The sequence below is a fragment of the Microcaecilia unicolor genome, chromosome 1 (assembly GCF_901765095.1).
Source record: "Microcaecilia unicolor chromosome 1, aMicUni1.1, whole genome shotgun sequence".
Taxonomy (NCBI): Eukaryota; Metazoa; Chordata; class Amphibia; order Gymnophiona; family Siphonopidae; genus Microcaecilia; species Microcaecilia unicolor.
This window is the reverse complement of record NC_044031.1, coordinates 401,493,019-402,646,451: the sequence shown is the minus strand read 5'-3', so window position 1 is coordinate 402,646,451 and position 1,153,433 is coordinate 401,493,019. Positions and strand designations below refer to the sequence as shown.

The 1,153,433-nt window shown below is 44.8% G+C and overlaps 3 protein-coding genes across 4 annotated transcripts; 1 reads left to right on the top strand and 2 right to left on the bottom strand.

Annotated features, from left to right (window-relative positions):
* Nucleotides 1-30,159: 30,159 nt before the first annotated feature.
* On the bottom strand, nt 30,160-70,388 carry MYLIP (myosin regulatory light chain interacting protein). The gene is made up of 7 exons (XM_030211268.1): nt 70,015-70,388; nt 62,249-62,439; nt 39,240-39,425; nt 37,563-37,760; nt 36,538-36,702; nt 34,552-34,972; nt 30,160-31,553 (listed from the first exon to the last, which is right to left on the bottom strand). The coding sequence occupies exons 1-7, from the start codon at nt 70,318-70,320 to the stop codon at nt 31,464-31,466; spliced, it is 1,557 nt and encodes a 518-aa protein (XP_030067128.1). The 5' UTR covers nt 70,321-70,388; the 3' UTR covers nt 30,160-31,463.
* Nucleotides 70,389-271,683: 201,295 nt separating this feature from the next.
* On the top strand, nt 271,684-484,660 carry DTNBP1 (dystrobrevin binding protein 1). 2 transcript variants are annotated; one of them, XM_030211246.1, is made up of 9 exons: nt 271,684-271,819; nt 273,541-273,591; nt 280,695-280,755; nt 296,201-296,333; nt 343,427-343,559; nt 359,215-359,237; nt 436,712-436,867; nt 448,548-448,691; nt 483,942-484,660. In XM_030211246.1, exons 1-9 carry the CDS (start codon nt 271,806-271,808, stop codon nt 484,196-484,198), a joined length of 972 nt encoding a protein of 323 aa, XP_030067106.1. In that variant the 5' UTR covers nt 271,684-271,805; the 3' UTR covers nt 484,199-484,660. The 2 variants fall into 2 exon arrangements, with proteins under 2 accessions (XP_030067106.1, XP_030067114.1); XM_030211254.1 differs by lacking the exons at nt 271,684-271,819; nt 273,541-273,591 and adding an exon at nt 275,634-275,686.
* Nucleotides 484,661-516,274: 31,614 nt separating this feature from the next.
* Nucleotides 516,275-1,054,471, bottom strand: JARID2 (jumonji and AT-rich interaction domain containing 2). The gene is given in 22 exon segments (XM_030211245.1): nt 516,275-519,951; nt 545,969-546,076; nt 557,295-557,469; nt 566,910-567,040; nt 586,285-586,467; nt 588,203-588,211; nt 599,852-599,948; nt 604,267-604,273; nt 619,509-619,535; nt 619,538-619,615; nt 627,494-627,564; nt 627,657-627,775; nt 649,895-649,987; nt 676,948-677,447; nt 713,685-714,681; nt 744,279-744,517; nt 787,264-787,366; nt 787,369-787,454; nt 843,003-843,172; nt 905,865-905,997; nt 934,622-934,754; nt 1,053,452-1,054,471. Coding segments are annotated over 22 exon segments (3,681 nt in total). The 5' UTR covers nt 1,053,497-1,054,471; the 3' UTR covers nt 516,275-519,774.
* Between the last annotated feature and the right edge of the window lie 98,962 nt (nt 1,054,472-1,153,433).

The following is a 1,153,433-nucleotide window of genomic DNA, read 5'->3' as shown; positions in this document are numbered from 1 at the left end:
CCTGAAGCAAGTAGGCCGATTTTGCCACCATATTGAGTCATCCAAAACATAGCAAACACTTATTAGAAATAGGGGCCACCTATGCGTCACTTGGCCTGGACCAATAGTTTGCTTTGGTTTCAGTGTATCAAGATGGCGGCTCTGGCTTCAGCCTTGTCACATGATGCTGCTATCTCCTGTCAATGAAACTTCCTTAGGTGGGGCAGTGTGAACCCATATAGCAGCAGCTGGTCAATCAGTGAGGTGGAGTGGATCACAGATAGCAGGGGAAAAAGAGAATGGTGCTTCTTCTGTAGGACACACTCTCCAATTCTATTGGACTTTTCCAAAATAAAATAAAAAGGAAAAGAGGGCAAACTACGTAGTATTCATATGTAGGTTTATTTTACTTCCCCCCAAGTTCTTAGCAAGATTCAGCTATTTCCATGTGGTAGCAATTACTACCATTGTATTCAAATGAAGGCTGCTTCCATTACTTGTAGAAGAATGTGATTCCCCTGAGAAAGGTAAGTTCAGGGGTTCAATCAACACATCTGTAACTCAACAACTGCAATACCAATGAAAATATCCAGGAGCTTCTTGAACATTTGGCTCAGCCTGCTGTCATCTCTTAACAGTTTCTTTCAAGCTTAAGGCTTTCTCAGTTCATAGAGGCATTTCCTGCTTCTGAATTGTAAGTTTTAGTTTGCCTTGCTACTCACAACAGATGTATCCTATTCTCCATGATGATCATGCTCTCCTCATCTCTGCTCTCTCTTACACACCCTAGATCTTTCTCTCAGAACCCGTCAAAGCCTGGAACTAATCATATAGGGATCTCACTTCAGGCGTGTTCCAAGGGCATTGTTTAGCTAGAGGGCTACATCTAAGGATTGTAAGGTCCATCTCTGCCAGTCCTGACACAGCCACCACACAACCTGCTTTCCCCTTACATCCAAGGACACTCTGTGTTTATCTTATAATTCTTAATTTTAATTTTTGTTTTGCCTCCTAACAAATACATGCTCTATAGCTTACATACACCTTTAGATTTAAAAACTACAATCTAAAAACTCTCTTTTAGACTTCCGGTGGAGTAGCTGGCCAAGATGGCCGCTATAAATTGAGCTGCACAATTTCCCTGCCACAGTCCGATTTTCATGGCTTGATTAACACAGTCACAGCTTACTCACTGAAGCTCATTTTGGTCACTGATGCAGGTGCAGCAGTCGGTCCCCCGAATATAGAAACCGGAGCGCACTGGTGGCGGGTGAGTCCAGCCTCCAATCTAAGTGGCGGTGTGGCAGTTGGAGCAGAGGGGGAACACGTGGCCGGGAATGGAGATTGGGCCGCAGGAGCGCCCAGGAGAAAGTGGAGCAGGAGTGGTGGTTTTTTCCCTCAGAACTGTGGCGCAGTGGTTGGAGCAGAGGGGGAACACGTGGCTGGGAGCGGAGATTGGGCCATGGGAGCACCCAGGCGAAAGTGGAGCAGGAGTGGTGGTTTCTCCCTCAGAATTGGGGCGCAGGCATACCGGAGCGGTGGAGAGGACGGCGGCTTTCAGCGCAGCTGACCGGGAGAGGAGTAATGGTGGAGGAGAGAGGGAATCCAGTGTTCTAACCCCAGCTCTAACTCATTAATGATGACAACGGGCAGTGTGCAGAAGAGCAAGTGGTTGGCAGTGGCATCATTTAAAACTTTCAATGAACTGCTCCTGGATAGCCTGCCTGCACTACACATGAAGGTGCTAACCCGCTTGTGACTGGCCACTGATTTGTCTTTGGGCAGGTCAGCAGTTCAGAAGGAGACAGGAAGGAATAGAGGTGAGGAATAATCATTACAGTAAATAAGGGGGGACATAAAGGCACAGGGAGAAGGAAGCGGTTTTTTTTTTTTTAAACAATTGAGATATTTGATAATTGGAGTACTTTTAATACGCTTTTAGAGATTGGAATCACATAATCCCTGGGGGACTTTTACTTCAATTTTGGAGATGCAGTATGGCAGCAAAAGTATCTAAAAAAGATGTGGAGAGGCAACGTGGAGTTGGAGGATTAAAAATAACATAGAAAAGTGCCCTCCCCCCATCACCAATGGCAGGTTCTGCTTGGGCTTCCGAGATTGTTGTGGAGGTCCGCCAAGCTGTGGAACAGGCCTTGGGTGCACAACTGCAACAAATACTTGATAATTTAGATGGAATGGAGCACCGGTTTACTACTTTCACCAAGGATCTGCAAGAGGCTCAACAGAGAATAGGAGACATTGAGACGTCAGCACAAGAATCATCATTGGAATTCAAATGCCTTCAGGAGACCATAACATTTTTGGATGAAAAGGTTGATGATTTGGAAAATCGTTCCCATAGGAACAATTTGAGAGTGGTCGGGCTACAGGAGTCGGTGCAGGATGCTGAATTGCGAGGATTCCTGGAGGCTTGGCTTCCTAAGTTTTTACAACAAATTTTATGATACAGCGGCAGCAGCCCAAGCTTATGTCGATTGCATGGAGTGAGAGAGGTCCAGTCCAGTTAAATGACTTATGAAGCTTTTACGGTATTACTCGGACTGTCCGAGAAGTACTAGTGTGGTATACTTCTGCATTTCTATTTCTTAAGTTAACAGAACTTTGAGTGAGAAGGATTTTTAGATAGTTTGTCATATGTGTAAAATGTATAACAGGTGTTTTTTTTTTCTTCTCTCTTCCATCTAATACAGAGCAATGCTGTTTGAAAGGTTATATTAGGCTGTGAGGGATAGGGAGTTAGCTGGCTCCTTTTGTTTTATATGCTGGGAACGGGGGCTGTGGTCAGGGTATGGAAGTCTGACACCTTTGGTGCTGTTAAGTAGAGGTTTTGGGGTTGGGAAGAGGGGAGGGAAGGGGGGAGGGTAAAGATGATAACATGGTTTACAGAGAGGTGTAAGTGGGGAACATTCGGTGGAGAACTCGGTACCACACCTTGGAAATGTTTATGTGAGTTGACAAGTGCATTAGGGTGGGAGGGGGTTTATGGTTGGGATACCCTTGGGTAGATTTTAAGGTTTGGTTAACTCTGGTGAAAGGGAGATGATGTAATGGGGGATGTTGGAGGCTGGGACAATGCCCTTGGGAATTATGGAGTATTAAGCAGTTCTATCTGATGTGTGTAGACGCTATCACATGAATGATTGAAGGTATACTCTTGGCATGTAGGGGGTATTACTTCTCCAATTAAGAGGAAAAAGAGTTTGCATAGCTTACATCATAAGGGAGCGACAATAACCTTATTACAGGAGACACATCTTTCTACATCTGAACATCAGAAATTACATACATGGTGGGTTGGGGACTATGTGGAGGCTCCCACACAGGGGTAAAAGGCTGGGGTCCTGATATTATTTCATAAAAAACTACAAGTTGAGAAAAAATTGGTGATAACAGATCCAGAAGGCCGATATATTATAGCTCATTTGGTGATAGACGGTTCATCTTATGTATTGTGTAATATCTATGCTCTCAATGTTTATGATAAGAAATTCTTTAGAAAAATTATTCATATTCTTCAACCTTTTGTGGAAGTTCCGCTTTTAATGGATGGAGACTTTAATATGGTAGCCAATACTGAGTTGAATAAATCTCATTCGATGGGCAGGATGCAGTATGATGCCACCAGGGGGATCCCATTACTCTGTGCTACACTGGGGTTGGTAGATGTTTGGCGTGTGCTTCATCCAGGTGATGTAGAAATATGCTAGCCCTTGCTCTCATTAAAATACAGGCAAATGGCTCAGGCTAAAGAGCTAGGCCTCTTGAAATCCAAAAATCATCTCTGATACAAAATATATTTCACTGCAGCTCAAGCTGAAATGAGTTCCCAGAGAGCTAGGCTTTTAAAAATCAGAGATCACCTTTGACACAGTTACATTTCACTGTTGCAAGTGCTGAAATGAGTTAATTGAGAGCTGGCAAGGGAGGGGGCATTTGCTCTTGTCCACAATCCTGAGACTGGCACCTGCAAAAAGTCATGAGCCAAGATGTTTTGATTAAAATGAAAGATAGTAGAGGGTTAGATGCAAGTAGAAGGGAGGGGGGAGCTGAAGAGAGCAAAATGACCGGTGAAGTCATCTCCCAAGATGCGCTCTGAACTTATCTTGTTTATACTTAGAGCTTGAGAATATGTGAAGTCATTTCTTATCAACTGATACGGGCCAATAACCATGGTGACAAAGCTAGGGTCCATTGGAATCAATGGGGTTGAAATAGTATATAAGGAGCAGTCTGAGGGGTATTAGAATCAGAAGGCTCCGGAAGGCTGGGGAGAGAGATCAGACTGTACCTGCTGTGTGAAATGTTGTCCCATCATGATCCAGAGATGAATGCCTAATTTGCCTGTACTACTGTTGGTGAGATTGAAATAAACTATCTTCTTATATCCCAGTGAGTCCTTCTGATTATGGAGTTTGTTAATTCCTAGACTGTGTAAAGAGCAGTCTGGGGAGGATGAGGTCAGAGTAATTGGTGGGAACACGCAAATTATTTACAGTGAACGAGACTACACCCATTTATCTAGAGCACATCATACACAATCTAGGATAGATTATATTTTGATAGGGGCTGAACCTTTTTCAAAGATTCGCTCGGCTACAATCGATCCCACTGCGATTTCAGATCATGCCCCCATTTGGGTGGAGTTAGGGGGAGGACATCCTAGGCATTCCTTCAGGCTCTGGGCTTTTCCCTTGGATCTATATCACGATAAAGAATTTCAAGATTATTTTCAACATAATGGCAAGAGTACAAAACATTTAATGGCCAACATGATACCGATATAGTGTTATTTTGGGAGACGGCCAAAGTGGTTTTGCGGGGTGCTATTATAGCCTTTAGTAGTATGAAGAAGAAGCATAGGGATGCCACCATATTGCGTTTGGAGAAACAAGTTGTCTTGTTCTGCCAACAATATGGAAACACACTATCGGTTGAAAATAGAGATCATTTGCTAGCCATTAAATGAGTTAATTCATCAAAGAGCCAAAAAGTCAGCAATATATTATATCAACTCCACAAACATGGGAACAAGGCAGGGAGGCTACTAGCACGATTGGTGGGGCAGACTAGGGGAATGCAGAAAGTGTTGGCTTTACATCGCTCTTCGGGTAGCCTGGTGCATAAGGATGATGAGATTGTGGAGGTATTTTGGGATTATTATAAAACATTATACACCCCTGATCTGGCACAGGAGATGGACCCAGAAGTATATCTCAATAGTCTGGACTTACCTAAATTATTGACGGCTCAGTCGCAAGGGCTTAACACATCAATTGGTGTGGATGAGGTGGTGTGGGCAGTGGGGAAAGGTGCTCTATATAAGGCGCCAGGACCTGATGGGTACAGAGCAGAATTTTATAAATTGCTGTTACCAGATCTGCAACATATACTGGCAACATTGTTTAATAAAGTTATAGAGGATGGGATCTTACCTACCTCCCTACGCAAGGTGGAACTTATTGTATTCCCGAAGCCAGGAAAGGACCCCAATTATGCTGAATCCTATAGACCTATTTCCTTGATAGGATATGAAAGAAAACTATTAGCATCCATCCTAGCTAACCGTTTAGCGCATATTTTACCAACGGTGATAGCGGACTCTCAGGTTGGCTTCATCTGTGGAAGACAGGTTGTTAAGAATATCCGTACTATTTTGGCCACCTTAGAGCAAGTCCAGGAAACTCGATGCCAATGCTACTAATTAGTTTTGATGCTTAAAAGGCCTTTGATAGGATCAACTGGGGTTTCATGTTTGCGGTGTTAAAGGCTTATGGTATGGGGGGGGGGGTTGAACGGGCAATTCAGATATTGTATAAAGATCCAGAAGCTAGAGTTATGGTTAATGGGCAGATCTCAGAGGCGTTACCAATCCGCAGAGGTACCCGTCAAGGATGCCCGTTATCTCCATTATTATTTGCATTCACCTTGGCTCCTTTGATCAGGGAAATTCTGGGTAATACCAAGATTACGGGGTTCAAAGTGGGCTCCTTTGAGTTCAAGATTGCCTCAATTAGAATCCACAACAAAACCGTACACAATAATTTGACTTGTGTCTTGTTTTACAGACCTCCAGGTAATTGGAACGAAGGCCAGACTAACTTCATAGACTTCATTTCAAACACATGTGTAACCAATTCCAATGTACTAGTACTAGGAGACATCAACCTTCACTGAGAAGACCCAAACTCAACCAACGCACGAGAGTGTAAGGCATTCCTCCATCTATGGGATCTCAAATGGCCACAAATGCAAGCAACCCACGTCAAAGGGCATACACTTGATCTCATCTCACACAAACTTTCAACAGACCAGAACTTAATAATAACAGATATTAAATGGACAGAAACATCCTGGACGGACCACTACAAACTAAACCTATCCCTACACTGGCGGAAGAAGGGAGTACACCAAATCCAAGAACACACATCATACAGAACAAGAGGTCATTTAGACACAAAAACATTCTGGCAATTGATATACAACAATGAATGGACAGTACAAACAGACTCCAAATACTATCTCTTGGAATGGGATAAAAGATGTAAATGCATACTAGATGAAATAACACCCTAACGAACAAGAACCTCACGCAAGCATAGCTCGATACCATGGTTCAACGAAGAACTGAAAAAGCTAAAAACACAATCCAGTAAACTCAAACGAGCATGGAAAAAAACAAAAGATGAACACTCACTCAACACATGGAAACAATCACAAAGGAAATACAAATACGCAATAAGACAAACCAAAAGATCATACTATAAAACCAAAATAGGGACAGATTACAAAGACACGAAGAAACTATATCAACTCGTGAACAAATTCCTAGATACCAACCTGGTTACTGCATCGAATACAGGCATCCCATCTGCAGATAAACTTGCTAAGTATTTCAGCGAAAAAAATCATAAACCCACGTAACACACTACCCCAGGACAACACTGACACCGAAAACTTTCTTAACGAGTTGGACCCAACGAATGGAGAATACCCGGCTGACCGCACCTGGCTAAACTTTGACCTCCTTACCACCGATACAGTTGCACAGGCGATCAGCAGGTTCTCCATCACCCACTGTAAACTAGATACCTGCCCCAACTACCTAATGAAATCTGCCCCTGACCGCTTCATAGCAGACCTCACATCCCACCTAAACTACATGCTTCAGCAAGGTCTCTTCCCTAAGGAAAATGGCAATATCTTACTCACCCCAATACCAAAGGACACCATGAAAAAAACAAATGAAATCACTAACTACTGTCCAGTAGCATCCATCCCGTTGTCAGTCAAACTGATGGAAAGCAGGGTAACCAAACAACTTACAGACTATATAAACAAATTCTCAATATTACATGAATCACAGTCAGGTTTTCGCCCCCTACACAGCACAGAAACAGTACTACTAACTCTCCTTGCCAAATTCAAGCAGGAAATAGCAATAGGCAAAACATCCTCCAATTCGACATGTCTAGTGCATTCGACATGGTAAACCATAATATATTAATAAGATTACTAAATAAGTTCGGGATTAGTGGAAACATACTTACCACAAGAACATATCAAGTAAAATCAAACTCAAACATTTCACTACCGTGGAAAGCAGACTGCAGAGTACCACAAGGATCACCACTATCACCGATCCTCTTCAACCTAATGATGACCCCACTAGCCAAGACCTTATCAAGCCAAGGTCTTAACCCTTTCATCTATGCAGACGATGTCACTATATACATTCCTTACAAATCTACAATGACAGAAATCACTAACGAAATCAAGATCAGCTTGAACATCATGGACTCTTGGGCAAATGCATTTCAACTAAAACTCAACAAAGAAAAAACACACTGTCTCATCCTCACATCCCAACACAGCACGGACAACCCCCCCAATTATCAACACCCCAGACTACACCCTCCCTATCGCAGACAGTCTGAAAATCCTCGGCGTTACAATAGATCGCAACTTAACACTAGAGAGCCAAGCGACATCTACAACAAAGAAAATGTTCCACTCAATGTGGAAACTCAAACGCATGAAACAATTCTTCCCGAGGGAAACATTTCGCAACCTGATACAATCAATAGTACTAAGCCATGTAGAATACTGCAATGGAATTTATGCGGGATGCAAAGAACAAACCTTAAAGAAACTTCAGACTGCTCAAAACACGGCAGCAAGGCTCATCTTTGGAAAAACGTGATTTGAAAGTGCAAAACCCCTCCGTGAAAAACTACACTGCCTCCCAATCAAAGAATGCATTACCTTCAAAATCTGCATTGTAGTTCACAAAATTATCTACGGTGAAGCACCGGGATACATGACAGACTTGATCGACCTACCAACTAGAAACACAACCGAATCATCATGAACGTACCTAAATCTGCACTACCCAAGCTGCAAAGGACTCAAATACAAATCAACTTATGCATCCTGTTTTTCCTACATCAGCACCCAACTATGGAACGCACTACCAAAAGCCTTGAAAACTACATACAACCACCTACACTTCAGGAAAACTCTAAAAACTCACCTGTTCAAAAAAGCATACCCTACCGATCCAACATAAATGCCTGATCACTGCAACACAACAACACTAAAGTACGTAATGGACATTACACAACTCTCCTGTTGTACGATTCCTTTATGTGGTCCTACCACATGAACCCCATCCTACCACAACATCACTTTGTATTTGTTTACCCCGGAGTCTGCAAACACCTCTCCGGTACTATGTAAGCCACATTGAGCCTACAAATAGGTGGAAAAATGTGGGATACAAATGTAATAAATAAATAAATAAATAAGATATCTGCTTTTGCTGATGATCTGTTAGTGCACTTGTAGTCCCCTGCTCGGTCACTGCTGGTGTTATTGGAGAGTTTTACTGAATATGGGTCCTTTTCGGGATTTCGCCTTAATATGCATAAATCTGAGGGACTGCCGACTTCTCCAGAAGTCCGCTCCCATTGGATAGGAGAGTTTCTGCTTAAATGGGCATCAGGAAGTTTTCAATACTTAGGTATTATACAGCCTGCTAATCCTAGTGCTCTTTATAGAGTCAATATGGAACATTTACTTAGAATGACTAAACAACAATTAGCTATTTGGCATACTATTCCATTGTCTCTTAGCGGCAGAATTATCCTATACCATACGCTTTTATTTCCTCGCTGGTTATATGTATTGCAACAGCTACCTCTTTATATATTGCGAAAGGATCATAGAATTCTTCGATAGACCCTTGCTTATACAATTAGAGAGGTTATATGGTAATTGGACTCAGGGGGGATTGGGAATTATCTAATATGCGTCTCTACAACTTAGTATGTTTATTGCGACATTTAGCAGATTGGATTCTTGGTACTGAATATTATACTTGGTTGATGCTGGAAAGAGAACTATTCCTACCACTTCATCCTCATTATCTACCCCACACCCCACAGCGAATTTTGTCTAGTTGATTGAAAAGTCATGTCCTTTTGCACTCTATGAGACATGCTTGGAATCTTTTGTTTAGATATCTATGACAGGACCCGAATTGCAGAGACTTTCTACCTCTCGTGGGCAATACGGACTTTGAACCGGGCCAAGCTAGGGGAATATTTCATAAATGGGCATCACAAGGGATATTTTATGTGGCTGATCTTCTACAGGAGAATGGCACACTGAAAATGTTTGCCTTATTACAACGTACTGTAACAGCTCACTCATTAAATTATTTTGCTTACATTCAGGTTACACATTATATCAATTCTATTCTACCGAAGTGCTCTCGGAATATATTTCGGTTGTTTGAGACATTCTTCAGGCTGGTGCAACACACTCATATCTCAATCTCGAATATTCATAAAAGCTTAACCTTAGTAACTCCCAGTAAAGATTTCACATTACTGCTACAACGATGGCATAAGGATTTAGGATTATCTATTGAGGCAGGGAGATTACATGTTTGTTATAGGTGATTCTGCGATACATATATAGCGCATTGAATAGAGAATGTCAATTTTGGATTATTACTAGATCTTATTTCTTCCCTCGACAAGCGTATTATGCTGGGTGTATTACAGATATAAAATGTGGTAAGTGTGGTAGCCCTGCAGCTACATTGGCGCATGCTTTGTGGTTCTACCCTGCTATCCAACGGTATTGGGCCCATTTGATTAAATATTGGGAGCAGTTGTTATGCAAGTGCATCAGGGCCTCACCTGCAGCACTCATCCTTGGCCAGGTGGAACTTTGTGGTCCACTTAAATTAAACAAACGTATATTTATTTATAAAGCAGGGGTAGAGGGGAAGAAATGTATCCTACAGTGTTGGACTCAGAATACCCCTCCCAATTTTTGGCTGTGGAAGAATGCATTCCATAATTTGGTCCTTATGGAGGCATGGAATGCGCGTTTGACCCTGACATGTAGGAAACCTTTTTGGTCTGTTTGGGAGCCCTACATATTAACACTTTCACCAAGAGTTCGTAGCCTCCTCCTGAATCAATTTTCATTATAAATTGGAGATACTTCCAGAGGGGGTATATATGAAATGGGGAGAGAAATGAGGATAAAGGGTTGGAGGGTTGGAAGGATTACATTGACTGTTTAGAGACGTTGCTGGTTAATGGGAGGCTTTCAGAACACGCATTCATCATATATTATATATGTTAGTAATACACTTAGTAATACCCTGTCCAAAGACCCCTTTCTGAGGTTAATATCATCTGGTGTAATAAGGTATTCCCATACATTTTTGGTAAAGGGGAGACCAAGGGGTAAGCTGGAAGAAATAGGGTCGGGGAAGGGGGGGTTACAGATGGGAAGATAGGGAAGGGCAAGGGGATGACAAAATGGTGGTGGGGTTACAATAGGGTATTTGGTTTACCTTAAAAAGCTGTTTGTTGTTTATGATTCGAGTGGTCATAAGGTAACTGTTTTTTAAAAAACAAACAAACATTTGATGACTGTTAGATAATTGACTAACGTTTTTGCACTGCTGGTTTGTTATAGAAGTGTGTATCTGATTCTGAAAACAGTGTACTACTGGTATTTGTCATCAATAAAAAATGTTTTATGATAAAAATTCTCTTTTAGAGGTAATTTTCAAAACATTTTCTAGCAGTTGATTCAAAAAGGAAAGTTTCAGATTATTCTAATTGGTCAGTGGCAAGTTGGAGCCTTGTAATCAAACACAGAGCAGAAATCCACAAAGCAAAACATTGGAACCAAACTATTTTAACAACTGAATGAAATATGTAGGTGCACAGCGGATGGCATCAAAGGGCCTGATATTCAATACCAGGGCACGTGTGGTTCCCGGAACTGAATATCTGGGAACGTGTGGCAACTCAGAAGTTAACCAGGCACCAGCCACTATTCAAATCAGTGCCCAGTTAACTCAGCAAATAAAGTTAGGCCAGCTGTTTTGTTGTCCTAACCTTATCTACATACTAGGTGACTGAATATCTCCGCTAACTGGCTAAGTTGTGGCTCTGACCAAACTCCGCCACCGGATCACCTTTAATCTAACCGGTTAGGGAATGACCAGTTTCAGCTGATGTTCAGTGGCACTACCTGGTTAAGTGCCACTGAATATCAGCGGTCAGACAGCTCAGTGGGTTTTAACTGGGCAGGAACTTCTCCTGCCCAGTTAAACCCCTTTGAATACTGACCCCATAGATTTTGTTTCCATATTTATTATAACTGTTCCCCATGCTCTGTGTCACCTGTACTAAACTAGGACCACTGGGCATCAACCCTTCTACAGGGTGGGGTATAGAGGGACATCACCTCTCTTTGGAATGAGTGGGGATGACCATGTAAAGGTTGCCTGGAGGTGGAGGAGAGCACTGGCAGTGGAAACGAAAAAAAAAAAAAAAATAAGAAATACAATGTTTTCCCTCAGGGGATGGGGACAAGTAGACAATAACCAGATAAATGTAGTACTTAAACAGATTTTATTGGGTTTAATTACCTAAAGCAAAAGCTGAATTAAAAACAAACTAGTTAGAGCAAGGCAGCAAAACAGAGTATGAATACATTTCAAAATCTTAGCAATATCATCAAACTTATGTACTACTTTCCCAGTTCCAACAGAGACAACTTAATACTCTATACGTTCTTCCTACTGGATGAGGCCTCCTTTCAGCAGCTCAAGAGAATCATTTCTTTCCTATATGAACTCTTACCGCAAATGGAACATCAACTGGAACATTAGATAAGTACTATTACTACTATTAACACTTCTTGTACAAGTCACTTCAAGTTTTGTAGTTTATGTAATTCAATGCCCATGTCCAAAGTTGTACGTAGAGCAGACCTTCCATCCATTGAATGTCAGACTGGGATAACTTTGCAGTTGCTTAAAGCATTTTAGGCAACAACAGCCTCTGTTTTAACATTGAATGCTGAGTCATACTTTTGATGATCTCTGGTGCGGTGCAGTGCAGTGGATCATGTTCCAGCAACAACGAGTAGTGACTGGAAAGGGCTCCTGCTTTGTTGGGAACAGCAGTGGATTTTTATTTAAATTCTGAACAACCTTTGGGTTTAAACATGAAGATTAGATGCACATTTTTTTCAAACGAAGTAGTACTGGAGACATTGAATGAAGCTTCCCTCTCTTTTCATTAAGTTTTCCTTACTGGGTTTTTTTTGTGTGATGGAGATCTCCAAGTTACATGATAACTGCTTGGTAGGTAGTGATGTCACAAGCACTTTTTTTTCCCAGCGGTTAGCATCCTGAATTCACAGTGCCATTAATGAGCATACTGCAAGGACAAAGTCCAGCATCTAAAAGTGAGTTTTGATTGAAAATTTATGAAACATATTTTGTTGGGAGCAACAATTACTGTGGAGAAGTATTTTGGAACATAAGAAGGTTCTTTGCAATTTTAAATTATATTTTTTGTTTTAGCACTTGAGGTCCTAACACCTTGAAGCAACTTATTGCAAAACTGCTGGCCACTGTTGGTTGTGGAACCATCTGGGAACCTTTAAAGATAAGTTTCCTTTATACTTGTGTGCTCTTTTTTTTGTTGAAATTGGTGAATCATGTATGTTTTTGTGGAGGTTTGTTTTGCCAATAAAGTAAATATATGTCAATTCAGTTTGCCCGATGAGCACTTGAAAGTGAGATTCTGAGGCTTTTTCCTCCACATAGCAAAAACAGTGAACAGTAATAATAAAAGTAATGAAAAATTAAAAACACATTATTAAAATTTCATTGAATAGTATGATGTCATATCCCCAACTGTGTGGAGATTTGACTGGTTGAGCTGCTTTGGTATCTTTAAACCCCTATGCCAAAACTTAAGGGGGAAAACCCCCCTGCAGCACCACTATTGTTACTGCTTTTCCCCATCCCTGTGCTTTGTGATCCTCATGCCACTTGTACCCTTTGTCCCTTGTAGGTGGCCCCAGCCATCATTTTTCTGTGTTGTTCTATGCCTCTGCTTTTTCTTTCTTTCTTTTTTTTTTTTGCCAGTCTTCTTCCTCTTGCTAGGCATCTTTCTGAGACCTCTGGGGTCTTCATTCTACTACTATCACCCTCTTTCTATCCCTTAATTGGGGAGTTGTTGCCACTCTTCTTTCTGCATTGCTCTATGTTGTCATCTTAGCAAGTTGATGCAGTTTTCCCTCCCTTTCTTAGTACCCAGTCTTAAGAACATAAGAACAGCATTACTGGGTCAGACCAATGGTCCATCTAGCCTAGCATCCTATTTCCAACAGTGGCCAATCCAGGTCACAAGTACCTGGCAGAAATCCAAATGGTATCAACATTCTATGCTACCAATCCCAGGGCAAGCAGTGGCTTCCCTGTGTCTGTCTCAATAGCAGACTATGGATGTTTCCTCCAGAAACTTGTCCAAACCTTTTTTTAAACTCAGATACGCTAACTGTTGTTACTACAATTTCTGGCAAAGAGTTCCGGAGCAACTATTTGTTGACATTTTTTAACCCTTTTGCAATTGTTTCTCCCTTCATTGGTGCAGGTTGCCCCCTCTCCTAGAACATTGATTTTCCTCATTTGGGGGGGGGGGGGGCAGTTTTTTTTTGTGCTGCTGTATTAGCATACTACAGGTGTTTTTAGGGCCTGATAGTTGATTGAGGTGGCTGTGCTTGGCCATTTGGAGAGTTCTACCACACACTTGATACTGCAGTTCCAAACTCAAAAAAACCAAAACTGAACCTGGTGCAGCAGTGGGTAAACTCCCAACCTAATACCTTCCACAAGTCTTAAAATGCTATTATTATTCTCATTGACTTTGCCAAGCTCTGAGAACCTTGAAAAGTTTATTCCAGCTATATGGCACAGCAAAGGTGGAACAAATGGAGTCAATAGCCCAAGCAAGAATGACTTGCACAAGTAAGTTCCTGAAATGGGAAGGAGAGATAAGAGATACAGAATGAGTGCAGTTGATTTGAACTGTATTCGTATCCTGTTCAAACTTCTTCTATTAACCTATAAATGTACTCACTCTGCTGCTCCCCAGTATCTCTCCACACTCGTCCTTCCCTACACCCCTTCCCGTGCACTCCGCTCCATCGATAAATCCTTCTTATCTGTTCCCTTCTCCACTACTGCCAACTTCAGACTTCGCGCCTTCTGTCTCGCTGCACCCTACGCCTGGAATAAACTTCCTGAGTCCCTACGTCTTGCCCCATCCTTGGCCACCTTTAAATCCAGACTGAAAGCCCACCTCTTTAACATTGCTTTTGACTCGTAACCACTTGTAACCACTCGCCTCCACCTACCCTCCTCTCCTCCTTCCTGTACACATTAATTGATTTGATTACTTTATTTTTTGTCTATTAGATTGTAAGCTCTTTGAGCAGGGACTGTCTTTCTTCTATGTTTGTGCAGCGCTACGTACACCTTGTAGCGCTATAGAAATGCTAAATAGTAGTAGTAGTAACTGTATTGAAACATTTATATTTTTATACACCACCTGCAAGCATGAAAGCTATAAGTGTACATTCAGTATTGTAGGAATATTTCTGTCAATGTAGGGTTCACAATCTGAGTTTGTACCTAAGGTTACAGAGGGTTAAGCGACTTTCCCAAGATCAAAAGGAGCTACAGTGGGATTTGAACCAGTCCTCCCTGGTTCTCAACTTGCTGCTCTAACCTTGAGCCAGTGCAGTGATTTGGGACATTACCAATACTGGCAGCAGATAAATTATGTAAAAGAATTTTGAACAAATTGAACAGGACAAAAATTATTCAATAAGAGACTTGTAAGCAGCTTGCAGTATTCTAAGTGGAAGGGGAGAAGAGTATGGATTAAAGTTTTGGTCGCATTCAGAAAGAAAGATATTTTGGTCATATTAAAGAATTGACAGATTTTTGCAGTCTGTTGGATGGGTATGGAGAGAGATAATAAAGATGACCCTAATGTTATAGGCTGAGGGGACCTGTAGGGTTAAGTGCCCCTGCCACAAGATAACCAGCATACCACAGAGATTGACCATATTACACCTGTGGGACACCTGATATAAATTACTGAATCTGCAGTGCACAAGGCCAGAGCAGAACAACTACTGCTCAGACTTGTAGTGTCTTTTGCATTGAGTGTCAAATGTATGATTATCTAACAGTTGGTGAGATGTCATATGTGTCTGCCCGATGCAAAGTGCTCCTAACTCTCAGGGAACGTGTCCGTTCTCTTGAGGATAGAGTAGCAGACTTGGTGGAGCTGAGGGAGACAGAGGTACATAGAGGAGACCTACAGGGATGTTGTAGAGAAGTCCCACCTCCAGTCTGGTAGCCCCTGTGCTACCTTGGAGGAGGAAGGTCTCCTAGAAGGAGAGCATCACCCTGGTGAAGTAGGAAGTACTCCTGTAGCCAGGACCTGCCCACCAGGGGATGTACTATCCTCTCGCACCGAGGATATGTCTCCAAGTGCTGCCCGGGAGGGAAAGGTTAGGACAGCTGTTGTAGTTGGTGATTTGATCATTAGGCATATAGATAGCTAGGTGGCTGGTGGACATGATGATCGCCTGGTGACTTGCCTGTCTGGTGCGAAGATGGCGGACCTCACGCGTCACCTAGATAGGATTTTAGATAGTGCTGGGGAGCAGTCGGCTGTCTTGGTACATGTGGGTACCAATGACATAGGAAAATGTGGGAGAGAGGTTCTAGAAGCCAAATTTAGGCTTTTAGGTAGAAAGCACAAATCCAGATCCTCTAGGGTAGCATTTTCTGAAATGCTACCTGTTCCACGCATAGGGCCCAAGAGACAGGCAGAGCTCCAGAGTCTCAATGCGTGGATGAGACAATGGTGCAGGGAGGAGGATTTTAGATTTGTTAGGAACTGGGCAACATTCTGGGGAAGGGGGAGCCTATTCTGAAAGGATGGGCTCCACCTTAACCAGGGTGGGACCAGGCTGCTGGCATCGGCATTTAAAAAGGAGATAGAGCAGCTTTTAAACTAGAAATGGGGGAAGGCCGACAGTCGTTCAAAAGTGCATGGTTCGGGATAAGGTATCTTTCAAAGATATCACCAAAACAGGGAAGATAGGGTATCCTGTTAGTGAGGTTGCAAGAGACCGTAGTAGATCAGGTGTCCCTAAATAAAAATCAGACAAAAGATTGCAAATTAGTACTGTCAAGTACTAAGAATGATGTAAATAGGAGCAACAAACACAGTTTGAAATGTCTATATGCGAATGCCAGGAGCCTAATAAGATGGGAGAGTTAGAATATATTGCACTAAATGAAAAATTAGATATAATAGGCATCTCTGAGACCTGGTGGAAGGAGGCTAACCAGTGGGACACTGTCATACCGGGGTACAAATTATATCGTAGTGATAGGGTGGATCGAATTGGTGGAGGAGTAGCATTGTATATTAACGAGGACCTTGAATCAAATAGATTGAAAATTCTGCAGGAAACAAAACATTCTTGGAATTACTGTGGATTGAAATTCCATGTGTAAAGGGGAAAAGGATAATGAAAGGAGTGTACTACCGTCCGCCTGGCCAGGATGAACAGACGGATGCAGAAATGTTAAAGGAAATTAGGGACGCAAACAAACTGGGCACCACAATAATAATGGGTGATTTCAATTACCCTGATATTGACTGGGTAAATGTAAAATCGGGACACGCTAGGGAGGTAAAATTCCTTGATGAAATCAAGGACAGCTTTATGGAGCAGCTGGTAAAGGAACTGACGAGAGAAGGAAAAATTCTAGACCTAGTCCTTAGTGGAGCGCATGATCTGGTGCGGGAGGTAAAGGTGCTGGGGCCACTTGATAACAGATTTGATATTAGCTTTAAAGTAAGTATACATAGGAAATCAAATACGTTAGCGTTTAACTTTAAAAAAGGAGACTATGATAAAATGAGAAGAACGGTGAAAAGAAAACATGGAGGAGCGACTGCGAGGGTCAAAAATTTACATCAGGCGTGGATGCTGTTCAAAAACGAAGGCAAAAAAGGAGGTAAAAAATCCTCACGACACCGTGAAGATGAAACAAAAAAGTGAGGAGAATGGATGAGGATACCAACTGTTTTATATTTATTCACTTAAAAAATTCACTTAAAAATTACATGTGCATAACAGCGACCCGACACGGCCGTGTTTCGGCACAATGGCCTGCTTCAGGGGTCTTTATAACCTTGAATGATGTAGTTTAGAATGTTTGTTCCAAGGGAAATAACAGGAAACAAATCTCTCTGGTCTCCTCTCTTCAAAAATAATATATATGAGATATATATATTTTTTTAAAAACGAGCAAATTGTGAAAAAGCTTTTTCACAATTTGCCGATAACTCTTAGGAGAGGAGTATTTAGATGCTCGTTTTTAAAAAAATATATATATCTCATATATATTATTTTTGAAGAGAGGAGACCAGAGAGATTTGTTTCCTGTTATTTCCCTTGGAACAAACATTCTAAACTACATCATTCAAGGTTATAAAGACCCCTGAAGCAGGCCATTGTGCCGAAACACGGCCGTGTCGGGGTCGCTGTTTATGCACATGTAATTTTTTAAGTGAATTTTTTAAGTGAATAAATATAAAACAGTTGGTATCCTCATCCATTCTCCTCACTTTTTTGTTTCATCTGCTGTTCAAAAACACCATCCTGGAAGCCCAGGCCAAATATATTCCGCGTATTAAAAAAGGAGGACGGAAGACCAAACGACAGCCAGCGTGGTTAAATAGTGAGGTGAAGGAAGCTATTAGAGCTAAAAGAAAATTCTTCAGAAAATGGAAGAAGGACCCGAATGAAGATAATAAGAAACAGCATAAGGAATGTCAAGTCAAATGTAAAGCGCTGATAAGGAAAGCTAAGAGGGACTTCGAGAAAAAGATTGCACTGGAGGCAAAAACACATAGTAAAAATTTTTTTTTAGGTATATTAAAAGAAGGAAGCCGGCAAAAGAATCAGTTGGACCGCTAGATGACCAAGGAGTAAAAGGGGCGATAGCCGTAGCGGAGAGATTAAACAAATTCTTTGCTTCGGTCTTCACCGAGAAAGATTTGGGTGGGATACTGGTGCCGGAAATGGTATTCAAAGCTGACGAGTCAGAGAAACTTAATGAATTCTCTGTAAAACTGGAGGATGTAATGGGGCAGTTCTACAAACTGAAGAGTAGCAAATCTCCTGGACCGGATGATATTCATCCCAGAGTACTGATAGAACTGAAAAATGAGCTTGCGGAGCTATTGTTAGAAATATGTAATTTATCCTTAAAATCGAGCCTGGTACCGGGAGATTGGAGGGTGGCCAATGTAACGTTGATTTTTAAAAATGGTTCCAGAGGAGGTCCGGGAAATTATAGACTGGTGAGTCTGACGTCGGTGCCAGGCAAAATGGTAGAGACTATTATTAAGAACAAAATTACAGAGCATATTCAAAAGCATGGATTAATGAGACAAAGTCAATATGGATTTAGTGAAGGGAAATCTTACCTCACCAATCTACTACATTTCTTTGAAGGGGTGAACAAACATGTGGATAAAGGGGAGCCGGTTGATATTGTGTATCTGGATTTTCAGAAGGCATTTGACAAAGTACCTCATGAAAGACTCCAGAAGAAATTGGAGTCATGGGATAGGAGGTAGTGTTCTATTGTGGATTAAAAACTGGTTAAAAGATAGAAAACAGAGAGTAGGTTTAAATGGTCAGTATTCTCAATGTAGAAGCGTAGTTAGTGGGGTTCCCCAGGGCTCTGTGCTGGGACCACTGCTTTTTAACATATTTATAAATGACCTAGAGATGGGAGTAACTAGTGAGGTAATTAAATTTGCTGATAACACAAAGTTATTCAAAGTCGTTAAATCGCAGGAGGATTGTGAAAAATTACAAGCGGACCTTACGAGACTGGGAGACTGGGCATCTAAATGGCAGATGACGTTTAATGTGCTTTCCCATGTTTGATGCACGTAGGAAAGAGGAACCCAAATTATAGCTATGTCATGCAAGGTTCCACGTTAGGAGTCACGGACCAAGAAAGGGATCTAGGTGTCGTCGTTGATGTTATGTTGAAACCTTCTGCTCAGTGTGCTGCTGTGGCTAAGAAAGCAAATAGAGTGTTAGGTATTATTAGGAAAGGAATGGAAAACAAAAATGAGGATGTTATAATGCCTTTGTATCGCTCCATGGTGCAACCGCACCTCGAATGTTCAATTCTGGTCGCCGCACCTCAAAAACGATATAGTGGAATTAGAAAAGGTGCAGAAAAGGGCGACGAAAATGATAAAGGGGATGGGACGACTTCCCTATGAGGAAAGGCTAAAGCGGCTAGGGCTCTTCAGCTTGGAGAAAGGTAGGCTGAGGGGAGATATGATAGAGGTCTATAAAATAATGAGTGGAGTTGAACGGGTAGATGTGAAGCGTCTGTTCACGCTTTCAAAAAATACTAGGACTAGGGAGTATGCAATGAAGCTACAATGTAGTAATTTTAAAACGAATCGGAGAAAATCTTTCTTCACTCAACGTGTAATTAAACTCTGGAATTCATTGCCAGAGAATGTGGTAAAGGCGGTTAGCTTAGCAGAGTTTAAAAAAAGGTTTGGACGGCTTCCTAAAGGAAAAGTCCATAGACCGTTATTAAATGGAATTGGGGAAAATCCACTATTTCTGGGATACGCAGTATAAAATGTTTTGTACATTTTTGGGGTCTTGCCGGGTATTTGTGACCTGGATTGGCCACTGTTAGAAACAGGATGCTGGGCTCGATGGACATTTGGTCTTTCCCAGTATGGCAATACTTATGTACTTATATGATTGGAAACTTGTCCAAATATGCCTGTCTGAAAGGAACCTGTGACCCTGTTATCTAGCTGATGCAAGACAAAAGAGTATGGGTAATTGTGACAAGCTAAGCTAGGTCAACCTCTAGACTAAATTCAGGGAAAATCCTCCAGAAATAGTCATAAGACATTCCTGTGGTCACTTTAGTCACAACAAAGTGCACCAGCCAATCACCTGTCATGATCTTATTAGACCATTCGAGACGTTGCTGATTTCAAAATATTGCAAATCTATTAACATTACTACTACTACTACTACTATTTAGCATTTCTATAGCGCTACAAGGCATACGCAGCGCTGCACAAACATAGAAGAAAGACAGTCCCTGCTCAAAGAGCTTACAATCTAATAGACAAAAAATAAATAAAGTAAGCAAATCAAATCAATTAATGTGAACGGGAAGGAAGAGAGGAGGGTAGGTGGAGGCGAGTGGTTACAAGTGGTTACGAGTCAAAAGCAATGTTAAAGAGGTGGGCTTTCAGTCTAGATTTAAAGGTGGCCAAGGATGGGGCAAGACGTAGGGGCTCAGGAAGCTTATTCCAGGCGTAGGGTGCAGCGAGACAGAAGGCGCGAAGTCTGGAGTTGGCAGTAGTGGAGAAGGGAACAGATAAGAAGGATTTATCCATGGAGCGGAGTGCACGGGAAAGGGAAGGGGTGTAGGGAAGGACGAGTGTGGAGAGATACTGGGGAGCAGCAGAGTGAATACATTTATATGTTAGTAGAAGAAGTTTGAACAGGATGCGAAAACGGATAGGGAGCCAGTGAAGGGTCTTGAGGAGAGGGGTAGTATGAGTAAAGCGACCCTGGCGGAAGATGAGACGGGCAGCAGAGTTTTGAACCGACTGGAGAGGGGAGAGGTGACTAAGTGGGAGGCCAGCAAGAAACAGATTGCAGTAGTCTAAACGAGAGGTGACAAGGGTGTGGATGAGGGTTTTGGTAGAGTGCTCGGAAAGAAAGGGGCGGATTTTACGGATGTTGTAAAGAAAGAAACGACAGGTCTTGGCGGTCTGCTGGATATGAGCAGAGAAGGAGAGAGAAGAGTCAAAGATGACCCCAAGGTTTCGAGCTGAACTATTGTAGTTTATTTGCTAATCTGTTACTCTCAGCCACTTCATTATACTACTTCACTATTGTTGAAAATCAAACTCTTTATTTTTAATCTAAACTGTAAGCCACCTTGAACTCAAGCTTTTGGGATGTGAGATATGTCATAAATAAATAAATATTAAGGGGGCAAGATGGCACCCTAGAGGCAAGACACTGAAGTCATTCCTCTACTTACCGCAAGTATGCCTAAGAAACACTGTGGGAAGGTTGTTCCAGCAGCTTCAATGGCAGTTTCCTCAATACCTAAGTTGATTCAAACAAAACTGGAGGATTTTGTGATTATGACATCATCCAGGGAATCCATTACAGACATGAGCAGAAGCATATGTTTCGCTGCCTCTGGATAGCAGCGTTTTGCTGTCCCTTGAGATGCGGGAAATGCCGAAGGATCCAGCTGCGCAGAGAGGTATCTGTGCCAATTTTGGAGGCATCAAGCTCAGCAGTTTCTCTCTGGCTGATAAGGCTCCTGATGAAGCTGCGACTTGTGTTCCTAGCAACTTGGGTGAAGCAGGAAGCAATACTGATAGTGGTATGAGCTTTCCATAAACTGATACAGCAAGGGAGGAGGGAGTTTCTGCAAATGCTGTGATGGTTCCAATACCTGGTAGGACTACCTTTGCTCCAGTAAGACCTGAAGTATTTACATTGGAAGAAATTTAGACAACTATTGTATTGTTGGGACAATCTCTGTCTGCCCAGATGAACGTAGAAGCTGCTAGACTTGGTGCTATGGAATAGCGTTTGGACTCTCAAGAGTCACAATTAGCAGTAGTGCAACTCTATTCCTGGAATGGATACAGAATTAAAATCTGCAAGCTCATCAGTAACGTCTTTGGTGAAGAGAGCTACTAACACGGAACTTAAAGTTAAAAATTTTGAAAACTCCATTCATAGGAGGAATCTTTGTCTCATTAATTTTCCAAGAATACCTGGTTATCTCCTCTGAAGAAATGTTTAAACGGTATATGTTGGAAGTTTTAAAAGTGCCTTCACAATCATTGCCACCAATTTCTAGGGTTTTCTACCTTCCCTTCTTAAAAAAAAAAAAAAAAAGGAAGGTGGAGGTGGAATTGACCAGCTGCCCCCTATATCAAAGGATAGTTTGGATTTAACTGCCTTTTTGGAGTCAAAGGAGGGAGTAGCTATTCCTTCTACACTTTTGGTTACAATGACTCTGGACTGTGATAGAGACCTCCCGAAATTATACTTTAAATATAGTCTTTCTACTTTTTGTTCTTTAAAAGTACAGGTATTTCCTGATGTTGATGAAGTAACTCAAAAATGTAGGATTTTTTTTTTTTTTTGATGCTTCCAAGAGTTTTGGCTTTGGGCGATTTGTTTTTCTTGAAGTTTCCTTGCAAATGTGTTGTGAAGTATCAGTCTCATTCATACATTTTCTTTGATCAGTCTCAATTAACTGTCCTTCTGAGTAATAAGGTCATTGCTGCTGGTCAGGGTCCACACTTAGCTTAACAGAATGTCCATCCTTCATTTGCATCAGCTTTCTTCTCACTAAAGTAATATTTAAGTCTTATCTCTACGGATTTTTTTCCCCTTAGATACTTTAAGCATAATTTTCCTCACTCGATTCTCTTGCTCTCCCTTATATTGAGGACTTCCTCAATCCTTGTCACAAGCCAAGCTCTGTGATCACTTGCGGGTAACAGGTGATACCTATTTGTGTGTGTTCCAACTAAGATGTGTAATAAGTAAACTGCTTTCATTGTAACCACAGAAAGCCCATCTCATTCCCTATATATGCTTAATGTGCATTCTAGCATTTAAAAATACACTACTTTTATATTAATTTGCTTACCCTTTATTCTTGTGAAGTTTTTATACTGCATATTTAATTCCTATTCTTCATGTACATGAAGCCTTGCCTTTGTTATTTCTATCAGTTACATGTTTTTGGTCTATCAGTATAAACGAGTGCTCTGTGTTCTAACTCAAGTAAGGAGGCATGCTTTTATTATTATTCCAGAGTACATAAATTTAGTATCTGCATGTCTCTACCTACACTACACAGTAGGGGGCCAGTGTGAATTCCTGGTTTAGTTCTACAGACCGGTATGGTGACATCTACAGAAAGGGGAAAGTGGGCTTGGGACAAGATAAAAAACAAACAAACTGGTCTTAGCCATGTTAAGTTTCAGATGGTAGTTATCAGACATCCAAGTAGCAATGTCAGATAAGCAGGCTGATATCTGGGATGGAATTTCTGGTGTAGAGGGTAGATTTGGCAGTTATTCACATAAAGCAAAGTTACCTGTAGTAGGTTTTCTCCAAGGACAGGAAACATTCTCACTGTGGGCAACATCATCCAACAGAACCCCAGCATGGTGGTACTCCCTAGTGTTCACTTCGCATTGGAGTTTATGGCAGTGTCCACCATGCGCCCTTCCCTCCTGCTGTCACTACATGGGACCAAGGCAGTCTAATACAATAGCTAATAGAATACAACTCCTAGGGGAGGTAGACAAGTATGTGAGAATGTATATCCTGCTGTCCTTGGAGAACACCTGCTACAGATGAGTAACTGCTTTCGCCAAGGACAAGGAGCCTATTATATGTAGGAAGCACCAGCTATCAGGGTGTTTCAAATTATTAAAAAAAAAAAAGAGGGGGGTGTAATAACATAACCTGCAACAGGTAAGGGCCATGATTTTTTTATTATTATTTTTTTTGTTTACTGTTCATTATTTTTCAAACAATCTGAAACAGGGGAAAAAAAGTGTGTGTGTGGGGGGGTGGGGGGGAGGGAGCAGTTGGATTCTAGACCCAAATGTTGAAGGACTGTCTGACCAAGCCAGCTGGGAATCTTTTTCTATAGAATAGTGGAATATGATTGTATGGATGGATGACAACATTGCAGCTTTGAAAATCTCCTCCATGGAGGCAATGCAGCCATAGCTCCAACATTGTGAGCTGTGATCTGACCATGCAGAGGAAGGAGATGCAATCTGCTGGTCAATTGGAAGTGTGCATTTAAAGATTGCAGCCCAGATCCTGTTGTGTGTCTAGGCTTTATTCTGCTCCAGATAGAAAGCAAAGCACTCTTACAGTCCAAAGTGTGTAGAACGCTTTCACCAGGATGGGCACAAGATTTTTGGAAAGAATGTTGGCAGAACTGACTGGTTAAGGTGAACTCCACCACCACTTTAAGAAAGAATTTAGAATATGTGTGAAGAACTATTGTTATGATGAAATCTTATGTAAGGTGGATGAGCTATTAGAGACTGAAGCTTGCAGACCCTGCAGGTTAAAGTGACTGCTGCCAAAAGCAAAGCCTTCCAGGTCAGGTACTTCAGATAGCAAGAACTGAGCAGCTCAAAAAGAACCTTCATTAGCCGAGTGAGGACCACAATGAGATCCCATGACACTGTAGGAGGCTTGACTGGAGGCTTTAGCAGTAGCAAACCCCTCAAGAAGGAAAACTAGAGGCTGAACAGAGATAGGCTTACACTCTACACAGTGATGGTAAGTGCCAATTGCACTGACATAAACCCTGCCAGAGTTCGTTTTTAGGGAGGCATTCAAGCAGTTTTGGTGTACAGGATAAAGTATCTAGGGCCTTGCCCTAACAGCATACCTTCATTTAAATCATAGGATCTCTTTGTGGCATCTTTCCTCGAAGCATTAGGACATGGAAGACACTCTCAAGCATTTGGAAAGTCAACTTCTAAGCTCTCAACATCCAAGCTGTGAGAGTTAAGGACACTAAAAGGGCCCCGTCATTCTAACTGATGAGTCGGAAAACACTCCAGCCTTCATGGGTTTCAGGTGGCTAAATTCAGAAAGTAAAGGGAACCAAATCTCTCTGCACCAATCACGGTTCCCAATCTTGCTCAAGATTTAGGAGAGTTAACGCTATGAGAGGCACTAGAAAATATAGAACATGCACATACATTAGACCCTTCCCCCGGTCAAGGAGCAAAACGTCCAAGGTTAGTCTTAGTGATCCCAGTGTGGAGCAGTACTGAGGGACTTTGTTGTTCACATGAGTGGCAAAGAGATTTAAAGGGAGTGCCCCACCCTCAAGAGATCTCTCAGGCTATACCCATGCTGAGACCACTTGTGCATTATTTGACTCAATTTGTCAGCCAGACAGTTGATCCTCCACATGGGCAGTAGTTCCAGGATGCTGATATGATGCCAAGGACCACTGACCTTGGGTGTGCAGCCCATCTACATGAGCTCTCCAGCCCAGGTTGTTAATGTCTTGTGGAAAAGTTTGGAATGGTGGTCCCATGGTCAAATTGTTTGATTGCCCACCAAGACTTTGAGAGAAGGAGTGACAGCAATGGCATATGCTAGGTTCCCTGTGGCCCGAGACCATTGGGAAACTAGGGTCCACTGAAGGAGTACCATGGGTGTGACATGCACATTTGATATGGCCTAGCAATCTCAACATCTGCTGAGCTGATATCTGCTGGCTCAGATGAACTTGCAGCTTTTATGGAGATCAATGCCTCTGCTCACTGATTCAGAAGAAAAGCTTGGGCCTAGCCATGTCTAGCAGGACTCCTATAACTCCAATTGTTGGGTAGGAAGGAGATGGGACACAAGGTAGTTTATGATGAAGCCTAGTAGTTCTAATAGCTCTAACAGTAGAATAGTTCTTTGCATTGATTCTTGAGCTCCTTCCTTTGTTGTACATTTTACCAGTCAGATAAGGAAACATACTCCCAATTTGTACAGTGATTCTGCAATTACAGCATGACATTTTTTTTTTAATACTCTGGGAATTGACACGAGGCCAAACGGCAGAACACAATACTGGCAGTGGTGTTGCCTAACTCTGAATCTTAGATACTTCTGCAACTCGGATGTTTCTGAATTTGAGTGTAGGTATTCCTCAAGTCCAGAGAACACAGCCAATTGTTTTTCTGAATGATTGGAATTAAAGTGAACAGGGAAACATCCTGAACTCCTGCTTTGATAGATATTTGTTCAGGGCCCTTGTCTAGGATGGGATGAAATCTCTCCGTGTTTTTGGAAACCAGGAAGTATTTGGAATAAAATTCCCTTTCCTTTTTCCCCTGGTGGTACAGGCTCAACCACTTTGGCCTTTGAAAGGATGAGTTCCTGTATAAGCAATTCGACAGCTTAACTTTGATGCATTAACTGAAGTTATAAGAAGCCACCCTTCTTGGGAAAAAGAAGTCAGCCTCTCCCTTACCAGTAGGCCATCTGGAACAGCTGCATTTATTGCAGCTATGCTCTCTTACAGCCAGCCATTAGCTGGGTCCTTGCTTTGACTGGGGAGCTGGCTGGGGCTTTTGAGCTCTCTGCTGCTGCCAAAGGAGGCAGGAGCTCTAGGCTATCTGGACTGGACAAAAAGGAAGGAAGGAGCCTACACCTTTGACAGTAATAGGTCCTCATTGCCCTCTGGCCGAGTACCTCTTGGAAGAGGAAGCCGCACTAGGAGTGAGCCGGGACAGTGACTTGATGGTATCAGTTTGCTTCTTGATGAGGTCTGTGACCTTCTCTACCTTGCTTCTTGATGATGTCTGTGGCCTTCTCTACCTTGAAGTACCTCTTGGAAGAGGAAGCTGCACTAGGAGTGAGCCGGGACAGTGACTTGATGGTATCAGTTTGCTTCTTGATGAGGTCTGTGACCTTCTCTACCTTACTTCTTGATGAGGTCTGTGACCTTCTCTACCTTGTCACCAAAAAAAAAAGACATCTACCAGTTCCTGCTGAACTGCAGGTTCCATGTCTGAGGCTTGTAGCCCGGTTAGTCTGTGCATCTCAACAACCATGGTGGCAGCCCTGGATGCCGCATCAAAAGCATATGTTGCTTGGGTCATGTGCTTGCTGCACCCCTGCTGTTTGTCTACTATCTGGCTGAGCTTTGCAGCCTTCTCAGGGGGTAAAGTATCTTCAAACTCTGATACCAGCTCTTCATGAGTAAGAACTTGCAGAACTTAATGTGCAGTGTAGCAATGTATATGGGAGAAAACTACAGCATTCTGAAAACCCTTCCTCTCAAACGACCCCAAAGTCTGAGCCTCACGCCCCAGGGACACAGAGGCAGGCTTGGAGCTTTTGGCTCTTTGAGAGCAGATTCAACCACCATAGAATGGTGAAGAAGCTGAGTCTTCTCAAACCCAGGAGCTTTTTGTTATCTTTCTTATGAATGGGCTGTAGAGAGAGGGGAAGGCTCACTCTGCTTCATCTTTCTGTGCACACTGCCTCAGCTTCCTATGGAGGGAGCGTCAAAGTCAAGGATGTACAACATCTCAGCTCTGGACTTATCCTTGACATACAATTGAAAAGAATGGATCTTGCATACAAACTCAGTGAAGGCGAGCTCCTCAGGGGAAGACTCTTCTCTTGTAGGGAAGGGAGGGGTCTGAAGGAATACCAAGGGACCCAATCTCTGAAAGGATCTCTGGTTCCTGATCAGACACCCAGGAGAAGCAGTCCAAATTAGCTTCAAATATCCCTGTAGGGAGGCCCGAGTCTATGCCTGCCTTAGTCTATTGAGCTGCTGGCCAGGCTCCAGGCAGGAGTGCTGCGAGATGGACATCCTTCTATGTCCCAAGGAAGCTTCCTCCCCCAAGGGACTGGATGATGACACCATCTTTTGATTCTGATGCCATTTGATGCATTGGCATCAACACATACTGAATAGGTAGTGCATGGGCTTGGCAAGATGGGTTAGGGCTCCATCAGGATTGACACCGATGTCCTCAATGGCTCAGCATCAGGTCAGGCGAATAGGCATCCCAGTTCTTTTTTTTTTTTTTTTTATTACATTTGTACCCCGCGCTTTCCCACTCATGGCAGGCTCAATGCGGCAGGCAATGGAGGGTTAAGTGACTTGCCCAGAGTCACAAGGAGCTGCCTGTGCCGGGAATCGAACTCAGTTCCTCAGGACCAAAGTCCACCACCCTAACCACTAGGCCACTCCTCCACTTTCTGGAGCATAGCCCAGATCCACTCCTAGAGATCAGGCATCGGTAGAGACTAGGACACAGTCAACATTATGTCTCTGGCAGATATCAGGGCCAAATTGGTGGCCATGTTTGCTCTGGGGTAATGGAGGGGGAGCTACCCTCTCAACGCTGATGCTTCTCAGGTACTGATGACAATGTCCCCAGTGCTCCTGTCATGATTCGAAGGGGACCGATGCTAGTGCTTCTAGGCCTCCACCCAACATCTATGTTCCTCCATATCAAATCCTTGTGTCCTCTGGGCGGGGATCAGATGATGCCCAATGCCAAAAGGCACTACCGACACTTGAGATATCCTTGATGCTGATGTGTCCCCAGTGTTCTATGTAGCTCCGGGAGCCATAGGGACCATCGATGCCTCTGATGCAGACATTGATCTTGTCTGCACCAAAAATATATTTTGCACTGCTTTTCTTAACTCCTATGCCAATTTTTTTCCTTTACCTTACTATGACTTTTCCTCATGTTTTTGTCCATATGGAACCAGGTATCCACTTTCCCTTAGTTTCTCTGGCACTTTAAGTTCCAATCTTTTTCTGCAGTCCTTAGGACTCTAGCAACCAGGTCAATAAATCCCCCCTTTTTAGTCATCATAGAAAAAAATAGCCAAAATGATCTCAAATAGAAACATGACAGCAGATAAAGGCCATATGACCCATCCAGTCTACAACCCCAAATGGTGCTAACATGTCCCAGAAAACTCAGTGTCTTTAAAAAGTGTTCCAGGAGTGACAGGATCATATCCCTCATGGCCACTCATTCATAATGTCTGTCATGTATTAAATGCTACTCCCCTGCCAAAGCTTAAGTGACGATGGTTTAAAGTGCTGCTATTTTGCTGAATGTTCTGTCATTTTGTAATAAAGGTTATTCTCCTAATTTTTACTGTGTTACTCACAGTCAGGACCACTGAGGAAGGCTTACAGCCGAAATACGGCTCATGTGTTAGAATTAACACATCCTGCATCATAATTTTGGAGAATAAGAAATTGGACTTCTGGTTTCTTGGAACTTTTTCTTTGGAATCTTCCACTCCTTGTTGGTTTGTAGGGTCCTGCAAGGACCAAGCCAAAAGCATCACTGAAAGTTGATGCCTGTGGACAATGGACTTGGGGCTGCAGAGCCAAAAACTCTGTACTTTAAAATGCAGGTCCTTAAACCAAAGCTCTAGGAGCAAGGCCATTAGGCTCTACCAAGCAATACAGCCATGGCCTGCATTGTTGGGAGCTAGGCCTAGGACCAGCCCACACAACCTACCATCTGCTGGAGGAAAATACTGGAGTTTTCAAGAAAGCAATAACCCTGATAATGGTGATGTCAATCAAAGAAATAAGTTTATCTCCATTGATAATAGGAAGGGGATACAACCCAATCCTGTAGACTGGTGCAACTGGATGCCAAGGAAAACAAACTCAAAGAAAGCAAAACAGACATTACAAAGAGAAACTGACATTTAAAAGGCATTCCATTGTCACAATTAAAAGAATCACTAAAAACTAAATGCATGTTCTACCATACCAGTCTTTTGTTTCGTTCCATTTAAAGAGATTTGTTTAAATAAGGAACCTTTCAACACCAATGAGCCACCCAATTCCAACATGCAGAGTAAACTATAGCCTCTGACCTAGATAACCCTCTGCCTTTATCTATTGCAGATAATGATTTTGTGCTGGATAGTAGTATTTGCAGTTGACGGAACGAATTATTTACTTTCAATTCAATTTACAGCTATTTCACAGAAGACCCACATTTGTCAGTTTCAGACACCTTCTACCACAGGTAGAGAGGCTGATTAATGAAGGTACACATTCCATAGAAAGAGAGACCACTCTAATCTATTTTAAAGACTTTTATTAAACTGAATATCAAAAGGACAGAAGTTGTCTACCACACAAAACATGTTTCGTGCTTCATGTGGAAACAAAATCCATTTTTACACAGTGAAAAAATAAATACCTCAGAGAAAGAGGTTATATGCCATATAAAAAAGTAGATAATTTCTTTTAATTATACTTTTGACAAAACGTCTGTGCAAAGAAACAAATGCATAAACACATTACAGCTACATTAAGGCAAATATGAAAAGTATGTTCTGAAAAATCTCAGTAAAGTGACAGTGTACTTTTTCCAGCTTACGAAATCAGCTAGTATTGCACCCAAAATGGTCTCCCAGTTTTTCCTATATCTTGGAGAACATACCAGTTGACCAATGTCTAAGTCCAAGTGAGCAGAGAGAAATGGGTAAAAGACAATCAGCTAAATTATAAAATAGTGATTACTCAAAATTCTGAAGAGGCTCTTCTACAGCTTATACCACTGGAGAGTAAAGCTGTACAATCAGATTGTTCTAAAGTCACTGCTAGCCTAGACCCACCATCTCTTCCCTTCAAGATAAAAGATCTGCAGACACAGGTTCAGGCCAGTACCTTCAGATTATATCTATGCTACATAAAGCAGTAACGAGCTTTTATATCAAGCAGCTCAGTTATGCCAGAAAACTAGAAGCATAACTTCTGATTTAAAGTAGGTAGCCAACTTTAAAAAAATCACTTGCTAAAAGCCTTTATAAACTAGGCTTTTCAATTGTGGGTTTTTTTTTTGTTTTTTTTTAAATACTGATTTTCCTTGCCTGCTCATTCTAATAAAACAAACAACACCCCCCCCCCCCCCATTAAAATAGAAACCTTAACACTATATTAAAAATCTACAGTGATTTGTTTAAAACTTTTCCTCTTAAAACAGTCATTAAAATGATAAAATATATTTTAAAAATGCTCATAAAAACCAAATAAAAAGCAAACACCACCAACTGCTATCATTAGGCCTCTTACACTGCATATGGGTTGTTCAGGCAAATGCTTTCACTTGAATAATACCCAGTAGTTTAAAATGAAATAAAGTGCCTTCACCCCACACACTTCCATAAAATATGAAGATTGCTTTGTCATATGATTCCCAGGTCTACTTCTACAAATAGTTTCTTGTAACAGACAGCTATGAATATACATCAAATTTGTTTTCTTTGCTATGGTTACATGTTTTTGGCTTCCTGCTGCAAACAAATGCTGGTAGTGGTTATCTTCTTTCTTCAGTCGACTGTGCCATTCAAGAGAGAAATGCATCCCTGTCCAATGGTCATACCAATGTCAAGTTAAGCAAACTTGTATGGGTAGGAAAGTACACATGCTGGACATGCTCCACAGAGGATCTGCAGACTGGACAAGACTAGAGAAAAGAAAAGAGATAGCAGGAAGTTTATAAAAGTTTTAAACTATGTCAGACTATCAGAAAGGTTCAGTTTCTCTCTGGTTAGTGAATTATGTGCAGCAGCAAAGAGTGGTCTGTGTAGAAACAGTTTAACTAGGGTTTCTACCGTAGCTCTGTGGTTATCCTACATGTCCTTAAGTTTGTTCAACAGGACTAGGAAGTATGGTCAAGCTCTATGGCTTCTATATATACGAGGGCTTGGCAAATGGCCATCCAGCTCATTAAAATTACATGCAGAGGCTGCTATGGGAGGAGAATGCTGCTGTTTACCTACCTTACAAAAGATTAAAGTATTGAGCTACTAATTCAAACTTTTAGAAACAAAGAACATTTTAACTGATGCAACAATATGGCTAGCCTGAACTTATCTGCAGTAGTATGATAAAATATAGTTGTGGTTGGTGGGGCAAGGCAGACTGCTCAAACTGAGTAAGGTATGCACAAAAAAAATCCAAGATTTCTCCTGGTTGCTTAGGGCATGTGAAAGTAGAAATAAAAACCAAACTGAAGGATGCCTTTCCCCCCCTTAACTGGGAGAGACTCACCCACAAGTCAAAATGGGAAGAAAGCTGGTTTACTAATTTTAGAAGCCTGATGTATACGTTAAGATTTTTTTCTTCAGTACTTACAACATGCCTTTCACAGTGCACATACCATGTCACTGGAGTGCAATATAATGGTTATTAGGTCACAAACTGTATTGCACTTCTGAGTATTCTTGTGATCTGAACAAATTTCATGCATTTTCCAGGTTTGCTTTTCTCTTCTATATAAACTTCTCTTTCTTAAGTATATATTGCACCTATATTTATTAGGAACTGCAACTTTGGCACTTAATACCCTTAACATTCTTGTGAGTATATAAACATACTAGTTTTTAGATGATAGTATTGAATCAAACAGCAGCACAGGCATTCACTGAAGCTACATAGCCCAGGGCTTCCTAAAAGAGCAGGGGTTAGCAACCACGGTCCTAAAGGGACACAATCCAGTCATGTTTTCAAGATTTACACAATAAGCACAAGATCTATTTATATACAATGGAAGCAGTATGCAAATCATCTCATGCATATTCATTGTGGAAATCTTGAAAACAATTTGGGTTGTGTCCCTCAAGGACTGTGGTTGTCCATTCCTGTTCTAGAGGAACCCCCATAGCAAGTGGGGGGTTTTCAGAATACCCAAAATGAATATGCATGAGACAAATTAGCACACACTGTTTCCAATGCATACAAATTTGTCTCTGAATATTCACTGTGGATATCCTGAAACCTCACTAGTTGTGCTCCCCAGGAAATGTTCTGGAAACCATGACTTATCTTACATTCTGCCTTTGTCACTTATTTACCAACAAGAACCTCTCCTTCATCTGAGCTTGAATATAGTTACTACAAAGGTTTTAAATCCCAGCTATGATTTGCTTACCACAGCTCCACAGTGCCTTAAACCAATGTATTAGATAAATTTTAAACATGCTTTACAATTGGACATAAAATTATGTCCCAACTGGACTGGGTGGCAGTATGTTTTTCCTAGCACCCATAATGAAAACTTTGCAGTTCCACTAAAAAAAGGTCAAAGGGAGACCATCCTCAGCTCAGACCTTGCACTTGACACTGGCTAAATCAAAGCTGAATCGAGATCCTCAAAAACAAATCACTGATCACAGCTCCTTGGATTATAGAATGAATGTGGCACTCAGCAGTAATTTAATAAAACAGTACCAGCAGATGTTACCTGTTCTATTATTTAAGGATTTTCAAACAGTAGAAAAAGATCAAACATTTTCAGTGGACAGTAGGATGATCAGGGAACAGTCAGTTGGATAATCACAGATCGAAGCAGTACGTTAATAATCATTTTACTGAAGACAAAAATCATTAGCCAGATAGAAGCATCACCCGCTGTTTTGGCTTACACCTACCTCAGCGGTACCAAAGAAAACATTCAACAGCATATTCAAAGGATTAGAACAGATGACTCAACAATACCTTGAAAGCATAAGCAATTTGAAATCTGAACATAGCAACTTTGGCTGCAGACTGATGCGAGCGTTAAGCCAAAACGTGGCTGCGTCGTGTGATGCTTCTATCCAGCTTATGATTTTGTCTTCAATAAAAGAATTATAATCTGTGATTGTTTATCCAACTTTAGGACTGTTCCTTGTTGGTTTTGCTGGATTCTTCCCTCTGTTTTTGGGCTATTTGCTAACAGTAGTATGATCAACCACATAAGTGGTTCATAAGACAGCCACTACTGGAGGCTGAATTACTGACAGATTCCCAAATTAATGACTACCAAAGTGCTGTATTTATCAACAAGAAAATCTAGATATCTGTACACAGACATCTAAGTTACCCCAGGCTTTGAATCAACTCACATAAAGGATGCATAAATACAAACTAAAAAAAGGTGATAAAAGCATAGATAATACAAAGATCTCCACTTGAAAAATTCAGTCCAACTCAGTAAACCAAAAATACCCGAGGGTTTAAATGTATCTAACAAAAGTAAATGCTCAACCAAATCAAAGATGTAAGCTAATAGTGAACAAGTCCTTCAGACTCACAAATCAGCCCACTGCCACCTTTCTGTACCGATACTAGTGCTTCTTTGGAGGACTGACAGTACGCTTGCGTTAAAACCATGGGCCGACACTTAACACATGGCTCCTAATGCAAGCCTAAACCAAAATTTCCTTAGCATCCTGTAGATTAGATTGTGGGTAGTGTAAATGAAGGCTCAAGGCACCAGATCCCAGTCTGATTCTAAGCTGGACAGAAAACTAGCAGGAAAGAACTGCTAGGTCAAAGGACTCCTGGCAACACCTACAAAATGTAAGTCAACGGTTATTCCACTAATTGTTTTAGAAAAAGGCAAAAAATATGTACGTATCCCAGTGCAGTACAACCATGCTAGACATACTGTATGTAAAAGGCACAGCTAAGAACATTACCTGTAACTGGATAGCACAGGCCTCACAACACACCATATGGCCACATGGGCAGAAAGCAGAATTTATTTCCTCTTCACAGCACAGCATACATAGCATGGCATCTTTCAGTTTCTGAAGTTTCTCCTGGAGAGCTTTTGTTTGCTGGCAGCTTAGGCCCTCACAGCTGCTACAGTTCATGCTTGCATCTGAGGACTTGAGGGGAGAGCTTGGTGCGCTTTGGTCATTCCTTTGCACCAAGTCCACAATGCCAGCATTGTACAAAGCCCTTCTTGCATAGTCATAAACTTCCTTGGATGTTCGTCTAATGTCAAACACATATTTTTTACCCAAGTTAATGTTTTCATTCAGGAACAAGGATGCTAGGTGGCCCTTCAGGTCTCGACTATACTGCATCATCACAGCATTAGTAACTGTATCACACCTAAGAAATATAAAGGAACACATGCTCATCACCTCATTTATGTAACAAAACAAAGTATATTTGTAGAAATATTGTTTACACTGGTTGCATATACAAGGTTAAAAATCACTGAAAGGAAAGTCTGAATACACAGATGGCTAGGTTTTTCTGTCTGCTGCTTTCATAAAGTTGCGCTTTGCTTAAGAACAGGAAAGCCCTGACAGCAAGCACAAATTTGGGGAATGCATGAATATAAAAAGAAGATTATGATGAAACTTCAAAGCAATTGTCAGCCTCTTCCACTTCAGAGCTGGAATCAAATTAGTGTCCCAAATTTAATATGTCCAGAAATTGAGTGGGGGGAGGGGGTTTCTTTAACTCGGGACAATTAAATCTTGTTTTTCTACAAATTGTAAATGTTACACAGGTTGAAGCCACTCTTGCACAATTCAGATTTTTGTACAGTGCTCTAGTCATAAGTACATAAGTATTGCCATACTGGGACAGATCAAAGGTCCATCAAGCCCAGCATCCTGTTTCCAACAGTGACCAATCCAGGTCACAAATACCTGGTAAGATCCCAAAAAAGTACAAAACATTTTGTACTGCTTTTCCCAGAAATAGTGGATTTTCCCCAAGTCCATTTAATAATGGTCTATGGACTTTTCCTTTAGGAAGCTGGCCAAACCTTTTTTTAAACTCCGCTAAGCTAACCGCCTTTTACCACATTTTCTGGCAACTACTGTGATATTTTATGTGCTGGTTTGCTTTTATCTTGTATACAGGAATTAGAATTTGCCCAGAATGCAGCAGCTCATTTGCTTATAGGTACCTTTTAGTGGGACCATATTACTCCAAGCCTGATTGCTTTACATTGGTTCCGGGTTAAGCTCTGGTATTTAAAGTATTAAATAACTTGGCATCTCAGGCTTTAATGAATTTGATTTCACACTGTACCAGTATCCTGTGATTATATGATCAATTGTGTGTTCCTACATATATTTGGTTCCTAGAGTTGAAAAGACAACCAGATATTTTCAGCATCGGGTCTGGTATTTTGAATGGGTTGCTGTTGACCATTGGGAGAAGAAACGGATACTTTCTGAATGTCTATGTGTTTGCTAAGGCCTACTCTCTGAAGGAAACTTTTGGAGCCAAGAAGAAACCTGAGGGTGGAGTCCTGGGGGCTGTGTTATAATGAACTTTAGCTGTAAGTAATGTTGCATCTCTGGATGTAACAGCGGATGCATACAGTGTAAGTTTGTGTTTTTAATTTGTTTCATGCATTTTTATTTCAAATTTTGAATTATAATGTGCTCAAAATATTAGATGTGATGGAATATAAAAATGTTAGAGATTTACAACAAGAAATCCAAAATGACATATTACAAAATATTTACCGTAAACGTTCCTCAGTAAGTTACTTTAGACATAGAGCTATGAACTATTCAGAAGGGATACATGAGGATAGTTCAATAGGAGCAGCACAAAACAAGTGAATCTCTAGGATTCTACTGTTGAAATGTGATATGATCTTTTAAATATTAAAACAGCACAGCAATGATTATTGTGCAGTCTGTACATACCGATAGAATGCATGGGTTTCTGTTATAGCTCTGTATAAACCACTTGCTGCCCTGGTACTGATCATCTTGAATAGGAGGATGATGCTATTCCCAGACTCCTTGGTAACAGTCAGGTAGACATTCTTACCAGACTGTGTTGCCATTTGAACAACAGGATAAGTAATCCTAAGAAGTGAAGGAAAAAGTAATTACATAATAGTAATTAGGAGAGTACAAATTTACAGCATGGGAGACAGAATGAACCTCCCCCCACTTCAAAATTCTGCTTCTCTATATGCATCATTCAAAACTCATCTTCTACTAGTCTCTACTAAAGGACAACAAGCAATGAAATTCCCAACTACTCCTCACAAATGTTAAGTGAATTAAAACCGACTTTCAAGGTCATTTCACCACCTATATTTCTAGTTGTATACACCCAAAGTTTAATATAAGCTAGAACAGAGTACCTTAAACCCTGTAAAGAGGCTGCATAAAGATAAACATTTCAAATTTTATCAGGTTTTACTCTCAAGATATTCTCTTCCCTTATGGCCCATACCAATGAGAGTACATAAATATTTATATTTCTTCTCTGTTCAATGCACATCCTCTGACCCCACCATACTGCCGCACATCATACACCAAGGTCCCCCAAACCTGGCCCTGAAGGGTTGCAATCATTTCAGGTTTTCCACAATGAATATACATGAGATCTATTTACATACAACGGAGGCAGTGAATGCACATAGATCTTAAATATGTATTGGTCCATGTTGTTTGGTGTTTGGCTCTGGCTGTTTCCTTTTATTGTTGGCTTTTGTGTTGTATGGGCCTATTATCCTATTACTTTGTTTTATGTGACCTTAAAAGAATTAAAACAAAAATTACCTTATATAGATCCTTCCTGAATATCTAGGCTCGAGTTCTATAAAACCTGTTGGGTTGCCAGTGCATATTGATGCCTCTGTTCTACGATTCCCCCCTCATGGGTATTCTTGTTTTGTCACCAAGATTTGATACAGTTTTATTTTGTTTTGGAATACCTGTTAATCAAGCTGAAGTCTTCTCTGCAGACAGATATGCCTTCGGGTCCAATGCCAACCATGAGTTTCTGTCCTTCGCTGTCCCTCACAGAATGCCACTCCACTCCATAGCTCTCCAGCGAAGAAACAATCTGCAGAAGTTGGTATTCAGCTGAAGCTGGACTCATTCCTTCCAGGTCCTTATGCTTTGTAATAATACTATGAATAGAGGAAGATTGAAAAACCTAATCACTAATGTACCAATTAAAAAATAACATTTTAAATTTAAAACATTCCTAGGCAAGTTACAATAAGGACAACAAAAAACTGCTATCTACAATTTCTCATATAAAAGTACATCAAGAGCAGAATACCTCAACAAATAAAGTAGTTTTTAAATCATTTCTTAAAGATAGATAAATCTGCAGGCAACTTATTCCATAAAACTGCTGAATTAAAAAAAAAAAAAAAGACAATATGCCTATCTGTAGTCTGTCCAGTTGTCTGGACTTATGCACCATTATTTAATTACAAGATCATATGCGAAACGGAACAACATATGCCGGGAAAACAGCATTGCTTCATTCATCAGCTCTGTGTTTAGACTACAACAGATAAATCACAAACAGAAAAAAAACAAAAGCAAAACTCAGATGGTATATTACCCAAATGTAAGAATACATTATACGGCTGTCTAAACTGAAAGTTCTTGTGATTTTATATGATTTAACTTTATATATTGCTCAATACAATTATAACATTAAAGCTGTTTATGCTAAAGACAGTTCTGAGCCAAACATCTAATTTTAAGACCTGATGAAAGCATTTCTTTGTTAGCAAAATTGTTGGAGGCTAGTGTAGCAGAATTAATGGATTTTTGGGTCACTATCAAGCTCATTTTCAAAGCACTTAGCCTCCCAAAGTTCCATAGAAACCTATGGAACTTAGCCTCCCAAAGTGCTTTGAAAATATGCCTCTATGACTACTTGAGTCCTTTACAATTTTGATTCAGACCCTTTCATAGCACAGAGTTTCTGTTATTTGTACTTCTTAGATATCAAGAAACTAATAGCAAAAGGAAAGGCCATGATATTGTTGCAATTTGATTTAACAGCAACATTCAATACAGTTGATCATATTTTTACTGTATGAATTAACTTAGGAATTCAGGACAGGTCTTAAAGTGGTTTAAGTGAGTTTCTGCTTAACATATGTGGTTAAAATGAAAGATATGTTTTCAAAGAGCTGGATTTCACCATGTGGAGTCCCTCAGGGTTCTCCACGTTCCTGAAAATTTCTAAAATATATATAAGCTCATTCGGACTGGAATGTTTTAAGATTCATATGCTCAGCTCTCAAAATAATTACCCCTCCCCCCCGGCCAATTAACCTCAACTTTTCTCCAGTATGTTCCAGCATGGGTGTAGCTATCATACAGAAGTGTCTGGAACCAGAACTTACACAATTAATCTTGTTGAAGAAAGCTCAACAACCCTGCATGAAATTGTCAAAATCTTAAATGCCATGACAAACAAAAAGATTTTAAAACAATTGCATATTAAACTGCATATGATAAACAGCTAAACTTTAAGAGGCAAACTATAAACTATCATTTCTAGTATCACAAATATTGAGTGCAACTGGTGTACTCTAGCTACGCACAGAAAAAGCTAAAAGGGTTATCCTTCCCTTCCTTACCTATTCAAAGTGGCAGTTTCCAGCTCCTTGGCACACATTTCCTGATAGCTGTACTTAGCAGTGTTTTGATTATAATCCCCATATTCCACGTGGGCCAGCAATGCACTGAGCTCTATGGCTTGCTCCGGAGAACACTGCAGATGGCCTGCCAACAAGTCTTCTTTTATATGCAAGAAAAACATATGCCTACCATAGGAAACAAAAAAACGTAGGACGTGTTAAGAGATCAGTGTGCATGCCGAGCCATCAGCAAACAAGACAATGCTGCACAACACTTATGTGCTATGGAGAAATGATGTCTTAACTGATAAATTTTCTTTCCTTTAGTCAGCTATGCTGTTCTGGACAAGTGATATCAAAACTGAAAAACGGTAATGTGCTGTGTGTCCCACTGCATAATATAAAATAATCATCTGCTGAATTATTAACCTTTTCAATGTTCCTGAAACATTGGTACTTTTACCAATACATAAAGAATAACCTATTTACTTTATCTAAATTTCAGAACATCTCCTCTTACCCCACTCTACTTCAAACTCTCTATACTAACTGCTTGCCACAAAGCCTGGCTATTCAATGACTGCTGTCATTCAAAAATAAATAAATTATAGAATGACCCAGCAAAATGAAAGCAACATTTACTGCTCTCATGGAAGACTAAAATGTTGAATGCCTTGGCTTTAAGATAGTTCTGTGAAGCTAGCATTTTTATATTTATATCTAAAGAAATAAGGGGTTTTTTTTTGTGCCAGTGAAGATAAAAACAGCCCACTGATTTTCCTCAACCCTCGTTTTTACTAACGATCTTCTGGGTTGGTGGTTGAGCTCGAGGCTTTTCCCCCCTTCTTAATTTCAAAAACTGAATGCACTTCACAGACCTATAGTCTTATGAAAGTACTCATTGACACCATATGAGAGAATTTGTCGTGTTATATAGTACTAATACTCTCTAACCTTTGTTGTGACATATATATATATATATATATTGGCTTTAATATACTACAGAATTTATGCCAAGGATGACTTGGGTGTAGCTTTAATCAGGGGAGTCCTATTAACACATGTACTTCAAATTATTTATTTTTTAAGTTGCAAATTTTTTATTATATACATTGCATAATACAAGCAGAACACTTACCAAATAGAAATACCTAAAATAAAAATAATAAACCAGTCTACTAGCCCACATCATAGAAAGAACAAAACAAATAAAAAACCTGGTTCAGTATCCCACCCCCCCAATCCTTAATCCAGAGTACTTATTGATCAGAGTGATCCACAACAAATTTCTCCAATTGAATAGCTTCATGAAACACCCACTGATTCCTATGCCAAGTGAAGAATTTGCATGGGAATTCTTAAAGACAGCATTTATTGCCAGGAATCTAGATTTCAATAGAAGAAAAGCCTTCCTTCGAGCCTGTGTTGCCCGAGATACATCAGGAAATAACTATTTTAGCACAACAAAAAATAATCTCTCTCTTTTTAAATTAAGATCTGAAAACCATACTTTTATCTTTATCTGTAGAGAATGTCACCAAAAGGGTAGCTCTAATTGAAATACGAGTCAAAGCAAAGATAGCCTAGCCTGAGTCAGGACAAAAAGCATATCATTAGCAAAGGCCATACAGGATACTTGGAATGCCCTCCCGTGGGAGGTGGTGGAGATGAAAACGGTAACAGAATTCAAACATGCGTGGGATAAACATAAAGGAATCCTGTTCAGAAGGAATGTATCCTTGGGAGCTTAGCCGAGTTTAGGTGGCAGAGCCGGTGGTGGGAGGCGGGGATAGTGCTGGGCAGACTTATACGGTCTGTGCCACAGCTGGTGGTGGGAGGCAGGGCTGGTAGTTGGGAGGTGGGGATAGTGCTGGGCAGACTTATACAGTCTGTGCCAGAGCTGGTGGTGGGAGGCGGGGCTGGTAGTTGGGAGGCGGGGATAGTGCTGGGCAGACTTATACAGTCTGTGCCAGAGCTGGTGGTTGGGAGGCGGGGATAGTGCTGGCCAGACTTATACGGTCTGTGCCCTGAAGAGGACAGGTACAAATAAAAAGTAGCACATATGAATTTATCTTGTTGGGCAGACTGGATGGACTGCAGGTCTTTTTCTACTGTCATCTACTATGTTACTATGTCAGTACAGTCTTCAAGAAAGTCAGTTAAATCTAGGCTAGGCTGAACTGGAAGGTCAGCAGCCTGTAGATTAGTGTTACCACAAAAAGATTTAACAGGAACATAAAAGTTAGAAAGAATCATAGAATCAGCTGCTATCAGGAGAACCACCTCCTTAAAATATTTTCTAAGAAGAATCTCTGCAGATAAATGAGAACAAGGACAATTTAGAAAACGCAAGTTCCTATACCTGCTAGCATTCTCCAACATTTCAAGTTCTAAATGAATTATATGAGAATCTTTCATAGCTGTAGAAGAAACAGCCTGCAGGTAGCAACTCGAGGTTAGATTCTAGCAATTTGATTCTGTAAGTCTTTTAAATTTGTTTCAACATTTAGATATGTCTTGAGAAAAGGTACACACTTGAGCAATAGTACCCAGAACGAAACCCTTCAAAACATACATAGCCTTCCATAAGTCCCGTAAGGAAATATTCTGCTTCCCCGAGTGTGGTGGCGTACCTCAGAGTCCGCTGAGACAAGGTCAAGGCAGGGTTATTCATGCCCTGAGTAGTGGATAGGGAAGCTTCAGGAGCAGGTTTGGAGTGCTCGACACCCCGTGGCCCTCGCACATGGGACTATATGCAGTTGCTGGGCTCCATGACAGTGACTCAAAGTGGTTCCCTGGGCGAAGGCGCACATAAGAACCACTATAGAAATCGCTGTTGAGCTGATGGTCACCTATGACACAAGATTACCGACTGCGACTTCGATGGATGCCGCAGGTGAGTTGCAGCATGAGTTTTGGCAGCAGGATGCCAATCTTGGAGAGAGATGCAATTGCTGTCCCCACAGTGTCTGCTGGTAGTGACAGATGCTAGCCTGGTGGACTGGGAAGCTCATTGTATGCACTGCAATGCTTAGGGCCGCTGGACTGAGAAGGCTGTGGCCCATCAATCGGCTGGAGCTCATGGACGTGGCCAAGGCTCTGGAGGATTCTGGACTCTGGTGAAGGGTAAGCTAATCCGGGTGCTGTCAAGCAACACGATGCAGTGGCGGCCTATCGGATCATCGGGGGGATTGTGCAGTGCTATGTTGGCAGCAGATGCGCACTGCCTCTGTGTGTTTGCTGAGCACCATCTGCAGCTCCTCTCCACAGCTCACATTGCCAGGTGCCTCGATGTCCAACCGGATTTCCTAAGCAGGACAGCACTGGACCCAGTGGAATGGGAGTTGTCTCTGGACTTCTTCAGCGCTATTGTCAAGCGGTGGGGCATGCCAGCAACGGATCTGATGGCAACGGAAGCCAATGCCAAGGTGGCAAGTTTCTTCAGAGGCTTGGACTTCGGCTCAGAAAACCTAGATGTCCTTCTCCAACCCTGACTGGCAACAGACCTTCCATCCTGGCTGTTGATAGGGTCCTGCACCAGATTCTACAATATGCGGGGCTGGTGACTTTGGTAGCTCGTGATTGGCCCAGATGTCTGTGGATCTGGTCCGCCTACTCGCAGACTATTCATTTCACCTTCCTCTTGTTCTGGACCTATTCTGTCAGCGTCTCATTCGCATGGAGGAACCTCCCGCTATGATCTTACAACTTGGCTCTTGAAGTTGAGACAAAGGATATTCAAAGACGGTCATCGCCACCCTGCTCCAGGTGCAGAAGTGCTCAACCACTTTAGGGTATGTGCAAGTCATGGTGTTCAGGATGGGGCTTGTCTCCCTTGTTGGTGCTCTTGCAGCACATCTTGTCGTTTCTGCATGAGGCCCTTTTAATTTGATTTGGGTCCATGTTGCGGTCTTAGCCTGTTATAGAGGGTGCGTTGCGAACTCTTTGTTGGCAATGCATCTGGATGTGGTCTGTTTTTGTGTGTGTGTGGGGGGGGGGGGGGGGAAGGGGGGGTTCAACTGAAACCTCCCTTGCATGCTCCCTAACCATACTGGAGTCTATATTTGGCTCTTAAGGTCATGCGTCGGGCTCCTTTTGAGCCCTTATGCAAAGCATCTTTGAAAGATTTGACCCTTAAGGCTGTTTTCTTGAAGGCTATGGCATCAGCGCAATGTGTATTGGCATTGCAGGCCCTGTTCTGTCGGGATCCATTTCTCCGTTTTTTGGAGTCTGGGTTACGATCCAAACGGTTCCTTCCTTCCTTGCCTATGATGTTGTCTACGTTCCATCTGAGTCAGCTGCTTTTTCTTCCTTATTTCACGATGGAGGATTATCGCCCGAATCCACCAGTCGGACCATCTGTTTATTCTGGTGTCGGGCCCCTGAAGAGGTCAACAACTTCCAAGGCTACTTTGTCTATGCGTATCTTCTGGTAGGCAGTTAATCCCTGGTGGCTTTGCATGCTCATTCCATGAGAGCATTAGCGACTTCTGGGCAGTTGAGAGGTTTTTCTTTTTTTTTTTTTCTCTGGAGATCTGTAGGATGGCCATGTGGGCATCCCTGCATACCTTTTCTAAGAGTTACCGCTTAGATGTGGCAGCGTGAGGGATTCGCGGTTTGGCAATGCAGTACTTGCTGCAGGATTGGCGATTCCTCCCCCCAGAGACTGCTTTGCTACATCTCACAAGTCTCTGGATTCATCTGCTGCTGATGCTAAGGAAGGTAAAATTATCTTACCTGATGATTTTCTTTCCTTGAATCGCAGCAGATTAATCCAGCATACCACCTTCTCTACAGTGTTACGGTTCCTTGTTCACTTTTCACAGTGCTAGGGTTGAATGCAGTGTACTGTAATTATTATAGAATGTTGCTTTTTCTTTTTCTATCTCTCAACACAAACATAAAAAATATTACAAAAAAAAAAAAGGGGAAACACTACTCCAAAGAAGAGTATGAACGTAAACCGTGTGGGCAACGCCAGCAGGGCAAACGCTGAACAGCACATTGGTGTGATCTAGGGCCTTGTTTTTTCACCTGCTATGATATGCGCTATACTGAGTATTGGGGGAGCTATGCATCCAGTATCATACAGATCACTGACTTGAATTCAGTCTCCACCTGCTGGTAGATGGACACAACCCACAAGTCTCTAGCTTCATCTGCTGCTATTAAAGAAAATATCAGGTAAGATATAATTTTACCATACCTGCATCTCTGTGTGTGCACCAGAGGAGTGCTCTTAGAAGATCAAACAGGAACTAGGCACATATGTCCCAGCCCAATCTGAGGTACCACCTTGTCCCTTGGCCTACAACAAGGTCAGCACTGTATAGTCCATTTTCTGGTACTTGTCTCCCCCCCCCCCCCCCCTTCACGGATCAGGAAGGTCTGCTGGTCCTGCATCCATGTTGACAGTCGCAGGGCCAAGGCACAGTCTGACTGCCTTAACCTTAGTGAAGCAAATTGGGTACTTACACTGCATATATATAGTGCTCAAAGTATGTTCAGTAGATTCCTTGCACAAGTCTTGTTGCAGGAGATTATCAACTATGTCTATGTATATTACTCCTGCTGGAATTCTGTGCAACTGCGCAGTGCAGAATCTGGCTGGCTGTCCCGCCTGAGCCTCAGTGGGTCTTTCCCGGGCCTACCGTATCACTCCCTGGTGGTCTAGTGGCCTCTTCGGGGGCAGGAAAGGAGACCCATTCTTTCCTGCCCACTGTTGCTGCTCTCCGGCTGGTGCTCCACTTCAAGTAGTAATCTTATGAGGCTGCCGCAGGAAGTCTTGGTGGCCATTTGCAAGAAGCGGTGATACCAGCAAAGAGTCAGGTTCTTTCCTGCCCTGAAGAGGTATTCCTGATGCAGCTCCTCTCCTCATCAAAGCGCCCTGTTGAGTATGTGTGTTTGGGGGGGGGGGGGGGGGGGGGTTGGAAACAGCTATGGATGGTCTGTGGATGTGGCTGAGGTCTGGGAAAAATATGAATGGTGTGAGAGGGAGGGGACGTAAAAAAAAAAAGTGCTATAGGTGTTAGGAAAAATATGGTTGGTATCTGTGTACAGGTAGGGTCTTTAATATTTAAGTTATGACAGATTTAGAAATTTTTGTAACTTTGGTGCAGAATTTCTTTTTTTGTGTGTGTGCACAGACTTCTGTCAGGAGGAGTATATACAGTACAACATTATCTGATCCTGCAGATTAGTTGATACTGCTGTAGTCAGCAGTTTGGTAGTACTTGTTTCCTAAATTTAAGGGTGGAAGTCTTATAAATGACTCACTTGTTTTTGGAAACATGACTTCTCTTGTCCTTTGGTCAGTCCTCTTTACATAAGTGATGATTGTAGTATGATATGTACAGCTTCTACCTAGGCAGGTCCCAAGTATAGTTCTTTATTTCTTCTCACTGGGGTGTTTAGATGCATTAATTGACCTTGCTGAATTGATTACATATCTTATCACAAACACCCTCTTTGATCCAACTATGGATCAGGGCATAATAGCCATTTCAAACAACATTATCGGGCTCTTATGCTACGTTGGTCTGATAAGCGTTATGGATGACCAGACTTGGCAAGGATAACGTGCTGTTGAACTGGCTCATAATCTATCACTGTTGGATTCCTACATATGCAGAAAGAAGCCTGAAACTGTGTTACACAGGCAACCATTGTGAACTGCTACAAGCGGGGCAAGCTTTGTTAGGGATGTGCAGAGGGACGAAACAGATGCAGCTGTTGCAAACGCATCAGATGATAAGGCTAGTGACATCCAGCCGATGTTACTGAAGAGGAGTTCATCACTACGTATCTGTTGATTACGGTCTACAAACATTTGACGATAGCACTGATGTCAAGATATGCGCCTACATGCAGGCAACGGCTGATGATGAACAGATGATGAAATGAGCAGCAAGGCACATGCTGATGAAATTCAACAACCTCCTGTCACTTTTGCAAGAGCGCTGGAGTCAACACCGTGTGGGCCTATCTGGAGGCCACTGGATGTCAGTGCTATGACAGTTTTTACATCTGGCAGATGTAGTCTATGGAACTCACAGACACAAGAGTGTACCGAGGACTATGACTGATTACTTCAAGTAAGCCTAATGTCAGTTAACAGAGACTGAATAACCATCAGTTAACGGAGACTGTATATTGTACATATAGAAACAGTACTGTACATATGTTTATCGGATGTCAAACTTCTTGGGTCACAATGGTTAAGTGCACACAACGGTTAAGTGCACACCTCCGGTTAACTGCATGTATTTTCTTTGGTCTCAGACCCTTGCACTTAAGCGGATTGCTCTGTATATATATTTTTTGAGACCACTAGTATCACAGATATCATCTTATGTGGGAGATCCAGTCATTATCAATATTCTTGAACATGTACAGGTAATGTTAATACTATTCTTGCAACCTTGTGGAGTCTCTCTAAACGAATATCTCTCAGATGGAAGCCCTGCATAATTTAAGAGATGCTTTAAGAAATAGGATTTTCATTTACATACACCTACAGAATTCATTGTAGAACTTGCAGGTTTAGCTTTAAGGAAACTTTTTTTTAAACAAATCTTAAGGGTACCGTAATGGGATCCACAATGGCACACTCATTAGTAAATCTTTATATGGCTGAATTTAAAGAAAAAGTTTCTTACAGATAATCCTTACAAGGCATATATAAAATTATGGAAGAGGAGGAGAGATGGAAAAATTGACCAAGGGTCATGTTTACTAAGCTGCACTAGAGGCACGTTAGTGTATTTAGTACTTGTTAACCGCTGTAGGCCAATGTGAAGGCCTTAGCAGATATCAAATGCACTAAATAATGATCTGCTGGCAATTGTACTTCATTTTGTGCTGGATTTTGAGAATTCAGTCAATTGACAGTGGCCTAAAGAACCAGCTCCTGTGAGGCCATTTTGCTCTGCGTAACCTCACTGGGTAGCTCTGGGCCCCCTATCTGCACTGAAGGGTCCCCAAATCCCCTGGCCTCACTTGCACAGTCCTCAACCACCGGAGAGCCTCTTGTGGCCGAGCTCAAGCAGCTGGAGAGGCCAAGCCTCTTCTATGTCCTTAACCAAGTGTATCAAACGCTTGCCAAGAACACATGACTTCAAAAGGACAAAGGGTTGAGAAGATTCTTAGAGGTCATATGCACAGCCCAGAGGCAAAGCCAGAGCCACCTCTGGCCCACTATTCATAGTGCAGGAGGAAGTTGCACACAAGGTCATACAGGGAACCAAACAGCTGCCCCTGACTCCAGGGGAGAAACATCAAGAGATTCGGGCAGCTGCTTAAACCTATGCAAGAAGGCTCACGCCATGTAACCAGCATTATAGCAGACTGCACACTGACAACGGCAAAAAGGCTGAACTGCTGCTCCACCTCCTTTCCGTGAAACTCTGAGCTGGGCTACTGTAACCAGGGTTTCTACCTGGGGTAGTCCCAGTACCTGCCAACTCCCTGGGGCAAAGGGATCCACAATCAGTCCAAAACTCTGGACCCCAAGCAGAGGACTCCTGTTCCATGCAAGAAAGAGCTTAACGAAGCAAAAAAAGGCTTCAAGGGACCCTGCCAGACCCTCTAACTATGGGTCAAGCACTGCAGGACTGCTGAGAGACTCCAACATGGAATCCATCAGGCAGGAAGCTCTTCCTGACAAAAAAGGTAAAAGATAGGGAAGCATTGCTCCCCCCTCTTGTTGAGATGGGGAAATCAGGCACAGAATCAGACGCGGAGGATCCAAAAGGTCCACTGTATCTGCAAAAGTGAAGTTCACCTCCACAGGTACCCAGTCCCTCTGGCACTGATTGGCCCCTCCATGGACCCGAAGACCCTGCAAGCAAAGGGGTACTAGCGGCTAGCATGTCCAATACAGTTACCTGGAAACATGGTCGGTAGCCTTCAAGGACAGAATATGCATTCTACAGTCCACATACCTCTTAAAGCTAATTACATTGTATTATATTTACCTTTGCCATTTCTGGTAGGCTATATTAACTTCTTCTCTGGTTCTGTATAGAAGCCAAATACTTTTGTAGATATAGTTAACATTATCCTCTTCCCCCACTTTTGAGCACATTCCTGCAACATACTTCAAAAAGACTGAGCCACACATTTTCCAAGATAACAGATCTTTAGATGGAACAAGCCTGAACAAATTCAACAGCAAAGTTAGTTTTGACCTGCCAGCCAGCTGTTCCTTTATGGCTTTTTAGGTGGCAGCCATCTCTAGTGCAGGCTACAACTTGTTCTCAATTGTTCCTCAAGCTGGTTGAGAATAGTCCTGGACAAGCAGCTGCTCTAATTAGGAGTTAAACAAAGTTAAGTGAAAAATGCACACCACCTGCTCAGCATTGAAGAAAAATGGTTCTCCAAAATAAGTTAGAAATCAGATGGTGTGGTGGGGTAGACTGCAGTGAAGAGATGATTACTTGATTATGCTCTAGAGTTTGATTCAGGGTCTGTTTGTGAAATTTCCCGCTTCTGTACCAGAATATACCTAGCTTAAGCAAAACCACTGCCCTCACCTCCTTGGAAGTGAACAAGAATATGGTCACAGCCATGGCCGTGCTCCTGTTCCCCGACTCACTCAGGGTGTCTTCGGGGCGCCTGCTGTTTCCTCCACAGGGGGCCACGCATGTAGTCATCCCCACTGGCTTCGGACAGCCCACACCCCACCGAGACGCTGGCGGAGCTGGCTCGTCTAGGTGCGCACCAAAATGGGGGCAGGCCCCGCGCTCACTGATGACATCACCCAGGTGGGCGTATTTAAGTCTCCGGAGCCTGCTGCCTGTGCTGTTGCAACACTGCCTGCTGTCTCTGTCTCCACCAGGCGTGCTCCTGAGGGTGCCTTTTCAGGGCCAGTTCAGGTCCTGGCTCCTCCACCAGGCCTGCCCCCCCCCCCCCCCCCAGAAGGGTCCTTTGGAGTAGCCTCATTAGTGCAGTGGACTTTGATCCTGGGGAATTGAGTTCAATTCCCACTGCAGCTCCTTGTGACTCTGGGCAAGTCACTTAACCCTTCATTGCCCCTGGTACAAAATAAGTACCTGAATATATGTAAGCCGCTTTGAATGTAGTTGCAAAAACCTCAGAAAGGCGGTATATGAAGTCCCATTTCCCTTCTCCTTTTCAGGGCCAGCTCAGGTCTCTGCTCTGCCGGGCCTGTCCCCCAGGGTCCTTTTCAGGGCCATCTGTTGGGCCCCTCCATTCAAGAGCGACTCATCTGCCATTAGTCAGGACGATCCTGACCTCCGGGTTGGGAGCTTGGCAACGGCCCAAGGGTTCAACTTCCAGAGCAGTAACACATAGCTCATTTTAAAGAACTCGTCACTTTAAAAATTTTCCACATTCTGTTAAGTCAAATGCATTGAAGTCTTTCACTGATACATACAACATGAAAGAACTGTTATGAAAGCGAAGATACATACCTGTAGCAGGTATTCTCCGAGGACAGCAGGCTGATTGTTCTCACATGTGGGGTCGACGTCTGTGTCGGTCCGGGAACCGGCATTTTGCAAGCAAAATATTTAAAAATCTTGCCAGAGTCTTCTGGCACGCGTGCAGAGCACACCTCGCATGCACGGACCGATTTCCCACCCGTCGCGTAAACGTGTTCCTCAGTTAAATCAAAAGCATAAAAAGAAACAACTCCTCCAAAGGGGAGGTGGGCGGGTTTGTGAGAACAATCAGCCTGCTGTCCTCGGAGAATACCTGCTATAGGTATGTATCTTCACTTTCTCAGAGGACAAGCAGGCTGCTTGTTCTCACATGTGGGGTATCCCTAGCAACCAGGCTCACTCAAAACAATGAACACTGGTCAATTGGGCCTCGCAAAGGCGAGGACATAACAGAGATTGACCTGAAACCATAAACAACTAACAGAGTGCAGCCTGTAACAGGATAAAAATGGGTCTAGGGGGGCGAGTTGGATTCTAAACCCCGAACAGATTCTGCAGCACCGACTGCCCAAACAGATTGTCGCGTTGGGTATCCTGCAGTAGTGAGATGTGAGTGTGTGGACTGATGACCACATTGCAGCCTTACAAATCTTCTCAATGGAGGCTGACTTTAAGTGAGCCACTGACGCAGCCATGGCTCTAACATTATGAGCAGTGACATGGCCCTCTAAAGACAGCCCAGCTTGGGCATAAGTGAAGGAAATGCAATCTGCTAGCCAATTGGAGATTGTGCGTTTTCCGATGGCGACTTCCCTCCTGTTGGGATCAAAAGAAACAAACAACTGGGCGGACTGTCTAAAGGGTTTTGTCCGCTCCAAGTAAAAGGCCAATGCTCTCTTGCAGTCCAAGGTGTGCAAACTGCTTTCGCCAGGGCAGGTATGAGGATGGGGAAAGAAAGTTGGCAAGACAATTGACAGGTTCAGATGGAACTCCAACACCACCTTTGGCAGGAACTTGGGGTGTGTGCGGGGGACTACTCTGTTGTGATGGAACTTGATGATATAATGTGCATGCACTACCAAGGCCTGAAGCTGACTCTACGAACTGAAGTAACAGCCACCAAGAAAATAACCTTCCAGGTAAAGTACTTCAGATGGCAGGAATTCAGTGGCTCAAAAGGAGCTTTCATCAGCTGGGTGAGAACAACGTTGAGATCCCATGACACTGGTGGAGGTTTGACAGGGGGCTTTGACAAAAGCAAACCTCTCATGAAGCGAACAACTAAAGGCTGTCCAGAGATAGGCTTACCCTCTACATGGCGGTGATAAGCACTAATCGCACTAAGGTGAACTCTTACGGAGTTGCTCTTGAGACCAGACTCTGACAAGTGTAAAAGGTATTCAAGCAGGGTCTGTGTAGGGCAAGAAAGAGGATCTATGGCCTTGCTGTCACACCAGATGGCAAACCTCCTCCATTTGAAAGAGTAACACCTCTTCGTGGAATCTTTCCTGAAAGATTTGCAAGACTCAGGAGACATCCCCTGAAAGACCCAAGGAGGCGAATTCTAAGCTCTCAACATCTAGGCCATGAAAGCCAGAGACTGGAGGTTGGGATGTAGAAGCGACCCCTTGTTCTGAGTGAAGAGGGATTGGAAAACAGTCCAATCTCCACGGTTCTTCAGAGGACAACTCCAGAAGAAGAGGGAACCACATCTGACGTGCCCAGAAGGGTTCAATCAGGATCATGGTTCAGCAGTCTTGCTTGAGTTTCAGCAAAGCCTTCCCTACTAGAGGTATAGGAGGATACGCATACAGAAGGCCTGTCCCCCAATGTAAGAGAAAGGCATCTGATGCTAGTCTGTCGTAGGCCTGAAGTCTGGAACAGAACTGAGGGACCTTGTGATTGATCTGAGTGGCAAAGATGCACTGAGGGAGTGCCCCATGCTTGGAAGATTTTGCGGACTACGCCCATGGTCACTGACCACTTGTGAGGTTGCATTATCCTGCTCAACCTGTCAGCCAGACTGTTTACGCCTGCCAGATAAGTGGCTTGGAGAAACTGTTACCAATTTCTAAGGCCCAACTTAATTTACGTTTATCTCTTATGGAAGTATCAGTTATATAAAATGTCCCTATTTCCAAAATAGCTATATGTTTTACAATTACTCCCTTTATATATCTTTTTAGAAAAAGATATCAAGCTTCTGTCGTGACTACTTTCTCGCTTTTTCTGGCAAGGAAAGAAGCCCAGCTACTTTATGACCAGTGATCTCAGGGGAGGCTTGGACTCCCAGATTTGGGGTAATATAATAAAGCATGCTTGCTACATTTATTTAATTTATAACATTTGTATCCCACATTTTCCCACCCATTAGCAGGCTCAATGTGGCTTACAATACCATCAAGGCGATCGCCAAGTCCAGTAGATATTAAACAAATACAGTTTAAAATAAGGGTCAGGTAAGGTTAGGGTATACAAGTACAACAAGGGTCAAGGAACTAAGGAATATACAATGTCCATTACGATGTGAGGTTTTGATGCATTATGGAGTTAAGGCATTTAAGTTGGATCAGAAGAGTAGGCCTTGCAAAACAGATAGGTTTTTAATGATCGCCTGAGGTTTAGATGGTCATGGATCGTTTTCACACTCTTTGGTAGTGCATTCCACATCTGTGTAAAGTAGGAGAAATTGGATGCATAGGTTGATTTTCCAATGCAGCTTGGATAGTGGAGGTTCAGATAGGAACGTGACGCTCTGGTTCTGTTTCTGGTCGGAAGATCTATCAAGTCAATCATGTATCCCGGGGTTTCACCGTAGATAATCTTGTGGATCAAAGAGCAAATTTTGAAGGTAATACATTCCTCGATTGGGAGCCATTGCAGTTTTGATCAGAGAGGTTTAACGCTATCGAAACGTGTTTTACCGAATATTAGACTGGCTGCTGTGTTTTGGGCTGTCTGGAGCTTCTTCAAAAGCTGTAATTTACATCCCGCAAATAATCCATTGCAGTAATCTGCGTGGCTCAGAACCATTGATTGTATCAAGTTACGGAATATTATACATACATCACTTAAGGGATTGAGTCTGGCACGCATGATATACTCAAATTGTTTATGAACGAGATTAATTGCCCCCCTGGTCTCCTCTTTCTTTATTGCATACTCCCACTAAGTCTCTTCCCAAACATTTAAAGGGGGAGTTGATTTTGACGTCCTTATGTGCCTGTTTTAAGGGACATTGTGGGATTATGGATTCAGGAACAATACAGCTCAGATTTACTCTCTAAATGAGGCAATACTGATTTTCCCCCGGTCTGGATTCTGCAGTTTCTTCACTGGGAACGGGGGGGAGCAATATGCCTAGATCAGGTGCTAGCAGAGGGGGACACTTTCCAGAGCTGCTCAAGACTATCTTTGTCAGATCCACAGATAGCTTTGCCTATCACCAATTGCTACACTATATAAAATTCTCTCTCCAGAGCAGGACTTTCTACATAGCCTGGCAGAACTTTATACACGTGGTTGGAATCTCCTACAGGTGACTGCATGGCCGGCTACTTCAGAGAGGTGGGCAGGCAGATTATAGGTCTATACTTTGCAAATTGGCAGAGGATTTCAGAACAATAACTGTACTCTCTGTCAGTTTAAATATAAATTTCTTCTTTAATCACCCCCAAACACAGTCCCTACTCACATTCCAACACAGATTAACCTGAAACCCTGGAACTCACTCATTCATGCCATTCATTTCGTCATTCAGCCATACATATGATTTATATACATGGCATATTTCCGCAGCATATATCTTGCCACTGATTTTATATGTCCAATCTTTTATATAGTCCATATATCGAACTGTACACTTTTCTTCGCTCCTGATATCATATTCTTGGCTATGGAGCGAGTCAGCGGAGCGAGTATGCTGCGGAAATATGCCATGTATATAAATCATATGTATGGCTGAATGGCGAAATGAATGGCATGAATGAGTGAGTTCCGGGGTTTCAGGTTAATCTGTGTTGGGATGTGAGTAGGGATTGTGTTTGGGGGTGATTATTGTTATTGTTCACAAAGATGGTACTCTATCTGTAATTATATATCCCCTTTTGGTAGTTATTATCATCAGAGGATTTCAGAACCAAGAAAACAGCGGACCTTCGACAAACGATTCCCACTATTCCATACACAACCTTTTTGGCTGTTCTGAGAGAACGTCAATTCAGGATATTTCTTTGAGGCTATGTTACTCAACACCAAGCCAAGCCCGCCACATGGGTATCCTATCTTCTTCTGTTTGCTCTAAACGCCAAGGTTCACCGATTACATTTCTCCATGCCTTATGGAGTTCTCTTATATTTGTATTCTGGAAGAGACTTTTTAATTACCTTATGAGGGTGGTTTATCCAACAACTATATGGTTCACCTTTGGGTGCTATTTTGGACCTGAGTGAGGAATTCTGCCTTGTGGGGGCGTGTAGAAGACTCTGTGCGAAAAGAATGCCTTCTTGGTTAAAAAAAAAAATGTATTCTCCAACAGTGGGTTGGGCAGAATCCCCTCTTGTTTTGGCAGTGGACAATCCAGCTCCATGATTTAATGCTATTGGAATTGTGTAGCACAAATCATACTTTAAAACAGAGAAAAATGTTCTTGACTGTCTGGATTGATTATATTCAATCATTACATCCTAGAGCATGGAGTTTTGTTTTAAATAAATTGCATTTGTTGTGAACATCGAAACATATTTTCTTTTACTTTTTATTACTGAGAGATATACGAACAGTCTCTCCTGATAATATCCTTTAGATGAAAGGGGGGTAGGTATACGGGAGGCAGGGGGGTAGGGGCTGTTCCTATATTCTTTTCAAATACTTCTCTATTTCTTGCTTTACGGCTGGGCTATCAATTTCATTTGGAGTTACATACCTTTTACTTCTAGGACAATACTTGCCAGAGGATGTGGTAGCGGTTAGTGTATCTGGGTTTAAAAAAAAAAAAAAGAAAAGGTTTGGACAAGTTCCTGGATGAAAAGGAACTTGCTAGTGAGCTGGACATTGGGGAAGCCACTGCTTTCCATGGATTGTTAGTGTGGAATGCTGTGTTTCTGCCAGATACATGTGACCTGGATTGGCCACTGTTGGAAGGCAGGATACTGGGCTGGATGAACCATTGGTGTTACCCAGTATTGCTGTTCTTACATACTTTCCTGTGTAAAGTGTTTGGGATTTAGGGAAAGACAGTTATATGCATTCATAACAACACTTAGAAGTCGTCTTACTAGCATAGTTTCTTGATGTTTTGAAAAGGTATCTTCGATTCTGTTTTTGCTGTGGCTCTGTTTGCTATAATTTACCTTTATTCTGAATATATTGAACATAAATTGACATCACAGAAATTTATACTAGACACACTGCTTTAAAGTTAGTCTTTCAAAACCAGCAAAAGAGAGACAACCCCACATCCACCAGCTATTTTCACGTAGCCCAAAATGTTTAGGCTGTCTAGCAAGTTTGAGGTTCTTCAAGTGGCACCACTACCATGAAGTGAAGCTCTGGCACAGATGTTGTTTTTCTCATACAAAAGTCATCTTGAAGATTTACATTGTTGCAGGTGTTAAAACAATACCAAAACAAAAGCTTGCATAGTTTCTACATAATCTAAAAGCACATTTTTGCAATAATCTCTGCCAGATTCTAAAGTATTGCAAATCTGCCATTTGCTAAACATAGCCACAAGCTATTTAGTCAGAGGTTACTTTCAGTCAATGGCCTGCAGTTACACCACATCCTCACTTACTCCCAGAAAACATCCACGAGTGGCTCAATCTTTGACCACACCTAGTCAGTCATCTCAGCCACAAACAAAATCAAATCTTATTGCAGACAATCCAACATTAGAATTGTGGAACTGCAGTCGACAGCTGGAAAAAAAAAACTTTCAAGTGTTTTACCCTCAAATGACTAGAAAGAACCTGTCACAGCAAGTATACAGAGCCTACTGTGATGTGAAAAAGCACCCCCCCCCCCAATTTCCCCTATTATTACATATATGTTACACTGAAAGGTTTCCAATTTTAAACAAAATGTTACTACTACATTACAGTGCTTCCCAAACCTGGTCCAGGGGGCATCCCAGCCAGTTAGGTTCTCAGGATATCCTGAATATTCATGGAGAGAATTACATGCACTACCTCCACTGCATACAAATCTCTTGTATGAATTTGGGAACCACTGCTATATTAAAAGGTACATAAGTATTGCCATACTGGGACAGACCAAAGGTCCATCAAGCCCAGCATCCTGTTTCCAACAGTGGCCAATCCAGGTCACACATACCTGGCAACATCCCAAAGAAGTACAAAACATTTTACACTGCTTATCCAGAAATAATGGATTTTCCTCAAGTCCATTTAATAATGGTCTATGGATTTTTCCTTTAGGAAGCTGTCCAAACATTTTTAAACTCCGCTAAGCTAACCGCCTTTACCATATTCTCTGGCAACGAATTCCAGAGTTTAATTACACGTTGAGTGAAGAAAGTTTTTCTCTGATTTGTTTTAAATTTACTACTTTGTTGCTTCATCACATATCCCCTAATCCTAGTATTTTTGGAAAGCATAAACAGACGCTTCACATCTACCCGTTCAACTCCACTCATTATTTTATAGACCTCTATCATATCTCCTCTCAGCCGTCTTTTCTCCAAGGTAAACTGAGTAAACAACACGGTTTTAAAATTATTTCATTTAAGGAAGTTTATCTATTCATCTAAGTCTCCATATAAAACTGTGTGTGTATACATACATACACATACACCAGTTTCATGATGAGACGTCTTCACTATTCCAAATCCCACATAAGTTTTGCCTATAATCACATCAGCAAGTTTAACATGAGGGTTTGCTTATAGTTTCTACCTAGCTAATTGCAGTTGAAAAGTACCTTGGAAGTTGCCTTGACTCAATTCCCAATACTCTTACTTAAATGGTCTACACATTGGTGAAGGTAAGGGCTTCTTTTACAAAGCCGGGCTAGCGATTCCCGCACCGCAAATGAAAGTCCATAGGAATTGAATGGGCTTTCTCTCATTTGCCGCACCGAGAAATTGGTAGCACGGCTTTGTAAAAGAAGCCCTAAATCTCTGCTTATATGTGTAACAGTGGTTAGCGTAACAGTGGTTTGCGTACCTGGGTTTAAAAAAAGGTTTGGACAAAATCCTGGAGGAAAGTCCAGTGTCTGCTATTGAGATAGATATGGGGGAAGCCACCGCTTGTCCTGGGATTGGTAGCGTAGAATATTGCTACTATTTGGGTTTCTGCCAGGTACATGTGACCTGGATTGGCCATTGTTGGAAGCAGAATACTGGGTTAGATCGACCATTGGTCTGACCCAGTATGGCTAGTCTTACGTTCTTTTAAAAATTAGCTCTTGGTTGGAATCTACAAACTTCAAATGGTAGAAGAGATAATATGAAAAAAATATAGACTAGCCTTTCTCCAGCTGATTTTCCACCGGATTACCATTTTTCCTCTGTACTGTACCAGGGACCCTAGTCATTTATAGCCTAACCAAATCCAGTTTGCTGCCCATCACATTTGTCAGGATTACAACACAACTGGCATTCTTGCATAACCCTGTGATGTTCTCAACGCTAAATTACAGGGAAAAAAAAAAAAAAAAAAAAAAAAACTAACAGTATCATTGCCAACTGAAAGCTAGTCAAACGCTGGCAAGAATTAGCGCTATTAAGTTCAAGCAAGTTGCATGTGTATCACTACACAAAGGTTAAGGCTAATTTGGCATGATAAAAAGTACAATGCCTGGTTACATTCAAGTCACACACAAAATAAACATAGCATGTTCCATGACATCTGAAGAATGCTTTAAAAGTATTTCACTTTTAAATAATGTATATACGTACAGTTACAATATTAGCTTGCTTTCTTAGGGGTCTTTTTACTAAGCTGCAGTCAAAGGTGGCCTTAGCATGCCCTTACACAGGTTTCTCACACACTAAGGCCATTTTTACCACAACAGAAAAATGGATGATTTTCCATTTCTTTAATTAATAACCATGTGCTAATTTTGCTATTAATGTGTAGCCATTAAAAATTACTGCATAAGCATTAGGTACACCTATTTTGCAGACAGTTAAGGGCTCATGTGCTAATCAGCGCGCAGTAAGGTAGGTGCGCTCATTAGTAGACAAAATGCCCCAGATATGCACATCTGCAATAAAATGTAAAAAATTTTTAGTGCAATTTCCACGCACAGATCAGGAAATTACCAGATGCCCGAGCACATCTCATGGTATGACATCGTTATTGCTTAACTGATTTTAAGAAATTGGTAGGCCAAATTGGACCCACTGGATAGTTGAAAAGGGCCTGCATTACTACACTTCAACTGTTAATCTAGAGGTGGGCAAACACAGTACAAGTTACCTTTACTGCTTTCCTCCTTGAATGATGAGCAAAGATCTTTAAGCACAGTAGAATAAAAAGAGTACCGCACTTCGATGACCATGACTTAGTAGCTGGTTAACTACTGAAATCACTAATGGCACTCAAGTTTTTCCTGCATCTTCTCCCCATTGCTAGACGCTGGCATAGTATTTATGGCAAATCTGTGCAACCATCTGAAGCATTACCATCTGTTGCAGGAAGACAGCCTTTAGCTGTGATTGCTAGTGCTGTGGAAGGTAAGTTTTCATGCACAGTATGCTCAACTGTATTTTCAAGCTAAATGATTTTATAAAAAAGTATTACAGAATCTTGACATAAAATGGTGTCATTCATATACCTTTCTGCTGTCATTTTAAGATAAGTGAAAACAGTATATCAGTTTCAATCTGAAATATAACCTCATTAAATGATTTTTTAAACTCCTGTGTATGTTATAAGGATACACCAGAAGCAATATAATGTATACTGTTTTTTATATACCACATGATTTATCAAAATATGAACTTTTTTCATAGTTCTGTCGCTTCCTTTTATATCATGCCCTTGATGTTAACTTCCATATTTTACTGAAGGGCACACTATTCTAGCTATACCTTTCCTCAATTAATTTTCAAATGCACTATTCAGTTACTTCACAGGCAAACCTATATTGGACTACACTGGAAAAACACATTAAGTGGGCTCTCTAATATGGTCAGAGTATAGGGGCACATAATGTATAAATCTGCATATTATGTACCATATTTTTAAAAAAAATGAAAAGGGAGAAATCAAGATGATGTCCCTATAGAGACATACTGTGCGAGAGCGCTCCGGTCAAGTTGCATTTTGCCTGTGATTTTTACTTTGCAATGGCAAAACATAAGGGAAATAGGAGGATTTTCCCCTCTGAACCCCAACCATTGACATCCTCTACTATAGACCGGTTTGTGGCCCATTCAACAGGATCTGGTATACTGCAGATGCTCAAGGTTTCCTCGAGTATACATAATTTAAACAATGTCTGAACCTGAATGGCAATGGAATTCCTTGGAACTGCATAGTACACTAATACTGTGCTATTCTAAGCATAACACACTAGGCCCGATAGCAAAAAAACAGCCCCATGTACTGTACTACGGCTGTCATCCAAACAAATAGGTTCTGCTGGCAGAAAAAGGGGAATGAGGAGAGAAGGCACACATCACGCTTGAACTTGCTGCCTGGCAGGAGGATATGGCCCAAGGCCTGCTGTCCTCATCTTAAAATCAGTGGTTGCATGGGGTAAGGAGACCTACTACTGCTTCTACCAATGCTGCTCCTCCAGCCTGCATTCCTGGGCTCCAAATGGATTGGCTGCCTACAGCATTGATTAGCCCTTCATTCAGCCTATGAGATTTGTCATGCTTGAGTTATTTTATATCTATCCTTGCTTCAAAGCCCTGAACATCAATTTTTGCCTACAAATGTTTAAGAGGAGATTGTACTGATTTTTTTAAACTGAATTATCTGACACAAAGTCACCACATTACAACTTTTGACATCTATGCCCCTTAACCACTTTAGAGAAATAACTAGAGAAATATGGAAGTCTTACAGTTCAAACCTAGAATAATCTTCTAGGCAGGCCTAGTTTAAACATTAATTCTGCTCCTGATTTGCTGTTAATTCAATTCACTTCACTGGTAAGGGTCCAGAATCTGTTTTTAAACTACTAATAAGTCTATGATGTGGTGCCATCTAAGCAGGAAATTACATTTTCAAAATGTTGTATATGCTGTACTTGTTCTATGAAAGTTGCTTAGGACAGCATTTACTTCACTTATAGAAAACTCACTATTAAGAATTATTTTGGAGACGAAGAAGATATAATCCAAATATCAGAAGAAAATAAGATGTTGTATGGGTGAACCTGGCTGGGGACCCTCAAATACCAATAAAGTTTCAGTTCTGAAACTTTGACAGTATTCACTACATATTTTCCTCTGTTCAAAAGAAAACAAAAGGAGGCAGACACTTAAAACCATATAGTTAAAAGTGTGCAAAATGCCCTCCAGACACTTAAAACCATATAGTTAAAAGTGTGCAAAATGCCCTCAGAAGTTGCTAACTGAACTAAATCCAATCTAACTGGCATTTCTCATCTCCAGACACCCTTGTCTGTATCATCCTGTTTAAAGAGCACCAAGCCGTTAAGACATTGATCATCCTTGAACAGCAAATCCTCCTTCAAGTTAAGTACGAGGTTTAAGTTTAAATGGTGGAAAGTCAAAAGTAAACAGCTCTTCAATTCAAACCACAAACCATATCACATCAACTTGATTTGAAAGTTAATACAAAACACTAGCTTTGAAGAATTAAAAAGATTTAACTTTAGAGCTAGTAATTAAAAACATACGCATACAACCAAGGGCAAAGATTTCCTGTGTTGGGAGGAGGCAGTAAGTGAAACCCTAAATAAAATGGAAACATGAATACAAGAATTAACAGTGCACTTGATTATTCATCTGCACCCAAGAACTTAAGTACATTATATGCTTCCTTAAAAAGCCTCCTTCACTTACTTAAAATCTTGTGTCCGTACTACACATGTGCGTTTTAGGTGCCCAAATTGAATGCAAGCTAATGAAAAATACTTTGTACACAGATAACATCTTTTTTTTTTTTTCCAAAAATACCGTTTGCAACAAGGTTTTGTGCTCTGTACATTTATTTTGTCTGGCCATGAAACGTAGAAAATCAAGCCACCAGGATATAGGAGAGGCCAGCATTTTAGACTGTTCCACCAGACATCCCAAGAGAGCAATGGGGCACTGCTGTGGACTTCATATAAATGTGCCCTTGTCTACTAAGCCCTCCAAAACTCACTACCTCCAACTGCACACCACTACAATAGCCTTTAAGGGTGAAGGGGGCACCTATATGTGGATACAATGGGTTTCTGGCGAGTTTTGGAGGGTTCACAGTTTCCACCTGGGTCCACCTGTCTACAGTGCACTGCACCCACCACTACACTAGGGACCTATATGCTGCTCTAATGGACCTGGCTAACGAGTACTATTTTTATTCACATTTTTGGGGGGGTAGGATGTCATCTCCGATTCTCTCCAGTGGTCATCTGGTCATTAGGGCACCTTTTTGTGCCTTGTTTGTTATAAAAACAGGTCTAGACCAAAACATTGAAGTTTTCGCCGTAGACACTTTCATTTTGTTCCATTATGGCTGTAAAAAGTTAGGCACACCCTAAGCCCTTCTATTCCCGCTTTCAAGACGCCCCAACACACCCTCTTGTGATTTGGATGAATTACAGATGAAATGCATAGGTAAAACTTCTGCAAACTAGGTTCTGAAAATACCAATTTGGACACTTTGAGAAGAAATCCATCGAAATGGTGCTTTATGACACTTTTTGGATGTTTTTCTCTTTCAAAATTGAGCCCTACATAACCTATGGAACTTTATAAGTGTAAGTGCCTTGAAAATGAGCCCTTAAGACTCTTTCCCATAGACAGATAGGAGAAACGCCTTAGCAAATTAGGACAAACTAAGGAAAGCCATTCTTTCATTCAAAGTATGAACACATGTTTTAGTTTATGCAGAGATCCAACAGGTCATTTTCATTTCAAACAGTTTTTGCTCCCGAATGAGGTTGCACTTGCTAATTCAACTACAGGCAAGATGAAAAACATTTCACCCTCAAGCTTAGACATACTGTATGAGAAATACTGTAAGCTAGCACCAGCTGAAAAGCTCTCAGCAAAATTAAGTGGGAGGGAACAGTTTCCTGCCTTTCTGCAAAGGCAGTTTTGAAATGACCTCTAATAACACTGCCTAGGATAGGGTTACTATCGAGCATACACTGACTCAGAGAAAAAAAAAAACAAGACAACTTCCTTATTACCAACATATGATTCACTTCTTGCCTATTATATCAAAACATAAGGGAACCTAATACCAAATTAAGGGGGGGGGGGGGGGTAGGTTGTCTTAAATATCCTCTGAACCAGTCACATTGTGCTTTGATCTTCATCTACAAAAAGAACAATGCTGACAGATTCTTCTTAGAACCCAGAAAACATGATATTAGAAGCCAGCCTGAAGATTTAAAAAAAAAAAAAAAAAAATCCCACCCACACCCCAGATGAGGGTACAATTAACTTCTTACCTTGTCTGCTCTTGTAAAATAAGATGTGGTTCCACAAAGTATTTGACTCGCAGTTTCAGTCTGTAAGGGGCGAGGCCATCCATCTGCTGGGAGATTCTATTGCGCAAATTCAACCATAAACTCTCTCCTTTGTTACCAGTGAACTGCAGTCCAAAGTAATCTACTTCTATGATCCCCAGTCGCCTACAGACCTATAACAAACGGATAAGTCATTATCAGTTATTTATGTGAAAAGCTAGCTCTCAAACTGACATTAAAAATCATGCCTTTTACTAACCTTACACTGGAGCCAATGTTTGTTAGCACCATAGCAGTTCCAGTAAAGGCCCTAAAGAATCTTAAGTCTATACTCAGTTTGCATATAACTAAAACCAAAGTTGCTCATCTATAGCAGGTGTTCTCAGAGGACAGCAGGCAAAGAATTCTCACAGCTGGGCGACATCATCCGACAGACCCTGGTAGGACACTGACCAGCAAGATTAACGTAGAATTTTCTAGCAGCGTCCCACCGCACATGCGCTGATGCCTTACTGCCTGAAACGCGAGCACAAGTCCTTCAGTCATGTAAAATAGCTAAAGAATTCAGCTCCAAGGGGAGGTGGGAGGGTATGTGAGAATATTTGGTCTGATGTCCTTGGAGAACACCTGCTATGTGTGACTGTTTTCTCCAAGGACAAACAAGCCAGTTGTAGTCTCACAGCTGGGAATCCCTGGCTACCAGGCTCACCAAAAACAATATGCTAGGACAATAGGGACTCAAAACATGGAAGCCTCAAAGTCAATTAACCTGAAACTATTTACATAGTTGTTGTGAAGGTGCAGCCTGTAACCAAAGAAAACTGGGCCTAGGGAGGTGGAGTTGGATTCTAGACACCAAACAAATTCTTCAGAACTACCAGTCTGAACCGGCAGTCATGTCAGGTATCCTGCTCAAGACAATAAAGTGATGTGAATGTATGGACAGATTTGCATACCCCTTGAGACGTTGCAGGTTTGCAAGTCTCTCCTCTACAGAGGCTGACCTCAAGTGGGCTACCGACAAAGCCATGGCTCTGACATTATGAGCCCTTGACATGACCCTCTAGAGACAGCCCAGCCTTGGCACCAGTGAGGGAGATGCAATCTGCTAGGTAATTAGAAATGGTGCGTTTGCCAATGGCTACCCCATCCTGTTTGGGTCAAAAACAAAAAGCAGGGTGGACTGTCTATGGGCTTTAGTTCACTCTAGATGGATTATAAGTGAGCATTAGCCTTCTAAGGCATGCAATACACTCTTGCCAGGATGGGCATGTGGTTTTAGGAAAAATGTTGGCAGAACGACTGATTAAGATGGAACTCAGACACTACCTTTGGAAGGAACTTAGGGTCTGTGCAGAGAACTACTCTATTGTGATGAATGTAAGGTGGATCAGCTACGGAAGCTCAGACTCTGTGAGCTGAAGTGACCGCCACCAAAAACACAAATACTTCAGATGACAGGAATCAAGCAGCTCAAAAAAGAGCTTTCATTAGCTGGGTGAGGATAGAGTTGAGATGCCATGACAGTTTGAGGTTTGACAGGGGGCTCTGTCAACAAACCTCTCATGAAGCAAACTAGAGGTTGTACAGAGATAGGCTTGCCTCACACCAAATGGCAAACCTCCTCGACTTAAATGAGCAACAGTGAAGTCTTTCCTGGAAGCCAGTAAGATATGGGAGACTCCCTCCAGAAAAACTGAGGATTCAAATTCTATGCTCTCAACATCCAAGCTGTGAGGGCCAGGTTTTGGAGGTTGGGATGCAGAAGGGATCCCTTGATCTACATGATTAGGGTCGGAAAATATTTCAATCTCCATAGGACAACTCTACAAGAGGAAACCAGATCTGCCTCAGCCAGTAAGGGGCAATTAGGATCATAGTCCCCTGGTCTTGAGTTTCAGCAGCCTTCTCTATGAGACATACTGGAGGATATGCATATAGAAGACCCTCCCCCCAATGTAGGAGAAAGGCATCCGATGCTAGTATGATCTGAGACTGAACAGAACTGGGGGTTTTGTTGTTGAGATGAGTGGAAGAGAGATTCAATGAGGGACTGCCCCACTCTCAGATCTCGCAGGCTATGCCCATATTGAGAGACCACTCATGTGGTTGCAGAACCCTGCTCAGTCTGTCCACCAGGCAGTTGTCCTTTCCTGCTAGGTATGTGGCTCAGAGGACCATTCAATGAAGCAGGGTCCACTGTTTCCTGACACAAGGGGTAGGATCCCATACGCCTGCTTGTTCACACAGAATATTGCAAACTGGTTGTCCATCTGAATGAGAATAATTTGGCTCTGTAGCCAACCTCCGAAAGCCTTTAGAGCATTCCAAATGGCCCTCAGCTCAAGGAGGTTGATATGGAGATCTATTTCCTGAGCAGACCAGGTCCCTTGGGTGTGAGGCCCACCCACATGAGCTCCTCATCCCAGGTTGGATGCATCTGTTCACACTGAGGCAGCAGAAATTAGAATAACAGTCACACAAATTTGTCCGAATTGTCTACCAGAGAAGGCATGAATCAACTCTGGAGAAAATCTGGATTACATCCATTAGATTCCCGTCTGCCTGAAACCACTGGGATGTTAAGAGTCCACAGGACCTCTCTCAAATGAAGACATGCCAAGGCCACGTGCTGCTTTGGACCTGCATGGCAAGTGTTGTCAAGGTCTCTGCTCTTACTTGTGGAAGAAAAGCTTGAGCCTATGTACCCCAATCACTGAACCAGGAGAAGGTGGTCCTGGGGGTAGTTACAACGAACCCTAGTAACTCCAAACACCCGAATAGTTAGGCGCACTGACTCTGCTGCTCCCTCTTGAATTGTGCTCTTGACCAGCCAATGATACAGGTAGGGAAACATATATACTCCCAAGTCTGCACAAATACACTGCAACTACTACTAGACATCTGGCAAATACAATGGGAGCAGACACGAGGCCAAATGGTAGAACGCAATACTGATAGTGGTGTTCTCCTATTCGGAATCTGAGATACTTCCTGTGACTGGGAAGTTTTGAAATGTAGGTATAGGCATCCCTTAAGTCCAGAGAGCACAGCCAATCTTTGTCCTGAATCATGGGGAGAAGGCAAATTTTTAACTTTTCTTTGACCAGGAGTTTGTTCAGGGATTAGGATGGGACAAAATCCTCCCGTTTTCTTGGGCACAAGGAAGCACATGGAATAAAATCCCTTTCCTTCTTCCCCTGGTGGAATGGGTTCAACCACATTGGCTTGTAGAAGGGTGAAGATTAACCCTACAAGTACCTACTTGTGCCAAGAGCTGATGAACGAAGCTCTCGGTGGGCAATTTGGTGGTATGACGCCAATGAAAGTGGGAAATAAACCAGGCTAACCGCAAAAACACAGTGCAGTGTTGAGTCTGCACCAATAAGTGTTTTACCATCCTTAGAAGTCTCCTCGTTTGTTCCTGGTCAGCCTGGTCTATTTCCCACTTTCTATAATTGCCTGTTTTTTTACCATGAGAGCTCAGCGTTCCTCTGCCTAGGCAGATTTTCCCTGACGCCAATGCAAGGCATAACCGAGGCGGACTATTTGAAGAATCCACCAGTTGAAGGTTACAAGGGGCCCACTTGTGTTGGAAAAAGATTCAGCTCTCCCCCCCCCCCCACCAGTAGGTCTTCTGGGATGTACTCTGAGTGCAGCTATACTGTCCTGGAGCTAGCTGGAACTTCTAAGGTCAGGACTGGTGAGGCTGAGAACACTGGGCCTGGGGGCTGCGGGCAAAGTGAAAAGGTGGCAGAAACTTATGCCTTTGAGAGTAGGGTCACCATAGGCCCACTTGATATCTCAGATGAAGAGACTGCAGCTGGAGGTTGCCGAAAACAGGGTCTAGATGGTTATCAGTATGTTTCTTTATGAGGTCAGTGACCTGCTCCACCTTGTTGCCAAATTGTCTCCTCAGCAAAGTACATCTCCAAATCTCTCCTGAACCGCTGGTTCTAGATCAGAGATACAAAGCAATGAGAGTCTGCACATGCCCACAATCATGGCAGAGAGTCTGGATGCATTATTAAAAGAATTGCATGTGCCCCTGGCCAGATCCTTCCTATGCTCCAGCTGCTTACTGACCAACTGGCAAAGCTCTGTGGCCTGTTCCTGTGGGAGAGAATCTGCAAGACTAAGTGTACTGTATAGCAAAGATTGCAAGTAAAGGTTCGTGTTGAGCAGGAAGGACTGGATTTGAGCAATAAGCATCAAGGCCTGAAAAGATTTCCTCCCAAACAAGTCTAGTGTCCAAGCCTCTCTACCTGGGGGAGCCAAGGCACAAGTGCCCTCTTGAATCGGGGAGTCTTCTGCATACAATACTGCATATTCACCATCTAAGGTGCAACCTGCACTGAGAGGGCAGATTCGCGGTTCTTCGTCAGTGCATCTAAGGGATAGGGTGGAATGGTACTGTGACCTGCTTCTTTAGGGGGCAACTCAGTCCACAACAGATAACATCTCTGCCCTGGGCTCCTTCTTCGTCTCCATCTCCTTCACGAAACTGGTGAAAGAGAGGTGGAGCTTTATGTCTCTCGAGGTGGGGAGGGATCAGAAGGTACCCTACAAGGTTCCTCCTCCGAGACGTCTTGAGTCTCATAAGTGATCATTCTCCTCATTGTACTCAGACTAGACTGAGTAAGTCTGTGCCAGCCTCAGCTCAGTGGAACCATGTCCACGTTCCACAGAGTGCTGAAGTACAGCCCTACCCTTAGACTCTGTGGAAGCTTCATCCCCCATTGTCAACACCCTTAGAGGTGCTGGTGCTTAGGATCTCTCCACAGGCATGGATGGAGCCTCAGCAACAATCTGCAACTGATCCACAGGAAGGCATCAGCAAAGGCGGAGGAGTCGGGAGAGATGCAGCCTGAGAAAGCGTTGGTGCCGAACCGGAAGCAGGAACCTGGCTGCTCGGAGACTTGTGCACCGACACCTCTGCCAAAGAGGGGGAGTGCTCCCCCCTGGTTCTGGTGCTGCTCAGGTACCAGCAATGCCATGGAGATCCTGGCACCGTGTGAAAAGAACGCTTATGCTTCTTGCCCCAATGCTCAGCATTGTGGTCCTTCGGTGCAGACATCAAACCCGTACACAACCCTCTGTGTCAGGTCAGATGCTGACCAGTCCAAGAGCCTACTTTCTGCGTCCAAATGTCGAGAGGTGGAGACCTCCTAGATGTCAGTGCACTCCCAGTGGTAGATACTTCCGGTGCCAATGGATTGTCCTTTGAGGAGTCAAAAAGTCTCTTCTGGTGGACCTGCCACGCCCTCTGTGTCCTTAACTGCATTTGCAAACAGAACAAGATTTAGGCTCATGGTCAGGCACAAGGCACCGATGCACGAAGAGTACGGGTCCATCGCAGAAACCACACAATTACACTGGGCGTACCTTTTGAAGCCATTGGATGTCTTCTTGGACATTGAGAAAAAAATCATGGCCAAATTACACTCGATTGTAAACTGTAAAAAAAAAAAAAAGGGGCAGCGTTCAAACTGAGGTCAGTGCTCCAGCCTAAATGGGCCTAGCAACTCACACACACAAAAAAAGGAAACAAACAACAAACACTACAAAAATGTAGTGTAACAGAATAAAATAAAGAGGAAGGAAAAATAATTATGAAAGGCAAAAATACCCACACGGGAAGGCACTGAGAATCAGAGAAAAATACACACAGAGGCGAAAATGATGGTGTGTCCTCCCTGCTCCGCGGAAAAATGAAGACTGAGGGACCAGCGCATGCAGGGTGGGACACTGCTAGAAAATTCTACGTTAATCTCGCTGGTCAGCTCCGCACTGGGCTCCATCGGATGACATCACCTAGCTGTGAGAATACAACTGGCTTGCTTGTCCTCAGAGAATTCTACTTCCAAGCTGAAGACCATAGACAGAATATAGAACATAACACCATAAACTTTTTAAGCTTTATTGGGGGGGGGGGGGGGGAAACAAATAAAACTCTCCATACCTTTATACATACACACATATTTAGGCAAAGAAATATTTTAGCTCAGCTGCCAAACTGACAGATCCCTTTTAACTGTTCTTGCTTTGTCTGCAAAAGCATTGAGACAAAATTATAATCATTAACTTCATACCTGCCCCAGGTTCTTTTTCTAGAAGACAAAATTCATCACCACAACTTAGTTATGAATTTACTACAGAATCTTTAAACAGTATAAATTCACAGGTACACAACATACAGGAGTAGAAGTGGGTCACAGATTCTTTGAGTACTGCTAGCGTTCCTCATGTTCAATTGGGAAGATGCAAGTTAGCCTCTACTTGCCTGGGGCAGCAGCAAAGCGCAACAATAAGTCCTGACAACCACACAAATAACCTGCATTTTTATAGAATGTTTGTGTGATAGTCATGATTCTTCCGTTTAACTATCAAAATCTGGGGGGAGGGGAACCATGAAAGACTGAAAGTTTACCCACCACTTCTGTATATACTAAAACACATTCAGCAACACCCATAGCAAGATGTAATCTGCAGCTCTGTTTTGACTTACTGTCTGGCTTTCTGGTCAGTTGAGCATGTGGGAAATTGAAGAGATATTAATTTGCAAGTGAAACCACTCGTTTTCAGGGATTAGATCCCAGATATATGTGCATGTTTAATACTATTGTACCTTTCCAAACGTTAAAAAAAATTGATAAAAAAAAGTACATTATGTTTTATCCTACTTTCTAAAAAAAGGTAATGTGAGGTGTCTGTCTCCTATTCACAACAAATTTGCTGATGGTCCAAGGGGGATTCTGAGTGGGGGTTTTTTTTTTGTTTACACATAGCCACATAAGCCTAGCAGTTACTGTCTCTGAACCATTACTGCTAACCCTTAGCACAGGTAGGAGAGTGGCCAAAGTGAGGGTCAGGGCTCCTTCCTTTCACCTCAGCACATCTGATAGGCTGGTTTGACAGTATATGTAGGTTCCCTAATTAGGTTTCTTTTTTTTTGGGGGGGGGGGGGGGTCATGTTACTGATAACTAAGGAGCCAATTCAGCCCAAACTACCAAAAGAATTAGAGGGAGGAGGGCACCGTCCACCATGGCAGAAGGCATGCAGCCAGTCTACCTCAAATGCGGGGAAGGGAGGGAGAGAGAAATTAGCACCGTCTAAAGCATGTGCGTAACTTAACTTTTAGAAGTGAGTGAACAAAGCTAATTTTATTACAACTGCATCATTCAGGTCTAGCTCCGACCAGGGTAGCTCCATGGAGTACAACAGAAATAGCAGGATGCGAGAAAGCCAGCTCCAAGGGACATGAAAGGAAGGTGGGGAAGATAGCCCCACAACCGCTCCTGCCTCTCTTATCAGCCTAGGGCTCTCCATACAGATGAAATTTAGGAGCTGTTTTCCATATTCTTCATTGATGCCATCATTGCGAACAGCAAGAACAAAACATTAACGGTGACCGAGTGTCTGCAGCCAGCGCTCGGTTCCCTCGTTAGCCCCACACCACTCCTGCAATGCAGCCCCGCCATATGATACATCGCACACAAAGGAAGTTTGCAATTAAATAAATAAAACAAGCACGAAATAGTAAAACGACAGACATGATGCTAAACTACGAGGCGATAATGAATGACAGGCGAGGTACTCCACCGCAATCTCCTTGCACAGTAACCCCCGCACGCGGCGGGTACAGGAAACGGCAGCTGCTCCAGCAAAAAAGCGTTGGGGGAGGGGGGAAGAGAGAGACAGTGGCTTTCTTAATTTTGACGTGGAGTAATAAGCCTAAAAGTTGCACCTGGTTCAGGCAGTCCTCGCCGTTGGCCTTAGCATCCACCTCCACTTCCATAAGAACAGAATCCGATCTGCTCACGAAGCACAGCATCCCGCCGCCGGTGTCGTAGTCGCACAGCGCGTACTCACACTGACACCGCCGACACAAACCAAAAATTAAAAAAAAAAAAAAAAAAAGACAAATAACCGCCTCTCTCATCCAGGGCCTGTGGTCTCGCGCATATAATCCTACTTGCTCCTCCGCCCGTGGCACACTTCCACCAACCACCACGCGGCTTCTGTCGGTCCCCGCAGAGTCGCAGCCAATCATAGAGGAAAGGGGGGAGGGGGACTGGAACGAAGAGAAGGATGGAAAAAGAGAGTGTGCGCGCGCGTGCGTTTGTTGCTACTACCTAGCGCCACCTAATGGCACGCAGTAGTAGAATGGACAGAGTAGAATTCTTAGAAGGATGGGGCTGGGGGCGCTGCTGCGGTGGTGTTTCGGTTTCTCTTATCTAGAGTAGCATTGCATAGAGAGCACTGAGCAGCGTAAATTCCCGTAACAGGAAGGGAGAGTACAGTCCTTGCGTTGCAGCCTCGCCTGGACCTTTTGAGAATACTCCACCCACACACACACAAAAAAAGAAAAAGTAAAAAAAGAATGCCCCACCCTCTGGCTCTGTGAACCTTTAATATGAACTCGTGCTTGCCTTGAGTCCCGTGGTTATGCTGGTATCAACTTAAGTTTAACAGCGCTTAAAGATTGCTACAGTGGCTGTTTTTAGTGGGTAATTCAGCATGAAATTGAGTTTACACGTGACCTGACTGTACCAGAGCTGCCAAATTACCCAGTTCCAGGAGGGAGACTTTCTGATCAGCCTTGGTTTTGAACTTTCCTCTTAAATCTGGGTGAAATTTATAGTCTCTGATTCTACTAATTTCTATAGTAATACTAGTACACAGCACTGTACACTAAACATGTAAGACACAGTCCCTGCTCCACAGAGTTTACAATCTTCAGAGCACACACAGCAAGGTTAGTTCTTGTTTTGTTTACAATCTAATCAAGACAAAAGGTCTGCGCATCAGCCTGGAAGCAGAGAGGATTAATAGTAATAGTAAATGACAGCAGATAAAAACCGGATCGGTCCATCCAGTCTGTCCAATAGTCACAATCATTATCAATTCATGATTAAATCAACAATGAATGTGATATTATATACTTGATTACCGTCTTTCTGTGGTGTTTCTGGGACATAGACCATAGAAGTCTGCCTAGCCCTATCCTTATGTTCCAACTGCTGGAGTGGCCCTCAAAGCCCACTCCAGCCAATTCATCTTCTCATTTGCGGGACACAGACCATAAAAGTCTGTCCAGAACTGTCCTCATGTTCCAGCCACTAAAGTTGCTGTCTAAAACCCTTTCCAGCCCATCCAAAACCAGATTGCCATTTATGAGACACAGACCGTACAGGTCTCCCAGTATTGGCCCTAGTTCATCAGAGTCACCATGTAAGTGTTATGCGACACATCCACACACATGCAGCTATTTAAGTTTAGGTTTTTTATAACTTCCATTTTCTAAATAGAGATCCTCTGTGTTCATCCCATGCCTTTTTGAATTTCGCCACCATTTGTATCTCTACCACCTCCTTAATGGAGGCTTTCCACATCTGTGCTGTTAAAGCAAGAAGGAGGAGGAGGAGACAGCACTCAAAGAACTTGGTACTTGGTAGGTGAGAGGCTGGTGCAAGTGCAGCATACACTTCCACGGGAACCCCACAGGAACTTCTTCCGTCCCCACGGGATCCCTGCAGAACTGCTTCCGTCCCTGTGGGCAGTGGTGTGCTGGAGCCGGCTCGCAGCGGCTCACAAGAGCCGCTTGTTAAATTTTGACAGCTCTTGTGAGCCGGTTGTTGTTCGGGGCGAGCCAGCTCCATTGTACGAGGTAACCATGGCAGGAGGGCACATTGCTTACCTCCCCTCCCGCTCCCATCCATGTCTAGCGATGTCCTTCGCCCCCACCCTCCCCTCCCGCTCCCATCCGTCAGTTTCAATTACCTCCCTCGAAGCGCTGCATTATTTAAGGCCCTGCTGTCCATCTCCAGCTGCCTTCCCTGCTTGCTTCAGAGGAGTTCGCGCCCTTAGTCCTGCCTTCGCGGAAAAAAGAAATGACATCAGAATGACGTCAGAAGGCGGGACTAAGGGTGCAAACTCCTCAGAAGCAAGTAGGGAAGGCAGCTGGAGACGGGCAGCAGGGCCTTAAATAATGCGGCGCTTCGAGGGAGGTAATTGAAACTGATGGATGGGAGTGGGAAGGGAGGGTGGGGGCGAAGGACATCGCTAGACATGGATGGGAGCGGGAGGGCAGGGGAGGGAGGAGAATTGCTGGGCATGGATGGGCAGGGGGAGGCAGGGGAGAGAACTGCTGGGCATAGATGGGCAGAGGGGGGCAGGGGAGAGAATTGCTGGGCATGGATAGGTAGAGGGGGCAGGGAGAAAAGAGAATTGCTGGGCATGGATGGGTAGAGGAGGGCAGGGGAGAGAAGAGAGTTTCAGGACATGGATGGAGGGGAGGGCAAGAGAAATTCTGGACATGGATGGAGGGGAGGGAAGGGAGAGAGAAGAAATGCTAGACATGGAGGGAAGATAGAGGAAGGAGATTAGATGAGGGGAAAGGAAGTGAGGAGAGAAACTCCACATGGATGGAGAAAATAGGCAGAAGCTGGATCCACTGTACAGTCAAGTCTGCGGAGGACCAGAAATGAAGAAGAAAGGAGGAAAGAAAAGAAATAAATGGAAAGGAAGCTCTGGAAACGGAGTCAAGGGAACAGATAGAGAGCAGCAGAATCAGATACTGGGCCAGCATGATCAGAGAAACAAAGTCACCAGACAACAAAGGTAGAAAAAAATAATTTTATTTATAGTGTTTGGAATATGTCCACTTTGAGAATCAGGTGCTGAACATTAAAAGTTTATATTTATTTACTTATTTATGGCATTTTATCCCATATTAAACATGAATTAGATTGGAACCTGGGATCATTTAATTTTTTTTCCTGGAGAGAGTAATGCATTGCCCCCCCCCCCCCCCGGCTATAGCCAGCTCTGCAATTTGGGGGGGGGGGCGCAGAAGTGGGGGGGCGCAGAGGTGGATGGGGGGGCACCGAGGTGAACCAGGGAGAGAACCTGTTGTTAAAAATTTACGAGCACACCACTGCCCACGGGAATCCCACAAACTCCGTTCCCGTGCAAGTCTCTAGTACAGATAAAGGAGATTTACCCAATGAACGGAGTTCCCGGGGAGGAGTGTAGGGAGAGATAAGAGTGGAGAGGTACTGAGGAGCTGCAAAGTGAATGCACTTGTAAGTCAATAAGAGGAGTTTGAACTGTATGTGGAAACAGAAAGGGAGCCATAAGTACATAAGAACATAAGCACCGCCATACTGGGAAAAGACCAAGGGTCCATCAAGCCCAGCATCCTGTCTCCGACAGCGGCCAATCCAGGCTTCAAGAACCTGGCAAACCCCCCCCCCCCCCCCCAATTTTTTTTTTTTATAATGTTCAATTGACTTTTCCCTCAGGAATCTGTCCAAACCCCCTTTAAATTCCGTAAAGCCAGCTGCCGTCACTACGTTCTCCGGCAACAAGTTCCAGAGTCTAACTACACGCTGAGTAAAGAAAAACTTTTTCCTATTTGTTTTAAATCTACCATATTCTAGCTTCATTTTGTGTCCCCTGGTTTTGTTGTTGTTTGAAAGTGTAAACAAACGCTTCACATCTGTCCGCTCTACTCCGCTCATTATCTTGTAGACTTCTATCTTATCACCCCTCTGCCGACTTTCCTCCAAGCTGAAGAGCCCTAACCTTCTCAGCCTTTCCTCATAGGGAAGTCGTTCCATTCCCTTTATCATTTTTGGCGCCTTTCTCTGCACCTTCTCTAATTCCTTTATATCTTTTTTGAGATGCGGCGACCAGAATTGGACACAATACTCGAGGTGCGGTCGCACCATGGAGTGATACAACGGCATTATAACATCCTCGTGTTTGTTTTCCATCCCTTTCCTAATAATACTCAACATTCTGTGCGTTTTCTTAGCCACCGCAGCACACTGAGTAGAAGTTTTTAACGTTTTATCAACGATGAGTCCCAGATCCCTTTCTAGGTCCGTGACTCCTAACGCGGAACCTTGCATGACATAGCTGTAATTCGGGTTCCTCCTACCCACATGCATCACTTTGCACTTGTCAACATTGAACTTCATCTGCCACTTGCATGCCCAATCCCCCAGTCTTGCGAGGTCCTCCTGTAATCTTTCACATTCCTCCTGCAACTTGACGACCCTGAATAACTTTGTGCCAATCAAGTGACTTGAGGAGAGGGCTAAAACGGATTGAGAAACAATTAAATTGTGCTGCAGGTCTCATAATGTATTAGGACAGGGTTGTCAGAAATCTAGAATTTACTCAAGTCTACAACATTATTCCAAGCAAATGTGCTTTACTTCTTTTCCAACAAAAGAGATTGCAGCAAGGTGGCAATTACATCCCAATCCAAACTATTCTTGAAGACATAGGAGTCAATTCAATAAAGTGCACTAGGTTTCATGCACAGGTTTACTCAGTTTTCGCACACAATTTTGAGTGTTTCTTAAGTAAAAATGGGTGTTGTGCACAAGCTAACTGCACAAAGCCTCAGGTAAATAGCTCATAGCATATTTAAATCCATAATACTGAAGCTATTAGCTATTTTGCACTGATGCAGAGACGTGCACAGAAAACAATGTAGGTGGAGCTAGCTACAGTATAGTGCTTTCAGTATGCTCTATGAGAGTGAGTCGGGCAAATTGTGTAATGGTAGCTGTTATCAGGATTTTCTAAAACCCTGTCCCACAAGTTATACGAATCCAAATTCTATCGCTCCAGGAACTGACAAGCAAATGACACTAGGCCAATTATTATAAAAATAAAGGCTTTTTATTTGCAAGCATGCAAAAAAAAAAAAAAACAAACAAGTGCAAACATGAATAACTAGTGTCTATGAATGCAAGGCAACTCAGGGAGAAGTAATAAGAGAATAGCGGCATTACTGGGGGGGGGGGGGGGCTGCAAGTTTTGGCACAGTATAAGTCATCACAAGGACAAAATATATGGAAACCAATGGACTGCATTAGGGGCTTAAAGCCCATTTAGTTATGTTAAAACAAATGAGAGATCTGCATGAAAGAAAATATATTTTTTTATTGTTTTGACTTATGAAAACCACTTGTCCCTGAAACATGCTCAAAACAGAATAATCCATTTGTACAAAAGAAATGAGATGAAGATGTGATTCCATGTGCCCCAATGAGAGAAGAATTTAATTTTACTTCCAATCTTTATAACACCAAGCTTCCCAAGGCAGATTACAACAACAGTTAAGATGAACCCATCAGTAAACAGGATATCCTCACTGAAATTTGGCCATATATTACTGTATTGTATAGAACAGTGTAGAAAAAGGAGCACAAAATATAGCCTTTATTAGTGCTGTTTCCACCAACTACAATAATTTTTTAAAGCAGTTTTAGTGATATTCAATTTTATTTAATGATATTTATATCTAAACTAGTAAAAAAGGCCCGTTTCGTTATGAAATGAAATGGGCGCTAGCAAGGCAATCCCCCACCCTCCCTCGCTGTCTCGCTCTGTCCCCTCCGAGTTCCAGACCCCCCTCCCACCCAGTTCAAGGCCACCCTCCCTCCCTGCCTTCCTCCCTCCCTCCCAGTTCAAGACCTCCCTCCCAGTTCAAGGCCTGCCTCCCTCCCTCCCTCCCTCCCAGTTCAAGGCCCGCCTCCCTCCCACCCACCCACACAGGCCTCCCAGCCTCCCACCCACCCATTTCAAGGCCCCCTCACGCCCCTCCCACCAAGTTCCAGACTCCCCCCTCCCTCCAATTTCAACACCCCCCGCGACTCCCTGGACCCCCCCTTCCCGACGAAAACACTCCCCCGCCGCCGTCGCGTACCTATGCTGACGGGGGACCCCAACCCCTGACAGCCGAAGTTCTGTTTTGTCTGTGCCGGCGTGTTGCTTGCTGAATGATCATCTGTTGAAGTTTTTGTGCGTGCGTCTGATGTCAGACGCATGCACAGAAACTTGAACAGCTGATCATTCATGAAGCAACGCCCCGGCACAGCCGAGAAGAGACCTTCAGCTGTTGGGGGTTGGGGTCCCCCATCAGCACAGTTATGCGATGGCGGCGGGGGAGGGTTTTCATCTGGAAGGGGGAAGGCCTTCCAGAGTGGGCAAATCATAAGTGGATGGCTAGTAGGTGAGGAGCATCCTACAACCCCTACACCCTTCTACTGACTGATGATCAACCCCCAGAGGCCAAAGGAGGTTCAATAAAATAGGGCACAAAGTGCTACCAGGGCAGTCATTGAGCGACCATTTGGCCTCCTCAAATCAAGATTCCTCTATCTCAAACGCTCAGGCGGTGAGCTATTACCCAATCCCACCAAGGTATGTGACATTGTTATAGCCTGCTTCATGCTGCACAATTGGGAAATTAGAAGGCAGATCCAGAGTCAGAGCCAGAGTCAACAACCTGGGCAACAAATCAGGAAAGAGGAGAGTGAAAGTGAAGAGGAGGAATCCCACCTGGGGGGCCTGCCTGAGAGGCCAGCAAGGAAGAGAGAACCTCATCCAGACATTTTTGGTTCAAAAGGTGGGAATATTTATTATATACTAGTGACAAATGGGTGACTAAATGTGACCCCAGCATTCACTAGGCCACGTCATAAACCTCACATAGATTTACCCCACAGCTGCAGCCAGAAGAGGGATCCTATTGTCTGGGGTAACTGGAAAATACACTTTCAATGAGACTGTTATATGGTACAGGGTACTAAGATGTGACAAAAGTCTCTCTGTCCCTGGTATACACTATCCTTGTCTAGCTAACACTCAAGCTGTACAGGGTTCAGTAAGTGAGTGAGCAGTGGAAAAGGTGGGAATCCAAACCACTAGCCCTGGGCCCTGGGCCACAGCCCTAACCACTAGGCCACGAGGCCATTTCATAAGCACAATATTTCACATTTTTTACCACTGTGGAGTTTATATTCTCACCACCAAACTTTTCACATTATGCACCCCAGCTCCATGGTCCATTGCATCAGCAGCAGGGGATGCCAACATTCCACTGCTGGAGACAGATAAGGACACTACTGGAGACACAGGCATGAAGCTAAGTGAGCAGCAGGATGATCTGGAGCAGGAGCCACCACCAAGGAGAGGGGGGGAGGGAAACTGCACAAGGATGATACCCCCACACGTCCAGATCAAGGTCTTGGTCACGGTGAGAAGGAACTGGATGGAGAAGAGGGAGAGAATGTTAGAGCACTGGGAAGATAGATCATTGAACAGCAGATCTTGCTCAGGGAAGAGGTCACTGGCATGCGGTAGGAACTTGGGGGCGTCCATCAAGAGCAGGCTGGGGTGTGGCAAGAAATAGCAGCAGTAAAGGAGGACATGAGGGGAGAGGGGAAGAGGGAAACATGGGGTCAGTATGTTACTGTGTATCACTTATTTGACTGTACTGCACAATGGGGGTGGGATGGAAGAGGCTAGGTGTGGGGCGTATGGTGGCTGGAGTTTCTATGGGTTTATTTGTGGATATAACTGCCCTATCTGATATCAGGATGCTAAGACACAGGTTTCCCGAGCACTGTGAAGAGAATGGGCCCAGATCCTCCTCTAGCACACACAGAATGATAGGCCTCATAACCTCTTCCTCATTCTTTCTTGGCCTTCCACAATCACATTAAACGGAACTGGCACTGATGCAAGACAACAGAGACAGTGCAGCTCAGCAAATGTTATGAGGCAGATAACAATAGAAGCCAGTTGGGAAAGTGACACAGAAGCCTGCTTGAATATACAACCATGATGTACCCAGGCCGCTGACCTGTGCGCTCATTTGATTACTGCAACAGAGCCTCTGGTCCCATACCTACACACCCTCTCCCCCCACAATTATAACCCTGTTTCCAAACTAGGAACCTCTGGGTCACAAAACATGAGAACATGTGGTAAAGATAACTAAGTCCAGTACTCACTCCCTGCTGCCACTGAGACACAGTCAGAAGAAAGCGGTTGAAAGGAGACAGCAGGAGGACTTTTTAATTCTAAAAACTTCCACCTGCAATTAGGATTCCCCCAAACAATTGTCTGCTCTAACAAGACATACCTTTCCAATGCATCCAATGCAGAAAACTTACCACATAGATGTTCAGCGCTGAGGCAGAGGAGGAGAAAAAAGAAGAGGGGCATCTAGAACATGAGGCACACAATGCTGCTGGATGATCCCTGCTGCAGTTCCTAGTGGAGTCTGGAAAGTTCCAGTAGCCAGAAAGGCCAGGGCAGTGGTTGTTCTATCCTCTGACAGCCTTACACTAGTTTATAATGTGACCCTAAAATGTGTTTAATGCTTTTACTGTTATTCTCACTTCTAAGGATTTTCATTGCTGCAGTTCTCACTGCAGAGATACATGAGCAATGCATTGTGTGTAATGTAGTTCACAGGCAATGCAGCCACACTTGCCTGTCTGTATAAGAACTGTTACTATTGGTTTGTGCTGCTGCCTAGACCTCTTCTCTTTCTCAGCCAAGCTTGGCTCCTTTGTCCACCTGCTATCATTTCCTGGTCATTCTTATTATCTCTGTCCTGAGAGGTCAGTCAGGTATGACCTTTGCCTCCAATCGAGGGCTGTCCTCTAGGACCACCCTTGCTACCTGATGGCAGGCTCTGTCCCCATTGGTCTCTTTACCCCCTCCTCCCTGGGCCTGTGTGAGCCTTCTTGGCCTCTCTGTCTCTTCCTTCATGAGGCATTCTCCATCTTGCTTCAGACAGCACTTGTCCTGCTAAACTCCTTGGAAGGAACTTGGTTTTTTACCTTGAATATATCTTCCTAATGAGATATTGCATTTTCCAGTCACCCAGCTCTGAGCTACTTCTACCTGTTCAACTATTTTCCCATCTCTGCAATAAAGCTGCCTTTTTTCAGATTTCTACCTCCAACCACTGATACAGCTCTCAGAATTATGGAGTCTCTGTGCCCTGGGGCAACACTTCTGAACTGTGAGTAAATTATCTGTATTTATTCAATAAAGGAAACTTCAGAAAATAAAGAGACTTCAGGTCAGTGGCGTAGCTAGGTGGGGTGCAAGGGGAGCAGTCGCTCCCCCAAATGGATTTTAGGGTAAACAGTGCCTATGCACTACATGGCCAGGAACCCGCCTCTCTTCCCTTCCACCGCTGCTGCTTCAGTGCAGTGGTAGCAGCAAAACAAAGTATAGCTATTGTCACGGATCCGCACTACGTAGACTTGCAGCTGCCCTGGAACAGGAAATGATGTCAGAGGGGCAGGGACTAGCAGCCATGAATTTGCACAGTGTGGCTCCACGATTGCTCTACTTTGTTTTGCCGCTGCTGGTCTGGGCTGGAGTAGTCCAAGAATGGAGTATTAGCAGCAGTGGGGTGTCGGGGGGAAGGGAAAGAGGTCAGATGCTGGAAGGAAAGGGGAAGACGGCATCCTATTATTTCATAGATTGTTTTTTTTTGCTAACTCTCACCCCTTTTCCAGCACCTTCTCTTTCCTCCCTACTGTACAGCACCCTCTTTCTATTTTCACTTCTCTGCCCAGGGAGAGAGTGAGATGAATGGGATGGCAGGGCTCAGGGAAAGAGGGGAATTGCTGAATATGGGTGAATGGAGGGGGCAGGGGAGAGAGGAGCATGGATGGGATGGCAGGGCTCAGGGAAAGAGGGGAATTGCTGAATATGGGTGAATGGAGGGGGGCAGGGGAGAGAGGAGCATGGATGGACATGGATGGGAGGACTGGGCCCAGGGAGAGAGGAAAATTGCTGGACATAGAGGGGAGGGGAGGGAAGAGAGAGGAAGGAGATAAGATGAGGGAAAAGGAAAAGAGGAGAAAAACTGCACATGGATGGAAAAAATAGGCAGAAGCTGGATCCACTGGACAGTCAAGTCTGCGGAGGACCCAGCTTTTACTTACAGATGTAGGACAAGAAACGAAGAAGAAAGGCGAAAAGTAAAGAAATAAATGGAAACGAAGCCCTGGAAATGGAGTTAAGAGGACAGATAGCAGCAGAATCGGATACTGGGCCAGCATGATCAGAAAAACAAAGTCACCAGACAACAAAGGTAGAAAAGATAATTTTATTTTCATTATAGTGTTTGGAATATGTCCACTTTGAGAATCAGGTGCTCAACATTAAAAGTTTATACAGTGGTGGAAATAAGTATTTGATCCCTTGCTGATTTTGTAAGTTTGCCCACTGACAAAGACATGAGCAGCCCATAATTGAAGGGTAGGTTATTGGTAACAGTGAGAGATAGCACATCACAAATTAAATCCGGAAAATCACATTGTGGAAAGTATATGAATTTATTTGCATTCTGCAGAGGGAAATAAGTATTTGATCCCCCACCAACCAGTAAGAGATCTGGCCCCTACAGACCAGGTAGATGCTCCAAATCAACTCGTTACCTGCATGACAGACAGCTGTCGGCAATGGTCACCTGTATGAAAGACACCTGTCCACAGACTCAGTGAATCAGTCAGACTCTAACCTCTACAAAATGGCCAACAGCAAGGAGCTGTCTAAGGATGTCAGGGACAAGATCATACACCTGCACACGGCTGGAATGGGCTACAAAACCATCAGTAAGATGCTGGGCGAGAAGGAGACAACTGTTGGTGCCATAGTAAGAAAATGGAAGAAGTACAAAATGACTGTCAATCGACAAAGATCTGGGGCTCCACGCAAAATCTCACCTCGTGGGGTATCCTTGATCATGAGGAAGGTTAGAAATCAGCCTACAACTACAAGGGGGGAACTTGTCAATGATCTCAAGGCAGCTGGGACCACTGTCACCACGAAAACCATTGGTAACACATTACGACATAACGGATTGCAATCCTGCAGTGCCCGCAAGGTCCCCCTGCTCCGGAAGGCACATGTGACGGCCCATCTGAAGTTTGCCAGTGAACACCTGGATGATGCCGAGAGTGATTGGGAGAAGGTGCTGTGGTCAGATGAGACAAAAATTGAGCTCTTTGGCATGAACTCAACTCGCCGTGTTTGGAGGAAGAGAAATGCTGCCTATGACCCAAAGAACACCGTCCCCACTGTCAAGCATGGAGGTGGAAATGTTATGTTTTGGGGGTGTTTCTCTGCTAAGGGCACAGGACTACTTCACCGCATCAATGGGAGAATGGATGGGGCCATGTACCGTACAATTCTGAGTGACAACCTCCTTCCCTCCGCCAGGGCCTTAAAAATGGGTCGTGGCTGGGTCTTCCAGCACGACAATGACCCAAAACATACAGCCAAGGCAACAAAGGAGTGGCTCAGGAAGAAGCACATTAGGGTCATGGAGTGGCCTAGCCAGTCACCAGACCTTAATCCCATTGAAAACTTATGGAGGGAGCTGAAGCTGCGAGTTGCCAAGCGACAGCCCAGAACTCTTAATGATTTAGAGATGATCTGCAAAGAGGAGTGGACCAAAATTCCTCCTGACATGTGTGCAAACCTCATCATCAACTACAGAAGACGTCTGACCGCTGTGCTTGCCAACAAGGGTTTTGCCACCAAGTATTAGGTCTTGTTTGCCAGAGGGATTAAATACTTATTTCCCTCTGCAGAATGCAAATAAATTCATATACTTTCCACAATGTGATTTTTCGGATTTAATTTGTGATGTGCTATCTCTCACTGTTACCAATAACCTACCCTTCAATTATGGGCTGCTCATGTCTTTGTCAGTGGGCAAACTTACAAAATCAGCAAGGGATCAAATACTTATTTCCACCACTGTATTTATTTACTTATTTATGACATTTTATCCCACATTAAACATGAATTGGGGTGTTTTGTGGCTGTACATGAGAATTGTGATATTATGATCCCTTGTTTCATATTGTTGATGGTCTGCATTTTCCGTATGGGTGGTATATTGGTGTATTAAGTTCTGCCCAGTGTAATATTTATGGTACAGTAAGGTTCTGAGTGTGTTTTTGCACAAAGTTATGCATAGTGTTTTGCAGTTGAGCGATTGTGGTTAGTATACAGTGGTGGAAATAAGTATTTGATCCCTTGCTGATTTTGTAAGTTTGCCCACTGACAAAGACATGAGCAGCCCATAATTGAAGGGTAGGTTATTGGTAACAGTGAGAGATAGCACATCACAAATTAAATCCGGAAAATCACATTGTGGAAAGTATATGAATTTATTTGCATTCTGCAGAGGGAAATAAGTATTTAATCCCTCTGGCAAACAAGACCTAATACTTGGTGGCAAAACCCTTGTTGGCAAGCACAGCGGTCAGACGTCTTCTGTAGTTGATGATGAGGTTTGCACACATGTCAGGAGGAATTTTGGTCCACTCCTCTTTGCAGATCATCTCTAAATCATTAAGAGTTCTGGGCTGTCGCTTGGCAACTCGCAGCTTCAGCTCCCTCCATAAGTTTTCAATGGGATTAAGGTCTGGTGACTGGCTAGGCCACTCCATGACCCTAATGTGCTTCTTCCTGAGCCACTCCTTTGTTGCCTTGGCTGTATGTTTTGGGTCATTGTCGTGCTGGAAGACCCAGCCACGACCCATTTTTAAGGCCCTGGCGGAGGGAAGGAGGTTGTCACTCAGAATTGTACGGTACATGGCCCCATCCATTCTCCCATTGATGCGGTGAAGTAGTCCTGTGCCCTTAGCAGAGAAACACCCCCAAAACATAACATTTCCACCTCCATGCTTGACAGTGGGGACGGTGTTCTTTGGGTCATAGGCAGCATTTCTCTTCCTCCAAACACGGCGAGTTGAGTTCATGCCAAAGAGCTCAATTTTTGTCTCATCTGACCACAGCACCTTCTCCCAATCACTCTCGGCATCATCCAGGTGTTCACTGGCAAACTTCAGACGGGCCGTCACATGTGCCTTCCGGAGCAGGGGGACCTTGCGGGCACTGCAGGATTGCAATCCGTTATGTCGTAATGTGTTACCAATGGTTTTCGTGGTGACAGTGGTCCCAGCTGCCTTGAGATCATTGACAAGTTCCCCCCTTGTAGTTGTAGGCTGATTTCTAACCTTCCTCATGATCAAGGATACCCCACGAGGTGAGATTTTGCGTGGAGCCCCAGATCTTTGTCGATTGACAGTCATTTTGTACTTCTTCCATTTTCTTACTATGGCACCAACAGTTGTCTCCTTCTCGCCCAGCGTCTTACTGATGGTTTTGTAGCCCATTCCAGCCTTGTGCAGGTGTATGATCTTGTCCCTGACATCCTTAGACAGCTCCTTGCTCTTGGCCATTTTGTAGAGGTTAGAGTCTGACTGATTCACTGAGTCTGTGGACAGGTGTCTTTCATACAGGTGACCATTGCCGACAGCTGTCTGTCATGCAGGTAACGAGTTGATTTGGAGCATCTACCTGGTCTGTAGGGGCCAGATCTCTTACTGGTTGGTGGGGGATCAAATACTTATTTCCCTCTGCAGAATGCAAATAAATTCATATACTTTCCACAATGTGATTTTCCGGATTTAATTTGTGATGTGCTATCTCTCACTGTTACCAATAACCTACCCTTCAATTATGGGCTGCTCATGTCTTTGTCAGTGGGCAAACTTACAAAATCAGCAAGGGATCAAATACTTATTTCCACCACTGTATGCTTTGAGCAACCACTTTATTCTTTGACATATGATACATATCTAATATCTAAATTTAATAAAAGGTATTAATTGTGACTTTTATTTTTATTTTTTTTTCTGTGTTATCAGACAATTATGGATTTAAGCTCCACCCCTGGCCCCACCCCTAACCCCACCCCCTTTAGCCTCCCCAAACAGTTGGGCCACCGACCGCCTATGAGGACATATGGTTGAGAGAGCAAAGTCTAGTACTCACCCCCTTGCTGCAGCTGAAACCAAGTCTTCAGTTAGCCACTGAAAGGAGACAGCAATAAAAAGGGAGACAGGCTCTGTTGTGGACCCCTCTTATAAGTGTGTGATGCTCCATCCTATAGCTTTGGGGAAGCTTCCCCAATTATAGAAACTTCCACCTGCTGGGCTGACCAGATGCGGAGCCAGGTTGACGGCACAGGGGGAGTGAAAGCAGCGCAAGAGCAGATTTCCTCCGGCGCACATTTTCAATGCAACACGTTGAGAAAAAAAATAGGCGCTGGCAGAACTCCGTTTGGGGGAGCGTCCGCTCACCTGGTGCCCCCCCCCCCCCAGCTACTCCACTGAATTCAAATGCAAAGCTCTGATAAGGAAGGCAAAGAGGGATTTTGAAAAAAAAGATTGCATTGAAGCCAAAAACACATAGTAAATTTTTTTTTTTAGGTATATTAAAGCAAGAAGCCGGCGAAACAATCAGTTGGAGCACTAGATGACTGAGGGGTAAAAGGGGCAATCAGGGAAAACAAAGCCATAGCAGAGAGATTAAATGAATTCTTTGCTTCTGCCTTCACCAAGGAAGATTTGGGAGAAATACCTGTGCCAGAAATGGTATTCAAAGTTGACGAGTCAGAGAAACTGAATGAAATCTCTATAAGCCTGAAAGATATAATGGCGCAATTTGACAAATTGAAGAGTAGCAAATCTCCTGGACCAGATGGTATTCATCCCAGAGTACTGATAGAATTGAAAAATGAACTTGCGGAACTATTGTTAGTAATATGTAATTTATCTTTAAAATCAAGCATGGTACCGGAAGATTGGAGGGTGGCCAATGTAACGCCGGTTTTAAAAAATGGTTCCAGAGAAGATCTAGGAAATTATAGACCGATGAGCCTGAAGTTGGTGCTGGGCAAAATGGTAGTGACTATTATAAATAACAAATTTACAGAGCATATTCAAAAGCATGGATTAATGAGACAAAGCCAACATGGATTTAGTGAAGGGAAATCTTGCCACACCAAACTATTACATTTCTTTGAAAGGGTGAACAAACATGAGGATAAAGGTAGGCAGGTCGATATTGTGTATCTGGATTTCAAAAGGCATTTGACAAAGTACATCATGAAAGACTCCAGAAGAAATTGGAGAGTCATGGGATAGGAGGCAGTGCCCTACTGTGGATTAAAAACTGGTTAAAAGAAAACAGAGAGTAATGCTAAATGGTCAGTATTCTCAACCGAGAAGGGTGGTTGTGGGGTTCCCCAGGGGTCTGTGCTGGGACCGCTGCTTTTTAACATATTTATAAATGATCTAGAGATGGGAGTAACTAGTGAGGTTATTAAATTTGCTGATGACACAAAGTTATTTAAAGTTGTTAAATCGCAAGAGGATTGTGAAAAATTACAAGAGCACTTTTCAAGACTGGGATACTGGGCATCCAAATGGCAGATAATGTTTAATGTGAGCAAGTGCAAAGTGATGCATGTGGGGAAAGAGGAACCAGAACTATAGCTATGTAATGCAAGGTTCCACATTAGGAGTCACCAACCAGGAAAGGGATCTAGGCGTCATCGTTGATGATATGTTGAAACCCTCTGCTCAGTGTGCGGCGGTAGCTAAGAAAGTAAATAGAATGTTAACGATTATTAGGAAAGGAATGGAAAACAAAAATGAGGACATTATAATGCCTTTGTATTGCTCCATAGTGTGTGACCACATTAGTAACCAGGTCTATAAATAGAAACAGCAGCCCCCAAAATTACAATACCCAGAACCCCTTGGGAGACAAAAGGAGAAAGACAGGTCAGAAAACCTGGAATGGGCCATTAGCAAGGACAGGTGGGGAAGTAGCCCCGGAAAAGGTGAGCCCTTTACCCCATTCACCATTAGAGGGAACAAGAGGGAAGAAGCCCAATTCTCTTGGCTGTGAAAGCAATGTATAATTCTACCCAGCTAGGAAGAGAGGAGGGAGGATTTCTTGAAAGCTCTCAGAAGTGCTGAGACAGAGAAAGCCAGCCCAGAGGGGAGAGAAGCTATGGAATATGTGGAGGAGGGAAAGGACCTACCCACAGAACTTCCAGAGGCACATACAATGGACTGGGAAAATACAAACCCAGAGAATTCCAGCACTTAAAGACAGAGTGGGAGGCCACAGAAGGATTTTTGCTGTGGAATGGGAAGTGATCTGCCTGCCCTGTTGGCTGCAGGGCAATCAAAGTGAACTGGAGAAAGAAAGGTGATTTATTTTCTTTTGGTGTTGCTATTTGAGTGCACCGATGAACTTTCTGAGTTAAACTGGCTGAACTGTTGATGAAAAAGCCTATTGTAGAAAACTGTTAACAAGACCCCTAAGAGGCCCCTTTGGGGCGGGGGAATCCTTAAGGGAAAAATCTTATGAACTGGGGAAAAGTACTCCTGAGAAGATTGTTTGGAAGTGTGTTTGTCATTTGCATACATGTGGAGGGGGAAACTCCATACAGAACTTTTGAGAACTCATTGGAGCTGAAGGAAGTCTTGTGAGGGGACCAGGCTTTCAGAGAGAGACCAAGTGCTGCCCCTGGAAACCCTCTTACAAGTGCTACCACACCTCAAATGTTGTATGCAATTCTGGTATTTTAGTTTAGATGTTCTCATTACAGGGTTGGTATCAAAAGTGAGGAATATACCTGTCCAATGTCTTTTACAGCACTTGCCATTCTGCAATGTGCTGTAGATTGGTGTTTTAAATGTTGTACACATGATTCATGGCAGCTATAGACCAAAGGCCATAAATGTGGCCACTGAAAATCACCAGGGGGAAATAGCTTAGCCCCCCCCCCCCAAAGGCAGTGTAAAATGGGCAACTGAACCTAGAAAAAAGTGAGAGGAAATGAAAAATTAGTGTGTTTGTAGATCTCTACAATTTGTTCTACACAAGTTACATAACTGCATACTAGATAGGAAAGTATGAAACACCTGTAAACCTAAATGTTGTATGTTATTTATTGTAGGTTCTTGCTCAACAATAAGAGACAACATGGCCACTTATACAAACAAGTATATCATGTATACTGTACAACAAGCATTGGAAATCCTTTGAATGCCTGATCCATCAAGGACAATAGACAGACCTCCTAGGGACCCAAAGCCCAGAGAGAGATATCTGCATACATATGCTGGTTCAGCAGAAAGGAAAGACGATTGGCGTGCCAATGGGTACCAATGGCTACATGGTAGTGTTCACTGCTGGCCCCAAAACAACCCCCAACTACAGAAAACATATCACAAAATCAAGTATGACAGTGACTTCAACAGATATGTCTACTAAGTTTTGGAAGAAAAAAATATGCCATGTACTTGTCCATTACATGGGTGAAGCTCCAGATACAGAAGCAGAATGTCACAGAAACCACAAATACAATAGACAGAGGGTTCATAGCAGAACTGCTCCATCCATCCTGGAATGGCTGAGGAAGGAGATCAGTAAACCAAGCAAGATATACTGGAAGATGTATTTGGAAGACAGTAACCAGGACATGGCAATAATGCTATCTAAAAATGAACAAGTGAGAAACATTAAGAAAGCAAAGATGAGGAAATATGGAATGTCACATGATGACTTGTATGACATTTACGAATACAGTGCCCTGCTCAATAAATTTGTATGGTTCTACTCATTGGTTCCCAATGTTTTGGTGATCATGGGAGTGCCAGAAATGTGCACTCATTTTAGAGTTGACATCCAGAGTGAAACAAACCAATTTTTCTATCGTATGAAATGACATTCAATCTTGGCGACTTCTACACGTCATCGGTGGTATTCAAGCATTAATTTTGTTAGAAGAGTCCCGTCATCCCACTTTGCTTCTTTTTCCACTCCAGCAGAAGATATTTTGATTACTGGCTATTCCTCCTCGTACTGGAGGAACACTGCCCACACGACAAAACAAAACATTGTCCTGGCATCCGAAGTAGCTCTCGATACAAAAGGCAATAGTGCTTCCGTTCTTGAAAAGGATTTTATGTTGGAACCACTTGAGGTGGGATGTGAAAATATGGCTGAGAAAATAGAGAATTATCATATGTCCTCCATCTATACAGAGATAACATGATAGAACTTCTAAAGTCCCAGTCCAGGAAAGATCTCAAGTTAAAATGTCAAGTTTTAAAGAGGAACTGGGGCAAAGCATTTATCGACTACATTCAAAGAAAATTGTACAGAACCATCGCCATTCATATTGGTGCATAGGTTTTGAGGAATTATATATTGTCAGAGCACGATGAAGGTATAAAGACCATCATTTCCAAAAGTTTTAATGCAGTCTTGAAAAACTTGTTAGAATGGTAAGAAGTGCCTATAGACGCCATGGTAGTGACCTTATACCATCTTCATGACTTAACGTCCATGAGGTTCTACGCGGGCTATGCCACCTTGGGAACTTCAGTCTGAAAGTGGAGTTCCAAAGCACAGCCAAAAAGGAGGAAGTCATGTTCCCTGAATCCTACTGCAAGCCCAGGGATGTTCTGGAGTTTGCTAGAGGGCAAATGCTGTTACTGTCAGGCAAAAGAAGGAAACAACCCACACCTTCAACACTTCTTCTAGCAGAGGAAGACAGGATCATAAGCAGGGGATGGATCCAGAATGTATCATCCCACAGTGTTTATGTTGTAAAGGGACACACTAGTGCTTACTATGTATGCAGCAAGGAAGGCAGCTAGTTTTCCTGGCCCTCCTGAGAAATAGAAGACCATTTGCTTACATATGTTGTATATAAGTAAATACAGGAAGGCACATTCAGGAAGGAAGTTTCCACTTACCAAGGCCAAATCCACAGTGATCCCTGCACTAGATTCTATAGCCACATCAAAGGAGGGAGATCAGTCAGCATGGGCAACATGGAAACGCAAAATTCCAGTAACATTATTGACCTCATGGAATAAGATAGTGACAAGAGTGGGTCTGGGTTGCTGGATCTTCCAGATTCCCTGTTCTGGTGCGACAACTGTGGAGTGGTAGAGGTGATAAATAGACAGGCAGACCACTGTTTAAAGGTCAAGTTCCTTCTGAGGGTACTTTATACTAAAATGTTTAACCTAACATTTCTTTCAGGGTCTGGCATGTTCCTGGTGTTCAGAATGTAATCACCAACTCCTTGTCTCATTTATAGTGACATTATTTCAGGTCCCGGGGGCAGACCTGAAAGGGATCCCAAATGCTGATGCATCTGTGGTGCTTGGAGTGGGGAGGGGCAGCGCTATCTGTTTGATGTAGAAAAAAAAAGTTGCTTCTACCTGGAAATTTTTTGTTGGGTTTACAAAGGATTCATTCCTTTTTACAGCATCAGGGGCCAGGTCAATATGGGTCCATGGATGTTCACTTAGTTCAATTTGTTTATAAGCAAAATCCTTCAGGTTTTCAAAAGGGGCCATTGACCAGCGTATTGACGGATTTGCCTTTTTAAGGCTGCTGGCTGCAAAAATCTGGCTGGTATTTGTTTGGTACAATGGATGTTCAAAGACTGATACAGGGTGGTACTGCCGCTCCCAGACTCCTGTTGCCCAATTACTCATTACATTGTGGTCTGTTCCACAGTTCCAGTGGTTGCCTTCTTTTCAATTGGTCATGCTGTTCCATGTGTCCTGCCTAGCCTTTTCGCAGCCCTTTGGTTTTGCTAATCAGTCCCCCGGCCAAATCATTTGGGGGACTTGTGTTTGAGGGGTCAAGTCATGGTGCTTCATCTCATTGAAGGATTGGTGACTTGTCCTCAATCCTATATTTCTGAGCACTAATGGCTTAGGCTTGTATCTTCTTCCTCTTTTTTTACTTCATATGGACATACAGCCTCTACCGAGGTGCTAGTTTGCCTCCGCCCAACTTTGGGCAGGAGATGGAACCTAAGACACTATTTCCGGGCAGAATATGCAGTCAGGGGGATTTCTGCTGCCACAAGAGCCTTCCCGCTGATTGTAATAGGTACTCCCAATGTTCTACCAGCTTCTTGAGCTTTCTATCCCTTTCTGGAAGGTACTAGTTCCCTTCTGGTAGGTGTCAGGAAACAGAGTTCAACCAGAGGACACCAGACCTCCTGCCTGTAGGGAATGTCAGTGAGGATGTGCTGCTCTCTTAATACACTAGTGACAGCATTGAAGATTCAGTAGCACCCCTTAGTGCTGAATTCCTCAGTCTGTTATAAATAGACAGGAAAACGCCACAATGGTTACAAAAGGGCAACTGACAATTCAGTGCACATGTTGATCTGTTTTAATATGCTTAAGGAAATGGGGAGGGCACAAGAGGAAGGGGTAGAATTAGAAGACTGAGCTCACAAACCACAACATAAAGGCTGGCACAGGCAGCACCACTAACAAGGCTGAAGACGCTAGGGCTCTTCAGCTTGGAGAAAAGATGGCTGAGGGGAAATATGATAAGAGGTCTGTAAAATAATGAGTGGAGTGGAACGGGTAGATGTGAATTGTTTGTTTACTCTTTCCAAAAATACTAGGACTAGGTGGCATGTGATGAAGCTACAAAGTGGTAAATTTAAAACAAATGAGAGAAAATGTTTCTTCACACAACATGTAATTAAACTCTGGAATTCGTTGCCAGAGAATATGGTAAAGGCGGTTAGCTTAGTGTGGTTTAAAAAATGTCTGGACAGCTACCTAAAGGAAAAGTCCATAGACCATTATTAAATTTACTTGGGGAAAATCAACTGCTTACTTCTGGAATAAGCAGCATAAAATGTATTGAACTTTTTTGGGATCTTGCCAGGTATTTCTGACCTGGATTGGCCACTGTTGGAAACAGGATGCCGGCCCAGTGTAGCAATACTTATGTACTTAAGCTGATTGACCCAAAGCTCTCCCAGAAAGAAACACCTGAGTATAAAAGTAAGTTTATTTTATGCACTTAAATTTAGATAGAGACTCCTCACTCACATTGGATATAAAGTGGTAATCCATTCCATAAAACTAGGGCTACAGCCTGAAAACATGAATGTCAAGTACAATCCAAGCAAATCTGCTTATGAGAAAGGACAATAAGCAGATGCTGTTGCAAAGAACGAAAAGCTTGAGGGATTATATCACACAAGAACACTGTGCAGGTATGAGGGAGCACCAGCATAAGAACCTTAAAGGAAGTGTGAAAACTGACCGGCAGCGGATGTTCTTGGAAAGCAGTAGGGTCACTCTATCATACTTTTTAGCTCCCCAGAGCAACTTCACGGCAGCATTTTATTTGGATCACAAAGAGGCTATACATAAACACTCTGAGCTCCTTCAGGGATCCTGCTAGGGAGTTTAAATATCAGTAGGAACCAAGGGCACAGAGTGTGATTTCTGATTCACAGATTTGTTGGTGGTCATCGACTGTATTGAAATATTGGTTGAAAGCACCACCACAGGAGACATTTTCATTTAGCTCAGAAAGGTTCCAGTACATCAAACATTCCAGCCAATTGCTTGTTGCATATTCATTCAAGCTTCAGCAGTTCAGTCATGGTGGCTGGAGATTTGGTGCTCAGCAGAATATCCATTCACTTTGTTGAACTGGGTTTAAAAGTAGATGGCAAATATTACCGAGACAGGCTCTGATGCAAGACCTGCTTCCAGATATCGGTAAGCTATCAAAGTAATTTATCTTACAGCAAAACAGTGCAGTTACTGCCACAAATGCTGGACCTTCATCCTGCTGACATTCTAGCCACCCAACAGCTTTGACTTAAATCCAATGGGCAACCATACAGGAAAACATGCAGATCAGAAATGCTGATTAACTCTGACTGCTTGGAAAGAAGTTGATTAGCACATGATTACTTCACTGTCTTATTGATTTTGATTTTATTGATTTGATATACTGCTTTTTTTACTTCAAGTTTTATAGTGGTTTGCAGCAAAAGTAACATAATTAAGAAGTACATTACACTTATTTAAAAAATCTATACACAACTTGAAAAATAAAATATTAAAACTTTGCTAACACAAGTCATCAAATTATTACAACTTCTGAATTGCTGAAAGCCTTTTCAAAAATCCAAGTTTTCAAGATTTTTTGACATCCAAAATATTTAGAAAAATCACTGTATTTGGCATACAGTTCCATAATGAAGATCCAATGCAACTAAAAGCTCTATTCCTTCTGGAGGTTAATCTCGCCAATTTCAATGTAGTAAACAATGTTGAGAAGACAGTAAGGAATGTTGTTCTTGTTTAATCAACTTTTCCACAAGGTATTCAGATACTCTCAACCTAAAAGCTTTAAAAAGCAGACAAAGCAGTTTAAATGTGATCCTGGCAGAGGCTGGTAGCCAGTGTAGATCTCTTAAGATTAGAGTAATGATCTGATTTTTTTTTCCATTAACAACTGAACGTTCTGCCTTATTTTGGACTGGTTATAGGAAGACCTTGAAATAAGGAGTTACAGTAGTGGAGTCTACTCGATACAAATGCATGAGATTTTAGTTGATAAATCAATCTAGGTTGAAAGTAAGATGATTTAAGCATAGAACCAATATGTTTTTCGAATTTCAAAGAACTGTCACAAATAAATCCTGAAGTAACCACATCATCCATTAATGGAACTGGCTTGCCCAGCAAACTGGCTACACAGTCAACAAATTTGATTTACAGGATAACCATATCACAGAAGGTTTTTCAACATTTAGAATCAAATCATGATCATTTAATCATTTACAGTACACAATAAATCCAATTTACAATTCAAATCAGTTATTAACTGAGATTGATTATTTTGCCTAAAAGCAAGTATTAGACTATCAACTGTGAAAAAATGAAAGGTATAACCCAAGCTTTCAAGGAGCTTGGTCAATGGAGCAAGGTAGAGATTAAAAAGCATGGGTTAGAAGAGTGAGCCCTGTGGTATTCCTCTCACCAATTTCTTCAAAGGAGACAACTCTTGATTCCAACATATAATCTGGACCCGATGTAAAAAATAAGACTGAAACCATTACAAAACTTTAAATCAAATTTACTTTTTGTATAGCAAATTAAGGGGTCCTTTTACCAAGCTGCGCTAAGAAGTGGCTGACGTTGGTGTCAGCGTGTGGGTTTTACGCACGCTGAGGCCACTTTTAGCAAGGCAGTAAAATGGCCGCGTGCCACATTTTTTGTAATGGCCATGCACTGATTTGCCTATTAGCACATGGCCGTTACCGCCTCCTATTTAAGAGGTGGTAAGGGCTCCCATGCAACTCCCACGCTAATTGGATAGCTTGAAGAATGTGCTTCGTTACCCGATTAGCGCAGGCATGCCTACTGTCCACCCATGGGCATGCCTCCCATGCTGGAAAAAATTTACTAGCATGAGTTTTGCATGCGCTGTGCGGGAAAGTACTGTGGGATGCCTCAGTGTGTCCTACAGTGCACTGTAGGCCTGCATTAGGCCTACCACGCCTTAGTAGAAGGGACCCTAAGTAATTTGGAATGAGAAACAGTTTCAAAGACTGCACTGAAGTCCAACTGGATCCAAAGAGCACCATCAGCTGGTTCCCCCATAACCAGAATACCATTCACTACAGAAAAAAATAAAGAGAGATCCCGTGCTATGATGATGTCTATGTCCGGATTGTTTTTTGTACTAGATCTTGTTTTTTCTCCACAAAATCATTCAACTGTTCTAGAAACACCTTTTCTAGCACTTTGGCCAGCAAAGATAAATTCAAAATAAGGCAAAAACTGGAATATCCTCCTCAACTTTTTTCCCAAATGGGAATGGTAACAGTTTCTTTTAATTTATCTGGAACACCAGTCTTAAGAAAATAATTAACCAAATATGCCATCAGTGGTAGTAACACTTCTTCACACTGTGGCAACACAGAAAAGGGGACAGAATCTTAAAACAACTGCAGAGGAATGTAAACTCCAGAAATATTTAGCCTCCACTTTATCGGTAACTGGTTGAAATTGTGACCAAACCTCATCTGATATTTCTGAATCAGACTTTTGAATTAATTCAACATAAAGACTTATATTGTTAAGTAAGGACATGTTTACAGCTAAATTTGCCACCTTCCTGCAAAAAAACAAAAACAAAAAAACAAACAAAAACTCTGAGAAACCAGAAGGAGTCAAATGCTCACCCTGAACTGGTAAACAACATGTCAAATTCTTCACTATTTTAAAAAGATGGTATGGATTATTGTCAACTTCTAATATTTTTATTGATGCAAGCTTTTTTTTACAGCTTATCACCTCTGAGTAATAAAATCTACTCATTGATTTTCATCTATTTTTTTAGTCTACGTGATTGCGTGTCTGCTTGGAAGAACATTTTTTTAACAAATTCTGTGACAAAGTAACCTTACAGTGGTGGAAATAAGTATTTGATCCCTTGCTGATTTTGTAAGTTTGCCCACTGACAAAGACATGAGCAGCCCATAATTGAAGGGTAGGTTATTGGTAACAGTGAGAGATAGCACATCACAAATTAAATCCGGAAAATCACATTGTGGAAAGTATATGAATTTATTTGCATTCTGCAGAGGGAAATAAGTATTTAATCCCTCTGGCAAACAAGACCTAATACTTGGTGGCAAAACCCTTGTTGGCAAGCACAGCGGTCAGACGTCTTCTGTAGTTGATGATGAGGTTTGCACACATGTCAGGAGGAATTTTGGTCCACTCCTCTTTGCAGATCATCTCTAAATCATTAAGAGTTCTGGGCTGTCGCTTGGCAACTCGCAGCTTCAGCTCCCTCCATAAGTTTTCAATGGGATTAAGGTCTGGTGACTGGCTAGGCCACTCCATGACCCTAATGTGCTTCTTCCTGAGCCACTCCTTTGTTGCCTTGGCTGTATGTTTTGGGTCATTGTCGTGCTGGAAGACCCAGCCACGACCCATTTTTAAGGCCCTGGCGGAGGGAAGGAGGTTGTCACTCAGAATTGTACGGTACATGGCCCCATCCATTCTCCCATTGATGCGGTGAAGTCGTCCTGTGCCCTTAGCAGAGAAACACCCCCAAAACATAACATTTCCACCTCCATGCTTGACAGTGGGGACGGTGTTCTTTGGGTCATAGGCAGCATTTCTCTTCCTCCAAACACGGCGAGTTGAGTTCATGCCAAAGAGCTCAATTTTTGTCTCATCTGACCACAGCACCTTCTCCCAATCACTCTCGGCATCATCCAGGTGTTCACTGGCAAACTTCAGACGGGCCGTCACATGTGCCTTCCGGAGCAGGGGGACCTTGCGGGCACTGCAGGATTGCAATCCGTTATGTCGTAATGTGTTACCAATGGTTTTCGTGGTGACAGTGGTCCCAGCTGCCTTGAGATCATTGACAAGTTCCCCCCTTGTAGTTGTAGGCTGATTTCTAACCTTCCTCATGATCAAGGATACCCCACGAGGTGAGATTTTGCGTGGAGCCCCAGATCTTTGTCGATTGACAGTCATTTTGTACTTCTTCCATTTTCTTACTATGGCACCAACAGTTGTCTCCTTCTCGCCCAGCGTCTTACTGATGGTTTTGTAGCCCATTCCAGCCTTGTGCAGGTGTATGATCTTGTCCCTGACATCCTTAGACAGCTCCTTGCTCTTGGCCATTTTGTAGAGGTTAGAGTCTGACTGATTCACTGAGTCTGTGGACAGGTGTCTTTCATACAGGTGACCATTGCCGACAGCTGTCTGTCATGCAGGTAACGAGTTGATTTGGAGCATCTACCTGGTCTGTAGGGGCCAGATCTCTTACTGGTTGGTGGGGGATCAAATACTTATTTCCCTCTGCAGAATGCAAATAAATTCATATACTTTCCACAATGTGATTTTCCGGATTTAATTTGTGATGTGCTATCTCTCACTGTTACCAATAACCTACCCTTCAATTATGGGCTGCTCATGTCTTTGTCAGTGGGCAAACTTACAAAATCAGCAAGGGATCAAATACTTATTTCCACCACTGTATTTACTTTGTAGGAGTAGCTCTGTGTTTTGAATCTAAAATGGTCACAAGTTTTTGCTGAATGTACTCTGGTCAACTTATGTTTCACGCCAGTCTTTGAGTATTTCACAAGGAGTGTGACCATGTGTTAGGGTGTATTGCTTTGTTTTCAATATATTTCTGCATCTTTACTGAAAATGAGACTTATATAGGTGCATCATAACTCATGTTATAAAGTAAAATGCATAGGTTCCCTTTTGTTTTTTGTTCACTGTGTGTATGTAGTATATACATAATGACAATTTCTAAAAGCTATTTACCCAGGTAAGTGGTCTATTTGAAATTTGCCCACACCTTCTGAAAGTCAAACTATGTGCTGATGGCTCTTTGAGTTAGTGTGGCATTAGGACCAATTTTGCTTTGATTGCAACTGCCCTTTGCCACGCTCTAAAAACTGCCTGCCTAGGTGACTGCTTGGCTTGCCTATGGATTGAGCTGACCCTGATCAAAATAGTGTGAAGTCTTCTGATTTAGAGCTCTAAAACTAAGAGGCATTTCTTTACATTGCAAAGAAAAAAGTCCCTGCTACATAGTTTTCTTATAGGGCTCCAGAAAATTGGGTTTGTTACCTAGCCAGTCTCAAAGACAAAAGGGAAAATATTTTAAGTTATTTTGCTTTATATAAAAAAAACCTACCTTAATAGACTGTTTAAGCTGAAAATGACATTTTATTGATTGTGGGCATTTTTTTTAATGTTTAAACAATTTTTATTGATGATCAAACATTTGGAACAGAGTTATAAAAGACAAACATTCTATGATCATAGTAATACAGCTTATGCATTTATATACAACTTCACTGTTTCATCAATTTTATTCCGTTAACTCTCCCTCAACCACCCCCCTCCCATAGCCTCTACTCTAAACTTCTTACTTCATGGTTCGTTCCTTCAAAATCTAACTCCAGACTTTACCTAATTAACACAAGGAGCATATGTCGACTGGGTTCTCCTCAATCTTACACAGCCCTGAAAGGTGTGTGTTTCACTTTCAGATTCCCCTACTATAATTTACACTGGGTAAATCTCTCTTATCTGCACCCTTCTCATCCACCGCTAACTCCAGACTCCGTTCCTTTTATCTTGCTGCACCATATGCCTGGAATAGACTTCCTGAGCCCGTACGTCAAGCTCCATCTCTGGCCGTCTTCAAATCTAAGCTAAAAGCCCACCCCCGTTTTGATGCTGCTTTTAACTCCTAACCCTTATTCACTTGTTCAGAACCCTTATTTTATCATCCTCGCTTCAATATTCCCTTATCTCTTATTTGTCCTGTTTGTCTGTCCTAATTAGATTGTAAGCTCTGTCGAGCAGGGACTGTCTCTTCATGTTCAAGTGTACAGCTGCGTACGTCTAGTAGCGCTATAGAAATGATAAGTAGTAGTAAGAATCGAGCCTGATGAAACCATCCAGAAAGGCATTCACTTTTCTGCAGGACTGGCTATGCTCATAAAATGCACAGCTTTTTTTTTCAACGTCTGACTGGGAAAATTAAGAGCTATAATAGTTCCATTGTTCATTTTCATACTGTGTTGCTCTTTCAAAAGCACAAAGCATGCTTGCCAAGACTGCAGGCATCTGACGATGTAGTCCTGGACATCTTGCTCCAGCTCTTCTTGCCAGCTGGTGAAATTAAAAAGGGCGGCAGGCCCAAATATACACTGTTGTTCAAAGTACATAAGTAAAAGTACGAATAAATGCATGTTGTAATGATTAAAGTACAGAGAAGAACAAATAAATTTACTTACATGAAAGTAAAAAAGTTCTTGCCTGATATAATAATGTTTGAGTAAAAGTACTACACCTACAATGAAAAAAACTATAGCACAATTTTGATTATCCGACCTTCGCTAATCTAGCATATCCAACAGACCCTCTCCTCCCCCCAGTGACATCATCGTCAGCTCTATGCTGTTTCAGTCTAAAGAAAACCTTTTTGGTAAGTGAATTTTTGAAAATTGGGAACTCCGTGCCTTTGTTTAATGCATTGTTTGAGGGGTTACCATTGTTTTCCATGTTATCTGACTTTTCACTTATCCAACAACGGGTCGGTTCCGTTTAGGTCGGATAATCGAGACTGTACTATTAACATGTTTATCCCAACAACTTTATTGCTCTACAATTTAATCCGCTTTGCTTTTAGTGCATTAAGCACTTCAAGGATACCGCATGCCTGCATTAATGGGATTTGCAGTAGTTTGCCTGTTACTGAATTTCAAACGTTTTCTCTCAGGGGATGTGGCATGAGTGTAGAGTGGGTGTGAAACATTAATCAACTTGTATGTTACACTTACCACATGCTAACCGGATAATACAGAGCCTGAATGGTCCCAAGTTAACTCTCAGCAGGTATTGTGTGCTAATGGGAACCTTAATGCATGACTTGCAATTAAAAAGATACTGGGAATGACCCTTCTTGATACAGCATTTGTTTTGGGTTTGCTGTATATTAAAATCCTGTGTTAACATGCATTAAGTCCAAAAGTTGATGCATTTTAGTAAAACAGCCCCTAAATTTTGAAAATAAGTGTCAATTATGTGGATGCGCTTGTGAGTCATTATGAAACCAGCACAGCTAAAAAGGCATTCAACGACTGCACTGACAGATAGCAGAGTGTTCAGTCTGATAAAAAAATTCCTTTGAATCAGACCAGACTGCAGCACTACTGATGTCTTCTGACTGGGTCTGCAGGTATTGATCAAGCAAATCTCTGTTTAAAACATTGTCATTATCTGTATTAGACGTAGTAATGCCTAATTCAACATTTGTTTCTTCATTTTGGTTATCGTTAAAAAAAATCACAAACAACCCCACCAAAATATTAACATAGGGTTTATTATGTGCAATACTAACCAATAGAGGGGGAGGGGGAAGCCTCAGCATTTTTATTTGAGTACACTCTTGTACTTCATATATTCCAGCATCGGCATAACCCCCACCACCCCCCCCCCCCCCCCGTCCATGGTCAGTACTACATATGCAGTTGCATATCTCAATGTTTCAAATGTCAAAAAAAAGCTCCAAACTTATCTGTTTAGCACAGTTCATAGTATTATTATTATTATTAGCATTTGTATAGCGCTACCAGACGCACGCAGCGCTGAACATAGTACCAGGAACTCCATATTATTCAACTGCAGGAACCTCATGGAAATAGGATAGTCCTCCAAGAAACCATGGTCCCATTTTCATTCGTTTTGATTGTGTTCTTGATTATCATTGTCATGATGTCCAATTATGGAGAAGGCGCTGCGTATGCCTTGTAGCGCTATAGAAATGTTAAATAGTAGTAGTAGTAGTCAATGCTGTTGTTGTTCTAACAATTCTTCATCTGATGGCAGATTTTGTATGAATGTTTTTGAGAACTGACGCAAAAATATCAAATGTGTGTGAACTCTTCAGTGTCCTTGATGCCAGAGAAGGAGTCTTCCTCTTTAAAGACTATCAATCCAGTGGACAGTAATCCTAATGTAAAATATTTCATGGAATGGCCACCAGTCTGTTGTGGTAGAGATATATGTCTGTTCACCAAGAACTGCAACCAATTTCAGCTTCATCTCTGCTTCAAAGTGACCCAATTCATCACTGTTCAGTTTGGCTGAAGACCAGTAACCAGTTCAATAAACACAGGCAACTCCACTATTCTTGTAGGCTCTATTACGATGAGATGGACCACTGTTTGTACTAGTAAAATCCTATTCCAGTTTTTGCCGATTCATTTGGTTTACAGAGAAACTGTCATTTACATCTCTCTTCCATTTTAACTTTTAACTGCAAACATTAGATGTAAGTGGAGGAGCGGCCTAGTGGTTAGAGCACCAGTCTTGACATCCAGAGGCAGCAGGGTTCAAACCTCACTGCTGCTTCTTGTCATTTTGGGCAAATCACTTAACCCTCCATTGCCTTAGATAGAAAATTAGATTGCGAGCCCTCCAGGTACAGAGAAATACTTAGTGTACCTGAATGTAACTCATCTTGAGCTACTACTGAAAAAGGTGTGAGCAAAATCTAAATAAAATAAAATAAATAAACTAAGTAAAAAGTAGTACAACCTGGTGAAATTATTACTTTGGTAAGAGTAACTATGTTTCTTGTACATCTTTACAAGTTAAATTGACAAAACGTTTACTTAGTTGCTGCACAACATTGCAAATATGATACACACATACTTTCAAATACTGAGAATGAAAGTGTGACTTTTTCAAAATGCTTCCAAAGAATAGACACCTAAATTTATCTATGTTTCAATCTTCAGGAAATTCAAGTGCTGTTGCTTTCCTCCTGTTTTCAGCATGTTCAGCACCCAATGAGTAACTGTCATCTGGAGACAGTCTATATTTGAAGTACCTGTTCTTCAGGACCTTCAATGTGTTTTTTTCAAGCCAGTTCAATTTTAGAACTAAGCAGTGTACAACAGATCGGATGCGGGGAGTTATCTTTACAATATTCTATTCATAGGTGGTCGGTGGCCCAACTGTTTGGGGAGGCTAAAGGGGGTGGGGTTAGGGGTGGAGCTTAAATCCATAATTGTCTGATAACACACAGAAAAAATAAATAAATAAAAATAAAAGTCACAATTAATACCTTTTATTGAGTTTAGATATTAGATATGTATCATATGTGAAAGAATAAAGTGGTTGCTCAAAGCATATTCTAACCACAATCGCTCAACTGCAAAACACTATGCACAACTTTGTCCAAAAATACACTCAGAACCTTACTGTACCATAAATATTACACTGGGCAGACCTAATACACCAATATACCACCCATACGGAAAATGCAGACCGTCAACAATATGAAACAAGGGATCATATCATCACAATTCTCATGTAGAGCCACAAAACACCCTAATTCATGTTTAATGTGGGATAAAATGCCATAAATAAGTAAATAAATATAAACTTTTAATGTTGAGCACCTGATTCTCAAAGCGGACATATTCCAAACACTATAGTGAAAATAAAATGATCTTTTCTACCTTTGTTGTCTGGTGACTTTTTCTGATCATGCTGGCCAGTATCCGATTCTGCTGCTATCTGTCCTCAGTGCAGGTCAGGAAGTCATCCTCCTTAAATATCTCCCTGGCAACCCAGGACACCTCCAGCCAACCCCCACTGCTTTCCAAGCAGTAAGGTAAACAAACCATAAACCAATTTCTACAACTGCTAGAGGGCTTTTACTGCAGCTCCTGCTGTGAGGATGGAGGTAAATCAACAATTTAATCCCCTCAGAGCAGCTGGACTCCACAGCTGATCCATTCTGCTGCAGCAGGGGGGAGGCTTAGCCTCTCCAAGCCTCTTATACCGGGCGCCTATGATTTCTATTCTATTCCATAATAGAGTATCATTTCTGTGCTCAAGCTTTATTTACATATGTAACTGTCAGTGGTGTAACTCATTGTTTCCTAAGTCCGATCCTGGAGTATCCCTTGCCAGTCAGGTTTTCAGGATATTCCCAATGAATATGCATGAAAGAAATTTGCATATAATGGAGGCAGTGTATGCAAATCAAGTTCATGCATATTCATTGTGGATATCCTAAAAACCTGACTGGCAAGATGTACTCTAGGACTGGACTGAGGAAACACTGGTGTACCTAACAGCAATTCTGTATTTATGTGCTCAAATGGCTTAGAGTATAAATGTAAAGGGATGTTCACAGGGGGGGGGGGGGGGGGCAAGGATAATGGATTTGATATACTGCCTTTCTAAGGTACAATGAGGGTAGTTTACATTTTATTCTTTGCAGGTACTGTCTCTGTCCCTAGTGGGTTCACAATCTAAGGGCCCCTTTTAACAAGTCGATCTAGTGGTTCCCACAGGGGTGTAGCTATGGGGGGCCATGGGGGCCTGGGCCCCTGCAAATTTTGTCTGGGCCCCTGGTTTGGCTGGCAGGGGTCCCCAACCCCTGCCAATCGAAGCCTTCTTCAGCATGGTCTCGGCGCAGCCGCGTTCGCTGCCTGCCCCCTGCTCTTCTTTCTTCTTGCTCCTCATGTGCACGCTGACGCTCAGCGGTCTCCGGCGCAGCCACGTTCGCTTGTGTGTTCTGTACATTTTTCAATAGTTCATATTTTTTGTGTGTGTGTTTATCTCTTCTGGGCGCACGTATATGCTACAGTATTCCACTTTGGCTGTTTTTATGATGTGTTTGTACTTGCTTAGTGCTTTCCTCTATGTTATTTTGTTCATGTCTGATTTGTTTTTGGACTATTTTTTTTTCCAGTTTCCTGCACATTTTTTTCATCTCTAATAGTTCCTTGTTGAACCAGGGGCGCAGTTGTCATTTCCTCTTAGGTTTCATTTTGAGTGGTGCTATTTCGTATACTGTGTTTCCACTTAGTTCGTCCCAGTTTCTCATGAAGTGAATGTTGGTGGCTATTATATTTGCTTGGTCATTCATCACCATTGACCAGAAGCTATGGTTGTCCACTTTTCCTCTGGTTAGGACAGTGTGTAATGTCCTTGATTCTCTGTTTTTGCTGTGAAGGTGAGTTTGTAATGGTCTGAGCATGGCACCTCTGCCCAGTTATGATTCTCTATTATAACTACTACTACAAATCATTTCTACAGCGCTACCAGTCGTACGCAGTGCTTCACAATTGAACATGAAGAAAAGACAGTCCCTGCTCAAAAGCGCTTACAATCTAAGGTTATTATTGGCTAAGAGTCTGTAAGCTAGTATGTCTAATTAGTGACCTTTTACATGAGATGAGGTGACTGGTGCCATTTTGAAGTTCCATTGGTTCAGGAAGTTGCCAGCTGGTGACATTAAAAAGGGTGGCAGGTCCAAATAAGCACTGTTGTTCAAAGTACTTAAGTAAAAATAAATGCATTAGCAACTAAAATGATAGCGGGGATGGGACGACTTCCCTATGAAGAAAGACTAAGGAGGCTAGGGCTTTTAGCTTGGAGAAGAGATGGTTGAGGGGAGACATGATAGAGGCTTATAAAATAATGAGTGGAGTGGAACAGGTGGATGTGAAGCGTCTGTTCACCCTTTCCAAAAATACTAGGACTAGGGGGCATGCGATGAAACTACAGTGCAGTAAATTTAAAACAAATTGGAGAAAAGTTTTCTTCACTCAATGCATAATTAAACTCTGGAATTCATTGCCGGAGAACGTGGTGAAGGCGGTTAGCTTGGCAGAGTTTAAAAAGGGGTTAGACGGTTTCCTAAAGGACAAGTCCATAAACCACTACTAAATGGACAATTCCAGGAATAACATGTATAGAATGTTTGTACATTTGGGAAGCTTGCCAGGTGCCCTTGGCCTTGGCCTGGATTGGCTGCTGTCGGGGACAGGATGCTGGGCTCGATGGACCTTTGGTCTTTTCCCAGTGTGGCATTACTTATGTACTTATGTACTTATACATGTTGTGATAATTAAAGTACAGTCAAGAAAACATTAATTTACTTAAGTGAAAGAAAGGGTTTGCCTGATATGAGGCACATTAAAAGTACTGTGCCTACAATGAATGCAACTACAGTATAGTCTTGATTATCCGACCTTCGCTAATCCAGCATATCTGACAGACCCCTCCCCCGGTGATGTAATTGTTAATCTAAAGAAAACCTTTTTGGCAACAGAATTTTTTAAAATCAGGAACTCCACGCCTTTGTTTTATGCATTGTTTGAGGAATATTCTGTAAGTTGTATGTATAAGTGAGAGCCTCGTCTATCCCACCCATGAGCTGTCCATTTGTATGCCCCCTTGCAAATACTGCATATACTATGTAAGATATTTACAAAATAGCACTTAGTGGAATGCTGGCATTTATATGTGCACATATGTGCTAGTATTCTAAGCATTATGGGCTAGATTCTATAAGTGGTGCTTAAAGAGCAGCACCAAAGATTTTGCACACTGAGCACTATTATAAAAAGGGTAGGCATCCTCTGCATCCTTATCTTAAACTCCTCCTAGGGTGATAAAATTGTATTCTCTGTACATCTTAAACTTGTCCTTTACAGACCACTGCTTAAGATACAAACTGCGCCTAACTTTAGATGCTGGCAATTATGTCTGCTTAAACCTGGTGTAAATACCAGCACCTAAATTAGGCGCAGTTCTGCCAAATTCTGGATTTACACAGGTAAAATTCTGGAATGCCCCCAGGACACCCCCAAAACACACCCCAAAAATGTTCGCGCATTAGGATTTACATGTGGATCGTTATAAATACGATCTGCATGTAAATCCTAATTAAGCCCAATTAATGTTAGTAATTGGTTGTTAGGAGCCAATTGTCGATGCTGGTTGGCTTATTAAGCAATTGAGTTGTGCGTGCAAATTGGCTATGCGTGCTGATTTGTGTGCACAACTTTAGTCACAGTTTATAGAATCCGGGGGTATGTGCATAATGTATACGTAAACGTTAGCACCTAGGTTATAGAATTGCCATTTAAATACATAACCCAGCATTCTTTGTGCATTATATTTAGGTCTTTTAGTCACTCGACCATGTCACTTTGGTTTATGGGAATTTTATCCAGTAGTGGAATTTGCATATGCATCTTGTGAAGACACCACAACGTATTTCAAGATGAGTAAAACTCTCTTTATTTAATTTGACTTCAACTAAGGACATCACATTGTGTCAGATTGTTGACAGATACTGCAATCAGTTGTGAAATCACTTGGAAAGACTCTTTTTTTCTGTCAAAAGTTTAAATAGTTTTGCTGGATGAATCATGCAGGAGATGCAATGATTGGAGGGTGAAAGCTTGTCCACTACTGGTTATGCTTCATTGCTCAAAACACCAAAATATCACTATCATATGCATATTTCTTTGTATGTATTATTGTGCATTATATTTATAATGCTACTTTTTTAAAAACTCAACCTGTCAGTTTTTTTTTTTGTTACATTTGTACCCCGCACTTTCCCACTCATGGCAGGCTCAATGCAGCTTACATGGGGCAATGGAGGGTTAAGTGACTTGCCCAGAGTCACAAGGAGCTGCCTGTGCCTGAAGTGGGAATCAAACTCAGTTCCTCAGTTCCCCAGGACCAAAGTCCACCACCCTAACCACTAGGCCACTCCTCCACAGTTTCAGATCTTGCTGTCATCTATAGGAAAAAAACATTGCATACCTTTGGTTACTACTTTGGCAATATTGCTTATCAGAACTAAATTTGAAATAGCCCTAAAATATATTCCCACTACTGGTTACCACCTTGCTTCAGAGTGACCTCTCAAGTGCCCTCATCTTCTGTTACATGTGGCAGTGCCACTTTAACCCCATCTCCCTTCTCAGTCACCAAAATTCACAATTAGGTCACCCAGTTTGTTTATGAATTTCCTGTGAGGAACTGTATTAAAAGCTTTACTGAAATTTATTTGGACTGCTGTCACAGGGAAGGACGTCCTCAACTGCCGTTGCAGGGAAGGACGTCCTCAACTGCCGTCGCTTCCCCTCCTTAGGAAGGAAATCGTGTGCAAATGAGCTAACAGCGAGCAGCTCATTTGCATGCAATTTCCTTCATGCATGCCTGTTCCTTTCCGGATCGGTAAGGGAAGGCCTTTTTACATTCAGTTAGTGGGACCAGTGCACTACGAATGCTGTCTCCTCCCACGACCAAATGGCTTGGATTTGGTTGTTTCTGAGATGGGCGTCCTTGGTTTCCATTATTGCCGAAAACTGGGGACGACCATCTCTAATGTCAACCTAAATTTCATGATTTGGGCATCCCCGACCGTATTATCAAAACAAAAGATGGACGTCCATCTTGTTTCGATAATACAGGTTGCCCTGCCCCTTTACGGGGCCGTCCTTAGAGATGGGCGCCCCCATTCGATTATCCCCCTCTATGTTACTGTCAGGCTTATTTTCGAAAGTGATCGCCGGTCATCTTCCGACATAAATCGGGAGATAGCCGGCGATCTCTCAAAAGCGGCGAAATTGGTATAATCGAAAGCGGCTTTTTGACATCATCGCTGCTTTCCCGTTGCTGTGCCGGCGAAAGTTCAAGGGGGCGTGTCGGCGGCGTAGCGAAGGCGGGACATGGGCAGGAATGGGTGTGGCTACCAGATGGCTGGCTTTCGCGGGTAATGGAAAAAAAAGCGACGTTTAGCAGCATTTCGTCGGGTTTTCTTGGTCCTTTTTTTTTCATCACCAAGCCTCAAAATGGTGCCCCAACTCACCAGATGACCACAGGAGGGAATGGGGGATGACCTCCCCGTAGTCCCCCAATGGTCACCAACCCCCTCCCACACTAAAAAAAAAAAATAAAACCTTTTTTTACCACCCTGTATGCCAGCCTCAAATGTCATACCCATCTTCCTGACAGCAGTATGCAAGTCCCTGGAGCAGTTGTTAATGGGTGCAGTGCACTTCAGGCAGGCAGACCCAGGTCCATCCCCCCCTACCTGTTACACTTGTGGTGCTAAGTGTTGAGCCCTCCAAACCCCCCCCCCAAAACCCACTGTACCCACATGTAGGTGCCCCCCTTTGCCCATAAGGGCTATGGTAATGGTGTAGAGTTGTGGGGAGTGGGTTTGGGGGGGGATTTGGGGGGCTCAGAACCCAAGGTAAGGGAGCTATGCACCTGGGAGCTATTTGTGTATTTTTTAAACATTTTTAGAAGTGCCCCCTAGGGTGCCCGATTGGTGTCCTGGCATGTCAGGGGGACCAGTGCAGTACAAATGCTGGCTCCTCCCATGACCAAATGCCTAGGATTTCGCTGGGTTTGAGATGGCCGGCATTTTTTTCCATTATCGCTGAAAAACAAAACCGGCGATCTCAAACCCGGCGAACTCTGGCATTTGGCCGGGCTAAACAGTATTATTGAAAAAAAAGATGGACGGCCATCTTTTTTGAAAATACAATTCTGGCCAGCTGTTGCGCTGCCGCCAAAATAGATCGCCGGCAACCTATTGCGCCAGCGACCTTCGATTATGTCCCTCCACGTAATAGGATACCAAAACCAACCCCATTGGCACACTAATGCCACCCAAAAATTTTTTACCTGTTCTGAAAGATGTGTAAATTTGTATTTATAACCTATTGTGTACCTGTATCTTATAAAATATGCATATATATCACAACTTCCCCTCTGCTCCATCCAGACTTCTTCTGCTGGAATATTTATGTACAGACATCTTTGTTTGTTAAGTGCTTGCTATACCACATTTACTACAAATGTAGGTCACAGTGGTTTACACTCTAAAAATAAAAGATAGAAAAGAAGGCCAATTAGTCACTGATAGGAATTATAAATCATTTATCCTATTAAGGAGCAGTAAAAGCAGTCAGAAAGGGCAGAGGCTGATCTCTGTGAACAACATGTTCATCCATCAGAGCCAGGCAGTGGGCGGCCACATACAAAAGTATGGGTACACCTTCCATGAACATGGTTGTTAGGGATGGGTGGCCAGAAAATGGGTGTGTTTTTCCCCCCAGGTTTTGTTTTTGTTTTTGTTCCCATCTTAAAGGGTCCGCACTTCGTACGAAGAGTGAGCACTCTTTCTAGATAGTGCACGCAGGCCTCCACACATGCATACAATCAGAAAAGATGTGCCCTCTTTGCATACAGGACTAGATTCAGTAGATAGTGCTGACAAAAATCGGCAGAGAGCGCTAATCTACAAATGGTGTTCTGAGTTGGGTACTGTTTATAGAATAGCGCTTAGAGGCAATTTTCACACCAAACTTTGGGCACGAAGATTTACACCAGCTGAAACCTGGTGTAAATCCTGGCACATATGTCAAGCATAAATCCCCAATATTCAGTATTAATGCACAGGTCTTTAGTGAATGCCCTGACCCACCCATGCCCCTCCCATGGCCACACCCCCTTAAGTTGCACATTATAAGATTTGCAGGTGGATCTTTATAGAATAACATACAGCGAGATGCATGTGCAAATCCAAATTGCTGCCTGTTAACCAATTTAGCTGTGTGCGCATCTTAGGATAATATACAATTTTGAATGCATAAATTTGCGCACCATTTACAGAAGGCAGGGGTAAATGTGCACTCTTAAGAAGAGTGGGCACTTTATCAGCAAATGGCAGCCCATCCTGAACAGTTCTGCAGTTTTTTTAAATAAAAGCCCTCTTTTGTTTGTAAACAAGCTTTATGCATGGAAATGGCTTTAAAAAATAATCCATATTTACATGTAACCTCTTTTTGTTTAATAGGGATTACTCCTGGTAGAAATGAAGGCAGTGGCATACCTATAAGTGGTCCCAGAAAGCAGGAAGGCAGACGGTCATCCGCAAGATCCAAACCAGCAAACAGACAACAAACCAAAATGCAGACCAAAATGATCCAAGATAAATTTATTGGTAAAGCAACAGAACTGGAGGAGTGTACAGTTGCCCGAGTCGGGCTACCTCAGGGGCTAATAATACTATTTAAAAAAAAACAATAAAAAAACATAAACCAGTGGTTCCCAAATCTGGTTCTGGAGGCACCCAGGCCAGTCAGGTTTTCAGGATATCCACAATGAATATTCATGAGAGAGATTTGCATGCACAGTCTCCACTGCTTGCAGATCTCTCTCATGAATATTCATTGTGGATATACTGAAAACCCAACTGGTTGGGGTGCCTCCAGGACCAGGTTTGGGAACCACTGACATAAACACATCTATCAAATAAATAACACCCAAGCACATAAATAATACAACACATAAAAAACACATCTCTAAAAAGGTATTTAGAAAACCAGTTCTGTAGAGCAAGTCCTAACAAAAACAACAAATCCTAAAATAACTAAAGGAAACTAAATTTTCACATAAAAGGGCATTAGCAAATAACAACTGAACAAAGAATATTACAGATCGTACTTTCATTAATAGTGAACTACACAGCATTCATTCAAAAATCATTAAAAGCTCATAACACATAAAGAGGCACTAGCAAATAGCAACAGAACATAGACAACCAATTTGTAAATCATACTTTCAATAAAAGTCATAATGAATCACACATTTAAAATAGCATTCATCCAGAAGTCTTTTATGAACAGAGAGGCACCAAAAGACATGAGCTACATACCCAAACTGGTGTGAAACAACTGCAAACACCAAGCTTGAAAAAAAATCTAAAAAGCAAACAAAATAACTATACTGTTCAAACGTTTTCAGCCTATTACAAAAAATGCTTATAAAGAATAATTATCAATGAAAGTGAATGTAAAACGCAAGTGTAAAAATGTAAAAAGCCTACCACCTCTTTTCCTCACAGAAACAGGTCCTGCTGCTTCACTTCAGCTTGATCATTTTCGCTATTTTGCGCCATTTTATTAAGCCGTGGTAGGCTCTATGCATGTGTAGTCCATGCCCAAATGAGACTACGGCCAGGCCACCATGCCGTCCTGGCAATAATTTCAGATTTGGCACGCGCCCATAACGCATAGATGAATTATTTATTTATTTCCTCCTACATGCGTCAGTTCCGGCGGTAACCGGCACTTGATATGTGCCGACCGGTCACTACACATGTAGTGCGTGAGCCTTTACTGCTAGATCAATGGGTGGCGTTAAGGGCTCAGGCTGCTTTTGGGCGCGTGCTGGTTTCATTTTTACCACAGGTCCTTTTCCCGTCCCATTAAAAAAAGTCCTTTTTTGTAGATGTCATAAAAACTGGCCTGGCATGCACCCAATACACGTGCCTACACTACCGCAGGCCACTTTTTACTGCGGCTTAGTAAAAGGACCCCTTTGAATGATTTTAGATGCATTTCTTGGCTAATAGCTCCTAACTCAGAACCCCACATTTTGTATCTGCAGTTGGGATTTTTAACTATCATATATGTGCATCACGTTTTTACTTTCCCACATTACATCTGCCATTTAGATACGTGGAGGGGCATTTTCGAAAGGGACGCCCAAGTTGTGATTTGGATGTCTTTGCAAAACGGTGAAGTCCAGGGGCAGGGAAACCCATATTTTAGAAACAAGATGGACGTCCATCTTTCGTTTCGAAAATACCGTCAGAGACGTCCAAATCCTTAAATTTGGATGTCCCTAGACATGGATGTTTCTGACTTTCGGCGATTTTCAAAACCAAAGTCGTCCATGTCAAAAATGTCCTAATGCAAGCCATTTGGGCGTGGGAGGAGCCAGCATTTGTAGTGCACTGGTCCCCCTAACATGCCAGGACACCAACTGGGCACCCTAGGGGGCACTGCAGTGGACTTCATAAAATGCTCCCAGGAACATAGCTCCCTTACCTTGTGTGCTGAGCCCCCCAAACCCCACTACCCATAACTGTACACCACTACCATAGCCCTTACGGATGAAGGGGGGCACCTATGTATGGGTACAGTGGGTTTGTGGTGGGTTTTGGAGAGCTCGCCGTTTCCTCCACAAATGTAACAGGTAGGGGGCTATGGGCCTGGGTCCACCTGTCTGAAGTGCAGTGCAGTACCCACTAAAACTGTTCCTGGGACCTGCATGCGCTGTTATGGACCTGAGTATGACATCAGAGGCTGGTACGACATATTTTTAAAGATGTTTTTTGAGGGTGGGAGGGGGTTAGTGACCACTGGGGGAGTAACAGGAGGTCATCCCCAATTCTCTCCAGTGGTCATGTGGTCATTTCGGGCACCTTTTTGTGCCTTATTTGTCAGAAAAACACGTCCGGGTGAAAACGTCCAACTGTTCGTCAGGGATATTCTTGTTTTTTTCGATTATGGGTCAGACGACCAACTGTTAGGCACTCCCAAGTCCCGCCTTCACCACACCTCCGACACACCCCCTTGATCTTTGGACGTCCTGGCAACGGACTGCAGTTGGAGACGTCCAAAATCGGGTTTCGATTATACTGATTTGGACGTCCCTGGGAGAAGGACGTCCGTCTTCCAATTTATGTCAAAAGATGGACGTCCTTCTCTTTCGAAAATGAGCCCACTAATCTCACAAATCCTTGCAGTTCTCTGCTGTTTTAACAACTTTGGATAACTGTGTTATTCACAAATTTGATCACCTCACTCATTCCTATAAACTCCCTAACATTCCTATGTGGTAAACAAAACAGTATATACTGTTATCCCTGGTGGTGGTAGGTAAGCTCTGGGATCCTGTTGGGATGGTTCAGCAACAAAAGAGTGGACCTGGATGACTAGGAAGTGAGCAGGTCAGACAACTTTCATGCTGCTACTTAAATGCAAGTCTCTATTTAGAAGGAGCAATACAGCAATAGTTCATGGAAAAGTCAAGAACAGGAACAGTAGCTTATGGAACCCAATTCAGATACCTGAGCTCCTAGGAACGTCCTAGTATCCCATTCCTCAGTGCTGTCATGACATTCATTCCTTTTTACCAGGCCCTTGAGGCTGACGGTAACATACCTAGTTAAAACAATTATCCAACATCAAACAGTTCAAGTAGACATATTTTCTGTCCCTATCCACTTTAAATCCTGTTACTTTCAAGGCTAATAATTCACAGGTATGACTACAGGGCTTTAGGGCCTCTTTTACAAAGCTGTGCTACTGATTCTCGGTGTGGCAAATGAGAGGAAGCCCAATCAATTCCTATGGGCTTCCTCTCATTTGCCACACGGGAATCACTAGCACAGCCTTGTAAAAGAAGCCCTTAATCCCCTAAACTGCAAAAGTCTCTTATCCAACAAAACCTTAATGGTTATTCTGTAGCTTTTCTTGCTAAAGAAGTCAACTGATGTACTCAGTTAATTAATTAGTTCGGGACTGCAGCCTCCACACCCAAAAACTAGGCTGCAGGTTTTAGAACAATTTCCTTTACTATTTTTCCTTCTGTAGTCCATAATATTGCACATCAAAATAAACCCCACCAATGGGATAGCTGATACTTGTATTAACAAATGTAGAAAGAAGAGCAAATGACAGCCAGCATGGTTAAAAGATGAAGTGAAAGAGGCTATTAGAGCCAAAAGAATATCTTTCAAAAATGGAAAAAGGATCCGAATGAAAAAAAATAACAACCAGCATAAGTACTGTCAAGCTAGATGCAAAGCATTGATACAGAAAGCTAAAAGAGAATAAGAAGAAAAAATTGCCGCAGAGACAAAAACTCATAGTAACACCTTTTTCAGGTACATCAGAAGCAGAAAGCCTGTGAAGTAATCCATGGGACCGTTAGATCATGAAGGAGCAAAAGAGGCACTCAGGGAGGACAAGACTATAGCAGAGAGATTGAATGAATTCTTTGCTTCGGTCTTTATGGAAGAAGATGTAAGAGAGCCTGGAAGATGTACTGAGCCAAATCAACAAGTTAAAGAGTGATAAATCATCTGGACCAGATGGCATACACCCTAGAGTACTGAAAAAACTCAAACATGAAATTGCTGATCTTCTGTTAGTGATCTGTAACCTGTTGTTAAAATTGTCCATATCACCTAAGGATTGGAGGGTGGCCAATGTAATGCCGATTTTTAAAAAGGGTTCCAGGGGTGATTCAGGAAATTACAGACCGGTAAGCCTGACTTCAGTTCTGGGCAAAATAGTGGAAACTATTATCTATCTATATAATTCACAACCCCAACGTTCTAAATGAAGCCACCACCGGAAGTTGAAGCGTCGAGATCAGCTTTCCCCACCGGAAGTTGAGGCATCAAGATAGCCACTTTCCCCATCAGTGTGTGCCCCGCCCTCGCGTCACTACGTGATGACGACGAGGGCGGAGCACTGACACTGGACGAAATGGAGCGCCAGCACCAATGAATACATAACCGCTCACTTACACTGCAGCACCGACAACACGAACAGCGCTGACAGAGGAAATCCATTTTGATGGCCATGCTCCTGCTCTGCGTATGTGAGTCATCCCCCCCCCCCCCAAAACAAGCTAGCGCCCGTTTCATTGCTCTGAGAAACGGGCCTTCTTTACTAGTAAAGAATAAAATTACGGAACACATAGACAAACATGGCTTAATGGGACAGAGCCCCTTATTGGTCCTGTCTGTCTGTCCTGATTTAGATTGTAAGCTCTTTTGAGCAGGGACTGTCTTTTCTTCATGTTCATTTGTGAAGCGCTGTGTACGACTAGTAGTGCTATAGAAATGATTTATAGTAATAGTAGTAGAGCCAGCCAAGGGAAGTCTTGCCTCACCAATTTGCTTTATTTCTTTGAAGGCGTGAATAAACATGTGGCTAAAAGTGAGCTGGTTGATGTAGTGTACCTAGATTTTCAAAAGCTTTTGACAATAGTTCCTCATGAGAGACTCCTGAGAAAATTAAAAAGTTATGGAATAGAAGGCAATGTTCTTCTGTGGATTAGGAATTGGTTATTGGACAGAAAACAGAGAGTAGGGTTAAATGGACATTTTGCTCAATGGAGGAGAATGAATAGTGGAGTGCCACAAGGATTTGTACTGGAACTGGTGCTACTGGAAATCAGAATGATGAGTGAGGTGATTAAATTTGCAGATGACACAAAACTAATCAAAGTTGTCAAAACAGATGCAGATTGTGAAAAATTGCAGGAAGACCTTAGGAAACTGGAAGACTGAACATCCAAATGGCAGATGAAATTTAATGTGGACAAATGCAAAATGATGTACATTTGGAAGAATAATCCAAATCATAGCTGCCTGATGCTAGGGTCTACCTTAGGAGTCAGCACTCAAGAAAAAGAGCTAGAAGAGCTGAACCAATCAAGGAATGCCAGTAGTGGGTCACAAGTACCTGGCAGAAACCCAGTTAGTAGTAACATTCCATGATACCAATCCTGGGGTAAGCAGTGAATTCCTCCATGTTCATCTCCATAACAGACTATGGACTTTTCCTCCAGGAACTTGTCCAAACAGTTTTAAAACACAGATATGCTAACCGCTGTTACCACATCCTCCATCTTAGTCTTTGAGTAAAAAAATATCTCCTCCTATTTTTTTTAAAGTTTTTCCATTTAATTTCATTGAGTGTCCCCTGGTCTTTGTTCTTTTTGAATGAATGAAAAATCAATTCACTTCCACCTGCTCCACACCACTCAGGATTTTATAGACCTCAATCATATCTCCTCTCAGCCATCTCTTTTCCAAGCTGAAAAGCCCTAACCTCTTTAGCCTTTCCTCATATGGGAGCAGTTCCATCCCCTTTATCATTTTGGTTGTTCTTTGAACCTTTTCTAATTACGCTATCATATCATTTTTGAGATACGGTGACCAGAACTGAACACAATACTCAAGATGAGGTCACACCATGGAGTGATACAGAGGCATTATATTTTTGGTCTTATTTTGAATCCCTCTCCTAATAATTCCTAGTATCCTGTTTGCTTTTTTGGCTGCTGCCGCCACACACTGGGCAGATTTCAGAGTATTGTCTACAGTGACACCTAGGGAAGCCTATGGGGCCAGCACAGGTAGCAAAAATGAATTGTTGCGGCCTCCAGGGTCACTTGTAAGGAACAGCACTGAGGGACAACAGGGGGTTCAGAAAGAGAGAGGGGGATTTGCCGGTCCGTGGGGAGAGGATTAGGGAGAGAGGGAGAGATGTTGGATGCGCAGAGAGGGGCTGAGGGGAAGGTTAAGAAACCTGTGTTTTATATATCTATGGGCAGGGGTCCCACCCAAGTTAACTAATATACTAGGCACGGTAAATAGAATTCACTTCGTTGATATCCCATTGCCTAAATCTATGTGCCTCCATTTACAACAATGAAAACATGACATAAGTCCATTTGTGTAGATTACGCGCACCGGGCCATAACTACGTGTGTAAATTTTGGAACACCCACAAAATACCCATTTCCTTGCCCATAGCCATGCCCAGTTTGAACTGCACACATTAGAATTTAGGAGACTGTTCTACAAAGATTTGCTTTTCTCCATTAAATTCCAAAGATTCCAGCCAGCTAGCAGAAGGAACTGAAGGACAAATCTTTTTGTTGTCTGAACATTTTGCCAGCCTGGACTTTAGGCTGTTAAAGGAATGTAATCTGAAGGATCAGACAAAGGGAAAGTGCTGAGCTATGCATACCTTCTGGGCTAGTCTGATTTAAGAAGGAGGATAAAGCAAGACTTCATTTTTTTATCTTAATAAAAGCTGTGGTTGTAGCATTTTGGGAGACTATCTGTGTTCTGGTTAAAGCAAAGAGTATCCCATTTTCTGAAAGGAGGATCTGACCCTTTCCGACTGACTTGGGTATATCAACAAGGTATGCACATTTATTTCCCCAGCAGGGGAGGGGGGAGTGAAAATGCTTAAGAATACATTTTTGCTTACATTTTAATTTGTAATCTCCACTCACTCTACAATAGCAAGGGAAAACTATCCCATAAAAGTGGAGCTTACATTTGAAAAAAAGCCCTTGCTCATCAGCAGCCTTTCTATCTCCTTTGGGGGTAAGAAGTGGGTGGGGGTGAAACACAACATACTATAGAGCCTTGGGATAATCTTAAAATTCTTTGGGGGAAATGTGCACTTTAGCCTCCAATTTCCTGCCAGTTTTGAAAGTCTACCATGAGGGGAAGTCGATCAATTGTAGTACCGTGTCAGAAGCCAAGGCATTCTTGGTGCAGTTCAGAGTGGAGCCAATAGTGGTAATATAAGGTTCATCCTCCAACAAGCTGGATCCCAAACCTCATTGGATTTCTTTCTGGAAAGTGCCATCACCAGTTTATGTAACACTTTCACATGTTGCTTTATTACCATGAAATCTTTGGATGAGTATCGTGCTTCCAACTCCCGAGGCATCAGTAGACATCCCACCTTGTCTGTACATGAAATTAACAGCTTTTGAATTGAGTACCCCTTCAAGTTGCTTCCTTCTTGATGCAGCTTCAATGCTTTTGAGCCTATCTGCAAAAGAGACCAGGGAGTGCAGACCCCTTTAGTGGTCATAATGAACCATGAAAATAGTTCTGTAATTTTCTTGCATGGGGGCTTAGAAACAGTTTCTGACTTTCAACCATGCAAGCAGCTCAGTCACACTGAGGCTGCACTGTGACTATGTGATAGTATCTTTTTACTTGTTATCAGTTTCAACTGTTTGACTTTTCATAATTCTGTGAAAGGCTAGTGAATGCTGGATGAATGTAAAGAACTTAAGGGTAACAAGGGAGATGGGCAGGGTTGCCTTAGTTGGAGGCTGATTGTGAATGAGGAATGAATGCTGGGTAGTAGCCCTCTACACTGCATGTGTGCTTGTGGATATGGTTGTTAGGAGAGTGAGTGTGTTAGGGATAGGAAAAGCAGGGAGGTACAGGTAGTGAGAGGAGATGGGAAAGGTAATGCAACAATAAAAAATTTATTGTTGGAAGAAAGGGTGACAGGTTTCCAAAGCAGAGGTACCGGGATGTGGGCTAGGGTCCTGGTTGCCTCAGTTTTAATTGCTGAATTGTATATCTTGTTTATATTCTAATTTCTATCCTGTTTTTGCGTCTAAGGCAGCAGTTCCCAAACCTGATCCTGGAGGCATGCCAGCCTGTCAGGTTTTCAGAATATCTACAATGAATATTCATGAGAGAGATTAGCATGCAGTGGAGGCGGTACATGAAAATCTGTGTCATGAATATTTATTGTGGGTATCTTGAAAACCTGACTGGTTGGGGTGCCTCCAGGACCAGGTTTGGGAACGACTGGTCTAAGGCTTAACCGGTTGAGGTGCTTATCCTGGAACATTTGTGGGATAGGGTCCCTAATAAAAAGACACAAGATTTATCAGATACTTAAGGAGGCATGGTGCACATACTAGCTTGCTGCAAGAGTGCAAGAGACATTCTTTATTCATTTATTTCAATTTTTCAATTACTTTAACAACAGGCACTCAGTGTAATTATAAAGTTCCCCCTTTATTGCTATCCTATATAATAATTTGCACCATGAACATTCCATGAAGCTGCCTGGGTCCATGTCTCCATTCGGATTGGCTGTGCCTGGGACTGAAGCCTTAGATGAGGTCATCTAGAGAGCCCAAACAACAGCAGCATTCTGACAGAAAAAAAAAGTAACACCCTGCCAGAAAACCTCCCCTGTCTCACACATACTACTCTCTGTGACACACAACACACACAGTTCACCCCCCCCCCCACACACACAACACACACAGTTCCCCACCCCCCACACACACAATTACTGACTCACACACACTCATGCAACATCTAAAACCTCCCCCCTGTCATTCTGACAGAGAAAAAAAAATGTAATACCCTGTCAGAAAACCTTCCCTGTCTCACACATACACACACGATCTCTCTCTGTGACACACAACACACACAGTTCACCTCCCACACACACACATACACAATTACTCACACACACACACACACACTCATGCAACATCTAAAACCTCCCCCCCTCTGCCATTCTGACAGAGAAAAAAAATGTAACCCTCACCTCTGGCACTGTCAGACACACACACACGCACACACACACACACACACACACACTAACTCTCTCACATACACAATCACTATCTGTCCCATAGACACACACACTCACCCCGCTCTGGAGAATACAACACAGATGATGAACACTTCGGAACCCCAATACAAGCCCAACACCGACACAGACCACTTCACCACACCCATCACCCCACCCCCTCTCTCATTCTGACAGAGAAAAAAAAACTGTACCACCCTCTCAAAAACCCTCCCCTATCTCACTTACACATAAACACACGATCTCTCTCTGTGACACACAACACACACAGTTTCCCAACCCACCCCCCCACCCCCCCACAAGGTAACTGTCACACACACACAATTACTGACTCACACACACACACACTCATGCACCATCGCAGTTCATCAAACCCACCCCCACCACTGTCACTGTCAGAAACACACGCACACAATCTAACTATCACATACACAGTTACTGTCTGAATCATATACACACACACTGAAAAAGAACTACACAAACAACTACCCCTCCTCTGTCAATAGAACAATGATGTACAACACTTAGGAACTCCACTCAAACACAAACTATCAATAAAAAAAACATATATTAAAACAGTTCAGGTCAAAACAAACACAAATAGATAAAACCCTTGCTAGCGCCTGTTTCATTTGATTGAGAAACAGGCCTTTCTTACTAGTTGTTTTATATATTGAGCAAGTAGAACAACTTTTTTGTGCATGTAGGTGATTATTGAAAGGGGTCCCCATGGAGCGATATAGAGGCATTATATATATACAGTGCAATCCGCTTAAGTGCAAGGGTCTGGGACCAAAGAAATGCATGCAGTTAATCGGAGCGTGCAGTTAACCGTTGTGACCCAAATAAGCTTGACATCTGATAAACATATGTACAGTACTGTTTATTATTATACATGCAGTATACAGTCTCCGTTAACTGACGTTAGGCTTACTTGAAGTAATCAGTTATAGTCTTCTGTACAATCTTGGGTCTGTGAGTTCCATAGGCTATGTCTGCCAGATGGTAAAAACTGTCATAGCACTGACATCCAGTGGCCTCCAGATAGGCCCGTACGGTGTTAAGACTCTCCAGCGCTCTTGCAAAAGTGACAGGAGGAGGTTGTTGAATTTCATCAGCATGTGCCTCGCTGCTCATTTCATCCTCTGTTTCATCATCAGCCGTTGTTGCCTGCTTGTAGGCACATATCTTGATATCAGTGCTGTCATCAGCTGTTTGTAGATCGTAATCAACAGCTACGTAGCGATGAAACTCCTCTTCAGTAACACCGGCTGGGATGTCAATAACCTGTTCATCTGACGCATTTGCAACAGCAGCATCAGTTTCGTCCCTCTCCACATTTAACAACGCTTGCCCACTTGTAGCAGTTCACAATGGTTGCCTGTGTAACATGATGCCAGGCTTCTTCTGCATATGTAGGGAATCCAACAGTGATAGATTACGAGCCAGTTCAACAGCACGTTTATCCTTGCCAGTCTGGTCATCCATAACGCTCATCAGACAACGTAGTACAAGAGCCCGATAATGTTGTTTGAAATTGGCTATTATGCCCTGATCCATAGGTTGGATCAGAGAGGTAGTGTTTGGTGGCAGGAAGACCACCTTGACGTTAGACAGCCTGACATCATCCCTGTGTGCCACACAATTATCACAAAGCAGCAAAATCTGATGCTTTTGTGCCCGCATTCTAGTGTCTAACTTCTTTAGCCACTGCTTCCAAATTTCTCCAGTCATCCATGAATTTGCGTTAGCCTTGTATGACACAGGAAGTCGCTTAACTTTCTTGAAGCTACGGGGCTGTTTGCTCTTTCCAATGATGAGGGGTTCCAACTTCTCACTCCCATCCATATTGCAAGAAAGGAGGATTGTCAGTCGGTCCTTCGACGCTTTACCTCCAGTAGTTTCGACATGTTTGAATGCAAGTGTTGCATCAGGAATCGCTCGCCAGTAGAGACCATTTTCGTCAGCACTGAAAATGTCACGACGTACAAACTTGTTCAAGATGGTAGGAAGAACTGAAACAACCCAATTTTCAGCACCAAAGTCATCAGCGTTTTGTTTCTCACCATGCTGTTTCTTGAATTTTATGCTGTTCCTCGCCTTCTATCTTTCCAACCATCCAACAGTGGCTTTGAATTCAGTTAGTCCAAGACTTTCAGCTAGCTGATTAGCTTTCTCCATAAGCAGTGGACCACTGACAGGAAACTGTCTGCTCCTGACTTGAGAAAACCACCGAAGAAGAGCATCTTCTACCTCCTCAGCTTTTCCCGCCCGTTTTCGTTTCCTGTGTGGATTTGTATTGTTTTGCCAGTCTTCCAGAAGCTGGTCTTTCTGCTTCAAGACACGTGAAATATGACTGGGATTGACACCATATTCTTTAGCAATAGATGCTTGACTGTTTGTTTTCTAATTTTTTTAAGAACTTCTATTCGTTCACCCAGTGTTAAAGTCTTATAGTTATGCCGTGACGACGACCCCAGTGTACGCTCTAACAACATTCTTTCGCTTATTCTGCCTGTGGCAGTTAAAGGGGTGGTAAACTTGAAATCTCGTTGGTTGTCACACGCCAATCAGCTTCCATATTCCGTGTGCGCGCTTATGCGGACTCTTTCTTGCAGAGGAGCGATCTTGAACCATGCATATAAGCGAATCTTGCACTTATCAGTGGTGCACTAAACTGAAATTTGTCCCCATAGAAATTGATGGTGCCAAAAACGGGACCGAAGTACGGCATGCAGTTAAACAGAGCATGCGCTTATCCGATGTGCACTTAAATGGAGTGCACTGTATATATTTTTTGAAAATATCTTTATTAAGTCAGAAGCAAAAAACACTGATGTACACAAGGGGTATATCAAAATATTACATCACAGGCATTGCAGAAGAGTTTCGCTTACAAATAGGTGCTTAGCCTATGTATAAAGCACACTATACATATAAACTAGAACAGAACAGATTCGCTCCTGACTCAGTTTTGAGTTGAAACAACCCCCCCCTCCCCACCCTACCCTCCCCCCCCCCCCCCCCCGTCTGCCTACAACAACTTTAGGAGGCAGCCCCTGCCACTGAGTATCTGCCGAGATCACGATCATCCCCCCTTCAACTCCCACCAATTCTCTGGGATGACTATTAGGGAGCAGCAGCTTCAGTCTGTTGCTCTGTCATAAGCGCGGAAGAAACTCTGCTCCACGGGTCTCGGTACTGACGTTGCCCTAAAGAAGTAGAAAACCTAGGGGAGGCAAGTAACCAGCTAGCCATTTCTCTTATAAGGCCATACCAAGCAGCTATTAATGGGGGTGTGCTGTCCGCCCAGGCCTGCAAAATACATTTTTTGACAAGCGAGGTGGCTACCAAAATGAACTTGCATTGTGCTTCTCCCAGTCCCTGCTTTCTGAGTGGAGCCACACAGCCCAACAGCACTGCCGAATATGACCGCTCAAATGTGCATTGCAAGGTTTTCTCAATGGTCCCCAAAGCACCCGACCAAAGCGGCAACAAAGTGCGGCATTCCATGAAAGAATGTAAGAAAGTGCCTACGTATACCTTACATTTAACACAAGTATCATTTGCCCTTAACCCCATGGCTCTCCCTTTTTGTCTAGTGATGTGTACTCTATGCAAAATGCGGAATTGAATGTCCTGTAGTGCCACATTAGGAGTCACAGAGTGAAGGCTCCCAAATGCAGCTCCTAGTATTTCTATTGATACAAGATCTGCTGTGTCCTTGCTCCAAGCTTCAGCCAACTGCGCCAAGTAAGGAGCTTTCCTGGTGGCTCAAATCAGCTGGTGCCATTGTGACAGTTTATTTAAACCCGGGGGAATTTGTAAAAATAGAGAATCCAGTTGCGTAAACATCGCTTGCCCTCGTTGCTGGTGCTCAGCGACCAAAATATAGTCTCTCGCCTGAAGGAATGCAAAAAATTGTGAGTTGGGGATTTTCCATGCATGCTTGGCTTGCTCAAATGAGGGAAAATTCTTGCCTCCCAGTTGTCTAAAGTGCCCCAGGTATCTACACTCACTTCCCCTCCACTGTCTGAACACAGATGCCTCCATACCAGCAGGGAAGTCAATATTGCCCATCAAAGTTAAGAAGGGTCCCAACTCTCTGATTGCTCCGCCATGTTCTCTCCACCACTTCCAAGCGCGTCTCAGCGCGACTAAGAAAGGGTTCCCCCCAAGCTCCCCCAACCTCCAGAGATACTTAGATTCTAATACTGAAAATGGATCGTAGGGCATGCACCAACTTGCCCAAAAATCAGCAGGGGAAAAGAAACTGGCCCCCGTATGCACCTCATGGATCCAGCGCAGGAGCGCAGCGACATTGTAAGCCCGTACATCAGGTAATCGAAGCCCCTCCTGAGCCCTAACGTTAATTTAGCAAAGGAGATTCTAGGACGTTTAGATGCCAAATAAAAGAACTGATTATACTTCGAAACAAATTATCCTCCTGCTTGCGCACCCAGAGAGGAAGCATCTGCAGAGGATACAATAATTTTGGAAGTAGTACCATTTTCACTAGCGTGATTCTCCCCATAAAACTTACTGGGAGATCTGTCCACCGATGGCAAAGCCGCGTCACCTCCTCCAGTCTATCCAATACATTTTTCCTGTAAACCAATACGTGATCCACACTAAAGTACACCCCTGATACCAGTCCTAGCCCAGGTCAGAGGAAAGTTGGGCATCGAAGTGCTAACACAAGGTTTGCTTATAGGTAAGGCTTCCGATTTCCCGAAATGTATACAAAGGCCTGAGAAAATGCCAAAGTCTCGGATAATATTCATCACCAACGGTATATTTGAAGACGCATTATCAAGCAGTAACAACATGTTATCCGCAAATAAGTTTATACGATACTCCTTCCCCCCGGCAAAGATTCCCTTCAGGGTCAACTCTTGCCGTATTCTGGCTGCCAAAGGTTCCAGGGTAAGAAAGAATAAAAAGAGGGGACAGGGGACACCCCTGCCTAGTGCCTACCCCCAGGGACAGCACATCCGTTAAAGAGTCATTGATGATAATCTGGGCCGTGGGGTTATTATAGAGCACCCAGATCCACTCTAGAACTCCACCTCAATATCAAAGCAGATAGTCCCATACTACTTTATTGAAGGCCTTCTCCGCATCCAAACTGGCCAAGATCTTATCTCCTGCCTGCCGGCTCCCCTCAAGCAGGATGCAGCTCACCTACCTGATCACGGTGAACGAGATGGGGAACAAGCACACTCAGTCTAGCTGCCAATACTGCTGCCATAATCTTTACGTCTTGATTCAAGAGGGAAATTGGGTTATATGAACCCACCAGCCCCATGTCTTTACCTGGTTTGGGGAGGACCGTGATGTAAACGTGGTTCAGTGAGGACCCCATAGCTTGCAAGTCCCATAAGTCATCAAACATAGAGACAAATGAAGGGATCAGTTGATCCTGTAATATCTTGTAAAACTCTGTGCCCAGGCCGTCCGAGCCCAGGGCCTTGGCCAACTTCAGCTGCTTGATGATCCGCTGTACTTCTTTCCCCTGCAGAGATGCATTGAGACACGCCAGCTGCTCTGCTGTCAGGGAGGGGGGATTCAATTTAGCAAAAATGTTGGCACAACTGTCGACAGAGAATGAGCCTGTTTTATAAAGCGAAGAATAAAATTGAACAAACTCTTACTTGATAGCATCTATCCCCATGTGTGAGACCCCTTTTATTTATTTATTTATTTGGATTTTGCTCACACCTTTTTCATTAGTAGCTCAAGGTGAGTTACATTCAGGTACACTGGATATTTGCGTCCCTTATCCTACTAATGTAATTTTTTGCGGACCTCTGCCGTACCAAAGAAGCAAGCAGCTTGCCTGTCTTGTTACCCCACTGGTGTAAGTGGGTACTTACAGAGGTTAACATCATAAAGTGCCCTGGCATCCAATACAGCCTGCAACTGCTTCTTAATCTCAAAGTACGCTCTGCGTGCGGCCTCAGAAGGGGAGAGGACAAAGAGTCTCTGGGCTTCCTTCAGCTTAACCATAAGGTCCCTGATTTCCTGATCTCGGCATTTACTTAAAGCTGTTTACTTAAAGCCTCCCAATAGGTCCTGGCACGTACAGATTGGGTTTCATTCTCCGCTATATAGTCAAGCCAGCCCTGCCTCAAATACATGCGGAAAGCACGGTCCTGATACAGAGCAGGGTTCATGCGCCAGTGAAAGGTGCCAGCCCTCTCCCTCCACCTCAGCGTGGCCCACACCGGTGCATGGTCCGAGATGGCAGGCTCCCCAATCCCCGTACGGTCGGTCACTTGAGCCAGGGAATGGGACAAAAGAATATAGTCTAAGCGCGCATAGACCCCATGGGGGTGGGAGAAAAAGGTATAGTCACGTTCATCTATGTGCTGGAGCCTTCAGATGTCTATCACATCCAATTCCTTTGATATGAAATTCACCCCTGAAGAAATTATGAGCACAAGTTATGCATTATGGAATGGGTTGAAAGGTTAGAGATTGATAAAGTCTGTACAACTCTGGAATTTATCAAATGGACAGAGCTTGCATGACTGAGATTTATGGTCCCTGGAATTTATGGTACCCCTACAAACAGGCCTGGGAAAGGAGTTTAGTGTAAACAGTAGAATAATGTTGCTTTAACAGCTTAAAAGAACCAGATCCCTGGAAATCAGATAAACTCTGAGAAAGACAGTCTTGCAGAGAAAGAATCATTGTTTGAAACAATATTATATAAACTGCCCTGTCAGAAGAATATTTTGGAAGATGCAAACAGAACAACATCCAGTTATGTTACTGTATAATTCTCTCCTGAGAAATGTATTTGTAATTGGTAAGCCAGAATAATAAAGAATATACTTTCTCATATCCTGTTTAATTAGCATTAGTTTCTGTTACCCCTCCCAGTTGAGAATGGCTGGTTCATGCTAATTGGGAAGGGATGGAGCAACCTTTTAATTAAAAACAACCCCCGCCCTTCATGATATTTGCCTGGCTGCTTTGGAGGTCGGCAATCTATCAGTGGATCACTAGTGATGTTAAAATCGCCCCCTAATATGAGTGGGCATTCGTCAAAAGGCACCAGTTTAGCTGCAAGGAGAGTGAAAAACTTGTGTGAGTAAATGTTAGGCGCATGTATGCTGCACAGAGCCACTTTGACCCCTTGCAGGAGTCCCGCAGCAATCACATAGTGGCCCTCTGGGTCTTGGTAAAGCCTATGCATATCAAACGCTATTGTTTCCTTTATTAATATGGCCACTCTCCTCTGCCTGTTATTGAAAGTAGCGAAATATAGATCTCCCACCCAATCCAGCTTTAATTTGAGATGCTCTGATTTCCCTAGGTGGGTTTCCTGAAGCAGTGCTATATCAGCACACTGCCTTTTGAGTGCCTGCAACATCCTGGACCTCTTTATGGGAGGAATGGATATCATCAACATTGAGGGAGACAATTTTAGGGCTAGCCATCTGGTAACATTGATGATGAAATGCTGAACAAGGTATTTGAAAGCTTTAAAGTGCCCAGGGGATCTCCCAGCTGAACCCTCCAGACAGGCTTATAACCATCAGGGTGTAGCAATTGTCAGACCGAGCCTCTTCTCACGGCAGTGTTTATTGAGATATAATCTGTAGCCAGACTCACTAACATAGTTGCGAACGCTCCCCCCCCCCCCCCCCCCATGACCTCACCCTTGCATGGCTCGGCCTTCTTTCCAGTTTTCTCCTTTCCGGCCTTCGCTTTTCATATTTTGCTCCATGTGGACGATTTCAAATGTTTGCAACTAATTAAATGTAGTTCTCCCTGACCTGTTTGTGTTTGTGGTGCCTCATACGGCGGAGTGCAGGCTTGTATTGGCCTGCCCCCCCCCCCCCCCCCATCGCTGTTTGTGTTGCCCACGTGATCGTCCCGGCTCCATCGCCAGTAATTAGATACCAGAAGTAGCCGAAGGAACAAATCCTTTGTAAGGACGGATTGCAACCTAAATGGCGTTCGAGAAATATTAAAGGAGGAGATCACACTTATTAATTAATTATTTATTTCAGCGAAGGTGGCTTAGTTGTCGCCTTGGATTATTCGATGTCGTTTCCTGCTGCTCAAAATATAAATGTCTCTGTGCTACTGAGCCCAGTCTTTGTGTTTGTTTTGCCAAAGAATACAGGAGGCATTTCAGTGACGTGCTTCAAATTTGCTTCTAGTGCATATATGAATGCAGTTCGCCAAACACCTTCCTGTAGCCAGCTCCCATAAAAACAAACAAAGGGAAAAAAAAAAACAAAGTTCAATCCAATTCCTTATGTGTCTTTAAGCAGCTGAATTAAGCAATTCCATTCACTGCTCCGCTTTAATCCAGCTCTAACACAGCTCACTTTAGCCAGGCTTTCAAACACAGTTCACTTTAGCCAGGCTTGAAAACACAGCTCCCTTTAGCTTGGCTTCCAAAAAAACAGTTGGCTTCAAAAACACAGTTCACTTTAGCCAGGCCTCAAAACACAGTTCAGTTTAGCCAGGCTTTCAAACATAGTTCAGTTTAGCCAGGCTTTCAAACACAGTTCAGTTTAGCCAGGCTTCAAAATACAGTTCACTTTAGCCAGCCGGGCTTCAAAGATCCACCACCCTCATTTGTCTGCATTTACCTCCTGACATCCACCCACTGGATCTCTGTTGGCAATTGTTGTTTTCCCTTGGGCATTTCCAGCAGTCACTCTTCTCCCCCAGCAACTCCTGCGCCTACCTCCATCTCCTCCTCCAATTCTTCTCCCTCTACTTGTTCTAACTCCTCCCATTCCATTCCCTCATTCTCCACCCCCTCGCTCGGGTGTTCCACACACTCCTCAGCTGATTCCATTTCCCAATCAAGCCCCTCTCCTCCCTCCTCCTGAATCTGAAGATTTTCCCTGTCCTGATGCCGCCTATCTTGCAATGCACTCTGGGACCTGTAGTTTCCCTGTTTCTCCTTCCTCCTATCTTGCAATGCACTCTGGGACCCCCCACACATCCTGAGACAGACGAGTGCCGAGCGGCTGACCACCTGCCGGAACTGTACGGAACGGCGGAAAAGAGAAGCGCCGTGTGTCCCGACAGCGATCCCATGGCCAACTGCTGCGAGTCCACACTGAGCGTGGCGGCTGCGGAGTGAAAGGCCCGCACCCACCCTGCAAAAAGTCGGTGCCCTTGCGTCTGCCTGCATGCTCAACCCCCCATCGCACTGAGGCCGACTCGTTGAGATCCCTACCTCCGACCAAAGTCACAGTTATCAGACTCAAGGAATCTCAGTGTCCTGGAGCAATGCCACTGAGCACTGACCTGTCCTGAACCAAGCTGCAGAAAAGAAAACATCATACAAAAGGAGCAAAAATGACTAGCAGCGTTGGAACCAATCAACTATACTAACTGACTTGCTGAATCCAATTGGTACAGCTACCTCTTTAAAGCCACCTTCCTCACCTCCAGTCACTGAAACACCTCCACCCGCAGTTTCACAGGAAATACACCTGAACATCTAATAGTGAGTATACGAAGATTCACAGGAAAACACCTGCACATATAACTGTGAGCAAGCGAAATACTTTGAACTAAATAAACCATTCAACAATATAATAGAACCGCACGATCACTACAGAATATTACAGACATTATCCCAGGACAAAGACCTACAATATAACCACCAAAGCGGACACCTAGTAACTCAAGGAGAACCAACATCATAATGTACACCATCAAAATACTCCTAATAACTTACTCTCTATCCCTGATCCACTATACACTCACCACCCCTCTCACAGAAACCAACATCATACCCACAATACATAACTTCAATAGATGGTCCATACACAAGTCATCCCTTCAAACCAACAATAACCAAAATAGCAGAAAATCCCCAATTCGAGGACAAAACCAAAACAAAGGACAGAAAAATTATGACAAATCCACACCACAAGAGAACAGACAAATAATAAAAATCAACACAACAGCAAACACAGCAGACCCCTACCAAAAAATCAGTGGGATACACAAACGGCTGGTCAGCAGTCAACAAAACAACAATAATAGCAGACTGGATCACATCAGACAATCTTGACCTACTACTTATAGCCGAAACCTGGATCCACGATCAAAAGGACCCCATAATCCTAGATCTATGTCCCCAAGGATACAAAATCACTCACTGGACAAGAAATGGAAAAAGAGGCGGAGGCATAGCACTAATCCATAGATCCCACCTCACCATAGAAATCGTAGCCGAGTCCATAACGCCCCAACTTGAGATTGCCTCAGTTAGAATCTTGCTCAATCATCTAAACTGTGTATTGCTTTATAGACCACCAGGAAACTGGTACGATTGTCAATCACACTTCATGGACTTTATATCAAACAACTGTGTATCTAATTCCAACCTACTTATATTAGGTGACATAAACCTACACCTAGAAGACCCCAAATCTACCAATGCACGTGAATGCATGGAATTCCTCCAATTATTGGGCCTACACTGGCCGCAGATGCAAGCAACACATATCAAAGGACACACATTCGACCTCATTGCATATAAACTGACGTCTGACAGGAACTTCGCATTATTAGATACAAAATGGACCAAAATACCATGGTCAGACCACCACAAATTAAACCTATCCCTACACTGGCGAAATAAAAGCCTCACACCATACACAAGAATGCACAACTCACACCACGAGAGGCCAAATAGACTGTAAAATTTTGGCAACAGATATACAACAGCGAATGGACAGCACAAACAGACATGATACAATGAGGCGTATTTTCAAAGCACTTAGCCTTCCAAAGTTCCATAGGTTTGTATGGAACTTTGGAAGGCTAAGTGCTTTGAAAATATGCCTCTATATCTCCTAAACTGGGATAACAGATGTAGAAGCATATTAGACGAAATAGCACCACTACAAACAAGAACCTCCCGCAGACATAACTCAATACCATGGTACAACGAAGAACTGAAAAAACTAAAAACACTAACCAGGAGGCTGGAACGTCATGGACAAAAACAAAAGATGCGCACACACTCAACGATTGGAAACAAATGCAACGAAAATACAAATATGCAATAAGACAAACTAAAAGATCCTATTACAAAACCAAGATAGGATTAGACTATAAGGACACACATAAATTATACCAACTTGTGAATAAACTACTAGACACCACATCGGTCACCAAAACTAATACAGACACACCATCTGCAGACAACCTCGCCAAATACTTCGGAGAAAAAAATTACAAACCTACGATCTACACTAAATTCATGGACTGCATGGACCCAATCCCACATGAATACCCAGGAGATCGAATATGGCTAAACTTCGCTCTCCTCACTAACGAAATCGTAGCCCAAGCGGTCAATAAGTTCGCTAAATCCCACTGTAAACTGGACGCATGCCCCAGCTACCTAATAAAATCAGCCCCTCAACGCTTCATAGCAGACCTCACATCACACCTAAATTACATGCTACAACATGGACTCTTCCCCAAGGACAATGGCAACATACTACTAACTCCATTACCTAAAGACCCAAAGAAAAAACCAAGTGAAATCACTAACTACCGCCCAGTAGCATCCATCCCCCCTGGCAGTCAAACTGTTGGAAAGCATGGTAAACAAGTAACTTACCGAATACCTAAACAAACTCTCAATACTACATGAATCTCAATCAGGATTTCGCTCCAACCACAGCACTGAAACAGTAATAATCACTCTCCTAACCAAATTCAAAGAAGAAATTGCAACAGGTAAAAGTGTACTCCTACTACAATTCGATATGTCAAGTGTGTTTGATATGGTAAACCACAAAATACTACTAAATTTCCTAGATTATTTTGGGATCGGTGGAAAGGTACTCAGTTGGATTAAGGGCTTCCTAACCACAAGAACATACCAAGTGATATCCAATTCGAACATCTCACCATCATGGAAATCAGAATGTGGAGTACCCCAAGGCTCACCATTATCGCCAACCCTCTTTAATCTAATGATGACCCCACTAGCCAACTCCCTATCCAACCAAGGCCTCAACCCATACATCTACGCAGACGATGTCACGATTTACATCCCGTATAAACACGATCTAACAGAAATCACAAACAAAATCAAACTCAGCCTTCAAATCATGAATTCATGGGCGGATGCATTTCAACTAAAACTCAATGCAGAAAAAACACACTGTCTCATCCTCTCATCACAATACAATACGAACAAACCAACTAGTATAAAAACCCTAGACTATACTCTACCTGTCTCAGACAGCCAGAAAATATTCGGAGTCACCATCGACCGAAACTTAACGATAGAAAACCAGGCGAAAAATACAACAAAAAAAATGTTACACTCAATGTGGAAACTTAAACGAGTAAAACCTTTCTTCCTGAGGGAAATATTCCAATGGTGCTAACCTGCTTATTTTCGTAGGAGAAGGGTGGCCATCTTCCAACACAAATCGGGAGATGGCCGGCCTTCTCCTAAGGCCAGCCAAATCGGTATAATCGAAAGCCGATTTTGGCCGGCTTCAACTGCTTTCCGTCCCAGGGACAGCCAAAGTTCAAGGGGGCGTGTCGGCAGTGTACCGAAGGTGGGTTGGGGGTGTGGTTAAGAGATCGCCGTCCTCGGCCGATAATGGAAAAAAGAAGGCTGGCCCTGATGAGCATTGGGCCGGCTTTACTTGGTCTCTTTTTGTTCACGATCAAGCCTTGAAAAGGTGCCCAAACTGACCAGATGACCACCGGAGGGAATCAGGGATCATCTCTCCTTACTCCCCCAGTGGTCACCAACCCCCTCCCACCCAAAAAAAATTTAAAAATGTTTTTTTTTGCCTGCCTCAAATGTCATGCCCAGCTCCATCACAGCACTATGCAGGTCCCTGGAGCAGTTTTTAGTGGGTACTGCAGTTCACTTCAGGCAGGCGGACCCAGGGCCATACCCATCCCCCCCTACCTGTTACACTTGTGGTGGTAAATGGGAGCCCTCCAAAAGCCACCAGAAACCCACTGTACCTACATGTAGGTGCCCCCCTTCACCCATAAGGACTATGGCAGTGGTGTACAGTAGTGGGGAGTGGGTTTTGGGGGGCTCAGCACCCAAGGGAAGGGAGCTATGGACTTGGGAGCCATTTTTGAAGTCCACTGCAGTGCCCCCTAGGGTGCCCGGTTGATGTACTGGTTTGAGAGGGGGACCAGTGCACTACAAATGCTGGCTCCTCCCACGACCAAATGGCTTGGATTTGGCCGGGTTTGAGATGGCCGCCATTAGTTTCCATAATCGACAAAAAACAATGCCGGCCATCTCTAAGGGTGGCTCAAATGTTGAGATTTGGCCGGCCCCGACCGTATTATCGAAACGAAAGATGGCCGCCCATCTTTTTTGATAATATGGTTGGGTACGCCGCTTTACGGGACCGTCATTAGAGATGGCTGCCCTTAAAGATGGCCGGCCCCATTCGATTATGCCCCTCCATGTCACCTAGACTACTGTAACGCAGTGGTGTACCAAGGGGGGGGGCGGTCCGCCCCGGGTGTCAGCGGGTGGGGGGTGCTCCGCGAGAGCCGGCAGCTTTTTTTTTTTAATCCATGCAGCAATCGCTGATGCAGGCAGCGCCTCGCGCCTGCCCTGCATGAACTGAAAAGAGGAAATCGCTTTGCTGGCGTCGGGCCTTCCCTCACTTGTTGTCCTGCCCTCGAGGAAATAGGAAGTTACCTCAAAAGAGGGCAGGACAACAAGCGAGGGAAGGCCCGACGTCAGCAAAGTGATTTCCTCTTTTCAGTTCATGCAGGGCAGACGTGAGGCGCTGCCTGCATCGCTGCACGGATTTAAAAAAAAAAAAAAGCAGGGTGGTGGCTTTAGGGTGAAGAGGGCTCAGGCCTCTCGACGGAGGGGGAGCTCAGATGGGAGAGGGGGTCTCAGAGGGGAGAAGGGGATTGGTGAGGGTGCTCAGAGGGAAGAAGGGGATTGGGGAGGGTGGGGGTGCTCATAGGGGAGAAGGGGATTGGGGAGGGTGGGGGAACTCATAGGGGAGAAGGGGATTGGGGAGGGTGGTCATAGGGGAGAAGGGGATTGGGGAGGGTGGGGGTGCTTAGAGGGGAGAAGGGGATTGGGGAGGGTGAGGGTGCTCAGAGGGAAGAAGGGGATTGGGGAGGGTGGGGGTGGTCATAGGGGAGAAGGGGATTGGGGAGGGGAGTGCTCAGATGGGAGAATGGGTCCATGCCTGGGGCAGGTGGGAGAATGGGTCTGGGGCTGAAAAGGGGGGATGCAAGGCATGTGGTGGATGAAGGGGGCTGGAACTGGGGGCTGAAAAGGAGGGTATTTGGGATAAGGGGGCTAGTACTGGAACTGGGGGCTGAAACGGGGCAGGGGCTGAAACTGGGGGCTTTAAAGGGGACAGGGAGAACTGGCTGGGGCTGAAGCTCGGGACTGATGGGAGAAAAGGGCTGGGGACTGGTGGGATAGTGGGGCTGAAAAGGGGGGCAGGTGGGAGATGTGGGCTGGGGCTGGAACTAGGGGCAGGTGGAATAAGGGGGCTGAAAGAGGGGGCAGAGAGAGAGGGGACAGACCTTGGATGGAAGTGGGGAGCATGAGGGAGGGCAGACCTTGGATGGATGGGAGAGGGAGGGCAGACGGATTGAAGGGGCAGAGAGAAAGGACAGATGGTGGGTGGAAAGGGGAGAGAGAAAGAGGGCAGACTGGGGTAAATGGTGGATGGAAGGGGCAGAGATAGAGGGCAGATGTGGATGGAAGGGAGAGAGAGAGATGGCAGACTGGGGCAGATGGTGGATGGAAGGGGCAGAAATAGAGGGCAGATGTGGATGGAAGGGAGAGAGAGGGCAGACAGTGGATGGAAGGGGCAGAGAGAGAGAGGGCAGACACTGGATGGAAGGGACATTAGAGAGGGCAGACACTGGATGGCAGAGAGTGAGCGAAGACATGCTGGATGGAAGGAAGACAGTGAAAAGAAGATGAGGAAAGCAGAAACCAGAGACAACAAACTGTAAATATATATTTTAATTATTTTGCTTTAGGATATAGTATTGTAGCTGTGTTAATAAACGTTTATAAATAGAACATGTAAATAAGGTCATCTTTTTATTGGACTAATTTTAATACATTTTGACTTAACTTTCAGAGAACAAAACCCCCTTCCTCAGGTCAGGATAGGATAATGTAACAGCACTATACTGTATTGACCTGAGGAAGGAGATTTTGGCCTCTGAAAGCTAAATGTATTAGTCCAATAAAATGATATTATTTGTTTTATTTCTATTTGTTAATTTGTAAAGTGGTGATTGGTATTTGTTAGTTTTTTCAAATTTACATCTGCTGTCTTTATATTTTGCACAGTACTAGGGGACGTTTTCTGTTTCTGTGGTGTTGCATTGTATGCAGAGTCTGGCATCTTGGGGGTTCAGTTTAATTTTTGTCTAAATAGAAAGTTTAAATATTACTACTTATTCTATAGTGGATTAGGGTGTATCTGTGTTTGTGAAAAAGACATGGCTTTCAGTTGGCATTGACTGTGCAGGATCGACGATCTGTATTATTCTGTCTGGTTTCATTGATGTTCTAGTGCTCACTGTAGTGTTTAAGATGCTTTCCTTTTCCTTGTGTGACTCATAGAAATTACTGCTTATGGTATGGTAGAATCGCTCTATAGGTCCTGATGTTTTGTATTCTCGGTATGCCTAGTACTGGATTTGGGGGGGGTGTTAAAAAATGACCGGCCCCGGATGTCAACTACCCTAGGTACGCCACTGCTGTAACGCAATCTACGCCGGATGCAAAGAACAAATTAAGAGGAAACTTCAAACAGCCCAAAACACCGTAGCCAGACTCATATTTGGAAAAACGAAATATGAAAGTGCTAAACCCCTATGTGAAAAACTACACTGGCTCCCATCAAAGAATGGATTGCATTCAAAATCTGCACCCTGGTCCACAAAATTATCCACGGCAAGACTCCGACATACCTGGCAGACCTAGTAGATCTACCAACCAGAAACACAAAAACTTCAGCACACACATACCTAAACCTCCACTACCTCCACTACCCAAGCTGCAAAGGACTAAAATATAAATCAACATACGTTAGCCTTTAACTTTAAAAAAGGAGACCATGATAAAGTGAGAAGAACAGTGAAAAGAAAACTTAGAGGAGCGACTGCGAGGGTCAAAAATTTACATCAGGCGTGGATGCTGTTCAAAAACACCATCCTGGAAGCCCAGGCCAAATATATTCCGCGCATTAAAAAAGGAGGATGGAAGACCAAATGACAGCCGGCGTGGTTAAAAGTGAGGTGAAGGAAGCTATTAGAGCTAAAAGAAAATCCTTCAGAAAATGGAAGAAGGAACCGAATGAAAATAATAAGAAACGGCATAAGGAATGTCAAGTCAATTGCAAAGCGCTGATAAGGAAAGCTAAGAGGGACTTCGAAAAAAAGATTGTGTTGGAGGCAAAAACACATAGTAAAATTTTTTTTTAGGTATATTAAAAGCAGGAAGCCAGCAAAAGAATCAGTTGGACCACTAGATGACCGAGGAGTAAAAGGGGCAATCAGGGAAGACAAAGCAGTAGCGGAGAAATTAAATGAATTCTTTGCTTCGGTCTTCACTGAGGAAGATTTGGGTGGAATACCGGTGCCGGAAATGGTATTCGAAGCTGACGAGTCGGAGAAACTTAATGAATTCTCTGTAAACCTGGAGGATGTAATGGGGCAGTTCTACAAACTGAAGAGTAGGAAATCTCCTGGACCGGATGGTATTCATCCCAGAGTACTGATAGAACTGAAAAATGAGCTTGCGGAGCTATTGTTAGAAATATGTAATTTATCCTTAAAATTGAGCGTGGTACCGGAAGATTGGAGGGTGGCCAATGTAACGCCGATTTTTAAAAAATGTTCCAGAGGAGATCCGGGAAATTATAGACTGGTGAGTCTGACGTTGGTGCCGGGCAAAATGGTAGAGACTATTATTAAGAACAAAATTACAGAGCATATTCAAAAGCATGGATTAATAAGACAAAGTCAACATGGATTTAGTGAAGGGAAATCTTGCCTCACCAATCTACTACATTTCTTTGAAGGGGTGAACAAACGTGGATAAAGGTGAGCCGGTTGATATTGTGTATCTGGATTTTCAGAAGGTGTTTGACAAAGTACCTCATGAAAGACTCCAGAGAAAATTGGAGAGTCATGGGATAGGAGGTAGTGTTCTATTGTGGATTAAAAACTGGTTAAAAGATAGAAAACAGAGAGTAGGGTTAAATGGTCAGTATTCTCAATGGAGAAGGGTAGTTAGTGGGGTTCCCCAGGGGTCTGTGCTGGGACCGCTGCTTTTTAACATATTTATAAATGACCTAGAGATGGGAGTAACTAGTGAGGTAATTAAATTTGCTAATAACACAAAGTTATTCAAAGTCGTTAAATCGCGGGAGAATTGTGAAAAATTACAAGCGGACCTTACGAGACTGGGAGACAGGGCGTCTAAATGGCAGATGAGGTTTAATGTGAGCAACTGCAAAGTGATGCATGTGGGAAAGAGGAACCCGAATTATAGCTATGTCATGCAAGGTTCCACATTAGGAGTCACGGACCAAGAAAGGGATCTAGGTGTCGTTGTTGATGATACGTTGAAACCTTCTGCTCAGTGTGCTGCTGCGGCTAAGAAAGAAAATGGAATGTTAGGTATTATTAGGAAAGGAATGGAAAACAAAAATGAGGATGTTATAATGCCTTTGTATCGCTCCATGGTGTGACCGCACCTCGAATATTGTGTTCAATTCTGGTCACCGCATCTCAAAAAAGATATAGTGGAATTAGAAAAGGTGCAGAGAAGGGCGACGAAAATGATAAAGGGGATGGAATGACTTCCCTATGAGGAAAGGCTAAAGCAGCTAGGGCTCTTCAGCTTGGAGAAAAGGCAGCTGAGGGGAGATAGAGGTCTATAAAATAATGAGTGGAGTTGAACGGGTAGATGTGAAGCGTCTGTTCACGCTTTCCAAAAATACTAGGGGGCATGCGATGAAGCTACAATGTAGTAAATTTAAAATGAATCGGAAAAAATGTTTTCTTCATTCAATGTGTAATTAAACTCTGGAATTCATTGCCAGAGAATGTGGTAAAGGCGGTTAGCTTAGCGGAGTTTTAAAAAGGTTTGGACCGTTTCCTAAAGGAAAAGTCCATAGACCGTTATTAAATGGACTTGGGGAAAATCCACTATTTCTGGGATAAGCAGTATAAAATGTTTTGTACATTTTTAGGATCTTGCCGGGTATTTGTGACCTAGATTAGCCACTGTTGGAAACAGGATGCTGGGCTTGATGGACCTTTGGTCTTTCCCAGTATGGCAATACTTATGTACTTATGTTATGTACTTATGTACTTATGTTACTCCAGGTGGTTCTCCTTTAGAATTGGGAGTCCCCTCTGTCAGGCCCTGTCCATCCCAAGATCGGCACTATGAACTGGATCCACAGCACACCTGAATTTGATAAGTCCTAGTTGCCTCATCATTCCATGGTGGTGGAATCTACTCTCAAAAGAGCCAGGAGTTCTAGAGACTATGCTTCGGCACCCCCAGGTAGAGAAGATAGAATCTTGGACTCTTTTGGGAGGAAGATGTTCCAGGCCTCTATTCTCGTGTCATTCATTCAGTCATATCTGCTCTTCATGAACTTGTATTTGGCCACTGTTGGCAACAGGATGCTGGGCTTGATGGACCTTTGGTCTGTCCCAGTATGGTTATACTTATGTATGCAACCAGCTTCTCCTATATAAGCACACAACTATGGAATGCATTACCAAACGGCCTGAAAACAATACATGACATAACAATCTTTCGGAAATCACTAAAGACCAATTTATTCAAGAAGGCATACCATAACGATCCAACCTAAACACCCGAATCATGCAACACAATGAAACTTGCTACCAAACCAGGACATGTAAATTTTCCTCTTAACCACTTAATTCACTCTATAACTCATGTACTTTCAATCAATTACCACTCTGTATTTCTCATACCGGAAGTGGCGTCTGCCACCAAGGTACTATGTAAGCCACATTGAGCCTGCTAATAGGTGGGAAAATGTGGGATACAAATGCAACAAATAAATAAAATCTGTCCCCCCTTTCTCTCTCTACCCCCTCTTTTCGGTCCTCAGTTCCAGCCCCATTATCCCATCTTCCCCTAATTCCAGCCCCAGCCCACATCTCCCACCTGCCCCCCTTTTCAGCCCCCAGTTTCAGCCCCACTATCCCACCAGTCTCCAGTTTCAGCCCCAGCCCTTTTCTCCCACCAGTCCCGAGCTTCAGCCTCAGCCACCTCTCCCTGTCCCCTTTTCAGCCCCCAGTCCCCACAGTTTCAGCTCCTGCCCCTTTTCAGCCCCCAGTTCCAGTACTAGCCCCCTTATCCCACCTACCCTCCTTTTCAGCCCCCAGTTCCAGTCCCCTTCATTCACATGCCTTGCATTAGGGCCCCCCTTTTCAGCACCAGGCCCATTCTCCCACCTGCCCCAGACATGGCCCCATTCTCAGACCCCAGTTCCAGCTCCAGGCTCCTTCTCCCATCTGAACCCCCCCTCCCAGACCCAGTCCCCTTCTCCCATCTGAGCCCCACAGACCCAGTCCCAGTCCCCTTCTCCCATCTAAGCCTCCCCAGACCGTCCCCTTCTCCCATCTGAGCCCCCCAGCCAGTCTCAGTCCCTTTCTCCCATCTGAGCCCTCCACCCAGTCCCAGTCTCCCATCTGAGCCCCCCCCAGATCCAGTCCCCTTCATCCATCTGAGCCCCCCCAGACCCAGTCCCCCTTCTCCCATCTGAGCCTCCCCCCTCCCTGACCCAGTCCCCACCTGCCTACCAGCTCCGTCGACAGATGACCCTCTTCTCCTGCCACCCGGCTGGCACCCAGCCTTAAAAACAATCTGTGAAGCGCCTCGCGTCTGCTCTGCTGTAAATGAAGCAAATCGCCTCGTCGTGTCGGCCCTTCCCTCACTGTGTCCTGCCCTCGTGGAAATAGGAAGTTACATTAGAGGGCGGGACACAGTGAGGGAAGGGCCGACGCGATGAGGCAATTTGCTTCATTTACAGCAGAGCAGACGCAAGGAGCTTCACAGATTTTTTTAAAGGCTGGGTGCCAGCTGGGTGGCAGGAGAAGAGGGTCATCTATTGACGGAGCTGGTGGTAGGCAGGTGGGGACTGCGGCGCCAGCGGAGCACCCCCCACCTGCTGATACCCAGGGCAGATTGCCCCCACTGCCCCGCCCTTGGTACGCCACTGGCCTGAAGAAAGTGACTTTTCTATTGCTGCTGCAGGACCTGGGGGAATCTTGTCCTCCCTTCAGCAGCCCTGTATGTGTTCATAAGGAATGGAGGAGTAGCCTAATGGTTAGTGCAGCAGCTCAAGAACCAGGGGAACTGGGCTCAATTTCCACTACTGCTCCTTGTGAATCTGGGTAAGTCAATTAACCCTCCATTGCCCCAGGTACAAAATTAGTGCCTATGTATAATATGTAAACCACTTTGTTACCACAGAAAGAAGGTATATCAAATCCCATCCCCTTTCCCTTTCATCTATGCTTGTAAATGACTAGAATAGCAGCATTTACTCACATTCTTGCTAAAATGAGGCAGCTCCTTACAGAACTACCTCCATTCTGCTTCCAGCATATATCAGTAGGAATAAGGGGATAAAGGGAGCTTGTCCTCCCTAAACTCTATGTTGACTGCATACAAAGCATTAACTAAACCATAGCCATAAAAATAAAGGGCTAGATATTCAAACTATTTAAATGGCCAGGAGAGGCTCGGCTATCTAAGAATATACAGAGGCACTTAACCAAACACTGAATATCCCCTCTAACTGCCCATTCCGAAACCAGCTAGTTTGTAGGCGGTCTAGGGGCCAAATTAAAGTGTTGCAGAATCCTAGTCATGTAGCAGAGGTTTTTAGTCTGCTAACTGGCTGAGCAACAGCATAAAGTTAGGACAGAAAAAAGACTGTTTTAACTTTATATGGCAACGTCAACCAGGCACCGATTTGAATATTAGTTAACTCCCAGGTTCTGACCATTATGTTCCTGTCCCTTTCCCACCCTCTAGAAGCACAGAATAAGTCCCCCTTCTGATCCCTCCCTCCCAACTCCCTTGGAAGAAACTTCCCTTTCAATCCCTTCTCATTCTCAACTCATTCAGATGAAACTCCCCAGAGGGTTAGGCAGACTAGGCTCACCCCCACCCCTTCCACCCCTGTAGGCTTCCCTGAGCCTACCTGGATATGTCCTGGTGGTCCAGTGGGGTCAGAGAACAGGAACGATGATCACTCATATACCTGCCTGTGGTAGCCTGCTCTTTAAAATGGCTGCATGACCTCTCGTGGGGGATCAGAAAGGGGACATCCTCTGAGGAGGAAGGGATCAGAAGGAGGCGTATTCTATGCTTCTGAGGGCGGGGAGTGTGAGGGGAATCAGAAGAGCAGAGGATACTTGTATTCTTTATGCAGGCCCCAGGCTCATATTCAGCCAGGGTCCATATATGCCTTTTGTGGGTCCCGACCAAATATTGTTCAGGACCCATATAAGCTCTGGCAGCTAGCACCTGAGAAATTAGCCCCGGATATTCAATGCTGGTGTCTGGACATGGCCTGGCTGGCACTGAATAGCAGAACTAATTCCACTTGCTGCATTTAGCATTTTAAAAAATGCTGACCGCCATGGGTTAAATATTGACCCGAAAATTTGCAACAGATAAATCAAAAGCCTATTTTGAGCTTTGTTGACGTATTCAGACTCACTAAACATCTGGCCTTTCTACTTAATCAACTATGTATCTTGTTCTGAAAAGATTTTGTTCTATCATTCTGTCTGTGCAAAAGATGATCAGCCAGATGGCCCTATGGATTGTTGTTTCTGTAGTCACTGTGTAGAGAGGTGTGGTAGCCGTATTAGTCCACTTTTAGAGGTAATCAATAGAAATCAAACAAAATAAAACATGGAAAAGAAAATAAGATGATATCTTTTTTTATTGGACATAACTTAATACATTTCTAGATTAGCTTTCGAAGGTTGCCCTTCTTCGTCAGATCGGAAATAAGCAAATGTGGAAGATGACAGAATATATACGTGAAACATCCAAGCATTTCATTGACAGTCTAACAGGGTGGGGGTGGGTAGGAGGTATGCATGGGAACATCAAAGCATTTCATTGATAGTCTAACAGGATGGGTATGGGTAGGTGAGGGAAGAGGGAGATAAACAGAGAAATACAACTTTATGGTTTATAATGGGCTAGAAAACCCAGATCTTTGTAAGTCCTGTCTGTTGGGTGTAGTCACTGTGAAAAGGCATCCATTAATGAGTGGGATACAGGTGCTTAAATGTTTCACTGACTGTTCTTTAGTGCATGAGTTCTTCTGTCAACAGTTCTAAAAATGCAGATAGAGATTTGAACAGTTTCTGTTGAATGGGAAGGCAATATGCAAAAGATATAATTAACTAATAAGACACAAGAGGGTGTCGTGTTTCTCTAAATTACCACCACACCTGGGCTGGTATGTGTACAGACCCAAGGTGAAGTCTTGTGTCATAATTACCTCTGGGGTGGTACGATGTGACTCCTGTATCACACTACAAAAGTAAAACATTGGTATATTATCATCAATAATACAGTAAGTGTGATTTTTACAAAACAAAATTCTAGGTTCTTGTTCTTTATTTTCTTTTAAGGCAATTCCTTGCCTAAGGCAAGTTTTTTACCCACCTTCTTTAAAAATAAAATATTTTATTAGCATACACAAGAATGGTCACACTGAATAGCTGCGAGACCCATCAGGTTTCTCTAATTTATAAAGTATATAATTAGGGATGAGTGTGGAGAATATTTTCATTTCAGTTTATTTTCAGGACTAAGTAAATGCTGAGACAAGAGGAAGCCTTTTTGAGTAAGTGAACATTACTTTGCAGGGAGATTTGATTACTTCAAGCTTGGGATTGAAGATAGTTTGTCATGGGTTTATTAATAAAATATGCTTTAATTTCATTAAAAAGGCAGCATAAATTTTTTTCTTTTTTATTTATTCAGCACTGTATATTTATTTATTTATTTATTTAGTGCATTTGATGTACTGCTGAGGCCTTCATACAGACATACAGCGGTTAACAAATACAATTTTCTATACAGGTACTATAATACATTGAACACATATATACCGTACATTATCAACAGCAGATGCGATATCAACAAACCACAAATGAACAATCATTTGAGGATAAAGAAAACACTATCCAGTTGTATCTGCATCTGACACTCTCATAATAAATTACAAAAAATCAGGAAGAACAAATCCAACAAACCAAGTTAAACCATAAACTCACTATAATAAACTTGGGTTCAAAATAATTTATCTTTTTTTATATATGCACTTTAAAATGCTATAAATATTATAAAGTGTTTTAAATGTGCTCAGACCATACCGTTTACACCCATTATATCCCCAAGAGGAATATGTGGTGGTGTCACAATGGAACCATCATTGCACATACGATGTTCTGCCTCCTAATATTTGTGTATGTACATACAGCTGAGCCCAAGTAGATCTTTATCACCAGTGCATGCATATATCTATAATAAATATGTATAGGCCATAAACTACTCACATTAAATACTGTTAGGCTTGAGCTCAAACCTCCGCCCATACATTATGGTGCATTCAATATTACCATCCGATACATAGATAATAGAACATACAATACAACATTTGTTTGAACCTAAAGGAGGTATATGTTAATTCACGACACACTGATCTCACTTCCCCCACATGTCTTACATAAACCAACCCGCAATGCGATATACACATATATTCACACAGTTATTTCACTTCCCTTGGGGTATATTGTGCTCTTGCTTGTGCTTCATTAAAATCACATATCATTCATCCATTCCAATCTTGCCATCACAATAACTGCTCCCTTTAACTCTGGCCGAGTTTCAAAAGTCTTCATCAGAAAGGGAAAAATGCTAATCCTTTAAACCATTTTACAGGCATCATAAATCCCCCGGGTGGGATCACCTCTGGAACCCTTCCTCACTCCACGGAGAGCCTCTCATAATAAAGACAGGAAAAAAAAGAAAAAGAAACAACAATATGTAAATCTTTCCTTTCCAGTTGGCTGTTATCCATAATGGAAGCTATCACATTTCAAACAGCACATACAGTACAGTGCTTTAACCCCCCCCCCCCCCATAAGGCAACAATTACTTAATAGCTTGTTCAAAATCAAATATTCTTTTGTCTTAGGGTAACTGAAGTTGTTACAGCCCTAGAACATTAAAAGGAAGCTATTTGATTATAGGGTCTTAAACTCTTTTGCCTCCATTTAGTCTCACCTATCCTCCCCAAATTCTACCCATCTCAAGCACATCTCTTATTTAGTAGCCAATAATTGCAATTAAGAGGGGAAGAGGGAGATTTGTCACCACAAGGTATTTTCATCAGCAACAACAAATTATTTGCAGTACAGTAAGACGCAAACATAAAATAAATGCATAAAGTACATAAAATAATCTTAAAGCCTTTTATATTATTTCAGCAATTTTAAATAACTATACTATACTAAGATGCAGAGAGCAGTCCAGCAGAGAGATGGGTGGCATCTAGCCTTTTGCACTGAGCACCACATGTATGATTTCTCTCCCAGCTGGTGAGAGGTTACCAGCTGTGTGCATTTGGTGTAAAGAGTTTCTGGCTCTGAGAGAGTGAGGCCACTCTCTGGAGGTTAAAATAGCAGACTTAGAAGATATGAGGTAGAGTGAAAGGTATATAGATGTAATCCCCTGGTAAACTGAGTTTGGAAATTTCCTCAGGGGATTACTAGGACTGGTGTAGAACTCTCCAGATTCACTGGGGTAGGGAGAACAGCATGAGTAGGAGGGTGAAGAGCCTAGTCCAGAGGGAGGATAAGCAGAGAGTAACTGACAATAGGTGCCATAGTTGGGGTGGAGATGGGGTATCCTGGTTAGGCCTAATAACCTAAGGCTGAATAAAGAAGAGGTTTTTGCCAACAAAAGCATTAATTGTATTGTGAGGGAACGGAACAGGAAAGAGCCAGAGGCAGCAGTTCATAGAAGTGCACCTCTGGAGAAGAGGGCAGACAGGGAGGTCTGGTTCTGGGGAGGTCTGGTGGCTGGGTAAAAGCCCTGTGGGACAGCTTACTGCAGAATGCACGGGAAGTACAGCTTTGGATTGTTTTGCCAGAAAGGATGGATTTTGGAGGACTGGATGGAAGTGTAAATATATGTAATACCCCATGATATAGGTATTACTAAGATACAGTATTGAAGCTTTCCAGAGCCCTGGGGGAAGGGAGATCCTTGCCAGTGGGCTAGAGAGTTGGGATGTCCTTGGGTGGGAAGAAGCCCAGCCCAAGGGAGTGGTGTTGAAATAAGTTGCAGAGATAAAGTGTTTCCCTGTAGAAATTGACAGCAGGGGTGGAGTTTGAGTTTAATAAAAGAGATTTCAAGGAGGTACATGAGGTCTTTGGGTGCCTGTACCCCCGCCAGGACCCTTGGGAGTATTGGGGAGATCCTGAAGTGTGAGAAATAAATACAGGCTGATTATAAGAGATGTTGCTGCCCTATAAGTGGCAATTAAGGAGAGGGAGCTTCAAGTGGACAAAAGGAGTCCAGCTTGGAAGTGGGACAAGGACAGGACAAGCCTGTCCCAGGCCGGAGTCTAGCCCTGAGTGGTGCACTGCTGAAAGAAGGACAGCCTAAAGTGTCTGTGTCTGCAAGAATTGGATTTGAAATCAGGTGTAGTGGAAACAGCTTTGAATTTATTCCTGTCACAACAGGATGGGCAAAGGACAGGAATCTATGTAAATGTATACAGCTGTGAACTACCTTAAGAGGGAAGGGGTCATGATTACCAGGAATGGTCTTGAACAGAACTGTGTATATAAAGAGTTTGAAGTGTTGACTGCTGGTTGCAGAAGTTCCAGTAAAGTTGATTTGCATTCTAAAAGAACACTGGAGTGCAGCGTTGTTTTTGGTAAGAGAGTGAGAGCGCTTGCTTCTGGACTAGGAGAAGTATCACTATAAAGGTCTTTGAAAACTCCCAACAACCTGGATTGCTATTCCAGACCACTGACCCACTCCCAAGCTCGCTGTTGGATGGTAGAGACTGTGATGAGCTGAGTGGGACCAGAATAGAGTACGAGAGAGAGAAATATGTTTTCCCTGTGACCAGTGTCTGGGTTGTTGTGGACCTGAGTTAGTCAAGGGGCGAGATCCGAGTTACATATGTAAATACCCTAGGATTTATAAAGGAGACTATTAATTCATTAGTGGAAACTGTTACCAAAAGCCTTGGCACAAAAAGAACTTTCTTCCAGCAAAGTGAACTGTTTGATATTAAGACAAGCATGAAATTTAGATATCTGCCTGTCGCAGCATTCCAGTAAAGTTCTGTTCTGCATAAAATACAAATCCTGGAGTGGAGAGTTTCTTTGGAGTGCAAGTGAAGTTATTTTGCTCCCAGACTCATAAAGAACAGATAGTACAGTGTGGCTTAAAACTCTACGGCCAGGGCTGGCTCAAGGAACAGTGGTGCCCTGAGCCAACTTTTGGTTTGGCGTCCTCCCATTGGTGTGCCCCCCTATTTGCATGTCCCTCTCAGGCCATCCTCCCCTCCCCCAACCTATCTTTAAATGCAGTTTCCTCTTCCTGAATACCGACAGCGTTTCAACCTAACACTCCACACCACATCAGCCCCATGCATCTTTCCTCTGCCATGTCCCTGTGGAAACAGGAAGTTATTTCAAAGGAGAAGCCACGACATGACAGAAGAAAGATGCCAGGTTGTTGATGCAGGTAACGTTAGGTGAAATGATGTCTGTGTTTGGGAGTGAAAAACTGCCTGTAAAGGTAGACAGAAGACTGGCCCGTTGAGAGACTATCTTAAGGCCAGTGGCATCTCTAGACAGAAATATCTGGGGTGCCAACAGGGGGCAAGCAGAGGCGTAGCCAGGTTTTGATCTCAGGGGGAGCACACTTTTATAAAATAGGCGCCGGTTGGTGTCAGTTAGACAGCAGTGTCTGTGTTGTTGCTCAGGGGCTGTGGCAGCCAATGATTAATGCAGGCTATCTCTGCTGCGTCCTGCCTACAAGGAAACAGTAAGTTACATCAGTAGGCAGGACACAGAAGAGGTCCCTGGACTGGCCAGAGCAGGCAACCTGTCTTCTTAACTTCAAATAAAAATATTCAAATCGTGACCATCACCTCAGGAATAGCACACCCAGTCCTTCCACTGCTAGACACCTTGTTTAAATCAAATGGGCTTTTGTTTGTGTGGCAACTCTACAGGATGTGAAGAACACAAGTCTTGAGCATTTTTATCTTGGGTGACCTTTGGTGGCCCTTGCCCCAGAGCCTACTTTCAAATAGGGCTGGACACTTTGTGAAATAACAAACCCCTGCAAAACGACACCCACAACCTATATTGAAAACTTACCACACCAAAACAGCCCTAACCCACCTATGAAAAGACAATGCTATAAATATTACAGTGGGACCTAGAGAAGTGTTTCCCTAGGTGGTCCTGGAGTACCCCCTTGCCATTCAGGTTTTCAGGCTATCCACAATGAATCTGCATGAAAAAGATTTGCATGTAATGGAGGCAGTATATGCAAATCAATGTCATGCATATTTATTGTGGATATCCTGAAAACCTGACTGGCAAGGGGGTACTTCAGGACTGCCCTAGAACACAAAACTTACCACACCATAACAGCCCTAACCCACCTATCAGAAGACAGTGCTATATATATTACACTGGGCTCTGGAGAACCAATATACCTACTATTGGGAAACTGGAACAAGCTGCACTGTTACACATTCCTACACAGATACTACATGCTAGCAGAATCCTTCACCTCAGTCACACATGCAGAACATGGACAGACCCTCATCTATCTATATAACATAAGAGTAGCCATACTGGGTCAGACCAATGGTCCATCTAGCCCAGTATCCTGTTTCCAATGTGGCCAACCCAGGTCACAAGCACCTGTCAGAAACCCAAATTGTGACAACATTCCATGCTACCAATCTAATGCAGAATAGGGTGCCACAAAAAAAATCCCCAAAAAACAACAACAAAAAATTGAAATAGAGACCCACTGCCCAAAGCCAGACTCTAAACAGTGCAATACCGGTAAAAAAAAAGAGACAGAAATGCATTTTCTCCTGTACTTTGCAAAATAAAAATAGAAAAAAATGTACATTTTACAAAGCAGGTACATCTCAGTGCTTACAAAGTAGTAAATAAAAATAATTTTTTTTCTACCTTTGTTGTCTGGGAATAGTCTTTTTTTCCATGTTCTATGAGTCAGCCTTACAAATTCTTTTCCAGGTTGACCTTTCCATTTCTTCTCTCACCTCTTGTCTTCTTCCTTTCATTCTCTACATCTGTTTGGCACTGATCTTTCGTTTTATGTCCCCACTATGAAATAGCTGTGTATAGAGTTGCCAAGTGATCCAGTTCCAGAAGGGAGATTTTTCAACCAGTCCTAGTGTGAACTCACATCCCAAATTCATGTGGGATTTGCAGTCCCTGATTCTACCCATCAAAATCTGTGCTGCAGTACATCCAAAATGACTTAAGAAAATGCACTCGGACCCCTCTGCTGTTTTCTCATTTGCTTTGGTCCCACTGCCTCTTTTCTGTTTTTCTCTGTTTCTTCTGCCTTTACAGGGTCTCTTGCCCATCTGACATTTCTTCTGTCTCCAAGTGCACCATCCTTTTTTCCTCTGCACCACTATTTGTCCTGTCCAGCATCTCCCTTCTGTGTTCCTTATCCCTATCCTACCCCCAAGTTCAGCATCTGCCCTTTCTGTGTCCCCATCTTCCCCCGTTTTCAGCACAAGCCTACCTGGTTTCCTCATCTCCCACTTTCTAGCATCTGCCATCCTGGTGTCCCCCACCTCTCCCTTTTTCTAACATTGTCCTGTGTCCCCATCTTCCTGCTTTTTCCAAGGATGAGGCAAGACGTAGGGGCTCAGGAAGGCTTACCTGGGCTCCGGGGTGGTCACGGTGGCCAGTGGCTATCCGGGGCTTGCTCCAGAGTCCAATGGGCTCATGGGGCTCTTTTTGATGTGCCCCGTGTTTTTAGGACCCTTTTTGGGGTCTGCACGGTTTTCGGGCCGTTTTTGGCCCATCCGGGGGCTTTCTCATTGGTGGCCAGTGTTTTCTGGGCTGCCCCAGGCTTGCTCCGGCGGTTTGGGGTCCTGTTTCAGGACCGGAGCAAGTCCTGGGGCTGAAGAGGGGCTGGAGAAAGCAGCAGCACCTGAAAACGCAGCTGGTGCGAGTGGTGCGCCGCCGCAAATGCGAGGGAGCAGGGGAGAAAAGAAACTGGCCGGCTCCGGGCCAGTTTCTCACGTGCGCACTGGATCCGGCAGATCTGGCGCATGCGCAATTAGGTTCGGAGCTCTGATAGGCTGCAAAACTAAGCCTGGGCCTCAATTTTTGAGATGCCCATCTGGAGTTCCAGGCCTTTCGCGTCTTTTTTGGGCTAAAAACGGAAGGAGCGTCGGAGGGCTACCGGGACCCCAAAGAAGTTAAAGGACCCCAGGATAGATGTCAGTGGGTCAAGGTAAGAGGCCGTAGGCCTTACTTTAATTTAATTTTTGAGCTTTTTGTGATGTTATTTGTCGTGCCTTCCCTAAATATTTTAAAATTTTTATTTTTATGGCCGGGGGTCTGGGGGGTCTCTTTAGGTGGACTGAGTCCATAGGCGGTCGGTGGCCCAACTGTTTGGGGAGGCTAAATGGGGCGGGGTTAGGGGTGGGGCCAGGGGCGGAGCTTATCTCCATAATTGTCTGACAACACACAGAAAAAAATAAGTAAAAATAAAAGTCACAGTTAATATCTTTTATTAAATGTAGATATTAGATATGTATCATATGTCAAAGAATAAAGTGGTTGCTCAAAGCATATACAAACCACAATCGCTCAACTGCAAAACACTATGCACAAATTTGTGCAAAAACACTCTTAGAACCTTACTGTACCATAAATATTACACTGGGCAGACCCTAATACACCAATATACCACCCATATGGAAAATGCAGACCGTCAACTGAATGCATGGAAATCACTTCGGAGGAAATACAAATACACCATAAAACAGACTAAAAGAATACACTATAAAACTATGATTGGACCAAACTACAAAGACACGCACAAACTCTTCCACCTTGTAAATAAGCTGCTAGACACTACACCTGTTACAAACAATAACAAAGAATTACCAGGGGTCGACGACCTCGCGAACTACTTCAAAGAGAAAATCACACAACTACGACTTAGAATACCTACCAGCCCAACCGAATACACCACATTCCTGAACGGTCTAGACCCTGAAGACGGAATATACCCAGCAGACAGGATCTGGACCGAATTCGAAGTACTGTCAGAAGACCTTATCTTTAAAACGCTTAAAAGATTTGCCAAATCCCAATGCAAACTAGACATCTGCCCAAGCAACCTCATGAAATCAGCTCCTCATCAATTCATATTAGACTTAACGAACCACCTGAATTTCATGCTACAAAACGGACTTTTCCCAAAGGAAAAAGGAAAAATCTTACTCACCCCAATACCCAAAGACACAAAGAAAAACGCTAGTGAAATAACTAACTACAGACCAGTTGCATCCATACCACTAATAACCAAAATAACAGAAGGAGTGGTAACGAAACAACTCACAAGTTATCTCGACAAGTTCTCAATACTGCATGACGCCCAATCAGGATTCCGTTCGAATCACAGCACAGAGACAGTATTAACTACCCTATTGATCAAATTTAAGCAACGGATCGCAACAGGCTCCAATATACTCCTCCTACAATTTGACATGTCAAGTGCCTTTGACATGGTTGACCACGGAATCCTATTACACATTCTTGAATATTTCGGCATCGGAGGCAATGTCCTAAATTGGTTCAAGGGGTTCTTAACCTCACGCTCATACCAAGTCACATCAAATTCAACCACATCTGCTGCATGGACTCCTGAGTGCGGAGTACCGCAGGGATCTCCCCTCTCACCAACAATTTTCAACCTACTGATGACCCCACTAGCAAAACTTCTATCAAACCATAACCTCAACCCTTATATATATGCCGATGATGTAACGATATATATTCCTTTTAAACAAAACATCAACGAAATCTCCAACGAAATCAACCAAAGTCTACACATCATGAACACCTGGGCAGACGCATTCCGACTGAAATTGAACGCAGAAAAAACTCAATGCCTCATATTAACCTCCCAATACAACACAACAAAATTCACTGCTATCAACACACCTAAACTAAACTTGCCAATTTCAGAAAATTTAAAAATCCTTGGAGTAACAATCGACCGCTACCTTACACTTGAGACTCACGCGAACAACACAACAAAAAAGATGTTCTTCTCCATGTGGAAGCTGAAAAGAATAAAACCATTCTTTCCAAGATCTGTCTTCCGCAACCTGGTACAATCACTCGTATTAAGCCATCTAGATTACTGCAACTCATTATACGCAGGCTGCAAAGAACAAATAATGAGAAAACTTCAGACAGCCCAGAATACAGCAGCCAGACTGATCTTCGGAAAACCAAAATACGAAAGCGCAGCACCATTACGCGAGAAACTACACTGGCTCCCACTCAGGGAACGTGTCACCTTTAAAATATGCACGTTAGTGCACAAAATCATTCACGGTGAAGCCCCTGCATACATGTCTGACTTGGTAGACCTGCCACCTAGAAACGCCAAAAAATCATCCAGAACTTTCCTCAACCTCCACTTCCCTAAGTGCAAAGGCATAAAGTATAAAGTACTACATGCATCAACCTTCTCCTACAAGAGCACGCAACTCTGGAACGCACTGCCACGCGGCCTAAGAGCGATCTATGAGTTGACAGACTTCCGCAAACGATTGAAGACCTATCTCTTTGACAAAACATACCGCAAGGATCAAAACATATAAATCCCATATACACCATAACAACGCCTCAAGATAATACCCCATGTACTCCACCTCCCCGTACTCTCTCCCATTCAACAATCTACCCACAGATAAAAACTGTCTACCCCATCGCTCTATTGCTATTATTCGATCAGCGTAGTAATTCCCCAACGTCATATCCTTTAGTTTCTACGCCCCAAAGGTGATTGATCTGACTCTGTCTTCCTTAACTATTCACAATGTAACCCATAATCGTAATGTAACAAACTGTATTTCCATCATTTACAATGTATTGTAAGCCACACTGAGCCCGCAAATAGGTGGGAAAATGTGGGATACAAATGCAATTAAATAAAATAAAATAAATAAAATGAAACAAGGGATCATAATATCACAATTCTCATGTAGAGCCACAAAACACCCTTTTAGGGTGGAAAGTGTTCACAATGAGCTCCTTTTATGAACGACTATATGTAGATCCTTCAAGAGGTAGTGTGTCGTGATTTAGGCTCTAAAACCCTTTCTGATGTTTTGGTGCCACCTCAGTAAGGTCAATACACAATCTCTCCACTGCAAAACACTATACACAAACAGTATCTCAATGTGCTCTTCAGGAATATTTTCTCCAGCTTCTGAGAGCAGGGAGCTGGCAATACTCACAGTTCAAGTACTCTGGGATCTCTGGGAGTCCTCTTATTCTGATATTGCAGCGCCTGGACCTATTTTCTAGGTCTTCAATTTTCAGGGACAGATCAGTATTTATAGTCATCAAGTCTTCAATGCGTTTATCCAGAGTACTGAGAGTCTCCGAATGCTCCTCCAGGATGTGCTCTGACTCTTCAATTCTTTTACCTAGCTCATCAATGTCTCTCTGCAAGTCAGACCCCAGAGTCACCAAATCTTCATGTACCGCCTTGATATCAGCTTTAATCTCCAGCAGCCATTCTCTGCGCTCTCCTGTCAGTGAGGCCTCTCCCAGTATTGGCCTTCCCACATTTCCAGTCCTCCCTATTCCTCGCCAAACAGGACTATTACACCCAATTGACTAATTCCCTCAGCTCTAACCCTCGTCGTCTCTTCGCCACCCTTAACTCCCTCCTCAAAGTGCCCTCCGCTCCCCCCCCCCCCCCCCCCCCCCCCACTCTCTCCTCAATCACTGGCTGACTACTTCCGCGACAAGGTACAGAAAATCAACCTCGAATTCACCACCAAACCTTCTCCTCCTCTTCACCCTATAACCCACTCCCTCAACCAACCAACCCAGGCCTTTTTCTCCTCGTTTCCTGATATCACCGAAGAGGAAACCGCCCATCTTCTTTCCTCCTCGAAATGCACCACTTGTTCCTCTGACCTCATCCCCACCAACTTACTTAACACCATCTCTCCTACTCTCAGCCCCCCATCTGTCATATCCTCAACCTCTCTCTCTCCACTGCAACTGTCCCTGACACCTTCAAGCATGCTGTAGTCACACCACTCCTCAAAAAACCATCACTTGACCCTACCTGTCCCTCCAACTACCACCCCATTTCCCTCCTACCCTTCCTCTCCAAGTTACTTGAATGCGCCATTCACAGCCGTTGCCTTGATTTTCTCTCCTCTCATGCCATCCTCGATCCACTTCAATCCGGCTTTCGCCCCTTACACTCTACAGAAACGGCGCTATCTAAAGTCTGCAATGATCTCTTCCTTGCCAAATCCAAAGGCCACTATTCCAACCTCATCCTCCTCGACCTATCCGCCGCTTTTGACACTGTCAATCATGATTTACTTCTTGCCACATTGTCCTCATTTGGGTTCCAGGGCTCTGTCCTCTCCTGGTTCTCCTCTTATCTCTCCCACCATACCTTCAGAGTACATTCTCATGGTTCTTCCTCCACCCCCATCCCGCTCTCTGTTGGAGTTCCTCAGGGATCTGTCCTTGGACCCCTTCTTTTTTCAATCTACACCTCTTCCCTGGGCTTCCTGATCTCATCCCATGGCTTCCAATATTATCTTTATGCTGACGACACCCAGCTTTATCTCTCCACACCAGACATCACTGCGGAAACCCAGGACAAAGTATTGGTCTGCCTATCCGATATTGCTGCCTGGATGTCCAACCGCCACCTGAAACTGAACATGGCCAAGACCGAGCTCATTGTCATCCCACCCAAACCCACTTCTCCTCTCCCGCCACTCTCTATCTCAGTTGACAACACCCGTATCCTCCCCGTCTCATCTGCCCGCAACATCTGCACATATCCAGCAGATAGCCAAGACCTGACGTTTCTTCCTCTATAACATCAGCAAAATTCGCCCTTTCCTCTCTGAGCACACCACCCGAACTCTCATCCACTCTCTCATTACCTCTTGCCTTGACTACTGCAACCTACTCCTCACTGGCCTCCCACTTTTTGCTTTGGACACTGTTGGGATAGAGGCTGCAAAAACTGAACGACCCTTCACCACACTAGAGTGGATTTTTAAGGCTAAATGACCGTGGTTTTCCTCGAGTCACCAGCCTTCCCTCGCATGGTTCCGCCCTCGCGGAAACAGAAAATACGTCAGAAGAGGGCGGAGCCATGCGAGGGAAGTCTGGAGCCGAGATGAGCCTGCTGCTGCTTTCAATGCCGGCGCCGCCTGCGATGCGAGGAAAATACAATATTTAAAGGTAGGGTGGGGGCAGGAACAAAACGAGGGCTATCGGGGAGCTAAAGCAGACTGGAGAGATGATGGACGACCTAGCTGGGGAGCGGGGAAGCCTACAGTTTGCGGGGTGGAGGCAGCAGGGGAAAAACATCACGGTTGGGCTGGGGAGGCTTAGCCTCCCCAAGCCTCTTATACGGGGCGCCTATGACTGAGTCCTTAAAAAATTTTAATGTTAATTTTTAATAGCTTTTTGGGGTATTTTAGGTAAGGAGCATCCTGCGCTGCTTTGGTTGCGTATTTTGAAATTCTGACAATGGTGTTTGTGAATGTACATGTTACTTATCATATGTGGAAATTTTGGTTAAATTCTGTTAAATTTTAGTGGTGTTTTCAGGTGAAAATAGTGTAAAATAGTGCCTATAAAGGGTTTTAAAAAAAATAAAACATGGTCTGGATTCAGAATAATGTGACCTGGATGTTGGCACAATTTTTATTTAAATATGATGTAATTTACATTGTATTTTGTGTTGAAATCCATTTTCCCCATTGACATTAATAGGAAAAATGGATTTCAAGATGGAGCATGGCCATAAATTCCAAACTGTAAAAGTTAGCTAACATTCTGAAAGCTAGTGCTTGATTGGTGGTGACAGGCAGGGTTGCCAGGTGGAAAATATTTTTCCAGCCTAAAGGAGCCCAAAATCCAGCCCAAAACCCGCCCAAACTCAAACCCCGCCCCTGACACCCCCGCCCCCGCGTCATCACCCCCGCCCCCGCCGTCATCAACCCCGCCCCCGCCGTCACTAACCCCGCCTTCCCCGTCACTAACCCCGCCTCCCATGTCACTAACCCCGCCTCCCACGTCACTAACCCCGCCTCCCACGTCACTAACCCCGCCCAAAAACGTCACTAACCCCGCCCACCGCGGCCGAAAAAGCCACCTAAAAAAACCGCCCGAAGCACAAAAACCAGCCCAAAAAACCGCAACCCGCCGCGGGCAAAAATTTCCCGCGGCGGGTCGCGGAAAACCGCCCAATTGGGCGGTAAAACCGCCCACCTGGCAACACTGGTGACAGGTTAGATGACCAAGCTGAAGTTTCGTTGCCAGGGGAACGAAGATGGTAACAGTGGGTGGAGGAACTGAAGGCACAGAAGAGGGCAGATGTGTGTGGTAGGTGCTCTGCTTGTGTGAGAAAAACTGAGTTGAGAATAAGTGAGAGAGCTTGAAAAAAAATAATTTGGCTGAATCAGAGAGCCTAGAGACATAAAGAGTTTAGTCCGGCAAGGCAGAGGTTCTCTGAGTGTGTGCATGAGTGTTGGTGTGAACTTAAAGGGAAGGGGAAATGGGACTTGATATACCGCCTTTCTGAGGTTTTAGCAACTACATTCAAAGTGGTTTACATATATTCAGGTACTTATTTTGTACCAGGGGCAATGGAGGGTTAAGTGACTTTCCCAGAGTCACATGGAGCTGTAGTGGGAATTGAACTCAGTTTCCCAGGATCAATGTCCACTACACTAACCACTAGGCTACTCATGAGCTGGAATTAAAAATCCTTTGATAAAGGCTCTGAAAGAGTGGAAGCTGTGAGGACAGAAAGACCTGTCTGAGTTTTAAGTAAGCGAGCCTGCCTGAGTTTTAAAATAAGTCACAAGCTATATAAAAGCCTGTTGGTGGCTAGTGACTGTGACTGCTAACAGTGACTGTGCAAGAAAGCTGGTGTGCTTTTCACTGGTCTGCTATGGAACAAGGTTGTTACCCTTAGTATACCTGATTGCAGTGAAAGTCTACTCTAATTTGGGCTTAAATAAAGCTGTTGTCCTTTGCTGAGTTGCTGCTTATAAAGGTATTAGTGACAGTGGTGTATGGTGAGAGCCTGACAGCAATGAGTGTTAAAATCTGAATTTAAGCAAGGTCTCTTGCTAAACTGTTAAAGTTAGTGATATATATTGAATGGCAGATTATAAGGTGTGATAAAGTCATATAAAAATGTTCCTCATTAACTAGGGAAAAAGTAATAAGAAAGGTCTCACTAAAGGGAAATTTAATTATTTATTTGATTTAGCTATTTTTGTGACCACGGTATTAAAATTAAAATTCTCTATAGAATTCTCACTGGATAGGGAAATAGGGTTTTAATTTCCCTTAAGTTAATTAAAGTACAGGTTACGGGAGCTGTTAAATGAGCAATGCTGGAACAACAAGTTCACCATCGTTCAAGAAAGACCAAAGGTTCCCTCATTTAAGAAAGGCCTGTTAGATAATACATATTCTATTCTCCACCAATTACATATAAGGTAATATGATAAGAATAAGAATATGTAAGAAAAGGGGGAATTAAATACTATATTTGTTGAATTACATTAACCTGCACTGCAAGGTTTAAGGACATGTGCTCAGAACATAAAGACCATATATTTAACTTCAAAAGGATTACAATAGAGGTAATGTAATAATGCTACAAGACAGAGGCAGTTTTTCAGAATCTTTCACAAGGGAAATGTGCTTTTCAAGATATCAAGTCTGAATTATAAATTGCTAGTAAAAAAGGCCCGTTTCTGCCACAAATAAAACGGGCGCTAGCAAGGTTTTCGTCAGAGCGCCGCCGCTCACCCCTCCACCCCCCCCCAGGGTGCCAGCGCTCCTCCCCTCAACCCCCCCCCCGAGTTCGCCATAGCCACTACTCCCCCCTCCACATTCCCCCCCCAAGGTCGCCGCCACTCCCCCTCGCCCTGGATCCCCTTCCCCCCCCTTTATGGTCTCAGGACCCCCTTCCACCCCCACCTCACTGGTCTCAGGACCCCCCTCTCTGGTCTCCGGACCCCCTCCCCCATCTCTCGTCCCTGGACCCCCTCCCCCCTCTCATCTCTGGACCCCCTTCCCCCCCTCTCTCTAGTCCCATGCACCCACTGTTGGTCTCTGTGGCCTCGCACTGCAAGCAGGACATGTGCTGCAGCCCATGCTCCCCTTCACTGTTGCGCTAAAGCTGCTGCTCTGTACGTGCAGAGCCCGAGCTGTAATATTTCCCAGTTGACTCCTAAGTGGCTAGATGTAGAACCTGTCAGCTGCTCCCGCTGCAAAGACTGGGAGAAACGAAAGTTTCACTCTTTCCTGCTCCTCTCTGAAGGGGGACGTGTGCTGCAGCCTCTCCCCTTCATTAGTGCTGGCTGTTTTTAAAAATAGTAGAGGGGAGCACGGACGGACGCAGCTTCAGGCTGCCTTAACTTTATTTTGGCTTTTGTTTCAGCTGTTCCTCTGGTCCCGCCCTCATTTCCTGTTTGCGGAACAGCTGAAACAAAAGCCAAAGCAAAGGTTAAGGCAGCCTGAAGCTGCGTCCGTCCGTGCTCACCTTCACTGTTTTTAACAACAGCCAGCATTAATGAAGGGGAGGAGCTGCAGCACACATCCCCCTTTAGAGAGGAGCAGGAAAGAGTGAAACTTTCGTTGTAGGTGACGTTGATTCGTGCTGCTTTGCTGTTATTGAGCACAGTTGTTTGTGACGCAACCGGGGGTGCGAGACGTCATCATGTCAGGAGATGGATACAGGAGCACGAATGCTTCAGAGTTTTTGTCCACGCTGCCAGCTTCAGAACCTTGGAGGTGCGTTTTATTATATAGGATGCTGAATAATGGTAACTCACTTTGATAGAGGCTGCTGGGTGGAGTGATGGAGATCCTTGCTGAAACAGGAGTCTTTTGTTGCAGAATTGTAGTTGTTGGAGCTTGGAGAAAGTCTTATCAGGGTGTGTGTGAAGTCCAGCAGAGAGGCAGGAGGCAGAGTGAAGAGAACCAGATCCCCAAGAGCCAGAGCTGGGCATTTTCCAGGCTTTTTTATATTTTCTTGCTGGACCCTAGGCTGAAGTCAGGTGGGGTGTCTGAGAACTGGCTTCATCTGGTTTTTGAGATGGGGCATGGTAACTGGTCACATGTTTAATGACATCATAAGACTTTCTGTCTGGACATCTGCTGTGATATACAAATCCATTGTCAGAGTAAGTGGGCTTCTTTTGTCTGATTAGATAGGTAGATGGGCTTTTCAGTCTAAGTCATTGTCTGAGAATAGGTGGAGTTTCATTGTCTTTGGTTAACTGTAGTCTCTGTGATTGCTGTCCATTTCCAGAGTTTTGTTCTTTGGAGATGTGTTGATGGGCTTAGGTATCCACCCAGCTAGTTTTTGTTATCAGTAGTTTCCAGGGGGGAAGGGGGAGATGAAAGCCAGACCAGTTTATCTGATTCTGTCCCAATAAGTCTTTGCAGCTGTATTTTTTTATATATACATTTGTATCTGATCCAGCAAAATCAATAACTCTGACAATTAAACTCATATCATGCTACAGGCCAACGTGGAGGGCCACAATCGAACGGGGCCGGCCATCTATAAGGGTGGCCATTTCTAACGCTGGCCCCCGTCAAGCAGCATACCTGACTGTATTATCGAAACAAGATGGCCGGCCATCTTTTGTTTCAATAATATGGTCGGGGGCTGCAAAATCTCAACATTTGGCCTGCCCTTAGATATCGCTGGCGTTAGCGATGGCAGCCATTGGTTTTCGCTGATAATGGAAACTAATGGCAGCCATCTCAAACCCGGCCAAATCCAAGGCATTTGGTCATGGGAGGAACCAGCATTTGTAGTGCACTGGTCCCCCTCACATGCCAGGACACCAACCGGGCACCCTAGGGGGCACTGCAGTGGACTTCACAAATTGATCCTAGGTACATAGCTCCCTTACCTTGTGTGCTGAGCCACCCAAATCCCCCCCAAAACCCACTACCCACAACTGTACACCACTACCATAGCCCTTAGGGATGAAGGGGGCACCTACATGTGGGTACAGTGGGTTTGGGGGGGGGGGTTGGAGGGCTCCCATTTACCACCACAAGTGTAACAGGTGGGGGGGATGGGCCTGGGTCCGCCTGCCTGAAGTGCACTGCACCCAGTAAAACTGCTCCAGGGACCTGCATACTGCTGTCATGGAGCTGGGTATGACATTTGAGGCTGGCATAGAGGCTAGAAAAAACATGTTTTTTAATATATTTTTTTGGGGTGGGAGGGGGTTGGTGACCACTGGGGGCCCTGATTCTCTCCGGTGGTCATCTGGTCAGTTGGGGCACCTTTTTGAGGCTTGGTCGTGAACAAAAAGGGACCAAGTAAAGTCGGCCAAATGCTCATCAGGGCCGGCTTTCTTTTTTCCAATATCATCCGAAGCCGGCCGTCTCTTAACCACGCCCCCGTCCCGCCTTCGGTACACTGCCGACACGCCCCCTTGAACTTTCGCTGTCTCTGCGATAGAAAGCAGTTGAAGGCGGCCAAAATCGGCTTTCAATTATACCGATTTGGCCGGCTTTAGGAGAAGGCCGGCTATCTCACGTTTTGTGTTGGAAGATGGCCAGCCTTCTCGTTCGAAAATAAGCAGGATAGTCAGCTAAGTGCACGCATCACTTCATACAGCATTTAAGGGACTCTATATTCAATTAGATACTTACCTGGAAGCTGCGCGTTTAGGATCACTCCTATTAGAAGGAAGGTTTGATTTCTGCAAGACAAAACATTGACTCAAAGAATCAATTTCTTCATTAAAATTTCATAGTTAAAGCAAAGTTTGAGTAAAAGAGAAATTAACAAATATTAATACTTATCTGATTATTTTTGCTGTGTGGAGTTATCGCATAGATAAAACTTGTTAATTGAAAGTATACACAATGTCTGAAATTTAAGAAAGTAAAATTGGTTCAAGTTATATTTACATATTCTTGTAGTGCAATATAAAAACTGACTGGACTTTATAATTTGTATTTTAAATGCAATTTAGCATCAAAATATGACATTTTTAATACAGCTGTTTTTTAAACATATTTATTGAAAATATTTATTGAACATTTTAAAACACCTTGTGCAATAAATTACTTTAATTTAACATTTTAGTGTGCAATATTGACATCATTCTTTAAAACTTGAAACATCAGAGGAAATTCCTTGACCATCTTAAACTGCACATTATATAACATACATAATACAGAATTTCCTTAATTTTCCTGTAAATTTCCTTAGCGGTGAGTGTTTAGCGTGGGAACCCTGACACCGTGATTAGTTCATTTTACCACCCTCTTTAAAACCTCCCCCATAGGAGATCTACAATGCATCTTTACAGCAGCCCACATTGATAACTGTGCCCTTTAATCTGAAGTTGTTAAATTTTCCGGTGGTTTTGATATGATCTCTGAAGGATTTATTTTTCAAGTTTTTGAAGAAGACTTTTCACTGCCCTAAGATTGTGACAGCTTGGAATTGACTCTAATATTATAGAAGATTGAGGAGGAGGTTACTAAAAGATCCACTCTTAGACCCAGATGCACAAAGGTCCTGGTAAAGAATCGCTCTATATCTCCACCTCGATAAAAATTACTGCTTTGGAAATACAGATTAATTTCCAAAGCGAATCGCATGCAAATGATCTGGTCTCTGCTTTTGTGAACCAGCTCATTTGCAGGAAGCCTGTCAGCCAGCTGAGCATATGCAGAACAGCCAATCGCTAAGCGTGGCTGCTCTACACATGCTACAAATGGCTTTCATACATGCAAACAAGTTGCGTGTATGAAAGCAGTAGAGGGAGCCTTTAAAAAGAAATTTTGCAAGCACAAGCCTCGTCTTGCTCCCACAGCCTGGCAGATGACAGAGCCACCATAAGGAGAGAACAGGGCTAGCTAAACTACCTACTGTTTGGATTCCCTTCAATCGAGTTGTTCATCTCCATGCAGAAGTAGCAGCGGATGCTGGTGGTTTGGCTCATCTCCGCCCAAAAGCTGTGATCGGATCGTCTGCTGTAGTGAGGACTTTGCAAGAGATGGCGGAAAAGATGATAGGGGAAGGGGAATCACAGCTCAAAGGGAGCCCGTGTCCAGTAGAGATCACGAAGACCGAAGGAGAATGGGCTCCGAGGCACAAACCTATGCAAAAGCCCCCTTAAATGCCTCTCCTCCCCCTTACTGTGACATCAACAATGTTTGGGTAGAATTCACTGCATGCAGCTACATCTTCTGTGGTTCTTGGGGACAAGAAATCCGAGGAAGAGATAGCATCCTGTTTGTAACGCACAGCATTCCAGTCCATAGTGTGGCAGGAGCAGGGGCAGCAGTGGGAGATCAGGGAGATCAAGGAGAATGTTTCCCCGGCAGGACGTCTGTAGCTCTGACAGCTCTCAGCCAGCCAGCAGGCAGTACTGGCAGCTCCTGACCACCTGTTAAATTTTCAACGGTAAAGGTAGGGGCTGCTTCTGTTCATTGCTCGGAAAACGGCTGTGCATCACTTTGCATGTACATTTGTACAGTAATTAGCTCATTATAATAACTTTGCATTCCATTTTTGTTGGCTGCTACCATGACAGGAAAAGAGCTTGGTGAACCGTTTGTGCATGTCTCGCTGTACTCCTTGCTTGCTAAACTGGCTAGTGCAAAAACCATATTGCTGGTTCGTTAGGTTTTGTGTATCTGGGCCTTAGTTTCTTTTGTCTTTCCTATTCCTCACTTGTGTTTTAGAGGTAAAGAAACTGCCTTTATGGTGGGGTGGGGGGTGGGGGCAGGTATAGACCTAGGAGAAGAAACATGCCAAAAAGTGGCCTCATGTACTGGAAAATTTGCTTTGAGATGTCCTTGTAAATGTATGATTTGGCTGGAGAGTAGGCCTTATACATATTGTTTGAACCCTCCAAATAAGGTTTATTGTCTGGATGCCCGAGGGACAATAATATTGTCTATTAATTAGTGCTTATTCTAGGTTATATTATAATGGGTAAGGGTCTACTCATATTGCCTTTTTCTTTTTCTGTGTTTGATCATCTTCCTGTGGTTGTGTCTCTTGCTTTCTGTATTATAGGATCTTAATCATAACTGTGAAGTATTTATTATTTTATTTGTATAGGTTGCTTATCTTAGTGTGGTTTGTGAATTTCCTTTCTAAAAATCATCTTTGATGTACGTGTAAGAAATGTAATTTTAAACAAAGTACAATAAAAAAAACCCTATTGCTCACCTCTTGGGAATTCATATCTTGACTAGCTTCTGGGAACTCACATTTCCTAACTTGGATCAGAGCAGAATGAGCATAGATGACATTAGTGGGAAAATAAGTGAATTATAAAATGCATTCTGGAGGTAAGGGAGCACATTATGGGACTGGACCACTGTAATAAGGACCTTATAATCAGGATAAAATCAAGAATGTAAGCCTTTTGAAGCTAATGATCAAATACTTTCCCATTCATTCTATAACTGGGCACCTTCAACATAAAATACTTGCAGTTTTGCGCGTCAGATGCCAATAATTGGCATTTACATACATAAGTGCTAGGCTGTTCTATAAAGTACATGCCGAAGTCTCTCAGCATGTAACTTCAATGGGAGCACACATGGGCGGAGCATGGGCATATCACCAAGTGACACATGCAACTAGATTTTTAGAAAGCTTTTGACAAAATTCCTCATGAGAGACCCCTGAGAAAATTAGAGTCATGGGATATGAGGCAATGGTCTGTTGTGGATTAGGAATTTGTTATTGGACAGAAAACAGAGGGTAGGGTTAAATGGCCATTTTTCTCAATGAAAGCGGGTGAATAGTGGAGTGCCACAGGGATCTGTACTAGGACCAGTGTTTAACATATTTATAATTGATCTGGAAATCAGAACGATGAGTAAGGTGATTACATTTGCAGATGACACAAAATTATTCAAAGTTGTTAAAACACATGTTGCCTGTGAAAAATTGGAGGAAGACCTTAGGAAATTGGAAGACCGGGCATCCAAATAGCAGATGTGTGTGTGTTACCCAAGTGTTAAAAAAAGAAAATTTATTTGTTCGCACTGGGGGCGTGTTTGGGGATAGAGAGTAGGTGTGGCTATGCAAATGGTATGTGGGCATTGCTGCATGCTAACTGATTAGCGCAGAATTAGCGCATGAGCCCTTACCGCGTACAAAATAGGTGTAGTAAGTGCTCACATGATAATGGCTACGTGCTAATGGGAAAATTAGCACATGGCCATTATTTCTGAAATAGGAAATTTGGCAATTTACCGGCAGTGCTAAAAGTGGGCTTAGTGCATGGGAAAGACCCAAACTGGGGATAGCGCAGGACAATTTTTAGCTCTGCTTAGTAAAAGGGCCCTAAAAGAAGAAGAAATTTTATGCAATTAACAAATCAGAAGACTGAAAACAAATTGTAGAAAGTATATTTTTATGCAGTGCACAATGAAGCTTGAGGAATCTGTTAGCAGAGGACATAGTCAAGGTAAATAACATAGCAAGATTCAAAAGAGACTTGGACAAGCTACCAGAAGAAAAGTCCATAAACAAAATATTAGCCAACTAGACTTAGGAGAGCCATTTCTTATCCCTGGAAATGAGTTATAAGAAGCAGATCTAGTTTTGGGGATTTGCCAGGCACTTGTGACTCAGACTGGCCACAGTTGGAGACAGAATGATGGGCCTGAAGGACTTTGGTCTGACTCAGCAGGTTCATAGATGTAGGTGGGAAGCCTGTCAGAATAACTACTTAGGCGGCTTTTAATACGATGACAGTTTTATGATAAGCTGTACCCTTCACCTGACTGCAAAGTCAAGTGCAATGCAGTCTTCTGAGCACAGAATAATGAAGGAAAGAGTAAAACATTCATGCTGCATTTTATGGTTTCTCGCTGGAGGAGGCAGTTTAAAAAATTTACAGGTCAACATGTAAACTCCATGGCCAGCTGTAGCATTTAAAACTATTCAGCACCAACTGCTATTCCGATAGTAGCACCAAATATCTGGATAGCTGCTGACCACTGCAGTTATCCAGATAACTTAGGACAGCAATTTTTCTAGCCTACATTTTCTGGATAGGGATGATCTGGACAACTTCCCGCTCTGCCCATACACCGGCCTGCCACTGTCCAGATAACAGAGATGGACTGTAATGATTTTCAGCAGTACTCTTTCAATTGTGCTTCTGAAAATCAATGGATAGCCCTGGTCGGCAGTACTTATCCGGAAGCAGAGGCTGCTATTCCGATAAGTGTTTTTGAATATTGATCTATTAATAAATAAGACCTGCAGTATTTGCAGTGCCGTGCTTGAAGATGCAGGCAAACTGTTCATATCTTCAAAAGTCTTTGTGCTTTAACAGAGAGGTGTGGTAGCCGTGTTAGTCAAAGACAAACAGCAGCTTTACACCATCTGGCTCATTACAGCACTGCTTTAAAAATAAACTGCTACTTTTAATGATTTCCTCTGTTAAAAGAACGCATTACAGCAATGACTCATTTTCTTTGTGACCCATTCGATTAGTTATGTGTTCTGTGCATTTCCAAGGCTTTTTTTTTTTTTTTTGCGGGAAGAGCCAATAGAGAACATAGTAACATAGTAGATGACGGCAGAAAAAGACCTGCACGGTCCATCCAGTCTGCCCAACAAGATAAACTCATATGTGCCACTTTTTGTGTATACCTTACTTTGATTTGTACCTGTCTTTTTCAGGGCACAGACCGTATAAGTCTGCCCAGCACTATCCCCACCTCCCAACCGCTATCCCCGCCTCCCACCACCGGCTCATTTGGGGCAGCACCAAGACAATGCCACAAACCCCAGATGGTTATCTTTAAACTACTGAATTATATTCACAAAATGGACATTTTGCAGGCTTTGCATGGTGGACAAAAACTGGAATATAAGGGGACTGCAATATTGTGCTTTCAGAATTACTCTGAGGCCATGTCGGCCATGTGGAAGGCCTTTTCACCTATTTGCATTAAACTGGTTCAGAAGCAGATCCGCTTTACCTTGGCTTACCTGGCGAAGTTTCACCTCTTTCATAATGGTACTACCCAAGTCTTCGATTTCACTGCTGCAGCAGCTACCAGATCCATTGTGTACTCCATTCCTAACTTCTCAGACTTATACTTCTACTGTGGGTTAAGCTGAAGAGGAGACTGAGGTGAATATTCATGAAGGCTGGCAAATACAAAGAACCTACCATTTAAAGCTTGAGCATATGCTGCCGCATAGGCTGAAGTGGTAAACTGTGCAATAATGAGCATATAATGAGGCAGGATCAGCCCAATAATTAGGCAAGCCTAGGCAGTCACCTAGGGTGGCAGCAATAGACAGCTGCAATCAAAGCAAAACAATGTCCTTACAGCCTCACAGATGGGGAAGAACCATCAGCACATACTTCAACACACAGATTCTATAAAAATGCATGCTGACCATTACTGTTGAATTTAGCAAAACCTGGGGGGAGGGGGGAGCCGCAGGCGAGCAGCCTAAAAGTTAATTGAGGGGGAATGTAAGGCTGAAGGTTCACTTGAGGCACTTACTATCCTTGTGTTATGATTCTGTTTAACTCTGCTAGTCAGAAAGGGGAATGCCTGGAACCGTTCCTGATTGGCCCATCTGGGCTGAGCTGATGTCAGTCTGATCTACTTAAGCTTACCCTTCCCTACAACCCTTGCTTTGGCATTGTCCTTTGTTTTTTGCTGAAGCTTCACCTTGCGCTGTTTGAGCTTTTGCTCTGTGTGTTGTGGAGTTTGTTTTCTCCTTCCTTGCTGTAGCCCTCTGTTGCTCTGTCTCAGTGTGCTTGCTGCTTCCAGCTGTGTCTGATTACCCCTCTTCCCTCACCTGTGATTTCCTCTGTTTGACTCTGGTGCTTTGTGGTAAGCTTGTTTATCATTCTGTTGCAGGTTGTTTGTTTTGTTTCCCTTGGACTTACCCTTGTGCTGTGTTTGTATTTTGTTGTGTCTTTGTGGCAGACTCAGGACCTTTGTTTCTTTCCTTAGGGGTTGTTTGTTTGTTCTTTCCTGTGTTTACTGTTAACCTTTATCAGCAGCGTTCCTGCCTCTGGAAGCTGTGTGTTTCAGAGCCTGGTTGACCCTTTGACTGCAGTATTTTGCCTGTCTCTAGCAGCTGAGTGTTTGGAGCAGTCTTTCCCTTGTGACTGTTTTAATTCTTTTTTTCTTTCACTACCCTCGCTATTACTGTGTACTGCTTTTTCTGAGTGGGGTGCGTCTCAGGCCCGGCTCTCTATTTTTTGCTGGCTTTTCCCTCTCCTGTCTGCTGGGTCTCTCTGCTCTCTGTATCCATATTTCTCAGTCCCTCATTTCCTTTGTGTGCTGTGGGGTACAGCCTGACGTGTTTCCTATAGTTACCTCTCTTAGTTCATTTTTCCCTTGTGTCCTTAGCGAGCACTTAGTGTGTTGGTGCTCTAGTCCCCATGGGGACCCCTCATTTTTTCTTTCTCCCTGAGTCGGTTCTGGTTAGGCTGTGAGGCCCGTATGACTGTATTCTGAGCAAGTGGGTTCCCGTTAGGCTGTGAGGCTCGCCTGAATGCCCTATCTTCCCCTTTCTGGTAGTACAAGTTGGTTGCGTGTGTGTGTGCAGGGCTTGGTAGCTGGGGTGGCATATAGTACCTGTTCGGTCCAAAGCTATACTAGGCCTCGGCCTAGGCTCAAGGGCTCAAGACCAGCCTGACACCTTGAACCAGCTCTGTAATGAGACACTTAATGAGGAATTTATTATCAGCCTCATTCCAATAAGCACAGCACTTATTCCTCTTCGGACAGTCATTGAAAGTTACAAAAGTGAAGCAACCTGTTGAAAAGGTGGAGATGGTTTTTGTTGGCATCACTCAGTGGATGACTGGCTAAGGAAAAAGCTTTTTTCCATGCCAGATTCTTCCACAGCAAAATAAAAAGGCTTGAAAATCATTACTGATAAATGTAATCAATAAAGATATGGTTGCATTTGTAGGGCCCTGGAGAATTCAAGGGCTACTTGCTTGAATTTCCAGTGCTTCTGTTTTAAAGCAATAGAATACTACTTCTGCTGTGACCTTTATAGCCAGCAGGCAGATGGGTATTAGACAGATGTATCTTCTGCCCTTTTCTAGAAAGAGACAGAAGGTGATAGAACCGAAAGAACATAGGAATGTATAGTATAATCAGTGGGAGTATATAAGTACATAAGTAATGCCATACTGGGAAAAGACCAAAGGTCCATTGAGCCCAGCATCCTGTCCACGACAGCGGTCAATCCAGGCCAAGGGAACCTGGCAAGCTTCCCAAACGTACAAACATTCTATACATGCTATTCCTGGAATTGTGGATTTTTCCCAAGTCCATTTAGTAGCGGTTTATGGACTTGTCCTTTAGGAAACCGTCCAACCCCTTTTTAAACTCTGCTAAGCTAACTGCCTTCACCACTTTCTCCGGCAACGAATTCCAGAGTTTAATTATACGTTGGGTGAAGAAAAGTTTTCTCCGATTTGTTTTAAATTTACTACACTGTAGTTTCATCGCATGCCCCCTAGTCCTAGTATTTTTAGAAGGCGTGAACAGACGCTTCACATCCACCTGTTCCACTCCACTCATTATTTTATATACCTCTATCATGTCTCCCCTCAGCCATCTCTTCTCCAAGCTGAATAGCCCTAGCCTCCTTAATCTTTCTTCATAGGGAAGTCGTCCCATCCCCGCTATCATTTTAGTCGCCCTTCGCTGCACCTTTTCCAATTCTACTATATCTTTCTTGAGATGCGGCGACCAGAATTGAACACAATACTCAAGATACGGTCGCACCATGGAGTGATACAACGGCATTATAACATCCTCACACCTGTTTTCCATACCTTTCCTAATAATACCCAACAATCTATTCGCTTTCCTAGCCACAGCAGCACACTGAGCAGAAGGTTTCAGTATATTATCGACGACGACACCCAGATCCCTTTCTTGGTCCGTAACTCCTAAGGTGGAACCTTGCATGACATAGCTATAATTCAGGTTCTTTTTTCCCCACATGCATCACCTTGCACTTGCTCACATTAAACGTCATCTGCCATTTAGCCGCCCAGTCTCCCAGTCTCGTAAGGTCCTCTTGTAATTTTTCACAATCCTGTCGCGATTTAACAACTTTGAATAAATTTGTGTCATCAGCAAATTTAATTACCTGGCTAGTTACTCCCATCTCTAAATCATTTATAAATATATTAAAAAGCAGCGGTCCTAGCACAGACCCCTGAGGAACCCCACTAACTACCCTTCTCCATTGTGAATACTGCCCATTTAACCCCACTCTCTGTTTCCTATCCTTCAACCAGTTTTTAATCCACAATAGGACATTTCCTCCTATCCCATGACCCTGGTGACAGCAAAAAACCTCCTCTGTGTATGAAATAGTGACCCCCATACTGAAACAACGTTTTTGGCTTCAGAAACCTTGCCATTAGGAGACAGTCTTCAAGTGTACTGTATAGCCAATTTTTAAGACTCAGATTTTGTGTTCAGATGAGTTGGACTTTAGACAAAAGGCAGATAACATGAAGAGAAGGTTTTCTGAGGAGGGTTAATCCTAAACAATGTACTGAGGAAGCTCTCCATAAAGTCCAATTGAGTGATAGAAAGAAACTTTCGAAGAAAAGTGTTTAAAAAAATGAAGATTGAATTGTCTGTAACACTGAGTTTAACCAATTCTCAAGTGACATTGTAAAGATTTTAAAAAACAAACAAACATTGGCCCTTATTCACTAGTATTGACCTCTTTCACATAAAAATCTCCTAGTATCTTATACTAGAAGTAAAAATTTTAAAGATGTTTTGGTACCATCAGTACACATGTACGATCTGTAACTGGACATTACCCCTGCGGCCAGTGTTCTGTCTGCACTGTTAATGTCACAATTAAAACCATTGTTCAGAATAGAAAGTTATTTATGCAGGATTTTGCCCTTGTGGCTTGATGTACATTGGGGAAATTAAAAGAATGCTTAGTACATGGCTCATCGAACATTGTAGTGCAATAAAGGATAAAAACTTGAGAGAAGCCTTTGGTAGAACATTCAGTCCAATTTAACCATGCATTCAAGGATTGCAGATTTTTTTTTTGTGCTGAACAGACTAAAAATCCCATAGAGAGGGGGAGATATAGATAGCATTCTATTAAGAACTGAACAACGATTCATCTTTCAATTTAGAACTGTTATTCCAGGAGAACTTAATCAAGAACTGGATCTAAATGTTTCTGTAAATATGGATGTGGTCCATCTACCACCTGGCTGGTAAATGAATCCCCCGTTTCTGTCTTAAGCAGTTACAACATAATTGGAACCAAAGACCTTTAATTTTTATTTATTATATTGATTCAGATACTTTTTACATAACATCCTACATGCACCTTCTTTTGAAATAATCCTTTTCTGTTGGAATTTACCATATTTTGGGCTCCTTTTATGAAGGTGCGCTAATGATTAGAGTAATGGTTCCCAAACCTGGTCCTGGAGGCACCCCAGTCAGTCAGGTTGTCAGGATATCTACAATGAATATTCATGAGAGAGATTTGCATGTACTGCCTTCACTTCATGCATATATATTCATTGTGGATGTACAATGGATGTATTGTTTGAAAGTTCAGCGCTCCTGATCAGGGGTACTCTGTAACTTTGGAAGTTTTTGGAATGAACAAAAGACTTGGAACTTCTTAATGAGTACATAACAGTCTTCCTGACATCAAACAACAACTATTGGAGAAGGACATTTGGGTATTGTGTATGTTTAAATCAGAAGCGTAGCTAGGTGGGGCACGGTCACTCCCCCAAACAGCTGTTTTCAAAAAATGGCGCCTATGCGCCTCATGGGTCTGCTCCCTCCCTCCCAAGTCAATGTTTTCCAATCTCTTCTGCCCATCTCTCCCGTCCGCGTGGTCACTTTGTACTTCCCTAAAGCCATCTCCCTCCTGTGCAGCACCGGCGATTCAATCAGCCTTCTGCCAGCGTCGGGGCCTCTCCTCAGGCGCGTCCCACCTCTGTGGAAAGCAGGAAGTTGCAATAGAGTAGGCGGGACGCACCTGAGGAGAGGCCCCAACGCTGGCAGAAGGCTGATTGAATCGCCGGTGCTGCGCAGGAGGGAGAAGGCTTCAGGGAAGTACTAAGTGACCACACAGATGGGAGAGACGGGCAGAAGAGAAGGTGGAAGATGCAACGCTCGGGGGGGGGGGGGGGGGGCTGGAGAAGGGAGAAAGCTGCCCGGGTGGGTGGGGAGGTTTAATTGACCGGAGTGGAAGTTGGAGGAGTAAAGAAATAACAGTTGAGTATCACTAAAACAGCGTCAAAAATTATTGTTGCTGGTAAAATATGGTAATACTAGGGCCCAGCTAAGGAACAAGTTATTTTGAGTTAGTCTTCACTGGACCAAACTTGCTTTCCTTGTGCCATCACTATCCAGCAGGATAGGCAGTGTGTTGAAATGTGGAGGATAAAGGATTTATTTTTTTATATTTATATCACACATTATCCCAAGCAAAGTCAGATTCAGTGTGGCTTACATTTGAAAATACAGTGAGACAGAATAATAGAATTTAATTACATCATAGGAATAAATAGATGGATGTGTCTGAAACATTTAAAAAAGTTGAGATTAGCATATATACCCAACTGGGCATTTAAAAGTTTGTCCTTTATTGATACCACATGTTCAGAAATCATAGCTCTCAGGGTATAACAGCCTCCTCCCCTGGATAGGACCTTCTTTATTCACATTAACCTTACAGTCCTATCCTCCACCCCATGGCTGTTTGTTCTTTTTAAACCCTTCACAGTTCCAACATCAGTATTTTGGGGACTGCTAACCCCAGGCCTTGCAGCCTGCTTTACCTTGCCCGTACTTGGGACACACAGTCCTTTGAACACACAGTTCAGGCTTCCGGTCTCCAGGCTCCCATCCCCTCTCCCTCGGGCAAAACTCCCTCCTCTACTGAGAGGAAGCTATTTATGAGGTGTCCAATAAACCTCCCCACCTCTTGAGACCTTGTCCCTCTGGTTCCAGAAAGATCTGGCCTAGAAGACTCTTCTCACTCTCCCAGCTATCTCTCTGGAGCTCCCTCTACTGGCCAGAATGGGCATTTTCCCGGAGAGCGCCCTCTGGCGGCCTCCTCATGTAAGGGCAGACACTGTGGTTTATCACAATATCCTGAAAACACAACTGGCTGTGGGGTCCCTTGAACAAGTTTGGGAGGCTCTGTGTTAGTAGCTCATTTTTCAGTACACCCAACACTGTCACATACAGATGTTAAATTGTTCAGTCTTCCTGTGAAGTGAAAATACATTCACAGTCACAAACTGCAGTGGCAAGTCTTTTGAGAGATGAGTTGGCTGTAGTGAATTTATGTATATTTAAAATGCATGAATAATGCTCTACTAAATTAATTTTCTTCGGAAACTTTAAAAACAGCATTTTGAATTATACAGTACTGACTTGAGTAATTCTAAATGAGGCTAGTGGCTGTCTGCCACTTCCATAGCCAAGGATGTATGAAGGAGATAGTTATCAGTAAATAAGTATTATGGAATGAGATAATATGAGCAGGTAGAAACCATAGGATGAAAAGATAAAAGTAAAGTGTGTTGTCTAGGCAGATGGCAGGTAATTTAATGAAAGCTGAAAACTTAGCCAGCAACAGTACACTACGTTCCGCCAGCAACAGTACACTACGTTCCCCCAGAGTGTCATCGTCATCGTACAGTTAATGGAGATCGGCTAGCAGTGTCTCAGTATCTTAGAGTACAAATAGCCTGGTTTATACATCACATATAAAGTTCTTCCTTACACAGAACTAATTTTGCCATCAATCTTATAGGCATGAGTCAGAATATATAATGTAGGCTCAAGGTTTATTTGATAGCTCGCTTATTAAGGTGAGACCATCAAAGCGACATATAATTATAATAATGAAAATACATTGATAACAAAACAGAAAAGGAAATACAAAACTGATAAGAAAGCAAGAGATCAAAATCCTTTATCTGCTGTGTTCTCTATACTGCTGCAACCAACAGCTGTCTGACAGTGCCAGCCTGCAAGATGGCTCTATACAGAAAACGCCTTTTGAAACAAATGCATTTTCAATAAGCCCTTAAACTGTGAAAGCAAAGGCTCCACCCATAAAGTGGGCCCTACAACACTAAACATAGAGTTATGCATAGAGCTTAATAGTCCAGGTTTAAAGAAAGGAACAATCAGAAAATGTTGGTGAGCTGAATACAAGGCTCGAGCAGGGGTATATGACACTAAGGGAGTCTTTTACTAAGGTGCTCTAGCATAAGAACATAAGAATAGCCATATTGGGTTAGACCAATGGTCCATCTAGTCCAGTATCCTGCCTCCAACAGTGGCCAATCCAGGTCACAAGTACCTGGAAAATCCAATTATTAGCAAGATTCCATGTATAACTCCAAAGAATACCATTCAGAATCTCAAATAGTAGCAACATTCCATGCTACCAATCCCAGGCCAATCCCATGTCTGTCTCAATAGCAGACTATGGACTTTTCCTCCAAGAACTTGTTCAAACTTTTTTTTAACCCAGATACGCTAACCACTGTTACTATATCCTCTGGCAAAGAGTTCCAGACCTTTGAGTGAAAACAAATATATCATCCTACAGATAACAAACACTAACCCAGTCAAACCCATACCACTACTACTACTACTATTTAACATTTCTATAGCGCTACAAGGCATACGCAGCGCTGTACACCATACACAAAAGGAGACAGTCCCTGCTCAAAGAGCTTATAATCTAGATAAGACAGGTAAACAGACAGAACAATTAAAGGTAAGGGAAAATAGGGGAGGATAAAGGACAGGGCAAGTGAGTAGAGGTTAGGAGTCAAAAGCAGTGGTAAAAAGGTGGACTTTAAGTTTGGACTTGAAAACGGCCAAAGACGGGGCTAGACGCACAGGCTCTGAAAGTCTATTCCAGGTGTGAGGTGCAGCAAGACAAAAGGAACAGAGTCTAGAATTAGCAATCCCCCCAAAACCTTTCTTCTCACCCTGTCTCCTGTCGTCTCTACTTTCCATTTCCCCTTCCTTCCCATTGAAATTCAACTCACTACCACCACTATCTAACATTATAAGCCACATCAAACCAAACATGTTTGGAGAATGTGGGGTATAAATACTGCTATAAATAAATAAATAAATAAAATGTTTGGAATGTTAAAAAGGGTTGAACTGGAACCCAACTTTCTAAGGTGATTGGAGCCCTGTAGGCAGTCTCAAAGACCGTTATCCTGATTAATGGAACATACATAGAGCAGTTCCACCTGGAATGCAATATGCAGCAAGGTTGCCCTTCGTTGCCACTATTATTTACACTAGTCATATAAATTTTGGCAGCCAACTTTAGATCTGTGCAAATCCAGATGTGAAGGGATTATAGTAGGAATTTAAAATGGCACTTATCTTTGGACACACTTCTGGTATTACTCAAAGAAATCAAATCTTACAGTACGTTTTCTGGATATAAGTTGGAGGTTCTTAAGCTCCACTTAGGCTCATTATTGGAAAGCTCCTCTAGGAGGACCTTCCAGTTTAAATTGGTAAAAGAGTCCTTAAAATACCTGGCGGTATGCCTGGCCAAAGATCACAGACTGAATTATGAACCCCTCTTGGGTCAAATGCAGAAAGATTTGGAACATGAGGATTCAAAAAAACTTCTGGTTAGGTTGCTTTTGTCATCATTAAGATGAATGTCATCCATAGACTGCTATTTTTGTTCATGGTTTTGCCTATAGAAGTACCAATTAGCATACCGGAACTGGTGCTGAACAAATGTTTTGATTTTCATTTGGAGTGGGAGACCTCCCAGAGTATCCAGACATGTGATGTACTTACTGAAGTCCTCAGTGGATCTAGGAGTTCCAAATGTGAAAGATTATTATGAAACAGCTCAGTGAAGGGCTTTAGTAGAATGGAAAAAAGGGGAATACTACTACTCATTTCTATTTCGCATAGAGCTTGCGATGAGTGGGAATTGTGCGGGATACAAATGTAATAAATAAATAAATATAGCGCTACTAGACGTACGCAGCACTATACACTGGGACACAGGGTAAACAATGGGTAGGGATCAAGCAGGGAGAAAAGTGGCTAGACTTGAGAGAAAAGGGGAATAATGGGAACTAGTTCTAACATTTCCAACCCTGAAGAGGTAGGAAACTACAGCCCGGTTAGTCTTACCTTGGTGGTTGGAAATGTAATGGAGACACTGCTTAAGGAAAGAACAGTCAATTTTCTCAATCCAAGGAATTACAAGATTGGAGGTAACGTGGCTTTTACCAAAGGCAAATCATGTCAAACAAATCTGATTGAGCTTTTTCACTGGGTGATGAAAGAACTAGATTGAGGACATATACTGGATTTGGTCTACTTAGATTTCAGCAAAGCCTTTAATACTGTTCCTCATAGGAGGTTCATGAATAAACGGAGCAGCTTGAGGATGGGAACAAAAGTGGTAAACTGTAGCAGAAATCTGTTAACTGATAGAGACAGAGGGTTGTGGTAAAATTTGCTCAAAAGAAAGAAAAGTGAGTAGTGGAGTAACTTGGGGATCCATTCTGGGGTCCATAAGAACATAAGCGTTGCCATACTGGCACAAACCAAAGGTCCGCCGAGCCCTATATCCTATTTCCAACAGTGGCCAATCTAGATCACAAGTACCTGGCAAGAGCCCCAAAGAGTAAAACAGATTTTATGCTGCTTATCCTAGAAATAAGCAGTGGATTTTTTCAAGTCCATTTTAATAATGGCTTATGGACTTAAAACTTATTAAGCTAACTGCTTTTATCACATTCTCTGGCAATGAATTCCAGAGTTTAATTACACATTAAGTGAAGAAATATTTTCTCCAATTTGAACTATTTATTACTTAGTACACTGCATGTCCCCTAGTTTCAGTTCATATATTTGTGGACAATATTGCAGAAGGGTTAGAACAGTGCTTCTCAACCCTCAGGGCACATCCAGACAGTTCAATTTTGAGGATGTCCACAATGAATATGCATGACAGAGATTTGCACACTGATGAGACAGTGCATAGAAATCTATCTCATACATATTCATTGTAGATATCCTGAAAAAACGAGTGGCTTGGTGTGCACCGAAGACTGAGTTGAGAAGTACTGGACTGAAAGGAAAAGTATGCCTTTTTGTGAATGATACAAAGATTGGCAACAGAGTGAACATCTCAGAAGGACTGAAAAGTATGAGAAGTGATCTACAGAAATGAGATGCTTGGATTAATGCTTGCCAGTTAAGCTCTAATGTGAACAAATGTAGGATGATGCATTTGAGGTCTAGAAATCCAAAGGGGCTCTATGTAATAGGCAGTGAGAGGCTGATGTGCATGGACCAGGAACAAAACCGTAGGGTGATAGTATCTGAGCATCTCAAGGTGCCAAACAAATATGACAGGGCAGTAGGCAAGGATAGGATGCTTAACTGCATAGAGGACGAATAACCAGCAGAAAAAAAGTGATAATGCCCTTGTGCAAGTCATTGATGAGACTACTTTTGAAGTGCAGCGTTCAGTTGTGGAGGCTGTGTTACCACCCCTCTCGGCTGGACTGTAGTGATGTGCTCCCAGATACCTGATTGTTGTAGTCGTGGCGAATATCCAGGGAACACACACTCACAGCCGAGGGAGTGGAACAAATAAACTAACCTCGTCCTTTACTCTCAAAGAATAAAGGAGGAAAAGAAGCTAAATTTAGGATTTGTTCTTGAACTGGAAGAACCACACCTTCAGATTTGCAAATTATCTTTTTCTTTATTGAATACAAATGCAAACAAATTTTCATTCAAATAAACTCAAATTCACAATTAGTGTGTGGCTTAATAGAACTGCAATAACATATTCAACATTCAAATGTAGTTTTACATGTATACCCTTAACTTTTTCTGTTTCTTTCAACAAAATCACCTAAAAAGGCAGAAAAGAACCTTTTCAGATAAATATTTAAATTGTCTTTATATCAAAATCAGATAGTTGTTTTAATACTCTTTCCTTGCTATTGATGTCAGAATTTTAGTCTTTATGGGTATTATGGATGTTTGTGCATGGATCTCACTTGAACCCAGAACACTTAGGCAAGTCAGGAAAACATGGATTTTTTTTATATTTGATGTTGTTCTGTTCTTTAGTTTTCCCTTAAGATGTTGGGAAAAAATAATATATTCCTTTCAACACCCTTGGCAATGTCACTTAGCTGTAGTTGAATTTATTTAGGTGATGTCTTTCTTGCGTTGGAGCTCATCTGGAACCCTTCAGAGGATGACTCCCCCAGATTTCTTCTTCCTAAACCTCACTTATAAAGAAAATAACCAGGGAAGCAAAACCTTAAACTCCCTGCTTGTCCAGGAACTGACTCCACTCTGGTGACAATTAATCATTTCTCAATACTGTGGCCACACTCTCTAATTGAAATAAAATAAGTTAAAGGAGTACTCACTTCACAGCCTGTTTCTCACTGTTGTTTTCCTATTCTAAAATGATCCAGCAGGCTTCAGCACTGCATTCAGAACCATCACACAGTAACTCATTCCATATTCAAATGGTGATTCAACATTCCATCTCACAGACTTCACATAAAAACATAACTTTTCCCTTTACAGCTATCAGATCAATCTGGAGAATACAGCACACTCATACAAAAGCAGTGCTTAATCTGCCACCTGACAAACCTTGCACTGAACTCAGAGCACTCACAAACAACACACCTTTTCCACAGACACAGCCTAATAGTTTCTTTCTCCAAATAACAGATTTACCTTCAATTTCCCCTTAATCCCCCTTTAAATTCTAGCACATTTCTTTCCCTGACGCCCTTATAGTTTCTCTCACTTAGTATAACTACCAACAGAAATCACAGTCTCCCACACTCCTGTGTCTCAACTGTTTTTCCCTATTCTAAAAAGAGTAGGCAGCCATGTGTCCACTTAATACCTTAGCATACAGACTCTCATTCCACAAAATTGTAACTCACTTTTTATCTCTTGGAACCCAGTTCTATCTCTGAAACACCCTTCACATTCACCTCAGCTCACTTTCAATATCAAAGTACCCTTTTTCAATGTCACATTTCACTTTAAACTCATAAAATATACTGTTTTCTCTTACATTACACAGACACATACCATACGTTTTTCTTTCCCAGTCGTTCCCTGCTCTCTCTGCTCAGCAGTCTCCCTAGCAACTCACCAGGGCCATGCCAACACGGTAAGCGAGGTAAGCACGGTAGGAGGGCGCCGTCCTCTGGGGGGCGCCCCGCCGCACCATGCTTACCTCGCCCTCCCGCTCCCATGTCCCAACTGCCCGCCCTCTTCTCCCCCCCAACAAGATCCCTTTTAAATTTACCTCCGTCCGGCAGCGAAGGCGCAGCGTCAGTGAAGGAGGCGACGCTCCCGATGTCTCTACTAGTCTTCCCTTCGCTCAGTGTTCCGCCTTCTTCTGACGTCAAGGAAATGAGGGCAGGGAGGGCAGGGGAGAGAGGAGCATGGATGGGAGGGCAGCGATCATTTTCACGGAGGGGGAAGGGGCACGTGCGCCAACTGTTCGTCTGTGGGGGGCGCTGGGGGCGCTAACTGATCTTCTGCAGGGGGGCGCCACAGACCCTTGGCACGACCCTGCAACTCACCCCCCCTAGAGGAACCTCTGACATCACTCAACCAATCAGCTTGTCAGAGAAAGACAGGTTTTTTTTCTTATCTGTTTGGTTTAGAATCTTGGCTGTCCCTTCCCCCCCATAGAAGTAAATGCAAAACTTCCTATACAGAGAATTTCAAAGTCAATTTTAACCTGATTTGTACCCAAAACAGCAAGAAACATTTTATAGTACAATCCCCACATAAGGAGAAATTAGATCTTACCTGCTAATTTGCTTTCCTTTAGTCCCTCCGGACCGGACCAGGATTGGACTGATGGGTTGTGCTCGCCTACCAGCAGGTGGAGACTGAGAAAAAACTCTGACTCTAGAGAGCCAATAGGAGCCCTGGCCATGTGACCTTAGCCTCAGTATTTGAATAACAAAGCAGGAAAGAAAGAAAGACCTTCTGTGCCGTATGGAATCCTAGCAGCCACAAAGCACTCGGCAATGCCAAGTATCAGAGCTCACCAGCAACTCTCACCAGAGAAGTGGTATGGCCCGATATGTATTACAGCCCACCAGCAACTCTCACTAGAGAAGTGGTATGGCTCACTTGTACTATAGCTCACCAGCAACTCTCACCAGAGAAGCGATATGGCTCACATGTAATATAGCTCACCAGCAACTCTCCCCAGAGAAGTGGTATGGCTCACGCATAATATAGCTCACCCGCAACTCTCCCCAGAGAAGTGGTATGGCTCACGCATAATATAGCTCACCCGCAACTCTCACCAGAGAAGTGGTATGGCTCACTTGTCTTATAGCTCACCAGCAACTCTCACCAGAGAAGTGGTATGGCCCACTTAAGATTTTATATATATTCCATCAACTGAGCTTACCAGCAACTCTCACCAGAAAAGTGGTAAATCATATTTAAGGTTTTATAGATATTCCAGCAACTGAGCTCAGCCACAACTCTCACCAGAGAAGTGGTATGGCGTATTTAAGGTTTTATAGATAGATTCCAGCAATTGAGCTCACCAGCAACCACCAGAGAAGTGGTATAGACCACGTAAAGTTCTGTATATATATAGTATTGTTCCACGAATCGTAAAGGAATGAATACACTTCCTACTGAATACACTTCCTACTTAATAAAAGAAGCTAAAGAGTAGAGAGAACATGGGAGGGGCCTGGTCCGGTCCGGAGGGACTAAAGGAAAGCAAATTAGCAGGTAAGATCTAATTTCTCCTTCCTTAGCGTCCCTCCGGACCGGACCAGGATTGGACTGATGGGAAGTACCAAAGCAGTAATCTGAAGGGAGGGACCCTATGAAAACTGCAGAGAAATGTTCATGCTGCATAGGCCACCTGGCGACAACTAACATGTAGTGTGTCCCAATGAGCAAAATAAAATGAAACTAGGACTAAGTTGCCAACTTACCAATGTGCACCGAGAGCACCAAAAAATCGCCATAGTAAGAATAGAGCCCGCTTCTGAAGTTGTGGAATATGTTGTAATACGCTGTGGAACTGCCCTCTCAGCGAGAAGAGAAATAGACATTCTCATTTCCTTGATCCTTCGCGATATAGCGGGTTAGAAACAATGAAAAACTTTTACGCCTACTGGCTAGAAGGACAAAACCAATAAGAAAAAACCGATTGGGAAAGGTGAAAACTTTAAACTACAGCAGACCGAAAAGAAGTTACCAACCGTAGAAGTATTCCACACATAGATCTACTTGCTGCAATGGCTACTGGGAAACACTGCTTGAAGAGGAAAACTTTATAGAAAAAGTTATGGCTACTAGAAAACAGAACTTTAAGAGTCTGTTCACCTAGTTCACCTAGCTGGTGGACGAAGCGGGAGGTACAGGTGCAGGACTCCTTTAAGAAACCGCTTTGACAGTGGATGCTGCATAAGCGTGCGGTTGTCAACAGTATCATGCATCACTGATAGAGCTGCCAAATGAACTCTAATGGATGAGTAAGACAGACAAGATTTCGCAAGATGCAGAAGATATTCCAAAACATGCAAAATGGATACTGTTTGTGGAATGAAGTGGCGAGAGGAGTACCACAGAGTGAACCGTCGCCACTTTGATTCATAGGACTTTAATGTAGATTTCTGTCTGGAAGCAATTAAAACTTGAAGTACTTCCTACGAAAATATCAAAGATGTTGCAGACCCAGTAACCACGCCATAAGTTTGAGTGACTGGGGGTCCGGATGTAGAAGGGTGCCTTGGTTCTGCGTAAACACCTAGTGAGATGATGGAAGAAACGCATAAAGAAGGCTGAAAAACCCCTGCTGGACGTTGGCATCTGTCCCTGTCTCCGTCAAGACTGTTGCTGAACGGAAGAAGCAAGAAATGTTCGTGAGCCTGAAGGCAAAAAGAGATAGCCCTGAAGTGTCGCAGTGAGGAAGTAAGGGCAAGGACCAACATAGCTCTCTCCGCCTTGTTTGTCAGTAGGGAAAACAAAATTCACCCGAAGGTAAAACGAATTGCTGAGGTCCCCCAGAAAAAAAAATATATACAAACAAGCTTCTGCCAAAAAGTGTACTGCACGAAGCATCCCAATGACAGAACTAAGGTTCTTGAGATAACTAGATGACACTTAAATAGTGCGATTGATGACCATGAGATTCGCAATAGGATGAAGGAAAATTCCTTCTTGGGCATTAGAAAGTAAAATTGCATTCTGCAGAATAGAGCGAGGAAATGGCCGAAGGCCCAAGGTCACCAAGAAAAATATAAACTGGGATGTTTGCAGAGGAGACAAAAGACTGTGCGCCAACCTGACTAAACAAAGAGAAAATCAGAGATATCTGATGAGAGATCAAATGAGAGATCAAATGAGAGGCCTGGCTACAATCACCACCCAACCTAGAGACTGTAAGAAATGCAACACCCGGTGCGTGACCTGAGAACTCTGCTGATAAGACTTTCTCCAATTAGGCAGTCGTCTAGGTAAGAATGAAATGACCCTAAGAGCGCAATGAACATCCTCTTAGATCTATAAAAGAACGGAAGAGAGAGTACTGCTGAAAATGACCGGTTAATGCATAAGCAAAAAACTAGCCATTCTCTGGATCCTGAGGAGAAGAGGAAGGGTGACCAAGGACACCAGTTAAATAGGGCTACAAACTCCAACCCTATCTCTATGGCGTTCCATAGTTGGGTAAGTTCTGAATATAGAAAGTTCTGAATATAGGAGTCCACCAGCTATGGTAGTACGCTCCGGACAGAAAAAAATTGTCCCAGTATGAACGTCTGATTCACCGGCCTGTAATTTCTTGGATCTCCCTAATCCACATACCACTAATCCACGTACCACGGTCATGCGTCCTCCCTCACTGAGATGTAGATTGTAAGCTCCTTTGAGCAGGGAACGTCCTTCTTTGTTAATTTGTACAGCGCTGCGTAACCCTAGTAGCGCTCTAGAAATGTTAAGTAGTAGTAGTAGTACCAGACTCACACCCAATAGATATGAATGTTGAGCTTGTTTCAGGTTAAAACACCGAACCTAGGCCCAGGGTCCCCGGTGTTCCTAGTGGTGAACAGCCATGGCAAATATTGTATGCGTTAGTTTGCAGAATTACTGCAAAGCCTTGCTTTTGGAGCAGAGATTTCTGTTCGATACTCTCGTGAGAGATTTTTTTTTTTTTTTTTTTTCTTTAATGCTGTTCTGGCTGTAGAAAGGTGGACATTTGAGCTTCCCCAGAATGGCAAAACTTATGTACCTATGCCCATTAGATATGAATGCTGGACTTGATGGACTTTAGGCCTTACCCAGCATAACCATACTTATGTACCTATGGTATAAATACACAGGAAGTGAGTGAATCCCCTTCCAATTGAAAGAACACTCTGGAGTGAAGGCGCATAGAATGAAAATGAAAAAGGACAAACTTGGAAATTACCTGTAACGAAAAAAGTGAAGTTGTGCCACAGCCACTTGGTGAAGGCAGTGTAGACAAGACTGTATCTGAATTCAAGAAAGCTTGATATAACATCAGGTCTCTAAGGAAGAGGAAGAGATAGCAGATGGTATGTATAGGCATACTGGACCAAACCAGGATGTTTATAATCTGCCAATGCTGCACTGATAGAGTAGAGACAAACACGAGTAGATGGTTTGAGGACCGTCCACTATCTTTAAGTGAAAGGATGACTTTATTCTCTAAGTGACCATATGTCCTGTAAAAACCAGAAGAAAGCTAAAATGAAAAATGAGAGGCTTCAAGGCAGTTGGAAAAGAAGGGAAGACATGAATAAAGCATGCCTGCTAAGGCAGCTGAGTGATTGGGAGCTTGGTAGACAGGACTGTCCCTCAGAGAATATGAAAGAGCTGATATATCCCCATGGCATCTGAACAATATAGTGTATGCCTCTAGAGAAGGCTTCTTAAAGTCGGAAAAAGAAAACACTGTATAACACTACAGCCATTGAGAGTGTCTGTTAAGTTCTTAAAACACTATATAACATCATAGGCATGGAGTAAAATGCTTGAAAGGAACTAATATATTATGGTCAGAATTGCAAAGTACCAATCAATTGACTCTTAGACAATGTAGTCCTATTCACCAGGGAATGAGAAAGACAGAAATTTACTCTATGCCTATAGAGAAAGTTTCTAAAGTTCTTAAAACACTGTATAATACTACAGCTATTGAGGAAAATGCTTGAAATGAATTATGATATTATGATAAGATGTAGATTTTCCACCAGGCAATGAAAAATGACTGAGCACCAGAAAAAACTAGTGTTAACAGCCCCGTGATACATAGAAATTTAAAAGAAGAAAAGCTTGTTATATATTCATATATGAAAGGAGCCCCCTTTCAACCAAATATTGCCTGCTGATGTGAAGAGCATTTTAGAATACGCCGTTCAGCACATACAAAAGTGTACACATCTTGGAGCCGAACTGCTCTATGAACTGCAGCCTTACCTTCAGCAGAGAGATCCCCGACTGATAAGATGGAGGGAGAAACAAAATGGCCGCCGTTCGCTCCACTGGCCCTGTGGCGATCGTCGACAGCGCCCCCAACACCTCCGAACAAGCGGAGCCCAGTGGAACGGCGAAGAAACAACAGCCGGCGAAAAAGGCCCCGAAAAAACTGGAGGCAGCACCGGACCCGAAGAAACCTTGAAGGGAGAGCAAAATTTACACGTTCCGGCTGCGTGAACTGCGCGACGCTGACCGACAGCAGCTGTTTGAACTTTTAAGCCATATCGGAAAAAACAGGTGGCTGCGCTTACGCGGTTCGCACATTTCTTTTTTTTTTTTCTTTTTTCTTCATTTGTTTAAACTGCCGCCGCCAAAACGCAAGAAAATGGAGGAAATTAAATCTGATGAGAAAAATCGCTGTTTAAAGTCACAGATACTGAATTATTTTCTTCTGTTTGTTTTTTTTTTTTTATAACCCCTCAATCATAATAAAACAATGGAGCTGCCTGCTCGTTAGAAGTCTGGGGAAAGAAAGGCTGCTTCTTTGAATTTCCTTTTATTTGATTTAATTCTTTTAAAGCAGCTACCTGTTAAAAGTGGCTGCCTCTCCCAAAGACGGTACACCTTTCCAGAGAAAGGGACGGCCCTTCCCTGCTAAGCCAGGGAGATGGGGAGGAAGGGGGGTGGACTCGAGACACCCGAGTTTAACACCCCCGAGGCTGTCAAAGAAAGAAGAGAAAGGAAACCCTGTCAAGCCTCTAAATAAGATTCCAGGCACAGAAGAATTATCACAAATATCTGTAATATCTAAAGAGAAAAGGAGAGAGACTAATGGGCTCACTTCCTACCTGCTGGGAGACTGAGAAAATACTGAGGCTAAGGTCACATGGCCAGGGCTCCTATTGGCTCTCTAGAGTCAGAGTTTTTTCTCAGTCTCCACCTGCTGGTAGGCGAGCACAACCCATCAGTCCAATCCTGGTCCGGTCCGGAGGGACGCTAAGGAATCATGGTTTATTTCTTGAAAAATAAAACCATATTTAAGAAACATCTCACACTTCACCTAACTCCATTAATAATTTCCAAACTAACTTTAAATCTTTTCCAGCCAGCAGAATCCATCAAAACCCTGGAACAGCCCCCCCAGAGCCCCAGAAAAAAAACATTTAATATATGTTACCATATATTACAGCTGTATCTTGCCAAGAGCATAAAAAGACTTGAAGCCATTCAGAGCAAAGTGACTGAAATGGTATAAAGTCTGCACCATATGATATATAAAAAGAAAACTTGAATATGTATACCCTGGAGGAGAGGAGGGATGCAGGGGGGGGGGGGGGGGGGGGATATGATACAAACATTTACATTTCTGAACAAGATTAAAGAATAAAACAACCTCTTTCAAAAGCAGAGGGGCTATAGAAATAGAGAACATGAAATGAAGTTGCAAAGAGTAAAACTTAAAGCAACATCAGGAAATACTTTTCCATGGAGAGGATGGTGGATGCCTGGAATACTTTTCCATGGGAAGTGAAGGAATTCAAAAAGGTATGGGATAAACACAGAGGTTCCCTATTTGGCATGTAGATGTAATAAAATTATAGAGCCTTTCATTTCACACATTGAAGGAAAAAAAACATAGAAGTGGGTAGACTGCTCCGGGTGTCAGTTATAAGACAAAAGGGGGTCAACCCTGGCCACCTTTCTGGGCACAGTGGATGGGCCATGCTAGTCTTTAGCTGCCATTATTTACTATGTTACAGCTGAAAAACTAGCTACCGTGACTACTGGGGAAATAGAAAGAAATGTAATTGAAAGAATCCATCTGAGCAGCAAAAAAATTCAGAAAACAGACTGAAAGGCCAAAAGAGCTACAGGAGCAGTCAGGCAGAAAAAGCGATTCCAACAAAGAAAAAAACCCAGCAACTGCAGATCCGCTAATGAAATGAAAAGCACTGTGCATGCCTGACTAGCTTCTAAGAAAGGTCTGGAATAATCTTCCATATTGATAGGAAATCATCACATGACCTACACGTGTGACCTAGTGATTAGGTAATAAAATAGGAACCCAGAAACCTGAACCAAAAAAGCAAACAGGATAGGAATTATTAGGAAAGGGATGGTAAATTAGACAAAGAATATTATAATGCCTCTGGTCACCATATCTAAAAAAAGATATAGCGAATTAGAAAAGATTCAAAGAAGAACAACCAAAATGATAAAGGGGATGGAACTCCTCTCATATAAGGAAAGGCTAAAGAGGTAGTAGCCTAGTGGTTAGTGCAGTGGACTTTGATCCTGGGGAACTGAGTTCAGTTTCCACTGCAGCTCCTTGTGACTCTGGGCAAGTCACTTAACCCTCCATTGCCCCTGGTACAAAATAAGTACCTGAATATATATGTAAACTGCTTTGAATGTAGTTGCAAAAACCTCAGAAAGGCAGTATATCAAGTCCCATTTCCATTTCCCTCTTCATCGTGGAAAAGAGATGGATGAGGGGAGATATGATTGAGGTCTATAAAATTCTGAGAGGTGTAGAACAGATAAAAGTGAATCGATTTTTCACTCTTTCAGAACAGGGACACTCAATGAAATCACATGGAAATACTTTTAAAACAAATATAAGGAAATATGTTTTCACTCAAAGAATAGTTAAACTCTGAAACTCATTTCCAGAGGATGCGATAACAGTGGTCAGTGTATCTGGGTTTAAAAAAGGTTTGGGCAAGATTCTGGAAGAAAAGTCCATACTCTGCTATTGAGACAGACCTGGGGAAGCCACTGCTTGCTCTGGTATTGGTTGCATGGAACATTCCTACTTTCTGGGTTTGCTAGGACATTCATGTAAGTCTCTTTGGAGGTCATTTTAAAAGTATCTACACATGTAAATAGCACAATTTACATGGGTAAAGGTAGTAATTTCAGAACATTACTATTTATACATATAAATGCCTAGGGTACAGAAATCTGAAAGGGGCGTGTCAAGGGCATGGTTTGGATGGGCTGAAAATTTATAGGTGTATTTCCACATATAAACAAAACGATTTCCCATTTGCTTTTGCACCTTTTCCAAAGCTAGCACAACTGTCATAAAAGTGCTTGTTTTGGCCAGGGCTTAAAATGAGGAGTTCAGGGAGTATATGGCTTTAATTTTCAGTGTTTATTTTTGCCTTCAAAGAAGGAAAAGAAAACTTTTACAGCTCTGTGCCTTAAGCTCTGGACTAGTAAAAGGAAATTCTATTAATTAGGTGTCTGCATTGATGCTTGTGCACAGTCGGTGGCTGGCAACAATTGAAGCAGATTGTTCCCAGCCCACCACCGGGCCTTCCCTCTGCCTCATCCCTCTTATGTGGAAACAGAAAGTTGCATCAGAGGAGGCAGAACAGGAACAATGAGGGAAGGCCCCCTGGTCAGCTGGAGGACAGCCTGTCTTAATTGCTGCTAGGGACCTGGTCACTGAAGTGAGTGCAAGTTTACTGAACTGTGTGGAGGGTGGAGGAAGGGGGGAGGAAGAAAGAGGGTGAAATGCTAGATCTGTGGAGAAGGAGAGGGGCCTGACCATGACCGACAATGGCATGGGGCTAGGCTGCTAGGCTGGGCCACGGGAGTCAGTGACAAAAATTATTTGTCTTTTATAGTGCCAGTTGTAAGGGGTCCACTGGTAGCCAGCCTGGCCCTTGAAAAACTAGCCAATTGGCAACCCTATACATACCCTTGTGCACATCAGTGTATAGATTACTAGTACTTACACACAAGTATACACTTACAATAGTGCTAGCAGGGCACCTAAGCACTGTTCTGAAAGGGCAGGTATAAGTGGCACATCCCTGAATTCTATATTTTGATGCCCAAAATTGGGCACCAATATTTGGGCATAGATCCAAGATGTGTGCCCAAACTGGCTAATTGGCACCAATTTGGATTTGTGCTCACATCTTGCTATGCACTATTCTATAACACTAGCAGGCTCATTTTCGAAAGAGAAGGATGCCCATCTTCCGACACAAATCGTCCTTCTCACAGGGTCGCCCAAATCGGCACATTCGAAAGCCGATTTGGGCGTCCCCAACTGCTTTCTGTCGCGGGGACGTCCAAAGTTCACAGGAGCATGTCAGAGGCATAGCAAAGGCGGGACTTGGGCATGCCTAACACATCAGCATCCTCGACCCATAATGGAAAAAAAAGAGCGTCCCTGACGAGCACTTGGACGACTTTACCTGGTCCTGTTTTTCTTAAAACCAAGGCATAAAAAGGTGCCCGAACTGACCAGATGACCACCGGAGGGAATCAGGGATGACCGCCCCTTACTCCCCCAGTGGTCACTAACCCCCTCCCACCCTCAAAAAACAGCTTTAAAAATATTACTTGCCAGCCTCAAATGTCATACTCAGGTCCATGCAGCAGTATGCAGGTCCCTGGAGCAGTTTTAGTGGGTGCAATGCACTTCAGGCAGGCGGACCCAAGCCCATCCCCTCTACCTGTTACACTTGTGGTGGTAAATGTGAGCCCTTCAAAACCCACCACAAACCCACTGTGCCCACATCTAGGTGCCCCCCTTCACCCCTAAGGGCTATGGTAGTGGTGTACAGTTGTGGGTTTTGGGGGGCTCAGCACACAAGTAAGGGAGCTATGTACCAGGGAGCAATTTCTTAAGTCCACTGCAGTGCCTCCCTAGGGTGCCCGGTTGATGTCCTGGCATGTCAGGGGGACCAGTGCACTATGAATGCTGGCTCCTCCCACAACCAAAGGGCTTGATTTGGTCATTTCTGAGATGGACATCCTTAGTTTCCATTATCACCGAAAATCAAAAACGACCAAGTCTAGGGATGACCATCTCTAAGGACGAGCTAAATGTCAAGATTTGGGCGTTCCTGACGATATTATCAAAACGAAAGATGGACACCCATCTTGTTTCAATAATACAGGTTTTCCTGCCCCTTCATGGGGACGTTTTGCGAGGACGTCCTCAGCAAAACTTGGGTGTCCCTTTCAATTATGCCCCTCTATGCGTACAAATCCAATAGCGTGCAACCCAGAAGGGGCATGGTTGCGAGAGGTGCATGGGCGGGTCATGGATGTTCTTACAATTTGTGCACAATACTGGAGATGTGTGCCCAAATTGGGCTTCATGAATTACATTTGTTTCTTCAGCAGGTATAAATCCTGGCACCCATCTTTGAGTGCCCATTATAGAATAATACTGAGCACTGATTTTTTTCGGCACCGATTTTTGAGTACCATTTAGACATAAGCATGGATGGTACATGGACAGAATATGGATGGGACCAGGGCCGTGCCTAGGGTCTCTGGCGCCCCCCTGCAGACTATCAGTTGGCGCCCCCCCCCCCCCCCCCCGTGGAAATTATCACGCCCCCCCCCCCATGAAAATGATCGCTCACCACTTGCCACACTGAAAGGAATTGTCAGCAATATTCTTAGAAACAAATTGCTATACATTGCAAAATAAGATAGCAGATGTAAATTCTCAAAGTGGACATATTCCAAACGCTAAAATGAAAATAAAATAATTTTTTTGTACCTTTGTTGTCTGGTGACTTTCTTTTTTCAATCATGCTGGTCCAGTATCTGATTCTGCTGCTATCTGTCCTCTTAACTCCATTTCCAGGGCTTCCTTTCCATTTATTTCTTTACTTTTCTCCTTTCTTCTTCATTTCTTGCTCTATATCCATTTCCAGCAATTTCTCCTCTCTCCCTGGGTCCTGCCCTCCCATCCATGTCCATTCTTGTCCCTCTCTGCCCTTCCCTCCTCCATCCATAGCCAGCAATCCTCCTCTCTCCCCTCCCCTCCATTTCCAGCAATTTGTCCTCTCCCTGGGCCCCCATGTCCATCCTTGTCCCTCTCTGCCCTTCCCTCCTCCATCCATAGCCAGCAATCCTCCTCTCTCCCCTCCCCTCCATTTCCAGCAATTTGTCCTCTCCCTGGGCCCCCATGTCCATCCTTGTCCCTCTCTGCCCTTCCCTCCTCCATCCATAGCCAGCAATCCTCTCTCCCCTCCCCTTCCAGCAATTTGTCCTCTCCCTGGGCCCTGCCCTCCCATCGATGCCTGTCTGCCCTCCCATCCATGCCTCTCTGCCCTTCCCTCCGCACCCTGGGGCCTTTAAATCTTTTACTTCCGGTCGCAGCAGCGTCAGTGAAAGCGGAGCGCTGCCGACGTCTCCCTTCCCTTTGCGCTCTTGGTTCCCTCAGTGTCCGCCTTCTTCTGACGTCAGAAGAAGGCAGGACACTGAGGGAACCAACGAGTGCAAGGGAAGGGAGACGTCGGCAGCAGTGGCGTACCTAGGTTAGTTGACACCCGGGGCCGGTCATTTTTTAACACCCCCCCCAAATCCAGTACTAGGCATACCGAGAATACAAAACACTCACGACCTATAGAGCAATTTTACCATACCATAAGCAGTCATTTCTACGAGTCACACAAGGAAAAGGAAAGCATCATAAGCACTACAGTGAGCACTAGAACATCAATTCACCTATTGTAAAACGAAACCAGACAGAATAGTACAGATCGTCGATCCTGCACAGTCAATGCCAACTGAAAGCCATGTCTTTTTCACAAACACAGATACACCCTAATCCACTATAGAATAAGTAATCATAAACTTTCTATTTAGACAAAAATTAAACTGAACCCCCGATGCCAGACTCTGCATACAATGCAACACCACAGAAACAGAAAATGTCTCCTAGTACTGTGCAAAATATAAAGACAGCAGATATAAATTTGAAAAAAACTAACAAATACCAATCACCACTTTACAAATTAACAAATAGAAATAAAACAAATACAGAAAATAAAATAATACCATTTTATTGGACTAATACATTTAGCTTCCAGAGGCCAAAATCTCCTTCCTCAGGTCAATGCAGTATAGTGCTGTTACAGTATCCTATCCTGATCTGAGGAAGGGGGCTTTGTTCTCTGAAAGTTAAGTCAAAATGTATTAAAATTAGTCCAATAAAAAGATTACCTTATTTACATGTTCTATTTATAAACATTTATTAGCACAGCTAAAATACTATATCCTAAAGCAAAATAATAAAAATATATATTTACAGTTTGTTGTCTTTGGTTTCTGCTTTCCTCATCTTCTTTTCACCGTCTTCCTTCCATCCAGCATCTGTCTTCGCTCTCTCTCTCTGCCATCCAGTGTCTGCCCTCTCTAATGTCCCTTCCATCCACATCTGCACTCTATTTCTGCCCCTTCCATCCACCATCTGCCCCAGTCTGCCATCTCTCTCTCCCCCTTCCATCCACCATCTGCCCTCTCTCTCTCCTTTCCCTCTAGCATTTGCCCTCTATCTCTGCCCCCTTCCATCCACTGTCTGCTCTTTCACTCCCTTCTATCCACTGTCTGCCCTTTCTCTCTGCTCCTTCGATTCACCACTTGCCCTCTCCCATCCATTCAGGGTCTGCCCTCCCTCTCACTCCCCATTCCATCCAGGATCTATCCCCCCTCTCTCACTGCCCCCTCTTTTCGGCTTCCAGTTCCCACCTGCGGCTGCCCCTAGTTCCAGATCCATTGATTCTCCCATCCACCCCTGCCCCAGGCATGACCCCATTCTCCCTCCTGCTCACTTTTCAGACCCCAGTTCCAGCTCCATGCCCCTTCTCCCATATGTCTCCCACCCAGTCCCTTCTGCCCATCCGAGTCCCCCTCACCCCATCTGTCTCCCACCCAGTCCCTTCTGCTATCCAAGTGCCCCCCACCCTCACCCCATCTGTCTCCCACCTAGTCCCTTCTGCCCATCCGAGTCCCCCTCACCCCATCTGGCTCCCACCCAGTCCCTTCTCCTATCCAAGTGCCCCCCACCCTCACCCCATCTGTCTCCCACCCAGTCCCTTCTGCTATCCAAGTGCCCCCCACCCTCACCCCATCTGTCTCCCACCCAGTCCCTTCTGCCCATCCGAGTCCCCCTCACCCCATCTGTCCCCCACCCTCACCCTGCCTCGTCTTCTCCCTGCCACCCGGTCTTTAAAAATAAATTGCCAACGCGATAGCGAGCACAGCACCTCTTGTGCAAGTAAAAGAAGCTGATCCGATCATCTCATTGGGCCTTCCTTCACTGTCCCGCCCTAGAGGAAATAGGAAGTTGCGTCAGAGGAGGGCGGGACAGTGAGGGAAGGCCCAATGAGATGATCGGATCCGCTTCTTTTACTTGCACATGAGGTGCTGCGCTCGCTATCGCGTCGGCAATTTATTTTTAAAGGGCTGGTGTGGGGGGGGGGGGGTGCCAGGATGAAGAGCAGTGGGAGCGGCGGCACCCCAGGCGGACCGCCCCCACCGCCCCGCCCTTGCTACGGTCGGCAGCGCTTTCACTGACGCTGCTGCGACCAAAAGATTTAAAGGCCTCGGCGGCGCGGGGCGAGGGTAAGCACCGCGGCGGCGCCCTCCAGAGGTGGGCGCCCTCCTGCGGCGCTTACCTTGCTTACCGCATCGGCACGGCCCTGGATGGGACTCCCACTTATATACCCAAAGTTTTGCCAAATCTATGACTGGTGTAACTGTGGGCACATTAATCTTTGGTGCTCAGATGCCAGGTTACACTAGCATTCTATAATCAAACCTAGGCACCCAGATACCAATATAGAATAGATTATTACCACATGACCTTGGGGGCACCAAATGGAGGAACCCAGTTGAAGACCTGCCCCCTGTGTGTATAATAGGTAGCACTTATACATGGAAGTTGTTAAATTGCCACTTCCACGTACCAATGGCAGCATTTATATGTGGAGGCTGCCGCGTGATGCTGCTCTTTTTTATGTTTATTGAATCAAGAGATACAACCACTTTGTCCAAATATCATATCAACCATCAAAACTGTACAGTCATTACCACTGTTTCACCACTTGATCCGAAGTAGATATACGTATATTTTGAAAATTTCTTACCCTATAAATCCCACCCTTCCTCCCCTCTAGTTCCAGCTCCCACCTATATCTGTTTGTGGTGCATGTGTTTTTTGCCCATCATGCCAATAGGTACCCCTTTCCCAATCCAATCCATCCACCTTCTCTTCCCTCTTACCTATCCTCTTCCTGTTCCCTAGCTCCCCACCCCTCTACCCTCTGGGGAAAAAGGCCTTGCCACTAAAAGGTATTAAGCTCCATGTTTTTGGCCCGGTCTGGTAAATTTTGGATGTATTCCCCTCCCCCCCCTCAAATCTGCAAAAAACAGTGTTTCCATATGGGCAAAGACCTGACGTCTTGCTGCTCCAGGAGCATTAAGCTGTGCACCTCATTCCTTCACAGCCAGTAGACAGGTGCCTCTTCAGAGCCCCAAAATTTCAGTGTTTTATTTTTAGCCACCAGGCTCACTTTCACAAGAAACCATTTAGCATATCATGCCATACCACTGGGAGTTGGGGCAGGCCTCCTCGAGATAGCTTGATTGTTTGTCCTAACACTTCTTCCAGGTCTTTAGTTACCTGCAACAATATGAAAAAAATACAGCAATTGCTAATGCAAAAATAAGATAATCTAATACTAAACAGGGACCAGCGTTAGCCTGTAACGTTCAAAATTGCTGAAAAGAAACTTTTATAGGAGAAAAGCCCTAAGAAACTAAAGGACTGTAGCCTTTAGTGTGATATTGTTAAACATTTCAAACCAATACCTTGTTTCTATCATCGGGCAAAAAACTCAATTTTTTTACTTTTTGTCTTTTTATATGCATTTATACAAACATTATTTACTCTTCCAAATAGTAAGAAAAGCCAGCACTTAACTTTCACAAAGTCCTACGGGGCCACCATTTCACCCCTGTTGAGGCTTCATCAGGAACTAGTGCTTAAGGATCAAGACACCAAGTGACATCTAGGAAGAGAAAAGACTCCTTGATATTTGAACACAAATGATTCAAAACCACTTAACTTTTTGATTTCAGCTCAAACAATCTGCTGGAACACCCACATGTTTTCGCAACTCTTTCACTTGAAAATGGCGCTGACACGTCAGACGCCAACTCTGAATGTTTAAATACACAGACATAATTGGCTGATTTGCATGACCACGCCCTCCGTAGAGCTAAACAAAATGGAAAATGCACTTTCAAAAAATGATAATTCAACATCTGATGTATTAATAAAACACATGCCAGTCCATAGTGCTGTTTAAACCAAAGGGTTCTAAACTGTTCAGATGAAAAATCCACGTAGCTTCACAGCGTTGTAACTTTAACTTCTGGTCCCCTCCTCTACTAAGAGGTTCAGTCCTATCAACTACACAACAAAGCTCTTCACGTTGTAAGAGAAACGCTGGATTTAAGAATAAGACCTCATTTCATACCCACCAATTTCATCATGTCATTAACCAAAATAGCACTAACGGAGAACTATTTTTTATTCAATGGGACATTATATCGTCAAACAAGCGGTGTGGCAATTGCCACCTGCTTTGCTCCTTCCATTGTCAATCTTTATATGACCAAGTTCGAGGAAGAATGGATAGACCATTCGACATTTAAAGAACATATATTACAATGGTGGAGATATATCAACGATGTGTTTATGTTGTGGAGTGGCACATCCGATCAATTGTCCCAATTTATGAGCTGCCTGAACACCTGTAATTTCAACATTCAGTTCACAGAACAACATTCTTTTGAAGTGATTAATTATTTAGAGGTTGAGGTTTCATTAAGCTGTCATGGTTTTCAGATTAGGATTTTTGATTTGTGAAAGTTAAGTGCTGGCTTTTCTTACTATTTGGAAGAGTTAATAATGTTTGTATAAATGCATATAAAAAGACAAAAAGTTTTAAAAAATGGAGTATTTTGCCTGATGATAGAAACAAAGTATTGGTTTGAAATGTTTAACCATATCACACTAAAGGCTACAGTCCTTTAGTTTCTGAGGACTTTTCTCCTATAAATGTTCCTTACTTACCTGCCCCTGATGTTGCTGAATGACACTCCTAAAACTGATGGCTTAAGGTACCCACTCCAGTGTCACATTCAAGGCATAGGTTTGATTTGGCTCGTTGAAATTTAAAGGCCAATGCCCTTGATATATAAACCCTATGCAAAATTTTAAAACTGCATTTCTCTAGAGTACGCTGCCACCACCACCACCAGTGGAATCATCCCAAAGTACCTACTTATATCTAGTACTTCCCACTCCAAATTCAACTCATTGTCCCACTTCCTTGAAAGAGTTTCCTGCCTTTCCTTGCTGTAATCCGTTGGGTTGGTCGTGAGCCCTTGGGCCCTGGCCGAGGCCAGCAGGGCACCGACCCAGGCCAAGGGGAGACCGACCCACCACCGCACACCCCAGCTACACAATACCCCCTAAGCTACCCCTCCCCCCAGTCCCTCAGGAAGAAGGGAAATAGGCATACAGGCGGGCCTCGCGGCCGAACCGGAACCCACGCAGACAGAGCCACTCGTGCGAGCCTCACGGCTGAACTGGAACCCAATCACACACAGGGAGGGGTGAAAGAACCCAGAGGGCCCCAAGATGCCAGACACGCGCTGAACACCAGCAATAGGGCGGAGGGGGAAACAAAGGACCAGAGCGGGCCACGCCCACGCAGGGGACTAGCGCAGGACAGGGGAACTAACACAGCAACCCCCTCCCCACCAGGGTAGGAGCCCCAGGCAGAAGCCAGAGGAACCAAACACAAAGGAAGGCAGAAAGCCTTTGCCTCAAACCCACTGTAGACAGAGGCACACAGAACATAAAGGGTTAAGCTTGTAGAGCCAGCAGAGAGAGAGTGCCATAAATCAACAAACAATCAGAGAGAATGCTTCCCCTCCCGAGAGGGAGTGGGGCCCATCCAAACAAACACACTGGCAGAGGCAGGAATACAATACACACAGTACACAAAGGGTTAAACTCACTGAGCCAGCAGGCCAGGACACTGGGAAGAGAAATCCTTAAAACAAACAAACAAAGGAGAACGCTCTCACTCAGCCCAGAGCCCCGGAGGCTGAGCAATGCCCAGCCCCCACTAAACAAATGAGCAGCTGACCCTGATTACAGAGCTACGCACACACACACACACACAGCAGCAGCTAACCCAGAGGGAAGGAAAAGAATACTCTAAATCAACACAGATCCCTGTCAGAACCTAGAGCACGTTCTGAGAGAAACCTATCAGGCTTTCCTGTTACCACCAGATAAGTAACGCAAAAGCAGAGAAACTCTTCAGCTGCAGGCTAAAGTACTATCCCCTGACGTCAGCACAACCCCTGGCAGCCAATCAGAAGAGACGTCCCCCCTCCCCCTCAGCCAAACCGGCAGAATCATAACATCACCCCCCCTTCAAGGGCCCCCCCTACCCCATCCACGAGGTTTAGGTTTGTGAGGGAAAAGGCGATGGAACCGTCTGACTAGGATTGGCGCGTGGACATGAGTAGCGTCCTCCCAGGAATTGTCTGCCGGTCCATATCCCATCCACGCAATGAGATACTGGAGATGTCCCCGGAAGCGCCTTGCATCCAAGACATCCCGGACTTCGTATTCCCCCTGGGAGGCTGAGATGGCTGGACTAGCAGGCAACGCGGGCAAAGCCCCTTTTCTCAGAATCACAGGCTTCAGCAAGGACACATGAAAGGTGTTACAGTGGTGGAAATAAGTATTTGATCCCTTGCTGATTTTGTAAGTTTGCCCACTGACAAAGACATGAGCAGCCCATAATTGAAGGGTAGGTTATTGGTAACAGTGAGAGATAGCACATCACAAATTAAATCCGGAAAATCACATTGTGGAAAGTATATGAATTTATTTGCATTCTGCAGAGGGAAATAAGTATTTGATCCCCCACCAACCAGTAAGAGATCTGGCCCCTACAGACCAGGTAGATGCTCCAAATCAACTCGTTACCTGCATGTCAGACAGCTGTCGGCAATGGTCACCTGTATGAAAGACACCTGTCCACAGACTCAGTGAATCAGTCAGACTCTAACCTCTACAAAATGGCCAAGAGCAAGGAGCTGTCTAAGGATGTCAGGGACAAGATCATACACCTGCACAAGGCTGGAATGGGCTACAAAACCATCAGTAAGACGCTGGGCGAGAAGGAGACAACTGTTGGTGCCATAGTAAGAAAATGGAAGAAGTACAAAATGACTGTCAATCGACAAAGATCTGGGGCTCCACGCAAAATCTCACCTCGTGGGGTATCCTTGATCATGAGGAAGGTTAGAAATCAGCCTACAACTACAAGGGGGGAACTTGTCAATGATCTCAAGGCAGCTGGGACCACTGTCACCACGAAAACCATTGGTAACACATTACGACATAACGGATTGCAATCCTGCAGTGCCCGCAAGGTCCCCCTGCTCCGGAAGGCACATGTGACGGCCCGTCTGAAGTTTGCCAGTGAACACCTGGATGATGCCGAGAGTGATTGGGAGAAGGTGCTGTGGTCAGATGAGACAAAAATTGAGCTCTTTGGCATGAACTCAACTCGCCGTGTTTGGAGGAAGAGAAATGCTGCCTATGACCCAAAGAACACCGTCCCCACTGTCAAGCATGGAGGTGGAAATGTTATGTTTTGGGGGTGTTTCTCTGCTAAGGGCACAGGACTACTTCACCACATCAATGGGAGAATGGATGGGGCCATGTACCATACAATTCTGAGTGACAACCTCCTTCCCTCCACCAGGGCCTTAAAAATGGGTCGTGGCTGGGTCTTCCAGCACGACAATGACCCAAAACATACAGCCAAGGCAACAAAGGAGTGGCTCAGGAAGAAGCACATTAGGGTCATGGAGTGGCCTAGCCAGTCACCAGACCTTAATCCCATTGAAAACTTATGGAGGGAGCTGAAGCTGCGAGTTGCCAAGCGACAGCCCAGAACTCTTAATGATTTAGAGATGATCTGCAAAGAGGAGTGGACCAAAATTCCTCCTGACATGTGTGCAAACCTCATCATCAACTACAGAAGACGTCTGACCGCTGTGCTTGCCAACAAGGGTTTTGCCACCAAGTATTAGGTCTTGTTTGCCAGAGGGATTAAATACTTATTTCCCTCTGCAGAATGCAAATAAATTCATATACTTTCCACAATGTGATTTTCCGGATTTAATTTGTGATGTGCTATCTCTCACTGTTACCAATAACCTACCCTTCAATTATGGGCTGCTCATGTCTTTGTCAGTGGGCAAACTTACAAAATCAGCAAGGGATCAAATACTTATTTCCACCACTGTATGTACCCGTAATGTAGGTGGTAACTTTAGCTGATAACAGACCCGATTCACTTGCCTCACAATGGGATACGGGCCCACAAATCGAGGTGCAAAGCGGGAGGAGGGAATCTTCAGACGAAGATTACGCGTGGACAACCACACCAAGTCGCCAGGCTGGAAGTGCGGTTCCACTCTGCGAGACCGATCCGCTTGGCGTTTCATACGAGTGGAGGTCACTCGCAGCGCTTTCTGAACTGATGACCAAATTGCTTGGAGCGAGGTCACCGCATCAACCGCTGCCGGGACATCCAAGTTGGTTTTCAAGGGGGCTGGTATCCGCGGGTGTCGTCCATATACGATGTAAAAGGGCGACGCGCCCGTGGCCGAGCTCACTCGGTTGTTATGAGCGAATTCTGCCCAAGGCAGCAGCTGACTCCAGTTGTTGTGGTGCTCATTGACATACATCCGTAGGAACTGCTTCAAGCATTGGTTCACTCGTTCTGTTTGGCCATTGGATTGTGGGTGATATCCCGACGAAAAGTTCAGCTTTACTTCAAGGGCCCGATTCAGGGCTCTCCAGAACTTTGAGACAAACTGTACTCCTCGATCAGAGGTAATAGATTCTGGCAGACCATGGAGACGAAAAATAGAGCTGATGAAATACTGTGCCAGCTTCACCGCCGAAGGAAGGGTAGGCATGGGTATGAAGTGGGCCATTTTAGAAAACCGGTCCACCACTACCAAGACAACTGTGTGCCCTTCAGAGTTAGGCAGATCCGTAACAAAGTCCATGGCAATGTGGGTCCACGGTCTCTCAGGTACCGGTAAAGGCATCAGCAACCCCTGGGGTCTCCGACGGTCAGCCTTATGCTGGGCGCACTCAGGACACGCAGCCACAAACTCCTGCACATCCCGATCAAGTGAAGGCCACCAATACTGCTGGGAGATGAACCGCTTGGTTCCCAGGATCCCGGGATGTCCTGCCATTCGAGAGGCATGCCCCCATTGGAGTGTCTTTTCTCTCAGCCGGGGTGGCACAAAGGTCATACCTGCAGGTACTACTAGTGTCATCGCGGGCACAATGACATCAGGTTTAATTACATACTGCAGGGGTTCTTCCTCCAGGTCAGCCTCCATGGACCTGGAGAGGGCATCTGCCTTGATGTTCTTCTCCGCTGGACGATAGGTCAGAATGAAATCAAAGCGGGAGAAGAATAGTGCCCACCGGGCCTGGCGAGGATTCAGCCTTCTCGCTTCTCGTAAATAAGTCAGGTTTTTATGGTCCGTGAACACCGTGAAGGGCTCCTGCGCCCCTTCCAGCAGATGACGCCATTCTTCCAGGGCCAATTTAATGGCTAATAGCTCCTGATCCCCGATGGCATAATTCTTCTCGGCAGGGGTATACTTTTTAGAGAAGAATGCACATGGGAGAAGTTTCCCACTGGGGTGGGCCTGGGACAGCACTGCTCCTACGCCAACCGATGATGCATCCACTTCCACGAAAAATTTATTTGTCGGGTTGGGATGGCGCAACACTGGAGCTCCAACAAATGCCTGTTTCAGATTCTCAAAGGCCTGACACGCCTCAGGCGACCAGTTGCGAGCGTCAGCGTTCTTCTTAGTCAAGGCAGTAAGAGGGGCAGTCAGGGACGAGTAATTCCAAATAAACTGCCTATAGTAGTTGTCAAAACCTAAGAAGCGCTGTAGAGCCTTACGCCCCGTAGGTTGCTGCCAGTGCAGGATGGCTGTCAGCTTACTGGGGTCCATACGCAGCCCGTGGTTAGAAATGATGTACCCCAGGAAGAGCAGTTCGGAGCGATGGAATTCACATTTTTCCAATTTCACATAGAGGTGGTTCTCCCTCAACCGCTGCAATACGGTCTTCAGGTGCTCCTGGTGCTCTTTCTCAGCCCTTGAAAAAATCAAAATATCGTCCAAGTAGACCATCACAAACTTATACAGGAGATCCCTGAAGATGTCATTCATGAAGGCTTGGAAGACGGCTGGAGCATTAGCAAGTCCAAAGGGCATTACCAGATATTCGTAATGCCCGTCGCGGGTGTTAAACGCCGTCTTCCACTCATCCCCCTCCTTGATCCGCACAAGGTTGTAGGCCCCCCTGAGATCGAGCTTGGAGAAGATCTGGGCCCCTTGGAGGCGGTCAAACATCTCAGAAATCAAGGGAAGGGGGTATTTGTCCTTCCGCGTGATGGCATTGAGTCCCCTGTAGTCAATACAGGGGCGCAACCCCCCATCCTTCTTCTCCACGAAGAAGAATCCAGCCCCCGCGGGTGATTTAGAGGGCCGGATGAAGCCTCGAGCTAGGTTCTCTCGAATATACTGGGACATGGCTTCCGTCTCTGGCCGGGATAGGGGGTATACGCGGCCACGGGGAGGTTCAGTGCCAGGTAGTAGCTCTATTGCACAGTCATAGGAGCGATGAGGAGGCAGAATCTCTGCTTGCTGTTTGGAAAAAACATCTCCAAAGGATCTGTAGGGCCCCGGTAACATAACATTGGCTCGATCCAAAGGAAGCGTCACTGGGGCTGGCGAGACCTTATCCAAACAGACCTTCTGGCAGCCCGGGCCCCACGCCGTCAATTCACCCCGGGCCCAATCAATGCAAGGGTTATGCAGGCGAAGCCAGGGTAATCCCAGGATTATGGCCTCAGTGGCCGACGGAAGGACGTAGAAGGAGATAACTTCTTTGTGTAAGACTCCTACCCGTATGGTCATAGGCACGGTTCTGGAGCGGAGAACTCCCCGAACCAGTCCCCAAGCCGCTGAGACGGTGATGGGCTGAGGTAACTCCATCGTAGGAATTTGATGAACCCGCACCAGGTCCGCGCTGATAAAGTTGCCTCCCGCCCCCGAGTCAACTAGCGCCTCAAAACAAGGGGTATCCTTAATCGCCAGTAGAACTGGCACCAAAACCTGCATCCAAGGGGAGAAGGACTTTGGCCCTGACCCGGTCTCCCTAGCCGGTATCAGGGCTGCTGGTTTCCCGACTTCTTTCTCTTCGGGCACTCACGGACAAAGTGCCCTTTCACTCCACAATGCAGGCACAGCCCCTTAGAGCGTCTCCGCTGTCTCTCCTGGGCCGCCCGGTCAACCTGCATAGGTTCAGACCCATCGGGCACACCCAGCGACGGGGAAGCAGGGCTCTTGTGCGAGCTCCTCGAGTTAGCCCCTGCAACCTGCTGACCAGCGCGACGTTCACAGGCCCGCTCCCTGAACCGGATGTCCACCTGGGTACAGAGACGGATGAGGTCATTCAGATCTGAGGGCAGCTCCCGGCCTGTGAGTTCGTCCTTAATGTTGGCCGAGACACCATGCCAAAATACCGCAGTCAGGCTTGGGTTATCCCAACCTAGCTCTGCGGCCAAAGTCCGAAACTGGATGGCGTACTCACCCAGAGAGAGTCGCCCCTGATGTAGGTTCAACAGCTGAGTCGCCGCCGAGGAGGGCTTCCCGGGTTCCTCAAAGATGAGCCAAAATTGTTTCAAAAACTCTGCCAAATTATCCAGGAGGGGATCCTTCTTCTCCCATAAGGGCGAGGCCCAGGCCAGAGCGGGGCCTGCCAGTAGAGAGATAATATAAGCCACCTTCGCCCGATCCGAAGGAAAATCCCGGGCCTGCAACTCGAAGACAATTTGGCATTGATTGAGGAACCCCCGGCAGGTCTTACTGTCGCCCTCGTACCTCGGGGGCGTAGCCACCCGAATCCCTCGGCCACATGCGTGGGAACTAGGCGGAGTAGCTGCTGGCGGGACCTCCGCAGCCCCCGTGACAGTCAGCGAGTCTACCCGTTGAGACAGTGCGTTCACGACTCCCGATACCTGTTGTAGCTGAGCATGCAATTGCTGGAGCAGCTGCATGGGGGATGGATCGGTCGAGCTCATGGCTTTTGCGTTCTGTAATCCGTTGGGTTGGTCGTGAGCCCTTGGGCCGTGGCCGAGGCCAGCAGGGCGCTGACCCAGGCCAAGGGGAGACCGACCCACCACCGCACACCCCAGCTACACAATACCCCCTAAGCTACCCCTCCCCCCAGTCCCTCAGGAAGAAGGGAAATAGGCATACAGGCGGGCCTCACGGCCGAACCAGAACCCACGCAGACAGAGCCACTCGTGCGAGCCTCACGGCTGAACTGGAACCCAATCACACACAGGGAGGGGTGAAAGAACCCAGAGGGCCCCAAGATGCCAGACACGCGCTGAACACCAGCAATAGGGCGGAGGGGGAAACAAAGGACCAGAGCGGGCCACGCCCACGCAGGGGACTAGCGCAGGACAGGGGAACTAACACAGCAACCCCCTCCCCACCAGGGTAGGAGCCCCAGGCAGAAGCCAGAGGAACCAAACACAAAGGAAGGCAGAAAGCCTTTGCCTCAAACCCACTGTAGACAGAGGCACACAGAACATAAAGGGTTAAGCTTGTAGAGCCAGCAGAGAGAGAGTGCCATAAATCAACAAACAATCAGAGAGAATGCTTCCCCTCCCGAGAGGGAGTGGGGCCCATCCAAACAAACACACTGGCAGAGGCAGGAATACAATACACACAGTACACAAAGGGTTAAACTCACTGAGCCAGCAGGCCAGGACACTGGGAAGAGAAATCCTTAAAACAAACAAACAAAGGAGAACGCTCTCACTCAGCCCAGAGCCCCGGAGGCTGAGCAATGCCCAGCCCCCACTAAACAAATGAGCAGCTGACCCTGATTACAGAGCTACGCACACACACACACACACAGCAGCAGCTAACCCAGAGGGAAGGAAAGAATACTCTAAATCAACACAGATCCCTGTCAGAACCTAGAGCACGTTCTGAGAGAAACCTATCAGGCTTTCCTGTTACCACCAGATAAGTAACGCAAAAGCAGAGAAACTCTTCAGCTGCAGGCTAAAGTACTATCCCCTGACGTCAGCACAACCCCTGGCAGCCAATCAGAAGAGACGTCCCCCCTCCCCCTCAGCCAAACCGGCAGAATCATAACACTTGCCTTCTAACTCCCAGAGGGCCTTATATATCCTACAGAACTGCACCCGCTTGACCTTTTCCAACTGAAATACAATCCTCTAGCTCTCCCACTATCTTCCTGCATCAGATTTTGATCCAGCAAGGTGACCGTGCTAGATTTGAAGGTACAGTTCTCTTTTCATTCATGTGCCTTTTCAAAATCACTGCTCCCATGTTGTCCCGTCCCGGGCCCTTACCTGGGCTCCCGCAGCGGGGGGCGAAGACCGACGGAGGCCGCGGGATCCAGGGCGGCGAAGACGAGCCGCCGACGGGGCCGGCGCTGCCGCGGGCCACTCCGAGGCCGGCGATCCGCTGGAGCGAGCGCCGACCTCGGGGAAGGGGATACGCCGGCCAAGATGGCGGCGCCGGCGTCGTCGTCTCCCTGCGCTGGAGCGGACCAGCGAGCCAGCCCCGCCTACTTGCGCCGGATTGGCGCATTGACGAGGAGACCCCGCCTGCCTGGCAGGCTGGCCAATCCAAGACTCCCTTGCCTGCCTAGGCCGGGGGGATTGGCTCCAGCTGATTGAAGGGGATGGACGGGCGGGGGATTTAAACAACGAAACGGGAAGACTCCAGTGCTTCCGTTTCGTTCGTCAGAAGCCCACACAGTGGATCGGAAGTGTAGCCACCTTCGGAGTCTGTGTCCTCTTCAAGCTAGCAGTCCTTGCTAGCCACCTTCAGAGACTGTGTCCTCTTCAGCTAGCCGTCCTTGCTAGCCAACATCAGAGACTGTGTCCTCTTCAGCTAGCCGTCCTTGCTAGCCACCTTCAGAGACTGTGTCCTCTTCAGCTAGCCGTCCTTGCTAGCCACCTTCAGAGACTGTGTCTTCTCCAGCTAGCCGCCCTTGCTAGCCACCTTCAGAGACTGTGTTCCTCTTCCAGCTAGCCGTCCTTGCTAGCCACCTTCGGAGTCTGTGTCCTCTTCAAGCTAGCAGTCCTTGCTAGCCACCTCCAGAGACTGTGTTCCTCTTCCAGCTAGCCGTCCTTGCTAGCCCCCTTCAGAGACTGTGTTCCTTCCCTGCGCTAGCCGTCCTTGCTAGCTGCCCTTTAGAGACTGAGTTGCTGACTACCAGCCAGGCCGACCGTCACCCCGCGGTTCCAGCAGTCCTGCTGGCCGCCTGCAGCTGGGGGCTCAACCCTCGGTGAACGGCGGTCGCCACGGGTGAAGATTCGGGGTGCGCGGCGGTCCTCGGAGGTCTTACCAGGCCTCAGGGAACCTAAGGGCTCACCAACAACCACAACAGGACACATGTAGGTCCTGGCAAATAGACATCTTTCCTGATATCCTTATATGTACTTTACAGAAGGCTCTGTTTGGCAGAGCCTTTTGTAAAATACTTAGAATATGTGAATGCCCTGACTTGGATGTCCCATTTCCCACATGGAGCCCCTAAGCAACATGGGATTTCAGCTCTTCTATGTTATATTCAGGACTGGAGTATGTTAATCTGCAGTACTGTACTATGAAAAGCAAGCTTTAAGAAAACAACTGAGATCAAGCCTAGAAACCTAGAAAATTAACAAATTTTAAATAAACCGTTAGAGGCAAAAAAACCAAAACAAAAACAACATACAAATACTTGGTCTTTAATAAAGACACTAATAAAAACACTCTGGGGTAAATATAACGTTCTGATTTCAGTTAAATGTGTCACCATATGTTACAAGAAATGATTTACTTGGGGGAAAGAGCTCTAGAGCACTTGCTACTGTTTATAATTTAAGAGCAGGCGCTGTATTTATAAGTTTTAGGATATTAATTTCTCCACCAATCACCAAAGGTGATAATTGCAATAAATTAAATAAATTAAGTATATATAAAAGATACCATATACTCAGAACACAAAGAGACCGTATTTTTAGCTTCAAAAAGGTTGATTTAATATACAAATCATGTAAACCAAACGAGAGGTAGGTCTTTTAAGAGATCTTTACAGATAATCTGTGCTTAAGTAAAGTAAAGTAGCAGGTCTAGATCAAAAGTTATGTTACTTACAAGTCCTTGTTACATAGTATGAACAGCATGAGGTAAGCACATGTTTGCAGAAGAGGTCCTCATAGCAGGCAGGTGGGCTACAGGTCCCAGGAAGAGAAGAATCTGTGTTGCAGTTGAAGGGAAGCCTCCGCTTCTCTGGAACAGCTTCTATCTTTTATATTCTTGCAAGCTGCAGGAAGACATGCCATGTGTATCTCTGTCCTGGTTTCCTGGTTTGCACACGACCCTTGGGCATTTGCAAAGCATTGTGGTATCTTGGTCTCATGTCTTATGACATCACAAGACTTGCTGTCTGGAGTTTGCTGACAAATGGTTTATTGTAGTGCAGGGTTTTCCCTGCTTGAATTTCTGTGATAAGATTTGTCTGGGGCAGCCAGCAGGTGTCCTTTGTCTTTAGTAGCTGTATTTCATACCTTTCCCACCTGCTTGTCTCCTTGCCTCTACTGGTTACCTTTGATGTTTGTTGTGTTGATCAGAGGAAGAGAGGCAATTTAACCTTGAGGCAGTCTCTTACTTGAGAAGTCTTTTGTTAAAAGGGGGAGGTAAAAGGGGGAGGTGAGGTCCTTGCAGCAGTGCCTTTGTCTTTTAAATGTTTTTTTTAATGTTCCCCAAAGGGAGAGGGAAGAGGGCTTTTGGAATGAAAGCCAGTTCTGCTGCAGTGTCAAATATATATTTTTAAAAGCTGCACAAATATATTGGTGTATATATATGTATCTGATCCAACACAACATCATGCTACACATTTAATTCTGATGATTGGCTTATACCATAACACATATATACAAGAGAAACCGTTGTACTCACAGTCTAATATTCTCTCTTTTGTTTGTTTTATATTTGCAGTGAATCACACATTGAAAAATATATTGAAAAGAGTGATAGCATGTGACTAATGTTTGTAAAGAGTGCTCAGTACCACATGCTGCTACGGCTGGGCTACTAAGATGCAAGCATGAGTTAATCTCAACATCATTGCACTCTTGCCCCACCACCCTCTGTAACAAGAAATGATTTATACTTGGGGGAATTGCTTGAGCACTAGCTAATCTTTATAAGTTGTAAGATATATATTGGATAATTCTCCACCAGTTGCCCTTTTTGGCAACAAGATTCACGATTACACTGAATGAAAGGAATTAAGTATATTTATTGGATTACATTAACCTGCATTACCAGGTTTAAGAAAGAACAGACCATATATTTAGCTTCAAAAGGAGGTTATCTATACAATTGCAGCGAGAGGTATGAGTCTTACAGAGAATCTGTGCTTAAGTAAGGTAGCAGGTTTTTAAATCAGAAGTTATAACTTACAGAAAAGTCTTTGTCATAGAAGCTGAGTGATGAACCGCATGGTTACAGGAGCCCAGGAATTTCAGCAGTCAGTGATGGACAGAAGCACAGCAGGAGAGCAGAGAAATCTTGCAGAGAATTCCTTGATTGCAGAGGAGAGAGAGAGAGTCTGTAGCAGGGCTTCTGACAAAGATGGATCTGGGCTGCAGCTTCTGTCTTTTATATCTTGCAAGCTGCAGGAAGACATGCCACGTGAATCTGGGCATTTGCTTCCTGGTTTGCACTCGACCCTGGGCATTTGCAAAGCATTGTGGTATCTTGGTCTCATGTCTTATGACATCACAAGACTTCCTGTCTGGATTTTGCTGACAAATGGTCTTTTGAAGCACAAGGCTTCCTGTCTCAGGCCCAGATGCACTAAACGTTTTTCATCGTTAAATGAGCCCTTAAGGAAGAATTTCCGATCCTTTCCATGCACTAAAGCCTATTTTTCGACGGTAGTAGCAGCTAACGAAAACGGAATGGAGATGAGCAATTAGTGTGAAAACCCCATTGAAACGACATGCACTAACCTTTTCCGATTGCCTTTACGCAGGAAAAAAGCAGGAAAACTAACGAGAGGTCTGGACCTCTCGTTAGGACAGCTCTGTGCCAGGAAAAAGTGTTAAGTGAAAAAATAAACAAACTTTGAGCCAATCCCAGCGCATTAGCAGAGCTAAAAGCGCTGTGATTGGTCCAAAGGACCTCAGAAAACACATAAAAAATAAAAATAAAAAAAGGATCGGGAGGGGGCAAGGGCGCTCATCAGGAGCGTCCTGTACGGACGGCCTTGCCCCCCCCCCCGCTGCTCCCCACTTTCCGCCGCTCCCCCCACCCCGAAAAAGCAAACTTCTAGAAGCCCCTGCCCCCCTCCCTTCCTCACTACTCTCTCACCTCAGCTCCGCCTCCCGACATCCTCCGTCCGTGCCCCGCCCCCTTTTGGGGTCGTCGCCGCCATTCCCCTCCTCCATCGGGCCCCCCTTCCTCTTACCGGGCCCGTGCAGCGCCTCTCTCCTCTGTCCGAAGGCGCTGCACGGGCAAGAAGAAAGCTGAATCAGCTGATGCCTGCCTTCGCGATGGCGCGTCTTTCTCCTGCTGCGCCCGCCCCTGTCTGACGTCAGTAACCTACGTAGGTTACTGACGTCAGACAGGGGCGGGCCCAGGAGGAGAAAGACGCTCTATCGAAGCTAGGCGAAGGCAGGCATCAGCTGATTCAGCTTTCTTCTTGCCCGTGCAGCGCCTTCGGACAGAGGAGAGAGGCGCTGCACGGGCCCGGTAAGAGGAAGGGGGGCCCGATGGAGGAGGGGAATGGCGGCGACGACCCCAAAAGGGGGCGGGGCACGGACGGAGGATGTCGGGAGGCGGAGCTGAGGTGAGAGAGTAGTGAGGAAGGGAGGGGGGCAGGGGCTTCTAGAAGTTTGCTTTTTCGGGGTGGGGGGAGCGGCGGAAAGTGGGGAGCAGCGGGGGGGGGGGCAAGGGGGCAAGGCCGTCCGTACAGGACGCTCCTGATGAGCGCCCTTGCCCCCTCCCGATCCTTTTTTTATTTTTATTTTGATTTGGGAGCCATGTGCTTGCGATTTGACTGTGTTTTGAACGTTTCTGGCATGCGCAGAGCAGCCAGCATAACGCTTGGCTGCTTTGCGCATGCTTTACGAGCCGATTAGCGACGGGGATTGGTGCATCGTTCTTTCCAATACCGCACCAAACTTTTTGGGGCTGTGTTTTTGGAGCATGCTTCGTTATTTGAAATTCGGTAAAGGTTTTAACGTTTCTGATTTTTTTACGTTTGCTTGATGCATCTACCCCTCAATCTCTATAGCAGATACACATTATACTTTCCTTTTGTCAATAGGTGTGTGGATTCCCACCTTCACAGGTTTTCTGTCTCCTTGTGTTTACTGGTTACCTTTGATCCTTTGTTCTGTTGACCAGCCAGGTTTTTGATCAGAGGAAGAAAGTTAAACCTTTGAAGCAGCCTCTTACTTGTTTGTCCTTTTGTTAAGTAGTAGAGGTGTTAATGGTTTTAGGTGAACGCCTAGCCAAGCTTTTGCTTATCAAAGGTTTCCCAAGGAAAAGGGAGGGGGAATAGGGACTTGAAATGAAATCCAGTTTCTCTGTTGTAGTTCCAATACATCTTTTAAAAGCTGCATTTTTATATCTGATTCAGCATAATCAATATTATGCTACTCATTAGTCAATGTATCTGATTTTCATATAGATAAACTCCACTTATCTTTAAACTGGAGAAGGAGTTCAAATAAATCTTGTGCTCCTCAGTAGTACCGCTGCTGTTACAGATGTGTTTTCGTGCTTGTGTTAGTGCTCATGGGCAGATAAAAACTTATCTAATCATCAGTTCATTTTCTGAAACTTGTTCATGTTCATTCTGTTGTTGTTTGTTCTCTTTAAATCGTTCTCGACACAACGTGTGTTTCGCTCTATGAGCGTCCTCAGGAGAACTCATAAGATGATCCAGAACACATTCATATAGACCTAAAACATCACAATATGTATCAAGCATTAGCCTGCTAAAACTCAACATCAGGTATACACTTCAATTTCCATAGCAGACTCATACAATTTAAATCCTTTTCACTAAGTAGTTTATTATAAAACTCTAGACCTACCGAAAGGTTCGCCGCTCCACTCACTCACGGCCACCAGAAAAACGCTGACGCCTGCGCACTACTTAAATAGATACGTCATGAATGATGGCATCACCCTTCATCCATACTGCCATTCAATCTCCCGATTAAAACCACTAGGGGCTACAGTGTTCCAATGGAAAATAAATCTTTGTTCCCTCCGCTTTAATATTTTCACAACATCACCCCCTCGGGTCAGAGAGACTTGTTTCAATATGATGTATCTTAATTCAGAAATCTCATGATGAGATGCAATCCAGTGGTCCACTAGGGGGGGCTTCCTGTTTCTGGATTCGCAGGTTGCTAACATGTTCCGCGATCCACTGCTTAATCTTTCGGGTGGTGAAACCAATATACCATTTATTGCACAGGCAAATTATGCCATACACCACCTGACTTGATTCACAGTTAGTGGTCGAGGAAAAGTAAAAAGGTTGACCTGTTTTGGGGTGGGGCACATGATCAGTTTTCCAAACATACTGACAGTACACACATCGCATGCAGGGGTTATGATATCCTGTCCCTGCTGTCACAGTTTCCCTTACAGGAGTACTACAACGTAATAGCTCCTCTATATTCCTCGATCTAGTGCTGGCAAAAAGGTGTGAGTCAGTGAATCGTAACAAAGATAACATCGGCCAATGATTTTGGATAATCTTACGGACACACGCTGTCCTAGTGGAATGTGGTAAGATACATGTAAATCTATCTTGCTTTCTCTTGTGATGATTGTTTTGAGGGTGCAGTAGCCATTCCTGGTGAGCATTCTGGGCATGTTTCCACGATCTTTTCAACAATTTAGCAGGATATCCCCGGTCTCTAAACCTATTATACATGCTTCTGGCTTCCAAACTGAAATTTTCTGTGGTGCCACACAATTTCCTAATACGGAGAAATTGGCCCGTTGGAATCCCATTCTTCACTGCTGTGGGATGAAAACTATTGTAATGCAATATCGCATTAGTATCAGTGGGCTTCCTGTAAGCCTTGGTGTTAAACCCTTGATCCTTCACTGATATATTAATATCAAGATAGTTAATAGAAGCACCCCATACAGTGGATTCAAACCAGATATTATCATCACACCTGTTCACATAGGCTATAAAATCTTGAAGAGTCACAAGATCCCCCGTCCACACAAGGAAAATATCATCAATAATCTTTTCCATGTTTTAATGAAATTGCTGAACCTGGAACCATGGATGTAAAGTTGCTCGAAATTTGCCATGTAGAGAAAGGCTATTGTGGGGGCAACAGTGGCTCCCATTGCAATGCCATGCTTTTGGATGTAATTAATGCCTTCAAACTGAAAAGAATTCCTCTCAAGAACTATTTTCGCCATTTCCACCAGAAGCTCAATTTTGTTGTGAGACAGCTCAAGTTGATTAAGATATTCACTCACCAACATTAAGGCTTCATGGTGTGGGATCTTGGTATACAAGGATACCACATCCATAGAGACCAATATTGTTTGCTCCCCCGTGACAGTTAATTCTTGTAACATAGAAATCAAATGAGCTGAGTCTTGTACATAGGAAGGTATGCCTAGGAGAAGAGGCTGAAGATAATAGTCCAGGTATTGAGACAGGGGTTCATTCAAGGAATCCCTGCTTGCAATAATTGGGCAACCAGGCAGGTTGTGCAAAGTCTTATGGATTTTAGGTAGAAAATAAATTTGAGGAATACAAGGATGTTTATTGTACAAATAATGAAATTCTTTTATGGTAATGGTTCCATTGTCAATAGCCCTCAACAACAACTGATATATCCTTTTCTGATTTTCGAGTGTGGGGTCACTGTCCAATTTGGAATAAAACTGCAAGTCCATCAACTGTCTGAGAGCTGGGTCACTTTCATCATTTATTAATTCAAAATTAGTGGCATAACCCAGGACCAGTTAGAACGGATGAGAGTAAAAGCATGTTGCGAGAGAGCACACGAGTTCCATGGACCCTGAAGCAGGAAGTTGGATGAATACCGAAACCTGGACCAGAGTCGGCCATGGCAAGAAAGACTGAGCGTCGCAAGAGCAACAGTCAAAGCTAAGATAAGTACAGATTTTGACTTTGCCTTTCAAATAAAGAATTGGAAGCACGGAGAGGAGGTTTTTTAAAGCCGGTGATGACAGATAGAACTTCGGTGAAATTGTTACGCCTAGAGCTGAGGTTCAGGAGTCTGTTGAGGCTTTTTCCTCCTTCTCAGCTAACACACTATACAGTACTGCCTAGGAGATACGATATGTATACACTTTCATCATTGGCATAAAAAACCCTTACCTCGTTTCTATTTTTGCTAAAAATTTCACAGGAAGGTCATATTCTCACATGGATCCCAAAAATAGAATTGAAAAAAAGTACTTAAGACTTCTAATTTGGTGATAAATATAGACATGTAAGAAGAATGAATCACACCGACCAAGGTCAAATGTTTGCCATAAAAAGCTGTCTCAAGGCATGTCTAATTCATCAAAAAAAAACACACTCCCCATATCAGACTCACCATAAATACATGATTTGCCCCTGATGCAGGTGCTATGGTTGCCAAAACATGTCGGGCTAACTAATAACTTTTTGTGGAAGTCTGGATTTTTTTTTCTCCTGGTACCACATTTTACATTGATGAATTTGAATAAAGCACATTTTGAGCCTTTCTAAGCTGCAGCACAACTTCTTTTTTAACAGCTTCTTTTCAGAGCCATGTTTATTTTTGTTCCATTCTTTATTAGATGCTTTCTCCATGTCTAGTGAATCATTGTCTCTTTCCTCTGTGTGCTGCCATGTGTCCAGTATCTGCTGTGTGCTTTTCTGTGACTCATTGTCAAATACCACAGGCTTTGTGTAAACAATGCCAGTTTTATAATTGGACAATGGAGCTCTCTGTGTTGGTGCCAGCCTCTTTTTTTTTGCTGATTGCTACTTGCATGTGCCAGTCCTAAGCCAGCAAGAGAGTCTTTTTAATAGGTTCAGATCACACTGCTGGGACCAATTTCAAAACACTTCTGGAGGAGCAATAAAGGGCAAATAAAGAAACAACTTTATTCGGGGAATTTCAAACTACAGCCTGCATGAGAGCAATTCCTTTCTCTGTCTTAAAAAATAAATAAGCTAAATAGAAGTAACACTCACAAAAGCTATTGCTAATAGTATCAATATGTAGTATGAACTTTTTCTCTGCATGTATTTTAGTAATGTTTATGCTGTTCTAGGCAAGGTGATGGTCACAAAGCTTCAACAGCCAGCATAAACCATTCCCAAGAAAAAACTGCACCAGCAGAATCTCAATTCTTAATCCAACTCTTCTTTAATGTAGCAATCATAGCAAATCAGGAGCATAGCCATTCCTGCCATTTCAGGTGGGCCCTTCCCACCACACCCCTCCCCTGTACATACATAAAGTTTTTTAAAACCTTTTCCTCCACCCCTGCCCCATCTCTCCCTCTTTAATCCCATCCATCCCCTATGACCCTATTCATATATCATCTTTCTCTCCCTCTGCCCACAACCCGGCATCCACCCCTTCCCTATGCCCAACATCTGCTCCTCACTCCCCACCTGGCATCTGCCCATCTTTCTGAAAACCCTCCCCTCCCTAGTCTACGTCCAAGCCTTTGCCAGCAGCAATTCCTATAGGCAATCTGAACCGGCTGTGCAGGCTTCTCTCTAGCGCATCCCTGCCAGTGAAGAAACAGGAAATGGCATCATCAAGGCAGGGAGGGACGCGGTAGAGGGAAGCATGCAGGTATGGCACAGGTTGACTACACGAATTGCTGCCAGCAACGGCTCAAAGGTAAAGGAGTGATTCAGAGACAGATGGGCAGATGCTGTGCATAGGCGGAGAAGAGAGAGAGAGAGAAAGGAGTGATTAACAGCCAATGAGGTGTTTTGGGGACCACTAGACTGGGTGGGCCTGAGGCAAGAATGGGTGGGCCTGTGCCCACCCAGGCCCACCCATATCTATTCCACTGTAGCAAATAAAGAAAATCACTTACAGTTCAGTTCCTTGAAAAGAATTATTGCTTTCTGCAAACAGAGTCCATATCTAGCCACCTCAGAGGCAAGAGGATGGCCAGAACTTCAGCCCAGCTGACAGAAAAAGCTGTAATCAATAGAGGAAAGTGTGGATAACTTGTGAAAATGACCTGGGAAAATCGTAAAGAATTTTGATGAAATCACAGTAGATTAAGAAGGAATCAGCCCCTAGAAACAATTGCTGATCATAAAGGTATGTTAGGAAGACTGGGACTCTGTCATAGCCCCCAGGGGGAGCGAGGGAGGAGCTCTGGCTCAGTCTAAGAATCATTAGGGAAAGCTCACAAGGAGTCAGTCACAGGAAACTGCAAACTACAGGGATAGCAGCCCTTATACACAGTGTTATCTATGCACAGATAATACAATTGAGTACAAATAATACTCATACTAAATATACATAACATTGCACCCTACTTCCATGAATATGGGGAGAGAATACTCCCCACCTGGTATTGGTAGATACCACTATTTAACTTCTTAAACTATAAACATTATAAGCATGCAAAAGTCCATTTATATTTGGATCTTAAAACCTGGCAACTTCTTGCTTGTCTTTAGTTCACTGTTGCTCTGGTGATTTCTCTTTTGCAGTCTCTCACGAGCTGAAACGACAGCACAAAATAGCAAACACAAAAGAGAGAGAAAAGTATTTGAATCTCTGGAGTGGAAAATAAACCACGGAGTCCTCATCTATACGTGGAGTGGATCACTGGCTCAGTGATGGCTCTGCTGAAGAAGTTCTTTGTCTTCCAGGGAAGTCTTGTGTCGAAGTTCCCAGATGGTGCCTAGTTGTCATTGATGATCTGTAGTTCTGTATCTCTAATAGTACTTCGATAATAGGTATTCATTCTTTCATCAGAAGCTGAGACTGGAGACTAGATGACAAGCATGTGCTGAAGGCTGGAGGGGGCTGGAATGGGAGGCCTGCTGCAGGTGACAGCTGGAAGAGCTGGAACTGAAGAGAGACTGAAGCTGGAAGCTGGAGAGAGCTGGAACTGGGGACGTACTGAAGCTAGATGCTGGAGAGAGCTTGAACTGGAGACGTACTGAAGTTGGAAGCTGGAGAAGGCTGCATGGGCATAGTTTGGGGGGGGGGGGCGAGGGACGCAATGCCCCCCAAACAGCTTGCCACCTTCTTCATTGAGATCGCAATTCCGTCTACCCCCTCTCTTCCTCCCTCCCTCCGGCACTGCAGTATTCAATCTTTCTGTGCTCCGCCTCCCGGTAGCGTTAGTAACGTATCCACACTGCATTCACACTGCCCCAGAAGCCTTTTCTCTGCAGCATCCCTTGGTCACACCTATGCGGGAACAGGAAGTTGAAGAGAAAGCTTCCAGGGCAGACCAAAGGCAGCATGTATACATCGCTAATGCTGCCTGGAGAACAGAAAGATTGAAGACTGCTGCCAGAGGTGATCCTGGACCTCGCAGGTGGGTGGGCGGGGCACAACCTGGACTGGGAGAGGTGGGGCACAGCAGACAGAGGGTTGGTGAGCAGAGTGAAGGAGCAGGAGATGGATGGGACTGGGAGGGGTGGTGAGCAGAGGGAAGGAGCAGGAGATAGATGGGACTGGGAGAGGGAGCACAGCAGAGGGAAGGAGCAGGAGATGGATGGGACTGGGAGGGGTGGTGAGCAGAGGGAAGGAGCAGGAGATGGATGGGACTGGGAGAGGGAGCACAGCAGAGGGAAGGAGCAGGAGATGGATGGGACTGGGATAGATGGAGCACAGCAGAGGGAAGGAGCAGGAGATGGATGGGACTGGGAGGGGTGGTGAGCAGGGGGAAGGAGCAGGAGATGGATTGGACTGGAGAGATGGAGCACAGCAGAGGGAAGGAGCAGGTGATGGATGGGTACTGGTAGGGGTGGTGAGCAGATGGGAAGGAGCAGGAGATGGATTGGACTGGGAGAGATGGAGCACAGCAGAGGGAAGGAGCAGGAGATGGATGGGGACTGGTAGGGGTGGTGAGCAGAGGGAAGGAGCAGGAGAGTGGATGGACTGGGAGGGGTGGTGAGCAGAGGGAGGAAGAAGCAGGAGATGGATGGGACTGGGAGGGGTGTGTGAGCAGGAGATGGATGGAACTGGGTAGGGGTAGTGGAGCAGAGGGAAGGAGCAGGAGATGGGATGGGACTAGAAGAGATGGAGCACAGCAGAGGGAAGGAGCAGGAGATGGATGGGACCTGGAAAGGGGTGGGGCACAGCAGAGAGAAGGAGCAGGAGATGGATGGGACTGGGGGTTGGGAGAGGGGAAGAAGCAGGGGGTGAAAATGAAGGATATGAGAAAAAGGGCAAGAAAAAGGGATGATGTGGGAAAAGGTTGAGACATAATTGAATTACCTGGAAGACTGGAGAGAGGATAAGAGACATTGAAAAGGGATTGGGGTACTGGTGAGGGGTATAGGAGAAGGGGATAAGTCTCTGAAGGGGGTTGAGTTATGGTAGAAAGGGATTAAAAAGATGGTGAAAGATAAGTTATTGGGCATGGGGTAAAAGGGTAACAGGCAGAAGAGTGGCCTTGGAGGCAAGGGAAGGAAGGAGAGACTTGGATGGAGCTGGGACTGATAGGGTGATGAGATGCAGTGGAGGGTAGATGAGGGCAAAGGGGATGAGTACAGAGTAAGGGAATGGTGGACTAATGAAGTGGGTGAAAGATGGGGGATGTATTTAGGAGACTGGGTAAGGGAGAGACAGAGGGGGAATGGGAGTGCGGGAGAGGGAATGAGAGGGAGATGGTCAAAGCCAGTAGGTAGATGGATACTAAGGACTAAAGAGTGAAAGAAAAGTGTGTGGTGGGGGGGGGGGGGGGCCGTAAAATGAAAGATCAGTGCCACACAAATGCAGAGAAGGACAGGAAGACAAGAGAAGAGCGAAGAAATGGAAAGTCAACCTTCAAAAGGAATTTAGGAGAAGACTGATACATGGAAAGTGGAGACTGGGATCAGACCAACTAGAAAATAGAATGCTCAGACAACAAGGTAGAAAAGAAAATATTATTTTTATTTAATGTGTTTTAAGGACTAAGATGTGCCTGCTTTATGAAATGTACATTTTTTTCTATTGTTGTATTTTGCAGAGTACAGGAGAAAATACATTTCTGTTTCTCTTTTACCAGTATTTGCACTGCTTACAGAGTTTGGCTTTCTTGAAGAGATCTATATTTCAGTTTTTGTGGGCATGTTTTTTGTGGTTCCTATTTTGTATCACATGAGGGTCTGTCCATGTTCTGCATATGTGACTGACGTGACGGATTCTGCTAGCATGTAGTGTTTGTGTAGGAATGTGTAACAGTCTAGCTTGTTACAGTTTTTCCAGTAGCAGGTATATTGGTGCTCTAGGGTCCAGTGTAAAATTTATAGCACTGTCTTTTCATAGGTGGGTTAAGACTGTTGTGTGTTAAGTTTTCTGTATAGGTTTTGAGTGTCTCTTTGTAGGGTTTTGTATTATTTCATAAAGTGTCTGGCCCTATTGTTTTTGATATACTGGCTTCATATTCGGCATTTTAGTCTGGTGCGTGTATGTTTTTGTTGATTTTATTAATAGCCATAATGAATATGTATGAGATGTATATATGCAAATAAATATGCAAATGTGCCAAGTCACACCCTTTCCCCCCCCCCCCCCCCCAAATGAAACAGTCAAACCTCGCCCATGGAAGGCTGGAACTGGAGACATACTGAAGCTGGGAGATAGAGAAGGCTGGAACTGGAGAAGAACTGAAGCAGGGAGCTGGAGAGAGCTAGAACTGAAGATATACCAAGCCTAGAAGCTGGAGAACTGGAGAACACTGCAACTATTTTATTTATTTATTTAGTTAATTAGTTATTAGGATTTATTTACCTCCTTTTTGAAAGAATCCACTCAAGGCGGTGTACAATAAGAATAAATCAAACATAAGCAATAGACAACTATAGCAGTAAAAATATTCAAATAACAATACAAAGTATGGCATAGTATATTACTTACAATTTCAACACAATACGTAATAGAACAATTTAACAGACAGCGTAGGGTATAAGTAAGATGGAAAATATAGATAAGTAAGAGAGTAAGAGGAGCTAGAAAATAAAGTGACTAATTTACAGAAAGTTGCACATGAGGTCAGAGAGATGATTAAAATGTTATCTCAGCTAGGGTAGGAGGGAAAGGGAAATGTGACTTGATATACCACCTTTCTGAGGTTTTTTGCAACTACATTCAAGTGGTTTACATATATTCAGGTACTTATTTTGTACCAGGGGCAATGGAAGGGTAAGTGACTTGCCCAGAGTCACAAGGAACTGCAGTGGGAATTGAACTCAGTCCCCCAGGATCAAAGTCCACTGCACTAGCCACTAGGCTACGCTTGCTGCAGCCTGTGTCATTAGCTGCTAAAGACCTTTTTAGAAGAATGAAGTGTATTGAAGTGACAGTTTTGCTTTATCTCACTGTTTGGAAATGTGTAGATGTATTAATTGCTGTATGATTACTGTTTGTTGTGTCCTATTGGTTTTATTAATTCTATGTATGTTCTTTTTGTTACCTGCTTTGGGTAAAGGCGGGATACAAATGAAAAAATAAATAAAATAAACGACTGGCTGCAAAGGCAAACGAGGAAGTGTCCCTACAGCTCCCTATAAGGTCCTCAGAACCCTCAATGTTATCAAGGGCGCTCCCAGAAGTACTGCTCTTGACCCCTTAAAGGATCTTCCCCATGCATATGCGACACATGCGTACCTAGGGACACTGGCATCGGCACGGGAGATGGCATTTGAGCCATGGCAGGCCTCAGAGCACAGAAGGCGACCATGCAACTGGGTCTTAGCACTGGAAGAGCAACAGGAGACCTCACGGCCACCCGACCCCAACACCAAGGAGAGCCAAGATACAGGTAAGCACAGCTAGATTCATGACAGAAGATGGTTGTTCAAATTTCTGTAGTGAAGAGCAAGTCTGCTTTAAATGCAAAAACTGGCCTACTGAAATATTCTCTCAACTTACAGGAGTGACAACTATCAAAGCAAAGTATTCCTATGCGTTGGTTTCCAATAAACAGAAAAACCACCTTTTTTGAGTAGAAAGTGTACCTTGTTATCATATTCATATGTTAATTGTAAGTTTGTATCACAAGAATTCAACCATCTGTAAAATAAATTTCAGATCTTTTACAGAACCTAACTAAATCAGGAAGACATTGTCAATGAATGTTTCCAGCAACCAATAAGATGTTGAAATGCCAACGTTATTCCAAAAATTACCCAATATACACACTTGCTAGATCCAGGGCCACAGTGGTCCCCAATGCTGTTCTTTTAACCTGCAAAAAATTCTGTTGAAAAACATTAGAATTTTGTCTCAAAAACAATTCTAACAAACAATACAGAAAATCTACAGGAGGCTGTGATATTTCACATTCAGCTATCCAATTTATCATGAACTACCTAATGTGCTACCTGCTGAGGAACGTTGGTATATAAAGCTGTAATATCAGCAGTAACAAAGGGTTGAGAAGGAATCAACATGAGTTCTGATAATATGAGAGTCCTTAACAAATGAGGGTAACGTTGAGGGGCATAATTGAACGAAAACATCTATCTCCATGGGCGTTTATCTCCGAGAACGGGTCCATGAAGGGGCGGACCGAACCGTATTTTCGCAAAAAATAGACGTCCATGTTTTATTCGACAATTTGTGAGCTGGGCGTTTTTGCTTTTCAGCGATAATGGAAATGAAAGCGCCCAGCTCAAAAACGAATAAATCCAAGGCATTTGTTCGTGGGAGGGGCCAGGGTTCGTAGGGCACTGGTCCCCCTCACATGCCAGGACACCAACCGGGCACCCTAGGGGGCACTTTTAACAAAAACAAAAAAAAAAGGTAAAAGAGCTCCCAGGTGCATAGCACCCTTCCCTTGTGTGTTGAGCCCCCCAAATCCCCCTCAAAAACCCACTGCCCACAAGTCTACACCATTACTATAGCCCTAAGGGGTGAAGGGGGGCACCTACATGTAGGTACAGTGGGTTTGGGGGGTTGGACGACTAATAAGCATTAAGCAGCACAATTGTAACAGGTAGGGGGGGATGGGCCTGGGTCCACCTGCCTGAAGTCCACTGCACCCCCTAACAACTGCTCCAGGGACCTGCATACTGCTGCCAGGGAGGTGGGTATGACATTTGAGGGTGAAAAATAAAAAGTTGTGAAACATCATTTTTTTGTGGTGGGAGGGGGTTAGTGACCACTGGGGGAGTCAGGGGAGGTCATCCCCGATTCCCTCTGGTGGTAATTTGGTCATTTAGGGCACTTTTTGGGGCCCTTATTCGTGAAAAAACAGGGTCCAGGAAAAGTGCCCTAAATTCTCGCTACAAACGCATACTTTTTTTCCATTATCGGCGAAAGGCGCCCATCTCTGATCGCCCGATAACCACGCCCCAGTTCCGCCTTCACCATGCCTCCGACATGCCCCCGTCAACTTTGTACGCTTCCGCGATGGAGTGCAGTTGAAAACGTCCAAGTTCGGCTTTTGATTATACCAAGTTATTCGTTTTTGGGAGATAACGCCTATCTCCCGATTTAGGTCGCAATATAGGCGTTTTTGTCTTTCGATTATAAGCTGGAAAGTAACCCAAGATCATAAAGAGGACTACAAAAATAGAAAAAGGTTCCAAAAGGGACCCCTTTGCTCAAATAATAGAATGCCCAGGTGGACAACACAAATACTTATGAACCTTTGGCAGGATATACATTACTGGAGTCACCAGATGGGCAGTAATTAAAAACTGTTTAACATAAGAATATAAATGTAGCCATACTGGGACAGACCGAAGGTCCAAGCCCAGTATCCTGTTCCCAACAGTGGCCAATCCAGGTCACAAGTATCTGGCAAGATCCCAAAACAGTAAAATAGATTTTATGCTGCTTATAAGCAGTGGATTTTCCCCATCTTAATAATGGCTAATGGACTTTTCTTTTAGGAAATTATCCAAACCCTTTTTAAACTCTGCTGATCTAACTGCTTTTACCACATTGTCTGGCAACAAATTCAAATTTAATTACACGTTGAGTGAAGAAATATTTTCTCCAATTTGTTTTAAATTTACTACTTCATAGCTTCATTGTGTGCCTCCTAGTCCTAGTATTTTTGGAAAGAGTAAACAAGCAATTGAAATCCACCCATTCCATTCCACACATTATTTAACAGATGTCTATCATATCTCCCCTCAGACATCTCTTTTTCAAACTGAAGAGCCCTAGCCACTTCAGCCTTTCCTCATAGGGAAGTAATCTCATCCCCTTTATTATTTTCGTCACCCTTCTCTGAACCTTTTCGAATTCCACTATATCTTTTTTGAGATGCGATGACCAGAATTGCAGACATTATTTGAGCTGTGGTCACACCATGGAGCAATACAAAGTTCCAGAGGTGATCCTGGAAATTATAGTCCGGTGAGCCTGATGTCGGTAGCAGGCAAAATGGTAGAGACTATTATAAAGAACAAAATTACAAAGCATATGCATAAGCATGGATTAATGAGACAAAGCCAACATAGATTTAGTGAAAGGAAATCTTGTCTCACCAATCTACTACATTTCTTTGAAGAGGTGAACAAACGTGGATAAAGGTGAACCAGTTGATATTGTGTATCTGGATTTTCAAAAGGCATTTGACAAAGTACCTCATGAAAGACTTCTGAGGAAATCAGAGATTCATGGGATAGGAGGTAATATCCTATTGTGGACTAAAATCAGGTTAAAAGATAGAAAACAGAGAGTAGGGTTAAATGGTCAGTATTCTCAATGGAGAAGGGTAGATAGTGGGGTTTCCCAGGGGTCTGTGCTGGGGCAACTGCTTTTTAACATATTTATAAATGATTCATAGATGGAAATAACTAGTGAGGTAATTACATTTGCTGATAAAGTTATTCAAAGTTGTTAAATTGCTAGATGATTGTGAAAAATTGCAAGAGGACCTTACGAGACTGGGAGACTGGGCATCCAAATGGCAGATGACGTTTAATGTGAGCAAGTGCAAAGTGATGCATGTGGAGAAGAGGAACCCAAACTAGAGCTACGTAACGCAAGATTCCATGTTAGGAGTCACTAACCAGGAAAAAAATCTAGGTGTCATCGTTGATGATACTTTGAAACCCTCTGCTCAGTGTGCAGCAGCAGCAGCTAAGAAAGCAAATAGAATGCTAGATATTATTAGGAAAAGAATGAAAAGCATTCTCATTTTTGTTTTCCATTCCTTTCCTAATAATAGTTAGGTATTATTAGGAAAGGAATGGAAAGCATTCCCCTCTACTATTTAATATAGCTCTAGAACTATTACTGATTGCCATCCGCTCCTCCCCATTCATAACTGGAGTAAATATAAAAACAGTCAAAGTCAAAATTTCAGCGTATGCTGATAACATCATGTTATTCTTATCCGACCCAGAACAGTCATTAAAACACTTCCTCAATTTAGTAGACAATTATGCCTCCTTTTCGGGTTATAAAATAAATATACAGAAAACAGAAGTATTACCTCTAAATATTCATGCTACCCCAGATATTGTTTCTCCATATGGACTCGTACGGTCCTCCAAAAATCTAAAATATTTAGGCATTGAACTTTCATCTACCCTGGAAAACACAATAGAAGCTAATACTAAAAAAAATCCTGGATACAATAAATTCCTTACTCAAATCATGATCTCCATTACATCTATCCTGGTGGGGTCGTTTAGACACCATAAAAATGATGGTTTCACCTAAAATCACATACATTCTAAGCATTCTACAAGCAACTCTGCAGACTGCTGAGCACTTTCCTATAGTCTGAGAAAACACCTAAAACAGACCTCTCAACTCTCAAACTCCTTAAAGAAAAAGCAAGAGTCTCTTTTCCTGATTTTCTCACATATCACAAAGCCTTTATATTACAAGAAGCCTCTAAATGGTTGACAACAGAGATGGATTACATTCCAATATGGTTACAAATAGAAAACAAAATATGGAAACCTTTTACCCTTAGTTCTTATTTGCCTCTTTCTCTTCATGATAACTAAAAAAGGATTATTTTTTTTATTTCTGCTGCATTTTCATGTTTAATTATGTTAGATAAATTGATGGACATTCCCTCGCGTGCATCACTAAAGTCAACGATATGGAGCAATCCCAACATACAAATAAATAAATAAATAAACAACCTATACAATGGAAAGACTGGTATGATAATAATATATTGTCTCTTGAGAATATCTTACTGAACAACAAGCTGAAACCATTTTCAACTTCTCAAGAGCAATTCAATTTAAATGCCAAACAACACTTCTGCTGGATTCAATTAAACCATTGTCTAAACTCAGCTCAAGAATATTTATCAAACATCAAACTTGATGCTCCCTCCATCTTTGAATTCATGGCAACAATCAACAAAAAAGGTCACATCGCCTCTCAATTATACAAGTTTCTAATTTCTCATAACCTCGGTGGAAAGTCTAGCCTTCATTCAATATGGGAAAATGACCTACAACATTCTCTAATGAATCCTCAGTGGACACTTTTTTTTTTGGACTAAAATAAGTAGACCAATAGCATCTGCAAATTATATTCAATTTATTTTTTTCATGTATCACATAACTCTATGGACTCCACAAACAACGCATGTGGCCAGTCTTCTCGACAACAAACAATGTTGGTCCTGCAAATCTGACAAAGACACCTATGAACATATGTTAATTGAATGCAAGTGCACTCTCCAATTTTGGAATGACATTTTGCAAATAATATCAGACATCTTGCATTTTTCAGAAAATCTTTCCACAAGCAAAATTATATTTGGATCCCTAGCTTTGGAAAACCCAACAGACATATACTTCCAAATTATATGATACTTTAATTGCAATAGCTCTTAAAATGGTATTATCCACTTGAAAATATAATACTAAACTCAATTCTTTCTTCTGGTGACATTCCGTAATACAAATTCACAAGTTTGAAACTTCTCTTGCCATCAAATTAAAAACATTTCAGCAAACTGACATACAGTCTCATTTTCGAAAGATGGACGTCCATATTTTGACATAAATCAGAACATGGACGTCCATCTCCCAGAGACGTCCAAATCGGTATAATCGAAACCCGATTTTGGACGTCTCCAACTGCAGTCCGTCGCAAGGACGTCCAAATTTCAAGGGGGCATGTCAGAGGTGTGGTGAAGGCGGGACTTGGGCGTGCCTAAGACTTGGATGTCTTTGAGCCATAATTGAAAAAAGCAGGGATGTCCTAAAGTAAAACTTGGACTTTTTCACCCGGAAGTGTTTTTTTTTCACGAATAAGGCACAAAAAGCTGCCCAAAATGACCAGATGACCACCAGACGGAATCGGGGATGACCTCCCGTTACTCCCCCAGTGGTCACTAACCCCCTCCCACCCTCAAAAAACATCTTTAACAATATTTTGTGCTAGCCTCTATGCCAGCCTCAGATGTCATACTCAGGTCCATGATAGCACATGCAGGTCCCTGGAGCAGTTTTAGTGGGTGCAGTGCACTTCAGGCAGGCAGACCCAGGCCCATACCCTCCCCTAACTGTTATGTTTGTGGAGGAAACAGTGAGCCCTCCAAAACCCACCTCAAATCCACTGTACCCACATCTAGGTGCCTCCCTTCACCTGTAAGGGTTATGGTAGTGATGTACAGTTGGGGGTAGTGGGTTTTAGGGGGGTTTGGGGGCTCAGCACACAAGGTAAGGGAGCTATGCACCTGGGAGCAATTTATGAAGTCCACTGCACTGCCCCCTAGGGTGCCCGGTTGGTGTCCTGGCAGGTCAGGAGGACCAGTACACTACTAATGTTGGCTCCTCCCATGTCCAAATGGCTTGCATTTGAACGTTTTAGACATGGACATCTTTGGTTTCGAAAATCACCGAAAGTCAAGGATATCCATGTCTAAGGATGCCCAAATCCAAGGACGTCCTTGGTATTTTTGAAACAAAAGATGGACGTCCATCTTTTTTCGAAAATACGCTTTTCCCCACCGCCAGATTTGGACATTTTACAAAGACGTCCAAATCCCAACTTGGACATTTCTTTCGAAAATGCCCCTCATAGTCTGGTTACCTGTTAAACATTACTTGGCACAAGAAAGGACTCACTCAGTTATACGATCATTATATCCAAATATACTTTGTACTTCATAGTCTGAATCTCATCTTACATATATGTGAACGCTTCTTTCTAGCCTTATATTTGATAACAGAATATCATTTGCCAATGTTTGCTATTTTGCAGGACTAGCCCTTTGCACCTACCTCCAGGGTTACCATTTTGTGCCCAATCACTTGGGAGGTCAGGAACCCTGGCTCAGTACTGTTGATGCAAGGGGAGCATGGATGACTGACCTTGCCTGTGCTGACACATGGGTTATATTAGAACTTTGTTTCCTGTTTTTATAACTTAGGAATCTAAGGGGGTCTTTTACTTAGGCACACTGGCGTTTTTAGCGCTCGCTAAAAACAGGCACGTGTTAAACGCTAGAGACGCCAATGTATTCCTATGGATGTGTTTAGCGTGTGCCTATTTTTAGCACGTGTTAAAAACGCCAGCGCGCCTAACTAAAAGACCCCTTAAATCTAGGTAAACAGTTGCAGTCCTAAATTTAGGCACAAAAAAGCATATACAAAAAATCCACTGTTAAATTATTTAGACTTGATTTTTCTCAATATGACAACAATATTATGCATGAAGAGGAATGACCTCAGAACCATGAGCACAGTGCAGTAGCCTGAGAACCTGGAAAACTGGGTTTGATTCCCACTGCAGCAACTTGTGACTCTGGGTAAGTCACTTAACCCTCCACTGCTCCAAGTACAAAATAAGTATCTGCATATAATATGTAAACTGCTTTGATTGTAACCACAGAAAGGCAGTATATCAAGTCCCATCCCCTTTCTCATACATTTTGAAATGGTTGATTCTCATGTGTGGTTGACACCAATACAGTAGAGTCAACAGAGACAGAAATTTTTCCCATCCCCACCCGTACCAGCTAAGATCCATTCCATCTCCACCTGTACCTGCCATACTTTCAGCACTAAGGAGGCAAAGGATATATTTTTAGAACAGACTCAATTCTTAAAGGCTCAAACAATTTCAGATTAATCTTTGGCACTGACATTTTTGACAAGATAGTTTAAAGCAAATGTGGTATATGGAGGGGCATAATTGAAAGGGACGCCCAAGTTTTGCTAAGGACGTCCTGGCAAAATGTCCCGGTAGAGGGGCGGGGAAACCCATATTATCAAAACATGATGGATGTTCATCTTTCATTTCGATAATACGGTCGGGACGCCCAAATTGCGAAATTTAGGTTGTCCTTAGAGATGGTCGTCCCTAGACTTGGTCATTTCTGATTTTCGGCGATAATGAAAACCAAGGACGCCTATCTCTGAAAAGACCAAATGCAAGCCCTTTGGTCATGGGAGGAGTCAGCATTCATAGTGCACTGGTCCTCCTGACATGCCAGGACACCAACTGGGCACCGTAAGGGGCACTGCATGGACTTCATAAATTTCTCCCTGGTACATAGCTCCCTTACCTTGTGTGCTGAGCCCCCAAACCCCCCTAAAACCCACTACCCCCAACTGTACACCACTACCCATAGCCCTTACGGGTGAAAGGGGGCACCTAGATGTGGGCACAGTGGGTTTGTGGTGGGTTTTGGAGGGCTCACATTTTCCACCACAAGTGTAACAGGTAGGAGAGGGATGGGCCTGGGTCCGCCTGCCTGAAGTGCACTGCACCCACTAAAACTGCTCCAGGGACCTGCATACTGCTGTGATGGACCTAAGTATGACATTTGAGGCTGGCATAGAGGCCAGCACAAATATTTTTAAAGTGTTTTTGAGGGTGGGAGGGAGTTAGTGACCACTGGGGGAGTAAGGGGAGGTCATCCCCGATCTCTCCGGTGGTCATCTGGTCAGTTCGGGCACCTTTTTGTGGCTTGGTCGTAAGAAAAACAGGACCAGGTAAAGTCATTATGGGTCGAGGACGCTGATGTGTTAGGCACGCCCAAGTCCCGCCTTCGCTACGCCTCTGACACGCCCCGGAGCAAGTGGCAGGGAGCGGCGCATCAAAAAACTACAAGTGCGGCACCACAGAACCCGCCCTCTCAGTGCATCATCCCAAGCCACATCACCCCCCCACATCAAACCCCACCCCCCCCCGCGGCACATCAAACACCCCTCCCCCTGCACATCAAGCCCCCCCCTCCCTCCACCCAAAGCACATCAACACCCCCCCCCCCACACACACACACACATGTCATGGTCTCCCTCCCTCCCAGATCCCCGAGTTTCATGGTCTCCCTAACACTTCCAGGATCCCCCTCCCTCCTTCCCTCCCTCCCAGTTCCAGGATCCCACCTCGCTCACAGTTCCAGGGTCATCGTGCCTCCCTTCCTCCCTCCCTCCCGTCCACTGCCAGCCCCCCTCCTTACGAATTTTTGAAGGCTCAGTGACCCAGTCGGGGTTACGGCGGACGGTGGCACCGCAGCAGCAGCATTGGTAAACATCGTACAGGCTCAGCCCGTCTGTCTCTCAGCTCTGGTCCCCCCTTGCGGAAACAGGCTGAGAGACAGAGACGGCCCGAGCCTGTACGCAATTTACGATGATGCTGCTGCTGCCGCCGCCATCGCCATCCTCAGCAGCCGTAACCCGACTGGGTAACTGAGACTTCAAAAAATCGTAAGCAGGGGAGCTGGCAGTGGACGGGATGGAGGGAGGAAGGGGCACGATGACCCTTGACACCTATATTTTAAAAACCCTTCAGCCACTAAGGAAGATACAGCTAATTATAGACCAGTGGCATCTATCCCTTACTTTAAAGTAATGGAGGCAGTAGTAACATGACAATTAGTGGCCTACTTAGATCAATTTAATTTGTTACATTCATCACAATCAGGATTCCGTGCTGACCATAGCACAGAAACCTTATTGATCTCATTGTTGGATACTTCAGGTCTCTTAAATATCGGTCAGAGAGCTCTCATTAAGCAATCGGATTTATCAAGTGCATTTGATTTGGCTGATTATAAGGTTTTACTGGAAATTCTAGGTAAATTTTGGTGTCACAGATAATGTTATGTCCTGGTTTAAGTTTCTTGACTACAAGATCGTATTGTGTTAAACTTCAAGATCAAATATCCGAGGCTGTGTCTCTCTGTGTGTGACACACACACACACACACACACACACACACACACATCAATCGACATTCTGTCTTTCTCCAACACACACACACTCTGTCACAGTCTATCGCTCTCTCACTCACACACACACATACACACTCATACATTCACTCTCTCTCTCTCACACACAGTCACTATCAAACACACTCTGTCAAACATACACACTCAAAGGAAAACCTTGCTAGCGCCCATTTCATTTCTTACAGAAACGGGCCTTTTTTACTAGTGTATATATAATTCTTAAAAAAACAAGCCATATGTGAACATTTGTAAAAAATATATATATAATTTATTTAGAAAATACTATATCATGATGGCAAACCTATGGCACGTGTGCCGTCGCCAGGGGCGGGCCTGGACGGGCCCAGGCCCAGCCACTTTCCCTCCAGGCCTGCCCACCCAACATCCCCTCGCATGTCCTCCCCGCCAGCGTGGATTACCTCCGTCGCAGCGGCTGCGTCTTTGAAAGCCCTGCCTGTCTCTAGCCTTCCCTTCATGAGTTTGTTCCCTCAGAGTCAGTCCCGCCTTCTGACATCATTTCTGCAAGGGCGGGACTGACTCTGAGGGAGCAAACTCACGAAGGGAAGGCTAGAGACGGGCAGGGATTTCAAAGACGCAGCTGCTGGGTATGGATGGATGGAGTGGAGGGCAGGGGAGAGGAGGGAGGGTTGCTGGACATGGGGGGAGGGCAGGGGAGAGAGGAGGGTTGCTGGACATGGGTGGATGGAAGGGAGGGCAATTGTTGGACGGATGGAGGGGAGGGGAGGGAAGGGAAGACAGGAAGGAGATACACATGGATGGAGGGGAAGGAAGTTATCAGCATGCATGCAACAGCAAAAATCACATTAATTATTCAAAAGCATGCCAAATGCTTTTAAAGTTCTGTTATTCTGGTTAAATTGCCCTGTTGGCACTTTGCGATAAATAATTAGATTTTGGGTTGCTGTTTGGGCACTCGGTCTCTGAAAGGTTCGCCATCACTGTACTATATAATAGCACAAACGAAAAATTTGAACGTGAATAAGACAATCAAATGTTTGAAACATATAATTGAAAAAAAACATATAATTAAAATTAAAAAGATATATATGATAAGAAGTGTAAAAATATAATTAATCATAGGAACATTTCATGTGAACCAGTGGAGACACAATAAATGAGAATTTATATACTTTGTGCATCGCAGCAAAGAACATTTCTCACGACATTTTGATTAGTCTTTGAATAGAATGTACTAAAATTGAATAGGCTGATATAAATCACAGAGTTTCCTTGATCTTCATATAAATTTTATATATATAGGCACTATAAAATTGGATAGATTTGGAACTGGACTCTCATGAATTATGTATACTATTATACAATTATGTGCCAAATACAAATATACAAATATATTTGGCGAAATCTACATAAATCATAATGAAGTAAATGTAACATAATTGCTAACATGATAAGGCACATGATTGTTATATTATGACGTAAAATCAAGCATATTATATGCAACATCAAAGTAAAAAAATCCAGAAAATAAAAATGAAAACTGAAAAATAAAAAATGACAAATGATGAATGCAAAATGCACAGAAATATTAAAAATGCAAAAAACTGATGTGTGTCATAATCTGTATTATAATGAGTTAAAGTAAATTGATCATGTGAGAGACAGGATATATAGTCTAAATACCAGAAAAATTGACAAACCTTGAGTGATGTGAAAAAATGATCTCAATAAAGGTTGGTCTAGAAATAAAAATGAACGGTATATAAATATATGTTCTTAATGAATATACAAGGGTGTTCTATTTTTCAGATGATGCATGTAAAATATAGATTCTTGTAGGAATGATACTGATAAGGAAGTCTTATTTAATGACCCAAGGTTTCGAAACCTATTACATTGTTCAAACTAAAACGACATAAAATTAATAAAGAATATAATCTCGAGAACATTACGCTGTCCAAGAATAATGAACAAAGTAAGCTTAAATATATCTAGCACCCATTATTATGTGTATCCGGACCAATATTTACTAAGAATTATATATATTGTAACCAGGTACCTCTAGGTGCAGCCAAGGATAGAACAATCTCCTCCAGCCACAGGCTCCCGGTACAGTCAAGAAATAAATGTCCACCATCACTTCACTCATAAGGACTTTATTCCATGCAGGTTTCTAGTAGACCTGATACACAGTTCCAACAGCAGCATTCACCTTCAATCTTAAGCACATGTAAGCCACCTGAAAGTGTGTGGCAAATAGTCTCCTTTAAGCAGTAGGCTATCAGCACATATCAGGATTCAATACAGGCTCAGTCAGCTCCAGTCTGGGTTCTTTATCCAGGGCACAGTAACAGTAGTTCAATTCCAAATAAAAGCAGTTCATTCAGTTCATCATCACAGTTAAATCACAAAGCAGAGGTTTCTACCTTCTACTCTCTTTATCTTCATAATGGGTTCCATACTTTAGGGACTTCTCATACCCAAGGGATTCCACCCTGCATCTGCTTCACTGGTAGATTCAATACTTTAGGGACCTCTATTACCCAAGGGTTGTCAGCCTGCACAACTTTAGGGACTTCTCTTACCCAAGGATTTTCAGCCTGCATCTGCTTCACTCTACCCTCTTCTCTCCTCTGCTCTCTCTCTTCTGCTTCTCTCTTCCCTGGGACTCCTTCCCACCTGCCTAATCAATCCCTGGCTTCTCCTCTCACAACCAATCATTCTCCTTCCATTATTCCCCACACCCATACCAGCTGAGTTGAGCATTAGACTAATGATGAGCTCCTGCACACAGGGTTTCCTATCTCTCTTTTCCCCTAGTGGCAGCCAATCTACACATCCTGCCAGCTTACACCCATGTCTTCCCCTATTGCAGCTAGGAGTCCAGTCCGGGTTCTTCATCTCACCCCCTGGCTCCTTGCCTGCAATGCCTTCTGGGACTTGTATTTCAGACTGAAACTGCCTTAACCCAACTATCCTGGATGTGACTCTATCACAATATACAAACACAACATATTAAGACTATCATTCTAGTAGCTTGCTTATAACTATTTTCTACTTCACTCGATTAACATCGCAGCTAAAATGATAGATGTGTCGAACGTGATATATATCTCGAAAAAAGGATTTATTTGAAGAAAGTGTGATAAAGAAAGAATTTTTACCTTGACAAAGACCTTCACAATTCAAAAGCTGAAGTATAGCGAAGCGTATCTCTACTCGTAACTTCAGAAGGAAAAACCTGTCGGCTCGACAGATCGACCGTTAAACTATAATTTTGCGCCAAGGACGAGCGGAAATGAGATCAGGAAATGTAAATGAAATGATGTAACGGAATCAAATTTAGGATGGACGTCTATCTCATTGAATAGGTAGTATGCACTTGTCAAATGGGGATGCTCGTATCATCGTGACTTAAAAAAAGCCATCCACTTACCGAACACGAAATATAGTGTCACTAAGTAAAAGAAATATAGAAATAAAATATAAACTAAATTTGATTATGGCTTCTTCTTGGACAAGGATAGAGTCACCGGATATCGCTAAAATGATATCACTAAGTCAAAGATAAGATGGACGTCCATCGTATCCAATGAGTGTATCTATGTCTTTATTTCCAGTTAAGAATAAACGAACATTGACTGATTGGCCATGCCAACTTCCGGCGTCTGACGTAGGAAGGTATTTAAATCGAGGGGCCATTTTTTCATTCAGCTTGTCCGTAGAAGTGTGGTTTTCGAGCCTAGGTAATTCTGAAAGAAGTAATGTATACCTTTACAATGTTAAAGCCAAACTTTTACTAATATATTTTTCTGTTGCAGTTTAGATAGACGCAGACCTAATGACCCTGAGGCAGGTAACGAAACGCTGGCCATCGTAGGTCATGGTCGTGTTTGGCGTCATATCAAGAAACAGAAAATCTATACCTCCAGACTACTTTGAAAAAGCTAAGTAAAAAGCTAAGTAGCTTAATAGCTCTCTATGGTCTAAATACAAAGAATTACTTAATACTCTCGGGGTGTTTGCCAGTGATGAAACAGCCCAGCCCCGTGAGCTTGTTTGATGCAAAGCCGGGGGTTTTTGAGGCAACACCTTTAGGTCAAAAAAACGCTAGTTGTGTTTTCATATCTTTTCCATGTTTTCATGTTTGTTATATAAACAGTTTCAACAGGAGGAGATTACCTTCTAAATATATTAGAATTGTTTATTGACAATGTGAAGTCCACATCTGACAAAATGTAGTACACGTCTCAAACTACAAATGAAAAAACATATCCTCATAAAAATGCCGCGGTGCCGAATTTAGAATGATTTACATTCCCTTAAGAATATATTACTAAAAGTTCTAAAAGTTCAAACATGTTCATTTCAAAAAATGGTAAATAGAAAAATAAAAGCCTACTGTTTTGAAAATGTTTAGGTACTTAAAAATTTATAAATGCATCCACGTTATAATGGGTGTATAGCTTGTCCTAGATAACGAAGAGTATATATAAAAGGTTAATATATACTACTATTAGAAAATAAGAAACAAGATAAAAATATTGAGGGTCCTCAATAATGACAATAAACATAGTGAATGATATATTTTTAAAAAAACTTTATATATATATATATATTATATAATATATATATATATAATATATATTATATATAATATAATTCATAAAAGTATTCCGCTTCTATATGACCAGGAATAGTGAAAGATGGAATCGTGAAAAATAGCTGAAAAAACATGTTAAAATGTTGTGACACAACTATATTGGAGAATAGAATAAAGAATAAAAAATAGAAAAATAATAAAGATATATGTGTATAGTCATTTAAAATCGTATTGACAATAGACCTATAGTATGGCCAATATATAGAAAATTTGTTACTGTCAATACAAATTATTAAAACATTTTCTCTAGTGAAAAAATGAATTATAAATATGAGTCCCCTAAAAAAACTTCAGTCTTTCATAAAATACATTAAAATCTATGTCATTATTGAGCCCCTTAGGTGCTAAAGTGTCCATTTCGAAAATAAGTCTCTGTTCTTCTCTCAAAAGTTGGCTGTCTGTATTACCTCTTCTTTTTTTGTCTTGAATACCTTGAAAACCAAAAATTTAAGATCTGAAATGCTATGGTTAGCTGTCATCCAATGGCTGACAAGAGGAGAATATGTGCAGACTAGGAGAGGGAGGAGTCGAAGATGACCCCAAGGTTACGAGCTGATGAGACAGGAAGGATGAGAGTGATATCCACAGAAATGAGAATGGGGGAGGAGGAGAGGTTGGTTTAGGGGGAAAGATGAGAAGCTCAGTCTTGGTCATGTTTACTTTCAGATGGCGCTGAGACATCCAGGCAGCAATGTCAGACAGGCAGGCTGATACTTTGGCCTGGATTTCGGCTGAGATTTCTGGTGTGGAGAGGTAGATATGGGAGTCATCAGCGTAAATGTCATGGTTGTGCCCATGTTTTGTGCTCTCCTTCCTCTCGCCACCTGGTGGCCAGACCTGCATCGCCTAAGACCGCAAACAAATCTTTTCTGGAGATGGGAAGGCGGTAGAACGAGAGGACATGAAATGAGATTGAAGGGGGGCAGACTCAAAAAGATGTCAGGAAGTATTTTTTCACGGAGAGGGTGGTGGATGCTTGGAATGCCCTCCCGCGGGAGGTGGTGGAGATGAAAACGGTAACGGAATTCAAACATGCGTGGGATATGCATAAAGGAATCCTATGCAGTAGGAAGGGATCCTCAGAAGCTTAGCCGAAATTGGGTGGCGGAGCAGGTGGGGGAAGAGAGGTTGGTGGTTGGGAGGCGAGGATAGTGGAGGGCAGACTTACGGTCTGTGCCAGAGCCGGTGATGGGAGGCGGGACTGGTGGTTGGGAGGTGGGAAATACTGCTGGGCAGACTTGTACGGTCTGTGCCCTGAAAAAGGCAGGTACAAATCAAGGTAAGGTATACACATATGAGTTTATCTTGTTGGGCAGACTGGATGGACCATGCAGGTCTTTTTCTGCCGTCATCTACTATACTATGTTACTATGTTGGTGGCTGCAATGGACTGTCTGGTTATTGTCACCTGTTCCAGATTTCAGCCGAGTTTGGTCCGGATCTTCTGAGCTGCCAGACTTGCTTGCTTTGGTTGAACCTACACAGCACCTGTAGTTGCCTGGTGATTGCTGCAGCTGAGCCTCAGCTGCTGCTGGGCTTATTAGCCATTTTGAAACCTTTCTGCTTTGCCTTTGCATCGCCTAAGGCCCTGGTATGTGGGTGTACGCTGTGCACTTCTGCCTAGTCCAGTTCTAGTCTGAATTCCTTGTCTGTTTCTAGTTTGTTTGTGTGTTGTTAGCTTTGATTTAATTGTTTAGGTCCTAGTCTTGTTTCTGGTCTGCCTTTCCTTGTCTTGTGTGTGTGTTTCTTGCTTAATGGCTGCCTGCAGCTTTCAGTCCTGACTCTCTCCTGTCTGTGGTTCTCTTAGTGGCTGCCTGGCAGCTTTTAGTCCCTGTTCAGCCTAGTTGGGATCCTGTTCCTGCCCTGTCCTATAAGTCCTGCTGGCCACCTGCAGCCAGGGGCTCAACTCCTGGTGAAAGGTGGCCATGTGCAGGTGAAGCCTAACAGTTTGTCAGAGTTCTGCCTTGCCTCTGGTGTAAGGTGGTTTTGCCTGCCACTGCCGCTCCTCGGCAGTGGCCCAAGGACTCACACACCTAGTTCCAGCTTAGAAAACGTGACAGTAAAGATGATACTGAAAACCATGGGATGAAATCAGAGTACCAAGGGAAAAAGTATAGATGGAGAAAGAAGGGGTCCCAGGACAGATCCCTGAGGTACACCAACTGACAGTGGGATAGAAGTAGAGGAGGATCCACTAGAGTATACGCTAAAGGTACGCTGGGAGAGATAAGAAGAAAACCAGGAAAGAACAGAGCCCTGAAATCCAAGTGAGGACAGCTTATCAAGGAGTAGGCTGTGATCATGTTACGCTCTGCTACACTCCTCCAGAGGTGCAGCCTGCTTGCGCAGGGTATCGGCATCGAGGATGCGGCAGCCATCTTGGATGTGGGTATCTCCAGGTTAGGGTGGCCATCTTGGGATGGGCCTCTCAGGTGGTGGCAGCCATCTTGGAGTTGGGCAGTTTCAGGAAGGAAGCCCATATTTGGGCATAGAGCATCTCCTCTGATGGGGGCAGCCATCTTGGATCTGCTGCATATGTTTGAGCCTAATTCCTAAACTATTTAAAGCCCTGCCTCCAGTCTTTCCATGCTTCAGCTTCTATTTGCGTAGAGGTCGTGGTCTACCTCTGTGTTCCACAGCCGGCTATCAGCGTTCCAATGTTTTCCTGTGTACCTGACCTCAGACTGCTCCTCGACCACGCGCTGTGTTGCTGCCTGCCCAGACCTTCAGACTGCTTCTTGACTACACGCTGTGTTGCTGCCTGCCCAGACCTCGGACTGTTTCCTGTTTTCGCTGCACCGCTGACTCCTTGCTCCGGGACTGTGTCTGTTTGCCCGCCTGTCGGGTCAGTGGCTGTGCAACTCTGCCGGTTCTGGAAGTCCTGGTGGCCGCCTGCACCTGGGGGCTCAACTCTCATGGAACGGCGGTCGCTTCCCAGGTGAAGCTAGGGGTTGTCTGGCTGCCTGACTGAGTGCGGTGTCCCTCCATCTTCGCCGTGCTCAGTCGGGGCACAAGGGTTCACATCCCCAACCATAACAGATCAACAGTGTCAAAAGCAGCAGATAGATTGAGAAGGATGAGGATAGAATAGAGACCTTTGGATCTGGCCAGGAACAGATCATTTGAGACTTTAGCAAGCACTGTTTTAGTTGAATGAAGGGGGTGAAAGCAAGATTGAAGTGGATCAAGAATAGCTTGAGATGAAAGAAAGTCAAGGCAATGGCGGTGAACACCACGTTCAAGTATCTTGGATAGGAAAGGGAGGAGGGAGATGGGGCAATAGTTGGAAGGACAGGTAGGGTCCAATGAAGGTTTTTTTTAAGGAGTGGTGTGACTACGGCATGTTTGAAGGCATCAGGAACAGTCACAGTGGACAGTGAAAGATTGAGGATATAACAGATAAAAGGGATGACAGTAGGAGAGATAGTGTTAAGTAGATGGGTGGGAATAGGATCAGAGAAACAGGTAGTTAGTTTCGAGGAGGAAATAAGATGTCTAGTTTCCTCTTCAGTGATTTCAGAAAAGGAAGAAAAGGAGGCAGGGGTTGGAGGGTTGAGAGAATGGACTAAGGGAAGAGAGGTGGAGGTGACCTGACTGAGAATTCAAGTTTAATCTTGTGAACCTTATCATGAAAGAACTCAGCCAGAGTCTGGGGGGAAAGTGAAGGGGGGGGGGGGGGAGGTGAAGGCATTTTGAGGAGATAGTTCAGTGTGGCAAAGAGACGTCGAGGGTTTGAGCCAAGAGAATTTGTTAACTGGATGTAATAGTCCTGTTTGGCAAGTAAAATAATAATAAAATAATAAAATAAAATAATAATAAAAATACAAGACAACCCATACATCCAACTTCTCTTACATAGGCACGCACGCGCCTGTGGAATGCATTGCCACAAGTGGTGAAAACAACTTATGATTACCTAAAATTCAGAAAGTCATTAAAGACTCACCTATTCCGAAGGGCATATCCGAATGACCCAACTTAAATGACTCAACCCTGCAACACTCACTATTAAAGATCGTATTGGACATTAAAGAACTCTTTTACCTCAACCCAACTTGATTGAATCTTATCTTCCCTATCCCAATACAACATTTTGTACCTATCCCATACCGGATTTGGCGAATGCCTTCACGGTATTATGTAAGTCACATTGAGCCTGCAAATATGTGGGAAAATTTGGGATACAAATGTATCATAATAATAAAAGAGCAGACTGGAAGGAGGTCAGCAAGAATTTGAAATGTATGAAGTCAGCATGGGCACGGGATTTCAGCCAAAGGCATTTGACAGAGCGGACACAGGAATGTAGGTAGCGGATTCTAGAGGTCAGCCAAGGCTGGGGTTTGATACGTTTTACAGAACGAGGAATGGGAGGAGCGAGAGTATCCAGAGCAGAGGAGAGAATAGTATTATAGGAAGAGACAGCCTCATTGACAAACTTGGATAACATAGTGGTAGAGTGAGATTTCAAACACTGGCCTATATATAAAATTTATATGAAGATCAAGGAAACTCTGTGATTTATATCAGCCTTTCAATTTTAGTACATTCTATTCAAAGACTAATCAAAATGTCATGAGAAATGTTCTTTGCTGCGATGCACAAAGTATATAAATTCTCATTTATTGTGTCTCCACTGGTTCACATGAAATGTTCCTATGATTAATTATATGTTTACACTTCTTATCATATATATATCTTTTAAATTTTAATTATATGTTTTTTTTTTTCAATTAAATGTTTCAAACATTTGATTGTCTTTTAAATCAGTGCAGTGTTGAAGTTGCTAATCAGAAACAGCAGGGTAGGCCTTACAAAACAGATAGGTCTTCAAAGTTCGCCTGAATTGTAGATGGCCATGTATCGTTTTCACTGCTTTTGGTAATGCATTCCACATTTGCGTACTTAAATAGGTGAAATTGGATGCCTAGGTCGTCTTATATTTAAGGCCAATGCAATTAGGATAGTGAAGATTCACATAGGTACGAGATGCGCTGATGCTATTCCTGGCTGGTGATATATATCTCAGATTTCTTCGGATTTCTTTCTGCTATATCTATGTAACGTTTTAAAGATAGTACTTAGCTTTTGTAAAGCTCTTAAATGCTGGAGACCAGATGTCACCGACATAGATACATGTTTCGCACGCTGGTTCAAGGTAGTCTCCAAAGGTATCTCTGATGGATGGCGTCTAAAAATCCACCCATGACATGTCCTATATAAAAAATACTTTTAGAAAATAGTTAACACCTGCTTAGCACAAACAAGCGTAATACTGCAAAACACTAATGCATTTTGCTAAGCATGTGTTAGGGCTTACCACCCTTTAGTAAATGAGCCCCTTAGCATTCTTCTTGCTGCTCCTGCTGCCTTGAATAAAGGGCCTAATTGAAACCTTTCAAAAGAGGTGCATTTTTGTATCCTATTTTACAAATGCTGCCAGGGTCAGTGTTAGATAGGCAGGGGCTGAGGGCAGAAACTGAAAGGGGGCCCCAAAGCTTTCCTTCAAGCTATGCTGCTTCCTTCTGTTTCAAGCAGGCTTCTGGATACCTAAGTCATGGGGGCCCTGGGCATGGTTGCCACCCTGTAACACCAGCCTTGAATGCTGCCTAAGAGTTGAAAGGTAATATGGCTTCACAGTCAATATACAGGTAAAAGAAGTGGGAAGTGGACCAATATGGCTTCACAGTCAATATACAGGTAAAAGAAGTGGGAAGTGGACCAATGACTCCAGGAAGCTGAGACTAAGTGTCCCGTCTGTGGCCGTGCCAACCCTCAGACTTACCCTGTTTCTGGGAGTCAGTGTCTGTGCTGGCTTCTGCTTGTCTCTGTGTCTGTGTCTGTCTTAGGTTCTCTCTGGCTCTGTGTGCTGATTGCCTTACTGAACCTCACCTGTGTGGGCTTTGCCTCTTCCAAGATGGGCTTTATTAGTCACTTGGAGACTACAGTCCTGGCCTTTGCATCTCATCTAAAGGTCCTGGTGTATAGAGTGCTCTGTACACAGTTTCAGTGTTTGCTCTGTGTGAGTTTCTATGTTTGTTTAGACTAGCTAGCTTAGGCACCGTGTGGCTTGTAGCCTGTGTATAGCTTTGCTAGTGCTCTGTGTTTGTGTAGACTAGCTAGCTTGGGCACCGTGTGGCTTGTAGCCTGTGCATAGCTCTGCTAGTTCTCTGTGTTTGTTTCCAGTGCATGACTAGCTAGCTTAGGCACCGTGTGGCTTGTAGCCTGTATATAGCTTTGCTAGTGCTCTGTGTTTGTGTAGACTAGCTAGCTTAGGCACCGTGTGGCTTGTAGCCTGTGCATAGCTCTGCTAGTTCTCTGTGTTTGTTTCCAGAGCATGACTAGCCAGCTTAGGCACCGTCTGGCTTGTAGCCTGTGCATAGCTCTGCTAGTTCTCTGCGTTTGTTCCTAGTGTTAGACTAGCCGCCCTTGCTAGCCACTATCCCAAGACTGTGTTTGTTCCTAGTGTTAGACTAGCCGCCCTTGCTAGCCACTATCCCAAGACTGTGATTGTTCCTAGTGTAGACTAGCCAGCTTAGGCACCATCTGGCTTGTAGCCTGTGCATAGCTCTGCTAGTTCTCTGTGTCTGTTCCTAGTGTTAGACTAGCCGCCCTTGCTAGCCACTATCCCAAGACTGTGATTGTTCCTAGTGTAGACTAGCCAGCTTAGGCACCGTCTGGCTTGTAGCCTGTGCATAGCTCTGCTAGTTCTCTGTGTTTGTTCCTAGTGCAGACTAGCCAGCTTAGGCACCGTCTGGCTTGTAGCCTGTGTAAAGCTTTGCTAGTGTTCTGCGTTTGTTTCCAGGGCATGACTTGTTAGCTTGGGCACAGCTTAGTTGTTAGCTGGTGTATAGCCTTCCAAGTCTCCTGAGTTTGCTCTGTGTATGTTCCTGTGTATGACTGGTTTGCCTAGGTATAGCATTCCTATTAGCCTGGGTACAGTTTACTAGTCATTGTGTTGATTCCTGCCAACTGCCAGAACCCGGACAGTCCCTGCTTGTCTGCCTGGCCTTCGCCTAGGTGCCAGGGGGCACTCCTGGATCTTCATTCCTGCTGTTCCTGGAAGTCCTACCGGCTGCCAGAACCTTAGGGCTCAACCCTCGGGGAAAGGCAGTCAAGTGTAGGTGAAGCCTAGGTCCAGGGTGTTCCAGTTCCGCGGGTTCCGCTCCAGTGTTCCAGTCCAGCGGGTTTCACTCCTGTATGTTCCAGTCCAGTGGGGCCACTCCAGTGTGTCCAGTCCAGCGGGCCCCACTCCAGTGCGCACCCGTCCGGTGCGTTCCAGTTCCGAGTATTCCGGTGTAGAACTCCAGTCCGGAGTTCCGGTCCAGTCTTGTTTCCTCTCTACCTGGAAGGTGATTTTGCCTGCCACTGCCGCTCCACGGTAGTGGCCTATGGACTCACAAACCCGCGCTCCCGGGGAAGAAGCCTGAAGGTATGCCAAGGTCCTCGAGAGCGCGGCAAGCGCGAGAGACGCGACAGGATGCAAAGGCCATGAGTTCGGCGAGATCATCGGTCCAGGTGGGCTTCATGCCCATAAGTTCGTGCCCTACGGACAATCCGAGGGGAACTGCTGATTTTTTTTTTTGATTCCAAGGACAGCCTAGTTTCTTTTTTGGATCCCTATTTAAGGCTGTGGGAGTACCGAGAGGAACTTCTGTCGAATCCAGCCTTTAAGGCTACTCCTGAAGCAGCAGCGGAAAGAAAGCGTGTCTACTGGAGTCTGGTCCACTATAACCCAGTTTCTGACATGGATTCGGCTATCACGCTCTGCGAGTACCGCCTCAGACTTCTGGAAAACCCAGCTTTGCGGGATACTCCGGAGGCTGAGATCGAAAGAAGATGCCGGGGACTTCCTCCACTCGAGCCACCTCAGCCGAGCAGTCGGTCGTCCTATGGTGGGTTAGCTCTTCTTTACGACCCCAGTCCACCTGTGTCGAGTCCAGTTTGAGGAGGGAGTCCAGTGGAACCTCCAGCTAAGCCGCTGAGTTCGGGCCGAGGGACGGTCCTGACCATGTCTGTGAAGACGGGCCGAGTGAGGCGTCGGACCAAGCCCCTGACCCCAGTTCAAGTAGCGCTGCCTCCTAAGCGCCTGAGTCCAGTCCAGGGGATGCTTCATACTGAACCTCCAATTCCAGTCCAAGTAACGAGGAAGCTTAAGCCTCCGAGGCCAGTCCGAGGAAGGCGTTCGATGGAGCCTCGGATTCCTATGCAGGTGGCGCTCCAGGTCGAGCCGCCAGTCCTCGTTCAAGTGGCACGCCCTTTGAAGTCTCCGAGGCCAGTCCGAGGGAAGCTATCGATGGAGCCTCGGATTCCTATGCAAGTGGCGCTCCAGGTCGAGCCTCCAGTCCTCGTCCAGGTGGCACGCCCTTTGAAGTCTCCGAGTCCAGTCCGAGGGAAGCTTTCGATGGAGCCTCAGATTCCTGTGCAAGTGGCGCTTTCGGGTCGAGCCTCCAGTCCTCGTCCAGGTGGCACGCCCTTTGAAGTCTCCGAGTCCAGTCCGAGGGAAGCTTTCGATGGAGCCTCAGATTCCTGTGCAAGTGGCGCTTCGGGTCGAGCCTCCTGTCCTCCTTCAAATGGCACGCCCCTTGAAGTCTCCGAGGCCAGTCCGAGGGAAGCTTTCGATGGAGCCTCAGATTCCTGTGCAAGTGGCGCTTCGGGTCGAGCCTCCTGTCCTCCTTCAAATGGCACGCCCCTTGAAGTCTCCGAGGCCAGTCCGAGGGAAGCTTTCGATAAAGCCTCAGTTAAAGTTCCGTCCCTGCCAGGAGGCAGAGGGCGTCCCGAGTTGCAAGTCCAGTCAAGATGCTGAGTCTGGACCGAGTTGCAAGTCCAGTCAAGAGGCTGAGTCTGGATCGAGTTGCAAGTCCAGTCAAGATGCTGAGTCTGGACCTAAAATTCAGAAAGTCATTAAAGACTCACCTATTCCGAAGGGCATATCCGAATGACCCAACTTAAATGACTCAACCCTGCAACACTCACTATTAAAGATCGTATTGGACATTAAAGAACTCTTTTACCTCAACCCAACTTGATTGAATCTTATCTTCCCTATCCCAATACAACATTTTGTACCTATCCCATACCGGATTTGGCGAATGCCTTCACGGTATTATGTAAGTCACATTGAGCCTGCAAATATGTGGGAAAATTTGGGATACAAATGTATCAAATAATAATAAAAGAGCAGACTGGAAGGAGGTCAGCAAGAATTTGAAATGTATGAAGTCAGCATGGGCACGGGATTTCAGCCAAAGGCATTTGACAGAGCGGACACAGGAATGTAGGTAGCGGATTCTAGAGGTCAGCCAAGGCTGGGGTTTGATACGTTTTACAGAACGAGGAATGGGAGGAGCGAGAGTATCCAGAGAGGAGATAGTATTATAAGAGAGAGATAGAAGAGACAGCCTCATTGACAAACTTGGATAACATAGTGGTAGAGTAGAGATTTCAAACACTGGCCTATATATATAAAATTTATATGAAGATCAAGGAAACTCTGTGATTTATATCAGCCTTTCAATTTTAGTACATTCTATTCAAAGACTAATCAAAATGTCATGAGAAATGTTCTTTGCTGCGATGCACAAAGTATATAAATTCTCATTTATTGTGTCTCCACTGGTTCACATGAAATGTTCCTATGATTAATTATATGTTTACACTTCTTATCATATATATATATCTTTTAAATTTTAATTATATGTTTTTTTTTTTCAATTAAATGTTTCAAACATTTGATTGTCTTATTCACGTTCCAATTTTTTGTCTGTGCTATTATATAGTATATTTCTAAATATATATATTTTTTTACAAATGTTCACATATGGCTTGTTTTTTTTAAGAATTATAAATATATATATAATTTTACGTTTATATCTGATGTATGTTTTTTACATGCAACTACATATGATTCATGTGCTTTGTAATTACATGTATATAGGCCCACACAATTTTAATATTGTCAATGACTGTTATTTTATATTCTAATTTAAGTTTTTTTATAATATAAATGTTTTTCAGACTCCTGAGGCAGGCCTGTGGCTGAAACACAGTGCTGTGTCGAGTCTACAATAAAGTTTGCTCCTTTATTTACCATCTTAGTGTCGCGTCTCTCGCGCTTGCCGCGCTCTCGAGGACCTTGGCATACCTTCAGGCTTCTTCCCCGGGAGCGCGGGGTTTGTGAGTCCATAGGCCACTACCGTGGAGCGGCAGTGGCAGGCAAAATCACCTTCCAGGTAGAGAGGAAACAAGACTGGACCGGAACTCCGGACTGGAGTTCTACACCGGAACACTCGGAACTGGAACGCACCGGACGGGTGCGCACTGGAGTGGGGCCCGCTGGACTGGACACTGGAGTGGCCCCACTGGACTGGAACATACAGGAGTGAAACCCGCTGGACTGGAACACACTGGAGCGGAACCCGCGGAACTGGAACACCCTGGACCTAGGCTTCACCTACACTTGACTGCCTTTCCCCGAGGGTTGAGCCCTAAGGTTCTGGCAGCCGTTAGGACTTCCAGGAACAGCAGGAATGAAGATCCAGGAGTGCCCCCTGGCACCTAGGCGAAGGCCAGGCAGACAAGCAGGACTGTCCGGGTTCTGGCAGTCGGCAGGAATCAACACAATGACTAGTAAACTGTACCCAGGCTAATAGGAATGCTATACCTAGGCAAACCAGTCATACACAGGAACATACACAGAGCAAACTCAGGAGACTTGGAAGGCAATACACCAGCTAACAACTAAGCTGTGCCCAAGCTAACAAGTCATGCCCTGGAAACAACGCAGAACACTAGCAAAGCTTTACACAGGCTACAAGCCAGACGGTGCCTAAGCTGGCTAGTCTGCACTAGGAACAAACACAGAGAACTAGCAGAGCTATGCACAGGCTACAAGCCAGATGGTGCCTAAGCTGGCTAGTCTACACTAGGAACAATCACAGTCCTTGGGATGTGGCTAGCAAGGCGGCTAGTCTAACACTAGGAACAGACACAGAGAACTAGCAGAGCTATGCATAGGCTACAAGCCAGACGGTGCCTAAGCTGGCTAGTCTACACTAGGAACAATCACAGTCTTGGGATAGTGGCTAGCAGGGCGGCTAGTCTAACACTAGGAACAAACACAGTCTTGGGATAGTGGCTAGCAAGGGCGGCTAGTCTAACACTAGGAACAAACACAGTCTTGGGATAGTGGCTAGCAAGGGCAGCTAGTCTAACACTAGGAACAAACGCAGAGAACTAGCAGAGCTATGCACAGCTACAAGCCAGACGGTGCCTAAGCTAACTAGTCATGTACTGGAAACAACACAGACTTGGGATAGAGGCTAGCAAGGGCGGCTAGTCTACCACTAGGAACAAACACAGTATTGGGATAGGGCTAGCAAGGGCGGCTAGTCTCACCCTAGGAGCAACCGCAGAGAACTAGCAGAGCTACGCACAGGCTACAAGCCAGACGGTGCCTAAGCTGGCTAGTCATGCCTGGAAACAACCACAGAGAACTAGCAGAGCTATGCACAGGCTACAAGCCACACGGTGCATAAGCTAGCTAGTCTACACAAACACAGAGCACTAGCAAAGTCTATACACAGGCTACAAGCCACACGGTGCCTAAGCTAAGCTAGTCATGCACTGGAAACAAACACAGAGAACTAGCAGAGCTATGCACAGGCTACAAGCCACACGGTGCCCAAGCTAGCTAGTCTACACAAACACAGGAGCACTAGCAAAGCTATACACAGGCTACAAGCCACACGGTGCCTAAGCTAGCTAGTCTAAACAAACATAAGAAACTCACACAGAGCAAACACTGAAACTGTGTACAGAGCACTCTATACACCAGGACCTTTAGATGAGATGCAAAGGCAGGACTGTAGTCTCCAAGTGACTAATAAAGCCCATCAACACCAGAGCCACAGCTGCAGCAATCACCTTGTGACCAACAGAGGCTTGACACTCAGAGCAGTCAGCCCATAGGAAGGAACAGCGGGAGCCATCTTGGATACTGGCAAAGAGGAGGAGGCGGCAGCCATCTTGGAAGAGGCAAAGCCCACACAGGTGAGGTTCAGTAAGGCAATCAGCACACAGAGCCAGAGAGAACCTAAGACAGACACAGACACAGAGACAAGCAGAAGCCAGCACAGACACTGACTCCCAGAAACAGGGTAAGTCTGAGGGTTGGCACGGCCACAGACGGGACAGTATCCCCTCCTCAAGACCCCCCTCTCGGTCTCCCGGAGACGGTCCGGTATCCAGGGGTAACTATGGTGAAACTTCCTGATAGGTCTCAAAAGCCAGACATAAATCCACTGGGCTGGAAGTCACAAAGAAGTTCAAAACTGGCAGACAAAAGTAGAACTTGTGACAGGAAGCTCCTTCGAGTCACCACGGGGCAACCTCAGGAACATGGATGCATCAAGAGGAACACAATTCAAAAGTAACCCTCCCCTGAGGGAAACCCACAATGTCCTGAACCTCTTGGCAAATCCATGAAATGACAGGAACAGAGCTGGAGTCCACTACCCCAGCTGACATCAGAAGCTGGGCTGAGGCTTGAAGTGGCATTCTCATCTTGACAGGAGCTAGAAGTCTGAACAGAAATGGATCTGGAACTAGCCCCCGGGTTGGCATCCCACACGGGAGCCGGATAGGGACTCGGACTGGGCCTCAACCCCTTGACTGGAACTGGATTCAGGAGCCTGACTGGCACGGGCACTCAGCAGGAAGTCAGCCTCCTGACGAACACTGGAACTTAGGACGACCTCAACATCTTGGTCGGACCTGGAACTGGGAAGAGATTCAGCTGCAAGGCTGGACGCACCCTCTGACCGGACTGGGACGTCTCTCTAGCCTTAGCTTCAGGAATATTCCCCAGGTCAGGATCAGAACAAGTTTATCACGATGCCCTTGGAACGTCATCTCATCCTCAAAAACACTCTCAATATCTTGGCTGGCCTCTGCACTCTGTGCCAGACTCAGCATCCTGACTGGAACTACAACTCGATCCAGACTCCAGCATCTTGACTGGACTTGCAACTCGATCCAGACTCAGCATCTTGACTGGACTTGCAACTCGATCCAGACTCAGCATCTTGACTGGACTTGCAACTCGATCCAGACTCAGCCTCTTGACTGGACTTGCAACTCGGTCCAGACTCAGCATCTTGACTGGACTTGCAACTCGGGACGCCCTCTGCCTCCTGGCAGGGACGGAACTTTAACTGAGGCTTTATCGAAAGCTTCCCTCGGACTGGCCTCGGAGACTTCAAGGGCGTGCCATTTGAAGGAGGACAGGAGGCTCGACCCGAAGCGCCACTTGCACAGGAATCTGAGGCTCCATCGAAAGCTTCCCTCGGACTGGCCTCGGAGGACTTCAGGGACGTGCCATTTGAAGGAGGACAGGAGGCTCGACCCGAAGCGCCACTTGCACAGGAATCTGAGGCTCCATCGAAAGCTTTCCTCGGACTGGACTCGGAGACTTCAAAGGGCGTGCCACCTGGACGAGGACTGGAGGCTCGACCCGAAAGCGCCACTTGCACAGGAATCTGAGGCTCCATCGAAAGCTTCCCTCGGACTGGACTCGGAGACTTCAAAGGGCGTGCCACCTGGACGAGGACTGGAGGCTCGACCTGGAGCGCCACTTGCATAGGAATCGAGGCTCCATCGAAAGCTTCCCTCGGACTGGCCTCGGAGACTTCAAAGGGCGTGCCACTTGAACGAGGACTGGCGGCTCGACCCTGGAGCACCACCTGCATAGGAATCCGAGGCTCCATCGAACGCCTTCCTCGGACTGGCCTCGGAGGCTTAAGCTTCCTCGTTACTTGGACTGGAATTGGAGGTTCAGTATGAAGCATCCCCTGGACTGGACTCAGGCGCTTAGGAGGCAGCGCTACTTGAACTGGGGTCAGGGGCTTGGTCCGACGCCTCACTCGGCCCGTCTTCACAGACATGGTCAGGACCGTCCCTCGGCCCGAACTCAGCGGCTTAGCTGGAGGTTCCACTGGACTCCCTCCTCAAACTGGACTCGACACAGGTGGACTGGGGTCGTAAAGAAGAGCTAACCCACCATAGGACGACCGACCTGCTCGGCTGAGGTGGCTCGAGTGGAGGAAGTCCCCGGCATCTTCTTTCGATCTCAGCCTCCGGAGTATCCCGCAAAGCTGGGTTTTCCAGAAGTCTGAGGCGGTACTCGCAGAGCGTGATAGCCGAATCCATGTCAGAAACTGGGTTATAGTGGACCAGACTCCAGTAGACACGCTTTCTTTCCGCTGCTGCTTCAGGAGTAGCCTTAAAGGCTGGATTCGACAGAAGTTCCTCTCGGTACTCCCACAGCCTTAAATAGGATCCAAAAAAGAAACTAGGCTGTCCTTGGAATCAAAAAAAAAAATCAGCAGTTCCCCTCGGATTGTCCGTAGGGGCACGAACTTATGGGCATGAAGCCCACCTGGGACCGATGATCTCGCCGAAACTCATGGCCTTTGCATCCTGTCGCGTCTCTCGCGCTTGCCGCGCTCTCGAGACCTTGGCATACCTTCAGGCTTCTTCCCCGGAGCGCGGGGTTTGTGAGTCCATAGGCCACTACCGTGGAGCGGCAGTGGCAGGCAAATCACCTTCCAGGTAGAGAGGAAACAAGACTGGACCGGAACTCCGGACTGGAGTTCAACACCGGAATACTCGGAACTGGAACGCACCGGACGGGTGCGCACTGGAGTGGGGCCCGCTGGACTGGACACACTGGAGTGGCCCCACTGGACTGGAACATACAGGAGTGAAACCCGCTGGACTGGAACACACTGGAGCGGAACCCGCGGAACTGGAACACCCTGGACCTAGGCTTCACCTACACTTGACTGCCTTTCCCCGAGGGTTGAGCCCTAAGGTTCTGGCAGCCGGTAGGACTTCCAGGAACAGCAGGAATGAAGATCCAGGAGTGCCCCTGGCACCTAGGCGAAGGCCAGGCAGACAAGCAGGGACTGTCCGGGTTCTGGCAGTCGGCAGGAATCAACACAATGACTAGTAAACTGTACCCAGGCTAATAGGAATGCTATACCTAGGCAAACAGTCATACACAGGAACATACACAGAGCAAACTCAGGAGACTTGGAAGGCTATACACCAGCTAACAACTAAGCTGTGCCCAAGCTAACAAGTCATGCCCTGGAAACAAACGCAGAACACTAGCAAAGCTTTACACAGGCTACAAGCCAGACGGTGCCTAAGCTGGCTAGTCTGCACTAGGAACAAACACAGAGAACTAGCAGAGCTATGCACAGGCTACAAGCCAGACGGTGCCTAAGCTGGCTAGTCTACACTAGGAACAATCACAGTCTTGGGATAGTGGCTAGCAAGGGCGGCTAGTCTAACACTAGAACAGACACAGAGAACTAGCAGAGCTATGCAACAGGCTACAAGCCAGATGGTGCCTAAGCTGGCTAGTCTACACTAGGAACAATCACAGTCTTGGGATAGTGGATAGCAAGGGGCGGCTAGTCTAACACTAGGAACAAACACAGTCTTGGGATAGTGGCTAGCAAGGGCGGCTAGTCTAACACTAGGAAACAAACACAGAGAACTAGCAGAGCTATGCACAGGCTACAAGCCAGACGGTGCCTAAGCTGGCTAGTCATGCTCTGGAAACAAACACAGAGAACTAGCAGAGCTATGCACAGGCTACAAGCACACACGGTGCCTAAGCTAGCTAGTCTACACAAACACAGAGCACTAGCAAGCTATACACAGGCTACAAGCCACACGGTGCCTAAGCTAGCTAGTCCATGCACTGGAAACAAAAACACAGAGAACTAGCAGAGCTATGCACAGGCTACAGCAACACGGTGCCCAAGCTAGCTAGTCTACACAAACACAGAGCACTAGGCAAAGCTATACACAGGCTACAAGCCACACGGTGCCTAAGCTAGCTAGTCTAAACAAACATAGAAACTCACACAGAGCAAACACTGAAACTGTGTACAGAGCACTCTATACACCAGGACCTTTAGATGAGATGCCAAGGCCAGGACTGTAGTCTCCAAGTGGACTAATAAAGCCCATCTTGGAAGAGGCAAAGCCCACACAGGTGAGGTTCAGTAAGGCAATCAGCACACAGAGCCAGAGAGAACCTAAGACCAGACACAGACACAGAGACAAGCAGAAGCCAGCACAGACCACTGACTCCCAGAAACAGGGTAAGTCTGAGGGTTGGCACGGCCACAGACGAGCACTTAGTCTCAGCTTCCTGGAGTCCATTGGTCCACTTCCCACTCTTTTACTGTATATGACTGTGAAGCCATATTGGTCCACTTCCCACTTCTTTTACCTGTATATTGACTGTGAAGGCCATATTACCTGTCAACTCTTAGGCAGCATTCAAGGCTGGTGTTACAGGGTGGCAACAATGCCCAGGGCCCCCAGGACTAGGTATCCAGAAGCCTGCTTGAAACAGAAGGAAAGCAGGCATAGCTTGAAGGAAAGCTTTGGGGCCCCCTTTCAGTTCTGCCCTCAGCCCCTGCCTATCTAACACTGACCCTGGCAGCATTTGTAAAATAGGATACAAAAATGCACCTCTTTTGAAAGGTTTCAATTAGGCCCTGTTTATTCAAGGCAGCAGGAGCAGCAAGAAGAATGCTAAGGGGCTCATTTACTAAAGGTGGTAAGCCCTAACACATGCTTAGCAAAATGCATTAGTGTTTGCAGTATTACGCTTGTTTGTGCTAAGCAGGTGTTAACTATTTTCTAAAAGTATTTTTATTAGGACATGTCAGGGAGTTGAATTTTTAGACGCCATCCATCAGAGATACCTTTGGAGACTACCTTGAACCAGCGTGCGAAACATGTATCTAGTCGGTGACAGCTGGTCTCCAGCATTTAAGAGCTTTACAAAAGCTAAGTATTATCTTTACAACGGTACATAGATATAGCAGAAAGAAATCCGAAGAAATCTGAGATATATATCACCAGCCAGGAATAGCATCAGCGCATCTCGTACTATGTGAATCTTCACTATCCTAATTGCAGTGGCCTTAAATATAAGACGACCTAGGCATCCCATTTCACCCTATTTAAGTTACGCAAATGTGGAATGCATTACCAAAAGCAGTGAAAACGATACATGGCCATCTAAATTCAGGCGAACTTGAAGACCTATCTGTTTTGTAAGGCCTACCCTGCTGTTTCTGATTAGCAACTTCAACACTGCACTGATTTAAAAGACACTGTTATTTCTTATATCTTTGTCATTTATTGTTCCCATTTACCCCTACCTTCCCTTACCCTGATTCTATTTGTATTTGTTTAACATCGACCGTATTGGAGCTCCCAAATACGGTGACTTGTAAGCTACATTGAGACTGCTAATGTGGGGGAAAATGGGGGCTACAAATGCTGCAAATAATAAATAAATATAAGTTTAATGGCTTCGGCTAGATGATATACTGCATAAATGGCTTTTGATTAAAAGAAAAAAAACCTGAAAGTAAATACTAATGCAAAAAATTAATTAAAAAAATAATGATTGATGAGGATTGCGATACCACCCCTGAAAAGTATGCTTGGCTCATTGAGTAATTCAGCCAAATAGGGGCAGGTACGCTTATCTGATAGATCCTACTATGACTTCCTGATCCATTTGATCTTATTGATCTTTAGAGAAAATAGATTGATATAAAGAAGTCGAGCGTGGCGGAGTAGATGGCGACCTGAGTCGGAGTGCAGGCGAGAGCGTCTGTGAGGACTGGAGCCTTCATTTTGCAACCTTACTGTTTACCTCAAGAAATAATGCCGCATTCTAAAAGAAAGGCCGTGTGAAGGCCGTGCTGCCGCCGGCAAGAACCTCGTCGCCAATCCAACAGACGATTCTCCGCTATGCTTCCGACCTCCGGACTAATATTGGAGCGTTGAGTCCTGCTGTTCAGGCTGCCGGAGGAGCGACAGCCTTGCTTGGGAATGGAAGAATTTCACTCTCCTCCGCCCGAATCCGCTATACCTCCCTGCCCTGCGTCTTCTCGAGATGAGATACAACTGCTAACAGCACCGGAAGTCGGTAGCGGTTTAGCCTTGATCGGCAGCTCCTCACCTCAGAAACACAGGCGATACAATCATGGAAGCAGATATGGAAGCTCCCAGGGAGGTAACTTTGCAGTCTATTTGGACTATATTAAAAAATTTAACGGCTACAGTCACAAAAGTATCGCAGGAAACTACTATACTGGTAATAAAGTAGACTCTCTTACCTTAGCCCTTGAAGATGTAAGCAAGACATGTTGACTCAAGTAACAAAATTCAAGTTGAACATCAAACTTTAAAATCTACTACGAGATGTTGATTAAAGACAAAATTATGATTGCTCGCAAAATAGAACAATTTGAAAACTTTAATAGGAGACTGAATTTAAGAATGCTAACTTTCCGTGGCCAGAGGAATATCGGCTTTGACCTTTTCAAAAAATACCTGGTTGAAATTCTTAAATATCCACAAGCTGCAATCCCACCGGTCAATAAACTGTATTATCTACCTGTTTCAAAAATACTGATAATAGAGTTTCTCAAGAAATTGATACTTGAATATTTCAGAGCTTCTAGAAGATTCATTATCGGAGGTTAAGGATCGACGGACCTTGCTCATCTCTTTTGTCTTCGAACAAGATTTAAATTCTTTGATGAAAGTATACTTTAAAAATTCTTCAAAAACTTTCTGTGGACAAAAGATTTGGGTATTCCCAGATGTTGTAAAGACTACTCAAGAACGACGTAAAGCCTTTTTGGCTTTTAGAGAAGAGGTTAGGGCGATGGGAGCCTCATTTCTATTGGCATATCCCTGCAAATGTTGTGTGAAATACCAGGGTAACAAATATGTTTTTCTTGACCCGAGCCATTTGAAATCATTTATAGAAGCTAAGAAAATTAATAAATAGACTGCATATTAAAGACGGAGTTTAAAATAGTCAGTTTAAGGTCAGGCCATTTGCTAAGTTTTGGTATATGTTTTCTAAATATACTCCTATTAAGTGTTCTTTGCCCCCTGTAACGTATTGTGGTCTGAGAAGGCTTAAGTAAGCTTAGTGCTTTTTTCTTTTTCTTGTAAAACTAATATGTAAATGTAATACCTGCCGCTTTCAGTTTTATAAGTGTAACTTGTAAATGATAAAATTTAAATAAAAAAAAAATAAAAAAGAAGTCGAGCGTATTTTGACTTATATGATTGTGAGCTCCCTTCAGTTTATAATTATATTCGGTGCATCTGATTATATGGGCAGAGAGTGGGCATTCCCGCATGATCCAGCTAGCATGTTCACATTAGTGCATACTAACTGGATTATGCAGGGTTGACACAGCAACACTTAGGACCTCCTAAATAGAAGGCGGTAGGGGCTTCTTCATTTTTATGTAGGTGCCACATGTTAATGCAAACATTAGTGCACAACCTGCAAAAAAAAAAAAGCCTGACTTTAATGCCACAGTAAATCTGGATATGGAAAGTCCCGTGTTAGAACATGCTAAGCCCAGATTTCACCACACCTTAGTAAAAGGGCCCCCAAGTAAACCAGACAGCAGACTGCAAAACATTTTAGAGCTACTGCTTGTTTTTCAGAGGTGCAAATCTGATGTAGCCGCGCTGAAACAGATCAGAAGCAAGGCACCTCAAAGTAACTCCGGTATCCCTTCAGGTGTAACTTGCCAGCCCAGCAAAATGCTCACAGTGCAAGAGAGGAGTGGGGGGTTTTAAACACTCACCAACTTAACTCTTATCTCTTATTTGAATTTCAGTGCTGTTAAATGTGTATTTTTGATACAGTTTCATGGTAATCCTATTAGGTTTAATTTGCTGTTCTCAAGTTTACCTCATATTATATTAGATTTATATTTAGTCATTTTTACTATTGTTATGCTGTTAAAATTGTAAGTTTTATGTTAAACTGTACCTGCTGTACACCACCTTGTGTGAATCTCTTCATAAAGGCGGTTAATAAATCTCAATAAATAATAAATGCTCTCCCGTTTCATGGGCCTTTGCAATTACACTGACAGATTTTATTCTTATCCTATTCAGCATTGCTCTATTGAAAGCACATTGAGTGCTATATGGAGGCGGGGGTGACTCCATCTTCAAAATTCAAAGCAACTGAAAGTAACTCTGACCAAACATTAAGTTAAAATCCATGAGGACCGATTTTGGTTTACTTTTATCCTACAAACAGTCCCAGCTGTGCCCTGTGCTCTGAACTAGATGAACCATCACTCACATCCCTTTGTCCTTCCAATACTCAAATGTACTCTGAGCCTCAAAGCAAATCCGGGAGTCAGTGGCAGTTCTCCCGCTTCTGCTAGTCAGAGCCAACATAAACATGCTGCCAGAAAGTTCAAACATTCACAGTTTATACAACCTTCATTTTAAATGAATAGTGCTTGAAATATTTGCTACTTATTCCAGACCAGCATCGCCCTCTTCTTGCTTATTAAACTTTCACTCGTAAGGACAGAGATACTGGTTTCAGTTTTTTTTCTGCTCCAATATTGCCATGACAACATTGTATTCATTCTTCTTTCAGCCTATTTCCCTGCACCTTATACACCTCCCTTCTCTTCCTCCTCAGGGCCGTGCCGATGCGGTAAGCGAGGTAAGCGCCGCAGGGGGGCGCCCACCTCTGGAGGGCGCCGCTGCGATGCTTACCCTCGCCCCGCCGAGGCCTTTAAATCTTTTGGTCGCCCCGGGTGTCACCAGAAAGGGGGGTGCCGCCGCTCCCACTGCTCTTCATCCTGGCATCCCCCCCCCCCGCACCAGCCCTTTAAATTTATTTGCCGACGCGATAGCGAGCGCAGCACCTCGTGTGGAAAGTAAAGGAAGCGGATCCGATCATCTCATTGGGCCTTCCCTCACTGTCCCGCCCTCCTCTGACGCAACTTCCTATTTCCTCTAGGGCGGGGACAGTGAAGGAAGGCCCAATGAGATGATCGGATTCGCTTCTTTTACTTGCACACGAGGTGCTGTGCTCGCTATCGCGTCGGCAATTTCTTTTTAAAGATGGGTGGCAGGGAGAAGACGAGGCAGGGTGAGGGTGGGGGACAGATGGGGTGACCGTGAAGGTGGGGGAGGACTCGGATAGCAGAAGGGACTGGGTGGGAGACAGATGGGGTGAGGGTGGGGGGCACTTGGATAGCAGAAGGGACTGGGTGGGAGCCAGATGGTGTGAGGGGGACTCGGATGGGCAGAAGGGACTGGGTGGGAGACAGATGGGGTGAGGGGGGACTCGGATGGGCAGAAGGGGACTGGGTGGGAGACAGATGGGGTGAGGGTGGGGGGCACTTGGATAGCAGAAGGGACTGGGTGGGAGACAGATGGGGTGAGGGGGACTCGGATGGGCAGAAGGGACTGGGTGGGAGACAGATGGGGTGAGAGTGAGGGGCACTTGGATAGCAGAAGGGACTGGGTGGGAGCCAGACTGGGGTGAGAGTGGGGGGCACTTGGATAGCAGAAGGGACTAGGTGGGAGACAGATGGGTTGAGGGGGACTCGGATGGGCAGAAGGGGCTGGGGGGGAGACATATGATGGGGTGAGGGTGCGGGGCACTTGGATAGCAGAAGGGACTGGGTGGGAGACAGATGGGGTGAGGGGGACTCGGATGGGCAGAAGGGACTGGGTGGGAGACAGGATGATGGGGTGAGGGTGGGGGCAGTTGGATAGCAGAAGGGACTGGGTGGGAGACAGATGGGTGAGGGGGACTCGGATGGGCAGAAGGGACTGGGTGGGAGACAGATGAGAGAAGGGGCATGGAGCTGGAACTGGGGTCTGAAAGTGAGCAGGAGGGAGAATGGGGTCATGCCTGGGCAGGGGTGGATGGGAGAATCAATGGATCTGAACTAGGGGAAGCCGCAGTGGAACTGGGAGCCGAAAAGAGGGGGGCAGTGAGAGAGGGGGGATAGATCCTGGATGGAATGGGGAGTGAGAGGGAGGGCAGACCCTGAATGGATGGGAGGGGGAAAGAGAGAGGGCACATGGTGAATCGAAGGAGCAGAGAGAAAGGGCAGACAGTGGATAGAAGGGAGTGAAAGAGCAGACAGTGGATGGAAGGGGGCAGAGATAGAGGGCAAATGCTAGAGGGAAAGGAGAGAGAGAGGGCAGATGGTGGATGGAAGGGGGAGAGAGAGATGGCAGACTGGGCAGATGGTGGATGGAAGGAGCAGAAATAGAGGGCAGATGTGATGGAAGGGACATTAGAGAGGGCAGACACTGGAGAGCAGAGAGAGAGCGAAGACAGATGCTGGATGGAAGGAAGACGGTGAAAGAAGATAAGGAAGCAGAAACCAAAGACAACAAACTGTAAATATATATTTTTATTATTTTGCTTTAGGATATAGTATTTTAGCTGTGTTAATAAATGTTTATAAATAGAACATGTAAATAAGGTAATCTTTTTATTGGACTAATTTTAATACATTTGACTTAACTTTCAGAGAACAAAACCCCCTTCCTCAGATCAGGATAGGATACTGTAACAGCACTATACTGTATTGACCTGAGGAAGGAGATTTTGGCCTCTGGAAGCTAAATGTATTAGTCCAATAAATGGTATTATTTTATTTTCTGTATTTGTTTATTTCTATTTGTTAATTTGTAAAGTGGTGATTGGTATTTGTTAGTTTTTTCAAATTTACATCTGCTGTCTTTATATTTTGCACAGTACTAGGGGACATTTTCTGTTTCTGTGGTGTTGCATTGTATGCAGAGTCTGGCATCGGGGGTTCAGTTTAATTTTTGTCTAAATAGAAAGTTTATGATTACTTATCCTATAGTGGATTAGGGGTGTATCTGTGTTTGAAAAAGACATGGCTTTCAGTTGGCATTGACTGTGCAGGATCTACGATCTGTACCATTCTGTCTGGTTTCGTTTTACAATAGGTGAATTGATGTTCTAGTGCTCACTGTAGTGTTTAAGATGCTTTCCTTTTCCTTGTGTGACTCGTAGAAACGACTGCTTATGGTATGGTAAAATTGCTCTATAGGTCGTGAGTGTTTTGTATTCTCGGTATGCCTAGTACTGGATTTGGGGGGGGGGGTGTTAAACAATGACCGGCCCCGGGTGTCAACTACCCTAGCTACGCCACTGCTGCCGACGTCTCCCTTCCCTTGCACTCGTTGGTTCCCTCAGTGTCCCGCCTTCTTCTGACGTCAGAAGAAGGCGGACACTGAGGGAACCAAGAGCGCAAAGGGAAGGGAGACGTCAGCAGCGCTCCGCTTTCACTGACGCTGCTGCGACCGGAAGTAAAAGATTTAAAGGCCCCAGGGTGCAGAGGGAAGGGCAGAGAGGCATGGATGGGAGGGCAGGGCCCAGGGAGAGGACAATTGCTGGAAGGGAAGGGGAGGGGAGGAGGATTGCTGGCTATGGATGGAGGAGGGAAGGGCAGAGGGGGACAAGGATGGACATGGGGGCCCAGGGAGAGGACAAATTGCTGGAAATGGAGGGGAGGGGATAGAGGAGGCAAGGATTGCTGGCTATGGATGGAGGAGGGAAGGGCAAGAGAGAGACAAGGATGGACATGGGGGCCCAGGGAGAGGACAAATTGCTGGAAATGGAGGGGAGGGGAGAGGAGGATTGCTGGCTATGGATGGAGGAGGGAAGGGCAGAGAGGGACAAGATTGGACATGGATGGAGGGCAGGACCCAGGGAGAGAGGAGAAATTGCTGGAAATGGATATAGAGCAAGAAATGAAGAAGAAGGAGAAAAGTAAAGAAATAAATGGAAAGGAAGCCCTGGAAATGGAGTTAAGAGGACATATAGCAGCAGAATCAGATACTGGACCAGCATGATTGAAAAAAGAAAGTCACCAGACAACAAAGGTAGAAAAAAATTATTTTATTTTCATTTTAGCGTTTAGAATATGTCCACTTTGAGAATTTACATCTGCTATCTTATTTTGCAATGTATAGCAATTTGTTTCTAAGAATATTGCTGACAATTCCTTTCAGTGTGGCAAGTGGTGAGCGATCATTTTCATGGGGGGGGGGCGTGATCATTTTCATGGGGGGGGGGGGGCGCCAACTGATAGTCTGCAGGGGGGCGCCAGAGACCCTAGGCACGGCCCTGTTCCTCCTTCACTTACTTGAAAGCAGAAATTAAAAAAAAAACAAGCCTTGATTGAAGGGGGGATTTTTGCAGATGGCCTAGGGTAGTTAAGTGCTCGGTTTCATACAGGACAGCCCTGTGTGCGTGTCGACGGGACCCCGCGCAGCCCGAGGATGCCGCTTGCATTGAGGCAGGGGACATGACATTAGGGTATTTCAGTGTCTCACTAAATATTTACCACCAGGGCAGGGGTTAACCTTCAGACTGTAATGGTCCTATGGTAAATAGTGAGTCAACGAGAACATACCACTGTACACCTACTAAAGCCTCATTTGCATACTACATTCTTTCATTACATGTGGGTACAAGCTAACTTTAATGCATGCCCACTAAGATCATGGTTAAGGGCCCTGTTTACTAAGCCGCATTATAGGCGTGTTAGCGTTTTTAACGCGCGTTAACCTTGTACACGCATTAACCGTGTACACACCTACAAAATCCCTATCAGCACCTACATGGTTAGTGCACATGCTAATTATAGGCGCGTTAAAAATGCTAATGCTAATTCTGTCATTTTAGTCTGTAAGTGTAAATCATTGTTTTGAATGGATTTGATAATATTGAAGCAATAAATCTCAGAGTATTATGGGAACATGACTGCTTAATTTCAAGGTGATTGTCACCATTGCCCTTTTCTATGCAAATCATCAGTCTTTCAGCACTGGCATATTTTGTCTGCTGTTATCTTTCTGTCATACTAATATAAGGCATTCAAGGAATAGGGATTGGAAACATAGGCAGCTGCTTCCCTACCTATTAAAGCCAGCTTCTGGTAATTCCGTGTGTAAAAATGAAATGTTGTGCTGCTTCTTGTGTGAAGCTCTCCTGTGACTTCCAGATTATGGTTAAGACAACGGGCCCCATGAATTAGTGTTGTCACAGGTAGGGTTCCTCCTCCACCAATTCAGGTTCACGTGGCCCAAGTGTTGTATCTTGCTGACTGCTTCCAGGGCCCTGATTTTGGGCCACCTTCCCACTCAGGGTGATCAAACAAATTCAGCATTCAATGGTTAGCAAGATTTGTAAAGTCCACAAGATAAGTTCCAACCCCTGGATTCCTTCCCTAGCAATTTATAATCCAGGGGTTTTAACTGTCCATGAGACATTTGCAAATCAGGTCTGGAAAAATCCAGTACCACCTACTGTATAGTCTCTCCTCTTGTTTGGGCTGTCCCAGCTTTATGAGCTCTGGGGGACCCCTGACAGCTCCTCCCCTTGGGATAGTTTTCTTACATAACATAGGCATTGAGTTTTGTCTTTGTTCAATTTCATTTTGAAAGCATTGGCCCAAGAAGTTAAGATATTCAGACCACTGGTTATTTTGTCGGAAATTTCTGCCAGGTTAGATTTGAAGGGAATGTATATGGTGACATTTGATCCTCCCCTTGTATGTCAGACCCCTCTACTTCTATAGGAGTAGGTTATTCCAGCCTTTCGGGTCTCGTTAGAAACCCTACCTCTTGAACCTGCTTGGAGCCATTACATACTGCCTGCAGATCCAGGGAGGCTCATCTTCCTCAGGGCTTCTCTCTTCACTAACCCTACCCCTGCAAAGTTGTATGGGCATCTGTGACCTCTCCTACTTTCCCCTCCAGCCTGGGAATTCCTTGTCTACGGGTGTACTCAGTGTTTCAAGAACCCTTGCTCTTTGTGGGAAAGCAATCTTGGGGACATTAATGGGCTGGGGCATGGGCATCTCCCTGAATATGACAGTGTGGAGGAACAGAATGTCTTAGGCCTGACATAGGCCGTGCTTCAGCAATATGCTTCCATCAGAGGTCATATGGTTAAAATGTTCCGACACTAGTCAATGGTTTTACTCAATCAGTAAAAGGTAGATTGGTCCAACATAATATGGTTTACAGTGTAATGAAAAGAAACATTTTAGTTTGGCATGTCAATTGAACAATGAGAATGCTTGGTTCTGCGAATAAAATCGGCTTGTTTACAGATTACACACTAGAAGAAAATGAAAACATTGCCAATGTTGGTTATACTCAACAAAAATTGTTTTAAGTTAAATTATTTAGCTTGAAAACCTAATATAAAAATATACAGACCTTTGGTCCTGCACCATCAGTGATATATGCAAACATATATTCTGCATCAACAGAAACCTTCCATATCCAACAATGGGTGCAAAGCAAAATAGGACACTTCCCATAGAATTCACCATACAATAGTTTCATCTCAGTTACAGCAACATAACCTCTCTCCAGTAGTAGGCATATTATGAATTAATACAAAACTCTGTAAAAGTCACTGATGACCTTACAACAACTCTACTATTCCATAACAGCATCATCGAGGACCTTGCTAGGAAGATGCAGCATTGAAAATATTGCAGCGAGCCCTAGATCAACAATACGTCTGTGGTAATATTGAAAAAGCTGGATTGCTACAGATTGCTATAGACACTAATCCACAGATTCTATAAAGGGTGACTACATTTGCATATTGATCCTGAGATGTCCACTCAACATAACTGGTTAATAAGCCAATTAACGTCAATAATTGGGCACTAACAATTATTGATATTACTTGGCACCAATTAGGATTTGCACACGTAACCACCTGTGCACTATTCTATAACACTGGGCACCAAAATCCCATAGCGCACAACCCAAAAGGAGGCTTAGCCATGGGAGGGGCATGGGCAGGTCAAATTTGCATGCAATGTTATAGAATACTGGGGACGCGCACCCAAACTGGGCACCAGGAATTACACCTGGTTCAGCAGGCATTAGTCCTGGCACCCAAATTTGGGCACAAGAATCAGCACTATATGTTATTCTATAAAGGTCATTCAGCCTGGATTCATCTTTCTAGAATAGAGCTGAGCACTGATTTTTTTTTTTTCCGGCAATGATTTGAGTGCCATTTACTGAATCCAGCCCTAAATGCATACAGAATACCTGGCCTTGGTCACACATGCAGAACCAAGATAGACCATTTCCAAATACAGAATAAGTGACCACAAACTAGAAGTAGAAGTATGTAGACAAATCTTTGCCTGAAACTCCAAAAAACTAGACCTTGTATGCAGCGTAGAACCAGACGAATGGAAAGAGATGTATTTCCTCACGTAAGACACAAAATATAAAGATAGCAAATGCCAACTTCCGATATATTCTAATCATTAAATGCAAAATAACATAATTTTTTTCTACCTTTGTGTGGTGATTTTATTTTTCTAATCCTATTGGTTCCAGTTTCTGGTTCTTTTTCCTCTATCCTCTTTGCTTGCTATCCAGGGCCTCCTGTCAGTTTGCCATTTCTTTTCTCTCCTGTCCTCTTCATTTCCTCCTCTAAGTGATCATTCATACTCACCTTTCTTCCATTCATTTTTCTGCCTTTCAATCCACTCAGAGTTCATCTCTCCTCACCATGCACTCTTCAAATCCCCCTTTTTTTTACTGCTTCTATCTATACTGTAGCTTTCCATCTCCCCCCTTTCTTCCCTACTCCTCCATCCTTGTCGAGCATCTCTTCCCTGTGTCCATCATCTCCCCAGATCTCCCATTCCACACCACCATTACTGTCCTGACACCTAAGGCAAAAAGAAAATAGCAGCAAGGGACCTCAGAGCCCATGTATGTGCTCTGCATCTTTCATTCCCAATTTCACCTCCTGTAACACAACATCTTAGGTGGAAGGGGGTGGGACCAGCAGACACCAGGCACATAGGCTCTGAGACCCCACACTGCTATTTTCTCTCTGACTCATTTCTTTCTGGTGACCTGGGGGGGGGGGTCTTTTGCTTGCCATTTGGGGTGGAAGACACAGCCCCCTACCATTGTGTCCCCCAGCTTTAGTTGGCTACAGTCAATGGTAGCTATGCCCCTGACTCCATACAGGTAATGTGAACTGAATAAGGACTGGCTCAGGCTGTTCCTTGCAGCAGCAAGAAACTTGTTGAAATTCCAAGGCAGGTCCAACAACAAAGAGGAAACAATGAAAGAAAAAGCTCTGGACAAAGATAATTTATAATATTGCCTATAACAGCAACTTTTTCTGTAACTTTTTTCTTTCCAAAGTAAATGTGATTTTCAATGTGGTTTACAATTTTGTGTCCAGCTGCTCCAAACTAGCAACCTGAGACCTAGATCTTAATTAAGGTAATCTATCATTTTCATGACAAAATGTCTGGTTTTTACTATCAACAACAGAGAAGTTAAGGAAGCATACCATAATGTGGAGTATAGGATTCAGTGGTTCAGCATGTGTAATTTTCAGTTAAAGGTTTTGTTAATAGAGCTGAAATGCAGGCAGCCATATGCTTCCTCTCTTCCCTTGTTATTAACCACACATACACAGCCTTGGATTAAAAGGTTACAGCTTTATTGGATATGTACAGTGATATCATATCCCAAGTTTCTTATCACTTCATATTCCAGCCCTCAGCCTGCCTTCCCATTGAATCTCCACCCAGCCTCCATGGGTGGCACTTGCCTTCCCAGTTTCCAGTTACCATGCCACTCATAATACCACCCCTCTGGGGCTAAACTTACTGGCTTAGTGATTCCCCCCTCTCCTGAGCTGCAACATCCCTGTGTCTACCAATTCTGTCGTTTGCCTGGGAAGAGTGGGTGGGCAGGAGCAGAAAAGGGAAGAGGCCAAACTACCCAACTTGCCCTTTTTCAACCCCTGCTTGCTGGTCATGCCCTGGTTAGCCCTCCCTGCCCAGGGCCTTCCATTTGTCCTCAGTGACCCCTATCCCCTATGATGGGAAGGGGACAGGTAAAAGTCCCATCCCTTTCCCCCCCCCCCCCCCTCCCAGGAGGGGCAACAACAGCTGGTTAGCTTCGTTGCTCCACAGAAAGAACTAACTTGTATATTACAAGGTAAATCAGAAAAAGCCAGTGAGAATGGAGAAGAATGGGGTCAGCTGCAACCAGTGTAGCTCCTGTATCTGGATCCCTGATTCTCCTCATGAAGCCAGTTCATCAGGCACAGATAGGATGGGAAAAAATCCTGCCATTAGCTCAGGCCTCCACCCAGCAACAGCCACCACTTGTACCCTACCCACCCCCAACTCAGCAAGCTAATGTGGGTAAAGGTCATAGAAACCAGCTGGTGCCAAATTGGGTCTTTTGGACTTGCCACCAGCCAGGTGCCTGAGCGCTGCACCAGTTGCTGTCTTCCCTTCCCACATAGGAGTCAACAGCTCCTGTAGGATTCATCAGCCTTAAATTGAGATTTACTCAATATGCTAAAAGAGGTAGTTTTAGCTTTCCTCTATTTTTTATTTGTAGTAGGGGAGCAAGTGATTTTCCATGGGAGAAGTTATAGTACAATATTGAGATCTGGTTCTTCATGAAACTTTCTCTCCCAAGAATTGGAATTCACATGTTGCCTACCTCACAAGTGATGCAGAGTGGGGAGGTAATAGAAATCAAAATGGCTGACAAGTCCTCTTCAGTGAACTGGATATATCTCCAATACTAATGGATGTAGAGTAGCCATTTATATCTCAAATTAAAGGTACATTTATGTTTTTAATGTTTATAGAGTAATTTTATAACAAACCACCTAACCTGTATGACAGGTATGTGCATGTTATCCCACATTTAAAAGGGAAAAAGCATGCATATACTTTGCTTTTTAAAATTACCTCATAAATAACACTGTTTGCAAGTCATTCACAGTTCAGCTGCCCAGGATCATCAGGCCTCAAAGCCCAGGTTACAGCATAAAGGGGCCACTGGAGTTCCCTAAAATCAAGACTCCCACCTCTCTGATCAAGACTTTCAACCTCCTTATTACCATCACAACCGATCAAGACCTCCCCCACCCATGATCACCATCTCCCCATTCAAGAATCCTACCCTACAGATCCACCATCTTCACCCTCTGCTAATGACCACAGAGTTGAGGGGCTACTCAAGGGGAGTTGGGGGTGGGTGGGGGATTATTCAGGTCACAGCCTGGGGGGGGGGGAATGGGAGAAGGGGCCTCTTTCTTCGGGCCAGAGGGGGCTCAGGGGCTTCACAAAGGCTTTTCAGTTATGTGGGTCCCCAATACTCAGCCGAAGCCTGCCTAATTGTCTTATGTGGAGGAGCCTAGTGGTTAGTGAAGTGGGCTCTGATCCTGGTGAACTGGGTTTGATTCCCAATTTAGCTCCTTGGATTCTGGGCAAGTGACTTAACCCTCCATTGCCTCAGGTACAAAATAAATACCTGTATATAATATGTAAACCGCTTTGATTGTAACCATAGAAAGGTGGTATCAATTCCAATTCCCTCCTATTGACTGGGATAGTTTAAATTAGCTCTGGATATTCAGTGCCACAGCCCAGCACTGAATATTTGGGACATAATTTAGCCAGCCACAGTCAGAGTTTTAAAAAACGGTGAGCGCCACCAGCTATTTATTCCAATGTTCCACATTTGGCTGAAAATAGGGCGCAAATTTAGGAGCCTAACAGAAGCTTAAATTTAGGAGTTCAGTATTTTTGAATATCAGGCCCTTGGATTTTTAGCCCAATCTATTCAAAGCAAGGCAGCTTACAGCTTTATTAATAATTCAGGTACAATAAGTCCCTCCTCAAAAAAGTGTATAGTCTTAACAGGTACCTGAGACTGTTAACAGTAAAGTGGCTTGCCTAAGACGACTAGGAACATCATTGGGGAAAGTAGGGATTGAACCCTGGTTCTCAGCCCTCTGCTCTAAGTGCCTTTGTTTTCAACTGCTACTTCCATGTGATTACTTTCCTCACTTATGTTCCAAAAACATAAGGCTGAAGAGGTAGAGCTGGTGCTTGCAGCATGCCTGTTTCTAACAGGCCAGAAATTGTACTCAAGCAGTAATAGATAAGCACAAAAAAGGCTAGTTTTCTATTTGTTAGCTTCATCTGTAAGAGGATTTGTGTTCTGTTAACAACACACCTAAAGGAAACTTGTACTTGCAAGATTTTTGAAGATAAATGATCTCAATTTAGATTTTGTTAGATGTAATTGCATGATCCTTAAAGAACTCATTGAATCTTGTAATAGCTTGTTCAGACTGAGTGAGGTAATTTTTTTTCCTACTATCCTCAGGGGATCAGCATTACTTAGAAGCACTAATAGAAGAAGAAGACCGTGATGTTTTGGCTAAAAATAGTCATTAACTTATTAGTGAATCAGTGATGTGCTGCCAGCTTCTTACCTCGGAGCTCTTAACATCTCTGCTAGACGTGGAGGGGCATAATCGAACGGAGCGCTCAAGTTTTCATGAGGGCGTCCTTGCAGGACGGCCCCGCGAAGGGGCAGGGAAACCTGTATTATTAAAACAAGATGGGCGTCCATCTTTTGTTTCGAAAATACGGTCGGGGACTCCCAAATCTCAACATTTAGGTCAACCTTAGAGATGGTCGTCCCCGGTTTTCAGCCAAAATGGAAACCGAGGATGCCCATCTCAAAAACAACCAAATCCAAGCCCTTTGGTCGTGGGAGGAGCCAAAATTCATAGTGCACTGGTCCCCCTCACATGCCAGGACACCAACCGGGCACCTTAGGGGGCACTGCAGTGGACTTCACAAATTGCTCCCAGGTGCATAGCTCCCTTACCTTGGATGCTGAGCCCCCCAAAACCCACTCCCCACAACTGTACATCACTACCATAGTCCTAAGGGGTGAAGGGGGTCACCTACATGTGGGTACAGTGGGTTTCGGGTGGGTTTTGAAGCTCACATTTACCACAAGTGTAATGGGGGGGGGGGATGGGCCTGGAGTGCACTGCACCCACTAAAGCTGCTCCAGGGGACCTGCATACTGCTGTCATGGAGCTGGGTATGACATTTGAGGCTGGCATAGAGGCTGGCAGAAAATATTTTTAAAGTTTTTTTTTTAGGGTGGGAGGGGGTTGGTGACCACTGGTGGAGTAAGGGGAGGTCATCTCTGATTCCCTCTGGTGGTCATCTGGTCAGTTCGGGCACCTTTTCACAGCTTGGTAGCAAGAAAAAATGGACCAAGTAAAGTCGGCCAAGTGCTCGTCAGGGACGCCCTTCTTTTTTCCATTATCGGCCGAGGATGCCCATGTGTTAATCACGCCCCAGTCCCGCCTTAGCTACATGCCGACATACCCCCGTGACCTTTGGTCATCCCTGCGACGGAAAGCAGTTGAGGACACCCAAAATCGGCTTTCGATTATGCCGATTTGGGCGACCCTGAGAGAAGGACGCCCTCTCCCGATTTGTCGGAAGATGGGCGCCCTTCTCTTTCGAAAATAAGCCTGATAGTGAGGCACCCCATGGTTTTTCTAGAACAGTTTAATAAGAGGTGTATAGAGCAGAGCTTCCCAAACTGTGGCTGATAACTCCAGATGAGGTTGCAAAACCCATGTTTGGAGTTACAACTTGAGCTGATGCCTCATGGAATTGTTTATTGTTTTTATCATTTATTCAGGCTTAATATACCACCTTGTATGCAAGGCAAGTCAAGGCGGTTTACAATTGCTCTGGAATTTTCTGGCCTTTTCTTTTAGGTCTGCTTATTTCTGTTTGTGTTTCTGTGAGTTTCCACTGATAGTGGCAAGACAGGAATGTCTGGCTGACCACAAACTGACAAGACCATTGCCATGACATCCCAACCAACTGTCTTGTTACAAACTGACCAGACCCCCCAGTTGTCATGACATCCCAACTGTTTGTTACTGAGCAGAGGTGTGGCAAGGACACTAAGGCCGTATCACAGGTCTCCTACGTACTTGCAGGATTGCTGATTGGGTGATCAATATGAGGTGGCCCTTTGTGATGGGAATGGTATATAAGTAACTGCTCATCTAAAGAGACTCTGAAATAGCCAAGATGGCAGGAGAGTTTCATTTCATGTCCTTGTCACAGTCTATTTCCAGGGAGGAGTCTCCCCCCCCCCCCCTTCGTAGAAACTAATTCTCTATAACTATGAATCTTTCTTTCATTCATTCATTCTTTCTTTCTCTGCTTTCTCTCTCCTTTCTCTCTGTTCTGTGACCTTTGTATGAGGAACAAACTTTTCTTCCTTCTTTCTTCATATAATTAGTCTAATTACTTATAATTACCAGAGGGACTGATGTTAGATTGTTGTAAGTTTGTTATAACTTGAAACTGATGTCTGATGCTATGCTGGTGGGTGAGTAATTACAAAGACTTTTAATTCTCTCCAATTCCTGTACAATTTTTTCTATAATATTTTATAAGATTTCATAAGTTGTTTTAGTGAATAGCAAACCAAAATAAATTTAAAAGATTGAAAGGAACTCCATCAATGAATAGGAAAGGTCACAATACACATGAGTTCAGCAATCAGTTTATGCTCTGGGACACAGATCCTGGACTCAGCCAGTCAACAGCACATCAAACCACTTTAACTGTTCCTCTGTTTTAATTGAGAAATGCTAGTTGAAAAAAGTGGCTTTTTAAAGCTGATCTAAATCGTGTATAGGAAAACTTAAAATGTGTGAAAAGTGGTAGGGAATTCCATAATGAACACCGTGCCTAGTAGATTCCCAGAGAGCTTGGGAGGGGCCGGGTAATACTAGTCTGAAGTCATTTATAGAGCAGAAAAATCGGGTAGGAACATAGGGGCTGTTGAGGGATGATAGGTGAGGATACCAGTATATAAAGCTTTGTATGTGAGTAATGATGATTTAAACTTAATTCTGAATTAACAGGTAACCAATGAAGTTGTATTGTATTGTATTTTCTTCTATTCCACCTTTAACATAAATTGCAAAGCAGATTACAATAACAGACTTCTGTATGCAAAAGGAGCTTACACGCAACTTGAAACAATACAATAAGAGAATGACACCATAAAAAATTATAAATTTTGACTGGAGAACAAAAAGGTTTTAAAAGATTTTCTAAATAATAAGTATGAATCAGTTTGCCGTAAATCAACATGTAGGCTGTTCCTGAACCTTATACTTTGAAAGTCGATTGATTTTTTTTCTCATAGATTTATGATTGACTCCTTTCAGAGACAGAAAATCTAATATCAATTGTTGCTTGTTTCGTGAATATAATCTCCTACTTGGAATGAGCAATAACTGACTTAAACTATCTGAATTTAGCCTGGATATGCTTTTAAAAATTAAGCGAGTTTAAAATAAATCCAACTTTCAACTTTGAGCTAGTGCAGATCATTCAGTAATGGAGTAGTCTCAGTATATTTTCCCTTCCTGTAGATTAGTTGAGCTGCAGTATTCTAGAACAACTGAAGTCTTTTTTGTTAACCCAGACAGTGGAATCGGCAGCTGAGCATTACACAGCTCTTTTGAATGAAAAGCTATTTTCTTTTTTTGAATTAATGTCATTTAAAGGGGTATCCATAAAGACTGGAAACACATGGAGGTTTAATGATTGTTTTGGGGAAGTTTTATATGACTGTGAGGTAAACTACCCTAGGGTGGAGGTAAGGTTCTGAAGCTTTTTCCTCCCTATATAAATCGTACAAAAGTGTGATATGATGGTTGGTTAAAGTACACAAGCTGGACATTTCAAAGCGTTATTACTGACTATCCCCCAAATTCTGTACATGGCACCTTAAGCTGTGTGTGCTAATTTGGCCACATGGCCAAATTGTGCGTACAACTTAATCAGAAAGCCAATCAGTGCCGATAATTGGTACTTAACCAATTAGCAAGCATTAATTGATTTTAATTAGAATTTACATGCACAACTTTCTAGGCATATTCTATAACGTGGTGCACATAAATTCTAATGCGCACAGCTAAAAAGGGGGCATAACCATAGGAGTGGAATGGGAATGGACGGATCATGGGTGTTTCAAAAAACTGTGCACACTATTATGGAATACACCTGATCTGCTCCTAAGTTTGGTGCAGGTATTTAGGCCTGGTTTTAGGTGGCCTAAATGGGTGTGCCTATATTTTAGTCGCAAGAATAGTCGCCAAGCATATTCTATAAACTACGCCTAACTTTAGGAGTAGTTTATAGAATCACATTAAGCACGTGGTCTTTCTGTGCCAATTTTTAAGGCACCATTTATAGAGTTTGGCCCTATGTGAATATAGTGCCCAACTGTTCTATAAGAATATGCAGCAGCACTATCTGAATGAAATAACCACAGATGGGCCTTACTATACCATTTATCCAGGTAATGACTGCCATTATCTAGATAAATGACGTTGAACATTGACTGGCAAGTTTACAAATGAAGCTCTCACTTGCTATGCAAACTTGAGGTACTTTTGGAAAGGCTATTTTATAAAGTCACGTAAGTTCATATGCTACCTTTACAAAATAGCAAAATGTGGCAGCAATTCTATAAATTTGCACCTCATTTTAGGTGCCACAAAGGGACACACAGCACTAATTCTATAATGGCTTAAGGACGCTGTGTACAGACTATATGGATTCATAATCATGTGACACAATCGAGCATTGACAACCTGTTACAATCTGCAGACTCAGACATTTCATTTATGAAATCTCTAGGGCAATATGGAGATAGCAAGACTAAAAGAAGCACAACAACTTTTGTTTACTGTACTTGGAACAGAGGTTGCAGATAAGGTTTACAATGTTCCTGGACAACAAGGTTGTTATCAGAATTGACGTCATTGCTAGAACAGCCAAGGACTCTTGGAGACACTGTGGCTAGCCAAGCTGTACATTAGGTAACCACAAGAACAGAAAGTATGTCAGCTGTATAGCTGCAGCTTGGAATTTCTCTATAAAAAGAAGCCCTGATAAGAGATAGGGGCTGCTGTGTCAACATCCCATCTGAGGGGCGAGATCTGCATTGGATCAGACGGACATCTGAGGGACATCTGAAGGACTACATCAGGTTATGTGCCATGTATCTTTATATTAGTGGTCTGGGGTCAGAGTGACTCTTTGTACATTGGAGTCTAGTTAGGGATTTATGTGTATTTACTCTAAATTATTTCTGTAATGGAATTTGCTTTGTGTCTGTCTTTCTTATACCATGTTTGTTGCTATTATAAATAAAATAATTGCCCTATTTTTGTAATACTTGAGTGTGGAATTAGTTTCTTCTATTATTTTGGCAAAGTGGGCTTGGATCTAAGGATAAGGGGAATACATTTGCACCTGACACTGCACTCACTAATGTTGGTCTTGTCTGGGGCCCATTTCTTTCAGAATTTATACTGTCAGGTACTCCAATAACACACCCAAAAGAGTGCAATCTGTATGTGCCTACAATGCACCCAAACCATTACAGAATATTAGTGCAAAGCCTAATCAGTGCACACAGGTCAGTGGCTGGAGTAAGTGGGCATGCCTAAGTGCTGCACACAATGCACATAACTGATAGTACTCTGTAAGTTGCTTGGGTTGCTTATGTCACTTTTTGGACGTCCTTCTCTTTCTAAAATGAGCCCATTAGTGACACGCTCATGCTCCGTCCACATATACACCCCACTGACAGTTTCCCGCTAAGTGATTTAGGTGCACTGTTTACAGAATAGCACGTACACAAGTAACTGCCAGTTTACTGGCGCCAATCACACATGTAAGCTCTACTAGTCTATAAATTACTATTGGAGCCTAAATTAATGTCATAAATACTCAACCAGCAGTATACAAAACTAGATCCCCCAAACCTCAAATATACAACTTAAAAATATATGCCTGGTTGGGGTCAAGTTGAATTAAATCACCTCCATATTTAAAATAATATATGTCCAAACACAAGACAATAAAACAACTCAGTACTTATCTAAAAAAAAAAGGGTTAATGTAATTTTGTGCAAGATATCTATCAGAGAATGGAGTTCCATACATTGCTGTGCAGTCCTTCATGTGAATCATACAATCATCCTTTCATAGCCCCTACACAGATCCATGTTTCACCATTATTCTTCAGGGGGTATAATCAAAATATAATCTTCTTAACAAAATTTCTGGCAAAGATCATATTGAGAGTTTCATGCCTTGCCACTGTATGATTATAAAATTGGAATTCAAGAGTAAGATGCCAAATTCAGTAATAATCTTGTTTGCACTTGTTGTAATGTATGGTGGTCCATACTGGCGAACTACTATGACAGATTCCACAAAACTGATGCATTAACTTAATGGAGTGTGTTGCAGCTTATTTCCCTTCTCAGCTTTTGGTGCACCAAACAAATTAATATACAAAGGAAAACTTTGGCTCTTTATGAGTTCTGATTTACTGTACTATATCCCTTTTTCTGGGAACAAGATGATTACGGCTAATCCATCCCTATGTACAACTTCTCTCTTTCCTAGCCATGGGAGTCTAGGGTCCCCATGTGACTCTCTGGGCTGTTCCCATGAAGTAGCGTCCTCCGCAGCTCTGATCCACCTTTTTATCAGACAGTTCCTTGTTTTACTAAGCCAGTCACACTTACGGCCCTATTCACTAAGCCAAGCTATAGGCATGTTAGCATTTTTAGTGCGCCCTAATGCTAGAGACACCCATATATTCCTATGGGTGTCTCTAGCATTTGCAAGGGCTAAAAATGCTAGCGCACCTTAGTAAACAGGGTCCTTAGTCTCTATGGCCTCCTCTCCCCCTATGGTATTCTTTTCAGGACCTGGAAGAGTGGCTGGCTTGGGTTAGGTCTAACCCTGCTTTTCCAGGGCCAAAAGAACATTTGACAATACCTTGATTGTAATGGAATATTTGGACTTTTGTTTTTTTTATAATTTTGTACACCTAGGGGTCCATTTACTAAGCTGCAGAGGGCTTACCCTGGGGCGCACTGAGGCATCCCACAGTAAGTTTCAAATGTACGTGCGCTACCCACACACTAAAACAATATTTTTTATTTTGTGGCTGAGGGGTTATGTCTGGAGGGCAAAGAGTGGGCATTTCTGCAGTAATATATTAGCATGTTGGCATTGCCACCCGCCGATTAGTGTAGGATTAGCAGGTGAGCCCTTACCGCCTACAAAATAGGTGAAAGTAAGGACTCGTGCGCTAACTTTTGTTAATGGCCATATTAGCACATGCCTATTAATATGGAAAATGGAAATCAGCCATTTTTTGGCTGCGGTAGAAATGGCCTTAGCACATGGGAAAGACCTACCTAAGGGCATGCTAAAGACCACATTCTACTGCAACTTTGTAAAAAGGACCCCTTATAGTGCTCTTTAGGTAAGTAATAATGACGGTCAAAGGGGCTCACAGGGAAGGACAAGGACATAAGCAGTATACCTCACTAGTATTTATCAGCCATTAATTGTTTTTGATAGGTAGCCAAGCCCACTTCTGGTCACGCCAGCCAATCAGAGTCGAGGATCCAATCAGGCCATGTCCACTCTGCCCAAGCTCCACCCCTCCTGCTCCACCCCACCCCCTTTGATGATGTCACAGCTCTGCCACCCCACCCATTTTGTATAATCCTGTCCCTAGCACTACCTTATTTGCATAACCCCACTAAAACCCTGCCCCTTCTGGTCACGCCAGCCAATCAGAGTCGAGGATCCAATCAGGCCATGTCCACTCTGCCCAAGCTCCACCCCTCCTGCTCCACCCCACCCCCTTTGATGATGTCACAGCTCTGCCACCCCACCCATTTTGTATAATCCTGTCCCTAGCACTACCTTATTTGCATAACCCCACTAAAACCCTGCCCCTTTTTTTAGACATCACAAGAAGTGGCATCATAACACCACCCCTCTTCCAAGATGGCGGTGACTACTGGACCCATCACATCACTTCATGTTTCACACTACTCGCCACTATCTTGGATGGGGTCACATGCCTAAGAGGACTGTGCACAGCTTAGATTTGTTTTTTCTCAATCAGGAAAGAAAAAAAGGCATTTTTTTAGCCTTCATACCACTTTAAACTCCTCTTTCTGAACAGAGCAGTAAAAAGGCTTGACCCCAGACCTCCCTCCTCCGCCCGTCCCAGTATCAGAGATGTTTTTTTCTCTCAGGGAAGAATAAAAGGCATTTTTAGCTTGTGCAGGAAAAAAACAAAATTAGATTTTAGGCTTTAAAGGGCCCATATGCAAAAGAACAATCAGATAATTTATTCAGTAAAATAACATGATCCAACATATCACAAGCTGCGCTCGATTCTAAAAGTACTAAAAGAACAACTGTGCTGTTATTTAAATATTTCTAACAATCATCTATAATATCCAATAATACAGTTTTCTGAATTCAGATCGATATATAGAAAGAGCATCACATTCTTCAACAAAATTTTGTAACTGAGTTAACACTATCATCTCTATTATTTCTGACAAAAAGGGCAAATTAGAAAGTGGCCTAAAATTTTCAGGCTTACTAGGGTCATGTGCAGTCTTTTTTAGAACTGGATGAATAGCTACCATTTCCCATGCCTGTGGAACCATCCAATTTTCCAAAGAACCATTAATCAGGTTCTAAGTGCTTTGAAAATGAGCCTCATTATGTAACTTTGTAAGTCTATGTGCTTTGAAAATGAGCATGTTTTTCACCTGACATTTCATTGCTGAGACACTTCAACACTGTGGACATTTCATCATGTGACAGTTCAACATATATTCAAATTATATGCACAGAAATCAGCAAAGGAAGGGGTGCGGGTGCCAGCACACATCCATGCCTGTTCTTTCGCACCTAAATATGAGCTTTACTAAAAATTCTTACACAAAATGTTCACGAGGCTCATATTTAAGCATGGAAGAACAGTGATTTCATCACCTGACACTTCATCATGCAAAGAAAGCTAAATTTACTGAAATGATATGTGCAGAAAACTTGCATGGCAAATTAAGCAAAGACAGTTACATTTATTTATTATTTATTTTTGTGCATTTTTACCCCACATTTTCCCACAAGAGCAGGCACAATGTGGCTTACAGTAATACAAGAGAAAATTATACAATGCATGGAGGACATAGTTACAGAGTGAGACAGCCTGGGATTGAAATAGAGGACTACACAGGATGAGAGAAAGGGGCAAAGCAACCGGCAGATAATCATATATAGGCAGCAAAGGTGAGGGGTTAAACAGAGGAGCTACCTGGGGAATATGCTTTGGCGAATAAGAATATTTTTAATGACTTTTTGAACAGTTGATGGTCAGTCAGTTCTTTCAGTTGTCTTGGCAGAACGTTCCAGAATTTTGAGCAGATGTAGGGGAATGACGAAGCAAATAGGGTCTTGTATCTAACATTCCTGCTGCTGGGAAAATGGAGATTGAGGTAGGTCCTTGCAGTCAGGAGCGTGTTGCGAGAAGGTAGATCTATGAATTGGAGCATATATTCCTGGGCTTCCCCATGAATAATCTTGTGCGTTAGCGAGCAGATTTTAAATTGAATACGATCTTTAACAGGGAACCAATGTAATTTGAAACGCAGTGACTGTGCATGCTCAAAACCCAATTTGCCCAAGATGAGTATTGCTGCCGTGTTTTGCGCAGTCTGAAGCCACTTCAGAATGTAGTCCCTACAACCAGCATAAATCCAGCTACAGTAGTCAATATGGGATAGGACCAACCAGTGAACAAGGGTGCAGAATAGATCTCTTGAAATGGAATGCCTGATGCGCTTCAGCCTCCACATTGCATGGAACATTCTTTTAGTGATTAGTTTCTCCTGATTGACCAATTGTGACTGTCCAACTCTATTCCCAGGATTCTCAGACTGGATGAAATTGAAAGTTTGCAGCCCTTAACATCAAATGTGCTTTGGACTACTGTGTTGTGCTGGGTCGAAAGTATGAGACACTGCGTTTTGTCCTGATTAAGCTTAAACAGAAACGCCTAGGAATCCATGATGGAAAAACTGGCGTATATTTTTTCGCAGATTTCAGCTAGGGTAGACTTGAAAGGGATGTAGATGGTCACATCGTCTGCATAAATGAATGGGTTTAGACCAAGCTGAGATAAAGCTGTTGCTAGTGGAAGCAGCATAATATTAAAAAGGGTCGGAGAAAGAGGTGAGACCTGTGGCACCCCACAGCAGGCCCTCCATTGCGAAGAAACGCTGGAATTAGCCCTTACCTGGTATGTATGTGAGGATAGGAAACCCTTAATCCAGTGCAGTACGGCTCCTCCGATGCCGAAGGTGTCTAGTTGGTAGGTTAAAATCTCATGATCCACCATATCGAATGCACTGGATATGTCAAATTGTAGAAGTAATATTTTTTTCCCAGTGGACATTTCTTTTTTAAAATTTGATAGCAAGGTAACCAATACTGTCTCAGTACTGTACTGCGGTCTGAACCCAGATTGAGAGTAATGTAGAATGTCGAAATGATTCAAGTAGTCAGCTAGCTGAGCATGGAGCAAACTTTCCATAGTTTTAATGAATAACGGGATAGATGCAACTGGCCGGTAATTAGAAATGACATCTGCTTTCATTTTTGGGTTCTTTGGAATTGGGGTGAGAAGAATACTATCTTATGATGAAAAAAACAGTATGGGCTGTTGATCCTAATCAGGTAATCTAATACTCCAGAGAACTGAAAAACAGCCAAACACAATCCAAAGATGATGCATGGGAGCAAAGGTTCTCCCATCCTTCACCCCAACCCCCAAAACATCTCTGGTGGCAGGTGGACCCCCCCTGGACCCCTGAGCTCAAAAACTCTCCTGGTGCTCCAAGTGGGCTGCCTGACCTCTGATCTTCAAAATGTCCCTGGTGTCTCAAGTACCCCCATCTCTGACTTCAAAGATGTACCTGGTAGTCCAAGTGGACCCCCATGAATCTCCCACCCCCTGATCCCACAAATGACCATGGTGGTCCGAGTGGGCCCCCAGACCCCCCCCTCACTCCTGACTCCACACAATCTTGAAAAATGATGGCAGCTGACCCTGTACAATTGGACATCACTCCTGCCTCCCAACTTAAAGGTGCATAGAGAGGTGGGGGGGGGGGGGGGGGGAGGGTTCCAGGGGACCTAAATAGGTCACTTAAGAGTACAGGTACTGGGATTCTGGGGGGAGGGCACTGTGGAGTCAGGTCTGCCCTAATGTGAACTGGAGGTTTTGCTCAAGCCCTCCAGTTGACACTTGTGCAGATCTGTGCATGCAGGTTTTTCTGGTGTGCTTTCCCATGTTAGTGTGCATTTGTTGTGCCAGGTCTATTTCCATACTATCTGGTTACTGGAATGGGGAACTAAATTTCTGAATTAGGAAGCTGTGTTCTGAGTGTTAGTACACAGCTCTAACAGAAGCTTACTACATCGATCCCCTGGCACTGAAGTTGATTACTAATGCCATTCTTGTGCTTTTCTTCTTTACGTCATGGTTGTGATTCTAATGTTCTGACACTGAAATGATATAGTGTTTACAGTGTTAATGCTATCTTTCTTCTGATTTAAAGTTTGACACTATAGTGTGGCTTAATTGTAGTTGCTAGAAATACAGGGAACTAATGAGAAGCTGGTAAAATAAACATAAACTTGTAACATTTCTTTTTTTTTTCTTTAAAACTTAGATGTTGACTTGTGCAGAAATTGACACATGCTCCTAAGGTGCATATCCATCCTAAAAGGCATAATTTGGGGTGGGCAAGGGGTACAACACCTCCTCAAATGCTGTCAGTAGTAATGGTAGAGAGGTGTGGTAGCGGTGTTAGTCCACTCTTACAGGTTATCAATAGAAATCAAACAAAATAAAACATGGAAAAGAAAATAAGATGATACCTTTTTTATTGGACATAACTTAATACATTTCTTAATTAGCTTTCGAAGGTTGTCCTTCTTCGTCAGATCGGAAATAAGCAAATGTGGTAGCAGATAGTATATATATATGAGAAACATCAAAGCATTACTTTGACAGGCTGACAGAGTGGGAGGGTGGGGGTATGCATGGGGACATCAAAACATTTCATTGATAGTAGTAATGGTGAATCAGTTCGCCTATGACAACTACCAAATTAATATATCTTCCTTACCCTTTGCCTCTGCTCCCCCCAACCCCGAAATAAACAAGCAAGCTACTCCACCACTTTCCACAGAATCAGACCATTATTCGCTCGGACCCAACTCGTTGGATCCCAGGTCTCAGACGTCAAAGCTTTTACTCGGGTAATAACATAAACGTAGCACCACACACACCCACAACACCCTTACTACACTCATCACCTTCAACTATACGAGGGGCGGGAAGATAGATCTCTGTTGTTGGCGTTCTCTTCCGGGTTCTGCAGAACGAGGTAACGAATAAGCGAGTGACGTCACAGTGAGACGAAATTTAGTTCAGCTTTTTTGGATTGTTGTGATGCTGTTGGTGAGGTAGGGGTGATGGGGCTCTAACGTGACTGCTACTACAGCAGCAACATATCTCACCAGCACGAGCAATGAAGAACCAACCAAACCTTCTTGGCAAAGACTAACTTGTCTCACGTGACGTCATCAGCGTGCCGGCGGCGACGTGTTGAGTGCGTCTTTACGTTAAAGTTCTCGTCACTTGGGCAGTACGGAAGAAGAAGTTGCTGCTGGGCAGCATATGGATCTAGTTGCTGTTACTGGCAGCTCAGAGGAGGAGGAGGAAGCTGCGAGTATCTTGGTGAAAAATGCTTGCCTCAAGGTAGTGGCAGTCACTTTTTTTTTGGGGGGGGGGGGGCGGCACGGTTTCGTTTCTCCCGCGCCCCCTCTATAGCAAGCCTTTGGGTTATTTATTTAGTCACTGGCTAGTTTAAGAGACAATTCAACTGTCTATTTCTTATGGGAAGTTAGTGGGGTCGTGTTCTCCTTTGAACTTTCGCTCTCTTTATAGTAGCCCATATTTCCATCTCCACACCAGGGAATCCATGGTGATTCTTGCGTTTTCTGAAAACGTTTTACATGGAAGATGCTAAATGCATGATTTAATTTCCTCTATACAGAGTCTGGATATGTATGTAAGGTTTTATAATATGAGAGTTTTGTCTAGTATGCAGAGCTGCCAAGTTATCCAGATCCAGGCTGAAGATATATATATATATATATTTTTTTTTTTTTTTACTGAGTATTGGGCTTCTGACAGCCCATCCTGTACATGATGGGACTTGTAGTACTAATTTCATTGGGTAGAATTATGGACTACAAGTACCACACTGGTTTGGGGTGTAAGTTTAAAACTAGGACTGGGCAAAAATCCTTTCTTCTGGAAATGGGTAGGTTAGCAACTGTGGATTCTCTGGCTGTCTTCCCAAATAATCAAATATCCTGCAAATGTAGCTGTCATTTACTAATGTACTATGTTTTTATAATGGTGTACTGTGGACCATCCGTACCAGAAGACCAATGTTTACATTGGTCCTCCTCTCCTTCCACTCACCCCCAACACACACCACATCACAAAGACAGAGATGCCAAGTTACCTAATTCTAGGCTGGAGATGTAGGGACAGTTCTGGATTTCTAACTACCTCATTCTGGTATATTGTGGGACTTGCAGTATTGATTTCAGTGGGTACAAATTTGAACTACAAATCCCCACACCACATTTTGCCATGTACAAAACCAGGGCTGGCCAAAATGTCTCCAGCCTGGAACTGAGTAACTTGGCATTTCTGCAAAGGCCCTGTGTTTTTTGTTTTTCTTCCAGTGTCTCCATCTCCTTCCTCAGGTTGGCACTCCATGGTCAGTATGCCACTTTTTTTTTTAATCAAAGAAAAATTACCTTATCTGCTGTGGTTTCCCCCCCCCCCCCCCCCCCCCCCCCCCGTCTCAGTTAGACAAGGTTGTTTTTCTTTATTTATGAAAAGGTAGTGTATCTTTTCTGTTGGCTGTCTAAAACATTAGCTCCTGAGTTTTCTTCTCTGCTTCCTTATTTTGTTTTAATGAGTGTGTGTATATATACACACACCCCCTGCCACAGACAAGATGCTAAAACATGGTCATATCTGGCCTTGCAATGCTGATTTTTGTGTGGTTTTTACTCTTTGTATTTTTTTGGGCAACTTTTATTATTAAATTGGTCTCTTTATTTATCTAGCTGTGAGTTGAGTCCAAATTCCTCCCCCTCACACACACACTGTCTAATTATTTATTTCTGACCCTGTGTTAAGATTAAATTGTGTTTTGCCATCTTAAGTTTGCTGCACACCTCCTTCCACCTCTGGTTGGCCTTGTATATTTGTAGAAGCTAACCTCTTTCTAATATATCTTTTTGCATTTGAAAAAATGTAGGAATTTATAGTACTATAGATTTGTCAGATTGAACATTATATTTGCTGTGTATTACGTATATTTGAAAAAAGCAGCTGAAGTAAATTCAAAGTGAAAGCTTTGTTTTCATGTGATTATGACTTTTTGGTTTTGACAGGTCTGTTGAAAATTTGCACAAATTCCCTGCAGGTGTGGAATTGCTCAGCAGGTAGGTTATTTTGGTTTCCAAAACACTGCAGTGAAGGGGGAATGTTGCCAGTGCGAGATGTTAATCTGCTAGATGCTGATTGAAGCATCCCTGCTACAGAAACAGGATAGAGTTGGATTCTGTCCAAGTGAGATTCCTCAGGCAATTGCTATGGGAACACAGAAGGGAGGGGCAAAACTATATGGATTTGAAAATGTGGGTTGCAAATGCAGAAATAAATAAAATATATCTCTGGCATTTATAATGAGCTAATACAGTGCCTTATGAAATTCATGTCATTATGCATTTTCACATTCTACTTCTAATAATACAATTCAAAGTGCATTAAAATTGGAATTTGTCTCATTAATTTAAACAATATATTCTGTGCTTTCAGTGTTCTCAAAACATTTTTGTTTCATGAATGTCTGGGATAATCAAGTGCTTTTATGACTTGTTTCTCATAATTGTGATTGTCTGTTTTAACTATAATAGATGTACTTCCTGAGGTTTGTCTCGGTGTTCTTGGTTTGTGATCTGCAATGACCTGAACATTGGTATTTGCGGACAATAAGCCCTACATAACATAGCATAACATAACATAGATATTTTCAAAAATAATATAATTCAAATAAAAAATCTAACGCTGGGGTTTACTAAGCCGCTAGCGTCGCTAGCTGTGTACTACTGCCAACACAGCTCGTTCACTTTGAATGGGCTGTGTCGGCAATGCTGTACAGAAGCTACTAGCACGACTTAGTAAACAGACCCCTAAATGTCTTGATTGCTCAAGTTTACATATTCTGTCATAGCAAACCCAGATTAACTCTTTCCAAAAATTGCATTGTTGAGGTCCATAAGTTTTTAGAGCCCAGTCACAGTAGTTGAGCTTGTTCAAATATCCCTAGTTGAAGACTTGAGCTGTTTTTGTTGCGTCTGTGAATTTGCAGCAAAGATCTAAACGTGCTGAACACAAAGCTACCGAAGCAACTCTGGAATAAAATTATTCAAAGATGTAGAGAAGGCAAGGAAAATTGTGTTAATATTCCTTGGTGTGCTGTCGGGTCCAGACACTATCTCAATTAGGTCATCCTTCCAAAGTCAGTAGCCGTAGTTTGAGGAAACGAAGACAGGTCAGTGTGAGGTCTAAGATTACCTTTGAAACAACTACAAACCAACAATTTCAAATTTAGTCCAAAAACAAGGCCTTTATGGGAGGATGGCAAAAAGGAAGCCACTGCTGAAGAAAAGGCATTTGAAAAGAAACACCTAGGAGGCACTGCACATAAATTTTGTGGTCTGGTGAGAACAAACTGGAACTTTTTGATCTCTGTGCTAAGTAGTGTAGTGGTTTTTTTTTCTATTTTATGCATATTACCCTGTTAACACTGTCCTTACAGTAAAGCGAGATGGTGACTCCATTATCGGAGACCCCAAGGGTGGCCCATCCCAGGCACTGAGACTTAATGCCCCAGATGAGTAAGATTGGAGGCCAGTGAGTAAGTTTTATTTCTCACGGTGTATTTGGGATTTAAATTTGGTGTGGTGGTAGAGGGACTTCATCCTGAGGAAGGGCTACTGGCTACTCTTATTCACAAGACATGCACCTAAAAATGAATTTCTGCATCATGGGTGACAATTTATATATTTCAAGCACTTACCAATGCTAAACAACATACACATCTATGGAAAAAATTCAGCTATATTTAAAGATCTCTCAAGAAGCAGGGTCTGCTAACTAAACCTGATCAGACACAAGTACATCAGATATTGCAAAATGTTTTACAACCATGTCTGATATTATGAAAAAACAGGGGCAGACTGACCATATGGCCAATCGGGGGGGGGGGGGGGGGGGAGGCAATACTTCCCTCCCACATGCCCAATATCCCTCTCTCCTCTGGTCCGGGATGCACCCTCTCTCTCCTCCCTCCTGCTCTCCTGTGTCCGAATCCTCCCCTTCCTCCCTGCAGACAGCTACATTGGCCGTCTGCTGCTGATGCTTTGAACTTTTCTCTTCCACTGCCCAACTCCTTTTGACATATGTTCCTTCTTTCTCGAGGGTGGACCGCAGCAGAGGGAAGTTCCGGCATCAGCAGCTGGCCTAAAGGAAAAGGTCAGTGGCACTGAAGGCAGGGGGAGAGGGAGACAGCAGGACCTTGGGGGGGGAGGGGGGCAGATCACGATCATCTGCTCCTCTTGAAAAACTAAAATTATATTAAACTTTTGATGTTATCTACGTAAGACCAACATACAGTTCCTCTATTACCAAATAGTGTGCACAAACTTGTGCAAAAACACTCACAGAATCTTATTCCATAACAACACCAACTTCCAGGACTCAGAGATACAACGTTTTCTCCAAGGACATCATCCAGTGGAGCCTTCATAGGAAACGCTTCTCTGGCACCTTTCCAGAACTTTGGAGAGAATCTTACTGTGTATCCATTCCTGTTCTCACCTGCCACTGTTGCAAAGCCCAATGGACGCCTTTTGCATGCTGTCCATGGAGTAACTGCTGTGGTTTTCCTCAAGTTCCTTTTTTATGGTCTGTTAAGTCCTGTCACTGTCATGTGGTCTTTTTTTTCCCCGGTAGATTTCTTAAGTAGGTTTTGCTGGCCCATTTTTTTTTTTTTAAGTTTTTTGTTTCTTTTTCATTGTCAGCTTGGTATGGACCATTTATAGGCTTTGAGCTCCCCTTCTAGGTACATTTTTCATAATCAAGTTGTTTGATTTTGCTGCTGCTATTTTTCTGGACCCCCTGTAGCTTCAAGAGATATTCCCAGTACGACAGGACCATATTTATTGTTGGTGCCCGCAATGCCTGGGACCAAACCATGATCCTTTCATTGTATTCTGTGTTCCAAATGTGAGAGAGGGCTTTGTGGTAGACTTTTCAATGTAGATAAGTTTGGGCCAAGGATGTCGGCATTTGAAGCATCGTCCTTGTTGGGTCTCAGAGCTGCAGCGAGTGCTAAGGATGTAGAGATAGAAGCCATTGGGAATGGTCAGCCCCATTTCCTGCTACAATAAGTTGCCTGATGAACGTGGGGGGGGGGGGGGGGTGAGGAAGTGTATAGGACTTCCTCTTAAGAACACTTCCTCACAGTGTCGGAGCCACCTTAAAACCCTAGTCCAGCCCAAGGGGGAAGTGATGGGAGGGGTGGAGCCAGGAGGGCATAGTTCAGGAAGTATGAAAGGCCAGGCCCAAGGAGGCTAGATTAAGAACAGGAGACGGTATGAGGGTATCTAGCCCATTATATGGGTTGAAGCCAGTAGGTGGAGCTTGCCACCACATTGGTTCACCCAAAACAATAGCAAACGCTATTGAAAACAATAATAAAACATTATTAGAAATAACAGACTGCCTATGTGTGGTCCGTCTGTAAAAAGGCAAAAGTTGTTCCAGTTGGACAGGCAGTGCCTTAAAAGGTGGAGGACAAAATATTTTTTTTATTTTTACTTAGTTGATAGTTTTTTAATTTATTTGAAATCTTCCCATATGTAGATATAAATATCATGAAATAAAAACTGAATATCACTAAAACAGCTGTAGCTGGCGGAAACAGTACTAATAAAGGCTATTTTTTGTGGGAAAGAGGAACCCAAAATATAGTTACGTGATGCAAGGTTCCACATTAGGAGTCACCAACCAGGAAAGGGATCTAGGTGTCATCACTGATGATACGTTGAAATCCTCTGCTTAGTGTGCGGTGGCAGCTAAGAAAGCAGATAGAATGTCAGGTATTATTAGGAATGGAAAACAAAAATACGGACGTTATATCGCTCCATGGTGTGACCACACCTCAAATACTGTGTGCAATTCTAGTCACCGCATCTCATAAAAGATATAGTGGAATTAGAAAGGTACAGAGAAGGGCAATGAAAGTGATAAAGGGAATGGGATGCCTTCCCTATGAGGAAAAGTTAAAGTGGCTAGGGCTCTTCAGCTTGGAAAAAAGATGGCTAAAGGGAGAGATGATAGAGGTCTATAAAATAATGAATGGAGTGGAACGGGTAGACGTGAATTGCTTGTTTACTCTTTCCAAAAATACTAGGACTAGGGGCCACTCAATGAAGCTATAAAGTTGTAAATTTAAAATGAATTGGAGAAAATATTTCTTCACGCAACGTGTAAATAAACTCTGGAATTCGTTGCCAGAGAATGTAGTAAAAGCAGTTATCTTAGTGGGGTTTAAAAAAAGGTTTGGATAGCTTTCTAAAAGAAAAGTCCATAAGCGATTATTAAAATGGAATTAGGGAAAATCCACTGCTTATATCTAGGATAAGCTGCATAAAATGTATTGTACTGTTTTGGGATCTTTCAAGGTACTTGTGACCTGGATTGGCCACTGTTGGAAACAGGATGCTGGGCTTGATGGACCTTTGGTCTGTCCCAGTATAGCAATACTTATGTACCGTCACACTTCTGCTCACCCCCCCCCCCCCTTTGCTGAAAGTTTTCCACGCATATAATTTGAATGTATTTAGATTGAATGTGTCACGTGATAAAATGTTTGCGATGGTGCCTGATGGAAGTGGCAGATTAAGGTGATGAAACTATAGACCGGTGAGCCTGTAATCGGTGACGGGCAAAATGGTAGAGACTTTTTATAAAGAACAAAATTACAAAGCATATTCAAAAGCATGGATTAATGAGACAAAGCCAACATGGATTTAGTGAAGGGAAATCTTCCCTTACCAATCAATTACATTTCTTTGATGGGATGAACAAACATGAGGATAAAGGCGAGCCGGCTGATATTGTGTATCTGAATTTTCAAAAGGCATTTGACAAAGTACCTCATGAAAGACTTCAGAGGAAATTGGAGAACAGACAGCTGAGGGGAGATATGATAGAGGTCTATAAAATAATGAGTGAAATGGAACAGGTAGACGTGAATCACTTGTTTACTCTGTCCAAAAATCCTAGGACTAGGGGGTACGCAATGAAGCTACAAAGTAGTAAATTTAAATCAAATCGGAGAAAATATTTCTTCACTCAACGTGTAATTAAACTCTTTGTTGCCAGAGAATGTGGTCAAAGCAGTTAGCTTAGTGAGGTTTAAAAAAGGTTTGGATAGCTTTCTAAAATAAAAATCTATAAGCCATTATTAAGATGGACTTGGGGAAAATTTACTGCTTATTTCTAAGCAGCATAAAATGTACTGTTTTTGGATCTTGCCAGGTACTTGAAACCTGGATTAGCCACTGTTGGAAACAGGATGCTGGGCTTGATGGACTTTCGGTCTGTCCCAGTATGGCAACACTTATGTACTTATGTACACTGTTCTATACAATACAGATGGCCAATTTCAGTGAGGATATCCTGTTTCCTGATGGGTTCATCTTAACTGTTGTTGTATCTGCCTTGGGAAGCCTGGTGTTATAAAGATTGGAAGTAAAATTAAACTGTCCTTTCATTGGGGCATATAGAATCACATCTTCACCTTGTCTCTTTCGTACAAATGGATGGCAGGGGGTTGGGGACCCCTGCCAGCAAACAAGGTACCTGGCGGTGGGGGGGATGCGGTGGGGGGAGGCAGCTAAGCAGTGCCCCCCCACCTCGGGCTTTGGCCCCCCTCCCGCCGAGGTCTGGCTACGCCCCTGGTTGTAAGACCATAGTGAATCATTTCTCAGCTTCTTGTTTAAAATTAACCAAGGAGGAACAAATCTGGTGGAATGGAAATAAGTCAGCATGAGTTCAGCAAACAAAAAATTTAGCCTTAAAACTATTAGCTTCTACTGATCTGTACATCTGCTGTCTAGAATTTTGGAAGATGGAAATGAGAAAATAAAAATTAAGTTTTGGATGTACTCTGTATAAGTTGTTTACTTTTTCAGTGTGTGTATGGATTCTGTTAAAGGCAATATTGAGGACTGATGTCTGTCTACCAGGCTATACTTTCTTCATCTTCCATCAGGCTTGGGGCTCTCTCTAGTCAGGGGCCAAAGGCAGTTGCCCTAGTCACACTCCCGTAACGCCATCCCTGGCATGTGCCATCTTTATATTTTGCACAGTACAGGAGTAAATGCATCTCTTTCTATATCTCTGGCATTATACTAAATTAACTGTTTGAGACTTGTGCAGGTGGAGAACAGCGCTTGTGGGGACAGGGAAAGAGGTTTAGGAGCGGAGATGGGGACAGAGCTCGCGGGGATGGGATGGTGACAAACTTTGTCCCTGTGTCATTGTCTAGTACCTGGGACTTTTTATATGAAGTCCACTGCAGTGCCTCCTAGGGTGCCTGTCCCACTGCTCTGCTGGGATGTCTGTGTGGCTAGTCTACTAAGAATGCTGCCCCCCCCCCCCCCCAATACATTCCAGTGGGGTTTTTTGTGCATTTTTCCCTTGGATGTTTTTTTTCCAATAATGGTCACAAGAAAAACTTGCAGAGCACAAAATGTCTAAGAAATGGCCATTTTTGAAACAAAAAGTAGGATTTTCTGGTTCAAAAAAACCCCCCACTGTTTTCAGCAAAACGTCCAAAATCGGATTTAGACGTCATAAAAAGGGCCCCTCGTGATGTGATAAAATAACTAATGGCATCAACCAGCAGATGGAGATAGAGAGAACTCAGAGGTTTGCTATATGTGGTCATGTGCAGCCCTCTAAACCTTCTCTCCCTCCATCTGCTGGTTGAGGGACATAACCCACAAGTCTCTGGATTGATCTGTGGGACGAAATGGAAGGTAAAATTAGTTCTTACCTGATAATGTTCTTTCCATTAGTCCCAACAGATCAATCCAGAGATACACTTGGCTTGTAGTGCACAAATTTTGAACTTGGCTTATAAAAATATGTACAAAAGAGCATTTTTGGGCAAACAGGCCATCAAGTTTTAGAGGGAACGTTGGGGACAGTGTGTGAGTAGATTCAGTTCCCTGGAGAGCATGTGTACTGAGTGGGTATAACAGATGATGTTCCGTATTGATGCAATAAGAAATCATGATTGTGTGCTTACTTATTTAGAACCCTGTCCCCATCAAATAGGATTTTTTTTAGAACTGGAGTTAGTAGTAGTAATGAATTAGCATAAATAATTACTATACACTTGCTTGAAATAATGCTTTAGGGATTTATTATGAATAATTAGTTGCATATTTTGTGCTTTTCTTACTAGATATGAAGATACCTGGGCAGCCATTCACAGAGGAACCAAGGAATGTGCAAAAGCTGGAGAGGTATTATGTGAACTTATAAAATGTTTGGGGGCCCCTCCATCTTCTACCACTTATAGAATGGTTTATTGTTATCTATGAGTAGATTTAAATCTGTATGCTACTATATATACTTCTCTTCAAATTCTTTTTACAGAAAGTTGTTTATATAGCAGCATAAACCTTTTTTTTGGTCTGTGAAATATAAGTTAAACATATGAGAACTACAAAAAGAAATAAGGTAATGTACTTTTATGATTTGTTAATGTGGAAATAAGGATCAACAAAGAAATTGTAGGTGGTACCTTTTACATTGGGACTAATTTATGGGTTCTTTTACAGAGCCACGGTAAAATGTGGCCTGGGGTAGTGTTGGTGCATGGGATTGCCATGCCCTGAGGCCACTTTTTACCATGGTCGTAAAAAAAACCTATTTTTCTATTAGTGTTCTTAATGGCCATGCACTGATTTCACAGTTAGCATGCGACCATTACTGCCTGAGCTCTTACCACCACTATTTACTTGGCAGTAAGGGTTCACGTGCTAATCGGGCAGCGTGCAGTGGTGAATGTGTGCTGCCCGATTACTGCCAGACATACCTACTCTCTGCCCACAGCGCTAGAAAATAAATAATTTCTATTTTCTAATGTGGGAAACGGCGCACACTGAAGCCAGAACTACCACAGTGTCTGGCCACATCCTGCGGTAGTGCTCTTTTTCCACGTGCTACCCATGCAGTAGCCCTACCACCCTTTAGTAGAAGGTCACCTTAATGTATCTGACAATCCTTTGAGAGTTATCATCTCTTCATCAGGTCATTGAAGAAACAGTGCTGTTTGTCTGCCAATGTTGTTACAAGTCAGTAAGAGAGTAGACAGTGGTATTAGCTTCAAAGTGTTTGATCATTCTAATTTCAAATGTTTTCTGTTCTTGTGTACCTGAAGAGTATAGTCAACTGTCAGACAATAGATATTAAAAGAAACTTAACAAGGATCCAATATAGTAATATTGGAAAACAGCTAAAAAATGTTATCAGCACATCCCCCAAAGTGGCTGCAGTCTCGACTAGAAAATATGATACCAAGCCACTCCTCTATTGCCACATTCTACATACTACCTACAGTCCACAAAGCTGGGAGTCCTGGCAGACCAATTATGACACTGGTATTCTCATAGAGAAGGTATCTGGACTAATGGATCCTCCAAAAAAAAAAAAAAAAAGACCACATAACTTCTTAGAAGATGGCTTTCCTAGACCAGGAAAATACCACAATAACTGTTGCAAAACAAACTAAGTTTATTCTGATCCATAATGATGAAATCCCATAGTATGCCAGCCTTTTTATATCAGATTTGGAGGAGACATTCCTGAATGGCTACCACAATGAGTCTTTTCAGATATTAGTTGTACATAAATGATATCAGAATTTGGATTGAAGGAGACGAGAATTTTAACAATTTCTACAATTCTTAGACACACACACCATTATATGCAGCTAAGCTACCTGATATCACCACATTTGCTTTGATCCACCATGAAAGAATAAATACCTTAAAGGTTGAGCAGAATCTTTTAAACACACGGGCTACCATCCCAAAATTGTTTCCAGGAAAATTGCATCCTCACTGAAAATATCTTGGGAAAACCTACTACAATATGAGGAAAGGGAGATGAAAACCAAGGAGCATGGACCATTTGTAGTAACAGATAATCTGGTGTTAGAAAACCTAAGGAAAACTATAAAAGATCATTATCCTCTTTTGGAGGATGCTGAATGAAAGACTTCCTAGTTCTATCCTTCATTTCATTTTCTAATTCTATACTTGCTCCTAGCTATCTGCCCAGTGCGGATTACAGCATTAATAAAAAAATCATTTAACATCTTAAATTTAAAAAAATCCCTCCACCTTTTAAATATTTACCCAAATACCAAGTCAATATTCTATCTGAATTGTTGATGTTTAAAGTGTCCCGGCTTCCATTTTCACTAACAGGTTTACCATCTTCAACAAATTATTTGTAAACATTAGGAAATTTTTGATGTTACATCATGGATTTGAGCGATATCCATATTTTGCCTATACCAGGGGCAAGAATTTAGGAAAGTGAGTGAAAATCTCACAGGAGTTGGGACACTTTAAATGTCAACAATTTGTCTATTGTAATTATGCTTTAACTGGCAGCTCTATACCGATACCCAGTTCAGATAAAGTGTATGTTCTCAAGCAGTATACTGATTGTAACACACAACAGGTGATTTATGGAGTTGTCTGCCCCTGCCAGAAGTGGTATATTAGACAGACGAAGAGAGAGCAGTTAAACACAGACTAGCACAACATCTAAGTAATCTTAGGGTCAACAGAGAGGAAGCACCTTTAGTAAGTCATTGGCTTCACACTAGTCATTCTTATGATGATTTCTGATTTATAGTGCTACAACAGATTAAACTTTATCAGGGTGGAGATATAACTAAAGCATTATTTAGGAGGGAGCAGTGGTTCATATTCACTTGGGATACAGTAGACCTGAAAGGGTTACATAAAGAGGTTAAGTGGGCGCGCATATAAATTTACGTCATTTCGACTGCCAGAAACCAGGAGATCAGCCCATAGGGTTGAGGCACCTCGCTGGGTGAATATCCTACTCGGTGTGAGACAAATATGTGGTTTTAATGACACAGAGGGGTAAGAAATTTTGTAGTCTTATATACATATTTTGTTTGAGAATCTTAATGTGTATGTAGGAATGGAATTGGTTTTATGTTTATTTTCATTTATAGTAAGGTACCCTGAAGATGCTGTGGTTTGGCAAAACATGATATTATGTTGGAACTAAAAGTGTTGCTGTTGGACTGACTGCAGCTGGAAATTTCATTCTGATGTGAAGAAAAGTTCACAGACATTTAACCATTCATTGTATGGGTATTGCTACAATGTAGTTTAAGTTTATTTAAAATTTACTATACCGCTAATGCTAACTAGCAGGTCTTAGCAGTTTGCAATAATTAAAATCAATATTAAAAAGGAAAAGAACTACTATTTCAATAGGAAAGGTACATATCCAGCAGATAAGCAACCTAAAAATAAAACAAACTAAGGAAAGAGGAAGGTAAGGACTTTTAATTAGGACCTAAAAGCAACAGCAGCAGTGCCCAATCCCATGGTAACAATCTAGGTAATAACAAAGGCTTGAGTAAAAAGCCAAGCCGCTTTAAAGGCATTGAGAGGCTATCATCTTGAATCTGCTTTTGAGAAAAACTTTCATTGAAATTATAAGATTTTGGATTCATCTTTCAAAGAATGTTAAATTTGCTGTGGTTTTTGTGAACTCGATATAATAAGAAGAACATTAGAGATTTTTGAGTGAGCATTCATTTGTTGTTTTATCACTAATGTTTTTTCATTGCATCAGATGCAATAATTCAGAGGGTTGGTAATCAGATTAACAAGAACTGAAGTGTTTTTTTATATGGATTACTGTTTAAAATATGTTTAATTATGTATAATGGAAACCCAATGGTTTAATTAAGTATTATCTGACAGGATTAAATCATTGTTATAGAGTGAAAGCCTGTTTATTATATTCAAATCTCTATACTTGGGTATTGTCAGGAGATAGAGCCAGTGGCTAAGAAATGACTTCATAATCTTTTTCTCTTCTCCAGACATCCCTGATAAGACAGGCGTAGCTCCCTTCTAAGATGTAGCAGATACCCCCAAACTGAGAGGAAAACATTGATTTCCTTGTCACTTGCAGCAGATGAATCCAGGAACTAGTGGGTTAAGTCCGCCTACCAGCAGGTGGCGATAGAGATAAACAAACTAAAGGCAGTGATGCCAGACGGCCAGCTCCTTCCTCAGTTAGTATGTCTCTATCACAGCAGGTGGTGGACGGCTTTTTCTCCAGCTCCTGGGCCCAAGGCGCCTGAGGGTACTCCTGGGCCGGTGGCCAGTTTGAGCCTGGGGTGGCGGACTGGTGGTGTTCCCTTTGGCAGCATACGCAATTGCTGGGTCCCTGCTGCACCTCAAATTCCCTCTGAACAGGCTTTTGCTGTTCCTTTCCTTCCCTGTTTGTTTCTGTCTCCTCACTAAAAAAAAAAAAAAATCAAAACATAGAATTTGGTTAAAAGAGAAACAGAGAAGCACAGGGAAGTGTGCTTTTGCTGAGAGCAGGTTTCTGTTACTGCTGTCCGAGTCCTGTTTTCTGTTGCCTGCTTGTCTGAGCCTGCCTTGAAGTGGAGTCGCAGAGTTTGTTTTTCTTCGGCTCAGCTGTCAGTTCCTGCTCTTTCCCGGTCCGGGAAACGGCGTTTGGCGGTGGGCCTTTGCAGCGTGGGGTGCGCTGATTTGGTGGGACTCGATGGAGCGGTGCCCCCCCCCCGAGAGCGTGCTTTCCCGCCCTGTTTACTAAGGTATGCTAGTGTTTATAGCATGTGCTAAAAATTAGTGTGCGCTAACCGTGTAGATGCTTATACTGTATCAGTGCTAATTGGCTTGTCCAATTAAATTGCATGTGTAATTTGGGCACGTGTGCAATTTTGAGCACCATATATAGAATTCGGCCAAAAATACTACTTCCTTTTGGCCACAACATCTTGATCTTACTGTAAGAACACCAGGATGGAGTTATTTGTTATTTCTACATGATGCCTATGTCTAGTGTTCTGTGAATGAAGTCACTTATGGAAGAGGGCAGTTGTGAGTGAAAGTTGTAAAATAAATGCTGTTTAGATGAAATTTTGTATTTTAATCATTTGGACATATGCTGTCCTTGTGTGATAGTAGTAGTAGTTCCTCATGCCCTGCAGCTTGCTAAGGTATTAGTGATTTGCTTTCTGACAGTAATAAGCATGAACTTCTATCTACACGAGCGCTGGGATTTTCTCAATTGTTTCTATGGTAATTGGACAAATAAGCTTTTTAGAGCATGCAAATGAAGTGCTGTAGAGAGAAATTGTGAGGAGGTGTTTTAACTTCCTCTGCTGATACCATGGCTAGAGCAAGCTCTGTGTGCTTTTTCTGCTTGTTTGTTTTTATAGGCATCATTATCACCAAAGTGACTTAAAGGCATGTTTTCAAAGTGCTTAGACTTACAAAGTTACATGGTAACCTATGGAACTTGTAAGCCTAAGTGCTTTGAAAATGAGCCCCTTAGTGTATCCAGAAATTGAGAATGAGACTTAGGTATGGGGAAATGAGGCAACCTATGCCTTATACTACTGCGAATAATTTGGGGCTGAATAGAACGACTTAGTGGTTCAGTTGTAGTAGACAGGTTTTCAGGATTTCCCCAATAAATATGCATGTGATCTATTTGTATATAATGGAGGCAGTGCATGCAAATAGATCTCATGTGTATTCATTGAGGAAATCCTGCATTTGTGACTGAGCTCCTGAGACTAGCTGGGGCTGGAGAAGCTAGAGAGGAAGCATTTGCAGTCCCAGAGGCTAATACAGAAAGCTATGCATTAGAACTGGGTACTAAAGCTCCATTGCAGGGTTTTTAAATGTACATATAATAATAATTTTGCACCCAATGCAGTAACCAGATAATATGCAAATACGCTGTGCACAAAACATGTTATTTTATACCAAGACTTCTATTCTGCCACTACCTTTCTGGTTCAGGGCAGATTCCATTAAACAGGAGATTGACTAATATGTACAACAGAGAACAATCAATTGTACCTGGAGAAATTACTGTGAAAACAATGTTCACTAATATGGGAGAGCACGCCTGACATGTTCTCATGGGTCTGTGCTAGCAGCAGTCATATTTTGCTCAAAAACATTTATATGAGCACTCAGTTACATATGTATTTATCTGCACATGTACTGGAATGCTGGTCATGCATACCATTTTTGCAATAAAAACAATATGCACAGAATAGCATTCTAGCGCATGCCCATAATTTATGTGCATACAACTCTTTAGTGCTGATACAAATTTTGCAATACCAAAATTGTTGGTGGATGTAAGTACATACATTTAAGGGCATATGCTGGAATGATATTCCACACTTAAACATTGTTAGCATTTGTGCATTAATATTGTGTTCCACCTGTCAACAGTCCAGCTCCTCATCTGTCTGTCTCTCGACCCATCCCTTCAATGAAACCAGAAAAAAAGTTGCATGCTGTTTATATTCATAGTAAACAGAATAAATATTCATGAAATCTTCTCTGATGCTGACATTTTACTCTTTAGATCTTGCATTAAATTCCCAGCATTAGAAATCCCTGTACTCAGCCTTCAAGTCTTCCATGCATTTCTCTGCATATGCTATTAATAGCTAATGCCGTCGTTTACCATGGGATTTAAAAAAGCTGTGTGCTGCTGTCAGCATGAATTAACTTATGCACAAAACTAATTTTCCATAGTGTCCCACAGATCAATCTGGAGACTTGTGGGTTATGTCCCTTTACCAGCAGGTGGAGATAGAGAGAACTTCAGAGGTTTGCTATATGTGGTCATGTGCAGCCATCGCAACCTCAGTATTCTCTCTACCTAGCAGGTGGAAGGTCATAACTGTGCAGCTCTGAATTGATCCGGCTCCTGGAGTTTCCCTTGGGCCCAGTTGAACCTGGATAGGGGTTGAGGTTCCCAGTGTGGAACATTGGTGTACACCTGGTGTGCTAGGTTCCTCCCTTCCTCCCCACAACAACCCCTCCATTTACTGTGGGCTGGGTCCCCTGGTGTGCATTTGAGCCAGCAGTTTCTCTCCTGTCTCTTTAAAAAAAAAAAAAAAAGGTGGCTCAAGGTAAGACTATTTAAATAAAATATACCGAGGATCGCCAGGCAGGAGGTGCAGTTTGGCATGGGGGGGGGGGGGGGCGGCAGAGCGCGATGGAGAAGCAACATGCGCCGGGCACCCCTCAGTCGGGCAACAGTACTGTAGCACTGGGTAGCATTTTGGTGGGAGTTTCGGGTCCTGTGCCGGCGGGCACATGGCACTGGTACAACCTACCACAGAGCTGTCTTCTGCATGACATCCAAACTGGGGGAGAATTTGTGCTTTTAATTTTCAAAGCCTTTCTGTTAAAACACTCTAGGGGAGTCTCATGTATCGGCTTCTTTTTCTTTTCAGCTGGGACCTTCTTCATCCTTGCCTTCTCAGTCCCTTATGCCTAAACGTCCCAGGGTGGATATTTTGGACCTGGAGGATGCTTCAGGTGCAGAAGAGCCCCCTTTTTCTGAGGGATCTCCCTCAGGGTTTGCAGAGTTTACGGAGGCGACTGAGCTGCCACCTAAGGAAGGGGATGACCCCACCATGTCACAACTGTTCCGCAGGGAGGAACTTCCTGCCCTTATTATGGGGGGCGCCAGAGATTTTGGAGATTTTTTTCACCGGAAGCCTCTTCTGGTCCTACGCCTTCCCCCTCTATCATGTCTGGTACTAAGTGCCCTTCCAGATCCTTTCATGTTCTTGAGGCTATGAAAGTCCTCATTTTAGCCCAATGGGACACACCAGACAGTGGACTTAAGGTGACATGACCTATGAAACGCCTTTATTCCCTTCTGGTGGCAGACTTGGAATTCCTCAGACTCCCCACAGTTGATTCATTGATTACGGCAGTCACAAAAAGACCACTCTACTGGTAGAGGGAGGCACGGCACTTTTGGACCCTCAGGACTGTAAGTTGGAGTCGTTCCTTAAACTTTCCTTTGAAGTGGCGGCACTTAGCCTTCAGGCTTCAGTGTGCGGCCTGTGTGGCATGAGCATGCCTTTCGTGGGTTCAGAAAGCATCCTCAAACCTGTGGATCAATCACAGATGGTGTAATAATGTCCAGCCAGCTTCATGGTCAAGAAGAGAGGCCTTTGTTATAGCAAAGAACCTGTTATCAGATGGCATGCAAACCTTCCTGTCGGATCCCATACACCTGGAGCCATCTGTGTCTCTCTCCTCCATTCTTCCCAGGAGATAACTGGGCTAGTTTGCAACAAATAATATGGCCTTGGATGAAGTCATCATGGTATGCTGAGCAGTAATTTTCATTTTGTAGAAAAGCTGGTTTCTGATGAATACAGATGTATGCAGGCCACAGGCAGAAGTATCCATATTGTTATAACTGAATGGTTCAGGCGTATATAAGCCCCAGACCAGCAAAGGTGAGATCGCAGGTAAATACTCCTACACTACCTACTTTTGGAAAAGGAGAGAAAAGTTTACAAAATACCAAGAATTGCAATAGGTGGCTCAAAGCCTGGTGTCATCAAGAAAGTTTTAGGTACATAGGAGACTGGGGCAATATATGGAAAAACAAAAGACTATATTGTAATGATGGGCTGCATCTCACTGTGGCAGGAAAAAAATCCTTGGTGAGAAATTCAGACAATGTGTTTCTAGGTGTTTAAACTAGAAGGCGGGGGTGGCATATGGAGGTAGATCACTTCCAATGGTCACCCCCAGTTAAAGATAAATTGTGACAGTAATAAAGAAAGCATTGAAAACAATGACAGTCTTAGTAAATCACTTCCAACTAACCCAGCAGAAAGTGAGACCAGATAAAAAACTAAACAGAGGATGAGACTTCCACTGAAATGTAGTTGGAAAGCACAAATGCTCACAGTCTAAGCATCAAAATTCATGATCTGCAAGCCCTGATGTTAAAGGCAGACTTAGACATTGTTGCTCTCACAGAGACCTGGTTCAATGATTCCCATGAATGGGATGCAAACATACCAGGCTACAATCTATTTAGGAAGGATAGAGCTGGTCGTAAAGGTGGAGAAGTAGCTCTGCAAGTAAGAAACGATAATCACAGCGACAGAAATTCCAGGGGCCTGGGGAAAGGAAGAAGCTATATGGATCATCTTGAAAAGAGATGATGGGACCTCTGTCCACATTGGTGTTGTCTACAGACCCTTTGAAACAATCGGAGGAATTGGATAAAGATCTGGTTACAGATATCTAAAAGTTGGGGAACAAAAAGAGAGGTGCTGGGAGATTTCAACCTGCCGGATGCGGATTGGAAAGTTCCATCTTCAGAATCAGAAAGAAGTAGAGAGATCGTGGATGCCTTTCAAAATGCTCTGCTCAGACAAATGGTGATGGAACACACGAGGGAGGGAGTGACGCTGGATCTGGTGCTCACAAATGTGTCCAATGTCAGAGTGGGTGCCCACCTGGGCAGCAGTGATGATCAGTTTGGTTTGATATAACAGCTAAAGGGGAGGGTAGCCACTCAAATCTCAAAGTCCTGGATTTCAAACATGCTGACTTTAGTAAAATGGGGGAATTCCTGAAGAAAGAGCTTATGGGCTGGGAGGATATGCGAGAAGTGGAAAGGCAGTGGTCCATGCTGAAAGAAGCTATAAATATGGCTACTAACCTTTATGTAAAGAGAGTAAATTAAAGCAAGAGAAAAAGGAAACTAATATGGTTCTTCAAGCATGTGGCTGAGAAAATAAAGGCTAAAGAGTTGGCATTCATGGAATACAGAAAAACTCAAGAAGAAGAACACAGAGGAATACCGGATGAAACTGAAAGAAACCAAGAGAGAGATGTGTTCGGTGAAAGCGGAAGAACAAAAGGCTAGTAGTGCAAGAAGGGGCAACAAGAATTGCTTCAGGTATATTAGTGAAAGGAGGAAGACTAAAAATGGAATTGTGAGACTAAAAGATGCTGTGAATCGCTATGTGGATAATGATGAGAAAAAAAGCAAATGTGCTAAACAAATACTTCTGTTCTGTGTTCACGGAAGAAAATCCTGAAGAAGGACCACGATTGACTGGCAAAGGTATATATGAGAATGGAGTGGATATAGCACTGTTCACGGAAGAAAGTGTTTGTGAACAACTTGGAAATTTTAGGTGGACAAAGCCATGGGACTGGATGGGATGCATCCCAGGATATTGAGGGAAATCAGAGAGGTTCTGGCGGGTCCTCTTAAAGATTTGTTTAAATCCTTGGAGATGGGGAGGTTCCGTGGAATTAGAGAAGAGCGGATGCGGTCCCTCTTCACAAAGGTGACAGAGAAGAAGCTCGGAGCTACTTTGGTTATTGGAAAAGTAATGGAAGCAATGCAGAAAGAAAGGATAGTGAATTTCCTGGAATCCAATAGACTACCAGATCCGAGACAACATGGTTTTCCCAAAGGTAAATCATGCCAAATCTGATTGAATTTTTTTGACTGGGTGACCAGAGAAGTGAATCAAGGATGTGCACTAGATGTAATCTGCTTAGATTTCAGCAAAGCCTTTGACACAGTTCCTCATAGGAGGCTCTTGAATAAACTAGAGGCTGAACTTAAGACCCAAAGTTGTGAACTGGGTTAGGAACTGGTTGACAGACAGACACCAGAGGGTGGTGGTTAATGGAATTCACTCAGAGGAAGGAAAGGTGAGTAGTGGAGTGCCTCAAGGATCGGTGCCGAAGGGTTAGAAGGTAAGGTTTGCATTTTTGCAGACGATACCAAGATTTGTAACAGAGTGGACACCCCAGAGGTAATGGAAAACATGAAAAAGGATCTGCATAAGTTAGAAGAATGGTCTAATGTTTGACAGATTTCAATGCAAAGTACTTAGGGAGTAGAGATCCAAGGGAAATATTATTTCTTTATTCATATATTTCAATATATCATCACAATACGTGAATATGCAATCGGCATTTATACAAGAGGCAAAAATAAAAAATAAAAGGAAATATCATTAACAGCCTTTCTGTCCACAAGTTTAGGAAATTTGGAATCCAAGAATTTAAAGTAAAACATATAGCAATAATTATGGACTAGTGGTTGCAACCTCTGGTTCAGACCCCAGCCTGCATTTAGGGAGGGCACACAACATTCAATTCCACTCTAGTATCTAGAAATTGTTTTAACTGTTTTGGGTCTACAAATTGAAACTGTTTACCCTCAAGCATTACATTACAATAACAAGGAAAACGTAATATAAAAGTTGCTCCCAGTGCCACCACCCTAGGGGCGGGGTTCCAAAAAGGCCCTCCGTCTCATCTGTGTAGGCCTTGAGAGATCAGGAAAAATACGAATTTTTGAGCCCAAAAACAGATTTTCTAAGTATCTCAAGGAAAGCCTTAATACGGCATTCCTATCAGGCTCCAGCACAAAAGTAACAAGCAGAGTCAACCTCTGAGTAATTATCTCCAATGAACTTTCAAGGAAAGAAGTAAGATCCATTCCTTCCGCTGCTATCGGGGGATTTTCTTCCACCACTCCACCACTCCTGATGTAATAAGCCCGAGTAAGGGGAGGCAATGAGTCCTTATCCATTCCAAGAATATCAATCATATATTTTTTAACCATGTCCAAAGGGGAAATTAAAGGCGATTTGGGAAAATTAAGAAACCTGAGGTTAAGTCTTCTAGCCTGGTTTTCCAGGTACTCCAATCTTTTATGTAGGAAATTATTATCCTTAACCAAAGCCGTTTCTACAGATCCCATTTCTTGAATTTTAATATTCACAGTCTCCAAATCTAAGGTTTGCTGTGCATTCTTTTGCGCCTGAAGCAGGGCAGCCTCAGAAAGAGTCTTTATATCAGAAGTATTCATTTTTAAAGTAGTTTGCATAGAAGTGTAAATGCTGTAAACCATATCCCATAGTGACTCTAATGTCACAGTTGCTGGTCTATTCACACCACTAATGGCTGGAGAAGGGTGAGGTTGATCTTCAACACGTGCAAGTTTAGAAACTATATCCTGGGGCAATACCTTTGAAGCTGATTGTAGCAATAGTTCTCGGCGTTGAGATTCAGCCTCCGTTACTGCAGACACTCCCTCAAACAGGTCGGGCTGAGCCCCTTCGGCTTCCTTCCCTGTCAGAGCTGCCAGCAACTCCCCTCCAGGCTGGGGTGGAGCAACTCGTTCCACGGGGCTCAGGGAAGCCCCGTTTCCATTCTCAATTGACGCCGAAGCGCTGAGAGTTGCAGAGGGGGTTGAAAAGCCCTGAGGACCTGGTTGCTGTCTGAAAAATTGCAAAGTTGTCTGCCTCGTCGCTGAAGAAGTCACAGGAGCTGAGGGATGTTCCTTCACTTTTCCCCTCCGTTTCCCCATGCTTGATGAGGCGACAGAGGCACCGAAGAGGACCAACAAACAGAGCAACTTCCAGGAGTTAACACAGGTGCGTCCATTCACAACGCCATCTTGGATCAGGGCAATCCAAGGGAAATATATGTGTTTGTTGGTGAGAGGCTGATATTCACTGACAGGGAGACGGACCTTGGGGTGATAGTATCTCAAGATCTGAAGGTGATACTTCTGTTTGACAAAACGGTGGCTGTAGCCAGAAGGATGATAGGCTGTATAGAGAGAGGTGTAACCAGAAGAAGGAAGGCGGTGTTGATACCCCTGTACAAGTTGTTGGTGAGGCCCCACCTGGAGTATTATGTTCAATTTCGGAGGCCATATCTTGCTAAAGATGTAAAAAGACTTGAAGCGGTTCAGAGGAAGGTGACAAAAATGATATGGGGATTGCGCCAAAAGACATATGAGAAGAGACTGGAAGGTCCTGAATATGTATACCCTAGAGGAGAGGAGGGACAGGGGAGATATGATACAGATGTTTAAGTACTTGAAAGGTATTAATATAGAAACAAATATTTTCCAGAGAAGGAAAAATGGTATAACTAGAGGACATGATTTGAGGTTGTGGGGTGGTAGACTTAGGAGTAATGTCAGAAAATTCTTTTTCACGGAGAGGGTGGTTGATGCCTGGCTTGCCCTCCCGAGAGAGGTGGTGCAGAAGAGAACTGTGGCAGAATTCAAAGTGGTGTGGGATGAACAGGGGATCTCTAATTAGAAAATGAATGTTATAAAAAGTAAAGTTTAAAGGTTTGCATGTGTGTTTGCATGTCAAGTGGTGCTTAGATGGCAACTCCGGCTATTCAGCTAAGGCTTGTACGGTCTGAGTCCCACATATAGTAATCTGACATAGCATGGGCTGGGGAGAGCTTCGACAAACTCCAGTAATTTGGAATGTGAGGATAGTGCTGGGCAGTTTTTTACGGTTTGTGTCCTGCAAATGACAAGATGGATTCGAATCGGCTTTGATGGCAACTCCTGTAGTTGGAAGATAAGGATAGAGCTGGGCAGACATCTACAGTCTGTCCCTGAAACAACAAAGAAAGACCATGATCAAGTATACACAGTAATATCACTTTCATTGTTGATTCATTCTAGAATTAAGAATGAATGAGACTGTTGGGCAGACTGGATGGACTGTTCAGTGTTTATCTGCCATCACTTATGTTACTATGTACCCTTTAAGGGTCCATATGGTTCCAGATGTGTCTCTCAAAGATTTTGATGCATTTATTCTCTGGCGTGCACTCCCTGAAAGGCTTTGTTTAACACAAGAGTGTCTCTACTTCAGGAAGCAGGTGAAAGCTTGGCTCTTCACCATTGTTCCCTCTAAGCTAAGCAAGAATCCTCCAATTGCACTGCTGACAGTGGAGGTTAGTGCTTTATTGTGTTTCCATTTGCTAGGGATAGGCAGGTTACCTGGAGTCCTATAGAACTTGTCTGCTCTCACTATTGAAAATTTGCTAGTGAAACAGCATCCCTCACTGACAGGACTGTAGGTGAAGCACTCCCACTTAGCATAGGTGGAACAGTACTCTTCATCCAGGCCTTTATTGTAAGAAGTAACTAACTTGCCAGTCACACAAACACAAGGAATAACACTGGCTGCACATACTGTAATAGGACATGCTATTCCACTCCTACCCTAGTAGAGAGTATATTCATGCACCTTTTTGACTTCATGTGCAACTTTATTTAAATTAGTCCCCTTAATTTCTTACTTCTGTTACTCTATCTTATCTATATGTCTTTGCTTACACCCTATGCTGTCTATTAAAATATTTTATTGAGTATTGTGTTGACACTGTAATGTAGTATTGTAAGGGTCTATTCCTGCTGTATCACCTTTGCTGGTCCAAGGCCTGGTTAGGCCAGAACCATCTTTGCTGAACCAATATGGATTCTGCAGCCTGAGGTCTCAATACAACATGAACCAGCTTTCTACAAAGGAAAGCTACTTCTTGGCACAACTAGGCTGGTGACTTCAAGGACATGTTGTTTATCTGCACTAGCCTTCCATTTATCTCCTGGGAAGATATGTAGGAGCGTGCCTTTCAGAGAGAGAATCTCTGGGAACATCTGGGAACCATGGAGGGGGAGTTTGGTACTGACTGATAAGCTATTCTTGCTGTATGCCCACAAGGCCCCTCAATATCATGAACATATGTGACCTAGACAGATGGATAGCCAGCGTGTGACTGGTCCATGTTGGTTACCTGGACCCTGGGCACAGCATGAATGCTGCTGGGCAAGAGAGAGAGAGAAAGAAAGACAAAAGAGAAGATTTCATGGTGTCTGCAATTCTCTCAGGAGCTAGAGGCTAATTTGCCTGAACACCTGTACATGGTCAAGTTCAGAAACAGCTGTAGCTTCCCGAAAGACTGTAACCGGCTGCTCACCATGGAAGACATTGGACTAATACCTGACAGAGGAGGCTCACAGGAGAATTCTGCTAGAGCCTGGAATAGGGAGGAGCTGATTCATCTCTCCATTTGGACTCTGAACCTACGGACCGCAAGGGTGAGAGAGGGCTTTTTTTGAGGGGGTACTTGGGGGTACTGAGTACTGGCACCTTTTCCATTCTCTGTTAAAATTGACCCATGGACCCCAAGTTTTAATGAAAGAGCTCAGGCTCTACACACCAATTCTGCCTTGTCATAGATTCTGTGACTGGTTGCATGGGGCCTGGCTATTGTGAGGTGGGTCCTGAAGGGTGGCCAAGCATTTGGGTACCGGCACCTTTTTTGCTAGAAAAAATGCACTGGATAAGCAGGACTTTTCCTGTTATGCTCAGGTTTGGTTAGTTTTGGCTTTTTGCCTGTGAAGTACTGGTTGTCTCAGGACCTGTGGTCAGTAGCCTAACTTTGCTGCTAAGTTGATAATCTTTTCTCAGGATATATTATAGTTGTGTAGCCAAATATATACTGGTCATTCTTAGTCCAGGGTAATCACTGTCTGAGTGATTTTCTGATATATATATCCCAACGCTCTTTTCCTTCTGAACCCAATTCCTCCAATGTTTAACTTTCCATTAACCCCATTAGTTTTGCGTTTACCACAAACTGTATATTCTTTTTACGACTTTGTAATTATTTATATTGTTACTATGTAAGCCGCATTGAGCCTGCCATGTGTGGGAAAGCACGGGGCACAAATGTAATAAATAAATAAATATATATCAGTGCCTATGGCATACTGTGCCATACCTTGTATGAATATTTTTACTGCTGGGATTATTTATTGCCTTTGTTTGACGTATTCTTGCTGTACATGGCCTTGAGTGAATTTCTTCAAAAAGACAGTAAGTAAATCCTAATAAATAAAATAAATTTAGAAATAGAGTATTGGATAAAGTCTAACTGAAAGAACAAATTTGGCATTGTTTAACTGTCTGCAGTCCCCTTTAATTTTCTCTGTTTTTCTCTCTTGCAGCTTGTTGATAGTGAAGTGGTGATGCTCTTTGCACACTGGGAAAAAAAGAGAAGCAGTCTAAAAGAGCTACAGGATCAACTCCAGCAAATTCCAGCGTTTCTAGCAGATTTGGAATCCATGACAGCCAAGCTGTGTAAGCCTCAGTATTCTATAACCTACTCATTCTTTATCATATGTTTTACATTTATGATGGCATTTCTATATTGAGTTTTACTTGCCCATAAATGTTTTCAAGACAAAATTAAGCTGTTGATCTTTCTGTGCTGCTGTCAGTTATGTTACTGTGGCTAGTGGGGTTATCATTAGGTTGAAGAGGATCGGCAATAGTGGTGATCCTTGTGGTACTCCGCAGTCTGCTTTCCACGGTGATATACAGCTATCTTAAGCACTCCCTTCTTTCTTCCCTCTTCCCTTCTTCCCTCTTCCCTTCCTTGATCGCTACACATTACTAACTGTATCAGATATCCTGATATGACAATGTCAACAAATTTATGTAAGCCACATTGAGCCTGCAAATAGGTAGGGGAATGTGGTTAGGAAGCCCTTGATCCAACTGACTATGTTGCCAGCAATCCCGAATTTGTCGAGTAATCTTATTAATATGTTATGGTTTACCATGTTGAATGCACGAGACATGTTGAATTGGAGGAGGTGGATGTTGTTGCCTATTGCTATTTCCTGCTTGAATTTGGCTAGGAGGGTGAGTAGTACTGTTTCTGTGCTGTGTAACGGGCAAAAATCAGATTGTGATTCATGTAGTACTGAGAATTTGTTTATATATTCTGTTAGTTGTTTGGCTACCATGCTTTCCATCAGGTTGACTGACAACGGGATGGATACAACTGGACGGTAGTTGGTGATTTCATTTGCTTTTTTCGTGGTGTCTTTTGGTATCAGGGTGAGTAGAATATTGCCCTTTTCCTTCAGGAAGAGACCTTGCTGAAGCATGTAGTTTAGGTGGGATGTGAGATCTGCTGTGAAGCGGTCAGGGGCAGATTTCAGTAGGTTGTTGGGGCAGGTGTCTAGTTTACAGTGAGTGTTGGTGAACCTCCTGAGCGCCAGTGCTACAGTATTGACGGTAAGGAGAGAGAAGTTTAGCCAGGTGCGGTCAGCTGGGTGTTCTCCAATGGTTGGGTCCAGCTCATTTAGGAAGTTTTCAATGTCAGTGTTGCCTTGTGGTAGCTTGTTGCGTAGGTTTACAATTTTTTCGTTGAAATACTTAGCAAGTTTGTCTGCAGATGGGGTGTCTGTGTTCAATGCAGTGACCAGGTTGGTATCTAGGCGCTTGTTCACGAGTTGATATAGTTTCTTTGTGTCTTTGTAATCTGTTCCTATTTTAGTTTTGTAATATGATCTTTTTGCGTATTTGTATTTTCTTTGTGATTGTTTCCATGTGTTGAGTCCCCTGTCCCCTCTGACATCAACTTCCTGTTCCGGGGCAGGGGGCCGGCAGAGCCAATGGTCGCACGCTTGCTGCCGTCCTCACTGTCTTGCTTTAGATACGCTGGAGCTTGGTTGCTTAAGTGCTAATATTGAACCCTTAAGCAGACAGGTTTAGCGCATAAATGGGACAAAATAAAAATCGTTCTATTTTTATGTGCTAACCTATGGCTGCTTAAGAACTATATTAGCCGGCTTAAAAATAACCAGATGCTCAAAACTGAAGCCTGCATAGGTCCTGGCTTTGAATATCTGGGAAAGTAAAGTTATTCACCTGTAGCCAGTTGTTCTTTGAGGACAGCAGGCCAAATATTCTCACATGCGGGTAACGTCATTCGACGGAACCGGGTGCCAGCGGCTGACTAGCAAATTGAAGAAAATTCTATCAGTGTCCCACTGCGTATGCGCTTGTGCCTTCCTGCCTGATGCACGAGCTCTGGTCCCTCATTCACTGTAAAAAAAAACCCCCCAAAAAAACCTAAAGAATGCAATTCCAAGGTGAGGTGGGAGGGTATGTGAGGATACTTGACCTGCTGTTCTCAGAGAATACCTGCTATAGGTGAGTAACTTTGCTTTCTCCAAGGACAAGAAAGCCATTGTATACTCACAAGTGGCAATCCCTAGCTATCAGGCTCATCGAAAACTACAATGCTAGGACAATTTTAAGAACGACGTCGCCGGAGGCAGGAGCAAGTGTGCACCGCTCCTGCCTCATCAGGAGTTAATCGGGGTACCTATAGGGACATTTTTTTAAAATGCTGGTGCAGGAAACTAACTGCTGTACCTGGCAGTAATTTGCTTTCTTTGTGCCTTCATATCAGATTTGGAAAAGTGAGTAATTTAAATCTGGACAATTTTGATTTTACATTTTTAATTAAGGGAAAAAAAAGATAACCTGTGAGAAAACAGAAACACATGTAGAAATTGGGAAATAGTTAAGTTAGCAGTATAGGAACCAATTGAACCTCCTAGCTGGGTAAGGGAGATCATAATCTGGGTGTTTCTTCAGTCCTGTAAGTATCAGCTGCTGAAGGCCATGCATAGTGACACGACAGAATCTTCTTCTTCCCTGTATCTGTTCATTTGGATAAGGGGTGGGTGAGTGGTGGTGGCCAGTGATATGGCAGCATTCTCCCACTGCCACTCAAAGTAACAAATTTAGAGGCAGCTGAGGGTGGACAGAGTGAGGGGTTAGCACTTATACTGCCTTGCATTGGCAAAAGGAAGTGAGTCCATTCTGGCTGATTTGTGAGAAAATGGAGAAAAAATATGTTTTGCTTGGTATTTCTGCAGTGAACTGATTTTTGCCTCTAAAATATTGGGGATCCTCAGCGGGCTATGCAGAAGTCCAATATGCATTATGATGGGACATGCTTCCTAGATTACAGATAGGCCCAAATTATTTTTGAGCATAAGTGAACTTCTTTCTGCCATTGTAGGACAGTGTAGCTGTTCAAATGTAGCTAGCTCCCTTTCTCTGCTGTGTTCCCAGAGCTGCTTTTCTGACCCAGTTTTATGGACTAACAGGGTGGCCTGAACTTGTAGGATGAGGGGAGGCAGAGTGGATGGCCATAGTTGCAGCATAGTTAAACCTAGGGTTATCACACTGAGGAGCACATAGCAAGTAATACCTGAATTAGGGGGTCTTCTTTACAAGGACATTGTGATGACTGTGCTCTTGTCTTGTCCTATCCAAAATAAAAAATATGTTTTTGTGCTCTCCACTGGTTAAATTAAATTTGTATTGATTATTGTAAACCACCTTGAAAGGCTTCTCTAGGGCAGTATATCAAATACGTAAGAAACTTGAAACTCATTGGGTGAGACAACAAAGAAACTATTTTGTTTGCTCCTGCGTTGCAAAGAAGTGGTAAGAACTCTGGTGAGAAGAAGCTCAGAATTCACCCTTTATAGCATGGATGAGCCTGCTAACCAGTGCATGTTTGTTCTGCATGTGAAATGGAATTGACTCAGGTCTTTTATTGGACCAAGTGGTAATGTGCAGAAGAGACTCTGTACAGCAGCCAAGGCTTGAGTTGAGGCTTTGATGGCCAGATATAATTTTGCTATCATGCAAAAATTGGCAGTGAGAGCTGTGTCCAGACCTGAGTGTACCCATCCCAAGATAAGCAGTTTGTTCTGTTAATGTATACTATTGATTTATGTGATTTAATATATGCTGTGGCCTTGCATGTGCTTTATTGAATAACTAGTAAAAAAGGCCCGTTTCTGACACAAATGAAACGGGCGCTAGCAAGGTTTTCCTTGGAGTGTGTATGTTTGGGAGAGTGTATGTGAGAGTGAGTGTTTGAGAGTCAGAGTGAAAGTGTGAGTATGTGAGAGAGAGAGTGAGTCTGGGTGTGAGTGTGTTTGTGAGAGAGTGTGTGTGAGAATGAGAGTGTGTGCAAGTGTGTATGTGAGACACAGTGTGAGAGAGAGTGTGTGTGTGTGTGGGCAAGAGACAGAGTGTGTGTGAGACACAGATTCTCTGTGAGAGTGAGTGTATGACACCAAGCGAGTGTGTGAGTGACTGTGTGGCACATAGAGAGTGAATGTGATACTGTGTGAGACAGAGTGTGTGAGAGTGAGAGTCAGAAAGACATTGTATATGAGAGAGACAGTGTGAGCCGTGCCCTCCCAATCCATGGCCATCTGTCCCCTGCCCCCTCCATTCATCCTTTTCCAGCAATTCCCCTCTGTCCCTGAGCCCTGCCCTCCCAATCCATGGCCATCCATGTTTGTCTGTCACCTGCCCCCTCCATTCATCCCTATCCAGCATTTCCCCTCTCTGCCTGAGGCCTGCCCTGCAATCCATATCCATCCATGCCCATCTGTCCCCGCCATTCATCCCTATGCAGCAATTCCCCTCTCCCTGAGTCCTGCCCTTCCAATCCATGCCCATCCATGCTCCTCTGTCACCTGGCCCCTCCATTTTTCCCTATCCAGCATTTCCCCTCTCTGCCTGAGGCCTGCTCTGCAATCCATATCCATCCATGCCCATCTGTCCCCTCCATTCATCCCTATCCAGCAATTCCCCTCTCCCTGAGTCCTGCCCTTCCAATCCATGCCCATCCATGCTCCTCTGTCACCTGGCCCCTCCATTTTTCCCTATCCAGCATTTTCCCTCTCTGCCTGAGGCCTGCTCTACAATCCATATCCATCCATGCCCATCTGTCCCCTCCATTCATCCCTATCCAGCAATTCCCCTCTCCCTGAGTCCTGCCCTTCCAATCCATGCCCATCCATGCTCCTCTGTCACCTGGCCCCTCCATTTTTCCCTATCCAGCATTTCCCCTCTCTGCCTGAGGCCTGCTCTGCAATCCATATCCATCCATGCCCATCTGTCCCCTCCATTCATCCCTATCCAGCAATTCCCCTCTCCCTGAGTCCTGCCCTTCCAATTAGGGTTACCATACGTCCGGATTTCCCCGGACATGTCCTCTTTTTGAGGGTATGTCCGGGGCGTCCGGCGGATTTTGCCCCCGCCCACGTTTGTCCGGATTTCTGGACAAACGTGGGCGCGGGTGCGGGCAGGCGCGTGCGTGCGGTGGGCGTGTGGGCGGGCGATCGGCGCGTGGTCTCCCGTCCCCTCCCCTTCCTTACCATGTTCCCTGGTGGTCTAGTGACGTCTTCGGGGCAGGAAAGAGCCCCCTCTTTCCTGCCCGGAGCGCTGCCTCCCCTGTCTATCATCCTTCTCGGTCTGGCTGGGGATTCAAAATGGCCGCCGAGAGTTGAACTCTCGCGAGGCCGCTTCAACTCTCGGTGGCCATTTTGAATCCCCAGCCATACCGAGGAGGATGCAGCAGGCAAGGGCAGGCAGCGCTCCGGGCAGGAAAGAGGGGGCTCTTTCCTGCCCCGAAGAGAAGACGCTACTAGACCACCAGGGCTAGACAGTAAGTGAGGGGGGGGTATGTGATGGGGGGGAGGGGACTATGTGACGGGGGGGGGGGAATAGGGGCGGAACCCGGACCTGAAGGGGGCGTGGCAGGGGCGGGGCATGAGGCGGGGCGGGGTAGGGGGGCGTGACATGTGTCCTCTTTTTCAGAGGACACAAAATGGTAACCCTACTTCCAATCCATGCCCATCCATGCTCATCTGTCACCTGGCCCCTCCATTTTTCCCTATCCAGCATTTCCCCTCTCTGCCTGAGGCCTGCTCTGCAATCCATATCCATCCATGCCCATCTGTCCCCTCCATTCATCCCTATACAGCAATTCCCCTCTCCCTGAGTCCTGCCCTTCCAATCCATGCCCATCCATGCTCCTCTGTCACCTGGCCCCTCCATTTTTCCCTATCCAGCATTTCCCCTCTCTGCCCGAGGCCTGCTCTGCAATCCATATCCATCCATGCCCATCTGTCCCCTCCATTCATCCCTATCCAGCAATTCCCCTCTCCCTGAGTCCTGCCCTTCCAATCCATGCCCATCCATGCTCATCTGTCACCTGGCCCCTCCATTTTTCCCTATCCAGCAATTTCCCTCTCTCCCTGAGTCCTGCCCTCCCAATCCATGTCCATCCATGCTCCTCTGTCCCCTGCCCCCTCCATTCATCCATTTCCAGTTATTCCCCTCTCTCCCTGTGCCCTGCCCTCCTAATCCATACCCATCCATGCTCCTCTGTCCCCTGCCGCCTCCATTCATCCTTTTCCAGCAAGTCCCCTCTCGCCCTTCCATGACCCCCCCCTCGCATCCATGCTACTCTCCCATGTCCCAGCCTGGCCCGCCCTCTTCTCCCCCCCCCTTCGCATCCATGCCCCCCCCCTTCGCATCCATGCCCCCCCCTTCGCATCCATGCCCCCCCACCCCTTCGCATCCATGCATCCCTTTTTTTTTTTTTTATTCTTTTTAACTTTACCTCCGTGGCGGTTCGTGCAGCGAAGCGTCAGGGAAGGAGGCGGCGCTCCCAGTCCTGACGTCTAGCTTTCCCTTCGCTGTGTTCCGCCTTGTTTTGAAGGCGGAACACAGCGAAGGGAAGGCTAGACGTCGGGAGCGCCGCCTCCTTCCCTGATGCTTCGCTTCCGGATTTGTTTGTTTAGACGCGAGGGCGGGGCAGAGACGGCTGGATGGCTTCACACCACGAACGCCACGAACTCCACGAACCCTAGGGAGTGACGTCAGATGGCTTCAGAACGTTGTCCTCATTAGAACGTTCACGGTGCGTTTTATTATATTAGATTAGTGTGACTGAATTGTTATGAGAGGTTGGTGTGGGCATGAGTTCCAGCTTGCAATCTCTATGGGTTGGGTGTACAGTGTATATGTATGTTAAATATTTTTGCTTGAATAATTAGAAAACAATTTGTTGCACAAAATTTATTTATATCAAAAGCAGTTTTATGAATAACAGATATTCAGTGTCTTACAAAAGTCCTTCACAGCCATGTACATGTCTTACATTCTGCTGTCTAAAAATACAATTCACAGTGCATTAAATGTAGAAGTTTTCACAGATGTATATAACATATACTGTACACTTTCAATGTGATAGAACAGTTATGGAAATATTGAAAAGATAATTAAGAATATGAAACCAAAAAGTATTGATTGGAAAAGTCTTTGCATCCCTCCACATGGTAGAATCCACTTTTGCAGCAATAACCATCATGAGTCATTTAAAATAATTGTCTACCATCATTGACAGAGGGGTTCTGGTTTTTGCCCACTCTTCTTACTCTTTCAAGTTGGCTGGGTATCATCTGTAGACTGAAAATCTAGAAAAAAATGGGAGATCTTAATATTTATGTATTCTATCATTTGTAGACTGCAATCATCAATTCTTAGCACAAATGTGCTTCTGGATTCAGGTCTGAACTTTTGACTGTGCTACTCAAGGACTTTTGCTTTCTTTCTGATCTGCTCTGTTTTTGCTTTTGCTTGGAGTAAGTCTGGGTTTCCTTAACTGCATTCCCTTACCAGCCCACATTAAGGGAGCAGAACTAGTTGGCTTAGCCAGGAGGGCAGGGTCCAGTCAGAAAAAGTTAAATCCTTAGAGTGGGAACAGAACAGAGAGGCTCCGAGTAAGGAATAAGGGATCTCCAAGGGTGTTCAAAGTTGGTGTTGCAATGTCCAAAGATGGGCCCAGGGAAGGCAGACACCACCTTCTGCCTATGTCTCCACAATCTATGGGTAAAGACTACCAAGGTAAGAAGTTATTTCCTTGAATCATTCTGAAGATCCTGATATTCTGTGTCCATGCTAGGGTCAGCCAGGCCTGGATTTGTCTGTGACTGTTTGGAACTGCTGCACACTAATAATACTGTTTCCTTTTGATTTGCTAGAGACTTTATTGGCACAGTATTAAGCCTGTGAAGCAATATGCTTCTTTATGTATGCAAACAGTAATAAAGAATTTCTCTGTTTACTTTTACACCTTGTCTGGCTGTTTCTATGAGGCCCTGCAGCCACCCCTTGTTCACGCTACTACACTTTGATCTGATCTAATCTAATTTAATATTGATATGTCTATACTGCCTTTTCCCAACAAAGTTGAGCCCAAAGCAGGTTTAAACAAAAAAGTGAAACATTTTCAAAAATACTTAGGAACTTTTGGAACAATAAAGTTTTCAGGTGCTTATGAAATAATGGGCATGAAGAAATTTTCTTTAGTGTGATAGGAAGATCATTCCATACCTAGATCGCTTTATAAGAGAAGAACTTTTCCAACATTCTTTTGATGTGGACAGATTTGAAGGAAGGGTCTGTTCTGTCACCCATTCTTTTAAACATATTTCTCAGCTTGTTACTGCCTTTAATCCAGTCTTTTTCTGTGTTTAAATTTTATGTTTATGCAGATGATATTTTGTTGATCTCAACACAAAAGCCATATAACCCTGATCTTTCTTCCTTGCAAGTGTGTTTAGATGTAGATGCTATGGATAGTTAAACTTCATATCGCTTTTGTTGAATTCTTCTAAAATGGTAGCTTTATAGGTGGCAGGGAGGCCTTCTTTCCCTTCAGTAGCTCCTTTGATTCAAAACTCTCCCATGGTTTTAGTAGACTCATTTAAGTATTTTGTACTCCGAGTTTTTTTTTTGGTTCTCATCTCTCCTCTATTGTCTTTTTTTCCCCATTCTATTTGACTTGTTCATTTATTCTGTCATCTCTTGATGAAAACTACTGTGCTTCCAATCTTTGCTCTTTAGTATCTTCTCAGCTTGACTACTGTAACATCCTACTATCTGGTCTTCCTAACATTTATCAGGCATTTACAAACGGTTCAAAACACTTCTTTCGTCTTTCTCAGGCTCACAGACCAGATCACATTACTCCTCTTGTAGCCCATCATCACTGGTTTACCTGTTCCTTACCACATTTTCTTCAAGATACTTTTGCTCATAAGGTTCTCTACACTGTCATTCCTTCATATTTGTCTTCAGTTATCAGTCCTCATACTCTGTCCCATACGTTGCATTCAGCCTTTGTCCACCACTTCTCCCTTCCGTCAGCCTATTGCTCTCGCCTAGAATCCACCTGTCATTCCTGTGCTCATTTGTTTTCTGTGGCTTTCCTTGGGGAATAGGGCGGGACTTAGGACTAGCAGTATTGTGCAGTCCTTTGCAGGTTTTTCTTTCTCTTGATTACCAGTTTTTAACAGTTTCCGCTTTCTCAGTCCTATTTATTTTAATGGGTTTCTTTTCCTTTTTTTTTTTTTTTTTTTTAAATTGTGAACCACTTTGATTGTGTGGAAAGGTGGTATATCAAGTTTTAAATAAACTAAAGAGTAATGATCTCTTAACCTAGCAGTCTTACCGCCACAGGGAAAGGACAATAGTAAAAGAAAATCTTCAGAAACTATACCGTTTTTAGAATTTTGCACCAAAAAAAACCAAGCCAATTTAAAATTTATTTGCGTCTGAAAGGGAAGCCAGTGAAGTGCAGTCAAGAGTGGTGATACATGGTTAAGCGTTTTCTTTTTAAAGATGAAGCTTGTTGCTGTGTTTTGTAGAAGTTGTAATTTATTTATTTTTAAGTAAGAGAACAGTAATTCCACCATCCAAAGAATTACAATAGTCGAGTTGTGCTAAGATGGTGGCTTGCACCATCAAGGTGAAATGTTTTTCATAAAAGAATGGATGGATAGATCTATGTTCTTATGTTCTTATAATTCATCTTTATAAAGCATTTCTTGACAAAATTATTTGCAATTTGAAAATTAAAGAGTCTAATATGATTCCTAATACCTTTGAGGTAGTATCAATAATCAATACAGTATATTGTTTTTATTTAAACAGATTGTTAGCGCAATAATTGAATGTTGATTAAGTTTCAAGTTTATTTAGTTTTTACTATCCCGTCCTTTGGGAGTACCTTCTGGACAGCTTACAATCTAAAATAGTAGAAAATAAATATTGTAACCAAAACATAGACTTGAGTATTTAGGGTGGGGGAGGAGAACTACAATAAATGATAGGACAGAGGGGTGATGGAAAGAACAAGAGGAGAATGCCGGTATCTTCCATGGTATCTCTCATGTGGCTGCAGGGAGCGGCTGAGCATCTTTAAAAAGATAAGTTTTGAGGTCAGTTTTACACAGTGCATTTTTTCTAGCAAAAAAGGTGCCGGTACTCAAATGCTAGGCCATCCTTCAGGGGTGGGGTGAACACTGAGGGACCCACCCTACAATAGCCAGGCCCCCTGCAACCAGTCACATAATCTATGACAAGGCAGAATTTGTGTGAAGAGCCTGAGGTTTTTTATTAACATTTGGGGTCCATGGGTCAAATTTAGCAGACAATGGAAAAGGTGCCGGTACTCAGTACCCCTCAAAAAAAGCCCTGGTTTTACAATTATCAAGTGAAGTCTGAAGACGGAGAGAGGCAGGAAGTGAGTTCCAAACCATAAAATTTGTGTTTTTACAGGATTTAATTTAAGCAAATTATAGCTAGCCCTATTTTTAATTTTTTTTCAATACAATTTAATATTTTCCGTTATGACTCTGCAGCATCAAAATATAATTAATTAAAATGAAAATATCATCTGTGTAAAAATAAAGAGATCATTATCCTTCTGAAAGGTGAATATTCTCACCATTCATTGAGCCACACAGATTATTGCAGTGGAATATATGCGGGGTGTAAAGTACAGTTTATGAAAAAACTCCAGACAGCCCAAAACATAGCTGTCAGACTGATATTCAACAAAAAAAGATTTGATAGCACTAAACCTCTTCGATTGAAACTACACTGGCTCCCTGTCAAGGACCGCATTACTTTCAAAATTTGCTCTCTGGTCCACAAGATAATATACGGTGATGCCCCAGATATATGATTGGTTTAATAGATCTTCCAGCCAGAAACAGAATCAGTTCATCACGTACTTATTTGAACCTTCACTATCCAAGCTGCATTGGACTCAGATACAAATCAACCTATGCATCCAATTTTTCTTAAGTACGCAAATGTGGAATGCATTACCAAAGAGTGTGAAAACGATGAACGACCACCAAAACTTCAGTCGAACTTTAAAGACATATCTGTTTTGCAAGGCGTACCCTATTCTACGTAAATGCCTCAACTCTACAATGCATATATACATACATTGCAATGGACGTTTTATTGCTTATTACCTTATCCCTTATTGTACCCATTTACCCCTACCTTACCTGACCCTTTTTCTAATTGTATTTGTTTAATACCTACCATACTTGGCGTTCACCATTACGGTATTTTGTAAGCCACATTGAGCCTGCTTAATATGTGGGAAAATGCGGGATACAAATGTTACAAATAAATAAATTCCTAGGTCTGTGGCAGCCTGGGACAGGTTGCATTCCAGGGTCTGCCTATACTTTCTTTCAATTTTTACAGGTGTCTCTGTCCCTGGTGCTGCAAATCATCCCCACAAAATAATGCTGCCACGACTATGATTTAGTGTAAGAAAGGTGTTAGTAGAGTGATGCACTGTGTTGAATGCCACATATCATTTAGCATTGAAACCAAAATGTTCCATTTGGGTCTCATCGGAACTTCAAACTTTCTCCTACATGTGTACAGTGTCCCCTAGGAGTGTTTCTTAAACAGAGCTTTGGGGCACATCTTATGACGTTTTTCTTCAACAGTGTCTTCCCTCTAGCCACTCTACTTATTCAGGTCATATTTATAGAGTGATCTTTAAATGTTTTAGCTATCAGTATGTTCCTCAATTTTAGCCTGTGACCTTTGTGGTTCTTTTAATATAGGTCATTGTGAGGCAGGGGCAGACTGATAGTGATCGGGGCCCCTGAGCAATAAGGGTCATGGTCCCCCCTAACCACCTATCAAAAGTGATTAAACTAGATGGAGGCTAGAGGAGATTAGGGCCCCTACTGTTGTGGGCCCTCGGGTACTGCCCTATTGTCCCAGTGGTCAGCCCTCCCCTGTTGTAAGGTTTAATATTTTCTCAGTACATAAGTATTGCCATACTGGGACAGACCAAAGGTCTATCAAGCCCAGCATCCTGTTTCCAACAGTGGCCAATCTAGGTCATAAGTACCTGGCAAGATCCCCAAAAAAGTACAAAACATTTTATGCTGCTTAGCCCAGAAATATTTTCCCCAAGTTCAATTTAATAATGGTCTATGGACTTTCCCTTTAGGAAGCCGTCCAAACCTTTTTTTAAACTCTGCTAAGCTAACTGCCTTTACCACACTTTCTGGCAACGAATTTCAGAGTTGAATTACATGTTGAGTGAAGAAATATTTTCTCCAGTTCGTTTTAAATTTACTACTTTGTAGCTTCATCACATCCCCCTAGTTCTAGTATTTTTGGAAAGCGTAAACAGACGCTTCACGTCTACCCGTTCCATCCCTTTTATCATTTTCGTTGCCATTTTCTGCATCTTTTCTAATTCCACTATCAGGCTTATTTTCGAAAGGGAAGGACTCCCATCTTCCGACACAAATCGGGAGATGGACGTCCTTCTCTTGAGGTCGCCCAAATCGGCATAATCGAAAGCCGATTTTTTGCTTCCTCAACTGCTTTCCGTCACAGGGACGACCAAAGTTCACGGGGGAGTGTCGGCAGTGTACCGAAGGCGGGACGGGGGTGTGGTTAAAAGATGGGCGTCCTCGGCTGATAATGAAAAAAAGAAGGGCGTCCCTCACGAGCATTTGGTCCCTTTTTTTTCACGACCAAGCCTCGAAAAGGTGCACGAACTGACCAGATGACCACCGGAGGGAATCGGGGATCCCCTCCCACCCAAAAAAAAAATATTAAAAAACATTTTTTTCCAGCCTCTTTGCCAGCCTCAAATGTCATATACAGCTCCATCACAGCAGTATGCAGGTCCCTGGAGCAGTTTTTAGTGGATGCAGTGCATTTCAGGCAGGCGGACCCAGGCCCTTCAACCCCCCCCCCACCTGTTACATTTGTGGTGGTAAATGGGAGCCCTCCAAAACCCACCCGAAACCCACTGTACCCACATGTAGGTGCTCCCTTCATCCCTGAGGCCTATAGTAGTGGTGTACAGTTGTGGGGAGTGGATTTTACGTGGGGTTTGGGGGGCTCAGCACCCAAGGTAAGGGAGCTAGGCACCTGGGAGCAATTTGTGAAGTCCACTGCAGTGCCCCCTAGGGTGCCCGGTTATTGTCCTGGCATGTGAGGAGGACCAGTGCACTACGAATGCTGGCTCCTCCCACGACCAAAGGGCTTGGATTTGGTCGTTTTTGATATGGGCGTCCTTGTTTTCCATTATGGCCGAAATCCGGGGATGACCATCTCAACATTTAGGTCGACCATCTCTAAGGTCAACCTAAATGTTGAGATTTGGGCATCCCCGACTGTATTATCGAAACGAAAGATGAGTGCCCATCTTGTTTCGATAATATGGGTTTCCCCGCCCCTTCGCTGGAACGTCCTTAGAGATGGACGTTCCTGTTCGATTATGCCCCTCCACATCTTTTTTGAGATTTGGCGACCAGAATTGAACACAATACTTGAGGTGCAGTCGCACCGTGGAGCGATACAAAGGCATTATATTGACCTCATTTTTGTTTTCCATTCCTTTCCTAATAATACCTAACATGCTATTTGCTTTCTTAGCCTCCGCAGCACACTGAGCAGAAGGTTTCAACATCAACGATTACATCTAGATCCCTTTCTTGGTCGGTGACTCCTAATGTGGACCAAACAATAGAACGTAGCAGTAACATTGGAGTGAGACAGTAACCTAATACACAGTTGAAATTCCAGTGACAGTTAACGTGCTTGTTAGTAAATGAAGAAAAAGCCCTCAGAAACCGTGGGTAAAATACCCAAGGTTTAGTGTGCGGTCATGTAAACTTTTATGATCCGCACCACGGTTCGATCATTGGGCTAAAAAACTTCATTCTATAGTGAGCTTACAATTTTATGGCTTTTTACTCAATTATTAATATTTTTAGATTTTTTTCTAATGCATTCTTATTCTTTCCCACATTGAAATAGTCATTTCAAATATTCAATCACTGAGGCATAGAATATTATGCTACTTAGCTTTTTTAGTTTTAAATTCGGGCACTCTCATTTGTCCGTTCACGCCGCTTAGCTTTAGAATCAGGCACTCTTCATTATCCGTTCTACGGGAACCCGTTTCACCTAGAAACGTGGCTTCTTCAGGAACGGAGTGCTTTGGAGATACTGAAACACAAAACATTGAATAAAATTATTATCGTGGAAAAAGAATCTAAAGTACCATAGCACATGATGTGTCTGCCCAAGGTCAAACATACTTCAAGGAAGCACAGACATAATTCAAAAAATGGCGCCTTGGATCATGTGGAAGCCCATCGTAGAGGAGGAAATCGTAAACTCAATTTATTGAGAAGAGAAACCAAATGGATTTTTGAGTTTGATACTCTAGAGCCGAATGGACTTAATAGCTCCATTGATTGGCACAATTTCTACTGACGTCATCACGTAACGTAAACATCAGTATTTTAAACAACAGGATCTACGTGAACGCCAAGGCGCCATTTTTTGAATTATGTCTGTGCTTCCTTGAAGTATGTTTGACCTTGGGCAGACACATCATGTGCTATGGTACTTTAGATTCTTTTTCCACGATAATAATTTTATTCAATGTTTTGTGTTTCAGTATCTCCAAAGCACTCCGTTCCTGAAGAAGCCACGTTTCTAGGCGAAACGGGTTCCCGTAGAACGGATAATGAAGAGTGCCTGATTCTAAAGCTAAGCGGCGTGAACGGACAAATGAGAGTGCCCGAATTTAAAACTAAAAAAGCTAAGTAGCATAATATTCTATGCCTCAGTGATTGAATATTTGAAATGACTATTTCAATGTGGGAAAGAATAAGAATGCATTAGAAAAAAATCTAAAAATATTAATAATTGAGTAAAAAGCCATAAAATTGTAAGCTCACTATAGAATGAAGTTTTTTAGCCCAATGATCGAACCGTGGTGCGGATCATAAAAGTTTACATGACCGCACACTAAACCTTGGGTATTTTACCCACGGTTTCTGAGGGCTTTTTCTTCATTTACTAACAAGCACGTTAACTGTCACTGGAACTCCTAATGTGGAACCTTGTATGACGTAGCTATAATTCGGGTTCCTCTTTCCCACATGCATCACTTTGCACTTGCTCACATTAAACGTCATCTGCCATTTAGACGCCCAGTCTCGTAAGGTCCTCTTGTAATTTTTCACAATCCTCCCGCGATTTAACGACTTGGAATAACTTTGTGTCATCAGCAAATTTAATTACCTCACTAGTTACCCCCATCTCTAGGTCATTTATAAATATGTTAAAAGGCAGCGGTCCCAGCACAGACCCCTGGGGAACCCCACTAACTACTCTTCTCCATTGAAAATACTGACCATTTAACCCTACTCTCTGTTTTCTATCTTCTAGCCAGTTTTTAATCCACAAAAGGACACTACTTCCTATCCCATGACTCTCCAATTTCCTCTGGAGTCTTTCATGAGGTACTTTGTCAAACGTCTTCTGAAAATCCAGATACACAATATCAACCGGCTCACCTATATCCACATGTTTGTTCACCCCTTCAAAAAAATGTAATAGATTTGTGAGGCAAGATTTCCCTTCACTAAATCCATGTTGGTTTTGTCTCATTAATCCATGCTTTTGAATATGCTCTGTAATTTTGTTCTTTATAATAGTCTCTACCATTTTGCTTGGCACCGACATCAGACTCACCGGTCTGTAATTTCCCGGATCTCCTCTGGAACCTTTTTTAAAAATTGGTGTTGCATTAGTCACCCTCCAATCTTTCAGTACCACGCTCGATTTTAAGGGTAAATTACATATTACTTACAATAGTTCCGCTAGTTCATTTTTCAGTTCTATCAGTACTCTGGGATGAATACCATCCAGTCCAGGAGATTTGCTACTCTTCAATTTGTCAAATTTCCCCATTACATCCTCTAGGTCTATAGAGATTTCATTCAGTTTCTCCGACTCGTCAGCTTTGAATACCATTTCTGGCACCAGTATCTCTCCCAAATGCTCCTCAGTGAAGACCGAAGCAAAGAATTGATCTAATATCTCTCCTATGGCTTTGTCCTCTCTGATCGCCTCTTTTACCACTCGGTCATCTAGCAGTCCAACCGATTCTTGTGCCAGCTTTCTGCTTTTAATATACCTAAAAAAATTTTTACTATGTGTTTTAGCCTCCAACGCAATCTTTTTTTCAAAGTCTCTCTTTGCCTTCCTTATCAGCGCTTTGCATTTGGCTTGACATTCCTTATGCTGATTCTTATTATTTTCAGTCGGTTCCTTCTTCTATTTTCAGAAGGATTTTCTTTTAGCTCTAATAGCTTCCTTCACCTCACTTTTTAACCATGCCGGCTGTCGTTTGTGTCACATCTGTGGTCGTGACCCCGCTCAGGCTTACCTTATTTCTGGCGGTCAGCTTCTAAGCTGGCTTTTGTCTGTTCTTCCTGAGTTAGCTTTGTCTCTGTCCCTGCGTGCTGGATGCTTCCAGCATGGCTCTGATTTCTCCACTGTGCTGCACCTTTGTGTGTTGAGTCACTCTGTGCTTCAGTATGCTTTCTGCCTGCATCTTGGTTTGTGCTCCCCTCGCCCTCTGGTGGCCAGAACCGGTGGCTGCCATAGACTGTCTTGCTGTCCCTACCCGTTCCAGGCTTCAGCCCAGTCCTGTCCGGATCTTCCAGGCTGCCAGACTTGTCTTTCATGTTTGTGCCTGAACAGCACCTGAAGTTGCCTTGAGATTGCTGCAGCTGAGCCTCAGGTGCTGATGGGCTTTATTAATCACCTAGAAACTTCTGTGTTTGCCTTTGCATCGTCTAAGGTCCCTGGTATGTGGGTGTGCTCTGTGCAATTCTGCCTAGTCCAGTTTTATTCTGAGTTCTTGCCTGGTTCTTGTTTGTTTGTGTGTAGTTAGCTTTGGTTTTATTGTTTAGTTCCTAGTCTTGTTTCTGGTCTGCATTTCCTTGTCTTATGTCTGTTCTTTATTAGTGGCTGCTTGGCAGCTTTTAGTCCTGACTCCCTCCTGTCTGTGTTTCTGTCTTAGTGGCTGCCTGGCAGCTTGCAGTCTTGACTCCGTTGTGTGTTTCCTGCTGGTAGCCAGTTCCTGCCCAGTCCGGTAAGCCCTGCCGGCCGCCTGCACCCAGGGGCTCAGCTCCTGGGGAAGGGTGGTCAAGTGCAGGTGAAGCCTTGCTCCAGTCCTGTGTTCCAGTCCAAGTGTTCTTGTCTAGTGTGTTCCTGCTTTGCTTATCCCTGTCTGCAGTCCCTGCTTTGTGTATGTGTTAGGCCAGTTCTGGTTGGGGTGGTTTTGCCTACCACTGCCGCTCCTTGGCAGCGTCCCAAGGGCTCACAAACCTAGTTGCTGCTTTGAGACGTGACAGTTTGGTCTTCCATCCTCCTTTTTTAATACGCAGAATATATTTGGCCTGGGCTTTCAGGATGGTGTTTTTGAACAGCATCCATGCCTGATGTAAATTTTTGACCCTTGCAGTCGCTCCTCTAAGTTTTTTTTTTTTTTCACTGTTCTTCTCATTTTATCATAGTCTCCTAATGTGTTGGATTTCCTGTGTATACTTCAAAGCTAATATCAAATTTGATCGTATTATGATCACTGTTATCAAGCAGCCCCAGCACCATTACCTCCTCACCAGATCATGTGCTCCACTAAGGACTAAGTCTAGAATTTTTCCGTCTCTCGTCGTCTTGTGTACCAGTTGCTCCATAAAGCAGTCCTTGATTTCGTCAATTAATTTTATCTCCCCAGCATGCCCCGATGTTACATTTACCCAGTCAATATCGGGGTAATTGAAATCACCCATTATTATTTTGTTGTCCAGTTTGTTTGCTTCCCTAATTTCCTTTAACATTTCTACATCCGTCTGTTCATCCTGGCCAGGCAGATGGTAGTACACTCCTATTACTATCCTTTTCCCCTTTACACATGGAATTTCAATCCATAGGAATTCCAAGATGTGTTTTGTTTCCTGCAGAATTTTCAATCTATTTGATTCAAGGCTCTCCTTAACATACAATGCTACCCCTCCACCAATTCGATCCACCCTATCACTACGATATAATTTGTACCCCATTATGGTGGTGTCCCACTGGTTATCCTCCTTCCACCATTTTTCAGAGATGCCTATTGTATCTAGTTTTTCATTTAGTGCAATATATTCTAACTCTCCCATCTTATTTCTTAGGCTTCTGGTATTTGCATATAGACATTTCAAACTGTTTGTTGTTCCTATTTATTTATTTACAGCATTTATATCCCACAATTTCCCACCCATGGGTAGGCCCAATGTGGCTTACAACAGTCTACATAAACACACAGCAAGTCAGGGGTCATAAGTACATAAGTAGTGCCATACTGGGAAAGACCAAAGGTCCATCTAGCCCAGCATCCTGTCACCGACAGTGGCCAATCCAGGTCAAGGGCACCTGGCACGCTCCCCAAACGTAAAAACATTCCAGACAAGTTATACCTAAAAATGCGGAATTTTTCCAAGTCCATTTAATAGCGGTCTATGGACTTGTCCTTTAGGAATCTATCTAACCCCTTTTTAAACTCCGTCAAGCTAACCGCCCGTACCACGTTCTCCGGCAACGAATTCCAGAGTCTAATTACACGGGTGAAGAAAAATTTTCTCCGATTCGTTTTAAATTTACCACACTGTAGCTTCAACTCATGCCCTCTAGTCCTAGTATTTTTGGATAGCGTGAACAGTCGCTTCACATCCACCCGATCCATTCCACTCATTATTTTATACACTTCTATCATATCTCCCCTCAGCCGTCTCTTCTCCAAGCTGAAAAGCCCTAGCCTTCTCAGCCTCTCTTCATAGGAAAGTCGTCCCATCCCCACTATCATTTTCGTCGCCCTTCGCTGTACCTTTTCCAATTCTACTATATCTTTTTTGAGATACGGAGACCAGTACTGAACACAATACTCCAGGTGCGGTCGCACCATGGAGCGATACAACGGCATTATAACATCCGCACACCTGGACTCCATACCCTTCCTAATAACACCCAACATTCTATTCGCTTTCCTAGCCGCAGCAGCACACTGAGCAGAAGGTTTCAGCGTATCATCGACGACGACACCCAGATCCCTTCCTTGATCCGTAACTCCTAACGCGGAACCTTGCAAGACGTAGCTATAATTCGGGTTCCTCTTACCCACATGCATCACTTTGCACTTGTCAACATTGAACTTCATCTGCCACTTGCACGCCCATTCTCCCAGTCTCGCAAGGTCCTCCTGTAATCGTTCACATTCCTCCTGCGACTTGACGACCCTGAATAATTTTGTGTCATCGGCGAATTTAATTACCTCACTAGTTATTCCCATCTCTAGGTCATTTATAAATACATTAAAAAGCAACGGACCCAGCACAGACCCCTGCGGGACCCCACTAACTACCCTCCTCCACTGAGAATACTGGCCACGCAATCCTACTCTCTGCTTCCTATCTTTCAACCAGTTCTTAATCCATAATAATACCCTACCTCCGATTCCATGACTCTGCAATTTCTTCAGGAGTCTTTCGTGCGGCACTTTGTCAAACGCCTTCTGAAAATCCAGATATACAATATCAACCGGCTCCCCATTGTCCACATGTTTGCTTACCCCCTCAAAAAAATGCATTAGATTGGTGAGGCAAGACTTCCCTTCACTAAATCCGTGCTGACTTTGTCTCATCAGTCCATGTTTTTGTATATGCTCTGCAATTTTATTCTTAATAATAGCCTCCACCATCTTGCCCGGCACCGACGTCAGACTCACCGGTCTATAATTTCCCGGATCTCCACTGGAACCCTTCTTAAAATGTCCTAGAAGTATAATGGGGAAAAGGCAAAAGTGAGGTAAAGAGAAAGAGCAGCGGTGATTAATATAACACCGGGGTAAAGACAGATCAGAAGGTAGAAATGCCAGGCGGGAGTGGTGCGTACGCTTTGCCAAATAGAAAGGTCTTGAGGTGCTTTTTGAAGGTAGGGTGATCAGTAGTAAGTTTCACCATTTTAGGCAGATCATTCCAGAAATGAGTTCTAGTGTAGGAGAAAGTTGATGCATAGGTGCTTTTGTATTTAAGTCCATTATATACTGGGTAATGGAGGTTCAAGTACGATCGAGCGGATCTGTGGGAGTTCCTTGGTGGCAAGTTGATTAGAGTGTCCATGTATGCTGGGGCTTCACCATAGATGATTTTATGCACCAGAGCGCAAATTTTAAAAGTGATATGGTCCTTGACAGGAAGCCAGTGCAGTTTCTCTCGCAGAGGTCTTGTACTTTCAAATCTAGATGCACTGTAAATTAGCCTGGCAGCCGTATTCTGAGCTGTCTGTAGTTTTTTCAGGAGCGCATCTCTGCACCCTGAGTAGATGCCATTGCAATAATCCAGACGGCTAATGACCAGTGATTGTACTAAAGTGCGAAAGACGTCTCTAGGAAAATATGGTTTTATACGTTTAAGTTTCCAAAGAGTGAAGAACACGCCTCTGACGGTAGAAGTCGTATGTTGCTCTAGCGTTAAGTTTCGATCGACTATTACTCCTAGGATTTTCAGGGATTCAGAGATTGGGAGGGCAAGCTCAGGAGTAATGAATGCTTGCGGTGCATATTTTTTATAAGGGGAGGAAAGAATGAGGCAATGGGTTTTCTCAGTATTGAGCTTGAACTGAAAGGAGTTGGCCCAATCGAGCATGGTGTGTAATCCAAGTCTTATTTCCTCATGGATCTCGCTAAGGTCTGTTTTAAAAGGAATAGAGATAGTGATGTCATCAGCATAAATAAACGGGTTAAGACCAAGTTTGGATAGGGCAGTGGCCAGAGGGACCAGCGTGATGTTGAAGAGAGTCGAAGAAAGTGGGGAGCCCTGTGGCACACCGCTGGCTGCCTTCCAGATAGGAGATAAGCTTGAGCTAGAGTTTACTTGATAGGTTCTTGATGTTAAAAAAACCTTTCAACCATGCTAATACATTTCCACTGTCGCCAAAGTAATCGAGTAACTGTAGTAAGATGCGATGGTTCACCATGTCAAAAGCGCTGGACATGTCAAATTGCAATAGCAGAATGCTCTTCCCGACTGCTATTTCCCGCTTAAAGTTGGTCAGGAGCGTGACGAGCACGGACTCAGTGCTATGAAGTGGATGGAATTCCGAATGTGAATCATGCAAAATATTGAACTTGTCCAAGTACTCATTGAGCTCATTTACATCATGCTCAGTACTTGACAGTATTAATTTGCAATCTTTTGTTTTTTTATTTTTATTTAAGACACCTGATCTATTACGGTCTCTTTTGCAACCTCACTATCGGGATACCTTATCTTCCCTGTTTTGGTGATGTCTTTGAAAGATACCTTATCCCGAACCATTAGTTTTTGAGCGACTGTCGGTGTTCCCCAGTTTCTTTAACTGCTACTGATGCTGAAAGGATGGCCTGATTGAGGCAGTGTATTATTTTTAGTTCCTTAATCTGTACCTCTGGAAATTTTTACTCTAGATTTTTTTTTTTTTGCAGCTCTGTGTTCAGCATCTTTAGATCTCTGCTTTAGATTCACTGCATAGAGCAGACATGAGCATTCAGTTTTGCTCAACTACTGTGAACTCAGGATCCATTTAACTTGCTATGGGCCTTATTAAGAAAGTTTTTGGAAACTGAGTTTATTTTGGTTTTGCCATGACAAAGGATATGAAGACTTCAACAATAAAGTCACTTTGATTTCTTATCCTTAATTATTTTTTAAATCTTTCCACAATTGTTATTTCACAGTGGAAGTATAGTGAAGTTGTGTAGAACAGTGACGCAAACTGCTACTTTAACACATTTGGAATTGTATTTTTTTGGAATTTATTTTTGGCAGCAGACTGTATTAAAAATGTGCAAAGATTTGAAGATTTTGCAAGGCACTTGAAAATAGACTGTTTAATTTATTTCATTTATATCCCACATTATTCCAATAGATCAGGTTCAATGTGGCTTACAACTTATTGTGAGTACAAAAAGTGATGCGGGATAGTATACATTAAGTAGAAATAAATAATAACAAAATAAGTGAGGATTGAGTAATTACAATCCTATATAATAATTCTCACCTCCAATGTTCTAATGTACCTGGTACCTTGGCTCCCTCGGAGGTGGTCTGCTAGGCAGTTTAGAATGCACTGACGTCAGTGATGTCACTGACGGATGATTCCAAGGCAAGGGGAGGAGTAGGGAAACATGCGGAGCGTGTTTCCCTACTCCTCCCCCTGCCTACCAATCAGCTCTCAGTGCCCCCCCCCTCGGCGCAACACCCAAGCCCCTCCGCCCTGGTGCAGCACCCAAGCCCCTACCCCCCCCTCTCGGCCACATCAACTCCCTCGCCACCCGCAGCTGTCAATACTAACGCTGTCCGGCCGCTGCTGCTTCTCCTGTGGAGCAGCAGCGGCCGGTACAAAAAGAAAAAAGCCAAAAAAAGATTTTTAACCTGAAACGCAGCTCCATAACAGCCATCTGGCATTGGCTGTCGTCACTGCAGCCGCTCCTCCTCTCCTCCTCTCCCCTCCACTGCCCCTGCAGGAAGACCCAGGAGGAGCGCAGCGACGTCAGAGGGAAGAGGAGGAGCGGCTGCAGAGATGACAGCCAATGCCAGATGGCTGTCTACGGAGCCATGTTTCAGGTTTAAAATCTTTTTTTGGCTTTTTTCTTTTTGTACCGGCCGCTGCTGCTCAACAGGAGATGCAGCAGCGGCCGGACAGCGTTAGTATTGACGGCTGCGGGTGGCGAGGGGGTTGATGTGCCCGAGGTGGGGGTAGGGGCTTGGGTGATGCGCCGAGGGAGGAGGGAGGGTCGCTGGACATGAGTGGCTGGAGGGGGGCAGGGGGAGGGGAGGGTCACTGGACATGGGTGGCTGCAGGGGGAGAGGAGGGTCGCTGGACATGGATGGCTGCGGGGGGGCAGGGAAGAGGGAGGTGGGGAGGGGGTCCTGAGACCAGATGGGTGGCTGCAGGGGAGGGCAGGGGAGACAGAAGGGACGCTGCAGGGGGAGAGGAGGGTCTCTGGACATGGGTGGCTGCAGCGGGGGCAAGGGGAAAGGAGAGGAGGGTCGTTGGACATGGGTGGCTGCAGGGTGGCAGGGGAGAGGAGGGTCGCTGGACATGGGTGGCTGCAGGGGGGGCAGGGGAGAGGAGGGTCGCTGGACATGGGTGGCTGCAGGGGGGGGGCAAGGGAGAGAGGATTGCCGCTGCACATGCATGGCTGCAGGGGCAGAGGAGGGTTGGTGGGGAGGGGGTCCTGAGACCAGATGGGTGGCTGCAGGAGGGGCAGGGAAGCTAGGAAGGACGCTGCAGGGGGGGGATTACCTTGCTAGCGCCCGTTTCATTGCCTACCGAAACGGGCCTTTTATACTAGTATGTAATATGGAAACAAATGCTAGACACAAAAGGTAACAATTTATAGTCATCCATATATAATAACAATTAGAATGAAACTGAGCAATTGAACAATTATACAATTAGGGGTTTAAATTACTTATGGTCATCCGTGAGAAATTGCTTAAACAGAGAGACTTTTTAAGGTATTTCTGGAATAGCCTAGTGGTTAGTGCAGTGGGAACTGAGTTCGATTCCCACTGCAGCTCCTTGTGACTCTGGGCAAGTCACTTAACCCTCCATTGCCCCTGGTACAAAATAAGTACCTGAATATATGTAAACAGTTTTGAATGTAGTTGCAAATACCTCAGAAAGGCGGTATATCAAGTCCCATTTCCCTTTCCCTAATGATTTTCGGGAGGGAATTCCACCATTTGGTACAGAGGTAAAAGAATCCTGACATGTAGATTAACTTGTAGATCACATTTTTGCAAGTGGGAATAGTGGAGGGTTAGATAATCTATTGAACCAGGGAGAATGTTGCGGAGGAGATCAATTAAAGGTTGCATATAATCCGGGGTTAAGCCATATAGAGTTCTGAAAACAATTGTACATATGTAGTTTGAATGTTATTCTGGCTTTGATTGGGAGCCAGTGTAACTTTATAAGCAAAGGAGCTGCACTTTCAAATTTCATAGCCTTGTGGACTAATCTGGCTGCTGTATTTTGAGCTGTCTGCAGTTTTTTCAAGAAGATTCCTTACAGCCAGCATAAATGGCATTACAGTAATCGAAGCATGATAATACTAATATTTGTACTAAGGTTCTAAACATATCATTAGGGAAGAGATGCCCGATCTCTTTTTAGTTTCCACATTGCTTTAAAGGTTTTTGTGATGACTGCTTGGACTTGGATGGCGAATAACATGTAGGAATCAATTATTATACCAAGAGGGGCATTTTCGAAAAACGTCTAAGTTTGGATTTGGATGTCTTTGTAAAACGTCCAAATCCAAAGCCGGGGAAAACCATATTTTCGAAAAAGGTGGACATCCATCTTTTGTTTTGAAAATACCATCAAGGACGTCCTTAAATTTGGATGTCCCTAGATTTGGACGTGTTTGACTTACGGCCATTTTCGAACACAAAGATGTTCAAATGCAAGACATCCAAAACAAAGGAGGAGTGGCTTAATGGTTAGTGCAGCGGTCTTTGATCCTGGCAACATGGGTTCAATTCCCACTGCTGTTCCTTGTGACGTTGGGCAAGTCAAATGTGCAAGGGGCATTTTCGGATATGACATCTAAGTCTGAATTTGGACGTTTTTTGTAAAGTGTCCAAAATCAAAACAGGAAAGGTCATTTTCTACAAAAAAAAACTCTTTTCCTTTTGAAAGTGCTGTTTGGAAAAATGTTTTGTGATTTGGGGGAGGAAGGGGAGGTGATCCCTGAGTCCCTCCAGTGGTCAGATGGTCATTTGGGGCACCTCTTGTGTGGAGTAGAGGAGTAGCCTAGTGGTTAGTGCAGCAGACGTGGATCCTGGGGAGGTGGGTTCAATTCCCACTGCAGCTATTCATTATAAAAACAGGTCTAGCTCAAAACGTCCAAGTTTTAGTCTTGGACGTCTTTGTTTTGTTCCATTATCGCTGAAAGACGTCCATGTCTTAGGAACGCCCAAGTTCCTCGAACACACCCCTGGCACGCCCCCTTGAGATTTGGACGTCCTTTGATGGACTGCAGTTGGAAACATCCAAAATCGGGTTTCGATTAAACCGATTTGGACGTCCCTGGGAGATGGACGTCCATGTTCCAGTTTGTGTTGAAAGATGGATGTCTATCTCTTTCAAAAATGAGCTTGCAAGTATCTTTAATCAGGACCCCAGTGGATAAGTTACATTGTCAGTTGTGAAGTTGTGACAGTTTATGACACGGTGAGGGTTAGATAATAACAGAAATTTGTTTTCTCTCTATTCAATTTTAGTTTAAAGGTGGAGGCCCAATTCTTCATCAGGTCTAGACCAGATTTGATGATAGATAGCACTTCTTCAATAGAATCTTTGAAAGAGATGAAGATGGTTACATATTCGCATAAATAAAATTATTATAACTATGAGCATCGAGCACCTTTCCTAAGTGGGACATCATAATATTGAATAAGATGGGTAAAAGGGGGCATCCCTGTGGGACTTCACAGTCTGGAGCCCTTTGGGGGGAGATGCAATTAGGAGATTTGATGATACGATCTAAATTTTAAAAATCAATCCTTGGAACCAATTTAGGACCCTCCTATATCTAAGTTGTGCAAGTAGCAAATTATGGTCTACCACATCAAATGCACATGACATATCAGATTGCATAAGGATGATCTTCCTGCCTAGGCTAATTTTTTCCTGAAGTTAGCAATTAATGTGGTTAGGACTGTTTCTGTGCTGAAATTGGGTCTGAAGCCAGATATGTATGGTGAAGAAGGGAAAAGCAGGACAGAAGTTGGTGAGCGACTATGCCTCTCAATCACCTTTACTAGTAAAGGGATAGAGGCAACTGGACTTTAATTTGTTACATCGATTTTTAGGGATGGGGGTTAACATTATGGACCTTTTTTCTGCAGGGAAATGACCTAAGGATAGCAAAAGAGAGATATATGATCTTAGGGATTCTATAAACCGGGCAAGTGCAGCTTTTAATAGAAAACTAGGGCAGGAATCCAGTACATAGTTAACGGATAATGAAGGGGGAGAGAATGATGACCAATACCTATCAGTTTTGATACCTGCAAGGTTGTGTTTCAATTCAGTCTTGAATACTGTCAGATCTGATACCAGTGAGGTTGTGTGTCAGTTCAGTCATGAATATCATAGGGTCTCCTTTAAACATTATGACGTTATATCTAATTTTTATGATTTTCTGCTCAAAATATGTATCTAATTGAGTAGTAGATGGAGCAGATTTGTCGGAGGTAGTAATAGCCTGGGTACCTAAGAGGGTGTTGACTATATTGAAAATGTTTGGTATCGAAAGGATTATTTGATATTAGATTTCCATAGTAGTTTCTTTTAGTCTTTTTTTAATTGTATAGTTAGAGATGATTTCCAATGTAATTTACTTCAGTTTTGGATTTTTGCCATTTTCTTTCAAGCTGCCTACATTTTCATTTGATGTATAGGATGTCTTTATTGAACCAAATGGATTAGCTCTTTTCTTTATTTAGATTTCATTTTTTACTGGTGCCATGGAGTCTAGTATTGATTTACTTAATATATCCCAATCTTTTATGAATGTTAATGAATTAGACATGGACATAAGTTCACTATCTTGTATGTTTGACCAGAAGTCATCAATTTCAATCCTTCCTCTAGACTTAAAAGAGGAAGGGTGGACTTGGGGTGAATTTCTTTCCATGATTCTAGCCATTTTAAAGTGAATACAAATTTGTAATGAGCTGACCATAGGGTTGGTTCCCATGAAGTATCAGATATGGATAAGGCTAATGAGTTGGTAAATCTATAAGCAAAAAGATCAAGAAGGTGACCTTTCAATGGGAGACAGGGACGTGTGAGTGTAAGAAATTCCAGGAGGGTAAGAAATTCAAAAATGCGTTTGTGTTGGGGTTTGCTAGGTTATCTATGTACAGGTTAATATCTCCTAGAAGAAGGATATTAGGATAGTTGACCCAGATATTTGATATAAAATCAAAGAGGTCATCCTCTTCCAGATACCAGCTTCCAAGTGGACAATAAAATAGGCAAATACAAAGTTGCTAGTAGCATTGCAAGCAAGTATTTCAAGGTTTGAGGAGGTGATACTCTGGGTGCCTTTTACTAAAGGTTAATTCAAGTTATATGCAGCAGAGCCCATAGGAATAAAATGGGCCCTGCTGTGGGTAACTCGAGTTAATCTTTAGTAAAAGACCCCCTCTATGTTGAAGAAGGATTTGTATATTATTGATAATCCACCTTCTCTTTTATTGGGTCTGCAGAGATTGAGGATCTTATACCTGGTGGACATATTCCTTTCATGATAGGATCATTATTTGAGCATAGCCAAGTTTCAGTAATCATGACTAAACCAAATTGGTCATCTTCAATCCATCCCCTTATGAGCTCAGATTTGTTCACAGTGGATCTAGAATTTACATAACCTATAGGTATTGGAATGAATGAGTGGGCTTGTTGCGGTCTGCAGCATTGTATTTTAATTAGATGACATTTAGGATATGGATCTTTAAGTCTGTGTTGAGAGGATTGATATGCATGAGTGGGATAAGTAAAGTGTATATGAAGGTAGTCATTGCTATTAGATTGATGATTTACATTTCTTGTCTTTAAAGCATTAAGTTTTAACAATTGCTAGTAAGGTATGATTAACGATATGTTATAATTCTCTTCTAGAGACAGTTTGGTAGGCGAGGAATTTGAAGCAGTATAGACAGCTAGATTAGACATTAGAAACATTATGTAAGATTAACAATACTTGAGGCTTAAGATAAGGCTTAAATTAAGTATAGAGTTCTTGCTCGATACCACGCCCAATGACGCACACAAAGAGACGCACAAAAAGGTGTGCCCTTTTGACACTCCCCTTCGGCACAATGCCTGAGATGCAATGCCCCAGCAGTGGTCTCGCTATTGAAGCAGCTGCCAGTGATGTTATCCAATCACCGCAGGCTTAGTTCAAATTTAACAGATGTTTTTTTTTTTTTATTTGCAACACTTATACCCTGCGCTTTCCCACTTATTAGCAGGTTCAATGCGGCTTACATAATATAACAGGTTTACAAGATAACATAGAATGGATGACAGCTGTAATATAGTATATACTAGTATAAAAGGCCCGTTTTGGTAGGCAATGAAACGGGCGCTAGCAAGGTAATCCCCCCCCCCCCCCCCGCAGCGTCCTTCCTGTCTCCCCTGCCCCCCCTGCAGCCACCCGTCTGGTCTCAGGACCCCCTCCCCACCAACCCTCCTTTGCCCCTGCAGCCACGCATGTGCAGCGGCCCTCCTCTCCCCCTGCCCCCCCCTGCAGCCACCCATGTCCAGCGACCCTCCTCTCCTCTGTCCCCCTGCAGCCACCCATGTCCAGCAACCCACCTCTCTCCCCTGCCCCCCCTGCAGCCACCCATGACCAGTGATCCTCCTCTCCTCCTGCCCCCCCCCCCCCCCGCAGCGTCCCTTCTGTCTCCCCTGCCCTCCCCTGCAGCCACCCATCTGGTCTCAGGACCACATAACCACCTCCCTCTTCCCTGCCCCCCCTGCAGCCATCCATGTCTAGCGACCCTCCTCTCCCCCTGCAGCCACCCATGTCCAGCGACCCTCCCCTCCCCCCTCGGCGCATCACCCAAGCCCCTACCCCCCCTCGGGCACATCAACCCCCTCGCCACCCGCAGCCGCCAATACTAACGCTGTCCGGCCGCTGCTGCGTCTCCTGTTGAACAGTTGTGGCCGGTACAAAAAGAAAAAAAGCCAAAAAAAAGATTTTAAACCTGAAACACGGCTCCGTAGACAGCCATCTGGCATTGGCTGTCATCTCTGCAGCCGCTCCTCCTCTCCCCTCTGACGTCACTGCGCTCCTTTGGGGTCTTCCTGCAGGGACAGTGACGTGGAGGGGAGTGGAGGAGCGGTTGCAGTGACGACAGCCAATGCCAGATGGCTGTCTACGGAGCCGCGTTTCAGGTTAAAGATCTTTTTTTCTTTTTGTACCGGCCGCTGCTGCTCCACAGGAGAAGCAGCAGCGGCCGGACAGCGTTAGTATTGGTGGCTGCGGGTGGCGAGGGAGTTGATGTGCCCGAGAGGGGGGGGGTAGGGACTTTGGTGATGCACCGGGGGGGAGGGGCTTGGGTGATGCGTTGAGGGGGGGGCTTGGGTGCTGCGCCGAGGGGGGGGGGCAACTGAGAGCTGATTGGTAGGCAGGGGGAGGAGTAGGGAAACACACTCCGCATGTTTCCCTACTCCTCCCCCGGCCTGGCTCGCGGTTTTGCAGGGCAGGGGCTTGGGTGTTGCGCCCGGGGGGGGGCACTGACAGCTGTTTCCCAGGCAGGGGGAGGAGTAGGGAAACTTGCTCCGCGTGTTTGCCTACTCCTCCCCTTGCCTTGGAATCAGCTGTCAGTGACATCACTGACGTCAGTGCATTCTAAACTGCCTAGCAGACCACCTCCGAGGGAGCCACGGTGCCAGGCACATTAGAACGTTGGAGGTGAGAATTATTATATAGGATATGTTAGCAGTAATGGCAGCAGGATCATTGAAGCTCAGGGAGGCTTATCACAGGAATAAAGTCTGAGTGACTGACAGTGCTCCAGGGTTGTCCTCACAAATCAGTGTCTGGTTTGAAAGGCCACTTTGTCCCTCTTCTGCCTGTTCGCTGGAAACTGCTCTCCTGATGTAGACAGAGGAGTTGGAGCAGGTGGAGAACTCTGGAGGCAGCACACATTTAAATAATACATTTAATAATGCAGTTCAAACTGTTAAATATGTGATGAGCCATATATTTATGGATCCTATTTAAATATGTTTTTGTGTAAACAAATCATACAGTGTAGAAAAGTACACCATATCGTTTGATACTTAGTGGGTCTTTTACTAAGGTGCGCTACGTTTTTAGGAATATAATGGTCACCTCAGCATTTAGTGACAGCTTAAAAACGCTAGCGCACCTTACTAAAAGACACCCTTAGTGTTGATTTTTTTTTTTTTTTTTTTTACTTCACCTTCAGAACTGAAGTTTTCAAAGTGTGGTTTTTGTTACAGTGGTAGTCTGGGCAGAGGATTACATGGGTGCCAAGTGAACTGGATAAAGGCCTGAGAGACTTGGACCTGGGACAAAGGATCATGGAAGTTTTTAACAAGTATTTTTAGGACACTTCTTGTTAATGTACATTTTTAGCTCACCTGTGCTGACATAACATTAACTTTACTACCTTAGTTATAAAGCAGATTTTTTGTGTGGTAATTAAAAAAAAAAAAAAGCACTGGCTTTCAGAATCTTCTAGTAACACTACTACTTTTATGAGGGTGAACAAAAAGGTAATGCCTACACCTCCATAACTTTTTTGTTTAAATGAAGATATTTTAATGAATAAAAAATGAAAATTATGTAGAAAAGTAAATACATGTAATAAGAGAGCAAGTTTCAAGCATTGTCACCTCCATTCACCGCACATTTCTGTTAGGTATTGGAAGAATTTTCCTGTGGAAGATTTGGATTCTGAGTTGTGTTTCTCAGTGCATATTATTTTGGATACATCACTCATTTCACTTTTAACCATACCATCGGACTCCTGAGGCAGGTGCCCTGGCGCCGAAACACGGCTGCTGTGTTGAGTCTTTTGATGTTTTCCAATAAAATTTTATACATAGAATTGGCGTTTTCCTTGCTGTCTTTGCAAGAGCCAGCCTACCCTACTCTCAGATTTGTGTGGTCTACGTTCGTTCAATCAATATCAAAAGGTTGATTGTAACTTGATCCAGCGAGGGCACCTGTGATCCAGCACAGTGGAGGAGCCGTGACACAGCCGGCAGCCTTTCCCATGCAGCACTGCGAGGAACAACAAGGCAGAGAACTTACCAAACTGGACAGGAGTTAGGCAGCCAGAAGCCTTTCCCATGCAGCACTGCGGGGAGCAACAAGGCAGAGCAGCTTACAAAATGGAAGTTAGCGAGGCGAGGGAGTAGCAGCACTAACATACAGCACTTAATGGTGTACTGAGACTTCTGCATTCAGGACCCGACCCGCACTGCACTAAAAATAAGAACATTTTAGACAGGTAGGAGGAAGAGGACCGCCTGGGATAGCTGCCGGCTGCCTAAAAGCAGATGGGAGGTGGCTGAGCTGCTGAAGAAAGACTGTGCACTTCGGTGCCTAAACTGGGTGGGCCTGAGTGGAGATTGGGTGGGCCTGGGCCCACCCATAACTACGCCCCTGTCATATTTCAGATAGTAAATGTTAATGGAAAAAATGAAAATAGTGGCATCTAAAATGATATGCCACCTCATTTTCTCTTTTAATAAACCTGAGATAACATTTTAAAATATATTAATTTAAGTATTGTTATTTAAAATGTGTTATTTATCTCATATGTTTTGTAATAGTATTTAGTGATTTGTTCCGTTCATTGAGAATTCATTTTATAGTTAAGAGGCGCCCTCTAGCACCCACAGAAAATATAGCAAGCAAGTTAAAATCTTGTAATAAAAAATATTTTACACTTTATGCATTTACATTTATTACAAATTAAAAACGTTTTACAATCTAATCATATGGCACTAAGACAAAGTAGACTGTAAAAGTTTGGAAAAAACTATAAAAAGTCTGAGCCTGTGTGCCCTTGGGCATACACCCGAGTTGGTCCACAGCTTTAACATCTACTTTTAAGGAGGTGGGAAGGATTGTTTGTGTCAGACTTATTTGTCTATTGAGAGCTCCCATTACAAGTAATCAACTTTGCTTTCTCTGTCTACAAGCAGGATGAACCAGCCACAGATATGGATTCACCCCAGCTGATGCTTGCTTTATTACATGTACACACTTGGATTTTTGGCAAGAGAGTTGATGTCACATAAGCATAAAGATTATTTAAAAATTCTTGTCCCACTGCACTGTCTGTTCTACAAACATAACCTAGACAAAGGAACCTTCCCACTCCTCTAAGAGGAGGGATGTCCACAACCTAGAAAATAGTTGAGCAATCACCCAACACCAGCTATTCATGCTACCCTCAACCCACATTTTCTTGTCAAGTGGAAGAGAAAAGTGGTTGGTGGCTTTATGGAGCAGGTGGTACAGGAGCCGACGAGAGAAGGAAAAATTGTAGACCTAGTCCTTAGTGGCGCACATGATCTGGTGCGGGAGGTAATGGTGCTGGGGCCGCTTGTTCAGGCACAGGCAGCTCCTTGTGACTCTGGGCAAGTCACTTAACCCTCCATTGCCCCATGTAAGCCACATTGAGCCTGCCATGAGTGGGAAAGTGCGGGGTACAAATGTAACAAAAAAAAAAAAGTCAAATGCAAAGCGCTGATAAGGAAGGCTAAGAGGAACTTCGAAAAAAAGATTGGAGGCAAAAACACATAGTAAAATTTGTTTTCGGTATGTTAAAAGCAGGAAGCCGTCAAAAGAATCGGTTGGACCGCTAGATGACCGAGGATTAAAAGGGGCGATCAGAGAAGACAAAGCTGTAGCGGAGAGATTAAATGAATTCTTTGCTTCAGACTTCACTGAGGAAGATTTGGGTGGGATACAGGTGCTGGAAATGGTATTCGAAGCTGACGAGTCGGAGAAACTTAATGAATTCTCTGTAAACCTGTAGGATGTAATAGGGCAGTTCTACAAACTGAAGAGTAGCAAATCTCCTGAACCTGATGGTATTCATCCCAGAGTACTGATAGAACTGAAAAATGAGCTTGCGAAGCTATTGTTAGTAATATGTAATTTATCCTTAAAATCGAGTGTGGTACTGGAAGATTGGAGGATGGCAAATGTAACGCCGATTTTTAAAAAAAGGTTCCAGAGGAGATCCGGAAAATTATAGACCAGTGAGTCTGATGTCGGTGCCGGGCAAAATGGCAGAGACTATTAAGAACAAAATTACAGAACATATTCAAAAGCACGTATTAATGAGACGTGGAGGGGCATTATCGAACGGGGGCGCCCATCTCTAAGGACGGCGCCGTGAAAGGGCGGGGAAACCTGCATTATTGGAACAAGATGGGCGTTCATCTTTCATTTTGATAATACGTTTGGGAACGGCCAAATCTCAACATTTCGGTCGACCTTACAGATGGTCAACCTAAGTGTTGAGATTGCCGACCTTAGAGATGGGCAACCTCGGTTTTCAGTGATAATGGAAACTAAAGACGTCTATCTTAAAAATGGCCAAATCCAAGCCCTTTGGTCGTGGGAGGAGCCAGCATTTCTAGTGCTCTGGTCCCCCTCACATGCCAGGACACCAACCGGGCACCCTAGGGGGCACTGCAGTGGACTTCACAAATTGCTCCCAGGTGCCTAGTTCCCTTACCTTGGGTGCTGAGCCCCCCACCCCCCCCCCCAAAACCCACTACCCACAACTGTACACCAGTACCATAGCCCTTACGGGTGAAGGGGGGCACCTAGATGTGGGTATAGTGGGTTTCTGGTGGGTTTGGGAGGACTCACATTTACCACCACAAGTGTAACAGGTAGGGGGGGGGGTGGGCCTGGTTCCGCCTGCCTGAAATGCACTGCACGCACTAAAACTGCTCCAGGGACCTGAATACTGCTGCGATGGACCTGAGTATGGCATTTGAGGCTGGCAAAAAAGTATTTTTAAACTTGTTTTTTATGGTGGGAGGGGGGTTAGTGACCACTGGGGAAGTAAGGGGAGGTCATCCTCGAATCCTTCTGGTGGTCTTCTGGTCAGTTCAGGCACCTTTTTTGAGTCTTGGTTGCTAGAAAAAATGGACCAAGTAAAGTTGGCCAAGTGCTCGTCAGGGACGCCCTTCTTTTTTCCATTATCGGCTGAGGACGGTCATCTCTTAATCACGCCCCAGTCCCGCCTTCGCTACCCTGCCGACATGCCCCCATGAACTTTGGCCATCCCTTCGATGGAAAGCAGTTGCGGACGGCCAAAATCGACTTTCAATTATGCCGATTTAGGCGGCCTTGTCAGAAGGACGCCCATCTCCCGATTTGTGTTGAAAGATGGGCGTCCTTCTCTTTCGAAAAGCGTGAAAGTCAACATGGATTTAGTGAAGGGAATCTTGCCTCACCACTACTACATTTTTTTGAAGGGGTGAACAAACATGTGGATAAAGGTGAGCCGGTTGATATTGTGTGTCTGGATTTTCAGAAGGTGTTTGACAGACAAAGTACCTCATGAAAGACTTCAGAGGAAATTGGAGAGTCATGGGATAGGAGGTAGTGGTCTATTGTGGATTAAAAACTGGTTAAAAGATAGAAAATAGAGTAGGGTTAAATGGTCAGTATTCTCAATGGAGAAGGGTAGTTAGTGGGGGTTCCCCAGGGGTCTGTGCTGGGACCGCTGCTTTTTAACATATTTATAAATGACCTAGAGATGGGAGTAACTAGTGAGGTCATTAAATTTGCTGATGACACAAAGTTATTCAAAGTCGTTAAATCGTAGGAGGATTATGAAAAATTACAAGAGGACCTTATGAGACTGGGCGTCTAAATGGCAGATGACGTTTAATGTGAGAAAATGCAAAGTGATGCATGTGGAAAGAGGAACCCGAATTATAGCTATGTCATGCAAGGTTCCATGTTAGGAGTCGCAGACCAAGAAAGGGATCTAGGTGTAGTCGTTTATGATACGTTGAAACCTTCTGCTCAGTGTGCTGCTGCGGCTAAGAAAGCAAATAGAATGTTAGGTATTATTAGGAAAGGAATGGAAAACAAAAATGAGGATGGTATAATGCCTTTGTATCGCTCCATGGTGCGACCGCACCTCGAATATTGTGTTCAATTCTTGTCGCTGTATCTCAAAAAAGATATAGTGGAATTAGAAAAGGTGCAGAGAAGGGCGACGAAAATGATAAAGGGGATGGGACGACTTCCCTATGAGGAAAGGCTAAAGCAGCTAGGGCTCTTCAGCTTGGAGAAAAGGCGGCTGAGGGGAGATACGATAGAGGTCTATAAAATAATGAGTGGAGTTGAACGGGTAGATGTGAAGCATCTGTTTACGCTTTCCAAAAATACTAGGACTAGGGGGCATGCGATGAAGCTACAAAGTAGTAAATTTAAAACGAATCAGAGAAAATCTTTCTTCACTCAACATGTAATTTAACTCTGGAATTTGTTGCCAGAGAATGTGGTAAAGGCGGTTAGCTTAGCGGACTTTAAAGAAGGTTTGGACGGCTTCCTAAAGGAAAAGTCCATAGGCCATTATTAAATGGACTTGGTGAAAATCCACTATTTCTGGGATAAACAGCATAAAATGTTTTGTACTTTTTTGGGATCTTGCCAGGTATTTGTGACCTGGATTGACCACTGTTGGAAACAGGATGCTGGACCTGATGGACCTTTGGTCTTTCCCAGTATGGCAATACTTATGCATTGTCTAATAGTACCAATCGCATACATTAATGGCAGATCAGTGGTGAACAAAAAAGAAACCATCAAGGACTGGATACAGAATGAAAGTTTAGGATTCCTATTCATCACAGAAACTTGAATTCAATTCAAGGACGACCCAATTGTAAACAAAATTTGCCCCCCCCCCCCCCCCCCCCCCAAGGCTACAATCTACTACATACAACAAGAAACAAAAAAAAGGGGCGCAATGACTGTAATCTCTAAATCGTTCCTCAAAACAGAACTGATCTCCAAATTCAGTTCTTCACAACTAGAAATCCTATCCTGTACAATACAAGACGACACACTTGAAGACTGGCTGTGCTGTATCCTCTTTTGCCATCCACCGGGAAAATGGTCAGAAACCCACCTCCAGTTCACTGATTTCATCTCCAGCCTTGCGTATCCCACTCAAACATTCTGCTACTCATAGACCTAAACATTCGCCTAGAAAACACAAACGATGCAAGCACCAAAGTATGTCTCAATTTCTTACAACAATGGAACTTCCAATGCCCTACCCCCCACCCAACCAACCCACAACAAAGGTCACACTCTTAATAGCCTACAAATTCATGGAAGCACACCACATATCACCTAACGATATAAAATGGGAGCAAACACTGTGGTCAGATCACTTTAAACTACTCACAACCCTCAGCTGAAGAGAAGCCTCCCCTCAAACCACAAACATCCAGTCAACTTATGAATCCTGAGGCAAAATAGACAATAAAACCTTCTGGACCAACATCTATTCCAACTCGTGGCCACCACCCAATAATATCACACAATTCCTAACCACCTGGATGCCAGACCGTCTTCAATAAAATTGCACCACTAAAAATGAAAAGAACAACCAGAAGCAAAATAAACCCATGGTACAACAACAAGTTAATGAAACACAAGAGGGAATGCAGGAAACTGGTACGACTATGGCAGAAACAGAAAACAGAGGACAACAAAACAAAATGGAAATCTGAAATCAGAGGATACAGATCAGCACTGTGGAAAATCAAATTCAACAACTACAAACAACTAATCAACTCCGACTACAAAAATATAAATAAACTATACAGCATAATCAACTCACTCCTATCCACTGATCAACCAACACATGAAACACAAAACCCACCAGGAGGACAAGAACTAGCCAACTACTTCGAAGAAAAAATATCATCAATGAGAACCAGCTTCTGACTAGACAACCCAGACCTAGACCTGTTCTTGGATGAGCTTACCAGAATCGATGAACCATATGACACCGACAGATCATGGGCATCATTCTCACCCCCAAACATGGCCCTAATTCGACAACTGCTACTAAAAACTACTAAATCCCACTGCTCACTGGACACATGCCCCAGCTACCTACTAAAGGAACCACCCTAGGAAGCATCACCACCTACTTAACTGACCTAATGACCTAAGGTACATTCCCTAAGGAAAAAGGTAACATCATTCTAACACCCATTCCCAAAAACCCTAAATCAAACAAAAGCGATATAAAAAACTACAGACCAGTAGCCTCCATACCCCTTATTGCCAAGCTTACAGAAACCATAGTCAACTTACAACTTATCGAATACTTAAACAACTTCTCAGTATTCCATAAATCCCAATCAGGTTTCAGATCGTGCCACAGTACAGAATCGACGTTAAGAGCCCTAATTGCCAACTTTAGAAGAGAAATCAGTCGGAAGGAACATATTACTACTTAAATTCGACATGTCATCAGCGTTTGACATGGTCGACCACTGCATATTACTCCAAATACCCAACAAGATCAGTATAAGTAAGGTAGTACTCATGGTTCTAAAAGTTTCAGACCAAAAGATCATATCAAATCAAAATGAATAACAAACTATCTTCCCCCTGGAAAACACAATCGGGAGTACCTGAGTCCTCCATCTCCCCAATCCTATTCAACATCATGATGACCCCACTAGCCAGAAAACTAGCTAAAGAAGGCCTCAACCCATTCATGTACACCGATGTGACCATCTTTATCCCATTCGAAAACAATGAAAATGGCATCGAAGACACCACAGAGATAATCAAAAAGAGCCTACACACACTAGAAAACTGGGCCACCGCATTGAAGCTCAAACTTAACAGAGACAAGACCCAATTCTTGGTAGTAACAGCACTCCACAAACAAACCACCATACCTAACATAACTATTGATGGTACCACATACCCCCTTGCTAACAACCTAAAACTACTAGGAGTGATCATTGATCAAATCTGACCTTTGAACCCCAGGTCACAAAGGTAGTAACAAACACTTTCCACACAGTGTGGAAACTAAGGAGAATCAGAAACAACTTCCCCACAAAAATAGTCCATCTTATTGTACAATCCACAGTTCTCTCACACCTAGATTACTGCAATTCAATTTACTCTGGCTGCAAAGAGCAAGTCATAAAGAGTCTCCAACCACCCAAAACAGCAGCCAAACAAGGAAGCCACGATATGAAAGAGCCAGCCCTCTACTAACTGCACTGCACTGGCTCCCAATCAAAGCCCCCCCCTCCCTGCCCATCTTCAAGTCTCGGCTTAAAGCCCACCTCTTCAATGCTGCCTTCGGCACCTAACTCTTACCTTCAGGATATCCAGACTGCCCCAATTTGACTGCCCCTATCGAATTGACTATTCACTTGTCCTTTAGATTGTAAGCTCTTTGAGCAGGGCCTGTCCTTTTATGTTAAATTGTACAGCGCTGCGTAACCCTAGTAGCGCTTTAGAAATGTTAAGTAGAAGTAGTAGTAGTAGTAACTCGCATAACCTTCAAACTCTGAACCATGGTCGGGCTCACAGTCCATGGAGAAGCGCCCACCTACCTCTCAGACATGATCATCCTACCTCTCAAGAACACACTGAAGGAAACGAGAAATTATCTGACCCTTCACTACCCCAAATGCCACAAGCTCATCTATAAATCCGTCCACTCAGTGAACTTCCCATACCAAAGCACCAAACTATGGAACGCCCTCCCCAAGTCTCTAAGATCCATAACTCCCTACACAAACTTTCAGACATAACTCAAGTTCCTACCCACAAACAACAAAAATGAACCATCCACACCTACATAACATACGACCTAATCCCCCCTCACCCAACAACAACTACCCACCCCACTATTCCCCACAATCCTCCTTCCTATCCTTCGCTCCCCCATCTACGCTCTTAAAATGTAACTCCCTACTCCCCCACATATTCTCCTACAACGTAATGCCTACCTTCTCTACCTCCACAAACTAACTTTGTAAGCCAGATCGAACCAAACGTTTGGAAGATGTGGGATAAAAATGCTGCTATAAATAAATTAAATAAATAAAGCAGGACTGGTCATGCCAAGGAAACAGCTGATTTTACAACTTTTCATCTGTTAAATACCCATTTTATTTTAATCGTTCCCATAATAAATGTAATGCCCTGATCCTTTATTTGTCTTCTTTAACTGCCTTGACTAGACTGCAAGCTCTGTCAAGCAGGGACTGTATCTTAAGTGTTTTTCTGTTCTTCCATCTCACGCCTTCCCCAGCTTCCTATTGCCTTCTGTCTTTCACCCACTCCAGTTACCACCTTTCTGCCTTTTGTACTTATCATCCTCCATTCACTCGTCTTCTTGACAACCACCTATAACCTCTCCCATATGGTTCTACCATGCCCAATATCTCCCCCCCCCCCCCCCCCACACATTTATCCCAACTTATCTCTGTCCCTCCTTTCTCCCACACTAGTAGCACAACATGTCCTCGCCCCCCCTTCTCCCACACTTGTATAGCCCAACATATTCCTGTCCTGCCTTCTCCACCATCTAGCCCAACATATCCCTGTCCCTCCCTTTCTCCCATCTAGCCGAACATATCCCTGTCCCCTCTTCTTCCACTGTCTAGCCAAACATTTCCCTGTCCCCTCCCTTCTCTTTCACTTCTAGCCCAACATATCCCTGTCCCCCTACTCCCACACTTGTAGCATAGCATATCCCTGTCCCCCGTTCTCTCACACTTTTGTAGCTCAGCAAATCCCTATTCCCCCTTCTCCGACAGTTGTAGACCAACATATCCTTTTCCCCCTTCTCCTTCACTTCTAGCCCAGCATAGCCCTATCCTCCCTTCTCCCACACTTTTAGCCCATCATATCCCTATCCCCCTCTACTCCCACACTTCTAGTCCAACAGATCCCTGCCCCCTTCTTCTCCATCTTGCCCAACAGATCCCTGTTCTTCCTTCTCCCACACTTCTTCTCCAACATATCCCTGTCCCACCTTCTCCCTCATCTAGCCCGAATATCCTTGTCCCCCTTCTTCCCCTTCTAGCCCAACATATCCCTGTCCCCCCTTCTCCCACACTTCTACTCTAACATATCCCTATCCCAACATATCCCTGTCCCTCCTCCCCCCGTCTAGCCCAACGTATCCCTATCCCCCCTTCTGTCACACTTGTAGCCCAACATACCCTGTCCTCCCTTCTATCATACTTGTAGCCCAACATACCCTTCTCCCACACTTCTAGCCCAATATATCCCTGTCTCCCCCTATCTAGCCCAACATATCTCTGTCCCCCTCTCCCATACATCAAGCCCAACATATTCCTGCCCTCCTTTTACCCCCAGTCTAGCCCAACATATCCCTGTCTCCTTCCCCCCCTTCACTCAACATATCCCTGCCCTCCCTTTCCCACACTTGTAGCCCAGCATATCCCTGTCCCCTCTTTGCCCACACTTCTAGCCCAACATATCCCTGACCCCTCCCTTTTTCCACACTTGTAGCCCAACATTTCCCTGTCCCCCCTTGTCCTACACTTGTAGCCCATTTCCCTGTTCCCCCCTTCTCTCACCCTTCTAGCCCAGCATTTCCCTTTCACCACCTTCTCCCACATTTGTAGCCCAGCGTAGCCTTGTCCCCCCTTCTCTGACACTCCTAGCCCAGCATATCCCTGTTCTCTCTCTCCCTCTCTCTCCTCCCACCCTTGTAGCCCAACATATGCCTGTTCCCTCTCTCTGTCCCCTTTCCTTCCAACAGTGTAGCATCTTCCCATGCAATGTGACAGCACTGCTGCTGTTGACAGTGGCAGCAGGAGATGCAGTCACACAAACCCCAGCATTAATCTTTATTTTGTTATGAGCCATGCTCCTTCCATGGGTTGTTGACAGCAAGGTGAGCTTATTCTGCTTTCAGTTCTGGTTCACCGAGCCACCAGAACTGAACCCAAAATAAGCACTCCATGCGCAACTGAAGAAGTTATGCAGCTGACAGCAAATTAAGGAAGAATGTTTGGACTTGTGTGGCCCGCATCTCCTGCTGCTGTGCTGTACTTCCTGCTGTTGCCCTCTACTCAGAGCTGTTGCCTGCTTGTGCTGGCCCCTGGGACACACCTCCCTTATCACCCCACTTAAGAAACATTGATTTAGACTCTTCTAAATATTTAGGGAGCTAAATAGATCAATTCTTGGTTCAGTTTCTTATTGAATACTAAATGGTATTTCCATTCCTAACTTTAGAAGAAGCTTTTTATTTTTTAGGATTTTCAAAGGTATTTAAAAACAAAAAAAAGGAAAAGGTTATATATAGCAATTCATATCCTGAAGCAAAAATAAAAGAACCATAATATCAACACTGGCCCACATTACTGGGGAGGGAAAAGAAGTACAAATGCAAAAAGATACAAATAAATAGGAAAAGATAATTTTATTTCAGCCATTATGCATTCTGTGTAGACCCTACATATCCCAATTCACTTTATAAAATAGAAATTGATCCAACTATGGTGATTCAAGAAAACTATACTGATTACCCTTAAACATGAGACCTCTGCGCATCAGATTTAATAAAACAAACAAAAAAACAAAAACAAAGCAAGTACCTGTAGTTTTAGGGCCAGAAAAGCTTTCCTTCTTAAGTGTGTTCCAAGAGTCATATCCAGAAACACCTGTAGCTTCATACCAGAAAATATTTCTTCGCTCAACGTGTAATTAAACTCTGGAATTCGTTAGCAGAGAATGTCGTAAAAGCAGTTAGCTTAGTGGGATTTTAAAAAGGTGTGGCTGGCTTCCTAAAGGAAAAGTCCAACCATTATTAAAATGGACTTGGGGAAAACCCACTGCTTATTTCTAGGATAAGCAGCATAGGATGTATTGTACTTTATTTGGGATCTTGCCAGGTACTTGTGAGCCACTGTTGGAAACAGGATGCTGGGCTTGATGGACTTTCGGTCTGTCCCAGTAAGGCATTACTTAGGTAAATGTTTTGTCTTTAACTCCGATGATAGGCCTCCACATGAGAAACTCCCACCCCACTCCAGTCACTTCCTCCCCCATCCTGATCCATCATTTCCCTTCTGTCACATTATTTCCCCCCTATCAACTATCCCACTCTGCCACCCCAAACAAGTATATTACCTTTCTTCCCTCCTTCCCCAGTCCAGCACTCTACTTTCCTCTCCTGGCTGGCTGGCCTCAATGCAGCTTCACACCTCTCAGCCCCACTCGGTTCTATCAGCACTAGCCCTCAGCCCCACTCTCACATCACCCGCTGCTGTTACTGCTAACTCGAATGTAGTACAGAAGAGAGAAGCCGTGGCGCCTTCCATCTTGTGTATGAGACTAAAGGCTCTGCCGGTCCTGCCTCTGCCCTCAAAAATAGGAAGTGACCAGAGGAAGGTAGGAGCAGGACCAGCAGAGCCTTTAGTCGCATCCATCTGAGTTATCAGTAGCGGTGGCAGGTGATGTGAGAGTGAGGCTGCCAATGCAGGGCATGTTGGGGTGCTTCCCACACATTTGCTCTGTGGTGGGTGGCCTGCCGCAACCAAGATTACAATCTGCTGCGGCTTTGGACCAACTTATGTTTGAGTATATATTTTGGAACTGGGGACCAGGTCCACCCAAGTTCCATCCGCTAGCACTTACCAATGTTAACACCATTACAACTAGAAGAATGCCTCTTGTTGCCTTGAGCCTCTTTCTCCTGGGCTCTTTCCTCACTGCGCAGGTGTGGAGCATTAAAAAAAAGTCTTACAGCGACGTTTGCAAGTGAGAGCCCCGCCCCTTCCAGTTCAGGACACACAGGGCGATGACTAGAGCTTCCAAGTGATGTCAGATGCTGGCTTGCATCTGATTGGGCCCGAACTTCGGTTCCATCTCAGCTGTTTTCGGGACCAGAAGTTCAGGCCCTGTCAGATGCAAGCCGTTGCATGAAAAGCCTGTAGAAGAGGAGCAGCAGAGGGATGGAAAATACTTTTTTTTTTTTTTTTAACTACTGTCCAAATTTGTACTTCATTACTAAGTACAAAAGTACAGCTTACTTGTAATTAGTTGCAAGTAAAAAGTATGGTAAAAAAAATCTAACTTGTTACAAATAAATGTACTACAACAAAGTAACTGTACTTTGTTACTACCCATCTCTGGATCAGTGCTTATCACCATGTGGGAGGTAAGGTCATCTCTGTACAGCCTCTAGATGTTTGATTCATGAGAGGTTTGTTGTTGCTGATAAAACCTCCAACTGTGTCTTGGGAACTCAATGACGTCCTTACCCAGCTGATGAAAGATCCTTTTGAGCCACTTGCCTCTTGTCATCTGAAGTACCTGACCTGGAAGGTCTTGTGTTTGGTGGTGGTTACTTCAGCTCACAGAGTGAGCAAGCTTTAGGCCCAAGTAGCGGATTCACCTTACACAAGGTTTCATCTTAACAGAGTAGTTCTCCGCAGATACCCTAAGTTTCTTTCTAAAGTGGTGTCAGTTCCACCTTAATCAGTCAGTCGTCCTGCCAGCATTCTTCCTGAAACCTCTTGTCCGTCCTGGCAAAAGTGCACTGTGCACACGTTGGACTGCAAGCGAGCTTGGACCTTCTATCTGCAGCAGACTAAAGCCCATAGACAGTCCACCCAGCTGTTCCTTTCTTTGGCACAAAAAGAGTGGGGGCAGCCATTGGGAAACGTACTTTGTCCAATTGGCTAGTAACTGCATCCCTTTCACGTATGCCCAAGCTGGGTGGGGTGAGGAATGGACAAGGGTTGGGTGGATCCTTAATTTTGATTGGTTGAGAACCCTGACATGGGAGCGGCAGCTGGCAAAACCAATTAGTTTGTATGTAAATTATACTAGCATATTTTCATTCAGCATTTTTTTGCGGGCTTCGTGTGTAGTGAATAAGCGTTAAAAGTTTACCTTCACTTTGGATTCTTTTCTCTTGGCTTCTGTCATGACTTCACTAAGGGATGAGAAGGTCAGCATGTATGACTTGTGTGGTGAATCTGTGACCTTTACTTTTATATAATTATCATCAGAGGCATCAAGTTTCTTTCACCAAAATTGCCTAGTTGTATTTGGCCCAACTCCTCAGCCTTCAGGAGAGAGTTTTAAATATTCTTAACAGTAGTCTTCTGAAGAACATCAAATGAAATTTCGTGCACAAACACGTTGAATGTCTATAGAAACAACACAGTTTTGCTTTCATCTTAAATATTCATTTGTCTAACTGGAGTGTCTATCCTTGTTCTCTTGGTTGATAGGCAGTTCCTAAGGTTTAATGACATGGTCCCTATGGACTTGGTTTATAGCATCTCCCTTTTTGCCTGCTAATAGCTGCATTTTCTTACCCACAGTAATTTGGCCTACATACAAGCAAATTCGTATGCTACTGAAGTTCTACTTGAAATTATCAGTATTGTTGTATGGGTATATTCATGGTACATTTAAGAGGAGCAAATATAAAGGAAAATTACTGCTGAGTGCATGTAATTGAAGTATTTCTAATTTGGGATGCTAAGAGTATAATTCAGTTGACATATTTTTGTAAGAGTATTAAAGTGAAAATACATTCAATTACTGTATGTCCTGTTCTTGCCATTGTGTTGTCATTGTATATGCTTTATAGTATGTAGGCTGAAAAATATTTGTTCTAATTTTTTTAAATAAAACATAGCATTTATTTTCCTATAAATTGCTTAAATTCTTAACAATAAACAAATACTATAATGTAGTAAATGAAAGTTTGTTTTATCACTTATATACATAGGCGGATGACTCAACTCAGGATACATGGAAAACAATTTACAAATACCGGGGTTTGAATTTTTGTTGTAGGAAGATTTTGTTTCTTTTCCTTAAAAATGTTGCTTCAAATAGCCTTCTGCATATGTAAACAAGTAGGGGAAGTCTATAGAAGCATGACTTTATGATTACTTTCCACTATAGATTTATAGATGGGATGGATACTGAATGTTGATGAATTTAGATTTGCGGGAGTGAATATTTATGGGTGAATATTATATATGTGGTTGTGCAAATAGTGTGTATAGGAATGGAGGAATACTCCTCTTTGTTAAAGCGTATAAAAGAAATTATAGTATAGAGTAAATGTCAGACACTGGCACTGTTTTGAAATGCCAGGGTCTAGTCCAAAGGGAATTTGAATGCACTCGCTCTCTCTCACAGATTAAAGGCATCAATCTGTGGAGTCTTCTCTGAGATTGGATTTACTGCTGGCAGTAAAGTTGGCATTTGCTCATTCTTGGAAGACTGCTTCAGGTCCAACTGTGGATCTTTGGTACAGGATATGGGTAGAAATGAGAAAATATGAGAAAATAACAACTGCGTTAAAAGGCACGAAGAAACTGTGGACACAGAAATGTGCTAAAGTACCATTCTGTTGACTTGCTTCTCCATAGCATTCAGATTATTTGCCAGAAACAAATGAGAAATGGTCAAAAATTATTCTTTAAGTATGTTTGTTAGTCTTTTCCAAGTTGTAGGGGTGGGGGAAGGGTAGAGTGGGCAAAATACATTGGTAAAGATGGTTGATTGATTATAGGTTTTTGTACTGTTCTTACATAGAAAACCTGAACTTTTATTTTTCGCATGTGCATATCTTTCTTTTTGGTAATTGATGTGGTAGACTGTACAGTGTTCAATATGATGTAACTTTCAACTCACTAAATACTGAATGATTAAAAAAAAGTACAAATATTAGAGGACACTCGATGAAGTTATGTGGAAATACTTTTAAAACAAATTGGAGGAAAGGTTTTCACTCAACAAATAATTAAGCTCTGGAACTCATTGCTGGAGGATGTAGTAACAGCAGATTGCGTATCTGGGTTTAAAAAAGGTTTGGACAAATTCCTGTAGGAAAAGTCCCTAGTCTGAAATTGAGACAGACATAGGGAAGCAACTGCTTGCCCTGGAATTAGTAACATAGAATATTGCTACTATTTGGGTTTCTGCCGGGCTCTTGCGACCTCGATTGGCCACTGTTGGAAACAAGATACTGGGCTAGAATGGACTATTGGTCTGACCCAGTATGGCTATTCTTATGTTCCACAGATTGTGAAAAAGAGATATGCCAGAACACAAGGTGAGAGGGAGGGAGAGAGGGAAGCAGAGATGCTAGACCTGGGAGTGGGGTTGTGGAAGGAAGGGAAGAGAGACACAGGAGGGATAGGGCACAGACAAGAGATGCATAGAGACAGGGACACAGAGGGACAATGCTATTAAAGGGATAGGTTAGGAACACACAGGCAATGCTGCTACGTGAGGAAAGACAGATGATGCTGAATATAAGGGGAGGATAGGGGCATTAAGAAGGCAGGTGCTGAACATGGAAGAAGAAAAGGAACAGGAACACAGAGAGAAGATGGATGGTGGACATGGGGAGAGAAGAAATGTCAAGTGGACAGGAGACCCTAGAAAGACAGGGAAAACAGAAAAGCAGAAAAGACACTTGGAGCAAATCGAAAAGAAAAATAAAATGCTTAGGTTACAAAGGTAGAAAAAAAGTGTTTTATTTTGAATTTATCAATTGGAAAATGCCAACTTCAGGAAATGTGCAGCTCTGATTCTCAAGTTTTGCTATTATATGACTTCTTGAGATTTCCCGTTCAGTTTTTTGCCTTTTTCATTTGTATTATTGGCCTGTGGTTCCTTGTTTCATATTTGTTGAGGGCCTGTCTGTTTTGTGCTTGTGATCAAGGTGTGATATTGTTCTAGCAAGTAGTTTCTGTGTAGAGATCTAACAGCAGTCCCTTTCGTTCTGTTTTCTCAGTAGGTGGTGTGGTTTAGGGCCCAGTATAATATTTACAGTGCTGCCTTTTCACTGATAAGGTTGTTGTTGTTTGAGTCCTGGGATTTAGTACTGTTATGGTACAGTAAAGTTCTGAGTGTGTTTTTGCACAAGTTTATAGATAGTGTTTTCCAGTGGAGGGATTGTGTGTTGGCCTTACTGAGATGACATCAAAAGTTTAATTTAATTTTAGTTTGTCATAACATCAGACAGTGTTTGTGAAATAATCATAGAAAATACGTACATTTGTAATTGTTTTCTTCTGAGATGGGAACCCTAGTGAAGAAAGTTGGTTGTAGGTGGTAAGGCGAGAGAAAGGTGCAGCAGTAAGTGTGGCAAGGGACTTGGGGTAAGCCATAGGGCACAATAAGGGAGGGGCATGGAGCATAGTTGCTGGATTTTTCTGTGTCAAAAAGTTGTCAACCCTATTCTAGATGCAGTGGGGCTGACTGCCAGAAGGGGGTGGGGGAAGAAGACCTGCAACATTGCTAACTTGGGTCAATTGCAACAGAACTTAAGTGGATACTGAAGCTACTGTTAGGGATTTGCTGAAGACTGAATCAATTGTGTGTATGGGCGAAAGCAGGATATGACCTCAGGTTACCTGGTTCCTAGTCATATGTGTGGTTTAGAAGGGTACATGGGAAGCAGTGCCCACACAGAATTCTCCAGCTGCTGATGCTGACTTGATTCCCTTCCCCCACTCCCCCCCCCCCCCCCCCCCCCCCAAACTAAGGAAAGCTATACCAATGTTTCTAGTCCATTATTGTAATCATTCTGCTGTTCCCTTTCCCTGTCATGTTGGCTGTAATATAGCATTATGAAAAGATAATACTTTAATTTTACCGTGAATACCATAATATATGATTGCTTTTTCTTTATTTCACACAGCCCAGTTGGAACAGAACTTTGAGAATATGGAGAGCCGCTTGCTGGAGCTGGAGGATCTGTGTGGACAATGTGAATTTGAAAAATTTAAGCGAGCACAAGTCATACAGCTAGAAAACTACAAAAAAAAGAAAAGGTGAATATAGTTACTTATTTCATAAACCAAACTTAATGATTGCATAAGACATCTTATTCTCATTTGTCATGAGTGATATGAGGCTTTTTGTTTAATTACATTTTATGCTGTTTAGAAATAAGCAGTGGATTTTCCCAAACTCCATTTTAATAATGACTTATGGATTTATGCTAAGCTAACTGCTTTTACTACATTCTCTGGCAATGAATTTCAGAGTTTAATTACACATTGAGTGAAGAAATATTTTCTCCAATTTGTTTTAAATTTAGTAGTTAATAGCTTCATTGCATGCCCACTAGTGCTAGTATTTTTGGAAAGAGCAAACAATTGATTCACGTCTACCCATTCCATTCCACTTATTATTTTGTAGATCTCAATCATATTTCCCCTCAGCCATCTGTTCTCCAAGCTGAAAAGCCCTAGACACTTTAGCCTTTCCTCATAGGGAAGTTGTCCCATCCCCTTTATCATTTTCATCATCCTTCTTTGTACGTTTTCTAATTCCACCATATCTTTTTTGAGATGCGGTGACCAGAACTGCACACTATATTCAGTGTGCAGTCACACCATGGAGCAATACAAAGGCATTATAACATCCTCATTTTTGTTTTCCATTCCTTTCCTAATAATACCTAACATTCTATTTGCTTTCTTAGCTGCCGATACACACTGAGCAGAGGGTTTCAACGAATCATCAACGATGACACCTAGATCCCTTTTCTAGTTGGTGACTCTTAATGTACATAAGTGCATAAGTATTGCCATACTGGGAAAGACCAAAGGTCCATCAAGCCTAGCATCCTGTTTCCAACAGTGGCCAATCCAGGTCACAAACACCTGGCAAGATCCCAAAAAGTACAAAACATTTTATACTGCTTATCCCAGAAATAGTGGATTTTCTCCAAGTCCATTTAATAATGGTCTATGGGCTTTTCCTTTAGGAAGCCGTCCAAACCTTTTTTAAACTCCGCTAAGCTAACCGCATTTACCACATTCTCTGGCAATGAATTCCAGAGCTTAATTACACGTTTAGTGAAGAAACATTTTCTCCGATTCGTTTTAAATTTACTACATTGTAGCTTCATCGCATGTCCCCTAGTATTTTTGGAAAGCATAAACAGATGCTTCACATCTACCCGTTCAACTCCACTCATTATTTTATAGACCTCTATCATATCTCCCCTCAGCCGCCTTTTCTCCAAGCTGAAGAGCCGTAGCCGCTTTAGCCTTTCCTTATGGGGAAGTCGTCCCATCCCCTTTATCATTTTCATCGCCCTTCTCTGCATCTTTTCTAATTCCACTATATCTTTTTTGAGATGCGGCGACCAGAATTGAACACAATTTTCGAGGTGCGGTCGCACCATGGAGCGATACAAAGGCATTATTTATTTATTGCATTTATATCCCACAGTATCCCACCTCTTTGCAGGCTCAGTGTGGCTTACAATACATCATGGGTACTGGAAATAAGAGTGCATATACATTAGGTTTACAGAAGATTTGTGTTACATGGTGGTGAATTATATAATGGTGTTAAAGCAAAAGACATTATAAGACAGTGCTAGAAAGCAAAAGACATTATAAGACAGTGTTAGAAGTTCAGAAGATTATACATTATAACATCCTCATTTTTGTTTTCCATTCCTTTCCTAATAATACCTAACATTCTATTTGCTTTCTTAGCCGCAGCAGCACACTGAGCAGAAGGTTTCAACGTATCATCAACGACGACACCTAGATCCCTTTCTTGGTCCATGACTCCTAACGTGGAACCTTGCATGACGTAGCTATAATTCGGGTTCCTCTTTCCCACATGCATCACTTTACACTTGCTAACATTAAACATCATCTGCCATTTAGACGCCCAGTCTCCCAGTCTTGAAAGGTCCTCTTGTAATTTTTCACAATCCTTCCGCGATTTAACGACTTTGAATAACTTTGTGTCATCAGCAAATTTAATTACCTCACTAGTTACTCCCATCCCTAGGTCATTTATAAATAAATGAAAAAGCAACGGTCCCAGCACAGACCCCTGGGGAACCCCACTAACTACCCTTCTCCATTGAGAATACTGACCATTTAACCCTACTCTCTGTTTTCTATCTTTTAACCAGTTTTTAATCCACAATAGAACACTACCAAAACAGGGAGGATAGGGTATCCTGATAGTGAGGTTGCAAAAGAGACCATAGTAGATCAGGTGTCCTTAAATAAAAATAAAAATCAGACAAAAGATTGCAAATTAATACTGTCAAATACTGAGCATGATGTAAATAGGAACAACAAACATAGTTTGAAATGTCTATATGCGAATGCCAGGAGCCTAAGAAATAAGATGGGAGAGTTAGAATATATTGCACTAAATGAAAAATTAGATATAATAGGCATCTTTGAGACCTGGTGAAAGGAGGGAGGATAACCAGTGGGACACTGTCATACCGGGGTACAAATTATATCGTAGTGATAGGGTGGATCGAATTGGTAGAGGGGTAGCATTGTATATTAACGAGAGCCTTGAATCAAATAGATTGAAAATTCTGCAGGAAACAAAACACTTCTTGGAATCACTGTGGATTGAAATTCCATGTGTAAAGGGGAAAAGGATAGTGATAGGAGTGTACTACCGTCCACCTGGCCAGGATAAACAGATGGATGCAGAAATGTTAAAGGAAATTAGGGATGCAAACAAACTGGGCAACACAATAATAATGGGTGATTTCAGTTACCCCGATATTGACTGGGTAAATGTAACATCAGGACACCCTAGGGAGGTAAAATTCCTTGATGAAATCAAGGACAGCTTTATGGAGCAGCTGGTACAGGAGCCGACGAGAGAAGGCCTAGTGGTTAGGGTGGTGGACTCTGGTCCTGTGAAACTTGGGAACTGAGTTCGATTCCCACTTCAGGCACAGGCAGCTCTTTGTGACTCTGGGCAAGTCACTTAACCCTCCATTGCCTCAGGTACAAATAAGTACCTGTACATGTAAGCCGCATTGAGCCTGCCATGAGTGGGAAAGCGCAGGGTACAAATGTAACAAAAAAAAAAAAAGGAAAAATTCTAGACCTAGTTCTTAGTGGAACGCATGATCTGGTGTGGGAGGTAATGGTGCTAGGGCCGCTTTAACAGTGATCATAATATGATCGGATTTCATATTAGCTTTGAAGTAAGTATACATAGGAAATCAAATACGTTAGCGTTTAACTTTAAAAAAGGAGACTATAATAAAATGAGAAGAACGGTGAAAAGAAAACTTAGAGGAGCGACTGCAAGGGTCAAAAATTTACATCAGGCGTGGATGCTGTTCAAAAACATCATCCTGGAAGCCCAGGCCATATATATTCCACGTGTTAAAAAAGGAGGACAGAAGACCAAACGACAGCCGGTGTGGTTAAAAAGTGAGGTGAAGGAAGCTATTAGAGCTAAAAGAAAATCCTTCGGAAAATGGAAGAAGGAACCGACTGAAAATAATAAGAAACAGCATAAGGAATGTCATGTCAAATGCAAAGCGCTGATAAGGAAAGCTAAGAGGGACTTCGAAAAAAAGATTGCGTTGGAGGCAAAAACACATAGTAAAATTTTTTTTAGGTATATTAAAAGAGGGAAGCTGGCAAAAGAATCGGTTGGACTGCTAGATGTCGGAAGAGTAAAAGGGGCGATCAGGGAAGACAAAGCCGTAGCGGAGAGATTAAATGAATTCTTTGCTTCGGTCTTCACTGAGGAAGATTTGGGAGTGATACAGGTGCCGGAAATGGTATTCGAAGCTGACGGGTCGGAGAAACTTAATGAATTCTTTGTAAACCTGGACGATGTAATAGGGCAACTGGCTCACCTTTTTCCACATGTCTGTTCACCCCTTCAAAGAAATGTAGTAGATTGGTGAGGCAAGATTTCCCTTCACTAAATCCATGTTGACTTTGTCTCATTAATCCATGCTTTTGAATATGCTCTGTAATTTTGTTCTTAATAATAGTCTCTACTATTTTGCCCAGCACCGACGTCAGACTCACCGGCCTATAATTTCCCGGATCTCCTCTGGAACCTTTTTAAAAAATCGGTGTTACATTGGCCACCCTCCAGTCTTCCGGTACCACACTCGATTTTAAGGATAAATTACATATTACTAACAATAGCTCCGCAAGCTCATTTTTCAGTTCTATCAGTACTCTGGGATGAATACCATCCGGTCCAGGAGATTTGCTACTCTTCAGTTTGTAGAACTGCCCTATTACATCCTCCAGGTTTACAAAGAATTCATTAAGTTTCTCCGACCCGTCAACTTCGAATACCATTTCTGGCACTGTTATCCCACCCAAATCTTCCTCGGTGAAGACTGAAGCAAAGAATTCATTTACTCTCTCCGCTACAGCTTTGTCTTCCCTGATCGCCCCTTTTACTCTTCCGTCATCTAGCAGTCCAACTGATTCTTTTACCGGCTTCCTGCTTTTAATATACCTAAAAAAAATTTTACTATGTGTTTTTGCCTCCAACGCAATCTTTTTTTCGAAGTCCCTCTTAGCCTTTCTTATCAGCTCTTTACACTTGACTTGACATTCCTTATGTTGTTTCTTATTATTTTCAGTCGGTTCCTTCTTCCATTTTCTGAAGGATTTTCTTTTAGCTCTAATAGCTTCCTTCACCTCACTTTTTAACTACGCCGGCTGTCGTTTGATCTTCTGTCCTCCTTTTTTAATATGCGGAGGCAAAAAAAACGGGGGCTTATGGAAAGAACCAGGCACACCCATTAAAGGGGGGCCGACCACAACCAGGCTGAAGGCCAGCGAAGACAAGTGTGGGGGAGGGTACAGGGAGGGCCTAGCTAGAGAGCAGAGGTAGTAGTGGGAGGGAAACAAGGGGGTAGCAAGGGGAGGAGCAAGGGAGGAGGAGAGAGGAATTTGAACTGCACAGGAAGTCCTTTTGAATTTGGAAGCAGGAGAAGAGCAACGGGAGGCCTAGAACGTCATTTTGTAAATGTGGTAGGTGCCTCCTTCAACGGGAAACAACGTGTATACAGCTTGTCTGCTGGCTTGGGCGGCCGGGAGGCCTAGAATGTCATTTTGTAAATGTGGTAGGTGCCTCCTTCAACGGGAGACACCAAGTGACGTCGGGTGCTTGGAAAACAGCACAGGGGGCCACAGGGGCTTGGTATGGCTTGGCCTGTGGCCCAGAATATGCAACTACGTGTAGAAGCTGTGTACCCGGGTAGAAATGCATGCTGGCATAATGATTAGTAGAAGATGTAATTTGTTTAAGTTGTAACAATTTTGATGTTCCTGGCTGTGGCCAAAATAAATTCAATTCTATCGAAGATACGGCTTGTAGTGTGGTATTGAAGGGGGCGGGGGTTGATACATCTGAGTGTGTGCCAAATGCCCGAGTTGTGAGATGCACAATGCTAATTCAGTAAAATTCTCCACTCGTTCTGTTCTTTAGTTTACTGGATACCGTTTTGTTACAGTATGCTCAGGAGAAAAGCTTCTATTTCTCGTTATTGCTTAAAGCTATTCCATATGCCTCCTTTTTTTTGATACAGCACCTTTCAGTTTCTTTTGTTGTTTTTTCAGTACCATTAGGCAATATTGATTTTTTTTTTATTTTTTACTTAAATATGAATATATACATGTGTAGTTATACAACCTTTGGGACAATGTTGGCTGGATAACACTTTACACCTGTTAAACATGTTTTTTAATGACATTCCCTATGTTACATTTTTTTTCTCTCTTCTCTGCTTGTTTGTGAACCTTGGTCTATAAAGGTTTTTTTTTATCTTGGTTTATATGACATAATGGTAACTTACATAACAGCTGGAGTTCATACATTCTATGTCTCATCAATACATAACGACATGCATCCTGTTTGTTTATTATTAGGTTTATTTCATAATTGCTCATTTTTTGTTTCACTATTGTTAATTTCATACATATGCAATATGATTCTTGTATGATGTATCTTTCTATGTATCAATATATATATATATATATGCAATTTTTATGTCCACATAGATATACCTACTATATAGGAGTTTGGCCACAATCCAACCGCTCTAGAAAAGTATACTGCTTTACAAATCCCTAGGTATGGTTTTTACAGTTATATGGTTTTTAATTATTTATTCCTTTATGTTTTTTGTATATTTATGATTTGTTTTTTATTTATTTATTTTTATTTATGTATTTGTTTGTAGACCTGTGATGCAGGCCGGTAGGGCCAAAACACGACTCATGTTGGGTCGCTTTTTTGCTTACTGTTTTTGAATAAAGAGCTTGTTGAGGACACCATCTGTGAGAGGTTACTTTTCTCCATTTGTTCACTTGGGAATAAGATGTTGGCAGACTGGACAAGGAGGGCAGAAATGAGATGCTGGCAGGCTGTTTGGTGGAAATGAGTGCTTATTTTCATTGCCAGGAAAAACATGCAGCTCTTTTGCTGGGTAACATTGATAAACTTGTGTACCTCAGTGGTTTGCTAAAACATAAATACAACCATTTTAATAAGCTGCGCTAAAAAGTGGCCTGCACTGTTACTAGTGCGTGAGTTTCCCGCATACTGAGGCCACTTTAGTGTGGCAGTAAAATGGCCACAATTTCTATTTCCCCCCCTTAATAGCCGCATGCTAATTTCCCAATTAGTGTGTGGCCATTAGCTTGTGAGCCCTTACTTCCACCTGTTTACTTCCTATTGGGCTTCCGTGCTAACCACGTGCTAATTGGTTAGCGTGCGGCAATGCAGCTGCGCTGATTAGTGCTGGGCATATCTACTATCCACCTCCCCCCCCCAACACTCAAAAATATGTTCTACTTTTTAGTGTGTTAGTAAGCATGCTAAATACAAAACTACCGCAGGACGCCTGAGTGCACTCCCGGTAGTGGATTTTAACTAGCAGTAAACACGCATTAGTGCTTACCTCTGCTTAGTAGAAGGACTCCCCTGTATGTTTACTTTCCATGTGCTTGAATGTATTTCTTTGCTGCTGTTTTTATGGTTTCTAAAGAGAATGTGGCTCGCTTCCTATATTGGTTCCTTAATGTGATAAAAATATATTGGAAATGTTCATTCCATATCATCATGCTGATCAATCCATAGACTGGTGGGTTGTGTCCATCTACCAGCAGGTGGAGATAGAGAGCAATCCTTTTGCCTCCCTATATGTGGTCATGTGCTGCCGGAAACTCCTCAGTATGTTCTCTATCTCAGCAGGTGGTGGTCACACACAGCAGCAGCTCTGGCTAGGTCTCCAAGCCTAATTTTTAGGTTTTGTTGAGTACCTGGGGTTGAGGGCTCTTCTTGAGCAAGTGCAAACCTGGTGGCACCAGGTCCCTCCTTTTCTCCCCCCTCCCGCTGGCTCCGTTAAAAAAAAAAAAAAAAAAGAAAAGAAAAAAATTTTGGACGTCCTTAAGGGCGTTTATTTCGACGTTTATTTAAACGTTTATTGCAGCTACTCACTGGGACACCAGTTTGTTACAGCTCGGAGCGAGAAGCAGGTAATTTTTACCTTTTTATAGCGGGCAGGGGGTTCCCCGATCGATCTCCACGTGGCCTATGGCGTCAGAGGGCGAGGGCGCGAAGAATCGCTCCCCGGACCGCGTGTGCGCTTCTAGCGGGGATGCGGGGGTCTTAAAGTCTGATTCGCCCTTGTTGGGTGTCAGTTCGGAGGCCGGTCAGTGTCCCGGGTCTTCCTCCGGTGCGGCAGTTTTTCCCGCCATAAACGCCCATCCCCCGCTGCTCGCCTCCGCCATCGTGGCCGGCCACTCTGCTCGGACGGCTTCTTCTTGGGCAGCCCTTGAGCTGGGAGACGTTAATGCCATGGCCGCCCTTGATTTGGGCGACGGCAAAAAAGCGGCTAAAGTTAAGCGCCGTTCTTCCCGCGCGGCTCCTTCACGGAGTGTCGCGCCGGATGCCATCTTGGATGCGGAGCATGGTTCTCCCCCGCTCTTGCGAGCACCGGTTGAGGGTGCGTCTAGGGCTGTGGCCCAGGCTGCTGAAGTGCACAGTCTGGGGGGTTTCTCCCCCGAGTTTATTTTGCTGCTGCATCAGGCCTTCCTTATGCAAAACGCTGCCCCTTCTCCCTTGTCCGATAAAGGGGTTGAGGCCCCCGGAAGTAAACGCCCTCGGGTGGATTCCCGGGCCTTAGAGGACTCTGTTTCCTCTGATGTAGATGAGGGCAGCGTATCTGAGTTCTCCCAACGGTCCTTTGGGGATTCCTTGGAGGAGACGGATTCCCGCTCGGATGGAGCGGATGACCCCTCTGCAGCGCGGATCTTTCGCTCAGAGGATTTGCCCAACCTGTTAGTGCAGGCCATGAGCATTTTGAAGATTTCCTCTCCAGAGGACGTCTCTCCCTCAGCCCCTGTTGGCTCCACCATTATGCTGGGGACGAAGCGCCCGCCTAGAAACTTCCACGTGCATGATGCCATGCACACCTTAATTTCGGCTCAATGGGATGTCCCGGAAGTGAGCCTCAAAGTGGCTAGGGCTATGTCCCGCCTCTATCCTTTGCCTGAAAGTGAACGGGAGGCCTTTCTTTGGCCTACCGTGGATTCTTTAATCACTGCGGTGACTAAGAAAACGGCGTTGCCGGTGGAAGGTGGCACAGCCCTAAAGGACGCCCAAGACAGAAGATTGGAGGCGGCCTTAAGGTCGTCCTTCGAGGCGGCTGCCTTAAGTTTGCAGGCCTCTGTTTGCGGCTCCTACGTGGCCAGGGCGTGCCTGACGATTGTGCAGCGGGCTTCCCCCTCGGATCCTTCCTTGAGGGCTGATTGGCCGGCCCTGGAATCGGGCTTGGCTTATTTGGCAGACTTGCTGTATGATGTCTTGAGAGCCTCGGCTAAAGGTATGGCTCAGACAGTCTCTGCGCGGCGGTGGCTTTGGCTGAAACATTGGTCTGCGGACCACGCCTCTAAGTCCCGCCTGGCTAAGTTGCCTTTTAAAGGCAAGCTGCTCTTTGGGGTCGAGCTGGACAAAATTGTGACCGATCTCGGCACGTCTAAGGGCAAGAGGTTACCAGAGGTCAGGGCTCGGGCCAGTGCTCGCCCCAGTATCTCCAGAGGACGGTTTCAGGAAGCCCGTCGGTACCGCCCGGGCAAGTCGGGCTCCTCTGCCCCCTCTTCCTTCAAGAGGAACTTCTCCCCCAAGCAGCATTCCTTTCGCAGAGACCGCCGTCCCGGAGGTGCGCCCTCCGGTCCTCCCCCAGGGTCTCGTACCCAATGACGGGGTCCTGGTCCATGGCCCAGTGCAGATTGGAGGGCGCCTGTCCTTGTTTCTGGGCGAGTGGACCAGGGTAACTTCAGACGCTTGGGTGCTGGAAGTCATCAGAGACGGCTACAAGCTAGAGTTCTGCCGACCCTTAAGAGACGGGTTTGTACTCTCTCCCTGCAAGTCTCCGGTCAAAGCTATGGCAGTGCAGCAGACATTGGACAATCTGATCCGCCTGGGTGCGGTCGTTCCGGTGCCAGAAAATCAGCTTGGCAAGGGACGTTACTCCATTTACTTTGTGGTACCAAAGAAAGGAGGTTCTGTACGGCCTATCCTCGACCTCAAAGGGGTCAATCGGGCCTTGAAAGTTCGGCACTTTCGCATGGAGACTCTCCGCTCTGTTATAGCGGCAGTGAAGGCAGGGGAGTTCCTGGCATCCTTGGACATCAAGGAAGCGTACTTGCATATTCCCATCTGGCCTCCTCATCAACGCTTTCTGCGTTTTGCAGTCCTGGGCCGACACTTCCAGTTCAGAGCCCTCCCGTTCGGGTTGGCTACTGCTCCGCGGACCTTCTCCAAAGTAATGGTGGTCATCGCGGCCTTCCTGCGAAAGGAAGGAGTACAAGTCCATCCTTATCTGGACGACTGGTTGATCCGAGCCCCCTCTTATGCAGAGTGTGGCAAAGCTGTGGACCGGGTGATTGCTCTTTTGAGCTCCCTGGGGTGGATCATCAACTGGGAGAAAAGCCAGCTGCGCCCGACTCAGTCCCTGGAGTATCTGGGAGTTCGATTCGACACCCAAGTGGGCAGAGTGTTCCTGCCGGACAATCGGATTGTCAAACTTCAGGCTCAGGTGGACCAGTTCCTAGTAGCCTCTCCGCTTCGGGCTTGGGACTATGTGCAGCTGTTGGGCTCTATGACGGCCACGATGGAAGTAGTGCCCTGGGCCAGGGCTCATATGAGAGCACTACAACACTCTCTGCTGCAGCGCTGGACTCCGGTGTCGGAGGATTATGCTGTGCGCCTTCCCTTGGACCCAGCAGTGCGCAAGGAGCTGAGCTGGTGGCTGAAGACAGACAAGTTGTCTGCAGGGATGCCTCTTGTGACCCCGGAGTGGATTGTCGTCACGACGGACGCCTCTTTGACGGGCTGGGGAGCCCACTGCTTGGGAAGGACAGCGCAGGGGCTCTGGTCTCCTGCAGAGGCAAAGTGGTCTATCAACCTCCTGGAACTCAGAGCCATTCGGTTGGCGCTTTTGGAGTTCCTCCCGGTACTGGCGTTGAAGCCAGTACGGGTCCTGTCGGACAATGCCACGGCTGTGACCTATGTCAACCGCCAGGGAGGTACCAAGAGCGCCCCTCTAGCCAAGGAAGCCATGAATCTATGCCAGTGGGCGGAAGCGAACCTGGAACAGCTGTCAGCGGCCCACATTGCCGGAGTCATGAATGTCAAGGCGGACTTTCTCAGTCGCCATACCTTGGATCCCGGAGAGTGGCAGTTATCGGCTCAGGCGTTCTTGGACATCACGAAGCGCTGGGGCCAGCCGAGCCTAGATCTGATGGCGTCATCGGCCAATTGCCAAGTGCCGCGCTTTTTCAGCAGAGGACGGGACCCTCGATCTCTGGGAGTAGATGCTCTTCTCCAACAGTGGCCGACACAGGAGCTTCTCTATGTGTTCCTGCCCTGGCCCATGTTGGGCAGGGTACTAGACCGGGTGGCAAAGCATCCGGGCCGGATAATCCTGGTGGGTCCGGACTGGCCCAGACGTCCCTGGTATGCGGACTTGATCAGGCTCTCAGTGGACGACCCTCTGCGGCTGCCAGTGGAGCAGGGCCTGTTGCATCAGGGTCCCGTGGTGATGGAGGATCCCTCCCCCTTTGGTCTTACGGCCTGGCTATTGAGCGGCAGCGTCTGAGGAAGAAGGGCTTCTCAGACAAGGTCATCGCCACTATGCTGAGAGCGAGGAAGCGCTCTACTTCTACTGCTTACGCCAGGGTTTGGCGTACCTTTGCAGCGTGGTGTGAAGCAGGCTCACTTTCTCCCTTCACTGCTCCAATTTCTTCAGTGCTGGCGTTCCTGCAAGAAGGTCTGGAGAAAGGCCTGTCGCTCAGTTCCCTTAAAGTCCAGGTAGCGGCTCTGGCTTGCTTCAGGGGCCGCCTGAAGGGTGCTTCCCTGGCTTCGCAGCCAGATGTGGTACGTTTTCTCAAGGGAGTTAATCACCTGCGCCCTCCTCTGCACTCAGTGGTGCCTGCGTGGAATCTCAACCTGGTGCTAAGAGCCTTGCAGAAGCCGCCTTTTGAACCCTTGTCGAGGGCATCTCTGAAAGACCTGACGTTGAAAGCAGTCTTTTTGGTGGCTATCACTTCAGCCAGAAGAGTTTCCGAGCTCCAGGGACTCTCATGTCGAGAGCCTTTTCTGCAGTTCACTGAGGCAGGAGTGACTATTCGTACAGTGCCTTCCTTCCTGCCCAAGATTGTTTCTCGCTTCCATGTGAATCAGCAGCTTTGTCTCCCTTCCTTTCGTAGGGAGGACTACCCAGAGGAATACTCTGCTCTTAAATTTCTGGATGTGAGACGAGTCATCATCAGATACTTGAAAGTGACCAATGATTTCCGGAAATCGGATCATCTGTTTGTCCTGTTTGTAGGTCCTCGTAAGGGTCTGCAGGCTGCTAAGCCTACAGTGGCACGATGGGTCAAGGAAGCCATTGCAGCGGCTTATGTGGCCGCGGGGAAGGTGCCGCCTATTCAGCTGAAGGCTCACTCCACTAGAGCTCAGGTGGCCTCGATGGCAGAGGCCGGGTCCGTCTCCTTGGAAGAGATATGCAAGGCAGCAACTTGGGCATCGGCCCATACCTTCTCCAGGCATTACCGCTTGACTGTGACTGCTCGGGCGGAGGCCCGGTTTGGAGCTTCAGTGTTGCGGTCAGGGATTTCAATGTCCCGCCCTGGATGAGTACTGCTTCGGTACATCCCACCAGTCTATGGATTGATCAGCATGATGATATGGAAGGTAAAATTATGTATCATACCTGATAATTTTCTTTCCATTAATCATAGCTGATCAATCCATAGCCCCTCCCAGATATCTGTACTGTTTATATTCTGGTTGCATTTCAGGTTCAAGTTTAGTCTTCAGTTCCTGTTCAGGAGGACTTCGTGTTCAAGGTTTTTCAATTGGATTCTTCAAGAGTTGAGACGAGTTTGTGTTACAGTGAGCTGCTGCATTCCTCTCCCCTCCGTTTTCGGGGCTGGATTGAGACATAAATTCTGCCGGCGCTTCCTCCCGCTTCGTGCGGCTGTAGGGCAGCTTTGTACCCCTCCTGCTTCGGCGGTGTTAGGGTCAGTCAGCTCCTCCCGCGGTTGCAGGATAAGCCAGATCCCCCCCGCATCGGCGGGGTGGTGTCCCTCCCCCGCTCCGCGGGGATGAGCTGGACGGATTCCCCTCCCCCACTTGTGTGGGGATGAGCTGGGTTAATTCCCCTCCCCCGTTTCGGCGGTGGTGAGCTGGGCAGAGTGTCCCTTTGTGGGTATAATTCTCTAAGTGCTGAGTCCTGCGGATGGAGCTTGGATATCGACATACTGAGGAGTTTCCGGCAGCACATGACCACATATAGGGAGGCAAAAGGATTGCTCTCTATCTCCACCTGCTGGTAGATGGACACAACCCACCAGTCTATGGATTGATCAGCTATGATTAATGGAAAGAAATTTATCAGGTATGATACATAATTTTACCTTCCCTTCTGCTTCTGATATTGGTTCTTTAATTATGTGATTAGTTGCAGTTAAAAGTTAAAGTTTAATCAAAATACAGCCCTAGATTTGGTGAATAATGACATTGATATATATAGCACTTAACAAAAACACCAGATCATGACATTAAATGACAAATTGTGTGTATGTATGTATACGTATGTGTATATATATATATAGCTTGCCTCAGTGGTGCTACTCATTGAACTTGACTGTAATCAACGAGATTTACAGCACCCAACTCATCATTGACAACCCAATATCCTATTTGCTTAACTATAATTATATATTTCTTCTCATAACTTGGCTGTCATAGCATTCTTAACAATTATTGTATCTTTTACAAAACTTTCTTAAAGAAAGTGAATACTAGTCAGGGGCTGGATTGTCCGGCATGCATGTTTCACTGCATTCAGCTGTATCAAGGACTAATCCCCTAAAAAACCAAGCAGAGAGGAACAAAATTTTATTACATCTCTGCATGAATTCAGCTGCCTGTCACCCTTAGTATAAAACTGTATCATATACCTGTAGCATAATGCTGCAAATTTTACCAGACCAAAAGTTCAAATGCAGTAAAAATGGCGGCAGCGTCTATCCAATTTAAATCTTTACGTTCTGATCTAATATGCACATTAAATGCTACCCACAGGAAACCGCTTCAAAGTAAAGATAGCCACTCAATCTCCAAATTTAGCCCCCTTGGAGCTACTGAATTAAGTTGGAAAATCCAACGTTGCTACTTATAATTCAGCTGCCTGCCCGAAAAACCTCCCTCCTGCCCTGCTTCTACTTGATCTATTATACGCCATCGGATGTCAGATATTGAATGTTCTGCTGACAGCCAATGTTGCACCAGAGGTGCCTGTTCATTACGAGTGGAAATTCTAGATTTATGCTCTGTTAAACAAGTGCGTACTGGATGACTGTTGCAGCTCACGTATACATTCTCACACGGGCAAACTATGATGTAAACCACATTACTGCAATTACAAGTTATATGAGTGCATGATGTAATTTGAATTTGAGTAAATGTATCAATCCAACTTGGTCCTGACAGTGCAGGAACACCATTGACAATGTCACATGATTCATGTGCATTCATACCTATGGCATATTAAATATTCACCTATATTCTTGCCCCTAGAGTAAGCAATAGTAGGAAAATGTGTGAATATTGAATGTAATTGAACTATATGCCAATGAATTTTCATAATGTTCACCAACTGCTTGGCAGTCCTAGAAAATGGTAACACACAAGTGAAAAGTTCTTGTTCCTTCTGTTCTGTTTCTCGAAGAAGTAAGTCTCTATGATCAAATCTAGCTCGAAGGTAAGCCTTCCTAATAGCCATACTGGGATAACCCCTCATTAAAAATTCTCTTCTTTAAACAGCATTCTTCTTATATTCTTCAACTGTAGAGCATACTCTCCTCAGGTGCAGGAACTGGCTTACAGGCAGATTATACTTCAAGGAATAAGGATGAAAACTTCCAAAGTGTAGTAGAGTATTGCGTTCCACAGGTTTACATTACAAAGTAGTCAACAAAGGACCTTGTTTATAAATCCACAATCCCAAATTTCTAACTGATGCAAATTTGCAGTCATAGTGAAATGAGTATTCGGATCCAACCCATTCAACCAGCTGACAAAATTATCTGGGTTTTGCCTAGTATCATCCTACAGGAAGAACACATCATCCAAACAGCATTTCTATAATAGTACTTGTTTAAATTGGTCAGCTGGATAAATATTTCTCCAAGCTACCTATATTCAGGGTGGCTACTGATGGAGCCAGCGTAGCTCTCATCGCTACCCCCTGTGTCTGTAAGTAGAATTTAGAATGATATTCAAATAAATTTTCTTTAATCGCCAAAGTAGCCAATGTCATTAAGAAATCAGCCAAAATTCTTTTGGGCTGAAGCGCAAGATTGTAAAATTTCTGATATAACATCCAAAGCTCCTTCTTGAGGTATTTTAATATAGAGAGAAGTAAAATCCAAGGAAACCAACCACACTGTAAGAGAAATATCAGAAAGGTTATCCAAAAAATGAATAGGGTGAGCCGAATCTTTTAGATCAGATGATATTTTAACCGTCTCCTTTCGCAAAAACAAGATTTTCAGTAGTATGTAGTGAATTATGATGAGTTGTAACTGATGGCACTGTTTTGTATAATAGAAAATCAATAAAAATGACTTGGAAAAAGAAACGTGTCCACGAATTGTGACAATGGTTCCAATACTGAATGTTTTGTAGAAACAATAGGTTGTCCTGGTGGATGCATCATATCCTTGTGAACATTTGGTACAAAATAAATCTTGGGTGTTACTGGATGTTGTTCCATCAAAAACTTGACTTCCTTAGAAGTCAACATGCCTTGTGTCTCATCTGAAAGACTTCTTGCTTTGTCATCGCCATCAGCCTAGGAGTAGGATCCTACTGTATCTGCCAGTTGTCACATAGCTTCCTGTTGGTAATGTGTTTTGTGTTGAACCACTGTGGCCCCTCTTTTATCAGCTCTCATGATGATCAGTGTCTGTGAATTCTGCAATTGCTTCAAAGCCTTAAACTCAATCTGAGATAAATTCTGAAATCATCTGCAGATCATCTGCATAAAAGTATGCAGTATGGATCAGCATACTATGTTTAGTGGTAAAATATATATAAGAACTTATATTTGATTTTTCCCTCTTTTTCTATTCACAGGAAGGAGCTTGAAGCCTACAAAGGTAATTTTCTAAACTCTTTCTAATGATGTTTTGAATTAACATGTTATTTAGGGGCCATTTGCTAATAGGGGTGTAACTGGGAGCATCCATTTAAATGACCTGAGACCATTCTATAATATAGCTTTCATAAGATTACCCCAGGACCAGCTCCTAAATTTTGTTATAGAATAAGTAGTGTGGCCCGGTATCATCACACCTAACATTGAGCTGGCATAGGTGCAAGCACCTGTTGTAGCAGGGAAGCACATAACTTAAATTATTCTGTAAATTACATGCCTAAGTGGGAGCCTCAACTATGTCCCACTCCTACTCTATGCTGTGAATGCTCCCTTTGCAAATACCTGCAATGTAAATTGAGCAGGATTTTGCAGAATAGTGCGTAGGCGGAATATTGTTATTTACGTGCGTATGTGCAAACACATGCACATATATTTCATTCTTAATATTTTTGCATGTAACACATGCATAAACGTGAATGCCTGGTTTATAGAATTGTCCTTTTAATGCATTAACACCATTAAGTGTAGTAAATTGCTCCCTGAGTAAGAAAAAATGGCAAAGTTCATACTTACCATTTTCTTTAAGTATTGACTAAAAACTCACTATTCTTCCTTACAAAACTCTTTTAATGTTCTTTGATGCTCACAAAACATTAGTTTGTGGTGCTTGATATCTTCTTTGTTGAGCTAGATTTTTCAGTGTATCAATCGGAGCTGTTGCAGCTTCAGTTGAGTGTTCTAGAGTGCTTTGCTACATACTAGGAAATGTCATTCAACTAAGTACTCGAATAATTTTCATCTACATCTACAACCAGTGGATTGTGAATTTAATTGTAGCAAATGGCCTTAGGCTATACTAGAGAGTTGATTATGCCTGTTAGAAAATAGTAGGCTAGCTGAGATACGTATGCCTTTTGTTATTTGCATTGAGAATAGTCTATGTCCATGCTGCTGTAAGTATTGCAGCACACTATATCTGTCTCGTTGGCATTTGTATTATTGAAAATACCGCTTTACATGCATTTGGACATTGTGTACATGAGATTGTGTACCCTGATATCCATTTTCCTTTGGATAGACTTGTTGACTCCTGAGGCAGGCACTTGTTTACCAAAACACAGATCTGCTTCGAGTCTGATTAATAAGTCTACCCTTTTACCTTGAGTTGGTATTTGATCGGTCCTCCTCTTTTCCTCTCTCTGTCTCGTGAATATAAGTTCACCCTAGTAATCATTTTTGTCTTATCTTTTGGAAAGAGGATCACCAGTTACACATTATAAAGGTAATTTTTTAAGAGAGCATTTTCTGGAAGGCGCCTGTTTTATAAATTCACTTAGGTGTCTGTGTCCTTATAAAATACTAGGACAAATTCTGCAGAAATTGTGCCTACATTGAAGGTGCAGACATTATATTTTACTGCATACTTTTACACAAACATTTTCTAAAGCACATGCCTAAATCAAGACTCTGCCCATGTTCCACCCAAAGCATCCCCAAGTTATGTGCATGGCCTAATATTATAAGATCTCGTTTACATGCATAAATCAGTGTTTTATGAGTGAAAATGGTTCATAAAATTATCTTCCATTTGTGAACAGGTGACTTTCTATCCCGTATCTCATTGTTATGGCTCTCAGTGTTTGAAGATACATGTTGAGCAACAGGGGAATGACACTAACTGTTTTGACACCCCGACTTCCATTTCTTTCACTGCAATCAACGCAACACTAACCATCGTCTGGCACTGTCTGTTTGCTAAGAATGATGCAGTATATTGGATCACAGTTCCTCCCAAGACTAAAAGCCTGTATCTAATCAATAACTGCTTATGGCAAACAAAATGAAATGAAGGATCATACATTTCATAAAACAAGAGCCCACGTGATGCTGTATATCCATATTAGTTTAGCACAGTTGCTTTCCTATCTTGTATCTAATTTGTTTCTGGACAAATATATTACTAAGCCGAGTGAGCTGATGGCTTCTAAGATGAAGAGAAAGGCAAGACTAGTGATGACAAAATTGTGGAGGGGTGCAGCCTGTGCTACTATAGCAGATGAGCACACCTTAGCCATGGTTGATGCCTTGGATCAGAGGCTTGAGAAGCTATCAGGGTAAATCTCTTACTTGGAGCAGATGCTTGCTGACACAATGTGGTGCACTGGTGAATTAGAGCAAAGAGCCTCACAAATCGAGGACACTTCTCACTCCATGTTTGAGACCGTTTCAGTGCGCCAGACCCAGCTGCAAGTCTGCTCTGAAAAAATGGAAAACCTAGAAAATAGATTGCATGGGAACAACCTTCAATTTGTGGGCTTTCTGGAAACTTTACCTGAAAAAGTTTTGTTTGGTATTTTGGAAAAATGGATCAAATCTGAGCTGCCTTTGAAAACAGCAAATCTTTACCTGGAGAGAGCGCACCGGATAGGGCTTAAGCAAGAGGGGGGTGGGGGGCCCTTTGACCATGAGTCATTATTGCCAAGGTACATAACTACAACCAGAAAATGGAGATTCTGAGATCTTATAGGGAACGGAAAGATTTGTTCTGCTACCAGGGCTGACCCTTAAAAATCTTTCAAGATTATTCCGTGGTGTTGCTAGACCATAGGAGAAAATTCATTGCAGTGTGTGCCACCCTTTATGAGCGAAAATGGCGTTTTATGCTCTTGTATCACTGAAAATATTTGTTAATGGAGATAATTTGATTCAGCCACGGAAGCACAGGATTTGGTAAACAGCTTACCTTTTTCAGATGCCACGGTGAAATGAATGACACTGTTTCTGGTAGTATTGTGCCTAAATTGGATTGGATGGCTGATGCAGTGGTGTAGCTAGGTGGGGCCACGGAGGCCTGGGCCCCTCCCCCCCAAATTTGCTCTGGGCTCCTGGTTGGCTGGCGGTGGTCCCCAACCCCCACCATCTGAAGACTCGTCCATCACGGGTCTGTGGCAGCACTGCTGCATTGCCTGCCCTGCTTTCTTTTCCCCTCACATCAGGGACGCTTGTTTTAGTGAAATTGAGCTTGCCGAGAGAGCAGGGCAGGCAATGCGGTGGCACAGGAGACCAGCGCTGGACGAAGTCTTCAGCTGGTGGGGGTTGGGGACCCCCACCAGCCAAGATGTTTACAGCGGCAGGGGCGGTGGTGACAGGGCAGCAACCAAAATGTGCCCCCCACCTTGGGCTATGGCCCCTCCCTCCTCGAGGTCTGGCTATGCCCCGGCTTTGATGGTTATCAACATAAGTTGTATATATCACTTCTGTGTATGCTTATACTACTCCCACAAGAATTCAAGGGATATCTGCTTAAAATTGCATGTCGGGGCACACCTGACTTTTTTCTTTTTTATCTCTTGTAGCCGGTGTGGCAAAGTGTTTCGTGGTATACTGCGTAGTCATTCCCATACTCCACATTTTTGGTGTGGGAGTATGGGCAGTACCCCTTAGGGAGATAGATCGGGGTGGTCTTTGTGGGGAGGGGGGCTGGGAAGGGAAAAGGACAGGAGAGCTATATGAGACTGTGTATCTCGGGGGTGGTTTTCAACATCTTGTTATGTTTCTACTTCACTGTGGTGGTTTGCTTCTTTGGTTTCTTCTGCTGCAGTTGGAGTTGCAAAAGACAATTGTTACTTTGTAAGTGGAAAAATCAGTACCTATCCCTGGTACTCTGTCAGTGGGTAGGGGTTGTGTCCTTCCATGTAGTGTGTGGGTCTGGTTGGTTTGAGAGGCCTTGGGTGGAGGCTGGCTGCCCGAGGTATCTCCTAGTGACTATTATTATGCCTCCCACCTGCTCTTTTTGAACCTGTCTATGTCTGAGTGAACATTTTGACTACTAACATGGAATGTGGTGGGAATAACATCACCTATTAAAAGGAAGAAAATATTAACTGTCTTGCAGCATCATAGGGCCAACGTAACCTGTTTATAAGAAACCAGATTGTTGGACACAGAACATCAGGAACTTAATTCACTGTGGGTGGGTGAGGTCTTTTATGCATCCTCAGGACATCGAAGAGGTGGAGTGACTGTCTTGTATAGGAAAACACTACGGTATAAGGCAGATCTACTCTTTAGGGACCCAGATGGTTCAAGTGCAGGGCTCTATTTATTTATTAGTAGTGTATGGATCTGATGTAGGAGGCTCAGCTTTTTACAGGACTTGACAAAATCGCTAATCATTCTTGGAGGTTTCAACTTAATGATGGTTCCTTTGGTTGATACCTCCCTCGTACAAACCATCTGGGGACTTCACCACATCTCCTGTTATTTTTGTAAGTCCCTGAACCTGGTGGATGCATGGCACCTTCTCCATCCGGGAGAGAGGAACTACACACGTTTATCAAGGGCACATGACATTTATGTCTAGACTACCTTTTGTGTTCTTAATAGTAGCTTTGACTGTGTCAAGTCAGTGACTATTGGGCTGGAGGAAATCTCAGACCATACGCCTGTGTGGGCAGATTTGCTCTCGGATCCTTACTATTCTCAACCTAGACTGTGGAGATTTCCCTCTTAGCTTCATACCCAGACAGATTTTCATGTTTTGGGATACTGCTAAAGCCATCCTCAGGGGCAACATTATAGCATATAGCATGTGGAATAAGAGGATATACCAACAGACTAATCCACAGTATGAAAACGACTGTGCAAAAATGTTTGATAGGGAAGGAAAAGCCTCAAAGAGCTCGAAACCTTGCACATTTAAAGAGCTGAGTTGATCATAGCGATCGGCACTTCATCATTGGCAAAAACCTTCCCCACAATAGCATTTATGCTTTTTGTGAAAAATCCTTGTAGAAAATATTCACTATCCTATAACGTTCATAGTCTAACTAGTTACTGGTAGTGCAAAAATAACATCACTTATCTCAGTAGAAGTCAGGTAGAATACAGAGTGAACATCGGAGCCGTTTCTTTAAACTCTCTGCGCCCCTGGGCCAACGATGGCCAGCGTTTCACATAGCTGCTTCAGGGTCCCATACGGCGGGGTATTTTTGCATAGACAATGCTCAGGTTCCTCAGAGCCTATTGTGTTCAATAGGCTCTGAGGATATCCCAGAGAATCATAGCCTTGGAATGCTCTTTGAGAGCGGACTGAAAAGCCTATATTCAATGTCCCTCCACATCTAACTTGGAAGCGGTTCAGACCACACAGGTGACTTTGAACACCTTATTGCATAAGCGTACTGTAAAAATGTTGAGGTACAGGAATTATACATTTCACAGATTTGGTAATAGGACAGGCAAGCTGATTGCCCACGTGGTAAAAAAATTTGAATGGTCATAGGATGATCCTGTCTATGAAAAATGCATGGGGGCAGCATAAAGTGCAAGCACCTGACATAGCCCAAATTTTTTATACTTATTTTAAGCAGACATACTCGGCAGGAAATTCCTTATCATCCGAGGAAATCCTAGATTATTTTAGGAACTCTCATATGTCTCAGTTGCCTCAAGAAGCGGTAGTACAGATGAATAGGCCACTACAAGCTAAGAGAATGTGGTAAAGGTGGTTAGCTTAGCTGAAGACCAGGCTAGGGGAGACAGTGAGACACATTAGGAAAGATGACTGACTCGTCACTTGTCTTTTAGATTGTAAGCTCCTTGAGCAGGGACTGTCCCTCTATGTTAAATTGTACAGCGCTGCGTAACCCTAGTAGCGCTTTAGAAATGTTAAGTAGTAGTAAGATGTTTTTAGCCGTACACCACTTTCAGTGTTACGAAGTGCCTTATCTGCGTGCTAGTTTGGACTGGAGAAGGCCTTCAATATGGCTACCTGGCCCTTCCTTTTTCACACTTTAGAGTACTTTGGAATTCAGGAATGGCTGTTAGGTGCTATTTGCATATCAAACATATAAATGGCAAGAGGCGTACTCACTCGCAAATGCACAGTAGAGACCCTCTTTGTCCCGCCCCCGCATCAATACGTGATGACGGGGGCGTGACAGAGAGGGAACCTGCGCACCTGCGAGTGAGGGAACCGCCGTCGCCACCGCTCCCCCCCCCCCAGGGTTGCCGCTACCGCTCCCCCCCACCCACCCGGAGTCGCTGCCGCCACCCACCCTCCACCCAGCCCGGGTACCTGGCTTCACTATTCAAACCGCTGGAACGCAGCACACAGCTCATCTGAGCTGCCGTTGGCCTTCCTTACCTGCCTGTGTCCCGCCCTCGCCGACGTTACGTCACATGAGGGCGGAACACACGCAGAGAAGAAGGAAGGCCGACTGCAGCTCAGATGAGCTGTGTGCTGCGTTCTGGCAGTTTGAATAGTGAAGCCAGGTACCCGGCCCGGGTGGAGGGGTGGCGGAGGGGACTCCGGGGGGGGGGGGGCTTTCAACCCCCCCCCCCTTTCCTTTACTAGCCCGTTTTTACGGGCTCAACGGCTAGTTGTATATGAATACAAAGGCCTCTCATAGTAAATGGTATCAAGACAGAGGCATTTCCGGTGGAGGTCGGCACTAGATAGGGTTTCCCCTTGTCCCCACTACCTTTCTTGATATCCCTTGAACCATTATTGTGTAACCTTCGACAAATAAGGGAGGTGGAGGGAGTTCACTTGGGCACGGTAGAAATTGAAGTATTGGCATTTTCAAATGATTTCTTATTAGTATTGACAAACCCACAGCCCCCATTGCCCAATACGTTATCATGTTGCCCATTAGCTTAATTGCAATATCTTCTTTCTTACTTCTTCTAAATGTAAATCCATTCTCATTTCCCCCTGTGGCAGCAGCCCCCCCTCCCAATCCATTGACAGTCAAACCCTCTTGTATAGAGACTCTGTCAAAAGTTTAGGTGTCATGTTTGATTCACAGCTCACCTTCAAACTACAAATAGATTTGGTTTTTCATTCTTCATTCTTTGCCCTTCATCACCTACATGCTGTTCACCTACTTATCTCCTCTTCTGACCTGTATCTCCTTATTCTTGCCCTTGTTATGTCCCGCCTAGATTACTGTAACTCACTTTACTCGGGTTTCCCTCTTTACCTCTTCAAACATCTATTCAGTCCACTGTTGTTAGACTTTTAAACTGTGTCAGCTATTTTGATCATGTCACCCCTCTCCTCTGCTACAAACACTGGCTTCCTGTAACTGTGTGTGTCGAATACAAACTTCTCTTGCTTGTTACAAATCTCATCTTCCAGCTTCCCCCTCCTACCTCAGTTCCCTCATTATTCCCTACACTCCCCTCTGCTGTTTCTGCTCTGCTGACCCTCCCCCTGCTCTCAGTTCTGCATTTGAAAAACTCAAGGAACTCCACTTTCAGATATATTGGTCCTAAACTCTGGAACGATCTGCGGCTCCATATCAGAAACCAACCAACTCTCACCTCATTCAAGAAAATGCTTGAGACTTACCTTTTATCAGAAGTTTTTATTTTTCCCTCTAGTCTTACTTAGCAATATACCTCTTACTCTCTCTTTTCTATTATCTTTCTCTTATTCTTTCTTCCCTCTGACTTTCATTTTAAATTGTAAACCACTATGTTGCCTCTGCCATGGCTATTATGCAATATATCAAGTGCTATAAATAAATAAATTTAAGATACCCTGGTTGAGATACATCTAGTTTGTGATAATTCTCCAAAAATGGTGAGACTTGTGCCTGAACGATTCAATCCAGCTATTTAGCCATTCATTAAAGGCTAAATAGTTCTTCACTCAATGTGTAATTAAACTCTGGAATTCGTTGCCAGAGAATGCAGTAAAAGCAGTTAGCTTAGCGGGGTTTAAAAAAGATTTAGATAGCTTCCTAAAAGAAAAGTCCATATGCCATTATTAAAATAGACTTGGGGAAAATCCTTCTTATTTCTAAAATAAGCATCATGAAATGTATTGTGCTGTTTTGGGATCTTGCCAGGGACTTGTGATCTGGTTTGGCCACTGTTGGAAACAGGATGTTGGGCTTGATGGACCTTCGGTCTTTCGCAGTATGGCGATACTTATGTACTTATGGACGTTAGCTTTCATAATTGGAGACATCTTATGGACTGTTTTACAAAGTTGACTGAATTGACTTTTCAGGTCTCCAAGTATATACCCGATTTGTAAGGATTTATTTATTTCACCCTTCAAAAAATAAATCAACTGTTTGAAGGCTTTCACCAGAATACAATCATAGGTCTGATTTTTCCTTTAATGGTATTGGATCTCACTTGCTATTACTAGTACAAAAGCCTCCAACTCTTCCCCATCATTGTAGTTTCTTATCTCTGTCATAGACTTATTTTTCCTTTTGTCCCAGAGACTCCTGAAGCTTCAGAACTTTTTCTACAAAAAGTGTTTGAGCAAAATTTGAATGTTGTGACAAAAATGTATTTTCATAATTCAGAAGATCACAGTTGAAAGAGGTTAAAATAAGATCTAGAGAATTACCAGCATTGTGGATAGGTTCATGGATATGCTGGAACCGTCTAGCATTGAGTGCAAAAGAGGATGAAGCAGCATCAGAGGGGGGGGGGGGGGTAGATTGAAATCACCCAGGAGAAGAAGGGGGTGATAAAGAGCAGTGCATTCCGATGTGAAGGTAAGTAATTCTTCAAGGGAGAGAACTGATGAGGAGGTGGTAGATAACAGCAGAGAAAAATGGGAAGGGGAAAGTGATGCAAATGAATAGAGCCTCAGAGATAAACAGTTTGAATGAGCAAGTGTGATATTAAGTTTGGCAGAAAAGAAACAGGGAATGTCGCCACCATGACAGGCAGGGCAATGGATATAGCAAAAGAGGAAACTAGAAGGGCACGTGTCAAGTAGAATTGCTGTATTGCCTGGCCGAAGCCAGGTCTTGGTGGCACAAAAAATAGCTAGATAAGTTCAAAGAGCAGGTGGGTCTTATACCTAAGCAAGCGGACGTTAATAAGAATGATTCTAGGAGGGTGCGGTAGAAGGGTGAGGACAGAAGAGGGAGAGGCAGATGGGGAGGAGAGGGTTGAGGTAGGTATGTGAATGAATATTAGTTGATTCAACAATCGTATTTAGCTGTTGAGACACCAAAAATGTGTTGACAGTCACAGAACACTGTGTGAGGTTGTTTGGGTCAGTAAATTGGTACAGTATTTATTTATTTATTTAATTTTATTTTATTTACACAGGTTTGATATACTGCATGGGCCATTGCTGGGTAAGACAAAAATCTACCCATGTTCCACACATTGATTTGCCTTGTCTGATATTAACAAGAGAAAGGCAAGTGGAAATGTCTTTAGAGTGTGCATTATTTATTGAAAAAGCAGAAGTACAACAAAAAATCAAAAATGGATTACGTTGGATGTAAAATTAAGTTTTAAGTTGCTAGTAGTCTGGTCCAAAACTCATCAAAAGCATTAGAACTTGCAATATTCACAGTGGGAACGCTGTGTAAGAAAAAAAATAAGACAAAATAATGGAAAGTTCACAAGCAGCAATGCCTTTAAATGCTAAGCAGTCTCATCACATAAGTGATGGCAAGGAAAACAAGGAAAGAAGTGTACAATTCTGAAAATTTAAGGGGCTTCAAAAGCTACAGGAGGGGCAACATTTAGCAGTGATGTGAAGATCAAACTGGAAGCTTTATATGCTTGAACATTTTTCAGCAGCAGTTCACAATTCTCCAATCAAATTCTAATATAGCAGGAGCAGAGAGGGAAGTGGCAAGATAACGGCAAGGCTTCTGGCAGTGTGAGTTCATGCTCTGACTGTGCCATGGTTCCATAGCTTTTACATTTTTTGCTGCTGTACTTTGTGATGCCCCATACGAAGAGGAAAGGACAGGTCCAGGCAGTTTCCTCTTAAGCCCTGACCTCCTCGCCGGTACAGCAGCGTATAGAGCAGTACACCTTCGGTACCCCTATGAGTACATCAGGAGGCCCCGCTGTATTGGAAGGCATGGGAGAGTCTTCCGTTCTGGAGCTGGAGGTTTCTCTCTCCCCTCCTGATGCCAACCCTTCCCTGTTTCAGCAACTACTCCTGCCGAGTCTTCAGGGTCTCAGGAGACGGAAGGTGCTTCTTTGAGCCTCAACAGAGGAAGGTGGTTTGGAGAGAAAGTCGACTCTGAGGTCCATTGAAGGGCTTGGTGCCCTCCACCTGGGTCACTATGGGGCACATCTGGAAAGGCTTTCAATCTTTAAACATCTATGTGGCTGAATCTACCAAAGAGGTAAAATCATTGTATTTTCATTGTCTTCTAAAATACAAGATTTGATGTCTGCTGTGGATATTTTTAATCTTGATAGTGTAAATCAGTTTCAGTGAATAAAAGAAGATGTAAAAGACTTACAAAGCTTTAAAACAGTTACTGCTAAGGATAAATTATTTCTTCATAGGAAGATGGAGCAGCTTGAAAACTATAATAGGAGGTTAAATCTTCATCTTCTAAATTTTCCTAAGAGAGGAATCGATATCAGATGTAGCAGAGAGAGCTACTTTGATTATATCTTTTGTATTTGAACAACACCTTAATATTGTGATGAGGAAAGGCTAAAGTGGCTAGGGCACTTCAGCTTGGAGAAAAGATGGCTGAGGGGAGATATGATAGAGGTCTATAAAATAATGAGTGGAGTGGGTAGACGTGAATCGCTTGTTTACTCTTTCCAAAAATACTAGGACTAGGGGGCACACAATGAAGCTACAAAGTAGTACATTTAAAATGATTTGGAGAAAATATTTCTTCATTCAACATATAATTAAACTTTGGAATTCGTTGTCAGAGAATGTAGTAAAAGCAGTTAGCATAGCTGGGTTTAAAAAAATGTTTGGATAGCTTTCTAAATGAAAAGTCCATAAGCCATTATTAAAATGGACTTGGGGAAAATCCACTGCTTATTTCTAGGATTAGCAGCATAAAATGTATTGTACTGTTTTGTGACGTTACCAGGTACTTGTAACCTGGATTGGCCACTGTTGGAAACAGGATGCTGGGCTTGATGGACCTTCGGTCTGTCCCAGTATGGCAATACTAATGTACTTTACTTTCGGAATACTAAGATTCAGTTTCATGGTCAAAAAGCTTGGATGTATCTTGATGTCACCAAATCTACTCAAGAAAGAAGGAAAGCTTTTCTCGCCATGAGACAAGAGTATAAAAAGATATAGGAGCATCTTCTTTTATTATCTTACCCATGCAAGTGTTTAATTAAATATGGTGGGATTCATTATGTCTTTGTTTGCCCAGAACAATTGCAGTCCTTTTTAAATGGGAAGCGAGCTCCAGGTCAGAAGATCTAGGTTCAAGTTGGACAATGAAGAAGATACAAGGTTTATTAGTCCTTGTTAAACCTTTACCTTTCTTTTTTCCTGTGGTCTAAGGAGGCTCCCCCCCCCCCTTTTGTTACACTTTGTTGACTCTCTTTATACAATTTTCTTTAAGTTATAGCTGTTTATTTCCTTAGAGAGTCTTTAAATGTTAAATATTATGAGTATGCCGTTTTCAGAACAAGTGGATACTTGTTTACTGTAATTTGAAAGTTTTAAATAAAAGTTTTTAAAAAATATAACGCCATCAAGTTATTGCTTTTCATAGATAATAACCCATACCACTCAACTTAGGGGATCTCTCTGATAGTGTTTTTGGAGAGGTACATAATCTTATACTATCAGGCTTATTTTCGAAAGAGAAAGGTGCCCATCTTTTGACACAAATCGGGAGACAGGCATCCTTCTCCCAGGGTCGACCAAATTGACATAATCGAAAGACGATTTTGGGTGTCCTCAACTGCATTCTGTCGCGGGGACAACCAAAGTTCATGGGGGTGTGTCGGAAGCGTAGAGAAGGCGGGACTGGGGCGTGCCTAACACATGGGCATCCTCGACCCATAATGGAAAAAAGGGCATCCCTGACGAGCACTTGGGCGACTTTACTTGGTCCATTTTTTGTTATGATCAAGCCTCAAAAAGGTGGCCGAACTGACCAGATGACCACCGGAGGGAATCAGGGATGACCTCCCTTTACTCCCCCAGTGGTCACCAACCCCCTCTCACCCTAAAAAAAAATTTTTTTAAATATTTTTTGCCAGCCTCAAATGTCATACCCAGCTCCATGACAGCAGTATGCAGGTCCCTGGAGCAGTTTTAGTGGGTGCAGTGCATTTCAGCCAGGCGGACCCAGGCCCATCCCCCCTCTACCTGTTACACTTGTGGTGGTAAATGTGAGCCCTTCAAAACCCACCCAAAACCCACTGTACCCACATGTAGGTGCTCCCCTTCACCCCTTATGGCTATGGTAATGGTGTACACTTGTGGGGAGTGGGTTTTGGGGGGCTCAGCTCACAAGGTAAGGGAGCTATGCACCTGGGAGCAATTTGTGAAGTCCACTGCAGTGCCTTCTAGGGTGCCCGGTTGGTGATCGTGGCATGTGAAGGGGACCAATGCACTACGAATGTTGGTTCCTCCCATGACCAAAGGGCTTGGATTTGGTTGTTTCTGAGATGGGCATCCTCGGTTTCCATTATCGCCAAAAATCGGAGACTACCATCTCTAAGGTCGACTTAAATGTTGAGATTTGGGCGTTCCCAACCGTATTATCGAAACGAAAGATGGTCGACCATCTTTTTTCGATAATACGGGTTTCCCCGCCACTTTGCGGGGAAATCTTGCGAGGACATCCTCGGGAAAACTTGGGTGCCCTGTTCGATTATGCCCCTCCACGTGCATCCAGGAGCAACAGTCATATTCATGGCATATTGTATGCAGCAAACAATTCGAGGAACAACAATGAGGTTGATGAAGTTAAAACATAATGAATCCCATTGGAAATGTTAGTAGGTCCTGGAAGGGACTTGGACCATCAACTTTGAAAGAAGATGCAGCATGTATAGGTTCATACCATCTAGGGTTCATTCCAAATGGAAATTAGTCTGCATATTCAACTGAGCATAATGACGTAAGAAATAATGTCAAACTTGAAGATGATATAGAATTAGATGTGAACAAATTGCTACAATAATAGATAGAAGACATGCCCAACTGGAATTGGAGTTGAGGAGGAACAGAATATAGACGTTCCACCCACATCAGTTAAACACAAAACAACTATTAGAATCCTTTGTGCACTTTGAAACAGGTTTGCAGATTTTTCAGAGATAATCTTCCCAATATGAAACTTAAACCTAGATTTCAGAGGAGTAAATATAGAAAAATGTAAACAGATAAAGACCATTCCCCCCCCATATTCAAAAGCATTTAACCAGCCAAAATTGGCACCTGGCCAGTTAAATGCCCCATAGCCGGCTATCTGAGAATTTTCAACGGGACATGGACAGCCATGACCCACTGAAAATTTGTGGTTAACAGCTAGCTATCCGCCATTTTTCAGCATGAGTTTGGCGGCCATGTTTGGCCACATGAATACCTGGAATATCTTTGGATGGTTGAAACTTAACCAGCCAGTGCTGAGTATCGGCCGGTTAAGTTTCCTCAGGGGTCATGGAGTCAGCAATTTTTAGCAAATAAACTTTTTGATGCTTTTACTGCTTTTTTGCCTTGGTTGTTTGAAATTTTCCTTGCTCTCACCCCTGTTGGTGCTGTTTGACTTTTTGTGAGACTTGTCATGACCACTGTTATCAATTGGCCCCAGGACCATTACCTCCTGCACCAGATGATGTCTAGAATCGTTACTCCACCTTGTTAGTTGCTGAACCAGCTGCTCCCTAATGCAGTCCTTGATTTCATCAAAGAATTGTACCTCCCTACCATGCCCTGACGTTACATTTACACAGTCAAAATCACCCATTATTATTGTGTTCCCCAGTTTGTTAGCCTCCCTAATGTCTGATAACATATCTGCATCTGTGTGTTCATTATGGTGGACGGTAGTACAGTCCTATCACTATCCTTTTCCCCTTCACACATGGAATATCAATAGGGATTCCAAGACGTGTTTTGTGTCCTGCAGAATTTTTAGTCTGTTCGATTCTGGGTCCTTCTTAACATATAATGCTATCTCTCCACCAATTCGATCCACCCTAACACTGCAATATAATTTATACCCTATCACAGTGTCCCACTGGTTATCTTCCTTTCACCAGGGCTCAGAGATACCTATTATATTTATCCTTTCATTTAGTGCAGTAAATTCTAACTCTGCCATTGTATTTCTTAGGCTTCTGGCATTTGCATATAGACATTTCAAACAATGTTTGTTCCTATTTACAACTTACTGAGCAGTTGACTGTGATAATTTGCAATCTTGAAAATCTGTCTGCTGTTTATTTAAAAACACCTGGTCTACTATGGTTTCTATTGCAATCTCACTATTTAGATGCCCTGTCTTCCCTGTTTTGGTGATATCTTTTAAAGATACCTTTTTCCGAACCATGTGCTTTTGAGCGACTGTCAGCCTTTACCCAGTTTCTAGTTTAAAAGCTGCGCCTGACTCTTGGGCCCTGTGTGTGCAACAGGGAGCACATCTGAAAACGCTACTCTGGAGGTTCTGGATTTGAGCGTTCTACCTAAGAGCCTAAATTAGGCTTCCAGTACCTTCCTCTCAATTTCCCTATGTCATTCGTACCCACATGTACCAAGACAGTAGGCTCCTCCTCAACACTGTCTAAAATCTTTTCTAGGTACTGCATGAGATCTGCCACCTTCGCACCAGGCAGGCAAGTGATCAAGCAATCGTCATATCCCTGAGCCACCCAGCTATCTACATACCTAATGATCGAATACCCAGCTACAACAGCCGTCCTAACCCTTCCCTTCTGGGCAGAAGCCTCTGGAGACACATCCTCGGTGTGAAAAGATATTACATCCCCTGGCTAAAGGGTCATTTCCTGCCTCGCCACATTGATACTTCCCTGCAGGAGACCATTCTCCTCCATGGCAGCACAGCAGTTTCCAGACTGTAGGTGAGACTTCTCTACTATATCCCTGTAGGCCTCCTTTATAAACCTCTCTGTCTAGCTCTGCTCTTCCAAGTCTATTTTAGCCTCCAAAGATTGGACTCGTTCCCTTAATGCTAGGATCTCTTTGTACTGAGTACTCACATACTCTCCCCATCACTCCCTTAGAGATCCTGTGTACTTGCCAAAAGCTCTCTTGAATTCAGATATTGTTTTCATCTCGACCACTTCCACCGGGAGGCCGTTCCACAAACTCACCACCCTTTCTGTGAAATAGTATTTCCTCAGGTTACTTCTGAGCCTCTCCTTTCACCTTCATCCTATGCCACCTCGTTCCAGAGCTTCCTTTCAATTCACAGGAGGAGAGTTACATTCAGGTACACTGGATATTTCTCTGTCCCAGGAGCGCTCACAATCTAAGCTTGTACCTGAGGCAATGGAGGGTTAAGTGACTTGCCCAAGATCACAAGGAGCAGCAGTGGAATTTGAACTGGCCACCTCTGGATGTCAAGACCACTAGGCCACTCCTCCACTCTTTCTTTTTGGTCAAATTATTTTCATTCTTAGGATTTATTTACATTTTTGAAGGAATTGAAGAAAAATTAGTTACAAGTGGATGCTTTAAAGTTCTTCCTCCCCCCCCCCCCCCCCCCCAAAGAAGCACAAAGCTATCACATAAAAAGTGCTTTGATATTATATTGATAGAACATTGATGAAATGATTGAAATAAATTAGTTTTTCAAGAGCCACATGCTAGTCATGCTCAACACTACTGGATTATACATGTGGCATCAGTTACACCACAATGAGAGTCATCAAGGGGCCAAACAATTCAATAAGATTTATCCACTTTTAAAATGAGCCCACTTCATACCATGCAGATTTAGAATACAATTTAAACTGTTTATTCTCCGAGGACAAGCAAGCTGCTTGTTCTCACTGATGGGTGACGTCCACGGCAGCCCCTCCAATCGGAATCTTCACTAGCAAAGGCCTTTGCTAGCCCTCGCGCGCCCATGCGCACCGCGCATGCGCGACCGTCTTCCTGCCCGAACCAGCTCGTGTTTGTCAGTCTTCTTTTGTCCGCGCTCGGGAAGGTCGTGTTTTGCCGCCGTTTCGTGCCCCTCAAGTTGACCTCACGCATCTTCGCGATTTTCGCTAAAAAAAAAAAAAAAAAAAAGAGACCGATCCGGTCTTTACCCCTTTCCCGTGTTTCCAGCTTTTCCCCCGCGTAAGTTTCCTTTCGCTTTCGGGACCGGCCTATTTGGCCTCGGTACGGGTTTTTTCTCCCTTCTTTTTGGTGCTTTTCGTCATCATCGCGAATTTTGATTTTGCCGGCGTGATTTTTCCGCCCATGTCATGGAAGTCTTCCAGCGGCTTCAAGAAGTGCACCCAGTGCACCCGGGTAATCTCGCTCACTGATAGGCACGCTTCGTGTCTTCAGTGTCTGGGGGCTGGGCACCGCCCGCAGGCCTGCAGTCTTTGTGATCTTTTGAAAAAGAGGACTCAGGTAGCGAGATTGGCCCAGTGGAACACGTTGTTCTCGGGCTCTTCGACGACAACTGCACGGGACTCATCGAGTGCATCGATGTCGACAGCATCGAAGTCTTCGGCATCGACTGCATCGAGGCTTCTACCTCCTGCATCATTGGTACCGAGACATCGAAAGGCTGCGTCAACGTCTGTGGTACCGGGACCTCCGCTATTGCTGATGTCGTCGGACGGTGGTGCTTCGTCTGGAGTGCAGGTGAGGGCTGTCCATTCCCCTGCTGGTGGCGGTGAGCCTTCAGGTGGGTCTCCTCCTGCCTTGAGGGCTCCTGCGGTACAGCCCCCCCGAGACCGACCTTCTTCGGCCTCGGCCCCGAGGAAGCGACGGTTGGATTCTACGTCCTCCTCGTCGGTACCGGGAAGCTCCGGTGACATGCTTCGATTGAAGAAGTCGAAGAAGCATCGACACCGGTCTCCTTCCTGTCTCGGTACCAAGAGCTCTGGGTCGCCAAGGGAGTCGGCACCCAGTAGGCATCGGCACCGGGAGGACCGCTCACCCTCTGTTCAGGAGGTATCGATGCGCTCCCCCTTGGACAGCCCGGAACCGCCTCCACGCCCGAAACAGACTCTGACCTCGACGCCTGCATCAGCTTCCCAGTCTTTCTCCACAGCAGCTCTGCACGAGAGTCTCCGGGCCGTTCTTCCAGAGATTCTGGGAGAGCTGTTGCGCCCTTCTCCGGTACCGGGGGTGCTTGCGCCACCGGTACCGTCGAGCGAGGCGACGGCTGGCCCCTTGCCCGAGGTGAGGTCTCTGATATCGGTACTGCTTGCGGTACCGGCTACGGCTGCCTCCCAGGCAGACTCCCCAACGACGTCGATGGAGGGAGCTTCGCCGGTGCTGGCGAGGGAGTCCACCTCTCGACGCTCCCACCGTGGCCGTGTTTCCACGGAGTCGAGTCGGGCACGGCTTCAGACACCGGTTCGTGAACTTGTGTCTGATACCGATGGTGAGGCCTCGTGGGAGGAGGAGGAGGACATCAGATATTTCTCTGACGAGGAGTCTGATGGCCTTCCTTCTGACCCCACTCCCTCCCCTGAAAGGCAGCTTTCTCCACCCGGTGGTCGTGGAGGATGACCCAGGGCTGAGATGTTTGAGCTCTTGGACTATCCTTCTCCACCTAAGGAAGCGTCCACAGTACCCATGCATCATGTCCTTAAAAAGACATTGCTGGCGAACTGGACCAAGCCATTAACTAATCCCCACATTCCCAAGAAGATCGAATCCCAGTATTGGATCCATGGGGACCCAGAGCTGATGCGCAATCAGTTGCCTCACGACTCTGGTGTGGTGGATCTGGCCCTAAAGAAGGCTAAGAGTTCTAGGGAGCATGCTTCGGCGCCCCCGGGCAAAGACTCTAGAACCTTAGATTCCTTTGGGAGGAAGGCCTACCATTCTTCCATGCTCGTGGCCAAGATTCAATCTTACCAGCTCTACACGAGCATCCACATGCGGAACAATGTGCGACAGTTGGCGGGCTTGGTGGACAAGCTCCCTTCTGAGCAAGCCATGCCGTTTCAGGAGGTGGTCAGGCAGCTGAAGGCATGCAGAAAATTCCTGGCCAGAGGGGTATATGATACCTTTGATGTTGCGTCCAGGGCCGCTGCTCAAGGTGTGGTGATGCGCAGACTCTCATGGCTGCGTGCCTCCGACCTGGAGAATAGGATCCAGCAGCGGATTGCGGACTCCCCTTGCCAAGCGGACAACATTTTTGGAGAAAAGGTCGAACAGGTGGTAGAACAGCTCCACCAGCGGGATAACGCTTTCGACAAATTCTCCCGCCAGCAGCCTTCAGCATCTACCTCTTCAGGTAGGCGTTTTTATGGGGGACGGAGGGCTGTTCCCTACTCTTCTGGTAAGCGTAGGTACAATCCTCCCTCTCGCCAGCCTGCGGCCCAGGCTAAGCCCCAGCGCGCTCACTCTTGTCAGCAGCGTGCGCCTCAGCAAGGCCCCACGGCTCCCCAGCAAAAGCAGGGGGCGAGCTTTTGACTGGCTCCAGCAGAGCATAGCCGACATCAATGTGTCCATTCCGGGCGATCTGCCGGTCGGGGGGAGGTTGAAAGTTTTTCACCAAAGGTGGCCTCTTATAACCTCCGACTGTTGGGTTCTTCAAATAGTCCGACAAGGGTACACCCTCAATTTGGCCTCAAAGCCTCCAAATTGCCCACCGGGAGCTCAGTCTTACAGCTTCCAGCACAAGCAGGTACTTGCAGAGGAACTCTCCACCCTTCTCAGCGCCAATGCGGTCGAGCCCGTGCCATCCGGGCAAGAAGGGCTGGGATTCTATTCCAGGTACTTCCTTGTGGAAAAGAAAACAGTGGGGATGCGTCCCATCCTAGACCTAAGGGCCCTGAACAAATATCTGGTCAAGGAAAAGTTCAGGATGCTTTCCCTGGGCACCCTTCTTCCCATGATTCAGGAAAACGATTGGCTATGCTCTCTGGACTTGAAGGACGCCTACACGCACATCCCGATATTGCCAGCTCACAGGCAGTATCTGCGATTTCGTCTGGGCACACGTCACTTCCAGTACTGTGTGCTACCCTTTGGGCTCGCCTCTGCGCCCAGAGTGTTCACGAAGTGCCTGGCTGTAGTAGCAGCAGCGCTTCGCAGGCTGGGAGTGCACGTGTTCCCTTATCTCGACGATTGGCTGGTGAAGAACAATTCCGAGGCAGGAGCTCTGCAGTCCATGCAGATGACTATTCGACTCCTGGAGCTACTGGGGTTTGTGATAAATTACCCAAAGTACCATCTTCTCCCAGTACAGAGACTCGAATTCATAGGAGCTCTGCTGGATTCTCGGATGGCTCGTGCCTATCTTCCAGAGACAAGGGCCAACAATCTGCTGTCCCTTGTCTCCCGGGTACGAGCGTCCCAGCAGATCACAGCTCGGCAGATGTTGAGATTGCTTGGCCACATGCCTCCACAGTTCATGTGACTCCCATGGCTCGTCTTCACATGCGATCTGCTCAATGGACCCTAGCTTCCCAGTGGTTTCAGGCTGCTGGGGATCTAGAGGACGTGATCCACCTGTCCACGAGTTTTCTCAAATCCCTGTACTGGTGGACGATTTGGTCCAATTTGAGTCTGGGACGCCCTTTCCAAATTCCTCGGCCACAAAAGGTGCTGACTACGGATGCATCTCTCCTGGGGTGGGGAGCTCATGTCGAAGGGCTTCACACCCAGGGAAGCTGGTCCCCCCAGGAACGCGATCTGCAGATCAATCTCCTGGAGTTACGAGCGGTCTGGAACGCTCTGAAGGCTTTCAGAGATCGGCTGTCCCACCAAATTATCCAAATTCAGACAGACAACCAGGTTGCCATGTATTACATCAACAAGCAGGGGGGCACCGGATCTCGCCCCCTGTGTCATGAATCCGTCAGCATGTGGCTGTGGGCTCGCCGTTACGGCATGTTGCTCCAAGCCACATATCTGGCAGGCGTAAACAACAGTCTGGCCGACAGGTTGAAACAGGATTCTGCAACCTCACGAGTGGTCGCTCAATTCCAGAGTAGTGCGCCGGATTTTCCAAGTGTGGGACACCCCCTTGGTAGATCTCTTTGCATCTCGAGCCAACCACAAGGTCCCTCAGTTCTGTTCCAGACTTCAGGCCCACGGCCGACTAGCATCGGATGCCTTCCTCCTGGATTGGGGGGAAGGCCTGCTGTATGCTTATCCTCCCATACCTCTGGTGGGGAAGACTTTGTTGAAACTCAAGCAAGACCGAGGCACCATGATTCTGATTGCTCCTTTTTGGCCGCGTCAGATCTGGTTCCCTCTCCTTCTGGAGTTGTCCTCCGAAGAACCGTGGAGATTGGAGTGTTTTCCGACCCTCATCACACAGGACGAAGGGGCGCTTCTGCATCCCAACCTCCAGTCTCTGGCTCTCACGGCCTGGATGTTGAGAGCGTAGACTTTGCTTCTTTGGGTCTGTCGGAGGGTGTCTCCCGTGTCTGTCTTGCTTCCAGAAAAGATTCCACTAAGAGGAGTTACTTCTTTTTATGGAGAAGGTTTGCTGTCTGGTGTGACAGCAAGGCCTTAGATCCTCGTTCCTGTCCTACACAGACCCTGCTTGAATACCTTCTGCACCTGTCTGAGTCTGGTCTCAAGACCAACTCTGTAAGGGTTCACCTTAGTGCAATCAGTGCTTACCATTACCGTGTGGAAGGTAAGCCGATCTCAGGACAGCCTTTAGTTGTTCGCTTCATGAGAGGTTTGCTTTTGTCAAAGCCCCCCGTCAAACCTCCTACAGTGTCATGGGATCTGAATGTCGTTCTCACCCAGCTGATGAAACCTCCTTTTGAGCCACTGAACTCCTGCCATCTGAAGTACTTGACCTGGAAGGTCATTTTCTTGGTGGCAGTTACTTCAGCTCGTAGAGTCAGTGGTAGCCCAGGCCCCTTACACCAGATTTCATCATAATAGAGTAGTCCTCCGCACTCACCCTAAGTTCTTGCCGAAGGTAGTGTTGGAGTTCCATCTGAACCAGTCAATTGTCTTGCCAACATTTTTTCCCCGTCCTCATTCCTGCCCTGCTGAACGTCAGCTGCACACATTGGACTTCAAAAGAACATTGGCCTTCTATCTGGAGCGGACACAGCCCAACAGACAGTCCGCCCAAATGTTTGTTTCTTTTGATCCCAATAGGAGGGGAGTGGCTGTGGGGAAACGCACCATATCCAATTGGCTAGCAGATTGCATTTCCTTCACTTACGCCCAGGCTGGGCTGGCTCTTGAGGGTCATGTCACGGCTCACAATGTTAGAGCCATGGCAGCGTCAGTGGCCCACTTGAAGTCAGCCACTATTGAAGAAGTCTGCAAAGCTGTGACGTGGTCATCTGTCCACACATTCACATCTCATTACTGCCTGCAGCAGGATACCCGACGCGACAGTCGGTTCGGGCAGTCCGTACTTCAGAATCTGTTCGGGGTTTAGAATCCAACTCCACCCCCCTAGGCCCATGTTTTATTCTGTTCCAGGCTACACTCTCAGTTAGTTGGATAAGTTGTTAGGTCAATCTCAGTTATGTCCTCGCCGTTGCGAGGCCCAATTGACCATGTTTGTTGTTTTGAGTGAGCCTGGGGGCTAGGGATACCCCATCAGTGAGAACAAGCAGCCTGCTTGTCCTCGGAGAAAGCGAATGCTACATACCTGTAGAAGGTATTCTCCGAGGACAGCAGGCTGATTGTTCTCACAAACCCGCCCGCCTCCCCTTTGGAGTTGTGTCTTCCCTTGTCTTTGTCTTGCTACATACGGGACTGACGAACACGAGCCGGTTCGGCCGGGAAGATGATCGCGCATGCGCGGTGCGCTTGGGCACGCGAGGGCTAGCAAAGGCCTTTGCTAGTGAAGATTCCGATTAGAGGGGGCTGCCGTGGACGTCACCCATCAGTGAGAACAATCAGCCTGCTGTCCTCGGAGAATACCTTCTACAGGTATGTAGCATTCGCTTTATTGACTCATAAAGCCTTTTATTCTAGGCAGCCAAAATATCCGGCAAATCTACTCATTCCATATTGCCCCTGCTGCTCACAGTCTTTAAAATTTCGATCAAAACCTCTTGGTTATACCTTCACTATCTAAAGCTAGATTAGATTCTACATGCGAGTCCACATTTTTTTTATTTGGCCCAGCTGTATTGAATTTTCTTTTCCTACCGAGCTTCGGCTAGAGACAAAGCTTCAAAAATGTAAGAAGAACTTATTTTGCATTGTCTCTTTAGATCATCAGGTCAATAGACTTAGTCTCTGTACCCTTTTCTTTTGGAAGGATAAGTCTCTCTTATTTTTATTTTATTTTTATTTAGGTTATATTTAAATTTTGGGGCTGGACCTGGAATTATAAGCCATTTTGATGGACGTGTTCCGAGAGACAGTATATCAAATGCAATAAATAAATAAATAAACCTATCTTCTCTATGCCGTAGGTCCATTTGGAGGAAGAGGATTGAGAGAGTGGAATTTATTTCTTACATTCTACTCTTTTAAGGGTTGTTACCCTGTTAATGTGGATTACAGTATAATCAGTACATGAATGAGAGGAGAAGGGGCAAGAGAGCAGAGTGAGTAGAGAGGAGGAAAGGTGAAAGACAGGATGAGGGGAGAAGGGAGAGGAGCTTGAAAGAAGAGTGTGAATAGGAACAAATGTGCCACACACACCCCATGGCACATCTTTGCCCACTCTTAGGGAGCAGATACTACTACTGCTATTACTACTAATTATTTCTATAGCGCTACTAGATGTACACAGCGCTCATAGAGGACTCATAATCTAAGTTTTTTATACCTGGAGCAACGTCGGGTTAAGTGACTTGCCCAAGGTCACAAGGAGCTGCAGTGGGAAGGGAATCAAACCCAGGTTGCCAGGATCAAAACCCACTACACTAACCATTTGGCGACTCCAGATGCTGGGAAAAGAAATGTAAACATTTCCTGATGGTAATAGAAGTATGTCCAAAATGTAATCAACAAGATAAAAGCAGATTACATAAAAACCTCAGAAATGAGTGAATAAAAAATAAGTGGTTTATTAAACCACTTCTCCTTTTTTTATTCACTCATTTTTTATTGATTTCTCAGTGGGCAGATTAGTGCCTCTTGTTTTTGTCCAAAATGTAATGCACACCTTCTAAGAGTTATCACAAAAAATTAGATAGGGGTCATGATGTATTAGCTTCTCCTGATAGCTTAGATCGGTTTGCTTTAGAAATGTTCAGATAATTTTCTTCACCAGGCTACCCTTTTCGTCATGTTCCTTTATGGAAGTGATAAGATAAAATCTTGAAGGCAATCTCTCTTTGTGGTCAGAAGATCTTCCGGTTTTCTAACGTTTGCAATGTGACCCAGACTCCTAGAAAATAATTTCTTCAACTGAAATCTTGGGTTTTGACTATTGGGGCAACTTGAAAAAGAAAGTTTCTTTGCAAATGTTTGCTTTCCTTTCAAGGGATCATCATTTTTTTTCTGTTATTCAGTTGGAAGATTTCCTTAAAGGCAAAACTGCTTAATTTTCTTTTCTTTATGGTGATAGTATGAATTGGGTTCAATATACAGGTGATTTGTTTTGTACTCTTTCCTCCAGATTCTATATAGTGCATCTTGAGTTGCGCGTACAATTCTGGATTGCTCACACAACTTAAAAATCTTAACCAATCAGTGTCAATAATTGCCACTTAGCAAGCAGTTATTGATACTAATTTTTTATTTTTTTTATTTTTGCTATATTTGTACCCCGTGCTTTCCCACTCATGGCAGGCTCAATGCGGCTTACATGGGGCAATGGAGGGTTAAGTGACTTGCCCAGAGTCACAAGGAGCTGCCTGTGCCTGAAGTGGGAATCGAACTCAGTTCCTCAGTTCCCTAGGACCAAAGTCCACCACCCTAACCACTAGGCCACTCCTCCACTCTAATTGGCTTACAATTTATGTGCACAACTTGCTAAGCGTATTCTGTGAAGTGATGCGCGTAAATTCTAATGCATGCTGCTAAAAAGGGGACATGGATTGGGTAGTTCATGGGCATTTCTAAAAATTAGGCGTACTGTTTTAGAATACACTGCTCCATGCCTAAGTTGGTCATCAGCATTTACACCAAGTTTTACTTGACATAAATTCCCGTGACTAGATTTAGTCGCACTGACGGGCCCTAGGCATATTCTATAAACTGTGCCCTTCATTTTTATTTCTTGATTATGATTTGTATTTGTCTCTCTTCATAATGAAGACTAGGTTATTTTTGTGTTAATTCTTTTTTTCTTATTTCTTTAGATGATGTCTTAAACTGTGCGATCTTTTACTAAACTGAGGTAAAAGGGGGCCTGCGCTAGCATCAGAGAGTGTTTCTGACAAGTGCTAAGGCCCCCTTTTAGCACAGCGGGTAAAAGGCTTGTCTTTTTTCACAAAAAGAAATGGTCATGCAGTAAGTGAACCACTTGCCGTGTGGCCATTTTTGGAGGGAGCACTTACTGCCACCCGTTCAGGTGGCGGTAAGGGCTCCCACACTAACCCGGCACTGCCTGATTACTGCTAGGTAAGCACCAGCGCTACAAATAGAAAATATTTTTGTAGCGCCGGAAATGGTGCATTCTGTGTGTGGGGGGTGGGGGCTACCTCTGGACTCTTGTGGTAGTTCCGAATTGGCACGGCAAGCCTGTTGCCACACACAAACCCCTTTTCAAAAGAGCCCCTATATTTCTTAGTTTCTTGATTATATTTAAGTACAGTAAAATATATCGAATATAAAAAAAATCTATAACATAGTATTACCCATTCTTCTGTCTTTATTCCTTATTATGATTGTGTGGCAATATATACACATATTTTGGATTTTCTGTGATCACCGCTACATATATTGTTACTATTTTGGAATTTATTTTATTTTATTTATTTTTGTTACATTTGTACCCCGCACTTTCCCACTCATGGCAGGCTCAATGCGGCTTACATATTGTATACAGGTACTTATTTGTACCTGGGGCAATGGAGGGTTAAGTGACTTGCCCAGAGTCACAAGGGGCTGCCTGTGCCTGAAGTGGGAATCGAGCTCAGTTCCTCAGTTCCCCAGGACCAAAGTCCACCACCCTAACCACTACCCTAACCACTAGGCCACTCCTCCTTTTAAGATTTTTGCTTTATTGATATTTATTGTTTTTTTTAAGTTTGTACTTCCTAAATTAACTTTATTCTTCATTAAAAAAAAAAAAAAGAAAATACATAACATACAAATAATTCAGTATCAAATAGCAGTTTTTATGTTCCCATTTATGCACTAAGAATTTAGGCGAGTAGCAGAAAGGGAGAAAGTCCATACTGAAAGAACAGCAGAAGTACAATGCAATATATGTTCACTGGGCCTTTAAATAGAGCTATGTTATAAGAATGGGTGGATCCACATAAATGTGCTCATTTCAATACACTTTATACAATCTCTGTTGTGGTGTAGCTTTCCACAGGATATGTTACTGCCTAGCATGAATATTGTTGTTGTAATCTGTGTAATTTTATATGATTAAGACTGCTGAAATCTTCAAATTTATAACACGTTGAGCACCCCCTTTGTTACAGTATGTGGTATTTTCCCAGATGCTTGTAGGCATCCTGATCCCTCCAGAGCTCCTGACAGCTCACACTCAGCTTTAGGAAAGGCAGAGCCAGAGGAAGGGTATCTGTGTTTATCTGTAAATATAGATATATGTGTGTGGGTGACCAGTTGAAAACAGGCGGCACTGTACTATCTCCATCTGGAAAAACAGGCTGTCTCCAGCTGCAGTCTTGCTCCTTTTGTTCTACATGGTAGAAGATGCACATCTGTGAAGCTGTTTGGTAACTGGAGACTTCACTTGATCAGCACAGTGCTTCTGTTTGCTTGTTCATTCCTCACAGCCATGTCAACTCGAGGATCCAAGGAGAGCAGTCAGAGGAATTCCTGTAGGTAGAGCTCTGATTTTCCTTTCTGTTTATATTCTCTGTTCTTCTTTTATGCAAAAACAATTGCAGTAGTAAACTAAGAACCAATTGCACAGCTGCAATGCAGTGCTTGTGTGATTCGACTTATAAATAATGCTGTGAAAGAGTAAGAGTTAGCTTTCAACTTGATTTCTATTTAGCTGAAAACGAAAGGTTATACATTACAACAGGATTGCCACTGTTGTTCGCATCATTTGTATTAACAAAGTCAGATTCACAGAGGTAAAAGAAATGAAACAGAATCAGAAATAGAGAGAATATAACAAGCAAAAATTAAAGTTCATTGCGATAGCCAGGTAGCAATCTGTGTTGTCACCTATTTGGAAGATTTTTTTTACCATGTTTTGAGGGATGGCAGTGCTTGAGGATTGTGTGGGGAATCATAACAAAGTGAGCTGTAAATGCAGTTTGGTAATCTCATGAAGGTAAACTTCATTTTACATTGACATGTTTTCCTTCTGTTGTGTATCTTGCAGGGACTGTCTTTTCTTCATGTTCAATTGTGAAGCGCTGCGTACGACTAGTAGCGCTATAGAAATGATTTACAGTAGTAGTAGTATTAGTAGTAGTACCAGGTGGGTGAGTTATCTAGTCCTGTCAAAGCTGCTTATGCCATAGAGTGTGGTATAATGTAAGCATTATTTTGATTGTATTTCAATAATTCTCAAAGGAAACTAAATTCCTAAATTCATTTTCTCTGTTTCCTCATTACATAAGAAACTTTTTTAGAATTTGTTTTCCAAAATATGTATGATCTTTACAGGGTTATTTTCTTAATGGTGTTTGGTTTTAAACACTAAGGGGGAAAAAGATGCCATATCTTTAACAAATTGACACTGGCCAGCTCATTTTTGAAAGAGAAGGGCGCCCATCTTTCGGGAGATGGGCGCCCTTCTCTCAGGGGCGCCAGAATCGGCATAATCGAAAGTCGATTTTGGGCATCCGCAACTGATTTCTGTCGCCGGGACACCCGAAGTTCCCGGGGGCGTGTTGGAACGGTAGCGAAGGCGGGACAGGGGCGTGCCGGGGCGTGGTTAAGAGATGGCCGGCTTCGGCCAATAATGGGAAAAAAATGGGCGTCCCTGGCTAGAATTTGGTCTGCTTTTTTTGGTCTTTTTTTTTTTTTTTAAGGTCCAAGTCACAAAAAAGTGCCCGAACTGCCCAGATGACCACCGGAGGGAATCTGGGATGACCTCCCCTGACTCCCCCAGTGGTCACTAACCCCCTCTCACCCTAAAAAAAATAACTTTTAGAACTTTTTTTTGCCAGACTCTATGCTAGCCTCAAATGTCATATCCAGCTTCATGACATCAGTATGCAGGTCTCTGGTGCAGTGCACTTCAGGCAGGCGGACCCAGGCCCTCCCCCCCCTACCTGTTACACTTATGGTGGAAAATGTGAGCCCTTCAAAACCCACCAGAAACCCACTGTACCCACATGTAGGTGCCCCCCTTCACCCCTTAGGGCTATGGTAGTGGTGTGTAGTTGTGGTCAGTGGGTTTCTGGGGGGGTTTGGGGGGCTCAGCACCCAAGGTAAGGGACCTATGCACCTGGGAGGAATTTTTTTTTTAATTTGTAGAAGTGCCCCCTAGGGTGCCTAGTTGGTGTCCTGGCATGTGAGGGGGACCAGTGCACTACGAATCCTGGCCCCTCCCACGACCAAATGCCTTGGTGGTGTTCGTTTTCTGAGATGGGCGCCATCGGTTTCCATTATGGCTGAAAACCGAGGGCGCCCATCTCTACAGCCGGCGATCTCAGCATTTGAACCAGATGTTGAGATTTGGGCGCCCCCAACTGTATTTTTGAAATGAAAGATGGATGCCCATCTCGTTTCGAAAATATGGTTGGCCCCGCCCACTTGCGGAGCCAGCCCCGTTCGAAAATGCCCCTCTATGTAAAACATCTGTATGCAGTAAATTTCTGTATTGCATAAGGGAGCTCTTTAGTTGAATATCTTTGTAAGAACAAATTTAGAGCTCACCTGTTGGCTCAGTATGAGTTCCGTACCATTTGGAGAACAGGAGTTCAGTTTCCAGGTAAGGTCCTCTGTCTATGTGTCAGCTAGGGCTCAGGATGTTGCAAAGATAGTTTTCAGAACCCCTGGGGGAGTTCGGCTCAGCTATTTCACCACCAGGTGGGGGGATTTACCCGCGGTCCACTGGGCCACCAGGGACATCGGTGGGATGCTGGGTCAGGGGAACTGGAGGTCCGCCGGACCTGCAGACCCCTGTTGCTGGGGGGATGGGGGGTCGGGATTCCTGCCAGGGCTGCTGCATTTGATGGAAAGGGGGCCAGCTAGCATGCAAGTGCATGATGGACAGGGCTCACCATTCCTCCCCAATGGTCTGCAAACCCTAATACCAGCTGGTGCTCTGGTCACTGATCATTCGGGATGAATAGGTTTAGCATGCATTTGCATGCTACTTGTGCTAAGAGCCCTGTTTTGCATGCATTTGCACGCTAGTTGTATTCAGAGCTCGCGATTGCGTTGTTTCACGCACTTGGGGTCTCTGATCATAGGGCAGTAGCAAACATAGGCGCTAATATGGCGCTAACAGCCTCTAGCACCTGCGTTTGCGTCTGATCATCGGCCCATTAATGTTCAGTTAGATAGGCCACCACTGAAATACATTAAAGTATTTTGAGATATTTTGCCTGTTACATGCAGTAAATCCGCATGTTAGTGTGATACGTGTACACTGTTCTGCTTTTCTACAGTTCTGTTTAAATAAAAAGGAAAATATACTTTAGGAGGGAGTGTCTTATGTCAGAGAGTGGACATTCCTGCGTTATCTAGCTAGCACTCTTAACTGGTAAACACAGTTAGAGTTCCTTTTTCTAAGCTGCAATAAGCACTAACACATGCTTGCCACAGGGCATGCTGAGGCGTCACATAGTAAGTTTCAAATGTGCAGCCACTACCCATGCACTAAAAAATGTAACAGGTGGGGGGGGATGGGCCTGGGTCCGCCTGCCTGAAGTGCACTGCACCCACTAAAACTGCTCCAGGGACCTGCATACTGCTGTCATGGACCTGAGTATGACATTTGAGGCTGGTACAAAATATTTTGAAAGGTTTTTTTGAGGGTGGGAAGGGGTTAGTGACCACTGGGGGAGTAAGGGGAGGTCATCCCCGATTCTCTCCGGTGGTCATCTGGTCATTTCGGCCACCTTTTTGTGCCTTGGTCGTAAGAAAAACAGGACCAGGTAAAGTCGTCCTTTTTCCATTATGGGTCGAGGACATCCATGTGTTAAGCATGCCCAAGTCCTGCCTTCGCTACACCTCCGATACACCCCCTTGAACTTTGGCTGTCCCTGTGACGGAAAACAGTTGGGGGTGTCCAAAATCGGCTTTTGATTATACCGATTTGGACGACCCTGTGAGGGCGCCCATCTTCCGATTTGTGTCGAAAGATGGGCGTCCTTCTCTTTTGAAAATGAGCCTGTAAGCCATCTCCAATCCATAGGCATTACTGGTACTGTCTTGAATTGGTTTACCTCTTATTTGTCCGATCAGTTCTATACTGTCACTTCTCATGATACCAAGTCAGCACTTTTGCACCAAATGTTGGTGTACCAAAAGGATCTATTCTATCACCAACTATTTTTAATATCTTTATAGCCCCTCTTCTGATACTGGCTCAGACACTTGCACTTACGATGTATGTCTATGTGGATGACATCCAGATACTTTACACTAGTAAGTAATTCAAATGCAAATTATGAACTTTTCCTTTTTAATCAAAAACTTACAGCAATAACAGACTGGCTTACAGATCATAAGCTGGTCTTAAACCCCTCAAAATCTAAGGTTCTCTTTTTTTCCTAATACAAAAATTACTTCTTTACCAATACCAGTGATTCTTTCAGGAATCCAAATTCCTAAAGTGGATTCTTTATGTATTTTAGGAGTTTTGTTTGATTTAGAATTCTCGTTCCATTCACAAATTTCTAAAGTTGTCCGCAACTGCTTTTATAAACTCCGGCTTATTTGCTCTGTACAATCATTGATTTCACCTTCCGCACACAACACATTGATCCACTCATTAGTCATTTCACAATTAGATTACTGTAACTCACTATATCAAGAACTAAGTGTTAAAGACTTATGTCATTTACAAACTATCCAAAATACTGCTATTAGACTCATAGCTAATACTAGAAAATATAACCATGTCACATCATATTTAAAAGACACACACTGGCTACCTATCACTTACTGTATCATTTATACAATACTATTGATTGTTTTTAAGACCATAGCCCTTATGTGTGAAGGTGGGCACCTATATATGGGTACAGTGGGTTTGTGGTGGGTTTTGGAGAGCTCGCTGTTCCCTCCACAAATGTAACAGATAGGGGGGTATGGGCCTGGGTCCGCCTGTCTGAAGTGCACTGCAGTACCCACTAAAACTGCTCCAGGGACCTGCATGCGCTGTCATGGAGCTGAATATGACATTTGAGGCTGGCACGACATATTTTTGAAGATGTTTTTTGAGGGTAGGAGAGGGTTAGTGACCACTGGGGGAGTAATGGGAGGTCGTCCCCGATTCTCTCCGGTGGTCATCTGGTCATTTCAGACACCTTTTTGTGCTTTAGTCATAAGAAAAACATGTCCGGGTAAAAACGTCCAAGTGTTCGTCAGGGACGTCCTTGTTTTTTTTCGATTATGGGTCAAGGACGTCCAAGTGTTGGGCATGCCCAAGTCCCACCTTCGCTACGCTTCCGATACGCCCCATTGAACTTTGGCTGTCCTTGCAACGGAGTGCAGTTGAAGACGTCCTAAATCGGGTTTCGATTATACCGATTTGGACGTCCATGGGAGAAGGATGTCCATCTTCCGATTTATGTCGAAAGATAGACGTCCTTCTCTTTCGAAAATGAGCCCAATAGTCTCTCTACTAAAGATCTTCAACATTCATCTTAGCTTATAAGCCATATTGAACTTAAAGTCTCTTGTTATGGTGGGAACTCCCAATGCAGGATTGGTCAGTGCTTCAAACAGTCCAAAGTGGTTTGCATTAGTCTCTACACGTTTTTTGGTGACCCCAGCGGCTGAATTTCCAAATTGGGATGGTTCAGGTTGAAGTTACAAGGACAGTTGTTTAGTCTCTCGATGACACATATTTGCGAAACATTCAGTCGTGTAGAGACTAATGCAAACCACTTTGGACTGTTTGAAGCACTGATTACAACCCTGCATTGGGAGTTTTCTGCCATATTAACAGTGGCCAAGCCAGGTCACAAGTACCTGGCAGAAACCCAAATCGTGGCAACACTGTATACTACAAATCCCAGGACAAACAGTTGCTTCCCATGTCAGTCTCAATAGCAGACTCCAGGGTCCAAACCTTTTTTTAAACCCAGATACACTAACCGCTGTTACCACATCCTCCAGCAAAGAGTTCCAGAGCTTAACTATTCACACTTTGAATCAAGCCTAATTTCCCACGGGTGGGGTTGGGGGATTGTGAAGGGCAAGACTAAAGGGATGGATGGGGGGGGGCGGGGGTTAGGGCTCATGCTGGACTAGAGGGAGGGATGGGGGAATAGGGAAGGGCAGGACTGATGCTGGGCTAGAGGGGAGAGGTGGAAGGAAGTACACTCTAAGGCTCTTTACTCTTTAAGTACTATTCCAAGAAACACTACTCATACCTATATACATAGTGCCCATCCATATTAGCTCTGGGCACACCCAAAATGCCAGGTCTGGCTACCCCACTGATTGGATTTAGGCAATGAATATTCATGTGAGAGATTTGAATGCAGTGAAGGCAGTGCATGCAAATCTCTCATGAATATTCATTGTGGATATCTTGAAAACCTGACTTGACTGGTGTGCCTCCAGGACCAGGTTTGGGATCCACTGATATAATGTTTTATACACAAATATACCCCAAGGTGTATCTTTAGAAGTGATCACACAATGTTTCGAATTTAGACATTGTCCTTATAGAATGCCTATGAGTTTCATGGTCAAGCTGGCAGGAGTTGCTCTCACTAATAAGGAGGTGTTGATGCCCCTGTACAAGTCATTGGTGAGGCCCCACCTGGAGTATTGTGTTCAGTTTTGGAAGCCGTATCTTGCGAAGGATGTAAAAAGAATTGAAGCGGTGCAAAGAAAAGCTACGAGAATGGTATGGGATTTGCGTTACAAGACGTATGAGGGGAGACTTGTGGACCTGAACATGTATACTCTGGAGGAAAGGAGAAACAGGGGTGATATGATACAGACGTTCAAATATTTGAAAGGTATTAATCCGCAAACTAATCTTTTCTGGAGATGCGAAGGCGGTAGAACGAGAGGACATGAAATGAGATTGAAGGGGGGCAGACTCAAGAAAAATGTCAGGAAGTACTTTTTCATGGAGAAAGTGGTGGATGCTTGGAATGCCCTCCCGCGGGAGGTGGTGGAGATGAAAACGGTAACAGAATTCAAACGTGTGGGATAAACATAAAGAATCCTGTTCAGAAGGAATGTATCCTTGGGAGCTTAGCCAAGTTTAGGTGGCAGAGCCGGTGGTGGGAGGCGGGGATAATGCTGGGCAGACTTATACGGTCTGTGCCAGAGCTGGTGGTGGGAGGTGGGGTTGGTTGGGAGGCGGGATAGTGCTGGGCAGACTTATATGGTCTGTGCCAGAGCTGGTGGTGGGAGGCGGGACTGGTAGTTGGGAGGTGGGGATAGTGCTGGGAAGACTTATACGGTCTGTGCCAGAGCTGGTGGTGGGACTGGTAGTTGGGAGGCGGGGATAGTGCTGGGCAGACTTATATGGTCTGTGCCAGAGCTGGTGGTGGGAGGCGGGGCTGGTGGTTGGGAGGCGGGGATAGTGCTGGCCAGACTTATACGGTCTGTGCCCTGAAGAGGACAGGTACAAATAAAAAGTAGCACATATGAATTTATTTTGTTGGGCAGACTGGATGGACTGTGCAGGTCTTTTTCTGCCGTCATCTACTATGTTACTATGTTACTATGTAATACATGTTTTCACTTTGGACAGCTGTACAAACAGATTGGAAGAAAAATGAGCAAAAAATGGAGAGGCAAGATTTTACAACAAATGTAACAGGAGAGTAAAAAAAAACTAAATCAAATTTATTGTCAATTAATTTCCAGTATTAATACAAATATATATATAATCTATATTATTTGAATGTTCTAATTCGTGCTTATTAGATGTTTAATTAGTATTATGCTGACGTATTGTATCGCTTTTATTTGAATTTCAGTGCTGTTAAATATGTATATTTTTGGTACAGTTTCATGGTAGTCCTACCATGAAACTGTTTCAGTTTCAGTTTATTGTTTTCAAGTTTACCTCATTTATTGTATTTATGTTTATTCTTGGTTATTTTACTATTGTTATGCTGTTAAGAAAATTATAATTTTAAGTTAAACTGTACCTGCTGTACACCTCCTTGGGTGAATGTCTTCATAAATGCGGTTAATAAATCCCAGTAAATAAATAAATATCATAAAAGTAAATAACAAATACAAATAATTTATAAAACCCGTTATTTCAGCTTCCCCCTGCAACAGGGATGTAGTCAATAGTCTGAAAAACAATATAAAATCTTCTTAATAAAAAAAGAATGTAAATTTTTGTTCAAACCTCATGTAGAAAATGCAGTCACATACAAAAGGCCATGTATGCAACTGATTTCCAGTCATTTTTGTACCATTACACATACACTAACCTTTTAATTCTGTTTAAAAAAATTCATAAATAGATTTACAAAACAAATTGTCAAAATCGCTCTTGTCTTTTACAATAGGAAGGACTCATATGATCTACCAACATAGCACCAGAATGAATGTGAATTCCTAAACAGATTGAAAGGGATTCCGGAAAGATGTACAACCAGCTGGAAAATGCCAATTATATTAAAATTCAATTTAATGTATATTGAGGTCCTTTTACTAAGCTGCAGTAAAAGTGACCTTACGCAGATCTTTCCACATGCTAAGGACATTTTTACTGCTGCCCTAAAATAGCCAATTTCTATATATTGTGTTAATGGCCATGCACTAATGTTGCGAGTAGTATGCAGCCATTTTTAAAAATTACCACATGAGCACTTACTACCAACAAAATGAGTAGCGGTAAAGGCCCACGCAGTATTACTGCAGTAACCAGTAAGCGTGCGCTAATGTAGATGCACTGTTTAGCACAGGAACACTTACTTTCTGCTCTGTGACATGCCCCCTCAAAAATATATATTTTTTAGCATGTGCACATTGGGCAGTTACCGCAGGACACCTGAACGCATCCTGCAGTACACCAATTTAAGCTATGTTAAGTGAGCATTAGCGCCTAACACAGTTTAGTAAGAGGGCCAGATTATTTCTTCTTTTTAAAAAATCTCCCAACTATATTGAAAAAAGGAGAAAATGTCTAGAGAAATACAATTTCAGAGATACAACACTCTTTTAAAGAACAAATTAAATCCTGGCGTAGATATTTTTGGTATAATATTTTTATTCTGTGGCAGGAAGATGAAAGTAGCCTGAAGCAGTTGCATGAGTGGCTTAATAGCAGTCATGAGAAAATACAATTTACAATGCAATTTTCTGAGAATGATATTGCTATTTAATGTATGAAACACTCATCTGACAGATTGAAATATAATGGTACATTTTGACAACTTCCATACCCATTCGGTTAAAGAAAGCTTGATATACTTCAAGGGTTATTTTCTTTTTAGATACAGGTGTAATTGTTCAACTAGGAAGGAGAATAAATGAGATTCCAAAGAATTAGTTTAGGGGTCCTTTTACTAAGCTACGGTAAAACGTGGCCTTAGTGCGCCCTTATGCAGGTTTTTCCCATGCTCTAAGACCATTTATACTACAGCTGTAAAAATAGCTTTTTGTATTTTTTGTGTTAATGACCATATGCTAATGATGCCCCACAACCCATTTTGTAGGCATTAAGGTCACATGCACTATCCATGCGCTGATTAGTGCAAGAATGCCCACTCTCCACCCCCTGAAAAAAAAAATGTTAAATGCACGGTTAGCGTGCACACATTTGGCAGGTCCCACAGGATGCCTGAGCATGTCCCGTGGTATGCCATTTTAAGTTGCGTTAGGTGCACATTTGCATCGATCACAGAGGGCCTCTTAAAGAACTGTTCAGTAGATGTTATCCTTCAGTGTATGGGATGGATATACATAGGTGCACACTACTAATAATGAGGTCTTAGTATTGAAGACAGGGTCAAGACAATCACAGGATAAAGATAGTGGTGTACATCCTCAAAACTTTCTCTTGTCCTCAAAGATTAGAGGCACTTTTAGGAAAGATTTAAGGCTACTTTCAGTTCATGAAAGCCCAAGAAATTCTGAATTGACTTTTGCACATATACAGCGCTGCAATTTGAAAGAATACGTGAGTCCAGCATCTTTGCCTAGTTTGAAGAATCCAGGTAGAGAACTGCACTGGAACTGGGGTAGCGGGGATTCCCTCCAGGTCCATGGGGATGGACCCAGAACCATACAGCGAACAGAGCTTTGCTTTCCCTTCTCAGCCTCAAGGTGCCCTCTCCGCACATACCCTAAGACACCCTGATGGTCAAGTGGCTTATTCAGGGCAGAAAAGATCCCCACTCTTTCCTGCCTGCTCTTGCAAAGTGAAGTGGATGCAGTCATTCATGTGTACATGGGTGGGAGAGAGGGGGCTGTAAAAAGGGTGGGAGTATGGGTGCAGGGAGGAGAGAAAAAAGATTGGTAAGGGGCAAGGAGGTTAGATTGAGAACAGGAGACGGTACGAGGCTATTTAGCCTATTAAATGGATTAAAGCCAGTAGGTGGAGATTGCCGCCACACTGGTTCACCCAAAACAATAGCAAAAGATTACTAGAAATAAGGGACTGCCATGCATGGTCTATTTGTAAAACGTCAAAAGCTGTTCCAGTTGGATAGGCAATGCTTAAAAGGTGAAGGACAAAATATATATTTGACAGCTTTTTAATTTATTTGAAAGCTTCCCATATGTAGATATAAATATCATGAAATCAAAACTGAATATCACTAAAACAGCTTCAAAAATTATTGTAGCTGGTAGAAACATCTCTTTATATAAAACGCACCTCCAACGTCCTGTGAAGCCTCCACAAGTCCCAACGTTCTAAACGCATGGTGGTGAAACCCGAAATTCGCCCATGAGTGTTTACCCCGCCCCCGCATCAAACGTCATTACGTAGAGGGCGGACCAATAACACTCAAACAAAGAAAACTAGCAGCACACAGTTGCTAAGCGACATCAAAGCAACGCAAAAAAGACCAATCACGAAACAAAAAAAGGCCACGAAGGTCACTGCCAGCATCTTCAGCGCAATGCCGCACTAACTCTCATCTCACCCCACCCCGAGCCAACGCTGCACCCCCCCTCCAAGACGTAAGCTCGCGGCGACTTGAAGCGGACCACGCAAAGCCACCTCCACCAGAGTCGCAACACCCACTGCTCCACCATCCACCCTCCCCCAAAGAGGTCGCCGCCGCTCACCAACACCCCCCCCCCCCAAACGAAGCAATAACAGGTCCCCGCTACCACTTTCACCCATGGGAGCAACAGAACGATTGCTACTGCGGCGCGCGCACGCGCTCCTCCCCCTCAGCTCCCAGACCACCCTCCACACACTCAGAAGCAGCGCCTCCGGTACGTCCAGTCAATTTCGGAGGCGAACCTTTCGTACCCTCCCTCGGGCGCTTCCTGAGAGTCGGCGGTGGTTGCTGCCGCTGCCACAGGCGGAGGGAAGGAGGAATACACCTACCGCTTACTTCAGGGAAGGAACGAAGGAGGCGGACCGAGAAGAGAGGTTTTTAGAACAACGTGGTCCTATAACACAAAGCTTTAAATGTGCCTTCGTCAAAAGTTATTAATTGGATGAAAATCGAATGTGAACTTTCAAGGTTTGGGGGCCGAAACTATGGAATACTTTGACAGTAAATATAAAAAAAAAAGCCGGAACATCATTTTCAAGACACATTAGGAGATAAAGTTTCTCATCAATGGTTGTACAATCGATTTAGATTTTGGAGAAGTATGGTGATGAATACTTTTCATCAAAGAAATAGGATGGTCAATGTTTAACTGCAGTTGTTGAAATGCTTTTAATTTACGTTTATTTTGTGAAAACATTTTAATATGTATATTTATTTGTAAGTCGCCTTGAACATTGTGGATTGTGTGAGTTATGAACCTTTTAAATCAATAGATCTGGAACGGCTTATGCATTCCTTACACTGAAACTTATTTATTTAAATTTTCTGGCATAAGAGGGTCGAGGGACGGAAAGGGGGGGCCATGACCCTGACAGGCAGAGCCAGGGGGGCCAAGACCCTGAAGCTGCGAGGAGGGACGGAAAGAAAAATGGGGAGGGAAGACAGGAGGGAGGGGGACGGAGGCCGGTAGACGGATGGGGGGGGGGGGGGTGCCCTGCCACACACTCTCACACTTTCTCCCACACACACACACACTCATTCTCACGCAGACAACCTCACTCTGTCACACATACACACTCGCAGATTCACTATGTTTCTCTCTCTCACACACTCACTCTCACACACACTCTCTCAAACATACACACTCCGAAGCACACCTTGAATTGGACTCACAGAGAGTCTGTGTAATGCACACATACTCCCTCAATCTCTCTCACACACAGCATATCTGTGTGAAACACACTCTCTCTAATGGTCACTGTGTCTCACATACGCACTCACACACACTCTCTACCTCACATACACACTCTCTGTCTCACACACACACTCTCACATTCACTCTCTCTCTCTCTCTCTCTAAAACAGTCACTCTCACACACACTCTCTCAAACAAACACACTCCCAGGGAAACCTTGCTAGCGCCCGTTTCATTTGTGTGAGAAACGGGCCTTTTTAACTAGGCTCTAATAAAAGCTGCATTTTGTGTTCATTTTTCTGATCTGTACAATTCAATAATACATGGCCAAATTTCAGTGAGGATATCCTGCTTACTGATGGGTTCATCTTAACTGTTGTTGTAATCTGCCTGGAGTAATAAAGATTGGAAGTAAAATTACATCTCCTTTCATTGGGGCATATGGAATCACATCTTCACATCATCTCTTTTGTACAAATGGATTGTTCTGTTTTGAGCATATTTCAGGGACAAGTGGTTTTCATAAGACAAAATAATAAAAATAAATATTTCATGCAGATCTCTTTCTTGTGGGGGGGGGGGGGGGGGAGCAAGGTGAATTAGGTGCAACAGGGGCTGGGCAGGCTGGGGGCCGGGATGGAGGAGATTACTTGTGGTGGGGACGGGTTAGATTTCTGTCCCTGTGCAACTCTCTAGGGGATGGGGACACTGGCTGGTTTGTCGTTAACGAGATATTTTTGGTGTGGTCACAGTAGTTGTTAGAATATGACTATTCAGCAGAAAAGGTTCAAAAATCCCATGGACAACAGGGAATTTGCACTTAAATTCTTTTCAGCTTGTTACACCAGTTTTATTATTTATGTGATTGTGTCCGTGTAACAAATAGTATATAGGACAAAATAATGACAAGATACAAATGGGCGTTGATGAACACCAAAGTTTAAAGTGTAGAAAAATGCATCTTTGGTCTTTCACTGTATTTAATTTAGTACAAATCTGTTGATTGTTTCATAGTTCAACAAAACTGTATACACACATTTTTCAGCCGTAAGCACAAACATTGAATGGTGCATAAACGAACAAACTATCAGGCTTATTTTCAAAAGAGAAGGGCGCCCATCTTTCGACACAAATTGGGAGATGGGCGTCCTTCTCTCAGGGTTGTCCAAATCGGCATAATCGAAAGCTGGTTTTGGGCGTCCCCAACTGCTTCCCGTCGCGGGGACGACCAAAGTTTCCGGGGGCGTTTTGGAGGCGTTTTGAAGGCGGGACTGGGACGTGCCTAACAGATGGGCGTCCTCGAGCGATAATGGAAAAAAGAAGGGTATCCCTGACAAGCACTTGGGCGACTTTACTTGGTCCATTTTTTCTTACGACCAAGCCTGAAAAAGGTGAGCGAACTGACCAGATGACCACCGGAGGGAATAGGGGATAACCACCCCTGTCTCCCCCAGTGGTGACTAAACCCCTCCCACCCTGAAAAAAACAACTTTAAAAACTTTTTTTTGCCAGCCTGAAATGTCATACTCAGGTCCATCGCAGCAGTATGCTGGTCCCTGGAAGGGGAGGTATGTGTGTGTCAGCGGAGGTATAGCGAAGGCGTGGACGTCCTTCTTTCAAACATTTTGGACATCCTGAACTGCCCCCCCCCCCCCCCCCCCCAGGGACAGCCAAATTTCAAGGGAGTGGAGTGGATGAGTGGCCTAGTGGTTAGAGCACTGGTCTTGCAATCCAGAGGTGGCTGGTTCAAATCCCACTGCTGCTATTTGTGTTCCAAAATCCAAAGAAATAAAGGGGATATGGGAGGCATAGCAGGCATGGACGTCCTTCTCACAGAAACATCCACATTTTGGATGTCCTCAACTGCCATCGCAGGGACGGAGGCATAGCGAAGGACGTCCTTCACCCATACTCTTTAAAAAAAAAAAAAAAAAAAAAAGACGTCCCTGACGAGCACTTGGACGTTTTCACCTGGACTTGTATTTTTCTAAGGTTGTAGATGGCAATTTATTTAAGGTTGTAGACGGCTATTCTCCGAGGACAAGCAGGCTGCTTGTTTTCACATGTGGGTCGTCATCCGCACGGCCCAGGAATCGGCAAGCAAATTTTGCAAGCAAAATAAAAATCAAATTCTTTTGGGAAAGTTCCGTCGTGCAGGCAGCGCGAACGACTTCCCGCCCCCGCGCAAGCGTGCCTCTTTAGTGCTTTTTTCTCTGCATTTATTTATTTAGTTAGTTAGTTGGATTTTGCGCACACCTTTTTCAGTAGTAGCTCAAGGTGAGTTACATTCAGGTACACTGGATATTTTTTTTTAATATTTTTATTTATTAATTTTTCATTTTGCATTCATGTCATAACTAAACATATAGTAATTCTGGAATATTATTCTCTTATAATATTAAATGAATAAAACTATTTCAATATTTAGTCCACAAAGAGGCATATTTTCAAAGCACTTTGGGAGGCTAAGTTCCATAGGTTTCTACGGAACTTTGGGAGGCTAAGTGCTTTGAAAATATGCCTCATAATGATCCAAGAACAAGGACAGATTTACATAGTATTAATCAACAATTGAAAATAGAAGGCTCCCTCAATAAGCACAACCGATGCATAGTATTACAATCAGGGATTTCTATTCTACTCTTGTAATAAATTCTAATAATTTTCCAGGTTCAAAAAAGATATAATTTGAAGAATTAAAAGAGATAACACATCTAGAAGGGATACTTAAGCAAAAAAGTTCCACCTAAGCTAAGCATTCTTGATTTTAATTGCAGAAATTCTTTTCCTTCTTTTTTGGGTATCCCTCGATAGGTCCGGAAACATTTGAATTCTTGATCCTAGGAAATTATCATTTATATGGTGGAAATACAATTTAAATATATTATTACGATCAAGTTCAAGAGCAAATGTTACCAGCATAGTGGTCCTTTCAGTTACTACTTCCAATGAGTTTTCAAGAAATTCAGTTAGATTCAGATCAGGTTGGAAAGAATTCCTCACATTTCTTATACCAGTAATATATTGAATCCTTGTTATAGGTGGAAAATTATCAGAAGAAATATGTAAAACTTCCAAAAGATATTTCTTAAACATTCCTACTGCAGAAACTAGAGGTGATTTAGGAAAATTCAATAGTCTTAGGTTATTTCTCCTAATTTGATTTTCTAAATACTCGATTTTTCGAGTTTGGAAATTTTTATCTTTTGAAACTATCGATGCAAAATTCTTAAAAGAGTGAACTTCATTTTCAAGTACCTGTATTTTGGTATTGTGAGTCTTGAGCCTCCCAGAAAGCTGATCTTGAATTTGTCTAATTTCCGCCATTTCTCATCGAGTGGAAACAGAGATCTGCTGCAAAGTAGAATTCAATCCCTGTATCATCCCATAGACTCTCTAATGTAACTACAGCAGGTCTCACACATTCTCCGTTACCTCTGGAAGGAATATCCTGTGAAGGCGATAGCGAGGGCAGGGAATGTAAACCCTGTCTTCGCAAATCAGTTCCCACAGGAGAGGAAGTAGCTATGGGGCCTCCTCCTGCAGCAACTGGGGCTTGTCCACCTTAGGGTGCACCAGATTGCTGCTCCTCCAACGCCACTATTACACCTCCGGGTCTCAGGGGGGGGGGGGGCTGTAAACGAGGGAGGACTCAATGTAACTCCCTTTATACTATGTTCCCGATCTTCATTTGGTTTCATCAAGGTGCTCATCGGGGGTCCCGGTGCTCGCGTTACCATCTCATCCAGGGTTGCCTGTCGCATGGTGGAAGACTCTACCTGGCTTGTGGAGGTGAGCATGTTAGTTTTCCCCTTCCTTTTCCCCATTGCTGGTTCTAAGGAAAGCCCAGGTTCTAGGATACCAACTGGTAGTCAGGAGCTGCTGCAGCACACGTCCGTTTCAGAACGCCATCTTGGATCCCGGTACACTGGATATTTCTCTGTCCCAGGAGGGCTCACAATCTAAACTTGTACCTGAGGCAATGGAGGGTTAAGTGACTTGCCCAAGATCACAAGGAGCAGCAGTGGGATTTGAACCGCCACCTCTGGATTGCAAGACCGGTTCTCTAACCACTAGGCCACTCCACACTGCGGCAGTGTTTTTGCTCCGCTCCGTCAGGCCCAGGAAGAAGACTTCTCTTTGCAACTGATTTTCGCTTTTATTTTCTTTTTCTTAAAGATTAAAAAAAAAAGAGTAGTTTTCCCCATAGTGTTTTTATCTTTTTGTCCACTTTTAAAGTTTCCTTTCTTTTTCGACGCAGCCGGCCTTTGGGCTGTGTGGTCGGGTTTTTCCCCTTTTTTGTGCTTTTTCTTTTTTGGCACAATCGCGTCGTTTGATTTCGCCGAAGCCATTTTTTTCTTCCATGTCATCGAAGACACCCAGCGGCTTCAAACGTTGTACTCGGTGCAACCAGACCATCTCAGGTACAGATACCCACACTTGGTGTATCCAGTGCCTTGGGCCCGATCATAGCCCAGCCGCTTGTAGTCTGTGTTTTCATATGAAGAAACAGACCCAAGCGTCTCGAGAGGGCCAACGAGAGAAGCTTTTTGGGGCTCAGTCTGGTCCTTCGACATTGGTACTGAGGTTGGCAGCGTCGACATCGACAGGAGCATCGATGTCGAGGAGAGCGGTAATGGCTGCTGAGAGACCAACTCCATAAGAGTTCACCTTAGTGAGATTAGTGCTTATCATCGCTGTGTAGAAGGTAAGCCTATCTCTGGACAGCCTTTAGTTGTTCGCTTCATGAGAGGTTTGCTTTTGTCAAAGCCCCCGGTCAAACCTCCACCAGTGTCATGGGATCTCAACGTCGTTCTCACCCAGCTGATGAGAGCTCCTTTTGAGCCACTGAATTCCTGCCATCTGAAGTACTTGACCTGGAAGGTCATTTTCTTGGTGGCTGTTACTTCAGCTCGTAGGGTCAGTGAACTTCAAGCCTTGGTGGTGCATGCACCGTATATCAAGTTCCATCATAGTAGAGTAGTCCTCTGCACGCACCCTAAGTTCCTGCCTAAGGTGGTGTCGAAGTTCCATCTGAACCAGTCAGTTGTCTTGCCAACATTCTTTCCCCGTCCTCATGCCCGCCCTGGCAAAAGCAGTTTACATACCTTGGACTGCAAGAGAGCATTGGCCTTTTACGTGGAGCGGACACAGCCCTTCAGACAGTCCGCCCAGTTGTTTGTTTCTTTCGATCCCAACAGGAGGGGAGTCGCCATCAGAAAACGCACAATCTCCTCCAATTGGCTAGCAGATTGCATTTCCTTCATTTATGCCCAAGCTGGGCTGACTCTTGAGGGCCATGTCAAGGTTCATAATGTTAGAGCCATGGCTACATCAGTGGCCCACTTAAAGTCGGCCTCCATTGAAGAGATTTGCAAGGCTGCAATGTTGTCATCAGTCCACACATTCACATCTCACTACTGCCTTCAGCAGGATACCCAACGCGACAGTTGGTTTGGGCAGGCAGTGCTGCAGAATCTATTTGGGGTTTAGAATCCAAAGCCCCCTAGACCCATTTTTGTTCAGTTCCAGGCTGCACTCTCAGTTCGTTGATTTTGTTTTCAGGTCAATCATTGTTCTGTCCTCGCCGCTGCGAGGCCCAATTGACCAATGTTCATTGTTTTGAGTGAGCCTGGTTGCTAGGGATACCCCACATGTGAGAACAAGCAGCCTGCTTGTCCTTGGAGAAAGCGAAGATACTTACCTGTAGCAGGTATTCTCCGAGGACAGCAGGCTGATTGTTCTCACAAACCCGCCCTCCTCCCCTTTGGAGCTGTTGTTTGTTTATATGCTTTTTGATTAAACTAAAGAGGCACGCTCTCGCGGCGGGCGAGAAGTCGTTCGCGCTGCCCGTATGACGGAACTTTCCCGAAAGACTTTGATTTTTATTTTGCTTGCAAAATTTGTTTGCCGATTCCTGGGCCACCGTGGATGACGACCCACATGTGAGAACAATCAGCTTGCTGTCCTCAAAGAATACTTGCTACAGGTAAGTAGCTTTATACAGTGGGGGAAATAAGTATTTGATCCCTTGCTGATTTTGTAAGTTTGCCCACTGACAAAGACATGAGCAGCCCATAATTGAAGGGTAGGTTATTGGTAACAGTGAGAGATAGCACATCACAAATTAAATCCGGAAAATCACATTGTGGAAAGTATATGAATTTATTTGCATTCTGCAGAGGGAAATAAGTATTTAATCCCTCTGGCAAACAAGAACTAATACTTGGTGGCAAAACCCTTGTTGGCAAGCACAGCGGTCAGACGTCTTCTGTAGTTGATGATGAGGTTTGCACACATGTCAGGAGGAATTTTGGTCCACTCCTCTTTGCAGATCATCTCTAAATCATTAAGAGTTCTGGGCTGTCGCTTGGCAACTCACAGCTTCAGCTCCCTCCATAAGTTTTCAATGGGATTAAGGTCTGGTGACTGGCTAGGCCACTCCATGACCCTAATGTGCTTCTTCCTGAGCCACTCCTTTGTTGCCTTGGCTGTATGTTTTGGGTCATTGTCGTGCTGGAAGACCCAGCCACGACCCATTTTTAAGGCCCTGGCGGAGGGAAGGAGGTTGTCACTCAGAATTGTACGGTACATGGCCCCATCCATTCTCCCATTGATGCGGTGAAATAGTCCTGTGCCCTTAGCAGAGAAACACCCCCAAAACATAACATTTCCACCTCCATGCTTGACAGTGGGGACGGTGTTCTTTGGGTCATAGGCAGCATTTCTCTTCCTCCAAACACGGCGAGTTGAGTTCATGCCAAAGAGCTCAATTTTTGTCTCATCTGACCACAGCACCTTCTCCCAATCACTCTCGGCATCATCCAGGTGTTCACTGGCAAACTTCAGACGGGCCGTCACATGTGCCTTCCGGAGCAGGGGGACCTTGCGGGCACTGCAGGATTGCAATCCGTTATGTCATAATGTGTTACCAATGGTTTTCGTGGTGACAGTGGTCCCAGCTGCCTTGAGATCATTGACAAGTTCCCCCCTTGTAGTTGTAGGCTGATTTCTAACCTTCCTCATGATCAAGGATACCCCACGAGGTGAGATTTGCGTGGAGCCCCAGATCTTTGTCGATTGACAGTCATTTTGTACTTCTTCCATTTTCTTACTATGGCACCAACAGTTGTCTCCTTCTCGCCCAGCGTCTTACTGATGGTTTTGTAGCCCATTCCAGCCTTGTGCAGGTGTATGATCTTGTCCCTGACATCCTTAGACAGCTCCTTGCTCTTGGCCATTTTGTAGAGGTTAGAGTCTGACTGATTCACTGAGTCTGTGGACAGGTGTCTTTCATACAGGTGACCATTGCCGACAGCTGTCTGTCATGCAGGTAACGAGTTGATTTGGAGCATCTACCTGGTCTGTAGGGGCCAGATCTCTTACTGGTTGGTGGGGGATCAAATACTTATTTCCCTCTGCAGAATGCAAATAAATTCATATACTTTCCACAATGTGATTTTCCGGATTTAATTTGTGATGTGCTATCTCTCACTGTTACCAATAACCTACCCTTCAATTATGGGCTGCTCATGTCTTTGTCAGTGGGCAAACTTACAAAATCAGCAAGGGATCAAATACTTATTTCCCCCACTGTATATATAGCTTGTCTGCATGTATGAAGCCGTCTTTGGCATGCGCAGAGCAGCCATGCATAATGCTTGGCTGCTCTGCACTGGCTTCCCCTCCTTAGGAAGGAAATCGTGTGCAGGTGAGCAGCTCATTTGCATGCGATTTCCTTCATGCATGCCGTTCCTTTCAGAATTGCTAAGGGATCGGTAAGGGAAGGGCTTTTTCCGTTCAGTTAGTGCATCAGTTAGTCCACTGCAGTGCCCCCTAGGGTGCCTGGTTGGTGTCCTGGCATGTCAGGGGGACCAGTGCACTACGAATGCTGACTCCTCCCACGACCAAATGAGTTGGATTTGGTCATTTTTCAGATGGGAGTCCTCGGTTTCCATTATCGCCAAAAACCGGGGATGACCGTCTCTAAGATCGACCATCTCAACATTTATGTTGACCATCTCTAAGGTCGACCTAAATGTTGAGATTTGGGCGTCCCCAACCGTATTATCGAAACAAAAGATGGATGCCCATCATTCGATAATACGGGTTTCCCCGCCCCTTCGCAGGGACGTCCTGCGAGGACATCCTCAGGAAAACTTGGGCGCCCCGTTCGATTATGCCCCTCCACATGACCCAACTTTTCCAAGTTTTTCCCTTGTCCCATACCACATACCCTTCCCTCATATAAGACTTTATTCAAACTGTACTTAATATGGCCTTACAATCTAATACTCAGACACAGCATTATGCATTATCCCACCCCTAAATTATTTAGCAAGACAGAACGCATTCACATTAAGGTCCCTATAAAAAGGGTCCAAGCTTCTTCATGAAAGCCTCTTAGTGTCACGTATGTGAATGATTCCTTGTCTGTGCTCACCTCGCCCGCTGGTAGCCAGAACCGGTGGCTGCTATGGACCGTCACCCATTCCAAACTTCAGCCAAGTCTGGTCCAGATCTTCCGGGATGCCAGACTTGCTTCTCTTTTTTGTGCCTGAACAGCATCCGTAGCTGCCTTGTGATTCCTGAAGCTGACGGGCTTTATTAATCACCTGGAAACTTCTGTGTTTGCCTTTGCATCGTCTAAGGTCCCTGGTTTGTGGGTGCTTTGTTGTACTTCTGCCTAGTCTGGTTTCTTGTTTGAGTTCCTTGTCCGGTTCTAGTTAGTCTGTGTGTAGTTTAGCTTAGGTTTATTGCTTTTTTCCTAGTCTTGTTTCTGGTCTGTATCCCTGGTCTAGTTTCTGTTGGTCTGTGTCTCTTTCTTAGTGGCTTCTCTGCAGCTTTCAGTCCTGTCTCTTTTCTGTCTGTGTTCTGGCTTAGTGGCTGCTCTGCAGCTTTCAGTCCTGTCTCTTGTCTGTCAGTATTCGTACCCTGTTTCAGTGACTGCTTGGCAGCTTTCAGTTCCTGTCCTTTAGCTTGTCCATTTCCTGCTTTGTGTAGTACTGTCTGTCTGTGAGTCCTAGCCCAGTTTCCTGCCTTGCTGTCCATGTATTTTCCTTTCCCCTCTGACCCTCAGTCCCTGTTCAGCCTAGTTGGTATCCAGTTCCTGCCCTGTCCGGTAAGTCCTGCCGGCCGCCTGCACCCAGGGGCTCAATTCCTGAGGAACGGCGGTCAAGTGCAGGTGAAGTCTAGCTGTTCCTGTCAGAGTTCTGCCTTGTCTCTGGTGTGGGGTGGTTTTGCCTGCCATTGCCGCTCCACGGCAGTGGTCCAAGGGCTCACGAACCTAGTTTCTGCCTTGAAAACCTGACACTTAGCAAGTAGTCCAGCAGTTTATGATTTATTAGACTTGATATACCGCTCTTCATAAGATCCCAGCAGAGTGCTTCATATTTTTAAACCAGGGAGAAATAAACTCCAGTTAATGAAAGGAGAAACTCCAATTAGTGAAAGGAAAGGAGTGGAGGAGTGGCCTAGTGGTTAGGGTGGTGGACTTTGGTCCTGAGGAACTGAGTTTGATTCCCACTTCAGGCACAGGCAGTTCCTTGTGACTCTGGGCAAGTCACTTAACCCTCCATTGCCCCAGGTACAAATAAGTACCTGTATACAATATGTAAGCCTCATTGAGCCTGCCATGAGTGGGAAAGCGCAGTGTACAAATGTAACAAAAAAAAAAAAAAAGTAGAGAGCAGAGCTAGGGGATAGGGATGGTGGCTAGTCCTACCCAGGTCACCAAATCCAGTCATTCAGTAATCTTACTTATGGATTGCATGTTTCTGTGGACATGCAATCATGTGTAAGACTTCATGCATTTGGTTCCACCATAATAACATAGGAAGGTAATCAGAAATCCATTGCAATAAGATACAACACTTCACAACCAACAGTGGTGTGCAGATAAACAGCACATAATTCCAAATTCAGCACATTCATCCTATTCACCAAACTCATGTGAGGAACTACATTCATCCTTTCTGTGAGCATACCATGCTATATTCAGTTTAATCATAGCTTTGAATCATTTCCATGGTTCTTGTCTCTATAAATTATAGAGGTGGTGATAGATCCCTGCAGCTGTTATGGCAGGAACAGTGGTGAATCTTCCTTTTAAAGACTAATTTGACTATAGGTTGGATTACTTTCTTTTAAAATCTTTGAAAGTTATAGATTTGTTAGAGATACAAGTATAAAATGGTTTGAATTAGAATGTTGTAAATTGATTGAATTAAAAGTAAAGGTCTTCTCAAGTGTGTATTGAATAAATTCAAAAATAAAGTTTTGCTGAATGCTGGGTTTTACCATAGTGATGTGCAGAGTCAGATTTCAAGATTACAGGATGAAAAATTGATAGTTCAAGGGATAAAATATGTAAGACTGGTTCAGTACTGTGAAAGGGCATTATCTGCAATAGCACCTATATAGTGGAATAATCTATCAAACTGTGGTGTAAGAAGGATTTTGGGAAATTTAAGAAGGGCTTAAATCTTTGCTGTTTAAGCTGTGCTGAAATTCTTGTGCCAATCTCTAACCCATGTTTAAAAAGCCAATGTGGCAAAATACAACACTAACTTCTTAAAGTGCTGAGTGGGCATGACAGGGGTGGAGCAGGGGCATGACTGTCAATTACAGCTAGCGCATGTCACGGTTGTGGCCGTGCCCCGCGTCCAGATTCATTTTTTTCCCAGTGTCTGGCTCTGTGCTGTCTTTGGATTGCCTTTTTCCTGCATTGCTGCTTCTGCTGCAAGTTTCCCTGGCATCCAAGCCTCACTGTAGTGTTCCTGCAGCCAAGCCTCATTCCTAGTTGCAACATCATCAGTAAAGCCCTTTATAAAGCACCTTGGAACTTTGATTCTTTTCCTTTGCAACAGGTCTTTTAACCTTGTCTTTGTGTTCCCTGTCTGGATCTATTTCCTGCTTGGTTTTATTCCTGCATGTCTTGATTCCTTTATAGCTTTGTTCCTGTGTGGCTTGCCTCTGAAGCTATGTACCTGTAAGCCTTGCTTCTAAACCTTGTTCCTGTGCCCACTTTGGTGTGAAGGTTTGCCTTTACCTTTTGAATCTGCTGTTTGAGTCTGTGAGAACTTGCTCCTCCATTTAGCCTACGTGTAGGGTCTTTTGACCTTTTGTTTGTAGCTGTGTTTTGCGCCGCGTTCACTGCTTGGTTAGTATTTTCTTAGGGGATCTCGTCCTGTTCCTTTCCCCTTTCTTTCTGTTTGTTTGGGTTCCAGTTCAGCCTTGCAGCCCATATGAGTGTTCTATCTTTCGTTCCTGCTGCAGCCAAGCTTCATTCATGGTTCCTGCTACAGCCAAGCTCCATTTGTGCCTTATATTTTTAATTTGCACTGCTTTGTTTGCTGTGTTTTGTGCCTTGTCTTTCTGTTTCTGAACCCAGTTGGTCTTGTCCTGTGTCCTGAAGGGTTCCTTGTCTGGGTTCAGTTATTGCCCTTTGCTTCGCTTCCTTGTTTTGTCTGCATCCAGCTTATGTCCTGCCTCTGCTTTGTCCAGTGTGCTTTAGGCCATTCCAGAGGACTTGTCTGCTGCAGTCCAAGGACTTACCATCCCAGAATCCATGACAGCACACGGGTCAGTACTGTGTGCTAGCTGTAATGACTGCCAACTAACATGGCTGCACTTACCACTACTCCAAGAGGAGTCAGTAAGTGCAGTCGCTGTACTGACTTTCCAGTAGTATGGCCATGGCCCTTTCCAAAACATCTCCCAACTTCCCCCCCCCCATATGTGTCCAAATCTGTACCCAACAGTACCCCAATTTGTCATTGAACGCCCCTTCTGATCCCTACAACCCCCTGAGCCTCGACCACATATGACTATCGGGTGGGAACGGTCCCCATCTGCTTCAGCCTGTCTGGCTCCAGCTCTCAAAATGGCCACCATGACCCCTAGCAGTACTGTAGTACTACTGCTAGAGGTCAGCTTTCTATATAAGGAGGCAATCTTATATGTAAGGCTGACCCCTAGTACTGTGGGAATACAGCTAGGGGTCATGGTGGCCATTTTGAGAGCTTGAGTTGAGCAGGAGAGGAATAGGAGGGGGACGTCTCCCGCCCCAGTTCACTGTACCACCTATGATCACCTCCAGGTAAGGCCTGGAGGTGATAGACAAGGGAAGGTGAGAGGAAGGTTCAAGTGGCCAAATGGGTATGGCTGTGGGTAGAACAAGGGGCCAAAACTTTTGCTGCTCAGGGTGACTTTTGGGGATCCGAGGGAGGATGCCATCTGAGGGTTGAGGGATATGATTGGGAGAATGACAAAGGTGCATATTTAGATGTCAGGAGGATTGGATGGGGGGGGTATATATGTATGGGAAGCGTCCCATGCGTTTATCGTACAGGCTTTGCAAGATATCATGAGAGCAGAGCAGTAGAGGATTTTGAAGGCTAGTATATAAATGTGCTAAATCTGATGTTGACAGCCTTATGAAATCAAACGGAAAAAAGAAACTTTAGTAAAATGGGGGAATACCTAAGGAGGGAGCTGATGGGCTGGGAGGACGTACGAGAAGTGGATGGACAGTGGTCCAGGCTGAAAGAAGTTATAAATAGGGCCACAAACCTTTATGTAAGGAAAGTAAATAAAAGCAAGAGAAAAAGGAAACCGCTATGGTTCTCCAAGCAAGTGGCTGAGAAAATAAAGGCTAAAGAGTTCGCATTCCAGAAATACAAAAAAACTCAAGACGAGGAACACGGGGAGGAATACCGGAGGAAACTGAAAGAAGCCAAGAGAGAGGTACGTCTGGCGAAAGCGCAAGCGGAAGAACAAATGGCTAGAAAGGTAAGGAGGAGTGACAAAAATTTCTTCAGGTATATTAGTGAAAGGAGAATGACTAAAAAGGGAATTGTGAGACTAAAAGATACTGCAAACCGCTATGTAGATAATGATGAAGAAAAGGCAAATTTGCTAAATAGATACTTTTGTTCTGTTTTTACTGAAGAAAATCCGGGAGAAGGACCATGATGGACTGGGAAAAGTTCATTTGAGAATGGAGTGGATATAGCACCGTTCACGGAAGAGTGTGTGTATCAACAACTAGAAAAACTAAAGGTGGACAAAGCCATGGGACCGGATGGGATCCACCCCAGGATATTGAGGGAGCTCAGAGAGGTTCTGGCGGGTCCTCTTAAAGATTTGTTTAATAAATCCTTAGAAATGGGAGAGGTTCCAAGGGATTGGAGAACGGCGGAGGTGGTCTCTCTTCACAAAAGTGGTGATAGGGAAGAAGCTGGAAACTATAGGCCGGTAAGCCTCACTTCGATTATTGGAAAAGTAATGGAAGCGATGCTGAAGGAAGGATAGTGAATTTCCTGGAAGAAAATGAGTTGCAAGATCCGAGACAACATGGTTTTACCAAAGGGAAATCGTGCCAAACGAATCTCATTGAATTCTTTGATTGGGTGACCGGAGAATTGAACCGTGGGCGTGCTATAGACGTAATCTACTTAGATTTCAGCAAGGCTTTTGACACGGTTCCCCACAGGAGGCTCTTAAATAAACTGGATGGGCTGAAGATAGGACCCAAAGTGGTGAACTGGATTAGGAACTGGTTGACGGACAGGCGCCAGAGGGTGGTGGTGAATGGAGTTCGCTCGGAGGAGGGAAAGGTGAGTAGTGGAGTGCCTCAGGGATCGGTGCTGGGGCCGATTCTGTTCAATATATTTGTGAGTGACATTGCCGAAGGGTTAGAAGGTAAAGTTTGCCTATTTGCGGATGATACTAAGATTTGTAACACAGTGGACACCCCGGAGGGAGTGGAAAACATGAAAAAGGATCTGAAAAAGCTAGAAGAATGGTCTAAGGTTTGGCAATTAAAATTCAATGCGAAGAAATGCAAAGTGATGCACTTAGGGAGTAGAAATCCAAGAGAGGCGTATGTGTTAGGCGGTGAGAGTCTGCTAGGTACGGATGGGGAGAGGGATCTTGGGGTGATAGTATCTGAGGATCTGAAGGCGATGAAACAGTGTGACAAGGCGGTGGCCGTAGCTAGAAGGTTACTAGGCTGTATAGAGAGAGGTGTGACCAGCAGAAGAAAAGAGGTGTTGATGCCCCTGTACAAGTCGTTGGTGAGGCCCCACCTGGAGTATTGTGTTCAGTTTTGGAGGCCGTATCTTGCTAAGGATGTAAAAAGAATTGAAGCGGTGCAAAGAAAAGCTACGAGGATGGTATGGGATTTGGGTTACAAGACGTACAGTGGGGGAAATAAGTATTTGATCCCTTGCTGATTTTGTAAGTTTGCCCACTGACAAAGACATGAGCAGCCCATAATTGAAGGGTAGGTTATTGGTAACAGTGAGAGATAGCACATCACAAATTAAATCCGGAAAATCACATTGTGGAAAGTATATGAATTTATTTGCATTCTGCAGAGGGAAATAAGTATTTAATCCCTCTGGCAAACAAGACCTAATACTTGGTGGCAAAACCCTTGTTGGCAAGCACAGCGGTCAGACGTCTTCTGTAGTTGATGATGAGGTTTGCACACATGTCAGGAGGAATTTTGGTCCACTCCTCTTTGCAGATCATCTCTAAATCATTAAGAGTTCTGGGCTGTCGCTTGGCAACTCGCAGCTTCAGCTCCCTCCATAAGTTTTCAATGGGATTAAGGTCTGGTGACTGGCTAGGCCACTCCATGACCCTAATGTGCTTCTTCCTGAGCCACTCCTTTGTTGCCTTGGCTGTATGTTTTGGGTCATTGTCGTGCTGGAAGACCCAGCCACGACCCATTTTTAAGGCCCTGGCGGAGGGAAGGAGGTTGTCACTCAGAATTGTACGGTACATGGCCCCATCCATTCTCCCATTGATGCGGTGAAGTAGTCCTGTGCCCTTAGCAGAGAAACACCCCCAAAACATAACATTTCCACCTCTATGCTTGACAGTGGGGACGGTGTTCTTTGGGTCATAGGCAGCATTTCTCTTCCTCCAAACACGGCGAGTTGAGTTCATGCCAAAGAGCTCAATTTTTGTCTCATCTGACCACAGCACCTTCTCCCAATCACTCTCGGCATCATCCAGGTGTTCACTGGCAAACTTCAGACGGGCCGTCACATGTGCCTTCCGGAGCAGGGGGACCTTGCGGGCACTGCAGGATTGCAATCCGTTATGTCATAATGTGTTACCAATGGTTTTCGTGGTGACAGTGGTCCCAGCTGCCTTGAGATCATTGACAAGTTCCCCCCTTGTAGTTGTAGGCTGATTTCTAACCTTCCTCATGATCAAGGATACCCACGAGGTGAGATTTTGCGTGGAGCCCCAGATCTTTGTCGATTGACAGTCATTTTGTACTTCTTCCATTTTCTTACTATGGCACCAACAGTTGTCTCCTTCTCGCCCAGCGTCTTACTGATGGTTTTGTAGCCCATTCCAGCCTTGTGCAGGTGTATGATCTTGTCCCTGACATCCTTAGACAGCTCCTTGCTCTTGGCCATTTTGTAGAGGTTAGAGTCTGACTGATTCACTGAGTCTGTGGACAGGTGTCTTTCATACAGGTGACCATTGCCGACAGCTGTCTGTCATGCAGGTAACGAGTTGATTTGGAGCATCTACCTGGTCTGTAGGGGCCAGATCTCTTACTGGTTGGTGGGGGATCAAATACTTATTTCCCTCTGCAGAATGCAAATAAATTCATATACTTTCCACAATGTGATTTTCCGGATTTAATTTGTGATGTGCTATCTCTCACTGTTACCAATAACCTACCCTTCAATTATGGGCTGCTCATGTCTTTGTCAGTGGGCAAACTTACAAAATCAGCAAGGGATCAAATACTTATTTCCCCCACTGTATGAGGAGAGACTTGCTGACCTGAACATGTATACCCTGGAGGAAAGGAGGAACAGGGGTGATATCATACAGATGTTCAAATATTTGAAAGGTATTAATCCGCAAACGAACCTTTTCCGGAGATGGGAAGGCGGTAGAACGAGAGGGCATGAAATGAGATTGAAGGGGGGCAGACTCAAGAAGAATGTCAGGAAGTATTTTTTCACGGAGAGGGTGGTGGATGCTTGGAATGCCCTCCCGCGGGAGGTGGTGGAGATGAAAACGGTAACGGAATTCAAACATGCGTGGGATAAACATAAAGGAATCCTGTGCAGAAGAAAGGGATCTTCAGGAGCTTAGCCTAGAATGGGTGGCAGAGCTGGTGGTTGGGAGGCGGGGCTAGTGTAGGCAGACATATACGGTCTGTGCTGGGGCTGGTGGTTGGGAGGCGGGACTAGTGCTGGGCAGACTTATACGGTCTGTGCCGGGGCTGGTGGTTGGGCGGCGGGGATAGTGCTGGGCAGACTTATACGGTCTGTGCCAGAGCCGGTGGTGGGTGGCAGGGATAGTGCTGGGCAGACTTATACGGTCTGTGCCAGAGCTGGTGGTTGGGAGGCGGTGTTGGTGGTTGGGAGGCAGGGATAGTGCTGGGCAGACTTATACGGTCTGTGCCAGAGCCGGTGGTGGGTGGCAGGGATAGGGCTGGGCAGACATATACGGTCTGTGCCAGAGCTGGTGGTTGGGAGGTGGGGATAGGGCTGGCTAGACTTATACGGTCTGTGCACTGAAGAGGACAGTACAAATAAAAAAAGTAGCACATATGAATTTATCTTCTTGGGCAGACTGGATGGACCGTGCAGGTCTTTTTCTGCCGTCATCTACTATGTTACTATAACAATAACTCAACTATCTTCTGGATAGCAGAGGTAACAGTGAGGCCTTGATTGAAATCTGGCTAATGTTTTTAATATTGTTTTAACCTGGGTGACTTGTATTTAAATGCCTAGGATGTGACATTTTATTAATGTTTCCTTCTAGACCAGTGATGGCGAACCTATGGCACGCGTGCCGCCGGTCGCCTCACCCGAAACTTAGCCCTCCTACCCACCCGGTGTCAAGCATTCCTCCCTCCCACCCAGCACCAGCCCGCCCGGCCTCCATCCCTCCCTCCGAACCCGAAGAAATTTAAAAGTCTTCCCTTGTTCGAGTAGGCGGCGTCAGCATCAGCAGTAGCAGCGAAAAGCGTGCTGCTGGTTCGTCGCGTCTTCAGCCTTCCGTCTCTCAAGCTCTCTGGTCCCGCCCTCATTTCCTGTTAGGGCGGGACCAGAGAGCTTGAGAGACGGAAGGCTGAAGACGCGCCAAACCAGCAGCACGCTTTTCGCTGCTACTGCTGATGCTGACGCCGCCTACTTGAACAAGGGAAGACTTTTAAATTTCTTCGGGTTCGGAGGACAGGAGGGATGGCGGGCTGGTGCCGGGTGGGAGGGAGGGAGGAATGCTTGACGCTGGGTGGGAGGGAGGGAGCGAGGCCTGGTGCTTGGGTGGGAGGGTGGGAGGCTTGCCTGGTGGTCGTTGGGTGGGAGGCCTGCCTGCTTGCTTGCTTGCTGCTGCTGCTGCTTGGGTGGGTGGGAGGCCTGGTGCTTGGGTGGGAGGGAGGGAGGGAGGCTTGGGTGCTTGGGTGGCCTGGTGCTTGGGTGGGAGTGCTGGGTGAGTGCATGGCCTGGTGCTTGGGTGAGAGGGAGGCAGGCCTGGTGCTGGGTTGGTGGCCTGGTGCTGGGTGGGAGGGAGGGAGGGAGGCTTGGGTGGGAGGCCTGGTGCTTGGGTGGGAGTGCTGGGTGGGTGCATGGCCTGGTGCTTGGGTGGGTGGGAGAGAGGCCTGCCTGGTGCTTGGGTGGGTGTCCTGGTGCTTGGGTGGGAGGAAGGGAGGCCTGGGTGCTTGGGTGGGAGGCCTGGTGCTTGGGTGGGAGTGCTGGGTGGGTGCGTGGCCTGGTGCTGGGTGGGAGGGAGGGAGGCTTGATGCTGGGTGGCCTGGTGCTGGGTGGGAGGGAGGCCTGCCGCTGGGAGGGCAGGGGGGAGAGGAGGGTGGCTGGAGGGGAGGGCAGGGGGAGAGGAGGGTGGCTGGAGGGGAGGGTGGCTGGACATGGGCGGCTGGAGGGGAGAGGAGGGTGGCTGGAGGGGAGGGCAGGGGGAGAGGAGGGTGGCTGGAGGGGGAGGGTGGCTGGACATGGGCGGCTGGAGGGGAGGGGAGGGTGGCTGGAGGGCAGGGGAGGGTGGCTGGACATGGGCGGCTGGAGGGGAGAGGAGGGTGGCTGGAGGGGAGGGCAGGGGGAGAGGAGGGTGGCTGGAGGGGAGGGCAGGGGGAGAGGAGGGTGGCTGGAGGGGAGGGTGGCTGGACATGGGCGGCTGGAGGGGAGAGGAGTGTGGCTGGAGGGGAGGGCAGGGGGAGAGGAGGGTGGCTGGAGGGGGAGGGTGGCTGGACATGGGCGGCTGGAGGGGAGAGGAGGGTGGCTGGAGGGGAGGGCAGGGGGAGAGGAGGGTGGCTGGAGGGGAGGGTGGCTGGACATGGGCGGCTAGAGGGGAGAGGAGGGTGGCTGGAGGGGAGGGCAGGGGGAGAGGAGGGTGGCTGGAGGGGGAGGGTGGCTGGACATGGGCGGCTGGAGGGGAGAGGAGGGTGGCTGGACATGGGCGGCTGGAGGGGAGAGGAGGGTGGCTGGACATTTGTGGCTGGAGGGGAGAGGAGGGTTGCTGGACATGGATGGAGGGCAAGAAATGAAGAAGAAAGGAGGAAAGTAAAGAAATAAATGGAAAGGAAGCCCTGGAAACAGAGTTAAGAGAACAGATAGCAGCAGAATCAGCGACTAGGACCAATATGGATAGAAAAACAAAATCACCAGACAACAAAGGTAGAAAAAAATCATTTTATTTTCATTTTAGTGTTTGGAATATATCCAATTTGAGAATTTACATCTGCTGTCTTATTTTGCACTGGGTATACTGGAGCTGTAATAACTTACAGAAATGATTTATAATGAAAGAAAATCATGTTATTTTTTTCTCCTATACTAGTATAATATTTTCAATGATGTTTGTTTATATGCGCCAAGGCTGGTGTAAGGGGGTGTGGCTATCATGGGGTGGAGTCATATGTGGTGACCCCGCCCATAATGAGTACAGGCACTTCGCGATGAGTAATTAGATTTTGGGTTGCTGTTTGGGCACTCGGTCTCTGAAAGGTTCGCCACCACGGTTCTAGACTATGATAGTTTTCAGGGATCACCATATGGATTGTAATAGTATATGTGCTATTTCTTGTCAAATGTTCTTTTTTTGTGCCCGTGCTATAGACAGTAACCCCACATTTAGAATGAATTACTGCGTGAAGAAAGCATGTCATAAATAAGAGTGCATGGAAACATTTTTCAGGATATGGTGTTGGCAAAACATCGTCTCGAACCCTGTGGTTTTATAAAAATTGCTGCTTACAATTAGATTGTTATAATGGAACTTACCTTGAGCTGCTACTAAAAGAAATGAGCTAAATCCAAATAAAAAATTGATGCTGTTTGGTCTAATTCATTTTTCTTTGCTCTTTAGTTTTCAATTTGTTTTGTAAGGTCACGGTTTGTAGATCAATAAATATGATATATAAGATTGCAGATCAATACAAGCCATAATTTTTTTTTTACTCCTTGTATGTAATGTCAGCATGCCATTAGAGTGAGAAAGCAAGTTCATTGAGAAGGAAAAAATATTGTTGGGTAGAAAAGAAGTGCAAAATATATCTAGTGGATTTTTAAAATTGTGTAAGTATTGTCTTTTAATCCCTGTGTAAATGCAGGGATCCTTTGCTGACATGCACCTGCTTGTGGCTAGATTTGTACTACAAGGGGAAGGTGTGTTTTAAAACTCCTGTAGTTTTACCTCTGATGCAGCCTTTTTAAGGTGACACTTGGCCACATCGCGTGCTTGTGGCGTAACGCATTTCGTACTCCTACACCTACTGGTCTGTTCCGTGTGTATACTGATTACTGTTTTCAGATTGCTGCTTCTTTGTGTTTCTGTTTTGCCATTTCCAGGAGACAGATCATAGAAGTCTGTCCGGCATTGGCCTAGTTCCCACTTCTCTTGCCAACACAACCCTTCAACGGCCATGTTGTATTTCCATCCTCTTTATATTTAGACATTCTCTATGTTTATCCTTTGCATTTTTTAAGTCCCTGACTGTTTTTGACTCAAGGGTGTTCCAGGCACTTTGGAAGAGGTTTGTATGCATGTGTATCATGTCTCCTCTTTCTCTCTCCTTTCCTCTAACATATACATATTCAGGTCTTCCAGTCTCCTCTCATATGTCTCTTAGCACAAACCCTGTACTATATTTGTTGCCTTCCTCTGGACCAGTTCTCCAGGTGGGGCCTCACCAATAACTTGTACAGGGGCATCAAAACTGCCTTTCTTTTGCTGGTTATGCCTCTTTCTATGCAGCCTAATATTCTGGCAACATCCACCACCTTGTCACATTGTTTCACCACCTTCAGATCCTCAGACACCATCACCCAAGTTTTCTCTCCTGATACATGCGTGTCGGTCTCTCATCCCCTAGTGCATACTACTCTTTTGGATGTTTACACCCCAAATGAATCTCTTTGCATTTCTTCACCTTAAATTTTAACTGTGAAACATTGGACCATTCTTCAAATTTTTTAGATCCTTTTAAATGTTGTCCACTCCCTCCGGGATGTCCACTTTGCCTTTTTGCAGATTACACCAAGATTTACAACAAACTTTTCCTTCTATCCCTTCAGCATGGAGGAGTGGCCTAGTGGTTAGGGTGGTGGACTTTGGTCCTGAGGAACTGAGTTCGATTCCCAGCACAGGCAGCTCCTTGTGACTCTGGGCAAGTCACTTAACCCTCCATTGCCTGCCGCATAGAGCCTGCCATGAGTGGGAAAGCGCGGGGTACAAATGTAACAAAAATAAATAAAAAAATAAAGCAGTGTTGCTCATGAATATGCTGAATAGAATGGGCCCCACAGGGACTGGTTTGGGTGGGGCCCATTCTAGTCAACATGATCTTGGGTGACATTGCTGAAAGGTTAGAAGGAAACGTTTGCCTTTTTGCGGCTGATACCAAGATTTGCAACAGAGTGGACACCCAGAGGGCATGGACAACATGAGAAGATTTTTTTTTTTAATAGAAGAATATTCTTTTTTGGCAGTTAATTTTTTTTTCAGTTTTGAAGTATACATATTTCACTCAAACACAGGAAACAAAAGTAGAAACCTAACATTATAGCTCTAGAGACAAGAAGAAGAAAAGTCTTTAACAGCCCACATCATGGGACAGAGAGAGAAAAAAAAATGAACAAAGAAAACAATATAACCAGGAACTAGTGACCTTGTATCTTGAGACTTTAACATAATATATTGGATCCCCATTTCACCCTATGCTTCTGTAAAAATGACTCCAGTTGTGAAGGGTCATAAAACATAAATTGATTCCCTTGAAAGCTAATACTACACCTACAGGGGAACCAAAGAAAAAAAAAAGTAGCTCCTAATGCCAAGGCCCGACTCTTCAAAGCTAAAAAAGCTTTCCTTAATACCTGAGTGTTGTGAGATACATCTGGAAAAATCTGGATGGTTTTCCCACAGAATGACATACATACACTTATTTTTAAAATAAGCTCTTAATATAGCAGATTTATCTCCCTCGTATAGGATGATAACCAAGGCAGTTAAAATTTAATGAGAAGAAGTGCAAAGTGATGCACTTGGGTTGTAGAAATCCTATTGTAAATCTAAATAAGTCTGTGCACTGTTGTGTTGGTCCTTACTGAACCCCGTGTTGTCATAATACTAATAGTGTTCAAGGAATGAATACATAGGGAATGAGATTTTTTAATAGAGGCCATTGTTGCAATAAATGTATGTAGCATACATGAAATCTTATCAGAAGAAAAAAGGAACCCTGAAATAAGACCATAAGGAGAAGCAATGAAAGCTGTGAAATGAGTGAGAGAGATTATTGTGAAGAATCTACTCAATGCTTTCAATACAGTTTTTTAAAATGGAGTATGCTATTAGCAGTTCTGTCCCCAAAATTTTTGCCAGCCAGGTGGCATTAAGGAGTGGCTAAGTGGGGGCTGGAGAGTACTGTGCAGTATTGTAACGTTTTCTGCTAAGTTAGACATATGGTCAGTAAAATCAGCTGGGTGGTGCACCCTTTCAAAAGGTCCTGGGAAGAACACTGTATTAATACCACACAGTTCTATAATTATAAATGACCCCGTTTAATTATTCTGCTCAAGGCCTCCGAGATGAATTATATGTTCCGTGTGCATTTGTAACATCTAATTCGAAACTCTGTACTGCTGTAGAAACAGGCACGAGAAAAAGTGTCATCTTAGGTTATTGTAATGTTCCAACCAGATGTATTTCTGAATTGCTTTGTTTGAATGGGTATAATTTTTATGTCCTACAGTATGAATTTTACAAAACCACCAGTTTTCTTAAGCTGCATGAAAAAATGAAGCAGTGTAAACCTGATTTTCTTATATTCAGATATGAGCTGCTTTGTATATGCTGTGTAGATTTATTATATTTTTGTTAATTATTTTGTTGGAGTCTTGTAGTTTATTATAGGGTCATTTTACTAAGGTGCGCTGAAAAATGGCATGTGGGTAGTGTAGGAGCAGGTTTTTGGCTCACGCCGATCCATTTTTTAGCGCGCCTGTAAAAAAAGCCTTTTTTTTTTTTTTTTTGCCAAAAGTGGACGTGCGCCAAAATCAAAATTGCCGCCTGTCCATTTTGGGTCTGAGACCTTACCGCCAGCCATTGACCTAGCGGTAAAGAATCCGGGTGGTAATGACCTATGCACATCAAATATCACTTGGCATGCGTCCGTTACGCGCAACCGAAAATAAAAAAATATTTTTCAGACGCGTGTATCGGGCACGCACCAAAAATGAAATTACCGCAAGAGCCACGTGGTAGTTGGGTGGTAACTCCATTTTGGCGTGCGTTGGGCATTCATAGACGCTTATGCAGCTTAGTAAGGGCCCCTATATTTGTTAATAATGCGCAGATAAATCAGTGCTCTGTTAATATAGTTACATGCAGTGATTATAAATGTACATTCTGGAGTCCTTGAAGGGTTTGTTCTCCTTGTATTGCCTTCTATGATTCACTGAGGCTTTTCTCCCATTCTGTGTCCATGAGAAAAATAAAGCTTTGTAAATTAGCTCCTTAATGTTGCATGTTTTTTTAAATTCCTGTTTTTAAATCTTAGAAACCAATGTGCATTTGAGCTATTAAAAAAAAATGTAAAAAAAAAACCCTACAATGCAAACCTGGAAATTGTTGTATCTCAAAAATTACAGGACAATTTTGAAGTAAAGTTCTCTGACACTACTTACTAGGGTCCCTGTTTACTAAACCGCGTTATAGACGCATTAGCATTTTTAACGTACGTTAACCATATACGCGCCTACAATATCCCTATAGGTGCCTACACAATTAGCGCGTGCACTAATTGTAGGTGTGTTAAAAATGCTAATGCGCTTTAGTAAACAGGGCCCCTGGTTAGAAAGGCTATTGCTTAAAATTGGTCATAGACTATCAAAAGTGCAAGGAAGCAAACAAATAGCTTAAGTCCATGGATTTGAAACAACAGTAAAGAAAGCAAACCTTTTTTCTGCAAGGGCAAACATACCATTGTATTCCCACAGAAGGGTGACATCATCTGACAGAGTCCGGTGCAGACGCTGACTAGTGATATTAACTTATAACTTTCTAGCAGCATCCCATTGTGCATGTGCTGGTGCCTTTCCACCAGACATGAGAAGCGGGTTCCTCAGTCTTCATTTTTCCATGGACCAGGGAGGATGCGTTGTTATGTTCTCTTATTGTATATTTTTTCTCATTTGCAGTGTCTTCCCGTGCAAATATTTTTGTCCTTTGAGTATTTTTCATTTTTTCTTATATTTTATTTTGTTTCCCTTTAATTTTACTAGGGTTTTGTTTTGGTTTTTTTGGGTGGGCTCTTAAGGTTTCCTTTTTTTTTTTCATGAGTTGCTAGGCCCATTTAGGACAGAACACGGACCTCCGTTTGAGCGCTGCCCCTTTTTACTGTTCACAATTGAGGAGTTTAATTTGGTTGTGATACTTTTCTCGATGTTCCAGAATACCCTCAGTGGCTTGTGTGCCCAATGTAATTGGGTGATTTCTGTGATTGACCTACACTCTTGGTGCATCGGGTGCCTTGGGTCTAACCGTGAGCCTAACTCTTGCTCTCTCTGTTTGAAAAAGTAGTTGAGGACACAGAGAGCATGGAAGGTTCAACAGGAGAGACTTTTTGGGTCCTCGAAGACTGGTGCATCGAATTTGGCACTGGAAGCATTGACCTCGATGGCTGCCAAGACTTCAACATTCACTGGGAGTGCACCGGCATCGAGAAGATCTCCACCTGTCTCGACATCATGCACTGAGAGTAGACCCCGGTGCACAAGTATCTGGGCAGCCAGGACCCTGCTACTGGTCTGGCATTGATGTCTTCTTACGTTGCCTCTGTCCCAGCTCCCCCACATTTGCCGATGCCTACCTTCGATGAGCCGTTCCAAGCCAAACCACTCAGGCATCGAAGGTGCTTTGTTCCAGCTGTAGATCAGCCCCAGATTCTTCCTGAGGCTCTATCTATGCCGGTGCAGAGATCCTCTGCATTGGCACCTCAAAAGGTGTCGACATTGACACATACAATACCACTCTCGGCATCGGGGGAGGAAGTGTCCCCGTAGTCTGAGGGTAGGGCTGTATCTCTGTGCTGTTTGTTGTATGGGCATAGTTCCACTGAGCTGAGGCAGGCACAGACTCTCTCAGCCAGGTCTGAATGGGACCATTCATGCGACTCAGAAGGGGATCCTCATTACTTCTCGGAGGGGGAGTTTTGTGGGATACTTTCTAATCCCTCCTCACCTCAAGAGAGATGTAAGTCGCCACCTGAGGGTCTCTCACCAGTTTGGTCAGGGAGATGGCTTCTGCCATCCCATTTAAGTTGGAGACAGAGGATGAGCCCAGTGCAGAAATGTTAACTGTCCTGGACTATGAGTCTCATCCAGTACCATTGCACCTTAACCTTAAGGATGCACTGATGAAGAACTGTGAATCTCCCCTAGGGCCTCTGAGAGTGGGGCAAGATTCCCCGGGCCTGGTGCCACCACATTGGCAAGGCTTCCAATGGCAGGCCAGGCAGAAGAAGGCTCAGGCTGCATTGGTTTCCTCTCCTGCTCATGTGTGCCAGCTGGGACTCAGGTTAGCGTGCTAATGTGTTAAGTCTTCTCTGCCACCACAGGTCCTTCGTACCTCATCCCACCTCCTCCTGATGTTCTTCCTGTTTCCACTGTGGCACACAGCAAGAAGAATCTGTGGCAACAGAGGGGTTAATGCATTAAACTGGTCATCACACACACGAGCACAAAAGAGAACTGGAAGACAGATGACCGTCGACCATCAACTGAGGGAGCATTACAGAGTACAGATGCGAGACGCTGAAGATTAAGCATTGAAGCAGCCAGGAATTGAGGTGTTGGGGCCCTTAAGATTGTTTTTGGGGAGCAGCAGTGGGCCCTTAAGATTCTTTGCAAGGGATTGGGGAGGGCCCAGGGGGCCCTTAAGTTTGTTTGCCCCAGGCCTGGCTTTGTCTCGCGGTGACCCGGCTCTCCACTTTTGATTGCAAGGCGCACCTAAGAAGGTGGACATGCTGTATTGTATCCCAAAGGCTCCCGGATTTGAGAGGGCTCAACTGCCACACCAGTCTCTGGTAATTGAATCTGCTCTCAAATGAGCTATGAGCTCCAGAACTCATGCCTCAACACCCCCAAGTAGATGCTCGGACACTGAACTCATTTGGGAGGAAAGCTTTTCAGGCCTCGATGCTCACTGCCCATATCCAGTCCTACCAGCTTTGTATGAGCCTTTACTTGCAGTGTTTGGTCCACAGTATACTAAGTCTGGTGGATTCTGTCCCACAGGAGCAGGCTGCAGAGCTTTGCCAGTAAGCAGCTGGAGTGTAGGAAGTATCTAGCCAGGGGCGCATACAGTTCTTTTGACATTGCATCCAGACTGTTATGGCTGCACATCTCTGACCTAGAACCAATGGTTCACGAGAGATTGGCACACATTCCTTGCTGGGATGACAGTGTGTTTGGAGATAATGTAGAAGAGGTCACTGACCTTATAAAGAAACATACTGATGCCATCCAAACCCTGTCTTGGCACCCTCCAGCTGCAATCTCTTCCTCACAGAGATTTTCGAGTGGACCTATGCAGCAACCCTGCTACTCTCAAAGGCATAGATTTCTGCCGCCTTCTCACTCTGCCCAGAACTCAGCGTTCTTGGCCTCACCAGTCCCACCCTCAGAAGCCCCAACTGGCTCCCCTGTCGAAGCAAGGGACAAGTTTTTGACTGGCTCCAGGAGAGTATAGCCACACTCAAAGTAACCATCCCAGACAGCTTATTGGTAGGGGGGAGGCAGAATTTTTACCAACACAAGTGTAACCTCTGACTGGTGTGTTCTTCAAATGGTCAGTCTTGGTTACGCCCTGCATTGGCGTAAAAGACTACCAAATTGCCCCCCCTCCCCCGAAAGCATCATACATCAGCTCTTGGCATAAGCAGGTACCTGCAAAGGAAATCTCCACCCTTCAACAAGCCAATGTGGTCTAATCTATACCACCAGGGAAAGAAGGGAAGGGATTCTATTCTAGGTACTTCCTTGTGCCCAAAAAAGATGGAGGACTTCGTCCCGTCCTAGACCTAAGGGCCCTGAACAAATTCCTGGTCAAAAAAAAGTTCAGGATGATTTCCCTGGGCACCATCCTTCCCATGATTCAGGAACACAATTGGCTATACTCTCTGGACTTAAAGGATGCCTATAACCACATTTCAATACTTCCCAGTCACAGGAATTATCTCAGATTCTGGATAGGGAAACACCACTATCATTACCACATTCTGCCATTTGGCCTTGCATCAGCTTCCAGGGCATGTTGGACTTTGAGAGCATATAATTTGAATCCTTAGATTTGCCAGAGGGAGTCTCTTGTATCCTGCTAGCTTCCAGGAAAGACTCCACTAAGAAGTGTTACTCATTTAAGTGGAGGAGGTTTACTGTCTGGTGTGAGGGCAAGGCCTTAGATCCCCCTCACCTGCCCTACACAAAAGCTGCTTAAGCAGAAATGATAAGTAGTATCTCCTGCACCTCTCTGAATTTGGGTTGAAAACCAACTCTGTATGGGTTCATCTAAGTGCAATTAGTGCTTATCACTGTGTAGGAGGTAAGCCCATCTCTGTACAGCTTCTAGTTCACTTCATGTGAGGTTTGTTATTAACAAAGCCCCTTGTCAAACTTCCAACTGTGTCATGGGATCTCAATGTTGTCCTCACCCAGCTAATGAAAGCTCATTTTGAACCACTTGATTCCTGTCATCTGAAGTATTTGACCTGGAAAGTTGTGTTTTTGGTGGTAGTCATTTCAGCATGTAGAGTCAGTGAGCTTTAGGCCACCTTAATTAACTCCTAAGTCAGGTCAGTAACACTGCTACCTGTCTTCCAGGCAAAGAACAGAAAGTAACTTTCTTCTAAGACAAAGTGTATGCCTTGCTACTATCATTTTAAATGCGCTTGGCTGTTACAGTTACGTTTCTGCCTCTAGAAGAACGTTTCAGTTTAAAACTATGGGAAAAAGGGTTGTACACTATGGAAACTAGTTAATAAATCTTGCTTGTTTCTTTAAATGAAGACTGAACAGGCCCTGCTGAACAGGCCCTGCTGTGCCTTCTAGAGAGTATCACTGGTTGTTGGAGTTCTTGGAATATGGTCAAGCAGATGGTGTAGTGAACCAACTTTTCAGATGAATTTCCTTTCACTGGACAGGGATTCTTCCTCTGTAATAGAACAGACTTTTCTCCCTTCTAAATAAATGACTCTCTTTAGATGTGAACAGCATGGCTGTCAATGTCCACCTCATTTGAACCCAATCCCTGTATACTGGGTTCAATCTCAAAATGGTCTGGTGGTTCCAGTAATGTCAATGTTATTTCAACACAAACTTAGGGTGTCTTAAACAAGTTCAAATGCTACAGGCTTCCAAAGCAAAAGGTAAGATAGAAGCTGCACTTAAATCTTTCTGCATTGTACCAGTTCCCAAAAAATAATTCATCATAAATGATCTACTTAATGTTGGTAGTGAGATAAAGAATAACACTTTGGCATAGACATTCATAAAAAACATAAGAATAGCCATACTTAGTGAGACCAATGGTCCATCTAGCCCAGTATGCTGTTTTCAACAGTGACCAATCAGGTCACAGGTGCCTGATAGAAACCCAAATAGTTGCAAGGTCTATTGTGGAAGCTGAGGCCCACACGGGGTCTGTGGCGATAAAGAGTGAAACTGATATATGTAACTACTTTCGCTAGTCCCGGATGCAGATCTCTGACTGAAACGCCATTAGTTTGACAGTGTGGGCATCAGGTGATCTTTTTATCAGATTGCTAGCAGGAAGTACATGGGGCACAATTTAAGATAAGTGGTCGCTTTCTTTGTTTTTCCATATATTGTGTATTTAATCAAATTTAGTTAAGGAAAAGGGACACTTTTGACAAATGATACTGCATTGTAAGCTTTGATGTGAAATAGCTGTGTGCTATAAGAGATCAAAGAGGGTTTGGACAGATTCCTGAGGGAAAAGTCTATTGAACATTATTAAAAATTAATTTTTTTTTTGTTTTGCTGGGTTCTTGAAGCCTGGATTGGCCACTGTCGGAGACAGGATGCTGGGTTTGATGGACCATTGGTCTTTTCCCAGTATGGCGGTGCTTATGTTCTTATTAACATCTGATGCCACTGTGTCTTCAACTGTACTTTATTTAGTGAAAATTTGTATGCATTAGGTTCTGCCATATTTCACATTTCTCCCTATATTTTGGTTTGAGAAACCCAAAGAGTAGCAATATTCCATGCTACCAATCCCAGGGCAAGCAGTGCCTTCCCCATGTCTGTGTCAATAGCAGACTATGGACTTTTCCTTCATGAACTTGTCCAAACCTTTTTTTAAACCCAGATACACTAACTGCTGTTACCACATCCTCTGGCAACGAGTTCCAGAGCTTAACTATTAGTTGAGTGAAAAAATATTTCCTCTTATTCGTTTTAAAAGTATTACCATGTAACTTCTTGGAATGTCCCCTAGTATTTTTACATTTTAAAATCAATTCACTTTCACCCATTCTACACCACCCAGGATTTTGTAGACATCTATCATATCACCCCTCGGCTATCTCGTTTCCAAGCTAAAGAGCCCTAACCTTTTTAGTCTTTACTTATATGAGAGGAGTTCCATCCCCTTTATCATTTTGGTCGCCTTTGCCTGAACCTTTTTCTAACTCCGCTATATCTTTTTTGAGATACAGTGACCAGAATGCACGCAGTACTCAAGGTGAGGTCGCACCATAGAATGATACAACGCCACACACTGAGCAACCATTTCAGCATATTATCTATAATGACACCTCTTTTTCTTGGGTGCCGTAGCATCAAGTAACTATGATTTGAATTATACTTTCCAATGTGCATCACTTTGCATTTGTGTACGTTAACTTTCATCTGCCGTTTGGATGCCCAGTCTTCCAATTTCCTAAGGTCTTCCTGCAATTTTTCACAGTCCGCATGTGTTTTAACAACTTTGAATAGTCATCTGCAAATTTAATCACTTCACTTGTTCTGATTTCCAGATCTTTTATGAATATGTTAAATAGCACCAGTCCCAGTACAGATCTCTGTGGCACTCCATTATTCACCCTCCTCCACTGAGAAAAATGGCCATTTAACCCTAACCTCTGTTTTCTATCTATTACCTGTTCCTAATCTACAACAGAACATTGCTTCCTATCCCATGTTTTTTTTTCCTCAGGAGTCTCTCATGAGGAACTTTAATAAAAGCTTTCTGAAAATCTAGATACAATATATCAACCGGCTTATGTTTATCAACATGTTTATTCACGCCTTCAAAGATGTGAAGCAGATTGCTGAGGCAAGATTTCCCTTGGCTGAATCCATGCTGACTCTGTCCCATTACACCATGTTTGTCACTATTCCTTAAAAGCACACATCCCCTTATATCAACTCTATTGACTGAACAAATAGAAGGTATTGCTTAGTCTATGTAGAGGTTAAGACCACATACACATAAACCTAAAAGTCACACTTTTGGGACCAGGGTCACATTAGTAAGAACGCAGATAGGAAATAAGACTAATGTAAGTACTGGGAGGGGACTGCTATAATAATGTTAATACTAGATAGGAAATGAGAGTGACAATATAGATATTGGACAGAAAGGCTACAAAGAATTCAGTGATAGGAAGTAACTGCACCATGATTTTGATTAGAATCTCACAAACGTATTGTAGGGATTAACCTATTGGCTATTTAGAAAATGTATTAGAACTATAGCCAAGTAGTCTGGAATTTTTGCAGGCTTAAAATGTTCATATTTTATATAAGTATCAACATGATTTAGAGAGGGGCAGCTGGATATTGTAATTGTCCTAGAATGTGAACAATTACATTGCTTATGCTGCACAGCTGGGACCATTGGACAGCAAGTTTCTTGGTTGATGTATTTTTTCAGTACTATTAAAGGAGCAGGTCATTGGGTGCATAGGGTATTCCCCTGCCCCACAATCTACAATGTTAACACATAATCCTTCAGGAAGCAGAATAAACTCCTTGGATGCCCACATTAAAAACATGAATGAATAGCCATTGTTTGTTTTTGTCAGATGTTTTATGTCTGTAAAATATATGGAAGCAAATAACAGGAAAAAAACAATGCAAAATCAAATAGAAAGCTTGAGGGCTTGGTAAACAAACATACTGTCACTTGTGAAGTATTCTTGGATGGAAGGTGTCAAATGCATAAGAACCCTGCTTAAGCCTTTTGGCACATTTGTTTAAACAATAGCATGGATTTCTTTTGTTGCGTACCCATGGTTTCCATCTCAAAGTCCTACAACACACTTCTATGGCTACCGGGGGCTAAAGTTTGGAATAGGCTTCCACTCCGGTTAAGGCAAACAAGCTCTTATTACTTGTTTTGAAAGTCCCTGACAACTTATCTATTTGAAGATGTAAATTAATTGCATTTTATTTGGTATTAATGTTATTTTAATTGTATTTTTCCTGATTTGAGGGCTTTTGCTTTGTAATCTGTATTGAATCTATGAAGAAATTTGCAGAATAGTGTAAAGAGGCATTTTCAATATGATGTCCAAAAGCAGAGAAAAATGTTTATCAGAAAATGTAAGTCCATAATAGAATAAATAAATAAATGTTTTCTAATATTCAAAATAGACCAAAAATATTTAGAAAGAGGATGCACTGCAAACGTCAGACATTTTTATTCATCACCAATCGGAAATACACTAGGCAAAACGTGCAATGGAAGTACTGGTCCCCACATTGAGAAAATGTCCACAGCAACAGCAGCTTGTTTCTTCCATGTGCAAACTTTTTCATGTGGAGGAATGTTCCTCAGCGAGCCTAGTCATGTCTCTGGGCAGAGAGACTAACTTTTCTGTGCCAGAGACAGAGCTCGTGGTCCTCCTGTGCCTCAGGCACTGGAGAGAGATTTTCACGCACCACCACCACCTACCACCCCACAATGTCTCCATGAGGGCATGGAGATCCATTAGAAGCAGCCTGGAAAGGTGAGTGTGAAGCAGTGCCTCCCAGGATCACAGCACCACTAGTGCCAGCACGATATATTTGCAGGGTCACATAAACATTGAGTTCCCTTTGTAGTTAATTAACACTTGATATACTACTACTACAAATCATTTCCACCCAAGCTGATTCACAGCTTGATTTACAAATTAAAAATCCAAAATATTAGGAAAGGAACTACATAATTTGAGACAGGAAAGAGAGTAAAGCAATCAAACCAGAGCACTCACAGCAGGATAGAGAGTGGGGGAAGGGGGAGGTTGGGAGAGCAGGGAAAAAAGTCAAAACAGAACCTGGTACTTCTTAATGATCATTCCAAAGAAAAAGTCTACTTGAAAAGGTCCATTTTCAAAGCTACCTTCAACAGTTTAATAGATGATTTGACCCGAAGAGGAAGAGCATTCCAATAAAAGGGAGCAGTGAAAAAGAAAGCACAGTGATGTGTACGTTCAAACTGAGTGGCCTTTGGGTCAGGAAGGACTAGACAATAGTCATTGATAGAGCAGAGAAGACAAATAGGAGAATAGGGAATGATCAGTGTTGCGAGATACTCTGGAAGACCAACCCGAAAGGCTTTAAAAATGAGAATAAGCAGTTTAAAAATGATACACTGTTATATTGGCAACCAGTAGAATGTTTGAAATAGAGGAGAAACATGATCAAATTTGCAAGCATGACAGATGAGTCACTGTGTTGTACCGACTGAAGCCTTTTCAGATCCGAACGAAAGCTGCCAAGATAGATTGTATTACAATAATCAAGACGAGTAATGAGTAACAACAGGACAAGGGTATGAAAAGGTTGGTCAAAGAATCTACAAATAGAGAGCAATTGGCAAAGAACTAGCAATTTGTGGGGAAAAAGTGAGATAGGAGTCCAGGATAAATCTAACATAACAGAATGAATTTACTGGGTATGTCTGGATACCACAAAGATCAAGAGGAGAGTCAGGAATGGTTGGGCCTGCACTAAACCAGCAGGCTACAGTCTTCCTTGTTTAAAACTAATTTATGATCGCTTAACCAATTTGCGACCATAGACAAACAATCTTGGCGTGGACAAAGAACTATGTCAAATGAATTGACAGGCAAAAGCAGTAGAATGCTATCAGCATAGAAATGGCAAGATATACCTGAAGCTTGGATCATAGAAGCAAGGGTACTTAAAAATAAATTTTAAAAAAGAGGTGCTAGAACAGACCCCTAGGGAACACCACAGAGCAAAAGATAGGGCAAGGCAGTTGATGCAAATGAAACCTGAAAAGAGTGGTTAGTAAGAAAGGAAGTAAACCAAGACACCACTGTTCTGGAGATGTCTAAAGAGGACAGCTGAGACAGTAACACATTGTGGTCAACCAAATCAAACACTGCAGATAGATCAAGAGAAACAGCAAGAACAATGTTGCTGCAATACATGTTATTGAATTTAAGAATGAATAACAAAGCATAGGTGACATCAGAATGTCCAGAATATCCAGTGGCAAGAAATTATGGGGTCCCTCCACTACCCCTTCAATTCTGAAATGAGGAGTACATATCTGGACACCACCTCCCCCCCCCCCCCCCCCCAGCACCAGCATGCTGTCCCATGCCTACATACTTCAGGGAATGTTGGTAGCAGCTCAGTAAAGTACATTGAACCACACCAAGGCACATCTGGCTTACCCCACTGCCCATCCTCACCTCCCAGCAACAGTGCATATGCTCCACAGAAAGGCCACTATGCCACCCTTTCTCCCCATGGCCATCTCAGCTCACACAGCACCTGTGCCTGCATACCCTCTCAGACGGCCCCCCCCCCCCCCCCCCCCACACACACACAAAAAACCTGGCTGTAGCTATCTTTCACAGGCTATACGAGGAGCATTGCACAACATGTCATTAAAAAAAAAAAAACAACGTATGTGCCGCCAAGAAGTCCCATCACCTGAACCCTGTCTCCACTAACTTTTGTAGAAGATTTGGCATACACAGTGACCTTGAAATGCTCAGGTGCTGTTATCGTAAAATTCAGTGGGAAAATCTTGGCCTCATCTAGCACATGAGAGAGCACCTCAGGGCTCAATGTAAGTACCACTGACATTGCATTCCTATAACGGAACTGTCTTGGATCAAGGCCTGAGTATGCAGCTACGTACAGTGTGCCCACAACCCCCATATCCACTAGAATGTGTTGCAGCCAAACCCAAACCTATGAGATGACATGGAAAGGAAGGGATGTTGGACAGCACCTTCTTGTGATCAGAGGAAACGTGACCAGTACACCACACACTGCTACCTAACACATTGCAGCAGCTATGACAGGATATATAAGACAATAATCAGAAATTCCCACAGTGAGAAACAAACCCATGTCTCCTAGATTAAGGGGCCACAAACCGAACCCCTATACTACACACATACCTGCAGAGCAGTGTGCAAGAGGTCAATACACTGACCACAGAAGGCTGGGAGAGCACAAGTTGCTACCTAAATGATGACCTTTCATGAGCCAGACCCCACAATGATTGTATATATCATTGTACGGTATAAAGTTAGATATGCTGCCCTGTGAAACATCCCTCAAGGCTCAAGCTGGGGGCCCCTCAAACCTCTACATGATAGTGGCACACAAACTCCTCCTTAGGGAAACCATCACCTAAGTGTACCCATCAACTCCCCTCCTACTCACCCCAAGAGCATGCCCATGACTCACAAAGTAATGAACAGCCCCTGCCATCTGTGAGCCCCCACACTTAGGTTTCCCACCTTGTAGTATGTAAACTGGCTTTCTCAGGGTGGTGGCCAGAAGTATGGGAGCATCAAACAGGGACCCCTGCCATCTCCCAGCCAGCTGTAGACCACATAGGCATGGGGATGCACCCCCCCCCCCCCCCACCTACATCCCTGACAAAAGCTGTAACAATGACCTCCATCCATGCAGCAGCACAGTGGCACACTACTACTCAGCTACTACTAGTCACTCATAGCCCTCCATCAGGGCCAGGACCCATCTTGTATGTCCATAGGGAGACAACCCTCTCAGTGGACAAACAAGTATCATAAGAGTGGCTCCAAGGTTCCCGGCTATCTCATCACATTGGTGCCATAGGTCAGAGATGTCTCCTGGGTAACAACTAGCAGCTTCCAGCTATCCCTGTCCCTGCCTATCGAGAGCATGCTGCACCACTGTGCAAGCCATATGGAATGTGTTGATCTCAATTGCAACCTTTTAAACACACAGGTCATATTCCAGCTGCCACAAAGCCTGCCCCAGATCAGCCTGCAGCGGAGAGGGCCTGGGAGGAGGTTGCTTTGGACCCTGGCCCCAGGGAGGCGCCTCTGACCTCACGACAGGGCCACACCCAGCAGGGGAATGATGAGGAGGAAGAAGATCCTTGGAGGGACATGCCCCTACTGGAGGGGAGAAAAAGGGTGGAGAAAGAGCCTACCTAAGCAGTATCGCAGCAGGTGACTACAGCTGAGCTCCCCCCCCCCCCCCCCCACACACACAAACAGCTGTTAGCAAGCTCTTCCTTACAGCCACCCTAGGCCAGCTTCTGCTGCAAATCACAGGCCTGTGCAGAGATGTGCAGCTGGAGCTCAGAGCCCTATGCAGTGTATAGGAGCAAAGCCTTACAGAGCTGAGGATGTTCCTGAGGAGCAGCAGTAACCACAATGAAGGCTATGGACCTTACAATTTGTACAGTTTGCAGTTTTTTTTTTACAAATACAGTGTTTATATTTATTTGCATACAAAGGTTTAGATATCCTAATATGCAAGACTGACAACTCCTGTGGTTTAAACACTAATAGGCAAGCCCTGGGAAAGGGAGACTGTAGAACGGAGGGAGGGGGGAGATTTGTCCAGTGTTCACAATCGGAGCAGCTTCTCCTTAATGTCAAAGGCTCAACCAGAGGGTTGTCCAATCAAAAGGGATATAAGTTGCCCTGCATCACAGGAAGCCTCAGGATTCCAGACCATACCCCAAACCATTATACCATGCCTCCAGTAGCTAGAAAAGAGGTGACTGGGAATGTCTTTTGGCCTGACATAGTCTGCAATAGCCTTTGAACTTAGGTTTCCCACTCCAGCACCTGACACAGTTGTAAGGTATATGGAAAGTGTGAAGATAAGGAGTATTCTTGTAGGGCTATATTACCATCCACCAGAACAGAACGAACAGACAGATGAAGAATTGTTTACAGAAATTAGGAAAGCTGGTAAATTTGGCAACAGTATAATAATGGGTAATTTCAATTACCACACTTACAAGGAATCTGTAGAATCCCAATCACACAACTCAAATGAAAAATTCTTCATAAATGATCTGTATCAGGAGAATTGCATCAATCATTAAAAGTGGAGAAAAAAGATCTCAGTAGAAAAGGAGACACACCTATCTGTAAGGCAGGCCTTCAACGTATATAGGTGGCTAACAATAATTATCAGTCATAAAAAAGCACTATAATTTTGGATCAAAAAACATCTTTATAAAGCAATTACTCTTACTGATGCAGCATCAAAATTAAGATATAATACATAATCATGCGTTGCAAATGTTCAGATTCTGTCTCTACGACACTTATCTTAGCACATACTTCCTTCAAAATTGTCTTCAGTCCCTACAGGGGGTCCCTGTTGTGCCATTTTGCAAGTGCATGTGTTGCATTTATTTCTAGTCTTGTTTTCCCCTGAAGCAGCTTGGACTGCAAAACAAGAACCCCTTTTCCCTCTCCGCACAGCCGTCATCCCTGTTCATTCAAAACAAAGCAAGCAAATCTATTAGCTGCTCTGTCCATATTGTCGTTCTTTATTGTTGGTAGCATTTTTATTTGATCTCACTTATATTTTTAAACATGCTGGCTTGTGCAGCATACAGATGTACACAGAGGAAGTATTGGTTTCAATTGGTTCTGTTTTTAAATATTGTGTCATTTGGGGGTGCTGGTTATAGGGACTCCCTGTATTCGTGCAGAGATGTTTTCACTTAGTAAATGCCACCAAACAGACATCATGTTATGAGAATCAGGTGCTTAACAATCAAACTTACTATGTATATAAATGGGAGCATTTAACATCTTTTTGTCCTGTGTCTACATCAAAAGAAAAAATGGCATATAGGAACTTGCTTCTTTTGTTTTGTGGAATGCAGTGGTATTTTATAAAAATGCACTTACCATTTTTATTACTACTGTTTCACAGGAGGGTATTGAATAATGAGGTAGAGGCTTCCTTCATGCAGACATTCTATCGAGTCAGTCTAAATGTGCCAACATTGTCCAGTTCAGCACACTGTTAGCCACCAAGTTCATACAAAGTTAATTATATTCAATGGAAAATAAATCTGTTGTCTTAGGCTGCTTGCTATGTGAATATTCCATCATTGTTTCATTATTGCTTCCAAGTATTACATATTAAGGGCATTTGATTTAAACTTTGTTTTAATTCATTTATCCATTCCTTTCATGCACATGGTTTTGCTTGTTAAACCCAAAGGTGAATCCTAAGGGTGGCTGAACAATTAGGTATAAACTGTGTAGTTTCTGACTTGTTTTGGACTGCTTTGGGTCCTGCTGAACTCTACATCTGCTGTTTGGAATTTTGGAAGATGGAAATGAGAGTATAAAATTTTGGATGTACTCTGTGGAAGTTATTGTTTTTCATTGTGTGTATGGATATCTGTTCTGGTGTATACATGTGATAATGTTTGAATAACTGTCTATACTTATGGCTATGATTTGAGAACATGTGGCATCATTAAAGGACAGACTTTTAAATGCCTAGTTGGGTATATATTGTAATCTCAACTTTGTTAAATGTTTCAGACATACCCATCTACTTCCTCCCATGATATAACTGAATTCTATTATTCTGTCTCACTGTATTTTCAAAACTAATCCACATTGAACCCAAGTTTGCTTGTGATAATGTGTGATATAAATGTTAAAAGGTGGAGGATAAAGGATTTTTTAAAGACACTGCCTATCCAGCTGGTTGGTGATGGCTCAAGGAAAGCAAATTTGGTCCAGTGAAGACTAACTCAAAATAACCCATTCCTTATCTGGGCTTTAGTATTATCATATTAAAAATGCGACCATACCGTGCCTCTGTGGTTATGTTCCACTAGTAAGTTAAACAACTAACTGGCTTTCTTGAAAGATTATATAACCTTTGCATGTATGACTAGGAACAAAAACATTTACTTATTTATTTAATATCACAAATCCGTTATTTATTAATTACATTTGTACCCCTCGCTTTCCCACACATGGCAGGCTCAATGCGGCTTACAAAGTAACAATAAGAAGAATTATAAGTCGTAAGAAGAACATACAATTTGTAGTAAACATGATATTAGTGGGGTTAACGGATAAGTAAATTGAACATAGGAGGAATGAGGGGTAGAAGGAAATGGGCGTTAGGAGGTGGGCGTAGGAAGATGGAGAGGAAAAGATTAGGGATAGCAATAAGGATAATGGGCAACATGGTCAATATATAATAGTCGTAGGTAAGAATCATTTGGGCATGCTTTAGTTAGTAGAATCATTAGGGTAGGCTTCCTTGAATAGATGGGTCTTTAATGCTTTTCTGAAGGGCAAAAGGCCATTGATTGATCGGATTGGTCTTGGTACAGCGTTCCAAAGCTGGCTACCCAGAAAGGAAATATTGATTGCATAAAAGGATTTGTACTTAATACCTTTACAGTTGGGGAGATGTAAATTAAGGTAAGTACGGGAAGACGTCAAACTGTTTCTGGTTGGGAGGTCGATAAGGTTATTCATGTAGGTAGGGGCTTCTCTGTGCAGTATCTTGTAAATCATTGTGTGAACTTTAAAATTAATTCTCTCTCTGATGGGGAGCCAGTGAAGCTTCTCTCGAAGAGGTGTTACACTATCGAATCTTGACCTGCCGAAAATAAGTCTGGCTGCCGTGTTTTGGGTAGTCTGGAGCTTTTTCAATATTAGGGACTTACATCCTAAAGAAACACTGTTGCAGTAATCTGCTTGCGTGATGGTGCACTTCACAATGATAACAAATTATGTACAGCCACAAAACAACCTTTTAGGGTGGATAGTGTTCACAATGAGCTCCTTTTATTATCGACCAGATAGAGATAAGAGTTTTCAGTTTTGGCACAGTATAAGTCATCACAAGAACAAAATATAAGAAAACCAGTGGACTGCATTAGGGGCTTATATCCCATTTAGTTATGTTTAAACAAAAGAGATCTACCTATTTATTTTTATCTTGACTTATAAAACCACTTGTCCCTGAAACGTGTTCAAAACAGAATAATCCATTTGTATATCTAAAATGTAAACTTCTACAAACCAGGTGAAGATGTGATTCCATGTGCCCCAATGAAAGGAGAGTTTAATGTTACTTTCATTTAATTTCAGTATATTCCATCTTTTTAACACAAGGCTTCCCAAGGCAGATTACAACAACAGTTAAGATGAAAACATCAGGAAACAGGATATCTTCACTGAAGTCTGGCCATCTGTATTGTATAGAACAGTGTAGAAAAATTAGCACAAAATACAGCCTTTATTATTGCTGTTTCCGCCAGCTACAACAATTTTTTAAGCTGTTTTAGTCATGAGCGTAGTTTGACTTTCATTTGGGGGGGGGGCAAAGGATGGGGTGGGACATATTAGCATATTCATTTGTGTGTGTGTATATATATATATATATATATATACACACACACAAATTAATATGCTAATATGGAGGAAGGAAGGGAGAAAGAGCTGGCTTTTTTGGGAATAACCATAATGAATATTATTATTATTATTATTGTTAACATTTGTATAGCGCTACCAGAAGCACGCAGCGCTGAACACATGACACAGAGAGACAGTCCCTGTTCGATAGAGCTTACAATCTAAAAATATGTAGTTGAGAGGTATGCATGAGTGTGGGTGTATGTTTGAATTTTAAAACAATTTGATTTGTTGATATATATTTAAATGAATTAATAAAGGTATTTATAAATATGTAAAACGGTTGTTCATATTTTGAATGATTTGAATAATGAATATGTATGAGATCTCATTTGTTTATCGCAAAACTCCTAGCGGCTTATTTATAGCATTAACCCCCCTTATGGATATACTTTAAATACTGTACCATATGTGTCTTCGAAGAATGAGAAACCCTCCAGTTTCCTGTGCTTTGTGCTTTTCCTGTTAAAATAAATCTGCAGGCTTGTAGTTGAATTTTGAACTGTTGATTGAACATGGATTTTTTCACCTTCCAGAACAATAACCTCTCTTACAGTTGGATAAGAGTACACCAAGTCTAGAGGATTATCATTTAGGGATATGGGTGGGAAGTTGGGAGAATGTTGTTCAAATTGAAACTGATTTTTTTTTTTATTGTGCTTACTATTTCTGCTTTTTCTTAATAGAAATAGATGATTAAAAAAAATTAATCTGCAGTTATTGTAAAGGTACATTTTATTCTTTATTGCATTAGCTGTACTAGATGCGGAGCATAACCAGAAGGTATTAGCTATGGAGCATGCCCAGCAGATGAAACTAAAAGAGCGCCAGAAATTTTTTGAAGAAGCCTTTCAACAGGATATGGAACAGTACCTTTCTACTGGATATTTGCAAATAACTGAGAAACGTGGTAAGTTTTGAAATAATTTGTTTCAGCATTTATGACAAATGAACTTACAAATAGATCTGTTATTGCAGCAGTGGCATAGCCAAGGGTGGGCTTGGGTGGGCCCAGGCCCACCCACTTTGGGCTCAGGCCCACCCAGTACCAGCATAGCTATAATGTGGCTGGCAGGGATCCCCATGCCCCACCAGTCGAAAACTCCCAACAACTGTCCCTCCTGCATACCTTGTAAATAGCAGATTTTCACCTGCAGTGAACAGTGACAGATCCATACTGCTTACACTGGGCCCATAGCCTTCGCATTGATGTTTTCTTGCCTAGATGGAAACAGGAAGTTGCATCAGAGGGAAGAGTATGGAGCTAACATCAGCAGTGTGTATTAGTTGCTGCCCGTTGCTGGTGAAAATCTGCTATTTGAAAGGTGTGCAGGAGAGGGAGGATATTTGAGAGACCATATGGCATGCAGGTGAGAGGAGAGACCACATCATCTGTGGGATGAGGCGGGGTTCTTCTGCCCACCCATTTTGGGCCCAGGCCCACCCAAAATTGGGTGTCTGGCTATGCCCCTGTATTGCAGCCTGTTGAATTGAGCTCTCCTCATCTTATAATAGTTCTGTGATCTGTTCTACATTGTAGGATGTCCAAATTCATTAACAGACATCTTTTTGATTGAAAGAATTGATCAGTTTAACCATTTGGAAAATGAATTAATAAGATAAAAGGTTCCAAGAAAGTAATGAAAAAATGTAGACTTCTAATAGTCATACTGTATATGTCCTGCAGAAAGCTGAATTTGCCATGAATTTCAACTGCTTTTATGTTTTTTATATACAGTTCTACTGCACCTTTTTGGCCAGATTTATTCTTCCTAAAGAGATTATAGCCCAGTATGTTTGCATCCCATTCATGGGAGTCATTAAACCTTGTCTCGCCAATTCTATAGAAATGACAAAAGAATATAAGAATAGCCATACAGGGTCAGACCAATGGTCCATCTTGCCCAGTATCCTGCTTCCAGCAGTGACCAATCCAGGTCACAAGTACCTGGCAGAAACCCAAATAGTAGCAACATTCCATGCGACCAATCCCGGGGCAAGAAGTGGCTTCCCCCATGGTCTATCTCAATAGCAGACTATGAACTTTTCTCCAGGAACTTATCCAAACCTTTTTTTAAAGGCAGGTACGTTAACAGCTGTTACCAAATCCTCCAGCAACGAGTTCCAGAGCTTAATTATTCTTTGACTGAAAAAAATATTTCTTCCTGTTTTTTAAAAAAAGTATTTCCGTGTAAATTCACTGAGTGTCCCCTGGTCTTTGTACTTTCTGAAAGAGTGAAAAATCAATTCACTTTCACCTGTTCTGTACCACTCAGGGTTTTGTAGACCTCAATCATATCCCCCCTCAGCCGTCTGGTTGCCAAGCTGATGAGCTCTAACCTCTTTAGCCTTTCCTCATATGGGAAGAGTTCCATCTCCTTTATCATTTTGGTTGCTCTTCTTTGAATCTTTTTCTAATTACGCTATATCTTTTTTTGAGATACGGCAACCAGAATTGAACGCAGTATTCAAGGTGAGGTCACACTATGGACCGATACAGAGGCATTATAATATTCTTGGTCTTATTTACCATCCCTTTCCTAATAATTCCTAGCATCCGCTGGGCAGAAAATTTCAGCACATTGTCTACAATGACACCTAAATCTTTTTCTTGGGTCCTGACTCCTAAAGTGGACCCTAGCATTAGGTAACTACAATTAAGATTATTCTTCCCAATGTGTATCACTTTGCATTTGTCCACATAAAATTTCATCTGCCATTTGGATGTCCAGTCTTCTGGTTTCCTAAGGTCTTCCTGCAATTTTTCACAGTCCACATGTGTTTGACAGCTTTGAATAGTTTTGTGTCATCTGCAAATTTAATCACCTCACTTGTTCTGATTTCCAGATCATTTAAAAATATGCTAAATACAGATCCCTGCAGCACTCCACTATTCACCCTCCTCCATTGAGAAAAATGGCCATTTAACCCTACTCTCTGTTTTCTGTCCATTAACTAATTCCTAATCCACAAAAGGACATTGCCTCCTATCTAATGATTTTTCATCTCAGGAGTCTGTCATGAGGAACTTTGTCAAAAGCTTTCCGAAAATCTAGTTACACTTCATCAACTAGCTCACCTTTATCCACATGTTTTTTCATGCCTTCAAAGAAAAGGTTGCAAAACCTCTTGCAGATCAGTATCTTTGGGTTATACTTATTTTGGTCTAATAAAAACTGCAAAGAATCCAGTGGATAATGGGAGGGTATGTTTTCTATGTTTTGCACCAAGGAGATTTCTCTGCAACATATGTAGGATGTTTGTAGACTGTTGCCAAAAAAATACCTGTTTTGCTGACACTTCATTTTTTAAATTATGTTGTGCTTTATGGCTATTACTATTAATCTTTAAACTCAAATATGAAGAGTTTGCACCATATTTGATTATTTTAAAAAATGCATATACTCCCTCCCTTGTCTAGAAGGATTTGCCCAAAGCACTATACAGAAATTTGCATTCATATGCAGTAAGTAAAAACAATAACACATAAATTACAACAAAGTACAAAAACCATAAAAATTGACACTAACACGCATTACCTAAAGAAAATGGCTAAATGTCCATAAGGATTAAACTTTCACAAAGCATTATTTGTCTTACAGTGTTAAAGGTTGCCTCTATCATGATTTCTTCAGTTTACTTACGTTATCCTAAACATAACAGGGTCGATAGTTCGCCTACAGCAGTCAACATTTTATAAAGCTGGCTACCACAAGCTGAATTAGACTCAGACACTCAATGGTGGGCCTTATCTTGCTACCAGCGCCGAATATCCAGGTCTGTGTGGGCCATCATAAGTTAACCGGGTTCCAGGATTGACCCAAGGGTATTAAACACAATAGGTAAACCTTCACCCATGTGCCCCCTACCACTCCAGGAGCAGCTCAAGGTCTTATACCACCCCCTCATAGTCCAGCATCTCCTTTTGCCTTCTCTACCCTCCTTAGTCCAGCATCTCCCATTTATCCTTCCCCTGCCTCTCCTTACCCTCCTTGCGACCTTGGGCATTTAACCCTCCATTGCCCCAGGTACCAAAAATAATCCTTGGCTTGTGAGCCTACTAGGGTGTAGAAAAAAGCACCTGTATATAATATGTAAACCACTTCAGTTGTACCACAGAAAAGCGGTATATAAACGCCCTTCCTTCCCACTTCTTCTCCAGCACAAGACTTCCTCTTAGAGTGGGGAATCCTCTGGTCTGTTCTGCTTTACAAGAGGGAGGGCAGTGGCAGATGCTGCACTCCTGGGACACCCTAGGCATGTGCCTAGTGGTAGGGCCAACTGTGTGGAGTCTGGACGATATTTAGTGCTAGTATCCTGATAGCTAACCAAGCATAGTTAGGACTGCATTTTATGCTGTCCTACTTGCCCAGTTAGTTGTCTGCATACTGGCATCGAATATCATCAGTGCCTATATAACTACAGGTCTGCCCCAACACAGCCCTGGCTCTAAGCTTACAGAATGCTGCAGCAGTCGGAGATAATATTCAGTGGCACTCTCCTGTTAAGTGCTGCTAAGTTTTAGCTTTTGGCAGGAGCCTCTGAATATTGACCAGAACACCTTTAAATCTTATACTTAAAAATACTATAAAATACTGAGTGGAGTGGAACCAGTAGATGTGAATCACTTGTTTACTCTTTCCAAAAATACTCGGACTAGGGGGCATGCAATGAATCTATTAAGTAGTAAATTTAAAACAAATTGGAGAAAATATTTCTTCACTCATGTAATTAAGCTGTGGAATTCATTGCCAGAGAATGTGGTAAAACCATTTAGCTTAACAGGGTTTAAAAAAGGTTTGGATAATTTCCTAAAAGAAAAGTACATAAGCCATTATTAAGTTGGGAAAATCCACTGCTTATTCCTAGGATAAGCAACATAAAATCTGTTTTACTCTTTTAGGATCTTGCCAGGTACTTGTGACCTGGATTCGACTTCTGGAAACAGGATACTGGGCTTGATGGACCTTTCGGTCTGTCCCAATATTTTATTTATTTTTGTTACATTTGTACCCCGCGCTTTCCCACTCATGGCAGGCTCAATGCGGCTTACATGGGGCAATGGGAACGCTTATATTTTTATCTTATGTTCTTATGTTAATGAATAATTTCTCAATAAAGAAATGAATGAGCAAAAATGTAAGAACAGAAGTGTATACAGTGTAAAGGAATCTGATGTTGGGTGGGTACAACTGACCTCTACATAAGGACCTAGTCTGGCACTTTGTAAGTTAGTTCCAGACAAGTCAAATAAAATTGCAGTCATGGGCATAAAATAATCTTAATCTAAAAATGCACATTAGATGAAAACTACTTGTAGATATATATTTTCCCCTAAAGTAGATGCATACATCACAGCTTTGCCCTTGGAATGCCTATGCATAGATGTCTCAATTGTCAACATGTGTACTTCATTGTGCATCCATGAGCCATTTCACGCATGTAAACAATGCTGTCCATGCAGAAAATCTTTATAAAATAACTCCCTTTATTTCTGTAACCATGTGCTTAATATAGACGCGTGTATATATATTTTTAATTACAGAATTAAGCATAATTGCTCTGAAGACATACCGTTCTGCCAGTCAAACACTACTTACATTTGGGAGTTATATAAAGAAGCAGCAGCAGCTGCCTTCAGTTTCTTTTTATCCTTACGTTAAATCTCTTCTTTGGCTCTGCATCAGTTTTTTTTTTGGGGGGGGTTCTCAACATTAAGGTGACCTTTACTTTTTGGCATCCGTTATCTCCCTCAACTTCCAATAATAGCTTTAAGTAAAACTCTTAAGGCTCCAGGTAACCACGGGTTAATGCTGTTAAGGGAAATATACTTTTTATTTTTTTTTAATTGAAATGTATTTAGCTCATAACAAGCAATGAAAACTAGGATATGGATTACTCAATTGTCCAAAATAATAAAGAAAGAAACAAATTCCAACGTTAACTGAAGTGCTTATTATGAAGAGTGAAAAGCTAAAAAGAAAGAAAAGATATTAAAACCAAAGAAGTTCAGAACTCCCCAGTTTTGTACCTGATAACTATAAATCCCACTTTCCCCTATTAGCCTATAGCACACATAAGGTAAATGCTGAAACTTTAGCCCATGCTACCTTAAAACTTCCTTGAACTTTGATTTATGCAAAAGTTATTGCCCTGTCTCCAATTTACCATTTTTAGCCACACTGGTGGACTGAGTGGCTTATGTGCAATTTGAAATCTTCAGACATCTCAGATAAATGCATCTGTCTTTTGCCCTAGTGACAACACTGAGACAATTGTGTTTCTTGCAGATCAGTTGCACTTTAATTTAGATCAGGGAAGGTCTGAATTGTTAATACTTTTAGTCCTTTCAGCAGCTTTTGATATCTTAGGTTACAAGCTTAGAGGACCTAGGAATTATATAAACAGAGAAAATGATGGCAGATAAAGACCATATGGCCTATAAAGTCTGCCTATCCATACTAAGTATTAAGCTTTATCTATCTTTTCCTCTCTCTTAGACATCACATGTGCTTGTCCCTTGCATTCTTAAATTCAGATAAAATCTGCACTGGAGGGTAATTCCACACATCCACCACCCTTTCTGTAAAAAAAAAAAAAAAAAGTCTTCAGATTTCTCCCAAAACTGCTGTCCCCTTTCACCTTCATCCTGTCTTCTCATTTCAGAGCTTCCTCTCAATTAAGAGGCCCACCTCTGTATTTTTGCCACAGAGGTATTTAAATATTATATCTCCCCTCTCCTGCCTTTCTTCCAAATTATACATTTTAGATCTTTAAATCTTCCGCATATGCCTTTTGACAAAGACGTAGCCACCTTCTGAACTGACTCTATTTTGTTTCTATCTTTCTGAATTGTACACAATACTTAAAATGAGGTCTGAACAGAGTCTTATACAAAGGCACTATCACCTCCCTCTTCCTGCTGACCATTCCTCTCCCCATGCATCCAAGAATCCTACTAGCCTTTGCAATTGTGTTTTCTACCTTTTTGGTCACATTAAGATGATCAGATGCAATAAGCCCCTGGTCCTGTTTTTTTTTTTTTCTTGTAGACCTCCTATACTGTTCCTCTGGGTTTTTGCAGCTCAAATGCATGACCCTGAATTTTAAATCTTAACTTCCAAATTTTAGACCGTTCATCTAGATCTTTTTCATGTTATTCACACTATTTTATTTTATTTATTTTATTTTTTTATTTATTGCATTTGTATCCCACATTTTCCCACCTATTTGCAGGCTCAATGTGGCTTACAGAGTTTGGTTATGAAATAATCATTACATGATATCAGATACAATTAGTAATGTACAAAAATTAGGTGAGGGTGTCTACCCTATTACAGATTATGGTATCATTTGCAAAGAGGCAAACCTAACCAAACAGCTCTTCCGCAGTGTGCCTTAAAAAATGCTAAAAAGAACTGGAACAATGGAAGTGTTATTACCTGGCAAAATGGATACACAAGTTCTGTGCTCCATGCCTCAAGTTAAGTGCAGCCATTTGCCTTTATTGCAATGTGTTTGCTCCCCTTAACACTTGTTTCTTGCAACAGAAAAGCAGTGTGGCTTATCTAGATGGCTGCACATAGAAAATGTTCTGATTTGAAGGAGTACAGTTTCACTTCCAGTAGGCTGGAGCTGAGTGGGGACTGCAAAATGGTGGCAAGCATGACTGTGAGCCCTGAAAATAACGCGGATAGGATTTAGGCATCCAGGCAGTGGATGCAGAGGAGATCCTGATTAGTCGAGTGAAGTTTTGGAGCAGATTTAAATTGCTTAAGCAGGGTCTAGCAGAGGTAAAAGGAGAAATCTTTGTTATGGCAGTGGAACTGAGGCTGCTTTGGGAAGCAGAGTAGAGGAGGTTGATGAAAGAATGGAGGAACAAGGGAAGACAGTGGAAGAGGTACAAAAATAGATCAAAGGACTGAAGGAGGTTAAAGGGCCACTAATGTCTAAGGTTGAGGACTTGGAGAAGCGGCTTAGGAGAAATAACCTGAGAATTAGCAGGGTACCTGAGCTCCCATACTATGCAGACTGCATGGATGTTGCAGCAAAGATTTGTAAGGCAGTTCTAAGTGTGGATGAAGGGCCAGTGATGGAGATAGAAATGAACTTGAAAGGGTGCATAGGGCCCTTGGGAAACAGAAAAATAATGTGCCTTGTGACATTGTAATCTGTGTCCACTATGTTCAAGAAGCAGATAATGCACAAAGCTTTCTGTTGGAGGGCTACTCCATGGACATTTTGCTGACCTTTCCTCTTGGACGCTACAGAAGTGGAGAGACTTTAAGGTTGTTGCTGCTAAGCCTCAGGAGGAAAAAAGTATAGTACTACTGGATTTATCCCTTTGGTCTGTCATTTATTTGGAATGGAATTTTAAAAAGTGCACATTCATTGGAGGAGTCCATTAGAGAATTGAGAGAACTCAGGGTGAACAGTCTGAAAATTCTTATGGTGGAAGTTCTTATACAGGAGGTGCAACATGAACCTTGGCAGCAATTCAGCTAGCCAGCTCACAGAGGAAGAGGTAAACATAAAGGCATAAAAACATGACAGCAGATAAGGGCCAAATAGCCCATCCATTCTGCCCATCCTCAGTAACCACTAACTCCTCCTTTTCCTAAGACATCCCACATGCCTGTCCCACGCTTTCTTAAATTCTGACACAGCCTTTGTCTCCACGACCTCCAATGGGAAGCCATTCCAAGCATCCACCACCATTTCCATGAAAGAGTATTTTCTTAGATTTCTCCTAAGCCTATTTCCTCTTAACTTCGCCTAATGCCCTCTTATTCCAGAGTTTTCCTTCATTTGAAAAAGGCTCACCTCCTGTACATTAATACCACTGAGGTATGTAAATGTCTGTATCATATCCCGTCTCTCCCACCTCTCTTCCACTATGTACATGTTGAGGTTCATAAGCCTGTCCCTATATGTTTTATGACAGAGACTGCTGACCAATTTTGTAGCTGCCCTCTGGACTGACTCCATTCTGTTTATATCTTTCTGTAGGTGCGGTCTCCAGAACCGCACACAGAACTCTAAAGGGCACTATCACCTCTTTTTTTCCAGCTGGTCATCCCTCTCCTTGTGCACCTGACTATCCTTCTGGCTTTGACCGTCGCCTTTTCTTCCTGTTTGGCCACCTTAAGATCATCAGACACAATCACCCCCCAAGTCCCGCTCTTCTTTCGTACACAGAAGCACTTTACCCCCCCCCCCCCCTATATTGTGCCATTCCCTTGGAGTTTTGTAACCCAAGCACATGACCCCTCATTTCTTAGCTTTAAATCTTAGTTGCCAATTATTGGACCATTCATCAAACTTCTCTAGATCCTTCCTCATGCCATCCACACCCTCCAAGGTGTCCACCCTATTACAGACTTTGGCATCATCCACAAAGAGACAAACCTTACCCAGATAGTCCTTGTGCAATATCACTCACGAAGATGTTAAAAAGAGCCAACCCGAGGACCAATCCCTGCAGTATACCACTGATAACAACCCTTTCCTTGGAGCAAGCTCTATTTACCTCTACCCTCTGTCTTCTTTCATTTAACCATTTTTTAACACAGTCAGTCACTTTAGGGGGTTTAGTCGCCTGGTTGCTTTTCTTGAGAAGCGTGACCTTTGACCTAAGCCACATTGCATTTAAACTTGCACATAGCAAGGAAGGTTGCTTTTCTGTGAGAGGAGTAGGTTACTGAAGAGCTTCAGCATTTGCTTCTTTTGGTAAGGAAATTATTATGATGTGTCTAATTTGAGCGCTTGGGACTTTTTTGTGGAATTTGAGTATCCAGACCTACTAAGTCTCTCACATTCAGCAGGAGACTCCTGCTTTTGCGGGTCATCTCCTGCACTCACGCCAAAGTGGAAAAGTCTCTGCTGAGACACTTCCTGCCACCATCACCCTGCTGCTTTTCCCGATGAGGAGCAGCGGCTGTGGCAAAACAACAAAAAATGGAAGTATGGGGCTGCAGCAGCAGCCTGCGCTGTTGGCTGTGCCGATCCGCTGTCCCCACCAGAACGGGAAGTTGACGTCAGCAGGGTCAGAGGACCAGCAGAGTCGACAGCACAACACATGCCTGAAGGCTGATGCCGTGGCCCCGCACTTGCATTTTTTGTGTTTTGCCACAGCCGCTGCTGCTCATGGGAAGAAGCAGCAGTGACCAGGAAACAGATACTGAGGGAAAGGGGAAAGGATGGAGGCAGGAGGTGCTAAAAGAGAGCAGAGGGGAGAAAATGATAGAACATTAGGGAGCTGGATGGAAGAGAGGTACAGAGAGAGATGATTGCAAAGATGGGGAGAGAAAGAGGGGACGTGGAGCCAGGAAGGCAGGAGAGAGAGAAGCTGCTGGGGAGTAAGGGAGAGACCCTGGCTAGATGGATAAAGAGAGAAAGAGAGAAGATGCTGGATGGAAGCGTAGGGGGAGAAAGAGAAGATACACTGGAAGAAGGGAGAGAGGGGGATATGGTGAATGGAGAAAAATAGGGTGAGAGAGGAGACATGTTGAATGGAAAAGGATAGAGAGAGAGACTGGATGAAAGGATTGGGCAAGAGGGTAGATGTTGGATGGAAGGATGGGGAGAGAAAGAGGGAAGGCACTGGATGAAAGGGTAGGGAGGCGAGGGGAGACGCTGGATTAAAGGACAGAAAGGGGGAGACACTGGAAGGATGGGAAGAGGAAGAGGGAAGATGGATGGAAGGGTAGAGAGAGAAAGAGGGGAGCTGCTAGATGGAAAGGGGGAGAGGATAGAGTTAGTGAAAGACTGAAGAATAAGAGGAAGGGGCGTGGGGAGTAAGGGGTGAGAAAAAGATGGAAAGCCATACATAGATAAAGTAGAAAGAGGGAAATTAAAGACTGGAAAAGCCATAGGTAGATGATGTAAAAAGAGAAATTAAAGACTGGATAGTAAGAATGAATTAAACCCGGAGGAAGAAAAATAAGTTGAAGAAAACAAAGAAAAAGGAGAGAGAAAAATGTAAAATGGACAGGAAACGCTGGCAAGAGAGTTAACAGAAGATAAAGGAAAGCAGAATCAAGAGACTGGGACCAACACAATTAGAAAAAGTAAATGGACAGACAACAAAGGTACAGAAAATAATTTTTATTTTGAATTTAGGAAAAAATAATGTGGTAGCTGTGTTAATAAAGGTTAATAAATGCAAATAAAATAGAAAATAAGGTGACACCTTTATATTTGACTGGCTGTAATACATTTTTGATTAGCCTTCAAAGACCAACACTTCCTTCATCAGTTCAGGAGAGGATACCATAACAGCAGTATACTGTCCTGACCTGATCTGAGGCAGGAGGTTTTGGCCTCTGAAAGATAATTGAAAAAGGTGTTAGGCTAGTACAATAAAAAGGTATCATCTTATGTTCTATTTTCAAGTGCCTGAACTGAGCATGTGCAGGAGGGCTGGCATTGGCGGTTGAAGCACGCTGCCGAGTGCTGCACTGCTCGAACAGCATGGTATGAGGATCATATAGTGAACCTCTTCAAGTAGTGAGGCTTGGGCAGCTCCACCAGCGATTCAACCAGTGCTACAATTTTGGAGTGGGCTTAAGCTTAAAGTGGGGGGCCGAGGCCCCCTCACAGTTATGTCCCTAGGAGAAACAGATGTTGGATAGGGGGTTTAATAGAGTGAACAGAAAACACTCCATCTTACCCATCCCTGCTGTCACTGGTGTAAATAAAATATTTTCTGGAGTGGCCATGGGATAGAGGTATGCTAAGGGGTGGAGCCATGAGGTAGAGTGGATGGAGCTGAGGCAGAGTGGGCTGGTCTCGGGGCGTTTAGTAAAATCTCCCTCTCAAATATTGGGACCCCTTGGCAGTTCTGAGTATCATTCTGTCTTGAGCTGACTTGGCTTTTAGAGCTTATGTGTGTTTTCTTTTTTTGTTTTGAGTGGAGGAGTGGCCTAGTGGTTAGGGTGGTGGACTTTGGTCCTGGGGAACTGAGGAACTGAGTTTGATTCCCACTTCAGGCACAGGCAGCTCCTTGTGACTCTGGGCAAGTCACGTAACCTTCCATTGCCCCATGTAAGCCGCATTGAGCCTGCCATGAGTGGGAAAGTGCGGGGTACAAATGTAACAAACAAAAAGAAATACAATTTACTGCTGTAGTGTTTGTTTCAGCTGCTATCAGGTGTGCCTTTAAGGACCCTGATAAGTACATGTCTCTTTTAAGTTGTTTTTTAAAGCATGTATGACTATATGTTTTGTATGTATGTTTTTTTGAAGATTAATAATTGAATGTGTTTTATTATGCTGACTGAATAATATTTTTATGCTTATGTTGTTAATTAATATATGTCTGTACTTGTTTTGGGGCTAGTTTTTATTGTGATTAATAATTTATGATACGATTTCATTAATATGGTTTTTATTATTTATTTTTATGTGTATTTTTTCTAGTGGAATGATAAGCCCCTGACTCAGCCTCTAGGAACTGAAACGTGGCCTCGTCATGCAATTGATTTTAATAGAGTGTATTTATACTTTCACTCTGGTCTGCATTGTTCTCCTGTGTATTAAAGAATTTTCAGTTATTTGTAACACTTAACAATATTATTCTCTTGTTTAAGAGCCCATAGGGAGCATGTCTTCAATGGAGGTGAATGTAGACATGTTAGAGCAGATGGACCTAATGGACATGACAGATCAAGAAGCGCTTGATGTCTTCTTAAATTCAGGAGGAGAGGAAAATAATGTGCTGTCTCCTGTCATAGGTATGATATCATGGAAATAGTATTGCCTTGTAATGCTTGCTATACCTCAGGCTTCCGATACTGCTGTGTAAGTGTGTACAGTGGTTTCTGCAGTGTTTACGCAGGTACTGGTTAGTGGCATAGCCAGAAGACAATTTCTGGATGCGCCCAGGGGTGGCATATGGAGACACATGCATTTCCTCAACACCCCAGCTCTCCAGCCACATATGCTCAGTTCTCGTGCATGGGCTGGGAGCATGGCCGCCAACTGCCACAGCATTCAGAAGGCCCAGAGGTTCCGTGGAGAATGCCTTCAGCTGGCAGGACTTAAGGATCCCTACCAACTACAAAGATGATGTGCGCTGCATGGGTGGACCTGAGCCCAAAGTGAGTGGGTTCTTGCCCACCAAGGCCCAGCCATAGGTACAAGTAGGGCAGGAAGTTAGCATGGCCTGGAGCTCCCGTCAGGCTCTGCACTTTACCAAATTAAAATTGCTGAAAACCAGAAGCCTTAGTTATGCTAGACTCTGAACAATGTTGTTTCAAAATGTAAAATTTGTTTAAAAATGAAAATACAGAAATGTAAAAATCCTCTCAGACCTACACATACAGCTTCTGTCTTACATAGATTTAAGGTTACCAGATGATAACATGTCATAAGGGATAGGCTGAGTCAAGTTTTTCCCTGCCCCAAATTTGTTTCTGATTTAGAATTGTCCAATAATTCTTCATAGTTCTCACAACTTACAATTTCAATCCATTACATAGGCTCACAATCTTTCTTTTTTTTTTAATTTTTTTATTTATCATTTCACTTAATTACATTCACATTTATCACGTAAATGTAAGGAAAAACAGAAATTAATATAAGCAAAAAAAAAAACATTTTCTCACAACAATATATATAATTGTCCACAATTGGGGGATCCAAGATCAGGAAAACAATCTCAAAGAAAATAAGAAAAACACCAAATGGTTAATCTTACAAATTCATATTTTCTGAGGGAGGAAGGTTAATCGGTAATTGCAGCCGGTACAGTGGTAACTAAAGGAAGTTGCTGCAGAGGGTTCTTCATCTGTTCTTTTAACTCCACAAACTCTTGTAATTTCTTGGGTTCAACAAATAAGTAATAAGGAAATAAAATACTTACAAAGGAATCGCTCTAGGAAGGTCCCACCTAGGGCAATGATTCTTGGCTTAAAAGCCAAAAGTTCACACCTCCTAGTCTGCGATTCCCTTGACATATCAGGAAATATATTTATCTTTGAACCCAAAAAACTATCAGCCATGTATCGGAAATACAATTTCAAAACATTGTTCCTATCTAAATCAAAGGCAAAAGTCACTAGTAATATAACTCTCTATATAGGATATTTTAGGAAGATTTATCATTCTCAAGTTATTTTTCCTTAATTGGTTCTCCAGAAGTTCCACTTTTTTACAAGAAACATGACTGTCCTTCATTACCAGATTAACTGATTTTCGTAGAGAAACCATTTACGTAATCAAAGTCTCTATTTTTATATCTTGGACTTCCACTTTGTTAGATAAGTATTGATATAATCACATATTTATTCCTGAAAATTTTTGACATCTGAAGAAGAGAATTATTCACACTCTGCAGCACTTCCCATAGTGCGTCCATTATGACATTTTTTGGCTTCACCAGGTCGAATTTCTCCACAGAAACCGCTCCAGATATCTTCGGGGGGAAGAGCTCACTGTCCAATCCCCCAGTTGGTTTATTATCTGGAGTCAATGTTGCACCAGGACCTCCTTGGATCGTGTGAGAATCCTAACCCACTTCGGGTGTTTCCACTGTCGACCTCCATAGCGAAGCATTACTGTTTCCGGGTCTTGGAGAGGTCATGCCAACAGGGGGACTCAAAGTCACTCCCTCTCTACTGAGATTCGGCAATAAAGCCTTGCTGTTCCCTGAAGCAGGAACCGATATCCCCGACATTATGACCCCGAATCTCTCCAAAGTAGACTGAGAAGTGGTGAGAACCCCAGCCGTGTTCGAGGAGGACAACACCACGGCTTTGCCTTTTTTCTTCCTCATTCTCTGGGGAGCGCGCCTACTTCTTCAGGTATTCTGGTGTAAAACGGGAACTCAACTAACGTTCCTCCTCCCTCGACGCCATCTTGGATCCTCCAGTTTGGGACACTTTGTCTGGTTTCTCCTCAGAGGCCTGTCTGATATGGGTAACCCTTCAGCATAGCCCTTTAAGTCATTGAAACACGGAAGCCCCTCCACCACTTACAAGGTGGTGTCCCTTCGGAGGGATCACAATCTTTCTTATATATACTCAGTTAACTTGCATCTGAAACACATGCACACTTGCAGAGCAGGTTTCATATAGAGAAAACTGGTTGAAATAGCACACACTTTTAATAGCCTCAGTCTCACAATGCTGTAGTGCAACCTACTTTTATCCTCAGTTTTCCTCATATTTCTGTCTTACATTGTCTCTCTCTGATTCGTTTGCCATATAAAACCCAAATATAAACAATGAAAAAAAGCACTACACACTACCAAAGTAATAGATAAGAAGGTAGGTATCCCAGTAGACAACTTGGAAAAGATAATTTTCAGTTTATACTTAGGGAAAGAAAGGGGGAAGAGGTTTTGGGTTTAGCTCAATGCCTTTTACAGGTGCAGCTCAAGGTGAGTTACATTCAAGTACAATAGGTATTTTTTCTGTTCCCAGGGGGCTTACAGTCTGTTTGTACTTGGATGGTTATGTGACTTGCCCAAAATCACAAGGAGTGGCAGTGGGATTTGAGCCAGGCTTCCCAAGTTCCACTGCTCTAAACCTTAGGCTACTGTTCCACTCAGGACAGGAGTAGGAGGTGGCTTAGACATCAGAAAGCACGAAGAGGGCACTTGTTTAGTATGTGGAATACAGAGCAGAGTTTGTGAGCAAAGAAATCAAAAGGGACTGTATTAGAAGATGAGTCAAACAATCATTGACAGCAGTTTCAAAGATATAGATGTATCTGAGAATCTGGACTTGAATCATGGCACAATATTCAATGGTAATCCAATGCAGAGAGTCCAGCAAAGAAATAACCTGAGAACATCATGAAAGACAGTGGAATAGCATGCAGTTTATCTTTGGATGTTATGAAATAAATTGCTTAATCAGGGGAAACTGATAAGAAAACAGTTATTTCATCCCTCTCCTTTCTTCCTCTTCATCACTGTTGCTTGCTTCTTGTCACTGGATTATACTTCCTGCTTCTGATCCTACTTCTCTTCTCTTCCCTTCTCCCACCCCCAACCATTTTTGTCATTCCTCCTTGGCAACAATTGGACTTTTTCAGTGGAACCAGGCTTAAGTGATCTTGTATTCCTTCTAAATTGTATTGAGGATGGGCTTTTAGCAGAAGGAGCTCCAGTGACAGCAGTTTAGAGCAGTGTCGTAGCCAGACCTGACATTTTGGGTGGGCCCAGAGCTAATATGGGTGGGCACTAGGTGTGAGTAGTGTTTCTTGGGATACTCCTTAATAATGCCTTAGACTGCACTTGATGATGGATTTCTAAGTAAACTGTCTGTGCAACAGCTCTCCTGCATTAACACAAACCGCATACCTGGTTCATGGACCACCAACATTTTTAAATATAGTGATTTTATCCCATATCTTAAACTTGACCAAATATGACTGCTATAAGGCAAACATGTCAGTGGCACACATCCTTCAAACTTTGCTTGGTAACAAATGCAAATGCCTGATTAAGCTGTATTCATAAAACAGGTAAATTCTGAAACTGACATTCCCATTTAAAAAGCCAGAGAAGTCAGACTCATATAGATCCCCACACGAACTACATGCACACAGAATCTTTTACATCGGTCACATGCAGAACACAGACCACCCCTTACCAACTGCAGAATAAAACACAAAAAATTAGAAATCACAGAGATGGCAAATTACCCAGTTCCAGGCTTTTGTGCAGTCCTGATTTAGACTAATAATATAACCCAAATCAGTGCGGGATTTGCAGTGCTTGATTCTGCCCATGGAAATCAGTGCTGCAAGTATGGGGTGGTCAGAAATGCAGGACTGTCCCAAAATCTCCAGCCTGGAACTGTAGCCCAAGGAAAAGGAAAGCATCTTAAACACTACAATTTAAATACACATTCCATATCATCAAGCTGATCAATCCATAGACTGGTGGGTTGTGTCCATCTACCAGCAGGTGGAGATAGAGAGCAAACTTTTGCCTCCCTATATGTGGTCATGTGCTGCCGGAAACTCCCCAGTATGTTCTCTATCTCAGCAGGTGGTGGTCACACACAGCAGCAGCTCTGGCTAGGCCTCCAAGCCTAATCCTTAGGTTTTGTTGAGGCCTGGGGTTGAGGGCTCTTTTGAGCAAGTGCAAACCTGGTGGTGCCAGGTCCCTCCTTTTCTCCCCCCTCCCGCTGGCTCCGTTTAAAAAAAAAAAAATTTAAACGTCTTTAAAGGCGTTTAATTCGACGTTTCTTTAAACGTTCATTGCAGCTACTCACTGGGACACCAGTTCGTTACAGCTCGGAGCGGCAAGCAGGTAATTTTACCTTTTTATAGCGGGCAGGGGGTTCCCCGATTCTTCTCCTCGTGGCATATGGCGTCGGAGGGCGAGGGCGCAAAGGGTCGCTCCCCGGATCGCTGGAGCGCTTCTAGAGGGGATGCGGGGGTTTTACAACCTGATTCGCCCTTGATGGGTGACAGTTTAGTGACCGATGAATGTCCCGGTCGTTTCCTCCGGCGTGGCGTTTTTTCCCGCCATAAACGCCCATCCCCCGCTCCTCGCCTCCGCCATCTTGGCCGGCCACGCGGCTCGGACGGCTTCTTCGTGGGCCGCCCTTGAGGTTGGAGACATTAATGCCATGAACGCCCTTAATTTGGGCGACGGCACAAGCGGCTAAAGTTAAGCGCCGTTCTTCCCGCGCGGCTCCTTCGCGGAGTTTCGCGCCGGATGCCATTTTGGATGCGCAGCATGTCTCTCCCCCGCTATTGCGAGCGCCGGTTGAGAGTGCGTCTAGGGCTGTTGCCCAGGCTGCGGAAGTGCACAGTCTGGGGGGTTTCTCCCCCGAGTTTGTTTTGCTGCTGCATCAGGCTTTCCTCATGCAAAACGCTGCCCCTGCTCCCTCTTCTGATAAAGAGGTTGAGGTTCCCAGAGGTAAACGCCCTCGGGTTGATTTCCAGGCCTTGGAGGACTTTGTCTCCTCCGATGTAGATGAGGGCAGCGTGTCTGAGGTCTCCCAACGGTCCTTTGCGGATTCCTTGGAGGAGATAGATCCCCGCTCGGATGGAGCGGATGACCCCTCTGCAGCGCGGCTTTTTAGCCCAGAGGATTTGCCCAACCTGTTTTTACAGGCCATGGACACTTTGAAGATTTCCTCTCCGGAGGACGTCTCTCCCTCAGCCCCTGTTGGCTCTGCCATTATGCTGGGGACGAAGCGCCCGCCTAGATCCTTCCACGTGCATGATGCCATGCACACCTTAATTGCGGCTCAATGGGATGTCCCGGAAACGAGCCTTAAGGTGGCTAGGGCTATGTCCCGCCTCTATCCTTTGGCTGTGAGTGAACGTGAGGCCTATCTGTGGCCTACCGTGGATTCTTTAATCACTGCGGTGACTAAGAAAACGGCGTTGCCGGTGGAAGGTGGCACGGCCCTAAAGGACGCCCAAGACAGAAGATTGGAGGCGGCCTTAAGGTCGTCCTTTGAGGCAGCTGCTTTAAGTTTGCAGGCCTCAGTTTGCGGCTCCTATGTGGCCAGGGCGTGCCTGACTATGGTGCAGCGGGCTTCCCCCTCGGATCTTTCCTTGAGGGCTGATTGGCCGGCCCTGGAATCGGGCTTAGCCTATTTGGCAGACTTGCTGTATGATGTCTTGAGAGCCTCAGCTAAAGGCATGGCTCAGACAGTCTCTGCGCGGCGGTGGCTTTGGCTGAAACATTGGTCTGCTGACCACGCCTCTAAATCCCGCCTGGCTAGATTGCCTTTTAAAGGCAAGCTGCTCTTTGGGGTCGAGCTGGACAAAATCGTGACCGATCTCGGCACGTCTAAGGGCAAGAAATTACCAGAGGTCAGGGCTCGGGCTAGTACTCGTCCCGGTACCTCCAGAGGACGGTTGCTGGAAGCCCGTCGGTACCGCCCGGGCAAGTCGGGTTCCTCTGCCCCCTCTTCCTTCAAGAGGAATTTCTCCCCCAAGCAGCATTCCTTTCGCAGAGACCGCCGTCCCGGAGGTGCTCCCTCCGGTCCTCCCCCAGGGTCTCGTACCCAATGACGGGGCCTTGGTCCACGCCCCAGTGCAGATTGGAGGACGGCTGTCCTCGTTTCTGGGCGAGTGGACCACTATAACTTCAGACGCGTGGGTGCTGGAAGTCATCAGAGACGGCTACAAGCTAGAGTTCTGCCAACCCTTAAGAGACGGGTTTGTACTCTCTCCCTGCAAGTCTCCGGTCAAGCTGTGGCAGTGCAGCAGACCTTGGACAACCTGATCTGCCTGGGTGCGGTCGTTCCGGTGCCCAAAAATCAGATTGGCAAGGGACGTTACTCCATTTACTTTGTGGTTCCAAAGAAAGGAGGTTCTGTCCGGCCTATCCTCGACCTCAAAGGGGTCAATCGGGCCTGGAAAGTGAGGCACTTTCGCATGGAGACTCTCCGCTCTGTTATAGCGGCAGTGAAGGCAGGAGAGTTCTTGGCTTCCTTGGACATCAAGGAAGCGTACCTGCATATTCCCATCTGGCCTCCTCTCCAACGCTTTCTGCGTTTTACAGTCCTGAGACGACACTTCCAGTTCAGAGCCCTCCCTTTCGGGTTGGCTACTGCTCCGCGGACCTTTTCCAAAGTAATGGGGGTCATAGCGGCCTTCCTGCTAAAGGAAGGAGTACAAGTTCATCCTTATCTGGACGACTGGTTGATCCGAGCCCCCTCTTATGCAGAGTGCGGCAAAGCTATGGACCGGGTAGTTGCTCTTGTGAGCTCCCTGGGATGGATCATCAACTGGAAGAAGAGCCAGCTGCGCCCGACTCAGTCCCTGGAGTATCTGGGAGTTCGATTCGACACCCAAGTGGGCAGAGTGTTCCTGCCAGACAATCGGATTGTCAAGCTTCAGGCTCAGGTGGACTAGTTCCTAGTAGCCTCTCCTATTCGGGCTTGGGACTACGTGCAGCTGTTGGGCTCTATGACGGCCACGATGGAAGTAGTGCCCTGGGCCAGGGCTCATATGAGACCACTACAGCTATCTCTGCTGCTGCGCTGGACTCCGATGGCGGAGGATTATGCTGTGCGCCTTCCCGTGGACCCAGCAGTGCGCAAGGCGCTGAGCTGGTGGACGCAGACAGACAAGTTGTCTGCAGGATTGCCTCTGGTGACCCCGGAGTGGATTGTCGTCACGACAGACGCCTCTTTGATGGGCTGGGGAGCCCACTGCTTGGGAAGGACAGCGCAGGGGCTCTAGTCTCCTGCAGAGGCAAGTGGTCTATCAACCTCCTGGAACTCAGAGCCATTCGGTTGGTGTTATTGGAGTTCATCCCGGTACTGGTGTTGTAGCCTGTACGGGTCCTGTCGGACAATGCCACGGCTGTGGCCTATATCAACCGCCAGGGAGGTACCGAGAGCGCCCCTCTAGCCAAGGAGGCTATGAGTCTTTGCCAGTGGGCGGAAGCGAACCTGGAGCAGCTTTCAGCGGCCCACATTGCCGGAGTCATGAATGTCAAGGCGGACTTTCTCAGTCGCCATACCTTGGAGCCCGGAGAGTGGCAACTATCTGCTCAGGCGTTCTTGGACATCATGAAGCGCTGGGGCCAGCCGAGCCTAGATCTGATGGCGTCATCGGCCAATTGCGAAGTGCCGCGCTTTTTCAGCAGAGGACGGGACCCTCGATCCCTGGGAGTAGATGCTCTTCTCCAACAGTGGCCGACACAAGAGCTCCTCTATGTGTTCCCGCCCTGGCCCATGTTGGGCAGGGTGCTAGACCGGGTGGCAAAGCATCCCGGCAGGGTAATCCTGGTGGGTCCGGATTGGCCCAGACGTCCCTGGTATGCGGACTTGATCAGGCTCTCAGTCGACGATCCTCTGCGGCTGTCAGTGGAGCAGGGCCTGTTACATCAGGGTCCCGTGGTGATGGAGGATCCCTCTCTCTTTGGTCTTACGGCCTGGCTATTGAGCGGCAGCGTCTGAGGAAGAAGGGCTTCTCAGACAAGGTCATCGCCACTATGCTGAGAGCGAGGAAGCGCTCTACTTCTACTGCTTACGCCAGGGTTGGCGTATCTTTGCAGCATGGTGTGAAGCAGGCTCACTTTCTCCCTTCACTGCTCCAATTTCTTCAGTGTTGGCGTTCCTGCAAGAAGGTCTGGAGAAAGGCCTGTCGCTCAGTTCCCTTAAAGTCCAGGTAGCGGCTCTGGCTTGCTTCAGGGGCCGCCTGAAGGGTGCTTCCCTGGCTTCGCAGCCAGATGTGGTGCGCTTTCTCAAGGGAGTTAATCACCTGCGCCCTCCTCTGCACTCAGTGGTGCCTGCGTGGAATCTCAACCTGGTGCTAAGAGCATTGCAGAAGCCGCCTTTTGAACCCTTGTCGAGGGCATCTCTGAAAGACCTGACGTTGAAAGCAGTCTTTTTGGTGGCTATCACTTCAGCCAGAAGAGTTTCCGAGCTCCAGGCGCTCTCATGTCGAGAGCCTTTTCTGCAGTTCACTGAGGCAGGAGTGACTATTCGCACAGTGCCTTCCTTCCTGCCCAAGATTGTTTCTCGCTTCCATGTGAATCAGCAGCTCTGTCTCCCTTCCTTTCGTAGGGAGGACTACCCAGAGGAGTACTCTGCTCTTAAATATCTGGATGTGAGACGAGTCATCTTCAGATACTTGGAAGTGACCAATGATTTCCGGAAATCGGATCATCTGTTTGTCCTGTTTGCAGGTCCTCTTAAGGGTCTGCAGGCTGCTAAGCCTACAGTGGCAAGATGGGTCAAGGAAGCCATTGCAGCGGCTTATGTGGCCGCGGGGAAGGTGCCGCCTATCCAGCTGAAGGCTCACTCCACGAGAGCTCAGGCGGCCTCGATGGCAGAGGCCGGATCCGTCTCCTTGGAAGAGATATGCAAGGCGGCAACGGGGCTTCGGCTCATACATTCTCCAAGCATTACCGTTTGACTGTGGCTGCACGGGCGGAGGCCCGGTTTGGAGCTTCAGTGTTGAGGTCAGGGATTTCAATGTCCCGCCCTGGGTGAGTACTGCTTCGGTACATCCCACCAGTCTATGGATTGATCAGCTTGATGATATGGAAGGTAAAATTATGTATAATCATACCTGATAATTTCTTTCCATTAATCATAGCTGATCAATCCATAGCCCCTCCCAGATATCTGTTCTGTTTTATTCTGGTTGCATTTCAGGTTCAAGTTTAGTCTTCAGTTATTTCAGAAAGACTTCGTGTTCAAGTTCTTTCACTTGGATTCTTCAAGAGTTGAGACGAGTTTGTGTTACAGTGAGCTGCTGCATTCCTCTCCCCTCCGTTTTACGGGGCTGGATTGAGACATAAATTCTGCCGGCACTCCCTCCCGCTTCGTGCGGCTGTAGGGCAGCTTTGTACCCCTCCCGCTTCGGCGGTGTTAGGGTCAGTCAGCTCCTCCCGCGGTTGCGGTTGCAGGATAAGCCAGATCCCCCCGCATCGGCGGGTGTGGTGTCCCTCCCCCGCTCCGCGGGGATGAGCTGGACGGATTCCCCTCCCCCACTTGTGTGGGGATGAGCTGGGTTAATTCCCCTCCCCCGTTTCGGCGGTGGTGAGCTGGGCAGAGTGTCCCTTCGTGGGTGTAATTCTCTAAGTGCTGAGTCCTGCAGATGGAGCTTTGATATCGACATACTGAGGAGTTTCCGGCAGCACATGACCACATATAGGGAGGCAAAAGTTTGCTCTCTATCTCCACCTGCTGGTAGATGGACACAACCCACCAGTCTATGGATTGATCAGCTATGATTAATGGAAAGAAAATTATCAGGTATGATTATACATAATTTTACCTTAAATGATACAGACATTCAAATATTTGACAGGTATTAATCCGCAAATGAACCTTTTCTGGAGACAGGAAGGTGGTAGAACTAGAGGACATGAATTGAGGTTGGAGGGGGCCAGACTCAGGAGTAACGTCAGGAAGTATTTTTTCACGAAAAGGGTGGTAGATGCATGGAGAACTCTTTTATTAAAAGAAACGCAAAACAATACTTCAACAAAAGTATGTACAAGCAATAAAAAACTCCCACATATCTCCTAGACCCTAAACACCTATACAAAGCCAACTAACCCCCCCCCCCCCACCTTAAAAACCTCCACCCTATACCAAACCTCCCCTATGGAGGTTTCAAATGAACATGTTTCCACCACACATTTGCCTTCTGTAACCCTTCCGTCACCCGTTCCCATTTAGCCACCTCCTGAACTCCCCTAATTATGTCCCAACTAACCTGTTCAGCTGACCTGTAGTCCTGGTGCAGGGACACCCCACACCGAGCCATCCAAAGGTAAAACCTGAGTATTACCGAAATGATAAACGCCGTCACCGGATCCAAACCCCCACTTCGCTGCTGCCGCCCATAGACCCAATCAGCATATGAGTACGACCGGAAGCTAGAAATGTGCAAAAGCGATGCCACTCTATCCCCCACGGTCCTTGAAAAGGGGCAATCCCGCAAAAAATGGTCCATTGTTTCTTCCGTACCCACACATTCCCCCCTTGGACAATCCCGATCCTGCATAGTCCTATAGTTGAGATTTCCTCTCACATACAATTTCCCATGAAAGGACAGCCAAGCAATGTCCCTGTACTTAGGCGGAATCCGCCTCGATGTAACCAATAGCAAGCCCTGCTGCAGCACCGACCCAGGTGCATCTCGGAGTGTCTGGGGTGCTGAAAAGGCCTGGGCCCGCACCCTTTCCACCCATACCTCCCTGCTCCCTGCCTTAATTTCCTCCACCGTGATCCCCCAAACTCTTACCAACCGAACCAACATCCAATAGTACCCTACCTGCATGGGTGCCCCCTTCTTTAAAGCCGCCACCCTTCCCCCCATCCGCCATGGAATCCAAAATCTTTCCCACCATAACAAGACACTTTGTGCCCACCCTGGCGGGTCCCTACCCACTGCCCGTCCCAAATTAAACTGGAGGAACAGGGAGCTGAAAAATAACACTGGGTTCACCATTCCCACCCCGCCATCCTTCCGGGGTAAGTATGTAATGTTCCGTTTAACCGGGTTCAGCCGATTCCCCCACAGTAGTTGGAAAAACACACTATACAGGGTAGTATAACAGTGTGCTGGCACCAAACAAATATAACTGAGAAACAGGAACATGGGCACCAGGTGCCTCTTAATCAGCTGAACCCGGTCAGACATTGTCATCCTCCAGCCTTTCCATCTGTCAACCTTGACTGTAGCTGCCTGGATGCACCGCTGCCAGTTAAAAGATGCATAATCTCCTTGATCAAAATAAACCCCTAACACTCTCATTCTGGCAATTGCGGCCGGAAACCCCCCTCCCAAAGCAAATGCCAGCCCTGGTGGACCCACCCATAAACTCTGACTTTTCTGGAAATTAATCAGTGACCCCGAGGCCCGTGAGTAACTGGAAATCAACTCCTGCAACTTCTCCCCCTCCCTTGGATCCGCCACCCACACTGTGATGTCATCTGCGTAAGCTACCACCCTCAAATGACACCCTGTACTCACCTCCACCCCCCGAAATCCCTCTCTCCCTCCCTGCGCTAAACGCCTAACAAAGGGATCTATTGCGAAGGTGTATAACAGAGGACTTAGGGGACATCCTTGCCGAACCCCTGCTGTGACCCCAAAACTCTTCCCTTTCCAACCATTTACCAGAGGAAAACAACTGGCCCCGGTGTAAAGTAACTGTAACTGTGCCACCCAATCCCTTGGAAATCCATAATGCTCTAACAACCTCCAAAGAAAAAACCACTGTACCCTATCAAAAGCTTTATCTTGGTCTAAAGCCACCACCAACCTCCCGTTCCCCTCCCCCCGGCTGTGCTCTAGACCCTCCCTAACCCATGCAGCCGCCTCCAAGACCCCCCTCCCCTTAACCCCACACTGCTGTGAAACTGCCACCACTTCCTGGACCACTGACTTCATCCTTTTTAAGAGCATGTGTGCAAAAATTTTCCTGTCCCCATTCAACAAGGCGATAGGACGCCAGTTCAACAGGGACCCAGGATCTTTCCCTTTACTAAGCAAAACTAATGCTGCCTCTGTCAGAGATTGGGGCAGAATCCCCTGCTGTCGTGCGGCTTCCCAGACCTGCAACAGAATTGGAGCCAGATGGACCTTAAAAGTTTGGTAATATTCAGCTGTCAGGCCATCTGGCCCTGGAGCCGTTCTTTTCCGTAAGGCCCCGATGGCCTCCTCCACTTCCCCCAGTGTCCAGGGACGTGACAAGGCCTGGAGATGGGGCCCTCCCTTTCCCACCCCTGGTGTCCCGTCGATATAGTGTCCCATCACCTCCTTATCCAAGTGTCCTCCTGAAAAAAAACGTGCAAAATGTTCTCCTACTACCTTCAAAATCCCCTCCTTCGAAACCTGCACTACCCCCCCTTGTGTCCCTTAACCCTCCCACTACCCTACGCTCCCTCCGCTCCTTACAGCAGACAAACGGATCAGGACTAATCAATTTCCCGAAATCACGTTCATAAAGCAAGGAGGCATATCTATCGTATTGGACCTTCTCTAACTGCGCTTGCAGTTCCAGGATATCCTCCCGCCTACCCCCTGTGGAGAGTAAATAATCCCTGCGTTTCTTAAGTGCCGTTCCTAACCTCGTCCTTTCCCGTCCTTCCCTTCTTGCCTGTTGGGTAAAAAATCTCCTCGTGCGCTTTTTGACTACCTCCCACCATTCTCCAATAGAGGGAAAAATACCCTGGATGGAGAGCTGATCCTCCAGGAAGGCCCGATACTCCTCCTGCATTCTCATATCTGCTACCCATTTAAGGTTGAGCCGCCATAAACCCCTTCCTGGCCTATGCCCCGCCCAACCTCCTACCTCAATTAACACCAGCTTATGGTCCGAGAAGTCTACGTCCACTAATCTGGGGCCCTGCCCGCATGCCCCTTCCCGAACCAAAAAATCTATCTATCCTACTCTTACACTGACCCCGTGAAAATGTGAAACCCTGTACCTCAGGGGAATGTTCTATGTGCACATCAACCAGCCCTGCCCCTTTCATTATCCCTGCCAAACGTACCCCATCATACCTCACCTGTGCTGTCCTCCCCCCACTATCCTGCCTCCTTAAAATAGTATTAAAATCCCCCCCCCAAACCACCTGACGTGCTGTATAGAGATAAGGTTTAACTTTTCCAAACAACGAGGAACGTTCCTTCTTACTTTGAGGCCCGTAAATATTAATAATCCGCAACGCCACCCCGTGCCACAACACATCTAACACCAAACACCTCCCTATACAACTCTATCACTTTTTGAATATCTACATTATGTGTTTTGAATAAGATCCCTACCCCCCCATACCTTTCTCCTGCCAAACCCCAAACCGAAGGTCCCCATCTCCAGGCCCGTTGTGCCCGCCTAATCGCTTCTAGCGTTTGTAGCCGTGTTTCCTGAAGCAGAATACAGTCTGCCTGTATCTTAGAGAGGCCATCAAAGGCCAAACATTGCGCCCTCTGGGAAGCCACACTCGCCACATTCAATGTGGCAAACAAAAAAACAATTCCTGCCATTACCATCATTGAGTAGAAGGTATCCTCTGCTCACCTCCTTCCTGCATATCTGCCCTCTGCAGCACCCCACTACCAACGCCCTGCACCCCTTCTGCAGAATCCCTTCCTTCCTCCGCCCAATCCCGAACACCAAGTTTAAAACCCTTATCCTTCCCTTCCCCCTCCCCCCTCCTTTCTTCCTCCCCTTCTTCTTCTTAGAGTCATCCAGACCACCATCTCCCCTCTCACAAAAGAAGGCCCCCACCCCCCCTCCCCTACTTGCTCTCTAACTCTGAGCTGCTCCCCTGCCCCCCCCCACCCCCCTTACCTCATTCCCATCACCCCTTTTACCCTGTTCCTGTCTAGATCTGATCCTATCAGACCGCCTCTTAATCCCTTCTCCTCCTGTCCCCTTCTTCTCCTCTCCCTCTACTTCCAACCCCCCCCCCCCTCCTCCTTCGTTCCCAACCCCTACCATCCGGACCTTCCCCCCCTTCTTCTTATACCTACCACCCTCTCCCTGTTCCACCTCAAATTTCCTCTTCCCTTCATCCCCCCCCAGGACTCCCTCTCCCTCCCCTCCCCCACCTTCCTCGATCTCCTCCTCCCTACCTTCCTCTTCCAGAATCTGAAAACGGTTCTCCACCCTACACTCCTGTGATCCAAACCCCGAGCCACCCAACTCCTCCCTACCTTTCCCCTCAGCCCCCCTTTGTTTCTTACAAACTTGAACCCAACCCCCTTCTCCCTCCCCCCGTTCCCTCACCTGTTCCTCCCCCCGTACCCCTGAAACCTCTTCCTCCCTCCTCCCTTTCTGCAGCTTCCCTACTCCCTGTACCTCCGGGCCCTGACCCTGAAACCGCCCTCCCCCCACCCCCCTCTCCTGGACCAAACTCCCCCGTCCCCCACCCTCTTCCCCCTCATTATGAAAAGCCCTCGGGCAATTCCGAAAGGCATGCCCCAGATCCCCACAAAGATTGCACCGGATAGAGGAACATTCTTCCGAAAGGTGATCCTTAGACCCACACTTTGCACACTGCTGTACCGGGCAGGACATGCTAAAGTGGCGGAAAGACCCACATCTAAAACATTGTCTTGGCTGTCCTTTATAGAAGCACAGGATCCTATCTCTCCCGATAAAAGCTGCCGAGGGAATATGCTGGACCACCTGACCCACCTGTTTAAGCCTAACTAAAGCCCCCACCCCCCTGCCCATACTCTACTTGGATCCGGGAGCTTGGTTAGTGGAGTTCTCAATTCAGCATACCGCTGAACCCAGAAGGCCAGGTCCGCCGCTGAGATGGATTCATTCCGGACTAAAAGGGTCACCTGCACCAGATCAGGTCTGCTTATCGGAATCACCCTATAATTTCTCCATTCCCCCCTCCCTCGAACTTCTTCATACTTTTCCCAAAACACCTCCATCCCCCTTTGAGTCAAAAAACTAACATCATATTCCGGAATGTTAGCCGGGTGGATGCAAGCATATAAATCTTCTGGAATAAGCCCTAGTACCAACTGCAAAACCTTATCCCGGGATGGCATACCCCCCTCCCCCACCCATTTAAGCTGAATGACATTTCGGCGTTTGGGGATCTGCCCCTGCCCCCTCCCTCCTCCTCCAAACCCGTCTCCCCCCCTACCCGCAAAACCTAACCTCCCCCTCCCCTGCTCTCCTTCCCCCCCTCACCACAGCCGCAAAAGATACCGACATCTTCCCCTCCCCACCCCCGCTCTTCCCTGACCTGGAACCGTCCCGACCATCCAAACCCATGCCCTTCTTCAACTGCCCCTTCTGAGCTGTCCCCATGCCCCCACCCCCTCTACCTTCTGCAGCCTGCCCTGGCACCACCCCCCTCCCTTCCTCCCCCCTCCTCTGATCACAGACTGCCACCTCCATAGCTTCAAAAGTACACTCATTCTGTCCCTCTTCTCTTACCAATCCCCCACCCTGCTCATCCACCCCATCCAAAGCAGCCTTCCCCCCCAAGTCCAAACTGAAACCATTTACTAGACTGTCACTGTTCTCCAGATTTTGTCCACAGGGGAGATCCCTGCTTATCTGTTCAGAAGAAACCTTGCACTGCTGCTCCCTCTGAATATCCTGCTGCTCAGGCTCCTCTGCTCCCAGCTGGCTGGCTGTTGCATTCTGCTCAGAAGGGTCCCGCGCGAGACCAGTCTCTGTGTTATGAGAGGAATTTCCCCTTGCTTCCTCCTGATTGGCAGAAACCTCCTTTCTTTCCAGCTCTGGAAGGCAGGATTCGCCAGAGCCTGCTTGCCCAGCTGCAGCTACTCCTTGTAATTTAGCAACCGTTCCTGCACTCAGGGAGCCTGTAGAGTGCAGCTGTGTTTGCAAGCAGAGCTCTTCTGCTGGCAACAGTTCTTCCACAAATGCACCTTCAACCAGAGTAAAACTGTCCTTTGTACCTTCTCCTGTCCTGCCTTCTTCAGGAAACCTTCTTTCTGTAAGACTAGGAACACTTGTCTGGAGCTCTTGTATGAAAAAGTCTCTATCTCTGGTTTCCATAGCCTGCAAATGTGTAGGAGCCTTTTGAAGCTCTTTCTCTGTCCTTGTAGGCTCCAGAGATACTAGGGACTCCCTGCTGCCTCCTCCCCTCTCATTACCAGAAGCAGCCATCACAGTAAGTGCACCAGAATCTGTTTGACTTGCTAAGCCCTTCATAAATTGCAGTGTATGTCCAGTGTTTGTAGCTGGCAAGTCCTCACTCACACACTGTTGTTGTTGAAAAAGTTCTGCTGTATATACTGGGGAAACCTGACTTTGAGATTTTGCTGTGCCTTGTGCCATTCTCTCCTGGTTTATGTAAAGTTCCCTTAAGGGATTATCAGTATTCTTCTTTAATGAAACCAAAGTCTTTTCTTTGTGTTGAAGCTGCTTTAACAAACGAGCTTCTTCTTTCTTGTAAATGTCCTGTTTATCTCCCGGGGCCAGCCTAGTCATGGCTTTTGCCATCTTCAGCCGTTTCCCCTGCTCCTCTATGTCTTTCTCCAGGGCTTTAATCATTCGCACCCTTTGTACCACTTCTTCAGCCAAGTGCCCCGGTCCTTCACTCACCGACCGTGCACCATCCTCCCTGTCTTCATCCTCATCCTCCTCCTCCTCCGACCAATCACTATCATAGTCCTGTACGCCCGGACCCGGCTGAAGCTCCTGGTGTACCACAATCGGCTCCTCTCCTTCCACCGTCTGGAGGCCCGAGGCCCTCCCTATCCACTTCCCCCCTCCATGTTCTTCAGGCTCCCTTTCCGGAAACCGCTGGGTCATGGAGGAGGTACCTGTTACCTCTTCATCTCGGAGACGCTGAGCCCTGCGGTCCACAGGGCTCCTTTCTCTGCTGCCCAGAGGCCCCATGTCCTGGGCCTTTCCTGGGAAACTCTTCCCCGGGCCTCTCTGCCCACCTGGGGAAGGAGCCAGCCCAGCACCCTTCCTGCTCTCTAGAGACCGAGCCTTCAAGCACACGTCCTTCTCTCACCAAGTCTAGGCTGGAATGCCCTCCCGCGGGAGGTGGTGGAGATGAAAACGGTAATGGAATTCAAACGTGTGGGATAAACACAAAGGAATCCTATTTAGAAGGAATGGATCTACGGAATCTTAGCGGAGATTGGTAATTGGAGAGTAAAACCAAATGCTGGGCAGACTTCTACGGTCTGCACCCTGATTGTGGCTGAATAGATACGGATGGGCTGGGGTGTAAATTTTAAGGGGCTTTGACGTTAGCTTCACAGCTTTTAATACAGGAACAGTGCTGGGCAGATTTCTACGGTCTGTGCCCTGAGAAAGGCAAGGACAAATCAAATTCGGGTATACATATAAAGTATCACATACCATGTAAAATGAGTTTATCTTGTTGGGCAGACTGGATGGACCATACAGGTCTTTATCTGCCGTCATTTACTATGTTACTACAGTGAGCACTAGAACATCAATTCACCTATTGTAAAACGAAACCAGACAGAATAGTACAGATCGATCCTGCACAGTCAATGCCAACTGAAAGCGAAGTCTTTTTCAGAAACAAAGATACACCCTAATCCACTATAGAATAAGTAATCATAAACTTTCTATTTAGACAAAAATTAAACTGAACCCCCAAGATGCCAGACTCTGCAAATAATGCATCACCACAGAAACCGAAAATGCCCCCTAGTACTTGTCAAAATATAAAGACAGCAGATGTAAATTTGAAAAAACTAACAAATACCAGTCACCACTTTACAAATTAACAAATAGAAATAAAACAAATATAGAAAATAAAATACCATTTTATTGGACTAATACATTTAGCTTTCAGAGGCCAAAACCTCCGTCCTTGTCAATACAGTATTGCTGTTAAAGTATCCTAGTCCTGACCTGAGGAAGGGGTTTTGTTCTCCGAAAATTAGTCAAAATGTATTAAAATCAGTCCAATAAAAGATTACCTTATTTACATGTTCTATTTATAAACATTTATTAACACATCTACAATACTACTTTATCCTAAAGCAAAAAAATAAAAACATATATTTTATTTACAGTTTGTTGTCTCTGGTTTCTGCTTTCCTCATCTTCTTTTCACCGTCTGTCTTCCTTCCATCCAGCATCTGTCTTCACTCTCTCTCTCTCTGCCATCCAGTGTCCACCCTCTCTGCCGTCCCTTCCATCCACTGTCTGCCCTTTCTTTCTGCCCCTTCAATCCACCATTTGCCCTCTCTCTCCCATCCATCCAGGGTCTGCCCTCCCTCTCGCTGCCCTTTTTCGGCCCCCAGTTCCAGCCCCGTTATCCCACCTGCCCCTAGTTCCAGCCCCAGCACACATCTCCCACCTGCCGCTCCTTTTCAGCCCCCAGTTTCAGCCCCACTATCCCACCAGTCCCCAGTTTCAGCCCCACTATCCCACCAGTCCCCAGTTTCAGCCCCAGCACTTTTCTCCCACCATTCCGTTGCTTCTGCCCCTGCCCCCAGCCACTTCTCCCTGTCCCCTTTTCAGCCCCTAGTTCCAGTACTAGCCCCCTTATCCCACCTACCCTCCTTTTCAGCCCCCAGTTCCCTTCATCCACGCCTTGCATTAGGGCCCCCCTTTTCAGCCCCAGACCCATTCTCTCACCTGCCCCAGGCATGGCCTCATTCTCCCACCTGCCCCCTTCTCAGACCCAAGACCCAGTCCCCTTCTCCCATCTGAGTCCCTCCCCTCCCCACCCAGACCCCATCCCCTTCTCCCATCTGAATCCATCCCCTCCCAGACCCAGTTCCTGTCCCCTTCAACCATCTGAGCTCACCCCACCCCGACTCTGTCACCCATCTGAGCCCACCTCCCTGACCCAGTCCCCACCTGCCTACCAGCTCCGTTGACGGAGAGATGATCCTCTTCTGCCACCCGGCACCCAGTCTTAAAAAAGAAAAGCGAAGAAGCGCCTCGTGTCTGCTCTGCGCTGCTGTAAGGCAAGAAAATCGCTGTTATGACTGGAGATGTGTGAGCCCTTGTGCCCCGACTGAGCACGGCGAAGATGGAGAGACACCGCACTCGGTCAGGCAGCCAGACAACCCCTAGCTTCATCTGCACTTAGCCACTGCCCCCCAGGAGTTGAGCCCCTGGGTTCGAGTGGCCGGCAGGACTTCCGGAACCAGCGGGGTTGCACGACCACTGACTAGACAGGAGGGCAAACAAACATAGTCCAGAGCCCGTAAATGGCAGAGCAAAGAATAGTCAGTAAACAGTCCAAGGTCAAGGCAGGCAGCAACACAACGCGTGGTCAGTAAGCAATCCAAGGTCAGGAACACAGGAAAACACTGGAACAGGTGAAGACCACAACCTCTACACGAATAGAAGCTGAAGCATGGAAGGACTGGAAACAGGGCTTTAAATAGTGCAGGAATTAGGCTCAACCATGTGCAGCTGTTCCAAGATGGCTGCCCCCATCAGCAGAGTAGCACAACACCCAAATATGGGCTTCCTTCCTGTTCTTGTATACAAGATGGCTGCCCCCTCCTGAGCTAGCCAAGATGGCTGCTGTCCTTGCTCCAAGCCAGATGATGGCTGCCGGGTTAGGAAACAGAAACCGACCCATCCTGGAGAAGTGTAGCAGAGCGTAACAATCGCCTCATTGCGTCGGCCCTTCAATCACTGTGTCCCGCCCTCGCGGAAATAGGAAGTTACATCAGAGGGCGGGACACAGTGATTGAAGGGCCGACACGATGAGGCGATTTGCTTGCCTTACAGCAGAGCAGACGCGAGGCGCTTCTTCGCTTTTCTTTTTTAAGGCTGGGTGCCGGGTGGCAGAAGAGGATCATCTCTCCGTCCGTCGACGGAGCTGGTAGGCAGGTGGGGGAGGGGCAGAGGGGGAGGGACAGACGTTGGTTGGGCGGGCCTGGAGGGAAAGTGGCTGGGCCTGGACCCATCCAGGCCCGCCCGTGGCTACACCTCCAGTTTAGAGAAATGAGGAGAAGGTCTAGCTGAAGCATTTGAATAGGTCTTCATAGGGTGTTGGTTGCAGATTCATGCTGTTCTTAGAAGTTGTTCTGTAATAGTAGTGGTTTTGGTAACTGTAGAAGCTAGTTTCAACATAAGGTAGATTTGTTATGAGATTATGATGCTGTGGGAATCTAGTTTTTAAAAAGGTAGGTGCTTGGGAAAATGTAATCATTTCTGATTTCATATGTTTTCATTGTATTGTCTTCTTACTGTTACAGACCTAACAAGTCTCCTGTGTTCAGTGGGAGACTCCCGCTTTGGCGAGCCATCTCCCACCAAAGCGGGAAAGTCTCCCACTGAGACACCGGGTCAGGTAATCGCCACACTGCCACCACTACTACTGCTGCTGCTGTTTCTCCCAATGAGCAGCTTCGGCGGCAAAACAACTCCTGCCTCCCGTTCCCTGTTCTACTCTGTATCCGTTTCCTGGCCACTGCTGCTTCTCCTGTTGGGAAGCAGTGGTTGTGACAAAAAAAAACAAACAAACTAAACTAACAAACAAACAAAAAAAGCAAGCACGGGACAGCAGCAGCCTTCAAGCATGCATGTCAGCTCTGCCGGTCCTCTGCCTCCGGAGGAGGAAGTTGACGTCAGCAGGGGGCAGAGGACCGGCAGCGCTGACATGCATGCTTGAAGGCTGCTGCTATCTCGTGCTTGCTTTTTTTGTTTGTTTGTTTGTTAGTTTAGTTTGTTTGGTTATTTTTGTCACAACCACTGCTTCCCAACAGGAAAAGCAGCAGTGGCCAGGAAATGGATACGGGGTGGAAGGGGGAGCGGGAAGCAGGAGGTCCTGAATGGAGAGAGTGGGGAGGAAATGATAGAGTGAAGACACTGGATGGAAGAGGAGTACAGAGAGAGAGATGAGTAGAAAGATGGGGAGAGAAAGAGGGAACATGGAAAAGGGCTGGAGTGAGAGAAGCTGATGGAGAGAAGGATGGGGAGAAAGGGGTGATCCTGCCTGGACAGATGGCGAGAGAAAGAGGGGAGATGCTGGATGAAAGGAGGGAGAGAAAGGGGGTTAGACGCTGGAAGGATGGGAGTAGAAAGAGGGAAGACACTGGAAGGAAGGGTAGGGAGAGAAACAGGAGAGACACTGGAAGGATAGGGAGAGAGAGAGGGGATATGATGAATGGAAAAGGATAGAGAGAGAAACTGGATGGAAAGAAGGGGATAGATAGAGACACTGGATGGAAGGATGGGAGAGAGAGAGAGACATTGGATGGAAGGATCGGAAGAGGAGATAGACGTTTGCTGGAAGGATGAGGAGAGAAAGAGGGAAGACAATCGATGGAAGAATGGGAAGAGAAAGAGGGAAGACGGATAGAAGGATAGCGAGAGAAAGAAGAGATGGATGAAAGGATGCAGAGAGAAAGAGGGAGACACTGGAGAGAGAGAGGGGACATACTGAACAGAAAAGGATAGAGAGACACTGGATAGAAGGAAGGGGGAGAGAGAGGGAGACACTGGATGGAAGGATCAGGAGAGAGGGTAGATGGAAAGATGGGGAGAGAAAGAGGGAAGACGCAGGATGGAAGGGTAGGGAGAGAAAGAGAAGACTTTGGATGGAAGGATACAGAAAGAAAGAGGGGAGACACTGGAAGGGTGAGGAGAGACAGAGGAAAGACGCTGGATGGAAGGGTAGAGAAAGAAAGAAAGAGAGGAGACACTGAATAGAAGGCTGCAGAAAGAAAGAGGGGAGACGCTGGATAGAAGGATAGCAAGAGAAAGGAGATATGGATGAAAGGATGCAGAGAGAAAGAGGGAGACACTGGAAGGATGTGGAGAGAGAGGGGACATAACTGAACAGAAAAGAATAGAGAGAGACTGGCTAGAAGGAAGGGGGAGAGAGAGGGAGACACTGGATGGAAGGATTGGGAGAGAAAGAGGGAAGACGCAGGATGGAAGGGTAGGTGGAGAAAGAGAGGAGACACTGGAAGAAGGGAGAGAGGGATGCAGAAAGAAAGAGGAGAGACTGGAAGGATGGGGAGAGAAAGAGGAGAGCTGCTGGATGGGAAGGGGGACAGGATAGAGTAGTGAAAGACTGGAGAATAAGAGGAAGGGGCATGGGGAGAGAACAAGGTGAAGAAAAGCCGAAAAGCCATAGGTAGATGAAGTAAAAATAGGGAACTTAAAGACTGGGTAGTAAGAATGAATTACATCAGGAAAGAGAGGCAGAAAATAAATTGAAGAAACAAAAAAAAAGGAAAGAAAAGTGACAAATGGACAGGAGACCCTGGCAAGAGAGTTAAGAGAAGACAAAGGAATGCAGAGTCAAGAGACTGGGACCAAAACAATTAGAAAAAGTAAATGGCCAGGCAACAAAGGTACAGAAAATAATTTTATTTTTAATTTAGGATAAAGTAATGTGGTAGCTGTGATAATAAAGGTTAATAAATGCAAATAAAATAGAAAATAAGGTGATACCTTTATATTTGACTGGCTGTAATACATTTTTGATTAGCCTTCAAAGACCAACACTTCCTTTCTCAGTTCAGGAGAGGATACCATAACAGCAGTATACTGTCCTGAAGCAGGGGTTTTTGGCCTCTGAAAGCTACTTCAAAAAGGTATTAGGCTAGTCCAATAAAAAGGTATCATCTTATTTTCCATTTTCAAGTGCCTGAACTTCGGTAGGTCTGGCATAGGTGGCTGAAGCACACTGCCAACTGCTGCACTGCTCAGATAGCATGGTATGGGGCTCATGCAGTGGACCTCTTTAGCTAGTGGGGCTCGGGCGGCTCCGCCAGCAATTTCAACCAGTGCCACAATTTTGGGGTAGGTTTGCACTCAAGGTTATGTCCCTGGGGGAAATAGATGCTAGATAGGGGTTTTAAGAGAGTGAACTGAAACACTCCCTCTTACCATCCCTGCTGTCACTGGTATAAATAAAATATTTTCCGGAATGGCCATAGAATTGAGTTATGTGAAGGGGGAGGAGCCATGATGCAGTGGGCGGATCCAAGGCAGAGTGGGGTGGGACTAGGGGCATGAACTAAAATCTCCCTTTCAATAATTGAGACCCCTTGGTAGCTCTGTTATTGTACCATGTCTTTATTGGAACCAAGATGGCCGCCATAGCATGACACATGTTTCCCAGCTCTCTGCATTATTACCATGTTACATGTGGGTTTATCTGATGCCGAAGTGGAAAGGAAAGGTTTCTGCACCCACCCACTGGGCCGATGTCCCTAAACTGAAGCAAGCCGAGATTACTGCCTTTGCTTGAATGCAGACAATGGTCATACTGGCTGTCTCGGGCAAGAAGAAGAGCCAGAGCCTCAGGAACAAGGTTTCACTTAGCCTAGCTGGCTCTTCCCTCCTGCCCCAGCTTTTCTCTGATGGCGCCCCAGCAATGACAAAGTAAGTGCCATTGCAGGTGGCTTTGGGTGGGACGTCACTGGATTTCTCCGAGGACAAGCAGGCTGCTTGTTCTCACTGATGGGTGACGTCCACGGCAGCCCCTCCAATCGGAATCTTCACTAGCAAAAGCCTTTGCTAGCCCTCGCGCGCCGATGCGCACCGCGCATGCGCGGCCGTCTTCCCGCCCGAAACCGGCTCGTGCCGGCCAGTCTTCTTTTGTCCGCGCTCGGTACGGTCGTGTTTCGCCGTTCGTGCCCCGGAAAGTTGACCTCGCGCGTCGTTTTCGACTCGTTCTTTGAGAGAAAAAAATTAAGAGAAGTGTTTCGGGAGGAGACCTTTTGTTTTTTTTTCTTTCCCGTATTTCGAGCTTTTCGCCCCGGTAAGTTTTCTTTCGTCGTCGGGGTAGGCCCTAGTTAGGCCTCAGTCGAAGTTTTCTTCTCCCTATTTTTGTGGTGCCATTTTCGTCATTTCGACTTTTGATCTCGCCGGCGTGATTTTTCCGCCCATGACATCGAAGTCTCCCAGCAGCTTCAAGAAGTGCACCCAGTGCGCCCGGGTAATCTCGCTCACTGACAGGCACGCGTCGTGTCTTCAGTGTCTGGGGGCTGGGCACCGCCCTCAGGCCTGTAGTCTGTGTTCCCTTTTACAAAAGCGGACTCAGGTAGCGAGGTTAGCCCAGTGGAACATCTTGTTCTCGGGCTCTTTGTCGGCATCGGCACCGGGGGTATCGAGTGCATCGACGTCGTCAGCGCCCGGTCCTTCATCCTCGCCCCTGATTGCATCGAGGCATCGGCCCTCTGCATCGGGGCGACATCGGAAGGCTGCGTCGGCGTCGGTGGTGTCGAGACCTCCTCGTCTGCTGATATCGTCGGACGGTGGTGCTTCGTCTGGAGTGCAGGTGAGGGCTGTCCATTCCCCTGCTGGTGGCGGTGAGCCTTCGGGTGGGTCTCCCCCTACCCTGAGGGCTCCTGCGGTACAGCCCCCCCGAGACCGGCCCTCTTTGGTCTCGGCCCCGAGGAAGAGACGGCTGGATTCTACGTCCTCCTCGTCGGTGCCGGGAAGCGCCGGTGACGTGCTTCGCTCCAAAAAATCGAAGAAGCATCGACACCGGTCCCCTTCCCGCGTCGGCACCGAGAGCTCTGGGTCGCCGAGGGAGTCGGCACCCAGCAGGCATCGGCACCGAGAGGACCGCTCACCCTCTGTCCAAGAGGTGTCGATGCGCTCCACTCTGGACAGCCCGGAAGAGCCTCCACGCCCGGAACAGACTCTGACATTGACGCCTGCATCGACTTCCATGCCTTTTTCTGCAGCCACTCTGAATGAGAGTCTCCGGGCCGTTCTCCCAGAGATTCTGGGAGAGCTGTTGCGCCCTACCCCTCCGGTACCGGGGGTGCTTGCGCCACCGGTACTATTGAGTGAGGCGCCGGCTGGCCCATTGCCCGGGGTGAGGTCTCCGGCACGCGGTACCGACTGCGGCCACCTCCCAGGAAGGCTCCCCGACTACGTCGGCGGAGGGAGCTTCGCCGGTGCGGGCGAGGGAGTCTACCTCTCGACGCTTCCACCGTGGCCGTGGTTCCACGGAGTCGAGCTGGACACGGTTGCAGACACAGGTTCGTGAACTTGTGTCTGACACCGATGGTGAGGCCTCGTGGGAAGAAGAGGAAGACATCAGATATTTCTCTGACGAGGAGTCTGAGGGTCTTCCTTCTGATCCCACTCCCTCTCCTGAAAGACAGCTTTCTCCTCCCGAGAGTTTGTCTTTCGCTTCCTTTGTCCGGGAGATGTCTACGGCCATCCCCTTCCCGGTGGTTGTGGAGGACGAGCCCAGGGCTGAAATGTTTGAGCTCCTGGACTATCCTTCTCCACCTAAGGAAGCGTCCACAGTACCTATTCATCATGTCCTCAAAAAGACATTGCTGGCGAACTGGACCAAACCATTAACTAATCCCCACATTCCCAAGAAGATCGAGTCCCAGTACCGGATCCATGGGGACCCAGAGCTGATGCGCACTCAGTTGCCTCACGACTCTGGAGTTGTGGATTTGGCCCTAAAGAAGGCCAAGAGTTCTAGGGAGCATGCTTCGGCGCCCCCGGGCAAGGACTCTAGAACCTTGGACTCCTTTGGGAGGAAGGCCTACCATTCTTCTATGCTCGTGGCCAAAATTCAGTCCTACCAGCTCTACACGAGCATCCACATGCGGAACAATGTGCGGCAGTTGGCGGGCTTGGTGGATAAGCTCCCCCTGAGCAAGCCAAGCCTTTTCAGGAGGTGGTCAGGCAGCTGAAGGTGTGCAGAAAATTCCTGGCCAGAGGGGTGTATGACACCTTTGATGTTGCGTCCAGGGCCGCTGCTCAAGGTGTGGTGATGCGCAGACTCTCATGGCTGCGTGCCTCCGACCTGGAGAATAGAATCCAGCAGCGGATTGCGGACTCGCCTTGCCGTGCGGACAATATTTTTGGAGAGAAGGTCGAGCAGGTGGTAGAGCATCTCCACCAGCGGGATACCGCATTCGACAAGTTCTCCCGCCGGCAGCCTTCAGCCTCTACCTCTACAGGTAGAAGATTTTTTTGGGGAAGGAAGACTGTTCCCTACTCTTCTGGCAAGCGTAGGTACAATCCTCCTTCTCGACAGCCTGCGGCCCAGGCTAAGCCCCAGCGCGCTCGCTCGCTCTCGTCAGCAGCGTGCGCCTCAGCAAGGCCCCTCGGCTCCCCAGCAAAAGCAAGAGACGAGCTTTTGACTGGCTCCAGCAGAGCATAGCCGCCATCCAAGTGTCAGTGCCGGGCGACATGCCAGTCGGAGGGAGGTTGAAAGCTTTTCACCAAAGGTGGCCTCTCATAACCTCCGATCAGTGGGTTCTCCAAATAGTCCGGCAAGGATACACCCTCAATTTGGCCTCAAAACCTCCAAATTGCCCACCGGGAGCTCAGTCCTACAGCTTTCAGCACAAGCAGGTACTTGCAGAGGAACTCTCCGCCCTTCTCAGCGCCAATGCGGTCGAGCCCGTGCCATCCGGGCAAGAAGGGCTGGGATTCTATTCCAGGTACTTCCTAGACCTAAGGGCCCTGAACAAATATCTGGTCAAAGAAAAGTTCAGGATGCTTTCCCTGGGCACCCTTCTCCCCATGATTCAGGAAAACGATTGGCTATGCTCTCTGGACTTGAAGGACGCCTACACGCACATCCCGATACTGCCAGCTCACAGACAGTATCTGCGATTTCAGCTGGGCACACGTCACTTCCAGTACTATGTGCTACCCTTTGGGCTCGCCTCTGCACCCAGAGTGTTCACCAAGTGCTTGGCTGTAGTGGCAGCGGCACTTCGCAGACTGGGGGTACACGTGTTCCCATATCTCGACGATTGGCTGGTGAAGAACACATCCGAGGCAGGAGCCCTGCAGTCCATGCAGATGACTATTCGCCTCCTGGAGCTACTGGGGTTTGTGATAAATTACCCAAAGTCCCATCTTCTCCCAGTGCAGAAACTCGAATTCATAGGAGCTCTGCTGGAATCTCGGACGGCTTGCGCCTATCTCCCAGAGACGAGAGCCAACAACTTGTTGACCCTCGTCTCGCGGGTGCGAGCGTCCCAGCAGATCACAGCTCGGCAGATGTTGAGATTGCTGGGCCACATGGCCTCCACAGTTCATGTGACTCCCATGGCCCGCCTTCACATGAGATCTGCTCAATGGACCCTAGCTTCCCAGTGGTTTCAGGCTGCTGGGGATCTAGAAGATGTGATCCACCTGTCCACGAGTTTTCTCGAATCCCTGTATTGGTGGACAATTTGGTCCAATTTGACTCTGGGACGTCCTTTCCAAATTCCTCAGCCACAAAAAGTGCTGACCACGGATGTGTCTCTCCTGGGATGGGGAGCTCATGTCGATGGGCTTCACACCCAAGGAAGCTGGTCCCTCCAGGAACGCGATCTGCAGATCAATCTTCTGGAGTTGCGAGCGATCTGGAACGCTCTGAAGGCTTTCAGAGATCGGCTGTCCCACCAAATTATCCAAATTCAGACAGACAACCAGGTTGCCATGTACTACGTCAACAAGCAGGGGGGCACTGGATCTCGCCCCCTGTGTCAGGAAGCCGTCAGCATGTGGCTCTGGGCTCGCCGTCACGGCATGGTGCTCCAAGCCACATATCTGGCAGGCGTAAACAACAGTCTGGCCGACAGGTTGAGCAGGATTATGCAACCTCACGAGTGGTCGCTCAATTCCCGTGTAGTGCGACAGATCTTCCAGGTGTGGGGCACCCCCTTGGTAGATCTCTTCGCATCTCGAGCCAACCACAAAGTCCCTCAGTTCTGTTCCAGGCTTCAGGCCCACGGCAGACTGGCATCGGATGCCTTCCTCCTGGACTGGGGGGAGGGTCTGCTGTATGCTTATCCTCCCATTCCTCTGGTGGGGAAGACTTTGTTGAAACTCAAGCAAGACCGAGGCACCATGATTCTGATTGCTCCTTTTTGGCCGCGTCAGATCTGGTTCCCTCTTCTTCTGGAGTTGTCCTCCGAAGAACCATGGAGATTGGAGTGTTTTCCGACCCTCATCACGCAGGACGAAGGGGCGCTTCTGCATCCCAACCTCCGGTCCCTGGCTCTCACGGCCTGGATGTTGAGAGCGTAGACTTTGCCTCTTTGGGTCTGTCAGAGGGTGTCTCCCGCATCTTGCTTGCTTCCAGGAAAGATTCCACTAAGAGGAGTTACTTCTTTCTATGGAGGAGGTTTGCCGTCTGGTGTGACAGCAAGGCCCTAGATCCTCGCTCTTGTCCTACACAGACCCTGCTTGAATACTTTCTGCACTTGTCTGAGTCTGGTCTCAAGACCAACTCTGTAAGGGTTCACCTTAGTGCAATCAGTGCATACCATTACCGTGTGGAAGGTAAGCCGATCTCAGGACAGCCTTTAGTTGTTCGCTTCATGAGAGGTTTGCTTTTGTCAAAGCCCCCTGTCAAGCCTCCTACAGTGTCATGGGATCTCAATGTCGTTCTCACCCAGCTGATGAAACCTCCTTTTGAGCCACTGAATTCCTGCCATCTGAAGTACTTGACCTGGAAGGTCATTTTCTTGGTGGCAGTTACTTCAGCTCGTAGAGTCAGTGAGCTTCAGGCCCTGGTAGCTCAGGCCCCTTACACCAAATTTCATCATAACAGAGTAGTCCTCCGCACTCACCCTAAGTTCTTGCCAAAGGTTGTGTCGGAGTTCCATCTGAACCAGTCAATTGTCTTGCCAACATTCTTTCCCCGTCCTCATTCCTGCCCTGCTGAACGTCAGCTGCACACATTGGACTGCAAGAGAGCATTGGCCTTCTATCTGGAGCGGACACAGCCCAACAGACAGTCCGCCCAATTGTTTCTTTTGATCCCAACAGGAGGGGAGTGGCTGTGGGAAAACGCACCATATCCAATTGGCTAGCAGATTGCATTTCCTTCACTTACGCCCAAGCTGGGCTGGCTCTTGAGGGTCATGTCACGGCTCATAATGTTAGAGCCATGGCAGCGTCGGTAGCCCACTTGAAGTCAGCCACTATTGAAGAGATTTGCAAAGCTGCAACGTGGTCATCTGTCCACACATTCACATCTCATTACTGCCTGCAGCAGGATACCCGACGCGACAGTCGGTTCGGGCAGTCAGTGCTTCAGAATCTGTTCGGGGTTTAGAATCCAACTCCACCCCCCTAGGCCCATGTTTGTTCTGTTCCAGGCTGCACTTTCAGTTAGTTGGTAAATTTTTTTAGGTCAATCTCAGTTATGTCCTCGCCGTTGCGAGGCCCAATTGACCATGGTTGTTGTTTTGAGTGAGCCTGGGGGCTAGGGATACCCCATCAGTGAGAACAAGCAGCCTGCTTGTCCTCGGAGAAAGCGAATGCTACATACCTGTAGAAGGTATTCTCCGAGGACAGCAGGCTGATTGTTCTCACAAACCCGCCCGCCTCCCCTTTGGAGTTGTGTCTTCCCTTCTCTTTGTCTTGCTACATATGAGACTGGCCGGCACGAGCCGGTTTCGGGCGGGAAGACGGCCGCGCATGCGCGGTGCGAGGGCTAGCAAAGGCTTTTGCTAGTGAAGATTCCGATTGGAGGGGCTGCCGTGGACGTCACCCATCAGTGAGAACAATCAGCCTGCTGTCCTCGGAGAATACCTTCTACAGGTATGTAGCATTCGCTTTATCTGCGGCAGTGAGGAGAATAAGATGCTGCTTCCCTTTTCTGGGATACAAAGTTGGGCCAAGAAGGAAAGGTTGGTTTCATGTTACCACTTCGTGGAAGTCTTCTGAAGTCAACTTAAACTCCATTTGGCAAGCTCTGAAATCCTGCCTGCAGTTCTTCCGAATTCTGATTAGCTACAAAAGCTGGAGACAAACTTTGCTGCATTATCTTCAAGAATGGAAGAACTTGGTAACCAACTTCAACAGGTGAAAACTACTCATAGTACTTTTATGCATGATAAGGTGATATTGAATCATGAAATGGAGAATTTTAAAATTTTACCAGATCTTTGAATTTGAAACTGTTGAATTTTCATAAAACTATGAAATCTACTCCAAAGGAATAGTTTAATAGATTTCTTTTTTTTTTTTTAAACTTTAAATATGAGGATTCTGTCCTTTCACCATTGCAGAAAATATTCCATCTTCCTCTGCCATCCAGGAAGCAAAGTAATTCTCCAGGCAAGAAAGATCCTATCGCAATATCTTCTGATAGATTGAATTTGACTAACGTTCTTGAAAGTTCTACAGAGGAGAGTATCTCTAGGTTTACCATGTTAGTGTTCTTTGTCTTTTTGCAGGATAAGGACACATTACTATGTATGTTCTTTAAACTTTGAGTATAACTTCTTAGGTGGCAAGGTATCCATTTTTCCAGATATCTCTCAATGGACACAGTCTAGAAGAAAACATTTTTGTCTTATCAGCTGCAGGTTGAGGCTGTGGCAGTCATTTTCAAAAGAGAGAAATGTCTCAAAAGTGGCAGATGGACATTTTTCTCACAAAAACATATAATTCATGATTTTCAAAACTCAGAATTGAGACGTTTCACTCCCCAGCTCATCTAAATCACAAGGGGGTGTGTTGGAGGCATGCTTTCAGCGGGCTTAAAATCTGGACTTTTTCAGTGATGTTGAAACAGAGAAAAGGGTCCTGGGCAAAAAAAGAAGTATGTTTTTATCCAGACCTGTATCAGTCATTACTAAGTCAGAAAAAGGTGCCCTAACTGACCAGCTGGAGGGATTAAGGCGTGAGCCTCTTCCACCCCCCAAGGATGTGACAGTAGTAGTAGATACCAGGCTGTATGACAGCTCCAAATATCAACATCATCGTGGGTGTTCTGAAGACCAAGCTTTTTGATGGCCCATGAAGACCAGAGTTCAGATCCTGTAGCCCAGTGTTTCCCAAGTCCGGTCCTGGAGTACCCCTTGCCAGTCAAGTTTTCAGGATATCCACAATGAATATGCATGAATTTGATTTGCATACACAGCTTCCATTATATGCAGATCCTTTTCATGCATATGCATTGTGGATATCCTGAAAACCTGGCTGGCAAGGAGAACTTAAGGACCGGACTTGGGAAACACTGTTCTAGCCTAGGTTACTTGTGCCTATCACTAATGCTGATAGCATGCTATTTTTTAACCATTATCAATAGGACCGTACCAAGCTATAGTTGTGCTCTGTGCAACTTGCTCACTGGCAACCTGTATGCTGCCGACTTTGCCACTATCAATAAGAGCAAATAGCAGGGTGGAAACAATTTTTGCACTGCCATATCTGTACCCTGTGTGGCCGCATCGCTCATACAGCCCTTCATCTAGCTGCACAATCATTAAGTATATTTTGTCCAGATGACAGCACCTGTTGGAGAGACTCCATCCATCCATCTATCTGTCTGTCTGTCCGTCTCAACACATAGGCACAAAGATGCACCCATACGCATGCACACACACACTCACTCCCTCACAAAGACAGATACAGACACACACACTTGTGCACACCTCAGAAAGATGTGTGTATATATATATATGCATATATATATATATATATATATATATGCACTCCATTTAAGTGCACGTCGGATAAGCACATGGTCTGTTTAACTGCATGCTGTACTTCGGTCCCATTTTTGGCGCCATCAATTTCCATGGGGACAAACTTCGGTGTAGCACACCACTGATAAGTGCAAGATTCACTTATATGCATGGTTTAAGACCGCTCCTCTGCAGGAAAGACTGCGCACGGAATATGGAAGCCGATTGGCGCTTGACAAAAGGGCGGTAAATTTGAAATCTCGTTGGCTAACTGCCACAGGCAGAATAAGCGAAAGAATGTTCTTAGTGTACACTGGAGTCGTCGTCGTCGCGCAACTGTCAGACTTTAACACTGGCTGAACGAATAGAAGTTCATAAAAAATTAGAAAACCAACAAAGTCAAGCATCTATTGCTAAAGAATATGGTGTCAATCCCAGTCAAATTTTGCGTATCTTGAAGCAGAAAGACCAGCTTCTGGAAGACTGGCAAAAACAATACAAATCCACACCGGGAACAAAAATGGGTGGGAAAAGCTGAGGATGTAGAAGATGCTCTTCTTCGTTGGTTTTCTCAAGTCAGGAGCAGACAGTTTCCTGTCAGTGGTCCACTGCTTATGGAGAAAGCTAATCAGCTAGCTGAAAGTCTTCGACTTCCTGAATTCAAAGCCACTGTTGGGTGGTTGGAAAGATGGAAGGAGAGGAACAATATAAAATTCAAGAAACAGCATGATGAAAAACAAAACGCTGATGACTTTGGTGCTGAAAATTGGGTTGTTTCAGTTCTTCCTACCATCTTGAACGAGTTTGCACCTCGTGACATTTTGAATGCTGACGAAAACGGTCTCTACTGGCGAGCGATTCCTGATGGAACACTTGCATTCAAACAAGCCAAAACTACAGGAAGTAAAACGTCGAAGGACTGACTGACGATCCTCCTTTGCTGCAATATGGATGGGAGTGAGAAGTTGGAACCACTCGTCATTGGAAAGAGCAAACAGCCCCATTGCTTCAAGAATGTTAAGCGACTTCCTGTGTCATACGAGGCTAATGCAAATTCATGGATGACTGGGGAAATTTGGAAGCAGTGGCTAAAGATGTTAGACACTAGAATGCGGGCACAAAAGCATCAGATTTTGTTGCTTTGTGATAATTGTGCTGCACACAGTGATGATGTCAGGCTGTCTAACGTCAAGGTGGTCTTCCTGCCACCAAACACTACCTCTCTGATCCAATCTATGGATCAGGGCATAATAGCCAATTTCAAACAACATTATCAGGCTCTTATGCTATGTCGTCTGATTGGCGTTATGGATGACCAGACTGGCAAGGATAAGCGTGCTGTTGAACTGGCTCGTAATCTATCACTGTCGGATTCCCTGCATATGCAGAAACAAGCCTGGAATCATGTTACACAGGCAACCATTGTGAACTGCTACAAGCGGGCAAGCTTTGTTAAGGATGTGGAGAGGGACGAAACAGATGCAGCTGTTGCAAACGCGTCAGATGTGAACAGGCTGTTGACATCCCAGCCGGTGTTACTGAAGAGGAGTTTCATCACTAGGTAGCTGTTGATTACGATCTACAAACAGCTGATGACAGCACTGATATCGAGATATGCGCCTACACGCAGGCAACGGCTGATGATGAAATGAGCAGCGAGGCACATGCTGACAAAATTCAACAACCTCCTATCACTTTTGCAAGAGCGCTGGAGAGTCTCAACACTGTGCAGGCCTATCTGGAGGCCACTGGATGTCAGTGCTATAACAGTTTTTACCATCTGACAGGCGTAGTCTATGGAACTCACAGACACAAGAGTGTACAGAGGACTAAGTGGAGGAGTAGCCTAGTGGTTAGTGCAGTGGACTTTGATCCTGGGGAATTGAGTTCGATTCCCACTGCAGCTCCTTGTGACTCTGGGCAAGTCACTTAACCCTCCATTGCCCCTGGTACAACATAAGTACCTGAATATACTATGTAAACCGCTTTGAATGTAGTTGCAAAAACCACAGAAAGGCGGTATATCAAGTCCCATTTCTCTATGACTGATTACTTCAAGTAATCCTAACGTCAGTTAACGGAGACTGTATGACGTCAGTTAACGGAGACTGTATACTGTACATATAATAAACAGTACTGTACATATGTTTATCAGATGTCAAGCTTCTTTGGGTCACAACGGTTAAGTGCAAGCTCCGATTAACTGCATGTATTTCTTTGGTCCCAGACCCTTGCACTTAAGCGGATTGCACTGTGTATGTGTGTGTATTTATATATATATATACACACACACACACGTGTTCAAATTCACAAAGATGAACACACACACATAGACAAACAGATACATTTGTATACAAACTCACAAAGATAGACACACAGATACTCATGCAAGCACACATCTCATACCACCCCTTTGACCCTAATGCAGTGTTCTTCAAATCAAGGCCTGTGAACCAGTGGCAGCCCCTATCCTCTTTCTGGGTTTTTTTTTCTTTCCTCTGCCTGTCTATCTAAGTTCACAAACAGAAAAGGGGAAGTGAATGGGAAGAAGAGTATGCTTGAAGGACAAATCAGTTCTCAGTAGATAAAGAGCTGCCATTTGGAAATTCTCACCACCTTGAGGATACCCCAGTGAAAAGTTTGGAGGCAGACTGGTGGGTACGAATGCTACGTCATGGCCCTGCATGGGAAAATATTTGGCAGCTCTCCTTTAGCTCATTTGATCCAAAATGGCCGCAGCTTAAATGTTAATGAAGACCACTGCCTTAACAAGACACACTTTACCATGTCTCTTTGTGCTCAACCGACAAACAAACCTGCATGAGTTTGCCAGTGGAAGAAGGGGAAACTTGTCATTTTGTCACACTAGAAGTGTCCACCTTTCAGCTTGTATTTCAGAGCCCCTTTCATGGAAATGAGTATACCTATGAAATATTCTCTGTATAGCCATGTTTACCTTCTGCTTTTCGTGTAGTTCATTTTGAAATGTTGCTACAGTAACCCAAGGCTGTGATTTTCCTTTAAAAATAAAATGATTGCTTGAAGCAATGATGTTTATGGTCCATTTCCAAATACATGCTTCAGATTGTAGAAGTGGAGAACTTGATACTAAAAATTATATACAAAGATTTGTGATTTTATTCATCTGCTAGAGCCTTTAAAAATCTACACGACTGGATTAACACAGGTATAGCATTATTACCCATAATGCTACTCTCACTAGCAAATAACCATCCTGTCAATTATGTGTCAAAAAGGCATGTTCCCTCTGCATGTATCGGAGAGACATGCTGTCAGATCTCTTGCTTCAGTACTGCTACTGTGGAAACTATCCCTAAATGCAATCCTATAAATTCATCAAACTAGTAAGGAAAGAGAAACTTTGGTTACTCAGTTGTAAGGTTGATGTGCCAACAGTTAAAAGTTGTTATTTTTTTTAAAGCAGCATGTATGTTAAAGCCCCACCACCCTTAGCTGAGTTGCAATACATTGGATTAACTGAATGTCCTGGAGAAGCACCATGCTAGAAATAAACAATTAGCACTTGAAATTTTGTTTTAGAAAATTACATTTGTAAAAATTAGCAGTGGATAGTGCTGAAATGAATGTGACTCCAAGCCTATATACTGAATATTTGAATGCTCAGTGCTGGTAGTCAGAAATGATAGGTTCTTAATGCTGGCTTTGTCTTGTTTCTTCTTCCTGCCCTAAAGGATCAGGCTTTGAAACCTGCCAGAATGAAATAAGTCTTCAAGTCCCAAGCCAGTCAGAGTTGCATCAGAAACTTTCATCTCTATCATCTAACCGCTCTGACTCTGCCTGTCAAGAGGCCACTGAGGAAGGAGATAACACCCCCATTATACAGTCTGATGAAGAAGATATTCAAGTGGACACAGTGCTTGCTGCTGTTACTACAGATACAAAGGCAAATTCTGACATCAGTGATGAAAGTGACTCTCAAACTGTGTGATTGCTGATTGCTAATAGGGTGCCCTTGTGCACGGACCCAACTCCTTTGATAGCTGGAATTTTGCGTGAATGGTGGGCTTGTCTTTGAATTCATCAGCTAGTGTACTAAGAAAATCAGATACTTTTTGATCCCAGTATGGACTTTTTTTTTAAAACAAAATTCCCAGATGTCAGTGAAATTGATTTAAAAATGCTTACAGTATTCTTTAGATTTCTCTGATTTGCCATAAAGGGTTTTTTTTTTTTTGCTTTTTGAAAAGCAAAGGTTTTTTTTTTTTTTAAATAATATATTGTTTTCCTTAATGGGTAATTATTTCTAACATGTAACTTGCAAGGTCAACTATGCATGCATAAAGAGGTCATTATTCAGTGGCATGTCTATCATAACTTTAAGGGCACCTTTTACTAAGGCACACTTACATTTTTGGCGCATGCTAAAATTGTGGGCATGCTAAACGTTAGAGACGCCCATGGGAATGCATTGGCGTCTCTAACGTTTAGCGCGCCTACAATTTTAGCATGCGCCAAAAATGTGAATGTGCCTTAGTAAAAGGTGCCCTAAATAAATAAGTTTTATGTTTAAAAATACACATGCTTCAATGGCACTCAGTGCTGGTGCCAGAAATTCACATATAGCTTATAATAGTTATCTATTTAGGTGTCAGCACTTATCTGGATAACAGCTGAATTTTACTGCTGAACATACAACTTTCTTTCCACCCTTGCTATACACAAAACTACTCCCTTTATTCTAGATGTGTAACTGTGGCCGTTTTTCTAATCTAATGGCCCAAGTTATATGTCAAAGTATTAGACATTTATAACAAAAGAGAAAAATGTGACCAGTGCTGCCACTAAACTGCCTAAGTGTTTTTGAATATCAGCCTGTGACTATCTTTTAAATGCAGTATGATGCCTTAAGTTGTGTCTAGAGGCATGCCTAAAAAAGTCACTAGCATGCTTTGGACAAAACTTTAAAATTTTGTACTATTGCTATATAAAAAAATAAGTTTTATCTTTTAGACTTTTTCATTTTCAAACAATTTCCCTTATTGCCTTGAAACAACCAGTTGCAAATACACAAATGCACAGATGTTTGCAGGGTCCATGAACCACAATAAAATGTTTTGACCACAGAACTATAAGGTTTGTCTAGATACATATGAAGAAAATAATATTCTTGTTTTTCCAGTGTAATAAGGTCTTCTCTTCATGCAAAAATATAGACCTGCCCCAAGTTCAAGCAGGATTATAGATTACACAACATTACAGGAGGGTATATTGTCATCCATCTCTAATGCCTTAATCTTGACAAGTTTTAGAAAGCATAATTTGTGGCATGATGCTATAGTGCTTAGACATTCATTTCTTATTAAAGAAAAAGTAGGCAGCAGGTACCAGCCTTAAATCAATCTATTACCCACTTTCTCTTTCCTCTTTGAACTCAGTGCTTGTATAATAAGTCAACCAAGCATAACCTGTTTCCTTCTCCAGTAAGGTGACTATGCCAAGCGGACACACATTTGTTCCACGCCTCCTCTACTATATATCCTCAGAGACATGTCATTTTTGACACTTCAAGCTCACTGGTGAATGCCTGCATCTTTGTTTGGTTGGGTGACTGTGTCTCTATCCTCATCCTGTGAATATTGAAACCCAAAATAACATCTTCCATTAAGGCCATGAAGCCTGGAAATGGTAGAGGAATAGGAGCCAACTTGAAAGTTCCATCAGTGGCCTTCACATTGGCAAGTGTGGTGGAAGACCTGAGCAAAGAAAGCGTGCTGTTGCTTGTTCTACAGGAGGTCAGAGCCGCAAAATTGAAATCATGGACAATGTGGTGACTAGACTGGAAGCCAAATATGAGTTACTACAGGAGCACTTAGATGAGGTGGAGGAGAGAATTTGTATTATCAAGGAGGATCAAGATAAAGGAGTAACTGATTGCAAAAGCAGATAGAAATGCTAGCTGAGAAACTAGAAGACCAAAAAGCTCTATAACAGACAATCCAGTCTACATAGTTATTTAAGAATTTCTAGTCCACCTACAACTAGGTGGATCACAAATCAACATACACAACAAAAGAAATAGTAAAACAATAACAGGCACTGAATTATACAATTCAAAATAAAACACAGTATCAGCCCTATGCATGTTCAAACGGATACGTCTTCAGTAACTTACTGAATTGAACCCTGCTACTACACAGATAAGGGAGAGAAGACTAAAATTCCCCAACACTAACAAATTTAAGTATTGAACCACCAAGTCAGCAAAAGTTTGGGTCACAAGCTCCCCAGTTTTTTATAGACAACTAGGAAAAAATGCCCGTTTCTGAGCGCAATGAAACGGGTGCTAGCAAGGGGCCCCCTCCCTCCGTGCCTCCGAACTACTTGCCTTGTTCGCTGTGGCGTTTCCGTTTCGGCCCTCGTCGAGTGTCATAGCTCCGCCCTCGATGTCAAGACGTTTTGACGCGAGGGCGGTGCAGACACTCCAGTGCACACCAGATATCTTGGGCGCCTCAACTTCCGTGGAGGCTTCAGAACGTTGGGGTTGCCTTTTATATAGAGAGATAAGAGGGCAATAAAATACAGCTAAATAGAATCGTACTGGCCTAAGAACACGAAGCAATAATACCTCAGGATAAATCAGCAATGGGCTCAATATTTTAGCACAACCCAGTTCCTTGGAACAAACTATACCTAACCTGCTTCCCTTCCCTGTTAACCTTGCCTATCTTAATGCTATAAACCCTGCAGGCAAACAAGAGACAAGATCTCCTCCTCCCCTTCCCTCAACCAGGTCTCCATGAGTAAACACATTTTGAGGCAATGCTCTTCCATCAATTCCTCAAATAAAGGCACCTTACCACAGAAGGAGCAACAATTCAATAATGCAGCGGATACCACCTCCTGTTGAGCCACATCAATACCAGAAGAAAAACGGCTACAGTCCACCAAACATTGCAGCCTAATCGACTTTTAACCCTTTTGGAGACCAAATCTATGGCCCCAAACTACCGAAACTCTCTCACTCATTATACTAGGCCCCACTATACACCAAGAAAAAAAACAACCCACAGTAATAAACCCCAAATCATCATACCTCTAAAGCCAAGTAGAGAGATCTTCACGTTCATTGGCTTGCCCCAAGGAGCAAGCCCAAGGAGCATGGCACGCGGACACCGCTACTAGTAGTGAATAAATTATGGCAGGACAGGAAGTCAGTTTACATCGGCTGGTCACGTGACTACTCCTCCCCAATATCAGCCTAGGTATGAGAAGCTTTCCAAAAGGCAACTCTCTCAAAGTCACCTGAAAAAGATACAAAGCATAAAAGTAAGTACAGATTGAAATGAATGCTGCTACTAGTAGTGAATAAATTATGGCAGGACAGGAAGTCAGCTTACATTTGACGGTTACGTGACCGCTCCTCTCTAATATCTGTGACATTTGTGAGCACTTGGCCCAGAGACGGCTTTGTGAGGATCACTCAACCACCTCGGGGTAGACTGGACTGGATTGCAAGTGGAGGTGAACTAAGGTAGCTTTAAGGGCAGCAAAAGATCACAAGTCAAAAAGGCAAACAAACGGCAAGAGAAGAGAGGACAATAAACAGCCTAGCTGCACATCCTAACACTAGCTAAAGCAAAACAAAACCTTAAGCATACAATATTGACAAATAGTAAGACAGCCTTGCTGTACAAGAGAAGCGAGCATAAGAGACTAGTCAAAGGCCTACCCTGGCAGGCAACAGAAAGCAGTAGCACTTAGCTGGAAGCGGTGAGGCCGCTGGCAGTTAGATAAAGGTTCATTCTGTCAGGACTCTCATGTAAGCTGCAGGACCTCCGGAGTAAGCTCTCTCAGAAGCAGGAGATGAGCCGCAGCAAAGCAAAGGAACTCAAAATAGTCTCTTGTAGAAGAAAACAAACAGTTGCAGAGGCGCCCGAGCTGAATACTCCCAGGGCAACCAGGTTTAAGCAAACCAATGCCCGAGCCAAAGCTCCCAGGGCAAACGACACACAGGCATAGCACAGGAACAGCCCATGCGGATCCCTCCGCGCTCCAAGCACAGCCACCTTCGTCCAGGTACACTTCTCGTCCCAGCACACACAGTCCAAAGCACAGCACAGGGCCTACTCACTGCAACCAGTGACCTGTGGATGACTAGGGACTCAGCTGAAGGGCAAGAAGTTCTCAGAACTCCAAGGCTTGGAAGCAGGCTTCACTGGAACACAGCAAGGAGAAAGCTGCAGCAATGCTTCAGGCCATGGCCTGACAAGAAAACAGCAGATGGAACCAGCAGAGCCTCAGGCAGGCCTGAGCTCAATCAAGGATTATTGCCAGAACATGAGTGCACACAGAAGCCAGCTTAAGAAGGGCTTAGCACTGATGACATCACCAGCTTGGCTTTCACCACTTTACAGTGACCCCACAGGGCACTGGCTAGAACTGTAGGTAAACCTAATGGGTCTAGAAGGAGTAGAGCACTGATGAGCAAGGCACGGACATCGACAACCGTGACAACCCAGGTATGAGAAGCTTTCCCAAAGTCAACTCTCTCAAAGTGACATTGGGCGGTCACGTGACTGCACCTCCCCAATATCAGCCCAATATCAATTTAGTAAGTTCTCTCCTTCCCTGCAGTTCACTCTAATTAGAAGTTTGAATATTTTTAAATTTTAATTTCTGTGGTCATGGTTCAATTTTAGCATCAAGACATTTGCCTTTAGAGGGGGCTATTTTTTCTTTGATGTCCTAGAGAAAAGGAGCCCTCTGCATCTTCAAAACATGTAGATGGTAGGGCAGGACCATATTAGTAACCAATATTCATAATTGGTGCCTGACATGCCTCAGTCCTGAACACAATCTCTTGAAGTTTCAGCTTAGGTCAGCAAAAGATCTTCACGGCCTGAAGTACATTAAAAAAAAGTTGTTACATCTGATCCAAGTGCATTGACAGTGGAGGCGTCAACCCACATGAATCTAAGAGCTGAACCAGATAGAATCGATGCCTTGGCACCGAGAGATAAAACCAGGAGGCAGACTTTGTGAAGAACACAGTCTTTATTATTAAATTAAAAGCTTCCAGGAGTTCAACATTCAGAGACCGACATGGCCATGTTTCGCCAGAGATACAGGCTGTGTCAGGTGCAATAGTTACTGGAAGTACAAATAAAAAAAATATTCAGAGGTTTACCAAAAGGATAAAATTCCAACATAAAACCAACTGATAAAAGAAGGAACTCCATAAAACAAGAACATCTTAAGACAAGGTACACAGTCCAAAAACTCAATATCTACTTTAAAAAAAAAATGAAATCACTAGTGATCATCCAGACTTAGAAATGTGAACTGTAGAAATCATCATAAAAAACAATTTGAAAAAACAGAGGCTTACCCAGTGTAAAACTTCAAACGTCACCTTGGCTGGTCCAACTGATAAAGCGTGGCAAGCACTAGAATTATAGAGCTACAAATGTCTACCATAGTTTAAAAACAAATATGGGCTAAAAGAAAATTTAAAAACAAGATATCAACCATTAAAAATAGGGATTTACTCACATGCTTCTCTTCCTGGAAACGTTAGGAACTCAGTAAAACAAACATGATGAAAAAGTCCAACTGACAAAAAAATGTCCAGCAGTAAACAAACCAAAAAAAAAAAAAACCAAGCAAAACCTATACAAATATATCTTCACATATTGCAAAACTTATCTTTAGAGGATTGCTAGTCAGTCGAATTTCATCTGGTGCTGTGCTCCAAACCCAGCAAAAGGACACCTTGTTTCACTTACATTAGGGGTAATGGGAAACCAGCAAACAAAGAAGACTTCCACAGGAAATCCTTTTATAGCGCCAGCCTTTGAATCCACCAATCAGACAGAAAGGAGGTGTTCTGAATTTTAAAACAATCCCAATGTAGTTGGGTGGTTAGGTTTCCAGTGATTGTAACTGCTATAGCCCTTGAGGAATTACCTTTCACCTTTGCAGTTATTTGTGAGTATTGTGGTTACTTGTTATCTAGTGTTAGTTAGCAGGTGTTTTATTGAGTTATTGTATAGCTACCTGCTTACCTCTACTGTTTTGATATTTGCCATGAGGACCATTCATCTTTGAAGAGTCCAAGTAGCCTCCCCCATAGATGACTTACAGATAAACTGAGCACGCTTGGTGTGGACCCTAAATTAACTGACAGGTTTCAAACAAGTTGAGTGGGAGGTAACAAAGGTTAGTCATAAATGGCATTCATTTTTAGGAGAAAAGTGTTAATAGTAGTGTGCCACAGGGTTCAGTCTTTGGGCAGGTTTCTTTTTTTTTTTTTTTTAACATTCTTGCAAGTGATATTGTGAAAGGGTTTTTAAACAAAGTTTGACTTTTTGTGGATGATATCAATATGTACATTAGGGCAGACACCCTGGAAGGCCTGGATATCTTGAGGAAGGATCCAGTGAAACCTAAAGAATGGTGTAGAATTTGAGAAGATTAAGTGTAAAAAAAAATGCAGGGTCATGTACTTGGGCTCCAAAAACCCAAGCGAGTAGTACAAAGAATGTAAGAATAGACATACTAGGTCAGACCAATGGTCAATCTAGCCCAGTATCCTGTTTCAAGCAGTGGTCAATCCAGATCACAAGTATCTGGTAGAAACCCAAATAGTAGCAACATTCCATGCTACCATTCTCAGTGCAAGCAGTGGCTTCCCCCTGTCTATCTCAATAGCAGACTATGGACTTTTCCTCCAGGAACTTAACCTTTTTTTAACCCAGATACACTAGCCACTGTTATACCACATCCTCTGGCAATGAGTTCCAGACTTTAACTATTCGTTGAGTGAAAAAATGTTTCTTCCTATTTGTTTTAAATGTATTTCCATGTAACTTCATTGAGTGCCCCCTAGTCACTGTACGTTTTGAAAGAGCAAAAAAATCAATTCACTCTACCATTCTACACCACACACGATTTTGTAGACCTCAATCATATCTCCGCAGCCATCTTTTCCAAGCTGAAGAGCTCTCTTTAGCCTTTCCATCTCCTTTATTATTTTGGTTGCTTTTCTTTGAACCTTTTCTAATTCCGCTATATCAAGGTGAGGTTGCACCACGAAACGATACAGAGGCATTACAATATTCTTGGTCTTATTTACCTTCCCTTTCCTAATAATTCCTAGCATCCTGTTTGCTTTTACGACTGCTGCCACACACTGGGCAGCAGATTTCAGCATATTGTCTACAATGACTCTTAGATCTTTTTATTGGGTACTGACTCCCAAGGTGGACCCTAGCATCAGGTAACTGTGATTTGGATTATTCTTCCCAATGTGCATCACTTTGCATTTGTCCACATTAAATTTCATCTGCCATTTGGATGCACAGACTTCCAATTTCCTAAGGTCCTCCTGCAAGTTTTCACATCAATTCCAACCCAGGTCCCCCACACCTGTCCTTGTCCTTGTGTCATCCATGCAAATGTTTCCGCGATGTCTCCAATCTCATCTCTATTCCCCTCCTCCCTCCCCTTGTGCGCCCTGTGGAATGCCCGCTCGGTCTGCAACAAACTTTCCTTCACCCATGATCTCTTCATCTCCCGTTCCCTTCAAATGCTTACCCTAACTGAAACCTGGCTCACCCCTGACGACTCTGCCTCAGTCGCAGCCCTATGCCATGGAGGTTATCTTTTCTCCCATTCTCCACGCCCAGTTGGCTGCGGTGGCGGCGTCGGTTTACTACTTTCGCCCTCCTGCAGTTTTCAACCTCTCCTCCTACCGCAGTCTCACTGCTTCTCATCCTTTGAAGTTCACTCCATCCATCTATTCTACCCGCTGCCACTCAGAGTTGCAGTCATTTACCGCCCCCCTGATAAGTCCCTCTCTTCCTTCCTCACCGACTTCGATGCCTGGCTCTCCATTTTTCTTGAGCCCTCATCCCCATCCCTCATTCTCGGAGATTTTGACATGCACACTGATAACCCATCTGACTCATACGCTTCTCAGTTCCTCACTCTAACCTCCTCCTTCAACCTCCAACTGAGCTCCACCACCCCTACTCACCAATCTGGCCACTGTCTTGACCTCTTCCTCTCCTCTACCTGCTCACCCTTCAATTTCTGCGCCTCAGCTCTTCCTCTCACTGACCATCACTTGATCACCTTCACACTTCATCACCCTCCCCCTCAGTCCCGCCCAACATTAACCACTACTTCTAGGAATCTCCAGGCTGTCGACCCTCCCACCTTATCCTCTAGTATCTCTGATCTCCTCCCTTCCATCATGTCCTCCGAGTCTGTTGACAAGGCTGTCTCCACTTACAATCCCACTCTCTCCTCTGGACGCCCTTGCACCATCCATCTCCCGTCCCACAAGGCGTACTAATCCCCAGCCTTGGCTGACCCCTTGCACCCGACACCTTCACTCCTGCGCCCGATCGGCTGAATGCCTCTGGAGGAAATCCCGCAACCATACTGATTTCATTCACTACAAATTCATGCTATCCTCCTTCCAGTCCTCCCTATTCCTCGCCAAACAGGACTATTACACCCAATTGACTAATTCCCTCAGTTCAAACCCTCGGTCGTCTCTTCGCCACCCTTAACTCCCTCCTCAAAGTGCCCTCCGCTCCCACCCCACCCCTCACTCTCTCCTCAATCACTGGCTTACTACTTCCGCGACAAGGTGCAGATCAATCTCGAATTCACCACCAAACTATCTCCTCCTCTTCACCCTATAACCCACTCCCTCAACCAACCAACCCAGGCCTCCCTCTCCTCTTTTCCTGATATCACCGAAGAGGAAACCACCCATCTTCTTTCCTCCTTGAAATGTACTACCTGTTCCTCAGACCCCATCCCCACCAACTTAACACCATCTCTCCTACTGTCACCCCCCCATCTGTCATATCCTCAACCTCTCTCTCTCCACTGCAACTGTCCCTGACACCTTCAAGCATGCTGTAGTCACACCTCTCCTCAAAAAACCATCACTTGACCCTACCTGTCCCTCCAACTACCGCCCCATTTCCCTCCTACCATTCCTCTCCAAGATACTTGAACGTGCCGTTCACAGCCGTTGCCTTGATTTTCTCTCCTCTCATGCCATCTTCGATCCTCTTCAATCCGGCTTTCGCCCCCTACACTCAACAGAAACGGCACTATCTAAAGTCTGCAATGACCTGTTCCTTGCCAAATCCAAAGGTCACTACTCCATCCTCATCCTCCTCGACCTATCCGCCGCTTTTGACACTGTCAATCACAATTTACTTCTTGCCACACTGTCCTCATTTGGGTTCCAGGGCTCTGTCCTCTCCTGGTTCTCCTCTTATCTCTCCCACTGTACCTTCAGAGTATATTCTCATGGCTCTTCCTCCACCCCCACCCCGCTCTCTGTTGGAGTTCCTCAAGGATCTGTCCTTGGACCCCTTCTTTTTTCAATCTACACCTCTTCCTTAGGCTCTTTGATCTCATCTCATGGTTTCCAATATCATCTTTATGCAAATGACACCCAGCTTTATCTCTCCACACCAGACATCACTGCAGAAACCCAGGCCAAAGTATCAGCCTGCTTATCCGACATTGCTGCCTGGATGTCCAACCGCCACCTGAAACTGAACATGGCCAAGACCGAGCTTATTGTCTTCCCACCCAAACCCACTTCTCCTCTCCCTCCACTCAATATCTCAGTTGATAACACCCTCATTGTCCCGTTCTCATCTGCCCGCAACCTCGGAGTCATCTTCGACTCCTCCCTCTCCTTCTCTGCGCATATCCAGCAGATAGCCAAGACCTGTCTCTTCTTCCTCTACAACATTAGCAAAATTCGCCCTTTCCTCTCTGACCACACCACCCGAATTCTCATCCATTCTCTCATTACCTCTCGCCTTGACTACTGCAACCTACTCCTCACTGGCCTCCCACTTTGCCATCTATCCCCCCTTCAGTCCATTCAGAACTCTGCTGCACGTCTTATCTTCCGCCTGGACCGATATACTCACATCACCCCTCTGCTCAAGTCACTTCACTGGCGATCAAGTGCCGCATACAGTTCAAGCTTCTCCTACTAACCTACAAATGCACTCGATCTGCAGCCCCTCCTTACCTCTCTACCCTCATCTCCCCTTACGTTCCTACCCGTAACCTCCGCTATCAAGACAAATCCCTCCTTTCAGTACCCTTCACCACCACTGCCAACTCCAGGCTCCGCCCTTTCTGCCTCACCTCACCCCATGCTTGGAATAAACTCCCTGAGCCCATACGCCAGGCCCCCTCCCTGCCCATCTTCAAACCTTGCTTAAAGCCCACCTCTTCAATGTCGCCTTTGGCACCTAACCACTATACCTCTATTCATGAAATCTAGACTGCCCAAACTTGACATTTCGTCCTTTAGATTGTAAGCTCCTTTGAGCAGGGACTGTCCTTTTTTGTTAAACTGTACAGCGCTGCATAACACTAGTAGCACTCTAGAAATGTTAAGTAGTAGTAGTTCTAACAACTTTGAATAGTTTTGTGTCATTTGCAAATTAATCACCTCACTCGTCATTCCAATTTCCAGATCATTTATAAATATGTTAAATAGCACCGGTCCCAGTACAGATTGCTGCAGCACTCCACAGTTCACCCTCCTCAATTGAGAGAAATAGCTATTTAACTCTACCCTCTTTTTTCTATCCAATAACCTATTCCTCATCCACAACTGAACATTGCCTCCTATCCCAATACGTTTTAATTTTCTCATGAGTCTCTCATGAGGAACTTTGTCAAAAGCTTTCTGAAAATCTAGATACACTACATCAACCAGCTCACCTTTATCCACATGTTTATTCAGTTTAGGGCAGTGGTTTTCAAACATTTTTCAGTTGGGACACACCTGATGGACGATGCTCACATATGTGACACACTGCATACATGATCCTCGAAGTCCTTTGGTCTTAACACAGTATGCCAGCTCTTATGAATTAAATGTAAACATGCTCTGTATTCACAAAAATCTGTTTCCTCCCAACAATAGATGCAGATCAGAACTAGCACATTTTTTCCACGGAATTTACCATACCAAAAAAATAAAAATTATGACTCCCATGTCATCTGGATAATAGCAAAATAAATCTATTCACTACCAGGCACATTGTGAAATACAAAACCTGAAAAAAAAATCCTAACACCACATACATGCTGCAAACCTACCATATAACAGTCACACTAATTCCTATGTTTCAAACATAATAGGCAGCACTACAAATATTACACGAGGCTCCTGAAAACCAATACACCTATTACTGGTAAAACAGAACAAGGAGTGCTACAAGTTTTCTACCCAGGAACTACATGCAAACAATGCATGCCACATCTCAGTCACATGCAACACACAGACACACCCTCATTAAATACAGAACAAGGGATCACAATTTAGAAATAGAAATAAGGAGACAAAAATTGAACTTCGGAACCCCAAGTCATCAAACTTAGCATGTACCACAACATGGAAGAAAAAAAGAAAAATACATTTGCTCTTGTACTGAAAAAGATACAAAGACATGTATAGACATTTCCCAAAGCTAACATATTCCATTTAAATTCAAAATAAAATACCTTTTTGATTCTTCCATTTCCACACTACATCTGTCTCTGACATATTTCCTCTTTCTCAACATCCTCCTTTCACTCTTCTCCTTCACAACCCATGCCTAGCATCTCCCCTCTTCTCCCTTCCTACATCATTGTATCTCACCTTCTCCTCTCTCTCTCCACCCACACTTGTAGCCCAGCATTTTCTTGTTCCCCAATCTCTACCCCTGTGAACATAAGAGTAGTCACACTGCATCAGACCAATGGTCCATCTAGCCCAGTATCATGTTTTTAACAGTGGCCAAGCCAGGTCACAAGTACCTGGCAGAAACCCAAATCGTGGAAATACTTCATGCTACCACTTCCAGGGCAAGAGGTTGCTTCCCCGTGTCTGTCTCAATAGCAGACTATGGACTTTTCCTCCAAGAACTTGTCCAAACCTTTTTTAAATACAGATACGCTAACCGCTGTTACTACATCTTCCAGAAAAGAGCTCCAGAGCTTAACTATTCATTCAGTGGAAAAATATTTCCTCCTTTAAAAAAGTATTTCCATGTAACTTTAAGAGTCCCATAGTCTCTGTACTTTTGGAATGAATAAAAAATCAATTCCCATAGTAGTCTATGTACTTTTGGAACGAGTAAAAATCAATTTACTTCCACACCACTCAGGACTTGTAGGCCTCAATCATATCTCCCCTCAGCCGTCTCTTCTAAGCTGAAAAGCCCCAACCTCTTTAGCCTTTTCTTATATGAGAGGAGTTCCATTCCCTTTATCATTTTGGTTGCTCTTCTTTGAACGTTTTTTAATTCCGCTATATCTTTTTTGAGATATGGCAACCAGAACTGAATGCAATATGCAAAGTGAGGTTGCACCATAGAGCAATACAGAGGCATTATAATATTTTTGGTCTTATTCACCATCCCTTGCCTAATAATTCCTAGCATCCCGTTTGGTTTTTTGGCTGCTGCTGCACATTGAGCAAAAGATTTCAGCGTATTACCTACGACGACACCTAGATCTTTTTCTTGGTTGCTGACCCCCCACGGTGGACCCTAGCATTGGATAACTATGATTCAGATTATTCTTTCCAATGTGCATCACCTGGCATTTGTCCACATTAAATTTCATCTGTCATTTGGATGCCCAGTTTTCCAATTTCTTAAGGTCTTCCTGCAATATTTCACAGTCCCTACAAGTTTTAACAACCTTGAATAGTTTTGTGTCATCTGCAAATTTAATCACTTCACTTGTCATTGCGATGACCTTACAAGACTGGGCATCTAAATGGCAGATGACATGTGAGAAAGTGCAAAGTGATGCATGTAGGAAAGATGAACCCGAATTATAGCTACGTTATGCAAGGTTCCACCTTAGGAGTCACAGACCAAGAAAGGGATCTAGGTGTCGTCGTTAATGATACGTTTAAACTTTCTGCTCAGTGTGCTGTTGTGGCTAAGAAAGCAAATATAATGTTAGGTATTAGTAGGAAAGGAGTGGAAAACAAAAATGATGACATTATAATGCCTTTGTATGGCTCCATGGTGCGACCGCACCTCGAATATTGTGTTCAATTCTAGTCACTGCATCTCAAGAAAGATATAGTGGAATTAGAAAAGGTACAGAGAAGGTCAACAAAAATGATAAAGGGGATGGGACAACTTCCTATGAGGAAAGGCTGAAGGGGTTAGGGCTCTTCAGCTTGGAGAAAAGACGGCTTAGGGGAGATATGATAGAGGTCTATAAAATAATGAGTGGAGTGGAAAGGGTAGACGTGAAGTGTCTGTTTACGCTTTCCAAGAATACTAGGACTAGGGGGCATGCGATAAAGCTACAAAGTAGTACATTTAAAACAAATCAGAGAAAATGTTTCTTCACTCAACGTGTAATTAAACTCTGGAATGTTTTGTTAGAGAAACCAAAAGGCAGTTAACTTAGCAGAATTTTAAAAAGGGGTTTGGGTGGCTTCCTAAAGGAAAAGTCCATAGACCATTATTAAATTGGACTTGGAGAAAATGTAGGCTCAATGTGGCTTACATAGTACCGGAGAGGCCTTTGCAGGCTCCGGTGTGAACAAATACAGGGTGATGTTGTGGTAAGATCAAGTTCATGTGGCACAGCCACATTAGGGAATCGAAGAACGTAAGAGTTGTGTTATGTCCATTACGTGCTTTAGTTTGCTTGTGTTGCAGAGATTAGGCATTTAAGTTGGATCAGTAGGGTATGCCTTTTTAAACAGGTTGGTTTTTAGTGATTTCTGGAAGTTTAGGTGGTCGTACGTCCTTGATTCTTTAATTTTTTTAGGAGTCTCTCATGAGGAACTTTATCAAAAGTTTTCTGAAAGTCTAGATACACTACATCAACCAGCTCACCTTTATCCACATATTTATTTATTCAATCCTTCAAAGAAATGAAGCAAATTGGTGAGGCAAGACTTCCCTTGGCTGAACCCATGCTGACTCTGTCCCATTAAACCATGTTTGTCTATGTGTTCTGTAATTTTATTCTTTATAATTGTTTCAACTATTTTTCCCAGCATTGACATCAGGCTTACCGGTTTGTAATTTCCTGGATCAGCCCTGGAATCCTTTTAAAAAAAACAGCCACCCTCCAATTTTCAGGTACTATGGATGATTTTAATGACAGGTTGCATATTACTAACAGCATATCAGCAATTTCATGCTCGAGTTGTTTGAGTATCCTTGGATGTATTCCATCAGGCCCAAGTGATTTACTACTCTTTAATTTGTCGATTTGGCTCAGTACATCTTCCATGTTCACCAAGATTTCTTTCAGTTCCTCCATATCATCACCCTTGAAAAACATTTCCAGTACAGGCAGATCTCTTACAACTTCTTCCGTAAAGACTGAAGCCCCTGAGTGCCCCTTTTGCTCCTTTGTGATCTAACGGTCCCAAGGATTCCCTAACAGGCTTTCTGTTTCTGAAGTACCTGAAAAAGTTGTTACTGTGAGTTTTAGCCTGTGCGGCAAGTTTCTCTTCATATTCTCTTTTAGCCTTCTTTATCAATGCTTTGCATCTGACTTGCCAGTGCTTATGTTGCTTCTTATTTTCTTCATTTGGGTCATTTTTCCATTCTTTGAAGGACATTCATTTGGCTGTAATAGGTTCTTTCACTTCACCTTTTAACTTTGCTGGCTGTCGTTTTCTCTTCTTTCCACCTTTGCAAATATATGGAATGCATCTGCTCTGGGCTTCCAAGATGGTATTTTTCAATAACGTCCACACCTGATTTAGTGTCCTAAGCTTTGCAGCCAGTCCTTTAGCTTCTTTTTAACCATTTTCCTCATTTTATTATAGTTGCCCTTTTGAAACTTAAATGCCACTACAGTAGATTTCCTTTGTGGGTTCATCCCAGATAGTAGCTCAAGCTTGATCATGTTATGATCTCTGTTTCCCAGGGGACCCAACACTGCCACCTATCACACTATGCCCTGCACACCACCAAGGACCAGATCCAAAATGGCTCCCCCGCTTGTCGGTTCCTGGACCAGTTGCTCCAAGAAGCAGTTGTTATTACATCTAGAAATTTTATCTCCCTGGCATTCCCTGATGTAACATTTATCCAGTCAATATTGGGGTAATTGAAATCACCCATTATTATAGTGTTGCCCAATTTGCCAGCTTTCCTAATTTCTGTAAACATTTCTTCATCTGTCAGTTTATTCTGTCCCTGCAGAATTTTGCCTGTCTCCTCTCCCTTCTGCACCCCTGTGGTCCAGCATTTCTCCATCCCCTCTTCCCTTCCCATCCACCCTTATGGTCCTGCAGCTCCCTGTTCCCTATCACCTATCCCCTCCTCTATGATCTAGCAACTCCCTGCCCCCTCTCCATTCCCTTCCCCACTTTCACCTCTATCATCTAGCAACTCCCTGTCCCCTTTCTCTTCCCCTCCACTCTTGTGGTCCAAAACTTCCCTATGCTCTCTCTGTCTCTTTCTCCTCCCCTGTGCTCCAGCAATTCCCTGCCCCCTCTCCTTTCTCCATTCTTATTAGGCACCAACTTCCTTGTCTCCTCTACCCCCCCTTGTAGTTCAGCAGCTCCTTGTCCCCTCCTTCCTTGAGGATCCAGCAGCTTTTCCCCTTCACTCTTGTGGTCCAGCAGCTCCTTTCTCCCCTCTCCTCCCCCTTTTGTGGTTCAGCAGCACCCTGTCCTCTCTCCCCTCCTCTATGGTCTAGCAACTCAGTTTCTTACTCATAAGTACATAGGTACATAAGTATTGCCACACTGGAACAGACCAAAGGTCCATCGAGCCCAGTATCCTGTTTCCAACAGTGGCAAATTCAGGTCACAAATATTTGGCAAGATCCCAGAAAAGTTCAATACATTTTATGATGCTTATCCCCAGAAATAAGCATTGGATTTTCCCAAGTCAATTTAATAATAGTCTATGGACTTTTCCTTTAGGAAGTCGTCCAGATCCTTTTTAAACCCCGCTAAGCTAACCGCCTTTACCACATTCTCTGGCAAAGAATTCCAGAGTTTAAATGCACATTGAGTAAAGAAAACTTTCTCAGATTCGTATTAAATTTACTACTTTGTAGCTTCATCGCATGCCCTCTAGTCGTAGTATTTTTGGAAAGAGTAAACAAATGATTTACGTCTACCTTTTCCACTCCACTCATTATTTTATAGACCTCTATCATATCTCGCCTCAGCCGTCTCTTCTCCAAGCTGAAGAACCCTAGATGCTTCAGCCTTTCCTCATAGGGAAGTTGTCCCATCCCCTTTATCATTTTTGTCACCCTTCTCTGTACCTTTTCTAATTTCACTATATCTTTTTTGAGATGCGGTGACCAGAATTGAACACAATATTAGAGGTGCGGTCACATCATAGACCGATATAAAAGCATTATAACGTCTTCACTTTTGTTTTCCAATCCTTTCCTAATAATACCTAACATTCTATTTGCTTTCTTAGCCGCCGCAGCACACTGAGCAGAGGGCTTCAACGTATCATCAACAACAACGCCGAGATCCCTTTCTTGGCTGGTGACTCCTAAAGTGGAATCTTGCATTACATAGCTATAGTTCGTGTTCCTCTTTCCCACATGCATCACTTTGCACTTGCTCACATTAAACGTCATCTACTATTTAGATGCCCAGTCTCCCAATCTCGTAAGGTCCTGTTGTGATTTTTCACAATCTTTTCGCGATCTAACAACTTTGAATAACTTTGTGTCGTCAGCAAATTTAATTACCTCACTAGTTACTCCCAGCTCTAAATCATTTATAAATATGTTAAAAAACAGCGGTCCCATCACAGACCCCTGAGGAATCCCACTATCTACCCTTCTCCATTGAGAATACTGACCATTTAAACCTACTCTCTGTTTCTATCCTTTAATCAGTTTTTAATCCACAAAAGGACACTACCTCCTTTCCCATGACTCTCCAATTTCTTCTGGAGCCTTTCATGAGGTACTTTGTCAAATGCCTTTTGAAAATCCAGATAAACAATATCAACCGGCTTGCCTTTATCCACAAGTTTGTTCACCCCTTCAAAGAAATGTAATAGATTGGTCAGGCAAGATAGCGAATGCTACATACCTGTAGAAGGTATTCTCCGAGGACAGCAGGCTGATTGTTCTCACTGATGGGTGACGTCCACGGCAGCCCCTCCAATCGGAAACTTCTCTAGCAAAGTCCTTTGCTAGTCCTCGCGCACCCGCGCGCACCGCACATGCGCGGCCGTCTTCCCGCCCGAAACCGGCACGAGCCGGCCAGTCCAGTATGTAGCAAGACAATACACTTCAAGGGAAGACACAACTCCAAAGGGGAGGCGGGCGGGTTTGTGAGAACAATCAGCCTGCTGTCCTCGGAGAATACCTTCTACAGGTATGTAGCATTCGCTTTCTCCGAGGACAAGCAGGCTGCTTGTTCTCACTGATGGGGTATCCCTAGCCCCCAGGCTCACTCAAAACAACAACCATGGTCAATTGGGCCTCGCAACGGCGAGGACATAACTGAGATTGACCTAAAAAAATTTACCAACTAACTGAGAGTGCAGCCTGGAACAGAACAAACAGGGCCCTCGGGGGGTGGAGTTGGATCCTAAAGCCCAAACAGGTTCTGAAGAACTGACTGCCTGAACCGACTGTCGCGTCGGGTATCCTGCTGCAGGCAGTAATGAGATGTGAATGTGTGGACAGATGACCACGTCGCAGCTTTGCAAATTTCTTCAATAGAGGCTGACTTCAAGTGGGCTACCGACGCAGCCATGGCTCTAACATTATGAGCCGTGACATGACCCTCAAGAGCCAGCCCAGCTTGGGCGTAAGTGAAGGAAATGCAATCTGCTAGCCAATTGGATATGGTGCGTTTTCCCACAGCCACTCCCCTCCTGTTGGGATCAAAAGAAACAATTGGGCGGACTGTCTGTTGGGCTGTGTCCGCTCCAGATAGAAGGCCAATGCTCTCTTGCAGTCCAATGTGTGCAGCTGACGTTCAGCAGGGCAGGAATGAGGACAGGGGAAAGAATGTTGGCAAGACAATTGACTGGTTCAGATGGAACTCCGACACAACCTTTGGCAGGAACTTAGGGTGAGTGCGGAGGACTACTCTGTTATGATGAAATTTGGTGTAAGGGGCCTGGGCTACCAGGGCCTGAAGCTCACTGACTCTACGAGCTGAAGTAACTGCCACCAAGAAAATGACCTTCCAAGTCAAGTACTTCAGATGGCAGGAATTCAGTGGCTCAAAAGGAGGTTTCATCAGCTGGGTGAGAACGACATTGAGATCCCATGACACTGTAGGAGGCTTGACAGGGGGCTTTGACAAAAGCAAACCTCTCATGAAGCGAACAACTAAAGGCTATCCCGAGATCGGCTTACCTTCCACACGGTAATGGTATGCACTGATCGCACTAAGGTGAACCCTTACCGAGTTGGTCTTGAGACCAGACTCAGACAAGTGCAGAAGGTATTCAAGCAGGGTCTGTGTAGGACAAGAGCGAGGATCTAGGGCCTTGCTGTCACACCAGACGGCAAACCTCCTCCATTGGAAGAAGTAACTCCTCTTAGTGGAATCTTTCCTGGAAGCAAGCAAGACGCGGGAGACACCCTCTGACAGACCCAAAGAGGCAAAGTCTACGCCCTCAACATCCAGGCCGTGAGAGCCAGAGACTGGAGGTTGGGATGCAGAAGTGCCCCTTCGTCCTGAGTGATGAGGGTCGGAAAACACTCCAATCTCCATGGTTCTTCGGAGGACAACTCCAGAAGAAGAGGGAACCAGATCTGACGCGGCCAAAAGGGAGCAATCAGAATCATGGTGCCTCGGTTTTGCTTGAGTTTCAACAAAGTCTTCCCCACCAGAGGTATGGGAGGATAAGCATACAGCAGACCCTCCCCCCAGTGCAGGAGGAAGGCATCCGATGCCAGTCTGCCGTGGGCCTGAAGCCTGGAACAGAACTGAGGGACTTTGTGGTTCACTCGAGATGCGAAGAGATCCACCAAGGGGGTGCCCCACACCTGGAAGATCCGTCGCACCACGTGAGAATTGAGCGACCACTCGTGAGGTTGCATAATCCTGCTCAACCTGTCGGCCAGACTGTTGTTTACGCCTGCCAGGTATGTGGCTTGGAGCACCATGCCGTGACGGCGAGCCCAGAGCCACATGCTGACGGCTTCCTGACACAGGGGGCGAGATCCGGTGCCCCCCTGCTTGTTGACGTAATACATGGCAACCTGGTTGTCTGTCTGAATTTGGATAATTTGGTGGGACAGCCGATCTCTGAAAGCCTTCAGAGCGTTCCAGATCGCTCGCAACTCCAGAAGATTGATCTGCAGATCGCGTTCCTGAAGGGACCAGCTTCCTTGGGTGTGAAGCCCATCGACATGAGCTCCCCACCCCAGGAGAGACGCATCCGTTGTCAGCACTTTTTGTGGCTGAGGGATTTGGAAAGGACGTCCCAGAGTCAAATTGGACCAGATTGTCCACCAATACAGGGATTCGAGAAAACTCGTGGACAGGTGGATCACGTCTTCTAGACCCCCAGCAGCCTGATACCACTGGGAGGCTAGGGTCCATTGAGCAGATCTCATGTGAAGGCGGGCCATGGGAGTCACATGAACTGTGGAGGCCATGTGGCCCAGCAATCTCAACATCTGCCGAGCTGTGATCTGCTGAGACGCTCGCACCCGCGAGACGAGGGACAACAAGTTGTTGGCTCTCGTCTCTGGGAGGTAGGTGCGAGCCGTCCGAGAATCCAGCAGAGCTCCTATGAATTCGAGTTTCTGCACTGGGAGAAGATGGGACTTTGGAAAATTTATCACAAACCCCAGTAGCTCCAGGAGGCGAATAGTCATCTGCATGGACTGCAGGGCTCCTGCCTCGGATGTGTTCTTGACCAGCCAATCGTCGAGATATGGGAACACGTGCACCCCCAGCCTGCGAAGTGCCGCTGCTACCACAGCTAGGCACTTTGTGAACACCCTGGGCGCAGAGGCGAGCCCAAAGGGTAGCACACAGTACTGGAAGTGGCGTGTGCCCAACTGAAATCGCAGATACTGTCTGTGAGCTGGCAGTATCGGGATGTGTGTATAGGCATCCTTCAAGTCCAGAGAGCATAGCCAATCGTTTTGCTGAATCATGGGGAGAAGGGTGCCCAGGGAAAGCATCCTGAACTTTTCTTTTACGAGATACTTGTTCAGGGCCCTTAGGTCTAGGATGGGACGCATTCCCCCTGTTTTCTTTTCCACAAGGAAGTACCTGGAATAGAATCCCAGCCCTTCTTGCCCGGATGGCATGGGCTCGACCGCATTGGCGCTGAGAAGGGCGGAGAGTTCCTCTGCAAGTACCTGCTTGTGCTGGAAGCTGTAAGACTGAGCCCCCGGTGGACAATTTGGAGGTTTTGAGGCCAAATTGAGGGTGTATCCTTGCCGGAAAAGCTTTCAACCTCCCCCCGACTGGCAGGTCGCCCGGCACTGACACTTGGATGTCGGCTATGCTCTGCTGGAGCCAGTCAAAAGCTCGCCCCTTGCTTTTGCTGGGGAGCCGCGGGGCCTTGCTGAGGCGCACGCTGCTGACGAGAGCGAGCGCGCTGGGGCTTAGCCTGGGCCGCAGGCTGTCGAGAAGGAGGATTGTACCTACGCTTACCAGAAGCATAGGGAACAGTCTTCCTTCCCCCAAAAAATCTTCTACCTGTAGAGGTAGATGCTGAAGGCTGCCGGCGGGAGAACTTGTCGAATGCGGTGTCCCGCTGGTGGAGATGCTCTACCACCTGTTCGACCTTCTCTCCAAAAATGTTATCCGCACGGCAAGGCGAGTCCGCAATCCGCTGCTGGAGTCTATTCTCCAGGTCGGCGGCATGCAGCCATGAGAGCCTGCGCATCACCACACCTTGAGCAGCGGCCCTGGACGCAACATCAAAGGTGTCATACACCCCTCTGGCCAGGAATTTTCTGCATGCCTTCAGCTGCCTGACCACCTCCTGAAAAGGCTTGGCCTGCTCAGGGGGAAGAGCATCAACCAAGCCTGCCAACTGCCGCACATTGTTCCGCATATGTATACTCGTGTAGAGCTGGTACGACTGAATTTTGGCCACGAGCATAGAAGAATGGTAGGCCTTCCTCCCAAAGGAGTCTAAGGTTCTAGGGTCTTTGCCCGGGGGCGCCGAAGCATGCTCCCTAGAACTCTTAGCCTTCTTTAGGGCCAAATCCACAACTCCAGAGTCATGAGGCAACTGGGTGCGCATCAGCTCTGGGTCCCCATGGATCCGGTACTGGGACTCGATCTTCTTGGGAATGTGGGGATTACTTAGTGGCTTGGTCCAGTTCGCAAGCAATGTCTTTTTTAGGACATGGTGCAAGGGAACAGTGGACGCTTCCTTAGGTGGAGAAGGATAGTCCAGGAGCTCAAACATTTCAGCCCTGGGCTCGTCCTCCACAACCACCGGGAAGGGGATGGCCGTAGACATCTCCCGGACAAAGGAAGCGAAAGACAGACTCTCAGGAGGAGAAAGCTGCCTTTCAGGAGAGGGAGTAGGATCAGAAGGAAGACCCTCAGACTCCTCGTCCGAGAAATATCTGGGGTCTTCCTCTTCCTCCCACGAGGCCTCACCCTCGGTGTCAGACACAAGTTCACGAACCTGTGTCTGCAACCTCGCCCGGCTCGACTCCATGGAGCCACGTCCACGATGGGGGCGTCGAGAGGTAGACTCCCTCGCCCGCATCGGCGAAGCTCCCTCTGCCGACGTAGTCGGGGAGCCCTCCTGGGAGGTGGCCGCAGTCGGCACCGCACGCGGTACCGACGTCGGGGACCTCACCCCGGGCGATGGGCCGGCCGGCGCCACGCTCGACGGTACCGGAGGCGCAAGCACCGCCAGTACCGGAGGGGTAGGGCGCAACAGCTCTCCCAGAATCTCTGGGAGAACAGCCCGGAGGCTCTCGTTCAGAGTGGCTGCAGAGAAAGGCAAAGAGGTCGATGCAGGCGTCGACGTCAGAACCTGTTCCGGGCGAGGAGGCTGTTCCGGGCTGTCCAGAGTGGAGCGCATCAACACCTCCTGAACAGAGGGTGAGCGGTCCTCTCGGTGCCGATGCCTGCTGGGTGCCGACTCCCTCGGCGACCCAGAGCTCTCGGTGCCGACGCGGGGAGGCGACCGGTGTCGATGCTTCTTCGACTTCTTCCGAAGCATGTCACCGGAGCTCCCCGGCACCGACGAGGAGGACGTGGAATCCAGCCGTCGCTTCCTCGGGGCCGAGGTCGAAGGAGGTCGGTCTTGGGGGGGCTGTACCGCAGGAGCCCTCAGGGTAGGAGGAGACCCACCCGAAGGCTCACCGCCACCAGCAGGGGAATGGACAGCCCTCACCTGCACTCCTGACGATGCACCACCGTCCGACGACATCAGCAGACGAGGTCCCGGTACCACCGACGTCGATGCGTCGCCCGATACCTTGGCGCCGATGCAGAGGCCCGATGCCTCGATGCACTCGATGCAAGTGGCGGCCGAGGAAGATGGTCTGGACGCTGACGACGTCGATGCACTCGAAGATCCCGGTGCCGATGCCGACGAAGAGCCCGAGAACAACACGTTCCACTGGGCTAATCTCGCTACCTGAGTCCGCCTTTGAAGCAGGGAACACAGACTACAGTTCTGAGGGCGGTGCTCGGCCCCCAGACACTGAAGACACGACGAGTGTCTATCAGTGAGCGAGATTATCCGGGCACACTGGGTGCACTTCTTGAAGCCGCTGGAAGGCTTCGATGTCATGGGCGGAAAAATCACGCCGGCGAAATCAAAATCCGAAATGACGGAAAAAGGGCACCAAAAATTTTTAAGGGAGAAAATCTCGACCGAGGCCAAAAAGAGGCCTACCCCGACGACGAAAGAAAACTTATCGGGGCAAAAAGCTGGAAGTACGGGAAGGGGTTGGCCCGAAACCCGGGGGGGGGGGTTTCCGGAGCACTTCCCGACACTTTTAAAGACTTTTCCGAAGAAAAAAACACGTCAAAATAAATTTGGACGCGCGAGGTCGACTTTCCGGGGCTCGACACGGCGAAACACGACCGTACCGAGTGCGGACAAAAGAAGACTGGCCGGCTCGTGCCGGTTTCGGGCGGGAAGATGGCCGCGCATGCGCGGTGCGCGCGGGCGCGCGAGGACTAGCAAAGGACTTTGCTAGAGAAGTTTCCGATTGGAGGGGCTGCCGTGGACGTCACCCATCAGTGAGAACAAGCAGCCTGCTTGTCCTCGGAGAATTCTCTTCACTAAATACATGTTGGCTTTGTTTCATTAATCCATGCTCTGTCATTTTGTTCTTCATAATAGTTTCTACCATTTTGCCCGGCACCGATGTCAGGCTCACCAGTCTATAATTTCTCGGATCCCCTCTGGAACCTTTTTTAAATATCGGCGTTACAAGACCTACCCTCCAATCTTCCGGTACCATGCTCGATTTAAAAAATAAATTACATATCACTAACAATAGTTCCACCAGTTCATTTTTCAATTCTAGCAGTACTCTTGGATAAATACCATCCAGTCCAGGAGCTTTGCTACTCTTCAATTTGTCAAATTGCCCCATTACATCCTCTAGGTTTATAGAGATTTCATTCAGTTTCTCTGACTCGTCAGCTTCGAATACCATTTCTGGCACCAGTATCACTCCCAAATCTTCCTCGGTGAAGACCAAAGCAAAGAATTAATTTAATCTCTCCACTATGGCTTTGTCTTCCCTGTCCCTTCTCCCTTCCCCTCCATCCTTATGGTTCAGGAGCTCCATGGCCCCTCCACCCCAAAGTGCAGATTCACTATTCAATGGATCAGATGGGAAAGCAGCAGCAGAAAACCTAACCTGGCTGCAGGAGAGGTGGCTACACGAACCCCAAGGTCATGCTCCTTCCTGGATTTTGTAGGCAGGAAATCATGCTTATCAGGTTTTACTTCTGGTGGGGCTGCACACAGGAATGAAAACCTGGTCAGCACAGTTTGCTGCTGGCAACTCATGGAAAGAGCGTAGTGTCAGGGTTAGTATAGTCATGTCTCCTGAAGCCGAGTTGTGTTTCCTTCTGCCACTCTCCCCTCCGAGCTGCTGCTGTTCGTACCAGCTTTGTGTGACACACCTCCTGGGTGCTTGTGACTAGTGTGTCGCTGGTATGGATTGGGGGTGAAGTACTTCTGTGTACACAAGAAGAGTAGAATCTGAGGGTGATCATATCCAATGAAATTAAGGTGCCTAAATAGAAGACAATGGTGAAAGCCCAAAATGTTTGGCTGCATAGGGATAGGATTGTCAACCAGCAAAAAAGGAGGTGATAATGCCTCTGTATAAGTCTCTGCTCAAATCACATGTGTACAATGCTAGAGACCACACCTTCAGAAGGATACAAACTGGATGGAGTCAGTCCAGAAGATGGCTATTAAAATGGTCTTTGTTATGAAGTAAATGAGGACAGACTTAAAGATCTCAGTATATGTACTTTGAAAGAAAAGCAGCAGAGGGGTGATATGACAGAAAATTTAAATACCTCTGTGGCATGAATGCACAGGAAGCAGCCCCTTTTAATTGACAGGAAGCTCTGTAACGAGGGAGCATAAGCTAAAGGTGAGAGGGGCTAGACTGAATAATCTAAGCAAATATTTCTTTACAGAAAGGGTGGCAGATGCATGAAAATCTCCCAGCAGAAGTGATGGACAAGGATTGTATCTGAATTCAATAAAGTATGGGACAAGCATAGAGGATCTCAAAGAGAAAGAAAAGAATTGTACAGCTTAATAGCTGAGATGGTTGAGCAGTTTGCATAGGCTGTATGGTATTTTTCTTCTCTGTTTCTATTATTTAATCTACTTTCAGAAAATATAATTTACAGCGTAATGCTCATCAGTTATTGTGTTCATAGTAAAAAGTAGGCGTGGGGCCAGAATTTTTTCTGTAAACGTCCAGTGCCCAATCTCAGTTATATCTATGTGAACATTTGGTTAAATAAGGCATTCAGTTGCAAATTAGATGTATATTCAAATGTATGGCACACAATAAGCAGAGTGCCATCCTGGAATGCAATAAAATAATGCACGTGGTATCAGTACTTGTAAGAAAAAATACTTTAAAGGGCTCTATGGTTACCATTTCTCCTCAGAAAGTTTGATCATCTGTTTCTGAACACTCTATTTTGTTTGATTTGAACTAGTATTACCTTGAAGTCTAGTACTTTGCTATGATCCCAGAGTGTTAGCATGTGTGGTGTGGGAGGGAGTAAAGGTCTATCACAGGTCAGCTCTCTGTTGTACCTGACCACTTCTTCCCCATTGCATGCAGATCTGGGACAAAAAATTTTAACAATTTAAAAAAGATAGATTGATAAAATCTGATACCCTGCTTCATGTTACTGAAATCATAGGATAAGCACAGTTTTTTTTAACAGCTGCTGATTAGTATAGTTTATGTTGGTTTTATTCTATGCTATCAATAATGAATCCCAACGGAGAGACACTCAGTCTATAACAATTACACAATAGTCAATCCCAATGTGGTTGTATAGGAAATTCAGTAAAAGATTCCACACTCCAAAATGTGGTTTTAGACCTCAATGATTTAAAGAAGGGAAACACAAGGAGAGCAGTAGAGGCTGATCCTTCAGCCGAGTCTGTTTATCAGTGAGTCTAGCTGTAACAACGGCTATCATGCTCTGTACATCATCAGATCTCCTTATTTCTGGAACCCTTCCAATTTTATTATAAAGAGGTTTAACAAAAGGTATATTTATTAATATTGACAAGCTCAAAAACGAGTGTGGAAAACTTTAAGAAGTCCCTACAGCCCCTGTTGAGGAACTCTGTGATCAGTTCAATCAAAAACTACAAAATGTAATGCCAACAAATATTTCAAAATGTCAAGCACCAGTTAAATTGAAAAACAACAGACCAAGGTAATGACTTATCTTAAATTTTTATTTCTTCACTGGAACCCTGTCTGTCGTGTTAATGTTTTATTCTACAGCATTACAAATATACTTACCCTGTGTGTCTGGATCCTTGTCTCGTTTCACTTTTCCGCCCTCATCTTATCCAAGGCTACTACCTTTCTCCTTGCAGTTACATTTTTCTCTCTCATTTTTCCCTATCATTCCTTTCCTCATCATTGCTTCCCTCCACCCCCACCTCACTAAAGCTCTCTCGGGCTTCCTTCTGCTTCTCTTTCTCCTCATGCCTCTCAAAGAACCCATGCTGCTGGCCCTACACTTCTGTCCTCCTAGCCCACAATTTATGCGCAGAAAAGGCATTGCCTGTGTCAATTTTTTAAATGAAACAAAATAAAAATAAAGGAAAAACTAAATGAATTCTTTGTCTTGGTCTTTACTGAAGAGGATGTTGGAGTACTAAACTTGGGGGGGGGGGGGGGCCTTCAGGGAGGAAGGCAATTCAAACCACCCTGCTAATAGTCTGCCAAGAAACTGTTACACAAGCGGTGACCCCATAAATCGGTTGCAATTTGATACTTGCATACATGGGACTACCCTTACTTTTTTTTTTTCTTTTGGGGTTATACCCACACTGGAACCTTCTTAGAGGGCATAATTTACAACCTGTTGGAAAAATACCTTTATTCATCATCTTTTGAAAAAGAGCAACCTTGATTTGATTGAAGGCAATCTCTCCAAATTAGTTAATTTTGTGCATACCACAATGAACCTCACACCAAAGCTAGGGGATGTGGAGTATGATCTCAGACTCTTAAGTTTATTGCTGATGCTCACCATAGTATTTGCATCATGTCAGAGAGCGTTTCTTTCTGGAGATCATAACCTGCATAGGCATTAGGCAATCTATTAAGGTGTGCTTGAAATTCCTTTTATCAAGTCTATGGTACTCAAAACATTGAGAAATATTTCTGTACCTTTCCTGCCACTGCTATATAAATTGAAACACAGATTTTTGTTGATTTAATTATTTTATTGTTGCTTGATATTTTATTATTGATTTAATGATTGTTCATACTGACATTATGTAATGTTATTGTGCACTTGTCTTTGGTCGCTGTCTGATAGAGCAGAGCAGCATCCTAGCCTCCAAGACCCTGATGCAGCAAAAACGAAACGCTGACCACCGTTGGCTGGGGGCGAGAAGATTTAACTGCCGCTACAACAGACAGTGTAACTATTGCACACGGATTCGTTCAGCAGACGCAGGCATAAGACAAGCCTGTTGGCACTAGCCAGAAAGATAAGTGCCTCTTTTGTACTCTAAAACAAGATTGCTTAGCCTGAAGTTAAAACTCAGCTATTATTATTTGAAGTCAATACCTAGCCATAGATGGAGATTATATACAGTTGAACTATCCATGTACTATTGGCCACGTTCTCAGTTCCGTGACCCACACTCCATCTCAGAAGGTTTTTTTCATGTGCCTATAATGTAGAGAGGATCTTTTAGATCCAGTTCAGCTCTGTAGATACTGCATATCCGGAGCTCTTTGAGGCCGTTTTTTCCTTCTGATATAATCAGTTCAGGCAGCTTTTTGATTTATTTCATTATTTGGGGATATTTCATACATATTCTAGTGTTTTTATTGTAAACCACTTAGAATAGTAAGATAGTGTGGTTTATACATGCTGGAAGGCATGCACAACCCATCACTTTCTGGGCTGGTCCGGAGGGACACTAAGGAGCTGTAGAGAGAGCGGTCACTGTGGCATGGATGCTTCCTGTGCATTGATGACATGGATGCAGGGGAGGTATGGGCCGAATGCCTAGAGGGAGAGTGATGGCGATGCTTCTTATGCTTTTTGCATTGCAGGTTCCCTCGGATGCTTGAAGTACAGATGAGGACGATGTAGAGTCCTGGCGCAAACATGGTATTAAATACGATGCAGCATCATCTAGATGCTGCATGAGTGCACTCAACATCAATACCAATGCTGATGCAGATTCTGCGTCTTTGACCGAATCTACTGCCATGCTCGATGTTGATGCTGAAGTCAATGCAGAACCAAAAGTTTTGAAAACTGGATTCTGCGGGTTTTAATGGACTTCTTCTGTATACGCTGACAGAGGTTACAGTGAATGTCTCGGTGGTCCGGACCTAGGCACTGAACACACCAATTATGGGGGGCTTTGCCTGAAATAGTCCTAGTACACTCACACTTTTTAAAGCCACTCGGCACCCTTGATGAAATGGAGGGAAAAACGGCTGATGCAAGGTCAATAGGCTCAATGGCCTGGGGAGCTTGAGTAATTGTGTACCCGAGAAACAGCAAAGGTTCCCAAGTAGACGGAAGGCCTCAGGAGGCCTCTCAGGCCAAAAAACATAAAATAAAAAAATTCAATTAAAAAATATTATAACCAGTTAAACTATGACAAATCAAATAGTTATGAGGAAAATTTAACCCGAAAAGGGAAGGCACTGAAAGTAAAAAGCGTACACGCTAAGAAGAGATTAAAAAATACATCTCTGCTCTGTGGAAAATGAAAGCCTGCCAGTCCCGCATTCACACGTTGGGAGAGAAAGCACCATCAGATGCACAATGGGGGCACTGCCTTAAAGATTTAAAGTGGCAGTGCACTTTGGCAGTGTCCGCACTGGGCTCAGTTGGATGATGTCTGCTTGTCCTCGGAGAATGTCTGCTCTTACTTTATCTTCCACTAATGAATCTCCTGTATTACGAGTGTCTGTCAATTTGGTCTAGGTATCCTCACATAATCCAGACTCATGCAACCAAGCTAAGAGCCTAGCAACAATAGTAAAAGTGGAAACTCTGAACAAGATTTTTAAAAATGTCATGCCATTCAAGTAACTGCTACACGTACCTGTTTCTGCCAACATGGCAGCTATCTGAGACTGAGCTTGTGGTGAAAGCCTTGGCAAGGTGGCTTGGACTTTCAGGACTATATTGCATCATTGGCATAAAAGCATGGCTCTGTAAAACAATTTCTTGCCAAAGTCATTTAATAGTTGTAGATCCTTGCCAGGAAGAGTATTGGAAAACTCCCTACACTTCTTGGTCTCTCTCATAGCCATTTCAACCACAACGGAAGAGTGAAAAAGCTATACCTTTACTGAAATCTGATGCTGGTTGAACCTCACACTTCATGTTCATCTTTTTGAAAACAGGTTGCACACTAAAGTACATTCTGCTGCGTGTGGACCTGCTATTCTTTATGAACAGGGATTGTAATGGTAGTCTTTTGTTCACCTACTTACTTTAAAAGGACTTGATGTACTTGAAAAGGTACTTATTTTGACACCCTCTGAATGAATCAAGAACTATTCTCATAGGGATATTTGGGCACCCCAACATAATAGTCCTGACAAAATAGTCCAGACAAAACAGCCTTGTAACAAAATAGTCCTTGACAAATCAGTCTCTGACAACATAGTCCCTCCCACAAAATAACCCTTGACAAAATAGCCCCCTAGAAAAAAAATGCAGTGCCATATTCTGGCCAGCCTGATCGGGCCCTTTTGTCAGGGGGCTAATTTGTCAAGGGCTATATTGTGGGCAGGCCATTTTGACAGTGACTATTATGGCAGGAGCTTTTTTTGTCAGGGTCATTTTGTTGGGGCTATTTTGACTGGGTACCAGAGCTTTATTTCCCGGGGGAGGGGGAGAAGGGTCAGAGGGATTCCAGTAAACTGTGCTTTTCCCTCCTCTAGAAAGACTAGATGAGGATCCAAGAACTATTTGGGAACCTCTGAAGTTCAACACACCAGTTTTAATGGTATTTGGTAGTGCTCTTGAGCGACTAGACTATCTAAAGTTGAAACCACTGGGAAATTGATTGCTCCATGGAAGATTCTGAACTCATATGTATAGAGCTCACAAACCTTTGCAAGAGAAGATACTCTTTTCATTCTTCTGCACCTGAATCTTCTTTTTTTTTCAGCTTCATAGTAATTGTATAGACAATCCTTATGGGCTCTAAAATACATAGCGTACAATGTGTGCAATTACTCTGGTTACGGATCCACACCCAAGTGGGCAAACTAAGAAATAAAATGTGACCTACATAGCAAAGACTGGTCAGCAGAGTTTTGTTTAGTGTCCACTTGGATCAACCAAAAGGTTGCAGATGCTCAAAACCTTATACTAAGTTTTGAGCTCTTGAAGAGCTGTTCCACCCTGATGATGTGCAATGACATCACCCACTTGTGTGCCTGACTCAACCCAGCTTCTCAACAGAAAATGCAAGCATTTTATGATGAAATATGTGTAATGATCAGACAAGGCTGATAGAAGCATCTGATATATCAAGTTTGCTTTAGACTTAACTCTACAAGAAATATTAGAACCACCAGCAATATTAAAGCAATGTATCCTCTTGGTTGCCATATATTCTCCCATGTATGAGGAGGCTGAAAAATGGCCTCCCCCCATGCCCAATTAAGACACAAACCTTTTTTTTCCCTTACCCTCATAGAACACAGTAGCGATGTACATGGAAACACTGTTTTGCATCATTATTTCAGGTTTAAAATACTGTTTTCCAATGTATATCATTTCATATGTTTAAGCATATGCTACGTTTTTTGCAATACACATCTGAGTACACACGACACAAAATAACCACTAGCACTGAATTCTTGTTCTTTTAAAATGACAGCACATCAACAGAATACTAAGATCTTGTTTCCTGTTTCATCAGGCACAGTAGATGCCACCTTGAATGCATCAATGTCTTTAAGACAAGATATATCACTTAGGAGCAGGTTTACTAAAGTGCAGTAAGAGTTTGCATTAACCAAACCTTCACTGCAAGTTAAGGTGTGGTAAGTGCAAAGTCTTTGCGATGCAGGGGACATGCCTTGCATATACCACACAGGAATAAATGCCAGATAGTATGGGAGTACAATTATGCACTGCATGTTAACACAGTGCCAGCAAGTAGAAACTCCCTGCAGTGGCGGTACAAATAGCTGATCACACCAATGACAGTTGTTCCCCATCCCTGATCCCCTTCAAAAAATAAGACCCCCTCCTGATCATCTCCCTAACAACACTCACCGTGATCCCCTTTAAAAATGAAGAAACCCTTCCTGATCAGCCCCTTCCCAATCAAGACCCATCCCCTGAACTTACCTGTGGGCCATCCATGATGGGCTAGTGGGCCTAAGAAGGGAGCGGCCTCGGCTCTACTCCTAGCCAGTCTGACTCAGGGTTCAAAATAGCAGCTGTGGCCTCTGTGTTAGCCTTGCAGTATAATGACTAGGAAACCCTTAGCAGTAGTACTGTGAGACTTGCACTAGATCTCAGCAGCTGCTACTTTGAATGCTGAGCCAGAATTGGTGGCAGTGGAGGGAGACAGTTCTTGCTTGCCATATATTCTCCCATCATGGATAACTTATAGGTAAATCCTAAGGGTATCTGAAGGGGGAGGGGGCAAGGGCTAAGGGGAGAGAATCTAGTAAGGATTGGGGGGGGGGGGACTGAGAGGGAGGTTCTTCATTTTTGAAGGGGATTGGAGGTGGGTGATCAGGAGGGAGCTTGATATTTAAAGGGGATAGATAGGGTGAGGGGATCTTAATAGTGGTACAGACCATGGGGAGAGGAGGGCGACAATAGCTCTGTTGTACCTACTGCCTCCTTGAGGTGGTGATATTTGCAGTAGCGGTACCAGCAGTCATGACCACGCCTCCATTCTGCCCCTACCAGCATTAAATCAACTAGCCTGGGACTGTTATTGCGCTGGTTGTTTCAACATGCGTTAGCTATTAGCATGGACTTGTAATGTTTTAACATGCAGTAAAACCCAAGCTAGCTGCTTAACACAGCTTAGTAAACATACCCCCTTAGATTCAAACTCAAACAACCTAAAATACATAAAAATATGGGCAAATCAGTAGCCAGAATATTAAAGCCAAATCCTGGTTCTGGCTGTCAGATTCAACATGGTTATAAATCCCAAATTAACTATGTAGAAATGAAAGAAAGAATACACCACAGATATTTTAAAGTGATGCCATTACAATTTATCCCCAAACTACTGCAAATGATGTATGCAAACATTACTTCTTCCAATGAAAGTAAGTCAGTAATAGCTTAAAATACATTTTATTCTTTTAACAGGATAATCTGAAATTACAAAACAAAGAATGATTTGAATGAGATGTTTGCAAAGAAACCTCAATGATACTTTTCAGAAAATTAAAAATTTAAGGTGTAGTCTGCTCTAAAAAGTCATTAATTTTCACTGGTTTTTGAACAGATTGATTTGAAAGAGAATGATCAGAAGTTCATGAGTTCACTGTGTTGCAAAATCTTCATGCTAAATTCATAACACTTTTGGTAATAGGTTGGTGACTGAAATGCATTTAATTATGAATATAGACCTTTCAAACTGTCCAAAAGCTAAGAGAACTAAACCAGAGATCTATTTTTTGACAAAACAGCTGGCAAACAATAATGAATTACAGAAATCAGATGACTATACTGAAATCAAGGATAACGCATACAATATACTGATCGGCTGAATACACAGTTACAGAAGTCTATGAATATGGAATCTTCATATTCCAAGAGATGTTTACATTTGTACTATAAATGCATCTCAACCTCCTACCTGCAACTGTTGCTTTTAAAATAGCTAATATTGCTATCTACCAGTGATCCAACTTAAATACAACTTACTGAAGAACCCTGTATATGTGCAATTTCTATGTATCACTTTTGCGATCAGAATACACCACCATGCAGTAACATCATATTAGAACAATTTTTAGCAAAGTTCTTGTTCAATAGCTTATTAGCTTTATATCCTACACCAGTAGTATTTATTCCCAGTTCTCAAGGGCGGCCAATGGGTCAGGTTCTTAGGATATCCCTAATGAATATGCCTAAGATTGATTTGCATACAAAGGCAGCAGGAGTCATGCAATCTCTGATATATTGTATTGTCATTAGGGTTATCCTGAAATCTGACCCAAGGACTGGGAGTAAATACCACCATTGTAATATAGTTATGTTTTCTGATTTCTCTAATTTTGACAAGAAGTCTGTTCTTGAAGCAACATGTTACCTTTGACATGGAGCAATGGACTGGAGAGAGCTGGCATGGAGAATACAGAAAAATATGTTGGTAGCATTACAATGCATAGAGAAGAAAGAGATCTGATGGCATAAGGAACACAGAATGAAGTGCTGGTAGAGAAGTGCATGCAAGAAAAAAAATGTGATGTGATGATGAAAAAATAAGAGTCAACTAAAGTTTCACATACAGAACCAAAGAAAAAGACAAACATACTCTACTAAGGAATCATGCTTTGAAAGTCAAGCTTTTAAAGTACAGAACCAAGACAGATCGAATTCAGGAAAAATAGAATATGAAAATATGAAAGTCTATATAAATATATATACACACACACAAAGATTTTTTTTAAATACTCAACTGTAAATTGCTTTGATGGGCTTCAAGCTCAAGGGGCAATTTAAAAAATTGTATCATATGTATTTTTTTGCAGTACAATGTAAGCAAAACAGTTCACTACACGGTACTCTTAAATAAAGTGATATGTTCATACTATAATGCACTGCTTCTCAATGTAATTATGGAGGCACAGCTACCCGGTTTGGTTTTCAGGACATCTGGAATATATATGAAACTGATTTGCATATATTAGTGACCTAAGATATGTAAATTTCCCTGTTTATACATTGTGGCTTGGGAAAACACAGCTGTAAAGACATACTACACCTAGCACAGCTCTGTAAATCTCACCTGGTATTTCAGAAAGACAAAATGTCCAGAAAACTTTATTATTTTTTTTTTATTATTAAACCTTGAAGTACAAACCTGAAAAATAAACAACAACAAAAAAAACTGGCAATAAACAACATGAATTCTTTCCATACAAGGAAAGAGAGCAGAGCAGCGCTAATAAATTAAATGTCAAACTGTAAGCCATAGTCATAGAAGTTTACTGTCAAAAGAGGGAAAGGTACACAGCAAAGCCATAAAAACTTGACAACCACATTTGAAAACACTTTTTGACTGTTCATGTTATTGTTAAATATTCCAACAGTTCAGTCTTCTGCAACAACAACCACCAATTAACTGAATGATAGGACTCCCCCGACAGTCACCACTGGCAAGCTCAGTGCAATAGGTGAGTTATGGTATTGTTCAGTTTTAATTATGAAACAAAGAACAGTTTGAGAAAATAAAAATTCCCTTTTTCTTAAATTCCACCAGAAAAAGGGGCAACAGCTAACTCCATTATTATTTTTTGCTGTTGTTCAGTGGTGTAAGCAGCACTTATATAAATGTTACAAGAAAAAACCCTGTAAGCATCCATCCAACCGATGAAGAAACTGAAATGTAAGGCTATTTCTTCATCTTGTCTTGTCACCAACCCCTTTCCACCCCGGTTCCCCCCAAAAAGGCTCAAGTATTTAAAACAATTTACAGGTATATGTACATCAATGGTGTGTGACTTTTTTTGCACAACACAAAAGAAAAAAAGTGGACAAGATGAGAAAATGCATTTTCACATTCAAAAGAAATACGTAGACCTTCTTTAGTGGCTCTCGATGTGATCATAAAATGGAACAAATGAAAGAAAAAAGAAAACAAAATTAATGCTGTCTGTGTAAGGTGTGAAAATAGCAGTGGAATGAGAATGGAATGTTAGAAAGATTGCACATCTATGATATAGAAGCACTTATGGCTTCAATCACCTTTTTAAAAATATTTTCTTCCTTCCTTTTCTAAAGGATGCTATTGAAGGGTTTTTTTGACAAAGTAGCTAACAGCACCAAAAAATAACTGAATGGATTTCCTAGTGAAATCAGGCACAGTTTTTTTCCCACTTATATGACTCCTCCAAGGCAGACAATCTTTTATTCCTCAAACAGATGCATAGTGATGTGCTGGTAAAAGAGAACATTTTACTTCAAATATCATTGTTCTGCCTCTGGATATAAATCAAGTCCAACTTCAGCTGCCATAACCATAACCTCCCAAAAAGTTTTTTTTTTAAATTTCCTTGTTTAAAACAAAACAAAAAAATAATAAGGTACAAAATCCATCTTGCACATGACAGAATAAAACGCAACCTAGTAAAGCAGGTTCATTCAAGTTTTGTAGTCTCCTTTCTGTCTACAAGACCTCCTCCGATGACTGGAAAAAAATAGACAGACACACATACATACACACAAAAAAAGGATACAAAATACATCAAACTTCAACCTATTCAAAATTGGGTGAAGCGCCTTTTTTTCACAGTTAACAAAAAGGCTTTCTTCCAGCCATTGGGAAAATACAAATGTTTCACTGGCCCCACGGCTGTTTTTTAAAACAGTGAATTACTGCAATTTCAAAACCTTGTCTGCAGTATCTGTGTACAAAAAAACCTTCCAAACTCCCTCCCCCCCAAAAATGACAATTTAATGCTAAAACAAAATTACTTCTCTAAAACCAGAAGAAAAAAATCTTCTTTAGAGCTAGTGCAAAGACAGCTTGTATTCTACAGCAAGTACTCCAAACTAGGATATCATAATTACAAAAAATATATATATATATATTTATATTTATTTTTATATATATAATCAACAAAATGAGAACGTTGGCATCTTCATGATGAAGAACTTTTGGATGATGTGGAGGATGACAATCTAGTTGATGGCACATCTGCTGTTGCTCTCTTTCGAGCTCCTTTTTTTGGTGTTGCCTTGTTGATACAGTCCTCACTGCTGCCATTTCTACCAGTCACTTTCCCACAGATCTGATTAACTAGACTGATTATTTGTTCCTGCACAAGAGGGAGAAAAAGAATTCAGAATATTTATAAAACAAAGTAATCCAGTCTTAGTGTAAAATATTACATGTGTTCTATATATTAGTGGATTTTAAAGGACAAAGGGGTCCTTTTACAAAGGCACACTGAAAAATGGCTTGCGGTAGTGTAGGCGCGGGTTTTGGGCACGCGACGATCCATTTTTTAGCGTGCCTGTAAAAAAGGCCTTTTTAAAAATTTTTTGCTAAAAATGGACATGCGTCATTTTGGGTCTGAAACCCTACCGCTAGCCGTTGACACAGCGGTAAAGACTAATGCGGTAACTGGGCAGTAATGACCGTGCACCAAATGCCACTTGCCGCGCGTCCTTTATGCACGCCCGAAAATAAAAAATATTTTTCAGACGCATGTATTGGATACACACCAAAAATGAAATTACCGCAAGAGCCATGCGGTAGTCAGGCGGTAACTCAATTTTGGCACGCGTTGGGCAGCTTAGTAAAAGGACCCCAAAGGAAGCTTCATCAATCCCACTGGTCACCTAGCTGTTTCCACATAAGAGACGAGTGATAGGTACAGTCAGAGGTGTCCAGCTATACAAAAATATCTTAAATATTATGATCCCTCTCATTAAAATGCAGCAGATGTCTGGTTTGCATAGGCAAAAATACACATATGCAAACTAACTGAATAACTATATTTCATTTGACTAGCAGAAATAACAATTCTTTGCCTAGCATAGAGGATCCTTAAAAGTCCTCATTCGGGATAAGGTATCTTTCAAAGATATCACCATAACAGGGAAGATAGAGTATCCTGATAGTGAGGTTGCAAAAGAGATTGTAGTACATCGGGTATCTTTAAATAACAATAAAAATCAGACAAAAGATTGCCAATTAATACTGTCAAGTACTAAGCATGATGTACTTAGGAACAACAAACATAGTTTGAAATGTCTATATGCGAATGCCAGGAGCCTAAGAAATAAGATGGGGGAGTTGGAATATATTGCACTAAATGAAAAATTAGATATAATAGGCATCTCTGAGACCTGGTGGAAGGAGGATAACCAGTGGGACACTGTCATACCGGGGTACAAATTATATCGTAGTGATAGGGTGAATCGGATTGGTGGAGGGGTAGCATTGTATATTAACGAGAGCCTTGAATCAAATAGATTGAAATTCTGCAGGAAACAAAACACTCCTTGGAATCACTGTGGATTGAAATTCAATGTGCAAAGGGGAAAAGGATAGTGATAGGAGTGTACTACCGTCCGCCTGGCCAGGACGAACAGACGGATGCGGAAATGTTAAAGGAAATCAGGGACGCAAACAAACTGGGCAACACAATATAATGGGGGATTTCAATTACCCGCATATAGACTGGGTTAATGTAACATCTGTACAACGCAAGGGACATAAGATTTCTTGATGAAATCAAGGACAGCTTCATGGGAACAGCTAGTTCAGGAGCCGACAAGAGAAGGAAAAATACTAGACTTAGTCCTTAGTGGTGCTCATGATCTAGTGCAGGGGGTAACGATACAAGGGCCCTTGATAACAGTGATCATAATATGATCGGTTTTGATATTGGCATTGAAGGAAGTGAAACTAGGAAATCAAGTACGCTAGCGTTTAACTATAGAAAAGGTGATTACGACAAAATGAGAAAAATGGTGAAAAAAAGACTGAAAGGAGCAGCTCGCAGAGTAAAAAACTTGCATCAGGCGTGGATGCTGTTTAAAAACACCATCCTGGAGGTTCAGGACAAATATATTCCACGTATTAGAAAAAGGGAAAAAAGACTAAACGTCGCCGACGTGGCTAAACAGTAAGATAAAGGAAATCATTAGAGCCAAAAAACAATCCTTCAGAAAGTGGAGAAGAGAACCAACTGAAAGTAACAGGATAGATCATAAGGAATGCCAAGCCAAATGCAAAGCGGAGATAAGGAGGGCAAAAAAGGACTTTGAGAAGAAATTAGCGTTGGAAGCAAAAATACATAGTAAAAATTTTTTTAGATACATTAAAAGCAGGAAACCGGCCAAAGAGTCGGTTGGGGCCGCTGGACGAAAATGGTGTTAAAGGGGCGATCAAGGAGGACAAAGCCGTAGCGGAGAAATTAAATGAATTCTTTGCTTCGGTCTTCACCGAGGAGGATTTGGGGGGGACACCGGTGCCGGAAAGAATATTTGAAGCGGGGGAGTCGGAGAAACTAAACAAATTCTCTGTAATCTTGGAGGATGTAATGGGTCAGTACAGCAAGCTGAAGAGTAGTAAATCACCGGGACCTGATGGTATTCATCCCAGAGTATTAATAGAACTAAAAAATGAACTTGCGGAGCTACTGTTAGAAATATGCAATCTGTCCCTAAAATCGAGTGTAGTACCGGAAGACTGGAGGGTAGCCAATGTTACTCCGATTTTTAAGAAGGGTTCCAGAGGAGATCCGGGAAATTATAGACCGGTGAGTCTGACGTTGGTGCCGGGCAAGATGGTGGAGGCTATTATTAAGAATAAAATTGCAGAGCATATACAAAAACATGGACTGATGAGACAAAGTCAGCACGGATTTAGTGAAGGGAAGTCTTGCCTCACCAATCTAATGCATTTTTTTGAGGGGGTAAGCAAACATGTGGACAATGGGGAGCCGGTTGATATTGTATATCTGGATTTTCAGAAGGCGTTTGACAAAGTGCCGCACGAAAGACTCCTGAAGAAATTGCAGAGTCATGGAATCGGAGGTAGGGTATTATTATGGATTAAGAACTGGTTGAAAGATAGAAAGCAGAGAGTAGGATTGCGTGGCCAGTATTCTCAGTGGAGGAGGGTAGTTAGTGGGGTCCCGCAGGGGTCTGTGCTGGGTCCGTTGCTTTTTAATGTATTTATAAATGACCTAGAGATGGGAATAACTAGTGAGGTAATTAAATTCGCCGATGACACAAAATTATTCAGGGTCGTCAAGTCGCAGGAGGAATGTGAACGATTACAGGAGGACCTTGCGAGACTGGGAGAATGGGCGTGCAAGTGGCAGATGAAGTTCAATGTTGACAAGTGCAAAGTGATGCATGTGGGTAAGAGGAACCCGAATTATAGCTACGTCTTGCAAGGTTCCGCTTTAGGAGTTACGGATCAAGAAAGGGATCTGGGTGTCGTCGTCGATGATACGCTGAAACCTTCTGCTCAGTGTGCTGCTGCGGCTAGGAAAGCGAATAGAATGTTGGGTGTTATTAGGAAGGGTATGGAGTCCAGGTGTGCGGATGTTATAATGCCGTTGTATCGCTCCATGGTGCGACCGCACCTGGAGTATTGTGTTCAGTACTGGTCTCCGTATCTCAAAAAAGATATAGTAGAATTGGAAAAGGTACAGCGAAGGGCGACGAAAATGATAGTGGGGATGGGACGACTTTCCTATGAAGAGAGGCTGAGAAGGCTAGGGCTTTTCAGCTTGGAGAAGAGACGGCTGAGGGGAGATATGATAGAAGTGTATAAAATAATGAGTGGAATGGATCGGGTGGATGTGAAGCGACTGTTCACGCTATCCAAAAATACTAGGACTAGAGGGCATGAGTTGAAGCTACAGTGTGGTAAATTTAAAACGAATCGGAGAAAATTTTTCTTCACCCAACGTGTAATTAGACTCTGGAATTCGTTGCCGGAGAACGTGGTACGGGCGGTTAGCTTGACGGAGTTTAAAAAGGGGTTAGATAGATTCCTAAAGGACAAGTCCATAGACCGCTATTAAATGGACTTGGAAAAATTCCGCATTTTTAGGTATAACTTGTCTGGAATGTTTTTACGTTTGGGGAGCGTGCCAGGTGCCCTTGACCTGGATTGGCCACTGTCGGTGACAGGATGCTGGGCTAGATGGACCTTTGGTCTTTCCCAGTATGGCACTACTTATGTACTAATTGATTTATGCCTCCTGATATAAAACAGTGGCCATGGGAAGGCTCGGCTGGCCCCAGAAAGTCACAGCAAAGCTTGCTTCAGCAACAAGACACAGAAATAAAGGTATGCTATAAATTAAATTTGAATCATGGTAAACTTTGAAAAAAAAAAATCTAAAACTAATTTAAAAAACAGTTTGCAACAAAGATCCTATGTTAGGGGTGGGTGGGGAGGGGGGAGTTTACTGCCTGAGCAAACCAGTCTTGTATTTTTCAGATTGTCTTCCTAAAGTTCACTATAATATAAAACAGCAGAAAACACAGTTACTTAACTGTACCAGGTATTTACAGAGGACAGCAGGATAAGAATCCTCATGCATGGATGATATCACCTGACAAAGCCTGTGTGGAAAGTTTTCTCTAGCATTTTAAAAACATCTGAGAAAGCCTCATTCTTGCTTGCGCACCTTTTCCCATCTGCCACTGTCATGTAGGATCCCCTTCAGTCCACTGCAAACTTTTAAAATACAACTCCTAGGGAAGGAGGGTGTCCTCGGAGAACATCTGCTACAGGTAACTGTTTTTTTCCCCAAGGATAAGTGAATCCTGACACATGGGACTCCCAAATTACAGGCTGCCTTCAACAGAAAAAAAGGTAAAATAGAACCTAGCAGTGCTGCAAACACTCCAAATTTAAGAGTTCTAAATGTTTATTTTTTTGGAAGGCAACCTGGAACTGAACTGGGTCTAGGAGAGTTGCAGTTGGATTCTAAACCCAAATAAATTCTGAGGACTGTCTGGCCAAATTTACTATTGCATCAGGAGTCCTGCTCTAGGCTAGTGCTTCTCAACCCTCTCCTGGAGGCACACCTAGCCAGTTGGAGTTTCAGAATTACCACTACGAATATGCATGAGATCTCTCTGCATATAATGGTGATCCACTGTATCCAGATCACATGCAAATTCACTGTGGTAATCCTTAGAAAAGAGAAGGCTGAGGGGAGATACGATAGAGGTCTATAAAATACTGAGTGGAGTGGACAGATAGACGTGAATGCTTGTTTACTCTTTCCAAAAATACTAGGACTAGGGGGCCCTCAATGAAGCTACTAAGCAGTAAATTTAAAACAAAACAAGAGAAAATATTTCTTCACTCAATGTGTAATTAAACTCAAATTCACTGACAGAGAATGTGGTAAAAGCAGTTAGCTTAGCAGGATTTAATAAAGGCTTGGATAGTTTCCGAAAAGAAAAATCATCAATGAGCCATTATTAAGAAGGACCTGGGAAAATCCACAGCTTATTTCTAGGATAAGCAGCATAAATCTGTTTTATGTTCTGGGATCTTGCCAGGTACTTGTGACCTTGATTGGCAACTGTTGGAAACAGGATACTGGGCTTGATGGACCTTTGCTCTGTCCCAGTATGGCAATGCTTATGTGCTTATGAAAACTTGTCTAGGTCTGCTTCCAGAAGAGGGATGAAAAGTGCTGCTCTAGAAAATTGTGAGAAGTAAATATATGGACTGAATGTTCTCTTAGGCTTCCACAGATGGCGTCATGATTGCTGCAGTTGTACGGGTCTTGCTGCACCTGAGTATGTGGAAACCACGTTTCAGCCACTGTACCAAGGACTCCTTTTTCCATCCCCTACCAAAGTTTCAGAATATGACCTGTAGAAACTGCTCCCCCCCTTCAGAGGCAGAACTATCCCAATGCATTTCCAGCCTCATTCCCACCAGAATTTAGAATTGTGACCAATGAACTTTCCCTACAAAATTTAAATTTGTGCCCAATGGACTTTTCTGCTTCAACTTCCCACCAAAATCATCTTCCTTCATAAGGAAACTACCCATGTCAAACTCCAGTCAACCAGATTTGAGAACCCAAGGACAGTATAGGAAATGTACAAAATAAATATTCAAGAATTTATAATGCAGCTCCCAAAATAATATAGATATTAGCTTTACCAACGGTTTACAAATTAAACCCTTTAAAAGTTCTGCACAAATATCAATCCCCAAATCTTTAGAGCATCCTTCAGCTACCTGCTCTCAACACCTTATAATAAAAAGGACACCTGTGGTGTTGTATCACTACACAATAAAACACTTCTTCCACCAGCTCAGACATGAGTTGTTAAATTGCAAGAGGATTGTGAAAAATTACAAGAGGACCTTTACAAGACTGGGAGATTGGGCATCCAAATGGCAGATGACGTTTAATGTGAGCAAGTGCAAAATGATGCATATGGGAAAGAGGAACCTGAACTGTAGCTACGTGATGCAAGGTTTCACATTAGGAGTCACCGACCAGGAAAGGGATCTAGGTGTCATCGTTGATAAATTGAAATGCTCTGCTTAATGTGCAGCGGTGGCTAAGAAAGCAAATAGAATGTTAGGTATTATTAGGAAAGAAATGGAAAACAAAAATGAGAATGTTATAATGCCTTTGTATTGCTCCATGGTGTGACTATGTGCAATTCTGGTCACCACATCTCAAAAAAAGATATAATGGAATTAGAAAAGGTACAGAGAAGGGCGATGAAAATGATAAAGGGGGTGAAATGTTTTCTCTGTGAGGAAAGGATAGAAGTCTATAAAATAATGAGTGGAGTGGAATGGGTAGATGTGAATCGCTCGTTTACTTGATCCAAAAATACTAGGACTAGGGGACATGCAAGGAAGCTACACAGTAGTAAATTTAAAACAAATTGGGGATAAGACAACTTCCCTATGAGGAAAGTATAGCGATCTATAAAATAATGAGTAAAGTGGAATGGGTAGATGTGAATCGCTTGTTTACTTGATCCAAAAATACAAGGACTAGGGGGCATGCAAGGAAGCTACAAAGTGGTAAATTTAAAACAAATTGGAAAAAATATTTCTTCACGCAATGTGTAATTAAATTCTGGAATTCATTGCCAGAGAATGTAGTAAAAGCAGTTAGCTTAGCGGGGTTTAAAAAAAAAAAAAAGGTTTAGATAATTTCCTAAAAGAAAAGTCCATAAGGCATTATTAAGATGGACTTGGGGAAAATCCACTGCTAGGATAAGCAGCATAACATGTATTGTACTGTTTGGGGATCTTGCCAGGTACTTGTAACCTGAATTGGCCACTGTTCGAAACAGGATGCAGGGCTTGATGAACCTTTTGTCTGTCCCAGTATGGCACCACTTATGTTCTTATGCCCTCTGTAAGGGCTAAAGTATGCAATGAGGAAATATAGCATCTCACTTGAAAATATAACAATCAGCTTGTGAAAGATTATATAAGTTTCTAAAGTGGTCAAGAGGCTTACCCTCTTCGTCAACACATTTTAAAGTGGAGATACCCCAAGTAACCCAAGTCTGAAAAGATTTACTTGTGAGGCCTATCAGGAAATCTAAATTGCATTGTAGAGGCAACCAGGCCATAATCCTTTTATTAAGTTGCTTATTTTTACAGAGACATGTCCAGACCTGTTGCAGAGAGGCTAGTAAATAGTTAATTTCTATGTGTCTTGGTAAAATACCCAGAGCTACATGTAAAACTGCTAGGTGTTAATGGGGAAATAACGGCTTTCTCATATAATATATGAGTACAGCAATCTGATTCATCTGATCTGTAACATGTTGAAGATGATAGGTTTTACAGTGCAGATCAAAGTCTGGTAAGCCTAAAACCTCCCTGTCGTGGGGTGCAAGTTAACTTTTATATTTAAACCTAACTTTATTCCCTTTCCTTAAGAATCTTTGAACTAAGCACTTAATCAGTAACTTATGTCTATGAAAAAAAATAATGGGTTTGTTTTGAAAACATATAGCCATTTAGCAAAATCACCATTCTAAAAGTGCCAGGAAGCCCATCAGCGACAAAGGTAAGCTGAACAAATTAGTCAAAAGATTTCTAGTAAAATGCAATCAGGGCTTTATAGTTACCTCAAAGATTTTCTAATGATCTGGGCAACTGTATACCTAGACACCTGGTAGCTTCACCCCGCCCCCTCCCCCAAAAAGGAAACTTTGCTCCTGCAAGAGCTGCAAGCGTGGTATTTATTGGTATAGCCACTGTTTTGTGTTAATTACATTTAAAGCCTGCACCAGGCCCAAGCAAATCAAAGAGTTGGAAAGGAATCTAGGGGGTTAGCAAATATTATGAAAATATCATCTGCAAGCGCCACAGTTTTAAGAGTTAAATCCCCTTAAATTTACACCAAATATCCCTGGATGGAAACAAATGCCCTGCGATAAGGGCTCCAAAAATAGTGGAGAGAGGGCACAACCCTGTTGAGTGCCTCTATGTACTGAAAGGGTAGAAGAAAGCACCTCAGTAACCAAGACCAAGCTCTGGGATCATTGTAGTGTTCATATGACTTGTAGGAAATATCCTGTAAAACCAAATTGTTCCAGAACATAAAAAAGAAAATGTCAAGAAGCCAAATCAAAAGCTTTTTCAGCATCACAACTAAGAGTCAATGCTTTTTGTTTATCCAAAAGATAATACTCCTAGGCCTTCGGAATCTTCTGAACATTAAAAATAGGGTACCTACGTCCAACAAAGTCCACATGATCGTTATGAATATCACGTAAAGTAAAATATCATAGACGTAAGGCCATAATTTTTGCCAGAACTTTAAAATCAACATTCAATAAGGATATCGGTCTGTAGTAGGTCACATAGTAGGTCATAAGAGTGAGAACAGACTGATTAAGTTCTGAGGGAAAGGTTCCCCTTACCAGCATCTGCACAAAATAGGACTCCAACATTGGAGCCAGCATGGACTCAAGCAAACAACAAAATTTGCCCAAGTCCCCATCAGGACACGCGGATTTATTCAGTACCTGGGAGCAAAGCATAAGTTTGATTTCTCCTTCTATGATTGGAACATTAAGAGTTTCCAACTCTGCCTCTGTTAAACGAGGGATTGTTAAATTATCTAAATTAAATAGGTGAAAGAATTCCCCTTCATTTTGAGCTGAGTAAAGCTGTTAAAAAATTTTCTGAAAACAGTTAGAAATATCTATAGGATTTATACGTAATTTACCCTTTACTTTCAAGAATAGAATTTATGGTTTTCAGGCCTAGCCAGGATTTATCAGTTTGGACAACAGGGCACTAGTTTTATTGCCATGAAAATATAGCTTATATTTAAAATAAGTATGTGCCTTCTTCACCCTTTCAAGTAGTTTAGCATTTAAAGTAGATTGTACAGATAATGTTTTTTCTATTACACATGAATAATAATAACAGTCTATCCTTATTTGATTGTATGGGATGGAAGATATACCTTCTTCACTTCCTCACCATGTCTGTTTCTAGAGACTATATAGTTTGATTTAGTTCTCTCTGGCAGCAGATAACATAAGTGATGTCACCATAAGTGAAGGAGTAGCCTAGTGGTTAGTGCAGCGGACTTTGATCCTGGGGAACTGGGTTTGATTCCCACTGCAGCTCCTTGTGACTGTGGGCAAATCACTTAACCCTCCATTGCCACAGGTACAAAATAAGTACCTGTATATATGTAAATCGCTTTGAATGTAGTTGCAAAATACCACAGAAAGGCGGTATATCAAGTCCCATTTCCCTTAGCACTCCTCTAGCAGTTTGCCAAAAGAGAACTGGTTTGTCCTTATGAATAGCATTATGAAAACAAAAGGAGTCCCATCTCCCCAAAAGATATTTGTGTATCATACTACAAATAGTTTGGAAAGGTCCAACGAGGTGTGTACATAAAGCCCATTACTCCCTGAATTTCCACCCGAACTAGTGAGCGGTCAGATATTACTGGCCTTCTATTTCAGCCCGTGAGATTCTAGTGAACCAGTTCTTGGGCACAAAAATGTAATCTAACCTGGAGGATGTATTATGTGCTCTTGTAAAGTGTGTGAAACATTTCTCTGTGGGTTGCAATGTCCGCCAGGCATCAAAGACATTCAAACTAGTACATAAATAAGGAAGACTCATCAATTGATTAAGTTTTTCTGTGGTAAAGGTCAACTTATCTATACTTGGGTCCAAGATCATATTGAAATCACCAAAGAGAAATAAAGGCCAATTTCCCAAAGACCAACACTTCTGCATTATTTCTAGCAAAAAAAAGCATGCCCTTGAGTAATTGGAAAATAAACATTAGTTATTGCAGTACCTTGTAGTTTTAACAAACGCTATCACATAATGGCCCTGCTGAGACAATCAATGTTTTTTTTCCATTACACATGAAAGTAAAATAGTTACGCCTGCACAGCGTTCACTGGAAGATGCCAATACTACCTCCCCTGACCCAGTTATGCCATAATTTTGCATATTCTAGCTCAGACAAGCCAGGTTTCCTGAAGGCAGGCCAACTGGATCTTGGTCTATTAATGCTGTTAAAATTTTATAGTGCTTTAGGGGGAAGCCAATGCCAGACACATTCCAAGTTGCCATGTGCACATTAGACAAAGTATCATTCTTACATAACTTGTATTCAAAATCAGGAGTGTTTTAAAGTGAGCATCCAATGGCCAGCCTTCACCAGATGCCACAAAAATCAAGCTCTAGATAAAACCAGAACTCAGATTTGTAGGCCCATCCCATATGTGTAAGATACTGATTTTGATAAAATGGGGGAATACCTGAAGAAGGAGCTGTTGGTGTGGGAAGGCATAGGAGATGTGGAAAAACAATGGTCCAAGCTAAAGGCTGCTATAAATATGGCAACTGATCTTTATGCGAGGAAAGTAAACAAAAACAAGAGAAGCAGGAAGCCTATATGGTTCTCCAAAAAGTAGCTGAAAAAAATAACAGCAAAAGAGGCTTTGTTCAAGAAACACAAAAGCATGCAACAAGAGGATCACAGAAAAGATTATCGTATTAAACTCAAAGAAGCGAAGAGGGAAATACGGCTAGCGAAAGTGCAAGCAGAAGAAAAAATGGCTAAAGATGTAAAGAGAGGTGACAAGACCTTTTTCAGATATATTGGAGAAAGGAGAAAAGATAGGAATGGAATTACGAGACTGAAAGATAATGAGAATGGCTATGTGGAGAGTGATGAAAATAAAGTGAACATGCTAAACAATTATTTCTCTTCAGTGTGCATGGAGGAAATTCCTGGAGAAGGACCACGGTCGGCTGCTGAGGGAACATCTGGGAATGGAGTAGATACTGCGCCATTTAAGGAAGAAAGTTTATAAACAGCTTAAGAATCTGAAGTTGGACAAAGCTATCCCAGGATACTGAGAGAGCTTAGAGAGGTCCTGGTGGAACCTCAAAGATTTATTTTACAGATCTTTAGAGACGGGAGAGGTTCTGCGAGATTGGAGACAGGGAAGAAGTGGGAAACTACAGACCGGTAATTCTCATGTCAGTGGTAGGAAAAATAATGGAGTTGTAGCTGAAAGAAAGGATAGTTAACTTTCTAGATGCCAACAGGTTATAGGACAAGAGGCAACATGGCTTTACCAAAGGAAAATCCTGCCAAACAAATCTTATTGACTTCTTTGACTGGGTGACCAAAGAACTGGATGAACCAGACTTGCTGACCTGAACATGTATACCTTGGAGGAAAGCAGAAACAGGGGTGACATGATAACAGAAGTTCAAATATTTGAAAGGTATTAATCCGCAAACAAACCTTTTCCAGAGATGGGACGGTAGAACTAGAGGACATGAATTGAGGTTGAAGGGGGGCAGACTCAGGAGTAATGTCAGGAAGTATTTTTTCACAGAGAGGGTGGTGGATATGTGGAATGCCCTCCTCGGGAGGTGGTGGAGATGAAAATGGTAATGGAATTCAAACGTGCGTGGAATAAACACAAAGGAATCCTGTTTAGGAGGAATGGATTCACGGAATCTTAGCGGAGATTAGATGGCGACACCGGTAATTGGGAAGCAAAACTGGTGCTGACTTCTACGGTCTACACCCTGATTGTGACTGAATAGATATGGATGGCCTGGAGTGTAAATTTTAAGGGGCTTCGACATTAGCTTCAGAACAGTGCTGGGCAGACTTCTACGGTCTGTACCCTGAGAATGGCAAGGAGAAATCAAACTCGGGTATACATATAAATTATCACATACCATGTAAAGTGAGTTTATTTTCTTGGGCAGACTGGATGGACCATACAGGTCTTTATCTGCCATCATTTACTATGTTACAAACCTAACACCTAAGAAAATAACAACAGAATTCTGCACATATCTCACCTCACCACTCACCCCAACCCCCTCAACATTCCTCTATTAGCTCAAATACCCCCGATTTCATGGATCACTCATGCGCCACTCTCCCCTCCACTCCCCAAAATGTCTATTCAAACTGAATAATGAAGTAAATTTTTGAAGAGAAATGCTATTCAAGCGCCACTCAGCAATAAATGGAGATTGCACATGGAAGAGAAATAAGAGGAAAGATGAGTGCAATCATCCAGTCCCTCCCTGCAGTTGGCACCAAGGTATAATCCACAATCAGAGTGAGAAGTTGCTGATTTGCCTCCGCTGGGGTCACAAATAAATGTGGTACTTCATTATGCAGTACTCTAAGGCGTGCTGGATATTGAAGAGTGACAAGGACATTCTTCTCTGATAGCGTCCTTAGCTGAAACCATATGATAACATATCAAAAGGATAAGCAGTGAGACCTATTAACTCTAAAACAGTTCTATTTGCTCATGGCATCTTTTTCATGGTTCCCCATCCACGACTGAGTATGCTGATGCTAACTTTATAGCATTTTAGCGAGGTGTTGGGCTTCAAAGTAAATTTGATGTGTTGAAGGACCAAGAAGAGACTACCATTGATTTTTTTGCCCTTTAAGTGGGCTAAAAAACCCATCAAGTACCTAGGAATTAGAATCCTGGCTTGGTGGAAAATTAATACAAGGCTAATTACAAAATGGTTTGGTAAAAGCTAAGACTTGACCTGGATAGGCGAGATCATCATAATTTCACTTGACGGGCAGGATAGCAAGTGTCAAAATGAACATACTGCCTACACTCCTATATTTACTTCAGACTCTTCCCATTTGGTTACTTACTAGGTGCTTGAAAAAGATGCAGCAAAATGTCTTCCAATATATTTGGCATAGCTGACCTCCGGGCGTAGCTAGAGCAGGGATTTATCTGAGTAGAGAGACATGAAGGATGACAACACCAAAACTAGCGGCATATTATCAGGCAGTGCAACTTAGAGCACTGCTAGACTGGAAAGTAGGTTACCGACTTAAGGATGGGCCAGAGTGGAACAGGAAATACTGGATGATATTGTTTTATGGCACAGTGTGGCTATCCAAGAGACTTGGTGAGATGGTGGAAAGTAAAAAAAAAAACCCAAAACAACATTTATGGGTTTAACCTTTCAACTGTACACCGTCTTCAGTGAATTCTTTCAAAAAGGCGGTAAATAAATCCTAATAAATAAATAAAATACGGGAAGAAATGCAGAGAAAACGTACATGGGGACAGATATTCTAGGTTAGATATTGATATGGAAGCAGAAGAAAGCAGATTGATACAAGATATCTGTCACCAAAAAGCAGCAGGGAACAGAAGATTGTCCACCACCAAAAACATTTATTCACCATATAAATAAAACACACTGACACGTCCATGTTTTGCCAACTTCTGGGCTCCATCAGGGGCTCAATAATAAGTGTTAATACATAAACACAAGTTAGTAAAATCATACAAATAACAAATAAAACCAATGACAGTTGCACATTAGAGTGCTTTAGGGCTCCCTAAATTGTCAACAGAGGAGGTGGCGAGACTTAATGATCCCATTACCTCTGAAGAGATTCGGAAGGTTTTACATTCTTTAAAACTTAATAAAATGTCAGGACCAGATGGTTCCATGGGAGAATTCTACCAATTACTGGTACTTCAACTTTGGGGGCCCTCGGGTGCCTATTTTAATGCAGCAAAAGAACAAAAAGACCTTCCAAAAGAAGCAAATCAAGCCCTAGTGATCTTAATCTCTAAACCAGGTGAAGACTTCAAATAAGCTTCTTCTTATCACCCTTTATCTTTGCTTAACGTAGATGTAAAAATACTGGCAAAGATTTTAGATAATAGATTGGGGTGATCATACCAAACCTGATACAAAACGACTAAGTTGGTTTTGTGCAAGGATGCCATACTGTTTACAATATGCGCAGGATGCTGGGGGCATGGGGAAATTGTTTTGAAATAAAGCAGACCGCTGTTTTAATAAGTTATGATGCTGAAAGCTTTTGATTTGGTGTGTTTGCCCCACTTGTTTCATACATTACAACATTTTGGTTTCTCTGGTTTGTATCTAACAGCTCTGTGTACATTATACCATAACCCACAGGCATCCCTATTAGTGAATGGTGTCACTTTTAAACCCTTTTTTCAAAGAGGGACATGCCAGGAATGCCTCATCCCACTGTTGTTCCTTGTATTTTTAGAGCCTTTGTTGCAGACTGTGAGATGGAGTGTGGGGTTGACTGGCATTCATGTTGGTAAGGATCATGTGAAATGCCTTGCCTTTGCAGATGACATTTTGCTTCTTTTGTCTCACCCTCATATTTCTGTACCAAATGTGTTCTGACTTACTGAAGAATTTGGTATATCTAAGGTTTTAACCTTAATTATGATAAGGCATTGGCACTTGCTATAAATTTGGACAATATGGAATTGGCACAACTGGCTGTCCCTTTTAAATGGAATGCAGGACCCATACGGCATTTGGATATTTAATTGCCCGTCGACCTTTACTTGCTATCTCTAAGCAACTGTTCAAAAATTGGGGGTCTTTATCGCTGTCTCTCCTGGGACGAATAGCCTTATATAAAATGGCGCTGTTGCTGAAATGGCTGTATATTTTGCAAACAGCCCCCATGAATCTTTCACCTTCAGGTAAAAGGCTTTTGATCAATTATTGAGATATAATAAGAGGGCTTCAGTGCAATGGAAATTATTGTGATACGCCCGGAAAGGCGAGGTGTTGTCTGTTTCTAATCTAGATCCCACTCTGTTCTGGCAGAAAACACCCAAGGAATTTCCTGTTGGAAAATCTGCATTTCCTACCAAAGGCAGCCACCCAGAACAGTGCCAGTTCATATTCTTTGTCCTACAAACCCACCACCAAGTGTGTCTCAGAGGCTTTGCCAAGATACTCTGCTTAGAGAAGAAAGAGAGATTACAGGCTGACTCTTGAAGTATATAACTAAGCTGCAATGGTTGGAATAACCCCCGCTCCACCCCAAATGGTGTACAATAATCTGTATTTTTTAGCCAGTTAAAAATATGCCTCAAATGACAAGCTTTAGAATCTAAAGCTTGTCATTTGTGGCATATTTTTAATTGGTTAATGCCTCCGTAGCACTTTAATAATATCTACACAGTCTTCTTTCTCTATGGTATATAGGATAACCTTGACTTCAGACCCCGGTGTTGTCATTAGTATTTATAGACTACACCGCTCCGCTGTGCTGCTGGACATTCATCTGCCAGCGGCACAGCAGAGCAGTGTAGTCTATAAATACTAATGACAACACCGGGGTCTGAAGTCAAGGTTATCCTATATACCATAGAGAAAGAAGACTGTGTAGATATTATTAAAGTGCTACGGAGGCATTAAGAGATTGAGTTGAAGAAGTAGAGCACAAGTGTAGAAGTATATTTTTAATTGGCTAAAAAATACAGATTATTTTACACCATTGGGGTGGAGTGGGGGTTATTCCAACCACTGAAGCTTAGTTATATACTTCAAGAGTCAGCCTCTAATCTCTCTTTCTTCTCTAAGCAGAGTATCTTGGCAAAGCCTCTGAGACACACTTGGTGGTGGGTTTGTAGGACAAAGAATATGAACTGGCACTGTTCTGGGTGGCTGCCTTTGGTAGGAAATGCAGATTTTCCAGCAGGAAATTCCTTGGGGGTTTTCTGCCAGAACAGAGTGGGATTACATTAATTAAACAAGTGCTAGATGATGCTGGGAAAATAGAATCTTGGGCATCCCTCCAAGAGACATACCGTATGCAAGTTTCAGATACATCTGCATATATTCAATTGGCTCACTGTATTCGTTCTCTTCCCACAGCACCTCTTCAGGAAGCTGCTTTTGAAACTATGGAAGAAAATTTATTTATTTTTTTTTGGAGGGGGGGGGGGGGGGTTGAGAAACCTCCAAAAATTTAATTTTGGTTTAAAATTATTATTATGAATCTCCATGTTTAGGACTTTAGCCACAAGAGCTTGGTCTAGAGATTTGGGGTTTCCTGTTATGCATGATTATGTATATGCTTTGCCCTCAAAGCCACTGGCTAAATTGTTTAGTGCAGCACTGCAAGAGCAGAATTATAAATTTGTCTTTAGAGCCTATATATCCCCTCACCAGGCAGTAAAAATGGTTATTATAGACTCCAGTACTTGCCCTAAGTGCGAGGAGGAGAGATCTCATGTAGGTCATTTGGGTCTTGTGGTAAAATACAGCTTTTTTGGCGTGATATTGCCGCCTATATTAGTTGGGTGCTCCAATTGCAAGTGCCATTGTCTCCCATGTTTTATTTATTTACCAATTTTGATTTTTTTTAGATTAAGCAACTAATAAAAGTGAACAGAAGTTGCTCTATTATATGATTATTTTAGCTCGCACAACATGTATTCTCATACAGTAAAGGCTGCCAGAATCTCCTACAATTACACAATGGTGGAAGCTGTTATCTGAACTCATGATTATGGGAAAATGGAGAGTTGGACGAAGATGCCCGGATAGTTGGTGATGTTTTCGCAAAGTGTGGGAACCTGTTTGGACTGCAATGCCACATAAAGAAAGAAGATTAATCCTTAATTATTGAGTTTTATTTTGTAGTGTATTTGTTATGCCTGTCTCTGTTTGAGGGTATGTCTGGAACTAGACTGTTGCTGTTATTATAGGGGTTGGTTGGGGAGAGGGCGGGGGTTATTAGTGCTGTCATTTGTCTATTTTATGATTGGCTTTGAATGATATTATTGTTTTTTCATTTGTTTAAAAATAAATATATATTTAAAAGATACCTAAAAAAGTGAAATAAAAACAAATAGTGGCTCCAAACTAAAAGGTTCTTATGTAGAAAACATTTAAACACCAGAACTATTAAAAAAAAAAACATCCATTTTGAGGAGTAAAAATACTCATGCTGACTTAAAAACCCGACCAGTTTTATGTTTTAAGGATAAAGTAGAGCTTATTGTCTATGGCTTTGAACTAAGTAGTGGACACCTCTAAAAGACACTGCTTAGGTATGTGAGCTTTCCATTCCACCTCTTGCTCATATTATAATTTTTATGTGGAATCATTTTACTTTGTAATTTAATTGATTTGGAATGATATGTGGAGGGGCATTTTCAATATGATGTTCAAATGGCAAAAAAACAAAAACAAACTAAAAAAAACTCATTTACCAGAAAACAATTAAAAATGTTAAGTCCATATTGGAAGAAATAAATAAGTGCACCGATATTTGAAAATACACACACACAAAAATTTAGAAAGAGGACGCACTGGAAACATCATAGATGTTTTGAGATAAATGTCTCTGCCAATCAGAAATATACTATGCAAAACGTGCAATGGCGGGCACTGGTTCCCGCATCGAGAAAACATCCGCGGCAATGGCAACACGTTCTCTCCATGTGCAAAACATGCATATATACCTCCTGCATGTGGAGGAATGCTCCTCAGTGTGGCCACTCATGTCTCCTCAGAGGGAGCCTAATTTTAGTGTACCAGAGACAGAGCTCCTTGTCTTCAAGCAACACCATCACCATTGATTGTGCATAGCATTGTGAGGTGCAAACTTAGATATGCTCCCCAAAGGCCCAAGCTGGGGGGCCCATCAAACCTCTACATGATAGTGACACACTAACCCCTCCTTAGGGAAACCATCACCTATGTGTATCCTTTCTCCCCCCACTCACTCCAAAAGCATGCTCATGAATCATGGGGGTGATGTGCAGCCCCTGGCATCTGTGAGGGCCTTAAGCCAGCTAGCCTGATTGCATCACAGACAGATGTCCCCAAACCTAGGTTTCCCCTCTTGCAGTATGTTAAATGCCTTTCCTTTGGGGAGGGGGGTCCCAATATAGGTGGCCAGAAGGATGAGCGGGTAAAACAGGGTCCTGTGCCATCTCCCAGGCAGCTGTAGACCACACAGGCATGGGGGAATACACACACCCATATCCCTGACAAGAGCTGTAACAATGGTCCCAGATATGCAACAGCTCTGAGGCATACTACTTCTCAGCCAGTGCCTGGTCACCCAGGGTCCTCCAGCAGGGTCAGGACCCATCTTGCATGCTCACAGGGAGACAACCCTCTCAGTGGACAACAGATATCACATCAGTGGCTCCAGAGCTCCCTGCTATATCATCTCATTGGTGCCATAGATTAGCGATGTCCCACTGGGTAACAACCAGCAGCCTCCAGCTGTCCCTATCCCTGCCTACCGAGAGCCAGCTGCACCAATACGCAAGCTATGTAGGATGAGTTGAACTCACTGCAAACCTTTTGAACACAGGTCACCCTCCAGCTGATGTGCAGCCTGCTTCAGACCAGTCAACCCCAAAGTAGCCAGCTCCAGAGCAGTCTGCAGCTGAGAGGGCTTGGGAGGAGATGGTAATGGACCCTGGCCCCTGGGAGGTGCCCCTCACCCTGACAGGGCAACACCCTGCAGGGGAAGGACACCTGGAGGGATATGCCCCTATAGGAGGGGGAAGAAGGGGCAAAAGAGCAGCCACCCCCAGGCGGCAATGCAGCACATGACTGCAGTTGAGCACCCCCCCCCCCCCCCCAGAGACTACTGCCATGCCTGTCAGTGAGCCCACCCCTTACAGCCACCCTAGGCCAGCTCCTGCTGCAAGTCACAGGCCTGTGCAGAGATGTGCAGTAGGAGCTGGGAGCCCTATGCAATATACAAGGGCAAATCCTCACAGAGCTGAGGATGCTCTGTGAACACCGGTGGTAGCCAGAATGAAGGCTATGGACATAATTTGCTGTTTTACTTTTGTCACAAATACAATGTTCACAGTTATTTGCATACAAAGGATTTTACCTCCTCTCTCTAAAACATGTGTACACTCCCTGATTTGCAAGGCTGACAACTGCTGTGGTTTAAACACTACAAGGCAAGCCCTGGAAAAGGGAGACTGTAGAAAGGGAGGGCAGACAGGGGAGCGAGACATATAAAAGGCTCTCAGCGTACATATTCAAAGCAGCTCCTTAATGTCAAATAATTAACCAGATGGCTGCCCAATCAAGAGAGATCCAATATATCCTGCATCACAAGGGCCAGTGGGACTCAAACCTGCCACCCCCAGGACCCCATACTACATCCCAAACCATTACATCATGCCTCTAGTAGCTAGAAAAGAGGTGAAAGGTAGCCAGAAGAGGGGACACAGCTGGACCGTAAGGATCCTTCTGTCACAAGTGGCAGGTTGTGCAGCTGGCCAACAAACTCCTGGCACAAAATGTTCAGTTGGCTGACTTACCAGCGCCAGAAGCTACAGCTGCTGCGTGAGAGGGTGCATATTCAGCAGCTGAGACTCCATGCCCAAGAGGGCTGCTGCATGCAGGTGCTGTTTACCATACAGCAGAAGAGGCGGAACGCTAGGCATAATATAAGTACATAAGTAATGCCACACTGGGAAAAGACCAAGGGTCCATCGAGCCCAGCATCCTGTCCACGACAGCGGCCAATCCAGGCCAACGGCACCTGGCAAGCAACGTACAAACATTCTGTACATGTTATTCCTGGAATTGTGGATTTTTCCCAAGTCCATTTAGTAGTGGTTTATGGACTTGTTCTTTAGGAAACCGTCTAACCCCTTTTTAAACTCTGCCAAGCTAACCGCCTTCACCAAGTTGTCCGGCAACGAATTCCAGAGTTTAATTATGCGTTGGGTGAAGAAAAATTTTCTCCGATTTGTTTTAAATTTACTATACTGTAGTTTCATCGCATGCCCCCTAGTACTAGTATTTTTGGAAAGCGTGAACAGATGCTTCACATCCACCTGTTCCACTCCACTCATTATTTTATTTACCTCTATCATGTCTCCTCTCAGCCGTCTCTTCTCCAAGCTGAAGAGCCCTAGCCTCCTTAGTCTTTCTTCATAGGGAAGTCGTCCCATCCCCGCTATCATTTTAGTTGCACCTTTTCCAATTCTACTATATCTTTCTTGAGATGCGGCGACCAGAATTGAACACAATACTCAAGGTGCGGTCGCACCATGGAGCGATACAACGGCATTATAACATCTTCACACCTGTTTTCTATACCTTTCCTAATAATACCCAACATTCTATCCGCTTTCCTAGCCGCAGCAGCACACTGAGCAGAAGGTTTCAGTGTATTTATCGACGACAACACCCAGATCCCTTTCTTGGTCCATAACTCCTAACGTGGAACCTTGCATGACGTAGCTATAATTCGGGTTCTTTTTTCCCCACATGCATCACCTTGCACTTGCTCACATTAAACGCCATCTGCCATTTAGCCGCCCAGTCTCGTAAGGTCCTTCTGTAATTTTTCACAATCCTGTTGCGAGTTAACGACTTTGAATAACTTTGTGTCATCAGCAAATTTAATTACCTCGCTAGTTACTCCCATCTCTAAATCATTTATAAATATATTAAAAAGCAGCGGATCTAGCACAGACCCCTGAGGAACCCCACTAACTACCCTTCTCCATTGTGAATACTGCCCATTTAACCCCACTCTCTGTTTTCTATCCTTCAACCAGTTTTTAATCCACACTAGGACATTTCCTCCTATCACATGACCCTCCAATTTCCTCTGTAGCCTTTCATGAGCTACCTTGTCAAACGCCTTTTGAAAATCCAGATACACAATATCAACCGGCTCCCCTTTGTCCACGTTGCGGTAGCAGCTTCTGGGAGTCTGGCGAGATCTCCACGATTACACTCAGGCTTTGTCAGGCTTTGTCCAGCACACTGCCCACCCAGCAGGCACCTGACCCTCCCCGTGGAACTGGGGAGGCCACCATTCCAGCAGCACCAACCTCCATACAGGCAGCAAGTGGTACCAGTATCCACACCAACCAGTCCAGCTTCACAGCAACTGCCTCAGCTGCGGAGAAGGAACCCCCATTCAAGCGGCAGCAGATGAGACTCACTGGACCCCAGGCCAAAGGGTGAACCTTGAGGCCAGGTCCCTCAGGGCCATCAGACACTACTTTGCTGGGTGATGGCTCAACAGCAGCTCAGCCACAGAGCCAACCAGGTGGCCAGATTTTCAAGGGGCAGCAGCAGCTGCATCTACTAGTAACTCTGAGGACAGTGACAGCTCCACAGGGAAGGACTCTGACACTATCTGCGCTACTACAAGGCCTAGATCATACCCAGCAGCTAGAGGGGTGGCCCCCCCAGAGGAGAGGGAGGATGAAGTAGGGCTGTGAGCCAACTAATTACCATGCTGTAGTGGTGTGTGCTGGAGGGGAGGGAAGGGTGGTGGCAGGGGGATAGAAAAAGATACGGTGAGCACAAATAAATACATCACTTACCTTTACTAAAAATTGGTCTGTATGAGACTTTGTCTGGTGTGGAACCCTAGCTGATGTGGTCCCTATGGGCAGGGGGGGAAGGGGTCATCCTCCTTTTATTGTGGCTGCTGCTGCTACTATGTGTCCTGTGGAAGGGGCTGTCTTCTTTGTAGTGTGAAGTTGTACAGCATGCAGCAGGCTATGAATATCTTGGCGACCTTTTCAGGGCTGTAGACAAGCTCTCCCCCCCCCCCCCGCCCCCCCAGAACAGTTGAGATATCAGAATCTATTTTTGACCTGGCCAAAGGTACACTTAAGTGATGGTGGATGGTCATGGAATGATACCATTTTCTACTTCTATAGGTCTCCTTGTGTGCCGAGGGGTGGAGGGTTCTGAGTACAACGTGTGTGCGGTTCATGACGCCAATGACTGTAGAGAACCAGTCTATGGCGCTGAACTGAGCCATGTTGTTCTGGAGGAAGGTACTGGTACTGGGGAAGGTAATATGGTCTGAGGTGTGGGTTAGGAAGGCACTGAGGAACTGAACATAAAAGCAGCCATACTGGGTCAGACCAATGGTACACTAGCCCAGTATCCCTGCTTCCAACAGTGGTCAATCCAGGTCACAAGTACCTGGCAGAAACCCAATTAGTAACAACATTCCCATGCTACCAATCCCGGGGCAAGACAGTTGGTGGGTAGGGTGAGGCTTGCATTGATTGCTTGTGCTGACTGAAAAGTGCTAGTAGCAAGAAAGGCCAAGGAGGAAGTGACCTTAAGGTGGACTTGCGCTGGATTATTCTCGTGTGTTGTGGCCTGGAGGAGGGGTTGTAGCTGCTGACAGAGGTGCTAATGGCAGCCCTAACAAAGCAGCACCTAGTAAGGCATTGCTGGTCAGTTACGTCCATGAAGTGGGTCCTGAGCTTAAATACTCTGGGATAGGGTTATCTCCTCCTGGGCCTTCCCTCCAAACTCTCATCCACATCCAGCAAAGAATCAGCCACAATAGCATTCAGTGCATCCATGATTGATGTGCAAACTCACTGAGCCCAATAAAACCATTGTGCACTTCTCCACCTACTGCACCCAGTAAGACCCAGCATCACCACTCAGGACTCACTCTTCCAGCACCAGCACACTGTCTTCACCCAAACAGCAGTGACATGAGGCACAGTGACAAACTGGGAGTGGACAGACAAATGAACAATGAGACACGGAAGACAAGCAGGTAGGAATTTGAATGGGATGTATGAGGGTTTGGAGACAGTGAGGGTTTGGGGGGAGGGAAAAGTGGCAAGATACAGAGCAAGGGATGGGTGTGGCTTGGGGAGCTAGCAGGTGTGGGCAAAGACTTGAGGTGGTGAGACAGAGAGGAGCAGGCAAGGCAGGAATATGAGGATCAAAAGGTTCAGATTGGGGCAAACAAACAAAGGTAACAGAGCCCACTCAGCACTCTCTTTCACAAGCCAACAATTCCACTTCTCCACTCTCTAACTCAGCAGAATCACAAATGGTTCCAAAGACAAGATTGGTCTTGAGCTAGCCACTTTTAAAGCAGGTCTAAACCATGATGTTTTTCTTTACGGCACAAGGAAATAGTTTTCTTATGTTACTGTAAGAAAATATATAAAACATAACACTGCCCGTCTCTTGCCCATGACATGCCCTTGAAATGCCCACTCTCAAAATGTTTTTCTTTCACCGAATACCGGACTTAAATGGGGTTTTTTTTGATTATATGGTTTAAACGTTTTCATGTGAGAAACACGTTCATCTACAACTTATGCCATTTTTTGCATGTTTTATTTTCTTTTGATAAGCCCCATAATTTTAATATTCCATATATATATATATATATATATATATATATATATATAAATGCAGTTCTGTAAGGTGCTACTGTCATTGGCTTTATTTATTATTTGTATGATTTTAAGATTTTATTAACTTGTGTTTACGTATTTATTAGCAGTTACTGAGCCCCTGACAGCCCAGAAGTGGGCGAAACATGGTGTTTCGGGCTTTTAATGTGTTTTATTTATATGGTGAATAAATATTTTTGGTGATGGACCATCTTCTGTGCCCTGCTGCTTTTATTATTGTATCGCTCTGCTTTCTTCTGCTTTCGGTCTGGATGTTGTACAAAATCCAGAACAAAAGCAAAATCTAAGGTACAAAAACTTAGATTGTGAGCCTAATAGGAACAGAGAAAGTACCAGCATATATAATGTGTAAAGCAATGCATACATCTAGTAGCGCTGTAGAAATGATTACTAGTAGTATTTTGTGGATCATCTGCCTTGCTGTTTCCTGATACTGGTACTGTACAATAGGGAATCTCAATCAGGGACGGAGGAAGCAGGGGCTAAGAAAGGGCTAAGATTTTGGAAAAAAAAAAAAGGGAGGGGGCTAACAAGGTTAGGCCAGTTCATGGTCGAAGGGACAGATGTGAGCTCTGTGCAATTTCAAGGGAAATATCAATTGGGAAACAGAGGCTTAGGCATTATCTCCAAACTAAGACAGACAAGATATGAGGGCAGAAGCCTCCATTTTTAAGGATTTCTGATGAAATTTAAAGGGGGACAAGGCAGCAGTATCGACCTTAAATGGCATCATGTCATCAGAAGGGAAAGCAGCTCATGTTTGTGGATAGGAAAAAGATCTAGGGAAGGAACTGTCAAAAGAGGAATGGCTGGAGATGTACAAACAAGTAAAACAGATAAGACTATCAGAGATGTATTAAGTTCTCTTCAGAATATACGTTATGCTACAAAAATAGCCAACTGGGGATGACAAGTGCTGGAAGAACTATGGCAAAGAGGGTAGCTTTTGAAAATTCACTGAATGTGGAAGGGAATGCCTAATTGGGGGGGGGGGGGGGGGGGGGGGAGAGAGAGAGAGAGAGAGAGGCAGAGGCTAACGGGGGAGGGGAGGTTGGGAAGTATACACTATAAATAAACAGAAAATTATATATATGAGTGGAGGTACTCAGTGCACATGAAAACAAATTAGTGGAGGCTACTCAAAAATGTAAACAATAGGTGGGGGTGAAGTTAAGAGGAAACGTTTTATGCTAATATTTGTAGAAAAGAATTTATGATATTAGAAACTGAATATTAGACACAAATAAGAATACTTGATATCTTTGGGTTGTGTACCACCACAATAAAATTTAAATGATAAAAAAGGCCACTCCATGCTTGTAGTGACATTGAAGCACAATACTTACTGTCCTTTGAATCATGGTCAGGACCAAAGTACAAGAGGCACTTGACATGCATAATCAAAATTCTGGATATTTCTGCTGAATTTCAGGCCAAGTCTAAAATCTGACTTCAGAGGCATCACTAACGGAACCTCTTTTAAATCAAAATCAAGAAAGGAACTGATGAAAACAGCATTGATAAGGAGCTTGCCCGATATCCACTTTAAAACGAAAATCTTGCACATGATTATAGACTAAACACTAAAATACAGAATTAAATAGTTCCTCTTGGAGATGTGTATACAGTGGTGTGCTGGAGCAGGCTCTCACAGGCTCTCGAGAGACGTTTGTTAAGTTTTTAAGAATTTTGGGAGCCGGTTCTCCATGGCTACTTTAACAAATGGATCCCAAAATGTGGGCTTGGGCCCCTCCTGAATTCTCTTTTACTTTGCTGGCGAGAGAGAGCCCCCTGTTAACAATTTACCAGCACACCCCTGTGTGTATATATATATTTTTTGAATTTTTAGGTCCTGCCTTTTTAGTGGTAGCTTATGGTGAGTTACATTCAGGTTCCACAGATATTTCCTTGAGCCCAGAGGGCTTACAATCTAAGGGTCCCCTTTTACAAATCCATAGTGCACGCTAATGGACATCAGCATGTACTAAAAATGCCATGTGGCCCATAAGTATAAAAAAAAGGACACAGCATTTAGTGTGTGCTAATTCTTTTAGTGTGCGCTAACCTTTAGAGTCCCTAAAAGCCCTGTTTACAAAGGTGTGCTAGCGTTTTTAGTGCCCGCTAACCATGTAGATGCCCACAATATTCCTATGGATGGTTAGTGTGTGCTAAAAATGCTAGCACACCTTTAAAAACAAGGTCCTAAGTTTGTACCTGAGATAAAGAAAAGTAAAGTGACTTGCCTAAGGTCACAAGACATGTCAGTGGGAGAAGCAGGATTTGAACCCTAGCTTCAATAGTTTTCAGCCTGCTACTCTGACTCCTAGGTTAGTCCTAGTGTAGGAGACTGAGACTGCAGTAGCAAGACTACCTGTCTAGTGACAGTCTTACTAGGAAGGTATTTTTCTTTCAGTGGTAAGACATCTGAGCAAGCATTTAACATCAATCTTCTTGTGTCAATGCCAATCTATATATGTAAAGTATATGGATAAATAGTGTGTCTCTGCACTTTCATTCTTATTTGTTGCACTTATATAGTATGTTATGATTTTTTTGTGGTTGTTTTTAGTACTTCATAGAGATTTTTTAGGTGCTTATTTATTTCAACAGCATCATAAAAGTGAAAGACAGGCTTTACAACTACTTGCTCCTTTATGACAGATAGCTGTATAAATTAATCTTCAGAAGCCTAATCTGCCACAGTTCATTTAACTATAACTGCCTATAGTCCTTGTTCAGTATTAGACATATCTGGCACTACTAGTAAAGCATATGTGAAGTGAAAGATGTACTGACCTCATCATAGCGATACATCAGCTTTAGCCCACGACAAGACTTGTGTTTCTCTACATGCCTCAATGCACATTCCAGGCAGAACACAACATTCTCATTCTCCTGTACCACCTGAAAATTAAGAGTAGCAAGCTCTTAGTAATGAAGTTCATGGGCTGTAAAAACAAACAGCTTTAATTAAAAAAACAAACAAACAAACAATACAAGAACAAAAAACTTATGTGCATACAACTTTCACACATTGTGGATATCCTGAAAACCAGACTAGCTTGGCAGTAACTCTAGGTGCTTCACACAAAACTTTCCCTTATAAATCATTTCTAGAGGGGAAAAAAATAACGTTTTGCTTTTCACATTCAAACTACATATTTATACTGAATTTTCAGGTCATTTGGTGCTCGGTTCTGATTGCAAAGCACCATACAAAAATAATCCCCTAGGACAAGGGGTTCAGTGTCAGTCCTTGAGGGCCACAATCCAATCAGGTTTTCAAGATTTCCCCAATGAAAATGCATGAGATTTATTTGCATGAACTGCCTCCATTGTATGCAAATAGATCTCACATATTCATTGTGGAAATCCTGAAAACCCAACTGGGTTGCAGTCTTTGATGACTGACTGACATCCGTGCCCTAGAAGTTTTAAGTGAAGGGGAAATAACAGATGGAATTTTGCCTTTTATGCATTTCCCATGAGTGCAAATATTAGTGCAGGTACACCACACTTTGGAACATAGTTCAGCATTTCTAGTGGTAAAAATCCACATGCTGTATCAATGCATGTACTTTTACTTGTTGCACGAAGCACGAGTACTGTGAGGCTGAGAGATGGCAGATTCTCAGCAGTGGGGAAAGGATGGGATGGTGCTTGTCTTCCTTTTTTGCCTGTCAGTTTTGACAGGCCCTTCCTATTAATATGAACAGATCTTGCAGTGGACTACATCAATCTCCTGCCTGCTTTCCTATCAACATTTAAGGCAACTCTCAAAGCATTTATTTTCCCTGGCTGTTCATGAGGGATGGGGGGGGGGGGGGGGGGGGGGGGGGGGGCTATGACAGCTTTCCAACTTTCCTGATTTCTGATGAGTCTTTCAATACGTACTTTCTTTTTCTATCCTATAATATAAATTGAATTCCTTCATCCTTTGTGATAGCTTACTATTAATACAATTTGTAACTGCTTTAACGCTATTGCAAATTACAGTATAGCAAATAAAAATAAAGCTAAAGAGCAGTATCGTGTTCTGCAGCACAGAAGCTACATACAATTGAGGTGTGGTAGAGAGCAGGGAAGGTTTTAAACTTACAATTGGAAAAAAATATTTAGTTAATAACCCTGATTTAAGCTGCTTTATTTGATTCCTTATACTTAATTTATAAAGGGTGCAAAAGCCCCACAGAATATGAGTAAGACATGTTTAGTGACCCTTTTAAAAGGTGATGCCACTAAACCTACAAATTCATATCAGGTCAACAATATAGTAGGGATGGGCATTTTTTTGCAACAATATGGAAAATGTCAATGACATATCTCATGTCATTCATTGCATGTCGCTAGCAAACAAAAATGAGCAGAAAACCCATAACAATTTGTTTTATTGTTTGCCGATAGAAGTTGCACTCTTTTGAGAGTGCATACACTATTTGCACAGGTGGCGCCCATTGCACATGTGCAAATATCTGAGCATGCGAATGTGGAGGGGCATTTTCAATATGACATTTAAGTCCGATTTAGGACATTTAGCTGAAAATGTCCAAAAATCGAGTGGCAAACATAATTTTTGAACCAGAAAAACATCTTTTTGTTTCAAAAACTGCTGCTTTCTAGATGGTTTTGTGCTCAGTGCATCTATCTTTTGGTACTATTTTTCGAAAAAAAAAAAAAAAACTGCCCTAGAGAAATATTACTACTACTACTTATTTCTAAAGCGCTACTAGACGTACACAGCGCTGTACAATTGAACATGAATGCACAAAAATAATCCATTGGGATGTCTAGGGGCCAGGATTCTTAGTAGACTGGTCACACACACATTCTGGCAGAGCAGTGGGGCAGACTAGGGGGCACTTCAGTGGACTTCACACACAAGGTCACAGGTATGCATCTCACCACAACCCCCTTATATTGTATGGAGAGTCTTCCAGGAATAGCACAAAATGTACTGTACCCAACTATACACTACTACAATAGCTCTTAAGCTTGTAGGTGTCACCTCTATATGGGTACACTAGGTATTCTGTGGTTTTTGGAGGGTTGACACTTTCCAACACAAGTGTACCATTTAGAGTGGGATATGGGCCTGGCTCCCCTTCTCTACAGTCCACTCCATCTGCAGCTGTCATACAGCCTGGTATTTACTGTCACTTTCACCTCTTAGGGGAGTAGGAAGGGGTCAGTGATCACTGGGGGTTAAAGAGGGGGGTCATGCCTTTGTCCCTCCAGTGGTCGGTCTGGTCAGTTTGGGCACCTTTTGTGACACTTAGTTGTTACTGAAACAGATCCAGCCTAAAATGTCATTTTTTGACCTGGATGTTTTTACAATGTTCCATTAAGGCAGAACAATGTCTAAATCATAAGTCCACCCTAGTCCCACCCAAAACACACCTCCTTGAGATTCAGATGAACTGCATAGAAAACAGTCTTAACAATGGGTTTTGAAAATAGTGATTTGGACATTTTGGCAAAAAAAACAAAAACCCCTTGATCTGCCACCTTGTGCTGCTTTTTGGACATTTTTCGTGCATTCTTTCAGAAAGAGTGTGCCCTCTTTGCACATAGTGCAGCTTCTTTCAAAAATGTGCACACTCAACAACTTTGCTTCCATGATGAAAACAGTCAAATGAAAATAACTAAAAACAAATATTCCCACCCTTACTACTGAAATGATACAAAACAAAAATTTTCTGGCTGCCCATCCTTACATTATAGGGATAACTAAAAGCTGTTAACTGCCAAAAGGGCTAAGCACCAACTCTGCAGATCCAGACAAAATATAACTGAGCTAGAATTACCTCCAATCTTGTGATTTACTGTCAAGATCATTATTAATGCTGAAAGCTACATTACCATAGCCAACAGCAGAGCATAACGAATGCTGGAAAAGGTAACTACCAAATCAGCTACTGCTCTTGAAGAACGGAATAACTGTATCCAAATAAATTTGACGTTTTTCTGAAACTTTGTATTAGCATGAACATTCAGCAGGCGATTAATGGCTACTAATCGTCTGTTTCTGTGTTTTCTAAAGGGGACCTGCCCATCTGCACTCCATAAATACAGAAAGAGTAAGAGGTACCACTGATAGATGGCTGCAAGTGGCATGACCACATTCACACCCTTCCTGCGAAAGCTACACTGGCTACCAGTAACTTACAGGGCTAAATTTAAAACTATGTTTGATTTTCAAGGCCCTCGGACAAATGGGTCAGAGTACTTAAAGAATAAGTTAGTCCTTTACACACCTTTGAGACCTCTAAGGTCCTCTCAAGGATCATCACTAATCTGTACCCTCGTCAAAAAAAATTGTACGATGTGATACCCGCCAGTGAGCCTTCTCAGGAGTAGCCCCCATGCTCTGGAATTTATTCTCAGAGGGGCTATGTGTAACTCGAGACTACCTCTACTTCAGGAAGCAGGTGAAAGCCTGGTTCTTCTCCCTAGCCTTTAATACATAAGGTGACTGACTATATACCCATTCTGCACCTGGACTAGCTTACTACACACATTGTAACTTAGATAAGTTTATTTTCTTTAACTATACAAAGAACTTGCCTTGAATTTAGCTAACCATCAAATTATCCCAACTGACTCTGTACCATGCATCTTGTTCCCATCATATATCTGCTCTTAGTCCCTCAGCTATAGAGTAAGCCGTACTGTAGAAAATCTTTAGCCTCATATGTTAGAATGTTGTAACGAATGTTTATTAGATGTATCATTAGTATTATGCTAACATTGCATTAATGTTTGGCAGCAACTCATCACCACCATGGACACTGACCTGCAGGGTACCAGAAGGATTGATACTGTCACCTAATCTGTTCAATATGTACCTGAAGCCACTAGCTGAGCTGATTCGGTCAATGGACACTCAGTTCTACAACTATGCGGATGATGTGCAGCTACTCATACCCGCTGAACCTGACTTACCTACAGCCTTGAATAAACTGATTACCTAAGGTAAAATTATGTATCATACCTGATAATTTTCTTTCCCTTAATCATAGCCGATCAATCCATAGACTGGTGGGTTGTGTCCATCTACCAGCAGGTGGAGATAGAGAGCAATCTTTTGCCTCCCTATATGTGGTCATGTGCTGCCGGAAATTCCCCAGTATGTCGATATCAAAGCTCCATCCGCAGGACTCAGCACTTAGAGAATTACACCCACAAAGGGACACTCTGCCCAGCTCACCACCGCCGAAGCGGGGGAGGGGAAATATTCCAGCACACCACCGCCGGGGCGGTGGGCGGGAAACCACACCCGCCGACGCGGGGGGAACTGGCTTATCCTGCTACCGCAACTGCGGGAGGAGCTGGCTTACCCTAACACCACCGAAGCGGGAGGGATACAAAGCTACCCTACAGCCGCACAAAACGGGAGGGAGCGCCGGCATAATTTAGTTATCAATCCAGCCACCGCCGAAACGGGGGGAGAGGAAGCAGCAGCTCACTGTAACACAAAATCGTCTCAACTCGAAGAAACTTCAATTGGAAGAACTTGAACAAGAAGTCCTCGTGAACAGGAAATGAAGACTGAACTTGAACCTGAAATATAACCAGAACACAAACAATACAGATATCTGGGAGGGGCTATGGATTGATCGCTATGATTAAGGGAAAGAAATTATCAGGTATGATGCATAATTTACCTTCCCTATCATCAAGCGATCAATCCCTAGACTGTGGATGTACGAAGCAGTACTCACCCAGGGCAGGACATGGAAATCCCTGAATGAAACACTGAAGCCCCAAACTGGGCCTTGGCCCGAGCAGCCACATCCAAGCGGTAATGTCGTGAGGAAGGTATGAGCCAACGCCCAAGTAGCCGCTCTGCAATCTTTTCCAAGGGGCAGATCGGACTCCGCCATCGAGGCTGCGTGTGCTCTAGTAGAGTGTGCCTTCAGCTGAACAGGGGGAATCTTCCCTGCCGCCACATAAGCTGCGCGATCGTCCCTTGACCCAACGTGCCACTGTAGAGCTTAGATGCCTGCAGACCCTTACGAGGGGCCTGCGAACAGCACGAACAGGTGATCCGACTTCCGGAAATCATGGTCACTTCCAAGTATCTGATGATGACCTGTCTAACATCAGGTATTTGAGCGCAGGGTACTCCTCTGGGTAATCCTCCCTACGAAAGGAGGGTAGGTAAAGCTGCTGATGTCACATGAATCGAGAAACAATCTTGGCAGGAAGGAAGGCACTGGGCGAATCGATACTCCTGCCTCAGTGAATCGCAGGAACGGCTCTCTACACGAGAGTGCCTGAGCTTGGAAACCTCTTCGGCTGATGTGATAGCCACCAGAAGACCGCTTTCAACGTCATGTCCTTCAGCGATGCCTTGACATGGCTTCGAAGGGTGCTTCTGCAAGGTCCGTAGCACCAGATTGAGATTCCACATAGGCACTATCGAGTGCAGAGGGGACGCAGGTGATTAATCCTTGAGAAATTGTACCCATCTGGCTGTGAAGCCAGGGAAGCCCCTTCAGACGACTCCTGAAGCAGGCTAGAGCCACCACTGGACTTTCAGCGAACTGAGCGACAGGCCTTTCTCCAGCCCCTCTTACAGGAACGCCAACACTGAGATATTGGAGCAGTGAAGGGCAATACAGAGCCTGCCTCGCACCACGACGCAAAGGTACGCCAAACCCTGGCGTAAGTGGTTAGAAGTAGAGCGCTTCCTCGCTCTCAGCATAGTGGCAATGACCTTGTCTGAGAAGCCCTTCTTCCTCAGCCGCTTCCCGCTCAAAGAGCCAGGCCGTAAGACCAAAGGGGGGAGGATCCACCATCACCACGGGACCCAGATGTAAGAGGCCCGCTCCACTGGCAGCCGCAGAGGGCCGTCCACCGAGAGTCTAAGTCCGCATACCAGGGACGTCTGGGCCAATCCGGACCCACCAGGATCACCCGGCCCGGATGCTTTGCCACCCGGCCTAGCACCCTGCCCATCATGGGACAGGGCGGAAACACGTAGAGAAGCTCCTGTGCCGGCCACTGCTGGAGAAGAGCATCGACTCCCAGAGATCGAGGGTGTCCCGTCCTCTGCTGAAAAAACGCGGCACTTGGCAATTGGCCGAGGACGCCATCAGATCCAGGCTCGGCCGGCCCCAGCGTTTCGTGATGTCCAAGAACGCCCGAGCAGACAGTTGCCACTCTCCGGGATCCAAGATATGGCGACTGAGAAAGTCCGCCTTGGCATTCATGACTCCCGCAATGTGGGCCGCCGACAGCTGTTCCAGATTCGCTTCCGCCCACAGGCATAGCCTCATGGCCTCCTTGGCTAGAGGGGTGCTCCTGGTACCTCCCTGGCAATTGACATAGGCCACAGCCGTGGCATTGTCCGACAGGACCCGCACAAGCCTCAGCACCAGTACCTGGAGAAACTCTAGAAGTGCCAACCGAATGGCTCGGAGTTCCAGGAGGTTGATGGACCATTTCGTCTCTGCAGGAGACCAGAGCCCCTGCGCTGTCCGTCCCAGGAAGTGGGCTCTCCAGCCCATCAAGCAGGCGTCCGTCGTGACGACAACCCACTCCGGGGTCGTAAGAGGCATTCCTGCGGACAGCTTGCCTGGCCTCAGCCACCAACTCAGCACCTTTCACACCGCTGGATCCAAAGGAAGGCATACGGCGTAATCCTCCGCGACTGGAGTCCACCGTCACAGAAGAGAGTGCTGTAGTGGTCTCATTATGAGCCCTGGCCTAGGGCACTACCTCCATCATTGCCGTCATGGAGCCCAACAACTGCACATAGTCCCAAGCTCGAAGAGTAGAGGAGGCTAGGAACTGGTCCACCTGGGTCCAAAGCTTGACGCTCCGGTTGTCCGGCAGGAACACTCTGCCCACTTGGGTGTCGAATCACACTCCCAGATACTCCAGGACCGAGTCAGGCGCAGCTGGCTTTTCTCCCAGTTGATGACCCATCCCAGGGAGCTCAGAAGAGCAATGACCCTGTCTGTAGCTCTCCCGCACTCCGCATAGGAAGGGGCTCGGATCAGCCAGTTGTCCAGATAGGGATGGACTTGCACTCCTTCCTTGCGGAGGTAGGCCGCGATGACCACCATTACTTTGGAGAAGGTACATGGAGCCGTAGCCAACCCGAACGGGAGGGCTCTGAACTGGAAGTGTCGGCCCAATACTGCAAAGCGCAGAAAGCGCTGATGAGGTGGCCAGATGGGAATATGTAGGTAAGCTTCCTTGATGTCCAGGGATGCCAGGAATTCTCCCTTTTTCACCACAGCTAATATGGAGCGGAGGGTCTCCATCCGGAAGTGCCGAACTTTCAAGGCCCGATTGACTTCCCTTGAGGTCGAGGAATAGGCCGAGCAGAACCTTCTTTCTTTGGCACCACAAAGTAAATGGAGTAGCGCCCTTTGCCAAGCTGATCTACTGGCACCGGGACCACTGCGCCAAGGCGGATCAGGTTGTTCAAAGTCTGCTGCACGGCAGCTGCTTTGACCTGGGACTTGCAAGGAGAGTTTACAAACCCGTCTCTTAGGGGTCGGCAGAACTCTAGCTTGTAAGCCGTCTCTGATGACTTCCAGAACCCAAGCGTCTGAAGTTACCCTGGTCCACTCGCCCAGAAACGAGGGCAACCTTCCTCTATCTGCACTGGGGCCATGACCAGGTCCCCGTCATTGGGTACGCGAACCTGGGGGTGGGCCGGAGGACGAACCTCCAGATGGCAGTCCCTGCGAAAGGAATGCTACTTGGGGGAGAAGTTCCGTTTGAAGGAAGCGGAGGCAGAGGAGGCCGACTTGCCCGGGCGATACCGATGGGCTTCCTGGAATCGGCCCTTAGAGGAACCAGGACGAGCACTGCCGACCTGAGTCCTGACCTCCGGCAACCTCTTGCCCTTGGACGTGCCGAGCTTCCTCATGATCTTGTCCAGCTCGTTCCCAAAGAGCAGCTTGCCTTTAAAAGGCAACTTGGCTAGGCGAGATTTAGAGGCATGGTCAGCAGACCAGTGCTTAAGGCCAGAGCCACCGCCGTGCAGAGACTGTCTGAGCCATACCTTGGCCGAGGCTCTCAAAACATCATACAGCAGGTCTGCCAAGTAGGCCAAACCCGACTCCAGGGTCGGCCCAATTCCGCCCTCAAGGAAGGATCCGAGGGGGAAGCCCGCTGCAAAACAGTCAGGCACGCCCTAGCCACGTAGGAGCCGCAAACCGAGGCTTGCAAACTCAGAGCGGCCGCCTCTATTCTCCTGTCCTGAGCGTCCTTCAGGGCAGCGCCATTTTCTTAGTCACGGCAGTGATTAGAAATCTACCGTGGGGCCAGACAAAGGCTTCCTGTTCCCCCTCAGGCAAGGGGTACATGACGGAACATAGCCCTGGCTACTTCAGGCTCGCTTCAGGGGCATCCCAATTGCGCTGAAATTAAGGTCTGCATGGCTTCATGAACGTGGAAGGTTCTAGGCGGGCGCTTCGTTCCCAGCATAATGGCGGAGCCAGTAGAGGCTGAGAGAGGGCCTTCCTCCGGAGAGGCAATCTTCAAAATGCTCATGGCCTGCACAAGCAGGTTGGGCAAATCCTCTGAGCGAAAAAAGCCGCGCTGCAGATGGGTCATCCGCTCCATCCGAGCGAGGATCAGTCTCTTCCATAGAGGCCGGCCAAGGACTCTGGGAGAACTCAGACAAGCTGCCGTCATCCACATCAGAGGAGACAGAGTCCCCCGGGGAAGATCCACCCGAGGGCGCTTGAGCATAGAGGCCTCATCACCCCTATCAGAGAGGGGAGCAGGGGCCGAGTTCTGCATAAGAAAGGCCTGATGCAGCAGCAAAATGAACTCAGGGGAGAACCCCCCAGTCTGTGCATTTCTGCAGCCTGTGCCGCGGCCCTAGAGGGGCCCTCCATCTGTGTTCCCAGGAGTGGGGGAGAGGCATGTTTCGCGTCCAAAATGGCGTCCGTCGCGAAACTCTGAGAAGGAGCCGCGCGGGAAGAAGGACGCTTTAATTTCGCTCGACTTTTTACCGTCGCCCGAGTCAAGGACGACCAAGCTGGTAACGTCTCCCCCCTCGAGGGCGGCCCACAACCGGGAGGGCGGCCAGCGGGGGATGGGCGCCTAAGGCGGGAAAGGCCGCCGAGCCGTTGGAAAAACCGGGGAACTCTCCCGGCTCCGAGAGGGCGCCCAAAAAAGGCAACTCTATCTTCGAGCCCCCGCTTTCCCGCTAGGCGCGAACACGTTCCGGGAAGCGTCTTTTCGCGCCCTTGCCATCCGAGGCCATAGCCACGTGGAAACCGTTCTGGGAACCCCCTGCCCGCTAGTAAAAGGTAAAAATTACCTGCTTCTTGCTCCGAGCTGCGACAACTTGTTCCAGTGAGTAGCTGCAAATGGACGTCCTTTTTGAACGTTAAAATTTTTTTTTTAACGGAGCCAGCAGAAGGGGGGAGAAAAGGAGGGACCTGGCACCACCAGGTTTGCACTTGCTCACGAAGAGCCTTCAACCCCAGGTACTCAACAAAACCTAAACAATTAGGCTTGGAGACCTAGCCAGAGCTGCTGCTGTGCAACCACACACCTGCTGAGATAGAGAACATACTGGGGAATTTCTGGCAGCACATGACCACATATAGAAAGGCAAAAGATTGCTCTCTATCTCCACCTGCTGGTAGATGGACACAACCCACCAGTCTATGGATTGATCGGCTTGATGATAGGGATCATCAATTCAAGAATGGGCTAAACACAACAAACTTTGACTGAACCCAAGTAAAACTAAACTTCTCTGGGTCACTAACACAAGTGGATACATACCTAACATCAAAATCCCTTTTGGGAAGTATGAACTCTCACTCAAATCACAAGTCAGGAACCTTGGAATACAGTTAGATTCAACACTTACTCTGATTCCCCAAATCCAAGCAACCTTCAAGAGCTGCTTCTACTATTTGTGAAAGCTAAGCTGCCTCTCCTCCTTACATCGAGAAGGTAAATCTTATCCCAGTTGTGCATGCCATAACATCAAGACTGGATTATTGCAATGCACTATAGAATGGTCCTGACTACAAAGGGCTGCACCAGCTCCAGTTGATTCAGAATGCAGCAGCAAGACTCATAGGTTGCAAGCGACGTGACCACATCACACCATTTCTGCAAAAACTTCATTGGCTACCAGTACAATACAGGGCTAAATTTAAAACTCTATGTCTGATCTTCAAGGCCCTGAAAGGAAATGGCCCTGAGTATCTGAAGAATAGGATGATCCTCCACACATCACCAAGGAAACTAAGGTCCTCCCCAAGGACTTTCACTAACTACACCCTCTCCAAAAGACATTACACGTTGTGATACCCGCAAGCAGCCTGCTCCAGAGTAGCCCCCACACTCTGAAATGCATTGCCTGAAAGGCTCCGCTTAACCACAAGACTATCTCTACTTCAGGAAGCAGGTGAAAGCTTGTCTCTTCAACCAGGCCTTTAATGGAAGAAGTAACTAACTTGTTAGTCTCACTCACACGCACACACAAGGATTGACTCGGGCTGCACATACTGCAGTGGGACATGTTTATCCACTCCTACCCTAGGTGAGATAATATTTAACCATCTCTCTGATCTCATGTGCAACTTACTTCAAATCAGCACCTTACTTTCTAATTCTTCTATATGTTACAACGTTGCACTTACCCTTCACTACCAATTATAATGTTCTATTACGTATTGTGTTGACAATGCAAGTAGTACACCTTGCCGTACTTTGTATTGTTAGTTGAATACTTTAGTGCTGTAATTACTATGGTCTCATGTTTGATCTATTCTTACTGTACACCGCCTTGAGTGAAATCCTTCAAAAAGGCGGTAAATAAATCCTAATAGATAAATAGATACATAGCTATTTGAATTCCAGTGCGTCAAAAGTGTACATTTTTGATACGGTTTCACGGTAGTTCTACTATTAGGTTTCAATTTACTGTTTCAAGTTTATCTCATTTATTGTATTTATGTTTATTCTTGGTTATTTTACTATTGTTATGCTGTTTAACCAAAATGTTTTTATGTAAACTGTACCCTGCTGTACACCACCTCCATAAAGGCAGTTAATAAATCCCAATAAATACATTTAAAAAATATATAAGTAGTGGTGGGAGCCATGCCATATTAGGCATCATTCTTACCATGGAGAGGTAGCACAGATGTTGGCAAACCTGACACCTCCTCTCTGACGTTTCCAGCTGCAACCACTTTCGAGGCTTTTTCTTTCCATCCACCGACATGTCATGGCTACCATAGCGGGCTGAAGAATGCAGACCTGCCTTAAAGAGTTCCTGCCGCTGCCTCAGCTCTGTGTCCCTGACCAAAAGAAAATCTAAATCAGAAACTATCCAAATGTCACTTCACCCTTACTACTGAGCTTCTTTCTGATGCCCTATAGTGAGGATGCAGTGACTATCATCATAAGAAATTCACTAGTGCTCTTTTACACCTGTGAACTTTCTTCCACTTTATTGGGTGGTTGGTAGGATAAAACACATGCCCCCTAATTGATTAAACAAGGTACTGCAATTGACAGAATCTTCATTTAAAAAAAAATTCATTCATCATAGCATATTCATGATTGCACGTTCTTATCAAACTCATCATTCCAATACGCCCTCTCTACATGTTCATTTTTTTTTTTAATTTTGGGAATGGGACAATGTTTTTTTTTTTCAGATTAACGTAACAATTTAATTCCACAGACTAAGTGCAGAAAACTTTCTCAGTGGTCATCAAAAAGTTCCAGACATCTGAATACAGCAATCCATATAGCGCTCATCAGTTGTCATACCTTTTGAAAGATAGATATCGAAACTACATAGTAGACAAAAAAAAACACACCATTATATAGGAAACTACGAGAGACAGTGACAGCAAGTTCATCAATGTGGAAAGCCTTGGTGCTAGTTATGGAGTTGCTACAATAGGAAAAGTGAGTAATGTTCTTTTCTGATACTGAGAGCTGGGATTTCTAGCACAGTAAGCCCAACTCTGGCAATTTTTTGTTCGGTGCATAAAGCCTATTTGTTCGGACCTAGCACTACAGGATAGAGATAAATTAGTTTCTTCTTTGCATTCAAAGACTTGTCAGCATGTCAGAGCTCTAAACCAGGTGAGACTGAGCGTGCTCCACAGAGATACTAAGCTGTAAACTGGAGAAACCTTTGACTGACCGTAACTCACTATAAATTTTTATTTCTGCCTCAAGCTTCTTTCACTAAAATTGACTTTTTACAATTTCTGCTCAATATGTAAATAAGTCTTCCTATTTCTTTATCTTGGATATTTGAATTTTTTCCACATCTTGATGTTGTACAACTTACTATTAAAAAAAAAATAATTTTAATTTATTTCACTTGATATACTGCACTAGGCCTGGCAGGGCTTCAGAGTGGTTTACAAAGTTAACACCAAAATAGAGAAAGACTTAAGGAGAGAGGAGGAAGGAGGAGGAAAGGGGCAGGGAAAGAGAGATAAAAATAGGAAAAAAAATGTCTGAAGCTGAGTAAAAGAACTCTAACGGCTAGAGGTTAACAGAATGAGCCGAAGGTTTCATTGAAAGAAAAGTCTAGAGACATCTTTTGAAAAGGGGAAGCGAGTTCCAGAGTTGGGTCCGACAAAACTAAAGCTGTTTCCTGGGATACGTAAGGCAAAAATGTTGAGGGAGATAGCAAATGGAGAACTAGCTGGTTGCTGAAGTGGAGGTTACAGGAAGGGGAAAAAAAGAATTATAAGGTTGTTAATGTACAGTGGGGGCTAAGGAAGTCCTGCCTTTATGACCAGAGGAGAATTTTGTATTTGATGCATGCCATCACAGGAAGCCAGATTTCTAAATGGAGGAGGAGAATGAAATGATTAAAACCGGTGTGCATATGGATAAGCTTAACAGCAGTAGACAAAATTAACTGGAGACATTTAGGAAAATAATGGAAGACCAGCATATAAGAGTTTGCAGTAGTTGTATCTTGACATACAAGGGCCATAATTAAGAGTACGGATGAGAAAGAGTGGGGAGGAAAGAATGAACAGAACAGTATTGTTGCTTTTTAATCCTTTACAATTTACACACTGCTTTGGTCTGTGTGGCCGGAAGGTCTGCCGTGTGGTTCAATCTAGTTTTGGCCCGGTGGCTGGCAGTATCTCTGTCTAAAACCTCTACTTCACCTTGGGGCTACAAATTTTTTACATCAATCTCACCTTATCCCTCATAAACCCACCTGTGCCAGCTTTCCTTAAATAACCATCCAACATCTATGTAAAATATTGTACAAATTTGGGTTAGTGTAAGGGTTTTCAAAAATTCTTTAAAACATCTTTCACAAAGAAACTAATATTACACTTAATAAATGTCATTGTGTTAAACTATGGTGCTTTAGTTCTAATGCAATCATCTGGAGGTTGCCCCATGATGCTATCAGTATTGAAAAAAAATAATTGGCATATGAAATTGCTTCCACATAATATGCCATACTGCCAAGGACCCAAAACCCTGGAATATGAGTGACAGTTGTATCTGGTAGCATAAGAACTGTAAACACAAATCCCCCTTAAACGGTACCTTTACAAAATACCTATAAATGTCTTGGAAACATAGTCCAAAAATGATATCTAAACAGATACAGCTGAAGAAAATAATGAACTGTACTCTTAAACTTCAAAGCATTGTCAAATCATCTAAAAAAAGGAAACTCCTCCTTCTGGGTGCTCATAAGCGTCATTTTGCGTCACATTTGGAGACAAAGAAAGGTTAAATGACTATATGGATCCTCAGCTAGAGGAATTGCAAACTAGAATCTTAACATTACTACAGGTAAAACAAAGGATGCTTAAACTGATGTTACCCATGTGGGGTCAAATGACCTGGCTAAAACGGAGATTAAGGAGTGCAAAGGGAGTTCTAGAATCTAGGATATGGGGTTAAGAACCCTAAGAACCCAGAAAAATGTGTTTTTTCAGAGGTGTTACGTGTTCATGGTAAGGGAAAGGAATTGTTTTATTATATAGTGAACTTTATTTAAGACTCAGAACCTGGGACAAAGAAGGCTGTTTTAGATATATTGGGAGCTGGGGTTTCTGTTGCCGAGGTCTGGTGCAGGCCGGGCTGGAGGAGTATACCTTTGCCTTTGAGAGTAGTAGGGCCTCCTCTGGTTCCCGCCTGAATAACTCTGAGAAGTGGACAGCCATGAGAAGTGGGCTGAGAAAGGAGTTTCATGGTGCCAGCGACCTCTTCCACCTTATCCCCCAAAAGACTGTTTTGCTCAGCAGGGGATGTCCGCCAGCTTTTAGGTCTGACACGTGCAGCCAGGTGAATCTGCACATACTAATACCCAATGCGGAAAGTCTGGATGCCAAATCGAAAGCATCATAGGTTGCCTGGGCCCAGTGCTTTCAGCACATCTTCTCCTGCGCTACTAGCTTGCAGAGTTCTGCAACCTTATTCACCGGGAAAGTATCCACAAACTTCGAACACACTGTGTACCATGTCATGTAAGTAAATGCTCATGTATAGCTGGGAGGCTTCAATGTGGGACAAAAGTATAGAGGCTTGGTAAACCTTTCCCCCAAAAGACTCCAAGGTTCTAGCATCTTGTCCCTGGGGCACCAAAGTTTGGGTTCTAGAACTCTTGGTTCTTTTGAGAGCGGAGTGGTGGGGTACCTGAGACTTCTCAAATCCTGGAGCCTTTTGGACTCTGCACATACAGTCTGCTTTCTTAGGAACTGGCTGCACAGAGAGAGGGTTTCCCAATTCTCAGTGCCTGCCACGGATGTCATACACGGGCACTGTCATGGCTAGGGGATTCTCACAATCAAGGACATCCAAAATAGTAGCCCTGGGCTCCTTCTTGATCTCCAAATGAAACGGAATGGCCCTAGCCATTTCTCTCAAAAACTCTACAAAGGGGAGTGCCTCTGGTGGTAACTAGCTCTTCTCCTAAGGTCAGGAGGGGTCTGAAGGTAGACCAAGGGAGCCTTCTTCTGAGACCTCCTTTGGTTCTATCTCAGACACCCAGTAATAGATTCAGACTCGGGTGACTAGACTGGTGTCTAGACTCAGCACAAGTGCCAAGGGGCAGGTCCTGACCTGGACGCCAAAGGAGGGTGGGAGGAGAACTTCCTTCCCCAATGAGCAGAAGAAGCACTGCTTCTTTAAAGCCTGATGGCCCCCTTCTATAAGCGACAGACAAGGCATAGGCTTTCAGGATTAGTTGTGGGTAGAGCCATGGCCTGCATCGATGCCCTTAAGGCTTCGACATTGTGCTGGGCCAAGATCCTTTCCAACTCCTTCTGCAGCATGGCTCAGAACTGTTCTTTGCAGGCAGGTATCAGTAAAGGCAGGGCCGGTGTCAGTTTGGTGCAGACTGCATAGATGCTGGTGCTGAATTGTAAGGCTAGTCCTGGTAATTAGGACACTGGCACATCAGCACTGATTCTATGGATTGGCCGCTGTCGGAGACAGGATGCTGGGCTTGATGAACCCTTGGTCTTTTCCCAGTATGGCGGTGCTTATGTACTTATGGAGAGGACGTGGCCCTTGCAGCAGATGCTTCTCGAGTATCGGGGTACCAATGACTCAGGGACTCAAAGGGGACCCAATGTCGGTGATTCTTTACCTTTGCAAGACACACGACATTGGGGTCCCTCAGTGTCAACAAGGATGATGTCAAATATGAACTTGGAGAAGTTCTGGCAGCTCTGCAGTCTGTCCTGTTCAATGCTTCCCTAGAATCTGGAGTGGTCCCGGAGGACGGATGTGGTCCCTCTGCACAAGAACGGAAGCAAGGAGGAGGTTGCGAATTACAGACTGGTCAGTCTTACCTCAATGGTGAGTAAACTAATGGAAACACTTCTAAAGCAGAGGATTGTGAGGTTTCTCTAATCGAATGGGCTGCAGGACCCAAGGCAGCATGGTTTCACTAAAGGCAGATCTTGTCAGACAAATCTGATTGACTTCTTTGAATGGGTGACCAAACAGTTGGACGTGGGAGGGGCACTAGATTTGGTGTACTTAAGATTTTAGCAAAGCCTTTGACACGGTCCCACATAGGCAACTGATAAATAAATTGAGTGCCCTTGGTATGGGACCTAAAGTGACTGACTGGGTTAAAAATTGGCTAAATGGAAGGAGACAGAGGGTAGTGGTAAATGGAGTTTGCTCTGAGGAAAAGGAAGTTACAAGTGGTGTACCACAAGGGTCAGTCCTTGGGCCGGCTCTCCAGTGTTAGGTGTCGGTCAATGGTAACTCCTAGAATTTTTAGGTTGTCCGAAATTGGAAGATTCAATTTTGGTGTGTTAATGGTGGTGAATTTGTTCGTGTTATGTTGAGAGGTGAGTAAGAGGCATTGGGTTTTTTCTGCATTGAGTTTCAGCTGGAATGCATCCGCCCACGAATGCATGATGTGTAGACTTTGGTTGATGTCATTGGAAATTTCCTTTAAATCTTGTTTAAATGGGATGTAAATCGTTACGTCGTCTGCATATGTGTATGGGTTGAGGTTTTGGTTTGATAGTAGTTTGGCCAATGGTATCATCATTAAGTTGAATAAAGTCGGTGAAAGGGGGGATCCCTGTGGAACTCCGCATTCGGGTATCCACGTGGCTGATGTAGTCAAGTTCGATGTCACTTGGTATGATCGTGTGGTTAGGAACCCCTTGAACCAATTGAGAACGTTGCCTCCAATTCCGAAGTACTCGAGGATATGTAGTAGTATTCCATGATCAACCATGTCGAAGACGCTGGACATATCAAATTGTAGAAGTAGTATGTTCTTGCCAGTAGCGATCATTTGTTTGAATTTAGACATGAGAGTAACTAGTATTTCCCCAGTAATTTGTCCCTATCCCAGAGTATTCCAGAGTACTACAATACTATCAACATGCTTTATATTTGAGAAAAGAATGGAGAGAATTGTTTAAAACAGGGGATGAACTCCTCTCATTTGAGGAAAGGCTAAAGAGATTAGGGCTCTTTAGCTTGGAAAAGAGATGGCTGAGGGGGGGGGGGGGGGGGGGATAGGATGAGAGGTCTACAAAATCCTGAGTGGTGTAGAACAGGTAAAACTAAATCGATTTTTTACTCTTCCAAAAAGTAAAAAGACTAGGGGACACTCAATGAAGTAACATGGTAATACTTTTAAAATGAATAGGAGGAAATATTTTTTCATTCAATGAACAGTTCAGCTCTGGAACTCATTGCCAGAGGATGTGGTTACAGCAGTTAGCATATCTCTGTTTAAAAAAGATTTGGAGAAGTTCCTGGATAAAAGTCTATAGTCTGCTATTTAGATAAACATGAGGGATGCCACTGTTTGCCCTGGGATCAATAGCATGGAATGTTGCTACTAGTTGGGATTCTGCCAGATTGGCCACTGTTGAAAACAGGATACTGGGCTACATGGACTATTGATCTGACCCAGAATGGCTATTCTTATGATTTCTTGGAGAAGAAAAATATATTGTTTATCTGGAGACTCCAGTATCCACCCACCATTTCATGGATGTGTTCTATACTCTAGCCCTCATATAGCACTGAATGTCAATGCACCTTAGCACATGCAGTACAATCGCTTAAGCTAACAGTCACTGGTTTGTACTCTGTTTAGCACCAGCCTCTCTGTTTTGTTTAAGGGAAATTGGGGGTCCAATACGATGGATTGTGTCTGAGAGTTAATGGAAAGTGCTCAAGCTAGGATCTTCTTGGCCTCCAACATACAAGAAAATTGTATTATGTATCTAACTCTTGCTTGACTTCATCATATATGCCTGGTGACTTTGCCCCTTTGTTGGCGTCACTGTGGTGAGCAGGGAACTACAGGCCTCATTTTGTGGACATGTGGAAAAGGTCAGTGTATTTTGAAGAGCAGCACATAGTCAACTGCAACTGGCTGAACAATACAATTCCTTGGGATCTGGAAATTTATTAAACAGCTCCAGACCTCCCTCAAAGTCAAATAGGCGTTGGCATGCCAGTGTTAATGTGGCTAAGCTAATCGTAGCTTAGTGTTGGAAATCTGCCAATGCTCCACCTGTGGTTAGGTGGCTGAACAAACTGCATTATATAGTTTTGAAGTAGAACGCCTCACGGCTGAGCATAAGAGAAACTTGCATAAATGGGAAAGAATTTGGAGTGTTTTCTTGGCAAAGTGTTCCTGAATCTTTAACCTTCTGATAGTTTGCGGTTACATCATTTAATAATTATATGGTAGAGTCAATGGTGGCATTTGGCAGGTCTAATGTAATTTCCTTTTGGGGAGGGGGGAGAGGGAAGGGTATGGATTTTGGGGATGAAGAGATAATAAAAACAAATGAAAATTCTGAAGGGGTTCATTGCTCTTCTTCAGATTGGTCACTGTTGGAAGCAGGCAACACCATCGGTCTGACTCAGTATGGCTATTTTTATGTTTTTATGTAAATAGGGAAGTTTTAATGTTAAAAGCCATGAGGAAGATAAGTATAAGTATGCTATTTTGCATTTTTGTTCACCTTTGTGTGTATGTATATATATATATATACACACACACACATAGATGTGTGTATATATATATATGTATATGTATATATATATATACACATACACACACACATATATGTATGTATACATACTAGTAAAAAAGGCCCGTTTCTGGAGCAAATGAAAAGGGCGCTAGCAAGGTTTTCCTCCCCACCCCCCACCCCTTCGTCGTTGTGAACCCACTGACGCCATTGCTCCGTACCTCGTCAACGCACCTTCATCACCTTCTTCGTTCTGAAGCCACTGACGCCATTGCTCCGCCCTCGATGTGTGACGCCACTGCTCCGCCCTCAACGTCAATATGTTTGACGCGAGGGCGGGGCCCCGAGACTTGGTGATTTCGGTGGCTTCACCACCAGGAACCCTTCATGAAGGAAGTGACGTCAGTGGCTTGGCTTCAGTGACGTCAGTGTCTTCAGAACGTTGAGGGTGAGTTTTATTATATAGATGTAGATCTATATAGATATATGCGCATAAGCACAATGTTATACAATGTTATTTGCCCACAGCTCAGATGATCAGTTTTTTTCCAAGTTAGCTAACTAAAATGTTGTTTGTGCTCCTTGCCACCAGTGCATTACTGCCTTCTGTACTTCCACACCTATGATCACAACTCCCAGTATCAGAAAAAAAAAAAAAAAAAAAAGAAACAGGGCCCAAACTGCCTATTGTTAGCTGTATGGTGACACAGCAGGACTCCTCACACCAGGAACCACAACTGGCACTCGGAACATATGGATGCCCATGAGGGTCAAACCTCCAGTGCATGACTGTGCTTTGAAATGTTCATAAAAGATTTGCTCAATAAATTTGTTGATGTGGATCGGATCTAGCTAGTTGTTTTCCTTCAGACTTTAAAGTGGAAATGTTTTCTAACTTGAATATTGCTTTGTTACTTAGAGAAAGGTTTACTTCATTGCATATTATTTATTGTATGAAATGTTTTCTTGGTTTAGAGTGTTCTTCGCCAACAGGCAGATGATCGGAAGCCCTGCGCTGTACCAAACAGCGCTCTAAAATTAGCGTCGGAACAGCATGGGGCTATACCGCCTCTATGACCACAGCTAATAGCATGCAAATATAGGCATGCTATTAGCTCATTATAGGGGTACTTCTGCAGTAGGATTGTGCCTGGGCAACAGCTCAAGGCACAATCCTACCACAGAAGTTGTTTGACAGGTCTGGGCTGTCAAAAAAAAGCCTGGACCTGTCAAACATTCCAAGGAGCTGAAGGTCCTGTGGCACCTCCAGACCCCCACCTTGAAAGAGCAGAACCGCACCACCTGGATTGACGACTCCCTGATGGAAAAAGAACCGATGACCCCCCCTGCCCCTCATGACAGAAAATATCTCCCTAGTGGTCTAGCAACCCCCCTTACACAGACCTGACCCCCCACCCCCTCCAACAGAAAAGACCTCCCTGGTGGTCTAGCGCCCTCCCTTACCCCAGGACCCTAACCCCCCCATCCCACCCTGTCCAGTGCATCCTGGCATGCGCTAGGCAGGGCTTCCGTACCATGTAAGGAAGCCCCACCTAGCTAATCCCAGGATACACTGTGAAGGGCAGGATGCCACCATTTTGGAGGCAGTGCTGGAACGAGGAGGGAGTGCTACTCCTTCCTCAGAATCAAAGGTAAAGGGAGGGGGATGAGGTGGCTGCTAAACTACCAGGTTGGACCCCCCAGTCCTTTTCTCTATCGAGGTGGGGGGGGGGGGGGGGTCAGACCACCAGGGAGATCTTTTCTGTCATGGGGGGCGGGGGGTTGTCGGTTCGTCTTCCTGGGGGGGTGGGGGGAGAGAGGGACGTCGGGTCAGGTCTGATGTGTCGGGGTGAGGGGCCAGAATGTGTTTGAAGGTGCAGGCTTTAAGTTTGACTATTCTGGGAGAAAATCCCAGATCTGTCAAACCCTGGATCTCCCCCATTTCTCCAAACCCTAATGCCACCTCCGAGCTGGCGTATGGTTTGCAGCGGAAGCATGAGGGAGGAATGCATAACATCCTCGTTTGCATGCATTTGCATGCAATTAGTGGTCAGGGCCGGTGAAGGCGTTCTTACATGCACTCACCAGCTCTGAACATTGGGCAGGAGCAAACGTGGGCGCTAATATGGCGCTATTGGCCTCTAGCACCCGCGTTTGCTTGTGATCATCTGGACATAGACACCTTTTAAATTAAAACTAAATAGTGAAGAGTTAGCTTAAGACTGATGTAAAAAGAAAATGAAAACAAGGAAAAACTGCATTACCTGAGCTCTCTAAGAAGTGAAGAAACAACACCCAGACTCTGCCCATTTTCCTTCTTTGTTTCTGCTGCTGCAATCTGGTACAGTAATTTTTCCATGGAAAATGGCTTGGCTATGTGGCGACGCTTCATTTCCTAAGAAACAAATACAAAATGAATAATGTTACCAGAGAAATAAACATGGATATCATTATTGCTTACCTGTAAAAGGTGTTATAAACAGCTGGAATGATTAGGCCAGTGATGGCAAACCTTTCAGAGACCGAGTGCCCAAACAGCACCCAAAATCTAACTATTTATCGCAAAGTGCCATTCCCCCTCCCCCTCTCGTCCCCCTCCCTCTTGTCCCCCCTCCACCTCCCCCCGAGTTCCAGGGTCCCCCTTCCCTCCCAGTTCAACAGGATCCCCCCTCCCTCTGAGTTCCGCAGGGTCCCCTCTCCCTCCCAGTTCCAGGGCCAGGGTCCCCTCTCCCTCCCTCCCAGTTCCAGGGTTGTCGTGGGAGGAGCCCGAATGCTGCTCATTCAATGACTCTCTCCTATCAGCATTTTCCTACTACTGTGGTAGCCAATCTTTGTGCCCCACAAATGGAATGGTGTTTTATTTAATCCTGCAGTGCTGTCATAGTGAAAAGACACCAGCAACCCTACATGGAGGCTGGTCTGACAAGGAAAACCAATGGCATCAAAGACAAAAGCTCTTCCAGAGCAGCCCGCATTCCCTCCGTCCAAGCACCAGGGCTCACCTCCGAATAAAAGTCATACCTGGTCGGGGTTAAGGTGGCGGCGGCAGCAGCAGCAGTGAAAAGCGTGCTGACTCGGCGCACCTTCAGCCTTCCCTTCTGTCTCTCAAGCTCTGTGGTCCCGCCCTTGCGGAAACAGGAAATGAGGGCGGGACCACAGCTTGAGAGACAGAAGGGAAAGCTGAAGGCTTTTCACTGCTGCTGCCGAGGCCGGCTTAACCCCGACCAGGTATGACTTTTATTTGGAGGTGAGCCCTGGTGCTCGGAGGGCGGGGCGGCTAGAACTGGCTGAGGCGACGGCGCATGTGCCAACAGACAGGGCTCTGCATGCCCTCTCTGGCACGCGTGCCATAGGTTCGCCATCACTGGATTAGGCGGTGAACGTTAAATGAGCTATGCTGTACATGGATCATGTTGAAAAAAACAGTGAGCTTAAACTTACCTATGCGGTTCAAAGAAAATTATACGCGATATGTCAAGAAAGTCAAGTCCCTTCGTGTCTAGTTCAAAGAGCAAACAGGGATACTATCGACTCATGCAATTTAAATATATTATTCAAGATGACGTATCGGTCAACGTCACAAGTGACAATAGAGAAGATGTGGAACCTGAACAATCCTACCAGAACAAACAGACGATATCTTTATGCAACCCGCCAGTTTCGAGGGAGAGGACGAGGAAGAGGCCAGCTGTGGAGAACCAACAATTTTCAATAGTGGGACGACAGACCAGTGACATCCCGATAATTAACCTATCCAGTTACACACTCACTGAAACACAATTACAAGTGCTCGATAAAGGTTTGAAAATTTGTACCGATCAAAAGATATGACCCACTTCAAACAAGAATTGACTTGCACCGTTTCGAAAGGAACCTCAAAATCATACATTTCTTTTCTGAACAATATCATACACAGACCATAGCATCATCAAAAAGAAATCTTGCTGGAACCCTCCCTGTGCAACGGATCCACTTATCACAGCTTTTCAAGCATTTGTTTTGAATGACTTGATCAAATTAGAGAACAAAAAGAAAAGGTCTTATTACAACATTTCAAAGAAAGAGAAAGATGCACTCATATCACTCGGGAACAACAAGGAAATAATCATCAAACCAGCAGAAAAGGGAGGCGGGATTGTTGCCCAAGATATGAAGGATTATATAGAGGAAGTACAGCGTCAATTATCTGACACCTCCTTTTACCAACGATTAGATGAAGACCCCACTGAAGAACTTAAACACAAAGTAGACCTGGATTAATTTTGGATTTAGTTCAGGCTTCCTGACATACAAAGAGAGAGTTCCTCATGGTAGAACATCCAATAATGCCAACTATATACATGCTTCCTAAAGGACATAAATCCTTAACTAAACCACAAGGACGGCCTATTGTTGCAGCTATTGGTGAACCACTATCCAAATTCGTCGATATATTTATATTTCTAAGACCTTTCATCACTAAAGTCGAATCCTACGTAAGAGGAGTGGAGGAGTGGCCTAGTGGTTAGGGTGGTGGACTCTGGTCCTGGGGAACTGAGGAACTGAGTTCGATTCCCACTTCAGGCACAGGCAGCTCCTTGTGACTCTGGGCAAGTCACTTAACCCTCCATTACCCCACGTAAGCCGCATTGAGCCTGCCATGAGTGGGAAAGCGCGGGGTACAAATGTAACAAAAATAAAAAAATCATCCAATTGTTACAAGATTTCGATGGAGATACACAAAATATCATCCTGGTAACTTTTGATATTGAAGGCCTATACACCAACATCCCTCAGGACAAGGCACTGACTATTATTACTAATATCTTACATGAAAGAACGGAGTCAGTTAGAGTACCAACTTTTTCTTGTCATCCAACTAGCCACTTTGGCTTTGAAGGAGAATTTTTTCTGTTTCCAAGGACAATATTATAAGTAAATGAAGGGGACAGCGATGGGAGCCACCATGGCTCCCGACATTGCCATCTTATATGTCGCCCAGTTTGAGAAAGAATTTTTACAATCACATTCATTCAATGAGGAAATCAGATTATGGAAGCGATACATCGACGACATCCTGATGCTATGGAGAGGAAGTGTGGAAAGACTACATGATTCCCATTCATGGCTTAACCCACTAGATCCCAATTTAAGATTCACCCATGCATTATCATCGTCACACTATTCCTTTTTTAGATATTAATATCAGCAAGAATACCTACGGGTTTGACACTTCAATATACAGAAAACCAACGGATAAAAATCACTTCTTACACTTCAGCAGTTTTCATAGCAGACGCCTGAAAGAAAATCTCCCTCACTCACAATTTTTGCGTTTAAGAAGACTGTGTAACACTTTGAAGATTTTGAGCACCAATCTAAGCCAATGATTGAACGGTTTAAAAATAGAGGATTCCCTATGCACTGCATAAAACAAAGCTTTATGAAAGCAAGGGCAGCAGTACGGGAGGATTTACTTCAACCCCATACAGCTAAGGACACACCAGACATTGTTTGTAGTTTAAGATTTTCTCATCTATCATGTGATATAAAGAAGATCCTGAAGAAAAACTGGCACATTTTGGATGAACCCACACTTAACGCATGGAAACAACTTCAAAGAAAATACAAATATACTATAAGACAAACTAAAAGACAATATTACAAAACTGAAATTGGCCTAAACTACAAGAATACACATAAACTCTTCCAACTCGTGAACAAAATACTAGATACTACATCAGTCACAACCAACAGCAAAGATACACCAGGAGCAGACAATCTTGCAAGATACTTCAATGAGAAAATTGCTCAATTGCGACTTAAAATACCTGTCAGTACCACCGACTACGCCGAACTCCTTGACTGTCTAGACCCAGACCCTGGTGTATACCCAGCAGACAGAATTTGGACCAACTTCGAGATATTATCAGCGGATACTATCTCCCAAACGCTCAAAAGATTTGCCAAATCTCATTGCAAATTAGACATATGCCCAAACAACCTCATGACATCTGCCCCTCAACAATTTATAACAAACCTAATGAATCACTTGAACTATATGTTACAAAATGGACTCTTCCCGAAGGCATAAGGAAACATTCTACTCACCCCCATACCCAAAGACGCAAAGAAAAGTGCTAGTGAATTAACCAACTACAGGCCAGTAGCATCCATTCCCTTAATAACCAAACTAACGGAAGGAATGGTAACCAAACAACTCACAAACTATTTAAACAAATTCTCAATACTACACAACTCCCAGTCAGGATTTCGGTCCAACCACAGTACTGAAACAGTACTAGTTAATCTCATGTCTAAATTCAAACAAATGATCGCTACTGGCAAGAACATACTACTTCTAAAATTTGATATGTCCAGCGCCTTCGACATGGTTGATCACGGAATACTACTACATATCCTCGAGTACTTCGGAATTGGAGGCAACGTTCTCAATTGGTTCAAGGGGTTCCTAACCACATGATCATACCAAGTGACATCGAACTTGACTACATCAGCCACATGGATACCCGAATGCGGAGTTCCACAGGGATCCCCCCTTTCACCGACTTTATTCAACTTAATGATGATACCATTGGCCAAACTACTATCAAACCAAAACCTCAACCCATACACATATGCAGATGATGTAACGATTTACATCCCATTTAAACAAGATTTAAAGGAAATTTCCAATGACATCAACCAAAGTCTACACATCATGCATTCATGGGCGGATGCATTCCAGCTGAAACTCAATGCAGAAAAAACCCAATGCCTCATACTCACCTCTCAACATAACACGAACAAATTCACCACCATTAACACACCAAAATTGAATCTTCCAATTTCGGACACCCTAAAAATTCTAGGAGTTATCATTGACCGACACCTAACACTGGAGAGCCACGCCAAAAACACAACTAAGAAGATGTTCCACTCAATGTGGAAATTAAAAAGAGTAAGACCTTTCTTCCCAAGGACCGTCTTCCGTAACCTGGTACAATCAATGGTACTCAGCCACCTAGACTATTGCAATGCACTATACGCTGGATGCAAAGAGCAAATAATCAAGAAACTTCAGCTAGCCCAGAATACTGCAGCTAGACTCATATTCGGTAAAACAAAATACGAAAGTGCTTAACCCCTACGAGAAAAGCTACACTGGCTCCCACTTAAAGAACGCATCACGTTCAAATTATATTCCCTAGTTCACAAAATCATTCACGGAGATGCCCCAGCCTACATGTCAGACCTGATAGACTTACCACCCAGGAATGCTAAAAAATCATCCCGCACATTCCTTAATCTTCACTTCCCTAACTGCAAAGGTCTAAAATATAAACTAACGCATGCGTCAAACTTCTCCTACCCGAGCACACAAGTATGGAACGCGCTGCCATGCAACTTAAAAACGATTTATGAACTAACTTCCGCAAACTACTGAAGACCCATCTCTTCAACAAGGCATACCACAAAGATCAACAAATGTGAATCCCTCCACATATATCCGGAATTGTCTTACAATATTTGCTTGCTATATTACTACCATGTTTTATCATTATCATGTTCTCCTATATCCTTTTGTAACACAAAATGTCTACTTACTTATTATTTCCACCATTCATGATGTATTGTAAGCCACATTGAGCCTGCAAAGAGGTGGGAAAATGTGGGATACAAATGCAATAAATAAATAAAAAAAATTAATAAAACAAAAAGGTGACTGTAGCATTGACTCGTGACAAAAATATTAAAGAGATGATAGCACCATCAGCATTACCGGATCCCAAGGTACAAATCCATTACAATATGACTGGCTCAGTGAGGGGTCATCACCCATGTGGCCGATGCTCTGTTTGTACATCATCCCTGGATCTTATATAATTCAAACATCCTCGCACTGGTAAAATATATCACCTACACGATAATACAGATTGTAATAAAGAATGAGTGGTTTATATCATTGTCTGCCCATGCTCACTGCTCTATGTGGGCAAAACGACAAGAAAATTAAAAACAAGAATGATAGAACACAAGAGCAACATACACAGACATAATATCACAGCACCAATTGTTCAACATTGCATGGAACTGTCACATACATTCTCAGACCTCAGATTCTTTGTGTATCAAGTGGCTACCACCCCATGGCGAGGAGGCGATTTGGACTCATTATTACTACAGAAAGAACAAAGGTGCATCTTTGAAATGAACACTGTATCTCCAGCAGGACTTAATAACGAGATAGACCTCTCCGTTTTTTGACTGTGACACTGGGTCACGCGAACTTGTTGTGTCTATTACTCCACACTGTTTTGACGCGTATAATTTTCTTTGAACCACATAGGTAAGTTTAAGCTCACTGTTTTTTCAACACGATCCATGCACAGCATAGGTCATTTAACGTTCACCGCTGACTGCTATATTTTCACAAGTAAGGCAACGTTTATCAAATACAAGGAAGTGCAAATATAATATACACACTTGTGGGTTAGTCATGACATTGATCAGGTGAATATCGACATTGTATTTTGTTGTTTTTTAATTTTAGCCCCCACTGCTGCATACTTTCATACTACTTCTGAACCCCGCTGTCCTTGTGGTTTCCTGCGTTTTTTAGATACCGGTAATGCATTGAACTAAAAGACAGATGTACAAATTTAAAGATTATTATTTCTAACCAGCGATTGCACCTACTACCACTTAACATGTTATGTGCAATAATTTTTAAATAAAATTTTTAAAATGTTCATATTACCAAGAACTAGTCGGCAAGCCAAAGAAATGCGCTGCACTTTAATCCACCATTTGCTAATGTCAGCATTTATTATTTATAACTCATGATGTATCATTCTAGATATTTAATTCACATGTTGTTATATCATATACAGCTTCATAATAGTATTTTTAACATTTGTGTCAAATAAGCATCTAACTCATTTACTCTTTTAGATCGTTAACCTACTCTGTAGGAATGAAGCATTAGTCTTCTGACATACGAGGTGAGCTTTTCCATTATATATGGTTCTTATTGCAACAATGTCGATGCTGCCAAACTGTATACGTTTTTTTCTGTAATCATGGTAAAGACGTTTGGTTTGCCACCACTGTTCCTAGAATTATCATTCCTTGTGTATGTACCAATGTACAATTGACTGTATTACATCAACATAATTGCCCATGTATTCATATAAATATATAATTTTTTCATACATACCTTCATAAAAGAACGGTCATTTGTTTTTTAATTGTTTTTTTAACTGTTTTTGATTATAGTTTTTAATTATTGTGCTTTAACCTTAATTTAGATCTATATGTTTTTTATTTCATTTTTTGTATTGATTGCTCTGATTGATATGTTTATGTATATTTAATACAGACCCTTGAGGCAGGCGCTGTGCGCCGAAACACAGCCCGGTCGGTCAATTTTGAAACATTGACAATTATTATTAAAGAACCGTGTCCCATTTCTGAAGGCTCCTGGTGCCTTTTTGGTGTTTTGGACTTTGTTTTGTACTTTGGACCCTTCTCTGCACTGTATTATCTGGAAAAGAGACATTTTGCAAAGCTGCAGATTACTGTTCTGTTTTTAACACTGCAGTAATTTGCATGCTTATTGCATTTAGCTTTTTTTTTGGGGGGGGGGGGGGGTTAATTCTTCGGTAGAACCAGCGTGCTAAGCCTGGTCTACTGTGTGTATTTCTGCATCTGCACTTTATTGAGGTATGGAACTAACTGAGGAGCTGAGAAAAATGCATGAGAAGGGCCACCCACACTCAAAATTTTGGACTAAGTACTGAGCTCTAGAAGAGTGGTTCTGTCCCACTGATGTGTGATGACCCCTGAGGCAGGCGCTGTGCGCCAAAACATGGCCCATGTCACTCAATTTTGAAACATTGACAATTATTAACAAAGAACCGTGTCCCATTTCTGAAGGCTCCTGGTGTCATTTTGGTGTTTTGGACTTTTCCAGATAATGCCAGAGGGGCCGATGCTCAAAAGCTAATGCCGGTGCTAGAGCTGATTAGCGCTGGACTAGCACTGGCATTAGGGTGCACAGAATGTTCAAAGGGAACTAGCACAGGGAACATCATGCACGCCAAAATGATGGCAAATTGTATTTAAATGTAGGCAACGGACACAAAATGAGGTCATGTAGATATCCCTCCCATTGCTCAGAGAAACCGTGATCATAACATGATCAGTTTGAGCTATCATCTGGAATGAAGCCACAATGGAAATCTACTGTAGCAGGCATTTAATGTTTGAAAGGGTGACTATGATAAAATGAGGAAAATGGTTAAAATAAGTCTAAAGGATGGCTGCAAAGGTTAGGACATTAAATCAAGCAAGGACATTATTTAAACATACCATCTTGGAATCCCAGACCAGATGCATTCCACATATTTACAAAGGTGGAAAGTAAGAGAATACAACAGCCAGCATGGTTAAAAGGTGAAGGGAAAGAGACTATTAAGAGTCAAAAGAATGTCCTTCAAAGAATAGAAAAAGGACCCAAGTGAAGAAAATAAGAAGAAAACATAAACATTGCAAAGTTAGATGCAAAGCATTGATAAAGAAAGCTAAAAAAGAATATGAAGAGAAACCTGCTAGAGAGGCAAAAACTCACAGTAACAACTTTTCAGGTACATCAGAAGAAGAAAGCCTGCAAGGGAATTGTGGGACCATCATATCATGAATGAGCAAGCAGGCACTCAGGGAGGACAAGGCCATAGCGGAGAAACTGAATTAATTCTTTGCCTCAGTCTTGGAAGAAGATGCAAGAGATCTATCTGTACCAGAAATGGTCTGCAAAGGTGATGATGAGAAGGAACTGAAAGAAATCTCGGTGAACATGGAAGACGTACTGAGCTAAATCGACAAATTAAAGAATAGTAAATCACCTGGACTGGATGGGATGCATCTGAAAGAACTCAAACATGAAATTGCTGGGAACAAGTCTCTCCATATTCAGGGATCTACTTGAATCTTCAGATCTGGGCTTTCTGTTTATCTCAGAAACATGGCTCACAGACGTCAACAGTTCGATATTGCCTCACTTATGTCCTCCTGGATATGATGTTCTCCACTCCCCTAGACAGGGCAAAAAAGGTGGCAGATTTGTTCTTGTTTTTAAGAGTTTTTTTTTCCATGTCTCCTTAGTCAGCTCTGGGGTTTTTCCTTTACTACAATGCATGCTATGCAAATTCAGTGATGATTCAAAGGAGACAAGTCAAATTGCCATTCTCCTTATTTATCATACTCCGGGTGCTTGCTCCAAGGCAGAACCCTTCTCTTCTAGAGATTATTTCCTCTGCCATGTCCCAATTTTCCAGGATTATCCTCCTAGTAGACTTAAATATACATTTAGAGAATGATGCGAACATCAAAGTCCACAGATGCAAATCATTCCTGAAGGACAGCGCGCTATCTTTACCGAAGGAGTAAGACACGAACATGTCCACATGCTAGACTTCATATCCTCCTATCCTACTGGCTTGATTAGCTCATTTAAATGGAAGCCGATACCATGGTCTGATCACTTTCAACTTGATTTTACAATTGATGTCTGTATGTCAAGCTCAACCAAACACAAGCCTTTCAATCTCATATCCACTGAAGGTAAAATCAATGAGGTCAAATTCTGGTCTGAGCTGAAAGACTCCCCTTACCCCCTTGAACCCTACACAAGACTCAGTTAAATCACTATGGGATACCAAGGTGGAGGCAGGGCTGGACAAAATTGCTCCACTGATTACCAAAAAGGTCAAGACGACCAGAAGCTCCCCGAATCATAGTTACCTGATGCTAGGGTCCACCTTGGGGGTCAGCACCCAAGAAAAAGATCCAGGTGTCATCGTAAACAATATGCTGAAATCTGCTCAGTGGCCAAAAAAGCAAACAGGATGCTAGGAATTATTAGGAAAGGGATGGTAAATAAGACCGAGAATGCTATAATGCATCTGTATCGCTCCATGGGGCAACCTCACCTTGAGTACTGCGTACAGTTCTGGTCACCATATCTCCAAAAAAATACAGCGGAATTAGAAAAGGTCCAAAGAAGAGTGAATAAAATGATAAAGGGAATGGAACTTCTCCGATATGAGGAAAGACTAAAGATTTAAGGGCTCTTCAGCTTAGAAAAGAGATGGCTGAGGTGAGATATGATTGAGGTCTACAAAATTCTGAGTATTATAGAACGAGTAAAAGTGAATAGATTTTTTTTAAGTATAAAGACTAGGGGAAACTCAATGAAATTACATGGAAATATTTTTTCACGTAACAAATAGTTAAGCTCTGGAACTCTTTGCCAGAGGATGTGGTAACAGTGGTTAGCATATCTGGGTTTAAAAAAGGGTTGGACAAGTTCCTGGAGGAAAAGTCCATAGTATGCTATTGAGACAGACATGGGGATGCCACTGCTTGCCCTGGGATTGGTAGCATGGAATGTTGCTACTATTTGTGTTTCTGCCAGGTACTTGTGACCTGGATTGGCCACTGTTGGAAACAGGATACTGGGCTAGACAGACCTTTGGTATGACATGTAACATATATAACAAATATAGGTCACGTCAACTGGCATAAGGACCAAGATACAGTTGGCATGATCAGTTATATTTCACCCTCACAAACTGTTTTGGCCCCTTGCCGGGTGGTATGTTATTATTACAAACTGAGTAAAATGAACAATGAGATTTAGAGGGGCCTATTGATTAAAAAAAAAGGAGAAAAAAAGTGCCAAGTTGTTCACTTTTGTTATTCTTTTTTTTTTTTTTTTTTAATAAATAGGCCCCAATGAACTGAGGCACCTTCTATGCACATACCAAATGAAAATTAAAATAGCATATAGTAGTACTGACAAGTAGACACTGTCTTCAAAACATGCAGGAATACAACACAACCACAACCACTTAAAGTGGAGCTGTCTAAACGTGGTCAATACATTTGCTTTTAAAGTTTATGGAATATCCGGGCTTTTTGGGTGAAATCAGTTACATTGAACCGAGATTCAGAAGCTTATTTCTACAATTGGGTCACTTCCAGACATAAGTGGTTTCTAATTTTACATTTTAGAATTATTAGATGAGAGAAGTTGGTTTCACATAAGTATGTAGAAGCAAATGGAAGTTCTTTAAGAGCCATTTTTGTTAGCTGTGGGTATTCCCTTTTCTGTATCTGCCAACATACTATAACATTTTCCTTTTATTTTAATTAATTAATTTATTTAATTTAACAATTTACAAGAATATACATATTGTATCAGGAAAAACAGAGATAGTAAAATTCAAATAAAGAATTCTCTTCCATAAACCAAGCAGTTATACATCGTAATTTCTACTCTTCCTTAGACCACTACATGTGGGGGGGGTTAGTCTTTTAACCAGGAGAACATAAGATGTATATAATAAAGAAAAATGGCCTGACTCATATTCTACCCTCTTATCCCTTGTTAACAGTATGTTCAAACTATGTTGGATTCACACTGGAGAGCTTTTTCTGTTCCAGAAAAAACTTTAACTGATCTGGTTCAAAAAAAACGTATTTTACATTCAGATATTTGGTTAAACATTTACATGGGTACGCTAACAAAAAAGTGGCTCCTAAAGCCCTGGTTTCTTCCCTCAGTGATAGAAATAATTTTCTCTTATCCTGTGTAATCTTTGTAACATCCGGAAATATCCAAGCCTTGAGCCGCAGAAAATCTTCATAGAATTCTTAAAGTATAATTTAATAATGAATTCTTGTCTTGCTCGAAGACAAAAGAAATTAAAAGTGTTTGACGCTGAGATATCACTGACAAAGATTGTTCAAGAATGCTGTTAAATTTTTGTAAACTATTTCCAGCTTCACTTGAGTTTCTTCCCTCAATTCCCCCTGACTTTTTCTTTTGCAAGGAAATATAAAAAATTTTGTTCAATGGAGGTATAAGTGAGGGGAATATTGCAAATCTCAATTAAATATTTTGAAATAGTTCCATTGGAGCAATACATCTACACTGGGAAAATTCAAAATCCTTAGATTTAACGTTTATTATCATTTCAATTTGCTTATTTTCCTCATCATCCACGTTTTATCTTTATTATAGTTCATATTAACTGCTTTCAGCGTTGTTAAATCTGTTTCAATTGACCTCAACTTTGTTGTATACTCAATTTTTACTTTCTCCACTATTTCTGTCAAGGGTATTTACTTTCTCACTAGAAGTCTGGTCTCCTGGGCCAGTATTCATCACTTATTTTGTCAGGGCTCTGAATAGCCTTCCAAATTGAATCCAACGTTACCACCGGTGGGGTTGTTAACTCCAAAGATAATTCCTCTGCTCGGTCTGGGGGTGACGCCGTCATTTTCGGGCTGTCTCCGTCGCCCTTCCGATGAGATCAGGTCCAACATCCCCCCTCTCTCACGAGCAGGACACGGCGGGGTGTTAAACTCCGGCGGTGAAAGAGATGTTTCAACAGTCTGGAATGGTGTCGCTCCTTCGGCATCATTCACAGCGGCTCTGCCCTGTCTGATGTTATCACAAGCCAAAACTATACTGAAGTTTTGCTATTACCTCAGTAAGAGCAACACACAATCCCTCCACTGCAAAACACTGTGCATAAACTTGTGCAAAAATCAGACTTGGAACCTTACTATACTGTAACAGTGCTAACTCCCTGGACTCAAAGACCACTAACCTTATGTATGAAAAAAATAGCACTGTAAATATTTCACCAGGCCCTAAAAAACTAATACAACACCTAGTAAGAAAACAGAACAAATGGGCCTGCTACAAGATCTCTACATGGAAACATGCCAGCAGAATATCACATCCCAGTTATACACACAAGACACAGACAGACCCTCAACAAATATGAAACAAAGGATCACAAATCAGTAATATAGGTATGAAGGCAAAAAACTGAACTGGAAAGCTCAATAAATCAAACTCAGCATGTACAGCAATACTAGAGAAATAGAAAATGAAATACAAGATATCAACATTTCATTTCCAAAGTGCCATATTGAGTCATCCCTAAATAAATACTTTATATCTACGTTGGCCGCCTTTGGTCTGTTTGTTGAAGAGCCTGATTCTCTTCCCACTCTTCTTCTGCTCCTTCCAGGCTGACATATTCCAATTAATAATTAGAGTAAAATACTTTTTTCTACCTTTGTTGCCTGAGTATTTTTTTTCCATTCGTTTTGGTCCCAGTGTCTCTCTTCAGGTTTTCTCTGTTTTCTTGTCTTTGCAGAGTCTCCTGTCCATTTGACATTTCTTCTCTCTCCATGTCCACCATCCATCTTCCCTCTACATCTCTATCTGTCCTGTCCAGCATCTCCCCTCTGTGACTTTGTCCCTTTCCTCCCCCCATATTCAGTATCTGCACTTTGGGTCCCTATCCCTCCTCCTATGATCAGTATTGCCCCTTTGTTTTCCCCTCCATTTTCCGTCCAGCATCTCTTCTGTGTTCCTGTCCCTATGCTCCATCCATGCCCAGCATCTCTTTTCTTCTGCCCACACCCCCCACCCTGTGGCTAGCATCTCTCCCTCTCTTTCCTGCTTTTCCCCCTGTTGATCAGTGTCTCCCCCATTTCCCTCCACACCTCTCTCTCTCACCTCCCTCCCAGGCCCAGCAGCACCTCTCCTTTTTCACCTTCCTTTGGCAGTGCAGAGATGAAAACAAGCACAGCCTTGGGGCCTTTTGCTAGGTTGTGCCTGCCTCCAAGGCAACAGGAAGTTGCATCAGAGGAGGTGGGGTGGTGGTGTTGATTCAAAAAGGCAAAGGCCCTAAGGCTGCCTGTTTGAATCACTGTGATGCTGCTAACAGCAACTATCCAGGCAAAATCAGGATGAAATTTCTTTTGTTTGGGGGGGGGGGGGGGGTGGTGGTTAAAGAACAGAAAGGGACAGCTGCTGCTAGAACATGGGGGAGGGGGAAGGAAGGAAGAAGGCAGGCAGGGGGACGCCCAAATCCTGAAATTTTAGGTCGTCCTTAGAGATGGTGTCCCTAGACTTGGTCGTTTCTGATTTTTCAGCGATAATGGAAACAAGGACGCCCCATCTCAGAAACGACCAAATGCAAGCCTTTTGGTCGTGGGAGGAGCCCAGCAATTCGTAGTGCACTGGTCCCCCTCACATGCCAGGACACAAACGAGCACCCTAGGGTCACTGCAGTGGACTTCAGAAATTGCTCCCAGGGGCATAGCTCCCTTACTTTGTGTGCTGAGCCCCCCAACTCACCCCCAAAAAAACCCACTACCCATTCCAGCTATTAATTCCTCCACCTCTGGGCCTCTCTCACGTGCTTCTTCTTCTTCAGCTGACTTCTTAGTCAAGATTATTATAATGCCTCTATATCGCTCCATGGTGCAACCTCACCTTGAGTATTGCATTCAATTCTGGTTGCCATATCTTCAAAACGATAAAGCAGAATTAGAAAAGTTCAAAGAGCAACCAAAATGATAAGGGAGATGGAACTCCTCCCATATGAGGCCAAGCTAAAGAGGTTGGAGCTCTTCAGCTTGTAAAAGAGCCGGTTGGGAGGGGATATGATGAGGTCTATAAAATCCTGAATGTTGTAGAATGGGTATAAAGTGAATTGACCAGGGGCACTCAATGAAATTATATGAAAATACTTTTTACAACAGATAGGAGGAAATAGTGTTTCACTCAAAGAATAGTTAAGCTCTGGAACTTGCTACCGGAGGATGTGGTAACAGCGGCTAGCGTATCTGGGTTTTAAAAAAAGGTTTGGACAAATCCCTGGAGGAAAAGTCTATAGTCTGTTATTGAGATGGACATGGTACAGCCACTGCTTGTCCTGGGATTAGTAGCATGGAGTGTTGCTACTATTTGGGTTTCTGCCAGTTACTTGTGACTTGGATTGGCCACTGTTGAAAACGGGATACTGGGCTAGATGGACCACTGGTCTGATCCAGTATGGCTATTCTTATGTACTTCATTCACCTTGTTCTAGTGTTTCTGGATCTCTCTCCCAATTGCTATCTCAGCTTCCCTTCTAGTACTTTGTTATGAGCCTCCTCTTTCTCTAATCAAACCTGTGTTCTGATGATCCTTTCTGAATTACTTTCTGTCTCTGCATGAGACCTTCTTGCATGCTTTTCCTAGATGTTCTCTTTCTTCCTGTGCACCAGCCTGCCTTATGGTGCTTTTTCAGATCCCCTCTCTCTCTTTGCACTAGCTTTTCTTTTTGTTGCAAGTGGGATTGGAGGGGGGAGGATAAATGGAATACTAAACAATAGAATGTTATCTTTGCGTTTTTGTTGCTGGTGAAGAGGTCTATTTGAGAGGTCCCCCAAACCTGAAAAATGCTGTGCAGAGCTCTCTGATCCAGGAATCACTGGCTATCTGATTAACAGGTAGACATGCAGCCTATTGGGCTCATTTTCGAAAGAGAAGGACACCCCATCTTTCAACATAAATCGGAAGATGGAAATCCTTCTCACAGGGGTCGTCCAAATCTGTGTATCGAAAGTCGTTTTCGGACGTCCCTACTGCTTTCGGTTGCAGCGACGGCCAAAGATCAAGGGGGCGTATCGGAGGCGTAGCGAAGGCGGGACTTAGGCGTGCCTAACACTAGGATATCCTCGACATAATCGAAAGAAACCAGGACGCCCCTGACGAACACTTGGATGACTTTACCTGGCCGTGTTTTTCTTACGACCAAGGCACAAAAAAGGTGCCCGAACTGACCAGATGACCACCGGAGAGAATCGGGAATGACCTCCCGTTACTCCCCTCCAGTGGTCACTAACCCCCTCCCACCCTCAAAAAACATCTTTCAAAATATTGATTGCCAGCCTCAGATGTCATACTCAGGTCCAATCACAGCAGTATGCAGGTCCCTGGAGCAGTTTTAGTGGGTGAGTGTACTTCAGACAGGCAGACCCAGGCCCCCCCCCCCCACTTGTTACGTTTGTGGAGGAAACAGCGAGTCCTCCAAAACCTACCACAAACCCACTGTACCCACATCTAAGTGCTCCCTGTGTCCCCCTTTCACCCGTAAGGGCTATGGTAGTGGGTGTACAGTTGTGAGTAGTGGGTTTTGGGGGAGGGGGTTTGGGGACTCAGCACAGATGGTAAGGGAGTTATGTACCTGGGAGCAATTTCTGAAGTCCACTGCAGTGCCCCCTAGGGTGCTCGGTTGGTGTCCTGGCATGTCAGGGGGACCAGTGCACTACAAATGCTGGCTCCTCTCACAACCAAATGGCTTGCATTTGGTCGTTTCTGAGATGGACGTCCTTGGTTCCATTATCGCCGAAAATCAGAAAAGACCAAATCTAGGGACGACCAAATTTAAGGATTTTGGACGTCCCTGACCATATTATCGAAACAAAAGATGGACGTCCATCTTGTTTTGAAAATAATCGAAACGAGGACGTCACATTCAATTATGCCCCTCCACGTTTCAAGGCCTCCTCACAATCCATTGCCACCAGAATTACAGGACCCCAATGCAATGCGACTCCTTACACAACTCCTTACACCATTGGCCAAGAAGGGAAGACAGAGCAGTTTGACATCCGGCAAGGCCTGGATAAGAACACTTGCGACCCAACAAGTCCAGTTCCCTAGAACCTGAGTAATTTGGCATTCATCTCCATTGCCATTAGGTTTGAATGCAGTGGACCCAGAGCATTCCACGATCAGTTGAAATGCCATGCTTGACAATTCCCACTCCCCTGGATTCAATGAGTTCCTGCTCAGAAAGTCCAGCTCCATGTTAGGGAGCCTGCAATGTGAGCAGCTGATAAGCATATGAGATTCCTCTCCATCCAATGCAACAGCATGCTGTCCTCTATCACCAGCTGCATGTTCCCCTTGTTTGTTGATATATGCCACTGCCGTCGCAATACACAGCAACATAGTAAACTAGTAAAAAAGGCCCGTTCTGAAAGAAATGAAACGGGCGCTAGCAAGGTTGCAAGGCCCTCTCCCCCTCCTCATCACCCCCCTCCTACTCCCCCTCCCCCTATACGCCCTCCCCCACTCGTCCTCGCCCCCTCCTCCTCATCCCCCTCTACTCCCTCCCCCATCTCAGGCTACCCCCTCCCCCCTGTGTCATCTCAGGACCCCCCCTCACCCCCTCTCTCTAGTCTCAGGACCCTCCCCTGTGGTGTCGGGACCTTCTCCCCCCCCTTTGTGGTGTCGGGACCCCTTCCTCCCCCCCTCTGTGGTGTCGGGACCCCTTCCTCCCCCCCCATGTGGTGTCGGGACCCCCTCCCTCCCCCTCCCTCTGTGGTGTCGGCACCCCGTTCCCCCCACCATCACTGGTCTCGGGACCCCCTTCGCCCCTCTGGTCTCGGGACCCCCTCCCGTGTGTCTGTGGTATAAGGACCCCCTCCCCCGCTGTGTCATCTCAGGTTGCCCCGCCCTCTCTGGTCTTATGATCCCCCCTCTGTCTCTGGACCCCACCCCCCTTGTCTCTCCTCCCGCCCCCCCTCTGTTCCCTGGTGGCCCCCAAGCGCAAGGAGGACGTGTGCTGCTGCCCGTATCCTTCGTAAATGCCGGCTGTTCAAAACTTTTTACCTCCTGCAGCGCCAGCAACAGTGAAGGGGAGCACGCATGGATGCGCTTCAGAGTGCTGTCGCTTCGGTTGTGTTTCAGCTGTTTCTCTGGTCCCGCCCTTCCGGAAACAGGAAATGAGGGCGGGACCAGAGGAACAGCTGAAACACAGATGAAAGCAAAGGCACTGTGCAGCGCTGTCCGTGCGTGCTGGACTTCACTGCCAGAGCAGGAGGTAAAACGGAGCCCACAGAGAGAGAGGGAGGCAGTGGCGTAGCTACGGTAGTTGATACCCGGGGCCGGTCATTTTTTAACACCCCCCTCCAAAATTTAGTATTAAGCATGCTGAGAATACAAAACACTCAGGACCTATAGAGCAATTCTACCATACCATAAGCAGTAATTTCTACGAGTCATACAAGGAAAAGGAAAGCATCTTAAGCACTACAGTGAGCACTAGAACATCAATTCATCTATTGTAAAATGAAACCAGGCAGAATAATACAGATAGTCGATCCTGCACAGTCAATGCCAACTGAAAGCCATGTCTTTTCACAAACACAGATACACCCTAATCCACTATAGAATAAGTAATAATAAACTTATTTAGACAAAAATTAAACTGAACCCACGATGCCAGACTCTGCATACAATGCAACACCACAGAAACAGAAAATGTCCCCTAGTACTGTGCAAAATATAAAGACAGCAGATGTAAATTTGAAAAAACTAACAAGTACCAATCACCACTTTACAAATTACAAATAGAAATAAAACAAATATAGAAAATAAAATAATACCATTTTATTGGACTAATACATTTAGCTTCAGAGGCCAAAACATCCTTCCTCAGGTCATACAGTATAGTGCTGTTACAGTATCCTATCCTGACCTGAGGAAGGGGGTTGTGTTCTCCGAAAGTTAGCCAAAATGTATTAAAATTAGTCCAATAAAAAGATTACCTTGTTTACATGTTCAAAGAGGGATAAGACTATAGTGGACTTGCAACATGAACATACTGTGTGGCTTCAAAGTGCATCTTGGCCAAGACCAGCCATTCAGCAAAATAGGACCTCTAATGTAGTTTCACGGATCACAGTAACTAAGGCGAGGCTTCAAAATGACAGTTGCCACCTTGCCACAAGTACATAGTTTAAAGATGCTTGGCATATTGGTGTAGCTCATGCTGCAAAGACTGAAAGAGCAGGCTAGGAGCGTAGGTCCTCTGGAGGATATTTATTACAGAATCCAAAGTGTGAGGTGATGGGGCAAAAAAAACAACTGACTCATCAATTTCATCTTTTTTCCCAATTTACAAAGTTATGGATAATTTACTATTTAAGGTTATCCAAAAGAAGATAAAAACATTACTGAACATATGTCAGCTATGATTTATGGTATAAGTTGTTTTTGTAAATATTACCAAACACAGGAGTATGTGGAAAATATTTAGTTAAAACAAATCATAAAAATTTCCACAATCTCATTTAGTACAAACAGCTATTCTCAAAACTACTAATGATTCAAACTTGGCTGTTGGAGAGAAAAAGCCTCAGAGCCCTGGCTGACAGCTAAATGAGCATTTTCTCAAATTTCCAGGGACAATAACTTCATTGGCAAAAAAACCTTCCTATATTGACAAAACCATTCATAGAAACAAAAACACTTATTATGTTAATAACTGCTTATGTGAAAGAAATCTGATTGAGCTGTGGTCAAAACTTTAAACGCCACAATAAATTATCAAAAGTGAAAAGGTCCCACCAAGTTCTTCTTGCCCTTAAATAGGAAACTGGTACAAATTCCTGTATCAGCAGCTATTGTACCAGTGTCTCTCCAAAATCAAACTTCCAACTACATCTCAAGCACTTCCAATTTCCTGAAGTATTTCTTAAGGGTAACATCTAAAATGAATTAATTTTGGGTATACCATGACGAGTCATGAACCACATATGCCTAAGCCAGGAAGCATAGGGTATGATCTCCATATCTCGTTTACGTCTTTGCCTTATTAATATTGTATTGTGCCAAAGAGTGCTTCCTTTTAGAGTTCTTAGGATACAGTGGATGTAAACAAAATCCCTTGTCTAACAATATGTTTCAAAAATGTCAATCTGGGCATTTTAAAATTCCTGGTGAACTCTTACCTTGGCAGTTTTAAATCCCATGCTTGTCCACTGGGTGGTAGCAAAGGTGCACAGTTTCTGAGACACTGTAGCACAACATACTTTAGACACAAAGGATCCTGGAAAGCAGACAATGAACTGGCCGCTCTGCTGTACAGTACGATGCACCTTGATCCCCTCCTTGCACAACTCCTCTGGGGAGATCTAGAATCCAAAACACACATTAAAACTATACTCTCTCTCCATATCCACACTGTCCCTGGCCTATTAGAGAACTTCTGTAGAAGCAGTAAAGAAAGCATATCATTTTTTCATCCACCCACAGAATTTTAGCGCTGAACACAAATTCCAATACGCTGTATCACCCTCCTAAAACATACTCTCAATACCTAATAATTGTACCTCTTGCAGCACTGGTAATTTACCTGGCAAAAGCTTATTGATATCAACAGATCATACATTATGCATCAAAACTGTACATTACATCAGTGGTTCTTCACCTGTATGTCGGGGGGGGGGGGGGGGGGGCAGGGCACAGAATGGCATGGAAGACAGCTACCTATGCTCTGGGATCAGCAAGCATTACAAGAAGCAGCCCACCTCCTTTTCCCCATCTGCTGAAGCAAGTGGAAGCTGGAGCTCAATAGGGCCATCTGTCTGCTACCTTCCTCCTCACCCTGTAAAAGACAGGGGGGAAAAAAGCCTAGAAAAGCCCGAGAAGTGTTCTATATTTATTTACTGCACTTCTTTCAGTGGGTAAGATCAATTAATTAGGGTGGTTGAAATACTTATTGCCTTAGAAAAGCAAAGCATGAGAAGAGCTAATGCATTTGGGGGGGGGGGAGGGGGGTGAGAGGAGGGTTTAATGCAGTAAAGGTTGAGAAACCACTGCGTCCCCACATATGTATAGCACAATTATCAGCGCTATGTTAAAAAAAAAACAACTAATGAGAATGATATAGAAAGAGCTCCAAGCATATATATTAGGAGTTTAAGTTGGGTCACTCAATTTTTCATGTACACACTAGTAAACAAGATAAATGACAGAAATATGTCTTTCTGTAGGCTGTTGTGCATTTTGTTGAGGGAGAAGTAGTACTTATCCAAATACTGTTTTGTCATTTGCACAGTGTGCTGAAGTTGCTGTGAGTGACCAAAGGGAAAGTCATGTGATTTTCTCTTCACTACTATAGAAGAAAAGCTGTAATCTGCACATACTGCATGCCCAGACAAATGAAAAAACACAAGGAAGCATCAAGCGATGCACAGGAAGTTTCCCCAAGGACTGAAGATATATCACATACTTCCATGCATTTCTGCAGACCATATGGAACCTACTAACGGTGTCTTGCTCCCCAACATGTCTTCAAAACTAGCATTATCTCCAAAACTGCTTTTATATACATGCAAAGTACATCCAAATGCCCATCACTCAAAATTTCCCTATAGAATTCAAGGCGTATGCTCTGTTTCACCAATCTACTAACACTGCTGTAAGCTGACATTGCTCAATGCTTCATTCTCACTGAACAAAGAATCCTACCTCAAGATGTATGTCCTAAATGTAGACAAATATACCATACAAAGGAGCATGTCACTCTATGTACAAAGTTACCCAGAAGCTCCCTCAAATACATTAGCATCATGAGATTTACATCTATTTCATCTTTTTCTTTCTTGAAAACTGAATAGAAGATATTCTTGTAAACAGTTTGAGGTTTCCATGGTCACACAGTGCCAAAAAATAATATCAAACAAGACCTCACCCATGTGCATTCTGAAGCCTGTCCTATCATATCTTAGGGATGTGCTCTCTATGGAGTTTGAAAAATAAACAGAGATGCACAGGTCTGGGTTCTCAAATACAGCATATAATCTAGCTACAACCTCAGTCCCCATGTTCCTGCAGCAGCTTGAAATTGGATTTTGCAGTAAGAACTAGAACATTCTGTGTCTATCAAAGGAACATCTACATATTAAGTAATGTTATATAAGCAGTCTCTCATTGGTCAGGCCTGAGAGGAGTACATGACAATTTGTATTGTGTATGGTCAAAATGTACTTTAATAATCCTCACTCTCAATCCTACAGCACACAGGACTGTTAAGGGTCCCCTAGAAAAAAAAAGGAAAACTAGAGACCTTGTTGACTATAAGATAAAAAGTTCCTTTTTTAATGGGCACTCTGGTATTTAACCCTGTATGCACAGTTGAAGAACAATGAAAACTAAAGGCACATTGTCCATAGGATGAAAGCAAATTGGTTGCAACATTGATCATAATACTTGACTAAATAACTTTTTAGGTCTCTTTGGTGAAACTTCACTCACTTCAGCTACAGCATCTTTCATACATTCAGCAGACTGCAAAGATGGTAAAAATGCAACTCCTTGCTCCTTATGATGCTTTATCAAAATCTCTTAGTTATTCTGTAGCTCTTTCCTCCTGATATAGGTGAAATGGTCCTTTGTGATCGCTCTATTTGTTGGGTGGAAACAGTTTCTATGCTTTTATCCCAGTGGTGTTTGTTAACTCTCCTGTAGGTTTTTTACTAGTACTCTCTGGAGCTGTAAGCTTGTCTTGTGAAACAGTTTAAAAAATAAGACCTGAATGGGTGAATTATCCCCGACACTTGATATGGCTGGCTATCACCAGTTCCACTGCTTTCAGCTTTACATCCCTTCCCCGATAAGGGCTTTACAAGTAGACAACAGCTTCAAACGTTGAACTCTCTGACTAAAGTTAGGATCCAGTGTTCTGTGTGACCTTTGTGCATACTGTGCCTTAGAGGGATAGTTGTGGAGCAGACTGACCTCTCTCAATACTTCAGCAAGTGTGAAAAACACTTAGCTTTGTTCCTTCTGGTTCTAAGGGCCAGCTGATTAACAGGCTGGCAGACCTTGTACTTTATTCCTACATATTTTTTAGATCCTTTAGGCTAGAGCCCAAGCTCTGGTGGGCCCCTCTAGGGCATGAAGAAAAGCTCCTCCCTTAATTAGAATTTATATTTCCTTCTAAATGCTTATATTCAAATCCTATTGGATCAGACTCTCTGAACAGATCCCCATATTGTTATACTTTGCCACTTTTGTCTAGAACAGGGGTCAAGAATATTCTGGCAGTTTGCTACTATTTATTTTGCTTCTTAAAAATAGTCATTTTCTTATATATGTGTGTGCAGTTAATTTACTTTGTTCTAATTGTAATTTCTAAAGCTGAATTGGTCTCCCTTCCTGCATTGCCAATCTGATTTCCTTACCCTTTTGCTCCTTTCATTCCCAGAGAAAGGAAACTACATCAATGGGGATTACGAAGGGGTCTAATGGATGGGGAAAGAGTATCTCAAGAAAAGGGTCTCAAACAGAAAGGGCAGAGGATTGGGGTGGGGAGGAAAGAGTGGAGCCAATCCAATCACACCCTACAGTTTCTCTGCAACCCTCACTCATACTCGATACTCATAAGACTCCCTGCATAGGGGCGGTCTAAGTACATAAGTGTTGCCATACTGGGAAAGACCGAAGGTCCATCAAGATCAGCATCCTGTTTCCAATAGTGGCCAATCCAGGTTACAAGTACCTGGCAAGATCCCAAAACAGTATAATACATGTTATGCTGCTTATCCTAGAAATACCAAACCAGTAGACATGATCTCGGAGTATCACTTGACTTATAGATAATTGGTTAATATCCTGTTATATAATTAATATGCTATTAATATTAAGGGAGAGTCTCATAGAGTCACTGGGTGATATTTATCAATATTGCAGGTGAACCCCTATTCCGTGACGCCTTAATCATTGACAACCCCCCTCCTGCCGTTGTTTGTAAACTCTTCTGTAATAGTTGTCTCTTTCTTTAGGAAACCCTTACTTTTAACGGAGCCTATATTTACTCCTGTGCTCACTCCTATACAGATCACATGACAGACTGTGTCCATTTACGGCGTTACTATGCTCTGTTCTAAGCAATAAACAGTGCCGTTTGCACTTATTCTGGTATTCGCACTGCTCTTCATTAGTCAGTCCGTCCAGGTGCTACTCTTGGCCCGGTGCTACTTGTGGCAAGATCCCAAAAAAGTACAATACAATACAATATTCGAGGTGCAGTCGCACCATGGACCAATAAGAAGGCATTATAATGTCCTCATTTTTGTTTTCCATTCCTTTACTAATAATACCCAACATTCTATTTGCTTTCTTAGTCGCAGCAGCACACTGAGCAGAGGGTTTCAACGTATCATCGACGCCGCCGCCTAGATCCCTTTCTTGGTCCGTGACTCCTAAAGTGGAACCTTGCATTATGTAGTTATAATTTGGGTTCCTCTTTCCCACATGCATCACTTCGCACTTGCTCACATTAAACGTCATCTGCCATTTAAACGCCCAGTCTCCCAAGGTCCTCTTGTAATTTTTCACAATCCTCCTGCGATTTAACTACTTTGAATAACTTTGTGTCATCAGCAAATTTAATTACCTCACTAGTTACTCCCATCTCTAGATAATTTATAAATATGTTAAAAAGCAGCGGTCCCAGCACAAACCCCTGGGGAACCCCATTAACTACCCTTTTCCATTGAGAATACTGACCATTTAACCCTACTCTTTGTTTTCCATCTTTTAACCAGTTTTTAATCCACAATAGGACACTACTCCTATCCCATGACTCTCCAATTTCCTCTGGAGTCTTTCATGAGGTAGTTTGTCAAACACCTTTTGAAAACCCAGATACATATCATCAACCGGCTCACCTTTAGCCACATGTTTGTTCACCTTTCCAAAGAAATGTAATAGATTGGTGAGGCAAGATTTCCCTTCACTAAATCCATGTTGGCTTTCTCTCATTAATCCATACTTTTGAATATGCTCTGTTATTTTATTCTTTATAATAGTCTCTACCATTTTGCCCGGCACCATCAGGCTCACCGGTGTATAATTTCCCGGATCTCCTCTGGAACCTTTTTTAAAAATTGGTGTAACATTGGGCACCCTCCAATCTTCCAGTACCATGCTCAATTTTAAAGATATATTCAGTGGTGTGCTGGTAAATGTTTAACAACAGGCTCTCTCCCCGGTCCCCCTCTGTGCCCCCCCCCAAATTGCAGAGCTGGCTATAGCTGGGGAGAGAGCCTGGGGGGGGGGGGGGGGGGGGAGGGAGCAATGCATTCCTCCAGGAAAAAAAAAATTAAATGATCCCAGGTTCCAATCTAATTCATGTTTAATGTGCGATAAAATGCCATAAATAAGTAAGTAAATAAATAAATAAATATAAACTTTTAATGTTGAGCACCTGATTCTCAAAGTGAACATATTCCAAACACTATAATGAAAATAAAATGATTTTTTTCTACCTGTGTTGTCTGGTGACTGTTTTTCTGATCATGCTGGCCCAGTATCCGATTCTGCTGCTATATAAGCACATAAGTAGTGCCATACTGGGAAAGACCAAAGGTCCATCTAGCCCAGCATCCTGTCACCGACAGTGGCCAATCCAGGTCAAGGGCACCTGGCACGCTCCCCAAACGTAAAAACATTCCAGTACAAGTTATACACTAAAATGCGGATTTTTCCAAGTCCATTTAATAGCGGATCTATGGACTTGTCCTTTAGGAATCTATCTAACCCTTTTTAAACTCCGTCAAGCTAACCGCCCGTACCAAGTTCTCCGGCAACGCATTCCAGAGTCTAATTACACGTTGGGTGAAGAAAATTTTTCTCCGATTCGTTTTAAATGTTACCACACGTGTAGCTTCAACTCATGCCCTATAGTCCTAGTATTTTTGGATAGCGTGAACAGTCGATTCACATCCACCCGATCCATTCCACTCATTATTTATACACTTCTATCATATCTCCCCTCAGCCGTCTTCTTATCTGTCCTCTTAACTCCGTTTCTAGGGCTTCCTTCCATTTATTCTTTCCTCCTTTCTTCTTCATTTCTGGTCCTCAGCTTCTGCCTATTTTCTTCATCCATGTGCAGTTTTTCTCCTCTCTTCCTTTCCCCTCACTCATCTCCTTCCATCACTCTTTTCCTTCCCCTTCTCCCCTCCATCCATGTCCAGCATTTCTTCTCGCTCTCCCTCTTCTCCCCTGCCCTCCATCCACCCATGTCCAGCATTGACCCTCCTCTCCCCTACCCGCCATCCACCATGTCCAGCATGCTCTCCTCTCCCCTGCCCTGCATGCCACCCATACCCAGCAGCGACCCTCCTCTCCCCTGCCCTCCATCCACCCATGTCCAGCATGTGACCCTCCTCTCCCCCGCCCTGCCATGCACCCTACCCAGCAGCGACCCTCCTCTCCCTGCCCTCCATCCACCCATGTCCAGCAGATGACCTCTCCTCTCTCCCCTGCATGCACCCATACCCACAAACCCTTCTCTTCCCTCATCCACAAATTGCCCGCGACTCCTTCTCTCCCCTGCCACCCCCCTCCCGAGTTGTCAGCGAATTCTCTTCCCTCCCTCCGGATCCAGTCCCTCACCGACTCCTTGTTCATCTAATTCTTCGTGGCAGGCAGTCTTGCCTGCCCGCTGCCAGCTGACTCTAGTCTCTCCCCCGCTGCCGATTCGCGTTTCAAAATGGCCACCGAGACTTCAGCAGAAGTCTCGCGAGGCCGCCTCTGGAAGTCTCGGCGGCCATTTTTAAAGCGCGAATCAGTAAACAGGGGAGAGTCAGCTGGCAGGCAAGACTGCCTGCCCTGAAGAATTAGAAGAACAAGGAATCGGTGAGCGGGACCGGATCCGGAGGGAGGAAGGAGGGAGGGAGGAGAGCCAGAGCCGGCTCGCGATATTTAACAACCGGCTCGCAAGTCGGTAGAAAGATTAACAGCCAGCTCCAGCACACCACTGGATATATTACTAATAGTTCCGAAAGCTCATTTTTCAATTCTATCAGTACTCTGGGATGAACATCATCCGGTCCAGGAGATTTGCTACTCTTCAATTTGTCAAATTGCCCCATTACGTCCTCCAGGTTTATAGAGATTTCATTCAGTTTCTCCGACTTGTCAGCTTTGAATACCACTTATGGCACCAGTATCTCTCCCAAATCTTCCTCGGTGAAGATCGAAGCAAAGAATTCATTTAATCTCTCCGCTACGGCTTGTCTTCCCTGATTGCCCCTTTTACCCCTCGTCACCTAGCATTCCAACCATTAATAGCGACTTATGACTTTTCTTTTAGGAAGCTATGTAAACCTTTTTTAAACCCGCTAAGCTAACTGCTTTTACCACATTCTCTGGAAATGAATTCCAGAGTTTAATTACATGTTGAGTGAAGGAATATTTTCTCCGATTTATTTCAAATTTACTACTTTGTAGCTTCATTGCGTGCCCCCTAGTCCTAGTATTTTTGACAAGAGTAAACAAGTGATTCACGTTCTACCTGTTCCACTCCACTCATCATTTATAGACCTTTTATCATATCTCCCCATTGCCTTCTTTTCTCCTAGCCACTAGCCTTGCCTCATAGGAAGTCGTGCCATCCCCTTTATCTTTTTCGTCACCTTCTCTGTACCTTTCTAATTCCGCTATATCTTTTTGAGATGCGGTGACCAGAATTGCACACAGTATTTGAGGTGTGTCGCACTATTATAATGTCCTCATTTTTGTTTCCATTCCTTTTCTAACCCTTAAATTCTATTTGCTTCTTAGCCGCCGCTGCCACACTGAGCAGAGGGTTTCAACATATCAACGATGCCACCTCGATCCCTTTCCTGGTCAGTAACTCCCAATGTGGAACTTGTATAAATGAACATAAACAGTTATTTTTGGAAGTGGACAGAAGATACACTGAGCATCAAGAAGAGAGAGTGAGAACAACCAAGTAAATGAGATGAACCTTGGAGGAAGCAATTGTGCTTACAAAACTAAGAGCAGATACTGTAGAAACTGCAGTATCATCATTTTCTGGTGGAGCATAAGTAAAAGCAGATAATCATTAAGGACTAGAGCTCATCAACTTCACGGGATAAAAGTGGGCCACTACTAAAAAGTTCCAACCTGCTAGCTTAGGTACACAAACTCATAAAAGCCCAGAGGCCGAAGGAGGAAGCTTTCATCAGAAAGAAACTTATTATCTGTCATGATACTGTTTTAGGCTTTAGGAGATGTTTCAAGCTCCATGAAAGGTGCAAAGAACTGAATTCCTTCCTATGAGGTGGTGAATCCTGAGTATATTGGTTTTCAAATATAACTCAGGGTTATGAAAGAATCATGTGGTTTGTGTGTGAAGTAAAAGAAAGGCTCTAGAAATTTTACCATGATACAAGATGGTCTACCAGTGCCAAATGAAGCCATATAAATGTTTGGTGAACGCGTTTCTAGAAGTCAAAAGGACCAGAAACCTCTATAGTTCAAGGTTACTAGTTACTACCCCTTCCAACATTCAGTTTTAGGGGCTAGAGACTAGATGCTAAGAAGGAATAAGGAGATTGGGTTGGAGTTATTTAACTTGGAGGACTCCCCTCCCCAGTTTGACATCTGACAGACATTTCTAGCTGGGTACGGAGGCCACATCTGGCTACAAGAATCATGGGTCCTCTGTCTCCCTCAAGTTTTATTAAGGTTTTAGCTAAACAGATGTACTAGAGAATACGAAATTAAAGAAAATGACATCTGTAATTAGCCTGCCTTATGTCCTAGAACAAAAGACTGATACCTTCCTATTTAGAACTAGTCACAAACAAATCCACTCAGGGAAGAATATTCATCATGTCCTGATTTAGGAATCATTTGTGAGGCTCTAGTAGTGATCATTTTGTCTGCCAGTTCATTGTCTCGGGGCAATGTCTCCAAATGGGTAATTCTTGCTCAAATCATAACAGTTAAAAACCTCACTCTTAAAGCAGGGTATAAGGAGTATGATCTCAGTCTCTCAAATGTACTGCTAATGGTTGCTGAAGTACCATATATACTCACCTATGTTGAGATATTTGAGCAAAACATGCCTCGAGAAAAATAGGTTGTCTTATCTACGGATAACATCCATAGCACTAAAAAAAACTAATCATCCCCCAACCCCTTCGGAAGCACAATACTCTCCCCCATTCCTGCCATGTACCTTCAAATGGATCTTTTATAGAGCAGCGGTAGTGAAGCAATATTCCCAGGCTGCCTGTGGCCTGATCAGGAGCACTCTTTCTGATCCTTCCCACCCCTGCAGAAATAGAAGTTGAGCCAGAGAGGGCGGGATGGATCAGAGAGATTGCTCCGGAGCAGGCCACATGCAGCCTAGGAGTATCACTGCACTGCTGCTGCTCTATAGAAGATCCATTTGAATGTACACTGTGAGAGGAGTGGGGATTGAGATGCTGAGTGGACTGGCAGAGGGAGGGACAGTGAGCAATTTTGGACTCTGGAGGTGGAAGGGAGAGGGAGAGAGGTGCTAGCCCAGGTGAGGGAGGAACAGCTGGAGGGGAGCCTCGATATATACGGGGTCACAGCATCGGTGTCCATTTTTAGGTCTAAAACTGCCATCGACTAATGCTTCAGGTTGACGTAGTCAAGTATATACAGTACTTACGTTGTGCCAAAGAGCTTCCTTCTGGAGTTCATATTACATGTATAGGCAATTTCCTCTAGGTGTGCTTGGAAATTCTTTTTAATAAGGTCTGTGGCCCCAAAACAGTGGGGAATGTTTCTGTATTTTTTCTGCCACATTTTCTTGGTCTCAGACTGCATTGCTTGATAAAGATCTTTCCCTCTATATACGATTCATCGAATAATCAATTGGGACTGACCACCTTTATAATCAAGGCCATTGTGGGTGGTTTCACCACTATGTTTAGTTTCTAACACTCAAACTTTGTATCTGTTGGGATGGAAATGTCACAACCTCTTCATTTTCCTTCTAATCAGGTAGGTGGCTTCTAAGGTTTAGCCCATGACAGTCTGTCCAGCTCCAGACTAATGGTTTCCTGACAGAGAAGAGTAGAGTGCCAAGGGTGTGCTGAGCAGACTCACACCGGCTTGCCAAGCTGTAAGTTAATTTTTTAAGAATTTTGGGAGCCAGTTGTTAAAGAAGGCCTCTCATAGTTACTTTAACAACCAGCTGTCAAACTTTGGGCTCTGGCCCCCTCCTGAACCTCCCTTTTACCTTTGGCTGGTGGGGATGCTGAGCCAAATAAATAGACTGCTGTCACTCCCTGCTGCCTTTTTTGGGCTCTGAAAAGCATGCTGGGATGAGCATTGCACGAGAAATTCCAGAATGCCTGCTCAGAGCTGGAAATAAGCAGCAGGGAGTGGTGGCAGTCCATTTATTTGGCTGGTGTGCCTAGTGCGCCCACACAGTGGGGGGGGGGGGGGGGGGATGGAAGAAATGTGTTTGCCCCCCCCAGTCCATCCCTTCCCCCTTCCCCCCAGATTGCAGGGCTGGCTACATCTGGAGAAAGAACCTGCTAAAAATTTACTAGCACACTACTGAGTAGAACAAACAGGATCTTTCTAAGTAAGAACAATCACCTGACTGTTATTTTGAACTAGAATAGTTTTTGGTTGGCTATCCAGTTTCTGAAGCATTTTGTACAGTATTCATTTTGGTGTGGAACATCTCTTCTCTTGGAGGGACCAGGGGCTCTAGGCCTTGAGTTGTACCAGCTCCTCTACATGAGCTCTGAGTAATCATATAAAGAAGTGCATCAAAGACTGAGAAAACAGTTCAGAGACACATTTCTGAAATCTGTTAATCCATGATACACAAGCATGAAGTTGCCATAAGGAACCATAGCAGAAATTCTTGCATCTCACAAAGTTGAGTCAAAAGCTGCTAGCAAGGAATGTATCTTGGAAATCAGAACTACGCACTTCCCCTTTCACCTGAACACTCATTTTTTCAAACCCACCAAAGTCTAGAAAATGTTTTCCTCTATTTACTGGTAAAGAAACATTTAAACTAGAGATATTTAAACACTCAAACATTTATAAATATTTGAATACCTTCAGATCCATAGATTTCCCTTCATTAAAATGAGATATTCAATTTTATGGACTCCACATTTTAATATGGTCAGCAGATTTCCTCTTAGAAAGTGACATCACCAGCTAAGATGGCCCCACTTAGGTGAAGATTCCTGTCTAGCCTTTCTAGTAAAGCAAAAAACTTCTACAATAGATCCCCTCCTTACTAGGTGGTGAAGTAAAGCAAGTATATAAGAGCCCTGTGCCTCCAACAGCAATTTCAGCAGTAATGACAATGTGTAAGAAGCAGATCTGCGTTAGTTTTCTTACATAGGAGGCCATCTCTCTCTCTCTCTCTCTCATTGGTTTGAAGAGGAACACTATATTAAAACTGTTTATGATATTCTTATGTTAGAAGCCTATCATAGATATTTAGTGAGCTTGATTAAAAAGCCCTGAAACTCAGATAATACTGCAGTATGGGGCCCTTTTACTAAGATTTGCTATGAAATGGGCTTAGTACGTCCAAAACCCCACCGCCGCCTGCTCTATCCGGCATCACCGCTTCTTCTTAATGGCTGCCGAGACTTCCTGGCACTGAGCCCCCCAGACCCTTGGGCACTGCCCGTATGGTCAGACTGCCTCTGGCTGCACTGTATGCAAACCTCATTTCTATTAATTGTGGAGATCCTGAAAAGCTGATGCTGTATCCCAAGGACTGGTTTGAGAATCCTTGATCTAAAATAAGACCAGTAGAATGAAGATTTTGCACCAGGTTTATGGAATTCGAGGTTCAAGTGGTGGGAGATGAGGGGTTGGGGGACCTTGGGACAATTTATGGAAGCGAGGACAAAAACAATTAGCTTCAAAGATGTAAAAGGGCAAACTTAAATGGGGCAAGTAAGGATTATTTTAGCTACCACAATTAAGCATATCAAAGCACCACAGAACTGAGTGTATTTAATTAAAAGAGATACCCATTTACCCCCATTTGAACAGGTTTATTGCGCCCAAATAGGCAGTAACTCCCGCAAAGATTTAATGCACAAACAGCAAATCTTCCAATGGAAAGGAGTTCTACAATAAAAGATCATGGATATGAAGTTGAAATGTGGCAGATAAACAACATTAGAAAATACTTCCTAAAAAGCAAAAATGGTAGATACATGGCACCACTTCTCAGCTGGGAAGATGGAGGGGGAAAAACAGTAATAGAATTCCAAAGGGCAAATGACAAGCACAGTAGATCCTTGCTTGTAAAGATGTGAAGGTGCCTGAGATCACTTAGGCATCTGTGTTACTGTATTAGGAACAGGAAATGAACCACAGGGATGGGCTTGTGGTATTTTATTAAAATCTCTATTTGCCAATCACCACCATGACTTAAGACAAAAGGCAAGTACATATTAACTTTTTCAGTCCCATCTGTTTCATAACATTTTTCCCAATTTATTTCAGCATAAGCATTTTTCTACAAACATCAACAAACTTCCCCCCCACCCCCACCATAGGGTGCAAGGTGGTTTCATTATAAACTTACACCACACATCAAACCACTTCCACTCACTTCCCTAGTTAGCTTCACTTAAATTTTAGATATTCAATATATTGCTTCTCGCGTTGAGGTTTAAGGAATTCCCTCTAGTGCCCCAGTTTTGCAGTTAGTGTTATGTTCTTCTACTATGAACCTAAACAGCCAAAATAGATCTTGCTGGTCATCTAGAAAGCCTTAGAGTCTGTCCTTTCCTCTGTGAAAACATGTCCGAAAGGCACCATGCCACAAGCTATATATTTGTGAAACTAGACATTTTCATTAAACTAGAGTTTGATATTTTTAAAGCACTTTCTTTGATTGCATCTAATTTCTTTTATTGATGTTTTGGATGAAAACATTACTAGAATACAATTTTCAGTCCTTATGGAGTCAGTCTACACTTCAGATACAGACATATCCATATGTTTTATTATACACCACCAGATATTGTCCATCAAACACATTGTTCAAATCAGTCAACATGCCCCTCTTGTCTTTGTTATTACACCAACATGGCCTTGCATAGAAGAATGGAAATCGCACCATTTCCTGCACATGATAAAAGGCAAAAAATGCTAACCTGTCCTTTTTCACTCTTAAAAATGACTCCCACAATTCATAAAATACCTACCAGAATCATATCTGTAAGTGCCTTAGAATAAGTTAGTGTACTTTCAGCAAGGAACCTCTTATACCACAAACACTTTCATTTTACCCCAAACTTGAGTAAGGTAATGTTACATCATAAGAGGTACCTCCATGCCCAAAGCTGGTGGCTCATTATATCTCCTTCCCTCTTAAAGAAAAATACCTCAAGTGAAGATGATAAATTACTTAATAAATTTATACTGTTCATGCAACAGCAAGAAAATTACAACATTATATCTCCTTCCCTCAAAGAAAAGTACCTCAAAGGTGAAGATGATGAATTACTTAATAAGTTTGTACTTTTCATGCAACAGCAAGAAAATTACAATATTACTGCAAACCTTAAGACTAACTTGGCAATTATGTTTTTTTTAAATTTTATGTTTATGATGGACAACTCTTCAAGCCCACCATCATTTCCACCTCGTCATCACTCACTTTGAACTTCAGCCCAGATTTCTAAGCTTATACAACATCACAAAGACATCAGAAGCTGAGACTCACCATTACATTACTTTTCGGAGCATCTGCAGCCCTGGAGTGCCATTGGCTTGCAGCAGCGTATGTACCAATTGATCAAGTTTGCTCTCTTCCTCCGCAGGAATGCAATACCTGTTTTGGGGAGAAGCAGAGAATGTAGGGTTCACTCATTTCAGCTAATATTCACCGTTTCCTTAACCTGGGTTTCAACTAGATTAAAAGGATTTCTTGCACTCCACTGTTTTTTTCCTTATTTTTAAACTTCCACAGAGAAGGGAAGAGAAATGCTTTCAGATTTTCTCAACTGCTTTTATCTAAAAAAATGAGTTTGGGCTCTGGCAGCAATAAATCAGTGTACTTGAGAATTTTTATATTCCCATAGTCAAAACTGAAAAAGCACATAAAATAAGCATTTCTTCCTGTTGAAGCACAGCATAGCAACTTCACTGCAACTGGAAAGCTAAATTACTTACCTGTAGCAGGTGTTCTCTGAGGGCAACAAGCATATATTCTCACATGTGGATGATGTCATCCACGGAGCCTGGTGCGGACAGTGCCATAGTGCACTGCCACTTTAAAACTTTGAGGCAGTGCACTCAACTCGCATGTACAGGTGCCTTTTCACCCAACACGAGAGCACAGGACAAGCAGTACAGTATTACAGCTAAGAAGACAACTCCATGGGGAGGCAGGAGGGATGTGAGAATAATATGCCTGCTGTCGGACAAGAAACATAATATTCTCATATGTGGGACTCCGTAGCTCACCAACTAACTAGACAGTGAGTCGTGTGTGTGTGTGAGATTCTGCAGGACTGCTTGTCCAAAACACTATCCCGCCTACAATACTGCTGCAGCCAGTGAAGGTGTGGATAGAAGACCATGTTGCTACCTTGCAAATTTCTTCAATGGAGGCAGAGTGGAAATGGGCTGCTGAAACTACTATGGCTCTTACTGGCCTTGAAGGGTCAGCTCAGCCTGAGCATATGTGTGTAGGACATACAGTCAGCCGGCCAAGTATAGATAGTACATTTGGTGTTGAGAATCTATAATATGTTAGGGTTGAAGGATACAAAAAACCAGGAGGACTTACTATGAGGTTTTGTACACTCCAGATAATATGACAGAGCAGTGATTCCCAAGTCCAGACCTGGAATACCCCTTGCCAGTCAAGTTTTCAGGATATCCACAATGAATATGTATGAAAGAGATTTACATATAATGGAGGCAGTATATGCACATCAAGTTCATGCATATTCCCTGTGGATATCCAGAAAACCTGACTGGAAAAGGGTACTCAAGGACTGGACTTGGGAAACACTGTGCTAGAGCATGCTTGTAGTCTAAGGTATGCAGTGCTGCCTCTCCAGAATAAGTGTGTGGCTTAGGGTGGACTGACTGAGATGGAATTCAGATACCACAGTAGGGAGGAATTTGGGGTGGGTTCAGAGTAAAACCCTGTCGTGGTAGAACCTGGTGTAAGGTGGGTCTGGCCACAAGTGCTTGAAGTTCGCTGATTCTTCTGGCAGAAGTAATTGCTATTAAGAACACTACCTCATATGTGAGGAATTTCAAAGAACTGGAATGAAGTGGTTCAAATGGAGGTTTCATCGAGATCCCATGCTACCGGAGATGGTTTGATAGGAGGTTTGTCATTAAATAAACCTTTCACGAATCTATCAAGAGATGAACGGAAATTGGTTTATCATCAACTGTAAAAATTGCTAATGGCACCCAAGTGTACTCTGAGTTAGTTTTGAGGCCAGAATAGGGTAGAAAGAGAGCACCTAACAGGGTCAAGTGCTCTGGCTGTACACCAGAGGGAAAATCTCTTCCACTTGAAATAGTAATGCAAGTGGTTTCCTAGAGGCTAATAGTATTCTAGAGACTTCTTCGAAAGTTTAAAGAACTTAAGTCTATGTCATCAAAAACCAAGCCGTCCAGGCTAGACAAGCAGGGGTCTGCATGGAAGAGGGATCCCTCGTTCTGTGTTATTAGGGTTGGAAAAGGATATAACCTCAATGGTTTCCTGGACAGTAACTCTAGGAGAAGAGGGAACCAAATCTGATGTGGCCAGTAGGGAGCAATTAGGATCATGATCCCCTGGTCTCGATGTAGTTTGAGTTTTCCCTATGAGCGGCAGTGGGGGAAAGGCGTATAAAAGATCCTTACCCCAGTAGAGCAAAAAGGCATATGAGGGTACATGGTTGGGAGTATAGAGCCTGGAACGAAAGCAAGGTAGCTTGCTGTTCTGAGAAAAAGCGAACAGGTCTATCACTGGGGCTTCCAACTGCTGGAATGTTTGATGAGCTACTGGCATGCTAAGGGGCCATTCGTGAGGCTGAAGGATTCCGCTTAATTTGTCTGCCACTTAGATCACTTATGCATAATCATACCATTGTATTAAACCAGCAAAGGTGGAGGAATCATGGTATTGGATTGCGAAAAGTACATACAGGAGCTAAATCGACAGGTCACCAATCTCGGATTTTATGCCCCTTTGGATGAAGATCCTACACCAGGGTTTAAAAATGGTATTTCATAAGTTGTGGAATCCATTAACAAATCAGGCATTTTAACACTTAAGGAGAAAAATTTTTTGGTTGTAGAAAACCCGGTCATTCCCACCATTTACATGCTCCCAAAAATCCATTAAGCCCAAACTGATCCTTTAGGCCGTCCAATCATTTCAGGTAATGGGTTTATTCTAGAACCCTTGTCTGACTGTTGATTTCTTTTTCCTTAAAACCCTATGTTCCACTGATACCCTCATATGTGCATGATTCTTTACATTTTATTGGCCTTTTTGAAGAACATGATGGTGACCTTGAAGACTCTTCTTGTTACACGAGACAGACTTGCTTTATATGAATATACCTCACGTTGCAGCTCTGACCATAATTGAGATAACCTTATCCAGCAGCTAAACATATTGGAAAATTCCTAATCATCTACAGTGGGGGAAATAAGTATTTGATCCCTTGCTGATTTTGTAAGTTTGCCCACTGACAAAGACATGAGCAGCCCATAATTGAAGGGTAGGTTATTGGTAACAGTGAGAGATAGCACATCACAAATTAAATCCGGAAAATCACATTGTGGAAAGTATATGAATTTATTTGCATTCTGCAGAGGGAAATAAGTATTTGATCCCCCACCAACCAGTAAGAGATCTGGCCCCTACAGACCAGGTAGATGCTCCAAATCAACTCGTTACCTGCATGACAGACAGCTGTCGGCAATGGTCACCTGTATGAAAGACACCTGTCCACAGACTCAGTGAATCAGTCAGACTCTAACCTCTACAAAATGGCCAAGAGCAAGGAGCTGTCTAAGGATGTCAGGGACAAGATCATACACCTGCACAAGGCTGGAATGGGCTACAAAACCATCAGTAAGACGCTGGGCGAGAAGGAGACAACTGTTGGTGCCATAGTAAGAAAATGGAAGAAGTACAAAATGACTGTCAATCGACAAAGATCTGGGGCTCCACGCAAAATCTCACCTCGTGGGTATCCTTGATCATGAGGAAGGTTAGAAATCAGCCTACAACTACAAGGGGGGAACTTGTCAATGATCTCAAGGCAGCTAGGACCACTGTCACCACGAAAACCATTGGTAACACATTACGACATAACGGATTGCAATCCTGCAGTGCCCGCAAGGTCCCCCTGCTCCAGAAGGCACATGTGACGGCCCGTCTGAAGTTTGCCAGTGAACACCTGGATGATGCCGAGAGTGATTGGGAGAAGGTGCTGTGGTCAGATGAGACAAAAATTGAGCTCTTTGGCATGAACTCAACTCGCCGTGTTTGGAGGAAGAGAAATGCTGCCTATGACCCAAAGAACACCGTCCCCACTGTCAAGCATGGAGGTGGAAATGTTATGTTTTGGGGGTGTTTCTCTGCTAAGGGCATAGGACTACTTCACCGCATCAATGGGAGAATGGATGGGGCCATGTACCGTACAATTCTGAGTGACAACCTCCTTCCCTCCGCCAGGGCCTTAAAAATGGGTCGTGGCTGGGTCTTCCAGCACGACAATGACCCAAAACATACAGCCAAGGCAACAAAGGAGTGGCTCAGGAAGAAGCACATTAGGGTCATGGAGTGGCCTAGCCAGTCACCAGACCTTAATCCCATTGAAAACTTATGGAGGGAGCTGAAGCTGCGAGTTGCCAAGCGACAGCCCAGAACTCTTAATGATTTAGAGATGATCTGCAAAGAGGAGTGGACCAAAATTCCTCCTGACATGTGTGCAAACCTCATCATCAACTACAGAAGACGTCTGACCGCTGTGCTTGCCAACAAGGGTTTTGCCACCAAGTATTAGGTCTTGTTTGCCAGAGGGATTAAATACTTATTTCCCTCTGCAGAATGCAAATAAATTCATATACTTTCCACAATGTGATTTTCCGGATTTAATTTGTGATGTGCTATCTCTCACTGTTACCAATAACCTACCCTTCAATTATGGGCTGCTCATGTCTTTGTCAGTGGGCAAACTTACAAAATCAGCAAGGGATCAAATACTTATTTCCCCCACTGTAATTCTGACTTTTGCCACCATTACACTGACCCAAAACTATTTTTGTTTTAAAGATAAATTCTATCAGCAAATCCAGGACACCACAATGGGCGCCTAAATGGCAATGAATATAGCTAATTTGTATGTGGCACATTTCAAATCACATTTTTTGGAAGAACATCTTTTAAAATGAGAGATAAAGATATTTAAAAGGTATACAGACAATATTTTTATCCTTTGGCAGCGCAATACTGATCGGCTTATTGAGCTTTATAATTGGCTAAACACAAGAGATTCTCATTTGAGTTTCAAGATCCAATTCAATCAGAATCAAATATCCGTTTTGGATATTCTTAACAATAAATTTACCACTTCATTGTACAAGCCAACAGACAAAGGCAGCTATTTATTTATTTGTTTATTTATTGCATTTGTATCCCACATTTTCCCACCTATTTGCAGGCTCAATGTGGCTTACATTATTCCGTCCTGGCGATCGCCATTTCTGGAGTGAGAGATACATGTGGTATTACATTAGAACATGATTGACATAGTAGATTAAACAGTCAGTTATAAAGAGTTCATTATCGGAATTAGAGATAAGGTGGTATTGCGTTAAAGTTCATTCGTGGTAGGGTAGTCTATAGTAGTCAAGTATAGTGAGTTGGGTTTTATGTAGTTCAGGCTTGAGTTTCATTGACTGGTAGTTAGGCTGTATCGTTGTGGTATGCCTTTTTGAACAGGCTGGTCTTCAGTAGTCTCCGAAAGTTAGTTAAGTCGTGGATTTTTCTCACGGCTAGTGGTAAGGCATTCCATAGCTGCATGCATGTGTTAATTTATATTTTAGACCTTTGCAGTTAGGATAGTGGAGATTCAGGAATGTGCGTGCTGATCTATTAGTGTTCCTGGGTGGTAAGTCTATGAGGTCTGACGTGTAGACTGGAGCCTCTCCGTAAATGATTTTATGAACCAGGGTGCAGATTTTGAATGTAATACATTCTTTTATTGGGAGCCAGTGTAATTTTTCTCTTAGGAGTTTGGCACTTTTTCATATTTCGTTTTTCCAAATATGAGTCTGGCTGCTGTGTTTTGGGCTGTTTGGAGCTTCTTGATGATTTGTTCTTTACATCCAGAATATAGTGAATTGCAGTAATCTAGGTGACTTAGTACCACTGATTGTACCAGGTTGCGAAATATTTCCCTTGGGAAGAAAGGTTTTACTTTTGAGTTTCCACATTGCTTGGAACATTTTCTTTGTTGTATTTTTCGCGTGGTTTTCTAGTGTGAGATTTCGGTCAATTGTAACTCCGAGTATTTTCAGGCTTTCTGAAACAGGAAGGGTATTGTTTTGGAGTATTTATAGTGGTGGGTTTGCTCGTGTTGTGTTGTGATGAGAGGATGAGGCATTGTGATTTTTTCTGCGTTCAGTTTTAACTGAAATGCATCCACCCATGAGTTCATAATTTGGAGGCTGTGATTAATTTCATTAGTGATTTCTTTTAGATCTTTTTTGAATGGGATGTAGAACGTGACATCATCTGCGTAGATGTATGGATTGAGGCCTTGGCTGGATAATGATTTGGCCAGAGGTATCATCTTTAGGTTGAAAAGGGTCGGTGAGAGTGGTGATCCTTGGGGTACACCGCATTCTGGTTTCCATGCTGCTGATGTGTTCGAATTTGATATCAATTGGTAAGTTCTTGCGGTTAGGAAGCCTTTGAACCAGCTGAGAACGTTTCCTCCAATCCCGAAGTACTCTAGGATGTTTAATAATATTTTATGGCTTACCATGTTGAACGCGCTGGACATGTCGAATTGTAGGAGAGGTACGCTGTTGCCAGTTGCAATTAATTGTTTGAATTTGGTTAGAAGAGTGATTAGTACTGTTTCGGTGCTGTGGTTGGATCGAAATCCTGATTGAGACTCGTGTAGTATAGAGAATTTGTTTAAGTAGTTGGTAAGCTGTTTAGTTACCATACTTTCCGTTAGTTTGGTTATCAGAGGGATAGATGCTACCGGGGCGGTAGTTGGTTATGTCATTTGTTTTTTCTTTGAATTTTTTAGGTATTGGGGTTAGTATAATGTTTCCTTTATCCTTTGGGAAGAGTCCGTGTTGTAACATATAGTTCAGGTGCATTGTGAGGTCTGTTATGAATCGTTGGGGGGCGGATTTTATTAGGTTATTGGGACATTTATCTAGTTTGCAGTGGGATTTGGTGAACCTTTGATCGCTTGGGAGATGGTGTCATCGGTAAGTATGATGAAGTTTGTCCAAATTCGGTCTGCTGGATATCATCGGGGTTTGGGGCCAGACAGTCAAAGAATTGTTCATAATCGGTGGTATTGCATGGCATCGTGAGTCATAACTTTATGATTTTCTCGTTGAAGTATTTAGCAAGGTTGTCTGCTGATGGGGTTTCTGTCTTGGTTGTAGTAACCGGTGTGGTATCTAGTAATTTGTTAACGAGTTGGAAGAGTTATGCGTGTCTTTGTAGTCTGGCCCTATTTTATTTATTTATTTTATTTATTTATTGCATTTGTATCCCACATTATCCCACCTCTTTGCAGGCTCAATGTGGCTTGCAATATATCATGGTTAGTGGAAATGAAAGGAGAATTGACATTTAGTGTTAGAAGTATTTTGGGTTGCATGGTAATGGAAAACATGATAATGATATAATGTAAGGCATTCTTAACATTATTAGATATGTGTGGGGATTTCACATGTTTTGGTCTTTGTGATATGTCTTGTCGAAGAGCAGGGCCATGCCTAGGGTCTCCGGCGCCCCCCTGCAGTTGGCCCCGCCCCCGAAAACGATTGCTACACTACCCGCCCTCTTCTCCCCAGATCCTTTTCCTTTTTTTTTTGTTTAAATTTACCTCTGTCCGGCGGCAGCATAGCGTTAGTGAGAAGGAGGCGGCACTCCCCCGCCCCAACGTGTCAGTCTTCCCTTCGCTCAGTGTCCCGCCTTCTTCTGATGTCATTTCTGATGTCAGAAGAAGGCGGAACTGAGCGAAGGGAAGACTGACACGTCGGGGCGGGGGAGCGCCGCCTCCTCACTAACGCTACGCTGCCGCCGGACAGAGGTAAATTTAAACAAAAAAAAAAAGGAAAAGGATCTGGGGAGAAGAGGGCGAGGTAAGCATGGTGCGGCGGGGCGCCCCCCCAGAGGATGGCGCCCTCCTGCCATGCTTACCTCGCTTACCGTGTTGGCACGGCCCTGTCGAAGAGATGGGTCTTCAGCAGTTTGCAGAAGTTGGTCAGTTCATAGGTCGCTTTTTAGTTTTGTAGTATGATCTTTTGGTTTGTCTAATTGCATATTTGTATTTTCTTTGTATTAGTTTCCATGCGTTGAGTGTAAGATCATCTTTTTTTTAATTCCATGCTCGTTCTAGCCTCCTAACTTGTGTTTTTAGTTTTTTTAGTTCTTCATTGAACCATGGCATTGAGATGTGTCTGCGAGAGGTTCTAGTTTGTAGTGGTGCTATGTTGTCTAGTATACTTCTGAATCTGTTGTCCCATTCTAGGAGATAATGTTTCGATTCTGTATTTGCTGTCCATTCGTTCTTATAGATTTCTTGCCAAAATGTTACAGGTCAATTTGGCCTCTCGTTGTATAGGTTGAATGTTCTTGATTATGGAATGGGGCTTTTTTTTGCCATTGTAGGGATAGGTTTAATTTGTAGTGGTCTCACCATGGTATGTATTTTGTATCTATTAGTACGAGGTTTAAGTCAGAGGACAATTTGTATGTGATGAGGTCAAGTGTGTGTCCTTTGACATGGGTTGCTTGCATATTTGGCCAGTTAAGGTCCCAAAGTTGGAGGAAATCCTTGCATTTGCGTGCGTTGGTTGAGTTAGGGTCTTCTAGGTGTAGGTTTATGTCCCCTATTATTAGTAGATTGGAGTTAGATACACATGTGCTCGATATGAAATCCATGAAGTGTGGTTGGCATTCATGCCAGTTACCTGGTGGTCTGTAAAACAGGACAGCGTTTACGTGATCAAGCAAGTTTGTGTGGTTGATCCTAACTGAGGCAATTTCAAGTTTGGGTGTAATGGATTCGGCTGTTGTTACGGTGAAGTAGGATCTGTGGATTAAAGCTGTACCTCCTCCTCTTTTCTCTTTCCTTGGCCAGTGAATGATTTTGTATCCTGGGGGGCATAGATCTAGAATGATGAGGCCTTGAGATCGTGTATCCAGGTTTCACTAATGAATAGTAGGTCGAGATTGTCTGTCGTAATCCAGTCTGTTATTGTAGTTGTTTTATTGACTACTGATCTGGCGTTAATATATCCCACTTGGATTGTTTGGTAGGGTTCAGTTGGGTTCGTAGTTGTGTTAATTTTTATTAGTTGTCTATTCCCTTGTGGTCTGAGTTTGCTGTGTCCTTTCTTTCCATTGTGTTGGTTTTGTCCGTGTGTGGTGAGTCTTCCATTATTTTGGTTGTTATTCTTTTGGTGAAGTGTCTTGTGTATAGGTGGTCTGCAGGGTATATGTATTGTGGGTGTATTGTTGGTATCTGTGAGGGAGGGTGGTTAATGTGTGGTGAATTAGGGATCGGGAGTAGATTATTAGGAGCAGTTTGGCGGTGTTCATATTGTCGTTTTGGTGTCAGTCTGGAGGTAGGTAAATACTCACAGTTAGAGTTTTGGTTCTCTAGTCCTCGATTTCCAGGTTTGCTGGACCCTATGTCGTGCACTATCGAAGAGGTTTGATAGGCTGGAGTGGAAGTGAGCCTGTCTGGTCCACTGTAAGACTTTTGGTTAGTCTTTGTTTCTGCTCCCCCGCGTAGCTATCATTGCCATACACTCAGATCAATGTCAGGGAGGTTTAGTAGACTGGAGTGTAAGTGAGCCTGTCTGGTGGTTTTTGGTTAGTCTCTTGTTTCCATACCCCCATGCAGTCGTCATTGCCATACACTCAAATCTCTATCGAGGAGGTTTAGTAAACTGGAGTGGAAGTGAGCCTGTGCTAGTCCTGTAAGACTGCAAGACCTGTGTAGTCCATCTAGTCTTTTGGTTATTCTCTGTTATCACTCCCCCGCGCAGCCGTCATTACCATACACTCAAATCAAAGTAGGCAAACCTGCAAGTTGCTTAATCCACATTTTCGTTCGTTACCGTTGGTCCACCTGCAATGATTCTAGGCTGTTTCAGTTGGACAGGTATGCCCCCGTGCCGCATGGATCAGCCTCGCAAACATTAATCGCTCCGGCTCCTCTGGCCTGCCTCTCAGGCTCTGCAGTTGTGCTCTCCGAGTCTGTAGCGAGGCTCCACGCTCTTCTCCTTGACCCAGCGCCTCAGGCGGGAATCCGGTCGATTGGCCGCTGGGGTTGGTCCAGCTCTCGGTAGAGGCCCGTTTGTCTGGGTGATGTCATATGCGGCAGCGCCGGGCAGGGTTGAAGCCTTGGTCGGCTCTCAGGGTGGCGGCCACCCGATCGGCGGCGGCCGTGATCCTGGGCAGGGTGGGAGCCGCGGTCGGTTCTCGTCGGTGGCTACTCCTCGGCGGAGCACTCACGGGAGACTTTGGTCTGCCTGTGCACCCCACTTTGCCCTCAAGGTGAGTCCACTGTGTGCGGGGGTCGATCGATCCCTGTTTTTGGCAGAATTGGGACCCGGGTCACCTGAGCTAGCTGCTCTCCTGACCTTTAAGTCGCGGCCATAGCAATTTACATCCCATCATTGCATAGCTATCTACACTATACCAGTTATCATAATACTCAACTTAAGGATAACCTACCATATTCTCAATTTTTACTGCATAGTCTTGTGAGAAGAACTTCAGGAATAAACTAGTTTCATCAGTACTCCCTTCTTTAAAACAGCAGCATACCGTATACTCTGGATACTCCTCATGTGGATCTTGCTCTGTCTGCACTCACTCAGCCTCTCCACGTTTACCAATCCTATTATCGACAAGGTTTTGAAATTGTATTTCTCAAGTAATTGCAACAAATATTTTTTCATCTACATCACTGTATGCCCCTGTACACTCCTTTACATAGGAAAAGCCAAAAGGATGATCAGGGTCAGACTAATTGAACACAGGAGTTGCAGATGCATCATCTCAGCCCCAATTGTTGAGGCTGACCATGACACTGATGACCTGAAATACTCTGGGGGTCTTTTACTAAGCCACGGTAGCCTCTGTAGCTCATAGAAGAAATCAGCTGGCGATAAATGCCAAGATGCCCATAGGGATATAATGGGCGTGTCGGTATTTACCAGCAGCTGATTTTTTTTTTTAATTTTGAAAATTTTTTATTAAACACAAATTAAAGAATACAATAGATGTCAATGCAGCCTTCAGACTGTTCAAATACACCAAACAATGGAATATCAACTCAATTTACATCCACAGCTTTGCTCACTACATGCAATGATATGGTTAGATCCCCTGTACGGACACAGCACTAGACCATAATCGCTCCAAGTGTGTCCACTCTTTTGCATCGGGCTTAAATCTGCCCATTCTCCTATCAGTCAGTTGCTCCAGGCCCACAATGCTCCTGATTCTCATCTTCCAATCTGTGATAGTGGGGCCAAGTCTCTGTTTCCAGTGTGCCGCAATCTCCAATTTTGCGGCTGCCAACCCCAGTCTTTTAAGCCTCTTTTGCCATTTCTGGCCCCATTTATTTCCCCAACCTAATAAGCACCATTTTGGCTCTGCTGGGAATTGTGTGTCCAGAATGCGTGTTAAATGCATGGCAACATCCACCCAGAAGGACTGTATAGGAGAACATTCCCACCATACATGCAAAAAACGTCCTAACTCGGCTTCACACCGCCAACAGTGATCCGATACCATGGGTACATTCGTTTTAACCTGTCCGGTGTGTAATACCATCTACTTAAAACTTTGTAGGCATTTTCTTTAATTAATACACAGACGGATGCCTTTTTCACCTCCATACACACCCTTTCCCATTCCTTCACACTCATTTCAATATTTAAATCGCGTTCCCACACACTCATATAGGGTAATTTCTTCATTTTGTCTCCCCTAATATACTTATATAGCCTGGATATACCTTTCCTCCCTCCCTCCAAGGTTTCCCATATGTTTTCCAATATCTCCCGTTCCCTTGGAACAGAGTGCAACCACCCTTGCCCCCTCATAAAATGCCTAACCTGTAAATAGGCATAGTGATCAGATTCTGGCAGGCCAAACTTCCTCTGTAGAGTTGCAAACTCTCTTAATACCCCTTCAGACATAAGATCCCTGAATCACCGCAGACCCTTCCGATTCCACTCCCAAAATGCCCTTCCCTCTTGTCCTGCAGGGAACTCAGCTTCTTGGATAATATAAGCCAGGGTAGAGGTTTTTACCCCCTTCCTAAATTTGCTTTTTAATACATCCCATATACGTTGCAAGTGAGCTATAAATGGGCTGATATTCCCCTGGTGGGTGTTATGCATCTTTTACCAGCAGCTGATTTTTACCACAAGCTAAAAATGCTATCGCGGCTTAGTAAAAGACCCCCTTTGTGATTAAACAATCAAACCACGTTGGAGGGACAGTAACACTGACCTCATCCTTCTTTACAAGCTGAACAAAGGTTCGTTTTATAACTAAACAGCGCACCCACATGAGCTTAACCAAGAACTAGATTTGGGTTTTTTTTTCTTGTAATATAATCTGGTGTGTCACTTACATGTACTGTAGTATTACAATGCTGTATATCATCTTGATATCCCTGTAGCTGGCTTATCATGTTTACTGATATGTTCAATATTCTCTTTTACTTTAATGCTTCATGATGATATTGTTTAGTGATATGTTTGATGTTCCATATGCTCAGTTCATATTTTATGTTTACAATTATCTTCTATTGTTTATCATCATTTTCACTTAATTGTTTTTTATGCTCAGAGTACACAATAAAGACTAATTTTATCTCATCTGACTCATTGCAGTGGTCATTATCACTCCTGTGTCCTGCTTATACAACATTCTGTTTGCCAGCTAGGTAAACAGCTCTTATAGAGATGTTTCAAGAAGCCCGCCCAAGTCCACATCTGGCTTGCTTGTCGACAGAAGGTAAGAACCTGTCCTCCTGTTTGTTCAAGTAATCCATCGTAACCTAGCTGTCTGTGCGATTGAGTATTATCTCGTCAATATGCAGTCTTGGAAAGTTTTGAGGGTGTTTCAGACTGCTTGCAATTCCAGGAGATTGATAAGATGTGTTTCTGCTGTGGGGATTAAGAACCCCTATGTGTGGAAACCATCGAGGGTCAGCACACCAACCTACCATGGATGCATTCATGGTGAGGACTTTGTGATGGGAAGGGGCTGAAATGGAAGTCCCCGGGTGAGATTCTGGAAAACTATCCACCACTGTAGAGAGTGTCATCATGTAACGTCCGAGCACTACCCCTACCATCCACCCTGGGGTTAACCCTGGGGCCACCTTGAGGGTCCTACTTAGCACTGCCCATGTCTGCCTACACTGGCATACTCTCCATCTGCCTGCTGGGTCCCTCTTGCCTCTGTACAAGTCTCCCACATACAAGTTACTTTCCCCGTGGTTTCTAGGGACACTGGGAGCCGCAATCCTGGGACACCACAGTTCCTAGAAATAGACTGAGAAACTCTATTGCCAGGATTCTTAGTCCTGGCAGTTAGATTGATTATCATAAAAGTAGAAGACAACAGGAACAGGCAAATAAGATTTAATGTTAAATCTGACTGAACACTTTTTACTATCTAAGTAGTACTTGGGGAGGTCAGTTCCTGTGAGCAGTTTATTTTCCTCAACAGGGTCTCAGTGGCATGAGATCTACTCCCTCCATACTCCCAACTGAGACTGAGGTGTTTCTAGCACATTCTGGGCTAGGTCTTTGGCTTCAGGGTCAATCAAGGCACAGAGCATTAGCACTAAGGATGTTTGACCAATGACACTGCAAGTTACTTTTCCCTTTTGGGAATGTAACTAAAAAGAAAAACAGACCACTGTTACAGCTAAAATGCAGAGGTCAAACACCACCTGTTTGCCAACCGAGGGAAATACCCTGCAGGGAAAAACTGTCATAGGGCAGCAATACAAATTACAAGCATGGAAGCCCTCTGTTCCACCACAGTCATAGCTGTGTAACTCAATACGGGTTGAGAGCTATCCTGTGACTTGGGACCACTGAGAAGAGAGTGTCCACTGAGGAATTCGGAAGTGGAATCGTACCAACGATATTACATAGACTGTTTGACGTTATGTGACCAAGGAGGCTGAGCATTTGACAAGCAGATACTTCAGTGGCTTGGAAATCTGAGCAGAGAGTGCATTGTGTTGTCTGCTCATGTTTGAGAGAGGAAGGCTCAACCCTGCATAATGTCCAGGAGAGCCCCGACGAACTCAGTTCTGAACAGATTGAAGATGTGATTTGGGGAAATTTATCACAAATCTGAGGAGTTCTAGGAGCCATATTGCATACAGACTAGAAATTTGTGCTGCCTTCCAGGAAGCTGCCTTGATTAACCAGTCATCGAGGTAGGGGAAGACGTGTATTCTCCACCTGGTGAATGTTGCTGCCACCACTATCAAGCATTTTGTGAAGACAGGAGCCAAACGGTAAAACCTTGTACTGAATAATGCAGGTTCCACAGCGGAAGCACAGGAATTTTCGGTGAGCAGGGAGGACAGGTACTAAGTGTATGCCTCTGAGAGCTAGAGAACAAAGCCAGTCATTGAGTTGGATCTTGGGAAGAAGTGATCCCAGGGAAACCACGCAAATTTTTCTTTGAGTACAAATTTGTTTAAATTTTGTTGGTTGAGAGTTGGTCATACTCCACCCATCTTTTTTGATATGAGAAAGTACCTGGAGTAAAACCCTCAACTGCTCTCTGGCGGAGGAACTTGTTCTATTGCATTCCGATGGAGGAGAGCAAAGTACTGTCATTTGGACATAGTTGAAATGAGACTCTTGATGGATGGTTGGGAGGTCTTTTCCAAACGTAGAAAGTAACCATGCTGTATGATATATAGCACCCAGTGGTTGGAGGTTATGAGCGGCCACTTCTGTTGAAAGAGGATAAGTCTGCCTCTTACCGGTAGGCTGCTTGGCATGGACAATGGATGGTGGCAATGCTCTTTAGGAAGGAGTCAAAAGCTGAGTCGTTGTTAGATTGAGAAGGAGTCTGTGATTTCTTTCCCTGCTGCTGTCATGAATGTGAGCAATGGGTGTAGTCCTTGAGGAGGAGGAGGATTGGCAACAACACTTAGATGTATAGTAATTTGAGCATCAAAAACCTCTTATAAATTTTCTAGAAGAGGAGGCAGCAGAAGTCTGTGGCCTGGAAATAGTTTTATTAGTATCTGTATGCTTTTTAATAAGGGTGGCGATTCCTCAACTTGTCACCACAACAAGTTATCTTCACAACAAGGGGACATCTGCTACACTCTCTTGGACTGCAGATTCAAGGTTGGAGACCCTGAGCCAGGAAGACACCGCTCTGCAACTCCTAAGGCAGAAATGTGTGAGAAACATCAAAGACATCAAAGGTCTGCTTTGCCAGATATTTATGACAACCTAGAGGTTTCCTGGGAAGCTTGAGGAACTAATCAGCCTTTTTAGGAGGAAGGATGCTTACAAAGGAGAGAATCTAAATAAATTGTGGAATAAAGTTGATAACCAGTATAAGATTTGTTAGCATTGAGGCCTGAAATATTTTTCTGCCAAGAGTCTAATGTTCTAGCTTCTCTGCCTGGAGGAGCAGAAGTATGAGATTCTCGCACTGCGAGTACGTTTTAAAGCAGATTCCACACTAAGGAATGATGAGGTAACTGAGTTTTCTCAAACCCAGTGCATTTTTGTACCCTATACATTGTATCAGTTTTCTCTGGAGCAACTTGAACTGTCAGTGAAGTCTCCCAGTTTTTGATCAAAGTATTCTGCATAATTGTATGAAGTGGAACAGTTGACTCCTTCTTAGGTTCAGCACAGAGAGAGTGGGAAGTGGACCAATGACTCCAGGAGAACGGAAGATAAGATTTCAAAGACCCACTTTATTCAATGACTCGACACAGAACTGTGTTTCGGCCAAAAGGCCTGCCTCAGGAGTCTAAAACAATAAATATTTAAAAGCATAAGTTCAAAAAAACAACAATGATTAAGTAATTATACATCAAAAACTCTAACAGTATATATATAGTTTAGAGATAGACTGGAGTAAAAGCATATATATACAATATATAAAATTATAAATATATATACCGTGTTTCCCCGAAAATAAGACAGTGTCTTATATTAATTTTTGCTCCCAAGATGCACTAGGTCTTATTTTCAGGGGATGTCTTATTTCGGCGAAACACGGTACAAGCCATACCCAAAATGCACCACACTAGAGGACCAAATGATTACACATACAAAAAAAAATCCCAACAATGGCCCGATAGAGGAAGAACGAGGAAAAGAATGCGTGCTTTGTGTTATAGACGTCCGGCTCTCACAAGGACACAAAAAAACAAACAACCTCCCCTATAAACCACAACACAGTACCATATCGCCATCACTACCTCCACACTAATGGGAAACTGGGCCTGGGTGCTAGTTGCCAAATAGTGAGCTTCTGGTGGGAGAGAGTGGGCACCCATCGGGGCCAAACAAAAAGTTTGCTAGGTCTTACTTTCGGGGGAGGCCTTATATTTAGCAATTCAGCAAAACCTCTACTAGGTCTTATTTTCAGGGGATGTCTTATTTTCGGGGAAACAGGGTAGACACAATTTCACAAAAAATGCAAAATGATAAAAGGAATATATACCAGATATGGAAAACATGTTCATATATTATAGGGTGGCAAGATCAGGTCAAATCCTAATTAAAGAGTATATGATTACCAAAAAAACTTTTTGCCAAAAAATTATTGAATTTAGCCATCTCCTCTTCTAACTACAGGACCATTCAATCCAGAGACGCATCTCCTCTTCTAACTACAGGATCATTCTAAGGTTTGTCCAAAACCCTATATTTCCTCTATAATGCATTGTGAACATGGCTAAATTCAATAATTTTTTGGCAAAAATTTTTTTTGGTAATCATATACTCTTTGTATATGATTAACTTTTAATGTTAACTTCAGATACATATGCATATAATAATATGTTTTATTTACTTTCTTTGTCTTATTTAAAGATCTTTTTTCTTTGCAGATCTATATTCGTGTACATTGCTTCTAAAAATTTATTTAGGATTTGACCTGATCTTGCCACCCTATAATATATGAACATGTTTTCCATATCTGATATACCATATAGAGTCCCCACAAATAAACAAGAAAACATATAATTATATATGTATATATGTGTATTTGAATATATATAGAAAACTTTTCTGGATACACATTTTATATATATGTGCCTTTATTTTAATTCCTATTTAGACCATATAAGATTCCTTGGTATATATTCCTTTTATCATCTTGCATTTTTTGTGAAATTGTGTCTATATATATTTATAATTTTATATATTTATATATATGCTTTTACTCCAGTCTATCTCTAAACTATATATATATATACTGTTAGAGTTTTTTGATGTATAATTACTTATCATTGTTGTTTTTTTGAACTTATGCTTTTAAATATTTATTGTTTTTAGATTTCTGAGGCAGGCCTTTTGGCCGAAACACAGTTTCTGTGTCGAGTCATTGAATAAAGTGGTTCTTTGAAATCTTATCTCCCGTTCTCCTGGAGTCATTGGTCCACTTCCCACTCTCTCTGTGCTGTTGGTATTTACGTGGGAGTTAGTGTTCATCCCTTAGGTGGATTACTCTTTCCTCCTTAGGTTCCGCAGTGAGTGCCAAATCCCCTACCATGCTCGATGCAGACGTTAATGTCGATGCAGAACCAAAAAGTTTTTCAAGTTGGACTCTGTGGGCTTTGAGTTCTCGCTTGCATGCACAGGCTACAATATATGTTCCTGTGCTCTGGGGCCTGTGCCTAAAATGGTCCTATTAGATCTAGTACACTTCTTAAAGCCACTAGGTACCCTCATTGACATGGAGGGAAAACGGATGAGCCAAGGTCAAAAGGCTCTATGGCCAGGGAGCTTGAGTAATTGCGCACCCGAAAATAGCTGATGCTTCCCAGGCTCAGAAGCCCAGGCTGAATGAAAAAAAAAAAGAAAAATATTTTTAATAGTGAATAAATTGAACAAAATTAATAAAGAAAAAAGAGGAATATGAAGAAGAAACATCCCAAAAAGGGAAGGCACCAAAAGACAAAGGTTTGATGCACTGAGGAGATATTAGAAAACCAACCTTTCTGGCGCCACAGAAAATGATAGACTGCAGGTCCCATGCTTGAGTGTTAAGACAGGAAGGTACCTGTGCATGCGTGGTGGGGGCATGCATGCACAGGTTTTAAAGCGACAGTGCACTATGGAAGTCCGAACCAGGCTCTGTGGATGACATCACCCACATGTGAGAATATTATGCCTATTTGTCCTCGGAGAAAATACAGCTCCAAATTATGTGTCCGTGCCAGAAAACCTCTCCAGGTCTCTGGCTATTCACCCGTTTCATGACCTTTTATACCCTTACTGAAAAGCTATACGTAACCTTGTAAATTCACTGGCAATTTATAGGTGGATAACTAGACTAATTGTTGTAGAAGTCACTGTATAATTGCTTTCATCATCTATCACGCAACAAAGGAACATCCTCAAAAGCTAAGAGAAAACAGATTTCACCACATTTTGAAGAGTTTCTCTAAGCTAATTTAATGTTGTAACTACTCTGTCGACAATATATTTAATAACTTTATTACTTGGAATAAATAGTAGCGAATTTGATAATGCAGCTAAAGGAAAAATGCAGATCTGAGGCGTGCATGCTTCTATAAACACTAATAATATTCTATATCAATCCATGGTGTGACAGTACTTATTCTGTACAGTTCTGGTTGCTCTAAAAAAAGATAGAACAAAAAAAGTACCAAGATGGGCAACACACATGATAAAGCACATCTCTACGAAAAAAATGAACAGGTTGGGGCTTTTCAGTTTTGACAAAAGATAACAGAAGTGGAGTGGGTGGAACTGAAAATAGGGAACAGTTCCTACCCTTTTAAATAGTAATAGTAAATATTATGTTAAGGGTAGCAGATTTAAAATAAGTCAAACAATGTACTTTTTAATTCAATGCACTATTACGATGTGGAATTTGTTGCCAGAGAACGTGATCAAAAGGCAAACAGAATAGCCAGATTTAAAAGGGATTTAGGCAAGTTCTTGGAGAATAAAAAAATCCATAAACCATTATTATAGCCAAGGAGAAAGCTACCACTTATCCCTGGGAGTGATGGGGAAAAAGGTCGAAGTAGCTGCCAAATGGGTAGATTTGAGCATTTCACTCTTACGATACTCTGTGGATTCCATCCCCTTTGTTGGTCTGAGAAATTCCTGTATCAAGAGTAGAAGTTCCCAAACTTTCATCCAATTTCTATTGCAGGGATCTATCTATATACTTTCTATTGCTAGATAAGAAGTCTGCATGAAACAACTTTTTATATTTCCTCTTGATGCTCCTTTTAAACCTTGTTTTTTCTCTCTTTTGGACACGGAAGTTTCTTCCTGGTCCTTTTTTTGGCTTCCAGCTCAATCAGAATTGGAGTTGGAATCCAATGCTATGAGCCTTCATTTAAAACTACCCAAGGATTCTTCCCTTAGTTTTGTACCCCTTTCCACCTTATTTCAGTCATTACAATAATAGCCCTTGATGGGGGCCATGTAGCAGGGCTATTTTTAAATCGTGTAATCATGGGCCCTAAATCTGGCCAATAGGTATTACTATTGCATAGTAACTGGGGACTCTCTTTCCCAGGGACTGTGAGTGCTACCCTCACTGCATCTGGGGAACAGAAGCCCTGACCTGAGAACTGGACCAGCGTTCTCCATAGGACAGTATGCAATACCGTCACCTAGTCTCTGGACCAGTCCCTGAACCTTTACAGTTTTATATTGGATATGTGAAGGTTGATTAATCCCTTTTAATTCAATTTTCACATTGATAATTTATTCTGTAGCACTTTAAAGTTAAAATTGTTGGGGATCTTTGGAGTTATATTTTATATAAAGCACAAATGAGACCAGTCATAGGAGCTGGAAAGTCACCATTAGACACGAGGCTAAGAATCATATGAGAGAAAGTCTAGAATACATACCAAATTGCAATCAGCACCAGTGTGTAAGTAGTCATATATGGAAGGTGATTTTGGTCTCGAGACCAGCATGAGGTAGAAAAGACCATGCCAATATTTAGCCAAGGAATTGTCACTCCTAAAAGAGAATTGTCCCAAACAAAATTTTCAATGAATTACTAAATTAATGAACATTGAAGAAAATAATTGTATTTTACAAAAAAAAATCCACACAATGCCCTTAAAAGATCAGTTCATATACATTTGCAGATATTACCACGGAGCTAACCAGTCATCTCCCTAACTCTTCATTACTTTAAGATATACAAACAGTGTATCAAACCCTTCTACCCTAACCCAATTTGACTGTATCTTCTCTTCTCTATCCCATTATAACATCTTTTGTACTTGTCCCCTACCGGACTTGGCGAATGCCTTTATGGTATTATGTAAGCCACATTGAGCCTGCAAATATGTGGGAAAATGTGGGATACAAATGTAACAAATAAATAAATAAATTTGAGGCCAACAGGCAAAATATCTACTGCCTAAACTTTAAATATAAAGGATCCAGCTGGCTGTAACTTCCCAATAACTGATCTGGCTATTTGATTTACTAATCAAAGTTTGAAGGGACGGCTCTGGTTCTAGTCTCATCAGACGACTCAGTGTACCAGTTTTGTAAGAAGTGGGACAATCATCCAACAAGTCACCATTATAGAAGAAAGCCTTAGCTTCTTCCCAGAAATCATCACTCCATTGACTGACCCCTGACGCAGGCACTGTGCGCCGAAACACAGCCCGTGTTGGGTCATTTAGGAAGCAATTGATGTTCAAGATGTACAAATAAAAAATTGTGTCCTGATTTTGAAGGCTCCTGGTCCTGGTGCTTTTTTTCGATATAAAGAAAGGAGGGAGACAGATTTAGAAAATATGGAGGAGGATAGAGACAGGAGAAGCACCCAGTGCTAAAACCAGTAAGATGGACATGAACAAGACTCGCTTACTGCAACTTTCAAGAACTATTTTTTTTTTTTACACAATCATAACTATAAAAGTAGCTCTTATTTTCTTTATTTTTCAAACAATACAAAATGTTTTACACATTCACAACTAAGTAGAAGAGCTCTTATTTTCCTGTTAATAGTAAATCATTTTCCTTTTCAAGCCCTGCAATTCACTTTCATGAGCTCCTGAGAATTCAATTACTTCTAGACAGATTTTGAAGGCAGACTGGCATTTGGAACTGCCACTGGATTTACTTAAATACTTAAACATTTATATACCATATATACATGTATACCCTGGAGGAAAGGAGAAACAGGGGTGATATGATAGACGTTCAAAATATTTGAAAGGTATAATCCGCAAGCAAACCTTTTCGTAGATGGGGAAGCGGTGTAGAACTAGAGGACATGAAATGAGATTGAAGGGGGGAGACTCCCAGAACAATGTCAGGAAGTATTTTTCACGGAGAGAGTGGTGGATACTTGGAATGCCCTCCTGCGGAGGTGGTGGAGATAAAAACGGTTAACAGAATTAAAAACTATGTGGGATAAACCATAAGGCTATCCTGTCAAAAGGAATGGCTCCTCAGAAGCTTAGTGGAGATTGAGTGGCAGAGCGGTGGTGGAGGCGGGGGCTAGTGCTGGGCAGACTTCTACGGTTCTGTGCCCTGAAAATGGCAGATACAATCAAGGTCAGGTATACACATAAGTAGCACATATGAGTTTATCTTGTTTGGGCAGACTGGATGGACCGTACAGTCTTTCTCTGCCGTCATCTACTATGTTACTATGTTTGTTTTCTTTGAATAATTCCCATGGTCTTACGGGCCACAAAATTCAGTGGTGGGTCTTAAGTGCCCACTTCTGTTTTAACTTAACTTTGTTCACTGGTAGTCTTGGATACCTTTGAGAAGACCAACAAAAGAAATTATAGTTCAGTCTTAGTCTCCTCTTCAGACTCTTAAGATATGGATGTCACTGAGCAGTACTTTGTTCAGCTGATTGAACTAACCAAGGCATTTTTGTTTTCCATTGCAAATGGTTCTATTGTTTTTCTGTGACACTGTACTGGGATGCTCAGAGCTGTATCAGCATGCTAGATTTGTATATAGCCTTCCAATTCTCTTCTCATTCTTGCCTGTGTACTTGAACTGGCTTCCCATTAAAGCTAGCATACATTTTAAAGCTTATACAAAGCTTTACATGGTCTCGCTCCTGAAAATATGCTGTCATTATTTACTCTTCCTGTCGGGGTAAAATCATAAAACTATGGAATACTTTACTTGTGTATCTCCCGTCTTCAAAATTTGTCAGGTTTAAGTCAGTTTTCCAGTCCTCATTTGTTTTTATAGGAATAAAATTCTGGAATGAGCTCCCAGTCATTCTTAGATCTTTCAAAAGTCTCTTGCTATTTAGAAAAACCCTAAAAACACGGCTATTTGAGTAATTTTTGAAATAAGTTTAGTACTGGATTCTCTTTTATAATTTATTTGATTTTTGTCTTTTTTTTTTTTTTATTATTGTTACTTCCCAGGTATGCCTGGTTCTTTTTGATGTAAACTGTAGAGAACCAGCAAGGCAGTTTTAGTTTAGTTTGTTGTCTATTGTGACAAGGCAAGCCCCAGAGATTCCCCAGTGAAGCAGTTGAGCCCAGAACTACGGGTCCCAGAAGTCCTTGCAAGAATGAGAGAAGACAGTAGTCCTAAAAAAATGGAATGGATTCTCAGCCCCAGCAGGGGCGCAATGGCTCGAGGCAGGGTGAGCCTGTTTACTCCCTTTCCCCATTACAGGGAGAGGGAAGGATGAAGCTCAGTTTCCCTGGCTTCGCCATCAGTATATAATTCCCCCCAGCTGTGAGAAGGGGAGGACAGATTTCCTGGAGGCTCTCAGTCACCAGGAGAGAAAGGAGATGAATGGAGAGAGAGATTCCATGGAGTATGTGGAGGAAGGAAGTAGCTTGCCACTAAAGCTGCCTAAGGGAGAGGAGCCAGCTACCATGGAGTGGGAGAATTCAAAGATTGCCCTGCCCAGCACTTGAAGGCAGTGGAGGAGGCCACACCGGGCGAGGTGCTGAGAGGTGGGAGAAACTGCCACCTTGCTCCTTACAGGGTTCCCTCTGTGCTGTGAAAAGGCAGGTGATTTGTGGTATTGGTTTGATGTGCAAAGACTGTCCATGAAGATTTGTTCTGAACTGTTGTGCTATATTAGAAGTGTGCTGAACTCTTACTAAACCCTTCTGAAGGAGGGGAAAGGGAAAGCTAATGCCCTAATAGAAGACCTGAGGTCTTAAGGAGCTGAGCATTTGTTGAGGGATTTTGGGGCCTGGACTGTACCTTTTTTTTCTTTTGAAGATTATCTTATGAGGACTGTACCTTTTTCTTTTGAAGACTATATTAAGAGGGTTGTACCTTTTGTTATGAAGAATTAATTATGATTTTTGGTATGAAATTGCCTTGAAAATAAAATACTTTGGCCCCGAGTCCCAGTATCAGCAGTATTCTGTCCTGGAACCCTGGGAGCCCCGCAGGCTTGCTGGCTCCACCCAAGAGGAGGAAGCGGACCACCTTTACACTATCTGGTCACTTGCCTAGTCCATCGGTGGTGCCTCAATTCTGGAAGGCCATGCAAGTCTATGAGAGTCATTTCGATACCTGAGGATGATTCTGGGCTCAAGGCTAATATTTGAGCAACTGGTTTCCTGTGTGGTGAGTTTGGGCTTTTTTACCTTGCAATGGTACAAGTGGTTAGGCCATACTTTGATAACGTTACTTTACATGTTTTGGAGTATAGGTTAATAAGATTTTGATTTTGACACATAAGGTATAATATAGGGGGGACTCCGTTGTATGTGATCCCTCTAATATGTTCTTATGTTCTCACAAGAGTTTTGAGGTCTGCCAATGATTTATTGACGACACTTACCGAGATATTGCAGGCTTGCCCTATGGTAACACAAGAATGTGCGTTCTTTTGGTATGCTCCTCCTTTATGGAATCGATCCCCAGTGGAGTTATAGGGGAAGCTTCTTTTAATCAATTTAAAACGAAGTTGTAAACATATTTTCAGCAAGCACTTGGATCTGTCTGCTAATTTGGGTATCTGTCACTGGAGGCCTGCAGGATTTCTGGGAGGGGGGGTGAGGATGATTTGCTGGTATTTGCTAATTCTTGGATGGATGACTTGATAAATAGTTACTATTATTTTTTGGTGTTCTTTTCTGCTCTTTAAATTTGGGTTGTGAATCACTCTGGCTTGTATTAAAAGAGTGATATATCAAGTATTTAAAAAAACTGAGGGACATTCTTGTTCAGAGGAGATGCGAAGACATCTATTGTGGGTAGGCCCAGACTTAGGCATAAGCAACTACCTAGGGTGCCAAATTCTGAAGGCAACAAATACCTGGGCTACAAGGGAGTTTGATTCCACTATCCTCTATGATCTCTGGGGAGAATCTCCTCAATGCACCACTCTTAAGTTTTATTTATGGCCACCAATATCTTAAATCCAGCCTCAAATGTGGATTTGCCCCAGTCATTACATTTTATCTCTGCTCCTCATATCCAGGAACCAGTCATGTGGCTGTAGCACTTAATTCAGTTTGTCCACCAAAATGTTGTCCATATGTGGCTCTGAGCACCACCCCTTGAGAGATGACCCAGTTGCATAGTCTGACAGTCTCCCAAAGCAGAAGGTACAATTCTATTCCTTCCTGCTCATTGATGTAATACATCACTATCTGATTGTCCATCTGCACTAGTATAATTTTGTTGGTCAACCAATCTCTGAAATATCTTAGAAGGTTACAAACTATCCTTAACACAGGGTCCAACACCAAGGCCACAGCAATGGCCCCACCACTTTGAAGTAAGGCTCATTAGTCAGCAGTGAGTAAAATGGGACAATGAGAACAGAACCAAAAGCAGTGTCAACATCTGCATTCCATGTTAACTTCAGTGCCAGGAAAAATAGTGGAATTATGAAGAATAAAATTACTAAACACACAGAAAAACATAGTTTAATGGGACAGAGTCAATGTATCTGCCAAAGGAAATCTTGCCTCACCAATTTGCTTCATTTATTTGAAGGTGTGAATAAACATGTGGATTTAGGTGACCTGTTGAAGTAATGTATCTAGATTTAAAAAAAGGATTTTCTCAAAGTTCCTCATCAGAGACTCCTGAGAAAATGAAAAAAGCCACAGGATACGAGGCAATGATCTGTTATGGACTAGGAACTAATTAATAGATAGAAAACAGAAGGTAGGGTTAAATGGCTATTCTCTCAATGGAAGAAGGTGAATAGAAACGTACCCCAGAGTTCTGTATCAAGACTGGTGCTATTTAACATATTTATGAATGATCTGGAAATGGGAACAAGAAGTGAGGTAATTACATTTGCAGATGACACAAAAGTATTCAAAGTTATTAATATGAATGCAGACTGAAAAACTGCAGGAAGACTGTAGAAATTGGAAGACTGGGCATCCAAAGGGCAGAAGAAATTTAATGTGGACAAGTGCAAAGTGATGCACATTGGGATTAATAATCAAATCATAGCTATTTGATGTTCAGTTCCACTTTATGTGCCATCACCAAAGATAAAGATCTAGACGTCATTCTATTCTAGACAATATGCTGAAATCTTCTGCTCAGTGTGCAGCGGCAGCCAAAAAAGCCTCTATCACTCCGTGGTGTAACCTCACCTCGAGAAGTGTGTGCAATTCTGGTTGATCTCAAAAAAAAAAAAAAAAACCTCTTTGCTAAATCTAGACCTTATCAGAAACCGAAGCGATCTTAGTGTCAAAGCTAAGACATCAGATTACCAATATTAGAATGAATTTCTCACATAAAGAACAGGTCAGGAAAAGAGTACGTAGTGACTCTGGACATTCGTACACGTCTCCATTCAGTAGTCCCACTTCTATACCCTCACCCGTTTCCTCCAACTCTTTTTTAGACCACATTTGGAACATAGGGGAACCCCAGGCAGGGTTACCTCAGAGAGAAGAACATATAACATACTAGGGGAGGGGGGGGGCGAGGGAGCATGGGTAGAGGTAGGGGCTTGAGCAGATTTTTCTAAGGGAGAGGCCGGATACCCTCCCACACAGACAGTTGGATGTAGATATACCTATATTTAATCTATAAAAGATAATGATTACAGAACAAAAGTCCAGGGTTTTACAAAAGGGGTTGTCATTTATACCATCAACTAGATACAATGCATTAAAAATATGAGTTGATCTATTTTGTTTCCTGCATAAATTACTAATTATTCACTCTTTTTGCAAAAGTGGGCCTGGCAGGAGGGCGAGGACTTGCTTAGCCTGATAGGCTCTCTGATAGGCTGTTGACGTCTGGAATTCCACTGATGCTTTCAGAGTCTGCAGGAGGGCAGGCTTCTCCCTCTACTTTGAAGCTACTACCATCGTCCAGCCAGTCTGCAGTGCTGGCTGTGACCAGAGAAACTGAGATGGTTACAGGTGAGAAGACAGTGATCCCTCACCTGATTAAGCTGACAGAGGTAACCCTCGACTCCATTTGGGCTAGTCTGGAGTCCATCTACAAGGTATGTTCTTCAGTTTTCCCTCTGGTTGGTGAAAATACCTTAAAGGCTCAGCAGCTTGAGGAAACTTTCAAAATATATGGAGGAGTGTGGTAGCCGTGTTAGTCCACTCTTAAGGTTATCAATAGAAATCAAACAAAATAAAACATGGAAAAGAAAATAAGATGATACCTTTTTTATTGGACATAACTTAATACATTTCTTGTATTAAGTTATGTCCAATAAAAAAGGTATCATCTTATTTTCTTTTCCATGTTTTAAAATATATGGAGGAAATTTGGAAAACCTAACAGGCCAACTTACTCAGGTTAAAAATTCTCAAACCTCTCTTATTCAAGATTGGTTATTATTTCAGAAGAAAACTGAGAACTATATTAAATTTTTGAACCTTCGCCTGTTAAATTTACCTCAGTTATTGACATTGTCTTCTAAAAAAAGCATTTTTCAAATATCTTCAAGAGGTTTATAAATATTCTACTGTGGCACTCCCTCCATCTGTGGTGGATGTTTCTTCAGACAGCCTGAATCTGATGGATATTTTGGAGATGTGACAGGAAGAGATCGTGCTGAGAACGATGTTGTTGGTGACTCTTATCTTTAATCAAGATAAAGAAGCTTTGTTGCAACTTTATTTTAAGACTAAAGGCTTACATTTTCCTGATGTAGCTAAATCTACCCAAGCCAGCCATCAGCAGTTCTTGAGACTTCATCAAAAACTTTTAGATACCCATATACCCATCTCTCCTCCTAGGGTGCAATAGCAGCTTCTCTCAACCTGCTTCCAGAGCCAACATTCACTCACCTACCTTATCTTCCCATCCAAAGGTATCGCTATTCATCTCACTCCTCATCTATGCAGCTGCCAAGAGTGGGCAGCTGCTCCAGTCAGTTCCTTCCCGTTGCCCACACCAAGGATCCCCCACCATCTTTCCTGTGGACCAGACTGCTTTCTATAGCACTCACACCTGCCAGCATCATGGTTGCTCTTTGGGCTGCTGTAACTGGAGTGGGTGGGCCTGGAGGCTGCCAGACTGGGCCAGAGAAAGCACCAGATGTGGTTAGAAACCTTTGGCAGTGACTGGGGGCACAGTAAGGGCCTGGCCCCAGGGATCAACACTCGTTCAGTCCATAGTGGTGATGTTCTTTGCCCCAGTACAGAAGGGACACAAACTCTACAACAATCATGCCTCTGACTGACCATGGTGCCCATCCTGACCTGCTCCACTCAGACATTGTAGACACACTGAATACTGACTGCACAAGAAATAGCTGATAAGCCTCCCGAAGGTACAAACCTAAGGTATAATTTAGAGCCAAGTGTTGAGTTGGCAAGCTGATCTTTTATATTCACTTTTTTTCTGAATGCAATAATAGGTGAAATGTATAACCTGCAGGAAATACAAAGGTATGGATTACGCAAAAATTTCATACATATGTCTGCTTACCAGGTACAGCACCAAGATGTCGCAGGATGGATCCTGAATTATTAGGAAGGACAGTAAGGTTCCACCCATGCCTGTGAAATTGAGACCACACCCATCATTTGTGACATGCAAGCAGTATGAAACAGCAGCAAACACCATTGAATATGTATACATTTGAATTTACCTTGAAAATGGCTCAGATTTCCCAACTGGAAAGCCACTCCCATGAGTGTTGGTATCTACTTTTCCACAATGCACTGCTACATGGCTATCTTTCTTTTCCACTAACCTCCAATACTCTTGCTGTAACAGGAAAGATGATCATTGCATATGCTTAGTAGAACGTAACAGATCATGCTGTATAACTTCCAAAAGCTCTATCGTACAAGAGATATTAAGAGGAGAACAGTCTGACCATAATCAACAGTACAGTATCAGTGCATTTTATTTGCTATATCTATCTATATATTACCCCCCCACACACACACACACACTTCAAATTTAAAAAAAAAAAAACAGGACAACAAAAACAAGCACAAAGTTCCACAAATCACTCAAGTTCTAATTTAAATTTTATAAAATTATCACTGGAAGTTAGGGATGAGGGTTGAAATTCGAAAGGGGTTATTCTAGCTAATCTTCGGAATTAACCGTATAAAGCCAGAGATCTGAATATTTTCCTTTACCTTGGTTAAATTCTGTACAGTCAACTTGTTGCTCAGACAAAAGGTAGGCAGGTAAACAGAGGTGGCGCAATAGTAATCCTGGGGCACATTTTAACTTGCCTGGGTAGCTCAGGGCAGAAAACTTTATCCTGATACTTAGCAAACCTTAATGGGGTAATTTTATCCAGATAACTCTGTCCTCACCAATTTGCTGAGTATGGACCCCATAACCAAGCAACCCTTTCCCAATATCCCTATCATGATCATTCAAAAAGTGCATTAGTGAACCAGATAATTATGGAAGCAATATTCAAAATTTTAAGATAAAGTTCATGGATACTTTTGATCGTGACCTTTGCCCAAATTTTCAAAGCAAAAGCATGTACATTTACTTTGAAACTTCTCATAGGTACAAAGTATTTGCTAACATTTGAACCTAGCTGTTTTGTTTCCTATGGGCATTTTTGAAATAGAAAAAATATGTGTAAACATCATGGATGCAGTGGAGCTGTAGAACTGTTATTTAAATGAGGTGGTTGATAAGACAATTGTGGGTAAATAACTTGCTTGGTTTCATCTGGGGTTGATGATCAAGAAGAAGGTAAGACAATTAGAAGGTATAAAAAACAAAGATTCATTGACTTTGTTCAAGGAACATCTAATAGGAAAGGATTCAGAAAGCAGGGAATGTATATTACTGACCAACTGAATACAGATCAAGGCATTTCTTTATAGGGTTACCATACGTCCAGTTTTACCCGGACATGTCCTGTTTTTGAGTACATGGCAGGGCAACCGAGCGGGTTTTGCCAGCCTGCCTGTTTGTCCGGATTTGCGGATGAACGGCAGACAAGCAGGTGTCCTACCTCCCCTCCCCTACCTTAGTGTGGTGCCCTGGTGGTCTAGTGACCTCTTCGGGGCAGGAAAAAGCCCCCTCTTTCCTGCCCGGAACGTCTGCAGACTGTCTTTCTCCCGGCACCGATTCAAAATGGTTGCTGACAGTTCAAGTGGCGGCCTTGCAAGACTTCCACAGACATCTTGCAAGGTCACTGCTTGAATTCTCGGCAGCCATTTTGAATCTGTGCCAGGCAGGAAAGAGGGGGCTCTTTCCTGCCCTGAGGAGTGCACTAGACCACCAGGGTACCACACTAAGGTAAAGGAGGGGAGGGGTAGTGAATGGAGTAATGTGGTTGAAAGGAGGCTGGAAATTTGAGGAGGGGATCTACATGGAGGGAGAGAGGAAATCTGGCTTTCTTGGGGGGGGGGGGGGGGGGGAGGTCAAAGTGACAAGGGGCGAGGCGCATGTCCTCTTTTTTCTTAGGGCAAATATGGTAACCCTATTTCTTTAGGATCCTGAAAATATTTACAAATGCATTTGGATCTAGTTTAATGGGTGGGTTTGGGCTTACCACAGATCAATTTATTTTATTTCATTTTTTTAAATATCAGAAACGGGCCCATGTTGCAAAAAAAGCATCTCCCTGCTTAGATACTAAATCCCTAATACCCTTTTTCTCCAAGGAACACATCTGAATCAGAGCCGAACGCCACTGTGGGGATCTCCTCACTTCTCCATAGCAACAAGATTGTTCTTTTCCCCATGAGCACCGCGCACTGGAGGAAAGCTTTCATTTTCGCCAGCATGTGCTCCCTGCTAGAGAAGTGGTCAAATAGTTGTCCAGGGGTAGGTCTCCAATCCGCATGCCAGAATCTAGATACCTGTGAAGCCACATCTTTCCAGAACTGATTCACTCCAGGGCACGACCAGAACATGTGGCTCAGATGGGCCCCTTGGGCCTTGCATTTTAGACAGGAGTCGTCCTCTTTCAAAGTTGCTTTCCATGCTCTATGAGGAGAAATGTAGAGCCTCAGAAGTATCGCCTGCCAAGCCAAATGCACTGTTAGTTTAGAGGTCATTAATAACTGTCTCTTTAATTGCTCTTTCTGCAGCGTGACTCCCAACTCTGTACTCCATTGTAAAGTCAAAATCTGGAGTGGCGTCTCTAAGATGAGCATGAAAGTATCGCAGTGGGACTCGCAAATGTGCGTCCAGTCCCAACAGTGAGTTAAAGCTCTCCCAAACCTCTGCCGTCAAGGAGTGTCTTGGCAGCGAGTTGACGCAATGTTTCAGCTGGTGATATGCAAAAACATCTTTTTTATCCAAGTGAAATTCAGGGCATATGTCATTTAGCAATTTCATCTCTCCCTGGTCCGTTAGCACATGAAATAAGATTTGGATGCCTTGAGATGCCCAATCCTGAAAGGTCACTGACGAACTTCCCACTGAAAAGTCAGGATTGCCCCGAATGGGCAGCAGCGGAGAGGACTCACTGTCCACTGAGAAAAACTTGGTTACCCATTTCCATGTCTGATACAAGGGCCTAACAATATGTCTTCATGGGACCCAACAGTCTACCCCTCCCTCCTTTCCCCTGCAACCAACTCGCAAAGTGTACCGAGCCAAACAACTTTGTTTCCACTGAAATGCAAGAAAAATGAGATGTTGAACGGAACCAGTCAGACAAATGTCTTAAACAGCTGGAAATGGAAAAATAACAGATTTAAAAGTCCCAGCCTCCCTTTTACCCTTAGGAAGTTGTGCCCTTTTTATGCTCATGCGAGCCCTTTTCCCCTGCCACAAAAACCAGTTTATCTTCCTATGTAGCCACCTTTCATCTTTGTAAAGCAGGTATAAGGGCAGCATCTGAAATATATATACCCACATTGGAAATAGTAGCATATTGTATAACGCCACTCACCCCAGAAGAGACAGTGGAAAGCCCTGCCAGCCCCTCAGTGTCTCTATCATCCTAAGTTTCAATGGTTCTATGTTCAAGGAATACAATTTATCTAAATTAATAGGGATCTTGACCCCTAGATAATTGATATAGTCTGTAGCCTATCTCAAGGGAAAATTGCCCTCCCAATGACCCATCATCTCCTGCTGACTGGGCAGCGCCACAGACTTTTGTAGGTTAAGCCTAAATCCAGAGTAAAAACCGAATTAGTCTACCACCGACAGCAGCCTAGGCAACGAGGCCTAAGGTGAAGTAAGTGTCAGCAAGAGGTCGTCTGTGTACGCCAGTATTTTCACCGGTTGCAAAGGGAGTTCCACGCCCGCAATGTCTGCATTTTTCATAATGTTATGTACTAAGGGTTCCAAGTACAAAAGAAACAAGAGCGGCGACAGAGGATACCCTTGTCTAGTCCCTACCTGCACTGCAAAGGGGGGGGGGGGGGGGGGGAATCTGCAAATTGACTAGCAATCTCGCAGATGGGTGTGTGTAAAGGACCTTAATTGCTTGATAAAATCATCCTCCCACCCCCGCAAATTCCAGGACTTTAAACAGGTATTCCCAGCTCACCTTGTCAAACGCTTTTTCAGCGTCTAAGCTGACCAGAAGCAAAGGAGTCTCAGTTATCTGGCATTGCGCTATGGATAGTAATAGTTTACGGACATTTAATGTGGAATGTCTACCTTTTACAAACCCTACTTGAGGTTCTCCCACCAAGTCCGGCAGATAGGGTGCCAGTCATGCTGCCAAAGCCCGGGCCAATATCTTGAGATCTATGTTTAAAAGTGAAATGGGTCTTTAAGATGTTACCTGCTCCCTTGGTTTCCCAGGCTTGGGGATCAAAGTTATTAACGCAGAATTTACACCCGTAGGGAAAGAGCCCCTCTGCACTGTCTCTTCATAATATTCTATTAAATGTCCACAAAACTGTGGAGGTAGAATCTTATAGTATTCATTGGAGAGCCCATTGGGGCCTGGCGCCGACCCCAAAGGAAGATTTTTAATCATCTTTTGAATTTCTTGCCCTGTAAGCGGCTGGGATAGGCGTTCTTGGGCTGAAGGGGGCAATCTGAGCAAACCCGCGTCTTCCAGATAATCCGTAACCGAGGGGCCCTCCCCCTGTTCCTCCCGAGAGAAGATTTTAGTAAAATACTCATGGAAAACTTGAGAAATCCCCTCAGGTGTAACTATCTTCTTCCCATTTTTGTCCAATATCTCCGAGATTAAATGACGTGCAGCGCGATGTCTTGCTATATTTGCTAGCAATTTACCGGATTTATTCCCGAACCTCTGAAAATTCAAGTGCTTTTTCATTTGTTCATGAATTAAAGTGTTCAACGCCGCTAACGAGGTGGACATATTATCCTGGGCTTGCTGGGATGGACAATGTATGTGTAAATGCTTCGCTCTTTTATATTCACTCCCTAAGCACAATACACTCGCCGCCTGCTTTTTCGCCTGCGCATATCTATAGGCAATAATCCCCCCACGCAACACAGCTTTAGATGCCTCCCATAATGTAATGGAAGAGGCACACAAGCTCTGATTATCTTCTATATATTGGTCCCATAATGTAACTAGGTGTTCCTTAAAAATAGCATCTTTATATAAATACGCAGGGAATCTCCAAAGGTGCCCCAACCCGCCCTGTATCACAAACTTGAGGTATTTCTAACAGGCCTATTGCTGCTCCCCGTACTTTAAAGAGCCAAGCCTGAGAAACCATTATATAGTCTAACCTGGACCAAGTTTTATGTGCTTTAGAGAGATGTGTGTAATCACAAGTGGTAGGGTTAAGGAGATGCCAAACATCTATTAAATTTAATATCTTGCTCATATGAGGAAGGCCCCACTGTATCTTTACACCTGTGCTGGGTCTATTACCTGATCTATCCATGCCAAAATCCATTACCTGGTTAAAATCTCCCCCCACACCCAGGGAGCGTCCGTATATCTAAATCCCAGCGTGATCAGTTCCTCAATAATCATTTGGTCCATACACAGAACATAAGTAAAAGGCTTGCCCGTTAAAGGTGACATGTACCAACATGATTCTTCCCTCTTTATCTTTATAGATTACTCTGATTTGACAAGGGAGCCCTCTCTTGATCATTATAGCCACCCCCCTGCATCCATTTCCAGCTGATGAGTAATAACATTCGCCAACCCATTGCCCGCACAGCTTCCTATGCTCCTCATCCGACAGTTTAGTTTCTTGGAGACACACTATGTCGTACTTATGGCACCTCAATTGTGTCAAGATTTTTGTGCGCTTCACTGGCGACGAGATCCCCGAGACATTCCAAGAGGTAATGTGCAGTGTCGCCTTATTCGCCAGGTACCCCCTTATAGATGTTCATTGCTGCTACTTGAACTTCTAGCCTCTCGGAGCCCAGCCCATCTACCAGGGACTTCATTTTCTCCATCGCAACATGTTCTTCTCCGCCCGTGCCACACTTTTCCCTCGAGCTCATATAGATGTACAATTCCTTCAGTCTACTGCCCTTATGTTTGTGTACTCCTCTCCACCTACCCCCCTCGGTTCCCCCTCTCTCCCTTCCCCCTCTTAGTGAACCCCCTTCCCTCTCCCCTCCCAGCCACCCTTTTCCCCCCTGCTCCCCCCTACTCTTCCTTCCTCCCCCTTCTCCAGCCCCCCTTCTCCATAACACATGTCCAACCCCCCCCCCCCCCCCCCAAATTTGTGGGCTAGAATCACATTGATGCACGAGGCCCTTCTGCCCACCACAAAACACTTTAATATCCCAAAGCCTACCCGTTGTCTGAAGACAAGATAACATAAACTTCTGCCCCACACTTTTACAAACTCTCCTCGGTACCTTACAGTTGTCACTCTCCGCTGCCCGCTCTGTCCACATTACTGCTTCCACCACTCTTCTTTATGTCTGTGACTAAGACCATTGCATCAGTCACATTATCAAAAGACTTCCATACTCCTGCATGTTTGATCTTTAAAATCGATGGGTATAGGAGCATGAAATTGGCCTGCACCTCATGCAGTCGACAGCAGAGTGGTGTAAATTGTTTTCTTTGTTCTTGTAGCTGGGCAGAGTAATCTTGGAAAATTTGAATCGTGTCCTTCGAACTTGGTCTCGTTCCGCTTTAAGCGGTATCCCCATAGAATCTCCACCCTGTGCAAATAATTGTGAATTTTTAGGATTACTACTCGAGGTGCAGAACGGCCATTTTGTTTTCTCCCCACGCGGTGCACTCTTTCTAGACACAGAGGCCCCGCGTAGTCTGATGTGGCGAATTCAGCTTTCAACCACCGTTCCACGATGGACCCTAGGACCGAATCGCTCACCGACTCTGGGAAGCCAACGAGTTGCAGATTCGCTCTGTGGGACCTGTTCTTGAGGTCGTCCAGTTTCTCGGTGAGTCCTTCCACCTTTGCCACAAGCTGTGTGATCTGAGCATTTACAGGGGGTGCAGCATCTTCCAGTTCCGACACACACTGTTCCAAACTCTCCAGTTCGCTGCGCTGTTTCCCCCAGAAGCGCCTCAATATTAGAGAATTGGGTAGACAGGCAATCGAGCTTTTCCTCCATCGCCTTTTCCACCGCTGTCGTTATTTGCAAGAGTTGTTCCAGGGAGAATTTCTGTTCCTCCGACACCTTCTGGTTCTCTCTCCGGTGCTCTCCCCCGTCCTCTCCTCCTTTGGGTTTTTCTCTCTCCCGCTTTGCTCCTTTGCCCATCATTTTTTTTCACAGGCGTCGCTATAAATTTGTCCATTGGTACTAGTAGTACTAGAATGGGCAGAAATATCCGAAGACAGCCAGGTTACAAAGGTTTTACTGCGTGGAGGGCTTCGGGGCCTCAGAGAGCAGAGAAGACATGTCTCACTCTCTCTACTGCATCACGTGAACCTCTATTTCATTTTTTAAAAGAAAATTGATATTAGGGCTGCTAGAAAATGGAATAATTTAACTTTAGCTCCTCCTTTAAACAATAAGAGATCTATGGATGCATCCTTGTAGCTAATCAGGATGCCTTCCAGTGATGGAGTAGAACTGTAAATTTAAATAGATTGTATCACTTTAGAATGGTGACAGCAGGGGAAGAAGTTGACATACTGAATGAGATCGAATGAATGTTATGTTGGTCTGACCCAATTCCCACCAGTTTTTTTTAAGGGGTGTAAATCTTAGATAGCTCCTCTGTTAGCATGCCTGATTAATGTTTCCTTGTTTTTGGGTTCTTAACCTAAGACTACGAAACATGCTATTAAAATCTGCTTACACAGGGAGGGGTGGGGAGAATGCTGATAGAGGTTTTTGATTAGCATGTACTTTGTTGTTTTTTTTTTTTGTGGTGTGTTTTTGTATTTTATTTTAAACTGCTTTTATTTAAGGGGTGTATAAATGTGTAAAATAAATAAATAAATAAATCATATCATCTGGTCTTTCAAATGCCATTTGTTAGTAAATTTACTGAAAAACATTTCTATCAAAAAGTACTTGTTTATATGGAGGCCACAGGTGCTTTATGCACAGTTGACAATTAGTTATTTGAAAGAGTCAATGGAACAGAAAGTTTTAGTTTCTTTATTAAATGTTATTTGCTTTAGTAGGGACAAAGAAACTGCTGCTTTCTCTGTCTTGATCAACTTCACTATAGCTTGATACCATAAAAGCATCAATTACTTAAAAAAATAAAAGATTATTTGAATTAGGACTTCAGGGATTCGGGTTAGATTGGATCTCATCTTTATCAGATAGGTCTCAAATGATTGTTTGAAATGACAGAACTCAGAGACTTTCTTCACTATGGTCTCCCACAGGGCTCAGTCTTAGGTCCACTGTTTTTGGATGTATATCTGAGTCCTGTGATTTCTATTACAAAGGGATTTGGATTGTCTTGCTAATGATGACCAACTTTGGGTGGAAGTTGGTAAAGATCAGAATGCGGCCTTTGGATAGATGTTTACAGGAAATCTTGCAATGGTTAAAAAAATTGAATTAACCTAAAATTTAGACAAATTCCATTACATATAGTTTACAAGACAGCAGAAGGCCTTGATTTCAGCACCATCAACTGATGGGATCTCCCTCACTGAGAAGTCAATGGTTAAAAAATTGGAGAGTTTGAGCAGATTACTTCTGTTATTCGTACTTTTTCTAGTTTTCGTTTGCTTCATCTCTATATATAAAAGGCACCACCAACGTTCTAAATGAAGCCTCCAGCCGGAAGTGTGAAGGGGGAGAGATATCCGGTTTCCCCATGAGTGTCTGCCCCGCCCTCGCTCTCTCTGTAACACAAACAGTGAAGGAAAACACAGCAAAGCACGAAATCAAATCGCTCTCTCTGTAACAGTGAAGGACTCAGAGGGGGGAGGGGAGAGAGGGCAGAAGCCCTCACTATCTCTGTAACACAAACACAGCACAGCAAGAAACTTAACATTGAAGGACTCGACTCCCAGGGGGGAGGGGACAGAGAGCAAAGGGGACAGACAGCACAGGGGAAGGGAGAGAGGGCAGAGGGCAGGGACACACACACTCCCACATGCACACAGAAGAAAACCTTGCTAGCCCCCGTTTCATTTGCATCAGAAACGGGTTTTTTTTACTAGTAGGTTATATTCTTTATTAAAACAAAGACCTAGCTGTTTTGTTATATGCTGTTGTTACTTCAAGACTAGACTACTGCAGTGTTCTTTACTGTGGTCTTCCACAGTATCAGCTAAAAAGATTGTATCAGCCAGCTCGTCTTTTACCAAATAAGAAGTCACTGGACCATTTTGCCTCTATTTTGGCAGAATTACACTAGCTACCGATTGAATATTGTTTTTTCTTTTCTTTCTTTTTTTTTTGGCTGTTTATTGTGGCTTAAGAACTGGTTAAAAAACAGAAAATGGAGTAGGGTTAAATGTTCAATATTCTCAATGGAGAAGGATAAATAGTGGTGTTCTCAAGGGAATTTGTCCTGGGACTGCTGCTTTATTAACCTCTAAACAGGAATAATGAGAGGTGATCAAATTTGCTGAAAACACTGTTATTTGAAATTGATAAATCACAAGAGGATTGTGAGAAATTGCAAGAGGACCTTTTAAGATTGGGCATCCAAATGGCAGATGATATTTAATGTGTGCAAAGGCAAAGTGATGCATCTAGGGAGCGGAACCCAAACTACAGCTACATGATGAAAAGTTCCATATTAGGTGTTACCACCCAAATAAATGATCTAGGTGACATTGTTGATATGTTGAAATCCTCTTCTCAGTGTGCAACAGTGGCTAAGAAGGCATTCATATTTTATACTATAACGCAGCAGTGAACAAAATGCTAAAATTTAGAGTGAGTGATGCTTGTGTTTTCTATGTCCCATAATAAATCCCTTTGCTTTTTTCTGACGTATTAATAACATACATAAAAAAAATTGAAAGGCTTACTTCAGAACCAACATGCATACCTATCATTGTCTCAAATTAAAAGCCACGCACTTCCCCGAGCATTGCAGACTGGTTCTATGGAGCCAAGAACACCACTTCAGTCAACTTTCAAGTCTGCAATGTTCACAGTTTTGCTTTATAAGATATAAGACTAGCCAAAGAAAGTTGCTTACTTGTAATAGAGGTTCTCCACAAACAACATAAACCACCCAGACAAGTGGGTGATGTAATCTAATGGCATCTTCTAGTGGCAGGCTGTCTTACTGAAATCAAAGTCTGTTGAATCTCAAGAAGCAAGCTGAGAAACTATCATGCTGTGCTCAACATCTATGCCATGAGAACCAAACTCTATAGACTGGGATGAAGAAGTGCTATGTGGATTTGAGTGACCAGTTCTGGGAATATGTCCAGCCTTATAATCCTCTGTTTGGAAAACTCCAGCACAACTGAAAAACTAATTTGCCATGGCCAACAAGGAGCTATCAGAATTACTGAGTCATACTAGGAGTGAAATTCTGGCTGTTAGAGGTATTGGAGCTAAATCTGATTTGATTATTATTAAATAATCTGTGTATTAATTATAAAGGCAATACATATGCAAGTATAATGTACAGTAAGAGTAAACATTGCCAAACAGCCTCATGCCTTCCCGTACCTATCCTGTCCTCCCTCTTAACTACTCCAACAACATAAATAACCATGAATGGCTCAGGGCCTGGACTCTCATGACCCCGAGTCTACCAATGTCCAACAATCCCTTTACCCCATTGTCTCTTCCCCCTATCGACTATGAAGGTACCCGAGAATTATTCTGAAAGGTTTTTAATACCTGGCTGCTTGCTTTGGAAGATGCAGAATGTTAAGTAAGGTTCCCAAATTGAAAAAAACTGTTTTTGTCTCTTAGGATGATTCTCAACTCCATAAAATTCCCACAATATCAAAGCACCACATAAGGCTTTCCCAAAAAACTGCGCTCCCCTTGACCCTGAGCCCCAAATAGCAAGCTGGAGTTAAATAGAATCCCCTCTACCGATAATTTTGGAAATGTCCTAAAAGGAGAGCCACCCAAAATGCCTGTATGTGTCTACAATGCCATATGCCATAATACAAAGTATTATCCTGAGTTTTACATTTCAAACATTGAGGAGTGATGGCACAACCTGCATGAAAAGCCTGCTTTTACCAGAAATAGGCCATATGGACTACTCTGAATTAGCATTCTTGCAGTTCAGTGCTATGCACTAAAGCCTGTATTGATTTAAATGTATGTTGGTCAATAGATGTCGTAAGTCTATACCTTTACTCCAAGTCTCCAGCAGGGGAGCATAATTTTCTATAGGTTATTACCTTCTTAAACCAAGAAATAGATATTTCACCTGCTGCATCTCCTTCTACGAATTCCCTCAAGAGGCAGCTGAATTGAGGTGACAGACTTGCTGAACCAGCATAATAATGCAAAATTTGTAAATCAGCAAATCCATCAGTTGTAGTGGAAGAAAATCATTGTTGTAAATCCACATAAGACATGAAGGATCCATCTTCTCTCATCAAACATAAAATGCCTTGAGATTTCCATCTCTGAAATACAATATTATCTAGCCCGGGTTGAACATCTAGGTTTCCTACTAAAGGTAGGAGCAAACTACTATTTGGATCCTGTTCCCATATTCTCAACACATCCCTCCATAAATGCCATAAAAGATGTAGCAATACATTTTTTTAAAATGTAGCCAGGATTGCAGAGATCCAAATGTAGAAGATAAAGAGGGTGTAGAAGCCAAAAGAAATCCCACTCAAAGGAGCTGTCCATGTACAGCATGAATCCCATAATCCAGTCCCTAAAATGATGCATTAAACAAGCCTTATTATATTGTTTCAGATCAGGGATACCGAAATCCCCCTATAAGATAAATCCATCGCTTTTCTGGCTTCTTCCCAGCCTAGCAAAATCTGTTAATCATCCTCCTTAACACAGCAAGAAGTGGAAGAACCTGCAGCATGTAAAGCCACCATGAAAAAATGATCCTGTGATATAAATTAATTTTGTCCTGCTCTGAAAGAGGCAAGTGCATCCACTGTTCTATCTGCATCTTAGTATCATGTAACAATTTTTTTTAATACTCAATCTATATAATTAACCAGGGTCTATGAATAGCTGGATGCCTCTGCCCACTTGAATGGAAAAGTTGGCCCCCAGTCCCTATGCAGCATAGTCATCCCTGCCCACGAATGCCGCTATCTTGAACTATCCAGTGGCCAGCTGAAAACCTTTAATCTCCGGACTGCTCTGAATCTCCCATATTAAAGGGTCAAGATTTAACACAAAAAGTAATGGGGGCAAAGGGCAGCCTTGTCACATAGCCCTAGGAATGCCAAATGGGGTAGATAAGCAGTCATTCACCCATACCGTAAGCCTGTGGATTACAATAGTGTGTTGCTATAGCTTTGACAAATAGACTTCAGATCCCATATGCCTCTAGCATTCCATAAGGAAAATCCCATACCACCCAATCAAATGCTTTTTCGGCATCAAAGCTGATGAGCAATGATGGGTTCCCCTCGAACTGGGTTAACTCCAGTGCTGCTATTTTCCTAATGTTTTTGGAGATCAATTGATCCATCACAAAGCCCACCTGGGGTTCTGCAATTAGGAAGGGTAGCACCTGAGTGAGTCTATTAGTCAGTATTTTAGCACAAAGTTTGGCCTCAAAACTTAAAAGTGAAATGGGGAGACAGAATTCTAGTCTATCCAAGTCTCTTCCTGGCTTCAGAAGGACAATTATCTGTGCCATGTTAAGTGTATTTGGAAGAGATCTGTTGGTGATAGCAGTAACAAAATACTCAACTAGGATCGTTACAATATTATCCTTAATTTATAGAATTCACTTCTAAACCCATTAGAGCCAGGAGCTTTGTTTAATGGACTTCAATTGTCCATTCCACTTCTTCTGGCTGAACTGGTGCATTCAATTTCTATAAGTCAGTATGTGAAACCTGTGGAAGGTTTAAACTACCCAGATGTCACTAGTTAGTGGGGTCTGCACTGGGTTGTCATGAAGAGAAGATTAAAAATTTCAAAATACTTTAGCGACTTCCACATCGATATGTGCCAACACCCCTTACTCATTTTGCAAAGTTGTGATCTTAGTGGGTCCCCTAAAACGTTTAACTAATTTTGTCAGGAGACTACCACTTGTATTAGCATATTTATATAAACAATATTTGTAATAAGCAAAAGATCACTGCATAGAGTGGTGTATGAGGAAATTTCAAGCCTGTTGAGCTTCCAGTTAGGTGACTATTTTTAAATCTCAGTATTTCTTGATTGCTAACCTTTTTTTGAAAACTAGACTATAATTTCACCTCTGAGAACAGCCTTAGCCACCTCCCAGTATAAAATAGGGTTGGGTGAGATGTTCCCGATTACATTGTTCACAGTGACGCCATTTATCAAGCAGGAATTCACTGACTGTACATCAGGGAAAAGATCTCGAGTAAGCACAAGATTATCTGGGCCATGGTGATATCTGGGCCATGGTGGAATGTGTCCTGGATAAATGAGTGTAATCCCACTCGAGGAGGTGCAAAGTCCACCACATATCCACCATGTCTAAGGCTGTGCAAATCCTGGAAATCCCTCCTTGAGGAGAAACATGAGGTTTCCCGGGGGGATGCAATCTTTCTGAGGATTGAGCATCATTAAGATCACCACCCAAATTTTGGCAGATTATCCAAATTATGTAAATTCTTCAACAAAATCTTGTAAAAGTTTCTATCAAAGGAATTTGGTGTATAAACATTGCATAATACACATTGAACCCGATTTATGGTTTCAGTTGCTATTACAAAACAAATAGGGTAATACAGCATACACAGAAAGTATACAAACAAAAAAAGCAACACTGGGCCTTCAAGACTGAGACAACAGGAGTCCTTTATTAACAGGTGACCCGACACGGGCTGTGTTTTGGCGTTAAACACCACCTGCCTCAGGGGTCAGGGTTTGATTGTGCATTAGTATATCAGTTCAATGCCTGCACAAAATTATTTCACACAGGTTGAGAGTGCCTTGGGCTGAATGGGTTATCGAGGCTGAAATGATATCAGTGTAATTTCAGTTTGTTTTTCTCCTTCCAGTCACATCAGAGCATTCTGTTTATCCCTTAGATCCTCTTCTATACCCCTATGGACCTCAACTTCTAGTTCTGGCTATTCTGCAATGCTAGAAAAGAATGATCAGACAAGAACGTAAATCACCTAAGGACACTTCCTGCAAGGTCTAGTTCTGCTACATGTAATAGCAAACACTCATGATGAACCAGGTCCAAGGCTGCACTCAAGGCTTTTAGTCTAGCTCAGTTTAGCATACAAATTCCAGGTCCGAAAATTGCTGCCATGCTCTAAAAGTAAGGTCTCGGCTTAAAAGTTTTTCTATGGGTCCCTCGTCATACAAACGGGGTCCCAGGTTCAAAAATTACTGCCATGCTATACTGTTATAAAAGCAAGGTCTCAGCTTAAAAGATTTTCTACTGTTCCTTCGCTGCATAAGTGGGGTCCCAGATCCAAAAATGCATGTGTAGAAGCATGGGCTAAAATCACAAAGAGGAAGAGAAGCCACATGCTTCTTAACTTGTATGCGCATGAAGGAGTATCAATTGTACCGTATGTTTCCCTAGCAGAGAAGCAGATCAAAAATATGGTTTCCTTGTAGCGGGTGAAGCCGGAAAACAAAAAGAGAAGCTGCACGCTTCTTAATAGCAACACGATGATGTCACCAGGGAGTCTGTCGGATATGCCCGATGGTCAGGTTAGTGGAGGTTGGATAATTGACACTGTACTGTACTTGAGAAACAGCGGGTAATAGTCTCTGTATTGAGGACTCAGTGCCAGTGTTGTAGAGTGAGTTCTTTGTTGACTGTTTTTCCACAGCACAACTCCTTTTCTTCCAAGACACACTGAGATGTGGCACAGCGCCAGCCTTTTGGCACTACACCAAAGAATGTCTGTGATAACGCTAAACTTTAGTTTTTCTAATCTGGTCCCGGTTAGGAAAAAGCAATGTGTGTAAGACTGAAATCACACTCCTTAGATCAGAAATGACATGGTTTAAAATTTTACCTGCTTCTTTTTGGAAGATTCTTTAGCTGTGAGCTTTATCCGTTTAAGCCTCCAAATAGAATGCATCCCTTGGTAATCTCCTATGACCGCCCCTATTACAAGTAGGACACCCTTTGAAACCTTGTTTGTCTCTGGACATATAAAACAGCAGATTAGCAAAATTGAACACAATGGCTCCCGCTGATAGGAAAATAAAGGAAAAATTGGGCCTCTTTTTGTAATTTTCTGTGAAATAGTGGATTGAAGAAATATTTACAAACTAGTAAAAAAGCCCCGTTTCTGATGCAAATGAAACGGGGGCCAGCAATGTTTTATTTTGTGTGCATGTGGGAGTGTGTGTGTCCCTGCCCTCTGGCCTCTCTCCCCTCCCCCCTCTGAGTCCTTCACTGTTACAGAGCCAGCGATTTGATTTCGTGCTCTGCTGTTTTCCTTCACTGACTGTGTTACAGAGAGGGCGAGGCAGACACTCATAGGGAAACCGGATATCTCGCCCCCTTCACACTTCCGGCTGGAGGCTTCATAGAACGTTGGTGTTGCTTTTTATATAGAGAGATATACATTTTTAGCCATTAAGCCACATGGATGAAACAGCTATCAAAGCACATCTATGCGAAAGAGAAGCAGAAAGATGACAGGAGCACACTACATGGGAAGGTATGTGCATGCACAGAAACTATTTTTTTAAAGCTTTTAACAAGGCACACATAACCAAGCACATATAAAAGGAACTATATACCAAACGTACTGTCAAATTATAGCATTTATATCATCTCCCATATTCTTCTTCTTCTGTTGAATCATCCTCAGTCAGACTGTATTATTTGCTCCTGAAGCTAGTTCCAAATTTCTTTGTATTTATCCAAGCAAGTTTAAGCATCTAAGTAAGCTGTTCTATCACTGCCACATCAGTTACAGCTACTTTCCAATCAGTTCAAGAGTTCCGAAGTTCTTCTCCAAAAATAGGCAACAGTGATTCTGGACATATGTAGGAGTTGCATCATTAGTTCTTTTTGGTGCTAGTCATTTGTAGCACCAATGGAGGTACAACAGTGGTATGAGAATTCAAAAGAAAACTCCACTATGATCTTAAAGACAGTATGGTCCTCCAAACAAAACCTGTCAAGAATACAATCAGGCTCATTTTCGAAAGAGGAGGACGTCCAAAAAGTGACATAAATCAGCACTTGGACATCCATCTCACAGAGACATCCAAATCGGTATAATTGAAACCTGATTTTGGACGTCTTTGTCAGAAGTCCGTAACAAGGACATCCAAATCTCAAGGGGGTGTATCGGAGGCGTGTTCAAGGTAGGACTTGGGCGTTCCTAAGACTTGGACGTCTTTGAGCCATAATGGAACAAACAAAGTCGTCCAGCACTAAAACTTGGATGTTTTCACCCAGACCTGTTTTTATCATGAATAAGGCACAAAAAGGTGCCCGAAATGACCAGATGACCATTGGAGGGAATCGGGGATGACCTCCTGTTACTCCCCCAGTGGTCACTAACCCCCTCCCACCTCCAAAAACATGATTAAAAATATTACTTGCCCGCCTCTATGCCAGCCTCAGATGTCATACACAGGTCCATGACAGTGCATGCAGGTCCCTGGAGTAGTTTTAGCAGTAGGTGCAGTGCACATCAGACAGAGAAACTGATACATAAGAATAACCATACTGGGTCAGACCAATGGTCCATCTAGCCCAGTATCCTCCTTCCAACAGTGGCTAATCCAGGTCACAATTACCTGGCAGAAACCCAATTAGTAGCAACATTCAATGCTACCAATCCCAGGGAAAGCACTAGCTTCTCCCCCATGTCCATCTCAATAACAGACTAAGGACTTTTCCTCCAGGAACTTGTCCAAACCTTTTTTAAAACCAGATATGTTAACCGTTTACCATATCCTCCAGCAGCGAGTTCCACAGCTTAACTGGGCCTGATGCTACTATGTGGTATGCTATCCTTATCCTATCGTCTTTGGCCTCCAAATACAACAGCTCTGGATGTCATGTTGCCACAAAGTTTACTGAGGTTTCAAGAAGGCCCGTGATATGAATATGATTGCAATGACTCCTATCTTTAAGGTTCTCCTGACACTCCTTCACAAATTTCATCTTCTCCAATGTTTTAAAACATCCACATGCCCTCAATATTACCGATTCTTAGTTCTATGCTCTATACTGTCTCCTCATGCTTGCACACTGAAGAGATGAGCTTGACCACTTTTTCTACCACTATTACATATCTTCAGCCAATGTTCTTCATGATTTTTTGTGAAAATGTTTCAAGATACTATTTAATCATATCTGTTGAATTATTTATCATGTGATAAGTATGAGGCTGTCCTATCCGGGGTAGGCCACTAGAGGGCGCTAGTAGGAGGATAGATTGTAAGCTCTTTGAGCAGGGACTGTCTTTCTTCTATGTTTGTGCAGCGCTGCGTATGCTTTGTAGCGCTATAGAAATGCTAAATAGTAGTAGTAGTAGGATAGGTGGAGGTCACTAGGACCGGGGAGAGCCCTGGGATGTCCACAGGTGTAGGAGGTGTTAATATATGGCCTAGCTTTAAGGCTACCACTGGAATAGTGATGGCCAAAGCTATGCAGCCTAAAAACAACTGAAAAAGTACTGACTAGGCCAAACAACAAGTAAATGATTTAATATTTGAGAATCTGCAAAAAGCAGGTCTGAATAATGACTTCTGACACAAATTGGTACAATTTTTAAATCAAATATAGCACCTGTAATGAAAGATCAGATGAATAAAATGGAGCTTATTAGTTTTGGTATACAATGATACAGAGGTAATACAGAGTTCATGAGAAAGGTATGAAAAGTATTGCAGCCGGAAGATGTGAAACTGTTATCTCAACGCTTCCCAAAACATGTTGATAATTAGCAGTAGCTGAGAACGGAAGGAGTTGGGTACATCAGATAGCAGATCGCATGGGAAAGTATGATCTCAGAAAGTGAGAAAGATTAGGAGCAAGGTATCTCACCATTCACTTCTATGGAGAAGATAGGGTATAAAAGAGGAGAGATTTTGGCTCAGTTTGAGAGTCCTCTCCAAAGCTTCTGTCAGACGGCGAAGCCCTGTGCGGCTGAAACCAGAATCTGATGTCTGTATTTGTATCAACTTGAAGACCTGTGTTTGGGTAAGAAATAAAATGTACCTATCTATCTAAACCTATCTCTGTCTCTATTTTTATTGATTCTATCTTCTCTTTACCTAACATTTAGCCTAAGGTAGATCACATACAAGTGACACTCAGTTTTGGACAGAAAGCAGTAGTTATGGGAATTAGTTTTCAATTACGGCTCCTAATGCCACCCCAGAACAGACCCCCTTATGATTGGGTGACAATGGAGGTTAGAGAAACTATACAGAACCTGATATATGAACTAAGTACCTTTAGTCCCCCATGTGACGGAGTCAGAAAGAGGTCTATAAGAAGAGGTAAATAAAAACAGAGGTTATGGGCTGGGTCCTGTGTAGCTAATTAACCACTTTATACCCCACGGGAGTGTGAAAGGAAGGGGGAGTGAGCTGGCAGCAGAAGAAGAAAGATCCCCCTGGAAGATACTGGCTAACCCTATGGATTTGTGGTGGACTGTGTGTCCAAAGGAGAGAAGCAGGCTGAAAATCCTGGGGTAAGAAGTCCCTAAAGCATTAGTGTTGGACTGGGTGTCCTCAGTACTTATAGAACTGTGTGCTCAAAGGAGGAAGGACTGTGTGTTCCCAGTACTTGTAAAGAACTGTGTGTTCAAAGGAAGGACTGTGTGTCCAGGACTGTGGGTCTAAAGTACTGTCAGAAGCAGGCTGCAAAGCCTGGGGTTGGGAGTCCCCAAAGTATTGAAGCTAGTACTGAGCCCATGTATCTGTGTGGGGGGGGGGGGGGGGGCGGCGCGGTGTGAAGATCTATGAAAGCATAAAGTATTAAGCTAGAAGAAGTGTGCCCAGGGGCTGGAATAAAGAGTTGCCTGAGAAATATGCAGTTGGTGAGACCTGTTTAATTTGCTTAGTGGGAACCAGGTCACCCTGAGCGAGAAGGGGTAGCACACTAATTTGCATATGATCTGCATATTGAGAACCAGGTCACCCTGAGTGAGAAGGGGGTTATCACAAATGCAGTATCTTCCAGGGAGATCTTTCTTCTTCTGCTGCCAGCTAGCTCACTCCCCTACTTTTCACACTCCGGTGGGGTATAAAGTGGTTAATTAGCTACACAGAACCCAGCCCATAACCTCCTACACCTGTGGACATCCCAGGGCTCTCCCCGGTCCTAGCAACCTCCACCTATCCTCCTACTAGCGCCCCATTGTGGCCTACCCCGGATTGGACAGCCTCATACTTATCACAATCACGAGAGGAAAATGTCACCAAGAAAGTGGAGGTACACTAGGATCCTACGCAAGGAAACGCACACAGCAGGGAGTAGGAAGGGAAGGCTCCTCCAAGAAACCGGGGAAGACGTATATTGTAAATCAAACCTTTATTCCAAGTTACACAGTGAAAAACTCAACTCGAAACAGCTGTCCCGTGAGTAAGCAATTATTAAACGTTTATCTTTGAAGTACTCATGCTTTTCCAAAATGTGCCAATGTCTTCTGATAGATTTTTGTATGTCCCTTGCCAAAAATGAAAATTTAAGAGTACATACTAAACCTCTCTTGTGGGTTTGGATCTTAACAAAAAATCACGATCTTCAGACACTGCTCTCTGATAGCCTGCTTCAATATGTTTCTTAGGATACCCTCTGTTCTGGAATCTTCGTGCCATCGTTTTAGACTGATTTGTGAAAACATCAAAATCTCTACAAATGTTTTTCAAACGTAAGAATTGACATAATGGTAAATTCTTCTTCAATGTATGGTGATGGTAACTATTGAAGTGTAAAAAGGCATTACGATCCGTTGATTTTCTAAAACGTGTAGTTGTGAAATGGTAATCATTTTTATGGATTGATAAATCAAGAAAACTGATTACTTTGTCATCATACTGCATTTTAAAATGAAGATTGGGATCCTTGGTATTCAACCAATCAAAAACGTTTTGTAGTGATACAGTGTCGCCTTTCCAAATTAAAAATATATCGTCTGTGTATCGTTTGTAAAACAAAATCTGTTGTTTTTTTTCAAAGTGTGCCACATACATTTTATGAAATAGTTTTTATACCTGTCTAATGGTTTATTTTGTATAAATTTTTTTTAAAAGGTTTGCTTGTGTGTCTAAAGTATATATTATTTACTTATTTATTTTAAAGAGTTTATTTGTATACTTTATATTAAGATACATATGTGATGTTTATTTCTCCTTTTTTATATATGTAATATTTTTTAACTAGTAAAAAAGGCCCGCTTCTGTAAGAAATGAAACGGGCGCTAGCAAGGTTTTCCTTTGAGTGTGTATGTTTGACAGAGTGTGTTGTCAGTGACTGTGTGTGAGAGAGAGAGAGAGAGAGAGTGATTGTGCGAGTGTGTGTGACAGAGTGTATGTCTGATGTAGGGGCAGCAGCAAACAAAAACAATAGCCCGGAGAAATTAAGGGTTTGCAGCTCTACCATTTTGCTGACAGGTTTTAAGGCCGAAGGAGTGCCGCTGCCACCGCCGCTCCTCCTCCTCCTCGCTCCGCACAGCCACTTTGCTCTCCATGAACGTGTTGGCATCCCCGGGCACGGTTCCTTCCCTCCTCCATGCCTCGGTCGCCACTCTACGCCTCACTCGCCTACCAACGCCATGTTCGCCTGTCGGGGGCTGGCGGCAGTGGTGCTGCTGTTGCTGCTCCTCGGGCTGGCGGCTGTGGTGCGAGTTCCCCCCGATGCCCGCTGATTGGCGCGCGCTGATCAGCTGGCACGCAGTGTCTGGGCCTTTAAAGGGACTTAGACATCCCTACTCCCGGTCCCCAAAGCCTACCTAACCCATTCACCGCCGCCACCCGGTCAGTTTACCACAGCAAGCAAAAGGCAGGCTTTCCGCCGCCGCTGCCGAGGAACGCTTCTTGCTTTCATTTGCTTGACCAACCAGTGCCAACCATTAGCGAAAGCCGGTGTAGTAGCTGAGCAAGGTCACGGTTGCTGCGCGCCTCTTCTGCCCCTGTGTGCTGGGGTGGAGCGGGAGCAAGGGACAATTCAGTCTCGGCCCGCTCAGCGTTTTCTGGCCTGGACAGTCCACCAGCGTGAACTGCAGCGTGTGGTTTCCGCTGGTGCCCAGGTGTTGGAGTACGGGCACCGCGAAGGAGGAGAACCCCAGGTCCAGGGTGATGCCCTGCTCACGTCTCTGCGGGTTCTTGTCGAAGGCCGCCGTGGACGCGGTCGTGCTCAGAGGCCGAGCCAGCAACGGCTTCCCGCTGCCGATGTGACCCAGGACCCTCCCATTGAAGTTGAGAATTTCCCTTCCGCAGAGGAGGGGGAGGGGCGACGTGCACAGAGGTGGATCGGCAGGGTCAGGGGTGGGGAGCGTAGCAGCATGGTTGAAGAGGGCAGTTCGGGACGGCGGCAGTCTCATCAGCTGCACAAGGTTTTTGTGGGCGGTTGGTGAGTGCGGCAGGTTCGGGAGGGCGGTAGCCAGTCTCGAGCCTTTTCGCTTTGCTTGTTTGTGCGCATGCCAGTGGCATTCGATCAGCTGTGGTTTTTTTTTTCTCTCCAGGGATGAAGTCATAATGCGGCCACTGATGTCAGCCTGATCTATGGAGCCTAGCAGACCAACTCCGAGGGAGCCACGGTCCCAGGCAAGACAGAACGTTGGAGGTGAGAATTATTATATAGGATAGTAATACTTATTTTGTAGACTCCTGAGGAAGGCGCTTTTTAAAGCCGAAACACAGCTGTGTCGAGTCGAGTTTTTCACTGTGTAACTTGGAATACAACTTGATTTACAATATACGTCTTCCCCGGTTTCTTGGAGGAGCCTTCCCTTCCTACTCCCTGCTGTGTGAATTATTTACCACATCATCTGTGTTCAAAATCTCCTGTTGATGAAGAATCCTCTCTGTGGGTCATCTTTTCCTTTCTCTGAGGCACCCTTTCAAGGCTCTTTCTGAGCTGCCTTGCCTGCCCACATCCTGGAGATAGATCCTTTTCATTTTCCTTCAATATATTTAATCAATGGTCAGCCAACTCTCAACTAAGTATTATAACCCGGGGAGGAACAGGAGCTCATCCAGCTTGGTGCTTCCTCTAGCACATCACACGACTCCCTCCTCCAGTTGTTTATCAGGCACTGTCAGATAACATAACTCACATACATGGCTGATTCATCCTGTTTGTTGCTGGAGAACCAGAAATGCAGGCAACATTTGCAAAAAACTCAAGGGAACTGGGAAAAAAACTAATGTAAGAAATTAATACAGACATTGGATTCAATACAAAAAGTGCTCTACAATACTCCCCTACCCTCATGACAGGAAATTCAAATGTCTGCTGTGTCCCAATCTTACCTCTATTTCAGCTATTGCAGGATCCCTATTGAAGCACATGTTCATAATGTTCCTTGCTGTTCGATAAAATGTTGTTAAAGAAACAGATCTTCCCTGTGGATTAAGTGCATAAAAATAGGTTGACTATCTACATTTTTAAAAAATTTCATATATTTATACAGACTTCAGAATTTAATGCCAAAGCTATTATTACTTTCTTTGTACTTTAACAATTACATAGCATAAATTTTATTTTCGCACTAAGCAACCTTATAAACGTGTAGTAAAAGAAGAACAGAGGCTACTCGATACATTGCTACAAGTGGGAGCATCGATTAAGGAAAGTGCTCTAGAGCAGCGGTCTTCAAACCTGTCCTGAGAGAACCACCAGCAAGTTGGGTTTTCAGGATATCACTAATGAATATGCATAAGAGATCTGCAAATAATGGAGGTGACAGGCATGGAAATCTGTGTCATGCATATTCATTAGGAATATCCTGAAAATGCAACTGGCTAGTGGTCCCCTAGAACAAGTCTGAGACTCATTACTCTAGGGCATAAATCATTACAATTCAAAATACAGTCCACTATCACCCTGTAATAGCACTTACATTTTTCACTATACCTATGAAAACAATTTAAGGTGGAAATTCAAACTATATAAGCAAAATGGGGATGTACCTGTTGCACAGAGCTGCACAATCTAGATCAGTATTTCCCAAATCAATACATTTGAGATAGATTCACATGCACTGCCTCCACTGTATGTAAATCTCTCTGGAATCATCATTGTGGATATTCTGAAAACCATACTGGCTCTGAGATTCCCCAAGGTCTAGTCTGGTTATCTGCTGGTTATCTGTATGGCCACAATGAATATACATGATAAATATCTGCATACAAGATTCAAGTGTATCAGAATCTGTCTTATGTATATTCATTGAGGCAGTGCAGAAAACCACACCTCCAGGTATGCCTCCAGGGCTAAAAAAACACTAGTTTTGATGATCTGGATCCATATCTGTGGTCCTATACTCAGTCCCCAGGGATTCCTTGACACTCTGTATTTCTGGATATGACCCATGAATATGCATGAAATATATCTACACTAGTAAAAAAAAGGCCTGTTTCGTAAACAAATGAAACTGGCGCTAGCAAGGTTTTAGAGAGAGTGAGAGTGTGTATACGTATGTGTGTGTGTGTGGTTGTGTGGTTGTCTGTGTGAAAGAGAGTGTGCAAGGGTAGGGTGAAAATGAAGAGACAGCAGTGGAATTTTACATAGGACAGCTGAACCATTTGAGGTGTGTTTGTGTGTATGTGTGATAGAGTGTGTATATATGTGTGGGTGCATGTGTGTGTGAGATAGAGACAGTGTAAGTGTGTGTGTGTGTGAAAGTGAGTGTGAAAGGGTAGGGTCAAAATGAAGAGACAGCATTATAATTGTACATAGCAAAGCACAAACATTTGAGGCAGTTCTTGCCTTATCTCCCCTGCCGGCCCCTCCATACCCAACGATTCTTTCCTTGTCTTCCATCCCCTCTGTGTCCCGTGTGTGTGTGAGAGAGAGAGAGAGAGAGAGAAAGACGGAAAGAGAGAGAGAGAGAGGGAAAGAGAGAGGTGCTAGCAGTCCCTGTGATAGTGGCAGGTCAGTTGCTCATTATAGCCAGTTAAGAGTGAGAGTGAGTGTGTATGTGCTGGTTTTTTTCCTTCCCTCCTATGCCCTTTGTGTTCGTTGTTTGTGTGGAGAGCAGAGATCTATATGGTGCATAGCTAAGCTAAGGACGTATTCTTGTCTGCAGTGTTTGTTTTTTGCGGGTTTTTGTTGTATGCTCCTTCTTAGCAGTTGGATTTTTGTTGAATAGCGATTTTGTGTTCTGGTAGGGCATTTTGTCAGGGGGAAGTACATACCGTGATCTTAAGTATGGCGTTTTGTCAGGGGAAAGCACAAAATGGAATCGGCTTTGTTGCGAGGTTTGTCGTCTCCTTGTTGTTCTGCAAGTGCCCGGTTTTGTTCTTCCTTCTGTTCCTTTGTTCCGTGGCATTGTTTTGTGATTGGTCCTTTTAGCATTGCTGTTGACGTTGCGTAGCAACTGTGTGCTGCTGGTTTTCATTGGTCCGCGATGTGTTTCACGTCACGTACCGTCGCTTAGTAATGGGATCTTGATGCGATTGGTTGAGTGTCATTGTTCCGCCCTTGACGTCATGATGTTTGATGCGGGGCAAACACTCATGGGCTAATTCTGGGTTTCACCACCATGCAATTAGAACGTTGGGACTTGTGGAGGCTTCAGAACGTTGGAGGTGCGTTTTATATAGAGAGATATAGTGATGGCAGTAGATATTCACAGTGGACATCCAGAAAACCAAACAAGCTGCAAGTCCTCCGGGGCAGGCTGCGAAACCTGATACCACTCAGGATTTTGTAAACCCCATCATATCCTCTTCTCAGTCATCTATTATCTGAGATGAAGCAGAGCCATAACCTGATAAGCATTTTCTGAAAAAGGTGCTATTTCTTCCCTTTCATCATTTTTGTTTTCCCTTCTCTGCATTTTCTAGTGCCACAACATCTGAGATGTGATGACCAGAACTACATTCAGCACTCAAGTGTACTCAATATAGAGGTATAGCTAAGTTACTTATCTGTACGCAGATGTTCTCAGAGGACATCAGGCCAGTCATTCTAACAACTGGGTGATGTCATTCAATGGAGCCCAGTGCAGATAACTGCCCAGCATTCTACATCTAAGAAGTCTTCGGCAGCATCCCACTGCACATGTGCAGCTGCTTTCCTGCCCGATGTGCAAGCGAGGGACCAGAAGTCTAATGGCATAGTTGGAAGAGACAACTACAAGGGGAAGAGGGAGGGTTTGTGAGAATGATTGACCTGCTGTCCTCAGAGAACACCTACAACAGGTAAATAACTTTGCTTTCTCCAAGGACAAGCAGACTGGATAGACTGTACAGATCTTTTTTTGCCATCATCTACTATGTTACTATCTCACAACTGGGGAATCCCTTGCTACCAGGCAGGGCTGGTCCTAGGGTCTCTGGTGCCCCCCTGCAGACTATCAGTTGGTGCCCCGCCCCCCCGTCTAGCATCTTCATTCTGTCTTCTCCCACCCTGTCCCCTTTTTCAGCCCAGTGCCTTAAAAGGTGAAGAACAAGTTGAAGAACAGCAGGCAGAGGGAGCACAAGATGCAAAGGAAATAGGAGGCGCGGAAAGAGATGGAGTGCATCTTTGTGGGATTGCTGAACAAATAAAGGGTTTACAACCACTTAGCTTTATGTTTCAACATTTTTATTGATGAGGAAATAAACATGGTATAACAGATACCATCAAATATAAAACTTCAACAGTACAATGGAACATCACATATAAGTATTGAACAGACCATCATCAAATTTTTATACTCCCCCACCCCCACTCCTTACCCTCTCTTCCACCCTCCCTCCTTCCCTCTGTGTGTGCCAACCAATATTGGGGATAGTGGGTTTAAACTTCAGAACATGTGTACTTCCAAGGCAACTCACAATAGGTTAAGGAGCAAACTTCGCCCCTGTGGACTAAGTCCTTGTATATATCGGCCCCATATTGACATGAACTGTTTTTTTCTTTCGGGGCTCCCTTACAAGTTACAACCACTTAGCTTTTCGTGCTTTCATGTTCACGAAATTAGCAATTAAATCATTGATATCTAACTGGGCACATATATCATTCTCAATAGCAATCAAGGCAAGGCTTACAAGCCTTTCTTGCGAAATACTTAATCGCAAATAATTTTTTATGATTTTTAACCATGAAAATGATCGCTCACCACTTGCCACACTGACAGGAATTGTCAGCAATATTCTTAGAATGATGCTCACATTTGGGAATGGGAGGCTGTTTGCTAGAACAAATTTTAGAGTTTCCAAAGGATTATGAAAATGGTACCATTCGGTCTTGAACAGATCTTTAAAGGCACATAGTTCATCATACAGTTCAGTGCCATTGATGTCCTTATTATCACCATCTGATAAATGAAGTTGCAAATCATTGCAATACTGTTGGAGCTGTTCATGATCAGTGTCGGCAAGTTTATTTATGTTGTACAGCAATTTGAATTGATTGTAGTGTTGTTGTAACTGATCAAATCTTTCATTGAGGGAAGTCATTGCAACATCCAAAATTGTAAAGAAAAAATTTACACGAAATTTATTCTCAGGTGATTGAGGCGATTCATCTTGTTCATACTGGAACTGTGTAGTCCTTTTCCTCCGACGGATTTGAGCAGTGGCTTTTAACTCTGGTTCTCCCTCAACTTCATGACAAATTTGCCGAGCAGTTTGAAGCAATGACTCATATCTGGAATCAGTACAGTAGTTAGAAATAAAGGTTTTTAAGTTGTCAATGGCTGTCAAAGCAGTTGCAATATTTTCACTTGTACTCTGAAGAATCTTACTGACTGGATTAATATGATTCAACAGGTCATGCCACAGGATGAGGGAACACAAGAACTGAAAATCCTTCAACTTGGTGCTCAAAATATGCTCTCCATATTTTGATTCGTTGTCATATTTCTCACTAAGAATCTCAAACAGAGCATCATAGATTTCTCCAATTTGGTGCCTGAGTGGCTGCAGAGCATCAATGCGACTTTCCCAACGGGTTTTTGAAAGAGGTTTCAATGTCAGAGAGGGAACGTGCTTCATGAGAACTGCCCAGCACTTCGTTGATGATGAGAAAAACTTATATAACTCTTGAACTGTTCCAAAGAAGCCAATGGTCTCATGATTCACTTTAGCAGCATCATTTACAACTAAGTTCAGGCTGTGAGCTCCACATGGAATGTAGAAAGCACGAGGGTTCATGTTTAAAATCAGCCTCTGCAGCCCATTTCTTTTCCCTCTCATATTGGCTCCGTTGTCGTAGCCTTGACCTCTTATATCACCAATATTAAGATTCCAGGTGCGCAGTTGATTGTGTCACATAAACTCTCTCCAGTTGAGTCATGAACTTCTAGAAAGCCTAGGAAATGTTCTTCAGTGTCTACATTTCCTTCTTTGCAGTTAACAAAGCGAATAATAACAGTCATCTGCTCAGTGTGACTGACATCTGGTGTACAGTCCAATATTATAGAATAGTACTTTGCTGTCTTGATTTCAGATAAGATCTTCTCAGTGATGGCATTGCCCAAAAGTGTAATAATTTCATTTTGTATGCGCTTGCTCAAATAATGGATTTTGGATTCCTGTTTTATAGCCCTCCTTATATGTGCTGCCATGACAGAATCAAACTTTCCAAACAGTTCAACCAGTTTAAGAAAGTTGCCGTTCTTTCTTTCAAAAAGCTTATCAGATGAGCCTCGTAGAGCCAGACATTGAGATCCAAGAAATTTGATTATTTCGATGAGCCTTTCAATTACATCTGACCAATGTTTTTTTTCTAGCTCATACAGCCTTTGATGCTGTGAATCAAGTGTAGTTTGTTTTTGAGATCCTTCTGAAGTCAATCCACATTTTTGAATGTTTCATATGAGCTAGACTTGTTTCATGTGCATGCAGTGCTTTGGATACACTCCTCAGTTGTTGTAGCCAGTCAATATAAAACTACTGGATGATTCACTTGGATCTGTTGGTGAAAACAGTTTGCAGCAGAAACAGAACAAGTGATCTGTGGAAACTGAGTACAGTAACCATGGTCTTGGCAGTAGTTCACCATTTTCCATTTTTCGGTTGTAGTATACATCGCTGAACTTGCGTCCACTAGAGTTTGTGGGATACAAAATGCCTTTCTTTTGAACAGGTCCTGATTCTGTGAGAATAATTCTTATTTTGTCAGTGAGTTTTGGCCATTTTGCTGGATCAGATAGCTCAAGTGCCAACGAATCTGAAGTTGATGAAGCTAATGATGACTCTGGCCTAAGCTGTTCTTCTCAAAGGTATCTAAAGTGCATGGCGGCCCACTGTGCTTTTCCATGTTCATTGCTGCTCCTTTCGAACAATCATCATCATCGGTGAGAGTAAATGTGGAAACTTCTGATTGTTGGTTGGCAATGACTTTCTTCGATGGGCTTGCTCCAGAGGTACTTGTACCTGGTTGGGGGTCTTCCTCCTCCTCCTCCTGAGAGCGCTCACCAGTCACTTTTAATCGTTTGATAAAACTATGTAGTGCTCCTGCTTGCCTCTGGATGGCTTCCTCTTTTGCTGCTTTTCTTTTCTGTTTTGCCAACCTGACAATTTCTTTTAGTTGCCATCACAACCACCAGTTTGTGTGAACACTCAGAGAAAAGCTGTTGACGACACGTATACTAAAAAAAAAAAACAACAACAAAAAACATTGTCCATCGATTGCCTTCTGTAATCCCCTCCTAACAAATACCAACAATCACCACTTTACAAATTAACAATACACCCAAATCCTGCCATGCCATGACAAGGTAAGAAGAGTATCTGGAGAAAGGGAGAGGATGAGAAGACAGAAGAATTTTTTTTAGGGGGGGGGAGAGAGGAAAGATAGGGCAGGGAATGGGGTTAGAGGCAGTGTAAAGAGACAGGGGAGTATGCAATGTGTGAGAGACACATAAAGGAAGAACCGTCTTCCGTAATCTGATACAATCATTAGTACTTAGTCATCTAGACTACTGCAACTCACTCTAAGCTGGATGCAAAGAACAAATGCTCAAAAAACTCCAAACAGCCCAGAATGCAGCAGCCAGACTCATATTTGAAAAATCAAAATACGAAAGTGCAAACCCTTACGAGAGAAGCTACACTGGCTCCCACTCAAAGAACGTATCACGTTCAAAGTATGTACCCTAGTACATAAAATCATCCATGGCGATGCCCCAAAACTACATGTCAGACCTGATAGACCTACCATCCAAGAACGCCAAAAAATCTTCCCGCACATTACTTAATCTTCATTTCCCCAACTGTAAAGGTCTAAAATACAAATTAATGTACGCATCAACTTTTTCCTACATGAGCACGCAATTTTGGAACGCACTGCCACGTAACCTAAAAGCGACCTATGAACTGACCAGCTTCCATAAACTACTAAAGACCCATCTCTTCGACAAGATATACCACAAAGACCAAAACATGTGAAACTCCCACATATATCTAGTAATGTTAATAATGCCTTCTGTTTCAGCATTATCATCTATTCCTTTACCATTCAACCCAAAATCTTTCTGTAATACTAAACGTTTACCCTCTTCTCATTTCCACTATCCATGATGTATTGTAAGCCACATTGAACCTGCAAAGAGGAGGGAGAATGTGGGATACAAATGCAATAAATAAAATAAGGAAGACGTGGAAATGTGACTAGGAAGGAGGTAAATAGTAGCAAGGGGAAGCAGGGTGGGGGGTAAGACAAGGAAGAAAGGGACAGGTTTTTATATTCAGGGACAAATCCCTCAAATTTGGAATGTTTGGTAATGTCCCCCCCCCCCCCCCCCCCCCCAGTCCTGGCTTAAGAATTGAACCAGATGCTCCCAACGGAAGTACTCCTCTGCCATCAGGTCAGCCAAATGTATTTTTTTTCTATGATAAATGAGGCAATTAATAGCTAAGAAGCCTTGGTAGTTTGACAGGTTTACAGTCAGTTAATGAACCATGTCAAGTGCTGGAAAATTCATTGCAACAAACAGTGAAACAATAAATGTATTAAGTTAGCCCTGTGCATTTATTTATTTGAAAAAAAATGGTTAAACTCCTCAAATGAGGCCATTTTCAGTTCATTCCCCCTAAATGAAAGAAATGGCCACAGGTCTGAAATCCAATTAGTATAGCTGGGGCAAATCTTAAAGAAGGGGTCACAATAATCAGCTCTGGGATATTTGAGAGCTGAAATAGGTCTGAAATGACACAAAAATCCATTTATGTTTGGTGCCATTCAGTCTACTACAGGGCTAGGAAAACAGCACTTAGGGTAGCTTGGCCGGTGTGAGGCTCTCTAGGATCAAGCTAGAGTCGGAAAGGGGCCAATGGGAGACCAACTTCAGCTTTTTGTGCTTTGTGCAGGCTTTAAAGGTGACTGCAAAGCAAACATACAACTTAGAACTACTTAGTTACTTAACTTTTTTGTTATGCTGAGATGCGAGACGCTCTTCAGGGCAGGCTTCAGCTTCGAGCAGGGGAGGCGTGCACCAGGTGCCGCGGGGGGAGAGGCGAGGCAGCACCTTCGTGCGCGCCTTCCAGCGTCGTGACGTCGTCATCGTCGAGAGTCGAAGGAGGAGACAAGGGAAGAGCAGCGCCGCCGTGGGGGAAGCCAGGAACTGACGGGAAGGCGCATGGGCAGGCAGGCGGGCAGGCCAGAGCAGAGAGGACACCACCGGACACCCCCCCCCCATTGGTCGCGTCGTCGAACAGCTGGGCGGGCCACCGGGAGGGAGGCGCCCTTCAAGGCAGGCGCCCCCCTGCGGCGCTTACCCCAGCTTACTGGGTAGGACCGGCCCTGCTACCAGGCTCATTGAAAACAAACACGCTAGGACAACAGGACTTGCAATGACAAGGCCTAAAAAACAATCAACCAGAAAACAAAACAAACTGGCTGTGAAGCCTGGAATAAAAAGTATGGGTTTTAGGAGGGAGAAGTTGGATTCTAGACACCAACAAATTGTGCAGTACTGTCTGACCAAACTGGCTGTTGCGTCCAGTATTCTGCTTGAGGCAATAATGAGATGTGAAAGTATGGACTAAAGACCACATTGCAGCTCTGCAGATCTGTTCGATAGAGGCTGAGCTCAGATGGGCTATCAATGCAGCCATGGCTCTGACATTGTGAATCGTGACATGACCCTCAGAGTCAGCTCAGCTTGTGCATAAGCAAGAGAGATGCAGTCTGCCAGCTAATTGGACAATGTGCATTTACCAATGGCTACCTCCATCTTGTTGGGATCAAAAGAAATAAAAGGCTGGGTGGACTGTCTATGGGTTTTAGTGCTCCAGAAAGGGGGCTAAGGCTTGTTTGCAGTCCAAGGTGCAAAGTGCACTTTTGTCAGGATAAGCATGCAGTTTGAGGAAGAATGTTGGCAAAACAACTGGCTGGTTAAGATGGAACTCTGACACCAACTTAGGAAGGAACTGGGGGTGAGTGTGGAGGACTACTCTGTTTATGAGAAAACGTTATGTAAGGTGGTCCTGCTACTATGGTCTGAAGCTCACTGATCCTGCAGCTGAAGTTGACCTCCATCAAAAAAATAAAGACCTTCCAGGTCAGGTACATCAGATGACAGGAATCAAGTGGCTAAAAAGGAGCTTTCATCAGCTGGGTGAGGATGACATTGAGGTCCCATGACAGAGTAGGAGGTCTGATGGGGGGGGGGGGGGGGGGCTTTGTCAACAGCAAACCTCACATGAAGTGAACTAGAGGCTGTCCAGAGATGGGCTTACCTCCTACAAGGTGAACCATTACAGAATTGGTTCTCAAACTAAACTCCGAGAGGTGCAAGAAGTACTCAAGCACTTTTGTGTAGGGCAAGAGAGCGGATCGAGGCCTTGCTCTCATACCAGATGGTAAACCTCCTCTCACTTAAAGGAGTAATTCCCTCTTAGTGGAATCCTTCCTGGAAGCCAACAAAACCCTGGAGTCACCATCTGACAGGTTCAAGGAGGTAAATTCTAGGCTCTCACATCTAGGACATGACAGTCAGGGCCTGGAAGTTGGGGAATTAAGACAAGACCCCTCATCCTGAGTGATAAGGGTCAGAAAATACTCCAATTTCCAACGGGTCTTCGGAGGATAACTACAGAAGTAGAGGGAAACACACACCTCCCTCAGCAGAATATGACTCCTGAAACTCAAGCAAGCAATGGATTGTCTTCCCTGTCAGAGGAACTGGGAGGGTACACATACAGAACCATTCCCCAATGAAGGAGAATGACATCTGCTGCTAGTCTGTTGTCTGATGTATGTCTGCAGAAGTACTGAGGGACTTTGTTGTTGAGATTAGTGGCAAAAAGATCCAGAGGGGTGTACACTCTCAGATGATCTTGCAGGCAATGTTCATGTTGAGACACACTCGTGCAGTTGCATGACCCTGCTCAGCCTGTCTGCTTCCCTGCCAGACATGTGGCCCACAGCACCATGCCATAATTGGTGGCCCAGGTCCACATTCCGATAGCTTCAAGGGGTAGGATCCCATACCCCCTCTGCTTGCTCATGTAATACACGTAACCTTCAGTCAATCCCTGAAAGCCTTTAGAGCATTCCAAATCACCCAGAGCGAAGGTCGGTCCCGGGCAGCCGCATAACAGGAGGCCTTGAGGCAGGTGGAGACCCACTCGATGCCTCACTGCTCCTAGCGCGAGTTGGTCTTCAGCAGCCATTATCTCAGCTCCCGACGTTGATGCTTCCCTCAATGTTGATGTCGAAGGACCAGACAGAGCCCCAAAAAGCTTTTCTCGTTGGGCTTCTCGAGACGCTTGGGTCCATTCTTCATACGAAGACACAGACTACAAGCGGCTGGGCTATGATCGGGCCGGCACTGGATACACCAGGCGTGGGTATTGGTACCCTGAGATGGTACGGTTTGCACCGACTACAACATTTGAAGCCGCTGGGAGTCTTCTAAACGGCTTCGGTGAAATCAAAAGACGCGATTGTGCCTGTTAAAAGAAAAAGGCACAAAAATAAGGGGAAAACCCCGACCGCGGGTCTTAAAAGAAAGGAACTTAAAAAGGAGGAAAAAACTAAAGATAGCAAAGGTACTCTTTTTTTTTTTTTAAACCGATAATAAAAGAAAAAGAAGAAAAATCGATAAACAGACTCTTTTCTGGGCCTGAGAGGAGCAGAGAAAGAAACACCACAACTCAAAGTGGAGAAAAAACAACTGAGGAAACGCGCTCACGCGACGGGCAGGAAATCAGTCCGCGCATACACGGCGCTGTGCTGCACATGCACCAGCAGGACTCTGGCAAAACTTTTTTTATATTTTGCTTGCAAAATGCCGATTCCTGGGCCGACGTGGACATTGACCCACATGTGAGAACAAGCAGCCTGCTTGTCCTCGGAAAAAGTTAATTATACTTAATATGGTTTAAACTTGTTGGGACATCTTAGTGACAAAGTGCATCGGGATACCTGTCTAACCCAGAATGTCTCCTTTCTCTTATCCCTCCTCCCCCTATAAAAAGGAAGTGAGAAAATTTGAAAGGAAGTGCTTATACAAGTCTCCTGTAACATCTAAAGGCTGCAAAATCAATTACAGGCTGCAGTCAATCATTACATTCAACTGAAATGAAAGTACAAGCACGTACAACAGAATGCAAACATATTTAACATATCATCAAATCACATTCTTCAATACAAATACAATGTGTCCTGTCAATATCTGAAGGAAACTTCAGGAACATAAGCTAGTGATAATGTTTAAAAACTTATCAGGTTACAAGTACTTTACACAAGGTTCCAGTCTTTGTGGTAGATCCCTAGATACTAGCGCAAGGATAAAATAGTTTCTGTTTTTGTTTGTTTTTAAATTAAGACCAGTTGATGTATTTGGAGTTTTCTCAGATATTTATCACATTATGGGCTACACTTTCTTCAATATAACACTTGATGTTGAATTCCCTGAGTTGCTGCCTCACATATGCTGTCAACTGTAAGGAAAAATAAGATATACATAATGCAGAACTTCCTGCTCATGTTCTTAAAAGAAGGTTCTTTGAGCTCAAAATAAGGGTTGGAATTAGAGAGAGGACTAACTTGGTTCTGCACCTCAAAACACAATTACAATAGCACACAAGGGAATACTTGAAAGGATCTTTTTTGCATCTATACTGAGGGATGTTAATACAGTGACTAAAGAAAGACTACACTGCCTTGAATTTCCTTCACATTTTCTTGTATCGTGCATCAGACTTAATGTACATGCAAGACTTTGCTCCATTCATTAAAACACCATACTCCACAACATTCTATGGAAAAAATGTTTGAAGGACAAAGTATATTCTGGAAAAAAATGCAACAATTGGATAAATCTCCACCTGCTGAATCAACATCTGTGGAATCACTTTAGCAGCTATTACAGCTATGATGGGTTGGAATAGGTCCCCCATGAATTCCATACACCTAGATTTGTTAAATAAGACCACTGTTTACAAACTTGTTTAATCTCAAATTCCTTGGGAAGCATTGATGGACATCAATCTTCAAGTTAAACCACAGATTTTTAATTCGATTGCAGATAGAGCTTTGACTGGGCCACTCAAGGATGTTTACCTTTTTCTTCCTTAGCCATTCCACTGTAGCTTTGGCTGCATGCTTTGGGTCGTTGTCATTCTGAAATGTGAACTCTCATCCCAGTTTCAGCTTTGTTGAAAACAACAAAAGGATTTTCTTAAGGAAGTTTCAGTAGTTTTCTTCATTCCTTGACCCTTCTTATCTTGACAAGAGTCCCAGCTCCTGCCAATGAGAAACATGATACTGCCACAAACATGCTTCACAGTAGGGACTGGTGTTCTCTGCATGATGTGCTGTAGTAGGGGTGTGCACTAAACGAAATGCTTTGCATTCAGGCCCAAAATTTCTATTTAATTTCATCAGACCACAGAACATTTTGCAATGTGGCCACAGTTTCCTTTGCATACTTCCAACAAGATTCAAGGTGGCATTCTTGATTGGCTTCTTGGGATATTGTTGTCCATGTTCATTTTGACCACTTTTGGCCAAGGAAGCTGTAGCTCTTTCAAAGCTGGCACTGGCTTCTTTGTTGCCTCCTAGTAGTTTCATTGCTTGGTCTTCCAGAGAACAGCCTGATCTAGAGTGGGACTTGTAATACCATACATCTTCCACTTTTTAATAATTATTCTGATTATGCTCCGAGGATATTCAAAAACTTCAGTTCTTTTCTATCCATCCCTTGATCTAGGCTTTTTCACAGGTTTGTTCTGGAGGGGATTCTTTTGCTACCTTCTTAGTGTTCACAGTAAGGTTTTTGCTTAAAGTGCACTACCTAGCAAATGTAACCAACACAATTGATGAATGTATCCTGTGAATCAGAACAATTTAACATTAGTGGTAACCATTTACTTGATGTGTACTCTAGAAGGTGATTGGCTTTATCAAAGCGTCAAGTATTTAGGACTACTACAGAAGTACAAGAGGGGTAGACACTTAACCATTAACTATTACATTATTTTTTTCCTACTTTATTTTTCAAGGTTTTTTTTCAAATATGTGGAAGTTGTTGGGTAGGATGCATAGATACATGGAACATACATTGTTTTAATGCATTTTATTTTCAGGCTGCAAGACAAAAAACAAAGGTGACACTTTGGAAGGAGGTGTAGGCTTTCTATAGTCACTCTGATTATGATGTTAAATATATATTCTTAGCATTCTACTAACACAGGTCTTACCTTTCTCTTCAATGTGTGAAAGAAAACATGTAAGCTGCTTTCATTCTTTAGATAGTGCTGAAGTTGTTTGCAAGCACCTTCCTTTCAAATCTTCCCACAGCTCTCTCTTTGGCTCTTTGATTTCCTTAACTATAAACTTTTCTCCCTTATTTTCTACTTTATATTTATTATATCCATTTGCATATCAAGTTACAAATCAAAGAAAGCCAAACACCCCCCCAAAATATCACTTAACCCCTTCCCTCCATTACCTTTAGAGGACATCTGCTATTAAGTGTGACATTTTAAGAAAGGATGTACAAATCAGAATTGAGAAATCAAGGACTGGACATTTATGTGCTGGTTATGTGTGGTGGGACCATCTATTTGACAACTATAAACGTTCCAATGTATTAATATGGTATCATGCCAGGATAAACATGTATGTGCCAGCATATACATTTATGTCAACCATCTTAGAATTGTACATGTGTAATTTCCAAAGCTGTCAGACCCCAATATCCCTTGCAAGTATCATTTTTTTTTTTTTTGGGGGGGGGGGAGGGGAGAACTCTGAGGCTTAAGAAGGCTACCACTTCTACTCCTTTCAGTGGGGTGATACACATAAACATCCTTCCCAAGGGTGGGTTATAAATCCCAACACTGATGCTGGCAGACAAAACATGTGTTTCCCTTCTGAAATGGGGAATGCGTGTGTTATCTTTTCACCCCACCCTAGCCCAATACACACTCAAACCACATCCCTTGTCATATGCACATTTTTTAGTTTTAGACGTGTATATCCTGGTTTTCTAAAATCAGGATTTTAAATGTGTATGCAATATACTTGTCTAAATACCAGTTTCTGCATATCTAAAAGATGAATAGCACTTCTAAAAATCTACTTTTACTGTCTTGCAAAATGCTGTATGGAGATCAGGAGCCAGCATCATTACTGCTACCGCAGAATCCTGTTTTATCAACTGTGGCACAGCTAAATTCTGCCTCTTTTTGTTGCTTCTCCTTTTTTGTTACACAGGGCCTGATGACCATTCTATTCAAGAAGGAAGCAATAGTGTTGAAATCTGGCCTTTATGACCTAAAGCAGGAAACAAGTAAGGCAGCACTAGCTGTGCAGGTGATAAAATAAGGAGACTGAGGCATTGGCCTGTGGGTCAAAGGAAGCAAGAAAAGTGATATAGAGGTGAAACCTAAGAGTGAACTACAGCTTTCATGGCCACGGAGGAGTAGCATTATGGTTAGAGCAGCGAGCTCTGAACAGACGCATGGTTCAAATCACACTGCGGCTTGATCTTGGGCAAACCACGTAACTCTCTACTACCTCAGGTAAAAACTTAGGTAGTAAGCCCCACTGTACCTAAATATAATTTGCCTCGAGCTACACCCAAAAAGAAAAGGTGTGAGCTAAATAACGGGTGGGGTGGGGGGAGGGAACTGGTTTGCAGATCAAAGAAAGGAAAAGAAGAAGCAGTGTCCAGATGAAGCCTAAAAGAGAGCCACAGTCTTTCTTGGGACAGAGTTTTAAGATTGGGGAAGAGAAAGCACGGACCTGGAGGTCTTGTTGAGGTATGAGCAGGAAATGAATTAGGAGTACAGGGAGGATGTTCAATCTAGGACAAAGAAATCCACCTGAAAAGTGGGGAGGGCTGAACCTGAGGGAAAAGGGAAAATTAGGTTCTTACCTTGGTAATTTTCTTTCCTTTAGTCATAGCAGTTGAATCCATTATGAGTGGGTTGTGTCCATCAACCAGCAGAGGGAGATAGAGAGCACTGAAAAACCATAGTGCCTCACAGCCAACTAGCTCCATCTGCCTCTTCAGTATTTGAAGCTTCCAAAGCAGTGTGACACCGCCACATATAACAACATGAACTTTCCTCACAGTGGATGAACGCCCCAGTACAGGAGCAACAATTCAAAGGAGGGACGAACTCAACCTCCTGTAACAGAACAGAAATCCTGAAGACTGTTTTTTCCAACTTCTCCCAATGAGGGAAACATATCTACAGGAAAAAACTGAACATAAAACCAAGATCAATCACCTAATGAACCACTGAGGGAGGGCTCATGGATTCATCTGCTATGACAAAGGAAAGAAAAATTACCAAGGTAAGAACCTAATTTTCCCTTCCTTGTCATCAAGCAGATGAATCCCTAGATAGGGTTGGTAACAAGCCACACCACGCGACAGCACTTGTGCTCCCAAAATGCGCGTCTCTCCTGGCAGCCACATCCGCCTGTAATGTCGGGCAAAAGAGAGCTTAGAAGCTCAAGTAGCTGCACTACATATCTCTTGAAGAGAGAGTGCTCCAGTTTCAGCCCAGGAAGAGGAAATCGCTCTCTTGTGAATGTGCCTTAAAGGTTTCAGGCGGAGGCCGGCCAGACAGCAGATAGGATGAAAAAATAGCTTCCTTAAGCCAAGGGGCCTATAGTGGCTTTAGATGCTGGCGACCCTCTGCGCGGACCTGATAACAGAACAAAAAGATGATCAGAGGTCCGAAAGGCATTTGACATGCGCAGATACGCAACAGAGCCCTTTGCAAATAGGAGGTGCAATGCCCAAAGGATTCTGGAAACTCCTCTTTAGAAAAGGAGGGCAGGAAAATAGGCAGGTTTAGGTGAAACGCTGAACCACTTAGGCATGAAGGACGGCAACATATGTACCATAACTCCGGACTCTGAGAATTGCAGAAATGGGTCTCGACAGGACAGCGCCTGGCGCTCAGCACCCGTCTCGCCGATTCAATGGCCACCAAAAAGACCGTCTTTTAGGGTCACATCCTTCTCCGAAGCTCGCCTAAGCGGCCTTCAAAGGGCGAACACTGAAGGGCCGTTAAAACTAACCCCAGGTTCCAGGCTGGGCTCAGAGCTCGCACGGGGGGACAAAGCCGAAGCACCCCTCTGAGAAAACCGTGCCACATCTGGACAAGCAGCCAGAGACCTTCCCCTCGAAAGATGCTAAGGCTGCCACTTGAACACGCAGGGCATTATAGGCCAAGGCCTTTTTGTAAACCATCCTGCAAAAAGTCAAGTGTCGGCGAGACAGAAGCCAGCATGGGTGTGATTGCTTTAGAAGACACCAAGCCTTAATTGGCGCCAAATCCTGGCATAAGCCCCGGAAGTGGAACGCTTGCGGGCCTGTAGGAGAGTGGAAATGACTTTACTGGAATTAACCCTTGTCTCTCAATTGCGCCCTCTCAATTAGCATGCCGTAAGACCGAAGCGGCAGGCCTCCTCCATGGTTACCGGTCCCTGTGACAACAGATTCAGTACAAAGAGGTAACGGCAGGGGAGCCTCCACCAGCATCCGCCGGAGGTCCGCATTACCACGGCTCCTGGGCCAATCCGGGCGATGAGAACCACCTCTCCTTGGTGCAGCTGAATCCGCAGGAGTTACTCGCCCTATCAAGGGCCATGGAGGGAACACATACAAGAGGCCCTGAGGCCAGGGTTGAGCCAAGGCATCCAACCCTGCCGAGCGAGGATCTCTCCGTCTGCTGTAAAAGCACGGGACTTTGGCATTTGAACTTGAGGCCATAAGATCCACCATGGGCGCACCCCATTTGGCACAGATCTGCAGGAATACTTCGTCTGCAAGTTCCCACTCCACTGGGTCAATTTGATTCCTGCTTAGATAATCGGCTTGCACGTTGCTCTGACCTGCAATGTGAGCTGCTGACAGAAACTGCAGATGTAGCTCGGCCCAGTGGCATATCTGAGCAGCCTCTGCGGCCACTGCTTGACACTGAGTGCCGCCTTGTCGATTTATATAGGCCACTGCTGTCGTGTTGTACAGCGCTGCGTAACCCTAGTAGCGCTCTAGAAATGTTAAGTAGTAGTGTTGTCCGACAGAACTCTGACAGCCAATCCTTCCAGGGTCAATTGAAAGGCCAGATGCGCGTGGAATATGCTTTCAACTCCAAGCGATTGATGGACCACTCCGACTCCTCGGGTGTCCAGAGACCCCAGGGCATGACTTCCCCTGGCAATGTGCACCCCCAGCCCTTCAGGCTGCATCTGTTACCACCAGGCACCAAATCGGGGAGCGCTAGCGGCATTCCTCACCGCAGCATTGCTGTCTGAGAGCCACCACTCCCATACTGAGCCGGGCCGCAGGGCAGCCATGTGAGTCTGACATTGATAATCCTGAGATATTGGAGACCATCGTTTTAAAGCAGGGAACACTGCAGAGGTCTCAGGTGCGCTCTCACCCATGGCACCACTTCCAAAGTGGCCGTCATGACCCCACAACCGCTGGACTGTGTCCCAAGCTTGCGGGGAAGCATCCTCAGGAGCATACGGACCTGGTTCTGAAGATTGCACCGCCTTGCTCAGGTAGGAACACATACCCCGAGGCTATGTCGAACCAGACCCCCAAATATTCTAGAGATTGAGAGGGGGTCAGGTGATGTTTTGGCCAAATTGACGACCTAGCCCAGAGATTGAAGTACTGAGACCCACTCTGGCTGTTATCGATGACTCTCCACTGCCGAGTCCGCTCTATGAGCCAGCTCGTCTAGGTTACGGGTGAACCCGGATACCCTCTGCCTGAGGAAAAGCAGCCTACTACCACCCATTACCTTTGAAAAGGTTCGGGAGCTGTGGCGAGGCCAAAAGGCAAGGCCCGAAACTGGAAATGTTTTCCCATCACCGCCAAAACGCAGAAAGAAACCTCTGGTGCGGGGGCCAAATAGGAATGTGCAAGTAAGCTTCTTTCAGGTCCAGAGACGTGAGAAACACTCCTGGCTGTACCACCGCAATGACGGAGCGCAGGGTTCCATGTGAAAATGCCGCACTCTCAGGGACTTGTTGACTTCTTTTTAAGTCTAGGATGGGCCGAAAAGACCCTCCTTTCGCCGGCACCACAAACTAATGGGTAACGGCCAGAGCCCGCATTCGGCGGGAGGCACTGGGAACACCGTCCCTATGTGAATCAAGCCTTGCAAGGTCTCCTCTACCGCCGCCCTTTTGGCGGCAGAACTGCATCGGACCCCACAAACACGTCTCTCACCGGGGCATTGAATTCTATTCTGCAGCCATCTCTGATCAGGTCCAAAACCCATTGATCTGAGGAAATCTTGGCCCACTCCTTGTGAAAGAAAGTAAAGTCGTTCCTCCTATAACAGGGAGCGAGGAGAGGGCCGGCGCACCATCATTGAGAGGGTCGCCCTTGAACTCAGGCCTTGAGCAGCTGCTGTGGAAAGTTGTCTGAGCGAAAGGAGTTCCTCTGCTGAAACGGGCATGTGAAATAAACCCAGCAGAATAACGCCCCCGGGCGGTACCTTCTAGCTTCACAGAAGCGAGATCTGTAAGAGGAGGGAACCGCCTGACCCTTGGAAGAAGGCCGCCGCCTATCCTCGGGTAACATTGGGGTTAGCATCCCCCAGGCCTTTAACAATGTTCTCTAGCTCCTCACCAAATAGGAGAAGGCCTTGAAAGGGCAACTTCATCAACCTTTGCTTCGAGGCCATGTCAGCCGCCCAATGCCGTAGCCACAACAGGCGGGCAAGCCGCCACCGCCACAGCCATCTGCTTAGCCGAAGCTCTGACGAGATCATTAAAGGGCGTCAGCCCAAGAAAGACAAGGCCGACTCCATCCGCGGTGCCACCTCCGCAAGGGGCTTCCGCTCCATCTCTGAGCTGTTCCACTGCCTGTTGTAACCAAGCGAGGCAGGCTCGGGCAGCGTAACAGCTGCATGCAGACGCCCATAAGGATAGGCCTGAAATCTCAAAGGACGCTTTATAGCTGATTCAAGGCGTCGGTCCTTCAAGGCGACTCCTCCTTCAACTGGGAGGGTAGTTCTCTTTGTCACAGCCGTGACTAGGCATTCACTTTAGGCACAGCTAGCGCGCGCCAAATGCTCATCACTTAGAGGGTTATAATTGCCCCATAGCCCTGGCAACTTTCAAAGGCCACTCGGGGTCAGCCCATTGAGCCTGAAATTAAGCTCTTGGATGGGAGCCATGCAAAGGAAAGGCTCGAGCAGGCTTCTTAGTACTTGTCATCCTCGGCTTAGCAGAGGAGACTTCAGCACTCGCAGGATCTTCAATAGAGAGGGCCTGCAATGCATTAGAAATAAGCCCTGGCAGCTCATGCCGGTGGAAAATCCTCACCACGGAAGGATCATCTGGATCCCAGTGGCAATCCTGCACCTTTCTCTGGCTCTCCAGACCATTGAGGGCTTGCCAGACCCTCAGACTCCTCACATCCCGACCACGGGGGGTGGGGGGGGGGGGGGGGTTCAAGCCACTCTCTGAAGGGGGAATCCACCCTTCTGCGCTGTCCTGCGGCCATCTGTCAGGGGGGAAACGCACCTGATGGCAATTCAAGGCCGGGTTCTACTGGAGGGGACACAGGCAGCCGGGTCGATTGAGACCCCCTGCGGGAGAGCTCTTTTTAACATAAATGCTTTATGCAGCAGAGTAAAACAAAACTCAGGGGAGAATGGCTCACCCTGGCCTCCCAGTTCCAGTCCGGGGGGTAACGGCTCTCATATTAGCCTCCATACGAGGCTCCCTCCAGGATCCAACCCCTCCACCTCAGAGGGGGTCGCGCCATGCTGTTCCAAAATGGCGCCCACTGCCAGCTCCAAGGAGCAGGAAGAACTCTCGCTCGCCATGCTCGAGCTGGCTCTGATGTCCAGAAGAGACGAATTTTACAGAGCCCTGCTGCTGATCTGCGCTTGCCACAACAGGAACAGCGCTTAACAACCTCTGCAGCCATCGCCGAAACGGCGGGAAATTCAAAATGGCGGATTCGCGCCTAAATCGTCCCGAACGATTCTTGTCTATTTAGGAGATAAACATTCAATTACTACCTGCAAGAATAATGAGTAGAATCCTTAATGGGTTGGCTATGTAAGCCTATTAATAGTAGCTGGTTGTTAGTCCCATGATGTCATTGTCCATGGGGTAAGGGGGAGGGGAGAAAAGACAGTTTAGGGAGAAGTGATTGTGAGGGGTGGATGCATATTAGAAGGAATGAACATAATACATATGACAATGCTCTTAGCATGGACTGATTGATAGAGTCAGAGTTTTTTCATGGTTTGAACTGTTATTGCACTTCTTTTGTACTGATGGTTCTTTATTCAATAAATAGAATTTTAAATAAAATAAAAATATTTAATACGCATTCACCAGAAAGTAAATTTAGAATGCAAATCTTATAATTAGTTCAGTTCCAGCATCCTTCTATTGCCTAACTACAAAGCTTTGTAATAATAGCTAACAATATTAATGGAACCATTAGTTAATTACCTGATAATTTTCTTTCCTTTAGTCCCACAGGATCAGTCCAGAGATATATGAGTTGTGACCATCTGCCAGCAGGTGGAGATAGAGAACTCTAATGAGTTGTGCCTCATAAGCTCCTGTGCTTAGCAACCAAGCCAGTATTCGATAAAGCAAAGAAAGGGTGACTTCCAGAGAAAAAACTCCAGCCTCTACATAGAAAAAAAAATATGAAATAAAGGGCAAAACTCGTGCCTGAGAAATAACGGAACTCGAATACGAATATCTGAAATTACATAGAACCCAGAAAATTGAAACTATTGGGCTCTGGACTGATCCTTTGGGACTAAGGAAAGAAAATGATCAGGTAATTAACTAATTTTTCCTTCCATTACGTCCCAAGGATCAGTCCAGAAAAATGGGATGTTCAAAAGCAATCCTGAAGAGGGGAGAGACTGTGATATCCCTGCAGCGAGAACTGTGGCCCCGAAGGAAGCATCTGCCAAGCAGACATATCCAGTAGTCGCATGGAAGAATATTCTGCAGAATAGACCTGCCTGGAAAAGAAGGAAGAAACACACTCTAACATGAAAAGGAGATACAATCTCCGGCAAAAAAGATGGAACTTTCCGTATGGAAACTCCCGAGTCAGAAAAGCAGAGAAAGAGATCCCTGCAAGACAGCTTGAAGCTCTGAAACTCTCCGTGCCAACGAAATGGCAACTAGAAATACTGCCTTTAAAGTAAGATCTTTGATAGCTGCCAAATGAAGGGGCTCAAAGGGGGCCGACTGAAGAGCCTTAAGAACCACAAGACTCCACTGAGGACAAATATTATGGAGAGGGGGATGCAGATGTGCAATTCCCTTGAGGAATTGCACTATATCAGGTCAGCAGCCAATGAGGCATTCTGTATCTTGCCTCTATGACGTGCCAAAGCTGCCACCTGAGCAAAGCCTTTTTGAATCTCTGCTAAAGAAAGGATAAAACTTGAGACAAGGAAGCACAAAATGGAGAAACACCATTCTGTGCAGATCAGCTCTCAAAAGTCCTCCACATTATAGCATAAGAAGAAGCACAGATTTCTGGCTTGCAGCAAGGTAGTAATAACATCATACGAATAACACTTCTTCCTCAATTGCGCCCTCTCAAGAGCCAGGCCGTAAGACCAAAGAGGGAGGGGATCCTCCATAAGTACTGGACCTAGGTGCAATAAAAGCCTGTCTGCGAAAAAACAGTCAACCGAGGAGCAATTTGAAGACAGATGATGTCCGCATACCAAGTGTCTCGGCCAGTCCAGAGCTACAAGAACAACCTTCCCGGGATGACACGCAATCCTGTGCAATGTCTTTCCCTCAAGAGGCCACGGAGGAAACACGTATAAGAGGCCGTCCAACGGCCAAGGCTGTACTAGTGCATCCATTCCTAGGGAGTCTTTCTCCCTGAAGTGGCTATAGAATCTGTGTACCCGTGTACTGAATCTGGATGCCTTGAGGTCCAGAACCGAAGGCCACACTGTGTGGAAATGAGACAAAATGCAGTCTGACAGTTGCTATTCTCCCAGGTCCAGAGACTCTCTGCTAAGGAAATCCACTTGTGAGTTTAGTCAATCCGCTGTGCAAGATGCTAAATAATTGGAATGTTCAATTCCGCCCACTGAAAAAGAAGACGTGTCTCCTGAGCTACAGATACACTCTTTGTTCCTCCTTGTCTGCTGATGTATGACATGGCTGCTACATTGTCTGAGAGCATGCGCACCTGCCTTCCACGAAGAAGAGGCGCAAAGGCTAGTAGAGCTTTCTGGACAGCTGAAAGTTCCAATCTGTTGATGGACCAGGAAACCTCCAATTTTGACCAGTTGACCTTTGCAGAGCATTGGTGATAATGGGCTCCCCATCCAAAGAGGCTGGAAACGGAGGCGAGAACACATCAACTGGGAGCTTGAAAGGGCAACCTCGCCTGAGTGTGCACAGGGAGAAGCCACCAAGTCAGATTCCATCTGTTTTGAGGCATCCAAGGCACCAGCTGGTTGTAAGTCCCCAAGACTGGAGACCACCAGTTTATCAAGGACGACTGCAGGGGCCACATGTGGAATTTCGCCCAAGGCAGAACATCCAAAGTTGCCTCCATAGGACTAAGAACCTGAACATAATCCCATGCCCGAGGGTAGAGAAGAGAGAGAAGCCTGAGAATTTGCTGTTTGAGTTTACATAAGTATTGCCACACTGGGACAGACCAAAGGTCCATCAAGCCCAGCATCCTGTTTCCAACAGTGGTCAATTCAAGTTTGAGCTGTTGATACTGAGGCAGGAAAACCTTCCCCGCCTGGGTATTGAAGTACACCCCCAGAAACTTCAGGGTCTAAGTGTGGATGAGAATACTGTTGCTGTAATTCACCACCCAGCCCAGAAAGAGGAGACAGGACTGTCTCTGTACTGCAAAGGCTCTCTCAATAAGAAGGTGCCAAAATTAGCCAATCATCCAGGTAAGGATGTAACTAGATGCCTTGCTGGCAAAGAAAGACTGCCACCACCACCACCATAAGTTCTGAAAATGTGTGAAGTGCAGTGATGAGCCCAAAAAGCATGGCCTTGAATTGAAAATTATCTCCCAGGATCGCAAACTAGAGAAATTTCCTGTAAGAAAGCCAATAAGGTGACAAACTCACCTGGCTGGACCGAGGCTATGACAGAACGAAGAGTCTTCATGTAGAACTGCAGCACTCTAAGAGACTTGTTCATCCCTCTGAGATCCAGAACTAGGTGAACAGAGTCTTCTTTGGGACAACAAACTAGATGGAATATCGACCCATGCCCCTCTCTGCAGGAGGAATGGGCTGAATGGCCACCAGTCATCTTAATGAGGATAAGGTAGTTAGCACTCCCCAACTCTTTGCAGAGATTCCGCAAGGGGACAGCATGAAAAGATCTGCGAGTGGCTTTGAAAATTCTAACTAGTAGACATGGAGAATGATTTCAAGGGCCCATTGGTCTGCAGTAATGGTGGTCCATTCCTTGTGAAAGTGAGAAAGATGCCCACCTATGTCTATGTACAAGGAGTGAACTTCGACTGCGAAGAGGTAGCGGAGGAAGCAGGAAACAGCTTCCTGCCTCTTCGAAAGGAAGACTGAGTCTGAGGAAAGCAAGGTTTTTGAGCAGAAGCACTAGCCTTCTCTGGTCTATATCTCCGCAATTCTAGAAAGAGAGACTTAGCCACCCAGAGATAAGGCTGGTCCTCAAGCAGCTGCTGGACCTTGGAATCTCCCAGGTCTTTAACAATCTTCTCCAAATCCACACCGAAGAGTTGTTTCCCCCAAAAGGGCAATTTAGATTTGGATGTCACATCAGCAGCCCAATGCCTCAACCATAGCCAGTGTTGTTCTGAAACGGCCAAGGCCATACCCTTAGTCGATGCTCAGAGAATATCATAAAGCACGTTTGACAAATAGGACAACCTCACCTCTAGGGTAGGGAGAAAGTTTGAAGGTGAGTGCAATGTGGACAATTATTGAATTCACGATAAATCAGCCTTGGCTACAAAAGAAGAAATTGCTACCTGAGAATTTAACGCAGCTAGTTGAAAAGCAAGCTTCAAGGAAGCCTCAAAGTTTGCAGCCATGCAAACAATCGCTGTACCTGAATGTAACTCACCTTGAGCTACTACTGAAAAAGGTGTGAGCAAAGTCTAATCAAGTAAATAAATATCCTTTAATGCAGTGCCGCCTTCAACAAGGACAGCGGTATGTTTAGTAACCGCTGTAATAAGGGCATCCACCTTAGGCAGCGCAAACTGCTCTAAATCAGACGGCAGAAGGGGATATAATTTGGACATAGTGTGAGCCACCCGGAGGATAGAAACAGGTGTCTCCCACTAAACTGCAATAAGCTCCTGCATAGCCTCATGAATATGTAAAGATACAGGAGGTATCTTAGTACCTGACATAATAGATGAAGCAGGAACAGAGGACTGAGAAGCAGGGGAAGAAATGTTTAAAGCCTTCATAGATTTTGTGATCAGAGGCAACTTTGCTCTTAAAAACAGTCTAGCTACAGTCGGATCATCATCCCCATCTGCCTCTAAAATGTCCAAGTCAGGGTCATCAGAAGAGCTAGGACAATCAGAATACAGAGATAAAACCCGAGAGGCACATTCTCCAAATCCTGCGAAATAAAGTTTTCATTTCTTAGGAAGCTGCTCCTCAAAAGCAACATGAGAGGAAGATGTACAGGCATCTTGAGCTGACTTTAATAAAAAAGGCCTAATGTAATAAAGAACAAATTCAGGTGAAACGACATGGCAGAGACTTCTACCTCTGCAAAATCAACATGCCAGGACACGGTAGTGGGCAAGGAACCATTGACAAAATGGCCACTGAAGCCTTGCGGAGCACAGTAGCCATTGGCGCTGAGCCCGCCAAAACCGCCATTGAACTGGGGCCAGACTGAACTCCCAGAGACGGTGTACTGATGGCCAAAGTAGGCAAAAGCAGCATGTCCAAAAAAGTAAAGCAAAACATGCAGGAACCAGTAGCCAAGAGATTATCCCCGCAGCACACACAACTTAATAGGCTCAGACATAGAGAATAATAAATATACTCACAGAAAACAGCCAGTCTCATGACCTCCAAGGCACTGAAACCTCACAATCTTCTCACAGCACAAGCACTCTCAAAAAGAACTGCAGCGGCTGCTTCTTTCTTTTTGTTTTTAGATAGAGGCAGGAGAAAAAGAGAAGGGAAAGCCTGAGATTCAGAGGTAGAAAGTGGCAACAGGGAGAAGGGAGGGACCTAGACCACTAGGTTTACACATGAGGCACAGGATATTCTCAACCCCAAGCTCAAGAACCTGAAAGCAGGACAGGAGCAACACAGAAGTCACCACAGTGCACAAGAGCTACCTATCTCAACTGCTGGAAATAGAGAATAATGGCTTGGTTGCTAAGTGCAGGAGCTTATGAGGCACACCTCAGAATTCTCTGTTTCCACCTGCTGGCAGATGGTCACAACCCACTATCTGGACGGATCCTTGGGACGTAATGGAAATGGGCTGTTGAAAAAACATCCAGTTTCCTAGGTTTACTACACAGTACCTCACCACTGCTTGCCATTAAAAGTGTGCAGAAACATAACCATACTGAGAGTAACAGGGCCGTGATTAAGCGGCATCTAAGCAGGGTGGGGAAACAGTCCTTAAGAGGCAGGTCTAAAGTGACATAGTAAACAAGTCCCAATAGCACTCCTCAAAACACTGTTAGTCAAATTTCACTGTTAGATTAAAACTGCTAGCTGTGCTGCCAATTCTTGCTCAGTTATGAAAGCTGTTCAAACCAAAATCTCATTAGTCAGTCAACTTTTTGTGTCTTTGGCTACTGGACATGTTTAGCATCTGGAAGATTACGTACTGTTATAACTACTTGTACTTAATGCTGGTTAATGTAAGGAAATACCAGCTGACACTGCTATCAAGAGTTGTGTAATCAGTTCAGTGTCAGGGGAAGAACAGAATCCTATGTTCACAAGTGGCAGAAATTGTAATAGAGCAGATACACATGCATAGATGTCTACATAGTAACCTGCATTTAAAAACAACAAGAGCAACTTGGAATGGTTCCTTCTTGGTTTGATGCTGGTAGTAGACCCTAAGCACAAAACTAATGGAAAAAAAAAAAAAGAAAAATGAAAAAGGATAGCATGTGGTCATGGTAACAATACTGCACTCTGTACAAATGGTTTTCCTGCACTAACTAGACCAAAGTGAAAAGGTCATTTAGCAGAGATCACCTTTTGCCTCTACTGTTTCAAATATGGACATCTGGCTTCCCCCAATCCTGAGAAAAATGCAGCCTCTACGACTCCCATAACTCATCCTCTGCCCACCAATGAAGACAAATCAGACCTTTGGTCCTATGACTCCCCCAACAGAAATGCAGCCACTGTTTCAGAGGAATTCTTCTCTGTCTCCACTATGGTCTTGCTCTTGACTCCACTTATGGCCAGAAAGATCCCTCCAAATCTCTGCGAGGAGGAGAAAGCTTTTTGCTGACCATGGCATCAAATACAAACTGACTCGCTGACCTGCACATTATCAAGCTTCATAGATTGGCATTAGCCAATGTTCACAATTAATGTGTACATTAAAGTTAATACCTACTACTATAAAGGTTCCATAATATAGAGGTTCAGCATCAATGCATATCCCACCTCCCCTCACACTAAAATCCAGCATATTAAAAAACTTTCATTGTCTTCTCTCGCAGTACATGCCTGTAAAGTGTGCACTGACCCCTCTAGAACAGTTAGACCCTTGGCATTAAATAGATATATAGGATAAACAGACTTCTTGCCCAGACCAACCATAAGATTAGCAGGGCCTCTTAAAAACAGAATGATTGTTGACAACTGGCAGGATCTATGAATTAAAACAAAAAGAAAAACCAGCTACGTAGGCTATGTTTGCATTTGCAGTGAGAAAACAAAAACAGGCTTTTACTTACTTTGTATACACACTTATAAAGTTCCCCAAAGCGTCCTTTCTCCTCCTCCTGTTCCTCTACCACACTTTCCTTTTCCTGAGTGAAAAGCCGCCGTCTACCTGTTTTCAATGGGATGTCCATTTCTTTCGGTTTGCTCCGGAAGCCATTTTTGTGAACTACCCCATTAATGAGTCCATTTTTGGGTTCAAACCTGGGTAGTGAATGCAACTTGTAGGCATTATCAGAATGAGCTTCAAGTGGGCCTTTTTTCTTCTCCAGGGTCTCCTTCTCCAGCAGGACTTCCTTCTCCAGTTTCTTGTGCTCCTCAGGGGAGAGGGAGTCATAGGAAAGCAAGTACTGGCAATAGGCCTCTTGTAGCTTTGCCAGTCTGTCCTGTGCAGTTTTGGGTATGCGAAGCATATCTGCCAGTTTGTTCCACTTCTTGAGGTCTGTCACTTGCTGCATGCCTCCCATTTCATTGATCAATTGAAAAAAGCAGGCCAAATCTAGCTCACAGCCTCCTGGAGGCGAGCAAGAGGGAAGGAAGAAAACATAAGAATTAGAAAAAATATAATCCTGGTACATTCAAATTTATCTGAACTACAGGTTACATAGGCTGCATATTTAAGTAAAACTGAAGGAAAAAAATACAAACTAAAGCGCCATACATTTTAAAAATAAACATACATACATACACACATCACAATAGGGTCCTGAAATTGTCAGAACCAATCACAAATCAGAACATTAGACACTGCAATAAAGTAAACCTCAGTGTCCTTATGACAAAAACTCAAATTAACTAAGCAGCAATATTTTACTGGGTCTAACAACTTAGTCAACAGCATTAAAAAAATAGGAGGGGGAAGAGGAGAGGAAGGGTGGACTTCAGAAGGTAGAATCAGATAGGCTGCACCTGTCTCACTTACACCATTGTTCTATTCAACCCAACATTTCATTCTGCGGTAGCATCTGAAGAGAAAATACCTGATTTGGAAGTTTAATGATGATAATCAAGTAGAAACTGTCATTCTATGCTACAAACATTAGTGAAGTATACAGCAGATTTACAAAAGATTCAAACGAAGAGGAAGTGGAAGGCAGAGGAGGATAGTAAATGAGAAGATACTTAAACTGTGCCGAGTGCAGAATGAAATAGTAACGTGGAGGGGCATAATGAACGGGGGCGCCATCTATAAGGGCGCCATCTCTAAGGTTGGACCCGTAAAGCGGCGTCCTCGACACATATTATCGAAACAGATGGACGCGGCCCATCTTTCGTTTCGATAATCCGGTTGGGGACGGCCAAATCTCAACATTTGGGTCGACCTTAGAGATGGCCGCCATTGGTTTTCGCCGATAATGGAAACTGAGGACGGCCATCTCAAAACCGGCCAAATCCAAGCCAGCATTTGTAGTGCACTGGTTCCCCTCACATGTCAGGACACCAACCGGGCACCCTAGGGGGCACTGCAGTGGACTTCACAAATTGCTCCCAGGTGCATAGCTCCCTTACCTTGGGTGCTGAGCCCCCCAAACCTACTACCCACAACTGTACAACACTACCATAGCCCTTAAAGGGTAATGGGGGGTACCTAGATGTGGGTACAGTGGGTTTCGGGTGGGTTTTGGAGGGCTCCCATTTACCACCACAAGTGTAACAGGTAGGGGGGGGATGGGCCCTGGAGGGCACTGAGTACCCACTAAAAACTGCTCCAGGGACCTGCTGTGCTGTGATGGAGCTGGGTATGACATTTGAGAATGGCATAGAGGCTGGCAAAAAAATGTTTAAAATTTTTTTTTTTTGGGTGGGAGGGGGTTGGTGACCACTGGGGGAGTAAGGGGCGGTGATCCCAGATTCCCTCCAGTGGTCATCTGGTCAGTTCGGGCACCTTTTCGAGGCTTGGTCGTGAACAAAAAGGGACCAAGTAAAGTCGGCCAAATGCTCGTCAGGGCCGGCCTTCTTTTTTCCATTATCGGCCGAGGACGCCCATCTGTTAACCACGCCCCCATCCCGCCTTCGGTACACTGCCGACACGCCCCCTTGAACTTTGGCCGTCCCCACGACAGAAAGCAGTTGAGGCTGGCCAAAATCGGCTTTCGATTATGCCGATTTGGCCGGCCCTGAGAGGCCGCCCATCTCCTGATTTGTGTCAGAAGATGGGTGCCCTTCTCTTTCGAAAATGAGCTGAATAGTAACATGGTAGATGACAGCAGAAAAAGACCTGCACGGTCCATCCAGTCTGCCAAACAAGTTAAACTCACATGTGCTAATTTTTGTTTCCAAAAGAAAAAACACAAATATTTAAATTTATCAAAGGTTATATTAGTGTATTACAAGCAAACAATTAAGGGCAACTCTCTTGCAATTATTTTTTTGTCTTTTTTTTTTTTTAAGGCATGGACCTATGGTTCACTAGCAAATGTGTGGAGATGGATGGGGAAAAAAAGTAATTCATCACCGGGTCATAACCCTCCAATCTCTCAAGACTGGATTATTCAATATAACCCATTGGTGTGTTGTAATCATTGACAAAAAAAACCTCCATGCAATATTTTGTTAAATTTTTAAAGCCATTAGTATCTAGTTTTTATATTTTTTTAAAATGAAGTATTAATCATTTTAACTGAGCAACTCTGTGCTGACTGACAATAGACGTGAAAACAATGATGCAAGACAGCACTTATCTCAGACTTGGTGAGTCCCGATGGACACCTGTTTCGCTGCCACTTTCTCAAGGGATTACTTAGTGCCTTCTAGTTGATGCTATTGCCACCAGAAAGTAGCAGCAAACTGGGTGTCCGTCGGGACTCACCGAGCCAGAGATAAGTGCTGCTTTGCATTATCATTGTCAGTCACTCAGCACAAAGTTGCTCAGTTAAAATGATTAATACTTCATTTTTTTAAAAAGTTATAAAAACCTAGAGGGTTGTTTACTAAAGCTTAGCTTGAGTTATGTGCAGCAGGGACCACAGGAATAAAATGGGCCCTGCTGCAGATAACTCAAGCTAAGTTTCAGTAAACAGGGAGGGCTAGATATTAATGGCTATAAAACGTTTTACAAAATATGGATGGAGGGGTTTTTTGTCAATGATTACAACACTCACCAATGGGTTATATTGAATAATCCAGTCTTGAGAGATTGGAGAGTTATGACCCGGTGATGAATGAAATTTGTTTCCCCTATCCATCTCCATACATTTACTAGTGAACCATAGGTCCATTATATGTTGAATTTATCACATTGAGGGAATGGACTTTTTTTGTGAGCCTTTTTGACAGATTAAGTTTTTTTTTTTTTTTTTTTTAAAGAATGAACATCTAGCATACTAAATACTGAATCCCTGATACATACATGTATCTCTCTCTATATCTATTCACACACAATGTAGCTGTATAGAAAAGTGTTTTTTTTGCAGCAGAACTCAGATATGATAGAGAAGACCCTTAATGCCCTGTCCACATGGCAGGAGCACCATTGACTGAACAACTTTAGCTATAATAGTAAATCAGGGGCAAACTGCTATAACTATAATGTTACAATTGTCTCAATTTGTTGGGTATGTCTCTCTATAAAGATACTGAGAGGCAGAGTAAAGATTCAAGATTAAATTAGAGGGAGGTTTTGAGGAGCTACAAGGGCTTGTGGATTACAAATAACAGAGAATTTAGCATATCTGAAGGGGAGATATAGATATGTGATGTCTTTATTCTCCTTGTCTGTTCTTATTGTAACAATGAATCTTTCAAAGCAGTATGGAATGCTTCCCCCTCTCCTTTTATTGATTTATTTATTTTAACAGATTGGAGGGATTTAGTATCAGGCTACAAAGGGAAGAAATGAGGGGCTGGGATATTGGAGGTAAAACACCCATGAGGTGTTATAGAGTTTTTGGGTTTTTTTTTTTTTTTTTTTGGGGGGGGGGGAACAGTGGGGTTGTAGGTTGAGGAAATCCCTCTATTGTTTATGAATTTTACTAGGCATTAGGATTATAATGGCTCAGGTTATTACAAATCTAGAATTCAGTACATATCTTGAAAATGTAGGGGCCATATCCTCTCCAGTAAAATCTTATAGGCTCTCAATCACTAGTGTTTCTCCAAGAGACCCATTTTAATGCCACTGAACATAAACTACAGTGCTGGTGGGATGGGGAATATTTAGAGGCTCCTAATGATACTAAAAAAGCAGAGGTACTGATTTTGGTCTATAAGGGGTTGTTGCTAGAGCTTCCTAAAATAATAAAGGACAGAGAGGGGTGCTTCCTTATAGTACACGCTACTCATGAATGTTAGCAAATGGTGATTTTATATATATATATATATATACACACACACCACCTATATAATATACACACACACTCCTAATTCCTAATATGATGATAAAAATTCTGTAACCAAATTATTCAGCATTTACAGGGATTCAATTGCATATTTGATCCACAAGTTTGATGAAACCAATAACATGGGACAGGGAAGAATCAATTACACTAAAGTGGATATCCCAAAAACCTGACTGGCTGGGGTACCTCCAGGACCAGGTTTAGGAACCACTGAAGGGGGATACCCTCTGATATGTGAACTACTGGACATGTGGTGAGTATTCTACTCAAAGAACCACTGATTTAATGCATGTCTTCAGAGCCCATAAGACTCAAAATCACATACATCTTTTGGTTTCATGGGAATTCTCTTCGTGCATGTGACTGAGATCAGCCCTATCAGATTTCAGATCACACCACCGGACTATCAGTGGAAGATGCTCGAGGATATATGAATATAAAATTCAGACAACATATATTGCAGAAATGTGAAGCATATGAAATTTAATATACACAGAAATGAGCCCATATCGTTTTGGGAAAAGCAAAAGCTGTTAGGAGATAAATAAATCAACTTTCTTCCATACACAGAAACAGAGTCTGAGATCAGGAAATACGTTTAGATGTGGCAGGTTCCAAGATGAGCGCCAGGAGGACAGGGCACATCCTTCAGAAAAGCCCAAGTTCAATTATTAGCTGTGCTTGTAGCGCTATAGAAATGATAAGTAGTAGTTAGTAGTATTTACACCAAAGGTCCCTGAAGCCTCCTTTATTATATATTCCAGTTTATATTATATGGGAATAAGGGAGGGAAGTTGATAGCATGGTTGGTTAAGACAAAAGATGGGCCACAAAGTCTTGAAGTTACAAAACAAGTAGAACAAACTAGTCCAAAATGATCAGAAAATTACAAAACACCTTTTAGGGAGTTCTTTGCAGGACTATATTCAGACAACCAAAGAGCAAATGATGGAGGAGGAGACTTATTTATCTAGTATAGAAACCCTGCACTTAGATGAGATTGCTAGGAAAACACTAATATGCCCAGTTCTGATGCTGATGTAAGATGGGCCATACAGCAGAGTCCTCTGAATAAAGCCAGGCCCTGATGGGATGCAAATGAATTGTATAAGATACAGCAAGAGGGAATTGTACCACCGACTACAGCTATGTTTAATGAGATAATTGAAACATAAAAGGTGAAGGAGATGTTAAAATTTGCACAATTAAGCCTGTTGGGAAGGCATTTAGATACACATTTAGAATATCTTTTCATTGTCTTATCTGGATTATATCTTTTTGCTTTGCCCGGTTTCAGACACGATCCAAAATGTGAAGCATTTCATCCTTATTGTAGGAAACTGGGCTAAAGCCCATCTTCTTTAGCTAAATACACAAAAAACTACTTTACTTTGATTTGGTGACCATCAATGGGTTTCAATGGCTTATATATTTTTACACTCAGGAGAAATTCTCAAATTTGAAGAAAAATCTAGGTTACTGGGAATAATTCTAGATTCTAAGTTAACATTAGAATATCAGATAAATGAACTAGTTAAAAAATTATTTTTTTGTACTGTGACGTTTGAGGTCCATTAGATTTTTTCTGAGTCCTGAATATTTCAGAACTGTTGCCCAAGCTGTTCTATTACCACATTTAGATTACTGTAACTCTTTATTGTTCTCTTACTCTACAGCTTAGGATACTTCAGTTGCTTCAGAATACTTCCACTAGACTGATATTTGGTTTAAGGAGATCTTCTGAAGTTTCTCCACTATTAAATGATCTGCATTGGCTTAAGACTGATGGTTGTATTTATTTTAATTTAGTATGTTTGGTTTACAAAAGTCTTTATGGGCTAAATTCTGAAATAGTTGGCCAGCTTTTAATTTTTTATTTCAAATAGTAGACCTCATCTGAGAAGTGGGAAAAGATTGTTATTAGACTTTCCATCTATGAAGAATATTAACTAAATCTATTGGGGAGCATTCTTTTGATTTTCAAAGTGTTAAGTTGTGGAATAATATTCCAGTTCAAATTCGTCAGATTACTCCATATATTTTATTTAGAAAAACTCTTAAAACGTATCTGTTTTCTAGACAGAGATTGTAATTTTATTTATTCTGAGCGGAATCTTCATATCATTACGGATTGTTTGTATAGGTTTACATAAGTATTGCTACACTGGGACAGACCAAAGGTCCATCAAGCCCAGCATCCTGTTTCAAACAGTGGCCAATTCAAGTCACAGATACCGGGCAAGATCCCAAAAAAGTTCAATAAATTTTATGATGCTTATCCCAGAAATAGCAGTGGATTTTCCCCAAGTCAGTTTAATAATGATCTATGGACTTTTCCTTTAGGAAGCCGTCCAGACCTTTTTTTAAACCCCACTAAACTAACCGCCTTTACCACATTCTCTGGCAATGAATTCCAGAGTTTAATTACACATTGTGAAAAAAACTTTTCTCCGATTCGTATTAAATTTACTACTTTGTAGCTTCATCGCATGCCCCTTTGTCCTAGTATATGTGAAAAAAGTAAACAAATGATTCAAGTCTATCCATTCCACTCCACTCATTATTTTATAGACCTCTATCATATCTCCCCTCAGCTGTCTTTTCTCCAAGCTGAAGAGCCCTAGACGCTTCTGCCTTTCCTCATAGGGAAGTCGTCCCATCCCCCTTATCATTTTTGTTGCCCTTCTCTGTACCTTTTCTAATTTCACTATATCTGTTTTGAAATACATTGTAATTTCCTTCTAATGTGAACCTTCTTAATTGTAATCCACCTTGCAGCGTTTGTTAAAGGCAGAATAGAAGTCTGTAAATAAACACAATATTATAGTCATACTGAAGCTGGACCAGGATCCCCATACTGCCAAAAACATATAGGACTATCTCACTTCTAAATTATGAAGCAAAACTCCTGGAAAAGGTTATAGCAAATAAGCTAGCACAATCTCGCTCCAATCTTATCACTGATTCTTAATTGGGTTTATGTAGGATCATTCTGTTGTCAAAAATGTTTGCACTATCTTAATATCATTAAAGCAGGTCAGAAAACATAAGATACCTTCATGCTAGTTAGTTTCATGACAGAGAAGGCTTTTGATTGTATAGCCTGGCCATTTCTTTATGGTGTGTTGGACAAATATCAACTTGGCCCTTATTTTAGTAAAATGGTATGCATCTTATATGTGGATCCAAAGGCATCCCTCTGGTCACTGGAGTCTTGTCAGAACCCTTTGAGATTTGAGGAACAAGGCAGAGATGCTCCCCCTTTCTCTCCTGCTCTTTGTGCTTTCTCTGGATCCCTTTGGGAAATCATAATTAATACAGAGATTAAGGGAATTCCTACTGGTACCCATACATTTACAATTGAGGCTTTTGCAGATGACCTTTTAGTTCATTTGCAGGAGTCTCAATTGCCCTTGATCATTTTGATGGAGTTTCCAAGAATATAGGGGTTTCCTCTGGTATTCAGTTAAATCTAGTCAAGGCAGCTTTGGCTATAGATTTAAAAGTTCAATGGCAGAGGGTGTTCCCATTGAAATGGGAAGAAATTTCCTTTAGATATCTAGGAATCCAGCTGCCCTCAGATCCATCACAACTCTACTTTGCTGGAGGAGGCAATCAGATGATTGCATAATTGAAGTAATTCTCTTGTCACAAACTGGAAGATCAGTTTATTTTGGATGATAGTCCCGTGGTGGCTTTATGTTCTTCAGTTGCTCCTTTTGTGTTTATTGTGCATGCTCTTTTCCTTCTGAACCCAATTCCTCCTATGTTTAACTTACTTTTCGGTAACCCCATTAGTTTTGCTTTTACCACGAACTGTATATTCTTCTTACGACTTTGTAATTATTTATATTGTTACTATGTAAGCCGCATTGAGCCTGCCATGTGTGGGAAAGCGCGGGGTACAAATGTAATAAAGATCTATTTCACAGATCATAGGGAACTGTCAAAGTTTTGCGGGTGGGGGAGGTAAAACCCCAACATGAAAATGGAACAACCATATGGCAATTGACAGCATTTTGGATTAGGGATGGTAGATCTGAAGTGTTATGATCAGGCCTCCCTCCTTAGACACCTCCAGGATTGGCTTTTAAATAGATAAGATTACATGCATATGCTTGCTCTAAGTCTAAAGGCATCTTCTTACCATTTTAATTATTCTCTTCATGTGGAAAAGGGGGTTTGCCAAAATAATATAAATGGCCATTGGAATGAGCTAAACAGCTTATGAAGGCAAAAACTGCATGTAGATTTTTTTTTGCCCATTTGGGGAAATGAAATATTTTTACCTAGTCAACACATTATAATTTTTTGGAAGTCGACATGTCATTGGGTGGAATTACTGGAACGTCTAAAACTCAGATGGGATGTTCTGACGATATAAGCACACTCTCTCTCTCTCTCACAAGTCTTACAAGCCCAGTACTGACCTAAAGATCTATAATCTAACAGAAAAAAATGGAATTGATAGGAGTCAAATTTCTCTCTTAAGGTTTATTAAAGGAACACCTAGGGTAATTTAGGAAAGAAATCTGAGGGTAAGTAGGTTGCAAATCTTACATCATGCTTACTTTACCCAGCAACAGGCGCATCTCTCTGGGCGTGTGCCAACACTACTACTTAACATTTCTAGAGCGCTACTAGGGTTATGCAGCGCTGTACAGTTTAACAAAGAAGGCCAGTCCCTGCTCAAGGAGCTTACAATCTAAAGGACGAAATGTCAAGTTGGGGCAGTCTAGATTTCCTGAGTAGAGGTATGGTGGTTAGGTGCCGAAGGCGACATTGAAGAGGCGGGCTTTGAGCAAGGATTTGAAGATGGGTAGGGAGGGGGCCTGGCGTATGGGCTCAGGGAGTTTATTCCAAGCATGGGGTGAGGCGAGGCAGAAAGGGCGGAGCCTGGAGTTGGCGGTGGAGGAGAAGGGTACCGAAAGGAGGCATTTGTCTTGAGAGCGGAGGTTGCGAGTAGGAACGTAAGGGGAGATGAGGATAGAGAGGTAGGGAGGGGCTGCAGATCGAGTGCATTTGAAGGTTAGTAGGAGAAGCTTGAACTGTATGCGGTACCTGATCAGAAGCCAGTGAAGTGACTTGAGTAGAGGGGTGATATGAGTATATCAGTCCAGGCGGAAGATAAGACGTGCAGCAGAGTTCTGAACGGACTGAAGGGGGGATAGATGGCTAAGTGGGAGGCCAGTAAGGAGTAGGTTGCAGTAGTCAAGGCGAGAGGTAATGAGAAAGTGGATGAGAGTTCGGGTGGTGTGCTCAGAAAGGAAAGGGCAAATTTTGCTAATGTTGTAGAGGAAGAAGCGACAGGTCTTGGTTATCTGCTGGATATGCGCAGAGAAGCAGAGGGAGGAGTCGAAGATGACTCCGAGGTTGCGGGCAGATGAGACAGGAACGATGAGGGTGTTATCAACTGAGCTAGAGAGTGGAGGGAGAGGAGAAGTGGGTTTGGGTGGGAAGACAATAAGCTCGGTTTTGGCTATGTTCAGTTTCAGGTGGCGGATGGACATCCAGGCAGCAATGTTGGATAAGCAGGCTGATACTTTGGCCTGGGTTTCCGCAGTGATGTCTGGTGTGGAGAGATAAAGTTGGGTGTCGTCAGCATAAAGATGGTATTGGAAACCATGAGATGAGATCAGGGAGCCCAGGGAAGAGGTGTAGATTGAAAAAAGAAGGGGTCCAAGGACAGATCCCTGAGGAACTCCAATAGAGAGCGGGATGGGGGTGGAGGAAGAACCATGAGAATGTACTCTGAAGGTACGGTGGGAGAGATAAGAGGAGAACCAGGAGAGGACAGAGCCCTGGAACCCAAATGAGGACAGTGTGGCAAGAAGTAAATTGTGATTGACAGTGTCAAAAGCGGCTGATAGGTCGAGGAGGATGAGGATGGAGTAGTGACCTTTGGATTTTGGCAAGGAATAGGTCATTGCAGACTTTAGATAGTGCCGTCTAAGTCGAGCAACTTGTTTAAAATGCAGAACTAAAGAGAAAATTTTTGTACATGTTTTATGAACTTGTAGAAGTTTAAATCTAAAAGTCCATCTTGTAGATATACTGCAAGATATGTAAAGAAACTATTGGGACCATGAATAGCATTCTACCCCCTCAGATTTGTCCTGGGGAAAGATGGGTATTTATTTATTTGTTACATTTATATCCCACATTTTCCCACCAATTTGCAGGCTCAATGTGGCTTACTGTAAGGCATTCGCCAAGTCCGGTAGAGAAAGAAATACAAGGTTATGTTGTGGTCGAATAGGTAGGTGCGATACAGGCACAATGGGGTCAGAGAGGGAAGGTTGTATATTGTCCAATCTGATCATTGGTTTAGCTGTGTTGCCGGATGTAGGGATTTATGTTGGGTCGGTAGGGTAGGCCTTTTTGAACAGGTTGGTTTTTAGAGATTTCCTGAAGTTTTGATGGTCATAGATTGTTTTCACAGCTTTTGGCAGTGTGTTCCATAGTTGTGTGCTTATATAGGAGAAGCTAGATGCATAGGTTGTTTTGCACAATGGCATACTTCAATCACTTTGAGGGGCCTGACATGCTGACATAGCAATGTCTCAAAAGGGGGGGGGGGGGGCACAGATCTGATCATGCAAAAGGATTCCTCAATCTGGCCCAGAAAGTTCATTTCAAACAGTTCTAAGCAGATGTTGCGTGCACTCAGAAATGCGCTTCAGCGTGTGGCAAAATCTGGGGGAAGAAAATGGTTTAAGGGACTTACCTAGGTAAATAGGTATTTTACCTTGTGTATTGTCCCAGCTAAAAGCATACCGTCTTAGAGCATCTGACAGTACTTGTGGGGGCTTTCACAAATGTGCATATGTTCCAGATTAAAAAGAGGCGTTCTCGAGATGGTGGTGGGTCAGGGTTAAAGTCAGAGGAACAAACACCATGAGGTCAACATTCAGCCATGGGAGGCAGCCTGCCTAAGTGCAGCGATTGGCACTGACCATGAAAATGCAATACCGGGCTGTTTCCGGTAACCGGGATTGAATATCCAGGTTTTTTTTTGACTGGATCAAACTTAACCGGCTATGTCAATATTTAGCACAGGCCGGTATGGGGTGCGACTGCTTCCTCAAAAAGACAGCATTATAGGCCTCAAAGCCACATTCCAATATTGGACTCAAGTGGAGTTGTCTCCCCTGTGGCACTGGCAAAATAAGCTACATTGCCTTCTGTTGCTGGAACTGCGGGATGATAAGAACAAATTCTTGTTAATCTGGGAAAGACGTATACATCTCTTCTGGGCAGGGCTCGCAGCTTGCTTTTGAATCAGTTAAGAATATGAAGTGGAGAAGTATCACTCATCCCTTGATGTATGTTTTTCTCCTTTATCAGTTAGAGATAAGGTAGGGAAAGGAATAGGGGGGTTGGGGGTATGTAGGTAGATTGGTTGGTTCATCGTAGGTCAGAAGCCCTTTGTAGTGTTTTAGAAACATGAGTTCGGGATGGAAAAAGATATATGTGTGTGTGTGGGGGGGGGGGGGGGGGGGGGGAGGTTGTTGTAAAAGGAAACTATTGTGCTAACAATATTTAATGCCAGAGCTTTACTTTGGCATGACAGTTATCCTGGTTAAGCTGTTGTGCACTCTTTTGGTTCTTGCACAGATTAAAGTTAATATCAAGGAGGGCTTTAAGAGTCCAACTCTTCTACAGTGGCAGTTTTGATGGGGTTGGAATGGGGGGGGGGGGGGGGGCTTGACAGAGGGGGAGGGGGATTGGTCAGAAGAGAGGGGAAGGACTGTCTTATATAAAAAAATTAACCATGAATGATTGGGGTTGTATTGTTCATTTTGTTCTATTAAAAAATGTTAAATATTAAAATGTCTTTTATAGGTTTAGCTTTGATTCTGTAATGGACGTCTAACTTATTTCCCCAATCCTGCCCTCCCATCCCCTTTAGAGTCAACAGTGGTCCTCCATACAAAGACTTAGTACTGAACAGCTGGAAGGTCAAGTGGAAAATACTCCTCAGATCTGAGTTCTGCATTTGGGTTCTCCTTGTTCACAAGAAAATGGGCAAGGTTGACAGAGGGAGAAGTCAACTTACTGTTCTGCGGTTAAAATCCCAATAAGACAAAAAAAAAAGCAGCATTTTACTTACCACCGGCATGGAATAAGTTCCTGTGCACTATTAGGAAAGAGCAATGTCAGCCAGCCTTTTAAGTTTGGTGGTAGCTCTGTGGTGCAAGAGACCTAGGTTCAGGAATGCTCATGGGTTTCCCTCACAACATGGCCCAGTGACATCTAAGGGTGCTTGGAGGAGAGTAGGAAGCAGGGGAAAAGCACAGCATCAGCACTGACCTCCTAAGCAGTGAACTAATGCTTTCTGGACAGAGGTTACAGTCCTGGCCACTAAAAAAACACTGCACTGGCATGCCAACAAGAGAAACAACAGAAGATTATATTCTGTGGATTCCAGTGGATATGTCCGTGGTTACCAGATGTCATTTTAGCAGTCAAGATATGTATCACTACTGGCCAAGGGACAAAGAATTGCCACCTAGAAATAAGGTAGCACGGAAAAGGGAGGAGGGGTGACAACTGAGACTCAAGAGGAAATATACAGAATCCCCAGAAAGAAGGGCTGTGGGGATCCTCTTGACTGGTCTTTGGTCAGGGGAAAACCCATGGTTGGATGCCTGGAGAGGATCTACCATCACACAAAAAAATAATAATAAAAAAAAGGAAAAAAAAAAAAGAGATCAGTTATAAAAGGTTTTTTGTTCTATCAACAAACAGCATACATGAAATTCACTAGAAAAAAAACCCCACATTACAGTAACACTTGGGGATCTATGTACTAAAGTGTGTTACTACTAAATACAAGGCAGGATTAAACCTTTGAAAAAACCAAGGCAAATAAACACACTGCCCCCCCCCCCCCCCAAACCGTAATATAACATATTATGAAGATACATACCTGTAGCAGGTATTCTCCGAGGACAGCAGGCTCAATATACTTACTTGTGGGTCATCGTCCGCAACGGCCCAGGAGACAGAAGAAGAAAAAAACTTCAAAAGCTAAAGAACCTTCCTGAACGTTCCGCCACGCGGGCCGACCCACTGTGCATGCGTGGGCGGCTTCCCGCCCGCAACGCGAACGTGCAGTGATTAGTTTAATAAAAAGCAAAACAATATAATTAAAAACGCCAACGGGGAGGAGGGAGGGTTGTAAGAATATTGAGCCTGCTGTCCTCGGAGAAAGCGAATGATACATACCTGTAGCAGGTGCTCAAGCAAGACCACGATACCATGATTCTGATAGCGCCTTTTTGGCCCCGTCAGATCTGGTTCCTTCTACTTCTGGCGTTGTCCTCCACAACAAAGCGCCCTCGCCGACTAAGAACGACGAGGGACACAGTTCGTTCTTCTTTTTTTTTTTTTTTCTTAAACAATCGAAAAGGAGGTACGCGAACGTGTACGCGAAGGAGAAAAAACCAGCGGCTAGGCTGACAGAGAGAGAGACGGTAATACATCTCTCTCCAGCGCGGAATCGAAAAAAACTGAGCGGGAACGGTCGCGCACGGGCGGGAACACGGCGGGACCGCCCGCAAAGTTTTCTTCTGGTTGGTGGGGGCTGCCGTGGACGTCAACCCAGTCGTGAGAACTAGCAGCCTGCTTGTCCTCGGAGAATACCTGCTACACGTATGTATCTTCATTTTCTCCGAGGACAAGCAGGCTCAATATTCTTACGTGTGGGATATCCCTAGTCCCCAGGCTCACTCAAAACAAAGAACATTGGTCAATTGGGCCTCGCAACGGCGAGGAGGTAACAGAGATCGACCTGAAATAAAATCAACTAGGTGAGAGTGCAGCCTGGAACAAAACAGAAATGGGCCTAGGAGGGTGGAATTGGATTCTAAACCCCGAACAGATTCTGCAGCACCGATGCCCAAACCGACTGTCATGTCGGGTATCCTGCTGAAGGCAGAGTAGTGAGATAAGTACATAAGTACCGCCATACTAGGAAAAGACCAAGGGTCCTTCAAGCCCAGCATCCTGTCTTCAACAGCAGCCACTCCAGGCTTCAAGAACCCGGCATCGTGAATGTGTGGACAGATGACCACGTTGCAGCCTTGCAAATCTCTTCAATGGAGGCTAACTTTAAGTGAGCCACTGATGCAGCCATGGCTCTAACATTATGAGCCATGACATGGCCCTCCAGAGTCAGCCCAGCTTGGGCATAAGTGAAGGAAATGCAATCTGCTAGCTAATTAGAGATGGTTGCGTTTTCCGATGGCAACTCCCCTTCTGTTGGGATCAAAAGAAATAAACAACTAGGCGGACTGTTGATAGGGTTTTGTCCACTCCACATAAAGGCCCAATGCTCTCTTACAGTCCAAGGTGTGCAACTTGTCCTCCCCAGGGTGGGTATGTGGATGGGGAAAAAAACGGTTGGCAAGACAACTGACTGGTTCAGATGGAACTCTGACACCACCTTCGGCAAGAACTTAGGATGAGTGCGGAGGACTACTCTGTTATGGGACATTTAATATAAGGTGCATGGACTATCAAGGCTTGGAGCTCACTGACTCTACGAGCTGAAGTAACAGCCACCAAGGAAAATGACCTTCCAGGTCAAGTACTTCAGATGGCAGGAATTCAGTGGCTCAAAAGGAGCTTTCATCAGCTGGGTGAGAACGACATTGATGATCCCATGACACTGGTGGAGGTTGACAGGGGGCTTTGACAAAAGCAAACCTCTCATGAAATGAACCCACTAAAGGCTGTCCAGAGATAGGCTGACCTTCTACATGTTGATGGTAAGCACTAATTGCACTAAGGTGAACTCTTACGGAGTTGGTCTTAAGACCAGACTCTGATAAGTGTAGAAGGTATTCAAGCAAGGTCCGTGTAGGACAAGAAAAAGGATCTAGGGCCTTGCTGTCACACCAGACGGTAAACCTCCTCCATTTAAAAGAATAACACTTTTTCGTGGAATCTTTTCTGGAAGCAAAGCAAGACTCGGGAGACACCCTCCGAAAGGCCTAAAGAGGCAACTTCTAGGTTCTCAACATCCAGGCTGTCAGAGCTAGAAACTGGAGGTTGGGATGTAGAAACGACCCCTCGTTCTGAGTGATGAGGGTCGGAAAACATTCCAATCTCCATGGTTCTTCGGAGGACAACTCCAGAAGAAGAGGAAACCATATCTGACGGGGCCAAAAAGGTGTAATCAGAATCATGGTTCCGCGGTCTTGCCTGAGTTTCAGCAAAGTCTTCCCTACTAGAGGTATGGGAGGATGTATACAGAAGGCCTGTCCCCCAAAGCAGGAGGAAAAGCATCTGACGCTAGCCTGTCGTGGGCCTGAAGTCTGGACAGAATTGAGGGACTTTGTGATTGGATATGAGTGACTCGGAAGATCTTGCGGACGTCCCATGTTGAGTGACCACGCATGAGGTTGCATGATTCTGCTCAAACTGTCGGCCAGACTGTTATTTACACCCTGCCAGATATGTGGCCTGGAGAAACATACCATTATAGTGGGGCCCAAAGCCACATCCTGACCAGCTTTCTGACACAGAGGCGAGATCCGGTGCCCCCCCCCCCCCTTGCTGGTGTAATACATAGCAACCTGATTGTCTGAATTAGGATGATCTGGTTGGACAGCCGATCTCTGAAAGCTTGAGTTCCAAGATCGCTCACCAATTCCAGGAGGTTGATCTGAAGACCCTTTTCCTGTGTGAAGTCCATCTACATGAGCTCCCCACCCCAGGAGGGATGCATCCGTCGTCAGCACTTTTTGTGGCTGAGGAATTTGGAATGAACGTCCCAAGGTCAGATTGGATTGATTGGTCCACCACTGAAGGGATCTGCAAAACTCAGTGAACAGATAGATTACATCCTCTAGATTCCCTGTGGCCTGGCACCACTGGGAAGCTACTGTCCATTAAGCTGATCTCATATGTAGGCGTGCCATGGGAGTCACATGAACTGTGGAGGCCATGTGCCCTAAAAGTCTCAACATCTGCCGAGCTGTGATCTGTTGAGACACTCGAGCCAGGACACTAGGGCCAGAAGATTGTCTGCCCTTGCCTGGGGAAGATAAGCTCGAGACGTCTGTGTGTCCAACAGAGCTCCAATGAACTCCAATTTCTGCACTGGAACAAGATGGGATTTGGGATAATTGATTACAAACCCCAGTACCTCCAGCAGTTGAATAGTCATCTGCATGGACCGTAGAACCCCGGCCTCCGAAGTGTTCTTCACCAGCCAATCGTCGAGATAAGGGAACACATGCACTCCCAGTCTGCGTAGCGATGCTGCGACAACTGCCACGCACTTTGTGAAGACCCTGGGTTGCAGATGCTAGGCCAAAGGGCCAGTACACAGTACTGAAAGTGCTGAGTTCCCAGTCGAAATCGAAGGTACTTCCTGTGAGCTGGGAGCACCGAGATGCGAGTATAGGCATCCTTTAAGTCCAGAGAGCATAGCCAATTGTTTTCCTGAATCATGGGAAGAAGGGTGCCCAGTGAAACCATCCTGAACTTTTCTCGGACTAGGAATTTGTTCATGGCCCTTAGGTCTAGGATGGGATGCATCCCCCCTGTTTTCTTTTTGCACAAGGAAGTACCTGGAATAGAATCCCAGCCCTTCTTCCCCTGGTGGAACGGGTTCGACAGCATTGGCCTTTAGAAGGGCGGAGAGTTCCTCTGCAAGTACTTGCTTGTGCTGGGAGTTGAAGGATTGAGCTCTCGGTGGGCAATTTGGAGGCTTGGATGCCAGATTGAGTGTGTATCCTAACCGGACTATTTGAAGAACCCACTTGTTGGAGGTTATAAGAGGCTACCTTTGGTGAAAAAATATCAACCTCCTACGACAGGCAAGTTGCCCGGTACTGACACTTTTACTGCGGCTGTGCTGCGCTGGAGTCAGTCAAAAGCCCGTCCCTTGCTTTTGCTGGGGAGCCCTAGGGGCCTTCGGCGCACGGCGTTGACGAGAACGCAGATGCTGGGACTGAGCCTGAACCAGCTGCCGAGCGGCAGGAGTGTACCTACGCCTATTGAAGGAATAGGGAGCACTCCTCCTCCCTCCAAAAAACCTCCTGGATGAGGAGGCAGTAGCAGAAGACATCTGGCAGGAGAGAGAATCCATGGCATCATGATGCTTTTTCATCTGATCAACATATCCTCTACTTTTTCTCCAAAGAGATTATCCCCCAGGCAAGGAACATCCGCCATTTGCTGCTGGGTCTTCTGATCCAGGTCAGAGACACGCAGCCATGAGAGTCTGCGCATCACTATACCTTGAGCAGCTACTCGGGATGCCACATCAAAAGTGTCGTTAGACCCCCTGGACAGGAATTTGCGACACACCTTCTGCTGCCTGACCACCTGGTGAAAAGGTTCAGCAAGCTTCGGAGGAAGTGCTTCAACTAAACTGGAGAGTTGTTCCGTAAGTGAATGTTCGTGTAGAGCTGGTATGTTTGGATCTTGGCAGCGAGCATTGCGGCCTGATATGTTCTCCTCCCAAAAGAATCCAAGGTCCTAGACTCTCTGCCTGAGGGCGCCGAGGCATAGTCTCTAGTACTCTTGGCTCTTCTGAGAGCAGAGTCCACCACCATGGAATTGACAGGAAGTTGGGCCTTCACCATTACAGGCTCTCCATTGACTCCGTACTGGGACTCGGACTTCTTGGGAACCACTGGATTAGAAAGAGGGCAAGACCAATCCCGCATCAGTGTATTGTGCAGGGGGGCCGTTGCAACCTCTGCAGGCGAAGGATAATCCAGGACCTCGAGCATCTCAGCCCTGGGCTCATCCACAATCTCCATAGGGAATGGAATGTCCTTAAACATTTCCTGTACAAAGGATGAGAAGTAAGACTCTCAGGTGGAGACATCCTTACTTCAATCGGTGGAGTAGGATCAGAGGGAAGCCCACAGGCCTCTTCCTCCGAAAAGTATCTGGGGTCTTCCTCTTCTCCCCATGAGCGCTCCTCTTTGGTATCGGACAGAAGCTTCCTAAGAGCAGCCCGAACCCGAGCCTGCCTCGACCTGGAAGATAGACAACCTCGCGGGAGGTGTCGAGAAGTCAACCCCTGCCTGGACTCCGGTGAAGCCTCCTCCACCGACGTCGAGGGGGAGTCAACCCGGGTGGCAACCGGCTCTGTTACCACAAGCGGCACCGAGGGAGGGGACCTCCTCGCAGGTGATGGCCTAGATGCCGTCTCTGTAGTTGGTACAGGAGGCGCAAGCACCCCTGACACCGAGGCAGACTGAAGAAGCAACCCTTCCAGAAGCTCTGGAAGGGCCCGGATGTGCTTGTCGCGAGCTGCCATCGGAAAAGGTTGTGAAGCCGGTGCAGGAGTCGGTGCCAGAATCTGAGGGGGCTCGAGAGCCGGTACCAGGCTGCCAGGTAACCGATGCATCGGCACCTCCTGAATGGAGGGGTGAGTGGTTCTCCCGGCGCTTCTCGGGTGCCAACTCCCTCGGTTTCCCGGAGCTCTCAGTACCGTGCCTGGAAGATCGATGATGCTTCTTCGCCTTCACTCGACGCCCGTCATCGAGACTCCGCGGTACCGATGAGGATAACGTGGAATCCACACGCCTCCTCGGGGCCGGGTCCGACAAAGATCGGTCGCAGGGGGGTGTGCATAGCAGGAGGCCTCGAGATGAGTGGAGACCCACTCGATGCCTCACTGCTCCGAGCTCGATGCAGTCTCTCGGCGGCCATTACCTGCGCTCCCGGTGTCGCTGCTTCCCTCGACGTCGACGCCCTCGGTGCTGATGTCGATGTCTACATCTAAGGACCGGACCACTCAGAAAAAGATTTTTCACACTAGGCCTCTTGAGCCACTTGGGTCCGCTACTTCATCAATTTACACAGCTTACAGGCAGCTGGGAGATGGTCGGGCTCAAGACACTGAAGACACAACACGTGGGGGTCGGTGCTCGAGATGGTCCAGTTGCAGCGAGTACAACGCTTGAAGCCGCTGGGAGTCTTTGATGACATGGGCGGGAAAATAGCGTCCGCGAAATTAAAAGGCTCGATGGTGCCAATACAAAAGGGAACAAAAGAGGGAAAAAGACCCGGCCGAGCGACCTAAAGGCCGGCCGTGAGAAAAAAAAGAAAGGAAATTAAAGGATGAGAAAAACGAAGAAAAAATGAAGGAAAAAAACAAAAAAGTTTTTTAAAAAATTAGAATTAAAAAAAGAAAATAAGGCGAAAGTTAGCAATAAACGCCCACAAAAACCGTCTCCTGAGCCGAACTGCACAGTGAGGAACAAACCCGACCATCCAGAATCGCGGAAAAAAAAAGCGAATAATCACTGCACGTTCGGCGTCGCAGGCGGAATTCGGGAAGGTTCTTTAGCTTTTCAAGTGTTTTTCTTCATCCGTCTCCTGGGCCGTTGCGGACGACCCACACGTAAGAATATTGAGCCTGCTTGTCCTCGGAGAATTTAAAACTCCTATAAATGGGGCTCCATATGGTTCTGACTGAAAGGAGGAAGGCAGCAGATGAGATGCTGTTCATCTACTTTTGCCAACTGGCATACAAAACCCAGGGGGTGGAGAGAACATACCTTTGTGAGCAGCCATGGCTCTGGTTCCTTCTCCCCAAAACTCTTTCTGCCAGCAGCTGACTTACTGGGGCAATAATCTACCACTGATCCATTGAATTAGTACATCTGAGAGAGTCCCTCCTAATCATTTGGGCCCTATGCAAGTGCCATTTGCCTATGACCTAGTCCTCCTCTGGCTAAATGTGCACGTACTAATACTAAAAATGTAGCATTACTATCACCCAAATGTGGCCAAATTTAAAATAACGTGAAGTTCCTTTTTATGCAGCCACCTGTTTAACTACGTAACTGCCACAGTAATGAACTCATTACCATAGTAAGCATAGCATGACAAACCAAGTCAGCACACTAGCAATTAACAAGAAAAGGAAAACCGAGCCTCCCCAAACTCCCCCTCTCTCATTGGCACCTCCAAAGGGTTTGAGTGTGGATGGATGGCATCTCCCTGCCTCCAATATTCCAACATTGCTAATTCTGGATCATCATTATCGTTCTCAAGTATTTAGGTTTGTCCTACTTTTTCTCTAGATTGTTTCATTTTGTGTATGTTCATTTTAAAAAATGGAAGTATTTATTCATATCAATGTTTTAGGTTTTATTTACTACTAGTAAAAAAGGCCCGTTTCTGGATGGCAATGAAACGGGCGCTAGCAGGCTTTCCTGTGGCCCACCGAACGTACCTTGGTTGTTAGTGAGGGCATTGCGCCGCCTGGCCGCCGTCGATGTGTGACTGTGGCCCCCCCACCCAACGCACCTTCGTCGTCAGTGGGTGGCCCACTGCGGCGCCCTGCCGTCGATGTGAGTGAATTGCTCCGCCTCCGCGCCCTCAACGTCATAACGTTTGACGCGAAGGCGGAGCCCTGAGACTGTGATTTTGTTGGCTTCAGAGCTTCGAACTTACGAACCTTGGCTTCAGTGACGTCATCAGACAATAGAACGTTGAGGGTAAGTTTTATATATATAGATTATTATGCTTCATGTTATATGAATGCTCTTGCTGTTTTGTTCTTTATATTAGCTTTTCACTTTAAAATCACATCACATTTGCATAGCATTTAAATTTTAAATTTTATATTTGTTATATATATGTTTTAAGCTTTATTTACTTTCAAGATGTTCATGTTTCATGACATATGAATGCTCTAGCTGTTTGTGTTCTTTATTTTCTCATTTGATATTTGCATAGTTTTCAGATTATATATGTATTATCATTGTTTTTAGTGTTATATTCTTTTATATTTGTTTATATATTGTTTTTATTTGTAGACTCCTGATGTAGGCCCTTTGGCCGAAACACAACGTTGTGTCGAGTCAATATACTGATTAATAAAGTTTGGTTCATCTTCACTCTGGAACTCCTGGTTTTTTACCCACTGTTTTGTTGTATTATGACTATCTGTGGGATTTCGTTGAGTTCTCCAGGTTTGTGGATTCTCTACTCCAATATTCCTGCAACTTCCTGTCAAAGGCAGAATGCCAGCTTTGCTACTTGAACTATGAATCTCATGCTGTGGCAGCAATCAGACACTTCCCGATGGGGTGGCGCTGGGTAGCATGGTGTATCTCCTTATGCTGGGCACCCTGCAGTCTGCATTAAGCAGACACATATCTCCAATCACAGGCTGTAGGGGTCAACACAAAATGTTGCTTCCTTAGAATGACCAATTCTAATAATTCAGCAGCCTTCAGCATCTTATTGATTTTGTACATTACCTGTTAAACAGTAGGTAGAATGGGCAGGTAATGTATGTAACCTGCTGATTTTAACAACTATTAGTACACAGATCCCCTAAGCATGTCTTGCAAAAAACACAGAAGTCTGGGAACATCCAGGTAAGGAATATTTTGCAACAGGTTACTGAAACACTTCTCTGATCTTGCAAGAGAATACTCATGTTCTCTTAATGCAGTTTCTTTCCAGATGTAAATTATTTGCTGTTTTTACTATAAAATTATATGGCACAACATTCCAGATGTGATGCCAAGTTGTACAACTGCATGATTTCTTCCAGAGAGCACTCTATTAGTCCTTTGTCACTGCACGGGAAATCTGTTTGGGATATGCACAGTAAACAATGCAGGAATGCTATGCTACATAAGGTTACACAGCTGAGCACTTACTAGCCAAACTGAGACATCAGCCTGGCAGACTAAGTGTGGATTGGAAAGACAATTTAGACCTTGAAAAACAACAAATTTAGATTTTTGTTCTCAACTTTTAGTGGACATAGATACTTCATGGTAGAATAACGACTCAGAGTATAACAGTTCCAGCACAGGTTAACAGTTCAAACTGATCAGCAGTTCTCACTTGTGACCCCTCACATTGCTACTAAGACCATGCTATAATGGTGAAGGATTATAGCAGCGATAAATGCTCACAATTGTTATGCATCAAAGCTGCCGTCTGTCAAACTCTGTAGGAGAGATGATCCCATTTTGAAGCTGAAATTATTACCTTACCCCCACCTAACTAAACTTCCCAAAATACATAATTCGTCTCACCCAACAGATGGAAATATCAGCTATTTTACTTCCAAAATTTAATAGAAACATTTTGAAAACTGCTGCGAGTACCACTGCAATGTAAAGTGAAGTTCCCTTTTCATGTAAACTCTCTCATGGCAGGGTAATCTGCCTAGAACTAAGGATAATGCAGAATACAAGTATTAGGAAACTGAACTCCTCAAATTACAAAACAGCAGAGTCAGTGCCTTGGGCCAACCAGAAGACCAGGTGTTACACACTCTTGGCCCTCAGGCTAAAGAACCAAATGTGGCTCACAATCCCAAAAGTAAGCCAACTACTACTCCTAAAGACATGTATAATGGTCATTCAACAAACAGAGAACATATGCAGCTCTGTAGTCTGTCAAAGCAGATCAAAGTAATCTAATCTGCAACTGTCCCAATGGGCTCAGTGCAATCTGTGCAGTATTTAACCTTACATGTGGAAGAAAATAAGAAAATATTGGCAGCGGTAAATGATGGATCCTCAATGAGAGCCACAGCAGAGAGAACTTGAACAGCAAATCAAAGTGAAAAAAACCTTATTTGAAGTCTGCTTTAGAACACATGGCATATGCTTAAAATTTTACAAAAGAAAGGGGGCGGGGGAAGTATTTTGCAGTAGAGCATCATTTACGTGGCATGTATAAGCTAGACATTCCATCAGGTGACTCACTTGAAAATGGAAGCATTCCAGTTATGGAGACCTATATTAATTCTAACACTCCAAAGGTTCAGTTTCTAGGCACTCAGAATAGAAAGATGAGGCAAAAATCCTCAGTGTAATATACATATATGCTGATATAAACCCTCTGTTTTACTATCTCTCTTTTTTTGCTTCAATTTATAAAAGCATTGTGATGTTTCTTGTCAAGAAAAATATTATTTATATATTTTAATCACACACATATTACTCTTACTACTGCAAGGATTAAAATACAAGAACACAAGCGACTAGCTTCTCTTACATGAGCACGCAGCTGTGGAATGAATGCACTACCAACTGACTTGAAAACAACGAAATAACCAACTTTCGCAAATCTCTGAAAACCTCTCTTCAACAAGGCCTACAATGAAAATCCATAGCTTAACTTCAACACTTCACCACTCCACCCTCATTCTGAAAGTCACCTTTCTATAACTGTCTGCTTAGACCTTATTTCTCATCCTTGATATTTTTGTAACACCAATTGTATCTTTGTAAGCCACATTGAGCCTGCAAATAGGTGGGAAATGTGGGATACAAATGCAATCAAACATATAAACGGCGAGTGACCACACTCACTCGCAAATGCGCAGTAGAGACTTCCCTCTCTGCCCCGCCCCCGCTTCAATACGTGCTGATGGGGGCGGGACAGAGAGGGAAGTCTCTACTGGCATGCTGCAGACGTCAGAACCGCTCTCCCTCCCCCGGAGTCGCCACCGCCGCCCCTCCATCTGGCCCAAGCACTGTGAACTTACATCAGCATGCAGCAGCAGGCACATCAGCAAAGCTGCCGTCGGGCTTCCTTCTCTGCCTTTGTCCCGCCCTCGCCGACGTTACATCACACGAGGGCGGGACACAGGCAGAGAAGGACGCCCGCCCCGACGGCAGCTTTGCTGATGTGCCTGCTGCTGCGTGCTGATGTAAGTTTACAGTGCTGCTCGGGCTGGGTGGAGGGGCGGCGGCAGCGACTCCGGGGGGGGGGGGGCTCGGAAACCCCCCCCCCATTCCAAAAGTAGCCCGTTTTCACGGGCTCAACGGCTAGTAAATACATAAATAAATAAATAAATAAATAAATTTGCATTCTGTAGAAATGCCAAACACATACATTCTAAGTACCGGCACCTGATGAACTACAGTAGTGCAATTGTTGGTGGGGTTAAACTTTATTACCTCAAAAAAAGCACAATTTTTTTTATTTGCTTCCATTTAATACTAGGGAAAATGTTAAAATGTTCACATTTGTCCACAATGCATTATATTGGGGATGTGATACCCCAAGTGAGGGTTGAGGGTGGGCCTGCAAAATAACACAGCAGAACAAAGGTATATAAATGAAAAACAAGTGTTTTATTAGCGAAATCCTGAGGCTTGTTATGTCACAGGGCCAGGAACACAAAGTGAAATGTCTCTGTAGTTCAGTAAACACAGTCTTAAGCAGGCCTCTGGCTGACAGGCTCAAAACACAGTCTGTGGCTGGTGGGGCTGCCACACCACAAACACAACCTGTAAAGTTATCAGTTCTTCTCAGAGTTCCAGGTCTGGCTCCAGCCAGACCTCAGAGCAAGGCTTGCTAGTCTCAAATCAGGAAACTAAAGTGGCTTACCTCACAGGGTTACCATAAGTCCAGTTTTACCCGGACATTGTCCTCATTTTGAGGACACGGCCAGGCATCCGGGCAGGTTTTGCCATCCTGTCCATTTGTCTGGATTTCTGGACGAACGGGTAGGCTGGTGGGCGGACAGGCAGGAGGGCTTCAGGGTGTCCTATCCTCCCCTTCTTTACCTTGTGTGGTGCCCTGGTGGTTCAGTGACCTCTTTCCTGCCTGCCAAATCTGCAGACTGTCTTGCTCCTGGCGCCAATTCAGAATGGCTGCCGAGAGTTCAAGTGGCAGCCGAAATCCTGCAAGGCCACTACTTGAAGCCATTTTGAATTGGCGCCAGAAGACAGTCTGCAGACACGCCAGGCAGAAAAGAGAGGGCTCTTTCCTGCCCTGAAAAGGTCACTAGACCAGCAGGGCACCACACTAAGGTAATAGAAGGGAAGGGGTAGTTAATGGAGTCATGTGGGTGGAGGGAAGCTGGAAAATTGGGGTGGGGATCTACATGGGGGGAGAGAGGGGGGAATCTGGATTTCTTTGAGGGGGGGTCAAAGTGACAGAGGGCAGAGTGGGGTGTGACAGGGGGCGGGGCATGTGTCCTTTTATTTTCCTTAGGGCAAATATGAGAACCCTATTACCTCAGCCAGGTCACAATCATTAGACAAACTGTAGCAGCATATGCTGGGTCTTCCGTTCTTCCTTCTCTGGGCCTCCTTAACCTCAGTCTGGTCCTGCCTTTTACCCTTCCAGGTTTTGACTCCACCCTACTCTGGGCGGGATCAGTGATCTTAAGGTGGCTCAGGCTATCTGAGGGACTATTAAGGGTGAGGGTCAGTTTTCTACAAACCCCCTCACAAGGGGGAAATAACTCCAATTTTCTTTACCGGCTGATATTATATGCAAAAATTTCCACTCTCAGCTGATATTATATGCAAAAATCTCCTCTCCAACCATGATTTTTGTTTGCAAAATGTTTCTCAAATTGGCTAAAACTAAGAATAATGTTTTAACTGTTGCCCTTGCTTTGGAATTCTCTACCTAAGGAAATCAGGTTACTGGCCTACTGTGTTTTGGAATTATTGCAACGCTTGTTTTTAAGTATCTTAAGCCTTTATTTTTATCCCGTGGAATTATTCTGGAATGTGAAGTATTGAGAATCTAGAAGTTATAAATGCTTATATACCATTTTTCTGAAAAGACATTCAAGGCACTACACAATAAAACAGAAACATTACATATTAATTACAACCTAATGACATCAGAGAAAGCTCTAAACCTGTTAAAACCTTCATGCAGTGGGGAATAGAACCTTAGTAGACTAATTTTATTACAAAGCTCATATGGGAGTCTGTTCCACAGCACTGGAGCTGGAAACACCCTCACTTTTCAGTGGGCTTTGCTAACAGTTGTCATACACAGCCTCATTGTAAACAACCCTGGCTACTGTACATCTTTAAAATACACTGGACACTTAGGGACTAATTTACAAAGCATATATGGACCTGAGAGTTACACCTATAAATTGATCTCTCTGAAAATTTACTAGGATTGAGTGATAAAATTTAAGAGCATAGAAAGTGGGTAGCAACAGAGGTGGATTTATGGCAGGGAAGAAAAAAAGGTTAGGGAGCTTAGCACACTGATTTTCAGCACTAGGCTTATAATGTAGGCAAGTGGAGGGCAGGCCTAAATTTATAAGCATAACTTAAAATTCCTAAATTATGATGCATTTTCAGCTGGAAACGCCTAAATTTGAATGAAAATAGGGCCCAAATTTAGCACCATAAATGTAGGATCTCAGCCTTTATGAATATCAGGCCCTAGTGTGTAAAACCTTGTAATATAAACACCAACATTTTGAATCTTGTTTGTTCAACCATCAAGGAGCTAGTGCGGTTGAGCCACTAAAGAACAAGCACTCTCCTTTTCCCCCTCTGTTCATCACTAATCATACAGCAGTGTTCTGGCTAACTTGAAGCTCTCTTACATGTTTTGCTTGAAGCCCAATACTACAGTAATCCAGAACCCTAATCACAGGGGCCTGCATTGAGGCACTGACTGATCTGAAAATGGAGTCACCGGTTTCACCCAAGCTTATAATATATGTCTGTTGAGGAAAGATTCTTCTGAGACCAGCCTTACCCTCAAATTCTGGAGATGATCTTTAAACGGTACCAACAATTCCTCAATTGGATCCAATTTAGATCTCCAAAGAACAAAGTTCCAGATTTTTTGAGCATTAAGAATCAAATGACTAGGTTTTAGTCACTGAACTGTCAAAGCCAGACATCTATCTAATATAATAATTTGCTCCTCCAACATTCCAATGTGTGTCACTGAGATTGTAACCACCTGCTGACGTCACTCCTCCAACGTTCCAATGTGTGTCACTGGGATTGTAACCACCTGCTCACGTCACTCCTCCAACTTTCTCTGTCCCTCCTCCCTCCCAGTTCCATGGGACCCTGGAACTGGGAGGGAGGGATGGAGGAACAGAGGGAGGGGGGACCCTGGAAATGGGAGGGAAGGTGGGGGGGGGGGGTCACTGAAACTCGGAGGGGGGAGGGAGGGAGGGGGGCCTGGAACTCAGAGGAAGGTGGAGGGGGCAGGGGAGAGATGCTGCACATGGATGGATGGATGGATGGAGGGGGCAGGGCACAGAGGACATTGCCTGCATATGGATGAATGCTGGGGAGAGAGCAGAATGCAGGGGAGAGAGGGGACAACCCTGGAACTCGGAGGGAGAGGGACAACAACCCTGGAACTGGGAGGGAGGGGCCCTGGCACACACTCGCACATTCGCACACGCACACACACACTCTCTCACACAGAGAGACACACACCCAGTCTCACTCTCTCTCTCTGTCACACACACACTCGCACATTCACACTCTCTCTCTCTCTCTCTCACACATTCACTCTCACACACACTCTCTCTCTCTCAAACATACACACTCCGAGGAAAACCTTGCTAGCACCCGTTTCATTTGTGTCAGAAACGGGCCTTTTTTACTAGTCAAATATATTAGGAGCATTTTATTGCTATATATATATTTCAATATTCATGTAATTGTATTATAGTGGTTATGTTAAATATGGTGCAGAGCAGCAATAAGAAATGGAAAATATAATCCAGAAAATCATAGATCATGTGGAATTTGGTTATCTGGAAAAACTTCCACTACCAGAAAAGGCCTCAGTACTGACTATTCCAGAGAAACAGTCCTCTACTGCATGGGCGTAGTTTGGGGGGGGGGGGGGGGGTGAAGGGGGCATTGCCCACCCCCCAACCGCAGGGCCGGTGCAGCGCTGAAGGCAGCTCTCCCTCCGTCCCGCTCTCAGCTCCGCGACTGTCAGCCCTCCTCTCCGTTCCTTCCCTCCCCCCCCCCCCCCGGCACGTTTCACCATTTATTTTCAGTGGCAGCGAGGGCAGTAAAGAAGAAAGCATTGCGGGCTCGCCTCCAGCTTCTCCGTTCCCTCACAGTGTCCCACCCTCTTGGAAACAGGAAATGCATATCGCAGAAGGCGGAACACTGTGTAAGGGAAGGGAGAAGCTGGAGGTGAGCCCGCAGTGCTTTCTTTTTCACTGCCACTGAAAATAAAAAGGTTAAATGTGCTTTGGGGGGGGGGGGGGAACAGAGAGGAGGGCTGTCGGGGAGCTGAGGGAAGGCAGGGAAAAAAATCGCTGGGGAGGGGGAGAGAACAGATCGCTGGACATGGAGAGAAGTGGAGGGGAGGGCAGGGGGAGCGAACAGATCGCTGACATGGAGAGGACAGGAGGGCAGGGGGAGAGAAGAGATCGCTGGACATGGAGAGGAGGGGAGGGCAGGGGACAGAAGAGATCGCTGGACACAGAGAGAAGAGGAGGGCAGGGGGAGAGAGGAGATCGCTGGAAGAGGAGAGGAGGGGAGGGGGAGAGAAGAGATCGCTGGACATGGAGAGGAGGGCAGGGGAGAGAGGAGAATTGCTAGACATGGATGGATGAATGGGGGAAGGGGAGAGAGGAATTTTGCTGGATATGGGTGGATGAGGAGAGGGCAGGGGAGAATGGAAAGTTGCTGGACATGGATGGATGAATGGGGGAAGGAGATAAGAATGTTGCTGGATGTGGATGGAGGAGAGGGCAGGGGAGCATGGAGAGTTGCTGGGCATGGATGGATGGAGGGGGCAAGGCAGAGAGGAAATTTGCTGGATATGGATAGATGGAGGAGAGGGCAGGGAAGAATGGAGAATTGCTGGACATGGATGGATGAATTGGGGCAGGGGAGTGAGGAATTTTGTTGGATATGGGTGGATGGAGGAGGCAGGGAGAATGGAAAGTTGCTGAACATGCATGGATGGAGGGGAGGGGAAGTCAAGAAGGAGATGCACATGGATGGAAGGGAGGGAAGAGGAGAAATGTTGGATATGGATGGAGTGGAGGGCAGTTAAGAGAGGAGAAATGTTGGACAAGGATGGAGGGAAGGAAAGACAAAGGAAGGAGATGCACACGGATGGAGGGGAAGAGAGAGAGGAGAAATGCTGGACATGGATGGAGGGGAAGGAAGAGTAGCAAGGAGAAATGCTAGATATGGATGGAGGAGAAACTGCTGAATTTAAGGGCTGGATCAGAACACTTTGAGGGCTGATACTGGAACTAGAGGAAGGATAGGGACAGGGCTACAGATGGTAGACAGGACACAGGAGGATGGTGAACATGGTGAGTGAAAAAATATCAAATGGAAAGAAGACACTGCATAAAACAGAAGACACTGGGACCAAAGCAAATAGAAAAACCAAACACTCAGACAACAAAGGTAGAAAAAAAGTATTTTATTCAGAATGTATTAATTGGAATGTCAGCTTTTGGAAATTTGCATGTGTGATATTTTGAATGTAAGTTTCAATTTTTCTAGTATTGCTGCATGCAGAGTCTAACTTCTTGAGGTAACTCCAGTTCAGTATTTTGTCTTCACATTTTTTTATTTCTAGTTCCCTGTGTCATATCTGTTGTCATGTGTTTTTCATGTGTGATCAAGGTGCAGTATTCTGCTAGTGTGTAGTATTGCAGCCCTTTTTGTTTTTTGTTTGTTTTTTTCATTAGGTAAGGTACTGGTGTTTTAGAGCCCGGTGTAATTACAGTGCTGCCTTTCCAGGCATAAGGTGTAGCTCGTAAGGTCTTGGAATTAGTTCTGTTATGGTTTGGTAAGGTTATGAGGGGTTTTTGCACTGGAGAGATTGTGTGTTGGCCTTACTGAGATGGCACCAAAACATCAGAAAGGGTATAGAGCCTAAATCATGACACACTACCTCTTGAAGGATCTACATATAGAGCTTATGCATTTCTAAGGTCTACACTGGCATGTTATGGGAAAGGGGGTGGGGAAATACTACTAGAGAGGAAGAGGGAGTGCTGGGTAAGGAGGAAAGAAGGAAGGAAGGGAGAAGAGCTGGATTTTGGGGGAATAACCATAATATATATGTATGAGATATCTCATACCTATTCATTATGGTTATTCCCAAAAAGCCAGTTCTTGCCCCCTTCCTTCATTCCTCCATATTAGCATAGTCCATATACTCTATTTATATATCCTATATAATAATTTGCACCATGAACATTCCATGAAGCTGCCTGGGTCCGTGCCTCCATTCTGATTGGCTGTGCCTGGGACTGAAGCCTCGGATAACATCATCCAGAGAGCCCAAACAACAGCAGCATTCTGACAGAGAAAAAAAAAGTAACACCCTGTCAGAGAACCTCCCGTCTCACACATACTACTCTCTGTGACACACAACACACACAGTTCACCCCCCCCCCCAACAGCACACGCAGTTCCCCACCCCACACACACAATTACTGACTCACACACACACTCATGCAACATCTAAAACCTCCCCCTCCGTCATTCTGACAGAGAAAAAAAAATGTAACACCCTGTCAGAAAACCTCCCGTCTCACACCTACACACTACACACGATCTCTCTCTGACACACCACACAGTTCACCCCCCCACACACACACATGTATGCAACATCTAAAACCCCCCCCCCCCCGTCATTCTGACAGAGAAAAAAATGTAACCCTCACCTCTGGCACTGTCACACACACACAATAACTCTCTCACATACACAATCACTGTCTGTCTCATAGACACACACACACTGACCCCTCCTTGGAGAATACAACACAGATGATGAACACTTCAGAACCCCAATACAAGCTCAACTCCGACCACTTCACCATACCCATCACCCCACCCCCCTCTCTCATTCTGACAGAGAAAAAAAAAACGTACCACCCTCTCAAAAACCTCCCGTCTCACTTACACATAAACACACAATCTCTCTCTGTGACACACAACACACAGTTCCCCAACCCCCCCCCCCCCCCCCCCCCCCCACAAGGTAACTGTCACACGCACACAGAATTACTGACTCACTCACACACACACTCATGCACCATCGTAGTTCATCAAACCCACCCCCACCACTGTCAGAAACACACACACACAATCACATACACAGTTACTGTCTGAATCATATACACACACACTGAAAAAGCCAAGAACTACACAAACTACCACCCCTCCTCTGTCAATAGAACAATGATGTACAACTTAGGAACTCCACTCAAACGCAAACTATTAATAAAACAAACAAACAAACATATATTAAAACAGTTCAGGTCAAAACAACAACAAATAGATAACAACCCTTCCTAGCGCCTGTTTCATTTGATTGAGAACAGGCCTTTCTTACTAATATAAGTAAGAAAGGCCTGTTTCTCAATCAAATGAAACAGGCGCTAGGAAGGGTTTTATCTATTTGTGTTTGTTTTGACCCTGAACTGTTTTTATATATATATATAATAAAAAGCACATCCAACATTCTGAAGCCGAGGAAGTGAAGCCTGAAGCATCCATGCTCTCTGTATCCATCTGTACTTCCGGGTTCATCACAAGCAGAAGTGACCAACCGCACGAGGTTTCTCGGCTTCAGAATGTTGGAGGTGCATTCTATTAAATAGGATTGGTCAGTTCCTTGAAGCACAGCCACAGCTCAGCGTCCTGCACAGTAACGCTCAGCTGCCTCTCCGTGGGGTCTCCTTTTTCGCTGCCCACCTGCAACTCGCTCTCCAAGGCGCTGATTAGCTGATCGACGCGGCACTGAGGCAGACTTCACGCCGCCAGCACCACTCTCCACGGGTCCAGCGCTCATTCTCTCGCCACACAAGACACCACAACAACGCATGCACGGAGGGAGGGCCTGACATGGGAGGGAGAGAGAGAGGGCACACCACCAGAGAGGGAGGGGGGGAGGTATGTCATACACACACACTCTTTCTCTCACACACTCAGTGTCTTTCTCTCTTTCTCACTCTCACACACTATGTCTCACACTGTATCTCACATTCTCTCTCTATGTGTCACACAGTCCCTCTCACACACTCACTCGATCTCATACACTCTGTCTCAGAGTCTGTGTCTCACACACACTCTCTCTCTCACACTCACTGTCTCTCACATACGCATTTGCACACACACTCATTCTCACACACACACTTGCACCCAGACTCACTCTCTGTCACACACTCGCACATTCACTCTCACATACACTCTCTCAAACATACACACTCCGAGGAAAACCTTGCTAGCGCCCATTTCATTTGTGTCAGAAACGGGCCTTTTTTACTAGTATATATATATGCAAATGAATCTGCTAATATGCCCCACCCCCAACCTTTGCCCCCCCCCCCCCCCAAATGAAAGTCAAACTACGCCCATGCTCTACTGTATGTGTGTGAGAACGTATACATAGACACAAATGTATGCAGGAAGCAAACTGAAAAGGGAAATTCACAGCAGTGGATGTTGTACTGTAATTATTATTATTAGCAGAAGGTTTTGCTCACATGGGTGTTCATACCCAGGCCTCCATGTTGCCTAAGTACACCTGGAAAAAAAAAATCCCTGGTCAGATCATAAGTTGTTGCACACTTTAATCAGATTCTTTGTAACCATCTGATTTGCAATAATGCTAGAAGAAACTTGTTCAAAATTGAGCAATAAATAATGTTTCTTAGGTAGATAGCTACAGTGTTAACTTGGAGAACTATATACCAGTATAGGATGTGTCATTGTCAAAACAACTGCTCTACAGATAGTCTGAGGCATATTTCTTTTGGCGCTCCCTCCTCTCTTCAAAAGGTGAACATTCATTTGTAGTCTTGTTTAAACGAACTACATGTGACACATACGTTTCATTGTTTATTAAGCATATTTCACGTGACTACTAAGTACAATTTTAGAAACAGTTTTTGACATCTAGCAACTGAAATTCATTTCATTTCACATAAAATGCCTGGTTGAAGGAATGAGAAACAAGATGGTGAAGGCGAAAACACGGAACAAGGCCTTCAAACAAGTAGCAGCAATCTCCAGAAAACAGCTAACCCCACCAGCTCAATCACAAGTGGTTTGTGTATTGTTGGGGAGCAGAGGGAAGAAACATCCTGACAACATGCTGCAGTAATTTGTATTCTTAAAGCATGATTCCAGGGAAATGCAGGGAAAGCCACTATAAAAATGAAGCAGTGCAGCTCTCACTTAAGTATTTCTAAAACACACTGACAGTTAATATTGTAAATGCACATGACGAAGATATGCAAAGCTTATAGGAGGCCAGCCTTTGTGAGATTCTAGGGCAGGTGCTGGCACATTTTTCAACTTAGAACCAACATTAAAGGTCCTGTGTAGATGACAGGGTGGTGAGGAATGGAGGAGTAGTCTAATGGTTGGTGCAATAGGCTGAGGATCAGGGGAACCAAATTCAATTCCCAATGCAGCTCCTTGTGACCTTGGGCAAGTCACTTAACCCTCCATTGACCCAAGTACAAAAGATTATGAGCCTACTAGGGACAGAGAAAAGCACCACTTTGGTTGTGCCATAGAAAGGTGATTTATCAAATGCACTACCCTTACCTGGGAGTTCTAGATAAGGATTCAGGGGGGGGAGAAAGGAAACCAACAGAAGTTTCCTGTGAGCCAAACATGGCCCACACACTATAGTTTAAATCAGTGGTTTCCAAACCTGGTCCTGGAGGTACCCCACCAGTCAGGTTTTTGTGATATCCACAATGAATAGTCATGAGATATCTGCATACTCTGCCTCTACAACATGCAAATCTATCTTGTGAATATTCATTGTGGATATCCTAAAAACCTGACTGGCTGGGGTACCTCCAGGATCAGGTATGGGAAGCACTGGTTTATCTCTTCTAGGATAATCAAAAGATGACCTGATCAAATCACAGATGTAAAGATTATAACCCAAATATAAAGGCATTTTGACATTAACCCCCCCCCCCCCCCCCCACACACACACACAAACATTTTAAGTAAAGGTGACATGATCTATAAACAAATGAAATGTGTCACCTGTAAAGCTTTTCTTTTTTTTAAATTAAATAGGGCCATAGGGAAATTGATACTTTTTGGTCCCTTGCCTCTGATTTAACAAAAAAGGCACTTTTTATTTCATTCATAGAAATTTCACTTTTTACAGTTGGTACAGGGAATTCCACAATGCCCGCCCCCTCATTCAAAGGTAAAATATTTATTAGTATAACATTATAAGATCGGAGGTAAATGTTTAGCAGTAACTGAGGTGGTGAAGTGCACATTCAAAAACATATTCCGAGCCAACTGACAGAGCCTAATAGAGAAAAAGTACAAGTCAGACTTGCAGGAATAACATATGGAGGTGAAGAACACCAAAAGTAATATGCTTGACACATAGGAGCCAACTTTTCAAAATTATTGGGGGTGCTGAGCCCAGTAGAAATAACTCCTCCCTGGACACATACAAGGAACTTTCTCAATATTGGGTGTGCTCAAGCACCCACAGAGTTGGCTCCTATGGCTTGACACATCATTTTAAGCAGTGGTTCTCAAACCTGTTCTTACAATCCTTCCCCTCTCTTGCAAACCAGCTGGGTCTTCAGGCTATCCCCTTCAATTAATACCTACTGGATATATATTTGCAAAGAGTCATTTTAGTTACTTAATCAATTTTTAGACCACTTCTCCAGCAGTGTAATAGATATTTAAAACAATGGAGACAGTGTGTGCAAATCAGTGGTGTGCTGGAGCAGGTTCTCACAGGCTCGCAAGAGCCGGTTGTTAAGTTTTTAAGAATTTTGGGAACCGGTTGTTAAAGTAGGGCCCTCCATGGCTACTTAACAACTAGCTCCCAAAATGTGGGCTTGGGCCCCCTGCTGAATTATCTTTTACTTTGCTGGTGGGGATGCTGAGCCCTGCCAGCCAAGTAAATAGACTACTGCTGCTCCTCGCTCCATGTTTCCAGCTCTGGGCAGCAGGCTGGGACTTCTCAAGCATCTGAGAGAAGTTCCAGCATGCTGCTCAGAGCAAGACATTGGGAGTGGTGGCAGTCCATTTATTGGCTGCCAGCAAAGGTATGCCTAGCGTTCCCACACGAAGGGAGGGAGGAGAGAGAGTTAAGTGTCCCCCCCCCCCGGCCCTTCCAACTGCAGAGCTGTCTACGTCCGGAGAAAGAGCCTGTTAAAAATTTACCAGCACACCCCTGGTGCAAATATATCTTTATGTATGTAAATGAGGGACAACCTGAGAACCAGATTAGTTGAGGAACTAGGACTAAGGAACACAGGTTTGAAAATTTGAATTGGCGCAAAGTAATCTTCATCTGTTGTCTAGCACACTGAATCTTTCAGGGTAGTATAATGCCAAGTCACATCATTTATCTCCTCGTGTTTCTCAACTGCTCAAAGGGAATCCAGGTCAGTATTAGAACAGAACCGTGGAAGTGTCGGAGACATCTGTGTGTAAAAATCTGCCTCTTATTAATAACTGAGGCAAAGGATAGTTGTGACAATGACCTCACTGTAGGCAACTGTGGAGGACTGGTAAGGAAAACTGTGAAAGATGCCTGTACAGGGTTCATCTCTCCTTAAGAGTTCCTAAAATACCCACAAAATTGGACAGTTCAGCAATTTATAGCATGCCTCAGGACACAGCCAATATAACAAGGAACACACCAAAGTACTGTTCCCTTAAGACAACCAGATGTCTGTGTAGAATTGCACTGCTAGAGACATGTGATGCTATACCCACTCAGAGGTTGAAACTTATTTTTACATAGCAAAAATTCTAATAAAATATATGACCACTATGATTTTCAGCGCTCTTCTTGTTCCTCTCTGACCGGTTTTAACGGAGGCTATGATATACAATTAGAATTGATCACCACATGCAGATCTAAAGAACTTTGCGAACAGTGTTTGCCTGTGTATAGCTGAACATGTGCCAATATTTATAAATTGACAATTCTAAATAAGGAGCACAATAGAGAATAATTGCTATAAAAAGGCTTTGCACATTCGTAGTAAATATACACCCACACCTATGCTACATGTGGAATATATGTATACACACACAAACATGAGTGTGGGCTTTTTATGTTCCATAACTAGGTTACGCTCTTTAACATGCTATCACGTGCATCAGAACTGACAGTAAACCACAATCCAATACATTCAGTTAAATTAAATTATAACTGGCAGCCTCCCACAGGGAGAAATAATGAAACATCTATTTTGTGATAAGTCATATTTCACCGTATATTCTTAACATTTAATGGTTACTAATTGTCTGTACTCTTGAAAATTTGTGATCTTATATCTGGATTATTAAAAAGGATAGGGTTTTTCTGAAGCTTTATTACTATATGCCTACTTAGAAGAGCATTAGAACAAGTGCTACTCAGGAAAAGGCCCTAATTTGTACATTGGGAAATTCTGATTTGGGGCAGAAGTTTTGTGTGTGGCGGCCTAGGTATATAACCCTTCTGTCTGAAGAAAGGTCTGTAACAGTGAAGCAGAATTAAGAGGTTGCACTGCATTCATTTGCACTGCACCTGGCCAACCAATAAAGAGAGCAACCCATATTCCTGCAGTACAGGAGTAAATCCATCGCCATAACAAATGAAGCATCATGTTGGAGAGAAGATGACTTGACCTATAATACAAAATCTCATAGGAGCATCAGCCTTACCTATGAGTGGAAGCTCGTCCATGGAAATGCCCTGAGATTTGAGGTGCTTCTTGATGCAGGCCAGACGCTGCACATTGGGCCCCCAGCGCCTGCCTAGCTTGTGTATGTGCTGAATTTGCGTCACAAATCGCATTTCTTCATTCAGCTTGCACTCAGGCCTCCAATCCGAAGGGGGAATAACCCTGCACATCCCATACTTCTCAACCTGAGCTCGGACTGACTCAATATAGATCAGTGGATCATTGAACTCCTTGGCACTAGGCCGAAGGACAGGAATCTCAGCCATCAACGGCCACTCTGACTTGCCCACCCTTTCCTGTTTCCCTAATGAGTCCTGTGGCTTGTGCGAGGAGTCCGTCTGTGAGGTAGAAAGGGTTTCACAGGCGGCGTTTTCCGTCTCGCCATGTGCTTGTTTACCTGGTATATTCCTTCCTGCTGTAGCCCTCTTCGGCCTGTTCCTTTCCAAGGTCTTTTCTGGTACCTCCTTTTTTATGTGTCCATTCATTACAGGCTTTTCTGCCACAGCCCTTCTGTTTCTAACCTCTGGCAAGCTAGCAGTTACTTTTGTTTTCTTGGTGGGCAGCTGTGGTTTGTCTACGAGATTAGCTTCCTCCAATCGCCTCTTGGAATTTCGTAGCCCCTCTCTAGTGCACATTTTTTCACTTAACTTGCCATTGACTTGGACACAGTTAATAGTGGCACAGCTGAACTTGGACGCTGCTGTGAGGGATAGCACCTGTTTGCGGGTTTTTGCATTGCTACTTTCTGTTTTCCCTGAGTTTGTGTGGTTAATGGCAGAACTGGGCTTGCTATGGTTCTGTTTGGTTTTCTTCGCCAGTTCTCTCTTGGCTTTGGTGTATGTGACTGTTCCCTTGGTCACTGTTGCTGTGTACTTTGCAGTTTTGGATGGTGATGCTCTGACTTCTCTCATCTTTTTGGCACTGGCTGGATTTGAACCCGAAGTTGACAGTCGAGTAATTCCATTTACTTTAGAAACCTGAAAGAGAGAAAGAGATGAACCATTTGTGATTAATGTAAACAGACGGTGTAAGAGGCAACTGTTTAAAAAAAACTTGGATTATTTATACAATCTACAGATATCTAATTCAGTCTTGCAGTATCTTGTGCCTCTACTACACAGAAGACATCATGGGGTGGGCGGGAGGATTTGGGACTAACTAACCTGATTGCATTTCAATTTCTTTAGCTATGCATATTACCTGTTTCTTAGCAAGACGTTCTTGGCAGCTCAAGGTCACTAGTTCCTAGAGTAATTTAAGATGAGGTTCCTGGAGCCCCCTTCTCTAAACTTTGCTCTGTATAGATGTGCATAGCTGTAGAGTGAGATTTGGTCTTCATGATTATTGTGTAAAGTATTATGATCACAGGAAAAACCAGTCTGATAAATTAATTTCCAGCCACTGAAGGTAAGGTTTAAGTACAACACAATACTAAATCACTGGTAAAAATATCCCATTTGCTTTACACCAGTGGTTCTCAACCCAATCCTTGGGACACACCAAGACAGTCAGGTTTTCAGGATATCCACAATGAATAAGCATACGATAGATTTGAGGTAGTGTGTGTAAATTTATCTCATGCATAATTATACCAGTGGATTTAGCATTGTCTTGTACTTAAATTAATTTCCAGTCAGTCACTTAAGGAAGGTCCATCAGGCTACTTTTTCCTGTGATCATGGATGCTCTTTAGTCCAAAAATGCATGGCAATTTTTTATAGTTTTAAATTGCTTGTGGCTGCCTGCCGATACTCAGCGGCACATAACCCAGAAGTGCTTCTGAGTATTGGCTCTGATCAGCTATGTTTGAAGTGGGCAGGTACAGAGGGCGGAGTTGAGGAGGAGCCGGCAGTTATGCGGGTGCTGGCAATATTCAGTGCTGGTATTTGCATAGCTACGAGGGCAAATTTAGGACTATTCAAATGTTGGCACCCCTATAACATAAAAAGATGCCATGCCCTGTGTTCCTCTGATCCCTCTCTTCCTCCTACCGCTCTCTGTTCATGATCCCCTACCCCAGTGAGACTTGTATTATGGGAGCTCCGGCTGAATATCAGCTGGGACCCGCATATGCTCCTGTGGCTTCTGCATACAAATTAGACCCAGATATTCAGTGCCGCTGCTCAGACTTGGCCTGGCACTAAATATCTGGGACCAATTCTTCCTGCTGCGGGTTGAATATTGGCCAGAATGAACAAAGAGCAAACCTTTTCAGAAAAGACCACTTTCTAGAACAATAAGATACAGTATGAAGTTCCAAGGGTACAGCCCCAGGAATAACATCAGAAAGTATCTCTCTCAGCAAACAGGATGGATTCATGCAACCTCTGCCCAATGGAGAAGGTAGAGACAAATAGTAAAAGAATTCAAGAAAGCCTGGGATAAACAGAAAAAGTCATTAGTTCTGAAAAAGTAAGGACAAAGCTAGAGATCGACTTGAGCCTACTGCTCAAGAGATCGAGTACTGCACCATGAGTAAAACTGGGCAAATTAGAAGAGGGAAAGGGAAATGGGACTTGATATATCGCCTTTCTGTGGTATTGCAGCCACATTGAGCCTGCAAATTGTTGGGAAAATATGGGATACAAATGCTACAAATAAATAAAATAAATTTTGCAATTACATTCACAGCGGTTTACATATATACAGGTACTTTATTTTATACCTGGGGCAATGGAGGGTTAAGTGACTTGCCCACAGTCACAAGGAGCTGCACTGGGAATCGAACCCAGTTCCCCAGGGTCAAAGTCCACTGCACTAACTACTAGGCTACTCCTCCACTCCGCTTTAAGATCCTTAATCTCACATCAAATTCTATGTTTCTCTGGAGATGTAAAGCTTAGAATCTTATGTGGTATTCTGAAAGCCATGAAAATGAGAACTCAAGGGGGTAATCTTAAAACTGCATGGATGCATAAATAGTATATGAATACATTTCACCAGTACCAGGGGAATTTCAAAAACCAAAGTTGCTCTTGCTTTGAAAATTACCCTACGGAATTTACATGCACCTCGCTATACCCGCTTGATACACACAAATTTCATGAACTAAACAACATGCATATTTTATAAGGTATGTGTGTTGATGCTAATCTCAGCTCTGTCTCCAGGAATGCAACCACTCGGTCCACCTATGCAGACATTGTGAAAACTATAAGAAAGTTAACAAAAGATTGATTGAGCACAAGAGTGCAATCAAACACAGAGCAGCAGAAAAACCTGTAGTGCAACACTCAGAATCCAAGAATCATTGTTTTGAAGACTAATTTTCTGCTTCTGGTCAAACTCCAACTACACTGGAGAGGTGGCAGTTTAGATGTGCTATTAAAGATTGAACAGAGGTTGATTGTACCCAGCCGGTGCTCAGGCCTAAGGATGCCTTAAGAACCAAAAAAATAAAGGAAATTTAAAAGTGAGGAAAAGGTATAGAAAGGACAACTGAGTCAAAAGGAAAATACTGTGAAGGGCAAAGGAGATCAAAAATTCCACGAGGGAAGGCACCTTATAAGCAAAAAACGAACACACTGAAAAGAACCACTATCAAATGTGATCTCTCTTCACTGCGGATGAAGAAAGACTGTTGGTCCTGTGCTCGTGACTCATTTGGGAAGGCACCTGCACAGTGGGAGCACTGCCTCAAACAAAGTAAAACTACACTACGCAGCAATTTCTGCACCGGGTTCAGTGGATGATGTCACCCACAAGTAAGACTAATATGGTCTGCATGTCCTTGGAGAAAATGTATTTATATACTGTACTCAGATATAGCACTCATACAACTTTATGCATATTTCTTTTTTAGGACTGATCTTTATTAGAACTTTGATACAATTTCTGCTACCTTATGATGGTTGTTATTCATTTTTTCAAATCTGCAGCTTTTTTTCTTTTTTTTTTTAATCAGAACTCGGTCCCATTCTATCTCTTGAGCTTTACGAACTCACTGTGGTTTTATAGGTTGCTTTATATAACAATTTTTTTTTTATTGATGACAAGTCCAATAATACGAGTATACAAAAAAAATCCAACAGCAGAACGTACATAAAGAAAAATGATAATACTATACAAACTGTCATCATGCTTTTAACAGTTGTATACCCTCCCCCCCACCTCTGGTATTAAGCATCTTTTAGTGATGATAACCCTAACACCAAAGAAACAAACGAAAGCCACACGGCTAAAATGGTATCATCAACAAGTACGAAAGTTACCCCCCATCATATCCCCCAACAGATCCCATCCTCCAACCCCTCCCCCACCCCCCGGATCGATTGAGACATATCAACTGTGAAGGGAAAGAGTTCTCTCTCTTCCAACTCTCCTGTATAGGCTGCTTTAATTGTGATTTTATTTTTCAGATTTAAAATCCCAATTTTTTTACTTTCATTTAAAACCCCACCTTTATGCCCTTCATTAATATGTATTTTTAATGAGGATTTTTAACCAAATTATTGAAGTTTTTAATGATGGTGACCATCTTGTTTCTAAAGATTTTAATCGTGATTTTTTGATTTGTTCAAAAAATGTTTAACCATACAATTTGAACAAGCATTGTGTGCGCCCTTCGTGATTCTACCTTTTGTTTTTATAGTCAAAGGCTTTTAAAGGGTATTTTTGCACTTTCTAATCATGGTGGCCATATTGTCCCCTATAACGTCATTGGAATGCATATGTGGAAAACATGGAGTTTATGTTTTTGAGGTTACTTAAGTGGGGGGGGGGGGGTTAGGTGTTTTAAGTGGTTTTCTTATATATATTTGTTTTTTTCAGTAAAGATGGATGAGCTGCAATTCCTTTTCATTTGTTTCATACCATTGAATTAGACAGTATGTCACATGACCCCCTCACTTGCTGCCAGGAAAGTGATCCCCCTGGAAGTTGGAGATCCTCTTAAGGAGGTCTTTGCTTATTTTTAAATATTTTTAAAAACTCTCTATGGATGAGTTTGAGATTCACATATTGTTTTAACTTATTTTTTCCTGCACTAATGCCTATGGTGAAGTGAACAGTTTACATCTGAGCTTTGGTTTCTCCCGCCTCTCTCCCCCCCCCCCCCCCCACCCACACCCACACCCACTTTTGTGTTTTACTAGTCTAGTATGTCACTTTGCACGTTTCAGTGATGTTACTTTTAGATAATGTTTTTTATTATTTGATTACTTTAGTATTTATCTTTATTAAGTAGTTTCTATATGTGAAAGGTCTAGTAGTGTTTTCAGTTTGACAATCTTATGGCATATATTCATGCTTTTATAATAATATTTTTAGTGTATTCATATAGTGGTTTTGTTTTGACACTAATTTCTAGCCCTGGAAGCAGCCCCTGCTGGGCAAAACATGGCAGTGCTTTCTGAGAACAATCTGATGCATATATTGGAAGGAGTTTTGTAAAAGCCCATTTGTGCACACGAAACACTTTTACCCATGGAAATGTCTTTTAAATTTGATCTCACATGAGGTAACTTTGTAACAGGTCACCAGGTCCACAGGGCAGATAAGTGCTTAGAAGGTGCTTATTTTATAAGAAAAGGCAAAGCATGCTAGGCCTACACACACATTTCCTAAATTTCATGTCCAAGTGTCAGAAAAGGTCTGGAGAGAAAGAAAAAACAGAGAAACAATGTAAGATTTAGCGGCTTGTGCACCAAAAAGTGTTCAACAGCAAATGCAAGGCCTGATACTGAAACCCACTTATGAGGCCCAATCAGTTACTGACTGCATTCTTTATTAAATGTTTCAATCTAGACTAAACATTTAATTACATATTTTAAGGGGCAGGAGCTCTCCAGGTGTAGAGTCTCATTTATTCACGTAGCTATGCTATTCAGTCATTATATGGATAAATTCATGCTTACATTTCATCTATAGAAGTTTACCCATGCATTTGCAACAGCAGCAAGACATCTCTTTGAAAAACCAATAGAGAGATTTGAGTACTTTATCTGTATATCTTTATGATGATATGCAGGTGTTGAAAATTCACCTTACAAGGGCAGGCAGACTTGCTTTAATAACTTGAATTTTATAAGGTGTGAACCCATGTCAAGAGAACCACAAATAAACCAATAAATCAAAAGCTTAGTAGGGAGTAGTCTGGTGGTCAGTGCAGTGGGCAAACAAACAGGGAAGCCAGGGTTCAAATCTCACTTCCTCCCATTGATACTCCTTATGACCTTGGGTCAGTTAATTCCCTCTCCACTGCCTCAGGTAGAAAGCTCTGGTGAACGAGCTACCTAAGGTGAGTGAAACATAAAGCCATTTGAGATTGGGTTTGGAAAGGTGCATTAGTGGCCATATATTTTTATACCATTGTTGGCACTGGACACAGAGGATTGCTAGGACAGTGAAAGAAGCCATAACCTAGCACAAAAGCAGAATCAGGGGTAAAGCAGAGAGCAAAGCATGCAGAGAGAATAAAATTAAGTAGGTTCATATTTCCTCATATGATTACATAACTGCTTATATCGCATATGTGGGTTGTTTTTTTTTTTGTCAATTTTTTGGACACCACGGTCTCAATCAGTGACGGCTGTATACAAACATCTGTGTACAAGAAACCCACAGACAAATGCAGCTACCTCCACAACTCCAGCTTCCATCCTGCACATACAAAAAGATCCCTCATTTACAGCCAAGCCACAAGATACCACCGTATCTGCTCTGACACAGGGGACAGAGACAGACATCTTAAAAGCCTGACTGCATCCTTCAAACAGAAAGGCTACAACCCCAAAATAATCTCCAAAAATATTGCCTCCTCCCTCAAAATACCCAGGGAAAATCTGCTACAGTACAAAGAGAAAAAAACCACAGACAGAATCCCCCTGGTAGTGACATACAATACAGAGCTGGAAAAACTGAGGAAAATCATAAGAGATCTACAACCTTTGCTCCAGGAGGATGAATTACTGAAGGAAATATTCCCATCCCCACCAGTACTGGCCTTCCGACAGCCACCGAACTTAAAACACAAGCTTATCAGAAGTAAACTGCCAACACATACTGAAAGGGAACAGAAAGGCCTTGTAATACATCTAAGCTGCAAACTATGCCAAAACATTTCACAGGACCCCACAGTCATGCACAAAGGAAAGCTATTCAACATAAAGGAATCTTTCACATGCTCATCTTCTAATGTGGTATATATCATTCAGTGTAAAAAATGTAACGAAGGTTGTTATATTGGAGAAACAGGCCAGATGCTTAAGACAAGATTCAATTTACATAGACATCACATGAACAATACTGCCAGTAGGGCCCCAACCCCGGTGGGACAGCACTTCACAGAACCAGGACACCGTACCAGTGATTTCACAGTGAGAATACTGAAAGGTAGCTTTAAAACAATACAGGAACGTAAAACCTTTGAAATCAGAATGATTGAATATTTTGACACCCAATGGACAGGACTTAACAAGGATCTGGGTTTTCTAGCCCACTATGAGGCAGATGCACTAAAGCTAAATGAGCCTTTAATGACCCTCCAACGAGGAAATTTGATCCGTTGCATGCATCAAAGGGCTTTTACCGAGGAAGCCAGCAGCTAACGAAAACGGAATGGAGATGAGCAATTAGTGTGAAAACCCCATTGAAACGACATGCACTAACCTTTTCCGATTGCCTTTACGCAGGAAAAAGGCAGGAAATCTAACGAGAGGTCTGGACCTCTCGTTAGGACAGCTCTGTGCCAGGAAAAATCATTAAGTGAAAAAATAAACAAACTTTGAGCCAATCCCAGCGCATTAGCAGAGCTAAAAGCGCTGTGATTGGTCCAAAGGACGTCAGAAAACACATCAAATAAAAAAAATTAAAAAAAGGATCGGGAGGGGGCACAACACATACACGTGGCTACCCGGTCAGCAAAATCCAAAACAAAGGATCGGGAGGGGGCAAGGGCGCTCATCAGGAGCGTCCTGTATGGACGGCCTTGCCCCCCCCCCCCGCTGCTCCCCACTTTCCGCCGCTCCCCCCCCCCCCCCCCGAAAAAGCAAAATGCTAGCTGCCCCGGTCCCCCTCCCTTCCTGTTCCTGTGTTCTGCAGAGCTAACTCCGCCTCCCGTCATTCTTCTGCCCCGTGCCCCGCCCCCGCTCCCCCCCTGAGGTCGACTACGCCGCTCCCCCCCTCCACCGAGACCCCCCTCCCTATTAACGACCCGAGCAGCGCCTCTCACCTCTTTCTGAAGCGCTGCACGAGCAGGAAGGAGGCGGGGCCTGGGCCAGGGAAGAAGAGACGTCATGGAGACTCTACAACCAACACAATAGATCTTCCTGCCCGTGCAGCGCTTCTGAAAGAGGTGAGAGGCGCTGCTCGGGTCGTTAATAGGGAGGGGGGTCTCGGTGGAGGGGGAGCGGCGTAGTCGACCTCAGGGGGGGCAGCGGGGGCGGGGCTAGCTCTGCAGAACACAGGAACAGGAAGGGAGGGGGACCGGGGCAGCTAGCATTTTGCTTTTTCGGGGGGGGGGGGGGGGAGCGGCGGAAAGTGGGGAGCAGCGGGGGGGGGGGGGGCAAGGCCGTCCATACAGGACGCTCCTGATGAGCGCCCTTGCCCCTCCCGATCCTTTGTTTTTGGATTTTGCTGACCGGCTAGCCACGTGTATGTGTTGTGGCTTTTTTTTTTGTTTGTTTTTACGTTTGCAGCATGCGCAGAGCAGCCAGCAAAACGCTTGGCTGCTCTGCGCATGATTTAGGGGCCGATTACCGATGTGTATTGTGATTCTTTGATACATTGTACGTTTGAATACCGATCTGAGCATGTGTGACTTTTTTTTTTGGTGCATTCTTCGTTTTTTTAAAATCGTTAGGGTTGCTGCATCTGCCTCTATAAACCATAGGTTGTATTTCACTACTTATCACCCTCCCCTCCCCACAAACATCCTGCTAGACTATGGAATGCTTTGAAGTCCCCATGCACATCTCCTACCCACCCTGCTATACCATCTGTGAGGGACTGTTATATACACTGTCAGCTAACACATTTGCTTATTTCTGATCTGATGAAGAAGGGCAACCTTTGAAAGCTAATCAAGAAATGTATTAAGTTATGTCCAATAAAAAAGGTATCATCTTATTTTCTTTTCCATGTTTTAATTTTGTTTGATTTCTATTTATTACCTGCAGCAATAAAACAAATTCAGGGGAAAATGGCTCACCCTGGCCTCCCGGTTCCAGTCCGGGGGAAAAAGCTCTTTTATTAGCCTCCACACGAGGCGCCCCTCCAGGCTCAAACCCCTCCGCCTCAGCAGGGGTCACGCCATGCTGTTCCAAAATGGCGCCTGCTGCCAGCTCCACAGAGCGGGAAGGAACATCGCTTGCCATGCTTGGGCCGGCTCTACCGTCTGAAAAGCACGCCTTACAGAGCCCCGCTGCAGATTTGCGCTTGCCACAAATGGAACAGCGCTTTACTTTCTCATCAGCCATCGCCGAAAGCGGCGGAAATTCAAAATGGCGCATTCGCACCAAAATCGTCCCAATCGCGGGCCCTCCCTGGAGGAGCTACAAAATGCTCTTACTTCACCAGACCGAGTCTCCGAGCTCCGGTCATGCTGCACAATCAGAAGAAAACCTCTTTTCTGGTATCGCAGCGCCAAAGCGCGACGTAACTTTTTTTTTTTTTTTTTTTAAACGCTGTGAGGAAAGTTTGAGGCAACAGCAAAAGAGGCAAGTTTCCAACTCCGGAGGATCAGTAGCGTGGGAAAGGCAGGGAAAGGGCGAACCTATGTGCCTGCATCCACAGCGTGGGCAAAGACAGGGACAGGGCTTGCCTATTTGTCTACTTCCACATCGGGGGCTGGGTAAGGCAGGGAAAGGGCTAACCTATTTGCCTTTAAAGTGGGCACCATCAGCCACAACACCCCTGCTACAACTGGGAAAAGCACAGGAGCCACCCCAGGCAGATTTTCTGAAGGAGCTTGAACAAGCTGCAACCACCCTGCTGGGGAGATAGAGAATACTGAAGAGGCAGATGGAGCTAGCTGGCCATGAGGCACTATGGTTTTTCAGTGCTCTCTATCTCCCCCCTGCTGGTTTGATGGACACAACCCACTTGTAATGGATTCATCTGCTTGATGACAAGGAAGGTGACACTGTGGATCAACTGAAGGAGTCAAAGTTCAGAAGCCTTAATGCCTTGGTATAGGGCACTATAATAATCAAGGTTTTTGATGACTTAAGGTATGGACAAGTGTTTGTAGTGCAGATTAGTGAAAGAGATGAGAAGTAACGTTGATTACAGAGGAGATGTGTGCCTGAAAGTTAAGGGAAAGTAAAGATAGTGAAAGTTAAGGGAGTCATCTAATATCACTCCAAGTATCTTCAGTGGGGAGACCATATTACAAAAGACAATTTCAAATAACTAAGTTTTACAGAGCTTCTAAAACACAGATGGGTCATCTATCTCCTTCAGCCCCGTGGGAATTTGATTCTTAGACATCAAACATAGGGGCTCATTTTAAAAGCACTTAAAGTTCTATAGGATATTATGTAAATCTGTAAGTCTAAGTGCTTTGAAAATACAGCTCACTGTATTTTAAATTCTGTACACTGAAATAGGAAATCAGTGCAACATCTCAAGTACCAGTTTTACATGATCATAAATCTTAATTCCATATGAGTACAGAACATAGTAGCTCATGTATTACCTGAATGTAACTTTGGTAAATCATCACATCACTTTTGTCAGACTCTGATTCAATGCACAAAGAGGCGTATTTTCAAAGCACTTAGCCTTACAAAGTTCCATAGGTTACTTGTAAGGCTAAGTGCTTTGAAAATGAGCCCCAAAGTCACCTCTCAATTGTCACCCCATTTACAGTAAACCTATCTACATACACTGACTACATAGTTTGTAACCTTTAGATTGTAAGCTCTCTCGAGCAGGGACTGTCCTTCCCCATGTTTAAACTTGTACAGCGCTGCGTAACCCTAGCAGCGCTATAGAAATGCTAAGTAGTAGTAGTAGTAAAATACATATTTAAGCTGTTTCAAATATTTCTAGAAGAGATTTAATATACATATTGAATAGAACTGGAGATTAGATGGATTCCTGTGGGACTTCACATGTTATTTCCAGTACTGAGAGACTTATTTCCTCTAATGTACACATTGTACACAATCCTTTATGTACGCGTAAACCAATGTAAAGCCACACCACAGAAACCACAGGCTTGCAGCCATATCAAAAACAACCAGGAATAATACAATGACACAATCAACCATTATCAAAGCTGTATAAAAGTTCATCCATGACAGCAGTTCTGTCTCCATACAGTATCTAATAAAAAAGTGAGACTGCCTAGCTGAGATTATCCTTTAAGAGTTTATTTGTGTAAATAATGTATAGAGCTTGATATAATATCTTTCAATATGATCACAGTGCTTTACATTATTCTAAACACAGGTATGAATAGAAAACAACTAAAACAACTGACACGATAGAAAGAAAAAATATACCAGTTACCCTATAAAATGCATTTAGGCGTCTCTCATATTTTCTCTAAGTCCATCAATAGATGAACCCTTTTTTCAGGATAAGCATAATCACTGCTGGCTTCAAAGCCATTGGAAAAAATACCCTCATCAAACAAGGGACATGGTATAGGGAATAAAGACAGTAACAAAGGTCCTTAGATCCTTTAAGCAGGTATGCTGGCACTCTGTCATTAGTAGAGCCACTGGAATTAAATTTACCCAACAGACAGTTCAATTATAATAAATTACGGAAGTGATTCTCCTCTAGGTGCAAAAGTCATACTACCAGTCAGGCTATGGGAGCCTATAAGTACATGCATACATTTTACCTTGGCATCCAAGGATTGTTTTATATCTAAACTAGTAAAACAGGCCCGTTTCTGACACAAATGAAATGGGCGCTAGCAAGGTTTTCCTCGGAGTGTGTATGTTTGAGAGAGTATATGTGTGTGTGTGAGAGAGAGAGAGAGAGAGTGAGAGAGAGAGTGTGTGTGTGTATGAATGTGACAGAGAGAGAGTGAGACTGCTGGGTGCGAGTGTGTCTCCTCTGTCCCCCCTCCAGCCACCCAGCGATTCTCCTCTCTCCCCTGCTCCCCCTCCAGCCACCCAGCGATTCTACTTTTTCCCTTGCCCCCCTCCAGCCACTCACCGATGCCCTCCTCTCCCCTGTCCCCCCCCCCCCCAGCGAGTCTCCTCTGTCCCCTGGCCCCCCTCCAGCCACGCAGCGAGTCTCCTCTGTTCCATGCCCCCCTCCAGCCACCCGAGTCTCCTCTGTCCCCTGCTCCCCCTCCTTTTTCCCTTGCCCCCCAGAGAATCTCTTCTCTCCCCTGCCCCCCCAGCCACCCAGCGATTCTCCTGTCCCCTGCTCCCCCTCCAGCCACCCAGCGATTCTCCTCTCTCCCCTGCCCCCCTCCAGCCACTCAGCGATTGTCCTATCTCCCCTGCCCCCCCTCCAGCCACTCCTCCACTTTAATCAGCATATATTAAATTCCCCCCATGTGCTACAGAAAAGCACCGAGCACATCCTATATAATAAAACACACCTCCAAAGTTCTGAAGCCTTCAAGCCTTGAAGCATTTGTGTGCTCTGTAAGGCTCCATCTCCTCAACTGACGACACATAGTTCCGGAATGTTGCAGGAATGCTTCAAGGCTTGAAGGTTAACTTTCTCGGCTTCAGAACGTTGGAGATGCGTTTTATTATATAGGACTAGCCGTTAAGCCTGTTAAAATGGGCGAGATTTGTGTTTTGCAAAATGTAATAATTCTCACCTCCATCCAGCCATGTCCAGCAAACCTCCTCTCTCCCCCTGACCTCCCCTCCCCCAATCCATGTCCAGCAACCCTGCTCTCTCCCCTGCCCTCCCCCTCATGTCCAGCAGCCCTCCCCTGGCCTCCCCCCCGTCCACCAACCATCCTCTCTCCCATGCCCTCCCCCAATACCCAGCAACCCTCATCTTTTCCTTGGCCTCCCCCCCCCCCCCCCCGGTCCACCAACCCTGCTCTCTCCCCTGCCCTCCCCCCATGTCCAGCAACCCTCCTCTCTGCCCTGTTCTCCCCCCATGTCCAGCAATCCTCCTCTCTCCCCCTGCTCTCTCTCCATGTCCAGCTACCCTCCTCGCCGCCGCTCCCTCCCCCCCTCTGTGCCGGGCCCCCTGCACTGACAGAGTGCCTCTCACCTCCATGTGAAAGCACTGCAGGCAGCAGCAGATCACTCTGCTGCAGCCTGCAGCGCTTCCACATGGAGGTGAGAGGCGCTGTCATGTCAGTGCAGGGGGCCTGATACAGAGGGGGCGGGAGCATCGGCGGCGTTGGGGATGGGGGGGGGGGTGGTTGGTGCGCCGGCGATGTTCCTTCGTCTCCAGGCTCCAGCAGCAGCGTTCGTTTCCCTCTCTGTTCCGCCCTGACGTCATCACGTCTTGACGCGAGGGCGGGACAGAGAGGTCTCTACTGCACACTTGCGGGTGAGTCGGTCACTTGTCATTTATATGTTTGATGATAAGGCGTTTGCCTTTTACTAAACTGTTTGCAAAACAGCTAGAAATATTATCCTTTTCTTCAAACTGTTTACATATCCCTAGGTTCTTCAGCTGCACTATCTGAAAAATTTCCCTTCTCAGACTAGTAACATTTCACATATTCTTTAAACCTAAGATTACACAGTTTTATTTACTCCTTGATGCCTCTGACCAGCACCTGTCACTTCCGATCAAGCTTCCTAACTTCTCTCTTCAAGGTCTTGAATGCCTTGGAAAATCAAAAGGCCAAAGGATGCCTAATCAATTTTAGTAGAGGCTATCCAGCTTATTTTCGAAAGAGATCGCCGGCCATCTTGTGACACAAATCAGGAGATGGCCGGCGATCTCCTGAAGTCGGCCAAATTGGTATAATCAAAACCCGATTTTAGCCGGCTTCAACTGCGTTCCGTCACGGGGCTCGCAAAAGTTCAAGGGGGCGTTTCGGTAGGGTAGCGAAGGCGGGACGGGGGCGTAGCTTGAGATGGCCAGCTTCGCCCAATAATGGAAAAAAAGAAAGCCGGCCTTGACGAGCATTTGGCCGATTTTACTTGGTCCCTTTTTTTTTTCAGGTCCAAGTCCCAAAAAAGTGCCCAAACTGACCAGATGACCACCGTAGGGAATCAAGGATCCCCCCTCCCCTGACTCCCCCAGTGGTCACCAACCCCCTCCCACCCAAAAAAAAAAAAAAAAAAAAAAACTTTTCCAGCCTCTATGCCAGCCTCAAATGTCATACCCAGCTCCCTGACAGCAGTATGCAGGGTCCCTGGAGCAGTATTTAGTGCGTGCAGTGCTCTTCAGGCAGGTGGACCCAGGCCCATCCCCCCCTACCTGTTACACTTGTGGTGGTAAATGTTAAGCCCTTCAAAAACCCCCCAAAACCCACATGCAGGTGCCCCCCTTCACCCATAAGGGCTATGGTAATGGTGTACAATTGTGGGGAGTGGGTTTTGGGGGGCTCAGCACCCAAGGTAAGGGAGGTATGCATCTGGAAGCAATTTTTGAAGTCCAATGCAGTGCCCCCTAGGGTGCTCGATTGGTGTCCTGGCATGTCAGGGGGGCCAGTGCACTACAAATGCTGGCCCCTCCCACGAACAAATGCCTTGGATTCAGCCGGGTTTGAGATGGCTAGCTTCGGTTTCCATTATGGGCAAAAACTGAGGCTGCCATCTCAAACCCGGCCATCTCTGACATTTGGGTGGCTCCAACCGTATTATCGAAAAAAAAGATGGCCGGCCATCTTTTTTGAAAATACGGTTGGCTCCGCTCATTTACGGAGCCGGCCCCGGAGATGGCCGGCGCTGTTCGATTATGCCCCTCTATATCACCTAACCTTGTCCATATCTTTATTCCAGTCTTCTAGTTGATTCATTGCTGATCCTATTGATATAAATACTGTGTAAGTGTAACCCATCTAAAAAGTCTGAAGTAATATCAGCCTCACTAGGATAGAGGAATATTAAAATCACCTAATATTAAAATACTACTAATAAATACTAGAAACTCTGAGCCAATATATGAAATTAACTGCAATAACTCGGGTTGATGTGTCAAAGTTAATAATGAAACTTGGACCTAACGTAAGTGAACCTCTTCACCTCTGAGGGCTAAATTTAAACATGTGCTTACCGCAGCAAAAAAGTGCTTACTGTAGGGCAAGCTGAGGCATCCTGCGGTAGTTTTTGGATGTGCAATACTACTAATAAATACTAGAAACTCTGAGCCAATATCTGAAATTAACTGCAATAACTCAGGTTGATGTGTCAAAGTTAATAATGAAACCTGGACCTAAAGTAAGTAAACCGCTTCACCTCTGAGGGCTAAATTTAAACGTGTGCTTACCGCAGCAAAAAAGTGCTTACTATAGGGCAAGCTGAGATGTCCTGCAGTAGTTTTTGGATATGTGCACACTAACCATGTGTTAAAAAAAAACCCAGAAATTTATTTTTTAGCAATGGGAGAGGGTCAAGGTGGAGAGTAGGTGTGTTCTGCGCTGATTGGTTAACACAGCTACATTGCAGCATGCTGATTAACACATGCTTAGCGTGAGAGTCCTTGCTGCTTACAAAATAGGTGTAGATAAATGGTTACTAACTAATGGGAAAATTAGTGCGTGCCCATTAATGCTGGAATTAGAAAAAATTGGCCATTTTATCCATGCAGTAAAAATGTTCTTAACGAGTGGGAATGACACACGTAAGCATGCGCTAAGGCACTTTTTACAGCAGCTTAGTAAAAGGGCCCCTTTAAGGCATATTTTCAAAGCACTTAGCCTTCCAAAGTTCCATAGAAACCTCTTAGTGAACAGTCATGGGGCTTCCACCATCCAGGACAGAGTTTGGTGAAGAAGAAAAGCTCAAGAAAGCTTCCTGAGCCCTTACAGCTTTTTCACTGAGAAACTGTAGAAATCCATAGTTTTACATATACACACAAAGAGTACATCGGTGTTTATAGTTTTAGTGGTAATTGTTTTCAGATGTTATGGATATTTATAGCTATTGATGTATGAAGGTATTGTTCCCTGCTTTCTATGCCACACAGATTAAAAGGTAAGTAAAAATGATCAAACAAGACACAATGAGTAGGAGGTAGATGAACCTTCCAACACCAGGTGAAGTTCAAAAAGTCCTTTACTGCAGATATACAATATACAAGAGGCTTGATTCAGACAGACTCGATATGGTGCCTTATTTCTGCCTGCATCAGGAGTCTATAGAAATACATACACAACAATACTGAATACACAAAAAATATATTTAGAACAAGGTTGAGTGTGGGAGGCTCAACAGTCCTGAACAGGCTGGAAGGCTGCCGCCACGCCTGGGTCCCACTCTCATGCATCCAGGAAACAACAGCTGAGAAAGACCACCTTGACATTGTTCTTGCCTACAATGTGGACCACTGAGGGAGTTTGCAGATGCTTCCGCCTCCAATGCCTGGCTCCTGGTACCACCCTGCTTGCTGATATAGACTAATGCTGTGGCATTGCCTGACATCAATCTGCCTTCCCCCTAATCATTTTTTTTTTTGGGGGGGGGGGGGGGGGGGGGGGGGGGGACTTTTTAAAGTCAGGTGTACCACCTGAGTCTCCAATCAGTTAATGGACCAAGAGGAAGACCATTTCCCCTGGATCCCTCTTCCTCCACAATGGGCTCCTGAGCCGAGACTTGCTTCTATGGGCACTTTGATCTATTCTGGAGAATCCAGAAGAACTCCCCTGCAGGGGGGTCAAGAGAGTTGTCCCACCAGTCAAACTGGCTCTTGCCTTGGCCGAGAGCAGCAACTGGTACTTGAAGTCATGAAAAACTTGGCTCCAGTGAGACAGAAGGGCTGACTTGAAGAAGCTACATATGGGCTTGTGGCCAAGGCACCACCTCCAATGTCGCCATACAGCCCAAGAGATGTAAATAGTCCCAAACCCTGGGTTTGGCTGCCTGGACCTCCGGCTGTGTTGTGACGGACCCCCCAGTACTCCAGGATCTGAGAAGAATGTAGGTGACTCTTGACACGATTCATCACTAAGCCCACTCTAAAAGGGCTAAGAACTGCAAGGTGGCCAACCTTGCCTCTGCCTCTGAGCTGGCTTGAACCAACCAATCAATTAAGGATAACCCTTATGCCTTGGCGCCTTAGATGCACTGACCCCCACCATCATCTTGGAAAAGCTTTGGTGTGCCGTGGCTTAGCCTTACAGAAGGGCCAGGAATTGAATAAGGTGCCCTCAAAACACAGAAGCACTTGCCTGGGTGTACCAAGGTGAACAGGGACCAGAGGATCTTCATGTGAAAATGCTATAACCGAAGATAGACTGTCTCCCTTGAGATGCAGAAAAGGACAAAACAAACATTCCCTTCTTTAGTACCACAAAATAAATGGAATAACGGCCTAGACATCATTCCACTTCCGGAACAGATTCTATTACCTCCAGCACTAGGAGATGCTGCTGCTTCCTGCTGCAACCTGCTGCTTCCGAGCCTCAAGTAGACTTCATGAAGGCATCAAGGACAGGATGTGCCAGCTCAAGGAAGTAATCCTTCTCAACCACCTCCAGGACCCAGATCTGAGATGATGCAGGCCCACTCATGGTGGAAGAGACACCATTTGCCTCCCACTTAAACCACCAAACCCAGTGCACACTCACAGGGTAGGCAGGAAAGCTCCAGCCCCACTGGCAAAAGGTCTCCATATCTCTTGGGATAACAAAAGAAGCTTGGCCGAAAGGGCCTGAGCAGCAAAGGCTGAAGCCATCTAGTGTCTGTCCATCCAAAAATGGCCCGCCCTCCTGTGGTGAACCCTAGCTTCTGAGAAGCAAACACTAAATAAATTACACATTATACCATATAATTTTAAGGCTCTTTATATATATCTAATATCCCTAGTACCTTAAGAAGTTCTAATTAAACAACTCTATAATATTAAGATGCAGACAGCAGTCCAGCAGCAAAAGGGGTGCCATCCAACCTTTTGCATTGAGTGTTGCATGTATGATTATCTCCCAGTTGGTGAGAGGGTATATGTGTAGGCACAATACAAAGAACTCCTAGCACTCAGAGAACAAATCTGTTCTCTTGAGGCTAAAGTAGCAGACTTTGAGGAGCTAAGGGAGACACAGAGAGGTACACAGAGGCGGCCTACAGGGACGTTATAGAGAAAACCCACCTCCAGTCTGGCAGCCCCTGTGCTGCCTTGGAGGAGCGAGGTCTCCTAAAAGGAGGGCATCACTCTGGCGAAGTTGGACGTAATCTTGTAGCAAGAACCAGCCCACCAGGGAATGCAATATCCTCTCACACCGAGGATGTCTCTCCAAGAACCTCTGCCCAGAAGGGAAGGATTAAGATGGCTGTTACAGTTGGTGATTCGATTAATAGGCATATAGTGGCTGGTGGACGAGAGGATTTGTCTGGTCTCTTGATTGCCTGGTTCTCAACTTGTGGACCTCACGTGTAACCTAGATAGGATTTTAGATAGTGCTGGGGAGGAGCTGGCTGTCTTGGTACATGTGGGTAGCAATGACATAGAAAAATGTGGGAGGGAGGTTCCGGAAGCCAAATTTAAGCTCCTAGGCAGAAAGCTGAAATCAGATCCTCCAGGGTAGCATTTTCAGAAATGCTCCCCAGTCCATGCACAGGATCCAAGAGAAAGGCAGAGCTCCAAAATCTCAATATGCAGTTGTGACTGTGGTGCAGGGAAGAGGAATTTAGATTAGTTAGGAACTGGCCAACATTCTGGGGAAGGTGGAGCCTGTTCTGAAAGGATAGCTCCACCTTAACCGGGATGGAACCAGGCTGCTGGTGCTAACAGTCAAAAGGGAGATAAAACAGCTTTTAAACTAAAATTGGGGGTGGGGGGGGGGGGGGGGGGTGGGGGGGGGGGGGGGGAACCGACAAGTCACCCAGGAGCACATGGTTCAGTGTGGAGTATCCTTGAAGGATACTACTGAAACAGGATCTTTAGGGAATCCCTATAGAGAGGTTTCAATAATGGTGACCTTGATCCTTCACCCAGCTCTGCCATCTCCTGGAGTGCCTTATCCAACGCAATGAAACGATTAGTAAAATCTGAACTCCATAGCACCACACTGATAGAATACTGTAAAAATGAAATAATACCCCTTGGCTTAAGAATATCCAAAGAACCTAAATTATTTCTGGACGATAAAGAATTTTTGCAAATGCTCAATATTACATGAATCACAATCAGGATTCCACCCTCTCCATAGCACTGAAACAGTACTAATTACTCTCCTAGCCAAATTCAAACAGGAAATAGCAACAGGTAAAAGCATACTTCTCCAATTTGACATGTCTAGTGCACTCGACATGGTAAACCATAATATACTACTAAGACTCCTAGATTACTTCAGGATCAGAAGAATATATACAGTGGTGGAAATAAGTATTTGATCCCTTGCTGATTTTGTAAGTTTGCCCACTGACAAAGACATGAGCAGCCCATAATTGAAGGGTAGGTTATTGGTAACAGTGAGAGATAGCACATCACAAATTAAATCCGGAAAATCACATTGTGGAAAGTATATGAATTTATTTGCATTCTGCAGAGGGAAATAAGTATTTGATCCCCCACCAACCAGTAAGAGATCTGGCCCCTACAGACCAGGTAGATGCTCCAAATCAACTCGTTACCTGCATGACAGACAGCTGTCGGCAATGGTCACCTGTATGAAAGACACCTGTCCACAGACTCAGTGAATCAGTCAGACTCTAACCTCTACAAAATGGCCAAGAGCAAGGAGCTGTCTAAGGATGTCAGGGACAAGATCATACACCTGCACAAGGCTGGAATGGGCTACAAAACCATCAGTAAGACGCTGGGCGAGAAGGAGACAACTGTTGGTGCCATAGTAAGAAAATGGAAGAAGTACAAAATGACTGTCAATCGACAAAGATCTGGGGCTCCACGCAAAATCTCACCTCGTGGGGTATCCTTGATCATGAGGAAGGTTAGAAATCAGCCTACAACTACAAGGGGGGAACTTGTCAATGATCTCAAGGCAGCTGGGACCACTGTCACCACGAAAACCATTGGTAACACATTACGACATAACGGATTGCAATCCTGCAGTGCCCGCAAGGTCCCCCTGCTCTGGAAGGCACATGTGACGGCCCGTCTGAAGTTTGCCAGTGAACACCTGGATGATGCCGAGAGTGATTGGGAGAAGGTGCTGTGGTCAGATGAGACAAAAATTGAGCTCTTTGGCATGAACTCAACTCACCGTGTTTGGAGGAAGAGAAATGCTGCCTATGACCCAAAGAACACCGTCCCCACTGTCAAGCATGGAGGTGGAAATGTTATGTTTTGGGGGGTGTTTCTCTGCTAAGGGCACAGGACTACTTCACCGCATCAATGGGAGAATGGATGGGGCCATGTACCGTACAATTCTGAGTGACAACCTCCTTCCCTCCGCCAGGGCCTTAAAAATGGTCGTGGCTGGGTCTTCCAGCACGACAATGACCCAAAACATACAGCCAAGGCAACAAAGGAGTGGCTCAGGAAGAAGCACATTAGGGTCATGGAGTGGCCTAGCCAGTCACCAGACCTTAATCCCATTGAAAACTTATGGAGGGAGCTGAAGCTGCGAGTTGCCAAGCGACAGCCCAGAACTCTTAATGATTTAGAGATGATCTGCAAAGAGGAGTGGACCAAAATTCCTCCGGACATGTGTGCAAACCTCATCATCAACTACAGAAGACGTCTGACCGCTGTGCTTGCCAACAAGGGTTTTGCCACCAAGTATTAGGTCTTGTTTGCCAGAGGGATTAAATACTTATTTCCCTCTGCAGAATGCAAATAAATTCATATACTTTCCACAATGTGATTTTCCGGATTTAATTTGTGATGTGCTATCTCTCACTGTTACCAATAACCTACCCTTCAATTATGGGCTGCTCATGTCTTTGTCAGTGGGCAAACTTACAAAATCAGCAAGGGATCAAATACTTATTTCCACCACTGTACTTAGTTGGATCAAGGGTTTCCTAACCACTAGAACATATCAAGTGAAATCAAATTCAAACACATCATCACCGTGGAAAGCAGACTGCGGAGTACCTCAAGGATCACCACTATCACCGATCCTTTCCAACCTAATGATGACCCCACTAGCCAAGTCCTTATCCGACCAAGACCTTGACCCTTTCATCTATGCGGATGATGTCACAATATACATTCCTTACAAACATGATCTGACAGAGATCACCAACAAAATTAAGCTCCGCTTGAACACCGTGAACTCATGGGCAAATGCATTTCAACTAAAACTCAATACAGAAAAAACACACTGTCTCATCCTCTCATCCCAATACAATACGAACAACCCCACAAATATAAACACCCCAGATTACACCCTCCCCATCTCAGACAGCCTGAAAATCCTTGGCGTTACAACCAACCAGAACCTTACACTAGAGAGCCATGTGAAATCTACAACAAGAAAATGTTCCACTCAATGTGGAAACTCAAACGCGTGAAACCATTCTTCCAGAGGGGAAACATTTCGCAACCTGATACAATCAATGGTTCTAAGCCATACAGACTACTGCAATGGAATTTATGCGGGATGCAAAGAACAACTCATAAAGAAACTTCAGACCGCTCAAAACACGGCAGCCAGGCTGATATTTGGAAAAACGCGATTCGAAAGCGCCAAACCCCTCCGAGAAAAATTGAACTGGCTCCCAATCAAAGAACAAATTGCTTTCAAAATCTGCACCCTGGTTCATAAAATTATCTATAGCGAGGCCCCAGGATACATGACAGACCTCATTGACCTACCAATCAGAAATACAACCATATCAACACCAACATATCTAAAACTCCACTACCCAAGCTGCAAAGGACTCAAATACAAATCAATTCATGCGTCCAGCTTTTCCTACATAAGCACACAACTATGGAACGCATTACCAAAAGCCATGAAAACAACGTATAACCACCTAAACTTCCGGAAATCACTAAAAACTTACCTGTTCAAAAAGGCATACCCTACCGACCCAACTTAAATGCCTGAACCCTGCAACACTATGAAACCAAAGCACGTAATGGACATAACGTAGCTCTTCCTCTATACGATTCCCTAATATATCTGTTCCACATGAACCTCATTTTACCACATCACTGTGTAACTGTTTATACCGGAATTGGCGAACGCCTTTATGGTACTATGCAAGCCACATTGAGCCTGGAAATAGGTGGGAAAATGTGGGATACAAATGTAATAAATAAATAACAAATGCTCATTGGGTCTGATGGTTCTTATTATAGATAAAACTGATGAGATCTCAACCACCATTCAGACAGAAATGGACACAATCAGTGAAGGATTAAAATTAAAAGAATCACTGGAGACCTTCCAGAGACAGCACGAAGATCTTAAATATAAGATTGAACAATTTTGTTCTGATCTACAAAAGCTGAAAATAAAGAGGTTTCATAGGGAGGAGAAAGACCATGAGACAAGAAATGTGTACCCTTGGTTAGAGAAGAGCACGGAATGTGTGCCCCCACCGTTCGAGGAAGATGAGTGTAGTATTTGGGATGACAGCTCCTCAGGTGCTGAAAGACCTTTTTTAGGAAGAGGACGGGGGAGGTGGGGAGAACCCATGGGAGTAGATCACGGCGAGGCGGAAGAGCAGGAGATTTACAAGATCTGTCATAGTGAATTTATCTTCCCATGTACTCTCCGTCGAAGAACGTCAACTACTCTCTAAGGGCTTGTCGTTTGTTCCGACTAGCCACCTGGATCCCTTCCAAATCAGGGTCGAGTTAGAAAACTTTTTGAGGATTTTGCAATTGAGAACGTTTTTTTGCAGAGGAGGGAGAGGGTGCTCCTGATTTGTCATATGTGAAAAGGAAATCCCGATGGTCCCCTCCCGGGCCAATGGATCCCATTTTAGCTTCCTTCCGCCTCCTAGTGCTTAAGGAGTTTGAAAGTCTAGAAAACGCCTCCTGGAGGAGACGAAGTTGAAATTTAACGAATAAGGAAGAGAACGCTTTGGAATCTTTGAGAACCAACACAAGAATTGTGATAAGGAGGGCGGATAAGGGTGGCGCCATTGTGATCCAAGAGAGGGATCACTATGTCGCAGAAATCACTAGACAACTCCAAGTTGGATCTGATTATAAACAATTAATGACTGATCCGACCCCCAAATTACAACAACATATTTTCAGGCTGACTAGTGAAGCTTACGCTGGCAGGGTGTTAACCCAAAAGGAGTTTCGTTTTCTTAACTCATCTCATCCTAAGATCCCCGTCTTCTATACTCTTCCCAAAATCCACAAGACTTTGGTACATCCTCCTGGAAGACCTATTATCTCCAGTAGAGGATCCGTTTTGGAACCACTATCGATGTTCATGGATTGCTTTTTACAGCCATTAGTTATGGAAGGAGAGTCCTATCTGAAGGATACAACACACTTCCTACAAACATTAGCAGCCTATGAAACTAAAGCACACGGTTCCATCATGGCAACTCTTGATGTGACCTCCCTTTACACGGTCATTCCCAAGGATGAAGCCTTGGAAGTCCTAGAGCTGTTTTTGGATTCCAGGGAGCCTAGTCGAGTTCCAACTTCCTTTATCTTGGCTCTAAAAGGCCTGGCTATGAAGAGAAACTTTTTCCTATTTGAAGACAAATTGTTTCAACAGATCTCTGGCATTGCAATGGGAGCCACGATGGCCCCTTCGGTAGCTAATTTCTATATGAGAGCTTTCGAACAAAGATTTGTGTACACTGCTGTGCTCTATGAATGTGTGTGCTTGTGGGTCCGACATATTGACGACGTATTTTTATTGTGGACGGGCGATGAGTGAGAGCTACGCCAATTTGTTTCGGACTTGAATGGTTGTCACCCTCGGATCCAGTTCACACTGCATATGAACTTTTTTGAATTATCCTTCTTAGATGTATAGTTAAGGAACACGGGGGAAGGCTTCACTACAGCCATCTTATATAAGACAGAGAGAAACACTTTTTTATATTATGGGAGTTGCCACCCTATGGCGTTGAAGAACAGTTTGCCGTTCTCCCAGTTTTTGAGGCACCGATGTATGTTCCAGTGATCAAGATTTTAGGCAACAATCTAGTATCCTGTCTGACAAACTGTTAGCTCGAGGATACCCCAAACTAGTACACAGTGCCTATTGCCAAACACGCTTTAATCACCGTGACCTACTACTAGCACCAAAACCCACCACAACCTTAGAAGATGATACAGCATTGATATATGTAATGCAATATAACCCAGCCTCACCACGAGTAGCTTCCATCCTTAAGAAGCCTTGGTTGTTGATACGGACTATACCACAGTTCAAAGATGCACTGATACATTTTGCTTACAGCACATGCAAAAATCAAAGAATTTTTGAACCCCGTGGTTTTACCCATTGCTACTGGGATAACAAGACAATCAATGACTAATATGAGCCACTTTAAATGTGGCAATTGTGCTTTTTTGCCAGATAATGGAGGAAACCCCGATGTTGGTCAACCCTTTGGACCAGAGGAGGTATACCCTTAAAGCTAGCATTTCATGCAAATCGAGTTATGTGATCTATTGCCTGAAGTGCCCTTGTAAAATAATTTATGTGGGCCAGACCTCTAGGGCACTCTCGGTTCGTCTTACAGAACATAACAGCTCCATACAAACAGGGAAGATCGGATTGCCCTTAGTGTCACACTGTATTCGGTATCAGCACGCATTTGAGGACCTAAGATGCGTGGTTCTACAAGTGGTGTTTTGCTCCCAATGGGGAGGAGATCACTGTCGAGTTCTTTTGCAGCAAGAGCAGAAATGGATATTTAAATTGCGTTCTCTGGAACCTGATGGTTTGAACTCTCACTTAAGAGTAGTGCCACTTTTTCTGAGTCACTGATTGGCTGAATTTGACAGCGTCTGACGTCACATCAGCTATATTACAGAGGTCCAGTGTGTTGTGTCAGATGTCGAGTGGAGCACTGTGAAGTCGAGTTGCGACTGTCCTAAGTATTGTGAATGTTTGCGTTTAGAAGTTCTATACTTGCAGGCTGAAGATGTAAGCGAAGGGCCACATTGACACACACATTATTTAGACAGCAGGAAGTCAATCTTATTTTGAAGGTTTTTTGGTCGATGATGAAGGGAAGATCATAGAGATCTGTTTAGCTCCGGTAGATCTAATGTATCTAGGAGCTCTTTCAGGCCTTTTTCCTTCCTACATGGTGCTGCAAGAATTTTTGAGAGTTAGAACAGCACTTCCATCTATTCAAACCTATTAAGTCATTTTTGGCAAGAGGAAATTTTTTGGAGACAGTTTTCTAAAGAATTAGCATTTCCACACCCCCATTTATTTTGAGTTTTAATGGTGAAAGAAAGCCAAGAGTGTTCAATAGGAGAACAGAGTAAAGGATGCAAATTATCCCCATTAACTTCAAAGCAGCCAGTAGATGCATGGAAAAAGACAATTTGAAGTGTCTATATACAAATGCTAGAGGCCTTAAAATTAAGATAGGAGAATTGGAGTATATAGCGTTAAATGAAGAGGTAGATATAATAGGCATTTCAGAGAACTGGTGGAAGGAGAACAACAAAGATTTGTAACAGAGTGGACACCCGGGAGGGAGTGGAAAACATGAAAAAGGATCTGCGGAAGCTAGAAGAATGGTCTAAGGTTTGGCAATTAAAACTCAATGCGAAGAAATGCAAAGTGATGCACTTAGGGAGTAGAAATCCACGGGAGACGTATGTGTTAGGTGGTGAAAGTCTGATAGGTACCGAAGGGGAGAGGGATCTTGGGGTGATAGTATCTGAGGATCTGAAGGCGACTAAACAGTGTGACAAGGGCGGTGGCCGTAAGTAGATGGTTGCTAGGCTGTATAGAGAGGGGGAGTGACCAGCAGAAGAAAAAGAGGTTTTAATGCCCCTGTATAAGTCGTTGGTGAGGCCCCACCTGGAGTATTGTGTTCAGTTCTGGAGGCCATATCTTGCTAAGGATGTAAAAAGAATTGAAGCGGTGCAAAGAAAAGCTACGAGAATGCTATGGGATTTGCGTTACAAGGCGTATGAGGAGAGACTTGCGGACCTGGAGGAAAGGAGAAAGAGGGGTGATATGATACAGACGTTCAAATATTTGAAAGGTATTAATCCGCAAATGAACCTTTTCCGGAGATGGGAAGGAGGTAGAACTAGAGGGCATGAAATGAGATTGAAGGTGGGCAGACTCAAGAAAAATGTCAGGAAGTATTTTTTTCATGGAGAGAGTGGTGGATGCTTGGAATGCCCTCCCGTGGGAGGTGGTGGATAGGAAAACGGTAACGGAATTCAAACATGCATGGGATAAACATAAAGGAATCCTGTTCCGAGGGAATGGATCCTCAGAAGCTTAGCTGAGATTGGGTGGCATAGCCGGTGGTGGGAAGCGTGGCTGGTGGTTGGGAGGCGGGGATAGTGCTGGGCAGACTTATACGGTCTGTGCCAGAGCTGATGGTGGGAAGGGGGCTGGTGGTTGGGAGGCAAGGATAGTGCTGGGCAGACTTATACGGTCTGTGCCCTAAAAATGACAGATACAAATCAAGGTAAGGTATACACAAAAAGTAGCACATATGAGTTTATCTTGTTGGGCAGACTGGATGGACCATGCAGGTCTTTTTCTGTCGTCATCTACTATGTTACTATGTTAGCAAGGTACAAAGTATATCGCAATGATAAAGTGGGTCAAATTTGGGGGGAGGGGGCTGTGCTATATGTTAAAGAGGGAATTAAGTTAAACAAAATAAACATTCTATATGAAACAGATAGCAGCGTGGAATCTTTAAGGATAGAAAATTCCAGATGTGAAGGGAAGGAGTATACTGGTAGGGCTGAACTATCGTCCGCCAGGTCAGAATGAACAGAGACATGAAAATATGTTTACAGAAATTAGGAAAGCTGGCAAATTGGGCAACATTATAATAATGGGTGATTTCAATTATCCTAATACTGACTGGATAAATGTTAAATCAGGGAGTGCTAAGGAGGTAAAATTTCTAGCTGTAATAAATGACTGCTTCTTGGAGCAACTGGTCCAGGAATAGACAAAAGGGGGAGCTATTTTGGATCTAATCCTTAGGCGAATGCAGGCATAGTAAGAGAAGAAACTGTGTTGAATCTGCTGGGAACAGTGATCATTACATGACTAAATTTGAGCTGATATCTGGAGTGAAATCAATAAGGAACTCTACTGCAGCAGCATTTAATATTTGAAAGGATGATTATGACAAAAAGAGGAAAATTATTTTAAAAAAGCTGAAAGGATCGGCCACAAATGTTAGGACTTCAAATCAGGCATGGATGTTGTTTACAAATACCATCGTGGAAGCCCAGACTAGATTTAATCCATGTATTAACAAAGGTGGAAAACAGAGCATATGACAGCCAGCATGGTTAAAAGGTGAGGTGGAAGAGGCTATTAGAACCAAAAGAACATCCTTCAAAAAATTGAAAAATGATCCGACTGAAGAAAATAAGAAGCAACATAAGTTCTGTCAACCTCGATGCAAAGCACTGATAAAGAAGGCTAAAAGAGAATATGAGGAAAAATTTCCTGCGGATACAAAAACTCATAGTAACACTTTCAGGTATATCAGAAGCAGGAATCTATGGGACTGTTAAATCAGGAAGGAGCAAAAAAAGAGCAGTCAGGGAGGACAAGGCCATAGTGGAGAGACTGACAGAACTTATGTTGCTTCTTATTTTCTTCATTCTTTACTTCGGTCTTTACGGATACATCCTGTACTGGAAATGATTTTCAAGAGTAACAATGCAGAGCAACTGAAAGAAATCTCAGTGAACTTGGAAGATGTACTGAGCCAAATTGACTGAATGCAAACATGAAATTGCTGATATGCTGCTAGTGATCAGCAACCTGTCATTAAAATTGTCCATAGTACCTGAAGACTGGAGGGTGGCCAATTGACGCCGATTTTTAAAAAGGGTTTCAGGGATGATCCCGGAAATTAATTACAGACCAGTAAGCCTGATTTCAGTGCCTGGCAAAAACTATTACAAAGAATAAAATTACGGAACATATAGACAAACTGCTTCTATATGAGGAAAGGCTAAAGAGGTTAGGGCTCTTCAGCTTGGAAAAGAAATGGCTGAGGGGGGGGTCTACAAAATCCTGATTGGTCTGCAGCAGGTGGAGATGAACTGATTTTTTACTCGTTCAAAAAGCACACAGAGCAGGGGACACTCAATGAAATTGAATGAAAATACTTTTAAAACAAATAGGAGGAAATATTTTTTCACTTGAAGAATAGCTACGCTCTGGAACACTTCGCCTGAGGATGTGGTAACGGCGGTTAGTGTATCTGGGTTTTAAAAGGTTTGGACAAGTTCCTGGAGGAAAGGCCCATAGTCTGTTATTGAGATGGACATGGGGGAAGCCACTGCTTGCCCTAGGATTGGTAGGATGAAATGGTGCTAACTGGGTTTCTGCCAGGTACTTGTGACATGGATTGACTATTGCTAGAAGCAAAATACTGGGCTAGATGGACCATTGGTGTGACCCAGTATGGCTGTTCTTACGTCACTTTTCTGCCCGAGTTCAGGAAGGCTGACAGGCCAAGCCTCACCAATATTCTTCACCAGAGCCGGCGCAACCTGGTAAGCATGGCAGGGATGCGCTGATCTCTGGAGGGCGCCACAAGACATGCTTACTGCTGCTGGGACAGGTCCTCACGATCCTCACCTGCCCACTTTTCCTTCCTGCCACCCTGCCTTTAAAACTTTTATTTTACCTGAAGTCGCAGTGTCGGCAGTGAAAACGGCAGGCTCAGACTGGCTCGCCTCCAGCCTTCCCTTCCGTCTCAGTGTCCCTCCAACATGGAAAGTGGAAATTATGTCAGAGGAGGGCGGGACACTGAGAAGGAATGGTCATCACTCCCACCTCCCATGGAGGCAAGAGACACTGACGCTGCACTGGGGAACCAGAGACCGAAGAATCCAGCTCCTGCGAATTAGGATGCCCTGCGGGCGCGTGCCCCAAGTCTCTCCTCCACTCGGGCCCACTAGCCTGCACATTGTGCAGCGTCCCAAGGAGGAGTAGCCTAATGGTTAGTGCAGTGGGCTTTGATCCTGGCAACCTGGGCTCGATTCCCACTGCAGTTCCTTGTGACCTTGGGCAAGTCACTTAACACTCCATTGCCCCAGGTACAAAAAACTTAGATAGATAGTGAGCCCCCTAGGGACAGAGAAAGTACCTGTATATAATGTGTACAGCACTGCATATGTCTAGTAGAACTATAAAAATGATTAGTAGTAGTAATAGTGTCACCCTCCACACAAGGAGCACCGTGTAACACCCTCCATGGGAGCTGCCATTATCGATACCGTCAGCCGCTCTGGGAAGAATGCCGCGCATTGTGCTACTCACTCTCTCCGGCTTGAATCTTCAGGGTGGGTATTTTTTTTTCTTGAGCTGGGAATGCCTGACAAGCAGATTCTTTTTTTTTTTCTTTCTTTCTTTTTTAAACATGCCACTACACTGCATCCCCAGTCACCGGGGGAAATTCACCACATGGGGTCCACGCTCCAAGGGCCACAGCCCCTCCCCACCCTTGCATAGCCAGGGAACAGCCCAGCAACAGGCCTGTCAAATTCTTTTTTTTTTTATTTTCAGGAAACCTGGCTGCTGAACAGGTTCTCACATGGAGAGCAGAGAAGGAAAGCAGAGGGAAAGCGCAGGACTCCCCAGGGACCTAGCACCACTAGGTATGTGAGCTCTACAATTGCTCACCACCTCTACCTCCACCTGCTGGTCGATGGACATGACTACCCACAGGTCCTGGAATAGTGGGAAGTAACATAATGGAATTAATGAAACTGTTTGAAGGCTGCAGGGAAGCCCTTGAGAAAAACACTTACTCTGAGACCAGTTCTCTAGAACCTTTCGTTTTCCATATATGTCATGAAAAAATTCCAAGCACCTGTTCTAACACATACCACTATCAAACCTGTTGAACTATGGTCAGTCAATTACTGTCTGCTCTCAAAGCTTGCTCTGCCAACAAACAGTAGGTTTACTTAGAATTCTATTTGGAGGTGATGGATATTATAATTTATTTATTTTTTTAATTACATGATAATGCAAGGTGATTTAATGAAAACACAGTAAGCTTGTGTTCAATGGGAAGAACATTGGTATATATTTAAAAAAAAAAAAAAAAAAAGCCCAGTTCTAGTGGCATGGCATGATATACTTAAGGCTGGATATTATAACCCTGTTCTCATACTCTAATGCACTGTAATGATCATCATGCAGTCAACCTTTCCTCTTGCTTTCACTTTTTAGCTTACTGAGGTTGCTGCAATGTCGTCCTAAATCCCTTTCTCCTCCCCCAGCTGCCTACTACAAATTAGCATAATGTGGGATTCTAACACTATATTTGTGGCAAGCCAGTAAAATAGCTTGTACACCAACAAGACAAGTTGTAAATACAAATGTTCAGCCTCGGAAGGAGACAGCATTTCCAATTCATGACTACAATGTGGTGAAATAAAATACCAGTTCCCTGATCTCCATTCTGTGGATCTACTTTTGTGTAAAACAACACCTCACCTGTTTCTTTAAGTCCTGAGGAGACCTGTGAAGGGTATGGTGGTTATTAGCAGTCAGCCCTTTTGCTGAGGCGTTTGTGTTAGTAGCAGGGTGGTGGTGGTGGTGGTTAGAAGCAGCAGTCTGCTCCTTTCGACTCTCAGCTCTCTCACTGTTTCGCTCTTTCCCAGGTGTGGCCTCTCTGCTTCTGTGTTTGTGAGTAGAATCTTTCTCTTTTGAAGATTTGCTGGAGCTATTAAAAACTTGGGAGGGGGTAGAGGGGAAAAAAGAAAAGCCTTAAGAATTACCCCAAGTTTCATTGGGCAGTCAGCAACTAAGAAAAATTACCCAATGCATTTTAGATAAAACTGTATACAGTACATACAAGCATATAAGATAACATACACAATGTTTTATTTATTACCTGTTCAATTCCCTTTCCCTGAGTCCTGCTAGACCAGTCCAGACCTATGGGTTATATTCCCCTATCTACAATGGAGGCAAAGTAAGTGTTTTCTACGATAAATAATACTGTTACTGATAAAGGGAAAATTAGGTTCTTACCTTGGTGATTTCTTTCCTTTAGTCACAGCAGATGAATCCATTAACTGATGGGTTGTATCCGCCTACCAGCAGGTAGAGATAGAGAACACTGAAAAACCATAGTGCCCTCTTGGACGGCTAGCTCCATCTGCCTTCGGTATTTGAAACTTCCAAAGCAGAGTGAATCCTCAAAGTAGAATAACATGAACTTTCCTCACAGCGAACGAACGCCCCAAAACAGGAGCAATAACCATACAAAGGAGGGACAATCTCAACCTCCTGTGATAGAACAGTATATAGAAATCCTGAAAACTGTTTTGCAACTCCTCCCGATGAGGGAACATATCTGCATCAGAGAAATGAACAAAAAACAGAGTCAGACAGGGAGGGATCATGGATTCATCTGCTGTGACTAAAGGAAAGAAAATTACCAAGGTAAGAACCTAATTTTCCCTTCCTTGTCATCAGCAGCAGATGAATCCATTAACTGATGGGATGTACAAAAGCACTCCCCTTGTTAGAGCGGGAACAAGTAACTCCGCGAGCAAGCACCTGCGCTCCAAAATGCGCGTCCCGCTGCGCTGCAACATCCAGCCTGTAATGCCAGACAAAAGAGAGCTTAGAAGCCCAAGTAGCCGCACTACAGATATCTTGAAGAGAGAGTGCCCCCCGTTTCAGCCCACGAAGAGGAAATCGCTCTCGTGGAGTGCGCTTTGAACGCATCAGGCGGAGACTGCCCTGACAGCAGATATGCAGAAAAAACGACTTCCTTGAGCCAACGGGCTATAGTGGCCTTAGACGCTGGAGACCCTCTTCAAGGACCTAATAACACAAAAAGGTGATCGAAAGTCCTGAAAGCATTAGAAATCTTCAGATATTGCAACAGAGCCCTGCGGACATCCAAAAGATGCAACTGCCCAAAAGATTCCGGAAACTCCTGTCTAGAGAAGGAGAACAGATAAATGGGCTGGTTCAGGTGAAACGCTGAAACCACCTTAGGCAGGAAGGAAGGCACAATACGTACCGTTACTCCGGACTCTGAGAATTGCAGAAAGGGGTCTCGACAGGACAGCGCCTAGAGCTTAGACACATGTCTCGCTGAGGTCATGGCCACCAAAAAGACTGTCTTTAGAGTCACATCCTTCTCCGAAGCTCGCCTCAGCGGCTCGAAGGGCGAACACTGGAGAGCCTTCAACACTAGCCCCAGGTTCCAAGCCGGACATGGCAGCCGCACAGGCGGGCGCAGCCGGAGAGGCCTCTTAGAAATCGGGCAACGTCCGGATGAGCAGCCAGGGAACAGCCAGAAACCTTCCCTCAAAAGCATGCCAATGCTGCCACTTGCACTCGCAGAGAATTGTAGGCCGAGCCTTTTTGTAATCCAACCTGCAAAAAGTCAAGTATCTGCGAGACTGTAGCCCGCGTGGGTGTGATCGCCTTTGAAACACACCACGCCTCAAACAGGCGCCAGATCCGAGCATAAGCAACGGAGGTGGACCACTTGCGGGCCTGCAAGAGAGTGGAGATGACTTTGTTAGAATAGCCTTTGTCTCTCAATTGCGCCCTCTCAAGAGCCATGCCGTAAGACCAAAGCGGCAGGGATCCTCCATGGTCACCGGTCCCTGCATCAACAGGTTCGGCACCAGAGGCAAAGGAAGAGGGGCCTCCACCAGCATCCGCCAGAGGTCTGCGTACCACGGACGCCTGGGCCAATCTGGGGCAATGAGAATCATCACTCCTCGATGTAGCCGAATTTGCAGGAGGACTCACCCAATCAAGGCCCAAGGAGGGAACACATACAGGAGGCCCGAGGGCCAGGGTTGAGCCAGAGCATCCAACCCGGCCAGGCGAGGAACTCTCCCGTCTGCTGAAAAAGCACGGGACTTTGGCGTTGGCGCTTGACGCCATTAGATCCGCTATGGGCGTACCCCATTTGGCACAGAGCTGAAGAAACACTTCGTCTGCCAGTTCCGTCGATTTGATGCCTGCTTAGGAAATCGGCATGCACGTTGCTCTGACCTGCTATATGCGCCGCAGAAAGAAGGTGCAGGTGTAGCTCGGCCCAGTGGCAAATCTGAGCGGCCTCTGCGGCCAATGCTCTGGGTGCCGCCCTGGCGATTTATGTAGGCCACCGCTGTCGTGTTGTCCGACAGAACTCTGACAGCCAGCCCCCTCCAGAGTCTTGTGAAAGGCCAGAAAAGCCTGGAATATCACTCTCAGTTCAAAGCGATTGATGGACCACCCCGTTTCCTCGGGTGTCCACAGACCCTGGGCATAGTTTCCCTGGCAATGTGCTCCCCAGCCGACCAGGCTGGCATCGCTTATCACCAGGCACCAAGAAGGAAGCACCAGCAGCATTCCTCACCGCAGCATGCTGTTGGAGAGCCACCATTCCATACTGAGCCAGGTTGCAGGGAGCCATGTTAGTCTGCGTTGATAATCCTGGGACATTGGAGACCATCGTTGAAGCAGGGCAATCTGCAGAGGTCTCAAGTGCACTCTCGCCCATGGCACTACCTCCAAAGAGGCTGTCATCAACCCCAGTAGCTGGACAAAGTCCCAAGCTCGCGAGCGAGGCAGACGGACCTGATTCTGAAGCTTGGACCGCCTTTGGTCGGGTAGAAAGACAAACCCAGAGGCCGTGTCGAACCGGACCCCCAAATATTTGAGAGACTGAGAGGGGGTCCGGTGACTTTTGGGTATATTGACGACCCAGCCTAGAGACTGCAGTACTGTGACCACTCTGGCTGTGGCCAGACAACTTTCGTCTGCCGAATCCGCTCTGATGAGCCAGTCGTCGAGGTACGGGTGAACCCTAATACCCTCTCGCCTGAGAAAGGCAGCTACTACCACCATTACCTTGGAAAAGGTGCGGGGAGCTGTGGCGAGGCCAAACGGCAAGGCCGGAAACTGGAAATGTTTTCCTAGCACTGCAAAGTGGAGAAACCGTTGATGCGGGGGCCAAATAGGAATGTGCAAGTAAGCTTCTTTTAGGTCCAGAGACATGAGAAACTCTCCTGGCTGTACCGCCACAATGACAGAGCGCAGGGCTTCCATGCGAAAATGTCGCACTCTTAGTGCCTCGTTGACTGACCTTAAGTCGAGGATCGGTCGGAAAGACCCGCCTTTTCGAGGCACCACAAAGTAAATGGAGTAGCGACCGCAGCCGCGTTTGGCGGGAGGCACAGGGATCACCGCTCCAAGGTGCAACAAGACTTGTAAAGTCTCCTCTACCGCTGCCCGTTTGACGGCAGTACCACATCGGGACTCCAAAAACACGTCTCACCGGGGCGCTGAATTCCAATCGGTAACCTTCTATGATCAGGTCCAGGACCCAATGATCTGAGGTAATCTTGATCCATTCCTCAAGAAAGAGGGAAAGGCGTCCTCCTACTGCAGGAATCGAGGAATGGACCGGCGCCCCGTCATTGAGGGGGCCGCCCCTGAACTCCAGGCCTTGATCCGGCCATTGCGGAGCGCTTGTCCGAGCAAAAGGAGTTCCTCTGGTGAAAACGGGCACGTTGAGAAAACCCAGCAGAGCGCCCCAGGCGATACCTGCGAGCTTCACGGAAGCGAGGTCTGGAAGAGGAGGGCCACACAGAATGCTTGGAAGAAGGCCTCGGCCTATACTTGGATATCCGCTGGGGCTTAGGGTCCCCCAGGTCTTTAACAATTTTCTCCAGCTCCTCTCCAAATAACAGGTGGCCCCGAAAGGGTAGCCTCACCAGCCTGTGCTTAGAGGCCATATCAGCCGCCCAATGCCGTAGCCATAGAAGGCGGCGGGCAGCAACCGCCACAGACTTCTGTTTAGTTGAAGCTCAGACCAGATCATAAAGGGCATCAGCCAAAAATGACAGGGCCGACTCCATCCGCGGGGCAACCTCAGCGAGGGACTCCGCACCATCCGCGGGCTGCTCCACTGCCTGTTGTAACCAGGAGAGACAGGCTCGGGCAGCAAGGAACTGCAAATAGACGCCCTTTAGGCGAGGCCCGATATTTCAAAGGACCGTTTCAAAGCAGATTCAAGCTGCCGGTCCTGCATGTCTTTCAGGGCAACCCCTCCCTCTACGGGGAGGGTGGTCTTTTTAGTCACCGCTGTGACCAAAACATCCACTTTAGGCATCCCCAAAGGGGCCAAGTGCTCCTCATTTAGAGGGTAAAGCTGACCCATAGTCCTGGCCACTTTCAAAGGCCCTTCGGGTTCAGACCATTGAGCTGAAATAAGCTCTTGGATGGAGTCATGCAAAGAAAAGGCTCGAGCAGGCTTTTTAGTACTCGCCATCCTAGGATTACCAGAGGAGGCCTTGCCCTTGGCAGGATCATCAATCGAGAAGACCTGCAGGGCGTCAGAAATGAGCGCTGGCAGCTCATCGCGGTGGAAAATCCTCACCGCATTGGGATCATCCAGATCTGGTGGCAAACCAGCACCTTCCTCTGGCTCATCAGCCCATGAGGCCCTGCCAGAACCCTCAGAATCCCCACAACCCGACCACCGAGGGGGGGGGGGGGGAGTGCGCCACTCACCGACGGGGAATTTACCCGTCTATGTTTAGCATCCTTCCAACGCTTGGGGGAAGTAGCCAGCCCCAGGCCATCAACACCTGGGGGGAAACCAGGTAGCAGCGCAGTGTCAGACACCTGCGGCAGAGCTCTTTTCAGCATGAAGAGGGACTCACCCTGACTCTCCACCTCCGAATTAGGAGTAACGGGAATAGAAGGTCCTCTGGTAGCCTCTGACCGAGGCGTCCCCCTGCACTCAGACTCCTCCGCAACAGCGAGGGTCAAGACATGCGGCGCTTCCAAAATGGCGCCCGCTGCCAGCTCCATTGAGTGGGAAGAATCCTCGCTCGCCATGCTCATACTAGCTCTAGCGTCTAAAGAGCATGTCTTACAGAGCCTCGCTGCTGATCTGTGTTTACCACAACAGGAGCAGCGTTTAACTCCCTCAGCAGCCATCGCTCAACCAGACGGAATTATATAAGTAAAATGGCGGCTTCACGCTAAAACTTACCCCGTTCGGAATGGCGTCCGCGGGACCTCCCCGGAGGAGCTGGGCACCACTCTCACCTCAAAAGACCGAGTCAAACGAGCTCCTGTCAAGCAGTACGCTGAAAATAGCCTCAGAATAATTACGCAGAATCAATATGTACTCATTTTTTTGTTTTAACGCTGTGAGGAAAGTTGGAGGCAGGCAGCAACCGAGGTACTCCGGTAGGCAGGGGGATGGGTAAGGCAGGGAAAGGGCGAACCTATATGCCTTCAAAGTGGGCACCACCAGCCACAACACCCCAGCTTCAACTGGCAAAGCACAGGAGCCACCCCAGGCAGAATGTTTTCCAGGAGCTGATCAAGCTACGTTCACACCTGCTGGGAGATAGAGAAATACTGAAGGCAGATGGAGCTAGCCGTCCAGAGGGCACTATGGTTTTTCAGTGTTCTCTATCTCCACCTGCTGGTAGGCGGATACAACCCATCAGTTAATGTTTTCATCTGCTGCTGATGACAAGGAAGGTCATTCTGAAACAGTGCTGCAATACTTATGGTGAATTAATGCAAATTAAGTGACAACAAAAACACTAACTGCTTTCTAAACTATAAATTTTAGAAAAGGACAACTAAACTATGGACTCAATTAAATTTTTCTTCAAAGAAGCACAGGGGGTGTACACTTAATGAATGAATACCAGACATATCATATATTCCCCACACACAAAAAAAACTTTCAAGTGCACTTGGATAAGTTGCCTATACATGCTGCATCTTATGAACTCCAGAAAGCAGCTCTCTTTGGCACAATGCAAATACTACTGCGAGTGTTAGCAGAAAATTTGAGACACTTGGGATCATATTCCACAAGACCCAGCTTAAGAGTGAGGTTCATTATTGTCATGGTATGTGCAAAATTAACCTACTTGGAGAAATTGCCCCCCACACCCGAAAGAAAGTAACACTCAGGAACAGATATATACCAGCTTGCTCACTTTTCGTAGGAGGAGCCTCATTTATCACATATCTGACTACTATAAAGACTAACTTCTATGGATAAATTAAGCCCATAAAACCACATTAGTCCAAAATCTACTTTTCCCCTTGTCTTTCTGACTCTGGGTTCTTTTCTCATGAACCTTTTCTTTTCCATACTGCCTGCAAGACCGATCAAAGTGGTGTACATTCAGGCCTGGAAGGCTCACAATCTGAGTTTGTACTTGAGGCAATGGAGGGTTGAGTGACTTGCCCAAAATCACAAGAAGCTGCATAGAAAATCTCACCACTCCAAAGGGCTGTTGGATGTCACCTTAAGACAACCTCAAATGCCAGTTATGACTGCTGCCTTTCCATCCTGGTCCATGTGCACCACCTCCCCCAAAGCCCAGCTGGCCCCAAATGGAAGATCCAAACCCACAATCTCAGGGCCGCCAAGAGACTGAGCCAGGCCCGGGGTAGGGCGGGCCACGCAGCAGAGTGAAGAGCAGCGCTGGAGAAAACCTTCTTCTGCTGGCGGGGCCTGGGGGGACCCTTGGCAGTCAAACCAGGGGCCCTGGTCCGAAGTCCTGCTGTGTCTGCTCCTCCCCAACCTCCAAGGGGGCCCTGGTGCCTGTTTTCTCTCTTCTGCTCCTGTCTGGAAATGATCACCCAGGTCCCGTCAGGAGCAGGAGAGAAAGACCCAGGTGCCGGACCCCCCCCTTGGAGGCCCGAGGAATTTAGATTCCCCCGCCCCCCACTTCTTGGCAGATATGCACAACCTTCCTACATACTATGGCACTGCAGCTCTGGTCTGAACGATTCACATTTGGCAAAGAGAATGCAGAAGAATAAATAAGTAGGAAGTCAAAAGTCAAGAGTTGTGAAAAATGATCAAGTTCCTGATAGAAAATCTATACTATAATATTAAGTGTTACAACATAATAGCATGTATGGGGAATGCAAATTAACATTTCCTCTCAAGTTAACCACTATCAGACTAGCTAAAGTAACATTCCTGCAGGTGGTTAATAAGTTACTTGCATCCATGAGCACGTATGAGCCTCAAAAACAACCAAGAGGTGGAATCTGCTCTGAACAAGTTAGGCCCAAAGAATCACTTTAATCATCACTGAGCAGGAGCAGGTGTAATGATTTTATAAGAAAAAGGAGAAATAGAATAATGCAGTTTTCCTGAATGAAGGGCTCGGGGGGGGGGGGGGGGGGGGTCACTTGGATAAGGAGCTCTCTGAAATAAAAGATTTAAAAAGTAGTCTATAATATACTTCAACTTCACATATTCCATGACGTATGCAATGAAATCACAAATGATTAGGGCAGTACATTTAACATGTTTTAATGTGCTAAAATTCTTAATTTGCATTAATAATTTTAATGGGAAAATTAGGTTCTTACCATGATAATTTTCTTTCCTTTAGTCATAGCAGATGAAGCCATTACATATGGGTTGTGTCCATCAACCAGCAGGGGGAGATAGAGAGCACTCAACTTTTCTCAGTGCCTCATGGCCAGCTAGCTACACTGCCTCTTCAGTATTTGAAGCTTCCAAAGCAGTATGGCAAACTGCAATGGGAATAACGAACTTTCTTCACAGCGAACGATGGCCCCTTAACAAACACAGCAACATAGTAAATGACGGCAGAAAAAGACCTGCATGGTCCATCCAGTCTGCCCTACAAGATAAACTCATATGTGCTACTTTTTGTGTATATCTTACCTTGATTTGTACCTGTCCTTTTCAGGACACAGACCATGTAAGTCTGTCCAGCACTATCCCCGCCTCCCAACCACCAGCCCTGCCTCCCACCACCGGCTCTGGCACAGACCGTATAAGTCTGCCCAGCAGGAGGGAATGAACTCATCCTCCTGGAGGGAATAAACTCGTCCTCCACTTTGAATAAACGGAAGGAATACTTGCATCCTCCTGGAGGGAATAAACTCATCCTCCCAAAACATGAACTGGAGGGAATGAACTCATCCTCCTATAACTGTAACAAGAATCCTGAAGACTCATAGCTTCATCTGCTATGACTAAAGGAAAGAAAATTATCACGGTAAGAACCTAATTTTCCCTTCCTTGTCATCAAGCAGATGAAGCCATTACGTATGGGATGTAACAAAGCAATCCCTAAATAGGGTGGGAACAAGCCACACCACGCGCTAGCACCTGTGCTCCAAAACGCGCATCCCTCCTGGCAGCCACATCCAGCCTGTAATGTCGGGCGAAAGAGAGCTTAGAAGCCCATGTTGCAGCACTGCAAATCTCATGAAGAAATAGTGCTCCAGTTTCCGCCCAGGAAGAGGAAATCGCTCTTTTGGAATGTGCCTTAAAGGCTTCAGGCGGAGCCCGGCCAGACAGCAGATATGCCAAAAAGATAGCTTCTTTGAGCCAACGGGCAATAGTGGCTTTAGACGCTGAAGACCCTCTGTGAGGACCTGCAAACAGCACAAAAAGATGATCAGAGGTCCTGAAAGAATTTGTAATTCGCAGATACTGCAACAGAGTCCTGCGCACATCCAAAAGGTGCAACTGCCCAAATGAATCTGGAAACTCCTCAACAAAGGAGGGAAGAAAAACAGGCTGGTTTAGGTGAAACGCTGAAACCACCTTAGGTATGAAGGAAGGCATGGTCCGAACCGTGACCCCTGACTCTGAGAATTGCAGAAAAGGGTCTCTACAGGACAGCGCCTGGAGCTGACACCCGTCTCGCTGAGGTAACGGCCACTAAAAAGACGGCCTTCAGTGTCAAATCTTTCTCTGAAGCACGCCGAAGCGGTTCAAAGGGAGCCCCTGAAGGGCCTTCAATACTAACCCGAGGTTCCAAGCTGGACAAGGTGCCAGCACGGGAGGACGGAGCCGAAGCACCCCTCTAAGAAACCGTGCCACATCTGGATGAGCAGCTAAGGACACGCCTTCAACCTTGCCACGCGGGGAGGCCAATGCTGCCACTTGCACCCGCAGGAAATTATAGGCCAAGCCTTTGTGTACACCATCCTGCAAAAAGTCCAGAATCGGCAAGACAGGAGCCCGCAAACGGAGAAAGCGCTCTTGAAACACACCAGACTTCAAACTGGCGCCAAATCCTGGCATAAGCCATGGAAGTGGAGCGCTTACGGGCCTGCGGAAGAGTGGAAATTACCTTATTTGAGTAGCCTTTATCTCTCAATTGCGCCCTCTCAATCGCCATGCCATAAGACCAAAGCGGCAGGCGTCCTCCATGGCCACCGGACCCTGTGACAACAGGTGCGGAACCAGAGGTAACAGAAAGCTAGCCTCCAACAGCATCTGTCGGAGGTCCGCATACCAAGGCCTCCTGGACCAATCCGAGGCGATGAGCACCACTTCTCCTGGATGCAGCCGAATCCGCAGGAGCACTCGCCCTATCAAGGGCCACAGAGGGAAGACATACAGCAAGCCCAGGGGCCAGGGTTGAGCCAAGGCATTCAACCCAGCAGAGCAAGGATCCCTCCGTCTGCTGAAGAAGCACGGGACTTTGGCATTGGAACTGGTCGCCATAAGATCCATCACTGGCTTGCCCCATTTGGCACATACAGTGGGGGAAATAAGTATTTGATCCCTTGCTGATTTTGTAAGTTTGCCCACTGACAAAGACATGAGCAGCCCATAATTGAAGGGTAGGTTATTGGTAACAGTGAGAGATAGCACATCACAAATTAAATCCGGAAAATCACATTGTGGAAAGTATATGAATTTATTTGCATTCTGCAGAGGGAAATAAGTATTTGATCCCCCACCAACCAGTAAGAGATCTGGCCCCTACAGACCAGGTAGATGCTCCAAATCAACTCGTTACCTGCATGACAGACAGCTGTCGGCAATGGTCACCTGTATGAAAGACACCTGTCCACAGACTCAGTGAATCAGTCAGACTCTAACCTCTACAAAATGGCCAAGAGCAAGGAGCTGTCTAAGGATGTCAGGGACAAGATCATACACCTGCACAAGGCTGGAATGGGCTACAAAACCATCAGTAAGACGCTGGGCGAGAAGGAGACAACTGTTGGTGCCATAGTAAGAAAATGGAAGAAGTACAAAATGACTGTCAATCGACAAAGATCTGGGGCTCCACGCAAAATCTCACCTCGTGGGGTATCCTTGATCATGAGGAAGGTTAGAAATCAGCCTACAACTACAAGGGGGGAACTTGTCAATGATCTCAAGGCAGCTGGGACCACTGTCACCACGAAAACCATTGGTAACACATTACGACATAACGGATTGCAATCCTGCAGTGCCCGCAAGGTCCCCCTGCTCCGGAAGGCACATGTGACGGCCCGTCTGAAGTTTGCCAGTGAACACCTGGATGATGCCGAGAGTGATTGGGAGAAGGTGCTGTGGTCAGATGAGACAAAAATTGAGCTCTTTGGCATGAACTCAACTCGCCGTGTTTGGAGGAAGAGAAATGCTGCCTATGACCCAAAGAACACCGTCCCCACTGTCAAGCATGGAGGTGGAAATGTTATGTTTTGGGGGTGTTTCTCTGCTAAGGGCACAGGACTACTTCACCGCATCAATGGGAGAATGGATGGGGCCATGTACCGTACAATTCTGAGTGACAACCTCCTTCCCTCCGCCAGGGCCTTAAAAATGGGTCGTGGCTGGGTCTTCCAGCACGACAATGACCCAAAACATACAGCCAAGGCAACAAAGGAGTGGCTCAGGAAGAAGCACATTAGGGTCTTGGAGTGGCCTAGCCAGTCACCAGACCTTAATCCCATTGAAAACTTATGGAGGGAGCTGAAGCTGCGAGTTGCCAAGCGACAGCCCAGAACTCTTAATGATTTAGAGATGATCTGCAAAGAGGAGTGGACCAAAATTCCTCCTGACATGTGTGCAAACCTCATCATCAACTACAGAAGACGTCTGACCGCTGTGCTTGCCAACAAGGGTTTTGCCACCAAGTATTAGGTCTTGTTTGCCAGAGGGATTAAATACTTATTTCCCTCTGCAGAATGCAAATAAATTCATATACTTTCCACAATGTGATTTTCCGGATTTAATTTGTGATGTGCTATCTCTCACTGTTACCAATAACCTACCCTTCAATTATGGGCTGCTCATGTCTTTGTCAGTGGGCAAACTTACAAAATCAGCAAGGGATCAAATACTTATTTCCCCCACTGTATCTGTAGGAATACATCGTCTGCTAGTTCCCACTCCGCTGGATCGATCTGATGCCTGCTTAGATAGTCGGCTTGCACGTTGCTCTGACCTGCAATGTGAGCTGCTGACAGGGACTGTAGATGCAGCTTGGCTCAGTGGCAAATTTGCTCGGCCTGCGTGGCTAGAGCTCTGCACTGAGTGCCGCCTTGTAGGCCACTGCTGTCGTGTTGTCCGACATCACTCGGACAGCCAATCCTTCCAGGGTCACTTGAAAGGCCAGAAGAGCCAGAAACACCGCTTTCAACTCCAGGCGGTTGATAGACCACTCCGACTCGTCGGGCGTCCACAGACCCTGGGCATGCTTCCCCTGGCAATGTGCGCCCCAGCCCTTCAGGCTGGCATCTGTCACCACTAGACACCAATCGGGGAGCGCCAGCGGCATTCCCTGCCGCAACATGCTATCCGAGAGCCACCACTCCATACTGAGGCGGGCCGCAGGGAGCCAAGAAAGTCTGCACTGATAATCCTGAGATACTGGAGACCATCGTTGAAGTAGAGAATACTGTACAGGTCTCAGGTGCGCTCTCGCCCATGGCACCACTTCCAAGGTGGCCGTCATCGATCCCAACAGCTGGACAATGTCCCAAGCTCACGGGCAGGGCATCCTCAGGAGCAGACGGACCTGATTCTGAAGCTTGCACCGCCTTTGTTCGGGAAGAAACACATAGCCCGAGGCTGTGTCGAACCTGGCCCCCAAATATTCTAGAGATTGTGAGGGGGTCAGGTAACTTTTGGCCATATTGACGACCCAGCCCAGAGATTGAAGGACTGAAACCACTCTGGCTGTAGCTAGATGACTCTTTTTTTCTGAGTCTGCTCTGATGAGCCAGTCGTCTAGGTAAGGGTGAACCCGGATACCCTCTCGTCTGAGAAAGGCAGCTACTACCACCATTACCTTGGAGAAGGTTTGGGGAGCTGTGGTGAGGCCAAAAGGCAAGGCCCGAAACTGGAAATGTTTTCCCAACACCGCAAACCGCAGAAACTTCTGGTGCGGGGGCCAAATTGGAATGTGCAAGTAAGGTTCTTTCAGGTCCAGAGACGTGAGAAACTCTCCTGGCTGTACCGCCGCAATGACGGAGCGCAGGGTTTCCATGTGAAAATGCCGCACTCTTAAGGACTTGTTTAGCTTTTTTAAGTCCAGGATCGGGCGAAAAGACCCGCCTTTTCGTGGCACCACAAAGTAAATGGAGTAGCGGCCTAGACCTTGTTTGGCGGGAGGCACTGGGGTCACAGCCCCTATCTGGCACAGACTGTGCAGAGTCTCCTCTACCGCCGCCCGTTTGGCGGCAGAACCGCATCAGGACTCCACAAATATGTCTCTCACCGGGGCATCGAATTCTATTTGGTATCCGTCTCTGATCAGGTCCAAGACCCGCTGATCTGCGGAGATTTTGGCACACTCCTCGAAAAAGAGGGAAAGTCTTCCTCCGATGACAGGAAACGAGGAGAGGGCTGGCACACCATCATTGAGACGGTCGCCCCTGAACTCCAGGCCTTGAACCGGCAGCTGCGGAACGTTTGTCCGAGCGAAAGGAGTTTCTCTGCTGAAAGCGGGCACACGAAGTGAACCCAGAAGCACGCCCCGGGCGGTACCTTCTAGCTTCACGGAAGCGAGGTCTGTAAGAGGAGCGGACTGCCTGACCCTTAGAGGAAGGCTTCGGCCTATCTTCGGGCAAGCGCTGAGGTTTGGAATCCTCCAGGCCTTTAACAATGTTTTCCAGCTCCTCAACAAACTGGAGAAGGCCTTGAAGGGGCAACTTCACCAACCTTTGCTTAGAGGCCATGTCCGCTGCCCAATGTCGTAGCCAAAGAATGCGGCGAGCCGCCACTGCTACAGCCATTTGTTTAGCCGAAGCTCTGACCATATCATAAAGGGCGTCAGCCAAAAAGGACAAGGCCAACTCCATCCGCGGAGCCACTTCAGATAAGGTCTCCGCTCCATCACCGGGCTGTTCCACTGCCTGCTGTAACCAAGCCAGGCAGGTTCTAGCAGCATAACAACTGCATGCAGACGCCCGAACAGTGAGACCTGCCAAATCAAAGGACTGCTTCAGAGCTGAATCAAGCCTGCGGTCTTGAATATCCTTCAGGGCAACACTGCCTTCAACAGGGAGGGTAGTTCTCTTTCTCACAGCCGTGACCAGGGCATCTACTTTAGGCATTGCAAAGCGAGCCAAATGTTCCTCACTACGAGGGTATAATTGCCCCATAGCCCTGGCAACCTTCAAAGGTCCTTCGGGGTCAGCCCATTGAGCCGAAATAAGCTCTTGGATGGAGTCATGCAAAGGAAAGGCTCGAGCAGGCTTTCTGGTACTAGCCATCCTTGGATTAACTGAGGAGGCTGTGCCACTCCCAGGATCTTCAATCGAGAGGTCTTGTAAGGCATCTGAAATAAGCGCTGGCAGCTCCTTGTGGTGGAAAATCCTCACCGCAGATGGATCATCAAGTTCCTGTGGCAATTCTGCACCCGACTCTGGCTCCTCAGCCCAAGAAGTTCTGCCAGACCCCTCAGAATCCTCATAGCCCGACCACGGGGGGGGGGGGGGGGGGGGGGAAGGGGGGTGCGCCACATTCAGAAGGGGAATTAGCCCTTCTGCGTTTATCAGGAGGATAAGAAACAGGCAAAGCCAACTCCAAAAGGCCAGGATCCACTGGGGAAGGGGGGGGGCAGGGAGAGGGTCCGAAGATCCCTGTGGAAGAGCTCTTTTAAGCATGTATGCCCTTTGCAGCATTAAAACAAAATCAGGGAAGAAAACCGCTCCCTGACCGCCCGGATCCTGACCAGGGCTATCAGCTCTATTATTAGCCTCACTCAGAGGACCCCCCCCCCCCGGATTCAGGGCTCTCCGTTGCAACGGAGGCCGCGCCATGTGGAAAATCCAAAATGGCGTCCGCTGCCAGCTTAGAGTGCAAAAGATCGCTGCTCGCCATGCTCGGGCCGGCTCTACCGTCTCTACAGCACGAATTACAAAGCCCCATTGCTGATTTGCGCTTGCCACATTTAGAACAGCGCTTTACAGTCACTGCAGCCATCGCCGAAAATGGCGGTAAAATTAAAAAATGGCGGTTCGCGCCAAAAACGTCCTGATCGCGGGCCCACCCCGGAGGAGTCAGAAAACACTCTTACCTCACTGGACCAAGTATCACAGCTCCGGTCCTGCAGAAGAATCTCAAGAAAAAAACCTAGTTTCCAAGATCGCTGCGCTAAAGCGTGACGCGACTTTAATTATTTATTTATTTATTTATGCTGTGAGGAAAGCAGAGGCAAAAGAGGTAAATAAAAACACTCCGGAGGCTCAGATAAGTGGGAAAGGCAGGGAAAGGCGAACCAATGTGCCTGCATCCACTGAGTGGGAAAGGACAGGGAAAAGCAAGCTAATATGTCCACATCCACGGGGGCTTGGGTAAGGCAGGGAAAGGGCTGACCTATGTGCCTTCAAAGTGAAGCTGCTATAGCCTCTAACACCCCAGCTAACAACTGGCAAGCCAGGAGCCACCCCCAGGCAGATTTTGATGGAGCTCGAAGAAGCTGCAGCCACCCTGCTTGGGGAGATAGAGAATACTGAAGAGGCAGTGGAGCTGGCTGGCCATGAGGCACTGAGAAAAGTTGAGTGCCCTCTATCTCCCCCTGCTGGTTGATGGACACAACCCATACGTAATGGTTTCATCTGCTTGATGACAAGGAAGTATTAATTGTGTGAAGATGCTTGCTCTGGTTCCGCTATCTTTCTCCCTTTCCTCCTCTACCAGACTCTTCCTCCTTACGATATATTTTTCTCTCCTACCGCTGCCCCCTCACTCCCCTGTGCTCCTGCAGCTTGTTCTCTTCTACATGCCACACCCCCCCTGCTGCTGCTGCCGCAGTACACTGGCAGCCTTTTCTCTCCTGCCACCTCGCTCTCTGGCATCTCATTTCCACCCCTACACGTGAGGCCCTCCAAACTTAGCTTGTACACACAGCGGCATTAAACACACGCTGCTGCACTCCTCTGTAATCGGAGCCCTCCCTCTCTAGCATCCAGCCTCCTCTGAAGGAATTTCCTGTTTCCTGCTGTAGGAGTCAGACGCTAGAGAGGGAGGGCTCCAGTTAGGAGCGGAGCAGCGTGTGTTTAATGCCGCTGTGTGTACAAGGCAAGTTCGGAGGGCCATGCGAAGTGGGGAACGAAATGCCAGAGAACATGGGGTGGCAGGAAACAAGCTGCAGGAGCATTGGGGAGGGAGGAGGTAAGTGGTAGGAGAGGAAAAAATATATGCAGGAGAGAGGAAGTCTGGGAGAGAGTCATGGGGTGATAGGAAAGAAAAGGCTATTGGGGGGGGGGGGGGGGGTAGGGGAGAAGGGAGGGGGGTAGGAGAGAAAGTGGGGCGGCTAGAGAGAAAAAGCAGTAAGAGCACAGGCGCCCCGTATAAGAGGCTTTGGGAAGCTATGCCTCCCCAGCCAAGCTGTGACCTTTTCTGTCGCCGCCCACCCCCCACTGAGCGATAAGGGAAAGGCAGGCCGGAGCGGAGGTGAGCTGTCACTGCAACTTCTAATTGTGCAAGGCAGCGTTTGATGACTAACATGCTTTTCTCTTGTCTGCTTAGAAAAGTGTCCTGCAATCTGAGCTTCGGACTTGACGGTGGGGGTGGGGGGGGGATCGGAAGATTACTGATGGAAAATCTTGCTGGCTGCAGGGAATTCTGCTGTAGAAAGGAAGCTTCAGCTCTGGGCAGACCCCGCCGCCCCCCCCCCCCCCCTGTGTTTTTCACTTCCAACAGGGTATAGGAAAGTTCAGTGCACTTCATGCTTTACAGTGAGTTCCTCATTCCCCTGCTTTCGAAAAGTTTCCCAGCTTCACTCAGATTGAAGTTCCTTTTGATTAAAATTTATAGAGAAGAGGATGGGATTTATCAAGCAACGAGACCTGATTAATGGTAAAATTATGTATCATACCTGATAATTTTCTTTCCCTTAATCATAACCGATCAATCCATAGACTGGTGGGTTGTGTCCATCTACCAGCAGGTGGAGATAGAGAGCAATCTTTCGCCTCCCTATATGTGGTCATGTGCTGCCGGAAATTCCCCAGTATGTCGATATCGAAGCTCCATCCGCAGGACTCAGCACTTAGAGAATTACACCCACAAAGGGACACTCTTGCCCAGCTCACAATCGCCGAAGCGGGGGGAGGGAAAATATTCCAGCGCACCACCGCCGGGGTGGTGGGCGGGAAACTACACCCGCCAACGCGGGGGGGAACTGGCTTATCCTGCTACCGCAACCGCGGGAGGAGCTGGCTTACCCTAACACCGCCGAAGCGGGAGGGATACAAAGCTACCCTACAGCCGCACGAAGCGGGAGGGAGCGCCGGCATAATTTAGTTATCAATCCAGCCACCGCCGAAAGGGGGGGGGGGGGGGGAGAGGAAGCAGCAGCTCACTGTAACACAAAATCGTCTCAACTCGAAGAGACTTCAATTGGAAGAACTTCAACATGAAGTACTCGTGAACAGGAAATGAAGACTGAACTTGAACCTGAAATATAACCAGAACACAAACAATACAGATATCTGGGAGGGGCTATGGATTGATCGGCTATGATTAAGGGAAAGAAAATTATCAGGTATGATACATAATTTTACCTTCCCTATCATCAAGCCGATCAATCCATAGACTGGTGGGATGTACCGAAGCAGTACTCACCCAGGGCGGGACATGGAAATCCCTGAACGCAACACTGAAGCCCCAAACTGGGCCTCAGCCCAAGCAGCCACATCCAAGAGGTAATGTCGTGAGAAGGTATGAGCCGACGACCAAGTAGCCACTCTGCAAATCTCTTCCAAGGAGACAAATCTGGACTCCGCCATCGAGGCTGCTTGTGCTCTAGTAGAGTGTGCCTTCAGCTGAATAGGCGGAATCTTCCCTGCCGCCACATAAGCTGCCGCGATCGTCTCCTTGACCCAACGTGCCACTGTAGGCTTAGATGCCTGCAGACCCTTACGAGGGCCTGCGAACAGCACGAACAGGTGGATCCAACTTCCGGAAATCATTGGTCACTTCCAAGTATCTGATGATGACCCGTCTAACATCCAGGTATTTGAGCGCAGGGTACTCTTCTGGGTAATCCTCCCTACGAAAGGAGGGTAGGTAAAGCTGCTGATTCACATGGAATTGAGAAACAATCTTGGGCAGGAAGGAGGGCACTGGGCGAATCGATACTCCTGCCTCAGTGAATCGCAGGAACGGGTCTCTACACGAGAGAGCCTGGAGCTCGGAAACTCTTCTGGCTGATGTGATAGCCACCAGGAAGACCGCTTTCCGCGTCAGGTCCTTCAGCGATGCCCTTGGCAAGGGCTCGAAGGGCGGCTTCTGCAAGGTCCGTAGTACCAGATTGAGATTCCACGTAGGCACTATCGAGTACAGAGGGGGGCGCAGGTGATTAACTCCTTTGAGAAAGCGTACCACATCTGGCTGTGAAGCCAGGGAAGCCCCCCTTCAGGCGACTCCTGAAGCAACTACTACTACTACTACTACTTAGCATTTCTATAGCGCTACTAGGGTTACGCAGCGCTGTACAAGTTAAAACATGGGGAAGGACAGTCCCTGCTCAAGAGAGCTTACAATCTAAAGGTAACAAACTATGTAGTCAGTGTAGTCAGACTCCTGAAGCAAGCTAGAGCCGCCACCTGGATTTTCAGTGAACTGAGCGACAGGCCTTTCTCCAGCCCCTCTTGCAGGAACGCCAACACTGAAGAAATTGGAGCAGTGAAGGGCGATACAGAGCCTGCCTCGCACCACGACGCAAAGGTACGCCAAACCCTGGCGTAAGTGGTAGAAGTAGAACGCTTCCTCACTCTCCGCATAGTGGCAATGACCTTGTCTGAGAAGCCCTTCTTCCTCAGCCGCTTCCGCTCAAGAGCCAGGCCCGTAAGACCAAAGGGGGAGGGATCCTCCATCACCACGGGACCCTGATGTAAGAGGCCCCGCTCTGCTGGCAGCCGCAGAGGGCCGCCCACCGAGAGTCTAAGTCCGCATACCAGGGACGTCTGGGCCAATCCGGACCCACCAGGATCACCCAGCCCGGATGCTCTGCCACCCGGGCACTACCTCCAGCGCTGCGTATGCCTTGTAGCGCTATAGAAATGCTAAATAGTAGTAGTAGTAGTAGCACCCTGCCCATCATGGGCCAGGGCGAGAACACGTAGAGAAGCTCCTGTGCCGGCCACTGCTGGAGAAGAGCATCGACTCCCAGAGATCGAGGGTCCCGTCCTCTGCTGAAAAAACGCGGCACTTGGCAATTGGCCGAGGACGTCATCAGATCCAGGCTCGGCCGGCCCCAGCGTTTCGTGATGTCCAAGAACGCCCGAGCAGACAGTTGCCACTCTCTGGGATTCAAGGTATGGCGACTGAGAAAGTCCGCCTTGACATTCATGACTCCCGCAATGTGGGCCGCCGACAGCTGTTCCAGATTCGCTTCCGCCCACAGGCATAGCTTCATAGCCTCCTTGGTTAGAGGGGCGCTCCTGGTACCTCCCTGGTGATTGACATAGGCCACAGCTGTGGCATTGTCCGACAGGACTCGTACAGGCCTCAGCACCAGTACCGGGAGAAACTCTAGAAGCGCCAAACGAATGGCTCGGAGTTCCAGGAGGTTGATGGACCATTTCGTCTCTGCAGGAGAGCACAGCCCCTGCGCTGTCCGTCCCAGACAGTGGGCTCCCCATCCCTTCAAGCAGGCGTCCGTCGTGACGACAACCCACTCCGGGGTCGTAAGAGGCATTCCTGCGGACAGCTTGCCTGGCCTCAGCCACCAGCTCAGCGTCTTTCGCACCGCTGGATCCAAAGGAAGGCGAACGGCGTAATCCTCCGAGACTGGAGTCCACCGCCGCAGAAGAGAGTGCTGTAGTGGTCTCATATGAGCCCTGGCCCAGGGCACTACCTCCATCGTGGCCATCATGGAGCCCAACAGCTGCACATAGTCCCAAGCTCGAAGAGAAGAGGAGGCCAGGAACTGGTCCACCTGGGTCCGAAGCTTGACGCTCCGGTTGTCCGGCAGGAACACTCTGCCCACTTGGGTGTCGAATCAAACTCCCAGATACTACAGGGACTGAGTCGGGCGCAGCTGGCTTTTCTCCCAGTTGATGACCCATCCCAGGGAGCTCAGAAGAGCAATGACCCTGTCTGTAGCTCTCCCGCACTCCGCATAGGAAGGGGCTCGGATCAGCCAGTTGTCCAGATAGGGATGGACTTGCACTCCTTCCTTGCGGAGGTAGGCCGCGATGACCACCATTACTTTGGAGAAGGTCCGCGGAGCCGTAGCCAATCCGAACGGGAGGGCTCTGAACTGGAAGTGTCGGCCCAGCACTGCAAAGCGCAGAAAGTGCTGATGAGGCGGCCAGATGGGAATATGTGGGTAAGCTTCTTTGATGTCCAGGGAGGCCAGGAATTCTCCCTTTTTCACCGCAGCTATTACGGAGCGGAGGGTCTCCATCCGGACGTGCCGAACTTTCAAGGCCCGATTGACTCCCTTGAGGTCGAGAATAGGCCGAGCAGAGCCTTCTTTCTTTGCAACCACAAAGTCAATGGAGTAGCGCCCCTTGCCAAGCTGATCTACTGGCACCGGGACCACCGTGCCTAGGCGGATCAGGTTATTCAAAGTCTGCTGCACGGCAGCTGCTTTGACCTGAGACTTGCAAGGAGAGTTTACAAACCCGTCTCTTAGGGGTCGGCAGAACTCTAGCATGTAGCCGTCTCTGATGACTTCCAGAACCCAAGCGTCTGAAGTTACCCTGGTCCACTCGCCCAGAAACAAGGACAACCTTCCTCCTATCTGCACTGGGCCATGGACCAGGTCCCCGTCATTGGGTACACGACCCTGGGGGCGGGCCGGAGGACGAACCTCCTGGACAGCGGTCCCTACGAAAGGAACGCTGCTTGGGGGAGAAGTTCCGTTTGGAGGCAGAGGAGGCCGACTTGCCCGGGCGATACCGACGGGCTTCCTGGAATCGGCCCTTAGAGGAACCAGGACGGGCACTGCCGGCCCGAGTCCTGACCTCCGGCAATCTCTTGCCCTTGGACGTGCCGAGCTCCGTCACGATCTTGTCCAGCTCGTCCCCAAAGAGCAGCTTGCCTTTAAAAGGCAACTTGGCTAGGCGAGATTTAGAGGCATGGTCAGCAGACCAGTGCTTAAGCCAGAGCCACCGCCGCGCAGAGACCGTCTGACCCATACCTTTGGCCGAGGCTCTTAAAACATCATACAGCAGGTCTGCCAAGTAGGCCAAACCCGACTCCAGGGTCGGCCATTCCGCCCTCCAGGAAGGGTCCGAGGGGGAAGCCCGCTGCAAAACAGTCAGACACGCCCTAGCCATGTAGGCGCCGTAAACCGAGGCTTGCAATCTCAGAGCGGCCGCCTCAAAGGACGACTTTAAGGCCGCCTCCATTCTCCTGTCCTGGGCATCCTTCAGGGCAGTGGCACCTTCCACCGGCAGTGCCGTTTTCTTAGTCACGGCAGTGATTAGGAATCTACCGTAGGCCAGACAAAGGCTTCCCGATCCCCCTCAGGTAAGGGGTACAGACGGGACATAGCCCTGGCTACTTTCAGGCTCGCCTCAGGGGCATCCCATTGCACTGAAATTAAAGTCTGCATGGCTTCATGAACGTGGAAGGTTCTAGGCGGGCGCTTCGTTCCCAGCATAATGGCGGAGCCAGTAGAGGCTGAGAGAGAGCCTTCCTCCGGAGAGGCAATCTTCAAAATGCTCATGGCCTGCACAAGCAGGTTGGGCAAATCCTCTGAGCGAAAAAGTCACGCTGCAGAGGGGTTGTCCGCTCCATCCGAGTGAGGATCAGTCTCTTCCATAGATTCCGCTAAGGATCTCTGGGAGAACTCAGACATGCTGCCGTCATCCACATCAGAGGAGACCGAGTCCCCCGAGGGTGGAAGATCCACCCGAGGGCGCTTAAGCATAGAGGCCTTATCACCCCGGATCAGAGAGGTGAGCAGGGGCAGTGTTCTGCATAAGAAAGGCCTGATGCAGCAGCAAAATGAACTCAGGGGAGAAACCCCCCAGTCTGTGCATTTCTGCGGCCTGTGCCGCGGCCCTAGAGGCGCCCTCCATCTGCGCTCCCAGTAGCGGGGGAGAGGCGTGTTGCGCGTCCAAAATGGCGTCCGGCGCGAAACTCCGAGAAGGAGCCGCGCAGGAAGGGCGTTTTAATTTCGCCGACTTCTTACTGTCGCTTGATTCAAGGGCGACCAAGCTGTTAAAGTCTCCCATCTCGAGGGCGGCCCAAGAAGAAGTCGAACAAGCCGCGTGGCCGGTCACGACCGGGAGGGCGGCCAGCGGGGGATGGGTGCCTAAGGCGGGAAAGGCTGCTGCGCCGGAGGAAAAACCGGTGAACTCTCCCGGCTCCGAAAGGGCGCCCAAGAAGGGCGGCTCTACCTTTGAGCCCCCCGCTTCCCCCGCTAGACGCGCGAACGCGTTCCGGGGAGCGTCTTGTCGCGCCCTTGCCATCCAAGGCCATAGCCACGTGGAGACCATTCAGGGAACCCCCTGCCCGCTAGTAAAAGGTAAAAATTACCTGCTTCTTGCTCCGAGCAGCGACAACTTGTTCCAGTGAGCAGCTGCAAATGGACGTCCTTTTTGAACGTTTAAAAATTATTTATTTATTTATTTTTTTACGGCGCCAGCAGGAGGGGGGGGAGAAAAGGAGGGACCTGGCACCACCAGGTTTGCACTTGCTCACAAAGAGCCCTCAACCCCAGGTACTCAACAAAACCTAAACAATTAGGCTTGGAGACCTAGCCAGAGCTGCTGCTGTGTGACCACACACCTGCTGAGATAGAGAACATACTGGGGAATTTCCGGCAGCACATGACCACATATAGGGAGGCAAAAAATTGCTCTCTATCTCCACCTGCTGGTAGATGGACACAACCCACCAGTCTATGGATTGATCTGCTTGATGATAGGGGTCGGGTTTTTTTTGTTTTTTTTGGTGCATTCGTTGTCGCCTGAGATAACTAACAGGCCTGGATAAACTTGTCTTCCTTTGCTTCTAAGGTCCCTGCTGGGGTATTATATCAAGCTTTCTCTTCCTGCTGATCTGAACTCCCAGGGAACTGTGAGATTTAACCCTTACCTGAGCGGTTGGGACAGCAGTAGATTAAGGGCAGATGCTGAAACTGGAGGAAGGATAGGGACAGGGCTACAAGTGGTAGACAGGACGCATAAGGACACAAGAGGATGGTGGACATGGTGAGAGAAAAAATATCAAATGGAAAGAAGATTGCATAAAACAGAAGACAATGGGACCAAAGCAAATATAGAATAACTAAATGCTCAGACAACAAAAGTAGAAAAAAGTATTTTATTCAGAATTTATTAATTGGAATATGTCAGCTTTTGGAAATGTGTATCTGTGATATTTTGTAGGTAAGTTTCAATTTTTCTAGTATTGCTGCATCCTGAGTCTGACATCTTGAGGTAACTTTCCAGTTCAGTATTTTGCCTTCATATCTGTTGTCATGTGTTTTTCATGTGTGATCAAGATCCAGTATTCTCTGCTAGTGTGTAGTATTTGCAGCCCTTTTTGTTTTGTTTTTTGTTTCACTAGGTTGTGTACTGGTGTTTTAGAGCCCGGTGTAATTATAGTGCTGCCTTTCCACGCATAAGGTTGTAGCTCGTCCTGTCCTTGGAATTAGTGCTGTTATGGTTTGGTAAGGTTATGAGTGTGTTTTTGCAGAAGTTTGTGTGTATTGTTTTGCAATGGAGAGATTGTGTGTTGGCCTTACTGAGGTGGCACCAAAACATCAGAAAGTGTGTAGAGTCTAAATCATGACACACTACCTCTTGAAGGATCTACATATGGTCGTTAATTAAAGGAGCTCATTGTAAACACTATCCACCCTAAAAGGGTGTTTTGTGGCTCTACATGAGAATTATGATATTATGATCCCTTGTTTCATACTGTTGACGGTCTGCATTATTTATGGTACAGTAAGGTTCTGAGTGTGTTTTTGCACAAAGTTGTGCATAGTGTTTTGCAGTTGAGCGATTGTGGTTAGTATATGCTTTGAACAACCACTTTATTCTTAGACATATGATACATATCTAATATCTAAATTTAATAAAAGGTATTGTGACTATTTTATTTTTACTTATTTTTTTTCTGTGTGGTCAGACAATTATGGAGGTAAGTTCCGCCCATGGCCCCATCCCTAACCCCGCCCCCTTTAGCCTCCCCAAACAATTGGGCCACCGACCGCCTATGAGTAGGAATGCCCAGGAAGGAGAGAAAAATATGCCAGTCAGGGGAAGGAATTCAGACCAAAGTATCCTGTCTCCTCACTGGGTTGTATATGGAAATGAGATGGTGCCCGTGGAGAGGAGAGAAAGGAAAGAGAAGAGAGATGGTGCCTATGGAGAGGACAGAAAGGAAAGGAAAGGGAAGAGTGATGGTGACCATAGAGAGGAGAGAAAGGAAAGGAAAGGGAAAGAGAGATGGTGCCCATAGAGAGGAAGGGAAGGGAAGAGAGATGGTGCCCACAGAGAGGAAGAAGAGATATGGTGTCCATAGAGAGGAAGGGAAGGGATGAGAGTCCTGCAACAGGGGCAGACCTAGGACCAGGGAGCTACAGAATATCTCAGCCTTCTGGGATAAGTCTTGGACTGGTCTAGCATGAATCAAGGAAAGGAAATCAACAAGTAAGAAAGCATTTCACTTTCATTATCATCCTGAAAGACCAGTTCAGACCTATGGGATGTACCAGAAATTTAGGGAAGGAAAAAAATTAACTTCCAGGACTGCCCTAGCAAAGGCACGTCTGCCTAGCCCAAACATCAAGCTTATAATATTTGACAAAAGAATGGAGGGAGATTGATGCTGCAGCCCCACAAGTGTCTTCTGGAGCAACGGCTCCTACTTCAGTCCAGGACACTGCCTGCAAGCAACCTGGTAGAGTGAGCCCTAAGGAACTTTCTTTTTTTTTTTTAACTCGGAAGAATGTAAACTGACTCAGTACTGTAGATTACCTAAGTCAGTGAGCAATCAAAGACTGAGGCCGCAGGTCCCTTGTTAGGACCATAATAGCGGACAAAAAGATGATTGGACATTAGAAAAGGATTTGTGACTTCCAAGTACCAGAAATGCACCCTGCAAACGACCAGCTTATAGAACATCTGGCATGGTCCCAACATTGAGAACTTTGAAAAACAGGGAAAGAAATCACTTGGTTCAAATGAAAAGCCTTCTTTGGCAGAAAAGATAAAACAGTACACAGCAAAACATCAGGAAGACAAATAAGAATCAATGCAAGAGAGCACACTGTTCCAAAAGCCCTAGCCAGACTGCCACAAGGAAAATCACTTCAAGAGTGAGTTGTTTCATGAAGGCTCACTGAAGGGATCCGGGGGTGGGGGCAGTAAGGGTCAGCACCACCTAAAAACTTCTGTTAACTCCCTTTCTCTTAATTTCTCGCAGTTACAACATTGTTTGTACGCTGTCTCCTCTTGGTTGTGGACCAATTGTCTGGTTCTCAACCCCACAAAATCGATTGCCTGCTGGATCACTAACTCATTATCTGAACACTTTTGCTCCCTTGTTAAATGGTCTAATCATTCCTCTAGTCAGTTCATTCAAATATCTTGGTGTTCTTATTGATCAGGCCTTATCCTTTGAACTACAAGTCAGTCCTGTTGTTTTTGTGCTCTGTGCCAATTCTGGTCCATATGTAGTCTCATGGATTAGTTAAAATTTAATTTCTTTATACAAGTGTTCTCAGCCATTTGGACTATACAAATGTGGTTTTATGTGGGTCTCTCATCTTATCTATTCAAGCATCTCTACAGTCCAAAATTTGGCTTTTCATGTTTTATCTCAGGCCACTAAATTTGACCATATATACATCACCATCGGCTTAAAATTTCATTATCGTACTCAGTTTAAAGTTTGTTCATTGCTTCAAAGTCCAATACTGTCATTTCCTGTCTTATCTATCTAGTCTTCTATTTCCCTTTGTTACACCACACTTTCTTAGTTCTTCTAACAGTTGTTGACTGGTTATTCCGCCTCCATCTTTGGCACACTTAGAATCCACTAGAATTATGCTTTCTTCTTTCTAGGCCCCCCTCCTATGGAATTCTTTGCCTCATGCTCTGCAACTAGAATATTCATACCCTGTCAAAGTCTGCTCAAAAGACAAATTTCTGTACTTTGGTGCACTCCATCAATGCACACTCCCTTATGTCTTTCTATTAACTCTTTTCTGTAATCTGTCTATTATTCCTACTGTTACATTTTAGCATTCTTTTCTTGTCAGATTCTATGTTTTTTTAACATGATTGTAAACCGACTTATTTTTACCAAAAGGAAAAGCGGTATATAAAATTTTAATAAACTGTAAATCATATTCCTATAGGGGCATCATTGCTTGAACTGGTAATCAAATCAGCGACTGCAAAATATATATCACATCCAGCTGGGCTGCAACCAAAGCCCCAGCAACTTTGCCTCTGAAGCAGGAAAACGTTGCCACCTGGACCCTGAGTGAACTGAGCACCTGGCCAGAGGTCTAGACCACCCTATAAGAATGGCAAGATTAGTAATGTCTGCCTACCAAAGGGACACACCAAGGCTAGAGCACAAGTTCTCAAATACCCTCCAGATTCTGACAAAAGCTAGAGAAGGAAAAATTATGTTTTGCCTGATAATTTTCTTTCCTTTAGTTCTACCAGACCAGTCCAGAACAATGAGTGGTGTCCGTCTAATGCAGTGGTGTAGCCAGACCTGACATTTTGGGTGGGCCCAGAGCTAATATGGGTGGGCACTATATATATATACATACATAGGTATAAGTAGTGTTTCTTGGGATACTACAAAATAATGCCTTAGAATGCACTTGATGATGATTTCCTGCCCAACATCAACATAACATACTTATATACTTCTATCTCATGTGACCACAACACAATCTTGTATTCATTACCAACCGTAATGGCAAACGCCTTTATGATACTTTGTAAGCCACATTGAGACTGCAAATAGGTGGGAAAATGTGGGGTATAAATGTAACAACTAAATAATGGCGATCAAGCAGGACATATGACAAGACGCTCCCAAGAAGTTTTTCTCTTTATCGGTTTTCTTTGTTAATATGCCAAAAAGGAAGGGAAAGCCGAAGGGACCACCCCTCCCGAAGCAGGTACCCTCCTTACCTGGTCAGCAGTCTATGTCGACGTTTTTGGTGTCTACCCCGATTTCGGGCGTTTCCATTGAAGGGGCAAGGAAGAGCCCCCTCCAGGACAGCGATTTTTCGCTCAGCCCGTTGGGACCTTTGACCCCGCCGCCTCCGCAGCCTCACAGTGTAGCTGTTCCGACTCCAGAGAGAAGCGGGGATTCAAATGGGAGGCGCACCCCGATGGAGGAGGCGATGCCCGATAACACGTCTGGGCTGGCGGCAGGAGTCCAGCAACAACCAGGAATATTAACAGGGGACGCTACGGCGGTTCAATCTACTACTATTACACAGGAAGAACTTTCACTTTGTACTTTGGCGATCCAGCCGTTAGTGAATCCCCGAGAGGTGTCGCTGGAAACAATATGGACAGCCATAGTCTTATTTTTATTACATTTGTACCCCGCGCTTTCCCACTCATGGCAGGCTCAATGTGGCTTACATGGGGCAATGGAGGGTTAAGTGACTTGCCCAGAGTCACAAGGAGCTGCCTGTGCCTGAAGTGGGAATCGAACTCAGTTCCTCAGGACCAGAGTCCACCACCCTAACTACTAGGCCACTCCTCCACTCATAGTCTCTCTTCAAAAGGTCTGTACTTCCTTTATCTCTGTATCTTTGAATAATTCCACTCAAATAAAATCTCTTAAAGAAAAGATGGAAGGTGCGCCAGTGATGCAAACTGAATTGGAAGCGCAGATGACTAAAATAATCGAGCAACAGGCTCAAATTTCTGGAGACCGAATGTTGATTCATCGGAAGATTGAAAATCTGGAGAATACATCCAGAAACCTGAACCTGCGGTTATTAAATTTCCCTAGGTCTCAATTTACCTCTCCAAGGGATATGTTTATGAAGTTTCTTAAGGAGATATATAATTACACAGAGCAATCCCTTCCTCCTATACAAAAAAATTTACTATCTGGATAGGAAATCTAACCAGCAACAAGGTGCTACTAAAAAAAAACAGGAGACACCAACTGAAACACTTAACAGATTTTCTGAACAATCAAAGGACAATACTGAAACTAAGGCAACTTTAATTGTTTGTTTTGTATTTCTACAAGATAAAGAATCTTTGTTGAGACTTTATTTAAAAAAATTCATCCGGATTTAAAGGGGGCAAAGTTTCAGTTTTCCGGACATTGCTTGATGGACTCAGCAGAGATGGAAGAAATGCCTGATATGAAACAGGATTCTTTAAAAATAGAGCGGGTTTCCAATTAAGATTTCCATGCAAGTGTATTTTGATTTTCAAAGATAAGAAATATATATTCTTTGAACCTGAACAATTACGTACATTCCTTAATATGAAGAATACCTAGGTTTATTCCGTATCTGTGGTCTGTTAGTAAAAGGGGAACCTCCTGCTTGTTTTCTTAAACTGTTAATTTTGTTTAGCCAACTTCCTTTGGCATAATAGTACCTATCTTGAATCTATACTATATTTGTGGACTATTATAACCAGCAATGTTTATTATTTCTTGTTACTTTTTCTTTAATGTATATTTCTGTATCATTGCTGGAATATCTTGTCAAAGATTAATCTTTGTAATATTATTGAAAATGGAAAATAAAATATAAAAAAAAAATAAATAAACCACATACTTAATATGAAAAACTCCAATATTTTAAATATAGTTACATTAGGCCATATCAAATTTGATCAGATATGTCTACTATAATTCCACCACCAGCAGCCAGCATTTGGAATATGTATTAAAATTTATTACTTGCAGTGCTGGGCAGCTGCTTGCAGTAAAGTTGCACGTGCTACGTGGTGCAGAGCACCCTGGCTCCTGTAGCTGACTCAGGCTCAGACTGTGTTGTGGGGCACCGGGGCCGCAGGGGAATACTACTGCTGGCTGCTGTGATCGAAGATTTGAGTAGTGATGATGAAGTGACTGTGTCGAGAACCTAGAGCCCAACCGGCATTGAAGTTAAAATCTAGACCCGAACCAGCCAGCAGTGAGGACACCAGGCACTCAGGCAGGCACAGTGTAAAAAAGCCACAACCACTACACACCCAGGCGGCACCGCGGCACCCAGGCCCACCCAATTTCAGCCCAGACATCAAATTCAAAAGATAGAGTTAAAAAGAGACTATAATAATCCTATACAAGAACTCTTCTTCAATTTGCCAGCTTATACTTCATGTATAGTAAAACATTGCAGCAGATCATGCCAAAAATAGGAGAAAAAAGCCTCAGAATGCTGCTTACACGTTCTGTAGTGATAAGAGAATGAGGGTAGTTCCAGTCATCTGCATAAAAAAACCTCCTATAATCAAGCATTAAAAACTCTGTGCAAGGCACCTGTCAACCGGTAACCCAATAACGTGAAATGTGAAAACAAACAAAAGCAACTTAGCTTTAAATGTATTCTTTGTTCTATGGATCCCCACCGACTTGTGGCCATAGTTTTGCCAAAAAGAGCTGTATCAAGGCATCAGATCACACTGTCATCATTTCTGCAGAGCTATCAGAGCATCACTGGGTTTCTTAATGACAAGATTAGTGAAATGACGCTCTAAATGACAGCTCTGTGAAAAATGATGGCAGTGTGAACCGACACCTTGATACAGGTCTCAGAGACAATTAAACTGCCATAAGAATGATGCACCTCAGAGCCAGAGATAGCAACATTTGAGAACCGAGAACTCAGGCCCCAATAAAGCCTCTGGACTGCCTGGCAACAGAGATGGTAAGAATCTGTTCCTCCCCATTTATTCAGGTAAAATATCGCTACCTGGTTGTCCATGCAAACTAGTATTTACCTGACTGAGAATATGGTTCTGGAAGGTCTTGAGCATGTACCAAACAGTTTGCAACTCCAGAAGATTTATATATCATCTTTACTTCTGTCAAGACCAAGAACCCTGCATATGATCGTCTAGGTGTGCTCCTCAATCTGACATGGAGGCATCTGTGTTGAGGACTGTGATGCAGAAGGGCCTGGAATAGAAGACCCTGAGTAAGACTTTGAGACATCATCCACCACTGTAGGGAGTGGCGTAGCTGTGGAGTGATCCAAATGCAAGCTAATAGTAATCCTGTGGCTTGGGACCACTAAGAGGTGTGAGCCCACTGAGGAATTCAGAAGTGAAGATGAGCCAATGGTGCTATATGGACAATTGAGGCCATGTAACTGAGTAGGTGGAGCATCTGTCGAGCAGATACATGGTTGGAGTTGAACACTTGAGTGGCAAGTTGCAGTACGTTGTTTGCCTTCGGTTGAGAGACAAAGTTCCTGCCCTGATTAGTACCGAGGAGAAATCCTAAGTTCTGAATGGGTCGATTGGGGTAATTGACCACAAATCTGAAGAGTTCTAGGAGTCGTATGGTGGAGAGAATGGAGGCACTCACTGATTCCTGGGAGGCTGCCTTGATTTACCAGTCACCCAGATAGGGAAAGACCTGTATGCCCCATTCACAAAGCAATGCAGCTACTACTCTCAGACACTTTGTGAAGACTTAAAGAGCAGAGGCAAAGCCAATGGCAAAACCTTGTATTTATAGTGCAAAATTCCAAAGGGAATACAGAGGAATTTTCTGTGTGCAGGGAGAATGGGTATGTGTGTGTGTGCTTCCAAGATCTACAGAGCAAAGCCTATTGTTGAGTTCTATCATGGGAAGTAGTGACCCCATGGATACCATGCAAAACTTTTCTTTGAGTAGAAACTTAAGTCTTGTAGATTGAGAATTGGACATACTGCTCCCATCGGAGCATGATCGGAAAACTCCTCAGGCCCAGATGCAATAGTCGTCAGGGGTCAGCCAAATCAAGAAACATACAAAATGACTCTTAGGGGTGTGAACCCCCCCCCCCCCCAACTGCCACAGGAACCAATTGGTCCACACAGGGTCATAGACAAAGTTCATATCACCCGCCAACATCAATGGTGTATGCGAATACTGCTGTCAGATGAAGAGAGACCAAGCACAAAATGTGCGATCCAGCGTAACTGAGGCATAAATCGTTATCAACACCACCTCCTGACCCTGAAGGTTAAGCTGGAGCCCCACAAAGTGACCCTTTTGATCTTTAAACAGCAATTTAGACTGACACTCCAGCAATTTATGAATCAGCCCTGCCACTCCCCCAGTCTCCCTGATGTGGGTGAACAGTGGACCTCCCCCACCCAGTGGTATTGCAATTTAAGATGTTCTGCTAGGGAAAGCTGTATTTCTTGCAGACATGCTATATCAGTTTTGTTGCCGTTTTAAAGCTGATAATATTTGAGTGTTTAACTGGGGATGTGATCCCACATACATTCAAGTAATATGAATAGCATGAACCAGGGTATTAGACATGATCATGATAATCATATTTCAAAGGAAGGATGCTATATTAGCAAGCCCTGAGGCACCCAGCCTCACCCTAAGGCAGTCGGTCTCATCACGTACTCAGAGTGACTAGCAAAACATGCAAACGCCCATAGCACACAGCTGACATTTCTATTAAACCACACTGGTTTTTCAGCTGAATCCCCCAGCGGTGGCATTTCTCATTTCACATCTTCAACAATCCTGTTCCACCTAAGGCTGCATAGAGCCATTTTTTTGTGGCCTATCCTATGCGCACGTTCAAGTCTCAACTGTCCCAGATCAGCCAGTTGTGTATATTTAGAAAGTAGCTATGTTTCCAAAGTGCGCAGCAGAGCAGTTTCAAGAATCATTTCCGGGAGCCCTAAAAAGCGTACGCCATGATCTGTTTTCGAGATCATCTACTTTGTATAGTAGATCTTGTAATTACTCTTGCAGACACTTTGCTTGGGTTTCCACTGACGCAAAACCATCTTCTATATTGGACACGCGCTGTTCCAGCTATCCGGTATGTCGATTTGTTTTGGTAAGTAGTGCTTCTATGTTAACATACTGACCAGAGACCTTAGCCAATTGTGGGTTCCAATGTTCGCTACAACTGCGAAAGTGAGCTGCTTCGGTTGACCTGCGGTAAAGGCTGGTGCTGTAGGGCTACTGGACTCCGCCATTTTCTCTTTCCCACAGCGAGTTTTGACGGATTCCTTTCTATGCGTTCTTGAAGACATCCTGCCACGAGGAGACAAAGGTACCTGTAAATGCAATCACAGTGGGACCACTGCTCATCCAAACTGGTTTGGGATCAGAAAAATTAGGTTTAAATGTGATTTGAAGATAGGGGCCTTCACAGCACAGCAGCAATGTGTCTACTCCGCTCAAAGCATCATGTCACCTCCTCCGTTTCTAGTTTAAAAGGTACGGCTTGAGCCATCTCTCGGAAAAAGTCAGGACAAGAGATACTCTCTGGAGGAGATCTGCGTCTCTCAGGTGGCAGAGAGGAATCAGATGGAATGCCATGGGACTCAACTGAGAGGTCCTGTGGCTCCCAGGAGAGATCCGAGTCCAACTCTTCAAAGTACTGTTTGTGGGAAGAATAAGGAGAGAGTGATGCCTAGAGCATCAGCTTTACATCGAGGGAGATAAGTCTCCTTGTTGGAGAAAACATTTTGCAATGTCGATGTATGTGTCAGTCGGGTTAGTGCTTTACTAGATGGTCGATGCCTAGCCAGCGTGTAGCACCTCTTCTTTGATTGTCTCTCTGACGCACCGATGGGCTGGGCTAAGCTCAGCCTGGCACAAGCACTCTGTAAGCCTATATAGACTGCAAATACAGTAGCCCTGAAAGCTCCTCCATGAGCATAGCCCGGATTTTCTCCTGCACAGTAGGGAGTCGCTACTGGCTGAGAATGCAGTGTAGACGTGGCCTAAGATATAGCCTGTGCAGGCAAGGAGATCTCGAAGACCTTTCAGGCTCTCAATGAGAGATGAGTTGGAGAGAAGAGCAGTCACTGTGACATGCACACTTCCCATGCATCAAAGATTTTGATGCAGCAGAGGTATGGGCAAAGTAACTTGGAGGGAGAGCTTTGGTGATGCTTCTTAGCATTTTTACACTGCAGGTCCTCAATGTGTACAGCACCGACAACAAGGACGTAGAGTCCTTACGCATATGTGGTACAGAGTCCAATATCGGACCCTCTCAATATTGATGCAGGTTCCGCGTTCAAGTATTGAATCCTCTGCCATGCTCAATGCATAACCGAAATGTTGGACTCTGTGGGCAAGGGTCCTTACTTGTATGCACAGAGGTTACACTGTATGTCTCGGTGCTCTGGACCTAAGCACTGAACACACCAGTTATGGGGGTCTATGTCTGAAATAATCCTATTTTATCGAGTACACTTCTTAAAGCCACTTGGTACACTCATTGACATGGAGGTAAAAAAACAGCCAACAGTAGGTCAAAAAGCTCTATGGCCCGGGCAGCTTGAGTAGTTGTGTACCTGAAAATAGTTAATGCTTCCTGGGTCTGAGCAGAGCTTAGAGGCCCCAAAAGGCTGAAAATTGAAAAATGAAAGCAACTGAAAAAAAAAATAAATTGAATAAATAGTGAAAATAGAATATGAAAAACAAAACTGTCCCAAGAAAGGGAAGGCACCAAAAAGGTAAATGTTTGGCGCGCTGAGGAGAGAGAAAAAAAAATCAACCTCTTTGCTGCATGGAAAACAATAAACTTCTGATCCCACGCTTGAGCGTTGGGAGGGAAAGCACCTGAACATGTGTGGTGGGGGCACTGCCTCAAAACTTTAAAGAGACAGTGTACTTGGCAGTGTCCGTACTGGGCTCCATGGATGACATCATTCACATGTGAGAATATTATGCCTACTTGTCCTCAGAGAATGCTTGCTTCCAATCAAAAAGGGTATAAATCGAAGTGTTTTGAGCCAGACCCTTAGACGCTGCAAAGTTCTATGTCTGGTAAAAGCCTATCCACCCTCTCCTCTCAGTTGCACAAGAGTCTGGAGATGAACACATACCTTCTGGTGCTGCCAATCAAACTTATTCAATAGTTTCCGCATCACTGAATCGTCTCCTCTAGTGATTAACAAAGATGTAGTTTGCAGTACATACACCCCCTTAGGAAAGAATCATTTTGTGCAGGAAAATTCTGCCCACGAATGACACGGAGAAATTCATTCACAATTGAAATAATCTTAAATTCTCTAGTTTAGTGCAGAATATTGATCTCGTAATAAGTGCCACCAGTTACCAAGAATTGGATCTGCTCAAAATGCCATTTGTTTTCTCAATTGTCTTTCCAACTGTAACAAATTTCTCCCCATCTCCCTGTTTTTCCTAATCACATTCTATGATATCCCCTTTCAAAACAACTTTACTAGCTTCCTACAAGTATAGGGTCTTCATGATGACTGGCACTGTTTCTACTATATGCTTCCCATTTCTTAATCAAAAGGAACAGAAAATGCATATTTATATAAAGGTAACTCTGGCATGTCCACCCTCCTTCCCCCCTGAACATCATCATCGATGTCAACCTCTATCCAAATCAGGGAATGATCCGATACCCACCATGGGGACTGTTTCCAGTTGCAGGAAACAAAGTTTAATTTTGCTGTCATCTCATCTGAAATACACACCATCCATCCATAATCCCAGATTATCTACCAGATATGATAGCTCTTTACAATGACCTAAATCCCTACTCATTCCTTTTGAAGGAGTCATATCCAAGGATAAGTCCATAATCTTCCCAGCATAAAGTGAAGATACTTACCTGTAGTAGGTATTCTACAGGGACAGCAGGCCTTATATTCTCATGTGGGTAAACATGAGCCGAACTTCTAATCAGCTTGTAAGAGCTTTGTGGACAGCAAGTCAAGATCCACTGTGCACTCGCGAGTGCCTTCCCATCTGTCATGAGAGCATAGGACCCGCAGCACAATACTATAGCATATGAAAACAAAAACAGGAGACTACTCCAAGAGGAGCTGGGTGGGTTGTGAGAATATAAGGCATGCTGTCCTCTGAAAATACCTGCTACAGGTAAGTATCTTCGCTTTTTCCAAGGACAAGCAGGTCTATTATTCTCACCGAAAACAATAACCATTGGTCAAACTGGGCCTTGCAACAGCAAGGAAAGAGCACAGATCAATCTGAAACGATATACAAACTGAGTGAGAGTGCAGCCTTGAACAAAACAAAATGGGCCTAGGAGGGTGGAGTTGAATTCTAGACCACAAACAGATTCTGCAGTACTGTCTGTCCAAACCGAATGTCATGAGAGGTATCCTGCTCAAGGCAGCAGTGAGATTGAATGTGTGGACCGAAGACCACATTGCAGCCTTGCAAATTTCTTCAATGGAGACTGACCACAAGTGGGATACTGATGCAGACACGGCTCTGACGTTGCGAGCCTTGACATGACCCTCCAAGGTCAGCCAAGCACAGGCATAAGTTAAAGAAATGCAATCTGCCAATTAGAGGTTGTGCGTCTCTCAATGGCAACCCCCATCCTATTGGGATCAAAAGAAACAAAATGGGTGGACTGTCTCTGGGGCTTAGTCTGCTTAAGTAGACGGCCAGTGCTCACTTGCAGTCCAAGGTGTGCAAGGAGCTCTCGCCAGTATGGACGTGAGGTTGGGGAAAAAATGTTGGCAAGACAATCAACTGGTTCAAATGGAATTCTGACACAACCTTAGACAGGAACTTAGGGTGTGTGAGGAGGACTACTCTGTTGTGATGAAACATAGTATAAGATGCATCTATACTACGAAGGCCTGAATCTCACTGACCATACGAGCTGAAGAAACAGCCACTATGAAAATGACCCTCCAGGCAAAGCACTTCAAATCACAGGAATCCAGTGTCTCGAAAGGAGTTTTCATCAATTGGGTGTGAACAATGTTGAACTCCCATGATACAGGTGGAGATCTGACAGGGGGTTTTGACAAAAGCAAACCTCTCATGAAGCGAACTACAGGCTGTCCAGAGATGGGCTTACCCCTACATGTTGGTAAGTACTAATCACACCGAGGTGAACCCTTACAGAGTTGGTCTTAAGGTCAGACTCTGAAAGGTGTAGAAGGTACTCAAGAAGGGTCTATGTAGGGCAGGAAACGGGATCTAGGGCCTTGACCTCATACCAGATAGCAAACCTCCTCCAACTGAAACAAAATAAAATGTCTCTTAGTGGAATCTATCCTGGGAGTCAGCAAGACTATGGAGACACCCTCAGGAAGATGCAAGGAAACAAACTGTAAGCTCTCAACATTCAGGCTGTGAGGGCCATGGGATGCAGAAGCGATCCCTCGCTCTGCGTGATGAGAGTCGGAAAACACTTCAATCTCCACGGTTCTTCGGAGGATAACTCCAGAAGAAGTGGGAACCAGATCTGCCGGGGCTAGTAGGGAGCGATCAGGATCATGGTCCCATGGTCTTGCTTGAAATTCAGCAAAGTCTTCCCCAGAAAAGGAATGGGAGGATACGCATACAAAAAAGACCTGTCCCCCAATACAGGAGGAAGGCATCCAACACTAGCCTGTTATGGGCCTGGGGCCTGGAACAGAACTGAGGGACTTTGTGATTGACCTGAGTGGCAAAAAGATCCACTGAGGTGGTGCCCCACATTTGGAAGATCGATCGGACATACATAGTAACACAGTAACATAGTAGATGACGGCAGAAAAAGACCTGCACGGTCCATCCAGTCTGCCCAACAAGGTAACTTATATGTGCTACTTTTTGTGTATACCTTACCTTGATTTGTATCTGTCTTTTTCAGGGCACAGACCGTATAAGTCTGCCCAGCACTAGCCCCGCCTCCCAATCACCAGCCCCACCCATGTTGAGAGACCACTCACGCAGTTGCATGACCCTGCTCAGTCTGTCGGCCAGGCTGTTGGTTTTGCCCGCCAGATAAGTGGCATGAAGAAGCATACCAAGATAGACAGCCCAATGCCACATCTGAATGGCCTCCTGACACAGAGGGCATGATCCAGTGCCCCCCTGCTTCTTGGAGTACTACATCGCAACCGGATTGTTTAAATGAGTACAATTTGGTGAGACAGCTGATCTCTGAAAGCCTTTAGCGCGTTCCAAAATAGTCTGAAGCTCCAGGAGATTGATAAGGAGATTTGTTTCCTGGGCAGACAAAGCACCTTGAGTATGAAGCCCATCTACATGAGCTCCCCACCTCAGGTGAGATGCATCAGTCAGCACTTTCTGCGGTTGAGAAATCTGGAATGGAAGTCCCAGAGTCAAATTGGATTTAATGGTCTACCAGAACAGGGAGCGAGCAAGCTCCCGGGAGACTCAGATGACATCCTCCAGATCTCCTGTGGCTTAGTATCAGTGAGAAGCTAGAGTCCATTGGGCAGTTCTTATGTGAAGGCATGTCAAGGGCATCACAAACTGTGAATGCCATGAGGCCCAATAACCTCAACATCTGCTGAGCCGTCGTGACCTGTTTGAACCTGAGAAGCCAGTGCAACTAGAGCATCCACTCTCAGCCCCGAGAGGAAGGCTTGAACCTTCTGTGTATTGAGCAGGGTTTCAATGAATTCCAATTGCTGGACAGGGTGCAGATGGGACTTGCGGAAGATTAAAATGAACGCTAGTAGTTTGAGCACCCAAATAGTCCTCTGCATTGTGATAAAGTCACCTCCAGGATAGTTGGGTTAAGGCAGTTTCAGTCTGAAATACAAGTCCCAGAAGGCATTGCAGGCAAGGAGCCAGAGGGGGAGATGAAGAACCTGGACTGGACTCCTAGCTGCAATCAGGGAAGACAGGGGTGTAAGCTGGCAGGTTGGGTAGAGTAGCTGCCACTAGGCGGAAAGAGAGTTAAGAAACCCTGTGTGCAGGAGCTCATCATTGGTCTCATTAGTCTAATGCTCAACTCAGATGGTATGGGTGTGGGGAAGCTAATGGAAGGAGAATGATTGGTTGTGGTAGCTGAAGCCAGGGATTGATTAGGCAGGTGGGAAGGAGTCCCAGGAGAGGAGTTCAGTTCAGGAGAGAGGAGCAGAAGGAGAGAAGCAGTTGCAGGCTGAAAACCCTTGGGCAGGGAGGTCCCTAAAGTACTGAAGCAGGCTGAAATTCCTTGGGTGAGAGGAAGTCCCAAAAGTATTGAATTCACTGTGAAGCGGATGCAGGGGAAAACCCTTGGGTAGAAGGAGTCCCTAAAATATTGAACTCTCCTGAAGGTAAAGAGGATAGAAGGTAGAAAATGCTGCTTGGTGACTGAACTGTGATGATGAACTGAAAGAACTGTTTGTCTTGGGAATTGAATTACTGTTTATTGTGTACTGGATAAAGAGCCCAGACTGGAGCCTGTAAGCATGTATTGAATCCTGGTATGTGCTATGCTGCTGTTGGAACTATGTACTAGAAACCTGCATGGAATAAAAGTCCTTAAGATTGAAGTTACTGGTGGACATCTATTTCTTCATTATGCCGGGAGCCTGTGGCTGGAGGAGATTGTTCTATCCTTGGCTGCATCTAGGGACACCTGGTTACAGCATGGACTCCAGAGCAACGGCCTGCAACATGCTCTTCACCAGCCAATCATCCAGATAAGGGAACACGTGGACTCCCAGTCTTTGTAACGATGCTACGGCTACCGCTACAGACTTTTGATAAAAACCCTGGGAGCTGACATGAGGCCAAAAGGCAACACACGGTACTGGAAGTTCTGTGCTCCCAGCCGAAATCGCAGATACTTCCTGTGAGCTGGGAAGAATCTGGATGTGTATGTAAGCATCCTTCAAGTCCAGTGAGCATAGCCAATCGTTTTCCTGAATTATGGGGAGAAGGGTACCCAGGGAAACCATCCTGAACTTTTCTTTGACCAAGAATTTGCTCAGAGCCCTTAAGTCTAGGATGGAATGCATCCCCCATTTTCTTTTGTACAAGAAAGTATCTAGAATAGAATCCCCACCCTTCCTCTCCTGGTGGAACGGGCTCAACTGCATAGGCCATTAGAAGATCTGAGAGTTCCTCTACAAGTACTTGTTTATGCAGAGAGCTGAAGTGATACGATCTTGATGGGCAATTTGGTGTTCTTTATTGCCAATGCAGGGCGTAACCAAGGTGGACTATTAGAACAAACCACCGGTCAGAGATTACAAGAGGTCACCTTTCGTGGGAAAACTTCAGTCTCCCCCCTCAGACCAGAAACTCATCTGGGATGGTCACTGGTATTTCAGCGATGCTCTTCTGGAGCCAGTCAATAGCTCACCCCTTGCTTCGACTGGGGAGCTGCTGGGGCCTTAGGTGCACACTGTTGACATGAACGAGCATGCTGAGGTTGAGCCTGTTGAGGTGGGCAAGAGTAGGCGATGTACCTACGTCTCTACGAGTAGTAGGCAACCCTCCTCAACTTGTCAAACGACCTCCTAGAGGAGGCAGCATATGTAGAAGGCGCCCGGCGGAAGAGAGAATAGATGGTATCAGTATGTTTCCTTGATGAAGTCAGCGACCTTCTCCATTTTTTCTTCTAAAAGGTTATCCACCTGGCACGTGGCATCCACCAACCTCTGCTAAACTGTTGGTTCCAAGTCAGAGACACGCAGCCATGAGAGTCAGCACATTGCTATACTCTGGGCAGAGATCCTGGAAGCCACACCAGAAGTGTTGTAGGTACCCCTGGCCAAGAACTTATGGCACACTTTCTGCTGCTTGATCAACTGGCAAAGCTCTAGAGGCCTGTTCCAGAGGGAGAGTGCCTGCCAAATCCAGCTTGTGAAGAGCTGGTAAGACTGAGATATAGGCCTGAAACATTTTATGCCCAAAAGAGTCTAAGGTTCCAGCTTCCCTCCCCAAGGGCACAAGCATAGTCTCTAGAACTCTTTGCCCTTTTGAGGGCCGATTCAACCACCAAGGAATGATGAGGCAGCTGAGGTTTATCAAACCCAGGGGTACTCTGAATCCAGTACATGGTGTCAATTTTCTTGGGGAGTACAGGGACGGACAGAGGGAACTCCCAATTCCGCATGAGATCATCATGTAATATCTTGTGAAGCAGGACCATCACAGGCACTCTAGAAGGAGACTTGTAGTCCAGGACCTTCAGCATCTTGGCCCTGGGCTTGTCCTCCATCTCCAAAGGAAATGGAATGGCAGCTGCCATTTCCTTAACAATGAGAGAAAGGAAAGGCTCTCTGGAGGAGACTCTCTCTTTTCCTGTGAAGGAAGGGGTCAGACGGTATCCCATAAGACTCCTCCTCCGAGAAGTACTGAGGGTAATCATCTGACTCCCAAGACTGTTCCTCATCAGTATCAGCCAAAAGCTCCTCTGGAGAAGGCCGAGACTGAGCCTGCCTTGACCTAGAAGAGCCATGTCCCTAAGAGGGGTGTCGAGGAGTCAGCTCCCATACTGACTCTGGTGAAGTTTCCTCCACCGACATTGAGGTAATGCTGGCTTCGGTAGGGCCAAAGCCCTCCACCTCCAAAGGAAATGGAATGGCAGCTGCCATTTCCTTAACAAATGAGAGAAAGGAAAGGCTCTCTGGAGGAGACTCTCTCTTTTCCTGTGAAGGAAGGGGTCAGACGGTATCCCATAAGACTCCTCCTCCGAGAAGTACTGAGGGTAATCATCTGACTCCCAAGACTGTTCCTCATCAGTATCAGCCAAAAGCTCCTCTGGAGAAGGCTGAGACTGAGCCTGCCTTGACCTAGAAGAGCCATGTCCCTAAGAGGGGTGTCGAGGAGTCAGCTCCCATACTGACTCTGGTGAAGTTTCCTCCACCGACATTGAGGTAATGCTGGCTTCGGTAAGGCCACACAGACACCGGCGTCTTAGGCCTCACTGCAGGTTGAGGGTCATGCGAGGCTGCAACAAGAGGAATGGCAGGCTCAAGCCCCCTCGATGCAAATGCAGTCTGTTGAAAAGCCAGCCAGCAGTTCAGGGAACAAGGCCCGGATGTGCTCATCGATGGCCGGCACTGAGAAATGCTCTCTCGGTGCCCCAGAACTGTCAGCACTGTGCTTCGAGGGGTATCGATGCCAACGCTTCTTGGCCTTCGCCTGATGCCAGTCATCAAGGCTCCTCGGTGCCAATGAGGACGTCAATCTAATCCTCCCGTCGCCTCAGGATTGGGTCCAACGGAGGTCGGTCCTGAGGGCTCTGCACAGCAATCGGCGCCTAGGCAGGTGGAGACCCACTTGATGCACAACTACTCCCAGTGTCTACAGGTCTAGCAGACAGGCAGACTGATGCTCCCAATGCAACACCTGCCATCAATGCCAACACCAACGCCAAGGATTCAGACTGGGTTCCAAAAATCTCTCATTGAGCCTCTCTGGCCACTGAGTCCTTTTCTTCATGTGAAGACACAGGACACAGTTGTAAGGGCTATGATCAGGCCCCAAACACTGAAGACATCAAGAATGGGTGTCTTTACCAGAGATGGTCCTATTGCACCAGGAGCGTGCTTAAAGCAACTGGGATGCTTCATGGACATGAAAGGAAAAACTTCCATGGCCAAATCAATTGACTTGACTTGATGGTGCCAAAACAAGAGGCAAAGCAGCAGAGAAAAAACAAAGGAAAAACCCGCAGTGGAGCATGACTAGAGCTCCACAAAGCTCTTACAAGCTGATTAGAAGTTCCAGACTGGGCAACGTGGCTCACGTTTACTTGCATGTGAGAATAGGCCTGCTTGTCCTCGGAGAATTATGGTTAAGTCTCCCCTTTCCTGCCTCTAATGCTTGAGTAGTCTGAAAAACATGCTTCCCACCCTCTACCTTGCTGCTTCAGTCCTAAAAAAAATATATAGCTCTCCTAGGAATCAGCAACCACTTATCAGCTAGTTTGATGTTTTTAACCAGTAGAATAAACACTCCTGCCCTCTTGGCTCCCAAGGAAACTGAAAACAGATCTCTCACCCAGTCTCTTCATTGGTTTTTATGTTCCCCTCCATTTAACCTACAGTCAGGTGATTTGAATCAGTTGGCGCCTGAGCTCTTTCAAGATTTTATAACACTTAATACATGAGTCTATATCTGCCACATTCCTTGATTTTCATATTTTGTTCACCTCTATGTCGCTATAGTAGTATATCAAATTGAAAAACTGTAACTTATTCATTCACTGTAATCAAATTCACTAAACACTCCAATACCTTTCAGTTATCCAGGGTTCTGGGAGCCCAGCCTCCACCCACAACCTCCCTCCCATAAGCCTGCCACTACTTTCCATATGAGTCAACCTGGATTTACAAGTCATTTGTATAATAGTCACTGTTTCACTACTAACCCTCCCCACTCTCATTCACCTTACCATTACATTCATCTCCAAGTTAATCACGCTTCACAATGTTTTCCATCCCTACTACTACTACTATTTAACATTTCTAAAGCGCTACCCTCTCTTCCTGACCCTCCACAAACAGATCATATACCAAGGACACTCTGTCACTGTTACATAGGTGGAACATTCCAAATCTCAAAATCATTCATACTCAAACTATGACCATGCCCTAGCCCCAAAGCTCACACTCACACCTTATAACACAACAGTCCATATTATTGATGCTTTAGAGCTTCTCCTTCATTTAATACCAAGGATTCAAGGGCCTTGTGACATTCTCTGCTGGAGTCTTCATCCAAACACCAGTTTATATGGGTGATGCCAATAGCTTCAATAGCACCAGTCCAACAAAGTCTGGAATCTGGTGTAGCATAAAAAGATCCAGTTATCTGCAGTCATATCCTGATCTACCCATATCAAGTTCATTTACCCTCCAGGGTTGGCCTGGAACTAGACCTCACACCTCTAGCCATACCTCTGCACTCTGCAGATCATCAAAGTGACTGTGTCCCATTCCTCCACATGAGCAAACATGCAGGATACAGAAGGGCAAATATCCACAGAAATGCACACTACATAGCTATAATGCTTAAGTAATCCTGAAATTTCAGTACTCTATCTTGATAGTGCAACTTCCATTGTTTTCCAATAAGCCTGTAACTGCTATTTTGTGCACCTAGTTTAGAAGTTTAGGTTATCACCTCTCTGGATGGGGGGGTTCTTCTGTTTCCTTTGCTCCAGCCTGTGGGCCTATCTTTATGGAGCTTTCCCAATTGTTTACACAAAGGTAAAGCCATTGGCAGGCCATTGTTCCAATAAGCTGATTAGCTCAGCATCTGTAACTGATTCTAGCAGTCCAACAAAGTGAAGATTGCTTCGCCTATAGTGATTCTCTAAACATAATTTTTCCGTTCATAGGCATCTACCTTACTGCAAAATCAGGAACCTACCAAGTCCGTTGGGAGTATGCTTGTGTGTTTTTCCTTTCCTGGGGGTTGAATGACATGACGATGGAACATTGCTTGTGGTTGATTCACATTCTCCATTTCCTCTTCTTCCTCCTCCTCCTCCTCATCCTCGACATCCTCTTCATCCCGGGAGCTTCCAAAACATACCATGGAGCTGGGTAGGGCTGAAGAACCTGAACATGTTATACAAGAAGCCTCATTAAATTTCCCCTCCATGCTCCCAGCAAACAAACAGTCTAACTTTTTAGGTTTCTTGGCTGATGCTCCAATTCCTGCTCAAGTCTGCCACCTTCTAGCTATTGCATTGCAAGAGATGCCTTCAAATGCATTCTTTCCCGTCTACTATGTAGGCTGGAAGACAGGCAAGGGGAAACATGCTTAAAGACAAGTTAATTTAAAACATTTATATACCACAAAAATGGAATCCTCAATCAATGTAGTTTACAATTAAAAAAAAATAAATCTAAAATATAAGTACAATATGGGAAGAGATCACAGTTGGACATGAATTTCTTCCATGCACGGAGGAGATGGTAGTGACTGGAACAAGTTTGATCGCTGTAATATATTTATTTTTTGTCTATTAGATTGTAAGCTCTTTGAGCAGGGACTGTCTTTCTTCTATGTTTGTGCAGCGCTGCGTATGCCTTGTAGCGCTATAGAAATGCTAAATAGTAGTAGTAATATAGTATAAGAATAGAATATGCAATCAGAAAACTCAACCACATCTTTTCATCATTTAAAGCAACAATCTTAGCAAAAATCTTCAAGTATTTCATGGACAGCAAAATTACTGTTTCAAGATTATTAATATTTATTTCCTTCCTTAACAGATATTGATAGTAAAATTCCAGGTATGCAGGTCCTCCTACCATTAAAGATGAGGTCTTTGTGTACTAACATTTACTAGAGCCTGAGGCAGGCATCATACTGATACTAGCATGAATATAACAGAAACAGAAAAAGCATTAATTCCAGGAATGAGATTTAAGAAAGGTATGCCAGGACTGCGACATATAGCTACATTCCCCTATCTTAAGCCCCTCCATTTCAATCCCAACACCCTTCATACCTCTCTCCACATCCCAGTCTTCTAATATCTTCTACTCAACTCCAATCTTCACCCCAATCCTGACCTCCCTCCTATCTCTGATCATGGATGGTTCAGACATTACACAAGTTAGGTAGTCACCTATGCAGCAAAGAGCAGCTGTAGTTAAAGCAAAATAGTAGGTCCCACTTCAAAGAGCCATCAGCACATACCTTTGTCTACAGGGAGGGTGGATAAGTTTCAAGTAGCCATTTTCTTGATAAATGGCTTTAAGAACTTGCCTTCATTTTATATGTACATAAAAAAAAACCTTTCATATTTAAAGGTGTGGTATCCCTCCATAGCATTTTATATGTTTATTCTGGGGTGGGTGATGCTGGAATAAAGCGAAAGCTACATACCTGTAGAAGGTATTCTCCAAGGACAGCAGGCTGATTGTTCTCACATTGGGGTGAAATCCACGGCAGCCCTCCGATCGGAGATCCTCACAAGCACAAAATTTGCTAGCCCTCGCGTGCGCATGCGCGACCGTCCTTCCCGCCCGAACGCGAGCGGGCTCAGCCAGTCTAGGTAAAATAGCAAAGACAAGGGAAGACACAACTCCAAAGGGAGGCGGGCGGGTTGGTAGAACAATCAGCCTGCTGTCCTCGGAGAATACCTTCTACAGTATGTAGCTTTCGCTTTCCTCCGAGGACAAGCAGGTGCTTGTTCTCACATTGTGGGGCAATCCCTATCCCCAGGCTCACTCAAAACAATAAACATTGGTCAATTGGGCCTCGCAAACGGCGAGGACATACTGAGATTGACCTAAACTATTCAACTAACTGAGAGTGCAGCCTGGAACAGAATAAAATGAGCCTAGGGGGGTGAGTTGGATTCTAAACCCCAAACAGATTCTGCAGCACCGACTGCCCGACTGACTGTCACGTCGGGTACCCTGCTGAAGGCAGTAATGCGATGTGAATGTGTGGACGCTGCCGCTGCCATGGCTCTAACACTATGAGCCGTGACATGACCCTCAACAGTCAGCCCAGCCTGGGCGCAAGTGAAGGAAATGCAATCTGCTAGCCAATTGGAAATGGTGCGTTTCCTGACAGCCACTCCTCTTCTCATGGGATCAAAAGAAATAAACAATTGGGCGACTGTCTGTAGGGCTGTGTCCGCTCCAGGTAGAAGGCCAATGCTCGCTTGCAGTCCAATGTGTGCAGCTGACGTTCAGCAGGGCGGGTATGACGACGGGGAAAGAATGTTGGCAAGACAACTGACTGGTTCATATGGAACCTGACACCACCTCGGCAAGAACTTAGGGTTCACCCTGAGGACTACTCTGTTATGATGAAATTTAGTATAAGGAGCATGAGTTACCAAGGGCTTGAAGCTCACTGACTCTGCGAGCTGAAGTAACTGCCACCAAGAAACGACCCTTCCAGGTCAAGTACTTCAGATGGCAGGAATCCAGTGGCTCAAGAGGAGGTTTCATCAGCTGGGTGAGAACGACATTGAGATCCCATGACACTGTAGGAGGTTTGAGGGGGGTCTTTGACAAAAGCAAACCTCTCATGAAGCGAACGACTAAAGACTGTCCCGAGATCAGCTTACCTTCCACACGGTAATGGTATGCACTAATCGCACTAAGATGAACTCTTACAGAGTTGGTCTTAAGACCAGACTAGGACAAGTGCAGAAGGTATTCAAGCAGGGTCTGTGTAGGACACAAACGAGATCTAGGGCCTTGCTGTCACAACAGACGGCAAACCTCCGTCAGAGAAAAAAGTAACTCTTTTCGTTGAATCTTCCTGGAAACAAGCAAGACTCAGGAAACACCCTCGGAGAGACCCAAGAAGGCAAAATCTATGCTCTCAACATCCAGGACGTGAGAGCCAGGGACTGGAGGTTGGGATGCAGAAGCGCCCCCTCGTTCTGAGTAATGAGGGTCAGAAAACACTCCCAATCTCCACGGCTCTTTCGGAGGACACTCCAAAAGAAGAGGGAACCATATCTGACGCGGTCAAAGGGAGCGATCAGAATCATGGTGCCTTGGATCTTGCTTGAGTTTCAGCAAGTCTTCCCCACCAAAGGTATGGGAGGATAAGCATACAGAAGGCCTTCCCCTCAATTCAGGAGAAAGGCATCCGACGCTAGCCTGCCGTGGGCCTGAAGTCTGGAACAGAACTGAGGGACCTTGCGGTTGACTCGAGTAGCAAAGAGATCCACAAAGGGGGTACCTCACACTTGGAAGATCTCGCGTGACACTATCGAATTGAGCAACCACTCGTGAGGTTGCATTATCCTGCTCAACCTGTCGGCCAGACTGTTGTTTACGCCTGCCAGATACGTGGCTTGAAGAGCCATGCCATTCTGGCGAGCCCAAAGCCACATTCTGACGGCCTCCTGACACAGGGGGCGAGATTCGGTGCCCTCCTGCTTGTTGATGTAATACATGGCAACCTGTGACATCAGAAAACAAATCTATCCACTAAAATGTAATCTGTCCTATAATGTATCATATGGGATTGAGACAAGGTGGGTAAAGGCTCAATCTAGAGCTGCTCATAGCAGTGGAACCCCTTTAGTGGCATCCAGTTTACCGTTAATGAGGATTATAGGTCTTATCTAAATATGGATCAGCCACATAGTCACCCTCTATAACTTTTTGCTGGTGGTTAAGAGCTATAATCTTATGGTAAAATGATTTTTGATAGACGTTAGGCGTGTAAACATTGCATAGTAAAAGAGGGGCCACTATGTAGCTAACCATTGCATGTGCCTCAATATAGCCACCCACCCACCAGGTTTTAAGTTTCTTGTGTTTGGCTGCTGTAAGATTTCCTGAATCATGGCTAGCATAGCCTGTTTGTTTAGATTAGATTTTGCAAGATTTTCTGTCTTTTTTTAATAGGGGAGAAAATACCTGTTCAAAGTAAAAACGTTTTATGGCATCAGGTTATACCAAAATCACCAAAAGGTAATAACCAGCTTTCTGAACATAAAATGAGGGGAGGGGGGGCAGCCACCTGCATCCCCTCCCCCTAAACGGAGAAAAAAAAATCCAAAATCCAGATATCATCCCAAGGAAATCTATATAGCAAACCACACCCACTATCTCAACTTTGATATATTCCTTGGCCGTCAACTACGTATTCACATTTCACAAAACGCCCACAATCTCAACCTATCCCAACAACATCACAGAATTCCCCATTATACATCCACCCCTTCCCTCTAGTACCTTCCCAGCTTTCTCCCCCCCACACCAAAATAAAAACCCCTTAAGCCCAAATACAGTGCCCTCCATTTAAGTTCACGTCAAGCGCATGCTCTGTTTAACTGCATTCCGTACTTAGGTCCCGTTTTTGGCGCCAAACCGGTTTAGCGCACCACTGTTAAGTACAAGATTCGCTTATATGCATGGTTTAAGACCACTCCTCTGCAAGAAAGACTCTACATAGGCGCACGCACGGAATATGGAAGCCGATTGGCGCATGACAAAGGGGCGGTACATTTGAAATCATGTTGGTTAACTGCCACAGGCAGAACAAGCAAAGAAATGTTGTTAAGAGTGTACACTGGAGTCGCCGTCTCGTCATTGCGTAACTAAGACTTAACACTGGCTGAACGAATAGAAGTTCTTAAAAAATTAGAAAACAAACAAACAGTCAAGCATCTGTTGCTAAAGAATATGGTATCAATTCCAGTCAAATTTCACGTATCTTAAAGCAGAAAGCTCAGCTTCTGGAAGACTGGCAAAACAATACAAATCCACACAGGTAACAAAAATGGGCGGGAAAAGCTGAGGATGTAGAAGATGCTCTTCGGTGGTTTTCTCAAGTCAGGAGCAGACAGTTTCCTGTCAGTGGAGAAAGCTAATCAGCTAGCTGAAAGTCTTGGACTAACTGAATTCAAAGCCATTGTTGGATGGTTGGAAAGATGGAAGGAGAGGAACAGCATAAAATTCAAGAAACAGCATGGTGAAAAAACAAGACGCTCATGATTTGGTGCTGAAAATTGGGTTGTTTCAGTTCTTCTTACCATCTTGAATGAGTTTGCACCTCATGACATTATCATGCTGACGAAAATGGTCTCTACTGCAAGCGATCCTGATGGAACACTTGCATTCAAACAAGTGGAAACTACAGGGGGAGGAGTGGCCTAGTGGATAGGGTGGTGGACTTTGGTCCTGGGGAACTGAAGAACTGAGTTCGATTCCCGGCACAGGCAGCTCCTTGTGACTCTGGGCAAGTCACTTAACCCTCCATTGCCCGCTGCATTGAGCCTGCCATGAGTGGGTAAGCACGGGGTACAAATTTAACAAAAATAAAATAAAATACAGGAAGTAAAATGTTAAGGGTCCGACTGATGATCCTCCTTTGCTGCAATATGGATGGGAGTGAGAAGTTGGAACCACTCGTCATTGGAAAGAGCAAACAGCCCCGTTGCTTCAAGAACGTTAAGCGACTTCCTGTGTCATACGAAGCTAACACAAATTCATGGATGAGTGGGGAAATTTGGAAGCAGTGGCTAAAGAAGTTTGGCACTAGAATGCGGGCACAAAAGCGTCAGATTTTGTTGCTTCGTGATAATTGCGCTGCACACAGTGATGATGTCAGGCTGTCTAACATCAAGGTGGTCTTCTTGCCACCAAACACTACCTCTCTGATCCAACCTATCAGGGCATAATAGCCAATTTCAAACAACATCGGGCTCTTGTGCTACATCATCTGATGAGCGTTATGGATGACCAGACTGGCAAGGATAAACGTGCTGTTGAACTGGCTTGTAATCTATCACTGTTGGATTCCCTACATATGCAGAAAGAAGCCTGGAATCATGTTACACAGGCAACCATTGTGAACTGCTACAAGCGGGCAAGCTTTGTTAAGGATGTGGAGAGGAACGAAACAGATGCAGCTGTTGCAAACGCATCAGATGAAGAGGTTATTGACATCCCAGCCGTGTTCCTGAAGAGGAGTTTCATCACTACATAGCTGTTGATTACGATCTACAACAGCTGACAGCACTGATGTCGATATGCACTTACACGCAGGCCAACTGCTGATGATGAAACAGGTGCTGAAATGAGCAGCGAGGCACATGGTGATGAAATTCAACAACCTCCTGTCACTTTGCAAGAGCGCTGGAGAGTCTCAACACCGAACGGGCCTATCTGGAGGCCACTGGATGTCAGTGCTATGACAGTTTTTACCGTCTGGCAGACGTGGTCTATGGAACTCTCAGACACAAGAGTGTACAGAGGGCTATGACTGATTACTTCAAGTAAGCCTAATGCCAGTTAATGGAGACTGTATAACGTCAGTTAATGGAGACTGTATACTGTACCTTGTTGGGCAGACTGGATGGACCATGCAGGTCTTTTTCTGCTGTCATCTACTATGTTACTATGATTGTCTTCTGAATTTGGATAATTTGGTGAGACAGCCAATCCCTGAAAGCCTTTAGAGCATTCCAGACCCGCTTCGCAACCTCCAGGAGGTTGATCTGCAGACCTTTTTCCTGAAGGAACAAAGTCCCTTGGGTGTGCAGCCCATCGACATGAGTTCCCCACCCCAGGAGAGACGCATCCGTCGTCAGCACCTTTTGTGGCTGAGAAATTTGAAAAGGACCCTTAGGTCTAGGAAGGACGCATCCCCCCTGTTTCTTTTCCACAAGGAAGTACCTGAATAGAATCCCAGCCCTTCTTGCCCCGGTGGCACGGGCTCGCCGCATTGGCACTGAGAAGGGCAGAGAGTTCCTCTGCAAGTACCTGCTTGTGCTGGAAGCTGAAGGACTGAGCTCCCAGTGGGCAATTTGAAGGTTTTGAAATCAAATTGAGGGGGTATCCCAGCCGGACTATTTAGAGAACCCACTGGTCGGAAGTTTTTGTTTTGTTACATGAGAGGCCACCTTTGGTGAAAAAATTTTAACCTCCCCCCCGACGGCAGATCGTCCGGCACGGACACTTTGATTTCGGCTATGCTCTGCTGGAGCCAGTCAAAAGCTCGTCCCTTGCTTTGTTGGGGAGCTGCTGGGGCCTGTTGAGGCGCACGCTGTTGACGGGAACGAGCGCGTTGGGGTTTAGCCTGGGCAGCAGGATGGTGAGAGGGGAGGATTGTACCTATGCTTAGTAGAATAGGGAACAGTCCTCCTTCCCCCATTAAAAAACGTCTACCTGATGAGGTAGATGCTAAAGGCGGCCGGTGGGAGAATTGTCAAAAGCGGTGTCCACTGGTGGAGTTGTTCTACCACCTGTTTGAACCTTTTCACCAAAAATATTATCCCCTGGCAAGGAGAATCCGTGATCCGCTGCTGGATCCTGTTTTCCAAGGTTGGAGGCATACAGGCCACGAGAGTCTGCGCATCACCACACCTTGAGCAATGGCCCTGGACGCGAAATCAAAAAGTATCGTAAACACCCCTGGCCAGAAATTTACGACACGCCTTCAGCTGCCTGACCACCTGCTGAAAAGGCTTGGCCTGCTCAGAAGGGAGCTTGTCCACCAACTGCCGCACATTGTTCCGCATATGAATGCTCGTGTAGAGCTGGTAAGATTGGATTTTGGAAATGAGCATTGCATAATGGTAGGCCTTCCGCCCAAAAGAGTCCAAGGTTCTAGAGTCACGACCCGGGGGGTGCCGAAGCGTACTCCCTAGAACTCTTGACCTTTTTAAGGGCCAGATTCACCACCCCACAGTCATGAGGCAACTAAGTCTGCATTAACTCTGGGTCCCCATGGGTCCCATTCTATCTTCTTGGGAATGTGGGGATTAGTTAGCGGCTTCGTCCAGTTCGCCAGCAATGTCTTTTTGAGGGCATGATGCATGGGTACAGTGGACGATTTCTTAGGTGGCGAAGGATAGTCCCAAAAGCTCAAACATTTCGGCTCTTGGCTCCTCCTCCGTAACCACAGGGAAGGGAATGGCCCTAGACATTTCCCCGGACAAAGGCCGCAAAAGACAGACTCTCAGGAGGAGAAAGCTACCTTTCAGGAGAGGGAGTAGGATCAGAGGGAAGACCGCAAGACTCCTCGTCAGAGAAATATCTCGTGTCCTCCTCTGCTTGCAACGAAGCCTCACTCTCGGTATCGGACACCAGTTCGTGAACTGCAGTCCGAGCCGGGCCCGTCTCAACTCCGTGGAAACATGGCCATGGTGGGTACGTCGAGAGGAAGACTCCCGCACCGGCGGCGATGAAGCCTCCCTCCATCGAAGTCGTCGGGGAGTCAGCCTGGGAGGCCGCCGATGCAGGCACCGCAAGCGGTACAGGGACCAGAGACCTCGCCACGTGCGAGGAGCCAGCCGTCACCTCTCTCAACGGCACTGGCGGCGCAAGCACCCCCGGTACCAGAACGGAAAGGGCGTAACAGCTCTTCCAGGATCCCTGGAAGGATGCTCGGAGGCTCTCGTTCAGAGCGGCTGTCGAGGAAGGCAAGGGGTCTGGTACCGGCAACGAGCTCAGAATCTGTCCGGGCCGCGGAGGTGGTACCAGGCTGTCCATCATAGAGCGCATCGACACCTCTTGTATGGAGGGTGAGTGATCCTCCTGGTGTCGACGCTTAGCAGGTGCCGAATCCCTCGGCGACCCGGAGCCCTCGGTACCACGACAGGAAGGCGACCGGTGCCGGTGCTTGTTTGCCTTCGCACAAAGCAGGTCACCGGTACCTCCCGATACCGAAGAAGAGGACATTGAATCCAAATGCCTCCTCGGGGCCGGGTCCGAAACAGGTCGATCCCGGGGGGCCTGTACCGCAGGAGCCCTCGAGACAGGCGGAGACCTACTCGAGGGCTCATCACTACCAGCAGGGGAATGGACAGCCCTAACCTGCGCTCCTGATGACAATGCACCCTCCGACAACATCGATACCACCGATGACCTCGGTACCGCAGGCGTCGACGTACTGGATGAGGCTCCGAACAAGAGGTTCCACTGAGCCCACTTCTTCAGCGAAAGACAGAGAGTGCAGGCTTGGGGACGATGACCGCCCCCCAGACACTGAAGGCACGAAACGTGCCTATCAGTGAGCGAGATCGTCCGGTTGCACTGGGTGCACTTTTTGAAGCCGCTGGCAGGCTTCGAGGACATGGGCAGAAAAATCACGCCAGAGAAATCAAAATTCGCAATGGTGACAAAAAGAGGCACCAAAACAAGGGAAAAACCCGTACGGGCGGCCAAAAAAGACTGCTGCTGACGACGAAAGGAAACTGGGAAAAACACTGGGAATAGCAGAAAAAAATACTTTTTTTTTAAAACAAGACGAAGAACTCGACGGAAGACTTTCCGGACACTTCCGAACGGAAGAACGCGGCGAAAGAGGCGCGAGGGGTCTCCTTGAAGTGCAGAACGACCGTAAACAGCCGTCCTGAGCCACGGAAAAAAGAAGACTGGCGAGCATGCTCGCGTTCGGGCGGGAAGACGGTCGCACATGTGCACTGTGCATGCGCACGCGAGGGCTAGCAAACGTTGTTGCTAGTGAAGATCTCCGATCAGAGGGGCTGCCGTGGACGTCACCCACATGTGAGAACAAGCAGCCTGCTTGTCCTCAGAGAATCATCATTTCTAAGTTAATTATGTGTGGGGGAACTTTATAACATTAATGATAAATGAGGGGCTACAAGGCTGAACGTTTACTTAGCGCTAGAGAATGACATGGGACAGAGCCCACAGGGACGGGATGGGGCCTGAGGGGACGGAGAGAGATCCCACAGGGATAGGGACAGAGCCTGTGGTGACAGGGACAAAGTGCAAACTTTGCCCCCCTTGTCATTTTCTACTTCGAAGCCTGTTAATGAACTGGACTGTTATTTATGTTTCAGTGATGCAGACGACAATATTTTGATTTTCTTGGAAAAATAAGCAAACATGCTGGCCACAACTAGCAAAATTAGCAGTACATCGTCTAAGAAGACATCTTCTATTGTATGAAGGACTGTGGAAGAGAGGAGATTTAGACTGAATCCTGAGATTGCTGATGACTTACTTCATCCACAGATTTAAAAATTTTAACAGTGCTTCTTAAGGCATATTTCTCCCCTACTAGGGCATACAGAGTGGGCTGTATTTTGTACCCCTGGACATTTTAAAAGGGTGGATTAGGTTTCTTGGGGTAGTAGAAGCCAGCTATTGTTGGGGTTGGAAGGGTAGAGGGGTGGGATTATAGCTGCTCATTGTTATTATTGTTTTTTATTTGTGAATTATAAACAACTGTTGCACAGCAAATTGTTCCTTTTTATATTTTAATAAAAAATATATAAATATAAAATCATAAGTGTTTGATGCTTCTGCAGATGAGGACAGAGACCACAGGGATTGGGTAGGAACGGGGACAGAACTTTGTCCCTGTGTCATTCTCTAACTAGGGCATCTAACACCCTTGCACTAGTCCTGTCTCTGATTGTTTCTCCTATTCCCCAAATCCAGGTCTCATTCTCTCTTTTTCCTCCTTTTCCCATTCCATCACAATCCCTTTTTTTTCCCTTTACCTCTCCTTATTACAGCTGGCCTCTCCTTCCACTAAAGTTAACTCTACTGAGCAGCATTACCAATTTTTTCAAGATTTGCAGGCCGTGCTAATCTTGTGATGCACAAAAATCCCAGTCCCTGAGATTTGAATGTGCTTCTGGTACTGCTGCAGAGTCAAACTTTAGTGCTGGTGTGATTGGCTCTGTCAACCACTCCTATCACAGCTCCTGTCTATATGAATTAATCAACGCCCATTCTACAAGAATAAATTCTGATAAATTTGGCAGATGAGCTACATTCTTGACAGTCCTCTCCTACCAAATTTCATTTAAATTTGTTCAGAGTGAATGGAACTCAATACCGGTGTATAGACACATGAACAGACTAGATAATAAGAATGCTTTTGAAAATCATATATAAAATTGGGTATAGACACAGTGAACAAACTTTACTCCAGAGATGTTTAAACATTCACCCCCCATAAAAAATAACTGATATATATAAAGGACATAAAGAAAAGTAATTTAAGAATAAGCCACAAACAGCCAAAAGACACACTTTTATGGTTTAAAAAATTTGGCTAGTCTGCTACCTGGATATAAAAACATACTAATATATCTTCATACTGACAGCACCTTCCCCCAATTTCCCTTTCTCAAGGCTGATGAAGAAAGCTACCGTGGAACTAACCAAGTGATTACTGCAGACTGGACACGAGTGCAACGCGCTGCAATGCGGAGAGGAATTGTGTGTGGGTGTTAACTTGTGCGGAACACATGGCCACACATTGCATTAATAAGAATGATAATGAGGCCACTGAGTATTCCGCCAGCAATGCAGGGAGGTAAACACGGGCTTTTGAAACGCGGTTACCACAAGAATTTTTCACTAGTTCCAGGGAGGGCATTTATACCATGTTTTTTGAGATTAACTAACAGTTCGTCTTGTTTTGCAAACAGAAGGAGCCCCTGCAAGTTTCAAAAGACAGATGAGAGGTAACAGGCATCTGCACATGTCTGAACAAAACCTAAAGCATTCATTGTGCCTATTCTTCTGTGCCTAATAAAGCCTTGCAAAAAAATCTATTTGCAAGCAATACTTGTGAGGCTCATATTTAGGCACAAAAGAAAAGTACCAATGTGTTCTGACATTTAATATTTGTCTGGACATGCACACAAGACACAACTGCACTTACCACAAAACCTTTGTACACATGTCTCTGCATGCTCCCTCCCCCCAATAGCTGCAGTTTCTATGCATGAATTTGCATGCCATTGGCTTTCTGCATGCTTGGCATTCAACTCAAAGTAGAAGCCACATGCTCAAACTTTCCCAACGCAGGACTACAAGCTTTTCTGCATTGGTTCCTCAGGCCCCAATGAGCAAATTCCCCCGTTGATCAAAACAGCTCTAAAAAATTAATGTCTGAACGCAGGGAAGTAAGCCCTGATGATCAAAACTAAAGAATGCAAATTTATGCGGGCTATTAGTTTTCATCATCCTGTGAGAGGATTGTGAAAAAAAAAATAAAAAGCCCAGAGCTGTCAAACATAGGGGCTGGAGGATCCCATCCCAACCCTGGCAGACAGAAGCCCCTAGAAGACCTCCCCCCGGTAATCAAGAGTGCACCCCCCCTCAAACCTCATCCCCCGTACCTCGAAGAGATGGAGGAGGAAGTACACTCCCTTCTCCTTCAGCGCTGCCTCCAAAATGGTGATGTGATGGGTGGGGCTTCCCTACCATACAGGGAGATGCACTGGGCAGGAGAGGGGGCGTCCATTTTGGAGGCGTGCTGGAAGGAGGAAAGAGTGCTACTCCCTACTCTGTCTGTTCAAGGTACAGGGGGTGAGGTTTGGGGGGGCCTCCACTGGGGGGGGGGATTTAGGGGGGCTGGAGATCCACCAAACCTCCAGCCCCCCCCCCCCCCCCGGCAGGGGGCTTGTTGGGGGGGGGGGGGAACTTCTTGCTGGGGGCAAGATGGGGTATAGCAAAGAAACCACATCAGCATGATCCAGATAGGCTATGCTGGACACCCAGGTAATGAAAGATGGTTATACCTTGGCCCATATCTAAGCAGAAATAAGGGCAATGATGGAGAACTGACAGCTAGGCTGAAGAGAGAGAACTGCTTCCTGGTTACTTCATAAGAGACAACAGGGGAAAACATGGTTACAGAAGTGAAGGATGATGGTGTGGGGGAGGTGGTATCTGATCCTTGTATACTTGTTGCACCTGGTAATAACATTCCTAGGAATGGGGAGAAAGGGAAAACAGCATCTCTGTCATGAAGCAACTGATCACTAAGTGCTGAGAAACAGATGCTTTTTCTTTCTTTTTTATCCTGAATGTGAAGAATGGACATAACTGTATCAGAAGCAGGTGCACCTGTGTAGCCAGCTCATTGAAGATGCTAGCGCCAAGTGGAATTCTACTTATTTGCTAGAGGAGGTTAGTGAAAAAAGGAGAAGCCCTCCACCTGATCTCACTGGGCATCGAGATCAGTACAGAAAGTCCCTTGTAGCATCAGATCTGAATTACTGCTCAGGTCGTAAGTCGTCCTAAAACTAGGTAAAAGCTTTATTTGATTTCTACCCACCCTTCAACTCCCACATCACCCCAGACTCAATCCTTAATTAATAGGCTTATGTTGAAACATTTCTGTTGAAAATAAACTATAACCGATGCAAAACAGAACAATATTTTATTAACAATAGATATCCCCTGGGAACCCTCCCTTCTGAATCTCTCCCACTGCCACTGACCCCATCTCCTCCTTGCTGTTCAAACAAGTATTAAAATACAGAAACATTATGCAACAGGTGTGAGTAGGAGCATGCCAAAGCAAACAACCCTGTGCTAACCCTCCCCAATCCCCAATCCTCCATCTACCAGTAACACGAATACCCCCCCTCTATTTACTCTAGAGTGTCTAGTGAAGGCTTTTAATATTTATAATTTCACTTGTTTGGGGGTTGCTATAGTTTGTGGGAGCTATTTTCTCAGTGAGTGCTTTTTTTCAGTAGGCACAGTTACTGTACTTTTCTAGGGAGGAGGCAAGGGGGTGGAGTTTGGGAGAGCACCAGGGATAGGGGGGCGGGGTGTAGTTTGTATAGATGTCCCTTTTCATTTTTTATCTGCCCTTGCTTGTCTACAGTTGTTTACCCTTAGTGTTATTATTGGATTTATTTACTGCCTTTTTGAAGGAATTCACTCAAGGCAGTGTATAATTGAATGGGTGTTGCAGAATAACGTGCAATCAGACATACATAGTACATAGATGACGGCAAGAAAAAGACCTGCACGGTCCATCCAGTCTGCCCAACAAGATAAACTCATATGTGCTACTTTTGTGTATACCCTGCTTTGATTTGTACCTGTCCTCTTCCTTCAACAAATAAACAAGGGACCACATAGCAATGAGAAATATGAAGGCAAAAAACTGAACTGGAAACCAAGAATAGGAGCTAAAGCTGAGGATGAGACCAGGAGCTTGTGAGAGCCCGTTCACTGCAAATTGAGATAGAGAACATACTAATTGTCCCAGAAGCAAAACCGTCCTATATTGGAGGCACACTTCAGTTCAGTATTCTCTATCTCCACCTGCTGGTAGATGGGCCCAGTACACAAGTATCTGGATTCATCTGCTGTAGATAACAAGAAAATGAGTATTTTCCAAAGCTCACATATTCAAAATATGCAATATGCAATTCTGAATAAAATACCTTTTTCTACTTTTGTCGTCTCAGCATTTGACTTGGTTTCAATGCCTTTTTTCTGCTTTTCTCTGATTTTCCCTGTCTTTCGAAGGTCTCCTGTCCCTTTGACATCTCTTCCCCCTCCCTCCCCATGTCCATCATCTGCTCCTTCAGTGTCCCTCTCCCTGTATTTCAACTTCTGTGTTCCAGTCCCTATGCACCCTCCCCATTCAGCTTCTCCTATTTCTGTCCCTCCCCATATCTAGCTCCTCCTCTCCTTCCCTTCACGACACATTCCCCACTCAAGGTCAGCTTATAATCAAAGGCATGAGCAAATCACAAAGAGTAACATTACAAATATTATCGCTATTCCATCGTGCAGCCCACCATCCACACTCCCATATCAAGTCCCACAAGAACTGCAGCATAGAATCCTGTTGCTGGTACACTGGAAAATGAAGTGTTCGCAGTTGTGACCCTGCGGATAGTTCGGAATACCCACAACTGATGGTTAGATATTTAAAGTCGCTGGGGCCTCAGGAAGTCTGGTATCCAATTGCTGATGCTTTAATCTCTTGTTCTTTGTAACAACACTGCTGCTTAGGTGTCACAAGTGCCCACCACTGGTTCTGAGAAACGGATACCCGTGGGGTGGCATCAAGATCAGGAAATAATTCTTGAGCTTCCTCCAATAAGGAGCGAAGCTGACACAGCTTAACCTCTTTATAGAATACAAGACAAATGGATGTTTTCAATGATAGCAAATGCCTGGAGACCGCAAAACCTGTCAGCAGTTTCAATTCTCTGCAGCGCTGAAGGGTGGCTACCGCTAAATATTGGTAGATTTCTACTGGATAGGAATTAGAGAGTTACAGAGGGACAGAAATTCACCCATCCTCGCCAGAATCTAACCTGTCCCTGTGGGAATGCTGCCCGCCCCCACTGCAAGTAATCTCCTCCATCCAGCTCCCAGCCACCAAGCCCTTGCCATGCCACAGTCTCCTTGGCCCCCCAAGAAAGCAGATTCTATAAGCAGTAAAAATACTAGTAAAAGTAACATAAATCATTTTTCTTCATACTCTGCTAAGACAGCAGATATACAGTTCAGCACAGGCCTCAAAACAGTCCAAATTCCAAAACAAGTAAAGACAGAAACACAGTTTATAGCTAATTGTTCAACCACCCTTAGAATTCACCTTTGGGATTAAAAAGAAAAACCATGTGCACATAAGGACTGGATATGGACTGGATAAATGAATTAAAACAAAGTTTAAAGCAAATTCCCTTAATATGTAATACTTGGTAGCAATAATGAAACAGTGATGGAATGAATATTCACATAGAAAGCAGCCTGAGGCAATAGATTTATTTTCTACTGAACATAATTAACTTTGTATGAACTTGGCGGCTGAACTGGACAATGTTTATTACTTCAAAGGAAAACTGGCTTAAACTTCCAATAAGTCATCAACTTCACCAATGAGTAAATTAGCTGTTGTGTGATTATGGGCAGTGGACACATGAGGGGGTGAGAACTATTAGGGAAAGAGGCAAAGGACATCCTGAGAGCTACAGGGAGAGAGGCAAAAGATACATGAGGGGGTGAGAGAGGAATGGAGAGCTTGGGGGGAGGGGAAGCCACACTGAGCCTGCAAATAGGTGGGAAAATGTGAGATACAAATGTAACAAATAAACAAACTATGAACTACACTCTCAGTGTTAAGGGGAAAAGTCTCAAAATGTCACTGTGCTTATGTCCTATATTATTGCTCGAACAGCAAAAGTAGAGGCTGACAAATGGACAAACCAGCTTGGGAGATGATATGAAAAAGCGTGGCTCAATAAACGCTTTTTCATATCTCCCAAGCTGGTTTGTCCATTTGTCAGCCTCTACTTTTGCTGTTCGTCTTTATTTCCTGTGGAGGCTACTCCTGTTCTCTTTATTATTGCTCATCATCTGGACATACTTTAGAATTCGTGACTATCATTTTGGTCGCCCTTCGCTGCACCTTTTCCAATTCTACTATATCTTTCTTGAGATGTGGCGACTAGAATTGCGACCACACCTTGAGTACTGTGTTCAATTCCAGTTGCCGCATCTCAAGAAAGATATAGTAGAATTGGAAAAAGGTGCAGCGAATTGCAATTAAATGATAGCAGGGATGGGACGACTTCCCTATGAAGAAAGACTAAGGAGGCTAGGGCTTTTCAGCTTGGAGAAGAGACGGCTGAGGGGAGACATGATAAGAGGTATATAAAATGAGTGGAGTGGATAAGGTGGATGTGAAGCATCTGTTCACGCTTTCCAAAAATACTAGGACTAGGGGGCATGCGATGAAACTACAGTGTAGTAAATTTAAAACAAATTGGAGAAATTTTTCTTCACCCAATGCATAATTAAACTCTGGAATTCGTTGCCAGAGAACATGAAGGCGGTTAGCTTAGCAGAGTTTAAAAAGGGGTTAGACGGTTTCCTAAAGGACAAGTCCATAAACCACTACTAAATGGACTTGGGAAAACCCACAATTCCAGAAATAACATGTAGAAAATGTTTGTAAGTTTGGGAAGCTCGCCAGGGGGCCCTTGGCCTGGATTGGCCGCTGTCGTGGACAGGATGCTGGGCTCGATGGACCCTTTGTCTTTTCCCAGTGTGGCATTACTTATGTACTAAGTATAATTACCGACAAAAAACCCCAACCTCCTATGTTTTAAATGTCAAAGTGCAGTGGTTTAAATCATGTGCATAACACATTAAAACTTTTTTGTTTTTGTGGCAACCTGAATTAGGAGTGAGAAGGACACAAATCTGCAACAAATCCAGATCCCTTGACAAAGCCCAAGCGAAAGAGGAATATGTCGGGATCCGGAGAATGCTTACATTATGCAGATAAGTGACTGTCCCTCAGTGAACGCCATAATAAGCACAATTTTGTTTGTGAATGATAGTTCAAAGCAAGGAGAAAAAAAAGCCAAAAAAAGTTTTAATGTGTTATGCACAAGATTTGAACCACTGCACTTTGGCATTTAAAACATAGGAGATTGGGGTTTTTGTCAGTGATTATACTAGTCACGAATGCTAAAGTATGTCCAGATGATGAGCAATAATATAGGACATAAGCACAGTGACATTATGAGACTTTCCCCCCTTACACTGAGAGTGCGGTTCATAGTTAATCACATAACAGCTAATTTACTCGTTTGGTGAAGTTGAACAGGACAATGTTGGCACATTTTGACTAATGCTGGAAAAACTTCTGCATGAAAGAAGCCCTTCCCTAATTATTCAATACCTTTCTATGAAGAAGTAGTAATAAAAAAGGCAAGTGCATTCACAAAACAAAAGGAGCAAGTTCCGTATGCCATCTTTTTCTTTTGATGTAGACACAGGAAAAAAAAAAAAAAAGATTTTAAATGCTCCCAGGTTTCAACCTAATTCATGTTTAATGTGAGATATGTCATAAATAAGTAGATAGAAACTGAATGTTGAGTACCTGATTCTCACAACATGTTGTCTGTTTCAGTGGCCCTTTACCAAAAGAAAAAAAAAATCTCTGCACGAACATAACAGTGCTAGGGTGTCTCTATAACCAGCCCCTCCAAATGACAGACTGATTCCAATTTATAACAAATTACTGCTCTATATATGAAAAGTTATTCTGTCATTATACTTCCTCTGTGTACATCCATATGCTATATAAGCTGGCATGTTTGACAACTTAAGGGACATGAAATAAAAATGCCAACAACAATAAAGACCGACAACGTGGATGCAACTGCTCATAGGTTTGTTCACTTTGAGTGTACAGCAATGATGGCAGAATGAGGACAGGGAAACAGAGACTCACCCTTTTTACCATCCCGATTCCTGAATCCATACTCCATCCATCCACCTCCACTCTGACCCTGAGTGCCCTCCTGGCACACAGCTCGAGGCATCCTGGTGGTCTAGTGGATTCTTCATGGCAGGAAAGATCCCCACTCTTCCTACCCCCTGCCGCAGCACTGATCCTCTCCTATCTGCTCTTTTAAAATGGCTGACGAGACTTCCGATGGGACTAGGTGTGGCTGAGGACTGGGTTGGAATGGCTGCTCCAGAGTCATACCAGTCTGGCATAAGTAAAGAAGATGCAGTGTGCCAGCCAATTGGATAAAGTGTATTTATCATTGGCTGCTTTCATCCTGTTAGGGTTAAAACAAACAATAAGCTGAATGGACTGTCAAGGGCAGTCCAAAGTGTGCAGTGCGCTTTCAAGCAAGACAGGCATAGGGTTCTGTGATGAATGTTGGCAGAACAATTGGCTGGTTAAGAGGCACTTCAACACTACCTTAGGAAGGAACTCAGGATGCATGCAAAATGACTGTACTATGATGAAGTCTTTTGTAAGATGGATCAGACACTTGGGCCTGGAGCTCACTGACCCTGTAAGCAGGCTGAAGTGACTGCCACTAAGAATAAGACTTACCAGATCAAAAACTTCAGGAAGCAAGAATCAAGTGGCTCAAATGGAGCTTTCATCAGCTGGGTGAAAATGACATTGAGATCCCATGACACTGTGGGAGGTCTGACTGGGGACTTGAGCAATAACAAGTCTCTCATGAAATGGACAACTGGAAGCTGTACAGAGACAGACTTGCCTTCTACATGCTGATAGTAAGCGACAACTGCACCAAGGTAAACCCTAGCAGAGTTGATTTTGAGTCCAGATTCAGACAAGGATAGAAGGTACTCGAGCAGTTTTTGTGTAGGACAATCAATAGATAACAAAATAAAACATGGAAAAGAAATAAGATGATACCTTTTTTATTGGACATAACTTAATACATTTCTTGATTAGCTTTCGAAGGTTGCCCTTCTTCGTCAGATCGGAAATAAGCAAATATTGGTAGATGACAGTATATGTGAGCGAAACATCAAAGCATTTCAGTGACAGTCTATATGCATGGAGACAGGGGATGAGTGAAACATCAAAGCATTTCAGTGACAGTCTAACAGGATGGGGGTGCGTAGGTGAGAGTCAGGGAGACAGGAAAGCACTACAATCTACAAAGCAATACAATTTTATGCTTTGCAATGGGCTAGAAAACTCAGATCTTTGTTAAGTCCTCTCTGGTGAGTGTCAAAATATTTAATCATTTTGACTTCAAAGGTCTTACATTCCTGTATTGTTTTAAAGTTCCCTTTCAGGATCCTTACCATGAAATCACTGGTACAGTGTTCTGGTTTTGTAAAGTGCTGTCCCACAGGCGTGACATCTTTGTTTGTACTGGCATTTTTCATATGTCTATGTAAATTAAATCTCTTCTTTAGCATCTGACTTGTTTCTCCAATGTAGCAGCCTTCATCGCACTTTTACACTGAATGATATATACCACATTGGAAGATGAGCATGTGAAAGATTCCTTAATGTTGATATTTTTCCTTTGTGAATGATCGTGGGGTCCTGTGAGATATTTGGCATAGTTTGCAGCTGGATATATTGCAAGGATGTGTGCCATTCCTTTCTTTTTGAGTCTGTTTTGGGAGCTTACTTCTAATTAGCTTCTGTTTTAAGTTGGGTGGCTGTCGGAAAGCCAGCACTGGTGGGGATGGGAATATCTGTTTCAGTAATTCATCCTCCTGGAGTAGAGGCTGCAGATCTCTTATGATTTTTCTTAATTTTTCCAGCTCTGGGTTGTATGTCACTATAAGGGGGATTCTGTCTGTGGCTTTTTTTCTTTGTATTGTAGCAGATTTTCCCTGGGTGTTATGAGGGAGGAGGCAATATTCTTGGAGATTATTTTGGGGTTGTAGCCTTTCTGTTTGAAGGATGCAGTCAGGGTTTTGAGGTGTCTGTCTCTGTCCCCTGGGTCAGAGCAGATACGGTGGTATCTTGTGGCTTGGCTGTAAATAATGGATCTTTTTGTATGTGAAAGGTGGAAGCTGGAGTTGTGGAGGTAGCTGCATTTGTCTGTGGGTTTCTTGTATATCGATGTTTGTAATCAGTCTGTCATTTGGAGGGGCTGGTTAGAGAGACACCCTAGCACTGTTATGTTCGTGCAGAGTTTTTATTTTCTTCTGGTAAAGGGCCACTACAACAGACAACATGTTGTGAGAATCAGGTACTCAACATTCAGTTTCTATCTATCTACTTATTTATGACATTTATATCCCACATTAAACATGAATTAGGTTGAAACCTTTCTATGTTTGTGCAGCGCTGCGTACGCCTTGTAGCGCTATAGAAATGCTAAATAGTAGTAGTAGTAGTAGTAGAAACCTGGGAGCATTTAAAATCTTTTTGTTTTGTTTTTTTTTTTCTGTGTCTACATCAAAAGAAAAAGATGGCATATGGGAACTTGCTCCTTTTGTTTTGTGAATTGCGGTGGTGTATTATAAAAATGCACTTGCCTTTTTTATTACTATTTTTTCATAGAAAGCTATTCAAGAAATGTATTAAGTTATGTCCAATAAAAAAGGTATCATCTTATTTTCTTTTCCATGTTTTATTTTGTTTTATTTCTATTGATTGTCCTACACAAAAACTGCTCGAGTACCTTCTATCCTTGTCTGAATCTGGACTAACACTGCTACCACACCTCCCTACTCAAGATGTGTAGGACAAGAAAAAGGATCTAGGGCTCTGCCCTCCCACAAGACACCTGGAAGCAAGCAGGACATGGGAGACACCTTCATGCAGTTGAAGAGAATCAGCTTCTAATCTCTCGACATTCAAGCTGTTGAGGGCTAGAGACTGGGGATTGGGATGCAGAAGTGACCTCTTTTTCTGGGTTATGAGGGTCAGAAACATTCCAGTCTCCATGGGTCTCTTGATGATAACTCCAGAAGCAGAGGGAAGCAGATCTGCTTTGGTCAGTAGGGAGAGTATCACGGTCCCTCCATCCTGCTTCAGTTTCAACAAAGTTCTCCCTATAAGAGGTATGGGAAGATATGCATTCAGATGACCTGTTCCCCAATGAATGAAGAAGGCATCATAATCTAGTTCACTATGTATCCCAGTCTGAAGTAGAGAGTTGCACAGGGACAGAAATCTTACCCATTCCCACCCATCCCTGCTGGAACCCATCCCTACCCGTCCCCACTGGAATCTTACCCATCCCCACCCCCGCAAGTATTTAACACATCCCAAACCATCCACACCCGTCCCCGCAAGAATTTAACCCGTCCCCACCCATCCCTGCAAGAATTTAATAGTACATAAAAGAAAACTCCAGTCTGCTCTCTGTCTCTCTCTCTGGATTTGAGCCACAGCACTGCAGGCAAGGAAGGAACGAACACTGGAACTTGGAACACTCTGGTGCGCACATGTAAGATTTGTCTCTGATTTACTGGCATTGTGTGCTGAGAAGTAACCACATGCACACGCCAGTAGGTCAGGTGACAGAGCTGAGGTCTTCTTATCAACCCATTAGCAAAGAGGATTAATAGTAACATAGTAAGTGATGGCAAATAAAGACCTGAACGGTTCATCCAGTCTGCCCAATAGTCACACTCATTATCAATTCATGATTAAATCAACAAGTGTGATATTACATACTTGATTATGGTCTTTCTTTGGTGTTTTTGGAACACAGACCATGGAAGTCTATCCGGCCCTATCCTTATGATGCCATCGAAGCCCACTCCAATCTATTCATCTTCTCATTTGTGGGACACAGACTGTAAGTCTGTCCAGCAGCGTCCTCATGTTCCAGCCACTGAAGTTGCCCTTTCCAGCATATCCTAAACGAGATTGTCATATGTGAGACACAGACCATACAAGTCCGCTCGGTGTTGGCTCTAGTTCATAACAGCCAGAGTCACCATCTAAGCATCACTCGACATATACACACACATGCAGCTATTTAAGGTTAGGTTTTTTATAACTTCCGTTTTCTAATTAGAGATCCTCTGTGTTCATCCCACGTCTTTTTGAATTCTACCATCATTTGTGCCTCTACCACCTCCTTAATGGATGACTTTCTGCATTTGTGCTGTTAAAGCAAGTAGGAAGAATAGGGAGAGACAGAACTCAAAGAACTTAGTACTCGGCAGATGAGAGGCTGGCGCAGGTGCAGCTTACACTTCCATGGGAATCCTGCAGGAATTGTTTCCATCCTTGCAGGAACCCCGCAGAACTGCTTCTGATCCCCACGGGATCCCCGCAGAACTGCTTCTATCCCCACAGAAACCCCATTCCTGTGCAGGTCTCTCTGAAGTAGTACCAAAGGACTTTGTTGTGCAAATGAGTGGTAAAGAGATTCATGAGGGGGTGGCCTCACTCTTGAAAGATCTCCCAGGCTATGCCTATGTTCAGTGACCACTCATGTAGTTGCATCACCTTGCTCAACCTGTCCATCAGGCACTAGCTCTTTCCCGTCAGATAAGTAGCTCCGAGCACCATGGCATGCTTGGGTGTCCAAGTCAACAACCCAACTGCTTCTTGACATAGGAGGTACAACCCCGTGCCTCCCCTGCTTGTAGATATAGCACATTGCAACCTAGTTGTGTGTTTCAATAAGAATAATTTTGTGACTCAGCCAATCTCTGAAAGTCTTTAGACCTTTCCATACTGTTCCTAGTTCCAGGAGGTTTATGTGCAACCGAGTCTGCTGGAAAGACCTTTGACCCCGAGTGTGGAGCCCATCTACCTGAGCTCCCGACCACAGCTGGATGCATTAGTTGCACAGTCTTCTGGGGAGGAAGAATTTGGAACTGAAGTCCCTTTGTCATATTGGGTTGACTTGTCCATCACAAGAGGAAGCATTGCAATGCAGGGGTGATGGCATCTGCCAGGTTTCTAATGGCTTATCATCATTAGGAAGTTAGAGTCCATTTGGCCAGTCTCAAGTGGGGAAGTGTCAAGGGTTTCACATGGCCAGTAGAGGCCATGTAGACTGACAAACTCGACGTCAGCTGAACCATTAATTGCTAGCTCTGGTAGACTAGGACATCTGTGTGCTGATCTGGAAGTAGGGCCTGAGCCTGAACCGATCTAGCAGGGATAACATTTAAAATACTGTGCATGGTTTTCATATGCAAGCACCACTGTATTTGACCAACAGACTATTTAAACAATATCATTGTCGCCTTTTGCATTCTTCACAGCACTCTCTTTTGTAATTTCCATCTCTTTAGGTTATAAGACTTACCACTACTTACCACTACACGTAATTGAGCTTTTAGTTACTCAGGACCTTCCTTATGAAATTCTTTACCTCCTAATGTCTGTGATTTTTCTGGCTATTCTAGTTTTATTTATTTATAGCCTGCCTTTATCCAAAGCAGGTAACAGGTTAACATACATAAAAACTCACATGGAAACAGCTTGGATTTTTTTAGCAAGCATTTGTTGGAGTCAGAATAGATATTTATTCTAGTTTTTTGTGTTATATTTTCTAATTTGCTACATTGTTAATTCTGTTAATTTTGTAAAAGTTGTAATTTTATCTGTTAATTTTAGTTTTTTGTTAATTTTGTTGTTTACTTAATTTTGATACATTTGTAAATTTTGTAAACTGCTTTAAAACTTCAAAGTATTAAGTGGTATATTAAGTAACTATCCTCCCATTTTACAAAGCCACGCAGCAATGCCAACACAGCCCATCCACTTTGAATGGGCTGTGTTGTAATTACCGCACCGGCAGCCGCTAGCATGGCTTTGTAAAAAGGGGGCCTATATCAAATCAAATTCCAAATCTTTGAATGGGAAGCAGGTGGGATTTTGGGTAGTTGATAACAAATCCTAGTAGCTCCAACACTCGTACAGTTCTGACTTAAAATAAAAAAAGTTATTTTCTGCTCTTTGCCAGAAGGAGAGAAAGCAGTGCTTCTGACCTGAATTAGGTGTTAAGGTACTGTGGTCCCTAGGGCAATCTGATTACTGTGTTAACTATCAAATGAGCTGTTTGAAGCAGTCCCCTTAGAATCAAAGCTATACAGAGAAAAGGTGCCAGGTAACCTCGTTTTCTGAGGAGTTCAAAGAGAAAAGGACCTCTCTCTGGTTAAGTGAACATTATGTTTTGCTCTGTGCTTTGCTGATTTACAGACTGGAATAAAAGAGAAACTGTAGGTTTATTGATAAAATCAGTTTGATTTAAAAAAAAGCTAGCTTTATTTACTAACTAGTTTAAATAGTATAACACCCTTTTCCCCCATAGATTTTTTTTTGCTTTTATGTTAAATCTTTTCATTAAAAAAAAAAATACATCAATATTGCATTTACATCAAGACAGCACAAGTCTATATCAACTGATACAATATTACATAACAGATATATTTAAGATTTCTTTTGCAATCCCCACCTACCCCCCACCTTTATTTCCATCTTTATTAGTAGAAAAACACCAAAATAAACAACTTTCATAAAGTTAATATTACTTTTTGGTGAACTAAATAACTCCTGTAACCTACCCTCCCCCACCCCATCCTCAAAAGTAATATGATAGTACAGTTCAATCCGCTTAAGTGCAAGGGTCTGAGACCAAAGAAATACATGCAGTTAACCGGAGCATGCACTTAACCGTTGTGACCCAAAGAAGCTTGACATCTGATAAACATATGTACAGTACCGATTATATGTACAGTATACAGTCTCCGTTAACTGATGTTATACAGTCTCCGTTAACTGACATTAGGCTTACTTGAAGTAATCAGTCATAGTCCTCTGTACACTCTTGTGTCTGAGTTCCATAGACTGTCTGCCAGACGGTAAAAACTGTCATAGCACTGACATCCAGTGGCCTCCAGATAGGCCTGCAAGGTGTTAAGACTCTCCAGCGCTCTTGCAAAAGTGACAGGAAGTTGTTGAATTTTGTCAGCATGAGCCTTGCTGCTAATTTCATCATCTGTTTCATTATCAGCTGTTGCCTGTGTGTAGGCGCATATCTGGACATCAGTGCTGTCGTCAGCTGTTTGTAGATCGTAATCAACAGCTACATAGTGATGAAACTCCTCTTCAGTAACACCGGCTGGGATGTCAATAGCCTGTTCATCTGATGCGTTTGCAACAGCTGCATCTGTTTCGTCCCTCTCCACATCCCTAACAAAGCTTGCCCGCTTGTAGCAGTTCACAACGGTTGCCTGTGCAACATGATTCCAGGCTTCTTTCTGCATATGTAGGGAATCCAATCTTTCTGCATATGTAGGGAATCCAACTGTGATAGATTACGAGCCAGTTCAACAGCACATTTATCCTTGCCAGTCTGGTCATCCATAACGCTCATCAGACGACGTTGCACAAGAGCCCGATAATGTTGTTTGAAATTGACTATTATGCCCTGATCCATAGGTTGGATCAGAGAGGTAGTGTTTGGTGGCAGGAAGACCACCTTGACGTTAGACAGCCTGACATCATCACTGTGTGCAGCACAATTATCAGAAAGCAACAAAATCTGATGCTTTTGTGCCCACATTCTAGTGTCTAACTTAGCCACTGCTTCCAAATTTCCCCAGTCATCCAAGAATTTGCGTTAGGCTCGTATAACACAGGGAGTCGCTTTACATTCTTGAAGCAACGGGCTGTTTGCTCTTTCCAATGATGAGGGGTTCCAACTTCTCACTCCCATCCATATTGAAGCAAAGGAGGATCGTCAGTCGGTCCTTCGACGTTTTACTTCCTGTAGTTTCGGCTTGTTTGAATGCAAGTGTTCCATCAGGAATCGCTCGCCAGTAGAGACCGCTTTCGTCAGCATTGAAAATGTCACGAGGTGCAAACTCGTTCAAGATGGTAGGAAGAACTGAGACAACCAATTTTCAGCACTAAAGTCATCAGCGTCTTGTTTTTCACCATGCTGTTTCTTGAATTTTATGTTGTTCCTCTCCGTCCATCTTTCCAACCATCCAACAGTGGCTTTGCATACAGTTAGTCCAAGACTTTCAGCTAGCTGATTAGCTTTCTCCATAAGCAGTGGACCACTGACAGGAAACTGTCTGTTCCTGACTTGAGAAAACCACCAAAGAATATCTTCTACATCCTCAGCTTTTCCCGCCCATTTACGTTTTGTATTGTTTTGCCAGTCTTCCAGAAGCTGATCTTTCTGCTTCAAGATATGTGAAATTTGACTGGGATTGACACCATATTCTTTAGCAATAGATGCTTGACTTTGTTTTCTAATTTTTTAAGAACTTCTATTCGTTCAGCCAATGTTAAAGTCTTACAGTTGCGCAATGACTCCAGTGTACACTCTTACAATATTCTTTCGCTTATTCTGCCTGTGGCAGTTAGGGGGCGATAAATTTGAAATCTCATTGGTTGTCACGCGCCAATCAGCTTCCAAATTCCGTGCGTGCGCTTATGCGGAGTCTTTCCTGCAGAGGAATCCATGCATATAAGCGACTTTTGCACTTATCAGTGGTGCACTAAACCGAAGTTTGTCCCCCATAGAAATTGATGGCGCCAAAAACGGCACCGAAGTACGGCATGCAGTTAAACAGAGCATGTGCTTATCTGATGTGCACTTAAATGGAGTGCACTGTATTAACTGTCCCACCGAGGGATGACAAACGGATCTGGGTTCTTATGATCCCCTTAAAAAAAAAAAAAAAGAAAGCAACAGCAACAAAGGTGACAAAAAAAAGTCCAAAACAAGCAGTGTGGTGCACAAACTTTATTGTTGGGTAACAGAGACTAACGAAAAATTATTTCTTACCTGATAATTTTCTTTCCTTTAGTCACAGCAGATGAATTCAGAGACTTGTGAGTTGTGACCATCTACCAGCAGGTGGCGATAGAGAGCGCTGAACTGCAGCATCTTACAGGATGGAATGCTCCTTGGTCAGTTAGTATTTCTCATAACAAAGCTGAAGAAAACAGAATACGCGGGCTGCAAAGAGCAAATAATGAGGAAACTTCAAACAGCCCAGAACACAGCAGCCAGGCTCATCCTCGGAAAACCAAGATACGAAAGGGCGAAACCACTACGAGAGAAATTACATTGGCTTCCACTTAAGGAACGCGTCACTTTTAAAGTTTGCACACTAGTCCATAAGATCATCTACGGCGAAGCCCCAGCGTACATGTCTGATTTAATAGACCTACCACCCAGAAACGCTAAAAGGTCATCCCGAACATACCTCAACCTCCACTTCCCCACTTGCAAGGGCCTGAAATACAAGACACTACACGCGTCAACCTTTTCCCACATGAGCACGCAGGCCTGGAATACACTACCGCGCAACCTAAGAATGATTAACGAACAAGCTTCCTTCCGAAAACTACTGAAGACTTACCTGTTTGAACAAACTTACGGAAAGAACCAAAACACATAGAGTCCATACTCACTTTTCATCAATGCAACATACATCCACTTCAGATCCCTCATCCCGTAATCAATTGTCCCACTGTCACCTCCCAATGTTTCTATGTTGATGTCCCATTGTTATATTCCTAATTATAATCGAATGTCTCGCACAACTCTGCACAATGTATTCCGCATCCAAGTTGTTACAAATGTATTTCTACTATTCATATCTTATTGTAAGCCACACTGAGCCCGCAAAGAGGTGGGAAAATGTGGGATACAAATGCAATAAATAATAATAATAATAAATAAGAATTATAACATTTCTCCTTCCTCACAGGGAAAAGTGCTAAACCATGAACTGCAGACATGTAAACCGATCAACAGTCCATCTAAAATATAAAAATGCAGCAACAAGTTCTAACAGAGAGAATTAACCGATAAGAACTGCCTGAAAAACAGGGTGGGCCTCTGGATTCATCTGCCGCGACTAAAGGAAATAAAATGATCAGATAAGAAATAATTTTTCATTCCTTAGCGTCAGCAGCAGATGAATCCAGAGACTTGTGGGATGTAGCAAAGCAGTCCTGAAATAGGGTGGGAACTTGAAGTTGCTGAGGATAGCACTGATACGTCAAAAGATGCAGCCGACTGAGCAGAGACATCCAAAGAGTAGTGTCTGGAGAAGATATGCAAGGAAGACCATGTCGCTGCTCTACTTATTCCTCCAAGGAGAACAGACGGGCTTCCGCCCAGAAGTCATGACAGCTCGGGTAGAAGGTGCCCAGAATCCAGCTGGAAGTGGTTTACCAGCTAGTAAATATGCGGACGTGATAACCTTCTTGACCCAGCAAGCTAACCTGGTTTTGGAAGCTGCAATCGCATTACCTTTCTGAGGTCCCGAGCAAAGCACGAACAAATGATCTGACCAACGGAACTTGTTGGTCAGTTCCAAATAGTATAGGAGCCCATGGCAAATGTCAAGAAGCAGGAAGAAACAAAAGTTGAGATGAAAGGCAGAAACCACCTTAGGAAGAAAAGACGGGACTGTGCGCCCCGTCACCCCTTCAGGAGAAATCCGGAGTATCTCGACATGTCCAAGATACCTGTATCTCTGGTTAAAACTAGGCTGCCATGGACGATAGCAGCCTAGTATGTTTAAAACGAGGGCAAGCCTGAGCCGACTGGAAAGAACATTTAGACATATCCTCAGGAAGAGTCTGAATCTCTGAGTCACTCAGATCTTTTACCAACTTCACAAAATCCTCACCAACCAATAGCTTGCCCTTAAAAGGGAGCTTAACCAGCCGTTGTTTGGCGCTGCACCTGCTGCCCAGTGGTGCAACCACAGCAAACGACAGGATGTGACCACCAAAGACATCTGCTTGGCTGATGCCCAAATCAAGTCATACAAGGAACCTGCCAAATATGCCAGCCCCATCTCTACATCTAGCAATTCAGGGGGAGGTTGATTGTCAGACTTTTGGAAGGAATCTGAAATCTGTTGCACCCAGCTGAGGCACACCCTAGCAGCATACAAGCTGCAGATAGTTGCCTGCAAAGAGAACTTCTGAACTGTCAGAGGAAGGATGTGCTGAATCTACCAGTTGAGACTGAGTTTGGCTTGGAGGGTCCAAGAGAGATGGAGACCAACAGCTGAGAAGGAACCCCTGAAGTGGTCTGATGTGGAACCTGGCCCATGGAAGAATGTCAAAGGTAGAAGCCATTGCACCCAGAACTGAAACATATTCTCAGACCCCAGGATCTGGTAGGGAAAGTAGAAACTCTCCCTGCTGGACTGAAACTATTACAGACTGCAATGTTCCCATTGTGAAATGTTGAACCTTTAAAACTCTGACTGACTCAGGTAGAAGGAAGCTCCCTTCTTTGGAACTACTAGGTAAATGGAATAACTTCCCATTCCCCAATTGCAACTGGGGATAGATTCAACTGTGCATAAATGAAGAAGCGTTTACAAGGTGGCTGGAGCTTGCATGGAGATTCCAAGAAAAAATCTACAGTAGAACAGAACTCCAGTTTGTAACCCTGCTTTAGTATTTCCAAGACACATTGGTCTGAGGTAATTTTGGCCCACTCCTCATGGAATCTGGAGAGGCGTCCTGCTATTATGAAACTCAAGGAGTGACCCCAGAACCCATCATTGGGAGATGCAGAAAGCATTGGTCAACCTGGAGTTTGAAGCACAGTTCTTTCTGGCAGCATGAAATACGGTATGTCTTTGTTGAAGTGGGAACCCTGAAAGTTAGATTTGCCTGGCCTGTAGCACTTGGACTCAAGATGAGACAAAGGATTTAAAAGAATCTTTACACATCCTCTGGCAATATCTGAGACTTGGCATCCCCTGGGTGTTTACCCAACTTCTCTAGATCTTCTCCAAACAAACGTTTACCTCTAAAAGGTAGCTTGCTAAATATGACTTAGAAGCCAAATCAGCTGTCCAGTGCCTAAGCCAGAGCTATCTTCTTGCTGAGAGGGTCAAGAATGGATGGTGTGGCTGTGTATTAGAACTGGCTGTGAGACAGAGCTAGATGGTGTAGCAGAATATAGCTGTTTGTATCATTGTGCACTATTGATGGCAAGGTGCAGTGGGACTTGAACTAGCAACTTCTAGATCTCTTTGCTCACTCTCAGCTAGTTGCTTTAACCATTAAGCTATTCCTCTACATTGAAGTAGATTTGTAATAAATCGCTAGCTGTCCAATACAAAGTGCAACAGAAGCATTTAGAGACACTACAGCATACAGCTAGTGGTGCTGCTGATACGCAATAGTTTCGGCCAGCGTGGTCACCTATCCGGCGTCTTTACTTTTTTCTGTTGCTTTAGGTAAATCCCTCTAAAGTTGACTATTATGTGTGTTCCTGTGGATGCTGTAAGCATGCTTTGGAGTTCTGGAGTTTTGGGTTAGCTCTTGTTTTAAGGTGCTAACAAAGCGCTTTTTCGGAAGTTGAGGAAAAGCGTCACAAAACAGAAGGGAAAAACTTCCACGGATGGGATGCACCAGGCGAAAAGCAATAGAGGAAAAAAATAAAACTTCTTGCAGATGGTGTCCAACAAACTTCTTTATTTCCCAAACTTCAAAATAGTAAAAGAGACCCGGGAGTTTCAAGATGGCGGCACATTAACCTCGCGGCATATCTCCCTTAGTGAACGCTGCGAGTCAAAAGTTTTTCCTGCTCTTCAATATGCCTCACACAAAACGTAAAGGATTGGTAAGAACTGCTACCCCTTCAGTTCGAACCTCCTCTCCATCGCAACGAACTATTGAGAGCTTTGTCGTGAGGACACCAGACTTACAAACCGGAGGACGCCCTGCTGTCTTCTCAGTAGGAGAACTGAGAGAATTGGGGCTAGACGTTTCTTTGTCACCTCCGGTTCTCAATCCGCCGCCTCCTCCTACTGGATCGCCGTCTCAGCTGGTGATTCCTCCGTCGGGAAGCGATGAGGGAGGTGTCCCCGAAGGGGGCGCTGAGCGGATGAGTTCCAGCAGAGGATCGGGTTCTTTGAGCCCATTTAACCAACCCAAGGTGCCACTAGTGAAGCCGACAACGGTTACCCTAGAGAGCATCTGGGAGGCCTTGCAACAACTCGACACCAAATTGACCAGCACAACAGAGGAAATTGCCTCGTTAGTAAGTACTGTTGATTTATTCTCTAAATCGTTAGAAGCCATAAAAAAAGATTCTTACAATCAAACTAACGAAATAAAGGAAGAGGTAAAGAAACTACAAGAATTCTCAACTTTATCTATTAAGGATAAGAATTGGACGCACAGGAAAATAGAACAAATTGAAAATTATAATCGCAGACTGAACTTGCGTTTTCTTAATTTTCCTGTGTTTATGGGGATTTCTCCTCTAGATGCCTTTAAGAAATATTTAATAGAAAATTTAAAGTATTCTTTAGAACATATTCCTCCAGTTAACCGAATATATTATATAATGAAAAAAAAAAAATCGGATGAAGCTTTAAATATGGAACTACAGATTGAAAAAGAAAAAAAACATCAAGAACAATTGAACTTAACGGATATTCTAGAATCTTCCTCATTTGAAATTTTGGAACGTAAGACTTTAATTGCCTCCTTCATTTTTGAGCAAGACTTGGAAGCAATTAAGCGATTATATTTTAGAAATTCCCAACTTCAGTTTTATGGTGAAAAGATTTGGATTTATATGGACGTTACAAAGCAAACGCAAGATAGAAGAAGATTTTTCTTGACTTTAAGGAAAGAGGTTTTGGCTATAGGAGCCTCATTTCATCTTAATTACCCCTGTAAATGTGTGGTAAAATATACTGGGCTCAAATATATTTTTTTTGATCCAGAACACTTAAAGTCCTTTATAAATGATAAGAAGCTGAGATCAAATTGATGTCTAGATTGAGAATATGAATAATTAGTCTGTGTGGGTGCAAAGCATTTCTTTGATTTCATACCTAATTTATCTCCTGAAAATGTTTATACTCCCCCCTCACTTTTTAAGGTCTAAAGAAGACTAGTACTACAATATACTTTGTTATAATTTTTCTTTTATATACATTTAATTTTTCTTATATATCTTAATGGGTTATTGTAATATACAGAAATATTTAAGTCTGATTTTCTCTTCAAGTGTAATACTTGTAATTATATTCAAAAGTATAAATAAAAATTAAAAAAAAAAAATAGTAAAAGAGACCCAAAACGACTCTGTTTCAGCCTATTGGCCTGTATCAGGGCTCTAAAAAAGTACAGAAAATGTAACTAAATAAGATTTATATATACTAGTAAAAAAGGCCTGTTTCTGCCTGAAATGAAACGGGCGCTAGCAAGGGTTCCCCCCTCCCTCCGTTGCTGTCTCCCTCTCTGTCCTCCGAGTCCCACACCCTCCTTTCGTCCCCTCCGAGTTCGAGGCCGTCCTCCCTCTCCTCTCCCACTCCCCTGTAACTCACCACTTTGTCGAACGACGACCGCGATTGTGGCGGGGCCATTTGTGGAGGGGTGGTTGGAGGGTAGCTGGCACATTTTTAGTCGGTGGTCACTGTGGGGTTTGTTGGTTGAAGCCATCTATCTCTGGCCATGTCTCCGCCCTCGACGTCATAATGTTTGACGTGAGGGCGGGGCTAGGAGACATGGGCAGAGAGAGATGGCTTCGGTTGGGCACATCCTCGGCCGCTTTTGTTTGTTAGGCAGTCTGCAGCGATTCGTTGGAACGGGAGGAGTATCCCAGTTCGTTCATTTTCGTTGTTTTGTAATTGTTCCGCCCTCGACGTCATCACGTCTGACGCGAGGGCGGGGCATGGAGACATGGTGAGTGTTGTGGCTTCACCACCATGAACTTACGAACCGGTGTCTGAGTGGCTGCAGTGACGTCAGTGTCTTCAGAACGTTGAGGGTGAGTTTTATTATAGTAGATATACACATACATACACACACACACACACACACAGAAGGCACTCAGGGAGCCCGTGCGGGTCCTGTGAGCTATCCGAACCTCCCCACTGGGAATCGTACGAGACAAGACGGCACTTGGGGAGTCCGTGCAGGTCTGGCAAATGGCACCGCTGTCGCCCTCGGAGCAGGGAGAGCCATTCAATCCTCTCCCCATGGGGGACCAGATGAGGCTCATGGTTCAGCGATCGCTCGCCCGGCTCTACCTTCTCACCAACCTGCCCACCCAGAGCAGGGAGAAACGATCGAGCCTCCCTCATGGGGGGACCGTACGGGCTGTGAGGAAGCGACCGTGCGCCCGGCTCTGCCTCCTCGCCCGCCCGCCAATTCCTTAGACGGCAGCTGCCCCAGGAGCAAGGGCATTATCGAGGCGTGAGGTCGCTCCCGGAAGGAACCACCGAGGCCGTCGAGGGCTCAACCGACAGTGCCAAGACCAGAGTGCAGCGGCAAGAGGAAAAGGGACAACGAGATGGAGGCCCTGAAGACAGGCTCCATGGGGCTCAGTGCAAAGCAGCAGCACCAGCCTAAGGCTGCTGCCTCCCCTCTGGTGCCTACCTCCAACACAGACACAGCTTCCAGGGTCGCGGAGTCCCTGTGCCCTGGGCAACGCGTCCGATCACCAGACCATGAGTAAAGTGCCTATCATATCTTAAAACATTGAGACACTACAACCGATAAGGCTTGTTAAACCTGACAGTTAAAAACCAAAGTAAAACTGAATAATTGCTAGTGATCTGAAGACACCTTAAATGGGACGGCGTGCCTGAGAAGGAGCTTTTTGCACTGCATTTGATCAACCGGAGAAGTCAGACTTGTGAGGAGAGCAGATTGGTACAAGCTGACCAAGCCACAAAGGAAAAAGTAACCCTGAAACTTTGACTGAATCAGCCTGTACACTAACTGGTCTGCACACAAACGAGCTCCTAACTAAAACAACAATATCTGAGTTCAATGAAGTGTGTATATTAGAAGACAGGCTTGACAAATGTAAAGATTTTGTGGAAGCCCAAACCAAGTGCTCAAACACCAGCACTCATCTCTCCTCACATTAAAAGAGCAACTCAGCTAACAACCCTAACATTGTCTTGCAAATACCTTCCCTGACTAGAGCAATTGCCTCAATAACAAAACCCTACAAGATCACCTGAATTGTGTCCTGTTTTACATACCTCCAGGTAATTGGAAGGAAGGTCAAACCAACTTCATGGACCTCATCTCAAACACATGTGTAACCAACTCCAACACACTAGTAATAGGGGACATCAACCTTCACTTAGAAGACCCGAACTCTATCAACACAAGAGAATGTAAGGACTTCCTCCATCTATGCGATCTCAAATGGCCACAAATGCAAGCAACCCACGTCAAAGGGCACTCACTTGATCTCATCTCACACAAATTCTCAACAGACCAGAACCTAACATTAACTAATACTAAATGGACAGAGACACCCTGGACCAACCACTATAAACTAAACCTATCCCTATACTGGCAGAAGAAGGGTATACAACAAATATTAGAACACATATCCTACATCACAAGAGGTCAAGTAGACACGAAAACATTCTGGCAAGTAATATACAATAACGAATGGGTAGCACAGACTCCATACACTACCTCCCAGAATGGGACAAAAGATGCAAAAGCATACTAGACGAAATTGCACCCTTACGAACAAAAACCTCACGCAAGTATAACTCGATACCATGGTTCAACGATGAACTGAAAAAGTTAAAAACTCAAATCAGGAAACTTGAACGATCATGGAGTAAAACAAAAGATGAACATGACACTCAACACATGGAAACAAACACAAATAAAATACAAATACGCAATAAGACAAGCCAAAAGATCATACTATAAAACCAAAATAGGGACAGATTACAAAGACAAAGAAATTATACCAACTTGTGAACAAACTCCTAGACACCAACCTGGTCACGTCCACGAATACAGATATCCCATCTGCTGATAACCTTGCGAAGTACTTCAATGGAAAAATTGTAAATCTACACAACACACTACCTGAAAATAACACCGACATTGACAACTTCCTCAGTGAATTGGACCCAACCATTGGAGAATACCCAGCAGATCGGACCTAGTTAAACTTCGCCCTCCTCACCATCGAAACCATTACCCAGGCGATTAGTAGGTTTTCCAACACCCACTGTACACTAGATACCTGTCCCAGCTACCTAATGAAATCCGCCCCTGACCGCTTCATAGCAGACCTCACATCCCATCTAAATTACATGCTTCAGCAAGGTCTCTTCCCCAAGGAAAATGGCAATATCCTACTCACCCCAATACCAAAAGATACCAAGAAAAAATACAAACGAAATCACTAACTACCGTCCAGTAGCATCTATCCCACTGGTGGGTAAACTGATGGAAAGCATAATAACCAAACAACTCACTGAATTCATACACAAATTCTCAATATTACACGAATCACAGTCAGGCTTTCGCCGCCTCCACAGCACGGAAACAGTATTACTCACTTTTCTAGCCAAATTCAAGCAGGAAATAGCAACAGGCAAAAACATCCTTCTCCTCCAATTCGACACGTCTAGTGCATTCGACATGGTAAACCATAATATATTAATAAGATTACTAGATAAGTTCGGGATTGGTGGAAATATACTTAACTGGATCAAGGGCTTCCTAACCACACTTAACTGGATCAAGGGCTTCCTAATCACAACAACATACCAAGTAAAATCCAACTCAAACATATCATCACCGTGGAAAGCAGACTGTGGAGTACCGCAAGGATCACTGCTTTCACCGATCCTATTCAACTTAATGATGACCCCACTTGCCAAGTCCTTATCCAACCAAGGCCTTAACCCTTTCATATATGCAGATGACGTCACAATATACATTCCTTACAAAACCAAACTGACAGAAATCACCAACGAAATCAAGCTCAGCCTGAATATTATGGATTCATGGGCAAATGCATTTCAACTAAAAAATAAAGAAAAAACACACTGTCTCATCCTATCATCACAACACAGCATGGACATCCCCACGAGTATCAACACCTCAGATCACATCCTTCCTATCTCAGATAGCCTGAAAATCCTCGGAGTTACATTGGACCGTAACCTAACACTAGAGATCCAAGTGACATCCACAACAAAGAAAATGTTCAACTCAATGTGGAAACTTAAACGCGTGAAGCAATTCTTCCCGAGGGAAACATTCCGCAACCTGATACAATCAATAGTACTAAGCCACTTAGACTACTGAAATAGAATTTATGCGGGATGTAAAGAACAAACCCTAAAGAAACTTCAGACCGCTCAAAAGACGGCAGCTAGGCTTATATTTGGTAGATCGCAACTTGAAAGTGCAAAACCCCTACGTGAAAAACTACATTGGCTCCCAATCAAAGAACGCATCACCTTCAAAATCTGAACCATGGTCCACAAAATCATCTACGGAAAAGCCCCGAGTTCTATGACAGACTTGATCGACTTACCAATTAGAAATACATCTGAATCAACACGGACTTATCTAAATCTGCACTACCCAAGCTGCAAAGGACTTAAACACAAATCAACTTACGCATCTAGTTTTTCCTACATAAGCACACAACTGTGGAATGCACTACCTAAAGTCTTGAAAATGATGTATGACCACCTAAACTTCCACAAATCACTAAAAACTAGCCTAACGACCCAACCTAAATGCCCAATCTGAGCAACACGACCAAACTAAAGCACACAATGGACATAACACAATCTTCCGTTCTACGATTCCCTAATGTGGCTGTACCATATGAACTTTATCTTACCACAACAATACCTTGTATTTGTTCACACCGGAGCCTGCAAAGGCCCTCCGGTACTATGTAAGCCACATTGAGCCTACAAATATGTGGGAAAATATGTGGGATACAAATGTAACAAATAAATAAATATCAGAGAACTGAGCTGATGTGGCAAACCAACACAGCTAACCTTTAGCACTGTAGCATAGTGTTAGCTATCTCAGCCATGCAATGAACTGCTTGTGAAGGCAAGTAATATGGGAGAGTGAAGTAAAATATGTCCCATTTGAAACAGAGCTGAGTTCCACAGCCTCCAATATGATGCACAAATCAGACTTGAACATGTGACCTTCAGGTTGAAAGTCAGCCAACTTTCAGAATAATATTTTGCTGTAAATACTGCATTTGAAGAAAATGGCAGGCACCCCGGCATCACTGAGGTTCCAGGGTTACCATGGAGCCCAAGAGAGATATGGTCTCAGAAAACAACAATATGTAACATTTCTCAAAAAAACACTGCGCCAACAGCAAAAAGCCTGAAATGAAATAGGCCCTTTCAGAAGAGCTAACATGTATGGTGCTCTGCTACTGCCCTGATGCTGTTCACTGGCTCTCTCGCTAGGAATAGCATTTAACCAACTCTGGAACCATAAGTAAAATCTTAACTCACCACATACAGTGGCCTTTTGATGACTGCTGCCACCAACGAATTCACTTTAGAAAAACAGCTTTTACGCTCAGGTGTGGAAATGGGGTAAAGATGGGACACAGCCACTGACTTTCTGCATCATGCACTGGAAAAAAAAAAAAAAGACTGAAGCAGTATTCTAGTGCTCAACATTTTAAGATTAGCAGAATAAGACCCTTTTGAGCCTTAGATATAAAGGAAGGCAACTCCTCCTTATGAAACACCCACACTGTGGTGGGATCATCAGAGCACTCTGTAAATGGCTCCAATTCCTCCTGCATCTGTGCCAGGGGCGTATCTGCGTGGGGCCTCAGGGGCCTGGGCCCCCGCAGATTTTGCCCTGGCCCCCCCTACCGCCATCAACCCTCCCCCGCTGCCGTTCTTACTTTTGCTGGCGGGGGACCCCAACCCCCGCCAGCCGAGGTCTGCTTCCACCTGCCGCTGCCTTCAAAACTTCTTCTTCAGCCGGCGGGGGACCCCAAACCCCCGCCAGCCGCCCCGCGCTGTTTAAAATTCATCTTCGGCCTCCGTGGCCGTGCTGCTGGGATAGGCGGCGCTGTTGAAATCCACTTCGGAGTCTGACGTCGCAGCACGTACAACGTACAACGACGTCAGACTCGAAGTGGATTTCAACAGCGCCGCCTATCCCAGCAGCACGGCCACGGAGGCCGAAGATGAATTTTAAACAGCGCGGGGCGGCTGGCGGGGGTTTGGGGTCCCCCGCCGGCTGAAGAAGAAGTTTTGAAGGCAGCGGCAGGTGGAAGCAGACCTCGGCTGGCGGGGGTTGGGGTCCCCCGCCAGCAAAAGTAAGAACGGCAGCGGGGGAGGGTTGGCGGCGGGAGGGGGGTGGAGAGACTAAGTTATTGGTGGCGGTGGGGGCTCGGCGGCGGCGGCGGCGGCGGGGGGGGGGCGGGGGGGGGGGGGGGCGCTAAAATGTGCCCCCTCCCTCTGGCTCTGGCCCCCCCTACCGCCGGAGTCCAGATACGCCCCTGATCTGTGCAGAAAGGGGCTGCTCTGAAATTACTCCCTCAGAATGATAGGGAGACAGGGGAGAAACAGACTCTACTTCTGAGCTGGAGTGCAAACATCTCCTCCTTGGGGCAGGGTCCATCAGTGGAAACTAAGGCTGGGAACAAGCCAGAAATCTCCAAAGGCTTCTTTAACACGCAGGCATTATGGAGCAGCAGAATGAACTCAGGGGGACAAAAAAGGTCAGAAGACCCCAGAGCGGATGAGATGTGTGTAAGGACTTCTGAAGCAGTGCCGGGTAAAAGCGCCAACAGCGCTGCTCCCGAATTGCGCTGCTATTAAAAAGGCTCCAAGATTACTTTTGGCCCCATGAGGAAAATGAGCCCCCATCTCTCCTGTATGGGAAACTAACAAGGCCTCACCAAACACAGCTCCCTGTGCCAGAGGAGAGACTGCACTGCCACCTGGACACTGTCCCCAATGCTGCTCTTCGCTTCCCACAGTGGGAGCAGCTTTTAACAAATTTGGCAGCCATTGTAAAAAAAAAAACAAAAGTAAAACCGCAATTGACACAAAGGTGAAAGAAAATGTAAAGATACACTCAGTCCTACATATCAAACTCAGTGCTGGTGGAAGCACACTTACTTCCTCTCCATCATTGTCCTTTATACTGCCCCAAACCAGTATTTCTTCTACATCCAATGCTGTGGGTTTTAAAGAATTATGCCCCAATTTTCTTTCCCAGTGAGGAAGAAGAATGGAGGTTCAGAGCTCTCTATCTCCACCTGCTGGTAGATGGACACAAGCAACAAGTCTCTGGATTCATCTGCTGCTGAGCTAAGGAAACATGAATTGTGTTTCGGCCGTATGGCCTGCATCAGGAATCTCTACCAAACATCCACCAACATCCACGTAAATAGCTGCAACAGCAGCAAACTTGCTAGGGTCTGAGACAATTTTTGCACTATGGAAAAGAAGAGAATAATATATGGCACACCAGTGCTATTCACAGAAAATAACTTTTCAGATCAGAAATTCCAAACATAAGCACTTACCTTAAATCAGCTGCAGAAAATGGGGTAGGGACAGCTTCTAGTTTCAGGGGCGTGGCTGCTCTTCTTTCTCTACCTAAGAGCATTTCAGGGCTGTGCACAGAGGCAGATGCAAACAGCCGAAACACAATTCTTGATGAGTCTGTGCTACCCAACAATAAAGTTTTTGTACCACACTGCTTGTTTTGGGACTTTTTCATAATCTTTGCTGTTGCTTTCTTTTGTTGTCTGCAAAGGTTTGTTCTTATGACCCCTGCAATCCAAAAGAAAAATACAAAAAATACCCCCCTCCCCCGGTTCTATCCCTTACTCTAGGGATCCTGGATTCCTACCAGCCATAAATCATTGTGGAGCATGTTCATTACTTCCTTCACAATTCTGGAAATCATTCAATACAAGGCTCCTTGCTTGTGGAGATAAGGTTTGAATATACCTTTCCCAGATGGTAAGAAAAGCTTTTTAGTGCTTAGGTGTGTTATGAGCAGATCTAGATTCCCACAACATGAGGGCATGCAGTTTATTTCTGCAGTACCAAAAGGATAGAGGAGAATCATGCAACCAATAAATAGAATTTGTTTTCCCTAGAGACAAATAGCTGGAGACAATGACCACAGACCTCATACGCCCATTTTTTTGTTAAATAATAAATAAAATCCCTAAGGGCAATATAGGTATAAAACAGCCCAAACCCCGTCACAAAGATTAATTTCCACCCAAAACATGTGGATCTTGCTACATAAGGCAAAACACACAGTGGATCCAAAAAAGTCCTCTCACAATGAGTGTCTTCCTGAACAAGGTCTTTATTGACAGTAGCAGAAATGACCCGACACGTGACGTGTTTCGGCCGTGAGGCCTGCGTCAGGGGTCTATAAAATAATATAATATACAAAGACATGCATAAAAATACAATTATAATTAAAAACATGAATAAAAACTTGAACATCCATATACAATTTCTTGTACAAATTTAGACAAATAAAACATCAGAATGAAAGATGCAAAGTATATATAATAAAAAATATATGATAAAAATATAAGAGTATATGACTTTAAAAGAATAAAGAATATTGAATTATGTAAAGATATGAAATTATACCACATAGAGATAATGAGGACAAGGCATGGAATAAAATACACAACATAATAAAGTATAAATATAGAGGACATACCTAGTATTATCTGTAGAAAAAAGTACCTTGTAGATCAGATGAAAAAAAGCACTAAAGCTGCTAACAACGATATCTATAATAAATATGTAAACGAAGGCATAAATCACTACATACTCTCCATACATACATATACAACAAAATGAAATGATACTGAAAAAAGTGAAACATAGAATATATGGACAGGGATCCCAAAAAATTGTTTTGATGATGGAGAATAATGAAGAAGACCACATGGGTATGAAAATAAAAATGAAAATGAAAACAGGGCACGGCTGCCAAATGAATCAGCAAATGTCAAAGGTGATGAACCATAAAATGATAAGGATGGGAGAAACAGAAAAAAGAATTACCTGATATTACTGTGAAAAATAGCATATATTAAAAAAGAAGACCATAAACTACTAAGAAAAATGGACCATAACATAGGGGAACCACCTAACTGAAAAATAATATTACCTTTGCAAAAGTGCATAAAGAACCACATAACATGCTGGCAGAGTACACCTGAAGGCCATGTTTAGACGATACTGTCACCATGAAAAATATAAAATAAGAGTCAGCAAAAGTATATTGGCATGTAAAGATAAATAAAGCTGTGCCCACAGGAATGATGACAAATATCCTCAGTGTAAATCAAAAAGGGGGCAAAATTACAAATAAAAGGTAAATGCCAATCGAAATGAGAAAAAATAAATAAGAAAAAATAATGGGTGTGGGGCATGCTATAAGCTATTACAGCAGCCAGCATAGCTATCAGCAATACAACGCGATCGAGCCATGAAAGCGCCAAAGTTAATGCTGAGTACTGAAAAGTACGCTAGTTTATGTAAGGCACCATGCTAAACTCAATAACTGCACTAAATCAGCACTAATTTAAGTGAAGACTTAATGAAAGTTGGAAAGGCAGAGGAGAAATCGATAAAAATGCTTATCATACACAAGAACCCGTTAATACATATGAGAGCATATGAAGACAATATGAAACAATACTATCAACACGGAATATTGAAAAAAATGAGTCTAAAAATGTATATTAACATCTAAAAATATCTAAAACTGTGCCCAAGGGAATATTGACGTAGCTCCCCTAGGTGTAAATCAAAAAAGGGGGGGATTATTGCAGATAAAATATATAACAATGAAAATGAATGGAATAGTCGGTGTGGGGCATGCTATAAACTACTAAAACAGACTACATAGCTATCGGCATTGCACAAGATCAGGCCATAAAAGCGCCTAAATGACTGCTGAGTACTGGGAAGCAAATTCGTTTGTGTGAGGCACAATGCAAACCGCTATAACTGCATTGAATTAGCACTGGTTAAATAAAAGCTAACAGGACTAAGGAAAAACCAATGAAAATGCTTACCGTACACAAGAAAACGCTGTGCTGCTTTGTGAAACGAAATGTATGGCAAAACATGGAACCACCTTCAAGGGAAGGATTTATACCGGAAGTAAAGATGACATCACTTCCCCTGTGATTGGAACGAACCATTACTAAGGAGATATAGCACATGCGAGTGGTGGGGTCGATACTTAATGGTATGATCGATATAAGAGACTCCACTGCTAAAAAGGGGTTAGTGAAGACAATGGGGCGCACATAAAGCTATAGGTGGAATCTAACAACAATAAAACAAGAGATTGGACTATATAAACCATGTGATCCCATATGTAGTTCCAGCTAACTACAGAATACAAATGAAAAATAAAAGGTAAAAAATAAAAATAGCGATTCAATTGTTCGACATGGACAAATAATTTTGTAAAAAAATTTTTTAAACATATATATAGGTCCTCGTATACAATGTATATGCTATAAAAATAAAAATAAAAATGGTAATAATCCTGAATGATGGAACAAAATAATAATAATGGAAATGAAAAAAATGAATATGAAAAACCAAAAAATGTGTAATAGAAAAAAGACAGGCGACTGGGAACACTGAACAAAAATAAAAATAAAAGCAAAAATGAAAATAACAAGGATGATCATAAAAAAGGACTGAAATCCATGTCCATATTGAGTCCATGCGGTGTGGCTGTACCTAATGTATATATAGTTCTCTGTTCTTCCCTTAGCAGTTTCTCATCCATATTACCACCTCTCCAGGACATAGATATTTTTTTGAATACAAAAAATTTTAAATGTTCAATTGTATGATTTTTTTCAACCCAATGAGTCACCAGGGGGGCGCTATGTATCTGCCTTGTGAGGCAACTCCTATGTTCTATAATTCTTGTTTTTATGGTGAATATGATTCTAAACAAATGATTAGTGACATTCATCAAAGACCTAGGAGACCAGCAGAAAATATAGAGTCACCCAGTAGGAGAAATAATAAACGCATTAGGAGTGACTCTGATGAATGTTTTACTTCCCCTTTATCCAGCCCCACCAATGTTCCAACAGCTGGTCCCTCTACTACTTTTTTAGATCAAATTTGGCCCACGAGGACCCCGTTTCTAGAACAATCACGACAATACAGAGGGCCACCACTAAGAGGCCGGGGCTACAATCGAGGAAGGGCAAGAGGAAGACCCAGAGGCAGCAGCCATCCTTATCACAACCGATACAACCAACAATATTGAATATGAGAGAGGAATATGCTCTGTGCAGAATAAGAAATTGGTATTTCTGCAGCTCAGTGCTGTGAATGGTCCCCGAAATATCTAAGATAAAACAGCGCATCAGGGTCCCCTCCCGTTGGATTCCCAAGTCTGTGCTCCAGCATCCTGAGAGAGCAGAATATTGTTTAGCGGGCAATAATTCCCACAAAGCTTTATGAAGCCATGATATGGACACATTTACCAGGGCATCTTCTGTAAAAAAAAAAACTTGCCTCTTAGCACCCACACAAAGACTACGCTAATCCAACTTAGCCAAGTAATGTGACAACTGCAGAAAAAGAAAATTGTCCCAATGCTGTCACACAATGGTTTGGTGAAATTCTGCAAAAGACACGAGAGTCTGGTATTCTTGTTGCATATGTTTAACTAGCGATACACCCTGAGCATGCCATCTCACGAAAACTGCCCCGTCTATCCCTGGAGAGAATTCAGCATTACCCCCAATTGTGAGAAGATCACTACAGTGAGGAGAAAACCCCCAAATACTCATTAAATTCCTTCCACAATAGTCTCAATGGACTTGACAAAAGGCTGGTCCTAAACTCTCAGGGAAGTGCTAGTCTCTGGGCATGCAATAAAAAATTCAAATGCCAGGGTGCAAAGTAAAATTTTTCAAATGAAATAGGTAAAAGATTTGCCTTCCTCATCACCCAATTTCACAGATGAAGAAGTAAACATGCCTGATTATCAGGGGCGGCCCAAGGTAGGGATGAGATGCCGCCCACCCCCACCCCAGCATCTCCTCTTTCCCCTTGTTTGCCACTGCCACCTTTTGGAAAACGTAAGAACATAAGAGTAGCCGTAATGGGTCAGATCAATGGTCCATCTAGCCCAGAATCCTGTTTTCCAAATAGTGGCCAAGCCAGGTCACAAGTACCTGGCAGAAACCCAAATCGTGGCAACATTCCATACTACAAATCCCAGGGCAAGCAGTTGCTTCTCAGTTCTGTCTCAGTAGCAGACTGTGGACGTTTCCTCCAGGAATGTGTCCAAACCTTTTTTAAACCCAGAAACAAACAAGTTAAAGAGTTGAGAAGGGAGGAGAGAGTGCTGCCTGAGGCCTGTTATCGGGCTTGAAGAGTTAGCACTACAGGTAGAGCGTTCCTTGAGCGCCCCTGGAGTGATTTGTCTGCTATTCAGAGACATATGGGCGACTGTACAGCACCTGGGTATTCAGCGTGGAGACCCCTTCGGACTATCTCAGGGGAGGAGAGAGAGGGACGGGGAAAGGGGACTTGGCTTTTGTTGTTTGTATTATACTTACCGACTACTGTGGCTTTCAACTTGTATCTTGTTGATTTTCTGTTGTAATACAATTACAAATAAAATGTGCTATTCGGTATAGCTCTAGGTGCCAACTGTAGGGAATTGTTGTCTTAAATCTGATTCCCATTTATCGTACAATGGAAGCACAGCCACAGGAACAAAACTCAAATAAATCTAATGTTTGTATCTGCTCCAATAGTCACCTCCACCAACCTCATCAGTCAGACCCTGGGCTGCTGTACTATCAGTGCTCAAAAATCCATCCAGGGTCTCCTTGGGATTTCAGCTTCTCTTCCAGTTGAGGATCTCTATTACTGTGACTGCATCAACAATCATCCAGAAGCAATTCCACTTCAATAGCTCCAGTCACACTCCGCAAACACCATCCAGAGATCCAGGCATACAGATTGCCACTTGGGACTCTAAGAATATAAAACAGGAGGGCACGGCACACCTCAGGTACTTTGCAGAAAATATCAAAAACATGTAGATGAATCAAGATCAAAGTTGGATATCAAAAAATATCTCTGAATTGAAGTCTTGGTTATAGATCACAAAGCCATTCAATGGGCCAAGGACCATAGAGGATAGTACAGGAAAAGCAAGCTTCTTACCCTTAGATTTCCCAATGTGGAAAATAAGATATGGCAAAACTTACAAATAAAAACAGCAGCTCAAGGTAGCACTCGGCAGAGCATTTAAATACTTGATACCATCACTTCCCTAATCCCTCTTTTGCATTTAGAAATACTGCAGTAATTTTCAGCACTTGCAGTGGGCAATGAAATACATATATACAGCCAGCAGGCCTAATCTAAATGTATAAACTGACAATATCACCACCATCTGGATAGCTTTTGGATGTTGCCTTCACTTTGTCCCTTCACTATACTGATCTCCCATAATTTTCACCTCAGCACTATACCCTGAGAAGGGATGAACAAAACTGCACACAACACTCAATATCAGTGTACTGAGTATTTTTTTAAATAATGCTTTCAATTTAGTTTGCAAAGACTAACACTATTAGTCTTTATTACTGCTGCTGCACATTGAGCCAAAGCTTTCAGAGAAGAGACCTGCACAGGAATGGGGTTTGTGGGACTCCCGTTCCTGTGGGGTTCCCGTGAAAGTGTAACCAGACTCGCTCTCACCTTAGTCTAGTACCACCTCCTACTCCTCCTTGAGTGCACTCTCCTATGAAGGTAAGGCATGAGAGGTACACCCGTCACCTAGTCACTGCCCAGACTACTTGGTCACAACACTCCTCCTGAGGGGGGAGAGGAGCACAAGATCCCACCCTTCTGTCACTGATTGGTCATAAGACTTCTGGGGCAAGGAGGCTGAAGAAAACAGGAGACGGGCTGACGTCAAAAAGTTAGCCTTTGTTTCCTCTTCCCCGCACAGCTGTCATCTAGTACACTCAAAACAAGCAAACCAAGAGCTGCTGCATCCTTGTTGCTGTTCTTTATTGTTGGTAGCATTTTAATTTAAAATCACCTAGATTTTCAAACATGCTGGCTTGTGCAGCATACGGATGTAAACAGAGGAAGTACTGGTTTCATAGGTAAGAGTACTAATTTGTTCTACTTTTTAAATCATTGTGTCATTTGGAGGGGCTGGCTATAGGCAATCCCTATATTCGTGCAGAGATGTTTTCACCTAGTAAACAGCCACCAAAACAGACATTATGTTATGAGAATCAGGTACTTAACAATCAGACTTAATATTTATAAGAACAATTTAAAAAAATTAATTAGGTTGAAACTGGGAGAATTTAACATTTTTTTTTCTGTGCATCAAAAGAAAAAGATGGCATGTGGAAACTTGCTCCTTTCTGTTTTGTGAAATGCTGTGGTATGTTATAAAAATGCCCTTGCTTTTTTATTTATTATTATTACTAATTCACAGATATGTATTGATGTAGAGATATTCATTCCTTCATGCAGAAGTCCTGTCCAGCTGTCTAACTGTGCCAACATTGTCCAGTTCAGTGCACTAATAGCCGCTAAGTTCATACATTATGTTCAATGGAAAATAAATCTGTTGGCTCAGGCTGCTTGCTATGTGAATACTCCATCACAGTTTCATTAATGATACCAAGTATTACATATTAAGGGCATTTGCTGTAAACTTTGTTTTAATTTGTTTATCCAGTCCTTAAATGCACATAGTTTTGCTTTTAAACTCAACGGTGAATCCTAAGGCTAGTTGAAAAATTAGTTATATACTGTGTTGTTTATTTGTATTTATTTATTTTTGTATTTTACTTGTTTTGGACCGGTTTGGGTCCTGCTATGTACATCTGCTGTCTGGAATTCTTGAAGATGGAAATGAGAAAATAAAAATTACATTTTGGATGTACTCTGAAGAAGTTGTTGTTTATCTTTGCAATGTGTGTATGGATGCCTGTTCTGGTGTATGGATGTGATAATATTTGAGTAACTGTCTATACTTATGGCTATGATTTCTGAACATGCGGCACCAATAAAGGATATAGTTTTAAATGCCCCGCTGGGTATATATGGTAATCTCATCTTCATTAAATGTTTCAGACATAGCCATGTACTTGCTTCCATGATATGAATTCTATTATTCTGTCTCACTGTATTTTCAAATGTAATCCACATTGAACCAGAGTTTGCTTGGGATAATGTAAGATATAAAATGTAAAAGGAGAAATAAGATCTTACCTGCTAATTTGCTTTCCTTTAGTCCCTCCGGACCGGTCTCAGTCTCCACCTGCTGGAAGGAGTGCACAACCCACCAGTCAGTTCCTGGACCATTCCGGAGGGACGCTAAGGAAACAAAATCCTTTATCCTCCACCTTTTAGACACTGCCTATCCAGCTGGATAGCGATGGCACAAAAAGCAAGTTTGGTCCAGTGAAGACTAACTCAAAATAACCTGTTCCTTCCTTAGCAACATTGAAAATGTGACCATACCATGCCTCTGTGGTTATGTTCCACTAATAATTTAAACGATTAATTGGCTATCTTGAAAGGATTATATAACCTTTGGATGCATGACTAGGAACACAAGCATACACTTATTTATTCAATATCACAATTCTTCATGTACAGCCAAAAATTCAACCTTTTAGAGTGGATAGTGTTCACAATGAGCTCCTTTTATTATCGACCAAATAGAAGCGATAAGAGAATTCAATTTTGGCACAGTATAAGTCATCACAAGAACAAAATGTAAGAAAACCAGAGGACTGCATTAGGGACTTTTAACCCATTTAGTTATGATTAAACACAAAAGATCTGCATGAAACAATATTTATTTTTATTTTTGACTTATAAAATCACTTGTCCCTGAAACATGCCTAAAAACAAAATTATCCATTTGTGTATCTAAAATATAAACTTCTACAAAACAGATGCAGATGTGATTCCATGTGCCCCAAAAGGGGAGTTTAAATTTTATTTCCATTTAATTTTAATATATTCCATCTTTATAACACCAGGCTTCCCATGGCAGATTACAGCAGTTAAGATGAACCCATCAAGAAATAGGACATTCCCACTGAAATCTAGCCATCTGTATTGTATAGAACAGTGTAGAAAAATGAGCACAAAATACAGAGGTTATAACTGCTGTTTCTACCAGCTATAATATTTTTTAAGCTGTTTTAGTAATATTCAATTTTTATTTCATGATATTTATATCTAGATAAGGGAAGCTTTCAAATAAATTAAAATGCTATCAAATAAGTAAAAAGAAAACCAAAATCTTTTGTCCTCCACCTTTTAAAGCACTGCCTATCCAACTGGAACCGCTTTAGACTTTTTACAGATGGACCATGCATTTATTTTTAATAATCTTTTGCTACTCTTTTCAATAGCATTTATTATTGTTTTGGGTGAACTAAAGCTGTGCCTACTGCCGGCAAGCTCCACCTACTGGCTTCAGCCCATATAATGGACTAGATAGGAACACCCCATCTCGTGTTTTCTTCAACTTCCTTGGGATGGGGAAAGGAGGACAGGAGGAAGTGTTTACAAATGATGTTAGTGAGGCTCTGACCACTAAAGAACCCTGGGCTGATAAAATCACCACCAAGGGTTTTGAAACAGCAGGACACAACCTAGGTGCTTCAGACTCACATAATATGAATCCTGGGATGGTACTTTAAATAGTGAGGCAGAGAAGCAAGCATTGGATAAGAAGGTGAGAAGCTTCTCTACTTAAGAAATCTCAGAGAAGACACTATTCATCTGAGAAGAGTTCTGGTTATGGTAAAATCAGTTCACCTATAAGACCATTTTCTGCAGCTACTGAAAGCAACACTTCAAAAGAGAATTTCACAAACCAAATTGCAAAGCAGAACCTCTTATGGATTATACAAGGCAAAAAGGTACACTACCTGCTACTATGACTGAAAACTACCAAGAAATATCTCAGCCTTTAAAATGGATACTGTGGTTACCTCTGTCCAATCAAGTGTTAAGAAGTCTGAACAGAAGATTACAGGGGAAAACACATATGCTCAAGAATATTCCACATGTGAACCAGTCTGTGACAGATGCCACTGAATTCCAACTGGAACAGGATTCTTCACCTCATGCTATGAAATCTATCCCCCTTTCCTCCCTTTCAAACACAAAAGAAGGTAAACAATTGGTTCTTCAAGTTCAACATACCTTGCAATTAAAGAAGAAAACCAACCCCCTCCCCCCCTCCCCAATCCTGCTTGCAGGGAATCTTCAAGTTCAGAACACCTTGCAATTAAAGCAGCAAATCAATCAAACCCCTTCCCTCTTCAATCAACAAATCCTCCAGTGTGCTAGTACTAATGGCCCAGGTGTAGATGCAGCAGCACTGTGTGGTGTGTGCATCCGGGCAGCTGCAGTCTGACTCCAGCAGCTTCTTCCTTGTCTGCTAGTACTGCTAGCCTCTCTCCCTGACTGTCCAGTTGAAATCAGGGCCAGATGCACTAAACTTAACGAGTCATTAACGAGCAAGTAGTAAACCCTGGCATGCACTAAAGGCTTCTCCCAGTCATTTTCCGATCACGGTAGCAGCTAACGAAAACGGAATGCAGATGAGCAAATTAGTATTATAATGTGTAGAAACCGTATTGTAATGAGATGAACTACCATTTTCCGATTCCCTTACTGTGGAAACCCCTAACGGGAGGTCTGCACCTCTCGTTGGGGCTGCTGTGAGGGAATCAGAAAGAAAAAAAAACAAACATCCAAGTGCTCGTCAGGGATGTGTAACACGAGCTGGACATCTTCCTGCAGCTTTTGTGATGGGCGTCCTTCTTGGACATGTTTTTCTTATATGCAATTAGGAAGGACTTCTATGAAGAAAAAAAAAAAACAAAAAAACCCGACGTCCCTGTTTTTCTTACCTGCCTAAACTGACCAAAAGCACAGTTCTCTCAACAATCCCCTCCAAGGTTGTTTTCAGCTTGCGCCCCCCCCCCCCCCCCCCCCCCCAAGATCGGAACGTGCGAGGACGTCCAAATCAAAACTTTTTGGACGTCCCTCCCTCCAGGTCTCTCTCAGCCAATCCCAGCGCGTTTAGCTGTTAGCAGTATCAGCTAAACGTGCTGTGATTGGCTGAGAGAGATCTGGAGGAAGGGACGTCCCAACCCTGCCTCCCACCACCGGCTAATCGTCGAGATATGTAAATACATGCTCTCCCAGTCTGCATAGCGACGCTGCAACTACTGCTAGATACTCTGGGCACAGATGCCAGCCCATAAGGGCAGTACACAGTACTGAAAGTGCTGTGTACCCAGCCAAAATCAAAGATACTTCCTGTGAGCTGGAAGTATCGAGATGTGTGTAAACCTCCATTAAGTCCAGAGAGCATAGCCAATCGTTCTCTTGAATCATGGAAAGAAGGGTGCCCAGGGAAACCATCCTGAACTTTTCTCGGAATAGGAATTTGTTCAGGGCCCTTAGGTCTAGGATGGGACGCATTCCCCCCCCCCCCCCCCCCCCCCCCCACTTTCTTTTGCACAAGGAAGTACCTGGAACAGAATCCCAGCCCTTCTTCCCCTGGTGGAATGGGTTCGACTGTATGGGCCTTTAGAAGGGCGGGGAGTTCCTCTGCAAGTACCTGCCTGTGCTGGGAGCTGTAGAATGAGCTCCCGGAGGGGAATTTGGAGGCTTGGATTCCAGATTAAGGGTGTATCCTAACCAGACCATTTGAAGAACCCACCAGTCGGAGGTTATGAGAGGCCACCTTTGGTGAAAAAAAATTAACCTCCCCTCAACCCGTAAGTTGTCCAGTAAGGACACTGTTACTGTGGCTATGCTTCGCTGGAGCCAGTCAAAAGCCCGTCCCTTGCTTTTGCTGGGGAGCAGCAAGGGCCTTATGTGCACGCTATTGACGAGAACGAGCGCACTGAGGCTGAGCCTGATTAGTCTGTTGGGATGCCGGAGTGTACCTATGCTTAGCATAGGAAATAAGGAGCACTCCACGCCCCCCCCCCCCCAAAAAAAAAAAAAAAATCTCCTAGTTGAGGAGGTTGTAGCAAAAGGCGCCCAGTGGGAGAGAGAAGCCATAGCATCATTGTACTTCTTGATCTGGTCAACCAGATCTTCCACCTTCTCTCCAAAAAGGTTATCCCCCTGGCAAGGTACATCCACCATCCTCTGCAGGACCGAACAATCCAAGTCAGAGACACGCAGCCATGAGAGTCTGCGCATCGCTATACCCTGAGCAGCAATTCTGGATGCAACATCAAAAGTATCGTTAAGCGCCCCTGGCCAGGAATTTACAACACGCCTTGTGCTCCCTGACCACCTACCGAAAAGGCTCGGCCTGCTCCGGAGGGAGGGCATCAACTAAGGAAAACAGCTGCCTCACCGAGTTCCGCAAGTGAACGCTGGTAAGATTGGATATGGGCAGCGAGCATAGCAGCCTAATACGTCTTCCTTCCAAAAGAGTCCAAGGTCCTAGCTTCTCTGCCTGTGGGCGCCAAGGCATAGTCCCTAGTACTCTTGGCTCTTTTGAGGGCGGAGTCCACCACCATGTAATTGTGTGGTAACTGAGACCTCATCAACCCAGATTCACCATGGATCCTATACTGGGAACCAGTCTTCTTTGGGATCACGGGAGCAGAGGGAATGGCCAGTTTCGCATAAGGACTTCCTTGAGTACCATATGCAAAGGAGCCGTCACAGCCTCCTTAGGTGAAAAGGGATAATCCAGGACCTTGAGCATCTCAGCCATGGGCTCATCCTCCAGCTCCATAGGGAACGGAATAGCAGTAGCCGTTTCCTGGACAAAAGATGTAAAAAAGAGACTCTCAGGAGGAGACAGTCTCCTTTCAGGTGGAGGGGAAGGTGCAGAGGGAATCCAAAAAGACTCATCATAGGAAAAGTATCTGGGATCTTCCCAGTGGCGTACCTAGGGTAGTTGACACCCGGGGCCGGTCATTTTTTAACACCCACCTCCAAAATCCAGTACTAGGCATACCGAGAATACAAAACACTCAGGACCTATAGAGCAATTCTAACATACCATAAGCAGTCATTTCTACGAGTCATACAAGGAAAAAGAAAGCATCTTAAACACTACAGTGAGCACTAGAACATCAATTCACCAATTGTAAAACGAAACCAGACAGAATAGTACAGATCGTCAATCCTGCACAATCAATGCCAACTGAAAGTCATGTCTTTTTCACAAACACAGATACAACCTAATCCACTATAAAACAAGTAATCATAAACTTTCTATTTAGACAAAAATTAAACTGAACCCCCAAGATGCCAGACTCTGCATGCAATGCAACACCACAGAAACAGAAAATGTCCCCTAGTACTGTGCAAAATATAAAGACAGCAGATGTAAATTTGAAAAAAAACTAACAAATACCAATCACCACTTTACAAATTAACAAATAGAAATAAAACAAATATAGAAAATAAAATACCATTTTATTGGACTAATACATTTAGCTGTCAGAGGCCAAAACCTTCTTCTTCAGGTCAATACCGTATAGTGTGTTACAGTGTCCTATCCTAACCTGAGGAAGGGGGTTTTGTTCTCCGAAAGTTAGTCAAAATTTATTAAAATTAGTCCAATAAAAAGATTACCTTATTTACATGTTCTATTATAAACATTTATTAACACAGCTACAATACTACTTTATCCTAAAGCAAAAAAAATAAAATATATATTTTATTTACAGTTTGTTGTCTCTGGTTTCTGCTTTCCTCATCTTCTTTTCACTGTCTTCCTTCCATCCAGCATCTGTCTTCATTCTTTCTCTGCCATCCAGTGTCTGCCCTCTCTCCCTGCCCCTTCCATTCACTGTCTGCCCTCTCTCTCTCCCCCTATTCATTCACTGTCTGCCCTCCCTCTACCCCCCCCCCATCGTCTGCCCTCCCCTCTCCCCCCCATCCATCCCCTCTCCCCCCCCATCCATCCAGGGTCTGCCCTCCCTCCCCCCCCATCCATCCGTCTGTCCCCTCTCTCTCTCTGCCCCTTTTTTCAGCCCCCAGTTCCAGCCCTCTTATCCCACCTGTCCCTAGTTCTAGCCCCAGCCCACATCTCCCACTTGCCCCCCCTTTTCAGCCCCACTTTCCCACCAGTCCGCAGTTTCAGCCCCAGCCCTTTTTTCTCACCAGTCCCGAGCTTCAGCCCCAGCCACTTCTCCCTGTCCCCTTTTCAGCCCCCAGTCCCCCCAGTTTCAGCCCCTGCCCCTTTTCAGCCCCCAGTTCCAGTACTAGCCCCCTTATCCCACCTACCCTCCTTTTGAGCCCCCAGTTCCAGCCCCCTTCATCCACATGCCTTGCATTAGGGACCCCTTTTCAGCCCCAGACCCATTTTCCCACCAGCCCCAGACATGGCTCCCATTTTTTCGCATGGCCCCTTTCCCACCCCCCTTCTCCCATCTGAGATCCCCCTCCCCACCCCAGTCCCCTTTTCCCCTCTTCTCCCATCTGAGACCCCCTCCCCACCCCAGTCCTCTTCTCCCATCTGAGGCTCCCCTCCGCAGTCCCCTTCTCCCATCTGAAACCCCCCCTCCCCAGTCCCCCTCTCCCATCTGAAACCCCCCTCCCCAGTCCCCCTCTCCCATCTAAGCCCCCCCAACCCGACCCACCTACCACCTTCGTCGAGAGACGACAGCCCTCGTCTCTTACCTCCACCCTGCCTTTAAAGAAAAATCTGAAAAGCAGCATGGCAGGCAGTGCTTCGCCTCTGCCCTGCTTGTAAAAGAAAGCAGCAAATCTCCTCGTCAACGTCGCGTCTTCCCTCACTGGGTCCCGCCCTCCTCTGAGGTAACTTCCTATTTCCGCGAGGGCGGGACCCAGTGAGTAAAGACCCGACGCGACGTCGACGAGGAGATTTGCTGCTTTCTTTTACAAGCAGGGCATGCCGCTTTTCAGATTTTTCTTTAAAGGCACAGGATGGAGGCAGGAGACGAGGTCCGACTGCAGCGCCAACGGAGCACCCACCCACTGACACCCAGGGCGGACCGCCCCCACTGCCCCCCCCCCTTGGTACGCCACTGGATCTTCCTCTGACTCCCACAAATGCTCCTCTTCAGTATCGGAAAGCACTTCCCTAAGGGAACTCCAAGACTGAGCCTGCCTCGATGCCGAGAATCGACGTCCTTGATGGCGATGTCGAGAAGCCAACTCCTGCATGGACTGCGATGAAGCTTCCTCTACCGACGAAGGGGAGTCGACCTGGGTGGCAGCTGACACTGGTGCCAAGGACCTCACCGCAGGCAAAGGGCCAGACGCAGCTGCAGCAGGCAGCGCTGAAGGCGCAAGCACCCCCGACACCAAAGCAGACTACTACTACTACTACTACTTAGCATTTCTATAGCGCTACTAGGGTTACGCAGCGCTGTACTGGCGCATCAGTCCTTCCAGAAGTTCTGGAAGCAGGGCCCAGATGTGCTCGTCAAGAGCCACCATCGGACAGGGCTGTGGGGCCGGTGAAGCAACCAGAGGCAGAATCTGCTGAGATTTAGGAGCAGGTACCAGGATGCCAAGAGACCGACGCATTGGCACCTCCTGTATGGAGGGGGAGCGGTCCTCTTGGAGCCAACGCTTCTCAGGTGCCAAGACCTTCGACGCCACAGAGCTCCTGGCACCGTGTGTCGAAGGAGATTAGTGACGGTCTTCTTCGCCATCGCTGAGTGCCAATGAGGACGATGTGGAATCCTCATGTCTCCTCGGGATCGGGTCCAATGATGGTTGGTCCCGGGGGGACCTGCAGCAGGAGGACTCGAGACAGGTGGAAACCCACTCGACACCTACTCCCAGCAGCCATTACCTCTGCTCCTAACGTCGATGCTTCCCTCGATGTCGACGCTGCCAACCTCGGTACCAATGCTGATGCAGACGTTGGAGGAACGGACCGAGCCCCAAAATGTTTCTCGCGTTATGCTTCTCGAGTTACTTGGGTCCACTTCTTAAAGCGAAGACAAGAGCACGAGAAGCTGGGCTGTAGTTGGGCCCAAAGCACTGGATACACCAGGAATGGGTATCGGTACCTGGGATAGTCCGGTTGAACCGGAGTACAAAGTTTGAAGCCGCTGAGTGTCTTCGATGACATGGACGGAAAAACAGCTCCGGTGAAATCAAAAGACTCGATTGTGCCAATAAAAAGGGCACAAAAATGAGGAGAAAAACCTGCCCGTGTGGCCTAAAACCAGCTGCGTTGAAAAAGAAAGAAAACTTTAAAATGGAGAAGAAAGTCTGAGGATTTTAACAAAGGGCAATCCTATGCTCTTTTTTTTTTTTTTTTAATAAAACAAAGAATATATAGAAAAAAAAACGCAAAAAAAAAAAAAAAAACTGTTTCCCGGGCCAGAATAAGGAGCACAAGAGGAACCTGCCGCACCTCGTTGCGGAAAAAAAGTAACTGAGGTACGCGTTTGCACGTCGAGCGGGAAGTCAGTCCACGCATGTGCAGTGCACGCTGCACACGTGCCAGAAGACTCTAGCAAAGATTTTTGTTCTTTGCTATGGCAAAATGCCGATTCCTGGGCTGACGCGGACGTCGACCCACGAGTGAGAATAATGTAGCCTGCTTGTCCTTGGAGAATATTTATTGTGGATATCCTGAAAACCTGGCTAGCTGGGGTGGCTCCAGGACCAGGTCTGGAAACACTGAACTAGGGAATCTCTAGTTAAAGGCTTGCTGGAACAGGCTGGATTTACAGCGGGGATGGGTTCGATTTTTGTCCCTGTACAACTCTCTATTTCAGAGAACAATCCAGTGATTCCGAGGTCTCTTCCTAAGTACCAGCAGTCAAGCTACATCCCATGATTGGTATACTGAATTTAACTTTATTCACCTACCTCGAAGGCAGAGAAATGTTAGGAAATCTTCTGTCTTCGGTTTCCTTTTGGAGAGATCAGATATCTGGGCAGCTGGAGGGGGTAACAATGGTTCCACCAACTTTACTGGGGTTGTGCTCGGACTATTAGGTTGAGACTGAGCAAACTTCCTTTGTGCTTGCAGCCTTGGCCTATGGGAAAAAAAAAAGGAAATTCATGTTAAACTACTACTCCAAGAAAATACACTAAATTTAATAAAACTTTACCAGAGCAAAGCAGCTCACAACATGCCATCTTAATTCCTATCCTGCTATTCGCTATGAATGTTTGCCAATGCCATAAAAGTCAGTTAAAATAGGAAACAAAATAAAATGGCATTTCTTGCTAAATGAAACGCTACTTGTTAAGTCTACTAAAAACAAAATAAAATTGGGTTTTTAATTGCAGACCTCAGGAGCAGAACTCCTTTTTCTGTGGGGGAACCCAAGCTCCTCCCCACCCCCAACACCAGCATCTTTCCTTACCTATCATCCCATAGTCCTCTCCCCTCACTGGCAACAAGCATCTTTCTCCCTCCCTACTTCTCAAATCCCCTCCCATTTTTCTTCTTCCCTACCTCACAAATTTCACCCCCACAGTGCTCAGAATTTCTTTCCTTCTCTCCCCATCCTCTTCAGCATCTTTCCTCCTCCTCCCCTTCACCTGTGAGGAGTTGATTTCCTTACCGCCTTCCCAAGGGGTGGTGCCACTGCAAACTGAATAACAAAACTGGCATCATGGGTAGCACGGAACCTTGAGCATATGTGCATGCTCAAGGCCTGCCAGTTGCTGCCCCCTCCGAACTTCCTGTTTTGGAGGAAGGCGGAAGCTACCAGGCCTTGACCTTATGCAGATTGCAATGCCGTTATTCTGTAGGAAACAGTTAAGGAAATGCACATGGATAGAGGGGATAGAGGAGAAATGCTAGATACGAATGGAGAAGAGGGAAGACAGAGGAAGGAGATGCACATGAAGGGGAGGGGGAGAGAGGAGAAATGCTGGACATGAATGGAGGGGGGAGAGGAAAAATGCTGGACATGGATGAAGGAAGGATATATATATGGATGGAGGGGAGGGAAGAGAGAGGAAGGAGATGTATACTGATGGAGATGAGGGAAAAGGAAGAGAGGAGATAAACTGTACATGGATGCAGAAAATAGGCAGAAGCTGAATCCACTCTATACCTCCTGCAGTCAAGTCTGCGGAGGACACAGCTTTTACTTATGGATGTAGGGCAAGAAATGAAGAATAAAGGAGGAAAGTAAAGAAATAAATGGAAAGGAAGCCCTGGAAATGGAGTTGATAGACTGAGAGCAGCAGAATCAGATACTGGGACCAGCATGATCAGAAAAACAGTCACCAGACAACAAAGGTAGAAAAAATAATTGTATTTTAATTTTAGTGTTTGGAATATGACCACTGAGAATTTGCTATACATGGCAAAATAAGACAGCAGACGTAATGTGTTTCTTTCTTTTTTTCTGGTATTGTGCTGCATGCAGAGTCTAGCTTCTTAGGATTTCAGGTTAATTTTTGAAGAATCTGAAGAGGGGCTCTCTCTCTTCTGCATGTGTGACTGCAAGGCCAAGTGTCTGAATAGGGATCTGTTTGTTTGGTTCTGAGATTTTGATAACATATTGTTTCACGTTTGGCAAGACTGTTCTTAATTCTTGGTCTGTATGCTAAGTTCAAGCTTCTCCTATTGACCTTCAAGTGCACTCAATCTGCTGCCCCCCATTACCTCTCTACCCTCCTCTCCCCGTATGTTCCCACCCGTAACCTCCACTCTCAGAACAAATCACTCCTATCTGTACCCTTCTCCACCACCGCTAACTCCAGACTCCGCCCCTTCTGCCTCGCATCACCTTATGCCTGGAACAGACTTCCCGAGCCCATACGCCATGCGCCCTCCCTGACCATTTCAAGTCCTTACTCAAAGCCCATCTCTTCTCCCTTGCTTTTGGCGCCTAACCACCTTCCCCATTCATGATACCTACACTTACTACATAGTTTGTTACCTTTAGATTGTAAGCTCTCTTGAGCAGGGACTGTCCTTCCCCATGTTTAAACTTGTACAGCGCTGCGTAACCCTGGCAGCGCTATAGAAATGCTAAGTAGTAGTAGTAGTGTTCTCTTAATTCTTGGTCTGTATGCTAATTTGGTTTGTGTCATTTTGGGTATACTGGAGCTGTAACAGCTTACAGAAATTATTTATAATGAAAACAAAAGAAACCAAAAAAACAAGTTATTTTTCTTCTTCTATACTGATGTAATATTTTCAATGATGCCTGATGCAAGAAATCCGATACCTCAGGCACTGAAGCACGAAATGGAGAAATGCGGTGATCGGTACACCAAGCCTTGAACACTCTCCAAGTTCTGATACAATTAAGCGAAGTAGAACGACGACATGAGCAAAGCATCGTGGCAATTACCTTGGTGGAGAATCCTCATTTCATCAACCTAGCACGCTCAAGGGCCAAGACGTAAAACAAAATCAAGCCAGATCTGGATGAAACACTGGCCATGAACTAAGAGGCCATGAAACTCCGTTAGCCTGAGTGGAGGACCAGCGAGAAGGCACATGAGATCGGCATACCACAGCCTGACAACCTGGAGCTATCAGAATTACTACACCCAGTGACCCTCGATTCTTTGAATCAGACGCCCAAGAAGAGGCCACGGAGGGAAGGCAAACAGGAGACCCGCTGGTAATGACTGAAGAAGAGCATCCACTCCGCTTGCTTTGGGAATCTTCCTGTGACTGAAGTAGAGGCAACCTTTGCATTTAGATTTGAGGCAAATAGATCATGACTGGGTATCTCCAACGATCCACGACTTTTTGAAACTCCTCCGCTCCTAGAGCCCATTCTCCCAGGTCTAGAGTGTGTCGGCTGAGAAAGTCTGCCTGAACATTTGACATCCCAGCTACGTGGGATGCCAAAATGGCGATCAGAGGACTCTCCGCCCAAATGATGAGCTGTGTTGCCTCTTGCTCCAGGAGGCAACTCCTCATTCCCCCAATGATTGACATACGGCACCGCTGTAGCACTGTCCGACAGAATGCACACTTAGCACTGTACAATGAGAAAACAAAGGGCTTCTAATGCCAACTGAATTGCCCTGGTTTCTAAGAGGTTGATCGAGGAGACCTCCTGGGGGGACCAGAGAGCATGATGACCCAGACAGTGGACTCCCCCAACCTCTGATACTGGCATCTGTCGTGACCACTGTCCACTGCAGCAGATCCAGGCATGCCCCTGGACTGGAGTTCCAAAGCCACCAACGAAGGCTGCTGTGTTCCCGAGTTCTCAGAGGCAACTTGACTAGAAGGGAATTCTTCTGCTGAGACCATCTGGACAGAAGAGACTTTTGCAGCGATCTCATGTGGGTTCTAGCCCACGGGACCACCTCTATCGTTGCTGCCATAGAGCCCAGCACCTGCAGGTAATCCCTGGCGCAGGGAACTGGTCTGTGAAGGAATGCCTAAATATGGGACTGCAACTTGCAGATCCTGCTATGAGGGAGAAACACTTGACCCTGAGCCGTGTCGAAACTCCCAGGTAGTCGAGGGACTGAGATGGTACCTGGTGGCTCTTGAGAAAGTTGACAACCCAACCTAGGGATTGGAGAAACTGGACCACCCGATCTGTGACCCGGAGGTTCTCTTGATAAGATTTTGCCCTGATGAGTCAATCATCCAAAATCCCCTCCTTCCGGAGAGCCACAGCCACTACAACCATCACCTTTGTGAAGGTGCGGGGGGCTGTAGCAAGTCCGACAGGAAGAGCCCGAAATTGAAAATGCTTGCCCAGCTCCGCAAACCAAAGATAACACTGATGAAGAGTCCAAATAGGAATATGAAGGTAAGCCTCTGTCAAATCCAGAGCAGTCAAAAATTCCCCTGACCACTACAATGGCCAACCAAAGAGTCTCCATACGAAAAGAAGTCACTCTGAGGGAACGATTGACCACCTTGAGATCCAGAATTGGATGGAAAGATCCCTCCTTTTTCGGAACGACAAAGTAAATGGAGTAATGACACTGACCAATCTCTGCGGCGGTAACTAGACAAACAGCCTGATCTCTGTGGAAGGAACTGGACAAACAGCCTGCAAATCGAGAAGCTATTTTAGCATATGTAGAACGGTGCCCGCCTTGACCCTGGATCGACAAGGGGATTCCAAAAAGGTGACTGGAAGAGGGCGTGTGAATTCTAAGGAGTACCCATCTCGAATAACCTCTAATACCCATTGAGCTGAGGTAATCTGGGCCCATCTTCAATAAAACTGTGTCAACCGTCCTCCCACAGGAAATAGAGGCTGGACCCAGAAACCTTCATTCGGCTGAGCAAGAGGAGGACTGGAAGGAAGCTCCTGAGTTTCTACTTCCTCTTCGAGTTCCCCGAAAGGACTGAGTCCTCTGAAAAAATTGAGATCTCTGCACCAGAGACACTTTCCCTGGTCTAAATCATCAAACATCCAGCCCTGTCCCTTAGCAGGGAGTATAGAACGAGCCGCTGCTCTGGGACTGTCGTCTGGGTGCTGCAGCACTTTAGCTTCTCCTAGACTAAGAACTAACTTATTTAGATCCTTCCCAAAGAGAAGGGAACCATGAAAGGGAAACTTGCTCAATTCAGACTTGGAAGCCGCATCAGTGGCCCACCTCCATAGCCACAGCGAACGTCTAGCTGCCACACTCAAAACTATAGTCTTCGACGAAACCCTGAGCAGGTCATATAAGAAGTCAGCTAGAAAGGCGGAACCCCCCCCCCCCCCCCCAATTTTGGCTACCTCAGCATCTATGGAGGCCAAATCATCCAAAGCCCTATTCAGAACATGCTCCAACCACCAGAAACAGGCCCTGGCAACTAAAGAACCACAGATGGCTGTCTGCACCGCCAAGGCAGAGACATCAAAAGCACTCTTCAATAGGGCTTCCATATGCCTATCTTGAAGATCCTTAAGAGCGGTGTCATCTACCGGGACCGTATTCCACTTAGTGACCGCTGACACCACTCTATCTACTACTGGAGTAGTAAGAAGGCCTTTATCTGTATGTGGCACAGGGTAAAAGGCAAACCACAGACCGAGCTAGCCTAAAAGGAGAATCTGGGAAGTCCCACTGAGCCTTAATATCATCCCGGATATCCTGATACATAGGGAAGGTTTTTCCCGGCTTTCTAATCCCATTAACCAGACGATCTACTTTACGGGTTTCCTTCTACTGAGAATTGTTCCTCGTCAAAATGCAAGGTAAAAGCCACCAAAGACATGAGCTCTTGTAAATCCTCTTTGTGGAAAGTTCTCACTACCAAAAGATCCTCTCCTGGGAACAAAGAAGCTCCCTTGAGATCTAATCCACCTGGGTCTTCAGGAAAAACATCCTCTCCTGACAACTCGAAACCCTCCAAGGCCAGCATATCCTGCTCTGTCTCAGAAGCCAGATCTTCATCTGTGTCCCATATCCCCCCCTAGGACACTTAGCAGGCAAGGCTGAAGTGTCAGAAGAAAGGGGCAACTTCTCTGGAAGACTGTAATAAAAAGGCTTTATACATTTGAACTACAAGTTCTGGTGGAAAACCCTCCCCAGAGGCCCACAAGGGCATAGAAAGAGGAAAAATTGCTTGCTGGGAGTCATGAGGCTGAAGAGCAACAGGGCTGACATCGGATGCCTCCTGAGGCAAAATGGCGGTGTTTCCCGCCACTCTTGACAGCAGCATACCCAAAGCACCCTCGTTAACTGCTGACTCACACGTGGTGCAAAACTTGCAGATTCCCGATGCTGCTAAGCTGCGTCGCAGGCATACGGAACTGCGCTTCAATTTTTCTGCCATGGCAGTTTATTTTTGTTTGTTTTGTAACTTCAAAGCAAGCTGAATACAACCTAGGTTGAACCGGAGCTGCCTTGCTCGTTGTCACCTACAAAAAGCAGTGCTGAAGCTGCAACACACAGTCCCTTGTTTTTCTTTTTTTAAACGGCAGCTGCCTCTCCCAGAGCCTTTACACACTCTTCCCCTGAAGATGTGAAGGCTGGCTAACAACCTGAAGTACTGGTAAAGCAGGAAGACCAAGGGATGATAGAGGGGGGAGGGACCCGGCCACCCGTGTGTAACACCCCTGCGGATCTCAGCCTCCAAACACACCAAGAGACACACGGAGCACAGAAAAAGCAAAGTCATAACCAGAATTTTTTTTTTTTTTTGCAAAACTAAATAGAGAAGACAGTAAAAAGGGTAAAGAAGAGAGACTGAAAGGGCTCACCACTTTCCACCTGCTGGAGACTGATAATACTGGGTCTAGTTACAGTTAGCCTGGGCTCTTATTCGCTCTCTCTGGAGTCAAGAGATTTTCAGTCTCCACCTGATGGAAGGCGTTCACAACCATCAGCTGCATTCTGGGTCAGTCTGGAGGGACACTAAGGAAGGCTGCCATTTTTTGGCTGTTTGTCAAATATATGCAGGTGGAGCAGCAAAGGTCTGTTTTGTTTTTATTACTATTTATATGGAACTTTGTTCTGTTAGGAGAAACTGAATTTTTACCATTTTTGCAGGAGACTAAAGTGCCCTGAGGCAGATGATAAAACATAGCTATATCAACAATGTTATCCTGATGACGTTGAGGAGTTTTAATCTATGAACTGTTGCATCTTTACTGATAAGCAAGATATGCTGAAATAAGTGGAACTTTGATACCAAATCTTTGTGAAATATTAATATACTAACCGTTAAGCCCGTTAAAATGGGCAAGATTTCCAACTACCCTCCTCGCCGCCGCTCCCTCCCCCCTCCGTGCCGGGCCCCCTGCACTGACCTGACAGCGCCTCTCACCTCCGTGTGCAAACACGCTGCAGGCAGCAGCAGATCGCTCTGCTGCTGCCTGAAGCACTTCCACAAGGAGGTGAGAGGTACTGTCAGGTCAGTGCAGGGGGGCGGGAGCGGCAGCGGGGATGGGGGAAGAGGGTGGAGGTTGATGCGCGCGGTGTTCGTTTCCAGCAGCAGCGGCCGACAGTCTGACTCCGTTTCCCTCTCTGTTCCGCCCTCTGATGTCATCACATCTTGACGCGAGGGCGGGACAGAAAGTCGCCAGTTCCGTACGCATCGCCTTTAGATCCGATCTAATTTCTTGGATCCAGGCACACAGCTCCGGTAGGCCTGGGATTCCCCTTGAGTCTGAGTTATAAACATATCTCCTGAATGCTGCAGGTCCGGCATGGCCTGTCCCCTCCGTATCCTCCTCTTCACGGGCCGCCATGTTTTTTTTCCTGATCGCGTCGGGCTCAAATGCAAACTGGGTCAGATTTGGTGGATCCGCTCGCTTCTGCATGATGCCTTCAGAGACTTTCCGTTCTGCAGCTTCTCCCTTCAGTATTTTCAATGTTCCGCTCTCGCTTGAGGTCGGGAAATCGCTCGTTATTTCTGAGGGTGTTTGGGAGCACGGGTTCTAAGCGGCCATGCTCGTCGGTGACGTCACTTCCTCTCCCCCTGTCAAATTTTTTCAGACCGTAGATAAGTCTTATGTGGCTGTGTTTTTGTCATGTCTGTGGCCGTGACCACCCTCAGCCTTACCTTGTTTCTGGGGGTCAGCCTCTGTGCTGGCTTCTGTCTGTCTCTGTGTTAGTTTTGTCTCTGGCTCTGTGTGCCAATTACCTCACTAGACCTCACCTGTGTGGGCTATGCCTCTCTGGGGAGCCAGCATCTAAGATGGCTGCCGCCTACTCTGTGCCAGCTTCCAAGATGGCTCCTGCTTGTCTTTCCTGTGTGTTCACTTCCTATGTGTTCCCAGCCTCCCTTTGGTGTGAGTGTGTTTCTTGCTCCTGTCCTGCGCAGTTGACATCATCAGTGAGGACCTTCATAAGGAAGTGCTGTGCTAGCATTCAGGGCCTTTGCATGGTGTTATGCCTTTAGGCCAGGTCAGATTAGTAAGTGTTCTACTGCACTACTGCTTAGCCTTTCTCTGGGTTCTGGACCAGCTTCTCTTTGTGTCTGTGGACGGCTAGTCCTTCTGTGTGGGCTCTACCCTTCTGTTTGTGTCTATGGACTGCTAGTCCTTCTGTGGGGGGCTCTGCCCTTGTGCCTGTGGGCTGCTAGTCCTTCCGTGGGGGGCTCTGCCCTATTACTCTGTGTCTGTGGACTGCTAGTCCTTCCGTGGGGGGCTCTGCCCTGCTACTCTGTGTCTGTGTACTACTTGTCCTTCTACTCTCTTGCTCTGTGTTTGGAGTCTGAAGCCTTCAGCCACTCTCCCTCAGTTTGTGGTGGGAGTCGGTAGCTTCAGCCTGACTCTGCTAGTTCCTGGTGTCTCCTATTGTCTGCAGCCTGGCTCTGACTATCCTGAACCCTGCCTCTGCCTAGCTAGGGCGTTTACCCTGAGTGCCTATCCTGAACCCTGCTTCTGCCTAGCTAGGGCGTTTACCCTGAGGGTTATCCTGAACCCTGCCTCTGCCTAGCTAGGGCGTTTACCCTGAGTGCCTATCCTGAACCCTGCTTGTATATCCTGAGGGTATATCCTGAACCCTGCTTCTGCCTAGCTAGGGCGTTTACCCTGAGGGTTATCCTGAACCATGCCTCTGCCTAGCTAGGGCGTTTACTCTGAGTGTATATCCTGAACCCTGCTTGTATATCCTGAGCGTACATCCTGAATCCTGTCTCTGTATAGCTAGTGTGTATTTCCGGGGTGTTTATCCTGTGTCCTGCCTCTACCTACCTAGTGGGTTTACCCTGTGGGTATTCCTGAACCCCGTTCCGCCTAGCTTGCTGCGTGCCCTAGTCCTTGCTCCTGTTACGCTTTTGTTCGTCTTGTCTCCCTGGTCTGTCTTGTGTTCCTTGCTAGTGGCAGCGCAGCAGCTTTCAGTCTGAGTCTAGTAGTGAGTCTAGCTTCCTCGTGTTCCCTGACCCAGAGTGGGTCCTCTGGATCTCCAGTTCCGGCCTCGTCCTGCCGGCCACCCAAAAGCTGGAGCTCAACTCTAGGGGAACGGTGGTCAAGTGCAGGTGAAGCTGTTCCTGTTCTGCCGGTTCCAGTTGTCTGCCTCAGTCCCGACTCCAGTCCAGAGGTCCAGCCCTGTCCTTCCGTGTATCCAGTTCCAGGGTGGTTTTGCCTGCCACTGCCGCTCCTCAGCAGTGGTCCAAGGGCTCACGTATTCCGGTTCCGCCTCGAGGACCTGACAGTTTTGTGTTCTCTGTAGTTTGCATATTAGGTTTTTAGGGCAGTTTAAGTAGATTATATTGAAGTAGTCTAGCTTAGTTAGAATTAGAGCCCTACCATGAGTCTGAAGTGTTCTTGTGTAAAATATTTCTGTATTCATCTGAGGTTATGCAGTTGGAAGAAGCAAGACTTGACTGTCCACTGTCCTATTTACCTGTGTTTCCCAGGATAAGTTTTGATCTATTGTAATACCTAGGATTTTGAGGGAGGGTTCTAATTTGGGGGAAAACCATTCATTATGAAGGAACTGTTTTGTTCTATGGTTGTGTTATGGCCTGTCAGTAGGAATTTTGTTTTATCACAGTTTAGTTTTAATTGGTTCATTGCCTCCCAATCTGTGATTAGGGTGATGCAGTCCTCTATGTGTTGTTTTATTGAGTGAATGCCATTTTTTTTGAATTAGTATAGTGATATCATCTGCACATATGCTTTGAAGCCCGCTGCTTCGAGAGCATATCCCAGGGAGGCCATAAGGATACTGAATAGAATGGGAGAGAGTGGCGAGCCCTGGGGGATGCCGCTGTAGGTCATCTTTCTAAGTATATTCCATTCATCCTACCTAGGTAAGATCTACCACAAAACCAGTTTAGTACGTGACCTGATATGCCAGTGTTGTTTAGCACCATTAGGAGTAATTTCTGATCTACTACATCGAAGGAGCTTGAGAGGTCAAACTGCATGATGAGTGCTTTCTTCCTCTTGGCCCAAAGGGCGTTTATGTCGCATTTATGTATCAGAGCACAGAGTAGTCTTGATGCTGAAATTTGCTTGGAATCCTGATTGAAAGCTGTGTAGTATATTGAATCTCTCCTTCTCCCCAGGTATTCAGTTAGTTGTATAGTGACTATTTCTTCCATTAGCTTTATCAGGAATGGTATGGATGCTACACGTCAATAGCTGTTCACATTGGCCCTTGATTCTTGTTTGTTGTTCGGCATGGGAATGCTACTACTACTACTACTATTTAGCATTTCTATAGCGCTACAAGGCATACGCAGCGCTGCACAAACAACAATGAAGATAATATTTCCCATTGATGGTGGAAAAGAACCTCTGGACATGGAGTTGGTCAGCCAGTTGTAGATAATGGATTTGAACTTTGGAAAGGTGCAGCTCATGAGGTTTAGAATATAAGAGTAGCCATATTGGGTCAGACCAATGGTTCATCTAGCCCAGTACCCTGTTTTCCAAACAGTGGCCAAGCCAGGTCACAAGTACTTGGCAGAAACCCAAATCGTGGTATACTACAAATCCCTGGGCAAGCAGTTGCTTCCCACGTCTTTCTCAATAGCAGACTATGGGCTTTTCCTCCAGGAATTTGTCCAAATCTTTTTTAAACCCAGATATGCTAACCACTTATCACATCCTCCGGCAACAAGTTCCAGAGCTTAACTGAAGAAATAATTTCCTCCTATTTGTTTTAAATGTATTTTCATGTAACTTCAAGTGTCCCCTAGACTTTGTATTTTGGAATGAGTAAAAAATTGATTTACTTCTACTCGTTCTACACCACTCGGGTTTTTGTAGACCTCAATCATTATCTCCCCTCATCTATCTTTTCCAAGCTGAAGAGCCCTAACCTCTTTAGCCTTTCCTCATACAAGAGGAGTTCCATCCCCTTTAACATTTTGGTCACTTTTCTTTGAACCTTTTCTAATTCTGCTATATCTTTTTTGAGATACAGCGACCAGAACTGAATGCAATATTCAAGGTGTGGATGCACCATTGAGCGATACAAAGGCATTATAGTATTTTCGGTCTTATTCACCATCCCTTTCCTAATAATTCATATCATCCTGTTTGCTTTTTTGGCCACAGCCACTGCACACTGAGCAGAAGATTTCAGCGTATTATCTACAATGACACCCAGATCTTTTTCTTGAGTGCTGACCCCCAAGGTGGACCCTAGCATCAGGTAACTAATGATTCGGATTATTCTTTCCAATGTGCATCACCTTGCATTTGTTCACATTAAATTTCATCTGCCATTCGGATGCCCAGTCCTCCAATTTCCTAAGGTCTTCCTACAATATTTCATATTTCGCAAGTGTTTTAACAACCTTGAATAGTTTTGTATCATTTGCAAATGTAATCACCTCACTCATCATTTCGATTTCCAGATCATTTATAAATATGTTAAATAGCACTGGTCCCAGTACACATCTCTGCGGCACTCCACTGGTCATCCTCCTCCATTGAGAAAAATTACCATTTAACCCTACCCCTCTGATATCTCTCCAATTCCTAATCCACATGAGAACCTTGCCTCTTATCCCATGGCTCTCTAATTTTCTCAGGAGTCTCTCATGAGGAACTTTATCAAAAGCGTTCTGAAAATCTAGATACACTACATCAACTGGATCACCTTTATCTAAACGTTTACTCACGCCTTCAAAGAAATTAAGCAAATTGATGAGGCAAGACTTTCCACGGCTGAATCCATGCTGACTCTGTCCCATTAAACCATGTTTGTCTATGTGTTCTGTAATTTTATTCTTTATAAAATAGTTTCCACTATTTTGCCCAGCACCGATGTCAGGCTCACCAGTCTATAATTTCCCAGATCACCTCTAGAACCCTTTTTAACAATCGGTGTAACATTGGCCACCCTCCAGTCTAGTCTACTCAGGAGTGGGATTTAGAAAATTTCACAATTAGTTGATCTAATTCGGACCACCTTGATGGTGTGGAAGTTATATCCCATGTCATATCCATGGGTATTACCATGTTGGAATGTTTGGTTATTTCACATTCCTTGTTGGTATCACTGTTGAATTGTGCTCTGATTTTGGTGAGTCGGGATGGTGATTCCCTCAATGTTTGTTACGTTGGCAACTATTGAGAAGAAACACTCGGCGGTGCTGATGTTGTCAATCATTTTGGAGATTTTTTGATATTTTTTAACATTAACATTTGGCTGGTGGTAGGACGTGCGATGATGTGAGAATGGAGTGTAAATGCTTCTCAAAATTCTGAGACACTATAGCACACCAAAAAAAACTGAGCACATTTAATTTAATTTAATTATTGATTAAAAGTTTTTTTTGTTTTTTTGTTCTTTTGATTTTGTAATAAGGTTTCTGGTTAAGTTGTTGAGTACCAGTATTGAAACCGATTCTTTAAGAAAACCCAGAGTTTGGACAGAATCATTTTGGAGTAACAGAGATTTTTTTGGCATCAGTTAATTTGATTTTATGTTTAAATCTGTTTATTGACTTAACATACAGAATAGAAAGCTTTCATCATCCTTCAGTCAATAACAGCACATCAATAACAGAACTAGTACAACAGACAACTGTCGGTGTTTCTTCCGACGTCAAAAAGTTTTCGGTTTTCTCCCCATGCAGCCCCCCTCTCCCTCCTCGCCCCCTCAAGAAACATTTATCCATCCTGTATTACAACATGGGATATAGACACTATTAAACTTACATATAATTAATAACGAATACCAACCCCATACCCCCTTAAAGTCACCTTTTAACACGTAGCGCTGCAACATGCCCAACCAACCCCCCCCCCCCCCCATTAAGACAAACTTCCCTGACAGATACTTTACCCTACAAGCCCCATACCTTATCTTCCCACCCTTCCCTCCCTCCCCCTCCCTAATTTGATTTTATATCTGGGTGCTGCTTTTCTCCAATTTAGTCTATTTATCTCAGTTCTGTCTTTCTTCCAGATTAGTACATAAGTACCGCCATACTGGGAAAAGACCAAGGGTCCATCATGCCCAGCATCCTGTCTCCAACAGCAACCAATCCAGGCTTCAAGAACCCGGCAACCACCCCCCACCCCCCAAAAAAAAAAAAATAATATTCAATGGACTTTTCCCTCAGGAATCTGTCCAAACCCCCTTTAAATTCCGTAAGGCCAGCTGCTGTCACTACATTCTCCGGCAACGAGTTCCAGAGTCTAACTACACGCTGCGTAAAGAAAAACTCTCTCGTTTGTTTTAAATCTACCATATTCTAGCTTCATCTTGTGTCCCCTGGTTTTGTTGTTGTTTGAAAGTGTAAACAAACGCTTCACATCTGTCCGCTCTAATCCGCTCATTATCTTGTAGTGATCATTGTCTCTAGGCATCAACAAAACAAGCGGAAGATATCCAGAAGGACCAGACTGAAGCCACAGATGTTGGAAACCAAAATAATTTATTAGGACCGAACACGGTCCATGTTTCGGCCGAAAGGGCCTTCTTCAGGGCTCTAGAACAGAAATATACCATATATAATAAAAGTATAGAAACATATCTCGTATGTAACAGTGGCATTAAAATAGAAAATATTAAAAATATACATACAAAAGACATACGTAATCGCAAATCGTTTCTATAATAAAACAAGAGTATATAAAAACATGGAAAATATAACATTTAAAATACAGTAAAAATACAAATAAAATTAAATACACGTCATAAAGGCAGAAAGGCTTATGGAAATAGTAATCTTATGATGGCCATGCACATTATACATACAAAGGCAAAATATATGAGATTTAAGAGTGCATACAAATGCTAAAAGCCTATATAAGAATACAAACAGTGAGGTTACAGACAAATGTATAAAGAGATAAATGATAGTTATAGAGACACCGACACTTGCATGAATGTTATTCAAGGTTTGTCATACCTTCAGATTGGCATATACAGGTATTCCTTCAAAGAATCTCACAAAAGTGAGACGATCTGGACAAAAATAATGATAGAAAAAAGAAATAATGATAATAATAATGTTAATGAATATAGAAAGATAAAAACGTGGAAACTAAAATAACAATAATATAAAAAAGTAAAAAGGTACTAAACAGATGGCAGCCCATGTGGTGTAAAAAAATATATATATATAATATGAAAATATATATATCTGTCCCGGATACTTTAAATGCTAAAATGAGAGTATATATAGCTTTTTTTGAAAAATACATTTTAGAGAGTGTATATATGGCCGTCTGAAATCTACAGATATAAACATTTACCTCCAAACCGGATGAAATGTAAAATAAGATATCAGTAACAAAGTAGCGAATTCTATCCATATGCAAATGCACGGTTAAATGTACTTGTGCATCAATAATCTCAGAGAAAATCGTGTAAAATGTTAAAATCGTACCGCTAATACTATTCATATGAAAGTCGGCTTGCCAGTCTGCAATAGCCGGCAGTAGGAAGAAGCGCTGTTATTTTAATCAATAAGTGACATATACGGTGTGTAAGAACTGATATTGGTCGAGAGCCTTGATGTTCAAAAGAAATAAGATGACGTCTCAAACCGTCTCAATCAATTAATAACATATGTCAGATTAAAACTAAGTACCGAATATCATTCAAACGAACCATATGTTTAAAACGGTTAAAAAGCTAGTTATAACACAAGAACTTGTGAATTCAATGTGCTTATTAGAAAAGAAAAATATATTCAACTGAACTGTTTTTATGTAATGCTTAGTTAAAAACCGGACGGAACTGAGCTAATCAATATAATATTGAAAAATTCTTATCACATATAGTTTGATGCACTATGAATGAATACTGAATTAATAATAGAAGATATGTATAGAGTTTTAAAATATCCGGCTAAATAGAGACCTGGCCAAGATAAAAGCCTACAGATATGTGCTTCTAATCTGAATGGATAGAAAACGCCAATATAATAAAAACTAGGTTATCGAAAACAAGATGAACAAATTCTATCCGCGCACATATACATCAATATACACAGATCTATACTAGCTAACTATGAAAAAAATTTTGGACACATTGAGATCTTACCGCTAATACTGTCCGAATAGACTTGCTGGTATGCAAAAGACCGGCAGTAGCAAAACAGCTGTTATTTAAAGGAAATGCACTGACGTCACCAACCGTCTAAGACACTTAATGATGTGAACCCTGTATGGCAGCCTATAATGATTTAGAATCCCAATATTTTCCCATGTATGCAACTAGGTCTAATTGATTACCTATTTCATGAGTCTCCTGGCTTGGTGATCTAGGGGTCAAGGAAGGTAGTCCTTGACCTTAGGGTCATTTGTTATATTTAGATGTAGGTTGATATCTCCTAGCAGTAGGCTGCAGGTTGTCAAGTCTACATTCTTGGCAAGGAAATCAAATAAGTCTGTACTAGCTGTGCGCCATTTCCCTGGTGGGCAATAGAATAGTATGCATGCCAATGGGTTTAATAGGGTGGTGGTCTCTTGTGTTACATGCCATTATTTCTAGGTCTGATGAGAGAAGTGAGTTAGTCTATAATGCTTTTAAGCATCCCGTTGTACATAAGGTCTAGACCTCCTCCTTTCTTCAGTTTTCTTGGGACAGATAAGAATTTGTAGTCTGCAGGACAAATTTAATTTAAGAATGGGTCGCTTTCAGAACGCAACCAGATTTCTGTGATAAATACAAGGCCTAGTGTGTGGAGTTCTATCCTGTCTATGACTGAACTAGGAGAGGCTAGAAATAAAACTTCACTCATTAACAATTACATTTTTTTTCTAAATAAATTTTTTTTGTTTTTACTAAGAATAGTAGCCCACTATCTCTTTACCCATTCTAAAAGCTAGAATAGTTAGATGTGATTCAGAATAACAGTATCAGAATCAAATAGTCAAGATTCAGTTATAAAGAATAAATCTGGTTGGCACAAGTAGTTTAAATCTCTAATGGTTTCAATTTTATTTCTAATCGAACACGTGTTAGCTAAGAGATATGTATCTCAATTCAAGGGCCTGTTTCATAATGCTAGAAATCTGTACCAGAATTAAACCTTCATGTTTTTCTTGAAGGAAATCTACCTTATCTACCTTAGCCAATGTATACCAGCACACCATAAAAAACAGTTAACTGAGAACAAATTTGGTCAGATAATATCCCCCCAAATCCTCTCAAGGTCCATACAAAGAAGTGCTCCTTTGTCATGCTCTTTTGTTGGGGCGACTCTCCAGTGCTGGCTTCCTCCTTATGTGCTTAACATGGCACAGTGATGTCATAGTAGGCGGAGCTAATGCTGTCCTGAGGAGAAGCATCTGGAAAATGCTCCTGGAGTACATGAAGGCTCAAAATTGTCTCTTGAACCAATGGAAAGGGGTGAATGCATATGAATATTCTATGTAGCAATGCAGAGTAATTGGCTTGTACGGTTATCAGAATAGATGGATACTGATGTTCTAAGGCCAACAGTAATATTTAAGACACTGCCTTTTCACAGGTAGGTCTGTGTTTTTAAAGTTAACTCTGGCATAGTAGATTTGCTGCAGGTCTTGAGTAATTTTTTTTAATAGAGTTTTCTTTAGTTCGCAATATCTCTGGCACTGAGAGGGTTTATGGGAAAATTAGGTTCTTACCTTGGTAATTTTCTTTCCTTTAGTCATAGCAGATGAATCCATTATGAGTGGGTTGTGTCCATCAACCAGCATGGGGAGATAGAGAGCACTGAAAAACCACAGTGCCTCATGGCCAGCTAGCTCCATCTGCCTCTCAGTATTTGAAGCTTCCAAAGCAATGTTACACCGCAAAGCATAATAACATGAACTTTCCTCACAGTGGATGAACGCCCCAAAACTGGAGCTATAATTCAAAGGAGGGAATGAACTCATCCTCCTGGAGGGAATGACCTCATCCTCCTGTAACTGAACAGAAATCCTGAAGACTGTTTTCCAACTTCTCCCAATGAGGGAACATATCTACAGGAAAAACTGAACATAAAAGTAACATGAATCGCATAATGAACTACTGAGGGAGGGCTCATGGATTCATCTATGACGACTAAAGGAAAGAAAATTACCAAGGTAAGAACCTAATTTTCCCTTCCTTGTCATCAAGCAGATGAATCCATTACGAGTGGGATGTATCAAAGCAATCCCTAGATAGGGTGGGAACAAGCCACACCACGCGCCAGCACTTGTGCTCCAAAATGCGTGTCTCTCCAGGCAGCCACATCCAGCCTGTAATGTCGGGCAAACGAGAGCTTAGAAGCCCAAGTAGCTGCACTACATATCTCTTGAAGAGAGAGTGCTCCAGTTTCAGCCCAAGAAGAGGAAATCGCTCTTGTGGAATGTGCCTTAAAGGCTTCAGGCAGAGGCCGGCCAGATAGCAGATATGCTGAAAAGATAGCTTCTTTGAGCCAACGGGCTATAGTGGCCTTAGACGCTGGAGACCCTCTGCGCGGACCTGACAAAAGAACAAAAGGATGGTCAGAGGTCCTGAAGGCATTTGACATGCACAGATATTGCAACAGAGCTCTTCGCACATCCAGAAGGTGCAACTGCCCATAGGCTTCTGGAAACTCCTCTTTAGAAAAGGAGGGCAAGAAAATAGGCTGGTTTAGGTGAAACGCTGAAACCACCTTAGGCATGAAGGAAGGCACCGTACGTACCATTACTCCGGACTCTGAGAATTGCAGAAATGGGTCTCGACAGGACAGCACCTGGAGCTCAGATACCCGTCTCGCCGATGTCACAGCCACCAAGAAGGCCGTCTTTAAGGTCACATCCTTCTCCGAAGCTCGCCTCAGCGGCTCGAAGGGCAAACACTGAAGGGCCTTTAAAACTAACCCCAGGTTCCAGGCCAGACACGGAGCCCGCACGGGAGGACGGAGCCAAAGCTCCCCTCTAAGAAACCGTGTCACATCCAGGCAAGCAGCCAGGGAGAGGCCAGCGACCTTCCCTCGAAAACATGCTAAGGCTGCCACTTGAACACGCAGGGAATTATAGGCCAAGCCTTTTTGTAAACCATCCTGCAAAAAGTCAAGTATCGGCAAGACAGAAGCCTGCATGGGTGTGATCGCTTTAGAAGCACACCAAGCTTCAAACTGGCGCCAAATCCTGGCATAAGCCACGGAAGTGGAACGCTTGCGGGCCTGTAGGAGAGTGGAAATGACTTTACTGGAATATCCCTTGTCTCTCAATTGCACCCTCTCAATAGCCATGCCGTAAGACCACAGCGGCAGGCGTCCTCCATGGTCACCGTGCCCTGTGACAACAGGTTCGGTACCAGAGGTAACAGCAGGGGATCCTCTACCAGCATCCGCCGGAGATCCGCATACCACAGCCTCCTAGGCCAATCCGGGGCAATGATAACCACCTCTCCTTGGTGGAGCCGAATCCGCAGGAGTACTCGCCCTATCAAGGGCTACGGAGGGAACACATACAGGAGGCCTTGAGCCAAGGCATCCAACCCTGCCGAGCGAGGATCTCTCCGTCTGCTGTAGAAGCACGGGACTTTGGCATTTGTGCTTGACGCCAAAAGATCCATTACGGGCTTTCCCCATTTGGCACATATCTGCAGGAATACTTCGTCTGCAAGTTCCCACTCCGCTGGGTCGATCTGATTCCTGTTCAGATAATCGGCTTGCACGTTGCTCTGACCTGCAATATGAGCTGCTGACAGAAACTGCAGAAGAAGCTCGGCCCAGTAGCAAATCCGCGCGGCCTGCGCTGCTAGTGCTATGCACTGAGTGCCTCCTTGGCGATTTATGTAGGCCACTGCTGTCATGTTGTCCGACAGAACTCTGACAGCTTCCAGGGTCAATTGAAAGGCCAGAAGCGCCTGGAAAATAGCTTTCAACTCCAAGCGATTGATAGATCACTCCGACTCCTCTGATGTCCAAAACCCTGGGCATGCCTTCCCCGGCAATGTGCACCCCAGCCCTTCAGGCTGGCATCTGATACCACCAGGCACCAATCGGGGAGCGCTAGCGGCATTCCTTGCCGCAGCATACTGTCTGAGAGCCACCACTCCATACTGAGCCGGGCCGCAGGGAGCCACGTGAGTCTGCACTGATAATCCTGAGATATTGGAGACCACCGTTGAAGCAGGGAACACTGCAGAGGTCTCAGGTGTGCTCTCGCCCAAGGCACCACTTCCAAAGTGGCCGTCATCGACCTCAACAGCTGGACTATGTTCCAAGCTCGCGGGCGAGGCATCCTCAGGAGCAGACGGACCTGGTTCTGAAGCTTGCACCGCCTTTGCTCGGGTAGAAAGACCATCCCCGAGGCTGTGTCAAACCAGCCCCCTAAATATTCTAGAGATTGAGAGGGGGGTCAGGTGACTTTTGGCTATATTGACGACCCAGCCCAGAGATTGCAGTACTGAGACCGCTCTGGCTGTAACCTGATGACTCTCTTCTACAGAGTCTGCTCTGATGAGCCAGTCGTCTAGGTACGGGTGAACCCGGATACCCTCTCGCCTGAGAAATGCAACTACTACCACCATTACCTTGGAAAAGGTTCAGGGAGCTGTGGCGAGGCCAAAAGGCAAGGCCCGAAACTGGAAACGTTTTCCCATCACCGCAAAACACAGAAACCTCTGGTACGGGGGCCAAATTGGTGTGTGCAAGTAAGCTTCTTTCAGGTCCAGAGGCGTGAGAAACTCTCCTGGCTGTACAGCTGCTATGACGGAGCGCAGGGTTTCCATGTGAAAATGCCACACGTTCAGAGACTTGTTGACTTGTTTTAAGTCTAGGAAAGGCCGAAAAGACCCTCCTTTTCACGGCATAACGAAGTAAATGGAGTAACGGCCAGAGCCGCATTCGGCGGGATGCATGGCGGAAACCGCCCCTATATGAATCAAGCCTTGCAAGGTCTCCTCTACCGCCGCCCGTTTGGCTGCAGAACCGCATCGGGACTCCACAAACACATCTCTTATTGGGGCATTGAATTCTATTCTGTAGCCTTCTCTGATCAGGTCCAAGACCCACTGATCTGAGGTAATCTTGGCCCACTCTTCGAGAAAGAGAGAAAGTTGTCCTCCTATCACAGGAATTGAGGAGGGGGCCGGCGCACCATCATTGAGAGGGTCACCCTTGAACTCCAGGTATTGAGCCTGCTGCTGCGGAACATTTGTCCGAGCGAAAGGAGTTCCTCTGCTGAAAACGGGCACGCGAAGTGAACCCAGCAGAATGCCCCGGGCGGTACCTTCTAGCTTCATGGAAGCGAGGTCTGTAAGAGGAGGGAACCGCCTGACCCTTGGAAGAAGGCCGCGGCCTATCCTCGGGTAAGCGCTGGGGTTTGGCATCCCCCCAGGCCTTTCACAATTTTCTCCAACTCCTCACCAAACAGGAGAAGGCCTTGAAAGGGCAACTTCGCCAACCTTTGCTTAGAGGCCATGTCAGCTGCCCAATGCCGTAGTCACAGAAGATGGCGAGTCGCCACCGCTACAGCCATCTGTTTAGCCGAAGCTCTGACCAGATCATAAAGGGTGTCAGCCAAAAATGACAAGGCCGAGTCCATCCGCGGTGCCACCCCCGAAAGGGGCTCCGCTCCATCTCCGGGCTGTTCAAATGCCTGTTGTAACCAAGCGAGGCAGGCTCGGGCAGCGTAGCAGCTGCATGCAGACGACCGTAAGGATAGGCCTGAAATTTCAAAGGACCGTTTCATAGCTGCCTCCAGGCGACGGTCCTGCATATCATTCAGGGCAACTCCTTCCACTGGGAGGGTAGTTTTCTTTGTCACAGCCGTGACCAGGGCATCCACTTTAGGCACTGCTAGGCGTGCCAAATGCTCCTCACTTAGAGGGTATAATTGCCCCATAGCCCTGGCGACTTTCAAAGGCCCCTCGGGGTCAGCCCACTGAGCCGTGATAAGCTCTTGGATGGAGTCATGCAAATGAAAGGCTCAAGCAGGCTTCTTAGTACTTGCCATCCTCGGATTACCGGAGGAGGTCTCAGTAATCCCAGGGTCTTCTATAGAGAGGACCTGCAAGGCATCAGTAATAAGCGCTGGCAGCTCATCGCAGTGGAAAATCCTCACCGCGGAAGGATCATCTGGATCCGGTGGCAATCCGGTGGCAATCCTGCACCTTCTTCTGGCTTTTTGCAGGCCATGAAGCCCTGCCAGAACCCTCAGAGTCCTCACATCCCGACCACATCTGTCAGGGGAAAACGCGCCTGACGGTAATCCAAGGCCAGGCTCCACTGGAGGGGATACAGAAAGCAGGGTCTCAGGGGACCCCTGCAGAAGAGCTCTTTTTAACAGGTATGCATTATGCAGCAATAAAACAAATTCAGGGGAAAATGGCTCACCCTTGCCTCCAGGTTCCAGTCCGGGGGAAACAGCTCTTTTATGCGCCAAACAGGATTATTATATCCAACTGACCAACTCTCTTGGCTCTAACCCTCGACTTCTCTTCACCACATTGAACTCTCTCCTCAAGGTGCCCCCTCCCCCAACTCCCAATTCATTATCTCCTCAGACCCTTGCTGAATTCTTTCACGACAAGGTTCAAAAGATAAACCTTGAATTCTCTACCTCGCCACCTCTCCCTCTACTAGTCCGTTCCCCTCTCTCTCCTTCCCATCATTCCTTTTCCTCCTTTCCTGAAGTTACTATAGAGGAAACTACACTTCTCCTTTCTTCCTCAAAATGTACCACCTGTTCCTCTGATCCCATTCCCACCCACCTTCTTAATGCCATCTCACCTGCTCTTATTCCTTTTATCTGTCACATTCTCAACCTCTCACTTTCCACTGCAACTGTCCCTACTGCCTTTAAACATGCTGTGGTCACACCTCTCCTTAAGAAGCCTTCACTCAACCCTACTTGTCCCTCTAATTACTGACCCATCTCCCTCCTCCCTTTTCTCTCCAAATTACTTGAGCGTGCTGTTCACCACCGCTGCCTTGATTTTCTCTCCTCACATACCCTTCTCCACTCAACCAAAACTGCGCTTACTAAAGTCTCCAATGACCTATTACTAGCTAAATCCAGAGGTCAATATTCCATCCTCATTCTTCTTGATCTTTCCGCTGCTTTTGACACTGTCGATCACAGCATACTTCTCGATACCCTGTCCTCACTTGGATTCCAGGGCTCTGTCCTTTCCTGGTTCTCGTCCTATCTCTCCCTCCACACCTTTAGTGTGTACTCTGGTGGATCCTCTTCTACTTCTATCCCTCTGCCTGTCGGCGTACCTCAGGGTTCTGTTCTTGGTCCCCTCCTCTTTTCTATCTACACTTCTTCCCTTGGTTCATTAATCTCATCCCATGGCTTTTCCTACCATCTTTATGCTGATGACTCCCAAATCTACCTTTCTACCCCTGATACCTTGCATCCAAACCAAAGTTTCAGCGTGCTTGTCTGACATTGCTGTCTGGATGTCTCAACGCCACCTGAAATTAAACATGACCAAAACCGAGCTTCTCATTTTTTCCCCCCAAACCCACCTCCCCACTCCCCCCGTTTTCTATTTCTGTTGATGGCTCTCTCATTTTCCCTGTCTCCTCAGCTCGAAACCTTGGGGTCATCTTTGACTCTTCTCTCTCCTTCTCTGCTCATATCCAGCAGATCGCCAAGACCTGTCATTTCTTTCTTTACAACATCCGTAAAATCCGCCCCTTTCTTTCCGAGCACTCTACCAAAACCCTCATCCACACCCTTGTCACCTCTCGTTTAGACTACTGTAATCTGCTTCTTGCTGGCCTCCCACTTAGTCACCTCTCCCCTCTCCAATCGGTTCAAAACTCTGCTGCCTGTCTCGTCTTCCGCCAGGGTCACTTTACTCATACTACCCCTCTCCTCAAATCGCTTCACTGGCTCCCTATCCGTTTTCACATCCTGTTCAAACTTCTTCTACTAACCTATAAATGTACTCACTCTGCTGCTCCCCAGTATCTCTCCACACTCGTCCTTCCCTACACCCCTTCCCGTGAACTCCACTCCATGGATAAATCCTTCTTATCTGTTCCCTTCTCCACTACTGCCAACTCCAGACTTCGCTCCTTCTGTCTTGCTGCGCCCTATGCCTGGAATAGACTTCCTGAGCCCCTACGTATTGCCCCATCCTTGGCCACCTTTAAATCTAGACTGAAAACCCACCTCTTTAACATTGCTTTTGACTCGTAACCACTCACCTCCACCTACCCTCCTCTCCTCCTTCCTGTACACATTAATTGATTTGATTACTTTATTTTTTGTCTATTAGATTGTAAGCTCTTTGAGCAAGGACTGTCTTTCTTCTATGTTTGTGCAGCGCTGCGTATGCCTTGCAGCGCTATAGAAATGCTAAATAGTAGTGGTAGTAGTTATCAGCCTCCACACGAGGCGCCCCTCCAGGCTCAAACCCCTCCGCCTCAGCGGGGTCGCACCATGCTATTCCAAAATGGCGCCCGCTGCCAGCTCCACGGAGCGGGAAGGAACATCGCTCGCCATGCTCGGGCCGGCTCTACCGTCTGAAAAGCATGCCTTACACTGCATGATTTGCGCTTGCCACAAACGGAACAGCGGCGGAAATTCAAAATGGCGGATTCGCGCCAAAATCGTCCCAAACGCGGGGCCTCCACGGAGGAGCTACAAAATGCTCTTACCTCACCAGACTGAGTCTCCAAGCTCCGGTCACGCTGCACAATCAGAAGAAAACCTCTTTTCTGGGATCGCAGCGCCAAAGCGTGACGCAACTTTTTTTTTTTTTTAACGCTGTGAGGAAAGTTTGAGGCAACAGCGAAAGAGGCAAATTTCCAACTCCGGAGGATCAGTAGCGTGGGAAAGGCAGGGAAAGGGCGAACCTATGTGCCTGCATCCACAGCGTGGGCAGGGACAGGGCTTGCCTATTTGTCTACTTCCACATCGGGGGCCAGATAAGGCAGGGAAATCGCTAACCTATTTGCCTTTAAAGTGGGCACCATCAGCCACAACACCCCTGCTACAACTGGCAAAAGCACAGGAGCCACCCCAGGCAGATTTTCTGAAGGAGCTTGAACAAGCTGCAACCACCCTGCTGGGTAGATAGAGAATACTGAAGAGGCAGATGGACCTAGCTGGCCATGAGGCACTATGGTTTTTCAGTGCTCTCTATCTCCCCCTGCTGGTTGATGGACACAACCCACTCGTAATGGATTCATCTGCTTGATGACAAGGAAATTGCAGTTTTTTAACCTCTTCTGCTGTACTGAGATAGGTATTGATAGAATTGGACAAAAAAGATTCAATTTCTGTTTTTCCATTATATTTACCACCAGAGCCATCTTAAAATAAATATTTACAATGTCCCCATCCTCCATTCCCCATGCCAAAGAGCCTCTAACATGTTTATGCCTACTTGATTTCAGACGCAAGCAGCACAGAAAAAGCTTCTGAAGAGCTTTGTTGTGACTCAGATGCACTTCATTGCCCCAGCTTCAATCTTAGTGCATGACCACCTTCTGCTATCAAAAATACTCTCAGAAAGGTAACATTGCAGTTCTGAGGCGCAGCAAGTAAGCCATTACTACAAATATTTCAAATATGCTTTACTACCAAATAAATCCCTCTATGCTACATGTACAGGTATATGCGGAGGGAGGTCCAGTCTCCCTAGAAGCAGAGAGGGTCAACCTAGCAAGCCGAGACAGACAGGGACAAAGCCAGAAGGTGGCAATAATGCCTGGAAATAGAATGGCCATCCTGGCAGAAACAGAATGATAGCCCAAAGAGCGACTGGAAGAAAACACTGCCCAAAAAAGGAATCCAGCAGAAGAAAGTAGGGCGACAGCAGAGAGCCAAAATGTCAGTGCACCCTGAAGAAGCCAGGATTGGGGGGGGGGGGGGGGGGGGGGGGGGGGGGGGGGGGCTGACTAGAGAAAAAACAGAACCATAGTTCCTAGAGGGTCAGAATGCAAACCGGGGGGGGGGGGGGGGGGGGGCCAAAGGGATCTGCAACCAGTCCTGGCGTCCAAAGGAAAGCCAGCAGCTAATCCCTGCCAACCTGAGCCCCAAGGGAACAAGATCCTGAATAAAACAAAAGAAAGCAGAATTCCAAAGGACCTGTCCCAAAAGAACTAAACAAGGACTGAAAGCTGCCAGAGCATCAGAACACTCAGAAGGAAGCAGAAACTCAGTTTGTAGCAAGGTAGAAGCAACCCCAGAGAAAAGCTGCAAGAAGTCTCAAGGGAAATAAAAGGTCCGCTCCAGGGACAGACCCAGCAAAGTTGTCAAGAAGTGAGTCCCAACGAGGCCAGAACACTACATAAGGGACCTGCAGAAGGGTCCAAGCTGTAAGGACACAAAAAGCACTCAGGCCTGTGAAGGTCACAGCAGAACAGTACCGGAGACAAGAAGCAACCGGTCCGGCTAAGAGCGAAAGAAAAGAATACCCTATCTTCATGCAAAGTACTGAGAAAATAGCAGGAACTCCAGAAAGAGAACAAGAATGGCACCTGAAACTAGGCCCGCCAGACCTTCATGAGTCAGAGGAACAAAAATTACCTCCGACCCGAGTCAGGGCTGCACTCCTACCCTATAGGGAACATAAAAGACATGCAAGAACAGCAGAAAAAACCAAATGGACTTAAGTAAAACTCCCAAGAGTCACTAAAGTCCACAAAGGCAGACTGAAACACTGCTAGGCTAACCAGCTGCCCCAAAGATCCCAAATCGTAGCAGGCTGGCCAAGCACACTGCCCGACAGCATCAGAAACACAGACATACCACCAAAAGAGTACGGGAAGAGGCCTACCAAGAGAGTCACGCTAGAACCCTTTTTCCCCCCCTCTACCCCCCCTTTTTTTTTTTTTTACAGAAGAAAAGGCTAAACAGCTGAGCCAAAGCCACAAAGGTGGAAGAGGACCGAAGAAAAAAAGGAAGACATGCCAAAAGAAATCAGGAAGGCAAAATAAAGATAGCGTGTCAAGGCAACGAAGCACCCCCAAGGAGGAATTACTACTCAAGACCGAACAGAAGGTGCCCCATGCCGAACTATGAAACTTGCAGGCACCATGCTGGCAAACTCCCGCCAATAAGTTACGTTGACCAGCCACAGTGAAGCACGGGAACAATAGTCAGGAGAGAGAGACTGCTCAGAAAAAGGAAATAGCTAGCGCCAGCGCCATAGGTAACGCACGGAGAATGTGTGACAAGAAATCTATGGACTATAGCGATGTCCTTTTTTTTTTTTTTTTTTTAACATATCTCATGTGGGTGGGAAACTAGCACCCCAAAATTAGAAGACGCCCCAGAATAAAAAATGGAAAACTAGGCGCCAAAGGAACGGTGTTCCACTATGCCACAGAAAGCCTGTGATCTGCACAGTAACACTCAGGAAGAAACAGCTCAGTTCCCGAAAGAAAGTCATATACTTGCTGTACTGTAATGTGCTGCCAGGACTCCAGCTCAAACTTCAATAGTAATCCTCACAACGGGCGAGAGTAAAGCTGAAGGGGGGGGAGCCGGTATCAGCAGGTGTCACCCCAGTTGAACAACGAGGAACCCGGAGATCGAGCATCATCTACTCCAATCCCAAACTAAAGGAAATCAGCCATAATCCCCGCTCAACTGCCACTAGGGAAACCCAGGGAGAAAACAAGCCAGCCAGGCACCAGACAGAACTGCACAATCCGTCCACCATCCGCTAGGAAGCAGAAAACATATTGAGCATTCTAGGTTGCATGATAACCTTAAGAGGCAAAGTACTTGGAACTATTTTCTCTGTCCTTCTGCTGGTGGACGGACATAACCCATTGGTCTGGACTGATCAGGTATTGATAGCAAGAAAGTAAATATTTATTTGGTCAAGCTTGTGTGAAATGAAGTAAAAATTATTAACAAAGTAACAGAAGATTTGCAAGATTTATGAGATGTTTTTATGAACAGAGAAAGTAGGGGAAGATAATTAATAAAGGTCTGGCAATTTGCAGAAAAACTAATTGCATGAACTGAAACCTGGGTATCAATAACTTCAGGAAAAGTGTATTTCTTGGCTTCCAGGGAGTACCAAGCGGAAAAATAATTTAAAAAATAAGAACATAAGAGAGCTGCCAAGATCCATGAAGCCCAGTATCCTGTTTCCAACAGTGGCCAATCCAAATCACGAGTACCTGGCAAGATCCTAAAAGAGTAAAACAGGATTTTATGCTGTTTATCTTAGAAATAAGCAGTGGATTTTCCCAAATCCATCTTAATAATAGCTTATGAACTTTTAGGAAATTAGCCAAACCTATTTTAAACCCTGCTAAGCTAACTGCTTTTACTACATTCACTGGCAATGAATTCCACAGTTTAATTACACGTTGGGTGAAGAAATATTTTCTCTGACTTATTTTAAATTTACTACTTAGTAGTTTCATTGTGTGCCCCCTAGTCTCTGTATTTTTAGAAACTGATTCATATCTACCCATTCCACTCCACAGAGTATTTTATAGACTTTCTATCATATCTCCCCTCAGCCATCTTCTCCAAGTTGAAGAGCTCTAGCTATTTTAGCCTTTCCTCATTGGGTAGTAGCCCCATTCCCTTTATCATTTCCATTGCCCTTTTCTAGTTCCACTATATCTTTTTTGAGATGCAGTAACTAGAATTGCACACAGTACTGGTTGCACCATGGAACGATACAAAGGCATTATAATATTCTCAAGTTTTATTTTCCATTCCTTTCCTAATAATTCCTAACATTCTATTTGCCGCCTTAGCCGCCATTGCACACTGAGCAGAGGGTTCCAACTTGTCATCATCGACGACACCTAGGTTTTTTTCCCTGGGTGGGGGTGACTCCTAGTTTGGAGCCTTGATCACACAGCTATAATTTGGGTTCCTCTTTCCTACATGCATCACTTTGCACTTGTTCACATTAAGGGGGTCTTTTACTAAAGATTAGTCCAAGCTATCTGAAGCAGGGCCCATTTTAATCCTATGGGCCCTACTGGAGATAACTCAAGCTAACCTTAAGACCCCCTAAATGTCATCTGCCATTTGGATGCCCAGTCTCCCATTCACATAAGGTGCTCTTGCAATTTTTCACAATACTCTTGAGATTAAACAACATCTACAATAGAACACTATTTCCTATCCCATGACTTTCTAATGAAATCCAGCCAATAAAGTTGTGGTAAGCCAACTTCAGAAGACAAGTGTCAAACCACTAAGCTAGTGACTTTTGCAATTAGTATAAACTTCCAACTTGAGTGCATTTATAGTTTCATAACAATAAAATGCCATCTTTCAAAGTATATACCTATGGCTTTTTATATATATATATAAAAATATATAAAATTCTCACCTGCAACGTTCTGAAGCTCACTCTGTGGGAGGCAAACACTGAAGGCTAAGCTGTCAGCAACACTCACTCTCACTCATAGACCCGCCCCCAGCCACACCCCTTCCGGACATAATTCGCGACCCCAACGTTCTAAATGAAGCCTCCACCCAGAAGTTGAGGCGTCGAGACCGTTTTTGCCCATTGCTGTGTGCCCCGCCCTCGCGTCACAACCTGACAATGAGGGCGGAGCACTGACACTGACACACGCTGACACTCCTTTTCCGATTGCCTCTGACTGCCTCATGCCGCTCCCTGGCCCGCCCTCCCTCTCTCCCCTCCAACTTGCAGCCGCAGCATGCTCTCTCCCTCCCCCCGGACCCCCTCCTGTCCCAACTCACCGGTGCCGCGGCACATCGCCCCGCCCTCAGGCCTCCCTCACTCACTCTCTTCCCGATATTCGCATTTCCTCGCGGCGCCGCACCAACAGCACAACAACGTCCATGCAACACCTCCCACGTTTCCTTTCTTTTGAGTGTATGGGAATGACGGCTGCACGGCGATGGGGAAACAGAGATTACCCTAATTGCCTTCCTGCCTTACACTGCAGTACATAGGTTTACTTTCACTATATGGCTATGACAAAATGGTGCATACATATCACTCCTGCAACAATAACCACCCTCAAAGCCCACCTCCACTTCCTCACACTTTGCCACCATGGCACACCCCCCAACCCCCCCTTCATCCAAATATAAAATAAAAAAAACCCCAATACAGCACCACACTAATAGCAAACAGCAACAACACAGCCAACCCACCCCCCCCCCCCCAGGAAGGCTGCCCCCCCCCCCCTCCAAGCCCCCTGACCACACCCTCTCAGTTCACCACCCCTCATCCCCGCTTCCCCCCTGTCATTGTCAGACACACACACAACACAAACACTCGCCCCCGATCTCCCAGACCGCCCCACCCTCTCTCACTTACACACACACACACATACACGAACTCTCTCTGTCACACACACACAGACACACTCTCTCACACACAAAATCTATCTCTGTGGGCAAAATTCACAATGGAGAAGGGTAGCTAAGGGAAGTACAAGGCTACAATGGCAATTGTCCCCCATACACTCTCACAGTCACTCCCACACACACTCTCTCAAACACACACACTCGGAGGAAAACCTTGCTAGCGCCCATTTCATTGTGTTCAGAAACGGGCCTTTGTTACTATATATATATATATATATATATATATATATATATATAGATAGATAGATAGATAGATATATAGATATATATATATAGATATAGATAGCGAATGCTACATACCTGTAGAAGGTATTCTCCGAGGACAGCAGGCTGATTGTTCTCACTGATGGGTGACGTCCACAGCAGCCTCTCCAATCGGAAACTTCACTAGCAAAGGCCTTTGCTAGCTCTCGCGCCCCCATGCGCGGCCATCTTCCCGCCCGAACCGGCTCGTGTTCGTCAGTCCCGTATGTAGCAAGACAAAGACAAGGGAAGACACAACTCCAAAGGGGAGGCGGGCGGGTTTGTGAGAACAATCAGCCTGCTGTCCTCGGAGAATACCTTTTACAGGTATGTAGCATTCGCTTTCTCAGAGGACAAGCAGGCTGCTTGTTCTCACTGATGGGGTATCCCTAGTCCCCAGGCTCACTCAAAACAACAAACATGGTCAATTGGGCCTCGCAACGGCGAGGACATAACTGAGATTGACCTAATAACTTATCCAACTAAAAGAGAGTGTAGCCTGGAACAGAATAAAGCATGGGCCTAGGGGGGCGGAGTTGGATTCTAAACCCCGAACAGATTCTGAAGCACTGACTGCCCGAACCGACTGTCGCGTCGGGTATCCTGCTGCAGGCAGTAATGAGATGTGAATGTGTGGACAGATGACCACGTCGCAGCTTTGCAGATCTCTTCAATAGTGGCTGACTTCAAGTGGGCCACTGACGCAGCCATGGCTCTAACATTGTGAGCCGTGACATGACCCTCAAGAGCCAGCCCAGCCTGCGCGTAAGTGAAGGAAATGCAATCTGCTAGCCAATTGGATATGGTGCGTTTCCCCACAGCCACTCCCCTCCTGTTGGGATCAAAAGAAACAAACAATTGGGCGGACTGTCTGTTGGGCTGTGTCTGCTCCAGATAGAAGGCCAATGCTCTTTTGCAGTCCAATGTGTGCAGCTGACGTTCAGCAGGGCAGGAATGAGGACGGGGAAAAAATGTTGGCAAGACAATTGACTGGTTCAGATGAAACTCCAACACTACCTTCGGCAAGAACTTAGGGTGAGTGCGGAGGACTACTCTATTATAATGAAATCTGGTGTAAGGGGTCTGGGCTACCAGGGCCTAAAGCTCACTGACTCTACGAGCTGAAGTAACTGCCACCAAGAAAATGACCTTCCAGGTCAAGTACTTCAGATGGCAGGAGTTCAGTGGCTCAAAAGGAGGTTTCATCAGCTGAGTGAGAACGACATTGAGATCCCATGACACTGTAGGAGGTTTGACGGGGGGCTTTGACAAAAGCAAACCTCTCATGAAGCGAACAACTAAAGGCTGTCCTGAGATCGGCTTACCTTCCACACGGTAATGGTATGCACTGATTGCGCTAAGGTGAACCCTTACAGAGTTGGTCTTGAGACCAGACTCAGACAAGTGCAGAAGGTAGTCAAGCAGGGTCTGTGTAGGACAAGAGCGAGGATCTAAGGCCTTGCTGTCACACCAGACGGCAAACCTCCTCCATAAAAAGAAGTAACTCCTCTTAGTGTAATCTTTCCTGGAAGCAAGCAAGACACGGGGGAGACCCTCTGACAGACCCAAAGAGGCAAAGTCTACGCTCTCAACATCCAGGCCGTGAGAGCCAGACTGGAGGTTGGGATGCAGAAGCGTCCCTTCGTCCTGTGTGATGAGGGTCGGAAAACACTCCAATCTCCACGGTTCTTCGGAGGACAACTCCAGAAGAAGAGGGAACCAGATCTGACGCGGCCAAAAGGGAGCAATCAGAATCATGGTGCCCCGGTCTTGTTTGAGTTTCAACAAAGTCTTCCCCACCAGAGGTATGGGAGGATAAGCATACAGCAGACCTTCCCCCCAATCCAGGAGGAAGGCATCCGATGCCAGTCGACCATGGGCCTGAAGTCTGGAACAGAACTGAGGGACCTTGTGGTTGGCTCGAGATGCGAAGAGATCTACCAAGGGGGTGCCCCACACTTGGAAGATCTGGCGCACTACTCCGGAATTGAGCGACCACTCGTGAGGTTGCATAATCCTGCTCAACCTGTTGGCCAGACTGTTGTTTACGCCTGCCAGATATGTGGCTTGGAGCCACATGCCGTAACGGCGAGCCCAGAGCCACATGCTGACGGCTTCCTGACACAGGGGGCGAGATCCAGTGCCCCCCTGCTTGTTGATGTAATACATGGCAACCTGATTGTCTATCTGAATTTAGATAATTTGATGGGACAGCCGATCTCTGAAAGCCTTCAGAGCGTTCCAGACCGCTCGTAACTCCAGGAGATTGATCTGCAGACCGCGTTCCTGGAGGGACCAGCTTCCTTGGGTGTGAAGTCCATCGACATGAGCTCCCCACCCCAGGAAAGACGCATCCGTAGTCAGCACCTTTTGTGGCTGAGGAATTTGGAAGGGGCGTCCCAGAGTCAAATTGGCCCAAATCGTCCACCAGCAAAGGGATTTGAGAAAACTCGTGGACAGGTGGATCACGTCTTCTAGATCCCCAGCAGCCTGAAACCACTGGGAAGCTAGGGTCCATTGAGCAGATCGCATGTGAAGACGAGCCATGGGAGTCACATGGACTGTGGAGGCCATGTGGCCAAGCAATCTCAACATCTGCCGAGCTGTGATCTGCTGGGACTTGGCCCTCGTCTCCGGGAGATAGGCACGAGCCGTCCGAGAATCGAGCAGAGCTCCTATGAATTCGAGTCTCTGTACTGGGAGAAGGTGGGACTTTGGGTAATTTATCACAAACCCTAGTAGCTCCAGGAGTCGAATAGTCATCTGCATGGACTGTAGAGCTCCTGCCTCGGAAGTGTTCTTCACCAGCCAATCGTCGAGATAAGGGAACACGTGCACTCCGAGCCTGCGAAGCGCTGCTGCTACCACAGCTAGGCACTTCGTGAATACTCTGGGCGCAGAGGCGAGCCCAAAGGGTAGCACACAGTACTGGAAGTGACGTGATCCCAGACGAAATCGAAGATACTGTCTGTGAGCTAGCAGTATCAGGATGTGTGTATAAGCATCCTTTAAGTCCAGAGAGCATAGCCAATCGTTTTGCTGAATCATGGGAAGAAGGGTGCCCAGGGAAAGCATCCTGAACTTTTCCTTGACCAGATATTTCTTCAGGGCCCTTAGGTCTAGGATGGGACGCATCCCCCCTGTTTTCTTTTCCACAAGGAAGTACCTGGAATAGAATCCCAGCCCTTCTTGCCCCGGTGGCACGGGCTCGACCGCATTGGCGCTGAGAAGGGCGGAGAGTTCCTCTGCAAGTACCTGCTTGTGCTGGAAGCTGAAGGACTGAGCTCCCGGTGGACAATTTGGAGGCATGGCGGCCAAATTGAGGGTGTATCCTTGCCGGACTATTTGGAGAACCCAGTGGTCGGAGGTTATGAGAGGCCACCTTTGGTGAAAAACTTTCAACCTCCCCCCGACCGGCAGATCGTCCGGCACGGACACTTTGACATCGGCTATGCTCTGCTGGAGCCAGTCAAAAGCTCGCCCCCTGCTTTTGCTGGGGAGCTGTGGGGCCTTGCTGAGGCGCACGCTGCTGACGAGAGCGAGCACGCTGGGGCTTAGCCTGGGCCGCAGGCTGTTGAGAGGGAGGATTGTACCTACGCTTACCAGAAGAGTAGGGAACAGCCCTCCTTCCCCCATAAAAACGTCTACCTGAAGAGGTAGATGCTGAAGGTTGCCGGCGGGAGAATTTGTCGAAAGCGTTATCCCGCTGGTGGAGCTGTTCTACCACCTGTTCAACTTTTTCTCCAAAAATGTTGTCCGCTCGGCAAGGGGAGTCCGCAATCCGCTGCTGGATTCTACTCTCCAGGTCGGAGGCACGCAGCCATGAGACTCTGCGCATCACCACACCTTGAGCAGCGGCCCTGGACGCAACATCAAAGGTATCATATACCCCTCTGGCAAGGAATTTTCTGCACGCCTTCAGCTGCCTGACCACCTCCTGAAACGGCTTGGCTTGCTCAGAAGGGAGCTTGTCCACCAAGCCCGCCAACTGCTGCACATTGTTCCGCATGTGGATGCTCGTGTAGAGCTGGTAGGACTGAATCTTGGCCACGAGCATAGAAGAATGGTAGGCCTTCCTCCCAAAGGAGTCTAAGGTTCTAGAGTCCTTGCCCGGGGGCGCCGAAGCATGCTCCCTAGAACTCTTAGCCTTCTTTAGGGCCAGATCCACCACACCAGAGTCGTGAGGCAACTGAGTGCGCATTAGCTCTGGGTCCCCATGGATCCGGTACTGGGATTCGATCTTCTTGGGAATGTGGGGATTAGTTAGAGGCTTGGTCCAGTTCGCCAGCAATGTCTTTTTTAGGACATGATGCATGGGTACTGTGGACGCTTCCTTAGGTGGAGAAGGATAGTCCAAGAGCTCAAACATCTCAGCCCTGGGCTCATCCTCCACGACCACCAAGAAGGGGATGGCCGTAGACATCTCCCGGATAAAAGCCGCGAAAGACAGACTCTCGGGAGGAGAAAGCTGCCTTTCAGGGGAGGGAGTGGGATCAGAAGGAAGGCCATCAGACTCCTCGTCAGAGAAATATCTGATGTCCTCCTCCTCCTCCCACGAGGCCTCACCATCGGTATCAGACACAAGTTCATGAACCTGTGTCTGAAGCCTTGCCCGACTCGACTCCGTGGAAACACGGCCACGGTGGGAGCGCCGAGAGGTACACTCCCTCGCCAGCACCGGCGAAGCTCCCTCCACCGACGTCATCGGGGAGTCTTCCTGGGAGGCGGCCGCAGCCGGTACCGCAAGCGGTACCGATGCCGGAGACCTCACCCCGGGCAAAGGGCCAGCCGTCGCCTCGCTCGACAGTACCGGAGGCGCAAGCACCCCCGGTACCGGAGGGGAAGGGCGCAACAGCTCTCCCAGAATCTCTGGAAGAACGGCCCGGAGACTCTCGTGCAGAGCGGCTGTGGAGAAAGACTGAGAAGCCGATGCAGGTGTCGAGGTCAGAGTCTGTTCCGGGCGTGGAGGCGGTTCCGGGCTGTCCAAGGTGGAGCGCATCGACACCTCCTGAACAGAAAGTGAGCGGTCCTCCCGGTGCCGATGCCTACTGGGTGCCGACTCCCTCGGCGACCCAGAGCTCTCGGTACCGAGGCGGGAAGGAGACCGGTGTCGATGCTTCTTTGATTTCTTCAAACGAAGCATGTCACCGGAGCTTCCCGGTACCGACGAGGAGGACGTAAAATCCAACCGTCTCTTCCTCGGGGCCGAGGCCGAAGAAGGTCGGTCTCGGGAGGGCTGTACCGCAGGAGCCCTCAGGGCTGGAGGAGACCCACCCGAAGGCTCACCACCACCAGCAGGGGAATGGACAGCCCTCACCTGCACTCCAGTCGAAGCACAACCGTCCGATGACATCAGCAACAGCGGAGGTCCCGGTACCACCGACGTCGACGCAGCCTTCCGATGTCTCGGTACCGACGATGCAGAGGGTCGAAGCCTCGATGCCGTTGATGCAGTCGATGCAGAGGTCGAAGACTTCTATGCTGTCGACGTCGATGCACTCGATGCGTCCTGTGCTGTTGTCGTTGAAGAGCCCGAGAACAACACGTTCCACTGGGCCAATCTCGCTACCCGAGTCCTCTTTTGTAAAAGAGCACAAAGACTGCAGGCGGTGCCCAGCCCCCAGACACTGAAGACACGAAGCGTGCCTACCAGTGAGCGAGATTACCCGGGCGCACTGGGTGCACTTTTTGAAGCCGCTGGGAGACTTCGATGACATGGGCGGAAAAATCCCGCCAGCGAAATCAAAATTCGCGATGATGACGAAAGGCACCAAAAATAAGGGAGAGAAAACCCGTACCGAGGCCAAAAAAACCGACCCCGAAAGCGAAAGGAAACTTACGCTGGGGGAAAAACTGGACACACGGGAAGGGACGAAGACCGAAAGGTCTCTTTTTTTTTTAGCGAAAATCGCGAAGACGCGCGAGGGTCAACTTGAGGGGCACGAAACAGCGGCAAAACATGACCGTCCCGAGCGCGGACAAAAGAAGACTGACGAACACGAGCCGGTTCGGGCGGGAAGACGGGTGCGCATGGGCGCGCGAGAGCTAGCAAAGGCCTTTGCTAGTGAAGTTTCCGATTGGAGGGGCTGCCGTGGACGTCACCCATCAGTGAGAACAAGCAGCCTGCTTGTCCTCGGAGAAAAAAAAAAAATATATATATATATATATATATATATATATATATATATATAATCCCAAAGTGTGCTCCGAAGAGTAGCGTCTAGTTTCTTCCTCTAAAATTTCAAGCTTTAACCTCTTTTCCAGTGAATGTTCAAGGGTCTACTTTTTAAATTTTTGAATCCTTAATGTTTAAGGAAGGGCTGAGTTCTGTGAATTATAATTTATCTTTTCAGAAAGCTCTCATCAAGGGCTACATTTTAAAAAACCCTGAGCGCTCTAGCTTTAATTTGATTTTTTGTGTACAGTATCACAGTTTATACTAAGTCAACGGACTTCAAAGAAAATCCCTTGGAGATGGCACCTGAGTTTGTGATGTTCTATTGTTAAAAACAAAACAAAACCATATTCGTACATCCAGCAGTTATGGCTCTAGGAGGAGGCACTCAATTTGGAAGGTCCAAGTATATTAGTCTTGTGCTCCTGTGCAGATTATGATTAATTATACTGATGTTATTTCAGACTTCCTTTAATATTAAAGAAAGGTGCATAGTAATTAAAGGGTGTTGTGAAAAACCTATTACGTCCACTTTAGGGACAAACAGATTTTCTTAAGTATTTTTTTTTCATACATTCATCATCTACTTCTTTTTGCTGAAAAACGTGTCATGTCCTTGTATTAGCCACTGGAAAATTTTATTGTGTCTTTGGCTTTGTGCAAATTCCTGTTAAAGTTTACATGCAGCAGCCCCACAGGCAAAGAAATAAAATGGCTAACTTCCTAATATAGCAATCACTTTGCATGCACAATATTTTTTGTATCTGCTAACTACTATATAATTAATTTTAAAGAGCTAATTTAGGTCAATGTCATTAATTTGTAGTTTGTGTAGTAATACGTGCTTGGGCTCATGCTTTATTAAGCATGAGCGCGCACTAGCCTAGCTGGTCATTCAGTGCAGAGAGGCAAAGCAATCCTTTGTGTTCTCAAGCATTGCAGCTGTAAGTGAAAAGTGTCGAATTATCCTGCCAAAATACTAACAAAAGTGTGATGACAGCAACTAGAAATGAACTGTAACAAAACTTAAAATGTGTGAAGGGAGAGGAATTTGTGAATGGAAAAGAACAGATAATACCACAGTGGTCTACTGGCCCCGAATGTGATAAAGCTTCACTGTATGGATGGTTTAAATTAGTGTTTCCCAAATCAGTCAGGTTTCCCATTTTTACATCAGTTTTGACGCTGTTTGACATTTAATTTTGTCACTGTTCCTTATAGATGCAGATTCTGGGTGGCATGATCTTTAATTCTGTTGAAAGGATTTCTTTCTTACTTTGGTCATTTAAACCAGTGTTTCCCAAGTCGGTCCTGGAGTATTCTCTTGCCAGACACAGACAGGTTTTCAGGACACCCACAATGGATATGCATGAAAGATCTGCATACAATAGAGGCAGGGTATGCAAATCAATCTCATGCATATTTATTGTTCTTCAGTGACCATCCCAACAGGGCTTGCCGCAAGCAGGTGTAGAATCACACAAAAACATCTACCTGGTTTCCTTGTTTTTCCACTACGATCACCCTAGCACACAGAACACTTCTAAGGTCACTGCCATTGAACCCATCTCCTGAACATTCCAAGGCAAAAGCCTTGAGCAACCCCCACATCTGGGCCTACAGTTTGTTGAGCCTGAGTTTAAGCAAAAACAATTTGTCCCATCCCTTCTGCCCTTCCACCAGGACCATAAAATACCTAAAATTACAATTAAAATTTATATTCTGCTACCAAAAATTTGGATCAGTGCAGATTAAAAAATAACTAGCCATATCTAGTAATATACACATTAAAAAACCTAAATCAAAACAGTCATAGTTATTTTAAAAATTTCTAAAACAAAGAAGTCTCTACCAATTTCCTAGATCCAAGATAGCATGGTTCTAATCTTAATCACTGTGTTATCAAGTGGAGCCTGTACATTAGGTTAACTCAAGCCCAAGAAATACATAAAACCAACATCAATGTATCCAACAATCACAACACAGTCAACCATTGAGCAACAAGTTATGATCATATTATCAGAAGTAATATCACAAGAGGTATTATCAAAGTAAGTACCAACCCCATTCCTCCCTCCACCCCCACCACAAGGTACATACAGATTCAAATGAAACTACGCTATTATATATGTTGAAGATATGTATCTACCTGATCCCCAACAGGTCCGCTTCCTAAGATCCTTATAAAGTTGTGCCACAGTGAGATATTCCATAAGGACCATTTTCCTCATACATCCCCCTTCCAGAGTTCTACTGATGCAAGCTTCCGCCATGGCATTGTCCAACATCCATAGATAATGACTCAAGCTTTTGGGGAGGCTAAAAAGGGGTGGGGCAAGTTTAAAATCTTGGGGGGGGGGGGGGGTTGACACCTATGTCAGCAGTAAATGGACAGCAGGTCACTTTTGAACATAGCAGGGAACAACCCCTCTACGGTGTCGCTCTGGAGCAGCTGCATATTTGTTAATCAACAGAATATTCTACAAAAGTCACTCAAGACCTATAAAGCAATTCTACCATAGAATAGAACTTCCAGGAGTCACACAATAAGGACCTACCTAGGGAAAGACAGCACTGTAAACATTGCCATGGGAAGTAGATCATCAATATACCTACTGGGAAAACTAAATAAGTCAGCTTAGTACCAAATCACTTATGGGCAGATGATCGAAAGCCCTGCGCTGTTCCAAACAGCGCTCTAAAATAGAGTTGGAACACCACGGGGCTTTACCGCCCCTATAATCAGAGATAATAGAATGCAAATTTATGTGCGCTATTAGCTCTGATCATAGGGGTACTTCTATGATCATTTAGGTACTTCTGCGGGAGGCATGCACCCAAGGCACAATCCTCCCGCAGAAGTTGTTTGACAGGTCCGGGCTGTCAAAAACCTGGATCTGTCAAACAGCAGAAGAGGTTTGACAGGTACATGATTTTCTCCCGGACCTGTCAAACCTAAGTCTGCCCCCCACCCCCAAACACAAGACCTGGGGATCCAGTGGGACCGCTAGCTTCCCACCCCCACCCCTCCACATCTCACAAAAACGCCCTGGTGGTCCAGTCGGACCGCTATCTGCCCCCTTCCACCCCCCCCCCCAGCGCCTACATAGTGGTGGTAGTAGTGGGAGGAGAGAGGGATTAACACTACTTCCCTCCTCTTTGGGGGCCTTCCCAAAATGGTGGCATCCCGCCCTGCCCGGTGTATCCTGGGATGCGCTGGGCAGGGCTTAACTTCCATATATCATATCATCGGGAAGGAGCAAACACAGGCAGTAGTATGGCACTATTGGCCTCTAGCGCCTGTGTTTGTTTCTGATCATCGATCCATCAATGCCTTTTTCACACATACAGATTTCAGATAGACCCTCAATAAGTATAGAACAAGTAACCACAAACTAAAAACAGAAATAAACAGACAAACTGAACCCCCAGAAAGCCAAACTCAGTATACAGTGCAACACTGGAGAAAGAGAAAAAGTGATGTATATCCCCCTCTACTGAACAAACTAAAAAGACAACAGATGTCATTTTCAAAAAAACTAATACATTCTAAACACATTACAAATTAAACAAAAATAAAACAAAACGAAGTGGAAAATAAGGTGATACCTGTTTATTGATTAATTCAATATATTTTGTGACTATCTTTCAGAAGCCAAACCCATCTTCCTCAGGTTAGATTTTGACCTCTGAAAGCTAATCAAAAATATATTGGATTAGTCAAATGAAAAGATTTTTTTTTTGTTTTTATTTTAAATGTATTAACCTTTAAACTGGACTATCAATGCTACAACCAGTGGCATAGCTACAGGGGCCTTGGGGGCCCACCCCCCTCCATTCCAGTCTCAGCCCCCCCCCCCCCCAACCCCGATGGCCAGTCAAGTGCCTACGCTTTAGCCACTACTGGCTGTCTTCCCACTCCCTGCACCGTTGTCCTTCACAGCAACCTACACCGTTGCCCTTCTTCAATTTTCCGGGCCACTAGCAGTGTCAGTGAGGTATAAACACACTGCCTTCAGTGGCCCAGAAGGTTTCCCTCTGCTACAATTTCCTCTCCCACCTAGGCAGGATGCTGCAACAGAGGGAGAGTTTCTGAGGCTGCCGAATACAGCGTGTTTACCTCACTGACGCTGCCGGCAGCCTGGAAAATTGAAGAAGGGCAGCGGTGCAGGGAGCTGGAACAGGGGATGTCAAAAAGCTGAAGCCAATTAGGTTAGTCTCCCTTTCCCTCTCCTCCACGCAGCTGTCAGTCATCCCCGTCACCCAAAACGAAGCATGCAAATCTATGAGCTGCTCTATCCAAGTTGTTGTCCTTTATTGTTGGTAACATTTTTATTTGTTCTCGTTATATTTTCAAAAGTGCCAGTTTTGCAGCATGTGGATGTACACAGAGGAAGTACTGAGTAATTAGTTCTAAATTGTAGATCATTGTGTCATATGGAAGGGCTAGTTTTAAAGGCCGCTCGTATTCGTACAGAGATGTTTTCACCTAGAAAAGGGCCACCAAAACAGACATCATGTTATTTGAATCAGGTGCTTAACAATCTGACTTCCTATTTATAAGTACAATTACAAAAAACAAAAAAAAACAACATTAAATTAGGTTGAGACCTGGGATCATTTAACATCTTTTTTCCCCTGTGCCTACATCAAAAGAAAAAGATGGCATTTGGGAACTTGCTCCTTTTGTTTTGTGGATTGCAGTGGTACATTATAAAAATGCACTTGCCTTTTTTTTTTTTATTACTACTATTTCACAGATATGTATTGAATAATGAGGGAAGGGTGTCCTTCATGCAGAAGTTCTGTCCAGAGTCAGTCTGAATATGGCAACACTGTTCAGTTCAGCACACAGTTAGCCATCAAGTTCAAAGTTAATTATGTTCAGTGGAAAAAAAGTCTGTCAGTTTAAGTTGCTTGCTGTGTGAATATTTCATTGCTGTTCCATTGCTGCTACCAATTATTACATATTAAGGGCATTTGCTTTAAATTTTGTTTTCATTTGTTTATCCAGTCCTTACATGCACGTGGTTTTACTACTACTACTACTTAACATTTCTAGAGCGCTACTAGGGTTACGCAGCGCTGTACAATTTAACAAAGAGAGACAGTCCCTGCTCAAAGAGCTTACAATCTAATAGACAAGTGAACGGTCGGTCCGATAGGGGCAGTCAAATTGGGGCATTCTGGATTCACTGAACGGTAAGGGTTAGGTGCCGAACGCAGCATTGAAGAGGTGGGCTTTAAGCAAAGACTTGAAGACGGGCAGGGAGGGGGCTTGGCGTAAGGGTTCAGGAAGGTTGTTCCAAGCGTAGGGTGAGGCGAGGCAGAATGAGCGGAGCCTGGAGTTGGCGGTGGTGGAGAAGGGTACTGAGAGGAGGGATTTATCCTGTGAACGGAGGTTACGGGCGGGAACGTAAGGGGAGATGAGGGTAGAGAGGTAGTGAGGGGCAGCAGACTGAGTGCATTTGTAGGTAAGAAGGAAAAGCTTGAATTGAATGCGGTATCTGATCGGAAGCCAGTGAAGTGACCTGAGGAGAGGGGTGATATGAGTATATCGGTTCTGGCGGAATATGAGACGTGCAGCAGAGTTCTGAACAGACTGAAGGGGGGACAGATGGCTAAGTGGGAGGCCGGTGAGGAGTAAGTTGCAGTAGTCCAGGCGAGAGGTAATGAGAGCGTGGACGAGAGTTCGGGTGGTGTGTTCAGAGAGGAAAGGGCGAATTTTGCTGATGTTAAAGAGGAAGAAGCGACAGGTCTTGGCTATCTGCTGGATATGCGCAGAGAAGGAGAGAGAGGAGTCAAAGATGACTCCGAGGTTGCGGGCAGATGAGACGGGGAGGATGAGGGTGTTATCAACTGAGATAGAAAGTGGAGGAAGAGGAGAAGTGGGTTTTGGTGGAAAGACGATAAGCTCGGTCTTGGACATGTTCAGTTTCAGGTGGCGGTTGGACATCCAGGCAGCAATGTCGGATAAGCAGGCCGATACCTTTGCCTGGGTCTCCGCGGTGATGCCTGGTGTGGAGAGATACAGTTGGGTGTCATCAGCATATACTGGAAACCATGAGATGAGATCAGGGAGCCCAGGGAAGAGGTGTAGATTGAGAAGAGAAGGGGTCCAAGGACCGATCCCTGGGGAACACCAACAGATAAGGGGATGGGGGTGGAGGAAGATCCATGAGAGTGAACTTTGAAGGTGCGGTGGGAGAGATATGAGGAGAACCAGGAGAGGACAGAGCCCTGGAACCCAAATGAGGACAGTGTGGCAAGAAGTAAGTCATGATTGACAGTGTCAAAAGCGGCGGATAGATCCAGGAGGATGAGGATGGAGTAGTGGCCTCTGGATTTGGCAAGGAACAGGTCATTACAGACTTTAGAAAGTGCTGTTTCTGTCGAGTGAAGAGGGCGAAAACCGGATTGAAGTGGATCAAGGATGGCATGAGAGGAGAGAAAATCAAGGCAGCGGCTGTGGACTGCGCGCTCAAGTGTCTTGGAGAGGAAGGGTAGGAGGGAGATGGGGCGGTAGTTGGAGGGACAGGTAGGGTCTAGTGATGGTTTTTTGAGGAGGGGCGTGACTACAGCATGCTTGAAGGTGTCGGGGACAGTTGCAGTGGAGAGAGAGAGGTTGAGGATATGACAGATGGAGGGGGTGATAGTAGGAGAGATGGTGTTAAGTAAGTTGGTAGGGATGGGATCAGAGGAACAAGTGGTGCATTTTGAGGAGGAAAGAAGGCGGGCGGTTTCCTCCTCGGAGATATCAGGAAAGGAGGAGAAGGAGGTCTGGGTTGGTTGGTTGAGGGAGAGGGTTGAAGGGTGAAGAGGAGGAGGTGGCTTGGTAGTGAACTCAAGGTTGATCTTTTGCACCTTGTCGCGGAAGTAGTCAGCCAGTGATTGAGGAGAGAGTGACGGGGGGGTGGGAGCGGAGGGCACTTTGAGGAGGGAGTTAAGGGTGGCGAAGAGACGACGAGGGTTAGAGCTGAGAGAATTAGTCAATTGGGTGTAATAGTCCTGTTTGGCAAGGAATAGTGAGGACTGGAAGGAGGATAGCATGAATTTGTAGTGAAGGAAATCTGAATGGGTGCGAGATTTCCTCCAGAGGCGTTCAGCAGATCGGGCGCAGGAGCGAAGGTAACGGATGCAAGGGGTCAGCCAGGGCTGGGGATTAGTACGCCTTGTGGGACGGGAGGTGGATGGTGCAAGGGTGTCCAGAGCAGAGGAGAGAGTGGCATTGTAAGCGGAGACAGCCTCGTCAACAGACTCGGAGGACATGATGGAGGGGAGGAGATTAGAAATACTAGATGATAAGGTGGGAGGGTCAATAATCTGGAGATTCCTGGAAGTAGTGGTTAATGTTGGGCGGGGCTGAGGGGGAGGGTGAAGAAGTGTGAAGGTGATCAGGTGATGATCAGAGACAGGAAGAGCTGAGGTGTGGAAATTGGAGGGTGAGCCGGAAGAGGAGAGGACGAGGTCAAGGCAATGGCCATCACGGTGAGTAGGGGTGGTGGAACATAGCTGGAGGTTGAAGGAGGATGTTAGAGTGAGGAACTGAGAAGCGTGAGAGTTGGACAGGTCATCAACGTGTATGTTGAAGTCTCCGAGAATGAGGGATGGAGATGAGGGTTCAATAAAAACAGAAAGCCAGGCATCGAAGTCGGTGAGGAAGGAAGGGAGGGATTTATCATGGGGGCGGTAAATGACTGCCACTCTGAGTGGCAACGGGTAGAATAGACGGATGGAGTGGACTTCAAAGGATGAGAAGCAGTGAGACTGTGGTAGGAGGAGGGGTTGGAAGCTACAGGAGGGCGAGAGTAGTAACCCGACGCCTCCTCCACGGCCAACTAGGCGGGGAGTATGGGAGAAGAGATAGCCTCCATGGCATAGAGCCGCAACTGAGGCAGAGTCGTCAGGGGAGAGCCAGGTTTCAGTTAGGGCAAGCAGGTGAAGGGAATGAGAGATGAAGAGATCGTGGGTGAAGGGAAGTTTGTTGCAGACCGAGTGGGCATTCCACAGTGCACATGAGAAGGGGAGGGAAGAGGGGGGGAGGAGGGGAATAGATATGAGATTGGAGACATCCCGGAAACGTTTGCATGGATAGGACGAGGACAGGTGTGGGGGACCTGGATTGGGATTGATGTCTCCTGCGGATAGCAGGAGGAGGAGCAAGAGAGTGCGGAGGAGGGTGGGGGAGGTAGGGCGACGAAGGCGACGAAGACGGGATGCGCTTAGGAGGAATGGGGATGGGTTAATGGCAGGAAGGAAGTGTTGAAGGTTGAGAGCTAGGAAGGAGGAGGGGGACAGGAGAGATGGTGAGGTGGTGAGGGACGGGGGTGAGTAGGGTATTGCAGTAGTGAGCAAGATGGGAGAGGACATGGGTGGGCAGTGAGTTCCAGTGGTAGACAGCGGTAGGGGGAGGGGAAAAAGATTAGGAAGGGACAGGGCAAGGAAGAGAATGTGTAAAGGTGGCAGTAAGGGCTTCCTGTCGCATGGCCATGTTTGTCTGGGGGCTTATCATCTGCTGTGCTAAAAAGGGCTCCGGCGAGCGGGAAAAACAGCCCTCACCGCTAGCACAGGGCCCTTTTTCCTGCATCTTGGTAAAAGGACCCCTAAGTGCTTTGAAAATACGCCTTATTATGTAATTTTGTTAGTCTAAGTGCTTTGAAAATACAGCTCACTGTTGTCCCACACGTATTTAACTTTTCTTGAGTATCCAGATAATTTATTTGTGGGTTTTATTTTGGGGTAGAAAGTGATCTTGTATTTTGCTCCCTACAGTGGATAATCCCTTTTTATTTTTATTTCTCTTGTGCTGTACTGCTTACGGAGAATATAATTCCTCAGTGCTTCCTTTTCTAATTTGGTCCTTTATTCTGTAATTGGTGAGGATTGGTCTGTGTTCTGTGAGTGATCAAGGTGAGAGATTTTACTGGCAATTTGTGCGTGGATCCATAGGAGTCTGACTTGTCTGGCTTTTCCAATAGGAAGCATACTGCAGTACTGCATATTCACTGCTGCCTTTTTAAAGATACAGTTACTGATATTTGTGTGTTCAGAATTGGTGCTGTTAAGCTTGCTACATAGGCTCTGAGAAGATTCTTTGCAGGATTTCGTGTTACTTCACAAAAGTAATTTGGCAGACAATCCTTTGGACTAATACACAGATTAAATAGATATAAACTCATCTAAACAAAGTGCACTACCTCCCATAGCAGAAAGACTCAGGTTCAAAGCTGCTTGTTTAGTTTTTCAAATCCTACAACTTCACCTCTGAACTGCTGACTAAGACCGCTTCGCTATGTCTGGTTCAGTATAACAGACTGAAACAACAACTGATGCTAGCATCACAAGAGTTTCAGCACTCTATTCCCCGTTCTTGGAGTCAAAATATAGAACTCTCTACCTATTCCCAACAGAAAACAGCTGCTTCAACTTCAGGAAGAGGCTAGAAACCTTTCTCTTCCCAAAGTCTGCTTCATAACAATCCATCATGACTTCTACCTACTAGTATCATCCATTATCCTTTCCTTAATGTTTTCAGTCTCATGCATTAATCCAATGGTCTGTAATGTTTCTCAAACCTCACACTAACACTATTTACTTTTGTAACTGCACTGAACTCTGGAAAGGGGATATTAGCAGTATACAACAATTGATTTGAATGAATTGATTTGAATTGAACACTGTCAGGAACTCCAGGGACTTGAACTGGTTCATGTCAGCTTCAGAAAGGAGAGAAAGCAGTAGAACAAGACTTATTTTATTAATACAGCTTAATAAGGTATTTTATATGTCTTATAAAGTAAAGGGATATGTGCCACAGCAGTAATTATTTTCCAGGATACTGTGATGTGTGTTGAGCGGCTGACCAGACTCAAGTCTACTATAATAGTAAAGTTTAAGTTATGGAATAATGCAACTTCATTTAAAAATGTCAGTGCTTCCAAGGTTTCCATAAATGTGCATGTTTATGTTGATGCAGGACAGATTTTTTTTTACTTAGAAATCCATTACCAAGTGTACTCTAAGGCATTATTTAGGAGCATACCAAGCACTACTCACACCTATATGCCTAGTGCCTCCCCCACCCCATGTTAACTCTGGGTCTCCCCCAAAATGTCAGATCTGGCTATGTCCCTGGCTACACTACTAATTCACCCTAAATTAAAAATAAAATTATTTTCTCTATTTTTGTTGTCTGGCTATTTAATTTTCTAATTATGTAGGTCCCCAGTCTCCGGATACTGCTTTGTCATTTCTTAGCTCTCTTTCCAAGGTCGCCTGTTCAATGGTTCTTTTTCTCTCCCCTCCTATCTTCTTCAATTCCAATACTACATCCATCTCCGACACTGATCTTTTTCTTTCACCTTTTTTTCTATTTTTCTGCCTGTCCATTCAGATTTCCTTCAATCTCCAGTCTTCAATATCACTTTTTACAGTTGCATTCACCTACAGCTTTCCATATCTTTCCCTTATTCAGACTCTCCTAGTCCCCTAGTCTTTCGTTTACTCTTCCGTTTCTCCCTCTACCATCAAACATCTCCTTTGTCTCTCTATCCCCATGCTGTATTGCCCTATCTCTCTCTTCTCCCCCATCCAGCATTACCTCATTCTCTCTCATATCTCCCCATCCAGTATTATCCCATCTACCCCATCCAGCATTACCCTGTTTCTCTCTCCCCCATCCAGCATTACGCTGTTTATGTGTGTGTGTGTCTCACTCATCTCCCCCATCCAGCATTATCCCAGTCTCTCTTATCTCCCCCATCCAGCATTACCCTGACTCTCTCTCTGTCTGCCTGCCCCATCCAACATTACCTAATCTGTCTCTCTCTTCTGACAAATCCAGCATTATCCATCCATTTCTCTCTTCTCCCCCATCAAGCATTACTGTTCTCTGTGTGTGTCTCTATCATTATCTCATCTCTCTGCTTCCCCTTCTCAATCCAGTATCACCTGCTTTCTCTTCTCCCCAGCTTCCCTTCCACTCAACCTCTTGCAACTGTAGGCCTGAAGCAGGAACAGCAAGGCAAAAAGATGTGCGGGACCAGTCAAGCATCTACACGCTGCCCAGGCCTGAAGCAGAACAGCAAGGCAATGACGTGCAGGACCAGTCAAGCCTCTACAGCTAGGAGAGGCATATGGAGGAAACTAGTCCCATGACATCTTTGCCTTGCTTTTACTGCTGTTGCAGCAGAAGTGTCACCAACCAGAAAAGACAACAGTCTCTGCAGAAGAGAAGGGCTTGGGAAGGTGACAGTTAGGGTTGGGGAGGCTTGGCTTTCAAAAACCTCTTATACGGGTGCCTGTGCTGACATCACTGACTGCTTTCCCCTCCAGGACTGGCTGAAATTCCAACAGGGCCAAACTGCCCGGGACTCCCGGCAATTGATGGACTAGGCCATTTGTTGGCACGTTCAGGTTCCCTGTGCCATCTGACCCAGGCAATGAGCTTCCCAGCCAAGGAGACTCAAATTCATGGTGACCAAGACCTACACTGTGGGGGATCCGGTGAAACTCTTCTCCGCAGGTGAATCAGGCTGTTACACCAGGCAAGACTTAGTCTCACCTTGGGCACAATAGGCAGTGGGCGATGAAAATCCTGAGAGGCTGGAGCCCACCAGGAAAACAGTGCACGTTGCAGAGGCCGCATATGCATACTTGTCCAAGGCACCACCTTGAGTTGTTGCCATGGAGTCCGGCAGTTGAAAACAGTCCCAGACTATGGGCATCAGAAGCTCGCACAACCTGCACTCCTCCGCCCACAGCATCTCTGCCCAATCCTCCGGAAGAAACACCATCCTCCAGGCCATGTCAAAATGGTCTCTGAGGTACTCCAGGAACTAAGACTGAACCAGATGCCTCTTGGATTGGGACACAAATGCCCTGGCACTGCAAATGAGCAGCCACCTTCACCATCACCATGGAAAAAGTATGGGGTGCCGTAGCCAGGCCAAATGGCAGGGCCTGAAATTGAAAGTGCTTCCCAACACACAAAGTGAAGACATCTCTTGTGATGGGCTGTGATAGCAATGTACAGATAGGCAGGCGTCTCCGTGAGGTGCAAGGAGTTCAAGTACTCCCCCAGAGGGTTCAAGGTGATCACTGAACAGAGGCAGGCATTCATCCCTTTTAGGTCCAGAATGGGTCGTAAGGAGCTGTCTTTCTTTGGGACCATGAAATAAATGGAGTGCCAACACTTCCTGTACTTTGTGGGCAAGAGGAGTTCCACCACCCCTAGACTGCACAGATGCTGCAGAGTAAGAGCAGCAGCCTGCCACTTTAAGGCTGAACCACACAGGGAATGAAGCACTGAAGTCGTCGGGAACTGGGCAGGTGAATTCCAGGGAGTATACCTTCTCAACCACCTCCAGCACCCAATGATGTGATGAAGTCCCATTCATGGAACAGAAACAGCCTACCACCCACCCACCATAACTAAAGAGGGGGGCAGCACATGCTCATTGGGCAGGACGAGCATTTCTTTTGGAGCCATAAAAGAAGCCCTGTTTGAAGGCTCTGCACTAGATCTGCACTATCCCCCCCATTTGGACCAGAGTGTGCCAGGCCGCCCTAATGTGGCCCACCCCTTTGGAGCGCCATCCACAGGTAGAGAATCATTGAGCATCCTTTTGCTTCAGTTCAGTGAGACAGAGAGACCACGACTTTCCCACATCCTTAACCAGCTTCTCTAAAATCGCTGAAGTGCAGGAGTTCCCTAAAAGGCAACTAACAAAAGTTTCTTAGATGCCACACCTGTGACCCAGTAGCAGAACCACAACCAAAGGCATCCCACCACCGAAGCAGCTACAGAACGGGAGACTAGACAGATCAGGTCGTAGTGGACATCCTCTAAAAATGCTGTCCCAGACTCCAAGAAAGCGACCTCAGGGACTCCAACAGCAGCTAAAACCAACATAGAATGATTTAGATACATAACCTCCACAAATAGCAGCCTAAATGCTGGAGGCTCCCACTGAAGAGGCCAGGTGGGGCTGCTGCTCCACCTTCTTCTCATGGAGCTTCCTAAGGGCCAAGAACCCTGGACTGGCAAAGGAGTCGCCTTAGTGACCACAGTAACCAGGGAGTCCACCTTAAGGAACACTCAATACTTCTTAACCTCCTCAGGAGCAAAGGTGTAAAGACAATCAAGGATCCTGTGAGGGGCCCACCTGGGGTCTCCCACTCCGCTATCATCATACAGATGTTTATGGAGTGGAAAATGCTTTGGGGCTGTGATAGCGCCTCAAGGCGAAGAGCCAGATCACATGAGACCACTCCTCCATCTCCCCTATGGGAGGATCTTTTCCGAATGGAAGTCTAATTGGGAGTCTGATTCGGTCTCCAAGATCTCCACCACCATCTCCAAAGCTGCCAGACCCTTCAAGATGCCCAGATTCCCTCTATGGTGCTTAGAACCCACAACAGGGGCCTTGCCTGTCCCCCTCTAGGCCCCCAGGAGCCCCACCACCGAGGAGACCTAGTGTCTGCCTGCAGGGCTTACTTAACCATCCGAGTTAAGCTCTGCAGCCAAAAAGCTCCATGATTCCCCCAGGAGTCCTATCAGGAGTTCCCCCTGCAGTCGGATCCAAGGAAGATAAGAAGGCGAGGCCCCTACCCCTCCAAGTCCTGACAGGGCCCGAGAGCTCTCGAACTGCTGAGAAACAGCAGCAGGAGAAAAAAAAAACAGCCTGCAAGAAAATGGACACCGTTCCCACCAAAGTCATCCAGACCATGTCCCAACACTTCAGTAGAGGGTGACGCAACATCAGCTCCAGTGGACCCCCGCCAAACCCCTCCCCCCCGGGCAGTTTCTGAAGTCAGAAACAGCCCACTGCATGAAGGACACACAAAATCCAAGGACAATTCAGGAAAACAAAATGCATGCACTACCTAGAACAGAGACCTCCAAAGGCAAACAGAGTGGTGCTAGGGCGGGATCCTGGATTCATCTGCTGCACTAAAGGAAATTATCAGGTAAGACATAATTTTACCTTCCTTAGTGTAGCAGCAGATGAATCCAAAAACTGATGGTATGTACGAAAGCAGTACTGAAGAGGGAGGGAAGCCAATGCCCCAGCAGAAAGGACAGTCATCCCTAAACTGGTGTCCTACCACACCGCACGCCCAAACAGTAATGTCTAGAGAAGGTATGCAGGGATGCCCAAGTGGCCCTACAGATCTCCTCCAGGGAAAAAAAACCTGGGACTCCACATAGGATGTCACCAGTGCCCAAGTGGAATGTGCCTGCAACAACACCAGAGAGATATGCCCCACCAGCATATATGCTGAGGAAATGGCATCCCTAATCCAGTATGCAATTGTCACCTTTGATGCAGCATGGACCCTATTGAATCCCAACAGAAGCACAAAAAGATGACCCAAAAGCCTGCAATCTTTAGTCACTTGAAGGTAGCGAAGCAGCACCCTGTGAACATCCAAGTACTGCAGGACCCCAAAATCTGTTGGGTGGTTCATCTCCCCAAAAAAAGTCAAGGTAGGTTGATTGACATGAAATGCCAAGATAACCTTTGGCAAAAAGGATGGCACCGTCCGTATTGTCACCCCCCGATTCCGTAAACCAAAGGCAAGGCTCCCAACATGACAAAGCCTGTACCCTCTTGCTCAGTGTGCTGCAGCAGCTAAGAAAGCAAATAGAATGTTAGGTATTATTAGGAAAGGAATGGAACACAAATGTGAGAATGTTATAATGCCTTCATATTGGTCCATGGTGCAACCACACCTTGAATAGTGTCCAGTTCTGGTCGCCGCATCTCAAAAAAGATATAGTGGAATTAGAAAAGGTACAGAGAAGGGTGACGAAAATGATAAAGGGAATGGGACGACTTCCCTATGAGGAAAGGCTGAAGGGTCTAGGGCTCTTCAGCTTAGAGAAAAGACGGCTGAGGGGAGATATGATAGAGGTCTATAAAATAATGAGTGGAATGGACCGGGTAGACGTAAATCATTTGTTTACTCTTTCAAAAAATACTAGGACTAGGGGGCATGCGATGAAGCTACAAAGTAGTAAATTTAATACGAATCTGAGAAAATTTTTCTTCACTCAACGTGTAGTTAAACTCTGAAATTCGTTGCCAAAGAATGTGGTAAAAGAGGTTAACTTAGTGGGGTTTAAAAAAGGTCTGGACGGCTTCCTAAAGGAAAAGTCCATAGATCATTATTAAATAGACTTGGGGAAAATCCACTGCGATTTCTGGATAAGCAGCATAAAATGTATTGAACTTTTTTCGGGATCTTGCCAGATATTTGCAACCTGGATTGGCCACTGTTGGAAACAGGATGCTGGGCTTGATGGACCTTTGGTCTATCCCAGTGTGGCAATACTTATGTACTCGGAGACTCTCTTCACCAAGGCCATCGCCACCAGAATCACCATCTTCATAGTAAGATCCTTTTCTGATGTATTGAAGAGAGCCTCGAGCAGGGCCCGCTGTAGGGTTTGAAGCACCAATTTAAGGTTCCATTACGGACAATGCCGACCAAGGGGCAGTTTGAGGTGATTAACTCCCTTCAGAAAACACACCACATCCAGAGTGCCCTGACACACACCCCCTATAACAGGTGAGGGCTGCGACCTGCACACGCGGCAAATTATAGGCCAAACCCTTCCACAGACCTTCCTGTAAAAAAGGTCAACAACTGTGGCAAAGGACGATGATAGGGAATCTGGTGTCCAGGAAGAACACGATGCCTCAAATGGTGTGCCTAACACATACACTGTGGTCATAGTCTGGTTCCGCACCTGCAAGGCTAAGGAAAACAGCCTATAGAGTGGATACCCCCATAGTGAGTAGAAACCATGAGTAGAGATCTCCAAAAATTAGAAGAATGGTCAAAAGGTCCAGCAGTTAAACTTTAACACCAAGAAGTGCAGAGTGATGCACTTCGGGTGCAGAAATTCAGAGGAGATGTACCAGATAGGAGAAGAAAGATTGATAAGCACAGCTCAGGAGAGGGACCTTGAGGCAGACAAAACAATGCGACAAGTCAGTGGCTGAAGCCAGAAGGATGCTAGGCTGCATAGAGAGGAGTATAGCCAGCAAAGAAAGGAGGTGCTGATGCCCCTGTACAAGTCAGTGGCAAGGACCCACTTGGAGTAGTGTTCAATTTTGGAGGCTGCACCTTGCTAAGGATGTAAAAAGACTTGAAGTGGCTCAGATATTACCAAAATGGTATGGGGCTTGTATCACAACCTTCCATTTCGGGTGCGCCCATCCCACTCCTACCCAATACACACATAATTTTTTGTTTATTTTTAACTTCCTCTCTGCTCCTACAATCATCATCTCTCCCTCCCCCCCCCCCCCCCCACCCGGCCTCTGCTCCTCTCTCCCACCCCTGTCACTTGCTACCCCCCCCCCCCCTCCGGTCTACCTCCAAATTGTCGATGGCAGCAATTCCAGTAAGCAACCTGCGCCAGCCCTGCAGGCTTTCCTCTACCGTGTTCCCGCTAGTGAAGGAAAAGGAAAGGATGTCTTCGAGGGAGGGATGCAATAAAGGGAAGCCTGCAGAGCTGGCGCAGGTTGCATACAAGAATTGCTGCCTACGGCTAAAAGATAACAGAGAGAGATGGGCAGCTGACATGACAGGGAGGGACAGAGAGGAGTGAGGCACCGCCAATGAGGTGTTTGGCGGCCATTAGACTAAGGGGGTCTGAGGCAAGAATGGGTAGGCCCACCACTAGTCACAAGATGAGCATGAACAGAGACTTGAGGACCTGAACATGTATACCCTGGAGGAAAGGAGAGACAGGGGTGATATGATATAGACATTCAATTATTTGAAAGATACTGATCTACAAACAAACCTTTTCCAGAGACGGGAAGGTGATAGAACTAGAGGACATGAACTGAGGTTGTGTGGGGGGGGGGGGGGGGGGGGGGGCGACCCAGGAATAATGTCACAAAGTACTTTTTCATGGAGAGGGTGGTAGATTACCTGGAATGCCCTCCCACAGGAGGTGGTGGAGATGAAAACAGCAACCGAAATAAAAAGGGAAAATTAGGTTTTTACCTTGGTAATTTTCTTTCCTTTAGTCACAGCAGATGAATCCATTACGAATGGGTTGTGTCCACCTACCAGCAGGGGGAGATAGAGAACACTGAAAACCATAGTGCCTCTAGGACGGCTAGCTCCAGCTGCCTCTCAGTATTTTGAAGCTTCCAAAGCAGTGTTAAACAGCAAAGTAGCATAACGAACTTTCCTCACAGCGAACGAACGCCCCAGAACAGGAACAATAACACAAAGGAGGGACTAACTCAACCTCCTGTAGTTGAACAGAAATTCTGAAGACTGTTTTCCAACTTCTCCCAATGAGGGAGCATGTCTGCAGGAAAAACTGAACACAAAACAGAGTCAATCAGGGAGGGATCATGGATTCATCTGCTGTGACTAAAGGAAAGAAAATTACCAAGGTAAGAACCTAATTTTCCCTTCCTTGTCATCAGAGGCAGATGAATCCATTACGAATGGGATGTATCAAAGCAATCCCTAGATAGGGCAGGAACGAGCCACACCACGCGCAAGCACTTGTGCTCCAAAAAGTACGTCCCTCCTGGCAGCCACATCCAGCCTGTAATGACTGGCAAAAGAGAGTTTAGAAGCCCAAGTAGCTGCACTACATATCTCTTGAAGAGAGAGTGCTCCCGTCTCAGCCCAAGAGAAAGAAATCGCTCTTGTGGAATGTGCCTTAAAGGCGTCAGGCGGAGGCCGGCCAGATAGTAGGTATGCAGAAAAAATCGGGCTATAGTGGCTTTAGATGCTGGAGACCCTCTGCGAGGACCTGACAACAATACAAAAAGGTGATCAGAGGTCCTGAAAGCATTAGACATCTGCAGATACTGCACCAGAGCCCTGCACACATCCAGAAGGTGCAACTGCCCAAAAGATTCCGGAAATTCCTCCTTGGAAAGGAGGGCAGATAAATAGGCTGGTTTAGGTGAAACGCTGAAACCACCTTAGGCATGAAGGAAGGCACCGTACGTACCATTACTCCGGACTCTGAGAATTGCAGAAATGGGTCTCGACATGACAGCGCCTGGAGCTCTGACACCTATCTCACCGATGTAATGGCCACCAAAAAGACTGTCTTTAGAGCCACATCCTTCTCAGAAGCTTGCCTCAGTGGCTCGAAGGGGGAACACTGAAGAGCCTTTAATACTAGCCCCAGGTTCCAAGCCGGACAAGGGGACCGCACGGGAGGCCGGAGATGAAGCACCCCTCTAAGAAACCGTGCAATATCCAGATACGCAGCCGGGGAGAGGCCAGCGACCTTCCCCCGAAAGCATGACAATGCTGCCACTTGAACAGGCAGGGAATTATAGGCCAAGCCTTTTTGTATACCATCCTGCAAAAAGTCAAGTATCGGCGAGACAGAAGCCCGCATAGGTGTGATCAGTTTAGAAACACACCACGCCTCAAACTGGCACCAGATCCAAGCATAGGCCACGGAAGTGGAATGCTTGCGGGCCTGCAAGAGAGTGGAGATGACCTTGTTAGAATAGCCCTTGTCTCTCAATTGCGCCCTCTCAATAGCCAGGCCGTAAGACCAAAGCGAGAGAGATCCTCCATGGTCACCGGACGCTGCGTCAACAGGTTCGGTACCAGAGGCAAAGGAAGGGGAGCCTCCACCAGCATCCGCCGGAGGTCCGCATACCACGGCCGCCTGGGCCAATCCGGGGCATTGAGGATCACCACTCCTTGATGCAGTCGAATTCGCAGGCGGAGTCGCCCTATTAAGGGCCAAGGAGGGAACACATACAGGAGACCCGGGGGCCAGGGTTGAGCTAAGGCATTCCAACCCCGCCGAGCGAGGATCTCTCCGTCTGCTGAAAAAGGACAGGACTTTGGCATTTTTGCTTGAGGCCATAAGATCCGCTACAGGCGTTCCCCGTTTGGCACAGATCTGAAGGAACACTTCGTCTACCAGTTCCCACTCCGCTGGGTTGATTTGATACCTGCTTAGAAAGTGGGCTTGCACGTTGCTCTGACCTGCTATGTGAGCTGCTGACAGAAGCTGCAGATGTAGCTCGGCCCAGTGGCATATCTGAGCGGCCTCTGTGGCCAGTGATTGACACTGAGTGCCTCCTTGTCGATTTATCTAGGCCACTGCTGTCGTGTTGTCCGACAGAACTCTGACAGCCAGTCCCTCCAGAGTCCTGTGAAAGGCCAGAAGAGCCTGGAATATCACTCTCAGTTCCTCGGGTGTCCTCAGACCCTGGGCATAGCTTCCCTGGCAATGTGCTCCCCAGCCCTTCAGGCTGGCATCCGTTACCACCAGGCACCAATCAGAAAGCGCTAGCGGCATTCCTCGCCACAGCATGCTGTCTGAGAGCCACCACTCCATACTGAGTAGGGCCGCAGGGAGCCACGCGAGTCTGCGTTGATAATCCTGGGACATAGGCGACCATCGTTGAAGCAGGGCAATCTGCAGAGGTCTCATGTATGCTCTCGCCCATGTCACCACTTCCAAGGTGGCCGTCATCGACCCCAACAGCTGGACAAAGTCCCAAGCTCACAGGCGAGGCATCTTCAGGAGCAGACGGACCTGATTCTGAAGCTTGCACCGCCTTTGGTCGGGTAGAAAGACAAACCCCAAGGCCGTGTCGAACCGGACCCCCAAATATTCTACAGATTGAGAGGGGGTCAGGTGACTTTTGGCTATATTGACGACCCAGCTCAGAGATTGCAGTACTGAGACCACTCTGGCTGTTACATGACGACTCTCTTCTGCAGAGTCCGCTCTGATGAGCCAGTCATCGAGGTATGGGTGAACCCGGATAACCTCGCGCCTGAGAAAAGCAGCTACTACCACCATTACGTTTGAAAAGGTTCAGAGAGCTGTGGCGAGGCCAAAAGGCAAGGCCTGAAACTAGAAATGTCTTCCCAACACCGCAAATCGGAGGAACCGTTGGTGCGGGGGCCAAATAGGTATGTGCAAGTAAGCTTCTTTTAGGTCCAGAGACATGAGGAACTCTCCTGGCTGTACCGCCTCAATGACGGAGCGCAGGGTTTCCATACGAAAATGCCGCACTCTCAGAGACTTGTTGACTTCCTTCAAGTGGAGAATGGGCCAAAAAGACCCGCCTTTTCGCGGCACCACAAAATAAATGGAGTAACAACCGCAGCCATGTTCGGCAGGAGGCACAGGGACCACCGCTCCAAGGTACAACAAGACTTGTAAGGTCTCCTCTACCGCCGCCCGTTTGATGGCAGTACCGCATCAGGTCTCCACAAACACGTCTCTCACCGGGGCACTGAATTCCAATTGGTAACCTTCTCTGATCAGGTCCAGGACCCACTGATCTGAGGTAATCTTGGTCCACTCCTCGAGAAAGAGGGAAAGGCGTCCTCCCAACAGCTGTAGCGGAGGAGTGGACCGGCGTCCCATCATTGTGGAGGACGGCCCTGAACTCCTGGCCTTGAGCCTGCCGCTGCGGAGCGTTTGTCCGAGCGAAAGGAGTTCCTCTGCTGAAAGCGGGCACGTTGAGCAAACCCAGCAGAGCTCCCCGGGTGATACCTTCTAGCTTCACGGAACCGAGGTCTGGAAGAGGAGGGAACCACTCGACCCTTGGAAGAAGGCCGCAGCCTATCCTCAGGTAACCGCTGGGGTTTAGCATCCCCCAGGTTTTTAACAATCTTCTCCAACTCCTCTCCAAATAACAGAAGGCCCGAAAGGGCAACTTCACCAGCCTTTGCTTAGAGGCCATGTTAGCCGCCCAATGCCGTAGCCATAGAAGGCGGCAGGCGGACACCGCCACAGACATCTGTTTAGCCGAAGCTCTGACCAGATCATAGAGGGCGTCAGCTAAAAATGACAAGGCCGACTCCATGCGCGGTGCAACCTCAGCAAGGGACTCCACACTATCCACGGGCTGTTCCACTGCTTGTTGTAACCAAGAGAAGCAGGCTTGAGCAGCATAAGAACTGCAAACAGACGCCCTTAAGGCTAGGCCCGAAATCTGAAAGGACCGTTTTAGCGCTGATTCCAGCCGCCGGTCCTGAATGTCCTTCAGGGCAACCCCTCCCTCTGCTGTGAGTGTGGTCTTTTTTGTCACCGCCGTGACTAAGGCATCCACTTTAGGCATCCCAAAAAGGGCCAAATGCTCCTTACTCGGAGGGTAAAGATGTCCCATCGCCCTGGCCACTTTCAAGGGCCCCTCGGGGTCAGCCCATTGAGCAGAAATAAGCTCTTGGATGGAGTCATACAAAGGAAAGGCACGAGCAGGCTGCTTAGTACACGCCATCCTTGGATTGCCAGAGGAGGCCTCGCCTTGAACAGGGTCATCAATAGAGAGGGCCTGTAAGACATCAGGGATAAGTGCTGGCAGCTCATCACGGTGGAAAATCCAAACCACAGTGGGATCATCCAAATCTAGTAGCAAACCGGCTCCTTCCTCTGGCTCTTCAGACCACGAAGACCTGCCAGATCCCTCGGAGTCCCCACAGCCCGACCACTGGGGGAGCGCAACTCTCCGACAGGGAATTTACCAGTCTATGCTTAAGCGTGCATCCAACGCTCAGGGGCATCCATGTCTGGAATCAGCCTCGGGCCATCATCAGTCGGAGGGGAACCAGGTGGCAACGCAGTGTCAGACACCTGCAGCAGAGCTCTTTTCAGCATGAAGGCTTTATGTAAAATAAGCACAAACTCGGAGGAGAAAAACTCACCCTGACATCCCATCTCCGAATTAGGAGCCACAGGTAACGGAGCTCCTCTGGTAGCCTCGGCCCGAGGCGCCCCTCTGCTCTCAGACTCCTCCGCAACTGCAGGGGACGAGCCATGCAGCGCTTCCAATATGGCGCTCGCTGCCAGCTCCATCGAGCGGGAAGAATCATCACTCACCATGCTCGTACTGGCTCTACCGTCTAAACAGCATGATTTACAGAGCCCCACTGCTGATCTGCACTTGCCACAACGGGAACAGCGTTTTACTCCCTCAGCAGCCATCGCCGAAAAATGGCGGAAATAAATTCAAAATGGCAGCTTCGTGCCAAAATCACCCCGATCGGAATGCCATCCGCGGGCCCTCCCCGGAGGAGCTGAGTACTGCTCTTACCCCAGTCCACGAGCTCCGGTCACGCTGCACAGTCAGGAAAAGCCTCAGAAATAGCAGCGCTGAAAAGCGCGAGGTGTTTTTTTGTTTTTTTTTAAACGCTGTGAGGAAAGTTGGAGGCAAACAGCTACAGAGGCACTCCGGAGGCAAAAGAGGGTGGGAAAGGCAGGGAAAGGGCGAACCTATATGCCTGCATCCACACAAGGGGAAGGGTAAGGCAGAGAAAGGGCGAACCTATGTGCCTTTAAAGTGAGCTCCACTTAGCCACAACACCCCTGCTACAACTGGCAAAAGCACAGGAGCCACCCCAGGCAGAATCTTCAAGGAGATGAACAAGCTGCGTCCAACCCTGCTGGGAAATAGAGAAATACTAAAAGGCAGATGGAGCTAGCCGTCCTAGAGGCACTATGGTTTTCAGTGTTCTCTATCTCCCCCTGCTGGTAGGTGGACACAACCCATTCGTAATGGATTCATCTGCTGCTGATGACAAGGAAATGTGTGGATAAACACAAAGGAATCCTGTATAGAAGGCATGGGATAAGATTTGCGGTGATTAGATGACAACCACCACTAATTGGGAAGCAAAGCCAATGCTGGACAGACTTCTACAGTCTGTGCCCTGAAAATGGCAAAGGCAAATAAAGATCAAGTATACATATGTAGTATCATATCATACCTTATGCTACGAGTTTATCTTCTTGGGCAGACTGGATGGTCCGTACAGGGCTTTATCTGCCGTCATCTATTATGTTACTATTTTATTATTTATAACTAATAGTGTGGCTACATATGAGAAGCTTTTAGCACTAACACCTCAAAAAATTATCAGAATAGAGGAAGAGAGAGCATATAAGCATTAACTACCAACTACAATTATAAACAGAAATATTTTACTAATAGTACTGCTTAACATAAGCAGTTTGGCCTTCCTTCTGTCTAAAGTAACTGCAGTTTACTGAGAGTCTACAACTGGAGGATAATTTGGCATAAGACATAAAATATGCCATGTTCAGTTAGGTCAAACGTTTGAGCCCAGCATCCTGACTCTGGGTTAGTAGTATCTGGCAGAAAGCCACGCTTTTTTTTTTCTTTGGTAGTAGCTCAAAGTGATTTACATTCACATACACTATTATAGGTATTTCCCTGTCCCCAGAAGGCTTATGGGTCAAAGTTTTTATTTGAGGCAATGGAGGGTAAAGTGATTTGTTCAAGATCACAAGGAGTAGCAGCAGGATTTGAACTGGGAAAGCTAGTCCAGTGGTTCCCAAACCTGGTCCTGGAGGCACCCCAACCAGTCAGGTTTTCAGGCTATCCACACTGAATATTCATGACAAAGATCTGCATACCAAGGAGGCATACCAAGGAGAGATTGTATGCAAATCTCTCATGAATATTCATTGTGGATAGCCTGAAAACCTGACTGGCTGGGGTGCCTCCAGCAGAAGGTTTAGGAACCACTGAGCTAGTCAAACTCTCAGCTGCTCCTCCTCTACCCCACCTCTACAAACCAGTTAGCCATCCCTCCAACTAGCTACTCAATCTTTCCAATCCTTGTTCCTGCCCCTGCACAGAAGTCAGCCACCCCCCCCCCCCCCCCAACTTCATCAGTCCCTCAGTCCCCCAGCAAATCAGTCTCTCTCTTTACCTCTATAAGCCACTCATGATTCTCAACCCCTAAACCTCTGCAAGCCAAAGTCATACAGCACCCACCCCCCACCCAAAGACCCTATCCCTAAGACAGTCAGCCTTCCTTTTCCCCACCTGGATTGTCTATGGCCACTACTAGAGCATAGACATCCTCCTGTGTTTTTGCAGTCACTGCTGCAAATGCCTCTGGAGTATGAGCTTTTCCCTTGTTTAACTTGACAACCTGAGACGAACATCACACAGCTCAGACTCGCAGAAAAGAAGCTCCTGCTCTAGTGGCAATGCAGCAGTAGCTACAAAAGAAAAACACTTTTAAATTAAAAAGCCATTGAATTTGCGTTCTATTTAATAAAGAGGATTTAAGCAAAAAAAAAAAAAAAAAAAACTTTCTAGCCCCCATGGTGACCTGGTGCGTGGGATTTATTGAGCTCCTACAGTATTCTGTATTTCTAATCCATGTAAGTACAAAATCCTATATAATAAAAGGCACCTCCAACATTCTGAAGCCGACTCTGTGACACTGTGGCAGTGTAGGGTTCGTAAGTCTGTAGTTCAGCGTTTCACTGGCTCTCACTGTCCCCGCCCTCACGTCGAGGAAACGGAATGCTGCATAGTTGCCAAGCAAACAAACGCGACGTCACAGGAACGAAGAACCAATCAGACAGAACGTAACTTGGAGGAGGGAAGTGGAGTGAATTGAATCTCTAACAAACAATCATATACAGTGAGGTACGAACATCAGTGGAGGCAAGTGCACAGAATGGAAGGGAAGACAAACATTTAATCACTTTGTCACTCACACACATCACACACACACACTCAGTCACTCTGTGTATCTCTCTCTTACACTGTCTGTAAAACACACTGTCACTCTCAATCTCTTACATGGGCAACTGTATGTTGCATTCTCACGAGTAAGGAGCTCTTCTGATGTGATTGTTAAACTGATTGAAGGGCCTGAACAAGGAAAACTTTTACCACATTGTAACACAGTTTACACAAAAAATATTGTATATAAAGAAATCTTACACATGTAAACAACAATTATATTCAGAATACAACCGTGGAAACATTAATGGCAGGAACTCATTACATTGCTAGCGCCCGTTTCATTGCGTTAAGAAACAGGCCTTTTTTACTAGTATTTTCAGAAATTATCTGGAGAAGATCACAAAGAACTACCTGATAAAGTATAGATGAAAAGAGGAAGAGGCACAGCTGGAACTCGTTTGTAATTTCTATCAAGTAAAAGGATAGTCAGAGTAGAAACCTGTACGGCATTCAAAGGTGCATTTAATGAGAAATAAGTATCTTTGTCCTTAAACTTGCTAACCTAGCGAGGGATTGGGATGCTTTAAATAAGGTTCATTAGGAAATAGTGACAAAACCCCACAAGTAAGCAGAAGACACAGAGGGGCATTTTCGAAAGGGACATCCAAGTTGTGATTTGGACGTCCTTGCAAAATGGCGAAATCCAGGTGCGGGGAAACCGTATTTTCGAAACAAGATGGACATCCATCTTTCGTTTTGAAAATACTGTCAGAGACGTCCAAATCCTTAAATTTGGACGTCCCTAGACATGGACGTTTCTGACTTTCAGCGATTTTCGAACCCAAAGATGTCCATGTCAAAAATGTCCTAATGCAAGCCATTTGGGCGTGGGAGGAGCCAGCATTTGTAGTACACTGGTCCCCCTGACAAGCCAGGACACCAATCGGGCACCCTAGGGGGCACTGCAGTGGACTTCATAAATTGCTCCCAGATATATAGCGCCCTTACCTTGTGTGCTGAGCCCCCCAAAATCCACTACCCACAACTATACACCACTACCATAGCCCTTATGGGTGAAGGGGGGCTCGCCGTTTCCTGCACAAATGTAACAGGTAAGGAGGGGTATGGGCCTGGGTCTGCCTGTCTGAAGTGCACTGCAGTACCCACTAAAACTGCTCCTGGGACCTGCATGCGCTGTCATGGACCTGAGTATGACATCTGAGGCTGGCACGACATATTTTTAAAGATGTTTTTTTGAGGGTGGGAGGGGGTTAGTGACCACTGGGGGAGTAACGGGAGGTCATCCCCTGTTCTCTCCGGTGGTCATCTGGTCGTTTCGGGCACCTTTTTATGCCTTAGTCATAATAAAAACATGTCCAGGTGAAAACGTCCAAGTGTTCGTCAGGGACGTCCTTGGTTTTTTCGATTTTGGGTCAAGGACGTCCAAGTGTTAGGCATGCCCAAGTCCTGCCTTTTGCTACGCCTCCGACACGCCCCCCTTGAACTCTGGCCATCCTTGCAACAGACTGCAGTTGGAGACGTCCTAAATCGGGTTTTGATTATACCGATTTGGACGTCCCTGGGGGACGTCCATCTTCCGATTTATGGCGAAAGATAGACGTGCTTCTCTTTCAAAAATGAGCCCAATATTAACTCAAGTGAAAACATGGAAATGGGGAACTGTACACAACAGGTGGATACACTGAAATAGAGAACTTAATGGTTACAACAGTGGGCTGAGAGCCAGGGAAGCCCAGTTCAAATCCCATTGCAGCTTCTTGTGATATTTCAAAGTCACTTAACCCTCCACTGCCTCAGGTACAAACTTAGCGGCTCCTTTACTAAAGCTTAATGCACACTAACAGAATTAGCACATGCTAAAAGCTAAGAAGCCCATAGGTATAAAATGGATTTCTTAGCAGTTAGCATGCGCTAGGCTTTAGTAAGAGGGCCCCTTAGATTTTAAGCCCTCAGTTAGTACGAAATAATGTACCATACCTGAATGTAGCTCATCTTGAGCTACAACTGAAAAATGTGTGAGCTAAATCCAAAATCCCTCATTCTCAAATGGCTTGGATTTAAACTGGAAGACTTGGAGTGGGGCAAACAAGGATAGCTGGACAAATAGCCTTAGGCATAGCTATTTCTGTTCCTTACAAGCCAGAACTCACAAAGTCTGTCAACAAGACAATTAATCTATGTGCCTGATTCTACCCCTTTCTTCCTGAATATATCACAGTGCTTCCTTTTCCCACCCTTTAAGGCAACATCAGGATTATTCAACCACACTGCATGCAGCTCCCTCTTCACTGAAAAGGCAGGTGGGACTGCGTTGTATCAAGTGATCCCTTTCCCTGACAGTTGTGCACTAAAATGGGAACTTCCACCTACAAATATCAGGTGCCTATGAATTAGATGCTATGTGCATCAGGCATGGAAAAAACATAGAAGCTGCCAATCAAACTGCCTTATAAAGTTACTGAACCAAATTGTGTGTTTCTGTGATGAACCTTAAATTAGAAAATAGATTATATTTGTTTACAGCACCTTACTGCCTTAAGCATTTGATCATCCTGCCTATTAGGCTGGCCAGCACTTCACAACCAAGCTAAGCTTACTGAGAGACTGCTATTCACTTACTAGACTCAAAGTGTTTAGCTACAATAAAGTAAAAGGACTGTTGGTATTTATTTGTAAACAAGATTAAAGAATGCAAGAAAAGATAAGAGAGCATAACTGAAACCAAGCATTTTATATGACCATAGATATTAACCTTTTTCTAACTGGGCCATCTTCAGAATCTGAAGAGGTCACGCTGTTGGCCTGCGAAGATCCTTGTGATGCATCATCCTTCTCATTCTCAGATGACTGTCTTAATCCTTTAGACTGGACATGAAGGAGAAGTCCTGTAATTTCAAGAGATGAAAAATATTAAATCAAACTATTCAAAATAGAACACACAGTCTTAACAAAATGGTCATAGCAAAATATACACATACATAGTAACCTTTATTTCATAGTGTATTTTAGTACAAACACAGAAGGAAAAGGGGGTTATATAAATGGATAGACTGACATATGATCCAAAGTCCAATAAGATGTACCATCTTCCAATTACCTTCAAGAGGCGGTTCCCAATCAGGTTATACGTAGGAAGTAATCCCATGTCTTCCCTAACAGCCACGTGGGCCTACTGACTGAAGAGCGGGGAACCAAGTTCTTAGAATCTCTGCGATTACTTGTCATTTCTAATTTTCCTCCTATTTTGGCTGAAAATGTTGGGCCTTGCTCTCAAGAAGAGTTTTTAAAAGGGGGCAGGTAGGGGAGATCTGGGAGGGGAAAGCAAGAGGGAGTAAGCCTTGGCTAGGGAAGGGGGAGGGGAGGGAGAGGACTGGTGGAGAAGGGATGAGCTTGAACTTGGGAAAGGGGTTGAGCTTAGGGGTATGAAAGAGGGTTTCCATGTGAAAATGCCGCACTCTTAGTGACTCGTTGACTTTCCTTAAGTCAAGAATGGGCCGAAAAGACCCGCCTTTTTGCAGCAACACAAAACAAATGGAGTAACGACCGCAGCCATGTTCGGCGGGAGGCACAGGGATCACTGCTCAAAGGTGCAACAAGACTTGTAATGTCTCCTCTACCGCCGCCCGTTTGACGGCAGTACCACATCAGGACTCCACAAACACGTCTCTCACCAGGGCACCAAATTCCAATTGGTAACCTTCTCTGATCAGGTCCAGGACCCACTGATCTGAGGTAATCTTGGTCCACTCCTCGAGAAAGAGGAAAAGGCGTCCTCCTACAGCTGTAGCGGAGGAGTGGACCGGCGTCCCATCATTGTGGAGGACGGCCCTGAACTCCTGGCCTTGAGCCTGCCGCTGCGGAGCGTCTGTCCGAGCGAAAGGAGTTCCTATGCTGAAAGCGGGCACGTTGAGTAAACCCAGCAGAGCACCGCGGACGAAACCTTCTAGCTTCACGGAAGCGAGGTCTGGAGGAGGAGGAGGGAACCACTCGACCCTTAGAAGAAGGCCGCAGCCTATCCTCAGGTAACCGCTGGGGTTTAGCATCCCCCAGGTCTTTAACAATCTTCTCCAACTCCTCTCCAAATAACAGAAGGCCCCGAAAGGGCAACTTCACCAGCCTTTGCTTAGAGGCCGTGTCAGCCGCCCAATGCCGTAGCCATAGAAGGCAGCGGGCGGACACCGCCACAGACATCTGTTTAGCCGAAGCTCTGACCAGATCATAGAGGGTGTCAGCTAAAAATGACAAGGCCAACTCCATGCGCGGTGCAACCTCAGCGTGGGACTCTGCACCATCCATGGGCTGTTCCACTGCCTGTTGTAACCAAGAGAGGCAGGCTCAAGCAGCATAAAAACTGCAAACAGACGCCCTTAAGGCTAGGCCCGAAATCTCAAAGGACCATTTTAGCGCCGATTCCAGCCGCCGGTCCTGAATGTCCTTCAGGGCGACCCCTCCCTCTACTGGGAGGGTGGTCTTTTTTGTCACCGCCGTGACTAAGGCATCCACTTTAGGCATTCCAAAACAGGCCAAGTGCTCCTCACTCAGAGGATAAAGATGCCCCATCACCCTGGCCACTTTCAAGGGCCCCTCGGGGTCAGCCCATTGAGACGAAATACGCTCTTGGATGGAGCCATACAAAGGAAAGGCACGGGCAGGCTTCTTAGTACTCACCATCCTTGGATTACCAGAGGAGGCCTCGCCTTGAACAGGGTCATCAATAGAGAGGGCCTGTAAAGCAGCTCATCGCAGGAGAAATTCCGAACCGCAGTGGGATCATCCAGATCCAGTGGCAAACCGGCTCCTTCCTCTGGCTCTTCAGACCACGAAGACCTGCCAGATCACTCAGAGTCCCCACAGCCCGACCCGGGGGGGGGGGGGGGGGGGGGGGGGGAAGCGCCACTCTCCGACGGGGAATTTACCCGTCTATGCTTAGCGTGCATCCAACGCTCATGCACCCACGCCTGGAACCAGCCCCGGGCCATCATCAGTCGGAGGGGAACCAGGTGGCAACGCAGTGTCAGACACCTGCGGCAGAGCTCTTTTCAGCATGAAGGCTTTATGTAAAATAAGCACAAACTCGGAGGAGAAAAACTCACCCTGACCTCCCATCTCCGAATTAGAAGCCACAGGAAACGGAGCTCCTCTGATAGCCTCGGCCCGAGGCGCCCCTCTGCTCTCAGACTCCTCTGCAACCGCTGGGGTCGAGCCATGCGGCGCTTCTAAAATGGCACCCGCTGCCAGCTCCATCGAGCGGGAAGAATCATCGCTCGCCATGCTCGTACTGGCTCTACCGTCTATACAGCATGTTTTACAGAGCCCCGCTGCTGATCTGCGCTTGCCACAACAGGAACAGTGCTTAACTCCCTCAGCAGCCATCGCCGAAAAACGGCAGAATAAAATACAAAATGGCGGCTTTGCGCCAAAATCACCCCGATCAGAACGCCATCCGCGGGCCCTCCCCGGAGGAGCTGAGTACCGCTCTTACCTCAAAGGACCGAGTCCACGAGCTCCGGTCACGCTGCACAGTCAGGAAAAGCTTCAGAAATAGCAGCGCTGAAAGGCTCGGGTTTTTTTTTTTTTTTTAACGCTGTGAGGAAAGTTGGAGACAAACAGCTACAGAGGAACTCCGGAGGCAGAAGAGGGTAGGAAAGGCAGGGAAAGGGCGAACCTATATGTCTGCATCCACACAGGGGGAAGGGTAAGGCAGGGAAAGGGCGATCCTATGTGCCTTTAAAGTGGGCTCCACTTAGCCACAACACCCCTGCTACAACTGGCAAAAGCACAGGAGTTACCCCAGGCAGAATCTTCAAGGAGCTGAACAAGCTGCGTCCAACCCTGTTGGGAAATAGAGAAATACTGAGAGGCAAATGGAGCTAGCCGTCCTAGAGGCACTATGGTTTTCAGTGTTCTCTATCTCCCCCTGCTGGTAGGTGGACACAACCCATTCGTAATGGATTCATCTGCTGCTGACGACAAGGAACATGTGAAAAGAAAAGATTCTCAAAATACAAAGCGACCCAGTCAGAAACCAAGATAATCTGGCAGAAAGATATATTAACTCATACTGGCATGGATGGGCAGGCTGGATACACCATACGATCTTTATCTGCATACTTTTTCTCTGTTTCTATACTACAAGCTTGATTAAAATAAATTTTTCAAACACACATTGACAGGTTGCCTATGTGAACTCCAGAAAGCCGCTCTCTGGCACAGTGCAAGTACTATGGTAAGCATTAGGAGTAAATTTGAGGCTGAAATCATACTCCACATACCCTGACTTAGTGAGTGATGTTTATTACTGTTATGGCATGCACAAAAGTACTCTATTTGTAAACATTAACCCCTTTATTTTATTTTTTAAATACAAACTGGGCAGACTTGTACGATTTGTGTGCTGAGAATGGAAAGGAAGAATCAAACACAGGTATACATATAAAGTATCACATACCATGTAAAATGAGTATATTTTGTTGGGCAGACTGGATGGACCATACAGGTCTTTATCTGCTGTCATTTACTATGATACTATGTAAATCTGTCCCCTTATTACTGGGATTGATCTGGGTGTTCCCTAATTTTGAAGAGAAGCCTTAGAAATGAAACATCACCTTGATTTGAGAGAAAATGAGTGGTACAACCTTATTGTCCCAATATGAACACGAGACCCCTCCATCATTCACCAATAACAGCTGTTAATAGGCTTAAAGAAGCATATGTGCCAGTTAATGGAAAGCATGGCAGTCCATGCCCTCTAGGGGGAGGGCTTGTGTTAGGACAGCTGGACTGTGAATGGGATTGAAAAATATGGGGAGAAATCTTAGTATGTATAAAATTAAGAAACACTAAACCTCTGCCACACCTTTCATCTGTTTGCCCTCTCTTGTCCATTGCATATAGCAGTGAAAGGGTTTGGGTCAGGCTCATAATGGATCAGACATGCTAACAGATCAAACAAACAAAAAAAAAGATCAACTTTCTTGGTCAAACGGGAAAATTAGGTTCTTACCTTGGTAATTTTCTTTCCTTTAGTCATAGCAGATGAATCCATTACGAGTGGGTTGTGTCCATCAACCAGCAGGGGGAGATAGAGAGCACTGAAAAACCATAGTGCCTCATGGCCAGCTAGCTCCATCTGCCTCTTCAGTATTTGAAGCTTTCAAAGTAGTGTTACACCGCAAAGCTAAATAACATGAACTTTCCTCACAGTGGATGAACGCCCCAAAACTGGAGCTATAATTCAAAGGAGGGAATGAACTCATCCTCCTGGAGGGAATGACCTCATCCTCCTGTAACTGAACAGAAATCCTGAAGACTGTTTTCCAACTTCTCCCAATGAGGGAACATACCTACAGGAAAAACTGAACATAAAAGTAACATGAATCACATAATGAACCACTGAGAGAGGGATCATGGATTCATCTGCTATGACTAAAGGAAAGAAAATTACCAAGGTAAGAACCTAATTTTCCCTTCCTTGTCATCAAGCAGATGAATCCATTACGAGTGGGATGTATCAAAGCAATCTCTAGATAGGGTGGGAACAAGCCACACCACGCGCCAGCACTTGTGCTCCAAAATGCGCGTCTCTCCTGGCAGCCACATCCAGCCTGTAATGTCGGGCAAAAGAGAGCTTTGAAGCCCAAGTAGCTGCACTACATATCTCTTGAAGAGAGAGTGCTCCAGTTTCAGCCCAAGAAGAGGAAATCGCTCTTGTGGAATGTGCCTTAAAGGCTTCAGGCGGAGGCCGGCCAGATAGCAGATATGCTGAAAAGATAGCTTCTTTGAGCCAACGGGCTATAATGGCCTTAGACGCTGGAGACTCTCTGCACGGACCTGACAAAAGAACAAAAGGATGGTCAGAGGTCCTGAAGGCATTTGACATGCGCAGATATTGCAACAGAGCCCTTCGCACATCCAGAAGGTACAACTGCCCATAGGCTTCTGGAAACTCCTCTTTAGAAAAGGAGGGCAGGAAAATAGGCTGGTTTAGGTGAAACGCTGAAACCAACTTAGGCATGAAGAAAGGCACCGTACGTACCATTACTCCGGACTCTGAGAATTGCAGAAATGGGTCTCAACAGGACAGCGCCTGGAGCTCAGATACCCGTCTCGCCGATGTCACGGCCACCAAAAAGACCGTCTTTAAAAGGTCACATCCTTCTCCGAAGCTCGCCTAAGCAGCTCAAAGGGCGAACTCTGAAAGGCCTTTAAAACTAACCCCAGGTTCCAGGCTGGACACGGAGCCCGCACGGGAGGACGGAGCCGAAGCACCTTTCTAAGAAACCGTGTCACATCCAGTCAAGCAGCCAGAGCGAGGCAAGCGACCTTCCCTCAAAAACATGCTAAGGCTGCCACTTGAACACGCAGGGAATTATAGGCCAAGCCATTTTGTAAACCATCCTGCAAAAAGTCAAGTATCGGAGAGACAGAAGCCCGCATGGGTGTGATCGCTTTAGAAGCATACCAAGCCTCAAATTAGCGCCAAATCCTGGCATAAGCCACGGAAGTGGAACGCTTGCGGGCCTGTAGGAGAGTGGAAATGACTTTACTGGAATATCCCTTGTCTCTCAATTGCACCCTCTCAATAGCCATACCGTAAGACCAAAGCGGCAGGCGTCCTCCATGGTCACCGGGCCCTGTGACAACAGGTTCGGTACCAGAGGTAATGGCAGGGGATCCTCTACCAGCATCCGCCGGAGGTCCGCATACCACGGCCTCCTGGGCCAATTCGGGGCAATGAGAACCACCTTTCCTTGGTGGAGCTCAATCCGCAGGAGTACTTGCCCTATCAAGGGCCACGGAGGGAACACATACAGGAGACCCTGAGCCAGGGTTGAGCCAAGGCATCCAACCTTGCCGAGCGAGGATCTCTCCGTCTGCTGTAGAAGCACGGGACTTTGGCATTTGTGCTTGACGCCATAAGATCCATCACGGGCTTTCCCCATTTGGCACATATCTGCAGGAATACTTCGTCTGCAAGTTCCCATTCCGCTGGGTCGATTTGATTCCTGCTCAGATAATCAGCTTGCACGTTGCTCTGACCTGCAATATGAGCTGCTGACAGAAACTGCGGATAAAGCTCGGCCCAGTGGCAAATCTGCGCGGCCTGCGCTGCTAGTGCTATACACTGAGTGCCTCCTTGGCGATTTATGTAGGCCACTGCTGTCGTGCTGTCCGACAGAACTCATCCTTCCAGGGTCAATTGAAAGGCCAGAAGTGCCTGGAAAATCGCTTTAACTCCAAGTGATTGATGAACCACTCCGACTCCTCAGGTGTCCAAAGACTTGGGCATGCCTTCCCCGGCAATGTGCACCCCAGCCCTTGAGGCTGGCATCTGTTACCACCAGGCACCAATCGGGGAGCACTAGCGACATTCCTCGCCGCAGCATGCTGAGAGCCACCACTCCATACTGAGCCGGGCCACAGGGAGCCACGCGAGTCTGCATTGATAATCCTGAGATATTGGAGACCACCGTTGAAGCAGGGACCAATGCAGAGGTCTCAGGTGCACTCTTGCCCAAGGCACCACTTCCAAGGTAGCCGTCATCAACCCCAACAGCTGGACTATGTCCCAAGCTCGCGGGCGAGGCATCCTCAGGAGCAGATGGACCTGAAGCTTGCACCACCTTTGCTCAGGTAGGAAGACCATCCCCGAGGCTGTGTCGAACCAGACCCCCAAATATTCTAGAGATTGAGAGGGGGTCAGGTGACTTTTGGCTATATTGACGACCCAGCCCAGAGATTGCAGAACTGAGACCACTCTGGCTGTAACCTGATGACTCTCTTCTGCATTGTCTGCTCTGATGAGCCAGTCGTCTAGGTACGGGTGAACCCGGATACCCTCTCGCCTGAGAAAAGCAGCTACTACCACCATTATCTTGGAAAAGGTTCGGGGAGCTGTGGCGAGGCCAAAATGCAAGGCCCAAAACTGGAAATGTTTTCCCATCACCGCAAAACCTCTGGTGCAGGGGCCAAATTGGTATGTGCAAGTAATCTTCTTTCAGGTCCAGAGACGTGAGAAACTCTCCTGGCTGTACCGCCGCTATGATGGAGCGCAGGGTTTCCATGTGAAAATGCCACACGTTCAGAGACTTGTTGACTTGTTTTAAGTCTAGGATAGGCTGAAAAGACCCTCCTTTTCGCAGCACCACGAAGTAAATGGAGTAATGGCCAAAGCTGCATTCGGCGGGAGGCACGGGGGATACCGCCCCAATGTGAATCAAGCCTTGCAAAATCTCCTCTACCACCGCCCGTTTGGCGGCAGAACCGCATAGGGACTCCACAAACACGTCTCTTACCGGGGCATTGAATTCTATTCTGTTGCCTTCTCTGATCAGGTCCAAGACCCACTGGTCTGAGGTAATCTTGGCCCACTCCTCGACAAAGAGGGAAAGTCGTCCTCCTATCACAGGAATCGAGGAGGGGGCCGGCGCACCATCATTGAGAGGGTCGCCGCTGAACTCCAGGTCTTGAGCCTGCTGCTGCAGAACGTTTGTCCGAGTGAAAGGAGTTCCTCTGCTGAAAACGGGCACGCAAAGTGAACCCAGCAGGAACACCCTGGGCGGTACCTTCTAGCTTCATGGAAGCGAGGTCTGTAAGAGGAGGGAACCGCCTGACCCTTGGAAGAAGGCCGCGGCCTATCCTCGGGTAAGCACTGGGGTTTGGCATCCCCCAGGCCTTTCACAATTTTCTCCAACTCCTCACCAAACAGGAGAAAGCCTTGAAAGGGCAACTTCACCAACCTTTGCTAAGAGGCCATGTCAGCTGCCCAATGCCTTAGCCACAGAAGACGGCGAGCCACCACCGCTACAGCCATCTGTTTAGCCGAAGCTCTGACCAGATCATAAAGGGCGTCAGCCAAAAATGACAAGGCCAACTCTATCCGCAGTGCCACCTCTGAAAGGGGCTCCGCTCCATCTCCGGGCTGTTCCACTGCCTGTTGTAACCATTCAAGGCAGGCTCGGGCAGCATAGCAGCTGCATGCAGACACCCATAAGGATAGGCCTGAAATTTCAAAGGACAGTTTCGTGGCTGCCTCCAGGCGACGGTCCTGCATGTCCTTCAGGGCAACTCCTCCTTCCACTGGGAGGGTAGTTTTCTTTGTCACAGCCGTGACTAGGGCATCCACTTTAGGCACTGCTAGGCGCGCCAAATGCTCCACACTTAGAGGGTATAATTGCCCCATAGCCCTGGCGACTTTCAAAGGCCCCTCGGGGTCAGCTCACTGAGCCGAGATAAGCTCTTGGATGGAGTCATGCAAAGGAAAGGCTCGAGCAGGCTTCTTAGTACTTGCCATCCTCGGATTACCGGAGGAGGTCTCAGTACTCCCAGGGTCTTCTATAGAGAGGACCTGCAAGGCATCAGTAATATTCGCTGGCAGCTCATCGCGGTGGAAAATCCTCACTGTGGAAGGATCATCTGGATCCGGTAGCAATCCTGCACCTTCTTCTGGCTCTCCAGACCACGAAGGCCTGCCAGACCCCTCACATCCCAACCGGGGAGGGGGGGGGGTGCGCCACTCTCTGAAGGGGAATCCACCCTTCTGCGCTTGACTTGCGGCCATCTGTCAGGGGAAAACGCGCCTGATGGTAATCCAAGGCCAGACTCCACTGTAGGGGACACAGAAAGCAGGGCCGCAGAGGACCCCTGCAGAAGAGCTCTTTTTAACATGTATGCATTATGCAGCAATAAAACAAATTCAGGGGAAAATGGCTCACCCTTGCCTCCAGGTTCCAGTCCGGGGGGAAACAGCTCTTTTATTAGCCTCTACACAAGGCGCCCCCCTCCAGGCTCAAACCCGTCCGACTCAGCGGGGGTCGCGCCATGCTGTTCCAAAATGGTGCCCGCTGCCAGCTCCACGGAGTGGGAAGGAACATCGCTCGCCATGCTCGGGCCGGCTCTACTGTCTGAAAAGAACCTTACAGAGCCCCGCTGCAGATTTGCGCTTGCCACAAATGGAACAGCGCTTTACTTTCTCAGCAGCCATCGCCGAAAGCGGCAGATATTCAAAATGGCGGATTCGTGCCAAAATCGTCCCGAACACGGGCCCTCCCCGGAGGAGCTACAAAATGCTCTGACCTCACCAGACCGAGTCTCCGAGCTCCGGTCACTCTGCACAATCAGAAGAAAACCTCTTTTCTGGAATCGCAGCGCCAAAGCGTGACGCAACTTTTTTTTTTTTTTTTTTTTTAACACTGTGAGGAAAGTTTGAGGCAACAGCAAAAGAGGCAAATTTCCAACTCCGGAGGATCAGTAGCGTGGGAAAGGCAGGGAAAGTGGGAACCTATGTGCCTGCATCCACAGCGTGGGCAGAGACAGGGACAGGGCTTGCCTATTTGTCTACTTCCACATCGGGGGCTGGGTAAGGCAGGGAAAGGGCTAACCTATTTGCCTTTAAAGTGGGCACCATCAGCCACAACACCCCTGCTACAACTGGGAAAAGCACAGGAGCCACCCCAGGCAGATTTTCTGAAGGAGCTTGAACAAGCTGCAACCAACCTGCTGGGGAGATAGAGAATACTGAAGAGGCAGATGGAGCTAGCTGGCCATGAGGCACTATGGTTTTTCAGTGCTCTCTATCTCCCCCTGCTGGTTGATGGACACAACCCACTCGTAATGGATTCATCTGCTTGATGACAAGGAAATAGCATATCACAGCAAACTAGAGTAATCATGAGAAACAAATGTCATAAATGTGGTATGCTCCCCTTTGTCTGATCAAAGTTCCAAGTTCTTTTGCTTTGAACTGAAACTAACATTTATCTTGGGGGTGGGGGGGAGCAGGCAAACTCATGCTGTCTATAGCTTTTTCATTAAAATGTTCCTTCCTTTAAGCACCAGGTGTTCAGTATTTTTCAAACATCATTTCTAGCAGTAATAACGCTAAACTAAAACATCCTGTACATTAAAATAAAGTTTAGAAAAAAGTTAAGGACTACTTATGAATTACCCTTCTGAGTGTGCTGATTTTACTCCTATAAACAGAATGAAAGCAATAATTATCTTTTACTACCTCAGATACAGCAATATTTCATATTAAAAGCTGTGAAGATAGATAACTATTTCCCTGGTGGGAATTCATTTTTCCATAACTGCTTTAAAAATGAGCACAATATTCACACACCACAGATACTATGGCTAAAATCCTGAACTAAATGATAGTTAGTGGTAATAACAGTAGTAACAGCAATAGCATCTCTTTCACCAAATGTATGTCCCTTTGGGCTTCTCCTGAGTTTCCTATATCAGAGCAGAAAGATTTTCTGATAAGCTTCCAAAATACTGCCTCCATATTATGACTTCCTAAGCACTGGATATTAATATAGATGGTAAAGCAGCCAATCACTGTGCACCCAGCACAGCAGATAACAGTTTATGGTTTAATCAGCCCCCAAAATCACTGCATCCATCCTCCTAGATCCACTCCCTTACTTAAAAAAAAAAGACAAATGTACATGCCATCCTCTGGCAGTAGAATTTACATATGGGTCATGCTTGATCATCTGCAGTGGAAGGGCACCTCTCTAGCTTATAGTGGCTCTCAGTTTCAGCAGCAATTCCACATACTACAATCTAGCCAGGGATCAACACTCAAATCTTCTTTAATCAAATATGCATTTCATACCCTTTATAAGCCACAAAATCCATAGTACACTGTCTGCTAACATTGCCAATACATTCAGCAGGCTTAGCTTACTCCCCTCCCTCCCTCCCTCTCTCTGCTGGCTGCTAAGACCAAATCCTCAATGGGGTTTTAAATAAGGCACAATTACCGCAGAATAAGTCTTTCAAATCTAGTTTACTCAGGCCCATGGTCTGAATGGCTTGGTGGTATTTTCAGAGCATTACTTTTCCATCTTATTTTTATGTTGTTCCTTTCAAACTTTTTAAACTACCTTTGATTGTAAACCACCTTGACCTCCTTGCCAGTAAAGGCAGCATAGGAAATTTTAAACAAGCAAACACCTAACATTTCCCAAGTTCAACCACACAATTCCTGGGCAGACTCTCTGCGAAGTCTCAAATTACTCTTCTGAATACTGGCTAGAAACATTTTCTTCACCAGTAACAGCAAACCGGTGCAACAAAAGAAATAAGGCTTGACCCAACTTTAGTACCAAAGTTCATTCTCAAAAATGCTCATCAGCCTACTTCTCCAGGAGCTATGAGCTTGAGAGGTTTTTTCCCTCTTCCCCCTTTCAGATAGTCAAAAAAAAAAAAAAAAATCACCAGCAGCAAGGGGAGCTCAGAAAAGAAAGAAAAAAAAAAACCCCTTTATCACAAAACTGTTTTTTCCCCTTGCTGTTTATCTTGCCTTCCCAGGACATGGCAGGCAACATGGCAGGCAAGAAGAAGGTCCTAACAAAGAGAAAGAAGTTGGCCACAGACAGTGATGAACAAAAAGGAAATTGGAAATTAAAAAAAAAAAAAAAAAGATCAATATTACCATGAATAAAAAAGGGTCCTTGAAAGATGCAATCCTTTATTAAAATCTCGACGTGGTCACATTTTGCCTTCTGGCTGCATCAGGGGTACAATGATACAGCAACTTCCAGTGTCAAACACAAGATTATTTCAGTAACAGAATAAAACAGATTCTGCCTGTGGCCAATTCTTTGATCTTTGTTGTGGTGTTCATCCCTCTCCACTCAGAAAGTACTGGTTAGGTCCTCCCACTGATTTTCTACAAAACAGATCTTTTTCTCATGCAACAAACATCCAAAACAAACCCCACAGAGTTCCTTTAAACTGTGATCTTATCTGACTTTCATATTCTATTTCCTCCACTGAAGTTACTTCTGTTGGCTCAGGACTAATAACTATTTCTTCAGGCTCAGGGTCTGAGAGGGTCTCTGAGGCAGCTGAGAATTGATGGCAGCCTCTGGTTAGTATAGTGGACTTTGATCCTGGGGAACTGGGTTTGATTTCCACTGCAGCTCCTTGTGACTCTGGGCAAGTCACTTAATCCTCCATTGCCCCAGGTACAAATAAGCACCTGTATATACTATGTAAACCGCTTTGAATATATTTTATTTAGATTTTTTTTTTTTGCTCACACCTTTTTCACTAGTAGCTCAAGGTGAGTTACATTCAGGTACACTGGAGTTGCAAAAACCACTGAAAGGCAGTATATCAAGCCACATTTCCTTTCCCTTCCCTGTTTTACAGACTGTTCTGCCTTAGAGAGCTCTCAACTCCACCCTTATCCTTGATTGCTGGAGTAGCTGATGAGGGCTCTTGCTTATTCACAGAAGGGGTCAAAGACTAGATTTCCCAAAAGTCCTGGGCCTCTCCCAATGTTGCTTGTTCTGATAGCTCCTGAAGCTTCTCCTAGTTCTGCCCTTGCCCCCCCCCCCCCCCCAAGGATCAGGCCGACTCTGCCTATAAGGGATTTCCCAAGCAGTCGGTTGTGTCTTCAAGTAAGAGTCACGTTCATTTTCCCTGTCTTCCCATAGTCTCTGGAGGCTTCCTAGGGTTTCCTGAAAGTTTAGTCCTACCTACCCTTTTTTCCTAGCTCCTGACCAGTTATGCAGGTCACAATGCGCATATACATTCTTGTGCCCTGTTTAACAAAAAAAAAAAAAAGTCTCCATGCCTTCACATACTGCTATCTAAAAAATGCAATTAACTGATCTGCACATAACATATTCTACCCTTTCAACATTGCTTAAAGAACAATTATTTATTATCATTTGACTACACACTTCATCAAATACAACTACAGTGGTGGAAATAAGTATTTGATCCCTTGCTGATTTTGTAAGTTTGCCCACTGACAAAGACATGAGCAGCCCATAATTGAAGGGTAGGTTATTAGTAACAGTGAGAGATAGCACATCACAAATTAAATCCGGAAAATCACATTGTGGAAAGTATATGAATTTATTTGCATTCTGCAGAGGGAAATAAGTATTTAATCCCTCTGGCAAACAAGACCTAATACTTGGTGGCAAAACCCTTGTTGGCAAGCACAGCGGTCAGACGTCTTCTGTAGTTGATGATGAGGTTTGCACACATGTCAGGAGGAATTTTGGTCCACTCCTCTTTGCAGATCATCTCTAAATCATTAAGAGTTCTGGGCTGTCGCTTGGCAACTCGCAGCTTCAGCTCCCTCCATAAGTTTTCAATGGGATTAAGGTCTGGTGACTGGCTAGGCCACTCCATGACCCTAATGTGCTTCTTCCTGAGCCACTCCTTTGTTGCCTTGGCTGTATGTTTTGGGTCATTGTCGTGCTGGAAGACCCAGCCACGACCCATTTTTAAGGCCCTGGCGGAGGGAAGGAGGTTGTCACTCAGAATTGTACAGTACATGGCCCCATCCATTCTCCCATTGATGCGGTGAAGTAGTCCTGTGCCCTTAGCAGAGAAACACCCCCAAAACATAACATTTCCACCTCCATGCTTGACAGTGGGGACGGTGTTCTTTGGGTCATAGGCAGCATTTCTCTTCCTCCAAACACGGCGAGTTGAGTTCATGCCAAAGAGCTCAATTTTTGTCTCATCTGACCACAGCACCTTCTCCCAATCACTCTCGGCATCATCCAGGTGTTCACTGGCAAACTTCAGACGGGCCGTCACATGTGCCTTCCGGAGCAGGGGGACCTTGCGGGCACTGCAGGATTGCAATCCGTTATGTCATAATGTGTTACCAATGGTTTTCGTGGTGACAGTGGTCCCAGCTGCCTTGAGATCATTGACAAGTTCCCCCCTTTTAGTTGTAGGCTGATTTCTAACCTTCCTCATGATCAAGGATACCCCACGAGGTGAGATTTTGCGTGGAGCCCCAGATCTTTGTCGATTGACAGTCATTTTGTACTTCTTCCATTTTCTTACTATGGCACCAACAGTTGTCTCCTTCTCGCCCAGCGTCTTACTGATGGTTTTGTAGCCCATTCCAGCCTTGTGCAGGTGTATGATCTTGTCCCTGACATCCTTAGACAGCTCCTTGCTCTTGGCCATTTTGTAGAGGTTAGAGTCTGACTGATTCACTGAGTCTGTGGACAGGTGTCTTTCATACAGGTGACCATTGCCGACAGCTGTCTGTCATGCAGGTAACGAGTTGATTTGGAGCATCTACCTGGTCTGTAGGGGCCAGATCTCTTACTGGTTGGTGGGGGATCAAATACTTATTTCCCTCTGCAGAATGCAAATAAATTCATATACTTTCCACAATGTGATTTTCCGGATTTAATTTGTGATGTGCTATCTCTCACTGTTACCAATAACCTACCCTTCAATTATGGGCTGCTCATGTCTTTGTCAGTGGGCAAACTTACAAAATCAGCAAGGGATCAAATACTTATTTCCACCACTGTATACAACAATTAAGAATAAGAAAACAAAAAGCTTTGATTGCACATTTCTTCACACCCTTTGTTACAGCTATTCAAAGGCCAAAGACTGGAGAAAGGCTATGAGAAAACTTCAACATGACTGAATATCCCTCAGAGCACTGCAAGAAACCCCACTGTAAAGTAGAAAGTGTTCAGCATAACCAAGACACTGCTTCAGTCAAGCCATCTCTCCAAAATCAGTAGACATGGGTTAGTGCTAACAAATTATTCAATGCAATTTTCTCAGCCTCCAACAGAAACTCTTTGTTGTCTTCCATAAAGAAACTAATGTCAGTGATTTACTGTGGGGCTACTGTCACTCCGCTAATACATTTGGAAAACATTTTTATCTCAAAGGTTTATCGCCTTCTAACGCTGCATATTCATTATTCTGTTAACCTTGTTACATTTTGTGGATAAAATATGCTTCACCTTCCGTTTGGAAAGATTGTCAAACTTATGTAAATAAAAGCAGGTATGTTGAATGGAAGAGATTCCTGTAGCAGCCCAACTCTTCTTATCCACCCTTTAGAACAGTCAGTACTTATATCTTCTAGGCAAGCGAGAAGTGAATTTTCCTACCTATACTTCAAAAATGTTACCATTACTACTTGTTTTTTGGGGTTTTTTTAAGTAGTACAAAAGCCCACCTGTCTTATTAGCTCAAGGTCAGGTATGAAGACAGAGGCAGACCCTTCCTTCTGACATCACAAGCAGAAGTACTTAGCATCCCTAGCTTCTTCTGTAATATAAAACGATGGTCAGTGCCTAAAGAACTTTTGGGCCTACTAATTCTCATTGGTCAGGATTCTGTCTTTCTACTTTTTAGCTTGATTCTGCTAAAATCTCCTAAATTGATATTCAAAATGATTAACATTAGTTTGTCTTCAGGATATATTCCATTCAGCTGGAAAAAAAATTATTCACCCTCGATAGAAAGCGCCAAGGCTTGATGATTCTAATTAATTTTTGGCCCATTACAAACTTGTCCTATATCTAACCATGCGTTCCTGGGCGACTGTTGGCTCCCCCCCCCCCCCCCCAAAAAAAAAAAAAAATATTAGTTAAAAAGCTGCTCTCTCTCCTTTTTAAATGTTAGTGCCAGCAGCCTGGTTCCATCCTGGTTAAGGTGGAGACCATCCTTTCAGAGCAGGCTCCCCCTTTCCCAGAATGTTGCCCATTTCCTAACAAATCTAAATCCCTCATCCCTGCATCATAGTCTCAACCATGCATTGAGACTTTGGAGCTCTGCCTGCCTCTTGGTTCTGCGCATGGAACGGGAAGTTTTATTTTATTGGTACCCATATGTGCCAAGACAGCCGGCTCCACCCCAGCACCATCTAAAATCCTATCTAGGTGAAGCTTGAGATCCGCCACCTTCGCACCAGGCAGGCAAGTGACCAGGTAATCCTCACGTACACCAGCCATCCACCTATCTACATATCTAATGATCAAATCGCCAATTACAACAGTTGTCCTAACTCTTTCCTTCTGGACAGAAGCTCCTGGAGACACATCCTCAGTGGGAGAGGATATTGTTTCCCCTGGTGGGCAGGTCCTGGCTACAGGATTACTTCTTACTTTTCACCAGGATGATGCTCTCCGTTTAGGAGATCTCCCTCCTCCAAGGCAGCACAGGGGCTGCCAGACTGTGTTGGCCTCTAGAGAGGTTTAGCGAGCTGGAAATTTATACCTCTGTAATTATGTTTAAACTGTGGTTCCTGATGAAGCCCTGATGTGGGTGAAACGATCTGGGCCCCGTTGAAAATTACTAGTTGGAATGTGGGGTTACCAAGCCAGCCTTAAGAAAGCTAAGTTTATTTATGCAATGCTGTAGCTTGGAGAGATTTGTATATTCAGCAATGTTTTGAACTATAGGTTCTGTTATGAACAGTCCTGATTTAACATAGGTGGGATAATATACCCTATGAAAGAGACAAGATCACAGGCACATAAAAATCTCACGTAGATATCAGTGTCCTGGTGGTCAGACCTTTGTTTCTGAGGGTATTTCCCACCGGTGAGTTATTGCTGTACATTTATTTTACACGACCCTTTGAGAGTGTAATTGGCTGTTTTTCAGTCTTTGCTGTATTAGATTACCCTAGTAGGATTAACAGCCCATACTGTTACTTCACGAATTGTTTGATTTCTCTACTACATCCCTGTAGGCTTCCTCTATGTACCTCTCTGTCTCCCTCAGCTCCTCCAAATCTGCTACTCTAGCCTCAAGAGAATGGACTTGTTCTCTGACAGCTAGCAGCTCTTTGCATCAAGCACGCACATAATCTCTTGCCAGCTGGGAGATAATCATACATGTGACACTCGGTGCAAAAAAGACTGGATAGCACCCCTCTCCTTGCTGGACTGCCGACTGTATCTTCATATTATTGATTTGTGTAAGAAAAACTTCTTAAGGTACTAGGGATATTAGATTAATATAAAGAGCCTTAATATTATACAGTATATTGTGTGATTTATTTAGTATTTGCTTCTCAGAAATAATTAATTCCAACTAAACTCTGTAATACAAATTCCCCTCTTATTATCATGATTAGAATAATTGACTAAAAATTAAGACTATAAATGAAGAAATGTGCTAAGGGTGGGCGGGAGTTGGGGACTTGAATGGAGATGCTTTGCACAGTGATCACATCAGTCAGTCTCTGTCTGGGTGAATTTCTGATCTCCAAGAGTCCATATTTCAATCAAGGTGGACCACAAGCACTACCTGTGTTTTTGTGTCCTAGGGTGACATTTTCAGTTTTGGGCTCTTCTGTTCAGCATGGCAGCTGCCCCTTGCACCTTCTCCAAGGTGATGGTGGTGGTTGTGGCTTACTTGAGCTGCCAGGACATTCGCATCCATCCCTGTCTGGACAGTTGGCTAGTCTAGGTTGAGACTGTGGTAGACTCCCCAGCAGCCACCTCTTAGACCATCCTGATACTGGAGTACTTGAGCTGGGTGGTGAATCAGGCGATGTCGCCCGTCACATGCTGGAATACATGAGGGGGGGGGGTCTGCTTTGATGTGGCTCTGGGAGTGGTCTCTCTCATGAAACAGCACATGGGCAAATTGCTTCTTGGAGCAATTAGTCCAGTAACCAACATGAAGGAAAACCATTTTAGATCCAGTCCTTGGTGGCGTGCAGGGCATAGTGCGAGAGGTAACAGTGTTGGGTCCCCAACATGATCAAGTTTGACTACTAAACAGAATGAAGCCACAAAGAAAATCTACTACCAAAAATACTTTAATGCCTCTGTATCGCTCCCTAGTGCAACTTCACCTTGAGCACTGCATTCAATTCTGGTCACTGTATCTCCAAAAAAAAAAAAAAAAAAAAGTTATAGCGGAATTATAAAAGGTTAAAGAAAAACAACCAAAATTATGAAGGGGATGGAACTCCTTTCCTATGAAGAAAAGCTAAAAAGGTTAAGAGGGTTCTTTAGCTTGGGAGAGAGACAGATGAGGGGAGATATGATTGAGGTCTACAAAATCCTGAGTGGTGTAGAATCAGTAGAAGGGAATCGATTTTTTTATTACTTCCAAAAGTACAAAGACTAGGGGAACACTCAAGGGAGTTAGATGGAAATACTTTTGAAACAAATAGAAGGTGGTTTTGGCTGGTTTTGGGGCCCTACATACGATGCCTATCCCACCGGGTGAGAATTCTCTTACTTAATACTATGCCCTTATAGGCAGGGTGGGGGAAGATTACCTTAGGTTGCTGTGTTCCTAGATAATAGGAATTACTCTTTTAGGGTGGGAGGGAGGATGGGAAGGGGGGAATAGAGGAGGGTATGGTTTGGGGACTATGGTAGTTCATGTAGAAGGGGAGAGTCAGCAGAGATCGGCTTCTCCTAAATTGGGTTTATCTGTTTGTTATTATGGACTAGAATGGTTCTGAGGGGGGAAGGGAATTATTGAGTTATATTGCTAAATGCATAACAAGGGAGGTTGGGGGGGGGGGGGGGAGATTATAACACAAAAACTCTTGATGACAAGCTGTAAACTATTTCATACAGTTTTATTATCTGTACAGTTGTGTACTGAATGGTTGAACATGTTATTCCTTTTTGGTCACCAATAAAAATGTTTCTAACTAAAACAAACAGGGGGAAATATGTTTGAACTCAACAAATAGTTAAGCTCTGGAACTCTTTGCTGGAGGATGTAGTAACAGTTGTCAGTGTATCCGGGTTTTAAAATGTTTGGACGAGTTCCTGGGGGAAAAGTCCATAGTCTGCTATTGAGATAGACACTTACATGAGAACATAAGAGCAGCCATACTGGGTCAGACCAATGGTCCATCTAGCCCAGTATCCTGTTTCCCAAACAGTGGCCTTCCAGAAACCCAAATCATGGCAACACTCCATACCACAAATCCCAGAGCAAGCAGTTGCTTCCCATGTCTGCCTCAATACCAGATTATGGACTTTTCCTCCAGAAATTTGTCCAAACCTTTTTTAAACCCAGATACGCTTACCACTGTTACCACTTCCTCCAGCAAAGAGTTCCAGAGCTTAACTATTCGTTGAGTGAAAAAATAATTTCCTCCTATTTATTTTTAAAGTATTTCCATGTAACTTCGAGTGTGCCCTAGTCTTTATACTTTTGGAACGAGTAAAAAAAAAATTGATTTACTTCTACTTGTTCTACACCACTGAGGATTTTGTAGACCTCAAATCATATCTCCACTCAGCCATCTCTTTTCCAAGCTGAAGAGCCCTAAACTCTTTAGCCTTTCCTCATAAAAGAGGAGTTCCATCCCCTTTATCATTTTAGTCACTCTCCTTTGAACTCTTTCTAATACCGCTATATCTTTTTTTGAAATATAGTGACCATAACTGAATGCAATACTCAAGGAGCGGACATACCATGGACCGATACAAAAGCATTATAGTAGTTTTGGTCTTATTCACTATTCCTTTCCTAATAATTCCTAGCATCCTGTTTGCTTTTTTGGCCGCTGCCGCACACTAAGAAGATTTCAGAGTATTATCTACAACGACACCCAGATCTTTTTCTTGAGCGCTGACCCCCAAGGTGAACCCTAGCATTAGGTAACTGTGATTCGGATTATTCTTTCCAACGTGCATCACCTTGCATTTGCCCACATTAAATTTCACCTGCCATTTGGACGCCCAGTCTTCCAATTTCCTAAGGTCTTCCTGTAATATTTCACAGTCCGCACGTGTTTTAACAACCTTGAATAGTTTTGCATCATCTGCAAATTTGATCACCTCACTAGTTGTTCCGAATTCCATATCATTTATAAATATGTTAAATAGTACCGGTCCCAGTACAGATCCCTGCGGCACTCCACTTTTCACTCTCCTCCATTGAGAGAAATGACCATTTAACCCTACCCTCTGTTTTCTGTCCAATAACCAATTGCTAATCCACATGAGAACCTTGCCTCCTATCCCATGACTCTAACTTTCTCAGGAGTCTCTTATGAGGAACTTTATCACAAGTTTTCTGAAAATCTATATATACTACATCAACCGGCTCACCTTTATCCACATGTTTATTTATGCCTTAAAAGAAATTAAGCAAATTGGTGAGGCAAGACTTCCCTCAGCTGAACCCATGCTGACTCTGTCCAATTAAACCATGTTTGTCTACGTGTTGTATAATTTTATTCTTTATAATAGTTTCCACTATTTTGCCAGACACCGACATCAGGCTTACCAGTCTATAATTTCCCGGATAACCCCTAGAACCCTTTCTAAAAATTGGTATCACATTGGCCACCCTCCAATTTTCAGGTACTACAGACGATTTTAACAACAGGTTACATATCATTAACAGCAGATCAAGAATTTCATGCATGAGTTTTTTGAGCACCCTTGGATGTATTACTACGCTTTAATTTGTCAATTTGGCTCAGTACATCTTCCAGGTTCACCGAGATTTCTTTCAATTCCTCCGCATCATCACCCTTGAAAAGCATTTCCGGTACAGGCAGATTTCTTACATCTTCTTCCATAAAGACAGAAGAAAAGAATTCATTCAGTTTCTCCGCTATGGCCTTGTCCTCCCTGAGAGCCCCTTTTGCTTCTTTGTGATGTAACAGTTCCACAGATTCCCTCGCAGGCTTTCTGCTTCTGATGTACCTGAAAAAGTTGTTACTGTGAGTTTTAGCCTCAGTGGCAAGTTTCTCTTCATATTCTGGATTGGCCACTGTTGGAAACAGGAAATTGGGCTAGATGGAGCATTGGTCAGACCCGGTAAGGCTATTCTTATGTTCTTATGTGTAGCTTCCAAGCGGAGTACTCAAACCCCTCCTCCGGAAAGGAAGGCAAACAGACCTCCTGGATTACAAAGAACAGAGACCATCTTGGGCAGAAAGGGGGAAACAGTGCCGAATGACAGAGTCCTCTGAAAAAAAGAGGAACGTGTCTCAACAGGACAATGTCTGCAACTCCAAGATCCTATGGGCCAAAATGATCGCCACAAGGAATACAGCCTTGAGGATAAAATCCTTCATTGAAGCACACCATAAGGGCTTGAAGGGAGCCCTGGAGAGCACACAAAGAACCAAATTCAAGTCCCAGGAAGTGGGCATATGAGCGATCCCATACAAAAACTGGGCTACATCACCATGCACTACCAGGGGGAGGCTCTTAACTTTGCCAAGAAAATTGGAAAGGGCAGCCATGTGGACTCTGATGGAATTCAGTGCCAGACCCCGATTGAAACCTTACAAAAAAAGCTAAGACAACAGAAATCTGTGCCTTCCATGGAAAAAAAGCCCGTTCAGCATACCATTGCTCAAAAACATAATCCAATGATGTGGAAGACTTCTGGCACTTAACCAAGAAGGAAATCACTGCAGATGAAAAGACGCACCTCATCAACCGCTGCCTTTCAAGGGCCAGACCATCAGCCAGAAGAGATCTGGATCTTCTATTTTCACCGGTCCATGACGCAGAAGTCTGCAGCCCCTGGGTAGATAAAGTGGCTTGGCCACCAGTAAGCGCACTAGATCCAAATAATACAGCTGATGGGGCCCAATCCGGAGGCACCGGAAGAACAAGATGAGGATGGTGTGCTATTCTGTACAGTCATAAAAGAGAGGGAAAACAGCATACAAATACAACCAAGCAAACAAAAAAAGCAAACACTGGGCCTTCAGGATTGAGAAAAATGTAGTCCTTTAATATGACAAAGGGCCATGTTGGATCTTTGTCATATTAAAGGACTACATTTTACTCAATCCTGAAGGCCCAGTGTTTGCTTTTTGTGTGCTATTCTGTACAACAGCAAGTCTATCAGAGGCCATATAGAGAAGACATACAGGGGCTCCTCCACTTGCCAAAGCTGAACCAGGGCATCTGTCCCCTGTGAGGTTGCCTCCCTCCGGCAGCTGAAAGTATCATTCTGTCTCTGTATTGGAGTATATAGCATGGAAGTTGAACACTGCCTAGCCCCCAATGGTCATGAATGAGCCAATAGGTTTCTAGCCCCAGCTCCCACTCCCTGGGGTCTAACTGGGAATGACTAAGGAAATCTGCTGCCTCTCCCCCCACTGGCAAAAAAGAGCCCCCCACTGGCAGAGACTCACAGCTTTCAATGTCATCGTCTGGCTCCAGAGGCTGCTGCCATAGCGCCCAAGAGCTGCAGGTAGTTCCAAACCTTGGGAGTCAGTAGTTCACAGGATATCTGAGCCTGTAGATTTGGTGCTCGATCCTCCAGGCCCTAGGTGGGGAGCAGGTGACATCAGATAACCCGAACAATGGTGTGCCCCCCCCCCCTCCGATGCTGCATTGGCCTGGATCAACCAACTGTCCATGTAGGGATGTACCTGGATACCCTGGCACCTCAAATGGGCCACCACCATGATTACCTTGGAAAAGGTGTAGGGAGCAATAGCCAGCTCAATCAGCAGGGCCCAAAACTGGAAAAAGAGCCCACGCACACAAAAGCGGAGATACCACTTCTGATGCTCCACAATAGGAATGTGCAGATAGACCTCCATGAGGTCCAGAGATATCAAAAACTCACCTGGACGAACCAAGGTGATCACTCCCTTTAGTACCAGGATTGGCCGGAAGGAGCAGCCCTTCTTTGGGATCACAAAATCAATGGTAAGTACTAGCCCTTGCTTTGCCAAGGGAACAGGTTCCACGACTCCCAAGTCAAGCAAGTGTTGTAGTGATTGCCTGTCACTTTAGCTCTGAGCCACAAGGGAACAACCCTGAAAGTGTCTGGCATGGTGCGAAACTCCAAGTAATATTCCTCTACGACTACCTCCAGAATCCAACGACTACCTCCAGAATCCACTGATCTGAGGTGATGTCTTTCTACCACCACAAGTGGGTCCACAACTTGTCCCCTACCTACACCATTGAAGCTCCTGCACAGCCAGAGGGGACAGAGTCACCAGCTTGTGTGGGCCCACGAAAGGAGCCCGACTGTAAAGGGTCTATCCGAACCTGAGGCCAAGAACCCCAGGAGGTGAGTAGGTCTAAGGCGGCCTGCTTCCCTGCGGCCTGCTTCCCTGGAGCAGCCTCAAGCAGCCAAGGACCTCTGGAAGCCTTTCTTCCTTAGCTCAAGGAGACAGAGGCCACGATTCCCCAGTGTCTTTCACCAATTTCTCCAAGTCTTGCCTGAACAGTCAGCATCCCCTCTAAAGGGCAGTTGACTGAGGAACTTGAAGGCCACATCTGCAACCTAATGAAGGAGCCACAGTAAGCACCACCCGACCAGAGAGGTGGTCACTGACCAGGAGAAAAGATGGATCAAATCATAAGAAACGTCTTCCAGGAAAGACACACCATACCCAGATTAGAAACTTTTAGAGAATCCGGCACGCCAAAGGAAAAAGCAACAAAACTGCTGCTCTATCTGCTTCTCATGAAGCTCATGGAGCTGAAGCCCCCTGCATGGGGACAACTGACTTCTTGGTTAACACCATGACCAGCGCGTCTGCCTTGGGTTACAACCAGTACCTCACAAAGTTCTTGGGAGAGAAGGCATACAGATGATCTGGGGCCCTGGCCCCCTTGACAGCCCCATCAGGTGATTCCCATTCTGCATCATGTGAGTAAGGGCCTTGTAGAGAAGAGAATGCATTGAGGGCCCACTGAGACCCTCCAACAGGGGATGCCCTTCCAAAGGATCTACAGCAGGAACATTATGGATCCCCAGGGATGTAGCATTGTCAATGAAATGAAAAAGCTCGCCCCCCCTCCCCCCCACAGGAACAGCTGAATCACATGAGAACACTCCTCTTCCTCCTCCTCCTTTTGGGGAAGAATTCTCCTCAAAATTCAAACCTGAAGAAGACTGGGTGTCACTGAGAGACCCTCCTGATCTTCAGTGGAGCCACTTGGGGCACTGTGAGCCCTCCAGTCTTCCCTGTGGTGCTTGGCCCCTAGAATGGGGTCTGGGCTAACATCACAGAGGGGCAGAAATGGGCAGAAAGGGAAAATTAGGTTCTTACCTAGGTAATTTTCTTTCCTTTAGTCACAGCAGATAAATCCATTAACTGATGGGTTGTATCCGCCTACCAGCAGGTGGAGATACAGAACACAAAGACCGTAGTGCCTCTAGGATGGCTAGCCCCAACTGCCTTCAGTATTTGAGATTTCCAAAGCAGAGTGAACCATAAAGTTATAACATAAACTTTCCTCACAACGAACAATCGCCCCATAACAGGAGCATCAAAGGAGGGACGATCTCAACCTTCTGTAGTAGAACATCATGTAGAAATTCTGATAACTGTTTTCCAACTTCTCCCAATGAGATTTATATCTGCATAAAAGATCTGAACAAAAAACAAAGTCAGACAGGGAAGGATCATGGATTCATCTGCTGTGACTAAAGGAAAGAAAATTAACAAGGTAAGAACCTAATTTTCCCTTCCTTGTCATCAGCATCAGATGAATCCTTTAACTGATGGGATGTACAAACGCAATCCCTAAATAGGGTGGGAACAGGTCACACCACGAGCCAAAACTTTAGCTCCAAAAACAGCGTCCTGCTTCGCTGCAACATCCAGCCTCTAATGCCGGAGAAGAGAGAGCTGAGAAGCCCAAGTAGCCGCACTACAGATCTCTTGATGAGAGAGTGCACCCATTTCAGCCCACGAGGAGGAGATGGCTCTCGTGGAATGTGCCTTAAACGCTTCAGGCAGAGACCAACCTGAAAGCAGATATGCAGCAAAAATGACTTCCTTGAGCCAACGGGCTATAGTGGTCTTAGACGCCGGGCCTCCACGCCGAGGACCTGACAACAAGACAAAAAGGTGATCAGAAGTCTTGAAGTCATTTGACATCTGTAGATACTGCAAGAGTGCCCTGCGGAAATCCAGAAGATGTAACTGCCCAAAGGAGTCCGGGAACTCTTCCCAAGAAAAAGGAAGGAAGAAAAATGGGCTGGTTCAGGTGAAACGCTGAAACCACCTTAGGCAGGAAGGAAGGCACTGTACGTACCGTTACTCCGGACTCCGAGAATTGCAGAAAACGGTCCCGACAGGACAGCGCCTGCAGCTCAGACACACGTCTAGCCGATGCATGGCCACCAAAAAGACTGTCTTGAGAGTCACATCCTTCTCCGACGCTCGCTTAAGTGGCTCAAAGGGCGAACACTGAAGAGCCTTCAACACTAGCCCCAGGTTCCAGGCCGGATAGGGCAACTGGACGGGAGGACAGAGCCTAAGCACCCCTCTGAGAAATCTGGCAATGTCCAGATGTGCAGCAAGGGATAAGCCAGCGACTTTCCCTCGATAGCATGATAATGCTGCCACTTGCACCCGCAGGGAATTGTAAGCCAGGCCTTTTTGTAAGCCCTCCTGCAAAAAGTCCAGCACAGTTGAGACTGTAGCTCGCCTGGGTGTGATCGCCTTTGAAACACCCCACGCCTCAAATTTGCGCCAGATCCGAGCATAAGCTGCGGAGGTGGACCGCATGCGGGCCAGCAAGAGAGTGGAGATGACCTTGTTAAACTAGCACTTGTCTCTCAATTGCGCCCTCTCAATAGCCAGGCAGTAAGACCAAATCGGCAGGGATCCTCCATAGACACCGGACCCTGAACCAACAGGTTCGGCACCAGGGGCAAATGCACCGGAGCGTCCACCAACATCCGGCGGAGATCCACATACCACGGATGCCTTGGCCAATCTGGAGCGATGAGAATCACCAGACCTCGGTGCTGTCAAATCCACAGTAGGACTCGTCCTATCAAGGGCCAAGGAGGGAACACATACAGGAGGCCCGAGGGCCAGGGTTGAGCCAGAGCATCCAACCCCCACCGAGTGAGGATCTCTCCTTTTGCTGAAAAAGTAAGATACTTTGGCGTTTGCACTTGACGCCATTAGATCCATATCGGGAGTCCCCCATTTGGCACAAATTTGAAGAAAAACGTCTTCTGCCAGTTCCCATTCTGCCGGGTCGATTTGATGCCTGCTGAGAAAATCGGCTTGCACGTTGCTCTGACCTGCTCTGTGAGCTGCTAACAGAAGCTGCAGGTGGAGCTCGGCCCAGGAGCAAATCTGAGCGGCCATCCTAAGATTAACAGAGGAGGCCTCACCTTCAGCAGGATCATGGATAAATCCTTCTTATCTGTTCCCTCCTCCACTACTGCCAACTCCAGACTTCGCGCCTTCTGTCTCGCTGCACCCTAAGCCTGGAATAAACTTCCTGAGCCCCTACGTCTTGCCCCATCCTTGGCCACCTTTAAATCTAGACTGAAAGCCCACCTCTTTAACATTGCTTTTGACTCGTAACCACTTGTAACCACTCGCCTCCATCTACCCTCCTCTCTTCCTTCCCGTTCACATTAATTGATTTGATTTGCTTACTTTATTTATTTTTTGTCTATTAGATTGTAAGCTCTTTGAGCAGGGACTGTCTTTCTTCTATGTTTGTGCAGCGCTGCGTATGCCTTGTAGCGCTATAGAAATGCTAAATAGTAGTAGTAGTAGTAATCATCAATCGAGAGGGCCTGCAAGGCGTCAGTAATGAGAGCTGGCAGCTTGTCGCAGTGGAAAATCTGGACCACATTGGTATCATCCAAATACAGTGGCAAACAGGCACCCTGCTCTGGATCATCCATCCCTGAGGGCCTACCAGATCCCTCAGACTCTCCACAGCCTGAACACGGGGGGGGGGGGGGGGGGGGGGGGGGGGGGGGGGGGAGGAGGATATGCGCCACTTTCAGATGGGGAATTTACCCGTCTTTGTTTAGCGTCTTTCCAACGCTCGGGGGAGGAAATAACATCTGAAGTCATCTCCGGGGAATCAACACCCGGAGGGAAACCAGGATGCAACGCAGTGTCAGACACCTGCAGCAGAGTTCTTTTCAGCATGAAAGCCTTATGCATTAAAACCACAAACTCAGAGGAGAAAAATTCACCCTGACCCTCCGTCTCCGAATTAGGAGTAACGGATGTAGGAGCTCCTCTGGCAGCCTCTAAACGAGGCGTCCCCATGCACTCAGACTCCTCCACAACCACGAGGGTCGAGACATGCAGCACTTCCAAAATGGTGCCCACTGCCAGCTCCATCGAGCGGGAAAAAACATCGCTCGCCATGCTCATACTAGTGTGAGCATCTAATGAGCACGTTTTACACAGCCCCACTGCTGATCTACGTTTACCACAACGGGAGCAGCGCTTAACTCCTTCAGCAGCCATCATCTGACAGGACGGGAATATAGCAATAAAATGGTGGTTTCGCGCCCAAACTTACCCCAATCGGAACAGCATCCTCGGGACCTCCCCGGAGGAGCTGGGCACCACTCTTATCTCAGAGGACCGAGTCTACGAGCTCCGGTCAAGTTGCACAGAACCAGAATCTCTGGAAAAAGCCTCAGCACAGCCACGCAGTAAAAGCGCTTTTTTTTTTTTTTTAAACAGTGTGAGGAAAAGTTGGAGGCAGGCAGCAACAGAGGGACTCCGGGAGGCGGAGGGAATGGGTAAGGCAGGAAAAGGGCGAACCTATATACCTTCAAAGTGGGCACCACCAGCCACAACACCCCTGCTCAACTGGCAAAGCACAGGAGCCACCCCAGCCAGTCTGAAATCCAGGAGCTGATCAAGCTACATCCACACCTGCTGGGAGATAGAGAAATACTGAAAGCAGTTGGGGCTTGCCGTCCTAGAGGCACTTTGGTCTTTCAGTGTTCTCTATCTCCACCTGCTGGTAGGCGGATACAACGTATCAGTTAATGGATTCATCTGCTGCTGATGACAAGGAATGGCCCATCACAAGAGGTGCAGAGGGAGCTGGCAGCTGTACTCAGCTGCCCACTCTTGCAAGCAGGACAGTGCTTGCTAACAGACATGCCCAGCCATGTGGCTGGCACGTGCAGACATGCCTCAGTCAGGCTGATCTTAGTACAGGGCCCCAGCGTCTTCATTGTCCCCCTGCTCTATGCGAGTGTGCTTGGGTTTTGGTTTTTTAGGCAGAATTTGTTTTTTCTTTTGCTTTAAACTCAATTAGCTTTATTCTCTAATAGAGGGAATAAAGCTAAGCCAGACAGATCCAATTTTTGTAAAACAATGCCTGGGAGATGCTGGGGAGCCCAGGGTAGAAAAGGTGAAACAGTGTGTATGGGCAATGAGGGCAGGACCAGCAGAGTGGGGATCTAGGACAGGGGCCAGGAACAGCAGCCTAAAAAAAACTATCATCTGCCAGAGGTGGAGAAAATATTCCCACAACTTTCCCCAAAGCACCATCAGGTTGTACCAATGGGTTCACTGGAAAGGCTAGTTTTTTCACTACCTCCATCTGCTGGTATGAAGGGGATAACACCTAAACAACAAGGAATTATAGATCTGAAAAAAGTATTGTTTTAGTTAACACAAAAAAATAAAGAATTTGCTACAAGAAAATAAGGCATAGCCAAATTTACAAAACGTTTGAAGGACAGGTCTATCAACCATTATTTAGCTAGGTAGAATGAGGACTGTACCTCCTGATTCTGAGAGCAAGCAGCATGAAATGGACTGTCTTATTTGGGATGTGTTTGGTATTTCAGATGACCTAGACTGGCCATGGTCAGTAACAGAATGTTGGGCTTGATGGACCATTGCTCTAACCCAGCATGATATTTAATTCTTACCTGTTGGAATTCAATTGAATTTTAGGGAAGCAGCTTGTACAATTCAGTTCACACAAACAGTGAAATTAGAAAGTGTGTACCAATAAATAAGCCAACAGTGCTTACCATTTGGATTTTTGAAACTCCCATTAATGCCATCACTCTGTCTCTTCTGTGCAGTCTTGAACTCCTTAAGAGACAGGTAAAGCACCTTTCGTACCACTCTCTCTTCAGACCATGGAATCCCATCACTGTCATCCTGAAGTAATACAAGAACAAGAAAAACAAATATTTTTACAACAGAACACTAAAAAGGATATAAAACACCATGAAACACATGTGTATGTGAAAATCCTTAAGTAAACAAGATCAGAGTCAATCCAGTTATCAATTTGGTTAACAGACTGATAATGTAACACACAGATTATGTCATGGACAAACTATAGATTATGTGTGGGGGATGTAATTACATGCATTTTGAGTTCAAATGAAATGAACACCAGGGCTGGGGAGTCATACACCAAACCTTCAACTCTGATTCCTCTATTTTTCTACTGTCTGACGCAGTCCACAGCTCTGATTCCTACTGATATTAAGCTCTAAATTGTTTTTGGTTTGGATCTTCTGATTTTTTTTCTCCTGCTGCAGTTTCAGATGCTGTGGAGGACTTGCAGCCTATCTGCATATCCTCACAGCCTTCTCTGGGATGACTTCCAGGTCCCACCCCAACCCAGCCGGGGCCTTCGCAGTGGCGTAGCTAGGGTAGTTGACACCCGGTGCCGGTCATTTTTTAACATCCCCTCCAAAAATCTAGTACTAGGCATGCCGAGAATACAAAACACCCAGGACCTATAGAGCAATTCTACCATACCATAAGCAGTCATTTCTACGAATCACACAAGGAAAAGGAAAGCATCTTAAGGGAAAATTAGGTTCTTACCTTGGTAATTTTCTTTCCTTTAGTCACAGCAGATGAATCCATTACGAATGGGTTGTGTCCACCTACCAGCAGGGGGAGATAGAGAACACTGAAAACCATAGTGCCTCTAGTACCGCTAGCTCCATCTGCCTCTCTCAGTATTTTGAAGCTTCCAAAGCACTGTTAAACCACAAAGTAGCATAACATGAACTTTCCTCACAGGGTACACCCCAGAACAGGAGCAATAACACAAAGGAAGAACGAACTCAACTTCCTGTAGTAGAACAGAAATCCTGAAGACTGTTTTCCAACTTCTCCCAATGAGGGAACATGTCTGCAGGAAAAACTGAACACAAAAGAGAGTCAATCAGGGAGGGATCATGGATTCATCTGCTGTGACTAAAGGAAAGAAAATTACCAAGGTAAGAACCTAATTTTCCCTTCCTTGTCATCAGCAGCAGATGAATCCATTACGAATGGGATGTGTATCAAAGCAATCCCTACATAGGGCGGGAACAAGCCACACCAAGCGCAAGCACTTGTGCTCCAAAAAGCGCATCCCTCCTGGCAGCCACATCCAGACTGTAATGATGGGCAAAAGAGAGCTTAGAAGCCCCAGTAGCTGCACTACATATCTCTTGAAGAGAGAGTGCTCCCGTCTCAGCCCAAGAGAAAGAAATCGCTCTTGTGGAATGTGCCTTAAAGGCATCAGGCGGAGGCCAGCCAGATAGCAGATATGCAGAAAAAAATGGCTTCTTTAAGCCAACGGGCTATAGTGGCTTTAGACGCTGGAGACCCTCTGTGAGGACCTAACAATACAAAAAGGTGATCAGAGGTCCTGAAAGCATTTGACATCTGCAGATACTGCAACAGAGCCCGGCGCACATCCAGGAGGTGCAACTGCCCAAAGGATTCTGGAAACCCATCCCTAGTAAAGGAGGGCATATAGATAGGCTGGTTTAGGTGAAACGCTGAAACCACCTTAGGCATGAAGGAAGGCACAGTACGTACCGTTACTCCGGACTCTGAGAACTGCAGAAAAGGGTCTCGATAGGACAGCGCCTGGAGCTCAGATACCAGTCTCGCCGATGCAATGGCCACCAAAAAGACTATTTTCAGTCACATCCTTCTCCGAAGCTCGCTTCAGCGGCTCGAAGGGCGAACAGTGAAGAGCCTTTAATGCTAAGCCAGGTTCCAAGCCAGACAAGGGGCCCGCACGGGAGGCCGGAGCCGAAGCATCCCTCTCAGAAACCGTGCAATGTCCGGATGTGAAGCCAGGGAGAGGCCAGCGAACTTCCCCCAAAAGCATGACAATGCTGCCACTTGAACACGCAGGGAATTATAGGCCAAGCCTTTTTGTAAACCATCCTGCAGAAAGTCAAGTATCGGCGAGACAGAAGCCCGCATGGGTGTGATCGCTTTAGAAGCACACCAAGCCTCAAACTGGCACCAGATCCGAGCATAGGCAACAAAAGTGGAATGCTTGCGGGCCTGCAAGAGAGTGGAGATGACCTTGTTAGAATAGCCCTTGTCAATCAATTGCGCCCTATCAATAGCCATGCCGTAAGACCAAAGCGGGATGAATCCTCCGTGGTCACCGGGCTCTGCGTCAACAGGTTCGGAACCAGAGGCAAAGGAAGGGGAGCCTCCACCAGCATCTGCCGGAGGTCCGCATACCACGGCCGCCTGGGCCAATCCGGGGCAATGAGGATGTACTCCTTAATGTAGCCGAATTCGCAGGAGAAGCCACCCTATTAAGGGCCAAGGAGGGAACACATACAGGAGGCCCGGAGGCCAGGGTTGAGCCAAGGCATCCAACCCCACCGAGCGAGGATCTCTCCGTCTGCTGAAAAAGGACGGGACTTTGGCATTTGTGCCTGACGCCACAAGATCAGTTACGGGCTTTCCCCATTTGGCACAGATCTGAAGGAACACTTCGTCTGCCAGTTCCCACTCTGCTGGGTCGATTTGATTCCTGCTTAGAAAATTGGCTTGCACGTTGCTCTGATCTGCTATGTGAGCTGCTGACAGAAGCTGCAGATGTAGCTCGGCCTAGTGGCAAATTAGAGAGGCCTCCGTGGCCAGTGTTTGACACAGAGTGCCGCCGTGTCGATTTATGTAGGCCACTGCTGTTGTGTTGTCCGACAGAACTCTGACAGCCAGTCCCTCCAGGGTTTTGTGAAAGGCCAGAAGCGCCTGAAACATCGCTCTCAGTTCCAAGCGATTGATGGACCACCCCGTTTCCTCGGGTGTCCATAGACCCTGGGCATAGCTTCCCTGGCAATGTGCTCCCCAGCCCTTCAGGCTGACATCCGTTACTACCAGTCACCATTCGGGAAGCGCTAGCGGCATTCCTCGCCGCAGCATGCTGTCTGAGAGCAACTACTCCATACTGAGTCGGGCCGCAGGGAGCCACGCGAGTCTGCGTTGATAATCCTGGGACATCGGAGACCATCGTTGAAGCAGGGCAATCTGCAAAGGTCTCATATGCGCTCTCGCCCATGGCACCACTTCTAAGGTGGCCGTCATCGACCCCAACAGCTGGACAATGTCCCAAGCTCACAGGTGAGGCATCCTCAGGAGCAGACGGACCTAATTCTGAAGCTTGCACCGCCTTTGGTCAGGTAGATAAACAAACCCCGAGGCCGTCTCGAACAGGACCCCCAAAAATTCTAGAGATTGAGAGGGGGTCAAGTGACTTTTGGGTATATTGATGACCCAGCCCAGAGATTGCAGTACTGAGACCACTCTGGCTGTAACCTGATGACTCTCTTCTACAGAGTCTGCTCTGATGAGCCAGTCATCTAGGTACGGGTGAACCCGGATACCCTCTTGCCTGAGAAAAGCAGCTACTACCACCATTACCTTTGAAAAGGTTCGGAGAGCTGTGGCGAGGCCAAAAGCCAAGGCCTGAAACTGGAAATGTCTTCCCAACACCGCAAATCGGAGGAACCGTTGGTGCGGGGGCCAAATAGGTATGTGCAAGTAAGCTTCTTTTAGGTCCAGGGACATGAGCAACTCTCCTGGCTGCACCGCCTCAATGACGGAGCGCAGGGTTTCCATACGAAAATGCCGCACTCTCAGAGACTTGTTGACTTCCTTCAAGTCGAGAATGGGCCGAAAAGACCCGCCTTTTTGCGGCACCACAAAGTAAATGGAGTAACGACCGCAGCCGTGTTCGGTGGGAGGTACAGGGATCACCGCCCCAAGGTGCAACAAGACTTGAAGGGTCTCCTTCACCACCGCCCGTTTGACAGCAGTACCGCATCAGGACTCCCAAAACACGTCTCTCACGGGGGCATTGAATTCCAATCCGTAACCTTCTCTGATCAGGTCCAGGACCCACTGATCTGAGGTAATCTTGGTCCATTCCTCGAGAAAGAGGGAAAGGCGTCCTCCTACAGCTGTAGCGGAGGAGTGGACCGGCGTCCCATCATTGTGGAGGACGGCCCTGAACTCCTGGCCTAGCACCAGCCGCTGCGGATTGCTTGTCCGAGCGAAAGGAGTTCCTCTGCTGAAAACGGGCACGTTGAGTAAACCCAGCAGAGCGCCCCGGGTGATACCTTCTAGTTTCATGGAAGCGAGGTCTAGAGGAGGAGGGAACCACCTGACCCTTGGAAGAAGGCTGCGGCTTATCCTCAGGTAACCGCTGGGGTTTAGCATTCCCAAGGTCTTTAACAATCCTCTCCAACTCCTCTCCAAATAACAGAAGGCCCCGAAGGGCAACTTCACCAGCCTTTGCTTAGAGGCCGTGTCAGCCGCCCAATGCCGTAGCCATAGAAGGCAGCGGGCGGACACCGCCACAGACATCTGTTTAGCTGAAGCTTTGACCAGATCATAGAGGGCGTCAGCTAAAAATGACAAGGCTGACTCCATGCACGGTGCAACCTCAGCGAGGGACTCCGCACCATCCACGGGCTGTTCCACTGCCTGTTGTAACCAAGAAAGGCAGGTTCGAGCAGCATAAGAACTGCAAACAGACGCCCTTGCTAGGCCCGAAATCTCAAAGGACCGTTTAAGTGCTGATTCCAGCCACCGGTCCTGAATGTCCTTCAGGGCGACCCCTCCCTCTACTGGGAGGGTGGTCTTTTTTTCTCACAGCCGTAACTAAGGCATCCACTTTAGGCATCCCACAACGGGCAAAGTGCTCCTCACTCAGAGGGTAAAGATGCCCCATTGTCCTGACCACTTTCAAGGGCCCCTCTGGGTCAGCCCATTGAGCAGAAATAAGCTCTTGGATGGAGTCATGCAAAGGAAAGGCTCGAGCAGGCTGCTTAGTACTCGCCATCCTCGGATTACCAGAGGAGGCCTCGCCTTGAACAGGATCATCAATAGAGAGGGTCTGTAAGGCATCAGAGATAAGCGCTGGCAGCTCATCGCGGTGGAAAATCCGAACCGCAGTGGGATCATCCAGATCCACTGGCAAACTGGCACCTTCCTCTGGCTCCTCAGACCACGAAGGCCTGCCAGATCACTCAGAGTCCCCACAGCCTGACCACGGGGGGGGAGGGGGGGGAGGGGAGGTGCGCCACTCTCCGATGGGGAATTTACCCGTCTATGTTTAGCGTGCATCCAACGCTCAGGGGCATCCACTTCTGACATCTGCCCCGGGCCATCATCAGTTGGAGGGAGACCAGGTAGCAAAGCAGTGTCAGACACCTGCGACAGAGCTCTTTTCAGCATGAAGGCTTTATGTGAAATAAGCACAAACTCAAGGGAGAAAAACTCACCCTGACCTCCCGTCTCCGAATCAGGAGCTACGGGGGACGAAGCTCCTCTGGTAGCCTCGGCCTAAGGCGCCCCTCTGCTCACAGACTACTCCGCAACCGCTGGGGTCGAGCCATGCGGCGCTTCCAAGATGGCGCCCGCTGCCAGCTCCATTGAGCTGGAACTCATCGCTCGCCATGCTCGTACTGGCTCTACCGTCTATACAGCATGTTTTACAGAGTCCCGCTGCTGATCTGTGCTTGCCACAATAGGAACAGCGCTTAACTCCCTCAGCAGTCATCGCCGAAAAACAGCAGAATAAAATACAAAATGGCGGCTTCATGCCAAAACCACCCGATCGGAACGCAGTCCGCGGGCCCTCCCCCCGGAGGAGCTGAGTACCGCTCTTACCTCAAAGGACCGAGTCTACCGAGCTCCGGTCACGCTGCACGTCAGTAAAAGCCTCAGAATAGCAGCGCATAAAAAACATGTTTTTTCCCCCCCCAGGCTGTGAGGAAAGTTGGAGGCAAACAGCTACAGAGGTACTCCGGAGGCAGTAGAGGGTGGGAAAGGCAAGGATAGGGCGAACCTATATGCCTACATCCACAAGGGGAAAGTGGGAAAGGCAAGGAAAGGGCAAACCTATGTGCCTGCATCCACAATGGGAAAGGCAGGGAAAGGGCAAACCTATGTGCCTTTAAAGTGGGCACCACCAGCCACAACACCCCAGCTCAACTGGCCAAGTACAGGAGCCTCCCCAGGCAGAAATTTTCAAGGAGCTGAACAAGCTGCGCCCTACCCTGCTGGGAGATAGAGAAATACTGAGAGGCAGATGGAGCTAGCCGTCCTAGAGGCACTATGGTTTTCAGTGTTCTCTATCTCCCCCTGCTGGTAGGTGGACACAACCCATTCGTAATGGATTCATCTGCTGCTGATGACAAGGAAACACTACAGTGAGCACTAGCACATCAATTCACCAATTGTAAAACAAAACCAGACAGAATAGTACAGATCGTCGATCCTGCACAGTCAATGCCAACTGAAAGCCATGTCTTTTTCACAAACACAGATACACCCTAATCCACTATAGAATAAGTAATAATAAACTTTCTATTTAGACAAAAATTAAACTGACACCCCCCCCCCCCCCCCCAAGATGCCAGACTCTGCATACAATGCAACACCACAGAAACAGAAAATGTCCCCTAGTACTGTGCAAAATATAAAGACAGCAGATGTAAATTTGAAAAAAAAACTAAGAACCAATCACCACTTTACAAATTGGACTAATACATTTAGCTTTCAGAGGCCAAAACATCCTTCCTCAGGTCAATACAGTATAGTGCTGTTACAGTATCCTATCCTGGCCTGAGAAAGGGGGTTTTGTTCTCTGTTAGCCAAAATGTATTAAAATTAGTCCAATAAAAAGATTACCTTGTTTACATGTTCTATTATAAACATTTATTAACACAGCTACAATACTACTTTATGCTAAAGCAAAAAAATAAAAATATATATTTTTATTTACAGTTTGTTGTCTATGGTTTCTGCTTTCCTCATCTTCTTTTCACTGTCTTCCATCCAGCATCTGTCTTTGTTCTCTCTCTGCCATCCAGTGCCTGCCCTCTCTGCTGTCTCCTCCATTCAATGTCTGCCCTCTCTCCCTGCTCCTTCCATCTACATCTGCCCTCTATCTCTGCCCCATCCATCCACCATCTGCCCCTGTCTGCCCTCTCTCTCTCCCCCTTCCATTCACTGTCTGCCCTTTCTCTCTGCCCCTTCAATTCACCATTTGCCCTCCCTCTCTCATCCATCCAGGGTCTGCCCCCTCTCTCTGCTCCTTTTTTTCAGCCCCCAGTTCCAGCCCCACTATCCCACCAGTCCCGAGCTTCAGCCCCCAGCCACTTCTCCCTGTCCCCTTTTCTCTCACCAATCCCGAGCTTCAGCCCCAGCCACTTCTCCCTGTCTCCTTTTCAGCCCCCAGTCCCCACAGTTTCAGCCCCCACCCCTTTTCAGCACCCCAGTACTAGCCCCCTTATCCCACCTACCCTCCTTTTCAGCCCCCAGTTCCAGCCCCCTTCATTCCAATGCCTTGCATTAGGGTCCCCCTTTTCAGCCCCAGACCCATTCTCCCACCTGACCCAGGCATGCCCGATTTTCCCACCAGCCTCAGGCATGGCCCCTTCTCAGACCCCAGTTCCAGCCCCCTTCTCCCATCTGAGAACCCCACACCCACCCCCAGGCCCCTTCTCCCATCTGAGAACCCCCACCCCCTTCTCCCATCTGGGAACCCCTTCTCCCATCCCCACACCCCATCTGGGCACCCCATCCCCCTCTCCCATCTGGGCTCCCCATCCCCATCTGGGCTCCCCATCCCCATCTCCCATCTGGGCACCCCATCCCCTTCTCGCATCTGGGCACCCCATCCCCTATCCTGGCACCCCGATCCGACTCGCCTACCAGCTCCGTCGAGACGACAGCCCTCTTCTCCTGCCACCACCCTGCCTTTTAAAAAAAATCTATAAAGCGGCGTGGCAGGCAGCACCTCGCGTCTGCCCTGCTTGTAAAAGAAGTAGATCTCCTCATCATCGTCAGGCCTTCGCTCACTGTGTCCCGCCCTCGTGGAAATAGGAAGTTACCTCAGAGGAGGGTGGGACACAGTGAGGGAAGGCCCGATGATGACGAGGAGATCTACTTCTTTTACAAGCAGGGCAGACGCGAGGCGCTGCCTGCCACGCCGCTTCACTGATTTTTTTTTTAAAAGGTAGGGTGGGAGCAGCGGGAGCGGAGCACCCCCCAACCAGCTGACACCCGGGGCAGACCGCCCCCACTGCCCTGCCCTTGCTACGCCACTAGGCCTTCATTCTAGGTGCCTAGAGCTTCCACCAGCTGCCTTCCAGGTGCTGTGGGGGACTTACAGTCCATCTGCATATCCTCACAGCCTAGTCTGGGGTGACTCCCAGATCCACCCCTATCTACCCAGGGCTTTTGTGCCAGCTGCCTAGCGCTTCTACCAGCTGCTGTGCAGAATTGGAGCCCATCTGCATATACTCACAGCCTTCTCCAGGTGCTGTGCACTTAACAGCACACAAGACATCTTCTCTAAACTGTTTGTATTTTCTCTTTGCTATTTCTTATCGCTCCAGTACAGTTTCTCTTCTTGGTACTTTCTCTTCCCAATCTCTTCCTCCATAAGAAACTACTGTATACTGCTGGAACATCTCACCATCCCTTTTTTCTTCTCCCTTTTTCTCAGCTCTCAACCATTGTTTCCTTCTTTTCATTCAATGTTTCATTGCTTTCATTAAACCATCTCCATTCTGTCTGAGTACATCTTGTCTTTGTCACTGTCGTATTGCCTCTCCTACTCCTCTCCATCTTCTCTTGCTCTTTCTCCTGCTCTCTGTTGGGGATATCAATCCCAATCCTGGTCCTCCACATCAGCTCTCATCCTGTTCGTGCAGGTCACACAGTGATGTCTCCAATCTAATTTCTGTTCCTTTCCTCTTCCTCTCATGTGCTCTGTGGAATGCCCGCTCCATCTGTAGCAAGCTTTCCTACATCCACGACCTCTATCTCTCGTACTCTCCATCTGCTTGCCCTAACCGAGACTTGGCTTTGCCCTGTAGAATCTGCTTCAGCTGTGGCCCTTTGTCGTGGAGGTTACCTTTTTTCCCCATACTCCTCGTCCAGATGGCCGCGGAGGTGGTGCCAGGCTTCTACTCTCACCCCCTTGTAGATCTCAGCCTCTTCCACCTCAGTCTCACTGCTTTTCTTCCTTTGAAATCCGCTCCATCCGTCTATTCACTCCTCTACCTCTCCAAGTAGCTGTCATTTATCAACCCCCTGATAAGTCCCTTTCTTCCTCTCTCACCGACTGACTCCTGGCTTACCTTCTTTCTTGAAACTTCATCTCTTTCCCTCATTCTTGGGGGGATTTTAACATTCGTGCTAATGATCCCTCTGACTCTTAAGCTTCTCAGTTTCTCGCTTTAACATCCTCTTTCAGTCTTCAACTGTGCTCCACTATCCCTACTCACCAGAATGGCCACTGTCTTGATCTTATCTTCTTCTCCAAATGCTCACTCTCTAGTTTTTGCATCTCAGCTCCTCCCTCTCTGACCATCATCTGATAACACCCCCCCCCCCCCCCAGTCCTGTCCAATCTCCAATACATTTAGAAGTCTTCAGGCTACTGACTCTTCTACTCTAGCCTCCAGTATTTCAAACCTCTTCTCAACCACTATGTTATCCAAGTCTGTCAATGAGGCTGTCTCTTCCTATAATACTATTCTCTCCTCTGCTCTGGATACTCTCGCTCCTCGCATTCCCCGTTCTGTAAGGTGTACCAAACCCCAGCCTTAGCTGACCTCTAGAATCCGCTACCTACATTCCTGTGCCCGATCTGCTGGATACACTTGGCTGAAATCCCATGCCGACTTCATACATTTCAAATTCTTGCTGATCTCCTTCCAGTCTGCTCTTTCACTTGCCAAACAGGACGTACATCCAGTTGACAAACTGCCTTGGCTCAAACCCTCGGCGTCTCTTTGCCACACTGAACTCTCTCTTCAAAGTGTCTTCACCTCTAACTCCCCCTTCACTTTCTTCCCAGAGTCTGGCTGAGTACTTTCATAAGGTTCACAAAATTAACTTTGAATTCTCAAGTAAGTCACCTCCACCTCTCCTTCCCTCAGTCCATTCTCTCAACCCTTCTTCAACCCCTGGCTCCTTTTCTTAAATCACTGAAGAGGAAATTGCACGTTTTCTTTCCACCTCAAAACTGATTACCTGTTCCTCTTATCTTATTTCCATCCACCTACTTAGAAGGGATGACAGTAGGAAAGAGAGTGCTGTCATATTCTCAACCTTTCACTTTCCACTGCAACTGTTCCTGATACCTTCAAGCATGCCGTAGTTACAACACTCCTCAAAAAACCTTCATTGGACCCTACCTGTCCTTCCAACTATCGCCCCTCCTCCCTTTCCTATCCAAGATACTTGAAAGTGCTGGTCACCGCCTTTGTCTTGACTTTTATCTCAAGTCATTCTTGATCCACTTCAATCTGGTTTTTGCCCTCTTCATTTAACTAAAACAGGCGTTCTTGGTCTGAGGAACCAGAGTCAGGTGCGGATTTACCACAGGATCTGGATGATCCCTCCGCGGTGAGGATTTTCCACCGTGATGAGCTGCCAGCGCTTATTTCAGATACCCTGCAGGCCCTCTCGATAGAAGATCCTGACAGTAGCATGGCCTCCTCGGGTAATCCCAGGATGGCTAGTACCAAGAAAGCTACTCGGGCCTTCCCTTTGCATGACTCCATCCTAGAGCTTGTTTCGGCTCAGTGGGCTGACCCCGAGGGACCTTTGAGAGTTTCCAGGGCTATGGGGCAGTTATACCCTCTGCGTAAGGGACATATGGCTCGTTTTCAAATGCCTACAGTGGATGCCCTAGTCACTGCGGTGACAAAGAGAACTACCCTCCCTGTTGAAGGAGGTGTTGCCCTGAAGGATGTTCAAGACCGTAGGCTGGAAACAGCATTGAAATGGTCCTTTGAAATTGCAGGTCTCACTGTTCGGGCGTCTGCATGCAGCTGTTATGCTGTGAGAGCCTGCCTAGCTTGGCTGCAACAGGCAGTGGCTCAGCCCGGAGATGGAGCGGAGCCCTTCTTGGATGTGGCTCCGCAGATGGAGGTGGCCTTGTCCTTTCTGGCTGATACCCTTTATGACCTTGTCAGAGCTTCGGCTAAACAAATGGCAGTAGCAGTGGCGGCTCGCCGTCGTCTGTGGCTACGACACTGGGCAGCGGACATGGCCTCTAAGCAAAGGTTGGTGAAGTTGCCTTTTCAAGGACTTCTCCTATTTGGTGAGGAGTTGGAGAAAATTGTGAAAGGCCTGGGTGATCCAAAACCCCAGCGCTTGCCCGAAGATAGGCAGAGGCCTTCCTCTAAGGGCCAGGCGGTCCACTCCTCGTACAGACCTCGCTTCCGTGAAGCTAGAAGGTACCGCCCGGGGCGTTCTGCTGGGTTCACTTCACGTGCCCGTGGTCAGCAGAGGAACTCCTTTCGCTCGGACAAGTGTTCCGCAGCCGGTGGCTCAAGACCAGGAGTTCAGGGGCAACCCTCTCAATGATATTTGACACGCTATCCCATTTGTGAGTACCAGATCTAGTGTCACTCCCTCCCTCGTGGGTTCCATCACTTCTTTCCGATTCCGCAGACGGAACCTTCCAATCTACATCCGGCAGATTGAAATCTCCCAACAACAGCACCTCTCTTTTCTTCCCCAACTTTTGAATATCAGCGATCAGATCTTTATCTAGTTCCTCCAATTGTGTCGGGGGTCTGTAGACAACACCCACGTGGACAGAGATTCTATACTCTCTTTTTAAGGTGATCCATATTGCTTCTTCCTTTCCCCAGTTCCCTGTCATTTCAGTCGCTGTGATATCATTTCTCACATACAGAGCTACTCCTCCACCTTTACGCCCCTCTCTATCCTTCCTAAAAAGATTATAGCCTGGTATGTTTGCATCCCATTCATGGGAACCATTGAGCCATGTCTCCGTGATTGCAACTATGTCCAAGTCTGCCTCCAAAATCAGGGCATAAAGGTCATGAACTTTATTGCTTAGACTGCGAGCATTTGTGGTCATCGCTTTCCATCTACATTTCCTAGTATGTGTTTCGGTTTTAGTGATTTGGGGGTGTCTTTTCTCTTTGGGTACCTTCATATCTTTTCGTTCCACCTTCCTTGCTTTTTCTTTTGCCTTAGTTTTATTTTCAGGAACATCACAGTGCTGTAGTGGAGCAAAAGAATTCTGTAGGGGCAACACTTGTGAGGGCGGATGCTTCTGTGTCACATAACGAAGCCTGCCTGAGCCTACTGTGAACCATCTATTCTTAGGTGGTATTATCCTTTGAGGAAGTGGTGAGAATTTGGTATGGTTCTGTGCAGTATGATTTTGTGCAGTCCTAGAATTTGCTTTAAGTGTATTCAATTCCTTCTTTACTTTGCTGAGCTCCTGTTTTAAACTAGCAAGCTGAAGACAGATAGGACAAGCTTTAAGTCTCCAGAAGCTTGGCCTTGAAACTAAAGCACCACAATTATTACAGAGAATAAAAGTCATCTTGATTTGTTGAAATGGGTATGAACAGGTGTACTATGATGGTGTTGTAATTAGGGTGGGGTTAATTTATGATACATAGTATATTTGGGAAAGCTATATAGGAAGTGTCAGTCTTGGGGTGGGTGGGCTTAAGTAAGACCTATGGAATGTGTTTGCTGTAACCTATATCTAGAACAGCACTGAAATGCCCAGAGCCACAAGTGTAAGGTAGGGGTAATCAGAAAATAATCTTATCTGAGAGCTCTAAAAATCCGTCCAGCTTCTGTGCAGAGACAAAAACCACGTGGAGAGAGAAGTTCCACCTGTGCTATGCAATTACCTTACAACAAAAGCAGATGGGGGAGGGGAGGGGCTCCACACAGTATGGACGCAGAAGGGGGGGGGGGGGGAACCCAAGAAAAACTACTACCGATTTTAAAGCACTTGTTAAATCCAGTTCTCAGATTATCAACTATCAAATACAAATATCCAATAAGCAGTTTTAAAATCTGTTACATAGAATACAGATATCAATTAGAAATAGCCACTAAGCAGTTAGTTAGGAAACACAGAATGTGCACACCAGGGTGTTCCAACTTTCAACTTCTGTTCCTTCCTTGCCTGCAGTGCTGTGGCTCGAAACCAGAGAGAGAAAGAGAGCCAACCAGAATGTTTTTTTTTTATGTATCATTAAATTCTTGCGGGACTGAGTGGGGACAGTTGAAGTCTTGTGGGGACGAGTAGGGACAGGTTAAATTCTTACGGGGATGGGTAAGATTTCTGTCCCTGTGCAACTCTCAAGAGGGAATGCGACCCTGTAGTCTTAAAAGTGAGCCTTGATTGGATCTGAGGGAATTGTAATAAAATGGTTTACTTCTTTCTTATCCAGAAGAATAAAGCAATATATAGACAAAAGGTAGGGGCTCCACATGGAAATCAAAGCCTTTTGGACATGTCGTGCTCATCGTCCTTATCTGCCGTTGTTTAATCTTTACTTACAAACACTGAGACAAATGTTTGCAGCATGGACTTCAATTTGAAGCACAACAGTTATCTTATATCAAGATTTTCTTTATTGTAATTAGATTATTGTTAGTTTATAAGTATTATAATGATGGTCTTCAAATTTTTTCTGTATCAGGAATATTTTTGGAATTTATTTTCAAAATGTTGATAATTTTTTTTTTAATGTCCGGTCATCGTGGGCGGGAAGAAATTAGAGAAGAGAAATGCCGCAGTATCCCTTCAGTCCTTTTTGTCTGTAGCCGTGTCAAGTAGCTCTACTCGAACCACATCAGGCTTTTTTTTTTTTCCTTTGCCAACTATTTCCTCTTCAGTTCCTCACTCTTCCCCTCAACCCTAAGTACAGGAGATGGCAAAAAAAGTTTACAACAAATACTGCCCCTTATCTTTCCCTTAGAAGCAGGGGAGCTCTGGAACGCAAGGCCCGCAGAATTGAGACCATTGCTCTACCCCTCCCCCCCCCACACACACACTTCCTCTGATTCTGCTTGACTTCCGCTGACAAAATGGGCACAACAGCAGGGTGGCAGTGATTCAGTGAGCGCCAACAGTGCAGGTAAACAAGAAATGAAGCACTACTGTTCTTCAAAGCTTGCTCAGCCAGCTGTAAGTAAACAGACCCACAATGGCTTGACACTAATGCTACTGTGATGTCAGCCTCTAAAGTTTTCCTGAAACACAAAACTCTCCCTCCTCCTTCAGGAGGAATATCCCTGCCACATGGCAGAAATCCAGTCAGTATAACAATACAAACATGCCATTCTTTAGCCCAACAGGGCAATTTACCTCAGTTGTTCCTACTCAAAGTGATGCTCCATCTCCACAGTAACAGTCTATTCTCTCAGAGCAAACCCAAATACAAATCAGCCCTGAGTACTCTCAATCTCTTCAGTCTGTCCAATCTCAACTTCAATCCCCTCTCTCTCCAGAAGGGAGACTCACGGGGACTGAGGGTGAAGTGAGGACTTGGGTGGAATTATGGAATATTGTACACTTTTTTGCCCTGGAGACTCATGGGAACACAGGATGAAGGGAGGACTTGGGTGGAGAAGATAGTAGGGATTCTGGAATTAGGGAATGAGTTATGAGTGGGGGGGGGGTGCTAGGAGGGCATAAGCTTTGATATGGAACTTATGAATGCGAGATCGGTATAACAGAGGACTGTAGGATATAGATGTGGTCTAAAGGCTACAGAAGGAGGGAGAATCAATGGAAAGGAAGGGCTGGAGCTGGGCAGGAAACAGAAAAACAAGCGGGCAAGGGGAAAGGGGACAGACTTCTATTCTAACATCTATTCCTTTTTTTTTATGACAACAGTGTATTCAAGTTCATTTGCCATGCCCTGATATGCAAGGTGCTCACTGAAGTTCAAAACCACAGCTGTGAAATTCGCCAAAGAACAAAGCATTTATGAAGCCTCCAGGAACTTGGATGTCAACAGAAGATGAATTTGAGAATGGATAGATCAATTCATGCAAGAAAGACTCAGAAAACAACATGAATATGGTTCAACAAACTGGAAGGTGGTGGCAGAAAGGTACACAACTCTGAAATTGATGAACAGCTATTCGAATGGTTTTCAGAAACGAGAACACAAGGCATTCGTATTACTGGAAAAACCATACAGAAAGGCTACAATAAAGTTTCTAGAGGCAGGATTCAGGGACTCCAATGCCAGCAGTGGCAGGCTGGAAAACTGGATGAAATGTCACAGAAAACGTGGATGACATGATAATCTTTCAAAGGTATGTTATAAAAATGCATAAATTATGACTTAACCATTCTCTCATATTGGGAACATGGATGAAACAGCTGTATATTTTGATATGCAAGGAAACCAAACATTGCATCACATAGGTGAGAAGATGGTGACAATACGAACCACAAAGTATGAAATGGAAAAAGGTATCTGTCTTTTCAGCAGCTATGGCTGATGGGCAGAAATTGGAGGGCATTCAGTGGAGGCAGTGCATGCAAATCTCTCTCGTAAATATTCCTTGCGGATATTCTAAAAACTTGACTAGCTGGAGTGCCTCCAGAACCAGGTTTGAAAACCACCAATGTATACTAATATTTCTATCCAGAGGTACCGGAAAACCAATTTTTTTGTAATGTTCGTTCACATGGTTATAATAAATTTATTATAGTTCTGGAAAAATACAGATTTAGCTTCAATAATGAAAAAACACTGGTAGAATATGGGAAAATTAGGTTCTTACCTTGGTAATTTTCTTTCCTTTAGTCACAGCAGATAAATCCATTAACTGATGGGTTGTATCCGCCTACCAGCAGGTGGAGATAGAGAACACTGAAAAACCACAGTGACCCTTGCACGGCTAGTCCCCAACTGCCTTCAGTATTTCAGATTTCCAAAGCAGAGTGAACCATAAAGGTATAACAACAAACTTTCCTCACAGCGAACAAACGCCCCAGAACAGCAGCAATAACCATGCAAAGGAGGGACGATCACAACCTCCTGTAGTAGAACATGTAGAAATTCTGAGAACTGGTTTCCAACTTCTCCCAATGAGATTTGTATCTGCATGAAAGATCTGAACAAAAAACAAAGTCAGACAGGGAGGGATCATGGATTCATCTGCTGTGACTAAAGGAAAGAAAATTACCAAGGTAAGAACCTAATTTTCCCTTCCTTGTCATCAGCAGCAGATGAATCCATTAACTGATGGGATGTACAAAAGCACTCCCTAAATAGGGTGGGAACAGGCCACACCGTGAGCAAGTACTTGCGCTCCAAAAATAGCATCCTGCTTCACTGCAACATCCTGCCTGTAATGCCGGACAAATGAGAGCTGAGAAGCCCAAGTAGCCACACTAAAAATCTCTTGAAGAGAGAGTGCACTCGTTTCAGCCCACGAGGAGGAAATCGCTCTCGTGGAATGCGCCTTAAATGCTTCAGGCGGAGACCGACCTGAAAGCAGATATGCAGAAAAAATTACTTCCTTGAGCCAACGGGCTATAGTGGTCTTAGACGCCAGGCTTCCACGCCGAGGACCTGACAAGACAAAAAGGCGATCAGAAGTCCTGAAGTCATTTGACATCTGCAGATACTCCAACAGCGCCCTGCGGACATCCAAAAGATGTAACTGCCCAAAGAAGTCCGGAAACTCTTCCCTAGAAAAGGAAGGAAGAAAAATGGGCTGGTTCAGGTGGCACACTGAAACCACCTTAGACAGGAAGGAAGGCACTGTACGTACCATTACTCAGGACTCCGAGAATTGCAGAAAAGGGTCCTGACAGGACAGCACCTGCAACCGGATGGGAGGACGGAGTCTAAGCACCCCTCTGAGAAATCGGGCAATGTCCAGATGAGCAGCAAGGGACAAGCCAGCCACTTTCCCTCGATAGCACACTTGCACCCGCAGGGAATTGTAAGCCAGGCCTTTTTGTAAGCCCTCCTGCAAAAAGTCCAGCACTGTTGAGACTGTAGCCCACGTGGGTGTGATCGCCTTTGAAACACCCCACGTCTCAAATTTGCGCCAGATCCGAGCATAAGCTGCGGAGGTGGACCGCTTGGGGGCCTGCAAGAGAGTGGAGATGACCTTGTTAAACTAGCACTTGTCTCTCAATTGCACCCTCTCAATAGCCAGGCCATAAGACCAAATCGGCAGGGATCCTCCATAGACACCGGACCCTGAACCCACAGGTTTGGCAACAGGGGCAAATGAACAGGAGCGTCCACCAGCATCCGGCGGAGATCCGCATACCACAGACGCCTTGGCCAATCTGGAGCGATGAGAATCACCAGACCTCGGTGCTGTCAAAACCGCAGTAGGATTCGACCTATCAAGGGCCAAGGAGGGAACACATACAGGAGGCCTGAGGGCCAGGGTTGAGCCAGAACATCCAACCCCGCCGAGTGAGGATCTCGCCTTCTGTTGAAAAGTGAGGTATTTTGGCGTTTGCACTTGACGCCATTAGATCAATTCCGGGAGTCCCCCATTTGGCACAAATCTGAAGAAAAACTTCTTCTGCCAGTTCCCATTCCGCCGGGTCGCTTTGATGCCTGCTGAGAAAATCGGCCTGAACGTTGCTCTGACCTGCCGACAGAAGCTGTAGGTGTAGTTCGGCCCAGTGGCAAATCTGAGCGGCCTCCGCGACCAGAGCCCTGCACCGAGTGCCGCCCTGACGATTTATGTATGCCACTGCTGTCGTGTTGTCTGACAGGACCCTGACAGCAAGCCCCTTCAGAGTCTTTTGAAAGGCCATAAGCACCTGGAATATCGCTCTCAGTTCCAAGCGACTGATGGACAACCTCGCTTCCACAGTTGTCCACTGACCCTGAGCATAGCTTCCCTGGCTATGCGCTTCCCAACCCAAAAGGCTGGCATCGTATCACCAGGCACCAAGAAGGAAGCGCAAGAGGCATTCCTTGGCGCAGCATCCTGTCGGAGAGCCACCACTCCATACTGAGCCGGTCCGCAGGCAGCAACATTAGTCTGCGTTGATATTCCTGGGACATCAGAGACCATTGTTGAAGCAGGACAATCTGCAGAGGCCTCATGTGTGCTCTCGCCCAAGGAACCACCTCCAAGGTGGCAGTCATCGACCCCAGTAGCTGGACAAAGTCCCAAGCTCACGGGCGAGGCATCCGCAGGAGCAGACGGACCTGGTTCTGAAGCTTGCACCGCCTTTGCTAAGGGAGGAAGACAAATAGGTGTGAAAATGTAGGATACAAATGCAACAAATAAAACCCAGATGCCGTGTCGAACCAGACCCCCAAATACCTGAGAGACTCGAGAGACTGAGAGGGGGTCAGGTGACTTTTGGGTATATTGACCACCCAGCCTAGCGCCTGCAGGACTGTAACCACTCTGGCTGTGGCAAGATGACTCTCGGTTGCCGAATCTGCTCTGATGAGCCAGTCGTCGAGGTAAGGGTGAACTCTGATACCCTCTCGCCTGAGACAGGCAGCTACAACCACCATTACCTTGGAAAAGGTACGGGGAGCTGTGGCTAGGCCGAAAGGAAAGGCCCAAAACTGGAAATGTTTTCCCAACACCGCAAAGCGGAAGAACCGCTGGTGTGGAGGCCAGATAAGAATGTGCAAATATGCTTCTTTTAGGTCCAGAGACGTGAGAAACTCTCCTGGCTGTACCGCCGCAATGACGGAGCGCAGGGTTGCCAAGCAAAAATGTCGTACTCTGAAGGCCTCGTTGACTCTTCATAAGTCGAGGATCAGTCTGAAAGACCCGCCTTTTCAAGGCACAACAAAATTAATGGAATAGCGGCCGCAGCCGCGTTCAGCAGGAGGCACCGGGATCACTGCTCCGAGGTGCAGCAAGACTTGTAAGGTCTCCTCTACCGCCGCCCATTTTACGGCAGTGCCGCATCGGCACTCCACAAACACGTCTCTCACCGGGGCACTGAATTACAGTCGGTAACCTTCTCTGATCAGGTCCAGGACCCACTGATCCGAGGTAATCTTGGGTCCACGTTTGTCCGAGCGAAAGGAGTTCCTCTGCTGAAAACGGGCACGTTGAGAAAACCCAGCAGAGCTCCCCGGGCGATACCTTCGAGCTTCACAAAAGCAAGGTCTGGAAGAGGAGGGGAACACAGAACCCTTGGAAGAAGGCCTCGGCCTATCCTCAGGTAACCGCTGGGGTTTAGAGTTCCCCAGGTCTTTCACAATCTTCTCCAATTCCTCTCCAAATAACAGGAAGCCCCGAAAGGGTAGCCTCACCAGCCTTTGCTTAGAAGCCATGTCATCCGCCCAATGCCGCAGCCAAAGAAGGCGACGGGCAGACACTGCCACAGACATCTGTTTAGCCGAAGCTCTGACCGGCTCATAAAGGGTGTCAGCTAAAAATGACAGGACCGACTCAATCCGCGGGGCAACCTCCGAAAGGGGGCCCGCACCATCGGCGGGCTGTTCCACCGCCTGCTGTAGCCAGGAAAGACATGCCCGGGCTGCATAGGAACTGCAAATAGAAGCCCTAAAGGCAAGGCCCCCAATTTCAAATGACCGCTTCAGCGCGGACTCCAGCCGCCAGTCCTGCATGTCTTTCAAAGCGACCCCTCCCTTTACTGGGAGAGTGGGTTTTTTTGTTACCGTCGTGACCAACGCATCCACTTTAGGCATCCCAAAGGGGCCAAGTGCTCCTCACTCAGAGGATAAAACTGACCCATAGCCCTGGCCACTTTTAAAGGCCCATCGCGGTCAGATCATTGAGCAGAAATAAGCTCTTGGATGGAGTTATGCACCGGAAAGGCCCGAGTAGGCTTCTTAGTACTCGCCATCCTAAGATTAACAGAGGAGGCCTCGCCTTCAGCAGGATCATCAATCGAGAGGGCCTGCAAGGCATCAGTAATGAGAGCTGGCAGCTCATCACGGTGGAAAATCCGGACCGCAATCCAATTGCAACCAGGCACCCTCCTCTGGGTCATCTGTCCCTGAGGGGCTGCCAGACCCCTCAGACTCCTCACAGCCCGACCACGGGGGGGAAGGAGGATATGCGCCACTTTCAGATGGGGAATTAACCCATCTATGTTTAGCGTGTTTCGAACGCTCGGGGGAGGAAATAACATCTGAAGTCATTTCCAGAGTCTCGGCACCCGGAAGGAAGCCAGAATGCAACGCAGTGTCAGACACCTACGGCAGAGCTCTTTTCAGCATGAAAGCCTTATGCATTAAAACCACAAACTCAGGGGAGAAAAACTCACCCTGACCCTCCGCCTCCGAATTAGGAGAAACGGATATAGGCGATCCTCTGGCAGCCTCTAAACGAGGCGTCACCCTGCACTCAGACTCCTCCGCAACCGCGAGCATCGAGACATGCGGCGCTTCCAAAATGGCGCCCGCTGCCAGCTCCATCAAACGGGAAGAAACATCGCTTGCCATGCTCAAACTAGCGTGAGCGTCTAAGGAGCACGTTTTACACAGCCCCGCTGCAGATCTGCGTTTACCACAACAGGAGCAGCGCTTAACTCCCTCAGCAGCCATCGCCCGACAGGACGGAAATATGGCAATAAAATGGCGGCTTCGCGCCAAAACTTACCCCGTTCAGAACGGCGTCCGCGGGACCTCCCCAGAGGAGCTGGGCACCACTCTCATCTCAGAAGACCGAGTCAACGAGCTCCGGTCAAGCTGCACAGAACCAGAATCTCTGGAAAAAGCCTCAGAACAGCCACGCAGTAAAAACGTGCTCTTTTTTTTTTTTTTTTAACGCTGTGAGGAAAAGTTGGAGGCAGGCAGCAACAGAGGGACTCCGGGAGGCGGGGGGAATGGGTAAGGCAGGAAAAAGGCGAATCTATATGCCTTTAAAGTGGGCACCACCAGCCACAACATCCCTGCTCAACTGGCAAAGCACAGGACCCACCCCAGGCAGTCTGAAATCCAGGAGCTGATCAAGCTACGTCCACACCTGCTGGGAGATAGAGAAATACTGAAGGCAGTTGGGGGCTAGCCGTCCAAGGGACACTGTGGTTTTTCAGTGTTCTGTATCTCCACCTGCTGGTAGGCGGATACAACCCATCAGTTAATGGATTCATCTGCTGCTGATGACAAGGAAAGGGCTACACATTTAATGCATTTTTAAACACACTAACATTTTAACTTGTATTAATAATTTTAACATGTTAGTCAGATTACACTCCCTGCTCCTTGCCCCGTTACATCTGTCTCTCTCCTTCTCTCCATCTGTCCTCTTCTTTCAGCTTTCTCATCTCTCCTGCTTCCGCCCCGCTGTCCCCGCCCGCCTTCTCCCTCATGCATGCGCTCTGATATCTTCCTCTCTCTCCTATCTTGCCTTTACTGTCTGCAGCAAGGAGGATTAATGACAGGAAACAGCATGACATCAAAAAGCTGAAGCCCGTTCCTCCAGCAGCCACCATCTTGGTATGTCCAAAACAAACTATCAGCTGCTGCATCCACATTGTCGTTGTACATTGTTTTATGTCAGTTATATTTAGAAACATGCTGGCTTGTGCAGCATAGGGATACACAGAACTACATATAGGAAGATTTCAAATAAATAATAAAGCTGTCAAGAGCACTTGGAGAAGTGAAAGGCTTCCAGGACGAAGGAGGGTCTGTGTGCGAGACTGAGCAGAGCTGCGGAGAGAGAGAGGAAGACAAAAATTTGCTTGTCAATAATCAGCCTGCACCACAAGCAATTTAAGCGGACAGGAGCCTTTCCTGGCCAGTTAAATCGCTTTGCATTGAGCAGTTGGAGTCTTGTGGGATAGACAAAGCAACCAAGCCATGGATAATTGCTGTCACTGTCTCCAAGATGAAAATAAATAAAGGTATATTGCCCCACAATACAGTATTGCAAACAACAAAGGGGGCTCGCCACAATCGACTTTTAAGGAGTACAAGAATGCTACAGGATAGCAGGAGTCCATGAGAATAGTCCACAGCATTAAAAAAAAAAAAAAAAAAAATATATATATATATATATATATATATATATATATATATATATATATATATATATATATATATATATGTAAAACATTCACATCTCAACGACTGTGGAACAAAAAAGCGAACTTTTAAAGGTTTACTGAAAGCATCCGGGAGAATTCAGAGGATCCCGCAGTATCTTTAGTTGACCTTTTGCCACTCTAGAGTGCTGACAAAAACATGAACCCTCCTCCCCTTCACAGACCCCTCAAACGTCCCAAATCCCCCCCCCCCCCCCCCAAAAAAAAAAAAAAAATTCCCCTCCTAACAGAAAGGCTGCAAAGCCTAGGTGGTTTAATACAACGATATAAACCTCACAAGATACTGTGATAGATGGTCTGACCCAGTATGGCTATTCTTATGTCCTTGTTTGCTATTGTTTTCGATAAACCAATATAGCAACAAGCTCCACCTACTGGCTTCAGCCCAGATAATGGGCAAGATAGGCTCATGCCGTCTCCTGTCATTAAACCTCCTTGGTCTGCAGCAGGAAGGAGGTGTGCAGCAGTAGATGCATGCTGCTTCTCTTGAGCTGGGAGACCTCCCTCTGCAGCTCCCACCTCCTCTGACACTCCTGATCCACTCCATTATCGTATCTCAACTTGATTATTGTAATGCCCTACACAACGGTCACAATTGCAAAGCTATCCAATCTTTCGCTTGTACAAAACACTACTATAAAACTGATTACTGGTTTGAGACAATTTGATCATGTTACCCCCACTTCCCATCACATACATCACAGAATCACATACAAAACTATGCTTCTGGTATATGGTCAGCGAACTTCAATTTCTCTCTCGTCATCTGACTCTGTATGTTTCAACATGTACACTGCTATCAGCAACACAATCCTTATTCACTGTCCCATCTTTCCGTGAAATTTTTCATGAACATACATGTTATACTTTCAGTTCAAGCCCCAAAACACTGGCATCAGTTTCCGCAAATCACTGAGAGATCAAGAGATTTTCTTCAGGTGTTTAAAACAATTATAATCATTCCTTTTTTGCAATGTTTACGTTTAGAGCAGCCAATTATATGCCAAGTCCTCATTTTAACTGAGTCTGAAATGCAGTGCACCATACCTTAGTACCTCCCCTGCTGTCCTATCGATATTGTAGTTCTGCCCTTATCCCTTTTGTGTCTACTTTTACATTTACTCCCTTCTTCTCTCTCTATTTTTTAGTACGCTAGCCGCCCAAATGTATTTGGCAATGGGCGGGGTAGAAAACCCATAGTAAACTTAAATTGCAGCATGTGTCTAGTGCCTTAGGCAGTAGAGGAAAGCGGGGGGGGGGGGGGTGGTGTTGAGGAGAGTAAGATGCCTGAGTGCAGGGGGAGAGGAGAGGCAGAGGAAGATGCTGGGACCCGCGGGAGAAAAGAGAGACACTGTTGGGTGGGTGGTGGGGGAAAAGAAGTGTGTGAGATGCTAGAGTGCAGGCAAAGAGGAGGGGAGATGAGGTCAAACCAGGCAAAGGTGCCAGGATACGAAAAACAAACAAGGGAGATGGTGCCCATAAAGGAGTTCGGATGGAATGGTAAGAGAAGAAATGTTGCCCTTGGAGGGGGAAAGGGGATGGTTATAAAGGGGAGAGAAGAGGGGAAGAAAGAAGAGAGGAGATGGTGCCCGTGGAGGGGATGGGAGGGGAAGGAAAGAAAGAAAGAAAGAAGAGAGGAGGTGGTGCTTGTGGAGGAGGAGTGGAGAAAGGGACGGGAGAAGATGGTGCCTGGTGCCCACGGAGGGAAGGTGGAGGGAAGAGAATAGATGAAAACTAGACAGATTTCAGGAGAAAAAAAGTTGAACTTGAAAGATGAATATAAGGCAAGAAATGAAGAGGAGAGAAAAGAAAAGAAATAATGAATGGATAGGGTGCCCTAGAAACAAAGCGCAGAGAGCAGAACCAGAAGCAACAAGTGCTAGAAAAAAAAAATCACCAGACAGTAAAGATAAGAAAAATTATTTCACTTTCAGTTGAGTAATTGAAATAGGTCAGTTTTGAGAATTTATATCTGCTGTCTATATTTTGCACTGACAATAACAACATTAACAACAAACAGTACTCCTGTTCTATATAAATTACAAAATCTTTATTAGTGAAAACAAACCAGTGCATTAAAAGAATTACCAAATAGTATCCCTGCAACTCACTCACACTGCCATCCACACCAGACTTATACCCTGATCACATATGTAAATCCCACAAAGAACCCCACAAAGAACATTGAACATAAACCCTAAATTGCAGTTTCTTCAGTCTGTGTGCATCATCAGAGCACAATCTCAATAAAGATCAGTCAGTGAGCCCTAAAAAAAACACAAGGGCACACAAAACCCAGTTCTTAATAATTGTAGCAGATATTGAACATTGCTGATCTTTATATCCAACAAGTTCTCAAGTGAAGAAAGAAAAAAACTCCACTGCAATATAAAGCCACTGTTCTTATCCCTGTGATAAAAAAAAACCCCACAGAGAAACACTGGGAATTGCAGTCACACAAATCTTCTGTGATCCTCCTGCACACAAACCTTTAAATTAAAGGCAGCCAAAGAATGCTTCAGGTAAGTGGGAGGCTTCCAGGGATAGGTAAATTAAACCCACATAGTTGGTATACTCCAAAGTTCCCCAATGCGAGACCGCATTTCGTAGCTCTTCCTCACGGGGAACCACCCCTTATCACCAACAGGACTAACGTCCAGGCAGGTAATCCCAGCCCTCACCTCCAAGCTTCTGAACAGAAGGAAAGGTGAGGGGGACCTTTTATGCGCTCAAACATGTGATTAAAAATTTTAATCGCTATGCGCCCCTATTAAAATATAATAAAACAAGGTATTGTTTCATTCATTTATTTCAATAATTAAAACATTTTGAACACTTCATCAACCTGTTGCCTGTCTTTGTCTTGTGTCGCCAATTTCAGGCTTCCTAAAAAACTGAAGTGCAATAGCAGATCACCCTAAACTTCAGAAAACCCAGTGTTTCCAATATCCTCGGCGATTATTAGAGAGAATATGGTATATACAGAATCCATTAAATTCAAAAATAAGTCTAATAAAGGGCTATAAAACACATTTTATGATTTCAAATGGCAAAACAGGAATTAATAAGTTTGCTGATGTGCTGTAAAAAGGGAAAATTAGGTTCTTACCTTGGTAATTTTCTTTCCTTTCGTCACAGCAGATGAATCCATTAACTGATGGGTTGTATCCGCCTATCAGCAGGTGGAGATAGACAACACTGAAAAACCGTAGTGCCCTCTTGGACGGCTAGCTCCATCTGCCTTCAGTATTTGAAACTTCCAAAGCAGAGTGAATCCTCAAAGTAGAATAACATGAACTTTCCACACAGCGAACGAACGCCCCAGAACAGGAGCAATAACCATACAAAGGAGGGACGATCTCAACCTCCTGTAATAAAACAGTATATAGAAATCCTGAAAACTGTTTTGCAACTCCTCCCGAAGAGGGAACATATCTGCATGAGAGAACTGAACAAAAAACAGAGTCAGACAGGGAGGGATCATGGATTCATCTGCTGCCGGTCCTGCATACCTTTCAAAGTGACCCCTCACTCCACCGGGAGAATAGTCCTTTTAGTCACAGCCGTGACTAACGCATCCACTTTAGGCACCCCAAAGAGGGCCAACTGACTTTCACTCAGAGGGTAAAGGTGACATCATAGCCCTGGCCACCTTCAAGGGACCATCAGGGTCAGACTATTGAGCTGAAATAAGCTCTTGGATGGAAGCATGCATGCATGGGAAAAGCCTGAGAAGGCTTCTTAGTACTAGCCATCCTAGGATTAATAGAAGAGGAAGCACCCTCGTCAGGATCTTCAATACAAAGGGCCTGGTAAGGCATCAGAAATGACAGCTGGCAGCTCATCGCGGTGGAAAATCCAAACCGCTTTAGGCTCATCCAACTCCTGTGGCAACAGCCACCCTCGTCTGGATCATCAGTACGTGATGGCCTGCCAGACCCCTCAGACTCCCCGAAACTAGACCACGAAGAGTCCCCCCCCCCCCCCCCCCCACAGATGGGGTATTCACTCGTCTATGCTTAGCGTCAGCAAAATGCTCGGGGGAAGAAATAAAGTCTCCAGCAGACGCTGGGCTATCAAGAACTGGAGGCAACCCAGTCCGAAAAGAATTGTCAGGAGCCTCAGGCAGTGCTCTTTTTAACATAAAAGTCTTATGCATCAGCAGCACAAATTCAGGGGAGAAAAACTCACCCTGTACCTCCGCCCCCACACTGGGGAAAAGTGGAGGCAATAGCTCCTCTAGAAACCTCAAAACGAGGCATCCCCCTGCACTCAGACCCCTCCGCAACCTCGAGGGTCGAGTCACGCGGCGCCTCCAAGATGGCGCCCACTGCCAACTCCGTCAGGCGGGAAGACTCACCGCCTGCCATGCTCGTTCCAGCATTAGCATCTAGGCAGCATGAGCTGCAAAGCCCCGCTGTTGATCTGCGTTTCCCACAGTGGGAGCAGCGCTTAACCCCTTTCAAGCAGCTATCAAATACAGAAAACAAAATGGCACCTTCGCGAAAAAACTTACCCCACACAGAGCGCTGTCAGTGGGAACCTCCCCGGAGGAGCTGGGCACCACTCTCACCTCAAAAGACCGAGTCAACCGAGCTTCGGTCAAGCTGCACTGAACCAGAAGCTCTGGAGAAAGCCTCAGAAATCGCCACGCTGAGAAAGCGGGCCTCTCTCTTTTCATTTTTTTTACTGTTAGGAAAGTAAGAGGCAGGCAGCAACAGAGGAACTCCGGGAGGAGTGGGAATGGGGTAAGGCAGGGACAGGGAAAACTAAGTATGCCTTTAAAGTGGGCACCACCAGCCACAACACCCCCAGCTCTACTGGCAAAGCACAGGAGCCACCCCAGGCAGAAATCCAGAAGCTGAGAAAGCGACGTCTACACCTGCTGGGAGATAGAGATATACTGAAGGCAGAGGGGGCTGGGCGTGCAGGAACACCATGCTTTCAGTGTTCTCTATCTCCACCTGCTGGTAGGCATTGGATACAACCCATCAGTTAATGGATTCATCTGCTGCTGATGACAAGAAATGATGTGCATCTCTTAGTAGCCAAAAATAGTTTCCTCTTGTTCACTTGTCTCAACTCATTAAGCCATTTATCCAAATAAGGATTTTTTTTTTTTTTTTTTTTTTTTTTTTAGCTCATGCCTTTTTTCAGTTGCAATTATTTTCAGGTACAGTATTTTTCCTAAGCAATAGTGACTTGCCCAAGATCATAAAGAGCATCAGTTGGATTTGAGTCCTAGCAAAAACTCTTTATAACTGTTCTTTCATGTTGAAAGTTTAGGATCTGTTATATACATCAGTGAAACAAACTTCTACATAAATGTATTTTGAATAGTATGTTTTAGACTGCAGAATGTGAAGAAAGTATAACAGTGTGAAGACTTTTGAAAAGCATTGTATTTACACTAGAGGCATAGACGTCTATTAGAATGTGACAACAGAAAGCAATGTATGTGGCACTGAAGCTATTTTTCATTTAGGGGGAAAATACACCAATAAACAAGTAAGGGAAAATTAGGTTCTTACCTTGGTAATTTTCTTTCCTTTAGTCATAGCAGATGAAGCCATTACGTATGGGTTGTGTCCATCAACCAGCAGGGGGAGATAAAGAGCACTCAACTTTTCACAGTGCCTCATGGCCACCTAAGCTCCACTGCCTCTTCAGTATTTGAAGATTCCAAAGCAGTATGGCAAATCGCAATGGGAATAACATGAACTTTCCTCACAGCGAACGATGGCCCCTTAACAAGGGCATGAACTCAAAAGGAGGGAATGAACTGTTATGATTGGGGTCAGAACCCCTCTCAAACTTACCTCTTTCCTGGGGGTCAGCTTCTTAGCTGGCTTCTGTTTCTTTTCTCTGTCCTTTCTGAGCTGGCTCTGTCTCTCTGTGCTGGCAGCTTCCAGCAGCATGGGGTTAATTGTCTCACTTCACTGCAGCTGTGGGTGTGGTCTGAGTTGCTCTACCTCTCCCTGGGTGTACTGGCTTCAAGCGCTTCTCGGTGCTGCATTGATGTGGGTTGGGCCTCTCGGGGTTTGAATGTGTTCTGCCTGGCTCTAGGGAGAGTGACATCATCTGGGAGGGCCTTGATAAGGAAGTGGGTTCTTTCCTTCAGGGCCTTCACAACGTTTGCTTCTGGCTACTTGCTTTAGGTCCAGGTTAGTTTAGTGCAGTCAGTGTGCACTTGTGTCTTGTGTGTTTGACTTCTCTGTTTTTCCCTTTGGCTCCTCTGCTTTCCCTTTTGCTACGGTGTGTAGCACTGCTGTTAGTGCAGTGCTGGAGTTTGGTGCTGGGAGCACCCTTGTTAGTAAGTGTTTAGGAAGCACCTTTTGTTGTTTGGGTATTTGGCTTTCCTGCTTGTTTCCTTGTGCTTTCCCCGCTTTTCCTCGTGACCTGTGTTTAGCTGCTGTAGCTTAGTGCTTAGGAAGCACCGGGGTGAGAACCCGTGTTTAGCTGCTGCAGCTTGGTGCTTAGGAAGCACCAGTGTTAGGTCTGGCATTTGTCTTCCCTTCCTTTTCCCTTGTGGCTTCCCTGCACTTCTGTTAGTGTAGGGCATAGGGGCACCCCTGTTAGTTTCTGTTAGGAGTACTGCTGTTAGTGGAGGGCTTAGGAGCTTTTCTGTTGGTGCTGGGCTTAGGAACACTTTTGGTCACTTTAGGAGTTAGGTGCACTTCAGTTACAGCTTGTTCTAGTCCTGGTCCCTGTGTCATCCAGTAAGTCCTGCCGGCTACTCGAACCCAGGAGCTCAACTCCTGGGGGGCTTAGTAGCTAAGTGCAGGTGAAGCTGTGTGGACCAGTCCAGTGTTCGAGTCCTGTATCTTCCAGTCCGGGGGATTCCAGCCCAGTATTCCAGTCCGGGGGATTCCCATCCAGTGTTCCGGTCCGGGGTTCCAGTCCTGTGCCCTCCAGTCCGGGGAATTCCAGTCCAGTGTTCCAGTCCGTGTGTTCCGGCTCGCTGGGCAGTGCCTGCAGTCCCTGCCGGTGTCGGTGTGCTTGCCCAGCGTTGGTTGGTGGGTTTTCCTCCTCGTCAGCAGCCCAAGGGCTCACGTTTGCTCCAGAGCCCGGCCCCGCGGGCTCTGAACCTGAGAACCTGACATGAACACATCCTCCTGGAGGTAATAAACTCGTCCTCCTTATTGTATAACTGGAGGGGATAAATTCATCCTCCAAAACATAAACTGGAGGGAATGGACTCATCCTCCTATAAGTGAACATGAATCCTGAATACTGTTTTCCAACTTTCTCCCAAGGAAGGAACTTCAGGAAATTAGAACAGAACCTGAAACAGATTCACAGCATACAGACAATCATACAGGGAGGGCTCATGGCTTCATCTGCTATGACTAAAGGAAAGAAAATTACCAAGGTAAGAACCTAATTTTCCCTTCCTTGTCATCAAGCAGATGAAGCCATTACATATGGGATGTAACAAAGCAATCCCCCTATATAGGGTGGGAACAGGTCACACCACGCGCTAGCACTTGTGCTCCAAAACGCGCATCCCTTCTAGCAGCCACATCCAGCCTGTAATGTCGGGCAAAAGAGAGCTTAGAAGCCCATGTTGCTGCACTGCATATCTCTTGACGAGAGAGTGCTCCAGTTCAGCCCAAGAGGAAGAAATCGCACTGGTAGAATGCGCCTTAAAGGCTACAGGCGGAGACCGGCCGGCAAGCAGATAAGCTGAAAAGATAGTTTCTTTGAGCCAGCGGGCAATAGTGGCTTTAGACGCTGGAGACCCTCTGCGAGGACCTGATAGCAAAACAAACAGATGATCATAGATCCTGAAAGAGATAGTAACTCGCAGATACTGCAGCAGAGTCCTGCGCACATCCAACAGGTGCAACTGCCCAAAAGATTCTGGAAACTCCTCCTTATCAAAGGAGGGCAAGAAAATAGGCTGGTTTAGGTGAAAGGCTGAAACCACCTTAGGCATGAAGGAAGGCACGGTCCGAACCGTGACCCCGGACTTTGAGAATTGCAAAAATGGGTCTCTACAGGACAGCGCCTGGAGCTCTGACACCCGTCTCGCCGAAGTAATGGCCACCAGAAAAACGGTCTTTAGTGTCAAATATTTCTCCGATGCTCACCGAAGCGGCTCAAAAGGAGAAGCCTGCAGGGCCTTCAAAACTAGCTCCAGGTTCCAAGCTGGACAGAGTGCTCGCACGGAAGGCCGGAGCCGAAGCACCCCACTAAGAAACCGTGCCACATTTGGATGAGCAGCTAAAGACACGCCTTCAACCTTACCAAGAAGGGAGGCCAACGCTGCCACTTGCACCCGCACGGAATTATAGGCCAAGCCTATTTGTACACCATCTTGCATAAAGTCCAGAATCGGTGAGACAGGAGCCCGCATGGGTGTGATCGCTTTGAAGCACACCAAGACTCAAACTGGCGCCAAATCCTGGCATAAGCCATGGAAGTGGAACGCTTGCGGGCCTGCAGGAGAGTGGAAATGACTGTGTTTGAATAGCCTTTGTCCCTCAATTGCGCCCTCTCAATCGCCATGCTTTAAGACCAAAACGGCAGGCGTCCTCCATGGCTACCGGGCCCTGTGACAACAGGTTCGGTACCAGAGGTAAAGGAAGGGGAGCCTCCACTAGCACCTGTCGGAGGTCCGCATACCAAGGCCTCCTGGGCCAATCCGGGGCGATGAGGACCACTTCTCCTGGGTGCAGCCGAATCCGCAGGAGCACGCGCCTTATCAAGGGCCACGGAGGGAACACATATAGTAGGCCCGGAGACCAGGGCTGAGTCAAGGCATCCAACCCTGCCGAGCGAGGATCTCTCCGTCTGCTGAAGCAGCACGGGACTTTGGCATTTGAACTTGTAGCCATAAGATCCATCACTGGCTTGCCCCATTTGGCAAATATCTGCAGTTATACTTCGTCTGCTAGTTCCCATTCTGCTGGATCGATCTGATGCCTGCTTAGATAATCGGCTTGCATGGTGCTCTGACCTGCAACTGAAGATGCAGCTCAGCCCAGTGGCAAATCTGTTCGGCCTGCGCGGCTAGTGCTCTGCACTGAGTGCCGCCTTGTCGATTTATGTAGGCCACTGCTGTCGTGTTGTCTGACATCACTCTGACAGCCAATCCTTCCAGAGTCACTTGAAAGGCCAGAAGCGCCTGAAACACCGCTTTCAACTCCAGGCGGTTGATGGACCACTCCGACTCCTCGGGTGTCCACAGACCCTGGGCATGCTTCCCCTTGCAATGTGCGCCCCAGCCCTTCAGGCTGGCATCTGTCACTACTAGACACCAATCGGGGAGCACCAGCGGCATTCCTCGCCGCAGCATGCTGTCTGAGAGCCACCACTCCATGCTGAGTCGGGCCGCAGGGAGCCAAGAAAGTCTGCATTGATAATGCAGAGAAACTGGAGACCATCTTTGAAGTAGGGAATACTGTAGAGGTCTCAGGTGCGCTCTCGCCCAGGGCACCACTTCCAATGTGGCTGTCATCGATCCCAGCAGCTGGACTATGTCCCAAGCTCGCGGGCGAGGCATCCTCAGGAGCAGACGGACCTGACCCTGAAGTTTGCACCACCTTAGCTCGGGTAGGAATACATAGCCTGAGTCTGTGTCTAACCTGGCCCCCAAATATTCTAGAGATTGTGAAGGGGGTCAGGTGACTTTTGGCCAAATTGACGACCCAGCCTAGAGATTGAAGTACTGAGACCACTCTGGCTGTAGCTTGATAGCTCTCTGTTACAGAGTCTGCTCTGATGAGCTAGTCGTCTAGGTACGGGTGAACCCAGATACCTTCTCGCCTGAGCAAAGCAGCTACTACCACCATTACCTTCGAAAAGGTTCGGGGAGCTGTGGCGAGGCCAAAAGGTAAGGTCCGGAACTGGAAATGTTTTCCCCACACCGCAAACCTCAAACTTCTGGTGTGGGGGCCAAATTGGTATGTGCAAGTAAGCTTCTTTCAGGTCTAGAGACGTAAGAAACTCTCCTGGCTGTAACGCAGCAATGACGGAGCGCAGGGTTTCTATGTGGAAATGCCGCACTCTCAGGGACTTGTTTAATTCTTTTAAGTCAAGAATAGGGCGAAAAGACCCACCTTTTCGCGGCACCACAAAGTAGATGGAGTATCGGCCGTAGCCGTGTTCGGCCGGAGGTACCGGGGACACGGCCCCTAACTGAATCAGACCTTGCAAAGTCTCCTCTACCGCTGCCCATTTGGCGGCAGAACCGCATCGGGACTCCACAAACACTGGGGCGTTGAATTCTATTCTGTAGCCATCTCTGATCAGGTCCAGAACCCACTGATCTGAGGAAATATTGGCCCACTCCTCGGCAAAGAGGGAAAGACATCCTCCGATGACAGGAAGCGAGGAGGGGGCCAGCGCACCATCATTGAGAGGGTCGCCCCTGAACTCCAGGCCTAGAGCCGGTGGCTGCGGAACGCTTGTCCGAGCGAAAGGAGTTCATCTGCTGAAAAACGGGCACGAGAAGTAAACCCAGCAGAACGCCCCGGGCAGTACCTTCTAGCTTCACGGAAGCGAGGTCTATAAGAGGAGTGGACCGCCTGGCCCTTGGAGGAAGGCCGCGGCCTATCTTCGGGCAAGCGCTGGGGTTTAGGATCTCCCAGGCCTTTATCAATTTTTTTTTTCAACTCCTCACCAAATAGGAGAAGGCCTTGAAAGGGCAACTTCACCAACCTTTGCTTAGAAGCCATGTCCGCTGCCCAATGTCGTAGCCAAATAAGACGGTGAGCCGCCACTGCTACTGCCATTTGTTTAGCCGAAGCTCTGACAATATCATAAAGGGCATCAGCCAAAAAGGACAAGGCCGACTCCAGCTGCGGAGCCACATCCGAAAAGGGCTCCGCTCCATCTCCGGGCTGTTCCACTGCCTGTTGCAACCACGTCAGGCAGGCTCTAGCAGCATAACAACTGCATGCAGATGCCCGAACAGTAAGACCTGCAATTTCAAAGGACCGTTTAAGTGCTGCTTCCAGCCTACGGTCTTGTATATCCTTCAGGGCAACTCCTCCTTCCACAGGGAGGGTAGTTCTCTTTGTCACCGCAGTGACTAGGGCATCTACTTTAGGCATTGCAAAGCGAGCCAAATGCTCCTCACGCAGAGGGTATAATTGCCCCATAGCCCTGGAAACTTTCAAAGGTCACTCGGGGTCAGCCCACTGAGCGGAAATAAGCTCTTGGATGGAGTCATGCAAAAGAAAAGCTCGAGCAGGCTTTTTGGTACTAGCCATCCTAGGATTCACAGAGGAGGCTGTGCCACTGTCAGGCTCTTCAACAGAAAGATCCTGTAGGGCATCTGAAATAAGCGCTGGCAGCTCATCACAGTGGAAAATCCTCATCGTGGAGGGATCATCCAGATCCTGTGGTAATTCTGCACCTGACTCTGGCTCCTCAGACCACGAAGGCCTGCCGGAACTCTCCGAATCCTCACAGCCCGACCACGGGGGGGGGGGGGGGGGGGGGGGGGGTCGGGGGGGGGGGGTGGAAGAGGGAGGTGCACCACAATCTGAAGGGGAATTAGCACTTCTACACTTTTCTTTATGCCAATTATCAGGGAAAATAGCCTCAGTGGGCAGTCCCAGGCCAGAATCCACCGGGGGGGGGGGGGAGGGGGGACAATAGAAGGGGCCTCAGACGACCCTTGAGGGAGAGCTCTTTTCAGCATGTATGCTTTATGCAATAACACAAAATCAGGGGATAAAAACTCGTCCTGGGCACCCAGATCCCGTCCGGGGCTAGCTGCTCCTTGAATAGCCTCAATTCGAGGTCCCCCACCCCGGGCTCAGGACTCTCCGTCTCTACGGAGGCCGCGCCATGCGGAGAATTCAAAATGGCGTCCGCTGCCAGCTCTGAGCGGGAAGAATCATCGCTCGCCATGCTCGGGCCGGCTCTTACACCTGTACAGCACGATTTACAGAGCCCCACTGCTGATTTGTGTTTACCAGACCGGGAACAGCGCTTAACATTCTCTGTAGCCATCGCCGAAAACGGCGGGAAAATTCAAAATGGCGCCAAAAACGCCCCAATCGCGGGCCCACCCCGGAGGAGTTAGAAAACACTCTTACCTCACCGGACCGAGTATCACAGCTCCGGTCCCATAGAAGAATCAAAGGAAAACCTCTGTTCCATTTTTTTTTTTTTTTTTTTAACGCTGTGAGGAAAGCAGAGGTAATAAGAACTCCGGAGGCTCAAATGAGTGGGAAAGGCAAACCAATGTGCCTGCATCCACTGAGTGGGAAAGGACAGGGAAAAGCAAGCTAATATGTCCACATCCACGGGGGCATGGGTAAGGCAGGGAAAGGGCTGACCTATGTGCCTTCAAAGTGAAGCTGCTATAGCCTCTAACACCCCGGCTAACAACTGGCAAGCCAGGAGCCACCCCCAGGCAGATTTTTGATGGAGCTCGAAGAAGCTGCAGCCACCCTGCTTGGGGAGATAGAGACTACTGAAGAGGCAGTGGAGCTGGCTGGCCATGAGGCACTGTGAAAAGTTGAGTGCTCTCTATCTCCCCCTGCTGGTTGATGGACACAACCCATACGTAATGGCTTCATCTGCTTGATGACAAGGAAGCTTTACTTAAAAAAAAAAAAAACAGGGCAAATTAGGCCTTACCTGCTAATTTGTTTTCCTTTAGTCCCTCCCGACCGGCCCAGAATGTGACTGATGGGTTGTGAACGCCTTCCAGCAGGTGGAGACTGAGAAAAAAAACTTACTTTAGCGAGCCAATAAGAGCCCTTGCCAGCCAGAGAAAGATCCAGTAATAAAGTACCAAAGCAGAAGAAAAGAAGTACATAACCTGTGCATCAAAAAACCTGAGCAGCCACCGGCACATTGCCAACAAAGAGTGAGTGCCTGCAAATATATCAAAGTCCTAAAAAAACAGGACATTATAGACAACCATTTTTTTCCTGTTTTTTTTTTGTTTTTTAAATAGAGAAATAAACTAGCAACACAGCTCCAATAAATAACGCTGAACCTCTGAAAACACAGATATCTGAAGAGAGGGATCTGGGCTGGTCCGGAGGGACTAAAGGAAAGCAAATTAGCAGGTAAGGCCTAATTTACCCTTCCTTAGCGTCCCTCCGGACCGGCCCAGAATGCGACTGATGGAAAGTAACAAAGCAGTGAAATTATGGGAGGAACCCTAGCAACCCCGCCGACAAAACGCATGCTCCAAAAGCAACCTGTCAACGACTGAGAACGTCTAAACGGTAGTGCTTAGAAAAAGAATGCAAGGACGACCAGGTCGCCGCCCTACAAATCTCAGACAACGCTCTGCCCAAGAAGCTGCCTGACCGCTCGTAGAATGAGCCTTAACATGCTCTGGAAAAGTTTTCCCAGAAAGCAGATAGGCTGAAGCAATCATTTCCTTAAGCCATTGAGAAATTGTGGGCTTAGAGGCTATAAGCCCCTTACACGCACCTCCAATCAGAAGAAACAAACGATCAGATCGCCGAATGTCATCCGTAGACACGAAAATGAAAGTAAAAGCGCCGTTCGAAAGCAAACACTAAAGGAGCTGTCCTGCTTGCCTAAATCCAGCCAAAAACAGCAGGGCTGTAAATCACGGACCCAAAGCCCGGATTTCCTTTACTTTTTTCAAATAAAAGCAGCTGCCTCTCCCTGCCTCTACAGGTCTTCCCAGGAAGAGCTGGAGGAAACTTTATCTTAGTCAGGCTGTACTGTCAAAACAGAATGCTTCACAAAGCACCTATTTTCTTTTTTTTTTTTTCACTTTAGGGAGGATAAGGGGGGAGGGACTCGGACACCCGAGTGTGACACCCCTGAGGCAAACGGAGACCCCCACGGGCCTCAGCCTCTTCTAAGCAGGTTTTTTTTTTTTTCAAAAGATGCAAAGAAATAACCTTTTACCAGAAAAAATTAAAGACAGAATAGAGAAAGAATGAGACTGAAGGACTCATCACCTTCCACCTGCTGGAGACTGAGATTACTGGATCTTTCTCTGGCTGGCAAGGACTCTTATTGGCTCGCTAGATTCACAGTTTTTTTCTCAGTCTCCACCTGCTGGAAGGCGTGCACAACCCATCAGTCACATTCTGGGCCGGGCCGGAGGAACGCTAAGGAATTGAATATTATTATTTAACTTTGTAGGTGTGACTCAACAATCCAAGCTTACTGCCAAGTACTCTGCTGACTCTTCACCAGTACAGCACTATATAGCTGCACTTCCTGTCAGTCCTTTCCAGTACAGAACAAAGAAAAACCATCACTTGGTGAAATTTTGCTGCTCTCACATGAACACTCAAGAGAGAAGTAAATTCAATTAATCCCAACACTAATTAATAATACTTTTTGGGAAGGGGAACAAACAAGGGGAGGAATAAGCAGAGATTCAAATGTCTGCCACCCTTCACATTTTCAATGCTATCACTTAAATGATCTCTCTTCAGTCCGACAAAATAAAGAAAAAGCCTCAGACATTGCCCTACATAAAAATTTCAACAGGTTCATTGCCGTATGGGCGTCTAAATGGCAGATGACGTTTAATGTGAGCAAGTGCAAAAAGTGATGCATGTGGGAAAAAGGAACCTGAATTACAGCTTCGTAATGCAAGGTTCCACGTTAGGAGTCACTGACCATAAAAGGGATCTAGGTTTCATCGTTGATAATACGTTGAAACCTTCTGCTCAGTGTGCTGCGGCGGCTAAGAAAGCAAATAGAAATCTAACATTCTATTTGCTTTCTTAGCAAATATCTATTATTAAGAAAGGAATGGAAAACAAAATTGAGGATGTTATAATGCCTTTGTATCAGTCCATGGTGCAACCGCACCTCGAATATTGTGTTCAGTTCTGGTCACTGCATCTCAAAAAAGATATAGTGGAATTAGAAAAGGTGCAGAGAAGGGTGATGAAAATGATAAAGGGGATGGGACTACTTCCCTATGAGAGAAGGCTAAAACGGCTAGGGCTCTTCAGCTTGGAAAAAAGACATCTGAGGGGAGATAAAATAGAGGTCTATAAAATAATGAGTGGAGTAATACGGGTAGACGTGAGGCATCTGTTTACTCTTTCCAAAAATACTAGGACTAGGGGGCATGCGATGAAGCCATAAAGTAGAACATTTAAAACAAATCGGATAAAGTTTTTCCTCACTCAACATGTAATTAAACTCGAATTCGTTGCCAGAGAATGTAGTGGTAATTAGCTTAGTGGGTTTTAAAAAAAGGTTTGGACGTCTTTCTAAAGGAAAAGTCCATAGACAATTAATAAAATGGGCTTAGGAAAAATCCACTGCTTATTTCTGGGATAAGCAGCATAAAATGTTTTGTACTTTCTTGGGACCTTGCCAGGTATTTGTGACCTGGATTGACCACTGTTGGAGGCAGGATGCTGGGCTTGAAGGACCTTTGGTCTGTCCCAGTATGGCAATACTTATGTACTTATGATAGCATCTATTCAGAAAATGTATTACACAATGTATATCAATAGACTGATATGCCAGGAGCATAGCCAGAAATTTTTGTAAGGGACCCTGGGGTGGACTGGGGGGGGGGGAGGGGTACTGTGCTAAAAATACCACCTTTACTGGTGGGGAGGCTGAAGCCCGGCATGTCGAAGAGATCCACTGCCCAAACCACCCCCTTCCTCTTGTGCTGCATCAGGAACAAGAAAGTCTACAGTGCAAGCCTCCAGCCACCAACAGTGTCATGCACGAACTGAGCAAGCAAAGAAGAGCCAGCATCAGCAGATGAACAACATACACTTCCGTTTTCCTGAATAAGCACAAGAGGAAGGGGATAGCTTGGGCAGATCTCTTCTGCTCGTGGGGCTTTGGCATCACTGCCAACCATTTATTTATTTATTTATTAGGATTTAATTACCGCCTTTTTGAGGGAATTCCCTCAAGGTGGTGTACAATTGAATGGGTGCTGCAGAATACCACACCAGACAAACCTTCAACAAATAATAAACAAGGGACCACATATCAATGAGAAATATGAAGACAAAAAAACTGAATTGGAACCCAGAATAGGAGCGGAGCCAAAGCTGAGGATGAGACCAGGAGCTTGTGAGAGCCCGTTCACTGCCTGTTGGAGATAGAGAATATACTGGTTCTTGCAGAAGCATACCGTCCTATATGGGAGGCACAATTCAGTTCAGTGTTCTCCATCTCCACCTGCTGTAGATGGGCCTAATACACAAATATCTGGATTCATCTGCTGTAGATGACAAGGAAATGCATGTTTTCCAAAGCTCATATATTTAAAATATGCAATTCTGAATAAAATACCCTTTTCTACTTTTGTTGTCTCAGCATTTGATTTGGTTCCAATGCCTTTTTTTCTGCTTTTCTCTGATTTTCCCTATCTTTCAAGGGTCTCCTGTCCTTCTTCCCTCTCCCTCCCTGTGTCCACCAAATGCCCCCCTCAGTGTCCCTTTCCTTGTGTCCCAACCCCAATTTTCTGCACTGCCCTTCTGTGTTCCAGTCCCTATGCACCCTCTCCATTCAGCATCTCCTATTTCTGTCCCTCCCTATGTCCAGCTTCTCCTCTCTTCCCCTTTCACACACATTCCCCACTCAAGGCCAGCATCTCTCCCCCTCTCCCCCAACAGTCTAGCTAGCATCTCTCCCCTTTCTCCCCACCTCCTGACTGATCCAGTCTCCCCCTCCCCCCACCCAAAGCCCTGTGGATCTGGCGTATCCTTCCTTTCCCTTGAGCCTCTTCACTGGAAGTGTCAGTGATTAGGCCAGGCTGTCTCCAGCCAGCCATGGGGTCTTCCTTGTGATGTGTCCCAACTGAGCAACAGGAAGTTCCATTCGAGAAGGCAGGAAATTGCAAAAGGAATACCCTGTGGCCAGCCATAAGATGCCTAGCTTAATTTCTGCAGCTACCAGCAGAGACAGAAGTTTGGAGGAAGGTAAAGAGAGGACAGACCAGTGAGACGGGGGAAAGATACGTTTTTTTTTTTTTTTTTTTTGGGGGGGGGGGGGGAAGAGAGAGAGAGAGAGAGAGAGAGATGTCGACCGCAGAAGAAGGAAGAGATTACTTGAGAGGAAGAACCTTTGGTGTGTAAACTGGAGGAGAGGGCCTAATGTGTATGACTTGGCATGTCCGAGATACTGTTGTCCTTGTATAGCTCACTAGGAGGGTTGTCAACTAGTTGGTTTTCAGCCAGGCTGACCAGTTTTAAATGGCCAGGCCAGCTGTTGGTACAGTATTAAAACTGGCATCACAACGGTCGTTTTTTTCTGCCTTCAGTCTCCCTGCCCTTGCAGTCCAGCAACTCTCTCTCTCTCTCTCTTCCCTCCCTCTTGAATCTGACAGCTCAGTGTGCGTCACTCTTCATCCCCAGGCTCCTGAGGGTTCGGGAGCATCTCTTCCTCCTCTTCTACCCCATGGTCCACCAAAAGCAGTAAGTCACCAGCATCCAGAAAGACACACTACTTCCTGCTGTCTGGGGCCTCTCTGCTGCAGCTGTTCTGCCTTCTCTGATTCAATTTCCTGTGGGCAGAGCAGAGAGAAGCCACAGGAAGTAGAGCGTCTTTATGGATGCTGGTGGCACTGCTTTTGAACAACAGCATTTGCAAGCAGGAGCAGGAAAGGGATGGGTGCCAGACAATAGGGAGGAGAGAGATGGCAGACATGAAGGGGAGGGGAGGAGAGAGGAGATGCCACACAGGTATGGGGAGAGAAAGGTGCGCCACATGTGGAAGGAGAGAGAGGAGTAGAATAAATTCAGACCTGCAGGAGGGGAGGAGGAGAAAAAGATCCCAGATCGGGGGGGGGGGGGGGGGGGGGGGAGTGTGAGAGTAAGGGGCAGAGATACTGGACCAGGGTGGGAAGGGAGAAGAAAGGAGGGACAGGTACTGGACTCTGGGAGGTGTAACTAGAGAGACAGAGAAAGGGAACCAAAAAATCAGGGGAGAGAGAGATGCCAAACAGGGGGAGGTAGGGGAGAGAGGAGAGATAATGGCCCCATGTTGGGGGGTGTGGGAGAAGAGGGGAAAGGGGATAAACTGGGCATGTGATGGGAAGAGTAAATATATTGGGCATGGAGGGAGCACAGGGACAGAGACATATCGCGATGCGAGGCCAGAGAGGACCCTGACACATTCCTCCTATAACAGGCGAGAGATGTGACCTGCATCTGGACCAAGTTATAAGCCAGCCCTTTCCAAAGACCTTCCTACAAAAACACAAACAGGTTAGGCAAAGAAGATGACAAAGGATACTAAGCCCAGGAAGAACACCACACCTCAATGATGCACCACACGTGGCACTCACCATATCGTAAAGAGAGTCCGCCAAATCTGCCAGAGTAGATTCCATCTGTGGAAGAGAGAACCAGGTTAGGAGCTCCTCCACGTCCAGTTCTGCCACCTGCTGAATCCAGCTAAGGCACGTCCAAACTGCACAGAACTGCATTATCAAGGCCTGGAGGACCAGAGCGGAGACAGAGGAATGCTTCAGCGAAGACTCCAACTTTCTATCCTGCACATCCTTAAGGGCCACTCCACCCTCAATGGAAAGAGTGGTTTTCTTGGTGACAGCCACCACCACGGTATCCACCTTGGGCATGGAAAATGTCTCCAGGGAGTCTGCCGGCATGGGGTAGAGGCGAGATATCACCTTGGAAACCTTGAGCCTGCGTTCAGAGTGGTCCACTGAGCTGTACTAAGCTCCTGAATGGACTCATGAACAGGAAAGGCCCTAGAGGGCTTACGAGTCCTAGCCATCTTCGGGCTTACTAGCAAGGAAGCCTGGGCCTCCAGGGCCTTTAGAAGTCAGAGAAGGCAACTCCTCCCAACGAAAAATGAAGACCGGTCATCTGGCTCCTCCAGAACCAGCTCGCCCTCTTCCAGTTCATCCATCTGAAAAGGACGCAGGAACGCCCCAGACACAACCTCCGAGCAAGTGGGGAAAGGGAACCCCAATATGCCCAACTCAGACACAGGCGCCACCTGTCACTTCTGTATGGGGACCGCAGTGACCAGCACCCCCGAAAGATCCAGGCTCCCCTCAGGCCCTCAACCCATAAGGGAGGACTGCAAAATAGGTAGTGACTGGGGGAAAGACCGCTTTAACAAGTATGCCTGATGCAGCAAGAGCACAAACTCAGGAGAAAAAGGCTCACCAGCCCCTGAAGGTTCAGGCACCTCCTCTCCCTGAGGAACCAGCACTAAAGGAGGCCTCCCATGAAGCAAGTGTGTCCTGTATAGCACTTGAGTCAGAATGGGCCTGTTGTCCACAAACTGCAGACTCCTGTGTAGCAAACGTGCTGGCGGGAAGATCAAAGCATGCTGACACGCCATGTGGTCCCGCACAGGAAATAGTCCAGTCAGCAGGAAGAGAGACCTCCACGAGATTACCCATGTTCGAACATCCAGCTGGCAGGAAGATCAAAGCATGCTGGCACGTCATGCGGTCCCGTGCAGGAAAGAATCCAGTCAGTGGGAAGACAGGCCTTCATGAAATTCCCCACTTCCGTGCACCCAACCAGGTAAACCCCGGCTGCCAACTGACATTTTCCACACCTGGAACATTGCTTCACTACCTTTGCAGCCATGTGAAACTGGCTCTGCAGTGCAACCTGACAATGCAAGGAAATTTAAAGAGGTACACACCCGAAACTAACCCACAGTGCACAGACCCGGGTCTCTGTTCCAGATTAAGAGATCCTGCTCAAGGGAAGCCTCTTAAATTATCCTCTCAGGCTCAGCTACCCCCAACAAGGGGTCAAGCTGCTCCAATTGCTGTGTTTGTGATACTGATTTTTAAAGTACCTTTTACTATTTTAAAAGAATCTGTGAGAAAGGGTCCAGGCACAATACAGGCAATGGGCCCACCAGATATGCCCACAAAGATGGCACCGCTCAGCCAATCACCCCCAGGCTCGACTGAGCCAGCAAAGCCAGGCCAGGAGAACTCCAAGCAGAATAATCCAGGAGCTGATGGGAAGCTGTCCACCACCTGCTGGAAATAGAAATATACTGACTGAGAGAGTAGTTTACCAATCCTTATAAGGCAGAATTAAAGTTCAGTAATCTCTATCTCCACCTGCTGATAGGTGTACACAACCCATCAGTTTCTGGATTCATCTGCTGCTACGCTAAGGAATACTGGAACTTTCCCAGAGCACCAGCATGTTATACCGGTGAGTTATCTGGAAAAGCTTAGCTTTTTCTCTACCTCTATCTGTTGGTAGGAGAGGATAACACGATTTGTGTAGAACAGTATAGCTACTAAGGAATAGATATTGGGACAGGCTCAGGGCAGATGTGGAAAGAGGGCTGAGAGTCTGGAAAAACAATATGGGAAAGGGGAGTGGTGATGCTGGGGAGTATTCAAATTTATATGTAGATCTACTAGGCAGACTGGATGGGCAATTTGGTCTACCTACCATACTTTCAGAGCTAGTACAAGGGTATCAGACACCCTAGCTAACCTTCAGCAGTATGCAACTTCTCACCATGGTCAAATCTCATCTTCCCTCTCTATTTCTCCCTACTTCTGCTCCCCCACTCCCGGCCTGCACCTCACCTTCCCCTCTTTACACTCCCCAGATTGCCAGCATTTCTCTTTCCCTGCATCTTCCCTCTTCCCTTCTGGGCTGCTCCCAGCCCTGAGCTTAAAGAAAGCTGAGTGCCACAAGTTGTGCGCGGGGGGGGGGGGGGGGGGGTAGTAGGGAAGGCAGGAAAGGACAAGGCAGCATTTATAGAGCCTGCTCACTGCTTGTCTTCTTAGGCTTGGCCCGATGCAGGTGTAAGATCGGGGACATCAGCAACAGCTTAGTGGGGTACATGCTGGAGCCATGCCTCCCTCCTCTAAAATTCTGGCGCCCCTGGTGAATGCCTGGTCTGCCAAGTAGCAAGGCTGGCCCTGCATACTTTTATCATACACATACACAGTGCACGGATGTTTGCAAGAGCATAGTTTAGGCAGAGCAGCAGTAGAGTTGTGACATGTATTTCCTAAAATGTGTGCACATTTAGTCCTTCACAGCAGGTGTAAACTGCTGCATGAGAATCTGTGTAACTTTTATTATGCTACTTATCCAACTTATTTACTTTCATTTGATTTACAGCTTCCTTCAGCTTTTGGCTTTCAGTTAGGCCTGTGATGCCAAGAGCCTTTTACAGCCACCTGGGCTTTCCTCCCACCATTTAAATTTAAGTTACCATTCCAATCTAGTCAAATCACAGATGCACATGAGCCTGTGTTTGAACTCAGGGCCGCCGAGAGGGGGGGCAGGGGGGCAGCTGACAGAGGGTGGGATCCTGGATTCATCTGCTGCTACTAAAGGAAAGAAAATTATCAGCAGGTAAGGCATAATTTACCTTCCTTAGCGTATACAGCAGATTAATCCAGGAACTGGTGGGATGTACCAAAGCAATCCCTAATTAGGGTGGGAAGTCGCCACTCCCCGAGACAGAACAGCCGCTGCAAAGGCAGCATCCGAACAGCAAAAGCACACCTGTTCTGCCCAAGAGGCAGATAACCTCGTGGAACAAGCCTGCAACACCACCGGTGGGATGCAGCCTTCCAAAAATCCATGGTAACAAAGTATCTGCAATCCAACGAGAAACAGCTGGATCAGAGGCCGCCATCCCATGGCAAGAACCAGCGTGAAGGACAAAGAGAAGATCAGAACACTGAAAAACATGCGACATCTGCGAATGCCGGAGGATAACCCTTCGAACATCCAAAAGACAAAGCTCCACGTATTCCGCATGAAAATCCCCCTCCCGACAGGAGGGAAGAAACATAAAGAAGAAAGGCCAAACCACAGCCAGTAAGAAGAGGAGGAATCATATGCACGGTCACTCTAGTCGCAAATTGCAGAAAAGCAGCTTGGCATGGCAGCTCTAAAAATTCAGACACTCCGTGTGCCAAAGAATTGGAAACCAAGAACACTGCTTGTGAGTAAGCTCCTAAACGAAGCCTTCTGCAAAGGATCAAAAGGAGTTTGAAGCAATGCTCGGTAGACAAGGAGCCCTAAGTTAGGCTCAGAGAACAAGAACGAGGTTTCAGGGCGAACAAGGTCACAGCAGCAGAGGAGCAAAGCACTCTGCAAAAAATGCACCACATCCGAGTACGAAGCCAGAGAAGAGCCCAACACTCTCTCCCTGAAGCACAATACCATCACCTGCACCCGAAGCGAATTAGAGGCCAGGCCCTTCTGCAACCCCTCCTGTAGAAAGAAAATCAATTGCTGAGAACAGACGCCTGCAATGGAGACCAAGTGTAGGCCACAACCTTGCCTAAAAAAATCCTCCATACCCGAGAATATGCGGTCGAAGTGAATCGCATAAAAGCTCACAATAGAGCAGTAATCGCTCTGTTCCTCAGACACCTCTCAAAAAAACCCAGGCCGTAAGACCAAAGCAAGATGAATCCTTCACTCTGTAACGGACCCTGAAGGAAGAGCCTGGAGCAGAATTAGAAACGGAGGCACCACCAGGAATCACACCAGATTCACATACCAAAGGTGCTGTGGCCAATCCGGAGCTACCAGAATGACTCGACCCGACGGAGCGCAATCCAAAAAAAACTTGGCCGCAGTGAGGCCACTGAGGAAACATTATCGGAGAACATCCTCTGGCTAAAGAAGTAGCTGAACAACCAGCCCTGCCGAATTGCCCTCTCTCCGATGACAAAAGAAAGAAGGCACATCGGCGTCCAGCCGGGACACCATTAGATCTACCTCCAGAGCTCTCCATCTGAGGCGAAATTGAAGAAGCACTGGTGCGGAATAACCATTCTGCCAAGACCAGAAAACTGCAGAAAGAGAGAGCTCACCGTAAGAAAAGCCTGTAAAGTGGGCTGCAGAGAAATGTTACACAAGGTCCTCTGCCCACTCCATGGGGGCGACATGCTCTGGTGGCCAGAGCCCGACTCAGAGTCTCACCCTGTCAAAGAAGCCACCACCGTCGTGTTCCCCGACGGCACAAGCACCGTCTGGCCCGCAATGTCCTGAAAGGATAGAAGACGAACAGCACCAAAAACAGGTCCAGGCACAAGATCGACCACACCGTCTCCCATGTCATCCACCGCCCCGGAGGCGGAAGGAGGCAGCAAAGGGCTCTCCAGCCCAAATGGCTTGCATCCGTGACCACCACCATCCACTGCGGAGGCACTAAGGCATCCCCTCCAAAGGGAGGAATTGCAGAGCCACTAGTTCATGCACAGCTGTGCTGAGAACAGCCATGGAAGACACCACTGACACTCCTGGGCCACAGGAGACCACCTGCCAAGATGCAGATGTTGCATGTGAGCACAGCCCACGGCACTACCTCCAAAGTAGCCGCCACAGAGCCCAAGACATGAACACACTGCCTGGCCCGAGGACTCGAAGCCCTGAGCAGACTGCTCACCAGAGTCTTAAGCTAGATCCTCCAGTCCTTGGTCAAGAAAATATCGTACCAGAGCTGTCTGGAATGGGACGAGGTGGCTCATTTGAAGGGTGAACACCCAGCACAAGGATTCCAACAGTGAGACCTAGGAAGAGTAATTCTTGGTACTCGTCTAGAGCAGGGTGCACTCTGATGCTGTCCTTGCAGAGAATGCTGCAACACTCCCAAACCTAGGAAAAGGTGCATGAAGCCGTAGCCATGCCGAAAGGCAAAGCCTGGACTACTGCAACGCACTATACGCTGGCTGCAAAGAACAAACTATCAAGAAACTCCAAACAGCACAGAATACGCCGCCAGACTCTTTATTGGAAAAACAAAATATGAAAGTGCAAAACCCGTAAGAGAGAAACTTCACTGGCTCCCATTTAAGGAATGTATCACGTTCAAGATCTGCACGATTGTACACAAAATCATCCACGCAGATGCCCCGACATATATGCTGAACCTCGTGGACCTGCTCCCAGAAATGCCAAAAGATCATCCCGCAAATTTCTTACTCTTCCACCAGCTGCAAAGGACTAAATACAAACTATTACACGCGACTACCTTCTCTTACATGAGCACGCAGTTGTGGAATGCATTACCAACTGCCCTGAAAACAATCGACGAAATAGCTAACTTTCGTAAATCTCTGAAGACACATCTCTTTAACAAGGCCTACAAAGAGAACCAATAGTTTAACTATACCGCTACACCAATCCACCCAGCACTGAAATCTTCTTTATCTATATCTGCCAAGATCTTTCCTTTCCTCCCATTCTAATCGTTCCACATTACCAATTGTATCTGACATCCTGGAATGGTGATACCATAACAGGTCTCTGTAAGCCACATTGAACCTGCAAAGAGGTGGGAAAATGTGGGATACAAATGCAATAAATAATAACAACAACAACAACATGAGGGTCCAGATTGGCCAACCACAGAAACTGCAGATGAGGGGGCCAAATATGAAAGAGCAGAAATGCTTCCTAGACAAGTGCAGGGAAGAATGCTAAATTGAAGTAGCTCTGCAATATAGCTAGCTGTCCAATACAAAGAAAAAATGCAAAAGTGTAACAGAAGCCTTAGAGACACTGCAACATAAAGCTAGCTAGAGGTGCGAAGCTGGAACTAGTATGCAAGTTTGACCAGTGTCAGAGTGCAATACTAGAAGAGCAGAGCTGCTGTGGGAAACCACCACAGCTAACCTTTGGCATAGTGTAAACTGTCCCAGCTATGCAATGAACTGCTGGTCAAGGAGAGCAATATGGGAGAGTGAAGTAAAATATGCCCCACATGAAAAAGCAGCGGACACAGCTTCTAATATAAAGCACAAACCAGCCTTAAACCTGTAACCTTTGGGTTGAAAGCCGCCATCTTCCAAAAAAAAAAAAAAAAAAACTAATTTGCTGAAACTACTGCACCTGGAGATAATGCCCCATGGCAGCATTGAGGTTCCATGGTTACCATGGAGACCAAAGCACTAGCCCCAGAAGATAACAATATGTAACATTTCCCACAGAAACTCCCTTCTAAAGATATAGAAAAAAAGGTAAACCTACAGCACCTGGTAATTCAAGTAGAAACCAGGCCCACCCTGCTGAGCTTCCAATTTCAGAGGGGATCAGGCACACTCAGGGTGGTGTACCGCCACATGCCAATATCATTCTCTACCTCCGTCTTCTTCCCTCCCTTGCGAGCTTCTCCTGTCTCTCCCATCCACGTGTCCGTTTTTACAGCCCTGAAGCGTTCTCCGTCCAGCACCAGCGATTCAGATAGTCAGCCTTCTTGCCAGCGTCGGAGCCTCTCCTCAGGTGCATCCCACCTCTGCAGAAAACAGGATGTTGCATTATAGTAGGCGGGACATGCCTGAGGACAGGCCCGGACGCTGGCAAGGCAGCTATCTGAATCGCCGGTGCCGGGCAGATAATGCTTTAGGGCACTGAAAATGACCACGCGGAGAGGCTGTGGGCGAAACGCGAAAGATGTAAGACTCGGAAAGGGGGTGGAGAAGGAAGAAAGAGCTGCCCAAGGATGGTTTTAATGGAGTGGACGTGAGTCCTATCTAGTCCATTGTAAGCAAGGAAGCCAGTTTGGTTAATGTGTTTCCACTCCCCCGCGCAGCCGTCATTGCCGTTCCACTCGAAACAAAGCAAGCAAACTTATGAGCTGATGCCTCCACCTTGTCATTTTTATTGTTGGTCCATCTGTAGCAAGTCTAAAACTGTTTCAGTTAGATAGGCAGTGCCTTAAAAGTGGGAGGATAAAAGAAATAACAATTGAATATCACTAAAACAGCTTCAAAAATATTGGAGCCGGTAGAAACCGCAAATTATAAACTCTATAGATTAAGCTCATTTTTCTTCACTGTTCTTGTTCTATACAATACCGATGTCGAGATTTCAGTCAGGATATCCTGTTTCCTGATGGGTTCATCTTAACTGTTGTTGTAATCTGCCCTTGGGAAGCCTGGTGTTTTAAAGGTGATAGAATATATTTGAAATTAAATTAAAGTAGAATTTAAAAACTCTCCTTTCATTGGGGCACATGGATTCACATCATCTATTTTGTAGAACTTTCTTTTAGATATACAAATGGATTATCTGTTTTTGAACGTGTTCTCAGGGGCAAGTGGTTTTATAAGTAAAATCAAAAAAATATTTGGTTTCATCAGATCTGTTTTGTTTAAACATAAATGGGCTATAAAGCCCCTAATGCAGTCCATTGGTTTTCTTATATTTTTTGCTTGTGATGACTGTGCCAAAACTGAAAACTCTTAATATCTATCTGGTCGATAATAAAAGGAACACTATCCACCCTAAAAAGTGGTTTTGTGGCTGTGCATGAGGAATTGTGATATTCGAATAATAAATGTATATTTGTGTCCCTAGTCTTGCATCTTACGTTTATATAATCCTTTCAAGAAATCCAGGTTAATCATTTAACATTAGTGGAACATAGCCAAGAGGCATGGTATGGTCGCGTTTTTAATAACTGGTAATACTAGGGCCCATCTAAGGAACAGGTTATTTTGAGTTAGTCTTCACTGGACAAATTTGCTTTCCTTGTGCAGTCACTATCCAGCAGGATAGGTAGTGTCTTCAAAAGTGGAGGATAAAGGATTTTTTTTTTTTTTACACATTATCCACATTATCCCAAGCAAAAGTCGGATTAAATGTGGCTTACATTTGAAACAGAAATATCTGTTTTTGTAAAGATACATTTTTTTTCAATTTTTATTTTGCAAAGTATAGGAGAAATGCATTTCTGTTTCTTTTTTACCAGTATTGCACTGTTTATACAGTCTGACTTCCTTGGGCAGAGAGGAGGGGGGTCTCTTCAATTTTTGTTTCGTTTTTTTTCTTCTTTTGTGGCTCCCTATTTTGTATTAGATTGCTATCGAGGAATGTTGTCACAATTTGGGTTTCTGCCAGGTGCTTCTGACCTGGGTTGGCCATTGTTGGAAACAGATAATGGGCCTAGATGGACCATTGGTCTGACCCAGTATGGCTGCTCTAATATTAACAAGATGTCTAGCAGTGGAATAAATTTGTGCGCTAGGTAGTTAAGAAGACAGGTTGCCTGCTCTGGACAGTCCAGGGACCTCTTCTGCATCCTGCCTCCTGATGTAACTTACTGTTTCCTTGTAGGCAGGACGCAACAGAGACAGCCTGTATTAATCAGTGCCCGCAACAGCCCTTGAACAACAACACAGACACTGCTGTCTAGCTGACCCCAACCGGCGCCAATTTTATAAAAGTCTGCTACCACTGAGATCAAAACCTGGCTACGCTTCTGACCCACAGACAATACCTATACTGCCAATATAAAGAGTTCCACAAAGAAAGTGAAGGAAATTTTCAGGGTGTTTAAGTAACTGCCCTCAGAGAAAAAACTGAGGGGACTGAAAAGTCTGTAAATAAAAATACAAAATGTGCCCTTTCAGAGGGCCAACACATAAGGAGCCTGCTCTGATGCTGTTCACTGTTTCCCACACCAGGAACAGCCTTTAGCCAATGAAGGAACTATAAGAAAATCTTAATTCGCCACAGACAGTGAGGCCTACTGGAGACTGCTGCAATCAATGCACCCACTTAGGCAAACATGGCTTTCCAGCTCAGGTGATCTTGTTGCCTCTGTGCAGAAGGGACTGCCCTGAAAAAATTCCTCTGAATAGAGGGTGAGAGGAGAGCAATGGAACCTACCTGCTGATCTGGAGAGTAAACATCCCCTCTTCAGGGAAGGGTCCATCAGTGGGAGACTGCGACAGGGAAACAAGCCAGAAATCTCCAAAGGCTGAACTAAAAAGGAAACTGTCAGTTCCCCTACCAGATTTCTGCAACATATAGGCAAAAACACATAGTAAAAAAAAGTTTTAGGTATATACAAGCAGGAAGCCGGCAAAAGAATCAGTTGGACCGCTAGATGACTCGAGGAAATAAAGGGGGTTCGCTCAGGGAAGACAAAGCCGTAGCGGAGAGATTAAATGAATTCTTTGCTTCGGTCTTCACCGAGGAAGATTTGGGTGGGATACCGATGCCGGAAATGGTATTCGAAGCTGATGAGTCGGAGAAACTTAATGAATTCTCTGTAAACCTGGAGGATGTAATGGGGCATGGGGCAGTTCTACAAACTGAAGAGTAGCAAATCTCCTGGACCGGATGGTATTCATCCCAGAGTACTGATAGAACTGAAAAATGAGCTTGCGGAGCTATTGTTAGAAATACAGTGATACCTCGGTTTTCATCGATAATCCGTCCGAAAACAATCGGCGAAATCTGAAACCAATGAAAGCGGAGGCCATAAGAAATTAATCTAAAATGAATAGAAAAAACTAATGTAAAGAATAAAGGAACATTTATTTAACATGACATTTACTTACAAAAGCGGCCAGTTTCATCACAATTGAAGACTTGTTGGGGGATGAATCCTTCAGCCTCTACGTAATCTTTGAATTTTTCAGCCCCAGACTTGTCCGAACTTGCACCTTCGCCATGCCTAGTGACACTGTGTATGCCAGTGCGCCTTTTGAATTTTTCGAACCAGCCTCTGCTGGCCTTAAAATCACTAAGTAAACTAGCACTCGTCCCAGGCATTTTCTTAATGAGATCGGCATACAACAGTCTGGTCTTTTCACATATGATGGCCTCAGAAACAGAATCGCCATCTAACTGTTTTTGATTGATCCAAATTAATAATAACTGTTCCACATCTTCAATTGTTTGCGATCTCTGTTTTGTTAGCACATTCACGCCTTTTGCTACTTTTGCCTCCTTTATTGCTACCTTTTTTGCCACAATGGAACTTATCGTGGTTGGCAACTTCCCATACATACAGCCGATTTTGGTGATCTTAATGCCGTTCTCATATTTTTCAATAATTTCCTTCAACTCGATCGTGTTCCTGGCCTTCTTCTTCGAAGGGCTGCTGGCTGTGAAAACTTTTTTCGGACCCATGGAGCTAGGGGTGATGATCACACAACGAGAAAACACCATAGGAGAATGCAAAATTAGCAGCGTGGGCACGCCGATCAAATCCGAGGCAACCGACGAAAACCGAGACAAATTTCTCGAAGAAAAAAAAAAACGAACGAAAACCAAAAACGACAATAACCGAAGTCAACGAAAACCGAGATACCACTGCATTTAATTTATCCTTAAAATTGAGCGTGGTACTGGAAGATTGGAGGGTGGCCAATGTAACGCCGATTTTTAAAAAAGGTTCCAGAGGAGATCCGGGAAATTATAGACCGGCAAGTCTGATGTCGGTGCCAGGCAAAATAGTAGAGACTATTATTAAGAACAAAATTACAGAGCATATTCAAAAGCATGGATTAATGAGACAAAGTCAACATGGATTTAGTGAAGGGAAATCTTGCCTCACCAATCTACTACATTTCTTTGAAGGGGTTAACAAACATGGATAAAGGGGAGCTGGTTGATATTGTGTATCTAGATTTTCAGAAGGCGTTTGACAAAGTACCTCATGAAAGACTCCAGAGGAAATTAGAGAGTCATGGGATAGGAGGTAGTGTTCTATTGTGGATTAAAAACTGGTTAAAAGATAGAAAAGAGAGTAGGGTTAAATGGTCAGTATTCTCAATGGAGAAGGGTAGTTAGTGGGGTTCCCCAGGGCTCTGTGCTGGGACCGCTGCTTTTTAACATATTTATAAATAACCTAGAGATGGGAGTAACTAGTGAGGTAATGAAATTTGCTGATGACACAAAGTTATTCAAAGTGGTTAAATCGCGGGAGGATTGTGAAAAATTACAAGAGGACCTTACGAGACTGGGCGTCTAAATGGCAGATGACGTTTAATGTGAGCAAGTGCAAAGTGATGCATGTGGGAAAGAGGAACCCGAATTATAGCTACATCTTGCAAGGTTCCACGTTAGGAGTCACAGACCAAGAAAGGGATCTAGGTGTCGTTGATGATACGTTGAAACCTACTCCTCAGTGTGCTGCTGCTGCAGCTAAGAAAGCAAACAGAATTATTAGGAAAGGAATGGAAAACAAAAAAAGAGGATGTTATAATGCCTTTGTATCGCTCCATGGTGTGACCGCACCTCGAATATTGTGTTCAATTCTGGTCGCCGCATCTCAAAAAAGATATGGGAAAATTAGATTCATACCTTGGTAATTTTCTTTCCTTTAGTCATAGCAGATGAATCCATTACGAGTGGGTTGTGTCCATCAACCAGCAGGGGGAGATAGAGAGCACTGAAAAACCATAGTGCCTCATGGCCAGCTAGCTCCATCTGCCTCTTCAGTATTTGAAGCTTCCAAAGCGGTGTTACACCACAAAGCATAATAACATGAACTTTCCTCACAGTGGATGAACGCCCCAAAACTGGAGCTATAAGTCAAAGGAGGGAATGAACTCATCCTCCTGTAACTGAACAGAAATCCTGAAGACTGTTTTCCAACTTCTCCCAATGAGGGAGGGAACATATCTACAGGAAAAACTGAACATAAAAGTAACAAGAATCGCATAATGAACCACTGAGGGAGGGCTCATGGATTCATCTGCTATGACTAAAGGAAAGAAAATTACCAAGGTAAGAACCTAATTTTCCCTTCCTTGTCATCAAGCAGATGAATCCATTACGAGTGGGATGTATCAAAGCAATCCCTAGATAGGGTGGGAACAAGCCATACCACGTGCCAGCACTTGTGCTCCAAAATGCGCGTCCCTCCAGGCAGCCACATCCAGCCTGTAATGTCGGGCAAAAGAGAGCTTAGAAGCCCAAGTAGCTGCACTACATATCTCTTGAAGAGAGAGTGCTCCAGTTTCAGCCCAAGAAGAGGAAATCGCTCTTGTGGAATGTACCTTAAAGGCTTCAGGCGAAGGCCGGCCAGATAGCAGATGTGCTGAAAAGATAGCTTCTTTGAGCCAATGGGCTATAGTGGCCTTAGACGCTGGAGACCCTCTGCGCGGACCTGACAAAAGAACAAAATGATGGCCAGAGGTCCTGAAGGCATTTGACATGCACAGATATTGCAACAGATCCCTTCGCACATCCAGAAGGTGCAACTGCCCATAGGCTTCTGGAAACTCCTCTTTAGAAAAGGAGGGCAGGAAAATAGACTGGTTTAGGTGAAACGCTGAAACCACCTTAGGCATGAAGGAAGGCACCGTACGTACCATTACTCTGGACTCTGAGAATTGCAGAAATGGGTCTCAACAGGACAGCGCCTGGAGCTCAGATACCCGTCTCGCCTATGTCACGGCCACCAAAAAGACCGTCTTTAAGGTCACATCTTTCTCCGAAGCTCGCCTAAGTGGCTCAAAGGGCGAACACTGAGCCACTTTAAAACTAAGCCCAGGTTCCAGGCCGGACACGGAGCCCGCACGGGAGGACGGAGCCGAAGCACCCCTCTAAGAAACCGTGTCACATCCGGGCAAGCAGCCAGAGAAAGGCCAGCGACCTTCCCTCAAAAACATGCTAAGGCTGCCACTTGAACACGCAGGGAATTATAGGCCAAGCCTTTTTGTAAACCATCCTGCAAAAAGTCAAGTATCGGAGAGACAGAAGCCCGCATGGGTGTGATTGCTTTAGAAGCATACCAAGCCTCAAATTGGCACAAAATCCTGGCATAAGCCACTGAAGTGGAACGCTTGCAGGCATGTAGGAGAGTGGAAATGACTTTACTGGAATATCCCTTGTCTCTCAATTGCGCCCTCTCAATAGCCATGCCGTAAGACCAAAGCGGCAGGCATCCTCCATGGTCACCGGGCCCTGTGATAACAGGTTCGGTACCAGAGGTAATGGCAGGGGATCCTCTACCAGCATCTGCCAGAGGTCCGCATGCCACGGCCTCCTGGGCCAATCCGGGGCAATGAGAACCACCTCTCCTTGGTGGAGCCGAATCCGCAGGAGTACTCGCCCTATCAAGGGCCACGAGGGAACACATACAGGAGGCCGAGGCCAGTGTTGAGCCAAGGCATCCAACCCTGCCGAGCGAGGATCTCTCTGCCTGCTGTAGAAGTACGGGACTTTGGCATTTGTGCTTGACGCCATAAGATCCATTACGGGCTTTCCCCATTTAGCACATATCTGCAGGAATACTTCGTCTGCTAGTTCCCATTCTGCTGGGTCGATTTGATTCCTGCTCAGATAATCGGCTTGCACGTTGCTCTGACCTGCAATATGAGCTGCTGACAGAAACTGCAGATGAAGCTCGGCCCAGTGGCAAATCTGCGCAGTCAGTGCTGCTAGTGCAATGCACTGAGTAACTCCTTGGCGATTTATGTAGCCCACTGCTGACGTGTTGTCCGACAGAACTCTGACAGCCAATCCTTTCAGGGTCAATTGAAAGGCCAGAAGCGCCTGGAAAATCGCTTTCAACTCCAAGCGATTGATGGACCACTCCGACTCCTCAGGTGTCCAAAGACCCTGGGCATGCCTTCCCCGGCAATGTGCACCCCAGCCCTTGAGGCTGGCATTTGTTACCACCAGGCACCAATCGAGGAGCGCTAGCGGCATTCCTCACCGCAGCATGCTGTCTGAGAGCCACCACTCCATACTGAGTCGGGCCGCAGGGAGCCACGTCAGTCTGCATTGATAATCCTGAGATATTGGAGACCACCGTTGAAGCAGGGAGCACTGCAGAGGTCTCAGGTGCGCTCTTGCCCAAGGCACCACTTCCAAAGTGGCCGTCATTGACCCCAACAGCTGGTCTATGTCCCAAGCTCGCGGGCGAAGCATCCTCAGGAGCAGACGGACCTGGTTCTGAAACTTGCACCGCCTTTGCTCAGGTAGGAACACATACCCCGAGGCTGTGTCGAACCGGACCCTCAAATATTCTAGAGATTGAGAGGGGGTCAGGTGACTTTTGGCTATATTGACGACCCAGCCCAGAGATTGCAGTACTGAGACAACTCTGGCTGTAACCTGATGACTCTCTTCTGCAGAGTCTGCTGTGATGAGCCAGTCGTCTAGGTACGGGTGAACCCGGACACCCTCTCACCTGAGAAAAGCAGCTACTACCACTATTACCTTGGAAAAGGTTCAGGGAGCTGTGGCGAGGCCAAAAGGCAAGGCCCGAAACTGGAAATGTTTTCCCAACACCGCAAACCGCAAAAACCTCTGGTGCGGGAGCCAAATTGGTATGTGCAAGTAATCTTCTTTTAGGTCCAGAGACGTAAGAAACTCCCCTGGCTGTACCGCCGCTATGACGGAGCGCAGGGTTTCCATGTGAAAATGCTGCACGTTCAGAGACTTGTTGACTTGTTTTAAGTCTAGGATAGGCCGAAAAGACCCTCCTTTTCGCGTCACCACAAAATAAATGGAGTAACGGCCAGAGCCGCATTCGGCGGGAGGCACGGGGGAAACCACCCCAATGTGAATCAAGCCTTGCAAGGTCTCCTCTACCGCCGCCCATTTGGCAGCAGAACCGCATCGGGACTCCACAAACATGTCTCTTATCGGGGCATTGAATTCTATTCTGTAGCCTTCTCTGATCAGATCCAAGACCCACTGATCTGAGGTAATCTTGGCCCACTCCTCGACAAAGAGGTAAAGTCATCCTCCTATCACAGGAATCGAGGAGGGGGCCGGCGCACCATCATTGAGAGGGTCGCCCTTGAACTCCAGGTATTGAGCCTGCTGCTGCGGAACGTTTGTCCGAGCGAAAGGAGTTCCTCTGCTGAAAACGGGCACGCGAAGTGAACCCAGCAGAACGCCCCGGGCGGTACGTTCTAGCTTCATGGAAGCGAGATCTGTAAGAGGAGGGAACCGCCTGACCCTTGGAAAAAGGCCGCGGCCTATCCTCAGGTAAGCGCTGGGGTTTGGCATCCCCCAGGCCTTTCACAATTTTCTCCAATTCCTCACCAAACAGGAGAAGGCCTTGAAAGGGCAACTTCACCAACCTTTGCTTAGAGGCCATGTCAGCTGCCCAATGCCGTAGACACAGAAGACGGCGAGCCGCCACCGCTACAGCCATCTGTTTAGCCAAAGCTCTGACCAGATCATAAAGGGCGTCAGCCAAAAATGACAAGGCCGACTCCATCCGTGGTGCCAGCTCTGTAAGGGGCTCCGCTCCATCTCCGGGCTGTTCCACTGCCTGTTGTAACAAAGCGAGGCAGGCTCGGGCAGCGTAGCAGCTGCATGCAGACGCCCGTAAGGATAAGCCTGAAATTTCAAAAGACCGTTTCATCGCTGCCTCCAAGCGACGGTCCTGCATGTCCTTCAGGGCAACTCCTCCTTCCACTGGGAGGGTAGTTTTCTTTGTCACAGCCATGACTAGGGCATCCACTTTAGGAACTGCTAGGCGCGCCAAATGCTCCTCACTTAGAGGGTATAACTGCCCCATAGCCCTGGCGACTTTCAAAGGCCCCTCGGGGTCAGCCCATTGAGCCGTGATAAGCTCTTGGATGGAGTCATGCAAAGGAAAGGCTCGAGCAGGCTTCTTAGTACTTGCCATCCTCGGATTACCGGAGGAGGTCTCAGTACTCCCAGGGTCTTCTATAGAGAGGACCTGCAAGGCATCAGTAATAAGCGCTGGCAGCTCATCGCGGTGGAAAATCCTCACCGCGGAAGGATCATCTGGATCCGGTAGCAATCCTGCACCTTCTTCTGCTTCCAGACCACGAAGGCCTGCCAGACCCCCTCAGAGTCCTCACATCCTGACCACGGGGGGGGGGAGGGGGTGTGCGCCACTCTCTGCAGGGGAATCCACCCTTCTGTGCTGTCTCGCGGCCATTCTGTCAGGGGGAAAACACGCCTGACGGTAATCCAAGGCCAGACTCCACTGGAGGGGATACAGAAAAGCAGGGCCGCAGAGGACCCCTGCGGAAGAGCTCTTTTTTAACATGTATGCATTATGCAGCAATAAAACAAATTCAGGGGAAAATGGCTCACCCTGGCCTCCAGGTTCCAGTCCGGGGGAACAGCTCTTTTATTAGCCTCTACACGAGGTGCCCCTCCAGGCTCAAACCCCTCCACCTCAGCGGGGGTCGCGCCATGCTGTTCCAAAATGGCGCCCGCTGCCCCACGGAGCGGGAAGGAACATCGCTCGCCATGCTCGGGCCGGCTCTACTGTCTGAAAAGCACGCCTTACAGAGCACCCGCTGCAGATTTGCGCTTGCCACAAACGGAACAGCGCTTTACTTTCTCAGCAGCCATGCCCGAAAACGGTGGAAATTCAAAATGGTGGTTCATGCCAAAATGCCCCCGAACGCAGGCCCTCCACGGAGGAGGTACAAAATGCTCTGACCTCACCAGACCGAGTCTCCGAGCTCCAGTCACGCTGCACAATCAGAAGAAAACCTCTTTTCTGGAATCGCGGCGCCAAAGCGCGACGCAACTTTTTTTTTTTTTTTTTTTTTTTTAACGCTGTGAGGAAAGTTGAGGCGATAATGAGGCAAATTTCCAACTCCAAAGGATCAGTAGCATGGGAAAGGCAGGGAGAAGGGCGAACCTATGTGCCTGCATCCACAGCGTGGGCAAAGATAGGGACAGGGCTTGCCTATTTGTCTACTTCCACATCGGGGGCCAGGTAAGGCAGGGAAAGGGCTAAACCTATTTGCCTTTAAAGTGGGCACCATCAGCCACAACACCCCTGCTATAACTGGCAAAAGCACAGTAGCCACCCCAGGCAGATTTTCTGAAGGAGCTTGAACAAGCGGCAACCACCGCTGGGGAGATAGAGATACTGAAGAGGCAGATGGAGCCTAGCTGGCCACGAGGCACTATGGTTTTTCAGTGCTCTCTATCGCCCCCTGCTGGTGATGGACACAACCCACTCGTAATGGATTCATCTGCTTGATGAGAAGGAAAGAATGTTTGTACTTTTTGGGATCTTGCCAGGTATTAGTGACCTGGACTGGCCACTGTTGGTAACAGGATGCTGGGCTTGATGGACCTTTGGTTCTTTCCCAATATGGCACTACTTATGTACTAGAGCCAAACGCTTTTCACAATACTAATCTACACAGGTGCAGGCCTGATCCACATATCAACCATGAAAACCTAAGGTAAGACTGACAAAAGGACTTAAAGCCTGTTAATCTGTTTTAACAAGCCATGAACTTCAGCACTCTAATTAGAACTAGAAACTTAGCCATCCAAAAGACTTGAAGAGGGGGTACGCATTCATAACAAGGGGACGCGTGATTTAATGGCCTCCATGATTAGCAGAACATGAGCAGTTTAAAAATGAACAGCAAAGAATAGAATATATTAAACTGAAAGCAGAAGCTAGATAGGAGGGAATGAATGAAAATAATCTGCAGTTTGAATGATTAATTCTTGTGTGTACACATACTAAGATGTAAGCAGGAATAACACTAACATTTACACAAAGCAAGAGGACCAAAAAGGAAAAATTATGTCTTACCTGATAATTTTTTTTCCTTTAGTCACAAATAGCATATAAATCCAGAGACTTGTGGGTTATGACCATCTACTAGCAGAGCATTAAACTGAGGTCTGTTATATAGGATGGTACGCTCCTTGATCAGCTAGTATTCTTTGTAACAAAGCAGGAGAATCAGGAAACCCAGGAAGTAAACTGCACTTCTTCCTCACAGCCAGGAGATATGAATCTGACAACAAGTCCTCTTTATAGCTTTTTGAAGGTGCAGTCTTCAGAATTGTACACAATATTCTAAATGAGGTCTCACCAGAATCTTATATAGAGAAATAATCACCTTCTTCTTCTTCTTAATGGTCACTCCTCTCCCTATGCACCCAAGCATCCTAGCTTTCACCACTGCCTTTTCTACCTGTTTGCCAACCTTAAGGATCATCACATACAATCACCCCCCAAAGTTCTACTCCTCTTTCGTGCGCAAAAGTTGTTCACCACCACCACCCCCCCAAACTGTACTGTTCCCTCAAGTTTTTGAAGCCTAAATAAACGACCCTGCATTTTTGTAGCGTTAAATCTTAGCTGCCAATTCTGGACCATTCTACAAGCTTCGCTAGGTCCTTCCTTATGTTACCCACACAACCAGAGGTGCTTACCCTATTATTGATTTTTGGTATCATCCGTCAAGAGGCAATCTTTACCAGACAGCCCTTGAGCAATATCACTTACAAAATGTTCTAAAGAACCGGCCCAAGAACCAAACCTTGCAGCACACCACTAGTCACATCTTTTTCCTCAGAATGAGCTCCATTTATCATTACCCTCTGCCGCCTTCCCCTCAACCAGTTCCTAACCCAGTCACTTTAGGGCCCATACTAAGGTCACTCAGTTTTTATTAGTCGTCTATGTGGAAACGTGTCAAAGGCTTTACTAAAATCTATACACACCACATCTAGCACTCTCCCTCGATACAACTCTCTGGTCATCCAGTCAGAGAAATAAGATTCTAGTGAAGCTATGTTGCCTTGGGTCCTGTAATCCATTGGATTAAAAAAAAAAAAAAAAACCCAACAACTTGCTAGTCTCTGTTTTAACAGTGTTTCCATTAAATTTACTTACCACAGAAGTCAGACTTACTGGCCTGTAGGTCCCAAACTCTTCCTTACTTCTGCTTTTGTACAGCGGGACCACATTTGCTCTTCTCTAGTCCTCTAGAAGACATTGGCCAGCTGGATTACAGGGCCTAAGTCCTCCTCCATCGATCCAGCCTAATCTGTTTTGATAGACCAATTGATGCTGTCAATTCTTTTAAATATTTGAGAATTATTGACTCTGCTCTTTTTTTCATGCCACAGATCTCGCAGGCCCTAAAAAACGGGCTTCTACTTCCTAAGTCTCTTACAATCAATCTGTATACTGTTGATTTTGACTCACTCTGCTCTTTTTGCTATATTCATAGCAGCTCCCGTTATGATTACTGTAACATCATCTATGCAGGCATCACTGAACCTAATCTCAAATGTCTCCAGACTCTCCAAAATACCTCTGCATGTATAACCTGCTATGCAAGGCGTTACAACCATACTACGCCACTTCTAAACAACATCTACACTGGCTCCCTATCGAATGCAGTCAAATTTAAGGTTCTCTCTATATTACTTTACTTTCGTACTAGGCTTCTCTGATCAAACACACCTGCATGTACCCTCCGTCCCCTCACCAATAATAGATCTGTCCTGTCCACAGCAAGGTGGGAGTCAACCAGATCCACTGTTTTCTATTTCTTCACCCCTGCTTTGTGGAACTCACTTTCACAACACCTCCATCTCGAGAAATCTTATCCTCTTTTCCCACACATCCTTAAAAAACCTACCTCTTTCAGTTGGCATTTCACAACTAACAGCCTATCCTTTGGCTCTTGTGATGGGTGGGATCAGCCTCTGGACAAAGAATAGATATTTATTGAATGGTGTGTAAATATGAAGATCTGAGAGAATGGTGTAAGGCTGGCTTTCTGTTTGATTTTTCTCCGGTGTGGCTGTGCTTTCCTATCAATTTATGAAGTTCCTTTTCTTAGTACACAAGTGTTGCCATACTGGGTCAGACCCGAAGGGTCCATCAAGTCCAGTATCCTGTTTCAACAGTGGCCAATGCAGGTCACAAGCACCTGGCAAGATCCCAAAAACCTATAATACATTTTATGCTGCTTATCCTAGAAATAAGCAGTGGATTTCTCCAAGGCTTATGGACTTTTCTTTAGGAAGCGTACCCAAACATTTTTTTAAACCCTGCTAAGCTAAATGCTTTTACCACATTCTCTGGCAACAAATTCCAGAGTTTAATTACACGTTGAGTAGTGAAGAAATATCTTCTCTGATTCGCTTTAAATTTATTACTTTGTAGTTTATTGCATACCCCCTTGTCCTAGTATTTTTGGAAAGAATAAATAAGCAATTCACGTCTACCCGTTCCACTCCACTCATTATTTGATGTACCTCTACCATATCTCCCCTCAGTGTCATCTTTTCTCCAAGCTGAAGAGCCCAAGCTGTTTCAGCCTTTCCTCATAGGAAAGTCGTCCCATCCCCTTCATCATTTTCATCGCCCTTCTCTGTATCTTTTCTAATTCCACTATACCTTTTTTGAGCTGCCGTGACCAGAACTGCACACAGAATTCAAGGGCTGTCGCACCATGGAGCGATACAAAGGCATTATAACATCCTCGTTTTTAATTTCCATTCATTTCCTAATACCTAACATTTTATTTGCTTTCTTTGCTGCCACAGCACACTGAGTAGAGGGTTTCAAAATATCATCAACAATGACTCCTAGATCCTTTTCCTGGTCAGTGACTCCTAACATGGAACTCTGCATCATGTAGCTACAGTTCGGGTTCCTCTTTCCCACATGCATCACTTTGTATTTGCTCACATTAAACATCATCTGCCATTTAGATGCCCAGTATCCGAGTCTCGTAAGGTTGTCTTACAATTTTTCACAATCCTCTTGCGATTTAACAACTTTGAATAACTTCATGTTTTTGAAAAATGTATTTACTTCACTAGTTATTCCCATATCTAGATCATTTATAAATATGTTAAAAAGCAGCAGTCCCAACACAGACCCCTGCGGAACCAAAATTCTGCCGCACGTCTTATCTACCGAGTGAACCGATACTCTCATATCACCCCTCTCCTCAAGTCACTTCACTGGCTCCCGATCCGCTACCGTATACAGTTCAAGCTTCTCCTTTTAACCTTCAAATGCACTCAATCTGCAGCCCCCCATTACCTCTCTATCCTCCTCTCCCCGTATGTTCCTACCCGTAACCTCCGCTCTCAGGACAAGTCACTCCTGTCTGTACCCTTCTCCACCACCGCTAACTCCAGACTCCACCCCTTCTGCCTCGCATCACCATATGCCTGGAACAGCCTTCCCGAGCCCATACGTCATGCGCCCTCCCTGCCCATCTTCAAGTCCTTACTCAAAGCCCATCTCTTCTCCCTTGCTTTTGGCGCATAACCACCTTCCCCACTCATGATACCTACACTGACTACATAGTTTGTAACCTTTAGATTGTAAGCTCTTTTGAGCAGGGACGGTCCTTCCCCATGTTAAACTTGTACAGCGCTGCGTAACCCTGGCAGCGCTATAGACATGCTAAGTAGTAGTAGTAGTAGTAGTATCTACCCTTCTCCATTGAGAATACTGACCATTTAACCCTACTCTCTGTTTTCTATCCTTCAACCAGTTTTAATCCACAATAGGACACTACCTCCTATCCCATGACTTTCCAATTTCCTCTGGAATTATTCATGAGGTACCTTGTGAAATGCCTTTTGAAAGTCTAGATACACAATATTGACCGGCTCACCTTTATCCACATGTTCGTTCACCCCCTTAAAGAAATGTAGTAGATTGGTGAGACAAGATTTCCCTTCACTAAATCCATGTTGGCTTTGTCTCATTAATCCATACTTTTGAATATGTTCTGTAATGGAGTTCTTTATAATAGTCTCTACCATTCTGCCCAGCACCGACGTCAGGCTCACCAGTCTGTAATTTCCCGGATCACCTCAGTAACCCTTTCAAAAAAATAAAAAATCGGCATTACATTGGCCACCCTTCAATCTTCCAGTACCATGCTTGATTTTAAAGATAAATTACATATTACTAACAATAGTTCTGCAAGTTCATTTTTCAATTCTATTAATACTCTGGGATGTATACCATCCGGTCCTGGTGATCTACTACTCTTAAGTTTGTCAAATTGCCCCATTATATTGTTTTATAAAATTTGTGAACCGCATCGATTTGTTTCAATTAGAGGCAGTATATTAAGCAAATAAACAAATGACTGAAAGGGTCAGCTCTCCTCATCACTTAAGGGTTGCAAATGCCGCATCTTGGAAATTAAAGTATCATAAGAGTCCCAAACAATATTTGAATGCACAATAGCCTCTTTCTGCTTGTAATTCTGGAACTGTGCCACTCTATCCTTTGCTGCATTCGGTCACAGTTTGCCCAGTAGATAGATGGTGAATGCACACAATCTCAATCTGCTCCAGTAAGACGCGGATGTTATCTTCAGACAGAATGTGGATGGAAATTTTTCTTTAAACAGTCTCAAAGTCCATACAGTCAAGTAGTTCAGGAATGCCATGGAACCAAAGGTTGCAATGACAAAGTTTGTTCTCTAGGTCCTCTATTTTTGCAGTCAGGTCTACCCATTCATCCTGTGCCTCTTTTTCTTGCTTTCCTAAGGCCTGGATTGCCTCTGCATGGCATGCTCCTCTAGTCAGCATTTTCAATGCTGTGCCCCAGTTCTGTTTCTCTCCCCTTAAGTCTGCGTCCAGTGTCCAAAGCTCTGTTCAAATTGCTTTAAGGTCTGATTTCTGTTTGCTGAGTCAGTCTCTTACCTCTATTACTGGGTATTGTTCCAACTGTGCAGCTGATTTGGTAGGTGTGTCAGCTAAATTCTCAGCATCTTCTTCATGCAGCGCCACCACAAAGTTGGAACACTCTCCTCTCTACGTCTGGGCCACATTTGTATGGGAGAATTTGTAAACACAAAATACTGCAAATATATCCAATCTTACTTTTCTCTTTGAAAGGAAGAAAAGATTTCAGATTCTCAGCTTGTTGTTGTGAAGTTTTCCACCGGAACTGCCATGCAAACTTCCTCATCAGTCATAAAAACCTCCATTCAGTGGATAGGAAGGGTTCAAGCTATAAAAATGATGCTTTTGCCCAAGATATTATCTTTTTATGGCGCTGCCGATGCTGATCCCTAATAAGTTTTTTTCCACATTTAAAATGTAAAACCTTTGCATTCATATGGAAACATAAGCCACCACGAGTCCGAGCTGAAATGCTTTATCAACCAAAAAAAAAGGGGGGGGGGGGGTAAATGGGAGTACCGGACCTTTTTCGATATTACCAAGCAGCGCAACTGAGGATATTGGTAGCATGGGTTAACGATGAGATAAAACCATGGCTTCAGATAGAAAAACAGTGGGTGTGAATGCACCAACCTGCCATGCTGTTGTGGCTGCCCAGAGCGCAAATTAGAGCAATGGCGGCACTCCTCCCAATAGTAGTTCGATTGCCACTCCTGACATGGAGCACAGTGCGTCAGCACTTCTGCCCAAATAGAACATATTTCCGTAAGATGCATATAAGGGGGGCACCGGATTTTGTATGGGAAGAAGGGGACAAAGTATATAAACAATGGGAACAGAGAGGGTTGAAACAACTGGGGCAAATCTGGCACTACGCCCATATGATGAGTTACAGGAGGAGTACGACCTTCAACCACAACACTTATTCTATTACACAAGAATTAGGGATTACATCCTTCAGAAAGCGAAAGTGGAGTTACAGACCGAGGAAACAGAGGTGGAGCGAGCAATGGGAGGGAGTAGCACCAGGGGATGTATAACTGGAATATATGCAGCACTTCTAGCACATAAAACCCCAATTTTGAAATACATACAGAAATGGGAACAAGACACAGGTACCAGACATGATATACATAGCTGGGAACGAGCATGGGGCTTTTTGCTAAGAATATCTGAGAGTAGTGCCATTATAGAAAATGGATATCAGATATTATACCGCTGGTATTATACTCCGTACAAACTAACCAAAATGTTTCCAGATACGTCAAATCAATGCTGGAGAGGCTGCCCAGTGGTGGGAGATATGCTACACATATGGTGGTCGTGTCCAAAAATACAAAGCTACTGGAGAGAACTGCTCAGCTTACTTAAACAAATACTAGGAAGAGAGTACCCAATGACAGTGGATCACTGCATATTGCATTTTCAACCCACAGGACTATCATTGCCATTGCATCGCTTAGCCTCCACGTTTTTGGTGGCGAGCAAGATTGCAGTGGCCTCAGCATGAAAGCAACAACTGGCTCCCCCAGTAGTGAAGGTGATCCATAAAATAAACTACTTGTACCAAATGTCAAAGATGACAGCGTTTAAAAATGGAAAAAATAACCCAGTTTTTCAAAATCTGGGACAAATACAAAGGATGGAGATCTCAAGCAGGGATTGAACTTGATGCGCCCCCAACTGGTGATACCACAACTGTGAACAGCACTAGTAGTAAAAGGAATGTTGTACCTAACAAAGTTAGATATCAGGACACTAGTATCAGGATAACTATATGATAATGAAGAGGAAAAAGGGGAGGGGGAGGGAAGGGAATGGGGGGGGGGGTGAAATGGGATTTGGTTATGTTGTTCAAAGCGGTATAATCTTGTATGACTGTTAAAATTTATAAATAAAGTTATTTAAAAAAAAACCTCCATTCAGTGAATTCTATTTATTAATATTTTTTCTTAATTTTATTATTTTCTGTCTTTACTTTATTAAATTGGTATTTCTAGTATCTCCCATATCAGGGAACTTCAAAAATCAAGGACACATCTCAGTTTTGATATGATCGATTCACACTGGTTCGCTCAACAGAGTGCCTCTGTTTCACAGCTTGCTTCCTCAGGAGACAAACCGCCAGTTCACATTTTGTGTCCTGCACAGAATAAAACATAAGTAAAATCTAGAGCTGCATGTACTTATTCTTCGGATCCGACAGCAACATGTATTTCTACCTGGTATTGTTCCTTCGGGTCTGTCTCAGATTTTTAGACAAAATTGACATGGCGAAAACAGAGGCGCTCTGCTGAGCAAACCGATGTGAATCATTCCAAAATTGAGATGTGTCCTTGATTTTTAAAGGTCCCTGATATGGGAGATACTAGAAATATCACATTATAAAGATAGAAAGAAAATAAGAAAATTAAGAAAAAATATTAATAAATAGAAATCACTGAATGGAAGTTTTTATTAAGTTCGCATGGCAGCTCTGGTGGAAAAATTCACAATAACAAGCCGAGCATATGAAGTCTTTTCCTCCTTTCAAAGAGAAAAGTAAGATCGGATATAATTGTGTATTTTATGTTTAGAGTTTCTCATAAGCAAGATTATTGCCATACTATTAATACAATACAGAAGAAAATGGTAAGATCAACTCCCTTCCTTTTAAATAGCCATATCAGAGGGAACAAAATGAAGCAGGCTAGTACCTAGCAGCAATTTAATGCAAAAAAGCAGCAGATGCCAGAGATAACAAGTGGATTAGGATGAGATGGAGGAGAGAAAACAGCCTAAGCAGCCATCACGCATGGGGACCTGAATAGCTCAATAAAAATCAACCTGCCTATTTAAAATCTTGTGACTAGCAAAATACTTATCTTCAGTCCCTCATACTTAAGCACTCTCTATACTTACTGCAATGTTATTTTAAAATAATCGATCTGAGAGTCTGCATTCAGGTGCAGGCAACAACATCCTGCTACGAGAAGCATATGTCTGCTAACCAATATTCTTTTGAGAACAAACAACCGATCTGGTTTTCAACCAATATTTACAATTCAGTGACTCAACCACCATCAGGGTAACCATAATATCCAAATTAATGAATTTCTCTGATGAGTACATAAATTCAACATGGCTATCCACAAAATTAAAAAAGAAATTCCAGGGGTTCTTTTTACAGTCCATGAGGACTAGTTTTCCGAGCCCTTGCTTGATGTAAATAGGAACTATGCTAACAGTACACTGGCAAAGCAATTCAAGAGAGACTAGAAAATAATGTTATACCTTTCCTGTCCTCTTCACAGTTAAGGGTATATAAAAACCCTTAACTGCAAAGAGGACAAAAGGAAGGTGTAATGCAAAAGTCTGTTCTAGAGACCATATAGTTTGATTGTAAAATTAGCCTCCACCTCTCTCTCACACATGCTTTTTTTCTATTGTTCACCATCTGGTTTAAAATCCAGTCCTAATGTAGTATATTGTTTTAATTATTTTCCACTTGTGAGGCCACCAAGAGATTATTTGGTCTAGTGAACTCTACTGCAAATCTCTTACACATTGCCACCACCTTGTCCACATCCTGTTGCAATGCCAAACCAGTTAGGTTATCCACTTGTGTGGCCAGGTCCTGAAAGGACTATGTACATTACTAACAATTTGGCTGTCTTTTTAAATTTGGGATTTTTTTTCTGTTAACTAAATGTGTTGAAGAGTTTTATGTCTAAAAGCTAGCTACGTATTAAAGTCTCATGGCAAATAAATATATATATATATTTGTAAAGTTATTACAGAATACATAGTTTTGATTTTCTTGTGTCAAGCATGCAGATTGTACCCTTGCTGTGGAAGTGAAGATCACTGCAAGGTATCAGATTTTGCTGAATTACCAATTTTTACTACTACTACTACTACTATTTAGCATTTCTATAGCGCTACAAGGCGTACGCAGCGCTGCACAAACATAGAAGAAAGACAGTCCCTGCTCAAAGAGCTTACAATCTAATAGACAAAAAATAAAGTAAGCAATCAAATCAATGTGTACAGGAAGGAGGAGAGGAGGGTAGGTGGAGGCGAGTGGTTACAAGTGGTTACGAGTCAAAAGCAATGTTAAAGAGGTGGGCTTTCAGTCTAGATTTAAAGGTGGCCAAGGATAGGGCAAGACGTAGGGGCTCAGGAAGTTTATTCCAGGCGTAGGGTGCAGCGAGACAGAAGGCGCGAAGTCTGGAGTTGGCAGTAGTGGAGAAGGGAACAGATAAGAAGGATTTATCCATGGAGCGGAGTGCACGGGAAGGGGTGTAGGGAAGGACGAGTGTGGAGAGATATTGGGGAGCAGCAGAGTGAGTACATTTATAGGTTAGTAGAAGTTTGAACAGGATGCGAAAACGGATAGGAAGACGTCTAATGCTGGCGGGGTCTGGGGACCCCCACCAGCCAGGTATGGGGGAGGGGTCAAAATGGCGGCCCTGCTTAGGTTTAAAGATCCACCGACTCTCCCGTTGCTGTTCTTGTGATCTCACCACCATGCCTCTGTGTGTGTGTGTGTGTGTATTACATCAATTACAAAACATCTCAAATACTTAAAACCCTGTCCCTGATCTTCACAATGTTGTACCATTGGTTCTTTCAGATTTTTTCCTCTTGAGATTTGACTTGTGCTCTGTTTAAAAGATCCGATATGGAACTTGTCACAAGGACTATATGCTACAAATCCCGACTCGCAGTTGGTAAAATATTTTAACTCATACTCTTTGGTGTCTGCTACTTCTCTTTGAGGATTAATGGGTTTTCCATTATGTTTTCAAGCTTTGGAGTGGAAGCGAGATTGACCTGAAACAGTTTCTAACATGGCTTTAACACATGTGACAATATACAATTTTTCTTATAAATGTCTGTATTTTCTTTAAATACAACAAGCAAGCCTTTTGCAAATTAAATGCTGTAAAACTAGAGGACATGATTATGTACCTACAGAGAGGCAAGAGTCAAAAACAAAACAAAAAAAATTTGTTTTCCTGATGTTAACAGAATGGATAGTAAAAGCTTGGAATGCCCTCCCAAAACAGGTGGTGGAAGAAAGAGAATGCAAAGCAAACAGAGAACATTACTTCAAAACACCTTTGTAATAACACTTGCACATGAAAGAAATCATGGGGACCTAACCTAGACTGTGAAGAAGGTACAACCTAATAACCCTCCTGGTAGACACTTTCACACCCTACCGGGCCCGGCTACCTGGGGGGGGGGGGGGGGGGGGGAGAGGAACAGATAGCTCCAGCATCCAGATAGTCCCAGATAGCTCCAGCATCTAGTTCTGCTACTTAAACAAGCTTTGGTAGTGAACGACCCCCTTCACTCCAACCAATGTAGTTTCTGGTTGTTGCACAGACTTCTTTTGGGGACTCTGGGGACTTTGACACCCAGTTGCTTCCAGACTTCAGTTCCAGGACTGCGCCCCTTCCTCGTGAGGAGGAGAAAGAGAAAGAGGAAGATGAGTGTTCCCCTGTCATTTGGCGGGGAGAGATTTCCTTCCTTATTGACTTGGTTTCAGAGGCCCTTGGCCTCTAAAGCCCCTGTGGAAAGGTGAACCTATTCTTGAATATCTACACCCCTCTCCTCCCAGCATTTTCCACTTCATAAGACGCTCTCCGTAATGATGCTGGCAGAATAGGAGACCATGAATGTGGCTTTCCAGGAGCCCAAGGTTTTAGACAGATTGTATTTTTTGCTCTTGAGGTGGATAGGTATCTCAATATCCATTCCAGAATATCAAGGGAGCTTACAGAGGTTCTTGCAGGTCCTCTTAAAGGCCTATTTAATAAATACTGAAAGACAAAAGAGGATCCCAAGGATTGGAGAAGAGCAGATGTGGTCCCTCTTTACAAAAGTGGCAACAGAGAAGAAGTGGGAAACTACAGGCCAGTAAAGCTTCACTTTGGTTATTGGAAAAGTAATGGAAGCGTTGCTGAAGAAAAGGATAGTGAATTTCCAGGAATCCAATGGGTTACAAGATCCGAGGCAACATGGTTTTACCAACCATACCAAATTTGATTGAATTATTTGACTGGGCGACCAAAGAACTGGATCGAGGAAGTGCGCTAGATGTAATCTACTTGGATTTCAGCAAAGCCTTTAACATGGTCCCTCATAGGAGGCTCTTGAATAAACTTCACACACTGAAGTTAGGACCTGAAGAGGTGAAGTGGATTAGAAACTGGTTGACAGACAGATGCCAGAGGGTGGTGGTCAATGAAATTCACTCGGAGGAAGGAAAGGTGAGTAGTGGAGTGACTCAAGGATCGGTGCTGGGGCCAATTCTGTTCAACATATTTGTTGTGAGCAACATTGCCAAAGGGTTAAAAGGAGAAATTAGGACTTACCTGATATTTTCTTTCCTTTAGTTCTTCACACTATTCCAGGATGAGTGGGGAGTTATGACCATCGACCAGCAGGTGGAGATAGAAAATATAGAACTGAGCACCACTACATAGCTCCCTGCTAGCAGCTCAGCTCCTCAGTATCAGTCCTCAAGCAAGGAAGAAAGAACGCCCAATCAGGCGCATGGTCAGCACAGCCCCAAGAACCATCCGAAGACAAGGTCCCTGGAAAACAGGAAACAAAGACCGTGCATAGAGTCACCAATCAGGGCGTCGAACCACGGGAGGGCTCCTGGAATAGTGTGAAGAACTAATGGAAAGAAAATTATCAGGTAAGTCCTAATTTCTCCTTCCATTACGTTCATTCCCACTATACCAGGACGAGTGGGATGTTCAAAAGCTATCCCTCAAGCAGAATTGACACCCCAAATGCAGCAGATGCCTGTATGGCCCCCGCTATACCATCATGCTACTGAAGGAAAGCAGAGAAGACCATGCCTCTGCCCTACAAATATCCATCAGAGAAGACAACGAAGCCTTTGCCCGAGATGTAGTCACATGCCCAGGAGAGAGTGTGCCTTCCAACACGAGGAGGAGAAGAGCCTCCCAGAATATAAGCAGAGACCATGGCCACCTTCACCCACCGGGCAAAGGAAGCCTTGGAAGCCATGAGACCCAACTGCTGCTTACCAAACTGCACAAAAGGTCTATATGAAAGGCGGAAGGCATCGGGAACCTCGAAAAAAACACAAGAGAGCCCTGTGAAAGTTCAGAAGCCTGCAAGAGGCATATAGACAACTAAATAAAAAGAAACCAACAAGCACTCGGGCAAGAAGGACGGTACTTCCCGAAACGAGACCCCGCCTCCAAAACAAAGACGGAAAAAGGGTCCTAAGAAGGAGCCTGAGGTTGCAAGAAGCAACAGGCCAACGGAAGCGCCCTAACACCACCAAGTTCTACATAAGAACTATCAGGATCACCTAGCGACGGGGCACAAATGGAGAGTATTGCAGCACCCGAAGGACCAGCATAAAATCCCATTCGGAAAACGCACGCGAAGGGCAGCGTAAGCAACCCACACCTCTCTGAAAACAAATCACAACCGGAAGAGCCGCTAAAGAAGAGGTCTGCCAACGACCCTGAAAGCAAGCCAGAGCTGCCACTGGAACCCACAAGGAACCCAGCGCTAGCCCTTGATACTCCCTCCCGCAAAAATGCCAGGAAATGGCCCAGGGAGGAAACAAAGTACTGGCAGGCACCAAGGAAGAAGTGCGCTTCCTAGCCTACAGCAGGAAGCCAGGACTGAAACCAATAATCCTTCTTCCTCAGCCAAGCCCTCTCAAGGGCCAGGCTGTAAGACCAAAGGGAGAAGAATCCTCCATGACCACCAGGCCCTAACAGAAGAACCTCGAACTAGGAGCTTCACAAGATCTGCATAGCACTGGAGCCGTGTCCAGGCTGGAGAACAGGAGCACTGTATCCCGAAGGTCTCTCACTCTCCCCCACTCCCAGCCTAACTTCGGCACAGGGGGAAGGCCTACAGCACAGGGGGAAGGCCTACAGGAGTCCCTCGCTCAAACACAAACGCAGCAGGGTGTCCCGACCCAGAGAGTCCTCTTCCCTGTGACGGCTGAGGAACCGAGGAACGGTGACATAGGAATAGGCATAGGCCAAGGAAACTAAGCCTCACTGACACATCAGCAGCTGTAACAGCTCGACCGACAGCTCCCAATCGCTGGAAGTCCGAGTGTGCCTGCTAAGAAGGTCAGTCCCCAAGAGAAAAACCCCTCAAAACCGCCGAAAGGCACAACAGGTGTCTCTCTGCCCCGGCCATTAACCAGTTGAGCTCCAGGGCCAGCAGACTGCTAGGCGTCTCCCCCCCCCCCCCCCCCCAGCTAGTAGACAAGGCTAGTGCCATAGCAAAGTCCGAAAAGGCCTAAACCAAAGCATTCCCAACAGCAGGGCAAAAGCCTCCAGAGCTTAGCACACCCCTCACAGCTCCAGAGGGCCAATGTGCCTCTACCGGAAACCAAGAGCCATGCCAGGGGACTCCTGCAAAGGGCCCCCCCCAGCTCAAGAAACTGTCAACCATAGACCCCACTTCCCAAGGCAGGAGCGGGGAGGAGGGCCTCCCTAGGGTCAACGACTGGTGAAGCCACAACCACCTCAGGTCTGTCTGACCTCCAGGGGCAAAGAAGCCAGAAGCTGTAACCCTCTGAAATCAGAGACCAGGAGCTGAACAGGGCCCTATAAATTGGCCGCATCCAAGGGTAAGGTATCACTACCAGGGCCGCTGTCACAGAACCAAGGAGCTGCACAAAATCCCAGGCTGGAAGCTGGAAATGAAGCAGAAGCGAAGAATCCAGTGCGCTAACTTAAAGCGTCGTCCCTCTGTGAGAAACACTCAAGCTCACAGGGAATCGAAAAGAACACCTAGATGCTCCAAGTTGGTGTGCTGGCGCCAGCCGCCCCCACTGAAATTGAACACCCAAACCAGAAAAAAATAAAACAGGAGGCGAACCATTCACGAAGGAGCCTCTACACAGGCTTGGGAAGAGGAGGCTCGGATTAGCCAGCTGTCCAAGTGTAGGAGGAAACGAAACCTCAGTCTCCGCAGAAAGACCGCTACACACACGACCTAGGAAAAGGTCCCCGGGCCGTGAGGAGACCAAATGGTCGGGACCGGAATTGGAAAAGAACTGCAGAAGCAGCCCCAAGAGGGGAAAGTAATTACTCCTCCCTGGTCTCAAGAGCAGAGACAACTCTCTCTCTGAACGGACGGGAGCACAGACCTCGGGGTCACCATCTGAAAATGGAAACCAGTGGACCCCTAGAGATCCCAATTGGGTTGCACTGCTCCCATCTTCCTGGGAACCTCAAAATAGGAGAACTGACCAGACCGCGCTTGGCGGGAGGGATGGGAACAATGGCCCGAAGGGTCAGCAGCACCTCAACTGAGCTTCTGCTCTGAGCTGCCAGAGCCCCCCCCCCCCCCCCCCCCCGACAAGGAGACTGTAAGAAAAGAGGAGCTACCGGAGGGGAGAACTCCAACTGGAAGCCATCACCCAGAATAACCAGCGCCAGAGCTGAGGAAAAGGTAGACCACACGTCCCGAAAAGCCTGAAGCAGCCCCCTGTAGGCCCGGAGGGACCATCCAGCCTGGCTATATTGGGATTGCCGGGAGACAGCAGCCACTCACTCCTGAGTGCCCTGCCGGCTCTCCGTCCCCCGGAAAGAAGATTGCCGGGACCGAAACTGAGCACTCTGGCCAAAGGTCTGATGACCAGACCTACACAAGGAGCTGTCATGAAACAGGGCACCTGCTGAGCCCACAAGGCAAGCAGAGGAACAAGGAACGTCTTCTGGAGAATGCTGGGGCCCGCTCACCCAGCTCCTGAACCTAATTGCTGAGGTCATTCCCAAAAAGAAATGTCTCTCAAAAGGGTAACCTGACCATGCAGGCCTTTGAAGTGGCAACGGCCACCCACGCCCGCAGCCAGAACTGACAACTCGCGGACAGCGTCAAAGACGTGCCTGTGGCTGAAAAACTGACATACACAGTGGCCATCAGACAGGCTAAGCCCGCCTTCATCCAGGCAGCCCAGGACTGCCCTGGGGAACAGGACTGCTGATGTCACTGCAAACAGGCCCGTGCCACCAAAGGGCTACAAAATAGAAGACTGCAGCTCCAAAGCAGTCACCCCAAGGTGTGCTGGAAAGCCCGTTTCGGCTTCCTATCTAGCAGATCCCTCAAGGCAAGGCCGCCAACCACCAGGAGGGTAGCACTCTAGGTGACTGCAGACACCGAGTCCAACTTAGGTAAGGGAACATCTCCTCCTTCTGGCACCAGAGAAAAAAAGACGGGCCATGGTCCTCCCAACCTGTAGGCCTGAGTCAGACGCACTCCACCTTGCGGCAAGCAGGACCCGAATGTCCAGGTGAATAGAGAAATACCCTGGACGGTTCCCTGAGGCTCTTCATAAGGGTAGCCACCTGACTACCTTCCGGAAACTCCCCAAGGGAGCACTGCAAGTGCCTCTGAAATCAGGGGGCCGCCTCCTAGCAGCCCAACTGCAGCGAAATCTGAGACAGTCTCCACGGTGCAGCAGTTGCAATCCCCTGGAAGGGAGATCCCCATCTCCTCTCTCTCCCCAGAGTTGCCAGGCCTGCTGGAGAAAAGGCTCCTAGCACCAGCCCAAGGCCAGGTGGAGCAGACGAAGGGTTGGCCCTGACCCAGGCCCCCCCCCCAAAGGGCCCCCCGCCTACCCTGCACCAGGGAGCAGAGCCAAAAGAAACACGCTGCTGTAACCGAGCGCGTCCTGTATGTGCAAGCCCCGAATCAGCTCCTCCACTTGGGAACCGGACTGCACACCGTGCAGTGGCCCAAGGAGGAACACCGCTCACTGCAAGATGGGCAGCAGGTCACACACTAAGCGGGGGTTGCCATGGACAGAGACTGCCGCTGGACAGGAAAACATGTGGTGCACTGCGCTACAAACCCACTTTTTTTTTTTACCCGGAGCACAGCACAAACAAGCAAAAATATGTACCTTTTTTTTTTTTTTACGTTCAGGTAGATTAGGCAGTTTTCTGTCTTCAGAGGAATCACAGTCTGTCTGTATCTGCCAAAGACCTCAAGGAGCAGTTGTAAGATTTCAACCAGGCTCCCCTGGTTCTCACTCCACTGATCTAATCATTAAACTGCTCCTCCACGGTTTTATTTATGTTTTTGTTTTTTTTGTAGCACCGACACACAGTGGTCCCATCAATGTCCCAAGGCCTGAGCACAGCAGAAAGTACCCACCACCCTGGGTCCATACTACCCGGGGACACAGTCACCCCCCCTTTCAGAGCACGGCACGGTGGCAGCAGCACCGGCCTGCCAGACGACTCACTGTGTTGCCTGTGACTCCTCATCTTCTGAGCAGACTGGTTGCTGAGCAGGCTCTCACACAGAGGGAAAACATGGAAAAGACGCAGAACACCCCAGGGGGAAGGCACGACAGGGACCCAGCACCACCAGGTATGTCTGCTCAACTGGGAACCAGTTGACCAACTGGACAAGGAGCAAGACCTCAGAACCAGAGACAGAGGAAGTCTGTCCATCCACCTGCTGGAGATAGAAGATACTGAGGAGCCGAACTGCTAGCAGGGAGCTATGTAGTGGTGCTCAGTTCGATATTTTCTATCTCCACCTGCTGGTCGATGGACATAACTACCCACTCATCCTGGAATAGTGGGAATGAACGTAAAGGAAGGTACAGTTTACCTTTTTGTGGATGATACAAAGATTAAGAATAGAATGGAAAACCCAGAGGGAGTGGAAAATATGAAAAAGGATCTACAAAAATTAGAAGAATGGTCTAATGTTTGGCAGTTAAAATTTAATGCAAAGAACTGCAGAGTGATGCATTTGGTAAGTAGAAATCCAAGGGAGCTTTTATGTCCTAGGACAGTGGTTCCCAAACCTGGGCCTGGAGGCACCCCAGTCAGGTTTTCAGGATATCTACAATGAATATTCATGAGAGAGATGTGGAGACAATGCATCAAAATCTCTCTCATAAAGATTCATTGTGGATATCCTGAAAACCTGACTAGCTGGGGTGCCTCCAGGACCAGGTTTGGGAACCATTATCCTAGGAGGTGAGGGGCTGATATACACAGACAGGGAGAGGGACCTTGGCGTGATAGTGTCCAAGGATCTTAAAATAACAAAAAAGTGTGACAAGGCAGTGGCTGTAACCAGAAGGATGCTAAGGCTGCATCAAGAAAGGCATAACCAGCAGAATAAAGGAGGTGTTGATGCCCCTGTACATGACATTGATGAGGCCCCATCTGGAATATTATGTTCAGTTTTGGAGGCTGTTATCTTGCTATGAATGTAAAAATACTAGCAGGAGTTCAGATGCCACAAATGCCTGCTTGCCGGCCACCACACCAGGAGCAGCTCTTCACCCCCTCAGCCGCAATCAGAGTACTGACAGTCCCAGACGATCCAGGAGAAACAGCTCAAGGTACAATCAGGTGCTGTAACAAAATGGCCCCACAGCCATTGTAGAGAGGTTTTTTTTTTTTTTTTTTTTGGGGGGGGGGGGGGGGGGTTGCCATGATCCCCCTCCAGTTGCTCTCCAGGTCCCATTGGGGCTGCAATCAGTTCCACCCCATGATAGACTGGGCAAAAGAAGGCAGGGGATGTGCCCACTTGACAACTCCCGCAGGACCACATCTATGCCCTGGGTATTTCAGCCACATGGGTTGCAGAGTCTGCATACCTCTTCCAGACCCAGATCCCAACCTTACCTCACTGGGGGAATCCAGGCCTTCCTACTGGCCTCTCTGATTTGGGGTTTGCAAGACTGTTGTTCCCTGTAATTATTTTATTTTTAAACTGCAAGGATGCATTGGGGGGTGGAAAACCCAAACCTCCCCTTTGCCAGCAAGCCTCACTGGGTAAGTACTGGTGGGCTAAGGCTTGGGGTTGCAGAGGGTCAGACTCCTCCAAGCTCAACTGGGTTAAAGACCATAGCTCAAACCCCAAGACCTCCGAGGTTAAATCCTGTTGTCAGTGTAGGACACACAGGTTGTGGACTGCACCTTGGGGTGTGAGGCCTGCTCCGTGGAACTCTGTGGCACCAGTCAACCTACACCATCAGCTGAAGGTAGAAAAATGTTGGAGATTCCAGGCTACACCAGCCCTTATACCAGTGGAAAAATTCGGTATCCCTACCTCCATCTGCTGGTTAGGGGTTAGAACCCATTGGTTTTGACCAGTCTAGCAGAATGAAAGAAAAAGAAAAGCTATGCTTATAAATTTAGGTCTATCATTCATTTGTCTAGATTTATAAGCCCACTGAAAATCAATAAGTTCCTAAGCTTCCCCCCCCCCCCCAATCGTAAATCTGCTCCTATTTCCACCCACTCTTTATACTGCCAAATTTATGAGCTTAGTGAATTCCGAGTATAAAATTTAGACATGCAACTGTAGTATATTTCCAAAGAGGCCAATTTAAGAGTATAATTCCTTTAAAAATACCGGGCCTGAAATGTCCAAAAGAGAGCCAGAGTGATAGTCAAAGGCTGGTCAGAGATCCTTTGCAACAAGAAATGCCAAGTGAAAATTACATCTATGACCCCTGGCGAGATCCTGAATTCAAAGAATAGCATTAATTAGTTTTGCTGGCTGAATAGCAGCATTTCTTTTATCCCATCTCTTCTTTCGCTGAACGTAAGGGTATATTTAAAAGATTTACCTTGTTTTGCCATGTACTGTGTTTGCAAGCTGGACACTTAGAGGCATATTTTCAAAGCACTTAGCCTTCCAAAGTTCCATAGGTTTCTATGGAACTTTGTAAGGCTAAGTGCTTTGAAAATACGCCTCTTAGCCACTTAAACTTCTTTACGGGACCACACACATTGTTTCCTAACTTTTCCACTTGCATACACACTTTTTTTTTTTTTTTTTTTTTTTTTTTTAATTCCTCAATATTTCATTTCTGTTCTGACAGAACATTTGTAAACAAGAATGTATTCTGTACTCTTACAAAATATCTCCGCATTAAAAAAAAAATCATATCCTTACAAGAACATTATAACTCAGTGCCACTCATTAGCCAGAAAATTCCTCCAAAAGTTATTTAAAAGGTCCATTTATATTTGATTCAATTCTATGCTCAGTCAAATGAGATTCTGCCTCCTTCCAGTCATCAACATGAGACAAAAACAAAGGAACATGTGTGGTCTTGATGGCCTATGCGGCCAAGAATATTCCAATTAACTCGCTATTCATTGAGTGACCGTTGCGTCACGACATGTTAGGTAAGTAAAGTTTCTAGATGACAAATTACTTTCTTGGAGTATATGGACATAGAACACATAAGGGTAACTACTTTAGATCAGGTCTCAACAAATTTTCTTAGGATCTAGGAGCCAAACTTATGATCGATGCCTGCCTGCCCAGCTACCAGTGCACCCCAGCAGCATTAATCTCTCCACTGCCTTCCTCATCGCTCTACTCATGCACTCCACCTGATGCAGTTCCGCCCAATTCATGAGCTGAGCTGTTTGTTGCTCCAACTGATGACTCCTCCTTCCCAATTGACATAGGCCACCACTGTGGCGTTGTCCAACATGATGTGAACTGATCTGCCTTTCAGCAGATGATAAAATGCTAGAAGCGCCAGCCAAATCACTCTGGTTTCCAAGAGATTGATCGAACAGAAGGTCTCCGCCTGACAGTGCGCTCCCTGGCCCTTTAGACTGGCATCTGTCGTGACTACTATCCGTTGCAGTGGATCCACAGGCATTCTTCTTGGAGAGGTTGAACGTCCGAAGCCACCATCGAAGGCTGCCGCATTCCTGCGCTGGTAGTGGTAATTTCCTCTGTAACAAATCCTTCTGTGGAAACTACCTGGAGAGAAGAGACTTCTGCAGGGATCTCATGTGCGCTCTTGCCCATGGCACCGCCTCTATCGTTGCTGCCATGGAGTCCAACACTTGAAGATAGTTCCTCGCACACTGCACCAATCTCTGTTGAAAGTGTCGAATTAGCTCTTGTTACTTGAGTATTCAGGTCTGTGTAAGAAATACTCGACCCTGCCGGGTGTTGAAGCACACTCTCAGATAATCCAGCGATTGAGAGACAGCTGTAGACGACTCTTTTGTGAGTTGACTACTCAACCAAGGGATTGCAGGAAATGAACCAGCCGATCCATGTCTTGCATACTCTCTTGGTACGACTCTGCTCTGATTAGCCAATCGACCAGGTAAGTATAAACTAGGACTCTCTCCATCCAGAGAGCCACTGTGACTACCACCATAATCTTTATAAATGTGCGAGAGGCTCTGCAAGGCCGAACGGCAATGCTTGAAATTGATAATGCTTGTCCAACACTGCAAAACGCAGAAAACGCTGAAGCATGGGCCGAATAAGCCTTTGTTAGGTCTAGAGCAGTCAGTCAAAAACCCTCCGGACTGAACCACTACTATGACCAAGCGAAAAGTCTCCATACAAAAAGTGGATACTCTGAGAGCCTGACTGACAACTTTGGGTCCAGAATCAGTCTGAAAGAGTCCTCTTTCTTTGGAATGACAAAGAAAATGGAATACTGGCCCTGTCTGAGCTCTGAAGAGGGAACTGGACAAACAGTCTGAAGGTCGAGAAGCCTTTCCAGAGTATCCTTGACCACACCCTCCTCGAGACTGGCAGGGAGCTCTAGAAAAGAATCTAGAAGAGGCTGCGCTTGCTGTCCCTCATGAGAGGAAGCCAAGGCAGATGACGTTGATAATCCTGGAACACTGGATACCAACGATGCGAAAGTGCATGCTGGAGCAGGCTCATATGAGCCCGTGCCCACTGTACAACCTCCAGGGTGGTCATCATCAAACCCAGGACTTGAACATAATCCCAAGCTCGAGGATGGGGAGAATGCAAGAGGCCATAAACGTGAGAACAGAGCTTGAGCCTCCTGCCTTCCAATAGGAACACTCATCCATGTCGAACAGCACTTCCAGATACTCCAACAACTGGGAGGGTACTAAGCAGCTCTTTGGAAGACTGATCACCCAACCCAGGGACTGCAGGAATGCCAAAACTCGATCGGTGGTCAACCAGCTGGCCTATTCCAACTCCGCTCAAATCAACCAATCATTGAGATAAGGATGAACTTTGATCCCCTCTTTCCGCAATGACTACCATCACTTTGGAAAATGTGCGAGGGGCCGTGGCGAGCCCAAAAAGCATCGCGCAAAACTGAAAGTGACAACCTAGTACTGCAAACCACAGATACCTCTGATGAGGAGGCCAAATTGGGATGTGCACATAAGCCTTTCAGAACCAAACCTGTGATAAACTCTCCCAGTTGCACAGATGCTATCACTGACCACACGGTCTCCATGCGAAAATGTCACACCCACAGTCACTGGTTCATCTTCCTGGGGTAGAAGATAGGTCTGAAGGAACCTCATTTTTGAGGAGCCAAAAAGTAAATTGAATAGCGCCCAGTGCGCACCTCAACAGGCGGTATCAGAACTACCGTCTCATATCTAATAACATCTACAATGTGGTCTCCACGGCCGCTTTTCTGGCCACTGTGGCACATCGCGATTCCAAAAAGTGTCTCTGGCGGGCAATGCGAATTCGAGTCTGTATCCGTTTATGACGAGATGTAAGACCCACTGGTCTAAAGTAATTTTGGCCCACTCTTCATAAAAGAGGGTCAGGTAATCCCCTATGGAAATAACTGAAGGGCGGACTTGCATCCCATCATTGGGCAGGACATCCCAGAGCATGAGGTCTGCCTGCTGCTCCCGAAGTCCGCTCATCATTCCAAAAGGATGACCGCTGCTGGAATCTATGATGCTGGAAGGTCGAACCACGATGATAGAAGCGCACCTTGCAAAAACGAGGCCTCAAAGAATTTGGCCTCACACTAGCCCTGGATCTATCTTCCGGAAGACGATGGGATTTCGAGTCTCCCAAGTCTTTCACAGTCTTCTCAAGATCCTCGCCGAAAAGTAGCTTTCCTCTATAAGGAAGTCTCATAAGGCGCTGCTTGGAAGCCACGTCCGTGTCCACCGACCAGTGACACAACCACAACAGTCGGCGAGCTGAAACCGCCAGAGCCAACTGCTTAGCAAATGCCCTGACCAAATCATAGAAGGCATCTGCAGATATGCGAGGCTCGACGCCATAGAAGCACCAGCAGCCGAAATAGAAGCAGAGTTGTAGGCCTGTTCCAGAACCTGCTGAAACCAGTAAAGACATGCTCTGTCCGCATAAGAACTATAGACGGACGCTTGTAAGGCCAACACCACCACCTCAAAAGAACATTTGAGAGGCTTTGAGTCGCCTGTCCTGCATGTCTAAGTATGACTCCCCCTTCCACCGGAAGAGTGGTCTTTTTTGTGACTGTCTTAACCAAGGCGTCCACATTAGGCAGAGAAAAAAAAAGTGTAGCGTAGCTGCAGACACTGGAAAGAGGTGAGCCATAGCCCTAGCCACTTTCAGGGTCAGACCACTGAGCAGTGATTAACTCTTGAATGGACTCGTGCATCTGGAAGGCCTTAGATGGTTTCCGCGTACTCGCCATCTTAACATTAACTAAAGATGTAGCTTGTACCTCCAGGTCACTAATATTAACCCTTTCAAGGCCTCTAAAATCAAAGATGGGAGATCATCACAATGAAAAATCCAAACTGTTGTCGGATCATCCTGCTCACCATGGAGAAGATCACCTTCCTCCACCTCCTTTAGCCTAGAACACCGAGTCCCCCGATCCCACCAAAATGGAAGGATGAGAATGGGGTCCCAAAGACCCTCCCTCAGGAAAGGAAGTTCTGTGCTTTATAGCAGGGTCTTCTAATTGGAGAGGTGGCACTAAATCATCCTGGCTAGCAAGAAGATCTCTGCCAGCCAGACAGGCCGACCGAGTAAAAGGAGGCTGCGCCGAAAGACCTCTCTTCATCAAAAAGGCTTGATGTAAAAGCAGAATAAAATCTGGGGAAAAATCCATTCCTGCCATGCCAGCACTGGAAGAATTGAAAACAGAGCCAGAAGCCGGCAGAACCGGAAATGCGGGAAAGTTCACCCGAGGAAAAAAAAGTGTGGGATCCGCAATCAGCTCAGGCATGGCCACCAAAGCATGTGTGCCAACTTCCAACATGCGGGAAGACTCCCCCACAGTCTCAAAAGGCCCCTTGAACCCGGACACAGTCTCAGAGCACCTAGCTACACAGGCACCCGCTTCGTAACTGTGAGAGCCGCAGGGGGAATACCTCTTCACCACTTCCGCCGACATAGCACTGTCCGTCCCGCTGGAGCCGAATGAGCAGAAAAAAAAATTCTGAATAGAAACTCACCAGGGCTCAAAGGAATTCATGAAGGTAGCAGCAGCAGCTCTCAGAGGGAGCCCAAACAGCGCTCCCACTCCCCACAGAGAGAGGAGTCTAAATCTTCCTTCTTTTTCTTTTTTGCCAGCTGAAAGCTGCAGCATTGTGAGGGATTTTCTTTTCTTTTTTCAAAAGGCAAAGCAGCTTAGAAACAGCAGCCTAGGGAGCCCTGAGAGAGCAGGGGGAGACAGAGTAGGACGGGGACCTGAAGCTCAAGTATGTCCTCAAGATTGGCACCATCAGCCACCCCCCCCCCCCCCCCCCTCAACTGGCAGAACTGCCCAGGAGTCTCCTCAAGAAGAATCCAGGAGCTAGAAAGAATCCTTCTACCACCTGCTGGAGATAGAGATATACTGAAGCGATAAGGAGCTGGAAGTCAAGGGTCACTGCTTTCTCTTCAGTGTTCTATATCTCTACCTGCTGGTAGGTGGATATAATTCATCTGATCCTGAGGCTAAGGAAACCAGCATTTTGTATCTCTGAAGATGGAGGAAAGAGATCCTTTTGCAAGGGTTCTTGTGTGGTTTGGATCCTTTCTCTGCTTTGCTACTGGTATACTGGGAGGTGACACTGAGCATCGGGGCATATGGCACACTGAAATTCTCTGTCCTCTATCGCCACCTGCTGGTAGGCAGGCACAACCCACTTGTCCTGGATTAATCTGTTACACTAAAGAAAATTATCAGGTAAGGAACTAATTTCCCATAACATTGTCTCTTTTCATTCCAGCCCACCCTGGGCCCTTCTGGGAGGGGGGTTCCTTGGGGTCCCAATGTTTTTTTTTTTTTTACTTCAGAGTTTGACCCAGATGGTTAAGCAGGGCCTGCACAGATCCCCTCTAAAAGATTCTGATAATTCATGCCTGAAATGTATTCCTCCTGTACATTCATCATTAGCCCAAACACAAAAGAGCAAACACTTATGTAAAAAATAAAGCAAATATAAAAAAAATAATAATAATAAATTTAAACTTCCATCAGTGAGATGTCAGATCTGGCCAACAACAAATTTTGAGCTACCAAGAAAAGCTGAATCCATACAGAAAAGGAATGCAGATCCTTTGTGATCTTGGGAACAAAGCGAAGTAAAGATTGACCATCCCTGCAGTTAGTTCAACCTTGTGGAGCTACAGGTGCCTAATTCTAAAAATACATAACATGGCAATCAGCCACAGATATGAATTGCCCTGCAATGCATCTGAAGTAGGACAATCCAGCGCAGGCACTAAAGCCCATGCAGCTAACAGATGGTAACATCAAGCAGACAAAACACCAAGTATGTGCTTATATTAAGTGCCACAGCATGGCAATCTGCACATGAAATCTCATCAATAATTGACAATAAGGCACATTCAGTCACATAACAACAATGTAGGGTGCCAGAAGGCACTAAACGAGTTTTAGACACAAAGCATACCAGAATGAGAAAACCCACAATATATGAAACACTTTCTCTCCACAAAAGAGAAGACCAAAAACAGAGAAGAGATACTATGGCAAACAGCTCAGAGAAAAAAAACAGACTGGCTAAAAAGGAAACCAAAAGTAACCTCAAAGAGAAAGTCGCAGCGTAAACTTTTGAATACAAACAACCCCCCCCCCACCCCCAAAAAAAAAAATAATAATAAAAAAACTCCAAAAACAAAACACACCACCACATAGATAGTAGAAAAGAAAATTCCAAACCAAAAGTAGGTAACAAAGAGTTAAGAAAGCCAGAAGAGTCAGGATCCAGAACTGCCATCAACAAGGTAAAATTAGTTCTTACCTGATAATTTTCTTTCCTTTAGCTGCAGCAAATGAATCCAGTAACTGGTGGGTTGTGTCTGTCTACCAGCAGGTGGAGATAGAGATAACTAAACTGTAGTGAGCGATACTGGACGACCAACCCCTCCCTCAGCTAGTATATGTCTCATCACCAAGCAGAGCTCAGGAATAAACCAGAAACCTTCCTCACCACTATGAACCACAGCAGCCATAGCAGAACTGCAATGAAAGGCAGACTATCAAATCTGCGAAAAAAAAAAAAAAAAAAAAAAAAAAGATTCCATTGTTCCACTCAGTCCTGTTTTGTTTTTTTTAACGAAGATGAAAGGAATAAAAAACGTACACAGCAGAGAAAAAAAATCGCAACAGAAATAAAAATAAAAGGAGGGATCCTGAATTCATCTGCTGCAGCTAAAGGGAAAAGAAAATTATCATCCCTTTGATTTAGACACCTTGAGGGTCCCCCTCTGGGTCTGAGAACTGAGCTGCGATAAGCTCCTGGATGGCTTCGTGGACGGGAAACGCTTTGGAGGGTTTCCTCGTGCTGGCCATCTTCAGAGTGACCAAAGCAGCAGCCTGCACTTCAGGGTCTGCAGCGTTTAAAGCTGCTAGAGTGCTAGAGATAAGGGATGGCAGCTTGTCCCTATGAAACATGTGGATAGCAGTAAGATCATCATCAGGCACCTCCTGCTCCAGCTCACCCTCCTCTAACTCATCCACCCGAGGACAGAGAGAATTCCCAGAAGGTGCAGCAATCAAAGGAGAACCACCCAACGAAGTCACTTCCAAAAGAGAGGAGAGACATCTCCTCTTATAAGCCACATTTTCAGAAGAAACAGGGGAACCGGACCCCAAATCCAAAACAGGACCCCCTGAGGGCAAAAAAGAGCCCTGGAAGGTGACAGAGAGGCAGAGACCATTTCAATATATAGGCCTGATGCAGGAGAACAACAAATTCCGGAGAAAAAGCATTCACGATGCCTCCAGCCCCAGAGGAGGTCCCCACAATGGCCACAAGAGAAGCAGCATATGCCCCCCACCGTGCTGACAGGAAAATGCCACGCATCGTGCAAGGGCTTCGAAAACATCAGCTGTTTCTGCGTCTGAGGCAGAAGAAAAACGGCACACTCACTCACATCAGCGTGGAAAACAGAAGCCTCAGCAGAAGCAATGCTTTCTCTGGGAGCTAAGGCCTCCGAACAGCCTGCAATGCGAAGTCCTGCCGGGGATTTCCTTTTCCCACAGCAGGAGAATCTTTTTACCGCCTCTGCTGCCATTTTCGCAGTGCACACCCTGTGAGACAGGGAAGAAAATAAAGTCACTCACTGTTGGAACAGGTGTTCAAGACAGACACAGCACCTCCCAGCACAGACCCACTGCCAAACAGGCACCGCAGGCTCTAAGATAGAACCCCACTGCAGGAAGGCCCAGTAAACGGTGCTTTTTTTTTTTCTTTAAGTGGTGGATGGAACAATCAGCTAAGGCACTGGAATATGCAAAGGGATATGGGGTGAAACAGGGACCCAGTAAACCAGGTATGCCTCTAAAGATGGCTCCAAAGCCAGTCACCCCCCAGACTAAAACTGCCTAGAGAGTAGCCCGGGAGTAGTCCCACCAAAACTGAAGAATCCAGGAGCTGGTGAAAAGGCGTCCACCACCTGCTGGAGATAGAGAAATATATTAGTTGACGGAGGGGCTGGTCATCCAGTATCACTCACTACAGTTTAGTTATCTTTATCTCCACCTGCTGGTAGACTACACAACCTACCAGTTACTGGATTCATCTGCTGCCTGCGCCAAGGAAGAACAGCAGAAGCTGTTAAGCACTAATGGTGATCAGAAGAGAACAATGGTCACAGAAAACTAGTTTTCCTGCTTCACTGACAAGAATTAAGAAGTGTCAGTGAAATGAAGTAGTCAAAACGCCCTCATGCAGAAAACTTACTTGAACAATGAAACAATCCATACTGAGGAAATTGACCCTTATGGATGTGTCACTGCAGTGGGCACCAGTTCAAACCCCTTAACTTCCTTCAGCAAAGTGAGGAGGGTATAGAACCTAAACATATACAACAAAACTCAACAATGAACCCTGCCCCTCCCCCCCATACACACAAACAGGAAAGGGGCTAACAAAAAGAAGGGGCCAGGTTTTTCAACCCAGCTCCAAAGCACAACTCAGTATAGCATAAAACATAGTAAATGGTGTATAAACCTCTAGGGAGGACCCCCCACCCCCCACCAAGCTCAACTGGCACCCAGTTTGGAAAAAAATCGAGATAACTCTAGGGTAGAATTTTCAGAAATGCTTCCCATCCATGCACAGAATATAAGAGGCAGGCAGAGCTCCAAAGTCTCAATGCATGCTTGAGACAATTTAGATTTATTAGGAACTAGACAACATTCTAGAAAAGGGAGAGCCTATTCCGAAAGGATGGACTCTGCCTTTAACTGGGATGCAACCAGGCTGCTGGCACTAACATTTCCCTTCTCCTCCACTGCTAACTCCAGACTCAGTTCCTTTTATCTTGCTGCACCATATGTCTGGAATAGACTTCCTGAGCCAGTAGGTCAAGCTCCATCTCTGGCCGTCTTCAAATCTAAGCTAAAAGCCCACTTTTTGGATGCTGCTTTTAACTCCTAACCCTTATTCACTTATTTTATCATCCTCACTTTAATATTCCCTTATCTCTTATTTGTCCTGTTTGTCTGTCCTAATTAGATTGTAAGCTCTGTCGAGCAGGGACTGTCTCTTCATGTTCAAGTGTACAGCGCTGCGTACGTCTAGTAGCGCTTTAGAAATGATAAGTAGTAGTAGTATTAGTAGTAGTAGAGAGAGCAGCATTAAACTGAAGTAGGGGGGATGGGGAGCTGACAAGTTGCCCAGGAGTTCAGAACAACGTAAGCTGATGATATGAAAAGGAGAAATAATGTCTTTCCTGAATTTTCTTTTCTTTAATCAGCATCACTGTTCTGAAATCCCACCCTTGGAAGACCTTGGCCCGAGTACTGGGTATGCTCTGTCTTTCCTATTAGAAGAAATTGAAGGAAGAAAAAAAAAAAAAAGATCTCACACTCTAACTGGCAGCCATACGGGGTTCATGTGATATGACTATTCCCTGGTCTATGCAGGGTAGCAAATGACACTCTGTGGCGTTTTGATCACTTGCTTATCATTGCGGTTGTAGTGGTTGATGGCGCTAGGTGTGCTACAGAAACAGACCATCTGCTGCTTGGGCTGATGCATACTGGATTGTTCCAGAGAGAACCACAGATTATAACTGGTGATGTCATTGACTGAATTTAGTTCTACCTCAGTGGCGTAACTACATGGGGCCACGGGGGCCTGGGCCCCCCAAATTTTCTGTGGGCCCCTGGTTTTGCAGGCGGGGGTCCCCAACCCCTGCCAGCTGAAATGTTGTCCAGCGCTGGTCTCCGGCGCCCCCGCATTGCGTGCCATGCTCTGCCTTCTCCTCACGTCCGGCATGCTCCTTTTAGTGAAACTGAGCATGCTCAATTTCACTAAAAGGAGCATGCAGGACATGAGGGGAAGACAGGGCAGGCAACGCGGCAGCAGCACAGACCGGCGCTGGACAACGCTTCAGCTGGCAGGGGTTGGGGACCCCCCCCCCCCAGGCAAAGTATTTGCTGTGGCAGAAGACAGCAGACCAAAATGTGCCCCCCACCACCACCACGAGGTCTGGTTACACCCCTGCTCTACCTACATCTGTGGGTGGAAAGGGATAATACCTACTGGCTCAGAACAGTGATGCTCACTAAAGAAAAGAAAAAGTTATCAGGTAAGACATTTCTCCTTTTCTTGTGTTCTCTGACCATAGCCCTGCCAAAAGAGATTTACCATCAATGGGCCCAAGTAACTTCTGCAGTTAAGGATATATGGAAAGGGAGAACAGCATGAAAAGGGTTGAGAACTACAAAAATATTGATATTTAAGGGGCCCTTTTATTAAGCTGCAGTAAGACGTGTCCTGTGCTAGTTTTAGCACGCACTGGGCCACATTTTACCACAGTGGGAAAAGGGCCTTTTTTTTAAATGGGGCAGTAAATGGCCATGTGCTACTATTAAAAATTAACGTGCAGATATTTACTGCCTGAGCCCTTCCCGCCACCCATTTAGTTGGTGGTAAAGGCTCATGCAGTAATCCCACATGGCAATGTGGCCACGCTGATGATTACCGCCAGGAACATTCTCCGTGGTAAAAAAAAAACCAGAAAATTACTTGCTACCACTGAAAACTGCGCACGACTGCCGGGCTCCTCCACTACCCCTGCAATAAGACCAATTTGGCACACCCTACTACACCTTTGAAAAAAGGGTCCTTAAATGTTTACCAAAGATTCAGCTCTCTCTATTCTAAAATCCAGCAAGTCTGAATGCAAAATTTTAAACATACACATTCTTCCGTTTTTATTCATTTCTTGGAAAAATAAATGTTCATACATCCCAAGAGAATGAGGCCTGCAAAAGGGAACACACTGCTCCATATTTAATCAAATTAAGAGGCTCATTTTCAAAGCACATAGACTTACAAAGTTCCATAGGTTACTATGGAACTTTGTAAGTTTATGTGCTTTGAAAATGAGCACCTATATCTCTTAAACTACTCAGGGAAGAAGTAGCTCTTATGTTGCATATTTCTAGCCAGCCTTTTACATTGTCAGGCAATGCCTCTACCAGACCATGTTCCAATGTTGGACCCACAGCAAATAATTTAATAGCCTCCATATGATCACAACCAAGTCCCCTCCCCCCCTACACACATATTTCTTCAACAGATTAAAAGAGTTATTAACCAGCAATTCCTACCCCAGGGGACAACAGAGGTCCTACAGCACAGAGACAGATGGTAACTAAATTTATACCTCATTTTTGCTACTGAATACTTTTAAAAGACACCCATCAAACCAAAATCTTTGTTCCTGAAACCTAAACAACTTGTCAAAACTTACTGCATGCTTATTTTGGCAACACAGATAGGATTCAGATTTCACTTTTGTTTCTGTAGTATGCACAGTCATTTGCATCTCTTCCCCTCAATGTTAAAATGTTTTACTTTGGCAGCAGATCTATAGATTGTCAAGCCAAGAGATCCCTTGAAACTGAAACTGGCATGAGCATATGGGATTTAGTGTACAATAAAATATCCTATAACTCATTTAAAAATTTAGTCTGTCTTCTTATTCAAATTATATTGGTTCCAAAATACAAATGTCACTCAAAGCTCATAAATCAAATGCTACTAAACCTCTTACACTTCCCAGTACTTCCAGAAGTTAAATCATAATAATTACATATAAAAGTAAAAATTATACTCAACATAATTTCAAAATTATTTTTTTCCAGCATACAATCATTGCAGGATTTCGGTGATAAGTTCCTTTTGTACAGAAAAATCTCAGAAAAAGGCCCATTATTAGATTATAAACTTCCCATTAAAAAAAAAAGACAAGACAAGACATAGGTATCAGAAGCAGTTTCCAAATCAATACCAACATCCAGCATATGCTATATTCATATCCCCACTTTGTATTTCATAAGTAGATATAACCCTAAAAGAGGGTGGAAAGCATAGTTTACAAGCATGAGAAGAGACTCCGTTCCCACATAACATATAACAGAGCACAGAGGAAAGATTAAAAGGGCTGAATCAAATGTTACAACAGAATTCAACCTGGCCAGAGACTTCACACAAAGTTTGCACAGCAGACTATATAAATTACATCTTTAAAAAAGTGTGTGGAGTGGGGAAAAGGGAGTGGGAGAGAAGCCATCAAGACCTTGAAGAATTACAAAAGAGAAAAAGAATCAGAAGAGGCAGGAGGAAGATATTAATGATACAATATTTTCAACCCTCCATTTAGCATATTTGATTAAAAGACCCCAACATAACTGAAAAGCACCAAACAGGATCTATTTCTTAAAAACTGCATAAAAAAGCACACAATATATCATTTAAACCATAATGAGCTAATTCTTTAAATTATGTCCACAGCTCTGTATGGGGGAATGGATTCCTCAGCTTGACCTCATCACTTGCAGGTTTGATGAAACAAACACTGACAGCTTTTCTGCATTTGTAAAGACACCATAGCAGCTGTGGTGATCCCACCACAGAGCCATGAATTAGGACCAAGACCCAGCTGGCTCTTTATACAAACCTTTTTATGCACAATACAGCAAGACCATCATTGTTAACCAAGGCATTTCTATGAAAGCCCTATAAATGTAGGGTAGATTATTTCCATCTTAAATTCTAAAAAGTAAATAAAATGAGATCTAAAATGAGTTGATTTCTTATCCTCACCCAAAAAAGTGTAAAATCAAAGTTACAACACCTTATTAAAAAACTCATGTTACAATATAAAAAGATCACCAACCCAATGCAAATTTTAAGTAGGTACCCGGGGAGGGGGGGGGGGGGGGAGGGGGAATTACACATTCAACCAGGCTTCACAAAAATCCAAATTCACAGTAGGGGGGAAAGTTTCTATTCTAACACTAAATTTGATAAGCTGACATTTAAAGAGACATTGAAATACGAAAATTGTAGGTGGGGGGGGGGGGGGGGGAGGGAGAAATGGCTATGTTTTGGGAGTGTGGGCAGTTTGGGAGATGGTGAGGCAGTCCAAAAGGACTGAAGAGAATGGAGAGAAAAAGAACTGCTTCTTTCAAACTGTAACTTCTGCATTTCATTTTGAAAAAATATGAATGCTTCCAACTTCCACTAGGTTGGAAAGAATTAAGGGCATTTGAGCTCACTGAACAGATAATCATGCAAGTATCTGTTTTAAAGGGAAAATTAGGTCCTTACCATGATAATTTTCTTTCCTTTAGTCATAGCAGATGAAGCCATTACGTATGGGTTGTGTCCATCAACCAGCAGGGGGACATAGAGAGCACTCAATTTTTCATAGTGCCTCATGGCCAGCTAGCTCCACTGCCTCTTCAGTATTTGAAGCTTCCAAAGCAGTATGGCAAACCGCAATGGGAATAACACAAACTTTCCTCACAGCGAACGATGGCCCCTTAACAAGGGCATAAACTCCAAAAAAGGAGGGAATGAACTCATCCTCCTGGAGGGAATAAACTCGTCCTCCACTTTGTATAAACGGAGGGAATACTTGCATCCTCCCAAAACATGAACTGGAGGGAATGAACTCATCCTCCTATAACTGTAACAAGAATCCTGAAGACTGTTTTCTGACTCCCCAAGGAAGGAATATAACTTCAGGAAACAAGAACAGCACCTAAAATCAGAATCACTGCAATACAGACAGACAATCATACAGGGAGGGCTCATGGCTTCATCTGCTATGACTAAAGGAAAGAAAATTATCATGGTAAGAACCTAATTTTCCCTTCCTTGTCATCAAGCAGATGAAGCCATTACGTATGGGATGTAACAAAGCAATCCCTAAATAGCACCTGTGCTCCAAAACGCGCATCCCTCCTGGCAGCCACATCCAGGGCCTGTAATGTCGGGCGAAAGAGAGCTTAGAAGCCCATGTTGCAGCACTGCAAATCTCATGAAAAGATAGTGCTCCAGTTTCCGACAAGGAAGAGGAAATCGCTCTTGTGGAATGTGCCTTAAAGGGTTCAGGCGGAGCCCGGCCAGACAGCAGATATGCTGAAAAGATAGCTTCTTTGAGCCAACGGGCAATAGTGGCTTTAGACGCTGAAGACCCTTTGCGAGGACCTGCAAACAGCACAAAAAGATGATCAGAGGTCCTGAAAGAATTTGTAATTCGCAGATACTGCAACAGAGTCCTGCGCACATCCAAAAGGTGCAACTGCCCAAATGAATCTGGAAACTCCTCCTCAACAAAGGAGGGAAGAAAAACAGGCTGGTTTAGGTGAAACGCTGAAATCACCTTAGGCATGAAGGAAGGCACGGTCCAAACCGTGACCCCTGACTCTGAGAATTGCAGAAAAGGGTCTCTACAGGACAGCGCCTGGAGCTCTGACACCCGTCTCGCCGAGGTACTGGCCACTAAAAAGACGGCCTTCAATGTCAAATCTTTCTCTGAAGCACGCCGAAGTGGTTCAAAGGGAGCCCCCTGAAGGGCCTTCAATACTAACCCCAGGTTCCAAGCTGGACAAGGTGCCCACACGGGAGGACGGAGCCAAAGCAGCCCTCTAAGAAACCGTGCCACATCTGGATGAGCAGCTAAGGACACGCCTTCTACCTTGCCACGCAGGGAGGTCAATGCTGCCACTTGCACCCGCAGGGAATTATAGGCCAAGCCTTTGTGTATACCAATCTGCAAAAAGTCCAGAATCGGCGAAACAGGAGCCCACAACAGAGAAAACGCTCTTGAAACACACCAGACTTCAAATTGGCGCCAAATCCTGGCATAAGCCACGGAAGTGGAGCACTTACGGGCCTGCAGGAGAGTGGAAATTACCTTATTTGAGTAGCCTCTCTCAATTGCGCCCTCTCAATCGCCATGCCGTAAGACCAAAGCGGCAGGCATCCTCCATGGCCACCGGACCCTGTGACAACAGGTGCGGAACCAGAGGTAACGGAAAGGGAGCCTCCAACAGCATCTGTCGGAGGTCCGCACACCAAGGCCTCCTGGGCCAATCCGAGGCGATGAGCACCACTTCTCCTGGATGCAGCCAAATCCGTGGGAGCACGCGCCCTATCAAGGGCCACGAAGGGAAGACATACAGCAAGCCCAGGGGCCAGGTTTGAGCCAAGGCATCCAACCCGGCAGAGCGAGGATCCCTCCATCTGCTGAAGAAGCACGGGACTTTGGCATTGGAACTGGTCGCCATAAGATCCATCACTGGCTTGCCCCATTTGGCACATATCTGTAGGAATACATCGTCTGCTAGTTCCCACTCCGCTGGATCGATCTGATGCCTGCTTAGATAGTCGGCTTGCACGTTGCTCTGACCTGCAATGTGAGCTGCTGACAGGGACTGTAGATGCAGCTCGGCCCAGTGGCAAATTTGTTCGGTCTGCGCGGCTAGAGCTCTGCACTGAGTGCCGCCTTGTCGATTTATGTAGGCCACTGCTGTCGTGTTGTCCGATATCACTCAGACAGCAATCCTTCCAGGGTCACTTGAAAGGCCAGAAGAGCTAGAAACACCGCTTTCAACTCCAGGCGGTTTGATAGACCACTCCAACTCGTCGGGCGTCCACAGACCCTGGGCATGCTTCCCCTGGCAATGTGCGCCCCAGCCCTTCAGGCTGGCATCTATCACCACTAGCCACCAATCGGGGAGCACCAGCGGCATTCCCCGCCGCAACATGCTGTCCGAGAGCCACCACTCCATACTGAGGCGGGCCGCAGGGAGCCAAGAAAGTCTGCATTGATAATCCTGAGAAACTGGAGACCATCTTTGAAGTAGGGAATACTGTAGAGGTCTCAGGTGCGCTCTCGCCCAAGGCACCACTTCCAAGGTGGCCGTCATCGATCCCAACAGCTGTACAATGTCCCAAGCTCGCGGGCTGGGCATCCTCAGGAGCAGACGGACCTGATTCTGAAGCTTGCACCACCTTTGCTCGAGAAGAAACACATAGCTCGAGGTAAAAGCAAGCTAATATGACCACATCCACGAGGGCATGGGTAAGGCAGGGAAAGGGCTGACCTATGTGCCTTCAAAGTGAAGCTGCTATAGGCTCTAACACCCCAGCTAACAACTGGCAAGCCAGGAGCCACCCCCAGGCAGATTTTTGATGGAGCTCGAAGAAGCTGCAGCCACCCTGCTTGGGGAGATAGAGAATAATAAAGAGGCAATGGAGCTAGCTGGCCATGAGGCACTGTGAAAAATTGAGTGCTATCTCCCCCTGCTGGTTGATGGACACAACCCATATGTAATGGCTTCATCTGCTTGATGACAAGGAATAGAGCTTTTTTGTTTTGAAAGTCAACTCGTGATGCTATGAGCAGGTCGTAAGCTGTACTGCTCCTAGGCCCACTCTGCAGTTGCATGTTTCACCAGCAAATACAGAACTGATATTTGAACAAGTGGCCACCAAGATGGAGAATAGCATCCCTGCAATCCTGACTTCTGGTTGAAATGGACCACCACTGAACAAAAAGTTCCAACTGATGTGAAAGAAACTGGAGGCTGTACATAAATTGACTTGAAGGCTTTGAGAAGAGAGACTTCCGCTCTTTGGCAAAAAGTGTTATGATGTCTGGATGATGCAATGCACAAGGTGATGGAGGAGAAGGCCAAACTAGCTCAATATAAGAAAAAAAACCGATAGATTTTAGGAAGACGGGTCTTGACAGAATAATCTTTGTTTGTCAAAACTTCCAAAAAGCATCACAGAATCAGAGCTCCAAGAATTTCTTGAACATGGTTACTACTAAGTCTACAAATTAACAGTATGACAGGCCAGCTTTTCATTGAAAGAGTGCATCATATGAGATCATGGTGAGCAAATGATCCAGAATGGTGATATTCAGAAGGTTGATTTTTCTGGAGACTATCCAAAACAAAAAACAAACAAAAAAAAAATCAAAGCATTTGAGTACGAGGGTTAAGCGTGTCTTTTATGCTTTCACAACACAGGTTTCTGCACCAGTTTGTTCCAAACTAATCACATGAAAAGGTTTGCAGTATCCAGAGAAGTTGAGGATTACTATACATAAAGCAGTGACCCTTGTTTCTGAGAAAGCACCCAAGGTGTGGGACTTAGTGAACCCCCTAGAGGGGATACCTAAGTGCCTCGTGTGTTTGGCTGCTGTGAGAGAATGACTGACACCCAACAAGAGAAGAAGAATAGTGCCAGTATTGACTGAACCAGACACAACCCTATTGGTAGTTCCTGGATTCATCTGCTGCAGGTGCTAAGGAAACAAATAAAAAAAGTTGCTCAATATGGGCTTTTTTTTTTTTCATACAAAATCAGTACAAAAAACCAAGTATCTTCCAAACTTCAAAAACATACAAAAAAAAGAAAAAAAAAAAGTCAGTGAACCTGTGACATATCAACATACAAACCAAATTATACCATTGGCAAGAGGCTTGGGTTCCTATAACCTCCTAACTGAAAGGTCCACCGGGTTAACAACAGATGCCTCCCCGACCCCCCTGCATTCCAAAATTAGGGAAGCTACACCTAGAGATAACCAGAGAATTGACTAGTATGCAATTAAAGATGCAATTTGTTCAAAATCAAACTCCTCATTCTCAAGGATGCTTGGATATAAAAATGTTCCACCGTCAGAAAGCAACTTATCCATTTGAGAGTAACATCCACTTCCTTGGCTTCCCACATTAAGGGGCCCTTTTACTAAAGGGTTGCCATGTGGCAACCCAGAACTACCGCTGGCCCAACGCAAGTACCGGTGGTAGTTCCACCCCCAGCACACATTTCCAGCGCTACAGAAAATCAGACCCGATTTTCCATCGCAGGAGTTACCCGGCGGTAATCAGGCAGTGACGCACGCTGCCCAACTACTGCCGGGTTAGTACGGAGGCCCTTACTGCCCAAGAGGGGGCTTGATGATCCTTCAAACTGAAAAGAAGGGTATCCTCAAAACCAATCCTGAGAGAGTAAAAGAAGAGAAAAATTTCCATCTCACAGCTGGGAAGTGCAAGCTGAAATATTTGGCCAAATTATTCAGTTAAATAAACCACTTTCAAAGTTTCTATAATGTTATATTGGCTTTGAACTAACAGAGGGAAAGAAAAGTGAGAGAGAAAGAGGCACTGAAGAGGCCACAGAGAAAACCCAGCCATACACAGCACCATAATAAGATGAAAAGTTCTTGTCTGGCATCAAGCGGTAACTAGTATCCCTGGACAATCTCAAATAGTCCAATTCAAAGTCTCCAGATTCCCATTCACCAACCCTGGTAAAGAATTAAATAACCAGTTCCCATAGCATAAGAAAGTGTTTAGTGTAATCAGCACTGACCGACAGTGATTCAGCAATCAGATTCTCTGAATTACAAAGCACTTGACTGCATCTTATATAGCATTACAATATAAAATTCTGTAATCTGATAATTTTGTTTCCTTTAATCATAATCTTAAATCCCGACTACTGGGTTGTGTCCATCCACCAGCAGAAAGAGACAGAAAATAGTTCCAAGTAGTTTGTGCAGCCTGGAATGTTCAGTATTTCAACTAGCCAAGCTTTAGTGCACATAACTTCTATCAAACAACACAAGAAATGCCAACATGTTAACCACCTATGTGCAGCAGCTAGGCATCCTGTAGTTTCCGCATCACTGGGGGTGAAGCAAATGCTCCAATGAGAAGGTACAAAGTGAGGCGATGCGCCACCTGGTCTCAGCTCACATACCACTAGGCCGATCCCTGAAGCAGAAGAATGGGCTATATGCTGAATCCGCCCCTAAGTAGCATGGAGAAAAGTGATGAACTTCCACACAATGAAATGGGCCCAATCTCCATGAACCCAGCTACACGGATGCCAGAACTGAACCCCAAGAGGAACCAAACTCTGAAGAAAAGCAAAAATAGAAAGGCATCTGGACTGGTATGATTAAAGGAAAGAAAATTTATCAGATAAGAACATAAAAATGTTTCCTTCCTTGTCATCTATACCAGACCAGTCCAGATTAATGGTATGTAGCAAAGCAGTCTCTCCATTAGGGTGGGAGAACGCAAAGACAAAGGCACTAGCAAGGGCAAAGCTGACCAGCCAGCAACTCCATGATAAACCAATATGGTAGAACAGAAAAACTTGAACACCAAAATAACCTTTTGATGCAGCACTCCAACTGCAACCAGGAGGAATCTAGCCAATAATCCGCAGCTGCATACAGCCACACACCAGCACACCAGAGAGCCAGCCACGAACTACCCTTCGAGACAAAGCCACACCGGACCCCTGCCACAGTTACAGAAAAGTCCTCTGGAGGACTGTCTGGAGAAGCACGGAATTGGACCAGCAAAGACTGAGGGCAAAGCCCTACCCAGAAAGATAAAACCACGTGCTACGTACAGGGATGGAACCAAACTGTACAAGGTGAAACACTGGATACACCACCTCCAAGATGGAGGCCTGTTGCCCATGCGATCATAGATCAGTAGCTCCAGAGAGAGACAACCATGGCCATAGATGTGAAGATGGTGCCAAGAAGCCCCCACGTTGTGGCACCACAGACCCAGTGCTGGAATTAGTCTCCAATGCTAGAGAAGGGTCACTACCGCCAGAGAAAGTGAGCCAGGCACGGAGCTACACTCTACACCCAAACACAGAGATACACAATGGCTCACAACAGGGCTCCGCTACGCCTTAGAGACAAAAGGCACAGTCTACATCCATAGACAGAGTCCCATTGTATCGTCAGAACCGGAGCCATGCTCCACAGCCAGAAAAAAAAAGAATTGCTCTAAGCCAAAAATGTAGCCACGTCCGCCATACAGCCAGAAAACACCAACGATGGGGTTACACCACACTTCCAGAGATGAATGAAAGATGTAACCCCAGAGAGGGAGCTACTCTCAACCGCCAGAGAAACCAAAATGCACATCAAGCAGAACTGGAGCAATGCTCAATGGCCAGAGATGGTGTAAAGTCAGCCAGCCATTGATGGCGCCAAGACCAATGGCCAGAGAAGGCACAAATCCCAACGGTCAAAGAAGGAACGACGCGCCATGAGCAGAGATGCAGCTACACTCAATGGCTCGAGACTGAATCAGGCACAACAGCCAGTAATGGAGCCAGCCAGCCAGCCCCCCCCCCCCCCCCATACAGAAAGGGAGAAGCAATAATGCCCCACAATCAGAAAAGGAGCTACGCTGCACCATCAGGAATGGTGCTGCAGCCCCTTCATAGTTATGATCAATAGACCTCTAGGTCAGGGGCCCAGCACACTCCCGCTGTACCACTCTGCCCTCTCGGTCCAAATGTGAAACTGTGTTCTATCCCCCAAAGAGGGAACAGTGCTCCATATAACGCACCAGAATTGTGCTCCCCTTCAACATGGATAAGTGCTCTTCACAGCAGAAAATGGAGCCGCAGTCAACATCTAGCGATGAAGCTATGCTCAACATCCAGAGATGGATCCACAGATCCAGTGAGATGGCGATGTTTACCACCACACATTGATAAAGTGATGTCAGTCATTCATGGATGAATTGCCTCTCGAGATCCAGTTACCAAGGAATGCTAGACAGCCAACGACGAAGCTATGCTCTACCTCCAGTGCTGGAGCGATACACTACCAGATTGGTCATCCAAATACTGAGGCGGCCCTGTAATGTGGAACTGCCCTATCCCGGAGAGAAGCTTGCAGTGAGCGAGCCATGGCCTACCCACAAAGGAGGAGCGGCAGGACACAAGAATAGATGGGACTGCACCTGACCCTCAGGGAGGAGGCTGCACTCCTCCTAGAGAGTTGAACCGGTGCCCCCTAAGCAGAACAGGAGGTAGATCCCAGAAGCATAGATGCAGACATTTCCCAATGCCAACAGAGAAACAGATGTGCCTAACAGGCCCTGAAGGCGCTGTATGCCCCCTAATATAGTGTCATATTGAAGATAACAAGACAGCGTGGGGATCAAACAGAGAACGGGAGCGATCCATATAACACCCTCTGAGACAGCAGTATGCAAACCCCGCAGAGGCCAAGGAGCCTCCACCAAAGAAACTGAGCTACGGGCAACCTGTATCACAGGGATAGGAAGAGAGGAAACTGCTGAACTGGCAGAGGCGTAGCTGCTGCCATCAGACTGAGATGGAACTGCAGCCATCATGAAAATGTATGAGCACTCACCCTGTAGAAGTGGCGGTGTACACAATATGACCCACAAAGAGAAACTGCGCCAAACATGAAACTCAAGAATACGCCTAAAGGAAATAGCACTTCATCGGAAGAAATGAAGCTGTACTCCACATGCAGCAAAAGAGCTGGCCTAGTTGAGAGCTAGACTGTACGCCAGCAGAGAATAATGCCGAGCTGCCAGGACCTGAACTGTGCCCCAACCAAACAGCAGCGCCTAAAGAAGGCTGAGGCATTCTGCCCTAGGATGCAGCCAGATACACCTCATGAAGCGAGGACAGAGGAGTGGAAGAAACAGAACTGTAAAGTGGGAGGACCGGATAGGAAGAATCTCTTCAGCTGCCCATGCAGAAACGCCAGCCCAGGACTGTGAAATGAAAGAGGCAACCCACAAGTCCGGGACTGGTCCTTGAGACCAAAGTCCTTTGGAAACCGAACAATGGAATGAGCAGTTCCAAAGACCAGAGCCCTAGCAGCTCCACCAAAGGCTGCCCCCTAAGGTGATGACACCAGCAGGAGCTGAACACATTTGGGAGCCTAGCCCCATCGGGATGCTCACCACCATGCCCACAGAAACAACTGATCGAAACTGTTCCCACAAGCGTGACACCAGCATGTGGCCCCTGCAGCCAAGGCAGGAACAAGAGGTGAAGGGCTCCAATGCCGAGCAACTGCGCTGGAAGAAAGGTGCCACAAAACAGACCATGGGAAAAATCGAGCATTGCCATACAGAGCAAGTGCTGCGTCATGGAAAATGAGGAAGAAAACCGCCCGGTTGGTGAAATCCTGAGAGACCTGGGCCCACAGAAAATCACATACCAATAGCCCAGCAAATTACATGGGGGAAGAAAAAAAATCCCTGCATTGAGGAAACTGTCCAGACTACCAGGCACAAAGAAAAGGGAATGAACCCATAAGTGCCCAATGTTCCCATAATAAGCCATATGGGAACACTGGGCATTAATGGGTTAAGAACAATAGAAAATCGGTGAATTTTTGTATTTAAATGGTATTCTTCAAGGAAGACTCTAATCACAGGCCTCTCAAGCAAGGGGGGGGAAAATGGCAGCTTACCTCAAAGGCAGAAGAATAGTGTGTAGCAAGCATGTTTTTCCTAAGGAAAAGAACCCAAAAGGGCAGGTAAACTTGCTCCATGCCACATTCAACCATAAGACTTATCTCTGTTATTTACATAACTTTTATGTGATCAACTCATTTCATTTCTGAGCAGATCCCCCCCCCCCCCCCTTTATGCCTGACATTGTGTTCCGTGTGCAACACGGAACACTTGCTACTGCACTCCTCCACTTTCTTTCACCAACTGCAAACATTAAGTTTTCTTTTTACCCTTTTCCCCCCACCTCCAACTGCATCTCCCATAAAACTTCAACCTAAAATCAACATTAAGTATTCTGCTTCATGCTGTGACAACGTAGTCCAAAATGTCTCCCATATTCACAGTAAATCTTTTCCCCTGAACAGAATCTGATTGTCAAACACTCAGTCTTTCCATAGTACACAACATAATCATATCAGCCCGCCAAGAGACCAAGGACCGGTGGGGGTCCGGGTGCAACCAACATCAAAATGGCCCAGCGTAAAAAACTTGTCAGGCCAGGTCTAATAGGATGTGTCAGTTCAAAGACATCGAAAAAGGGGTCAAATACCAATCGTTCTTCCACACCAAGAAGATGGGCTTTCAGGTGAGCCCAAAATTTATGAATTACTGGGCAGTGCCAGTACATGTGTCCCAGTGTTGCCAAATATGCCTGGCGTGGCCAGTCTGGAGCAACCACCAGTCCTCGATGAAGTCTGCTCAGATGCAGAAGACGCCCGATTAAAGACCCAAGAGAGAAGACGTACAGGAGATCTAACTTCAGCCATGGTTGCAACAGAACGTCCAGTCCTACTGACTCAACCTCTTTTCTTCTGCTGAAGAAGTTGCCCACCACTTTGGCATTCGCCCTGGTCACCATCAGATCCATCTCTGGTGTCCCCCACCCTTGACAGATCAAACAGAATACCTCCATCACCAGTTCCCATTCCGCCGAAGAGGAGATGACGGCTGAGAAAATTCACTTGAACATTGGACTGGCCTATAACGTGAGCCGCTGACAAGCCAAGAAGATGAGTCTCCACCCACTGCAGAAGGCCAGTGGTCTCCGTGGCCAATGCCATGCTCAGAGTAGCACCCTGGCAGTTGATGTAAACCACAGCTGTGGTGTTGTCCGAGAGAACAAACCGCTTGAACTTCCAGGAGCTCCTGAAAGGATCTGAGGGCCTTCACCACCACCCTCAATTCCAGATGGTTGATGGGCCGCGTCGCCTTCACCTCTGGCCAACAGCCCTGTGCCATGCAGTTGAGACAATGAGCTCCCCACCCTGTAAGGCTGGCATCCATAACTACCACCACCCACTGCGGTGATGCCAATGGCATTCCTTTCTGTAGGTTGGTGATACACAGCCACCAGGCCATGCTGTCCCTCACAAGAGGAAGCCAAGGAAGGCGACGTTGATAATACTGGGACACTAGAGACCAGCGATGCAAAAGTGTGCACTGGAACGGGCATATATGAGCCCTCACCTACGGTACAACCTCCAGGCTGTCATCGAACCCAGTAGTTGGACATAATCCCAAGATCGAGGACTCAGATTGCAAGAGGCCATGAACCTGAGAACAGAGCTCGAGTCTCCTGCCTTCTGATAAAACACGTCCCTAAGCCATGTCGAACAGCACCCCCAGATGCTCCAACGACTGGGAAGGAACTAAGTGACTCTTGGGAAAGTTGATCACCCAACCCAGGGACTGTAAGAACGTCAAAATCCATTCGGTGGCCGACCGGCTGTCTTGTTCAGACTCTGCTCGAATCAACCAATCGTCGAGATAAGGATGAACCTTGCTCAATCACCTTTTACTGGAAAAATGCCACAGCGACCACCATTACTTTGGAAAATGTGTGAGGGGCCATAGCAAGCCCAAAGGGCAATGCGCAAAACTGAAAATGACGGCCTAGCACTGCAAACCTCAAAAACCACTGATGGGGAAGCCAAATCAGGATGTGCAAATAAGCCTCTTTCAGATCCAAAACCATGGGAATTTCTCCCGGTTGCACAGACGCCACCACAGACCGCATGGTCCCCATGCAGAAGTGTCACACCCACAGACAACCGTTCACCTTCCTGAGGTCGAGACTAGGTCTAAAAGAACCCTTTCTAGGAACCACAAAGTAAACTGAATAGTGCCCAGTGCACACCTTGGCAGGCGGTACCAGAACTACCGTCCCGATATTTAGCAACGTGGCCTCCACGGCTGCTCTTCTGGCAACTGTGGCACATCAAGATTCCAAAAAAAACATCCGACGGGCGATGCAAATTTGAGCTTGCATCCGTCTTTGAAGAGATCTAAGATCCACTGGTCTGACGTAATTTTGGCCCACTCTTTGTAGAAGAGGGTCAGCTGACCCCCTATGGGAACGACCGAAGAGGGGACCTACAACCCCATCGTTGGGAAGGACGCCCCGGAGCCAGAGGTCTGGTCGCTGCTCCAGAAGTCTGCTTATCATTCTGAAAGGATGACTGCTGCTCAATCTAGGACCCTGGAAAGTCGAACCACGACCAGGCCAATAGCGGTGCCCCTTGTGGAAATGAGGCCTCAAAGAACTTGGTCTCACACTAGACCTGGGTCTATCTTCCGAAGACGCTGGAATTTCGAGTCTCCCAGTCTCCCAAATCTTTCACAGTCTTCTCAAGATATTCGACGAAAAGCAGCTTACCCCTAAAAGGGAGCCTCATAAGGCGCAACTTGGAAGCCATGTCCGCCGACCAGTGGTGCAACCACAACAGTCGGCGGGCCAAAACCACCAGAGCCAGATAACGAGGCCCAACTCCATAGGGTCACCGGCAACCAAAACAAAAGCAGAGTCCTGGTCATGTTCCGAACCCTGCTGAAACCAGGAAAGAAATGCTCTGGCCACAGAAGAACACTTGTAAAGCCAGCGTGAGCAGAGATGAACTCATGAATGGACTCCTGGATCGGGAAGGCCTTAGATGGCTTCCACAGGCTCGCCATCTTAATGTTGACTGAAGAAGTCACTTGCACCTCTGGGTCTGCAAAATTTACGGCCTCCAAGGATTCTAAAATCGACGGCAGCTCATCACGATGAAAAATCTGAACCGCCATTGGAACATCCTGCTCACCTTGGAATTCACCTCCACCTCCTCTAGCCTAGAAGGGCACCCAAAGTCCCCCAAGCCCGCCAAAATGGAAAGCGGAGGAGAATGGGGTCCCAAAGACCCTCCCTCAGGAAAGGAAGCCAGTCTCCTGTGATTTAGGACCGGATCCTCTAATTGGAGAGGTGCCACCAAGTCACCTTAGCTAGCAAATAGTTCCCTGCCCTCCAGACACAGGCAGACTGAGAAAGAGGAGGCTGCACAGAAGCACAGCCTCTATTCATCAAACAGGCTTGATGCAACAACAGAATGTAATCTGGGGGAAAATCCATTCTCGCTATGCCAGCACCTGAAAAAGGGCCAGAGGCTGCCCTTGCACTGCTAGCACCAACGTCAGCAGAACCGGAAGTTCACCTGTGGAAAAAGGCACGGGATTTGCAACTGCCTCAGGCGCAGCCAACAAGGCACATGTGCCAATATCCGATGCACAGGAAGATTCCTCCACAGCCTCAATAGGCCCCTCAGACAGCATCTGAGCACCTAGCTATACAGATGCCCGCTGCGGGAACATCTTTTTACAACTTCCACCACCATAGAGCGGTCGCCCCGCCCGGAGCCGAATGACAAAAAAAAAAAATGAAGACTCACCGGGGCAGCAAACAAATCTATGAAGGTGGCAGCAGCTCTTCAAAGGAAGCCCAAACAGCACTCCCACTTCCCACAGCCTGAAAGTTGCTAACGGAGACTGTTTTCTTTTTTTTTTGCCAGCTGGAAGGTTTTTGGTTTTTTTTTTGTTAAGGCAAAGCAGGGATAGCACCCCAGGGAGCACTCAGGGTGAAACGGGGTAGGACAGGGACTTGGAGACCAACTATGTCCTCAAGGGTGGCACTATCAGCCACATGTCCCCTCACTCAACTTGTCGAACAGCCCAGGAGCCCCCCAAGCAGAATCTAGGAGCTGAAAGGAATCTCTCCACCACCTGCTGGAGATAGAGATATACTGAAGGGATCAGTTGCTGGACGTCCAGGGTCACTGGTTTCTATCTCCACCTGCTGGTAGGCGGATACAATCCACCAGTACCTGGATTCATTTGCTGCCGAGGCTAAGGAAATAGGAGAGATGGGGAGGGTTCAAGACTGGGATGACCATCTCAGGCTAGAAAGAAGGGGATCATATTAGCATGCAAGAAGTTCAAGAGAGTGTAACATGACAACTCTGTTGTGCTGAATTTCAAGGAATGTACTAGGGAAATCTTTGCCAATAAAAGGAAAACTATTGTAGGCAGTTCAGAGGCATGTGGACATGTTCCAAGGGACCTACCCGAGTGCGTTAAACCACACAAAATTATGGTGGATAGGGATGGAGTGAGAGAATTGACAGGCTCCAAAAAAGCCAGAGGTAGCTATCCTCTTCCATAAGTGTTGATGGACCCTGAGGGTCAGTGGCATCACAAGGGCAGCTGACACCCGGGGCGGCGCACCCTCCCCCCCCCCCCCGAGAACATAGCTGGAAGGCGGTGAGGGGCGGGCGGGAGAGCCAATCCGCCGAGTGCACGCCGTTGGGGGGTGTCAGCGCCTCGCTGGTTCCCTGCTCTCTCTGCCCCGGAACAAGCAGAGAGAGCAAGGAACCAGCGAGGCGCCGACACCCCCCCAGCGGCGTGCACCCGGGGCGGACCGCCCCCCACTTCCTACGCCACTGCTGAGGGTAGATCTTTCATAGTGCAAGGGCTATTTTATGGGCAGAGGATAAACATTTTACAATATGTTAGCCCCAACTATAACAACATGTCCTTCAAGAAAATATTGAACTTACTGCAATGCCTTGAGGGAGGATGACCTTATCCTACAAGATCATATAGCAGACTGAAATCATACTCAACTGGATATATCTCACAGTCCTAATAATTAGTACCTGAAGTCTAGCAAAGGGGTCCATTTTCTGTGCAATATATTCGCCTTGACGTGTGTATTCTTCATTCCTTTGGGTGCAAGACCAGCCAAATATCCAGCAAGAGCATACACTAGTCTCTCTTGAAATCAATTACTTATATCTAGCCCCATAATCTCACTGAAATAAAAACCAATTTCACATTGCTTCTTTTATTATGTATGTTAAAGCTCAATGCCCATTATTCATATTCGGCCAAATAGTTAAATATGCTATACGGTACAGCACTAGTTCAAACGTTCCAGCTTAACAAAGAATCTCTAGCCAGAGTAATCTGACCCTTCAAGCTCTCCGTAGGCCACTGGGTCTGCTGAAGCAGAGCAGAGCATGGCCACCATGCTCCTTTTCCATTTAACCTTCCCAAGCAGAAGACATCAATAAACTATCTTACCTCAGGCCATCCTGCCACCTGGACAGCCATCTCACTATCCCAACCCCCCTAGGAGTTAAAAGCAATGCTTCCTCTTCCCCTCTTCTGATTCAGGACAGCCCCCAGCAGGGGTACTACTGTCGGTCCTCAAGGTCTGCAACCCAGTCAGGTTTTCAGGATTTTTCCAATGAATATGAATTAAATCTATTTACATACAATGGAGGCACTGCATGCAAATAGATCTCATGCATATTAAATGGGTAAATCCTGAAAACCCAACTGGGGTGTAGCCCTTAAGGACCGACATCTAGCCTAGCAGTCTTCAAATTCTTCCTTCTAAGCCAGTGGTCTGGAGAATGAAGGTGACAAAGCAGGGTCCACATATTTCACCTCCCCCTCCCCCCCCCCCCCCCCCCCACACAGTTGACTTGTCAGCAGTGAAACTTGCCTCCCCTGCATGAGACACTGCACGGGCTGAGGAATACAAGGCACAAAATGCAAAGTTTGAGACACTTGCAGTTTCCCACTGGTGGTTCACTCCTCACAACACAGGCTGCTGGATAAAAAGTCCCATTCTTACTGGCATACTTCCCCTCTAACATCCTTTTCACCTTGGGACTCCAGACAGAAATAGGGGAGGAACTGTACAGAGAATCTTCTGAGACCAAGGAGGGCGGGTAGGCTGGGAAAGGGGGAGAAACAAGAAACAAAACAAAAGGGATTACTATGGGCCCTTACCACCCCCAATATGGGCCCTGTGGGACCTCCCTATTGAGATAATAGAAGTGTTTCAGGACTGGGGCCCATAGGCCAGAGCCTAAGATCCTCATGGCTTAATTATGGTAAAGGTCTATAGACCAGCCATTCCCCAACCCAATCCTCAGGGCACACCTAGTCCCATCAGGTTTTCAGGATATTCACAATGAATGCATGCAAATGTAGCTCATGCATAATTGAGATAATGCATACGGATCTCTTATATGCATATTATGGATATCCTGAAAACCTGAAGGGACTAAGTGGGACTAGGTGTGCCCCAAGGACTGGGTTGGGAATGGCTGCCATACACGATACCCAAGAGTAACATCTACACCAGGCCTTTCCAAGTTCAGTCTAAGGGCTGCAAGTAGACCAGGTTTTCAGAATAACCTTTTTGCCACTGCTCCCACTAACTAACTTTTAAGCAGCCTTTACATCTTTAGTGTAGTGCAGTGGTTCCCAGACCTGGTCCTCCTGGAGACATTCCAGTCAATCAGGTTTTCAGGATATCCACAATGAATGTTCATGAGAGATTTACATGCACTTTCTCCACTGCATGCAAAATTCTCATGAATGTTCATTGTGGGTATCCTGAAATACTGACTGGCTGGGATGTCTCCAGGACCAGATTTGGGAACGACTGGTGTAGTGTCTGGTTTAAGATGTGCAAATTTCTTTAGTTAAGGGAGGAGGGGCAGGGGGATTTACTTTGGGTTGGTTCAATATATTTTCATTACTACTATTACTTTTTTTCATTTCTTGTTTATGTCAAGATTTAATAGCAGCTTGGCTTGGTAATATTGTTTTTAGTTTGGTCTGTTTGCTCAGCATTGGCTTTTAAGGGGGTATATAAAACATTCTGGATGATACTGCCTGTTATGTATATTGTCTTTGGATTATTCATTTGTGTGTTCTGGAATTTTCAATAAAAGATTGAATAATAAGAATTTCACATGTTAGTGCCAGAAATAAAAGAATGGATGCACGGATATTGACTTTAGAGACCCAGTTAAAAAAAAAAAAAAAAAAAGAGAAACAGCAATATATTTGCAATCCCACCAGAAATCACTGTGACACAGTGTTAACGACTCAGATAGCACTTAACACCCTTATACATGAGTGCGTCTCCTGCCATGTGTTGTATCGGAAACAAATCCCATAGATATAACAAATCTGGGAAGCTTCTAGCACATGTTGTGAAAACCTTGGGAGGGTCATGGGTGGTCTCCACTCTCAAGGATGGCACTGGTAAACTGGAGAACAACAGGGAGGCCATTGCTCAGATCTTCTGATTATTTTCAGCAATTATACAAAGAGGGCCCCCCAGGTGTCGTATCTTGCCATTGCCACGTGTTTTTTTGTTTTGTTATAAAGTGCACTCCATTTAAGTGCACAGACTGCATGCCGTACTTCGGCCCCGTTTTTGGCACCATCAATTTCTATGGGGACAAACTTCGGCTTAGCGCACCACTGATAAGTGCAAGATTCGCTTATATGCATGGTTCAAGACCGCTCCTCTGCAGGAAAGACTCCACATAAGCGCACACATGGAATATGGAAGCCGATGGCACGTGACAACCAACGAGATTTGAAATTTACTGCCTCTAACTGCCACAGGCAGAATAAGCGAAAGAATACTGTTAGAGCGTGCACAGAGGTCGTCGTCATCATCATTGCGACGGAACTGTAACACTGGCTGAACGAATAGAAGTTCTTAAAAAATTAGAAAACAAAAGTCAAGCATCTGTTGCTAAAGAATATGGTGTCAATCCCAGTCAAATTTCACGTGTCTTGAAGCAGAAAGACCAGCTTCTGGAAGACTGGCAAAACAATACAAATCCACAACGGAAATTAAAACAGGCGGGAAAAGCTGAGGAGGTAGAAGATGCTCTTCTTTGGTGGTTTTCTCGAGTCAGGAGCAGTTTCCTGTCAGTGGTCCACTGCTTATGGAGAAAGCTAATCAGCTAGCTGAAAGTCTTGGACTAACTGAATTCAAAGCCACTGTTGGATGGTTGGAAAGATGGAAGGAAAAGAACAGCATAAGATTCAAGAAACAGCATGGTAAGAAACAAGACGCTGATGACTTTAGTGCTGAAAATTGGGTTGTTTCAGTTCTTCCTACCATCTTGAACGAGTTTGCACCTCGTGACATTTTCAATGCTGACGAAAATGGTCTCTACTGGCGAGCAATTCCTGATGGAACACTTGCATGCATTCAAACATGCCGAAACTACTGGAGGTAAAACATTGAAGGACCGACTAACAATCATCCTCTGCTGCAATATGGATGGGAGTGAGAAGTTGGAACCCCACCCCCACCCCGTCACTGGAAAGAGCAAACAGCCCTGTTGCTTCAAGAAAGTTAAGCGACATCCTGTGTCATATGAGGCTAACACAAATTCATGGATGACAGGAAATTTGGAAGCAGTGGCTAAAGAAGTTAGACACTAGAATGTGGGCACAAAACCGTCAGATCCAACCTATGGATCAGAGCATAATAGCCAATTTCAAACAACATTATCGGGCTCTTGTGCTACGTTGTCTGATGAGCGTTATGGATGACCTGACTGGCAAGGATAAACGTGCTGTTGAACTGGCTCGTAATCTATCACTGTTGGATTCCCTACATATGCAGAAAGAAGCCTGGAATCATGTTACACAGGCAACCATTGTGAACTGCTACAAGCGGGCAAGCTTTGTTAAGGATGTGGAGGGGGATGCAGCTGTTGCAAACGTGTCAGATGAAGAGGTTATTGACATACCAGCCGGTGTTACTGAAGAGGAGTTCCATCGCTATGCAGCTGTTGATTACGATCTACAAACAGCTGAAGACAGCACATGCTGATGAAATTCAACAACCTCCTCCTGTCACTTTTGCAAGGGCGCTGGAGAGTCTCAACACCGTGCAGTCCTATCTGGAGGCCACTGGATGTCAGTGCTATGACAGTTTTTACCGTCTGGCAGATATAGTCTGTGGAACTCACAGACCCAAGAGTGTACAGAGGACTATAACTGATTACGTCAAGTAAAGCCTAATGTCAGTTACCTGAGACTGTATACTGTATGTACGTATAATAATAAACAGTACTGTACATATGTTTATCAGATGTCAAGCTTCTTTGGGTCACAACAGTTAAGTGCACGCTCTGGTTAACTGCATGCATGTCTTTGGTCCCAGACCCTTGCACTTAAGCAGATTGCACTGTATATATATATATATATATATATATATATATTTTTTTTTTTTTTTAACAGTGAGTCTGCCTACTTTCATGCCTAATCTAGTAGGCCATTTAAATGCTCCCTTGCAGGCCAAAGAGCTTCAGTCAGCCATCAAGGCTTCAAAGTCCTACAAAGCCCCAGCACTGGATGGGTATACAGGGGAATTATATAAACTGCTGAGGCCCTTGCTTTCTTATTACAAGGAGGTAATTAGGAGTCATTTTCCTCCACATGCTAATGCTGCCCTTATCACCCTGATACCTAAGCCGGGTTGCCCTGCGGACCAGCAGGCGGCCTACAGGCCCATGTCCCTCCTTAATGTGGGGGCCCTTAAACTTTTGTCCAAGGTGTTGGCAGATCAGCTTGCTGATGTATATTGCCTGTAGTAGTGGGAGATGTGCAAGTTGGGTTTGTGAGGGGTAGGCAATCAGTTCTCAATGTTCGCAAAGTGTTATTGGCCATATTTTATTGTCAGATCTCTGAAACTGCAGACCCTCATGGTCAGTCTCTATACCAAAAAGGCTTTTCACAGAGTGGGCTGGCAATTTCTTTTTCAGGTCTTGAGGTATGTGGGTTTGGGGGCTGGTTTCTGGATGCTATTCTCTCTGTACTCAAACCCTTTTGCCCACATTTCGGTTAATGGGGTGAGGACTTCACCTTTCCGGATTCTTAGAGGAACAAGGAAGGTTTGCCCCATCACCTTTATTGTTCATTTTAATATTAGAACTGCTTTTGTGTTTTATTAACCACAGAGATGATATTGGAGGAGTACATATGTACGGGGAACAGATCAAGGCGATTGCTTTTGCTGATGACCTATTGGTGGTGTTAACTGACCCACAGAGGTCCTTCCATCAGCTGCTTGTTTTGATCAGAATACAGAGCTCTTTCTGGATTTGGCTTAAATCTTCATAAATCTAAAGCAATGCTGCTTTTAACAGAAGTTCGCTCTGGTTGGGCTGGGGAGTTCCCCCTACCTGGGGAAGGCGGGGTCCTCAAATACTTGGACTGTCCTTCTTCCTGTTGTTTTGACCATAATGCATGATATTAATGAACACCACCCAATTAGCATTGTTCAACACTTGAATGTTTAGAAGGCATACCCCTCCCTTTCACTGTGGGTAAGATACATCCGTATAATATGCCGTCTTCCAAATGTTGCCCCTTTATTTACATACATCAGATGAACAAAAAATGCATAGATAGAGCCTTGCAATGTTATCCTTGGGGAGGTAAGAGGCCCCGATTGCCCTCAGCTGTTTTACATAAGCCAAGAGCACCAGGGAGGGGGGCATGGGTCTGTTGGACTTGAGTAATTTGACTGTGGCATGCAAAAAAAGCAGATCGTGTAGAAGTGGAATATCAGTGGATCACGTTTTGAAATCTCTGACTCAGCTGTTTTTTTCTAAACCAACCCTTGATGCATGGGTTTTTTCCAAACCAACCCTTGATGCATGATTTCTACATTTTGCCTTATATTTGGCAACAAAGGATTTTCTGTATAGCCCCTGAAGCAGCCCAGTTGGGCGAAACACGGCCTGTGTCGGGCTGTTTGTACTCATATAAATATTGTTGTATTGTTTAAATAAATTGCATTTCATTTCTACACGATCTGCTTTTTTTGTTTTCCATCTTGGAGTTTGCAGACCGTCTGCCTTCGTGCTTTCTTGGATTTGACTGTGGCATGCATCTTCTTAATGACTGGTTTTGCAACCAATCCTATTTATCGCTGACAGCTCTGGAAACAAAACTTGCAGGGAGGATGCACTTCAGCTGACTGCTTCATTCCAGGGGAGACTATCCATCTTTGATAATCTACCCTTATCTGGTTACTTACAGGACTGTGGCCCAGATGCATCAACCATACATAAAAAAATCTAAAACGTAAAAGTACTTACCGAATTTGAAAAAAAAACGAAGAATGCACCAAAAAAACAAGTCGCACATGTTCGGTGCGGTATTGTAAAGTACAATGCATTACAGATTCATTAAACTGGTGTAATCCCAGTCGGTAATCGGCCCCTAAAGCATGCGCAGAGCAGCCAAGCGCTATGCTGGCTGCTCTGCGCATGCCACAAACGTCAAAAACAAAAAAAAAAACACAAACACACGGCTCCCCGCTTCCCTCTGCATAAAATAGAAAATGAAAACAATCAAAAAAGGATCGGGAGGGGGCAAAGGCGCTCGTCAGGAGCTTCCTGTATGGACGGCCTTGCCCCCCCCCCTCCCCCGCCCGAGGTCACCGCTGCTCCCCGCTTCCCCCTGTATTAAATAAAAAATCAAAACAAAAATCAAACGTTTAGCAGCCCCGGCCCCCCTCCTTTCCTCTCTCTCTTTCTCCTTCTCCCACAGCTCCACCTCCTCAATCCTCCGCCCCCGTGCCCCGCCCCCCTGAGGTCGTCGCCGCCGCTCCCGCCCTCCATCGGACCCCCCCTCCGCCTTACCGGGCCCGCGCAGCACCTCTCACCTCTGTGTGAAGGCGCTGCACGGGCAAGAAGACCATCTGATCACCGCGAGTCTTCAGGACGTCTCCTTTCCTGACCTGGGCCTGCCCCCGTCTGACGTAAGTAACCTACGTAGGTTAGTTACGTCAGACGGGGGCGGGCCCAGCTCAGGGAAGAAGGAGAGACGTCCTGAAGAAGACTCGCGGTGATCAGATGTTCTTCTTGACCGTGCAGTGCCTTCACACAGAGGTGACAGGCGCTGCGCAGGCCCGGTAAGGTGGAGGGGGGGTCCAGTGGAGGGGGGAGCGGCGGTGGCGACGACCTCAGGGGAGCGGGGCGGCAAGGCCATCATACAGGACGCTCCTGATGAGCGCCTTTGCCCTCCCCCCATCCCTTTTTGACTTTTTTTTCATTTTCTATTTTATGCAGAGGGAAGCGGGGAGCCACGTGTTTGTGTTTTTTACCTCACTTTTGTTTTTAAACATGCCAGCTTGGATTTTTATGCTGCAGGGGGAAGCAGGGAGATGACAGCTCAGGCCTTAACGATAGCATTGACCTCACGTTAAATTTATCACGGTAAATGATTCGGTGCAATCGTCGGTATGGTTAGTGCATCCCGAATTGTCCACATTTCAATGGTAGTTACTCGTTTGCATTCCGTTTTCGTTAGCTGCTAGCGTCGTCAGAAAATGGCCTTTAATGCATGCTACGGTTGAAAATTTCTTCGTTAAAGGGTCATTAAGGTTTAGTGCATCTGGGCCTGTGTGACATTGGATCTGTCGCAGGTGTTACCTCCCCTCCCCCTTCTTATCCATCTGTGATAACCTGGCATTTGCTCTGGGCATGTTTTCTGAACCCTTTTGTTGCTGGTGAGCAGCTTGGCTTCAATATGTTTTTCATGTGATCTCAGAAGGTAAATTGAAATCTTTTGTGGATTTACAAACAGCTTATACCTTTTGGGACTCTCACAAGTTTGCTTATGAGCACTATGTGGTGGGCTTACCCTGGGAAGATCTTTGTGAGGATGTGCAGGAGACTTATCTACAGCACTCACTTGAGTCTCAATTGAAAGTCTCCTTGGCATTCATCATCACTATCTTCAGGAGACCATAGAAGACATTGCTTATACACACCTTGCGGAGGCATGGTCACAAGATCTGCGAAGTGTACAGTGTTCACACTGTGTCCAAAAATGCTCAGCATTGGGAGATTCTGTACAAATTTGCCTTGCATTTGTATATCTTCCCACACTGGGCTTGCAGAGCGGGTCTGGTGCATGTGACGGAGTGTCCCAAGTGTCATTCTACATTGGTAGACTTGGGTCATATATGTTCTGGATGTTTCCTTTGGTTGATGCCTTCTGGAAGTGTCTGCCGACTCACATTTCTCCACTTTGGCTCACACAGATTGCCCAACATCCTTTGATGCTTTTTGGCCATTTTGACTTTGAACACCCAGTCCCGAGTGGATTGCGCAGGTTTCTGAAGCGAGCTATGTTGTTGGCTTTTAAGACAATTCTGCATGCTTGGATATGACCAGAGGCACCCTTCTTGCAGACCTGTCAAGTATCCATGCTTACTCTTTGGCACTTGAAGCAACTTGCCATACAGGACTTTCAGTCACCTGAGCGGTGGATTTCAAAAGACTTAGGACAGATTCTGGACCACACTCACACCATGAGCTCATAGCCGTTTGCTTAATTTATAGGGTCATATTTCACCATTCATTTTTGCTGAGGGGTTGGGAGGTTATGGGGAATAGTCTTAAGGAATAAAATTGAAAAACTTTTTTCTCTTTTTCCTGTTTTATTGCATTGTGTGCACTAGTTCTATACTGTTTGTAGTTCGCCTTTGCATTGAAATTGCAACAACAATAGATATAGTGGGCATGCAAATCTCTCATCCATATTAATTAACTTTGACTTTCCCCAGTAACTCTGATTATTTTGAATATTTAACAATTCTTTATTTGGGGTAGGATTCACATTAATTAGGAATATCCTGAAAACCTGACTTTTTTTGGCCCTCAAAGACTGAACTTGGCCAAGCCTGCTCTAGACAATGGTTCAGTTTATATTTGATATACCACAAAAGTTTAAAAAAAAAAAAAAAAAAACCAACCTAAACCATCAGGGAACCATACAGACAGGTACGTGTGCTCTCTGTGTTCTTACTTGTTGGAAGGAACTGGCATTTTCCTCCTGCTCCTCTGAACCTCCAACTCAGCTGGAATGATGGTTGCAATGTACCATTATGACTGAAATTCTTCTCCTTATTTTATATCCCTTCCCAGCTTTGGTCATGCAAGTCCTCTGCCCAGGGCCATCAACAGGGCTCCTTCCAGTTCTCCTTATTTTATATCCCTTCCCAGCTTTGGTCAGGCAAGTCCTCTGCCCAGAGCCATGCAGTCTATCCAGTCACTAGATAACTTTTGATAACTGGACTCCCCATTTTCAGTATTTGCAAATCCAGCCTCTGCAGCATCCCTTGCCGGGCTGGGGAGTGGAAAACCTGAACAAGAATCTAACCCAGATCACAGCAACAAGCAATACTACCATGGAATCACCAGAGTGACCCACTCTGCAGTCTTTAGTAGTAAAATAGTAAAGAATAGTTTTAATTACCATCTATTCCTCCAATTACATGGCCAGACACGTAGAAGATAAAGATTCAGAATCTAGTACAATCAAAAATTTCTTAACTTTACGTGTCTGAGAAGCAGTGAAAGGATAAGTCAATATGTATTTATTTCTACTGCTCAAAACTAAACATCGTCAATATGTAAATAACTCCATTCGCCTACCCATACACCAGCAATAAAGATAAGTATCGCCTCACTGTAAAACTACAGTATTTAAAAGAGAAATTTCTAGAGTACCTCAAATATAACATTCTTGTCCCCAGAGGGCTTACAGTCTAAATTTCCACCCAATACAACAGAAGGGAGAAGTTACTACCCATGGTCAAAAAGAACTAGTGGGATTGGAATCTTGGCTTCCCTATTCATCCCTTTGCTCTAACCACTATGCTACTTCTCCACTTCTGATCCTAGCACCTAATCTTACTTGTCATAGATTCCACAGAAGCGGAAAGCTGGCTATGAATAAGACAAAAAGGGTTTTTAAATAACTAGGCCACAACTCACTAAGACGATGGGTATTATAAATGGACAAAGTGATTCTTCTGTATATAGAACATTAATAGCAAAAAAGATCCTGGATCAATTTGTAATTTGTCATTCTCTACTTGTTACAATATAGTATACTAGCAAGATGGTAAAGATTTTTCATTTGTAATCAAACATTTTGATTGCCCTGATCCTACTCATCACATTGGACAAAAAAAAAAACAGATTTTTCCGTATGTGGCCAGTAAATTTTGGAATGATACTTGCAGAAATTTCAGTACTGTTCACTAATTTATACCTCTTTGAGAGGCTGGGGGAGAACATATTAAAAGAACAAAAGACAGCTTACAGCAGTAATAAACAACACATGAATATAAAATAAATCCAGTTGCCAAAGCCATTTAAATCAAGTCTTTAAGTAGTATATCAAAATTATCAAAACCTTAGACAGCAAGCATCACTGCACTATACTTATAATGATCACACCAATTTTACAATGGATGTCAGGTGTAATACTCAAACTAGATCACAAAGTAAAGAATATTTCCTGTAAAAGGTTTATTGGTTCTTTCCATTTCCAGTCTTAAGCATGGAAAGCACAAAAAAGACACTTTAACATTAGAAACATTGAAACATGACAACAGATAAAGGTCATATGACCCATCCAGTCTGCCCATTCTCTGTAACCCCTAATTCTTCCTGTTCCTAAGCGATCCCACATGCTTATCCCATGCCTTTTTAAATGCTGGAACAGTCCTAGACTGCATCACCTCCACCAACCACCCTTTCTGTGAAATAGTACTTCCTTAGGTTACTCCTAAGCCTAGTCCCTCTTAACTTTGTCATATGCCCCCTCACTCCAGAGCTGTCCTTCATTTTCTGTTTCTCTTCAAGAAGCAGTTTCTTTAAATCTTAAACCAGTAAATTTGGCTGTCACATTGTTACAGGGTGAAACCACAGCCAAGGACGACAAACATTAATAAAATCTGTAAATCACATTGAACTCAAACCCATTTTCAGGATAACATGCGATATAAAATGTCATAATAATAATAAAACCTAAGTTCCAACTATTGCAACATCAAACTGAGCATCTGTTGAAATTAACGTGGAACTTCTATAATTAAGAAACAATTTGTGGTACAAAAGGCAAAGATCAAGTATATATTATACAGACTTTCAAACAACAGATTAAAATAAACCTTTAGGTGACTGAAATAAATGCTTTAAACACACACACACAGAGGAGAATAATAAATGAAGATCTTCAGCTGAAGAAAGCTCAGTAACACTACAGCATACAATGAACTGTCATGACTGGTTACTTCATTTAGATACAAAAGAGTATATATGAAATACTGATAGTGACAAACCAGAATGGCTTAGCCAAATATTCCAACTGTATTGTTAATATTAAGGAAATAAGAATACAGTAAACTAATATTCCAAAGTACAAGAACTGTGTACACAGCAGGCTATGGAATTGCAGATTTGCATACCAGCCACCAGGGTAGTCAAAGACAAGAACAGGAATCACCCATTTGTGGTCAGTATTGAAGGAGATGGGTGTGCCAAGACTCTTGGATGAAAAGCACCACAATAATGTCATTCTTTGATCAAGTACTCAAACATATGTTTAAAAAATGGGTACAAATTCATCCTCCTCCTGGAATACTTTCTTCTATGTTCAAGGGCATACTGCAGGTGGGAGAACAGTCACTAAATGTAAATGAGAAATAAGATGTGACTTATATACTCAAGGATTAAGGAAAAAGGTAATATTTGCATTTAGAAAATGCATGTTAATGGCATGACAGTTCTGAGGTGCACTTTTAACAATCATAGCTCTCTAATGGACGACGCCTATAGAAGGGTAAGTAATCAGTGCCAATATGCAATTTTTTGAATATAAAAACTGGAGATACAGGCCTAACCAGTAATAGAGAAATGTATGCATTTCTGCCCTAAGTGAAGTGGTGTTTCTAGAATGAAAGCCCATGTAATCAAGCCAGGATTCCCCCCCCCCCCCCCCCAACAGAAGTCACCACCACATTATCATCTTCATTTCTATACAAAACAAAGTATTCGGTGTGCACAATGGTTAGGGTGCAATAAAAGCAATATCAAAATAAGAAAAGTAATCCATGGTCTAACAAAGTTAAGCAAATTACAGTATTATGTAAAAAATACTATGACTTTGGAATAGGATACCAGAGACAAGCACTGCATTCAACTTTTTACCAAACACCATCTAACCTTTGTACGTTTAATCAGGTAGAATGCTAAACATACTTGAAGTACTACTACTACTTAACATTTCTAGAGCGCTACCTCAACTAATGAGATTAAAATAGTGAGCTTATGGAAGGGATATTTACATTTAAAACAACTAGGGGGGAAGGGACAGGTAAAGAGTTATACAAATAGGAACAAAATAAATAATGGCTTCAGATTTTTGCATCAAAGAAATAGTACTGGCACAGAACATCCAAAACTCACATTTGACAATAGGCAAATTTTTTTATTTGGAGACAGTAATAAAAAAAAAAGGTTGACTTCAGTTTGAAAACTGTCTTGGTTGACTGCGGCCCCTCAACCAATGCAAAACAACAAATCTGCTGGCAAGCAGTGTACTACCTGCACCTCCACATAAGGTACACGTATTTCATCTTCTAGGCACTACATTTCTTCCCTAGGTCAAAAATCAGGTACAAAACCCGTCCTACTATCAGGAGCGACAATCAATTCCCAAGTGACTGCCACTATGGGGAACGTGCACGGGTGTTCGGAAGCGCCCACTTCCTACCGTTCCAAGACGATCGTGATCTAATATACTTGGACAAACGCTGTGAGCTAGGCTACCCAACCCAGGCAAAGCCATCTCTCACTTTGGCAAGGGAAGCGTCTCCGAATGCACGCGCAAACCGGTTCCCCACGCCTCCCCAGTATCTTCACTCACACCTGGTATAGAAAGAACCTTAACATAACAACACAAACCACGCCCCGCCCCCATCCGCCTTCCTCGTCACGTTCCACTGTGTACATTGCCCGCCTCAGCATACGACGTGCTCCGCTCAAGCATTCTGCCTCATGTTTTGACGTCACTGCAACGTAAAGAACGAGTTGCCCCAAGGGGTGGGGAAAGAAAACAGCAAAAAGACTCCGAGGACTTGCCTGCCAGCGACGTCACAACAACAGAGCAGACTAAACCCGGCTCTGCCCCTAAACCCGGAGTCGACCCGTCCTCTTGCATTAACCTGTTGCTCTAGAAAATGCCGAGCAGGCAAAGGCAGCTATGAGAGGCGGGGCCAGTAGAAGCAGCAGCCATGCTGTTTCTGGCTGCAACCAGGATAAAGCTATTATTCACTGCAATTCCGCCCTGCCACGCACATGCAATATAATTTTTTAAAGACATGCAGCAGCTTGCATCCTTTCGTTCTTTCCGAAGCAACTCTGCAAAATTTAGTAAAGGTCGTGCTCTTGCAAACAAGTGTCCTTTTCCAATGACTACCACATTTCTTCTAGTTCCTAGACTACTTCAAATCAACTGCAAGGTAATTAAGAGGATGTTGCATTGTTTATTTATGGAAACCTAAAGACTTGAGAAGGGGGGTAATTAAATTTTCAAGCACATCTCAATTTTCTTGATTAAAAAGTTTTTTTAAAAAACATATTCAAATTATAAGATACGTTTTCTTAAAACCTGCAGCGTTTTAAAACTACTAATCTGCTTCCTAGTTCAAATTCCTCTGCAATGCGGATGCATTTTTAATTCGTTGTTCTTGAGCACTTAAATATTCGGCTGGATTTTTAATTAAAAATCTGTCGTAAACCATAACCTACTCGTAGTATTTTAGCCTAATATTTAGTTTTAAAAAGCTACACAATAATACTATCCACGAATGATCACCCTTTATCTCCCTTCCCTCCCCCCCCCCAAGAAGGAAAAAAACCTCAAGAATCTATCTCCCCCCCCCCCAAAAAAAAAAAAAAAAAAAAAACAGAGATAGTAATTACCTACACAGAATCCAAGTTTCCAACTACATTGGTCAAGACCCCAATTCAAATATAGCAAAGAGTGAATTGTTAAATAAGAAACCATTTTCTCCAACAACAGGAAACCAAATCGATCAAAGCTACCCAAGTGTGTGTGTATAAATATATATATTATATAATTTCAGAATCTTCCCAATGCAGCACATCGTGGATATTTTTAACTGTTTACAAACTGATTAATGTATTCTGGACAGAAAAATTACCAAAACACCGCCGAGTCAAGAAAATGGCCCTAGGCAAAACAGAATTCTTCCCAAATTTAAGACGCCCATCTGAATTTGAAATACTTACAAACTGAAATAATCGATGAATAGATATGACAATCCACCAAAAAATGCATTCAGATGTAACATGATCTTTTAACTGGGTTTGTATTACACGGCACATAAGCAGGCGATCACATAAATTAGATCTGATGTGGTAGTACATGGAACAGATCGCCATAATAAGACGCTCGAAATCAACTTAAGAGTACACATCCACCATTTAAAAAACCGCATATACACACAAAACATACATCTCTATATTTGCATGTAAAATGCAATACAAATATTCGCTACAAAGAAGTCGATTTCAGCTATAGTACTACAGGCATGGTTCATCGAAAATTTTGGTTTTCATCTGAAGTATATTGTACGATTATGTCATTTAAGGTCACTGTATTTATCACTACACCAGTCTTATTTTATTCAAAACTCTGTCGGGAAGAGGGGTGTCTTAAAATCTCAACAAAACAGGGGTTCCTAGAAAAATCTACTTAAACCTTTTAGTTAGATACATTTAACTTGCACAACTAACACAACTGAAATTTAAAGAGCACTTACGTATTTCTTTTGAATTATGTTCCTCTTGGGTCTTTCCTTGCTCATTCTGATATCCAGGTTTGGTTTGCAAAAGGGGACAATTGCCTCATGAATTATAGTCAGTCACAAAATTGCAAACAAAAAAAAGGTTGTTTTTTTAAATAGCAGCTGTAGCTTGTAAATGCGGCTGTCTTTCTCTCAAAACAGATTCGCTGTCAAATAATCCGAAAATGAGTGACGGGTGGAAGAAAAACAAAACAGACGAATTACAAAAAAAAATCACTTTAGTGAAACATTCATAATGGAAATTTCACCCTCAACAACAACAAAAAAAAAAAAAAAACGACGCCCAGCGTATTCCCTTTTTTTCCACCAAAATTACCCAAACAATATAAAGGTCCTCAGTGTGATCTGTAGCTACATCTTGAAAAAGAAAGCTATTTCAAGGTAAGGATAAATAAAATGTTCAAAGTCACGTTTGCGCTGCTGTAGCACTGAGACAAGCAGAGTCAACTCTACCAGTTCTGAGGTCCGCACCGTGTCTCGATCTCTTTTTTTTCCCCTTTTTTTTCCAGTTCCCAGCCAATGAGAGCAACTCCACGGGAGCAACTTTAAATGGACTGCTTTTATAAAAGTTGAGGCTACTGCACAATTCCAAAACCACACACCAGGAGAAAAACGTGCTCTCTTTCCGAGGTTTTCACCTGCAGCTAACCGAGCCGAAGATGCCCCATACGTGGAGGGCCTGTACACGGAAGCTTTCCTTTACACCGACTTCAGCCGACCGAGTGTAGGTTAGGGTTTTAATCCACAACAAGAACGAGCTCCACAAATTACGACGCTCCCTAAACTGGACGGGCACGCTCTTTCTCTCTCCCCGCCTCTTCAAGTCCCTCCTCCCTCGCCTTTGGTGTTGCCTTCTTCTCTAAACTTTAGCTTTCTGCCTGCTGTTTATAAATACGTTTGCAGTTCATTTGGAAAACGTTTCAAGCTCTAAGGCGCTGCCGTTTAGCCACATACGTTCGTTAACACCGACCGAACCCCTTGTCGTGCTGCTGTTTGAAGAATGGTCTTTGCTCTCTGGAAGTTGTAGTTTCTGTAATTCAAAATGGCTAGCTCAGCAGGACAACTAGACTACAACTCCCAGGATGCCTCGTGGCTTCAGTCACGTTCTCTCCACATCCCCCATCCCCCAATTCACTAGGCTCAGAGTCTAGTTGATGCCATTGGCTGCGCATGAAGTCCAGGGCCGCGGTTGCTGAGGCGGGTGGGTGGGAGCACGCGTGCGCGTTCGCGCGGTTGATTGTGCTCGCGCCAAGGGATTAAGAACGTCGCGACGGAGGGGGGACTGGGAGGAGTTGCGCATGGAACGATTTGACTGTTGTGCTGGGGAGGGGAGGAGTGGCATGCATGACTCCGTACTTAGAAGTAGATAATTACTGCAGAAATCAGAAATGGCATGTAAATAAATGTGTTAGGGATTCCTCTTCTCCCCCCCCCCAAGAGGCATTACCTAATAGTGCACGTTTTGCAGAAAAGGTTTGTTTAACGAGCGGCCTGTCTGCTTAAGAGTTTAGTGCTATCTGAGGACAGCCTTGCCTACATAGCGCTCGTTGTGGACTGTGTGGAGGCGCTGAGGTATTATAAGGTCACCTCCTGCAAACTTGGAAAATAGTGCAGTGCCAAGCAGCCGACGCTAGCTATTTATGAACGCCGCGCGTCCGCTCGCGGCAGACAGACTTCGAGCTGTTGTGGAACACAAGATGGGCGCTTTAGGCTCACACGCTTTAGGCATGTTAGACGTTTTTAGGGCGTTACTCGTCTGAACGCAGAGTGCGCTTAACAGGTTTGGGGTTTTGTTCGTATTTGGTTTCCGCGTCATCCTTTCCTCTTGAAACACTTGCAGACGGATCGTAGCGTCCTGTTATGAGCATTACTCCAGACGCTGGCCGTCTGCTGAGAATGCGATAACAGAACTCCTATATATTTTACACACAAAAATGTCTTAAGCTGAGTGGTTGCTATTCCCTTACTACATCCCATCTGTGCCCATAATTTAGCTTAGGCAAGTCAGGGCCAGCTATGGGTAATATTTGCTTTCACGTCAGAGGAGGGGGGCCACTACTGAAGAGAAGCTGAGGTTGCAGACAGTATAACTGACAGCCCTTCGCTGTTCCAAATAGTGCTGTAATGGGCAGATGATCAGGGTTGCCAGGTGGAAAATTTTTTTCCAGCCTAAAGGAGCCCAAAATCCAGGCCAAACCCCGCCCCTGACACCCCCGCCCCCGCGTCATCACCCCCGCCGTCATCAACCCCGCCCCTGCCGTCATCGGCCCCGCCTCCCCCGTCATCGGCCCCGCCTCCCCCGTCATCGGCCCGCCTCCCCGTCACTAACCCCGCCTCCCCCGTCACTAACCCCGCCTCCCCCGTCACTAACCCCGCCCAGAAACGTCATTAACCCCGCCCACCGCGGCCGAAAAAAGCCGGCGAAAAAACCGCAAAAGCCGGCGAAAAAACCGCCCCGAAGCCAAAAAGGAGCCCAAAAAACCGCAACCCGCCGCGGGCAAAAATTTCCCGCGGCGGGTCGCGGAAAACCGCCCAATTGGGCGGTAAAACCGCCCACCTGGCAACACTGCAGATGATCAGAAGCAGGGTTGCCAGGTGGAAAATTTTTTTCTAGCCCAATCCAGCCCAAAAACCCGCCCAAAAACCAGCCCAAACCCCGCCCCTGACACCCCCACCCCCGCGTCATCACCCCCGCCGTCACCGGCCCCGCCCCCGCCGTCACCGGCCCCACCTCCCACGTCACCGGCCCCGCCTACCCCGTCATCGCCCCGCCTCCATGTCATCGGCCCCGCCTCCCACATCATCGGCCCGCCCAAAAGTCACTAACCCCGCCCAAAAAACGTCACTAACCCCGCCCCCCCGCGGCCGAAAAAGGCAAAAAGCCGCCCGAAAAACCGCACAGAAACCCAAAAAGCCGCCCAAAAAACCGCAACCCGCCGCGGGCAAAAATTTCCCGCAGCGGGTCGCGGAAAACCGCCCAATTGGGCGGTAAAACCGCCCACCTGGCAACACTCATCAGAAGCAAACACAGGCGCTAGAGGCTATTAGCATCCACATTTGCTACCGCCACATGATCAGAGCCCCTGAGTGCATGAAATAATGTTTTATTCTTCCCCAATGACCAGCGGGCAGTGCACCAAACCCTATGCCAGCTTGGAGCTGGCATTAGGGTTTGCAGACTATTGGGGAGGAATAGTGAGCCCTGTCCAGCATGCTAGCAGATCCCCCATTCCCCCCAATAGAACCTCCCCCCCCCCCAACAGGAACCTGATCCTCCCACCTCCAGCCAGTGACATGGGGCTGCAGGTCCGGCGGACCTCCACTCCCCCTCCCCCCCCCCCCGACAAGTTCATAGGGGGCTAGAGATCAGGTTGATCTCCAGCCCACTAACCCCCTCGCACCCCAAAATAAAAGTCCTGGTGGACCACAAATGCAACCCCCTCCCCCAACCTGGTGGTACAGTGGCCCCCTTCCCCGCTCCCCCTGAATCTAAAGTGACGGAGGAGGGAGTAGTACACTCCCTCCTCTTCCAGCACCGCCTTGAAAATGGTGGCGCCCTACCCAATGCATCCTGGGATGTGCTGGGCGGGTCACCACCATACAAGGGAAAATTCCCTTATATGGCAGTGAAGCCCCGCCTAGCACATCCCATGATGCGGTAGACAGGGCTGGGTGCCGCCATTTTCAAGGTGGCGCTGGAAGAGGAAGGAGTATACTACTCCCTCTGTCACTTCAGGTACAGGAGGGGGGCCGCTAGACCAGATTGGGGGGCTTGTGTTTGCGGCCCACTGGGCCACCAGGGCTTTTATTTTGGGGTGTTAGAGTGGTCTGGAGATCCACCAGATCACTAGCCCCCCCCCCCCCCCCATGAACTTTGGTCTGGGGGACTGGAGGTCCGCTGGACCTCCAGCCCCATGTCATTGACTTGGGCTGTGGGCTTGGGGGGGGGGGCGTTAGGCCACCAAGTCCTTGCATTGCAGGGGGGTCTGTGGGTCCTACACACCTTCAGCCCTGTATTTGATAGGACTGGACTTTTGACAGCCTAGACCTACCAAAGAAATGCAGGAGGATGCACTCAGGCACAATCATCCCGCAATTTTACCCTATGATCAGAGATAAATTATCAATGATCATAGGGGCGGTAAAGCCCCATGCTGTTTCAGCACTATTTTTAGAGCCCTTCCGCAATATCACTCACAAAGATGTTAAAAAGAGCTGGCTCTAGGACCGATCCCTGAGGTACTCCACTGATAACATCCCTATCTTCAGAGCAAGCTCCATTTGCAACTGTCCTCTGTTGTTAGGCTTCTCCCGGAGACACTGGGTTGTAAGCCCTCGGACCCCTGCCGTGGAGCGGCAGTGGCAGGCAAAATCACCTCCAAACCAGAGACAAGGCAAAACAGGACTAGAACCCCGGACTGGAGTACTGAACAGGAGCACACTGGACTGGAACACACCGGACTGGAACGCACCGGACTAGTACACACTGGACTGGTACACACTGGACTAGGCTTCACCTTCACTTAGCCGCCGTTCCCCGGGGGTTGAGCCCCCGGGTGCAGGCAGCCGGCAGAGCTATGGCTGGAGCTCCAGTAGCTGAGAAATACAGGCATGGAACAGAACTATGGCTGAAACTCCAGTAGCTTAGAAATACAGGCAGGAAGCAGGGCTATGGCTGGAGCTCCAGTAGCTGAGAAATATAGGCAGGAAGCAGAGCAATACTGAAAGCTGCCAAGCAGCCACTAAGAAAGAAACCCAAGACAGGAATACAGACCAGAGACAAGACTAGGAAAAGTAATAGAACCAAAACTAGCTACACACAGATTAACTAGAATAAGCTACACACAAGCTAACTAGAAAAGCTATACACAAGCTAACTAGACACAAGCAAGAAACTCAGACTAGAACTGGACTAGGCAGAAGTGCACAGAGCACTCTAACATACCAGGGACCTTAGACGATGCAAAGGCAAACACAGAAGTCTCTAGGTGATTAATAAAGCCCATCAACACCTGAGGCTCAGCTGCAGCAATCTCTAAGCAGCTACGGGTGCTGTCCAGGCAAAAACAAGACAGACAAGTCTGGCAGCCTGGAAGAACCGGACCGGGCTGGGCTAAAGTCTGGAATGGATAGGGACAGCAAGACAGTCTGGCAGCCACCGGTTCTGGCCACCAGAGGGCGAGAGGAGCACAAACCAAGAAGCAGGCAGAAAGCATACTGAAGCATAGAGAGACTCAGCATACCCAGGTGCAACACAGAGGAGCAATCAGAGCCATTCTGGAAGCAGCCAGCACACAGAGACAGAACTAACCCAGAAAGGACAGACAGAAGCCAGCTCAGAAGCTGACCCCCAGAAATAAGGTAAGTCTGAGAGGGGTCACGATCACAGACATGACATCTGTCTCCTTCCGTTCAACCAATTTTAATCTAGTCAGTTACTCTAGGTCCCATACCAAGGGTACTCAGTTTATCAGTCGCTTGTGCGGAACCTTGTCAAAGGCTTTGCTGAAATCTAAGTACACTACATCTAGCACCCCTCCCACATCCAATTGTTGGGTCACCCAGATTGGTCTGACACGACCTGCCTCTGGTGAAGCCAAGCTGCCTCGGATCCTGCATTCCATTCAGTTTGAAAAACCTCACAATCCTCCGCTTTAAAAGCGTTTCCATTAGTTTACTCAGTACCGAGGTCAGACTGACCGGTCTGTAATTCCCAACTTCTTCCTTCCACTCTTGTGCAAAGGGACCACATCCGCCCTTCTCCAGTCTTCCAGGACCACTCTGGACTCTGAAGCATTGAAGAGGTCCAGCAGAGCCGCCAGATCTTCTCCAAGATCATTGAGCACCCGTGGATGTATCCCATCAGGCCTCATCACTTTGTCTACTTTTATTTTAGCTAGTTTCTTACGAACACAGTCATCCTTGTCATCAACAGCAGATGAATCCATTAACTGATGGGTTGTATCCGCCTACTAGCAGGTGGAGATAGAGAACACTGAAAGCACATGGTGTTCCTGCACGCCCAGCCCCCTCTGCCTTCAGTATATCTCTATCTCCCAGCAGGTGTGGACGTCGCTTTCTCAGCTCCTGGATTTCTGCCTGGGGTGGCTCCTGTGCTTTCCCAATAGAGCGGGGGGTGGTGTGGCTGGTGGTGCCCACTTTAAAGGCATACTTGGTTTTCCCTGTCCCTGCCTTTCCCCATTCCCCCTCCTCCCAGAGTTCCTCTGTGGCTGCCTGCCTCTAACTTTCCTCACAGTAAAAAAAAGAGAGAGAGAGGCTCACTTTCTCAGTGTGGCGATTTCTGAGGCTTTCTCCAGAGCTCCTGATTCGGTGCAGCTTGACCAAAGCTCATTTGACTCGGTCTCCTGAGGTGAGAGTGGTGCCCAGCTCCTCCGGGGAGGTTCCCGCTAACAGCGCTCTGTGCGGGGTAAGTTTTGGCACGAAGGCGTCATTTTGTTTTCTGTATTTGATGGCTGCTGAAAGGGTTAAGCGTTGCCCCCACTGTGGGAAACGCAGATCAGCAGCGGGGCTTTGCAGCACATGCTGCCTAGATGCTAATGCTGGCACGAGCATGGTGGGCAGTGATTATTCCCGCCCGACGGAGTTGGCAGCAGGCGCCATCTTGGAGGCGCCGCGTGACTCAACCCTCGCAGTTGCGGAGGGGTCTGAGTGCAGGGGGACGCCTCGTTTCGAGGTTTCTAGAGGAGCTATTGCCTCCGCTTCCCCCAATGTGGGGGCGGGTGCACAGGGTGAGTTTTTCTCCCCTGAATTTGTGCTGCTGATGCTTAAGGCTTTTATGTTAAAAAGAGCACTGCCTGAGGCTCCTGACAATTCCTTCCGGACTGGGTTGCCTCCAGTTCTTGATAGCCCAGCGTCTGCTGGAGACTTTATTTCTTCCCCCGAGCTTTTGGCTGATGCTAGGCATAGACGAGTGAATACCCCGTCTGAGGGGGACTCTTCACCCTCTTCTCCCCCGTGGTCTAGTTTCGGGGAGTCTGAGAGGTCTGGCAGGCCCTCACGGACTGATGATCCAGACGAGGGTGGCTTCTTGCCACAGGAGTTGGATGACCCTAAAGCGGTTCGGATTTTCCACTGCGACGAGCCGCCAGCTCTCATTTCTGATACCTTACAGGCCCTTTGTATTGAAGATCCTGACAAAGGCGCTGCCTCTTCTATTAATCCTCGGATGGCTAGTACTAAGAAGCCTTCTCGGGCTTTTCCTGTGCATGCTTCCATCCAAGAGCTTATTTCAGCTCAATGGTCTGACCCTGATGGTCCCTTGAAGGTGGCCAGGGCTATGTGTCACCTTTACCCACTGAGTGAAAGTCAGTTGGCCCTCTTTGGGATGCCTAAAGTGGATGCGTTAGTCACGGCTGTGACTAAAAAGACTACTCTCCCGGTGGAGGGAGGGGTCGCTTTGAAAGATATGCAGGACCGGCGGCTGGAATCCGCACTGAAGCGGTCCTTTGAAATCTCGGGCCTGTCCTTACGGGTGCCTATTTGCAGTTCCTATGCAGCTCAGGCCTGCCTTTCCTGGTTGCAGCAGGCGGTTGAGCAGCCCGCTGATGGAGCGGGTTCCCTCGCTGAGGTCGGCCCGCGTATGTAGTCTGCCCTGTCTTTTTTGGCTGATGCCCTTTATGATCTGGTCAGAGCTTCGGCTAAGCAGATGTCGGTTGCGGTTGCTGCCCGCCGCCTTCTTTGGCTCCGGCATTGGGCGGCTGACGTGGTCTCTAAACAAAGGCTGGTGAGGTTAACCTTTTGGGGCCTTCTTTTATTTGGAGAGGATTTGGAGAAGATTGTAAAGGACCTAGGGGACTCTGTCCCAACGGTTGCCTGAAGATAGGCCGAGGCCTTCTTCCAAAAGTCCTTCTTTTCCCTCCTCTTCCAGGCCACGTTTTCGCGAAGCTCGCAGGTATCGCCCGGGGCGCTCTGCGGGGTTTGGTCAACGTACCCGTTTCCAGCAGAGGAACTCCTTTAGTTCGGACAAACGCGCTGCAGCGTCCGGGCAATGTCCAGGAGTTCAGGGGCGTCCACAATGATGGGGCACCGGTCCACTCATTGGTTCCTGCAGTAGGGGGTTGTTTCTCCCTCTTTCTCGAGGAGTGGACCAAGATTACTTCGGATCCGTGGGTTCTGGACCTGATCAGAGAAGGTTACTGACTAGAATTCGCTGCCCCGGTGGGAGACGCGTTTTTGGAGTCCCGATGCGGCACTGCCGTCAAGCGGGTGGCGGTAAACGAGACCTTGCAGGTGTTGCTGAGGCTTGGAGTGATGGTTCCAATTCCTCCCACCGAACGCGGCTGCGGTCGCTACTCCATCTATTTTGTGGTGCCTCGAAAAGGTGGGTTGTTCAGACCTATCCTCGACTTACACAGAGTCAATGAGGCCTTAGGAGTGCGACACTTCCGTATGGGAACCCTGCGCTCTATCATTGCGGCGGTATAGCCAGGAGAGTTTCTCACGTCTCTGGACCTCAAGGAAGCGTATTTGCATATTCCCATCTGGCCGCCGCATCAGCGGTTTCTCCGGTTTGCGGTATTGAGACAATATTTCCAGTTTTGCGCCTTGCCTTTCGGCCTAGCAACTGCCCCTTGGACTTTTTCCAAGGTGATGGTAGTGGTGGCTGCCTTTCTCAGGCGAGAGGGTATCAGACTTCACCCTTATCTCAACGACTGGCTCATCAGAGTGAATTTGGCAGACAAAAGCCGACTTGCCACAGCCAGAGTTGTTTCAGTTCTTCAGACTCTGGGCTGGGTAGTCAATATGCCCAAAAGTCACCTGACCCCCTCTCAGTCTCTCAAGTATTTGGGGGGTCCAGTTCGACAGGCGTCTCAAGCTTCAGAATCAGGTCCGCCTGCTCCTGCGGATGCCTCGTCCTCGAGCTTGGGACTTTGTTCAGCTCCTGGGATCGATGACGGCCACCATAGAGGTGGTTCCCTGGGCGAGAGCTCACATGAGGCCGCTGCAGCTTGCTCTGCTTCAGCAATGGTCTTCGATTTCCCAGGAATACCAACGCAGACTAAGGTGGCTTCCTGCAGCCTGGCGCAGTATGGATTGGTGGCTTTCCGACAGCATGCTGCGGCAGGGGATACCACCGGCTCTTCCTTTTTGGTGTCTAGTGACAACAGATGCCAGTCTTTCGGGCTGGGGAGCTCATTGCTGGGGACGCTATGCTCAGGGTCTGTGGTCCACCGCGGAAGCGGGATGGTCCATCAATCGCTTGGAACTGAGAGCGATATTCCAGGCTCTTCTGGCCTTCCACAGGACGCTGAAGGGTCTTCCTGTCCGAGTTCTGTCGGACAACATGACAGCAGTGGCCTACATCAATCGTCAGGGCAGCACTCAGTGCAGGGCCCTGTCTGCGGAGTCGTCTCAGATCTGCGACTGGGCCAAGGCGCCCATGGTACTGCGAATCTCCAGCGGATGCTGGTGGACGCACCTCTTCCTTTGCCTCGGGTTCTGAACTTGTTAGTTCAGGGTCCAGTGACTATGGAAGATCCTTGCCGCTTTGGTCTTACGGCCTGGCTCTTGCGCAATTGAGGGGCAAGGGCTAGTCTAATAAGGTTATTGCCACGCTCTTGCAGGCTCGCACGTGGTCTACCTCTGCAACTTATGCTGAGATCTGGCGCACTTTTGAGGCATGGTGTACTCCAAAGTCTATCTCACCGACTCAGGCGACAGTCTCGCTTTTGCTGGACTTTTTGCAGAACGGGCTACAAAAGGGCCTGGCCTACAATTCCCTTCGAGTTCAAGTGGCAGTGTTGGCCTGCTTCCGGGGGAAAGTCTCTGGCTTGTCCCTTGCTGCTCATCCAGATATTGTCCGATTTCTCAGAGGGGTGCTTCGTCTCCGTCCTCCTTTTCGGTCGCCTTGTCCAGCTTGGAACCTGGGGCTCGTGTTGAAGGCGCTCCAGTGATCTCCGTTTGAGCCTCTCAAATGGGCTTCTGAGAAGGATGTGACTCTGAAGACAGTTTTTTTAGTGGCAATGACGTTGGCTAGAAGAGTGTCTGAGCTTCAGGATTCCTGTCGGGATCCTTTTCTACGGTTCTCGGAATCCGGGGTAACTGTTCATACGGTGCCTTCCTTTCTGCCTAAGGTGGTTTCAGCTTTTCACCTGAACCAGCCCATTTTTCTTCCTTCCTTTTGTAAGGAGGAGTTTCCAGACTCCTTTAGGCAATTGCGCTTTTTGGATGTCCGCAGGGCTCTGTGGCAGTATCTGCAGATGTCAAATGAGTTTAGGAATTCTGATCATTTATTTGTTCTGTTGGCTGGCCCCCGACAGGGGTTTCCGGCGTCTGAGGCCACTATAGCCCGCTGGTTTAAGGAACTCATTTTTTCTGCTTATCTGCTTTCAGGTCGGTCGCCGCCTGAAGAGTTTAAAGTGCACTCTATGAGGGCAATGCCTCTTTGTGGGCTGACACGGGTGTCTTTTCTCTTCAAGAGATCTGTCATGCGGCTACCTGGGCTTCTCAGCTCTCTTTTGTGCGGCATTACAGGCTGGATGTGGCAGCACGGCAGGATGCGCATTTTGGAGCGCAAGTGCTTGCTCGCAGAGTTGCCTGTTCCCACCCTACTTAGGGAGTGCTTTGGTACATCCCATCAGTTAATGGATTCATCTGCTGTTGATGACAAGGAAGGGAAAATTAGGTTCTTACCTTCATAATTTTCTTTCCTTTAGTCATGGCAGATGAATCCATTATCCCTCTCTGTCTGACTTTAGTTTTTGTACAGATGTTACATACAGACATTGTGCCTCATCAGGAGTACTTGAAGACAAGCTATCAGAGTTACTACATGCTGTTTTTATTGCAGGAGGTTGATAACGTCCCTCCTTTGTTTGGTTATTGCTCTGGTTCAGGGGCGTTTGTTCTCTGTGAAGAAAGTTTATGTTATTTTGCCTTTCTTATTCACTCTGCTTTGGAAATTTCATATACTGAAGGCAAAGGGGGCTGGGCGTCCAGGAACACCATGTGCTTTCAGTGTTCTCTCTCTCCACCTGCTGGTAGGCGGATACAATTCATCAGTTAATGGTTCATCTGCTGTGACTAAAGGAAAGAAAATTATCAAGGTAAGAACCTAATTTTCCCATCTGAGAATGGGTCTTGGTCTGCCATACATCCATCCCCATTTGCATTTGTTTTCTGCAGTCCTACCCCTGGCCTTTCATCTGTGTTTGTACAGCGCTGCGTACACTTTGTAGCGCTCTAGAAATGTTAAATAGTAGTAGTAGTGAACACAGAAATAGTTGTTAAGCAGTTCAGCTTTATCCTTATCAACTTCAACAAATTCCTCCCCCTCAGTTTTGAGCTTCTCAATGCTATTATGGCACTTCCTCCTGTTGCTTACATATCTGAAAAAATCTTATCACCCAATTTTACCATATTACCTATCTTTTCTTCCATTTGCCTCTTCGCTTTCCTGACAGCTTTTCCAGCTTCTCTTAGCTTATCCAGGTATTCTCACCTGTCCTCTTCTTTCTGAGATGTCTTATAACTTATGACTAACCTCCTTCCTTACCTTTTCGGCTACTACGTTCGAGAACCAGAGCAGCCTTCTTTTCCTCCTTCCTTTATGTAATTTGTTAATATAGAAGTTAGTTGCCTTTAAAATAGCTCCTTTCAGTCTTGACCACTGCTGTTCTACTTCCTCAGCTGTTCCCATCCTACTAACTCTTTCTTGAGAAATTACATTATCTCAACAAAGTTAGTTCTTTTTAAATCCAGGACCTTCAATCTTGAATAAGGCCTTTCCTCTGTCTTAATATTGAACTACACCATTCTGTGGTCATTAGATGCCAAATGGTCTCCTACTGTGACATCAGAAACATTCTCTCCATTTGTAAGCACCAGGTCCAGAATAGCTCCATCCTGCGTCAGTTCTGTTACCCACTGCTGAAACCATTGTTCCTGTAAGGGAATCCAAGATCCGTTTGCTTCTGGATGACCCCGAAGCAGAGACACCCCAATCGGCATCCGGCATATTAAAATTTTTGAATGGCTCATATTTAAGCGTAGAAAAACAAGCACTTATGTGTGCTTTCACTTTCAGTTTTGCTTGGACTCGCACATGTTTATTTCTTCTCACTATTGGTGCTTAGAAGCTGCATAGGCTTCTTTTCATTTCCAAAAAAAGACAAGACCAGCAGTTTAAAGTGAGAAATTAACAAGAAATTCTCTCGCCAAACCCCTCTGCCCTGCCTCTGAGCTAGTGGTAAATTTTCAGCATTATTGACCACCATTTACTTTGGGCATTGCAGTGCTACCATCTGAGTATTGGGAAGGAATTGTAGGAGTATTTACCTGCAATCTCACCTTTGCTGGTCTGGGTCCTATATAAGCCTGAACCATTCTGTTATAGCAATATGGATACTTCTGCCTGTGGCCTGCATACATCTGTATTCATCAGAAACCAGATTTTCTACAAAAGGAAAATTACTGCTCAGCATGCCATGATGGCTTCATCCAAGGACATATTATTTGTTGCAAACTAGCCCAGTTATCTCCTGGGAACAATGGAGGAGAGAGACACAGATGGCTCCAGGAGTATGGGATCCAACAGGGAGGTTTGCATGCCATGATAACAGTTTCTTTGCTATAACAAAGTCCTTGCTTCATGACCATGAAGCTGGCTGGACATTATTACACCGTCTGTGATTGGTCCACAGGTATCATCTGACCCTTGGATGCCAAGGTTGGATTGAAAAAGGAAAACAGAAAAGACCAGAAGACTTGCCGGAGGATAGAAGGCTCTGAGAGGGAGAGCAAGAGACTGATTTCCTAAAACACCAGTGAACTGCAGACCTTGTAATAAACTAACAAGGTTAGCTCAGCTACAATATATGGCTTTACCTAAAGACTGTGCCATCTGTATCCAGAATACAGACCTTGGACTTTATTCCTGGACTGAGAGACTCTCTGAGGCTTCAGCTTGAGTCTCAGGGGAGGAATCTGCTTCTTTACCATTGGAAGTCTGCCACGGACTGCAGGGTGAGATAACAGGGTTTACTACCTATTAGGGGATAGTTAGTTCTTGGCTTTTTGTCTGTGACAGATTGGGTGTCTGGACTGGTGGTCTGTGAATTTATCTGCTAATTGTGTATTTTGCATAAGATGTGTGGTATAAGTTCTCATAATAATCATTAGGTTTTCAGTATTGTGATTGGTTGTGTAATCACTCATTTAGGTAGTCCGTTTGGATAATCATATATCTTTATATATATTTTGGTGATCATCTATTTTGGTAACTAATCTAGTTTTGTATTCTGCTTTGCAATTTGCCATATATATATATTATTTATTTATTTATTTATTTATTTATTTAGATTTTGCTCACACCTTTTTCAGTAGTAGGTGAGTTAAGTTTAGGTACTCTGGATATTTCTCTGTCCCAGGAGGGCTCACAATCTAAGTTTGTACCTGAGGCAATGGAGGGTTAAGTGACTTGCCCAAGATCACAAGGAGCAGTAGTGGGATTTGAACCAGCCACCTCTGGATTGCAAGACCAGTGCTCTAACCACTAGGCCACTCCTAATAGATCATAATATATTCCATGTGTGGCATTGTTCCTTTCTTTAGTACAGCTAGCTAGCTTTAGGGCCAATAAGAGGTACACATTCCCTAGATACATGTCCAGAATCATTGCTATTTAGTAGTGTTCTGTCAGCCAAGTACCTCGGGATATATGTTAGGAGTTTGTCCTCCTGAATATACCCTACAGAATACTAGCAGGCCTCATTTGCATCCATTTAAATATATTTCAATAAGTTTGTGGCAATGTTTAGCACACACATTAACACCTCTGTGCCCCCCCCCCCAATTGCAGGGCTGGCTATACCCAGGGAGAGAGCCTGTTAAAAATTTACCAGCACACCACTGACATTATCCCCACAACCCTCACCTACCCTGCACTGCATCTCATGCCCTCATCAGATCCAGCTCTGTTCCTGTCTCTCTGTCCTCTTGCCTCCACGCTATGCTTTTAATTTCTTACTCTCTACCCCACTCATATTACCTCTCTTTCCCCACCTATTTAACCCCATTTCCACCCCCACTCAACACTTTCAAAGACCCATCATCCCCTTCCTCCAATACCCCTTCTCAGGAACCCATCCCTTTTCAATGCTTCTCATCCTCTCTCCAGTCTACCAGGTCATTTACATCAACTCAGCCTTCCCCTCACAGTTCATCCCCCCTCTCTCTTACCCCTCCCCCTTCCTATTTCACACCCTCACTCATTCTCTCAACCCATCAACACACCCTCACTCTTGCCAATTATGCCAGATCCTCACTATCCCCTCTAAAGTCTCTATCTCTGCTATCCATAGTCCCCCCTCCCCACCCAAACACTCCTCAACTCAATCCCAAATTCCCAGTCATTATCTCCTCTGATTCCATAGCCCTCAATTCCATCTTCTGGTCTTTCCAGGTTCTCTGCTCCATTTGACATTTCTTCTCTCTCCATGTTCACCATCATTCTCTCCGCGCTCTGTCCTCTCTAACACTTGCCCACTGTGTCCCTGCCCCTTCTACTTCCCAGCTCTTTCCCCTCATCCAAGGGCAGGCATCTCTCTTGATTTTTCTCTTTCCATCTTTGGGTCCAGCAACTTTCCCACTCTTCCCTCTGCTCACCTGCCTCCCCCCCCCCCCCCCCCAGCATCTCTCTCTCTCTCTGTCTCCTTCCCTCCATTACTCCAGCCCAGTGGCGTAGCTATAGGGGGCCACGGAGGCCTGGGACCCCCAAATTGGCTCTGGGACCCCCCCCCCCCCCCGGCGGGGGTCCCTTACCCTAACCTCCCCCAGCTGAAGCGTTTATGTGTCCCGCGCTGGTCTTGCACTTTCCTCCTCTCCTGTTTCCAGTTACGCTGTGCATGCTCTCGTTTTAATGCACGGCGTAAAGTATGGTTTCCAATAATGCTTTTTTTACAGAATTCTTGTGGGAGGGGTAGTGGGATAATCATGCTTGTTGAGTTTAATTGTCAAAATTTGTTTAAATTACCTTCATTTACTGCTTTTTCTAAAATGTTCCACTCAGCATGAGTTACTACTTGTGCACTGAACATGATTCTATCTTCTTGAAATCATAATCTTAGCGCACAACTTGCGTAGCACGCAAATGCAAGGGGCATTCAAGTGGGCAGGGCATTGGAGTTTTCCACAATTATGTGCTTGTTATAGAATAGTTTAGTTTACACACAAAGGGCCAGATTTTGTAAATGATGTCTAAAATGTAGGCGCATCGGAATAACGTGCATAGCACTATTCTATAATCCATGTCTACAATAAGATGTGGTTTATAGAATAGCACATAGGCCGGGGAACACACGTACATTTAGGTATGGCCATTTATGCCACTGAAAACCTGGTGTAAATACTCATGCTTAAATGTGTGCATGTTCCCCAAATTCTATAACAACACACATACTTTTGATTGACAACCCTGACACGCCTATACTCCTCCCACGGCCATGCCCCCTATTGAGATATAAGCATTGCAGTTTACTCGCGCCTGTTTTTAGAATACGCCTAAAAAGAAGCACGCATAAATTCCAGTTATTGCCAATTGGTGATAATAGGTTATCAGCTAATTCTCACTTACTGGCTTGTTAATTGAGTAGCGCATGTAAACTGACCACACACAATTTAATATGCACTACTCGCCAAGTCTTATATAGAATCCGTCCCAAAGTGCCACATTTAGGCATATGCATTTACGTGTGTTATACACATTGCATAAATAGGCATACCTAAATGGTATGTAAAGGCTGGTTTGTGCTAGTATTCTATAACAGAATCTTTGTGCCCAGATCTAATTATAGAATTTGTGCTTAATGTCCGCCATTTTGGTATCTAACTTTTGAGGCACTTTATAGAATTGCCCCCTTTATGTCCTCCAAAACTGAACACAGCATTCCAAGTGGGGGCCTCAATAGTAACTTATACAGGGGCGTTAACACCTACTGTTTATGCATCTCTGTGCAGCCTATTATCCTTCTGGCTTTGGCCAGCACCTTGTCACATTGTTTCGATGTCTAGAGATCCCCAGACACAATCACCTGAAGGTCTCTCTCTTGGTCTGTGCATATCAACTGTCTTGCCCCTTATCACATACAGCTTTTTTGGATTTCTACACCCCAAGTGCATCACTCTGCACTTCTTCACATTAACCCCCGGATTCTATATAGTGTGACATAAGTTGTACACGCAAATCCAGTTGTATTCTGGAATTTGCGTGTGCAACTTAATTACTTAACAAGACAATTAGTGCCAATAATTGCCACTTAAGCAATTATTGACACTAATTGGAATTAATTAGAATTTACATGCAGAACAATCTAAGCATATTCTTTAACATGATGCGCGTAAATTCTAAGTCGCATAGTTGGAAAGGGGGCGTGGCCATAAGCATTTCTAAAATCTATGCGCATTGTTACAGAATACACCCGGTCCACGCATAATTTAGGCATCGGCCTTTACACCAAGTGGAAGGGCGCTCAGCGCATTCTATAAACCACATGGAAATTTAAGATTATTCTATAAAGTATGCCTAAATTTAGGCGTACATGTAGAATACGCCTAGGCGTATTTAATTTTGACACCAATTTCTTTGGCATGATATATAGAATCTAGTCCTAAATGGTAGCACATTAAATTCTAACACACTTCTTCATATTAAATTTTAACTACCAAGCATTAGACTATTCTTGTAATTTTTGTAGATCACTTTTCATGTTGTCAACTCTGTTGCAAATCTTTGTGTCAGTGAGGCTCATTTTTGAAAGAGAAGAACGTCCAAAAAGCAACATAAGAGGCACATGGATGTCCTTGTAAAAGAAAGACGTCCAAATCCAATAATCGAAACAGGGACGAAAAGACGTCCTTGCCACAAAGACATCCATCCAAGGACGTCTCCGCACAGTGCCTGCTAGAGGCGTGTTTTGGGCGGCGTTACGAAATGGATGTCTCCAGCGTATAACGGATAGTTAGACTTGATATAAAAACGTTTAGGGTAAGAGGTAAGTTGTCTTTAGACCCATTAGCGATTTTGTGGAGTTGGACAGTGGAGGAATAGTTGTTTGGAGAGAAAGTTGAGAGTTGTTCAGTGCCCTGTTACCTTTGTCTGTGTGCCTGGTTTCCTGTGCAGGCACACCTCCAGGCGCACATTTTTTGCTGCTCTATCTGCCCTTCAGTGTGTTGGGGCTGGTGGCCACTGGGACCAGCTTCTCCGTCTGACTGGCTTGTCATCACCTGCATAGCAAAAGGGGATGAAGTGTGTTGGTCAAAATAACCCACTTTTGTTTTGCAGCATTCATATACATAGACCCACATGTGAAGACCCAGCAAACAGATGGTGAGGAATGGCATTGGCAGGCAACCCACAGATGTCATTGTACATGGTACAGAGCTGGAGACGAGGAGTGCAGTATACTTCAGAGACTGATGTGCAAGAGAGTCACACAGGCAGGTGGGTAGACATAGAACTGTGGAAGGAGTGCTGAGGATACAGTAAAATTACCCTTGTGGGTGGGTGCCTGTTTTGGTGCCATTCTGACAATGGTATCCAAAAATTCAAAAATACTGAAAAGGATGTTTAAATACTGCCCCAAGGACGTCCAAGTAAGAGCGGGATGGACGTCCCCAAGATGGATGTCCTAATTGCGATTATGGGCAAAATCCATAAACGTCCCCAACTGCTCTGCCGATTTGGACGTCCTAATTTTGATTATGGGTGGAAATTATAAAAGTCCACAGCTGCTCTGCCGATTTGGAAGTTTACATTCCTGTTATTGGCGCTTCTTTAAAATGTCTTTCTCTGTGCTTGCACTTTAGATGTTTTTCTTTAGATTAAGGAGCTGTCTCTGTGCCTCAAAGTTCTGCTCGTTCGATTGCCACATCGCTGTCACCTCCTGCAGCAACTGGTTTTGTGTATGAACCAGTTGCTGCAGGAGGTGCAGTACAGCAGCATTGTTGTGCTGTGGTGGTGATGGTGTTGCTAGTGATGGTGGGTGCATCTCCCCCTCCTCTTCATCCCCCTCAAGGGGAGGCATATCCTGCCAGGGATCTGCCACATTGAGCACCTCCCATTCCCCTGGCTCCACCACCACACATTGGCACCCTTCCTCCACCGCCGCCTCCTCCTTCTCTTCTGCCTCTGCCTCCTCTTCTTCTGCCTCTTTCTCCTCCTCCTCCTCCACCTCCCTGCCTGCTGGGGCAGCTGCTGCCTCCTCCTCCTCCTAGAGCTGCTGCTGCTGTTGCCGCCCTGTGTGTGTAAAAGGTTAGGTATTTCTAAGCGTTTTAGGTTCAGTTATAGTAAACCTTCTTTTTGCCACTGTATGCTTATGACCTTTTGGCCAATTCTTGAAGGATAACTGGTATGTGGGCTGTGTTCCTTTCCTTTCAAAAAGTTTTCAGACGGGGATGTTAGCTGGCAGCTTAACATATACTCTGCATTTTCTACATCTGACCAACTCTCCATTCTCTACCCTCCAAGAGCTGCTTGCTGTGTCTGATGTGTTCCTTCAGTGAACCCCATTCTCTTTCCCTAGTTGAAGTAGCCAACCTCTGGCCCCTTGGAGCAAACAGATTGGTGTTCCTTTTGGCAATTTCTTGCACCAGAAGCTCAAGGTAAGCTCATACCTCTCAGCCACCTCTTCTCCTTCTGCTGTGTAGGTGCTAAACAAACACTTCTTGCATCTTGCAGGACAGGTTACAGCACTGCAGCTGGTCAACAGGATTGCAAGGGACAGCAGTGGACTCTAATACACTGGACTCTGATAGTGATGATTGTTTATACCCAATTCATTGTACAGATGTCTTGTTCTCTATTGGACACACTCAGTTGTGGCTGCCGGTGGGGGAGGGGAAGAGGCCCTGAGAATGGATGTGTGCATCCCTCATGGTCAAGGGCTCCCCATTCTGTGTATGTTCTCTTTGGTGGGGGTGGGGAGGGGGGGAAGCATATATGCACTGAATGTCTTTTCCACATTATTGAACACAGTCCTATAATCCTCCATAGTTATGGAACAACAACATTTCTAAATTCTATCCTGCAAAACATTTTCTAGGTGGCCACAGATGTGTGCCTACCATGGCCTTGAGCCCTTAAGTCATGGTAAGGGAGAGGGGTTCTCATTACAGTTCCTATTCTAAATTACCTGCAGGTGGCTACAGCATGGCGCCTATATAATTTCCCTAGCCTGTGCTCTCCTGTACCTGATGTATTATATTGCAATTGTGATGAAGTAAACATCAATCTAATGCTTTCACTGTTGTTTTGCCTTTTCTCCTCAATACTATATACCATTGGTGATACATTCAATGTGAAAAGATGACCCAGCTGTTTGTAGCTCCATCCTGGCCCTCACCAATGTTGTTTGGTTGTGGGTAAGGTTGTCTGCTGAACAGAGAGCAAATAATAGTCTAGGCACTGCCTTTGCTTATCTGCAAGTTTGTACTTCACAGATCGCTAGTGCTAGACAACATACCTATTATTTAGACAGCTCTGTGCTGCGGGACTCTATAGTAAGGAGGGAGAGGCTGGATGGGCATTTCTGTTCATCAGCAAAAATGCCCATCCAGCCTCCCCCCCCCCCCCCCCCAGCATACCATACAGCCATGCAGCTTGGAAGGAACAGGTGGCCTTCTACATGGCCACACTTATGACACGTATGTCCCTAAGTTTCTGTATCACAGTTGACCTGTCATGCAACCCAGATTGCTGCCTCCTCTAACATCAACCCCAGCATTTGATAATACCATATATGTAGTGCACAAAGTAGAGACACACACCCTGGTACGTGAAAAACATCAAATATCTGTATTAAAGTATAAAAAATAGCCATGGCCCTCTGCAGCAGGTGCACTACCAGCAGCAGGAGCTGTCTCTGTGCCTCAAAGTTCTGCTCGTTCGATTGCCACATCGCTGTCACCTCCTGCAGCAACTGGTTTTGTGTATGAACCAGTTGCTGCAGGAGGTGCAGTACAGCAGCATTGTTGTGCTGTGGTGGTGATGGTGTTGCTAGTGATGGTGGGTGCATCTCCCCCTCCTCTTCATCCCCCTCAAGGGGAGGCATATCCTGCCAGGGATCTGCCACATTGAGCACCTCCCATTCCCCTGGCTCCACCACCACACATTGGCACCCTTCCTCCACCGCCGCCTCCTCCTTCTCTTCTGCCTCTGCCTCCTCTTCTTCTGCCTCTTTCTCCTCCTCCTCCTCCACCTCCCTGCCTGCTGGGGCAGCTGCTGCCTCCTCCTCCTCCTAGAGCTGCTGCTGCTGCTGCTGCCGCCCTGTGTGTGTAAAAGGTTTGTCCTTGAGATCATCACATCCAACATGGCTTGCATAGTGCAGGAGTTGGCTGGCATCAGGCAGGGGTTGGGGAAAGGTGTGGTCAGTGCCCTGGGGTATAGGCCTGAAGTGGGAGATGCATGATATGATATGACAGGGAACCCTGGAAGCTGCTCTGCTGGTCTGACAAGGAGTACACAGGATATGTTGGCAGGGCACACTCATTCCTCATCAGCATGTTAGCATTTTGAGTTGTGACTATGGTTGGATGACCAGTTTGTTTGTTTGGTTTTGTTTTTTTTTTTTTGGGGGGGGGGTGTGGAAGCACTATTTCATTACTTTAATATCATGCTATGACATCCACTAAGAGAAGGACTTCATGCAAGAATACCATAAACAGTATCCACCCCAGAAAGGGGATACAGAAGTGAGGTACCCTTCCCTGCCTTAGCTGTTGCAGTGTCAGCCATTCCTTTGCATGTCATCTCATTCATCTCAGAGGAGGTTAGTTGAAGCACACTCATGGGAGAGTAGCTGCAACCTCAGGCCTTGATCTGGGACAGAGGTGTTATGACTTACTGTTTGCCTATTAGCCACATGGAAACTGATATTGTACATGACATTTGCATTATTTAAAAAAATACATTTGCAAATGACTACAGGTGCCCTGTTTATATTACTTACGTCGAGCCCTGAGGCATTGTTGCACGCTCCTTATCATTTCACGGCTTTCACGACGTATTCGCCTGAACCTGCGCCTTAAGGATTCGCGGTCCCTCGTATGCCATATCTTCTGCAAGATACAAGTTTGTACACAAGGAGTCAGGGGATGGCCCTTCTTGCCTTCACAACACAAATTCCTTTGGAAGCCACATGGGGGGGGGGGACATTACATTGGTACAGATGATGTCATTGAGGTGGACATGAGGACAGAGTACCATTTCTGTGCAGTATTGTAGGGATGTGGGAATGTTTTTTCTTTCTAGTACATTGATTCTATTAATGAATGTGCATGTGCACATATCACTGATTACACTTGAATGCAGACTACAGTTAGTGCTTACATTGCTGAGGGAGCTCTTATATGTGGTGCTACAGGAGGGGGACCTGATAGCCCATGCCCAGTGCTGGGGGGGGGGGACATTCCCAAACAGTTACCTTTCCAACATGTTCCTTATTAGAGTCCACGCTCTAATGCAGACGGTCCTTGGATGGTGGTGGTGCATAAAGAGGCACCATCAATGCCTCAGGCGAAGGTGAACCAAAGAAAGGCTTTCAGCTACACTGTACTTTGGCTCCCTTCTTAGCGCCATGTTTCTCAGTGAATAAGCTTTGTAAAACATGCATCGCCTTATATAGTCGTCCAACACATATGGACGTCGTTACATATACAGCTCCATATATGGACGTCCATCCCATATATGGATGGTCAGCATGTGGACACCCATCACGTGCATTGACTATCTTCACACGTGCGGGGCCTTATATGGATCATTATCAAGTATGTGAACGTCTTCATATATACAATGTAAAATATGAACGTTCCTTACATTTCCAGTACCTGGATGTCCCGCAAGTACAGTGAGTGTTTAGTTGACAACATTTGCCTTATGGACGTCCTTCGGCGGATCTGCGAGAAAGACATCCTTTTTACTTTACTTTGGACGTCTCTGATTTGGACATTTTGCACTGCAATTTTGGAATGTCTAAGGACGTCTATACTATCTTTCGATGATACCTGCCTGATTTTGGATGTCTTTGTGAGGACGTCCAAATTCAGACTTGGACATCCTTTCAAAAATGCCCCTCAATGTCACTCACAAATATATTGAATAGAATCAGCCCTGTTACGATCCCTGAGGCACCTTTCTTTCGTCCGAGTGAATTCCGTTTACCATCAACTTCTGTCAGTCAACTAATTTCTAATCCAGTTTACTACTGTAGGTCCTACGTTCATCCTCCTCAGTCTATTCAGGAGCCTTCTGTGAGGAACTATATCAAAGGCTTTGCTGAAATTCAAGTAGACTACATCTAACGCATGTCTTCGATCCAGTTCTCTGGATAGCCAGTCAAAGAAATCAACCATGTTGCCTCAGATCTTGGAACCCGTTGGATTCTAGGAAGTTCACTATTCTTTCTTTTAGCAGAGCTGTTCGAACAGTTTAGAGTAGTAGGTTGACCTACCTGATTTTTTTTTGCCTGTAGTTAAGTATTCTTTTGTGACTAGTGTTTGACCCAAACTCAAATTTTAGGGTTTGGGTTTGAATGAGGTTAAGGTTGCCTGCAAAACTACATCTGTCTGAGGAAACCATTCACTTGGGGATTAGGAGTGGTCAGATCTATTCATCTACAGAGAGGAGAATCCCTGTTCAGAAAAAAAAATCACATCACATACAGTCCATTACACCATCTGTTTGACCATCTTGATGAACGATGGAGACGAGTCACGAGCGGCTCAGACTACTAATCTAAGCCAAGGAAGGTGAAGAAGCTCAATGAAGAGGACTTGCAAATCTGCTTGAACCAACCATATAATAGCAAGAGAGTTTTTCAAACGTTCAGGGGGTGGGAGGGGAAGAATCCGGATGGTTTTAAGACAGTGTGATTTAAATGTTCTTAAGGGTTTTTTTCTTAGCATCAATTTTGCACACTAATGGGGTTTTCAAATCTCAAAGCATACTAGACGTGAAATTTTAATTAAATCTCCTCTTCATATTCCATTAATTGCTCTAAATATGAACAACCACTGCAGCTTTCAAGCATGATGAAGTGAAATGGACGCAGTCTACTCTTGTTGCAACATTTCCATCCTCTCGGATCAACTTTAAGTAGCTCTGCTTGTTTTCAAGTCCCATCTTCCTTCTGCTCCCCAATATCTCTCCTCACCCATTACACACCCTCTTGTTCTCTTCACTGTTTATCTGGAACTCTTCTCTCACTTTTAGTACTACATCCTGATTGTGTTTCCCCTCCCCTTTTGTCTCTCAGACCCCACCACATTTGTATTTAGAGTTGTAAACCACATAATCGCTTTCATAGAAAAATTCCAGTATGGCAAGTACAGAGAATAAATAAATAAAATTTCTATCTTTTCTCTTAACTTTAGAAGGAGCAAACAACAACAAAATATATTCCACAATAGCTGAAAAGTAATCACATAAGCAGACATTTGGATGGGGTACAACATTCAAATACTCTCCACTTTCAAAATCTAGACATTCTAAAGCATTTTCCCCATTTTGGATCAATAGGGGGTAGGGGTAGGAAGGAAAGCTTTACATTTTACCAATTTTTTGCCTCAACTCTACAATGCATCTATATATACATTGCAGTGAATATTTTATTTCTTATTTCCTTGTCGCTTATTGTACTCATTTACCCCTACCTTACCTGACCCGTTTTCTAATTGTATTTGTTTAAAACCTACTGTACTTGGCGTCCACCATTACGGTATTTTGTAAGCCACATTGAGCCTGCTAATATGTGGGAAAATGTGGGATACAAATGTTACAAATAAATAAATCTTTCTAATAATACCTGTAACCAGGGATAGGATTTGAATCCCACCACTGGTAACTGGTTTATGCAGGCAATCATTAGACTGCAGGATTTACCATACATAAGTATTTGTCCATTTCTTTACAAATGCTGTTAATACCTTGGCTGTCTGATGTCTATTACTGTCATTACTCTCAAAGATAATGTCTCCAGATGGAGTCAGTTTTGCATATACAATGATATAATGAACCTCACTCCTAAGCAAAGGTTTGTGGCATATGATCTCAGTCTCTCAGATTTACTGCTAATGCTCACCATAGTACTTGCATCATGCAGAAGAGAGCTTCCTTCTGGAATATATTGAATGTAAAATGAATAGGCAACCTATCAAGTTGTGATTGGAAATTACTTTTAATCAATCATGTGGCTCTCAATATAATGGAAAATATCTTTGCATATTTCTGCCACATTTTCATAGTCTCTGACTGCATTTCTTGGTACTAAAAGTAGAGGCTGACTGAAGTTCGGTTTCAATTATGGTGTCAAAACTGGCCCAAAATCCTTTTTCTGCCTGGTTTCGGCTGAAAGGCTATGGCTTCGGTTTCGGCCAAAACTACCTGTGTGTTTTCGGTGGAAGCTGAAAATTTGTGCTTTGTCCTGTATGTCTCCCCCCTGCCCATCTGTTGGTGCCCCCTTGGGCCTATTTTACAATCCCTGGCTGTCTAGGGGTGTAGTCAGGGCAGAGGTGATCCTCAGTCACTGTTGCCCATGCTGGCTCTGCAACTAGAGAGCATGGCGGCCATTTTGGGAGCAATCTTGCAAGATTGCCACAAGAGGTCATGTCAGCTATTTTTGTTATGAGATTATTGTCACTTTTCTGATTGTGCTGTTTTTATATGATAATTGTTAACCCATTCAACCTAAATTTAGGGAGAGAAGCAGGCTATAAGTACCCATCATCTTCATCATTAGAACTGACATGGTTAAGAGCAACTGGGGATTACTCCTGCCCTGAATAGACCACTAGCAATTGTAAGGTAGTCTGGGGAGGGGGGGGGGGGGGGGGCTACTGTTTGCAGTGTGTGTGTGTCTGTTTAAGTTTGTAAATTTGGGATGATAAGCTCCTTAGAAATTAGCCTCTCTGTGGAGATATGACATCAGCTTTCACTTCAAATATGGTGCAAAGTCAGCACTGAAAATTGGAATGTGGCTCTTAGTTTCACTTTTCATTAGCTGAGGTCCATGTGTGTGGAGGCAATTTTGCTTGGAGGTAAAATATGGTCTTTCATTATTTATGATCAAACGTTTTTATTAAAGAACTTTAACATTCCACTACAAGAAAAACAATTCTGCAAAATGCTATACAGGAACATCAGAAAGCATGGACTCTTATAGCTTCCCAACACCCTATAAACAAATATCACTGTCCCTGCAACATGACCGCAGCCCCAGGAAATATACAAATAATATAGGGCAAAACAAATTCCTAGCATTAACCAGAGGAATATAAATGATTCAGGATCAAACTTCATATAGCAGGAGATGGTGAATGCAAGTAGGAATCCCAAATAGGTATTTGGTCTTTCATTATTTAAGTTATTATATATATTCTGGCTTGGATACTATTTGGGTGATTCTAAAGAATATCCAGGCTCTGTTGGGTATGATGAAGATGCAGTGTTGTAATCAAACTTATGGCATGCAGAAGGTAGATTCTATGGGAAAGGAGCCTGCAGTGGTTCTTTTCAAGTACAAGTACTGGTCAACTTATAGTGTTAGTAGGGGAATGATATTACACTGAAATGAAGTTTATTAGAAAATAATTTGAGAAATGTATTGCTCTTGATTGTAATTTTTCAGAGCATATAGCCCTTGCATTCAGTGACATCAATGTGCATTTTTATTCTGTGTTGTGCATCAGGCTGGTATAATGTCTGCAGTGTAGACCAGTGTCCTTTACCCTTTTAGTAAGAATCTATATCATGCTTGCCCTTAATCGGTTTTATAACTAAATACAAAATGGGAAAAACTCTCAGTGCCATTTTCACTTGTTACTTGTGCACAGTTTGGGTTAGCATAAAAAGCTGGTAATCATGATTTTTTTTTAGACGTTCTCACAAAGGTCCTGTCTCAGAGGATATTTAACTACATCTGCATTGACTTGGGAACCTAAACGTGCCAGACTGGTTGTGAAGTCCTTGTTAAAATAGGTCTCCCAGGTGTCAGCCTATGCTTGCAGTTCCTGGGACTGGAGGTTATCAGAGGGCTGCTGATTGCAAGCCTTGACGTTCTGCAGCAGGCTTCATTGGTTCACATTCGCACAACCAATCTTTTAGTTTTCGGTTTTGGCTGAAACTGAAAAGAACAGTTTTGGTTGGCCTCCAATTAAAAGATCTCCCTCTCCACCTGATTCACAGACTAGTGCTTTGTACTGACACCTCTGTGATCAGTGTTGTTCTGGTGTTTTTCTCCTTTAACCACTAATTCCAATTTTCTTGCAAACAGGTGTCCCAGGTGATCATAATCACTTCATTCTCCATAATTGCCTCAGGGTCATGATCCCTCTGATTTTCCTACATAGCAATGTTGTAGTGTTTACAAAGTTTCCAATAGATGTTCATTACCTTATATCAGCATCTCACTGTTGCGGTGTTTAATGTCTGATGGAATATAGGCAGGATGAATTACACTAAAATATTTATTTATTCAAGTTTCTCCTAATAACCACATAGAACTATTGCTTCTTCTTACCTTCTTACTCTGGTTTTCAACAGCTTCTAATTTTGCCACCCTGAACATTTCTAACCAACTTTTATAGAACACAGCTCTTTCCAAAGTGACAGCTGTGTCCAAGTTGGTTAGGTTGATAAGAACTAGATGACACAAGAGCATTATTAGAGACCTACAGGGCCTTTCACGTTCAGGACACTGGTTCAAATAGCTCAGTGGGGACTTAAAAAAGATGGCCAAATGTGAGAATGCATTAAGTGAGTTACATTAAAACAACTAAAACAACATAGGAATGAACTAGTAACCTGTATTATTCCAATGCAGTCTGTTTGTTTTAGTGCTAGTTATATGGCTTCATCATAAGTTTGTTTCTTTCCTGGTAGAAGGAGAGGGGGAGGAAAGGTGAATGGTATTGGTCATTTAGACCCAAGATCGTACTGTTTAAGTGTGAGCTTGAACACAATGAACTGATCACAGACCATTGGGCTTGCAATAATATATTGGTCCCTTGTTTGAGGGGAAGGAGGTAAGATCATAAACTGTATCAGAATATACTGTTGGGGGACAGGTACCATTAAATACTTGGACCAGCCAGGTTCAGAGACCACTGTCAGAATCATGCTGTCGGTACTACTAGCCATGACCCAAAGCTGATAGTAATAATATGTGGGGGAAGGGGAGGGGAAAACAGCCCAGACCTGTAATGTGAGCCCACCCCACCCCATATAAAACACAGAGAGGGGCATAATTGAACGGGTCGCCCAAGTTTTCCTGAGGGCGCCCTTGCAGGACATCCCCGTGAAGGGACGGGGAAACCCGTATTATCGAAACAAGTTGGACGGCCATCTTTTGTTTCGATAATACGTTCGGGGATGCCCAAATCTCAACATTTAGGTTGACCTTAGAGATGGTCGTCCCTGGTTTTCGGCGATAATGGAAACCGAGGACACCCAGCTCAAAAACGACCAAATCCAACTCATTTGGTCGTGGGAGGAGCCAGCATTTGTAGTGCACTGGTCCCTCTGACATGCCAGGACACCAACTGGGCACCCTAGGGGGCACTGCAGTGGACTAACTGATGCACTAACTGAACGGAAAAAGCCCTTTTCTTACCGATCCCTTAGCAATTCGGAAAGGAACGGGCATGCATGAAGGAAATTGCATGCAAATGAGCTGCTCGCTGTTAGCTCATTTGCACATGATTTCCTTCCTAAGGAGGGGAAGCCAGTGCAGAGCAGCCAAGCGTTATGCGTGGCTGCTTTGCGCATGCCAAAGACGGCTTCATACACATAGACAAACTGCGTGTATAATAGCCGTCTACAACCTTAAATAAATTGCCGTCTACAACCTTTAAAAAAAACACAAGTCCAGGTGAAAACGTCCAAGTGCTTTTGATTATGCCGATTTGGGCAACCCTGAGAGAAGGACGCCCATCTCCCGATTTGTGTCGAAAGATGGGCGCCCTTCTCTTTCGAAAATAAGCCTGAGAGGATGAGGCTATAAAATTTGACAACCTTTATCTAAAGTTCAGCATGGCTCAATAACTTAAATGCACTAAAGAGAAGAGCAGTAATATTACAGTGAGATCTCTAGCTGTAAGAGAGCATGTACAGTAAATCCAGAGTACCCACTATATACTTCTGCATACCCCCAAACCGATAAGGATTAGAACATAAGAATTACCATACTGTGTCAGACTAGTAGTGCATTGAGCCCCTCTACCTCAAGCTTCTTTTCAAATTCTCTTTGTTGCTTTCCTAATCAATGCTTTGCATCTGGCTTGCCAGCACTTATGCAGTTTCCCATTTTCTTCATTTGGACCTTTTTTTTCCATTTTTTGAAAAATGATCTTTTGGCTATAATAGCCTCTTTCACCTCAGTTTACAAGTATACTAGCAGTTGTTTGGTAGTCTTCCTTCCTCCTTTGTAATGAGTGGAGTGTATCTGGGTTTCCAAGAATATGTTTAAACAACATCCATACCTGACATAAACTCTTAATCTTTGCTGCTGCTCCTTTTATTTTTTTGTATTTAACCATTTTCCTCATTTTATCACATTTGCCCTTTGAAAATGCTAATGTTGTAGATTTCCTTAGATTATGTTATAATCACTATTTCCTTATTGTCCCAATAGATCAGGTTGTGTCCCTACCAGCAGATGCAGGTAGCAATACTGAACTTTCTAACGGCAGTATGGGGAGCTAGAGCATGGTAGAAACATGCAGTATGGTCTACCTCCAGCAGATAAGGTTGAATTGGTGCAGTGCAATATGTAAGAAGGCTTCATCCCCTGGCTGGGAATCAGGGCTGGGTTAGGCCAATTGATTCTGGGCTTCAGACCAAGGTCCTTAACCCAGTTGTGCCTGGAAACCTTACAGAAATCTCCATGCCCTGAGCTTCAGCCCCCAGTCTCCAGCTTCCTAAGCACTGGCACAGATCCCCATGGGGGGGTCCCTAAAAGCGGGGATTTGTAGGTGTCCCCTCCCCTTCATCCCTCATCCGACCCGTAAGTTTATACAGTTTTATTAATAAGTGGGGCATATCTAACTCAACAATGATAAACAATAGTTTTCAGTATAACAAACCCATTACCAAAAACTTTTCCTCACCCTTCCAGTAACCATAGCATCCCCTATCCCTCCCTTCCCCCACTTTGAACTATGACAGTACTGAGACTGGAGGTCTTGTTTCTTATAACCTCCCTTCTCGTAACATAGAAATTACCCCTTCTAAAACCCCTTTTAGTCACCCTATGCCCCCTCCCTCCCCCTAGCTAAACTCCTTGAGGTGTCTTGTTTCTCCTATAGATATTAATCACTTACACCCCATCCCTACCTATTCCTCCCATTCTATTTAACATGAAACTCCTGGCTTAGGTAAAATCTGGAGATAGGGATCCCAGATCAAGAGAAAATGTTTTTTACATGTGGGAGTTAAGTGGGCCTCTCATGCCACTAACTGATGGATCTGGGACTTCCATTGCCAGAATGTGTGTGTGTGTGTGTGTGGGGGGGGGGGGGGGGATTCAGTCGTCATCCATGCTTGAAGAATACATTTTTCCTCACTAGTCCTAATTTATAGGCCAACAAGCCCCCTTCCCCCATCCTGAGCCTTGTGGAAAAATTTAAATTGGAAAAAAAGGCCCTATTGGATTTGACTACATGTATTCCTGTACTATGTCTAAAGGAATAAAATAGTACAGAAAAAGAAAATAAAAGAAGGTAACAGAAAAGGGGCAGCATGGTTAGGAGAGAGCAGCCAGTGGGAGGGGGTTTTGGTGAAGGAAGAACTGCAGCCTGAAATACTGCAGGCCTGTTGGTATGAGGCCTGTCCTTTGTGCTGGCAGCTATACCACATACCTTCTCTAAGGTTATGGTGATGGAGGCAGTAGCCCTTCACAAACAGAAAATTCAAATTCACCCCTACCTGAACAATTGTCTGCTCCAGGTGGATTTGGAAGCAGACTCCTGGGACACCATTTTGCCCTGCTGTAGCACCTTGGCTTGGTGGTGGATTTTGTCCAAGAGTCAACTGGTTCCATCACAGATCATGGAGTATCTAGGGGTTCGCCGTGGCTCAGGGATGGAGATGGTTTTCCTTCTGGAGGAGTGGATGTGCAAGCTGCAGGCCCAGTTGCAAACTTTTTGTACCCAGTCTGCCCCCAGAGTGTGGGATTACCTGCAACTGCTTGGTTCTATGGCAGTGTCGCTTGAGCTGGTTCCCTAGATGAGGGCCCATATCAGTGGAGTGGAGGAGTGGCCTAGTGGTTAGGGTGGTGGACTTTGGTCCTGGGGAACTGAGGAACTGAGTTCGATTCCCGGCACAGGCAGCTCCTTGTGACTCTGGGCAAGTGACTTAACCCTCCATTGCCCCATGTAAGCCGCATTGAGCCTGCCATGAGTGGGAAAGCGTGGGGTACAAATGTAACAAAAAAAAATATCAGGATGTTGTAGAGCACACTGCTGTCCAAGTGGGCTCCCTGCTCTCAGGACTTCAAGATTAGTCTCCCATTCTTGAAGCTTCTCCTGTCGGAACTGCTATGGAGAGTCTGACTGGTTTCGCCCAAGTGGACAGTGGTGACTACAGATGCCAGTTAGGCTGCCTGACAAGCTCTCTGAAGGTACAGACTAGTCCATGGCAAGTGGTCAGCCAGGAATGTGACCTGGACCATTGACTGGCTGAAAATAAGGGCCATCTGGCTGGCCCTCAAGCATTTCCACTCTTAGCTTGCAGGGAAGGCAGTCCAAGTGATATCAGACAATACTATAGCAGTGGTGTGTATCAATAAACAAGGGGGATCCAGAAGCCCACTTGTCTGCCCTCTTGGCAGTCCACATAGTCAGGCCCGATAACATCCAGGCAGACTTTGAGTTGGCATTCCTTGGAGCCAGGAGGCCTCATTATATGCTGGGGAAAACAGTATATTCTCAGGCTCTGACACAAAACGCAACATCACTCCGTGAGTCTGGTTAATGTCTTTTGTGGTGGTTTCTTTGAAAAATGAATTTATCTTCTGCACTGCCATTCATCTTGTTTGATCTGCTCAGTGCAGGCAAGTTAGGGTGTAACTGAAGGCATTCTCAGCTTCATCCTGGACATACATGCCCACAGTTTGTGGTGCTAAAAACTAGCAGTGCCTTTCGAATTTTCTTCTTTAATCAGTGCTTCTTCAGAGCCAGTGATCAAAAAGTGAATCACAGTAGAAGCAGCAAGGCTGACGAATGATGATGTCACTGCCGTGACACTCACATGTGCTTCCTCCACACTAAGCTGTAAATATATTTAGTTTTGTTGATGCAACTGAATTTTGAACATTTGGCAATGTGCAGACAATGTGACGTGGCAAGTCTGTGGATAGTTTTTGATGTGTTTTCTTAATAAAATTCATCATTAATATTTATTTAAATGTGAGTGTGAGAACTTGTCCCCTGGGTAGAGCTACAACTCCCTTTGGTTTGTGACTACTGCAGAACATCCCCAAAGGCATAGTAAAATTAGCAGGAGGTTTCCTTTGAGTTACAATAAAAAGAATCCTGCTTCTTTCAGGAACTTAAGTTATATAAGTACATAAATATTGCCATACTGGGATAGACCGAAGGTCCATCAAGTCCAGCATCCTGTTTCCAATCCAGGTTACAAGTACCTGGCAAGATCCCAAAATAGTAAAATACATTTTATGCTGCTTATCCTAGAAATAAGTAGTGGATTTTCCCCAAGTCCATCTTAATAATGGCTTAAGGTGTTTTCTCTTAGGAAGCTGTCCAAACCTTTTTTAAACCTTCTAAGCTAACTACTTTTACTACATTCTCTGGCAATGAATTCCAGAGTTTAATTACACGTTGAATGAAGAAATATTTGCTCTGATTTGTTTTAAATTTACTACTTTGTAGCTTCATTGGGTGCCCCCTAGTCCTAGTATTTTTGGAAAGAGTTGAGAGGAGGGGAGAAGAGTAGGAACTCAGGAAAGAGGAAATAAAGAATCTTCTCGTGGGAAAAGTGCTAGCTTCCTCAAAATGACCTGCTATCATTTTGGCATGCATGATCAGACCTCAGTTTTACCAACAGAAATGTGGTTGGCAATGGAAGTACTTCCACTTCAGATTCATAGACTATATTTAGGTGTAGCTCAGTTTCTCCTCATTTTTTTCTCTGCCTTTAGCCTGGTCACTAACTGTCAGGGCAGGATTTAGGCACATGCCTAGGGCCCAAATATTTAGGAGAGACCCTCATAGATGTACTAATTCATTAGCTTCCAAGACAGATTTTTGTCATAGTATGTCAGCTGCTGGTGTAAAGAAGAGTGGGGGGGGGGGGGGGGGGGAAACAGAGGTTTATCTATTCTCCCTACCTCCTGTTCACTGTCCTCTGGTACGCAGGAGGAGTCAGTGAGCAGTGCTTCCTACCATGTGGGATTCTGTCTGTGGGAGTTTTAAAATATCTTTGTATTACCGTGTACTTATCTGCCTTGGTACCATCAAAGGGTTAAACATGCCCTCCTAACCACAGAGGATTTATCTAAGATAATTCACACTATGAAAATTACTACTTTTAGCTTAGATCCCATTCCTCATACATTAAGGATTCTGACCAGACTTTCTAACCCTGGCTTATGTATATCATTATTGCTGTTGCATCTCAGGGTTATTGATCAACTGCTTTGAAAGAAGCTGTGATGATACCTTTATTGAAAAAGGAATGACTGAATTCAGGAATTGTGGATAATTACCCCTCTTTCCCCCCCCCCCCCCCCCCCCCCCCCCCCCCCCCCATCTGTGACTTGTCCTTTTTGAGGAAGTTGGTGGAGCTGGTGGTATATCTCCATCTTCTGGATTTTTTTTTTTTTTTGAAGAGGCAGTACCCTTCATGCATTTCTGTCAGGATTTGGGGGAGGGGGGCACAAGTTGGAGAATGTCATGTTAGAATTGGTGAATGGCATTCAGTCATTCTTAGACGAAAGCCTGGTCTCCCCTTTGCATGTTATTGTTCCTTTCAGCCAGGGGCATAGCCAGCCCTCCAATTTGGGGAGGGGGCCAGAGGTGGACTGGGGGAGGCATCACATTTCCTCCATCCTTCCCCCCTCCCTGTGTGACAAAAATAATACTTTTCTTGGTGGGGATGCCAAACCTTATCCTCATGCTGCTGCACTACAGAAGAAGTCAACAGTGTGCTGCTAGCTGCTGATGCTGGGATTCCCTGAGCATGCTCAGTTCTTGTGTGAACTCAGAATGCACAAGGAGTTCCGGTGTCAGTAGCTGGAGACACACTACTGACTTCTTCTGGACAGCAGCAGTGTGTAGAGGAGGGGAGCAGCTCACCAACGAATTTCTTTGGCTGGCAGGGCTTTGGCATCCTTGCCAGCAATTTAATGGCAGTTGCACGTTTGGAGGTGGCCTGAGCCCAAAGTGAGGGGGGGGGGGGGGCACAGACCAACAAGGCCTCCCTGTGGCTATGCCACTGCTTCCATCCCAACAGAAGTTGGAAGGATTTATACAAAAAAGGCCGAAAATATAATAGAATAGAATGACTTTGACATGATGGGAAAACCAATAAAAAGACACACTGAGCTTGAAAATAGGCCAAATCTGAAGGGATTCCAGATAAATAAGGCCAATCACTCACCTCTCCCCCCTCCCCAAAAAAATAAAATGTCCCAAAGCATTTATATGGGAAAAGGAATCCCCACATCTGTAGCCTAGAATAAAAACTAATGGAATGGGATAAAAGTTGTCATGTAAAAAGACACATTGAGCTAAAAAAAAATGGCCCAGTGAATTTCTGTAGGAAAAGAAGCTCCAGCTTCTGTAACATAAAACGTAGACAGTGAAATGTAGCAGTTAGTAAACAGGGCCAAGCATTTTAAAAGGTGAAATTCCTTACTCTTCCGAACCCCCAAACTGCCCCTCCTTCCCCCCAAACCACTCTCAGAGCTGCCAAGGGGACCCATTTTTTCAGAGTGAGATTTTTCACACACCCGTCCAGCCTCACCCACGCTGCCCAATTTCTGGCTCCACCCCCTGGCACACCTCAACTCCACAGACTTCTCTTCCTCTAATTCTTCGCAGTGCCAAGAAGCTTCATCGGCAGGAAGAGCCGCCTTAATAAAATGTCATCTCATGCTGCCACGGGACCAGTCTCACAATAAGAGCTATGAGATTTTGCATCTCTTATTGTGAGACTGGTCTTGAAGTAGCAGGAGATAATGTCTTAATTCGTCTCCTGCTGCTGACAGAAGGGGAGCAGAGTTGCCAAGAGTGGCCCACCGCAAAGTTGGAGATTTGCCACTGCTATGCTGGAGATTTTATGCAAATAAATTAGGTTTTTTTTCATGAGACACCCAGCCATATCTTACACCAGATCTGGTAGATGTATATTCCAAAAACTGACATATTCTAATGAATAACTAGAAAATAAAATTCACTGTTCTCCCTATGTTGTCTGTTATTTTATTTTTCTAATTGTGTTATCCCAGTCTCTGTTTTCTGCTTTTCTCTTAACTAGAGGCTGACCGAAACTGAATCGGCTTTGGCCAGAACTGAAACTGTGACCCTGCTCCAAGTCCATCCCCCTGAGCCAGCCATCCCCCCTGACAGAAAAACCTGGGACTCCCAAAAACCCCCACCTCCCCACCCGTAGGCCCTCCCTGGGCCTACCTTCTAAAAGCCCTGGTGGTTTAGTGGCCTCTTCAAGGCAGGAGCATCCCGAGTTGCTGCTGCCCCCACTAGCTGCATTCTAAAAAGGGTGGCCACAACTTCCTGCAGCAGCCTCACAAAACTGCCATGGGAGGCTGTGGCTGCCATTTTTACAATGCAGCTAGTGAGGGCAGTAGCAATCCCCAGTCCCTTCTCCTGTTGTCATTTCCAATCTCAAAATTACAGCTGTGACCTCCCGTAGCAGCCTCACGAGGCTGCAGGAGATCACAGTCATCATTTTGAGACTGGAAATGGCATTTGCAGGAGCAGCTTGGCATTGCTTCTGCCCATGCCACTCCAATCCCAAAATGGTGACCATGAGCTGCTGCAGCAGTCATGAGTAGTAAATCTCACTTGCATTTTTCAAAACATGCCCACTTCTGAGTTCTCAGCCAATCAGAAGCAAGGACACACCCAAGCCATTTCCACACCCAGCACCCTCAAATTACATATCTGCCCACTCCCCACCCAAGCCATGCCCACTCCCTGCCTCCTTTGATGACATCACCATATATGACACATTGACCCCGACAAAGCCTCTTTTGCATAGCCATGCTCCTTGCCCCACCTTATTTGCATAGCATCCCAAACCCATCCCATTTTTGCATAGCCCTGCCCCCAAACCTCACTCCTTTTGGTGATGTCATGGGAAGTAATGTCATAGCTACACCCCTTTTCCAATATGGCAGCCACTACTGTATACGTCATGTTACTGCCTGCTTCCACTACTAGCCACCATCTTGGACGGGGGTCACGTGATGGGAAGTGATGTCGAAAAACCCTGACACCGCCCCCAACAGCTGTGGAGAAATGTGTGCAGCTTAACCTTTTTTCTCACAAGAAAGAAAGAAAAATAGGCATTTGTTTTCTTTTTCTATCAAAAAGATACCTCGTGTAGAGGCAAAAACCTTTTCAGGTACATTAGAATCATAAAATCTGTAAGGGAGTCAGTTGGACCGTTAGATCATTCAGCAGTAAAAGGAACACTCAGGGAGGACAAGGTCATAACAGAGAGACTAAGGGGTCCTTTTAACAAGCTACAGGAAAAAGGTCCCTGCGCTAGCAGCGGGGGCCGTTTTTCCAGTGAGACAGGACCCTTTTTACCACAGCAGGTAAAAAGCCCCCAGACACACATGGCCATGCGGTAAAAGAACTCTTACCGCATGGCTACGCAGCAGGGAGCCCTTACCACCACTCATCGAAGTGACGATAAGGGCTCCCGTGCTAAACTGGTGGTAACCAGGTAGCTTGCGGTGATGCCAGATTACCACCAGGTTACTGCTGCGTGAGCCATTTCCAGGGGGTTTGTTTTTCCCCTGGAAATGGTGTGCGCTCGGGTCAAGACTACCACCAACGGCCACAATGGGCCGGCGATAGTCCCGGAACAGTGAGCGGTAAGCCCGTGTTGGGCTTACCGCCGCTCTGTAAAAGGGCCCCTAAATGAATTCTTTGCTTCGGTCTCTACTGAGAAGGATGTAAGAAAGCTACCTGTGCCAAAAATGTTACTTAAGGTTGATGATATGGAAAAATTGAAAGAAATCTCAGTGAAACTGGAAGATGTAATAAGCCAAACTGACATGTTAAAGAGCAGCAAATCACTTGGACTGAATGGTACACTGAAAGAAATTTAGCTTTTCCCCAGAGTCTGCTTCTGTTGGCTGCCTTCTGTCATGGATGTTATATTTTCTCCCATATACCTCACCTGGTTGGCTGCAGCTGTGGTGTAGGGCTGCTACTCTCTTGTAGATTTCAACCTCTTTTTCCATCTCATTCTCACTGATTTTCTTCCTTTGAAGTCCACTCTATTTGCCCATTTACTCCACTATTTCTCCGGGTAGTTGTAGCCTAGGGTACCAACTCCTTAATACCAACTCTCTCTTCATTTGTCACTGATTTTGGCTTCTGGTTTTCCTTGTTTTTCAAATCATCCTCCCATTCCATCATTCTTGGGGACTTTAAAATTCATACTAATAACTCCTCTGACTCATGCTTGTAAATTTCTTGCTTTAACCCAGAGAGAGGCAACTCCAGTCCTTGAGTGCCACAGATAGGTCAAATTTTCAGGATATCTACAACGAATATGCATGAGATATATTTGCATGCAGTTTTACCCCATGCCTATTCATTGTGGATATCCTGAAAACCTGACCAACCTGTAGCACTCAAGGACCGGAATTGCCTATCCTTGCTTTAACATCTTTATTTACTACTTCTACTCACCAGCATTTTATTTTATTTTTTGTTACATTTGTACCCCGCGCTTTCCCACTCATGGCAGGCTCAATGCGGCGGGCAATGGAGGGTTAAGTGACTTGCCCATAGTCACAAGGAGCTGCCTGTGCCGGGAATCGAACTCAGTTCCTCAGTTCCCCAGGACCAAAGTCCACCACCCTAACCACTAGGCCACTCCTCCATGCATGGCTGCTATCTCAATCTTGTCTTCTTCAACTGCACACACTCTAATTTCTCCACTTCAATTCTTCCTTTCCTTGACCATCATTTCATCATTTTCATATTTAATCACCCTTCCTCTCAGTCTTATCAATCACCACCAACACATTTAGGAATCTTCACCCTATGGACCCTTGTACTCTCTCTATCATAGTTTTACTTCTCCTTTCATCCACTATCAGGCTTATTTTCGAAAGTGATTGCCGGCGATCTTCCGACATAAATCGGGAGATGGCCGGCGATCTCTCAAAAGCGGCAAAATCGGTATAATCGAAAGCGGCATTTTTGACACCATCGCCACTTTCCCGTTGCCGCACCAGCGAAAGTTCAAGGGGGCATGTCGGTGGCGAAGCGAAGGTGGGACATGGGCGGGTATGGGCATGGCTACCAGATGGCCGGCTTTTGCGGACAATGGAAAAAAAAGCGGCGTTTATCAGTATTTCGTCGGGTTTACTTGGTCCTTTAAGTTTCACGACGAAGCCTCAAAAAGGTGCCCCAATTGACCAGATGACCACCGGAGGGAATGAGGGATGACCTCCCCATACTCCCCCAGTGGTCACCAACCCCCTCCCACACTAAAAAAATTAAAATAAAACACTTTTTTGCCGGCCTCAAATGTCATACCCAGCTCCCTGACAGCAGTATGCAAGTCCCTGGAGCAGTTTTTAATGGGTGCAGTGCACTTCAGGCAGGCGTGAGTGGAGGAGTGGCCTAGTGGTTAGGGTGGTGGACTTTGGTCCTGGGGAACTGAGGAACTGAGTTCGATTCCCACTTCAGGCACAGATAGCTCCTTGTGACTCTGGGCAAGTCACTTAACCTTCCATTGCCCCATGTAAGCCACATTGAGCCTGCCATGAGTGGGAAAGCATGGGGTACAAATGTAACCAAAAAAAAAAAGGTCCACCCCCCGCCTGCCATGAGTGGGAAAGCACGGGGTACAAATGTAACCAAAAAAAAAAAAGGTCCACCCCCCCCCTGTTACACATGTGGTGCTAAGTGTTGAGCCCTCCAACCCCCCCCCCCAAAACCCACTGTACCCACATGTAGGTGCCCCCCTTCACCCATAAGGTGTAGAGTCGTGGGGAGTGGGTTTGGGGGGGGGGAGTTGGGGGGCTCAGCACCCAAGAAAAGGGAGCTATGCACCTGGGAGGTATTTGTATATTTTTAAAACATTTTTAGAAGTGCCCCCTAGGGTGCCCGGTTGCTGTCGTGGCATGTCAGGGGGACCAGTGCACTACAAATGCTGGCTCCTCCCACAACCAAATGCCTTGGAGTTCGCTGGGTTTGAGATGGCCGGTATTTTTTTCCATTATCGCTGAAAAACAAACCCGGCTATCTCAAACCCAGCGAACTCTGGCATTTGGCCGGGCTAAACCATATTATCGAAAAAAAAGATGGCCGGCCATCTTTTTCGAAAATATGGTTCCAGCCAGCTGTTGCACTGCCGCCAAAATAGATTGCCGGCGATCTATTTCGCAAGCGACGTTCGATTATGCCCCTCAATGTTATCCAAGTCTGTCAATGAAGCTGTCTCTTCCTCTAATACTATTCCCTCATCTGCTTTGGACACTCTTTGCTCCTCCCCATTCACCATTTTGGAAGATGTACCAAACCCCAGCATTGGCTGACCACCAGAATCCACCACCTGTGTTCCTGTGCCCACTTTGCTGTGTGCTTTTGGCTAAAATCCCGTGCCCATGCTGACTTCATACATTTCAAATTCTGTCTGACCTCCTCAAAATCTGCTCTTGTACTTGCCAAACAAAATTGCAATATCCATTTTTTTTGTTACATTTGTACCCCGCGCTTTCCCACTCATTGCAGGCTCAATGCAGCTTACATGGGGCAATGGAGGGTTAAGTGACTTGCCCAGAGTCACAAGGAGCTGCCTGTGCCTGAAGTGGGAATCAAACTCAGTTCCTCAGTTCCCCAGAACCAAAGTCCACCACCCTAACCACTAGGCCACTCCTCTACTCCATTGTAACCTGTTCCGGGGCAGAGGGAGCTGCAACGAACGAGCGAAGTTTGCGAAGTCGGAGTCCACAGGCGCACGCCGCGGCACCCCCCAGTGGCGTGCACCCAGGGCGGACCGCCCCCACCGCCCCCCCTTGGTACGCCACTGCTCCCAACTATTGTCCCATCTCTCTCTTTCCTTTCATATCCAGGCTTCTTGAACATGCTGCTCACCTCTATTGTCTTTCATCTCAAGCTGTTCTTGATTCATTACAATATGGCTTTTGCACTCTACATTCTACAGAAACTGCCTTTGCTAAAGTCTCTAGTGACTTGTTCCTGGCCAGAATTAAGGTCCTTAACTTAATCCTCATTCTTCTGCTGCTTTTGATACTGCTGATCCCCATCTTGATGTATTATCCTTGCTTGGATTTGGGGGGCTATTTTCTGTGTTGGTTTTCTTCTTATCTCTCCCATCATACTTTTATTGTATGCTCTGGTGAATCCTCCACAGGTATTCCACTATCAGTCAGTGTTCTCTGTACTCTGTCTTGAGACCTTTTCTCACTCAATGCTTATTCCCTTGGTGCTCTGATCTCCTGCCATATTTTTTAGTATCGTCTTTAAGCTAATAACTCCCAGATCTCCATACCAGAAATTTCACCAAGAATCCAGGCCCTATTCTCAGACTGCTTGTCTGACATTGCTGCCTTGATATCCTACCACCATCTGAAAGTGAACATGGCCAATCATTAAGAAACTCCAAACTGCCCAAAACACCACAGCCAGACTCATATTTGGAAAAACGAGATTCGAAAGCGCCAAACCCTTACGAGAAAAACTGCATTGGCTCCCAATCAAAGAGCGAATTGCATTCAAAATCTGCACCCTGGTTCATAAAATCATTCACGGTGAGGCCCCGGTGTGCATGACAGACCTCATAGACTTACCAACCAGAAACACAAAAAGGTCATCACGCATGTACCTAAATCTCCACTACCCAAGCTGCAAAGGACTAAAATATAAATCAACCTATGCATCCAGCTTCTCCTACATAAGCACGCAACTATGGAATGCTGCATTGAGCCTGCCATGAGTGGGAAAGCGCGGGGTACAAATGTAACAAAAAAAATGCAATACCAAACATCATCAAAACAATGCACGACCTAACAAACTTCCAGAAATCATTAAAAACCAACTTGTTCAAAAAGGCATACCATAACGATCCAACTTAAACATCCTGAACCCTGTTCAAAATTCTGCTATAAGATTTATTTTCTGCAATGCCATTACCCTCTCATAACTCCTCTCCTGAAGTCACTTTCTTGGCTCCCTATCCATTTCCCTATACAATTCAAGTCCTGTGGTGGTTCTAGGCCATTCTGGGTCTTCTGGGGTCCTGCGGGAGTCCCTGGTGGCTAGTGGTCACCTTGGTGACCAGGGCCAGGGCTCTGGAGGTGTCTCAGAGGACCAAAGGAGGACACGTCAGGCACGACCATTCCTGATGCTGTCTGACCCGGGAATGAGGTTTCTCAGGGCCAGAACAGCTAGGTGAATGACCGGCTTCGGCCTGAGTGTGTTCCCGTAGTGTGATCATTTTTTTTCGCACATGCACGTTGACGTTTGGGAATGCAGCTAGGCCCAAACTCAAGCTGGGGGCTCAATTTTTGAGCTGCCCAGCCGGAGTTCCAGGGAGTTTTGTGAAACTCACGGTCCTGGGAAAGGTAGTTTCGATTTTGTTGGGGGGGGGGGGGGGTCTGCGAGGTCTGGGTCTGATGGTGGTTGCCAAATGGAGGGACCTCTGGGAGCAAGGTAGGGGGTCTGGTGACCCAAAGTTTAATTTCGGGTTTTTTTAATTGTACTTTTTTGGTTCTGTTTGGCTGGGCATTAAGGGGTTAATTTTTGATTTAATATAAAAGTAGTTTTGGGGTCTTGAGAACCTCCTGAGGTGGGATGGTATTTTTATTTTATTTTATTTTTATTTGTTTTGTAAGGGTACTGAGAAGGTTTATATTTGAGGAATATCTGGGGTTTAAATTTGTTTTGTTTTTAACAAACGTAATTTAGAGATGCGTGTGAGGCTTTAAATATTACTGGAAGGGATGTCTGTGGTTCTTTGGGGGTTTTGTGGTAAAATTAAAAAAAAATGTGTTAATGCTGGTACATTTGGAGTAAAATTTATAAAAAAAAAATATGGAATTTGCCATTTGATGGACTCTCGGAGAATTTGTGTTTAAAAGTAATTTTGTGGAACTTTTTAGTGTTAATTTTGACAAACCTGATTTTTCTCATTGATTTTAATGGGATTAAAATGGAGGTTTAGAACCTTATAGTTAAGCTCCATAAGTTTGAAAGTTTGGTGAAAGATGATCTGATTGGCCATCAGCGATCAGCTGGTGACTGAGTCGCTGTCTCCCTTGGTAACAGCAACTGAAGTTGTTGTCAGAAAAGGCTGAAGAGTTAATAGAGGTTGGATAAGTGTTTATGAGCTCTGTGGGACAGAGAGTTTTGGGCTTTAGAAACTGTCAGCTGTCTTTAAAAATTAGTCTTTCTGACTCTGGAGGTTTAAGGGAAGGTGGATGTTCATTTTAGATGTGATTCTTTTACTAAAGAAAGTAATTTAATTTTTGTGACACTTTAGGGATGTGATGTGTGAAAAAGTGGGAGAATTGAGAGCTGTGACAGGATCTTCAAGTTAGGGGACAGTCCAGTCGCAGAGAAAGTTTTTTTTTTTCTTGTCCCTTTTCTTTTCTGTACTGTTAATGTAATGTGGCTTTTAAAAGATTAATCTGGCCTATACAATTCATAAGTGGGCATTATTGACAGAGAAATATGACAAAGAATGACTATAATTAGATGAGAGAAAACTAGAAGCTCAGTTAAAGGATCCTGATAAGGGTTTTATTGGTAAAAGGGAAAAATATATTTTAAGTAATATTTCTGGAAATTTAGTTAGCAGAGCCTGATTTAAAGGGATTTTCTTTCCAGGAGTTTTAGCACAGGTGTGAACACAGAGTGAGTGTGAATGCTATATATTTCATGTGCCCTTCTTAGTTCAGGGGTAAAAGTAGTAAGATGGGTGCTTAAGATAAGGATGTTTAGTTAATTTTCTTTTATATAGCTAGTGGCCCAAGTGTTATTCTCACTTCCTTATTGAAAGTGAAAATTTTTAAGTTTAATAATAAAATAAGTCAGGAAGTTAGACTTTTTTTTTGAGTTGTCTAAATCCAGAGTAGTAGGTTACCATTCCTGAATCTACGTTGAAGCTACTAAAGTGAAGAGAAGGGCCCCACCATTACAAGAAAGACCAAAGTCCATACCAAGACAGATTTCAGCTAAGTAAGCCATCTGCAAATATCTTGATTAGAACTTTTGAAGGAGTAAGAAAAGAATAAAAGTGATGTTTAATTGAAGTTTGTTTTAAATTGCATTTACCCGAAAAGTTGAAGTTTGATCCATCCAAGACAGCTGAAGTGCTCTGTAAAATATAAAATATCTTAAAGACTCATTTTCTTGACGAAGAAAGAAAAATAAAATAAAATATATAAGGGTCATAAAAGGAAATAGAAGTAATTATTGTATATATTTATCTGGTAGTGAAGCTTTCTGGTCTGTTGGGTAAGAAATCATCAAGTTCATTCCTTGGTGAATTTCCTGAAAAACAATAGATTTGTTAATGAACTTGGCTACATGATTAAAAGTCTGCTAGATGTCATATTTTCTTAAACGTTTGATTGAAAACAAATATATTCCTTTTAACTGAAATTGGTGTCAGTCTCAATTTTGGGTTAAAGTCCTATAATTTAGGCGTCCTTTTACTAGGGTGCGCTGAAAATTGGCTAGCGATATTGTAGGCGTGGGTTTTGGGCATGGGCCGATCCATTTTTCAGCATGCCTGTAAAAAAAGGCCTTTTTAACATTTTTGCCGAAAATGGACGTGCGGCAAAATCAAAATTGCCGCACGTCCATTTTGGGTCTGTGACCTTACCATCAGCCATTGACCTAGCAGTAAAGTCTCACATGGTAACCGGGCGGTAATGACCTACGCATGTCGAATGCCACTTGGCGTGCGTCCAATACGCGCGTCTGAAAATAAAAATTATTTTTCGGCCGCGCGTATTGGACGCATACCAAAAATGAAATTACCACAAGAGCCATGCGGTAGCCGGGCGGTAACTCCATTTTGGCATGCATAGATGCTTACATGGCTTAGTAAAAGGGCCCCTTAGTTTCTTTCCTGCACTTGATATAGGTCAAGTGTACGAGGTTAGTGACTCTGAACCATCACCCTGAATTGGAGGAAGCTTGAGGTAACTGACTACGACTACAGGGTAAATGTAGAGCTTGCACCATTTTCTGGAGAGGGTAGTTACATTACAAATCTTAATATACTGCTTAAAAGAAAAACACCGTCTAAAAGCAGTTTACAATAAACATTTTAAAATCCACAAGGAAACGATAAGGATAGGAAAGGAGATATACATTTAGAGAAGTGGAGGAGTAGCTAGGGAGCAGAAGCAGAGAAGGACTACATCATGAGGCTACAGTTGAACCAGTGGGCAATGGAACACAAGACAAGTCATAGGCCTTAGAAAACAGGAAGGTCTTAATGTAATATAGAGAAAGAAATAAAATAAATAAATAAATAAATATACTTGCCTGGGGGGGGGCTCTGGAGAGTCCGGGAGCTGCTTCAGGGTGAGTGAACAGTGGCAGCTTGGGGGCCATTGCGGGGCTGTAAGGAGCAGCGGGTTTTTTTTTTAAATTCAGGGATTTGGGGGCCGTGGGGGACGCTGCTTGAGGCAGCATCGCTATTTTTCTGACGCCCGGGGACGGTTGGACACGTCCCCGGGTGTTGAAGAAACGAAGGGGGGTTTCTTCGCCCCGTTTCGGGGCCGGTTTTGGCTTTGGCGCTAGGCGCCAAGCGAAGAGGAGCGCCGAAAAGAAGAAAAAAACGTGCGGGCGCGCTCCCGTAGGGGGCGCGCTACATGCCCGAATCGGGTTCGCGCGTCGTCGCGTGTAGGCCGAAGCCGGGGCCTAGATTTTGGGCCGGCTTCGGAGCTTTTTTATTTTTGACTCCGATTTGGAACACGGAGGTCGAGGACCGGAACGGAGGGAAGCGGAAACGTTAGGGGAAAATCAGGAAAACAGGTAAGGGGTTTTTAACCCAAAAGTTTGATTGGTTAATTTTTAAATTGTGGAAATAGGGACTTTTATTTTTTAAAAATCAGGGTTTTGAGTTTTTTAAATTTGGTTTTTGGATTTGAGGTCAGGGAATGTTTTAGAATTTTTCTGTCATTTTAGATTTTGAATTTTAATATTTTTAGGGGGTCTTTTGGGAAGGGTGCTATTTTATGGGGTTAGGAAAGGGTTAATTTTTAAATTTCGACGTGGTATGTCCGGGAGATGGTTTTAGAATTTTTGAGGGGGGTTTTAAATTTTTTGGGAATTTTTTCGGGATTTTAGGAAGTTTTTTTCCGGGCGGATATTAAATTTTGGGATTTTTAAATTTTAAAGATATAGGTTAATAGAGGATGGGAGGTTTAATTAGTGTGGGAAATTTGGGGTAATTTGAGTAAAATTTTCAGGGGTTTTAAATTAATTAAAGTTTTTCCCATTGATCCCTATGGGAAATCTTTAATTAAAATGGGGCTTGAGTAGTGCTGCTCAACATTCCGCTGGTCAGCAGAAGGATACGGAATGTTGAGCAGGACTCAGGATTGGCTGGATGGGCTGCGGAACCCCAAGCCAAGGGTCCGTCTCCCAGGTAACGGGCAGGCTGGCAGTTGGCAGAGCATTGCTGACTGAGGTGAGGAGAGGAAGTGTTGTTGGTGGTGTGGCTGTGATAGAGGTTTGGGAGTGAGTTTGTGGAGATAGGAAGTGGTTGAGGTGTGAAGTTGTGGAATAAGCAGAGTGTTGTGAGAGGGTGGAGATTGGAGAGAGAATTTTTGGAGGTGTGCTGTGATTTTTGGGTGTAAAGTGTATGGTAATAAAGGGGTGTATATATGTTAATGCTCTTTAGTATAGGGATCATTTAAGTAAGATTAGGGGGTTTTAGTGAGGGTATTGTTATTTTAATTTTGTTAGTTAGGGGTGGCCATTGTATAGAATTTAAGCTTGAATTAATGTCATTAGTGGGATGGGGTGATTAATAGGTAGATAGGGTTTTCCTTCCTTTTGGTTTGTTTAAGTGTGAGGTGTAGGTGACGGTCACCAGAAATCCTGAAAACATCTGAAAACATTCATCTTGGGCCCCTACGCAAGACAGATCCTGAGGACAACCGGCCGGTGGTGGTACAACCAGTGTGGTGACTATATTACACAAATATAAATTTACATACTTACCTGAGTTGATCACGGTGCTGAGCTCCTACAAGAGGAAAAAAAAATGCACACAAAGAGGCATATTTTCAAAGCACTTTGGGAGGCTAAGTTCCATATGTTTCTATGGAACTTTGGGAGGCTAAGTGCTTTGAAAATAAGCCTCAAAGTATCATTTTCTTTTAATGACTAAAGATTAAAATTAGAAATTATTAAAGAATTCATTGAATGTTTAGAAAGTAAAAGAAGAAAAGAAAGAAGAATACTTATCTGATCTGTTCCTTTTTGTAGTGTTCAGAGGCTTCTGTAATAAAAGAAAGAAAAAGAAATTAGTTCACTGTTAGTATAATATTCTGTTTAAAATTGTATCTGTTATATATAAAATAAATGTTGATTGCATTGTAACATCTGAATTGAGTTTGAGTTTGGGTAATTCAGGTAGAATCCAATTTTAGTTTTCTTTCCCTGTACACCCTTTGAAGGTCTACAGCGAGGTTAGTGAACTTGTATCACCCCCTGTGTTCTCAGGTGTAAACCCCTACCTGGCACGACTACATTCAACAGGGTTAGGGTGACACTTAAACAACGGAACACAGAGGGGGGATAGCATTAAGTTGGGTTTTGAATGAAGATAATAGAGGCTCCTGCCGAACTGCTAAAGGAATAGTGCTCCAAAGGGTAGGACCCATCAAGGTTAAAAGTACGCAAACATACGGAGAAAAGACAAACAGTGTGGAAAGACAGAACCTTCAGTAAGTGCTCTTGGGAAGAACGAAGTAGCTTTGATGGGCAATATGGTATCAGATCAGTTCAAGCTCCTCTTACTGACTTACAAGTACATTCACTCCTCAGTTCCTCAGTATTTCTCTTAACTCTCTCTATACCCCTCCTTGGGAACCCCATTCATCACTCTTATCTGTACCCATCTTGCTGTGCCATATTCCTGGAACAGACTTTCTGAATCAGTGCATCGTGCTCTGTTTCTATCCCTATTCAAATCCAGGCAAAAAGCCCACTTTTTAGAGGCCACTTTTAATTCTTAACCTCTTATCCACCTATGATGTTTTAATGATTCCCATAATAAAGTTAGCTCTCTAATCCATTATTTGTCATGTTTTCTGTCTTGAATAGATTGTAAGCTGTGTTATGTGTTTGTGTGCAGCACTGCATATGCCTAGTAGTGCTACAGATATTAGTAGTAGTACATCTTCTGAGATGGTATTTAAATATGCTGGGGCCTAGGCAAAAATTTGGGAGGGGGCCACATAGGCCACCATACAACTGATATTTGGGTGCCCTCTATGGTATGGGAGCTCAGGGCAACTGATCTGGCTGTACACCTCTATCAATGGCACTGGGGAGAGGAAATACTTATGTACTCAAATGTAACTCACCCTGAACTACTGCTGATAAGGTATGAGCTAAATCTAAAATGTCTCAGAGAAAATATGTCCTCATTTGCCCTAACTCTACAGGATACTTTGCAAGGCACTGTTTCATCTGTTTACATTTCTTTGCTGGGAGAATATAGGTCTATATACCCTGGATTAAGCAGTGCTAGCACAGCAGAGATTCTCCAAGGTTTCTACATTTGCATGTGGTTAAATGCTAAGGACCTTAATTGGGGTTCTATTGTGTCCTCTGTGTGAAAGAAGAATTTCTGTGTAGATGCAAAGTAACCTAGTTAAGATTTCCAAGAGCTCACTATTGAATGTCTTTCATTCCTTGTTAGGGGTTGGGGATTGATGCGTGGGGTCTGACAGTGTGCTCTGGCACTTGCAATTCTTTGCAGATATTCCCTTTCACTGGCCTGCTTTGAGCCTTTGTTTCATCAGGATCTTTGGAGGTATTTTTTTTTTTTTATCCTTATCTGCAAATTTCAAAATGCCCATCTCAGTTAACTAGAATTTTTGTGCAGTTTTCTTAGTCATATCTTCTAAATATCTGTAGGCCATTTTGTATGGGCTGGTTTTTATTTTTTAGGCTCTGAGCAGCACTTTAAATAATTTGGATTTGTGAAGACAGGTTTTTGGTGTAAGTTACTTCAGAGAAATACATGCACCCAACTCAAAGATGGATAGCCTGGCAGACTATTTCTGGTGCATGGGTTTTATAAAAATTTCCAGCCAGGGTGTGAAAAGAGAAGGAGCAATGTTTTATTTATTGTCATGCAGTTATAGATGGGTGAACTGAGACCTCTAGAGAGGTAAAATGACTTGATTTATGCCAGTTAAACTTATATAATGCAAGCTAAGATACTTAGTTGTACTTAACAGCCCACCACATACACATTAAGCATAAATGTCATTGGCAGCTGCATCATTATACTATCTTTATTGAAAGACTGCAGGGAGTCCCAGACAATTCCAGAGTTAGACAGAACAATGGCAGCCCCAGTGATGCTTCATGCTGACTCATGCTTTCTAGTGAATGTGATTGGTTTTCTTTTTTCCCTATAGAAAATTTCTGAAAAGTCAAGATGTTTACTTCTGGTTGCTTTAGTCTTTTATGTGCTGTGCACTGATTGACAAATTTATGTTACATAGAACAGGCAGAGAGTTTTTTTTTTTTCACATAGTGCATAATTAAGCTGTGGAATCTGTTGCTGGAGAACGTAGTCAAGGTGACCAACAGAAGGTTCAGTAGAGGTTTGGACAAGTTCCTGGAGGAAAAGTCCATTACAAAACTATTAGCTAGGTAGACATAGGGGCCCTTTTACTAAGCCACGTAGGTGCCTACACGCGCCCAACATGCGCCAATTCGGAGCTACTGCTCGGCTACCGAATGTCCCAGGCGGTAATTTCATTTTTTTATGCGCGTCCACTTTATTTTCTGGTGCGTGACGCTAACCGGGTGGTAATCAGCATTGTATGCGTGCTGTCAATTACCGCCCGGTTAACGAGTGAGACCTTACCGCTAAGTAAATGGGTGGCAATAAGGTCTCAGGCCCAAAATGGAAACGCACCAATTTTCATTTTGTCACATGTCCATTTTTGGTGAAAAAGGGCCTTTTTTGCAGATGTGCTGAAAAATGGACCTGCGTGCATTCAATACACGCGACTACACCAGCGCAGGCCACTTTTTGGTGCACCTTAGTAAAAGGATCCCATGGAGAGCCATTGCTCATCTTTGCTATGACAGATTTGTTTTTTGGGATTTGCCAGGGACTTATGACCTGGACTGGCCACGTTTGGAGATAGAATTCAGTGTTGGTCTGATTTAGCAAGGCTTACTTATGTTCTTATGGAATATGGGATTGATTTACCATAGGCCAACTGATCATCTTAGATAAATAAATGTATTGTTGTTCTAGGTTTGAAAAAAAAGTTTTGAGGACTCACACATCCTGGCAACCCTAACACCCCCCCACCCCCCCAGTGTTTGACCTACCTCCACACTTTACTGTGAAATGCATTATCTATTTCATTACAATATGCATGATACTTGTTTTCCCTTTTCTCTAAGGTGCAAAGTTGCTCTACTGCTGTCAGCAACATCTGGAATAGGGAAAGGAAATCACCTGCATGGTGTGATCTCAGCATGAACTTGTAGGCAAAAAGCCAAAAATATTTGTTTAATCTTTACTCACCTCCACTTAACCTCATTTAAATATGTTCTGAAACACTTACAAAAGCCTTGCTCTGTAGGAAACTCTGAAGAAAAAGTAGCAGCAATATATATAAAAATGCTATTATCAGGGTCTATCAGATGGTGGGCTAATTTGGCCCAGGCCTCACACAGAAAAGGGGCCTGTGTTTGAAAAAAGTATTTGTTTAATATATTTTTTAACCAAACTCAATTTGGCTAATGGATTTTTTCCCCTTAATTACAAACAAGTTTTCACATGTCTGTAGCTAAAATTCTGCCTGAACTGCTTCTATAATTGGGTTTTAAAAAAAATGCTGGAGCCTTCTAATTTGCACTGACTCAAGCCTCAGTGATTCTCTGAAGAGCCCTGTCTATTATGTGCCTTAAATGGAAAAAAAAAGAAGAAGAAAAAGAAAGGCAATGCTTTAGGAAGGTGCAAAACTTGAACTATTGTCATTGAAGGTCTGCAAACTCTATATCCTAAATTTACCCACACCACTCTTTTGTCCATGTCTGTACTCTGTTGACCAAATTGGCTCATAAAGGTACAACATAGGGTTTGCCAATCTGTGACATGCAGGCCACATGATGGTAAGCAAGCACATGCAGTCTAGTATCTTGTTCCCCTCCCTTGCACAATATGGTGGCACTTAAGTTGAGCATTTTCAAACTTTGTTGGCTGATTGCACTGATCTTTTTATTTATTTATTTTAATTTTAAATGTTTATTAACAAATTTTTGTTGCATCCATGAATAACAATACAAAGAGCAAAACCAGAAAAAAATGCAAAATAGATAGCAAAAATACCCATTCCCCACCTCTCTCCTATCACTGCCCCCACTCCCCTCTCAGTCAAGAAATAAAGGCACTCAGCTGTGACTCTTCAGCGAGGGCCTGCCCCACAATCTGGGGGGGGGGGGGGAAGGGAAGAAAAAGAACTCCCCTTCCCTTTGTCCAAACTTAGAAACACACAAGGAACCATCAAATGCTAGAAAGCTCCTTGTGACCTTGGGCAAATCACTTAACCCTCCATTGCCCCAGGTCCAAACCCCCCCCCCCCCCCACACCCCAAAACAAACTTAGATTGTGAGCCCTCAAGGGACAGAGAAAGTACCTGCATATAATGTGTACAGCGCTGCGTACATCTAGTAGCGCTATAGGAATGATTAGTAGTAGCAGTAGTAGTAGTAGAAAGCATAAGAATCAGGTAAGTCCACTTGTCTTGGTCCGGGAGAATACGGCCATGAGAATAATCAAATTCTCCAGATCTTGAAGAACCCGTACTCGAACTGCCCAGGTACAAAGGGTGGGCCTAGCTGTTTGTTTCCAGTGCACTGCTATGTCACACTTTGCAGCAGCAAGACAAATACATTTAATTTGAGTCTGCCATTTATGTCCCCTGGAGTTACCCAACCTCAGAAGGCAAAGCTTAGGTTCGCAGGGAAATTGTTGTCCTAGGGCCTGTGAAATTGCACTGTGACAGCCTTCCAAAAGACTTGCAGAGGATCACAAATCTACCATATATGAAAGAAATTGCCTGTCCCTGCAAACAGCACCAACAAAGATCCATGGGAAGAGTTGGGAACATCTGTTGAAGTCTCACTGGGGTATAATACTATCTGGTGGCAACTTTATAGGCATTTTCTTTAATCAAAACACACAAGGAGGCTTTATTAACTTCATGAAACACGCTCTTCCAGGTACACAACTCCAAGGTCTCACCCAGATCCCGCTCCCAATCCAGCATACTTCTTAAAGTCCTTCCCCAGGAGGAATTTATAGAGAATGGAAATAGGACACTTTAACTTACCCAGGGCAACCCACAAATTTTCCAAATGCTCTGTATCCTCGGGATGCGCCCTCAACCAATTTTGAGAGCTAACAAAATGCTTAACCTGTAAGTAGGGAAAAAGGTTCCTGGATGCAAGTCAGTATAGATCCTGAAGATCCAGAAAGAAAATAATTTCCCCAACATCCAGTAATTGCCGAACGTGAACCAAATCTGCTTGTTCCCAACCAGTAAAAATTGAATTCCCCATTACCCACAGCAAATAGAGGTTCATAGGATAAAGGAGCCAGAGAGGAAAACCTAGCCCCTCCCCCATAATTTTTATGCACTTTCTGCCAAATGTCCAACAAATAACACATGCCGGTATTAAGAATACGAGTGAGAAGAACCTGCCTCCAATTAGAAATCCAAAGGAGATGTTGTAAGGGGAAAACAGAGAAGTGAGCCTGTTCCAAAAGAACTCCTGATTTAGAAGGACATTTCCCGGTATAAAAGATGATGAAGCTATGCTGCCCAGTATAAAAGATGATGAAGCTATGCTGCCCAATAATAATAAGATTAGGAATAGCCCACTCTGGGCCACAAAAGACTTCTGGCTAATCTGAGATTCTTAACACCCCCCCCCCCCCCCCCAAAAAAAAAAAAAATAAAGTCAGAAATTGCCCTTTGAAGCTGATGCAAATCAGGTAGGTGCTGGGATATCTATAGGAAGAGTCTGAAATAAGAAAAGCAGTTGGAGCAAAACATTCATCTTGACCACAGTGATGCGACCCCACCAAGACAAACACAAACCTTTCCATTTACCAAGCTCAAGCCAAGTCTGAGTTAAAATTTTCCCATAATTCTGACAGTACAAAGTAGATAACTGCCTCGGTAGAAAAACTCCCAAATACTGAATCCCGTCTTTAGCTCACTTAAAAGGAAAAGACTGCTGAAGAAGCTTTTCCAGATTCCCATAGAAAGTAATCCCCATCAATTTTGATTTAACAAAATTAACTTTTAAAGCCTGCCACCTGACCATTGTCCTGCAGTTCCTGCAAAATAACTGGCAATGCCAAACGGGGGTTATTAAAATAAAAGAGAACGTTGTCCGCAAAGAGAGCAATTCTGTGGTGTGTGGCCCCAACCTGATATCCCCCAAAGTCTACACTATCCTTAATCCATTGAGCCAAAGGCTTCCCTGTAATTCCAAGTTATTTTAATATGGGCCCTAGGGGATTCACACAACTTGTGGATCAAGGTACAAAAATGATCCACCAGTTCTACCTTTTGCAAAACCCTCCACAAAATAGACCAGCTGACCCGATCAAAATTTTCTCTACATCCACAGCCAATAAGGCTAACTTTGATTGGGCCAGCCAGACACCCCAAAGGATACTCAAGGTCCATCTAATATTATCAGCCACTTGTCTCTTGGGAACAAATCCTGATTAATCTATATGGATCAACTCTGGTAACATCTGACCTAATCACTGAGCTAAAAGTTTTGCAATTAACGTCCAGATTAAGCAATGAAATCAGTCTGTAAAATCCACAGACCGAAGGGTCGTTGCCAGGATTTAACAGTACTGAAATTCTCACCTCACTAAAATGAGCATGCAGGATGTGAGGAGGAAGAGAGAGCAGGGCAGGGAACGTGGTGGTGCCAGAGACTGGTGCTGGACAAGGCTTCAGCTGGCAGGGGTTGGGGACCCCCACCAGCAAAAACAGAGGCCCAGATGAAATTTTGGGGGGCCCAGGCCCTCGTGGCCCCACCTAGCTACGTCACTGTGCCATACATCAACCAATTCAAGACCCCGAGTAAGGGCCCCATGTCCCCCTCCACCCTAAGAATGATCTAAATCTACATTGGGTACCAAATTGAAATCCTCCCCCCCCCAAACCCCCCCTCAAAAAACCCCACCCCTTGGCAACAATAAGCTAAAGGAGACCATTCAAAAATTCAACCTGGCCACTGTTTGGGCCATGGATGTTGCCAATGGTCACTACCTTTCCCTGAAGGAAATCTTTAACCACTAGACAGCGGCCCCACTCATCAACTTACGTGTCTTTCAACACAAAGGCACGCTTACTCCATAACAATACAGCTAGCTCGCCCACCCTACCACCCTGTCTGCTAGAATGGGCACCCAACATCACATAATTTTTATGGTGAAGCAGATGCTGATCCCTGGGGCAGTAAATGCATTTCCTGAAGTAAAATAACATCCATTGTAAACAACTTAACTCTTGGAACGCAATACTGTGCTTACCCCCAACATTGAGGCCATTAATATTCCATAATCCCACTCGTAAACAACCAGCCCCCCACCACACTCCCTGAGGAACCCAACCCCCCTGCCCACCCCACCCCATATCCCCTCCTCCCCCACCTGCCTAACCCCCCAGATTGCTAGCTACCACTTAATCCCACCAGCCCCAAAACAGGAGAAAGGAACCCAACGAGGAGAGAATACCTTTCTGATATCAGTAAATCCTCCCCTTCCCTATAGGCCATTAAAGTAAGGAAACAAGGAAGAATCACCCTAAAGAGCAGAAAATGTTCTAAAAAGTAGGAGAAGAGACTCTATCCCTAAGGGGATCCCTCCACCCACAGCCCCCTGTCCCCACCTAGATGCAAGGAACATCCACCCTCTGAAAAGGGCTATATATAGCAAAAACAAACAAGCACAAGCAAGCAATACAGGCTAGAATCATATACATTTTTAGAGTACACAATAAATGAACTCAGATCACTGGAGACACCGAGGAGGGATAGCACTTGGACTGGGTCCACAGAACTTTCCGCCATTTCTCCCGAAAAGATGTAGATTGTCATGATGATGAAGGGACAGGCTGCTGTGGACAGTTTGTGCAGACCAGCTCCATTAACACTTTACATGCTTCACCTTTTTAGATTTACCTCCAACAGCAGGAGCTTGAAAGGAAACAGCCAATGGTAACAGAAGCATTCCATCTGCAAATATTGAGTGACCCCCCTTAGGTCTCTTCACGTTTGCAGGGTGGAACTTGCTAAGTCTTGGAAAATAGCAAATTTTACATTATCCGACATGAGCTCTTTCTGAAGTCGGGCTCTCCATAAGACTTCCTCCTGTACAGCAAAATCAGAAAAACACACCAAAATATCTTGAGGTACTGCCTCTCTGTGGGCCCAGCACTGCAGTGCACCCGGTCCAACTATATGTGCTGGCTGTTGGTAGAGGTCGCCTCTGACTGAGTCCTCTGTAACAAATACTTGCAGATCTTTGCCACCACTTGTTTACTATCCACATGAATATCATCCTCCGGGATACCCTTAAATTGTAAATTGCATCTTTGAGAGCGATTTTCCAAATCCTCTCTCTAGTCTAATAGCTCTCGTCTTTGTTGTTGAAAACTGTTATCGGCAGTCTGGTGTTCCTGGGGCTCACCCTTCATGTTCTCAACATGCTCCTTCATATGTTCTAACCCACCACCCAGCTCCTTAACCTCACTCCGAATATCCACCAAGGTAGCGTGCACATCGGATTTCACCGCCTGCATCTCTTCCATGAATGCCTTAAACCAGCATGCTAAATCGCATTTGGTCCCTTCTCCATTGCCCATGTTGCTTACCGCGGAGTCCTTGTCTTCTGAATCAATATGGGTGGGTGCCTTTTTGGAATGTCTCCTTGCAGTTGCACTCAGCTGTACTCTGGTTGCCCGATCTCCTCTGGCTGGGGTGAATTGGAATTTTTCAAGCCTTTTTCTCGCTGCCATAGCATAAAGATCCCAGGTGGATACTGAGAACCCACGCAGAATATACTGAGGAAGAGAGGAATTGCAATTAATTCTCAGTACCAACGGAGCTCAAACGCTAAGCATCCATCTTCCTCTGATGATGTCACTTCCCCTGGTTGCATTGATCTTATGCACTGTGAAAGAACTTGACTTGCAATGTTTGAAAGTACTTGGGTGGATGAGCAGGGCTGGTGCAATGGTGTTAGGCACCCTAGGCAAACCTTCAGCCATGCCTTCTACCATTCTTCCCCCCTAAACACAATTAATTTTAAAAAGTAATACTGAGTATTCTAAATTTACAAAATCTACATTTTATAATAAAAGTTTTCATATAAAAAGGAAAATATGATAATGATTGACATTCTCAGTTATTCCTTTAACTTTATTTCCTACCTAAGCACATAAGCACTGCCACGCTGGGAAAAGACCAAAGGTCCATCAAGCCCAGCACTCTGTCTCTGACAGCGGCCAATCCAGGCCCCGAGAACCTGGCAAAAACCCCAAATTTAATAACAATCAATGGACTTTTCCTTCAGGAATCTATCCAGACCCCCTTTAAACTCAGCAAGGCCAGCTGCCGTCACTACCTTCTTCGGCAATAAGTACCTAAGGGCTCCTTCTACTAAGGTGTGCTAATGGATTTAGTGTGCACTAAATCCGTTAGTGCACCTTAGTAAAAGGAGCCCCATCTGCTCTAGCTTAAGGCATTCAAAATCTTGTAAGAAAATGTTAAGCAAAAAAAGCATTAAACATTGAGCATTAAAAGAATGTGATCCATAATGCTAAACAAATAAAACAAATGAATCAAAAATAATAAAACAGTTAATGATATATAGAATATATAAGATAAGACAAATTAAACAATACATATAAAGCAATATATTTCAATATAAAATATTTCATAGGCTAAGTACATGCTCAGTCCACCCTAAATACCTCTCCCATCCAGATATTGAACTGACCAACTCTTCTGACTATTACCTTCCTATCCCCAAATTCAGGTCACAATTAGCAAAGCTCCACACAACCACATAAAAGTGCAACAAAGTAAAAGACACAAAAACAAAAACCCATAGCACCTTTCCACCCTACCAAATCCTCTGCATAGGTAGGAATGTACATCACTCTCTCATCTATGCCACTAAAGAAAGAGAAAGAAAGGACCTAAAATAGTAGGGAACACAAGAGAAAGAAAGGGGGGAGAAAATGAGATATCCTATCCAATGGCAATCCAGACACTGAAGCCATCCAAGGCCAATGTAGCCTCCAGCACCAAGGTTCAACAAGCTTTGTTCCCAATAACATTCTCCAAAAATCAACAAAACAAATCAGGGAGGGTCAAAAGGATGCAGAGGGCAGTAGATATGTTGGGGACACTATTGGTCAGTTTATTTTCAGACAAAGTTCAATACATCTTGTAGTGATGCACACTTTGGAACTTGTATTGAACAGCTTGCGATTCACTGCATAAATCTGTAGCATACGCAAAGTCTCTATTTTGTAAAACTTGAACTCTACTTTCAAGTGGTGGTGTATAATTTCTTTTGATGATCTGTTCTGAAAACTGAGAACATTGTAGAGGAAGCCAAACACAGAATTAGTTTGATGCATTCGTATAAATCTTTCTTCAGCTGATTATATTAAGTGCTGCAAAATAAAAGTTTGCATTGAATTTTATCTAGGAGCTACCAGTAAGCTCACTGCTTTGAACTGCCTGCTTTGTTTCCTAATATTGGATCTGGTTCAAAATGTGCCAATATTTCCAACTCCTCAGCAAGTTGAAGGTACCTACAAATGTTTTTGCAAAGCCTTCATCACTCCTACAGTCCAAAAGAAACTTCTTGGTTCCTCTAAGTAGTTCAAGAGCATTTGGTATGTCCAGTTCCTCTTCCTAAAAGAATGTCATGTGACACAACAAGAGAAACCACAAATTTTAAATTAGAAAGTCTGTTTACAAAAGTTTGTATATTTACTTGTGGAGTAGGTCCTCATGATCCTGTTAAGATAGTGATTAATTCAGTCCAGTGGAATATCAAGGCATCCACACATTGTAAACCACCAGATTATATCAGTTATTATACATTGTTTGCCTCAGCAGTGCAACTCTATAAACTTTACTGTAATCAATGAGATTTCCAGCACCCACCTCCTCATTGGCAAATCAGTAATGGTAATATCCCTAAAATTACTTGTCAATAATGATTTTCAAAAAGCTTTCCAAAGTCAGTCTTATTAATTTCTTAACCTTCATTTACTTATCTTTTAGAAAGGCTATCATCTGATGATGAAAGAAACTGCTGGTCGGGGACTGACCCTTTTTGCATTATTGTGACACACCATTGAGATCCGCTGATCTAGAATGATTGAAAAGTATTTCGCAGCATGAGAGCAGATGTGAGGATTTCTTTCTTGTTGGCACTGGATAACAGCTGAATCAGTTCATTCTGCATATCTTTCCCAAGGAAGTGGATATCCATCTCAGCATCTTCGAAGATGCTCATCTATAACATTATTTGTCAATATCATTAGATGTTGCTTCTGTATTTGATACAGTTAATAATGTGATTTTAGTGGAATGATTAAGAAGTTATGGTATGGCTGTCAAAGTATTATCCTGGTTTAAATTTTTTCTTGTGGATTGATGCTTTCAAGTTTGGTGTGATGGGGTGTCATCAAGTTGAGTACTGATAGGAACTGGTATTCCTCAAGGTTCAGCATTACCTGCTTTTTTGTTTAACCTTTACATGCGACCTATTTATAAGATATTGTCTACTTTCGAGGCTCAATATAAATTTTATGAAGATTGTAGGGAAAGTATTGGGTTAACCATTTTTTACATATACAGCTTCTGGACAAGGAGCATTGTAGTTTGTTTTTAGACATGCTTTTGGCTAGCTTATAACACATGTTTATCCAAGCTTAGAAGGTATGATACAGCTGCATGTAAATAAAAGTACAAGAATGTATTAATTGTATGGGTCATGAAATTCATCTAAAAGGAGGTTACTGGGAAAATGAAAAGTAATGATGCAGGTGCAGGATGAGGTAAGACATGGAGAAATGTAGATGGGAAACTGGGCAGATAGACCATATAAGGGAATAGATAATTGGACAAACAGAATAAGAATTGATCTAATGGTGAAAGAAGGTACATAATAACAGGGGAATTCGTATAGAGTTAGACAACAATCTCCTGCTTGTGTGTGTTGGATTTATTTCCTGTGTGCTGGATTAATCTCCTGGATGTTGTCTCCTTGCAAGTAATAAAGCTGCTTTAACTGCTTTAAGCCTGATTTGGTCTCATAGTGTTCGTGAGTATTGGTAAAATTCTTTTAACAAAGATGATTTACAGTTTGTTGTTCCAGTGCAAGACTCTTTGGTCGACACCTTGAAGTTTTTGGAGTTATGCATCCAGACTATTCTATCTTGGATGAGTGCTAATCGGTTATCTTTGAACATTGAATATTATGGTTATCATAATCTGAGAAAGAAACCATCTCACAGTCTATGCTAATTGATGGGATTTCGATTCTCATACCTTGTAAAATGATGTGATACTAGATTCTTTGTTAACTTTTACATCCCCAGTTGAAGAAAATGATTAAGACTGTATTTTTTTTTTTAATTGAGGATGGTGTCCTGGTTAAAGGGCTTGTTATCTGAAAATAACTTCAGCCTGTGGTGCAAAGTCTGACAACATCCTATTTTGATTACTGTAATTTGCTGTATTTGGGATTATCCAAAATGTAGTTGCAGGAGTGTTGGTTGGAGTACTACAGTTCGAGCATATCACTCTAGCTTTAAAAAGCTTACATTGGTTACCTGTAATGTGGTGCATTCAATTTAAGATTCTTTTGTTGATTTATAAATGTTTAAATGATAAAATGTTATTGAGTATTGCTTCCTCTCTGCAATTATACCAACCAATAAGACCATTGAGATTCAGGGATAAGTTTTTATTAGATATTCCATCGTTTTATCAGGTTCATTTTGCAGATTCTCAAGCAAGAGTGTTTTCATTGGCAGGGCCTAGGCTATGGAATTTATTTCCATATGATTTTAAGAGTAATTCCATTGCTTCTGGCTTTTCATAAAGGTCTGAAAGCCTATTTGTTCAAGCAGGCCTATCCTGATTAGGAGAGGTAAGAGAGAATGTTGCTCTCTTTTGTTTGTATATTGGCAGTAGATGTATGGTAACCTTTGAAGTGGTTTTGTCTTGTTTTGTTTAGTTTAATTTGAGTTAGTACATAAGTATATAAGTATTGCCATACTGGGACAGACCGAAGGTCCATCAAGTCCAGCATTCCATTTCCAACAGTGGCCAATCCAGGTCACAAGTACCTGGCAATATCCCAAAACAATACAATACATTTTATGCTGCTTATCCTAGATATATGTCAAAAAAGTAAGCGGCTTTGATTTTCTCCTCTACTCCTTTTTCAAACTAGCAAAAATATACATAGGAGAATATCTCTAGAAACACTTGTATACTATAAACGAGGTAGAGTCTCATATCATTACTCACAGCTACTATTCACATCACTCCCGTGGTGAATCTATGCTCGTGCATTAAAATCTAATCATTGACTCATACCTCCCCCATCCTATATTCTTATTCTCTACAATAGAGTTATCATACTAAATTGCATTCCCAAGACACTTAGCTTGTAACTGGTGTGCCTGTATGCCCCGACAGGTGCCTGTTTCGCAATGCTTTGTCAAAGGGGACTCTCATACCATTTAACTATTGTGTGTCTCATCGTAGCTAATCGCTGTCGGGGCATACAGGCACACCAGTTACAAGCTAAGTGTCTTGGGAATACAATATAGTATGCCTGTACATGGCCCAATTTGAGGAAGCTTTTGTATATCCATCAGAATTTTTTTCAAAGGTGGTGGGTTGGCTGCGATATATAGATGACGTTCTCCTTATTTAGAAAGGGAGTATGATTGAATTAACACAGTTCATTGAGCAGTTAAACTCTAGTGACCCCAATATTAGGTTTGTCCATCATATAGGGGGCTGTAGTGTAAATGTTTTGGATGTTAACATACAAAGGAGTAATGGGTGTTTAATTACACGGTGGTACCGTAAAGATACTGACTGGAACGCTATTTTATATTATCACAGCCATCATCCACAGAATTTAAAAGACAGTAACCCTGGGAGTCAGTTTTTGCAGGTTCGGAAGATGTGCAATTTGCGTCAGGATTTTCAGGAGCAGGCACAGTCTATGATGACTCGCTTTGAGAAGTGGGGATATCCTTCAAAGGTAGTACATAGGGCAGCCAAACGGGCGTATAATGCTCACAGGGTTTGGCTCAGACAGCCATCATTATTAAAATAGAAACCCCAACTCACATGTGTTTTGCCTTACACTCATGTGTTTGAGATGATTGTTCAGATTGTTAGAAAACATTGGTTGATTTTGACCATACACAGGCAATTTCAGGATTTGCCAAAGGTTGCTTACATTCAAGGTCGTAACATGGGTGAGAGGCTTTTTGCATGTGGGTTGAAGGATTGGGAAGATAATACTGATGAGTCACATAGGGGGCATCATGCATGTGAACACTGCATGTACTGTCAATATGCTTTGGAAGTGAAAGAAATCATTGTTCCACATTCACAGGGGTGGATGTTTAAGTTACATTCATACACTGACTGTAACACAGCTCAGTCTGTTTATTGGATTCAATGCCCCAGTGGATTGTGGTATATTGGTCAAACTAGGTGCAAGATTAAATTTCGTATACCTCAGTATTTGTCATGGTCGTGCCCATGTTTCAGGCTCTCAGTCATCTCGCCCCCTGGTGGCCAGACCTGGTGGCTGCATTGGATTGTCTGGGTGCTGTTTCCCGTTCCAGACTTCAGCCCAGTCCAGTCTGGATCTTCCGGCCTGCCAGACTTGCCTGTCTTGTTTGAGCCTGCACAGCACCCGTAGCTGCCTGGTGATTGGTGCAGCTGAATCTCAGCTGCTGCTGGGCTTATTAGCCATTTGGAAACTCTCTGCTTTGCCTTTGCATCGCCAAAGGCCCTGATATGTTGGGGTGCTAGTGCACTTCTGCCTAGTCAAGTTTATAGTCTGTAACTCTTGCCTGATTCTAGTTTAGTCTCTGTGTAGCTTTGTGTTCTGTAGTGCTTGTTTACTGTATTGCTTGTTTCCCAGTCTTGTTTCTTGTTTGTATGTCTTTGTCTAGTGCTAGGTTGTCTGTGTTCCCTGTTTCAGTGGCTGCTTGCAGCTTTCAGTTCTGTCCCTTGTCTGTCTGAGAGTCCTAGTCTAGTATTCTTCCTAGCCCCCTGTGTGTTCTAGACCCTGTGAGTATCCTGCTGGTATCCAGTGCCTGCCCTGTCCAGCAAGTCCTGCCGGCCACCTGCACTCAGGGGCTCAACTTCTGAGGAACGGTGGTCAAGTGCAGGTGAAGACGAGTCATCCCTGTCTGAGTTCTGTCTTATCCCTGGGTGGGGTGGTTTTGCCTTCCACTGCTGCTCCTCGGCAGTGGCTCAAGGTCTCACGATCCTAGTTCCTGCTTTTGGAAAAAGTGACAGGCTCACAGTGTAGGTTGGGGTGTGGATTTTATATAAATGCTGGATTTCCGACTGGCCCCACATGCATGCATGAGCGTCGTTTTGGCTTACCCGTTGCATTGTGTGGAGCCTGATAGAGTTCCCTACTGCTCATTTTGCTGGTAAGATATTTATTAAGTTTATTTAGGTTGATTTTGCTTTTGCTTTGCTAAGTTGTATGTATGTGTGTTAGAGAGAGTCATAGAAACCTTCGCTCTATATTTAGAGTACTGATCCCTGATGTCGCTTTTGTAGCAAAACACGGATCGTGTAGGGTCACAGCTTGATGACAACACTAACATCACAGCTCTATGGATTACTTAAGAATTATGCCATTGCACCTGGTTGGATACAATTTTGAGAGACCATTATGAGTGTGTGACGATTATGTGGACAGTTCTATGGGAATGTTTCAGCTAATCACAAGGGACAGCGATTCATCTTGAGGATATTATGAACTGTGCAGTTGGCTGTGGATTTTATCTACAACCTATTCACCAGAGGAACGAGGGAAACTATACATCTGATCTTGAATTATTTGTTAAAGGACTGCCAAGATAAGTACAGAGTCTTTTGAACTTTTGGTAATAGACTGGGTGCAGGCTGTGTTAATTTTTGCTCTTTTTTAGAGGCAAGAGGTGTTTGAAAATTTGAGAGCAATATGGATAAGCAATAGTACTAGATGAATGTTATGTGTTTTAAAAAATGTATTAGATGATTCATGACATGTAATAAAGTTTTTGTATGTGGGCATAGTTGCTAATGAATTGTGTTTGATACAATCTATACAACTATATTGGAATTGATGTACCCAGTTCTTTAGTGTTGTGTTTACAATGAATATTCATGAGAGAGATCTGCATGCACTGTCTCCACTAAATACAAATCTCTCTCATGAATATTCATTGTGGATATCCTGAAACCCTGACTGACTGGGGTGCCTCCAGGATCAGCTTTGGGAACCACTAGTTTATCAATTGCGTCACAACGAGGGAAGATGCAACTGGCCGCCTCTTTCCACTTCTCTACTACACCTCCCCCTCTCCCCTTTAATAATAACATCACCATTTCATTTGAAAAGGAATAGTTTATTGTTAAGGCTGCAGCACTGGCATGAACAATTACAGCATGATAACCCAACATACAATAAAACCACCTTAGTTAAGCTAACATAATACAACATTAACAATCTGAACCTTAATGGGCTAACTAACTAATAGGGTAACCCTGGAGCCACATGGCCTCGGAGTTCAAGGTGTCATCTCTGTCACTATCATGAAACTTAACATTTCCTTAGATTACTGCTGGGGTCTATGGGGCACCGCTGTACAAGCCAGTTGTCTGAGTGGCCCTTTGGATCCCAGGTAGCTGTAAGCAAGCTTGTCTTGTTCCCATTGCTTCTCACTCCCCTCCCCCAGCCATCCAAGCCAGTGTAAATTGCATGTCTGTGTCTAAGCATCACTTGCATTGCATTGGTGGCATTCCCCCTCCCCCGTTGTCTCCTAGGCTACACCCTTAATGTGCCACGTGCCATGACAGGCACGCTCTCCTAACTACCTAGCTCACGCCGAAGGGTGATTTGTGGGAGGGCAGGTGAGTGCTCCACTGGCTCTTGCGCCTCAAACGAAATGGCACCTGTTGGGTGGCCTCACTATTTGAATTTAGGCAGAGCTCCTCCCCTTTCTCCCTACTGGTTCCCTATGACTATCCCTACTCTCCTACTTCTTTCCCCATCTCTTTTCCCCAGGCTGATCTGCCCCAGCTCCCTCCTTGTGATGGCAGGCCCCTCAGAACAGGAATGTACCCTGTCTCAACAAGGGAAGCCAGCAACTGGCCATTTCTTTCCACTTCCCTATCCCCTCCCCTTCCACCTCCCCCACTCCCCTTTCCCCTTTAATAACAACACAGCCATTTCTTCTGAAAAGGAATAGTTTATTGTTAAGGCCACAGCAGTGACATGAACAATTACTGTATAATTACCCAACATACAATAAAACCACTTTAGTTATGCTAACATAATACAACATTAACAACTGAACCTTAATGGGCTAACTAGCTAATAGGGTAACCCAGGAGTCACATAGCCTCGGAGGGGCCATCTCTGTCATTATGCAACTTAACATTTCCGTAGATTACTATTGGGCCTGTGGGGCACTGCTGTGCAAGCCAGTTGCCCGAGTGGCCTTTTGGACCCCGGGTGGCCATAAGCAAGCTTGCCTGGTCCCCATCACTTCTCACTCCCTTCCCCCAGCCGACCACACCAGGGTAAATTGCATGTCTGTGTCTAAGCATTACTTGCGTTACCTTGGTATTGGTGGCATCCCCCCATGCCCCTATAGTGTCAACTGTTATCAGGTGCCTCCCACTGCAGGGGGCACCTACCTCTTTGCATACAACCTTGCAAGGCCCTGCACCCCTGTGGTCTCCTAAGCTACCTCTTAATGTGCCACAGCTCGCAACAGCATGTCCTCACTTCTCATGAGTCCTTCCACCTATGTAGCCCCTTGCCGTGCTGCGGCCGCTCTAATAATAAGCCTCTCAAGGGTATCCCAAAAGTCACTGATGAATATGTCGAGGTTGATGTCTGACATGTGTGTTCCTTCTGGGCGGTAGAGACCCGGACAGTCCTCTACTAGCAATTCATGTAAAATGGTGAACCCTCAGAGTGCATGCATAAACTTGTGCATCCACTTGTTGATCTTTTGTCTTCTCCATTCCACTGCACGGTGGGAATGTTCCCCTTTCCATCTGTGCCTTGGTATGATGTGGGACCAGAGCAGGTGCGCCACCAGACATAATCTGGAAATCTCCATGATGTCCGAAGCATCTTCTTGACCAGATCAACACTGTGCATGGACGTCAAGTCATTTCCCCCCACATGTAGCACTATGGCCATGGGGATTTGAGCCAGAATTGTTGGTATCAACTGGTCCCACCTCATACCTCAGTGGCCCATCCATACCAGTATGACATCTGCTGCAGACAGATTGAGCCCTTCATCAGTTGGTTGCGACAAGACCTGCTTGTGGGCCCAGTGCACAAAGGAATGCCCACAGATCCAAACCGTGCATGGACCTGCACAAGACAAAAGACAACAACATCAGTGCACTCTGGCCTATATTCATATCTTCTACGAATCCCATTAGTAATGAGGTCCCATTATAAGTGTTCTAAATTAGGTGGGGCTTGAAATACAGCTTATACTTCTCTGAGGTCCAACAACCCAGGGCTATAATCTGATCTCTGTGGACATGCCCAACTAGTTAGCTGGGGTTGCAGCCCTGATCCTAAAGGAGTGGGTGCTGAATCGTTTATCAGTCAAGTTGGAAAGTCCCATGCTAAGAACCTGGGAGAACTGAGAGCAAATCAACGGCCTACCGTTACTGTGCACCAAAAGCCACGATGGACTGTGTGGTTGAAGAACAAGGTAGTCTACTAAATTCTATATTGGGCATGTGATATTGCCAGGCAGTCTACCCAGTGTAATGACCCTACTCCTGGCCCTCTGATCTGTTTTAGACTTGCATATGGTGATATGTAATCTGCTCGCCTACCTGTCGATGGCCAGTTGTTAATCAGGAGCCCTGTGGGTTCCTGCTGAATAGAGCTGGGTAGAACAAACTACCCAATACAAAGAGCCGTAAAGAATGCCAATGAGAAGGCAAAGCTAAAGAGAAGGTTTTCAAAATGATTTGTGCAGAGTAACTTGAGGGCTGCCAAGAGGTTGGTTAGCCTGTCGTGTGTGATGGGGGACCTACAGTCTGGCCTACCTGCTGTCTGTGTCCTATTTGCCCAACCTTTTAGGAGCTGTCTGACTACAAAGTGGCTAGTGGGGCTAACAGTGCCTAATATCTTAAAGAAAAAAATGATTCCCGCTAAATAAGAGCACGTCGCTGTAAGGGTGATGCCTGCGGATTTGACCTGAAGCACAAGTTGCATAATGGTCTTGACCTGATACCTTGCCTGCTGGGGAATGCGTTCACGCGTGCAAAAGTCATGAATTTAGCCCAGGATACTTTATGTTGCTTCCTCATGGCTTCGGAGATGGAGGATATAATTAGCTGCCAGGCTTCACTGGGCCAAACTGCTGGCGGGACAGGTGTGCTGCAGATGCCAGCCATCGGGGCGAATTGGTGAAACTCTGTGAACTTAAGCGAGAACATCAGCAATAACACTATGTTCCCCAGGAACACGTGCGGCCCTAAAGTAGATGTTGTAACGCATGCAGGTTAACACTATTTCCCTTAGCAGCACAATCACGCTCTCATTGCTTGTGGACAACCTATTTATCACCTCTATCTCTGTCATGTTATCTATATGAAATACAATGTACTGGTTGGCAAGGCTAGAGGCCCAAATGGTGAGAGCTACTAATATGGAGAACATTTTTAAAAAGGTGTTGTTCCTTGTCACTCCTGCCTCAAGCCAACAGGAAAGTCAGTGCTCTGAGCACCAAGACCCTTTATTTTTATTTATTTAGATTTTGCTCACACCTTTTTCAGTAGTAGCTCAAGCTGAGTTACATTCAGGTATGGTGGATATTTCTCTGTCCCAGGAGGGCTCACAATCTAAGTTTGTACCTGAGGCAATGGAGGGTTAAGTGATTCAGGTTTCTTCGCTGGTAGCATCTCTGCAAAGAACACTAAAGAAAGCAACACTATTAAAATTAATATTAAAATAATGCCACGAACATAGCAACAAGAAGGGGTGGTACCTGGAATATCCTTCTGCAAAGATGGCTGCCCACATGCTAACGGATCTCCAGGTATGGGTTCTTAAACAAAATGGCTGCTAGTGCCCCTAACAGAGAACAAAATGGCTGCTAATGCCCCTAACAAAGATGGCACTGATCAAGAATGGTTGCCAGATTACCCACCACAAAGAAGGCCGTTTAGGGGCTACCCAAGGAGGTTAGATTGAGAACAGGAGATGGTACGAGGATATTTAGCCAATTATATCGGTTGCAGCCGGTAGGCATAGCTTTCTGGCAGTAGGCGGAGTCTCAAGTACACCCAAAACAATAGCAAATGCTATTGAAAGCAATAGTAAAAGATTGTTAGAAATAATGAACTGTCCATGTGTGGACAATCTGTAAAAAGTCAAAAGCTGTTCCAATTGGATAGGGAGTGCCTTAAAAGGTGTAAGACAAACAATTTTTTTTTTTACTTATTTGAAAGCATTTTTATTTATTTGAAATGTTCCTATATGTAGATATAAATATCATGAAATAAAAACTGAATATCACTAAAACAGCTATAAAAAATTATTGTAGCTGGTGGAAACAGCACTAATAAACTCTCCTTTCATTGGGGCCCATGGAATCACATCTTCCACTCATCTCTTTTGTACAAATGGATTATTCTGTTTTGAGCATATTTCAGGGACAAGTGATTTTCTAAGTCAAAACAATAAAAATAAATATTTTCTTTCATGTAGATCTCTCCTTTGTTTAAACATAACTAAATAGGCTATAAGCTCCTAATGCAGTCCATTGGTTTTCTTATATTTTGTCCTTGTGATGACTTATACTGTGTCAAAACTGGAAATACAATGAGACAGAAAAATAGAATTCGGTAACATCCAAAACTTATTTCTTATGTTTTAATTATCTTTATCCCAAGCACATATTGGTTGATAAACTTCATACAGAACAAGAAAAAACAGTGAACATTCCAACATGGCACAATAAAAACCTTTACAGAGAATATACCCCAAGAACCCTTCCGAAGCCCAACCGACTATTTCCACTCACCAAAACAACACTACAGACATACAGATCAGTAGGACCCAAGGATTACAAAACAAGTAAGTCATAAACAACACAGTTTATACCAAATTGTATAACTACCCTTAAGTTTTGCCTTTGGGTTTAACAGTGCATGTAAGGTCTAGATAAATTAATTTAAACAATCTATGTTTAAGGCATAAGCCTTAAATATGTAATACTTAGTAGCAATAATGAAAGATTAGTGGAATATTCACACAGCAGGCAGCCAATAGATTTCATTTCCACTGAAAATATTTAACTTTGTATGAACTTGGTGGCTAATACTGTGCTGCTTGCTATTTTGTATTTTGGCCGTGTATTGTTTGCCTGTATAATAAAATCGCAGTCCAAGCAGGGTAGCCCCCATGGCAACACCCTTGATTTGATAGAAAAACTGTTTCTCATAAACAAAAAAATTATTAAATATGACCTATTTGGCCATGTTGTTCAACAAAGATACCATACCCTCTGACAAGAACAAAGTGTTTAATAAGCATCCAAGCATCTCAACAGCCGCTGTCTGGGGTATGTTGGTGTATAATGCGATAACATCTAAAGTAACCAACACAATATTTGAATCTTGCGCTACCACATATTGGTCCAAACGGTCCAAAATATGGCCTGAATCTTTCACATAAGATGTAATGGAATTCAACTAGGAACGTAAATGAAAGTCCAAAAATTGTGACAACGGCTCAAAAAGAGAGCCACGACTGGATACTATAGGACAACCTGGAGGGTGTGTAAGGGTCTTGTGGACCTTTGGAACAAAATAAATAATCGGCACCTTAGGGAACCGATTAAACAAATACTGAAACTCCCGACAGGAAATAATACCTACTTTGCTGGTGTCAGACTCTCTAGGATTATCTGGACTCGTGAGCCCTTGGGCCACTGCCGAGGAGCGGCAGTGGCAGGAAAACCACCCAAACAAGAGACAAGGCAGAACACAGATGAACTGGTAAAACCAGGACAGGAACTGCTGGGCAGAAGCTGCAGTGGAGGCGGAGCAAGCTGGAACAGGCAGGGCAAGAACAGCTAGGCTTCACCTGCTCTTGACCGCCGTTCATCAGGGGTTGAGCCCCTGGATGCAGGCGGCCGGCAGGACTATGGGACAGAAGGAAGAACCAGAACTGCAGGGTCCAGCAGGCGGCCAGCAAAACAGCCAAGTACTCCAGGCAACAAGCAGGGTCAAAGACAGGCAGCAACCGTAGAATACTCCAGGAAACAAGCAGGGTCAATGGCAGGCAGCAAACAGTAGAGTAGTCAAGTCCAAGCAGGGTCTAAGGCAGGCAGCAAACATTAGAATACTCCAGGAAATAAGCAGGGTCAAGCCGGAATAAGAAGTAAGCAGGATAGCACTGCAACAAACACTCACTGACGAGAAACTCATCAGACGACCTCTGTTGCAAAGGCAACCTAGAAAGGTCCCAGGTAGTAATAAAGGCACTACAGATGAGGTCACCAGTAAGGGTGGGGCTTGGCAGCAACAACAGCAGAGCACGGCTTGGCTGGAACAGGATCCCGGAATGGACTAGCCTGGACTGGAACGGATTTCAGAATTTTCCCACAGGCTTCAGGATTTACAAACAGACTTGACCTAGCTGGAGGAACCCCAAAGCAAGTCCGACAAGGAATATAGTCACAATCGTGACAGCTGGCTTCCGAAAGCAGAGGAAAAACCTGTTATTGATATACCTCCTTAGGGTCAGTAGCTAACATTGTATAAAATGATGTATCCTACAATTGTCTCATCACTTCTTGTTTATATTCCCAGCTGTTCTGTACAACTACCCACCCCCCTTGTCAGACCACAATATAACTATGGACTTATCCTTTTGAAAATCAAACAAAGCCTGTTTCTGCTCCACAGATAAATTACAATGGCCCTTGACCTTGTGGTGCTCAAACTTCTGTAAATCATGTAAGACCCATTGTCGAAAGGTAACCAATGCAGGATTAACAGACCCATGTGGCACCCACGTAGATGGCAGCCGATAATTCTGCAAAAACGTCAGAGTATCCTGGGTGTGAACATCACCATCAGAAAAATGCAACTGCAAACTTTATACAATCCCACCTGGATATTGAAAGGGTCATGATACTGTGTAGGCACATATGATAAACCTAACTGGGTAGCTGTGAGATGCTTGGACAAGAAATTAAACACTATTGAGGTGTTTTCCTCAACTGTCTCTTTGGCTGCACCACTGGAGCTATCTCGGTCCTTTGATTGACTGTACCTAAAAAAGCAACAGCGATTCATCTTGAGGATATTATGAACTGTGCAGTTGGCTGTGGATTTTATCTACAGCCTGTTCACCAGAGGAACAAGGGGAACTATACAGCTAATCTTGGAATTATTTGTTAAAGGTCTGTCAAGTTAAGTACAGAGTCTTTTGAACTTTTGGTAATAGACTGGGTGCAGGCTGTGTTAATTTTTGCTCTTTATTAGAGGCAAGAGGTGTTTGAAAATTTGAAAGGAAAGTGCAATATGGATGAGCAATAGTACTAGATGAATGTTATGGGTTTGAAAAATGTATTAGATGATTCATGATATGTAATAAAGTTTTTTGTATATGGTCATAGTTTCTAATGAATGGTGTATGAATATTCATTGTGGATATCCTGAAAACCTCACTGGCAGGGGTGCCTCCAGGATCAGTGTAATCCGTTGGGTTGGTCGTGAGCCCTTGGGCCCTGGCTGAGGCCAGCAGGGCGCCGACCCAGGCCAAGGGGAAACCGACCCACCACCGCACACCCCAGCTACACAATACCCCCTAAGCTACCCCTCCCCACAGTCCCTCAGGAAGAAGGGAAATAGGCATACAGGTGGGCCTCGCGGCCGAACCGGAACCCACGCACACAGAGCCACTCGTGCGAGCCTCACGGCTGAACTGGAACCCAATCACACACAGGGAGGGGTGAAAGAACCCAGAGGGCCCCAAGATACCAGACACGCGCTGAACACCAGCAATAGGGCAGAGGGGGAAACAAAGACCAGAGCGGGCCACGCCCACCCAGGGGACTAGCGCAGGACAGGGGAACTAACACAGCAACCCCCCCCCCCCCACCAGGGTAGGAGCCCCAGGCAGAAGCCAGAGGAACCAGACACAAAAGGAAGGCAGAAAGCCTTTGCCTCAAACCCACTGTAGACAGAGGCACACAGAACACAAAGGGTTAAGCTTGTAGAGCCAGCAGAGAGAGAGAGTGCCATAAATCAGCAAACAATCAGAGAGAACGCTTCCCCTCCAGAGGGAGCGGGGGCCCATCCAACAAACACACTGGCAGAGGCAGGAATACAATACACACAGTACACAAAGGGTTAAACTCACTGAGCCAGCAGGCCGGGACACTGGGAAGAGAAATCCTTAAAACAAACAAACAAAGGAGAACGCTCTCACTCAGCCCAGAGCCCCCCCCCCTGGAGGCTGAGCAATGCCCAGCCCCCACTAAACAAACGAGCAGCTGACCCTGATTACAGAGCTAGGGTACACACACACAGCAGCAGCTAACCCAGAAGGAAGGAAAAGAATACTCGAATACAACACAGATCCCTGACAGAACCTAGAGCACGTTCTGAGAGAAAACTATCAGGCTTTCCTGTTACCACCAAGTAAGTAACGCAAAAGCAGAGAAACTCTTCAGCTGCAGGCTAAAGTACTATCCCCTGACGTCAGCACAACCCCTGGCAGCCAATCAGAAGAGACGTCCCCCTCCCCCTCAGCCAAACCAGCAGAATCATAACAATCAGGTTTGAGAACCACTGTGATAAATACTTCTGCCAACTAATTTAAAGAGCTTCCCCCCAAGCATTGTAAGGGTAACAAAGAACCATTCAAACATAGCACATGCTTCAATCATATAAGCCTATAACTCTCCCATTCTCGACAGCAGCTAAAAACTGCATTCCCACGAATAGGTAGAATAGCTGAGGGATAAGGGGATAAATCCCAACATCTCACGAGGTCTTGCCATAATTTCCGAAGAGAAGTTAACAAAATGTTGCCCTACAACTGAGAGGGAATTGCTTTCCTAGGTACCTGTAATAAAGAATTAAAATGCCAAGGTGCGAAGAACTCTTGTCTAGAAACCAATCCCCCAAATGCCGAGCTAAGCAGACTTGATTATACTTATACAAATCTGGTAGCCCTAAACCTCCCATTTGCCCATTACCCAACAACATTTGTACAGGAATATTTGGTTTCCTATCACCTCCAAAAAATGGGAACAATGTTGGTGGATACTCCGGATGTCCTTCCTCAAAAGTTTAAGGGGAAGCATTTGCAAAATATATAACCATCTAGGAAATTCCACCATATTTGAAAGGTGTATCCTGCAATGTAATCCAATGGGTAGATACTGCCAGCCTTTCAGGGTTTCCACCATGGTGTCAAACAAATAGAAAATATTAAGTAGATATAAATCCAATGTTTTCATGGATAACTGAATTCCCAAATAGCGAAAAGAATTCTGAGCCTGATGTAATGGGAACTAGCCCTCCCAACCCTGTTGAAGCGTATCTGAGGAGGCCAGTGCCAAGGACTTCTGCAAGTTTAAACGGAAACCTGAAAAATCACCATATTCCTCAAAAGACTCCATTAAAGCTCCAAGTGATTGATCAGGATTAGTGAGATGAACCAACAGATCATCTGCAAATGCAGAAATTTTAAACTCAGATGCAGTAAATGTTACCCCCATAATGCCCAAAACATCTCTAATAAGGTGATCCAATGCCAAAATGAACAATAAAGGAGACAAAGGACATCCTTGGCATGTACCTTGATGAATCAGGCAAATCTGCAAAAAAACCTATTAACCCACATAACTGCCCTGGGATCTGAGTATAGAACACGCACCGCATCTGAAAAAAAACCTTTAATGCCATAAGCCATCAGAACATGAAAAAGAAAATTCCAGTAAACACAGTTGAAAGCCTTCTCAGCATCAAAACTTATTAAAAGAGAAGACAGACCACGATGTTGCACCACCTCCAGGGAGACCAAAATCTTTCTAATATTTTTAGCAGCAGTTCTACCTTGATCAAAGCCCACCTGAGAGCCCTCCACCAAAGAAGGCAGAACCTGAGCCAGACAATTGGGTGATATTTTAGCAAACAGTTTAGTTTCAAAATTCAATAAAGAGAAGGGCCTTTAAGAATTTGGAGAGCAGGGCTCACTATTTGGCTTGAACAGCACTATCATCTGTGCTGTTTTCAAAAGGCTCAACAATAGGGACCCAATTTGATCCTGTAAGATGTTATAAAATTCCGCTCTAAACCCATTCAGGCCAGGCGCTGTATTAAGCACACTGTCCTGAATAGCCAAAATCAGCTCATCCTCTGTAATAGGGGCATTCAAAAGTGTTTCCTGCTGTGAAGAGATTTGAGGAAGGTAAACATTATCAAGACATAAGGAACCATCCAAGGTATCCTCATCTGGCAAGCATACAAATTTTCATTAAAAATGTTTAAAAATATTATTAATCTCTGAATCTGATGTTTTATGTCCAGCGTCAACTGTAGGATCCTTGTAGGGCCACGTTTAGTATAAATCAAATTGGATAACAACTTGCCACATTTACTGCCATGGACAAATAGTTGATATTTATAATAAAGATTTACAGAAAATAACGGGCAGGGTTAAATGGCCATTTTTCTCATTCGAGGAGGGTGAATAGTGGAGTGCCACAGGGATTTGTACTGGGACCGATGCTATTTAACATATTTATAAATGATCTGGAAATCAGAATGAGTGAGGTGATTAAATTTGCAGATGTCACAAAACTATTCAAAGTTGTCAAAATGCATGTAGATTGTGAAAAATTGCAGGAAGACCTTAGAAAACTTGGAAGACTGGGCAAATAGCAGATGAAATTTATTGTGGACAAATGCAAGGTGAAGCAAATTGGAAAGAACAATTCAAATCATAGTCACAACTCAGGAAAAAGTTCTAGGTGTCATTGTAGACAATATGCTGAAATCTTATGCCCAGTGTGCAGCAGCGGCCAAAATAACCAAACAGGATGGTAGGAATTATTAGGCAAGGGATGCAAAATAAGACCAAGAATATTAAAATTCCTCTGTTTTGCTCCAAGGTGCGACCTCATCTGAGTATTGTGTTCAATTCTGGTTGCCGTATATCAAAAAAGATATAACGGAATTCAGAAACGTTTCAAAGAAGAGCAACCAAAATGATAAAGGGGATGGAACTCTTCTCATATGAGGAAAGGCTGAAAAGGTTAGGGCTCTTCAGCTTGGAAAAAAAATCCAGCTGAGAGGGGATATGATTGAGGTCTATAAATTCCTGAGTGGTGTAGAATGGGTAAAAGTGAATTGATTTTTCACTCCTTCAAAAAGTACAAAGACCAGGGACACTCAATGAAATTACATGGAAATACTTTTAAAACAAATAAGAGGAAATATCTTTTCACTCAAAGAATAGTTAAGCTCTGGAACTGGCTGCTGGAGGATGTAGTAACAGTGGTTAGTGTATCTAGGTTTAAAAAAGGTTTGGACAAAGTTCTGGAGGAAAAGACTATAGTCTCATTGAGATAGACATGGGGATGCCACTGCTTGCCCTGGGATTGGTAGCATGGAATGTTGCTACTATTTGGGTTTCTGCCAGGTACTTATGACAAGAATTGGCCATTGTTGGAAACAGGATACTGGGCTAGACAGACCATTGGTCTGATCCAGTATGGCTATTCTTATGTCCTTATGTTCTTAATAGCCCATTGATGTAACAGTGAATTTAATGCTGCTTGAGAGGCTAACAAGGATGCTTTTGGTATTGGCTGATTTCTGGATACCCAAAGTAATCCTATTGTGAATCACTTGATTTTCCAGACATATAATTTCTTCATCTCTCATTTTCTTCTTATGGGTGGCATCTGCTATTATCTCACCCCTGAGTATGGCTTTAGCTGCATTCCAAAAAGAATTGGTTGATTGAGATGGTCTGCATTATGCAACTTAGACCAATTTTCCAGCAGAAAAGACTGGAAAGATTGATCCCAATATAATTTAATAGAGAATTTTCATTAATATGTAGAACAGTCCATAGGAGAAAGGTCTAATGAAATCCAAATCAATGCATGATCTGAAATATCATAGAGACTAATCTCCAATGTGACCAAATGGTTAAAAACAGATCTAGAAACCAAGATGTAGTTGATTGTTGACTGAGTAGAGTGTACCTGGGATAAATGGGTATAATCCCTTTCCCCCATGTGAAACAAGCACCAAGAATCAACTAAATCTAGAGTATTGCACAGGAATGAATTTGCAAATCTCCCTTCGGGTGAGATCTATCCAAGACTGGGTTATAAACCATGTTATAATCACCACTTAGAACAAGATTATCATTAACATAAGGTAGCAAAATAATTAAGCAATCTAGTAAAAAAGTATTTATCATAAGCATTAGGTACATATATATTGCATAAAACCATAGGATGTTTGTTAATAGTCACTTTGACTATGACAAAACAACACTCGGGGTCCTGAACAACCGAATGGATCTGGATATCCAAAGATTTTCTAAACAGTATAAGAACTCCAGCCTTCCTTCGAGTGGCAGAAGACTCCACAAGAAAGCCCATCCACCATTTCTGCAACTCCTTATGTCCTGCTGAGGAAAGGTGGGTCTCCTGCAACATTGCAATATCCATCTGGCACATATGTAGATATTGCAAAATCTTCTGTTGCTTGATAGGAGTGGTTACCCCCTCTACAATCCAGGTAGATAATTTAATAGGGCCCAAGATCCAATCATTCTAGGCATGGAAAAACAGAAGGAAAACGTCTGAATCATACGGAGTGAGAGAGCCTCCCAGCCAGCCCCCCCCCCCACTCCACAAAACAGGACTAAAAAATGAACATACAGTACACTCCATCCTTCTAGAGCCTATATATGTATCATGTAAAACAAAAAAAGAAACAAGAAAAAAAATAAAAGAAAATACAAATTGTGAGACCCCACCAAAAGTTTTGATATCCACACACACACACACACACACACACACACACACACACACACACACACACACACACACATATATATATATATATATATATATATATATATATATATATATATATATATATATATATAAAACTGACAAAAATTAAAAACAAATAAAAGAACAAAACAAAAAAAATCTCTCCCACCCATTCTTTCCCTCCCCTCCTCCCCCAAGGGAATAATCGAACAATCCTACCATTAAGGACAGGGGTCTATGTGAAAAACAAACCTTCCCACCCTCCTACCTCCTTGAAAGACATAAAAGCATCCAAACCTTAACCCCCACCTGAAGAAGGGAAGCACAAAGTAGCAACACAGTACAGAACAATGCACATGGCATATGTGAATAGCCCAAAAATAGAGAAAAATGAAAAAACCCAAAACAAAACCAGATGTAACTATCACAGGGAGGAGAAAAGACAACAAAAGCAAGAAGAAAAGAGGAGAAGCAGAATCAAAGTCATAAAGGAAAGATATAATAAGACTCCCCAATAATATGAGCAGTCAAAAAGGGAGCTCAATAGAATACATAATCAATGAACAAAAACCGCATGAATTCGACAACTAGGTTAAAGCATCACCCATTCAAGTAATATCCAAAGACACCAGGGCTGCAAGCAGCAAAAAAAGAGCAGAGAAGGTACTGTTCTCACATCATTGTACTGTATATCAAATAACTAAGCAAATAGATGCTAAGTAGCCAAATAAACAGTTTGTGCATCTTTAAAATGTTCTTTTGAGTCAGGAATGATTCAAAGACTGGAATGACTACTCCATAACATCCAAATAATTCAGGATCTACAGTGGGGGAAATAAGTATTTGATCCCTTGCTGATTTTGTAAGTTTGCCCACTGACAAAGACATGAGCAGCCCATAATTGAAGGGTAGGTTATTGGTAACAGTGAGAGATAGCACATCACAAATTAAATCCGGAAAATCACATTGTGGAAAGTATATGAATTTATTTGCATTCTGCAGAGGGAAATAAGTATTTGATCCCCCACCAACCAGTAAGAGATCTGGCCCCTACAGACCAGGTAGATGCTCCAAATCAACTCGTTACCTGCATGACAGACAGCTGTCGGCAATGGTCACCTGTATGAAAGACACCTGTCCACAGACTCAGTGAATCAGTCAGACTCTAACCTCTACAAAATGGCCAAGAGCAAGGAGCTGTCTAAGGATGTCAGGGACAAGATCATACACCTGCACAAGGCTGGAATGGGCTACAAAACCATCAGTAAGACGCTGGGCGAGAAGGAGACAACTGTTGGTGCCATAGTAAGAAAATGGAAGAAGTACAAAATGACTGTCAATCGACAAAGATCTGGGGCTCCACGCAAAATCTCACCTCGTGGGGTATCCTTGATCATGAGGAAGGTTAGAAATCAGCCTACAACTACAAGGGGGGAACTTGTCAATGATCTCAAGGCAGCTGGGACCACTGTCACCACGAAAACCATTGGTAACACATTACGACATAACGGATTGCAATCCTGCAGTGCCCGCAAGGTCCCCCTGCTCCGGAAGGCACATGTGATGGCCCGTCTGAAGTTTGCCAGTGAACACCTGGATGATGCCGAGAGTGATTGGGAGAAGGTGCTGTGGTCAGATGAGACAAAAATTGAGCTCTTTGGCATGAACTCAACTCGCCGTGTTTGGAGGAAGAGAAATGCTGCCTATGACCCAAAGAACACCGTCCCCACTGTCAAGCATGGAGGTGGAAATGTTATGTTTTGGGGGTGTTTCTCTGCTAAGGGCACAGGACTACTTCACCGCATCAATGGGAGAATGGATGGGGCCATGTACCGTACAATTCTGAGTGACAACCTCCTTCCCTCCGCCAGGGCCTTAAAAATGGGTCGTGGCTGGGTCTTCCAGCACGACAATGACCCAAAACATACAGCCAAGGCAACAAAGGAGTGGCTCAGGAAGAAGCACATTAGGGTCATGGAGTGGCCTAGCCAGTCACCAGACCTTAATCCCATTGAAAACTTATGGAGGGAGCTGAAGATGCGAGTTGCCAAGCGACAGCCCAGAACTCTTAATGATTTAGAGATGATCTGCAAAGAGGAGTGGACCAAAATTCCTCCTGACATGTGTGCAAACCTCAACATCAACTACAGAAGACGTCTGACCGCTGTGCTTGCCAACAAGGGTTTTGCCACCAAGTATTAGGTCTTGTTTGCCAGAGGGATTAAATACTTATTTCCCTCTGCAGAATGCAAATAAATTCATATACTTTCCACAATGTGACATCCTTAGACAGCTCCTTGCTCTTGGCCATTTTGTAGAGGTTAGAGTCTGACTGATTCACTGAGTCTGTGGACAGGTGTCTTTCATACAGGTGACCATTGCCGACAGCTGTCTGTCATGCAGGTAACGAGTTGATTTGGAGCATCTACCTGGTCTGTAGGGGCCAGATCTCTTACTGGTTGGTGGGGGATCAAATACTTATTTCCCTCTGCAGAATGCAAATAAATTCATATACTTTCCACAATGTGATTTTCCGGATTTAATTTGTGATGTGCTATCTCTCACTGTTACCAATAACCTACCCTTCAATTATGGGCTGCTCATGTCTTTGTCAGTGGGCAAACTTACAAAATCAGCAAGGGATCAAATACTTATTTCCCCCACTGTAAGTAACTTGCAAGTCTGATCCAAAGCAGTTAGGTATTCCTCAAGGCACCTTCATTGCAAAAGAAAACAAGGGATCAGCACAAGAGAAAAGTGGTATGGAGAAAATAACTATATTCCAATCTTAGGAAGCTCCACTACAGTTTGTCAAAGTCTGCGACACGTCTATAAAAAAAATCCAATTGTGTAGCTAGGATCCAGTTTCAACGATGCCCGCTGTGCTCCAGTAGTCTTTCAGCAAACTGGAGAGCCTCAGCAGCCTGAGAAAAAAATGTGTTGTGCCCGCATGTTGAACTCGAAGTTTAGCTGGGTACATTAAGGTGGACGGCACCCTTTTCTGGTGCAGTAGAGAACACACTGGAACAAATTCCTTTCTGTGGGCCACCACTGACACACAGAAATCTTGGAAACATAACACCTTATTATTTTCATAAGTGAGTGGGCTCACCATCCTCATGGCACAGATAATCTCCTGCTTATGAACATAATTCAATAATTTCAAGATGGCTATATGGGGACGTCTGTCCAGTGATTTAAGCGTGCCCAACCTGTGTGCCCACTCAGTTCTCAGTGGGCCCACTGTATTGGGCAGCTTTAATTCCGGCTATAACCATTTCTCAAGGAACCCTCGTCATTCTGAGTCTTTAATTGAATCAGGAATTCCAAACAGCTGAAGATTCCACCACTGAGAGTGGTTCCTTGAATTGTCCGATTTTTCCTCTAGCTTGTCCAATTTAGATTGTAAGCTGACTTGTTGAGCTTCTTGTTGCTGAAGCTTGTCTTCAACATCAGATAAATGTTGTTGATATTGTGAAAAACCATTGTGCAATTGCTCCACCATGCATCTACAGAGTCCAATTTTGTAGATATCTCCCGGAGTTGTAATTCAATAGAAGAAAACAGGATTGCCTTAACCTCTGTTGGTATTTCAGCGCCTCACGTGGAACTGATAGTGGTGAGCCCAGCTGTGTCCTCATCTGCCATTTTGGTTTGCCAGTCTCTGCATGATCTCTCTCCTTTCGTGGAATTTTTGAAGTCATCCCTCACAGGTAAGGGTCCTGCCTCCTGCTGTCATTGCTGCTGCCAGCAACGGAGGGAGGTTTGAAGTACTGGGGAGGGCCGGGGAGACCCGGGAGAGGATAAGGGAAAGGTTCTGGACCCACATGAAGAAGGGGCTGAGGGAAGAAGGGAGAAAGGTCTGGGGGGGATGAGGAAAGAAGAGGGACAGTGCTGGCCTTGCTGGGGGCTGAGGGAGTAAGAGGGAGAGGTGTTGGACCCATGGGGGGAGTTAGAGGGAAGGGAACAGGAGAGGTGTTGTACCTGCAGCATGAGGAGGAGGGGACAGGAAAGATTCTGGACCCGTGGGGATGAGGAGGACAGAAGAAATGCCAGACCATGGGTCAGGAGACCGGGGAGAGAGAGGAGAGATGCTGAAGTATGGGAGGAGGGCTGTGGAGAGAGGGACATGCCAGACTGAGGAGGGGAGCAAGAATGAGTATGAAAGAGAGATCTTGGACTGTGGGGGATGGAGGAAAGACAGTGAGAGAGATGCTGGATACACAGGAGATGCAGCTACACAAACTGATGCCATGCTCCTTCGTGGGTTGTTTAGGCAATAAACTGCAGTTAGCAGGTTTTCACTTCCAGTGTGCAGTTTGCTGCTTATACAACCAGGTGAGAGCACAGTTTTGGGATTTGTGTTGCTGTACCTCCTGCCACCAGGCTGGTTTTTCTTTGGCCACTTGTCCCTCCAAGCTACTGCCCTACCTGAACATTGACGCTGCACTTTTTTTTGGAGGGGGAGGGAGGAGAGAGGGGACAGGTAGCTGCTGGACCATAATGAAGAAGGGGAGAGAGAAGGGTCATGGAGTTGCTTCACCACAGAGGTGGAAGGGAAGGGAGAGGGAATAAGGAATTGCTAGACCATAAGAGGAGATGCTGTGCTACAAGGGTATGGAAGGGGAAGAGAGGAGATGCTTGACATGGTAGAACCATGTGGGAGAGACCATGGGGGTTCTTAAGAAGATGAGTGAGAGGAGGAGGATGAATACAGAGGGTAGAAGTGTAGTAATCGGGAGTGGGTGAAAGAGAAGGGAATAGGCGTTCAGGGAAGGAGTCAGACAAAGCTTACCATCTAGGAAGGTTTGCTTTAGACCAGTTGTAACAGGTCTAAAGCAAGCGTTATTAAATGAGTAATGCACAAAAGGGTTTTCCATGACTCTAACATATGCTGTTAGCAGCTATCAATAATCCTATGCAAATGTATTATAATTTCTTTATTTATTTGTTCCATTTGTACCCCATATTTTCCCACCTATTTGCAGGCTCAATGTGGCTTACATAGTACCGTGAGGCGTTAGAGCTCATTAGTATTATAATGATCATTCCGTGCAATGCACAGAAAGGAGCACCTAGCTTTAACGAGCTGGATTTTACAGCAGCTCTGGAGCTGTCGGAGAGGAGGGCAACAGAAGCAGCTGTAAAGGCTGCCTGCCTGTGCTCCCCACCTTGCTGTGCTTTCCCCATAGAAAATCCCTGTTGGTCCAGTGGACCCCCCCCCCCCCTTTCTTTAGGGAGATGACCTGAGATTTGGTCTGCCTTATGTTTCTGCTAACAAAGGACTCCTTGCTTTTTGCAGGACCTGGCTGCTGGACAAGATAGAGCACAGGCACTGGTCAGCAGGAACACAAGGGACAGCAGTATTAAAACAATAAATACATCAGTAGCATAGAAACAGCATAGCCACTGTTTCTATGCTATTGATGTATTTATTGTTTTAATGCTGAAATTATGTAACTGTGGGGATATGTGCAGATTCTACTATTGTGGAGACACCCAATTGTGGCTACTTGCCTGAGAAGCTAGGGGGATGGAGTCCCTGGGAATGGGTCTATGCATCATGTGCTCCACAGGGGTGAAGTTCTCAGAGTCCACATCCGGCAGCTTGTCTCCAGCTGTTAGGGGGTCCAGAAATGTGCAGCCCACAGCCCCTCATTTCTGCATTTAATAGCTAACAGAGGGGGCCCCATGGGAGCAGGAGAACATGTTCTGGGTTGTTCTGCAGTTAAGGGCACTGGGCAGAGGGGAGTGGGCCTGATGTTCTTCCTTCAGAACTCACTGTATCTGACCCTGCTTATGTACGGTGCTTGCACATGTCAGGTGACGTGATCATGGGGACATTGCTTCACATTCACTTTCCAGGCTGCTCCTGATAGATCTCCATGCCCTCATGGAGACATTGTGGGGTGGCAGGTGGTGGTGGTGCTTAAATATTTCTCGGCACAGGAGGACCAGGAGCTCCTCCATAGATAAATTGGGATCTCTGCTCAGTGATAATACTATCCACAAGAGGAATGGTCCTAAAAAACAGATGGGCAAGCGGTCTGCTAGTTATATCACCCCTGAAGCATCCATCCATCCATCCATCTATCCATCCATCCAGCAACCCTCCTCTCTCCTGCCCTCCCCTGCCGCTCCCGCTCCCATCCATGCCCTGCATGTAAATCTTTTTTATTACCTCTGTCGAAGCGGCCGTGTCTTTGAAAGCCCTGCCCATCTCTAGCCTTCCCTTTGTGAGTTCGTTCCCTCAGAGTCAGTCCCGCCCTCATGGAAATTATGTCAGAAGGCGGGATTGACTCTGTGGGAACGAACTCAAGAAGGGAAGGCTAGAGAAGGGCAGGGCTTTCAAAGACGTGACCGCTTCGACGGAGGTAATCAGTGCCGGCGGGGAGGACATGCGAGGGGATATTGGGTGGGCGGGCCTGGAGGGAAAGTGGCTGGGCCTGGGTCCATCCAGGCCCGCCCGTGGCTACACCCCTGGTGACGGCACGCGTGCCAACAGAGAGGGCTCTGCGTGCCCTCTCTGGCATGCGTGCCATAGGTTCGCCATCACTGCCCTAGAACATTATTGCACCTTCTAGCAGGAAAAAGAAAAATGCTAGATCCCTATACAGAAATCTACACATTAAAATACTCATACAAAAAAAGAATTGTATTTTATGTGTTTCAATAAAACCAGAACATCTCATGGTTCGCAATGTGAAGAACTGCTATACACAATTTGCTACAAATGGAACGATTCATACTATGCTTGAGGGAAAAAAGTGACTATAAAGTTTTTTGGCTGTTTGGGAACCCTTCTTGTGAACATTAAACATGTAGTTATATAGTGCACTCCTTAATGCACTAAAAAGTTGAGTTTGGTTGGGGATGGGGGAAGGTTAGGGTAGCGCTATTACGGGAGGAAGTAGTGTACTGTAAAATTATACACAAATTTGTATTGCTTCTGTTTCAGGTTTTAGTGTTCTGATCTAAATTTTAATAAAGGAAAGGGGATGAGATTTGATATACTGCCTTTTTGTGGTTACAATCAAAGCAATTTACATATTATATACAGGTTAAGAGACTTGCCCAGAATCACCAGGAGCTGCAGTTGGAGATGATTTTCATGTAATACCCATATTTCTGTCACACAAAGAACACAAATCAGTGTTCATCTAAGGTCCAAAAGAGAGGCAGATCAAAATAATCAGTAAAAAACAAAAACAAATACAAAGGAACCACCAGTGTGGTGTGTACACTACAAGTTAGTGGTTGTTTTGTTTGTTTTTCAATGTTCACCTAATGCAGCATAAGGGATCACAAACTGGAAACGGAAAGAGAAACATGCAGCCAAATAAAACTGAACTGAAAACCCCAAGATGTCAGACTGCATGCAGCGCAGCACCACAGAAAGCTAGAAACAGAAATACAATGCCTCCACTAGCATACAAAGCACAAAGGGAGAAGAGACATATATTTTCTAAAGCTTACTTATTCCAGCAACTAAAAATTGTAAAAATGCTTTATTTCTACCTTTATTGTCTGAACATTTTATTTTCTAATTGCATCTCTTTTCCCTGTTCTTCTTCTTGGTCTCGTCACACCTTTTGCAGAATCTTTTTCCATTTGTTTCCTTCCTCCCATATTCTTCCCTATATCTGCCATTGATAGTTCCTTTCATTTTCTTAATTTCTCTCTTCTCTGCCCTCTTTCTCCAATACTCTCAAGAATCAATCTCCAGTCTCTTTACCTCCCAGCTCTCTCATATTCTCCCCATGTCTTTCACTGCTTCCCTAGTTTCTGGTTCAACCTTAACTTTCATTCAATCATTAGTCCTTCATTTCCACCCACTTTTACTTACCTCCTGTGGTTCCCACCTTCTTTCTTTAGCATCTAGCTCCTACTTCCTCATTTTCCTTAGCAACTGGGTCATCCCTAAGGATACCAGATGGCTCCAGATCATGGAAGGCAAGCTGAGCTAGTCCTGGTTTTACTTCTATTCCACTTAATGAAAGCAATAATGAGACTGACTCAGCCTACCCTCCTTGACATGAAGGCATCTGGTAAACTGTCCTTCTTCCCCTGTACTTGGTTCCTGCCTTCACAACATAGTAAGCAGGAACCAATGTAAGCAAACATTTTTCTTCACGTGCATTTTTTTTCAGTTACATTATCCTATGATTGCTACTCACTATTGTGCAATATGATAATTCATTACAGAATACATTTGAAAATGTGTTTATTGAAATGGCATGCTTATTTAAACTATTCAGACTCTGCAAGAGTGTAAAATAAAAATATTTCCATTTACAGGTGTCATGTACACTTCAAAAAGAACCTGTGTGAAATCATGATCAGGATAGCAGATAGTATAAACATAATGGAATCATGGGCAGCATCATTCAAGCTTAAATTGAAGAAAGAGAAAACACACTGCCTGATACTCACGTCACCACACAACACCAATCACTTGGCAAACATCAACATCATGGGCACATCCTTCCCAATAACTAATAACTTTAAAATATTAGGAATCACCATAGATTGCAACCTATCCTTCGATAAGCAAATTGCAAACACTTCAAAAAAATGTTCCAAACCATGTGTAAATTGAAAAGCATAAAAAGTTATGTCCCAATAAATGTATTTTGAATGCTAGTCCAATCCATGGTCCTCTCCCATGCAGACAACTGCAATGGAATTTAGGCCGATGCAAGGAACAACTATTAAAGAAAATGCAAACAGCACAAAACACATGTCAGGTTCTCAGGTTCAGAGCCCACAGGGCCGGGCTCTGGAGCAAATGTGAGCCCTTGGGCTGCTGCCGAGGAGCGGCAGCAGCAGGCAAAACCCCCCAACCAACACTGGGCAAGCACACCGGCACAGGCAAGGACTGCAGGCACCCCGGCACCGGCAAGGACTGCAGGCACCGCCCAGCGAGCCAGAACACAAGGACTGGAATCCCCTGGACTGGAGGACACAGGACTGGAACACTGGACTGGCACACACCGGACTGGAACACACACCGGATCGGAACACACTGGACTGGAGCACACTGGACTGGAGCACACCGGACTGGAGCACACACCAGACCGGAACACACTGGACTGGAGCACACCGGACTGGAACACACTGGACTGGTCTGTACAGCTTCACCTGCACTTAGCCACTGCCCCCCCCCCCAAGGGTTGAGCCCTTGGGTTTGAGTGGCCGGCAGGATACCGGATGACACAGGGACCAGGACTGGAAACAGAAGTACTCCTAAATCCTAAACTGACCTATGTGCTCCCAAGCCCTAAACCAACAGAAGTGTTCCTAATAGTAAACTAACAAAAGGACTTCCTAAGCCCTATACTAACAGGAGTGCCCCTAGGCACTGATCTAACAGGAGTGCTTCTCACAGCACCAAAAGGAAAAGCAGGGGAGTTACAAGGGAAAGGCAGGGAAGCTAAACACATAAGCTAATAAAGATGCTTCCTAAGCACCAAACTTCGGCAGACCTAACACAGGTGCTCTGAGCACCAAGCTACAGAAGCTCTACAACTCTAAACTAACTAAGGTGCTCCCATGCACCAAACAACCAGAAGAGCTCCTAGCACTAAAAGGGAAGACAGGGGAGCCACAACGGAAAAAACAGGGAAGATAAACACGTAAGCCAAAAGTGCTTCCAAAGCACCAAACACAAACAGCAAAGACTGCAATGCTCCCAACAGCACAAACACCAGAAGTACTTCTAACAGCCAAATCTGCAGTGTTCCTAACAACACCAAACCCTGAAGTACTTCTATCAGCAACAGAGCTTCCAAAGCCCTACACACAGCAATGATTCCAAAGCACCCAGAGGGAAAAGCAGGGGAACCACAAGGGAAAAGCAGGAAAGCTAAACCCACAGTCACAAGTGCACACCGCACTAACACTAACCTGGACCTTTAGCAAAAGCAAGCAGGGAAACTAGACACAAAGTCAGAAGTGCACATTGCACCACCCTACCTAAAGCAAATGTTGCAAAGGCCCTGAAGGGAAGAACACCACTTCCTTATCATGGCCCTCCCTGATGATGTCACACTCCCTAGACCCAGGCAGACAGTACACTGAAACCCAGAGAGGCCCAACCCACACCAATGCAGCACCATGAAGCACTTGAAGCCAGTACACCCAGAGAGAGGTAGAGCTAACTCAGTCCACACACACAACTGCAGTATAGTGAAACAATTAACTCCATGCTGGCAGCAGCCAGCACAGAGAGAGAGCTAGCTCAGAAAGGACAGACAGAAGAAACGGAAGCCAGCTAAGAAGCTGACCACCAGGAGAAAGGTAAGTTTGAGAGGGGTTCTGATCACGATCATAACAACACAGCTGCAAGACTAATATTTGTAATAAATTGATTTGCAAGAGCAAAACTACTGCTCCAAAAGTTACACTGGCTTCCCATTAAATCACGTATATCCTTTAAGATGTGCACCTTGGAATATAGAATACTTTTTGGCCTCGCACATGACAAAACTAATAGAACTATCTATATGTAATGCACTCAAGGGCACAAGAACCTACCTCACCTTACACTTTCCCAGATGCCAAGGTCTAAAATACAAATCTTCACACTTGACCAGATTCACATACATCTGTCCCCAAACCTGGAACACAGTTCCAAAAGACCTGAAATGCACAAATTAAAACACCTGAAAGTCCACTTCTTCAGAAATTTTTTTTCTGACAAACCCACGTGAAGGGGGATAATCGAACGAAAACGTCTATCTCCATGGGCGTTTATCTCCGAGAAAGGGTCCATGAAGGGGCGGACCGAACCGTATTGTCGAAAAACATGGACGTTTATCTTTTTTTGAGCTGGGCGTTTTTGTTTTTCAGCGATAATGGAAACCGAAAGCGCCCAGCTCAAAAACGAATAACTCCAAGACATTTATTCGTGGGAGGGGCCAGGATTCGTAGTGCACTGGTCCCCCTCACATGCCAGGACACCAACCGGGCACCCTAGGGGGCACTTTTACCAAAAAAAAAAAAAAAAAAAAGGTAAAACAGCTCCCAGGTGCATAGCACCCTTCTCATGGGTGTTGAGCCCCCCAAATCCCCCTCAAAACCCATTGCCCACAAGTCTACACCATTACTATAGCCCTAAGGGGTGAAGGGGGGCACCTACATGTGGGTACAGTGGGTTTGGGGGGTGGTTTGGAGGGCTCCCATTTACCAGCACAAGTGTAACAGGTGGGGGGGGATGGGCCTGGGTTCACCTGCCTGAAGTCCACTGCACCCCCTAATAACTGCTCCAGTGACCTGCATACTGTTGCCAGGGAGGTGGGTATAACATTTGAGGGTGAAAATAAAAAGTTGTGAAACGGCATATTTTGTGGTGGGAGGGGATTTGTGACCACTGGGAGAGTAAGGGGAGGTCATCCCCGATTCCCTCCAGTGGTCATCTGGTCATTTAGGGCACTTTTTGGGGCCATATTCGTGGAAAAACAGGGTCCAGGAAAAGTGCCCTAAATTCTCGCTAAAAACGCATATTTTTTTTCCATTATTGGCGAAAGGCGCCCATCTCTGATCGCCCGATAACCATGCCCCAGTTCCGCCTTCACCACACCTTCGACACGCCCCCATCAACTTTGTCCGCATCCGCGACGGAGTGCAGTTGAAAACGTCCAAATTCGGCTTTCGCTTATACCGCTTTATTCGTTTTTGTGAGATAAACGTCTATCTCCCGATTTGGGTCACAATATAGGCGTTTTTCTATTTCGATTATAAGCAGGATAGTCAACCTGCTCACCAACCAACACATCATGTTGCATGATCAATTACAGAACCTGAACAAAGCCAGCGTCTAATCCAAACAGAACTGTAACAAATCCAACTGAATTAACTGTAAGCCACATTGAGTGAACAACCTAATTGGAAATTGTGGGGTACAAATGCAGAAATAAAAAAACAAACAAACAATCAGGGATACATGTGGGCCAGATTTGGATCATCACAGCTGTGTTATATGTTCAGCTCTCATTGGGTGTTCAGGCTGGGGGTAATCCAATGAGGGACTGGATTAATTTTTGGCAAGAAAGAGACTTTCAGTTGCTAAAAAACACCAGTAAGACATACCACTTGTGACTGAAATAAACGGAAAAAATGGTGTACTAACAAATTAGCGTGAAAACAGTTTCCCTTCTTCCTCTCTTAGTAGGACTTTTACAAAGGCACGCTAACATTTTTAGCATGCGCTAAAAATAAGCTTGCGCTAAACGCTAGAGATGCCCATATGCTCCTAGTGCTAAAAACGCTACTGTGCATTTATAAAACACCCCCTTATTTTTCCACAAATTGTAAACACTGACCAGATTAACATTTTCTTCAGTGAATGTATAATTTAATCCTCATTAAATTGTCAGGGTGTTCAACTTCCAGTTGGTTTTTCATCTCAGTTTTAGTGGCATTCATTAAGTTGAATCCCCTTTTGCAATTAGCACTGGAAGCTTGAAAAGTTCCACAAACATCCAGTAGAAGATACAATTTAGTAAAATGTTCCTGTTGCTGTGTGAAACTTACCCCCCCCCCCCCCGTTTACTAAGCCGCACAGCAATGCTGACACAGACCATACTAAGTGAGTTGGCATTAGCGCACGGCAGCCGCTAGCGCAGCATAGTGAACAGGGGGGGTTGTATGCTCTCAAACATTTTTACCAGTCTATTTTTTATTTTCTTAAGATGTAAGTGACTTCAATTCTGAATGCTGTTCACAGAGTTCCTTTCAAAAAGAATTTTCATCTTTGTCTAATTAGTAATGAACTTTGATTAACAGTTTTTTAAACTGTTGATGTCCAAAGGCAAATTCGTTGCCAGAAAATGTAGTAAAAGCAGTTAGCTTAGCAGGTTTAAAAAAGGTTTGGATAATTTACTAAAAGAACAGTCCTTATGTCATTATTAAGATGGACTTGGGGAAAATCCATTGCTTATTTTTAAGAATAGCTGCATAAAATCTCTTTTTACTCTTTTGGGATCTTGCCAGATACTTGTGACCTGGATTGGCTACTGTTGGAAACAGGATACTGGGCTTGATGATCCTTCAGTCTATCCCAGTACGGCAATGCTTATGTTCTTATGTTTATCATATTGGATGGAATAGCAAAGCAGTCTTTATCAAATTTTATTTATTTATTTGGATTTATTTACCGCCTTTTTGAAGGAATTCACTCAAGGCGGTGTACAGTAAGAATAGATCAAACATGAGCAATAGGCAATTACAGCAGTAAAAATATTCAAATAACAATACAAAATATGGCATGGTATACTACTTTATAAACAAAAACTGGGAAATTCCAAACCCTTTTAATATAAATTCTACTACCCCAAAATTGGTTTGAAAAATAAATAGACAGTGCTTGCAGTTATTGATTCATGGTCAGTTTGGTGATTTTGAGAGGTCCACGTAAGGATCCGAGATAGGAACCTTCCTGAAGCAGCCTGGATATCGGCGAAACAAGGCGCACTTGTTGAAGGGAGACACGGGATGGTGTCAAAGGCAACTGAACAGTATGGTGTCTTCTCCATGTTGGATTACCATCAGCCTGGATTCACATAACTAACCGAACCCTGAGTTATCAACAAGCAGATAAGTGTCTGGTTTTGTGGAAATTGGACTTGTGGAAAATTGTACTTGTGGAAAGATTGTGTGGGTTAAATAAGCCCGCATTTTTTGAGGACATTGTACATTTTGTGGGTTTAACAAGCCTGCGATTTTCCTAAGTTCTTGTTTCATCTTGTAAAACAGGGCGGGTAGTTTTAGTTTAAGGGGTCAGGCTTTAAGCAATTGATGAGTGGTTTTGGGGGGATACAAGATTTATCTGATTAGAAGAAGGGTGTTTCACCTAGTTTAACTCTGTAGTTAGTGAAGGAGAAGGAGAGTTTTTATGCCATCCGTTTTTCTCATGTAATGATGAGTTTTTGCGGTTGGCTTTTTTTCTTTTCTTTTCCTCACTGGAACCAGTGATAGTTCTCTACTCCTATATTCAAATAGTGGACCAAGCTAATGCAGCAGTGTGTTCCCTATGAGGAGGTTTGAGGTTCCTTGTTTATTTACTAGAGATGATCCCGATTGTGGAATATTGAGTTACAGGGTGTTACACCACTGAATTCTATTTATTTTTCAAACCAATTTTGGGGTAATGGTATACTACTTACAATGTCAACACAATATGTAATAAAACATTTTAATTGATAGTGAAGGGTATAAGCAAAGATAGAACATATAGATAGGTAAGAGAGTAAAGAGTTAGAAAGTAAGATGACTAATTTAAAGAAAGTTGCACATGAGGTCGGAGAGATGGTTAAATATTATCTCAGTTAGGGTAGGAGTGGATAAACCATTCTTGCAATTCATGGTCTGGAAATCTTTTATCCATATGTTCACACATCTGCATAGTAAAATGAAGAATGGAAGCTATGATAACACGAGAATTGAAAAATTACAGCAAGTTTAGTATAGCGTCACTGGAATGAACCTTTTCTCCAAGTTACTATGACCTTAGCTTCCTGACTTTTGCTGTTGTAAACTGAAATGCTTCTACAACTGTCAAGGAACTTCTTTGAAGAGTTTTCCAGAGTTCTGCTATATCACTTTATTTCATTTGTCAAGGCAGTATTTATGCACTGGGTCATTGTCTTAATCAACTTGTTTTTTGCAATATTCTACCAACATGTCATAGTTCTTGACTACTCAAAATTAAGCAGGCTCATGTAAACTTGCTTTAAGACTTCAGTGGTGACTCGTTTCACAAGGGCAGCATTACCCTTGACTTGCCTGCCTCATCCTAGGTCTAGAATTTTGCTTGAAATTGTTTATTATCAAATGGTCCTACAGCAAAATAATGTACGCATGTAAGTTAAGTGATTTTGATACCTTATATACTAATTTTAAGTAAAATTACAAAATTATAAAAGTTTGAAAAAATTAGTTTTTTTGATAATAAATAGTTTCAAGCAATATTCCAGTCGCCGCTGAGGTCTTAAAGCAAGTTTACATGAGCCTTCTTAATTTTGTGAAAAATCAATGAGCTAATTTTTGGCGCTGGGTTTATTTCATGTTGAATGTATGATTGCCCCCACCTTGAAATTCTTTTTGGTCTATTAATTGAGATTTATAGCTCTACAGCACTTACAGCAAAATACCTAGATAGCCATCTAACCTCGTTCAGAAGTTTAAATGAAATAGCTTTACTTTCTGCCACTTTAGCAATTTCGTTAAACTTCACCTTTCTTACGGCAGATCTGCAAAATATTATGTGGATGGTGTATAAACATTCCTATATCTGTCATAAATAGAACCTGCTTCCAGGTATCATCAATGCCTAAATCCTCATGGTATGTGGCATGGTGTGGAGTACATAAAAGAAGAAAAAGCCCCACATAGCAACAGCAGGAAGTGAAAAGTGAGGCAATAAAACAAAGAGCAAAACAGTAGTCAATCAAAAATGTCAGTAGACCTTTAATTCACAATTCATCAATAAGCATACGTGGCACAGAAAGGGAACTTGAGGCGACTCGACATGGCTGTGTTTCAGGGAACATATGCCTGCGTGCACTGACAGATTATCTGTGGCATGCCTTCAGTGACATTAAATGATTTGCAGATAATCTATCAGTGGCTGAACGAGGAGCTCCGGATCTCAAAGCCTGTGGGATTGCATGACTCCTGATGCAGGCATATGTTCATCGAAACACGGCCGTGTCGAGTTGCCTCGAGCCATTTTTGTGACATGATAAATTGTGAATTAAAGGTCTACTGACTCCAGAAGACTCCCTGGATCACCAATGTAAAGGTAGCCCCTGTTGGGGGTCAGGTAGGCTTAGAAGTTGGGGGGGGGGGGGAGTTGAAGCAGGAGGGGGGACCCAGCTCTGTCAGCTCAGGAGTGTTGAGCTGTGACTTTGTGGCCCTATGCTCCTGGACCAAGGGAATAACACTGCTTTGAGGTGGCTCGCAAGCAGCATTATTCTCTTGCCCTGGGATTCATCAACCTGTGGTACTGGAAACCTGCAGGTTCCTGAATCTTGTGGAGAATCAAGGTGCGGTAAAATGTGAATTCCCCCCTCAATATGCTATTTACGTCTTCAGGTTTCTGAAATTTTTGTACATTTCTCTAAGTGATCATAGATTTCCTGCACAGACAACAAGGATAAATTTAGCTTGATAGCTAAGAGAACATGATCAATTAAGGGCTTGACATTTAGCCAGCAGCAATCAGCATTTTGCTGACCACAACTGGCATTATACCCAGAAATTCAATGCTGGACTATACAGAGCCGGCTAACATAAAGCCATTTAAGTGCGATATCTGGCACATAACTGGCTATAAAGAACCACATAAAGATTGGACTGCCTACATAATCAGGTTCAAGTCCCACTGCAGCAGTTGTACCAACTTCTCTATCAGTACATAGTTTTCTTTGTAGGACAGACAAATCTGTTTGAGCTGTTCTGTGAGATACCTCTGTGACAACCTTCTGTAGCAAAGTTTGGCATAGAGGTCCTGAGCAGATTGAAAGGAGAACACAGGAAGGGGGAAAGAACATTGTGGCCAAAGGGGAGGGAGAGAGGAAGGAAGGCCACACTAAGAGTTCCAGGAGCTGCCTCAGGAACTGGAGCAGACTAAGGGTGCAGGGAGGGGTAGATCCTCAGATCCTAGCATGCTCAAGGACAGCAAAAATGCTCCCTTGGCCATGCTGGAGCCTCTCGATAGCCGTATCCAGCACCAGTAGTCTGCGGTCAATGTTCTCCCGCATCATAGCCAGCTCCTCCAGCACAGCGTCAATTCCAGAAGCAGGTGCAGGCAAAGATGGGACTGCAGCTTCCCTTAGAAACTGCCAGAGCCTGTGTTCTCTGTTGTGGCGGAGATGGAGAATGGCATGGGAGGTCATTGTCCTCTCCCTCAGAGGGGACACTCCCATCCCGAGGGTGGTCCTGCAGCTGCAGGGGTGGCACAGAGAGGCTGGGTTGGGCAGGGGGAATATGATGTGTTGGTGAGGGGTGGGGTGAAGCTGCAGTCTGGCCCTGCTTTTCCTCCCTGGTTCTCTCCTCCTCTTCCACAGACGTCTTCTTCACAGATATCTCCTTCCTCCCCAGACATCTCTTCCTCTTTCCCAGGGGCTGGCCCTGCGGTAGCAAGTCTGGGGGCTGCTGCTGCAGCTGGTGGCTGAGCTACCAAGGTGGGAAACATAGACATTGATTACAGTTATTTTCTCCATCAACTGCACTATTGATCCTAACATATTATAAGGCGAGCATTGTATTTTGGGAGCAAACCATGGTATAGGGGGATAGGGATGAACCTTTGTCTATTGGTTATATTTTGCTGCCTGCAGTTTACAGTAAACCATAGGAGCCGACTCTGTGGATGCTTGAGCACCCGCAATATTTAGAAAATTCCTTGTATGTGTCCAGGGAGGGGTTATTTCCATTGGGCTTAGCATCCCCAATAATTTTGAAAAGTTGGCTCCTATGCAGTAAACCTGAGTGTTCAGGTATGGCAACAGCTCATTCAGCAGCAACCTGCCTCCAGGATGTGGGCCTGCTGCTTGTTCCTTCTCCATATTCACGGTGGCAAGAGTGCATTGTTATGTACAGTATATTTAATATGAGTATTATCTGTATGTAATTGCATTGTCTGTGCAATAGATAGCACTGTGTATTGGGACTGCTTTTCCTATAGTTTGCAGTATCCTGTGATTGACTCCTTGTAAGCAGAAAGTAGTTGGGGTGGATGAGGAGAACTGAAAAAAACTGTTCTGCGCTTCAGTTGGGCAAACATAGCTGAGACTAATAGGTGAAGCAGAAAACCTCCCGCATCAGGAACTGATTAGCAAAGATCAGCTGCCACCATCGCTCCCTCTACTCCCAAAGGACTCTCCTCTACACACTCACCCTAACACCCGCTCGGAGCTGTCAGTAGGTTTTAGTCCTTCGGAAAGGGTTTTTTAAATATGCTGCTTCTCTGAGCATTGGGGGGAATTGCTAATGGCCTCATTTACATCACATTTTGATGTTTGCATAGAATCTTCGGTTGCTGCTTCCATGAATGGTAAAAGCAGCACTGAAACCTTTTGTGCATTGGGCACACAATTACGTGCATGCTAAACTGGCTGAAACCTGTTGCAAGTGCCGGTTAGCTTTAAGCATCTGGGTCTAGGTTAGGACATATATGGCAAAGGCAATCTTATATTCTGACATGAACATGCTGCCTTCGTAATGGATCTTTACAGATGCATGAGAGATGGTGCTATGCAGCAGATGAGTTAGCCTACTGGTTAAAACAGTTAACATCATTTAGGGGTGGTGGGCTCAAATCTCACTACTAGTACATAAGAACATGAGAGTGGCCATACTGGGTCAGACCAATGGTCCATCTAGCCCAGTATCCTGTTTTTCAAACAGTGGCCAAGCCAGGTCACAAGTACCTGGCAGAAACCCAAATTGTGGCAACACTCCATACTACAAATCCCAGGGCAAGCTGTTGCTTCCCATGTCTGTCTTAATAGCAGACTATGGACTTTTCCTTCAGGAATTTGTCCAAACCTTTTTTAAACTCAGATATGGTAACCATTGTTACCACATCCTCCGGCAGAACTTAACTATTCGTTGAGTGAAAAAATATTGCCTCCCTATCTGTTTTAAAAGTATTTCCATGTAACTTCCTCGAGTGTCCCCTAGTCTTTGTGCTTTTGGAATGAGTAAAAAATTGGTTTACTTCTACTAGTTATACACCACTCAGGATTTTGTAGACCTCAATCAAATCTCCCCTCATCAGTCTCTTTTCCAAGCTGAAGAGCTCTAACCTCTTTAGCCTTTCCTCATATGAGAGGAGATCCATCCCCTTTATCATTTTGGTCGCTCTTCTTTGAACCTTTTCTAATTCCTGTTACCTTGAAATATTTACTTCACTTTCCATTGCCACAGATACAGACGAGGCATGCAAACAGTGGATCATAGCTGACTGATGTAGTCTATAACTTTACTGCACTTGCACTTACCTCCCTAGGGAAAGAGGCTTGCTTATTGAAGGTGGCAGTGAGCTTTTGCCAGGCCCTTCTATATTTATTATAGCTCCTCCTCCAGTGTCCGTGGATAATAAAGAGCTTGCGGGGCCTGTGCAGGATCAACCTGACCAGGAGGAGGGTGTCATAGTCTGAAAACTTCAGCTGCCTTCTTCCTATAGCCATTTTGTATAATGTCTCCGAATGCATGATGTCATCACGCATTATGTGTTGATGTCGGTGCTGACATCGGTGCTGATTCTGCACAGAATATCGGTGCGAAAATTTTCAGTGCCAATGGATCAACATGGGTTTTTTTTTTGGCACTATAAAGGGTGCTGAACTTGGAGTGCACTACTCTCCACTGAATCTTTTTTTACAGGAGAGGTCATTCTTTATACTTACAGGGTTGCATGAATGTCAACACTTTCCCTAGTGGGCCGCAACATTTTTCAGAGTTGAAACCAGAAATGCACAGAGCTCCATAGACCTTGTATGATAAATAAATATGTAAAAATGTAACTAAAAACAATGGAAACAAACTGCTAGTGTGGCTAATCTGAAAATAGTTGCAAAATACAGTATTTTAAATGGCCAAAACTTAGATTAATGACATTTTGTGTATTCTTCCCATGGTTTTACAGGCCACATAAAATTCAATAGTGGGCCTCATTCAGCCTGTGGGCCACAGTTTACTCATCCCTGCTCTAGGGGTATCATCAGTTGTATATCATCTGCGAACAGTTGGTATTTAAAACCAAACTGTTCAACCAGTGAACTTACAGGGATAAAAAACATAATATAAAAAAAGAGATGAAAGAATCAAGCCCCAACACTTTAAAACTACTGGAAAGGTTGAGTCATTGTTGGCAATTATGGTTTGTCATCAGTCCAACAAATATAATTTATATCAATCAAGAACAGAATCTGCCCAACCAATATCATGCAACCTCTGCAAAAGCAATAGTTAACTGTGTGAAATACCACTGACCTAAAATAATCAACAAGGAACCAAATCCTCTTTCAGCAGTCAACAAAACATCATTAATGATAGAAACCAAGACCGATTCTGCTCATTGCTTCTTGTGTATTTGGACCACATGAAGAATTTGAGTAAACCTTCTTGGTTCAGAACAAACTCTGGAGTGTACTCTAAGATTTTGGGAGTGGAAGTAAATGACTGAGTGAGTGAAAAGTGCCTCCCTCATTTGGGAAAAGGGGCCAGCCCTAAGGGAGGTCCTGATTACACATGGCAATTTCACTTTTAAATCCCTGTGCTTCCTTTCCCCCCCTATACTTTGCAGCTGCAAAGCACACAAGGTAAAGAATTCTCACAAATCTGGCCTGCCAAGGAATTTTCAAAAGGAAACTCCATTACATAGCAATTTTCTTATTCCTTACTGTGCCTGCAGGTGATTTGTACCTAAGGGCATACGAGCCAGTTATCAAAGTAGCAAGATTTGTTTCTTTCACAAATTATATACCTGTGTATAGACACAGAAGAGTTGATATATCCTTTCAAATCACACGCATGAAGGAAGTGTCTATTTAAACAGAAAAATCAACTCTTATTTTTGCACTTGAATTACACCTGGAAAAGGAACATAGCTTTTATACTGGATAGCATTAGTACACAAAAGAAAACCTTTGGGGTTGATTTTCGAAGCACCTAGACTTACAAAGTTCCATGGGAACCTATGGAATGTTGTAAGTCTAAGGGCCCCTTTTATTAAGCTGTGGCAAAGGGGGGCTGAGTGCAGGCATTGGTGAATTTATTTATTTATTTAGATTTTGCTCACACCTTTTTCAGTGGTAGCTCAATGTGAGTTACATTCAGGTACTCTGGATATTTCTCTGTCCCAGGAGGGCTCACAATCTAAGTTTGTACCTGGGGCAATGGAGGGTTAAGTGACTTGCCCAAGATCACAAAGAGCAGCAGTGGGATTTGAACCAGCCACCTCTGGATTGCAAGACCAGTGCTGTAACCACTAGGCCCCCAACGTTTTACATGTGCACAGAGGCCCTCTTTTACTGCAGCTGGTAAAGGGGAAATATTGCTTTCCTACAGGAAATGGGCAGGGGGTAAGTAAAGCACTTGCCACGTGGCCATTTCGGGGGGGGGGGGAGCCCTTACTGTCACCCACTGAGGTGGTGGTAAGGGCTCCCACATTAACCCTGCGGCAACCGGGCACTGCCCGATTACCGCCGGGTACAATCCAGCGCTACAAAAATAAATACATTTCTGTAGTGCCGGAAATGACGGCACGCTAGGTGTGGGAAGTACCGCCGGGCTGCTACGGTAGCCTGGTGGTACTTCCTGTATAGCGAGCGGTAAGCCCACGTTGGGCTTACTGCCACTTAGTAAAAGGGCCCCCAAGTGCTTTGAAAATACACCTCATCCTCAACTAACAATATGTTGGTTATGTTGATGTGAATGTTGGTTATGTTGATGTGAATGTAATTGTTCCCCTCCCTCAAGGTGCTTGAGTCAGTTTCAGAGAAGGGCCAAAGCACAAAAATAAACATTCACCATCACGTCCCTATGTATGTGTCACAAGTATGGATTCTTTACCTAAATTGGGGGATGAGCATAACGACTATTCTGTGGTGCTGTTAGTTTGCTCATCTATTATACACTTTTCTTAGTATGTTGCACCATGAAGTAACATTTTACTATGGTTAACTATAAACACTATAATCAACATACAATCATTTACAACGGGAGTAAAAGGATAAAATAACAAAATGTAGGAGCTTAATAAGTGGAAAACACAAATGAGAAAGAGAACAGCAAAATTCAGCTGACAACAAGAAAAGGATATCTTATTCTGACTTCTGCATATAACCCTTAGTTTCAAGCCTTGAAATCTCACCCTGGTGAAAGTTCTCAGCTGTCCTTGCTTAGATGTTGCCAGTTGGAATTGAGGAAGTATAGTTACGCAGTTTATCAACACTCACAGATCTACAACCTTTCTGGGATATGCAGAAATGTCTCATTCAATTGAAATACGACATTTGAAATTTATCCACTTGCAGTTGCTGGGGAGAGAATCACACTCAGACCCCCAGCATTGCAGCACTATAACTCAACAGTGAGGAAAAGTAGTACAGACAGGCTGAAGTAGATCAGATACTGGACAAACCAGCATTTTGGACAAAGGTTGCAATCAGTGGCCATCTCAAAACGACGATGCAGCTCCCCTTGGCTTGGTCTCCCTTCTTACCCACCTTTTGCAACAGTCCTGGGTTGAAGGCAGTGCCAGTATCCACTCTGCCTGCTGCTGCTGCCTGTGGGTCTATAGCTCTGTGAAATTTTCTTCTAATTTCTAATAGGAAAACTTGGAAAGAATACAGCAGTGTATAATCTTCCTTATGAAAAGACTGTAAAGTTCTTTCCTTCACTAAGGGGTCCTTTTACCCCTGAAAATAAGCATGAAAATAAGCATGTGCTAAACGTTAGAGACGCCCATATATTTCTCTCTCTACAATTTAGTGTGCGCTAATCATTAGCGCACACTAAAAACGCTAGTGCGCCTTTGTAAAAGGACTCCTCAATGATGTACATTATTTTAGGGCCTGAAGTTAAAAAAATTGATTTTGTTTAATTTCTTGTGCCATTTACAGTTTTTTGTTTTGATTTTATAAATATTCATTTTGTGTCATTTTGTTTTTATAAATGTTTCAGGGCAATTTTGTTGAAAGGTGTGGCTATAGCTGCTGCCCCGCCAAAAATAAACAACTCATGGCAAACTACGCCAACCCTCCTGATCACAATCACAACCTGAGAAGCACCAAGCCCACCAGTGATCCCACCTCACAGCATCAGCATTAGGAAATGTAGGGCCCTCACCCTCCACTGAAGAGGCAGCTGATCCTTTATGGCACCCTGGATTTCAGTGGTATACTGTAGGAGTAGGAGCAATCCCCCTTCACTCCCAGCACCACTGTATTGAAACAAAGGTAGCTGTAACCATAGGAGCCGACTTTTTAAAATGATTTGGGGTGCTCAATTTTTTTTTTAGAGGTGGTGCATTCCCCCCTTCCCCCTCAGTTCCAGGGCCCCCCCGCCCGTATGTCCATCCCTCCCTTCCTCCGAGTTCCAGAGCCCCCCCCCCGTGTTCGCCCCTCCATCCCTCCCTCCGTCCATCCAAATTTTAAAATCCATCTTCTTACCTCATCAGGGTGTTAAGGTGCCAGCTGCATGTAGTGAAAAATGTGCATACTCGCACTTCAGCCTTCCTTTGTCTGTCTCTGAGCTCTGGTCCTGCCCTCATTTCCTTTTTCCGCTTGGGCGGGACCAGAGCTCAGAGACAGACGAAGGAAGGCTGAAGCGCGAGCATGCACGCTTTTCACTACGTGCAGCTGGCGCCTTAACACCCCGATGAGGTAAGAAGATGGATTTTTAAAATTTGGATGGATAGAGGGAGGGAGGGATGGCGGGGCGAACGCGGGGGGGCTCTGGAACTCGGAGGAAGGGAGGGAGGGAGGGAGGGAAGGATGGACAGACGGGCGGGGGGGGCCCTGGAGGGATGGACAGATGGGCAGGGGGGCCCTGGAACTCGGAGGGAGGGACTTTGGGAACTTCCGGTCGGCGAAATATTGGGGGTGCTCGAGCACCCACAGCACCCACGGAGTCGGCGCCTATGGCTGTAGCCCCTAGACAGGAATAGCAGAAGCTGGAGTTTTAGAAGCAGGAAACACTTAAGCAAAGGTAAGCACAACCTGGACTGGCACACTAGGAGCTGGAGTCTTGGAAAGCGGAGTGGCCTAGTGGTTAGAGCACCGGTCTTGCAATCCAGTGGTCTTGTAATCCAGAGGTGGCCAGTTCAAATCCTGCTGCTGCTCCTTGTGATCTTGGGCAAGTCACTTAACCCTCCATGGCGCACTAGCATTTTTAGCGCATGCTAAACATTAGAGACGCCAATATGTTCATATGAACATCTCTAACTTTTAGCGCCCTAAATATTAGCGCGTGCTAAAAACACTAGTGCGCCTTAGTAAAAGAGTCCCTAAGTGCTTTAAAAATGAACCTCAAAGTCTCTCAGGTTGCCCAAAGTGGGCTGTTCTCATTCAACAGGGGAGTAACCCAGGACAAAGCAGGAGGGGAGAACAAGAAGATTAGACAAGTAAAAGTAGGTTCGAGAGAAACACAAGGAAAAAAACAAACCCAAAAATGGAACCTAGGAATGACAGACACAAAAAGAAAGATGAAAACTGTGAAAAAGTCAAGAGGAAATGTAAAAGAATACAATGGGTAAGAAGGTAACTTAGAAACAAGAGGGGAGAGAGAATGTGGGAAAAAGCAAAAGTGAATTAAGGAAAGGTTAGAGAAATGAAAATAAATTTGAACAAAAGAATAATGGATCAAGAAAGAAACAGATGAAGGATCAAGAAAGAATCATAAAGCAAGTTGATGAGAATAGAAGATCAAGAAATACAAAGGCTTGACAAATTTATTGTACTGGCATGTTGCAACTGTGACTGAACAGGTATGAGGATTCAGACGGGTAGTGTCAGGCCTGGTGGGGTGAGGTTTGAGAGAAATGTATAAAGAGTTTTCTTGGCATAAGAGCCAGCTGTTCAAAACCATTGGGGGGTGAGTAAACAACACAAATAACTCTTTCTGGACACACTGAAGATCTTTGCCCAGTCTTGTTGAGGGCCCTGAAGATGGCACCTATGTAGATTTGTGAAAGATAGTAAATATCAGTACAAGCAGGGAGAGAAAGCTAATCCTTGCCAATTTTTGAATAGAAGGGGAGAAAGTTCACCCTCCCCTTCTCTCACACCAATCTGACCGCCATCCTTATTCCTGCCCCATCGAAGCAGGCAAACTATGTCTATGACTGTAAGCACATCTTTCTTAAGCATTTTTCATTGTGGATATCTTGAAAATCCAATTAGCTGGGCATTTCCTCAGGACTGGCTGGTTAACCACTTCATTAGCAGAATATCTCTTCGTGGCCATACACGTAGAATACAGACCCACACCAAATATAGAGTAAGCGACCACAAAGGGGAAACAGAAATATGT

Bases quoted from the DNA above. Each gene is read 5' to 3' on its own strand.
- MYLIP (XM_030211268.1), bottom strand. From the start codon at position 70,320: ATGATTGGCTGCGACTCTGCGGGGACCGACAGAAGCCGCGTGGTGGTT. The intron at 34,973-36,537 runs GTATGTACAGAC...TATATTTCTTAG, and splicing joins GAAACCCATGCATTCTATCG to GTGTGATACAGTTACTAATG. The intron at 31,554-34,551 runs GTAATGTTCTTA...TCTTTTCTCTAG, and splicing joins CCTGTGCTATCCAGTTACAG to TCTTGTCCAGTCTGCAGATC.
- DTNBP1 (XM_030211246.1), top strand. The intron at 343,560-359,214 runs GTGAATATAGTT...TTCTATTCACAG, and splicing joins AACTACAAAAAAAAGAAAAG to GAAGGAGCTTGAAGCCTACA. The intron at 359,238-436,711 runs GTAATTTTCTAA...TTATTGCATTAG, and splicing joins GGAGCTTGAAGCCTACAAAG to CTGTACTAGATGCGGAGCAT.